This window comes from Apodemus sylvaticus, chromosome 8, assembly GCF_947179515.1.
Source record: "Apodemus sylvaticus chromosome 8, mApoSyl1.1, whole genome shotgun sequence".
Classification (NCBI taxonomy): Eukaryota; Metazoa; Chordata; class Mammalia; order Rodentia; family Muridae; genus Apodemus; species Apodemus sylvaticus.
In genome coordinates, this window is record NC_067479.1 from 109,997,831 (window position 1) to 111,050,256 (window position 1,052,426).

The 1,052,426-nt window shown below is 43.4% G+C and overlaps 3 protein-coding genes, 1 non-coding gene and 2 pseudogenes across 11 annotated transcripts; 4 read left to right on the forward strand and 2 right to left on the reverse strand.

Moving 5' to 3' along the window:
• Window positions 1-7,383: 7,383 nt before the first annotated feature.
• Window positions 7,384-7,503, forward strand: LOC127691767 (uncharacterized; annotated as a pseudogene).
• Window positions 7,504-241,699: 234,196 nt separating this feature from the next.
• Ptprg (protein tyrosine phosphatase receptor type G) lies at window positions 241,700-922,392 on the forward strand. 2 transcript variants are annotated; one of them, XM_052190336.1, is made up of 30 exons: window positions 241,700-241,823; window positions 401,788-401,892; window positions 638,553-638,732; window positions 646,647-646,795; window positions 718,655-718,750; window positions 774,399-774,465; window positions 791,913-792,070; window positions 804,120-804,312; window positions 826,137-826,321; window positions 829,044-829,152; window positions 835,986-836,035; window positions 837,405-838,173; window positions 849,794-849,926; window positions 862,188-862,274; window positions 874,063-874,154; window positions 882,780-882,871; window positions 890,207-890,303; window positions 892,975-893,057; window positions 893,248-893,382; window positions 894,355-894,489; window positions 896,174-896,346; window positions 897,736-897,871; window positions 898,383-898,529; window positions 900,990-901,083; window positions 902,087-902,163; window positions 902,669-902,797; window positions 907,464-907,610; window positions 908,320-908,462; window positions 918,231-918,366; window positions 918,904-922,392. In XM_052190336.1, exons 1-30 carry the CDS (start codon window positions 241,739-241,741, stop codon window positions 919,048-919,050), a joined length of 4,329 nt encoding a protein of 1,442 aa, XP_052046296.1. In that variant the 5' UTR covers window positions 241,700-241,738; the 3' UTR covers window positions 919,051-922,392. The 2 variants fall into 2 exon arrangements, with proteins under 2 accessions (XP_052046296.1, XP_052046297.1); XM_052190337.1 differs by lacking the exon at window positions 862,188-862,274.
• A 26,573-nt stretch (window positions 922,393-948,965) lies between these two features.
• LOC127691197 (PHD finger-like domain-containing protein 5A) lies at window positions 948,966-949,293 on the forward strand (annotated as a pseudogene).
• An 8,690-nt stretch (window positions 949,294-957,983) lies between these two features.
• On the forward strand, window positions 957,984-977,182 carry C8H3orf14 (chromosome 8 C3orf14 homolog). Of its 7 annotated transcripts, none has more exons than XM_052190340.1 (5): window positions 957,984-958,046; window positions 959,212-959,295; window positions 961,030-961,153; window positions 970,992-971,066; window positions 975,081-977,182. In XM_052190340.1, exons 2-5 carry the CDS (start codon window positions 959,243-959,245, stop codon window positions 975,210-975,212), a joined length of 384 nt encoding a protein of 127 aa, XP_052046300.1. In that variant the 5' UTR covers window positions 957,984-958,046; window positions 959,212-959,242; the 3' UTR covers window positions 975,213-977,182. The 7 variants fall into 7 exon arrangements, with proteins under 7 accessions (XP_052046300.1, XP_052046301.1, XP_052046302.1 ...); XM_052190341.1 differs by having other exon boundaries at window positions 957,989-958,046; window positions 959,215-959,295; XM_052190342.1 differs by lacking the exon at window positions 975,081-977,182 and adding an exon at window positions 971,904-972,619 and having other exon boundaries at window positions 958,000-958,125.
• A 34,956-nt stretch (window positions 977,183-1,012,138) lies between these two features.
• Window positions 1,012,139-1,012,267, reverse strand: LOC127691765 (small nucleolar RNA SNORA17). The gene has a single exon (XR_007979357.1). It is a non-coding gene; the product is annotated as a small nucleolar RNA SNORA17 (small nucleolar RNA).
• Window positions 1,012,268-1,020,913: 8,646 nt separating this feature from the next.
• Window positions 1,020,914-1,023,632, reverse strand: Fezf2 (FEZ family zinc finger 2). Its single transcript, XM_052190855.1, has 4 exons — window positions 1,022,796-1,023,632; window positions 1,022,353-1,022,487; window positions 1,022,079-1,022,211; window positions 1,020,914-1,021,176 (listed from the first exon to the last, which is right to left on the reverse strand). Exons 1-4 carry the CDS (start codon window positions 1,023,630-1,023,632, stop codon window positions 1,020,914-1,020,916), a joined length of 1,368 nt encoding a protein of 455 aa, XP_052046815.1.
• Window positions 1,023,633-1,052,426: the final 28,794 nt, after the last annotated feature.

Sequence of the window (1,052,426 nt, forward strand, 5' to 3'; positions counted from 1 at the left end):
GTGGGAAAAAACAAAACCAACCTCACAAAACAGTGGTAAAGATTTATCCACATACTCAAGAGCAACTCATTATACACAGTGAAACTTCTGAGTTTTTTATTTTATTTCTTCTTACCTTGTTTCAAAAAGAATTTTGATGTTGTTTCTGAAAATGATCTCAGAAGTGTCATCTCTCCTTCACTTTTCTCTAGCCCTGTGAAGAAAAACTTTTACAGCTAGTTGAACAACTCATGGCACTTCAGAAGGGAACACTTCAGAACGAGCAAGGCTTGCCAGTAGGGACTCCTGTAGCACAGCTAACAACTTACAAATGCAAATGCTGTCTGATCTAGCAATCTACCTGTGGGAAATTATCCTACGAATGTGTATTACAAGACTATGCATTGCAACAATAATTTCCATAAGAAAAGATCTTTTAAGATCTAAATGTCCATCAATAGAGGTTTCATTATTTAAATTATGATACATGAAACTCTCTATAGCAAGAAAATACACAGCTAGGAAAAAATCCCAGGGCATATTTTTGAGTGGGAAAAGCAGAGAACAGAACATTTTTGTATGAAATGCTACCATTGTATAAAAGAAAAGAAACACATATATGTTAATATTTGTTTATTATGTTAAAAAAAAGATAACTAGAAAGATACTCAAAGAATGAGGAGTTCTAGTGGGTATGGTGAGGGAAAACTGGATCCAAGAATAAAATTGGTAAAAAGGAGATTCCTATTCTATCTTTTCTTAAAGGCTTTAGTCTTTTTTATTAGATATTTGCTTTATTTACATTTCAAATGTTACTTTTACCTCTCCAAAACCCCCCTTATCCCATCCCCCCTTCTCCTGCTCATTCCTGCCTCCCCAATTTCCTGATTTGTATTCCCCTATTCTGGGGAACCAGTGGCCTCTCCTCTCACTGATATCTGAAATGGCCATCTTCTGCTACATAAATAGCTGGAGCCACGGGTCCCTCCATGTCTACCTGTTCTATCTTAGTTTTCAAAAGGTGGCAAGATCCAGAGAGACAGCTCAGCTAATAGTGACTTTTTTTTTAACAAGACTATTGACCTAAGTTCAATCTCTGAGCCCACAATGGGAAGAGATTACTGGTGGTGGAAAGTTACCTCCTGACCTCCATGTATCTATGTGTATGTATTGTGGCATGTGCACTCCCACACACATCATGCATATACACACAGAGTAATAATACATTTAAAGACAATAGTGGCAAAATTTTTAAATAACTAAGTAGTCCTACTCCACATTATGGAGTTTTAGGTGAAGCAAGCAGAAGAAAGTGATTTGATTTCCTGCATTCACATTTCTACTTCCTGCTGTGGTGAACCTGACTGAATTTGCATCTGACCTGTAGAAGGAATGTGGAAGAAAATGAAGCTGTGGGTTTGGGGAGCCTTAGATAACTGTGAACAGTACTCAATAGGCTATTCATGTGGGAATTTGGGAGACCACAATGTCAAGAAAAGTGCAGATGGTGGTAGCTTGATCACAGGTTAGATAGAGAAACACAAAAACTGAATTGGGCTATATTCGACTTGATACGTTCTATTGAAGAATTTTACTCCATTCTGCTCAAGGCCTGAGAACTTGCAGTGAGGCTAAACTGAAAATAGGGAGTTTACTTCTGTGGCAGTAGAAGTCTCAAGATGACATTGTGTTCAGGTTATGCCACACCTTCTGCTCACTATTCTCATGCATATCTACAATGATAAAGGGCTTTTGAGTACAACAAAAAATATGAAAATGACAAGGAAAGGGAAGAAAGCTTAACACTGCAAACCAGCACACTGCAAAACCAACAAACCAAACAAAAAAAAGTCTATAGTTGTTAAGGTGATTCAGGCCCACATAGTCATAAAGCCTCACTCACATTCTTCACTGGAGCAATAGAAAAGCCCAGAGGGCAAGAACTCACTCATTGAGTTCCCCATTGTATAAACAGCAAATTCATTTAAAAGAGGGGAGCCTGCGTTGAGAATGCCATTGAAGGAATTACACCACTCTAGCTTAAGTTTAACAAGTGTTCTCTCAGGTTCAACCCTAAAAGCACAGAGAAGACACAGCAACTCTGTGATCCATGTCTGTCAAGCGTGTCCAACCTTTTGACACCGTGGAATGACCTTGTGACCTGCTAAAGTGCTGTGACTCCTTCGGAGGTATTATAGGCTTGAACTGCCTGAACTCCTGATGTCTTGGTTTTTCATCCAGACCCAGTCAGGACACAGACAACAGGAATATTGGGTTTTATATCCTCTTGGCAGCATAGGAAAGGCCTATGTATAGGCACATACAGTATTTTAGTTTACGTCATTTGTTACAGATTTTGTCTGAATCATGTGGGGAATTTCACATGTGGTTCAGAACTAGGATAGGAACCACTATCCTACTGACTTCTGTAGAGAGGGCAGTGAACAGCTATTAATAAAATAAATGTCTGTGGCTCCAGGCAAAGAGCTGAACAGATAGATGGTATAACAAGTTGGCTGTTCTAGGCAGAGAGAGCCGAACCATAAGATGGTACAAGATTGCTTTACTTGTCTCGGAGGATGCTCATATTCTGTCTAACCTGAGCTCCACAGGAATATTGGGTTTTATATCCTCTTGGCAACATAGTAAAGGCCTAAGTATAGACACATACAGTATTTTAGTTTACTTAATTTGTTTTGGATTGTTTTAATATGAACCAGGATAGGGAATATTAGTCACTGACTCCAGAGTAGAGAGTGCAGTGATGGTCATTGCCTGCCTTGAACAGGTATTAATTATCTATGTCTGTGGCACCAGGTGGAGATCTCAATAGACAGATATTATACAGGTATTAGTAAAATATGTCTGTGGCTCTGGGCAAAGAGCCAAATGGAAAGGTGGTATAGATGGTTTAACCAGCCACAGGAAGCGCATATTCTGTTAATGTGGGTCTATGGGAATCTTGAGTGTCTTTTCCTGCTTTGCAAGATAGGAAAGGCCTAGCATAGGCAAATACAGTGTCTTAGTCTATACTTCATTTGTTTTGGATTGTCTTAACTTTTAAAATGGGTATGATGTTGAGTTTTGTGGTTATATTATTCCTCTGGGAGAGAGGTCAAATAAAGGTTTTTTCTAGTTACTGACTCAAGGGTATGCTGATTTGGGGAAAAGGTTTTGCCTTTTAATTTTTAGAAAAGGTGATTAGTGTCTCTACGCCTTCCAGAGTAATATGGATCAGATGTGATAGAGGGAGACCCCCTGAATAACTAGATTCCAAAGAATTAAACAAAAAAGTTGTCTTGATGATACTAAAATTTTGTTTTGAGATTTGTATATTACAGAATATAGAGCCTTGGCAAGTCTCCTTGTTAGACATGCTGAACTGACCTGCCTGAACTCCTGGTTTTTCATCCATATCCAGTCAGGACACAGACAACAGAGACTAAAACAATTGTTGATGTGGCCTTCTTAAGGCCAACCAACTCCCCCATTTTCCCTCCCCTTCCCTCCCCTTCAAAAATTTCTCAACACTTGTATTCAGCTTGAAGAAGTTATGAAGAGTCATCTACCCAGTTCCCTGGGTTATGGGGCTGAGGGTGGTCATTATAGGTTGTCTTTCTAGGAAATGTAGAAATTGTCATAATTGGAGCAGAGAGGGGTAGCTAGAATTAATTGCATAGCCATAATCTCATTTGGTAAAAAATCTTTTTAATTGTTACTAAACTGAAGTCATAATTTCTTAAATGGTATATAATTTATTTTGATGCAAAATCAAGGGATTCATTGCTATAAATTTCTTCTACTGATACAAAATTTTAAAGTATAGGGATTAGACCCAGGCCTTTTATAACGGTTTTAAAAATCTGATCTGAGATGTTTAAGCCTGTGAGTTTAGAGCCAAATAGCAAATTCATGGCTCTGAGCTTATTGTTAGGGTGTTTTCAGCTATTTTAATTAGAAATAGCTGAGAGTAGTTAATTGATAACAGTCCAGATTATTTTATATAGATAGTTGGTTTTCAAAAACATCAGAAATCCACAGAGTGTGACATTTATTGTTAAGTATACACTTGTTGTTGAGACTAGTCTGCTTCTGGCAGCTTTGCCTGTCTTGTATTCAAAGAAGAAAATGAGTATCTATGACTTACTCCAGCCATGGCGAGACATCCACTAGGCAAGAATTGCCTCTTTTCATCTACAGACACAATACTGTCCAAAGAAAGGACACACAAATACGGGCTTAGGACAGCTTAAATCTGCTGAGAGAGAATAGGCTAGTCATTAATATTCCTGTATCTCTATAGTCTATTGGAGGAAACTTATCAGAAGACTGAAGATTGATGCTCCAACGTTTTGAAGTAAGGGACTGTCCAGGTGATCAGCAGTCTCTTTAAATTGGCTAAGTTTTGGAAGCTGTGTTAGGCTTCCTTTTATTTTCAGTTAATATCAGTCATTCCTGTATTTTTGACAAGGTTGAAGACTGGTAGTCTCATAGCCAACCCAAGTTGTTTAGCCTAGGGGAAGATGATATAGATTTAAGAGGATGCTTTTCAGATGGCTTACAATCTAAAGCTAGGACATGAGTCAGGTGTAGAATGATAAGTCATTTAATTTAGGATAGATGACAATGCTCTGTCTTAATGACAAAATTGATAGACTGGGTGTTAGTTTATCTACCTTATAAATTACCTTGTAAGTTATAAAATGGTAATAGTTGTGCTCTATATTGAGAGAAAAGCTTTGTTTTTTATTAGAACAGAAAAGGGGAAGTGTTGTGGTTGGACCTGTTGCTATTCTTGTAAACCAACTCCCTAATGAATAAAAGAGCCAATCACTGGGCAAGTAGGCAGGCAGGACTTCAGGTTGGATGGAAGGAGAGAAGAAGCAGGAGTTAGTCCTCTTTGGAACCACAACAACAGAGGAGTAAGATGTAGCCACTAGAGTTTCCTAGTATCATGGCGGATCTGCAAGGATTTGCCAAACAGAGTGATCAGATTTTAATAAGGCTTAAAAGATTGGGTTTTAGTTGTTGTACCCAGTGATTGAGTTACCATTGTTTCTGAGCTAAGTTTGTGTTGTGTTTTCCTTCACACTGTGTCTTGTCTGGGTTCAAGAGAGAAAGATACATCAACCAACCGTGAGTTTGCCTAAGGTGCTATACAAAGGCTGTGGGGGATTTAAAGCACAGGGTTGGTATGGTAACGACTCGCCAGTGGGAACCTAGCAAGCTAGGTGGAGAGATTGTGAAGTTCAGAGTCAGAATCTCCATGAAATAAAAACAGGTCAGCCATTGCCTGCCAATGTATGGCTGGCCAAGCCACCAGGGCAGAGGCACAAGCTCTGGAACAAGCAGGTTCTAGTTTTTTAATATTTCACCCAACATATATTTGAATTTATAATTTAAAAAAAAACTCTTCCTGCAAAGATAACTCTTGATCCAGATGGTTCCACTGATAAATTCTATCCAACATTTACAGAAAAAAACTATGACAATCTTAAGCCCACTTAGAGAAAAGAGAATTCTTTGTGGCTCATTCTATCTAGTTACTATTACATAGATAATAAAACCCAGAGAAAAATATCTTCTGCCCAATATCCCTCATAAATATAGATATCAAAATCTTCAAAAAAATATAGCTGGCCTTTGACTTAGAATGGGTTAATGTTGGTTTTCACTTCATGGTAGTACAAAAAAGGCTATGCATTCAATAGAAACCAAACAGCATCTTTACATTTCACTAAAGATGACATGTGAACATAAGAAATGTTCAACTACAATAATCAGCAAGGACCAGTAAGATCACAATACAGTGGCCTTAGAAAGTAAAAAAGACACACATGTCACCCACCAAATTATTGGCAAGCATGTTTAAAGAATAAGAAGTTTATACACTGCTAGTGGAAATACAAAATAGTTCAATGACTTTAGAAACTAGTTTAACACTTTCTTTAAAAGTTAAACATGGAGAGAGTGTAGCTCAGTGGTATGGCACAAACTTAGCATACATTAAAAACCTTGGGTCCAGTCAATGGAGACTAAAAAAAAAAAAAACATTAAACATGCATGTTCACAAATTGAACATCATTGGGTGAGCCTTTACTAATTGAATGTCGCATGTACTCTAAGGCCACTAGAGTCAGGACTGATAGTAGCCTCTAATGGGTGCCAGGCACAATGATGATAAATGTCAAATGTCCCATAAGAGAAAAAATTACTTTGAGCTTAAGAAACTATGTACTCTGTGATCTAACCATTGCACAGCCAACTAGAAGAACAAAAACATCCAAAGAGAGATGCTTTGCACTGACTATACATGCTAACAGATTCATAGTGCCAAGACCTCATATCCAAAATGGTGGAACTAAGAGAGGTAGGGCATTTGGGTCATATCATAATGAATGACATTAAGTGCCTTTATTAAAAAGGAAAGGGGGATCCCAAAGAGCTAGACACAGTGGCACACACCTCTAATCTCAGCACTTGGCAGGTAGAAACAGGTTGATCTCTGTGAGTTCAATGCCAGCCTGTTCTACACAGATAGTTCCTCTCGTGGATACATAGTGAGACCCTATCTGCTCCCTATCCAGGGAGCTCTCTTGCCATTATTCTAACACATTAAGAACATATGACAGTGTCTGAAGTACACAACTTAGAGCAGAGCCCTCACCAGATGCCACCCTGATCCTGGACTCCCAACATCCAAACCAGAAAAAATAATACTTGAAATAATACTTATTGTTTTAGCCACTCTGTTTATTGTATGTTTTCATTGCAGTCATAACTAAGATAGTCTTGTGCCCAGACATCTCTATGAGTTGTATTCTCAAAAACTAAAAATGTTTTTGGTTTGGTTTTTTTTTTTTGTTTGCTTTTGTTTTGCCTAAAGGCAGAGCCTAAATTTCCCAGAAACAATAGCTCAGTCATCACCAATATTTCTGTGTCAGGATATGAGAATATGTCTCATCATAAGAGATGGACATCAGAGATAGGCATACATGCACAAATAGCATTTAATAAATTACCTCCATCTTTCATTACTTCTCTCCATTACATCCAGGTCATTTCTCTACAACACTGATCCTAGGCCATCAATCCCCTTCACTGTCTCAGTCAGATTCCCAGACTTCGTACTTCGTATACGTGTATATATATACACACATACATATATATACATATATAAAATTGGATATTTTCTATATTTACATTTCAAGTGTTATCCCTTTTCCAGGTTTCCCCCCAGAAACCCCCTATCCCATCCCCCCTTACCCCTGCTTCTATTAGGATGTTCCTTGGCTGAAGAGATGGCTCAGCAGTTCAGAGCACCGACTGCTCCTCCAGAGGTCATGAGTTCAATTTCTGGCAACCACATGGTGGCAACAAACAAACACAACAACAACAAAAATGCCTGCCTCTAGGAGTGTTGCAGGTGTGGCTGCTGTGTCATATGTGGCATAGTAGGTGGCAGATATGTCTACATTCAGTGTTCTTGCCTATGAACATCTGAATGATTAGTGGCCTAACATTTCCTGAAGAAAGCAAGCCTGTGATGATTACCAGACATGCAGAGACCCCAGGGGACACTAAGAAGAGCAAATAAGTGATGGGAAAATGGAAAAGAAAAAGAAACAGAAGTATGTGGACACAATGAAGAGAAGCAGAAATGAAGACTGAAAGGTAGTGAGGAACAATATTCTGTGAGAAGTTGGTGATGCCACCTGAGACCATGGTGAGATCCTGACCTGTGCTGCTTCCCAGGGTCACATCTGGGTCCATGTTCCTGCTACAGCAGAAGTCTGTTGCCACCAAAGGCTAAGCAAACATCCCTGGTCTAGGCTGCTACCTGGGGACATGTTGATATCTAAGGGCTGTGTGGGACTGGCCCCACCCTTCACCTGGGCATCATGAGAGAGTTTGCCATAGAAGCAGGAGAGTGGGAGAGCTGGCCTTACCCCTTGTCAGCTGTGGAAAGTAGCCCAGAACATTGCAGGAATTGTAGGTGAGCCAGCCCCTAAGGATATAAACATAAGAGACCTGACCCTACCTCTCATTTCCCATGTAATGGCATGGACAGGGGAGCAATAACTTCCTTCTCCTCTTCCTCCTTCTCTTCCTCCTCCTCCTCCTCTTCCTCCTTCTCTTCCTCCTCCTCCTCCCCTTCTTATCGTCCTCCTCACCTTCCTCCTCCTCCTTGTCCTCCTCCTCTTCCTCCCTCACCCTTAACCAACTGTGGCAGGCAGGAGACCTGGTCTAGGGTCATGAGAGCAGGAGAGCTGTCCCTGCCCCTCACCAGCTATAGCACTTGGTAAAGCAAACCCTATACTGCACCTGGTCAGCACAGTAGAGCTGACCCTGATATCAGAGATGTTGGTGAGCTGGTCCTGAAGGCACGAGCATGGGGGAGCTGCACCTCTTTCTTGTCTGCTAAATGATGACATGGGGAGAGGGAGATGACCACCCCCTCCTCTTGCCCTTTGCCACCTATGGCAGACAGAAGAGCTGGCCTCAAGGTCATCATAGTGGAAGCCCTGCCACTCACTTGCTGTAGCATTTAGGAGAGTAGGCCCTGTATCTCACCTAGGCAGCGACACTCAGGAGAGTAAGCGCTGTACCTTGCTTGGGAAGCACAGTAAAGCTGGCCCTGGGTGACAGGGTTGTAGATGAGCCAGCCTAGTGGGCGTGACTATGGTAGAGCTGGCCTCGACTCTTGTCTGCTGGGTGGTAGCTCAGATGAGGGAGAGATGCCATCTCCCTATCCCTCATCTCTCACCATCTACGGCAGGAAGGAGAGCTTGCCCCAGTGTCATGAGAGTGAGAGAATTGGCCGTGTCTCTCAGTAGCTACCACTCTCAGAAAAGCAGGCCCTGCAGCTCACCTGGGCGGCAGGGTAAAGCTGGCCCTGGTTGTGGAAGTTGTGGTAACCACCACCACCCCAGGTCATGGGTCTGGAAGAGCCAGTGGGCTGACCAGTTCAGATACCCCTCAGGCCCAGATCCAGGGCTTTGAATTGGCCCACCCCAACATCTACATGAAGATGTTGGGAGTACATGAAGAGTCCAGATCAAAATTATAGGATCTCCATAATGTAAAACAACAATAGGTTATCCTAGAGGAGTCCCAGTGAGGATCCATTAGAAGCCAGAGGCCTCAAACCATACCAACGAATCATTTGCAATGGACATTTACAAGTAAAGAAGTATAAACAAAAGGGTGTACTACAGGACTTACTGGGACACACTACAGCTTCCACAATCTTTTTTTCTCCATTAGGGGTAGATTGCAAGGGTGTGGGGTGAATACAAGGGGAGGAGCAGATGGTGGGATTGGGGTACATGATATGAAATTTACAAAGAACCAAAAACTGTTTTTTCAAAAAGTTCTGTTCCCCTTCAAATGGCATTTCAGTACCAATTATGTAATATGCCATGGTTAGAATATACATAATAAAAAACTGAAAAATTAAAAATAATGGAAAAATACAAATTCCCTCAAAAGGCAGATAATTGAACAAGTCGTAGTGAATTGATGCAATGTAATTATTAATATATCTTCTCTGTTCTCACCCATCACCCTAACCCTGAATTTCCCTTGGTAAGAGAGACAAGCACATTAGGCCCAGTGTTATGGTAGCTCCTAGAACACAGTAGACACAATTACTAAACTGAATGAACAGTTAACTTTCAATCAATCTCATGATGCTAGTTAATCGCCTCTGTGATTTATATCTTCTCTCCTCCCTCTGCCTATGGCATTGTGGTTCTCAAATAATACCTACCACTGGTAATCCATGAAGTCAAGAGAATTTTCTTCCTAACATTAGGCTATTTGGGATGCTTGATTTTTTTCCCCACTGTACAGGCATTGCCACTGGTGGTCCTGCAGCAATGATGACAGAAGACTTTTTTTAATGTCCAACATTATGTTTTTACTCAAAGAGTATAAAACCATGCTGTGATAATGGCTCTGTCAGTAAAGTTCTTGCCATGTAAGTGTAAGACCTTGACTCCAGAACCCCACCCCACCCCCCAAAAAGAAGCTAGGCCCAGGGATGGAGAGACCGCTAGCTATTAAGGGCAATCCCTCCTCTTTCAGGGGGCCTGCGTTTGGTTCCCCACACCCACATCAGGCAGTTTATAACTACATGCAACCTCGCCTCCATGAGTGCATGGACTGTACTCACAAAGACACATAATTAAAACTAAACCTTTTTGTCAAATTTAGACATGGCCATGATGTCAGCACTAGGAGGAAAGAGGTAAGAGGATACCTGGGCCTTGCTGGACAACCAGTCTAGCCAAATTGCTGAGCTCCAGGTTCAGTGAATGACCTGTCTCAAAAAAGAAAGCAAAGAAGCAGTGGTGGAAGACAGCAGTCTTTGGCCTCTGGCCTGCTTCTGCATGCCCATGAGCACACACATGAACAAGCACATACACAAAAAGAACCAAAGATCAGTTGTATTAAATCTTAACCCCTTAATAGATAGGACAGTAACATTCTTTGTGACAAAAGGGGAAATGCACCCACAACTCTGGATGTGGCCTAGTAGAGCTCAGTGGTCACAGCCAGGACCAGAGGAGTGGGCTAAGCTGAAAGGTATGCTGGGTGAGCTACCTCATGAGGTAGAGGTGGGTGCTCAGACTTGGTGCTGGCAGACCTTGACTGATGATAACATTATTTATGTGGGTTTTAATGCTGAAGATTAAACCCAGGGTCTGTGTATGCTACACATGCACTCTTCCACTTGTGACATCCCTAGGATACAATGGTCTTTAAAATGACTGCCGAGAGACTGCTCTCACAGAGGATCTGGCTTCTGTCCCCAGCATCCACATAGTTGCTGACAACTTATAATCCCCATTTCCAAGGAATTCGCTGCCTTCTGGCCTTGGAGGAACCTGGCACACATATGGTGCCCATACATTCATGCAAGCAAGACAACACTCATACCATAAAATAAAATAAATAAATCTAAAAAAATCAACACAACGAGTCTACTTAACAACCAACAGAGTGTGTTGCCTAGCTTCTCATAATTTACTTGATCTTTAGTGAAAGGTTACATTAACTTTTGATGGTTTTACTCTTTTAGTATGAGATGAAATAATTAATGTGGTTTTTTTTCATTTTAATTTTGAAATGAGCAATTAGAGATAAATGTATCTCAAGTAAATAAAAGCTCTTTGGGAGCCTCACATTTTTTCTTTATAATAATACAATAACACATACATAGAATAAAATAGACTCTTTTAGTCCTTTTTAGGTATGTAATTCAGTGTAATCACAGTGTTGACAAGCACTATCAGAACACATTTGTGGAACTTTTAGATTTCCCAAACAGAAGTTCAACTAATCACTTCCCTGCATTTAGCCTCTGGGAATCTGTAATCCACATCCTGCCACTGCTCTAGGTGGATTCACACGTTTGTTTTTGTTTTGTTTTTGTTTGTAGCTGACATCTTTCACTTCCCATCATATTTTTAAGACCAAACCATTGTCCAGGCTGAGTCAGCACCTCACCTTGTTCTTTTTAAAGACTAAATAACAATCAATTGTATGACATTCTGTATTTTGTTTATCCATTCACTTGTTAATGGAAGCTCAAGTAAATCTGGGTTTGCTATGCAAATATCTGAGCTTGTGGGTTTAATTGTTTGGAATATGATTGCTGAGTCATTTATCAATTCAATGGAGTACATTTAATTTGTTGTTTTGTTTTGTTTGAGTCAGAATCTCAGTCATAGCCCAGGTTGTCTTCAAACTCACCATCCTGACACTTAGGTCCTCTAAATGTTAGGATTACAGTGAGAGCCAACCAAATTGGATTATATGTTATTTTAGCAACTTTCACAGCGTAAATGAATCCACGACCAAAACCAAAGTTAGCAGTTGCTACTGTAGAGCATCCCAACTTTGTCAAGTTAATTCCAGCCTGTTTCACAAAGAAATGAAGAGAGACAAAGGAGAAATATCAGACCCAGCTCCAGGTCGGGTCAGGAAGGCCCTCTAAATAACACATCCATATCTAATGGACATTGACTTCTGCTTTTTCCTTCCTAAACTGAAGACTTCTGCAGACTGGATTCAGATTTCTGCTGTCTAAATGCATATCCTCTGGACCACAACAGGACAGGAGGAATACTTGTGGCATATCTTCAAAGGAAACAAAAGATTGTTGTGTGGAATGCTCTATAGGAAGATTCATGAACATTTAACGATATGTCATTCTCCGTGTCGATAACATCTGCCTGGAAGACACTGCTGAAAGGGGTTGGGGGTCATGTGGAGGTTTCAAGAGGAAGTGGAGAAGTTATTAACAACACAAGTGGTGCATAGAAGAGCTGCTTTGCAGATCTTTTAGTCCACACAGGAAATGTTATTACTTTTGTCTTCAAATCTCATTTGTAATACTTTATCTGAAGAATCTGATTCCTCTTCTATAAGTAAACCACCTGTGAGCATACTGCAGAATCCACTAGATTAAAAAACACATGTACAGATATTCCCCATTTCACTCTGCATTGGCACCCCTGGAGCCCACCCAGATCAGATGCTCCTTATGGAATTCTTTGTGGAGTTTTCACAAACACATCAATACAATCTTATAATAATAGGAGGCAGTTAGATTTGAAATGACTCACAGTGCTTTCATCTGGGGACTCATTTCTTACCCAAGTAGCATTCACAGACAAATATATACAGCCCACATTTTCATTTCATTTCTAGTTTCATGCCTTTGGTTGTATTTATAAAAAGCTACATATTGTTCAAAAATGAAAACTATTCAAATATGTATTATTACATTATTTCTACAATCTTCACTATACAAATGGACTGCTGTCTGATATCTGAGAAATTACAGGCTAAGATAAAAACTAATGTTGCCTCAGACAAAAGACTAATAAGATACATTGGAACTAGGAAGTCTAGAATTGTGTTAACCTTCTTTTCAGAGAGGAAAATAGGGAGTAGATACCAATAAATCAATCCACAAGTGTGGAAACAAGTGTTGTCATACCTCACCAAGCTGTGGACTGTGACTTTCAGCAATGTCCCTTCATTAGTGCTGTTTAGATTTGTTCAGACATCAAATGCCCTCAGAGAGTATGGTATGTGCTTACCTTAATCTCACCCTGGAAGATAAATGAAAAACTGAAATTCATATTAAAATCTAAGCAAATGGAAGTTGTAAGAGGACCAAACTCACTCCATTTTAGAATAGGCAGCCATGTTAGACCTTAAGCTTCGATTTCCCAAAAGGACAGCCCAGACTTCTCAGAAAAGCCACAGAAAAAAATGGCTGCTAATCAGCAACTGCCCCAACATCCAGACAGGCACTCGAAACACATAAGGAAAAAGTACCTAAAAGGTAACCCTCTCTTCCTTGAGGTACAAACCAATCAGAAGTACACAAATAGCCCATACCATAAGCTCAACCAATCGAGATGAAGGTGATCGAACAGCAACTGGAAAACCCCTAACAGGCTTTAAAGGGAGTCTATGAGCTTCCCTCGTGGTAGTTGCCGTTTTGTATAGATGGTTGTCCCCTGAACACTGGCTGTTTCTGTAGAATAAACACTCTTTACTGGGATCTTCTTTCAGTGATTCTCAGACCCTTACAGTTCTTGAAGCTGGTGATTGGGAACTGTAGGACTTCCTTCCCGAGCATGTGTGTGGAAAAGAGATGATAAACAATGAACACTGTGGAAAGCAACATGTCAAGCAAGGTACAAGCATTACTTTACAGCACTTTTTCCTTTTCAAAAAAACACTCATGTGTATTATTTTATTTTATCCTTCCTAAGAGCCTGTGAGGGAGGTAAGGCAGGTTTCATTATCTCCAAGATTTATATAACACTCTTACGACTACTGTTCTAGAAAGTTGGTGAATGCAGAAGAAAATATTTGTACTGTGGCTCTGCCTGGTGCCTCACAAGAAATGGAGAAACAAATTAAGACTCTTATACTTAATGTCCAGGGACACTCTTTTACCTTGGAAGTCAAACTTCCCTTATAAATATTTACCAGAAAAATTAGTAATAAACATGTTTTTCTATGTTAAAAAAATGAGGGTTTTCACACAGGTGTTTTGACTTGCCAGGACAAGAACTAAGTCTGAGTTGTGAGCCTAATGAGTAAAATCAATGGTACTGATCGAAATTCAGGTTGGGAGAGATATTTTGTTTTTGGAGACAGAGTTTCATCTGTCTTAAACTCACTGGTATCAAACTCAACTATATAACCAAGGATAACCTTGAATTTCTGGACCTGCTGCTCCTACCTCTTAGGTGCTTAGAACACAGCTGTGTACCATGGCACCCAGTATTCTAAAGTAGTAAGGATCAGCCTGAATGCTTGGGAAGCAATCTAATAATTGAGAGAAAAATTTTCTTGACTCCTGTCTTAACGTCCAAATTTATTCTTCTCTCTGGCTTCTAAATCAAAAACCAAGAGAAGAAGAAAAATTTAAATGAGGCAAAAATAAGAAGAGATGCCCCTGTGTATACTGAGAGTCTGTTTCTATTTCATTTAAAATTAACATATAATTAAGTCTATGCTTTATTCAGAATAAAAATAAAGGTACCTAGTAAATGTTAGCTATATTTGGTAGAGAAAAGAAACTTGCATTTTAAAACATGAGCTTGACCTCTGTGTGTGCCCTTGTATTATGTGAATATAAGCATTCCTCCTGGGCAGGACCGAAGGTCAGCTATATTTATCAAGATAGCCTATCTATTTGTTGTTACAATAATATTCTCTTGGCTACTTGTTGAGTAGAAATTGTTAATCATCTTAGCTACAATCTCTCACATGAGTATTTGCTATTATATTTAATGTATTCCTGATATATATATATATATATATATATATATATATATATATATATATATATATACATATACATATATTGCGTGCATGTAGTATACATATAAAAAGACAGGTATTGTGAAACATTTCACCTTGGTTTGCAAGGAGGAAGAGGTCATTGATTGCTTGTTGGAGCTATTAGCTTCTAAATACCAACAACCTTTCTCAACAAGTTCAGACTTTGACCAAGCTTAACAAAAAGACCTTCTTGCTCTCCCATTGTGTTAGATTTTTCACCAATGTGACAAAACCTAAAACAATCAATCGAACAGAAGAAAGTTTATTAAGTTTATTTTGACTCAGTTTTGGAGATTTCAGGTCCTGGATATCTGGCTGCATCATTCTGGGCAAGCATTATTTTAAGAGCAACTGTATCAACCATATCTTCCTCATTTGTGAAATGAAGGTTACAAGGGGTATGGTTGGAAAAAAGCAAATAAATAGGGCATGTACATCAAGTAGTAAGTTCCCAGTAAGTGTCAAGAGGCAGCTGAGCATTTATATACTTACACTGTTCTCGACCCCAAGAGCACGTAAATTCATGCCAGATTGAACACTAGTTTCAAGTTTGACTTCCTCAGTTCTTCACTATTGACCTTTATAGAATATATGTCAATATTTACCTCTAAAACCTCATCAAATAATTTTGATCCTGGGGATTCAGTTTAGTGATAGAGTACTTTCCTAACATGAACAAAGTCATGGGTTCTAGCCCATTTCTCCTAAAAATCATACATCTACATACAAACATATATTGCATTGCCTTATAAAGCATTTTTATATTGTTTCATTGGGGGGGGGCACTCATGTACTACAAAGCTCATGTCAGACAACAACTGGTATAGATGATTCTATCCATACTCTGTGGGTTAAAGAGGGTGAGTTTGGGTTGGCTGCACAGCAAGCCCCTTTATCCACTGAGCCTCTTGCTTGCCTTCCTTTCTATTTTAGTAATTTCTGACATCTCTGGTACCTCACACACCTAGAAAGAACCTGCATGATTCTTTCATTCTTACACAGAGAATAAACACCTGAGAACAATGATCTTTCCTTTATCATAAGTTGTTTCCTCTAGCTCCCTTGAAATGTTCTCATGTCGATGGCCTGGGACTTCCTGGTGCCCATAACAAAGCACAGTCGAGTGCCGGTGCTCCTGGGTCTATTTCTCATTGGACACAGTTAATCACTCATGGCTAATTCTCCTGAAATCAGAACTTCTCTTCTTCCTTTCTGCTCAGCCTTCTGTCTCCAGACGCAGGAAGATTTCTAAAAGACTCTCATTAGAGTCTTTAAAACAAAGTGTTTTGACCTCTGATTTGTTCTCCATCATTATTTTTAAATATTCTTGCCGCTGGTGTATATATTCATTTCCTAGGGCTATCATAACTGTGTATATCAATGGGGTAGTCTAAGCAACACAAATGTTATTGTCTTCTTATGCTAGGGGCTATGTGTCTAGATTGAAGTGTTGCCAAGGCTGGTACCTTCCTGAAGGTTGGGAGGGAGAATTTGGTCCTTGCTTCTTCTCTTGATTTTGGTTCTTGAAGTCCAGACTTGTAGAATTACCATTCCACTTATGCCTTTGTTGCCACCTGGTATTCACTATGTTTCTGTTTCTAGCATTCCCTGTAGTGCTCTCAGTTTGACTACTATTCTAACAGAGTACCACAAACTGTGTAGCTTGAACAACAAACACTTGTTTCTCACAGTTTTGGGGAACAAACATCTCAGGTCACTGTGCCAGCATTATAAGTTCTGATGGAGACCCTCTTCCAAGTTTCTGACAGACTTACATATTCATATGACATCAAAAGGACAAGAAAGCTCTCTAAAATTTCTTTTTAAAGGTACTGATTTTGCTCATGGCCCCACTTCATTCCAAAAGGAGAGGGAGACAGAGAACACAAAGAAAAAAGTCCAAACACAACAGGATTTCTTACCAGATAAACAAAGATTTGAAATTATGTCTTAATGTTTAGAAGAAAAGAATTTGGATATAAAATATCCTAAATAAACATAAATTATTTCAAAATAGTAAATTTAAAGAAATAAGGCATATAAGAATGAGAGACACAATAACAGAGAGGATTTAGAATTTATCTAATGTTCTTTTAAATGTTTCAAAGATAGGAAAAAAGAAAGAGAGATAAATGACCTAACTAAAACTAACATATTATTGATTATGGCTTTTATCTTATTAACAATCCTCATTCTTACCTTAATAGTCATACTGTATTTCTATGTCTTCTCAATGAAGAAGGCTTTAGAAAAACCAGAAAAGGAAAGGCGTGACAAATTGACACAAGCCTTAGAAAATTTACAAAATTTATAAATCAGTCTGAGGGAAATGCTAAGATATCAAAAAATGCTATAGAACATTAAGCGCAAGATACACACTTTTTTATGAAAGGATTAAAAGAACTACAGATATAGAAGCAAATATTCACAAATCAGTTGTGTTTAAAAAATTGCAGGAGATATTAAAAATACAAAATGTTGTATCCTCGAGCTTTGCCTGCCTGGAGGCCAGAATGGAGGGGTAGAGCAGTTCTTGGTGGCCCCAGAAGGCAGGTGGCTGTGCCCAGCCTGGGGCTGCACAAGACATAAAGCCCTCTGGAAAAAACACAAAATGCACATTGTTGTGTTTCTTTACACCTTAGAATCATATTGCCTCCCTTGTTACCTACAGAATGGCTTCTTATCATGATTAGTTTAAAAGATTGCTTTTTCATAATCCCTTTACATATACATAGTAGAAAAATGTTTGCTTTCTTTCTCAGAACCTACTGTTTTAAAAAAAAATTGGATATTTTATTTATTTCAAATGTTATCCCCTTTCCCAGTTTTCCCTCCAGAAACCCCCTATCCTATCCCCCTCCCCCTGCTTCTATGAGAGTGTTCCCCCACCCATCTACCCACTCCTGCCTCCCTGCTCTGGAATTCCCCTATACTGGGGCATTGAACCTTCACAGGACCAAAGATCTCTCTTCCCACTGATGTCCAACAGTCCAGCCTCTGCTACATATGCAGCTGGAGTCATGAGTGGCCCCATATGTACTCTTCCTGGGAGCTCTAGGGGGTCTGGCTGGTTAATATTGTTTTTCTTTCTATGGGCTTTCAAACCTCTTCAGCTCTTTCAGTCCTTTCTCTAACTCCTCAGCTGGGGACCCCCATGCTTAGTCCAATGGTCAGCTGCAAGCATCTTCCTCTGTATTTGTCAGGTTCTGGGAGAGCCTCTCAGGAGACAGCTATATCAGGCTCCTGTCAGCAAGCACTTCTTGGCATCTGAAATAGTATCTGAGTTTGATGTCTGTGTAAGGGATAGATCCCCCAGTGGGGCAGTCTCTGGGTGGTCTTTCCTTCCAATGACTTATGCTCTAAGATCAACAATGGACAAATGGGACCTCATAAAATTGCAAAGCTTCTGTAAAGCAAAGGGCACTGTCAATAGGACAAAACAGCCACCAACAGATTGGGAGAAGATCATTACCAATCCTACATCTAATAAAGAGCTAATATCCAATATAAACAAAGAACTCAAGAAGTTAGAAACCAGAGAACCAAATTACCCTATTAAAAAATGGAGTGCAGAAATCCCGTAGGAGGACTAGCAGTCTCATTTAATCAGGACCCCCAAGATCTTTCAAACACTGGACCACCAAACAGGCAGCATACACCAGCTGATATGAGGCCCCCAACACACATACAGTAAAGGGCTACTTGTTTTGTGTTCATTCAGAGATGATGCACTGAACACTCAAGAGACTGGAGGCCCCAGGGAGTTTAGAATTCAGGGGTGGGTGGGGGATGGGGATATCCACATGGAGACATGGGGGTGGGGAGGAGGTACAGGATGTGGAACAATCTGAGGGTAGACAGGGGTGGGGATAAAATATGGAGTGTAAAAAATGAATTAATTAATTAATTGAAAATATATTTTTAAAAAACCCAAAAATCTATAAATAATATTAAATAAGCAAAGTATTAAAAAAAAATAGGTGCGAGCTAAACAAAGAATTCTCAACTGAGGAATACCAAATGGCTGAGAAACACCTAAAGAAATATTCAACATTCTTAGTCATCAGGGAAATGCAAATCAAAAGAACCTTGAGATTCCACCTCACATTAGTCAGAATGGCTAAGATCCAAAACTCAGGTGACAGCAGATGCTGGCGAGGATGTGGAGAAAGAGGAACACTCCTCTATTACTGGTGGGATTGCAAACTGGTACAAACATTCTGAAAATCAGTCTGGTCATTCCTCAGAAAACCACTCCTAGACATATACCCAAAAGATGCTCCAATATATAACAAGGACAAATGTTCCATTATGTTCATAGCAGCCTCATTTATAATAGCTAGAAGCTGGAGAGAACCCAAATGTCCTTCAACAAAATGAATACAGAAAATGTGGTACATTTACACAATGGAGTACTACTCAGCTATTAAAAACAATGACTTCATGAAATTTTTAGGCAAATGGATGGAACTAGAAAGTACCATCAACCTGAGTGAGGTAACCCAGTCACAAAAGAACACACATAGAATGCCCTCACTGATAAGTGGATATTAGCCCCAAAACTCAAACTACCCAAGATAAAATTCACATACCACAGGAAGCTCATGAAGAAGGAAGACCAAAGTGTGAATACTTCAGTCCTTCTTAGGAGGGGGAACAAAATACTCATGGGAGGAAATATGGAGACAAAATGTGGAGCAGAGACTGAAGGAAAAGCCATTAAGAGTACTTACTTTTATTAGAAGCTATCTAGTAAAGAGGTATCAATGGAAAGTCTTGCAATAAGGAATGTTGAATAGTCCTACTTTATGCCAATATGTTGTAAAACAGCCATTAGAAATAATTCTTAAGCAGCTCCATCAGTCCATAATTTACCATTATGTGAATAATGTTTTGGTGGCTGATTCAAATAGACACCTTAGGAAAAATGTTTGATAAAACAAAGAGAATTTTGGTTTCTTGGGGATTACAAATTGCTCCTGAAAAGATACAAAGAAGAGATTCTCTTAATTATCTAGAATATAGGGTAGGTCTACAAAAAAATTCAACCACAGAAAGTACAAATCAGAAGAGACCAATTAAGAATTCTTAATGATTTTCAATTTTTTGGGGGGAGATATTAACTGGCTACAGCATATAATTGGATTGACTACTCAAAAGCTAAGTAATTTATTTCAAGCCTTACAAGGTAGTAAAGACTTAAATAAATCAAGAAAATTATCAGCTAAGGCAGAAAAGAAACTGGCTCTGGAAAAGAAAGAATGGAAGGAAAGAAGAAAGGAAAGAAAGAAAGAAAGAAAGAAAGAAAGAAAGAAAGAAAGAAAGAAAGAAAGAAAGAAAGAAAGAAAGAAAGAAAGAAAGAAAGAAAGAAAGAAAGAAGAGAGAGGGAGGGAGCAAAGGAGGGAGGGAGGGAGAAAGAGAGAAAGAGGAAAAGGAAAGAAACAAAAAACAAAATACAAGATGCAGATGTAGATTGTCATGATCAAAAGATGGCCTATATTTTTGTTATCTTGATTTCTACTCATTCTCTCACAGGAATTCTTATGCAAAGGGAATATTATATCTTAGAATGGATGTCTTTAGCTCACAAACAAAGCAGAAAATTCAAAATCTATGTAGAAATGGGGGCTGGAGAGATGGCTCAGCGGTTAAGTGCACTGACTCTTCTTCCTAGGTTCTGAGTTCAATTCCCTGCAACCACATGGTGGCTCAACACCATCTGTAGTGAGATCAAATGTTCTCTTCTTGTGTGTCTGAAGACAGCTACAGTTACTCATACATAAAATAAATAAAATCTTTTAAAAAAATAATGATTTCTGAATTGATTCTGAAAGGAAAAATGAGAGTTGGTCAATAATTAGGAATAGATCTAGAAGAAAGTGTGGTTCCTCTTACTAATGCTGAGATTTCCTCATTATGGGCAGAAAATGAATTTTGGCAAAGAGTTTGGAGCAATTTGGGGGAGGAAATTAACAACTCACATCCAAAAAGGAAATGACTTCAGTTTATAAAAAGAACCAATTAGATTCTCCTTCATATACTGTACAGAACTCAAATTTCTGGAGCCTCTACATTTTATACTGATGCAAATTAATCAGGAAAGGCAGGCTATAAATTTTTAAAAGTTTGAGAATCTTTATGATTAAGTTAAAAATCTGAATTATATGCAATTTTTATGGTATTATTAGATTTTCCATACTCTCCTAACATAGTAATTGACATTTGATATGAAGAAAAGAGTTGTTTTGCATATAGAAACTGCTGAATTTATTCAGGATGATTCTGAATTAACTTCACTACTGATTTAACTACAACAAATGTCCAGAAATAGAAATCATCAATTGTATATAACAATTATCAGATCCCATATGTGTCTACAGGCCCTCTAGCATGATGAAAATGATCAAATACTAATAGGAAATGTGCTAGAAAGTTCAGAGTTTCATAAAAAAAAACACCATGCTAATACAAACGGTATAAAAAGGAAATTTTTTATCACTTGCCAAAAGCCAAGGAAATTATAAGGAAATGTCCTATTTGTTCTCTTTATAACCAAAATCCATTACTTACAGTAATGGAGTAACCCTAAAGGTACCCAAAGAAATGAAATTTGACAAATGAATATATTTCATTTTGCAGAATTTGGTGAACTGAAATATGTATGTATAGAAATATGTTCATGATTTTGATGGGCAACTGCATTAAGTTCTGAAGAGGCTAATTCTGTAACATTCCCCTTTTATTAGAAGTTATAGCTATTATTGGAATACCTTTACAAATTAAGATTGACAATGCTCTAGTACATGTCTCTAATAAAATGAAAGTGTTTTTACATATTATAATATAAAACACATTATAGGTATCCTACACAATCCTACAGAACAAGCAGTTGTTGAAAGATCTAATCAAACTTTAAAGATGCTTAACAAGCAAACATGGTCAACAAAGACCTCCAGAGAAAGATTGCATAAAAATGCCAATGATAAAACAAAAACAAAAACAAAAACAACTAAAGCTACTGAGAGACACTGGATCCTGGGAAAAAACTGCTGAACTTAAAACCAGCCCGCATATATTAAGAATGTCTTAACTTCCAAAAGGAGGGAGGAAATGTATTACATTGAGAGAGAAGCTTTGTATATGTTTCCACAGGGAAAAAAAATGAGATCTTGATTCCTTCCAAACTAAAAGAAATCAGATATGACCTTGGAAGACCCCCTCTTGAAGATCTTAGCTACAGACAGGAAGAAAGAAATTATCATGACCAGCAAAACAGATGACTTTGAGACTTGCTGAGACATGAAAATGTCTCCAGCCATGATTTCAGCTATGCATAGCTGGTAAATCTCTGGCTACAGAATCCTAAGGACTTATCATGCCATTCTTTCAATAGACATAGATAAAATTTATATTACTTTTTGGGTATGCAATCCAAACTGACTTATAAAGTAAAACAGATGACTCATCTGCTCAAATAAAGAGTAGAGAATCATCCATAACTGATTTGTGCACATTCCAAACATATTTTATTGCAGAAATGTATATTACCTCTAAAAGCTTCTATGTTCATAGGGAAAAAAAGAACCAGACAAGCAGCCCTAACAAAGATTCATTCTTGATGATGTTGAAAAGGATCCTGAGACACTGAGACATTTTTATTCCAGCATCCTTCCTGATACTACCTCAGACTGCCTTAATAGCTCTTTTATCAAAATCGCTTCCAGTACAGCTTCAAAGAAGGCTGCTGGCTCCAATCAATCAGTCTAGCCTTGAAGATTGATCCAATCGGGGCTTCATTTAAGCTTATATTTTCACAGCACATTGAAATTGGACAACAAATGTTACAGCTAGCTTTCTTAAGACTTGACCATTTTCCTACAACCACTTTGGAAATCAGTCTTGCGGTTCCTCAGAAACTGGACAAGACTTCCAGAGGACCCTGCTAAACCTCTCCTGGGCATATACCCAAAGGATTCCCCGGCATCCAATAAAGACACATGCTCCATTATGTTCATAGCAGCCTTATTTATAATAGCCAGAAGCTGGAAAGAACCCAGATGTCCCTCAATGGAGGAATGGATACAGAAAATGTGGTATATTTACACAATGGAATACTACTCAGCAATTAAAAACAATGAATTCACAAAATTTTTAGGCAAATGGTTGGATCTGGAAAATATCATCCGAAGTGAGATAACCAAATTACAAAAGAATACACATGGAATGCAATCTCTGATAAGTGGATATTAATTAGCCCAGAAGCTCTGAATACCCAAGGCACAATTAGTATAACAAATGACTCCCATGAAGAAGTAAGGAGAGGGTCCTGATCCTGGAAAGGTTTGATCTAGCATTGGAGGGGAGTATCAGGACAGACAAAAAGGAGAGAGGTGATTGGAGAATGAGTAAAGAGAAGAAGGTTTATGGGACATATGGGGGGAACTGGGAAAGGGGAAATCATTTGGAATGTAAACAAAGAATATAGAAAATAAAAATATATAATTAACTAAAAAAAGACAAAAAAATAAAGTAGGAATCAAATTTTTAAAAAAAAGACTTGACCATTTTCCCAATTTTTTTGCACCCCCCAAAAGAAAACCACACCCCCAAACCAGCAGGAATTTTAAGAGAGTAACACCCAATTCTGAAAAAGCAAGATGGATGATTTGATAGCTCTATGGGTGTTAGATGCTTATTATTAAAAAGGTGTTGGTTACAAGCTATTAAATGGTATTGGTCAGGGAGAAAACAAGGTATAGAAACTTCGACTCTGGAACTTTTATCTTCTCTTTCCTCTATCCTTCTTTCTTTCTTACATAGGAGAGAAGAGTTGAAAAGGAAAAAAGAGAAGTTATAAGAAACCAAAAATTGTACATTGATACAGATCTTTGTATACTGAGGCACAATGTGTGTGTGTGTGTGTGTGTGTGTGTGTGTGTGTGTGTGTATAAATCTTGTATACCTAGGCAATTCTTAAAAATGCAATATTAAGTCTGAATCCTTTTAAAAGCAGCATAAACTGTTTAGGGTAATTAAATAATGCAAATTAATAGTCAATCAAACTTATGGCTATGTCAGATACTAGTTTAATTTATTACAAAAATACATTTCCAAGGTTGAATACATAGTAAATTGCCAGAAACAAACAATACTTGGCAATTCAGACATAATAAAATATCTTTAAGTACAATATTTTGTAGATATCTGAAGTTTTTAAAGCCCATCTACACAATATGGTATTTAAAGAGGTTTTATTATTAGAAAGCCTTTTTGGCAATGAGACTGGTCTGCTTCTAGCACCATCCTCATTCTACTTCAAAGAAGATGATAAGCATCAAAGAACCTCCATATGGAGTCTGCTTCATATATGGCATGTTAGCCACCAGGAAAAACTGCCATTTTCAGACAAATGCTGGCTTAACTAGACAAACAACCGCTGAGCTTTGCAACTGACTGCTCTTCTAGAGGTGGTGAGTTCAATTCCCAGCAACCACATGGTGACTCACAACTATCTGTAATGGGCTCTGATGACCTCTTTTGATGTATCTAAAGACAATGACAGTATACTCATATATATTATATATAAAATCTCAAAATTTAGAACCTGCAACTGGGCAGGAGAGAAAGGAAAGTGGAACTTGAGATCAAGTAGAGGCGTCTCAGGTAGGGATCAGGAGGAGAAGGAGGAGAGAATAAAACCCAGGAGGTCACCATTGGAGACCTGGATGGACCGGGAGCACATGGCCAAGAGAAGTTTACCCTGAGGACAAACAGCTAGAACAGAAGCTTTCCAAGAGGTCCTAACTTGACAACAAATGGGCCATCCATGTGTGTTTTAACAGCATAGAAGGATTAGCATAGCTGAGAACCTGCCCTGCATAATGCTGGCAGCTTATTAATAAATTACAATATTTCTGTGTCATTTTCTTGGGAAGAAGACAGGCAAAAGTGGGGTATAAAAACCCAATGGATATTAAGAAACAAAATGGGGTATAGCAACACCCTAAAAAATATTTATAGAAACAAAGGGGCATTTAAAGACGTAATTGAATTGAAATAAAGTCATAAGAGCAAGGTCCTAAGCCAGTATGACTTGTGTCCTTATAAGAAAAGAGAACTGGGGAAGCAGATGACCAGACACCAAGAAAAGGCTATGTTTTAACACAGCAAGAAAGTAGTCATATGCAGCCCAAAGACAGAGACCACATGAACAAACAGATCTGAAGCCACTTGATCTTGCAGTTTCCAGAACTATGGCCAAATATATCTTGGTGGCTTCAACCCTCTGTGCAGTACACTAGATGTACTAAAAAAATATATACAATGTACTTTTTCTCTGTGTCGATGATTCCCAAATTAGCACATTAAGTCCTGACCTTTTAAAGGTTTCAGGTAGGCTGCCTAAATGAAGTAGCATTTAACATGTCCACAGGAAAATTGCCACTGAGTTTTCCTGCTCTATCTCCACCACGCAATGAAAACAACTCCCTCCACAGACAGCCATCCTAAACCAGAAACATGGGAGCCTTCTCCCTGACCTCACATCCAATTATAGCCCTGCTGAACCTCTCTCACTACAATTGCTTATTGAGTCCCATCCTCTGTGCCCTTGCCATTACATAGGTCCAAACACTCATTATCTCTTACCTGGGCCATTGAAACACCCTTCTAATTGGTCCCCCTGCATCCAATCTTGGCCCTATAAGTCAATTTCTTCCCGGGTAGCTACAAGTTTTTACATAAATTACAAATTGAATTTTCCTTTCACCTCCAGCTCCTTAACCTGCTCACAACACCATCTCTTACCTATCCTACACATCCTTTCAGGAATTTCTTTTGCCTCCCCTTCAACTTTAAACATACGGGACTAATATCACACTATTGACAGACAGTGGGCCCCATGTATCCTCTCCCATGTTAGTCCCTATATGAAATCCTGCTGCTTCTCCCTTCCTTTTTTCAATCTTTGAGATAAAGTCCAGTATGTTGTGCCCTTCAAAAGGCCACCTCACTTCTGAGAGCCATGGATGAGGCTGAGCAGTTTTTCTTTACCAGAGCTCCCTAAGCAGCTTCCAATTGATACCTCGATGGTACATGCTTTAAATCTACTATTATTTTATAAAATATTTTTGTATTTTAATTGTTTATCATGAGAAGGAAAACTTCTGTATGTCTTCCTGGGTTCCTGGACCTATACTTGTGCACAGATATCAATAAACATTTCTTGAGTAGACCGTGTGAGCACAAAACCTAAGTCCCAAGCCTTCTGCAATCCAGTGTAGAAGAGGGGTGCTGGAGAGAGACCTGGATCCCTATAGCCTCTCAGCTTTAATCTTCCAGTGTCAAGGTATGGAGGGACTAGCTCCAGTTACTGAGAGAACAGAATCACAACTTTATTTATTTATTTATTTATTTATTTATTTATTTATTTATTTATAGTGTGTGGATATATATTCCACCAGGCTGGCTCAGGAGATTGAATTTAGGTTGATAACAAGCTTACCCACTGAGACATCTTCCTGGATCCATATACACGCATTTTAAAATGTATATGTTTAGTGACTACCCAAGTCAGCGGCCAGAAAGCAGTTGCTAAAGACTGAGCGTTCAAAGACAAGCACAGTTTATTATTGCAAACTACTCATTAACCAAGAAACGGCCATTTAGTAGTGAATTAATACTGCAGTCATGATCTGATTTTGTATAATTCAGAGTTTCTCAGTCTTGGCACCTGTGACATCTGTGCTGGATTTTCTTTCAGAGCAAAGAGGTCCTATGCACTCCAGAGCACTTTGTGGCAACCCCCACTTCTACCTGCCAGATGTCAGCAGACTCTCACCTCCTAGGTATGACAAGAGAAGGTCTCCAAATGCTGTCAGATGTTCCCTGGCTAGAGAAAAGAGCAGAGCTGTGACGGTATTGAAGAATGGGACTGCCCACAGCACAGCCTTGACCTTCAATGTCAGTTAAGCCTTCCATAACACTTCTCAAGACAAGGATTCCCAGAACACTTTACGTGGTCCCTCAGGAGAGCACTTATTCTCTGTAGGAACAAATCTGCCAGAGTTTATCATATGTTTTTAAAGGCATTTAAATCAACTGCATGTAAAACCTTTAAGAGTTTTTCTAATATAATTACCCTGTAAAAAGATGAGATCATGTCATTTATTGTTCTATAAAAATGTAGGGTTGCATTAAAAAAAAAAAGCAACCATGTGCTGATTCCCATTTGGAAAGGAAAGAGGTCTGTAATTTAATTTGAAAGCTGCTCCCTCTGCCTTAGAGAGAGGGAGAGAATGAAAGAGGAAGCAACAGGGAGAAGAAAAGAGCAGTGGGGGTTGTTTGATCCAAACAGGAAGAGGGAGCAGCTCTGTTAACTCCCTGTTGCCTTTGTTCTTGGCTTGACTTTAACTCATTGCTATTGATCAGTGTGGTCAACATTAGAACAGTAAGTTCTGTTACTCAGCCTGATAAGATAAAGGTCAATATAATATTCTGATGGACACAGTTTACATGTTCAAAATATTCCATTAATAAATAATTAAACATGAAAACGATACTACATCTTCTTAAAGTTATTTGAGGTAAAGGGGATGCTTCCCATGCTAGGATATGTGGGATTTTTTAAAATGTCCTGCACAGATGTGAACTCTATCCTCTGAAAGTTTATGATCTAGATGGGGAATATAAAAATTAATGAAATAGTCACAGTGATGGGGGTATAATTACAAATTGAATAAATGCTATGCGGAAAAGTAATTAAGGAACCTGACCCAGACTTTGGGAGCTGACACTTGAATTGAGTTCTGAAGAAGAAACCTGGGATTAAGTAAGACATGGAAACTCAGACACAGATGGAGGGGACAGTATGAGTAAATGTCCTTGACTGAATGAAGCACAGTGGGAGCTGAACCAAGATCCTTCGGGGGTCAAGGGGGGACCTTGTGGAGCTGGGAGCATAGCAAGGCATGGTAGTTTATGTGGAAGGACTACTGTGATGTGCAGGCTAAGAAATCACCTTGCTCATGCTGTAAAGAATGATTAATAAAGCAGGCAAATAGAGATGCAGAGAGAGTCTAATGACTTACCTACATCCAGATCCTGGTTCTTCTTTGCAAGCTCAAGCAGAAGGAATTATTCCACTCTGTACACACATGCTGAAAGCACTGGATCAAAGAAGAAACCAGTCACTAGGTCAAGAAGTCTGTCACAGAGGTCACCATGCATGAGACATCCAGATAGGAAAATCCATCGAGACAGAAAGATTATGAGTGAGGGGAATAGGAGCAGTACTAATGAACACATGAGTCCTTTGGTTGTAGATGGAAATTATCTAGAATTAGGCTGTTGTGATGACTGCACAGCTTAATATACTAAAATCCAATGGACCAAATTCTTATGGGGGGCAAGACTTCACAGTATCTAAACCACACCTCAATAAACCTGTTAGAAAAAAACCTTCTCTGTGTTCTAGGACAAACTAAGTTCTAAGTTCTAGGTAAACATAATGTCAAGAGCTACCATTCACAATTCTCAATTTTAAATTCCCTTCTTCTAAAGCATCCCTCACCTTCTAAAATTCAATCAGGCAGAATAGAAGGTTTCTATTAAATTAGAGATACATAAACAGGAACAGCTGATCAATGATTGACAGAGAGCTCTGTAATTCCCAAATCACACTTTCTGTTAAGGAAAATTATGAGTGAACCAACTACTGGGAATTAGACCAATTGGAATTTTACTATTTTGTCAATGCAATCAAATAACAGATTTTAACTTTCAGTACGATTGTCATTTCCTACCCAGATAGGCACTTACAGATGTGTGACATCAATACTGGTCTCCAGCCTTAGCTTTCTGCATGAATTTCACAGGGAAATAATTGTACAAGAACATTTTTTAAAAACGCTTTTAAATTTTGTCAAAAATCTCAACTGCCTCATCATTACACTCATTGCTGGCTAAGTCACCAGGCTTTATATTAGATCATAATCTCACTAGCACTATTCTTCTAAGGAGTACATTATGTAGGATGTGTGTTTACACTGATATTAGAGGAAAAGAATCTTGTATAGGGACATTGCCTATTCAGGCAATTGGTCTGAATTCAATTCTGGCATTGCAGAAAATTCAACTCAACATAATATAACTGGAAATATAATGTCCTTTAACTGTAAAGCCCAGGGGATAGGAGCTTCAGGCACAACCAGATCCAGCGCACTCCGATCTCGCCGCTGCTAAGCTAGCTTCTTTTGCTAACTCAAGTGTATCTCTCTTGGGTGATGAATAGAAACAACACCTCCTTCTTTGCCACTCTAGGCAGTAAACTACCAAGACTCGGGACCTCTAGTGCTCAGTCACAGATCTATTACAGAGTCCGAGAGAATTTTACAAGCTGATTGACTTAGCCTAGATCACCAGTTCATCCACCCAGGATAAAATCCCACTTGCCCCATACAGGCTGTGAATACTTAGATAATTAATACAGATGGAGAAAAACAAACCCCTGCCACAACTGCAAGTATTGTCACCAAAAGAGAGGAGAACCACAGCTAGCTGGAAAGAAAACAAATTCCCTTCATGCTTTCATTTAAAAGACAAACCAAACACCATCCCAATGCCCTCAGGCGGTGGAGAGCCCAGATGACAAAAGACCTCTTCTAAGGGCTTGTCCCCTCTTCTCCTTTGGCCTGCCTGTGAAAAGAATTCCCTTCATGATAGGACCTTAGTTATCACATTGATTGTTGTGGTTTAGAACACAAATGTCACACTCATCCCATGGCTGGATCCCTCCCTGCCCATAGTGCCCTTAGGAAGTGACAGACCCTGCAAGAGTGAAGTCTAGTGAGAGATCATCAAGTCACTAGAGGTGTGATGTCCAAGGGGGATGTGGGGCTCTGGTGTCTTCCTGTTTCCCTTTGGTTTGCAGCCATGAGGTGAGTGTTGCTTTATCATATGAGTCCTCAAAGCTTTAGAGCAACTGACCATGGACTCACTAGAGTCCTCAAAACTATAAGCCAACATAACTTTTTCTTCAAATATTATCCCCAGCATTTGTCATATTAGTAGAGAGGTGACTAATATACCATCCTTTGTGGATCTCTCTAAACCCTGCTGACAGCTTTGAAAATAATCCTTTGATTAAACGCTTCGAGAATTATCATAATTTGATTGCACTTTCTGTTTCCTACTGAGGTGTGCCCCCCCCCCTCTCTCTCTCTCTCTCTCTCTCTCTCTCTCTCTCTCCCTCACACACACACACACACACACACACACACACACACACACACACCACAGAGTGGCAGCCAGCCATACTTTACTGTACAACCTCATTTAATCTTTTCTGATCATTCTCATATTTTTCTTATGAGGTTGATATTATTGCTTTCTGTTTGACACATGGGGAAACAGAGTCAGAGAGGTTAAGTGACTTGACCAAGGTCCCCACAGCTAGTAAGCACCAGCTGATGCTGAAAGCAAGGTCAAAGTTCTTGTTCAAAAGTGCCATCTCCAGTCTAAACACAACTTCCAAATCTGCTCTTTTATTGTTTTTCTTCACACAGCAGCAAACATATCACTATTCTGTAGATCTGAAAAGCCTGGTACATGGGGTCCATTAGAAAAGAACCATATAAACACAACTGTGTGACTCTGCTTTACACACACACACACACACATACACACATCTGTGTTCTAACGGGAACTATTTTATGTTTTTATTCAGAATATGGCTCCTTAGGTTGGGACTAATATCAGAGGGACTAATTCTAGGCATCCAGTTCTTCTGGATGAGGCATGCTTATCTCCTCTACAAAGTCGTCTGACACAGAAGTGAGGATGAGGTATCAGCTCTGATCTGAAGTATGCATCTCTACAGAAGCATGCATCCATAGTAACTCTGCTATCTGCTCCTCCCTCCCCCTCCCCCACCCCCATATCCCAGACTCTTGTCTTAGTCAGGGATTCTATTGCTGCAGCGAAACACCATTACCAAAAAGCAAGTTAGGGAGGAAAAAGTTTATTTGGCCTATATTTCCAGATCCATCATTGGAGGAAGTCAGTGCAACTCAAACAGAGCTAGAACCCAGAGGAAGGAGCTGTTGCAGAGGCCATGCTTACTGGCTTGCTTCATCTGGTTTGCTCAACCTGCTTTCTTATAGAACTCAGGACCAACATCCCAGGGATGGCACCACTCAAAATGGTGATGAGAAGAAACAACACCTCCTTCTTTATCACTCTAGGCAGTAAACTATCAAGACTCGGGACTTCTAATTAAGACTGGTCACTAATTAAGACAACGCCCTAAAGCCAGATCTTATGGAAGCATTCCCTCAATTGAGGTTCTCTCCTTTCTGATAACTCTAGCTTGTGTCAACTTGATACAAAACCAACCAGTACACACACATCCTTTCTCATTTAACAGACAGATGTTATGTACCAAGAAGTGTGCCATTCTTTTTATAGTGCCTGATACAGACATGTGACAGGTCCATGTCACTATTTCCCTCCCAAGACTGGCCGGCAGAGGCAATTGATAGGAGATCCCTCAACAGAAGTGTGGATTGAGCAGCTAAGATTGCACCCAGTCTCTCAGTCTGTGATTTTGGATTGCAGGGTACAATCTTATCAGGAAATGAGTTTCTCACATGGGTATGTGCTAATAAATTTTTAACTATCTCATATATTTTGGGCCAGGCGTGATCAAATACCTAAATATACTGGCGATAATAACCAGATTAATCACTGTTGGGGGAAAGACTTCAGGACACAAACTGATGAAATTCAAATGAGGACTCTAATTTAGGCAACCGTATCCTCCCAGTGTTAATTTCTTGGTTGTGATCATCACCCTGGTTATGTGATCTGTCACATAGAGAAACTGGATGAAGGGTAATGAGAAAGTTTTGTACTGATCTCAAACAGTGCCTATACATTCTCCAATTGCAGTTCAAAATGAAACTGCCCTACACCACAGTCTTCCAAGCCAGACTCTTATCAACTATTACAGGTGGATAAGAGTATTATAAGATTTCACCAAGGCTTCAGTGAAGTGCAGCACACTGTGTTATGTAGGATCATGGAAACTTTGAATTTGAAGACAATCTTACCAGTGACAGCCCATTGTTCTGCTCTTGATGGAACCTTCTCAGTAGTCTAACAGACCACAGCCTTTGCCTGGTCTTCTCCAGGGACAGTAGTGTCCCACATCACAAAATGGTTGCTGGAATTGTTGGTGATATCTTCCTTCTTCATTCCATCAAGCCACAACATGTCTCTTGTAGACTCTGTAGACCCACATGGTAACGCTTCAGAGGTACAGGGAGAGGAAGCACAGTGCTCCTGTGGCTTGACTTCTCCAAGCAGAACAATAATGCAACAGCATGTTGAGGGCTTCAGTGTTTGATGTGGCAGTTCCCAGAATTTTCACCAGCAGTAGAACTCCTCATCAATGGGATTCTCGTGTGGAAGTCTGTGTAGAAAAGGTTTATTTGAGACAGGGTCTCACTATATAGCTGTGACTGTCCTTAAGCTCAAAGAGATCTGCTTGCCTCTCTGCCTCTCAAATTCAGAAATTGAAGACATTCACCACTGTGGTGGTTTGAATGCTTGGTCCAGAGAGTGGCACTATTAGGAGGTGTGGCCTTGATGGAGGAAGTGTATCACTGTGGGTGTGGGCTTTAAGACTCTCTTCCTAGCTGCCTGGAAGCCAGTCTTCTCCTAGCAGCCTTCAGATGAAGATGTAGAACTCTCAACTCCTGAACCATGCCTGCCTGAATGTAGCCATGCTCCCATCTTGATGATAATGGACTGAGCCTCTGAATCTGTAAGCCAGCCACAAGTAAATGTCCTTATAAGAGTTGCCTTGGTCGTAGTGTCTATTTACAACAGTAAAACCCTAAGATTATTGCCATAGTTAGCCATATCAGAATCTTCAAAAAACAGAATAAAATTAAACTTCTTTATATCAAAGGTGTGAAAAGGCATGGAACCCTCAAATCTCAAAGCACTTCAAAGAACAATTTTTAGTGCATGCCTCTCACTTCCCAAATTGTAGCACAAGCACCATCCCTGATATAAACATCTGTTGGGCCATACATGGTAAGGAACAGGCTGAGTAACCTCAGAGACTTTATAGGAATCAACGCAAGGAACGCTATGCTACGGCTGTTAGGTACAGTTACCATTTTGTAACTGAGCAAACAGGCACATGGCAAACCTACATATTCAAGAGAAGTAACAGAGATGAGGTTTTACCTCGAATTCTCTGATTTCAACAGTAGGGCTTTAGCCACTGTGCTCTCGGTCTCCTGGGTAATAATCCTGTAGGATTATGGAACTTGGTCCTCTCAAAAGACTCCCTGAGATTAGTCTCCTAGTCGTGTAAATGTGCATTCCATTCCCTGGACACACCTGGAATCTCATTAAACAGTAGCTCCTGGAAAGCTGGAAGAGGAAACCCTGAGGATTAGGGATTTTCTTGCTTCCTTCCTTTCTTCCTCTCTGTTGTTCCTGTTTTCTTTTATTTCCATTACTTCTTCCTGGCTTTCTTCTTTTTTTTCTGGTACTTGGAATGATACCCAGGACCTTGTGTAGGCTACAAAAGCACTCCTCCACTGAGCTGTGTCTCCAAAACTTTAAATTTAATTTAATTTAATTTAATTTTTACTTTGATGCAGAATCTTGGTAAGACAACTGGGCTGGGCTGGAACTGGCTTTGTAGTCCAGGCATACTTTGAATTGTCATTCTACTTACTGTCTTAGTCTCCTAATGGTTGGGATTACAAACCTATCTAACCAGACATGTTAAAAAGTAAGCATTCAAAACAAGCAAGGCCCAAATAAGTAAAAGATCTATATGACAAGAACTTCAGGTCTCTGAAGAAGGAAATCGAAGAAGACCTCAGAAAATGGAAAAATCTGCCATGCTCGTGGATTGACAGAATTAATATAGTTAAAATGGCCATCTTGCCAAAAGCGATCTACAGATTCAACGCAATCCCCATCAAAATCCCAACTCAATTCTTCACAGAGTTAGAAAAAGCAATTCTCAAATTCATCTAGAATAACAAAAAACCCAGGATAGCTAAAAACTATTCTCAACAACAAAAGAAATTCTGGGGGAATCAGTATCCCTGACTTCAAGCAATACTACAGAGCAATAGTGTTAAAAACTGCATGGTATTAGCACAGTGACAGACAAGGGGACCAGTGGAATAGAATTGAAGATCCAGAAATGAATCCACACACCTATGGTCACTTGATCTTCGACAAAGGAGCCGAAAACATCCAGTGGAAAAAAGATAGCCTTTTCAACAAATGGTGCTGGTTCAATTGGAGGTCAGCATGCAGAAGAATGCGAATTGACCCATTCTTATCTCCATGTACTAAACTTCACTCCAAGTGGATCAAGGACCTCCATGTAAAACCGGACACACTGAAACTAATAGAAAAGAAACTGGGGAAGACCCTTGAGGACATGGGCACAGGGGGAAAGTTCCTGAACAGATCACCAATAGCTTATGCTTTAAGATCAAGAATTGACAAATGGGACCTCATAAAATTACAAAGTTTCTGTAAGGCAAAGGACACTGTTAAAAGGACAAAAAGGCAATCATCAAATTGGGAAAGGATATTCACCAACCGCACATCTGATAGAGGGCTAATATCCAATATATACAAAGAACTCAAGAAGTTAGACCCCAGGGAACCAAATAACCCTATTAAAAATGGGGTACAGATCTAAACAAAGAATTTTCACCTGAAGAAATTCAGATGGCCAAGAGGCACCTTAAGAAGTGCTCAACATCATTAGTCATTAGGGAAATGCAGATCAAAACAACCCTGAGATTTCACCTTACACCAGTCAGAATGGCTAAGGTCAAAAACTCAGAAGACAGCAGGTGTTGGCGAGGATGTGGAGAAAGAGGAACACTCCTCCTCTGCTGGTGGGGCTGTAAGATGGTACAACCACTTTGGAAATCAGTCTTTGGGTTCCTCAGAAAACTGGACATGACAGTTCCAGAGGACCCTGCTATACCTCTCCTGGGCATATACCCAAAGGATTCCCCGGCATGCAATAAAGACACATGCTCCATTATGTTCATAGCAGCCTTATTTATAATAGCCAGAAGCTGGAAAGAACCCAGATGTCCCTCAAAGGAGGAATGGATACAGAAAATGTGGTATATTTACACAATGGAATACTATTCAGCAATTAGAAACAATGAATTCACAAAATTTTTAGGCAAATGGTTGGATCTGGAAAATATCATCCTAAGTGAGGTAACCCAATCACAAAAGAATACACATGGAATGCAATCTCTGATAAGTGGATATTAATTAGCCCAGAAGCCCTGAATACCCAAGGCACAAATCGCATAACAAATGACTCCCATGAAGAAGTATGGAGAGGGTCCTGATCCTGGAAAGGATTGATCTAGCATTGGAGGGGAATATAAGGACAGAGAAAAAGGAGGGAGGTGATTGGAGAATGGATGGAGAGAAGAAGGTTTATGGGACATATGGGGAGGGGGGATCTGGGAAAGGGGAAATCATTTGGAATGTAAACAAAGAATATAGAAAATAAAAATATTAAAAAAAAAAAAAACAAGCAAGGCAGACCTGCATGGAAAGCAGGGTCATCTTTGGACACTCTAAGGTCTCATAGAACATAATGTGGATAAGATGGCACCCCATTGTGTTGATGCGCTGCCCTGCCCTTTTCCTATAAGGGCAAAGTGGTGCTAACCTGGTATCATTGCCTATCCTGCATCTATCCTTTCTTTGGGTTAACATGTATCTTTTGGATAGAACATCTCTCCAAACCTCAGTCCCTGTGGTCATTAGGCCCTACTCCCTCAGCTCTCCCTGAGAAATGTCATGTAGCCAAGTATCGCCATCAGCACTGTCTAATTCCACATACCCCATATGAGATCAGTGAAGTCAACATTAGAAACCCACTGTAGAAAAAAACAAACAAACAAAACAAAACTCTCTTTTCCCTGGTTATAAACTTAGCAGCCATCTTGTCACCAGAAGAAAACTAGTGATGGGTTGAAACCAATAGAAAGAAAGAAAAACCAAGAGATAAAAAGAGACAAATTTCACAAACCTTCATTTTCTGACTATATGCAGCTGGCCTTCAAGAGCTCTGCTGGAGATATGCCCTGGGCAATCTTATCTTCTGTGGCTCCTTCCTTCCTTCCTTCCTTTCTTCCTTCCTTCTTTTCTTTCTTCTTTCCTTTTCTTCTGCCCCTCTCTTCTTTTCATAGCTTCTCTGGGATACAACAGAAATGTTTAAAATTCAGAGTTCAATGTGTTTTGACACTTTTATATGCTAAGCAGTTACCACAGTAGAAGGAGAGAACATCTCTATCACCATCTAGATTTTCTTAACTACTTTTTAACATATTCATGTACTCCTTCCCATCCTTTCCACTGTTCTCAAGCAACTACTGACCAGTTGTCACTATAGATTATCTTAGATTGACTACTAGAGTTTTAATAAGAGGAATCACACAAATCAAAGTGTGTACTCTTTTTGACTGTTTTCTCTTACCTACAGCATTTCCCCCTTACTTTCCCCCCAAACCATCCAACATACCTCCTCCTGTTCTCTTATAAATGTATGTCTCTTTCTCATTAACTGTTGTTTTACACACACACACATATATGTATGTATGTGTGTATATATATATATATGTATATATATACATACGTATGTATGTATGTATGTATGTATAGGTATAGGTATATTCCTAAATACATAGATATACTCTGATCAGTTTGTATAGCATTACTTTTTGTTTGTATATTTTCAGACTGATCTTTTAGTATTGGATAACCAATTGGCATGCTATTCCTTGGGTAAGACTATTTTCCCACTCTCAGCTTTCCTTAATTGCCTGTAGTTATTAGTGTAGGATTGAGGTCTGTTGGCATCTCCCACCCACCACATCCACATTAGCATGTCTTTTTGTTGTTTTGCTTAAGCTCATGTTTAGACAATTACATAGGTGAGATTTTTATGGGTGTAGCTTCTGACATTACTAGGAGACACAGTCTCACAGCAAACTCTCTGATCCTCTGGCCCTTAGAATCTTTCCGCCTCCTCTTCTATAATGTTCCCTAAGCCTTAGATACTCAAGTTATTTTGTAAATGCATTTTTTGGACCTGGTCTCCACAGATCTAAATTTTCTGTGGTTGTGATTTTTTTAAATGGTCTCCATCTGTTGCAAAGAGAAGTTTCCTTGATGAGTGGTTAAAAACTACACTAATTTGTGGATATAGAAACAAATATTTAGGCTGCACTTAGGGATTATGCTGGTTTAGTGAAGTAATAGTTACAGGTTCTTCTCCAAGATCCATGACTTCACTGGCTGTGGGTAGTTGGCAGGTTTCCTGTACCAGGGAACATTTCTATCTTATAGAGTGGAACTTAAATCTAATGAGAAAGCTGTTGGTTACCACCAAGATATATGTGCCACTACTAACTTAGAGCTTACTATTAGAGGAACTTAGTGGTTACTCCTAACTACAGACAACTAAGGAACACTGAGGGTAGGAAAATAGTTTTTCCCAGGGAAGAGCACACCAATTGGTTATCCAATATCAAAAGATAAGCCTGAAAACATACAAACAAAAAAGTAATGCTATACACATTGAACAGGGTATATCTAAGTATTTAGAAATATGTGTGTGTACATAGCAACAATTAATGAGAAAGAAATATACATTAGTAAGATAACAAGGGTGTGCTTTGGGGAGGAAGAGTAAGGGGGAAATGATGTAAGTAAACCTTAGAGTTATCCTTTCATGCTAGTCATAGCTGAACCCTTAAGGTTAACCTGCCATGCTGGTCATTATATTTCATAGACATCATAGCTGGGTGGGACTATTGGCTGCTTCCCTCCTTTGAAAGCTTGTGTAGTGCCTTCTAGTATCATGAAAGCTATTCCTCAGGGAAGAAACAGTTCAGTTCCCCATCAGGAGTGCTGATCCTGCCTTAAGTACATGATGTCTTCAGCAATAAGAACTTAACTTTCACTTCTTGGAGGCCACCAAGATACTAGCCTGTAATGTTTCAAGAGTCTCTTGAACAACCTTAACCAATGATTTTAGAAGGCTTCATATGCCTGCTTTTGTTTTGTTTTGATTTTAAAATGGTCTTTGACTTTTGGAGAGAACATTATCAGCCCAGATGAGGACATTTCCTTTAAATGTTGATGTATGTTTATAAAGAGACCTACATCTATTATTAGGGGTTTTTAAAACTTCCATCCTTCTATATTTAACTCTCCCCTATATCCCTAAGTAGAGCCCATGATAATGTAGTTATTACAGTCTCTTACTTTTATTGCTCTGTAGTATTCTGTAGTAAGAATGTACCCAAGTCTCTTTATCCATTTACCTGCTAGTGGATTCTTGGATTATTTTCAGTTTCGATCTATAAAAATAAAATACAACGGTTGTAGGGATGGATTGGTTATTAAAAGCACTTGTTGCTTGTTCACAAGAACCAAGATCAGTCCCCAGGATCCACTTGTAGCTCATAACCATTGTAACTACAGTGCCAGGGAATCTGATGGCCTCTTCTGTCATTTGCAGACACATAGTACACAAACATACTTTCAAATAAAACAACTGTACACATAAAATAAAGCTACATTTTAAAAAGAATAAAATACAATTAATATTTTTGTCCAAGTCTCTGTGTAGACATATGCTTTCATTTTTGATTGAGCAGCTATCTAGTAGTAAAGGAAATGAATTGCAGAGTAAATTTTTAGGAAACAGCCAAACTATTTTACAAGGCAATGTATCAGTCTACATTCCCACGAACAGTGTATCAGAGTTTCCATTTCATATGTCCACCAACATTTGGTAAATCAATCTTGTCAAAATGTAGCCATGCTGATGGACACAGGTGGCACTCACTCCAGATTGTACTCCGCATTTACATAAAAAATAACATTGAAAATGAGGGAAAAGTAACACAGAGCCTAGTTTCAGTACTTCTCAGATGTCCTGAGTCTCATTAGAGAGGCTTCTGTTTACATTCTTACTCATTATTCTATTGGGCCATTTCCTAATTTATGTGTTTTATGAATTCCTCATGTGTATTATATTTGAATCTTTTCTAATATGCATGACTTGCAAATATTTTCATCTAGTCTGTGGTTTATCCTATCTTACTTATACCAATACATTTGAAAGACCAGCCTTTTGTTTTGCTGATCATTGTGTTCTTGATTTTGCTATGATTATGACATTGCTATTATATATAATTTTGTCTAGCTCCATGTCATAAAGGTTTCTTTACTGACTTCTTGAGAAAATATAATGCTATTTGGTTTCATATATAGATCTGTGGTTCAGTTTAAATACATTTTTATGTGTAACATGAGTTGTTGAATGGGATACCTGTTGGTATACATGAATATACAATTGCTGGAGACCATTTATGATATTCTTTGAATTGTCTTTGTTAAAACTCTATTAACTAAATACATTTAAATCTATTTCTGGACTCTGTTTTATTGATCTGTGTATCTCTTTTGTCAATGGTACCAAACCTTTGTAATAACTGTACCCTTAAAATAATTTTCAACATCAAGTAGTGCCATTTTTCCATCTCTAATTATCATTTTCAAAGTAATATAGGATATTTTTAAAAGACAGTGAAGCAAGATGGTACCTACTGCCAATCCTGAAGACCTGAGTTGGATCCCTGAGACCTACATAGTAGAAGAACATACTCCTGGCAAGTTTCACACACACACACACACACACACACACACACACACACACACACACACACGCATATGCATACACACAAATGTAATTTTAAAATATTTTTTAAAACAACCTATTGAGATTTTGATAAGCATTCTTTGTAGGGGATTCACATTTTAATAATACTAAGTCCTTTGACCCATGGAAAGATACCTACATCTCTTTTTTATTTTTTTAAACTTCTGCCAGCATTGTTTTATAGTTTGGGACACATCTTAAGCATTTTGTCAACCTTTTCTGAAGTATTTATTTTTCTAATGTTGCTCTAAATAATCTTGGTTTTACATTTTTAACTTTCCAATTGTTTATTGCAAAGCACAATTTATTCTTTCATTTTTGTTTAAGGGAAGAGCTTGAGAGTCCTTGTAGGTTGCTCTCTTAAGTCAGAAATAAGCCCAGTCCACTCATCTGCAGTAGATCACTCTCCTCTCCTACCTCAAGAATCAGCCTATTGTCACCTTCACGAGGGATGGCTCTTAATTAGCCAACCCCATGCCTAGGCTAACATTATCACTAACAATGGATGCTTTGGACTGATTACTTATGTTGGTTTTTTTTCAAATTTGAAGCAAAAATCTTCCCTGTGGCTATAGAGGAGGACCAGAGGAAGGAATCTTACTCCAAAAATCAAGAATTTATTCTGCTGGCATCTCTAAATGCAACCATATGGTCCTAGAGGCCAGAGTCTTACAAATTCCACCTACTACAGGAAAGTCTCAGTTCCTGGGAGACCGTATGTCTAATGATGTATCCCAGCCCTTTAATTTACACTGTGCTCTGTCAACAACTTACTCTTAACTGGCTTGAGGAGTGCAGAAGGCATCACGGCTAAGGGACTCTCAGAGTAAATAGCCGGTACTGCTGATGAATACTATCTTGGAGAAGAGATGCAAGTCTGTGAATTGAACGCCACCTAATAAAACATCCATCAGTTTTAGAAGAAGGCACTTGAAACCCTAGTTTTCTTAGTTAATTATGGTATTTCCCCATTATTCCCTATTCCTTGCTTTGGGTTTTTATTTCCTTGCATAAATTCATCCAGATATACAAGCAGAAGTATTTTGGGTCTCAAGGCCAAGAGGAGAGTAGGGACAGAAAGGAATATCTGGATTTATAATGCAAGGGCAGGCAGATGGCTCAGTTGATAAAGGGCTGCCAAACACACATAAGGACCAAAGTTTGGATACACAGCAACCACATAAAAAGTAAACCATTGTGGCGCATACTTGCAATGCCAGCAGTAGGCAGACAGAGAGACAAGGTGCCTTGGGGTTTATTTGTTATCTAGTTTAGCCAAATTAGTGAGTGAGAGGTGAGGTGAGAAAGCCTGTCTCAAAAAATAAGAAAAAAGAAAAATAAAAAAAAAGAAGAAGAAAAGCCAGTACACAAAGTTGGAGAGGCTGTAATGGGAAGAGGCAGGCATGGAAAGAGATGTGGAGGAGGGCTGGAGATAACTAAAACACAACAGGGTTCTCAAAGAATTTGGAAAGTATTTTTTTAAATGGGAAAGATGGACACTTCTGAAGGTGAGCTAGGTCTTGTGACTTCAGCTAACTGAGTGGCAGACAACACACCTCTGTCTTGGCTCCTTCTCCTTCTATTGCGTTAGTAGACTGGAGTGACAGAGTGGCTTGTAAAGGAAGATGTCACGGTTTGTTGGCGTGTCTTCCACAGGCCTTGCTGTGCATCGTTAACTGGCTTTAGAAAAGGCAAGCAGGCATAAGGAAGTGCAGAGCTGACAGGTCACAGGGCAGCCTAGCTTACTAATGACCAGCTCTGGAGATAACTAATCCAGTCCTGAGAGAAGGTATTAATCCTCCTAAACTTAATTACTACAAGAGCAATCAAATGTTGGCACAGTTTTCAAGGGGACAAACCAACAGACCCAAAACAAAATACCAGGAATACACAAGTGGGAGCTCTGAACTGCCCTGCACACATTTCCTGCACCTGAGAGCTATTCTGTGAGGGAAACCTTCCCCAAACATGCAGAGAGCTCACAGAGAAGTCCCAAGACTACATTGGTCACATGATGAGACCAATGTCTGGGTAGCACCCGCCCAGTTCTAGCCACCATCTGATTGCAAATATCCAAGACTCCAATCCAGACCTGCTTGGTTGAGCTCCCCCCAAATTTCTGACTCACAGAAACCAGGAAATATAATACTGAGCATTACTTCAGTCTCAAAAGCGTGAGGGCGATTGGTTGCCCGGCAACAGGAAAGCAGAACAAAGAGACGAGGACCCCCACAAGGGGAAGAAAGCAGAAACAATCAGGAAAGCCCACCCTTCATTTGGCAACATGTATTATATCTAAAGACACAAGAAAGTATTTGTTTAAGTATAGAACAGCATGTAAGCATGTGACACAAAAGAGAGATAGCCCCAACCTGTGTGCCACAGCTGTGTCCACAACCAAAAGAGCAACTGAACAAGTCCATGGCTCTGCAAATATCATGGGCCCTGCTGTTTCAAGTGATATTGATAAAGTGGAAACAGCCCCAATATTATTTTTAGTTTAAAGAAAGCTCCTTTGGAGCATATTGTAGGCCCTGTGATCTTCGAGCGCCTCCGCTGAAGCAGCTCCCCCACCTCAGCCTCCCAGGCAGCTGAACGCGAGATGTGCATCATCACATGCAGCCGCCATTCCAACTACAAACTCTGTGTTTTATAACTCTGTGCCTGAATGATGCTTTACATCAGATTTCGGTAGCAAACGTGAAGGTCTGTTTTATTCATTTATTTATGTGAGGTAGTGTCTCACTGTGTAAAGTAGGCCTAACTCAAGTTCATGATCCTTCCCCCTCAGCCTCCAGTCTGTTGTGATTGTGCGTGGCACCATGTCACTCAATAAATTATTGAGTGAAAATTTAGCATGTACTGGGCATGACACTAAATGCTTCCCAACCATAAAACGGCGTTGCCGCTGAATACCCTAGTAGGTAGTTACTACAGGCGTCCCTGTTTTGACCATGTAACTGCACATCAGTTAGTGGCCGGGACAGGAAGATGTACAGTCTGACTCATGACACTGCACAGCTCAGTGAAACACAAAGGCACAAAGGCATGGCAGCAAACTAAAATTTACCTTTGCTCTTTCCAAACACGTATCAATACACCATCAGAAAATAACTGTAACAAATAATCTTCCAGAACTATAGGCAAGCAAAGTGAAGCAATGATTTCAGTGTTAAGAGGGAAGGGGAGAGGGATCCAGCCCCGAGCTTCCCTCTGTCAACATCATTCATTCCTCCACCGGCTAGAGAAAATGCAGAAAGCAAACACAGAGTAGAAAAAGAAAACAAAGCTGTCATCGGGTAAATGGTGTCATTTAGAGGAAATAAGGATGCCATCGAGAATGTCTTTCCAGTATATTATCTTGGGTCTTCCTCTTGCCGATCCATTTCATAACTCTGTGTAACTGCATGCATTTGTCTCAGCACCTCTTTCCCAGGCATGCTTCATTATAAATTAATTTATGTCTGCTCGGGGAAAATCTTACCACGGAGAAATGAGAGGAAATGAGAATTACAGCTGAAGCTGATCGGCCACTTCTCCTGTGTTTGCCCCTCCATGTTGACGCAGAGTCAATGCAACTCACAAGATTTGCCATTTGAAGTAGGGGTGTTTCCATCAGGTCCTTAGTTTCTCCCACACCACCTGTTTCTCTAACAGCCCTGGGAATTCAGACTACTTGGAAGTGTGAGGGGTGAGAGGGAGGTGTTAGCCCAGACCCTTCATCCCAAACTCTGTACCAAGCTGCTGTTGCCATTTCAAACTGTCCACACCGTCCAAAGCAAAAAGCAGAAGCGCTCTGTGTGTTGAAATCCATTGCGCCTTCATTTTTACACTCCAAAGGAGCACAGTAAGGTTAGATAAAACCGTCATTTAATGAGGGGTTACTGAGTGTTTAATTGCTCCCAGAGTATTTTCAAAGTGATAGTCCACTGGTGGGAGCCGAGTTTGCTAGTACTCTCACTAAACTGCCCGAGAGGCTGCAATTCCATCCATTCATAGCTATTTGAATGGCATGCCAAAGATCACAGAGAATCAGATACACAAAGCTGCCATCAGCCTCATTTCAGTCTGGTCATGGACCTCAGGAGGTCAAGGTCTCTATGTTTGAGCTACGGGATGAACAGCTGCTGAAATTAGTGCTCATGACTCTGGAAGCTTCTTTCCACAGCAGAATTTACTAGTAAGTAGATAAGATCTTTGAGGCCTGGGTTATAGATAAGATCACTGCACTAAAAGATTCTTTTTCAGAGCTGAAGGAATCATACAGCTTTTAATTTCAATCGGGACTCACAGTTTTCCCCCTGAAGACCTCTTTTTACCTGATAAGTTTTTATATAACCCTGTGTATATGGTTATACAAAATAGGCACACAGAACAAACATTTGCTGATTATAAACCATGAATTTATTTCACAACAACAATTCTCTAGTACACATATTATTTTACCATTTATTTACAATGAACACAAATCTACAGGCTAACAAAATGGTAGTGCTTGATGGCTATTGCATGCAGAATATTTTCGGAATACTTAACACTATAAGACATACAGTATCTTCAACATTTTTCAGAGACAAAACTTGATTTTATTACCAATAGTGACACTACCACCTCATGTAAAAATTTGTACTATAAATATGCTTCGAATGCCATTGCAGGGAAATTTTTTTGGAAATCCTATCTTACTCCCAAGCCAGAGTTTTCTTCGTGACTTTTTTTTTATGGAACTTTACTCAGCAATTCAAACGACAGTCTTTAAAAATTGAGCATTTTTATTCCAGGGATTTAGTAATCTGACACACAGTGAAGAATCGTGGTAGGAAAATATTGAAAGTCTTTTCCATAATTAAATCATTCTGTTTCTATAAGAGCAGAAAACAAAATGCAAGGCTAGAGAAAAGCCAGTGAAATTCACAACATGCCAGGTTCAAATCTGAACTGAGGGGTTCGGGCAGCCTTTCTTTTTCTTTTTTTTTTTAAATGTAGCGCTCTTTTTTATTGATCATTCCATTCCTTTATATCTCAAATGATATCCCACTTCCCGGTTACTCCTTCCACCAACTCCCCATCCCACATGCTCCCTCCTCCTCCCCTTTGCCTGTATGAGAGTGCTCCCACACCCACCCACACTTACCCACTCTGCCGCTCAGGCATCCCCCTATGCTGGAGCATCAAACATTCTTGGGATCAAGGGCCTTCCCTCCTACTGTGGTCAGGCAAGACCATCCTCTGCTACATATGTATCTGGAGCCATGGATCCCTCCAGGTACACTTTGTGTACACTAGACGCTAGAGAAATGCATGATCAAGGCTAACCTATGTTGCTCTTCCCTATCTTGCAATCCCTTTCCACTCAAGTCCTTCCACCAGATCCCCAACCAAGTTCCCTGAGCTAAGTATGAAGGTTGTCTCCAAGCATTCACCTCTGTATTGGTCAGTTGCTGGCCAGACCGCCCAAGGAACCGCTACACTAGTTTCCTGCCACGAAGCACCTTGACCACAGTAACCCGTGTTGGGTTTGGTGTCTGGAGACTTGATGGATTCCCAGGTGGGGCAATCCCCTATTGGCCCTTGCTTCAGTCTTGGGTAGCCTTCCTTTGTTGATGTTAAACAGGCTGCATGGGGGCAAAGGGTGTGCGCTGCATGTGCAAAGCAAAAACTGCAGTGAGGTCACACATTACCATCCAAGAGAGAATCCCCAGACACCACCTGGATTCAATATGCATTTGATTTTGAACTGTCTTTTTTTTTTTTCTTTTCTCCTTTTTAAAATCAATGTGTTTATTTACTCTACATCCAGACTGAAGCTCTCCTCTCCTCTCAGCCCCGCCCTCTCACATCACCTCCCTCCATGCTCTCAAAGAAGGGGAGGCCTCCATGGATATCATCAACCTACCTTGCCTTGTCAAGTTGCAGTAGGACTAGGGTGAAGGGATCCAGAAGCAGGTAACAGTCAGAGACAGCTCCTGCTCCACTTGCTAGGAGTCCGGCATGAAAACAAAGCTGCACATCTGTTACACATGTGTTGGGGACCTAAGTCTGTCCCATGCATGCTCTTTGGTTGATGGTTCAGTCTCTGTGAGCCCCTGTGGGCCCCAGTTAGTTGATTCCGCTGCTTCTCTTGTGGTGCTTTTGACCCCTCTGGCTCCTCCCCCCTCGTCCACAGGATTCCCACTGCTCTGCCTAATGTTTGACTGTGCTGCATCAGAAATATATAGTGGCCAGATTTTTCTATGTAGAGTTTTTTCAGTGCCATGACCGCCTTATATTGTTGCAAGTCATAAGTAAGGGCTACATTCCCTATTTCACAGCTCAGGCAGCTGAAGTGAAAGTTCTGAAGGCTAGCCTGATGCTCATCCCATTCCCCCACAATGCACAGGAGCATGGCTAAGCTGTGGTGAGACAGCTTACTGAGGTGCAGTCAGCTTTATTAGATAGGCTCTGGTACTAGCATGCCTCTTGACCAGAACTTTGCCAGCCTCCCACTGTCCTAGCATTGATGTGAGGTTTTCCTTAGCAATTGCCCACCCTAGTTTCCCAGGCTTTGCTTTAAGAAGGCAAGAGGTGGATTGACCTTGGCTCCTCATTTTCCTAAGTACAGTTCAGCACAGCTGTGCAAGGTTCCCATGCAGAGTCTTTCAGCTAAGCACTCTTTAACAGGATTAAATTACAGGAGCTCGGTTCCAATACCAATAGTGTGGGGACCACTGCAGCGAGTACATGAAGACTTCAGTTGCTTCCTCATTTCCACCCATAGGATTCTCACTTCCTTTGGGAGGTTCAGGGGTAGTCATTCCAGGTCATTCTGCTTCAAAGGTAGTTTGGAGAGGAAAGAAAACAAATGGGACCATGCTGTGGTATGCCTTCCTCTGCGCATGGAGGTCTAGGACAGGCCTTGGGATTGCTTGACTCTGCAGTCTGCTCCTGGGAAACCCCACAAGCATAAAGGATCAGATCTGCTTCTGCGCTCTACCCTTCCTTCCATCAGAACAGAATACAGGAGGAAGTCCTGTCTGCTTCTGTCCCTGGCATTACAATTTGCATTTTATTACCTCCAGTTAAGCCCTCTGTTTTGTTGCTATAAATGAATTACTCACGGCACAAATCATTCTGTTTTACCATGATTTACTTCTCAGGGTTTTGGGACAGAATTGGCTCTAGGTTCATGCTGAGGCATCTATCTTCATTGTAGCCTCATGCATAAGGAGAATGCATCACTGTGGGGCTGACAGCATCTCTTTTCTTGTATCTATGTTGTGAACTATTCACATTTTTTACATCCTTCCATGATACTCGGTGTAACTGGCAAGCCTGGGAATGAAAGTTCACTGCACACCCACTGGCATGTCTCACTCCCACCATCTTCCCAGCACCATCAGCGGGTAAGTTAGCCAGGAAGATTCTTAAATGAGCACTAGAAAAGCAGCCTGGGATATATTAATACATTTTTTATTGATGAAATGCCCAAGACAAGTAAGTTTATGCAGAATAGAGACTTTTTAGAGTTTACAATTTTGGATGCTAAAAGTCCAAGATTTAGTCAATCCTTTGCATTCATGTCAGATCACAAGGGAATACAGATGTGACCATGACACACAACTGGGTTTGGCTTTCATAACTAACTTGTTTTTACGTAAAAACTGACTTCAGGTAGCTCAGTATGTCCTTATTTGAAAAGTGTCCATAGTGACTTAAGGATGGATCATTAATCCACACCTGCTAAAGGGTGCCTTCCACCTCCCAGTATAAGCACCCTGGACACCTGCCCTAGTTAGGGTTTTGTGGTTGTAATAAAACATGGTGACCAAAAGTAACTTGTAGAGAAAAAGATTTATTTTATCTTATACTTCCAGGTAACATTTCATCACTAAAGGTAAGTCATGACAGGATCCTAGAAGCAGAAATGGAAGCAGAGACTATAGTGGAATGATACTTCCTGCCTTGTTCCCTCTGGCTTGACTTGCTACCTTTCTTACAGAGACCAAGCCCTCTTCCCTACTGTGGTACTGTGGTAGGATGAGCTGTATTCTGTAGGCTGAACCCTCCTACATCAACCAAGAAAGTACAGACATGCCCACAGGCCATCTGATGAAGACAATTCTTCAACAGAAGTTCCCTGTTCACAGATGTCTTTAGTTTGTATTGAATCCATAGCAAAAATTAACTAGCACCAGGCATGATGGACCATGCCTTTCATCAGAGCACTGGGGAGACAGAGACAAGCGATCTCTGTGAGTTCAAGGCCAACCTGGTCTACAGAGTGAGTTCCAGAACAGTCAGGGCTATTACACACTGAAACCATGTTTCAAAAAACCAAGTAGAAACAAAACTAGCATAAGACTGACTTCCATGCTAAGTATGGAATTTGAGAAGAGAAAGTAAGAGGATGGGCTGGACCCTGCAGCTCACTGCTGGCCTTGATAATATGGATAATTAAATGATTGGGTCAATCCTGGGTAAAAAAAAGAAAAAGGTAGTAAATAATGAACAACAGATAAATCCAGTTTACAAGGGATTATCTTAGAATGAGATTTAATAGAATGATTACAAATCTGTAATGTAACTGTTTCTCTTCAAAACTCTCTACTTACAAGGATCAGAAGCCTACTCAAAGTAGATCAAGTAAAAATAAGGACTGAAGGTCAGCAGAAATGATACAGCCTCTACACCGAGTCTGAGAAGATGTAGCAGAGTTGCCCAGGACAGCACATGAGCCAAAACCTGCAGAACAGAGCAGCCAGGATGTCTTCGTGCACCTTCTCTCGTCTCTCGGTCTGAGTCTGTTTTCTTCTTCCTCTGCTCTGTCTTCCTTTGCTTTCTCACCTCAGACATATTCCAGCAGTCCATACCCCATGACTAGTCTACTTCACTGCCTGACTTTAATGTATCCTGCCCAGGCAAGTCTTTGAATTGCTATGTGTGACTTTAGGTAGTTCCTTAGGAGTTCCTTAGTTCCTTAGGAGTTTGGCCACGTATGCATGACCAAACAGCTCTCAGAGGCAATAAGATCTCTATGAATTCAAGGTCATTCAGGGCTACATAGTAAGACCTTGCCTCAAAACAACAACAATAAATAATAACAATGATGATGATGATGAGAACAATGACGACAAAATAGAAATCCAGAGGTAAGAGGAACAATAAAACACAGTGTGTGTGTATACACACACACACACACACACACATTAAATCTGGTGGTCTTTAAACTTCTTGATGTCAAGGACATTGTTTTATTTCTTGTGTATTTGTCACCTCATTGAGGGACTAGTACATAGTAGTCTTCATTTATCTAGTGACTAAATGAGTGACAACATAATGCAGGGATGACACTGGCCACTGCAAGATGCTATTGCATATATAGACATAGCTGTCTATAATATACAGACATAGCTATCTATAATAAGAAAGACATAAAATAACAAGTGCTGACAAGGATATAAAAAACTAGAATTCTTATACATTCCCAAGAATATAAAATGGACTATCTCATTTAGAAAACACTTTGAAAGTTTTTTTTTTTTTTAATGCTGGATATACCAAGTGTGATGGTACATGCTTTAAATCTCAGCTCTGGGAAGACAGAATCAGGGTGATCTTTGAGCTAGAAGTCAGTCTGGTCTATTCAGTGAGTTTCTGGATAGCCAGAACTATGTAGAGAGACCCTGACTTTAAAAAGAAAAGGGAACGGTGACTAGAAATTTACTATATAACAGAATCTCTTCAGTGTCTTACCAAGAGAACTGGAAACATCTACATAATAGCTTGAGCCCAAATGTTCATAACGGCATTTTTCAACCCAATCATTTATCAGCTGGTGTGAACAGATAAGAATCAACTCACACGATAGAATATAATAAAAATGAACTGGAGACTAATGCTCCAATGTGGGTGATCCCCAAGCACACAGAGTCATACTGAATATAGCTGAATAGTAAAGGCTTCGTGTTCTATGGTTTCATTTATATAGAATGTTAACAGCAAAAGTACAGAAACAGAGGGTGGGTGTGAGACAGAGTATCATTACAAATGAGGATATGAGGAGACTGCAGAAAATACATTACTACATTGCTATAACGGTTACATAAAGATAGTAAAAATCACTGAATTATACCCTCAAAATTAGTGTATTTTATGCTTTTTTGACCATACCTCAGTAATCTGTCTTCAAAAATCTGTGGGACCAAAATGCCCAAGTAATCTCTGATTACCAAATCCTCCTAGCCCTTCAACTGTTTTCCTCTACTATTGAACAGACCTATACCCAAAACACCAATAGTCTCATATCAGCCCTATAATCTACCATGAGAAAATAATCCTAACAGAATCCAAGTAGTTAGCCTCTTTATTCTGGCCTTTAAAGGCAAACTGAATTACATAGAGATAACATCAGCAGTGACAGCTGAGGTAGTCATCAACTGTGGTAGCCAGGTCTTCATTTTCCTAGCCTGCACGGCCATGAAAGACATTCTCCACAATGCAGACAATTTACTTACTAGGGTAGTATTAACACAGTGTTGTGATATGGGTCATTTACTTGCCTGAGAAAATAGAGCCAGCCGGTCATTTTAGGCATCTATTAAAAAAAAAAAAAAAAAAAAAAAAAAAAAAAAAAAAAAAAACCTACAGTGTTGAATTGGCTAACATAAATGTAACTTCACTATTTAAAAGGTATTTAATGTTACATCCTTCACCAGACATGTCATATTTCCATAACCTATTTAACATAAATAATTTTCTCTTATGGAAGGGTGGAAAATAAAGATAAAGATGTAAAAATAATCCATTTTTTTTTGTCTTGTGGTAGCTTGAATAAAATTGGCCCCAATAGGTTCACATATTTGAATACATGGTCCCCAGTTGGTGACACTGTTTGGAAAGGATTAAGAGGTATGGCCTTGTTGGAGATGTGGCTTTGAGGTTTCAGAATTTTGGCTTCATTCCCAGTTAGATTTCTCTCTGCCTTGTACTTGTAGATTAAGGTCTTAGCTCTCAGGTAATGCTCCAGCACCACGCCTGCCTGCCTGCCTGCCTGCCTGCCTGCTTCTCTGCCTCCCTCCCTCCCTGCCTGCCTGTCTGCCTGCTTCTCTGCCTCCCTGCTTGCTTGCCTGCCTGCCTGCCTGCTGTGCTCTCTGCCATGGTGGTCATGAACCCTCACTCTCTGAAAGTGTAAGCCCCAAATAAACTCTTCTGTAAGCTGCATGGGTCCTGGTGTTTTATCACAGCAATAGAAGAATAACTAGGACAGGTCACTAGTTTCCTTTTTCCAGGAAGGTGTGGGAAAGACTGTGGGGAGGAAATGGGTTGTTTCTAAGATAACAACTGCAGAACAGGAAAAGGATCTGTGGGCACAAGAGTGTGCCGTTTAAACCTGATGTCCTGAGTTTGAATCCCTGGAACAGGATTGCACACACCTGTAACTATGGCTCTCTGATTTTGAGACAGGAGGCAGAGTCAGAAAAATCACCCAGAGGAGCACAGGCTAGCTTGCCTAGGATATGTAGTAAAGTAGGTAAGACAATAAGAAGACCCTGCCTCAAAACGTGGAAGCTAAGAACCAAAACACAAACATTGTCTTCCAATCTCCACATACATGTCATGGAGTAGGTCTCCATACTCACACCTGCATTATACACACATGCACAGTCGCACAGACACACACAGTCACACAGAGAGACACAGAAACACAGACACACAGACACACACAGTCACACAAAGAGCCACACAGATATATACACACACACAGAGACACAGACACACAGTCACACACACAGAGACACAAACAATACACACAGAGAGACACACAGAGACAGACACACTTAGAGAGACACACCCAGACTTACAGTCACACACACACACATACACACACACACACACACAGAGATACAAACATACACACACACACTGACATGGTTAGACCTTCATATCTTATAAAAATTTGCTTATATACATTCAGGACTACATCCTCCAACCTTGCCATTACAGGACTTGAAGGTATGATTTGAAATAAGGGTTCATCCAAATCTTTCACCTTTTCTCTTATTTCCAGAAAGTCTTTTGCTAAAATAATTTGTCTTATTTAAGCTTTAACATAATTTCCTAGATAGTTCATAAATTATACCCAGGTAGAATTTAAGGATAACTCACTTATTTTTAAATACACTGTAAGTTCTCTAGACAACCTCATTATTTGCGTGAAAGAAAAAAACCATGTTAATAAACATAGACGTAGATTTTTGCACAAGCCATTTTGAGTCTATACAATGTTTGATATGCCCCTGCAGAGAAGTCCTTGCACTGTGAGTGTACTAGGAGGAGAGGGGCAGTGTGCAAACACTGCTGCTGACAATATGATGGCAGTATGATATGGCAAGAATTATCATCAGATTAAAAACGGAACAAATAAGCACAAAAGAGAGCGAGGGAAACACACAAATATCAGCTGTATGCTGTGAAAAAGCACAGCAAAAGATGAGCTAAGAATTCTCTAATGAAAAATCAAATGATAAAACATTTGTTAATTAACAAGAATACCTTGTACAGATTGATTATAACTTAGGAAAACACTAAACTTGTGCGTCATAAATCAAAGAGAACAAATTCCTTATGGCATGATGGAGGAAGAATAATGTGTTGAGCTTATTGAAAGTTCACTGCAAAAATAAAGCATTCCTTAGAGCAACCTGCTCCTTTATCATCGTGATTATATGAAATAGAACATGAATCACATTATTCAGAAACTAATTTATATGATATATATTACCTAGATTATATTATTCCTCAGTATACATAATATATACTGTATATAAAATGTATAAGTACATTTTATACTGTAAAAAACTATGTATAACAAAAAATATATAATATGCATTATGTTTTATATTTTCCACTTATATAAATATATGTTATGTATAATATATAATAAGTTATATATTATATACAATTTTATCTGTATATAATATATTGTTATATATAATATATTGTGTATAGTCACATATAATATATTGTGCATGTTATATAATATGTAATTATATAATGAACATTATTTATAAATAATATAAATATATCATATATCACATTTAAGTATTATATAAGTGTATTTATTATATAATATATTATCCTAATATACTTATGTTGGATTATATGTTATACAAGTATAGTAGAATTATATGTAATATAATAGTTATATTTTATATCATACATTATATATGTAATAGTTATATAACACATGTGATATATGATATATTATATACTTTATATATTGTATATTATAAATTGCACAAATAATAAAAATAGGATTATATTATGTGATATAAATATATATACTTTTATATGATATATACTCTACTATACTGGTAGAAAAAATGAAAAAGGGGCAGCAAGACAGCTCAGCAGGTAAGGATGCTTGGGCCCAAGTGTAGTGACCTTAGCCTGAAACCCACATGGGGAAGGGAGAAGACAGATCCTCTCTGACCTCCACATACATGACATGACACAGTGCAAACATGCAATATATAGGCTCACACACATATAAATCATACATGCACACTTACATTGGCACAATGAATAAATGAATAGGAAAAAAAGGAAAAATATCAGCCAGTGCAAAATACTATATGACTCTGTCTTTTGACTACAATAGGATTGTAAATAATAACTTGATATTGGGAGGCTGTAAAAAAATCCAGTCTGAACTTGAGGAGTCCCTCTGTCAGAGAATGCTCGTGAGGCTGAGAATGGAGCTCACCGTTAAGACTTGCCTAGTATGTATGAGGCCGTGGGTGCAATTCCCATTTCCACAAAGGGAAAACATGTAATAAAAGTGAGATATTATTTGTTTTCAGTTTGTTTGCAAGATATTTATCTTTATCACGGTTCATTTAGAAAAATCTGAGATAAAGATGAAAGAGTCAGAAAAATCATGGTTTCAGGAAAGCTAAAATTAAAAACAGTTTTTGAGTCAGATGGGAATAGAGAAATAACTGTTCACGAGTGTGTGTGTAGTATGAAATCACACCACTTTTGACTAATGAGAAGGGCAGTCTAAATTAGCAAAATATGAACATGAAAATATTTTTAAAGAAAACAAATGCTGTTATTTTTTTCTAGGCTATGTCCTTGAAACAGAAAAAAATAAATAAATAAAAGTTACAAAGTGCTGAACCTGATATTAAGGCTGCTTTTTAATTGGCATACAAGACTGGTTCATGAATTGCTTTAATTGGTTTTGAACCTAGATTAATCACCGGGCCATTGAGAAGTTCCTTTCTAGATACCCACTCAAATGCAGAATGCTAGAGTAGACACCCCAAAACAAGACAATTTCATAAATCTGGCTTTCTCAAGGAATCAATGGATTGACTCAACCACCCAATTAGAGAGTCAAATAGTTCTTAGAAGGTCACAGACACCCCCATCAATCAAAAAAAAAAAAGATTCCACCAACAGTCACTATTAAGGGGATTCTGTGGCCCTGAATTATCACCCAGTGACTCCTGCCCCTGTGAAAGAGTCCTTCAAGTATTTTCTGTTGCTCTTGGAAAGAAAAGGTCAACTGTGACTGAACCGTCCCTCACGTGGTTGTGTGCTTGAACAGATGGTCCCAGCTGGCTTTTGACACGGTTGGGGACAGTGCGGAACCCACCACCAAAGCCAGAGGAACAGCTTTTGCAGGCCGGTGGTTTAGAAGAGAGACTTTAAGAGTTCGATTTCAACTCTACTTCCAGCTCTACACCCGGTGTGTCTCCTAGAAGGGAAAAACCCCAGCAAGCAAGCTCCAACTGCTGAGAATCCCACTGTACCTTCGCCATCAAGATGGACTCTTTCCATGAAACATGAGTTAGCAAAACTCCTTGATTCTGTAACTGACTTCTGTCTGACATTTTATCACAACAATAATAAAAAGGAACAAATATACCTGGCTTTGGTAACATCTGTGAACTTAAGGTTGAAATGGGAAACCGTGTGTGTGTGTGTGTGTGTGTGTGTGTGTGTGTGTGTGTGTGTTTGTGTGTGTGTGTGTGTGTGTGTGTGTGTGTACGTGCACACATGCCTGCATGTGCACATGTGTGCTCAAGCACATATGATCATGTTAATAAGGAATAAATCCAGGGCATTGCATATGCTAGACAAGCGCATTAACACCAACCTGTACCTTCAGCCTCTTTATTTTGAGGCAAGGTCGTGGGCTGACCTTGAACTTTCTATCTTTCTATCTTGGCCTCTCAAGTAGCAGGGATCATAGTCCTGTACCACTGAACCAAGTTCACTGTTCTCTGAATGGTTTTCATAGTTGCATAGTTGCAGTAAACGCTCCTGCATGGCAGTTTCTAAGTTGGTCTGCCCTACAGGATACCTGATGTTTGCCTCTTCACATCCATTGCCCCTTGTTTGGGGAAATAAGACCAAGATTTTACTTTAAGAAACTTTCCATTCTCTCCCTACCATGCAGACACACTATTGCAAGCAAGAAGGTAGACACATGTAGTTGTTATAACAAAATTTATATTTTATTATGCTGAAGGTCGTCACACAAGGTTCACACTCTTCGTTCCTAACTAGGGTCCTAAGCCCATCTCCACAAATCTGCTCACCTGTAGATGTATCTTAGCTGACGATCAGGTTCATCTTTAGCTACAGTAATCTCTGATTAGAGGGTAAGGATCCTGAGGGGAGACTTACCAGCCACAGGACAGATCAAGGTGGCATCTCTCCAGATGTGCAGAGCAAAGCAAATAGGTCTCTGCTTATGGAGTTCCTGACCATCATGGAGTTCTAGGACTGTGCTTGAGTGATGTCACTGAATCTTGGTTATCAGGTGGAGCCTTGGGTGTGGTAGGGCTCTTCACTAAACTACTTTTCCATGTCTAAAAGGCATTTTTTACTATGTTCGTTTTACACACACACACACACATGTTGTTACAGCATATGTACTTGAAGTCCATGGTCACCTAGCTTTGGCTTCTCAAACTTTTCTACCTTTCTGACAATAGCCACTGGTCAGAAATGACACAGATCAATCTGCCAGGGCTAGTTTTGGGTTCTGTGGAACAACTGGGAAGGAATGTTTCTTTCTTTGATCTGTTACAAAGACAATGTGACAGTTAACCCTGATTGTTAACTGGCTTGAGAATTACCTAGGAGATAAGGAAGCTCATATCCAAGGTGTTGAGGAAGGTGTTTCCACAGAGTATTGTTCAAGGGGATTTGTCAGGGACACTAGCCTATAGACTAACAGAAAGCCTACTAACATGCCACCCCCCTCCGCCCCCTTCTCCCTCTTTCCTTTTCCTCCTCTTTTCCTCTCTATCTCCCTCCCTCCCTCCCTCCATTCAACTTCCTCCTCTCCCCCTCCCCCTCCCCCTCCCCCTCCCCCTCCTCCCCTTCCTTCTCCCTCTCTCTCTCCCCCTCCTCTCTTATTTTCTTCCTGGTCACCAAGAAGTAAGCTACTAGGCTCTGTCATTCTCTTCCATCTATGATGGTTTATATAACTCATGAGCCCAAATAAACCCTTAAAATCATTTCTCCTTTATATTGTGTTTGGTCTCAGCAATGCAAAGGGTAATATGAAGCTGGAGAGATGTCTTGAGAGTGAAGCAGACACAGCAGAAGACAAACCTTAGACATGGGGAGAGGCAGAATCCTGATGGCCCTGGGTCCCCCTGCATTCAGCTGCACCTGACACCTATCATGGACATTTGTCATTTATTGTTCCTCCGATTTGGGGTTTGGCTCCTGACCTTACAGCTAGAAACAAATATTTCATTTGACTTCTGTGTCATTCCTTCTGGGTGAAGGCTAGAATTCTCTGCATTTTCACACATCGGAAATCTGAGGCTAGCCAGGTAGAATGGTTAGATGTGCCTGCCCCAGCTTCTGTGACAGACAACTGAGCTGAGCTCAGGAGTTCAGTACAGCTTGGGCAAAGGAGTGAGACTTTGCTCCAGAAATTGTAAAAGAAACTCAAGGTTTGCAGAGTGAGAAGCTTTCCAGGAACACAGCTAGTGGGTAATAAGGCTGGAGCTTGCGTCTGTGTCCATCCATCGCCAGATGCCACGCTCCTAGGTCATATAGCTGCCCTCCCTAGGCCCCTTTCTCTTCGCAACCACAGCATCTAATATATGATCTGACACATCCTCTGTGCCTAATCACTGTTTTGGCCCTAGAAGGAAAAAAACAAAACAAAAATTAGACAAACAACCAAAAATCAAAAGAACAAGCTTGATTGCCTGATGAAAGAAACGTGGAGAAAATGCCTGGGGAGTGGAGGACAGATGAAAAAGGAATGACACAAATTTAGCTGAAAGACTTTAGGAAAAGCCTAAAAATTAGCATAGTTAAATCCATAAAAAAAGAGAAAAAAGTCCCAAATATAAGTTCAATATTTTTCTGAACTGCTTTAATTATCTGATGCATTGCTCATACTTTATAGATTGAATGAAGATAAACTTCAAAGGGTGAAATTTGCCCAAATTCATAATGAACAAATGTAGATGAACATATTCTCCACAGTGAATGCTCCAAAGGCTGGGACAAACCTCTTCAACAGGAGCTCTAACTTCAGATCTGCTCTGTGGGATCACAGAGGAAGACAAGAAACAGCCTCTTAGATGTGAAGGCAGACATGTCTGTCCTGATTAAATAATATCCCATGTGGTTTCTAGCTTAATCATACCATAACATTCATCCTAAGTATCATTAGCACCAAGGCTTCCCAGTCACATGAGGGCATGGATTGCAGGCGAAGGCACAAATACCCCATATAGCACTGGCTGCTGAGTTATTACCGTGAAATGGATCTCAGCCAAGGTTAGTGAATGTACCTCACCCATGGCTTTTCCTCATCCTTGGCATGCCTGAGCCATTAGGCAGATGATGGGGGACAGAGGCTAAAGTAAACAGAGACATAAAGTCCCCGTATGGCTGTGACAATGGCTGAGTGCACAACGATCCCATCCCAGGTGATAGCTCAGGAGGCAAAGAACTCATTGAGAAGCTCCACAAATCACTTGTATTATTTAGCATACATAAAATATGTGCAATCTTGCTAATAACTCAACTCACTGAAGACTCGCTAGAGTTCAATCGCTTTCCTGAGATCTTAGCCCTCTCTATTATATGCTCATGCTCCAGCCCACAGAACTGTAGCCACTTTTACCCATCAATTCCTGAACTAGAGAATAGGCTCAGTAACCTTCCCAAGGTTATACACCTGAAAGGAACATGGCAGGGGTTCAAATTTTATGAACAGTTCTCTGGAAGCTGAACACATCATGTTACACCACCACTAAAGACTATACAGAACTTATGTGTGGCCTCTGCGATACAGCTTGATTTACTGGTCTCTCTCTCTCTCTCTCTCTCTCTCTCTCTCTCTCTCTCTCTCTCTCTCTCTCATCTCTCTAGCTCTGTCTCCCACCTCTCTCTATCCATATGTGTTCATTTATACATATGTATACATATGTATTATACATATGAGTCATATGCATGCAGTGTGCATGTATCTGAGGAAGCAAGACGTCACCATGGAGCCCATTCCTCAGACACCATTCACCTCATTCTCCTGAATCCGAATCTCTCAGTGGCCTTGATCAGGCCAGCAGGGATCCACCTATCTCTACATTCCCAGTGCTAAAAGACTAGCTACCAGGTCTATCTTTCATTGCATGGCATTGGATATGAAACTCAGGCCTTTCACACTTCCAAGACAAGTGGTTTGCAGGCTGAGTTCTCTCTCTGGACTTCTTTTGATTTTTTTTAATGTGGTGACAAATACACAAAGCAGAAAATTTACCAGGTAACCAATTTGAAGGGTGCATTTCTATGTTATTAAGTACTTGCACAATGCTGTGAAACCATTACTACCATCTATCTCCAGAACTGTTCTTCACCCCAATTGGAGGCTGAATGCATTTAATAACTCTCCATCCCACATTCTGTCATGTGCCTGTAGGATGTTTGCTTTATCCATGCCACTCTTGCAGACATTTGACTTTGTTTCTTCCTTTCAGATCTCGTAAATAATGGTGCAGTGAACAGCATCATATACATATCTAGGTCCCTGATTTCAATTATTTTGGTATAGACACTGAATGTGAGGTGTTAGGCAGTCATATGGTAATTCTGCTAACTTTATATAGAAACCATTATACTGTTCCATAACAGTTGCACCATTTCAACTTCCCACCAACCATGGACAAAGTTTCTGATTTACCCATACCCATGCCAACACTTGTTTTATTCTGGAGTTCCTCTGGGAAAGATAGTGTTATTAAAGTTTTCCAGAATGCTATCATAATGGTGATATAACTCTTGTAGTAGACCTTATTTGCGTTTACTTCGTGACTAATGATATTGAGCATTTTTGAGCATCTTTTAAGACTATGCCTTCTTTGGAGATATATCTATATGAGTCCTTTGCTACTTCTGAATTAAGCTGTCTGGAGTTATTACTTCTATAGAGGTGCTTTATAATCTGCAGATCAATACCCTATCAAAAACATGACTTGCCAATATTTTCTCTAGTTCTGTGATTTGCCTATTATTATTTTGTAATTATTTCTTGATGCAGAGGATTTTTAATATTTAATATTCAAACATATATGTGTGTTTTGATCAGATCCACCCCAGGTATGCCCTCTAGCTCTTTTCCTATCCTCCTCACTACTTTTTTCTCCCAAAGACATTTTTTTTAATTTAATACCTAGTGAGTTCATTTGGTTCTGCATATATTTACATGGTTGTGAGACTATCTGTTGATCATAGGTAACCCTCAGGGTCCACATCCCTGAAGAAAACTGACTCTCTGTCTTAGTCACTATTCTATTGTTGTGAAGAGACACTGAGACCAGCTTCAGAGGTATCATCATGGTTGGGAACATGGTGGCATTCAGGCATGCCCTGGAACGGGAGCTGGGAGCTACATTATGCTTTATAGGCAAAAAGAAAAAGACTCTGGGCTTGCCATAGGCTTTTGAAAACTCTTAAGTCATGCCCAGTGACACACTTCTTCTAAGGCCTTACCTCCTAATCCTTTTAAGCATTTCAGATCCTGTTATTGCTTTGCAAGGACTAGCCTAAGCTTGGAGAGTGGTTATGAGAGAAGGCATGTCTAAGAGCAGTAAAAACAAACTATTCAAAGTCAAATTATGGGTCCAAGCTGATAGCTTATGTTCTGCTAGAGACAGCTTTCCAGGTTGCTTTCTCTCTGTTCTGCTTTCTTTCTCTTTGATCTGCTTTTTCTAGATATCCCAGACAGCTCTCTCTCTCTCTCTCTCTCTCTCTCTCTCTCTCTCTCTCTCTCTCTCTCTCTCTCCCTCTCTCTCTCCCTCTCTCTCCCTTCCTCCCTCCCTCTCCCTCTCTGTCTCCTGCTTGAGACAGTTCTCCAAGCTGTTCTCTCTTACTATACTAAAAAATTCTCTGGATAGCTTATGTCCTGCAGATCATAAGCCCACTCTTTTTTTTATATATCAATCCAGTCATTTACTTAAGGTTTCCTTTTGCTTATCCTATGAATCAGCATCCCATGACTCCAGTGCCTTAATACCCAAGAAACAGCAAGCACACATTTTCATTTAACATTGCAAAAGAATTCAGAGATCTGCCTGCCTCTGTTAAGCACAGACAGTAAACTAGTTGGGTGGGTCCCTGTCCTGAAATGAGCGTTTCTACCACACCTGGCTCTGGATTCACTGTGTCCCAGGCTCACCTTGAACACAAGAATCTGCCTGCATTTGTATTTTTTTATCTCTTTTTAACAAGCTGGCTCATGGTACAGCTGCCTATGTTCCTTTAAATCTGTGAAGCTCCTTATGCAATTCATATTGCATCCTTACTTTTTGCATAGTTGAGAAATTTTATATTTTCAAACACATTTTTATGATTATCATAAAGATTTATTGATAGGATCGTTCATTACCTTATATGTCCTTACCATATTCTTTTTTATTAGCTATATTCTTTATTTACATTTCAACTCATTTCCCCTTTCCTGGATCCCCCCTCCCCGAAAGTCCTATAAGCCCTCTTCCCTCCCCCTGTTCCCCAATCAACACCTTCCTGCTTCCCTGTCCTGATAGTCCCCTACACTGTAGCACTGAGCCTTTCCAGGACCAGGGGCTCTCCTTCCTTCTTCTTGGGCACCATTTGATATGTGAATTATTTCTTGGGTATTCTGGGCTTCTGGGCGAATATCCACTTATCAGTGAGTGTATATCATGTGTGTTCTTTTGTGATTGGGTCACCTCTCTCAGGATGACATTCTCCAGTTCTACCCACTTGCTCAAACTCACATTTTTAGAGTTCTTTTCCACAGCCTTAAGGACTGTCCAGAAGGTCCCAGCAGTTACCATTTTGCTGAGACATTCTCCACACCTTTGTCTCCCAGGCTCATGCTGTCTCAGATTATCATAGACATCAACAGAGAGGACATTCCTCAGAGGAATGTGAAAATACGTACATTATTATACAATCAAGCTTTATGCCCATGGCAACCACTGGCCCTGTTCCTGGAGCAGGAACCATGTCAATCCATTCCCACCAATGCCATGCTGGACCTGGCACTCCCTGGTCCTAAGCAAATGAGGCTGTTCTTCAACAAAACACCACATTCCATTCCCTGACCCCCAAAGGTTTATAGCTATATTACAATGCAAAATGCATTTAGTCCTATTTCAAAAGTCCCCATAGTCTTTCACTGTCTCAAGAATGCTTAAAAGTCCAAAGTTTCTTCTGAGAATCATGCAATCTCTTAACTGTAATCACCTATAAGATAAAAATCAAAAAGCAGCACACGCCATGTGGTGGTGGCACACTCCTGTAATCCCAGCACTCTGGGAGGCAGAGGCAGGCAGATTTCTGAGTTCGAGGCCAGCCTGGTCTACAGAGTGAGTTCCAGGCCAGTCAAGGCTATACAGAGAAACCCTGTCTCAAAAAAACCAAATACAAAACAAACAAACAAAAAAGCACATACTTACAACATCCAGTGGTACAGAATATACATTACCATTCCAAAGTAGACTAAAGGAAAGAAATGCTGGACCAAAGCAAGACTGAAAATATACAGGGAAAATTCCAAATTCTGCATCTTCATGTCTGATGTCAAAGAGCTCTTCAGATATCTGACTCCTTCCAGCTTTGTTAACTACAACACACTTCTCTGGTGTTTGTTTGTTTGTTTGTTTGGCTCCTTCTACATCTAGTCTGCAGCTTTGCTTGCAGGTATCCCACAACTCTGGCATCTCTGACATCTTGGAGTCCACAACATCTTAGAGTCTCCAGCACCATCCAGGTCTCATCCACACAACTTCACACAATGGCCTCCCCCTAAGCCTACAGGCAAGACTACTCCTGACACATATCTGGCCTTGGTAATTTTCCTTTGCCATGGAGGTATGTTTTACAATCCTTTTCTTGTATTCATGACACTAAAGCCAAAACCACATGTCCAAAGCGGCCACAGTCTGCTTGCTTAGCACCTTCACTCAAATACATTTGCATCAGCTTTCGGGATTTGATGGTTTCCTTCAGTGTTTAAGCTTCCTTTAATTCCTTTCACAACTTGGGAGCCTCACCCAGTGCAGTCTTTCCTTAAAGTCACTCCCCACTTAATGCCATCCAGCATCCAGCTTTTGATTAAACTTAACTCTTTCAGCACTGGACACAGCTCCAACAGTACTCTTCCTGGTGCTCCTTTTCTTCTTGAACCACTTCCTGATGCTCCTTTTCTCCCTTTTTTGCTTGTTCCTTTTCATTATATATCCCCCTAATAGTGACATCTAAGAAGCAAGTGACACAGTTAATAGTAGGGTGTCTTGAAATCTCCTCAGCCAATGCCATTAATCCAAAATTCTTTCATTTATCTTGACAGAGATTTTTAGGACAAAGGCAAAAAGCAGCCATACTCTTTGCCAAAATAAGACAAGAATGGTCTCTGGGCCACTTAATTATATTCTTCTTCTTTCAACCTTCTTGAGTTAGGCCTCTGTAGTTCAAATCACCCTCAGCACTGTCATTCATACCTCTCCTAGGATAGCCCATTAATCTCTGTTTAAAGTGTACAACCACTTTAATTTTCTAGTTTAAAGTCCCAAAGTTTTCCATATTCTTCCAACAAGCAGCACGATTAGGCCTCCTAAAGCAATATCCCAGTCACTGGTATCAACATTTTTGTTATTATTCTGTTGCTGTGAAGAGACAGAGCAAGGCAACACTTACAAAAGAAAGCATTTAATTGGGAACTTCCTTAGAGTTTCAGAGGTTTAGGACATTAGAATCATGGTGGGGAGCATGGAGGCATTCAGACAAGACACGGGAGCAGCAGCTGAGAGCTACATCATGATCTATAGACAGAGAGAAAAAGACTCCAGGCTTGGCATGGACTTTTGAAACTTCAAGGACCACCCTGAGTGACACATTACTTCCAACAAGGCCACACCCCCAAATCCTTTCAATTCTTTCAAATGGTGCCACTTCCTGGTAATTAAGCATTCAAATATATGAACATATGGGAGCCATTCTTATTCAAACCACAACACTCTCCTTGCCCCAGTATCTATCAATTGCCAATAGCTCCTAAGATAGAGGTGAAACTCCATGTGTACTTCCCCAATTCGTACAGGTATCTGGATTGGTTTGATGCTGTACAGGTCTTGTATATAAAAATTCCTAGCTGCAGGGAGTTGGTGTATACAACTGCATTGTCATACCTGGCAAATACTGTCTACCCCCTCTGACTTTTAAGACATTTCTGTCCTTCTTCTTTGATAATCACCAAGATTTAGTGGGAGGGACAATGAGCATGCTATAGTCTTGTACTGTCTTCAAGTTGACTGTTTATAGATCTCTGTATTAGCTGTCATCTGCTTCAAAAGGAAGCTTATCGAATGAGATTTTAGAAATGTACTAGTCTATGGGTATAAAGATAAGAATTTATCAGCCAGATTATTACTATGACAATTTAACAGGATAAAAGTTCTAGGTTTTCCCTCAGAGCTAAATATATGTATCATGTGGAATAAACTCTAAATCCATCAGGAAGTTTTTGGTTCAGGACAGGGAAGTGGGAGAGGATTGATTGGGAAACAGGGGGAGGGGAGATGGCTTATGGGATTTGGGGAGTGGGGGAGAACCAGGAAAGGGGACAACAATTGAAATGTAAATAGAGAATATATCTAATAGAAAAAAAAAGAAAGTTGTTGGTTACTCCTATAACATTTGTGCCAGGATTGTTCCAGTGGATTTATCTTGCAAAATAAGATGTTATTTTAGCACACAGGGTCTACAGCTGTGTAAGAGATGGATGGCCCAACCCCAATAGTGTGCATAGAACCTTCCAACACCATGAAAGCTAGCTAGGAAGGCTAAAGATTCCAGGTGGGTATTTCTTCATGTATTGTGTCTCCAGCATGTGGTGTCTTAAGCAATAGTCTTACTCTCAAGTTCTACAGGGTTGCCAGCAACAATGAAAATAGCCTATAATTTTTGTGGGTTCTATGGGGCCTTAAGGATTGCCTATTTAAAAAGAGGTAGCCCAAAACTGGCATTGGGCACTTTGATAGCATATGGTATCTAGAGGAGTACTCACCCATCCTGTTATAAAAATAACTCAATTTAAACCCCTTTATTTGTGTATATGTGTATATTTTAGGAGGATTCCACACTAGTCAATTTCTATACGGCATGTGGTTAGTTATCCTACCCCACTTCCCTCATTTATCATGGCCTCAAGCACATCCAAATCAACCATTCTTGTTTCATTGTTTAGCACCACCACCATTCTTTTATACTACTTGGATTCTATCCCACTTCTGTTGCATGTAATTTTAAAACTCCATACTAGTTCCAGCTAGGCTCTAAGACTAGGAGCTGCCTGGTCTCTGTTCCTCCTATGAACACCCAGAGCTTACCACTCACATTCCTCAGACTGGTGTCACCCTCTCCCTTGTCCACCTAAATTGTCTCAAATGGAAAAGACCAGGCAGCCTTAATATTTAATACCAGACAGATTTGTATCGGTAAATCAGATTTGTATGCCCATGGGAAGAACACACAAGTCAAGTTATAGTACTTAGAAGCTGCACACCTAGATTGGACAGATACACCACTACACTACTCTTCCCCAGCTATGAGATTCCCTTGTTACTTGCAGCTCCGCCAGGCCATATGGTTCTGCTCCATCTTCCACCTCCTCTTTCTCCATCTTCCTTTCTCCATCCCTCTGTCTTATTTCTCTTCTCCATCCTTCCTCTCCCTTCCCTAAAATTTCTAGTTCCACCTTTTTCATCCACTGCCCAATCACAGGTTCTAGCCTTTATTTGACCAGTTAAAATGGGGAGCAGAGTTCACATGCAATCACCTGAGTATGTGATCAGCTCCTTTTCAGGGGCAGAATTAGCATCAAAATACAAACAGCACCAAATACAAAAATCACAACACACTTCACTTGGTTTTCACCAATGGCTACTTCTTAATTTCATGATTTCTATGGACACTGTAATTTAAACATACAAATCTCAAGATTAAGAGCTAGCATCTACATGTGAGAGAGAACATATGGGATTTGTCTTTCCAGGTCTGAGTCACATAATGATTATTTCCAACTCCGTGCATTTACAAGCAAATTCAATAAATTTGTTTTCTTTATGGCTAAATAAAAGACTCCTGTATATATGAACCACAGTTTCATTATCTTATTCATCAGCTGATGGACATCTAGGATGTTTCCATTTCCTAGTTATTGTTAATAGGGCAGCAATGAACTTAGATTAGAGAGTATCTGCAGTATGATATAGAGTCCTTTAGGAATAGGCCCAGGAGTAGTGTGGATATGGTTCTAGCCTTTTGAGGGACTTGGACCCTGGTTTCCATAGCAGCTGCCCCAGTTTCTGTTCCCATCATCTGTGAATAAGTATTTCCCTTTCTCCATAGTCACAAAACCATTTCTTGCCAATTTTTTTCTATTTTAGCCATTTTCACTTGGGTAAAATACAATCTTCAATCAGTTTTAATTTTCTTTTCTCTGATGATAAGAATGATGAAAAAATTTTTGAAGTGTCTCTTGGCCATTTGCATGTAGTCTTTTAAAAACTCTTGGTTTAGTTCCATTTCTCAATTTTTAATTGTGTTGTTTTCTTGGAGCTTAGGAAGTTTTTTGTTTTGCTTTGCTTTTTGTTTGTTTTATAGTTCTTTAGATATTCTAGACACTAACTCTCTTTCAGGTATATAAGTACTCAAGAATCTTTCCTATCCTGTGGCTGCCTCCTCCCTCCAGTGATAATTTCCTTTGCTGCACAGAAGCTTTTAAGTTTCAGGGATGTCAACTGTAACTCTTACTGCCTGTGCTTCTGTGATCCTGTTCACAAAGTCATTTTCTGGACCTATAAGCTGGCACATGTATCTTACTTTCTTCTCTGTCACATTCAGAGCATCGGGTCTTATACTAAGTTCCCTTCTTCATTTGTACTTCTAATGTTTAAATTATAATTCATTGTCAGGAGTTTCTTTTCCACTCTTATCTATTTGCTATTCTATAAGCTCTCACTTCTAAATGGGATCTCTTTCAGTTTAGGAATTATTTTTATATAATTTTATTGCAAATATTCATTACCTTATCACTATGATGATCTCCCACCATCACCTCCTCCTGCTCCTCCTCCTCCCCTAATGCTCCTTCTCCACACTAGCCTATAAATCTATAAGATTAGATTTTTATATGGTGTCCCAAAGCTCTCCCATGTTCTGTTCTTTGGTTTGTTGTTGTTGTTGTTGTTGTTATTGTTGTTGTTTTCTTTCTCATTGATTTACTGAGTGATCCAGTTACTCTCCATTTGCCACATGATCTAATCTGCTGATTAGGCTTTCCACTGAGGTTTCAATTTCACTTATTGAGTTTTTATTTCCAGAATTGCTTCAGTTTGACTTTTCTTCAGCAATTCCATCTATTGAATTGCAATCATATCTTGGATTGGCTTTGTTATTTCATTCAACTCTTTGTTTTTGTCATTCTCAGTTTGTTTAAGCATAGTTATAATCATCCTTTTCTTCTTATTTCCATTCATTACTGAGGGATCAGTAATTGGGGAAGGACAAATCTTGTTCTTTGTGTTGCTTTTGTTCCTGAACTGGGACTTGAGACTCCATTATTTAGTTGTGTTTCTTTTTTCTTTGCTTGAATCACATTTCTTTTTCCTTTTTGTGTTTAACATTCAGAAGATTGTTATAAAAGGACTGAGATCTTATTTCCTTTTTTGGAATTCATATTGAGGGCTAGAAGTTCTAACCATAGTCTTTTAGGGGCTCTTACTTGTCTGCATAGACAGACACTCTCCAAGAATCAGCACTTCCTTCTTCTACGGCTCTCCAGGTTTAGTTGCTCTGATTTAAATACATACATTCTGGGAAGTCAAATGCTGGAGATAAGAGATCTGGGTGTATAGTCAGGACACCTCTGGGAGATCTAGTTTGTACTGTCTTCGGGTGGCCAGTCTGGGGTTATTGGAGCAGAGGTTTTCAATTTAATTGCATTTTAATGGAAAATATTTAAGGGCCCTCTCATCAAAGACTGAAGCATACCACAAGGCCCAGTTTGATTAAAGCCATATGGAGGCACTCAACAGGCTGGGTTCAGAGGCCAGAGTAAGTGATGGTTCCCATAAAGAGCAGAGACCTAGGAAGCCTTCCAAGAGTCATCACAAGTAAGAATTATGCCCAAGAACAGAGAGTAGGAGAGACCAAGTATAGGTTCCATAGAGGAGGAAAATCAAGACCAGAACAGGGCAGAGAAAAAGGATAGTGCTTTCAGGTAAGATATTGGTGTGGCCATGGGTAAAAACAGGGACTGTCAAAGGCAGCATTGTAGTTCTACCACACACAGACAACAGATGAGGTCAGGAACAAATCATTAAATATTGTGTCACCAGTCCCACCTCTAAGGTAGGGACAGCAGGATCTATCCTGCCTATGTCCTTAATTACTTTGAGAGTTAGAGAGGTTAATGGCTGTCACAAACTTGTCATAAACTACACTGAACTGTTGGGGAAGAATTAAGAAACCCAAGTAATAAGACACGAAGCAGAAGGGCATACTCAGCTGTTAAGAATCTGGCCCATTTTTAACTAAAAGAAGTGTGGCAATCTAAAGATGTTCAGTGACCAAACAGGCCTCTTAGTAGCAAAGAAGTGGAAGTGACAGTCCTACTTGCAGTAGAGCAGCTGAAATAGGGGAGTCAAACAGAGGCAATGGGAGAACTCTTTCAATTACTTGGGAGAAGCACATGAGGAAGGAAAAAGACCATGAGAAAGTTGTCCAGCTCACACAACAATGGCTGGATGGCTGCAAATTCAACTCCAAAATCAGGGTGGCATACACATTTTCCTGTGAGAATCTTTTAAAGGACAGCATTGAAATATTTTCATACACTGAAAACCATTCTTTCAAAATATACTGCCACAAGGATGGCATGTGTACATGTGGTATACATATGTGCAATTAGCATTGGGAAGTCATTGTCAAGTGGCCTCTACCACCTCACATCTTATTTTTTAAGAGGCTGTGTCCCAGAAGACAGTAGGGACTTCACAGGAAGACCAACAGAGTTGACTAATCTGGACCCTTAGAGGCTCCCAGTGGATGAAAGGCCAAGGAAAGAAAAAGCATGGGCTGGACCTAGGCCCCCACACACATATGGGCAGCTTGGTTTCATGCAGGTCTCCCAACAACAGGGGGGGTGAGGGCTGGGGGGAGACTGTCTCTAACTCCGTTGCCTCCCTGTGGAGCCCTTTCCCCTAACTTGGCTGACATGATGTGCCAGGGTAGAGTGATAGCCAGGGTGGAGCCTCCCCTCTTCTCAGAAGAGAAGGAGAGGGCAAAGGCTTATAAGGGAGGACCAGGAGGAGGGAGGGGCTGTGATTGGGATTTTAAGTCAATGAATAAATAAATTAATTAAAAACAAAAGACAGTGTTTCACTGAGCCATCTCCCCTGCTATATTCATCTTAAAGAATATTTTAACTATCTTCCTAGGAGCAATATTTGAAAAAATTTTCCCTATTCTATGTCTTGCTTTGCACCTGTACAATGTGATGTTTCTCCTAACTCAAGTGTTTCTAGTGGGGATAACAAAATTATGGAACTTTTTCTCTGCCACCATTCTAGGGGATATGTAATCACAGGCCTTGGTCTGGCTGTTATGACTTGAATATGAAATGTCTTATCTCAGCTTGTGTGTTGAAGCCATGATGACCCTTGACTGGTGGCACTATTGGGAAGTACCTGGTAATTCTGGGAAGTAAGGCCTAGCCGGAGAAAATGGGTCACTGGGCGAGGGTCTTTGGGGATACATCCTGTCCTTCCTCTCTCTGTAGCTCTCCTTTCAGCTTTCCATCTATCCTTAGGTGAGTGGCTTCACTGCAGTACATACTTCCCTCCATGATTCTCAGCCAAGCATAATCCAAAACCATGAGTCAAAATAGAATTTTCTTCCTTTAACTATTCTCTCAGTTTATTATTATGCCAATAAAAAGTCAAAAACAGTGGCCAGACAAAATATTCCACCTATTTATTCACCACAATTGATCTGTGATAAGCACATAGCTAAATCAACCCACTCAAAGAGAACTATATTAAACAGACACTGGAAGACAGAGTGGGAACTCATTCCTCTAAAATAACCAACTCGTACCAGTAAGATTAGTGTTTTCTCTTTTTCCACCTGATCCCACTCACCTGCCTATGTGGAGGAAGCCCCGCTTTGGTCGGTAAAAGGGAGAGAGAGCAGAAGACAATGGAGCCACATGAGACAGGAACATACAGATGCACCGATGCCAAATGATGTCACTGTGTCCAAACCCAGGCCACCCACCTAACAAACATCTACAGGTAAATGTGTCTGATATTGTGGTGCCTGAGAGCTCAGTATGGTTTTTACAGTTTCATACAGTGGGGGGAAAAAGCAAAGAAAAATAGTTTCTGGGTCATGAAAATGATCTAAAATCCACATGTATCATCCGCAAATAAAGTCTGATAGGAAGACAACCGCATACAACCATGTTTCTTGCAGACATTTTTTTCTGGCTGCTTTCAAGATCTGGGAGTGTTATAGAACAGTTATGACAGAGGCCACACGATTCATAAGGTTGAAAATATTTACTACATAGCTATTTCAGAAATAGTTCAGTGATGTATACTCTAGAGTTTGGCCATTACCAGCCTGCCTGAACTGTTACCTGAGGTGGGGGAGTCGGGGGAACTTTTATTGATTACACCACTGGGTTTGGAATCCCTGTCACTTGCAACAAAACACTTTCTGAAAAATACCTTCTTGGTTTTAACATGGAGCTTAGAGGAAGGGTGTATGTGGCTTGACAGCATCAGGATGACAGAATGGGACCTATGCCCTGATCTCCTGCAGTCTACCTCATGAATGTGCAGCCTGAGAAACCCCCAATGCCCATGAAGGTCTGGGCTCTGTGCTTGGTTCTGTGTGCTTACTATGCCAATCTTAATCATTTTTGAACAAGCCCTGATTTTTTTGTTTTTCACTGAGCACTGCAAATCATGTAGCTGGTTCTGGACCTGCTGATGAAGCCCTTCTGACCCTACCAACCCTGCTCTTTGCTAATCACATTCCACTTCATTGTAATTTCAGGCATGCTACCACAACAATATTAGAGAAACTGATATTACAGCAGCTTCTGAGTTTTAATTCCAACATGATTGATAGTCAAAAGCACACGTTTTCCCACCTTTATAACAAAATTAACTTTGGCCAAGGTACAAGTAAGAAAGCTATATTTTTATATGATTTGATTATTCTCATCACCATAATTGTTTTTTATTTATTTTTGTATTTCACTTATACTCTGGGAATAATAGTACAGCAGAGGGAATAGATTTAGTAAGTTCATAAGTTGGGAACAGGATTTCAAAGATGCCCATTATAATAGCATGTGGCAAGCAGTCCACTTCCAATCCTTCTCCCCTGTACCTTCTGCTGTGGCAGAATCTTGCCAGGTTTACCACAGTGAAGACACCATCTCCTATTACTTGCTAGAGAACCAGCCACTCAGAGCATTAAGTAACAACCCCCACACTTCTGGAGGCCAGGAGCTGCTGCCAGGGGTCCAGCAAGACTCAATACCCTGCAACCACCAAAAGCCCCACACTTCCAAATAGTAGTCTCTTTCCTATCCTTCTCCCCACTCACTGCTGCCAGACCTTTCTGCTATGGCAGAATCTTGCCAGGTTTACCACAATGAAGATATCATCTCCTGATAGATCTTAGAGAATCAGCCACTCTGGGCATTTGCCCTTTCTGCTGTGGCAGAACCTTGCCAGGTCTGCCACAATGAAGGCACCATCTCCTGATATTTCCTAGAGAACCAGCCACTCAGGGCACTTGAATCTTGCCAGATCTACCACAATGAAGACAACAGCTCCTGATACTTCCTAGAGAACCAGCCTCACTCAGGGTATTTGAGAACCAGTCACTCAGGGCACCTGCAGTGCGGAGAGGCCTGGAAGTACAAGAAAGCTGATCTCCCAGGAGAGCCTACATACCTGTGTGCTCAGAGAGAATGGGAATCCCAGGAGTACAGATACGCAGGTTTACAGGACAGATAAACTACAACCACAGACAGCAAGACAAGCTAACACCGGAGAAAACTAGACAGCAAACACAAGATCATTACCAACAGAAACCAAGGGGACATGGCACCATCAGAACCCAGTTCTCCCACAAAAGCAAATCTGGGATACCCCACACACTGGAAAAGAGCTGAAATTAAAAACACATCTCATGATGCTCATAGGGAATTTCAAGAATGACATAAATAACTCCCTTAAAGAAATACAGGAGAACATGGGTCAACAGGTAGAAGCCCTTAAAGAGGAAACACAAAAATCTCTTAAAGAGTTTCAGGAAAACACAAACAAACAAGTGAAGAAACTGAACAAAACTATCTATGATCTAAAAATGGAAGTAGAAACAATAAAGGAATCACAAAGGGATACAACTCTGCAGATAGAAAACATTGGAAAGAAATCAGTAGTCAGATGCAAGCATCAACAACATAATAGAGGTAGAAGAAAGAAGCTCAGGTACTGAAGATAACAGAAAACATTGACTCAACAGTCAAAGAAAATGCAGAATGCAAAAAGCTTGTAACCCAAAACATCCAGGAAATCTAGGACACAATAAGAAGACCAAACCTAAGGATTATAGGTATAGAAGAGATTGAGGATTTACAACTTAAAGGGCCAGTAAATATCTTCAACAAAATTATAGAAGAAAATTTCCCTAACCTAAAGAAAAAGATGCCCATGAACATACAAGAAGCCTACAGAACTCCAAACAGACTGGACCAGAATGGAAACTCCTCCTGACACATAATAATCAAAACCTCAAATTCACTAAAGAAAGAAAGAATATTAAACGCAGTAAGGGGAAAAGTTCAAGTAACATATATAGGCAGACGTATCAGAATTACACTAGACTTCTCACCGGAAACTATAAAGCCTAGAAGATCCTGGGCAGATGTCATACAGGTTATACAGACCCTAAGAGAACATAAATGTCAACACAGACTACTATACCCATCAAAACTCTCAATTACCATAGACTGAAAAAATAAGACATTCCATGACAAAAGCAAATTTACACAATATCTTTCCACAAACCCAGCTCTACAAAGGCTAATGGGTGGAAAACACCAACACAAGGAGGGAAACTACACCCTAGAAAAAGCAATAAAGTAATCTTCTTTCAACAAATCCAAAAGAAGATAGTCACACAAACAGAATTCCACCTTTAACAACGAAAAAACAGGAACCAACAATCACTTTTCCTTAATAACTCTTACTAACAATGGTCTCAATTCCCCAATAAAAAGACATAGACTAACAGACTGGATACATAAACAGGACTCGACATTTTGCTGCGTACAAGAAACCCACCTCAGTGACAAAGACAGTCACTATTTCAGAGTCAAAGGTTGGAAAACAATTTTCCAAGAAAATTATAGCAAGAAACAAGCTGAAGTGGCCATTCTTCTATCAGATAAAATAACTTTCAACCAAAAGCTGTCAAAAAAGATAAGGAGGGACACTTCATATTGGTCAAAGGAAAAATCTACCAAGATGAACTCTCAATTCTGAACATCTATGCTCCAAATGCAAGGGCACATTCATAAAGGAAACTTTACTAAAGCTCAAAGCACATATTCTACCCCACACAATAATAGTGGGAGACTTCAACACCCCACTCTCAACAATGGACAAATCATAGAAACAGATACTATACAGAAGCACAGTGAAACTAACTGAAGTTATGGACCAAATGTATCTAAAAGATATTTTTAGAACATTCCATTCTAAAGAATATACCTTTTTCTTAGCACCTCGTGGTACCTTCTCTAAAACTGACAATATAATTGGTCATAAAACAGGCCTCAACAGATACAGGAATATTGAAATAATTCCATGCACCCTATCATATCACCATGGCCTATGGTTGGCATTAAGTTCAAACAAAAACAATGGAAAACACACATACACTTGGACATTGAACAATGCTCTACCCAATGTTAGCTTAGTCAAGGAAGAAATAAAGAATTTAAAGACTTTTTAGAATTTAATGAAAATGAGGACACATCATTTATTGTGTCACTTATGGGACACAATAAAAGCAGTGCTAGGAGGAAAATTGATAGCTCTAAGTTATTCCAAAAAGAAAATGGAGAGAGCTTACACCAGTAGCTTGACAACACACCTGAAAGGTCTAGAACAAAAAGAGGCAAATATATACAAGAGGAGTAGACGGCAAGAAATAATCAAACTCAGGACCAAAATCAACCAAATAGAAACAAAAAGAATGATACAAAGAATCAACAAAACCAGGAGCTGGTTCTTCCAGAAAATCAAGATAGAGACACCCTTAGCAAGACTAACCAGAGAGCTCAGAGGCACCACCCAAATTAATAAAATCAGAAATGAAAAGGGAGATATAACAACAGAAACTGGAAATTCAAAAAAATCATCAGATCCTACTGCAAGAGCTTATACTCAATACAACTGGAAAATCTGGACGAAGAGGACAATTTTCTAGATACATACAAGGTATCAATATTAAAACAGGATAAGATAAACCATCTAAATAGTCGCATAAGTCCTGAGGAAATATAAGCAGTTGTTAATAGACTCCCAACAAAAACAAAAAAAAAAACAAAAAAACAAACAAACAAAAAAACAACAACAACAACAACAAAAAAGCCCAGGACCAGATGGATTTAGTGGGGAATTCTATAAGATCTTCAAAGAAGAGCTAATACCAATACTCTTCAAACTATTCCACAGAATAGAAACTCAAGGAACACTACCCAATTCATTCTATGAAGCTAGAATAATGCTTATACCTAAACCAAACAAAGACCAAACAAGGAAAGAGAACTTCAGACCAATTTCCCTTATGAACATTGATGCAAAAATTCCCAACAAAATTCTAGCCAAACAAATCCAAGAATGCATCAAAACTACAATTCACCACGATCAAGTAGACCTCATCCCAGGGATGCAGGGATGGTTCAATACTCAGAAATGCATCAATGTGGCCAGGCAGTGGTGGCGCACACCTTTAGTCCCAGCACTTGGGAGGTAGAGGCAGGCAGATTTCTGAGTTCAAGGCCAGCCTGGTCTACAAAGTGAGATCCAGGACAGCCAGGGTTACACAGAGAAACCCTGTCTCAAAAAATAAAAGAAAGAAAGAAAGAAAGAAAGAAAGAAAGAAAGAAAGAAAGAAAGAAAGAAAGAAAGAAAGAAAGAAAGAAAGAAAGAAAGAAAGAAAGCAAGCATCAATGTAATCCACTACATAAACAAATCAAAGAAAAAAATGACATGGTTATTTCATTAGATGTGAAAAAGCTTTTGACAAAATTCAGCATCCCTTCATGATAAAAGACTAAAAGAGATCAGGAATCAAAGCCCATACCTAAACATAGTAAAAGCAATATACTGTAAACTGGTAGCCAACATCAAGTTAAATGGAAAGAAACTTGAAGCAATCCCATTAAAATCTGGGACCAGACAAGGCTGCCCACTTGCTCCCTATCTATTCAATATAGTACTCAAAGTCCTACCAGAACAATTAGACAACAAAAGGAGGTCAAAGGTATACAAATTGGAAGGGAAGAAGGCAAAATATCACTATTTGCAGATCATATGATCATGTACTTAAGTGACCCTAAAAATTCCACCAGAGAACTCTTAAAGCTGAAAAATAACTTCAGCAAAGTGACTAGATATACAATTAACTCAAACAAATCAGTAGCCTTCCTCTACTCAAAGGATAAACAGGCTGAGAAAGAAATTAGGGAAATGACACCCATCACTATAGTCACAAACAATATAAAGTATCTTGGTGTGATTGTAACCAAATAAGTGAAAGATCTGTATGACAAGAATGTTAAGTCTCTGAAGAAAAATCGAAGAAGACCCAAGAAGATGGAAAGATCTCCCATGCTCATTGATTAAAAGGATTAATATAGTAAAAATGGCCATCTTGACTAAAGCAATCTACAGATTCAATACAATCCCCACCAAAATTCCAAATCAATTCTTCAAAGAGCTAGAAAGAGCAATCTGAAAATTCATTTGGAATAACAAAAAACCCAGGATAGTGAAAACTATTCTCCACAACAAAAGATCTCCTGGGGGAATCACCATCCCTGACCTCACACTCTACTACAGAGCTATAGTGATAAAAAACTGTCTGGTATTGGTACAGAGACAGGAAGAAAGATCAATAGAATAAAACTGAAGACACCAAAATTTACCTACACACCTACAGTCACTTGATATTTGACAAAGGTGCTAAAATCATCCAGTGGAAAAAAGACAGCATTTTTAACAAATAGTGCTGGATCAACTCAAGGTCAGCATGCAGAAAATGCAAATCAACCTATTCTTATCTCCTTGTACAAAGCTCACACCCAAGTGGATCAAGGACCTCCACATAAAACCAGATACACTGGTTATATATAGAGAAAAAAGTGGGAAAGAACTTTGAACACATGGGCACAGGGGAAATTTTCCTGAATAGAACACCAATGGCTTATGCTCTAAGAACAGAATCAACAAATAGGACCTCATAAAAATACAAAGTTTCTGTAAGGCAAAGGACACTGTCAATAGGACAACATGGCAACCAACAGATTGGGAAAAGATCTTTACCAATCCTACATCCGATAGAGGGCTAATATACAACATATACAATGTACTCAAGAAGTGTGACTCCAGAGAGTCAAATAACCCTAATAAAAATGGGTACAGAGCTAAACGGGGAATTTTCAACTGAGGAAACAGGAATGGCTCTAAAGCACCTAAAGAAATGTTCAGCATCCTTAGTTATCAGGGAAATGCAAATCAAAACAACACTGAGATTCCACCTCACACCAGTCAGAATGGCTAAAATGAAAAACTCAGGGGACAGCCAATGCTGGAGAGGATGTGGAGAAAGAAGAGTACTTCTCCATTGTTGGTGGGATTGCAAGCTAGTAAAACCACTCTGGAAATCAGTTTAGTGGTTCCTCAGGAAATTGGACATAGTACTACCTGAGGACCCAGCTATACTACTCCTGGGCATATACCCAGAAGATGCTCCAGCAGGTAATAAGAACACATGCTCCACTATATTCATACCAGCCTTATTTATAATAGCCAGAAGCTGGAAAGAACCCATATGTCCCTCGACAGAGGAATGGATACAGAAAATAAGGTATATCTACACAATGGAGTACTATTCAGCTATTAAAAACAATGAATTCATGAAATTCTTAGGCACATGGATGGAACTAGAAAGTCTCATTCTGAATGAGGTAACCCAATCACAAAGAACACACATGGTATGCACTCACTGATAAGTGGATGTTAGCCCAAAAGCTCAAAATAAACAAGTTACAATTCACAGATCACTGAAGAAGGAATACCAAAGTGGGGGTGATTTGGTTCATCTCAGGGAACAAAAAAAAAACTCACAGGAGCAATAATGGAGACAAAGTATGGAGCAGAGACTGAAGGAAAGGCCACCCAGAGACTGTCCTACATGGGGATTCATCCTACAAACAATAGCCAAACTACTACAAATGACAAGAAGTGCGTACCAAAAAGGGCCTGTTACGGTTGTCTCTGGAGGGGCCCTGCTAGAGCCTTACAGGCACAGAGGCAGATGCTAGCAGACAACCATTGGACTGAGCTGGGGTTCCCTATGGAGGAGTTGGAAGGCAGACTGGAGGAGCTAGGTTGAGGGGTTGTAGCCCCATGGGAAGAATGACGATGTTGGCCAACCAGGGGCCCCAGGACTCCCAGGGACTAAGCCATCAACCAAGGGGTACACAAGGTTCCAGCCCAAAAAGTGGCATAGGAATGCATTGTCTGGCATCAGTGGGAGGGGAGGTCCTTGGTTCTGTGAAGGCTCAGTAGATGTCCCAGCATGGGGAAATCGAGGGGGGGTGGCAGTGGTCCACTCTCTCAAGCAACCATCTAAGACATCATCTTAGGTCCTGATGTCTCCTGGCCCCTTGATTGTCCTCAGTCCTCACCCCTTCTCATTGCTACCGTTTTGTAAATAACCCAACCCATACAGGTTTATTGTAGAATATTTTTCAAGCAAATGTAAGGAAATTCATTAGCATGAAACCATTTTTTACCACCCAGTAATAAGTACGGTTTACATTAATTTTTGTCACTTTTAACATTTAGAGTATGTCTTTATTAATCAATTTTCTACGCACATAAGAACTTTAAAAAATGGAATCCCATGGTATTCCATGTTGGCCTATAGAAAGTTTGTGTTTCCCCACCCCATCATTAGTTTTCTGCATTGACATGTTAATGGATCCACTCTGTATTGTCTGTTTAATGAATTCCCTATTGTTGGGCTTTTGCAGCTATATCCCATTTTTCAGCCTTTTGAAGAAACACTTCAACAAACACTCTTGTATTGGTACCTATACTATTTCTCTTTCTTCGTTTCTTGCTATGTAAGAGACAAAGAGAAATAATCTGTAATTTGCATGGCTGCCCAACTTCTCACTTGCAGAGCAAACACTGACAGGGGAGCCTGAATAAAAGTATATGTATTCAGGAAGTGTGTAGCGTAGTGCCTTCATAGCACTTGGTCAAATGATGCTGGTGACTAATAGTACCCAGAGGTTATCACCTTCCTTGGGTCAACGTCAAAAGGAAGTCTTCTTTAGCTGCCATTTATGATCCTCCACATAACTTTTTAAAAATTATTTTAATTACATTCCAGCTGTTGTGTTGTTCCCATCCAGGTTCCCCTCCCCACCCCACCCCCGCAGTTCCTCATGCATGCCTTCCCCACCTTGCTTCTGAGATGGTACCCTCCCAGAATCTCTCGACGATTAGGCCCATCTTCTCCCACTGAGGCCAGACCAGACAGTCCTCTGCTACATATGTGCTGGAGGGGGAGGGGCTCAGACCAGCTAATGTATGCTGCCTGGTTGGTGGCTCAGTCTCTGACAGCTCCCTGAGGTCTGGTTGAGACTGCTGGTCTTCCTATGGAGTCGCACTCCCCTGCAATCCTTCCCCTAATTCAACTACAGAGGTCCCTGACTTCAATTCCATGGTTGGGTGTAAGTATCTGTGTCTGTCTCCATCAGCTGTTGGTTGGACCTCTCAGAAGATATTAATGCTAGGTTCCTGTCTGTTAACACATCATTGCATCATTAATAGTGTCAGGCCTTCGTGGCCCACCAAGACTTGGATCCCAAGTTGGAATGGTCAGTGGACTCCTTTCTCTCAGTCTCTTCTCCATTTTTGTCCCTGTAGTTCTTTTAGACAGAAACAATTCTGAGTCAGAAATTTTGATAGAGGATTAGTAACTCTATCCCTCCACTTGACCCTGTCTATCTATTGAAGGTGGACTCTTCAAGTTCTCTCTCCCCACTGTTGGGCATTTTGGCTAAGGTCACCCCCACTGAGTCCTGAGAGTCTCTCATCTCCCAGGTTTCTGGTACATTCTAGAGGGCCCCCCCACCTCCCACCCCCAGAGACTGCATATTTTCATTCATTCTCCTGGCCCTTTGGACTTCTGTCCTGTTTCCCACCCCTATACCTGATCCTGTTCCCCTTTATCCCTCCCCTCCCCTCTTTCACCCAGGTCCCACCCTTTGTCTCCTGTGATTATTTTGTTCCCGCTTCTTTTTTTTATTCGATATAATTTTTTATTTACATTTCAAATGATTTCCCCTTTTCTAGCCCCCGACTCCCTGAAAGTCCCGTGGGCCCCCTTCTCTTCCACTGTCCTCCCACCCACCCCTTCCCACTTCCCCGTTCTGGTTTTGCCGAATACTGCTTCACTGAGTCTTTCCAGAACAAGGGGCCACTCCTCCTTTCTTCTTGTACCTCATTTGATGTGTGGATTATGTTTTGGGTATTCCAGTTTTCTAGGTTAATATCCACTTATTAGTGAGTGCATACCATGATTCACCTTTTGAGTCTGGGTTACCTCACTTAGTAAGATGTTCTCCAGCTCCATCCATTTGCCTGAGAATTTCATGAATTCATTGTTTCTAATGGCTGAATAGTACTCCGTTGTGTAGATATACCACATTTTTTGCATCCACTCTTCTGTTGAAGGATACCTGGGTTCTTTCCAGCATCTGGCAATTATAAATAGGGCTGCTATGAACACAGTAGAGCATGTATCCTTATTACATGGTGGGGAATCCTCTGGGTATATGCCCAGGAGTGGTATAGCAGGATCTTCTGGAAGTGAGGTGCCCAGTTTTTGGAGGAACCGCCAGACTGATTTTTGTTCCCCCTTCTAAGTTGGATTGAAGCAACCTCACTTGGGCCTTCCTTTTTGTTAAACTTCTTATGGTCTGTGGGTTGTATCATGGCTATAAAAAGAGATCTGAGTGTGTATTTTATCATCCCATAGAATGTAAGTTTTGTTGATTAATACCCATAAGAAAAAAACCAACAATTTCATTGGTGTTCAACCTATTTCAGAATCAGATAAAGCACATAGTGTGTGTGTGGGAGATGTATACATGTAAAATCAGGCATGTAGATATATAGAGGTCGGAAGACAGCCTCAGATGTCAATCCTCACCTTCTACCATGTTTGAGACAGCCAGAGGGCTGGCTCATTGCTGCACACATGTAGACAAGTGGCCTATGAGCCTCCTGTAATTCTGTCCCTGTCCTCCATTTCTCGGTGAGAGCTCAGGCTCTTGGAACACTGGCTCCAGCTTTATGTGGGTTCTAGAAGTCAAAACAGAGGCTTGCGAAACAAGATCTCTACCTACTGAGTCATCTCCCAGGCTGATAGATTCATCCTCAGGATTCAAAGTAGACATAACACTTACAAACTCAGAGAGACATATTTATATGCAAAACAGAGCTCATTTTTGTTTTAATTTTGCTACTTTTAGAAATGAAGACTCAATCCTAACTTCATAAAAATTAATAGATGGGATTCAGGATTTTTCATTTTTATGTTAAATATGTCTGATATTTTATTATAACTGGCAGGTAATTTTAATTTTAAAAATAGATTAAATACTAATAATAAGAGGATTAAATTTCTTACCCCATTTGATTCAATGTTCTACAAGGGACTTGTGTTTTTTTAGACTTTCCAATAACCAAGCTTTGGACAAGGTAAATTTCCACTTATGTGGCAGCAGAGATTCCTTTTAGATCAGATTTTCCATGAATATCTAAAGTGCTCATCGCTCTAAGTACACTAAGACTCCCCTTTGTCAGGGCCTGGTATACAGAGTAGGATACAAATTTTACTGCTAGATAAACAAATCAATCAATGTAATTGTCTATTATAAATATTGTTAACAACCAAGAGAGCTATTTTCATTTATAATCACCAGAAATTTATAACCCTGTTCATTTCACTCACCTGTATACTCAGTGAAATGGTTATACTCAAGGTAATATATACAAAGTACCTAATACCAAGTATGGCATAAACTCTGAGAATATGGTAGATGTTCCCATTATGCACAGCATAAATATCACTACTACCAGCCAGAATCAGCATCAGTATCACCTCCAGCACCACCACAAATATCATCTTCGCCACCACCTCCACTGTCATCATCACCATCATCACCATCATCACCATCATCACCACCACCATCATCGTCATATCATTCATCATCCTTGTAAGGCAGATGTGAACTGTATTTTCTCCATGACAGAAAGGTTGACCTGCTGTATAGCAGATTCAGAAACATTCCTCACCTGGCATACAAAGGACAGTCATGGATGAGAAGGAGAGAACAACAGGTGGATATTTTGAGGAAAGTAAAGTATTCTAGAACATCGTAGCTTAGTATGACAGAAAAATGTCTTTTGCAACTACAGGGGGGTATAGGTCAGTGGTAGAGCATTTGGCTGTAATTGTGGTAGGTGCATATAAGTCTTGTGTTTTATGAAGGCAACAGTTGGAACTGTACAATCGGAAAACTCAAGAATGTCAAAGACCACTTTAGATCTCCAGAGAGTGGATTGCACACAAGGCTACCCATGGAAGGGGCCTGTCTGGTATGAGGTCAGATGATTGACCCAGGAGGTAGTAGGCTGCCAGCAGCTAGGCTGAGCTTGAAGAAAAATACAAGTGGTACATTGGTATAACATGAGCAAAACCCAGGAAGAGATAATGGTAGTGTTATACAGAATAATGAGCATAGCTTCTGTAGACATCACACTAAGAAAACACTGGGGGAGGGTGCTTAGTTTTCTTGGTACACTGACTTCCATGGATTTAATTGGTTTGAGAAAAGACACTTAACAATGCAATCTAGATGGGACCATCTATCAAGATAATTTAAGAGGAAATCTATCATTTCAAAAAAAAACCAACTTGTCTTTCTGGGGCTGGAGAAATGATTCAATGAAAGCATCCTCTACATCCATACAAAAGTCAGATTCAGTAGTGTGCAGCTGTAACCCTAAGGATGGGAGTATGCAGATGTCACATCCCAAGGGATTAATAGCCCGGTCAGGCTGCAGGTTCAGTAAGAGACCCTGTCTGTGAGAGATCTTGTCTGAAAATCCAGCATTAATCATAGGCCTCCACATGAACATGCACGGGTGTTGGGATAATCTTTTTGTGTATGGTGTGAAAATGTGTCTTTGTCCTTCCTCATCTGTCTAAAGCATTCTCTAACTGGCTTTATTACAAAGTACAAGTTGGGATTCCAGGCAGAGACAGAAACTCTGGAAGAGAGTCAGGCATGGGACAACTAGCTAGACAGGCAGGGATGAATAAGCAGATGCTAGGACAAGACTAAGATGGGCAAGGCCACATGGGAAGATGTGGGTCAGGGCAGTATTGTTGGCTTAGAAAAACTGAGAATCTGCCCAGCTTTAAGACCTGGGCATTCATAATAAACATAAGACTCCATGTAGTTATTCAGGAGCTGGCAAGCTAAATAAGTAGCATTAAATATGGGCAAATGAACACAAACACATGCACACACACACACACACACACACACACACACTACACTACACTACACTTTTCTAATTACTTAATAAGCAATAAATAAAATTTCTGGTTAAAGCTTCCTGTTTGCAACTGTGCCTGGGAGCAGATAGTATGCTCCAGCCCATCAATTGCCCCACCTACACCAAGACAGCTTGACCCCCAGGACTTCTGACACCACCAGGCTCACAGGTAAGTCTCCTGCCACCCCTGCCTCAATACCTAGCCTAACTGGGAAACCCGCTCCCCTGGCACAGAGGACATAGGACCTCCCATCCTGCCAGAGAACATCTTCCTTCTGGTCTGCAACTGTGTCCAAGCACAGATTATGTATTCCCCACCCCACTCATACACAGAAACAGCCTGACTCAAGAAGGCCTAACAACCAGGCACACAGGAGGGGAAACTCTAGTCAGAGCAGAAACAGTAAGACCAGTTAACTGCAGAGATAACCAGATGGTGAGAAGCAAGTGCAAGAATATAAGCAACAAAAATCAGTGCCACTTGGAACCATCAGAACCCAGTTTTCCAACCACAGCAAGCCCTGGATACCCTAGCACACCTGAAAAGCGAGACTCTGTTCTAAAATCCCATCTCATTAAGATGATAGAGGACCTTAAGGTGCTCTAACTCCCTTAAGGAAATACAGATAACAACCATCTGTAATGAGATCTGATGCCCTCTTCTGGTGTGTCTGAGACAGCTACAGTGTACTTAGATATAATAATAAATCTTAAAAAAAAGAAAGAAAGAAAGAAAGAAAGAAAGAAAGAAAGAAAGAAAGAAAGAAAGAAAGAAAGAAAGAAAGAAAGAAAGAAAGAAATACAGGTGAGTACAGGTAAACAGGTAGAAGCCCTTAAAGAAGAAACACAAAAATCCCTTAAAGAAATACATGAAAACACAATAAAATAGGTGAAGGAATTGAACAAAACCATCCAGGATCTAAAACTAGAAATAGAAACAATAAATAAATCACAAAGGGAGACAACCCTGGACATAGGAAACCTTGGAAAGAGATCAGGAATCATAGATACAAGCATCACCAACAGAATACAAGAGATAGAAGAGACAGTCTCAGGTACAGAAGATACCATAGAAAACACTGACACAACAGTCAAAGAAAATGCAAAATACAAAAAGCTCCTAACACAAAACATCTAGGAAATCCAGGACACAATGAGAAGACCAAACCTAAGGAAAATAGATACAGAAGAGAGTGAAGATCCCAATTTAAAGGGCTAGTAAATACCTTCAACAAAATTATAAAAGAAAACATCCCTAACCAAAAAGAAGAGATGCCCATAAACATACAAGAAGCATTCAGAAATACAAATAGATTAGACCAGAACAGAAATTTTTCCCATCACATAATAATCAAAACACCAAATGCACAGAATAAAGAAAGAATATTAAAAGAGGTAAGGGGGAAAGGTCAAGTTATATATAAAGGCAGGCCTATCAGAATTACACCAAACTTCTCAACAGAGACTCTAAAAGCCAGAAGATCTTGGACAGATATCATGCATACCCTAAAAGAAGACAAATGCCAGCCCAGACTACTATACACAGCAAAACTTTCAATTTCCATAGATAAAGAAACCAAAATATTCCATGATAAAACCAAATTTAAAAATAAACTAGCCCTGAAGAAGATAATACAAGGAAAACTCCAACACAAAGAGGGAAACTATACCAGTGAAAAACCAGGAAATTAATCTCACAACAAACACAAAATAAGAGAACCACACAAACATAATTCCACCCCTAACAACAAAAATAAGAGGAAGCAACAATCATTGGTTTTAATATCTCTCAACATCAATGGACTCAATTCCCCAATAAGAAGACATAGGCTAACAAACTAGATATGTAAACAGGACCCAGTATTTTGCTGCATACAGGAAACACATCTCAGTCACAAAACGAGACACTATCTCATAGTAAAAGGCTGGGGAAAGAATTTCCAATGATCCCAAGAAACAAGCTGGAGTAGCAACTCTAATATCCAATAAAATAGACTTCTAACCAAAAGTTATCAAAAAAAAAAAAAAAAGAAGGACACTACATACTCATCAAAAGAAAAGTCTACGAAGATGAACTCTCAATTCTGAACATCTATGCCCCAAATGCAAAGGCACCAATATTTGTAAAAGTAAAGTTACTAAAGCTCAAAGCACACATTGAACCTCACACAATAATAGTGGAAGACTTAAACACCCCACTCTCACCAATGGACAGATCATGGAAACAGAAACTAAACAGAGACACAGTGAAACTAACAAAAGTTATGAACCAAATCGATTTAACAGTTATATAAAAAACATTTAACCCTAAAATAAAAGAAAATACCTTCCTCTAAGCACCTCATGATACCTTCTCCAAAATTGACCATATAATCAGAAATAAAACAAGCCTCAATAGATACAAGAAGATTGAATTAATCCCATACGTTTTATCAGATCACCACAGACTAAGCCTGGCCTTTAATAACAGCAAAAATAACAAAAGACCCACATACTTATGGAAGCTGAACAACTCTCTACTTAGTGATAATTTGGTTAGGGAAGAAATAAAGAAAGAAATTAGAGCCATTCTAAAATGTAATGAAAATTAAGACAGCATACCCAAACTTATAGGACAAAATGAGAGCAGTGCTAGGATGAGCACTGCTTTATTAACAGCTTAACAGCACATCTGAACGCTCTAAAACAGAACGAAGCAAATACAACCAAGAGGAGTAGATGGCAGGAAATAATCAAACTCAGGGCTGAAGTCAGCCAAGCAGGAACAAAGAGAACTATACAAAGAATCAACAAAACCAGGAGCTGGTTCTTTGAGAAAAATCAACAAGTTAGATAAACACTTAACCAAACTAACTAAAGGGCACAGAGATGGTATCCAAATTAACAAAATCAGAAATGAAAAGGGAAACATAACAAGAGAAAATGAGGAAATTCAAAAAATCATCAGATCCTACTACAAAAGCCTATACTCAACCAAATTAGAATATCAAGATGAAATAGATGATTTTCTAGGCAGATACCAGGTACCAAAGTTAAATCAGGATCAGATAAACCATCAAAACAGTCCTACAACCCCTAAGGAAATAGCAGCCGTTATTTAGGGAAAAAAAAAAAAAAAGCCCAGGGACAGATGGTTTTAGTGCAAAATTCTATCAGACTTTCAAAGACCTAATACCAACACTTTTCAAATCATTCCACAAAATAGAAACAAAAGAAACACTACCTAATTTGTTCTATGAAGCCAGTTACACTGATACCCAAACCACACAAAGACCCAAGAAAGAAAGAGAATTTCAGTCCAATTTCCCTTATGAATATTGATACTTAAATACTCAATAAAATTCTTACAAATTGAATCCAAGAACACATCAAAATGATTATTCACCATGATCAAGTAGGCTTCATCCCAAGGATGCAGGGATGGTTCAATATAAGGAAATCCATCAATGTAATCCACTGTATAAACAAACTCAAAGGAAAAAACACATGATCATCTCAGTAGATGCTTAAAAATCATTTGACAAAATCCTACACCCCTTCATGTCAAAAGTCTTGGAAAAATCAGGAATTCAAGGCATATTCCTAAACATAGTAAAAGCAACATACAGTAAGACAATTGCCAACATCAAACTTAATGAAGAGAAACTTGAAGCAATCCCACTAAAATCAGGAAAACGACAGGGCTGCCCACTTTCTCCCTATTTATTCAAAGTTCAAGCCAAAGCAATTAGATAACAAAATGAAGTCAAAGGGATGCAAATTGGAAAAGAAGTAGTCAAGATATCACTATTTGCAGATGATATGATATTATACATAAGTGACTCCAAAAATTCTACCAAAGAACTCCTACAGCTGAAAAACAACTTCAGCAAAGTGGCTGAATATAAGACTGAAACTAATCAGTGGCCCTCTTCTACTCAAAGGATAAATGGGCTGAGAAAGAAATTAGAGAAACAACACCCTTCACAACAGTCACAAATAATATAAAATATCTTGGTGTGACTCTAACCAAGCAAGTGAAAGGGCTGTATGACAAGAGCATTTTGTCTCTCAAGAGAGAAACTGAAGAAGACCCCAGAAGATGGAAAAATCTCCCATGCTCATTGATTGGCAGGATAAACATAGCAAAAATGACCATCTTTCAAAAGCAATACACAGATTCAATGTAATCCCCACCAAAATTCCAACTCAATTCTTCACAGAGATTAAAAAAAGAGAGCAATTCTCAACTTCATTTGGAATAACAAAAGACCCAGGATAGCAAAAACTATTCTCAACAATGAAAGAATTTCTGGGGAATCACCATCCCTGACCTCATGCTATGCTACAGAGCAATAGTGATGATAATAGCATGGTATTGGTACAGAGACAGGCAGGTAGCTCAATGGAATAGAATTGAAGACCCAGAAATGAACCCACACACACCTATGGTCATCTGATCTTTGGCAAAGGAGCCCAAACCATACAGTGGAAAAATGAAAGCATTTTCAACAAATGGTGCCATTTCAACTGGCAGGCAACATGTAGAAGAATGCAAATCGATCCCTTTGTATCTCCTTGCACAAAGCTCAAATCCAAATAGAGTGAGCAGGCTTGGGGCCAGGAGTGTGAGAGTGCTGTCCCAGCCATTCTTCTCCATGAGGTAGCCCGGGAGCAGAAGGGATGCAGCAGTCAGAAGAGCTGACCCCAGGGTCATCAGAACTGGTGAGCTGGCCCTGCCCCTCACTACCTGCAGCACTCCAGAGAATGGGCCCTAGACCTCACCTAGGCAGCATAGTGAAGTTGCCCGCCCCCCCCCCCCCCGTGGAGGGGTTCAAGCAAGCTGTCCCCATGGATGTGGGGTGCAGGGGAGAGCTGGCTTTGCCACTCTTTTGCTCTGAGGTAGAGGGGGCAGGGGTGATGTGCTCTCCCACCCCTAGCCCATCGCCACCTGCATTAGTCCAGAGAGCTGGTCCAGAAGTCAAACGAGCAAGAGTTAGCCTTGCCTCTCACCAGCTGTATAGCTCAAGAGAATGGGCTCTGCTCATTGTATGGGCAACACAGCGAAGCTGGCCTCAATGGGGAAGGCATTGATGAGCCATCTCTGGGCTCCTATGAGAGGAAGAGCTTGCTCAGCCCCGTGCAGGCTGCAGCACTTGGGAGAGTGGACCTTGCACCTTGACTGGGCAGCAGACTGGAGCTGGCTCTGGAGAGTGGGTGCAGGTGAGCCAGCCACAAGGGCGTGAAAGCAGGGGAGCTGATGCTGCCTCCTGCGGATGGCAACCTTAAGTGGCCCAGCTGGGGCGATGCTAGAGAGTTCAGCCTGGTGATGTGGATAAGGGAGAGTCATCAGCAGACTGGCTCAGCTGCACCTGGGCCCAGACCCATGGCTTTTAGTTGGCCCACCCCCAAATTTACATCATTTATGAAATGTTGGGCTGGTCCTGACTAAACAAAATAGCAGGCTCTCCATGACAGAGTTGGGAGGATCCCAGTGAAGATGCAATAGTGATGGCGTGATAGAAGCCAGAGACGTCAAGCCAAACCAATGACACATTGCAATGAACATTTGCAAGTGAAGATGTGTGGGCAGCGGGCCATACTGTGCAACACACTGTGACACACCACAGCTTCCACAACAAGATGTTTTCTATGCTTTATCTTGTTTGTTACGGGTGTTTGTGTGTTTTTAATTGGGGGCTGTTTCAAGGGCAGAGATCAGATCCAAGCAGACTGAAAAATGGGTGGGACTTGGGTACGTGATGTGAAACTCACAAAGGATCAATAAAAAGATTTTTTTTTAAAAAATCCACACCTGCAGAAGCTATAAAAATGGATCAATACTTTATGGCTAATAAGTAGGAAGCCTTCAAAAGCTTGAAGCACAAAACCGAAACAGAAGCACACAGAAGTTCTGTCTCAAAATCAGTCAGATCGTTTGCTGAGTTGCTGAACTCTGCTGCACCGTGCTCCCCTGCTTCAAGGCAGACTACTAACTAATCCACGCGAGTTGCAAGCTCTAATTTCTGCAACAACCACTTCCATTGCCATCCACTGGAATGCAAATTGTACCAAATGTCTACAGTGACAAAACAGAGCTGTGCTTTAGGGTGCTTAGGAGCCAAGTCTTCTGGTAAAGCAGGTAAATGATGAACTAGAACAGGACAGCAGCAATAAAACTCACTCCATCATTCCCCGGGAAACATTTATGCTGGTACTTGGCAATGCTTCAAGCTAACGAAGAGTTGACTTTGTGCATTGTGAATGATGTTTCTGTATCAGCAGAAAACCTTCAAGTAATAGATGGCTGCCATATTAACACATTCTAAAATGCCCATGGTTGGAGCATGATCTACCTGCCAGGGTTAGAAACAGAAGCATTCTTTCAGGTAAAATCTATCTTGCTACAACGGCCTGCAAACAGAATGTTGGCTGCAGTTTCAGCCATTGGCCTTCCAGTCATTCTAGATAGAACTGTCTGAATGATGCCTTGATTGCTACTAATTATATCAGCTACAACCAGCGCGCATTGACACACATCCAGTTCTGATTCTCCATGAGTGCTGCAGCTCTCTGGCTAAACTCCGAGTGGCCTTGCTACCATCAAGTTTGCTTTCTTCAGTCAGTCCTTTCAGAACCATCAGAGATACTGCTCTAAACCAGGAATCTGGTATTATCAGCACCTCAATTTAAAAGTCAGTCATGGAAAGCCACTTTCCTAGCAACTGCAGTAATATCTGACTGACTATGAGACAGAGCTAAGTCCAAAATCTATGTACTAACAATTTTAAAATCATATGCTGGTTATTTTATGAACATTACATTTAATATTATATCAGTTTAATTATTAAATTTAGGAATTTTCTTTAAGTCATGTACACTGTGGCTTTACAATCGTTTAATAAATAGTTCCAGTTTTTTTCACATCACAGTGGTGATTTCCCACCAGGAACAACTTACCCTGCAGGGGACATTTTGATGGTCAAACTGGCAAAAAAACAACAGGCATCTAATGTATGGGAAGCTGCTAAGCATCCCACAGTGGCACAGACAACTCCTGATAACTAGACCCCAAATTTGAATAGTGCCAAATTTCAGAAAATCTGCAATAAAACACACACACACACACAAGCCACTTAAGCTATGGCCATTAAATGCAAGTTTGGCATCTTCTACTATAGAAGCAAACTTTGGCAGCTGATGGATGGCTGCTGTGCTGAGCTGTCGTTGGCGTTCTGTGTGGTTATGGTAGCTTCTGAAGGAGTCGGGACAATGTTGCATCAATGCATAAGACATTGTATGACCAGAGTCATTGAAAGAGTCAAAGAAAGGGATAAGAAGTTAGAAGTGAAAAATTAAACCAACAAAGGTCAACAACTCAGGAGACAGCAGGTGTTGGCGAGGATGTGGAGAAAGAGGAACACTCCTCCACTGCTGGTGGGATTGCAAGATGGTGCAACCACTTTGGAAATCAGTCTGTAGTTCCTCAGAAAACTGGGCATGTCACTTCCTGAGGACCCTGTTATACCACTACTGGGCATATATCCAGAGGATTCTTCAGCATGCAATAAGGACACATGCTCCACTATGTTCATAGCAGCCCTATTTGTAGTAGCCAGAAGCTGGAAAGAACCTAGGTGTCCTTCAACGGATGAATGGATACAAAAAAATGTGGTATATTTACACAATGGAGTACTATTCAGCTATTAGAAACAATGAATTCATGAAATTCTTAGACAAATGGATGGAGTTGGAGAACATCATACTAAGTGAGGTAACCCAGCCTCAAAAGATCAATCATGGTATGCACTCACTGATAAGCGGATATTAGCCTAGAAACTTTGAATACCCAGGACATAATCCACAAATTAAATGATGTCCAAGAAGAATGGAGGAGTGGCCCCTGGTTCTGGAAAGACTCAGTGCAAGAGTATAGGGGAATGCCAGAACAGGGAAATGGGAAGGGGTGGATGGAAGAACAGGGGGAGGGAGAGGGCTTATGGGACTTTCGGGGACTGGGGACCCAGAAAATGGGAAATCATTTGAAATGTAAATAAAAATATATCAATAAAAAATATTTGAAAAAAAATTAAACCAAGAAAGAAGCTTCACCCCAATACCTGGCTGACTTCTCCTTCACACAGTATCAGCCATTACTGGTTGATTATGGAGTACTAAGAACAGCCATTTGAGGGACATGAGAAGCCACTCTTTGGAGAGAATGTAGAGAAGAATTCCACTGAAGCTGACAGTCTACTGAATTCCTTGCCACTGAACAATCTTACAACCCAACTTCTTCTGGTTGGAAGAAACATCCTTCCTTGCAAGACAGGATACACCAGTGAAACACTGATCTTGGGGGCCAGGCTGAACTGAGCAAAAAAAAAGGGTATTCTAGAAGCTCCCTTTAATATCTCAAAAGTAAAGCATTACATAGGAATGGATTCCGCATCCCCTTACTGCAAGGTAGGAAAACCAGGAAAATAAGATACCATAAAAGGAAATTTCTAGCTGCCCAGACAGAAAGTATGAAAGATGTGTATATAGTTGGAAGGTGTATGTATACGATACAGGGTGGGTAGAGTATGGGACCTGGAGGAATCAGGAAAGGAGGCAGTTAACTAGGGTACTGGCTAGAGTACCTCCTCTGGAGAATCAAGAGTCTGGACAGGAAAGTGGGAATGCACTATAAGCATGATGGGAGATGGTAGCCTTGGGATTCGGGTCCAACAATGCAGCTCTGCAAGGGGCCCCTTCCCTGACTGCCTCTGACAGATGCACAGAAATTAAGGAATAGGAAATACAGATAGATTTGGCAAGAAATGACCTGAAGTAGTCCATATGTGTTCATATGCACCAATAAGGAATGGTAAAGTTTTCTACTAGACTAGAGGCTAGGTAGATAACGAGAGTTTTGGCTACAGAGGTGGGATGGTCAGGGATCAGTGGTACAAAAGCTCCTGTCAGCATGAGAAGAAGAAACACAAAAAGGAAACTAATCGAGAACATCAGATAAGCCTTTTACCATCTTAGAAATTCAGCAGCTCTTGCCAAATAGGACTAAACATATCTTCATGAACTTGGCTGAGCAGTCAGACCAGTTATCCTGAACTGGAATTTGGGGGAGGGGATCTTGCCTGAAACTTTAAATTCTGAGTCCTCCATGAGACCTTGGGACCTTGATCAGCAGCTGTTGTCTTAGTCTCATTCTTCTCTCGCTGCCTTCCCATACATCCCCAGCTTCACTTCCAGGTAACCAGTTCCATGTAACTGTGGGCAGTATCAGTGAAAATCTGGTTTACTGTGCACAGGAAGGGTGAAGTTGAGCTAGAAAAAAAAAAACATTTATCAACTCTGTTGTTTTCTTCCACAGTTCCTTTTCTGGACGTCACTGTGATGCATACGAGGAATGTCATAGATTCTCTAAGTGCCAATGAGGCCTCCCTAGAGGCCAGCAATAATGGCAGCATTTGAGCTGTCAGTTATCAAATAACAACATGCCTGGTGGGCCAGTTCTCTGCATGGTTGTCATCCGCAATTCACATGACAACCAAGGCATGCTTCTGGAGACTCCTGTTTCATGTTCAGAGTGTGGCTGTCACTCCAGCCTCATCACATCTCTTGCCAAACCTTAGTTTCACTGTTTTTCAAGTGCAGATGATACTGAGTCATGTCCATGCTTGAGAGCTATTGCTAAATTCCCTAAAATGAAGCTACAAGGCCTGAGTGAGGCAACAGTCCACATAACTCTCCAGCTCTCACACTGCACAATGACTGCTACCACACTAGCCTTTCTATGGAATCTCATGATCCCCACATACTTCCAGCCTCAGAACAGGGATAGTGTGAACATACACTCTGTGGAAGTCTCCTTTACCCTTGGTAATACCAGCTCGTCCATCAGCTCTCAGCTAAGTTATCACTTAACAGGAAATATGTTCTTGGCACCTGAACAAGCATAGTTCTCCTTCAGTCAACAGTACATACATCTTCAAAAATTGCTTCCCAGAGATGATATTACTTGAATTTATACCACTGGACACATGTTAGACATCATACCCAAATACTTAGCTCCACGTTGACATGAATTTCATTTACTTTCATTTAACATTTCCCTGACCGTTAGCTCTGTTCTAGACACAAAATGATAACTCAGTACCCATTTGATGACTGAAACAATGATGCAAATAATTTTTCTTCAGTATATAGGATCAGTGACTATCACTAATGCTCACAACTCACGGTGTCCAAAGATAACAAGAAGTAGGTTCCCAGTTGTTTTTGAAACAAGGTCTCTCACAGAATATGGAGTACTTATGTTCATCAAGACTGACTGGCCAGCAAGTTCCAGAAAGCCCCTTAACTCTGCCTCTCCAGTGCTAAAATTGTCATTATCATTTTTTTTCTGTGAGAGACCGTGTTTCAAAAATCAAGGTGGGTGTGAGGGGCTGAAGAGACGGCTCAGTACTTAAGAGTGCTTGTCTTGCATAGGGACTGACCTCGGTTCCCAGTACTCATATGGTGGCTCATAGTCCAAAAGGCTATTTTCAGGACACCCAATACCTTCTTCTAACTTCTGAGAGCCTGCTGATGTGTACACTCATAGGTGAGAAATTCCTAACCTAATGTAAAGTAAATAAATATTTTTAAAATCATAAAACAAAACAACAAGGCAGAAAGGGTCTAGTACACACCTTTAATCCTAGCACTCAGAAGGTAGAGGCCAGCAGATCTCTATGAGGTCAAGCGTGGCCTTGTCTGAATAGTAAGTTCCATGTCAGTTAGGGTTTTATAGCAATATCCTGTCTCAACACATGCACATACAAGCAAAACTAAATGGACTCAGACATTAAATGTGTGTGTGTGTGTGTGTGTGTGTGTGTGTGTGTGTGTAAATGTGTATAAAACAACAGTAATTAGAGATGAAGAGGTCATGAATTCAAGAGGGATTGCACATGGGGATGCACATGCAGTACCTAAAAGAGAAACATTATCTAAATGTTCTATAATTGATCTTGAAAGGAGAGTTTTCAGCTTCATATGGAAATATAACAAACCCAGGATAGTTTAAAAGCATTCTGAATAACAAATGAATTATGGAAAGCATCACCACCCCTGATTTCAAGTTGTGCTATAAAACTATAGAAATAGAAAAAAACATATTGTTGGCGCAAAAATAGACATGTTGATCAATGGAATAAAATTGAAAACCCAGATATAAAGGAACATACCGCTATACACTGATTTTTTTTATAAAGAATCCAAAGAGGCATACTGAAAAAAGGCAGCATCTTCAACAAATGGTGCTGTTAAACCTGAACGACTATATGTAGAAGAATTCAAATACTTAACACACTGCACAAATGTCAACTTCAAATGGATCAAAAACTTCAACATAAAACCAAATATACTCAACATGATAGAAGAGAAAATGAGGAATACTTGAACTCATGACATAAGAAAAGGCTTTCTGAACAGAACACCAATAGTCCAGGCACTAAGATCAACAATAAATGGGACCTCACAAAACTACAAATCTTCTGTAAGGCAAAGGATATCATGTTTTGGACAAAGAAGCAGAACCTACAGAATGGGGAAACATTCTTACCAACTATACATCTGACAGAGGACTAATATCCAAGATATATAAAGAACACAGAACAACTATATATGAGGGGGAAATGACCCAATTTAAAAATGGGGCACAGATCTAAACAGAATTCTCAACAGAGGAAACCACTCAAATGGCTGAGACACAAAAAGTATTCAAATTCTTAGTCATCAGGGAAATGCAAAGCAAAACTGCTTTGAGATTTTATCTTACACCCATGGGAATGACTAAGAATAGTAAAACAAGTGACAGCTTGTGCTGATGAAGATGTCCCCTTACTCCAGTAAGGGAACACTCCTCCATCAATGGTGGGAGTGTAAACTTTACAGCCACTATGGAAATCAGTGGGCTGATTCCTTAGGAAAATGGGAACTGCTCTAACTCAAGATCCAGCTCTACCACTCTTAGGCATAAACCCAGCGGACTCTTCATTCTACCACAAAGACACTTGCTCAACCATGCTCACTGTTGCTCTATTTATAATAGCCAGGAATTGAAAACAACCTAGATGTTCCTCACCATGAGAATGAATAAAGAAAATGTGATACATTTACACAGTGAACTATTACCTCAGTATTTGAAAAAATAACATAATGAAGTTCACAGGTAAATGGATAGAACTAGAAAAAAATCATTTTGAATGGAGCATCCAGACCCAAAAAGATTAACATGGTATGCATTCATTTATATGTGAGTAGTGGAGGTTTGGTCAATGATAGTGAAGCTACAGTCCATTGAACCACAGAGGATAGGTATAGAATAAGAGACTAGGGGTACAGATAGATCTTGTTAGGAGATAGGATACAGTTATGGATGGATGGGATGATGGGTAGCATGGGAGGGTCAAGTGAGGGTGGAGATACAACAGAATGACAAGGGAGAGACTATGGGAAGAGACAACTAAGATTCAGAGCTGTTAGAGGGATAGTATCTACACTTAGTGCAGTAGAGGCTTCCTAAGATACATAGATATATGAAGGTGCTCTAGGTGAAATCGCCTAACTGGGGAGAGACTGAGTCCCAGCCTGCCATCTCATCACCAAATGAAGCTTCCATTGCAGGGATTGGGTTATATCTAACTGAGTTGTTGGTTAAAGAGGTCCCATGAGAATCCCCCAAACAACTCAGGCTGTTGGGTTGCTCTCCACAGACTGACAGCAAGGTCCTGTTGTTGAAAACAACACCTACACAACTTACAAAACATAGAAGTTGAGTTGATTCCTACATAGAGTCTTTATCCATAAGTTCTAGCATCTTTGGCATAAGAAGGTACCCTGCATGTTAACAAAAGGGAAATGTAAGCACCAAGCCATCCACAAACACATTATTCTACAATGGTGTCCTGATTAAGATATGCTAGGGCAATGGTGGCACAACCTTGTAGGAGTAACCAACCAATATCTGATTTGATTTGAGGCCCACCCCATGAGATGTAATCCATGCCTGACACTGCTTGGGTAGCATAGAACCTGAGACTACATAGCCCAGAGATCTAGGTAAAACCAAATACTACTGTTAGGAAAACAAACAAACATAGCAGTTACATGACTCTTAATGACATTCTGCTCTACTCATAAATCAGTGCCTTGATCAGCCATGAGAGACGCCTCACCTTGCAGCAGATGGAAACAAAGACAGAGACCCGCAGCCAGACATTATACAGGCAGGGACAGACTTTGGAACACTCAACCTCTAGGTGGGATATCTCTATCAAACCCTTCTTCCCCTCAGGGCTCAGGAAACCTTGGGAGTAAGGGGAGAAGCCGAAAGCATGTAAGAGCCAGATGGTATGAAGAATACCAACAAAAATGAAGTCCTCTAATTCAACTGAGCAACTAGCATCAACTCACAGAGACAGAGGCAGCAAGCACAAGGCCGTTGTCAAGTTCTCTGCATTATATTATGGTTTCATGTTTAGTGTTTCTACAGGATTCTTGAATGTGCAAACTAGTGAGTCTCTGATGACTGTCCCTTTTCAATGGCTTTTTTCCTTCTGTTTGCTTATCTTCTCCAACTCTGATGTATTACTTTCTATTTTATTTTGTCATATTTGTTAAAAACCCTCCAACAGCTAAAGAAAAACAGACTCTGTAGCTATGCTTATGACTTTTAACTTGGTAACATGCTCTACAAGAATATAGAGCTCTTAATCCACAGTTTCTTTATCATAAGATAAGACATGAATCTTTATAGAACTGGTTTTAGATATTATTCTCTGCACAGCACTTGCCCCCAAGGGATCATGGGTTAGAGGCTTGGTCCTTAGTTTCATGGGGCAGAGGTGGTGTGGAGGCTTTAAGCAGCCGGGCTTACTGAGCAGTCCTCGAGTTCTTACAACACTAGGTTAGTTTTCCTGTTCATTTAGTTTTGTTGTTTGGTTTGGGGAGAGGTAAAGTTGAGGTTGTGAAACCAGGTCAGGACCCTGGTATGAAAAGGGCAAGTCTGACCCCAAAACTACAGTCTGACTTTTGGAACACATTTGGGCCACCCCAGCTTACACTCACTGAAAAGTTAGTCTTGGGTCAGACCCTGTGCTATGAACTTTATCAAGTAAATGAGATAGCATTATCTCATTTAATGATTATGGAAAATTTATACCTGTACAGTGTTTTTAGGGATCCCCTAGAATCCCTAATTCTTAAAAGTAATCATCTTTCACTATACAATATTCTTTCCACATAATACTATCTTGTAAGCACTATTGGACAAATGTCCTGTATGATCATTCCTCCCATTCAAGAGTCAGTATGTAACTGATAGGTGTGAGTGATATTTCCCTCTCTGGGATGACTCCTGGGCAAAGGGACAGTTGGGAGTCTGGAGTAGCTACTGTTCCACTCAGTCTCAGGGACCTAAAGTAAGTGAGATTCCTTCCTGCAAGAGACCACTGGGAGTGTACACTTGCCTTATAACTCCACAAGGTTCAGGTCCTGGACAGCCTTTGAATAAACTGTGCTTGCTTAAGGCAGAGCCAATCTCTATGACAGGTTAAGAAATCAATTGTCACTGAAAAGAGAACAAACTCAGCTAAGAAGCACGATCACACAGCTAGGAGACGACTGCATTTGGGTTAGAACTCAGCAAGTCTCATTATAGAATTTCTTCATTACTGAGAGAGAATGTTCCCAAGTGCCAGGGAAATTCCAGCAGGTCCTATGCTAACTCACTTGGATCAAAGCTTCACCATTGAGTCCCAATCACCTCCAAAGCATCCACTCTTTATCTGGAAGGGCTGACAGGGCATCCGGAGCACAAACCTTCAGGCTGTTCACGGGCATGGGTTTCAGAGGCTTGGAAGTAGGGCCAGGTAGTTTCTCAGTCGCATCTAACTAAACATTCAAGCTGGACAAGTGGCAGGAGAGCTAGACATGACCAGTAAATGCTTCTCCCAGAAGAGTGACCAAAACTGACACTGGGCCTGAGTCAGCATACAGTTTGAGTAATGTCCCCAGCTGCTCTGTCCTCTTCCCAAGCCAGAGGCTTTCATCATCTTGGGAACGATGAACATCCCACATGAATGTGTCTGACACCTCTTCCACTCAGCCTTCAAGCCATCGTTGCTGCTTCGAAGGGAATGAGTCACTCTTGAGAGAAGAAAATGGTACCCAGAGATAAGAGAAACTGCATAGGGGACCCAGGGGAAGGGGCAGCGCCCTGCTGAAGTTTTAATCATGCCTATCACCTTCCGCCAAAGGGGTACATGGATACACAATCCTCTTAGACTCATGGGAGAATAAAATGCACAGAAACACACTTTGGGGGGCCAATGAAGAACACGAAGCATTTCTCTGACTGGGTTGGTTACGGCTCCCTCACACATACAATAACAAGTTTCTGGTTTCCCTGGCACATATGTTTGAGCAATGTGTTGCTATATCTCTGACAGTTGGTGACATTTCCTTTGCAGTCAGCAAGATTCATGCAGAGGCTGTGTGTCCAATGGAAATTAACATTCTGAGTCCCTGCATTTGATATTAGTCATCATTTCCAACTTTATCAAAAAGAAAAAAAAGAAAGATTTCCGCCAAACACCTACTGGGTGCTCAGCCCCCTCAAACACAAAGATACCCAAAGCAGCCTCCACTCACTCACAGGCATGATGTATGCACCAAAATAACTATATTGCCCACTGCCATTAATAACTAGAACAGTCCTGGGGAGGTAGCCAGTCCATAAAACATTTGCTAAAGAAGCATAAGGATCTGACTTTGATCCCCAGCACCTTAAAAAGAACCTGTCTGTACTTGTAGCACTGAGGGTGTGGAGACAGACTGGCCCTAGGTCTTGCTGGCCAGCCAAACTAGCCTAATTCAGGAACCTTTGGTCTCAATGACCAGCCCTGTCTCACAATACAACTATTTGAAGAGTGATATTTTCATTGATCTCTGACCTCCAAAGGTACCTACACACACACACACACACACACACACACACAGAGAGAGAGAGAGAGAGAGGGGGGGGGGGGGGGAGAGACAGAATTGTTGCAATTAGCATTTCTTTCAAGACATATTCCAGAGAAAGTCTTAAATGTTAAGCATGGAATAGCATCTCTATCAATCTTTAAACTAATGGTATTGTTACACCCACTTTACAGATTTGAAGCATGAGCAAGCAATGGTGTCACATGCCTGTTATCCCAGCACTGGGGAGGTTAAATCCAGAGGACTGAGAGTTCAAGACCAGCCCAGACTAGATAGTAAGACTTTATCTAAAAAAAAAAAAAAATCAGTAAAATAAAAATCAGGAACACGAGGGGTCTTATAGTCCCCAAATCATACTGGAACAGTAAGAAGGAGACAGGAGGAAGGTCACAGACCCACAAAGTCATACCAGGATGGCTCAGCAGCGGAGACGGCAGGGGAGCCCATTAAGGTGCTGTACAGTTGGTTAAGCCTCTGTTAAGGAAACGTGAGCATATTTCTTTGTAAGCTTCACCTTCAAGAACCATTGTTCGCCTACATCCCTCATCAGAGGGCTGCTTATGAATCTGCAGGTGCTGATAACAGGCTTAACATGAAGACCTTAGGCTTATATTGATCTCTTCTCTGAGCTTGAAAAAGTTCGTTCCATTGGTCTGTTGTGTTTGAGATCTGAGAATTCAGCAGATCGATTAAACACAGGGAAGAATTACCACAGAGTTTGACGATCAATGGAGGAAACTGATACCTGACAAATTTACCTATTGGCCAAAAAGCTATTACATAACCAAAATTTTCAACTGACTGAGACCTCAGACATACACCAGTCTATCACATTTACTTTAACAATGAAAGAATGTAGGCCCCAGTAGTCAAAGACTCATCCAAGGACCTAGCTGAGTGTGTAGAATAGTGAGACTTGGGACTCTTGTCTTCTGATTTCAAATCCAATGGTGTGTGTGTGTGTGTGTGTGTGTGTGTGAGAGAGAGAGAGAGAGAGAGAGAGAGAGAGAGAGAGAGAGAGCATTAAAGGAAAGGAGATTATGACATTGGCTTACATGATACTATCTAAATAATTCAGTAGTGGCTGTCTTCACAATGGAGACACTGAGGACACTAACTGCTCAGTCCATAAGCAGAATGCCTCAGTAGATCCAGCCTGGCTGTAAAGGCCTGGAGGATTGATAGCAGGCTTCTGGTCTTCAGTCCATACTGGAAGACTGAAGCAATTGAGTTCTAACGTCAGTGAAAATGGCAGTAACAGAGATGACACGATGAGTAAGATGCTACAAAGTAGATGAGCTGGCCAGCACGGGGAGGTAAGAAGGCCCAACATGCTGAGCTTCTCCCTCACGGCGTCTTCTCAGAGACAGTGCTAGAAGGTGACACACAGACCTCCGTGTGCTCCTTATTCCAGAGGCCTATTATATTGAGATGTAACCGAGGTATATTAAACATATTTGGAACTGACAATTTGCTTTGCCTTGTGTGTGTATCATGGTGTGTGTGTGTTTCACATATGAGAGTGCAAGCACATGTGTTGAGCATACATGAAGGTCCAAGCCTGCCTCGTTGAGACAAGGTTTACTGTCATTCTGCACTGCAAAAGCCAGACTAAAAGCTGACCTTAGAACTCCGGGGCTTCTCCAGTCTCTCTTTTCTCCTCTCAAAGGAGCAGAGTTAACAGACATACAGGCTACTGTGACTGGCCTTTATTGGGGTCATGGGGATCTATCAAGGATTTATCAAGGTCCCCAGCCTTGCATAGCATGGGCTTTAAGCACTGGAACATCTCTCCACCCCTATAATTTGCTCCATTTTAACAGACAGTGGTTCATCTATGAAGCCATCACGGCCATAAAGATAAACGCTGTGATTGTTCCTGAGGTTGTTCTTATGCCTGTGCACTGCCTTCCTAGGCAACCACTCACCTGCTATCACTCTACACTTGCAATTTGACAATTTTATTCTTTGATGCTATACTGGTAAAGGGGGAACCACTAGTCAGCTTAAGTGGGATATAATATAGATCTCTAAGGTGATATCAAGGTGAACTATAGAAAGGCCTGGCTTTCTTAGAGATGCTCCTCTTTGGTGACTATGAAGGAATATAAAGTCTCCTCACTCCAGCACATAAAAAGAAGATGTCATTACCACCACTCTATAGTTGGATGCAGTATTCATTCAGAGCCTTAGGGATAAGGTTAGGTCTCAGGAAGGTTCGATGGTAGGGAAAAGAAGAGGATGGGAACATTTGCCAGTCTCCTGATTTGGTATGTTCTTCAAGGCGCTGATGACCTTTGTCCTTCCGAAGACTCTGAGAGGAAACACCATCTCTGGATCATCTTTAGACGTACCATACATGTGTGCACGCACACACACACACACACACACACACACACACTAGTATATCATATTGTATCTACTATATAGAGACATAATAAGTATTAGTTATTTGATCACAATAACTACCATCTCATTACTGTAGACCTCATGTCAGTCCTGTGCCAAGAAATCCTCTCAGTTTCAACAGCTACATGAAGTGCTTTTACTGGTACTATTTTACACAGGATGAAATGAATGCAAGTGTCATGTGTTTTCTCTCTTTTGTGGAATCTAGAATTTTTTTTTTTAAAGAAATGATAGTAGAAGAGGGACCACTAGTAAAGTGTGAGGAGCTTATCAAAAGGATAGAGAGTGGCAGTGGAAAACGATCAAGCTGTATTACATGCATGTCCTGAAGTCTGTTATGTTACACAATTAATATGTGCTAATGTGTTGTTGAGTAATTTGTTTGTGACTCCCAATCTAACCAGAAGGGAGGCATCTGAATCCACTTCTCCATCATTTAAGAGCCCAAGCTCTTAGCCTCTGAACTCTCTGACCTCCTAAAAGCCTGGCTATGAATACAGTGAATGTACCCTAATGTAAACCCCACTTCCAGACCTGACCCTCAAGAAGACAACTCTGCTATGTCATGGAGTAACTCCAACCATTGGAAATCTTCAAGGACTCGATCTTGAAATGCTGACTATGAGTTGGTCCTTTGCACTGCTGAGAAAATTCTGGCGGGAAGAGAGAATGAACATTTAGAACTTGCTTACTAACTCTTCCAATATGTTTTGCTTTGTATGTTTTTCTGTTCTACTAGTCCTTTCAAGTTAGTGTTTCGGCAATAACTACTACTTCTAAAAGGTCTGAATAAATAGCTCCCAAAGGCCTGTGTTTCAAAGTATAGCTTATAGTGCTACTGGGACATAGTAGAATATTTTAAATCTGAGGCCAATCTGAAATTCTGGCAAAACAGTAGTATGCCCTTGAAGGAGAAATTGGGACACACACACACACACACCAAGTACCACCAAACCCTCCTCCTTCTCTTCTATCCACCATGAGGTGATTAGCTGTGTCTACCACATGTCCCCAAACAATAGTCGCTTAGCAAGGGATATAAAAGACAAGAACCAATTAGCAACTGAGTAGTATTTCTAAAACTATAAGCTAAAATAAAACTTTCTTGCTTTAAATTAATTATCTCAGGTATACTGTTACAGTGATGTAAAGCACTGTACTCCCCATCTTGCCCAGTATTATCCCCATCTTGACTGGATATAACACTCACCTGGAGAACCTCATGAAAACAGAGATGTGATGACCCCTACTCTCTGAGATACTGATTTAGTAACACTGGCTTTAAGCCTGGAACCTCTATTTCCATCGAGTACCATACATATATGGCAGACAGTTTTGTGCAGAGTGACTGTCCCCAGGATCCTCGCAAGTCTACAAATATCACCCTATTTACTCAAATATCTGTTCCAAAACATCCCTTTCCTCCTTTAAGTTAGCTGGCCACTTTGCGAGGCTTGCAATCAAAGGTACCTTGGGCAGCTTTTATGCAGGGATCCAAAGGCCAGCCTTTGAGAAGTACTGCCATCAATTTTCAGAGCTCTTCTGCTTGATCATTCTTGGGAAGGGCAGGGTTAGCTCTACTAGCTGACAGTAGCCATCATTTCTACAGAAGAACTAGTAGAATATTTGCAAAAGCAAAGGGGAATCCTGTTATGATAATTTACTCTTCTCCTTTGGCCAGCATGTAATCACTTCATGTAGAGCTTTTTTTGGGACATGGAGTTAGTCCCCAAATGTTGTCCTTGGGCTGTCAAGTGCAGAATTATCCTCACTGGCTTTTCTTTACTTAGGCACCTCAGAGCCCCTGCTAAGTCTGAAGTAGAAGAGAGTTAAGAGAACCAAGTGGGCAGCTGACAAGCCACTAATTAGCTGCCTGGTAGTGTGTTGATGTGGCCATGACCTCCAGAAACTGGTTACAACACAAGGGCTGTAGAAAAGCCTGGCAAACCAAAGAAACACCATTATTAGCAACTCCCAGTGAGATGATGACACCCCAATGATAACAATAGATGCTAATTGTCCCTTCAAAGTAAGTTTCTATGGTGATAGGCCCCTGGTCATAGATTTGTGGCTAAAGAGTTAGTCATTGTAGAACAAATTATAGCAGGAAAGAATATGGGCTGTGACCCTCTTTTCCCAGCTCAGGCAAGCTTATTTACTTTGGTGCTATGTAGTGATGTTAGCTGCAGTCAGGTTGATCTTCAGAACTCAGGACTTCTGGTAGCAAGCTGATTTGTAAGGCTGTTGACATCCCAGTACACATTATTATTTCCCAGTGTCAGGATGGCCCGCCCACATGTCCAGGAGACCCAAGTCCCTTCATCATTTCCTCTGTCATTTTAATTGGTTAGCATCATCTCCTTAATTCACAGAACAGATTCTAAGCTTAGTTGTTGGGGGCATTTAGCTTCCCCTGTATGTGACAAAAACAGACCTGTGAGAATCAGCAGTGGGCGTCTGCTAGAGCTACTAAGAAAACAGGCTTTCTGGTTGGTAAGCTCATTAGATCCAGATGGCTTTTCTAGCACTAAGAGAGAGGCCACTGAAGCATCGACCCTGCTCAGCGGTAAGCAAGGCCAGGAGGCTGACGAGTCCATATATCCTGATGTCATTGTGTGAGCCTTTGACTACCGACATATCTGAAGTACCACTACCCTCTGGATTTTCAGTGACCACAGCTAATATGGCCCTTTCTAGTTTGACTTAGGGTGTTTCTGTCACTTGCATCCACAAATGCCTGATACACAGACAGGGGGAGCCAAGCAGTGGCCTCTTCAAAGGTAATTTGCTAGGGTCGTTAATCCATTCGCCTAGAATTTTCTGTTCTGTTTTGGGCTCTGGGGATGAAGAGATCTAGACGTAAGAAAGGGACAAGAAGCCCTCGTAATTGAGTCCTCCCACGACAAACACTTGCCCACACGTTTCCTAAGCTGTGCAGAAAACTCTGATTTCCTCGCTTTCCTTCTGCACAATGTTTTCAAATTCAGAACATATGCTGGAACGCTCCAAATGAACCTGACTTCTGCTGTTTCTCTTTCTCCAGGAAACCATTTCCATTTTTATGAAGTAGCTGGCTTCTCCCATCACCACCACCACCACCATCTTGATGCCTTTCTACCAGTTGTGATTTCTTTAAGAAATTCTACTAGGCCAAGGTCATGAGCCCACAGATTGCCACCCAGGCTCTGAGCATGATCTCCATTGCAGAGAGTCAGAGAGAACACAGGTTAAGATTGCCTCCCTGAATTCATTCCAGTGTGCTCACTCTGCTCCCTAAAGAGCTCATACAGAGTAAGAAATTCCAGGCTCTTAACGTTTAATGGTCTTTCTGGTAAGACAGGGTGGAACCTCTGAGTGTCCCCACAAGCCTCCCTAGCAAGGAGTTTTAAAGTCAATTTGCAACTTATCACCATCCTTGACTCCTTGGAAGCAATTTATTGTCCAAGCCTCTGACCTCTGTCCACAAGGAACTTCAAATGAAACTCAGAAGGGCTAATAGAAAACTCCCAAGGAGTTTTACAATCCGCCAGAATTGGAATGTGGATAATCCCAAGATCAGCTGCATTCGATATATGACAGAAATAAGGCCTGAAGCCCCATGGAGACTGGCTGGTGACAAAGGCAGAAGACAGAATACTGAAGAAACAGAGTGAAAAGAAGACTGTCTCCAAGCCCTGCTGGAGTGTCTTCCTTAGAAAGTCAGGCCTTGAGGTAAAAAAAAATGGACCAAGATAAAGACCAATAAATACAAAATATTTTAATATGAACATGGGACTGGTTCATTTAGAAATAGAAATCACCACTGCATGTGTAGAAAGGTAGCAAAATCTTATCATGTTTTTTATTTCTCTTTAAATCTGTTTACAACATGTTTTTATCATATCTTGCCTCTCAAAGATTTATGTTTATTTTATGTATTTGGATGGTTTGCCTGGATGCGCCATGTGTGTGCAGTGACCCAGAGGCCAGTAGAGGGCATTAGATCCTCTGGAACTGGAGCTATAGATGGTTGTTAGCTGCTGTAGGTATGGGAACCCAAGCCTTGTCTGGAAGCCACCCAAGTGCTCTTAACCACTGAGCCATCTCTCCAGTCTCATCCCTACCTAAATAAAGACTGGCTTAAAAGTACACAGTGATACTGATCACAATATTTATTACAAGCTGTTAACTTAAACATAATAGTTAATTGTCACTCTTGTGTGTCACTGAAAATTATAAACCTTTAAGTTCTTTTCTCAGATAATTACTTAGTATTTTAGAAATACCAAGAAGTATAATGATGAAAAGAAGGATAAGGGAGTGGAGATATAGCTTCATAGCAGAAGACACACACACACACACACACAAACAAACACACACACGAACATACACAGGCATACACAGACATCCATATATGCACAATTATACAGTGAACACAAAGCTTGAGAATAAAATCACAAATGTGTTGATAATATATATGATACTCTTCTTAATGGAATTCTCCTCTTTGCCAATGGTGGCCACTTGAGCATTGTGTATGTTTTATTTTCCACTGTTGCAAAGTGTACCATCATAGACATTTATTGCACTCTGAGTCATTAAGTTAGATCCATGGATAAAGGTGCTTAACCCCATGACTAGTACCCTAAGTTCCATCCCTGAAACTCACATAATGGAAAAAGCAGAGTGACTCCCACAGTTGTCCTCTGGCTCCACTCTGTGCCACCCATATTACACAATGATAGATGATAGATAGATAGATAGATAGATAGATAGATAGATAGATAGATAGAAAGATAGATAGACAGATAGATGATAGATAGATAGAGATAATAGATACACAGACAGATAGATGATAGATAGGTAATGGATAAATACATAGATAGATGATAAAGGTAGATAAAGGTAGATGATAGACAGTCAGACAGACAGACAGATACAAATGACAGATAGATATTAGATATGTAGATGATAGATGAGTGGATGAGTAGGTAAATAGTTGACTTCTGACCTCTACATGCATTCACATAGTCTCAAACACATGCGCACATATAGGACAGAAGAAACAACTACAACATCAACAAAAAACTGGAGCTGAGGAGATGGCTCAGTATAAAACACTCATACAGGCACGAGGACCTATGTTCTGATCATCAACATCTGCATAAAAGCCTGTCATAGTTAGGTATGTCTCTAATTCTTGCATGAGGAACAGAGACAGGGAGATCCAAAGGACTCACTGGCCAGCCAGTCTAGCCAAAACAATGGCGTTCCAGAGTCAGAGAGATCTTTATTCAAAAATAAGATGGGGAAGAATTAAGCAGGATATCCTGACCTCAGCCTCCAACCTCTATATGGACCTATACTGCTGGATGTACCTGCATATAAGGACACACACACACAGCTGAACACAAGGGCACACATACAGCTGCACAGAAGGGCACACACACACACACACATGTACCTGAATGAAAGGAAATACATACACATGTACATGTACACATAGACACACATGTACCTGCACACAAGGGCATACACACATGTACCTGGTTACAAGGACATACATGTACCTACACACAAGGGCACACACATGTTCCTGCATGAAAGGAAATACATACACATGTACATGCACACATCCATACACGTGTACCTGCACACAAGGTCACACACATGTACCTACATACAAGGACATACATGTACCTACAAGGGCACACACACATGTACCTGCACACAAGGGCACACATACATATACACACATACCTGCCCATAAGGGTATATATCCACCTGCACACAGGACACATACACACCTGCATACAAAGGCACACATATATGTACCTGCACATGAGGGAACATATACACACATGTACTGCACATAACGGCATGCACATGGGCCTGCACGTAATGACACATATACACATATATACCTGCATACATGGTGCACACATGTACCTACACACAAGGTCACACACACAACATGGAAAAAATAAGTAAGACAAACAAATGCAAAATAGAGAAGATAGGGAGGAAGAGGAGAAAGAAGAAGAGGAGGGAGAAGAGGAAGAAGGGGAGGGATACTAGACAGGAGGGGGATAACAAAATCCCAGCACAGAAATACAACTGCTTTTCAAAGAAGACAGCCCAGGAAATGCTCCAAGCCAAGTGTCCCGCGTCCTTGCCAATGTCAACAAATGCTTGCTGACTATAATCCCCTGCACTTTCCTGAGGCAATATTTGCACAGGGCAAGTTACTACAGCAGTTTTGGCAGCTTGTTTTTGTCAGTGAAATTCTCTACCTCATCCCTCATCTCCCATCCCCCATCCCCCATTGCCCACCCCCCATCCCCCATCCCTCACCCCTCATCCTTCTTATGTGCCTATACAGCCCAGGTGTTATTGTCATGTGTGCTCTCACATAGTGACACACGAAGAAGTCCTGGGGGTGGGGTTGCCATGTATCATCAGATCTTTGCCCTAAGGTCTGAGGAATGTAGAATAAAGTGAGAACATGGTCCTGAACAAGGCATAGTGGTTCAGCCCTGTATGACCACAATCCTCACGCCCAGGAGGCTGAGGCAGGGGGATCTTTGAGTTTAAGGCTAGTCTGGGTTCACAGCAAGACACACACACACACACACACACACACACACACACACACGCAAAACAAAAACAAAACTGCCCTCAGTAACTTTCCACTCTAGTAACAGACTGACAATGTTTTGCATAAAGCATTCACATTGTTAAGTGATTATGCATTAAGTGATTTGTAGAAAACAATGACAATGATTTGGTTTATAATCACTGATGGTCAGTAAGTATAAGACAGGAGCAAACAAACCAACTAAAACATAAATCAGATTACCGAGCACAGTGTTATACACCTGGAATACCAACACTCTGGAGGCTGAGGTGGGAGGATCATGAATCTGAAGCCATCTTGACCTACATAATAAAAACCTGTATAAACAAACAACACACAAACAGCAGGTGAATCGAACCCAAGAAAGTCAGCAGAGAAAATCCACAAAGTCCATCTGTTCTTCCTAATGTGTCCTTTAACGGTCTTCCTGAGTTACACACTGACTTCTTACAGATTGAAGCAATCCCTCTCAGAGGGACAGGGGAAGTTCCTTAAGTCTCAGCAAATAAATGAGCCTCACAAATCCCAGGCACTTCTTGAAATTTACAAGACTAACAGACCTCTCTCCAAAGTTATGTAAGCAGGAGCAATTGCTGTCTGTGTTACCCTTAGGCTGTGCTCAGACCCCCAGGGATTCCATGTCTATGAATCCTCACCAATGTCTTGATTTTTTGGTGGTACAGTTACCTTTGAATCACACATGCTTTTCTAAGTAACCTCCCCAAACTCATTAATTCACTAAGCTGGACTTGAATGGACTTGTTCCTTTGGTCTGGTGGTGGTGGTGCCCTATAGGGTGAATTGAAGTTTGACCTTATCTTGCCAGAACAATTTAAAAGGTTTGTTTTGTTTTGGCTCCTACAGTACACATGTCAGGCTCCTGCTACACCCACTCACCTGCCCCTATGCAAGGCGAAGACAGCTCTAGGCAAAGCACGGGCAGAAACCAACCATGTCTCAAGACTTCATTTCATAACATATTTATCTCACCTGTTGTGAAGTATAATTCTTTGTTTAACATTTTCACCATTTAAAACAATGAAAATCAACCCTAACTTTTGGAACAGATGTGGCCCATGGGTCACAGATACTAATTCCTGATTGAAAAAGTTCTGTATTAGCCAACTCATGGAGGTTTCAATATCCTTTCACTGATTCCTGTTGTTAGGATCTGAATGCAAAGTGCCCCACAAGCTGATGATCTGAATGCTTAATCCTGGACACACTATTCTGAAAGATGGTAGAAACTTTAGGAGATGTCTGCATGAAGTAGGTCACTGGAAGGGTTTCAACTTTCAAGGGATTCCCTCCTCCTCCTCCTCCTCCTCCTCCTCCTCCTCCTCCTCCTCCTCCTCCTCCTCCTCCTCCTCCTCCTCCTCCTCCTCCTCTTCCTCTTCTCCCTCCTCCTCCTCCCCCTCCCCCTCCCCCTCCTCCTCCTTCTCTTTCTCCTCTTCTTCTTCCTCCTTCTCCTCTTCCTCCCCCTCCCCCCTCCTCCTTCTCTTTCTCCTCTTCTTCTTCCTCCTCCTCCTTCTCTTTCTCCTCCTCTTCTTCCTCCTCTTCCCTCTCCTCCTCTTCCTCCTCTTCTTCCCCTCCTCCTCTTTCTCTTCCTTCTCCTTTCTCCCTCCTTCTCTCTCTGCTTCTTATCTACCGTGAGGTAAATGTAACCCTCTATAAAATCTGCCACCATGATGGTCTGCCCACTTCTATGGGAACAAGCATACATGCGCTGATCCCTTTGAAACAGTCAGGAAAAAGAATCCCTCTTCATCCATGTTAGGTAGATGGTCGCAGTGATGGAAAGAGCCAGCATAAGCGCCTGTGGCTGTTAAGTCGGGTCTAGCTGCTTTTTGGTACACACAGTTCTTGGATGGTCTCATTTCACAAGCGATTTCGCATCCTCTGAAGCATCTTCAACCCATGTGTCTGAGCCACCCATGCACTAGCCCATTATGCAAATACACCAAGTGCATGTAGGGCTCACAGAGGCTCGAAGCAGGCCTTGATTTCTCTTCCCCTGGATTCCCTTGGAGTTACAGATGGTTGTGGAGTAGCGTGTGGATGCTGAAACCTGAACCAACGCCTCTGCAAGTGCAGTGCATGCTCTTAACGTCTCCAGGCCTGGTCACTCTGTTTTTAAAGGATGTCAGATCCCCATGTTGATGCAGCCTACAGCTTGTTTCCATCCCTACCGCCATGTACTTGCTACAGCCATGTTTGTTTACAGAGGCACCTCCCCACGCAGGGCATACTGCGCATGCCTGTGTACCTGGAGCTGTCTCCTCAGGTTGAACATGACCACTTCTGTCTTGAGGCAGAGCTGTCAACACCAGCTGCACACACCCTATTAGCATTCCCTCAGGCTGGGGGCGGGGAGGGGGGAGGGAAGAAAGCTCTCACCATGATTGGAGATGGGGTTCTTCAGTACAACAGTGGCAGTGAATGAGGCATGCTGGGAGTAGAGCATTATATCGGGCTGGCAGCCTTGGAGGATAATTAATTCTGATAGATTCCCTGATTCATTGAGCTAGACTTCAGTCAGCGTCTTCCCTGTGTGGGGAGAACAGGTGTTTTCTTCGGTCTTCCCCGTTCATCTCATTTGAGAAAAGATTTCTCTTGTTTGCTGCTGCACGCAATCGCCAGGCTACCTAGCTACCACGTGCTGCTTCTCTCTGTTCCTGGGTTTAAACCACCCACCTGGCTTTCCGTTGATTCCGGTGATTTGAACTCAGGTCGTCATACTTGCACAGCAAATTCATCCACTGATCCACCTCCTAGCGATTTACATTTTAGCCCTTATTTGAAGTTTTAAACACAGATCTTTCAATGCTGGAGGGCTGTCTTGGGACATAAAGGATTGAGTATTTCTAGGAATAGTCTCAGAACAATTTCCCAAACTGGAAATGAATCAATCAGTAAAAATGATTTATTCTAATAAGATATCCTATTTTTATATATTTAAAATGTCCTATTTTTATTCTAATAAAAAGGTACTTCTAAGTCAATGGTTCTCAACCTTCCTAATACCACAACCCTTTAATACAGTTCCTCAGGTTGTGGCGACTTCCATCAGGTATTTCGTTGATACTTCATAACTATAATTTTGCTACTATTATGAATTGTAATGTACATAGCTGATGTGCAGGATATCTGCTATGTGACCCCTGTGAAAGGGTCATTTGATACCTCCCCAAGGAATCCAGACCCACGGGTTGAGAACCACTGTACTAAGTCATCTGCCCAGATTGCAGTGTTTCCAACCTTTAGACTTCCAGACTTCCCAGACCTGTACTGGCCAATCCCTTGCCTATAGAAAGGCCATAAAATGTAGGCAATACACTGCAAATGCAAGCACCCTTTTGCTGCTAATCTGCAACCTTCCTGTGCTTTCTCTGTTGTCTACACCAGGATCCTCTGCTGTACACTGCAGGGTGTCCACTGGGGATGCAAACCTCAAATGACAGTCTATAAATGCACAGCATGAATGCGGGACAGACACTTGTTCACCCTCGTAGAGGTGGTTATGACTGCGGTGGCACAGCCTGACAGAGGCACTGTCAAATGTCTCTCCAATGAGAGTTTTAAGACTCCATACTCCTGCCAAAAAAGCCTACCTCCTCCATCTCTTTTGTGGTTTTCTGAATTTTATAGATTTCTCCTTTCCATTAAACTCATTAAAAATGATCAGAAAACAGTGTGTAATGCCCAAGCCACTCACCAAGGCTTTATTAATTTCACACCCATACTTATTTATTAGAAAATCCCGTTTTCTCAAAATATCCTGCCATGCTAATATACAACTAAAAGCCTTCTCGTGTGCTTTAATTGCTTTCTTTACCTAACATTATCTAATTCCTTTTTTTCTTGCCTAATCCCATGGTCAATAGATTTAGTAAATATGCTAACATCTCTCCTCCTGACTATAATTTTCACCCTGACCCACAAAGAAATTAACACTCATGGTATTTTAAATGTGACCGTAATGAATGGTCCTTTTAAAAAATTCACAACTCCTCCAAATCATTTACTTTTTTTGTAAATAAGGAGAAATAAATGTGAACCTTTATGTGTTACGGTCTGCATTTAAAGTGTCCTAGAGGTGAATCGGGCGTTGAAGGCTCGCTCCTCGGCTGAAAAGGCTGTGATCTTGTCAATGGACTGATCCACTGAGAGATTGGTAATCCGATGGCATCATTAGGAGGTGTCTGAAGGTTTGGTCAGTCGGGTCTGTGGGAGGTCAATGAGCGCACTTGGAAACTACTTTTCGGTCTACACCCCTTGCTCTAGTTCTCGCTGCTTCTCACCTGCCATGAAGTGAGAGTTTCTGCTGTTTGTGCTTTCTCCATCATGGTAACTTGTCCTATCTCAGACCCAAAGCAATGGAGGCAGCTGACCACTAACTGAAACTCCCAAACGCAGCAACCAAAATAAGTTTTTCCTCCTTTGAAATCCCTCAGAGGTATTTATCACAGCACTGGAAAGACTACCTCAGCACACCTCACAGAAGCTGCTGCTCAGCACATGGGCAGTTTGGGAGACCAGCTCCTGCCTCGCCTCGGAAATCCATTTCCTCTGTGGAGGGGTGTGTTTGCGGAGGAGCGCTCCCTTCCTCTCTCTCCCCTTTCACGGGAGTTTCTTTGCAATGACTGAATCACAAGTCTTATCACTGGACACAGCTCTTAAGGGAAACATGTGGTCCACATACAGCAAGACCTTTCCAGAAAGGACTAGGGGAAATCCTTGATTTCTATACCTCAGCCTCATATGGAAATTAGCACTGGCTGAATTTTATATGAGACAATAAGGAATGGTCTTCTTGAAAAACCTTACACCAACTTCATCAAATCATTTGCTTTCATCTTTTAATAAGGAAAAATAAATGTAAACGTGTATATATGTTGTGACCTAGATATAACTGAGTCTTAAAATATGAGTCATCAAATTCTTAAACTCTAAAGGTACTTGTGAATATATATTATTTTTTCTTTATATTAAATCATTCTTCTACTGACTTGGAGCGGGAGAGATGGCCCAGGAATTAAGAGCACATGTTGCTCTTGCAAGAGTTCATTTGCCAGTAACCACATGCTGGCTCACACCATTTATAACACCAGTTCCAGGGAATCTGATAGCTTATTCTGATCTCCACGGGGCACCATGGAGTACACAGACATACATAAAGCCAAAGCACTCATTTGAATAAAACAAAATATTTTTTGTTTTCTGGAGTTTTGAGGGAGATGTGTTGTTGTTGTTGTTGTTGTTGTTGTTGTTGTTGTTGTTGAGATGCCCATCCAGTTTTTTGATGCAGCTGTAGCTCGGATGGAACTCACTATGTACACCAGGCTGGCCTTGAACTCATAGCGATCTGTCTCCCTCTACCTCCTGAGTGCTGGGATTTAAGGTATGATCCTGACATGCCTGACAAAATAAATTTTTTTAATGATTGTTCTACTGATTAAACCCAGTGCTAGGGGTGGGTTATGGTATGCATTAGTGTAGGAACAAGACCTCTTCTGGGCTGAGGATGACTGATAAGGACGCAGACGGACCCTGCAAATAAAACAATGCAGAATGCTGAGATAAATGCACAAATCAGGGTATCTGGAGGATTGTAGTTTTAAAGAGAGCACACTATTGCTGTTCAGTAATTGTTTACTACATGCTTGGAGGCAAGTCAATGTAAACTACATGCCCCAAATCTCGATGCAGTAAAAGTAAATCCAATCCCAAATCATGTCACTCACAAACTCACATCATTGGATAAGAATGCATCTTGAGGGCAGAAAAAGCAGTCACGTGTGCCCATGCTCCACCAAGTCACAGTTCTTCATTCTGTGTGGCTGACGGTTAGCTTTGCATTATACGGAGATGGGCACAACCACACCCTTAGTTAACCTTAGAGCCATTACCAGGTAACTAGAATCATCTACGCAGGCAGAAGAGGGTGGGGCCACATTACCATCAAGCATTACACACCATTCTGAACTCAGAGAGTGCACAGGAGTTTCACATCCTGTTCATGAACAATATACAAATATCTCTAAGTATTTTATCCAATCTATTTATCTTGAACACTAGACATTTTGCCAAAGAAAGTCTCTTTTAATATTTATTGTTACAACATCACCTTTGGTTCTGGTCAATGATAAATATAATTGAAGTTTAAACTCATCTAAATGTAAATTTATGAATGCCAACTATCTTTGAAGAATAGTCCCAACTATAGACTGTCTCTCATTAACACGTTAACTTATGTAAAACTCAACAACATGTTTACCTATCTTACTGTGTCTCCTCCCAAGCACAATTTAAAATCAATTACAGGAGCTAGGGGTGTAGCTTCATTATAAAATGCTTCCCTGGTATGCATGAAGCCCTGGGGATTGAAGCACAGCGCTGAAATCAGATGCAATGGCATACCTGTAATCATTCTCAGAAATTGGAGGCAGGAAGATCACAAACTCAAAGTCATACTTGACTATCTAGTACATTTCAGGTGAGCCTGGGCTGGACTACATGAGATCTTGTTCCCAAAACAGTGAATGAATGAATGAATGAATGAATGAATGAATGAATGAATGAATAAATGAATGAATGAATAACTAAATACAACCAGTTCATGCTGCCTGTGGATCTGGCAGACCATCCCCTCCTGGCTTCCCAGAACTCAGCAGCTAGACTTATAATCACCCAAACTCGGACACCTAGACACCAGTATAAGAACAAAATCAATAATATCCAGGAAAATGTGTCTCCACTGGAGCCAAACCATCCTACTACAGTAGGTTCTGAATGTCCCCACATAGCTGAAACACAAGAAAAAGACCTTAAAACCAATTGTATGAAGATGACAGGGATCCTTAAAGAAGAAACCAATGAATCCCTTTAAGGAAGCCAGTAAAACACAAACAGTTGGAGTAAGTTACTAAATCCCTTACAGACAGCCAAGAAAAAGGTAAACAATTGAAGGAAACAAAACTGTTCAAGACATCAAAATAGAAATAGAAGAAAATGGGGTTGGAGAGAAGGCTCAGTAGTTAAGAGCACTGACTGCACTTCCAGAGGTCCTGAGTTCAATTCCCAGCAACCACATGGTGACTCACAACTATCTGTAATGAGATCTGTTGCCCTCTTCTGGTGTGTCTGAAGACAGCACCAGTGAATTCATAAGCATTAAATAAATAAATAAATAAATAAATAAATAAATAAATAAATAAATAAATATTTTCTTTAAAAAACAGACAACACACACACTGAGGGAATTCTGGAAATAGAAAAATCTGGTAAGAGAACTGGAACTACAGAGATAAGCATCACCAACAGAATACAAGAGGTGAAAGAGTGACTCTTAGGCATTGAAGATACAACAGAAGAAGTGGATATATCAGTCAAAGAAAATGCTAAATCTAAAAAAAAAAAAAAATCGCTGACACTGAGAGGCCAAACCTACTCCATCTCAGGACTGGCCTCCATTTTAAAAGGAAAGAGGCCTGAGAACTTGACCTACAACTGAACCCAAGTTGTACCCAAGTTCCAGGAAGAGCCAGATAGTTTCATTCTGGCCCATACTCCAGAGTTACTCTACAGTTACTCCCTAGCCATAGCCAATCAGGATTAGTCTGGTAGTCCCAGATGTACTTTCAGACTGTTTGTGATTGTTCATGGTTTTGCTTCAGAGCACACAACTGCCGGCTTACAATAGTCATTCAGTTAGATGCTTGCCGGGCTAGAAACCCCCTAGTTTACTTGCCAGTTCCTATAAACCTTGTCCTACTGAGGGCTTGCGGCTTCACCCTCCCGTCCTGCTGTGTCAAAGATGTCTGGTGAGCCCAAGCTCAAACGGAAATAAAGATTTTCATTTGATTACATTGGAATCAACACCTTGGTGGTCTTTTGAGATTCACAAATGCTTCCTAAACAGGCACAACACACAAAACATCCAGGAAATCTGGGACATTATGAAAAGACCTAGCCTAATAAGAATAGGAAAAGAAGACTCCAAGGACCTAAACGGAGAGCTCCAAGGACCAAAAAATATTCTTCATAAAAATCATAAAAGAAATTTTTTCTAACCTAAAAAAGTATGTAGAAAAGTATAGGAAGCTTGCAGAACAACAAATAGATTGGAGCAGAAAATAATAATAATAATAAAATACTAAAAATAGGAAACAAATATTAAAAGTTTCCAGGGAAAAGGACCATATAACATATAAAGGCAGACCTATTAAAAATATATCTAACTTCTCAATGGAGACCACAGAGGCCAGCCCAGAATACTATACCCAGAAAAACTTTCAAACAACAACAACAACAAAGGAATCAACCATCATTGTTCATTGATATCTCTCAACATCAATGGTCTCAAATCCCCAATAAAAAGAAACAGACAAATGAATGGATGTCAAAATCAGGATCAATTCTTCTGCTGCATACAAGAAGCACACCTCAACATCAAGTATAGACATCACCTCAGAGTAAAGGGGTGGAAAACATATTCCAAGCAATGGACCTAAGTAGAAAGCTGGGGTGTCCATTTAAAATAACAAAATAGATTTCCAACCAAAACTAATCAAAAATACTGGGGAAGGACACAAAGAAGACATTTCAATTCTCACCATCTATGCCCAAAATAAAAGGACACCTACTTCTGTAAAAGAAATACTACCAAAGCTTAAATTTCATAGTAATCCTCACTCACTGATAGTGAAAGACTTCAAACCCCTCTCTCACCAATAGACAGGTCATATCGGCAAAAGTTTAAAAAAAGTAAAAATAAAACGTAACAGAAAAATGTTGGCGCTAACAGATATTTACAAATAAATATCTGTTTATATATATATATATATATGTTAATAAATAAACCAAATGGACCTAACAGATATTTACAGAAAATAAATAAGTTACTATTATTTATTTTTTATAAGTTACTCTTTTTCTGAGATGAATGCTTTTCAAAATCATCACAGCCAATGATCCAGAATTTTACCAAACACAGAAGAAAACACCTTGTTCTCAGCACCTCATGAAACTTTCTCCACAATTGACCACATATTTGTACACAAAGCAAATCTCAACAAATAGACAAAAATTGAAATAACATTCTGAGTTCCATCTGATCATCTCATATTAAAACTGGATATCCACAACAACAACAGAAACAACAGAATGTTTACAAACTCATGAAAACTGAACAATTCTCTAATGAATAAAAAAATGGGTCAAGGTAGAAATACAAAAACAAAGAAATTAAAGACTTCCTATAATCCACTGAAAATGAATACACAACTGAAACTTATGGAACACAATGAAAGTGGTGTTAAGAGGAAAGGTTAGATCATTAAGTGCCTATATTAAAAAATTTAAGAGACCTCACACTAACAACTTATCAGCACAGCTTAAAGCTGTAGAACAAAAGGTATAAAGCCAAGTAATACAACCAAAAGTATACAGGAAGAAGTAATCAAAATAAGGAGTGCAATAGAAAATAGAAAATAAAAGGGAAGAATACAGAGAATCAGTGAAATGAAGACAAACCTTTAATCAAACTAACTAAAAGACAGAGGGAGAATATCCAAATTAGCAAAATCAGGAGTGAAAAGAAAGTCATACTTAGGTAGACGATCATGTCGTCTGCAAATAATGATAGTTTGACTTCCTCCTTTCCAATTTGTATCCCTTTGACCTCCTTATGTTGTCGAATTGCCCGAGCTAGTACCTCAAGTACAATATTGAAAAGATAAGGAGAAAGGGGGCAGCCTTGTCTGGTCCCTGATTTCAGTGGGATTGCTTCAAGTTTCTCTCCGTTTAGTTTGATGCTGGCTACCGGTTTGCTGTATATTGCTTTTACTATGTTTAGGTATGGGCCTTGAATTCCTGTTCTCTCCAAGACTTTAAGCATGAAAGGATGCTGAATTTTGTCAAATGCTTTTTCAGCATCCAATGAAATGACCATGTGGTTTTGTTCTTTGAGTTTGTTTATGTAGTGGATTGTATTGATGGATTTCCGTATATTGAACCAACCCTGCATTCCCGGGATAAAGCCTACTTGATCATGGTGGATGATCGTTTTGATGTGTTCTTGGATTCGGTTGGCAAGAATTTTATTGAGTATTTTTGCATCGATGTTCATAAGGGAAATTGGTCTGAAGTTCTCTTTCTTTGTTGGATCTTTGTGTGGCTTTGGTATCAGCGTAATTGTGGCTTTGTAGAAGGAATTGGGTAGTGTTCCTTCTGTTTCTATTTTGTGGAATAGTTTGAAGAGTATTGGTGTTAACTCTTCTTTGAAGGTCTGGTAGAATCGTCTACCTAAGTGACCCAAAGAACTCCACTAGAGAGCTCCTACAGCTGATAAACAACTTCAGCAAAGTGGCAGGTTATAAAATCAACTCAAGCAAATCAGTGGCCTTCCTATACTCAAAGGATAAGCAGGCTGAGAAAGAAATTAGGGAAATGACCCCCTTCACAATAGCCACAAACAGTATAAAGTATCTTGGGGTGACTCTTACCAAACATGCGAAAGATCTGTATGACAAGAACTTCAAGACTCTGAAGAAGGAAATTGAAGAAGACCTCAAAAAATGGGAAAACCTCCCATGCTCATGGATCGGTAGAATCAATATAGTTAAAATGGCCATTTTGCCTAAAGCACTATACAGATTCAATGCAATACCCATCAAAATCCCAACTCAATTCTTCACAGAGTTAGAAAGAGCAATTATCAAATTCATCTGGAACAACAAAAAACCCAGGATAGCTAAAACTATTCTCAGCAACAAAAGAAAATCTGGGGGAATCAGTATCCCTGACCTCAAGCAATACTACAGAGCAATAGTGTTAAAAACTGCATGGTATTGGTACAGTGACAGGCAGGAGGATCAATGGAACAGGATTGAAGATCCAGAAATGAACCCACACACCTATGGCCACTTGATCCTCGACAAAGAGGCTGAAAACATCCAATGGAAAAAAGATAGCCTTTTCAACAAATGGTGCTGGTTCAACTGGAGGTCAGCATGCAGAAGAATGCGAATTGATCCATCCTTGTCTCCTTGTACTAAGTTCAAATCCAAATGGATCAAGGACCTCCACATAAAGCCAGACACTCTGAAGCTAATAGAAAAGAAACTGGGGAAGACCCTTGAGGACATCGGTACAGGGAGAAAGTTTCTGAACAGAACACCAATAGCGTATGCTCTAAGAGCAAGAATTGACAAATGGGACCTCATAAGGTTACAGAGTTTCTGTAAGGCAAAGGACACCATCAAGAGGACAGATCGGCAACCAACAAATTGGGAAAAGATCTTCACCAATCCTACATCAGATAGAGGGCTAATATCCAATATATATAAAGAACTCAAGAAGTTAGACTCCAGAAAACCGAACAACCCTATTAAAAAATGGGGTACAGAGTTAAACAAAGAATTCTCACCTGAAGAACTTCGGATGGCGGAGAAGCATCTTAAAAAATGCTCAACTTCATTAGTCATTAGGGAAATGCAAATCAAAACAACCCTAAGATTTCATCTTACACCAGTCAGAATGGCTAAGATTAAAAATTCAGGAGACAGCAGATGTTGGAGAGGGTGCGGAGAAAGAGGAACACTCCTCCACTGCTGGTGGGGTTGCAAATGTGTACAACCACTCCGGAAAGCAGTCTGGCGGTTCCTCCGAAAACTGGGCACCTCACTTCCAGAAGATCCTGCTATACCACTCCTGGGCATATACCCAGAGGATTCCCCACCATGTAATAAGGATACATGCTCTACTATGTTCATAGCAGCCCTATTTATAATTGCTAGATGCTGGAAAGAACCCAGGTATCCCTCAACAGAAGAGTGGATACAAAAAATGTGGTATATCTACACAATGGAGTACTATTCAGCCATTAGAAACAATGAATTCATGAAATTCTTAGGCAAATGGATGGAGCTAGAGAACATCATACTAAGTGAGGTAACCCAGACTCAAAAGGTGAATCATGGTATGCACTCACTAATAAGTGGTTATTAACCTAGAAAACTAGAATACCCAAAACATAATCCACACATCAAATGAGATACAAGAAGAAAGCAGGAGTGGTCCCTGGTTCTGGAAAGACTCAGTGAAACAGTATTTGGCAAAACCAGAACGGGGAACTGGGAAGGGGTGGGAGGGAGGACAGGGGAAGAGAAGGGGGCTTACGGGACTTTCGGGGAGGGGGGGGCTAGAAAAGGGGAAATCATTTGAAATGTAAATAAATTATATCGAATAAAAAAAAAAAAGAAAGTCATAACAACAGACAACAAGGAAATCCAGAGAATCATAAGGACAGGCTTTAAAAACCTGAACTCCAGTAAATTGAAAAGTCTAAAAGAAATGGACAATTTTCTCAATAGGTATCACTTATCAAATTAAATCAAGATGAAATAAACAATTTAAATAGACCTAGCAAAATAGAAATAGTCAAAGAAAATGCAAAAAGCAAAAAGCTCCTAACCTAAAACATCCAGGAACTCCAGGACCCAATGAGAAAACCAAACCTAAGGATAGTAAGTACAGAAAAGGGTGAAGATTCCCGACTTAAAGGACTAGTAAGTATCTTTGACAAAATTATAGAAGAAAACTTCTCTAACATAAAGAAAGAGATGCCCGTGAACATTCAAGAAGTCTATAGAACTCCAAATAGACTGGACCAGAAAAGAAATTCCTTCTGTCACATAATAATCAAAACACCAAATGCACTAAACAAAGGAATACTAAAGCAATAAGGGGAAAAGGTCAAGTAACATATAAAAGCAGACCTATCAGAATTACACCAGACTTCTTACCAGAGACGATGAAAGCTAGAAGATCCTGGGCAAATGTCATACAGACCCTAAGAGAAGACGAAGCTCAGGCTACTATACCCAGCACAACTCTCAATTGCCATAGATGGAGATAACAAAATATTCCATGACAAAACCAAATTTTCATAATATTTTTTCACAAATCCAGCCTCACAAAGGATAATAGATAGAAAATGCAAACACAGGGAGGGAAACTACTACACCCTAGAAAAGGCAAAAAGTAATCTTTCAACAAACCGACACAAACATAATTCCACCACTAACAACAAAAATAAGAGGAGGCAACAATCACTTTTTCTCAATATCTCGTAATATGAAAATTAAAGTTACCAACATATCCTAATCAATGAAATTCAAAAATATGAGGAATTAGAAATTTGTTGGCTGTCACCCAGTTGTCTCTCTATAGTTTGGTAATTGGAGAGATATATCCAATATTGTACAATCCAAATACACTTTCTGATTGTTTGTATATGACAGTGTCTTGCTGTGTACCACATAATGGTCTTGAAATCATGCTTCTCCTATCTCAGCCTCTCTATTATTGGGATTATTTATTTGATATTATTACACTATATTATGGTTTTCAGAACAGCTTACAGATTTCAAAATTATTTATGCAGCCAGAAGAAACACAGACAATTAATTTGGGAAGTGGCTTGTAAGAGAACAAAACAAAATGAGACTGAATGTTTTGCTTGATATTTATACTTATTCTATCAAGTTTGAAGAAAATGACCTCATAAGTTACTCTTTTTCTGAGATGAATGCTCTTCAAAATCATCACAGCCAGTGAACCAGAATCTTACCCTCACCTAATGCCTGTGCCACCCTCCAAGCAGAACCATTGTCCATTGAAACAGTTGGTGAATGACTTCATGGATAGACCATCTTAATACACACCATTTCTTAAATGAACGTAACCTGTTCCCAGTGGGCTGAGAATGTTGACAATTACTCAAGTCAAATAGTTTTAACCATAGCAGGAAATCTTTATCCAAATAATTGTGCCTATAATTCATTCCTTAGTGCAGCAGAACTTTGAACTCTTAGCATAGCTACTATGGAGCTAAAGTCCTTTGGTGATTTGAGGGACATTGAAGTACAACCTTATTACAATGAACTCCAATGTCTAAAAATTGTTCTTATTTTGGGTTTGTACCACAATAAGAACAAAGATTTTAAGCTCAAAAAAACCCACAATGGCTTCATGAAATTCGCAGGCAAATAGATGGAACTTAAAAATATCATCCTGAGTGAGGTAACTCAGTCACAAAAGTACATATATGGTATGCACTAACCGTGTATAATTTCCATGGATCTTTAGAAAGCAGAAACTTCGTACATCATATGAAAATACAGCAATTTAAAATTTGAAACATATGTAAAAGTAATATAATAATAAATAACAAATGCAAAATAACTTATAGAAATAAAAAAGAAAGAAAATTACAGATCAGTTTACCTTATGAACATAAATGCTCAGAAACTGACATCAAGAACACATTAAAAAGATCATACACCATGATCAAGTAGGCTTCATCCTAGAGATTCAGGGATTGTTTAACTTATAAAGATCAATAAATGCAATCCACCATATAAATGAACCGAAAAAACAAACATGATAATCACATTAGATGCATAAAAATCCTTTGACAAAATCCAATATCCCTTCATGATAAAAGTCTAGGAGAAATTAGAGATACATGGGATGCACTTAAACACAATAAAAGTAATTTATAGTAAGCCTATAGCCAATATCAAATCAAATGCAGAGAAACTCAAAGCAATTCCACTAAAATCAGGAACAAGGCAAAGTTGTCCACTTTCCATATCAAGTCATTATAGTACTTGAAGTTCTCGCTAGATCAATAAGAAAAGTGACTATCAAACAAATACAAATTAGTAAGGAAAAAGTCAAAATATTGCTATTTACAGATGATAAAATAGTATACATAAATGACCCTAAACATTCCACCACTCCTACAGCTTATAAACACATTTAGCAAAGTAACTGGATATAAGATAAACTCAAAGAAATTAGTAACCCTCCTATATACAAATGACAAATGGACTGAGAAATAAATCATTGAAACAATACCTTTCACAACAGCCTCAAATAATATAAAATATCTTGGGCTACTCTAGCAAAGCAAATGAAAGGCTTAGATGACAAAAACTTAAAGACTTTGAAGAGAGAAATCAAAGAAGATAGAAGATAGAAAGCTCTCCTATGCTCATAGATTGGAATGATTAACCTAGTAAAAATGCCCAGTCTACCAGAAGCAATTACAGAGTCAATGCAATGCCCTTCAAAATTCTAACACAATTCTTTATAAACCTTGAAAGGACAATTCTCAACTTCAGATGGAAAAACAAAAAACACAGGATACCTAAAAACAATCTTGAAAAATAATACAACTGCAAAAGACATCAGCATTTCTGATTTCAAAGTATACTGCAGGCCTACAAAATAAAAATTAATTTAATGTTAGAAAAACACATGGTATTGGCATCAAAACAGACATGCTGGTCAATGGAATGGAATGGAAGACCCAGGCATAAATCCAGACACCTATGAAAAACTGATCTTTATTAGATATACACTTTATTTACATTTCAAATGTTGTCCCATTTCCTGGTGCCCTCCCCAAAAAAAATCCCCTAACCTAGTCTCCCTACCACTGCTCACCAATCCACCTACATCTGCTTCCCTGTCCTGGCATTCCCCTATACTGGGGCATCTAGCCTTCTCAGGACCAAGGGCCTCTCCTCCCTTTGATGTCCAGCAAGGCCATCCTCTGCTGCATATGCATCTGGAGCCATGGGTCCCCCCCATGTTTACTCTTTGGTTGGTGGTTTAGTCCCTGGGACATCTGGGGGTAGTGGGTGGCTCATATTGTTGTTCCTCATATGGCACTGCAAACACCTTCAGCTCCTTGGATCCTTTCTCTAGCTCCTCAATTGGGGACCCTGTGCTCAGTTCAATGTTTAACTGAGAGGTTCCCCCTCTGTATTTGTCATGCATTGGCAGAGCCTCCCAGGTGACAGCTATACCAGCCTCCTGTCAGCAAGTACTTGTTAGCATTCACAATAGTGTCTGGGATTTGTAACTGTATATGGGATAGATCCGTAAGAGAGGCAGTCTCTGGATGGTCTTTCCCTCAGACTATGCTCCACATTTTGTCTAAGTATTTTTGTTCCCCCTTCTAAGAAGGACCAAAGTATCCATACTTTATTCTTCCTTCTTCATGAGCTTCATTCGATATGGGAATTGTATCTTGGGTATTCCAAGCTTCTATGCTAATAATATCCACTTATCAGTGAGTGCTTACCATGTGTGTTCTGTGATTGGGTTACCCCACTCAGGATGATATTTTCTAATTCCATCTATTTGCTTAAGAATTTCAAAAATTCATTTCTTTTAAAAATTGAGTAGTATTCCATTGTGTAAATGTACCACATTTTCTGTATCCATTCATCTGTTGAGGGACATCTGGGTTCTTTCCAGCTTCTGGCTATTATAAATAAGGCTGCTATGAGCATAGTGGAGCTTATGACCTGATTAAATGCTGGAAAATCCTCTGGATATATGCCCAAGTATGGTATATCAGGGTCCTCAAGTAGTATTATGCCCATTTTCTGAGGAACCACTAAACTGATTTCCAGGGTGGTTGTATCAGCTTGTAATCCCACCAGCAGTGGAGGAGTGGTCCTCTTTCTCCACATCCTTGACAGCACCTGCTGTCTCCTGAGTTTTTGATCTTAGCCATTCTGACTGGTATGAGGTGAAACCTCAGGGTTGCTTTGATTTGCAAGTCTCTGATGACTAAGGATGCTGAATATCTCCTCAGGTGTTTTTCAGCCATTCGATATTCCTCGGGTGGAAATTCTTTGTTTAGCTCTGTACCCAATTTTTAAATAGGGTTATTTGGCTCTCTGGAGTCTAATTTCTTGAGTTCTTTGTATATATTGGGTATTAGCCCTCTGTCAGATGTAGGGTTGGTAAAGATCTTTTCCCCATTTGAATGCTGCCTTTTTGTCCTATTGACAGTGTCCTTTGCCTTACAGAAGCTTTGTAATTTTATGATGTCCCATTTGTCAATTCCTGATCTTAGAGCATAAGCTTTAGTGTTCTGCTCAGGAAATTTTCCCTTGTGCCCATGTGCTCAAGGCTCTTCCCCAATTTCCTTTCTATTAGTTTCAGTGTATCTGGTCTTATGTGGAGGTCCTTGATTCACCTGGACTTGAGCTTTATATAGGAGATAAGAATGGATTGATTTGCATTCTTCTGCATGCTAGCTGCCTTTGAACCAGCACCATTTGTTGAAAATGTTGTCTTTTTTGCACTAGATGATTTTAGCTCCATTGTCAAAGATCAAGTGACCTTAGATGTGTGGGTTCATTTCTGGATCTTCAATTCTATTCCACTGATCTCCCTGCCTGTCACTATACCAATGCCATGCAGTTTTTAACACTATTGTTCTACAATACTGTTTGAGGTCCAGGATATTAATTCCACCAAAAGTTCTTTTATGGTTTAGAATGGTTTTAGCTATCCGGGGTTTTTTGTTATTCCAGATGAATTTGAGAATTGCTCTTTCAAACTCTATGAAGAATTCAGTTGGAATTTTGATGGGGATTGCATTGAATCTGTAGATTGCTTTTGGCAAGATGGCCATTTTTACTATATTAATCCTGCCAATCCATGAACATGGGAGATCTTTCCATCTTCTGAGGTCTTCTTCGATTTTTCTTCAGAGACTTGAAGTTCTTGTCATACAGATCTTTCACTTGTGTGATTACAGTCACACCAAGATACTTTATATTGTTTGTGACTATAGTGATGGATGTCATTTTCCTAGTTTCTTTCTCAGCCTGTTTATCCTTTGAATAGAGGAAGGCTACTGATTTGTTTGAGTTAATTTTATATCTGGCCACTTTGAGGAAGTTTTTTATCAGCTGTAGGAGTTCTCTGGTGGAAGTTTTGGGGTCAATTAAGTATACTATCATAGCATCTGCAAATAGTAATATTTTAACTTCTTCCTTTCCGATTTGTATCCCTTTGACCTCCTTTTGTTGTCTAATTGCTATAGCTAGAACTTCAAGAAATATATTAATATTGAATAAATATTAAGAGAGAGGGCAACTTGTCTAGTTCTTGATTTTAGTGGGATTTCTTCAAGTTTCTCTCTATTTAGTTTGATATTGGCTACTGGTTTGCTATATATTGCTTTTGCCATGTTTCAGTATGAACCTTGAATTCCTGATTTTTCCAAGACTTTTAACATGAAAGGAATATTGTCAAATACTTTTTCAGCATCTAATGAAATGACCATGTGGTTTTTACCTTTGAGTTTGTTTATGTAATGGATTACATTGATGGATCTCCGAATATTGAACCATCCCTGCATCCCTGGGATGAAGCCTATTTGATCATGGTGAATTATCATTTTGATGTGGTCTTGGACTCAGTTAGCAAAAATTTTATTGAGTAATTTTGCATCAATATTCCTAAGAGAAAATGATCTTTGAAGTTCTCTTTCTTTGTTGGATCTTTGTGTGGTTTTGGTATCAGTGTCATTGTGGCTTCATAGAACGAGTTGGGTAGTGTTCCTTCAGTTTCTCTTTTTTTATGTTTTTTATTAGATATAATCTTTATTTACATTTCAAATGTTATCCACTTTCCTAGTTCACCCCCCCCCCCAGAAAGTCTCATAACCCATCTCCCCTCCAACTGTTCCCCAATCAACCCTCTCCCACTTCCCTGTCCTGGTATTCCCCTACACTGCAGCATTGAACCTTTCCAGGACCAAGGTCCTCTCCTCCCTTTGATGTCCAACAAAACCGTCCTTGCTGCCTATGCATCTGGAGCCATGAGTAACACCATGAATGTGTACTCTCTGGTTGATGGTTTTGTCCCTGGGAGCTCTGGGAGTACTGGAGGCTCATGTTGTTCTTCCTCCTATGGCGCTGAAAACCCCTTCAGCTCCTTGGGTCCTTTCTCTAACTCCAAAATTGGGAACCCTGTGCTCAGTTCAGTAGCTGGCTGAGATTGATCCCCTCTGTATTTCTCATGTACTAACAGAGCCTCCCAGGTGACAGCTATATCTGACTCTGGTCAGCAAGCACTTGTGGGCAGCAATAATAGTGTCTGTGTTTTGGAACTGTATATGGGATGGATCCCTAGGTGGGGTAGTCTCTGGATGGTCTTTCCCTCAGACTCTGCTCCACCCTTTATCTCTGTAATTCCTTCTGTGGGTATTTTGTTCCCCCTTCTAAGAAGAAGGGCCAGAGTATCCATACATTGTTCTTCCTTCTTCTTGGGCATCATTTGACATGTGAATTTTGTCTTGGGTATTCCAAGCTTCTGTGCTAATATCCACTTATCAATGAGTGCATATTATGTGTATTCTTTTGTGACTGAGTTACCTCACTCAGGATGATATTTTCCAATTCCACCCATTTGCCTAAGAATATCATTAATTCATTGGTTTTTTTTTTAATTTTCTATATTCTTTGTTTACATTCCAAATTATTTTCTCTTTCCTGGTTCCCCCTCCCCCTAAGTCCCATAAGTCCTCTTCCTTCTGCCAGTTCCCCAATCAACCCCCTCTCACTCTTCTGTCCTGGCAATCCCCTAAAATGCTGCATCAAGCCTATCTAGGACCCAGGCCCTCTCCTTCCTTCTTCGTGGGAATGATTTGATATGTGGGTTGTGCTTTGGGTATTCTGAGCTTCTGGGCTAATATCCACTTATCAGTGACTGCATTCCATGTGTGTTCTTTTCTGAATGAGTTACCTCACTTAGTATGATATTTTCCAGTTCCAACCATTTGCATATGAATTTCATGAATTCATTGTTTTTAATTGCTGAGTAGTACTCCATTGTGTAAATGTACCACATTTTCTATATCCATTCCTCCATTGAGGGACATCTAGGTTCTTTCCAGCTTCTGGCTATTATAAATAACGCTGCTATGAACATAATGAAGCATGTGTCCTTATTATATGCTAGAGAATCCTATAGGTATATGCCCAGGAGTGGTATAACAGAGTCCTCTGGTAGTATTATACACAGTTTTCTGAGGAACCACCAAAATGATTTCCAGAGTAGTTGTGCCAGCTTGCAATCCCACCAGCAGTGGAGTTTTCCTCTTTATCCACATCCTCGCCATCACCTGCTGTCTCCTGAGGGGTTTTTTGTTTGTTTGGTTGGTTGGTTTTTTGGTTTTTTGTTTGTTTATTTGTTTGTTTGTTTTGTTTTTTTCTCCTGAAATTCTCCATTATGACTGGTGTGAGGTGAAATCTCAGAGTTGACTAAGGATGTTGAACATTTCTTTAGGTACTTCTCAGCCATTCGATATTCCTCAGTTGAAAATTGTTTAGCTCCGTACCCAATTTTTAATAGGGTTATTTGGCTCTCTGAAGTCTAACTTCTTGAGTTTTTTGTATATATTGTATATTAGCCCTCTGTTAGATGTAGGGTTGGTAAAGATCATTTCACAATTTGAAGGTTGCCTTTTTGTCCTATTGACAGCAATTTTATGAGGTCCCATTTGTCAATTCCTGATCTTAGAGCATAAGCTATTGGCATTCTGTTCAGGAAATATTCCCCTGTGCCCATGTACTCAAGGCTCTTCCCCACTTTCTTTTCTCTTAGTTTCAGTGTATCTGATCTTATGTGGAGGTCCTTGATCCACTTGGACTTGAGCTTTGTACAAGGAGATAAAAATGGATTGATTTGCATTCTTCTGCATGGTAACTGCCAGTTGAACCTGCATCATTTGGTGAAAATTCTGTCTTTTTTCCACTGCATGATTTTAGCTCCTTTGTCAAAGATCAAGTGACCATAGGTATGAGAGTTCATTGCTATTCCATAGATCTACCTGCCTGTCACTATAACAATACCATGCACTTTTTATCACTATTGCTCTGTAGTATATCTTGAGGTAAGAGATGGTGATTCTCCTGTATTTCTTTAAGGGGGTTATTTATGTCCTTCTTGAAGTCCTCTATCAGCATCATGAGTTGCAGTTTTAAATCCAACTCTTGTTTTTCCAGTGTGTTGGAGTATCCGGGACTTGCTGTGGTGGGAGAACTGTGTTCTGATGTTGCTCAGTAACCTTGGTTTCTGATTGGTAAGGTTCTTGCACTTGCCTTTTGCCATCTGGTTATCTCTGGTGTTAGTTGGTCTTCCTGTCTATGACTGGAGCTTATCCCTCCTGTGGGCCTGTAAGCCTGTGTTTGTAGTCCTGTGAGACCAACTCTCTTCTGGCAGGGTCTATGTATAGAAACCTGTGGAGCTACCTGGATCCCTACTACAAATGGCGATTGGAAGGCTCCTGTTCCAGCTGCTCTACTGATCATATGCCCTGTGTGCCCCCAGCTGTACCCCTCTAGAGAGATATTAGAAAGAAAGTTGAGATCTTACTTCTGCGCTCAGAAGTGAAAGTGCTGCTGGAAGATCACTCTCCCCTGGCGGGCTGTGCAAAACTGGTTTTTTTTATAAAGTTAGAAATACACATCGATAAAAGACAGCATTTTCAACGATCTCATCAAACTGGATGTGTACATGTAGAAGAAGGCAAATATTGCCATATTTATCACCATGAACAAAACTCAAGTCAAAGTGTGCCAAGGACCAGAGCCTCAGTTTGGAGAAGGGTCTTGAGATAAGGGGTGTCTAGGAGCCCTGAGACAAATGACTCAAAGACAAATTCTGGGTCCAAGTTGATGGCCTATGTTCCGCTCAAGGCAGTTTTGCAGACTGTTCTCCTGTGTTCTGCTCAAGACAGCTTTCTAGATTGTTCTTTGTGTTCTGCTCTGCTCAAGACAGCTTTCTGTTGATATTCTAAAAACTCTCTAGATAGCTCCTCTCGTGTAGATCAAAAGCCCAGTTTTTTATTTTACATATGAATTTAGTCATTACCCCACATTCCCTGTTAATTATTCCATGATTCAGCATCTAATAACACTAGTCCCTTGATTAGTAGATAGAGACAGCAAGCAAAAGGCTAGACAATAAGATGACTGAGTTGGGACATGCTCCCTAAAATTACCATTCCCACCATGATCAGACCTATATAACTCTGTTCTGGGCTGAATTTGAACAGAGGACTCCACCTGTCGTTGTAAAAATAAAACAAAAAACAAAAAACAAAAAAAACAAAAAAACAAAAAAACAAAAAACAAAAAAAGAAACAAACTTAGCAGAGTGAGATCTTGCCTTATGATCACCACTCCCTAAATCTCTTTGTCTCTTTCTGACAAGCTGACTCACAGTGCAGTTGCCACTCTTCCTTTAGATCTGTGAATTTCCCTTATACAATTCATATGGCATCCTTATATTTTGCACAGTTGAGAAATTATATATGTTCAAAGTCGTGTTTTCAGCATTCTTTCCTACAGCCTAAAGGGCTGTACTGAAGGTCCCATCATTCTACCATTTTGCTGAGACAAAGTCACACCCTCATCTCCCAAATTCAGGCTGTCTCTGATTATCATGGAGTCATTAACCTTGGCAGAGAGAGCATTCCTCAATGGTGGAATATGAGTATATGTACACTATTATGAAACAAGCCTTATGCCCACAGCAACTATCTATGCTCATGGAGGCCAAGACCCTGTTGACTCTGATCCAGGGGCAAGAAACCATGTCACACTGTCCCTTACATGGCCAAGCCAGATTTGGCACAAGTAAATAAAATACTTAAACATAAAACCAGACATAATGAACCTGATGGAAAAGGAAGGGAGGAATAGCATTGAACACATTGTCACAAGAAACAACTTTTTGAACACAATACCAATAGTGCAGAAACAAGATCAATAATTAATAAATGGGACCTCGGCACCAGGGACTCCACGGCTTTGTGTGTACATTCTACCAGGAAAGAGTGATCTCCCAGCAGTGCTTTCACTTCTGAACGCAGAGGTGAGATCTCCACCTTCTCTCTGGGGGGGAACAGCTAGGAGCACACAGGGCATAAGATCAGTGGAGCAGCTGGGACAGATGTCTTCCCACCGCCATTTGCACCAGGGAGTCAGGAGACTCCACAACTTTCTGTGCACAGCACACCTGAAGAGAATGATCTCCCAGCAGTGCTTTCACTTCTGACCTCAGAGGAGTAAGGACACAGGCTTACAGGTCCACAGGAGGAAAAACTCCAGTCAGAGACAACAACACCAATTAGCACCAGAGATAACTAGATGACAAAAGGCACAAGAACACTACCAACAGAAACCAAGGCCACATGGCAACATCAGAACCCAGTTCTCCCACCACAGCAAGTCCCCGATACCCCAACACACCAGAAAAGCAAGAGTTGGATTTAAAATCGTATCTCATGATGCTGATACAGGGCTTCAAGAAAGACTTAAATAACTCCCTTTAAAAAATACAGGATAACATCGGTCAACAGGTAAAAGCCTTTAAAGAAGAAACACAAAAATCCCTTAAAGAAATATAGGAGATCATGGGTCAACAGGCAGAAGCCCTTAAAGAAAAAACACAAAAATCCCTTAAAGAATTACAGGAAAGCACAAACAATCAAGTGAAGGAACTGAACAAATTCATCCAGGATCTAAAAGTGGAAGTAGAAACAATAAAGAAATCACAAAGTGAGACATCTCTGGAGATCGAAAACCTTGGAAAGAATTCAGGAGTCATAGATGCACGCATCAACAACACAATGCAAGAGATAGAAGAAAGAACCTCAGGTGCTGAAGATACCATAGAAAACATTGACTCAAAAGTCAAAGAAAATGCAAAATGCATGGTAACCCCCCAAAAAAAAAACCGGGAACTCCAGGACACAATAAGAAGACCAAACCTAAGGATTATTGGTATAGATGAGAACAAAGATTTACATCTTAAAAGCCCAGTAGATGTCTTCAACAAAATTATAGAAGAAACTTCCCTAACCTAGAGAAAGAGATGCCCATGAACATACAAGAAGCCTTCAGAACTCCAAACAGGCTGGACCAGAACAGAAACTCCTCCTGGTACATAATAGTCAAAACACCAAGTTCACTAAACAAAGAAAGAATATTAAAAGCAGTAAGGGAAAAGGGCAAGTAACTTATAAAGGCAGACCTATCAGAATTACAACAGACTTCTCACCAGAGATGATGAAAGCTAGAAGATCCTGGGCAGATCTCATACAGACCCTAAGAGAACACAAATGCCAGCCCAGACTACTATACCCAGCAAAACTCTCAATCATCATAGATGGAGAAACCAAGATAGTACATGATAAAACCAAATTTACACAATATCTTTCCACAAATCCAGCCCTATAAAGGATAATAGATGGAAAATGCCAACACAAGGAGGGAAACTACACCATAGAAAAAGCAAGAAACTAATCTTCTTCCAACAAACCCAAAAGAAGATACCCACAGAAATATAAAAAATATCAAAAAGCAACAATCACTATTCCTTAATATCTCTTAACAACAATGGACTCAACTCCCCAATAAAAAGACATAGGCTAACAGAAATATTTCTCATATAAATCTTCAATTTTATCAGAAAAGGTTTGTAATTTCCCTTTTAATTAATTTAGTAATGTTTTTATGTCTACCATTTTATCTGCATTATTTTCATGATAATCTTCGATTTTAATGTGTTTCTATATATCTCCTCTATTTTATCAGAAATGTTTTCAATGTAAATCTTTGATTTTTATCACAAATGTTTGGAATTCCACCTTCAAGTAATTTAGAAAGAGTTTTTATATCTACCATTTTGTATGTAAAATTTTCCATGAAATAGTCAATTTTAACGTGCTTTTCTATATATTTCTTGAATTTTACCAAAAATATTTTCCATGTAAATCTTCAATTTTATCTGAAAATGTTTATAATTCCACCTTCAATAAACTTAGAATTGTTTTTATGTCTATCATTTTATCCATATAATTTCCATGATCTGTTTTTCTATATATTTCTTCAATTTTATCAGAAATATTTCCATGTAAATCTTCAAGCTAATCAGAAAATGTTTATAAATCCACTTTCAATCAGCTTTTATGTCTACCATTATTATATCTATATAAAATTTTACATGATAATCTTCAATTGTAACGTTTTTCTACATTTTCTATAATTTTATCAGAAATACTTCCATGTAACTCTTCAATTTTATCATAAAACGTTTCGTTTTCATATTTCAATGAATTTAGTAATGCTTTACATGTTTGACATTTGGCAATGCTTTAACGTGTTTTTCTATGTATCTATTCTATTTTATCTGAAATATTTTCCATGAAAAGCTTTAATTTTATCATAAAGTGTTTTTACTTCCCTTTTCAATAAAAAATTAAGTTCAAAAGGAAAAAAATGAATAAATGGGACCTCGTGAAACTGAAAAGGTTCTGCAATGCTATGAACACTGTCAAAGCATCAGCCTACAGAATGAAAAAGGAGTTTTTACCAACTCCACATCTGATAGAGGACTAATATCAAAAATATGTAAAGAACTCAAAAAACTATACACCAAAACAACAAGTAACGCAATTTTTAAACAGAATTCTCAGCAGAGTAATCTCATGTGTCTGGGGAAATCCTAAAGAAATGCTCAACATTCTCAAAATGACTCTGAGATTCCATCTTATACCTGTCAGGATGACTAAGATCAATAACACAAGTGACAGCTCATGCTGGTGAGGATGTGGAGCAAGGGGAACACTCCCCCACTGCTGGTGGGAGTGCACACTTGTACAGACACTATGGAAACCAATATAGCAAATCCTCAGAAATTTGAAAATTGATCTACCTTAAGACCCAGGTAGTCCACTCTTGGGCATATATCCAAAGAATACTCCAGCCTACCACAGGATATTTGTTCAACTAGGCAAATAGAGTGAATATAAATTCAAGTTCTCCATCTAGATCCTCAGAGCTCAATGAATCCCTCATAATAAAGGGCATAAAAATTGTAGGAGTTAGAGGGGATGGAGGACTGCAAGAGAACATGGCCCACTGAATCAACTAAGTAGGGAACTTATGGCTAGCAGACCCTGGAATGGCAATCCTGAAGCCTGAGTGGCTCTGCACCAGGGCCTCTGAGGATGATAAAAGCTTGGGTTTCTTGGGGTGTCTTTGGTTGTTTTGGGTTTGGGTTTGGTTTGGTTTTGCTTTTGGTTTTAGTTTTGGTTCTGGTTCCGGTTTGGGTTTGGGTTTGGGTTTGGGTTTGGGTTTGGGTTTGGGTTTGGGTTTGGGTTTTGGTTTTGGTTTTGGGACAAGGTTTCTCTGTTTCCTGGCTCTCCTAGAACTCATTCTGAAAACCAGGCTAGACTCAAACTCACAGATATCTGACTGCCTCTGCCTCCTGAGTTCTTTTATACTCCACCACACCTGGCTTTAGTTTTGTTAGGGCTTCTAACTGTGTCTCTGACTCTTTTACCTGCTCTTGGGATTCTTTTCCTCCTGATGTGTTGCCTTGTCCTGTCGCAGTATGAGGGCTTTTGCCTTGTCTTGTTGTGTTTTGTTTTTTCATGTTTGGTTGTTCTCTTGGAAGCCTGTTCTTTTCTGAAACAGAGTAGGGAGCAGGATGTGTTGGGGAGATTTGGGGAAAGTAAAGGGAAGAAAAACTGTGGTCAGGATGCACCATATGATAGAAGAATCTATTTTCAATAAATTATAAAACCAATTACAGGCTTCAAGATAAGAGTACACTCATAAACAATCTGAAAGCACAACTTAGGGTTCTTACCTCAGGTCTGATAACTCAAGTTGGGCACGAACAATAAAATGAGTAGGTAGGACTCCATATGCCTCCATTACATTAACTTTGTTGAAAGTGTAATAACAGAGAGACTGTGATTCTCTTCCTTAAAAATAATTCTTCTGGTGCCTGTGTGCTGTGGAGCATGTGTTAGGTTAATCTTAGCTCTTCAGAAATCAAGGAGATACTGTCCCTCATATCAACTTCCCTCTGAGCACCCCTGCATCAGCACTGAAGCACTTCTAACACCATTCTATAGCTGCAAATAAAAAGCATAGTGATCTATTCTCCTACCCACTTATAAGACACTTTTTCCCAGAGGAATTTTAAGTTAATGGCAAAAATCAGGTACCACGATTGCCATACACCTCCTACCCTATCCCATACATAGCTTTGCTAGTTATGAATATCTCCCACCTAAAGGGTTCATCTGTTAGCTGGTACTCCCACACTGACACCTCATTATTTCTCAATGTTGATGGTTTGAGTTAGCAATTACTGTTGCTATACATTCTATGGGTCTAGAAAAAGTTTTAAGGACATGTACCAACATTACTGATCTATACAGAGTAGATGCACTAACTTACAAATCCTCTCCCTGGATTCCACTGATCTTATTACTCTCTCCAGAGGTTTAGCTTTTCAAGGTCATATAGATGGAATACTACAGCTTGAACAGACTAGCTTATTCCTTCTTTATTGTTTTTAAGAAGGCTGTAATGGGCCCATTCCTTCTGCTGTGGTAGACCCCTGCCAGTTCTGCCACAAGGAAAGCCCCATCTCCTCATACTTTACAGAGAACCAGCACCATGAAGGGCATTCTGTAAGAACCACACCCACCTCTGGAGGCCCAGAGCTGCTGGCTGAGACTCACTACCCAGCAAACACAAAAACCCCACCCTCCCTCCAGAATGCCACTTCCACTCAGTTCCTTCTACCCCTCCTCTGCCACCACCTGCCCCGTTCCTTCTGCTGTGGTAGACCCCTGCCAGTTTGGCCACAAAGAAAGATCCATCTCCTGACACTTTGTAGAGAACTAGCAGCATGCAGGGCATCTGACCCTTCCCAGGTCTGCCACAGGGAAGACCCCATATCCTGATACTCACATAATAATTTAAACACCAAATATATTAAACAAAGAAAGAATATTAAAAGCAGTAAGGGAAAAAGGTTAAGTAACATATAAAAATAGACCTATAAGAATTACACCGGACTTCACACCAGAGACTATGGAAGCCAGAAGAGCTTGGGCAGATGTCACACAGACCCTAAAGGGACACAAATGCCAACCCAGACTGCTATATCTAGCAAATATCTCAATTAACATAGATGTAGAAACCAAGGTATTTCTTGACAAAAACAAATTTACACCGTATCTTTCCAAAAATCCAGCCCTTCAAAGGATAATGAATGGAAAACACCACAAAAAAACGGAAACTACACACTAGAAAAAGCAAGAAATTAATCTTCTTTCAACAAACCCAAAAGAAAATAACCACACAAACATAAAAATTACATCAAAAATAGCAGGAAGCAAAAATCACTATTCCTTAACATCTCTTAACATTAGTGAACTCAATTCCCCAATAAAAAGACATAGACTAACAGACTGGATATGGAAACAGGACCCAACACTTTGCTGCATACAGGAAAAGCATTCAGTGTCAAAGACAAACACTACCTTAGAGTAAAAGGCTGGAAAACTGTTTTCTAAGCAAATGGTCCCAGGAAACAAGCTGGAATAGCCATTCTAATATCCAATAAAATAGACTTTCAACCAAAAGTCATCAAAATAGACACAAAAGGACACTTTATACTCATCAAAGAAAAAAAAATCTACCAGGAAGACCTCTCAATTCTGAACATCTATGCTACAAGTACAAGGGCATCCTCATTTATAAAAGAAACTTTACTAAAGCTTAAAGCATACATCACATCCCACACAATAATTGTGGGTGACTTAAACACCCCACTCTCCTCAATGGACAGATCATGGAAACACAAACTAAATAGAGACATGGTGAAACTAAGAGAAGTTTTGGACCAAATGGATTTCACAGATATCTATAGAACATGTCATCCTAAATCAAAAGAATATACCTTCTTTTCAGCACCTCATGGTACCCTCTCCAAAACTGACCATATATTGGTCAAAAACAGACTTGAACAGATATAAGAGATTGAACTTTTCTCATGCCTCCTATCAGATCACTATGGTAAGAGTGGTCTTCAAGAGCAACAAAAACAACAGAAAGCCCACACACACATGGGAGCTGAACAATACTGTACTCCATGACACCTTGGTCAAGGAAGAAATAAGGAAAGAAATCAAAATCTTTTTAGAATTTAATGAAAATGAAAGCACAACATACTCAAATTTATGGGACACAATGAAAGCAGTGCTAAGAGGAAAACTCATAGCTCTGAGTGCCTCCAAAAAGAAGTTGGAGAGAGCATACACTAGCAGCTTAACAGCACAGCTAAAAGCTTTAGAACAGAAAGAAGCTAATACACCCAAGAGGAGTAGAAGGCAGGAAATCATCAAATTCATGGCTGAGATCAACCAAGTAGAAACAAACAAACAAACAAAAACTATACAAAAAATGAACAAAACCAGGAGCTGGTTGGTTCTTTGAGAAAATCAACAAGATATATAAACCTTTAGACAGTCTAACCAGAGGGAAAAGAGACAGTATCCAATTTGACAAAATCAGAAATGAAAAGGGAGATATAACAACAGAAACTGAGGAAATTCAAAAAAATCATCAGATCCTACTACAAAAGCATATACTCAACACAACTGGAAAATCTGGATGAAATAGACAATTTCCTAGACAGTTACCAACTACCAAAGTTTAATCAGAATCAGATAGACCATCTAAAAAGTCCCATAACCCCTAAAGAAATAGAAGTGGTCATTGACAGTCTCTCAACCAAAAATAGCACAGGACCAGATGGCTTTAGTGCAGAATTCTATCAGACCTTCAAAGAAGACCTAACACCAATACTCTTCAAAATATGCTACAAAATAGAAACAGAAGGAACTCTACCCAACTCCTTCTATGAAGCTACAATTACGCTGATACCAAAACCACAAAAAGATCCAAGAAAGAAAGAGAACTTCAAACCAATTCCCCTTATGAAGATTGATGTAAAAATACTCAATAAAATTCTTGCCAACCAAATACAAGAACACATTAAAATGATCATTCACCATGATCAAGTAGGCTTCATCCCAGGAATGCAGGAATGGTTCAATATATGGAAATCCATCAATGCTATCCACTATATAAACACACTCAAAGAAAAAAACCACATGGTCATTTCATTAGATGCTGAAAAAGCATTTGACAAAATTCAGCATCCTTTCATGTTAAAGGTTTTGGAAAGAACAGGAATTCAAGGCCCATACCTAATCATAGTAAAAGCAATACGCATCAAACCAGTAGCCAACCTCAAACTAAATGAAGAGAAACTTGAAGCAATTTCACTAAAATCAGGGATCCGACAAGGCTGCCTTCTCACTCCATATATATTAAATATAGTAGTTGAAGTTCTAGCTATAGCAATTAAACAACAAAGGGAGGTCAAAGGGATACAACTTTGGAAGGAAGAAGTAAAAATATCACTATTTGCAGATGATATGATAGTATATTTAATTGACCAAAAAACTCCACCAGAGAACTCCTACAGCTGATAAACAACTTTGGCAAAGTGGCCAGATATAAAATTAACTCAAACAAATCAGAAGCCTTCCTATATTCAAAGGATAAACAGGCTGAGAAAGAAATTAGGGAAATGAGACCCTTCACAACAGACACAAAAAATATAAAGTAACTTGGTTTGACTCTAACCAAACAAGTGAAAGATCTGTATGACAGGAACTTCATGTCTTTGAAGAAAGAAATCCAAGAGGACCTCAGAAGATGGAAAAATCTTCCTTGCTCTTGGATTGGCAGGATTAATAGAGTAAAAATGAGCATCTTGCCAAAAGCAATATACAGATTCAAAGCAATCCCCATCAAAATCCCAACTCAATTCTTCATAGAGTTAGAAAGAGCAATTCTCAAATTCATCCGGGATAAGAAAAAAAGAGACAGAGAGAGAGAGCTAAAACTATTCTCAACAGTAAGAGAACTTCTAGGGGAATCAGTATCCCCGACTTCAAGCAGTACTACAGAGCAATACTGTTAAAAGCTGCATGGTATTGGTACAGTGACAGGGAGATAAATCAATGGAATAGAATTGAAGACCAAGAAATAACCCACACACCTATGGTTGCTTGATCTTTGACAAAGGAGCTAAAGCTATCCAGTGGAAAAAAGATAGCCTTTTCAACAAATGGTGCTAGTTCAACTGGAGGTCAGCATGGAGAAGAATGCAAATCGATCCATTCTTATCTCCTTGTACTAAGCTCAAGTCCAAGTGGATCAAGAACCTCCACATAAAACCAGACACACTGAAACTAATAGAAAAGATAGTGGGAAAGATCCTTGAACACATGAGCCCAGGGGAAAATTTCCTGAACAGAACACCATTAGCTTATGCTCTAAGATCAAGAATTGACAAATAGTACTTCATAAAATTACAAAGTTTCTTTAAGGCAAAAGACACTGTTAAAAGGACAAAACAGCAACCAACTATTTGGGAAAAGATCTTTACTAACCCTACATCTGACAGAGAGCTAATATCCAAGATATACAAAGAACTCAAGAAGGTAGACTCCAGAGAGCCAAATATCCCCCTTAAAAATGGGGTACAGAGCTAAACAAAAAATTTTCACCTGAGGAATATCAAATGGATGAGAAACACCTAAAGAAATGTGCAACATCCTTAGTCATCAGGGAAATGCAAATCAAAACAACCCTGAGGTTTCACCTCACACCAGTCAGAATGGCTAACCTCAGCAGAGGAATGGATACAATAAATGTGGTATATTTACACTATGGAATACTACTCAGCTATTAAAAACAATGAATTCATGAAATTCTTACGCAAGTGGGTGGAACTGGAGAAGGTCATCTTGAGTGAGGTGACCCAGTCACAAAAGAACACACATGATACACTGATAAGCGGATATTAGCCCAGAAGCTCAGAATACCCAAGAAACAATTCACATATCATATGATGCCCAAGAAGAAGGAAGGAGAGGCCCCAGGTCCTGAAAAGGCTCAATGCAGCAGTGTAGTGGAATACCAGGACAGGGAAGCTGGAAGGGGTTGTTTGGGGAACAGGAGGAGGGAAGAGAGCTTATGGGACTTTCAGGGACGGGGAACCAGGAAAGGGGAAATCATTTGAAATGCAAATGAAGAATATATCTAATTTAAAAAAATTTTCTTCACTTTGAACTTAGGGGGAAAAAAGATAAAGCAATAAAGAAATCTTCTTTCAACAAACCCAATAGAAGATAGCTACACAAACAAAATTTCACCTTTAACAAAGAAGATAACAGTAAGCAACAATCACTTTTCCATAATATTTCTTAACATCAATGGTCTCAATTCCCCAATAAAAAGACATAGACTAACAAACTGAATACATAAACAGGACCCAACATATTGCAGCATACAAGAAACCCACCTCAGTAACAAAGGCAGTCACTACTTCAGAGTTAAAGGTTAGAAAACAATTTTCCAAGCAAATCATACCAAGAAACAAGCTGGAGTGGCCATTCTTATATTAAATAAAATCGACTTTCAACCAAAAGTTGTCAAAAAATAAGGAGGGACACTTCATACTGGTGAAAGGAACAGTCTACCAAGATGAACTCTCAATTCTGAACATCTATGCTCCGAATGGAAGGGCATCCACATTCATAAAAGAAACTTTACTAAAGCTCAAAGCACACATTGCACACCACACAATAATAATGGGAGACTTCAACACCCCACTCTCAACAATGGACAAATCATGGATACAGAAACTAAACAGAGACACAGTGAAACTAACTGAAGTTGTGGACCAAATGGATCTAATAGATATTTATAGAAGATTTCATTCTAAATCAAAAGACTACACCTTCTTCTCAGCACCTCATGGTACCTCCTTCAAAATTGACCATATAATTGGTCACAAAACAGGCCTCAACAGATACAGAAATATTGAAATTATTCTATGCACCTTATCAGATCACCATGGCCTAAGGCTAATTTTAAGTTCAAATAAAAACAATGGAAAACACACATGCATGTGGACTTTGAACAATGCTCTTCTCAATGATAGCTTGGTCAAGGAAGAAATAAAGAAAGAAATTAAAGACGTTTTAGAATTTAATGAAAATGAAGACACATCATACCAAAACTTATGGGACACAATGAAAGCAGTGCTAAGAGGAAAACTGATAGCTCTAAGTGTCTCCAAAAAGAAAATGGAGAGAGTTTACACTAGCAACTTGACAGTGCACCTGAAAGCTCTAGAACAAAAAGAACCAAATACACTCAAGAGGAGCAGTCAGCAGGAAATAATCAAACTCAGAGCCAAAATCAACCATATAGAAACAAAAAGAACTATACAAAGAATCAACAAAACCAGGAGCTGGTTCTTTGAGAAAATCAACAAGATAGATAAACCCTTAGCCAGACTAACCAGAGGGCACAGGGGCACTACCCAAATTAATAAAATCAGAAGTGAAAAGGAAGACATGACAACAGAAACTGTGGAAATTTGAAAAATCATCAGATCCTACTACAAGAGCTTATCCTCAACAAAATTTGAAAATCTAGATGAAATGGACAACTTTCTGGATACATACCAGGTGCCAATGTTAAAATAGAATCAGATAAACCATCTAAATAGTCCCGTGAGTGCTGGTTCAACTGGAGGTCAGCATGCAGAAAAATGCAAATCTATCCATTCTTATCTCCTTGTACAAAGCTCACGTCCAAGTGGATGAAGGACCGACACATCAATCCAGACACACTGAAGGTTATAGAGGAGAAAGTGGAGAAGAACCTTGAACACATGAGCACAGGGGGAAATTTGCTGAATAGAACACCAATGACTTATGCTCTAAGAACATGAATCGACAAATGGGACCTCATAAAAATGCAAAGGACACAGCCAATAGGACAAAATAGCAACCAACAAATTGGGAAAAGATCTTTACCAATTCTACATCAGATACAAGGCTAATATCCAATGTATAGAAAGTACTCAAGAAGTTAGACTCCAGAGAGTTAAATAACCCTATTTAAAAAGGGGTACAAAGCTGAACAAGGAATTCTCAACTGAGGAAACTCGAATGGCTCTGAAACACCTAAAGAAATGTTCAGCATCCTTAGTTATCAGAGAAATGCAAATCAAAACAGCACTGATATTCCACCTCACACCAGTCAGAATGACTAAGAAGAAAAACTCAGGGGGTAGCAGATGCTGGAGAGGACGTGGAGAAAGACAAACACTTCTCCATTGTTGGTGGGATTGCAAGCTGGTAAAACCACTCTGGAAATCAGTTTGGCCATTCCTCAGAAAATTAGACATAGTACTACCTGAGGACCCAGTTATACCACTCCTGGGCATATACCCAGAAGATGCTCCAACAGGTAATAAGGATACATGCTCCTTATGTTCATAGCCTTATTTACAATATCCAGAAGTGGAAAAGAACCCAGATGTACTTCAACAGAGGAATGGATATAGAAATTATGGCATATATACACAATGAAGTACTATTCCACTATCAAAAACAATAAATTCATGAAATTCTTAGGCAAATGTATGGAACTAGAAAGTGTCATCCTGAGTGAGATAACCAATCACAAAAGAACACAAATGGTATGTACTCATTGATAAGTGGATGTTAGCCCAAAAACTCAAAATAAACAAGTTACAATTCACAGACCACAGGAAGATCAAGAAGGAGGACTGAAGTGGGGGTGCTTTGGTTCCTCTGAGAAAGGGAACAAAATACTCACAGGAGCAATTATGGAGACAAAGTATGGAGCAGAGACTGAAGGAAAGGCCACCCAGAGACTGCCCTACCTGGGCATTCATCCTATAAACGGTCACCAAACCCCAACACTATTATGGATGACAAGAAGTGCATACTGAAAGGAGCCTGTTATGGCTGTCTCCGAAGGGGCCCTGCCAGAGCCTTACACATACGGAGGCAGATGCTAGCAGCCAACCATTGAACTGCGTGTGGGGTCCCCATTGGAGGAGTTGGAGGGTAGACTGGAGGAAATGAAGGGGTTTACAGCCCCATGGGAAAAACAACAAGGTCGGCCACCCAGACACTCCAGGACTCCCATGGACTAAACCGTCAATCAAGGGGTACACGTGATTCCAGCCAAAAGAGTGGCAGAGGAATGCCTTGTCAGCCATCAGTGGGAGGAGAGGTCCTTGGTCCTGTGAAGGCTCGATAGATGCCCCAACAAAGGGAAATCGAGGGGGGCAGTGGGAGTGGGTCGGGTAGAGGGGCATATACTTGGAAGCCAGGGTGGGAGGAGGGGTTGGGGGTTTTCAGGGAGGGGGGAAACTGGGAAAGGTTTTAGCATTTGAAATGTAAATGAAGATTATATTCAATAAACTAAACTAAACTAAAATAAAATAAAATAAAATAAAATAAAAAGAAAGCTGTAATGGGCTGGCAAGATGACTCAGTGGGTAAAAGTACCTAATGCACAAGCATTACGACCTGAGTGAAATCCCAGAACCACGTAAAAAAGCCAAATACAACTGTGTGTATCTACAATTCCAACACTTCGGGAGCACACAGCAAAGCAGAAGCATGGGAGAGCCAACGTTTTAAACAAGTGTCAGATGGGCTGGAGGGTGGCTCAGCCGTTAAGGGCACTGGATGTTCTTCCAGATGGCCTGGTGTTGTACCCAGTACCCACATGAAGGCCCTCGGCCATCCATAATTTCAGTTTCATGAGCTCCAACACCATCTTCTGGCCCATATCACTGGAAGACATGTGCAGGTCATGAGCTACTCCATGTGGGTGCTAGGAACCAAGTTCCAGTCCTCTGGAAGTGTGGCAAGTGTATCAGCCACTGAGCCAACTCTTCAACACCTCAACCCCCAGTTTTGCTACTTTTGGTCAAGGTGTTTTATCACAGCCCCAGGAATAAAACTAGACCACATACACCATGATGATGATGATGATGCTTGTAATGGTGATGGTGATGGTAATGGTGATGGTGGTGATGGTGATGGTGATGGTGATGGTGACAACGATGACGACAATGAAGACAGCAGCAATATTTGATAATTTTAAAAGTGTATATAGCAGCACTAATGAGTATCATAAAATTACTAACAGATAAAATCACTTTATCTCCAGCTATAGATAAGGCCTATTAGTCCCTTGGAGATAAGCTATAGCTGGCTCCAAAGTCATCCAGCCCGAGGTCTTGTGGGTGTTAAATATTTTATGGCTTTTTACATTCTTCTGTGATCTCTTTAGCTTTTCTGCCTTCTTCTGATGCATTCTTTTTTTTTTTTTTTTTTTTGCCATTTATTAGGTAGGAAAAGTCCTTGTCTCATCTAGCATTTTAAATCACATAAACCTATGCATGATATCACGTCTTAAAATTACCCCCTATGTGCTTGTTACACACGCTTTCTTCCTAGCCTCCTTTATTCCCTTTCATTTTATTTTCCTTGCTAGACTTAAAAGAGTTTTCTTTAAGAATACAGGAATAGTTAGGCGTGGCAGGATATGCCTTTAATCCCAGGCAGAGGCGGGCAAATCTCTGTGAGTTCAAGGCCAGCAAGATAGCAGAAAATGCAGACCGAATTTTGGAAGATAAATACTGCAGATAAATCATTGACGTAGGAGGCTTCTGTGGCAACCTGTACCTCCCTTGGAAAAGTAACAACCCAGACAGAAGAACTCTTAAAAGAGAGGCGAGGGGGCTGAAGTGCAGCGCTGCACAGTTGCTGGCCTGCAGTGGGAGCGCGGCTGGGAAGAACTCAGTTTTCTTTAGGGGACTGGCCACTGCGAGTTGGACCATGATTCAGTGAGTATATGGGTAAGATAAACTGAACTTGTTTTTTTTTTATTATTTCTTTATTTGTGTGGGGGAGGGGTCACAGGGTAAGGGGGAGTGGACCTCGAGGACTGAGAAGTGAATATGATTGAGTTACATGACGTGAACTTCCCAAATAACCAATAAAATATTATGTTAAAAGTAAATAAATAAATAAATAAATAAATAAATAAATAAATAAATAAATAAATAAAAGTGTATATAACACCAGACATCATGGCTCATGTCCACAGTCTCAGCATATGGGAAAATGGGGCAGGAGCAAGCCCCAAGTTTGAGTGGAGTATATGTAACAGAATGAATTCCAGAACAATCTGACCTAGAATTAGATACTCTCAGAAAAACAAACAAACAAACAGACCAAAACAAGGACATAAAGAACGGACCCCGTGGCTTTCAGTATCTTACTACTTCTTGTCCCCAGTCCTCAGTTACTCAATCCATACATGAAGTAGTGCAGATGTGAACTTCAAAGCAGTGGTTATGGAGAATTCTCTCAGTCCTCTCCTCCTCCTAAACACCACTCCTTTCCCTAAAATAGTTCTTTGTGTGTGTGTGGCATTCTGGGTAACATCTTACAAGGTCCCTGTAACTCTTTATAAACCAAGGGTCCATCTCTGAAGGTACAAATGATTACATGTGGCCTTTATGATTCCCTCAGTATTTACATAATGCTTTTTAAGTGTTTTTGAATGCATTTTGGGTCACTGTTAATGGATGAAAAGTGTTAATGGATGGTGAGGCTCTAAGTATGTATCTAGATTTTTTTTTTACAGTAATTCTTATGGAAATGTTTCTCATTATAAATCCTTGTGCTCTGAGCTGGATTGTTCCTGAGAAATAGCCTTGACATATGATACAGACCCTCTGTGTTTTCTGGCATACTTTAACTCCCATCAGAGATACCAAGGGCAGAATTTGGTTATACCCCTTTATCTATGTATGTCCAACATTTAGTTGAATCCATGGAGCATAACAGACTTTCAATGTATAATATATACATATACATATACATCATATACATATACATACACATACACATACACATACATATACATATGCATCATATACATATGCATCATAAACATATACATACACATACATATGCATATACATCATATGCATACACATATACATATGCACATACATCATATGCATGTGCATATGCATATATGTCATATACATATACATATACATATGCATATACATCATAAACATATGCATATGCATATACATATACACATACACACACACACACATACATATATATATAAACATGATATATGTATACTTGAGAAGGTGAATGGGAACTGGGGTGGTTAGAGAGTAAGCAGTCAAGTTTGATTCTTCTTCTGGCCATATTTGATTTAACCTTTTTCTCAAATTATATTAGGACCTATGTACATATAAAATAATTTAAAATATAATTTCTTAATTCTTTGGAGGACTGATTCTGCATTGTTCAGAAGCATAGTGGGCATAGGGCCAATTCTACAGAACTTTTGCCTAAAATTTAATGAGTAGTTTCCATGTTTTTAAAAGACTCTAAGTTGAAGGGACAATCAGTAACTAAGAAATTTTATAAGTAGAAGCCTTGGGAATTATTTCATAATACTGATGTATGTTTATTGTATATTTATTATGTATATGGCTGCGTGCCAAGTACCTTATAAGCATAGTCTCATTTAATCCTGTTTTCTTTCTACCTTGGATTCTAATATGGCTTGGCAGACCATCATTACTGATTTTTGTCTTTACTAAAAAATGTGTGTTCATTATGAATTTTTTGCATTAATTTTGATTTTTAAATTTTGTCTCTTACAATTGACTATGTTCATGAGACCTTCCTAGATTTCTATCATATTCCCAGTGACAGATTTGGAAGATTGAAGCCTCTATTTCCCCACTATAGTGAAGAGGATCAGAGTGGTTGTACTTTCCCACAGGCCAGTAAAGGAGGAGTAAGATCAGAATCCCAACGTCTTCACATTTCAACCTCAGCTTTGGCACATAATTTCACAGATGAGAGAACTCGAAGGATTCACAGAGGAACTGAAGAGCTCTAGAGTTACTCTACAAACCAGAATTCTTCTCTCTCACTCAACTGTAGCTGAAGGAGCCAGTCCCTGTTAAGACATCTCATTTATTCTCCAGGCTGCACTGACTGAAAACTTCATTCTTTCTGTCACTATCGAGGAGGCATCATATAGGAAGAAGGCCAGAATTCTTGGCATAATGATGAAGGTTTTAGCAAAGAATTTGGAGAATGTTCTTGGAAGATATTCATTCCTTCATTTCTCCATAGGGCCCTGGGATACACAGTAGAATATGTACCTCAGAGGACAAAAGGACACATGTATACAGGTAAAACTGAGGTGTTGTGGGAAGAGTGGGTAGAACACAGGTGACATGAAGAAGAAGGGGAATAATGGGGGCTGGGGGTTAGGTGAGACGAGGAATGGGAAAGAATGCTTGAGGAGAGAGTGTAGAGGTATTAGTAACACAAAAGATGTTTGAGGAAACCTGTTGTTCAATAAGCTCCATAAGTAGTCTGTCTGTCTGTCTGCCTATCTGTGTGTGTGTGTGTGTGTGTGTGTGTGTGTGTGTGTGTGGTGTGTGTTCATATAAAGAAAGTTACCCTATACAGGGGATACTGCTCTTACAAAAAGACAAGAGTTGCCAAATAAAAAGCACAATGCCAGATGTACAGGGAACCTTCCCCCATGTTCTTGGTCAGCAGCACCTCCAGAGACTCCCAAACCATACGAGTTACTGCCATTGCTCTTTCTTGAGGATAAGACCCTATTGCTGAAGATATCACATGCGTTGGTCACAGTACATGGAGAAATTAAGTTGATAGCAACCAGGATGCATCCTCCCTGCTAGCTACATTTCATAGTACTGGAAGGGGCTATGCAGGCTGCTAGTGAGGATGGGGGATCAACAATTGTCCACATCTGTGAACTCTGTGAACTACAGTAATGAGGGGCATGGCAAGATATCCCATAATGCTATTGTGGTGCAGACATTAAACAGATAACCAACTGCTTTCTGGTTAGATTTAAGGCCACTTTCACAGGAGGAAATGCACAGCTAGCACTATAAAATCTGGCCAAGAACCTATGCTTGAAGAGGTCACAGTGAGCATATTGCTAGTCTACAAAATGGAGATAGTATGAAACTGTCCTCTAGTTTGTATCTCTATAGCCACAGATTAGGAATTTTCCAGACCTCATTGGAGAAGCTTCTTTGTGGAGAAAGATTTTTTTTAATGAAGAAACTCACAACTAGCCAAAGTGCAGAAAATACGTCTATGAAGTGCTGAGCCACAAATGGGACATCTATGCCACCACCACCACCTCTTCCAAGGCTCAAGGACCATTGTAGGAGACAGAGCAGAAAGATTGTAAAAGCCAGAGATGAGAGGAAGATGGGAACATAAGTGTGTCTTCTGGACACATGTCTGTCTACTGCACTCACGACTCACACGGCCATGGTTGACTCATATGCAAGATCAAGTCAGTCAGCATTGTTGTGTGGAGGAGTGAGGGACCCATGGGTTCTTCCCCCAGCTAAGGAACTATTAGCAATTAATCGTAATCCAAGAAAGGACAGACAAGATGGTTTTGAAGTGTGTGGTCCCTGACAGACATCCCATGCTCCATGGATGGCCCCACACTCATGATCCTTCTGCCTCAGTCTTCCCAGTGCTGAGATCATTATGAACAGAGACCACCACATCCAGCTCCTTCATTCACTGTAAATTATGAATGACTAATATATTGCAGGATCTGAGCTAAGACTGAGACAGAAAATATAACCTTCCAAGAACATTTTAATTAGACTTTCTGCTCTGTCCACCAGGTTGATTTTGCAGAGAGAAAAACTGCTTATCGCTGACAGATGAGACCTGGTATGGAAGCAAAGCAAATAAAGAGAGTAGAGGCCCTGTGGGACAGACATGGAAACAGTCAGTCTACCTCCACTGGCAGAAAGGGGAAGGTATTACAGGTGAGTTGTATGCAGCCTCTACTGTTTATATCAGCTTTCTCTTGTGTCCTATGCATGGGTTATAGATATAAATACACGGCTTGATGTCTGGATAATACGAAGGGCTCCAACTATGGTCCAAACCGAGAAACAAGAAGAAGATAATGAGCAACCCACAAATCTCATAGAAAACAAGAATTAAGACACCCAGCTATTCCATTCTACCACTTGCTAAGTACACTGGATGCAAGCCTAGCTCGTTTGGGGAATCAGAACAACAGAAAGTATAAGAGGGTCCTGAGCTCAAGAAACTAGCCACCTTTGAGTAGAGACTGAGCCCCTGTGCTCAAATGTTGTCTTCTGAGCATAATATCCATTTGCATCTTAAACAATGTAGCTGTGGCTAGTCGCAAGAGACCCTCAGCATTGGGCCTGCTGATGTTCCATCACAGAAGTGGGGGTTTCAGAGGGTCATTTGACCCTCCCCTAAGAGATCAGCCCCTCCCTTCTGCACCTCCTTGCCAGTTCTGTATAATTTACCCCAGCTGTTCACACTGTCTTTCAATATGTGAAAGTGCTAAAGTGTATCTATAGAGTGTGGGAGGTTAGCTAAAGGGGACCTCATCCATGAAGCTCTGTGGAAGTTATCACGCATGCTGAAGCGAGACTTTTCTGTCAGATGGTTATATGGATTTACCTACACACCTATAGGTAACCCTTATACATGGAAACCTATTGGCTCACCTTGGGGAAAATAATTACTTTGATCTTTTAACACCCTACCTTAGAAAATTAGGCATTTGTTTACATCTGTCCTGGAAAAGTTTGGGCAATAGCCCTAAGAGAATGAGTATACAGAAAGTGAAGTACAGGAAGAGATATTGCAGAAAAATAGTGTATGTATGAAGGAAAGATTTATTTTTTTGTTACTTAATCATTTATATATCATTGGGTTGGGTATAGCACTCGTCAATAGAACACCTGCCTGGTCTGTGTGAAGCCTCTGCTTCCATCTCCAACACCGTCACAAAACAGCCACTAGGCAGAAGTACACTACTCTTGCATTTCAGTTCTTGCCAACCATCTTCTCTCAAGACTTGGACTCTTGAATTTGCACAGAGATTGTAGCATCGGAAAAAACCTTCTGCCAGGCTTTGGAGTGGTTGTGACCATTATCTTTTTTGTTTTTTTAAGAAGAAGACAAAGATTTAAGATAGATTTAGAAAGTATCACTGGATCTATAGCGACCCCAATATAAGAGTCACTTTATTTATAAACAAACCTTGAAAAGCCATTTGAGAAAGCAATTCAGAAGTTCAGTGTTAACAGGGAAAATTGAAGATAAACAACATAGCTAAACAAAACAAGAAAAGGGCTGGATGCAGACATAAAAAAATGTCTGTTTAAGTTCTTTTCTGGACAGGACTCAGGAGAGGGCTCTCTGGAGGCCAGGAGCAATAAAGTAAGGGGACATTCTCCTGGGACCCAGACCTTGAAGATTGGCACACACAGCTGCTTGGAGTAGACAGTCATCTGTTGGGGTGCAGAGAGGAGATAATTTGTTATTTCCACATACAACTGAGACCCTGCAAATAAGAAGCAAGAAGCAAGTCGCCTATGTCCTGACAACAACCAGACAGAGCTCTGTGTAATGGCAGGGGAGCAGCAGCTTGAGGATCCATTACCCAACTATCTCTCTAGTCTAATGTGTAGCTATATCCAGGACTTTGACAAGACAGCACAGTTTGTCATCTACAAAGTTCAACCTTGGGAGCCAAGTACCGAAGGGTTTTCATTATTAGTAGTAGTGTATACTATTTTGGATGAGTTTGAAAATATTTTGTGCTAGGCTACATTCACACTCGCCTAGAACTACATGTGCACATGTGTCAGAATAAGCATGCCTCTGAATTCTACCTCTAAGACTCCAAAATATTTTCAGAATAATACTCAATATAAAGTGGGGGCTGGAGAGATGGCTCAGCAGTTATGAGCACTAGCTACACTTCCAGAGGACCTGGAGGTAACTCCCAGCACCCACATGGCAGCTCACAACTATCTGTAACTCCTGTTCCAGGGGATCTGACACCCTCACACAGACACACATGCAGGCAAAACATCAATGCACATAAAATAAAACTAAGTTATTTTAAAAACTTAATATAAAGAAGAGCAGGATAGTGTAACAGTGTGCCTTTTCATGCATCGAAATGCCTTTTTAAAGAAATCTTTCATTTCCTTATTACATGGGTACAATTACCACTTGGAACAAAAGAGAGAAGGAATGCCAAGGAGAGCACATGAAATTCTTAGCTGACTCTATGTATTCATGTGGGCTGAGAAACAGCGAGTCGGATGTAAAGACATGGCCCAGGGGGTTAGAGCACTTGTTGCTCTTCCGAAGAACCCAGGTTCAATCTTCAACACCCACATGGAGGTTTACAATGTCTATAACTCCAGTTCCAGGGGATCCAAGTCCCTCTTCGACCTTCGAAGGCTCCTGAACATGTGTGGTGCACAGACATGTATTTGAGCAAAACACGCGTACACATACAACATAGGAAACGGTAGCAGTTTCAGGGAAGTGAGGTGGGTGGGTTGGTTGATTGGTTTTGAGACGGGGTCTCACTCTAAAGCCCAGCCTAACCTGGAACTGACTACAAAGCACAGACTGGCCTCAGACACGTGGCAATCCTTCTGCCTCAGCCTCCAAGTGCTGAAATTAAATATGTGAGCCACCATACCAGGCACATTTTTTACCAAGAACTTGGGGCAACATACAGTAGTAAAATGCTTCAAAGTAGCATGATAAAGAGATTGGGTTGTTTTCAGTCTTTAACTCTTTGTTTTTCTTTGTGTCTCTCGTATGAGAAAAGTGAGATAAAGCTTTTAAGACCATTGGCAGGAGGGACTATGAGGCTCCTTGTTGATATGCTAAGTTAATGGCAAGCAATTGCTTAATAATATCAATGGATAAGCCCAGCTAGGACCATGGGAGAGTCTTTCTGCACATCTTCAAATATTTGACACTGGAAAGACCTCCAATGCCTTTTAAGGAAGTGGAAGGGCAAGAGAAGAGGAAGTGGGGTCAGGGAAGTATTTAGATCACTAGCGAAAGTAGCAAAAAGGCACAGTATCATCCTGGCACAGCAACGTTTCTCTCTGGTAATCAAGCTTGGTCTTGAGGATGTTCACATTTGCTTTATTAGTTTGAAGGGGCCCAATGAAGTCTACAAAGCACACTATTTAAATAGCAATCTCCAACTGGTAGCCAAGCAGATATTCTGCTTTTCACTGTTTGCCTGCTCTGCATTCTTTTTAAATTATTTTTTCAGACATTCTCCTATATACAATACCAAATAATTCAGATTGTCATCTATTTAGTGTTGAGAGACAATGAGATTATATAACACCATCTTCTCAATGCAAAAATAATTGTCAGCTCTATTATGGGAAGAGGGTTTAGTATTCATGACAGAACTATTTTAAATCTGAAATCAAGATGTCTCATCATGATCCATCCCTTCAAGTGAGGATGTAGATCTACATAGTATTTCATTGGACACAGAGGCACTTCACTGATGGACTCAAACTCATTTCATTTCTCAGAAGTGTGTCTTCCATAGCAGAGTAGAACTCACCTTCCCACTTTAAAGGCAGTTTAGAACTGAGGGTAAAGGTGGTGAGTCATCAGATATCTACTCATGCTCACCAAAAATGGGCAAGAAGAAGTCACTGCAATGTGATTTAGCCAAGAACACAAAGGAAACGTGACTTACAATAAAGGAAAGCAAGCTAGCCTGGTGGCACAGGCCTGGGATTCCAACTGTTGCAGATGGGTCCCAAGTTCAAGGCCAGCCTGGGCTACAGAGTGGAAGCTAAAGGCCGAGAAGAGGCTAGGGCTCAGTAGAAGAGCAGCTTTCCCAGCAGGCAAAAAGACACTTCCTTGTGCACCCATCTAAAATCCCCTGCATCAAAATGAAAGGGAAAAGGGGGGAAATGTAGCAATTCCATTAATTAAAAAGAAAAGGATCCCAGCAAATGGGACCCAGAGACAGACAAATCTCACTGCATTTGAGGCCAGTCTGGTCTACAAAGAAAGTTCTAGGCCAGCCATGGCTACATAGTGAAGCCTTGTTTCAAAAATAAAAAATTAATACATAAAATGAGGTTAGAAGGTTTACGCAATGGCTAAGAGCTCTTGCTCTTGTAGAGGATTCAGTTCCCAGCACACAAATAACTACAACCATTCCTAATCCCAATTCAAGGAGACGTGATGTCCTCTTCTAAACATGTAGGGTACAAGGCTCACACATTGTACATATAATATATTCAGGTAGAACATTCCTACACATACAATAATATAAATAAATCTAAAATAAATACTAAATAAATAAAAAATAAGCATTTTGTGAGAATACCTGTCAACCTTCATGTCTGAACACCTAGCCCATCTCATTTTGGCAGGACCTCAAAGTTCTCAATCATAATCTTTGGCTAAGATTTAATTCTCAGAGAATCCTTGAGTAGTCTCCAATTGACTGTTAACTATGGTATCTTTCTCGTAGTAACTGGCTTCTTGGAGGACTCATAAGAAGAAAGTATCCTCTTTTCTGTGGACTCCACCAAAAGAAAAACTCTCCTCTCTCTGTGACAATATAAACATTCTGCCTTCATTCCTGTTGCCAGCTTTTGTGATTAAGAAAGATAACAGCCGTGTGTGTGTGTGTGTGTGTGTGTGTGTGTGTGTGTGTGTGTGTGTACATGCATGAGTGTGCATGTGTGTATTTGACCCAGGGTCTCATTCTGTAGTCCATCCTCATCAGAAGCATTATAGAAGACTGGCTCACACCATAAGCAGACCTGCCTCAGTTTCTCAAGGGCTTGGATTATAGGTGTGAATTACCAAATCCAGCAAGGATGCCAATTTTTAAATGAAACCAACTCCATAGGAAAAAAGAATAGGGATGCTAAACTGGCTCCTGGGGACATGGTGGCAACTCTATATCAATCTATACCTGAAGCCTGCCTGCCATTGAAAATCTCAGTTCAATAAGCAGATAGGTGCCTCCTATTACATAAGCTACTGTGAGCTGGTCTTTCTATTCTTTTACAAACAAATACATCTATGTGAGATTAGAAAACATATGCCCTTTAAAAACTTCCACATGGCTTGGAAGGAGTAGGACATCTTACTCAACAAGAATGGTGTTAATAAAGTTGAATCTATACGAAAAAAAAGTGATTTTGATACTAATGTAGAAAAATGTATTATTGCTGGCAGCATGGCAAATATTGTTAAAAAACATTTCACCATGGAAAAGCAAGTGGGAGAGGAAATAATCTCCTTTATCATCTCCATGGCAATTTTGGAAGTCTCCATCATAAAATGTTTCATCTGGCCAACCACCCATAGTCTTTGTTGTTTGGATGATTGGTGGATTTGTAAAAAGACAGAAAGTTGTCTTGGGACATTCAAGATAAAGATATGGTTTCCACTGTTTTTTTTTTTTTTTTTTATGTCATCAAGGCAGTAGGATATTCAGAAGCCTAGGTCTCAGTTTGTCTAGCCAGCGTCTTCTCCTTTCCCATGGTCTGCATCCACACAGCTGCTTTGCTGCCTTCCTAGCCGCCATGATTACTTCACAGGTCCACTATTGGCTTCCATTTGCTGGACCATGGACTGCTGTCTAATTCACTAAGCCAATAGGTACCTTCCCTTCAAACCTGGATTTAAAGCCTTGAGACTATCAAATGAATTCATCCCTTGTGGAGGCTGGACTATGACAAACTATCTGTAAGAATGGATGATCATATTAATACATGAAGAATGGAAAGTTGAAAAATCAATATTCAGTTGTTCATGATGATGATCAGGAGAATCCAGCTGCCATTTTTGAGTGTTTACTAACTAGCAGGTACATTACCTGCTTAAAACTCAGTGCTCAGAACTGTTTGTAAAGATGCCACCTTTATGCCCACTCTACAGACAAGAATACTTACCTCGAGGTTAGTTATTCAAGAGCTGAGAGTTAATAAAGAACAAAGTAAAACTTCAAGTCCAAGCCATCTGACTTTTGGCCATTTGCTTTAAATTCAAAGTCTTGTCCCAGGTGCCATTTTGCTCCTAATGTTTCAGACATGCCTCTGTCTGTAAGGCCACACAGTATTTCTACCAGAAAACATCCCTTCTGGCTTAAGTTGGTTTCTGTGTTTTACAAGTAAAAGTGTCTTAAAGAGAGTATTACTGACAATTGGGAATCAACATTTATAGTTCCCAAGAACTCAATAAACAGAGAGTAAATGGAAAAAACGAACAGCACTAAGCCTTTTGTGGAGGTTTCAGGGCATCTTAATTCACAACTGCTTCCAACTCAGAGGTGCTGAGCAATGTTTCCGGGCTGTCCCCGGAACACAGCAGATGCCCCACGCCTGGGCATTTTGGTAGTGGGCGGATAATTTCCTGGATCTGGAACATGTTTATGAGAGGAAGCACAGACAATGCCCTCCTTACCAGCTTGGTATTCTGAAGGACAGATTTGGGACTCAGTCCTCAGTTAGAATCCAGAGGAAATTGCATTGAGATTGAATTTTTGGAAAACAAAGCCATCCTACTTATGGCAAGATTAACTCAAGGCTGAAGATCCAGCTCTGGCGTTAAGCAAATTGGAACTGGAGCTCTGGACAGCCTCACCCAAAGAGTTCTGCGACAACTGGGCAGGCTTCTGGACATTGCTATTTCTAAGTTTCACAGGTTTTAAAATACTACTTTAGAAACTGGAAACAGCCACCCAAGGAAGCACAAAGAAGAAAACAACTGATGTATTTCTTCCAGAACAAGTGTCATTACACCGTGGCCCCCTGGCCTCTGTCTTCTCTGCTTGTTAGGCAAGTTGATAAATATAAGAGAGGTCACCCTATAGTGTTCATAAATACTACTGTTCATTATGATCACAGCAAACAAACAGAAAAGGTCATTTTTATCAGCCAACTTTCTTAATTCAGAAATTATTCTCATTTAAATTGAAAGTTAAATAAGTATATATACTTATATACATATACATATATAAGTACTCATATGCTTATACATATATAAATATATATACTTATATATGCATATATAATTCATATATTCAGGTGAGAGTTGGCTACATAGTTTGCTAGACTAGATAAGAATAGAAATACTTTACAAAGATCATACTCATCTTAGTTTAAAAAATATATTTATATTTAGCACTAAATAAATAAGGGGGAGAGGAAGAGGCTTAGCAGGTGAAAGGTGCTAGCTGTCAGGCCTGATACCTGAGATCAACCTACAGAAGCCATATAGTAGAAGTAGAGAGCCAGTTCCCACAAGTTGTGCTCTCACCTCGACATGAACATTTCATAGTGCGCACACACACACACACACACACACACACATACTGTATATAAATAAATGAAAGTTTAGATTTTTTTTAAAATAATCAATGGGTCTATAAGGGGATTAGTCTTGAAATGTTGAGTTTCTACTTTTCTACTTTTTAAGTTGATTTTATGTTCAAGGGTGTTTTGCCCACACATGTGTCCATACATCATGTGAATGCCTAGCGGCCAGTCAGAGCAGAAGAGGGCACTGATTCCCCTGGGACTGAAGCTGTGAGTGGCCTGGTGGATGCTGGGGAATGGAGCCCAGACCCTCTGAGCCACCTTTTCAACTCCTTCTCAGTCTTGTCGTTGCTTTGTTCTGATCTGTGGACAGGGTCTCACTCAGTACCTCATGCTGGCCTCAATATCTAGATCTTCCAATGCCAGCCTCCCAGACTCTGAGGTCACAGGTATGGACCACCACCCCCAACCTTCCAGCCTTCCTCCTCCTCATTCATTCTTTAAGTAATGTACAAGAAACGGGTTTGATAATTTGTTCTCATCTATTTCCCCCTTTATCCCCCATCTGTCTGCCACCCTGTACCCTCCTGCCTACCTCCAGTAGACACCTCTCTGGTGTCATATGACATGTGTGACAAATGTTCTGTCACCACCATATCCACACTCACCCACATATATATAAATATTAAAGGCTGGAATCTGCATGTGGGAGAGAACATGTGTCTCTCTGAGCTGACTCACCTCTCTTAATAGGACAATTTCCAGATCCATTTACTTTCCAGTCAGTTTCATAACTTCCTGCTTCTTTGTGGTTGAACAGAATTCTGCTGTGAAATGTACCGCATTTGTATTAGCCGTGCATCTGTTGATAGGCATTTAAGTTGATTCCATTTCTTTGCTATAATGGATAGAGCAACCACACACATGGGTATTCAGGCATCTCTCTGGCAGGATAGAGGCCTCTGAGTACATGCCCAGGATGGCACAGCTGGCGCATATGGTAGCACTGTTCTTAGCTGAGAAACTTTCATCCTCCTTTTCATGATGTCTGCATTGGTTTCCACTCCCACCAGCAGTGGACATAAGTCCACTTCGCCAGCGTTTCTTGCCATTCTGCTGAGGAGGTGAATCATTCTGATCTGGGAGAAATGGAATTTCAAAGAGATTTGAATTTGCATTTTCTTGATGGCTAAGAATGTTGAGCCATTTGAAAAATATTTATTGGACATTTTTGTGTTTCTTCTTTTAAGAACTGTCTGTTGATTTCAGTCACCCTTTGTCTGATTAGCAGGGTTGCTTTTATTTTTGTTTTGTTTTGTTTTGTTTTCATTTGTTTTTAATGTTCTGTTTGTACTATTCTTTTTAAAATATATTGTTGCATTTATTCATTCATTAATTCATTTACTTATTTTGTGGCTGTGTAGTGTGTGTGAAGGCATGCATGACTCTTTATGGTTGTAAAAGTCAGAAGACAACCTGAAGGACTTGATTCTGTCCTTCCTCAATGTGGGTCCCAAGAATTAAATGTAGGAGCATCAGGCTTAGCAGTCAGGTTTACAAACTGAACCATCTCACCAGCTCTAGAATCCCTTATATATCCTGAGTGTTACCTGCCTGGGGTACAGCTGACAAAGATTTCCTCCCATACTGTGGGCTGCCTCTTCAACTTGCTAATAGTTTCCCTTGTGTAGATACTTTTATTTCTATGCAGTTCATCTTGTCAGCTCTTCAGGCTGTCTCCTGTGCTGTGAACTGACCCCTGTCCAGGAAGGTCTTACTACTCCTATGTACCAAAGTGTTCTAATTTTCTTATTAAACATTTCTCCCTCTAGAAGCTGAAGGACTCACATTACAGCTGATACTTAAGCAAACACACCCATATCCCTCTTGTCCAATTTTCAAAAAAGGCTGGGAAGGCTTTCAGATCATCTTTTTTCTGTTAATGTTGGCAAAATGTCTATAACACTAAATTCACCATTGTAGAGTTGTAAAGTACGTGACTTTGGGTACACTGGCCTCCATGTCGTCACCTCTGAAGGGACCCCTGTCCGCTGGCATTTACTCCCAGCTGCTTCTCTCCTGGCTGATGGTCAGGGATGGCCTTTTGTCTATCATCTGCAGTTCTTATTGGTGAAACTGTGCAGCCTGGCATTTCTATCTGCTTTCTTTTGCTCATCATTTTTACAAAGTACAGCTATGCTGTAGCATTTGTCTAAATTTTGTTTACATTTCAAAGTGAATGTGGACAAGCCAACTCTATGCAAGTTTATCATCTCACCAAGTTAGTGGATCTTGTTGTTGCTTCTCGCTTTGAGGTATTATGAATAATGCTGATATTAATAAAAGTTTTGGGGGAGACTTGGGGTTTTGTAGTTGAGGCTGGTGGTGGTTTGAATATGCTTGGCCCCATGGGAAGTGACACTATTAGAAACAGGCATGGCCTTGTTGGAATAGGTGTGACCTTGTTGGAGGAAATGTGCCACTGTGTAGGCAGGTTTTGACTCCTAGCTGCCTTTGGACCAACACATAGAACTCTCAGTTCCTTCTCCAGCACCTTGTCCACCTGCACGATGCCATGCTTCCTGCCATGATAATAATGGACTGAACCTCTGAAACTGTAAGCCAGCCCCAATTAAGTGTTTTCTTTATAAGTGTTGCCTTGGTCATGGTATCTGTTCACAGCAATGAAACTCTAACTAAGACACTACTGCTGCTGTTGTTTTTTGTTTTAAAGTTTGACTTTGGATTTTGATAAAGTCTCCTATATCCCAGGTTAGCCTCCATCTCGAAATGTTGCTGAGGGTGCCCTTAAACTTTTCATCTTCTTTTCTTAAGCCCCAGCCTGGCTTACACAGCTCTAGGAATCAAACGCAGCATGGACCATGGTAAGCAAACACTCTACCAACTGATCTATTCGCCAAGCCTGTCAGTTCTCTTGAGCTTGTAGCTAAGCAGAACTACTGATCACATGGTAGTTCTTAGTTGGTCAGATGGATGTATCACCAAAATGCTGTGGGAGCTGCAATGCTACATGCCCCCCTCTCCAGCCCTCACTCCACATCTTCTAGACTTCTGAGTGTAAAGCCCAGGGGGCAGTTGCAATAGTTTCTAGCCACTCTGCCACTGTTCTTGTCATGCTTGGGTGTTCAGGATCATGGTTGTCAGACAATTCTTAACTCAGGGTATAACACTCTCTTCCTCACAGCCCACCCAAGCATAGGTCGACCAGTTGGCTCTGTAACTCAGTAACAACCTATGAGTCCTTACCTTCACACACCATTGGCTAGCCTGGAGTAAGGAAACCAAAATGAAACTTTTCTCCAGGTGTAGTAAAGCACGCCTTTAATTCTAGCACTGGGAAGGAGGCAGATCTTTATGAGTCTGAGGCCAGCTCTGACCACAAAGTGAGACCTAGACCAACCAAAGCTACTCAGTTAAATCCTGCCTGGAAAACAAACAAATTGAACTTTTCGTTTTCTCCTACACTGCTGTTTCGTAGCAGCCATCCTTCAGGTTTGGAGGTCCCATCTCTGCAGTATCTGGCAGCTGCTTGGTTTTTTGTCTGTGTGTTTTTGTCTTTGATATTATTTTGAGACTATAAGTATATCTTGCTCTCTGTCCACTCCATGGCCTCTTGCATTAATTGCTGTTGCACACCGTGTGTGTACATCTATATACATTCCTAAATGCAATCTCTGCAGTCTACACATTGTTACTCGTGTGCGTGTTTTCAGACCTGACTATGGGGTATTGGATAACCACTTGGCATGCTCTTCCCCGGGGAAGATGACTTCTCCCACTCTCAGTATTCCTTAGTTGGCCGAAGGATTTTGCATAGGGTTGAGGCCTAGTGCGCTCCCCACCCAATCAGACCACAGTTTCCTGGAATAGCGCTCCACTCTGCCTGCAGCAAACTCCTTGAGCTTCCATAGTGTCTGTCTGTGCCCCACAGCTTGTAGCCATTTTGGGTCTCTTAGATTGTGTTTGTATCTATACACACTATCCACAACTCACACGCTTCGTGTATGGTGACCAGGTGAGCAGAAACAAAGTCAGTCAGTTATCAGTGAACTGCAGGCTTGAGCTCATATTTCATGAGACACTTCAGCTGCCTCACCCCATCCCCAACTCACGGGCACCTCCGTTTCCCCATCCTGTGAAATGGGCTAACATGGGATGAGCCTTCCAGATAACACTGTGAAGTTCAGAAATTACCAAAAAAGCTGTGAAGACCCAGAACAACACAGTTTGTCTGCACCTATCTTCTGTCTCTCCTGTTGCAGACAAGTGCCATACAAAGACACTCAGACAACACCAGCAGGTTGTGGTATTCATCCCATACATACCTCCCGGCCTTGGGAAGGCTGAGCACCAGGAAGTCTCTGCTTCCGCTGTGCTTGCCAGTATTTTGTACTGTGACATATCCATTTGTTTTCCGGATGTGTTAATAGCCACGTCTTCTCAAAAGTTGATGAGACACAAATACACTCTTGTCTGAGTAGGTTCTGCCCCAAAAGTCTCTTCAAAATATTTATGGAGACAGGGAGGTGCCACGGGCCTGTTTTTCAACCCTCTGGGCTCATAAGTAACAATGCAGTAAGCTGCATCTTAGCTGCTGTCTCCTAAGTGGACCTCCGGTGTGGACACATGCTGAGTTTTCCCTAGCTAGCAACCTGCCCTAGGATGGAGGTGGGGGCCACAGACACCACTGCTCCTCTGAAGTGAGAAAATTGGGCACCACCTTCTCAGCGGGTGCCAAGGATAGAATCAGAGCATTTCAACCAGCTGACTGCCAAAGTCCTTTCTCTTAATTCTGATCACAGATGTGGAAACACCCTAAGCCCAGCACGAACCTGAGCAGAGGAGCCTCAGAGAGACTGGTGGCAGCAAAATCGGAGTGAGAGGCTGGGGCCATGAAACACCTGTGGTGCTACTACAGCCAACAGGAGTCCTTCCCTGGGCAGGACCAGGAAGCCATACTCTGCCTGAATAAGTAACAACTGCCTCTAGAACTGTCAGACTACCCCACCCTACTCCCACCCCCAATATGTTTGAAGAGTAATAAAACCTGGTGTGGTTATCCCATTATGCCGTTTTTTTCAACTATTGAACCAAAGTTCAAGGAATTTTATTCTGTGAGAAACACAGAATTTAGTGTGGGATCCTTTTTGATCTATTGGAAAAGGATTTAACTTACAAGTTTGACTATTAAGAATGTCATATATTTAGGAAGAACATTATATTTGTCGCACTCTGTCTTCTGGACAGACTGTTTGTTAGTTATTAAGAATAAAGTTAGGGGTAAATGGGAGAACAGGGGGGAGGGAAGAGGGCTTATGGGACTTTTGGGGAGTGGGGAGCCAGGAAAGGGGAAATTATTTGAAATGTAAATAAAGAATATATCGAATTAAAAAAATAAAATTTACTTCAATATAAAAAAAAAGAATAAAATTAAGCTGGGCATGGTGATCCATGTCTATAGTTCCAGGGCTCCAGAAGTGGAGGCAGGAGGATGATAAGCTCAAAGCTAATTCTGAATTACATAGTGAGACCCTATCTCAGCAAAACGAATAATTAAATCCACAAAAATGTGGCTTAAATACTACATCTTTATTAAAAACTTTTAACAATATCTCCAACAATATTATTAAAATTTGATTAATTCTTATCACTTCCCTAATGTGAAAATCAAATGTCAGTTATGCCTAAGCATTCAACATATTAAAAACATCAATCCAAGTATAATATTAAATGAGACCACACATGCCCATGTTCTCATACCCTGGCTGAGGTGTCAGAATAGCAGTTCCCAAAGATATCCACATTTTAATCCCTGGAACTTGTGACTTTGTCACCTCAAAGGGAAAAGGGCTTCGTGGCTATGGGTGTGGGATTTCTGACACAGGAAAAACATGAGATGGTCTGGTACCTCCATTGTGATCATAGTGTCCTTTCTAAGAGAGACAGTAGGTTAATGTGAAAATGAGAACTGGAGAGAAAAACTGGGGATCAGGATGTGCAGCCTCCAGAATCAACGAAATCTCTTCCAGCGTTGCCCAGTAGAAGGCAGTCCTACACACAGCTGGATTCGAAATCAGTGAGTTTGGACTTGCAGAATTATGATGTAGGTTTGTGTTGCTTTACACCACAGACTGTGAGATAATTTGTTACAACAGTACTAAGAAATTTCCAGACCAACCTATCTAAATCACACAATAATCCCATTGTCAATTCTGACTGAGAGTTAAGGTATAACATGATTTTGTTCTTAAAAAGAAGTAGCTGGGAAGATTGCGCAGTGTGTAACCACCACCCCACCACCCCACCCCCGCCGTACCCCCTTGACTTGCTGCACAAACTGATGTTGTGGGGCGGGGCAGTGCTTAATGTAAAAAACTGGATGCCGCCCTGACAAGCATCTGTAATCCCAGCACATGTGTGAGAAGATTGGAGGCAAAGATAAGAGGATCAGCCAGTACCTGCTGACTAAACTGAAGGACACTGCACAACAGCAGAAACGAGAGAGACCCGATCTCAACAAGTTTGGCAGGTGAGAACTGACTCCTGAAATTTGTCCTCCAACAGCCACACAAGGAGAACATGTTATTTTTTCATTATTATTTTATTTTATTTTAAGGAGCTTTGGCCTTTTTTTAATCATTGATCTCCAAGAAAACTAAACGTGTCCTCTTGTGACAGTAAGAGGAAGAAATGAAACAGAAGGCCAGACGTGTGACCAGACCCTTCTGAGGATCTGCAGCACCATCTATAAACATGAGGACCTGGCAGTTGAAAGGCTGTTGTAGCTCTATGCGCACCCTGCCATTGGGGTCTGCTTTCATGACAAAAGCACATTCTCTGAAACAGAAATCAGACAGAACAGCAGAATTTGGATCAACTCAAATCTTGGTTCCAATCTCAAGAAAATCATAAAAGGGGAAATTCACTGTTGGCAGATCACTTGCAAAGAGGTCTTCTCCCTCCCTCTCCCCGGAGTGCAGCGACTGCAGTGTGATAGAACCCCCATCTCTCCTCCCCAGCTCCCTTCACCTAGTCTGCTCCCCTGTGGGCTCCAAGACTCAGCCTTTAAAACTCAGTCTTTCATTTTCATTGTGTTCTAAAAAGTCTTTTAATTTCTTTCTTTATTTCTTCCTTGACCAAGGTATCATTGAGTAGAGTATTGTTCAGTTCCCATGTGTATGTGGGTTTACTGTTGTTTCTGTTGCTATTGAAGACCACTTTTACTCCATAGTGATGAGATAGGATGCATGGGATTAGTTCGATCTTCTTATATTTGTTGAGGTCTGTCTTGTGACCAATTATATGGTCGATTTTGGAGAAGGTACCATGAGGTGCTGAGAAAAAGGTATATTCTTTTGTTTTAGGATAGAATGTTCTATATATATCTGTTAAATCTAATTGGTCCAAAGCTTCAATTAGTTTCATTGTGTCCCTGTTTAGTTTCTGTTTTCCTGATCGGTCCATTGAGGAAAGTGCAGTGGTGAAGTCACCCACAATTATTGTGTTAGGTGCAATGTGTGCTTTGAGCTTTAATAAAGTTTCTTTTACGAAAGAGGGTGCCCTTGCATTTGGAGCATAGATGTTCAGGATTGAGAGTTCTTCTTGTATAAACAAACTCAAAGAACAAAACCACATGGTCATTTCATTGGATGCTGAAAAAGCATTTGACAAAATTCAGCATCCTTTCATGCTTAAAGTCTTGGAGAGAACAGGAATTCAAGGCCCATACCTAAACATAGTAAAAGCAATATACAGCAAACCGGTAGCCAGCATCAAACTAAATGGAGAGAAACTTGAAGCAATCTCACTGAAATCAGGGACCAGACAAGGCTGCCCCCTTTCTCCTTATCTTTTCAATATTGTACTTGAGGTACTAGCTCGGGCAATTCGACAACATAAGGAGGTCAAAGGATACAAATTGGAAAGGAAGAAGTCAAACTATCATTATTTGCAGACAACATGATAGTCTACCTAAGTGACCCAAAAAACTCCACTAGAAAGCTCCTACAGCTGATAAACAACTTCAGCAAAGTGGCAGGTTATAAAATCAACTCAAGCAAATCAGTGGCCTTCCTATACTCAAAGGACAAGCAGGCTGAGAAAGAAATTAGGGAAATGACCCCCTTCACAATAGCCACAAACAGTATAAAGTATCTTGGGGTGACTCTTACCAAACATGTGAAAGATCTTTATGACAAGAACTTCAAGACTCTGAAGAAGGAAATGGAAGAAGACCTCAAAAAATGGGAAAACCTCCCATGCTCATGGATTGGTAGAATCAATATAGTTAAAATGCCATTTTGCCAAAAGCAATATACAGATTCAATGCAATACCCATCAAAATCCCAACTCAATTCTTCACAGAGTTAGAAAGAGCAATTATCAAATTCATCTGGAACAACAAAAAACCCAGGATAGCTAAAACTATTCTCAGCAACAAAAGAAAATCTGGGGGAATCAGTATCCCTGACCTCAAGCAATACTACAGAGCAATAGTGTTAAAAACTGCATGGTATTGGTACAGTGACAGGCAGGAGGATCAATGGAACAGGATTGAAGATCCAGAAATGAACCCACACACCTATGGCCACTTGATCCTCGACAAAGAGGCTGAAAACATCCAATGGAAAAAAGATAGCCTTTTCAACAAATGGTGCTGGTTCAACTGGAGGTCAGCATGCAGAAGAATGCGAATTGATCCATCCTTGTCTCCTTGTACTAAGCTCAAATCCAAATGGATCAAGGACCTCCACATAAAGCCAGACACTCTGAAGCTAATAGAAAAGAAACTGGGGAAGACCCTTGAGGACATCGGTACAGGGAGAAAGTTTCTGAACAGAACACCAATAGCGTATGCTCTAAGAGCAAGAATTGACAAATGGGACGTCATAAAATTACAAAGTTTCTGTAAGGCAAAGGACACCATCAAGAGGACAAATCGGCAACCAACAAATTGGGAAAAGATCTTCACAAATCCTACATCAGATAGAGGGCTAATATCCAATATATATAAAGAACTCAAGAAGTTAGACTCCAGAAAACCAAACAACCCTATTAAAAAATGGGGTACAGAGTTAAACAAAGAATTCTCACCTGAAGAAATTCGGATGGCGGAGAAGCATCTTAAAAAATGCTCAACTTTATTAATCATTAGGGAAATGCAAATCAAAACAACCCTAAGATTTCATCTTACACCAGTCAGAATGGCTAAGATTAAAAATTCAGGAGACAGCAGGTGTTGGAGAGGGTGTGGAGAAAGAGGAACACTCCTCCACTGCTGGTGGGGTTGCAAATTGGTACAACCACTCTGGAAATCAGTCTGGCGGTTCCTCTGAAAACTGGGCACCTCACTTCCAGAAGATCCTGCTATACCACTCCTGGGCATATACCCAGAGGATTCCCCACCATGTAATAAGGATACATGCTCTACTATGTTCATAGCAGCCCTATTTATAATTGCCAGATGCTGGAAAGAACCCAGGTATCCCTCAACAGAAGAGTGGATGCAAAAAATGTGGTATATCTACACAATGGAGTACTATTCAGCCATTAGAAACAATGAATTCATGAAATTCTTAGGCAAATGGATGGAGCTAGAGAACATCATACTAAGTGAGGTAACCCAGACTCAAAAGGTGAATCATGGTATGCACTCACTAATAAGTGGTTATTAACCTAGAAAACTGGAATACCCAAAACATAATCCACACATCAAATGAGGTACAAGAAGAAAGGAGGAGTGGCCCCTGGTTCTGGAAAGACTCAGTGAAACAGTATTCGGCAAAACCAGAACGGGGAAGTGGAAAGGGGTGGGTGGGAGGACAGGGAAAGAGAAGGGGACTTACAGGACTTTCGGGGAGTCGGGGGCTAGAAAAGGGGAAATCATTTGAAATGTAAATAAATTATATCGAATAAAAAAAAGGAAAATAAATAAATAAATAAATAAATAAATAAATAAATAAATAAAACTCAGTCTTGACAGTCTAAAGTAAGAGGCAGGGAGGCTGCTGAATATTACACCCGGCCCCGCCCAGTAAGGGAGGGAGAGCCTGGCATCATGGTCCATGACCATAAAACCAGAACTCAGGAGACAGAAGCCAGGTGATTGTCATGAATTGAAGGAAAGCTTAGGCTTCAGAGTAAGTTCCAGGCAAGCTAGAGTTAAAGAGCGAGACATCTGGAAATTGTTTTATTTTTTTTGTTGTTTAAAATTTTTTTATTCGATATATTTTTTATTTACATTTCAAATGATTTCTCCTTTTCAAGCCCCCCCACTCCCCGAAAGTCCCGAAAGCCCCCTTCTCTCCCCCTGTCCTCCCATCCACCCCTTCCCACTTCCCAGTTCTAGTTTTGCTGAATACTGCTTCACTGAGTCTTTCCAGAACAAGGGGCCACTCCTCCTTTCTTCTTGTACCTCATTTGATGTGTGGATTATGTTTTGGGTATTCCAGTTTTCTAGGTTAATATCCACTTATTAGTGAGTGCATACCATGATTCACCTTTTGAGTCTGGGTTACCTCACTTAGTATGATGTTTTCTAGCTCCATCCATTTGCCTAAGAATTTCATGAATTCATTGTTTCTAATGGCTGAATAGTACTCCATTGTGTAGGAAATTGTTTTAAAGAAAAAAACGAAGAAAAAACAAAAACAAAAACCAGGGCCTGGAGAAATGGCTCAGAAGTTAAGAGCAAGTGCTGCTCTTCCAGAGGACCTGGTTTCTAGACCCAGCGCCCACATCTGGCAGCTCACAGTCACCTGTACCTCCAGACTGAGGGGCATCTGCCGCCTGTGGCCTCTGTGGGAAACAGTGCTGTGTCCACAATGCATAGATTTAAGACAACCAGCTCAACTTTAATTCCAGCACTCCAGAGGCAGAGGCAGGCAGATTTCTGAGTTCCATGACTGCCTGGTCTACAGAGCTAGTTCTAAGACAACCAAGAGAGAGAGAGAGAGAGAGAGAGAGAGAGAAACAGAGAGAGACAGAGACAAAGAGAGACAGGGAGAGACAGAAAGAGGGAGAGAGAAGAGGAGGAGGAGGAGGAAGAGGAAGAAGAGGAAGAAGGAGGAGGAAGAGGAGAAAAAGAGGAAGAATAGGAAAAGAAAAAAGAAAAAGAAAAAAGAAAAAGAAAGGAAAATTAAAACCTAAAAGGAAGAAAACCACAATGTACCCTGTAAGAATTAATAGTGATTAAGAGTACTTGGTAACTCTTTCCAGAAGACCTGAATTGAAATTCCTGTACCCTTGTAGGTCATTTCACAATTTCCTGTAAGCTCCAGGGAATCCAGTGGCCTCCACAGTCCTGCACAGATGCGGCGTACGCGCACACACACACACACACACACACATACACACATACACACACACACACCACATAAACTAAAATTTTTAAAAGTAAGAATTAAATGCAGTAATATGTCAGAAGTGCTTGGGCGTGTGTGGCTGGTCAAAGCATGAGTACCAGTGATGCTCAGGAAATACTAGTTCCTGTCCTGTTTCCTAGAAATGTACTATGCCAACCAAGACAAAAGCATCTCAGCCTTCTATCCACGGCTGGCTCCAGTTCTGAATATTTCAATCATAATGCACACTCACCTGCCCTAAAGGGCACATTCCCCAAGAGAATCTGGAGAACAAAAATCTCAGAAAAGCAATCCATGAGAAAGTTATTAAGTTCCAACAGTTTACTATCGAGTACTGAAGGCTCCAATTAGTTTGTTTCAGTACTTGAACAAAATGTTTTATCAAGGAACATTCACAAATTGTTATGAAGAAAATGATTTTTCACTTGTTTTTTTAAAATACTTTATTTTTTATCAAGTCTTCTGTATTTTGGATGAGTACACAGAATCTTAATTTTCTGTATGTGTTTTGAATTATGATATAATGTACATAATATAAAATTTACTATCTTAACTTGTATTCCATTTATTTTAGTGTGTGTGTGTGTGTGTGTGTGTGTGTGTGTGTAGCATAGTGTAATGTATATATGTAGGCATAAGCCTGTCACAGCCTATGGAGGGCAGAGAACAGCTTTATGAGTTCAATTTACTCCCTACACCTATGCATGGGTCCCAGGAATCAAACTTAGGTCCTCAGGCTGGTATAGCAAGTGCTTCACCCACTGAGCATTTGTACAACTCTGTGGCACTGCGTTGTCACAATTGTACAATTGTACAATTGTACAACTCTGTGGCACCGCGTGTATTCCTATCACTTGGTAACTTCCATAATTCATCATTGTCTGTGTCTGAAAGAACACAGTACTCAGTCGCCATGGTTCTCCCTTCCAGCCCGCCCCTCCAACCACCATTCCACTTCCTGTCCCTGAGAATTTGATTATGTATCCCTGTTAATGTTGCTATGACACCTCTCCTTTGTGGCTGGCATACTGCACTTAGCATGATATTTTCAAGGTTCACTCTGTGGCAGCACATGCCAAAGATGTTTGGCCTCTCAAAGCCAGTTAATGTTCCATGCAGCCTGCTTTGTATGTCCTCTTATCAGTCAACAGACACTTGGGGTATCCCCATATTTTGGCCTTCACAAAAGAAATATCTTCAAATGCTGATATAGTACACATGTTCTTTGTTTACGGTTTTGTTTCTGCTGCTGGTGGTGTTTGAGGTAGAGTCTAACTGTGGGTGGAACTCCAGGCCAGTCTCAAACTCACAGACTTAGACTAATCTGCCTGCCGAGTGCTGGGATCTGAGGCCTGTGCTTCCCTGTCCAGTCTCCAGGGCATTTGTTCTCCAAACACTGAAACCTATGCTGCTTATTTTAGTTTTGTAGATGTTTAATATGACAATCAAAATATACTTTTATTGGCCTGTGAAAATAGACAAGTTAAGCTTTCTAAGGCAAGATTAAACTGTCAGCAACAACTGTTAAAGCTTAAAAAGCATGATGCTTTAAGTCAACCTAGTCAGTCAATATAACTCTAGACAAATGACGTCATCTTCCAAAACCTAGCTCTAGATATTGAGGTGAGCATTTCACAGGCATTGTTAAGTTTATGATCTGTTCAAAACTTTCCTACCTGAGTCATACCATTATCATTCCATCTTTGTAAGTAGTTAAGGGTGTGTATTTGGCATTACCTATCTCTTCTACTTACTGGGACATTGGTCAAGTTGGTTAACCATCTACAAATTCAAATAGGGCTTATAGAGTCTTTGGAGTGATAATATCAAGACAAGGTAGGGGCTTTAAATGGTGTTGCTTATAGGAGATACTCATCTGTGGAGCAGATTAATGTTTAAATCTGATCTTCATTCACTACAATCCCATTCATAATGGTCATACCTGAGAAATATATTCAGAATTTGAGAATAAATTTTAATATTAGCTTAAGCCAAACAAGGCTTAATAAGTCACCTGCCTTAGGGTTTCTGTACCCTGTTTTAACCATAAGCAACTTGAGGAGGAAAAATCTTCTAGTCCATCATCCAAGGGAAGTCAGGACAGAAACCCAAGGCAGGAAAATGGGGACAGAGGCCATGGAGGAATACTGCTTACTGGCTTGCTCCTCGTGGCTTGCTCAGCCTGTTTTCTTATAGAATCCAGGAATGGGTAGCACTCATAGGGATCTGAGCCCTCTCCAACATCAATGGTCAATCAAGAACTTGCCCCAAGGGCTTTCCCATAGGCCAATCTTGTGGCAGCTCTGTCTCAACTAAGGTTCCCAATCCCAAATGGCACCAGCCTGTGTCAAACTGACATGAAACTAGCTAAAACATCATTCTTCCTTTTAATTTATGTAAAACAATATGTGAATGATATTAAGATCACATTCCAAATCCAAGTGAAATGAACTGGTAATATTTACCAAGTTTTCCCCTTTCCTAGAATAGATAATGGACACCTTGAAATTTGGGGATGCTCTGTTTGAAATCAAGTTCTTTTAGATGTTTCAGGCCAATCTTGGGCTAGTTGCTTTATACATCGAAGCTAATCTTTCTCCTAAACAGATGGAAGCACAGAACTCAAGTGTCACTAAGATTTCCTTTAACTCAAGGATGCTCTGATTCTCAAAAATGTTAATTGTATCAATCACCAATCACTTAAAATGTAATAACACCATGTGGAGACAGCTGCTTGTCTCTGACTCATCTTAAGGTCAAAGCAGGCTTATATCCTAACTCCCTCAACCCTGCTCAACAAACAGAACAGGTCTGACTAGTACATGGGTGCAGGCAAAATCTTCACATATGGATTGGATCTTAATGAGTATGCTATTCTTTGAAAAGGGGTATCTCCTTCCTCAAAACAGTGATCTACACAGCTTCTGGCTAGAGGCAGCTCTTGAGCAGATACACACTACAGTCATCTGTTCAGCAGTATGAATAGAACAGCTAGCATTCTGCAGTTCTTCTAGACAAAAGACCATGGATGTAACCCATGGCTTTTTAGACTTCTAGGCCTTAATATAAACTGTTCATTCACATGGCATATTCTTCCCAAGGGAACTGATATTAACTCCTCTGCTTTAGGACAAATTCCATGTTCCTCAGTGACACATCACCAGTTGTAAGATTCTTTCCCCCGACAATTTCAGCTGGTTAATTTACACCTCTTCATTGACCTTTATCTTGAGCATTTTTACTCGGTTTATCTATGAATATCTGGGAACCTTGTCTTCTTTATCTTTGGGATATTTAGAAAACATAGTACAGCATGTTACAGATGCGGAACATTGACAAGTTGGATGCTATCTATACTACTAGTACCACAGCATCTGACTGTAGTACTGAGGCAATATTTGGGATTACAGGGTTGGATCTGATCATTGAGCCTACCAGCTTCCCTTGTGTCCCACACACCTATCCACAGCACAGACAATGTAAGAGAGGCTTATCTAAATAGGTTGTCTATTCTTCATCCCAACGCTGTCTAAAGCTTCTCTTATTCTAGATAAAGAAGTCTTCTCTGTACTATGGATTTGGTACTATCCATAGTGACTTAATGGAAAGAAAATCAGACTTAAGCTGGGATGACTACTTCATTAATGTGCTATGAATTTTCTGGGAACTAAACAAAAGAAAGATGATTTCCAAAGCCATTATGGATAATCACAATGGACACTGACCTGGACCCTATATCATCAGAAATAATATTTTAAAAAGAAATGTTGGTATTAAAGAAAGTTGGAAGCATACAGATATGAACCAATACCAACTTCAATTAAGTCAAAATGGTCTTTTTATTTAGCAAAGCTATTTATAAAAGTCCATAGGATTAAGGATTAAAAATAAAGTACTGGAAAACTGGCAAGAAATAAAATTCACAGGCTGATATCCAGAACTGAGAGTTTGTCTTAACAGTTCAGAGGGGACCCTAAATCTCACCTTAGAGAACAAAGTGACACATGACCGTAAAAGCACTTGTACTGGGACCAGACCAGTCACACTGATTATAAACAAAGATGTCAACTGGCAAGCGGTATTCACCATGAATAATTTAATCTAGGATTAGCAGAAGCCAGCTTCCACAGAACTCCTTGATGAAAACCAATGAACTACAGAGCCTTGGGGATGTTTCTGTGTGTTACAGTTCTGGGCCTCGCTCTTGGAAAGAGAAGAACCTGGCTCCGTTTCTGATGCTAGCACCAGAGAGCTCTGGCCACCTGCTTGGTGACTCAGAAGCCCAGTCTTTCTATGTTTTTAAGTTAAAAATGTATGAATATAAAAAGATGGAGATGACTTTTTAATCTCCCACACAGATTTGTGTGTGTGTGTGTGCCAGTATGTATGCAGAAGCCAAGTGCTTGGGTGTGCCTCTGAAGACCAGAGATGAGCTTTCCTCAAGTGTCTTAGCTTTCCTCAGGAGCCATCCACCTTATTTTTTGAGACAAAGTCACTCACTGAGACCTGAGTCTTGACAATGAAGCCACAGGGATCCACGCTTCTCATTCTTCCTAGAGCTGGTGCTTTAAATGTGAGTCACCAAGTTCAGTCAACTCAAGTCCTCATGTCTATATGACAGACACTCTTCTAAAGGAACTATGTTCCCAGCCCCAAAGACCTGCACATTTAGTCAAAGTATCTGTTCTTTCAGGCCATGCATAGTAAGTTGTCTCAAAAATAAACAAACAAATAAATAATTTGTTCTTGCTTTAAAGGACCCAGAGACCCTTAAAACAGTCACTCGGCAGGCTGGAGAGATGGCTCAGGAGTTAAGACAGTTAACTGTTCTGCCAGAAAATTGGAGTTCTTTTCTCAACACATACATGCCAGCTCACAACCATCCCTAACACCAATTCCAGAGGATCCACAAGCAGAGACATATATGCAAACAAAGCATCTATGCCTACTTGTTTAAATTAAAATGTAGATAAATGTAAAGGGTCTAGAAAGATGGCTCCATTGCTAAGAGCGCTTATTGCTCTTAGGCAAGACATGGGTTCAATTCTCAACACCCACAAAGTAGCTCACAGATTCCTGACCCAGGGGACCAACGCCCTCATCTGACAAAAATTTAAAAAGTGTTAGCGAACACAGCATGTCTCTCTATTTATTTGGTCATCTTTAGAAATCTCAAAAATATTTTTAATATAAGAAAGTTGGTAAATTTTTAAGTATTTATGCTTGGTAGAAATTATGTAAATAGAATTTTCTTGCTTGTGGCTTCCATATAAAATCTATTTGTCATATATTAAATTATGTTTTTATACCACGCATACATATAGTATGCGTGTTAAGATTTTTCACATGTTAAGATTTTTCTTTCCTAGTTTGTTGAAAGAAGGGGTTGACCTAATTAATTTTTAGATATTAACTAAGTCTCACATGCCGGTAACACTGGACATGGCGAATAACTTTTTATGCATTGCTATATTTGGTTTGTTAATGTTTTGCTAGGTATCTTTTTTTATCTAAGTTTACAAAAGATATTACTCTCTGGTTTTCTCTTTTGTATTATCTTTTTAAAAGATTTCTTTATTATTTTTTAAGCAGTTTGGATGTGAGATTTAGTACTGAACATGATTTGGTAGGGTATATAGGAGAGCAGTGTGGAAGCCCTCAGGAATATTATTTGGGGGGTGGGGATGTATTCAACCCCAAAGCTATAAGGAATGAGCTGCTTCTCAGCAACCGTGTCTCCAAACTCATCTACTTTAAATTTGACGAAGCCGCACTTCTTTGAGACGTGGATCTCCCATAGGCCAGGGGACTTGAACTTGTGCTCTGCGCAGAGCCTCAATCACATGTTCCTTATTCTGCACGCCAGTGCAGATGGACATGATGATTTAGGCAATGTGAACCCTGGCCACAGTGCCCTGCGGCTTCGCAAAGACACCACCACTCACACCTGTCAGCGCCGGCACAGGAAAACATCGCTGACCCATCTCTCCAGATTACTTCTGTACGGTATTTGTCTGGATTTCATAATAGCGTCGTAACTTTAAAACCGGAGACCGGTTTCTCTCTTATTTCATTGCTTCTCAGAGCTCCTCAGTGGCGCCTGCTCTTTTCTTCCCAGCCTTCCCTTTGCTCTAAGTTTCTTTGGTTTGTTTTTTTTAATTTCTCGTCGTTTCCTGATGAACTATAATCATCAGTCAAGTGTGGCGACACATGCCTGTAGCGCCGGCATCTGGGAAGCCGAAGCAGGATGATCAGGAGCAGAGGTTAGACCCTGTTTTATAAACAACGGCAACAACAAAGATGCGGTGACTGCTTTTAGAGCTTCCCTCCACTGATTTCACGTCCCTGCATCTCTCTCCATCTGCACGCGGCTCCAGCTGCATCCCATAGTCCACGCACTCATTTTACATGGAATTCAAGGTATTTTGACTCTTTTACTTTGGGCCATGAACTACTTGGAAGAATGTGTTTAATTTGTGTGTGTGAGTAAATTTCCTGTCATATTTATGCCGCTAGTTTCTACATTAATTCTTTTGCGATCATAGAACATACTTTGTAATTTCAAGTTTTTTCTTTGTTTGCTGTCCTGGGGATTGACTTAGACCCTCAGCAGAAGAGGCGAGAGCAGCATGGTGCGGCATTCCCCCCCTTCTGTTGAACACACTGAGGTCCTTCTAAGCCTAGGATATGGCCTGCCTGGACGAACGTTCAACAGACTCTTTGCTCTTGTAGTCCATGGCAAGGGTGTCCACAGTTTGGCAATGTGACAGGACATTTGTAAATAACAAATATGTCGTGCTGGATTCACAGCAGTTCAGGGACACATGCGATTTTATCTATAGAACGATGTAATTTTTATCAGTCACCAAATCCTGTTTATAGGAATCTGTGGGCACAAGGATAGCTTGCCATGCCTTCATGTGGCTGCTTTTTTTTTTTTTTAAACGAATCCTTTTTTCTTCTTGATGCTCCAAGACTCTTTTTTTAATATTACCTTCTTACTTGAAAATGTGAGTCCAGCTTTCTTCCTGTTCTGGGGATTCAAACTTGGGTCCCCACACCTGTAAGTGCTTGACTCAATAAACCATCTTCCCAGCCTCTAACTTTCTGATTGATTTTTATGAGTATTTATTGGAGTTTTTTGTTTCTCATCGAGATACTCTTGTGGTACTTATTTCTCCTTTCTACGTGTTTGGATTTACTGTGTTTTCTTACATGTTGGTTGCATGTACATATAACACCATTGACACTGACCTAACATTTAAAGTTGTATGTTTGGACTACATGCTCTTGTCATTTGAGCCCACAAATTTTAACACATTATACATTCCTTATCGTATAATTTAAAAACACTAAGTTTTCTGGTGATTTCTAACTAATGCATGAATCATTCAGAAATATACTGATTGGCTTGTTTGGAGCTTGCCTTTGTATTAATTTTTAATTTCTAAAAACATACTTTATACAATGAAATTTTTCCTTTTTTCTTTTTATTTATTTATTCGATGTATTTTTTATTTACATTTCAAATGACTTCCCCTTTTCTGGCTCTCCACTCCCCGAAAGTCCCATAAGCACTCTTCCCTCCCTCTATTCTCCCATCCACCCCTTCCCACTTCCCTGTTCTGGTATTGCTCTATACTCTTGCACTGAGTCTTTCCAGAACCAGGGGCCACTCCTCCGTTCTTCTTGAACATCATTTAATGTGTGGATTATATCTTGGGTATTCCAATTTTCTAGGCTAATATCCACTTATCAGTGAGTGCATACCATGATTGATCTTTTGAGACTGGGTTGCCTCACTTAGTATGATGTTCTCCAGCTTCATCCATTTGTCTAAGAATTTCATAAATTCATTGTTTCTAATGGCTAAATAGTATTCCATTGTGTGTATATACCACATTTTTTTTATCCATTCCTCCATTGAGGGACATCTGGGTTCATTCCAGCTTCTGGCTATTACAAATAGGGCTGCTATGAACTTAGTGGAGCATGTGTCCTTATTGCATGCCGGGGAATCCTCTGGGTATATGCCCAGGAGTGGTATAGCAGGGTCCTCCGGAAGTATCATGCCCAAATTTCTGAGGAACCACCAGACTGATTTCCAAAGTAGTTGTACCATCTTGCAATCCCACCAGCAGTGGAGGAGTGTTCCTCTTTCTCCACATCCTAGCCAACACCAGTTGTCTCCTGAGTTTTTAACCTTAACCATTCTGACTGGTGTGAGGTGAAATCTCAGGGTTGTTTTGATTTGCATTTCCGTAATGATTAACGATGTTGAACATTTCATAAGGTGCTTCTCAGCCATCCGAAGTTCTTCATGTGAAAATTCTTTGTTTAGCTATGTACCCCACATTTTAATAGGGTTATTTGGTTCTCTGGGGTCTACCTTCTTGAGTTTTTTGTATATATTAGATATTAGCCCCGTGCCGGATTTAGGGTTGGTGAAGATCCTTTCCCAATCTGTTGGTTGACGTTTTGTCCTTTTGACAGTTTCTTTTGCCTTACAGAAACTTTGTAATTTTATGAGGTCCCATTTGTCAATTCTTGATCTTAGAGAGTAAGCTATTGGTGTTCTGTTCAGGAACTTTTCCCCTGTGCTCATGTCCTCAAGGGTCTTCCTCAGTTTCTTTTCTATTAGTTTCAGTGTGTCAGATTTTATGTGGAGGTCCTTGATCCACTTGGAGTTGAGCTTAGTACAAGGAGATAAGAATGGATCAATTCGCATTCTTCTGCATGCTGACCTTCAATTGAACCAAAACCATTTGTTGAAAAGGCTATCTTTTTTCCACTGGATGTTTTCAGCTCCTTTGTCGAAAATTAAGTGACCATAATGTGTGGATTCATTTCTGGGTCTTCAGTCCTATTCCATTGTACCAATACCATGCAATTTTTATCACTATTGCTCTGTAGTAATGATTGAGGTCTGGGATACTGATTCCCCCAGAAGTTCTTTAATTGTTGAGAATAGTTTCAGCTATCCTGGGTTTTTTTGTTATTCCAGATGAATTTGAAAGCGGCTCTTTCTAACTCTATGAAGAACTGAGTTGGGATTTTGATGGGGATTGCGTTGAATCTGTATATTGTTTTTGGCAAGATGACATTTTAACTATATTAATCCTGCCAATCGACGAGCATGGAAGATTTTTCCATTTTCTGAGGTCTTCTTTGATTTACTTATTCAGAGATCTGAAGTTCTTGTAGTATAGGTCTTTCACTTGTTTGGTTAGAGTCACCCCAAGATACTTTATGCTGTTTGTGGCTATTGTGAAGGGTGTCATTTCCCTAATTTCTTTCTCAGTCTGCTTATCCTTTGAGTATAGAAAGTCTACAGATTTGCTTGAGTTGATTTTGTAGCCAGCCACTTTTCTGAAGTTGTTTATCAGCTGTAGGAGTTCTCTGGTAGAGTTTTTTGGGTCACTTAAGTATACTATCATAGCATCTGCAAATAGTGATAGTTTGACTTTTTCCTTTCCAATTTGTATTACTTTGACCTCCTTATGTTGTCTAATATGCTCTAGCTAGGGCTTCAAGAACTATATTGAAAAGATATGGAGAGAGAGGACAGCCTTGTCTAGTCCCTGATTTTAGTGGGATTGCTTCAAGTTTCTCTCCATTTAGTTTGATGTTGGCTACCGGTTTGCTGTATATTGCTTTTACTATGTTTAGATATGGGCCTTGAATTCCTATTCTTTCCAAGACTTTTAGCATGAAAGGTTGCTGAATTTTGTCAAATGCTTTTTCAGCATCTAATGAAATGATCATGTGTTTTGTTTTCCTTTGAATTTGTTTATGTAGTGGATAGCATTGATGGATTTCCAATATTGAATCATCCCTGCATCCCTGGGATGAAGCCTACTTGATCATGGTGGATGATCGTTTTGAGGTGTTCTTGGATTCAGTGGACAAGAATTTTATTAAGTATTTTTGCATCGATATTCATAAGGGATATTGGCCTGAAATTCTCTTTCTTTGTTGGATCTTTGTGTGGTTTTGGTATCAGCATAATTGTGGCTTCATAGAACAAGTTGAGTAGTGTTTCTTCTGTTTCTATTTTGTGGAATATTTTGAAGAGTATTGGTGTTAAGTCTTCTTTGAAGGTCTGATAGAATTTTGCACTAAAGGTCCTGTGCTTTTTTTGGTTGGAAGGCTTTCTATGACCCCTTCTATTTCTTTAGGGGTTATGGGTCTGTTTAAATGATCTATTTGATCCTGATTTAATTTTGGTATTTGGTGTCTGTCTAAGAAATTGTCCATTTCCTCCACATTCTCCAGTTGTGTTGAGTATAGGCTTTTGTAGTAGGATCTGATAATTTTTTGAATTTCCTAAGTTTCTGTTGTTATATCTCCCTTTTCATTTCTAATTTTGTTAATTTGGATACTGTCTCTGTTCCCTTTAGTTAGTCTGGGTAAGGTTTCATCTATCTTGTTGATTTTTTCTAAGAACCAGCTCCTGGTTTTGTTGATTCTTTATATGGTTCTCTTAGTTTCTACTCGATTGATTTCAGCCCTGAGTTTGATGATTTCCTGTCTTCTCCTCCTGAGTGAATTAGCTTCTTTTTGTTCCAGGGATTTCAGTTGTGCCATTAAGCTTCTAGTGTATGCTCTCTCCAATTTCTTTTTGGAGGCACTCAAAGCAATGTGTTTTCCAAAGTTAGCACTGCTTTCATTGTGTCCCATAAATTTGGGTATGCTGTGCCTTCATTTTCATTAAATTCTAAAAAGTCTTTGATTTCTTTCTTTCTTTCTTCCTTGACCAAGGTATCATTGAGTAGAGTATTATTCAGTTTCCGTGTGTATGTGGGCTTTCTGTTGTTTTTGTTGTTATTAAAGACCACTTTTACTCCATAGTGATCTGATAGGAGTCGTGGGATTATTTCTATCTTCTTATATTTGTTGAGGTCTGTCTTGTGACCAATTATATGATCGATTTTGGAGAAGGTACCATGAGGTGCTGAGAAAAAGGTATATTCTTTTGCTTTGGGATGAAAACTTCTATATATTTATCTGTTAAATCCAACTGGTCCAAAGCTTCACTTAGTTTCACTGTCTCCCTATTTAGTTTCTGTTTTCCTGATTGTTCCATTGAGGAGAGTGTGGTGTTGAAGCCACCCACAATTATTGTGTTAGGTGCATGTGTGCTTTGAACTTTAGTAAAGTTTCTTTTATGAATGAGGGTTCCCTTGCATTTGGAGCATACATGTTCAGGATTGAGAGTTCTTCTAGGTGGATTTTTCCTTTGACCAGCAAGAAATGTCCTTCCGTGTCTCTTTTGATGACTTTAGGTTGAAAGTCAATTTTATCTGATATTAGAATGGCAACTCCGGCTTGTTTCCTGAGACCATTTGCTTGTAGAATTGTCTTCCAGCCTTTTACTCTAAGGTAGTTTTTGTCTTTGACACTCAAGTGTGTTTCCTGTATGCAGAAAAATGTAGGGTCCTGTTTCCTTATCCAGTCTGTTAGTCTATGTCTTTTTATTGGGGAATTGAGTCCATCGATGTTAAGCAATATTAAGGAGTCGTAATTTGTAGCCACCCGCGGCCACATGTGAACTGGAGACCTGGAAGAGAATTCTGGGGATAAATGGGAAGGGGACGAAAGAGAAATGATTCAAGACGACAGTTGCCTATAGAGACTGACTTTACTATATTTTAGCCAAAATATATTATATAGTCTTTAGAAAACAACCCTGCCACCACCGCCACCCCCACCCCCCCCCCACCCCCCACATCAAGGAGAAGGTCTAGAACTCCTTGGCTCCACTTCTCAGCGGGTCGTCTAGCAGGTCTCTGCTGGTCTCCAGGTGAGACTGCTCTGAGGCAGCCTTGGTTGTCAAGGTGAAAGCAGCTGTATTGTTCCCAGTGGAACAAAGGCCAGAGATAACACCGGCAGAAGGCTAGGCGCTGCCAGCCAGGAATGTCTTGAAGTCTAGCTCAATGCTGTGGGGGAAGGGACAGTAATTATTGCTTCCTATCATTTTTTGATGTTAATTTTATACTTGTGTGGTTATCTTCTTTTGGTTTTGATGAAAGAAGGTTATTATCCTGCTTTTTCCAGGATAGTTCCCCTCCTTGTATTGGTATTTTTCCCCTATTATGCTTTGTAGGGCTGGGTTTGTGGAAAGATATTGTGTAAATTTGGTTTTGTCATGGAATATCTTGGTTTCTCCATCTATAATGATTGAGAGTTTCGCTGGGTTTAGTAGTCTTGGCTGGTATTTGTATTCTCTTAGAGTTTGCATGAGCTCTGCTCAGGATCTTCTAGCTTTCATGGTCTCTGATGAGAAGTCTGGTGTAATTCTGATAGGTCTTCCTTTATATGTTACTTGCCCTTTTTCTCTAACTGCCTTTAGTATTCTTTCTTTGTTTAGTACATTTGGGGTTTTGATTATAATGTGACGGGAGGTATTTCTGTTCTGTTCCAGTCTGTTTGGAGTTCTGTAGGCTTCTTGTATATTCATGGGCATCTCTCTCTTTAGATTAGGGCAGTTTTCTTCCATAATTTTGTTGAAGATATTTGCTGGCCCTTTAAGTTGTAAATCTTCACTCTCATCAATGCCTATAATCCTTAGGTTTGGCTTTCTCATTGTGTCCTGGATTTCCTGGATGTTTTGGGTTACAAGCTTTTTGCATTTTGCATTTTCTTTGACTGTTGAGTCCATGGTTTCTATGGTATCTTCGGCATCTGAGATTCTTTCTTTTATCTCTTGTATTCTGTTGTTGATATTTGCATCTATGGCCCCTGATTTCTTCCCAAGGTTTTCTATCTCCAAAATTGTCTCCCTTTGCGATTTCTTAGTTGTTTCTACTTCTGTTTTTAGATCCTGGATGTTTTTCCTCAGTTCCTTCACTTGCTTGTTTGTGTTTTCCTGTAATTTTTCTGAGAAACTTCTGTGTTTCCTTTTTCATGACTTCTGCCTGTTGATCAAAGTTCTCCTGTATTTCTTTAAGTAATTTTTGCATTTCCTCCTTATTGGCTATTATCTTTTGACCCATATTCTCCTGAATTTCTTTAAGTGATTTTTGTGTTTCACTTGTAAGGGCTTCTAGCTTTTGATCATTTTCTCCTGAATTTCTTTAAGAGATTTATTTATGACCTTCATGTGTTCCTCTAACAGCATCATGACCAGTAATTTTAAATCCAACTCTTGTTTTTCTGGTGTGTTGGGGTATCCAGGACTTGCTGTTGTTGGAGAATTGGGTTCAGATGCTGCCATAATGCCTTGGTTTCTGTTAGTAACTTTCCTATGTTTGCCTTTAGCCATCTAGTTCTCACTGGTGTTAGATGGTCTTATTGTCACTGGCTGGTGCTTCAACCTCCTGTGGACCTTTAAGGATATTTCCGTGACACTGGATAATAGGGTTTCCTCTGGCCCAGATTGCAGATGTGCTACCTTCCTCTTTTGTGCCATTGGAACCCTGCTGAGTCTTGCCCCAAGCAATGTTATACTTGGGTTGTCTCAGTGAACCAGGTGCTCCCCGACTGCTCTGTCATGAAGCAAAGATAGCAGTGGAGAGTCACTCCCTCTGCTGATCCCCATGTAGGGCCCCACGACAGGCTGGCTGGTAGATGAACTGCCTATGTGCTCAGGTCCTGGGCACAGGCAGACCCCTGGCAATTTGCACCCCCAGAGATCTTAACTTCTGGATATCTCAGTACCTGGTGCTGCTTTTCTGCCCCAGCAGGCAGCAAAGATGGCGGGGAGGGGGGGGGTGTCACTCTCTCTGCTGACCCCCACATAGGACACAGGCCCCACGACAGGCTGGCTGGTAGACGAACTGCCTATGTGCCCAGGTCCTGGGCACAGGCAGACCCCTGACAGTTTGTGCCCCCAGAGATCTTAAACTCGGGATATCTCAGTACCTGGGGCTGCTTTTCTGCCCCAGCATGCAGGGAAGATGGCAGCAGGGAGTCACTCCCTCTGCTGATCTCCAGGTAGGACACAGGCCCCATGACAGGCAGGCTGACAGATGAACCACCTATGTACTCAGGTCCTGGGTGCAGGCAGCCCCCTGGTGGTTTGCAGCCCCAGAGATCTTAAACTTGGGATATCTCAGTACCTGGTGCTGCTTTTCTGCCCCGGCAGGCAGGGAAGATCGAATTTTTTTTTTCCTAAATCTATGGAGACTTGTTAACCTAACTTTGATAATGTGACTTATGGCCTTTGTTTGTTTGTTTTTGTCAGTTGATTTTAAGTCCTGGAAAGGAGGCTTGTCCTTTAGCTTCTGGTGTATCTTACAAATATCAGCTAAGTCAACTTAGAAGATGATGCTATTTAAAATTTCCCATTCTTTACTTATGGGGAGGTGTCTAATTTTTCTATCAATTGATATGAGGTCTTAAACTTGGTACTACAAACATGTAATTGTCTTTTTCCCTTTAATTCTGTTGGTTTTTCTGCATGTATTTTTAAGCTTAGAAGCAGGAAACAGCAAGATATAGATTATATTTATATTCAAATCTAGGTAAGGTCAGGCATGAAGTAATATTGAGATTATTAATTTTCATCTCTATTAAATAATGACTGGACGAACAGCAATAGCAACATTATCACGCTGGTTTTCTCTCATGCTGTAAGGATTTATTACGATAAAAATAGTGTTATCAGGAGACTCTCCAGGCTCTTCCAGAATAAAGTATCATTAGAAAGAGTGTAGATGAGGTCTTTTACAGAAAACAGGTAAAATATCTAAACACAAGCAGGAGGTATCATAATCATTATCATTATAAAATTAGAGAGAGAATCCTTTTCCAAGCACATCCATTCAAGAGCAGGTTGTTTTCTCCGAAGCCTTTAGTTTTAACAAAGCTGATCGGGGCTGTTTTGAAAGCTGCATACAGAGCCATCACTGTGCTGGGGAATGGGTGGGGATGTGTCTGTCTTCTCTTTTAAGATGCTGAGGACTTTAAGCAGGTAACATGTGGGCCAGACAACCACTCTATCCACTTAGCCCTGTATCCCCCCCCCCAAAGCAATTTTATGTGGTAAAAATGAAGGGGGAAATATTCTGAAAGTCAGTGAAGATAGACTGTGTAGAATATTCCATTCCACATGTTAGAGAAAAACATGAAGGAGAAAGAATTCTGTGTCCCAATGATCAGAATATATTAATAATGAGAAGGAATGTTATTAAGCAATACATAATGAAGGTGTGTTTTTTGTTTGGATTTTGGTTTTTGGTTTCTTAAGACAGGGTCTCTCTATGTTACCCTGGCTGTCTAGGAACTTGCCATGTATACCGGGCTGGCCTCGGACTCACAGCGAACCACATGCCTCTGCTTCCCAAGTGCTGAGATTAAATGCATGTGCCACCATACCCGACCCAAATCAATTTTTTTTAAGCAGCCAACTCCACAGGGGCATGTGCATGTGTGTGAGTTTATCGGCCATCTGTCAAGAATGAAATTATTAAGTATAGACAGTTCCACTGGTGAGGACTTCAGAAGGGCAAGACCAGAAGGCAGGGGGGAGAAGGAACAGGTTTGAATCAACTTTTTATTTTCTATAGTTTTGTGTTCTTTCTGTTTTCTTCTATAGTCAGCATGCATATATAGTCAATATGTACAACATATATGTATAATATATCTATAATATGTTTACATATAAATATATAGTTATATTTTAATTTTTAACAATAATAGTTCTAGAAATGATAAGTTCACACTAACCTTAAAAAGGTTAAACTCGCAAATATTGAGATAGAATAAAATCTTGAAGCATGGTAGTGAGAAATTCCTTTTGAGTTTTCAAGGCAATATAGACTTCTGAACATAAGTGTTGCTCTAGCTGAAAGCCTCAATTCTCATGCAAGAATAATAATATAATCATAAGACAGATAACACTGATTGACACTCATCCTATGTCTGACTCCATTTTAAGTGCCTTCATATATTAACTCACAACAATTCTATAAAGTAAATACTGAGATTTCTCTCTAGCTACCGGAAACGTGTGTATTCAATCACTTAGTTCAAATCATCTAGAAGGTAGCAGAGGTAAGCTGCAATACCTGGCACTTTGGCTCCAGACTCTATGTCCAACACTTCCGCAAATATCCTCTTAGAAATAAGCTTCCTGGGAACTAGAGAGATGGTTCTGATGTTAACAGTGGGCTCTGTCCTTCCAAAGCTCCGGTTCCTTCCCACCACTCATAGCAGCCAACTCATGGCAGCCTGTAACTCCAGTTTCTACACCCACATCACACACACACACACACACACAGAGAGAGAGACAGACAGACAGACAGATAGATGATAGATAGATAGATAGATAGATAGATAGATATGACAGATAGATGATAGATAGGTATGACAGATAGATGACTGAAAGACAGGTAGACAGACAGATAGATAGATAGATAGATAGATAGATAGATAGATAGATAGATAGAGAGATAGATAGATAGATAGATAGATAGATAGATAGATAGACAGATAGACGGACAGACAGACAGACATGGATGGGTGGGTGGATGGATAGATAGATATTTTTTTAAAAAATCAAAAGTAAAGTTTAAAAAAGAAAGAAACAAGAGACAGGAAATGGTGGTACATGCCTTCAATCCCAGCACGAGGAGACAGAAACAGGTGCAACTCTGTAAGTTTGAGGCCAGCCACATTCCAAGAAGGAAATCAGATTTGAGACTTGGTCATGGAGAGAGGGGCCCACACTGTAAGTTATGGGTGTGTAGTCTCAAGAAAGGGATCCCAGAATCCAAAGCATTTTGGCAAGGCCAAAGGTTTTATGGCATATCAAGCAATGGAGGCCAGTGGCCAAGTGAGTGAGAAGACATGGGCCTGGGGCTGGGATTCATTTCTACTGAAGAGGGGTCTTATGCCTCATTGGGAATAGTCAGAGCTCGGCTTGCATTCTTATGTGATTATCTGATTTAAAGCAACAGAACTGATAAGGGGATTCAGTTTTCAGCACTGAGGCCAGCCTTGAGTACGTATTATGGTTTCAGGAAGTACTGACCCTGGAGGAATTTAATTTTCTGCCAAGCAGCTAATGTTTGATTTTTTTTTTAATGAAGTTTTCTGGAGATGGAGAGATGGGTCAGTAATTAAGAGTACTTGCTACTTTTCCAGAGGAATTGTGTTCAATTGCAGCACCCACGTTGTCTCACAACCCTCTGAAACTCCAGTTCCAGGGTATCTGACATCTTCTGCACTCTGTGGGCAAAAGGCATGCATGTGGTGCATAGACATACAAGTAAGCCCAGCACTCATACACATAAAATGAAAATATCTTTAAAATGGAGTTCTGTCTTATTCAATCCTTTGATAAAAAAGATAGTACATTACCTTTAAATTTGTCACAGTCACCAAATCATCCCAAATTCAACCTCCATACTTTCTGTCTGTTTACAAAAGCCTAGAAAGCACCAATACAGCCAAAATGCTTCCCCTCCTGGCTTGCTAGGGTTCCCAGCCTCTTCTCCAAAATCAGTATTTCCCTGTACTCATCCCCTCTGCCTGTTTGCTTATTGATATATTTCCTACGCAGTAGATTGGAGGTTTATGAAGCCACTTCTTGTCACTGTTTAGAGACAGTGAAGTGTTGTCCTCTTGCTGGCACAGAACAAGTACTGAAGTTTAGTTTTCTTTTATTAAAAAAGAGCATCTTAGACACTATTCTATTGCTGAGAAGAGACACCACGAACAATGAAGCTCTTATAAAATAAAGTACTTACTTAACTCAGGGCTTAGGTAGAGTTTCAGAGGTTTAGTCCATTATCATCATGGCAGAGAGCATGGTGGCACGCAGGCTTACACAGTGCTGGAGAGTAGCTAAGAACTACATTATGATCCACAGGCCCAGAGAGACGCTGGGCATGCCATTACGATCTCATTATGATGGTTGTGAACCACCATGTGGCTGCTGGGATTTGAACTCAGGACCTTCGGAAGAGCAGTCAGTGCTCTTAACCACTGAGCCATCTCGCCAGCCCAACATTTTTGTTTTAATCTCTGGTGTGGGATATGGGTCTGCTTCAGATTATCCACAGCAGCTGACTATGATTTGCCTCCTGCTCCAGCAGGGTCATGATTCTGCCAGCTGAAGATAGTTTTTGCAAGTGTATGACATTTGGAATTCTAGGGACTCTTGAGAGGGTATATATATATATACATGCAAGAGCCCAGAGATGGGTGTGGCTGCTGCTGCTCCTGCCGCTTCTGGTTGCTTTTTGAGGTTGCTAGTTGCTGTTTGGAAATATCCTGAGGACAGAGATCAAAACTGCCCCAAGGTACTCCATGCCCCTAATCACCAGGAAGTGGCCTAACATGGTCAAGACACCCTTTCCTTTTCTGTCTTCTTTTTCTCCATCTTAGTGTTGGAAGGTTGGAAGGGATAAAGATGGAGAAGGATGGTAGACATAGGAACCCATAGAGTAGACAAAAGTCTGGCTACACGTCAGTCTAGCCCACTTGGCAAGTTCCAGGCTCAGTGAGAAACCTTGCCCCAAAGAAAGAAGGAAGGGGGGCAGGGCAGGAGGGAGGGAGGGAGGGAGGGAGGGAGGGAAGGAGGGAGGGAGGGAGGGAGGGAGGGAGGGAGGAAAGGAAGGAAGGAAGGAAGGAAGGAAGGAAGGAAGGAAGGAAGGAAGGAAGGAAGGGGTGGAGGAGGGCCAATAAAATGGCTTAGCTTGTAAAGTTGCTTGTCCCACATTCCTGCTGATCTGAGTTCCATCCCTGGGACTCACGCAGAAAAAGAGACTGACTCTCCCAAGTTGTCCTGTGACCTCTACGGCTCTATATTCACACATCACATAAATCTGTAAACAAAAGGCACATTATTTCTTTTCTAAACTTTAATGAATAAGGTGCAGAGTGATTACAGAAAATACCAAACATCGATCTTTGACCTATATATACCCATACACACACATGTGCATACGTATGAACAAGTCCATAGATATAATCCACACACACACACACACACACACACACACACACACACTTGGGAGGGGGGAGAGGAGCCACTAAGGGATTGGATAAAATTTTAAAACTAAAATTCCACTTTCCAATTATTTATCTAAGGAGACTCTCATAACTACCAAGAGACTAGGTTCCTGGGATTCTATTCTGATATGTCCTTGCAGTGAGGCTCCCAAGAGCCAGTGGTTTCACTACAGTTTCCCAAAGGAGACAACAGTTCTCAACCCTAGATATAATTACCGAGAGAGAGAGAGAGAGAGAGAGAGAGAGAGAGAGAGAGAAATCAGGACTCTACCCCCAAACCAATGACATCAGAGTCTCTGGAGGGGCCATCCAAGCAACAAGATGATTTAAAGTTCCCCCAGCACTGTTCATGAAGTGGAAAATCATTTCTCCAAAATTATATGTGACCTTGTTGTTAAAATATCCTACTTTTAAAACAATAGAGTCTGGATTCCTATGCAAATGTAAAGTGCATGTGTCAAGCTGTTTCCACTCATCAATGCTGAAGCCAGGAATATGTCAAATCCAGTTCAAAGAGCATGTGAGGAACTAAATATTTATAGGCAATGTTAGTATAAGGTTGTTGTTTTAGGGGGCTGGAGAGATGGCTCTGTGGGTAAGAGCACCGACTGCTCTTCCAAAGGTCATGAGTTCAAATCCCAGCACCCACATGGTGGCTCACAACCATCCATAAAGAGATCTGATGCCCTCTTCTGGTACATCTGAAGACAGCTACAGTGTAGTTACATATAATAAATAAATCTTTAAAAACAAACTTTGTTTTTAAAAAAGGCAGTTGTTTTAGATACAAAACTAATTAATGCCATTTCCTAAAGCAAGTTATAGATTCAGTGGAATCTCTATCCACATTCTAAGCCTTGATTTGTTTGTTTGTTGTTTGTTTTTTTTTTTGTTGTTGTTCATCTTGAAGAAATAGGGGGTTGGATATTAAAACACTTCAGGAACTGTAAGGGAAGCCAAACCATCCAAACAGTCTTGGAAAAGCAGAGGCTGAAAGACTCACCACATTTGCTATAAAACTATACAAACCAAAAGGTGGTGAGGATCTGCTATAAAGACAGACAGACAGACGTTTCAATGGATCTAAAGGTACAGACATAAACCTATTTCTCTACAGATATCTGCAAGAGAAAATAGGAGTCCTTTCAAACAGCCGGCACCAAGACAATTTCATATGCAAGCAATCAGAAGAAAGCCAAGGAGGCTGGAGGGAAGTTGCTCGGGTGCTCAGCTTACAGGGAGCTCCAGGGTACAGTTCTCAGCACTGCACACAGGTAATCCCAGCATTTGGGAAGTGGAGGCAGTAGGGTCAGATGGCCAAGATCATTTTCAGCCACAAAGCTAGCTGAAAATCAGCTGAGGTTATTATGAGACCCTCCCTGACTCAAAAGATGAGAGCAGGAGAGACGGCTCAGCACCTAAGACCCAAGGTCAACTTCCGACATCTACACTGAGGAGCTGACAACTGCCTGCAACACAGTTCAAAGATACACGTGAGGTTGGCCATAAACCTTCCCAAAAGAAAAAGAAGTGTTCAGAACGATGTGGGGAAATGGGAATCCCCATTCACTGCTAGCAGAAATGTAAAATGGCATAGCTGCCAGAGACAGATGGACAGACAGACACATACACAGAGACAGAGAGAGAGAGAGAGAGAGAGAGAGAGAGAGAGAGAGAGAGAGGCAGAGGGGGGCAGACAGACTGAGACAGAGAGAAAGAGAGACCACCTTATTTGCAAGATCTGGATTTTTTTTTTTTTTTGTCTGACTTCCGACTCTGCTCAGACTTCATTTGTATTGAGGGATATTTTCACCCTAATGTATTGAAAGTGGGAAAGAGATGTACATTTGTTTACTGTCTGAAAATTGGTTTTGGCCTTTATACAAATTTACTCGGTTCTTCCCAATGATCAGCAGACCCTCGATGTGGGTTTATCTGGCTGCCCACTTATCTAGAGTTTGTGTTTATCTCTGCTGCACTGGGGAAGGCAGAAGAATCCTTCAGTCTGACTGCAAAGCTGGTTCTCAGCCCTTCGAGAGCAAAGCAAACAACTTCACAAAGCTGGGACAGACTGGGCAGGGGAAGCAGGATGCAGAGAGGATGTCAGAAAGGAGACAGCAGGCACCCTGGGGTGTTCTTGCCTGAAATTTCCACTATGCTAAACATTTTGGGCATGTCAGTAGCCTTTGAGAATTTAAAGTACACTCACAACTATTTCTACAGGAAAACACTCGTGGAAACATGAACGCAAAACTTCACAGGCATTTCCGATGATTTTGGACTTCAGAAACATTTGTTGGTTAGAAGTCCTACACTAGGTCCCTCCCAAAGCCAGCTGAAATGGCCTGCGTAAAACACTTTAAAATATTCACTGCAAAGCTGAGGGTGTAATTCAGTGAGTATATAATGCCCCTGCAGCATGACTGACGCCCGGGCTGGACCCGGAGAACTGTCTAGACTAAGCTTGGGGTGGGAACCTGCGGGTCCAGGAGAAAGCTAAAGATTCAGAAGCGCCAGGTCATCCTCCGCTAAGGCATTCGCTGTCATGTGACCAACCCATCTGTAAACAAAACCTCCAGTCTTTAGCTTTCATCTTTTTACGAAGATCCACCGGATATGTGAAACTGCTGCCCTTATTTATAAGTTTTCGTACGAACGAATCCAATTGTGAACAGGCAAGAAAACATCAAAGAGGATGTCTCCACAGAGTTCCTTGCCTCCTTTCTGTTATTTTAACTAATTAGCCAACTACTGTTAAAAGACATTCATTCTGAAAACCTTATTTATTTTGCTCTGCCACATTGATTTGCTCAGTACCACTCTTATGTGCATAGATTACTGGTTAATGAAGTCTAGAACGGCATACCCAGCATGCACTGCAGATCTAGACAGAAAAAAAACGCAATGTGCCCTACCAACTTCTAACTGAAATTAATCGTATTCAGTTTTTTCTCAGCTTGGCTACTTTTTATAGCCTTTCTACCCCTCCCATTCAAAAACTCATTATTTTCATCTGCTAATTTACTTTCTTAAATTACTTATTCAGCCACAGTAGCACAACAGCACCCAGTGGTTCCAGTAAACCTTGGGCTATTTCCCAGGAAATGAAAGATGTCAGAATGGTTTCTTTTTGGTTTTGTTTTTTTTGGGGGGGGGGGGTTGTTTTGTTTTGTTTTTGGAGGAGGGTCTAAAGTTAAAGATAAGATTTACTTTACATGTACCATTAAAGGTGATAAATCTCTTGGCTTTAGTTAAGAACATAATAGCATCAAATGCCACTGAGATTCCTTCTTATCAATTCACTTATCATTATGAAGTCTAAAGTAGAATTTAAGGTCTTCTTTCTTTCTTTCTCTTTTTCTTTTTTAAGGTCATAGACTGGATGAACAATGCTTCTGCAAAACTGAGAAAAGAGTTACAAAACCAGGTCTGGGGACCTATTGCTAAGACTGGCCAGTACAGCGTTGGGAGCACAGCTCCTCAAGCCGGTGAGCCTTCTGCTTATTTGTCTTCTTCTGACTGGGTAAAGGGTCAAGGTGACCAATGTATCCCTTTTCTCCTAGGATTTCTCCAGTTTCAGCACACACAGTTTCTCCTCCCAGTTCTCAGAAAGCCATGGCCGTGGTTGGCCACCCTTTCCAGCAAAACCCAACATTATTCATTTAAAAGCTCCCCAAGCCCACATTTTGAAAACAACTGTCCCCGTCATGTTTGTAATACATTCCAGAAAAAAAAATTGTTTTAATTTGCTCAATTTAAAACACTTTGAAGACCAGAATGGAAATTGAGTGGATAGTATGTCAGAAAAACCTAGTGGCAGGAAGGCTCATTTGCATTGGCATTTACAATGGAGAAAATTTACATATTACTTGTGAAATTAAAGACTCTTTTAAAAAGAGGCAGATTTGGAAATCTGCCTATCAAGTGTTAATCTGAGAACAGCAAAGAATAGAATTTTCCTGCAGCTCAGGTTTGTTATTGTTTCTACATTTGAGTTATATTCTTTGGGATGTATAATAAATGTATATAAAATTCAAAAGGAAGGCAAACTTTATACACAGTGAGACACCTCACTCCCCCTCCATCCGCAACCACTCAATTGTCCCAAAAATAATTAATTTGTAGGGTACCATTGTGAGATAGTTTATGCAAATGCAAACAAAGAATTAGCATTTTTTTTAGTAAGTAAGATAGTGTGGTCTAGGAAGAGAAACTCGGAAGGCGTGGCCCTAACCTGGGGCAGAGGTTGGAAAAGTGTGCTCTGTTGCTGACTAGGGTAGAAGGACACAAGACAGCCAAGTTGGCAGGGCAAGGGAGTGCACAGACACAGCAGGAAGAGTCTGGGGGCCCCGGAGAACCCCCGGAGGTCCGAAAGATCGAGGGGCAAAGAAAGACAGGTGGAGGCAACAAATAAACCTGCTTTCCTTAGAAAAGCAGAAAATTTTAAGAATGTGGGCCAAGCCTGCCTGGCTCAGGTCTTTAATCCCCACACTCTGGAGGCAGAGGCGAGTTCCAGGCCAGCCAGGTCTACAGAGCGAGTTCCTGGACAACCAGGACTATGCAGAGAAACCCTGTCTGGAATGGGGAGGGAGGGTAGGGCGCAAAACAGAAGTGGATTTGGTTCATACCAGGAGGGAGACAGTGAAAGTCCTTAGAGGCAGTTAGGTTGCTGCCAGGCCCAGGACAGAGAGAAGAGTGGGGGAGAGTAGAAGTCGGCTCGGTTCAAGACCTAACTGAGTTTCTGCTGAGGCTGATGTCCATCTCCACCAAGGAACCACAAGAAAAGCTTTGGAAAAGGTAAGTATCAGCAAGGGTGGCTGCCTCCCCACCCCACCCCTACTCCACCCTAGCCCGCACCCGCTACACTGCTAAACTTCCCGATGCAGCCCAGAGGTTTCCAGGTGGCGGGGGAAGGGCCTTTGGCTCCGCCTCCTCCAATAAAGGTTTAGCACTCTGGTAGGCTTTTAGAAGGCGTAATAGAAAGTGGGTACCCCACCCCAGTGCCGATGCCGATGCCCTCCTGGAGTTATTTCTCACTCACTGAAACCCCTGGGAAAGCTTAACAGTGCTTCCTTACCCTTGGTTCTGCGCCTGCCAGTAGGCTGCTGGCAGCTGTGCTTCGGTTCCCTTTCCTGAGCCAGGGAATGGAGACTCGGGCTCTCAAGGGAATGACTTGCCCCACTGCATAGTTGATTCCAAGAAAGAAAAGGAAATTGCCAAGTCCTGCCCAGCAGGAGCCCTCTAAGTTGGCTCTGTATTAGAGTATCAATGATGTCTAAGAGCTTTAAAAAACAAAAACAAACCAGCCTAAATTTATTTCTGGAAAGTGGTAAAGTTTTGCTTTTAACATCCCTGGGGTCATAGAGGAAGTTTCATCCATCAGTAGAGGACACTGGGACAGAGTCTTCAAAGAATTTGCCTTGAGGCTTTTGGAAGTTTTCTAGTATCACTGTGAACTCCCTGACAAATTGCTGGTCTCCATAACAGAGGCAAACCCATCCCCGACTGGTCATTTAGCACTGTTGGTGCACGTTTAATAAATAGAGTATTTTACGTGCACGCAGAGGTCTAGCACTATAAAGGAGTCTTAAAGGCCTTTTCCAACCCATGCAAAATCTCTACACAAAACAAAATAGAAATCATAGGTGTCAAAGTCACTCACGACTCTTCTAGTTTCTCCCAAATATTCTGTTTTAGTCTTTCTTTGTTTTGCCTTCATTTAAGTGAATTCTATTAGATCTTATAAAATCTGATTGCTTCTCTTCTCCCCTTATTTGCATATGATGAATGCTACTCCCTGTCAGAAGGCAGGCAGTCTCTCATTCTTGTAAAGGCAGAATCCATGTACCATATGTCCATGTGTAGGCTTAGTTTTTTCAAAACCTACTGTTAATAAGGGTTCTTAAATACTTTAACCTCCTCTCTAGCCTACCACTCACCAGACGTAGTAGAAAGAAGGTTATTAGGATACAGGGGAAGTGGACCTGTTTACAAATAGTTCTTTGGAGCAAATCCAATCTGTGTTGTCAAGATATCAGCAGCTCAGTTCACAGCAGCAGTGGCAGCTCGATCCACTCGACATTCACGAATCTGCAGTGGCAGGTCAATTCAGAAGGAGCGCCGAGGCTCTGCTGTATGCTATTTAGAAGCAGTTCCTTGAAGTGATTTCAACCCGCAATTGTCAGGACACCAGCAGTTCAGTTCAGTAGAGTCAGGATAACAAACACAGGATAGAATCAGCAGCAGGGGCATGACCCAGCAGAAACAGCCAGGCCTCCGCTGAATCCACATGAGTCAGCAGAAGTGACCTGGACCAGCAGGGATGCCAGGAGAAGGTCTCTGCCTTGACTCTCTCAACAAAGTGCAGACCAGTGAAGACTAGAGCAACAAAGCTTTGCACTGTACGTCCGCCATCACTGTCTATTGAGTCCTATTTATATTCCCTCCAAACATCACGTGTCCTCCCTTGGGTCTTGCCTGAGCAAAATGCCACATGAGTTTGTCTTAGCAAATTTCCACAAGAGTCTCTATCAGCTGACATATCCAGAAACTTCCACTTCACTCTGCCAATTGGACTGAATCTTCAGAAGTGTCAAGACGCTGCCAGAACACCACCAGAAGTTTTGGTGCTTTTCTATGAAGTCACAACAAACAATGACCAATAAAGAATGTCAAGGCGTACCAATACCATCCAGCTTCGCCCACCGTCTGTTGGGTTATATTTTATTCCTCCTTAACATCATACATCCTTTCGCGTGTTTGTTTTAACAAAGCATCCTTTCACCTGTCTGCTTCAGGAAATCAGCCTTTCACCTGTGTGCTACAGCAAAGTATCATTTGAAATCAGTGACTTTCCGAAGAAATGAGAAGCTTCCACTTCATCTATGTTCTAACTATCCAACTATTTTTCTCATGAACATTTTAATATTTCTCTCTCTTTCTCTCTCTAAACACGCACACACACACACACACACAAATAGTCCAATAAACATTCTGGTAAATGAATCCTTGAACGTATCCTTGTTAGTATATGTTTGACTAAACATATGAAAATATTCTGGATTTTGCGTCTGTAGGCACGATATGACAGAGTGATAAGTTATAAGGAAAGCAGTAGATGAGATGCTTCAGTAAGTAAAATCACTTGACAATCTCAGTTCCACTGACCCAGTAAACGGTACAGGAAGGGCACTAACTTCACATTTTTTTTTCTGGCCACGTGTGCACTGTGCCATATGAGCAGACATGCACACAGAGAGTAGTAATAAGTAATATATTTAATTAATTTTAACAATTATTTTGGCTCATAGTTTTGATGCAAGGTTAAATAGTCAGATCTAGTGATGGTCTTTTTACTTGTCAGAGCTCTTACATGGCATAGGGCATAACAGACAGGATCACATGTGTATATATGTCCTTTCTCTCTCAAGATGTCATCTTTTAATCTTGGAGACTTAATCCTGATGATGTTATCAAAATCTAACCCTCCAAAGGCTTCACATCCAAGCCCCACAGTCAAGCTAAGTCTCTATTTCTTTAATACCCTACAATGGAAATTACATTCCAATATGATTTTTGGAAAAGACAAACCATATTCAAACCACATCAGCAAATGATTTAACATCTACAAGGTACAAGGTACGGTGTCACATACCAGTAAGATCCTTTATCAGAAATAAATTGTTGTCTGTGCTCATCAAATTCAATAGACGTTCCCAAAATATATATCATGCCCTGCCCCCAAATTCACCAACCTCCACTCCTCACGGTACATGTAATGGTCCTACATTGTGTGTGTGTGTGTGTGTGTGTGTGTGTGTGTGTGTGTATGTGTAGTGGAGATAGAAGCCAAGGCCCTCCTGCATGCTGGGAAAATACCAGACACCACTAGCTATTACACACTGGTCTTTCCAACTGCTCCAGAGAATGTCTCTCACATAGCACAGTCTTACATAACTAGTGAGAGTTAAGTGAGACAGGGAATAGTTAATGGGACGGTGCAGGTAATGGTGAGACAACTTGGTGCTTAATAAAGGCAGACTTGCGAACTCTGGGAATAAGAATGTCACTATGGATAACTCAGGCATGTGGGTTCTAGACAAAATTGACATGAGCCGGCGCACAGGCCTCGGGGGCACTTTAATTTTCCAGATAAGCATAACTGCAGCCCTGCATGAAGATGGGTTTATGCCACAGCCAATTACCTGTCGTCTCTTCTGCCACAGGGGTCCCTAAACACTAATGTTTTCACTCATTCGATGAAGGGAACAGCACCTGGTGTCGTGCAGCAGTCTTGAGCCTGGAGAAAAAGGCTCCCTTTTATTGGAGTCCCTGCAGGCAGAAAAAGAAGCCTGCTCCTGGGGGGTGGGGGAAACGACCCTTAAGCACTGAGGTTGAAGGACAGGATTTTGTGGGGAAGGCACCCTACATCAGCAGTCATTTTCAGCTGTTTTGCACATTTGTCAGACATGTCAAAGAGACACAGAGTTCATCTGTAAAACAGGATATCAGGCATGAAAAGTTATCCTCAAGATCTAGGTAGTTTCATCAGAAAATACCTATGGCCCCGTAGGACCCAAGTCCAGGTACTGCTATGAGAACTGACTGTGGGCATTTCTCACCCAACTGAAGACAATACCAACCAGAGAAGGTGGCCCTCTTTCATATTCTATAAGTGGCCAAAGGCCCTCTCACCCTGGCAGGATCTTGCCTGAGTGACTGCTTAGCAGAATCATTGTCACTGTAATGTGCCACTTATTGTAGGATACACCCTCACTTCCAAAGAGACTATCATACCAGGGATGCTTGTGAATATTTGTGATTTCCGCACTTGAAAGACAAGTCAAGGTTGAAGCCAGCCCAGGGGTGGGGAGAGGAAGGAAGGTGAGAAATACATCTCAATATTGATTAATCTGACAATAGTATAAACAATCAAAATTATAGTGTTTTCAACTTTTTGGACAATATTTGCGGGGGCGGGGGGGGGGGGGACTTTTGCACCTTATCACATGTAATTTTTACAACCCTGGAAGGGAGGCAATGTCTTCCTTTCATAGACAAGGACTTGCGGGCCTGGAGCATCCACACTAGACAGTTGGAACCAGACTGTCTCTAGGAGCTGGTGAGGATGTGGGGTAAAGGGCGGGAAGCATTTATTCCATTGCTGGTAAGAGTACAGATGTGTATAGCAACTATGGAAACCGCTGTGGCAATGCCTCAGGAAGCTGGGAATAGATCTATCTCATGCTCCAGCTTTACCCCTCTTGAGCACTGGCCCAAATGACTGCACACCCTACCACAGGGACACTGCTCATCCATGTGCATAGCAGCTAGAGACTGGAAACAGCCTAGATGCCTATTAACAGTTAAATGGAAAATGAAAATGTGGTGTATGTACACAATAGAAGACCACTCTGCTGTCTAAGAAAAACAAAACCATAAAATGTTTAAGTAATTGGTTGTATAAGTCAGGGTTCTCTAGAGTCACAGAACATATGGGTAGCCTCTATATAGTTAGGGAATTTGTCGATGAGTAATAACTTGTAGTCCAACTCCCCAACAATGATCAGCAGCAGCTGTGGATGGAAGTCCAAGGATCTAGCAGTTGCTCAGTCCCATGAGGCAACAGGCAAGGAAGAGTGAGAGTGAGTCTTTCTTCTTCCAATGTCCTTATGTAGGTCTCCAGCAGAGGGTGTGGCCCAGATTAAAGGTGTGTACCACCAAGCCTTTAATCCCAGATGACCTTGATTTTGGAGATCTCCTTGTCTTAATCTTCTGGAATTCATAGCCACTATGCTTCAAGATCTCCATGCCAAGATCCAGGTCAGAAACTTGTATCTCTGAGCCTCCAAATTAAGATCATAGGTGAGCCTTCCGATTCTTGATTGTAGTTCATTCCAGATATAGTCAAGTTGACAACCAGGAATAGCCACTACAATGGTGTTAGAAAGAAATCATCCTGAGTGAGCAACCCAAACTCAAAAGGGCAAATATGCTATATATTCTTTTATATGTGGATGTTAGCTTTCAATAGGCCATAATCCATAAAACCACAGAGACTAGGAATAGAGTAAGAGACTTGGGGAGAGAGAAGGATTTCCTGAGGGAGGGGAGTAGAATATATAGTTATGGAGAGATAGGGGAGGGGTGATACTGGAACAGGATGATTAAATGGGGAAGAGAAGGGAAGACAGGGTAAGGAAGGGAATGCAGACACACCGCTATAAACTAAGGGCCATCTGAGGGTCATACAAAAACCTACTACAATAGGGGGTGTGTGTGTGTGTGTGTGTGAGAGAGAGAGAGAGAGAGAGAGAGAGAGAGAGGAGAGAGAGAGGGGAGAGAGAGAGACAGAGACAGAGAGAGAGAGAGAGAGAGAGAGAGAGAGAGAGAGGTCCCATAGAAACCCCCAAACAACTCAGGCTATTTCCAAGTCTACTGGTTGCTCTCAGCAAACTAAGAGTGAGTCCCTGTTGCTGAAAACAACCCATACATATCTCACTGAACACAGGGAAGTCAGGCTGGTGCTTAACTAGAGCCTTCAAGCCCACCGAATAGTGCTCATGGTACAGAATGCCACTCTACACAGCACATGAAAAGGAAGGAGAATACCAACCCAGCTATAAGCCTACAGTGGAAACCTGCCTGCATGATGCGCTGCTACAATAGTATCACAGAAGTTGTGGGAATAGACAACCACTCTCCGATTAGATCTAAGGTCCCCTCCATAATGAGATGGAACCCATGCCTGATACTGCTCAGGTAGCCAAGAACTTGCCTTGGTCATGGACCTAGGGGAAAGTCAAATACTATTGCTCTGTTAAAAGAACATAGTAACGAAATGGCTCCTAGTGACATCAGCTATACCCACAGAACAGGGTCTTGCTCAGCCATCAAGCTTCTAGCTGCAGTAGATAGGAAGAAAAACGCAAAACTGGACAATGTGCAGAGAGTAAGAGACCTTAGAACACCCAATCCTGAATGGGATGTCTCTGTCAAACCCCTCCCCTCACGGCTCAGAAAAACCTTTGGGAAGAGAACGTGCAAAGATTGTAAGATCCAGAGAGGAGGGAAGGCACCAAGGAAACAATGCCTCCTGGAAACAGCAGGACCAGTGCACCTATGAACTCACACAAATGGTGACATCATACAAGAGTGAATAGATCCAGCCAGGTAGAGTCCCAACACTGAGAGGGGGGTCTGGACATGATTTCCCATACCTAGCCAAGAAACTATCTCCAATTGACAAAGAAGAAGTGGTTTCACCAATCAAGTCATACTCAATATGTAAACCACACTCCAAGGCAGGTCCTGTGCCTGTCACCTCCAAACAAACCCAGTGGTATTTAGAGAGGTTTTGGGTGGTTTTGTTGTTGTCTTGTTTTGCTTGTGATCCAACATGCTTTGTCTGGACATTGTTTTTTGTTTGTTTGTTTGTTTGTTTTTGGTTTTTTGTTGTTTTTTTTTTTTACCTTACTGGTCTCTTGCTTATATATTATGTTTTCTGAGTTTGTGTTTTCATGAGATTTCTTTGTGTAAGTGTGTGTGTGCTTCTCACAATTTTTTCTATGTTCCCCCACCTCAGGTTTGCTTTGTTCTATTCTGTTCTGTTTGTATTTTATTTGCCTGGTTTGTTTTTTTTTCCTAAAGAGAGAAAGAAGGTGTAGATTTGGATGAGTGGGGAAGTGGGAAGGGTCTGGGAGGAGGCGAGGGGTGGAAAACCATGATCAAAATACATTGTATGAAAAAAAAATCTATTTTCAGTTTAAAAGAAAAATAGACTGTTCCTAGAACACAAACCCTTCAAAGAATGCCCAAGTATTCTGTGTCACTCCTTTCCATCACTTAGGAAAAGGTCAGTGTGCTCTTCTGGTTGCCCAGAAGGTGACACAGACTCACGGAGACAAAGTTATTGAATGTGTGTTGGTGGGAATGGTGCCCAGAGCTGCCACCTGCCAAATGGCTGGGACAGTGAGCTGCAGGAGACACGTCTGGCTCCCTGGGTGCTTTCCTCAAGGTCAAATAGCAGCAAAGAGCACAAGCAAAGTTCCAACCAAGCTCCGGAGGCTACTTACCAACAAGCAGATATTGGTCTGCAGGGGCTGACCAAATGCAGTGAAGCAGAGCAGTGGAAGGGACGCCCCTGGGACCTTCATTCCCTTCCCCAGCATAATGCTGGTATGCTAGGTACGTGTGCAGACAAGGCTAGCTGGCCAAGTAAAAACAGAAGCATTTCCTTTGGTCATATTCTCTATGAAAGCCCCAGTGGTAGAACCAAGTATTTCTATTATTCAATGCTGACCACCAGGTGGGAGTGCTTAGCACTTGCACTTAGCACCTACATACCCACTCTGACTTTCCCCCCCTTAAATCTTGTGTATCTCTTATACACCCAAGGATGACCTTGAACTTCAGACCAGGCAGGTGTGGAACTCAGAGACTCGCCTGCTTCTGGCTCTCAGTGCTGGAACTAAAAGAATGGCCACCACACCCTGAGCAGACAGGTTCCTCTCACTTCGCTCCAGAGCACTAATGTGAAAGACGAGCACGGCCATGGCGGGTTGATGGGATTCTGAAAGTCTAAGCCAGGGCTGCCAGCAGAGCAGACACCGGCTCTGCCCGCTGGGCTACAGTCCCAGCTCATTACCCCTGTTTTCGCCCGTTTAGGAATGAAAAGGGACACCAGATAAGTAGATGTGCCATTCACCTAGAAAAGAAGTCCACCTTCCAAGCCCAAGCCCATTCAAACCAGTTTGTCACCAACACAGAAAGCAGCTGCTATTCCTTAGGTGTTTCTTCAAGTTGTGACTAGTAAATCCAAACACACGGGCACAGGGGAAAATTTCCTGAACACCAATGGCTTATGCTCTAAGATCAACAATAGACAAATGTGACCTCATAAAATTGCAAAGCTTCTGTAAGGCAAAGAACACTGTCAATAGAACAAAACAGCAAGCAACAGATTGGGAAAAGACCTTCACCAATCCTACATTCGATAGAAGGCTAATATCCAATATGTTATACAAAGAACTCAAAAAGTTAGTCTCCAGAAAACCAAATAACCCTATTAAAAATGGGGTACAGAGCTACACAAAGAATTCTCAAATGAGGAATACCAAATGGCTGAGAAGCACCTAAAGAAAGTTCAACCTTCTTAATCATCATGGAAATGCAAATCCAAATAACCCTGAGATTCTACCTCATACCATCCAGAATGGCCAAGATTAAAAACTCAGGGGACAACAAATGCTGGAGAGGATATGAAGAAACAGGAACACTCCTCTATTGCTGGTGGGATTGCAAGCTGATAAAACCACTCTAGAAATCAGTTTGGCAGTTCTTCAGAAAATTGGGCATAGCACCACCTGAAGACCCAGCTATACCACTCCTGGGCATATACCCAGAAGATACTCCAACATGTAATAAGGACACATGCTCCACTATGTTTATAGCAGCCTTATTTATAATAGCCAGAAGCTGGAAAAAACCCAGATGTCCCTCAACAGAGGAATAGATACAGAAAGTGTGGTACATTTACACAACGGAGTACTACTCAGCTATTAAAAACAATGACTTCATGAAATTCTTAGGCAAATGGATGGAGCTAGAAAATATCATCCTGAGTGAGGTAACCCAATCCCAAAAGAACACACACAGTATGTACTCGCTGATAAGTGGATATTATCCCAAAAGCTCAGAATACCCAAGATACAACTCACAGACCACATGATGCACAAGAAGAAGGAAGACCAAAGTGTGGATACTTTGATCCTTATAGGAAAGTGAATCAAAATATCCATGGCTCACAGCCAACCAATAGAATGAGAATAGGGTCCCCAATGGAGCAGCTAGAGAAAGGACCCAAGGAGCTGAAGAGGTTTGCAGCCCTGTATGATGAACAATAATATGTACCAACCAGTATCTCCAGAGCTCCCAGGAACTAATTCACCAACCAAAGAGTACATACACATGGAGAGGCTCATGGCTCCAGCTACACATGTAGCAGAAGATGACCATTTTAGACATCAAGGAGAGGAGAGGCCATTGATCCTGTGAAGGCTCAATTCCCCAGAATGCAAGTCAGGAAATTGAGAGGTAAGCAGGGTAGGGGTGATGAGATGAAGGATTTTCGGAGGGGTAATCAGGAAAGGGGATACCATTTGAAATGTAAGAAATGGGTAAGATCAAAAACTCAGATGACAGAAAATGCTGGTGAGGATGTGGAGAAAGAGGAACAGTCCTCCATTGGTGGGATTGAAAGCTGATACAATCACTCTGGAAATCAGTGGGGCAGTTCCTCAGAAAACTAGATGTAGTATTATCTGAGGACCCAGCTATACCACTCCTGGGCATATACCCAAATATGCTCCAACATATAATAAGAATAGCAACCTTATTTGTAATACCCAGAAGCTGGAAAGAACCCAAATGTCTTTCAACAGAGGAATGGATATAGAAAATGTGGTACATTTACACAATGGAATACTACTCAGCTATTAAAAACAATGACTTCATGAAATTCTTAGGTAAATGGATGGAACTAGAAAATATCTTCCTGAGTGAGATAACCCAGTCACAAAAGAACATGCAGGGTATGCACTTGCTGATAAGTGGATATTATCCCAAAAGCTCAGAATACCCAAGATACAATTCACAGACGACATGAAACTCAAAAAGAAGACAAAGGCATGGATGCTTTGGTCCTTCTTAGGAGGGGGAACAAAATACCAACAGGAGGAAATACGGAGACAAAGTGGAACTGAGGCTCAAGGAAAGGGCATCCAGAGACTGCTCTACCTGGGGATCCATCCCATATAGTCACCAAACCCAGACACTATTGTGGATGCCAAGAAGTGCTTGCTGACAGGAGCCTGACATAGCTGCCTCCTATATAGAGAGAGACACTGCCAGAGCCTGGCAAATACAGAGGTAGATACTCAAAGCCAACCATTGGACTGAGCATGGGGTCCCCAATGTAGGAGTTAGAGAAAGGACTGAAGGAGCTGGAGGGGTTTGCAACCCCATAGGAAGAACAACAATATCAACTAACCAGACCCCTCAGAGCTCCCAGGGACTAAACCACTGACCAAAGAGTACAAGTGGAGCAACCCATGGCTCCAGCTGCATATGTAGCAGAGGATGGCCTTGTCAATTGTCAGTGGGAGGAGAGGCCCTTGGTCCTGTGAAGGCTCAATGCCCCAGTGTAGGAGAAAGCCAGGGCTGGGAGGTGGGAGTGGGTGGGGGGAGGGAGCACCCTCATAGAAGCAGGGGGAGGGAGGAATGGGATAGGGGGGTTTGTGGAGGGGAAACCGGGAAAGGGAATAACATTTGAAATATAATAAATAAAATATCCAATAAAAGAGAAAAAAAAGTAAAAATAAAAGAGAAAGAGAAAGAGACAGCAATGTCCTCAGGCAGCTTTCACCAAGGCAGGTTTCAAAACTCTCCTCAGGAACCTCATTTTTAAAAATGCCTCTTCATGCACCCTCTTCCAAAGACTAGTTCAACAGGTAACACATTACATTTGTGTCATAAATCTAGGGTTTTTACTCTGTTGAAAAGTGTTCTAGGTGATTCTTCTATGTCAAGAAGCTTAGGAAACCCTGTCTGCAGACACTTCTGTTTCCAAGGCTGGAGAACTGTAGAAATGGGAGACACTTAGGCTAGCAAATTCAGACTTGCAAATTAGCTTCTTGAAACAGATAATCAAAAGGTTCTTCTTCCTTGTTAATCTCTTTAAGGAAAACAAATTCCCAAGCTTTTTCTGATGTTGATCCATTTAAGGCTACTGCATAAAAGGGACTCCTGAGAGACTGCTCTTCCAGAAAATCTGGGCTTAATACCCAGCCCACACTGCAGGTCACAGCCAAGGAATCTGGCCTCCATGGACATCAGGCCTACAAGTGGTACACGAACATACATGAAAGCAAAACACCCTTATATGTAGAAACATATCTTATTAAAAGAGGAAAGCTAAGAACTGCCCAAGCCCTCCCTGAAACCCAACCTAGGTGTTAATCCTGCTGCACAAATGCTGAGACCAAAGACCAAAGAACACAGCAACTTGCTCCAGAGTCCAATGTGGATGGGGCTCAGTGAGCTAAAGAGAAAGGGAGAAGTCTGTAACTGTCATTTGAGTTCATCTAGTGTCAGTTTAGAAATGTTATTTTAAGCATTTTACAAGTCATCAGTCTTTAAGCTAAGGAATTAAACTAAGTGTTCACAGTAAGGGAAGTGACAGAGAAGCTGTGGTCTACAGACAATGAAATACAATGCAAGTATTAAAAATGAAATCCCATCATTTGTGGCAACATGCATGAGCCTGGGGTGGGAGGAGATGATGTTAAATGAAATAACCCAGGCACAGAAGCACAACAACCACATGTTCTCTCACTCATACACAGAAAGGAAATAGATGATCTCATAAATGTGGAAATAGCACCTGGCCACCCGGCAGTAGTGACACATGCCTTTAATCCCGGCACTTGGGAGGGAAAGGCACATGGATCTCTGAGTTTTAGGCCAGTCTGCTCTACAGAGAGAGTTCCAGGATAGCTAGGACCACATAGAGAAACCCTGCCTTGAAAAACAAAAATGAGCCGGGCAGTGGTGGCGCACGCCTTTAATCCCAGTACTCGGGAGGCAGAGGCAGGCAGATTTCTGAGTTCGAGGGCAGCCTGGTCTACAGAGTTAGTTTCAGGACAGCCAGGGCTATACAGAAAAACCCTGTCTGGAAAAAAAAGAAAAAGAAAAAGAAAACAAAAAAAGGAAGGAAGGAAGGAAGGAAGGAAGGAAGGAAGGAAGGAAGGAAGGAAGGAAGGAAGGAAGGAAACAAAAACGAAGAAACAAACAAAAATGGAAAATCGCAATACCCAAGGGGAGTGAAGGGGAAAGGTTAATATGTACAAACTGAGTCAGGCGGGACAAGTTCCAACATCAGGCAGCACACTAGATGACAGTCACGTACTAAAAAAAAAAAAAAAAAAAGATGCTGAACATCATAGTGCAGGCTTATAATTCTAGCACTCAAGAGACTGAGGCAGGAGGATCATGAGTTTCAGGCAAGCCTAGACTACACAGTAAGACTCTGTTTCAAAATCTTAACAGGGGATGGGGTGGTCCTGGAAGAAAGATAAAGTGCTTATCTTATAAGCATGAGAGCCTGTGATTGATCACCAGGGTTCACTTTTAAAAAGCCAGGCTTGGTGACTGAGGCTCGATCCCAGCATTAGAGAGGAAGATACAGTAGAACACTGGGAGTTGTCCTTTGGCCTCCATGAGCACATGCCACAGAGGCACAGACAAACCCAGTCCCTGAGACACACAATGGAAAAATATCGATTGCATGTCTACTTACCTATTTGTGGTTCTAATTGTGAAGGTCAACTTTACAAGAAAGGGTTTTGACTTCTGCACAAACCCAAGCATAGCCACTCTACCCTTGTGAGCATTATTAAAATAACTCCTGACTTGAGTTTCTCAAATAAGGTCCCTTTTTCAGTTCATTACATGAAGATCCTTGGGCCAGAAATTTTAATTCCTTCATTAGTTCTTGGCCAAGGCCAGGGGCATCTCACGGTGGGGACCCATTTCTAAGATTCCTCATTAACAAAGCCTGTGTGAATCTTCCCACCCTGCCTATCCTCTTGGACTCCAAGGGAACCACTGGTTTATTCAATGCACCATTGTCTAGGTAACTCGAAGAGCTCTGAGTTTCAAGAAAATTAGGTGGATTGCCAGCCATGATTAATGAAGTGGAATCACGAGCTGGGCTAGGTGGATCAGCTCCCCCTTGTGGAGCATCTTCCATGGCAGATGTTAGAACTGTAAGTAAACCACCAGTCCGGAACATAGCTAAGACTCAGAACTCAAGCAAGAACATTCTTCCAGGAACTGGAATTCTGGGAAAGCCAGTTGACTTCCTGTACTCTCCTTCACTTGACTTCCTACATCTGGGCTGCTGTTTGGAGTTCCCATCGTCCCGATGGCAGGAACAGAATTAATTGAATTAGTCGGTTTCCCATTTTCATTTGCACAAACCCACTTGGCGTTTAATTCCACAAAGTCCGCTTTCCAGAAAGCCCTCTATTTTAAAGGGAAAATCCCTAGATAAACAAACCACTCACACACACACACACACACACACACACACACACACACACACAAATCCCATTGCTATTTCCAAAGATAGATAAGCTAAATGAAGTTTTGTACAATAGCTTCCATCATCATTTCTAAAACAAATATTTTTTTTTCAAAATCTCTTAATTCTATGGTAATCTCTTGTAATGTATGTTTGCTGTGTTATTTACGATTACCCAATTCCACAGTGTAAAAGTAAGAGAAGCAAATAAGAAGAGATGGAATTAAACACAGAAGCAAGTAGCTTAGGAGATGCATTAGAACACGGATAAAACAGACAGAGCGACGTATCTGCCAAACACACACAGCAAGGGATGTGATGATCAACAGGCAGCATGCAGCCCTGTACCCAGTAACAGACATCTGTCCTTTCCTTCCTTCCTTCCTTCCTTCCTTCCTTCCTTCCTTCCTTCCTTCCTTCCTTCCTTCCTTCCTTCCTTCCTTCCTTCTTTATTTCTTTTTTTGACATAGGATTGATCTAACATGGCCCAAGCTGGTGTCTCCTTCACTGAGTGCCTGAATGTGACCTTGAACTGGTCCCTCCCGCCTTTGTTCCCAGATGCTGGAATTCCAGGCATGTTCTATCACTGTATCTGGCTTAGAGACAAGATTTGGGAAGGGGTGGGGTGCTGGAGAGACGGCTCCTCAGTTAAGAGCACTAGCTGCTCCTCTAGGGCCCCAGGTCTGGTACTCCGCATGTACATGGTAGCTTATATCTAGGGGTCTATAACTTCAAGTTCAGGGGTCGGATGCCCTCCGCAGGCACCGGGCATGCACATGGTACACAGACATACATGCAGGAAAACATTCATACGCATCAAATAAAGAGGGGTACATCTTTTCTTTTTAAAAGACACGGGGCAGTGGTGGTGCACACCTTTAATCCCAGCACTTGGAAGGCAGAGGCAGGCAGATTTCTGAGTTCGAGGCCATCCTGGTCTACAGAGTGAGTTCCAGAGCAGTGAACCCTGCCTCAAATAACCAAAAAATAAAAAAGTTTAAAAGATATGGAAAGGGGATGTTATACAGAACGTATTAGTTGTCTCCAATGATAGAAGACTTTCAAACAATATTCTGTGAGGTCTCATTTGGCTCCTGTGGTAATATCCATTCTGGTCAGGCTATCCCTTGCTACCCAAGTATCTGGGGACACTGTGGCTTCCTATTTGGTTTATTTTGGCAGCTATAGATGTTGGCCAGGGGTACTGTCAAATGTAGCTCTGGAAGAGTAACAGCGTATCCTGATCCCAGAGGTCTTGTCTGTTAAGTGTCCTGCTCAAACCATACTTGTGATAGTTTGACTAAAAATGTCCACCATAGGTTCATAGGGAGTGGCACTATTCGGAGGTGTGGCCTTGTTGGAAGAAGTGGGTCTCAGTTCTCTTTCTGCTGCCTGCAGATCAAGATGTAGAAGTCTGGGGCTGATGAGAGATGGCTCAGCAGTTAAGACCACTGACTGCTCTTCCAGAGGTCCTGAGTTCAATTCCCAGCAACCACATGGTGGCTCACAACCATCTGTAACGGAATCCGATGCCCTCTTCTGGCGTGTCTGAAGATAGCAATAGCGACAGTGTAATATATATATATATATATACATATATATACATATATATATATATATGTATATATATGTATATATATATATATATACACACATATACATATATATATGTATATATATATTACATATATAAAATAAATAAATCTTTAAAAGAAAAAAGTCTCAGCTCCATCTCCAGCATTCCATCATGCCATGCTTCCCACCACAACAATAATGGGCTAAACCTCCAAACTGTAAGCCAGCCTCAATGAAATGTTTTCCTTTATAAGAGTTGCCGTGGTCATGGTGACTCTTCACGGCAATAAAAATCCTAACTAAAACAATACCTCTGGTCCTGATAAGCATACCGTCATTGGGGACACCAATATGACCAAAAGAAGAGAGAAGAAAAAGCTATAAAGGTTCCAGGAATTTGGATAGCACAGCCTTTCGCCCCATCCATACCGTAGAGGGTGTAGGTAACCGGTTCCAGGTTCCCGTCCCTTATGAGCTGTGTGTGATTGCTTCAAGGACCGGCATGATCTGAGAGCACCTTCATCTGGTGTGAACACTGCAGGTTGCAGGTGACCTGTTACCTTGCCTAGTAGCACATTGCAGAGCTACTGTGACAACTAAGACAATCTCTTATATCTAACCTTTAGAAGCCTTGTTTTGTTGTTGTTGCTGTTGTTTTTGCTTTTGTTGTCATACTAGGAATTCAACCTGGGGTCTCTTTAAAATAATTAGTCTATTTTTATTTTATGTACGTTGGTGTTTTGGCTACATGTATGTCTGTGTGAAAAGGTCAGATCTCCTGGAACTGGAGTTACAGACAATTGTGAGCTGCCCTATGGCTGCTGGGAATTGAACCAGGGTCCTCTGGAAGAGCATCAGTGCTCCCAACAGCTGAGACATCTCTCCAGCTCCAGCCCTTCAACCTATGGTCCTAACATATATGAGGCAGGCCTCTATTATGAGTTGCACCCATAACCCTAAAGGTTAATTTAAGGTCTACCAGTAAAGACTACTGTAAGCATCACAGCCTTATTAACACTAATATTCAAAGTGTCCTTCCTGATCAGGGCTCTCAAGGCAGTGAGCATCTGAAGACCTGTAACCAGTAATCAACACAGCAGAGAACTCCTTCTCCAGGGACTTCAAACTCCTCATCTGAATCTCCAATAAGCACCAGAAGACCTGGCTGTACATTTATAGACATGTGTAGTATGTGGATATAGGTGTGCTTGAAGGTACTAACACTTGGTTGGCATCTCCCTAAGATGCTTCACCATGTTCCTTTTAGAGACAGGGCCTCTCATTGAACCTGGGGATTTCTCTTTCAGCTACATTGGCTGGCCTTCAGGCCCGGGTCACCAGCCTTTCTCCACCCACTAGCTGAGTTACAAGCATGTGCCACCATGCTGGCCTTTTGTAGAGGGACTGGGAGTCCAAACTCAGAGCCTCGTGCTTGTGCACCTATTGACACTTCTCTCTACAAATGTTTGTTTGTTTTTGTTTGTTTGTTTTGGAGATTGGAATCTCACCATCTAACACTGAATGACACAGAACTTGATGTGTAGACCAAGAGGGCCAGGAATTCACAGAGATTCCCCCACACACACCCCTATTCCTTCCTCCTGAGTAGTTTACTGGAAAATATCCTAACTATCAGGGGAAAAATATCTGAATCTGAACAAGCTTATTTACTTAGGCTAATTGAAGTCATGTGTCTGTTATTTTGTTGTAACAAAGTACCCCAGAACTTCCTGTTCACACTCCCACTGGCTCTCTCCATTTCTATGATCAGGAACTCAAAGGTAGCTTACTGGACAGTCTCTCAAGAGGCCACAGTAAAGGTGTGTTCAGGGTCTCAGTGATCGGAGGCTTAGAGCCTCTCTGTGGTGCCATTTGGGCATCCTTATGATACTAAGCCTGACCACTGGTTATGGCTTCATAACTCTCAAGAATCAGATACTGTCACCCACCACCATATTCTGTGCAGTAGCAGTGACTGTGGAAGATCAGCAATACTCAAGGGTGGGAGGGATAGCTTCGTCACATACTTTGTGGTCCTGTTGAACTTCCTCCATGGGCTGTGATGCAGCTCAATTGTCAGAGTGCTTGTCTAATGTTCACAAAGTCCTGGATTCCGTCTATAGCCCAGAGTAACGCAGATGTGATGGCACATGTCTGCGATCCCAGTACTCAGGAGGTAGAGGTGGGAAGGTCTAGAAGTTCAAAGTTATTTTTGGCTACCTAGCAAGTAGGAGACCTGCCTGGAATTCATTTGCCCCTGTATCTAATTAATTAAGTTGGTTAAAAAGTGCCATGAAGATGCCTCGGTGGGTGAGGCTCCTGTCATAAAGTCAAAGAACCTCAGTTTGACACCCACCCACCCCCAAAGCCCAGGACATGGAAAGAGCAGACTGACTCCTGTGAATTATCCTCTGAACTCCATAGGTGCTTTAGGGCACTTATGGCTTTGTGTCACACAAACACAATTACAAACCTCTGTAAGACACCTAATTGACCCCGAGTTTCCTGGGTTAAAGGACACGTTTCATCCCTTCCATTTTCTTAAAATAAAATCCATGCGTATTCCTCCCTTGGCACCCTAGTAATGGAACCCAGCCCTGAGCCAAGCAGAGGCTGTTGGTGCTGGCGGCATGGAGAAGGCTGGGACAAGCCCAGGTGTGGCCAAACAGATGTGCCAGCTGTGAGGATGAACTTTGGTGACCTTGGAGGAACACTAGCAGTTTCCTGTTCACAGGAGGCATTGTGAGCAGTTTCCCTTGAAGCAATATGAGCTCCAGATTCCAAGACCTGATTTTTCAAGAGAAAGTAAGAATGTATATTCGTTTGTATAATGCTGAATTTCTATTTTAGCAACTCAACTTTTACAAAACTCCATGAAAAAGAAATATGCCAATGGGCCTAATTTAATCCAAGTGTGACATTTTTTGCCACATCTCAACTTAAAAAACAAAAGAACAAAAGATTAAAACTTTGAAGATTTCTGGATGATGTCAGCAAAAGTATCAGAGTGGGTTTTAGATGTAAATGGTAAAATAACAATGTAGTTAAGGATTGAAAGATGAGAGTTCCATGCATAGATATCAAATAGACAAAAAAAAATTGTTCACATAAAGTAATAAAAGCACAGATAAAATTCCAGATGAAGGCTCTATTATCTTAGTGGTGGGAAGAGCTTGAACACTGATAGATTCGACATTTTTAAATGATGTTAGTGCTTTTTATAAAGCTTAAAAACAAAATCTTGAACTTCCCATCAAGACAAGACTAGAAGCTGTCTTCTTCTGTCTTCTTCGTGTGGCGTGGGAAAGATAAGATCCTGAAGAGGGAAGGAGAGAAAGGGCTTTGACCACCCACACAGGGAGGGTTGGGACAGCTGGGGAGCAGAGGAATAGGAAGAAGGCCAAGAGAACACAGGTAGGGGTTTGGGCAGTCCTCCCACAGGACAAGCCCACAGCCCTCACAAGCCTCCAACCAGACTGCAGGTCTTGCTGAGACAAAGAATACTCCAGAGGATTGGGTCAAAAATAGAGTGTCCTTCAGCTCAGAGCAACTGTGGCCCTGGGCCATCTTGAGAGAGAACCTATTGTTCAAATCTGGGCTCTCCTTGTCCCTTGGGAACAGAGAAAACACAAGAAGAGCATGAAGTTAACCTGCCGCAGCCCTAAGGTGAGAATCAGCTCTGGGAGACAGTTGAGGAGAAGGAGAGGGCATGGCCCAGACAAGTCAAAAGGTGTGGGAAGCCTGGGGCAGGCCAGGTGGTGCGCATAGGGAGAGAGTACACTGCCCTCATGACCTGACAGCAAGCCTTATCACTGAAGGACAACCATCTGAGGTGGGTAGGTGGAGCAGCTATGGAGCTACCAGTCTGAGGATGGGTTCACCGTTACCATGACAATTCTAAAGGGTCTGTGGATGATCTGACACCCACAGATGCATCCCTACAATAGGGTAATTAATACTTGCTGGGTTTGAAAAGTATGAAGACCCGTCTGCCTACATACATGTCTGCAGTGTTCGTTTTCTCCCATCCCAGTGCCCATGGAGGACGCAGACACCCCTCCAATAGAGCATTAGCCACTCTGGATAGAATAAACTGTGGGTATCAGGATGCGAGAGTCTGCTAATGCAGATGGGTAAATGCGGCTAAGCACACAAGGAGGAGAAACTAGGCAAGATGTCTGGTGGACATCAGAGACTTCTCCAATATAGGTTCAACACCAACAATCTTTATTTTTTCTTTTCTTGGACACCAGTGTTTTCACTGTTTTAAATCCCTCCCCAGGGGTATCCACCAAACATGGCATAACAAGATACAATAAGACTAGGTACGCACCCTCTTATCAAGGCTGGATGAGCAACCCAGTAGGAGGAAAAGGGTCCCAAAACCAGGCAAAAGAGTCAGAGACAACCCCGTCTGCCACTGTTAGGAGTCCGACAAATGTGTTAAGCTTCACATCCATACCATATGCAGAGGGCCTAGGTCAGACCGACACATATTCCCTGGGTGGTGAGTCAGTCTCTGTGAGACCCCATGAGTCCTAAAGACCTAGGAGCCTGTGGGCGCCATTCCTACTTAAAGCACCATAACAGTTAATGCCAAGATTCATAACCGGTCAGAGTTCTGAGAACAAGTGACTCCTGAGTGCTCAGACCTGAATGAGCACACCTGTCCCACCCCTCCAAGGCTCAGGAACCATTGCAGAAGAAGGAGTGGGAGATGCTAGGACTTGAGGATGAGAGGAAGCGCTGTGAACGCAGTCTTCTGGACATGAGATGGCTGTTCAGCCCATGAACGCACAGCAGCAGTGGCATCTGTGACTCTGGACCCATCAATACTCTGTCCTAGGTAGAAGAGGGCTCATAGGCTCCACCCTTCCCTGAGAAGCTATAAGCAGTTAAAGTACATAGCAGGAAGGGAAGTCACATTCCTCTCTGATGTAGCCACAGGTACAACCCCACTCAAATAACCTACTGCCTATGCTACAGCAGACAGCTATAATTAAATGTAATGGGTCACAAAAATGTCGGGGGCGATGACAGATGAAGTTGGGGAGACTTTGATCAAAGAAATGTGTGTGTGTGTGTGTGTGTGTGTGTGTGTAAGAATAAAAAATTAAAGGGGACCAATACAAAGACACAACAGCCAATAAATATCTGGAAAAGCATACAGTATTCTTAACTATCAAGAACATGTGAATTAAAACCACTTTGAAAGGCTATCTCAGCACAGGCAGTATGGCTATCATCAAGAAAAGCAAGAACCTCCACTGTGCAGCTTGTGCCTGCGACACCACCCTTGGAGAAGCTGAGCCAGGAGGAATTTTGCAAGTCTGAGGCCAGTCTGGGCTACAGAGCAAGACCCTGTCTTAAAAAATAAAACCAAACCATATGGCAGGCTGGCGAGATGACTCAGCAGATAAAGGTACTCGCTGCCAAGTCTGACCGTCTGAGTTCAATCCCCAGGACTGCACAGTAAAGAAAAAAAAAAAAAAACAGACTCCCACAAGTTTCCTCTGACCTCTACGCCCACACTGGGGCATGTGCATATCACACACACAACCACTACCACCAAAGGAACGCAACTGAAAATTAAAGAAACAATAATGATATTTGCAAGAAGACATCAATAAGGACACAGAGATATGTATGTGGTCCGGCCTAGCTTGCTACTAGTGTGTTTAGAAAAAGATAAAAAAAGAATATGTTCTATGGGGGTGTAGTGAGGAGTGGGGGAAGGAGGTGTCTCAGCAGGCGCACACGCCAAGGGATCCCTTCCCTCTGAGGGGCCAGCTACATGATGGTATGGTATAGAACAGAGTTTATTCAGGGCATGGGGAGGGGAGTTAAGAGGGTAGTAGAGGCAGAGAAAGGCAGAGAGAGAGAGAGAGAGAGAGAGAGAGAGAGAGAGAGAGAGAGAGTAGAGAAGTAGAGGCTGGCCATGGCCATGAGCATGTGGACAGAGGGGTGGGGGAAGGGAATGGGAAGGGGAGAGAGCAAGAGAGTGGGAGGAGGAAGGAGGGGCCAAGCATCCCCTTTTATAGCTGTTGCCAGGTAAGTGTCGGAAGCATACCTGGCTGCTGCCAGATAGTTGTGGGGTAGGGCTTAGACAGAATGCTCTCAGCTACTTCTGATCATTCACAATTAGATCTATGAGTTCTGGGGTATGGATTAGTGAGAAAAGGCTCTCCTGGAATGGGCAAGGCCCCGGTTCCCTGACACCAAACCAAATATTTGCTTTCAGCTTGGTGTGGTGGTGCATGCCTGTAGTCCCAGCACTTCAGAGGTGGGGACAAGAAGATCAAGAGTCCAAAGTAGCTTCAGTGACGTAATGAGTTTGAGGCCAGCCTGTACTGTTCAAGAACCTATCCCAAAAAACGCAAAAGTAAGTAATACTAAAAAGCTGGGGCAGTTCTGAGTTCGAGGCCAGCCTGGTCTACAGAGTGAGTTCCAGGACAGCCAGGGCTATACAGAGAGGCTGGGGCAGTAGTTTAGTGGTAGAGCACTTGTGTGCATGTGGGAGGCACTCAGCACTGAAAAACAAACGAGATATGAGAGCTATCGGTGCTCCTAACTGACCGCCATCCCCACCCGCACCTTTTTTTTTTTTATTCTGTTGTAAGTCTACTGTTCACAATTGGGAAATAGAACCGATGATGTAGCCTGCCTCGCTTACTTTAAAGTCAGAAAATTTGAATCTGCCAGCCTTTTGAATTTAAATAAGGACCCCATTATGACTGACATTCTGTGAATGAGGCACAGTGGGTGTGGGTATTCACTTTATCAAGGTGCAAAAGCTTCCACAGATGAAATCTTGATATTCAAACCAAGGGGAGATTGGTGAGTTCAAGAGTTCTCGATTCAAATATTAGCCTTTGGCCTTAGACAAGTATGATACTTTTCTAAACATTTTACTTTGTAAAATAAAGATAATTGGGTAAATGTCCTGGTTAGGTTTTTTGTCTACTTGATATAAGCCAGAGTTATCTGAGAAGGGAAACCTCAGTTGGGAAAATGGCTCATCAGATGGCCGTTGGGCAAATCTACAGGGCATTTTCTTGGTTAATAATTGATGTGGGAAGACTCAGCTCACTAGGGGTGTTCCAATCCCTGGGCAGGCAGTCCTTGGCGGGAAAAGAAAGGCTTACGGGGTAGACAGATGCTTAACAGCACCGGCTGCTCTTCCAGGGGCTCACACCTGCCTGCAGCTCCAGTTCTAGGAGAGCCAACGCTCTCACACAGACAAAAACACCAAGGCTCAAAAAAATAAACATAGGAAGGAAGGAAGGAGGGAGAGAGGGAGGCAGGGAGGGAGAGAGAAAGGAAGGAAGGAAAGAAGAAAGGAAGAAGGAAGCTAACCAAGGCAGTAAACAGTGTTCTTCTATGGTCTCTGCTTCAGTTCCTGCCCTGGTTTCCCTCACAAATGGGCTAAGATCACAATGTATAAGCCAAATGAACACTTTTCATTCCACGTTGTTTTGGGTTATGACATTTGTCTTAGTTAAGGTTTTACTGCTATGAACAGACACCATGACGAAGGCAACTCTTATAAGGACAACATTTAATTGAGGCTGACTTACAGCTTCAGAGATTCAGTCCATAATCAAGACCAGAACATGGCAGCATCCAGGCAGGCATGGTGCAGGAGGAGCTGAGAGTTCTACATCTTCATCTGAAGGCTGCTAGCAGAATACTGACTTCCAGGCAGCTAGGAGGAGGGTCTTAAAGCCCACCTCCACAGTGACACACCTACTCCAACAAGGCCACACCTATTCTAACAAGGCCACACCCTTCTAATAATGCCACTCCCTGGGCCAAGCATATACAAACCATCACAGTGTTTATTGAAGCAATAGAAAGCAAGCTAAGAGAATATACATACCACCAGAGAGACAATGACATTGTATAGGATCTACGCACAGCCTCTGCAGTCAACAAATGTCAGCTATGGGTGTCTGGTGGGGATGGGACTGGTTCACCTCCTGGGAATTCTTACCCTTCAGATCTATGGAACTCCTTTGTGGGTCACAACTGGAACCAACCAATGGCTTCTTTCAAGGAAGCTCAGCATTACTAGATGGGCATTATGTTTAGTCCCTGGAAAATGACTTTAATGGGCTTCATAGAAGCCCAAATCCTGGCCTTCTCACCATGACCCCTTCTCTCAAAAAAGGGTAAACCCAACTCTCAGCTTGCTTGCCTAGAGATAAAAATAAAAAGTCACTTCCCAGAGTGTAACATTAATTAGAACCAGCAAAGTGTTTTAGAAATGTGAAAATATGGCTGCATTTATAAAGGGTGAAACATAAATGTTAAAATTGTTGGGGTTTTATCACACAGCAGAGGGAATGTATTTTAGTTTTTTTTTTTTTTCTTGCAGGAAAACATTAGATGGTCGTGGTAATAATATTTAGCTCTCAGAGACAGGCTCAAGGGATAGCAGAGCTAAGAGCCTTGGAAGAGGAGGCGACTCTGGAAACTTGGACTAGGAAAACACAAAGACTTATCGGGCTACTCTGAAGTGTCTCCAGTGGAAGTGCGCTTGCTCCCATTCTCCAGACGTTTTACTCTTGAGAGGCTCTGGTTTTAGTGTGGACTTCATTGTACGTCGAGTCCTCTGTTTATCACAAGGCTTTCTCTCCCCTGTGTTTTATGTTTATCTTATCTCTGTCTTGTTTCTTTCACTTGTGGGAGTGAGGGTCCCCAAATCACAGAACAATGTAGCATGTTCTATGAGTTGGTCCCTTAATATATAGTAGTGAGCTGTTCTAAAATCAAGATAGGCTTAAGGGCTATTTGGTTCTCTTTTTTTTTTTTTTTTTTTTTTCAAAACAGAAGTATTATCCATTTGACCAACAAAAATCACATAGAAATTCCCGACACGGAGAGAAAGCTATCGCGGCTCACGGGAAGATAAATGTCCATCAGGAACAGGGTTGCTAGTTTGTTTTTCTCTTACGGTGAATGCTATGCTTTCTTTATCTCATGACTCTGAAGATGCCCTGTGGAATAAATGGACTTTATCCCCATGGTTGAGAGGAAACTGGGGCATTTGGGTGTGGCAACTGACTTTTCCTGAGTTTGTAATGGAAGTTAATGAAAGAGCCAAAACTTGTAATCTCCAGTTCCTGCCCACTCTCTTTGCTCCAATGAACTTACTTCATTCCAGGCAGCCTCACTTCACCATTTCCTGTTTGGTCTCCGTGGGATTAAGCCTCTCTAGATTGTTTCTTCTTTTGTCTGACTTTCCAAAGACAGAAATATTTATCAAAGTTCCGTTTCCAGAAGTTTTGCCAGATACCAGCCATTGGGGATTTGACACAAGTAGCATGTGATACCCAGCTTTGGTGGATAGTCTGAGAGAGACAGTTGACTCCTCAAGGGGACCAGTGATGTACAATGGACCCTGGATCTCAGGATGGCCAGTGTGGTGTTTTGAAGAGGAATGGCTCCCATAAGCTCATATGTTTGAAGATTTCATCCCCAGTTGGTGAAACTGTGAAAGATTACAGTTGGCCTTGATGAAAATGGCATGTCACTGGGTAGAGTGGGGGTGGGGTGGGGTAGGGCAGGCTTTCAGATTTCAAAATACTCACCGTTCCCAGTGTCCCTCTCTGTTTTCCTGTTCAGGGCTTCACCCCCATGATGAGGGATGTTACGAAGTTATAACCCTAATTAAATGCTTGCTTTTTATAAGTTGCTTGCCTTGGTCATGGTGTTTTATCATATCAATGAAAAAGTAATTTAGACAGTCTGGAAAAGGCAGTTTTACACAAACAGAAATATAGTAATTGGTATTATATAGGATTGAGAACAGAGCTGGAGACCAAATGCTCAAGTTGTAGGAGAGAGTTTTTTTTTTTCCTTGCTTGCTTGCTGGTGCTGATCAAAATGTGGATAGCTATGATGATGATGATGATGATGGTGGTGGTGGTGGTGATGTGGTAGTAATATTGATGTGATAGTTATGATGGTGATGATAATGATTATGTTGATGGTGATGGTGATAAGGATGATGGTAATATGATGATGGTGGTGATATGATGATGATGGTGATAATGATGGTGGTAGTGATCTTGATACCTCAATGGCTTGAATGTACTACTTTCTTGGGAAAAGGAATAGACTAAAGGAGTTTCCAAGAACAGTTCTGATACTATGTGCAAATGAGAGTCTAGGAAGTTGACACAGATGCAAAGACATTGTTCTAATGGAATTCTAACTTGTGTACCTAGATGGAGCTTAAGCCCACATTTCTTTTTGTGAAGGCAGTATGTTCTTGCCTCCGTGCGCTTCACAGAGTGGCACAGTCAACGTTATATGTCTTCTCCACTAACTGTCTACCTTATTTTTTGAGACTGGATTTCTCATTGAACTTGGGGCTCCCTGACTGGCAAGGTTAACTGTCCAATTAAGCTTGAGAAATTTGCCTGTTTCTGCCTCTGTAAAAGCTCTCTGACAAGAGCTTTTAATGTGGGTGCTAGAAATCCAAACTCAATTCCCTGTGCTTGTGCTTGCAGGAACTTTACTGAGTGAGCCATCTCCTCGGACCCTTAGTCTGAATTTGCAACGGAGTCTGTATTGCTGTGTGTTAATGAGCACCTTAGGGTAGCAAGTCTATAGACCTACACTTTAAAAGGAGATATATACATAGCCAGTTCCAGGCCTGCCTGGGCTACATGGTGAGATCCTATCTCAAAAAATGCAGAAAGAAGCCCAGCGAGATCCTGTATCAAACAATGGAGAAAAAAGAGTGAAGGAGAAAGCCACATGTACAATTGAAGTCTTTCTGGTAGCTATCTTATAAAAAGAGAAACAGAAGAATGTAGTATACTTTATTTAACACAGCAGATACAGACACAGACACACAGACACACACAATATATATATATAAAACCAACCAAACAGACAACCAAACAAAAGCATGTACTTAAGACAGTATATATTTACCATGTAATTAATATAAGACTCTTGGTATCCCCCCACCCCTAAGTCTACGAAATCTGTGAAATCCGATATATATTTCAAAACTACATAACTTTTCAGGTTGAATACTCTTCATGTGGCAGAGCTGATGGCTTCTGTATTGAGTGTGCAAGTCAAGACAACCTCAGCAAAACTTAGAGATAATGCACCAATAGGCAGGAAGGGGCTGAAGTCCTGATGGTCCAGGAGCAATGCTCTAATCTCTAAACAAGGACACGTGTGTCCCCCCAGGCTGCGAATGGAGACAGTGAAGGCAGTCTGGGCGCAGTGGATTCCCATGAAAGGACTGCTACCCTGTCTTACAGACACATCTGCATCTTCTGGCCTTTGTCTTGTGGCTTTCTACAGATTGTGAGGCCATCACAGGTGCAGCTGACAGGGCAGTAAAATTCTTTGTCCCCCACATGTGCCATAGACATAACCACATTGTCTTTTACTGGTTTCTGTTCCCTTATTTCTTTTGGAATATCCAGAAACCAAGACTGGGTCATGAACATGAGCAGCTGTTTCCAGAGACGCCACAAGCAAGCTGAGAGCAACTGTCCCTTTCTACCCCCGACCCTTTAGGCATGACCCACAGAGACCAGGGAGCATAAGAAGTTTCATCGTTTACCAGGTGTCTCTGTAGACAAGGATAGACTGATTTACTGTGATTACATTTTCAGAGAGTTAAAAAAAAAAGCTTTTTATTATTAACAGAAAATATGAGGGTATCAGCAATGGCCATGGCCAGCAGAATAACAACCCACAGGAGGCAAGAAGACAGTTCAGGTAGATGCAACTAAATAGCCAGTGTTGGTTCAAACTTATAAATAGCTAGTGCTGGCTCAAACTTCAGGAGCCTGACCCTGAGAAGCTTATGTAAGGCATACTTAAGCATAGCACAATTTGATGAAAAGTTATCTAGTGCTAACTAACTCAGTCCTGTTTGTACAATAAAACTTGAGACATGTCTACATCAAAACTCTTTGCAATGTACATGTGACATTGTCCATAAAGAAGGGTATTATAGATGCTTGGCTACTTATGACATCGTCTAATGAGACAGAGGTTCTATAGATTGACAAGCTCACAATACTTTCCTGGCAGAGGATACAGTGTGGTCTTGGCAACACAGATGGCACAGAGGTCACTACCACATCCACTGGGCAGATAATAGGTCATGCATCTCTCTCTTAGAAGGGCCAACCCTGTGTGTTTAATGGTCCTGATTCACCTAGGGCTTATCTAGGAGCACTAGAAGTTCTGTGCCTCCCACAGGTTGGGGAGCTGACTCAGCATGTAAGAACAGTTACACAAGCCAGGGGACTTAAGTTCAAACCCATGGCTCCTCTGTAAAAAGCCAGCATTGTAGGAGGTGGATACAGGAAGGTCCTCAGGCCTTCTGGCCACAGGCCTAGCTCCTAAATCAGTGAGAGAACCTGTCTCAAGAAAATAATTCTTTAATTATTCTACTTTATATTTGTGGACTTTTGCCTGCATGTATGTCTGCAAAGCACTTTTGTGCAGTGCCCTTGGAAACAGGGAGAGGGCATTTGGTCCCCTGGAACTGGAGTTATAGATAGTATACGCCATCGTGCAGTGCTGAGGATCAGGTCTGGGATCTCTGAAAGAAGAGCCAGTGTTATCAACTGCTGAGCTGAAAATATATGTAAAAAAGGGAACAAGACAGAATGGCAGATTAGGATGCCTGACGTCCCCCTTTTTTTGGCCTTTGTCCATCTATGAACATGCACACCTGGACACAAACTTTAGTATAAACCATATGCACACATACACAGAAATATATATGTGCGCTCACAGGAAATGGAAGTCTGGAACAGGAGGATTGCCATGAGCCTCAGCTACATAGTGAGTTCTAAATCAGAGCATCTGTGTGTGTGTGTGTGCGCGGGCGCGCGTGTGCATGTGCGTGTGCGTGTGCGTGTGTGTGTGTGTGTGTGTGTGTGTTGGCTAGGTGGTGAACACCTATAATCTCAGTACTCAGGAGTTTGAGGCCAGTCTGGGCTACAGAAAAGGCTGTCTCAAACAAACAAACAAACAAACAAACAAACAAAAAACATTGAATCTCTATGCATAAAAACCATAAAAACGTAGGGAGATGAATCCTGGGTCTCCTCCTTTTCTTCTCCTTCTTCTCCTTCTCCTTCTCCTCCTCCTCCTCCTTCTTCTTCTGCTGCTGCTGTGCCTCCTAGACAGGACTAGACAAGGATACTTGGGCTGTTTGTCCCTCTCTCTACCTTTGGCTGACTGTTTCACTTACTTGTACATACCTTTTATTTCCTGCAAACTGGCATGTATTACTAGAGAAATGACAAGATTGGGGATCCCAGAGATTCTAATTAGAAAGAGAGTTTTCGACTCTTCCACCTGGGTTCTGTAAGAAAAACACATATGAGTATTAAGAATCACTAACACTTGGGTTTCCATGAGCTTTACAGTGTCTTAGTAAGGGGTGTACTCAGTGATCATGAGTCTTAGAAACTTCTGGAAGGTTCAGATCAGCAGCAAGGGTGGAAAGGAGCTGAACTGGACAAGCCAAGACTTGAAACAGGCAAGTGTTTCATCAGCCTCAAGACCAGCCTTCTTTGCCCCCTGGCCATTCCGCCCATCCATCCTGAAGCAAAACCTAGACTTACCAGGTTTGCTTGCAAAAGAAAATTTTATTTTTCCTCTTAGAATTTCTCATGCAGAGCACCTTATTGAGAATTAGTCACTCGAGGAGATTTAGGCAAAAGAACAAACCACCACCACCACCACCACCACCACCACCACCAACAACAACAACAACAACAACCTCCTGCCCTACCTCCAGGGAAGATCAGAACTGTTTGGGGTGCCCCTGGGGTCTTTGGTTTTAGCCTTCCCTGGTAATTCAATGCATAGCAGGGAGTCTCGTCAGCAGCAGGGCCTCTCAATTTTCATGAGCATATGCACCATGGATTTCATTAAGATACAGATTCTGAATCTGCAAGTCTGGGCAGACCTGGGTTCGCATCCTGCTGGGAACAATGGTTGAGTAGCAAGACTGTAAATGGTTAGTACCTCGGGAAAGCACTGCCTGGGAATTTTTTGCTTCTGCAACTTTCTAGCCCTGTGGCTTTCCAGAAGCCACTCCAGCTCTCTGAACCTTTTCCTCATCCCTGAAACAGAATAAGAACATCTCCCTTTAACCACAGCCCAGCCCAGTGTCCAGTAAATAGTGTCTGTGGACGTGAGCAGCCTGGGTCGCTGAGTTGGAGGTTGAGTCTCTTGAAGTCATTTCCCATTGATGCCAGATGATTTCCAAGAAGTCTGTTTGGCCTTCTAGCAGATCCTTTGCTGTAACCAGGAGTTCAGGGCATCTCCATAAGTATTCGGGACCCAGCATCCCGATTGCTCTGCCGCTGACAGACTCTGCTTAGCAAAGCAGAATTGGAGGTTATCCCTGACCTGCGCCTCTCTTCCCGTCTCATCCTCATTACCTCTGATCGCTATCCCACCCACTTTACCTCTCCCCAGCGCTCTGGATTAATGGCCTTTAAGCCGTCATAAATCACAGCGAGCACCTCCAGTTTCTGTGACTGCTTTGAAATAAAACTTTCTCCTTCCCCCATCATCTGCATAGCCTGCCCTCAAGTCTGAATCCTGTCAAGTGCTCAACACCCAGCTTTTCTGTGTGCAGAACACATGCTGGGGGGGGGGAAGGGCAGGGGTGCGGGGGGGGGGGGAAGCACCCTTATCACTGAACTACATGTTCATCCAAATCCTTTGTCTGTACCCAGACATGACTATTGGAAGTCTGTGGGTCACATGACAATAAAGCTCATTAAAAACAAAACCAAATGCTTTTTATATAAGATAAAGTGTTATACTTATTTTAAGTTGGAAAAAATGTTTGCATTGTGGTAATTGGCTATTGTGAGTGTACCACACCAGAAACAGATGGACACACTTGTATCTTCCCACAATGTCAGGATCCAGTGGTGCAGTGGTTTCAGAGGTAACAACTTACTAAATAGTCCAGCTTTCTCTGACACCCCTGGCCAAAGCAAAGATAGCTTCTTCCATTCCAGTCTTAAGCACTGGTGGGTCTCGGTGCATTCTTCACATCTCACACAGCAAATGTACCTATGCAGGTACATGGCCCAGGTTTTGAAGGGCTGCAGAGTTCAAGGAGGCCTAACTGAGAGGTGGAGGCTGAGCGGACAGGAATTCGGAGTCTCTGCTCCTGTCTGGAGGGCTGCTACCGAAGCAGCCACAGTCAGGCTGCTGTTGGATCTCAGGTTCTGTTGATCTACAGAGCTGAGCCCAGCTGTGGACATGAGGTACAAGACCACAAAGACTGCAGAGGCAACAGAGAGAGCCAGGTCTCAGCAAGTGAACGGGTAGACTGACGGATGGAGCATGATGAGACAGACGTCAGCAGTGGGCACCAAATCCCTACGTGTCCTAGGTTGGGGGTTCTGTGCCATCAGCTCACCAAATCAGAGATCTGCCTGTCTCTGCCTTCTAAGTGCTGTCATTAAAGGCTCGTGTCACCTTGGCTTTCCTGACATGCTTTTAATATGCCATGTGTCCCTACAGTCCTCATTACTTGTAAATGTATAGGGTGGCACCCTTTCACATTTAGAGAAATATATCTATCAGTCTGTTCTCCAATGTGTGTGCCTAGCACAAGACTCCAGCACAGAGCTATCTATGTATGCATGTATATATGTATATACACTGATATACACGCATATCATTTCTGTTTCACACAATATGAGTTAACTTGAGATTAGTCTGCTGCCTGATCTCAACATCTGCAATCCTGGCCTTTGAGAAGTAGAGACAGGAAGATTATAAGGTCAAATCTACCCTTGTCTTCCTAAAGAGTTTGGGTCAGCCTGGGCTACATGAGATCTGTTTCATAAAACAAAGTCAGAAAGTCTGCGGTACCTGCATGTAGGTATTTGGAAAGTTGACAGCTCTCAGGGGAAACTTACTGCCGCTGTTAGAACTCTTTCTGTTCAATAGAGGCCTGGTATTTTTGAATGTTTGTTTCTTCCCAGTGTTCCTCATTCAAGTTTCTAGCTCTTAATTTCAAGTTCTTGTTGTCTTCTGAGGGACCAAATAAATGAAAAGACCTTTTTTTTCCTGCAGAGATGTCCATATGCTAAGTGGCTGAAAATGTGTTTTTGATTTATATTACAAGAGGAAGAAATTACACAACATTTCCATACCAGTGTCTGGTTTTTTTTTGTTGTTGTTGTTGTTGTTTTGGGGTTTTTTTTTTTTTGGTTTTGTTTTTTTTTGGGGGGGGGTTGGGTTTTTTTGTTTGTTTTTTTTGTTTTTGTTTTTTTTTTTTGGATTTGGTTTTTTTCAAGACAGGGTTTCAGGGTTTCTCTGTATAGCCCTGGCTGTCCTAGAACTCACTCTGTAGACCAGGCTGGCCTCGAAACTCAGAAATCTGCCTGCCTCTGCCTCCCAGAGTGCTGGGATTACAAGCATGAGCCACCACTACCCGGCTTCCATACTGGTGTCTTAAAAAGAAACTGTCCTGGATGGAGAGATGGCTCTGTGGTTAAGTGCAAGCAAGCAGTGCCTGGAATTCCATGCCAAGAAAGTCCCATAAATACTAGGTGAGTGTGATAGCTAGCGTGTAACCTCAGCCTCAGAAGGCAGAGACAAGGAATCTCCAAAGCAAGACTGGTCATGTAGATTTGATTGAAAATTCCTTCTCCAATGGATAAGAGTTAAGGAAAATTCTTGATATCAACTCTGTGATTCAACACAGGACACATGCAGACCCAACACACACACACTCACTACAGACTCACATACATGCACACACATCACGCACACACATTCTCACACATGTAAAATTATGCACACTAGGGCTCAGCGGTTAGCTCACTGACTGCTCTTCAGAGGTTCTGAGTTCAATTCCCAGCAACCACATACATGGTGGCTCACAACCATCTGTAATGAGATCTGATGCCCTCTTCTTATGGGTCTGAAGACAGTGACAGTGTACTCACATACATGAAATAAATCTTTAAAAAATATATGCACACTAAATGCACACACAATTGATGAAGAAAAGAAACAGCCAGTTGATTCAGGGTGTAAGTACTGTCTACTGAATTATGAAACATGATTCTGGGTTATACTGAAGAAGGAACTTAGAGGTGAAGTTTTAAAGTATCTGTCCCAGGGCCTGGAAAACCTGGAAGGGAAGGAAATCCACATACAGGAGCACCTTGGTATGCACACAATGACAAAGACCTTTCTCACAACCCTCATGGCTCCCCTGGGAACTTTCCTGGACGCAGCACAATAAGACTCATTGTGTCCTAACTCCCACAAGTCCCCTAGGGAGGGCTAAGACCTGTGAGGCCAGAAACCTTATCTGCATATCTCTCCCAGTTCTGGGACACAATGGATGCTGATGAGGGGAGGGAGGGACAGAGAAAGTGAGAGGAAGGGGGTGGGAGAAGAGAGAAAGAGGCCAAACAGAGGGGGGGGGGGACTTTATGGATTAGAAACAGTGCCAGTGTTGCAGGCTGTTGGGCCTGCTGATCTAGGTCTAAATTAAGTCTCTCTTGGTTTGATAGGAATAATGCTGAGGAAGAGGCCCTCAAAAGACTGAGATAGAAGACTAGGGCACTGATCAAAGTCCAGAGAGCAAAGCCTTAGAAAATTAGCGTGTGAGCAAAGCCCATAGGCAAAGAGGAGGGCAGACCCCCTCACAACCCCCTCACTACCTCCTCACCACCCCCCACCACCCCTCTGCCCCACAAACACAGGCACAGAAGCATTCGGGAGGGTCTAGGGAGATTCCTACAGGTCCCTTTATAATACGAAGATGCACACCAAGATGCTAATGAGACAAGGAGGACCAGGTTGTATGTAGAACTGTAGTAACTCCTCTAGAGATCCCTTTTAAACACCAATATCAGCTCCTATCAGAATGATATGTACCCTGCAGACCTGTAATCCCAACATTTGGGAAGCAGAAACTTGAGGATGGGAACAAACTGGAGGCCAGCCTGGGCTATGTAAGCAGTTTCTAATCCAGCCAGAGCTTCACAGTGAGACCTTAACTCAAAGAATAAAAGGAGGAGAGGAAGGTTTAAGAGAAGATTTAGTAGCCCATACTTGTAATCTCCATACTTGGGAGGCAGAAGCAGGAGGATCAGGAATTCAGGCCCGCATGCATTGCACAGTAAGACTCTATCTCAGAAATAAAATTACAGGCTATAAAGTTGGCTCAAAGTTGTGAGCCCCAGAATTTGGATCCCTACAACCCAGGTAAAATCAGGTAAGTGTAGCAACCCACCTGAAATCCCAGCCCTCCAGGGGATACCTGGAAGAAGCAGGCTAGCTAGACTTCTAAGCAAACACTGAGTTCAGCAAGAGATCCTGTTTAAGCAACTGTCAGGAAAGCAGACCTGTGGACTGGCTTAGGGGAAAGGAAAAAGGTCACCTGCTACTCTGATGTCCAGAGCCTGATCTCTGGGACAAAAATGATGTTTTTCTGGGGGCCTGGGACACAGTGGGTGCGGAGTGAAGAGAGAGGAAGGATGACAGGAATTGGAAGGTGGAAGGGAACTGCTCTCTGACCTCCATTTGCCCCCAACCCCACATACACACACAAATAAATAAATGTAATTTTAAACAGTGAAGTGGTGAACAAGCAAGGAAGATACTAGCCTCCATTTGCACACATACGCTCACACATAAACTCACACACATACACAGACTCACATACACATACACTCACACACAGACACACACACAAATAAAATTAAATTAAATTAAAAATGTTCAAGTTATATGAGAGGACCAGCCAGCCAGCTCACTGGGCACTTTTGTCAAATTTGCTGGCCTTATGTTACCTCCCAGAACCTACACGGCAAAAGAAGAGAACCAATCAACTCCACGTGCACATGGCGGCACTTGTGCACCCACCCACACTCACACGGAAATAAGTGACAGAGTAAATGAAGATAAAAGAAGATCCTCAGACTGGGGAAGCTCAGTGGTTATACAAAACATGCACAAAACTCTTAGATCACTTTTCTATTACTGTAAAGATACCCCATGACCAAAGCACCTTATAAAAGAAAGTATTTCATTGGGGTCTTGCTTACAGTTTCAGAGGGCTTGGTAGATCAACATGGTAGGCAATGTGGTAGCAAGCAGGCAGGCAGGTGTGGTGCTGGAACAGTAGAAGAGAGATTACATCCAGTCCACAAGATGGCGATAGGGGAAGAGGGAGGAAGACTAGGCCTGTTGCAGGCTTTTGAAGCCTCAAGGGTGCCATGCCTCCTCCCCCTGGTGCCATGCCTCCTCCATGAAGGCCATGCCTCCTCCATGAAGGCCCCGCCCCTGCCATGAACACCACGCCTCCTAATTCTTCCCAGACAGTTCCACTAACTAGGGACCAAGCATAGGAGCCAATGGGGATCATTGGCCACACTATGCCATGACTTTTGGTCATGTTGGGCTCCTTAAAACTCTATGCAGGCTGTGTTCTAAGTTCTGTGGAGCAGACCAATGTAGCTCTGTGTGCTCCCTGCCCAGGAGAGGCTCATATTCCAATCAGGGAAAGGGTACAACTTAAAAAAGCAGCAGGGACATGTGTGTGACATGGCTCTTCACTGTGGGAAGGACAGTGGCTTGTAAAATCACATGGGGTGGGGTGGGGTCGGGTGGGCATGGATAAGCTTCTTCTGAGGCTGAATTTGGAATAGTACAAAGGCAATACCCAAGAGCTGAGAAAGACACCTCCAGCTAAAACACTGGGCTCAAGAGGGTGATATTTGCTTACTCAGGGGAATATTAGGCAGTAACTGGAGATAGTTTTGGTTGACATTGATTTGTGGTAGGGACCAAATTTGGATTCCCAGAATCCACATAAAAAAGCAAGACACAGAGGCAAGCATCTATAATTCCAGCACTGGACTGGGGTATGGAGAAGGAGAAGACATGAAGATCTCTATAGCTAGCCTCCAGCTGGTCTAGTTAGCTGGTGAACATCCAATTCAGCTTCAAAAAAAAAAAGTAAGAGGAGGAGCTAGAGAGGTGAAGAGGTATGTTGGCGGGTTAGAGAGCTCCTGTGCAAGCACTCACACTGGCATGCGTGTACACACACACACACACACACACTTCAGTACCCATACAAGAAGCTAGGTATTCTCACGTGGGCCTATAGCCTCAGCACTGTGGTGGAGCAGAAATAGGAAGGCCGGGGCTTGCTGACCACCAGTGCAGCTCCAAGTTCAGTAAGAAACCTTGCCTCAAATGAGTTATAAAGGGCATTATGAAGAAACATAACTGATGTTCTTTCCTGGTCTCTGTATGCCCTCACATATAATGCACCCACACACAGGTACTCTCTTACACAAATAAAGGAAAAAATGGATAGTATAGAGATGGCTTAGCTGTTAAGAGGACTGACTATTCTTGCAGATGACCTGGGTTCAGTTTCCAGCACCCACATGGTGGCTCACTACCATCTAGGCATGGCCTAGGTCTAGGGGATCTGATACCCTCGTCTGGCCTCCATGTGCACCAGGTATACACGGTTTAGGATGTGATTTTCAATCTGTGGGTCACAACCCCTTTCATACAGGTTGCCTAGGAGCATCAGAAAACACAGATGTTTACATTACAGTTCATAACAGTAGGAAAATTATAGTTATAAAGTAGCAACGAAGTAATTTTATAGTTGGAGGTCACCCCAACAAGAGGAATTTTATTAGAGGGTCACAGCATGAGTAAGGTTGAGAAACACTGGCTTAGGTGAGTATTCATATATATAAAATGAAAATAATATTTTAAAAATATATAAGGTGAAGCGATTGAGGAGAGAGCTGATGAGCTGATAGTGATCTCTGAGCTCTCCATGTGCATGTAGACACATGTGCATGCACACCTGCACACACACAAGCACATGCATGCACAAGCACACACACATACATCCCCACAGACAAGTGAATGCACAAACACACATACACACTCCACAAGTACAAGCATATGTATACACAGACACACCCCAAACACAAATGTACACACACACACACACACACACACACACACACACACGCACAAATACCTCACAAACACCAAAGAATTTTTTGACCCTAAGTCAATTGTCCTTAGGACAAGAAACCCTGAGCCAGGGAGATGGGCAGCTGCTGAGACCTTGAAGTGGGAATTAACTAAGTCTGAAGGTGGGCAGCTGGCATTAGGAACCCTGCAAGGACCGAAATGCCAGAGATGGAGAGGCCAGAATCTCCCGGGGCTTCGCTGGCAGCGGCAATGAGTGCGCCACATCTGTGTGATGAGAACAATTAGCCTGGACTCCATGGTTTCTGCATTTTATGATTTTAGGTGGGTAACATATTTCCTTTAATAACTTTAAAATAAATAAGTCATTGTATGCGGGCAGCTATTCCCAGCTCTCTGCTATTCCAATAACAGAGGAAAAATGATTTCAGTACAATTTTCTTCTGAGAGTTTGAAGAAAGGAACTCCCAAACAATCAGGCCCTTCATTCTGAGAATCAACAAAATCGCTGCAACAAAGGAGGTCCCAGAAAATGGAATCTTGTTTAACCTTGTTTAATCCAATTCTCCCGTCTCCTGTCATACATCTCCACGGCTCTTTCGCCCACCTAAATTGCTAATGTGGGAAGAAAGACACCTTCATTACCAAGGGCTCAGACATGATGGATGGGGAAGCAATGATTGATTGGCCGTCGGTAGAAGACTGAGCCACACGCATCAAGCCCACAGCAGAGAGAAGCAGGATGAACAGGAAGAACATGCAACAGGAGAACCACGAAGAAGGGCGCTTTTCGAGACTTTCTGATGTTTGTGCAAATGAAATCCATGTGTTTGCTGAAAATGAAGAACTTTTTGTAATGTATGTGTGTGTGTGCTTTTGTGTGTGTGGATGCACAAATGTGCACGTGTGAGGAGGCCCCAGGTCAGTGCCAGCTGTCTTCCGCATTCCACCATATTTGTTAAGGCAGAGTTTCTCACTGAACCTGGAGGTTATTGCTTTGACTAGACTGGTCAGCCAGGAAGCCCCATATATTCATATCTGTGGGTCTCCAGCCCTGGGATGACGGGTGTGTACCACCACGCCTGGGTTTTTATGGGAGGCGGCTCAGCAGTTAGGGGTGGCACACTGCTCTTGGGGAGGACCCAGGTTTGGTTCCCACACCCACATGGTGCAGTTCAGGGCTTCTGGCACTGCTGGCTTCTATCAGCATTTATACTGATGTGCACACACTCATACATATATACATTCCTAAAAATAATAAGATAAACTTAAAATAATTGCTTCCAAATATTTGCTGCTTCTCTATGGACATAAAAGAGTTATTTATAAGTTGACTTTTCCTCCTACACATTTGCTAAACTCCTTAGACTTTGTTTTTGTTTGTTTTTGTTTTGTTTTTGTGGAAACAGGGTTTCTTTCTCTGTGTAGCCCTAGCTGTCCTGGAACTCTATAGACCAGACTGGCCTCAACCCCAAGAGATCCACCTGCCTCTGCTGAGATTAAGGCCATGAGCTATCACTACCTGGCAAGATTTTTAAGTTGTTGGATTCATTGGTCATCTAGGTAGACAATCAGGTCATTTTTAAATAGCATACTTCATAGGGGGCAGGGGCTTTATTTTTGGCTTTCTAGGATGTTGCTATCTTAATGCACTGGCCAGGATAATGCTCCATAAAAGTTGTAGAAGATGATACTCTTGCCGTGGTGCCGGGTTGGGAAGCAAATAATTCAATATTTCCCAACAAAGTATAAGAGGCTGTATGTATGTATACATGTATGTATGTATGTATGTATGTATGTATATGCGTGTGTGTGTGTGTGTGAATGTATGTATTAAAACATTTTAATTTTTAAAATATTAAGTCAACTTTTCTATTCCTAGTTGGCTGAGTGATTTTTTTTTTTGTCTACTTTTGCTTTTTGTTTTTAAGACAGGATCTCACTATGTATCCCTAGCTTTCTAGAAACTCATTATGTAGACCAGGCTAGCTTCAAACTCACAGAGATTCACTTTTCTTTGCCTTTCCAGGGGTGGGTGAGATTAACGGTGTGTACAACTACACTCATGAGTAAGCCTTTGCGTAAACATAAATGCATAATTGAATTTTGTCATGTACTTTTGCTGTCTTGGCTGATACGGTAACATGGTTTTTTGGTTTTCTATAGGCTTTTATTATGAGACAACATATTGATAGTTTAAAATACCAAACAACTTAGGGTTGTGCATAAAGTATATTGGATAATGGTGCATTGTTTTATATTGATAGCAGCCAACCTAAGTTTCATCCCCAGAAGCCACATCAAGGTAGGAGAGAACTGACTGCACAACTCTGTCCTCTGACCAGACAGGTGCACTGTGACATACTGTGAGATATATATATATGGAGAGAGAGAAAGAGAGAGAGAGAGAGAGAGAGAGAGAGAGAGAGAGAGAGAGAGAGAGAGAGAATGAAGTTCTCAGTGTAACAGCCCTGGCTGTTCTGGAACTTGCTTTGTTTACCAGGCCTGCTTCCCAAATGCTGGGATTAAAGGTGTGAGTCACCACACCCAGCTACACTTGATAGTTTTTAAACCCTAAAAGTTTATTATTTTGTTTTATTTATTTTTTTAAAGATTTATCTATTATTTTATGTAAGTACACTGTAGCTGTCTTCAGACACTCCAGAAGAGAGCATCAGATCTCATTATGGGTGGTTGTGAGCCACCATGTGGTTGCTGGGATTCGAACTCAGGACCTTCGGAAGAGCAGTCAGTGCTCTTAACTGCTGAGCCATATTACTTTGCCTTAAGTATATGGTTATTTTGCCTGCATATCTGTCTGTACATAACAAGGAGGCCAGAAGAGGGCCTCAAATATCCTGGAACTGGAGTCACAGATGGTTGTGAGCCTCCACACCGGTGCTGGGAATTGAACCTAGGACTTGTAGAAGATCAGCAAGTGCTCGTAACCACAGAGCTACCTATCCAGACCCCAACAATACATTTTTTAGTGAAGAAGAATATTGGTGATGACAGTACATCTGTGTAGATATACTAAAAGCCCATGACCTGCACCTTAAATTTCACAATATGTAAATTAGTAAAGCAATGAATATAGAGACACCTCAGGGAGCGCTCACTTAGTTCCCCTCCATGGCAGCATGGTATGAAGCTGTATCAGGACAACAGGCATATTCTGCCCTGCATTCCAAATACAAAGTGCTAGTAGTAAGCTGATGAGCTCTGGTGCCTGCCCAACTCTTGGGAGCCAGCTGGGGAACTGAAGCCGCACGTTCCGCTGGACGCCTGTTCTTCTTGCTGTGGCCCTGCAGATTGAACGCACGCCTTGTGTGCTGAGCATGTGCTCGGCTCTATGCTGTGCCTTCCCTCCCCATCATCATCCCGATCATGGTCCCTACCACCTTGGACTGCACCATCCCCACTTCTCTCCACACCAGCCCTTCCCCTTCTACCTTTACCTTCTGAAGGTGAAGCAGCATTTTGTACATTCCACACACCTCGACTGTTCTGCATAGCAACACGCTACATAGCAAGAATGCATGATTTCATCCATAAGTTTATATGTTGAGCATAACAGTGGAAAACAAAGACCTCGGTCGAAAGTCATATTTATTGTGCAGCAGTTGTATCAGAGATATTGTCTGCAGTGAGTGACAGAGAACCTTTCCAACACTAGTGTGAACAGATAGAGTTGTCTGTGTGAAGAAGTCTTCAGATTTGAAGAATATCATCCAGGGTTGTTGTTGCTGGTGCTGGTGCTGGTGCTGGTGCTTGGTTGCTTTGGTTCTATTTTTCCCCACTTCTGCTCTGCTCTTCTCAGCTTCAGCTTTTAAATCTCACGGTAGCACAAACGCTGCCACAGCTCCAGGGCTGCACCGATCTACCTCCAGGAGAGAAGGAAGGGAGAGAGCAATGGCAGATCTAGCTCTATCCCCAGCCACACACTTTAAAAGCACTTCACCCTAGGAAATTCCAACAACGTACATAAACCAGTAAATAAATAAGTGCTTGTCTAACACGCCCAAGTCTCTGCTGCATTTGAGCCCCAAACCATAAAAACAAACAAACAGACAAACAAATAAATAGGCGGAGTGGTAGAATGCTAACCTTGCATGTACAAAATCCTGGGTTCTATTCTTCAGGACAGCAATAAATACATAAATAAATGCAATGAATACCAGGTGTCTGTCACGGAGCTTCTGGAGTGTTCAGATAATAGCCAGCTCACTGATTCTTTGTCCCCATTACTTCCTCAACTCTGGATATCTTGCCCATCTAGCCCCCCACCTCATAGCAAGAGCACTGGATTATGGATACATACGACCACATCATGTGTTACCTAGGGTATAGGGATCCCAGGTCAAGCGGTCAGGCTTACCAGTAGGCCCTGTGCCCACTGAGTCATCTTCAGTGTTTTAGATTACCTGATTGGTGTGATAGTGCTCTTCCCTGAGGAGGGAAATATTCTCCTTTAAAAATAGGCGCCGCCCAAATGCTCAGTCTATTGCGCCCTTTGTGCCTGCTTCCATCTTATTGGTCCAAAAGGAATCATGTGGCTATCCTATTTGCAAAGAAGGCTGGAAAATCACGTCTATGAAATGAGCAGGGCTAGGACGAGAGCCAATGCAACTACACTGTAAACTCATGTTCTCACAACAAGGAAGGAGGAGGGTACAAGGAGCCAGGTATACAGGGAGCACTCTGCCACACAGTTTACCACACACGCATGACAAAAGCAAGTGATTAATGTTCTTCACCATTTGTTTTTAAATTACATTTAACTATCTGTATGTGTATGCATGCGTGAGCATGCATATCGCCTCACGTATGTGGAGGTCATAAGACTTGTGGGAGTTGATTCTCTCTGTCCACCACGTGAGCTCCAATGATTAAACTTAGATAATCAGGCTCTGCATAGCGTGGGCCAGCTAGACCACTGGCCAGTGTTAATTGTTCTTTATGAAGCATTCACATGAGTAAACTTGGGGATGACTATTAGACAGCAAGATGTTGAGTTAGGGTAATAGTAACTGGTCACATGACTTTATAGTAAACTAGTCCACTTGGATAGTGGGTGCAACTTGGGATCAGCAACCTTTTCAGGGACGAATTGTTATGTCTCTGGTCATTTTCCTTAAACCGTCATGATTCTCTGAATTGAACTCTTAGTTTTCCTCACATCCCCGTTTGCTAGGCTGGAACGAATATGTTTCCAGGGCTTTTGAAATTCTCTAATGAGTGCTGGCTGAGCAACGAGTCTCACGGTGTTGTGTAAGAACCAGAATTGGGTGGGTTTGTCGCAGCGAAGCTGAGGGAGCTGAAGTTCGACCTACCGACTACATTTTCTCTGTTCGAGCCAGTTTCACGGCACTTCATCAAGGCAACAAGTGTCTAAAAAGTTTTCTCTGTGACTGTTTCAGTTTAAACCTTTCATGCCAGGAGTGAGAGTGGCCCCTGCAAATGCCAGCTCACATGTCAGGTGGTCTACATGCCTGGAACTCCAGCTCCAGAAGATCGGCGCCCTCTTCTGGCCTCCACAGGCACCTGCACCCAAGCACAGGTATACACACACATAAATCTTAAAATCTTAAAATTGTCTCCATGCTGGAAAAGTTTAAACATCTAAGACATCTAAAAGGGAAAATAAAACCGACTGGCAGTTTTGCTATCCTCAGATGACCCTATAAGCCTAAGGTGGTTCCTTCTTGTTTTTAATTTAAATTTTTTTATAGATATAACTTTACTATCTTTTTGTTGTTGTTGTTGTTTTGGTTTGGTTTTCTTGAGACAGGGTTTCTCTGTGTAGCCCTGGCTATTCTGGAACTCACTCTGTAGACCAGGCTGGCCTTGAATTCAGAGATTTGCCTGCCTCTGCCTCCCAAGTGCTGGGAGGTATTTACTACCACTGCCTGGCTTAAATTTATTTTTAAGATAGTGACTATATTTAACTTTTGTGGCTACACTAAGGATGAGAATAAACTGTGAGAAGCTGCAAAGGCACACAATTCCAGAATAATGACAAAGTGATGGTGGCACTTACTATAGGTTAAAACTGGATTTAACCAGAAGGACCACAGACGCAGTGATTATTGCTGGTGAGATTGCCGTCAACATCTGCCATCTGGAAATTATGTATCACTTAGGAAGTTTAAAACCAAGGTGTTGTGCAGTGGTGCATGCCTTTAATCCAGGCAGAGGCAAGTGGATCTCTGAGTTCGAGGCCAGCCTGGTCTACAGAACTAGGACAGCCAAGGCTACAGAATGAGAAAGTGTAAAAACAAAGGGAACCCTCAGTCCCAATTCCTGCTTACCATCAGCCATTGTCTTAAATTTCTCCAAACACCTAGATTTATGAAAATAAGCCTAAAGCTGTGGCTGTCAGGCAACGTGGCAGCTGCCCTTTGAAGGAGACTTTCATTTTACAATCTTTTAACACACTGTTTCTCCTGCTGGGTAGTTTCCTTCAAGGGAAGAGGTTTCTGATTTTGTTTTTGTTTTCTCCTCCAGTATTAGTTTTCTTTTGAGTTTTGATTTGTCGAACTTCCCCACTTTTCTGGCTGGCCACCGCTCTTGACTACAGCTTCACAGCACGTGGCAGGGTCCCGCCAATGGGTCAGACTTCACCCGGCCTCGGACTGGGCTCTAACTTAATTTTTAAGAGTTATTTATTTATGTGTAGGATTGTTTTGCATGCCCGTGAGTGTGTGCACCACATGTATGCAGTGCCTCTGGAGTTCTGAGCGGGCTTCCAATCCTCTGGAACTGGAGCCACAGACCATTGTTAGCCACCCCATGGGTGCTAGAAATCAACCCAGGACCTCTGGAAAAGCAGTCGGTTCTCTTAACCTTCAGTCATCTCTCCAGCCCAACTTCCAATATTTTGAATATATTGTTACATTTTTTTGACAATAAGCATTTTTCAAATAAAGTTAAATATACATTAATATGCCTACCTGGTGCTCACAGAGACCAGAAGAGGGTGTCAGATGGTTGTGAGCCTCGGTGCGTGTGGGTGCTAGGAACTGAACCTGAGTGTAAGAGCGGCCTATGCTCTTAACCACAGAGCCTTCTCTAGCCCTATTGTTCTGACTTTTATTTAACAGAGTACAGTGGACAATTTCTGCCTTCATAAACATCATTTTAATGCCACGAGACATTTTTTAACAGATTTGCCAATTTGTAATTTGCTATTATAATATGCTGGGAGTACCTTCATGATTTCTTAAAAAGAAATTTCTATTTTTAATGATTGCTGTTTTTAAAAGAATACTAGAGTTTTAATTGCTGGACCAAAAGATAGATTTTTGAGGCTTCTGATAAACACCGTTATGATTTAAATATGATTTGTCCCCTTACTCTGGGGATGGTTGACCTCCACCGTGAGGTGTGAAGAGATGGCAGGATGTCCTGTTGAAAAGCTATGATGAAGCTCTTGTTCATCAGTGGCCACAGCGTTAGGTGACTCTGTATCTACAGTGTCTGTGAGTCCTGTTTCTCCGCCTTGCCTCCCTCTGCCACCGAGGTCTGGTAATCATGCTGCAGGCGTTTCTTCTGAGTGTAGTGTATCCTACAATCTCATTACCCAGTCCTTGCTTATTCCATTCTGTCTCACTTAATCTTTTAGGGCTTTTGTTTTTCCATCATGTGTATAGTTTATTTTATGTGTATGCATATTTTGCCTGCCATGTACATGCCTGCTACACAGAGACCAGAAAAGGGCATCAGCTCCTGAGATTGGAGTTACAGATGTTTATGAGCTGCCATGTAGATGCTGGGAATTGAACCCAGATCCTCAGGAAGAACATCTAGTGTTCTTAACTGCTGAGACATCTCTCTCTCTGTCTCTCTCTCTCTCTCTCTCTGTCTCTCTCTCTCTCTCTCTCTATATATATATATATATATATATATAGAGAGAGAGAGATAGGTATAGATATAGATATAGATGTAGATGTAGATATAGATATAGATGGTGTGTGTGTGTATGTGTGTGTGTGCATGTGTGTGTGTGTGTGTGTGTGTGTGTGAGCCTGCATGTGTGTATGTGTACCATGTAGATGACTGGTGCCTGTTGTGGAGGTCAAGAGAGGACATCGTATTTCCTACAATTGGAGTTACAGATGGCTATACGCCATTGTGGGAGCGCTGGAAACTGAACCCAGGTCCTCTGCAAGAGCAGCAAGGGCTCTAAGCTGCTGAGCACCTGCCCAGCTCCCGAGTTTCCCCATCTTTAACACAGATGCCCATGTAGGACTGATGTCAAGGACCAAGTGAGCCTGTCACAGATTCTTCTCTGCCTGCTTTCCCCCTCATAAAGCTCTGAGATCCAGGAGTGAGTCTTACTTCCGCCTCCAGGTTGGCCCAGTCTAGGACCGTGGTCCAGGCAGGGGTCCAGGCCCAGCCAGAATGCATTTTACAGAAACAGTAAGAACACTGAAGAAGGTCTGCTTTCAACAGCCACTAACAGCCAGATAGGAAGGTGGGGCCTGGGAAAGCTGTGGAAGGTGAGGAGAGAGTTTGGAGGCCTTAGACCCAGTCCCACCAGCAGCTCACACCCACGGTCCTCCTTCCTTTCTTCACCTTGTTGTATTTTAGTCTTTTGTGATTGATAACCAGAAGAGCCTATATGTCATATTTATATGATTATTTAATTCTACATCTTTTCGGCTTTTGAGGCTGTCTTTCTGTGTAGTCCTGGCTGTCCTGGAGCTTCCTATGTAGCCCATTCTGGCCTCAAATCCACAGAGATCTGCCGGCCTCCAGCTCCCGAGTATACGATTGACGGTATGAGCCACCACACCTACTCTGTTTTTTAAGACAAAATTTTACGTAGCCCAGGCTGTCCTGGATCTCAAGCCCACAGAGATCGAACGCTGCCTCCCGAACGCTGGATCTAACGATGTGTGTACCACTGCTAAGCCCACATTTTTCAAAACACTTTTTAAAGATTTATTTATGTTATATTTATGTGCATAGATGTTTTACACACATATATAACTGTGTACCACGTGTGTGGGCTGGTGCCTGAGGAGGTCAGAATCAAACATCTAGACAACTGTGAACTGCCGTGTGGGTCCCGGACATCTTTTCCTTGATTAGGTTATTTGAACGAGAAGACCCACCCGAAGCATCTCCCAGTGGTTACTGACATCAAAAGAGGCCCACAAGAAAGCTTAGCTTTTTGCCTTGTTCCCTTGGCATCTTGTCGGTAGGTTTATCGACCCTGTTGCTGACTCTGGTGCCACTGCACTCCTTTGCCGATATTACAACCCAGCTTTATCAGGCTTCCAACACAACTTGAGAACCAACAACTTTCTAGTACCTCTTCAGGCCCTTCAGCATGAAGTTGGCTTGCTGAGGCATCCAGTCTCCAGATGGAGCACTTAACAGATTCTCGACCTCTCCATTATGAAGATGGCTGTCTTAGTTAGGGTTTTCATTGCTGTGAAGAGACAACATGACCAAAGCAACTCTTATAAAGGACAACATTTAATCGGAGCTGGCTTACAGGTTCATAGGTTCTGTCCATTATCATTACAGCAGGAAGCATGGCAGCATTCAGAAAGAAACAGTGCTGGAGAAGGAACTGAGAGTTCTACATCTTGATCCAAAGGTGGCCAGGAGAAGACTCTCTTCCATCCTGGGTGGAATTTAAGCATAGGACATACTTCCTCCAACAAGGCCACACCCACTCCAACAAGGCCACACCCACTCCAACAAGGCCATCCTCCTAATAGTGCTACTTCCCATGGACAAGCATATTCAAACCACCACATCAGCCATTGTCACACTGCCCAGACTATATCATGTAAGGCAACGTTGATGGTTTGAATGATAGTGGTCCTCATGAGCTTATTTGTTTGAATACTTGATCCTAAGTTAGTAGAGCAGTTTGGGAAAAGTTAGGAGGTGTGGCCAAAAAAAACCAGAAGGAGCCAGAAGATTAGAACGAGTTAGTATGAAGCCAAGCAGAGCACTTCAGTCAGAGGCCAAGAGAAGCCAGATTGAACCTGTCAGCTTGGAGAAGAGTTTGAGCCAGAACAGCTGAGTTGAACTAGCCAGCCAGAGTTCAGAGAGAACTAGAAAGGATGAACTCAGTAAGTCTCAGAGGCGGAAAACATTCTAGGCCTAGATAAGAATGTATGGAAGCTAAAAACTCCTAGGATTAGGCCTATGTCAGCAGACTGAGGCAGTAAGTCTCAGGCACGACAATTATATCAGGCAAATAAAAAACACTTTTACATTTTTTTGATATAAGGTATCATGTAGTTCAGGCTGGCCTTAAACCTGCTACATGGTAGAGGCTGGCTTGGAAGTTGATCTATTCCTGCTACTTCCCAAATACTAGAGTTATTTTTATGAGCCACCATACCTGGGTTCCAACAAAAATTCTGAGCATAACTGGACCAACTGGACCATAGGCAGCCAGGCCAGAGGGATGAAAGGCTCCCGTGGTTAAGATTAGGTACCTGTCCATGCTGACCTGGTGGGGGAACATGGTGGATGTAGTGGGGGCGGAGGGGGGGGAAGGCATCGACTCTGCAACCATCTGGAGTTTTGCACAAAGGAAAACTGGGATGGTATTTCTAGAAGAAATGGAGGCTGAGCAGCTAGAAAATAACAGATGTTCACTCTCTATCACTTTGCTGCGTGAACAGATAACAGTAATAGCTTACATTTATTAAATGCTTATTAGGTGTCTGCCACTGCTCTAAGTACTGTATGTTTATTAATTCCTGTTAATCCTCTCTATTTAGAAGAAAACACAGTTATTTTCCCATGTTACACACGAGGAAGCCGAGGCATGAAGTGCCTACTCTGTCTGTCATCATGCAGATATAAGCAACAGGAGAACTCAGCCCCGCTGGCCTGGCAGGCACCACCCCTAACTGTGGTCTACACAGATAAATGGCCCCTGACTTAGGAGGGTTTGAATTGTGAAATGTTGACCATGATAGGAGGGCAACCAGCATTTAGCAGAAGCCACACTTTAAATTTTAAACTTTGACTTGTGATCCTTTCCCTGACTAAGGTACCCGCCTTACGAAGCTCCCTGGATCTGCTGGGTCCCTGAGGACTTAGGTGGCCCGCATGTCACAGGAGAAACTGTGCGGTGTTACTAAACTATATCCAGTGCTTCTGTGTCTTACAGCGCTTTCTTTGGCTTCCCTTTCTTCAATGTCCTTCTGTCTCTCTTGTCCTTTCATTTTGTGAGAGGAGTGTTGATGCTTGCTAGGATCGCCTGGGAAGAGGTGGGAAGGTAGCCGAGGAACTTTGTTCTGCAGGTGAGTGTGTTGGGGTGTTCTCTCCATCAATGATTGATTCAGGGTGTTTTCTTGCTTAACAATTGATTTTATGGGGCCCAGCTGAAGTTGGCAGTGCCACCCCTGGGCAGGTGGTCCTGGGTTGTATAAAGAAAGCCTTTCTCATGCTGTTAATCCCAGCACTCAGGTGGCAGAGGCAGGCAGATCTCTGAGTTGGAGGTCTAAAGAGCAAATTCCAGGAGAGCCAGGGCTGTTACACAGAGAAACTTTGCCTCTATTAGAAAAAAAAAAGTAGCTGAATAAGCCATGTAAGTCAAATCAACAGAGCCTTCCTCCAAGGCCTCTGCTTCAGTTCCTGCCTCCAGGTGCCTGCCTCAGCTTCCCATTTCTAGAACGGATGGACTGTTATTTGTAAGCTAAATCAGCCATTTTCTTCTCCAGGTTGGTTTTATCACAGCAACAGAAACTACACTAGGAAAAGGTTTCACTTTACAGCCCAGGCCAATCTTCCGTTTGTGATCCTCCTGCCTCAGCCTCAGGAGTACCGTGATAACAGGTCTGTGGCAGCAAATCAGGCTACTTTTTATTTATTTGGCTGTAAGACAGCATACAGCAACAGGCATTGGTACTCCCATAGACCCATGGCTGGCAGGGTTCTAATGTGCTCTTCAAGATGCCCCACCCTCTGACGTGTAGCACCCTCTTCATGAGAGTGACTGAGACGTGACGTGTCTCAGTTACATGCCTACTCCCTTGATCGGACTGTCTTCTAGTACAGAAGTGGTGGGATAGTCATTCTCAAGATTCTAGCCAAAACAGAGAATTCTTTCATTGCCTTTGAAGGAAGTTCCAAAGGTTCAGAGGGACTGTAAATGAAGACAACCTCGGCTAACAGCCTGCAAGAAACAAGATTGTAGTCCTATAACCACTGGGGGCTGAGTTCTCTGCGATGAGATTAGAAGAGACCCTGCTAGTTCCAGAGTCATCCTGGTTTACACCTTGGTTCCACTCCACACCCCATCCCCCACACATTGGGAAAAAGGAAGTGTAGGCCTATGCTGCTCACTGGGGGGTGGGGGGTGGGATTTGTTGTCAGTAGCAGTGACTTTTCTTCCTAGTTTTAAGTGGTCAGCGTTGCCCAGCTCCTGCTCACTGCCTCCTGCAGCCCCCTGCCACCTGCCAGGGATGGTAGCTAATCACCAGGTAGAAACCCAGCAGGTATGTTCTCTGGGTCATTTCTGTGCCACTACAACTCGGAAACTGGGGCTTGAATATTCACTTTGCAGTTGGGTTTCAAATGGTAACCAAAACACCTTTCTGTAATAGGGCCAGTGAATTTTTGTTGTAAACTTAAAAAAAGAGACAAGGTCTTGCTCTGACGCTAGGCTAGCCTTGAAGTTAGGATTCTCAGGCCTTGACTTCCTGAGTGCCGGGATTACAGGCATGTGCTAATGGGCCTGGCTAGAACATTTAGACTTTGGGGGAGCTGATGGAGCTTGATGTGTGCTTTTAATCCCATTTTGTGGTAAACTGTAGCCTGGGGTCCCAGGAGAGGCACCAGCGCAGAGTGACTAGAAGGGACGGGGTCCCATACACTGTAAGGCATGATCATTCTCTTCAAGCCCAACAACTGGGTGTTGGAGGTCCTTCTTTGCATTTCACATTTAAGGTCTTCTCAACTACCCCTCGGTTGACTTTCCCCAGCTGAGGCAGACAGGCTGGCATGTCCTGTTCTTACGATACCCAGCACAGAGTGGATGTGCAGTTCATTTGTTGAACCAGCAAACAGGGTATAGAAAGGAATTCGGCATTGCCCAAAGGGCAGCACTTACAATGTCTGTTTCACAGATAAAGCTCTGCTGAGGTCTCTGACCTCTGTGTGATTCAAGTCCCACCAACTGATTGTTAAAATCCGGGAGCCACCTCGGAAGGAGACAGACATTTGTGCTAGGATCGTTTTAACGTACCCCACTCTTCCTGGCACTGGAATACCCCTCCAACACATTCTTCAAGGGAACTGGTCATCATAGGCATTCATGAGTAGCCCTCGAGTGCAACAAAACCAGTAAGAGTCAAGTTCTAAAGCAAATAGATTGGTCTCATAGCCCAGGCCAGGGACAGTGTTTGCCGGGTTTGGCTAAAGATAGACCTGGGGCCCTCCCAAGAAACTTCTTGGCATTTATTAGTTTTGCACCCCAAATGTAACTTTTCTGAGGTTTTTCCTTTGGAATTGTGGGCGCGAAACTGCTTTCCTAACCACACCATGCTGCAGGCTATCAGAACATCTGTATATTATTTGAAAACCGAAAGAACATCCGGTTGGGTTGTTTGGGTGGGTGTGGGACTGTGCCGCGGTGGCCTGAAACAGACCGGCAAAGAGACACTTTAAAAACACGTCCCTACCGTTTTCAAAGAGAGGCAGAAAAAGTATGAAAAGAATTACAAATGGCTAATTACACTGGCTCAATTACAAATTTGATGAAAAAAACCTGCCTCCCCACTTTTAGCACCAACGTAGGAGGAAAAAAATAGGTTGCAGAGAAGCCCAAGCGATAAAGATCTCAGTGAGAGGCAAGGGACAAAACTCATTACAGATAAGCCTAGTTCTAGCATTTCCCCCGGATGCCTCTCCCTGTAGCTTACTTAACCGCGTCTCCTAAGGCGGCTGCCGGGAAACCAGTCTTGCCCCGGGGTGCTGCTTTCCCCGGCCCCGGGTAAGAGGCGCGCTTCATTCGCCCTCTGCCTAACCAGGCCAAGGTGCAGCCACCTTCTCCCTGAAGCCGAGAGTTGCGAAAACTCCGCGACAGATCGTCGTAGTTTGGGGAAAGCGGGTGTGGGACTAGGGCTGAATTTTACTAGCCTGGAATCGACCCCCGTCCCTTGTCCGATCTCCCAGCGGTAGACTCGATCCATGGAAGCTCAGTAAGAGGGAAGGAAAAAAAAATCAAGTCTCAATAAAATCTGAGTGCAAAGGCCGCGGGCTTTGTCTCTTTGCCCGGGAATGCAGCAGGAGGGGGACGCCGGAGGTGCACCCCGCCAAGGCACCGTCAAGATGGTGAGGCCATATGAAGTCCCCTCTCCTTGAAAAAGGTAGTTGCCGGTCCCTTCTCCCCAAGATTCCCACCGTACCACCCTTTCCCCCTCCCCCAAGTCGCGGATCCCTGAACCAGGCCAGGGATCTCTCCGAATCCACGCTTCGTCTTTGAGAACTCGAAAATGGAGCGAAGCCACGCAGACCCTAGAAGACAGCTGGTCTCTTCCCTGTCTTCAGGGTTACCAGCTCTCCTAAACGCACACCCATAGCCCTAGGCACGCCTGGAGAGGAGAGTAGTGCAAGTCCTTGGAAGCGGGAGCCCAGTGCGGTCGCTTTAAGAGAGTGCAACGCGCGCCCCCGCCGGCGGCAGCTCGGGGATGCGCGTCACCGCGCGCCCGTGCTTGCGCGCCCCCGCCGTCGCGCGCCCTCAGCTCGCTCGCTCGCCCGCTCGCCGGCTTTAAAGTCTCTGCCAGGATCCATGCTCACATGTTACTTCCTGTATGGAGGCATGGCCAGTTTCCAGCCCCGCGCTCTCGGTTCCTTCCCAGCCTGCGCCGGAGCCACAACTTTCAGGAGCATGGACTGAAGGCGCCCTCGCCCCGGCGCCCCTCTGAGATCCTTTGTGTTTCCCTGCGCTCCACTGGCCATTTCTGTTCTGGGGGGCTCTGCGCTCCGCCCTGCCGCTTCCCTCCCTTTCCCCGCTCGCAGACATGCCTCCTTCCTTGCCGGGGCCCTGGAAGGAGCTGCCCGCCTGAAGCTCGGAGCCGCCGCGCCGCGCCGCGCACAGCCCCGCCGTCGCCCGCCGGTTCTCGGGCTGCGCTGTGCTGCCGACTCAACTTGGGGCTCTTCCGCTGCTAGCCACCGCCACCCGCGGTCCCTGCCTGCTTCGGGCCCCGGGCTCCGCCGCCGTGCGTCTTCTCCTTACCCTGCCATATCGGCTGGATCGTGTCTGAGCGGAAAGCAGCCCTTCTCCTCCGAGAGGATCGTCCCTAGCGTGGCTTTGCATTCCCGGTCACTTTTTGAGGTTTTCCCGGGAGCGCTTGGCAGCTTCCCGGATTCCTGCGGGACCGGTCGCCGAGTGTTGGGGGCCCGTGTGGCAGGCGAGCCGAGAAAGCCTCCAGGCTTAGCGGAGCCTCGCTCGGAAGCAAGAACTTATTCAACAAGTTTACCCCCCTGCCTTTCTCTTTTCGATGTGCGTTTTCGGACATGCGGAGGTTACTGGAACCGTGTTGGTGGATTTTGTTCCTGAAAATCACCAGTTCTGTGCTCCATTATGTGGTGTGCTTCCCGGGTGAGTGCGGGCCGCCGATGGGACGCGGCTCCGGCCCGCGCGCGGGGTATGCGGAGTTGTCGCCGGGGCGCGGAGCTTGGGCGCCAGTCTAGGGACCGCGGAGAGGGTGAAGGGGGGCCGGGCTACTGCTTCATTGGCTCCGGCAATGTTCTAGGAGGCTGATGGTCAGAGAGGGCAGAAGCAGTGGCGGGCTGGAAAGGAGGATCGGGGACTCAGAGATGTGCTCTGACTGTGCCTTGGGAAGCTTGAAGCATCTGGAGTCGGGGAGGGAGGGGGGGGGAGGCGACTTGCTTGGCTGATCCGGAGCTGATCCGGAAGGCTAGAGTTGCAGGATGTCTGGGGAGATTGGCTGTGGGAAGGATGCTCTGTTGGTTTGAGTAATCTGGGGGTGCTCCCGTTGCTTCTGCGGGGATAGAAGGAGCTCCTAACCGTGGCTCACTTTGCATCCCTCCGACCCTTTGTAGGGGGGAGGGCGGTGTTTGGGGATGGAAGGCAGAGGCTGGCTGCAGAGGAGTCAGGATGTGGGGAGCAGCCCGCGTTCTAGTCGCCGGGGCTGCCTCCTTTCAGCCTTGCTCCGGGCTGAGGTGCGGGCTACGCCTCAGTGCAAGCGGGAGGCTGCTCTCTTGACGCGGGGGGCCTGGGAGCCCCGGGAGGGCAGGAAGCGGTGAGCAGCGAGTTTTTGGGTAGATCCCTGCTCCCCTGGGCTCGCGGCCCCTTTCTGTGTCACTCTTTTGGGGCTGGGTTGCCAGGCTCCAAGTGCAGGGCGCGGGTCGACAGCTGGGTAGCTTCTGGCGTCCGGGCAGATTTTTTGCTGTCTGGCGCGCTCTACCTACCTTCATCTTTGCCTTTTTGCAGGCTGATTGTGCCTGCCAGACCCATACCCAGACCCGCTCATTTTCTAGCCAGGTTAAGGCTGGAACAATATTGGCCACACGACAATCCTAAATCACTGCACGTACCCGTGTGCAGCTCGGCGACCCTTCCACTTCCAGCCTTTAGCCCACACCCTCTATCCTCGGTGAGGGCAGAGGCCAGCCGCCTTCCTCCTCTCTTGCAGAGTCGGAGGGCTGCAGCTCAAGCTGCCCAGCTCCTTCTCAGTGGGTGAAGGCCACGTCCTCTCTCCCGGCTCAGGGAAAGAGGTGGGAGAGGGCGCGATTTGCTTTTCTTTCCTCGATCTCCTAAGGACAGAATACCCGGTTTTTCTGCTTTCTCATCGCCTGTTCAGGAGGAATATTTGGAGGCGGCGGTTATTCTAATCAAGAAAAAAAGAAACGTGACACACTGTTTCCGTTTTCCTTGGTTAATAGCAGCTTGTGTTCTGGCTGCCAGAGCGCGGGGTTTTGGTGCAGCGGGTACCCCCAACCCCGTCGTGCACCCAGGAGCCAGGCTCGAGGACCCTTGCTGTTCCCGGGAACCCTAAGGGGACTGGCAACGAGTGATCCCTTCTTGGAAGGTTTGAGGGTGGTTGCGAGGGACAGAGGGCAAAACACTGCGGTTCTTCGGCTCCTTTTCCTCGGTGCATCCTCCTGTCTCTGGAGCTGTCTACAGAGCTTGGTGAGGGTGCGCGTGCACTCATTAGGAGGCCTGGGGTTTACCCACGAGGGTCCTGTCTCTATGGAAGTAGACGCTGAGGAGCATTTCCTCTGAGAATCAGCACCCTTCTCCCTTAGAGACCATTGGGCAACATTTGTTTTTTTATCATTGCCTTTGACTAGATCGCCTCCCCCACCGCCGTCCCCCATGCCAGGGACTTGCCAGCTGAGTGCGCTCGGGTGCACCTGGGGTTGAGCCTAGTAAGGGTCACTTTTTTTATAAGGGTGGTGGGAGGCAGCCTTGCAAAACAGAAATTTCCAATTTCATCTCTGGCTGACCTCTCCGGGCTGTAGCCAGTGTTTCTACAAGGATTCTGGTGTCTGAGGCTTGCAACCCAGTTTGGGACCGATAGGGATGCCGCCTTGTCAAGGCTTGGTCCATTTCAGTTTTCCTCATTTTCCGTCCCTGTTAAGGCATCCAGGTAACTAGCCCGTACCCTCAACCGGCAGCGGAGGGGTATCTGTTAGAGGCACAGGGAAGACAGCTTTTGGAATCAGGCAAAGTTAAAATGTCACAGCCCTGGGAGGGAGATGTATGTTAGCTTCAGGTTTTCCGAGGGTGGTGGGGTGCCGCTGGACCCTAGGGGGCGCCCCAGAGCCACCCGTCAAGCTTCTGCCTCCAGGAGACCGGCTCAACCACCTGCACACCAAAGGGTTCGGGGCGCACGCGTCCAGGTGCCCAGGCTGGGGGTCTGCGACATCTGGCGCTAGGCGGTGCCCACAGCTCGATGCTGCCGCCCGTGGTAGGCTAGAAAACCCTTGGGGACTGTTGTTCTCTTTGGGACCCAGCGCTTCATGCTTTAAAAAAAACATATTTTAGCTCACCATTTTAGCTTTTGGTTTTCAGTTAGGTTTCTCCTTGTGAGTTCTTAACCAAAATCTCGTATTGGTTAGTTTTTGTTTGTTTGTTTTTTAGAAACCCACCGACTTCTCAGCGGCATGTGAGCCCCCGGCTCCTGTTCAGAATTCAGTTACTGTGGTTTAGGGAGGCCTTTGGAAACAGCTAGGGCTTGGGTGCTTTCCAGCGGTCGGAAGTAGGGTTATAGCTCTGAACAGCGCAGGGAGTGTGGGATCCCTGCCACAGCTGGTGCTACAAATGATGTCTTCGAAGTGCTGAGGGGAAGTATTATCAAACATGACAGTGGGCACTGTATTTTTCTAAATCTAAAACATTAGTATGGGAAAACCAGGCGACAACATAGTGGATTCTTAGATATTTTTCCCCGAAGTCTCAACAGTTTCCAGTGCTTTTATCCCGTCTTCAAACATCCGTAAATGTATGTGAGGGGAGGGCCTTTAAGAAGAGCTGGACTGAACACTTGAACCCTGATCCTTCCAGCGGGTGGGGGTTACAGGCCCAGTAGCAACATAGACTTTTAAATAAAAATTGAGTGTGTTTGATTTAAATATTTGGTCTTTATCCCTAGACATTGGGAATGGAACCACCTCTGACATGATGTAAAAGGCTATAACTTGAAAGGGTTAGCTTTTGTTCCCCCACACAATATGATTTTGCGTTGTTTAGCTATTCATACAGAATCATAAAAAACATTTTCTTTTTTCTTTTGGCCCTCAGAGTAATACTCTTTGATTTTGATGTTCTGTGTTGTGATGACATTACATCTATTAGGTTGCGGTTGAAATACTTCAGAAGCAAGCACCTGACTGGTTTTGGTCTGGATGTGTCCAGATCCACATCCAATGTCCACTAACTCATGACTGGTCTGCAACAGGCTTTTCCACTTACTATGTATGCAACTTGGGTGTCTTAATGGCCATCACTGGACTCCTTAGGCAGAGACAAGAATGGAGTTCGGAAGTCCTCAGTCTTCCTCTTAAAAGCTGGTGAGATCTGAAAGGTTTCCCATTCCACCTCTATTGATTCTTGTGAGGGAGAAGACTTCTTCATCTTTTGACATGGTTATAGAATCAAATCTTCCGTGTCCCCTTCAGGACATTGTTTACGGTGAGGATTGCCGAAGTCAAAACACAAACACAAACAGACGTGGACAGACACTCAAAGTAGATTCAAAAAGGAATACCCGAGACTCCCAAAACAAGGGAGGTACCTTGGAAAGAATGGTTGACCTGAAGAAGGGGCATTCAGTAAAAGAGCTTTGAGTAGCACAGTTTATACTGAAGCAGAGACTGCGTGTCTTGCATGAAGCTGTCTGGGGAGTACTGATGACTTAATGCTGTAAGAAAAAGCAAATCCAAAACAGAAAACAACAGCCACAAAACCAAAAACCCCAACCCATCCTTCAGATTTAGCATTTCTGTTCCTGAGTTCACATTAAAATCACCTGCACTTGTGCACTTGTCGAAAGGAATGTTTGTGCCACACCGAGCCCTGGACTGCCTCTTCTTCCTGCTCTCTCTCTCTTTTTTTTTCCCTGTGGCCAGCTCTTTAGCCACAGAAGGAGTGTGGCACCCCTGAGCAAGAAAGGTCATGGAACCAAGCCGTGGGCTGGCCTGGAACACATGTCTTCTGTGGTAAAAAGAAGGCATGTTTTCACTCTTAGCAACTTTGATTCTGTGTTTCTTTCTGTCTAGTGCCTTAGTGGTAGCTTGTGGTCAGTGTCGTGCTAGGTGCAGAAGACAGGTGTGGGTGGATGATCGACCCTTTCATCTTGGGCCATATCTCTTGTGATTATAACTTGAAGCTTTATAGGAAGACACGAGGGTATCAAAGTTCCATCTGCAGTGGCGATGCCCTCTAGTCAGTCTGTGATCTGTCTACCTTGGGTTCAGGGTGACCATTCTTGGGTGCTGAGCAGTTATCACTGGCCCTAGAAATCTGTTTCTACTGGTGCAGGGAATAGAAGACATGTGTTTTTAGTAATGAAACAAAGCCAAGGAAGAAGTTCTCTGTGTTCTCACCCTGCTCTTGATCAGGTCAAGGCATGTGCAGTGGAGGGAGGAGCTCGTGCAGTGAGCCTTGTTTTCAGGAGAGCGGGCTCTCAGCAGGCCTGGAATTTGGCTTTGGTCGCTGGGCTTGGCTCAGCATTAAGTGGGATCATCTTCTACCAATGTTGGCTTCTCTAGATCGGCAGGAAGTATTGGCAGGGTTAAAGGTCACAGGTTTCCAGCACTCAGGAGGCAGAGGCAGGAAGTTTTCTGTGAGTTCAAGGTCAGCCTGGTCTACAAGGTGAGTTCCAAGTAGCCTGGGCTCTTTTATACAGAGAAACCCGTCTCAAAAATAAAACAAAGCAAAGCAAACAAGACAAAGCAAATAAAACAAAACAACTGAACAGATGTGCTCTAGTCTTAGAAATGAGAGCAGCTATGTTGTTGGCTGAGAACTTCATGGCAAGTCATGACAGTTCTCTGTGCCCTCGGAACCAAGTGTCCCTGTGTGAAAGAGTACCTGATGTCAATTTCGTTTTAAATTATTTTTGATATTACACTTATGTGGTATTATACATAAAAGGGGTGTCATGGTGGCTTTGGACTTTGAGTTTGATTCCTAGCATCGAAAAAAGAAATCTGAAAAAGGTATGTATGCTTCAAAAGCCTGTATTTATTACAACCCTTTCCCCCCCCAGTTTTTGAATTCTTTGGTTCTAAACTCTCAGAACTAGATAAATATTAATCTCTTTAAAAGATTAGTATCTTGTAGTAGGAGTAGATGAATTACACTTTGAGAAAAGACCTAGGTGGTCTTGGAATGTAGTTCAGTTGGTAGAGAGCTGGTCTGGTGTTCGGAAGCTGGGCTTGGACCCCAGCTTGCAGTCTAGACATGGTGGCCCTTGGGAGGTGGAGACAAGTGTGTGTGTCAGAAGTGTGTGTGTCAGAAGTGTGTGTGTGTCAGAAGCTCAAGGCCATCCTCAGTTACACCACAAGGTTGAAGCTACCTTACAGTAAATAGACCATGGCATGCACATGTGTATGTATGTGTGTGTGTGTCTTTGTGTGTGTGTGTTTGTCTGTGTGTGTGTATAAGTAACAGATTCATGGTTCCCTCATACTGTGGAAAGGGTTTTTTTTTTTTTGGACAGGGTCTCATTGTATTAACTCAGGCCTGGAACTTGTAGTATGTAGACCAGGTTGGCCACCAACTCATAAAGATCCCCCTGCCTCTGCCTCTGCCTCTGCACCTCGATGTCCAGCTGTGAAAGGGATTCTTACCCTGTTCAGTGGTGGATGTGCAGTGCAGCTTTAAGTATTGTTGGAGGGTTGAACATCCTTTAGGGACACCTAGCCACGGAGGGGCCATTTTACTTAGCATCATTTGTAGCAAAACGTTTGGTGTTTTGATAGGGAAAAAAAATCACTTTGATATAAGATCCAGGCCTGTGTCAGCTTGAGGGTTGTATGACGACTATGCTTGATAGGACTAATATTAAAAAAATTTCAGAAAATCTTCATGAAGGGATGGTGAGGAATACCGGCTGACCACATGCTGCCCGCAGCGCCTGCCTCCTTTTCCAAACTGGGCAATGACTACTGTTTTTGGGGTCAGGCACAGGCGGCACTTCACATTGCTTGAGAGCTTTCCTGTCAGTCATTCAGTGAGAGCTACTGTCCTGTTTAACAACACATAAAAATGGAGGGGTCTTTTAGGAGCCTGGAACTAGTTAATGATTTATTATCGTTGTTATTGTCGTTTATTCCCTAGCCTGGGTTGCCATTGAGAGTTGTACAAGAATATAGGGTAGTTGGTAGAAATTTGTCATCTAGAGACAACGTGCCTCTGCCATTGCTAGCTGTGGTACCCTAAGCAAGTTGTTTTTCTCTGCCTATTCTCCCCCACGCCCCATTTGTGAAAAGGGATAGTGTTAGTATCTTGTCTCCTAAAGTCTTTGTGAAGTGTGAGGGGGAAATGTGCTCAAGGTTGTAGCGCTGTGCATAGTAAATGCTAACTCAGTAAATCAACCATTTCTCTTTTATGCATGTGAAAGAGTTTAGATAGGAATGTTTGGAAAGAGGAGACTGGACTGGAAAAGGAGGACTATTTAGTAACCTGCTTTCTTTGAAACGAAAGCGCTGAACTGGTTTCTATTTGGCTTTACTGCGGAGGAAGAGGCAAGGCAGCCTGAAGGCCATGCATTCTACCTGCTGAAGTCTGAGACAGTCTCTGTCTATATTCTGCTGGCTAAACTTCCTGGAGGCCCAAGATATCAATCTTTCTGATCCTTGGGGACAAGGAGTGGCTTCCATGTACCCTGGGGGGGTTGTTGGGTGTTGGCTCAATTATTCTCTACTTTATAATTGGCACAGGGTCTCCTGGTGAACCTGCGGCTCACCCGATTGGCTAGAGTGACTGGCTGGCAAGCCCCAGGGATGCTCCTGATTTGGCCTCACCAGGATTGGAACTACAGACTTGTTCCGTGAGGCAGGTTTTTCATGTGGATGCTGGGATTCCTAACGGTCTTCCTGGCTATGTGTCAGACAGACACATCACTAACTCAACCATTGTTCCCCTCCGAGAGCTCTTAGCATGTGTTTTTTACTCTGTAACTGTCTTTGGGTTTTGGTGGGATAGAGTAAGGGGGTGCCTGAAGTGATATGGGGGTGTTTGCTCGCCATTTGCCCCCAGATTGCACTTTAACAGACTTGGACCTGCAGGCCGTGCAGGAGACACCATGCCAGCCACAGCTCCTGACCTCTCGTCCCAGTTCCGGTGGCTGAAGTCAGCATAGCACAGTGGTTTTCTGGCCGAACAACAAAATGTGATTTTAAACTACTCACTTGAGCTATTTTGGGGGAGTAGCAAAGTGACACAGTTGGCTGCTGAAATCTAACAACTAAAAAAGAAGAAACTAAAGCACAGTTCATGGAATATGTAACACTTCCTCCAAGAAAATAGGACAAGTGCTCTTATTTTGGGCCTGTGATACTATGTTTCTGACTAGCTAAGAGGCAGGTTGCTGGATCAGGCAGTGGGTATATACTTTTGAGGAATTCCTATCAGTTACTATGTGAATCTAAAAGCGTCTCATGTTTAGCTGCCTCATAAGTCTTCAGCACGCCTAAATCAGATATGTACGCTTATCTGTGTGAATTTGGATGAAGGATACAGCATTTTCGTAGGCGTAGGAACAGAGTCCAGATGAGTGAGGAAATTTGTTATCTTTCAAGATCTTTCCTAACTTAAAAAAATTATTTATTTAGTTTGTGTGTATTTGTGCATGCTGTGTGCCCATGTGTGTGTGCAGGTGTCAGTAGAGGTCAGAGGGCATCCTTTGATGCTCTGCCTCAGGTGTTATCTGCCTTGTTTTGGAGATAAGGTCTCTAGCTTGCAGCCAGCCCACTAGACTAGGCCAGGCAGACTCAGGGAGCTGCCTGACTCTATCTCCCAAGCACTGAGGTCTCAAGCTTGTAAGACCAGGAACCTCTTCAGTACTGGAATTCTGGCGATCAGACTCATGTCTTCTAGCATGAAAGGCAAATGCTTCCCCAGCTGAGCCACGATCCCAGCCCCTCTAGATAGTCATTTTAAGCTTTCTAAGAACTGTCAAGGATTGGAGAGATGGCTAAGTGGTTAAGAGCACTGACTGCTCTTCCAGAGGTCCTGAGTTCAATTCCCAGCAACCACATGGTGGCTCACAACCATCTGTAATGGGATCTGATACCTCTTCTGCTGTGTCTGAAGACAGCCACAGCGTGCTCATATAAATACATCTTTACAAAGAAAAAGAATTGTCAAGAGAGTGACCCAGAGAGGTCTCAGGTTTAAGAGTATACTGCAGGGAGCCGGCGGTGGTGGTGCACGCCTGTAATCCCAGCACTCTGGGAGGCAGAGGCAGGTCAATTTCTGAGTTCGAGGCCAGCCTGGTCTACAGAGTTCATTCCAGGACAGCCAGGGCTATACAGAGAACCCTGTCTCGGAAAAAAAAAAAAACCAAAAACAAACAAACAAACAAACAAAACAAAACAAAAAGAGTATACTACAGGGGAACCCACTTGACTTCCTGTCTTTGCCACGGTTGTAAGTAGTCTAGGGCTTTAGGTATTTGGATAGAGAGAGTGGATAGTGTCTAAATTTGTTGGTGGTAATGTAAATTATGTAAATAATGTAAAATCATTTGGTTTGTGTCTTAGGGTTTTATTGTTTATACATTGGCCATGGCAACTTTTATAAATAAAAACATATAATTGGGGAGTGGCTTGCACTTGAGAGGTTTAGTCTGTCATCGTCATGGTGGTAAGCATGGTGGCAGGCAGGCAGACATGGTTCTCCAGAGTTCTACAGCTTCTTCTGTAAGCCGGAGAAGTGAATGCTTTTAGACCTATGGGGAGGCCATTTTATTCAAACTACTACAGTTTGTAATTCGAGATCCGTTTTGTTGTTGAGATTGGATCTTGTCTAGTAGCTAACCTGACCTCATGTGATCCTCATGCCTCAGCCTCCTCTAGAGGCTGCTGACACTCTTAGGGTTTTGCCACCACACCCAGCTCTATTTGTAATTTGAGAACCAGCTGAGGCTTTGACTACTGTGCCTTTCATTATCCTATATATCCCTTGGTGTGGGCTGCAGGTTCTGAATCACGCACGCAGCACTGGAGGAGCAGGGCTGAGGGAGTTAGTTGGAATTTGGCAGGAGAATGTGGGTTTGGGAATTTTTCTTCTGGAGTATAAAACTAACTGTAAGAATCCTACCTACCAGCTGTGGGATCCTACTCCAGATCTTGATTTTCTTCCTCCTCTCCTTCCCTTTGTGGGTGCTGGCAAGGATCTCATGTAGCCCAAGTTGGCCTTGAACTTCTATCTCCTAGCCTTGTGAGTGGTGTTGGGGCTTGACTCCGTGGCCCTCTTCAAGTGAGGATTCTCTCAGATGCAGTACATCTCCAGCCCAGACTTTGATGTCTTTGAGTTTATTTTTCTCATCTTTGGCTGAACCATTCTAAGGTTCTCTGGCAGTTTTAAGGTTCACTGGATCCTTGGGAGGGTTGTGACCTTTGTGTCCTATGCATTGCTGTCAAGGGTCCAGCGCATCTTGCACTCTGTGTGGCACAGTGCCTGGTAACCTTTTCCTGGGTTTGCTTTCTTGGTATAGGATATTTCTGGTTGGGGTGGTCTGTGAGGCAGGGGACTTGGTAGTACAGACCTGTAATCCTAGTGAGGTGAAGCTAAGCCAGGGGCATGGGAAACTTGGTGAGATTCTTCCTCCGAAGATAAAAAGAGGGCTGGAGGTTCCATTATAGAGCTCTTACCCAGCATCCTTGAAGTCTGAGGTTCAATCTTTATACTGAAAAGAAATAAGTGTTCTCCTTGGGGGTAGAGAGATGGCTCAAAGGTTAAAACTCATACTGCTTCTGCCAAGGGTTAGAGTTTGGATCCCTGCAACGCACCATAGGACAGCTATGTAGGGGATCCGAGGCTTCAGGTCTCCATCAGCACCTGCACACAGCGTGCACTGGCCCCTCATACAGCATTACAAACAATAAAAACCCATCTTGGAAAAAAGGAATCCTGTCTCTCTGGTCTCGTTCTTGTTCCCTCTTTCCCAATGAGTGGTGTGGTAAGTGAGTCCTGGATATTGACTGGAAGAGTTATACATGGGTCCACACCCCTCCCACCCCTAGTCCTGGGGACTGAATCCAGAGCAAGCGTTCCATCCCTGATCTGACCTTTTGTTTTTCCTTTCTTTTTAGAAACATAATTATAGGGCTGGAGAGTTGGCTCAGTGGTTCCGAGCGCTTACTGCTCTTGCAGAGGACCTGGATTCAGCTTCACGTACCTACACTGTAGCTTACAACCACTGTAACTAGATAGGGTTCCAATGAATCCAAATCCCTCTCTGATCTGTGAGGGCTCCTTCATGTATGTGGTGTACATACATATACCCAGGCACACACAAAAACACATCACTCTCTCTCTCTCTCTCTCTCTCTCTCTCTCTCTCTCTCTCTCTCTCTCAGAGCAATCCTACCAACAAAACAAAACAAAGCCCCAGACAACCGAGCACCTGTGGGACAGGCTGGTGGTGGCGGTGAACAAGAGGACCATTGTTCCCAGTTCCTGCCTACAGCCACGCTAGTTACTCCCTTGACTCTGAGGTGTGCAGGGCAAACCTATTTCGGGGCATGACCTCATGACCTTGTTCAGAATTAGAGCCTGACCTACACCGGATGGGAGCATTGTCTAGCTGACCTCTGTCCTTGAGGAATGGGCGAGGCTGGAGGCTTGAGTGGGTCCCACAGCTTTTCTGCAGAGAGTCTGGATGAGTCACGTGAAGGGACACCTGGTCCTGTTGAGCATCAGTACGGAATGTCAGTTCCCACAGGGCCTGGGCATCTCGGCTGCTGCCTCATCTTCTAGACAGTTACAGCATTTCTTACTCCTTGGCCTGTTTCGTCACTGCTAATATCCAGTTGGCACTAATCAATTAAACAGGATTGTAAGAGCTGAGTGCTTCTCTCCTTGGCTATTTATTGATTTCACTAAATTGAAAAGTAGTTTAGATAGGTCCTTCCTTATTCCAAACCTGCCCTGACCTCATCACATTGCCGAAGATGACCTTGAGCTAATGATCCTTCTATCTCAACCTCTGAGAGCTGGGATTAGAAGAATACGTTACCATGCCCCATTTATGCAGTTTGGGGGAATGTAATCCAAGGCCTGGGCATGCCGGGTACGCATTCTCCCAACCAAACCATACCCTTGCTCCACATTTTCTTTGGAGATAAGGCCTTACTCTTTAGCTAAGGTTAGCCTAGAACTCAGGATGTCTCACCTTCTTTGTCTCATGGGTTCTAGATTTCATTGGCTCTAGATTCTTGACTGAACAGTCAACCTTATTGATCCTGAAATACAGTTCCAAAGATGTATGTTTGCTCATATCAGCACAGTTTTTGGTGATTTTTACATTTTATGGATGTTTTGCCTGCATGCAAAACATATGTTCATGCAAAACGAATGTTTATCACGTTTGTGCAGTGCCTGAGGCGGCCAGTAGAGGGCGGGTCAGAGTGCTGACTGCTCTTCCAGAGGACCTGGGTTTGATTCCTAGCACCTACAGGGTGGCTAACAATGTCTATAACTTCAGTTCCAGGGCTTCTGATGTCATCTTCTGGCCTCTGAGGGCATCAAGCATGCATGTGATATGCAGACTTACATGCAGCCAAAACAGCCTTACATACAAACTAATAAGTTAAAAAAAAATCCCACAAAATAAAAGCTTAAAAAAATAAAAGGATATTTTACATTCATTTAGTCAATAAAAGTCTTCTGGGAAAACAAGGCTGGCCTGGCAGTTTTGCGGGCACCTTGCAGACAGTGGCGGTCACATCAGCTGCCCGTCCCTGCCCAATCAGCAGCTTCTCACGAAAGGGTTACTCATTAGAAACGCGGAGATGAAAGCGACCAGGAGTCCCTGTGCTTGCTTGGCAACCTGCAGAGGCTGCCCCCTAGGGATGGGGCGCACACCTGCCCACAGTGGTTATTTACAACACTAGGCTGGTCTCTTGAGGTGTTTGCTGCTTTGGTGTGGGTGGACTCTCACTGAGGGACAGTTTTTCTTTCAAGCGGTGTAGGGTTTTGTATTGCTTGAACAGGTTGTGTTCACTTGTGTGCATGCGTGCGTGTTTTTGAATGTGCACTCTTGGCTGCTGATGCGACTTCATTCCTGTCAGTCTGGCATGTAAAGCTTGGCTTAGCTGTCCCAGTCCTTCTGGTCTCCTTTTGGTTTCACACTTGTCATGCTATCTGGATATCTCACAGTAGTGTGGTGACTTCTCTTGGTGCTTTTAGTAACTGTGGGCTTGATCGACTAAAGCCAGGGCTCTGAGAAAGATCTCATCTGATTTTCAAGTTAACACCTTTGTCGCTTTCTTATCCAACAACTACTAAGTCTGGGATGATTTGGATGAGGTCCTTCGTGAAGGCCGTGGTCAGTGCAGTAAGGTCCGATCGATAAACATGAGAGATGCGACTTTAGTGGGCTGCTTGCTACTTCATTTTTATTTCATACTTATCTCTGCCCTTTCCATCGTTTAATAAGTAGATTTATAGTGATAACAATCACATATCTTGCTTTGTATTCATGAAGGGGTATGTGTGTGTGTATATATACATGCGCGCATGTGTGCGTGCATACACATGTGTCTGCTGTGTGTGTTTTTGTGTGTGTGTGTGTGCCCATGTGCCCATGAGGAGGCCAGAGGAAGCCATCAGGTGTCCTGCTCTGTCACTGCCTGCCTTGTTCTCCAGAGACAGAGATTCTCTTGGGATCTGGAGAGACACTACCAACCAGCGAACTTCAGTGATTCCTCACCCTTCCCCGGAACAGCGTACTCCCAGCTCTTTCCCCCTCCTCCATATGGGGGCTGGCATCAAACTCAGTCCTCCTGTTCTCGCATCATATGATCTCCTCAGTCTGAAGTCAAGAGCAACATGTGGAAGCCCGAGCTTTGTGCTGAGGTTGTGGGCAGCTTTTGACTGACAGATGGAAGGTGGGAGGGACCTGCTGAGATGCTCCTGAGGCCCACACCCCTCTTTCCATCTTGTGTCTTGAGTGTAGAGTGGCAGTTACTGTAGTTGAGGACCAACAGGTTGAAGAAGAGGTAGCATCTTCCAACAGTATCCCAGGACACTTCCTGAACTCTGAGTAACCTGTTTATCTTATCTTCTTAGGAGTTGCATTTCTCAAGGTTACATTTCCTAACAGAATTCTGAGGGTAAATGTCATGGTGGTTGAAGTTCTTCTTTAATAGTGAATACTAGCTGGTTGGGATTATGGGATTATGGATACTGTAAATCCATAGTGTAGGATTACAAGTTCTAGGCCAGCCTGTGCTATGGAGTGAAAACTTGGAGAGAAAGGAAGGAAGGGGGAGGAAAGGAGACAGACAGAAACATACACACACACACACACACACATACACATACACACACACACACACACACAAAGAGAGAGAGAGAGAGAGAGAGAGAGAGAGAGAGAGAGAGAGAGAGAGAGAGAGAGAATGAGAATGAATTTGTATCTTCTTGTTGCTGGCCCACAAGGTATCTAAGCCAGATATATTCTGATTACAAAGCATCTGTGTTTGGGAGCCCCAGGGTCATATGACACTGTGTGTACTGCTTCTAATCCTTTTCTCCCATTGTTTTTTGGTGTGATAAATTCTATCCAACTAGTGGTCAGTGTGTCAAGAATGACCTTGGTCCTAGGATTAGTCAGAACTTGGCCCTGTCATTTCTGCTTTGGTTGTTTTAGGAGAAGGGCCGAGCGGTTGGTAGAGGGTAACAGAATGAGCCTCAGGCATGGAACAGATCTGTTGTCTTGAAATGACTCTGGGCAGGCAGGCTGTCCAGGAGAAGGGCTTGTCACAGTTGACCTTTCCTTCAGTGACAGGTGCTAGCTGACCACCTTGTTTAGTACATTGGCTGTGACTTGCATTGACCAGTGTGTCATGGTGACAGCAAATGTGTGTGGGCAGAGACCAAGGTTTCTAGAACACTCTGGATGCCAGCCCTGTTTTATTTTGCATCACCCCCCTTGTTTTCTTTTCTAAAGCTAGCTATTTTCTTTTACTTACATGCAGATAAAGGCCATTAGTGGAGAGTGTACAAAATTTTTTGAGTTAAAATCATCCGGCCCTCATTTTCTCAATTGTCTGTTTTGTAAGAAGTCGCTGAAATTAGTCACCATAGTAGAGGTGGGTAGGTTGGCGCGAGAGGTCTCTCTGGACACATTTTCTTTAGGTTGTGATTTATAGAAGCTCAACTTTTCTGTTTGTGAAGTTTCTTACTGGATAGGAAATAGCTGCTGGTCTTGAAATTTCTGCTTTTGCTCTTGATATAAAATGGAGGAAAAATTGATTCCTAGAAAAATCTAGCGAATGTGCTGGTGCTCTCACGTCATAAATGAAGGAGGCTGTGGAGATACTTCTTAAATGCTTGATGGCCTTTGAGCAGGGTTCTGAGGGAGCGAGAGAGCGGTCATAGGTGCTGTGCTTAGCTGCCGCCTTCACTGTCTTTGCCCAGCGACTTGTCTTTGTTGGTTTTTCTTGCCTTTCAAATGGAAACAATGGGTTTCAACCTTCTAGATTGCCTCAGAAGAATCAAGTGAGACAGGGCTGCAAATGACCAGAAAAGAGCTGGGTGTGTAGACTGTTAGAAAGAGCGCTGCATATAAGAGCTGTTGCTTGGGACTTACTGTACCGACTTGTCCTTCACTGTGACCTAACACCGAGCACGGACAGCTTCTGGGAGAATCACGTATGTCGGCTCACAGTTTCAGAGTGGTCAACCCATGGTGGAGCAGATGGTAAGGCAGAAGAGAATGGCTCGAACCGCAATGGCCAGGAAGCAAAGCAAAGGCCCATAGCAAGAGCCCAGCAAGGGGCCCTGACGACTCGGACACACTGTAGTCTCCCCAGTGTTTCAACCAGTCCCACCTCCCGGTGATGGCATCATATTGTTAATCCGTCAATGGACTAATCTACTGATTAGGACAGAGTCCTTGCAGACATGCCCAGAGCTGTATGTCCTATATCCCCCAAGCGTTTCACATCAGGCTGAGTCAGTAGTCACTACCAACCATTACACTTACGAAACAAATGCTTGCCTAAGTGTGCTCTCAGTTAATGCTGTGCAGTCCTGTGGAGAGGGGAGTGAGCTGGCGTTCAGGGAGAGCAGAGACTCTGTGGCTGACAGAGCAGCTGAGGTGTGGCTTTCTGCCTCCAGGCTCTGTTCTTCCTTCCTTGAAGAGCAGGGAGCAGACAGAGGCACATCTTTCTCTTGGCCAAAACTTTGTCAGCATTTCTGTTGCTGTGATCAAATATCTCAGACATGGTCATCTTAAAAGTAGAGAAGAGCTTATTTGGCTTGTGATTGGCTTAATAGGTTTTAGTACCTGGTTGCTTGGCTTGTTACTTGGGACAGGGATGAAGGGAAAATGTCATGGGGCAAGCCTGTTCATAGTGTGGTGACTGAGAGAAAGGGGACAGGGACAGAATTCCCCAAGGACACGCTTCCTCCACCCCTAGGACCCATCCTTTCTGTAGGGTACCTCTGACAGTGCCGTGGAGGACTGACCAAACCTTTAATACGTGTGACCTCAGAGGGACCTCCGATGTTAGCAGCTGCTAAGGCTTGAGTTGCTGTTTTTCTCATCAGCTTGAAGGACAGGTCTGCAAGAACAGGCTGTCTTCCTACTTAATACTCTTGGTATACCAGGCCAGTTTATGCCTAAAATTGTCAATGTGAGGACGATGCTTACACATTGTGAGATAGCTCTGTGGTAATATGAGGCCTATCACTTCCTCAGGGTGCACGGGGACAGACTCATTCAAAGAAACACAACACCTAATGGCTTCTTTCTACACAGGGGCCAGGGGTTGGAATTTGAGCTCAGGGTTCTCATTCCTATAGTAGTGGCAGACATTGCTAATCAATCATAGAGCTATTTGCTCTTGAAGCCTGAATGAGGGCTTAGAAATCGCACAGAGGAGGACATTCATGCCAGCCCTGTGGTATACTGAGACACACTCAGCCTTCAAAAACAGCAGAATAAGTACAAGCATATCCAGTGGGCTTTTATACCCTTGTAAATACACACACACACACACACACACACACACACACACACACACACACTCTGGCAGTTTTTAAGATTTCCTGGTCCATGAAATTGCGTTGGTTTCATATTTGACACAGGTTTGTTTATTTGGGGAGATAGGATCCTATCTCTTGATGGCAGTTACATCATATTCTAATTGGTGAGATGGGCTGACAGAGGGAGGCTTAGGGATCTAAAATTACTCACCTATTTTCCCTTTCTTCAAAGCCCAGAGGTTTTACATCAGATGATGGTTCTTGTAGGACTGTTTGTATTCTGAGGTGACACCTTTTTGAATTCTTAGCTATTTAAGTTAAGTGTTAAGTACAGGCTTAGTGACTGACTTAATAGATTCCGCTCCTCTGTTTATGCCTGGTGAAGTGTCTTGTGTTTACTGTGAATACATTCAGCAGGACCTTTATGGCAGTCTGTGTCGCAGAATTTGATTGGTCCTTTGGTGGGTGTTATTTTTATAAAAGGAAATTGGAGAGGAGAGATGGGAGCCTGAGGAATTCCTTCTGTAAGATAGGATACACATTCTTGGTGTTTGGCACACACCATTTTTTTTATGCCATCAAACAATCCTGTGTCTGTTTCCAAAATGTGGCTTTGTCTTCCTAAAGGTCCCTTCTGGTGGTCTTGGATTGTTTCCTGTGAATCCACCTGGTATGGTGGCCACTAATCTCATGTGACTGCTGGGAATGTATGCCTTGGTCTGAGATGTATTTCAGTATGAAGTACATGTTAATACAATATCTCATTAAAGTGTTCTATTGCAGGGCAGAGAACATAGCTCAGTGGGTAAGTGTCACATAGTATGAGGATCTGTGTTTAGCTCCTAGAACCTGTCTAAAAAAAAAGCTTGTAATTCCAGTTCTGGGAGGTGGAGTCTGAGGGAGCCCTAGGTTTGCTGGCCAGCCTGTCTAGCCTAGTGATGGATTTCCTCCAGCCACCATAAAAGTTCCATAACCTTCCAAAACAGTACCCTCAACTGAGGCCCAAGGGGAACATTCTCATTCAAATGACAAGTGGAGATACCTCAGCTCCAAGCAGAGGAGATTAGCCTCCGACACATGCTAACGTAAGTGCACAGTGTCTTCTGTGCACGCCACTCTACCTGTGACCCTCTTTTTTCCTGTACCCACTGGAGACTGGGTCCTGTACTCACAAGGACTCCAGAATGCCCAGATGTTGAAGTCTCTTAAATAAAGTGGTATAGTATTTGCATATAGTCTCCACACTACATGGTTTCCTGTATATATGTACAATTGTGTCTAGGTTATTTCCTGCAATGTGACTAATGTTTGTTTTTTTGTTTTTTTGTTTTTTTAATTTTTTGGTTTTTCGAGACAGGGTTTCTCTGTGTAGCCCTAGAACTCACTCTGTAGACCTGGCTAGCCTCGAACTCAGAAATCCTCTTGCCTATGCCTCCAAGTGCCAAGGTTAAAGGCGTGCTCCACTATTGCCTGGCTTGTTATCATTTTCTTAAAAATTAGGTCTGACATAGACCCCAAGTGTTCAGGGACTGAAGAGAAAGAAAATAGGTGCTGTTTTAGTTGCTTTTCTTTGGTTCAGTGATTAAAATATTCGACAAAAGCAGCTAAGGGAAGGAAGGGTTTAACTTGCAGCTCCAGGGTACAGTCCTTTGTGGCAAGGGTGTCCTGTTGGCAAGAGCACCAGAGAGCTGACCATGCTGTGTCCACAGTAAGGGAACAGACAGAGATTCTGATGCAGGAAGGCTTCTGCCCTTGGTGCCTTCCATGTTTAGGGCGGGTCTCCCTCCTCAGTGAACTGATTGGAGAATCCCCCTCACAGATGGTCAAAGGCTTATCATTTCTGCAATTCAAGATTCTGTTAAGCTGACAAACAATTGTAACCGCACAGATACCTCCCTGGGAGAAAGTGGTTTGTAAACACCCCAAAGCCTGCCTGGCATTTCCTATGTGCACAGCAAGTATGGAGCTGGTAGCGGAGATAGTGATGAGCCTGGGAGGAGGCTGACCTTCAGTAGGTCGGCTGTGTCACCGGCTGAGTCACTGGGCTTCCAGATGTGGACCCTTGCTGCCTGGTATCTTAGCGGCTTCTTCGGTAGTTCAGTGATTAGTTGTCAGTGCCTGGCTTTCTGCACATGCTCACTGCAGGCATCAAGATACCTGGCAGCAGGTGCTTGCTTCACTGAAGGCATCTCAGCGCCAGGCTGAAGGCCTTTGCACCCATGGCCATGAAGAAGCACCCTGTCACAGGGATCTTCAGAATGAGACGTTAGTAGCTGCTAGCGTTCATGGACTAGAGTTGTGTCTTTTGTTCCCCATTTCTTCGCTGATAAGATTGGGTCATAGGGTCATAGTCCAGCCTCTGTCAGTTGGTGTAAGCTTAATTAGGAGTATTGTAAACAAGTACTGGTTCCTAGCAGGCACATGCTTGTCTTTGCAAAATATATAGTATATCATCATTCAGATATCCATGTGTGTGTGTCTGCGTGTGTATGTGTCTGTGTGTATGTATATTACATATACTATATATAGCCACTGAGATCGTATATCTAGTACATAATCATCTGAAATATATCATACATGATATATATGCATCTATAAATACATGCATAAATATATATCATATACATGGTATATGTACATATATACATATATGATATGTATATGATATATATATATAAGTTGTATATATGCAATTGATTTATATGTATACATATGTGTATATATCTATATATCTATCTATATCACATCAGTTCAGTGACTACATATATAGTTTACTTTTGCTGACAGCATTTGGTTACTCTCTGAGCATGGACTCGTCTCTCAGGGCTTACATGGGTCCCTCTTTTGACCAGGAGGCTCTGTTCACTCTTGAAGGAGGTAGTATAAAGTCCAGGCTATGCTGGTCACCACTTTCTTCTCTAGGCTCCAGTGTTCAAGTCCGACGATAAGGGATCCCATTATGTCTCTCCGCTGGGAAGCCTCCCCTGTGTGAGGCTGGGTTGACAGGTGACTGGAGTAAGTGGGCACACTCCCTTCAGTGACTCTTTTCAGCCCACTTTAACCCAGCGTTGATTTTGGCCTTTACTTAGCAAAGGCACCAATGTTGGCTGGCAGGCCGTGAGAGGACAGGTAGATGTCTCCTGTTTAATGAAGTCCTTTACTAATGGCTCCTGTTCCTACGATTTGAGCCCCAAGTTCATCCATTTTCAGTTTTTAAAGGAGCCAAGATTTTTTTTTTTCTTGGTAACAGGACAAACAGCCTCTCTGGGGAAATATGCTGATAACGTTTTAATGTTTTACTGTAAATGCTTCTCTTGATTTCATTTGTACACGAGAATTCTAAGAATCTGCAAGGTACAAAGTAAGACTGAAGTGAGCTGCATTTCCAGCTTGAATTAAAACTAAGAGAAAGAGTCCATGATGCTGGAGTCCCTAGAGGCTGACTGGAGCAGGGCCGTGCGTCACGCCTAATCCTCGTCTGAGCTTCTGCGTGGCCTGGAGGTCAGCAGAGTGTCAGGTTGCCTCCAGAGCTTCGCTCCTAACCGTATCTCGTCCTGTGTACTTTCCGTCCTTGGCGTTATTGGACAGCAAGTGTTCTAAACCTAAATTAAAATCAATAAGAAGCAATTTCATTTGTGTTTAACTATGAAGACAAGTGCTTCCAACAGAACATTGTACTTTTGAGTAAAGTTCGGTTTTGTTATTTCTTTCTGTCTTAAAAATAATTCTTCGTGGTTGGTGCCTCCGGATGTGATTATTCTCAGTGTAAGCCCTGCTTTGATGGGAAGCCTTGCTCAGTGTCCTGTCTTTAAAGTTTAGTCTGTTGGCATTGGAACTGGGTTTGCGTTTCATGACTCCTGAGCAGTCACAGCGCCTTTGCGTCTGGACCCTTAGAGAAATAGTGTTGGAGAAGCAGAACCATGCATCCAGCCCGCGCTTGCAAGCTGCTCCCGAAGTTAGACATCTGGTGTCTTCCCGTGGCAATGCCACATCCCCTCCTTCCTTCCTTCCCTCCCTCTCTCCTCCCTTCTTCCCTTCCTTCCTTCCCTCCTTTCTTCTGTAACTGATTGTTGAAATGTAGTAATTTCATATTAGATGATGAGGGAGACTCATGTAGTGAAGTGGAGGCTCTTTGGAACGTCAGCACCCAGCTATAACTGATGGCTTACCGCTTGGGCTGTAAATATTTCGGTGACTGGCAGACTTCTAAGTGAGTCACTGAAGAGGGGCTGGAGGGGTGCTCAGAGGTGAGAGTTGGGTTTCCACCACCCGTGTGCCACATGCTCTTGCATTTCCAGTGTGAGACAACTCTCTCTCTCTCTCTCTCTCTCTTTCACACACACACACACACACACACACACACACACACACACACACACACACACAAAGAGAGCTGGAGAGATGCCTCAGCACTTGCTGCTCTTGCAGAGGGTCTATCAGTCTTAGCAATCATACAGTGACTCACAACCACCTGTTACTTCAGTTCCAGGGTATTTTGGAATCCCTCTGAGGGCTCTTGTATGCATGTGGTACACATCAACTCCTGAAGGCTCACACATACACACACAAAAAGGCTCTATAAAAGAGAAACACGTGTATATTTAGAAGCATATTTTCAGTATAATGCTTAACTCTTAAGAAAAAAAAAAGATGAAGTTTCAAATTCTTCTTTGACCATAGTGGGAGATTCTTGGGAAAAAAGTATATCATTCTTGTAGCATCTGTTGTGGTCCTATGTGTCGACTACTGATTTTCCCCCCCTGTTTCATGGAACTATGTAGTTGCCAGTCAGAAAAAAACAAAAACAAAACAAAAAACCAAAAACGAATTATAAGTCACTGATCAGAACAGGGAATTTTAACACTTTTGTGGTGAAGGCTGTTGAGAAAGTCTCTCTGTGTAGGCCAGGTTAGGCTCAAACTCACAGAGCTCTGCCTGCCTCTGTTTCCTGACCCCTGGGATGAAAGGCACACCCCCTGTTCATTAATATTTCAGTGAAACTGTTGAGCATTTGAGACAAACTCACGCATACAGTCTTTTCTTTCCTTAATTTTCTCCTATTATTTAATTCTTCCCTTGTTTTGTAAGTACGAATTCTGAACTAATTGCTGTTTTAATTGCTTTCATTAGGTGATAGATTCCTCTGATTGAGCAGACTAGACCTTTTCCATCCCTAAATATCCAGGATTTGAAACTTCCAATCTGGAAAATTTAAAGTGAGAAAGAGAAGAACCGTGGTTGTCTTGGTAGCGGGCGCATGCTAATTACAGCCGTTGTTACCTGTTTAGGATGCAGGCATCAGGGATACCATTATCAGGTGATATTCGGGAAGGTTTGTGGGGTTGGACTCTGGTGGGTGAGATGATATGGCGAGGAACATGGGGGAGCTGTGTGGGGAGCTGGGGTAGCCTTAGGTCGTGTCACCTTGATAGCCATGCTAGCTGATTTAAAAATGGTGACAACACCACCACCAACACCCTACAGAGTGGTTTCAGAGGTGTTATGCCCACAGCATGGGATCTATTTGACGAGGCCTGCAGTTGTGATACTCAGGGTCTGGAGCTACAGGACTGTGGAGAGCCTTGGGACCAGCAGGGCCTGGGGACCGGCTCTGTTCTTGACGTTGCCTGGGACCATCTCTTCTTTTCCCTTGCCTTCAGTAACTACTGTGGTAGGAAAGTGGAGGATTTCACTGAACTCGAGACTACTGTTTCCCTTTCTGCTTTCTCTTTATAGGGCCATGTGCCACCCAGGTGTGTCCTCTGACCACAGGTGTGGTTACCCAGCACCATTTACTAGGTGATGTCAAGCGTGGAATGGTTTTCTGTAACGGTGTTACATTAGGATTTGGGGTGTGTGGTTTCTTTTTTGCCTTACCCGTTAGTTCAGGAACAGCAGACACAGTCTTTCAGTTCGGAGCATTGAATTCAGAACACTGTTCATGGGCCGGAGACAGCTTAGGTGTCATCTTTGGGAATGGTGTCTTTGTCCTTTGACACAATTTGTTTCTACTTTGCCCCAGACTCATTGAATAGACTATACCAGCTGGCCAGCAAGCTCAGGACCTGCCTTTGAGCTGGGGTCACAAGCAGGTGTCACCAGCAGGTCTACATTGGTTCCTGGAATCTGAGTCCAGTGGCCACACTTGCTTACTGACTCTCTGTAGCTCTCATCAGACAGTCATGATGTTTAACATGATTCAGCACTGAGAGATCAGAGACACTCGTTTATAAAGCAGAAACAGAGAAAGCACCTGCCCTCAAATACGTCAAGACATAGTTAACGGAGTGTAATGGGAATGCAGTACAGTGTGACTGGGTTGTGTAGTTGATTGGCTCTGTTTGCATACACGCAGTTATCACGCAAATTCTCTTTGTAAGAAAGTACATGTTTGGGCTGGAGAGATGACTCAGCAGGTAAGAGCGCTGACTGCTTTTCCCAAGGTCCTGAGTTCATATCTCAGCAACCACATAGTGGCTCACAACCACCCGTACAAAGAGATCTGATGCTCTCTTCTGGTTTGTCTGAAGACAGCTACAGTGTACTTAGCTATAATAATAAATAAATCTAAAAAACAAAAAGAAAGCACACGTTTTATGTTTTTAAGCTTGACCCTTTAAGGCTTTGAGTCCACCATTTTCTTGGTTATCTCATTTCTTAACTCCTCTTATGAAATCTGTAACTTGGGAGCTGAGGAGATGATTTATTTGGTGAGGTGTTTGTTGTGCAAGCATTAGGACCTGGATTCAGACACCCAGCACCAGCTTCTGGTTACTCTAGAAGTCATCTTGAACTTTAATACTTTAGGTGGCTGGTGGGGCTGGTGACCTCAGCTTGAGGCGCCCAGGACACTGAGCTGGGCAGTGTGGTCAGGGCCGCAGGGCTCACTTCTTTGTCTGTAACCCTTTGAGTTATGGACTTTGGTCACTGGTGATGAGTAGAAGAGACAGTAACCAAGTGGAGGTGGCTCTGTTGATAGATATCTCAGCCCAGTGTGGAAAACTGAAGTTGGAAAAGCCCACATGGGTGAGGTTAGCTATTGGGTTAGATTGACTGAAAATGGCTCCTCAGGCTGGTATGAGGCGGAAATCCACAGAGGAAACTGAGGCACTGGGCAGGAGACCAGGCTGGTCAGGAGACTGGGCTGGCCTCAGAAATGCTCCGCTGACATGTGCTGCCCTGTGGAGACTGACTGATGCCTCTAGTCTGATTCCTAGGTCTGCAATTTGGTTTCTGATTTAATGGGAATAGCCAGCAGTGCGTGAGTATCTCCTCAGCATGGGAAACATTTTTTCTTGAAGTAGACTTTTGTTCCTAATTGATGAAAATGTTCTTTTCCACAGTGTTTCAGCCACATCGTAACTGTTTCCACTGCTCCTCACAAATAGGAAGCGATTTCTGCAGATTTCCATCTGTAAATATAGGAACACAAAGACAATTTTTATAGAAGTAGTACAGTTGTTTATCATTGTGTTGCTTGCTTTTGTCAATTCACTTACAAGTTAACCAAAAACCCGCATTATTTACTTCATATATTAGCACAGCACTTTTAATAGCTGTGTAGTATTCCATTGTTGAAAGTACACCCTGCTTCAAGTCACAAACGTTCTTGCTTGCTTCTCCTTGAGTGTACATTTGCTAATATCTGCATAAAGTAGAGGTGGGCGTGGGCGTTTCCTGGGTCTTGGGTAACCTAGGCTGTGAGTCAGATTTCCCTGGGTCGGCTGACTTTGTGGGTCATTGATTTCTTCCCTTCTTTCCTCATTCATCCTTTCGCTCTGACATCGATGATGGTGTAGGGCGACATGGCCTCTGAGCTCCACCCAGTCCCCTGAGATGGCCTGTGGCAAGTCTGTTCTGTAGAGCCCAGATCTATCCCACATACTGGGTCACCCCGTCCCTGTGCTATTCCTCCTGTGGTGGTGGCCTGACAGAGAGGGTGACATGCAGAGTCAGGACAAATCTGGGCAAGAGTGCTTCTCTACAGCTTTCCCCGCCAGCACTCCAGTCCCCTCCTCTCCCCCCCACAACCCTGGGGGGGGGGCAGGAAGAGGTGGCGAACCGAGCCCTCTGGAGGTCTGTCCCTTCTCTCACCTTCTCTCACATTCCCCCCTTAGCTAAAGTGCACCCGATTTCAGGACTTGGAGATGAATGAAGTTTCCATCATAATCACTTTCCTTTACTCAGCATCTCTGTTCTCCTCATTTCCGTTCTGATGGCAGCATTTTTAATGAGGGGGGGATCAGGAAGGGGGAGCAGTGGTCAGGGGAGCGTTGTCAAGCCTCATGGCTGAATGAATAGCTAGCTGGTCCTCGTCTGCACCTCCACGGCAAAGGAAAGATGCAGAGCTGTACTTATTATAACAGCTTCTCTTTCTCCCTTAAGTATTTAGAGCTTTGTCAGCAGTGTCGACAGAAGACGGACAGCTGTGTTTAAAAACTAAGACCGCATCCCGGGGTGCTCACTGTGGTGTGGAGTGAATATGTATTGATTGTTACAGTTCCTTTTCAAAATGCCATTTCAGATGCAGAGTTAGATACTAAGCCAGCAGCGTGTTCCTTCTGTGAACGCGCATGCGTGTATTTGTGGGTCAGAGTTTGACTTTGGGTATCTTCCTTGGAGCCTCAGAGTTCATTCACAAATCACTTAAACTGGCTGGCCAACGGAGCCCTGGGATCCACTGGCCGCTTTGTGCCCAGCACTGGGAGGTGTGGACCTGGCTTTTAGTGGGTGCTGGGACACAGAAGGTAACAGCAGCTCAAGCACGGATAATGAGTAGCTGACCTATTCTCAAGTGATTAGATAAGTAAGTGAGCTAGTATTTGAAAGCATCATGTTGTACAAATCAGAATGTCGCCAACCACTCTGGTTCTAAACCCTGAGTGGAGGGAGAGGCTTATCCTGGAGGTAACGATAGGTGGGTTACATCCCAGAGTCCTGTACCTCACCTGTGCATGGACCCTGGAGGTTGTTACTTATATAGAGGCATTTATTTCTTCATCCTGAGGCGACTGTGAATTGAGCTGTTGGCTGAGGTAACCTCAGGCACGCACACTTTTATTGTACCTCTGGGATCCCAGGAGTCCACACAGGACTGGCAGAGTTATCAAGTGGAGGGTGCTTATAGGACAGAGCCAACTTCAGAGGCTGGTAACTGCCATCACCCACCACAATTCACGAATTGCTGCCCGATTCCCTCTCCCACACCCAGATGCTGGTGTTTGGTGCTGATTAGGTAAGGCTTAAGTAGGGGCTCCTTGCCACTTACTCTGGGCCACGGGGCTGTGCTGGTTGGGTTTTGGGGTAGGGTGCACCTGGACAGCACTTCGCTTGGCTGTGATTTGCACTCTGCTAATAATCTGGATGTCTTGCTTTCAAGCTAGCTCTTATCAATAAAGCAGGGCAGGGCAGGCTGCCAGCTTGCTTAGGGAAATAGTTTACAGGAAGAGACACAATGTTACAACAAAATGGCCTGATCTAACCTGAGCAGGTCTGAAATCCACAGGGAATGGGTACGGTTAGCTCACCTTTAAAAGAGAAGCCATCCTTAGTCTGTTGTGGGAACATGAACTCAGTTTTTCTTATTCCAGGTTAAAAGGGAGAGAACCTGTCTGTGTACAGATGTTTGTCATTTAGTCAAAGCACAGATGACGTCTACTTTTCAGTTTGCATCTGGATCCGCTGCACACACCTGCATACAGAGTGCAACAGGAACATCTCCTCTGTAGGCAGACACAGCAAGATTCGGGGTTGCTTCTGTGCTGTGCGTCCTGGAGTCACCTGCTGGTGCAGAGTTTGTTTCCTTGACGGGCAGCAGAGTTCTTTAAAGAGGTTCTTTACTCCTGCCTTCTGCAAAAGGAGGAAGCTGATCTTAAGGAGCTGTGCAAAGGAGGTACCTAAACATGAATAAAACACAAAGTATGCGTCGGCAAAGGAAAGCAAGCAAGAGTCTGAGAGGACAGAGGAGGACTGGACTCAGGTAAAGGACGAAAGCTATGAAACAAGACAGACAGCTAATTGTTTTTCTAGTTCTAGTTTTGTCATGGATTTGGTTTTGGCGATGAATGCATGCATAAAATATATAATGTGTCACTCTGTAGCGTCCTTTTCGAGTGCCAGTTTGGACCTGGGAGTTTGTTGAGCTCTATAGACTTTGGCTCAGGTAAATTCTTCTGTGTGAGGTTTTTATTTATTTTCAAGTTTTTTTTTAAATTAATAATTGTCTTAGGGTTATTATTCCTGTGATGAAATACCGTGACCAAAGACATTTGGGGAGGAAAAAGGTTATTCTGTTTATGCTTCTACATCGCAGTTCATTATCAAAGGACTTCAGGACCGGAATCCAAACAGAGCAGGAGCCTGAAGGCGGGAGCTGATGCGGAGGCCGTGGGGAGTCGGGTGCTGCCCTCTGACTTGCTTTTCATGCCTTGCTTGGCATGGTTTCTGAGAGGGCCCAGGACTAGCCCAGGATGGCCCCAGTACAATGGGCTGAGCGCACCCACCCTCTCCCCACATCAATCAATCACTAAATACGAAAATGACCTACAGGCTTGCCTACAGCCTCACCTGAAGGAAGGATTTTGATGACTCCAACTTATGTCACGTTGGCATAAAACTAGTCAGTCCAATAATAAAGTTTCCTCCCCCCTTTTTTTAGATTACCTAACGTAATACTGTGGGATTTCCCATTACTGTTTCTTACAGCGAGGTATTTATTCCCCAAGTTTGGACATTGAGAAAAATGTATGACAACAGTTTCCTGATTCTAAGGAAGAAACTGGATGCTAGAACTTGGGCAAAGGAGAAATTCTTTGGCTACCTAAGGAGATGACAGTAGACACACACACACCCTCTCTCTAGCTCTCATTTTTCTCACACCCTCCCTTTTTCTGCTTCTCTCGTCTTCTCTCCCCCTACCCTCTCCCCCGACCCTTTCCTCCAACAGGTTCTTACTCTGTAGTCCTGGCTGGCCTGGAACTAGTTAAGTAGACCGTGCTGGCTTTGAGCTCACAGAGATCTGTTTGGTTTTGCCTCCTGAGTGGCAGGCTAAGATTAAAGGTGTACTCCGACATTTAAAAGTTTTTTTATTTTTAATTACATTTGTTTATCTTATAGGGGTGTGGGGGATCTGGTGGTTTGTATTAGCATTTCTATACACAAGTGACTTTGTGTACAGTTTTACAGAGTCCTAGTTTTATAGCTAACTGGTTTGTATAATAAGAAATTTACTAACATTTACATCACAGTCAAAGCTTAGATATCTTTTATGTAGGATTTCTTTGTTTTCTTCTCAACAAATGAAGCTTGAAGAAGCCACGGATAAAAGTTTAGCATCACTGTATTGGACATGGAAAATACCTTTAATTTATCTATTAGTTTACTTTAAAGATTTATCTCTATTCCATTAGTGCTTGTCTATGTGTGTGTGAGTGTATCATGTTCATGAGGTGGATGAAGAGGGCATCAGAGATCCCCTGGGACTGGGAGTGGCAGATGGTTCCGAGCTGCCGAATGGCTGGTCCTCCCTCTGGGTCCTCCCTCTGGGTCCTCCCTCTGCAGGCAGTTGCTCTTAACTGTTGAGTTCTCTCTTCCGCCCCAAGGACGACACTGTCAAGAAGTAAGCTACGCAATCATCATTTACCTGTACCCTGTTCTAGAGACAAAAAAAAAAAAAAAAAAGAAACCTCTGGGCAGGAAGACAGTTAATTTTAGAGACAAATGTGATTGTTCACAGTTAGTAATTGGTTTTAGAAATGGGAAATGGATTCCGAGATGGGAGGACTGGGAAGTATGGTTGGCACGCATGATAAGAAATTCCTGAGAATCAATAAAAATGTTACAAAAAAGTAAAAAACGTTGTGTTAAAAAAAGTTGGAAGATGTGTACTTTAAAGTTGATTTTTTTTTTTTTTTTTGGTTTTTTGGATTTGATTTTTTTTCAAGACAGGGTTTCTCTGTATAGCCCTGACTGTCCTGGAATTCACACTGTAGACCAGGCTGGCCTTGAACTCAGGAATCGGCCTGCCTCTGCCTCCCAGAGTGCTGGGATTACAGGCGTGCACCACCACGGCCCAGCTTAAAATTGATTCTTTTAGGACCAGGCATAGTAGTGTGCATCTTTAATCCCAGCACCCAGCAGAGACAGGTGGATCTCTGTGAGTTTGAGGCCGGCCTCTAAGTCTTAGAGTCTTAAGACTGTTGCCCAGGAAGTGGGGTGTGGCAGCCATATACAGTGAAGGCACGGCAACAGTGTGAACTTACTTGGTGGATGAGTGTGCCAGGGCCTTCCTTCATAGCAGTACATCATTCTGGTGTGGCAGAAACAACAAACATTATCTCACTGTTCTGAGACAATACAAATGTATTATCCTGAATAATAGAAATGTATTATCTCCTTCTTCTGAGATCAAGGGATGGGTGGGTCTGGTTGCTTCCGGCGAACGCTCGTCTTAGCTCCCTCGATGTTATAGGCCTCCTTTGCTGGCAGAACTGTCTCCATGCTTGCCTTCATGACTGCGCATGTGTTCTCTCACATTTCCACATTTTATAAGAATACTAACCATCGTGGCTTCGGATCATCTCTAACGACTTCAACTCAGTTCAGTCTGTTTGCAGTTATTTGGGGTCAGATGCTGAGCCGCTGACGCTTAGGCCACAGGATGTCTTGGGGGACACAACCATAACCGATACAAGTTACTACTAGCTTTGTGTCTCTAGATTTTCCAGTAAGCCTGGCCCCAATCTGGCAACCTACACATTCAAACTTAGCGGACCCCTGCCGTGTTGGGAAGCTTCTCAGTGTGTCATTCCTTGCATTGTTTACCATGGCAAACACTTGGATTTGTTTTCCTAAAGCCGTAGAGGACACACTGCAGAATCTTCTGCTTATCTTCTTCTTCTGGGTCTCCAAAGCATAATGAGTATAATATCCAGTCACAAGCAGGAAGACTCGGATTTCAATCAAGCTCAGCGGGTGACAATTACAACAACATACAGTATGTTATTACAGAAAGTGTAGACTGTATGTTTAGGGCAATTCAAAGGATTCGCCATTGGTAATTTGGACAGGATGATACTATATGTGGGTTTTTAGTTTTTGGTTTTTTTGGGGGGGAGGGGCAGGTACCCAGCCTGGCCTCAAATCGGCCTAAGGATCATATTGAACTCCTGATTCTTCTGTTTCTTCCTTTCTCGTGCTGAGATTACAAGGGTGCGACACCACGTCCACTCTATGTGGTAAAGGGGGTCTGATCAAGGGCTTCCTGCGTGGTAGGTAAACACTACCAACTGAGGACATCTCCAAGCCAGAGCTAGGCACTGACTTTTGACTTAAATATGCTCACTGTAGCTTGATGATGCTGTGTTTTTTGTTTAAAAAGTCCTTACAGTAGATGCCTTTAATCCTGCATTTCATTAATAAAATTGTACTGGCTACTGTAAGAATCAAAAGCCTAATAAAGGATCATTGCTAATCAATTCAGACTTCTGATCCATGCAAGCTTCGTTTATGAGCTGACTTCTCCGTCACGGTTAGGGAAGACCCTGAGAAACCATGGCATGAAAGTGTGTTGTGCATCCTGTGGTGTGGGTTTTAACACCTTGAAAAAAAGTGACAAAAACCAACGGATAATACCTGGAGGACCGCTAGAGTTAAGTGTCCAGGAGAAGTGAGGGGTAAGGGAAACTGGGAGTGGCTGGAGGCTGAACTCACTGCCACCTATTTTAAATGGGCCTCTCTGAAGTCACTTTGTAAAAGTACCTTTTATTTGCCTGATATAATTGTCATTTCCTAGGCTTATTGCCTCTGTCTCTAGCCTAGGTCTAGTCCTGGAAGCTTCTAGCCTCCGCACAATCTTATCTAGGCATCGAATGTTTTCAGCCTGTGAGATTTACTGCTGAAGAAGCTTACCTTTTTTGTTCTTTCTGCGCTCTGGCTGGCTGGTTTGTCTCGGCTGTTCTGGTTCAGCCTCTTTTCCAAGCTGACTGATTCAATCTGGCTTTTCTCTCTTTTTCTCCTGAAATGCTCTGCTGGGCCACATAGTAACTTGGCAATATATTTATTTCGGTCTTCTGGCCCCTTCCCATACTCTGGCTTGTTCTGTCTTCACTTATGTCTGGCTTGTTCTCTGCAAACTGTCTCTGTACATCTGTCCCAGTAAACTGCCTCCCCTCCTCTCACTGCACTGCCCTTAAGTAACTTTCCCTTCCTCTCATCTTGAGAGTTGGGCACATCCTGTCCCGTCAAATCTTCCTCTGATCCATCACTTTGTCTGCTACTCAATTAGACGTCACTTTCAACATGGTGCTTCCTTCTACAAACAAACTTTACTTTCATTGTTTGGGATTACAGATGGGTACCAAGGGCATGACTGTATTTCAGCTAGAGGGATTAAAGATGTGTGCTCAGGGCTGAGCCACACTGCAACTAGAAACAGACTTTTTTCAGTAGATAACACAGTCTCGTGGATCAAATATTCTGCAACACCAGTTGACATTGAACATTTAAAGCAGGGAAGGCAGCCCTGCGGTGGTGTGGAGCAAATGCCTTATTATCAGTCTGCTCTCAAGGACTGTCTGTCGATGGCTTAGTCCAGGAAGAGCTTGTTCCTCAACCATGATGACCAAGCCCTGTAACCAGGCTGCTGTGACCCATAATCCCATGGCTGTGGAGGCAGAGACAGACAGATCCCTGGGGCTCTCTTGCCAGCCAGCCAGCCTTCTTGGTGAGTTGCAGGTTAGTGAGTGACTGTCTCAGACAACAAGGTAGACATCTACATGTGCACACATGTATATGCCCTCTCTTGCTCAGGTATGTGCACATATAATGGTCAAGGCCCAGATCACTAGGAAATAGCGGCAGAATGGGAGGCTGTGCTGGCTTTGGGATGCTGCTGTCTCGTTTGTGGCAATGGAGTTTTGTAGGCTGTTTTTGAAGTCACTTTCCAGCCTGTGGTGTGATTGTGCCTGCCAAAAGGTAAAGTCTTGCTCACTTGGGTCTCCAGGGTGCTTAGCTCGTAGTCCCTGCTCACGGAGCATGTGCTGGGGGAGTAGGAAGGTTAAAATAATATCCCCACTTATGGTTAGAGAGAAACGAAGATACCTCAGAACAACTTGGGAACACAGTCTTTAGCATAAGACCCACTTTCTCAGGGTACCCCGCCAGTCACATACCCCCTTCTGAAGCTAAGGCCAGGTAAGCACAAACTGCCTTGTGCAAACAGGCTTCTAATTTTCTCTGTGGGTCACACTAAACGGTCCCTTGTTCATCCAAGACAGGGAAATTGATTTCAAATTACTCCCATATTGGTCAAAAACTCCAACTGCCACGCACACTTTATGGAATCAGGGAGAAAGTAGGCCCATGGTTTCAGCTGCAGTAAAACTGGTTTAATTAACTGAGCACTGTCTGTCACTGTCACACAGCTGCTGTGCTCTGCTTCTGCATGAGGCTAGGTTGGAACGCCATGTCAGGGCTAGGAAGATAGCAAACAATGTCTGTCGGCTCTGGAGGGATAGTGGACATGGTCAGCCCCTGGTCTACACAGGAGCTGGGTTTTAAGGCTCTAGGGCCTGGAGGTATTGGGACTGCAGAGTGGATGACTCATGCTTTGAGCTTCCCTTCTGCTGTTTGCCTATTTCACGGGTCACTGCCTGTGCCCGAGAGAGCAGGTTCTTACGCATTCAGGAATTTGAAAGCTGGTTATTAACCACAATCTTTTAAAAAAATAATACAGAATTGTGTAAAACTTTCAATTGCAAAATGTATTTAAGAAGTAATGCATACCCCAAGTTCATCGATTTTAATTAAACCTCACCGCACCTGACTGTCTCCATTCTGGAGGCCGTGCCTGTGGCATGCCATTGGACAAAACTCTCAGGACTCCACCTGCTGGTGTGCCTGCTTTTGTCTGTATCTTTGCTGAGGCACTCTTCCCCTCTGGTCTCTCACTGTCAAGAGGAGGACTCCGTTGCTCATCAGAGTAGAGTTGAGGGCACATACTCATGTTACCTTTCATGTTACTGTGACCAAAACACCCAACACAGACAGGCTGGGCAGAGATTTATTTGGACTCATGATTTGTCACCGAAGCAACAGATGCAGAGGAGAGCTACTATCTCATGGCTGGCCAGGAAGCAGAGAGACCAGGGACTATGGCCTCTCTGGTTCACTGCATGAGTGGCCCTCCCTCACTGGCCTGTTTCCTTTAGTTAATTTTCCTCTCTTCAAGTTTCCACAGCCTTCCAAAACAGGGCCACGTGCTAGAGCCCAAGAGTTCAGAGCACAGCCCAGGGAAGCAGTTTGTATTTAACCCTTTGCAGGGCCCGCTCCAGGGCCTCTTTGTCTTGAGCAGTTGTGTTTGCAATCACCCTGTTTTCAAACCACACATTCTGAAATGTTGGGGTGACAGAGTTTACATGTTTTTTACAGGGAGGACAAAGTTCAATGCCTAGCCTCACTCAGTGCTTTCAACCTTCCTGTTGGGGCTACCTTCTGGTATGAGAACAACTCACATAATGAAAGTAGGCGTCAGAGCCCATGTGTACGGTTGTTCCAGTCGCCTGTGGCATAGTCTTCTGCACATGTTCTCCCACAACTCTTCTCACACAGCTTGCTTTTATTTCCAGTTTTTAAAATATATTTACTTAAATTTTTTGCTACATTAATTCTTTTGATATGTGTGTGTGTATAAATGTTTGGCCTTCATGTATTTATTTATGCGTCTCCTGTGGTGCCTGGGGCTTGTGGAGGTCAGATGAAGATAACGGATGTCCTCCAGGGCTAGGGTGCTTGTGAGCCATCCTGTGATTGCTGAGAATCAAATCCCAGGCCTCTACAAGAATGACAAGTGCTCTTAAACAACCAAGTCACCCTTCAATCCTTTTTTAATTTGTGTGTGTGTGTGTGTGTGTGTGCATGTGTGTGTGTTTATCTCTGTTCCACTTATCAGAAAATATGTAGAAATACAAAATTTGTCTTTCTGAGATGGGCTTATTTCATTTAACATAATGATCATCAATTCTGTCTGTTTCATTGCAAATGTTTCTTTCTTATAAAGCTTGTTGTACATTCGAGGGGAGCTTAGTACTTTGCTATGCGTTGCCTAATTCATTTTTCATGACATTTTGATGATGTGGCTCCAGTCTTAGGGAAGGGATGGGTGGAGGACTTTGTTCCAAGACTGTGGAGCTGGTACAGGGGACATTGGCACCCACAGATGCTCCTTAGCTTCCGCCATAGTCTGACCAAGCAAATGCCACACGTCAGGTATCTCCCTTGACTGACTCTTGTCCATGTAGAGGATTTATTTCCAGATCTCTGTTTTTCATTCAGTTGGTAAATGCTGAGAAAACACTGAAGTGCCTCAAGTACGGGCTGTGACTTGTAAGTCATGCCACTTACTGGTCTGTGTTTCATTCTGACTCTTGTCTGACATCAAGAAGGTGCTAGGTCTTCCATAGCCACATTTCCTGACTAGGACAGGGAGTCCGCCTCTGTGCCTGAAGTTTTCCTGGTGGCTTGCAACCATCTGCTACACCTTGCTGCCACACAACAGATGACTAGAAACTCAATGACAACATGGTGTAGGGTCAGGAATTGGGCATCAGCTGAGCCCTTTCTCAGGCTGAGGGCAAAGTGTCAGCCACACTTTGGGCAAATATGAGGCTTGGGGACTGTGGGTGGGTAGCACTTATTGTTCTGTGGTGACAGAACTGAAGTGTCACCTCTCAAAGCCAAGCATCTTTGCAACCAAGAGGGTCTCCACCACACAAACATGAGCTACTTGAAAGGTCTGGTCTCCACTGTTTCTGGTGTCTTAAGTCACTGTCTCACTATGAATTAATTCTCTTTCCAGTAAATAAGTCAGCTGATGAGGGACTTAAGGATATTGGTAAAATCTCTTCTTCACCTTTGCTATCAGTAATGGCTGGAATGAAACATAGGAACAGTCCCATCTTGGGATAGGGATTATGTAGGGTGCACATAAAGGACTGTGGTGGTTTGAATATGCTTGGCCCAGGGAGTGGCACTATTTGGACGTGTGGTCTCATTGGAGTGGGCGTGGCCATGGTGGAGGAAGTGTGTCGCTGTGGGGGTGGCCTTTGAAAGACCTTCCTCCTAACTGCCTGGAAGTCAGTCTTCTCCTGACTGCCTTCAGATGAAGATGTAGAACTCTCAGCTCCTCTAGTCCCACATCTGCCTCAATGCTGCCATGTTCCCACCTTGATGATAATGGACTGAACCTCTGAACCTGTAAGCCAGCCCCAATTAAAAGTTGTCCTTTATAAGAGTTGCTTTTGGTCATGGTGTCTCTTCACAGCCGTAAAACCCTAACTAAAACAGGGAGGTAGGGTGTTCTATCAGAGGAAGAGAAAGACTGCATGTAGATGTGGAGCCTAAAATAATTGAACTGAGGAGACCAGGACTTCTTAGCGGCTGAATGCAAGGTGGGTAAATGCTGTAGAGACCTCCACATATAGCATGGTTGAGTTCTGGGAACCCAGCGTGCAGTGTGGAGTTCTTCACGTTGAACTTGAAGTTGTCTAGTGGGCTCGCTCATCTTACCAGTTCACACGCATATACATGCAGCAGATCTACAAGGTGAGGGATGTGCTTAGTAAAGAGTGGTAATCATTTCTTAATGTTTACGTGGATCTCGTGTTTATGTTTCACACCTTAAATTCACGGAATCTAATTTGTGAGTTATAGCTCAATAAAGCTGGGAAATCGAAGCTGAGGTGATGATCAGAGAAGGGCCCGCGTTGGAATACTGGTGCCACATCTGGCTCTTCTCTCTGGCTGCTCCACTCTTGGCTTCTGACTCAGGTCATTGCCCATCATTCCCTGACTGCCTCAGCTAAACATGCACATGGGGTTCATGTACAAGTTAGGGGACATGGGGAACAGGCTGATGGGCTTTCTGGGAAGAGCCTCTGAACTGTCAGTCCTTGGTGTGTGTAGTTTCTAGATGTGTCCTCAGAGTTTTTGCATAGTGTACCCGTTTTCTGGCTTTATTATCAGAGGCATCTCTGTTTTCCATTTCGTTACTTTTAAAACTTAGATTTGAGACATTCTTATACAGATGGAGTATATATGCCTATAGACATCATATCCATCCCCTGCTTCCTCCTCCAGACTCTCTCCCACAACACCACCCCACAGCTTCATGTCTTGTTTCTTTAGCCCACCGAGTCCTTCGGTGCTTCTAGAATATGCACAGGTGTTGCATGGGCTACCTACCAAGGGCCCTACCCTCAGGGAAGACTGATTCTTCCTCCCTAGTAGCTGCCAACTGTCCTTAATTCCTTAGCTAGGATGGGGCTCATAATCTCCTCCTTCCTACTATCATTTAGATATTCTTGAGTTCAAAGTTAAGACAGTTTAGTTTTAATGTAATTTAGTTTCATGTATGTACTGGCTGGTTTTATGTGTCAACTTGAAACAGGCTGGAGTTACCACAGAGAGAGGAGCTTCAGTTGGGGAAGTGCCTCCCTGAGATCCAGCTGTGGGTCATTTTCTCAGTTGGTGATCAAGGGGGGAGGGCCCATTGTGGGTGGTGCCATCCCTGGGCTGGTAGTCTTGGGTTCTATAAGAGAACAAGCAGAGCAAACCACTAAAAACATCCCTCCATGGCCTCTGCATCAGCTCCTGTATCCTGACCTGTTTGAGTTCCAGTCCTGACTTCCTTTGGTGATGAACAGCAACTTGGAAGTTTAAGTTGAATAAACCCTTTCCTCCCCAACTTGCTTCTTGGTCATGATGTTTGTGCAGGAATAGAAACCCTGACTAAGACAGTGTGTGTATGCGTTTGTTTATGTGCATGCATGCATACCTGTGTATGTTTGAGGCCATTGTTTTCCTTTGTTGTTATTTTCTGAGACAGGTCTCTTCACTGAATGGGGTGGGCTGGTCAGCCAATAATAAGCTCTAGGAAACCAGCAGTAGGGTTACCGGTGCTAGGGTTATAGACATTGATCATCATACCTGGCTTTTTTAATATGGAAGCTGGAATACAAATGTTGTCCCTAAACTTAGGTAGTAGCACTTTACCAGACCAAGCAACCTCCACAGCCCCATATCAATGGCATCTTCATGCCGAGCCTTCTGTTTTGAAAGCTTCTGTGATGTTGGAAGACAGAAGGTGGCTATCCTCTCCCCAAGCACTTAGATCAATGGTTCTCAACCCGTAGGTCATGACTCCTTGGGAATCACATATCAGATATCTTGCATATCAGATATTTATATCACAATTCATGACTACTGTCATAACATGTCAAAATAGCAGTTATGAAGTAGCAGCAAACTAATTTTATGGGTGGGGATCACCACATGAGGGACTGTATTAAAGGGTCACATTGTTAGTAAGGTTGAGAGCCGCTGTCCTAGAGGCTTACACAATATACATAGTTTCCTATTTGTAAAGAGTAAAACGTTTACCCAGGCTAGATACGTGCCTCTCTCTCAGTGACTTGGTCCAGGATATTGTCTCTCTGTTACTAAAGCATGATCTCTTCTGCTCTCAGCCTATGGGACGGTGTTTTCTTCAGAAGCAGGGCAAAAGAAAAAGGAAAAATCTTTGGCAGGTGACCACTTAGGAGCCCAATGTAATCAGGACACCCCATACAGATCAACTTAATCCAATTCCATGTTTTTCAAATTGGTGTTCCTTGCTCTGCGTCCTCCACAGTACAGCTGTTGCATGGCTGGATAGGATCAGCCGGCTCTTCAGTGGCCTTGGATGCTAGCTTTCTGTAGGGTGTAATCAGGTATTCTCGGCGTGGACATCCTTGAAAGACTTAGGAATACCATCTCCAGTATTATACCACTGGGCAGCAGAAGTCTGATCCTGCTGTCTTCCTAGTACTTGTTAAAACTGAAATGTCTCAGACATCACACTAGCCAGATGTCACAGGCGTGGGCCACAGAGCCGCGTCTCTGTCGCTGTCATATCATGGGATATTTCTTCCTCAAAAGGAGGCAGTTCTGTTCACTAGTTGAACTTTACATTGCTTTATTTATTATTGTTCTTTTTAAGGCAGAGTCTGAGCAAAGACCCAGGATGTGGCTGGAATCTGATTTATCTTGTTTCTTCCCTCCCGCTTCTCCTCGGGAGTACGTTTTTTTCTGGGTGGAGGTACGGAAGCAGCAGTTATATTGCAGAGCTTTGGCAGTTAGATGACCTATTTCTCCATCAGTTGTCTATATAAAAGGCAGATACTGGAGGTTTAAACCAAATAAATGCCATCTGGCCCAAGAAGCTGTAGGACCAAGGCCTGAGAACCGCAGGGAGTGGCCAACAGCAGTGAGCTGGATACAACTTGCCTCTTGTCCATGGCCAGCTTGGTCTGGCTTGAATTGGTTTTTGCCTCGCAGGAATTTGAGCCAGTGCTGTGAAATCATTCTTATATTTCAGTAGAATGTGAAGAGCCGGTTTCCCTGGATTAGCTAGCTGCAGCTTTAAAACTTGCTAGTGATATGGAGGATGCGGTTGTCCATGGCCTTTGGGCTAGGTTTGCCCTACGTGTGGCCACCCAAGTATTGTGGGTATTTTCCCCTGTGGTCTGTCTTGCCCTGGTCAGAAGCCCTTTTGGAGAGGCGTTTTGGTCCTGAAGCAGTATCTCTTCCACCATCCTTCTTCCTCAAAAAGCCTCTATTTGGCATAAAAGTCTGTCTTCCTCCTCGAAGCCTTTTACTTGGGTGAGAAGCCAAACTCCAGCTCTGCTCTGGACTTGCTTGGGTTATGTAGATTCCTTCTTCATGATTGGTTCAGCATTGAACATGTGGTTCTTGTTGCAGAAAGCCTAGTTTGTCCCGAGAAGCTGAGGTCTCCTAGGCTCCGAGTGCCACCCACAGTGGCTGTAGCAGATTCCTTGCAGCCTTGTGGATGAAGGCGGAGTTGAGGAGGGCTGACTACAAAGCAAGGGAAGACCTGTCCTCTTGACAGTGGCTCTCAGGTCTTAAGTTCCTCTTCTTGGGACCTGCAATTGTGTAAGATAAGAGAATTGTTTTGATTGCTTTTCTTTCTTATAACGGCAGCCTGGATTGACCTATGCACCGAGCAGGGGAGAGGCTCTTGTTCAGTTCTAGCCCTTTGAACTATTGGTAATGAAGAAGCTTTCTTGCTGCTGGAACTGGCTGCCACTAATTCTGACTAAGGGCTTCATCTTAAGTCTCGGTACCATTTCCTTGGTGTTGGCCCAAATTGGATGGTTACCTAAGGCAAGGCTCCACCTTTCTGCCGAGAAAGAAGCCATTCTGTGGGCATGGCAGAGAAGGGGAAAACTATCAGGACCATGTAGTACAGGGCTGATGCACCTGCATTGGCTGTAGAGGTTTGGGTCCAGGCCAGGGGAGCAAGACCTTGGTTCTGAGGGCTTGATTTCTGCAGGTGAAATAGAAATTAAACTAGACCAGGACCTTTCCCACTTACGTAATTACTCTTCAGGATGAAGTATCTTCAACCTGGGAAGAGCCTTGCCCTTAAAGAGTAAACAGACTTGAATGTTTATGTAATCCAAATAGTTTAGGTTATTTAAAAAAGTGCAAAATGAAAAACAGTTCCTGCCTCACTTATGGGTTTGAAAGACAGTCCAGTTGAAGCACCCTACAAAATCAAGTATTGTGGGAATTTTTCATCTTGTGTGTGTGTGTGTGTGTGTCTGCACTTGCAGATGTGTTTGAAGACTGGCAACCACAGATGCTGTTCCTCAGGAGTCTTTTTTTTTTTTTTTTTTAAGGCGGGGTCTCTCCTTGGACTGGGGCTTGCTGGGTAGGCTAAGCCAGGTGGCCAGCAAACTCTTGGGCTCCTTGTTTCTCTTTCCCCCACTGCTAGCATCACGAGCATATGCTCTCTCACCTGACCTTTTTTTTTTTTTTTTCTCATATAATTCTGACTGTGGAACTCAGGTCTTCATGCTTATATGACAGACTATGTCACCAGGCCCTCCTCTTTCAAAGCAAATCATAATTTTGCAGTTTAGAGCAAGAAATGTTTCCTTGGATCCTCTCAATTTATCTAGGTCATTGTTTCCACCCTTCCCCCAGCTAGTGGGAAGCTCAGAGCCTGCATGTATAGGAACAGTACAGATTAAATCTTGGTCACATACAACTACAGTCTGCTCGTCACTAATCACCTGTAGTTGGGCAGCATGCGGGAGGCAGTGAGGTGAGTGGGAAGCTGTGTGAATTCTGATGCCACCCTGGTTGGGTTTGAAGCCACGCTACCTGTGGGATTTTCTGGCCACTGGACCTCAGCAAATAGCTTTTTCTTTTTGTGGCTGATTGTCCTAATCTGTGAAATGAAAGTGATTATGACACTGTCCTGGTCGAGATGGGGAGAATTCACAATGCAGCACGTTCTAACATTGAAGGTACTTGGAATTGTTCCTTGGACACGCTGAGTGTTGTGCAGGACACCCTGAGTGTTGTGCATATTTGCTGTTCCTCGTAGCCCACATAACTAATGAAATCTGTAGCTCACTGCTGGCTGTGCCATCAGTCTTCCTTAGATATTTTAGAAGACCCTAATCAATTGGTAGATGTAGTGTCACTGTCTCTTAGATTACAAGTGATTTATTGCTGGATATAGAAATGGCTCTTGGGAGGTTAGCTTGTGGGAGAGAGTCTCGTCTCTATGGGCCAAGGATGCAGGTTTCCATCCAGCAGGCATTCTGGGGAATAAAGAGATTGTATAGTGTTTTTGCCTAGCTGGACGTGGCTGTACAGAGGCTGACAGTTAGCCCAGGCTAACTGTCTTTGGAAGCGCTTGGCATTCCTCAGCACTTAACACTGAAGCAGGTGGTATTTAATAACACGAACGTTAAGCCACTATTCCTTTCAAACGTAGGCAGTTTTTCCTTTTATTTCTTACCATTATTCTTTCATTGTCTGGTTTTTCTGAATGGCAAGAGTGATGTCGGTTTACAAATAGGAATCTCAACTGTCCTGTGATACTTAACAATTTGAGATTTAGGACATCAGACCTGTTGACCTTTGAAGACATCCTGGAGGGCTGATACATTGCCAGGCCTTGCTGACACCCTGTAGAGCTATGGCCCTGTGAGGACTCAGTGACATCATGTAGGGCCATGATCATGGGATGGTGTGGTGACATTCTGTAAGACTATGACCCCAGGAAGACATGGTGTCATCTTGTAAGCTCATGCTCTTGTGAGGGCATCATGGTATCCTATAGGGGTATCCCTAAGGTCCCTGAAATGATGTGGTGACTCCAAAGGCTGTGATGTCATTGTAGCCTCACTAGGACATCACGTATTCTTCCTGGACTCTAGGTCTTCATGTGCGGGGTGGGAATACTGATCTCTCAGAGACTCCCTATGGAACACACAGAGAGGCCTGCGTGTAAGCTGGCCAGCACAGCGCCATCTTTGTCTTGTTTCTTGTTTTACTCTCTTCATTCTGTCTATTTGTAGCCAGATAGCATCTTGGTTTTCGGTCAGCAAGCTTGAACTGTACTCAAGAGGTGGGAGATTAACAGGAAAGGAATGTTTTGTTTTGTTTTTGCTTTCATGGATAACTGAAGTTTTTCTATACTTCCTGTTGAATCTTTTTATGCTGCTCTGGCTGCCCTCAAACTCAAGGCTTGAGAAATCCTCCTGCCTCAGCTTCCTGAGTAGTAGACATGATGGATACATGCCATCTTACCCAAACGAGTCTCTACTTACTTCTTGTGAGTTTCTAGTGTGCTTTGAGTGTTTTTCCTGGAAATGGTGAGTGAATTAAGTAAGGGTTTGGCGAGCTTTTTCTGTAAAGAGCTGAACGTGGAGGCTTTGGCTCTGTGTGCCGTGTCGCCCAGCCAGGCCTCCACCCCTCTCCTTCCTATCTCCAGCTCCCTGGCTAGTCGAATTGCTGATGTGGCAACAGCCAGTACTTCACTGAACACATCTGGTCCTGCACTAGTCAACTTTATTTGAATTTCATGTACTTTTAATGTGTCATAAAGTAATATTTTTCTTTATATTTTTCAACACCCCCACTTAAAAATAGTTTTTTTTTAAACCCCTGATCACTTTACTGGAAACCATACAGAAAGATGGAAAGATGGAGTGGGAGGAGTTTGCTGCCCTCCTGGGTTTAAAAACTGGTTAATGAACTCTATTAGAACCCATGCAGTAGAAGGCTATCCTTGAAGGAGTTTTTCTCCTTCTGGCCACACCTTTTTTTTTTTTTTTTTTTTTTTGGACAAAGTCTCACTATGTTCCTCTGGCTGTCCTGGAACTCACTGTGTAGACCTGGCTCTAGTCTGGAAATCACAGAGATCCTCCTGCCTCTGTCTCCCTAGAGCTGGGAGCAAAGGTGTGCATCACTATGTCTGGCTGTGGCCACACCTTTGTGAATTATCATTCCTGAGAAGGTCTGGAGACTCTTGGAGCTTGACCTGGAAGCACATGTACTCCCTTGGTGTTGTCTCCACGTGGTTCTGGATAATGGTGGCCTGTGAGCCCAGGGCTCCTGTCTCCCCTACTTTTGACAGGAGGTTGGTCTTGTGCCTTCTCCTGACTGCTTTGACCCTCTGCTTTCTCCCATCTCCTGCATTAAAGGGGCATTTATGTCTTCTCAGTGCAATACTTTTAAGAGTTCTTACAATGAGCAGGGGGCAGCGCTGTCCCATGATAGTGCATAATCAGCGGAGCGAGGGCTTGTCAGGCTGTAAATCACTGAAGGCTTTGATGACATCAGCTTCAGGGGTGGAATGGGAGTCTACAATCTGCTCGGGTTCTGAATTCTCTGGTTCTTGGAATTATTATTATTTTAAACTTTCAGTCATCTGGTGGGAAGTCTACTGCTGTGAACCAGCCATCCGTGACAAAGCCCAGGTCAGCTCTGTCTCCTGCCCCCTCCATTCCCCTCCACCCCACCGTGTCTGTTCTCCTGCGATGGGAAATGCTTTTGATACGACTTCAGTGGTCACTGTGGAGCGCCTTCTGCTTAACTGTCGAAGAACATCTTTTCCTCCAGATGCAGAAGTGAAGCTGACACCCTTTAGCCCAGCAGCATCACAGCAGATGCACTTGAAGATGGTAAGAAGCATTTTCAAGAGAAAAAAAAAATACCTTATATTCCCCAACTCAATGCAGAGAGGTAAAAACATGGTGTTTTTTTTTTTGTTTTTTGTTTTTAGCATAGACCAGAGACATTTTTGAAGCCTTTTCATCTAACAGAGCCAGGTTCCCTTTCGTCAAAGCATCAGTATTGCTTCAATATTTAGGTATTAATATTCCCTTGTGGCTCAATCAGCTCTTTGAAAATGAATCTCTCTGCACTGCTGTCATAATTAAAGACAGACATGCTGAGGTGAACGGGAATTTGTATGTTTCTAAGATTGAAAGGCTGTGTTGAGTCAAATGAACATCCTCTCAAGGTGAAGTTATCTATTTAAATCCCTCCCAATTACTGTGCCGGGTACAATCTTTGATGAGATGCAGGGAGAACAAATGACTTAATCTGTGGGAGAGAAATTCTCCATGGGAAGGGAAGCCATGGAATTAGAATGAACTGGACGGTGTTTATTATCAAGGGAAAGCAGTTATATAAATTGAACACGGCAGAGTCTTAGTACAACACCAGCCATTATTGGGTTGCTAAGGTATCGTAATAGATGATCAGAACGGTGGCTTTCTTCTTCATTTTGAGCAGTTTGGGCCTCAGCCCTCTCCCAAAGCCTGCTGAAGGATGGGTCCTTGCTCACAGTGGTTTGGGAGGGACCGTGCACTTTAAGGGACAGGGGTGGTTGGGTTGTGGGGGTAAATTCTTGATGGGGATTTTGTGACCCTGGCCCTTCCTGTGTTTTACTGCTTCCTGGATGCCATGCGGAGAACAAGTGTATTCTTGGCTCTGCAGTATTCCTGCCGTGATGTTTTTAATCCTTCCACCCAGGCCCCAGAGCACTATGGCCGGCCAGTCACCGAGGGGCGCGTCCAGAGCTGGGAGCCAAAATACACCTTCCTTAGTTTTTCAAATATTCGTCATAGGAAAGGAAATCTGTCAGCACACTGAGTATGCTCCTTAAGGGGGGTAGAGCTGTAAGGTGGCCTGAGTCCCAGACACCAGCAGATCCTTGATCCCGCTCAGATGGAGAAGCAGTCTCCCTGAAAACAGCTCTCTCATAGCCTCGCTCTCCGCAATCATTCCAAGTCTCACTGCCTTTCTCTCTCGCTTGGCTTTCCAACGGAACTTCTGCTGACAGGCCTCTAGGTAGTTCCCAGCTTTCAGAGCACCGGAGGCATGCCTTGGAAGGGGTACTGGCATCTGGAGATAGCCCTTTCCGCTTCATCTCCTCACTATTTCTGGTCTTTTCTCACTCCTGGCTGTGATGTCCTGAGGGCCTGGCTCCCTTCTGTCTCCCCATCCTTTTTGATTAGCTGTGTGGGGTACCTGGATGGTCTAGTGGTCTAGTGGTCTAGTGTAGGCTCTGGCGTCACACTGGTAGGTTCAAATCCTGGCTGTGGTGCTCATCAACTTGTGTAAGTAACTGAAAACTTCCTGGGTCTTGGTTTCTCCCTCTTTGAGTTTGGTTTTATATATAGCTTTACTTGAGTAATACTAATCCCCCTGAGATTTTATTGAGGAAAAACTGACTTAATGTGGAAAGAATTTAGTCCATTGCTTTCTACTTAGTGAGCTCTATACAGATGATGATGCTTTTCCCTTTCCTCTCCTCTCCTCTCCTCTCCTCTCCTCTCCTCTCCTCTCCTCTCCTCTCCTCTCCTCTCCTCTCCTCTCCTCTCCTCTCCTCTCCTCTCCTCTCCTCTCCTCTCCTCTCCTCTCCTCTCCTCCCCTCCCCTCCCCTCCCCTCCCCTCCCCTCCCCTCCCCTCCCCTCCCCTCCCCTCCCCTCCCCTCCCCTCCCCTCCCTTTTCTGAGACAGGGTTTCTCTGTGTAGCCCTGGCTGTCCTGGAACTCACTCTGTAGACCAGGCTGGCCTTGAACTCAGAAATCCGCCTGCCTCTGCCTCCCAGAGTGCTGGGATTAAAGGCATGCACTGCCACTGCCTGGCTCTTTGTTGTTATTGTTTCTTTGTTTGTTTTGTTTGTTTTTGTTTTTCGAGACACATGATGTCCATTTGCCTCTATGGTCAGCTTTGGGTACTTGATGAAGGTGGCATCTGCTGGGATTCCTCATCATAAAGTTGCCCCCTACTTACCTGCTTGGCACCTCATGTGTAGCATTTGGATACTAGGGTCGTGACGCGTTTTGCCTGTTCATTTACTATATGATTGCGGACTTAATAAATTTCTGTTTCACTTAATGGGGGAATGATTCCTCGTTGTTCTTTGGTATACAGATGGCCTTGCATTTAGATAGTGGCTCCTAGGTCCCTTTAGAATGGAATCATTTTATTCTAATACTTTCTTACCCTGTGGAACAAGAAATTCCAGGCACACTGTGTTTTGCTGGAGCTCTTGGGGTTTTGGCCCAGGAACAGAGTAGCCAGTGGGCTTGTAATCCCCATCAGAGAAGAATGGCGTATAGAAGCCACAAGTAGACTCTGTGTGTGCTCCTGGGGCGTGGCAGCTCCCAAACATTCTGAGCAATTGATAGGCTGTAGTCACTGCTGAGCACTATGCATGGCTAGTCCCAGGCTCACACTGCTGTCCCCAGCACACCGTACTGCTGTCCCCAGCACACCACACTGCTGTCCCCAGCACACCGCACTGCTGTCCCCAGCACACCGCACTGCTGTCCCCAGCACACCGCACTGCTGTCCCCAGCACACCGCACTGCTGTCCCCAGCACACCGCACTGCTGTCCCCAGCACACCGTACTGCTGTCCCCAGCACACCGCACTGCTGTCCCCAGCACACCGTACTGCTGTCCCCAGCACACCACACTGCTGTCCCCAGCACATGTGGCGTGGCTCATTTTAGTGTTCTCCCGCACACATCCGTAGCTCTCTCCACTGACAGGGGGAAACTTGGATCTCACTGACTGGTGTGAATATTCCTCTTTCAATCTGATGCATGTCAGGCTACTCTTCAGTGCCTTCATCTTCTCTGGCTATCAGGATTCTGTACCTAGGTCTTTCTCGTCACAGGTATGGGTACCATTTAGGACACATGCCCATTGTACATTAAGAAGGCGTGCCTTCCTCCAGTAGAGGGGGGGCCGTGTGCAGTTTTATTCATCTTGGCAAAGAGGAGGGGGGTCTAGAACTCATTTACCTCAATTCATCCTTCCCCTTGGGTTGTATATAAAATACACAATTTTTTATGTGGCAGTCCTGATGTGACTCCATGTCATTGGCTACTGTTACTTGGGCAGTGGCGGCTGCTCCTTGGAACTGAGGCATGGCCACAGATCTGCTGCTTGGGTAGGAGAAGACTGGAGAAACATTGTTGCTGGCGACTCTGTGCTGGGCCTGGAGTACACAGGAGAGGAAAACAAGGGCTAGAGAAAGGCCTGTTGGAGGCTTGGGAGAAGTGCTGAAGTTAGCCCTGGGTTCTATCGAGACTCATTGTAACCCCGTGCTAGATATTTGAAGGACAACTCTAGATTAGTGTGACACTCTCACTCTTCAGTGTCTGTGGACCACGTAAGCCAGGCCCCCAGGAGACCCTGGGAAGAACTGCACAGTTGTCTGGCAAGAGTCCTGGATACAGAGACCAGTTACCCAGTCTGCTTGATGAGGCGGGATGCTGACCAAAGGCTAGCCTGGTAGGAGGTGAGGCTGGGATCCAAGAAGACCCACCCACCTAGGCGTCGACCCCGTCTCCAAGCTTCTGGATGGAGGAGTGAGGGGTCTGAGCCGGTTCGTGGTCCCGAGGACGTGTAGTGTTTTATAAGGGCCCATTCCTGCTTTCCCCTGCCTTCTCTTCTATGGACGCTTACAAGAAGATGGTGTCAGTCACTTACAGATATTCCAGGAACCAGATGGCCTTCATTTCTCTCTCCCTGATTAATTCTATAAAGCTAATTGTCCAACTGAGAAAGGCTTGATTTTTTTTATAAGTATATAGGGGAGTCTGGCTGTTTACAGCTTTTCACACCCCCTACCCCACTCCACCCCTTCTTGCCAGCGGCTGTGTTCAGCAGGAGAACCTGAATTGAACACTAGAGATATTTGGAAGACTTGTCTATGTACGGAGTCACCATGTATAGATAGGTCTGAAAACATTTTCCTGAATTCTCTGAGCTAAAGGTTTGCCCAGTGTGGTTCTCAGAGCCTCCACTGTGCGCTGTCTTTTCCTTTGTCATATTTTAAATGGCTTTGACTGGCAGCAGGAAGTTTGCGTAGTCTTTTTCAGACAATGTCTGCATTAATGCCCTGTAGGCGCAGGCCTGGTAAGTGCAGGAGACCATATTAAGGAATTATAATGTAAAAATTATGCTGAATTATAAATGTGCAGGAACACATTATTCTAACTAATTATGAAGCTTACAAAGAGGCCAAGTGGTACTTGGTAAATCTGATTATTTAGGGTGGTAGAAAACTATTTTTTTTTTCAGCATTGGAAATATTATGCGTTGTGTCTTTTATGCAGAGTAAAGATAATAGAGGCTAGAATATAGGATTAGCCATGCGCTGTGTGAAAGATGGCAGGCTTAAAACATCCATTAGTATTTCTGGAAAACTGTCTTAATAATCCACACACCTTTCCAATTTAAAATAATGTAAGTTAAGTAAAAGTTTGCAGAGAGCTATATTCATTAAGGAACTGGTGAAATAGTTGGGCCACCTAAGCCTAGACTGTAGTTTCAGGGGCGGGTGTGTTGTGAAAGCGGTGTGTTCATTGTGTAGTGTCAGGGTGTGAGGTATCTGGGTTGTGTGCATGTGTGCCCTGCTAACATTTAGCTGTGAATTCAAATTGCATCCCTATGCAAGTGTATTATTTTTAATGAAGACTACAGCATGGTGGGGTATTCTAAATTAGGCCTGATTATAATTGCAGATGGTAATTGAGCCTTTGGAAGCTGTTTTCTTAAACTGTTCCATAAAAATTGTCTTTTTTAGTATTGGTTTGCAGAAGTTTAGCGGTTGTTTAGGGAAAACTATCTTTTAGCTCCCCCTCTTCTTTCACAATGTATCTATCTTCTTTACAGGCGTTTAGATTTGAAAACAGTTTTGCCTAGGACTTTCTTCATAATGTATTAAATATATTTTTGGCCCCCTCCATGACAGATGTTTCCTGGATGGTTACTGAGTCAAAGCAGTCATATTCTCTTTTACTATGAAAAGTACAAACCTCAGTGTGTTTGCTGGTCATAGCACCTTCACTTAGCTGCCTTCTTTTTGGAAGGAAATTTGACTTTATTCAGTATTCCAGAAAGGTTTTGAGTGTGGCTGGTCATCAGCTAGATGGCTTCTGTGCTGGACTTCCCTGTGAATGGAAATCAAATGTTCCCTGGTTCTCTCAGCGCGTGAGTACATGGGTAGTATGGAGGGAGGTCCCCAGGTTTTATCCATAGTATTCCCCTACCTATCCTCCAGTCATCATCTCAACCCGAAGAAAAAGTGAAAATGAAGTCAGCGGTGAGCCCCAGTCCGCCCGGACTGTGTAACCTGTTCCTGCCAGGGTTGGGGTTGCTGATGAGCCTCGGGAGCTGCTGCTTGCACTCTGACCAAGTCTGCTTTTGCTGTTGAGCATTTCACCCCGTCGGTACTAGTTCTCCTAAGGGACAGCTTCTTCCAAAGTTGCTGACGGAAGGACCGGAATCATACGGTCATTCTCTTTCATTGTGAGTTCTGCCTGCTGAAGGCTGGAGGTGCACAGCCATTGAGCTTAAGTGTGTTACAGTGTGTGTCCACAGCCCAGAAAAGGAGGACTCCTAGGCACTAGAAATGAATAGAGTGACAGAAGGTCATTCTTGAATAGTGACACATTTATTCTGTCTGTCTGTCTGATCAATCTGTCTGTCTGCCTATCTACCTACCTACCTACCTACCTATCATCTATCCATTGTCTGCCTGCTTCCCCTCCCCTCTCCCCCTCTCTCTCACACACACACCTCTGTGTTTATATGTCTGTGTGTGTGTGTGTGTGTGTGTGTATGTGTGTGTGTGCATGTGCGCTATGTGTCATAGTGCATGTGTGGAGGTCAGAGGACACCTTAATGCAGTCGTTTTTTTTTTTCCTTCACCATGTGAGTCCTAGGAATTGAACTTAGGTCTTGGGTCTTGGCTGCAAGGGCCTTTCCCCACTAAGCTATTTCTCTGGCTTTTATGTTGATTCTGTTCTCCACAAATGGAAAGGATGGGGGGGATGTCAGAGCTCAAGTACATTTTTGTAGCTGTATGCACCCCTCCTTTAAGCTCGTGTAGGAAACTGAAATTACAATTTGCCTGTTATATGTTGACAGTAATCTTTCAAAAATTTTTTTAAGTTTTTAAGTCAGGCAGCCAGCAGCAGTAGCCAGTGAAGGATGGGGCTGTTGATGTGAATAGGATCTGCAGAGAGAAGATTGGATTTGGTTGTAGTATGCACTTACGATGAGGTTCCCACAGATGTGTAATGGTCAGCCACCAGCCACGGTCTGCCCCAGCTCCGGGTAATCGAATCCCCACTGAGGGTGGCTGATAGCACCCTGCAGGAGTGTTTGTTTCCCCTCACTAGTGAGTGGAAGGCCTCTAGTGACAACATCAACAGCATCCTTCCTTTGGCTGTTAAGGATTCTTGAAGTAAAACATCCTTGGAGAGCTGGAGTGTAGATCAGAGATCTTCATTGATCACCTAGTCTTATCAGTAAGGAAATTTTATGTGCCCTCAGCAACTGTATATTTGTTTCTCAATAATATGTCTGTGTTCTTTCTCTGTGTGTGTTGTGTGTGTGTGTGTGTGTGTGCAGACTTAACAGGTTTGGGAGGCAGAGACAGGAGGATATCCCGGGGCTAGCCAGACTTGCTGCATGGGTGTAGTCTAGGTTAAGGGGGGGAGACCTTCCTTTCCTCAGGAAAAAAAAAGACAGAGAGTGAGACTACTGGAGAAAGACAGCTGATGCCCTTGTCCAGCCTTGGTGTGTACCCACACAGGCTTGGACACACGTGAACATACACATGCTTCCCCCCAATAAAGTAAGTGCTTTAACATTGATTGTGTCATTGTGTGTGATTATGTAGTAGACCTGCAGATAGGATCGTGTTAACGCTATAGAGTCAGACGTTCTTAAGTTCCCTGCAGCTCACACATCCCGCAGGTCACCCAGACACCGAGTCTCAGATGCGTCCCAAGTACTTTATCTCACTTATTTCTTTCCTCTGCTTCAGAGTCTCTGGATTAAGAGCATACAGCTTCCGGTTGGGATACTCACAGTATTTGGTTACAAGAGAAAACTCAGCACTGTCCCTTTGTTCAGGCTGTGTGGACCAGGCAGTCTTGGTGAGCTAGTTAGCAAGTCTCTACCTTCTCATATCTGTAGACTGTGGTAACTCATGTTATCTCTCTGGAGGATGAAGTAAGTAGGTGAGGCTCCAAGCACGGGGCTCACGTTACATAACGGTCTATTTAAGTTTGGCTTAACAGCTCCCTCAACAATTTCTGTCCTTGGAAGCCTTGAAAGTATCAGTCCTTCTGACTCTGTCCCCATGTCTGTGCCCTGTCTCCTGTTTTTGTTTTTAGAGACAGATTCTCAATAAGTAGCTCAGCTTGCCTTGAGATTTCTCCATCCTTCTGCCTCCTGCTCTGTGATCATAGGTGTGTAGCACCTTGGGCGTCCCTTGAGATCATACTATGAAGGTCTTCATTCCGCCTCAGAAAGATCTCCATAGAATGACCCTGTGTTCTTGGCATAGACCATGCGTTTCCTCTTTCTCAGTCAAGTAAGCCGGAAGCCTCACCTTTTTTTGTGATCTTTTTCCTATGGGGTGCTTAGAGGGTAACCTAATTCTTAGTAGCTAGACAGGAAGGCACTCTCCCGTTTAAGTTCCTTAAGCCTTGGCTTTGGTCTTAATCAATCAAAAGACTCTTTTTAGGTTTCTAAAAAGTTACTGAGAAGAGGGGACCCTGAGGGATAGCAGGAAGATTGCTTGCTGTAATTAGTGCAGAACAGAAGTTGCTACATTTCCCATGTCACTCACTCACTCTGGATACTTTCTTTTCTTTTGCTATTATTTTTAGGTGGCAGATTGCGGTGCGTATTTTAGGACCTGCCACCCACTTTGATTTGAAAGATTATGTTGTCGGGATGTGTAGCTACTGCAGGTAAAGACGTAATTTTGCTAAATAACAGACTTCAGGATCTTGTAAATTACATTGCTTTTGCAACTGAAAGTGCTTCTCTCTGATTTATTAAGCAAATAACTAAATCCTATAAGAGCAAAGTAAGACTTTTCCTGTCTTTGGAATCCATTTTCTGGTTTAGCATAGTCTTCAATAGCTTTACATTAATAGACAAGAAGTGTGGATTGCTGAGCAAACATGAAGGGTGAAATATTTTGGCTCTTTGGAGTTAGTAGCTGCCTCTTACTGAATCAGAAGATGCAGTGCCTCTGTTAATCATTTTTCCCCCTTATGCTGCTTCTAGGAACGGATATTTGCTCCTTTGAAGGAAATACAGTATTCTTTGTTTCTGTTCTGAAACTATGGCATCAGCTTCCAAAGCTAAAGGACAGGCGGACTTCCCGCTGGGTATGTTAATAGCAGGGACATTTCTCACAGGCATGTTGAGGAGCAGGGTTTTTTGGGTGCAAGCAACAGAACGGAATATGGCTTTGGAAGGACTCAAGCGGTTTGCTAAAGGAAAGCATGGCTTATCAAACCTTGGTGGGGCAGGAACCAGCACAGTGGGGGCTGATCACTAGTGCTTTGGTCAGGGTTCTCCGGGGAACAACTGCTAGAATGAATTTGTCTATATGAAAGGGTATTTACTAGAGTGGCTTAGAGCTGTGGTCCAGCCAGGCCAGCTTTGTTGTCTCCCAGCCGAGCGGCCAGGGATCTGGTACTTGTTAGTCTATGAGGCTGCATGTTTCAGCTTATGTTGGAATCCTGAAAAAGTATGTGCCAACGCTAGTGAAGGGACAACCCAGCCATCCAGTAGATGAACCTGCTAACAAGAGTAAGAGCAAGCAGGCAAAAGGCAGTAGCTTCCTTTTTCCATGTTCCTGGTGGCCATTCTGACTTCAGATGATCCTGATTTAGGTAGGGTATGTCTTCAAACATTAAATAATCTGATCCAGAAAATCCCCACACCTGTGCCCAGCTGCTTGAGTTTAGTTCTTTGTTTTTTTTTTCTTCAATTTATTAATTTGTTAGTACACTGTAGTTGTCTTTAGACACTCCAGAAGAGGGCGTCAGATCTCATTACAGGTGGTTGTGAGCCACCATGTGGTTGTTGGTATTTGAACTCCGGACCTCTGGAAGAGCAGTCAGTGCTCTTAACTGCTGAGCCATCTCTCCAGCCCTCCTTGAGTTTTAGTTGATTCCAGATGTAATCAAGTCAACCCTGAAGACCCATGACAGCTAGTGAGAATGGACTAGTCCCAACCAGATTCTGTTTTCACTGATGACACTGAACATTCAGAACTCTTCTTATGGGGGGGACAGGGGACCTGTATGGACAATTGAGCAAAATTAAAGACTAGGGCATTTCTCCATTTCATGGAGAAATGCAAGATTGGTTTACAAATTCTCCCTCCCCCGCTGATCTTGCTTTCTTGAAGGTTATTCTGTCCCTAGCTTCCCTTACACAATGGAGTCTGCAGGGGCTCCAAGAACCCCACTCCAGTCCCGACGAGTGTGCGGCTGCTTCAGGACTCATAGCCAGCACTGCGTGCGGATTCTTATCTCTGCACCACAGGATCGAGTTCAGTTCCTGAGTGACGCTGCTACTTCAGGTTGGGAAAGCAAATCTCTCACAGTTGGAGATAAGGTGCTAGGGAGATGTAGGGGAAGTGCTTGTGTGATTGGAAAAGGATCAGTTAAAGAAGATGAAGGTGGTGGTGGTTGGTAGAAGCCAATAGAAGAGCTTCTTGAGAGAGACCTCACCCCTTTAAGGATTGTAAGAATCCTGGATCAAATTAGACTGCGAAAGACAGCAGTGGGCAGGCTGAGGCTCTTGCTTCATTTTATGATCAAACACCAAGCACAGTCTGTAATGTGTGCTTAGACAATGCCCTGCCTCATGAGGGTGGGCAAAATCCAAAAGCTAGCCCACTTCCTGTCTTAGTTATCATTTAGTTGCTGCGAAGAGACTCCGTGACCAAGGTAACTTACAGAAGAAACCATTCAACTGGGGGCTTGCTAACAGCTTCAGGAGTCTGTCATCATCCTGGCAGGGCGTGTACCTGTAGGGAGGCAGGTGAGGTGCTAGTGGAGCAGCTGAGGGTTCCACCCTAACCACAGGCAGCATAGACTTACATGCATGCATTCATGCATGCATACTTGTATACACACACACACACACACACACACACACACACACACACACGCGCGCGCGCGGGGGGTGGGGGTGGGGGGAGAGGTTGATAGGTTGATACTGATTGATCAATGGGGCCTGCTGTGGGCTTTTGAAACCTCAAAGCCCACCAGTAATACCCTTCCTCTAACAAGGCCACACCTCTGAATCCTTCCCAGTTCTACCAGCTAGGCACTAAACATGGAAACAGATGAGCCTTTTAAGGCCTATTCTCATTCAAACAACCCTAGCACACCTACCTCCCCCTGCCTGGGAGAATCTATTGATTATAGGAATAGCTTGTGAGAGGATATTCCTTTCCCAGCCCTTCTTCAATTGGCCAGGGGGCTTTTTGATGGTGCTTTTCTATATGGGTCTTCTAGCTTTGGGCTTGGCTGAAGATGAAACCCCAGCTTGAATCTTCCACTGATTTTCTTTGATCTCACTAATTAGCCTAATCAAGACCCAGTCTCTCCTTCGTTCCGCAGCAGTCTTTGTACTATTGGAGAGGACAGCAAACCCTGTTCTGAGAAACCGTATTTGCCAGGCAGTTACTTGTAGAAATGCTTAGCTGGGTCTTCCTGAAAAGCAGTCCTAAAGGGAGTCATGAGATGGGAATTGTGTTCTTCCGGGTTGTTTTTCTTCTTTAATGTTTGTAGTAGAGCTAGGGAATGTAGAGTAAGGGTAGAGCATCATAGGATTCAATGCTGTGTGCTGTCTGGCGTGCACAGGGCCCTGAGTTTCATTCCCAAGACAACATGGAGGGAGGAGGAGGATAGAAAAAGAGGAAAAGAAAGGCAAGGGAGAAGATGGAAGAGGAGGAGGGCTGACTCAGAGCGTTGACATCCATTTTGGGATCATGAATGAAAGGCCAAGGGGAATGCAGAGACACAGTCGTGCTCTGTCGGCAGCCTTTCCCACAGCCCCTGGTTCAAGACCCCTCTGCTTTAGCCCTCTATAATGGGTCTGTGCTGGAGGCAGCAGCACACAGCTCCTCACGCCTCAGCTTTTCTACTTGTAGTCCTGACCCTGACCCTGGCCCTAGCCCTAGCCCTAGCCCTAACCCTAGCCCTAGCCCTAGCCCTAGCCCTAGCCCTAGCCCTAACCCTAGCCCTAACCCTAACCCTAACCCTAACCCTAACCCTAACCCTAACCAGTCATTCTCAGACCCTCACAGCCGCACGACCACACGAGCAAACTACTTCCAGCTCTGACAGACGCATAGCAAACGGTATGGGTTAGGCACGAGTTTGTGAGAACTGGGTAGCACTTTGCTCTTCCTGGCTTTTTGATTGGCGGTAGACTGGAAGTCCCGTGTCATGTGTTGGTAGGGTTGGCTCATTTTGAAGTCTTGAGAGGAAGGTGCCACTTCTTTTCTCGTCCCTATGTGCATACTGATCATGCTGAGGAGTCCCCATTCCCCCTTTAAGCACAGACAAAAGTCCTGATAGTCTAAGGTTCATTCTAGGATCTCTTTATAAGGTGAGTGTTTCTATAAAAACCTTTTTCCACAAAAGGCCCCATTCTGACGTCTTGGGGCTTAGGACTTCTGCATTCTTCTAGTTAGCATAACTATTCCTGTGTTGAAACACCATGGTCATCAGCATGTTGGGGAGGGAAGTTTATTTAGCTTATATTTCTCCATCATAGTCCATCACTGAAGTTAGTCAGGGCAGGAACTCAAGCAGGCTAGGATCCTGGAGGCAGCAGCTGTTGCAGAGGCCACAGAGGGGTGCTTACTGGCTTGCTTCCTGTGGCTTGCTCTGCCTCCCTCCTTACAGAACCCAGAACCCCAAGCCCAGGGATGGCTTCATTGATAACATGCTACCTAATGTGAGTGCAGGGGTGAGGGTGGGGAAAACCGTATGTGTGCTGGCTAGTTCCAGTTGGCCTGGGACTCACAGAGACTCTCCTGCTTCTGCTTCCTCAGTACTGCTGTAAACAGATCCCGGGTCATACAGAGGAAACACACAAAACGAAAGTGGCTCAGCAAGGGCACTATTTTGCAAAAAAGGACCCAGCAAGGTCCAAATTGGGCTATCATGTACACATAGTATTCCCTGTGCCCCGTTTCCAGCCTGTGACTAATGACTTTGCTGTGTGAAGCCATGTTCTTTAGCATTCTGGGATATGATAGACGGTACATACACTGTTGAGGGGCAGTGGGCATTCCAGGTGACTTCATCTGCTTTAGGTGCCATGGAGTGTCACAGAATGTCTGAGGTAGGCTGCTGCTTCAGGATATTTTGGAATATAGTGAACTTTCTTGCTTGAGAGTTCTGAATGGTGGGGCCCCTTAAAATCATATTCTAGGCATAAGCATTAAAATGCTGAAGTTTATACCATATAGGATGTTCCCCTCCCCCTTTAAATTTAGAGCCCATATCTTACTGCTGCTTTCTTTTTCTTTGCAAACCTTTTAAGCAGCAAGACCATTAAGTCTCTGGAGTGAAGCTCATTGCTCATGTATTAAGTAAATAACATTCCTGTCCTAACAGGATTTTTTTTTTTTAAAGGATCATTTTAGGTGACATTATGTATTTGCAGGGGCTTGTCTTCAAATAAAGGCCTAATTGAAATACAGCTGAATAGGAATCAAGAGGGCAGTTCAGGTTTAAGGTGAAATGATGCTGTCCCTCACCGCTTCATAGGTAATTGCTTCATGGTACACATTTCCTGATAAAGCTTTTGAAAAAGAAGAAAAAAAGCCAGCATTTTTCTTAGCCATAGTCGTCCCTCCTGTCCATCCTGCAGAAGGCAGAGGGACAGGCTTTTTCTTTCCTCTCTCAGCAGTGATTGTAGAAATTGCTCGTTGCTTGGAAATCTGTGTTTGCCTTCTGGTGTGCCATTAAAAAGGAATTTTGTGTCCTGAATTCCATTTTTATTTAACGTTAAGATGTAAGAGTTGGCAGTTACACAGTGGGATGTGTAAATGACTTAAACATTTTCTTTTATCATTCAACTATTAACATTCAAAACCCACGTCACCACCTCAGTAATCTGGGAAAGAAAGGTCGTTGAGGGGCGAGGCGCCAGAGGGGTGCAGTTGCTAATACCCCAGAACAAGGAGTTCAGGGTGGCACCGGCAGCGGGAGCCAGAGTGCTGGTTGGTAAAACAGTATACAGACTGTAATTTGCCTCCCCATTTCACAGTATGTTTTGAGAGAGTAATAATGGAGTTCAGGCCCCTGGGGCCGGAATAGATCACAATGTAAACCAACAGACCTCAGATTCTATTAGCAAAACAAAAGTAGGGGAATTCATGCAGGTGGTCCAGTTCTTCAACCCACAGGTCAGTTTGCAGAGGTAGAGAAAGCCCTTTGGATTAAAGCAGACTTCAGGACTGAGGTCAGCCACAGTCACTGTGAGGAATTGGGTCCTGATGTGAACAGATTGATAATAAAAACTTATTTTTCAAAGAAGTGTGTCCGGCTTGTGGCATTATTGCTAGTCTGTAGGTATACTGGCTGGTTTTGTGTGTCAACTTGTCTCAGGCTGGAGTTATCGCAGAGAAAGGAGCTTCATTTGGGGAAATGCCTCCATGAGATCCAGCTGTGGGGCATTTTCTCAATTAGTGATCAAGGAGGGAGGGCCGCTTGTGGGTGGTGCCATCCCTGGGCTGGTATTCTTGGGTTCTATAAGAGAGCAGGCTGAGCAAGCCAGGGGAAGCAAGCCAGTAAGAAACATCCCTCCATGGCTTCCTCATCAGCTCCTGCTTCCTGGCCTGCTTGAGTTCCAGTCTTGACTTTCTTTTGTGATGAACAGCAATGCAGAACTGTAAGCTGAATAAACCCTTTCCTCCCCAACTTGCTTCTTGGTCATGTTTGTGCAGGAATAGAAACCCTGACTAAGACAGTAGGTTTAGACTGATAGTGGTGTTGGACTGGCTCAGTCCTGATACAGGGCCCAATGTACCAGCAGAAGGACATGGGCTTGACTGCCCATGGCCATGTAAAATTAGGTGCCAAGGTGTGCATGGGTAACCCCTGTGGGGAGCTGTAGAGGAAGACATACACGCAAAGTTGGCTCATACTCTGTGTGTGCATGTGCACACACACACACACACACACACATACACACACAATCACATTTATTGTTTAGTGACGGATGCGGCATCACTTACTAGGGAAAATTTGATGCCATTTAACTGGGTGTGGTAGTACACTCCTTGAATCCTAGCACTTGGGACATGAAGGCAGGAGGATCAAGAGTTGAGGGTCAGCCTACACTTGTGAAATCATGTCTCTAAGAAAATTACCCCAAAGTAAACAAACCACACAAAAAATTATTTTTTTCCTAGAAAATGAATTGATATACAAAGAAATAATAGTTGACATCCACATACATGCTTGGTGGAAAGAAATACGTGTGTGGGCACCCCTCTTTCAGAATGCTGAATAATTTATAGTTCAGTTAAAAAAATGAAATGTCTTGTTCTTCCTTGTGACCACTAACTTAGCTTGTCTTTCCTTTAAGTATTCTTTGGGTAATGAATATTTCAACCTTACATCTCAAAGTACCTTTGAGCATAAATATCTTCACTAAGTCTAGTAACCAAGTCTTACAGAATTAATGGACACTTAATGACCCATTTTCCTCTATTTGAGCCCAGCCCTATGGGATAAAGGGGATGTTTTATTCATCAGACTCTTTACTGATTATTCTTACTTTTTAATTTTAGAATGCTTTGTAGGAATTAGCAGGTGTTTAATTATCAATGGGAGGCTTCTTTATTTGCTGAATGCAATGGAAAGCATTACAAGAAGTTTAAAATATGAAAGAATCAAATGGAGAGCTTGGGGATAATGAAGTCTACCCTTTACTGTACTGGACCGGGTTCATTAAGGTTGAACGAGGTGTGGATTTGAGTTTTACAGCTTCCTGTGAGCTGAGCCAAAGGCGAATCTTTCTGTCCTTTGACCAGCCATCCCCAGACAAAGCAAACAGCAGCTGGCATGGAACACTGCCAGGGTTTGGGGGTCACGCTAGACAGGAAGTCGAGGGCTGCCATAACCTTGAATTGTGGACAGCTTTATGTCCTGTCTCTATGTCAGGCTGCTCTTTCCATTTTTGAGCCTTCTTTTAAGATAGCATACAATGAGACAGTTTTCCTTAACACATTTTTTTCTTTCTTTCTCTTTCTTTCTCTCTTTCTTTCTTTCTTTCTTTCTTTCTTTCTTTCTTTCTTTCTTTCTTTCTTTCTTTCTTTCTTTCTTTCTTTCTCTCTCTCTCTCTCTCTCTCTCTCTCTCTCTCTCTCTCTCTCTCTCTCCTCCCTCCTCCCTCCCTCCCTCCCTCCCTCCCTCCCTCCCTCCCTTCCTTTTTTCTTTTTTCCTCTCCTCTCCTCCCTCCTCTCCTCTCCTCTCCTCTCCTCTCCTCTCCTCTCCTCTCCTCTCCTCTCCTCTCCCCTCCCCTCCCCTCCCCTCCCCTCCCCTCCCCTCCCCTCCCCTCCCCTCCCCTCCCCTCCCCTCCCCCTCCTCTCCCCTTCTTTCTTTCCTCTTTTTTTTCTTTCTTTCTAAGATTTATTTATTCATTTAATGTGAGTACACTGTCTCTGTCTTCAGACACACCAGAAGAGGGCATCGGATCCCATTACAGATAGATGTTTGTGAGCCACCACATGGTTGCTGGGAATTGAACTCAGGACTTCTGGGAAAGCAGTCAGTGCTCCTCATTGAGCCATCTCTCCAGCCCCTTCTTTCTTTCTTTCTTTCTTTCTTTCTTTCTTTCTTTCTTTCTTTCTTTCTTTCTTTTCTTTCTTTCTTTCTTTCTTTCTTTCTCTTTCTTTCTTTCTTCTTCCTTCCTTCCTTCCTTCCTTCCTTCCTTCCTTCCCTTCCTTCCTTCCTTCCTTTCTTTCTTTCTTTCTTCTTTCTTCTTTTTTTTTTTTTTTTTGAGACAGGGTTTCTCTGTGATGCCCTGGCTGTCCTGGAACTCACTCTGTAGACTAGGCTGGCCTCGAACTCAGAAATCCGCCTGCTTCTGCCTCCCAAGTGCTGGGATTACAGGCGTGAGCCACCCCACACCCGGCTTTCTTTTTGTTTTTATGATTATTTTAACAACCTGTGTGTCCTCTTGTACACATAATGCAGAGGCCACAGGCATTGGATCCGCTGGAGCCTGAGTACAGTGGTTATGAGCTGTCCTTTGTGGCTACCAGGAACTGAACTCTGTCCCTCTGAGAGAGGAGCCTGTGCTCTGCACTGAGGCTCACTGTGTCCTCCCTTCACTGGGTTCTTCACATGCTTAGCTTTGGATGGTCTGTCACCCACTCTCCCCCACCGCCCCACTCAGGAATATCCATTCCCCTTTCTCTTGCTCTCTCTGTGCTCCTTCCTTAAAATCTTCTTCTCCTTCTCTCTTTTCTAGGTTCAAGTCCACTCCCCATACACATTCCCACATAAGTGTGTGTGTGTGTGTGTGTGTGTATAGAAATGAGTAGATGTAAGAGTTAGAAGTAAGGATCAGCATTTGATGGAGAACATTTGATACTGTTTTTTTGAAGCCTGGGTTACCCATAATGCTTTTCAGTTCTCCATCTGCACAAGCTTTCTGGTTTGATTTGCTATCTCAATTGACAAGGCAGCCACAGGAAGCCACAGCCAGCCACAGGAGCGCACAGTATCCTTAGGCTTCTGACTACTTCTTGGGGTTTGGGTAAGAAGGCAAAAGAAAGGGTAAGGTTTTCTGGATCCTCTGGATATGTGCAGATTGCCTCTGGGAGGGACTGTCTTCTCCTTGGACTCTTCTGTCCAAGGATCCCTCTGATTATTAGACTCTGAAGTCTGATGTTAAAAGGATGTGCTAAGCAGGATGGTGTGAAAACTGCCTTAATATACAAAACATAAATCAGAGTTGGACAAGTGAGTCAGGCGGGGGTAATGCACCCAGAGGCACTAAACTTGGGCTGATGACTGAGCTGCACTCTTAAGTGGTGTTTCTTGGCTCCAGGTGTAGGGATTGACTAGCTGGATGTGTTTTAAGGGGATAAGGTGGGGGATAGAGTGGTTTGGAGAGAGCCTTAGGCTCTTCTTTCCTGTACTTTATGCCTAGTGGTTTGGCATATGTGTTGTGTTTTCTTTTTTTTTTTTTTTTAGACTCGGTCAAACTTTGCAGCTCAGGCTTGTCTTGAAAGCAATCTGCTTCTGCAGCAGGCTCCCGCGTGATGGCCTTGCAGGTGGGACCTGCCAACCTTGGCTTTCCAGGCCCTTTTAACCATGGTGTTGACCAGCGCAGATATCAAGACAAGCACTCATTTGTCATAAACTTCACTCTTAGGACGCTGACTTGAGCCTGCTCATGTCACAAGACCTCCTGGGAGTGGCTTGCTTAGGATTTCCTAAGTGTTTGAAATAGTAAGTTGTAAAATATTTGTTAGCTGCTTTAAGTTCTTCCAAGTCAAAGATGCTTTTCTGCCATCCTCCACTATTCACGAGGACATTTACTGTCGGTAGAGAGGTTGTGGGTTTGCCTCCCCTCCCCGTCTTCCTTTCCTTCTGTTCCTTTCCTTCAGAGCTGGTGATGGAATCTAGATCCTGTGTCTTTGTGGGTCCGGGTTTTACCACCGAATTCCAAGCCTTGCCAGGAGGGGATCTTTTTAAAGGTGCAGCCAAAGGCGTTTTTTGAGTTTGGCTGACATTCTTTGCAATGCATTTGTGGTTTGGCGTGGTTCAAAGTATTCATCATCTCAAATCTCTTTGACACCAAGGGTAGAACACCCTCTTCATAGAGTTGTATTTTATTAACATACACTCTTCATAGAGTTGTAATAACTGTGAGTATTTAAAGAACAGAATCCACATCTTCAGACTAAATGGACCAAAGCTGCCAGTGGTTTGTTTACTTCCTTCAAGCTATAAAGTTAAAAAAGATGCCAACTTCTTGCCAGGTGCACATTTTTAACTGTGGTTGTATTATTATTATTACTGTTCTTGTTATTATTATTATGATATTGATAATATCCAGGTCCATGTGGGCCCATTTTGAAGACATTCGTCTTTAGTAGTAGTAAGCACACAGCATGTGTGCTTTACTACTTAGTCAATAAGGAAGGAAATTGGAAGTGGGTGACAAGCTCCACCCTTGTGACATAGGGACCGGAGGAACAGATCTGAGTGATGTGTGGAAGTTCCCTGCAAGTCTACCCAGGTTATACGAGGCGGATGTGTTATCAACATGATACAAGGCGCAGGAACCTTGATTGTCTGGGTGGGGCAGTTACAGAGAGCAATCTGTTCTGCAGATGTGGCATTTGGGTGAGAATCTGTAGTCTAGAGAAAAGGACAGAATTCAGACAGGGCTTAGAACTCTGGCTGGAAAATGTAGACTGAACAGGTAAGTAGTTGCTTCTAGTAAGTGCCCGAGGCCACAGGTTCATATCCTTTACATACACGGGATGATAGTATCTCCATCAAACCTAAACACATCCTCCTGTTTTCTAAGTTATCACGGTGTAAACAATCAAATTTACCCAACTGTGTAATGGATTAGATAAGCACATAAATACACATATATTTTAACCTAATATGGTATGAGTGATATGTAAGGGATTTTTCTAATGTATTACTTTTGAATCTTGTCACACATGGGCTCTGCAAATCAATCAATCAATCAATCAATCAATCAGTCAATCGTAAAGCACCCCTCTTTTTAAAACACGAACTGCACATGACAGGGTCCGTTTAGACCATCACTCAGCCTACCTGGGAATGCATCCCCATCTCTCCCGAGTTCACTGTGTGCCTGGACCAGCATCTGTCTCAGGGCTAACACCTCTGAGAAGAATGCCTCTCTGTCAGACGCAGCACAGTGCTGGAATGTGGTGCCACATCTGAAGAGAACACCTTAGCTGTGTTTGCTTTACAGGCCTAATACTGTCACCACGCTGTTGAGTGAGCCTGTTTCAAGCTGTTGATATAGTTCAGACCCTGGCAGTTGTCTAATCTCCTCGAAGCTTCAGTGTTTGATTACATTTGCTCGCCCTGCAAATAGTCAACGGTGTAAGTGATCTCGGAGTGAGAATAGATCTAAAGCCCGTGTTTATAATAGACAAGGTTCAGAGGAGAGTTGAGACCTTGTAAAATACAGGCATGGACTTCCTGAGCAGAAAATAAAGACTTAACTCTTCTCCTCAGAGCCTGACAAGCAGCCACATTGCAGGCGTGATTTTGCTGCATAGACCTTTTTTTATACATTGCTTTTTGAATCCTTCTGTAGCTAAGGGTGTCCTTGAACTCCAGGTCTTTCTGCTATCATCTCTGGCTAGTTTCACAAGTGGTTATACTGTGCTTGGTTTTATACAGTGCTAGGGATCAGGGCAAGCACACTACCAACGGAGCCACAGCCCTAGTCTTTAAAATTATTTTAAAATCGATATATGAGAACATAGGATTGTATATATTAATAACATATCCTATATGATATATTGACATATGTATACATTATATAATGTTTAAAATCAGATTGAACATACATATTTTCTCAAATACGTATCAATTCTTTGTGGTAAAAATAGTCAGAAATCCTTTCTTGTAGCTTTTTGAGGTATATATTATACAGTCTATGTCTGCAGCCATCTGAGTGTGCCAAGCTCCCCAGAATTTCCCACTCCTACGTGAATGTGTTCAGTCCCACCCGCCATGTCTCCTGACCCCTACCATCATTCTCTAAGAGCTTCTGTTCTAGATGTAAATTTAGTAAAATGAGTTGGTGAAAGACAACCCTGTCAATCAAGAGACTAAAAGAGGCTTGGAATATCCAGAAAAAAAGAGTCCTTACTTTTCTACTAATTATAAGCTGGCTGGCTGAAAACTTCTAATTGAATGACCTAGATGCTTTCATTTGTGATAACTTTATCGAGATAGACTTCACGTAGTACATAATTCACCCATCTAAAATGTTCTCTCGGTTTTACTTTTGGTTTGATTTTTGAGATGGGGCCTCATTCTAGAGCTCATGTTTGCCTAGACTCTGGCTTTAAATCAATGCCCTCTACACATGAATACCTGTGGGCCGAGGCTAATGCTGGCATGAACCTGTGATGTAAAGTTGAATCTGTTCCTTACTGTGAAACATTGTATTTACTTAGCAGTCAGTCCAGGAAAATCTATATTGTTGCTAGTGGGTCCATTGGCTGGAAGTATGAACAATTGATCAGCTGTGTGTGGTCCATTCATTTCAAGCATGTATCATCTGCCAACTGGCAACATCTCCATTCTCTGTCATTGTCTGACTCATAGATTGGAATGCTCTGCCGACAGAGAGTGACCTCCTTGTCGTGTCATAGCTGGTCTCTGGAAGGGACAGGGCTATCCTCCTAGGTACGCAGTGGGAGGACTCACCCTTTTTAAAACTCCTTAAGGCCTACTTTCGTTCCTTTTCTCCTCTGCTAATGGAAACAGTGGTAAGACTTACTTACAGAGCTATTGAGAGGACTCCATACTGTGTTCATAACATGATCATAACGTGATGTGCTAGGCATGTTGCTTAGGTTTGTATTTCAAGGGAGAACACAGAGTCTAGAGAATTTCCTGAGACTTCCTCGGAGGGAAGGGAGAGCCACCGGAAACCGGTCCAGAGGAACACTTTGAGTCCCATGGAATTTCAGTTTCTGGGTAGCTGAGATGGCTGTGGTTTGGGGCTGAAATCTCTAAGCCCTTAGCTTTCCTAGGCGCTGACCAGGTCCGCCCATTCCTCAGTACTCTTGACAGCATGGTATTTCGTGGGCACGTGTTTGTTTTTATTGGCCATGTTCTGAGAAAACTGCTTTTAAACATGGTCTGGGACTCTGAGCAGAGTTCCTTCCTAATGGAGACATAGTAGAACCCGCCTTGTGATTCGAGCCTGTGAACTGATATTTACTCCAACAGAAACACTCTCCTTAACTCTCCTTAACTCTCCTGTGTGTAGTCTCCGCACCAGGGCTGGATTCCAGTTCTCACGGAGAGCTGGGACTCAGCCTTACAGGACTGCAGGATGCAACTAGAAACATTTGACTGGCTTTCGGATGTTTGTTAGCCTTGGGAAGTTAATTAAGGCTTGAGAACTCCTCACCATCCAAATGAGAGACCAGGGTGCTTCTAGATTTGGGTGTCTGGAACTGCTATTATTTTGGAATCTGCATAGAACTCTCTTCTGGTTTAGCATCACAGATCTGAGCATTCCAAATCTCTGCTGCGCACGGTGACGATCTCCTGCCCCCACGGTTTTTGTCACTGCTCGGAAACTTTTAGACTTTGGAGCACTTTAAAATTGGAATTTTAGGATTAGAAATAACTAGGAGCAGTGCCTCACACCTGTAACATGAGCACCTGCAAGGCCAAGGCAGGAGGATTACCATAAGTTCAAGGATAGGGTGGGCTCCATAGTGAGCGAATTCCAGGCCAGCCTCTGGAGCAGAGTGGGATGGTGTCTAAATAAAGAAAGCAACCGGGACAACAGCGACAAGAAATATATACTGTATACTTCGGGTATTTGACAGTGGTTTCAAAAGACCACTCAGGCTGAGGAGTGAGGATCTCAGCACTGTCTTTAAAACTGATATGGATACAGTTTGTGTGTGTGTGTGTGTGTGTGTGTGTACTTTGGTTTATCAGTATTGCTTCATCTGTCACCGACAGCAGCAGCATCCCCAGGCACTAGTCAGTTGTGTCTTCCTGTGTCTGCTTTTCTTCTTGCTCCAGCTGCCTTGAACTTACAGTTGTTTCATCTCATCCTGACATGTCTGGTGGCAGCCTGTTTGGTTTGTGGTTCTTAGATCATGTAAGAAGGGGATGCACCTTCGCTCTGGGAGCTGGGTGTGGGCATGGTGCCAAGGTGCCACCACTGTATTAGTTTCCTAGTGCTTCAGAATCTCAGTGCTTTAATCTGCACAAAGCGATCCAATCACAGCTCTGAAGACCTCAGGCCAGCAATCAGGGAGCTGTGGGTCGTGCTTCCCCGAGACTCCTTCCTGCCCTAGCTTTGGGTAGCTTCCTCTTTGTTTCCATGGGCCCACTGACCCCTCCTTGTTTTTTTGCTTGTCTACCTCAGTGGCACATTCATGAGGTCACATGTCACGGAGTTTAGGGCCCACGAGGGCAGTCTGGGATGTGCTCTGCAATGCCTTGGTACTCTCCTGGATTGTAGCTGTTAGCACGTGGGTTTATCATTTGCACAGTGCTGTCCAACACAATGCCATCACTAGCAGACCCAGCAATCGCAGTGACAGATGCTGAGTAGAAAATGACCATCTCTCCAGAGCCTTCTGGTACAAAGGAGGTGTGCTGCCTGTTATTTTATTTTATTTTATTTTATTTTATTTTATTTTATTTTATTTTATTTTATTTTGTCAACGTGACACAAACTAGAGCCGCCTGGGAAGGAAGGACAGAACCTCAGTTGAGGAATCTCTTCCAACAAATTGGCCTGAAGTCGAGCCTGTGGGACATTTTCTTGATTAATGATTGATGTGTTCAACCCTGGCTCATCGTAGATGATTGCACCTTGGGCCTGTGGTCTTGGGTTGCATAAGAAAGTAGGCCGGGCCAGCCTATAAACAGCTTCCTCCATAGTTTCTGCTTTCAAGTTTCTTTTTGAGCTCGTGCCCTGGCTTTCCTCAAGTGATGGGCTAGGAAAGGATGAAATAAATCCTTCCCTTCCCCTTGCGGTGGCTTCCCTGGTTGATGGACTGACTCCACAGTGCTATAAGCTGACACAAACTGTTTCTTCCCCACCATGCTTTTGATCATGGTGTTTATCACAATAATGGAAACAAAGTAGCAGAAGAGGCCTCACCTAGGAGCAGGCCTGCCCTGCTCTTTCCAAAGAGGCTCTTGTCAAACCCTAAACTTGGTCCCTACTGGTAGATAGGGACCTGTTCTTGCTCTGTCTGCTTTCTCACAGTTCTGCCATTGGTCTGTGACTGACAGCTCTGCTCCCCAGTTGGATTCTTCATGTGAGTATGAACATTTATTGTGGCCGTAAGGGAGGACTGCGGATGATGCGGTCCACAGGCAGAGGACAGCCATCACTGTCTCGTCTTTTTCCCAGCCCAAAGCTGCTCCCGGGAGAAATCAGAGAGGTGGAGCAGTAGCCTGCTTGCTCCCGATGTGTGCTGGGTGCTCACCTTCCTCCCCTTCAGCCTCCTACTGGCACAACTTGCCAAGTTTAAATCAAGAGCCAGGCTCTGTAGCACACACTTGTGTTTTAATACAACACAAAGGAGCTACCACTGTTTTCCTGCCTTTAAACAGATGAGGCAAATACCCCGGGGGGGGGGGGGGAAGAAATCACCTGTCAACATCATGTAGGGAGCAGGACTCTATACTGTGATTGAGTTCAAGGATGAACTGTGTGGCCCTACTGGCTTTTCTTTCAGCAGGCAGACTTAGGTCACAGCACTGCGGTGACGTAAGAGCCATCTGTTTTGGGTACTTTATGCTCTGACTTCTGGACTCTTCTTGGATCACCTTCAGAATATGATGGCTCCACACCAGACAGGGCTAGGGGCACTAGATAGAGTTCCTTTCCCTCTCTGCCACTGTTCTAAATGAGATGGCTTTTGGCTATCTGGAGGGAAGGTGATGGGGTGCACAGTGAGTGCCTTTTGCTGTTTGAGGGTCTGACGTGAACAGTGGGAAGAGACCAAAGAGAGGCCAGCCTTGGCTAGGGAAAGTTCAGGCTGACTGTTGTCTTATTACTTTGAAGCTGGAGGCATATTGACAAGGCAAAAGCTTGACTCTCTCTCTCTCTCTCTCTCTCTCTCTCTCTCTCTCTCTCTCTCTCTGTGTGTGTGTGTGTGTGAAGCTTGACTCTGTGTGTGTGTGTGTGTGTGTGTGAAGCTTGACTCTGTGTGTGTGTGTATGCTCACACATGTGTTTGTGGCTACTTAGTACTAGTGCGTGTCTTGTGCAGTCTAGAGAAGAATGTTGACTTCTTCTATTGGCACTCCTTACCCTTGAGATAGTGCCTCCTGGAACTGGAATTAGTGTTCATGCTAGACTGGACTGGACGGCACAGAATTCTCACGATCCCACCCCCACCCCCGCACCCCCACCCCCCCCCACTCCCCCTACCCACCCCCTGCTGCTTTTCTGTCGGTCTTGAGCATCCAAACTGGTCTTCATGCCTCGCAGCATGTGTTCTTACCCACTGAGCCATCTCCCTAGCCTCTCCTAGGAGTTCCTGGTGACTTGGAAGCCACAGTGTTTCTAGTGTTTCTAGTGTTTCAGTTTCACTTCTGCCTTCGTCTTGCAAAGAGCTTGCCCTCAGATCTGGGGGTACAGCTGTGGACCACAGCCGACAAAACCCTTGCCCTTGGCATGGCCTTGATTCTAAATACAGAATTCAAAGCTCAGGAGGGTAAAACGCTAGTCAGATTGGTGGTCCATGAACTGAAGCTGCAGTGTGAGATATTTATATAGTAATTTTCACTTCTCCCATCCAGGGGAGAGAAAAATTCCACATGTATGGTTCTCTTTGTCCTCTTTTTTCCCCCTTTTCATGATGTATTTTTAAAGAGAAATCACCAAGGTGGTTCTTCTGTCATTTGCATAGCCATTTCCAATTCTTTTAAGGCCTAGCAGGTTTGTGGTGTTTTTGTCTCACTTCAGATGGACTTGTGGTTCTGTTTAGATAGAGGATGCATCGTCAGTACCCAGAGAGACTTTTAATCCAGGTTTAAGAGTGACAGCAGATGCCCTTATGAAATCTGGTAATGATTAAAACCCCAAAACAAAGCCCACTAATTCTTCGTGTGGTTTGGGAGGGGTGTGCCCAATTCTAGAGGGCAGGGGCTTGCCATTCCTGGCCGTAATGCTGTTTAGAAAAATTAAAAGCAGGAAGTAAACCTCGCTGGCTGCTGAAGCCCGAGATTTAGAATGGATGTGTTCAATTTTGTTTTGCATTTATATTTAATGGCCCAGGCCCCTTTCCTGTGGGCTAGTGCACGTTTAGCTAATGAATGCCTTCTGAGGAGACCTGGTGGCAGGAGAGGGAGCGCCCGGCTGGCCTTCCCATAGGTCCAGAGGCATTCATACACTCGTCTTCGGCTCTGGCAGGGCCGCCTGTCTGTGTTTCCATGCCTCTCATTCTGCTGCATTGTTAGTTTACAAACATCAAAGCACTGAGGCAGAAGCCCCAGCTCCGACCCTGAGTTATTAGCCGGGCACTCTAGCCGACTGTCTCAGCCACAGCCTGTGACCCCGCTCTGGGGCACGTGGCCTCTCCCCGCCTTGGGCCCATCCTCCTTCCAGTTTGTAAAGGCGTCATTCAGTTCTGGCTGGTGGTTTCATTTCTCCTGTGCACTGCTTTACTTTGCTCATGTGAGGAGCTTTTCCAGCTCAGCCCTCAGCCTGGGCTCAAGTCACAGACACCTGATTTGATCTTGGGGAATATCTCTGCGTCCCCCTGACCTTCTGGAGACAAATTGAAGAGTATGTATATACCAGCTGCTATCTGCTCAAGGGAGGGCTACACTGTGCTCAAACACACATCACACACACACACAGACACACACCCATACCCATACACACATCCTTACCACTCGAGTGTGTGTGTGTGTGTGTACGTGTGTACATGCACACAACCCAAGACAACTTATCACCCATTGCTTAGAGTAAGACACAGCATTGGGGATGGCCTTGTCATGTTGGGGGTTCTTTTAGAATCCCCCAAATGTGTCTTGTAGCAAAGTAGCTGGCAAGCAAGGAAGGCTTCCTTGTACCTCACAGGTCGGAGGGATGCCCATGACAGGGAAGAAATGTCAGGCAGAAAGTGAGGCTGTTAGTCACATTGTCCATAAACAGAAATGGCGTTACCGCTCTGTTCACAGTGTCCTTCTTTCTGGCCCAGGCCCCCAGCCTGTGGCATGAAGCCGAGCTTCTGGTGGATCTTCCCACCTCAGTTAAGATGATGTCATAGTTCCTCCAGCCGTGCCCAGGGTGTGTCTCCTAGGTGATTCTAGAGCTTGTCAAGTTGACCATCAATGCCAGTTAGCACACCAGTCTGGCTCTCATCCCCATCCTGATCTAATAAGGGGGCAAAGAGTATATTTGGAGGTCTGAATCCTAATGGGAATGTCTGTTGACATTTTTTAAAGGTGTGTCAATACTATGTCATTATATTTTAAAAGGCTCTATCTCTTACATGTTTACTGTAGCAGGTTCCTTTCAGAGTGTATAGAAGGAGAACAGGTGTGTGTTGGGAAGCAGAATTAGCGGGAGCCTATCATCTGAGGCAGGCCATGAGGACGTGGCTTCTCTGTGTGGTTTATCATAAAGCATGTTAGAAGTTTTCTGAAGTTGAAAATTACAAGAGGGAAATATGGCAAGGTGTCAGCAGCAAAGCCCTTATTGCTTTTCTAATATAAAACCACATATGTTCTTGGTAATAAATACAGGTGAAGTAAAAGCTTGGAATGAATGCCTTGCTAACTGTGTGTGTGAGTACACATCACCCTGCCTTTAAAATGGAAGTGAATTCTGCTTTAAGCTTGTGTCATCTGCCTGTTATTGCATTGATCTCTTTCCTTTGAGAGCTGTCCCAGGCCATTAAATACTCTTCTGAAACCGTTAGAATCGACTGTAGAGAAATGTTGATTTAATGCCTGTGCCCTGATTTTGCTTAGCTCTTCCCTTATTGTTAAGTAAATGGTGCTTACAATTTTGGATGTGATAATGAGTTCGGTGATGAAATCTTTCTAACTAAATCTCAACGCATATCCTTCTTTCCTTAAAATAAATTCCTTGGAAGTGCTAAGTTGCTATTTATATAGTGTTTCAGACAGCATTTGCCCATGCTTCACTTAGAAGCCACACTTACCTCGTTGTGTAAGGATTTCATTTCCTTCTTGAGTAGGCCTTGATGGCAGGTCCTCTTTTATAAAAATTATTTTCTCTTTAAAGCATCCATCTGTCTGCTTGTGCGTGTGAGTGCAGGTGCACGTGGAGTCCAGGAGAGGGCGGTGCAGCCTTTGGAACTGGAGTTGGAGGTTGTTGTGACTGAGATGCAGAGAGCCAAGACAGGGTTGTCTGGAAGACCAGGATACTCTCTTAACTTCTGGGATAATGCTCTAGCTCCCATTTTTGGTTATTTCTTATTCTTTTAAAAATTGTCTGGATGGTCACAAATATTCATAAAATTGTCTTTGATGTCTGAAATCTTTAAGGGAGTACTCTTAGGAGAAATGGGCAGCAAAGATTTGGCCATTCCTAAGTATGCTTGGGTAGCATGTTTAAGCTACATATGTAAGCTAAGGTGGACCTGCATCATCTTCAGAACACTAAGAGGAATGAGTCCTGACTTATGCCTTGCCATTTGTCAGTGAGAAGGTGGCGTTTTCTTTGTCAACATGGAGTGGTAGAGACCGACTGGCTGGCGATGCCTATGACGTGCAGTTTATGCGAATTTAGAGAAAGAGCTGTGCATGCATTTGAGTGTGTGCAAGAGCTTGTCTGTCCCCATGGTTACGAGTGTGCCCAGCGCCACGCTGTGTTTGGAGGTCAGAGGACCACTTCTGGTGTTGTTCCTCAGGGCTCCTCCATCTTTTGTTTTGAGACAAGCTCTGTCACTGGCTGGGACTTCACCATGCAGGCTGCTAGCCATTGAGATGCCAGGGTTCCACCTGCCTCCCATCTCTCCATGCCTGGGGTTATAGGTGTTTCACAGCACCTCCCTTTTTACCTGGGTTCTGGGGAATCCACGCTCAGGAACTCATGCTTGGGAGGCTAGCTCTTAAGTCATTTTTTCAGGCCAAGAAAGAATTTAATAGGAGTCATTACCACTGTCTGAAATATTTTGGTTTGATTTGGGCAGCCTGAGTGTGGCCAGCTGTGGCGTAATTTAGATCTGTCACCGAAATCGGTTTTGTGTTGAACACACAGGGCAGTTCTGTTTCTGTCTTCCTTCTCTGCACACCTCGAGAGAAGGTGCCATCCTTGAAAGATGGGCATGGTGTGTTATTACTTCCTGTTTCTGTGTGCTCCAAAAGTCAGGCTCCCCGTGTGGATAAGAGATGTTTGGTAGAAGTCAAACTTCTCAAATCTGAAAAATCTGGAAGCTGAACCTTTCTGAGCTGGCTTGACACCGGGGAGTGGAAAATCCCGCACCTGTCCTGTGTGACAGATCCCAGCTGAGATGCAGGTGCACAGAGAGGAGGGAAGGAAATGAAGTAGGCTCTGTGTGTGTGAGGTGTGCCGAAACACGGTTCAAGTTTAGACGTGGATCCCTTCCCACACACATCTCATTATGCATATACAAATGTTTCATGATCTGAAAAGGCCCCAAATCAGAAGCTCTTCTCGCCCAGCCCTTTCAGATAAGGGTTACTCAGACAGCACCATCACAGTGGGATCTTTGTTTGGAAAGCAGGTAGCAGGTAGCAGGTAGGTGGAGAGATTGTACTTTAAGACCTGCTCAGGAGCTTTATTGTGTAAACAAGAGGCAGCGTGATGATATGGAGACAGAGTAACTTGTCTAAAACCTCAACATTGAAAGCAAGTAACTTGTCTAAAACCTCAACATAGAAAGCAAGATTTTTCGCAAGGTCTGGCCAAATGGACAGAGCATTCTGGGCTGTCAATCTCCTGTAAGCCCACCCATGAGGGCTTACATGTTATTCATGTGTGTGTCTGTGTGAGCATATGTACACTACTAGTACAGTTGCCTGTGAGACACTGGACTCCCTGAAGCTGGTGGTTGTGGGATGTCCACTGTGGGTGCTGGGAACTGAGTCCAGGTCCTCTGAAACAGCAGTAAACACTCTGAGCTGAGCCGGCTCTCCTGCTCTCCATGTGGATCTTGCTTGAATCCTTGGAGAAAAGAAATTAACAGGTCCATGGTGCTCAGGGACAATGGTAGCAGTGTAGAGAGAACTTAGTTTGTGCCCTGCCTGTGCTTCACAAAATGTTTTCATCTTTGGCAAATTACATGAGCCTGGGTGGGTGTCTTAGTCAGGGTTTTACTGCTTCGAATAGACACAATGACCAAGGCAACTCTTAGAAAGGACAACATTTAATTGGGACTGACTGACAGGATAGGACAACATTTAATTGGGACTGACTGACAGGATCGGAAGGTCAGTCCAGTATCATCAAGGCATGAGCATGGCAGCGTTCAGGCAGGCATGGTATAGGAGGAGATGAGTTCTATATCTTCATCTGAAGGCTGTTAGGAGAAGACTGGCTTCTAGGCAGCTAGACAAGGGCCTTAAAGCCCAAGCCCACAATGACACACCTACTCCAACAAGGCCACACCTCCAAATAGTACCACTCACTGGGCTGGGCGTATTCAAACCACCACACTGGGTTTCTTCATTTGTGAGTTTATTGATAACAGAAGGGATCCATCTTACAGAGTAGATATTTCCCTTAAGTGAAGCAATATAGTAATGTATACATAGTAGTTAGAATGACCAGAAGCTTAAATGGTATATGATAGCATCTTTATAAACAATGATTCTTGATATACTAGCTTTTTAAATTTGTTGATGGTTGTTGGGGATATAGCCTAGGGCTTTGTACATTTGTGTAACTCCAGTGTTTGGTTTGTATGTAGTCTTGGCTGGCCTAGAACTCTTACTTCCTCAACTCCTATTGGCCAACCACAGTGGCCAGCATATCCTTGCTTCATTAAAGGCATGTTGAGAGCCGGGGCGGTGGTGGTGCATGCCTGTAATCCCAGCACTCTGGGAGGCAGGGGCTGGCGGATTTCTGAGTTCGAGGCCAGCCTGGTCTACAGAGTGAGTTCCAGGACAGCCAGGCTATACAGAGAAATCCTGTCTTGAAACAAACAAATAAACAAACAAACAAAACAAAACAAACAAACGCATGTTGAGTATCTCATCCAGCACAATGATTCTATGTAGCTGAAAGCCAACCAACTCTGATGAATGGCCAGATTGGCGTATACTATAATATTTAACTTGAATATAAGTCTTGCAACTTTGTTGGGTTTAACCCCTTCCCCCCAATGACCCTTTGTATTTTTCAGGATGGATCAGATGAACTTTCCAGTTTTCCCCTTTCCTTCCCCCAGGCTCTGGAAACAAATTCATTATTTATACAGCACCTACCCTAACAGAGACGATCGTAATCACATTGAAATTACTCTGTGCACCTTAGAGAGTTTCAGCAGATGTGTGAATATTAAGTTATTAATAACTAATTGGGTGCTAATTATGTGCCCTGTAGTTCTTGGAGCTGATAAAGAGGTGTCACCTGCTGTGTCAGGACTCTGTCTTGTCAGGTCTGAAAAAATCATTTTTGGCAGATGTACTGAAGTTAACTTTAGGGTTTGAATTTCATTTCTTTCAAGTTTGGGTTTTATTTCCTTGGTGCATCTAGAAATCGTTCTATGAAATTGTTATGACCTCCATATGGGAAATTCCATTTCCCATAAACCAAGGGTGTGTGATGCTTCATGACAGCCTTATCTATGGGAGCACAGGAACCTTGTGAAGGGTGGTAACCTGGGGAAGAACCTGAGGTAGCCAAGCAGAAGTGAGGGGTCAGGGCTGCAGAGCAGGCTCTGTGCGTGAGCATTCACTCTGCAGGCATGAGGAGCTGAATTCAAATCACCAGCACCCAGGCGAAAGGCTGTGTTGGGGCTGGAGAAATAGCTTGGCAATAAAGAATGCTTATAAAAACAAACAGTTAACTGCTTTTGTACAGGTTCCTGGGTTGGTTCCCAGCCTTCAGGTATTGGCTTAAGACTACCTATAACTCTAGTTCCAGGAGATCTGAGGCCCTCTTCTGCTCTCCTTATGCTCCTGTATATAAATATTCTCTTTCTCCCTCTCTCTTTCTCCTCTCTCTCTCCCCCTTCTCTCTTTCTTTCTGTCTCTCTCTCTCTCCCTCTCTTACACACACACACACACACACACACACACACACACACACACACACCTAGATATTCATAAGCTTCAGATAGGTTGAACTTTGGTCAGGTAAGACATTTCCTGTGAGCAGGAAGGTGTGACTTTATAGTCAACAAAATCCATTTTCTTACAGAAAGTTCCTAGCATATTAGGGCTGCCTGAAATTGACTGTATCATAAGCACATACAGTTAAAAAGGCTCTGATTGGCTACCATGTTACCTCTCAGCAAACTAAGAACACTGGAAAGGGATCTAAGCCCTTCCAGCCCAGGGATAAATATTACAGTATAGAAGGTAAGAAAGAGAACTAAAAGATGATTGTATGCAAATAGAAATGTGGGCCTAGCAAATATTGACAAAATTAATACTTTTAACCAGACAAATTGGCTGGAAACCTGGCGTTTGAGGAGAGCTGTGGACAATATCCAGCGCATCTGGGTTGTGCTTGTTGGGTCTAACCACAGTCTCTGTGCCTTTTCTGTGTGGTTCCTTTGCCTCTCAGCTGTCATAGACCCACTTCTACATATGTCCTTTCCTGCTGTGAGTCCTGGCAAATTTGGTAGAATATATGCTGTTCAGGTTTTCAGCCTCCCTTGCAGCTACATCTTGGGCCATATGACTAGCTCCCCACCAGTCACATGCATATACCCCACTTTTGGAATGGGTGGTAGGTTATAGTCCTACTAAGAAAGAAAAGGCATTTTGGCAGTGGCTGCTCCTTATTGAGAATGGCAGAAGCTCTTCTCTGCTATTTGAGCCTGGTTGTCCAGTCCCAGGGCTGTGACATGTTCCTGCCCAGGGACTGTCAGTAAATACTTTAGTGTGGGATAAGAGGCCTCTGCTGGATCCACTCACCTCAGATATAACTAAGGGAAGCACTCACACTTCACGGACACTAATGAGCATTGCTGAGTTCCAGTAGAACTTTATTGATGGACAGACAGTGGGTTCCATGTGACTCTGGTTTTGTCAGTTCATGATCTTGTCTGTTCGTGATCCTGGGAGTTGAGCCATCTACCACTTTAAGAAAGACATAATTTGCTTGCTTTGCTGCTAGATGCCAGTTCCTATTTCCAGAATTTCTAGCCCTCAGTTACTTGTGAAGATCTGTAAAGTCCTTTCTGCGCTATATAAATAAATGTCTATGTAAAGGCGTCAATTCATGTAGCATAGCTGTAGCTGTGGCAATTCTTGGGTTAAAATATATTAATTTCCTATCTATCTATCTATCTATCTATCTATCTATCTATCTATCTATCTATCATTTTCTTTTTTTAATTAATTAATTAATTTATTTATTTATTTTCATTTTGGTTTTTTGAGACAGGGTTTCTCTGTGTAACCCTGGTGGCCTGGAACTCATTCTGTAGACTAGGCTGGCTTCGAACTCAGAAATCCACCTGCCTCTGTCTCCCAAGTGCTGGGATTAAAGGTGTGTGCCACCACTACCTGGCTTAATTTTTATTTTTTATTATATTCAATGCAGTATATATTTTTATACCAATCATTAACATGATGGACATGTTATTAAATGAACATAAAAAGATAAAGTCTTTTTGATTGTTTGTTTTGTTTTTATTAGAGCTTAAAATCTTGGCTCTTACTATGATATGAACCCAAAATAAGAACAATTTTTAGACATTGAGTTCATGGTAATAAGGCTGTACTTCAATGTCCCATATATCCTCAAAGGATTTTACCTCCATTGTAGCTAAGCTAAGAGTTGACAGTTCTTCTGTGTGTGCCAAGGAATGAATTGTAGGCATAATTATTTGGATACAGATTTCTTGCTATGGTCAAAGCTATTTGACTTGAGTGATTGTCATCATTCTCAGCCCACAGGGAACAGGTTACATTCATTTAAGAAATGGTGTGTGTATTAAGATGGTCTGTTCATGAAGTTATTCATCAACTCTTTCAATGAACAATGATTCTGCTTGGAAGGTGGCACCTATCATTTTCTAAGACAGGGTTTCACTATGTAGCTTTGGCTGTCCTGGAACTCAGTATGCAGGGGAGACTGACTTTGCTTCCCGAGTGCTGGAATTAAAGCCGTGTGCCATTTGCTTGCTCATTTTATTATTTAAAAAAAAGGTTTATTTACATGTTTTATGTGTGTGGGCGTTTTGCCTGCATGTGTATCTAGCTGCACAGTATGTGCATGTAGTGCCCGTGGAGGTCAGAAAAGGACATTGGATCCTTTGAAACTGGAGGAACAGATGATTATTATTTGCCACATGGGTTTTGGGAACTGAACCTGGGTCTTCTGCTGGAGTGACAAGTACTTTTAATGTTTGAGCCAAGACTTTATTACTTTTAGCTTATGAGAGTATTTTCTTACATGCATATATGTACCATGTGTGTGCCTGGTGCTTATGGAGGCTAGAAGAGGACATAAGATTCCTGGAACTGGAGTTACAGACTGTTGCAAGCAGCCATGTGGGTGCTAGGAACTGAAGCTGGCTCCTCTGCAAGGGCAGCCAGTGTTCCTAACCACTGAACCATCCACCCCTGACTGTCTGATTCTTTATTGAATTGCCCCTATTTCTCCAAAACTCTTAGTGGAATTATGCTTCGAGAAATACTTAAGTTGGAAAAAAAATCCCCAGCAAAGGCTGGGGAATGTGCTGGAAGTCCCATCCATTCCTGATCCAGCCCTTCACTGCTTATTTACAATATACTATCAGAACCTGGAAATCAGCAGTGTTGTGTTCACAGACTTGATTAGGATTCCATTAGTGTACCATGCACACACATGTGCACATATTGTTTGTATGCAGATGTGGTTCTGGATGCATGCATCCTCCACCACAGTCAGGAAGACTCACAGAGACACCATGTGCACTTTTACAGCCACCCCTCTCCCCATTCTAATTTCTGTCATCAGCTAAGGGCTGTCGTCTCAAGATTATTTAAGTGCAACCACACAGTATTTAACATCTGGGGGTTGGCTTTCTTTCATTATCATGATTCCCTTAACCCATGCAAGCCACTTGCTCCTTTTTATTGCTTACTAATACTCTATACTATGGTTATAGCATGGTTTGTTTAACGATTCAACTCTTGACAGACATTAGTTTTTTCTATTTGGGATGCTTACAAAGCTACTAGGAACATTAGTTTATAGGCTTTAGAGTCAATTTAAGTTTCCATTTATCTGAGATGAATACTCTTGAGTGTAATTGCTAGATCATATGGTAAGTATGTAGGAAGCTTCCATTCCCAAGGCGTATGACCAATGAATTGGCAGTTCATGAACAGGTCTCCTTGTCTTTCATTTTGTCTCTCTTACTGCTTTGTCTGGATTAGTTTTCTCAAAACAGTAATTGTAGCTTTCAAACCTTCTTGGCTTTGTACTCAACACCTTATGCATACCGTCTAATTTCTTAACGACTCCCCAGTGAAAAGCTGATGCTGTTATTTCTCTAGAGAAGGAAATGGATCCACAGGGTATATAATTAACCAGTTTAGATACATTCAGCTCAGTAAGGGGCAAAGTTAGAAGCTCCAGCCCTGATTCCTACAGAGCTAGCTTGTATCATTACATTGGTAAGGCGGTCCTTAATGTTGGCTGTATTCAATGCCTGGAGATGTTTCCTTGGTAAAGTGACTCTGACTATGACCTTGTAGGCCCATTAGAATCTGCTGACTTATTTATACTTTCTTGGAACCATCCATGACCTTTTTGCTGTTTGTCCTCTTGCCTTTATTGTATGCAGATTCCTGGAGTATTTCCCAACTTCTAAAGCGGGACTGGTATTTGTATAAAGATGCCCTGTGGGTGTGCTCACCTGGGAATATCATAACAAAGGAACTTTTGTAAGGTTGTTGGACTCTGCTGGAGAAGAAGTTAATGTTACCTGTGCATGGTTCACCCATGTTGTTATCTGGTTCTGCTCACAGGATCTCAGAACTGAGTTGTAGGTGGACTCCTAGTTTCTAGAAGTCCTGAGTCCCTACACTATCCTGGAAGTTATCTGTTTCCTCATTGACTTCCTCTTGTGCCCAGGTACAATCCCAGTCTCCAAGGGCCAATATACGTTACGATTAACAATGAAAACCAGCAAGGAAGTGTCAGAGCCTTATTGCAGAATGATATGCCTTCAAATTGCTCAGTTCTTCCATCTTGATCCAAAAACATTTGTTAACACCATGGAGTGAAGGGTGTAGGGTTGAAGGAGCTCCCTGGCTGGTGCACCCCCCCCCCCAGCCTCAGAACAGTTGTTCCTTAACCATCCCTGTGACTGTCTTCTGTGAGACTCCCAAGAAGTGGGGCAGAGCATTATCTCTACCCACAAGAGTGTCTTCTCGTGTTCCTAATGTGTTTTAGCATCCAAACAGGAAGAGAAAGGGTAGTGACAGGTGCTGCTTAGTACAGCTCCAAAGTAGATTGCTAGTCTGTGATGATGCAATTACTTACATCAAAAAACAAAAAAGGAATGATTCTTTTCTTATTCTGCCTTAACAAATCTAAGTATTGCCAGGCATGCTGGAGGCATACCTATTATGATACCAGCACTTAGTAGTGAAGCAGGAGGATTGAGTTTGAGACTGGTCCAGGCTTCATAGTGATTTCAAGACTAGCTTAGTCAATATAGGGAGATTCTGTCTAAAACACCACAAACAAAGCAACCATGATAATGTGTACATTTTAATAGTTCCTTAGACTACCAATGTTAAGTAAAACCAAGGGGCAATTTTGTTTCTGTGGCTTTAAGAGGATACCTGTTAGGACTAACATTTAAACAATACAAGACTCTGAAGGCTTCAGAGTCCAAGGTCAACTTGTCCAAAGCTGTGGTTGTTTGGGGAAAGCTGCCCCCTGCCTTTAACATGGGACTGCTTTGCTTCATCTTGCCTTTCATGGCAGAGGTCAGAGGGCAAGTGAGCTCATGTTGGGAGGACCGGAGGGAAGAAGGTCAGGGAGCCTGGAAGGTTGAAGAGATTGTGAGGACACTTGGGCAGATAAGAACTACTGTATTCATTCCAGGCTGGTCGGGACCTACACACGTTCAGCCACACAGGCAGGCTGGCAAAGAAAAGGGGGTCTGACCTCCAGGCCATATTTCTACAGAATCCTTACAAAGATGCCGCCAGGCATGGTTACGTAACAGATTTTATCAGGTTTTACTCTTGGGGTTCAATGGATATCAGGTGTCAGCCATTTTGTGCTGACTCACAGATGCTCCCCATGTCCATTGTCAGCCAAGTTCTAGTTGGCTTATACTAGATGCCCACGCCAGCAAGGTGTCTAAATGTAAAATGACTCTTAGTACATTCTGGGCTCTGCATGTTCGAAGTTGGTTTTGTGAAAGCTGTAATAGCAGTCTGGAGATAGCAACCTTTGAGGCCACATCACCGCCCATGGGTACAACCTACTCTCATATTGGTTACATCTGGATTTTGGGAGGAGTTCTGCAGAATAATACAGCAGGCAGTTTTGCTGTGTTAAGGTAGAGCAAAAGTGGCTCCCTTAGAAGTGATTTATCATATTGCGTGGTCCAAACACACTGGCAGGTAGGAAAGTTGCCGATGTTTGTTTGCCTCAGATGCTGTGAGTGATGAGAGGGTGTGGGACTGATAGAACCTAAGTTTGGAGCTTTTCTTATATCCTGGGGTCTGTTATAGCAACTGTGTTCTGGTTGGTTGATCAAGGTCAGGCAATCAAGAGTTGCTTTTATCCTGGGTCGGGCCCAACCCTTGGGAAATGGAGATAGAGAACTGAAAGCAGGTTCAAGATGAACCTAAGGTACAGAGTGTGACCGTATTTCAACAGACAATAACTTCTACACACAGTAGCTGGAAAATCCCAGTATGCGTAGCATGAGCTACTACTAAACAATATGGAACTCCTCTGGCGTCTCAGTTTCTCCCGTTATTAATTTTTCTATTGTCATCCCAAAAGGAGAAAGAAAATGGAGAATTCTGTTTTAATTTATTTTGTCCCTATACAAACACAGAATCAAAGGATGAGGGCCACAGCTGGAGGCATGCTGCTGAGAAACTGAGTCAAGGAAACCAACTAGGGGAGGGGGCTCCATGTCTCATAATCCCAAAAATATCAGTTGTCAGGTGAGCATTACTGAATCCACAGTTACTTCACATGAGGATCAGCGATGGAAATATATAATACAAGATTTCTGTGTTCGAGAGGCATGGTGGAGAGTTCTCTGTGCTAACCTGTAGAGATACAGTTACCCCCCCCCCCCCCCCCAAAAAAAAAGAGCATGTGATTGAACCCTGGCCAGATGGGAAATTTGGAACCTGCCTTTAATAGCATGCATGCATGATCCAACCGTTGGATACATCTGTGGCTTTCATGAGGAAGTCCTGAGGATCTTGGGTGATGACTGAGGGAGTCCATGTGCCTTTCCCTAGTGACTCTTTTCCCCCATGAATTAAACGTTTTCCAACACTAGTATGAACATTTAATCAAATTAAACTAACATTTTTATCATCCAACACAGCCAAGTTTGATGTTAAAATTGATTAAAGTGATCATTTCTAGCTGCTTTGGGTTGTTGTAACTCTTCTCAGCAAGATACATGCATTTGGAAGGGTATTTCCCCATGGCTTGGCTTTATAGCTAGATTTTCTTGTTTATATTGTAAGCTAATTTTAACTACCCATAAAAGTTTTAGGAATCCCATTTACATCTGAACAATGATTCAGCAATTTGAACCTATATTTTTTGCCATCGGAATTGTCTAGTAAAAAGTTTATATGACGCTGCTGACTCTAATGGTTCAGATAAATTATGCTTTTATCTCTCTGTGTGTTTATATTTCTTTCCTCTCTGCCTACACTTTCAGAGCCCTATTTATCAACCTCAATTATATGGGTGGATTTGGATATATTCTCTCTCTTTCTCTCCTTTCCTCTCTCCCTCCCTTCTCGGGAAAAACATAATTTCTAGATGCGACCAGATGGGTGTGTTGGCTGTAAGCTAAAAAAGAAAAAACTTCCCAGGCCATCTGGTGTCTTGGTGGGGTCTAGTTGACTAACTTATTAGTATTGGCTTTTACTCACAGCAGAAAAAAAAAAAAAAATCAAACCTCCTCTGGCTTTAAGCTCACTAAAATTTGTCATTTATTTTTGTGTTCCATTGTCAATAATATGCACTCCTGTGCTGGCAACATGTCATTGTGAACAAACCTGATGACACTGGAAAACTGGGTTCTGCACATGGAGGAGCTGTGTCCCGGCAAGGTGATGGGTCAGCTGGGAATGCACCTTCCCTGGGCTGTTTGGCTCTGTGGTTGAACGTCAACACTTTCTGAATATCAAGGTGTTGGAAATATTTTGGGTGTATATACTTGTGTAATAGTTTCCTCCAAGATTGAAACATTCATTCCATCCCACTTGGAGGTGCCTTAAGCAGGAAGGTAAATAACCCAAAATAGCTTCAGGAAGTTCCTGAAACCGATCAGGTCCACCAGGCCCCTTCCTGCCTGAGTAAGCAGTAAAAGCTGTAAAGAACATTCTCAGAGAGCCAAGCTGCAAAGACAACACTTATAATCTGATCAGAGGCCTGGGAGAAATGGGAAACAGCTGTGCTAATGAGGTTTAGAATAGCAGAGTCACTCAGGAAGACTCCTCTCTGACCTGTTGAGCTGCCTTGATGCTGTGCAGTGTGTGTGCTTCAGATGTCACTCATGCTGGGGTGGCCTTTGGTGATCCAACTGCCTCTGAGTCATTTCTGCTCCTGTAAGTAAGTCCTCACCCACATTCCTGTAAGTAACCCCAATAAAACTTATACTTTGATATCCATACTTTGGTCTGTCATGGGTTCTCTGTCTGGGGTGGGTAGACGTGTGTTCTGTCTCTGAAGGGAAAGTTTTACCACACAACAGTACTGCATTCAGCAGTCTCTCCTTACTGTTCTTCCTGAGGGGCCTCTAGTTGAGAACAGCTCCAGAAGTATTCATCTTTCATTTGCTCCTGAGTGTAGGGTGGGCTGCAGAGGTTGTGGAATCCCCCACTAAAGAATTGTGTAAGGGAAGTTTCCAACATGATCACTGGATATCAGGGTGGAATGTATACTGGATATCAGGGAGAATGTATACTATATGTAGCCAATATATTCATTATTGAGCAGTTTATTAGGAGGTGTAGGCCTTGGAATCTTTTGGGCATTGCTTCCAGAAAGCCCTTATGGATTTCTTTACATATAACTGATAAGCATCCTCCTGTATACCGTAGATTACATTGGTCTAGAGAAATATTTACTCTGTATTGTTTAATAAATGTTGACAAGGGGAGAAGCCTCCGTATTTGATACAGGCACAGTTTTCTGATTTTATGAAGTTATTTTCCATCTGTGGCTGGGTGGATCTGAGGGAGTTAAATTTATGGGCAGGGAAGGCTAACTGTGCATAAGAGATGGGCAAGGTGGGTTTGAAAAGCTACTGACCAAAAGAGATGCATGTTTTAAGCTCACTCACAGTATAGAGGTGTGCCTGACCTGCTTGTAACATACATTATATATTGAAATGATCTGTATGTCTAGGACCAGACATTCTGTATCACATCCACAGTGTTTATGCTGCCTTTTAAATGCATGTCGAGACTGTCCTATTCTTTTAGAAAGATTTATTTTTATTATTATTCCTTCCTTTCCTCCTGTCTTGTTCTTCTCCTCTCCTTCCCTCCCATTTTTCCCCTCTTTCCTCCCTGAATCCTTTTCTTTCCATTGAGACAGGGCCTCTGTGCACACTGCCTAGCCAGTGTCTTAACACTGGCTGGCCTGGAACTCACTATGTGGACCACACCAGCCTGAAACTTCCAGAAATTGACAACACCCAGCCTTGTTTCCTTTTTATTATGTTTAATTGTGTATTTGTATATGTGCACTTGAGTGCAGGTGTTCTCGGAGGCCCAAGGGATTGGACCCTCCTGAAGATGGTTGTGAGTTGCCTAACATGAATGCTGGGAACTCAATTTGGGTCCTTTGGGAGAAGTTTGTATGTGTAAACCTGAGAACCGTTTGTATTCTCGAACGCAGAGCTATCTTTTTGGCCATGCATTTATTGTCTGTAAACTTGTGAGGGTCGGTTCTTTCCATGTGAGGGTCTCAGGCTTCAAATTTAGGTTTCAGACTTTGCACTAAGTGTTTTTTACAGGAAAACCATCTTGTTAACCCAGATCTCTGCATTTCTTTAAGGCTTCTTTTCTGACAGTACCCCGCCCGTTCCTCATCATTTCTCACAGTAGTACAGACAATCTTCAATTAATGGATCGACATCTATTTTCCTATCAGTTTGTGGATGGACATTTACCATTTTCAGACTTTATAAACAATGCCTTGATTACATGATATCCCCTTCATGTACCCAGGTGGAAGAGACAGGCTTGACGCCCCTTGGTTCTGGCTATATATTTAAGCTGTCTCGTTTTGTCGAGCTTCATTATGGCCTGCTGTTTGCTCCTTTATATTGCCCTCTTGCCGTCTAACGCTTCCTTGCTCTCCTGGGAACACTCTTCTGGTGTGAAAGCCTGCTCCAGTATGTTTGCAGGAGAGATTACAGTGAACCTTGGCTCCGAATGCTTTCAGTTTCAGTGAAATCGGCCAGAGCCTGAGTCTGTTAGAAGCCGTGTGTCAGTGCCTGATTACCCCGAAAAACTGAGAAGGAACAGGTGTGGCAGTGAGGAAGAGAAGCTGGTCCTCGGAGTGTATTGGGCTGTGCCTCTCTTGTTCCCTTGGCCTTGGATGTCCCCATGGAAGCCCAGTGTAGGACATGGGAAGTGGGCTTTGCGCTACAGAGTTGGGGATACTCTTCTCTTTATGACTTTTTATGCTATTTGTGGAGTGCCTGATACTTGACATGTCTTCAACATTTTTGTTTTGGTTTGGTTTTTGTTGCTTTGGTTTGTTTTTTAAAGCTCTGACTGTCCTGGAGCTTGTATAGTCCATGATAGCCTTGAACTCACAGAGTTCTTCCTGCCTCTGCCAGCCTAAGCGCTGGGATTAAAGGTGTGAGGCACCATGCCTGATGCTTAAGAGATAAAGGTAGAATTCTCGTCAGCTTTTGCTTTGTGTGTTTGGTGCTGTGTTTTTAGGTGGGTAGGTCTTTATATCACCTTCCTGCTCACTATTCTATTTGGGGTTCTTGTCTGTAGCTATGGCTGTACGGGTTCAGCTTTCTGCTGGGGACAGTGGATAATCAGTCGATTGAGTCCTGGTCAGAAGGGGTCCTAGTCAGCTGCAGGAATTAGTGCTGGATCTCTGGTTGCTATGAATGCCATGACTCTGAATGACAAGGCCTCGAGGATGTCTCTCTCATTTCTTCTTGGGTTGCAACTGATTATTACCTCCCCGGCAGTGTGGAAGCTGGGTTTTTTGTTTATTCATTCACCTGTTTGTGATCTTCTCTACTCTGAGGGTTAGGATAAGGTCATAGGTTCTGTACCAGTCTTGTTCATCAACATCACTGGTGTTTGAAAAGATGGATTCGATGAATATTATCATAGAAATTTCTTGCATAAGAAAGGTGGCCAGCTGCCTTCCTGAGAAATTCTGTAACTCCACTGAGTATGCTCATCAGTGGCTGCACATTTCGGCTGTGTCACTGTGATGTTAAATGTTGTTTTTAAGTTTCTCTTTTGAGTTTGTGTTTTAAAAGTTTGAGTTTGAGTTTGTGTTGTGAGTGAAGACACCTTGTTGAGCATTAGTCCAGGTAGTAGTAAGTACCAGGAAGTGGGGTTACAATCCAGGTTCCTGAGATTGGTTCTTTGAGGAACCAAGATCTTAACATTTGTCTTTAAACCTTAAAGTTGGAATTCTTTCTTTTTCCAAGAGTAGACAGTAGACTTCAGTTTGAATGTTACTGATGATTAAGAGGAATAAACTTCTTAGAACTCCATGTTGATATGATTCTAAAGTTCTGTATTATCTATACACTGTAGGAGAGTGTCAAGATCAGCTTAGTGGGATTTAGTCTTTTACCTAAACTCATTGTTTCGAGTTTTTCATTCATGTATGTGTTGCAAAGGTCCTTTTAAATAAACTCATTTGTAAGTCAATGATTTAAGTAATTCTAAACTAGAGAGAAGGTATTGGATTTAAAAGAAATGATAACTATTATGTGAGAAAGATTGGGGCTCTTGAGGGAGACGAACATTGAGGAGCCACTGACCTGGAGGCTGAATGAACTGAATGCCCCCCAACTAGTCTTTGGAGAGGTCTTGTGTAGAGTGTGGGAACAATGGTGTAGAGTAGTGTGTTGGTTAGTAGGGGCTCCACTTGTCTGTGCACACCTACATTTCTCATTGCTGTGATAAAATACTTGACAAAAGCAGCTATTGGGCAGCACAGCCCACCCTGTGGGAGTATTGGCAGCACTAACTTGAGTGAGCTGGTCACATTGCACCTGTTGTCAAGAAGCAGAGAAAAATCTGCATGCTAGCACTCAGATTTTTTTTGTTCAGTCTAGAATCCCAATGCATGGAATGGTGCTGCCCACATTGATGGTGGATTATTCCATGTTGGTTCAACTCTATGAATGCTGTCATGTACACACACAGATGTTTGTCTCCTAGGAGACTCTACATCTGGTCAGCAGGTTTGACAGTATTAATCATCACTTAGCAAAATTATTTAACATCAGCCATAGGAATAATATCAACACCTACCTCATGGTAAAAGGTAAAAGGTTTATAGGGACTGATTCAGAAAGGGCATCCAGGGTAATACCTGGGTCCATGTAAAATAGTATGCACATATAGGGATAATATATATTAAACAGAAGATGATTTGTAACCCATTAAATGAATCGGAACTTGTTGCTTCTGGTTTTGACTTAGGGGCTAGATCTCAGGCTTCATGCATGGTGAACATCCATATTAACTATTGAATTATATCCTATTTCCTTCCTTCCTTCCTTCCTTCCTTCCTTCCTTCCTTCCTTCCTTCCTTCCTTCCTTCCTTTCTTCCTTCCTTTTTCCCTCTCCCTCCCTCCCTGTGTGCATGCATGCATGCATGCATGCATTTATGCATGCCTGTGTGTGTGTGTGTGCTTGTATGCAGAGAGCGAAGGATTGCCGTGAATATCATTCCCTAACCTTGTTTAACATTATTATTATTATTATTATTAATTTTATTGTTGCTATTTTGAGATATTGTTTCTTACTAGCCAGGGACTCTCTGAGAGGCTTGGCTGGCTGGCCAGCAAGTCTGAGAGACTTGTCTCTGTCTCCTCTACACTAGTATGCTTGCATCAAGAATCATTCTACTGGCTCACACTCTCCCTCCCACCACCCTGCCACCCTGAAAAAGAGAAAGATTGGCGTCATGATTAGTGAGACTGAAGGCTTGTTAGTTTTTTATCAACTCTTGAGGGGAGGTTCTTTCTAGGTAGCAAACCCAGGCTCTGACTTGACTTGTTTCTGTCTGAGGTTCTTGTGCTGTGGATGTTTTGTTTATCTAGCTGCCGGAGGCAGTTTAGAATATATGAGCATTTATGCAGCTGAATATCCTGCACAATGACAGCGAGCTTGGGGCATGGCTCTTTTTAGGCCAGGACATTTCATCCTGCTGGGAAGAGAGGAACTCTGGAAACTAAAGAACTAGGAGATTCCATTTTGTTTAAAAATTGTCTCTCTTTTGATGGGATACATTGTGTTTTTAATGTCCCCCTTTTCCTCCTTTGCATTCTTAGTGTGGGATATAGATAGCCCCCGTGTAGACAGCAGCGTTTCTGAATAATGAATACAGCCCTGCATGCATTAAATCCCAGAATCTGTATGCTGGTTTTGAAATGAGATTGCAGAAACACGGTATGGGATTTCTCCTTTTTCAAAGATCCTGTAGGTCCTGAAATCTGGACATTTGAGCATCCACATGACACTTGAGAAGTGTTGGATGTTGGAATATCTCAGATATTTGAGGCTCAGAATAGAGCTATTTATCTGAAGTCTATGCAAAAACTTCAAAGCCTAAACCCCCCAAATCTGAATGTTTCTGTTCCCAGTCATTTTGGACTCAACCCCAAAAGGTTGTGATTTAGAAATATTGGGTAAAGAAAGCCCCAAACAATAACAGCGAAAGCTAAAATCAAGTCTTTAGCCCTTTGCAAGTAAGTATTGATAACGTCCAGTTTAAACACCAGACTTACTATCTCAGCCAGTGGGATTGCTCTTTCTCTTCCCCCTTACTCTCTACTCTAATGTTGACTAGATTTTGGCCAGTGGACCCAACTGTGGAAGCAAGTCTCACCCTGAGCTATCTATCCATCCCAGAAGGATTCAGACTCAATGTCAGACTTAGTTTGGGTCTGTGTATGCTTTTGGGCTGCAGTCAAGGTGAGGTTGTAAGGCACAAAGGATTGTCAGTGTTCGGGAGTTTGATGGTCATGGCTGCCCCTACCTCGCCACCATTCACAGTAGAGAGCAGGTTGAGTTAAGAAATATGAATTTTATCCCAGTTACAAAACCCAGACACTATTGTGGATGCCAATAAGTACTTGCTGACAGAAGCCTGATATAGCTGTCGCCTGAGAGGCTCTGCCAATGCATGACAAATTCAGAGGGGGACGCTCTCAGCCAACCATTGAACTGAGCACAGGGTTCCCAATGGAGGAGCTAGAGAAAGGACCCAAGGAGCTGAAGTGGTTTGCAGTGTCATAGCGGAATAACAATTTAAACTATCCAGTACCCTCAGAGCTCCCAGGGACTAAACCACCAACCAAAGGGACCCATGGCTCCAGATGCATATGTAGCAGAGCATGGCCTTGTTGGACATCAAAGGGAGTAGAGGCCCTTGGTCCTGAGAAGGCTAGATGCACCAGTATAGGGGAATGCCAGGACAGGAAATCGTGAGTGGGTGGGTTGTTGAGCAGGGGGAGGGGGAAGGGATTAGGGGACTTGGGCCCAGGGGATTGGGGGGGACTAGGAAAGGGGACATTTGAAATGTAAATAAAGAGTAGATATAGTAAAATAAAGAAATACAGATTTTAGTAATATGTTTTTGGGCCTTATGTTTTCCTTGTCCTTTCACTAGAAATACAATATTTTACCATCATTTTAGAGTCAGACAGATTTGTTTCGGCTAATATTTTTCAATATAGATGCAGTCATATTTTTATAGAGACTTATTATTATCTTAACAAATTTGGGGCAAGTTAAAAATTCCAGAGCAAAAGATTGTGTTTTTAATAAGTAAATGTTATTTAACTCATTGAAGAGTTTACTTTCATGAAAGTAAAATGCTTTAAAAGACATTGTATGCATATGAATATGCCCTTGTGCAACCCTGTATCACATACAATGAATATACACTAATGAAAATTTAAAAATACATTTAAAAAATGAAAGAGTGGAGGTGAAGATCCCAGTTAGAATTTATGTATGTAAATTTGAGAGACCCTCAAATTTGAAACAGAACATTTGCTGTCTAAACGTGATGGCTGGTCTTGTTGGGATCCTGAAACAGGTGCTCGTGCAGCTGGGCAAGTGAAAAATGATGTTAACCTTTCTTGAATGCTGGTGGCTATCAAGTTTGGGGCGGAAAATCCTATAAAGGAGAAGGAGCTGCAGAGTATAATAAACTGCCAAGCGCTTGATAAAACCCTTCTTCCTCTTAGCGGGCTGGTCAAGTCCAAGGGCGTCGCTGAAGGCTCCTTACTGGTGCGAAGGTGATGAGATTTCTCTTCTCCTGCTAGCTGTCTGAATTACTTCTGAGCTTGACAGAGATGCAGACTTCCAGTCGATAGCAAGTCAGAGACTTGGGATATCTCATTTTCCTTAAGTTAAACCTACCAGTCTTCACTTAACCAGTAATTTCCCCCTCTGGGCTGTGTGTGTGGTAAACATGGCAGGCTTATGCCCAGTTCCCTGCTTCTTTCTTTTCTCAGGCTGTGGCTTGGAGTGAGTGGCCCAGTTTCGAGGGAAAATTTTGTTTTGTAGGGTTGCTATAAAGGTCAGTTGAGATGGTAAACACACAGTAGTTTTCAGGGGTTCCCTGCTACTGCATTTCTGTGTGTCTAAGACCTAGTTTCTCAGGTGCAATCCAGATGCCACATTTGATATTTTGGGTTGGATGATTCTTGGTGCTGGGCACAACCTGAATATTAAAGGGGGGAAAGGTTTTATTTATTTCTATTTTTAATGTATGGGTGTTTTGCCTATATATCTACTATGTACCACTTGTGTGTAGTGCCCACAGAGGCCAGAAGACAGCATTGTATCTTCTTGGGAGTGATATTAGAGATGGTTGTGAGTCCCCATGTTTGAAACTAGGTTTTCTGGAAGAACAGCCAGTGCCCTTAACCACTGAGCCACCTCTCTAGGACCATCCTGACCATCTTAGACTGTGGAGCAATACCACTGACCTGTGTCTTAGAGTCTACTACTACACTCTTTTGTTTTATGATATGGAACCTTTTCCCAGACAAAATGTACCCTTGCCAATTGATAAAAATGTACTTAAGAAAAATATGTTGGGTTTTTCTTTCTTTTTAAAAAACTTTATTTTAATTTATGACTGTGCGTGTGTGTCTTCGTGTGTGGGTGCCCCCAGATGCCAGCACAGAGCATCAGATGTGTCACTTGTCAGCTGTCGATATGGCTGCTTGACCTCGAACTCTGCTTCTCTAGAGGAAGGGTATGTACACTTAAACAGTGAGCCCTGTCTTCAGCCCAGGCATTTCATTTATTTAGAAATTGTGGAGATAGGCTGGGGATGACCCTCAGTTAATAGGGTGCTTGCCTAGAGAATGCCAAATTCTGATTTAGATCCCCCCACTGAATAATTATTGACCATGGTGTTTGTTGTGTGCCTGTAATCCTTGGCAGTGGACATAGGAGGTCATTCTTGTCCGTACAATGAGTTCAAGGCCATCTGAGTATACATAAGACCTAGTCTCAAAATAAATTAAGAAAAATGTCACAGAAACAAAACCTAGCATGGATAGATGACTTCAATTTAATAATAGCTTTTATATTTAATGAAATTCCATACAAATGCCTCTTGCCGAAACTCTGGCCCCTGAATTTGTTTGATTGATTTAAAAGAGCTTTGACAATATTGGCCCAGCTATCTGCTTCTTTCTACTGCCTAAAACCAGCCTGACTTTCTTGGGTGGCTTTGCAGTATCATTGGAAATGGTGTCTGAGCTTCTATCATAGCAAAGACTCCAGTTTCTACTCCTGAGGAAGCTTCAAGTGGAGCATGCTCTGGCAAGTTAAGCTGGGTATTGGTTATGTGTGACTAGATGTTCCAACTTTTATACGCGTCCTGCTTTGAAGATTTATAGACCTTAGGGCTGGAGAGAAAGGATCTTCCTAAGATTTTTAACCAAATCTAGCATCTTCACTGTAACCAGAGTCGTATCTTGGGTAATGTCTCATAGTCAGGGTTACTGTTGCTATGACGAAACACTGCCAAAAACAAACTGGAGAAGAAATAGTTTATTTTACATATATTTCTATGGCACTGTTCACCATCCAAAGAACTCAGAACTGTCGGTTGGAGCTGGTGGTGCACAACAGACCACAGGGGGCTGCTCTTAATGGCTTGCTCAGCCTGCTTGTTTATAAAACCCAAGATTGCTAGCTAACCCAGAGATGGCACCTCCTACAGTAGGCTGGGCCAGCCCCCATCAGTCATTAAGAAAACGCCATACATACGTGCTTCCTTGCTTACAGCAAGATCTTAGGAAGGCATTTTCTCATTTGTTTCCCTCCTCTCAGGGGACTTTAGTTTGTGTCTAGTTGACAAAGAACTAGCCAGCACTCACAATCCAGGCATTTGAAAAATGGTGTGCTCATAGAAAATGGACACACAATGTTTGCTAGCTATCATCTTGTTTCTTTGTAGTTATTTTTACCACTTGAACAGGTTTGTATGTCCATGTTTGTATGTCTACATATGAGGCCACAGAGGTCTGATATCCCATCCTTTGGAACTGAAGTTATAGGCATTTATGAGCCAGCTGGTGTGGCTGCTAGGATCTGAACTCTGGTCCTCAGGACATAATAGCAACTGCTCTTCGGTCCCAAGCCATCTCTCCAGTCCTCCACAACCTATTTAATCCCGGATCAGGCCTACGGGGAAGCTCTGTTAAGTCGGCTTCTCTCTTTGTGCCACACAGGACATGGTGCTTCATGCCTGTATTCTTGGTACTCGGGGAGTGAGGCAGGAATGTGAGAGATGCACCCTCTCCCGGGTCAAAGGTAATTGATCTTCCGAGGGTCGGTAGTCTTTATTTCTCAAAAAGTAGCCAATCAGAAAAGACTGTGCAGTGGACATTAGCTAATGGGGAAAAGACACAGTAACCAACAGTCATAAATTAAAACAGCAGTAAGCTCTCTGTTCTGGTGTGCCTGTTGGTGTAGTTTGGTTCCTTTTTGCAAAGACTTCCCTTCATGGTCTTTTTACTCTGTCTGTGTGCGCATTTGTGCACCACTGAGATTACTCTTTATTTCTAATAGGAAGATCACACACAGGTTTGAGGCCATGCTGATCTGCTGTGAAGCTCTCTCTCTCTCTCTCTCTCTCTCTCTCTCTCTCTCTCTCTCTCTCTCTCTCTCTCTCTGTGTGTGTGTGTGTGTGTGTGTGTAGAGGGGATAGAGATGGAGGCAAAGTGTTGTGTCTCTGCATCTTGGTTGTTAAGTTGATTCTATTGATCCTATGGTGAGTTGATACTTTGAATCATGTCTCATTGTCTGTGAATGCTATCGGTGCTTATAAAGAAGGGTGTTTTGGAAATTAATAGCTCCTTTGGTGACGTGTTATCTTACTACATACAATAGCATTTTAAATTAATCTTTTAGTAAACATTTTGACCAGACTTTCTCCACTCCACCCCGACTCCTCCCAATTCCTTGCAGTAGTAGGTTTGTAATAGTTGACATGAAGACCACAGTAACTTACCAGCCCTCAATTATTTACTCCTCTGGGACTCTGTGTACTGAACATGCTAGAATATCCTCATCTATATGTATCGTCTAGAGAGATAGGACATTTCAATAAACCACAATTCTATAAACTTTCAGATATAGCTTAGTTAAAATTCATCTTCTATTCGGTCTACATATATGCTGCTATTCTCAGAGTTCTGAACAATATTACCGTATTCATAGAACATGTGTTTTCCTTAGGGCATTCCCAACAGTCTGCTCAGAAGAGAGGAGTTAAATACAAAGTTAAAAAATAGGAAGACTACAGATGGCTCAAAGGAGTTGGTGACCCTTGGCAGTGAATGTGCCATGAAGGTGTTTGGAGAGAAAATAAGTGTCCACAGCATTTCTCTGTGGTCTGAGATTTTCACTCTATGTAGAATTTGAAAACAACCCCTTCACTGTTTGCCCGCTCCCCATTGTTTTCCTGTACGCATTCCAGAATAGAACCTGCCAGGGTGGGTTTACAGAAATCCTGCTGTGATTTCTGAGTTCTTCTGGTAACAGCATTCCCAAAATGGGGGGGGGGAGGGAGGAGATCAAGACATGAATTTTCTTTTTGTCAAATCAGAAATTATGCAAATTCTATGAAAACTATTAGAAACAATATGTGAGGCTTTGCCTGATTTTATTGCTGTTTTCAAAAGGTTATTTTGAGAACATTACCTCCTGCCAAACATGACTGCTACTCCCTGGAGTTCTAATGAGATCTTAGAGCAGAATCTCCACATAGGTGATTCTCTGAGACATGGTCTTCTGCTGAAGGCAGTGTTGCACCGGGACACTGGTGCTGTCATTTACTCGGAAGCTTCACTCTGCCACGTGACATGCCTGCTCACACCAAAGGCTCAGAATACTTACTTAGTGTATGCCAAATCAGTGGTGGCCTAGATTTTTTTTTTTTTGGTTCCTTCATTATGCTGAACTTTAGTTAATGTAGAAATACCTTCTAATTACCATTCTGTCCCCTGGGAGATGGGAGGTATGCGTTGCCTTTTCAGCTTTGCCATTTACTTCCGGGTCTCTCTGTGAGTGAAGAATGCTGGTTGCTTTCTAAGACTGCCAATATTCAAGTCATGACTTTGGCTGAGAGCAAATGGGACTTGCTCCGATCAGAACAGAAAAGGGAGCCCAAGGTTCCTTCTAGTCCTGAGCTGTCTCTTGTTTATTGAGCCCAAGAAGCAGAAGGACCCGTTCCAAACAGACAAGCACAGGTCTGGGGATGTCATAGTGTTAAAGCACCTGGTTAGTAAGTACGTGGGAGCCCCTAGTACTGAAAAGGGAAAAAAAAGGGACACTTGTGTGGGGTGGCAGCAGCTTGGGGAGCTTAGTGGTACAGTGTGCATGCTTCTCATATGCGAAGTCATAGCTGTGGCCCATAGACATCTCCACAGCGGTTTTCTTCAGTGCTGGAACTTGAACTAAGAGGCTTGAAGGGACATTGGCACGCAGCGCTATGTCTGCAGCCTGCCCTTGTTCCTGGCCTGAGGAGCATCCTCCTCCCACTCCTCTTCTCACTTCCTGTCTTAGACCTCACCTATGCTGTCAGTTACAATTCTCTGTCTCCTTCCTACAGAGCTTACTCAATTGTTATATGAGTGAATGTTTGATTGTTCTTCTTCTAAGCAAGGGATTTCCTGCTTGGAAGGACACTGTGCTGGCTTATCATCATTTTTGTGGTAGGCAGTGTCTGTGAAATGGATCCAAAGACAGTTGGGCGTGGACTGAGAAGATACTCTGACAGACTTTGGTGACAGATTGTGAGATCTCAAACACCAAAATGTGCACTGTCTGGCTGCAGATGATTTTTGAGTGTGTCCTTTAGGAGAAAGAGGCAGTTTAACAAGGTAGCTAAGAGTTTCTGGTTCAAACCCATATGCAGTGACCCACACCTGTGATCCTAGCACTCAGAATATAGAAGCGGGAGGATGACTTAGGAGTTTGAGGCTGGCTTGGCCTCTGTAGTGAATTCTGGGCCAGTCAGGGAAAGAAGACAAAACCCTGTCTCAGATCATCCCCAGATCAGTTTCAACCCAGGCACGGTGCTGCAGGTCTCTAAGACTGGAATTTGAAAGGCTGAGGCAGGAGGATTCTGAGTGCATCCTGCTCCGCATCTTTGAGTATGAGTTATACCTGGGCCACATAGTGAAACTCAGACTCAAAAGAAGACACAAACTGCTTTTGGGAGTCTTCATAGACCAAGGTTTCTAGCCTGGCATACAAGCTGTCGGACCTTCTACAAACATTAACGTCCTTCCCTTTTGATGGTTGTAATTATCTGTCTCTGACATAGTATGTTGGAAAGGTGTCAATAGTCTAGTGGTGGGCCAGAAAGACAGCAGGGGCTGGGGGTGGGGGGAGCGGGCTTGGGCTGCCAGATCTGAATGACTTCAGTTGCGAAGGAACTCTCATCAGTGACTAATGTACAAATTTGGGAAGCCCAGAAGATGTGTCTTATCCTGAAATCAGGTTCTAGCGAGCTGTCATCTAAGGACACCACAGAATTAACTCCTCAGAAGCATTAACATGTCCCCATGACTTCATGCTGAGTTGTTCATAAGAGAACTTCTTATGGAAGGAATAGGTTTCGTTCTGTTTGTTTGAATTGTGTTGGCAGTGCTCTGTAGATTTGTAATCTGCTCTCAGTGTAGGATCGCCTGCCTCTCATATCGATCTGTGTCACATCTTTCCCTTGCTTATCTCACTTTGCATATGGCTGCTATCCAGTGCTAGTCCTCCAGGAGACCCACTAGCTCATTAACCTCTGACAAGGAGTCCAGACCTTCCAGTGCAGACGGGCTAAGGGAAGCAGCATGCCTCAACAATCCCCTCCTCCCACTGCCCTTGCGTTCTCCTAGCCATGCTTATAGGCATTAGACCTGGTGCATGTCATTGCCAAATAGTGGGATTTGTCATGGGTGACTTTGGGTTGTCATTTGAAAATTCTCGCAGAGTTCTTTGAGAAACCATTGAGTAGGATTACAAAAAGCAGCCCATGGTTTGTAGTTCGGACTTCCTTGTTCTGCATAGGTGTGGCCTGCCTTGAGGGGTGATGTAGACCAGAGGAAGCATGCCTCAGGCCCCTGCTGAGGAGAGGGTGACACTATTTGGTAAAAGGCTCTTTTGCTTCTGTACTTAGGGATTCAGGAGAGACAAGTGGAAAAAAGTTAGGAAAGATAGCTTTTTTCTGAGTCTCACTTGTTTTGATGAAGGCTATTGGGTATTCCCCTGGAGTAGGGCAAACATGTTACGGAGAAAACTGCTTCAATGAGCTACTCATATTTTGGAGTCTGAGATGCTATTATGTTGTCCCTCCCTCACGTAAAACCAAGTTTTCTGAAAGCCATGGACGTTTCTGACAGCTTGTCAGATGTTCTTTCTAAAAATCTGCATTAGAGTTTTTGGCAAATTACAAGATACCTGAGTGGTTCTCTGGGCTAAAATATCGAGAAGCACAGAGTCAAGCTGACATTAAGGTCTGTTTCCTGGCTGTGGAAGAGGGTATATTGGCCTAGGCAGTGGGGATCAGCTTTGTGTACGGGTCAGAAGGGCCGGGTGGCAGGGCTGGGCAGTGGGAGCAGTGTGGCACGTGACATGTGGCACCTGTCACGGAGGAAGTACTTGTTTCTTAGTCTTCTTCCTTTTAATTCGAGAATTCCAAACAGCCCTTGATTGTTGAAGAGGGCTGAAGTAATAACCACACTGTCAGTTCCTTATTTTAAGACCTAGTAAAGGGTCTGGTGTTATAGCATGTGCAGCCCAAGTTCAATCCCAGCATCCTCTCCCACGGCCCCCAGTAGAAGACCATAATGGAGCAGAGGCAAAGGCTGTGGTTTGCAAAGAACCACATGTCTGTGCCTGAGAAAGCCCCGCTGACTCATATGGACACACTAATTAATTTTGGCTTGCATGGAGAGATCGGTATAATGGTTTCCTCTTTCCCCTCCCTTTCAGATTTCACTGTTTCCTAATGCGTTTAAAACCACAGTAGAACTCCATAAAAGCTATTTTTTCCAAAAAGAAAGCAGGGAGGAGCATATTCCTTAGTCCTGTAAAATATGAGATCTGTCCTGCTTCTGGGTTCTGTAAATACCCATCCTGTTCCCATTAGTTAAATCAGCAGAAAGTGAATTTACAATACTTTTTATGTTGACCTTTTCTGTCTGAAGCATTTACCTCACACCGTGAGGTAGCTAGGAAAGTGTCGGCATGCCTTTCTAACTTGGTGGGGAATTACTGTTTGGAACTTGTCAACCTGCGTCCCGTCCCCGGGTGACGATTCCCCTCTGAGTGAATGTCATGGTTACCCCCTCTAAAAGAACAATTATATTCAAGAATTTTCCTACTGCATTTAAAAACAGCTGGGTGAAAGTCATTTTAAACACCCAAATCCAACACATTAGTTCTTTTATGCATTTAATTAAGCAGAAGTTAAAATAAATTAGAACGGAAGACATCAGTGCTGATTGTTGAATCAACAAAGCAAGACACAGCCTAGCATTTCCCTAACACTGACGCCTGCCACTCTGCGTTGATGCCCTGGAAATTCACATCAACCCTTTCACAGCTTCTGAATGATGATTTCTTCTCTAGTAAAGGCTGGTCTGTGGTGTATGTGTAGCAATCGGTGTGCTTTACAAAAGCAGAACATTGGTGTTCTCTGTGAGCATTGTATGTGCATGTGCACACACACCAGCTTTTCTTCCTCATGATACCTGGATGTTGCTGGCCTGGAATACATTCTTTAGGGGATGGGGGAAGTGTTGGATGAAAATAGCAAAGTTCGGGAAAATAATAGAAAAATAAATCCAAAAAAAAAGTGGGTTCTGTTAATGAGGTAATTGTAGAGAGGGTTTCATTCTTTGGACGGGATGGATTTGAGCTTAATTTATCCGTAGAATGCAAGTGCTGTGTTGTTGTGGAAAGCAGAGCAAGCCCAGGCACTGCAGCCAGGAACTCAGCCCCGTCTCCATCACCCACTGTCCTCACGGTTTGCATTTGTGTGCAGACACTTTCCTAGGGTGTGTGTCACTTGGTATTTTCAGGCCGCCTTACTCCTCTAACAGGATGTCCTGATTGATACAGTGTTTGCCATAAGGGCGTGGCGTGAGTGGAGGATGCTATGCTAGCCCCAGATCTGATGGCGATGTGAGGGCTCCCGGCACTTTCACACAGAGTCCAGATTTAATAAGAGCATTTTGGGTCACGAGATCGTGAGCATCTTCCCAAATCTGTGCTCACATTTATCACTGCTTAACAGACACTTGTCATCCTGCTGGGAGTTTGGGGATACAGAGTTCTCAAAGCCCTTTGTGTCAATACATTAGTCCTTGTCTTTCTTAAAGTTTTATAGGATACTCTCTGTGCTCTTCTTTCCTGCTGCAGTGAGGAGTCACTTGTGAGTGGGGCGTCTCTGACTAGAGGGCGCCCGTGTGCTGAGATAGCAGAGGCTGAGGGTAACACCGTGAGGGTGTGCCAAGGCCAGAGAGTGCATAGTTCAGAAAGCAGCCTTTTCAGTGATGGAAGTACAGCAAACTCCCAAATGATAGTTGATTTTGATTCGGTGATGGCAAAGGTGTAGCCTGTCGACCAGGAGAGACGGCTCAGCGGTGAAGAGCACTGACTGCTTTCCCAAAGGTCCTGAGTTCAATTCCCAGCAACCACACGGTGGCTCACAACCATCCGTAATGGGATCCGATGTCCTTTTCTGGAGTGTCTGAAGACAGCTACAGTGTACTTACATATAGAAAATAAATACATCTTTTATATTTTTTAAAGGTGTACCTTATCACATGGTTTTCAAACCAACGGTCACTACAGTGAGCTAGGAGCCTTGTGGTGAGGTTCTTCAGACAGGAGGGATGAATGCAAGGGGTTTGAGTACGCTGCAGCATTTCGAAGGACTTGTATTACTTTTCTTTAAAATGCCCTGCATGCAGCCGGCCTCTAAGAAATGCAGTGATCCCAGTAAGTACGTCTAACACGTCAGCTTCTGGCTTAGGTCTCCTTATTAGCCTGCAAGCCATAGAGCCTCAGCTGCTCCGTCCTGCTTCCTGGGATCTAATGGAGTTTGACGGGTATCCTGGAGAACAGAACCCTGGGACACCTTGCTCATACCACTGTGTCCCACTTTTCTTGAACTGTTCCACTCCCAGAACAGTCTCACAATTTTGATAGTTGCCTTAAGCAATTTACTAATTAGACGTTAACACTGTATCCTCTTGGTCCCAGTGCAAAATGAATGGAATCTCACAATCTGGCCTAGAAAAGGACAAAGATGTATCTGGCGCAGGCTCAAAACCTAAGCCGAGATCCCTAACCCCGAGTTTGTGTGGTTGCCATAGCTCTGCCCAATGCTGGCTTGTCCCGACTTGTGATTGACAGGGCTCCCTTTACTGTCAGAAGTATCCTGGCCTAGGGGCCGAGGAGATGACTCAGTGGGAAAAAGCACCTGTTGGGCAACAGGGAGGATTGTGTTTGAATCCCAGAAACCACTGAAGGCCTTGTTTGGAAGCACATCTCTGTAATCCTGGGTCTCTTAAGGTGATGAGGGAGGTAGAGATGGAGAACTCTCCTTAAGCGTATGGGCCAGCTTTTGATTACACAGTGGCAAACAATCTGTTTCAAAATAACTTGTGCTCCTGCACTTATACACCACACAGATACACACACACACACACACACACACACACACACACACACACACACGTGCGCGCCCGCACCTTGGAGGAGATTGTAATTGGAATGAGTGGTGGTAGGGAAGGAGTGTGGGTTGCAGGGATCTCATTTTAGGGAGCAGCCCATACACCCTGCTCTACCAGGCTGAACAGAGACCATAGTCACTCCAAGTGTGTTTTAAGAGAAGCCACAAACCTGGGATTTTAGGTGCATGTCCTGATAAAAAACGAAGAAGTTAGCAGTTATGCACCTTTATAAAAACCATGGATGAAATGTATCATATATCTGTTCGCTGCCTCTTAATTTTATTTATTTATTTATTTATTTATTTATTTATTTATTTATTTGGTTTTCATTTTTTTAAAAAAAAAACGTGCTACAATATGACCCAGCTCTGCCTAATACTTGTCTTCCTCCTGCATCTACCTTCCAAGTGCGGTGTTACAGACAGGCCAGCACCTAGCTTGGTGGCCCCTTTTGAGTGATGATTTCCCCCATTTTCCACCTTTGAATTTCCTTGCTGTTGTTTCTGTTGGGGAGCAGTAAGTGGCAACGCCACAGACACTGAAACAAGTTGGGGAGCAGTAAGCGGCAACGCCACAGACACTGAAACAAAAGCAGGCATGCCATTAGTGGCCTGCCGTGTGGACTAAGAGCTTATGCAGCAGATCCCTCTTCATGTAGCTGTTTGCAGCTGTCAGAATGGTGTGCCGGTGCCCTCCAAGTCCTGGGATGTGCAAACATGGGTGATGCCGAAACCTTCGTGCCAACAAGAGGGGCTCTGACTTGTAGAGCATGAATGTGTGCTCCGTTCCACAATCCGCTTAGATGAACAGCTTTGGTTTTCAGTCGAGTTGAGCTTATCTTCTATCTTTATGTTCTTTAAAAAAAAAAAAAAAGGAATAACGTCCTCACTCGCCTGGAGCCATTTCTGTCTCTGTGAAATCGGCGATTTAAGGTCCATCCCCCTAAAAGCTTTTAGCTTGTGAAAAGCTTCCTTTTTAGCTTTTAAAACCTTCACTCTGTGTTTGGAATAAATGGCATTCCTGGATCTGTTAAGCAGGCAGTTAATAATGGCAGGGAAGCTGCCCACTGCACGCCTGACCATAAAACCCGCTCGGAGGGCAGTGGTGCAATAGGATAGTCTGCAGTGCTCCACGCTGAAAGCGTCCAGTCAGCCGGATCCTGCAGTCTGTGCTCCTAACGCCAGTCTGCATTTATAGCTGGGTATTGATCTGCCCTGGTTTGTCCTAAAGGTTGGCTGGCTCCCAGTCGTCTCTTTATGTCAGACTGCCTGGAAAGGCTAGCTGGAATTCCCCAGGAGAGGAAGCAGTGTCACAAGGAGAAGGCACTGAGCATGTGTGATTCGTTCATTTGCCTTGATAGAGTTGGGGACATATGACTGGTTCTCTGGGGACAGTTTCTCCTTGCTCATTTTTAAAATGTGCATTCTAGGGACCTGAGCCCCGTGGAGTCTTTATGGGAATTAGATGGGGTAGTTTTCTTATAGATACAGGCTAGGCCCCCAAACACTTTAGCTGTAAGAACTGCTTGTTCCTGTATATTTAAATTAATATTCTGTATTTGGAAGCACTAATACTTACTATTGAATGCTGCTGAAATATTGAAAAAAAAATCCCCCTCCCTTCTCTTATCTCTTCTCTACTTTCCAGTTTTGTTCTTTGTCTTCAACAGTGAAATGTTTGTGTAGCCCAAATTGACTTCAAACTTTTCATCTTCCATCCTTCCTAATCCCAAGTGCTGGTATGACAGGTGCATGCTACCATGCCCAGGACACCATTTTCTTGGTTTTTAAAATATAACTGTGATGGTTTGTATGCTAGACCCAGGGAGTGGCACTATTAGGAGATGTGGCCTTGTTGGAGTAGGTTGTGGGTGTGGGCTTAAGACCCTCACTCTAGCTGCTTGGAAGTCAGTCTTCCACTTGCAGCCTTCAGGTGAAGATGGAGAACTCTCAGCTCCTCCTGCACCATGCCTGCCTGGATACTGCCATGCTGCCACCTTGATGATAATGGACTGAACCTCTGAATCAGTAAGCCAGCCTAATTAACTGTTGTCTTTTGTAAGACTTGCCTTGATCAGGGTGTCTGGTCACAGCAGTAAAACCCTAACTAAGACAATAACACATGCTTTTAATTTTAGTACTTGGAAGGTAGAAGCAGGGAGATCTCTGAGGCTAGTCTGGGCTACAAATGAAATTCTAAGACAGCTAGGGCTACACAGAGATATTCTGTCTGGAAAAAACAACCAACCAACCAACCAACCAAACAACCAAACAACAACAAAAAAGCCATCTCATCATGAAAGCACATGTCTGAAAACTTCAGGATGATCCATGTCACACCAGCATGGACTACATTACATAAAGTTGTACCAGTGTTCAGTTGTTTGAGTTGGATTGTCATGATTATGGAGGAGAATGTGTTGGTTTTAGGAAGTTCAATACTTGTGGTCTAAGGTTGGTGAAATCTACAGTGGACTATCCAGTGGTTCATGGTTATTATCAAACATGCTACAGATGTAAGGAATGGGGTTTTAAATGTCAACATCAAAAGAGTAGGGTGGGCTGGTGACTGGTAAATGTGCTAATTTGGTGAAAAGGTGACCCTGTCCCCCTGGGTCTCTGCATCTTGCCCTTCTCCCCAAAGCTGACTGCTCTCCCTCCCTTCCAGGTATGGTTGGTTGTAAGGACAGTCTCCTGCCGGCAGGGAGTGTTTCTGCAGCTCTGTTTCCTATCCCTCATCGGAATCCTGTGCTCATGACATTATAATCATCACCACAAGTGGCTAATTGTGATGTCACAAATGGGGATTATGACTCGAAATGGGAAATAAACAGCAGGGGCGGATTAATTCCTAAGCAACGAAGAAGATTGTGTTTGGTGCAAATACCCCAGGGTAATAAAATTTAAAACGGAAAATGGAAGGAGGAAGACAAAGGGAACACATGTGAACCATTAGCCAAATTGTCTTTAAGCGGGCAGCCCTCCTTTCATTTTCCTTGTGGAGTGAACAGCTCCTCTACGGGAGATAAATGGATTTGGTTTTAAGCCTAACAAAACTCAAGGTGTCTTCTTACCAGTTGAGGAGGGACAGAGGGATGTCACACCTGGGCTGCGAACTGGGTCATTAGAGGTGTTTTTATTTTCCATAAAGCCAGATTGCTCTTTGAGTCAGTATTGCAGAAGTCAGGCTATAAAGATCAGTATGATGGCCAAAGACAGCTGGGCTGGTAATTGACAGCAGTCCCGACCTGGGAGCCCTGGCAGAGCCAGCCGAGCCTGACTGGCAGCATTGATCTCTCAGGGCAGTTTCTGAATGGGTTGTGTGTCACCGAAAGCAGTGGTAACAGCTGTTGCTCTGGATTGGCCTAGAATTAGCAGACAATTCTCTGTGGAACTGGGATTTTCAATTCCAGACGAAGGATGTCCTTTCCCCCCTTTGGGACATGTGTGGTTCCCACACGATTTGGTTAAGCTCCCCTCCAAATTCCCTGCTTCAAATGACACTCAACAGCTCCTCTCTCCTCAGGGTTATTTGGCTGTCTCCCTCTCCCAGTGGCTCTTGAATTTGTGGCCCTTTCCTCAAGCCACACAGCCAAACGAAACTGGAAATCTCATTGATGGTTCTGGCCTGCCTAGGACAGATTGTTCTGTTCTTCCGTACATTGTATTTTGCTTTTTCTTGTGTTCCTCCTTCAACTTGGACTTAACCCTCACTTGCATGTTCGAAACCTTGAAAAATAGCCGTCAGAGGCTCAGGGCTATCTCAGGGCACGGGCAGCAGTAGCACAGCGGAACTTACATTTTAGAGGCAGGGTAAATTCAGTTATAAAAGAGACTTCTTATTTGATTCTAGGCACTTAATAACAGCCTTTCGGCACAAAGTAGAAATTATGTGATTACTGTCTTGGGACTGAGATGAGAAGGCGTGGCTCTATCGATAGCATCATTTTTGGCTTAGACAGAGGATCTGGGTGGTAACAGGAGGTGCATGACCACGTGCTTTGAGTTGGACACAGGCACTGCAGTCCTGGGAAAGTGGTGGTTCCCTGGTGGCAATTTCCTCTTAATTCTTGAAGCCAGCAGAGACGGTTCCTGTGTTTGTGAGAAGCTCTCAGGCCCAGGTGTGGCCTCTTAAGTTATTGAGCAGCCCAGTCTGGTTTGTTAACCATGTGTGTGCACACGTGATTTGAGGGTGGATTTCGGGGCCCTTACTTCCACACAGCCAGCTCTCCTGGGCTGTTGCATCTTTACACCATGTGTCAAGGTTTTTTGGCTCTCAAGCAATGTGTGCTGTTTTGTGGGAGCATTTGTGGCTCTTCCTTCCTTTCTTTTTTTTTATCCTATACATCCATTTTGGTGTGGATTCGTCCCAGCCAGTGTTTGCCACACTGGAGTAATATTGGGAGAAGAAAAGTGCACGTGTCCAAGCTGGGAAGAATTCTGTTTCGGCATGTGACAGGAACTCCCAAACCCTCTGTGGGTTTAAGTGGGAAGTCCATGGCCCAGTGCTGTGGGAAATGCAAAGTCCCTAAAGCTGGAGCTTGGCATCTTGGTGCGTTTACAGCTCTGTCTGGGAGCCAAACCTGGACCTTGTAAAACAGCTTAGGGCAATTTCAGAACCAGCAGTCAGCACTGGATTAATGGAGATTAAAACCTTCCTTTAAAATTCTGCAGGACTGGGAGATCTGAGTTATGCAGTTTACTAGGGAAAACTGTTTGGATTTGTTGAATTTGGGAATGAAGTTTGAAATGACAGTGGCCTTTGTCCTCAGACGCTCTGAGTGTAAATGTCTTTTCTGCCTCTGAGGAGCCTTAGGATACAGTTAACCCAAGTGTGGCCTCTTGAAGGGTGGTCGGCTGCTGACCTCCACCCTCACAGCCCCTCTCTGTGTTGTCAGATGGTCCTGAAGGTCGATGGGGACAACAAATGTGAAGAATGGTGTGTGTGTGTGTGTTTGCATACATGCGTGCATGCATTCTGAGAGAGGCCCACAGAGGGTCAGTTTGTCATTTCCTGTCATGGGAAATATTAAAAGGAATGGCGTTTGCCTGTGCTTCACCTGCTACTCGGCTCGGGAGGTCTCGCCGGCCAGTTCTTACCTTGTGGAGACTCTGACTCGGAGCTCCACAATCTCTCCACACAGCTTGCTGAGTTCCCACTGGTGGGTCGTGGCAGCCCCGTGCTTCAAAACCCCCTCAGCCTTTGGGGTGCACAGCTGGCCATCCCATGCCTTGCCTTCATACTTTTCTCTCTTGAACCCAGTCAACCCACGAAGTGAAGGAAAACACCACACAAACTTAGTTCCAAAACAATGGAAGCTCAATCACTGGGCACAACAACTAGAATTCTAATCTTGTAAGCCATTCTAATTCTGACTTCCCAGCTGGGAGACACTAGTAGCTACATTTGCCCTTCCGTTATCCCTATCTAAAAAGCCTCTCTCTCCTGCTTCCTCTCTTCCTCTAGCCAACCCAGCAGTCCCGCCCACCTGCCCAGTGATTGATTCCTTTATTGATTCGGAGGTGGGTTCACAAGAAGTCACCTGAGTACCTCATTCCTCTTTCCAGACAGCCCCTCCTGGGAAAGCGGAATTACAACAGCACCAGGGCCATCCACATCATTTTCAGTTTTACTTCCTTGGGATGAGGTAGTAAACCTGGAGCTAGCCTTGGCTACACTCTTGGGCCAGAGGCCCAGTGGTCCAGCTGTGATTTTTCTTACACCCCTGAACTCCGGGCACTGGGGTTCCCTTGGTGGACCGCGCTCTGCTTGGGTCCCTTGGGTGCTGGGGCTCTGACCTCATGTTCTCACGCTTGCACAGTAAGCGCTCTTGCTCACTGAGCTAGCTCCCCTTGCATGGTCTAAACTGGGAATTGTAGTTACCCCCAGAGAAGAAGACGTGCAAGGCCTTCAGAGTGCTGTGTGAGAAAGCCGGACTGAGTGGTGAGGGTGCACCATGTGGCTCTGTGGAGTGCGTGCTAGCCAAGCTAGGCTGGGCTTGTAGCTCCGTGGTCTCCCATGCATGTAGGGTAAGGTCCTGGGCTAATCCCCAGGTTCATATAACACCCCTAATTAAAAACAAAACAAAATAAAACAAAACAAAAGGTGGGTCGGGGCAGAGGATGAATGAATGAATGTTGAATTGGAAAGTTCTGGCCAAGAAGACTTATTAAAATAGGAAAAAAGGTGGAAAAGGTTTTATATTATTATCAAAATAAAGAGTGCTACTGTACATGGTCCTCAGAGAGCAAACTGCTATTCTCTGTCATTGTGTCAAGAAGCACAGACACCGTGGTGCAAGAACATTTTGGTAGTTAATGATTGCGGCCGAAGAGGTGGGAGGCAGGACTAGGACCTCAGAACACCGCGAAGATCTCATGCACTTGCAGCTCCTGTCCCCCCTTCCCCTCCCCCCACCCCCACGTGTGACTCCTTGGCTGGGAACAAGCTTCACTTAACTCAAAAGCTGCTTGGATCCTAAATGTTTGAGATTGAGTATCAGGTTCCTTCTAACAGGGACCTGCAGTGGCCACCCTGCAGGGCGACCCTGCTGTTTAAGGTGGGGCTTTTACTGTGTCTTACTTCTGTCACATCCTCCTGTGTGTTTCCTTCATAACCTTGCAATGGCAGCTGTAACAACAAATTGGTACAGTTAGTCTCTCTCCCCAAGATCCGGCCTCAGTTACTCTAATTGACTTCTGGTTCTACAGGGACAGGAAGGGGCAGTTCTTGGCAGGATGGCATGTGACGTGTCTGGCCTCTTGCTGAGGGGATCTCTCATGGGGGACTTGGAAGAATTAGTGACCACTGCACAGTGCTGTGCATGGAAATGCAGTTATGTAAAACAGTCGCTAAGCTCTCTGCCAGACCCCGGTTGGCATGTGGCTGTTTACTCTCGAAGCAGGGGGCAGTGGGGAGGGAGGCTCTTATTTATTTAGTGCAGAGTGTACACATGCCTGTCCTGATGCATGAGGGAAGTTAGGAGTGGAGACGTTCCTAGGGCTTGCCCAAGCCACTCACCTGAGGGATGGGTCGAGGGGGACCTTGGCTCCTTTCTGTGTTCCAGGTCTGACACTTCTGGTACTACTATCAGGTAATGGCTATACTTAATGGCCGGACAGAGACACACCCACACTGCACTCTGTGGCCTGCACTAGAGTGAATGATCTCTTAGAACCTTTGCCATGACAAAATGGCAAGGCCGTAGGGAAATGAGTCCTAGAGGACTGTAGCTTGGTACGGTTTCTCTGAAGGGACTGGGACTGGGCTGTGCCCATCACGTTTCCACAGGCACCATCTCTTTGATGTGGCGCTTGATCATCTGCCGGATGCTTGTTTTGCAGATGTCCCTGTCCTCTCGTGCAAAGTGACACGTGCCAAGGTTGTACGTACATCAAAGGAGCATTTGGGTTTGGAAAAAAAACGGAGGTAACCTGACAGCCCATTAATTGGAGTAGCTTTAATAAATTATACTCTCCCAAGTAATGGCGTGTGGACAGCTGTGACAATTAGCTAAGCAACTCCCTACGAACAGATATATATTTATCTGTATCTATATCTTGATCTCCCTAGATTGCACAGTAAAATCTAGATAAAGTTGTGTTTTTGTTTGTGGAGGTCAAAGGAGAGCCTCAGGTGTGCTTTCAAATAATGTCTATTTTTTCCCCTTTCTTCAGAGTCTCTTATTGGCCTGGCACTCACCATGTAGATGAGGCCACCATCATGTCCCTGGAGTCATCCCATCTTAGCCTCCCCAGGGCTGGGATTATAAACATTGGACACCGCACACAGTTTCTCTCTTTCTCTCTTTCTCTCTTTCTCTCTTTCTTCTTTCTCTCTCTCTCTTTCTCTCTCTCTTCTCTCTCTCTTTTCTCTCTCTCTTCTCTCTTTCTCTCTTCTCTCTTTCTCTTTCTCTCTTTCTTCTCTCTCTTCTCTCTCTTTCTCTTCTCTCTTTCTTCTTCTTCTTCTCTCTTTCTTTCTCTCTCTACTTTCTTTCCTTTCTCTCTCTCTCTCTCTCTCTCTCTCTCTTTCTTTCTTTCTTTCTTTCTTTCTTTCTTTCTTTCTTTCTTTCTTTCTTTCTTTCTTTCTTTCTTTCTTTCTTTCTTTCTTTCTATAAACAAAAACAAAAACATGACTTCTGGGTACCAAACCTAGTTGGCTACACCATTGCCCCAAGTCAAGGTGATGTTTTTTTTGGGTATACACAAGGTGTCACTGGAAAGATGGGATGAGGTGAGGGAAGACGTGAAGATTTTACTGTCCTTCTTTTTCTGTCTTTGACTTTGCCATAACCGCACGTAATGAGGTTGAAGAAAGGAACTCCCCAAACTAGCGGAGCAGGAGGGAGGTAGACAGTAGACAGGAAGAGGAGGTCCAGTCGAGCAGCCGCCTTCCAGCTTTGGAATGAAGCCAAGAGCCCCCTTATTCTAGTTGGAACATAACTGAGCTTGGAGGAACTGCTGGGAAGAGCTTGACTTGAAGATCTTACCTGGAGTTTGCTTAGAGTCTTTGTCAACATTTATAGGGACAGGCTCTTGTGCTATGTCACCTTGCCCTTTCACCCAAGGATAATTGAGTATTTCTCTAAGCATTTGTGACGGCTATTCTGCATTATCTACTTCGTGGGTTTTAGAATCACCATGTAAACTCTTGAGTACGCCCACTCGTGACTATCTGGATTAGGTTGTGAGGTGAGAAGACTCACCGAAATGTGTGCAGCACAGGTCCTGTGGCATGGAGCCGTGGACTGGGTGGGAAAGAGGAAGAGATGGCAATCGCTCTCTGCTTCCAGGATGCAGGGTTTGGAGGGTGTGTGTGAGGCCCACAGGCCTCAGGTCCCGGTGAGCACTACACCCCCCACGAAGGCCTGGACCATCCAAGTGTGAGTGCTAATATATCCTTCCTCCTTCAGTTGAGCTTGGTTTTTTTTTTTTTTTTCCTCCCAGATATTTTGTCACAGTAAAGATGAGGCCTTAAGCAGAATTGCTGGGTGCCCACCTTCAAGATAGATCTGTCATAGCCTTGTGTCTAACCAAGTCACCTGGCCTCACCTCAGTAAATGTGACACTAAGCATCTCGTAGATGTTACTGCTAGAAAAGAAAGTCAAGTCTGTATGTTTGATATTTATACAGAACTATAGGAGAGTTCAGGAGGTTAGGGAGTAGGACTTTTGTAGCCTTGCTGGACAAAGACATCTTTTCATTAACATATTAGAGAAAAAAGTTGAGGCCAATTTGCATTTAGTCAGAGAAGCATTTGTGGGGGTGGCGTTGAGTGTGTGGTAATACCTGCTCCTTTTCGGGAAATCAGTTTGTCAAATGGTCCTCAGAATATGACAGCTTTATGGGAGGATTATGAGTTGTTGTTGTTGTTTGTTGTTTTTGTTTTCGTGTCTGCTGAAGAGCTGGAGAATAAGACAGTTTAATCTCATGCTGTTCTGTGGATAGGACTGGGGGAAGTTGTGGGGATTTGCCTCCAGATGAGGAAGCCGGGACCCAGCCGGTTGCTTCTTTAGCAGACTCTCCTAATTCCATGGTTTGGAGACAGGCTCATTCAGCTCCTTCTTTTGAGGGTGTCTTGATTTCCTGGATTGTGGCCGATGTCACCTTCTCAGTCTCTGGTCTCCAAAGGTTGCTGTCAGGGAGGGTGTGGCTCCGGTAGGGAGAAAGGGACCTAGAGATGGCCGAGGGAAAAGGCTAGACTGCCATCCCTTTGATTTGAGGCACAGTTATATTATTATTTACAGGGAATAGGCAGGCACCAGGCTCTACACAGGTGCTACTGCAAGGGAGGGACTCTCCTTCACTGCCTGAGGAAGGAGAGTCCCTCAAGGAGGCCTTTGCCGCGCTGGCATCTGTCCTCCCGCTGGGGACTTTTGTGGAATCTGAGCACCACAAAGCCAGAGCTCATCAAGGCCCCCTTTTGAGACTCGGAGGCCACCAGCTGTGGCAGCAGGTCTCAGCTTTGTCAGTGATTAGCTGCCTGGCAGGGAAGGCTCTTCCAGCTCTCTCTTTTTCTAGAGTCTTTGGTGGATTGGCACAGTCTAATCTGGCCCCTTACTGAGTGGGACACTTGCAACTCCAAGCAGAAGAAAGGGGCCAACACCTCCTCCCCACATGCTTTCCAATGCAAAGGATTTAACATTTGTATTTGCAGAACTCAATTTTCTGTAGCCCCTGTCAGCTGCTACTTTAAGTTGTATGCCTTCTTGTTTGGGGGGTTACTGCCTAGGAGAGAGCAGACTCCTCCCACCACCCCTCCTCCCCAGCTCTTTCTTTAGTTTTTTGTTTGTTTGTTTGTTTTGTTTGTTTGTTTGTTTGTTTTTTTGTACAAGTTCTATCACTAGCAGCCCCTCAGTTTTGGTGAATCAACCTTTCCCCTTGGCCTTCTCGGCACAGTAGAGGAAGTATGCAAACACTCCGGCTCTGACTTTTAGCCTGGCAAAGATGCCAGGGATTGAAGAACTTTGGACCTGTAGTTGGTTAAAAAGCCAAAATTAGTGAATCAGACCTTCATAACAATGGTTTATCCTTATTCATCACTGAGCCAGGCAGTGGTGGTGCAAGCTTTTCCCCCAGCACTTGGGAGGCAGAACTCTCTGAGTTCAAGGCCAGCTTGGTCTACAGAGCCAGTTTCAGGACAGACAAGACTGAGCAAAGAAGCCTTGACTCAACAAAACAACCCCCAAAACATTGTGTACATTACGCTCTTGGAATGAAAGTTTTATTAACTGTTAGCTTATAAGAATCATTGTGTGGGGCTTGTGTGCACATACATGCACATAGAAGCCAGATGTAAGCTTTGGTATTATTCTTCAGACACCTTATTTTAAAGACAGGGTCTCTCTAGGATTTGGAGCGCATTGGTTAGGCAAGGTTGACTGACTGGCCAGAAGTACCCAGTGATCAGCCTTTCCACTGGGCACAGATTTGTTTTTTTAATTTTGGTGCTAAGGATCAAACTGAATTTCTTGTTGCAAGATAAGCACTTTAGCAATTTCAGTTATTCCACTGCCCAAGAAAAACATTGTTATTGTTTATATTCTGGGCTGATAACAAAGATTCCTAGTGCCCTCCCCAACTGTTGTAGTGATTGCAATGACCTCTTGGTGTGTGGGGGGGGTGATTTATGTAATAACTTCTTTGTCATTTGTGGTACCATTGAAGTGGCATATATTCAGAAATGTGAACTAATTACTTTATTTGCTCTTGATAAAATCTAGAGGGACTGTTATTGGCATTGGATGTGTATTTTTGATAGTCTGAGTTAGAATGTAGACTGGCTGGTGTGAAATTCATTTTGTGGGAGCCTTGGAGAATCCTTTAAGTAAATAGTCCACTCTCGTCTAGGGTGGCAACACTGAGACAGGCAGAGGCTAGTGGGGTTATCCACATGGGATCTAATCTCTGGCCTGGGATGCTAATGACATGGTGGTTTTGGAAATTCAGATATAGCTGCTCAGTGGTAAATATGGATCATCGAGCCAGAACTCCAGATACACAATACACAATGTGTTTCTCTTGGTGCATGCCTGTGCAGCCCAGGTGCATGCAGTCCCTTGTAGAAGCCAAGGGTTTGTTTTAACACCTAGGGAATCGCCACCATCCACCCCCCAGTGAGAGCCTGCTTGTCTCTATCTTTGGAAGTAGTTGACCAGAGAAATTGTGGTGTCCCGCTCAGCTTCTCCTTAGTCTGGAAGCCTTGAGGAGTATCTGCTTGCATTCTGACAGACCGTGTTCTGGCTATGTAGCCATCAAATATTAGCTCCACAGGAATGCAAGCCTTTGGCAGGAACAGCAAGCCGGGCCCACCTTCTATCCACTGCCCTTGTCCTTTCTGCATCCTCCGCTGATTTCATCTTTTCTTCCTCTGGGCTCTGCCCTGTCTTCCCTGGATTAGGTGAGCAGTGGAGCTTTGCCAGACCCCATTCTGGCATCAGTTCCAACAAGGCAGTGGCCTTCACCTGTTGTGACAATGTCACTGACTCTCATTTTAAGCAGCAGATGGCTTGGAACACATGGGCCGCGCTTCCTGTGGTGGCCATCACTTTCTGGAAGGGTGGGGCTTCTTGTTCTGGAACTCTGTTGACATTAAAAATAGAGGACTGGGCTGCTGGCGCTCCCTGGGGGCTGTTGTTCTTGTGTGTCAGAATACCCAGCCTTGCCAGGACAGGGAAGAATTAAGTTGGCTCAGGGTTCCAGAGAGACTAGTCATCTGGGCAGGGCATCATGGAAGTGGGAATGTGGGATGGAGGAGAGCTGTTCATATCATAGAGGAACAGAGAACAAGTGACCAGGGAGAATGAATGCCAACCCAAACTCGGTGCTCTTGCTTCTTCCAGCTACACAGACAGCTTTCTCAGAGAACCAGGAGGTAGCAACCAAGTATTTAGTACACGGGCGCGTATGTGGGGGTGTGTGTGTGTGGGGGCTGTGTTAGAGGCAGCAACTCCTCCGGATCCTTTCTGCCTGGCCACTTGAAGTGTGCACAGTGAAGTGAACCTGGAGAGCTGGAGGGGGCTTGAACTGATAGGTGGAACGTGGGTGCCTGGCACACTGAGGGTAGTTCTGCCTGAGAGTTCATAAAGGGATAAGTTGATCCTTATTCGGCATTAAGGTTAGCATCGTGTCATTCATAGATTCCACATCCTAAGAGAAGACCGGTCACTCTTGTGGTTCCTCATATTGGCTCCCATTCTCCTTAAAAACCGTGCTTTTGGCTAGACAGAGGCAAAGCTATTTGAAAGCATGTTGGCTTTGGAGCTTAGGTCAGTCTTTTGCTAGAGAATGAGATTTCCCCCCAAGGAAATTAATAGACGATAGACTAAATGCCAGGCCGTTTTAGCTCTCAGAACTGTCTTCTTTGAGGGCATGCTGCTTCTTTATATTTTTCAGAAGATAGAAGATAATGCTTAGAAGATGATTGATTTTTGGGGTGTGCTATGTGAATTAAAAATGAGGACATGGACGCTCCTAGGTATGGGTTGAGGAGAAAGCTTATTATAGCTATGAGGAAAGGCACAGTCAGAGGCATCTGGAAGGGTCCACGCTGAACTGGGCCATAGGAGAGAGGTGGGGGAGAGAGAGAGAGAGAGAGAAGAAAAGAGAAGACGTGCTCAGAGGAGCCAGGACCCTGGAAAAGAGCTTGGTGAGGCTGACTGGCAGCCGTTGTCCACTTCAGTACATTGTTAGCCTCTGGTCCAAACTACACTTTAGAACCAGTATAGTTTCTGGTAATACAGGACTGGCTCAGTAAAATATGGTATCCCTGAAATATGCCTTATTAGGTGGCTGTAAATATCTTAAGTCTGTGGACTAGAGGTGAGAGTGGTTTTGAGAGTGAATATGGGTGAAAAGAACTTTCCCAGAATGCTCTGCAGAGTGCAGTAGGATCCTGTTCTGGGCTGTGTAAATGCTTATCAGATGGCCTAATTGTGTGCCTGGCTGTGTATGTTTGTGTAATTTCATTGAAAACTGGCTATGAGCTATACAAGAAAACATACATTGATAACATGGGGCAGCTTTGGACAAAGGGGGCAAGAGGGGGCTGCTAAGCTGTGTTCAAACCATACGTTCCCCTTCCCCTACGTTTGTAGAAGGGAAATGTTTTTTCATACTGTTGATGCATAATGTTCTGGAAAATTTCACAGCATGGTGATCTGTTCTTATCGGGACAGGTGACAGCATCAGGCCTGTCAGAGAACAGGTCATCCTGTGGTAAGCACATTAGCCTTTCCTGAGACCTGACAGGGACAGCAGAGTCACACTAGGCTGAAGAGCTCCCCTTTGAGTTCATACTTACTGGAGGGAGGACAGCATGTCGCCCTTTATCACACAAGTCAATGGTCACACATTCTCCACTGTTTGAATGAAGTGTGGGTGTTCTGTGCTGGAGAGAGGCCTCTGCGGAAGCCCACATGCTTGTTGAACATGCAGGAAGTCCTGAATTTCCATTTCTAGCCTTGCTCCCCTTGCAGGCCCAGGGCCAGGGCTGAGGGCTGTACACGTGGCATGGAGGCAGGAGAATCACTAGGGCTGGCTTGTTTAGCTGAAAACTGGCAAGCTTCCAGCTCAGTGAGATGTAGTGTGAAAGGGGGTAATTAGGAAAATGACAGAGGGGGCATCTGATGTGTTCCTCCGACCTTTGCACATGCGCTCATACACTGGCATACACTTCACGTGCAAGCCTCACCCCATGTACATGCACTCCTGACCCAACATACATGCACTCCTGACCCAACATACATGTACTCCTCACTCCATATACATGCACTCCTCATCCCACATACATGCACTCCTGACTCCACACATACACTCCTGACCCCCACATACATGCACTCCTCACCCCACACACATGCACTCCTGACCCCACATGCATGCTCTCCTCACCCCACATGCATGCTCTCCTCACCCCACATGCATGCATTCCTGACCCCACATGCATGCTCTCCTCACCCCACATGCATGCTCTCCTCACCCCACACATGCATTCTTGACCCCACACATGCACTCCTGACCCCCACATACATGCACTCCTCACCCCACACACATGCACTCCTGACCCCACATACATGCACTCCTGACCACATGTGCATGCACTCCTGACCCCACATGCATGCACTTCTGACTGACCCCCCCCCCAAACACACATGTACCTGGAACATCCCCACTATTCTTTTATATTTATACACACTCTTTTCCCATGTCTACAACAGTACTAAAAACACTGTCAAAGATGATTAATACTGAGTCTTTTTCTGCTACCATGCCTTGCTTCCTTAAAAAGATTCCTAGGCGTTGTGCTAGATACTGGCTAGATGAGAGTTGGATGTCACACATCAGATTGCACATACCATTCTTTCTATTTGCATGGTTCCCCCTCCCCCAAGTGCACAAATCATCATTCGAGTGTCCATTGTTCAAGTCAGGAGCAGTACATCTTTGTCTGAAGTGTTCTGCTGGGGGGGGGGGTTCAGCTATACAGAGTGAATAATGACGTGACTGGACCCCACGGTGCGGCTGTATTCGATGAAAGAGCTCACAGACTGTCAGGGGCAGTTGGAGATGCGTGCTGAGAGACAGATACAAGCTGCTGTTGCCCTGCATGGAATGAGAGAAATGAAAGATGTACGGTGAGCGTTAGCCCCCCACCCCCATGCCCCCTTAAAAGCATGCATCTAAACTCTCTCTTGTATAGTATACATTTCCTGTGTCTTCCCAGTCCTATAGGTGATGGTTGTTCCTAGAGCAATTGGCTATGATTTGAGACTAAGAATTTTTATTAATTGGTTGCTATTCCTTGGAATAAAAAAATGAAAAAAAGATTAACAGTGGAAGGATATTAAAAGTGCAATTTGCTCATTCATTACATGAATGGTTTCGGTTTTATGGAGAGGTAGGCATCATATTAAGGGCAAACTATTTAGCAAGATGTATGAATGATTAATATATGAGAAATTGTGAATTTAATACCCGTCCAAAACTTGTTAGAATAAATGATTTTTATGTTTCCATTATGTTTTGTGATGGGAAATAATATATTTTATGTAAAAGAAAATCTACACGCTTTTACTTCTTACACTTGGCACTGGGTTCCTCTCTTATATTCTGAACTCTTTATCTTTAACTGCCTAGGTAATGTGTTGTAATTGAATATATGCTCATATCAATAGCTTCTGTTAGGCAGTGTCCAGTGGATTCTGCTGACATTTTCTGTTCTTTAGGTGCCTGGGCATAGTAATAAGGAATCTGCCTAGAGGGCTGGGACATCTACCCTAGAAGGTGTGACAGGCTTGGCTGGTAGCTCATGGATAGAATACAGGCGCTGGTGGGATCCAATCTCAGCCAGACAGATAAGAAGGTAAGGTAGATATGCAGTGCACACCTTTAATCCTAGCACTTGGGAGGCAGAGGCAGGCAGATTTCTGAGTTCGGGGCCAGCCTGGTCTACAGAATGAGTTCCAGGACAGCCAGGGCTACATAGAGAAACCTTGTCTTGAAAAACAAACAAACAAACAAACAAACAAAACCCCAAAAAAACAACAAAAAAAAAAAAAAGGAAAAGAAAAAAAGAAAAGGAAAATCCAATACTCCAGGCAGGCCTGGTCCAAAAGAAGGAAGGTTCCTCTATGGTGGGTGGGGAGGAGGAAGGGGAAGACTGGGTGGAATTTGTCTCTAGGCCTGTACTCAAAGAGGATTTAAGGGAAATAGTAGACATTTGTGTTTCAGCATTGGGTAGGGGATGGCACCATGGGGCTTGAGGGTCAACAGCTGTCCCTTCAGGGAGAGGGGGGAACAGTATTTTAAAGAGAGAATGTTTTCTAAGAGACCTGGGAACACAGTTCCAGGTAATTCTGAATTCCTTAGAAACTAGCCAAGATTACAGTACAAAAAGCTAGAGCTGGCAGAGTGCAATGGAGACAGGGAGACAGGAGGCTGGGTCATGAGGAGCCTTTTAAGACACCCCCCCACACCCGCACAAGCAAGTGTGTGTGTGTGTGTGTGTGTGTGTGTGTGTGTATATGTGTGTAAATTGAATCACTGCCATAGTGAGATAACATCATTTTTGTCATGTTGATTGGCAGAGATAAACACTGTTGATAAAATACCCAGCACTATCAAAGCTCTTTATCAGCTCTGTGCTGCTATCTGCAGTCATGTCTTTGGAAATAGATTTTGAGAACTCTTTGTAATCAGTTGGTCATTTTCCAGAAGTGAGCAGAAATACGCCATCTTTCCCCTTGGTGACCCCATGTTTTTGGGAGTTTATCTTGTAAAAGCCCCCCCCCCCCCATACCTCTCTGAGGTTCCTGTGTGGAAACTTGGAATGACTTCAGTCCCCATCGATAGGAGATTTTAAAGGAGACCTGTGGTGTGATGGGGTACTACACAGACATTTAATGGACAAAGAGCAACCCCGTATACTAATTTCTACTCAGTCTGTATGCTGAATGAAAATTCTGTGTGTTTGCAGTGGTCTAGAGGGACTAACAGCACGGATAGGTAGCTTTGGAAGTGGTGCCGGGATGCATTTTTTGCATTTTCTTTTGCTATGGGTTCTTTTTCTCCAGCAGCCTTGGCTTGGATTCTCTTGGTGTCTTACAGCGTTGAAATGTGTGATCCATCGGAGTTTGAAAGGCTCTGCAGCTTATTTTGGTAGTTTTGTGATCTCAGAATTTTTAAAGGTGATGGCAGGTTTTCTGAGACTAAAAGGATCTTTCTCTGTTCTTTGCCATCTAGGAAGTTCAGTCTGTTTCAGGCTTTGAAGTGTTTGCTGGTTTGTCTTTACCTTTCGTTTGGGGGCTGGGTGGGTAGGTGGGTGCACTGGAAGAGAACCCAGGGCCTCACACTTGTTAGACAAACGCTCCCACTGAACTGCATACCGCCCAGCCCTGTATTGTTATGTGTTTCTTTAAAGTCACATATGTGGTTTTTGTTTTTTGTTTTTTGTTTTTTTTCTTGAGACAGGGTTTCTCTGTGTAGCCCTGGCTGTCCTGGAACTCACTCTGTAGACCAGGCTGGCCTTGAACTCAGAAATTCGCCTGCCTCTGCCTGCCTCCCAAGTGCTGGGATCAAAGGCGTACGCCACCACTGCCCAGCTAAGTGTGGTTTTCTTGAGAGGTGACCGTTTCTGTAGCTTGTTACAGGTTTTTCCGTAGGTTAGCCCAGAAGATGCTTCTCTTTTTATTGAATTCTAATTTTACTGTTTTTGCCAGGGGAGCAGTATTTATATTTAAAGATGCTATCGATACGTGATGTGCAGCCGTCTGTCTAAAAAGCAGTACTGTATTAAATGCACAGCATTTTAAATGAGTGCCAGAGGGTTGAGAGGGTTGAGAGGGTGAGTGTGCGTTGGCAGGGATAGGAGAGACGCCAGCTGACACCACATTGAGCGTGAGTGTGAGCTGAGTGGATGCACTTGTTCTTGTGTGTACATGTGTGCACATGTGTGTGTGCCTTTGCACATGGGAGTGAGGGATCAGCCTAAGGTGTGCTCCTCACTACCTTTCTTTGGAGACAGCATCTCTCACTGGCTTGAGGCTTGCGTCTTAAGCTTGGTTGGCCCACCCCAGAGGACAGGGATGGGCCTACCTGCTTGTCTTTCCGATGGTGGTAGACTCTCAACTGCAGGACAGGGACCTACCTGCCTGTCGTTCTAATGGTGCTAGACTCTCAACCGCAGGCCGCTTCTGCTTTCTGACCTCAGTCCAGAGTGTTGAACTTGAGTCCCCAACCTTGCAAGCCTGTCATTTTCCTGACTTGGACAGTCTTCCCACCCTGTAGAATATGTCTTGGCTTTGTCAGTGATGCCCGGAGAGCAAGCCTTTTCATATCATTCCTTGTTTTGCAGGCTTCTAACTCCCCTCATCCGTGGTCGCAACCAATGTGAGACTGCTGATGGACATCTTAAGTACACATCCAATAAAAACCTAAACACATGCTCATAACGGGAGTCTGAGGTCCCTTGTGGAATGCCTTCTCACCGTCTCCTTTTGTGTCCACCATGCTCAAGCTTTGGGGTGTTAGGTGCACAGAGGAGTGACAGCCATACCTGAACAAGCCTTCTGTGGAAGTGCCTGACTACCTGTGCCCCTCCCCCCCAGTGGAGAAGCTTTCCCCTTTGTAGCTCTTCCTGGCAGTCAGTAGCTATAAGAATTTTTTTGTGGAAGGCGATGCTGGCCTTCTTTGCCTGTGTGTGCCAGTGGGGCCCTGGCTGATCTCACTGTTTTCTCCATTTGAAACAGTCTTGGGAACGAAAAGCACTTGATGAGTTTTAAGTGTTTTCTCCAGATGGCGAAGAGGAGGGTGGAATCTCACTGGGCTGGTATGTAGGAGGGATTAGTTTTGATGGGGTCAGAACAGAACTGTCTCCAAATCTGATACTGGGGTATATAAAACAGCATCATAAAGGGGAAGGTCACCCTGGGTTCTCTCACCCCGCCCTTGCAGTAGGTGGGAAGACCTGGGAAGATGTCTCTTGAGCATTCTGTAATGGACTTTGATTGTATCCACCCCACCTGTACCCGTGGTTTTTGCCATATTCACCCTGTGTGCTCCATGACTTCTTGTCCTCTTAAAATAAAATGCAAAACCAAAAAGTGAACCCTTAATTGGAGCTGCCATATGCTCATGGTTTTGGGTTGATCCACTGGAACGTGATTGATTTACTAGGTACCACACCCTTAAAACATACTCCCACTAATCCAAGAGCTACCCTCTGTCAGTAGCCTTCACTCGGGGGTGGGGTCTTAGGTTAGAATGTTGACTCATCTGATCTTGTGCCGTGTGTCTCAGCTGAGGTGAGTACCTGAGTGTGTTAGTTCCGTCCAGCAGACACTGGTCTTGCTCTGTTCCTCCCTTAGGCTGTTAAAGACGTTGCTCCTCCACCCCATGTTTTCCACGTTCCCTGAGCCTTGAATGGTGCATGTATGCATTTTCCGATTTGTGGCCAAACACTCCGTTGACACTCTGCATGCTCTCACTAGTTATGGGGGAAAGGGCTCTTTTTAGTCTGTAAAGTGGCTATGGTCCATCATGGAGGGTGAATAGCTCGGATTCTTCCTACTGTAGTTTTTTTCAGATTAACACTTTCAGTGTCAGCATGCCTCAACTTTGCCCTGAGAGGCATACAAATAGAATATAAATATGACTGGGTGCCCATGAAACTGTGTTTCCATGAATACACACAATGGCTTTGGTTTGTTGGTAGCTATGAACAGCTAGTGTGCCTGTGCATCCTGACCCATGGGCGGACTTGTGACTTTCATACCCTTTAATCTCACATTTCCTTTGTACTTGTAAAAGTTAATGAGGAGGGAGCCCCCCCCCCCCCAACTTCTGTTTATATGGATTATGTGTTGATGTTTTACCATTTTAAAAACAGATGCTATGTTAGTTAGGGCTTTACTGCAGTGCAGGAGGAGGTGAGAGTTCTACATCTTTATCTGAAGGCTGCTAGGAGAAGACTGGCTTCCAGGCAGCTAGGGTCTTAAAGTCCAAGCCCAGAGTGACACACCTACTCCATCAAGGCCGCACCTCCAAATAGTGCCACTCCCTGAGCCAAGCATACACAAACCATCACAGATACTGCAAAGTTTAAACTATCAATTCACTTAAAATGGTTTTAAAACTGTAGCATGTGGGATTAGAGAGATGGCTCTGTGGTTAGGGGCACTGGCTGTTCTTACAGAGGACCTGGGATCAATTCCCAGCACCCATATGGAAGTTCGCAACTATCTGTAATCACAGTTCCAGGGGATCTGCCACTCTCACCGACGTATGTGGTGGCAGAACACCAGTGCATATAAAATAAAAATAAATAAATAATTAAATAAAACATAGCAGGTTCACATAAAAAGCACACTTTTCTGAGAAGTAGTTATTGTCTGAGCCAAAAGATATTAATTAGGAGCGTGGCTGTGTTTTCCATTTTCCCAGTCCTTTAACACCCAGTTCAGCAGACAGATGTCCTTTGCACTTGGTCTGTGCTGGTGTTAAAAGTAGTGCAGTCTTTGGACCCTGTTTCCCTGTGGCTCTGAAACAACCTTGGGGGACTCCCTGGACGTCTGTAGGGACCACCCTTTCATAATCTCCATCCTCCAAATGTCTAAAGGAATGGAAATTAACTTGCCTGGCCAATGCTATCTGTGTGCACCTCCTATTTTGGAGTAGTTCCTTTGTCCATCCCGTCTGAGCATGCAGAGGGCATGCAGTCATGTGGCCGGAGCTTTGAAAGCAGGCTTGCTGTATTCTCTGAGATGTCACCTTAGATGAAATTGGCTCTGGGTGCATTACAATAGCGTTTTACTACTGCAGAGAAGCAGAAGCCGGAAGATAGACTGAATTCATTGTCGTAAAGGGTGAAGAGAAGCAGGCTGCCTCTGTACAGGAGAGTGCTGGTAAGGACAAAGACCCTGGGAAGAAGGATTTGCATCTAACTGGGGAGGCTGAAACTCTCCCAGAAAACTGGGTTAAGTATGAAAGGAGGCGGAACCTCAGAGTGGCTGCTTTCCGGGTCACTGTGAGTCAGGGTCTCATAGTGGGCTTTTAAGGGCCCTTGAAGTTAGGGGTCAAATAGGTTTGGAAGTATGAAGCTTTGGGAGTGGGGCAGGTTCACCTCTTTCACACTTGATCCTAACTTAGTGAAGGGGAGGAGGGGCTTTCCCATCCTGTCCCTCCCCCTGTCTCCTGCCTCTCTGGATTTCCTTGCTCCTCTCTTTGGAGAGGACTTTCCAAAGTTGACTTTCCAAACAAGAAGTCAGCTCCCAGGTCCCTGAGGCCTCACTGTGAGATCCTGTTACAACCCCTGTGTGTTCTCTCACAAAGCAATTATTTATTTATTTATTTATTAATTAAAGCTGAGTCGATTTTGCTCTTAGGTGCTCAGAGTACCCAGGCGGGGGAGGTGAGGCTGCAGATGGGTTGACCATGTCCAGCAGTGAGATGCTGTATAGGTTTGACTAGATGGATAAATACTAAGGCCCTCCAGCCCAGTGCTGGAAGCTGGAACCTAATGGCCTCTCTTTATATTTAGCTCAACTTTAAAGGAAATTTATAACTACATTGGGCTCAGGGAATTCCCTGGATGCCCACCTTTATCACCTATTATAACATATTCCTGTTTAATTTACTTCTTAGAGCCCTGATCCTTCAGTTCAGTATATTTGGAGAATGGTGAAAGTGAATTTGAGTGGTTTTGGAGGTTCAAGTCGGGTTGGGCAAAGGGAGAGAGAGACTCTTACCTTGTTCTAGAATGTTCACATGTTTCATGCCCTGTGTTTGTTTTGCCTTACCTGCAGACTCACGTTCAGCCGCATCATTTCCAGTCAGCCTGTACGCCCCTCCCCCCACTTCTGACATCTGTTACCCTTATACTCCACAGGAAATAGATGTGAAGCCTCCTAACCACTTTGATCAGAAACAAATGTTCATCCCTATCATTAAAGCTACAGCAGTAGGCTTTGCTTCCATACAGGGCAGACTGCCTTGCCTTGTGTGGAATGTCAGCAGTTAGCGAGGAGGAAGTGCCAGGGTCGGGAGGATCCTGGGTTTTTGGGAACACCAGCAGTAGGAGATTCAGTAGTGGCGATGCCCAGTCCCCCTCACTTGCCCCTTGCTTCTGTTTACTGCTAGCTACATATTTCTTCCTGTGTGTTCCCTAGCATCCTTCCATCGCGCCATATGGGCCTTTTCTCTGGTGATTAATCAGGCTGCACGCTGGGCTCTCTGATTCACCAGGGACTGTGTTTCCTCATGGTCTTGTCAGAACATGCAGAACAGCAGCGTGATGCTTCTCACATTTGCACCCGCTGCTAACAAGGCTTCTGAAAACGGCCAGGCTTCATTTGAGGAGGGCTGGATCACACTGCTTTGTTGCTCTGAGGCCTCTAGTTTTGCACTAAAATGATGATAATAATAATAACAATGCTGTGTTTGTTTTTTTCTCTCTGTCCCCCTACCCCCTGCACCCTTGGCCCCAAGTGGGGGCAGGAAGGAGAGCCCACGGTCACTGGCCAATCCATCCCTCTGCAATGGGTTAATGAAAAGGGTTGAGACCTGCTGTTAGGACGTGCTGTCACTGTAAGGATGGCATGATGAAGGAAATAGTCACAGCCTGTATACTTTCAAAAGCTCCAGCACAACAAACACTTACACATCTACACTTACACATCTAATTGGCTTTTATTTACAATATATGAATGGGGCTGTTCTACAGAATAGATAGCATCCCCACTGGGCCTGAGGTCCAGGAGTAGGGTTTGTAAGGCAGGAACAGTAAAACAGAACACCAGTTTTCAACTTTGGATGATCTTTTCTTGGTCAGAATTCAAGAATTCTTTCTCATTACCCTGACTCCGGCATGGTGGGTCATGCAGATTTTAGGACTCTGGATCCAAGATACTCCCTCAGTAGTTCCATTTATGACTTTTAACATGATCAACTCTATTTTTGTTTGGTTTGTTCTGGCTTTCAAAACCATGGCCTCACATTACATTTATTCACTAATGCTTTGACCTGGGAAGGTGCTCAATGGGTAAAGTGCCTACCCCACAAGCGCACGGACCTAGGCTTGGACATTCAGAGTCGGGGGAAGCTGAATATGGAAGTGCGGATCTGTAATCACAGTGGATCCCATGTGAGGTAGAAGCTCCCCCAGGAAGCTTACAGGCCACTCAAGCTGATGTAACAAGAGGCCCTGCCTCCGTCAACGTGGAAAGAAAAGTACGACTTCCAAGATTCCCCTCTCACCTTGACAAGGGTATTATAGTATGTATTTGTTGTCTCTGACACACACACATACACACACGCGCACACATATATGATTACACACAAATATTTAAAAAAAAGAGCTTGTATCCATTGTTAAACCACGCCCTGTGTAATTTATTGCTGTAGTGTGATGAAGGTAAGGACTGTCACTTCATTTTAGAGGAGAGTTGTTAACAATGGGCGTGGGAAAAATGATTTGCTCTCAGGTAGGTAGTAGCAGAAAGCATTTTAAAAAATATGCTTTCACAACTTAGTTGTTTCTGTAATTATAATTTTGAGGTTGAATTAGAATGTATACAACTTCCATTCTATCTCTGTGTGTAACAGTATATAAAGTACACAGATCTTTATTTTGTGACTAGTTACCTTTGTACAGGTGTCGTCTTTGTCACCTGAGTGAGGCATGGAGCATTCTCGGCATCCTAGCCATATGGTCACTGTCTCCACAGGCCTTTCTTACCACGTGACCACGGATCATGGATCCTTTTGTCCAAAGAACACCAATATAGAGAGATCTGTACTGTATTTTCTCTTTGGTGTCTGGTGGTCCCTGCAAGGTTCTCAGAAAAACAAACCACTAGACTTGAGAAGGAATTAGTTAACCTGGCTGGTTCAACCTTCTGGAGTCTGATGCCAGGTAGTTTATGTTTGACATATTTAAACATAGTACAACTTTGGGAAAAGGTTTCCTCATGGCAATTATCACAGCAAAGCTTAAAGCATGGCTGTGCTGAAACATGTTTGCACAGTACCTGTGACCTCTTATCTAAGAATGGGTTCTACTGAGTAAGAACGTTGCTCGGGATAAGGGTCTATGGAGGAAAGGTTTGTAATAAGCATAATGCTAAACTCCTTTACAAAGTGCATGGAACCTCCTTCATAAGGGTGGGCTCTATGGATTGAGAAGCAGTGCTCAATGCTCGCAAGGTTGAGGCAGTTGGGTAAAGCCCATCTTTACAGAGCAGCAAAGATTACCGGGCTATAAACAACACTTGCCCCAGGCTTCTGGATGGAGCAGGTGTAAATCCCTTCTGTTGAAGAGAAAAGTCTGCATGGTGAACATTTGTGAGCATGAAGACCTGGTGGTGTCTTGCAGCTTCTGCTCATCTCATACAGTGTCTGCAAATCACTCACTAAGTAATGGGCTATGTGGCCTTCAGTGCACACTGATAATGTCAATGTACAGCAATTTACCATTTGCTTATTGCTAAGCCTGAGTCCTTCCAGATTAGGACTCCCAAGGATAGGATTGTCAAGAACATCCCAACAGTGCCTGTTGGAGCCTGTTTGTAGGCTGTGCTTACCAGCTTAACAGGAAGATGAGTTCATGGTTCACAATTGAACCTGGACTGTTACTACAGCTCTGGTTACTATTGTTGGTAGTGACAGAATCTCATTTTCCTCTCATGTGGTGGTGACTTTGTGGCATTATGTCAAAGTTCAGTGGGCTGGCCCTTTGAGGCATTTCTTTGATACCAGTCTTACCCCCTGTCCTCTTTGTACCAGGCCATTAAACTTCCCATCATTTTCAGAATGATCCTTTTAGTATCACAAATTCTGCACTGGAGGAAAGGTCCTATCAGCTTAGAGCTTACAAGGCTTTGGAAAGAAGTTCTGGGTACACTGATGGAGTTTCTATTGAAACTCCTGTATTGAGAGATTTGTGCTCACCGTCACTGGTTTTTTAGATTTGGTTGATGTCCTTTAACAGCCTTGCTGCTCATGGCTTAGTCACTGGAGTTCCGAAGCCAGAAGTAGAATTTCTAAGAGGGCGATACCATCCCTTTCTATGCTCTCTTTGTGATGTCTAGTGTGAGTCTTCGGAACCCCCTTAGTCTCTTCTGCTCATTTTTTTGGGGGGGTGGGGGGGAAGGGTGTAGAATTGTGCCACTTCCTTCCCTTCCCTTCCCTTCATAAGCTGAAGAGTGACTCTTAATTTAGGAATTTTTGTAATAAATACATTTATATAAGTTTCTGTGAGTTTATTCATGCATCTTTGTTTAGGATTCCTTAGTTATGAAGGGATATTTGCAATTCTACTATTAAACAGAAGCTCACTCTCCTCTGTCTTTTGAAGGAAGAACCTTTTCCTCCATTGAGTTGTTCCTAACATGGAGAAGACTCCTTGTGGTGAGTGCACAGAGCTGAAGCGCTTGCCTGGGGACACTGATGGTGTGAGGCCTGGTCATGGTATGACTGACTGCATAGACCAGGTAGCCTCAGTGGCTCCTCTGTAAATCCCAGCTTCTCTGAGCAGCCTTGTGTGGGGACCGCAGCGCTAATGAGACGTACTCTAGCATATTTCAGCTCTACCGTCTCTGAACATCTGTGAGGGGTTGCATTGGATTTGGCGGTCAGTGGAGAGGAGAAGCCAACATTGGTCCCCTGGGAGACCAGGTAATTTAATGGTGGAAAGCTTGGGTTCTGAAGTTAGCCAGGTTTTCGTCTCTAATCTGTGTGGTCTAATTTTTTTTTTTTTTTTTTTTTTGAGAAAATTTACCTTTCTTTCTTTTTTTTTTTTTTTTATTCGATATAATTTATTTACATTTCAAATGATTTCCCCTTTTCTAGCCCCCCCATGTGTGGTCTAATTTTAAAACCTTTCTTCTCGGATCTGCCAGACTCTGAAAGGCGTGCCCTAACTGTGACCACTCTTGCGGGTTGTCCAGGGCGGGCTGTTCTGACTTTGCTGTCCTTGGAGTCTGTGTTTCAGATCATTGCTGAGGAGGGCTATTCTGGGCATTGGGTGATTTTGAGGACATTGACTTCTGCAACATAGATTCCATCAGTGTGACATGGAAAAGTATCTCCATTGTCGTTGTCAAATGTCCTTCTTGGGCTGTGAGACCCTTTGGTTTCATGTTAGATTTTCTGATGTGCTATGCTGTTATGGTAAAATTATTGGTCAAATAGTCTTTTACCTTTAAGAAAAAAAATTCTTTGGAGTAAGCCAGCATTCTCTTTGATTGCTTAACAGAAACAAAGAACCCACAACACACAGGTAGACACACCTCAATCTGTCCCTGTTCTCTTGATGTCCTGCCCTCAGTGAGGCAGGATGGATGAATGCTCAGTCCTGCCTGATAGAGGGTGACTTCCGTGTGCCCTCTGCTCCTGGCCACTGCGAACAGCAGTCTTGCCACCTGCCCATTTGCAGTTCAGCTTCCTGGGTCTGTGTGAACAGGCACTTGTTCTGGTCCATTTTCACAGTAGAGTTGTTAAAGGCTGTTCCAGCCAGGCAGCCCTGTAGAGAGCGGGAACCTAAGCCTGCTAGGCGTGTGGGCACAGGCGTGAGGCGGTGGGTGGATTCAGCTGAGGTGATGCAGGCCTTGGAAGGGAGTTGGGTGGCTGAGCCCCATTAGTGGCTGCACACCCAGACTTGAGGAGTGCTGTTTGGCGCACCTAAGGCGTGAAGTTGAGTTAGTGAAGATGCCTGGGCCCGGCTGTGAAGAATAGATGGAAACAACACTTCAGAACGGCGGGTGGAGAGAAGGAGCCAAAGTGGCGTCTGTCTGCGCTTTGATTGTTTTTTGCAGGAAGGTGGGTGTTGGGAACATAGGCTGCTAAACAGATTATTTTCTCTTTCTTTGTCAGTAATACTATTTTCTTACCGATTCAGGCTTTGGATTTCACAGGAAAGCTGACAGAAAGCTGAAAGGCTACTGTCAAGGAGCTAGCTCACTATTGAGTTTGTCCAGCAAGAATAGTTGTATGTTTTGATACAAGGTTTCATGTAGCCCTAACTTAATCTAACTGGCTCTGGAGTTGAAGGTGATCTTGAACTTTCAATTCTATTTTCCTCCTCTACTGCTGGAATTATCCAAGGACCCCTGTGTAGGCTTTGATAAGATTACTGGAAACCAAATAAAAGATGCCATTTGATTTCATTGTTATTACTTAAAGGTTATTTTGTCACACACATGAAAGTGGATGGATCAAATTGCAACTGCATAATAAAGGAGAGCCCTGTGAAAGGTAGACACTGGAGAGCCACGCTGACTCACTTTCTGTTGCATCTCTGGGGGCCCCTGTGGCCTTCTTCCTCATAGCTACAGCACTCCCTGCACCTGGTAGAGGTGCATCCTGTGGAATCACTGGTTTTGCCTATCGGCTGGGATAGCACTGTAGGCTGAGCAGGAACCCTGCGGTGCCCCTCATAGCTGAACAGCTCTGGCTGATGCCACTGCTTCTCCTTTTCTTTCCCTCTTCTCTCCATTCTTTGTCTTTGGACCTTTTCTCATGGCACACAAGAGTGTGGCAACGCCCAGGTTCACGCCCATTTCCTCATGACTTCTCCAGAGCATTCTCCCATTACAGTGATGTCTCTCTGTTTTCCCAGTCTCCCCAGTCCACATACAGAGAGGGATGCCTGCAGAGCAGTGTGGGACATGTGATTCTTGCCAGCATAGATAAGATGCAGTGTGTGTAGTCTATTGACAGCCTGACATGCCTTAGGCACTCAGAATGAGAATACTTCACTTTAGAATTGGGGCTGTCTGTTATTAATAAAAATCTTTTAAAACCATAAGAGAATGTAAGACTCAGCTGGGAGTTGTTTCAGCATTGATGTGCCTGGTGTGGGCTGCATCTTCAGTTTAAACCAAGACTCTGACCTAATTTTCATACTAGTCACTGGAAAATATATAATGGCACACACAATATGTATAAAGCTGGTAGACAAGGGAAAGCCTAATTTTCATGCTTTGCAGTATATGTACAAAACCCACATTGCTTCAGTTTCTTTGTAAATTTTCTTTCTGTGCTGGCATATTAATATTTTATTTACTCAAATAAAGAAACAACACATTGATACATTATTGTTTGAAAACTTATCAAAATAACCTCTTTCCATCACATACCAAGATTCTATCAGAAAGAAACTGAATCTTGTATATCTATAGTGCAGTTAGCCATGAGGGACAGCTCATTTCCAGAGAACACAGTGTTGTATTCATATTGGCTGGTGTGCTACTCTGTCTTAGGGTCTCTTTGAAATCTTTGTTCTTCAACTGGTGGCCTCATCCCTGTTAGTCTGCTCCATTCTGCAATGTACTTTTCCACAGTAAGACAGTAGCCAGCTGTTTCCGGTTTTATGCTGAAATAATAAAATGTTCATATAAATGTGTGCTTTTACCTGTGGTTAAAAGAATGACTGATATGATATTAGTTAGTGGTTTCCTAAAAAATAGGATATATACCTGTACATATATGTATATTAAATATTGTCAATGTCCTATGCAAATGAAGGAAGAAGCATGGAGACCTAATGCCCCCCTTTAAGTGGCTTGCCTCCAAGACTAGCTGTGGAGGCCATGGGACACTGGGTGTCTTTCATACCCTGCTGGGTGCACCATTCTCTCACCCTGTTGTGGCTCCGTGCGTATCATTCCTAATGAGCTGGCACTCTGCATATCTTAAACCGAGCTGAGCAAAATATCTTCATTCAGAATGGAACATAGTTGCAGAACGTTTTGGAAACAACACCAAAAATTATTTACTACAAATAATCCAACTGTCCCTTTCTCTCCACTGCACCAAACATACCTTAAAGGTCCCCCAGGTCCACATTAATCCCTGGTGACAACAGTGTAGCCAAGCAGGTGCGCTGTCTGGCTCCGGGGCATGTCAGCCCTGGCTTTGTGTGGTAAGGCTGTTCAGGGTTGACTCCTCACAGCTTTGCAGAGTCAGTGAATTATGCCTGTTGTATTAGTGAGGTCACAGAACTAGCTAAAAGAGAAGTTGGACGATGCCAATGATATGTCAGACTGACTCAAAAGTTTGTGAATAGCATCAGTCAGTGAGGTCAGCCATCTGCCTCGTAGGCCCTTTTAGAGGGGAGAGATGGGGCGTGCTTGTTAATATGCAATTTTATGATGTCAGAGATTGCCAGTAGTGTCTTCTATCTCTCTCCACCTTATGTTTTGACACAGAGTCTCGTCACAAAACTCGAAGATGGCTGATTAAGGTAGATTGCCTATCCAACAACCTCTACAGAGAGGAGGGGTGTTTGCTCTGCTTTCCCTCTGTCCCCTGCACCTGTCTTCCCACTCCTCTTGCTTGCTACCAAGTGCAGACATGCTAAAAGGACCTGCTTGAGATCTGAACTCAGGTCCCTGTGCTTGCCCAGCAAGGACTTTCTCCAATGACCCATCTCCTTTGCTCAATGGTCTTCACATTTTTAAATAGTTGCATTTTTAGCAGTTCCTGAAATAACCACACACCTTGATTTTGTTTCTTGGCTCTTGAAGCCTAGGGGCTTTTTACTTTCTAGCCTTTTACTCTGGAAGTTTCCAGCCTTTCCTGTGTTTGCCACTCCTTCATTGCCTAAAGCCAAAAAAGGTTGTCTTTCCACCTACAGGGTTAGTGAGCCAGGCATGAGGTGCTCAAGTTTCAGCATGGGTCAGGTCATCAGGCCCAGGCCTTCGGAGGCCTCTGGTAGTACCTGAGAACCAACATTTCTAACAGGGTCTCAGGTGTTGCTGCCAGTGCTATCTGGGGACCTCACCAGGAGAAGCTCTGTGTCAGAGGGATGAGCCAGGGTTAGGCTATTCCCAAGGATTCCAGGCTGTCACTGGAGCAGCCCCTTACTGAGCATGGCAAGGGAAGATAGAATGTGATGCCCACAGGGCCATGTAGATGGGGTGGCTGGCACTGAGGTGCTACAGCACTCTTCCCCTGCACTGTCTCATAGACGTGTGGCCGAATATGTGTCTACGCCTCTCTCTTACTGTGAGGGTGAACCTTGGCATCTCCATTGTAAAAGTAAGCCTGGCTAGGTTGAAGTCCCGTGATTAGCATGTGGCCCCAGGTCCTTCGGGTCATTGGTCCTAAGAGAACTTCCCCCTTTCTGTCTAGCATCCCATTAACATGTCACGTGTGCTTGTGCTAAGTGAATCCCATCTGTCTCTATAAAACTAGAGACTCTTTATTGGGGGGAAAGTGGCCATTAGTATAGTGTTGTTGATGCTTTTGTTTCTGCAGACAAACCATTCACTTCTAGTTTCACTGTCAGCTATAGATTGCTGTGATTTGAGTTATGTTAGTTTACACTGTGGGGAAAAAAACCCAGATTCACAATGAACACATACAAATATTTTGTCACAGTTGTAGGTAAGATTGCTTTCTAACAGAGAAAACACTCGAGAATTACTTAGTCCCTAAACAGCCATGTTATTTCCTTCCATAGCCAAAGTAATGTCTTGGTTTCTTCCACACTTATCTGAAGCAAAATGACCAAAACTTACAGGATATCCTGTGCACAAGAACAACCTATGACTTTACAGTCAGTGGTATATTGACAGTTGAGTGAGTGAGCCCTTTGTGTGAAATCAAGCTTCTTGGATACTGGGGACTGGATATTGGTTGTTGGTAGCATGTAAGTTTGATCACTTATATTTGATCATTTAAAAATATAAATTTGGAAAGAGAGTCTTGTTACATATCTCAGTCTGCCATCCTCCTGCTTCAGCCTCACGGGTTCTGGGTTTGTAGGTGTGCAGCATTTCATCAGACTCCAGCATCAAGTGGTATCATCGCCTGGAGCGCTCATCCTTCTCTTTCTTCAGTCAGTTCTTTGCTCTTCTCACGTCAAGTGTGGTGGTTTGGTTAAGAAATGTCCTCTGCAAGCTCAGGGATCGTGGAGCACTGCTCCCTGGCTGGTTACACCGTTTGAGGACCGGTGGAACCTTGCTGGAGGATGTGTGTCCCTGTGGGTGGGCTTCGAGGGTTGGTAGCCTCTCTCTTCCCGCTTCCAGTGTGTGCTCTCTGCCTTGCTTCTGTGGTTGAAGGCGTGCTCCTGCTCCTGCTGCGGTGATTGGGCTCTTCCTGCTCTGCCTTCCTGTCTGGCTGGACTCATGTGCTTCTGCTACCATGAGCCACAATAGAGTCTTCATTCTGTACATTACCTTGTCTGCTCGGGTGTTATCACAGAGAAAGAGAAGTTACCAATGCGTTTGGTGCCTTTCACATTCCTAGAATGCATGCCTTTGAGAGCCAAGTTTAAGTTCATATCAGAGTTAAGGCAAATCCTTAGAGCCAAAAGTTGCTTCTCTTGTGCCACACGTGCATGCAGATGACTCCACGGAGCCTGCCTGGGCAGAGTCATTCTGCTTTCTCTTACCTTCTCGAGTTTGAGTGTTGTGGTTTTTTTCCCTCTAAGTGTAATATCTGGATTTAAATATAGGTCGGTTCAGAAGGGTTGTTACACTCACCCCTGTGTGCTACCATAGTGTGTTCCAAGTTTTGGTTCGAGGATGGTCACCTTGTCTATTTGCTGGCAATGAGGCATCCACAGCTCTATTAAATGGCCCGCAAAAGTTATGTGCCCATTTCCACTTGTTATTAGACATTGCGCTAATTGCACGGGTGATTTAAATGTTAAAAAGGCATTAAAGCATTTGTTGTAATAATTAACCAAGGAATTGGTAGGTTACAAATGAATGATAATGTCTTATTTTTAAAAGTGTAGTATTGCCTATCTTTGTCAAGTGGTATAGTTATGAGACATTAATATCCAAATGGGAAATTTGAACTGAATGATCTCTAAGATCATTTCAAGGAAGTCCTCTCTGGTTTTTGAAGTATGAGCACTGCAGCTATTCACGGGCATTTCGAGGTGTCATCTCTGCCCATTCATGCATCCTTAGGGGGAAACGCAGCCTCCCGCCTCCTATGTCCCACCTTTTGTCCTATTCCAGTGTTAGCTGAACTTGGAGACTGCCTGCTGCCCCTATCTTGTGGCTCTGAAACACAGCAGTAACCTCATGAGCTTAAGATACAGCCTTGCTAGAGGCTTCTTGCATATTATTATTATTATTATTATTATTATTATTATTATTATTATTGATAGAAAAGCCTGATGTTTTGCTTGTTTTTCTGGTAACAGAGACCTGTGGACTGAACACCAGCTTTTAGCTTTTCTGCTAGGTGTGATTTAAATCCTGTCTCGTGGGCAGTATGGCCAATGTTTCCAGAAATTTCCTTAAGGAAAAAGAGGCTTGTCCTTTGTCTCCTGTTTGCCTTTTGTCTTGCTGACTGGAATGTGGACGTGGGGCTGTATCTTAAGCTCATGAGGTTACTGCTGTGTTTCAGAGCCACAAGATAGGGGCAGCAGGCAGCTCTCTGTGTCCTGTTATGATGACTTTTTTTAGTGTTATATTTTTCTTGATTATTTGGAAATTTCATATAATGCGTGCTGATCACATTTACTTACCAGCTCCTCCCAGGTCCTCCCCTGTCTACTCTACCCCATCCCTCCTCCCCCCAAAGAAAGAAAGAGGGAGAAGGGGAAGAACAAAAAAAAAAAAAAAACAAATTCAATTCGTGTTGCCCAGGTACTAACTGGCGTATGGTGGCCAACCCCGTAAGGAAAATCCTTCTGCACCCCAACCCTGCTGGAGGCAGGAGGTGAAGAGTTACACTTCACCATCTCTATCATAAGTTTTACACTTTCTCTTCAATGGCTTCCTGTGACAATTATTGCTTCCGGAAAGACCCTAATAGTGAGAGGCCACATTTCTAGCCATGCTCTGCTTCCCGAGTTGCGTGCCTGGAGAGAGGTTGTGTCTGTTGCTGCTCAGAGAGACTTGTGCACTTGCTCCCCACCTGTTGAGGCCTACCCTTTGCTAATTAATTCAAGGCTGCCACACCCTTGTGATACTGTGGTGCGTTTCAGCGAGACAGACTGTCTGCTCTCAGCTTCCTGAGGACAGAGAGAAGGAGCACATGCTTATTTGGAGCCTCTGTGGCCTTGGTGTCTGTTCCCTAGGATTGGTGTGAGTCACTGCCCTTGTCTTTGTAAGGGTTGGGTTGAATTTTTGTGTTTGAATGTGTGGAGTTTAAGCTAGCTGATGTTTGGAGATGATTCTCAAGAGCTTGTGGGACACAGAGGTGGAAGAGTGTGTTGGTGTGACAGAGCACCAGAAACTGGAGCTCAGCGGAGGGGCATGGATTCTCCATTCAGACGGTGGGATTTGCTTAGCTGTGGCTTCTACCACTGGGCAATCATCTTCCCAGAGCATCTTTTTTCTCTGAGGCCTCATTTATACTCAGCAGTATTACCAGACTGTTGGGTCAGGCTACCCCCATCTGATTACCTGGAGGAAGACTCTAGTTCCTATGGGTGGTTCCCCTCAGAGCTAACTGTTGAGGAGAGAACATACTTTACAGGACAGTCAAAGCTACAGATTGAGTAGGGAAATAGATACCACAATAGATACCAGACAGAGAAAGAAACGTTACTAATGATGGCGTGTGTCCACAGCCTTGACAGGATGAATTCCAGGGGAGAAATGCAATCACGAATGGAGAGGGGCTGCCTGTGAGGCTGTGTGGGGTGTGAACTGTGCCGGTGGGGTGTGAACTGTGCCGGTGGGCTGCAGAATGGCCTGGCAGTGGCACAAGCCACTCCCCTTTCGTCCCTATAACTGGCTATTTTCTTTTGCTCCTAATGCAGTAACTTGTGTTAATTCTGAAGCTCTAACTTCATCTTGAAACTTGAAGTCTTTGCCTCTAGAGGGCTGTTTTTCAGGCTGTTGGAGTGCTTCTTTACAAATAATTTACCTATGGAACCCAAGTATCTTTGCATAACAGTGAATTTATGTATGTTTCAAGGACAGGTGTGGTCTGGAAGGGAGATCGGCTTCTTTACAAAGTGGAGGAAAAGATTATCTACCCTGTTGCAAATGGTCTGTTTCAATGAACTGGGACTCGCTCTTTGAAGAAAGTAGCTTGTTTAAGAGTTGCCCTTGACCATGTGCATAGGAGCCTTGCCCGGGTGCGGGATGCCCGCTAGCCCCATTGTATTTGAGTGAACATGTGCTTTCTCTGTCTTAGAAAGGGGATACCATTTGAAATGTAAATAAAGCAAATATCTAATTTTTTTTTTTAAATAAAAGGAAATTTCCTACTTTTGAGGAAGCCCCAGCATCATCACCTCTACCAACTATTTTGATGACTGGCTTCTTTGTCTTAAGTTATTCAGGCTCTTACTGAAAAGCATCTTGATGATGTCACTCTTACAAACAACTAGATTTTCTTCTATTAATTTTTAAAAGAATGTTTTTGAGACAAAGTCTTACTATGTATACTAGGCAGACTTTGAACTCAGCAATCTGGTAGCCTCAGCCTCCAGAGTAGCTGGAGTGATAGATGTGCATTACTGGGGGGAGGGTGGGTGACAGGGAGGTATCTGTGTGTTAGTGTTTGTGTGTGGGCACCTGAGGCTGTCACTCTCCACTTGCTTGCTTGAGTCAGGATCTCTTGGTGAACTCAGCACGTTAATCTAGCTTTTTTGGCCAGCCAGCTTACTCTGTTCGGTACCTTAGGACTGCTGGGATTGAAACCTGGCCCTTACAGGGCTCTGGGGATCTGAACTCTGGCTCTCACACCTACATAGCAGGCACTAACCATTTAGCTTTCTCCTCAGTCCTACAGATTCTTCTCAATGCATGGCGGGTGGCATTCTGATAAACCTATCGTATGTTGAAAAGATCTTGTGAGTAGAAAATGAATATTTTTCCTCTTAGCACATCAGTCACCACAATTGATAGCCTTGCTTCATGAGAATGACTTGGACTGAGCCTCATGAGCCCATGGAAGCTAAAGGTTCAAATTCAGCCTCAGCTTCTCCTGGGCGCATTGCATGTTCACACTGTTGTAAAGGAAAACAAAATCATAAGTGGAACCACCATAGTTTTCATTGTAATCACACGTTCATTTAAACTCTTAATCCCTAAACCCTGTATCACCTGCTTGTCCATTCCTTTGTGATTTATGTCTTACTGAGAGGAAAGAATAGTGAACTTGATGGTAGCAGTTATAGTTTCCTGAGTGTTTCTGATAGACAATACACAGTCTAGCCGCAGCCTGAAGACGTATCTGATGTTAGAGTCCCCAGTCTACAAATGTGCTAAGTAAGGTTCACGTTGTTATCAGGACCAAGGCTCATCTCTGACTCAAGAGTGAGGCTGTAGTAAGGTAGAAATAACTCCTGACTTTTCAAGTAGTAATACTTCAAGGTAGAGTAGTAACGTTTTCCTTGGAGGGGAGCTACCAGGCATTATGGGAAATTAGTTGTGTTGGCTGTGGTCATGGGCTGAATGTCCCTTGGATGCCGTGTGGGCGGCATGCTCAGAATGTCTCAGATTGCAGATTAGGCCGGAGGCATTTATGCAGTTTGTAAGGTCCGAGCAACTACTTTACACTTTAAAGTCTTTGCATTCAGAAATCCTTCTTGACTCAAGCATTGCAGATAGATTGCAGGACTGAGTCAGGGCTGGAAAGTAATAAGCTGCTTTTGACGCAGACTGAGATGCTCTGCCCCATTCCCTTCTTGCTGGCATGTTACACTCGGGTTAAATTGGTGACATTACTTTAGTCTAAAATTGCTTCCATGTTCAGAGCTACTGTTCACTTTGACCAACCCTAATAGGATGTAGAAATAAACTGGAAAATGACAGTTGTTGGGTTTCTCCAAAAGCCACATTTTGGAGAAGACATGGGTCTTCATTTAATGCCTTTTTGGGGAATGCGGGGGTACACTCTAGTGGGTTAGAAGTGGCTAGTGGTGTGACTTACTTAGTTTTAAAATCCAGGACTGTTTAATAGTGCTGCCGAGTAGATTGCCGAGTAGGGAGAAAGCAGAGTGGAGCGTGGAGGTTTTGTCTGTATCTGTTGCTAGGAAATAAAATCAGGAATTCAATGTGTCCAGGAGAGTCCCATGTATTCTGGCTTCTGTAGTGAGGGACTCAGTGGGCTTTGCTTGGGAGGTGTGAGGCCAGGGCCCTGAGAGAGACATGGGTATGGCCTGGGGACAACCAGGACTCGGTGGTCGTGCGCGTGGTTGTAACCCTTGTAGCCAGCCACCCTCCTCGTCGCACTCTGACTCCCTTTGTAACAGAAGGCTGATATTCAGTGCCACTGCTTCCCAGCAGTCATTGAATTGTGCAGCACACAGTAGATGAGAAATCTGCTTCTTAAGTTGAAAGAGGAGAGATAATCACAGTAGTATCATTCACTCCCGGAGCTGCTGCAGTGACTGTATAAATTGTCCCCAACGATCCATCTCAGACGGTAGACCCTAGGCATTGCCTGGCTTCATAGAAGCAATAGAAACCCACAAGCCTGCCTAATTGTAGGCAAGGTTTTCTACTCCTGTTTCTCAAAATATGTCACAGACAGCAAGAACTCCACATGTAAAGGCACTATACTCTGTCACCTGCCACAAACCGTGGATTTTATCACCCGGGGAATTGAGTATGAAATTTGCAGGATGTTTTTTACTTAAGAATGGAATTGGATGAAGTTCCTGGACGTTAATATTTTTACAAGAATAAAAGAACTGAAATATTTATTAGGCGTTTACAAAGTACGTGTAACCCAGGCCTGGGAATGTGGGGGGTTGGTATGGCCTTTCTTTTTTGCTTTCTGTCCTTTGTAGAGCCGTTGGGCGTATCTTGCCTCCTGCCCAGCTCCATGCCATCCCTGTGGTAGACCTCCGATCTCTTCTGTGTCTCTGTGTCTTATGACTTTCTCTAGGATGTCCCCATGATAGTCTCTAGCCTGTTCCAGGTCTCCAGGTCTCCTAGCTTCGACAGATGCTTTTGTGCTGCACCTGTGATGGTCCCCTGGCCTGTGCGTCTCCAGACTTCCTCCATGGTACACTGGGGATGGTGTCTTCAGCAGCAGGTGTGGATGTGGCAGAGAGTGGGAAGGGGGAGGGTAGAGTAAAGCTATGTCTGTCGGTTGTTCCTGTTTCAGTTTGCTGGCCTTTCCTCCCATTGTGGCTTCATGACAGGCGTGTGTTAGTTGTGTAAGCTGTGGCAGTGGTCTCAGACTTAGCTTCTGTGTGTAGGGATCGGGCAGGCAGGGCTGACACTTGCATTCAGTGTCTGACTTTCACTTTTATGGGTCTTCTTTTGGACTTTGGACGGAGTCAGGAGGAACAATAGGCTGTTCTACTCGGACTCTAACATCTGGGGTGGAGCTGGGGGGGGGGGAGGTTAGTGAGGTGCTTTTCTCTCTCTCACAGTGTTTACACTTAAAGCAGTGCTGCTACCCAGGGGATAGTTGGCAATGCTTGGAAATAAAGGATCCGCATCTCTAGGGATAGGTTGTATGGATTGTTAATAACATCTAGTGGGTAGGCAGAGGCCAGCAATTTTTCTCAGCATACAGCTTGACTGACCCTCATTGGAGGACTGCTCTGCTGAGGGTGGGATGCCTCAGAACCTCTACCTGGCTGGGCTACACAGGAACATGGATGGGCAGTACTTGCGTCTATGCTGGCTTACCTATCAGTTTCCTGAACCTGAATTAATTTGCATTGCAGGCTTGGTGCTGATGCAAAGCCAACATCACCACCGTCTAAAAGGGGCACAAGTTATAAGTTAGTAGAGCCCGACTGGGCATGCTAGCGTTTTACTGGCTAGTACAAGGCAGCAGCATCCTTGAAGGTGCTGGGAATCTATTGAGGATCGGTGGTTGCCTGGGCCTCTCATTTAGTGTCATGCACTTGCTGTTATTTTTCTGCTCTCCTTTGCACCAATCTCTGTGTTGACTGGGCCTTGCTCTGCCTGTCACTTCCTCTGAAAAGTGAATATACTCTAGGGAACAGCTTGCTGCGTGAGCACAATCTGAACACATGTCTGTCACCAGCACTCAGATCAAGAACCAGATTCCTTGGGGGATCTCTCCTAGACTTTTTCCTCTTCTCAGAAAGCTGCCATCCTGGCTTGTTGAGATCTGGACTTTTCTTTTTTTAAATTGTGTATGGACAGCGCAAATAGGCAGCCAGAACACATCGTTAGAATATTAACCATGGGCAAAGACCCCTGAACACCTAAGGTAGCTGGTCTCTATTTAAGGGTTCCTTCCAGTCTTTGTCAAATGCAGTTAGAGACTTTTGAAATATTATCTAGTTGCACAGCACCAGCTATTATAACTCACCCAATTAGGTTTGTCACTTGTTTCTGCTGCATTGGCCTTGATTATTTAAATATTTTACCTGTGATCTCCTTTGGCGAACCTCCTTTGCTCATAATTTTAATTTAGTGTCTATTCTGTTTGCTAGACACTTAATCAGACACCTCTCTGGTGATAGTCTTGTAGGATTATTTAACTTCTTGCCTTTCAGTACATTGTGAACTCAACCAAGCACAGTATACTTGTGCTCCATTTTACCTTTTGGTCCTGCTGCTTTTTTAACTGACATTATTGTACATTTCTGCTGTGGTCACTGGGCAGTCTCTGGGGCCACTTGAGAGTTGGTTATCCTTCACATAGATGCCTCCATTAGAATCACAGTCTGAGTTGTTGCAGTGCAGTCTGTTACAAGTAGTAGACTGTCATCAAATATGATGATATTTTTAACTGTTTGAGATTCGATCCTGAGTTCCAGGGTATGGTGGCTTTAGCTGCTTTAAGATGTGTATATTTGAAAATGTGCCACTTAACCCATCCCTTCTTCACCTTTGGGATTCTATCCTAGAAGGTGGCAGAAGAGTGTCCAGAGGAACAGAAATGGCAAGCAAGCAAGCAAGCAAGCACCCAACAACTCAACAATTAACTATGGGGCTTGAGATGTGCTGGGAGATGTTGCATAATCACTAACCTCCAGTGGAGGGCGGGTTGTGGAGCTTGTTTTATATTGCCTTTCATGGTACGTACCAGTGAATCCTTCTCTAGAAGCTGTAGAGACTCTTCACTAGGGCCGTCATGAGCAAAGTCTGTGCATCACTTTGGACATGTCCAGTAGCAAGTAAGAAGGTGAAAGTCAGGGCAATGAGAGAACAGGGGAAAGCTGCCCGCTTGTCTCCACTGTCCTGCTCTGTCACCTGTGCTTTGGATCGGAACACCACGTGGTTCTCGATAGGGCAGAGTGTGGCGTGAGGAAATCTATGTAGATCTCCTGAAAGCCGGGCAGAGGAAGCTAAGGAACATCCCCCGAAGCTTGTCTTGCTGTGTTTCATGCTGCAACCCTAGACTGGAACAGATGAGGACATTTATCACATAAGGAAACTTAGTCGTGTGTAATTCTGGAGAGTGCAGGGCACGGACGTAGTATCTGCTGGTAGGTAGCAACCTTTTGTTGGGTTGTCTCAGGGTGTCAGGGCAAAGAAAAGAGGGTGGGAAGGGAACACACACCCAACGGCAGAAGGGACAGGACAGCAGCTATCTTCCTAAATGTATTTGTTTTTATTTTACTTGCTTGCACATGGAGGATAGAAGGGGTCATCAGATTCCCTGAACTGGAGTTAAAGATGGTTGTGAAATACCACAATTCTCTATGGGTTCTGAGCCATCTCTTCGGCCCCAGTCTGTTTTATAAAACTACTTCTACTGGTCATCAAGACAGCGTGTTACTTTACTCAGTAAACCTCTCCCGACACCTTGGCATCTGACCCCAGCTTCCATCATGGTCACTCTGAGGGGCATGCTCAAGTCACCAAAGGCATACTGCCCAGTGGAGGAGGGACAGTTCACCAATAGAGAGGAATCTGATCTGGAAGAGGAAGTGTCTACAGTATCGGTTTCGAAAGTAGTAGAAAGATGGGCATCCATTGAATTTGTTAGAGTCAGAATGAGGCTTTCGAAGGTTGGGGATGCGCTCAAAGGGTGAATCACCAGCACTGCATAAACCCTGGACTCCTGGCATTCAGGGGCTGGAGGACGGAGGACCAGAAGCTCAAGCTCATTTTGGCTGCATAGTGAATTGCAAGGCAGCTCAGGAAGGGTGCACGAAATCCTATCTCAAAAAACCTGGGCGTTTCTGCTCAGTTTATGCTTGAGTCTCTCCTACTAGATCGGCATTCTATGCAACTATATAGAGTATGGCCCTGAACTGTAAATCTTTCGCTTTGCTTTCCTTTCATTTTATACTGCAAAGTGAAATTTTTATTTTGGTAGGCAATCAATAACTGAAGTTTCGGCTGTGTTTGCTTACTTCGGTTGAATTGTAAATAGACTGCTGTTTCTCTTTTCCTAAGACTGGAAAAGCTGGCTCAGGACTGCTCAGTATGTAGCTATTTCATCATGAACGTGCATTTTCCGATCTCAGTAACTGTGAGAAGGTGCTGGGCCACATCGATAGTGAGGCTGGGAAGGCAGTGCTTCAGTGTGAGTGGTTTGAACGGTAGAAGTAAAGCCTTAGATACCAGCCGAGGAACAGGTTGGTGGGTGGGTGAGGATGCTGGATGTCAGGCCTTTGCGGTTGTTGCCCACCCAGAGTTAGAATTGTTCCGGCATTGATCCTTGCCCAAATATTAGGGCCCCTCCTCCCTTCTTTTTCTGAGCCTGCTGTTGTGGAGGTTACATAATTATCCCTTATTCGATATAATGTTCGAAGGCCTGGCAATGCGTGGTTAACACACAATTGTTTCCTTCCCAGTATTTTATTAGAGGATCTACATTTAAAAATGATGTTTTTAAAATGTGGATTTTCTACACACACACACACACACACACACACACACACACACACACCTACTCGGGCCCCCCCCCCCCCCCCGCATCATCCGTGTTGAGAGTTGAATGTTTATGGAAATACCTTGGCTGGAAGTGACTGAGTTTTTCCTGCTCTCCCGACCTCCTCATGCTCTCTCTTTGGCTTTTATGTGAGATAGAAGTGTGTCTGTTCTGGTGGAGTGAGTAATGGACAAACCCCATGGTTCCCTTGTCTTACATTTCTACCTCTGTGCTTGTGATATCCTAGTCTCCATATGGAGTTCATATACAAGTTGGAGAGAGCAGACTAGAGAGAGGATGGCAGACCCGCTGTAGATAATCCCAGTCCAGTTCATTACACCCACGTCTGTGGACTCAAAACTACCTGTAAGTCAGCTCCAGGGAATTCTATGCCTATTCTGGCTTCAGAGGAGTCTGCACACATGTGGCACGCACACACACACATACACACACACACACACACACACACACACACACACAGAGGCGCAGTCACCTAAATGAAGGGGAAAGAAAGCAAAATTAGCAATCACTGCAGCCTCTGTTGGTAGGTATAGCTCCTGCATTCATCATAAATTAAATATTTTCTAAGTGGAAAATGCATGTAGCTCACTGGACTTCTGGCTTGGTCATATGCCATAGTCTCACTTTCCCCTGGTGATCACCCAGGCAGCTGTGGACAGCTGTGGAATGTGTTCCCTGCCCCTGCCCACCATCATGTGTCTTGCTCAGTGTCTTACTAGCTTGAAATTTACAATTTCTGGTGTTAGTTCTACGGAACGCATACTATTTTGTAACATTGCAAAGCTGATAAATTGCAGGTCAGGGTTGTCTAAGATCTATAGATATGCATGTGTCTTACATATACCTATAGTTACATTAGTTTGGAATAATTAGATATGCAGGGAAGTGAAGAGGTTATGCAGAGGCCAGGCTGTCTCCTTGGCATTCCACATTACCTGCTTAGAGCATGATTTTGAAGCTTCTCTGTGCATAGACCCCTGTGGCCTCAGAGTGGCTCCTTCTGCACAGCCCAGTCCCTCTGCCATGTCTGTAGGTCGGGTGGTGTACCAGTCTTTGGGCTAGCTTTCTTGGGAGGTTGAGTTCAGTGTAATGGGTACCCCTGACCTTTTCACTTTCTGGGGAAAAGTTGGACTATTCCTCTTTTAGGGCTTCTGTAAACTCAGTTCTTAGCCTGTTTTGGGATAAATGCTCTACAATTGCTGGGCTAACTGGCAAATGTCTGATTGTTAGGTTTTTAAAGAAAATGCAAAACTCTTCCTCAGAGATGGCTTTCTATTCACGCTACTGTTCCATTCATGATTGTGACCCACCTGTTGGCAGTTTGTCCCTAACTGTTGCCACCAGATTCTTGTTTGGTTCTGTCTATTCTGAGGAGCGTGCAGTGAGGTTCCCAGGTGGCCCCAGTTTGTGTTTGTCCAGGGCACAGGTTGAGGGCTCTACTTCATTCTCCTCTGTGGACCTTGCTGGTTTCCTCACTTGGCCCGCCCGGCTCTTTTGAGACATGGTTTAGCCTTGAACTTGCTGTGAAGCTGAGGATGACTTCACCTCAGTGATTAATCCACTGTCTGGATTACAGGTGTGCACCACCCACGTGCGTGTGTCTGCCCTCATTCTTGTTTACGTCTCTCCACGTCCACTGTTGATCTTGAGAGTTATATGCAAAGTCTAGATTTTAAAAGTCTTGCGATATTTATTTTTCCTCGTATGAGAGCTTCCTACTTCTGATATAAAAGATATAAAAGTCTTCTAGATATAAAAGTCTTGTGATTTTTATTTTTCTCATATGAGAGCTTCCTACTGCTGCACCAGCACCTTTCTCTGAGCAAATCCACACTTGTGATGAGCCCTGTTCTTTTTTTCTCCTCTGCTAATGCTTCCAGTGATTTACATTTACAAAAAAAAACAAAAACAAAAACAAAACAAACAAACAAAAAAAACCAAACAGCTTTGCAGTTGTGGCCACACACCTTTAATCCCAGCATTTGGGAGGCACAGAGACAGGTAGAGCTCGGAATTTTAGACTAGCTGGTCTACATCGTGAGTTCCGGGACAGTCAAGGCTACACAGAGAAACCCTGTCTGAAAAACAAACAAACAAACAAACAAACAAACAAACAAAAAACTTAAAAGAGTTATCCCCACTCTCCTGGTCTAGAGAATTCTCTGTTATTCTAAAAATGTTTCATATTCCACCTCCGTCTGCAGTGCAATCTGAATTTCCTTTCTGTGCGAGGCCACCGTGAGATTTCCCCTGCTTGTTTTAATCCTTCCACGTGCAGCATTTGTGGAGAAGTGTCTCCTTGCTCCCTTGAACGGCTTTTGTGCCATTGTGAAGAACCGTACAATCAAGTGGCCAAACTGTGTGGCTTTCTGTGGGCTGCATGCTCTGTTCCATCCTGTCCGCATGCTCACACCACGCAGTCTGCTTTTCCCTAGCTGTGGAACGGCTGAGAGTAATTTCCTTCTTCCTCCTCTTTGATGGCGTCTCCTTTGAAGACTTGCTTCCCTCACCCCACCCCCTTCTGTTTTATTTTTACCTGAGAAGACCGCTGTGTTCCTTGAAAATGACCTCACTGCTCTCTGAGAAGCCCTCTCTTTCAAGTGCCTGGTTTCCTGAAGGCCATTTCCAAAGGGCTGGAAATGTCTGCTTATCAACTCTTTGACTTTTTCCTTTGTCTGGAATCCAATGTTGAGCTGCATCTCAAGGCTCTGCAAAGGAGCCAACGCTTTTGATCCTTAAGTTTGCATGGGCCCCTGGGGCCAGCACTGTGGGTTAGTTACAATAGAGATAACAACTGAGACACCATGGCATGGGGTGCTAGTTGTTGGGGAGACTGGATGTTTGTGACTGCCTGGGGGTGCCTGGTGGGGGACACATCTCACTTTTCATCTAACTTCTCTGGCGTCCTCACCCTCAGTGAAGCTGTCTCTGTGACTGTGCCTGGCGTGACACTTCAGGATCCATTCAAGTCCCATTAGTGTGGTTTATGTGCAGCTCACCTCTGTCTTTCCGTGTATTGTTTACCTGCCTCTTGCAAGCGCAAGCTTTCTTGAATTTTAGCAATTGGGATTTTTCTCACTTACTATGGATGGAGATGTGTTTGGGTGATTGGTGGAAAATACTTAGAATTTAGTTGTCTCTGGGACAGATAGCTTTCTCTGTACTAGAAGAGCATATCATATCAGATCTTGATTGAATTAAATGTTTATTTTCTTTTAGGTGCACATGTATGTGCACGTGTGTGCATGTGTGTGCACGTGTGTGCAGGAAGGTTAATGTCAGGTGTTCTCCCCAGAGTCTCTCACTGAACCTAGAACTCACTGTTGCCTGAGTTGGCTGGCCGGTGAGCCAGGGGTCTCCTTGGCCCGTGCTTCTTCTCCTGCATCTGGATTGCAGGCAGAGGCCACTGCGCCTGGCATTTTGTGTGGCCGTTCAGGATACACATCTGACTCCTCATGCTTCTGTGGCAAACACTTTCCTCTCTGAGCTGTCTTCCTAGCCAAATGACAATTGTTGTTGTTGTTGTTGTTGTTAAGACAGTACTTTGGCTGTCTTGGAACCTCTCTGTACACCAGGCTGGCCTTGAATTCACAGAAATCTGGTGATTTGAGATTTGCTGAAGTTAGAGTGCCCTTTAGTGCTCATACCTTTACAGTTCCTGGAGATGAGTAATATCTTCATCCCCTCTTCCGTTTTTTTAAAGTTAGCTCTGACCCCCTTTTGAAGCACTGTATGGCTGAGTGGCGCAGGGTGATCCCTCTCCAGATCCTTCTGTTTGTTCCTCTAAAGGACTTGGGTTGCCATCACCACAGGGCCCAGCTTAGTACAAATTCCCTGTGAAACATTCCATACCTTGAAAAGCCAGGCCTATTGATTATTGATACACAGGAGAGAAATACACCAAAGTTTGAACAGTGGTTATAGTTATTTTTATTTTCTTGTTTATGCTTTTTATACACTCACTCATCTTTTTAATGCACTGTGCTTATTAATGTACTTTGCCTAATATGCTTCCACTGCACATATTTATGGCTTTTATAATCAGAAAAAGCAATAAACGCTATTAAAAAAAAGAATTTACCATGGGCAAGCCTGTTGTGTGATAATAAGATTATTGATCAGTTCCACGGTCCCACGGATGCTGCCAGCAGGGCCTCTTTATTTCACTTGCTGCACAAATGTGGTCTCTTCACCCTCACCCCCTTATTTTGCTCCTTGGATAAGCTTGCCAGGGTCTTCCCTAAGTCTGCAGTGAATTCTCTGACAGAATGCTCTGTGGCCACCAGCAGGCATGCAACTTGCTGGGCCCCTCCAGGGCAGTATGCCTGCAGGGATGCGATCAGTAGATCTGTGGTGGTGCTGGCAGAACCAGGGCTTGTCCTGCTGGGCCTGAGCCCACCAACTGTTGCAGCTACAGCGCCTCAGCTGTTGTGCCTTACCCTGACTGTTATTAGCCATGCAGACTTTCATGGTTCAAACCAGGCCACATCTGTTGCGAATCCCGTGACCTTCAAATGCAGGCCAGAAAGAAATGCAGAACATGCCTTTTTTTTATCTCTCATCATTCTCTAAAGATACGGTGTGGAAAAGAGGTTTGTTTTCTTTGCATTTCATTAACAATGGATTTATAGTGTTGATCTGAGCCAATGAGTGGCAGTCAGAACGTTGTTTGTTAAGCACGTGGGTCTGTTACAAGTCTGTAAGCTTTTGTTTTTCTTTTTTTTCTGGTGTCTCCTGAGAGAACCATGCTCAGAGGTGCATCCACAGCTTTGTGTGTCATTTTTTCATTTCATTCATTGTCATCATTATCTAGAGACAGGGTCTTCTTCTGTAGTCCAACCTTGTTTTGAACTCAAGGTCCTCCATGTCTTAAGTACTGACCCCTGGCTCCAATAACATCAGAAACTAGTCACCTGGGATTTAGACCTTTGAATCCAAAGGGACATTCTTTTTTTGAGAACTGGCGTGAAGTTAAAAGAAGTCAACACAAAGGTGGGTATTCGTGAATAGGACAGCACAGAACTGTCTAGTTTAGTTATTTTGCTAATTCATCACATCTTTAAGAAAAAAGAAAGTGTGTAAAATTGAGGGGATATACCTAAGGCCCTGACACCCAGATGTGTTTGTGGTTATCGCAGAGTGAGCTCTGTTTATAGGAGGAATAGATGGTTCGTTTAGGCATCTCACTAATAGTATATAAAGTAAAATTGTTCTCTTTAATTTCTGCACATCTTTCCAAGTTTTCTTCCTCTAGCTGAGCTGTATCCTGGAGCATTCTTCAATGTCAAATAAAGGTGTCAGGGCCTCTAGAGGGATTTATGAGCCTTATGCTTTCAGTGTTTAGTGAGGAAACCAGGGAACCACTTAGCTGCATAAAAAATATTATTTCTACCCTCAATGAATTAGTACTATCTTGCGTAGGAAAAGAACAGAAACAGACTAGTTTAAATGTTAAATTTGTGGGAATAAGGTACCTAGATGACAAGCCTGGATTCTCCCCCCTCCCCCTACCGAGTTTTGTACTTTGAGGGAGAAGCAGAGTAGGGACTCTGTCAGAGACAGGACATAGATGCTGGCATTCACAGCCATGCAGGGTTCAATAGCCCTGTTGAGCCTATGCCTTACCAGCCACGTGTAGTCCCAGATAGCTGTGGATCTGGTCAGACACAGAGACCCTTATACTTATTTAAAGAATTATATATATGTATTTTTTTAAATCTTTTTTTAAAGACAGGGTCTCACTATATAGCCTCTGGTATCCTGGAACTCACTGTGTAGACCTGGCTTTTAGCTCACAGAAATCTCCTTGCTTTTGCCTTCAAAGTCCTAGGATAGGTGGCATGTGCCACCATATGTGGAGATTTCGAAGTCTTGACCTTTGTAGATGACATGTGGGTTGCAGTGTCAAAGGGCTCGAGAGCCGTTAGAGAGCCATGCATTCCATTCAAGGCTTCTTCCGGTTTTCTCTCCAGTTTCCACTGAATAATAGAAACACAAGTAGGCCTCAGGAACAGCAGAACAAGGGCTTTGCTTGCTCGAGGGCCTGAGTGCCTTCCCCACCAGCTCAGCCCCTTTTTCACCTTCCGAGTATCTGCATTTGTACACACATAGACTGACGGAGGTCAGAGTGTCATCAGGTATCTCCTGTGATTGCTTTCCATGTTCTGTATTGAGGCAGGCTCTCTAACTTAACCTAGAGTTCACGATTCTGACTTCTGCACCTAGCCCGGGATCCCCTCTCTAAGTTCTGAGATTGATTGTAGGTGGGGCATCGAATGCTTGGCTTCTCAACTAAAGTCTTCATACGTGAACAACTGGTGTCTTATTTACCTTTTAGCCTTCTCTCCATCCCCTCAAAAAATGCCATTTTTAACATGTAATAAAAGCACAAATCGGATTGACAATCTCCTATTGGTAACTTAAGTGCTGTGGTATATCTGTCTTAACACGGGAAGCCCGCCCGTGTGGCCAGCCACTGCCGTATAGGGCAGTAATGATTCTAAAGGCTTCCTTCTCATCCCCATTTCTCAGTTGAAATGTGAACATATGCCTGCAAGGAATGCTCCCTTCTTCTGTTTTAGGGAAACGGAATTGTTTTCTCAGCAGTTAGTTGGCGTTAGCATAATGCCTCCCTGTGTAGGCTGTAGTGTTAGAATTCTTTTTGCAAGCCGTGTAATAATTTTCAGGAATTATCACTTTTATTATAGTGTATTTGGTACAACGAGAAAGTGTTTTTATTCAGTGTGAAATCTCTGAAAAGGACAGTCAAACCACATTGTGTTTTCAGTGAGATACAGGGTTGGGCATCTAATTGCCCCACGGAGTACTTGAGGCTGGGTATGTGACTTGTCCAGTGCTGACATTTTGTTTGGGGCTTGTTATCTGTTTTGAAGAGGTCTGGTTGTCTAGCCACGAAACATCTGGGTGTTGTCGCATAGTGTCCCTCTGGTAAGGAACTTGCCCGTTCTGCGCCTTGGTGGCTTAGTTGTTACCTGGGAAGGGAGACATGTTCTGGTGTGTAGGAGATGGGACATGCCCTGTGGGTTCTGTGTCTGGGCCCAGTGCCTCTGGGAGCAAGGGATCAGAAAGGAGTGCGGTTGTTAGCACAGTCCTCAGTGATGCACTCAGAAGCTGCAGACTTATTTTTCCTCCAGATTTTGATCATATTGAATATCAAATAATGTATTAACCAGACACTAACCGGATACTAATTGCTGCAGGGGAACTGTGAAGAAGGAATTTACTTTGTGATGTACAGATGGAAATTTAAGAAGTCTTTCCAAACTTTAAACACCTTTTCCAAAGGTATTAAAAACCTTTCCTGTCAGCAAGCACTTGTTGGAATCCACAATATTAGTATTTAATTTAAAAAAATGTAAGAAAAGAAAAGAAAACAACAACAAAAAAAAACCTTTCCTTTTGCCACTATATCTCTAGCCCTGTATTATCCTGGCTTGAATATTTCTTTGAGTAACTTACTTTATTTACTTTTAAAATTTGTTTTTGAGACAAGCAGTTTGCTGTGTATTTCAGGCGAGACTTCTGTCACAATCCCATCTCAGTCTCCAAGTGCCTGAGATTATAGGTGTGCACCATCAGGCAGAGCTAAAAATGTGTTAAACAGTTAGTGTGTGTGTGTGTGTGTGTGTGTGTGTGTGTGTTACTGAGAATTGAACCCAGGATCTCCCACATGCTAGTAAGCAAGCATCTACTGTTAAGTGAACCCTCCACTCCTGTGAATTATACTAATAATAGCTCTCTGGTCCAGTGGGGATGGGGAGGGTTGTTGTTTTGAGAAAGGGTTTCTCTGTGTAGTCCTGACTGTCCTGGAACTCACTCTGTAGACCAGGCTAGCCTTAAACTCACAGATCTGCCTGCTTCTGCCTCCCAAGTGCTGAGATTAAAGGTATGCACTATGGCCCATCTCTGGTTCAATTTTTTTTTTTAAACATCTTTCTTGATGTGTTTGCATGTGTGCCTGAGATTACGCCTGTGCACCATATGTGCAGGAGCTGGAGTTCAAACTGCTTTTACATAGGGCCGTAAGCTGCTATGAAGGTTACTGCTAAGTCCATGGCAGGAGCTGAATCCAGGTTCTTCGCAAGAGCACTCAGCACAGTAGAGGTCTCTCTAGCCCCTGGAGCTCATCTTCCAAGTAGCACCTCATTAAACATCAGTGCATTTTAGTATGTTGCCTTTCTGTTTTCTCACACACCACACTCTTATTTCTACAACATCTAAAGTCTGTATCCTTTTTTCTTTTGTTTTTAATTTTTGTTTATTTTTTTTAAACTGCTCTTGTAATTAGGGGTTAAAGTTTTTTTGCTGTCACAGGATGAGTTAATCAGAACAGGAACAGACCATCAGAAAAGAGAAAGCAGAGGCTTCTCTTTCTCTCTAAAGATCTAGGATTCAGTTAGCAGGTCCCTGCTGGAACTGAGGACTTGGTGCTGTGTCAGGGTGAATCTCTGCAGTGGCCTTTGTGAGTAACTCTGAATGAAGGCAGGGTTTGTTTCCAGAGCTCCCAGGGTCTCTAGACTGTGATGCTGCAGTTTCTCCCGACTTGTTTCTTGGATTAGTTTGTAACAAATGTAGTGAGTGCCTTGTGTGTTACAACTTACACACCTGTGCATATTTCAAAGGCGAAATCTGTTTTATTCAGTTGTGCCTGATAGTGATATCCCCAAAGATACAGTTTCCTTTGGAAGATCAGTTGTTTCATTTTAGAAAGGAAGAAGTCTATTTTCCCTCTAACCTCCAGTTTGATTGACTAGGTTACAGAGCCTATTTAGATTCCAGGTAGACAGATACCTTTACTGGAAATTGATTTTGCTCAGCTTTTTGTATACAAATAGTTATTGAGTGCATGGGGGTGCGGGATATTAAGCTGAAACTTTGACTTTGAGGCTTGAATTTTGCAAGTTGTAAACTGCTTTTCCTTTGGACTCTGAATGGGTCTTACAGCCTAATTAGTCTGAGCTGGAGGTTTTACAAAAACAGAGAAAAAAAAAAAAGAGAGAGAAAACATGGGACAAGCCCCGCCACTGAAACACTGCCAGTTCTACATTGGGAAAATCACATTTGCTTAAAAAGCCTTCCCCTGCCCCCTAACCCCCTAAACCTCACATACATACAGCGAACGGATTTCTCCTCCTTTTAATTATTCAAGAAATTACTATTAGAGCTATTTAAGCAGACTGAGTGATAAGAGCTTTACCCATCTTGATGTGTTCTGACAAAAAAATATATATATATATATGTGGTTACAGGTTTTTTTTTAATTAAATCATTTTATTTAAGATTCTAATAGCTTTTTAAAATGATTTTTTTCCTTGAGAGTTGTATTGTGTTATTTCAAGTTAATAACTCCCTTTCGAGCAAAGCAGAATACAAGATAGTTCTCCGGGTGATTTCTTGCTACATCTGAAGAGAACAAAGCTAGCCTCATTCTAGCTGGCATGGAGCCCAACTTACCACCTCAGAAACACAGAGACAGCGCAGATGAACTCGTAGCCTTGGGTTGCTCTGACTTGGAACACGAGCGTGGTTGCCTGGCAGTGTAAACCAGTTCCTTGAATTTTTATTTTCCCTTTAAATGCCACAGACAGATCTACATATATTGATTTTTTTTTAAGGCAACGAGGGGCTTGTTTGTTAGGATTTTGGGAGTGAGAAATGGTCCTGTGGTCCAAGAGAGACCGTTTACAGTTAGCCATTTATCCTCCTAGCCAGATGTCATATTGTCCCTGTGACTTAGCACACAAACCTGAGCTGTTGCTAAAGATAAAATCGTCATCGTTTTCTCTTGAGAGATTTTCTTAGATCTCATTTATTTATTACTTTTTATCTAAATGGCTTTCTATCCATGTACTTACATTGTGAAATGGAAGAATGCTGTACCCATCCCAAGAGTCTTTATGGGAGGCAGAATTGGGACCAAGGCCATGCTCTTAAACATGTTTACATCAGCAATTAGGAGCCTAGGTCCTAGTTCCAGTGCCCAACACCCACGTGACAGCTAACAACCACCGATAACACCAGCCCCAGGGATCCAGTCCTTGCTTCTGGCCTCTGCTGCCACCTGCATGCTCCTGGTGCACAGACATGCACTAAGGCACACATGCACTAAGGCACACAGACGCATAAATTAACTTTGAAAGAAGCAATTCTGCTTGTCATTCCATGAAATCTCTGGCAGGGTGCTCTGGCCCTCTGGATACCAGTGTCACACAGGTCCAGACTCTTCTTGTATGAGGTTATAGGTTTTAGGGATGTGTGTGTGTGTGTGTGTGTGTGTGTGTGTGTGTGTGTGTGTGTGTGTTTTACATTCTTTGACTATATAATGTATTTCAATCATATTTACCTCTCTTTTAGTCCATCCCAGGAAACCCTGCCCGCAACATCATGTCCTCTTTTAAAAAACAGTAAAGTCCAACCAGTGAGTCCAGTTAGTGCACTGGGTCATGGTTTATCTACCAGCTTCACACCTGAAAGAACATTGCCGCCCTCAACCTCCCCTTGCAATCATCAGCAGTCACTAGCTCCTCACCTAGGGGTGTGAGCTCCTCTGCTGTTCTCCAAGCCCCGCTGGAATGTTGCCTGGCTTGATCTTACACAGGTAGTCATGGCTGCTATGAACTTATGAGTGCAGTGGTCTTGCCATATCAGGAGGACCCTGTTTCACACCAGTGCCCTCATGCCTCCAGCTCCTGCCTCATCACTCTCCCTTTCCTTATCTTCTTTGAGCTTTGGGAGGAGAGGCTGTAGTATAGATGCCCCATTTATGACAGAGCCTGACAGAGATGCCACCGTCCCTTTATGCTCCACCAGTTGTCAGTCTCTTTAGTAATCACTGCCAACTCACAAAGAAGCTCCTCTGATAAGGTCCAAGAGCGCAGTTAGTCTGTGGATATAGACGTGTTTAGGAAACAGTTACACGCAGGTATAGCTTTATGCAGCATAGCACTCAGAAAAACTGTAGTGGTGTTATTATTGATTCTTTCTGTTTATTTTGAAATTGTGTGTGTGTGTGTGTGCGCGCGCGCGCATGTGCTTGTGAACGTGCGCTCACACATGTGCATGTATGCACATATGCATGTGTGCACATATGCACAGTTGAATCATGGTACTGTGAAGGAGCCAGAACATGGTTTGGAGGAGCCTGGTCCAAGAGCGCAGTTAGTCTGTGGATATAGACGTGTTTAGGAAACAGTTACACGCAGGTATAGCTTTATGCAGCATAGCACTCAGAAAAACTATAGTGGTGTTATTATTGATTCTTTCTGTTTATTTTGAAATTGTGTGTGTGTGCGCGCGTGCGTGCTTGTGAACGTGCGCTCACACATGTGCATGTATGCACATATGCATGTGTGCACATATGCACAGTTGCATCATGGTACTTTGAAGGAGCCAGAACATGGTTTGGAGGAGCCTGGTTCTTCCTTCACCATGTTTGTCCAGGGGACGGAAGTGAGGTTCTCAGGGCTACAGGGGCCTTTACCCACTGAGCTTCTGTCTTGGCTGCTGCTGCTTTCCCTTCCAGATTTCTTTATAAATACATATATCTGCATTGGTGCTCATCTAAAATGTTGATCTGTGTAAGAAGTTTCTTTTCTTTCCTTGGTGGTAGAAGATACCAGACTCAGGGCCTGTTCATGCTAGGCAAGCTCCCTGCCACCAAAGCGAAGCCTCAGTCATCTGAAATCCCTTTTCTGGTCCATCTTCACTTAGATGAAAAGGGCAATGGTGGCTTCATAGAAAAGAGAAGCTAAGTAAAGGTAGAATCCAGGTGGGCTTGTATGTGCTCAGATGAGTATATCTATCTCCAGAGTTTTGCAACTGTAGGACTTCCCAGCTCTCAGCCCCGTGGACACTTAGTATCTTGGTCTGGCTAGGGGTTAGGTGTGAGTTCAGCTTGAGATGAAGTTTCCTGCCTCGACTCTATTTCCTGCATAGCAGAGCCACCACAGGATTTTATGTTTGTAAAGGTGCTTTTAAATTAGGTCATAGCTGTGGCTGCCTGACATCGTACTCTAAACCATTGTGTGTGTGCACAGAATGTCACCTGTCAGACCCCGTAGGCTGCTCCTTGTGTGGTCCACTTCCTTTCCCGTCTTATTTAGGTCTGAAGTCTGTCTTCCTCACCTTCAGTGAGACTCCCTCTCCAAAACTCCCCACATTTCAGCCAGACTGGATTCCTCTTACGTATCTGTGGGCAGGATTGCACTTGTGTGCAGTGTGGAGAGGTCAGTCAGAGATGCAGCGGTTATCTTGCTTTGTCATTTTCTACCTTTCCTTATTTACTTGAACCCGGGTTTCTCAGACTGGAGCTAAGCCAGCAGCCAACAAGCCCCAGGAATTCTGTTTCCACCTCATGTTAGCACTGGATGGCCAGCATTCGAGGTCTGGATTTGAATTTCTTGTGCTTGAACAACAAACCCCTTTAGCCAGCCTCTCCAGACCCCTAAACTAGCCTTTTCATGACCCTAATTTTCCATGGTTCCTCATTGATGGACAGGGCTATGACTGAAACCTCAGATGGCCATGGGGGAATATTAAAGGTAAAAATGGTCAGATGGAAGAGAGGAGCAGTGAGATCTGGATCTCAAAGCCTGTCTCTAAACAGGTACCTGCTCTTCATGCATCATGGTGTTAAGGTTGAGAATAAAGTCCCACTGGGCTTCTTTCCTGGGTTTTTCTATGGTGGTGACACACACACACACACACACACACACACACACACACACACACAGACACACAGACACACAGACACACAGACACAAAGACACAGACACACAGACACACAGACACACACACACACACCATTGGTAAAGTGTCTAACTGGGTGGCTGTGCTCAGCTTGGTCAGCACCATTGTATGAACTCTTGGCTGTGTTTGCCAATTTGCGGATCAGTAAAAATGTATCAAGATAGGCCACAGTGGTAAAGTCAGTGTACATCTCTGTAGCATTGGATGTGACCATGACTACAGCGTTCAAGACTCAATTCTTTGGGAACCAGAGTATTATTATAACACAGGCCCGGAGAGCTGTTCATTTTACCTCTGTCCGGTGCCATGAAGTCTTTGAAGCTAAGAACCCAGTCTTTCTTTTTTTCAGGATTGAGTCTTTGTGGCAGGGAATTTTCTCCTTCAGATTTTCTCTGCAAGGGGTTATGAAGCTGTGGGAAGAGTCAGCCTTTGAAGCATGCCGCACAGGCCTCAGACCTTTTGGAAAGTGTGTTTCTACTCTCTGAACTTCTAAAAGCATGGCTCAGTTAATTATAGCAGAAGGTAGCTCTAATTTTTCTAGTTTTGATTTAAAAGACAATAGATTCTGCCTTCTGGAAAACGGCTCATGTTATAGGGAGTCAGGGCTCTGCTTCCCTCTCTGACTTGTTTCATTTTCTGAGGCTGTTCTGTGTCTGTTGCCCAGTAGTACCTAACTCTATGGTGTGATCCCTTGCTCTCTAGAATTGCCTGAGTTCTAATGATTTATCTTACTTAAAAAGAAATCATGGCTCTATGTTAGATCTCTTTATCATGTTAGATAATGGAAAACAATTCTTTGTAGTTTGGACAATAGGTGCATTTGAATATGATGAAATAGACAATCTGCTGTAATAGAATCCATTGTATTTGAGGTTGGCTTGGTATCACACAACAGCTAGAGCAGTCTGCAGCACCATAGCTGTGAAGAGGGGCACTTCTTGATTCTGCTTTTTGGGACACTCACCAAGTACATTTTACCACAATTAATTGAAACATAGCACAAAGGAACTGTGAGACTCGTCAGAATATTTAATTACTTTTAACTATAATTTGATACATTTGCTCATTGTAGGCACAAAAAGATAAAGATATATTCATTTCAGACTATTGTGTGGAATTTAATGTTCTTAAATGCTCTTTAAAATTTAGAGAAAATTGTGCCTGATTTTATCATACGTGAGGGATCCTTAATTTGTTTGTTGTATGAGGAGTAATAATAGACATAAACAGCCTACTTAACTCTTTGTTTGCCACGGTATGAATATGGATTCTGCAGATGAAGATGAAAGGGCCTATTGCTCTATTTTAGTGACTTGTGTAGAAGAGCCAGACATGGGAGGAACCACAAGCACTTTGTTGTAATGTTTTCAATTTTGAGTTAATCTCCTCTCCTAGATCCCCACATCCATACAATGCCCTAGAATTGAGCATCTAGTTAGGTAAAAAAATACCTTCATGTACAGGCTACTAGGTGTGCAAGCATGTTTTAGAAGGAATTTGGGGTGCTCTTATAAATCCAATTAGTCTCTCTGCTGTATCGCCATTGTTTCTTATGGGGCCATTAATGATATTCGTTAACCTTTTCTCATTGTGAGAGATACCTGGGAGAAACTTTGGGAGGAAGAATGATTAGTTTTTATTTGTGGTTTCAGAGGTTTTAATCCTTGGGTAGCAGACTCTCCTTTCTTGGGCTGTGAGGAGAGAAACCTTGAAGTGGAAGAACAGAGTCTTCATGACACTCAGGAAGCAGGAAAAGAGATCACAGAAGTGAGAGGCACATGATGCCTATCGAAAGCATACCTCTGTCAGGCCTGGGTTTTTATAGTCAGGCGTCCTGCCAGACCATTTAGTTATAAAGTCATGAACAGTTCTGTCCCTTGATGAAGTGAGTGTCTTCATGATCCACTCACCTCTTTAAGATTGGATCCAAGGGATAGGGACTGTCTTAAGGTATCCATTTGCTTTGAAGAGACACCATTACGAAGGCAACTCTTATAATGGAAAACATTTCATTGGGGCTGACTTACAGTTTCTGAGGTTCAGTTCATAATCATCATGGCAGGAAGCATGACAGCTTACAGACAAACACCCTGCTAGAAGAGCCAAAAGCTCTACATCTCGATTCAAAGGCAACCAGGAGAGAGATTGACTCTTTGGTGCTAGTTGAGGCTTGTGCATAGGACCTCACAGCCCACCCAGCATTGACACACTACTTCCAAAAAGTCATATATACTGCAACAAGACCATACCTACTAATAGTGCCAGTCCATGGGCCAAGAATATTCAAACCGCCACAGGGATTAAGCCTTCTCTCCCTCTCCCCTCCCCCTCCCCCTCCCCTTTCCCCGTGTGTGCGCATGTGCTCGTATACACGTTTGGCTGCAAGCTGGGTCTTCACATCAGATTATACCAGATCATAATTCAGATTCTGTTTGACTCACCAGAGGTGAAATGAACATTATTAGTTCAAACTAGGAAGACAGAATGCACTGTAGAGGCACTGTGGTAGCGCTTCTGAAATCTTTCCTTGCTGGGCATCACTGACTTCTGTTTCTCAGAAAGAAGACATGTCATGGGCTTTATAATTATAGTCATGCCTTTACAATTCAGAAAGAGTTCATGACAACTCATGAACTTCCTTCCTTCCTTCCTTCCTTCCTTCCTTCCTTCCTTCCTTCCTTCCTTCCTTCTATCCTTCCTTCCTCTCTCTCCCCCTCCTTCCCTCCCTCCCTTCCTCCCTCCCTCCCTCCCTCCCTCCAGCTCTCCCACTCTTCCTCCCTCTCTCCCTCTCTCCCTCCTACTTTTAAGTCAGGATATCTCTCTGTAGCCCTGGCTGGCCAGGAATCATAGAGATCTGCCTGCCTCCCAGGTGCTGGGATTAAAGGTGTGCACCACCACACCCAACTTGATTCCTATTTCTTACAGTCTCAAAGACATGAGCTTCTAACAGTGGAACTTAGGAAGAGACATCTGGGCCTAGAGATGGCAGTTCAATAGTTAGTTGCTCTTGCAGAGGTCTCTAGTTTGATTCTCAGCATACAGGTTTGGTGGTTCACAACTGCTTATTATAACTGGTTCCAGGAGATTATGACACTCTCTTATGGCCTCTATAGATATACACATGGCACACATACATACACATAAATAAAAATAAAAGCAAAATTTAAAAGAAAGCCATCTATGCCAAATCGTTACTTAATGTGTTGAGAGAAATAGAGGGTTTTTTTTTCTTAATAGAAAACGATGTTCATAATCAAATTAACACAGGAGAGTTAATGAAAATTCAAGTTCCTGCCCCCAAGACCTTGTTTTTGTGAAACTCTGAGTACACAGAACCTCCTGAAGATTCGGTTAAGGAGATGGGTAGCACATCTGCTTTTATATTCCCCGAGCACAAACATTTATTCTTATAAACTGTGTCCAGTAGCTCTGGGAAATTAAATCATGCACACAGGAAACTGTTTTCTTGATGTCTTCAGTAATAGGTAACTCATAGGATATTTTTATAGGAAGGGATTGGGCCTTTGGGCCTGAAACCTTTTTATCTTTTTCTCTTTCGGCTGGAAATGAGGCAGGCTAGGTAGAGGTTCTGAGAGGAGATGGAGTTTTGGAGAACTCCCCGATGAAAATGCCTGCCACTCATTTAGCTCTCTGCCTAGCAACCAAGTTGACATAAGATTCCTCCTGCTGAGTGAGATGTGAGCACCACTGGCTAGTTAATACTGTTGGTTTTTAAAGCTCTACTTTCATCTTGTCAGGATCGGTAGACTGGGATGATAGGAGTCTCTGGATTTGTCCCTCCAAAACCCATTTCATTATTATACATTTAAGACTCCGAGTGTGAAACTCTTCTTCCCCAGGCTTGCTAGCCAATGGGGCATATGTATTTGTTGCTTACAATGACATTAGAATTGACCTGTTTCAGAAACATGTATATCCATGTATACCACTGGGCTTCTCAGTGTTGTATACAACTGTGCCAGCAATTTGGAGGATTATATATAACACACCAAAAAACCCCTTGCCTGCTTTCTGCTGACAAATAACTCCAGATCCATAAACCATAGAGGCTAGGTTGAACTTGCCAGAGTTTATGTTTGCATGTCACCGTTTCCTCCTTCCTTCTATTCTAATGATAACCATAGGCAGATTTACACTTACTGTCTGTTCTGAAGAGTGAAGCCACACATTTTCATAAGCACGCTCCATTTTTAATTGTGTAATTAAGTTGCTGACATAAGCAAGTATGCAATTTCACATTAAGGTAAGGATCCGTAAAGGCATGCATTTGCATAATTTAATTTTCTGCACAGAAGATATTGAAAATCAATAGGATGATTCATAGCCAGACCATAGCAGTGCCATGCTGCTGCTGGGCCGTCGGAGCTCCGGAGAGGACGGAGTATTGAAATTGATTGAATTTGGCACGCTGACTCTGTAGCTTTACCTGGGAACCACAGATTGTTACCGTGTACAAACCGCTGTTCCTTCAATAAAATATTAAGTTGCTTTATATACAGTATATACATTAATAGTGCTATTCAAATCAGTTGCTGTTAAGAGCATGGTACCTGGTGATAGACTGCTTTGCTCTCCTAGCCATTTGGAGTTGCATCCCCCAAGACCGGCCTGGTAGGTTTCAAAGCCTTCTGTCCTGCTGAATTTTCACTGTTTGCTCTTTCTGGTGGATGAGCAGTGGTGTAAGGTAGTGCAGGCAGAGGGTGACCTTTAGCTGCACCTGCCCACCCCCAAACCAAACCAAACTAAATTTACTAAAAGTCTAGGACATTTAAAATTATTATTTGGGTTCTACTTCAAAACAGTTCAATGTGAATTTCAAGGCACAGAATCCAGGAAAGCTTAGGTTATTTACTTGTGAATTCTAATTTTTTTAAAAAAACTCACCCATGTGTTGTTAATCATACCTTTTTTTACAACAAAAGACCATTTGTAGATACATAAATTGATGATCAGAAGTTGACGTGGCTATTTACAGTAGTGGTTCTTAACCTTCCTAATGCTGCTACCCTTTAATTACGTTCCTCATGTTGTGATGACCCCCAACTATAAAGTTTTTTTCATTGCTTCTTCATGACTATACTTTTGCTACCGTTGTGAATTGTGATGTAAATATCTGATATACAGGATATCTGATGTGCCACTTCTGGTTTAAAGTATACCATCCTAGTCATTATACACAGCTGTTTACATAATGACAGGAGACAGTTTTGTGTCTAATCAGTTCATTGTAACTCTCCATTTCTACAGATGCAGGTCAGGCTGGCTTCTTGTTGGCTCTGGTCTGGGCTTAATGTTATCACAAGAATTGATCTATATGGTTTGCCTCCTGGCCTGGCTCCAGGTTCTGTTGTTATTCTAGCATCTGCTGACTCCCTTCTTGATCCTCCCCTAACCCTTTGTTTGGGGGACCATATCCCAGCACCTTCAGGGCTTATTTCTAGCATGCACCCTAGCAAAGGAGACTGATTGCCTGATGCCCTTGTGCTTGATTTCATCACAAGGGTTTTTTGGATGCTGGGGTTTGGGAATTCAACAGCTTAAGGAAAGAAAGGGCCAGTCTAGTGTTGGCAGGGATAGAGGCGCCTGGGTAGCTGGTCATTCTACAATAGATTAATGGATAGAATGGGTTATGATTGCTGCTGAAACAGTGACTGTGCATGGAACAAATCTCTCTTCTGACGGCCCTGAGGGAAATCGTCTCTAGAGCAGTTCAAATTTAAATTTAGTAGAGTTTACTGGAGCAAAAGAAAATAAAAATTGGGCTGTGAACCCAATAATCACCCAGAACAAGTTCTGAGAATCCATCTCAGGGACCTCAGATGTCGTCATTCACAGATAAGAAGGGAGAGATCTAGAAATCAGCTGGGCATGGGCCAGAGACTAGAGCTCAGGGAGCAGATCACCTGCCTACCCTGCACAGAGTTTATCCTCCATTACCTAATAAGCTGGGTGTGTTGAAGTTCACACTTGTAATCCCAAACTGGGACATGGCATCAGGGGTACCAGCAGATTGAGGCCTCCCGGGCTATAGGAGACCTTTTCTCTCAAAAAATACAAACAAACAAACGAAAAAATCATCTTAGTGGACTACAGCTGAGGCAGTCCACCAGTTTATTACATTCTAACCAGTCCTGTAAGTTCTTGTGCATCCAAGCAAGAGGTCAGTTAAGAGTGAATTCCCGTATCATTTGGTCTGTTGGGCTTGGACCTGAGTTAGGTGCTCTGCTCACAGCATGTCCTTCTGAAATGTCCCCTAAGGCTTCTATTTTACAGACAAGGACCCGGAGCTAACACTGCAAGCCCCAAGTAGACTTGGCATTATTGCTCACATTGTCAGGAGGCTGCTGTATGCTCTGTCCTGATACAAAGAGGAAGGGCTTTGGAGAGTTATAGGAAACACAGTAGACACATGTACATTCAAGTATCATATGCGCAGAAAAAGAACTGATTGTTCAGCGTGGTTTGGGGGAGGGGAACGTGAGTGAGCAGGGGGAGGGGGACTGCTTTCCTTTGCTCTGGGTGAGAGCTGTGGACTCACTAGTGCTCTGCGTGTCTCATCTACAGATGGGAGGGACAGGGAGTGGCCACACTCTCCTTGCTGGTTACAGTGAGCAACGACTTAGATTTTTTTTTTTTTACTTTGTCATTTAGGATTAATAAACACATTGCAGGTTTTCCATTTGCATTTGGAATTTCTTGTGCTCATATTTCCTCTAAGGACTCATCTTAGGAGCATCTGTGTTCCAGCCTTGGTTGCAAGTCTTAAGCATTTTTTTTTTCCCATTGGCTGACACATTCTCATCACAGATAATGCCCTGGTGCCCTCAATGCTGGCTAATCTGAAGAGAAAATATAGGGTAGTTCCCATTGCTATTCTCATTTCAAAGCAAATGTACCTTTCTTCTAACCATTTTCTTTTCTTCCTGAAAGCAGACTTGATTTTGTTTGGGTGCATTTGAATATTAATATAGGTGCGTGGTGTGTATTGTTTTGGGATTGGGGCACCTGTGATATTCGTCTTTGTACACATCTGTGCATTCAGGTGTGGGCTCATCGCCAGAGGCACTTTGCATCAGGTGGAGAGGATTGGAGGGGTGGGATTTGAATGTTGGAGCGGGCAGATGGAAACTCCACAGCAGTAGAGAATCCTTTGACTTCTGTTGGGTGGATTGGATTCCTTTTGAGGTTTCAGAAGTGAGTAGCCATCATGCAACATTTCCTTTGGAGCATTGGTGGTGGAAGATTTTGTACTTTGCTGTCTTCAGGACCATAGGGAATATTTGTGGGCCTAAGGGCGTGGAAGATGGGTGTTCACCCTGAGGAAGCTCTAGTGCATGTGATTGCTTCCGGGTCACAGGCCCTGGTTTTGATGCATCTGTGTGGCTCTCAGTTCCCCATGTGCTTTTTATTGCACTGAAGCCTCCTTAGTGTCCCTGGACCTGAAACCCCACCCCTCCTCCCACTTGTAACAGTTAATAAGGAAGAGCACATTCGCCTGGGTGATTTTTTACTTCTACAATACATATTTATTCGGGTACTTAGAATCCAAAGCACACATTTTGGTTTTAAAGGTGATCCGACCTTAGGCAAGTGGAATATTCATTTCTTAAAGAATATTTCTTATCACTGAGACCTTTGTATCCATACTTGGTGTTGTGTAGACTAATAATATAATATATATCAAGTACCCAGTAAAAGTTTGACTGGGGGCTACTTCTGTAATTCCAGCAGGGAGGATGTGAGCTTTGAGGCTAGCCTAATCTACAAGGTCAGTTGCAAACAAATATCTCCAAACAAATAAACAAACAAACAAACTTCAACTTAAATCCAAATATAAAACCTCATAGATGTTATTTTTTTTTTAAAGACAAAACATTTAATTGAGGCTGGCTTATAGGTCAGAGATTCAGTCCATTATCTTCAAGGTGAGAAGCATGGCAGGGTCCAGGCAGGCATGGTGCTGGAGGAGCTGAGAGTTCTACATCTCATTTTGGAAAGACTCTGGAGACTGTCCCTCATAGATGTTACTAATAAGAATAATTAATGTGTTAATGCCTTGCTTTGGGGTTTCCTATAGGTTTTTTTTTTGTTGTTGTTGTTATTTTTTGGGGGGGTTGTTTTTTTTCGAGACAAGGTTTCTCTGTGTAGCCCTGGCTGTCCTGGAATTCACTCTGTAGGCCAGGCTGGTCTCGAACTCAGAAATCCACCTGCCTCTGCCTCCCAAGTGCTGGGATTAAAGGTGTGTGCCACCACCACCTGGCTCCTATAGTGTTTTTTTTTTTTTTTTTTTTTTTTTTCTCTCTTTTGAAACAGCCTCTTACTCTGTAACCCCGGCCACCTAGGACAGGAAGCAATCTTCCTGCCTCAGCCAAGTGTTGGGATTATAGGCTCAAGCCACCTCACAACAAAACAAAAAGGAGGTTCTATTTAGATAGCCCGCTATGGCCTGTGGTTCTGTAAATTACATTGCTGTGTGAGTCTGGATATCCTTTCTTTGTCCTGATGACTGGTCTCACTGTGTTCTTCATCTCTTCCAGCATTGACTGAAGGCTACGTGGGGACCCTGCAGGAGAGCAGACAGGGCAGCTCAGTGCAGATCCGCAGGAGAAAGGCATCTGGAGACCCATACTGGGCGTACTCTGGTGAGTCCAGCTGTGCTGGTTAGTGCCCTGGAAGGGTTAAAAAAATGAGAATCAAGATTCCCCTGAGTCCTGTTTCCTGTTTGTTCAAGAAATGTTTGCATTGTTAAAAGTTGAAATATTGAAGCCTGCTTTTCCTGAAGGTGTTTACCTGCTTTCCCCATCTGGAAAACCCACACTCCGTATGGCAGCCAATATGAGTTTGTCCCTGAAGTTTTCTTGTTAATGAGTCATTGGACCAAACTTGTCACACTCTGAGAGCCAGTGTTGTGTTGCTTTTAGGAGTTGTGGTGTCCTTGAAGGCTAGCTAAGCATCATAAAGCACTGGGTAGCCAGTGGGATCTCTCTGCCATCGCCCAAGAAATGTGAATGCATTTCCAAGTCTCACTGGTTGACCTTACTGCCATTGTTGACCCCATATCAAGCTTGGTTTTACTCTTCACCTATGAGACAGTGAAGTGAGAATACATTGTTATGGTTTCGGTGCATATTACATTAGAAATAACTTTCTTGCCTTTAGAGACCTTTCTGGATTAGGCACTAACTAACTAACTAGAAAAATACACGAGGTGGATTGTTATTTTTAAAAGAGATGTTAAAACTCAAAATTTATGGAAAACGGATCATAGCAAATTAAGGAGGAATACTTGGAGAAGACAGGCCACTTTGAAATTACTGAGGCACTGAATAATTCAAATTCCTTGTTTGAGAGAGCTCGGAGGCATGGGTATTACTCTTCATAATAAATCTATGTAGTATGCAGTGTTGTTGCATATAGAATTACTGCAACTCTTAGAGTCAGGGCTTCCTTTTCAATCCCAAATTTCCACCTGCAAATCTTGTTAAATTTATGTCAGTGTAAAATTTATAGACCTGATCTTTAATTACCCCTTATCTGTTGGTGGTTTGCATTCTTTTGTCTGCTGATAAATCTCCTGGCCCTGCAGGGAAGAGTGGCCAAATCTGTTTTGTTTGGCTGCTCACAGACAGTGATGGTGAAGAATTCCACCCACCTCCTCCTTTGTGATTCGAATTATCCAATTAGAGCCTTCTCTCACCATTTTCTGATAAATGAAGTAAATTGGGAAATGGAGGTCAAAATTATAGACATATAGCTTCTCGCCAAGCCATGCAAAGAAAATTTATCATTGTGTACTCTCTGGCTGCGGGATCAGTCTTGAAGAGGCGTAAAGTGGCCTGTTATTTACAGTTCATCAATTTAGAGTTATAATGCAGTTAGGCAGGAAATTGGAAGTTATAGGGCATTGTTGCAAATGGCTGTGAAAAAGCCAAACTTCTCCCATTACTAAGTAAGGCCAAAGAGAGGTGAGTGGTGGCGTCTATGGAATGCGGCCACTGTTGATGACCTCATCCTCTTCGCCATCGCGGGTGGGCCTCAGGCCTCTCTTGTGGCGTAGCAGAGCATATATGTGTTTGAGTTTGGGTTTTGCCTCCAACTGAAGGCTGATAGTTCATGTTTAGGGATTGGCACACTTAACACTTACCTGGAAAGATCTAGAGACCTTTTCCAGAAAAGAAGCTTTGCTGTAGCACTCATTTTTGCCAGTGCAGCATCAGAGTGGCCCTAGATGATACTGGAAAGCCAGGGTGTGTGGTGAGGCCTGGGACTTGAGTCCTGTTACAAGGAAATATTTTCTCTTGGGTTTTAGGATTTATTTTATTTTATGTGTATGAATACACTGTCACTGTCTTCAGACACACCATAAGTGGTCATGGGATCCCATTATAGATGGTTGTGATCCACCATATGGTTGCTGGGAACTCAGGACCTCTGGGAAGAGCAGTCAGTGCTCTTAACCACTGAGCCATCTCTCCAGGCCAGCTTTGTTTTTTCTTTGAAACTGAGCATTTCGAAGTGTTCGTGAGCAGTCTTCCTTCACAGGCTGTGCAAGAACAGGTAGCTAGCTGGCTAGTGTTCACAGGCTGTAGTCCCTCAAGTCTTGCTTTGGTAAATCAGCGCCCACTCCCCAACCCTACTCCCCAGTTCCGATACGATGGTCCATGAAGAACCTTCTGATGGATCTGACCCATTTGGAGTTCTCAAGCCACCCGCTAGACGTAGGGAAAGGAAGAGGAGCAGAGGAGGGCGACAGATCATGTGTCCTCTGAGCACCTCATCTGACATTCTTGGGTTGGGCAGACTGTCAAGTGTTAGATCTTTACAAATACACAGTAAAGTGTCTCGGGTAGACCCCAAGTCTGGACAGGATATTATAGTTCGTATGTTGTGAACACCCAGATCTCACACAATGCCTTTAGGGTTTAGAGTTTAGACTGTAGAATCTTTCACTTTTACACAGTGTCTGTACGCATCTGAGTCTGATCGCCTCATCCTATATACATCCTATATGTATTGAAACCATTTTCCAAGGATGTCAGAGTTGTTATTTTGTGGAGGTGGCTCAGGATTGGTTCTCCTCCCTGTTGAGAAGATTTGGGGATTATCAGAGACGTTTGTCACTCTTTGCCCATGGATACAGGAAGGGCAGGAAACAGTGAGACTTGGCATCACTTTCCACACTTTGGCCTGGTGCCTTAAAACTACAGTAGACTGTGGGATTCTCACTCCTGGGATATACTTCGAGGTATAAATGCTGCTTAAAATGTAGGCTTGACAGAAGCAAGGCTCATTGTTGTGAGGCATTTTTAAATTTAGCAAAGATAAATTAGGCCAGGTCTGAAGGATCAGTTTCATGGGCCAGATCTGACCATCACGGCTCTAATTCTGTGATTTACTTAGTTCCTCCTAGGATATTGCCATTTGGCCCTTGGGGGGGGGGCATATAGTGTGTAGAGTATGAATCTTGTACAGATGTATAGACCTACGTCAAATGTTGGTGACACCGAGTCTGATTTTGGAGGGACTTTTTAATTGCTTGGAGCCTCAGTTTTTCCTCTGAGATGCTGGGATAGTTTCCTTCCTAGGGTGTTGTGCGTGTGACATGAGATGACTAGTGTTCATCTTGATTAGTGCAGCCTGTGTCATCAAGGACCATCTGCACTTGGCTGTTCTTGACTCCTTGCTCTTTTCCTCCTTGTTGGAGTTCCTGAAGCTCTCCTTGAGCTGTCACACTTCCCGGTAGTCACTAGGCCATTCCGAAGGCTTAATAACTGAGGTAATATACACAGGGTCCCACGCTTTGCCCTTGGTGCCTTTTGAATGGAGTTTATAGAAAGGGTCAGTAAGTTCAGAGGTGGAAAAGCTGCAGGCTGTTGTCATACAGCCACATTCCTTACTTTGTGTGCTTTCTTTGGTGTTTCACTACAGCTTCAAAGTATGTGTGTGTGTATGTGTGTGTGTTGTGTGTGTGTGTTGTGTGTGTGTAAATTAGTTAATTTATAATAAAGACATGGTTATTGTGTGTGGGTATGATAAGCGCATGTATGTGTACACTTGCATGTGCTTCAATGTATGTGGTAGTCACAGGACAACCTTTGGGAGTCAGTTTTCTTCCTCCACCATACATGGAATCCAGGATCATCAGTTTTATGCAGTAAGTGCTTGACTCACTGAGCTGTCTCACCAACCTCCCAACTAAGGACTTTTGGCAGAAAATGGAGAAAATATTATCTGATCCTTCACAGAAAAAAATTTCTTTAGGCTCTGCTCACATTCACAGAGCTTGGGCTCTGATCAGAGCCTTTCTTGTCTTTGCCTCTTTCGGAGCTACCCAGGGTGGGAAGCCATCTTTGGTTTTCCTTGTGGTCCTCTTCTTCTGGATGGCCTTTGCATCTTCCTTTTAGGCAAAGGGATTCGAGAAGACAGTGTGAATGAGGTGGGCTGTGTTTGTGGATGAGTCAAGGAAAGAATCGCTAGGTACCATAGCCCATTGGTGGGGTGAAGTTTGACAGACAGTACTGATGTCATTATTCCCAGGCTGTCTCACACAGTCACTTCAGAGGCTGAGCTTTGAGCTGGGGTTAGCTTCTTTTTAGGCCAGGGCCATTACTGAACTTCACTAGTAGAGTGTGCACATTTCTGTGTTCACCCTAGGTCACCATAGTTACTTGATTTCCACGAGTTGTTGGCATACACAGACCTCTATGTTCAATGTGTAAGCTGTCCTTTGATAGGCTTCCGTAATTTCTTCAACTTTGGCACACGGGACCGATGGTTGAAGAGCTCATAGTACTCTGATTGTGTCATTCAGAGATGGGTCTCCTCCTCTGGTTCTTACTTGGTTACTGTAGCAAAGGGTCAAGGTTTCTATAGTACATGAAGACTTCATCCATCAAAAGTGAGACATTGGATCTAGATGCTACTTGTGGGGACTAAGATTATCATTTCAGGATGCTTTTTATCTTTGGATTTTTTTTTTCTTATGGGGGAAGTTCATGAAGGATTACACCAGAAGGAAAAATGCAGTCCTCTCAAATATCTCATTAGAAATATTAAAACAATTTGTCTCCTGTAGTTTTAGCCCAAGGAAGGTGTAAAAATTTCTCTGTAACTTTAGGTGATGACAGTTTATGCATTTTGGAGTGTGTCCAGAACTTCTGTAGGTTTTTTTTTTTTTTTTTTTTTTTTTTTTACATGAAAATACCATATGTTGGATAGGTCATGGTTGCAGGAAGGAGAAATAAGAGACAAAGCTGGAAGCAGTCAAGTAGAACTGTAGAGTATCTTTCTAGAGCCATGTGCATTTGCTCTTCTCTTTCAAACACTGGAAGGAAACCTGACTGTGCAATCTTTGACCCTGGATTCTCTGCATCTCTAATACTTGCTTTTGCATATAAAGAAATTATGTGAGTTGGGGTAGGGGTGGGAGTGGTGCCCATCTTTAGCGGAATCCAAAAATCAAAGCATTCAATTGCCAAAATTCCCTGTGGGGAGTTGTGTCCTTGGGCAAATTGAAGGTCACACAGGATTGTTTCTGTGTTTTTGGCCAGTGCATATCAAAGATCTTTTTTAAACTACTTGTAAAATGGAAATGAAGGATTGTCCTGCAGATGGCTGTGAGGTTTGAGTGTGAAGTGCGTGTGCACACACACACACACACACACACACACACACACACACAGAATTTTGGGTTTTTACCTTGGACCGGAAGACGTGATACTTTTTGGCTTTTAATTGCACCTTACCCCACATGCACATGTCTCTCAGTGTAGGTATCTGGTTTATTCCCCCCACCCCTAGTTAAGTGTAGTTTTTGAGGACAAAGATTATAGCTTTTAGCTTTTATCTCTCCGCCATGTACTGTGCCTCATTTGATTTTGCAGATACAATGCCTCTTTGTGAGACAGGGTCCCAATTCCTGGGATTGTAGCAATGTGTCTCCAGATCAGGCTTCAGTGTTCGTTTTTTTAGCTGGACAAATGGATGGGCAGACAAATGATAGCCTCTGCATCAGAGCCTGAGTGCTCCAGTGCTCGCTAACGGGCTCTGATATTCAGATAAAAGAGTGGGTGATTTACAGAAGACTTTGCCGTTGGAGCCCTTTAAGTAATGAGCTCCCTTGTGAACTGAGGATATAATTAACTTCTTTAAAATTACATTTCCATGCCTATTTTTAAGAATGTCTGTACAGGGTAAATCAAAATACACATGCCTACAGAAGGCTGCTTTTGTCATCGGAAGAATGGAAGGCACTGTAGAATGTAGAGGTTTAATGTTAATATTGCTGTATTATTTACTGCTCTCCTGAGGCCTCCTACAGAGTCTCTTTAGGGAGTAATTTCCCTAGACTTTATCTTTGCAGTAGATAGCTCTTGATTGGCTGTAACAATGCCAGAGCTGAGCAGGGATATAATCAGCCTAGGGTTCCCAGCACAGCCTTGATGTACCTCTCCAACACTTGGGGTCCTCGTCTTTATTGATAGTGAACTTACTTCTTTTCTACACGGCCCTGTTAATCTGGTTGCTGCTTTTAAGTCAGTTTTTCTTTTCTGCTCCATTTTGAATTGTTTACTGAATGCCAGGTGTTGGGCTATTAATGACAGACCCCAGAGAATGTTTCTTGTACTCCAAATGTGGGGAAAAGACTGAGGAGGCCTATCACTGGGGCTTTGGGAAGTAGAAGGAAAGATCCCTGAGGAGTCAGTCTTGGGATTTCCATTGCTGTGAAGAGACACCATGACCATAACAACTCTTGTAGAGAAAAACATATATTGGGGCTGGCTTACAGTTCAGAGGATTAGCTTATGGCTAGAAGCCTGGTGGCATGCAGGCATACGTGGTGCTGGAGAAAAAGCTGAGAGAGTTCTGCATCTTCATCTGAAGGCAGTAGGAAAATATGAGGCCTCAAAGCCCGCCTCCACACTGACACACTTCCTCCAAAAGGCCACACCCACTCCAACAAGGCCACACCTCCTAATAGTGCCACTGCCTATGGGCCAAGCATTCAAACACAAGAGCACATGAGGGGCATTCCTATTCAAGCCACCACACAACCATGACTGTTTGGACTCGGGACAGAAAGCAAAATGAATTCTCTAGGATGATGCCAGGAGAGGCTCAAGATGACATCATATTTAATTTAAAATGAGTAAATCTGAAGGAGAGTGATGGGTTGATTATAATGATTTTTAAAAAAACTTGGATTTAATCTTATCAAGGTGTGTCATTTTTTTTCCATATTTCTAGTGGTTTTTACATTTTTATTTCATTGAGTCCAAACTGTGAGTAATCCTTTTATTTCGGTGTTCTTGTTTGTTTTGTTTTGTTGTTTTGTTTTTTGGGTTGGGACGGGTTGAGGTTTCTCATTTTATAGCCCTAATTCTGCTCTCTGCTGGCCTCTGCCTTTTGAGTGTTGGGATCAATGGTGTGCACGGCCATCACCTGCAATTAGTTTTGTGTTGTCAAATAAATGTTTTAGGGTAAGAGGGCCCCCAAGGTAGGAAATAACCTGTAGGTGACACTGTGTCTTCTTATGTGCTTTCTTTTTGTTTAGTCTTTGGCTACAAGATAGAGTGAGCAAGAACGCACAAGGTCCAGCATTCACTGGCTTCTTATTTAAAGGCAAATCTGGTGCTGGATGCTCCGGGTCTCTAAACACTTGGCCAAACTTGGCTTTTCCTCTTTGATTGTTTAAAAGAAGATTTGTTTTTAACTCATATTTTTCTCTTTTTTCTCTTGCTTTTGAGTTATATTTTCTTTTTTCTATTTTTTTGTTTTTGTTTTTGTTTTTTGAGACTGGGTTTCTCTGTATAGCCCCGGCTATCCTGGAACTCACTCTGTAGACCAGGGTGGCCTCAAACTCAGAAATCTGCCTGCCTCTGCCTCCCAAGTGCTGGGATTAAAGGCGTGCGCCACCACTGCCCGGCTTGAGTTCTTTTTTCTTAACACAAGCAAGCAAACAGACAAAAACAACCCCTTTACTCTAATATTTCTTGGTATCATATCTTCAGAGATGGCTCTGTAAAAGTTCTTAGGGTCGAGCATCAGAAGTGAAGATAACTGTGCTCATGAGGAACTCCTAGGAGGATAAACCATTTTTCCAGCACTGCCCTGGTGTCAAGTGTTATCATTGATGAAAATTTCATTTGGTTCTATGATGGATAGTATCTTTAATAATGGCCATAAGTCAGTCCAGATTTCACTTTTAAATTAACTCTGAAGCTCCCAGTTTTGATGAAGTATTTTGGTGGACTTTGGGGAACATCTTTAGAATATGAAATAGTAAATTATTCCTAAGATTGTGTGTGTGTGTGTGTATTTGTGTATAGGTCAGAAGACTCCGGGCTCTGTGGATATAACTTACATAGTCAGCGTGGCAGCAAGCACAGTGCTGCCTCACTTAGTGGAATGTTGAATATTGTCATTTTTTCATCCCTGCAACTGGTTTTAGGAGCCTGCATGTTTCCAAGGTGATTCTTCTTGAGACAGTCTCCATGACCTTCAGTAGGAGCTCTTGCTGAAATGCTTCCAAGTAGCCACCAAAATGCAGTAGGTTAAACCACAGTATGTATTGCTGTGATCTAGATAATACAGTCCCATTGTGAAATAGACTGAGAACTGGAGACTGCACATGTTCTTGTTGAGAAATGAATGAGATTGTCTCTGTGCAAATGTTTTGAAAATTTCTTATGCCAGTATATTCATATGTTAAAAGAAGATCATGTCTAGGATAGATTGCTGACTTGTATTAAATTCGTGCAGTAGTAACAGTTGAGGGTACAAAGTAAGGAGGGAGAGCCCTGGGAATAAATGCAGCCATAAGGGAAGCATCACCACTTTGGTCTCTTTAACTGTCTGTATCCTAATTTTTTAGGTGAAACATTTTATAAAATGCTGATATGAACCATGCGGAAATTAATGAACTGATATTGACTTGGCTTGAAAATGAACATCAGGGTTTATTGAGTAAAGCAGTAAATATTGACCGGGGCAGAGCTAAGGTCAATATTTACTTTGACATAAATCCTTATATTCATTAGCCCATAAATTCAGTAGGCCTGCACAAGGCACAGGGTTGTGTAGAAGTATATACTTTTCATATCTGTGATTGATCAAAGTTATACATCTTTTATCCTAGTTATAAATGTGTAAGGATGGTATTTCTGCCTTTGAAACTGGCTTCTTGAGGGGCAGGGGCAGGGGTTGTGGGTGAGTGGGAAGATTTGATTAATCATTCAAAAGGAAAGTCCACGCAGCCCAGTGTGCACCTAATAACCACACAGCAGGGATTCACATGTGCTGTGAGATTTGCTTGAATGCTGCAGGTTTGCCTTTCTTACCTAACAATACACTTGTTTGTTCCCAGCTCAGCTTATAAACCCACTGTCTGATGAGAGTTGATAGTTAGGCATGGTTTAGAGCTTCTTCGTTGACAACGTATTCTTGGCTCATACCGTCCTGAGTCCTGCTCTCTTGGCCTTTGCTTGTGGAGGTTATTAAGCAGATTTCGACTCCCTTTCCTTATCTTGTCACCTTTCCTGGAGAAGTGGTCATGGTAGCACAGTCAGTAAGGTATCTTGGTTTCACTGCATTAGGAAAGTTCAGGCTGCTCTGGACTAAATATCTACTGTTTGCCTCAAGACTGACTTTTCTCTTGGTTTGCTTCAATTCAAAAAGCAGAATGGGTTACGAGGTTGTGGTTAGGGTGCTGCCTGAGCTCATTTGAGGTTGACTGCAGTAAGTCCTGCTCCTTCTTTCTCATCTTCCATGTCCTTAAAGCATACCAGCTATCTCTTTCACCAGAGCTCATTTCTTCAGAGGCCACTGAGATCTGGGGGAATAGGCTAAGAAATACAGCAGTGCTATCTGCCTAAGGTAGAACCTCATCTTACTCTTTATCGTTTTACGTCAGCTTAGTAGTCCGGGTGACTCCATTCCAGATGTCCATGTGTGAGCACTGTTCATATCTGACACCCCTTAGGATCTGTCTTTTCTCTTGTAGACCGGGTTGGCCTTGAACTCCTGATCTCTCTGCTTTAAGAGTATTTGGATAACTAGTGTGCACTACCATACCCAGCTTCACACCCAGCCTTTGATCTTGCTGGCTTTGTGGTTTTTATCTAAGAAAGTGCAATTGTTTTCACATTCATACTCACAAAATTGCTTACACACACTGGCACACAGACAGACAGACACACACACACACACACACACACACACACACACACACACACACACACACACACAGGGGTTGTGGGGGAATGAGCAAACACAAACGAAGGCCTGGAGTCAATGCTCTATTTTTACCCTGTGGCTCCTGGGGTTGAATTTAGATCCCCAGGCATGGCAGCAAGCACCTTTACATGCTGATCCACCTCTCCAATCCTGAGGTTGCCTTCTTGAGAAACACTGTCTAGTATTTTTAGGAACTCTCGCTTTCCTCTGACTAACATCGCTGGAGTATAAAATGCTGCCTTCAGTGAGTGTAACATTGAAGGTGATTTTATTTTAATCCAAAAAATGACTAGTTCTTAATCTGATAATGTCACTCCTTCTTGAGTGGTTTTAAGTCAGGGAGAAATTCTGGGTTTGACACAATAGGTCTTTCATGCCTCCGCCACTTTCTCAGGTACTTTTATGACAAGGAATGATCTATCTGGCCCCAGAGTCTTTGGTAGGAGCATATCTTAGCATGGTGATGCCAGCATTTCCTGGGGTCTTTCCTGTCTGGCAGAACTGCTCAGAACTACTCTGTTTGGATCTGTTGAACTTCCTGTTAAAGTACATTGAAGATTTTATAAACATTTGGTCGATTTAAAGAAAAAAAATCATATAAACAGAATAGTTTTATCTAAACAATTGTCTAACTACCGTTCTAGACTGGCACAGTCAACCTTCCTCTGAAGGGAGACTAGCCGTCACAGAGAAGTTAAAATAGTCATCCAGCCAGCTGTCAAAACTACTACAAGGTGGAAAGGTCATAGGGTACAGGATTGCCTGGAGCTGGGCTAAAAGTCAGGGAAATGTGTAGGGTCTAATCACAAACTATGGCTCAGTGTGGACCTCAATCAGCCATATGAATAAATAGCTCAACATCGTGATCACACTTGGTCCCAGTCTGCCTCCCCAACTGCCTTGGAGTTTCTTCCACCTTTAAGGATGGCCTCAGGCTCCTGCAGTAATTTACATGTCCACACCAGGCCTCTAGCAGCCCCTGTGAATCTTTGGTGTGTGTGCACGTCTGGAGACCAGAGGACAACCCAGGGTGTCGATGATTGGGATCTGGACCATTTTCTTTGGTGATACAGGATTCTCCTTGACCTGGGTAAGTCAGCCAGGGCAGCCATCTTCTTCCAACCAACACACACACACACACACACATTTTTGTGCTGGCATTGAGGAGTGAGAGAACTCAGCAAGTGCTTTACTGACTGAGCCCTTGATAGATTTCAGAGAGGGGGGGAGCGGGGAGTGTCTTGGGGGCATGAGGGGTTGCTAGCTTGCCTCACTTGATTTTGTTATCTTCCATGACGTGTGGAAAGCAGCAGATCCAGACGTCCTGAGCTTTAGGAATGTCTCTTCACATTCTTACCTTGAAGCCTTTCTTTTATATGCACACAAAAGTTCCCAAAGTCTACATGAAACTCCTGCTCCCAAAGGCATCCTTTGGCAGCTCTGCTCTCATTCTCGCTGGCCTATTTCCCTCCCGCAGACTCTTCTTTCTTCCCTGGTTCCTAGGTCCCAGTATTCAGACACTGTTTTTCCTTTTAGCAGTGCCATTAGTATAGTCAGTATATTGATTGGCCGTTGGGAAATTTTAGAAGGAGAACAAAATGTGAATCTCTTCTAGCCTTTTTGTTAAGCGCTGGTAAAAGTGACCAGGCCACTTTGTGGGGGTGGGGGAGCTGCTTTTGGACCTTTCTGTGATAATGGGAAGTATTTTCTTATCACTGTTGTTAGGTAATTACTTGGCGGTCTCTTCTTGACATGTGATTTTGACACTTTCTGAAGGGCTTGTGGCTTTTAGTTCTTACACCACTTCCTAATGAGCTGTTTTATGACATCCTTTTCCTCTATGATTGCCCTTTCTCTCGGCATCCACTAGGTGTGAAAAGGAGTCCTGTACTCAGGCCCATTGGACAGCTCACCTGAGGTGAGGAAAGAGCTGGTCAAGGTTTGCTTCCTGCTGTCATTGTGGTACCCTGCAGCTGGAGGGCTGGTAGTCTCACCTGGGTTCCCCCACCTTCCCAATCCCATAGAACTTTTTTCCTGGAGCACGTGTAAGTATCTGAAACTGTTTGGGGATGAATTAGGAGGTTTTAGCTTTTCAGAAAACCACAGATGTGTCGCTTAGCTGTAAGGATAGTTTACTATATCTTGCAGTGTCTTGCAGCACAGAGGACTTTTGAGCAACCCTCTGTTCCTACTCTGCTGCATGGTGTGCCTTCCCCGTGCTTGTCAGCCTCTCAGATGGCTTCATCTTCAGAGCCACTTCCTTAAAGTTTTGGTATGGCTTCAGGAGTTGCAGAGGCTCAATGGCAGTTATATAAGGAAAAGAAAGGAATAGATGTCAGGCCCACCCAGAAGTGTGCATTTCCTTGCAGTTGGAATGCTAGGCCCTTGTCAAATGTTGTCACTCTGGTTCCAATTGTGTGTTGACTGTGCTCCCACCTCCGCGTGTTCCTGGTTCTGATTGTGGATTGACTGAGCGCCTGCCTCTCCATCTTCCTGGGTCCAACTGTGTGTTGTTTGTGTGCCTTTCTCTCCATGTTCCTGGTGACTAGAGTTCAAGACTAGAAGCTGTTGATGGTGAAGGCCGTGGGAACTACACTTCTCTCCCTAGAGGGATGGGAATCTTATTTTAGCTCCCCCTACCCTTCTGGATTCTTTCTCAGTCCTATAATTATTCAAAAAAAAAAAAAAAAACCAAAAACCAAAACCAAAAACAAAAACAAAAACATTTCAGCCCTGAGACTGAAAAGACTGGAAGAGAGTTCATTTTCAAAGATGATTTTTGCATTAAGTTTGCTGGGATTTATGAGTCTAGCCTCGCGATATCAGCAGTTGAAGTATGGTCGAAGTCCGGTCTGCTTTTTGAAAAGGAAGTTAGGTTCCTACCAGATCCATTGTTTAGCATGATAAATACACAGGAATGTTGTGTAATTAAAAATAACAATGAAATAACCATTGGCTATCAAAACATATGCACTAGGAAGGAATGTCAAGCCATTATTATTTTAAAGTTGGGATTAAACCTAGCTAGGGTCCTGTGTGTGATGGGCAAACAAGCCTGCTGAGGTGTGTCTCTAGTCCTCTTTCTACTTTTTGATTTTAGACAAATCTCCCTTTTATGTTTTCAAGACTGGTCTTGAACTTGCAATCTTCCTGTCTTGCTGGCTGAGTAGGATTAAAGGCTGTTGCCAGCAGAACTGGCTTTCCCTGTTTGGAAAGTTGCCCGTGTTCAGGGGAATGAATGCTGTATCGTGATCTTTAACCTTTATTTATTGTTGATTTCTTCATGTACATGATGATATTCTGACACCAAATTATTTAAACTTTTTCCTCATGGAGAAATTCCTCAAACACATACATTTTTATTTAAATAATTTACTTATATTTGGCTTCAAATGAGCTCTGCTCTTTGTTGATTCTGTTCCATTTTGTATAAAAAGCATTTAAAGTATCTTTTCTATTCATAGGCTGACAGGCAAATTATTTAGTAAGCTAGGCTGTTGTACGAGGGATGGGGAACCCCATGTTCTCTCTTCACACAGGCACGGCAGTGCGCTACGGAAGACTTGAGATGTAAGTCAGGGGAATAATGTGATGTATTTTGAGATTGCATTGAAGAAGGAAAGAGATTTATGCACCGGGAGGACAGGAAATATAATAATAAGAATCATATTAATTGATTTTAGATTTTGTCTGTAAAATAGTAGTCTTGGATATATGTTTATTGGAATTTCTGTTTATGGTCTTAGAATTTGACAGAGACAGAGTTATTAATTTAAAAACCCAACAATCTTCACATTTATTACAACCAGTCCCAGATTTATCTCACTACAACTTACAGGTGTGATATATGCCTTTTGAAGGGGGATGTTTTAATGCAGGAATTAATTTCAGATACGGAGAAGCTTTTACAGTGATTGTAACTGTTAATTTCGTAGATTTAAATAGGTTTATTGGTGTATCAGTGTTGGGCTACAGTTTCTTAAGTAAACACAGTTTCATCGAGGCTGAGTTAAGGCCCCTCTGACTATCCCAGGACCAGTTCTCAATGAAGGAACTTTCTGGCAAGGGCTAAATGCAGGTCTGTCCCTAAGTCCCACGTATCAGATAGCAGCAAAGCAGCTTGTCTTGTTGTATTTTATGGGAGGGGGGATCTCTGGCCAAGGGAGACAAGAAAATGTTAAGATACAGACACTAATGTCTATTTCTCAACATCAGAAATAATCAAGTGTCTTCAGGATTTAGAAATGCATGTTTACTGTTCTCTTAAATATTCCTTTGGGGAGGGAAGGATATAGGAAAAAAGCATATGATTGGGATAGAGGCAGGAGATGGTTTCTCATAGACAGGGTCACCATCTATCTAATGCTGTAAGTGATTTCCTGGCAGCTTTAGGGAGCTGTGCTGGGTCTTGTGGATTGTGACAACTGGGAACTTCCAGTCTTTAACAGTGTGCTTCCTGAGACCCTCCTTAGCTACTCTGACTCAGCAGAAGGAGCAGCCATGCTCAAGAACCCCCAAGGTCTCTTCCTCTTCTTCCTCTTATAGGAAATAGAACATAGTGCTGGAATGGTGGTTACTTTGCTATGTTAAAAAAATGCATGTTTCAGAAAACACGCATGTACAAATATAGTAGACATGTCAAGTTTTAAATTTACAGATGTGACTTGTATATAATACCTAACCCATGAGAGCAGTGATTCCTATGGAGTGTGGGGTGGCTGTATTTCATGCTGAGCTCAGAAATAACAGAATCCTCACTCATAAATGATCAGAGGAGAGAAAGAAGTCTTTGAAGAACACAGTTCATCATAACAAGCAGTCAGATCTGGCATGGCTGGGTTGTAGAAAGAGGGTCCGTGAGGAGGTCAGGAACACCTTTGGAGATTTAAATTTTCGAGAGGGGAAAAGATGTGCTTAGGGGTTATAAGGAAGAAACATGGAGATGGGGCTCTCTCCCTGATCTTTGCTCTGAGTCTGAAGAACAGTGCAGACTCAAATGGACAATCAGATGCGTTTCCAGATATTTCCAGAGGCAGGATTACCCTTAGTTGAGAGTCATTACTTTGTAACAGGGCTGGGGAGATGGCTCAGAGTGTCCACTAACACCAGCTTTGAGGACCTGAGGGTAGATTCCTGGAATAGGACTCATGTAAAAGGAGTGTGTGACCACGTGGTTCTGCAACCCCAGTACTGCGCACACAGGCATGAGGCTCCCTGGACACTGGCGAGCTGTGTTAGCTCAGTCAGTTGCCGTCAGGATCAGAGAGAGTCGCTGTCTCAGAAAATAAAAGTGGGAACAGTTGAGCAAGGTGATCAACACTTACCTCACACAAACATGAACATAACACACATGCACACAGAAATAATAATAGGTGACAATAGTGGAGAATGTGGTAGATTTCTTAGGTGTTATATTTCCTGTGATAACTTGACCTGGAACATGATTTTTTTTAAAATTTAAAAAAGATGTATTTTTGTTGTGTGTGCATGTGTGAGTGTAAGTGTGTGTTTTGTGTGTGTATTTTGTGTGTGTGAATGTGCACTTGAACATGGATACCCAGGGAGGCCATAAAAAGGTGGTATGGGATCCTCTAGAACTGGGGTCACTGTGACCTGAATCTAGGTCCTCATCAAGAGCAGAAATTGCTCTTAAGCCCTGAGCTATCCCTCCAGTTCCTGACCTGACACTTTTATAGAGTGATTCTAGAAGGTTCTTAATGCTAGTTGGGCAGACTTTCAGGGCTTTCTGCCATTTGCTATAACAAATATTGTAGTGGTGAATAGTTAATCTACTTTGGCTTCTAGTGGGTCTAGAGCCCAAGAGCTCTGGATTCACAAATGGAACACACACACACACACACACACACACACACACACACACACACACACGCCAGCTAGTTTTGATATTCCTTAACTAGCTAAATGACTAGACACTTGTAAACCTCCTCATGGCTAGCATACACACTCCCTTCCAGTATTCCTGGCTTAACACCTAAATCTTTTTATCTTTTTATCTTTATTATTTTATCTTTGCTGCACTGCTACCTTCTGGGCATTCCCCACCTACGAAGGCCACTTTCCCTTTCTGCCTACATTGCTGGATGATTTTTCTCTTGCAGCTCTTAAATCTGATCCCTCTGCTTCTGAGTCATGAAGATTCTCTTGTTCTTCTCCCTTGCTTCCTTGCCAGCACAATGTAAAAGTTTTGCTGCCCAGCCATTGGGTGTATGACAATTCTTTATTAGCAATCAAAGCCAGCCCAGAACAGGGACCCTCGGCATCTGGAAAGGTGACTTTTTGGAGATGAGTTAAGACAAAGCATTAGAACCAGTTTCCAACATCATAGAAAACCATATTTTAGTTCTCTTGAGTTCTCTTGAGTTGTGCTCTGTCAGCACTGAAAAGTGGGGATACTGTTGGTTGTAGTCACACTGCAGAGGAGAGTCAGGAGCTGTCCAGTTAACAGGTATCTGATGGCTCCACTCTGCATGATTCTGTCTCAGGTGGAAATTTCAGAAAGAATGAATGGAGTTTTAGACACTCTTACCTCAGCAGGACTATAGTCAACAGACCTGTACCTCATACATGCTTACAAAGAGAATCAAAGATGTGCCCTGTCTTAATCAAAACACTGGACACATATGTAATCTTAATTTCCTGAACATGCTAGACTACAGGGTAGACTTACACCTCTTCCTTCATGCAAGTGAATATAATTGTTTACTTAATTTCATAGAATATTTTCTTCCACATTTCATTCTGAAGTGGCTTTGTGAAGGATTTGCAATAGACAATGACTTGAGATTTACACTCAAAAAGGGACATTGATTTATTTGGGTGATTTTATGTAGAATTTTAGCTGAGTAATTCTTATACTTGTTAGTGAATTCCTACTTGTTTTTATCTTACATGTATTATATCTTGCATGCATGAATGTCTGTGTATCATATATGTGCCTAGTACCCAGGGTAGCCAGAAAAGGGCACTAGATCACCTAGAGCTGGAGTCACAGATGGTTGTGAACTGTTAAATGGTTACATGTAATTGAATGTGGGTCATCTGGAAGAATAGCCAGTGCTCTTAAATACTGAACCAACAGCACAGTGAATTACTGTCTTAATGCAATTAAAAACTGACTGCTTAAATTTGCTGGGGCGGAGAAAATGAAAGGTACCCCTTCACTATCATCTGATTATATAGGCATCATCTTTCCTTGCTGATGGTTAGGACCTTTTCTTCGCACCTCTACTTACTTTTGCTATGTGGTGTGTGGGGGTCTTCAATTCTGCCTGGTGGGATCCCCCCTCACACTCACCATGAGAGAGCTCCACTTCTTGGCTGTGATTTCTGCACACAACATCTCCATTGCTCTTGCTCTTCTGCAGATTCTCATTCAGGTTGCTTGCTTGGCTTGCTGCGGTTGGCAGAGAGCAAAGCTTGTGTTCAATTGAGAGGGATTGAAATCTGTTTCTTCTACACTGCATAGAGAGCTTCCCCCAGCAGGACAAGGAGAAAATAAGATGCATGATGACGAAGCTTTGACATTTTCCGAAAATGAAGCTTTCAGTTCCCATAATGTTGAGTGGAGGTCAGAGAGCACGCCAAGCCATTTACTCTGTGTTTGGCTCATGCCTGCCCTGACTCCTCAGATGGCAAGACCGAGGGGTTGGTTGCACGAGCTTGAGATTTTTCTCCCTTAAATTTTGTCTTACAAACAAATGAACAGACAAAGCCTTTTATGGAATTCAAAATATTTTTTCTCTGTTATAGTTCTTTGTGTTTCATTTGTCCCATAGGATTCAGTCTTTCTACATGACTTCTGCCTACGTGTTTGATCACAGTTCAAGATCACTGGAAGCTATCCACTTATTACTTGAGCCTTTGGGACCTTGATAACTAGGTTTGTTCATCGTTTAATTGCCACAGAGATCAGATATAAAGCCAACACCCCAAAAGACTTAATGCCGCCTACACAATTTCTATTTCCCATTTCAGCTTTATATGTTCCTGTGAATGTCTTGTGTTTACAATAATGATAAACAAAATAAAACAATACTTCTTTCATGTCCTCCCCATACCCACCCTGAAGTCACAGTAGCTTTGAGCAGCTCAAGTAGGTATGGGAATCTTGGTGGTTTTGATGTCCTCTTGTATTTCCTTCTTGGGATTCTAATGGTCCCCATCAGGGTTGATGCTAGGATTTCAAGGAAAGTTACATAGCTCAGGTAAGAATTGAACAAAGAGAGAGTCTTTGGTCCTTCTGAACCCTTGAAGCACCCATTGAGGAGTTCAGAGGAGTTTTCCACACTTTCATTTCCTCCCAGCTCCAGGGTCTTGAGCACACTAGTCAAGTGGTCTACCACTGAGCTAGACTTCCTGGTTCATCAGCTGTCTTGTATTGCTGCCAACACAGTGATGTGTAGGCTTGTCAAAATGTGTCACTGATCTGCTTAACCTTGTACATCAGTTTTTTCTTTTCTTTAATCTTCAGCTTTATAACTTTCAAAACATTTTTGTCATTAGCATGCTTTTATCAATCATTGGGAAAGGGGGCAAAATGATATGTCTTCCTGTCCTCTTTCCCAGGGTACCCGTTCTAACTTCCTGCATAACACACATGCACACAGGTGCACACTCAGGGATGTGCACACACACACACACACATACACACACACACACACACATGTTCTTTGTGGATACCAATATTTTATGTATAGATACCCCCTGAGTCAGTACATACAAATCCTTTTTTTTTAAACAGTGACTTAATATCATCCATCCATTACTATAAGCTACTTGAGAATTTTATTACTGGGAAAGTTTTCATTATATCCAGATTCTTGATATTCCCATAGCACTACAAAAACCATCCCCATATCTGTGCGCTTTTAATTTTGTATGTGAGATGGTTGGAAAAATGAGGCATAGGGCTATGCTGTTTGTTTTTCCTATAACTTCCAAGACTAGGCTCTTCAGAATTGTTGCCTGTGTGGACAGAGACAGCATTTAAAACACTTGTTGGCTTACCAAGCTCCCAAATTAAAGCATGCAGGTGAGTCTCCTGAGTGAGTTTCTCACTGGCTGTTATTCAGTAGAATGCTGGTTTGTGTTTAAGGGCATTGGAAGTATTTCTCTAACATCTTTGTAAGGATATTGGACAAAGAGAGGCAGTCAAAATATTTTTCAGCAAAAATGTGATAAAGATTATATGATAAATATCCCTTACTAGAGACTTAGGAGATAGAATTATGTATATGGGTGTTTTGCCCTTACTACAGATTCAGAAGAGGGTTTCAGAATGTCTAGGACTAAGTTACAGATGGTTAGAAAAGTAGCTGGTGCTCTTACTTGCTGAATCGTCTCCTCAGTGCCCAGGAGATAGGATATTTACTAGCTGGTGGATTTAAAAGAGAGAGTGTCTGTCTTGTTTGTTGTCTTCTGGACTGCTGTTAGGTTTGAAAGTCGATTTTTTGCTTGAATTGAAGAAGAGGAGGAAGAAAAGTAAAGAACGGATCACCAATAACAAACAATCGAAAGACTTGAGTAGAATGCTCTGGGGACGCTGTGGGATTGATACCTGGAACTGGAGGTGGTCATTGAGCAAGTCACCATGTACTGCTTTGGGTTAAATGTTTTTGAGGAATGTTGTCTGGCCCCTGTAGGACAGGGGATGGCCATTGCGATATTGGTGTAGACATTAAGGGTCACAGAGTTAAGTAGCCTGCCCAGTGCTTACCACTGTGTCCTTGCAAACTTGTAGCCTGGCCGACCACACTGTGGATGCTTAGGAAATGCTTCAAGTCTTCTGTTACATGGCTTAGAGACTAAGACTGCAGTCTTTCAGTCAATTTCAATCAGACACAGTACAGCAAAATGTGTCACTTACAGAAACCTTTATAATTAAATTACCCATGGCGGGACGTGTTTTGGGAGTAGTTTATTCTTCCCACCATGCTTGTCCCTGAAAAGGGACTTGGGTCATTAGGCTTGACAGTAAGCAACTTAACACACTGAACCATTTTGCTGACCCTCAAGAAAGAGTGTATGTTTTTTGTTGTTAAGGAAAGCACAAATGTATTTGACGACTGAAAGGTCCTAAAATGTGAGAATTTCATCTTAGTCTATGCAGTACATGAAGGAGTGTCTGTCCTTGGGTGGTTCCTGATGTATAGATTCTAAGTCTAGTTTTGTTTGTTTGTTTTTAAAGGTTTATTTATTTACTTTATGTGAAGAGAGCATTGGACCCAATTACAGATGGTTGTGAGCCACCATGTGGTTGCTGGGAATTGAACTCATGACCTGTGGAAGAGAAACCAGTGCTCTTAAGCCCTGAGCCATCTCTCCAGCCCTCTAGTTTTGTTTGTTGTTTGTTTGCTTGTTTTTGTTTTGTTGTTATTTGAAGTTTGGGCTTTTAGATGAAACCTGTGGGAACTGGTCTTAGAGCTGTAGTGTAAGCCTGTCAGTCATGGAGGATGGCAGTAGGCCCCTGCAGCCCTATGCCCATGTGCCCTGGGGAGATGCGGCTCTCAAGGCCTTCGTCTTCTGTGTAAGTGTAGCTGTGTCTCAATTATTTGTTTTATAATTTATAATTAGAGTCAGAGCAGAGGGTACCTCAGAAGGATGCTCACTGGGAGCTGTCTGCTTCAGTTGCCACCTGTGTTTACTGCAGGTTACTAAATCTTAAGAAAAGTGAGCATCTGGGTGTGGTGCACTCCAGTAATCTCAGTTCTTAAGAAGCAGAGGTAGGAATAACGAATTAGCAGACACAAAGTACAAAGTGAATTTGAGACCAGCATAGCAGCGCTCTGCCTCAGAAAAGGCAGGGCCAGGACGCCTGTGGCTCAGTTACGCAGTGTTTGCCTAGCATTTGCAAGAGCCATGCAATGCTTGTCCCCCTGCACCTAAACAACAGCAACCTAAGCTGACAGAGCCCCACAGAGGTTACTGGCTAAAACAAGATTGGCCCAGATGCCCGGAGGACCTAGTCATTCATTCTGCTGACCTGTCCCAAAATTAAGAATGTCATTAGGGTCCACTTCATCTATTTGCAAGCCAGACAGACCACTTTCGTTAGGCTTTGTCTAGCTGTCAGTTCCTAGGAGGTGAGTTCTCTCCCCACCTGTGAAGATATTTGCTCACATTATGATTATGTGTTACATTAAAAAAAGACAATTCTTTCAACATTCTAAAATTTACAAGACGGTAGCAACCTTTGCAGATTTCCCCCGCCTGCTTCGTATGCTGAATCTTGGTCTGGTTTTGTCCCCTCCCCCCTTCTTCCTCCCCCTCTTCCTCCTCCTCATATAGCATTGCTTGAGAAATGTCTGTCTCATAATAAAATTCTTCCCTTTGCTGTGTCTAGTAGTCCTTAGTCCTGGAAGCCTGACTTGGGGCCACAGGGAAATGAAGAAAAACAGACACAAGTGCACAGAAAACCTGGGGCGGGAAGGTGTGTGCTCTGAAGGAGTAGCAGCAGCCGCCGCCGCCACACTGGACCAGACGAAGGCTGTGTACACCCTGGTCTGACTGAGGAAGGCTTTGTGGCTCCCATGTGTCTAAGGCATGGGTCCTTGACATGGCCATGCTAGTGTCAACAGTGCCCACCTACAAAGGACCTTGTCCTCTCTTCATACAGTCACTCATGACTTCTTTGGCTCTTCAGACCTTTGGAGAGCGGGACTTATTGTTTATATATATATGGAAGTCTTATGCTCAGCCATCTTAAAAAAACAGCGTCCCCATAAATAAATGATTCACGTTGTGGACATGCTCTTGACTGAGAAGTCCAGCTTCCAAGTGTGCAGGTCTGCGAATTCCACGTGTTCAGCATTTTTACTGAAGTTGTGCTGTGGGCAGTGATCCTCTCCACTGAGAAAATGGCACTGCTGACAAATCCTTAACTATTTGGCCATGGTTCTCTTAGGTTGAATGAAAGCCATGGGCTTAGTTTACATCCTTATATTTTTTAATGATGTTGTATCCCCTTTCTCATTATTATCTGAATTTTTACTTCAGTTCTGTTGAATAGACACTTCCACCATAGATCTCCCCTCCTTCTTTGTCAATTTCATTCCTGATGGTTATGAAAAGGGCCAGGTGGCCTATGTTCTTACTGTTTTCTTCTTGATCACATTGGCTCCCTTGTGCATAGGGAAGTAGAGAAGGTAGCCTTGGTGAGCTCGGCAAGCGCCCTCTGACCTTTGTGGGCTCGAACCAATCTTCCCATGGAAGGAATTCTGTCCTCTGGATATGTAGGCCTTGCCACAGCCTCTTTTCAACTTCTTTCTTTAGCACCCAAAGACATTTGTTATTCTTCCCAGTCTTTCTGCAGCTGAATCTTTCTACACATTTTAAATCTTGGATGGGCTCAACTTGTCTCTTAAGATCTTCCTTCTCTTCAAGGAGTAGTGCAAAAAGTAGTTCTTTGCCTAAATGCTGCTAAAGTATGAATATGACTCCCTTCTCCAGTTTGAATTAATGATTGCATGCCGGTATTGCTTTCCTTGTGCATTACTTTGACTCTGAAACCTAGCTGGTAGTGGACTGGTGGGCTGTCTTGCTTTGTGCAGTCATTAGTGAAATTCTTATGGGTCAGGGTTAAGCCTATATTCTTCTGTTGCTTTTAACATGGTACCACACACACACACACACACACACACACACACACACACACACACACAATTCTTACATAAATACTTGAAGCATTCAGTTGAATCAAGTGTCTCTATAGGTATTTGTTACAAATACCATTTCTTTTAGTCAATAAGTAATAAAATGTTTACATGGATGTTTTATTTTATGAAGGTCTGTTCAGCACATGCCAGGAGAACTCTATGTCGATAGAGATGTTCCATTTTCTGCTGGCTAACACATTTGCCACTAGCCACCTGTGACCATTGAACATTTGAAATCCAGCAAACGTGGCCGAGGAAATGGACTTAATTTGATTAGGATTAGATTTAAGGACCACATGTGGCTAGTGACTCATGTATCTGACAATGTAGGCAGAGAAAATCGCTGTTTCCATCTTGATCTTCTCCCTCTCCTTTCAGCAGGCTTTATTAAACGTCTATAAGGTGGCAGTGTCTTTCTTGTTTGGTTGTTTAAAGCACATTGGCACATTGAGATATCAAGCTGCATTGGCTTCTTCCAGGATTGAGGAGGCAGTGACAGTCTTGTGGAGGGACCGACAAGATCCCAGTGCTCTTTAAGGTGGGACAGTAAATGTGATGAGCTGGGGCAAGCAGGCACCTGGGAGATACAAAAGAGAGAGGTTTAATGCCAGGACTGTTTACAGTGCCAAAGTGGGAACATAAGGCCAAAAAAAAAAGGATAGGTCAAAGAGTGTATAAGTTTCTCTGAGGATGGTCACTGGAGTTGAATGTGTGTTCTGAACCATGTGTGGAGATAATTAGCAGTTGATCAGTTTTATGGGACATGATTGCCTAGCTATCCTGGTAACCCTTGTCAAGAAAGGTTCTTGTAAAAGAAAGAGCTTTGAAGGCCATGACTTTGTCTATTTTTTTTTTCTTGAAGTGCCAAAGTTATAGATTTTTACGATTTCAAGTACCATTCATCACCAGTGTCTTGTGCAAATACCTGACACACAGAACACTCAAAAGAAAGCTTCCGTGTCACCATTCATACTACAGATGCTTGCTCTCCTCCTCTCTGAAATGCATCTTCTTATATCACTGTGGCAAGCAGGTTTAGAGCATGCCACAAGCAGCAGGCTGTAGTGCAGCGATGAAGAAAACTAAGAGGATCGTTGTGGAGAGTAGCAGTGGGTGTGTGTTGTGTGGCAAGAGTAATCACAGAACCTTGAGCAAGATCAAAACCATACAGAGTAGTCTCCTGGAGAGCTCTAGCATCAGAAGGCAGAAGCTGGAATAAAGTGGAGGGGAAGGCAGCGATATGGGATGAGTCTTAGAGGAAGGAGAAACTGGGCCTTGATACCCTGTCTGATAGATCTACTACCCTAAGACCCAGCAGTAAGCATTCACAGTCATCACCACTCTTAATTTTTCATCAGCTCAAGAACATGCTTCTATCTCAGAAGTTTGGAACTCAGTCCAACTTAGAAGTTACTGCATCTTCTGGCCAGTCCAATTGCTATTTTGAGATGCTTCTATTTTGGCCAGAGAGTAAAATACATTAGGAGATTGTGTATGTAGAGTCCTACATTCTCCAGAGAGTGCTTGAAGCTAAGTAAACTAGGGGAACATCTGATAGGTCCTCTGAGACACCCTCGTGGAGAGGATAACGCTGCACAAGTAGGTTTTTGACTCCTGGTCTAATTTTAAGAGTGAGACTCCCTGGGAGAAGCAGTAATTGGCCAGAAGAATGTGATTGCTCCTAATTGCCTTCCTAATTATACACGTGGATGTTGGGGGCCTGAGGCCTGGGGTTTGGCACTGTACATCACAATTGTCTTGCCCCTGGGGAGCAGTGACTAAACTTCTTCCTTAAAAGTAAGCCTATTTTCACATCCCCCCTGCCGCAGAGATGCAGATAGGTGAGGGATGGGGTTATGTAAGTACTCTTCTAGATAGACTAGGCAGAACTTAGAAAGTAGACAGCTCACAAAACCATCTTGCATTAAGAAAATTGGGTTCTTAACTTCTCTAGCCTTAGCTCTTTGTTAGTGTCAGTAGAGTATGCTCAGAGTAGAGGGGTGTCATTGCTGGTAGGTTCAGGTCCATCTTTCCCTCTTTCATTTCTAATCACAACCATCCACTGGTATCTGGCAAGCTACAGAGATTATGGGAGTAGATAACTGCTGGATCAGAGTGTGTCAATCATAGTGATGCATTAGTCCTGCCCCCCTTGTCCTTCTACTCCATCATATGTGGAGTCATCTTCTACATGACATACTGGTACTTGAATCTTAAGCTAAGACATTTCACCTATAGAAAAATATAATAGAAGGATGTAATGATAATCACAGAACGTTATCGCCATGCATGGAAGTTGCATGTGAAGCCTAAGTGTTTGTCATTGAAAGACAGTGTCAGGGTCATTAAGAAGTATAATCAAGGTACAAGGAGTTGCTGAACATGAAAATATCCAAACCTTGTTGTAGGGCATGGGAGGACAGTTGTACCCTCAGTAAGTATTTTTGCAATGCTTAGTGAAACTGTTAGGAGTTGTGAATGGAGTCACTGGCAAAGTGAGATTCTTTCTAACTTTGGGCTGCATCTGGTCTCCAAATCATTTTGTTTGCCCTGAATTTTTATTTTCTCCAAACTGGTTTCTAACATGTAAAAATTTAAGAATTTCATTTTAAAAATGCACTGTCGATACCTTCACACAATACTGTGTGTCCTAGTGTGCACACATCTGAGAAGACATAGTGGAACGAAGTGGTGAAGGACAGAGTCCAGGTTGGTGCATATCCCTAACGCCTCTGCCTGCGGGGTCCCTGCTGCTCATATTAATCTTGAACTCAGTCAAGCATATTCTCTGCCCCTGAGAATTGAATTTGCATGCATGATCTAAGAGTTTGTTTTCAGTTCGTTAACTATTTGAAAGACTCAATTCTTAGACAGTGTAGTCAATTAGCTTTAAACCCACACATAAAGGACCTGTGAAATTAAAATGTGAGTGTGTGTCCACCCCTTTTATTGTAAAGGGTGGTCCACTAGAGGATGTGCTATTAATTATAAGTTAATGGAATTTTTGTTAACCAAACATGTTTTGTTAACTCAACAGAGGCAGGAGCTCTTGTTGCAGTGCCTCCAGGGGGGAACTGGCAAGAACTTAATTCTGTAGTTTTTAGAGTTGCTAGTGTGGATATTGTTGGTCTGCTAACTAATTGAAGGAAACAGAAAGCCAATGGGCATGAAAAGAATGCTTAGAACGTCTCTTTGGTGACCTCTGTAGGATCAAGGATGCTGTTTCAGGCAAGTCCTTCCTTCCATATATATTTAAAAAGTGTAGAGTGAGCCATGGTGGTACACAGTAGCAATCCCAGCACTCAGAGGGTAGAGACAGGTGGATCTCTGTGGGTTCAAGACTCAAGGCTGGTTTACACAGAGAGTCCCAGACCAGTTAGGACAACATAGACACTATCTAAAAACAAAACAAAACAAAACAAACAAAACAAGCAAAAGATCCCTTTAATGTAGCAGTGTTAGGGGCAGGTGGGCTTCACAGGCTTCAGCATCGTGAGACAGAGGGAATTTGTCAATTGTTCCATATGTAATAATTTAACTGTGAGTACTTTTCAGACTCAAGAGCTGAATGGTAGACAGAAACCAGGACTGGCTTGATGGTGCGTCCACTCAACTATTTCCAATCTTTTCTGTTTTTTAATGGCGCACACCACTCTGAGTAATGAAGATCAATGCCTTTGAAATGGATACGTGGCTTCCCACTTAAAATCCTCATCTTCAGAGTGACCTTTGTCTGTAGCAGGCTTTTTATTGGTTTAATAGTACCATCCCTAACTGTTGACAGGCAGCTGATTTTCAATTGCACCGTTATAAAGATGTCAATTATTCAATTAACTGAATTCATTATTTCATTGATCTGCTTGTTTCTTTTTAAATAAACATAATGTAAATCTGTCAGGGCTTCTGTCCAGGCTGTAATGACCACGCTGCCTCATTGGGTCAACACTATTCCAGCCATGCCTCGACATGACTCATGAGTAATTATTTCAGGTCTTTGAATTAGAGAGGCAGAGCTGAACAGCTCTCTTTGACTTCCTAAGGCCACGAGGGTAACCTCTTGTTTTTATCCCTGTTTCCGTTACACTGTGCCCAGTCATGTCTGTGCTTCCTCGGTGTCCTCCATATCAAATGTTTATTTCCCACCAAAGTACACGAGGACCCGACAGGCCAATCAGTGCTAAGGTGAAGGCAGTGTTTTATTATTTATCGGGATATTCTTCTCCTGTATCAATCAACAAATTGAACTGGCAGCAAATTGAATCATTAGGCCAGGCAGATGAACCTAGCCTTCCTAAATTTCAGTTGCTACTAAGCATTAAATCCTTCACCAGTTGTTGATTTTCAAAGTGTGATGTATATAAAGTTTGATATGTAGGTAAATAATAGTGTTTAATGACCCAGAAAGTGTGACAGTTGAAGGAACTGAGTCAGTGACCTTGTCAATAGATGAAGAGTACTCTACTGAGATGAAGACTAGAAGAGAATGTTGAATAGGTCACACCTGGTAGCACAGGCCTATTAATTTCAACTTCTCAGAAGGATGAGGCAGGAGGATTAGAAATTCAAGGCCAGCCCCAGCAATTTAGTAAGACCTTCGTGTATAATAAGTTGTAAAATAGGAGTTGAGGGTGTAGCCCGTAGTTAGTTGGGGCATCCATACAGGATGTGGGAATGCTGGGTTCTATCCCCAGCACCACAGGAAGCAAATCTAATGCAAAGCACACAGAAACTGAATGAGGACAGGAAACTGCAGCCCCGCCCATCTGTTGCCATAGGAGCTTTCCTTGCAGGCAGGATGCTTACATCTGCGGCCTCTCCACATCTGCCCTGCCTTTCATGGTCTGATTGCTGTTCATTTCAGCTTGTAGTTCACTGTCTTCAGTCTGTTAACTTACTGATTGTTGACTTTGTGCTAGGCCTTCTGGGTACTGAAGTTCTTGGTTAGCGTACATTGAGGTTTTCATGGAAGGAATACATGCTATAGTTACCCTTTATAGCACTCCATCATGAAAGATGGCGAGGGCAGGGAAATGACCATGCTGTTGGAGGACTCAGTGTGTTGGTAATGGACAGGAAGGGTTTCTATTGATGAGTTATACTGAATTGTGGATGAAGAGGGCTGCGGATGGTGGATGTTGAATGTTGACATTGACATCATGTCAGGATTGGAGATGGTGGTGATGTCCTGTTCCTGCAGTAGAGAAGTTTGAGCAATCAGGTGGAGAGCAAAATGCTCATGCTGTGTCCCATGGGAGATCTTGACCAGTGGAAGAGATCTAAGGGCCCTCATGCGGGGCTGATCATTCATACTAGATGGAGAACCATGAGAAGGGTCTGTATAGCTGGTAGGTTATTGACTTTTTTTTGCTTTTCCTTGACTGTTGAAGTTTTTGCTGTTGAAGAAATTAAGAATTAACTGAGGGGAAACACTGAGATTTCACAACCTGGACAGTGCTGAACAGTATGCAGCAGAGGCGTTAGGAGGGGTCAGACGTGCACGATGGTAAGGGATGTCATTGCTCTGGAAGCTTTAGAGAACACGAGAGTAGATCCTGTGATTGGAGCCATCAGCTCTGGTATCTTTCTGTCTTCTGTTCCCAGAGATGATCCGAACGGTGCCACCGAGTGGGTGTGGCTTAGAGACACAGGGCTCACACTCCTTGGCTGAGCAGGAAGTGCCTATCAAGGGGCAGTCTTTTCCTCCTCCTCTACTACTTCTTCAATACCTGGCCGTATGTTGATATTTTTTATTATGCAAGGATGTGCTTTTTTTTTTTTTTAAGTAAATCAGCTTTTTTTTTTTTTTTTTGTTTTAATGCCGGAGTACATTTCTGATTCTGTTGACACTGCGTTCCAGTGAGACACAAAAACTGCCCTCTCACACTCACTCTCTCTCTCTCTCTCTCTCTCTCTCTCTCTCTCTCTCTCCTTGGATATTTTCTTTATTTACATTTCAAATGTTTTCACCTTTCCAGGTCTCCCCTTTGGAAACCTACTCTCCCACGCCCCTCACCCTGCCTTTATGAGGGTGCTTCCCCACCCTCCCACCCTGGCATTCCCCTGCATTGGGGCATTGAACACCCTTAGGCCCAAGGACCTCTCCTGCCACTGACATTTGACAAGGCGATCTTCTGCCACATCTATGGCCAGTGCCATGTGTATTCTTTGGTTGCTGGTCAAGTCCCTGGGAGCTCTGGGGGGTCTGGCCTGTTGATACTGTTTGTCCCTCTGTGGGGCTGCAAAACCCCTCAGTTCCTTCAGTCCCATCTCCATCTCCTCCATCGGGGACCCCTGAGCTTAGTCCAATGGTTGGCTGCAAGCATTCACCTTTGTCTTTGTCAGGCTCTGGCAGAGCCTCTCAGGAGACAGCCATATCAGGCTTCCCTCAGCTAGCACTTCCCAGCATCCACAATAACATCTAGGTTTGGTGGCTGTATATGGGATGGAATCCCAGGTGGGACAGTTTCTGGATGTCCATTCCATCAGTCTCTGCTCCATACTTTGTCTCCATATTTCCTCCAGCAAGTATTTTGTTCACCCTTCTAAAAAGCACTGAAGAATCCACATTTTGGTCTTCCTTCTTCTTAGGCTTTATATGGTCTATGCATTGAATCTTGGGTATTTTGAACTTTTGGGCTAATATCCATTTACCAGTGAGTACATACTGTGTTTGTTCCTTTGTGACTGAGTCGCCTTACTCAGGATGGTATTCTCAAGTTCCATCTGTTTGCCTGTGGATTTCATGAAGTCATTGTTTTTAATGGCTGAGTAGTACTCTGTCGTGTAAGTGTACCACATTTTCTGTAAGGGATGTGCTTTTAATAGGAGCAAGCCGATAAGAGATTGGGAATGAGGGAGAAGAGAGGAGCAACTAATGTAAGAAATCATCTTTATGCTTGGCAGGATACTTCGGGTCAGGCGATAGAGGCCAAGGCAGAGATGACCTCTCTGTTTTGCTTCAGCACTGGACATGCATAGGCCAGGCCGCTCAGGTGGGCATCTCTGTCGTTGGCTCTTATTAAGTCTCCTCTGGTAGGTACGTAGGAATCAGAAGTGTGTTAATTCCATTGCGCTGACATGATCTGTTTCTCTTACCTTCCCATGGTCACAAACAGAATCAACCACCATTAGCACCCACCACGATCCATCAGCTCTCATTGCAAGACAGAGTTCTTTTTAGGAATTTAGTATGCTCATCCTTGACCCCATTTTTGGAATTGGAAATTACCTTGAAAATTTACCTCTACCTGTGTAATTTCTACGACGTGTTCAAGAACAGCTTAATAGTCTGAAAGCGGATGAATTTAAAATTAGAGAGCTGAAGGTCGTAACCCAGCAGTGATAACTCAGCTAATGAAATATTCATTTCCAACTCTGAAGTGGCACTGTATATCAATATGTTGTCACCGCCTGTCATTGTTACGTAGAGCACAGGTATATTTATGCATTTATAAATAGCTTGGGGTGGGGGAAGAGGCTAATTACATGCAGGAACAGTACAGCAGTGTTCATGGCTCTGCCTCTAACAGGCACCTGCTTACCATTTTTCCAAGGCGCGTCTATGAATTAAGTATAGGTTCCGCACATTAACCTCTGGTGTGTTTGGTTTTGCGAATGATGCAATTAGAGGGAGAACAGCTCAGGAGATATATGTGCTTTTTTTTAGGTCATGTCCACACCAGGGGTTTGTTTATACAAATGTAAAATGGAGTGCGTAATTGAACACTTACTGAAAACTCTTTGGTTTGAAAAATCTAGAACACCGTAGAAGAGATATATATTTATATAATTAACTTCACCAATTAAGAATGGATTTACGTTAGGAAAAATCAATGTAATTATCCAGATAATTCAGGCTAATTAAAGTCCTCCCCACATCCTTAGATTTCCATTAGCCGCCTGTTTCTGGTAACAGAGAACTTTTGGTGTTAAATTAGCTCTATAATTTGTATAAAGTATCCTTACTCTATTTTGCCCCTGCTTCAGCTGACTGTGTGTGTGCTTGATAAACAGATGTCCTTTAGGGACAAATAAAGTGGGAAGACATCAAAAAGCGTGCATCAAATCATAAGCATTATGGTTCTTATGCTGACAAACCTCAGTGTGCAATCTTTACAACATATAAAAATGGACTGTGTGTGTGTGTGTGTGTGTGAGAGAGAGAGAGAGAGAGAGAGAGAGAGAGACTCAGGAATACTGGTTGTCAACCTGATTATATCAGGAATCAACTAAACCCCAAGAGGCTAGGTACACCTGCAAAGCAAGTTTTCTTAATTAAGTCATTTGAAATGGAAAGATCCACCTTTGATAGGGATCTTTTGAAGTAAGATCTTTTAATCTGGCCCACACCTTCTGGGGGCAGCCTCTATAAAGGGGATGGAGGAGAAAGCTTTTGCCCTTTGCCCGCCCCCTTTCTGGCAGATCCATTTCTTCTCTGGCATTAGAACCTACGCTGTGATTCTGGTATATTCTGAAGACCGGCTGAGACATCCAGCCTCGTGGAATGAACAGCTACTGGATCGTCTATTTTCTGTTGGTAGACAGCATCATTGGGGCAGCGAGGCCACAGCCTATTTGTTCCTTTAAAAAATCCTAACTAATAGAACATTTTATTGACATACATGTGAAGCCAGGGGCTTCTTCCCTAATTTATCTCACTATTTTTAAGCCCCCTCTCCTCCCCTTCCCTTCCTCTCTCTCCCCCTCCGTCTTCCCCATGCATGTGTCTGTGTGTGTTTGCTCGCCCACAGTTAACCATAGAGGCCATTGCAGGGCCTTAGGCGCCCTGAAGCTAGAGTTACTGGTGTTTATGCGTGTATGCTGGGAGCTGAAGTCAAGTTCTCTACAGGAGCATCTGTAAGAGTCATACCTGCTGACTTTACACTGAACCTGGAATTCTTAATTTTGCTATACTGGCTGGCCACCCTTGGCATCCTGCATCTGCTCCCCCCCCCAACCCCCCCTGAGATTACAGGTGCATGCCTCTGTGCCCCCAGTTTTTCATTTTAAATGAGGATGCTGAGGGACATTCTCAGATATGCCACGCACCTTACAGACTGAGCCACCTTTCCAACCCTAAGATACATAGTCTTCATGTTCAGATCCACATTACCAGCGATGAGGAATTGATGAGCCGCTGATGGGATGGAGATTGACTATGTATTGAGTGTCCTGGGGTTGGTGCCCAGGCCCCACCCTCATCCTGTACCCACTTAGAAGCCCCTACAGCTCTCAGCCCCCATTTCCCTTCTTTTGGAACCTATACTTACTCTGATTTGAATGTTCCCACCTCTTCTCCCCAGTCTGCCCCTTCTCTATAGTCCCTTAACACTGAAAGCTGCAGCCCTGCTATTTATAAATAGATACCAACTTAGGGGAATGTCAAGTGTAGGCTCTAGTAAAGCCTTGTGTGTCTCTGGCATTTCCTTACCATTCTCTGGGGAATTAAAAACTGTCCTCCCTGTAATCTGCAGGGGTGTGAAGTGGGTGGTGTGATGGATGCCTCAAAGCCGGGTGTTCAGCCTGGGAAAAGAGGAGGATTTGCATCCTTTGAGCATGCAGAGTTCATTTTGCTGTTTTTCTTCTTGGTTGACTGTTTGAGAAGAGAGCATAGACTATGCCTGGGCTTGGCCTCTGAGTGGGTGCAGTGTTTGGGCCTCGTGAGCCGTCTCAGAAGTGTCTCAGCCTTTCCAGTTCTGCGCTTTTATCTCTAAAGATAAAAATTGTAATAACCAGTTACTTGGTTATTACAATTACTGCACAAATGTAAGAGTATTTGAAGAGTCAAGATTTTGAAGAGTTTGGAAGGAGGCAACCGATCCCTTGCAAAGCTTGATGTATCTGTTAGGTTGTGTCAAGAACACGCAAGTATAGTCATTTTTTATTTTACTTTTTTATTTTTGGGAGGGGGCTACACTTGCTTGTCCTTCTATTTTTATCCTTATCTCCTGATTTTTCTTTTCAAAACATTAGAAGTGACATGTGTCTATCAGCTTTTGGAGCTTTGTATTTTAAAATAATCACTCTCTGATGAGATCATGCAGATTTAGAATATGGTAAAATGAAGGAAAATTCCCCCTGTGCCTTGGAAATGCTCCTCTGGGAACAGGACCTGTACTCATATAACTGAACTTAAAAAGATGGGGAACAGATGATTTTGGAATTTCTGAATTACCACCTTCATTGTCCAGGACTTCTTGCTTTCCTGAGACAGCATACTGACCTCCGAGAAGAACAGCGCTGTCTGGCCAGTGCTCTTCCTGTAAAAGCTCTTACTAGGGTTTATGTGGCAGGGTGGGGGTCGGGTGGGAGGTAGTGGGGAGGAAGAGAAGCAAATGTATTAACGGTGATGATTTTCAGTGACCTTGAATGTTCATTTGTATTTTCTACTGACGGTTTAAGTTAAAGGAAATTACTTTGGACCAATTCCAGGAACGTTAAAGACCCCATAGTAGGAATTAGGGAATTCCCACTGTCACATTTTTCTCTACTGCTCCTGAGTGGCTCTCAGGCCGCTGTGGTAAATCACAGCCTCTGTCGGAAAACATGCCTGTGTCCCGTTTCAGTGGGTGGGTTGTGTGTGTGAAACTCTTAAGATTACAAACTGTCTCCTTTTTGTTTCTGTGTTCGCCTGAGCCTCTTTGAGACAGGCATGGCGAGACGATGCTGGCCATTGTCTGCTTGTGATCAAGCCCTTCTGGAACTCTTGGAAATGTTGGTCATTGATTCTGAACACCACAGTGTCTCTATTTACATGTTCGGGACCTTAATACCCAATATGATGACCCATTCTACCACAGGGGTTCCTGTGGAGTTGTTAAACTCAATGTGTTCTTACAAACTTCTTGTAAGGCTGATTTATTGACCTGATGGGCTAAAAAGCGGTTCTGCTTGATGACAAGAATTACCTTCATAGTATTTGTGGCCATGATGGTTTCCATGAGACTCCTTGCCATCAGGAGAATTCTGTTAAAAGAGTTGTGGTTGGGTCTGAATACTGGGAGGAATCTTCTCCTGTACTTTACTGCTGATAGTGGAGCCTTCTACCTCTTGTCTCTTCCTCATAATTGGCCATATTGGACCACTTCTGCCCCCACAGCTCTAGTGATGTATTCAAAGAGTTCAGATGTTTCCACACCAGTGTGACTCTTGGGGCCTTCTCATTAACAAAACAAGAGCTTACTCTTAAGTATGAAAAGGAAGTTTTGGTTCCCAGGATTTCTACTATGGTTGTAACAATTATTTGTAATTGTATCAACCAGAGTACAGAGAATTACAGAGAAAACTAATTATATCAAATAGCACAATATATAATTTGTGATCAGCAATATGATAGCCTTTTATTAACATCTACAAGGCCTGCTAGTTTTCATGTGTACCTGTGACCCCTTGAGAAATCGGCATCATCCACTAAATGAGGGATGTCTGATGGTGACATTGCTTAGCGCTGCTACTGGCCCTGTGGTAAACTGCTAAATATCAGACTCTGCAACCCAACTCTGACATTATTGCACTGTCACGGATTCCTGGAATCCCTGCGAGTTTGTTTGAAACCAAGAGTTGCAGAGGTTTGTCGTGAAGCGTGAGGTGGGAAATGTTTCCGACAGCATGAGCCAGATGGTGTTTGTGGCGTTCATCCTGCTCTGTCCTGCAAAAGCAGCCAGGGATACATTTACACACTTCTTCTTGACTTGAACCCTGGTCCCTAGTTTGCCCACATCTTGTTTAGGTAAAGTCTCTTCTCTCTAGCATTCTCTCTCATCTGGGCTGGCATGTGGTCACTTTGGGACTCGTCACTGCCATTCTTTGTAATTTTGCACACACCTAGTGGTTTGGGGCTGCTCTTTTCTGCTGCATCCATCGTGTGTTTATGAAAATTATTTCTTGAGCAATACATAATACATAGATGATTAGGAGATCCTCCCTGTTCTCACATACCCTCCTCCTGGCTGGGTAGGCATGCATGGGCATGCACACAGGCTGTAACTGCTGCAGCTGTTAAGCACACACGGTTGCTGGACACCAAAGATGGCAATGCTGAGGCTCCTCTCTGCTTTGCATTCAATACTTGCTTGGGAAATGTTTTAGATTTCTTTCCCTTTCAGGATCTGGTATATATAAAGGGTACTATGCCTATATTTGAAATGTACAGAGGTCAGGAATTAGAAATGTTATGCTAGGCATTTGCTTGCAGATAATAATAGTGACTTTGGATGCCCCTTCTCAAATGATGTTGTTGTTAGTTGATTAGCTTATTGCATGCCAGGTGAAAGAAAAATAATGCTTAAAACCTAGTCCACTCACCTGGGGGAATGCCGGCCAGCATGGCTAATGAGTCTTGTGTTCTGTGTTTGATAAGTGTTTGACGCATGGTGTACAGAACTAACCGTGCCTACCTGTACTCATTGAGGGTGACTGTGCGACCCTTTAACCCTGTCTGACATGGACACTAGAAAAGACTACTGAGGGCAGCTGCAGCCCATCCCTACACTGCAGGAAGCCGGGGATGGTTCTTCTGTTAAGAATGTCCTTGTCTCCTGATATTGCAGAGCATGCTGTGGGGTGGTGAGCCCAAAATTTACCCCTTCCACCAACATATGGTTCATCCCAGAACCGACAAGTCTTCAACTCTACCCCCTCTCTATTGATCACAGACTTGTAGTTGAACAAAAGCAATTTTCTACCGGCGATTAGGATGAGAACCAAGCTCCGCGATGAGGCGCTGTGCTGTTTTACCAAAATCCTCCATGTTGAATTTTCTAGAGCTTGCAGGGCTAGACAGGAACCAGGAGAACAAAGTCACTACTGATGCTTTAGTGACCTTCCCGGATAAAGTAACCTCTCTAGGTGAGTTTCTCTGTTTGCCCGAGTTCATCTGTAAGGTGGTGAGTGCGGTTCTATTTGCTCAGCCACAGGCTTGCAATGAAGAACCAGAAGAGAGGCATTGTGGGCCAAACCCTGTTTTAGAGTCTCTCTCATCTCTGAATCTCTTTGGCTTCTGGATTTTCTTCTCCTTCTAAAATTCAGTCATTCATGTCATGATTTAACAATTTTATCTAGGAAGGTGTGTCTGAGTAAGTTGTTTGTCTCTGCCATGTGGCCGTGATTGACTTGTTGATAACTGTCTGAGTGTCAATTAGATGAAGTATGTGCAAAATCTGATTTTTTTTGATCTGTTGCATATTTGCAAGGAAATTCTTGGTTATAATGAATTACAAATCAACATCTCTTTTATTCTCTCTCATACTCTGTCAAGATAAGGCATTGGCTATCCATTTCAAATAACAACTGTCTAATCAATAATTGTGATATTGCTAAATTATTAATGAAACAGGAGTGAAGTATGTTGTAATTTTTTATTTGACTTGGCATCTTCTTATATTTCTCTGTAATTGATCCTGAGCTGTTAGATCTCAATCTCTGAGGAGAGTTTTGAGAAGGCACAAGCCATAATTTCTCGGTGGGCAGGAAAAACAAAGACAACATTTGCCTGGGGTATTTAGAATATGTTGTATCTTAGACTTGTAATTCAGGCTTGCTCCCACAGAGACTGGAAAATTATTTCCTCATGCAAAGATGATCTCCTAGACATCTGTTATTCGAGCCTTAGATTTAGTGTCAGCGAGTGATTTTCGGTACTGAGATGATCTTATTCCTTAGATTACCTGTTTGAGCCCAAGGTTGGCGATAACAGGTCCAGGCTTGCTACACATTTAATAAAATCATTTGTAATGTTTGCAGTACTTATTGACTGTCCTGGAAACTACATAATCAGTGCTAATTGGGGAATTGTTTGAGGTTCACACTTGCTTTTAGAGGCATTATTTATTCATTAGTTTATTTGAATCTCATCTCAATTTTGGTTTGTTTGATGTTTTACCATCCTTTAAGGGAGCAGGAAGGCAGAGAAACACCTATTCGTGTATATTTATTTATAGTAAGTGGAGCCGAGTTCTAGATATCCTGTTGTTCTCTGTGCTCAGAACTCCCAGGGCTCCTATTGCATAGGGTGCTTTGATGTCAGACCATAGACTCTGGGCAAGCAGGGAGCCAAGAGGAGCTGTGTCCTTACATTGGTAGAGGCTAACCAAAGTGTGGACGGGCTCTGTGAACGTCTGGACGCTGGGCCTCTGTCTTTATTCTGTCTTGTGCCTTCCCACAATGTCTTCCTGTTGATCACAGGATTCAGGATTTTGCATTTGAAATTTCAGGTGTGTTTTGTCGTTTTCCGTAATTTTCTTCAGCCTTCTCCATGGTCAGTGGGTTGTTTGTCTGCTTTCAGGAAGGTGTTGAGAAGCTGATAAAGTGGACACAACATGATGTTTTTGGTTTATTACTTTCGTTATTTGAGATTAAGATGGGCCAAGGCTCCTCTGTAACTCGAGGTCCTTCTGCCTCCACTTCTTCAGTCCTGAGAAAGCAGCTGTGTGCCAGCACACTCAGCTAATATCATTGATTGATAGTGTATGCATGCATGCATGTGTGTGTGTGTGTGTGTTGGTGTGTGTATGTGTGTGTTGGTGCATGTGTGTGTGTGTGTTGGTGTGTGTTGGTGTGTGTGTATGTGTGTGTGTGTGTGTGTGTGTGTTGGTGTGTGTGTTGGTGTGTGGGTGTGTGTGTGTGTGTTGGTAGGCCAGAGGTCAGAGCTGGTTGTTTTTCTCCATTACTTTCCATCCTTTTTTTTTCTCTTAAATTTTTCTCTTTTTTTTGCATTTTAATCTTATTATTATTTAAAAGTATTTTATGCATATGAGTGTTGGGCCTGCCTGTATGTCTATATAGTACTTGAGTGCCTAATACCCATAGAGGCCAGAAGAGGTATCCAGTCTCCTGTAACTAGAATTCCAGATGGTTGTGAGCTGCCATGTGGGTGCTGGAAATCGAACCTAGGTCCTTGGGAATAGGGGCTAGTGCTCTTAAACACTGAGTTATCTCTCCAATTTTGTTTGTTTTTCAGTTTTTACTTGATCCAAGGTTTAACTGTGTAGCCCCTAGTAGCTATAGAGTAACAGAGATTTACTGGTTTCTCTCTTCTCAGTGCTGGAATTAAGAGAATGTTCCTGGGAGAGACAGGGGCTCTTACTGAATCTGAAATTCACTGATCGGCTTGACTGGATGTCTATTGAAATCCAGGGATTTCTGCTTGCCGGGCACAGCATTAGAAATGCATGCCCCATATACTGCCTTAAAAAAGATGAATGCTGGAAATGTTTGCAGAATGAGTATTTTACTGATGAAGTCATCTCTCCAGTTCACGAGTGATAACAAACAACCAAAATCATAAAGATAAACCCAAAACAAAGTGGTAAGCTACTAGCACCAGCATAGAACCTCCCTTAGGGATGGCTGGGGTCTTCAGTGCATCTTCCTGGATGTGGTCCACAGACCTCGCACAACCACCCCTTCCTCCTTTCCTCTCAGCGCAAAGGAGTGCGATCCCGGGTTTGCCTAGGATGTGGGAAAGCAGCCGAGAACATCATCTGTTCTGCTTCCCCCTGCCATACATAAACAAACATCTTTTTGATTCTTCAGCTAATCTGATATTTTCCTCAAGCATGTTACAGTTATTTCTACCAGATACCGTGTTGGAGTAAGCTGATTCTGCTGGGAGGGAGGTGACAGGCTCAGGGCGGTAATGTCGCCGATCTGGAGTGTCTGGTCTGTGCTGCAGGCTCATTTTGGTGAGTTAGTACAACTGCCTCATCTTTTCTGTAGATTATTTTCCATCAGTCTCTCATCTCAGTCCTGCCTCTCCCTCGGTTTATCACCCACCCCTCATTCTTCCTTAAAAAATCAGAATAGAATTTATTACAATTAGCTCTTGTGGCTTCTGTTTGGGTGTATTTTTAAGGGTCGTGCTAGCATTACTATTATTTTTGAAATTCTGGTCTTTATTTTTCTCTTGCCATCTGTTCATTTAAATATTCTCAGTTTGTTTATGATTTCAGCTTCCCCTACATACATTTTCTGGCATTTTGTCTGTCCTTTCCTACATAATAGGTCAGGCTTTCAAATATCTGTCCCCCATGGAAGTTGACTTTTTCCATAGTCACCACACTGCCTATGCCTTCTGAAATCGCTCGTCTCTTAGGTCTTTGAGCAGATGTTAACTGTTTCAATATTTTGTTGTTTTGGCGGAAAGGAAATTGAAATATAAGATGTCAGTGATAGCGTGCTTTGCTTACCCCACAGCAGATTGCTGCTTCCAAGTGGAATATGCAAACGTCCTTAAAACATGGGGTGTTTGTTCCCTTATGCATAACCATCATCTATAGGTTGTGTGCGCTGAAAAAAAAATGAGAAAATGCATCAGGTTATAAGGACGGCTTTGTTGTTTATAGCTTTTGAAATGGGTGTTGATGTTCCTTAACCTGGTTTCAGCTGTGGGAACTCACCTGGAGATGACCGAAACTTCCCTGTGAGAAGGGAAGAGTGACTTAGTTTCTATTCCTGGTGCTGTGATAAAATACCTCGATAAAGGCACCTTAAGAAGGAAAGTCTTCTGGTCAGGAGTTCCGTCCACTGTAGTGGGTTGGGGGACACAAGGCAGCAGTAGGTAGAAGCGATTGTCGCATCCCTAGCTTCACGGGGAGGGAAAATGGTTCAAGGATGGTTTCTGCTGCCCAGCAGACTTTCCTCATTGACACGGACAGCTCAGGGTCTCTCAGGGACCCGAGACCACCCCCAGTGGGCCAGCCTTCTCACCCTGACTGAGGCACTCAGGAGTCCCCAGCTGCCTGTCTCCTGGGTGACTCTAAGGATGACTTTACACTTGATAATTTCTGCTTCATCTTTTATGGTTCAGACCCATCTGATCAGAATATGGATGACAAAAATAACGGGTCTGGGAGACCGGAGAGCATTTCCCATTTGGTAACTGACAGAGCAGGATGGAAGAGAGGGAAGTCCTGGCCTGTGTTGTTCTCACAGTCTGCACACCACTTCCTCCTGGTGGGGTTTCTGATCATCTGTCACCCGTTACCCTTCCCTGCAGAAATAGAAGAATGTGGAAAACTGTCTTGGAAAACAGATTATTGCTATTTTTTTCTTCTTCCATGAGTCAAGTCAGACTCATAATTAATAACTGATGCTGTGCTTAGCTAATAGAAGTCTTCAAATCCCACTGGCCTGATAGTTGTGGTGCAGGAGCCAAAGTGGGCAGAACTTGGTTCCCTAGAAGCGGGGCAGCCAGCAGCACTCGCTCCACGCGTGCAGGCCAGTCTGGGCGTGGCGTTGGCCCTGGGGACTCGTCTTTGGACTTTTGCTACACATCTCTGTAGCTTTCTTCTTTGAGTCTAAATGTTTTTATCTGCTGTAGTACAAGGGCCATGCTGGTGAATAATCTAAGTCTTCCAGGATTTGAATATGTCGCCTAAACATGGTGCTTTCTCTGTTCTTCCTGCTAACTTGCTTTTGTTTAGTTTCCTCAGACAACAAAGCCAGGGTTCTGTTTGCCTCTTGCCTGTCCCTTCTGAGTTAACACAGGGCTTATGGTGAATACTAATTCTACAAAAGTATTCAGAACAAACCTCAGTGTCTGCATATGAGTTCTTGTGTATGTAGGTGCACGTGTGTGCATGTGTGTTTTGATGCTAGAGGACTACTTTGATGAAGTCTCAGGTACCACTTGTATTTTTTTTTTTTTGTAGCTAGTTTCTCATTGGTTTAGAGCTGGCTGATCAGGGTTCCTTTGTTGGTATCTCCAGGGCTCCACCTGCCTTTGTCTCTCTAGTGCTGGGATTATAGGCACTCGCCACCTTTTCTAGTTACAGGTGCTTTCTCCTGCATCTTCCTCCTCCTCCCCACCTTCCTCCTCTTCTTCTTTCCTTCCCCTCTTCCTTTCTCTTCTCTCCCTCCTCCTCTCCCTCCTCCTCCTCACCTTCTTCCTCCTCCTTCCCCCTCCCCTGCTCCTCCTGACTCTAGGTATTGAATTCAGGTCCTCAGCCTTCACCGAGGAAATTCTCCCCTGTGACCTATGATTTTGAGAAACCATTGTGTTCGTGTCCCCCCACTGCCACCCCCCAGCCGCTAGACAGTTCCTCTTCGGAACCAGTGTCGTATGCTTACAGATAAGAAGTTCAGTGGAGGGTGGAGGTAAAGGCAGAGCTGTGCTCCTGACCTCTGGGGCTCTTCAAGCCAGGAACCAGGCTAATGCTCTCACACACCTGGGCCTGGCTGCTCACGAGCTGGTCCTCAAGTCCAGCTCCCTTCACCTGTGAAATGCATGGCTCCCCTCACTGGACCGCGTCCTTCCTGAGGCACAGGTTCCCCAGACATGAGGGGCTTCTTGTCACAGGGTGAAATCTCTGAAATAAGGATGCCATTTCTACTTGGGTGTTTTTTAAAAGTTTTCATCCCCTCTTTGAACACCCATTTCTACTTGGGTGTTTTTTAAAAGTTTTCATCCCCTCTTTGAACACCACTGAAATTAGGATGAGACTTATAACCAGTGAAGTCTGCTTGGTGGCAGGCAGTGTGTTAGAGTTAGGTATAATAAATGTTAGGTTCTCCCTCACATAACTGCCGTGATTATAGGAAGATAAAGAGATATTAATATATGTTTTATGGGGGTGTGGTGAGGTGTGAGGGAAGGGGGTGCCTCAGTGGGCCCATGCTGAGGCATCCCCTCTCCATGAGAGACCGGCCACACGACCGTATAGTATAGAAGACAGTATAGAACAGAATAGAGTTTATTTAGGGCATAGGCAGGGGAGTTTAGAGGGTAGTAGAGACAGAGAAAGGCAGAGAGAGGGAGAAAGTATAGAAGTAGAGGCTGGCCATGGCCTTGTGGGGAGACGGGGGAAGGGAAGGGGAGGAAGAGCCCAAGAGGGCAAGAGAGTAAGAGACAAAGAGAAAGGAGGGGCAAGCAGCCCCGTTTACAGTGTTCCAGGCCTACCTGACTGTTGCCAGGTAACTGTGGGGTAGAGCTTATGCAGAATTTTAACTAACAAAGGCAAAGAAAAGGTTGGCGCGGATGGACCGGATGGACGGCTCCCCAGCTCTGGGAGACTGGGATCCTTTCAGTCTTCTGTGTTTATGTATGTGGTGTGTGCTCACGTGTGTGCAGGTGTATGTTCATGTGGAAGCTGGACGGCAGCCTCTGGCGTCACTCCCCAGGAACCTGCCATTCATTTTTGAGACTGGCCTCTCCAAGGCCTGGAGTTAGCTGACTAGGCTGATCTGGCCAGCCTATGTGCCTATTATCCGCCCCCCGCCCCCCCCCAAGTGGGGATTCAACATGGTTGAAGCCAGGTCCCCACACTGTCACAGCAAGCAGGTCACCGGCCAGCTCTCTCCCCATTGCTTTTCTTTTAGTTTGCCACTTCCTGTGGTCTTAGCTAAGCCAAAGGTTTGTCTGTCTGTTTTCCCCTTCAGGCTGAGAAAAAGGCTTCCTCTCTGTTAGTATCATTCTTGGCAGTGATGGAGTTTTATGTTTTCGTGAACTGAGGAGCTAAGCCCTGGACCCTTAGGTATGCTGTTCAGTGCCTGGTGTTGTCATGAGTTAGGCACTTAGCAGGAAGCGTGTAAGAATGGGCCCTTGTCTCTGCTTCTGTGTCACTCTGATCTTCAGTCAAAAAAGAAAAGGAGAAGAGAGAAGGGGAAAGGACCAAAGGAACAGAGACAACGGAGAACGAAGAAGAAGGAATTCACTCCAATGGCCGACTGACACCTATAATTCTAGCACTTGGCCCTGAGGCAGGAGGATTAAATGTTCCAGACTAGCCTGGTCACCTAGTGAGACTGCAGAGGAAAAACAAAACACATAGGCGCAAACAACACGGCAAGAAAAGAATGAGAAAGGCAGTGTGGGGGGGGGAGGGGAGGAGACCTCACCCAAAGCTCCCCCAATAAAAATCCTGAATTTGTTTTGTAAATTTGGACAATTTTAGTATTTTTCTGAATTATGACTTTTGAGTTTTTCTTTGACGAAATTAAGTTATTTCTAGTAAGATTAGCCTTGCCCACATAGCATGTGCCTTGAAAAGAGTATTGACTTTGATGTTGGAAAGCCTGATTTCAGAAGCGGGACCCAGGGAGGGCAGCTATGGCTGTGAGTGTTCAGGTATATTCAAGTATTAATGCCTTCATTTTCACCCAGCCTACTGTGTGGATCCGCCAAAATATCACACGCAATGTTAAAGTGACCTCAAGTTAATCATCCTCTCAATGTGCTAAGGACTCCTTTAGTGCTGGCTGAAAATAACACCAGGCACAAGCCACCTTTTCTGTGCGACGCTGGCTGGATTCTGTCTTTGCCCCTCCCTGTCCTGTGCAGCTGCTGAGAACGTTTCCCAGGAAGGAATAATTTTTCGCTTGCTTTGCATTTTAATAACTGTGCTCTTCAGTAGCCTCCTGAGGCAGTCAGAATGTGTCGGGGTAGGTGGCAAGTGGCTGGTTTTTCTTTCTAAGTCTGAGTGGTTTTAAATATTTTCATATTTTACCTTTGCTTTGGATGGTCCTTGATGAAGGTGTTTTGTTTTTGATTTTGTAATCATGGTTCAGAAACAAACTCCTGTGGTAACTCAGGGACTGGATCTGAGGACTGGTGAATCTAATAACCTGTTTTATCGATGAGTACACTGATTTACAGATCAAACTAAAAGCATGCAGCCTGGCCCCTTCCCATGCCAGAGCCCTGTGGAGCGAGCCAGCCTTCTTTTTGTCCTTTGATTGCTTCTCACGGCTGCATGTGGGAACTCTGAGGGCCTGTTTGTCCTTTAGATTTTTCTTTTATGTCTCTAGGGAATGTCCTCCTTGTGATATACATTTTAGGAGATGAAGAGATGGTTCAGTAGGTAATTTCATTTTCTGTGTGTACCTGAAGAAGTGAACTCAAATCCCTGCACTGACCTAAAAGCAGTGGGTGGACGCTCACATGTCCTTTATCCCAGTACTGTGAGGTATGGAGACAGGACGGTCCCTGGGCTTGCTGGCAACCCGCTTAGCCCTAGGTTTGCTGAGAGCTCAAAGACGGAAGGCAGAGAACAGTAGAGTAGGGTACCCAGTGTCTTCCTTGGCCTTCTCATGTGTGGCTTTGCAACTACATACACATGTGTGTATATGTCATACATACACATGTGTGTACACACTATACATACACATGTGTACACACTATACATACACATGTGTATACACATACATACACATGAGTATATATACCATACATACATGTGTGTACATCATACACGTGTATACATTATATACACGTGTGCATATGTCATACATGCACATGTGCATATATGTCATATGTATGTGCGCATCATGCATACACATGTGCATGTGCATCATATATGCACATGTGTGTACACAATACATATGCATACATGTGTACATCATACATACACATGTGTATACATCATACATATACATATACATGATAAAAATGAAAGTAGAAATGAATACAGTAATCCTTTTATTTTCAGCCTTATTGTACAGAGGACAGAGTTTCTGTGTGACACATAACCAGTTTGCCCTGTTGTTAGCAGTTGTTAACCCATCCCACTGGCCTGAGGTACTTACTACACTCACTGAAAGGAAATTATAATCCAGTCCATGCTCACTCAAATTTCTTTAGGTCTTACTTGTGTGCTGTTCTAGCATTGTACACAGGATGTCACTGTGCTTGTGTGTGCACATGTGCATGTATGCACGTGTGTTGGGTGTGTCTTTTGTCAGATGACCTTGACTGGTTTAAAGAATACTGGTCTCATGTTTCTAGAAGTGTGTTAAGATGAAGTTCAGGATTCTGGTATCTCTCTAGAAGATACCAGAGATGTACCATCTTCACCACATCCTGGCCAGGATACCCAGACTCTTGATGTGCGTCTTCATCCCCAGCTGCAGTCATATTCGGGTTTCCCCAGTGTCCTCTTTTCCTTCCCTTTCTGCACACTGCCATCTGCGAATGGACATCACTTTCTACAGCCTGTGTTTATGGAGTTCTGCATTAGTTACCCTCCCTTGAGGTCATGGGCATAACATTTCCTCCAGAGCAATATGAGTTTATTAGCGAGGTGTTGCATGCTAGAGAGAGTTTAGACAGACACCTGGGCACTGAGTGTAGATTCCAGCCATGCACTGAGCCAGCCACAGACCCTGGAGAGGGTGTGCCCTCTCCTCGTGTGTAAGATGGACCTGGTTGCAGGAATATAATGAGAATCAAATGGAAGAATCCGGGGCATATTGTTTAGGTTCTGCCTTGTAAGTTCTAATTGCTCAGTAAATATCGTTGTGATCATATAAACTAGCTAGTTGGGCAGTTGGCAACAGAAGCGTTAGAAGGTTTCTATTGAGGTCCCAATGAGTCTGACACACATGACTAGCAGTGTAGCAGTTTCTAAACTTTTTGAGACAGGGTTTTTCTTTGTAGCCCTGGCTGTCCTGGAACTCACTTTGTAGACCAGGCTGGCCTTGAACTCATAGATCAGCCTGCCTCTGCCTCCCAAGTGCTGGGATTAAAGGTGTGCGCCACCACTGCCCAGCAGCAGTTTCTAAAATTGAAGCAGAAGTGTAGGTCCTAGGTGTCCTGAGCAGGTGCAGAGAATAAAGAGTTTCTGTGACACAGTTGGTGGGGTGGGAACAGGTGAGGTTCTCCAGTGCAAACGGTGGAGTTGGCTGTCTAACTTGGTGATGTCCATTTGACACTACACTCCATGATCCTGGGCTAGCTCTTAGTTAGTCTTGGGATTAGAATTTCAAGCTGTCCATCTGTTTCAGGCGGTAGGAATGGAGCAAGAGAAGTGGGTTAAAATGGAGCAAACTCTGTACAGGTACTTGAAGGAAAAACAGGAAGGAGGCCTTAGGGTGGCTCCATTAGCACTGTGCTTAACTTTCAAGCAGGAGGTCTTTTCTTCAGATCCCTGGAATCCAGGTTAAGAGGCTGGGCATAGAGATGCTTGCATGCAGTCCTACTGCTGGCAGGCAGAGACAAGAGGAACCCTGGGGCTTGCTGGCTGACTAGTCTCTAAATTGGTGAACTCTAGGTTCAGTGAAAGACCCTGCTTCAAAGAGATAAGGCAGGGGGGAGTCCAAAGAAGGAATCTCTAGTTTAGCTCTGGCCACATACACAGATACATACGCGTTCATATTGCTTCCCCTCTACACAAGGAAGAAAAGAAACAGAAAATGGAGGTTTTGTCTGCTGCCCTCAGGAGGGAGGTTCTGTGACATCCCTGCTTGCCTCACCTTCTCTCTGGGAAGTGATTTCCTGGGGAGCTTTTTTTTTTAATTTAATTTTATTTTATAAAGGTATGTATGTAACCAGCTGCTTCTGCAAAAACAGATGCATTGGTATCCCAGGAGAGTGCTTCAGAGGTGGGAAATGGCTTTGACTGTTTAATTTTGCTTCAAGAGCACACACACGGATCTTTTTGTGATGACTCCCCAGTGGTGATACATACATACCTACAGATACATATGCCTTCCGGGTACATGCCACCATACAAAGTATTTTACAGACGTATACACAGAAGAGGGTGTAGAAGAGGAAAGTCCACTAAGCAAGGAAGGTCAGGCTACTCACAGTGATTTAGCCTCTGTGAGGTGCAGACAGCAGGTGCACATTGGTCTCAGCCGAAAGGTCAGAGATGGAAGTCGGGTTGGGCCTGACGTTGGGTGCTACGGCATCCTTAGCCTGTCAAGTGGGCTGTTTTCTTTTTCACCTTTCTCTGTCTTTGCCGTCATCAGCCTGCCTCTGCATGCATCATGCTATACACAGCACTGCACAGCACAGCACAGCTAACATCTCAGGGGCCGTCGGATGGGAGATTTTCCTCAGGAAAAGCAGAGATTTGGAATTTCAGGCTGCATCTGCTGCAGCTTCGCTTAGTGGTATGTTTGTTTGGTCATCTTCAGCCTGAGCTGCAGTGGTTCAACCCTGACTACTCTGGGGAATTGAATCATTTTTTTAAAGCTATGGTTTCATTAATATGCACAAGCCAGAGGAGGCATAGAATGGGCTTGTTCTACTCATTGTGATCTTGGGTGACACCTTAAGATACATTGTCTGACAGTCCATGATTTAGATAGGGATGGTGTGACCACCAGACTAAAACTACGATTGTTGCCCAGAAATAGAACTTGGGAGGCTAAAAAGAATATGAAGAGGATGTTGCGAAGTGATTGTGGTGTTCATGACTCCGTGTTCAGGAGGTACAGCTCCGTTAGATATGTTAGGACCTTGTTTACTATTAACACAACATGTTATAGGAGAAGCATCATCAAAGGCTTCCTTCACATGGACATCTGTGTCTTGGGAATTGTTGTTGACCATGTTTTCACTGCAAATCTCACATCCTTTATCAGTAGGCTACTATTGTACATATTTCCATCAAAGCCTGTTAGCCAGACACAATGATTAGTTATGTCATGCCTTGTATCCAGAAAGTTGATTTTGCTTGGACAGGAAGTTGTGGTCATCTTATTTCTCAGTGGCTCAGGGAATGCAGTTTAGATTGTTTCTCAGTTGGCATGGATACCGAGCCTCCAGCAGGAACACCGTGGCACACAAGGACATTTAGAGTATGTCAGTGATGTGCCCAGGGACTCACATCCAGTCTCAAGATGTAGCCTTTCAAGATTTGTTCAAGACCTCTGGTATGTGTAGGAGCAGGGGCAAAATTGCAAGTTATGGGGACACTAGTAAATTCATCTTTTCCTTCATAGGGAACTTAATATTTTGTAACTGTGACAGACACAGAACAGCACAGAGGCTAAGTTCAGCTGTCTCCTGTTTTGCAAATAGACAGTTAATGGAACTCAGTCTTATCTCTACGTTGTCACTAGCTACTTTAGTACAATAGAGACAAACAACCTAAAATATTCTCTGTCCATCTCTTAGAGCTTGCAAGCCTTACTGGGGAATACTACTGTCCCAACAAACAGGAAGGACAACAAATTGTCATAACTACTGTTTAATTTTTCTTAATTTTAATTAAAATAAACGATCAGTTCATGTTTTAGATATGGAGTTGGCTTCCCATGATTGTCACTCAGAAGGCAAAATAGAGCTCTGGTGTCAGGCAGTTGGCTGCCGTTTCTATTGGCCTGATGTTCAGGAGGCGCCACCTGGCTTGCTATGTTGGACTGTGTATAAATTTGATTATTCTGAATTACAGCATGCAGTTCATTCTCTTGTGGTCTCGCTAATTTAAGAAACAATTGACTATAGTACATTTTCTTCATCCCATTCTCTCCAAATCGTTGCCATTTTAGCCTGACATTGGAGAAACCCTGAGTATGATGCGTGACTTCATTCCTGCAGTGTTGAGAGCCCAGTGCATTTTCTATACTATCAGCATATTTCAGCTTCCACTGAGCCACATGTCAGGTGTTCATTTGGCTGTGTATGGCTTGGAGCAGTCACATTCTACAGCATGATGCGTGTGGGTTACGCCCCTCGCAGTTTTGTGAGGACTCACAGTACTTTCTAACTTCTGTTTTTCTTTTATTGCATACTTGATGAATTAATTCTCTCCCAAAGAACTTTTGAAAGTTTGCTAATATATTTATTTTAATTGGCTATTGTTTTTGTTTTTGTTTCAGATAGGCTCTCTTGGTGCAGCCCAGAGTGGCCTTGGATTTGTTATTCTCTGTCTTTGGTCTACCAATCCTTAGTGTTCACGTGTGCGTTTTTGTGCCTTGTGTAAAGCAGTGTTCGGATGTGAACTTCTGGGGAGGTGGGCAGGGGACTGACCTGGCTCTCACTGACGCATGGACACTCGCTGTGTCTCTAGTAGATCATGTGCACTATTCCTTAAGAGATCTGGAAGTCTACATGGGTCTTGGATCTTTTGGGTCTGTTAGTATAATCAGGAAGCATTTGGAAAGCCGAAGATGCAACTCCAGGGTCTCCTGTCTCTCCTGGGATGCAGCTGTCAGGTATGAAAAATCCACCCTGCCAAGATCCATCAGTTGAATTAATCACTCCCTTTCCCTTGGATTTGATTTATGGTTTGGTGGAAAATTCTAGAAGGTGCTTAGAGCGAGCAGGAGTAGGTTCCTTCTTGGAGAGAATGCAGGGCGGGTTCCAGATGAATTTAAGACAGAGCAGTTGTCCAGGGTTAGGCACCAGATGAAATTCCCTTGGGCTGCCCACTCTTCTCTGGTCGACTCTTCTGGTCTCTTGCCCACAGAGGCCAGGCAGCTGGGCCAGCTCACTGCATCCAACGTTCCTTTGGATTGATCTCAGCTCCTGTTGTTTTCTTCTGTCAGTTGCTAGATAAAGGCTGTTGGCATTTTGTCTAAGCTCCACCCCACACCTACCTGGCAATAGCCAGGTATGCCCCGCCCCAAAGATCTGGCCCACTATAAGAGGGGCTACTTGCCCCTCTGCTTCCTCTTTGCTCTCCGCTCTCCCACACTCTCTCACCTCTCTGCCCCTTGGGCTCTTTACCCCTCCACATGGTCATGGCCTGCTTCCACTCCTCTCTCTCTCTCTCTCTCTCTCTCTCTCTCTCTCTCTCTCTGTCTCTCTCTCTGTCTCTCTCTCTCTCTCTCTCTCTCTCTCTCTTTCTCTACCACTAACTCCCATCCCCTACTCTGAATAAACTCTATTCTATACTATGCCTGTGTGTGTGTGGTCCCTCAGGGGTAGAGGTGCCCAGGCAAGGGCCTGCCTGGACACCTTCCCCCACACTGCCTAGTCACACTCCCCTAACCCCCTATACTCTCCCTTTTTAAGCCCCTTCAAAGGCTGAAACTGACATACAGTTAAGTGGGAAGTCCTTAATATCTTCTGAGGTACAAGCCTCAGACCCTGAACAGCCCAGTTGCTTCGTGAAGATGGTGGACTCTGCCTTATACCTGCCTGACTCAGTTTGGATCTCTGTCCCCTACATGGAGCCCAGACTTTCCTGTTCAGGTGACACTTCTCAGCACACTTTCTCTGGCAACCTTTTCCTCAAGGGGTTAAATGAGTCTGCCTTCTCTATGTCTTTTTGTTTAAGGAGACAGAGAAAGTGCTGACAGGCGGCTTGCCTTGGGCATATGCTCAGTTTTCATTTTTACTGAAGGATTCACTGACTTTCCCACCCCTCTTTCCCAAAAAGAAGAAGAAAAAGACTTATTGATATGTCAAAAAGATGAAAAGTTACTGTGAGCATAGTTAGACTCGCCCCACCCCCAACTTTTAAAAATAGGTCTCCTAACATCAGGCACTTTGCAAAGCAGCAGTTTTGAAGCCTGGGATTTCCCCCTCCCCTAGCTTTTGAAGGCTGAATCTTGTTTCTCTTCCTCCCAAAGATACCTTGGGGGTTTGAGTTTTATGAGAGCACAGTATGAAGAGTTTGGTGGACCCTTTAAGAGAAAAGTCTCTTGTTTGTCTCACTGATGGTGGCTCCAAACCTTCGCCAGGGCCGAGACAGGGCTATTTTGTTTTTTGTTTGGTTTTGGTTTTAACTCCCCCCTGAGGTGATTTTTACCCCCTCAGGTTCATTCAGTGATATCTGGTTATTCTGTTCATCTCAATAGGATCCACTAGAATTGTGTCCCACAAGACACATGGGTGATGCTGCTCTGGGATGAGCCCCGAACACCCTGGTTGAGAATGTCACAGGAAGGGATGCTCTCTAGGATGCTTTCAAATTGGCCTTGTGCTGGGCGGTGGTGGTGCATGCCTTTAATCCCAGCACTTGGGAGGCAGAGGCAGGAGGATTTCTGAGTTCAAGGCCAGCCTGGTCTACAGAGTGAGTTCCAGGACAGCCAGGGCTACACAGAGAAACCTTGTCCCAAAATAAACAAAAAAACAAAACAAAACAAAAAACTCAAATTGGCCTGTGTGAATCCCCCTTTTTGTTGTCTAATTGCCATGAAGTCATAACCATAGATTTTTAATAATAAATCATATGTTAAGGAGAGTACTAGGTTTACTATCTGGCAAAGGGTAGAATTCAGAAAACCACTTAACCACTGGTAACATTTCTGTCCAAGGTCTGTTTCTGTGCTTCATTAATAAACAAAGCCCAGAAGATCACGAGTCTAAGGTAAAGTGTATCTGTCATCTGTTCATCTCTCAGATGCGCCACTCAGTGATAGCCGGGGAGGGGACACATTGAAATTAGAGGGACTGGTGAGAATTGCTCAGTGTAAGAGTGATTGCTTTGCAAACAAGAACACCTGAGTCTGAATCTCCAGAGCCTGAAAGAGCTGGGCTTGGCCATCCTCCCACCTGCATCCACACCATAGCACTGGTGGGCTCAGAGACTGGAGGGGCCCGGGGCTTTGCTGCCTACAAGGCAGCTTCAGGTTCAGTGAGAAACCTGACTGAATCAATAGAACCTGACACCTGGTGCCCATTCACAGGTGCACCCACCTGCACGTGTGCCCATGCACGTGGGCTCATGCACAGGTGCATCCACCTGCACGTGTGCCCATGCATAGACACAAAGTACAGTCATACTTTCTGTAAAACATATTTCTGTAAAACATATGTTTTAGTCATTCTGACCGAGAGTAAACCTCTTTACATTTTAGTTTTATGTTTTATTTCTCATGAAGGGCACACATTAGTCAGAGTAAAGGGGTGGGAATAGGTTTACAAATATCATAGCACAGAGCTCTGATGTGACCTTTGGTTTTCATATCAGAGACTGTGTTTTCTATTAAGCTGTCAATCATATTCCCCCTTGCCATTTAAAAAGACGAAACCATCTATGTGGATTTCCGCCTCTGGTGGCAGATTCAGGTGGGATGATGACTGACATTCTGAGACAGGTCCTTGATCAGATTTCTTTAGAATGAGGAAGTATCCTATGTGCTAAGTGCAATTTTGTGTTTATACGTGCTTCTGAAACTTGCCGCACCAATGTTCTCCTGAGCTCTGAGTGAGAGAGGGTGAAGGGACTGTGCAGGAGTAGCAGTTTGCTCTTCCTGAGTGGAGGAAGACAGATTTGGTCTAGTTATAGCAAGGACTCTTGATGCAGGGGTCTTTGAATAGTGTTGAAGGCAGTAATATTGGCAAGAGCAAGAATGGTTTCTTAAACAAGTATGTATGTGTTTGCATGTTTATGTATGGATGCGTGCAGTGTTTCTGAGAGCACAGACTTATATGTACACATGCATTTCACAGCAAGAGGTCAACCTTGTGTTTTGTTTTTCGGAATCCTCCCACCTTATATTTTGGATGGGGTCCCGCACTCGGCCTGGTAGAGCCGCTAAGTTAGGTTGCCCAGTGAGACCCGGAGAACTCCCTGTTCCTGTCTCTCTAGCAAATTGATTACACGTGTGCACCACTATACATTTGGTTTTTCTTTGGGTTCTGGGGTATTGACTTCGAGGCCTCAAGCCTGGACAGCAGGCCTGTTACCAACCGAGCCATCCTTCCGGCCCAGGGTTGGGATTTGAGATTAGGGGAGCCTGTCACTCTCCCTGGAATATCAGAGGATATTGAAATGGGTGCATTTAAGACTTCATTTCCTCTTCCTCCTTGATGGAGAGTTCTAAATATACATGTCTTGTCCTGTGAGGGTCATTATACATGCAGCGAATAGAAAACCGAATTAATGATTAAGCCCCGTTGGTTTCTGATTTCTGGCTAGTCTTATGATTTCTGTGTTTCTGGATTTAGAGTGAATCCTAATAATTCTATTTTTATTTTCCTCCTGAAGTTATCTTAAAAGTTTGGCACAACAGTGAGCACATTGCCCTGTGTACCAAGGAAGGGGAGAGAAGAGGCACAATCGCTCTGCTGGCCCTGGCTCAATCACAGGGGGATATATCTCTATTCCTCAAATACTAAAATAGAGTTTGGTCAATTAGAAGCCTCATGAAATCAGCATCCACCATGTATCTGATTTTGCTGTTGATGTAATTTTAGGAAATCAAATGAACGAAGGGAAATTAAGTTTCTCCGTGGTGGCTCGTGTACTCTTCTAGATTCTATTAGATTTAGCGAAAGTTCTGCAGGTGGGAAGACAGCAGGCCCATAGCCATCAGCGTTTTGGAGAGCAGTCTCTTTGCAAACAGGAGGCCTAGAATCGTCTCTTTTACCTTGCCATTCAAAAACTTGTATTAGGCGTCTGAATTCTTGACCATGCACACAGAGAAGACAACTCAGGCTATTGTAATTTGATTCAGAATTTTATCCATGTATTTTCCCTGTATTGCGTGGATCAACATGTGGAGGTCAGAAGACAACTTCGGGAGGTTGGAGCTCTCTCCCCACCATCTGGGCTCCAGGGATTGAACCTGGGTCGTCACGCTTGGCTACAGAATGCCTTTATGTGCTGAATCCTTGGCCCAAGGTGCTGTTATTGTGAAGGAGGAAAAAAGAAACTCTTCAAACTCCTCTTTAAGTGAATTGCACAAGCAATATATTACTTTTTAATTTCTGACACCCCTTGTAAATCAGAGGATGAGAGGAAATTTGTTTGTCTGAGACTGGTAAGAAGAGGCTTCCACTCAGAAATCCTGGGCTGTACAGCCAGAAAGAACATTTGAATGTGGCTCAAGTTCAGAGGCAGCGTGAGTTTAGCTGACACTTCTCATCACACTTCCAGTGACGAGAGCCTTGGGGACACAGTGTATGGTTGCCATGGACAGTATCAAAACTTGGATGTGATCCTAAGAAACCACATCTTGTTGTCTCTGTCTGCTTTCATCTTACAGGAATTTTTTAAATGTATTGAATTCTGTATGATAAATCTTGCTTAGTTCTGACTCCACTGCACTGGATTGTATAATTTTACATCCTTTTACTCACCTGTTAACTTACTGCTTCACGTTGTTGACCTGTTCTAAGTCTACCTGAAGATAATTAATAATCTATACATGTTTGCCTGTGTGTAACTCTGTAAGCACATAACACCCATTACAATTTCAGTTCAAGACAGAAGTATTCTCCTGTGTGACTGTCAGTTTTCTCCAAATGACATTTCTCCTCTCAGACTTTGAACTGTTTTGAGACTGTTCATAGCTTTCTTATGACCTGAGCCCTCTCTTTTCTTCTGTCCTGCAGGGAAGCTCAGAGTGACTCAGTCTGTGCAGGATGAGGCCTGAGCTCTGACATCTGGATCAACAAAGGCTTCCAGGCCCCAGCATCCAGGGCTCATAGTGCTGCAGCTAACGCCTGTTTATCAGATTATTGGAGGGCAAGCTGCTTGCCTCAGAATGTGCTCCCTGCGGTTGTGTAATCCTATCCAGGCAGAGTCCTGATAGCCTTATACAAACGGGGCACTCTGCAGAAGCCGAGAGTCTCAAAATGTGTAGTGTGGGTTCGCTCGGATCAGGCCTTCTGAGTAGATGTAATCAAATTCACAGGCAGCCTGGTACTCACAGTCCACAGCTTTTCACAGTGGGAATTCTTATCTTGTGGAAGCTACAAGGAGAATAATGGTTTCTAGAGAGAGGCCAGGAGACAGGGAGCCTGGGAGAGGTGGGGTACACTGTCATTGCTGCTTGCTGGGGTCAAGGTCTTGTTTTCTGAATCATGGGGAAATGACTACAGTAACAGCAAAGCTTCACGCACTATGTAAGGTCAGTGTGGCAGAGGGCTGTGGCTGTGGGAATGAGGGAGTGACCTGTTTAGGCCCTTTCTGAGCCACACAGACATGTATTGAGACTTGATGAGGCCAGGGCTCCAGATTAGCCTAAGCTGCCTGGTCTGTGGATCACCCCCTCGCTCCCCCCTCACATACCAGGGACCCTTTACTACCCACTTCTCCAGTGCCTAAATCACAAGCATGTGCTGCTGCTGTGCCTGCCTTTTATTTACATGACTGTTGAGGACCAGACGCATATCCTTACATTTACACGGCCAGCCACTTACAGACTGAGCTGTCTTGCCAGCCCCCCACTTGCTGATTCTTATGCGGGTGGCCACTTTGTCCAGTTTGGAAATCTTAAGTAGGTTATCAACCTCACCAGAACGTTCTTAGACAGGAATCAATTTTTACTGAGACATTTAAAATTCCATAATGTGATATTGGGACAGATTGAATTATATAGGACACACTGTCGTTGTTACAAAACACAGAGGTTTCAAGTTGAGCCTAAAGTCTTTGGAACGCATCGTTTCTTGGACACAGATCCCTGGCCTAGATAGTATTGGATCCCATCCGTCTCTGCCCTGCTCTCCCACATAGAAGTTGGCAAGGGAGCCCCAGTGAAGGTTATTCTTAAAGCCAATGCCGTTCACGTCCGCCAGTGAAAAAGGCTTTAAAGCGTGGGTCCACTCCTAATGGAGCCTTTGAATCCAAGCGCTTTCAAGTGTGTCCTCGGTGTCCTCATGGGAGGAACCTGAGGGTGTAGGACCCTTCACAAATATGTTTTATATGTATCCTTATTTCTAGACAGGCTACCTTCGCATCTGTTTTTCCTAATTTTTTTCCTTTTATTTTTCTGAGACAGGGTTTCTCTGTATAGCCCTGGCTGTCCTGGAACTCACTCTGTAGACCAGGCTGGCCTCAAACTCAGAAATCCGCCTTCCTCTGCCTCCCAGAGTGCTGGGATTACAGGCGTGCGCCACCACTGCCCGGCTGTTTTTCCTAATTCTTAATCCTGACCTTAAACAGTGACTTGACTTTCCTACACATTGCGTGTTTGTCTGCAGCATGGGGAACAGAGAATGAAGAGAAATTGCCTCAGTAGGAAAGAATGGGTGAGTCCAGCCTCAGCTGGCTGTCTGCTGGCAAGAAGTCACCACACTCTCACTTTTCGTCCTGAGGGTAGTAGGAACTTCCAGAAGGACTGTGCAGTGATGTCACTACACAGTGCCAAAGCTAAGTAATAGCGTTTCCTCCTCAGTAGCCCTGGCTGCTGTAGCCTTTGGCTGTACCACAGGGGAGGGTGTCCTCTCCATGAACTGGCTCTCCATGCGCCCAGCCTAAATGGCAGAGCCAGCAAACAGACTACCAGAGTCCGTGAGACGGGGTGATCCGTAATCTTCCTAGTGAAATTTGAATCGATTTGATTCCTGGTCCCATTAGATTCTGGGAAATGGATGTAAGGACATTGGCTATGAAGGACTGGCAATAGGAACTAAATGTGTAACAGTTATTTTTATTTATGTGGTGGTGGATAGAAACATGTACATTAGAATTATAAGAGCATCAGGTAATGAGCCCTTCAGCCAGCACATATTAATTCTATGGAATACTGAGTCACAGTACATACCCCATAGGGAGATCATATGCACCTGCCAGTCCACTCTCCAGTCCCAGCTCTTCCTCCATCTGCTTTTGGGTACCCCCACCCCCGCCTTTTCAGTAGATTGTGTGCTAAGGAGATGGCTCTGTTGTTAAAGGCACATAGTGTTCCTTTAAAAAAAAGAACTAACTATCTATCTATCTATCTATCTATCTATCTATCTATCAATCATATATGAGCACACTGTAGCTGTCCCTAGACACTCCAGAAGAGGGCATCAGATCTCTTTACTGATGGTTGTGAGCCACCATGTGGTTTCTGGGATTTGAACTCAGGACCTTCGGAAGAGCAGCCAGTGCTCTTTCAGAGGACTCAAGTTTGATTTCCAGCACGTGTGGGCAGCGTGCAACTGCTTGCAACTCCAGCTCCAGATGGATCCGATGCCTCTGGCCTCTTCAGGCACTTAATGCACATGAGCATGTATACCTGCCCATGTGTGTGGATGCACATGAGCATGTATACCTGCCCATGTGCGTAGATGCACGCACACAGGACAAAAAATTCTAGATTGTATGAGAAAATTCTATTACTCTTGTTCTGAGTCTTCCTTATTCCCCATTGCTGTCATTTCTAGTTCCATCTCTTGTCTGTTGCTAACTTGTCGTCCTTCTTTGTAGCCAAATCATCCGACAGCATGTTCTGTATTATGCCTCTTCATCTGTTGGTCGGGCGCAGGCAGCTTCCATAGCTTCAGCATTGTGAATGTGCGAGTGTGTAGGATGCTAACTCGCTCTCCTTGGGGTATGTGCTTATGATATAACTCTGACCCATGATAATTTTCAGTTCTGAGACCTCCATACTGATTTTCATAGTGGCAGTGTCTATACCAGGGCTTGTTGGCCTTGTGTGCTGGGCTAAATTACATCCTGCCTGTTGTATAAAAGGAACTTCCCACCCATGTTCGTAGTAGCTGGCATTGGCTTCCTGTTTGTTTGCTGGTGGCCGTTCTGTCAGGTCATGTGCAGTCACCATGTAGTTTAGATTTACTTTTCTCTAGCGGGGTAAGGATGTTGAGCATTTCTTCCTAGATTCCTACTAGTCATTTTTATGTCCTGTTTACAAAACTGTTTAGTTCATTTCACAGTCATTGATTTTTTTTTCCTGTTGGTCTTTGATTTTTGGAGTTCTCTATATATTCTGGATATTCACCTCTTGTCAGATGAGTAACTATAAAGATTTTCCCTCCAATGAAAGCATTTTAGTAATGGACTAAGGGGTTTAGATTTTACCCACTTGATAAGTTCAAGCCATGGAAGCTTTTTACATGTGTGCTCATGTGTGTGTGTGTGTGTGTGTGTGTGTGTGTGTGTGTGCATGTGGTGGAGGTGTCAGTTATCTTCAACACCACCTTTTGAGACAGGATCTCTGTGAAGCCCCAGAGATGTTCCCATTCCTGCTTCCCCATGACTGTGATTGCAGGTGTCCACCATCATGCCCAGCGCTCTCTGTGGGGTTTAGGGGAATTAAACTGAGGTCTTCCTGCTTTGTGTAGCTATTGATTACCTCAGACCGATGGAAGCTTTCTGAGCAGGTATATAGATACTGCACATCATGGTTTTTAGATAACTCCTACTTCATAGTCCCCTTTATGTTCTCATTTAGGTTGGGTCCATGGCTACCCAATAGCTGCACAGAGAAATGAGAGAGCACCTTTCTTCTTAAGCCCCTGTGGGTGAAGTGCTCTGTACACATGACAAATGGCCACGTGGCCAGTAATTCCTGCAGTGTGAAGTACAGTAACATGTATGAAACCAAGTGCTACATAGGGAATAAGTGTGGGCCAAGGAAGAGGTGACGAGCTTGGATACAGCGTAAAGGATGGGCTAGAGATGCGGAATAGTGTACTGATACACATTTGGGGTGTATGTATATACATAGGCTCTCCTGGAGGAAGTAACCTGTAAACAGGGGTAGTGGAGGCTCTCAGTATTGACTGAGGAATAGTTCTCTTGGAAGGTTACAGAGAAATGGGAGACTCCCAAGTGAGTTAAAATTAGAGAGGAATGGGCATACGCCAAATTAACTAGTCTAAGGAAATGGCTCCTTGTTAAGGCGCCCACACAGACAGTGCCCTGCAGGGGGCTTATTTCATGTTCTAGAGCCCCTATCTGTTCTGTAGGTGAATGACTGTTAGGCAAGGCCACCGTGCACTTGCTGTGTAGACTCACTGGTCTTCAAGTTCCTGTGTGGGGTCTGCCTCTACTAACCCCAGACTGCATGCCCCAGGCTGCTGCATAGATAATGCTGCTCTTTGTCTTGTATGTGTAGGACAATGTTTATTCCATTGTGGCCTCCCACTAGTCAGATAAGATAGGCATATATTATAATTGATTGTATGTAACTTGAGGACAAATGGGGCCCCTGTCCCCACGAAGGTCTATAATTATGGCCCCAGAATTTGCCATCATGGACCACCACATAGGTGACATTACAGAGAATGAGTGGCCACCTCCCAGCCAAGTAGTGGGGAGGGAGGGTCATGCCAAGGTGGAAATGGTTAACGGTAGGACTGCTTGCTCAGGTCTGAGGCCACGGAGCAGGCACGTTCCTGCATGTCTCCTGTGATTTCTGCTTGGGCCATCTGAGGACAGTTCCCATCCCATGACTGTGTGCTGGGCTCTGGGCCTCCTTGTTGTGTGCTGGAAGCGGGGATAGATGAATAGGGAGCTCCGGCAGCTTGACTTGTCCTGTGCTTCTGTAGCTACGGTGAGGAGAACGGGAGCCATGGTGGCCCCTGAGTGAGAGGTTTATGGAAGCCTTGGCTCAGGTGATTGTTCATCTAGTATGCCCAGGTACCAGAGAGCAGGAGGGAAATGGTTCCACATTCCCACCTTTCTTCTGATCATACAACATTATGATGTGACCTGTGCCAGGGACAAGTTGCCCACGGTATCTGTTTCTCAGCAAGACTGAGTGGAGTCCTAATGTTCTGTGGTTTGGGGAACGAAGTACTACAGTCTATGGGGTTAGCCAGCTTGCCCCTGTTTGCCAAAAACAAAAAAAAAAAACAAAAAAGAAAAACAGAAATTTCTGTCCATTTCCATCCAGGACGCAGGGGTCTGTTCCCCTTCCAGAGCATAGCTCATGCTTTTGTATTGTGATTAACAGAGCAAATATACATTATTAAACTTAATTTAAGGGTGTAATATGCTGTGTCATCGAGATAAGGGAGAGAACGGGACTGTGGACCTTTGCCAAATTCCCACAGGCTCCAGCCATAAAACTCCCCTTCCGAGTGAGTGCTGACAGCACACCTGGCCTGGCCCTGTGGCTCTGTCCTCGCCCTGTTTCTCTGCCAGTCAGGGAATGTCATTAGGTTCCAAATCAGATCCAACGGTTTAGATTATTGTTCATCTTGAGCTCTGTGCTTTCTCTCCATTAGTTGTGGCACAACAGAAATAATTCAATTTATTAGCAAGCTCATCTTCTTAAAAAGCTTTTCTTTCAAACTGTGTGTGAGGGCACGGTGTGAGAACTGGGGACAAATCTGAGGTGTCTCTGGAGGGAACGTCACTGACAGGTACTGTGCTTTGAAGCACACGTGATTCTGTGGGATGCTACGATACTTGTAACCCCATATAAATTATCTTCCCTACAAAGGACAGGGTTTCATGGCACATCTTCTCTCTGGTAGCTATGATTGTTTCATTTTAGTATGTCAAAATAATGATTTCAGATTATTGTCTTGTGGGAAATTGGGAACAATTCATCCATTCATTCATTCATTCCATCAATGCACCTCTCATCCAGTCAAGTCATCTCTTCGTACTATGGTTTCTGGGCATGACCCATTTTTCTTTACTATATAGTAGTATTTTATACCCATTGAACATGATCCAACATGGTCCTGATTGGTTTAGCAGTAAGTGAGAGCACAGTGCTCTAAGCTCATATCTACAAATAGCGGTTATGCATTTTTATATAACACACATCTCAGTTGCTGTGGACACTGGAGCCTGCAGATCATCCTGAATAGGGGTTTAGACACTTTTCGTTCAAACTACACTTCATTGTAAAACTTAATGTTCATCATGAGAATTCCTGGGTTCTAGAGAGTTGCTCAGTCAGCTGCTTTTCCCAGTAGCCGGTTCTGGTCAGTTAAGAAGGACAGAACCCCCTGCAGGAGCCCTGCACACAGTCCTCCAGTCTCAGTCCGTCTAGGTGGTGATAGGGATAGACAAAGATGGGTTGCTTGAAGGCAGATGAGAGGCCGCGAACAGCCGTGGTGCTGGTGTGATGACTGATGTTCACTCCTGGTGTGCGAACAGCCATGGTGCTGGTGTGATGACTGATGTTCACTCCTGGTGTGTGAACAGCCGTGGTGCTGGTGCGATGACTGACGTGCACTCCTGGTGTGAGATATGAGCTCCTCTCAGTGTTCATGATTTCCACGGGCTCTGACCTGCCACCCATGCTCCATGGAGAGCTTTACACTTTAGCTTCTGCAAACTGTGGGGCTCCATGTGATGCAGAGTTGTTTCTGCCACTTGAGACAGATTCCCACTGACCGTTGTTCAGCAAAGACCGGTGTTTTGAGATATCGTGATGGGAGTGAGGCAGAACACAGTAAACTTTTTTATATCATGAGATAGTTTGGGGATGTAAGTCAGCTTACTTACTGGGAGTCTGGAAGGTTAAGAAACAAGTTCAACAACTAAACCGTACTGGTAGGGGACAGGGACAGTGTTGTGCTACTTTCAAGTCTGGGTGGCAAGGTCCAGTACCTTGCTAAAGTGTGCTGCAAAACTTCTGTCCTTTACCTTAGTAGGAGCCATTAAGCAGCTAAAGGAGGGATTTTAATGCTATTTTACAAATAAGGATTCCGAGGCTGAGACCGGCCAGCACTAGAGATGCATGCCTTAGGTTAATTATAGAAGATCCAGTTGTGCTATTAGCATCTAGCATTATTCAGTGTGTACTAGATTCCTGGCTCTTTTCTATGGGGCATCAAGTTTGATGGATCCCAAGATATTCCCAGAGGAAGGCACTACTGATATTGCCACAAGACAGGTGAAGTCAAGTTTCAAATTAGTTTAGGTTCCAGACATGGATGTAGTATTAGCTTGTGTCTTTTTTTTTACACAGTATGCAAATTTCCCATTATTTTTTATCATTTTTTTATCTCATTTTTTTTGAGACCACATCTTACTGTGTAGGCAAGGCTAACCTCAAACATACAATCATCATGATTGAATACTCCTCCCCTTCCATATAGGACTCACATGTGTCGAACACCATCCTTGATCTACATTAATTCTCCTTTCCGCGCTAGCTGATTATTTAATGAATTTTTAATTCTCACAATAACTTGGCTAGATTCTGTTTTTATGGTGAGATATTAAGCCAGAAAATTAAGGCGCTTGCCCTGAGTTGTATGTGGTAGAGTAGGCTTTGAACATGGACGTCTGGCTCTTGTACCTGATGAAAGGCTCCTGCTCACAACCTCTGCATTTCCCACCGCTTGCATTAAAGAACCAAGGGCAGGGCTGGCCTTGTTTGTCAGCAGTGAGCTGGCTGGTCTGCTCGCCAGGGGACTTTGTCTAGTGGTGACTCGCCCTGTTGATATTTGACTTACTGCCTTTCAGCCTCTCCTTACTCTCTTTAGCATCCTGGTTTTCTGTTTGTTTGATTGTGTGGCTTCAGATCTGCTGGGAAGGCCCTTTCAGAGCTTTGGGAAATGTGAGTCACTTTGAAAACTACCTGGAACTTCTGTGCAGTCAAGATTAGCTACTTGGGGTGCCTCATGAGTGAGAGCAAAGAGAAAGGAAGGACCTTTCATTAAATATGTGGCTGCCTTGGAGGGTGTCGGTGTTGCTTTCTCACTTAATGTGGTCATGAAGGACATGGCCAAATACATTTTATTACATACAAAATTCAGTGCCAAACACCTTGCTAAATGCATTGTGTATCTGTTCTCATTTGCCGTGACAGCAACTGTTAAGGGACTAGCAGCTTTATGCTTGTTCTATGAATAAAAACACTGAGGCTTAGCAGGCTAGTGCACAGATGGATATATGTATGCATATAGGTGCATTGCTGTGTTCATGCATGTATATATGCATGCAGAGGCCAGGGGATGATTAACATTTGTCTTTCTTCATCTACATTATCTTCTTTGTTAGTTAATTAGCTAATAAATTACTTATATGTCTGTGAGTGTTTTGCCTTCATGAATGTCTATACCACATGCATGCCTGGCGACCACAGAGGTGCTAGTCCCAGAGAGTTGTGAACGGCCATGTGGGTGTTGGGAATTAAACTCTGTTCTCTGGAAGAGCAGCCAGTGAGTGCTCCTAACAATTGAGCCATCTTTCCAGCCTGACATATACCTTTGAATCTTTTCTTCACTGACTTAGCTGAATTGACCAGACAGCTATTCCCAGGATCATCCTGTTGCTGAATCTTCTCTACAAGGGTTACAAACTGCCCATGCTGCTATACACCGTAAACCCTAGCATGTGAGAGGCTATGAGTTTGAGACGGTTGTGGTCTACAAAGTGAGTTCTAGGACAGCCAGGGCTACATAGAGAGATCTGTCTAAGACAGACAGACACAGACAGACAGACAGACAGACAGGGTTACCTAGAGAGATCCTGTCTAAAATAAACAAATAAACAACCAAACAAGTATATGCACTGTGCCTGGGTTTTTAGATTGGTACTCTATATCTGGACTTAGTTCCTTCTGCTTGCAGGGCAGCCAGCCACTTTACCAATTGAACCATCTCCTCAGCCCCTGCAGATGTATTTAAATTCACATCTGTGGAGCTATGAATGCAGTCCATGTCCCCTCAGCATGACAGCCTCAGGCTCAGCTTCTGTGAGATCTGCCTTCTAGCTTGGCCTTGATGGCTACTGTTTGCTTTGACTTTTATTTTGTTTATTATTAAAAGAAATCTCATTGTTTCATTTTAGTGTCTCAATTGGCTGCACCCGTTTCCAGTGGAACCTTGGAGAGGGAATACATTACAAGGGGGATAACCATTTCCCAGTGTCATCTCTCATTTGAACTAATCAGAGAATACACGCTTATATATTGGCAAAATCATAGGTACCCAGATGATGAGGCTTCGTTGTTTCACTGAGTAAAAGTAGTTTATCCATTCTTTATTGCAAGTGCTTATTGAGAACCATACTGCTGTATGGTCTCAGTCATTACCAAGATGAGAGCTCCAGCAGAACTTTATTAGGTCAAGGGAGGTGCATGCATCCATCTAATAAATATTTATGAAGTGTCTGTTCCATGCTGGGCACTGTTACAGGCACTGGAGACACAGGAGTAAATAAAGCACATCAGGTTCTTGATGGATCACAGAAGTTTAACTGGTGTTTGGAAATTCTAGAATAGACGTCTCATTATGCCCACCTTTGCCTCATCTTAGGTTATTAGCTTTCCTAAATTTAACAAATAACATGCTATCTTTTGAAGGACTAGAACTGTTAGTGACAGGTGAAGATGTTTGACTGTAGAAGATGCAGGGCAATCCTGAAGGTCTCTTGCCTGTTGTCCTATGATAGGACTTTGGTGCCAAGCCTCAATTCTCAGCAAGCCGTAACGGTGGCCAACGTGGGATGGTTAATATAGAAGCTGTGCTCTGTGTAGGAATGTCGACGTGCTGCTGTTTTCTGTCCTGGCAAGGGTATAGAGTGGAAATTCCTGAATACTGGAGGGCTCCTCCGCCCTACTCAACCCAGTGCCAGGGCACTTGGGTGCTGATGCTTTCTAAGGACTTAGAATTTCTTAGCCATCAGCTTTCCAGAGAAATTCCCATGACCACACCGATTGAGTTTGCTTGTGTTGTTTTTGAAAATGATCTGTAGAGAGGCCTCCCTCTGACTGTGGTTGCCTCATTGACAGCTGGTGAAAATGTGGTTGAGGGACAAAGGATGGAAACACAGTGACGTGAGTGGACAGGAGGCCTTGTGAGCTACTGATGCCCCCTCATGTGGATCAAGAGAAACTCTTGTCCTTTGGAGCAGAAGACTGGGCATTTCTTTGATCGCATCAAATTTAGCTTTTTTGCTATGATACTTGTTGGTTAATAGCTATTTCGGTTACTTTTACATCCTATACTTTTCTGCATAGTAAGAATGATATATATATATATCATATATATATTGATATAGTTATGTGTATATGTAACTATAATTTAAAGCTAAAGCAACCACCTTTTTATTTAAATTAATTAAATGAAAACAAAAACTTAACAGTTTAACTGAAAACCTTGGTAGGTGAGTATGTGAGACTTTCGGTTTGGAGAAAGTTGTTTGCTTGTTTGTTTTTGGGTTTGTTTGTTTTTTACTTTGAGGCAGGGTTTTGTTATATAGCCCAAGTTCATCTCAAATTTGCTATTCTTCTGTCCCAACCTCCAAGTGCCAGTATTATAATTGCATGCTAGCATGTCCAATAGGAACTGAGATGCTTTTGTTGACCTTTTATTATTTCTAAGAAAAATCCAGTGCTGGATAGCTTTTTCTTAAAAATAATTGTAATGTTGCCAGTTAATTCTGTTGGGCTCCAATTACTGAAGATGACAGTTTTAGGTTTCAGTTCTCCTTAAGGAACTGGAGAACTAAAGCACAAAATCTCAAGCAGAACCTGCAATGAATTAGGCTGTTAATCACCCCTCCACCTCGGCGTGTGTAAGCCGGGCTCAGACCACACAAACCACTCTGCTTCTGTGTGCCAGTAGAACAGACAGAAAGCTTATGTTGGGAAGCCTTTCAAAATAAAGCAGGTAAAATTTATTTCAAATAAAAGTGAGTTAAGGAGATAAAGAGGGAATCTAGAGGCTATAGGAGATTTAATAGCATATTGTTTTATCTTAATGAATGTGGACAGTGATTCAGGCAAAACACACTGTAAAACAGAAGAAAATTATGTAATTGAGAGAACTTCTCAATAATGGATCTTTTTGGATTGGAAAATTTATATCTTTTAAAATATTTCATGTAATTTGGCTTTCATTAGTAATCATGAAAAAGAATAGATTAAAGGGTCTTGAAGACAATTATAGAGTATGAAACACTGAATACCTCAACTTGAGATTTTAGTTGCTGTCTTGGCCAGCCAGCATTATATAGAGCTACAGAAGCTATGAAGAGACATGTCAGTTGACCATCCCTGATCTGCTATGCCCAAATCTGGGATACTCCAAAGCTAGAACGTTTGACGTCTTCTTACAGTACTGGTGTGGTTATGAAGGTAATGATGAATATGAAGTTCATGAGACAAAATGGCTTCTGCTGGAGACGCCAGACAGCCCATTGTGAAAGATCCCATCCCACGAAGCTCAGGCCTCCACTCTGCTGTCTGCTCCTCTTTGGCCCTTAGCTGATTGGATGATGTTCAGCTACATTGAAGGGAGCCATTATTTTCCTCAGTCAGTTGATTCAAATGCTTATCTCATATAGCAGCATCACACATGCCTACCTAGCAATAACACTGAACCTGATACATGGGCATCATGTTGTATTCCTCATCATGATGGACAATAACTGTTTGCGTTTTATTGCTTTGCCCCCTTTCTTCTGCCATCTTCTGTAGGTGGTCAAAGATTAATATATTAGTGTTAAATCTCTGGCTACTGCCAAATTAGCATTCCTGAGGTAACAGTTAGCCTTGTCTATCTTCTGGGGATCCTGATTTTGTATTTTCTATATTCTGTTGGTAGGAAATTACATGTGGGTAGGATTTCTAGGGTTCACTGGCCTCTCCGGGAAACCTCATTATCTTTTATATTTCTAACACTTTTGTTTACTGTGGTTGTTTTTTTTGATTACCCACGGACATTTGCTGGTGTACACTTCTCTGCACATCCGACATTTGTGCTTTTTGTAGTATGTGTTGCTCATGGAGTCTGTCCCCCCTCCTTACTTCTGAGTAGATTTTCTGTAGCTACTAATACTGTTTTTGTTTTTGATTTGGTTGGTCTTTGAGTGGTGCTGAGTATGGTCCTCAGGGCTTTATCCTTGCTAAGCAGGCATGAGCTATAGTACTGGACGATACCCCCATAGCTATAGTTATTTCTTTACTCTGCACAGCTTAGTGATTTCATTCATAACGAGCATCAGGATCACACATATTAACCAGTCCTCATTTGCATCTCTGACTCAAACTGACAAAAGACATCTCTAACACATTTTATAGGTTAAATCGTCAGTGGTAGGTGGATATTTTCTTTCCCATTTTATGTCTAAACACAGAGAATTAAACGAGTGATATGGGATGAATTCTAAAGATAATGCGGGCAAGCAGGACAACCTAAGGGTGTGATAAAGAGGCAAAAGGGAGGAGGAAAGGACAGGTGGATTAAAGAGGTGTGAGGACCTGGGAGAAATGCACTGTGAGGTCAATGCTAAGTAGCAAATATGAGTGAAGCTAGGGCTAACGTGACAGCGATGGTAGGGTTCTCCCAGGAAGTGTGCAGTGTCGCTTGTGATACGTCACTGCAGCAAAGCACTTCCTGTGGTGCTGATCTCCGCTATTTCCTGCATTGCCCAGAGACATAAGCAGAGCCAGTACATTTTGTACCTTGCCCTGGGTATAGGCCTTCAGGAACATGTCATCGAAAGGCACACACACATCATGGTTGTCTGTTTGCCTCTTCCTCTGCCACGGGCCAGGCATCTGCATCCCAAGCAGGTCTGTAAGCTACTTACGTAGCTGCACTTTGTTTTGTGTTTATGTGAGCATACATGTGGACAAATGTTGGAGCGGGTGTGTGCCGTGGTGCTTGTGTCAGAGGATGACTCTGAGGATTTTTTTCTTCCATTTTTATACGTGCTTTAGAAATTAAGCTCAAGTAGCCACGCACAGCCCGTGCCTTTACCCCCTGAGCCGTCTTGCCTGCCCTGTAGGTACCTTTTAGTTGATGGCAGACTTGAGAAAAGAATCCAACCAGGACACATTAGGACTTTGTTCACTGACTTTATTTTCAGAACAGCTTCTCAGAGGCCACACTCTTGTCTCCCTAGCACTGTTTCTTTGACTTCTACCCTGTTTCCTGTTTCTTTTTCTATCCACATTTTTATGGTAGAAGGGTTGGATTTTGGCATTATAATTGAGAAAGATGGCAGTCAGTTTGGATTAATTCTGGTCTACTGGGAATATTAGCCTGGTATTTAGAGAATTTATTTCTTGTCCATGACTTCAGATCAAAATCTTCCATTATGAGGACCAGCACCTAAGGCACAGTACTGCCTCGCATAGCCGGCCTTGGCAGAGAGTTTAGAACATGGACCTTGGAAGAAAGAAAGAAAAGCCCTGTTCATCCTCACAGGAGTTCCTCCTATTTGTAAAGGCAAGTGCACAGGAAAATAAAGCAGACACTTCGGGAAGTAGCTGAATCAGACTGGAGAGAGTAAAATTAGGGATGATTCTCGTAGTCTGGAGAATTGCTTGCCAGTTAAAGCTAGGAGGAATTTTCCATCACGAATCTATTTTTACATGGCGACCAATAGGTTATTTTTGGTGCTGAAAATAGTTGTTGGTCCTCCGTGTGACGACCTTCACCCTTCACCCTCTTAGTCAAATGTCTGTTTCTTCCAGCCACACAGAATGGCTAAACGGCTCCTCACCGGTGTCTTCTGCATTCCCCTAGGAAGGAGAATCCAGAGTAGGGATGCGTGCTGTGGGACAGGTTGTTACACTGCACATACATACAGAGTGTATGCGGCTATGTTTCCCAGTCCCAGATGCTTTAGTGGGAAAGGGAAGTATAACATGGTGTCCACTGGCTGAATAGGATCAGCGCTGTCCCCTTGGTGAATAGGATTATCCCATGCTAAATGGCTCTCACCTGTTCTCTGTCCTTTTAGATGCATTTGACAGCCCAAAGTTTGGTTGCACTTGGGAGTGGATGGGGCTGTGTAGAACCTGAAACCAGTTTACAAGGGTTTTTTCCCTCAGTAAAGTTCCTATGCATAGGTTCACGATGCGTTTAGCTGTGGTAAGCTTTTGGCCTACAGATTTTGCACATTTAAACTGAACTCAGTGTTACTTAGCAGAGACAGTGAGCAACTTATATCGTAGTCATTCATTTCATGTTGTAGACTATTAAGGTAGAGGTAAAGCATGGTTCTTTTTCACAGAGGTAAAGATACAAATCCATTCAGAAAGCAAATAGAAGTTGGTGAGGTAAGGCAAGGCGGGAAGGCTCACATTTCTTTGAAAGTTTGCCCAGCAAGTGCAGAGATGATGAATAATAAAGGTGTATGGATGGTGGGGGCTTGGTCTGTGGTTTGAGTTCTGACTGGAGACTTTGGATAAATTTCCCCAGCCACTCTTGACTTCTCTTCGTGGGTTAGTTAGAAGGTGACAGAGTGCTCATCTTGCAAGCACAAGAGCCAGAGTTCGCTCCTCAGACGCTGTGGAGAATCGCTGGGCAGCTGGATGTGGCCCTCTGCTCTTGTAGCCCCAGAGCTGTGGAATGGAGACACATACATCCCTGGGGCTCTCTGGCAGGCAGCCCGGCATGATCTGCACATTCTGTGCCTTGTGAGAGACACACGGTCTGAGAAAATAAGGTGGATGGTAACTGGGGAATTTTACTCTGTGTATTTGTGTGGAAGGTGGCTAAAATTTTCAGCAAAGATGGCTCCTTTTGCAGTGTGAGAAAACATAGGTATGGGTTAAGTCCACTGTGAAGATTTTCAGTCTAAATCGAGTTTTTTTATTAAGATGGTAATTTTCCCACAAGCAAACATATTGTAAATGGAGTAAACTACAACTTCTTAACTATTTGCCTATTGGGCTGATGGCCAGTCAAGGGCTACTATTCAAAACTCACAGCATAAGAGATGTGACCAGTGTGGCCCAAGATCTTCCTCCCTGCCCTGGAGCACATGTCAAGGATGATTTGTGAGAATCTGGACATTGATAATGTACCAGTATAGCTGTCGTCTGGATTTATATCAGCTAGAAAAATACTTCCTGGTTATTAGTCAGAACTGCCCTCTCTGGTTTTATTTTAAAGCAAAGTGAGCTAAATGTTTCAAGTGTGTGACTGTTTATAGTGAAAGAAATAAGGGAGATTTGCAGATAGCAATTTGCAGCTCATAAGATGCCTTTGCTTATAGTTGTAATCCACAGGAATGGTGGGAAGGATACAGTAAGCAGGCAGCAACAATGTAGTTATTCCAGACTTACTATTGAGGTTTTGAAAGTCTGTCACGCTTGATTGTAAACACAGATACATAAATAAAACCTGACGTCGGTGTTAGTTACTAGATTTTGAAGTATGATCCAGAAGAGAACATTTAGATTGAATTACATTTGATAAGACTGGAGTAAGATTTGAGATTTGGTCTCACTTTTAGGTGCTAATTTCATAATTCCATTAATAGATTGAAATGAGTAGAAACAATTTTATGTCACTGAAATCATATAAATTCCTTAGTGTATGCGTGTGATATAAGAACAATATTGAAAAATCTTTAGATATTGTTATCACTAGTAACTGTGATTTAGAACAGATTAAATCGATCTGTCAAAAAAAGCTTGTGCTAGGTTGGGATTTAGCTAGGATAATCTTCCGTCATCTCTTGGAGAGGCGATGGAATTTGCTATGAACTTTTGCTCTCCCTCCCTCCAGGGAGCACTGCATTTAGTGGTTATCAGTGTAAGTGCCCTAACACGGCGAAGCACCAGGGACTAGCCTACTGTGAGGCTGAGTGGCTGGGACACTATCGTGACATTGAAGGCTGATGCTGATTGATCGGGTCAGTGGAACTCACCTGACCCTTGCTCCCTTGGCGTTCTAGGTGCATCCTTTAGAACTCTAATGTCTGTACGATTTCCTCCTCTTTCCTTTTATTGACTTCTGATTTGCTAACAGGGTGTGGATGGCTGACCACTTCTTATGGCTTGGATTTGGGTCTAGTTTTCCTGAGGATGATAACTGTATCTTATGTATGCTTGAATAAACCCCCTTTTTTATGCCTGTTGTCATCTGTGGGATTAGTCTATATAATAAGTTCCAGAAATGTAAAGCTTTCTAAATTGTAAACTTTTTTTTTTTTAATGGTACCAATTCCTAACCTGTCCTGGAGTCCGGTGCTGATTTCCATAGTGGTTTCTGTGTTCTAGGAAGTACATTGCTCGCTCCACTTCCTAACGTGGAAGAGGGTATTGCACCCTCTGCTTGCTTTGAGCCTCAGTCTTGACCGTGCACAGGCTTGGAGTGGGGCTGGGATGCAGTTTCACATACGCCCTATTAACTCCGTGAGTCATGTAGTGTCTGCGTTGGGGAGGATGCCGTGACCGAGGGCACGCTTCTCTCTCTACCTCTATTCTGTGTTCTGCAGTGATAGCAGCTTGAAGGGAGAGCTTCCAGACTGCCTCCCACAGATGAGACAAGAGGGATGGAGATATGGTAATGGGGTTTGTTCATTTCCATGACAGAAACTCTTGATAGAAACAACGTAGGTTGGGATAGATTGGTATATGTGTCTTGTGGCTTCAGAGAGCGTATTCCATGGTTGTGTGTCTCATGATCACAGGGAAGCAACTTCACCTTGTCATGGACAAGTGACTGGGGAAGGTACAGTGGCAGGGTGACTCCAGTGATCCTTCCAAAGGCTCAGCTGCCACAGTAGTGCCACCAGGAAACACATATCATCCTATTGGGGCATCTCACATTCAGTCCAGGAAAATTCATGTTTTAAGTTTCTCTTTTGGCAAATTGTTTCTTTTGCCGAATAACCTTGCTTATTCTGGGAAATATTAGGTCAAAATCAGATTTTGGAGGTGGAATTTATCCTTTTGGAGATGGTTTTCCAGCTCTGGTTTCCCTGTTACCTGAATGCATCATTAGGCTCCATCTCCCCCTTGTTTATCTCCATAGCAGGTATTACTCATTTGGCTGGAGAGACAGAAGGAGGTTAGAACATAGGGTTCCTGTTCCTGTATTCTATCTAACTGCTGGAGAGGTATCCTCAGACATTCCCCACCACTTCGGGAATGCAGAGTTATCTGTCACTGTTCCCTAGTGCTAAGCTCCCTGGGTTTGTGTATGAGTGAAAATGCCAAATAGTAGTATCAGGTAAGCGAGATACAAAGATTTTATATTGCAGGATATAAGTCATGACAATTAACCGGAACCTGCTATATAGAAATTCAGGACATAGGTATTACCCACTTTGTAAAAAGGTTGCTTCATGAATAGAGCTCATGACTTGGTCATTATAAAACACTAGGAAATTCTTATGGTATGGTGCAATAAAGTAGGGCATTGCTTCATGTATACCACTTAACAGGTTTTTATGTTTTGGCAAATTCAAGTTCTCTTTTTGAACATCAAGATAGGTTTTTCCTTGATCCATGTTTTCAGTTAGTTGTTGATTCTTAGCCCAACTCAGTCACCATTGCTGCCTTGCCCCTCCTGTGTAGCAGCTTTTCTTTTTCGGTTAGTATTAAATAACTGCTGCATTTCTGTTGAGCATTTTGTTTATACCTCTCTGTATGTTTTTATTGTGGAACTTCATCTCACACTGCATGGTTTCTGTATTCCACATTTTCCCATTGACACAATAATTGTCATATTTTAAAGGCTTACCATTTAGGGCATGCCTTTCTATAGGAACTCAGACCTTCCTGTGTGGATACTGTTTGGTGAGAGTGTGTATGCACCTGACCATCCTTTCACATAGTGACCCATGTGTTTATAGGCACTATGTGTGAAGTGTGGATGCCAGCCCTTGGTCATATACAAATTGTGACATCCTAAGTTTTCTCTATGCCATCGGAGGATGCAACTAGTCTAAAGCAAGGCAGATAAAGCCTTTGTGTACATGATGTGACCCCTACATTTGCACAGTGCTGGCATGTGGTTGGCAGTGAGTAATGAGGGCAGGGGTCTTGCCTTCATAGAGGCATAGACTTGCTTAAGACACTTGCAATGCATTATCGGGCAATTCCAGAATGCTCTTGCGGGAGCTTCTGTGGGGACCAGAGGATGAAGGACTATGTCTGGCTGGGCTGGGATTCACTGGAACAGGGTCAGTTAGGATGGGCTTAGAACTAAGCCAGTTGGAATGGTCTGGGAAAGGTACTCCTAAGGATGGGGTGACAAGCTTCAGTGACAGCAGCTGGTGTATAAACATCGTGGTAAGGATTTTGAGTAAAGAGGTGCATTGCGGTTCTCAGGTCCCTCTGGATCTGTGGGTCCAGATAGTATTTTTCACAGTTCCATTTTTCTTCTTTGATCCAGAGTAGGAGCAGTATATGTGATTGACCTTTCACTTAGGTCAAACCTGACTGGATCATGTCTCTTCTATGTTCAGTGTGGGCTTTATTTGCCTCTGCTAACCTTGTGCCCAGACATATGCCTCACCAGTTGGCTTGAGATATGAAAGGAGGTATTCAATATTTGTTGAGACTCTTGCATCCCAACAAAGAAGTAAATGTCTCATACTGTCCCACATAAAACATGAAGCACTAAATAATATTGAAAGAGCCTCACGGAGCCTTCCACAAATAGTACATTAATGTCAAGGAAGTGTTGGGGGATTCCCAGAGAGCACTGTAGTTCAATAACGGCTGTTATTTATCACAAACGTGCACTCTGTTCACACTGGGTAATGAATGACCTTTCTGTTTCCACAGCCAGGGCCAAGTGGGCTTCTGTTGATGGTGGGTGCAGGCTGGGGACCATTTATCATGCATCACTTAGCCCAGTCACTAAAAGGATGCCACCTGGGAAATCCTGAGAGGATCAGGCCAGAGGAAAACCTTCCTGGGTGAACTACTCCAACATCGGCTGCCTCCCCTCCCCTCCACTTTACATGATTTCACTCTTTCTTCTCTGTCCGTCTCTCTTAGCCTCTTTCTCCTACCCTTACTCCATTAAAATTTGCTTAGAGTTACTTGACATTGGTGGCAGGAAAAGGGGATGACTCTACAAGAATATGTTTCCAATACCGATATTCTTGAGGGATTTTGTCCTTATATTGCTTTTTTTTCTCTTTGCACACATGCTTCTGTGTACCTACATGTGTGTGTGTGTGTGTGTGTACATGTACATGTGCATACCTACACGTATGTGTAGGCTAGAGGCATTTTCTTAGGTGTTTTCTTCAGTTACTCTTCACCATATATTTTTTAAAGAGTAATTAAATTTTTTTATGTCAGTGTATATGTGCCTAAGTATATGTATGCACACCATATATGAGTAACGCCTCACTGAGACCAGAAGAGGGCATCAGATCCTCGAGCTGGAGTTAGAAGCAGTTTGTGAGCTGCCTGATATGGATGCTGGAAAGCAAACTGTCCTCTGGAAGAGTAGTAGTTGTTCTTAACCACTGAGCTCTCTTAAGCCCTCCATCTTTTGTTTTAGACAGGTCTCTGACTAAGCCTGAAGCTCACCGGACTAGGTGGACAGTATGGTCATCCCGCCTTTGCCTCATTAGCATGTCCTACAATGCCTAACTAGTTGCTCCAGTTCTTAGACTCCAAACTCCAATCTTCGTGATTCTGTGACAGGCACTGTGCTGGCAGACCCCTCTCTTTAGTTCCATCATTTGTTTGCTTTTATTTAATGATATGAGAAATGCGCAGTCCAGAACATACTCACCAACAGTTTTGTTTAGCTTGTATGTCAAGGTCCTGAACTTGGGGAGATTGCCTTACGTGTGATCTGCTCTGTGTGGCCTTGGCTTTGCTGGGAGCTGAAGATGATCACTTCCTTTATTTAATTTTCATATTGTCCTATAGTTTCATGATGCACATCTCAGAGGGAAAAAATGCAAAAGGCTTCGCTTCTGATGCTTGGAATCCTGCCGCGTGAGGACAGCATCTCTGTATGTTAGGTTCACCACAGCCTCAGTTCAGAATTGTTCATTAAATTGTGTTCCAAAGCCAGCTCCTAGGAATGGAGCACACTATCTGGAGTACTACCAACCAACAACCTGTGTAGCAACTCAGAATTTCCATCTTTTTGAAAGCTTTCCTGTGAATTTTGAGACTGCTGTGCTTTAGACCTGGGTGATGTGAATCTTCATACTCACTGTCTTACAATAATAAATACTTCACCTTGCAAGCTATCGTGTTTACTTTAGTTGAATGGCTGTTATTCTAGCTATAAAACCTGGAAAAGAGATCCACCAATTCATCCATTTAGACACTTACTCATATAACCATCTATCCAGCCATCTCTCTGCTCACCCCTATTGATATATGCATCCACTCATCCCTCTATCTATCTATCTATCTATCTATCTATCTATCTATCTATCTATCTATCTATCTATCTCTCCATGCACCCATCCATTCAGCTTACACCCTTCAAGCCTTAACTTAATGATCTCAGACTCTGAAGTTATTGCGGCAGTATGACTTGATGGGCATTCACTGGTAACCTGTAGTCCCTGACTACAGTTCTGGAACATCATCTCACCGAGCTAAGGATTTATGTGTGCTTCTTCTCCGTTGCTCAGGCCGTAGTGTTTCACAAAGCCAAGGGTGTTCTGATCTGATACTGTGGGCCACTTCACTGAAATGTCTTTATGTGTGGAAGCCTGTGTCTCAAAAAGTTTGTGAAAGAACGTGATATGTAATGGAAGCTCTTACCTACGAACATATCATATAATGTCAAATAAAACAGCAGGCGATTTTAAAGTGACATTACATTTATAAAATCATTGGGATAATTTTCTGGCTGATTAAAAATAGACTAAAAAGGTAAAGAACATTTTGTTCATTTGAAAAATAGTCTGGTGACCCCTGTTCATAACCATGTATTGCTTGATGCTCAATGCAGGGGAGAAAGACATTAAATTCAAGACGCTATTCAACCCATCCTTGTTGAGTGAGTGGCACACATCTGTTCCTTTCTCTGGTTCTACTATTGTTCCTGGGTGTTACCGCTTTGAGAATGTTAGAAATGGGTAAGGTAAGAAAATTCCATAAACCCTTGAAACCGACATAACTCAGAATATGTTTTTCTCTTTTCTCATAGATAGTATTTTGAGACACTTTTCCTATTAAAGAGGAGATGGTTTTTAATAAGAACGCCTTTCTTCAAACTGCACATAGAGAGCTAAATGCAAGTGTGCATAGATACCTGCATGTGGACGGTAGATATTGGGGGTGGCAAAATTGCTCTAATTGCTTCAGATGAGAAGACTGGAATAATTGCTTGCTTAAAGAGACAAGATAACTGTCGTGTGTTAACTGGTTGTAACTATTCTAGGTGGTATATTTAAAAAATAATTTAGTATCTCTGTAGTATTTCTAAATGGATTATATTTATACATTGATTTATACATTTGTATCTTATAAATATCCCAGAAAGAGTCAATCAAGAAATTATATCTGGCAAAATGCATGTAATCATGTTGTTCAGCCAACAAGAAGGAGGTGTTCTGCATGCACAATTCCATGCAAATGAGCTCTTCCCTCTCCCTCGCTGTAACTGGCACATTCTCCCACAGCTGTGCTCTCGCTCTTTGACGTGGGGATGGAAGCTCCACTTGCAGAATGACTGGATTTGGAAATAGAACTTAGAATATTGGATTTGCTGTCTAAAATAATAACTTTTCCTCACTAGCATTATTTCTTGTCAGGTATGCTCAAACTCTGCCTGTGCTAGCATAATTCATTTAATTTCTATTACAACCCTAGGAGGTAGCTGTTGTTATCATCCTCTGAAGTGGATTTGGAGGCATGGGGGATGCAAAGCCTTGGTCCAAATAGCTTGTAAGAGACTAGTCTGGACTTGAACCCAGGCTTTCTGGCTTTGGAACTATGACTGTAGATATTTGTGGTATGCTGCCTTTAAGATAAGGGCTGCTGCTGGGGTTGCAAATTGGTACAACCACTCTGGAAATCAGTCTGGCGGTTCCTCAGAAAACTGGGCACGTCACTTCCGGAGGATCCTGCTATACCACTCCTGGGCATATACCCAGAGGATTCCCCAGCAGGTAATAAGGATACGTGCTCCACCATGTTCATAGCAGCCCTATTTATAATAGCCAGAACCTGGAAAGAACCCAGGTATCCCACAACGGAAGAATGGATGCAAAAAATGTGGTATATATACACAATAGAGTACTATTCAGCCATTAGAAACAATAAATTCATGAAATTCTTAGACAAATGGATGGAGCTGGAGAGCATCATACTAAGTGAGGTAACCCAGTCTCAAGAGATCAATCATGATATGCAGTCACTAATAAGTGGATATTATCCTAGAAAATTGGAATACCCAGAACATGATCCACACATCAAGTGATGTACAAGAAGAACGGAGGAGTGGCCCCTGGTTCTGGAAAGACTCAGTGCAGTAGTGTAAGGCAATATCAGAACAGGGAAGTGGGAAGGGGTGGATGGGAGAACATTCGGAAGGAAGAGGGCTTATGGAACTTTCAGGGAGTGGGGGGCCAGAAAAGGGGAAATCACTTGAAATGTAAATAAAAAATACATCGAATAAAAAAAAGATAATGTCATGTCATGTTATTTTATCTGCTAACATGATAACCTACATGATGGTCATTATTCCATATATTCTGTGGGCAAGAAACCCGAGTCTCGGGATAATTCGCCTGAGTCAAAAGAGTGGGTCCTTTCCCCATGTTTACCCATGTGTTTAGTTCATCCCCATATCTCCCACCCACTATTCTGAGGGTTGAATCCAGGATCCTACTCCAAGGCAGGCTAGCACACTACCTCTGAGCCACACTCCAGTCTATACCTGCTTGCTTGCTTGCTTATTTATTTATTTATTTATTTATTTATTTAATTTTTTTGGTTTTTCGAGACAGGGTTTCTTTGTTTAGCCCTGGCCCTCATGGAACGCACTCTGTAGAGCAGGCTAGCCTCGAACTCAGAAATTCACCTGTCTCTGCCTCCCAAATGCTGGGATTAAAGGCATGTGCCACCACCGCCCGGCTATACCTGCTTCTTAATTCATTCAAGGAGTAGAGTTGGCGTGGGGTGGGGAGAGATTGCTTTGAAATCCCTAAAATTGCATTCTCCATATTCTGTAGGATGTAGAGTTTTATGCTTTCAGTTCTTCAGGATATTTTGCTATATGTCAAAACTAAGCAGGCATATTTTGACCCAGGAAATCTACTGTAAAAATTTCCGAGGAAATCTTTATAGCTTTTCCTAGTTGGAGCAAGCTTATGAGAAAATACCTTTATGCTTGGATATCGTTTGTGGCAGACATAATGCAGAATCCCTGCAAGAATGTCCCAGCAGGCACCACTCCTCTTAGTTCTCATGAACCCAGGCTGACCTCACACTTACCATGTGGCTGTACTTGAACCTGTGGTTTTAGTGCCTCTCACTGCCTGCTGGGATTCCAAGCAAGAGCTACCATGCCCAAGTTTATGCAGTTTTGTGCACAAACCCCAGTGTCTGGTGCCTTCTTATAAGTACCCCAGCAAGTAAGCACCACAGTACCTTCCCTAGAATTTTCTAGGGAAGCTTTTACTTGAAAGGAGAAGCTTTTACTTGAAAGGAGAAGTCTGTCCAAAGTCTACAAAGTTATGAGAATCCATTCTTTCTTGTCTGTATTCCTGCTTCAGTTAGTCATGGTGCTGACCTTTAACATGGTTAATAAAATAGAGGTGAGCCACAGAGGTCAGAAAGGGAAACAAACCCCTCCCATAGCTTGTTAGATACTTTCTCACTTTAGGGTCTTTGTCCATCAGGACATTGTCCTTGAATGCAGTAAATTTGCCACATTGTCAGTCTCTGACTGCTGCTGCCTTTGAGTCATTTCTTCACAGATATAATACCCTACTGTTATGTTGAGGTTTAATAAAAGTTGGTGTTGGGGTCACCTTGTCAGGTATGTTCATTTGGCCCTGAGATTAATTTCCTAACCCTACTGTTAGGGTTAGACAATTCACACTGCAGATAATTTCCTTCCTTATTTAAAATCTGGTTCAGATGTGAGGTACTAATTTTGGCTTCCCATCCCCACAATTGTTTCAGCTGGACATATTGAGAGTCCAGGGTTCAGCCTGCAGACAGTTGGATTTTATTTTAGCCAGATTTAGATCAAGCCACTGAAGGCTTAGTTTAGAAGGCTTAATTTTTTTAAAATTAGTTTCGTATTTATAATATTTTACTGTGTTCGACATTCTCAGTTCAGCCACATAGAGAATTAAAGTCCAAGGATGAAAAAATGTCAGTTCTCAGCAAAGGTAAATTTGGTGTTCAGAATGACAGTGTTGACTGTGTTGCTTCCAAGTGTCTCCTATTGAAGATCGGGAATTCTGGGTCCTTAGTGACTTGACCTTAGTTGCAGAAAAGGGCCTTGACTGTGGCCTTGGCTTTCTGCTGCCTTCTTGCCTTGAAGCCCCCCCCCCCCCACCCCCGCCCCATAGGTGCTTCCATGAATGAAATCAGTTTTCCTGCCTTTTCAGCTCACGGTGCTGCTCGCTCGCCGTGCATGTTCTTGGCCATCCCACTCACTGGCAGCTTAGCGCCTCTCTCCATGGTTTTCTCATTTCTCTTTCTGACAGGATCATTCTGAGCATTTGTTTAAAATGTTAACCAACCCCCCCTGTACGTTAGGCTGCATGGGTGTTCTCAGGCCTTGAACCTGCCTTGGGCCCCTAGTCTCTATGTGAGAACTCCCAGAATCTTTACTGTCCCTGTCTCTTCCCCTCTCCTCAAGCCACTGACTGTTCTTGTGCCCCGCCCCTTTGTTATCATGTCTACATTTTGTCTGTTCCCTGACTCTCCTGTGTAGTGTCTCCTCACCTTCTGCCTTGATTTCCTAATATGATGCACACAGTCTTTGGAACTGAGATTGACATGAACGATGTTTTGAGGCTATCACATGTTGGGACCCGGTATTGATCAAGAATGATAGATAGTCTCTGCCTGACATGGTGATGCATACAGAGACCAAGGTGGGTGGGTCCTTATGAGCTTGAGGCCAGCCTGGTTGACATGGAGAGTTTTAGGTCAGGGAGGAGGAGCATTACCTGTTGGTTTGTCTTTTAAAAAGAAAAGATCGGTATGCATAGTTCCATAAAGATCCACTCGGCTTGTATCTCCTTATCTCCTGCCTGGCAACTTGCATGGTTTTTGATAATAATATACAGAAATATTATTTGCTTATGTCCTGTCTCCCTTCCTGGCACTCTGCTTAAAGAGATAAATATTTCTAGCACTTTATAGTTTAATACTTAGAACTCTGGTGAGCGTTCCTAATTTGCTCAAGATGGCATAATTAGTAAATAGGTAATGTGAACCTTAAATTCATGTTGCTTTGACTTTGTACCTTGAACGTCCACAGGTAACCATGCATAACCCATCATGGAGAGTGTTGCACAGTGCTAGATGTGTAGGGGGTGCTAGATCACCACAGGACAAAAACAGAGCTGCAGGGAGGGCCAGAGGCATCATGGGAATCAAGGGGCGGTCTGAGTTTGCCAAGGGACTCAGTGTCCGAGGGGATCGGAGGAAGAATGTGATGAGGACACCTGTGTGCAGCATTTTCTACTCTGAGGTGCTTTCAGTGATGGGTTTGAGAGAAGTGAAACCAGGTGTAGTGGGCACGTCAGGAATCTCTAGTGACATAGCACAAGCAGTGATATAAGCCACAGTGACAGATTTTACCACAGTGCAGGAGGCTCAGACTTGCCGATGGAGGTGTTGGCAGGTTGGGCCTCTCTTGAGGATTTTCCTTAGCCCGCAGACAGCTGCTTTCTCACTGTCCTCGTATGGTCTTTGTTTTCTATTCTTCTATCATAGGAGCATCTATCCTTTCTCATCCTGCATCTGCCCTTAGGACCTCACTGTATTCACATCTATAAAAGGCACATCTTCAGCCCAGGGTCCCCTCACGCACAATGATGGCATTTAGGATTTTCAAGTCTATTTTTACTGGAAAGTGATAAACATTCAGATTATGAGTTTTCAATTTTGATTCTTTTTCTTGAGTCTGGTGATTTGTGTGGTATGATAGCTTAGTTGTGATACAGGGCAGGGACAGGTGACCCCATGAGCAGAGGAAAGCCACTGGGAGTTTTACAAGCTGCCCTTGGCACTAAGGTATGGGATAAGTAGTGGGGTCAAGGGAGGAAGTGCATTGTACTTGCTAAGTACAAAGCAAAGTAGCAGGTCTTTGGTCTTCTCAGCTTGTGCTGTGGTTTTTAAAAATATTATCTATGTTTTTAAGATTTATTTATTATATATAAGTACACTGCAGCTGTCTTCAGACACACCAGAAGAGTGCATCGGATGCCCATTACAGATGGTTGTGAGCCACCATGGGGATGCTGGGATTTGAACTCAGGACCTCTGGAAGAGCAGTCAGTGCTCTTAACTGCTGAGCCATCTCTCTAGCCCTTGTGCTAGGCTTTAAAGGGTTTGGAATATCTTAAATGGAGAAGTAGCTATGCATCTTAGTATAGTCTAGCTGACTGTGCAACACTGTAGTCATGAAGCACCTGTGTAACTGGTGGGGTGCACATCTGGGCCAAGGCATCGTGTAACTTCAGGGAGGATGGTGAACTCAGCAGGGTCATTATCTAAGATCAACCCAGGAATTGAGTTTTTTAATTAACTGCATAGTCCTGGGCCAGTATGATGGCTCAGTGGGTAAAGGCCCTTGCTGCCAGTCATAATGTCTTGAATTTCATGTCAAGAACCTGCGTGGTTAAATAAAGAACTGACTCTTCCTTCAGGTTGTCTGCTGACCTCCATATTTGCCATCACCCCCCCCACACACACCTACACACACATACCCCCTACACACACCTACACACATACACCCCCTACACACACTCACACACACCCTCACCCTCCCTACAAACACCTCCACACTTACACACATACACCCCCCACCTACACACATACACCACCCCACACTCATCTATCTACCTACACACATCTACCCCACACCCACACACCTACACACACACACCTACACAAATACAACACACACACACACACACACACACACACACACACACCCCTACACCCACAAGGGCCACTAAAACTACTTGGGTGCTTTTTTTTTTTTAAAAAAAAATTATTTATATTCCTCTTCTTTGTGCAACTCCTTTGAGCTTGGATGGGTTGAAGTCTGTGTCTGCAATTGTTATTCTATACAGCTGGTCTGGAATACAACACAGACCCTGGTCAGGTGGAAATTAACCTGAGTTCTCCCTTTCCACTCCTGAGTACTTGATGGTTGTGAATTTCCATGATTATTTCAGCCCAGGGGTGCTTTGTGTCTGCTCTTCAACTAGAAATAGTTTCCAAGAATAGCTATCCAAGTTTTATTTCAGTTACATCCTAATGTCCCACAAGAACTGACTGGACAAAAAGGGAAAGCCTGGGCTCACTCGCCCTGCTGTCAGGGTGTGCTGTTCCTCATTTGCTTTCTCCTGCTAACACTGTCATTTGGATTAGTTCTTGTCTTGTGTTTCTGTAAATAAAATTGATAGCGTGTTATTAGTGCCTTTGCTTGCAGCACTCTGGCAGTTTGAGTTTTTAAAAGAGCTGTGTAAAATCTGAGCACTTCCCGCACAATGTGCCGGTCTTTACAGAACAGTGCTGTGAAGTTTGCACATGCTAATTACAATGTCTGCAAAACTGATGCTTTGTGAATTCAGTGTGTGTTGAGGGAAGTCTGAATATTTCTGACTTATTTGTTGTTATTGGATGTTCTGGGAAAATCCAGAGCTGCCAAGGTAGGCCTTTTAGGATAAGAGATAACCTTTCATTTAAATAAGAAGTATCACAGAAAAAGAGAATTTTTATTAATGGCAAGGAAAAGCTTATTAATGCATTCAGTGTACTTAGGTGGCTTCTGAGTTGATTGCATCTGAGTAATAGTTATTGTTGGATTTGAGATTGGCTTCTGGAAGATGATGCTAGTTTAGATGTAGAGAAAACGATTGAAAAATCTGCCCTGAGATTGGTTGGTTTCTTTAAACAATGCCCAGCTGCTCCTGAAAGCTCCAAAGAAACAAGGAAGAGAAATACAAAAACAAAGGAAAAAGGTAAATATTTTCCTTCCTGCAGAAGGAGTGTCAAGGATAGGTAAGTTCCAGGAGCCACAGCCGAAGCGTTTTAACCAACCTCTGTAAGGAGGGAGCTTGAAATGCAAAGACGGGAATTGTCTTATATGCAGTACTGTGTTGACTAACAATATTGCATTCCTTGTGGGAACTTGTGGAGAATATACTTTTGTTGCAGTTTCGTTGATAGATATTATAAATGTTCAAAATAGAAATTTCAAAAATAAAGAAAAATTAGATAATAATATTATTCCAATAAAAAAAACATTACTCTTGGTATGGTGTGCCTTTCTTCATGTATTCTGTTCCCGTGACTTACCCATCAGCTCACATGCATTTAAGCCTGAACCTACAGCATTTTCTCTATTAGAAAACCCATAGCCCTCATGTATTCGTTTGGTTTTGTAACCCCAAGTGCATCTCAGAGTTGTATGCATTTTATGTGGCAATATTTCTTTTTCCTTCAAAAAAAGCTGCTATTAAAGTGAGTGCATATTTCAAAATTCATGGAGTCTAAGAATTGGAGAATATAGCACACATTTATTTATGCATATACTTACAGTTTATATGCACATACATATTTAGATGTGTGCCTGTATTTCCCCCTTGACATTATGTCATACGCATTTCCTAGTAGTATGAAGGTCTAGCCACTTGCAGAAGCTGAATCATAAAACTTGGTATATTTGTCTTGTAATGCATGAGATTTTTTTTTTAGTTTTATTTTGTTTGCTTTTAAGTTTTGACTAAATATAGTTAATTTTCTCAAAAAAAATTTTTTGTTAGTTTTTTGTCTATATAGCTAGGAGCCCTTTTGATCTTCACTCTTCCATTTCCTAGATGTTAAGTAGTGAGCGCTGTTACAAGTGAATGAACTGAATGCCTTACACATTATTCAAGCAGATGTCTTACTGTATTAGGGCAACCTAAAAAGTGAAGCTTTTCATCACCAGTGAATTGATTGCTGAGCTGCTGAAGGTGGCAGAGATGGTTAGGTCTTATTATAGCAGCTGACAGTAGATGCAAAGGCCACGTCTTAAACGGTCTGCTTTGGCTGTGTCAGTTTGAGCCTTGAGATTACACTTTTCATTTACCACCACTCCATGTTGGACTTTACACTGGTGAAGAAAAGATGCTTTAGACACAGATTGTTTATATGATGCCATATCTGATTGAGACCAAGAGGAGACCTTTCCCCCTTTACAGAATTGTTTCTTCAAGTTCAAAGTATGGAAATCATAAAAATAAAAGAAGCCGCACATCGCATCTGTTGCAGTTCGAGGGAAAACCCTTCCAGAGTTCAGTCTCAGGACAGAAGAACCTTCATCATCGGCCTCCAAGTCAGAGGACAGTTAACATGACAGGCTGCCATTGCCTGTGCGTTTTCTAGGGAAACAAATTAAGAGCGTACTGCTTTCTTTCTGGAGATTTGACTATTGTACGGTTTCCTTCTTTCTTTTAAAAAGGGAGCGTGAGTACCTCTGTCCTGTAGCTGTAAAGTCATTACTCTGACTAATGGGGCGTTCACCTGTACACACCTGTGTACTCCTTCCCATCAGGTCCAACAAGATGTGACTAAATGTACCCTTCCTCCATGCCCACCTCTGTCCATCTGTCTACCTCAGAGTCCTGCTTTCGTTCTTTAGAAGTAGAACCTCAAAAGAACCACCCTGGGCTTCTCTCCACAGCCAAGTTACTTAGTGAAACAGCAAAAGGAAGAGCACAGTGCTGCCACGGACAGGTAAACCCGCGCGGATGCAGGAGGATGAGCGCGCCGTGCTCCCCACCCGGACAGTACTGACAGGAAAGAACTCTGAGTTGTTGAGAATGGAACTCAGCCTCATCATTTCCCAGCAAGATTGGCTGGGCAGAGGAAGCCAGAGAATGGTTGAAACCTTTGGGGACCGTTCTGGTGGGATCTGTATTATTTTGGACAGCCAAGGACATGACTGTGAATAGCCAGTACCTGCATCACTGTGCATGACAGGAGGCTGCTGGTAGCTAATCATAGTGGTAGGAACTGGATGGGAAAGGCACACCTTCCTGGGACACTCAGAGCTTTTCTTGATACCTGCTAGGCCCGTGGCTTAGGACCTTTTTGAAAATGTAGATTTGCTTAAGAGACAAAAGAGCTGGAAGGAAGAATGAACTGGGAACTCACACACTGCACATTACACATTGCTAGGAATTGTACTGCATCTTTACCAAGCTATCGGAATATCATACCTGAGTAGACTGAATTGGCTGCCTGTTTCTAAACAAACTTGACCCACACAAACAGCTGACACTTCAGTCTATCTGACTCAGCAGAAAGCCATGGCGATCCAAACCATGCAGCCCATAAAACACGTGCATGTGAGTGCTCATAATTTTCAAAACAGCTGAAGAGTCCATGAGCTGATAGATAAATTGTTGTACGTCAACACGGGGAAATCCAACCTGGCCATGGTACAGATGGATCAGTCCGGGAACATACTGAGTGAAGTAAGCCACACATAAAAGATGATTGCTGAGTACTTTTGAAAATCAGATTTAGGCTTTCTGTGCACCGGGGATAGGGTGGGGGAAGAAACCGCAGGTTATTTTTAGCAACTTTTGTTCTTGAATAGAATTACTTCAGGTCAGTTATCCCTTGTGTCAGTTTCCTTTCTGTTTCTGGGATAAAATACCCTGACAAAAGCAGCTTAGGGTAGAAGGGTTTATTTGAGTCTACAGTTAACATGTGCTAGCCCATCATTAAGGTGGGACGTGGCAGCTAACGCTGGAAGCCATCTTGTCACACCATATCAGCTGACAGGAAGGAAGTAAAGGGAAGTGTAGCCAGGCTATCCGGTGTCACAGAACACCACTAGTGAGGTACTTCCTTCAGCAAGGCCATGCCCCTTACAGCTTCCAGAATCTTTCCAGACAGTGCCACCAGCTGGGCTTGGAGTCTACCGAGGAACATATCAGGTTGAATTAATTACCTCCACCTAAAATGGAGAGGAAGGTAATTTTCCTGCCTTGATTTTTGAAATGCTGACTGAAAGAAAAATTTGGATTTTAAGAATATTTGTTTAAGATAATGATGGTATGAAGAAAAACACTAACTGTTATATTGGACTTCACCCAAGTCTTGCAACATTTTGAAGTAGCTGGATTTTTTGTTGTTGTTGTTTTGGTTTTGGTTTTTCAAGACAAGCTTTTTGTGTAGCCCTGGCTGTCCTGGAACTCACTCTGTAGACCAGGCTGGCCTGGAACTCAGAAATCCACTTGCCTCTGCCTCCCAAGTGCTGGGACTAAAGGCTCGTGCCACCACTGCCTGGCTAGCTGGATTCTTTTTAAATAAACTCCCCATTTTTTTCAAAGGCTTTATTTTTATTGTATTGCTCTGCCTGAGGTTGTCAGGTACTAGGTATGGCATCTGCTAACAGACCATTCATGTTAGTGCTAAGAAGAAAATCCCATTAACATGTTAGTATTATAAAGGAAAAGCATTTTCTCGCCAATGGAATGTTGCTGATAGACTAAATATTTTGGCTCATGGTAATAAAACAGAGAGGAACATTGCCCCAGGGATAGCCTCTTGGATTTGAGAAGGACTGAAGAATTTGGGGACTGCCAAAGTTACTAAAATACCTGACCTAGAGCCCAGTCAGCTAAAATGCTGTTTCGTCACCCAAACATTTCTGTGAATTTTCCTTACTGTGAGTTGTCTCAAACCACTCCCTGGGGGAGAGTTTGCCTCAGTCATTTATCTCCTCCTTTTTCCTTTATACACGGATCTGTTTCTAGGCCCTCTGTGTGTGTTTTATTTATTTCTGTGCACCACATTGCTTAAAATATTAGCTTTAGGGTATGCTCTTTCTTATATTTCAAACATATACCTGCCTGCTGGCCAGTCTGTCTGTCTGTCTTGCCAAATTCTTTTGTGCTAGTTCCTTAGTCTCTTGTCATGTTAGTGGTCATGTGGCTTGTGGAAGTTTAAATTGCCATGAGCAGCAGAACTGGATTTTCTTTGCAGAATGAATCAATATCAAATTGAGGGGGAAAAAAAATGGAGACATTTCCCTAGGATGTGGGATGCAGTATAAATCAGGCCAGAGTGACACAGTTACAGCAGAGATGCTAGACATTTCATGAAATATAATTTGGATTTCCATTTGATTTGTAGTGCTGTGGACATATATTAATAGTGCTGATGGCTGTAACAGGCTTTAGATCTTACAGTCCAACATAATAAAAGTTTGTCTCTGCCTCTTTCAGTCCTGGTTATGTAGGTCGGTGGACTTGGCTCCCAGCTGCCATCCAGGGACTCTGTTGTTTCTCGTACTGTAGCTCTGAGTACTTGTCTGGCTTGGGAAACTTTATAGGTCATACTGGAAGGTTATACCTGCCACATTTGATTGGCTTGAAGACATTTATCTGTGCACCCTACTCAGCAGTTGAGGGGGTTTGAGGACGTTGCTTTGTCTGTGTCATAAGAAAAGGAAAGAGATGTTGTTTTCATGGTGTCTCCACAATAGTATAATTTAAACAAATACTGATTGTAAGAAGACGAGTTGATTTAATGTGGGCCTTCAGAATCCTTCTCTTATAGCCTTAGAATACAAGGGACACATGTCCTTACTATCTTTCCCTTTGGACTGACAATTTTATCTATAATCTGTCTATCTATCCTTGATAGGTACTCAGCAGCTGTCTGCTAACTTTGGCCATTTTGGATTGAATGTGGAACAGAGTATGGCAGCATGCTCCAGACAGGCTTACTGACGGACCCTTTGCCCCGTTCATCACCGAATTGATTCCTATAAATATATTCATCAAATAGACCAGGAACTGCTGTCCCACAAATAATAATTTAGCTAAAGCTTCTATTTTCTTTCCATCCCTCTCTCCCTCTCTCCTTCCCTCCTTTCTTTCATTCTTTTTGTTGTTGTTGTTTTTGTTGCCAAACCCTCAGGGTTGCTATATTATGCAGCACCAAGAGTTATGTTCCTTACTTCTGATGACCCCTGTGGTGGCCTGGTCTCCTGGTTCCACTTTTGTATATATACACTGTGAGAATTATATGGAGTGATTTGCTTCAAGTCATTATTGTGATGTGATTAGAGATATATCTGGCACAAAAGTTTGTGTTTCATAGTCATCTTGCATCTTAATATTACTGACTAAATAATCTATTGGCTTACCAGGTGAAATACAGGATGGCAGTTATATTTGACCTTTCGATAAGAGGTACTGGTTTAAAAAACCTAATTTTCTGCTATCTATCCATCCATCCATCCATCCATCCATCCATCCATCCATCCATCCATCTTGGTGTTTGCCGTGCACATTTGTGCACCACTTGTCTGCTTGGTGCCTGTGGAAGCCAGAAGAGATCACAGATCCCCTGGAACTGGAATTGCACACAGCTGCAATCTGCTATATGGGTGCTGGGAATTAAATCTAGGTCTTTAGAAGAAGAGCTAGTGGTCTTCTGAGCTACTAAGCCATTTCTCCAGCACCACCTCTGTTGTTTTAAACACTTTAAAAGACCCTAATTTTTAATATGGATGTATTATTTTAGATATTTATGAGGGGGCTTGCTTAGTATGTGGAAGCATTGGGCTCAATTTCCAGCAATGCACCAGACTTGACATGGTGGTACACACGTATAATCCTATGATTTGTGAAATAGAGGCAGGAGGCTCAGAAGTTGAAGAGCATCCTTGGATACATAAAAGAGTTTAAGGACAATCTGTGATACATGAAACCTGTATCTCCAGAAGATACATTTTAACATAAAAATTATTATGGAGTTCAAATTGGCATCTGTATTTTGTTTTCTAAATCTGGCATTTCTAGTTTGATTAATGTCTCCTTAAATAACTTGGAAATGATACAGCATGGATAGATACTGTGTGATATCTGCATGATGTAATGGTGGCACTCATAAGGTAGTATGTGGATATCTGAATGATGTAATGGCGGTAGTCACGAAGTTGTGTGTCTATAGCTGCGTGATGTAATGGTAGTACTTGTGACATAGTGTATAAATAGCTTTGTGATAAAATGGTGGTACTTGTAACACAGTGTGTGGATAGCTTTGTGATATAATGGCAGTCGTCATGAGGTGGTTAGTGGATATCTGCATGATATAATGGCGGTAGTCATGAAGTGGCGTGTGGATAGCTAAGTGGTGGAATGGCAGAAGTTCAAGGCTGTCTGGTTGTTCATGCGCTTCCTAAGTGCTTAGAACACGGCAGCTCAACACTGACGCTGATGCAGGTATTTATGAATGAAGAGAAATGGATCCCCTCCCCTCCCCTCCTCTCCCTCTTTCCCTCCTCCCCGGTTGTCATGGTGTCTCCTACATCCCCCTACCCCCAGGTTGTCTCCTCCATGTCCTGCCCTCCGGCCATATTTTGCCTAGCAGCTCAAGCATCTCTCTGACCAAGATTGTTTTATATTGTTCCTTTGTGTTTGAAAAGTATTTGTGATTTAAAAGGCACCTGGTAGAACCCCCGACCAGAGCCCCATAAATGCGTGGCTCACTTGTCAAAAAATTTTAAATGGGTGGCAGAGACTGAGGTATTATTTATGAGAGCAACTAGTGGATGCCACATTGAAATTTCGTGGGAAGAATTTTTAGGCTATAGATAAGGACAAATCACCTCACAGCGAAGACGATTAAACTGTGGGGTGGCCTCTTGTGGCAAACAGCAAGCACTGTTGCTTTCAGCCGTCAAAGGCAAATGTCTCCTCTGGGAAGTCGTCTGTTGATCTTATTATCCAGGGACTGGAAATAACATTTCCTTTTCCCCCTCAAAAACCCACAATGGCATTTTTTAAAATCACATACTTCATCCTTAAACTTTCACGCAAAAGCCACGACTTGAACTAAACCTCTCGAGCAGGAAGTTTCTTCCAGGGAAACACTTAGCGTAAGGATGTGTGTTGAGGGAAACGAAAAAAGTGTTGCTGCTTTGGCTTTCCTGGTGGCAGAGGGTGGACCCCACAAGGCGAGTCTCAGTTGAGGCTGTGAAGTATTTTAGGCCGTGTATAGCGATATCTGCCCTGGATCTTACTGGTCCGTAGGTGTGTGCGTTAGCGTCTGTTAGGTTGAGAGGCAGGCGGAAGAGCACTCACAGCCCTTGGTTCGTGAGTACATTTCAATTTCCTCAGTAACCTGGACAGACAGCTCAATCTTGAGGTTCACTTTGCTCCTGTATTTTGTCTCCAATATAAAATGTTACTAAGGGCTCATGTATTGAAGCTTGAGGTTCCGATGGGGATGCTATTGAGAGGTGGTTTTTGGTTTTCCTTTTTAAATCCTGAAGGCACCAGCCTGCCCCAGCACAGTAGACCCATTGGTCTTATGGGCAGCCCCACCCCTGCAATCCTCCTTCTTCAGGCTCTTGAGCACTGGTCACCCACCACCTTTCCTGGCTCCCGTAACTCATTGGCAGGTTAATAATATGAAGCCATTGAAATGCACTAGAAATGTGAGATGTGGCTTACTAGGAAGTCTTAGAAGACAGAAGACCTCCTGTTGCCTTGTTACCCTTCACTCTGTCACACACTCCTGTCACCATGACATTCTGCTTTGGTTCAAACACAAAGCAGTGGAGTTGGCAAACTGGACAGAAACCCCTCAAACAGGGAGACAAAATAAATATTTCCTCGGGCATCGTGTCACAGCAATGAAAAATGTGTTGCAGGGATGGTAATGATGAGACTCTGTACGAAGCACTCTCTTCATTGTCTAACCCCAGGTAAATGCTCAGAAAATTTGAATTGCTATATTTTATTACTTATACAGATAATGTTTAAGAGATAATTATTGTTACATTGTTAAGACTCCAAGTTACAATAGCAAGTAATTAATCCGTACAATAGCAATTAATGTCTGACTGACGAATTGTCTTTCTAGAACACACAGCTGTGAATCCAGGCATGCCTGTGGCAGTCTCATGTTCAGGACAGTTTAACAGACTGCAAAGGACACAGCCATGGGGCAGGGGCAGAGCTAGGGTCTGCAGTTAGAAAATAGTTATTTGCAATTCTTTCCTGACCCTGAGCCTGCTGCTTAGGAACCTTCCTGCTTAAATGAGGTGTAAGCTGGGCCTTCCCTGAACTTGAACTAGGTAGCTGCCAGGGCCAGGCCCTTTTGAGATTTTCTTTCAGTCCCAGCCTTGCTAAGTGCCAAACTGGCCTGAAACTTCCCACGTAATCCATGCTCAAACCTGCAGTCTTTCTGCCTCGGGCTCCTGAACACCACGGTGACAGTCACACACAACCCTTCCTGGTTTGACACCTAAGTCCCTCTAATGTGTAGACCTTGCCGTCCTGCCTAGGCCGTGACAGGACCACGGTGTGAGAACCGAATGAAGCAAGACAACATGTGTCCCCTGAGATTAAAGTGAAGCACGGTGGATAATGTCGTTTTAGCCTCTCCTTTGCTGGTGGCCTGGATGACAGTGTTTCCCCCACAGGCTCAAGACTTTGAACCTTTAAATCCCCAGTTAGTAACACTGTTTGGGGAGGTGATGTGGCCTTGCTGGGGGCACGCTTTGAGAGTTCACAGTGTAACCCCTCTTCCTGTTTGCTCCCTCTACTTTGTGTGTGTGGTTGAAGATGTTACAGTTATACTTCCTGATCTAGCAGCTTTTCAGGTCTCCCTAGCAATTAGGAAATCACCCTCTGGAACTGTAAGCACCCCCAAACCTCTCCTTCCATGAGCTGCCTTGGTCATGGTGTTTTATCACAGCCACCCAAAAGTAACTCATATACTCCATACATACATTGTTTAAATTTTAAAGTCCAATACCTTAGTAAGGGCCTTTAATTAAAAAAAAATGGTGTGTGTGTGTGGGGGGAAGCCATTGAAAGTATAGGGAGATAATATGAAGTTGTTCTGGGTTGTGGCCCAATGTAACTGTTGACCAAACAACGAGGGGTCATTTAGATAGCGATGCACATGCAGAGAGATGACCTCATCAGATTGAGGGCAGGGAATCCAGGATCATTTTCTTACCAATAAGGAAAAGGGAATTTCACTTAGAAGCTTAGAGAGGCATGGAGAGGGCTCTTCTGCCTGCCCTAGAACAAACCACTGCTGCTCTGACCTTGACCTCAACCTTCTAGTCTCTTGAACTTACAGGCTGAGCCACTACAGCCCTGCTGTTCCAACGTGGTTGACTCTAGGGTACTAAACATCCATTGTCTTGAAGAGTGCAGTCCTGAATGTGACAAGCTCTGCAGAAACCGCTGTGGATGAGACTTCTGGGGATTCCAGGCTGTTTATAGCCTTAGAAGCGCAAGCTAAAAAGAGGAAACCAGAAAAGAGGCTTGAATGAGTTGGGTGAAATGTATTCTTTGTCCTGAAACCCAAAGCCAAATGTAAAATTGCTTCAAGAGGAAAAAAGAAATCTCAGCCTTCAAACTAGGCAGAAGTGGAGGGTCCCATATTCGTAGAGACTTCCTGTTCAAAGGAGGTAGAGTCTGCAGCCAAGCCAGCCCTCAAGTCCTCGTGCTGGGTGGCACTGTCAGCTCTTATGTAATTGTTACTATATATATATATAGCTTCGTTCTGGATCTAACTCTGCTGTCCCTGTCTCCTCAGTGCTTCATGAAGTATTTGTGAGGCTGCCTAACTCCTAGATGGGGCTTTGCTCTTCCCAGTTTGAGTGATAGGCAGTGTGGGATTACAAACCTTCCCTGACTGCAGCTCGAACAGTGGGACTGTGGCTGCAACTTTACCTTTGGCTAGAGCACAGATGGCAGAGACCTTGTCCTTAGAGTGGCTCATGACAAAGGGCTGACAGGGAAAAGCCTCCTAGGTACAGAGTAGAGACAGAAACTGTCTCCTTCCTTCTTCTCGGGGACTGATATTTGGCCACAGTTGGCCATTGTGACCCCTGCTGGGTTTCAATCCTGTCTTCTGCTCTCTGCCTCTTTTCCTGAGGTTATATACCATAGACCTCAGGCTGATACCGGTTCAGGGAAAGTTATTTGCATTCCTGAACTCCTGGTGGCTCTTTTGCTCTTGGCCTCAGATTTCTTTGTTGGCAAATTTCACCTTCAGTGAGTCAGAACTTGTTGCTGTTTCAAGTTAGAAGTAGGGTTACACCTTAAAATATATAATTTGCTTTTTATGGCTTCTCGTGGAAAAGATATTTTATTCTTCCATGGCTGAAATGTTATTTCAGACTAAAACCTTTGGTAAAGATGAAGTCATTCCTTTACTGAACATGGAACATAAAGACCTCATCTCCCCTAAATAGCTCCAGTATACAATGTTCCTGCTTGTTCCCAAGTCAATTTAATATCTATGAAAATAATATGTATATATGTAGGTATTTATATGCATATTTCTCTAAGTACTACTACTCCGGTGTCAGGTAGCCTGAAACAGTGGGTTTATTTTTAATCTTTACTATTAATTGAAGTCCCTAGGAGAGGAAAAGAAGCCACACCTGTAATAAAGATCATGTAAAGATCACTGGGCAGACATTTGTAATTGTTGAGAGTTAGAACGCTGAAGATTCAAACTCAGATTCTACCTTCAGGACCCCGAATGGCTGCGCCTAACCCACCGGCTTATAGCTCTCATGTGAAACCTTTGGAGCTGCGTTATCAGGTCCTCAGGACTTGTGGCTCCTAAAGCTGAGACTGTCCTCATACAGTGTCTGATGTCCTCCCCACACTGCATATTCTGCTGCTCCCTGCCAACCTGATGCCCCACGGAGTACTTGGCAAAATACCTCTCTCATGGCTTCCCTTTTGCTCTTTTACCATAAAAACTTTAGTGACCTGTTTCCTCGTTGAAACGTGTTGTGGGGTGTGACCTGCCTGACTCTGTGCCTGGACCACGGGCACTCACATTCTACTAAAGAGGAAACTGTCTTATTGCCCTTCTGAAATGAGAGGTGTTTTCCATTGACACTACAGTCAATTTTACAAAGACACAGACAATGCAGTCGTTCCCATTTTATAGGTAACAAAACAAAATTGGTCTCCTGACAAACAGGTCCTTTAGCGTGAGAAGCTAACGAAACCTGCCTTGTTCTACTGCGGGCGCTGCCTTACTTTCGAGTGAAACAATAGTTAAACCAGCATTGTGCCGTTTCTGGCAGCACGGAACATGCTGGATGTTCTGCAGTCGGGACACGCCATTTCCTCTCTTAGTGGGAAACACTTTAAGTCTTCCTCTCAAAACAAAACGCCCAGGATTATTTTTGCAGACTTCTGTGGAGTCATTTTTGGACAACACCCTGGAACAGGAAACCACAGTTGCTCCTAAATTTGTACAAGATGGAAATAGATAACATTCTTGGGCAACCAAGGCCACACTTAATGCCTTCAGGTTCTCGGGGTGACTGATGGTTTGTGTAATGCTTTTCATACCTGAACAATTCACAGGAACCTCTGGTGTGTGGGATTTCATAAATTCAGAGGCTTGTTTTAGAAACTGGAAGTGCAGGGGAAATGTTGAGAGTGGAGGAAAGAGATGTTCTATGAGTCAGGCTTTGGGGGAAGTGTTCTTGGGAAGATGAATTGCAAGGCAAACGGTCATGCAGTGCAGGTGTTGCAAGTCATGTCCAGTGGTCATCAAGGCTGAGTTCTGCCATTGACTGGCATTTGCCAATGCCTGTGACATTGCAAAGCGTGCGATAAACTTAATGTAAGAGAGAATGTTGCAGAGCAACTGAGTAACATCTCAAAGTGGCTGCTTTCCAACACTTTCCTCTACCAGGGTGAGAACCAAAAACTGATCAGAGGAGAAATCCTAGGCATACATCCACTGCAAGTATGCAAGACCTGGGATTCCTCCCTAGTCCGCCCTGGACTGAAGGCCTGAAACCACTTTCCCAGACAGTGAGACTTCGATTTTAGGTCTATTTCTGACAATTTCTCAAAGCTGAATTGATTAAAGCAAAGTAGGATTTTCACTAATGCTTGATTTTCATGATTAATCAGTTAGGTTTTGCATATGTCCAGGGCATGTGCAGGTCTGTTTATGTTTGCACACATGTGCGAGTGTGCACGTGTGGAGGGCAGAGCTTGAGTTCACATGTCCTCCTTCATTCTTCTCCACCTTGATAGTTGGGATTTCAGAGTCTCTCACTGAGCCTGATGCTCATCAACATGGTTAAGTTGTCTGGCCACTGGGCTCCAGAGACCTGCCAGTCTCCAGTCCTCCAGTCTCCTGTTTGGAGAAGCATCAGTGAATCAGGCTTTTATCAGGGTGTTAGGGATCCCATGCTCACAGTCCAGACTCTTTACCCACTGGGTCATATCCCTGGCCCCGTGATTAATTCTTAATTGTTATAAGTTGTGTAAAAAAGTCACAGTACTTCCCTCTGGCCTTACACCCTACTTGTTAGCCTGTCCCAGGCCCCTAACTGACAGCACCAGCTTTTGTGTCTCTGTGTGTCTGCTGGCCCCCCTGGCCAGTCCGCATTTTGTGCATATACATGTATAGTTAGACACTTTAGAAGGAGTTCCTGCTCACAAGCCATCTGCATTTGTTTGTGAGCATTTTCTGTGTTTTAAACTTCCTGGGCCCGTTTCCTACTCTGTCTGATCTGGGTGGTTTGCGTCTTTGCTGAGAGCAGTTTAGACCTTTCAAAGATGATGCTAGTTGTGATTCTTTGCCTAAAGTCTGCCTCCATGGCTGTATATGCCACTGCTTGTGGAAACCACGTTTAAACCTGACAGAAAGGAAGGCTCCACCTTCAGGTAAATCTTAGGGATCTTATTTTGCAAAGCATGTCTTTGTGTGAAACCTGATCCACTGAGAGACAGGACTCGGTTTTTGTGCCCCCGTGTCATGCCATCTGCTGGCATGTTTCTTAAGAGTCTGGGCACCCATCAGTTAGGTGACAGGTTAGTTCTCAGTGTGTTCCAGAGCCTGTCACCCGCCTCTGCTCACCTGTGGCAGGAAGTCCTGGCAATTGACCGCCTCTCCTGTGGTACTAAGATAGAGTCCACAAACAATACAAACACCATTCTGTCAGCCAGCTGGCCCATGCTAAGAACATAGTCTAGGTTGGTAAGAGGAGAGGAAGGAAGTTGGCCCGCCTCCTGGAAAGCTAAGGACTCCAGCTCACATGGCATTTACACAACTTTTATCACCGTCGTTAAAAGTTTCTTGAGGGCCGGAAGAGATGGCTCTGGGATTAAGAGTTCACACTGCTGTTGCACAAGACCTTAGTTTGATTCCCTGTGTCCATGTGGTCAGCTAATAACTGCCAATAACCTCAGCTCTAAGAGACCTGGCTCCTTTGACCTTCACAGGCGTCTCCATTTAAGTATTCGTTTCCTATCCCCCCCCCCAATCCAACCACATCCAAAGACATACACGCAAAAATGCAAAAATAAAAGATAAAATAAATCCCCCTTTATTTCACACCAGTGGGCTGAGGGTGAGTAATGAATAGTTCATTAAAAAAACAAAGCTTCTATTTGGGAAAATGTGAAGGCGAAATATCACATTTAGCAAAGAGGTAGGGATACAAATTTCAAGATGACAGAAAATACCCAGAATGCACCGCCCATGTAATAAACTGACTGGCAAAGCAGACCTGAAAATATCTAACATACATAGCCCATGTTATTAATTGCCTGGCAGAGGCAGAGGTTACTTGATCAATATGAGCTTGCCATGTTTTTAGATCTGATATTTTTTTACTTACGCAGAAGGAAAAACTTTATTTCCAGGAATCAAAGTAAGACCCTCTATGTTACCACTCAAAACTTCCTGTCATTTGGCAACAGGAAATGTGGGATTGTTAGGCTGTGGTGAACTAATCTGACTCGGTGCCTGGTGTGGCTGGTAATATGCTTTGCCTCAGGTAGCCTCATTAGAAAGCACAAAGTTAGAAATTACACTTTAAAAAGTAATGTTGAGATTGGCATTTTAAAATTGAACCAAATAATTTTCTAGTTTTTATCATAATTTGCAGATCTTCAAAAATCGATGCAAACAACAGCAATGCTTTGTCAATTGAATGACTGATAGATGATTGATTGATTGATTGATTGACTTTTTTGGCACTAATGATTTCATGTAGGTCAAGCTGGTGTTGAACTTTTTATTCCCTTGCTTCTACCTTCCAAATGCTGGAGTTATGGGCCTGCACACTGCACACATCAGTGGGTTTGTTTGTTTGTTTCTTTCTTTCTTTCTTTCTTTCTGAAGATTTATTTATTTCATTTTTATGAGCACACTGTTGCTGTTGTATCTGACACACCAGAACGGGGTGTTGGGTCCCTTTACAGATGGTCGTGAGCCATCATGTGGTTGCTGGGAATTGAACTTAGGACCACTGGAAGAGCAGACAGTGCTCTTAACCACTGAGCCATCTCTCTAGCCCCATCAGTGGTTTTCAAACTACTGAATGCTGAGGTTATTGACTGTGTAGCACAGTGTTTCTAAAAAGCTATTGGCAGTTTGCTCGAGTGATAGTGAGTCATATTGTGGATGAATCCTCCAGTCCCTGGATTGGCAGGCCTTAGATGATTATAGGTCCAGTTGTCACTTTATATGCACCTGAGTTCCAGGCCTTCCAGGCCTAGGCTCGGCCAATGAGGACTGTGACTGATGTTACAGAGTTCTAGAGAATTTTGCCTCATAGACTGTGATAGTTTCTAATTCTGGATGCTAGGAGAGTCCTTTTGTAAATGACTGTGAGGAGGTAACTCTGTCCCGTGGCTTCTCCCTGCAAGGCTGATCGATTCTGAAGTGAGTTGTTTCAACTCCAAGAATATGTGGGTGGCACAGACCTGGCTACAGGGGACAAGATGGCCATGACTAAAGCACAGGTGGCTGTGTGGTGAAGGCTGTTTATTAAAATCATCCTGTGCTTGGCAAGACACACAGATAAAAGGCAGCACGCCTTTAATCCAAGCACTATGGAGGCAGAGGCAAGGGGATCTTGAGAACAGCCCGGCATATGTATGTAATAATTTCCAGGATAGCCAGGGCTATGTAGAAAGACCTTGTCTTTAAAAAACAATAATAATTAGGAATTTCCTTCAAAGTGCCATGTCCAATTTCCTTGCATAATGAGGTATCTGTACTTCCAGGACTCCGCCATCTAGAAAAGCCTATTTGGGAACACTGTCAGTAGCTGAGTGCAGGACTCAGTGGGAAAGTGAGTCTTGTTTTGCAGCACTGTGCTCATATAGAGTACACACATATAGTCTACACACAATCACTTAGAAGTCAACCAATAAAGGAAGTGGACCAAGAAGTTAACCTTGGGCTAGGAGCACACCTTCATAGTAGAGCACATTTAGTGTGTGTGAGGCCTTGTGTTCAGTTCCCAAAGAAGTGACAAATAAAGGTAATTCCTCTGCCCCTTCTATTCTATTCTCTTTCTATTCTCTCTAGTGCATTTTAAAACACTAATGTCACTGAAATCTATGTATGTATGTGTATATATATGAGTATATATATACATATACATATATCTGTATATATATGAAATATATGCACATAGTTACACATACATGTACATGTGGTCACATTCATGCACATATTTTTTGTACTTGACCTGGTATGTTGCTAATGCACTATAATATGTGTTCGACTTATGGAGAGCATGCTAATGCCTCAGGAAAGGTCATGTCCTGAAAGGAGAATGTCTGTGAATCTGAAATGTAAGTCAGGTCATGTATTGTCACTTGACGATCTGCATGTTCTGACCTGTGCTCTAGAATGCACCGAGTTAGTGCTTCAGGGGAAGGGAGAGGGACAGTGTCTAGTTCTGGTTCCCTGTGAGACTTCACTGCTATAGTTAAAGTTAAAAGTGCCCCCTGATTTACGATTACATTTTTCCTTTATGTTGACCACATCATAACAATTGTACTGATTTTTCTAGTCAGCCTGGAAGGCTGTTGCATCACAGTGAGAAGGAGTCTTTTCGGAGATGACTGTGGTTTAACTAGTTTTTCCCTATGCCATTTTAGATAGTGAGCTTGGTTAGAAGCCATTTGTATTTGACACCAAGCCTTTCCTTGGCTACCCAAACCCTAGCTATTCCACAGGTCCTTAAACGGACCCCTTAGCTGTGGGGTTGCCTCTGCTGGCCTGAAGCCTTGAGTCCCTTTCAGAGAGAGGATGAAAAGCCCTCACAGCTGGGCACAGACACTGTCCCATCTCTGTCTTCTTTTCCTGAGGAATGCTGTAAAGCCAGTTCCCTCCGAAGCTTGGATTAAGTCCTCCTCTTTGCATCTCATACCTTCGGCCTTTGGTAATTAACTCCACTCTTCAAGGGTGCTGTGGAGATTTCCCATATTGTCTCCTCCTGCCATGGCTGGGTTCTCCCGAAAATCCTGTAATTCTTCAGCTTACAGACTAGAATTCTGTGAATCTGTGGATCCTTGCTGGCTTTTACATTTCAACATCTTGGCCTTCCATGAACAACTTCAAAATGCAGTTTGAAGAATTAATAGCAGTAGATTTTGGAACTCCATGTGATCACAGACTGGAAGGCTCTATCATGCTTTCCTTGGGGATAGAAAATACAGTTGAACAGACATTTTCCCCGTACAGCAGATCTGCACTTCGCAGCTTGCCAGCTTCTGTTCCTCTCTTAGCGTAGCTCATGTTCTGGATTTGATGGTGTACTAGACCTCCTGCCCCCAGTCTTGCTGAGAAGGAAGTCCTTTGAACTATTTGAACACTCCCTTCCAGGATGTCTGGAGATGAAGAATAGAGACAAACAGATTGCACTGGGGACCAGAGGCTGGTAGGTGTGGGGTGGGGTTGCCGTGAGGAAACAGATGGTGTCTGAATTGGTGCCTCGGTGTCTTTCTGCACACACACTTCTCTCTCCTTCCCTAGAATCCATCCCTGTTGTGCTTCTTCCTTCTCCACACTTCCTTCACTGTGTCTTGTGGTCCCTGTCCCTAAGACCTAGCATTAACTCATTGTAAAATATACCTAACAGAAGACTTACCTTTTAAACTACAGATTTCAGCGTCTTAGAAATACAGTTTAGCTCTTCTGACCATGTGGGCTTCGTACCTCCCGAAAGCTGGGGTAGAAGCCCGATACCTGCTGAGCCTTCTTCTCCGTTCCCCAAGTCTCTCAGCCTCTTTTTCCCTCAACAGTTTTTTGTTTTTTGTTTTGTTTTGTTTGCTAGATAGCCTAAACTAGCCTCAAACTTGTCGCAATCCTCCTGTCTCTAATTCCCGAGTGCTCGGATTATGACATGCCCAACCACACTTGGTTGGTTAAGATAGAGAACTTACTAGGTATCTCTCTCTCTTTTTTTAATGATTGTAAGAATTTTCTTTGAGCCTGTACTGTAAGAACAGCCTGACAGGAACCCTGGCAGTCACCTCCCATCTTCCCCTGGCAGCAGCCTCCTTCCTAAGGCCCAGCCCCAGGACAGAGCATGAGGTCTCTCCTCTGCACTCTCCATCCTTTGTGTGAGTAAGGATGCTCTCAAGGTCTCTAGTTCGCGTCTGGTAGTTTCTCACTATGGGGTTAAAGGCTGCCCTCCCCTGTGATGTTGTGACTATGTACCCAGGGTCTTGCAGAGAGCTCTAACTCATTCACTCATAGCTCTGTAAAGGATCTGCAGTGTGGAGAGCCTATAAATTACTCAATCACGGCTGCTCTTGGATGCCCGTTGACTATTTAGCAATTAATCTAGAGAAATTCCCATGGCGGTAACTGAACAGGTAGAATTAGTCCCCTTTGTATGTGAGGGCAGTGAGCCACACAACATAAATCATTTATTGTAAGTCACAGAAACAGTCCCCTTTTGTTACACTATCACTTAAACTGACACCTTCCAAGTTAATTCCACCTGAATCTAATTCTAGCATGTTCTTCTCTGTATGTTGTTCCTATGTTTTTTCAGATAAACATCCCTCCTGGTTTAATGGCCATTTCTTCCCCTGATAAGTTCCCATTTGACCCCGCCCCGCCCCCTCCCCCACAATTCTTGTGTGTGCCCGATCTTTTTTTCTTTACTCTCTTGACTTAGTCTGGTGTATTTAGCATTTGATACTTCTACGCTTGAGGCATAGAAACTGTGTTATGGACTGGGAGAGATGTGTGGCCCAGGGATTTGAGAGCTTGCTTGCCATACAGAGGACCCAAGTTGGTCCTCTGTACCAACTCATCCCAGGACCCAGGTTGGATGGCTCACAAAAGCCTATCCAGTTTTCGTTTAGAGCAGTGGCTCTCAACCTTCCTAATGCTGCGATCCTTTAATACAGTTCTCCTGTTGTGGTGATCTCCAACCATAACATTATATTTGTTGCTACTTCACAACTGTAATTTTGCTACTGTTATGAATCATAATGTAAATATTTGATATGCAGGATGCTCTTAGTCAACCCCCGTGGAAGGGTCATTCTACGCCCAAACAGATGGCAGCCCGCAGGGTGAGAACCACTGATTTAGAGGATCTGATACCTCTGACCTCTGTGGGCACTTCAAATTCTGTTCATGTTCTCATAAAACACCCCAGAAAAAAATGCACACAAATACATAAGTTAAAAATTAAAAACCAGACACTGTTACTTCAGAAATGTCAGATTGTCCATTCTTCTTTAGAGTTAGGATTAGAAGGTCCTGTAAGATCTGTCACTGGATGCTGCTGCATTTGAAGCAAGCATAGCAGAGAGTTTGAGTGGTGAACCTAAGTTCATACAGCCCTCCAGTGGCCAAGATAGGACTGCTGAATCCATGTTGCCGTCTGGATGCCAGGTATATAATAGCTCCCTTAGCAGACCTCATCCACTGATGTTGGCTGTCTGGAGGATTATGAGATAGTAGTTCTGATTAATAACATCAGCCGAATATATACCAGACGCCTACACAAGAAGACAATGTCAGAGTTGTCCCTCCAATAGAGCACTGAGAAAACAATTGACATGTCCAAGTCCATGTGCCTCAGTCCCTTAATTATATGTCATTTTCCCTATAAGTTCTGTGTTGGTTACATGCTTATGTGGTGGTTTATATGCTCAGGGTGACCTTAGGCCTAGCATACAATAGTGATAATGACAGTTCTTGGATGGAGGCAGAATTTTAAGAGACAACCTGCAAACCCCACACAAGGTCAAACAAAGGCTCATATGTAGGTATTGGTCTGAAGTTGGTCATTATTTGCTTTAATTCTGACTGTTGAAATAGTGATGTCTTTATATGAATCTTGGGATGACTAATAGACTTCTATTATTTGATCCCTGTGTACTGTTTTCCTTTTGAATATTGGCCTTTTGAGTTTGGATTATTTTATTTTTGAGTCAAACTTAGTTTTCTTGAACTCTGGGATAAATGACACATAAGTCTGGTTGAGCTGGGTTATCAGCCAGGACAATGAACATCAGAGATAGAAATATCTGTTCCCGGAGGACTGGCCTATAGTCTCTACCCAGTGGGATCTACAAACATCTCCCTCTTCCAGTCTGTAGTTCCAACGTCAGCCACTGAAAAGTTCCACAAGACATTACCAAAACCCCCTGCAGGCAAACTCATTCCTGCAGAGAAGCATTGCCTATTCACTTGCGTCCATGTTTTCAGTAGATTACAATGGCTGTCTTACCAGCTTCATTTCTGTGGCCCATGTGTGTTCTGGTGCTAAAGAGCAGTAGGAGACCATGAGGAGAGCTACGAATACTCTTGCTGTTGGGAAAGCAGCGTTTCCCCCCCCCCCACCCCCCACTGTAGAACAGGGCAGGAAAACCACAAAAACAGAAGCCTATATTATAATAAGTGGCACCCCTCTACTAGCTAGAGTTTTGTGGGTGGGTGTTTCTGTCCATTTCAAAGTGTATCATTATCAATTCCTTTCAGTCTTCTTTCTCCTCGATGGATTGTCTGCTCCACAGAGCTTGTAAAGCCAGTGTCATTCTTTAAAGGGAGACAATTTTGCCATTCAGTATACAAAGCAAGCATGTGACCAACATAGTGTTTATGATGGAAATATCATATAATCAAGGGATTAAGGCAAGTGGACTCACACATGTCAATTATTTTTCAGTGCTCCATAGAAAAGATAGTTTGTATGTTGCCTTAGATTGTAGGTGCTTGGTGTATATTTGTTTGAACAAGCTAATGGGTCTTCATTGCCTGCTGGTACGTTAATTACGAAGCACACTAAAGTAACACGTGACTTCTCTAGAAGATGTCCGTTTTAGGGTAGGGTGGGACTAGAATCTTAGCAGCTCCCAGCCTCCTTTTCTAGTAAAGTCTCTCCAATTTTTAATTTTGATGTTTTCATTAATGTTTAGGGGAAGACTATAAATAAAAATTCAAGGGTTATAAACACAGTGTTTATATCTAGCACCTTAGACTAGATCATCACAAATCCCTTTGACCAAACTATCTATTCACCAGTTTAGCAATAAACATTGTCTTTTTTTCCCTCCTACTATGCAGGGCACGATGAAAGAACTGCCTGTGTAGAGACCAGCACGTTTCTGATTGAGTATTTTTATTTTTCTTGCCATGTCTCTTGATGTCCTCAGAAATCATTTAAGTACAGTGAAGGTTAATTCATAGGATTTTTAAAAGGAATGATAATATTCCGTTTTAGAATCAGGCAGCTGTAATAGGACATTAATGTTAATGTTTTTCTAAGCCTTTAAAGATTGTGGGGTTCTTTATCACTGAATACCATTGACCATTTGATACATTTGTGCTAAGTACTAGATGTAAAGTCTTTTGGTTACAGCCCATTTCTAGCATTTAATGAATTTTCTAGCTCATAGTACATGCTCAGCAGATAGTCATGTAGCTGTTTGAGTTTGTTATTCCTGATGAAAAGCTCTTTCTTTCTTTCTTTCTTTCTTTCTTTCTTTCTTTCTTTCTTTCTTTCTTTCTTTCTTTCTTTCTTTCTTTCTTTCTTTCTTTTGTCTTCAGTCACTCTCAAATGTGATCAGGAGACTGAGCCATTCATTACCCACTGTTTTCTCTATAATTTAGAAAGCTGGGAAGCAGACTGACTGATTCCAGTCTGTAGAGCAAGCTCTAAAATCATGTGGAATTGCTTAGTCATTTTAATAAAGGTGCTAAGAGAAAAGAAAATGAATTTATTTTGGTGAAAAGCACCGGATGGAGGCTGGCTGTGGCCGCCGGGTTGTCCTTTAGAGAGAGCGCTGGACAGGAAGCAGATCTTTCCCTTTGATTCTCCAATGTGCTAACTCAACAACAGATCCCACCTTGGGTTCAGGTGGTCTTGTCTTTGCAGCTGGCACAGGCTTTACCTCTGATCCTGAGGCCCAGGGGCAGAAGGCAGGTGACTTTCAAGATGTAAAATTTTGAGATAAATAATAGCTGTTAAATCCGACAGGCCTCCTGCCCACTGCTCCCACATGTGTGTTGTCTTAGTGATGTTCTGTGTAGTTTGTTTCCTTGAGAATCATAGAACAGGCAACACCCCTAACAGTTGTCCCATCATCTGCATCACTGTTGCTGAACTATAGGAACGGCTGCTCTGTCTTCACTTGGGAACTCTTGTCATTTGGGGAAAAACAGCAATAGGGATTGCACAAGAACTATACTGTTTGGGATCCCCCCCCCCCCCCCAGCTCCTTTTCAATTTCCTGGAGAAAATCATTCAACTTGATCAAATTTAGCAATAGCTTCCTTCCTTCCTTCCTTCCTTCCTTCCTTCCTTCCTTCCTTCCTTCCTTCCTTCCTTCCTTCCTTCCTTCCTTCTTATTTTTGTTTTTTTGTTTTGTTTTTTCTTTTTTTCTGAGAAAGGGTTTCTTTGTGTAACCACCCTAGGATTCCTGAAACTGGCTTTGAACTCAGAGAGATCCATCTGCCTCTGCCTCCTGAGTGCTGGGAATAAAGGTATGCACCACCTAATTGGTGTCTTTTTATTGTGTCTTTCTTTCTTTCTTTCTTTCTTTCTTTCTTTCTTTCTTTCTTTCTTTCTTTCTTTCTTTCTTTCTTTCTTTCTTTCTTTCTTTCTTGCTTTCTTTCTTTCTTTCTTTCTTTCTCTCGTTTTTCTCTCTTCTTCCTTTCCTCTCCTCTCCTCTCCTCCCTTCCCCTCCCCTCCCCTCCCCTCCCCTCCTCCTCCCTCCTTCCTTTCTTTCAAATGCAGTACTATTCTTAAGTAGATGGTTTAAAAATTACCCTATAATATGTAGGCTTCAAAATCTCTCTCTCTCTCTCTCTCTCTCTCTCTCTCTCTCTCTCTCTCTCTCTGTATGTGAGTGAGTGTGTGTGTGTGTGTGTGTGTGTGTGTGTGTGTGGTGTGTTAGTGGGAGGGAGGAAATGGTTCAGGCAGCCCTGCAGAAAACCAGGCAGAAAACAACAGTTCTGTGAAGATACTGATCAAAGGCTGCTCTAAGTGCTGCCCGACTCTTGCTGTCTTGCTGTTGGCTGGTGGTAGGACCCAGTCCTTTGTCATCGAAGCCTTGGAGACCTGCTCCATGTAAAGGGAGCTGAAGCTAGGGTACAGAGAGGCTTGCCTTTCTTCTTGTGGGTGTGCAAGGTATTTTTCTCTGCTATTGGCAAAGTAATTTGCAGCTCCAGGTGAGCCCAAATCAGTCGCGGTGGTGCTCTAGGGCCTGGGAGGGAGGCCTCGAATCCTGTTAATTAGTCACACATGGAGACGGAGGGCTGTGTTGGCACACTCTCTAAAAGCTGAGTTTCTCCTGGTGGCCTGGACACATTTCTCAGCAGTCACTGCTAGAGCAGGCAGTTAGTGCTGCTGATGCCCGTGGGTTTTATTGCACTACTTAAATTTTCTGCCATGTGTCTGTGGTAGGTGTGTGCACTGCTGTTTCATTGATTCAGTCTGGGTTGTAAAATTAAATTAAAAGAACCTTATGGGGCAGAGTAATGATAGAGTCAGGGCAGACCAGATGGGTCAAGGTTCCTTTCCTCTTAGGGTGTATCATCGGGTCCTGAATGCGAGGCACTGAGAACAGCAGCCTCCCTCAGGCTTTTCCCAGGAGCCACCACTGGGCTGAGACAACTGTTACGTGAGTGTCACTTTTTCAGACCCGTGGATTCCCAGACAGTAGCAGAGTGCAGTCCCATTGCCTTTCTGATTTTGCTTTCTTCCCTGCTTGTAAAAGTTGATTTCCGGGCTTCCCTCGTGTCTCCTTGATTTCTGTCTGAGGTCAGCCCATTTCATGCTAAGTCTCTTCCTAATACACAGCTTTGAATAGAGAATGTAGATGATGCTGTTGCCCAGAACCCCTCACACAGACACAGCAGCTGCCTGACAAATACGGGAGCCAATTGAACATATTATTGGGCTTGTTCCTAGAGCCAAGCACAGTCAGCTCCTCTTCTCTTCCGCCCACTCTTCTCCCTCCCCTCTCCACCTCGTGTGTGTGTTTGTGTGTGTGTGTGTCTGTCTTGTGTGTGTCTGTGTTTGTGTGTGTGTCTGTATGTGTGTCTGTGTGTGTCTGTGTGTCTGTGTTTGTGTGTGTGTGTGTCTGTGTTTGTGTGTGTGTCTGTGTGTCTGTGTGTCTGTGTGTCTGTGTGTGTGTGTCTGTGTTTGTGTGTGTGTCTGTGTGTGTGTCTGTGTGTGTCTGTGTGTCTGTGTCTGTGTTTGTGTGTGTGTCTATGTGTCTGTATGTCGTGTCTGTGTGTCTGTGTGTGTGTCTGTGTGTGTGTGTCTGTGTGTGTGTCTATATGTCTGTGTGTCTGTGTGTGTCTGTGTGTGTGTGTCTGTGTGTGTGTCTATATGTCTGTGTTTGTGTGTGTGTCTGTGTGTGTCTGTGTGTGTCTGTGTGTCTGTGTGTGTCTGTGTTTGTGTGTGTGTCTTTGTGTGTGTCTGTGTGTGTGTGTGTGTGTGTCTGTGTGTCTGTGTGTGTGTTGGGGCTGGGAGGTGGGTGTGTGTGTGCATGTGCCATGTGTCTTTGCTGGCTCAGTTACCTCTGAGGACCCCTGTGGCAGCCAGAGGTTGATTCTGGGTGTTCTTTCAGTTGTTGAATCTTGAGACCAGGTCTACCATGAAGATTGAGCTGACAGTTTGAGCTAGCCTGGCTGGACTGGAAGCCCCTGGATCCTCCTACCCTCCGGCCCTGCAGCCCTGGGGTTGCAAGTCTGAGCCTCCACTCCTGGTGTTTAGGAGAGGCTCAGATCCTCATGCTTCTGCAGCAGTTGTCACCCGTTGAGCCACCTCCTGTCCCGCAGACACTTCTCTGTCCCCTTTTCTTGTGTCAGAACCCGCTTCCCACCTGTGATCCGAAAGGACCACTTTTCTGTGGAATCGACCCAGCTCGTGCTGCTTGGAGCATGGTAGATGAGCTGACACGTGACCATTGCTCCTGCTCCCCACCGGCTTGGTTTGGCGTTTCCCTACCTGACAATTCTGTCTTCTCACTGGCGTAGTCACTACGGTGTGCGTTTTAACTGTTCTGAGAGAATTAAGGCACATCCTAGGGGAATCAGGAACCAGAGACACTGGCTTGTCATTTGGTCTTTCTCTAATCAACTCTGCAGAGCAGCTCTGCAGGGAGAACCAAATCCTCTTCGGCCCTTAATTTCTCACCTTGCCACTGTGATGATCTGGCTGTGTTTGCCGTCTTTAGATCCGGTTCGCTAGCCACCTGGCACAGTCAAATATCCCAGGCCTGCTAAGGTTTCCACTTCAGCATCTGTGCTCTGGAAATTGAGAGCAGGCCAGGATTTAGGAGTACACTGGAAAGAGGGCAGGAGGGACCACGGGTTCCATCGCCTCGTGATGTGAATGTGTGTGTCTTCTCATCTTACTAGACGGTTCCAGGGTATTGCGCTGCACATTTCTATTGGGATAGTTCTACAAAAGCTCTGTCAGAGTATTGTGGTATCTTGAAGGCGCTCTGGGTCAACATGCCTCTGTCATAGGCCTATTCAGTCGTGCTCTCTCTTAGAGGCTCTGAGACCATTTTATGTTTGCTCCCTCCAGTGCTGAGTGCTCAGGCAATTGGCTGCATCTGGTGTCTGGAAATGGAGGGCCAGTTTTGCTGATTAGCGGGGAGGATGGTGCTTTTGTCCCAAGGTACACAGGGGTGTTACCCTGTGTATGTGGCCAGGAGACAAATGCCTTTGGGTTTTGTGAAGTCACTACCAAATGGATTAGTGTTACTCTCAGCTCCGTACACATCTAACAAACATAATCATGATGCTGGAGATGGTGGTTATAAGAACCCATGGACGCGATAGCCACCTCAGGGCCTCACAGGAACCTCCAGTGATTCACCACAAGTTCCATACGGGTTGTGTTGTTTTCTGTTTTTTTTTTTCTGTTTTATAACTGAAAAACAAAAAGTGGGAGGGTCCTAGAATCTTTCATCTCCAAAATATATCTCTAATAGTGAATTCATGATCCCAGCTTTTCCCACAGGTCAAGCTCACGTTGGCTGTGACTCATGTCCTAATGTCCCCCCAGCCGTGGAGCACAAAGGGTCACGGTCTTTGTCCTCCTTCCCTTGGAACCTGGTCCCAATCAAATCTTCCCATCTTGGAGCAGCAGCCCATGTCCTAGCCTGAGCAGGCCAGAGTCCACCCACCCCTCATCTGTGAGGTTCCTCCTCTGTGCTTATGTGGTGTCTGCCTTGGATCCAGATTCTGGAGTTTGCTGTCCCAGCAAGCACACTGCTCTCTGATAGAGTTGGCACTCTGGCCAGCCCCTGAGGGCTCTGGGCACGGAGTCCTCTTTATTTTCTACTGGCTGAACCAATCCTCTACTAGAAAGGGCTGAGCTACAACAGTTGTTCAGAGCACCCTGACAGCTAATTATCATGCAGCAGACTGTTGCCACAACAGGCATGCATAGTACAGTCAGTCAGAGGCTCTTTGCTGCATTCACAGGCATGTCTGTAACTCCTTGGTTGGGACAGTGTGAGAACAATTGCCCAGGCTCCCGGGAGAATGTCTTACAGCTATAGCAGGGCAGTCCTTCTCCCTACCTCTGTGCCGTGGTAACCTGTGCATTGCGTCTCTCCTGTATCCCTGGTGGTCAGCATTCATCTGTCCACCCTCTAGGCTGACGTAACTCCAGTGGCCAGAACTGGCGTGTTGTTCACTGTTTGTCACTGTGACAGAGTACTTAACATGAAAAACTTAAAGGAGGGGTGGTTTATTTAGGTTCCTGTCTCCAGAGGTTTCTATCCCATAGTCTGCTACCTCCTTCTGGGACTGTGGTAAATCCTGGAGGAATACTGCTCCCCTCATGGTGACAGAGGAAAGAATAGAAGCAGAAAGAATCTAACAGGAGGGGTCAGGGACAAGATACACTCTGTAAGGACACGGTATAGTCACCTTCTTTCTCCAAAGGGGTCATAAAGCATCACTAGATTGTTGTATGCTACCTGACTTTACAGCTGTGTGCCCTTGTCTTTTCCATGAGGCAGATAATATGCTTTTTACTTTGTTCCTGGTAACACAAAATTCCACTTGCAAGTGACCATGATAGTTTTTTCTGCCAAGAGCAGAATGTAGATGGTGCTGGGTGCCCCAAGACATCCGGCCCGTCCATACAGTTGGGCTGCCGGTCATGTCTTCATTCGGTGAACTTGGGCCCTAGCTTTCAAGGTCCCGCTATCACTGCAAACAAGTTTCTGTGGGAAGAAAAGCACAGCCAATTCCAAAGTCACAAGAAGGCAGCTGCCCCAGAAGCAGCCACGCCCACTTCTCAATCCTGACTCTACCCCTACCTAAGGACTCAACTAGAGTTTCAGGGCCTCACCAGGCCTGCTTGGGGAAACACCCTTCTTCCAGTTAGGCCTCCTCGCTCACCGTGCTGCTGATGTTTGGAAAGAGATCTGGACCAGCTGCCCGCCGGGCCTGGAAGGTTCCTTCTGGAGACGAGCAGGACTTCTTGTCTCCATGATTCATTAGCAGCAGGGTTGATGGCAAGCCCATTTGGCTGCCTGGCATGGCCACTCACTCACCCCCCACTTTCCAGAGCTTGCAGCCTTCCCTGGAGGCCAAGAAACGCTTCCACACAGAGGCACACCAGCAGGCCGTGCTGAGCTGACTTGGTTGCCTGAAGTGAGAATGGTTAAATGGGTAATTGATGGAAGCAGAAAGCCAAGGGAAGTCTCCGCCTGCTGGGTAACTGGTGGATCAAGGGGCTTGCGTGGCGTGTGTGGCTGCAGTTGATAACGTTTTCAAGGGGAATTGTTTCCCTTCTTTGGTTAAAATAACTGCTTAATAATTGGTCTTTTTTTTATGAACCATACTAAGCATTCTCAATCTTAATATTTATACCATCCTTTCATGACTCATCATGATATTAAAAATGGGTGAGATGGAGTCCAGGGGAGGGAAATGAAGGCCCTACACACACACACACACACACACACACACACACACACACACACAGTTTGATAACTGGCCGAAATTAGTCTCAAAGCATGTCCTGATGACTTATTTTAAGGAACTCCAAGGTCAGACAAGCCACTAACCAAGTCCTTCTAGAATAGCCCAGACCTTCATGGTCGCATTGCCAGGTTCCTGCTGAGCCTGGGATGTGGGCTCTGGAAATCTGTGCCTTGGCTACTCTTTCCCAGGGGGGCTGCACGCTCAGAGCCACGCTGAGCGCAGAACCTTTTCTGGGCATCTGGAGCGTAGGCACAACACTAAACAATGGTCTGCTTTAAGGTTAGCCACGCCCCAAGAGTTCCCCTGATCAGATGAACAGTATGCAGATCGAGAGACTGAGACTGAGTCTGTTCATAACTGTGGAGCCAGGCTTCCACAGTAAACATTTAATTATCATCTTCCTCACCCACTCATTTACTTACTGAGACAGAGAGGTTTCCTGTAGTCCAGGCTGGCTTCAAACTTGCTTAGTAGCTGAACTCCTGACCCTCTTTTTGAAAAAAAAAAAGTTTTTTTTTTGTGTGTGTGTGTGTGTGTGTGTGTTTGCCTGCATGTATGTCTGTACAGTATGTGTGTGCAGTGCCCTTTAGATGCCAGAAGAGGGTGTCAGATCTCTTGGGACTGGAGTTACATATGATTGTGGGCCACCATGTGGGTGCTGGGAACCAAACTGGACTCCTGAGAGGGGCCCCTGCAGCTGGTGTTCCTAACCACTCAGCGTCTCTCCAGCTCCTCTGATCCTCTTGTCTCTACCTGCTGAATGATAGGATGACTAGCATGTGCTGCACACCTGGTCTTATGCAGTGCTCACACCCAGGGCCTCCTGCCTGCTTGGCAAGCACACCCCCGAGGAAGCCTCACCACGATTCCCACCTCCATTCATGTGCAGCAGGACTATTTAGAGCTGTGTTTTCTTAGGAAAACCACTGAGGTCACTTCACTGCCCGTCCTACACACAGCTCCTTCTAAACTTTCAAGATAAGTCTTAGATCACTGGAAGAAAGAAATGCCCCTGGGTATTTATTGACTCCATTTTATTTTTCTTTCTTTCTTGCTTTCTTTTTTTAAGATTTGTTTATTTTATGTATGTGAGTGCTCTATCTGAATGTGCACTTGAGTGCCAGATGGGGCGTCAGATCCCATTACAGATTGTTGTGAGCTGCCATGTGGTTACTGGGAATTGAACTCAAGACTTATAGAAGAGCATCTAGCACTCTTAACCACTGAGCCACTTCTCCAGGCCCCCATTGACTCCAATTTCTGCCCCCTCTGTTACACACACCCTAGCCTCCTGACTCTCTTGATCATCTCCCCTTTCATTCTGTACATTTTCTGTTCACTTCATTCTATGGGTCTGATTTCGAAGGCTTTATTGGGCAAAGTGAGCACATTTGGCTTATGAAATTGCCTTGAGGCCAATTTGTTGCAGAAAATTGTTTGGAAAAGACTGTGCTTGTGAGACTGAATACATGTGTAGACGGGGCACACACACACACACACACACACACACACACACACACACACACACGGTGGGGTGCGGATAAAGCAAGCCTTCCAGTACTGAGGTCAAATATGTTTCTCCTTGTGCTCAAGGTCTCTAATATTTTGAAATCCTTTGAGCATCAGCCTTTGTACCTGAAATAGCCTCATATTTAATTCAACACACATTTATAACAAGGTCTGATTTGAAGGCTTGTACAGAATTCGTTGAAAGATCTTAGCAGAATCAGGGGATCTTTCGGCTCTTAGATTGGTCACCCTACAAACACATTTGGTCAGGCAAGCTTGCTCTCCATGTTTGCTTTGCACACAGGATGAGAGTCCTCTGAGGTCACTGTGACTTTCCACTGCCCACTTTCTATTGGTGGAGAATATGTTATTCTTCCCTCTCCTCTCTGCAAGGATGCTGCCTAACACCCAGGTCTCTCTAAAGAGGTTGCTTTGAACCTGTGGGTCGAACCCCCTTTGGAAGCTCACCACCCTTTCCAGGGATTGCATATCAGGTATTTACATTACGATTCATACCAGCTGCAAAATTTTAGTTGTGAAGTAGCAACAAACATAAATTCATGTCTGGTCTCACTATAGTATGAAGGACTGTATTAAAGGATTGCAGCATTAAGAAGTTTGAGAACCACTACCCCTGAGGACTCCATGTTTTCTCTGAAATCTCTCTGTCGAATGCAGGAGAGCTTCTTTTGATGAAAGGGTATCTTTGTACACGCAGCTGGGGTGTGGCACTCTATCAGCAGCAGAGTGAAAGTCTGTCTTGTTTAAGAACACAAATATGTTTTAGGTGCTATTGTATAATATTCCTGCTTTCTTCCTTTTGTTGAGAGGATATATGTTGAATTAACACACTTGTGCATGTGGGTGTGCATGTGCACACACACACATATTGATACATATGATGCTGATGCTGTATTGTTCATTAGAATACTGAAAAATAATTCTTACCTGTTGGTTTTGAACATCACATGGTTATGTAAAGCCTGTGAAAGTGTTGTGTTTGAACCTTGAAGTGATATTGAAATGCTGGTTAAAAAATAGGTAAAATAATAGCAATAATATTAATACCTGGGTCATGTTAGGTATCTGTTCATGGTATAAATTAGGTCTCACAAAAACCTCAACTAGCAAATGCCCCTGGGGATTTTCTCTGTAAACTGCTGTTTGGAACCAGCAGTGGGATCGGACTCCACACAGGGTTGAGAGGAGGTCTTGGAGCTGAGGTTGGTTGTTACGCTGCCTGCCCGCCTGCCCGCCTGCCTGCCTGCTAGTCTTTGGCTCCAGAGTGGACAGTGAAGCATCTTCTGTATCCTTCCTCTGTTTTTCCTTGCCAGGCTCCCCTGTTCTTGCCTTAGGTCCTCTGAATTTAATAAATAGAACCTCCTGCCCCTGGCTCTGTTGGATCCTATTGACTCTGTGTAGCAGATGTGGTAGTGGCTCTCAAGCAAAGAGGAAGGGTGTGCTGACATTGAGAATTTGGGTCTCTGCTGTCAGGCTCTAGAGTTCACCTTGTGCTCAGCTTCCATTGATATGGGGTAGCCTCTTTTAGTGGCCACCAAGGTCTTTTAGAATCTCATCGTCTGAGAAATGCTGCCTGTTTGTTTTCACCTGTGAGGGAGACTGCTTGTTCTCACATGTGAGGGAGACTGCTTGTTCCCTCTCTGCCCTTCCGTTTTATTTCTCAGAAAGGCTGTTTAACTTTAAGGACTAGGGGCATTAAGGATCCCAGGATCTGTTTCAGAGCCGAGTGTTTTTACCCAGCCTTGTTGAAGCCTAGCTCAGAAAGCTTTGAGAAGCAAAGCCCTGACAGCCCAGATCCCTTGGCTGCTGTCAGTGCAGCAATGCTAGCTTCCAGGATAACGGGGATTTTCTCATATCCTCCTTGGACTGTTGAAACCTCCACAAGGGAATCGTTTTTCAAAACATCTTGTTCTGGGAAGGATTGGGCCTGGTAAGTATATTTACTGTGGAAAGCAGCATGCACTTATACCAAAGCAGTCTTCTAGTGCGGCTGGGTACACTGGGTAAGAATGCGCTGAATTGGTCTAGGACTCTGTGTTTCACTAGTTTTGTGACTGGGGGCAAGAGGCTTTTTCCTTGTGAACCTCAGGATCCCCAGTCTGACGTAGCATATAGAAAGATGCTATAGGCTATAGGCCATGCTGTGTTGCTGGATCCCAAGGCCATGGCCTCTCAGAGACAGCCAGGTAGTCAGGGTTCCCTGTGGAGTGTAGAGAACCTGTAGAAAGAGGGTCTCTTTTCTCTTGGTGACTTTTCAAAGCCATTAGCCATGAGCTGTACCATGGTGCTCTTCATGAACACCAATTCGATTTCAGGCTGGTTCTGATCTGTGCCTTCCTTACATATCTGGTCCACATGTTTCCCGGATAACACAGAAGCCATAGCAGACATGAAGTGCCCAGGCTAAGAAGTCACTGCTTTACACAGGCACTTTTCCTATAATTACATCCCGCCATAAGTCACCTTGAGAGAAGAAGGGGAGGACTGTGGATCAGACCCATCCATGAACAGGAAAGAGGAACATTCTTCTAGGTGTGACCTAGCAAGCTGTAAGATCTCTTTCCTATTTGTTTTTGAAGTGCTGAGGAGTAGGATTGAATGCTATAAAAACACGAATGAGCCATGCAGAGACGCAGTAACACTGAAAACCTGTGTGCTTTACAATCATGGAACTCACTGGTCACAGAGAAAAAATTTTGATTCCTGTAGCTAAGATGACATGCATAAGAACATTTACGATTTATAGGAGTATCTTGGTATAGGTGGAGACCAGCTAGCTGTACCTGGAATAGCTGTCACAGGTGATAGGAAAAGGTATGTGGAGGGGTTGTTGTAATTGTTTATGATCCACAATGCGCACGCATGCATACACACACACACACACACACACACACACACACACACACACTCCTTACCAGACTGTAACTGCCAAAATGAATAGCAACAAAGCTGAAGTCATTGTGGATATGCATTTCTTTGCTACAGTTTCACATCCTAAATATTGCTACAGATAACAAGTTAATGTGATAAAGACTTCATTTTGTCACATTCTGAAAATGATGATGCAGCTGCCAGTTACATTGTTTCTGGATATTCGAAAGTAGTGTGGACTCTAAGTTGCTTATGGACTAGAAGAAAAATACTACTGGAGAGGTGATGGGTTGCACTGGACATATCCTGATAGGTTATAAACGATTGTGTCACCTGATGAAGTGCTTTGAATGGCTTGAGTATGTTGTGAGGAGAGGTATGGCTAACCTTCTCTCCAAGCCATGGAAACTACCAGCCTGCTATCAGTGTCTGCATCAGTTTCAATATATTTAAAGTCAGATTCAACCCCCAGAGCTGCAGCTTTCTGCGTGAAGCTATCCAACAGAGGAGTGGCATCGGGCTGGATTGTTTTCTGAGCATTCAAGTGGTAGACAGAGACAGTGTGTGGTCCAGAATACATGCTAGTTGATTTCAATCATTAGATCGATAACGGGGAAATGGTAGTCTGGAATGCAGTGGTAGTTTCCCATTAGGAGAGCCTTGAAGCAGAATGCCCCGGCTGCAAGTGCCTGGAGCCCTTAGCACGTGATGTGATATTGGCCCTCACCCATCTCTGTGGTTCTTGTTCATTAGGCAACGCATGCAACACCTTCAGTTTCAAGTAGTCTCCATCCCCTTGGAAACCTTCTGCTCTTACCAAATGTGTTGCATCTAGACAATGTGTTTGAAGCTGATGTATGGGATTATGGAGCAAGAGGGCATTTCAAACGTAGGCTTCTGATATGAATTACATTTGTAGTCAGACAGGTAAGTATTTCCTTTTTTGTTTAAATGTATGTAACCAAGCTCACTTCCTCAATCCTTTCCTCGTCTTTCTTCCTTCCTTCCTCCCTCCCTCCCTCCATCCCTCCCTCCCTCCCTTCCTCCCTCCCTCCTTCCTTCCCGTTCTTCTCCTTCCTCAACCTCCAACCTCCTTTTGTCCTTCTGCCTTCTCTATGCACAAATTCATATGCGCACCCACCCTGTGTGTGTAAAGACTAGGACACCAGATGACAGGCCACAAGCGTGGTTTAGCTCCCTTGCTTTGTTTGGGTTCTGTTGCTCTGAAGAGACACCATGATCAAGGTAACTGTTATAAAAGACAATATTTAGTTGGGACTGTTTCACAGTTTCAGAGGTTCGGTTCATTATTATCATGATGGGAAACATGGCAGCGTGCAGGCAGATGAGCCAAGAATTCTGCATCTTGATCTCAAGGCCGCCAAGAGGAAGGTCTCTTCCAAGGGCAGCTAGAAGGAGGGTCTGGACCCCACTGGCCAGACTTGAGCATGTGTATGAGACCTCAAAGCTCGCCTTCAGAGTGATAAACTTCCTCTAACAAGGCTACACCTCCTCCAGTACAGCCCCACCTCCTAATAGTGCAACTTCCCATGGACCAGTTGTATTCAAACCACCACACTCCTCACTTAGATGGTGGGCAAAGTTTGAAGATCAACTTGATTGTTAGAATTTGGGGCCTTGAGGGAGCACGATCTGCATGTAAGGGACGGTGACAGCTGTGCAGCATCATCCCCTGTGTATACAGCACAGGTACCTATTCCTCAAGGCTGGGGGCAACCTAGTGGATTCTATCATTCTAAATTCTTTCATGAATTTTGGATTTTTACATTCAACAAGTATTTCTGAGGTAGATGTTAGAGCAGCCAGCTCATTCATGCCCTAAACAGAGAATATCATACCCCATTTCTACCACCAACAGCAAGAACAAGCCCAACCCTTCTGTCTAGGATCCAGGGCAGTTTGCAGCACATGCTGTTCCTTTTTTCTGCTCAGCTTGGCAATCTCAGGCCCAGCTTTAGGCCCCTTTGTTGACCTTCTTTAGTATTTCTAACCTAGTAGTTAGACTGCTTCCTTAGTCTAACTAACCTGACAGAGTAGGTTTTTACTGTAACAGTAAGATAAAGAATGGTCTGGTCCAGTCCAGGGTGTCTCTGTGCTGAGGTAAGATGCCAAGTCAAAGACTAACGTTGGACAGCGGTGGTGGCACATGCCTTTAATCCCAGCACTTGGGAGGCAGAGGCAGCCGGATTTCTGAGTTCGAGGCCAGCATTGGAGTAATAGGCTAGAAGAGCACCTAACTAAAGTTCTGAGACTGCATCCCATTGGTAGCCTCCCATTGTGGAATATTCTGGACATCAAACAGTTCCTTTTCTGTGGACTTGTACAACAAAGCAGGTTAGGATAGAGTGAACTTAATCGTCAAAGACTCACCTTATAGGTTCAGTAACCAGCTTCTTTTAAAAGTGCCTGTTCCCTTCCTCCCTCATCCTCTCCCCATCCATAATTGTTGGAAAGAGATGGTTTAGAGATAATGATCTCAGGAACCCCGAGATTTGGTGTTGCTTTCCCTTTCTGTTGTCTCTTTCCAGTGGGTAGAATTGACGTGTCAATCACAGAGGTGTTGGGAGAACAGAAAGTGTTGAGGCTGAGTGTAGCCACATGTATTCTGTGTTCTGGCTCCTCCGCTGGCTTTGGAGGAGGGAGAGCCAGTTGAGTCATCCTGCTTTTCATCCAGAGGTGCCTGTGACTGTGTCAGAGGTACTTGCTTCCATCTGCAAGGGAGAATGCTTTGGAAGAGGGGTTTCTCCACTGGAGGACTAGTGATTTTATTTTTAGTGTTTAATTAACACTGTATGCTATATGTTTCCTTGTTATATTATGTGGGTGACTTTGGGAATCAAGAAAGTCCTTTCCCCATGTATCAGGGAAGCTGGGACGTGCTTCTGTAGGAAGGCCACCTAGGCTAGGGAGAAGCCTTGCTTGTATTTGAGACTTGGTCAGGTGTCTGTCAGGTGGAATACTTCCTACTTAGAGGTGAGCTGTAATTGTGCACCTGGTGGGTGTGTGCACACAGATTATACCATCTACCTTCATGTCTTTGACAAGCTTTCCCTGTTATTTTAACTGCCTTTTCTTCTCACAAAGTTCTAATTAGGAGGTTTGTATGGAGCCAGTTGATTCTCTCTCTCTCTCTCTCTCTCTCTCTCTCTCTCTCTCTCTCTCTCTCTCTCTGTGTGTGTGTGTGTATGTGTGTGTATGTCTCTGTCTGTCTGTCTTTTCCCCTCCCTCCCTCCCTTCCACCTTTCTTCTACTTATTCAGCTTATAACTTCTGTCTAGTAATAGGTGGGGTCTACTCCATCCCGTTTCCTTTTGTCCTTCTTGATGAGAACACAAGCTTAGGGACTTAATGGCAGTGCCACCCTGTATCTTCTTTTAAGCAGTCTCCCTGTGTAGACTGGACCTCTAGATCCTCCAGCATCTACCCTGATGCTCATTGATCCAAAACGCTAGGCGCGTGCTGCCATGACTGTCAGCCCTGACTTTGAATAGTCCTAATTATGATTGACTGTGAGTAGGTTTTTGTTGTTAATAAAACAATACCCAGAATTATAAATAATGGATTTGATATATGAGTCTTTGATAGGCCTATATCTATCAATGAGAAGATTGTAGCAAATAAAAAATTACATTAACAAATAAGCAAACTTTACTTATAGTAAAGTATAGTATTCTTCAAGGATATATATATATATATATATATATATATATATATATATATATATATATATATATAATATCTGCTGGGGGGCTCCCCTGTACCCCTGTCTGAGGGTCTGTGGGCAGTTCATGGTTACTGTGCGGGAGGGAAACTGTGATGCAGCACTGGTAAATGCCTTGTGCTTCTGCACGTCACGTGCTACTCAGCCAAGTTGGGAATATAGTTGCCGCAGAGATGCTCTGTCAGTGCTTGCCACCCAAGGTTAGGACCTGAGTTGGGATCTCAAGGTCACATGTAAAAACCAGGCGCTGTGCTGCACATTTGTAATTCCAGTGCCAGTGGTCCAGGAAGAGATAGGCGAATCCAGGGGCTCAACAGCCAGCACTTCTAGCCACTGGTAGGCTCCAAATGAAAGGAGAAAGCCTGTCTCAAAAAAATAAAGTGGAGAGCACTTGGGGAAGAAGCCCAGTGTCAACCTCTGCTCTCCTTATACACACATGCACATACACACCCCAAACAGTAAATACGCTGTCAACCCCTAACACACACACGCACATGCATGCGCACGTAGGTGCGCACGCTATAGTTATGCAGACATTTTACCTAATATAATTTTCTGTTTAAAACATTACGTCTGTAAAGCTGATGTAGCTTCCCACTCACCAGTCAGCAATCCTGAGAGCTTCCAGGTTGCATATTCATGGCTTTCTCTGGGCCCTTCTTGGCCCTTCGATTCCCTAAGCAGCTTTGTAGCTGATTTTCAAACCCAGGACGCCTAGAAAGCTTTATCGTTTATATTGCCTTTTATTTTCACCCCAGATCAGTTCTCTGAGTCTATAGCCATAAGGACATACAGATTGAAGTCTCCAAGTAGGACAGCCTGTATTTAAATTCTGTGGCGTTTTCTTTTATTTCTGAGTTGTTACTCTGCACAAGGGGCGTGGGAAGCTGTCTTCACCTTACTGTGTTGACCGCATGGCTGGTGCACCTCAGTGGAGAGCTGTACCCGTGTTCTGGCCCCATCCTTAGAGGCTAAGTTTGTGTTTTTAAACTCTAATACAGATGCTTAGGCTCCTAGTGGGGGGCTAATAAGTGAGGCACGGAGAAGCCATGAAGGTGCCTGCTAGCGATTGTAGTTTATCATTAAGCTAGAAAGGGTGGCCGGGGCAGGTTACCAAAGAGTTTACTGAAATGCATCATGCTAGTTTGCTTAAATGCATACATTAAACAATAAATTATCTTGATTTTGCGTGCACTTTGAAACGAAGGTCATTACAGGCTCATTGGATGATGCTGTGTTTTTATATAGAAACTTAAGATGCAGGGCTCTTGAGGACAAAAGTTATGAAACTAATGACAATGAAGAAGAGGAAATATAAAGTAGAGGGTAACTATGGGGAAACTGTCTTGTTGTGTCTCCAGGGTATACAATCCAGAGGCTGTGTGTGCTATAGAATCCACAGGTAGATGCTGTTCCTTTCAAAATAAAATACAAGGCATATTCTTGATCTAAAGGCTCACGTAATCGCTCAAAGTACAGTAGAGGTCCTCCTGATTGTTTGGGTTTACCCTTAGCAAAATCAGCTCCTTGAACAATGGGGTGTACAGTCTGAAATGCTGTCAGGAGTCATGAGGGAGAGCGATGCTTCCTGGGGTATCTGTGGTTAAACTGGGGACCTCTGTATCTCCTGACATCATTTGCACTAAGTTGTGACCAACTGTTGCTCCTACTCTGGCATCCGTCTCCCAGACTCGCCGCACACTTAATGTTTTTGCTTCTAGTGGTAGAACCACTTATGACTAGTGCAGAATTTGCAATATCCTGTGGACAAAAGACATTGCTTTCAGGAGACTGGAGAAGCCTATTGAGTGATGCATCCCTTTTCACTGAAGAGCCTTTTTAATCAGGCAGTCGTGGTAGAGGACAGCCAGTAGGATTTGGTTCATCTGATGTTTTTCTTGTGACTTGTTGATTGCTGAGTGGCAGCAAGCAAGGCAAAAGTGCAAACACTCCTTTGTTCACATTTCTATTTTGATTATGGCTTGACTTTCTCCCCATGTTTGTAAAGCACAATCCTCCTACAACTTTGGGGTATGTTTGGGGGAGCGTGTTTTAACAGGCTACAGCAGCGTTTAGAAACATTAGACACTGGTTTATCTGGTACATCTTATCCATGTAGATGTAGAAAATCTAATCAAGGATTCAGAAAATTAAAACTACTGGTCAGTATTCAACGTAAGCTCATCTGCGATGATTTCTGCGCAGTTAACCTCTTCCTCTCTTTTGATAGAAAATGAAACAAAGTCCTCAAAATAACTTCAAAAATTACTAAGAAGTTTAAGTGTTAGATCTGCCACGTTGTTCCCCTTGTATAGCAAAAAGAAACCTCAAGCCTTGGCTCACAAATGGCTGACACAGACTCACAGGGGGTCATTTTCCGCTTGTTGGGACAATGTAAGTCTTCTGGTAGACAGACATGGGTATTTTTCTGGAGTTCATTGGCTAGTAAAAATTTCCCTAATATATCTTCTTGTTTTTGCACAATATATTTTTCTGGCTTTGTTGTTTTTCTTACATTTATTTCTGTTTTTTTTCTTTGCTTCTTTTTTTTGTTATTGTCATTACTGGGAATTGAACCAGGCCTTCACAGATGTAGAACTAGTGCTCCGCCTCTGACTTTTACAGCTAGAACTCCACTGCTGACCTTTACTCTTAGACTTCATTTTACCACTTTGACATCCCTTAAATAGAATTATTTTCCAAATTTTATTTCATTTTATTCTAGTTTTAAAGATGTATTCATTGTATTTATACGAGTACACCGTATTTGTCTTCAGACACACCAGAAGAGGGCGTCAGATCTCATTACGGATGGTTGTGAGCCACCATGTGGTTGCTGGGAATTGAACTCAGGACCTCTGGAAGAGCAGTTAGTGCTCTTAACCGCTGAGCTATCTTTGACCCTGTATCATGGAAACTTAGTCATTTCACAACACCTTATTCTGTGTGTCCCTTAGTGTTTTGTGAATGTGTTCTGTCTTCTGCAACTCCATATCACTTACCTTCTGCCTTCCTCTTCTGGATCACTCATATTCCCTAATCACCCTTGATGAAACATGCAGCACAGTGATGGAAGATGTGGGCCCACCAGACGTCTTTGTCTTCTAATGTATTTTAGCGTATGTTTTCTTCCACTGTTCAGGAATCACATAGTCTGTGTGTGTATGTGCTCTTAGATGGTGTTTCTGTAAGACACGGGAGTGAGCTAATTAACAACTCAGCTGATAGGTGCATAGAAAGCTCTCTGGAAGGCTGTTCCTACTGCAGCCCATGGCTCCTCCGTGGAGCGTGTGTTGTAAGGGCTGCTTCTGTTGTTAGTTCTTCTGTGCTCCTTCACTGTGTGACAGCTTAAAACAAACAACAAACCTTCCTGCCTCTGGCTCCATTAATAGAGCTGTCATATCTGGCAAACTAATAAGGGTGTTTTCATTCATTTATTCTTCACCGGTATCAAGCATAATTCATGTTTTAAAGAAATAAATAAGAAGAAACGGTCTATTTGCTACAAGCAAAATAGCAATTAAGTTGATAAATGTAAAACTTGTTTAGAATGTTCATCTCCACCCTTCCCCAGGATCCCTATTTTAGAAGATGTCTGTCAATGGGCTTTGGGTCTTGGGAGAAGATCCGAAGCTATGGAATAGGAGTGTTACATAGAATTTAAACAGGAGACTTGGAACACAAGAGAGAACATTGAGAGGATAAGTATTGGAGGTCGCAAATATTTGCCCTCAGGACATGGTCACATTCAGAGCGAGCCCCAAAGCAGGCCGTTGTTGCTGTTAACATCTGGAACAGTAAGCTTTATTAGGACATTTTTGTGCAGGAATGGTGCTTTGTTAGCGCACACAACTCTTCTTGCACATCTCTAGTATGTGCCCCTCCCATCTCTTCTTGCACATCTCTAGCATGTGCCCCTCCCTTGGTTCCCTTCCTGCCCCTCTGGCTATCTCTCAGCATAGCTAGCATTGAATTGCCTCATGAGAAAAGACATGGTATTTTTCTAGACATAGTTTGAATTGTCATGGGCAAGTTTGGGATCATAAAAGCAGTGACAGTGCTGGCCGTGATAACATTCATTTTCATGTGCCCAGCAGTCCTCTCAGCCAGGTTCAAAATCCACTGTTCCGTGTCACCTCCTGGGTGCAGAAGTGCCCTCGGGGCTCCTTTTCATGGTCTTGTCTCTTCAAGGATGTCTGTACCCACCAGATGTGAGTATCAGTCATAACTTAAAGAATCGCAGGTATTTCCAAATATCCTAATGGAGGGATATGTGCCTGTCAATCGTGCAGAATTATAGGGTCTACATTAGGACTTTGTTAATTCCTTTTCAGCTCTAAGTGTCTAAGAGTAGATATCAGCTTTGAATGATAAAGCAGAGGCCTTAGCAATGGTGCGTCTGGCTCCTAAAATTATTTATACAGTAGATTTTAGTTAAATCATTTCGCTTTAAGACTCATGAAAATACAGTAATGTGTAGCACACAGCAATATAGAGTTAAGGTGCAGTGTAAATACTATAGTATGTGGTTGTTTGTTTCTCTCGGGAATATTTTGTGTAGAAAATTTCAAACATTTTAGATTTTTTTTTAACACCATTTCATTTCAGGTTGTGAGTCAGAGTTCACCATCTCGCGTCCACTCAGAGCAGAACAGTGCGGTGCCTCGGCACTGCCCACTCCTCACACCTACCTGGGGCAGAGTTGTGCCCTCCGCCTTGAAGCCTTATGAAGGGAGCGAAAGCATATGGGCAGGTGCTCCACATCTGAGGAATGCTCAGAAGGCACCAGTGTGGAAGGCGTTTCCTCTGCTAAAGAAAGTGCATGCCAAACATTTCATTTCCTGGGAACACAATCTGGGAGCAGTTTCCAAATGGAAAAGTGATTTGGCAGTTTGAGTCATAGTTAAAAAGCATCTGGGAAACTCATAAATTGGGGGTCAGTCGGCTGTGTGTGCTGTTCACACAATGCCAATGACTAGCTGGAGGGCCTTTCCTCAGCTGGTTGCCTCGCTCAGGTGGAGCTGCTGTCCAAAGTCTGGCTTTGTTGACTTGGTTTATAGTCTACTTTCAGAAGGCCGAATGTCCTAGCATCTGGATGGTTCTGATATGACTTACTTTGAAATTCCATCAGTGCCCTTAACTGTGGATTTATACGTAATGACTTGAGGTAGATGAGCCTTAATCTTGGAGATGAGGATCTGTTTTGGTTTGGTCTTGGTGGCACAGTTGATGTGGACAAGTTAAAGCTTTTGAAGCTATGTGCCCCATTATTTGTCTGTATTTTCATGAAAAAGCCAAGTGTATTTTCACAAATGTCAGAAGTAGCGTCTTAAGTTTTGAATCATAACAGGTTGCACCCCATGCTCGTTACCATTTTAATTCATGCAGTTTGGATACAGTGCAGTCTGGGTTTGGCTCTGTCACAGCCCCCGTGGCTCTCCTTTGTAAACTGTCTGTTGACTTGTGTGGCCCAAGCAGTTGTATCTGGTTCAAGGCACATACAGTGGGTTTGATGACTGAACCAGTTGCTGGTCTCCTCTGTTCTGCCTCCTTATTACTTGGCACATATTCTTTGTCTTCTCCGCTGCCTACAGTCAGGTGCAGGGAGAGGTGCACCTGACTGCCCCTCCTCCACCCCAGTGCAGGAGGGGCAGAGTCAGGTGGAGCATTAGGACGGAGAAGCTCTCAAGACAGCCAGTCTAATCAGGGATTGTAGATTCAGCAAGAGACCCTGCCTCCAAGGAGAAGTCGGAGGGCGATGTAGGAAGGCAGCTACATGGATCACTAGCCTCCATGTGTGCACACAGTGAGAGAGAAGGCCAAGGGAACAAAGGAAGATCCTGTTCCGATGATGGGCTGGCTTCTGACTAACCCTGTTCCTGACTTCTGTTATCTGGTTCTTTCCTTCTTGGCTCCTCTGCAGATTCCTGTGTTTTCTATTTCTGTATGATTTTTTTCCCCTGTGGTTTTCTAACTATGTAACCATGGCCCATTCCGTGAGTCCTGCCAGCTCACCATCTACTGTGCCCTGGAACCCCTTTCTGTAGTAATCGTTCCAAGTACATGAGTCTCTCTGCTGACATGTCCTTTTGGAAACTCTTCTCATTTGATAATTCAAAATTCCCCTTCTTTCTGGAAAGGGTATAAAATTGCTTATGAGAATATGCAAAAGTCAACAAGAATTCCATTTAGAGGTAATTTCAGAGTTAGAATATTGGGAGCGAAATGATCGATATAAAATGCATCATAAGGTCTGAAATGGATATTTAGTCCTCTCATTGGATTCTTATTTTTGTGTGTCCCTTCTGAGCTTGCAGAAGAAGTGAGGAGGGGAGTGGGCAGGAAGTGACGGGATGATGAAGAGACCAGCACCTCAGGATCGCTCTCCTTCAGGGGTAGCATGACCTAACTTCATTTTGACCATCCCTGACTTCTAGAGCTTCTCCCACCTGTCCCATAGCACCACAGGCTAGTAACTAAAATGTTACACTTATGCATTGTGGGGGTTTAAGATTCAGCGTATATACGGAACTGGAGAGATGGCTCAGCAGTCAAGAGGCTGCTCTTCCAGAGATTCTCAGTTCAGTTCCCAGCAACCACATGGTGGCTCACCACCATCTGTAATGGGATCTTATGCACTCTTCTGGTGTGTCTGAAGACAGCTATAGTATACTCATATACATTAGATAGATAGATAGATAGATAGATAGATAGATAGATAGATAGATTGAATCACCATAAATCAAGGAGGCAACAAGGGGCTGGTAGGATCACATGCAAGAGAGGATTGTAAGTCCCAGAAAGTCTTTAAGAGAAAAGAAAAAGGAGCCTTGCTCTACCTTGAGGGGTTGTTAGAGCCTCAAGGTTGCATTTAAGCTCTCCTGAGGAGCGAAAGCATAGGATGCATACACTCACTCGTGTGAACATGTACTCGCATCAGTGTAAACAGTGTGCACGCATGTTCCAGGGAGTTAGCCCAAAGGCCTCAGGGCTGTCAGAAAGTTGATGTGCTTGAAGAGGTTCAGGAGCGTCCAGGCAATCAGAATGACAGTCAAGTTGTTTAACAGCTTTACTTGTGAAAACTGAAATTCTACTTCAAGGTATGAGCTTCACTTGTCTTTGAAAGCCCTCGCTCTTTTCTGGTTTAACAAAGCAGCTGTTTCCAGGGGTTCTTCATGTCCTACGCTTTCTCCTCACCCTCAAAGAGAGTTGGATTCCTGGCAGATTTCAAGTGCCCATAGCGAAAGAAAACCTCAGAGGAAAAACAAGGGTAAAGCTTCACAAAGTGGGGTGCCCTGGGCTCAGTGAGAGCCTGCTCCCAGTCCAGGGCCACCTCCAGATCTGCCCCGCATGTGCCATCAGGAAATGGGCAATGTGCAGTGTGCGCTTTCGTTGTCGACCCAAGCAAAATGCCATTTATTTCTCTCTGCCAATTCCACAACCATGCTCTTCCACGGAAATACAAGTAGATGCAATGCAGAGGAGCGTCTGCTGCCTTTCAACCAATTTGTAAATTTCATAGATCATATAACGGGGTAAACTGTGACGGCGTGGCTGAGAAACAGAGCGCCGGGCAGAATGTGGCTGAGTTCTGCTGCAGGGCTCTTTTCTAGTATTTCCAGACAGAGGGAGGGAAGAAAGGAAGGGGAAACCATTGAGAATTTCTTTATAGTTCTATAGAACTTGTGAACAATACAGTGAAGCCTGAAGAATTAAAGCTCTTAGCCAGACTTCCACTACCACCGGCCTGCTCTTGCCAGCCATTGTTGCTGTGTGGTGCCCGCCCCTCCAGAGCATGTGTGCACGCACACACATTTGTATTAATCTGTGTGGGAACTCATGCATTTTTATTGTTTTTCCGTGTTATCCCCCGAGTCTTATTCCAGGAAGCCCTTACAACTAAGATAAATATGAGGTGTCAGACAAAGATGAAACTAGCCATTTTCTTAACGGTAATGCTGGGGTACGACCCACAGCTTTGGGAATAGTTGGCCTTCCTTCCTTCCTTCCTTCCTTCCTTCCTTCCTTCCTTCCTTCCTTCCTTCCTTCCTTCCTTCCTTCCTTCCTTCCTTCCTTCCTCTCTCCCTCCCTCCTTCCCTCTTTTCTTTCTTTCTTTCTTTCTTTCTTTCTTTCTTTCTTTCTTTCTTTCTTTCTTTCTTTCTTTCTTTCTTTCTTTCTTTCTTTCTTTCCTTCCTTCCTTCCTTCCTTCCTTCCTTCCTTCCTTCCTTCCTTCCTTCCTTCCTTCCTTCCTTGATTTCCTTTTTTGTGAGGAATAAATTTCTCTAAGCAAAATTGGAATTTAGGGGTGATCCTCAAGGAGTTACTCTCTGTCTCTCTATCTCTCTCTCTTTCCCTCTCCCTCCCGCCCCTGCAGGTAGATGGAGTATGCCTGAGTTTTCACACTCATGGATGCTGTCCAGGGAAATTAGATTATATCATATATTGACTTTTCACATGTTACATGGGGACAGAGAGAATTTCTACAAGTAGTCCTTCAGGTTTCTGAACCAGAAACATAATTCTGGGCACATGTTTGTTCCCCATTTGGAGTTTCAGTTCAGGAAAGCCATCTTTCCCCCCCCCCCCCCGTGGAGAAAAATGGGGAAGAAAATTAAGATGGAAATTTATCCCCACCCTCATGCAGGGATGGACAGTAAACTGTCATTTTCTGCCACTTGAGGATGCATATACTATAAGCCTATCTTCATTGAATTTTCAAGCCTCTATACCACAGTGAATGGCTTTCTAGCAGGCCATGTAGTCATCTGTTTTTATGTATTTTGTAGGTACTGTTTTTGTTTCATTGGATATTTGGAATTGAGTAGGAAAATCATTGCTAAGGTCAGGAACCCTGAGCAGTTGGGTTAGTGTTGAAGAACATATGGTCTGATGCTGTGGGTCCTCATCTAATCCTTCACATCAGCGCCAATCCACCCTTTGCTGTTCAGATCCCAAAAGTCACGAACAGAGAGGAGAAAAGCTTGCTTCAGATAACTGACAGGTTGCCTGGAGAGTCATTTGACAGGGACTGCTGCAGAGGGTAAACTCCCTAGTTAGTTAAGGCCCCAGCCAGTGTGAGCTACATTAACTAGCCTTTCCATTTTCTGTGTCTTTTCAGACGTGTGTTTTATAGATAATCGTCTTCCAAATAGAAGGGTTTTATTTTCTGCTTAATTGAGTGTAAACAATTGATTACATGTTTGCTTCACCAGCTCCCTGTATTGTGACATTTTTCTGCTGTTGGGAAATTGATCAGAAGGGGAATGGACTTTTTTTTTTTTAAAGTGAAGTTTTGATTAGGGAAGAAGTCAAACTGTGCACAGCGTTCATGGACGATCAAGCAAGCCAATGAAGCATCTTGTGTGCCCCAGCTTAATAAGAGGAAAACACATCTGATTGTTCGCCAGTGCAACATTACCCATAAATACTATTTTTAAAGCATAGCTGTATCATTTTATTCCTAAGTGCCAGTATTAAATCCTCATTTCTGCCCAGTAATACGAATTCAGGCTATGGACGTGGAGAGAAGGGAAGGCTTGGGATGGGGAGCTATATGATGAGAGAGTACTGAGGATTCTAGTGGCAACACTCCCTCACCCTTTAGCTGTTTTCTCTGACCAGGAGCTGTTATAAGATTAATGGGACCTTCTTGATGCTATGACAAGGTATGCCACAAGTATGGACTCCATATAGAATTGGAAGATTCTCTATCTATGTGTTTGGATTTGAGTTTGGTGCCAGCGCGCTCCCTCAGTACACACTAAGACACAGGTTCATTTCCCACTAGCCCCAGAAAGAAGAGAGGACAGAAGCATTGACTGATTTTCCAGTTCAGTATGTACAGATGTGTCTGTCTTCCTGAAATGGATTCAGATTTTTTAATGCCGACAAATGGCATCAACAACCACCAAACCACTCAACATCCCCACACATTCCAGATGGGAACGTTCTGTCAATCAGTGAATCCCTGGACTTAGGATGTGAGCTTCCTTTTCATCCCTGTTCACTGTGTTAGCTTTGAGCAGGAACAACATTAGTGAGTTTGACATCTATTGCTTTACACATTCCATGTCCGGTGTGATTAGGTCATAATTAACGATGGTGCCTTTGGGAAGTTAATACAAGAACTGGTGGTTAATTGATTTGGGGCAAAATAAGAGGATTTCAAAGTATCTTCTTTTTTAAGCCAAAACCAATAAATACACTTCTAAATTCTGCTGGATATGTAACAGTGACAAGGAAAAAGATTCACAGTCTTGTGTTTGAAAGGAACACAACAGAGTCAAGTGGAGAGCTGCAGAGAACACCAACATGGGTTTGTGAGGGGTAGGGTTAAGAAAAAAGAAATCCAAAGCCTGGACTTAATGAAAATCACTCAGTGGTGTTGGATGACAGTGCAGTGTTGATGTATTTTTTTCTACACTTCAAATGTTTCTGATTGTTGACATTTTTATACAATTTTAGACTTCTAGGATAGTTGAATGAATAGTGTAAAAACCTGCATACTTTTGAACCAAGATTCACAGGTTTTAATAGTTAATTTTTCAGTGTAGGTTATGTGTTTATTTCTAAAGTTCTAGAAATTGTCTTCCTTCTGAGATTAATAAATCCTATCTTGAGAGAAGAAGCATTTATCTGTGTGTAATGACTGGTAGAACATTTTATACATGGCATTTTATACACGCGTCTCTTTATCGTGTTCCCTCTCATTGTTCAGCGCCCAGTTCAAACCTCTCCCTCTCGTGGGATTCAGGTCTCACTCTCTCTGGTTGTCACTTGCCAGATTTTGCATGTGTTCCTGGTGCCCTATGGTGCCTTAGTAGCCATTTCGGGACTGCCTGTATTCTGAGTTTTCACCATGTTTTATTTGACAGTTGCCAAGTTGGAATCTTGAATAAACTCTTGGGACAGGTTGAATTGATTCCTGCCCCTGGATGTGCAGGAGTGGAGGCCAACAGAGAATGCTCTTACTTTATTCTTTTATAGAGACTGGGTTTCCCATTACCATTTCTTCAAAAGGGTTTCTCTCAAATGCATATTACACACACACACACACACACACACACAGTGTGTGTGTGTGTGTGTGTGTTTTAGTGCCTGTACCTCTGAGGTAGTCTGTGACTGGGTGCTATGATAGGTCCATCCTTGGACTCTTACATTCCAATATTACTTTCAATATTTAGGGCCAGGGATTGTTTCCATATAAATTTTAGGGTGATTTTTTTCTAATTCTGGGATTTTAGTGAGAGTTGTATTGGATCAGTGCACTGCTTTCTGTAATACAGCCCCCTGTATATCACTAAACATTAATTTTGCTATTTCATAGACATGACACGCCTTTCTGTTTTCTGTTGAGTTCTTCCATTTGTTCCTCCAGTGTTTTAAAGTTTTCCCTGTGTTTTTGCTTAGATTCATCTCTACAGTACCCATACCCCCAAGCTGTTGCGCAAATGTATTATTAGTGTGGAGGAAAACTTTACAGGGTTTTCAGGTTGATTGTTCTTGGTGTATTTTTTGTGGAAGGTTTTTTTTATCAGTCCTGGCAGTTTTGGGGGGAGATCTTAAGAAGTTCTTCTAAGTAAAAGATTATATTGTCCTCAAATGAAGCTAATTGGACTTCCCCCTTTCCTGTTTTCTTGGTCCCAACCCATGGCATTGTCTTTCTGAAAGAGCATGTTCATATTTGACAATGTTTTTTATCCAAGTTAGAAAATTAAATGTTGGTGATGTAGCAGTGGTTTCTATGAGAATAGATGACCCACATGGGCTCATGGTTTTGAATGTTTAGTTTCCAGTTGATGGACAGTTTATGAAGAATTAAGAGGTGTGGGCTTACTGGAGAAGGTTGTACCACTAGTGGGCTTTGACGTTTCAAAATGCCACACCAGACCAAGTTCTCTCCCTCTCTCTGACTTCATGCATGTGTGTCAAATATAAGCTTATAGGTACTGCTCCAGTGCCGCCTGCTGCCATGCTCCCCACCAGGATGGAAATGGACTTAGCCCCCTGAAACTGCTAGTCAGCCCCCTAGTCCCTACTGCAGGATTGCGTGTCACATGTAAACACTGTGGCTGTTTTAGATGCGTGAATTTGGAGTACATCCTGACTCTTGAGAATTGTGAAACTGACACTTTAAACAGCAGGTTGCAGTCACTCATGAAAAGTACCTTGAATTAGGTTCTCCAGTGTTCCTTTATGACTAGGTTGAGAGCACATGGAAATGACTTCAGATAATATTTGGCTTTTCTCATATGTGACGTTTGAAGATACAGGGATCTTGTTGGTAGCATTCTCTGTCCCCGGTATTTCTCAGCTGTTGTAAAGCTGCAATTTTTCAAAATTATTATTGTTATTAAATGTAGTAGCCAATTGGTTGCCACCTGTAGCAGTTGCCAATTGATGAGTCAGCAAGTTCCTTGCTGCCTGCCCCAATGTTCTGGGTTCCAGAATTAAAGACACACACACACATGCAGCCTTATATTTTAATATGCCTTAAACAGCTCAATGGCTGGACAACTCCCAAACCTCCACGTGGCTAACACACTCCCCTTAGATATTTCTGAGTTATTTCTTACTAAAATCTATATTCCATCTTGGATGCCCTGGACACGGGCCTGTAGCCCCCTCAGTCTGAGTTCCCCAGCACCTACATTGTGGCTATGTTCTCTCTCAGGCATCTCTGTCCTGACAGCTACTCCTTTCCCAGCATGGTGGCTCTCCTTCTCCTCCCTTGGTCCCTTGCTGGGAATCATAAAAGTCCCCTCCTCTGTCTTTGCCCAGCCATTGGGCAACTTTAAATTAAATTAAATAAAACCAACTGGGGGCAGGGACTCTCAGCTTCCTCCTTGCAGATCCTCCTGCAATTTTGGGGACCCAATTAATGTAACGCAAGCATCAGACCAAATCGACAACAATGAAAGATTTTATTCTTTTATGTGTATGAGTGTTTGCATGTATGTATGCACCACATGCATGCAGTGTCCATTCAGAAGGCCAGAGGAACCTTGGAACCCTTTGAGCTAGAGTTGCAGATCTTTCTTTCCACCATGTAGGTGCTGAGAAGCAAACCAGGGTCCTCTGTAAGAGCACCACGTTCTGTTAGACTCTGAGCCACCTCTCCAGCCCCCACAGTTGTTCTGAATAGGCTGCTCTGTTGACTGATGTTTTAGACCTGGTTTTCTTCACTGTGACTCACTGGTAATTTCTGCCATTGCCACAGTGGCTCTACGATGGCCCTCTGTCTCTGTCTGCACTTCCTCTCCTTACAGGGCTCTACATTCATTGGGCTTCAACTCAAGGAGAATTTTTCTTTTTAAATTTTTGTACTTATGATTTGGCTTTGTTATTAGGACTTGCCTGCTTGCTTTCTGCAGTGGCTTATTACTACTGTGGTTACTATTTTGGTGTTCAAATACATTGTCTGAGACCTGGTTATCAAGAATCCTGGAAGCTAATACATTTGTCATTTGGTTATGTTCCTGATATATTGAATTTGAGTAGGGAAATTAAATGTTACCACAGTCATAAACTGAATGGATGTATAGATGATAGGCAGATAGACAGACAGATAGATGATAGAAATAGATAGTGATAGGTTAGATAGATAGGTGTGTGTGTGTGTGTGTGTGTGTCTGTGTCTGTGTGTATGTATGTGTGTGTGTATGTGCGTGGGAGCATTCATGTGGGCGTATGTGTGTGTGTGTGTGTGTGTGTGTCTGTGTGTCTGTGTGTATGTGTGTATCTATGTGTGTGTATGTGCGTGGGAGCATTCATGTGTGTGTGTGTGTATGTATGTATGTGTGTGTGTATGTGCATGGGAGCATTCATGTGAGCGTGTGTGCATATGTGTGTGTGTATGTATGCATGTATGTGTGTGTATTTATTGAAAAGGCATCCTTGAAAATTTTAAAAAATATTAGACACAGTAAAAGGGGGTAGTCTCTGAATCACATGGGGTTCTTTCCCCAACTCTTTTTGTTAAATGGTTGCTAAATTAAGACAGTTTTGTTGAGTACAAGTATTATCATCATTATCATATGTTCAGTTTTTCCTACTTAAGCTTTTCTGCAGGGTTTATGGGGACAACTGTTACGTTCATTTTAGTGACAGCATATGATTCATTTTGAAATCTAAAGGTCAGCTTTGAAAAACAACTACCCTTCTATACTTCTATGAATGAAAAACAATCCAGAGATTGGAATGTTAGGTTAACTGGATTCTGAAGTGTAGCTTTGGGAACAGTTCAGGGAAGACACTGTCATTTCTCCTCTTTCGGTCCTCTCTCCCCGCCCCCTTTTAAGGCAAGGTGATGATGGTCAGTCACAGTTGTGGGGTCTTGTTTTATTTTATTTTGTTTTCATAGCAATCTTTTCCTTTCTCTTTTTAATCCCTAACTCAGTAAGGCTCATCTGAGTAACCATGATTTGTCACCAAGAAACTTTACAGACAGACTTTGAAGTCATTATTTTAGTCTCTTTTAGCTTTCTACTCTAAACTTGGAAAGCTTCAAAATCACCAAATTTAGGAGTCCATCTTGAATTGCCAAATTTGAAACCGGATCTTTAATCCAAAAGTAGTCCTTATTTCCCCTCTTATTATCTGTGTTTGCGGTAAGGTCTTACAGATCCCAGACTGAATTGACACTTACTAAGCAGCTGAAGGTGTGCTTGATTCTCCTGCCTCCATTCCCAGTGCTGGGGTCACAGGTGTGTGCGCCGAGCACCTTGCCTCTGACGTGCTAGAAACTGAGCCTGTAGCGTTACAGAGAGTGGCAAACATTCCGAGCTACATCCCCGGCCTTTTGAAAGGGTCTAAGCCTCCCTGTGGTCTTTGTTCAGCATTCTGTTGTCAGATGTACTGTGGTACTTGCCCTGTGAGAGCAGGTAGTCAGTTTGTACCTACCATCTCTCTCACAGGAAGCACAGTTCATGTTCATGTGAGAATGAGAAACTTTGCATCAACATGGAGAAAATTTTGTTTACAATGAACATGCACTTTTAGAAAATCTGATGACTTTACCATCACTTGTCCTTCTTGAAAACAGGAGGGTTGTGACAAGAGCTGTTGATTTCAGATGTCTGAGCTCTTTACATTTCTTCTCATTGGATCTTTGACTTTTCTGTTCTCTATTCTACCCAGCATGCCGACTCAGATTTTTTTCCGAGTTTCTAGAAACGTGTCATCCTACAGGGAGGTTTTATTTACTTTATCTGACAGTAGAAACTCCTGGCTCTTTGAGGGGTTCAGGGTAACTCTTCTTGGCCGTAATCTACACGATGAACAGAGAGACGTGGAATTTAAGGTTTAGCAAACTAAGTCCAAGGTCCAGGGCTTTGTATGTAGAGCCCACATTCTGGGAAGCACATGCAGGTGTTGAAGGTAGTAAGCTTCACGGAGAGGCTGGCGTGTTTCCTGAGATGTTTCTCACCAAGTTCTGCTCCTCTAGATTACGTTGTCGAGATAGTTTTTAACTTAATGCATGTATCATAAGAGGCTCATTCATCATTACTGTCAATCTACCTCTTGAAAAGTATTTGTGGCATTTTACTATTCCGTTCAAGTCAACTGATAACCATTTTTTAATGTTAGACACTGAAATCTCTAGTCCAGATTTGCTACTTGCTGATCATGCAGTCCTATCATGAGACACTCTTCACTTCATCTTTCCTGTGTCTCTAGTTTACAGATTTATCTAAGATAATTTGTTGATTTCTTCAGGTCATTTGACTAGTTAACATAGCAAATCCATCCAACTTGTCCTTCGAATATTACAGTTCCCTGTAGTTGATTGTGTTTTTGCAAGAGTATCGTTTAATGTCCTAATGTTGCGCGCTCCTTTGGGTTTTCAGTATGACCTCCTTAGGAGTTTTAGGTAGGGACTCTCTAAAAAGAAGGAGTTGGATCAAGCAGTGTGCTGGAAACTCCAACTCCCCAGCTTGTAATAGCGGTGTCTAACAGCTGCTCTTGTATTGTCATAGTGATGGGTAGCATGACATTATTGACGTCTACTAATGACATAGAAGTGAATGTGGCTTCGAACCCCGTGTGGTAAGCAAGACTGTTCTGATTGAAGTGCTCTTCATGTGGAGACCTGAAGAACCTGTCAGGACTTTAGTAGGTAACAGACTGGAGCGTGAATGTGCCTGTAAGCTACCGAAAGGTGTCCCGGTGCTTTCACTGGAGATTGGAGAACTCCAGGCTGCCAGGTTGGAAAATTGCTATTCCTTTGCTAATAAGGATAAAATGAGCCACTATCTGTGGAGCACCAGACAGTTTGACTGCATTAAATGCAGTAACTAATTTCATTTCCCTAAGAACTGCATGAGGTGGGTTCTGTTAATATTCCTTTTATATATTCAGAGGAAATCAGGACTCAGGTGTCTGACCTGGTTATATGGATGATAGAACCATATAGACACTAAAGTGTCTGCTGGTAACCACCACAGTCCAGCTTCCTCTGCTTTCAGGGAATCCTGCTATGTGAAGATTGGGTAGCATCTACTTTGCATTTTGTAATCTTTTAAAGGGCACAAAACTTGTAACCATCACTTTGTTGTGGGGAGAACCGCTATGTGTGGCTTCCCCATAGTGTCCCTGTCCCCTGGGCTAGGTAGATTCTCTACGTTGGCCATTTGTCAAGGCGACTTTCATTTTTGAGCTTCAGCATTTATATTGTTGTGTTAGAGTCCAAAGCGAACACTTTATTCACACAAACATTTCTTATGGAATATGATGTCGAAAATTTGGATGAATGGCTGCCTTCTTGGAGTTATCTTTTAGGTGAGGTGTTCGTTGATTCAGTGTCCAAGAGCCACTCTAGGTAGCCTTACCCACCCAGACACCAAGTGGCACTATGTTTACAAGCTAATTACGTATGGATGACTCTTCTCTGGCATTAAAAACTAGTAAAAACAACAAGCATGTAGTCTGCAAAAGCTGCCCAAGGTGAGCTAATAGCTCGGGCTCCTGGCAGAGGTGCAGAGGGCTCCGGTGGCGGTGAGAGACAGCAGCACATTTGTAAGAATAACATGGAGCTGTTTTCTGAGTCTTCGCTCCAGTCTTTGATGATCATACTTTATTTATGCTCATTCTTCCAACAGCTCTTACGTGGAAGACAATTATTAATCCCCCCTTTACAGATAATAAGCTGAGACTTGATACAGGTAATTGCCTTGGTTAATGTCACCCAGATGTTGCAAAATTAAGAGTTCCCATAGGGTTTTATGAGTCCAGAACCCTGTGCAGTCTCCCTGTACTCTCAGTATGCACCCCCTCTCTCTGGGGTGCGGTCGGGTATGTGGTTTGTGGTGTATGTGCTAGAGGAGGTCATCTGGAGTCTTTTTTTAGTTCTCCATCTTACTCTTTTAATGCAAGTTCTCACACCTAACCAGAGGCCTGCCAACTTGGCTAAGGGGAGTTTGTCTTCGAGCTCCACAAATCAGCCTGTCTCTGCCTCACAAGCTGGTTGGTATCTAGGCATGTGTGGCCATGCCAGGTTTTGTTGGGGACTAGGGATTTGAAGTCAGGTCCTCTGGCCATCACAGCAAACTCTGTTACCCACTGAGCCATCCTTGCCTCTAGGACTGATACTCTTAAAGGCACTGAGGCTTTCAGGGAAAATCTGCTTGAATTAAAGCTGAACAGGTAAAGGAGTTGTCTGTAGATCACCAGCTCTACTTAATAGCTCAGATGTGTCATATTTGAATTAGGAAAAGCACCAGCATTTACAGGTCAGAGCAAACTCTTGATTTGGGCTCATGGTTTTAGAGATGCATAGTTGTGCTCATTAGCTCCAGTGTGTCTAGGCCTCTGGTGGCACAGTCTGTTATGGCAGAAGCTTAGGGCACAGATAGTTCTTTGCCTCATCGTTGCCAAAAATCAGAAAGAAGGGTAGGTAGTGGAGTGGGGCGTTGCTATGGCCCCAGTGTCCTCTTCATGCTAGGTCTATGACCCACCCTGTGACATATCCCTCCTAGCCCATGCCCCTAGTGGTTCCAGTACGAAGTCATACCATTAGTTGGGGTCCTCTCTGGAGCTTCGTGTTTAATCCTGTGTTGGTGTTTTTCCTGTTGAACCCCCTGCAAACAACTCTTCCTGATAGGGTTTTTTCACCCTCGGCTCAGTTAACATTTGGTGCATGGTATTTCATTGCCCCAGAGGCTCCTTTAAGAAGATGTTTAGCAGGATCTCTGGCCCCTCTGCTCCGGCATTGTTAAGACTCAAATTCCCAAGACTAAGAGATTCTTACATTTCTAAGAGTCAGTTTGGGAGGAGTTTTTCTATGTTGAGAACCATTGCTTTGTGTTGGGAACACAATGAGTCCTAAGCAGGCATGTAATCTGTGTGCTCTCCATCCTCCTGTGGAGAACAGACACTTGATAGCTAGCCGTGGTGCTTCTATGCAGGCATTACTATGTTTGCTGGACTGTTGGAGAGGAACCACAGCTCTTTGAGATGACTCGTAGGGGCGGTACCTCTTGGGCTGTACTTTTTGGAAGGTCGAGGTAGCCATGAGGAGCCAAGAGCCATGAAAAAATCATTTCTCAAAGGGAATAAGAGATATTTTGAGTGTTCCTGGCCCCAGAACATAAATTTAGGTTACCCCAAATTCCATCTTCCTATGTGGAAGCAGTTTTATGGTTTTATAGAACAATGGAAGTCCTAAATCCTGGCAACTTCAAAACATGTGGGTGGGTACTAAAGAGAAGTGGTCACAGCAGGATTGGTGAAGCTTTTCCACGGGCTAAAGATACTCTTGGACAGCATTTTTAGCTTTGGGGTTGGTGGAAGCTCGTGGGTCTGCTAATGTAATAGATTCCAGTGTTTTGTTTTGTTTTTATAATCTGTTAGTAAAGGATGTTAGTTCGGACACAGAGTTGTGCGTGGGTGGCTGACACTAGGCCATGATAAAGTAGTTAGCCACTGGACCTGGACTGGACACGGAGTCTCTCCATGGTCCTGATGTTCTAATCAGGCAGCCAGTCTCTGCAGGAACGGTTCTTTTCCTGGTGCTTGTGGAGGCCAGCTCTTGGGCTCGGTGGGAGTGCAATGGAGAACACACTCCCGGCACACGTGGGGCCCTACTTTTAATCCCTAAAACAAAAATCAAAGGGAACCAGTTTTATTTCTAGCAACAGTGTGGGTACTAAGACATTTTGGGGGCCCTGCTTCTCATCTCTTAGATCTGTCGGCCTGACTTGCAGAGGTCGGGGTTACAGTTGAGCTAAGGATGTGCCCCAGGTTTCCCAGGTTGTAACATCACACACCGTACATATAAATGTGTGGTATTTTGACATTATAAACTGAGGAACAATTATCTATATATCTTAAGACCCAGCTACTGTTTGACTAGCAAATATCACCCGGAGGGCATCTTATTTTTGGAAGTCAGATTTTTTTTTTTTTTTTTTTTTTTTTTTTTTTTTGTGAGTCTAAATACCTGTTTATTGGACTGGATGGTAGCCATTTAAGGAGAGGATCAGCCACGAACAGGAGCTGACACAATTGCTGCGGATGAAATTTAGGATTCTGTGACAGGATTTAGTTTTTATGTCGCACATGCCTCCTACTGCTGAAAATAAGCCAGGGCGGCTCTGCGCTAAGTGCTGCCAGCTTTCCGGGGCTGCAGCCAGCTCTCAGTTTAGAAGGCATTGTATTAGCAGGTGATTCTCCTAATGAGTCCTTTGTTTCCCAAGCCCAGCTTTGGGATTGGTTTTGACAAATCTGAAAGTGAAACCATTTAGAGTTCAACTTCCTGCACCATTCACTAGCTGCCCTGCTTCACAGCCTACATCTTTCTGTCTGGTCTTAGTTCTTGTTGCTATAGTGCAGTTGTAGAGAGTAATACAGAAGTAATAATAATCATATGAAGAAGGACGAGGTTGACAGTGACGATGACAATGACAATCTTTTAAAATTTTTTAATTAGGTATTTGCTTTATTTACATTTCAAATGGTATCCCACCCCTCCTCCCTCTGCTCACCAACCCCTCCCCCCAACTTCTCTGACCTGGCCTTTCCCTACACTGGGGCATCAAGCCTTCACAGGGCCAATGGCCTCTCCTCTTATTGGTGTCTGAAAAGGCCATCCTCTACTACATATGCCGCTGGAGCCATGGGTCCCTCCATGTGTATTTTTTGGTTGATGGTTTAGTTCCTGGGAGCTCTGGGGTTACTGGTTGGTACATATTATTGTTCCTCCAATGGGGCTGCAAACCTCTTCAGCTCCTTGGTCCTTTTTCTAGCTCCTCCTTTGGGGTTCATATCTATGTGCGTAGGTTAAATTCTGTATAACTTTTAAAATTATTTTATTTTTACTTTTTTTTTATTTTGGTTTTTTCGAGACAGGTTTCTCTGTGTATCCCTGGATGTCCTGGAACTCACTCTGGCTGGCCTCGAACTCAGAAATCCACCTGCCTCTGCCTCCAAGAGTGCTGGGATTACAGGCGTGCGCCACCACCGCCCGGCTCATTTTTTTTTTTTTTTGTTTGCATACCACATGCATACAGTTCCTTCAGATCTCCTGGAACTAGAGTTACTGATGGTTGTGAGCTGCTGTGGTCATGTTGAAATGGAAGTCAGGTCCTTTGGAAGAGCAGCCGGTGCTTTCACAACTAAGCCGTCTCTTCAGCCCCTGTATGTGTATTTTAACTTACAAAGTTACAAATGTTTTGGAATTTGGGGGAATACTATTGTATTTCCCTAAGCACCTATGAATAACCCAGGGTTTCTGTATCTTTGACAGCCTTTGAGACTGTCATTATCCCTGTCTCCTAGAGGTGTTATGGCTCTTAAGTTTCCTCACTTCTGTGTTGTCACCTTGTGCCTCTGCCTGTGTAATCCTTTGCCTTGTCTCTTTCCCTAAAAGGGTCTTGTCAGTGTTTCCCCTCATTTTCTTTTACTGCTGAATTTTGACTGTTCTTTCTTTGTTCTAAAGCCTAGTCCTTCGTTGAATTAATGACTTGCTTGTTGCTTTTCTTTCTTGTTTTTTTTCTCTATTCTTAGTGAATATGTCTTCATGAATTTTCTTAGAGCAAATTATTTACATTTCAGCAGCCGAGCAGGTGGCTGTGCTGCTTAAAGTGCCTGCTGTGTAAACCTGAGAGCTAAAACCCGATCCGCTGCCCTGGTTTGAAAGCCAGGCATGGTTGCACACACCGGAAATCCTAGACCGGCAGGATGAGGCGGGATGGGGACAGGCAAAGGGCTGGCCAGCCAGTTTAATCACCCAGTGAACTTCAGGCCCAGTGAGAGACCTTGGCTCAAAAATACAAGGTCATAAGGGAAGGCAGGAAGCTCAACCTCTGGCCTCCAAATGTACCTGCATGTAGTATGTATATATGTGCGTGCACGCGCACACACCACACACAGGCACACACAGTGTGTGTTTTGTTTTGGCCCTGTCACATTTTCCCTCTAGGGATCACAGCATTGGTTTTGTGTGTGTGTGTGTGTGTGTGTGTGTGTGTGTATTCTGGCTCTGTCACATTTTCCCCCTAGGGGGAATCACAGTATTGTTATCCTGTGTGTGTGTGTGTGTGTGTCCTGGCCCTGTCACAATTTCCCCATAGGGGTCACAGTATTGGTGTCTTGTGTGTGTGTGTGTTCTGGCCCTGTCACATATTCCCCCTAGGGGTCACAGTATTGGTGTCATGTACAGGAGCTCTTTGCTTAGGCCTTACCTTCTGAAGACTCCTTTGAGTGTCTTTCTGGAACTTTTGGTTTTAGGTTTTAAAAGTCAGTTTAGATTGATGTTTTCTGAGGTGTGGGGTTTAAGGTCAGTGTTCATTCTGTCCATGGGCACCAGATTCCTTCAGCACCATCTGCCGAGGGTGCTGTTCTTCAGTCATTAATTTTGAATCTGAAGTGTGAAGGCAGCTGGGTGTGCTTGTAGGGGCCTGTTTCTGGGAAACCACTTTTGTTGTGTTGATTCATGCCTGTCTTTGAACCACTGTCATTCTGTCTCCATTGATGCGGCCTAGCATAGTCTCAGTACCATGAAGAATGGGAGAATGGCTTTGTCTTTAGTCTCTGATCGCTCTCAGCTGTTTGAGGGCCTGTGCTTCCCATATGGATTTCATAATCTTGATGTCTGTAAAAACACTGTGGGCATTTTGACTGAAGTGCATTGATGTATAGATCAGGGCACGAAGAACTGACACTTTTACTGTGTTGACTCATACCATGCAGAAGCAGAGTCTGCCTGGATAGGCTTGGGTTTCCCTGCATTTTATTCAGTAGCTTATGGTTTTTAGCCTCCCTGTCTCTTCCATGCCTTCTTTAGTATATACCTAAGTACTTCCTTCACTTTAGGATTATTACATAGTGGGATGCTAGTCTATGTAATATTTTCATTTATTCATTATTGATATGTAGGAGTGTGGTGGATTATTCAGGTTGATCGTCTCTTGCTGTGCTGAACCCACAGTGCATATGATCTTCTGCAGTAGGCAAACGTCTTGCTTTTGTATACTGTTAATACCTTCTATATAGGTAGCTAGAACTTTGAGTGCTGGGATGAGTCAGGTTGATGGTCATTGCAGTCGAACGTGTTCAGTCTTTAAACTTTAAATGCAATGTCACATGTAGGGTTTTTTTGGGGGGGGGGGGTCTTTGTCAAGTTGGATTTATTCCTCTGTTTCCTAGAAGCCTAGAGATTGGATTTGTCAAATGTTTTTGTCTGTCAACGAATACCCTTAATCTTTCCCATTCTGTGCCTCTGTGTTCTTAAATACTTGTTTCAAGTTTGTTTACTTATGTGAGTGTATGCAAACGCATGTGAACGTGTACAGGTATGGAACTTGATCATCAGGGTTAGAAGCAAGTGCCTTTATTAGCAAAGCCATCTCATAGGTCTTTATAATTTTTCTTTTTACTAATAACAGTATGTTGACCTCCATTTTTTTAAGCACTGTGTAGCCTCTGCCTCATTGTTGGTCTACATTTTTCTTCTTTATCTAGCTCCGTCTTTTCCTCCTCTTGCTCTTCATTCCTCTTTTCTAGATTTGTTTGGCTTAAGTAAGATACAAACAAGCAGTTCACACCACAAGATGCGAGCAAGGGCTGTTACAGGATCCAAATGAACCAGGTGCGTTCACAGTTTTCTGACTTGAGAGCAGAATGTGAAACTATATCATGGTGGTTTTCTTTTTATCCAGAAATTATTGTTCCTCGTTTTCAATGGATTTCTTGACTCATTGACCAAAGCCAGTGCAGAAGAGTTTTCTTTGAATATGCTTGGCTGCCAAGGGAGACAGATACAGAGTAAGAAAAGAAGTATCTAATTAGAAATATACTTGATTGTATTGACTCTGAGGTTGATTAGTCTGGCCTGAAGCTTGATTCTAGGTACTTGTCCTGTTGTGTCCCTGTACAGCCTCCTCAAATCCACCTAAATATTTTATTTTGTACTTTAATTTCAGTTTTGATTAATAGAAACAATGCAGGTAAGCTATAGTGCGTAAGTCTCTTCCACATACTCCACAGACCATAGCTACATCTGCTCATTTTCCTGGGCTGTGTAAGGAACAGTCTACTATGGAAGCAGAATGAGAATGTAGAAGGTGATACTACGAAGATAAAATTGCTATTATTTTTACAGAGAAGAAACCCAGGGAAATCGTTTAAGGAAAATGAACAGACAACCCCAAACAGTTGTGTTTGAACATATGGAAGACTCGTGAACTTAAAGTAATTTCTAGTTGTTCTTGAAGCTCCATCATTTGGGGGGGGGGGGGCGGGATATTATCAGTTCCAGCTTTGCCAAGGGCCCAGCCTTGGTTATAACAAGGTTGTCCTTCCATGGTGAAGCATGGACCTTCCAGAAGGCCTGCTAGCAATGGCGGCCCACCCAGCTCTCCCTGTGGGTTCATGTCACACCTGTTACTGGGGTTTCAGAATCAGTTCCTGTACTCTGATTCAGTAGGTGTGAGGATTGGGGGAGGGGCAACGGGATGACATCAGCATTTGGGATCTGGCAGCTGTAATAACATCTTCAGTTCTGTTGCCTGCTTTGCCTGCAACCCCAGGAAAATCAGTTAACCTTTTTGCACCTTCCTTGACTCAGCCTTTTGAGAGAGGCAGCATCAGGCATAATAACTCTGACCTACTTTACATGGTTGTTGTTAGGAATTGCTTTAAAAAATGACTGCAAAGCACTTTACAAATAGAAATTGCTCTATAAATGCCGTTTAAAAAAATGTAATTTTCTAACACAGCTTTAAACACAAATAGTCTCGTTGAGTGCATCAGCTCAAATTACAAGTATCAAATGACATGGTGTGATGGTCGTAACTCCTGCTTTCTTCTTCTCTCCCCTTTTACGTCCCTAAAGTTGGAAGTAATCAGGAAAGAGTAAGAGGTTGTAATATCTCCTTTTATTTTTATCCTTGTTAAAAATAACACGGATGCTGACCTCAACATCCACAGTTTGTTTGGGTTTGTATTTTTAATAGGCTCCTCCCACCAATTTGAGAATTTAATTAGAAAAATAAAAGGCTTCTTCCAATGCTGTTCTATTGCTAATTCTCCCCACCATAGTCTTTCAGTTAAAGGTCTGCTCTTCTTGTCCCTGACATATCTGTGGAACTCTTGGTCGTCTACAAATTGGTGTACATCTGCAGGATTGGCAAGTGTGTTCTGTCTGTCACCCACCCTTGAGTGCTGCCTGAAGCATCTCAGAGAGAAACACCCACGTAGCCCCCACCACGAAGGCTAAGGCCATGGGAGGCATATTGGATCCAATAGATTTACACATTGGGGCCTCACTTTCCACTTCAAACTTTTTTGGACGTTTGCTAAGGTGGCCCAGTTACAGACATGACAGTCAGAGTCTGTGGTAATTCAAGACATGCTACTGTGGGGTCTTGTCATCAAATGCTGTCTTGTGATGAAAAAAATAATGTAGGGGCTGATAGGATGGCTCAGTCAGAGAAGTGCCACAGCAGCATCCTCAATACCCAAGGTCAATATTCTTAGCCCTGGGGAGGCAGAGATGGGAGCATCCTGGGTGCTTAATAGGTGAGTTACATGTGCAATGAGAGACCCTAAAGCAGAAGACTGGCTAAGTGGGTACAGTGTTTGCTGACTAAGAGTGCAGACCTGGTTGAGGTTCCCTGTAGTTTGCATCAATGCTAGGTGGGCTTGACAACTTCTCTGTAATACCAGGGCATGGAAAGCAGGGCCAGAGATGCCTTCATCAGGCTGGCTAGCTAGACTCCCTTGTGTCAGAGTTCTTGGTTCAGTTGAGAGTCCCTCTTCCTCTCCCCCTCGCCCTCCCCCTCCCTCTTCCTCTTCCCCTCCCTCTCCTTTCCTCTCCTCTCCCTCTCCCTCTCTCTCTCCTTCTCCTTCCCCTCCCCCTCCCCCTCCCCCTCTCCCTCCCTCCCTCCCTCTCCTCTCATAGATGCACACACATGCCAAAAAGAGAGGATGATGATCAAGGAATGCACTCAGCCTCTGGCCTCCTTGTACATGCGCACACAGCCACAGGACAATGTCCATATACCAACAAGCACATAGCCATAAAGTTGAGAAAAGTGTTATTTCAGACGCTCACCCCACAGAACTGAGTAGCTGGCTAGCTGCAGCTTGGGTGCTCTTGAAAGGTAGTTGGAAAGCCAGATGGTCTCATGTGGATTTCAGAGGTTATAATAGTTTCATTAAATCTTTTTAAGCCCTGCTACCCTAGAACTTAATTTCATTATATATGGCTTTCCTTTTGCCTCATTTCCCCTTAAGTCATATTTTGTTACCGTACTTATGCACACTTTTGGCTGGCGCTTTTCAACAATGGGACAAAACCCTTTAACAACAGTTTGACAGTTGGGTTGCAGGCGAAGACTTGTTTCAGGGTTTTGAGTTTCGTTATATAAAAGTTATCTGAAGACTTTCTGCATCTAATTACTATCCTTGTTGACAGCTTCTGCTGAGAAAATGTTCATTCTGAGTAATAATTCATTGGGGTCAGGTTACAATTGGAAATATGATTCCAGAAGCCCTGGGTGTGGCATTCTAGGCCCTTTGTAAATTATCACCTGCATATAAATTTCCCTTACACGAGTAAAGTGTGTACTCATATAGTAGGAAAGTGCAGACACACAGGTAATACACAGTGTGAGCCCCTCTCACCTCCAAGCTCATGTGCACACAGCTACAGGGACATGTATGTGAAGAAACAGACACGAGGGAATTTGGAACAATGCTTGGTTGCCTTACAGCCATGGAGAGAGGGCTGAGTATGGCGAGTACCCCAGGCCTTGACAGCAGCAAGCCCTGGGCTTTTCCCCCACTGTTCCTGAGATTAACCAATTGGCCAAGTGCTCACCTAGAGTGGGCTCTTCCTCCTGGGATCTGAGATGCTCTGTTGAAAAGAAATTCAGGACCACAGCTTGTAGATTGACTGTTCCTTTTCTTCTGTTCTGAGCCATTAATATTCTTGCCAGATACCCATGCCTTTCTTCTGTGTGTGTGTGTGTGTTTGCGAACACACAAATTTTATTTACTTTACATCCAACACTTCTTCCCACAGTCTTTCTCCCCACATCCCCCCCCCCCTTCTCCTCTGAAAGGGTGGGAATGCCCCTGGCTAGTCCCCCTACCCTAGCACATCAATCCCACTGAGTCCAGACAAGGCAGCCCAGCTAGAAGAACATATCCCATGTGCAGGCAACAGCTTTTGGGATAGTCCTTGCTCCAGTTGTTTGGGACCCATATGAAGACCAAGGCTGCACATCTGCTACATATGTGCAGGAGGCTGAGTCCAGTCTCTGTATGCTCTTTGGCCCCAAGAACCCAAGACTTTAAACAACTGAAGTAATACATTTTTGGTGAAAACACATTTTAAAGTGATTCACACATGCCTCTCCCCCCACCATAAAGGTTTGTTTCATATAATGGAAACTGATGAGTCTTAAAAGAGGTCTCTGTTGATAAAATAAAGAGCCTGCCACCTAAACGTGGAGGTCTGAGTTCAATGCCCCACCATGTAAATACAGGGCATGGTGTACTAGGAGGTAGAGACAGACTGGCCTCCGAGGCTCACTGACCAATCAGTGAACCCAGTAGGTAAGCTCAAAGTTGAGTGGAGACCCTGTCTCATGAAGAAAGTCTGACAACTTAAGTTAGTGTTGACCTTTGCCCTGCATGTGCACATTAGGATGGATACATAGGAATGAGAACTCCTACTGTGGTATAGAGAGAAGGAAAGGCCACATCTATCAAGAACTGATGGTTTTTACTGGACGTGGACTGGCCCTGTGATGTTTTCTTCTGTCTTCTATTTTCTTCACATCTGTCAGAGAAAGAAGACTAGATGGAAAGATACTAAGTGATTTTGTGTAGTGTGGTTCCCACTCATAGCAGTGTTACTTGCTGTAACACAGGAATTTGGGAATCAGGTTCCTATCAGCTCCAGGGAACTGATGTAATCCATTGAGCTTTAGTTTCTATCATATATGTTTCGAGACTTTGTTTGAGACAGAGTCAAGCAGTTTAGGCTAGCCTTGAATTCCTATGCTGTGTAGCAAAGGCTAGCTTTTAATTCCTAATCCTCTTGTCCCTACATCCCAAGTGTATCATCAAATTCAAGAATACACTGATTGTAGGAACTATCATTTTATTTACACTAAGAAAAAAAACTTATTTTTATTTAAGCTTTATGTCATTGTTAAGACACTATCATTGTAGTATCTATCCCAATTCAAGATAGGTGTAAGTTGTAGAATATCCATTGAATTATAAATTTATAAGACTGAAGCCAGGCGTAGTGTTGCATGCTTTTAATCCCAGTGCTGGGGAGGGAGAGGCATGCAGACCTTTGTGAATTTCTGGCTAGCCTGGTCTACATAGTGTGTTCCAGGACAGCTAGAGCTACATAGTGAGACCTTGCCTCTAAAAAAACATAAGTGAATGATGGATAGATGGATGGATGGGTGGGTAGGTGGCTGGCTGGGTGGGTGGGTGGATGGATGGGTGGGTAGATAGATAGATAGATAGACAGACAGGCATACATACATACACACACACACAGACACACAGACATGCACACGCGCGCGCGCGCGCACACACACACACACACACACACATGTGGGGCTCACAGTGGGGTGACTCCTTTAACACAATGTTCTTGATTGTGTACTTTTACCTCTGTTCCTTCCCCAGTGTCCTTTCCTTTTGAATTGGCAAGTCTCTACACTGCATGGAAGGTGTATCCTGCAGAGCTTTACTTACCTCGGATCTCTCAGTGGGCGGTGATGACAGACGCCCCTTCCCCTGTGGGCCCTGTGGGCTGGCAGACACCCCTCAGCTTGGCTCTTCCTCCTTCCTGGGAGGTACTGCTCCCTGTGTCGTTTTGCTGGTGTGTTGATAATGGGTCCACAGGGAAGGTCTGCACACCGTTCGGTCTCATCACCCAGGGGTGCTTTCTGTTGTGCCTTATACTCTGGGTAACCCTGCCGTGCCCCATCTCCAGACCTTTTTGAGTGTGCTGTTCATAGCACCATGTGGAAGTGGCCCGTTCTCTGAAGCCTCTCACAGTGTTCCCACTGGGATGGGCGTTGCTTCTTCACCTTCCCCCGCAGCATGCTGACCTCTGCTTCTCCCTCAGCACACGCCCAAAGTTGCAGTCACATGGATAATAACCCCCAAGAGGGCCTAGTGAACAATAATTGTAGGCCAGGAATTCCTGTTTCGTGAATTTACGAGCATATTTAAAATACCGTGCTTCCTGCTCTAATGCTTTGGGGCTGGAAGTCAGGATGCGTGTCAGTAGGGTTCTGTGAGTGTGCTGGATGGGGTGTAGGTTCGAATCCCAGGTGGGACCAAGGAAGGTGCTACTTAGAATGCAGTATAAGTTTTAGCTCATGACTTCTTCATTTCTGGAATTTTCCATCTAATAGTTTCAGACCATGGTTGAGAAGAATTAGTGAACTGTAGAAAGCAAAGGGCGGCGGGGCAGTGGTGGCACATGCCTTTAATCCCAGCAGTCAGGAGGCAGAGGCAGGTGGATCTCGTGAGTGTGTTCAAGGGGAACCTGGTCCAGAGTGAGGTCCAGGAGAGCCAGGAACCCTGTCTAGAAAAGAGAAGAAGAAGAAATCAAAGTCATGGATAAAGGGTGGCTCCTGGACCTTAAGTCTAGCTATGTGACGGTCTGTACCTGCTCTGTTGTTTTCTGATCTTATTAATATGAGACAAGGACTCGGACTCCACTGCCCTTCACTCTGTTCTCTGTTCTCTATGCGCCTGCTCCTTTTCTCGTGTTTCCAGACTGTTGAGTTTGTCAGACAGCAGCATGAATGTCATTCAGACACTGGCAGGAAGAGTTGCTTCTGCAAATAGTTTCTTCACATCTGGGTGTTGGGTTTCCTTGGCTGGGGCTGAGGGAATCATGAATACTGGGTATCATTTTCCCTACAGAGGACAGGCCCAGCTCTGGGACTTCATGCTCTCCTATGATATAACCTTGTCCTGCCTCCGTCGCTTCTGTGTATGTATAGCTTCAATAGCCAAGAGCAACTGGAGAGCCTTCTCTGGCCTCAAGCTTGCCAGTACCCACCTCTTGAAACTGGGTCTTGTTTCTTTCTCTTAAGAAGAAGCTGAATTTTTCTTAGCACTCAAGAGACTGTGAATGTCTTATGAAAAAGGAAAATCGTGTGCCAAGAGAAGGAAGTGCAGACAGCCTGTTCTCTGCCTGTCCAGCAGGGACCAGCGGTTTCTGCTGGAATGGTTTTGATATCCAGTAATTGTACATGTTCCAGCCCAAGCTGATGTGGGCATGCTGACCCTGGGACAGAGCACGGCATGCTATCCTCCCAGGATGTGTACAGTACTTCTAACCCGATCCAAAATCATCCTGTCAGTTCCTGAAGGCCTCGGGCCCCCAGCTACCTGGTTCTGTGGTCAGATTTCTGCTTCTTATATAATCCCTGAGTGTTCAGCTGGGCTTTTTACTACATTGAAATTTTTACTCAAACTTTAAAGGGAATTTTTTTTAAAGATTTATTTATTATTATATGTAAGTACACTATTGCTGTCTTCAGACACCCCTGAAGAGGGTGTCAGATCTCATTACGGATGGTTGCAAGCCACCATGCGGTTGCTGGGATTTGAACTCAGAACCTTTGGAAGAGCAGTCAGCGCTCTTAACTGCTGAACCATCTCTCCAGCCCCTTACTCAAACTTTAATGTTGGCTTTTGAGGGGTTCAAAAGACATGTCCGTCCAGTCTATAAGAGCCATGAAAGGCATTTATATGAGCAGTTAGCATTTAAGATTTTATATATTTTTTCCTTTGGTTGACCAAAAAAAAAAAAAAAAATGGCTGAGCAGTTTTTACCCTAGGGTTTTGCGCTATTCCAGTAAGTTGTTAAATACTATGGAGGAGGAAGCCATCGGCAGGTTCGGATATTCGTTCCCTTCATCGTTTGTTCACTCTTGGCTATGGTTTGACCAGCATGCATGGCTCTCTTCGTAGCTAGAAAACCTTTAACGCAGTAACTAGAAATTACAAGAAGGCTGGAGGGACCTCGCCCTACGTCTGTGTCTCCTTGACACATTCCTTTGAAAGGGAACACAGGTCATCTCAGAACATTTATGTCATAGGTATCCCAAAGGTGTTCTGAATTTCAAAGAAACTGTTGTCATAAGAGATTCTCAAAAGTATTTTTTTTCTTAAAATGACATAAGCACATGCTTTTTTTTATTTATTTATTTTATTTAGCTCCAGAATTGATTTTAACAGAATTAAGTTCGGAGAGTTTATTTTGTTGTTTTGGTTTTTTTGTTTGTTTGTTTTGGCCATAAGTTTATATCTAGAGAAAATACCATGAAATCCAATGCTTTTTAAAGACATGGGACTCTTGATATATTGTGTTTATTTACATATGGAATATGTTAGATTGTGGAAATCTAATATGTCTATATTAGATTTCTGTCTAATTTTTTTTAAAGTTATTCATTTGACATGGTCTTAGTGTGTGACCCAGCAGTGTGGAGCTTGCTGTGTAGACCAGGAAGCTTCAAGTTCATCTCTCTCCTTGCCTCTGCTTCTGGAGTGTTGGGATGAAAGGCATGTGTGAGTTAAGAGTTTTCAGAGCTATCTCAAACCTAATGTTGGCCTGGTGGAAACATGCAGAAATGTGCCCCAGATTTCTATTTGGAAAGAACTGTAGTTTCCTTTCATTACAGAAAACAGAATTAATTGAACAAAAAAAGTAAGCTCATTTGAGTTGAGCAGTTTCAAACATACAAAATCTGGAATTTCAGAAATGCAAAATCTGGAATTTCAAGAGCCATTCCTCAAAGGCATGATTTGGGGTAATGGGAGGGGGTCACTGTATGTTCATCCTTTCCTCTTCTTTTGTTTAAAAACAACAATTGGCTTCTTAGAACATTGACAGAATGTAAACAGCTGTTGACCAGATTCTTATTGGGTGTGTGCTCTGTGAGCATCTAGTGTTGGACTAGGGGATACCCCAAAAGTTTTCCAATATTTCCATATTATTTCCCATCCCCCAAAGCTTTCATTATGGATTGACATGCATACCTCCATGCCCGTGGCAGCCACCACTAATCAATCACTCAGGCAGTCTGGCCGGCCGAGCCCAGATGTGTCTAATTCTTCTCAGCTGCACAGCAAGCTTCCTCGAGTCCTGTTGTAAGTGATAAAACTGCTTTCTGCCTTTGAATAAGAACATTTTCTTCAGAGGCCCTCCTATTGGCCCAACCTTGTTCCAAACGGAATCTGGGGGAAACTGGCTTTTAGTGACTAAATGTCTAGTAAAGAATATAAGAGCCACACCCAGTGGAAACAAGATCAAGGTAGAGTCAGGGGATCCTGGGGTGATGAGTCCACAGGGTCAGAGGCCACTGAGAGTCCACAGTTGCTCTAACTTCATCTGAACTAGTCCAGTCTGTTGGACAGGTCAACCCCCTTGAAGTAGCGCTTAGAAATTGTTCCCTGCCCAAGTTTTGAGCAGAGACCAAGGTACAGGTCTGAATCGAAATTTCAAGCTGATATTTCAGAAATGGAAATCATGTGGTAAAAACTGTCCGGCCATTGACCTTTTGACTGCAGTTCAGCATCACGCAAGCCTGGGAGAGCATAGTTAGACTTTGAGTGACTTAGACCTTGCAGTTCAAAGGCCAGAGTGCTAACTGTGAAACCTGGGTGTGCGATTGGCAGTTCAGTCTGATAGAATTTAGTAAGTTGGCACAGTAATAAATCCTGGGAATTTCTGCCTTTGTACTTCTCTGGGGCAGGAGCTAAGAAAGCAAACATGTGCTGGGTGCGATAGCTCACACCTTTAGTCCTCAGCACTGTGGAGGTAGCAGACAGGTTCCAGGTCAGCCAGGGCTATATAGAACCTGTCAGATACATAGATGATAGATGATAGATAGATAGATAGATAGATAGATAGATAGATAGATAGATAGGTAGATAGATAGCATATATGAGATATTTTTACTACATGCACTTAGACATGATCAGTGTCTGTCGTGAGGTAAAAGTTGTCCACAGATCTAACCAAACTGAGCCAGAGTAACCTGAAGGAGCACAGGTATCAGTGAGCTTCCTGTGATTGCTGCACTTGAGTCCTACCACGCCTGGTGCTGTACTTCAGTCTCCACTCCCTGGACTCACTGGACACAGAGTTGATGGGGAGAGGCACCAGAGAGGTCTTGTCCTTGTCACCCCAAGAGAAATTTCCTGCTAATGCTTTCAGTGACACACCCTTTCCCTAAATAGTGATGGTTTTTCCAGAAACACTAAAGAGGCTTAACCTTTTCCCCAGACAGAAACAGAGTGGGTCTTCCTACCCTCTTTAATAACAGGTAGTTATTCTGGCCAGCTTTGAGATCATTTTTGGAGCACGTTATGGCCCATGTGCTTAGATGCAGCTGTTTGGTGTGAAAGATTTGAAAAGGGACTGCCGGAAGCTGAGCCCCCAAGCCATGATGACTTCCACGTGTCGTGGCACTGGAGACAGGTTGCCTCAGTTGAGTGGACCCTGCCCAGCTGGCCAAGGCATAACCCTGTTACCTCAGGGTTTGAACCCTCTGACTGCAGTTTGATCGTGAAGTGAAGGAAAGCAATACTGACTTTCATGATTGACGATTACATGAACTTTGTAAGAAGAAGAGGTCAGAATGGTCTCCATGATGTTCATGCACTCTGAGACACCAAATGAGATTGTCCTTGCTGATAAGGATCAAAGTTGGTTTCCAGGTCCCTGGGGTATTTTATTTAGATACACCTACAGTGTATATGTAGATACACCTACAGTGGGGTGTGTGGCACATGCCTTTAACCCTGGCACTCAGAGACAGATGCATTCCTGTAAATTCAAGTCCAGCCAGGCCTACACAGTGACCTCTGGCTCAGCCAGTGCTATGGATTGAGACTCCATGTTACACAAAGAAAAATATAGGGATTGGAGAGAACCCAGTCAGTTCTACACTTGCCATGTAACCCTAGGGACCCAAGTTTGATCCCTAGTGCCCACATTGAAAAGCCTTAGGTACTTGTGCTCCTGAAATCCCAGCACTGGGGAGACTGGTGGATCTGGAGCTGTGCAGCTAGTCTAGCCTAATTGGCAAGCCCAGGTCCTAGTAAGAAGTTGCCTCAAAAAATTGGGGGAGTGGGGATGCTATTGTGGAACAATGCTTAAGGTTGACCTCTGACCTCCATGTGAGGTCACACACCAGCACAGACAGGAACACACAGAGTGTAGATGTCAAGTCCAAAGGGTTTTGACGGTATATTCTTCATGATGTGTTGTCTCTCTTGGAGTGTGAAGATGCCCTCATTGTTTGTTTTCTTTGATTTTCTTTTGTGCTTAGATTCTTTTACCCACATATACTCACTGCTAATATGTTGCTTTATGTGGTGTTTTGTGTTTTCTAGATCATGATGTCTTGTTTCTCATTCTACTAAGAACTGTCTTCTGAGGTCTGTCTGAATTACGTCATTCTTGCTCATTCCCCTTGAGTGCTGTGCAGTGTTCCCTATATTCCTCCACTTTTCCTCTTGTGTTTAACTCTTCCCACAGTGAAGTGTCCCCTCAGCTGTCTACATCTATGGCTTCTACTGACAGCATCACATGAGCATCCTTATACCTAACACCCGCTGGATCTGTGTATACAAAGATATTTCATTAGAGTTTGTATGTATATGTATGTGACTGAGTATGTATATGTGTGTGGGAGTGTGTGTGTATGTTACTTATATAAGTGTGTGTGAATGCGAGTGCATTATATATATGTAAGTGTGCATGTATGTGTAAGTACACGTGCATATGTGTGAGTGTGTGTATGTACATTTTTGTGTACCACCAAATATCCACATATCTATCTGAAAGTCTTGAATTTTTGTTGAATTAATGAATTTTATATGTGTACCGAACTGGATTATGAGCTAGTAAATTCCAGCAATATCTGTTGGTCCTGCTCCTTAGAATGACTGAGGAGTCTTTCTCCCGTGTTATCAATTCGCCTTCCTGGCTGTGGAAGAACCAGTGGATGCATCATGGGCAGGTAGTGCTCCTCTTTCTTGTCGCTGGACTTAAGGCAGCTGGGAATCACTTTAAAGCTGCTTTACTTTTTGCTATAGACTGTTATTTCTAGTTTAAGTATCACCTTTCTTGTGGTTGCATTTTCTCAACCAAATTGGTTGTGGTGGAGACTCTTGCTATGCTCAGTGCAGACTTGGCCGCCACGAAGCTCCCAGTGAGATCACCCTGCATCTGACCTTTTTGGCTGGGTCCGGCCTGTGTCCTTGGCCTTGTTCCTCCCTTCCTTTCTCCAGATCAGCACTGGCATCCTGAGAGGCAGCCAGGGACAGACTGCCCAAGCCCCGTGGGATCACTGTCTGATTCGAACTGCCAGTGGCTTCCAGTGGCTTCCTGCTTCCTTGGAAGCAGGTCTGAACCTCTTGGGGATGTCTCAGCTTCTTCCACCAGGATATGACCTTTGACCTGTGGTCTTCCTGTTTTAGCTGCTCTCCGGAAGCGTGGCCTTCACTTCTGCGGCTGCCTGCCGCCACTACTACTTCATTTCCCATGCATCTGTCTTTGCCCCATAGCAATCTCCATTACTCTCTTTGATGTTCTTTTCTACACTTCATTTCTCTAAACTAATAATTAATATATTATGTGCTTAAAGGTAAAATGGGAGTGGCGAAGACATGTTCCTGGTGGACTGCAGAAGGCTAGAGTCCTTTGCCTTTATTGTTTCCTAATACTTTCCATACCAGTTACTTCTCTTCTTCCTCTGATCAAGTACGCACAGTTAGAGGATACAGCCCATCACAGCAGGGATTTCAAGACAGCAGGAGCTTGAAGCACCTGGTCACATTGTATCCACAATACTGGAACAAGCAATCTTATTCTCTACTGCCTTTCTCCTTTGTACAGTCAATGGCCAAAGCTCTGTCTACTCAGGCTGAAGCATCCCATCTCCATTAACCTAACCAAAGAAATCCCTAGCTGGCATGTGTGCATGCCCAGAAGTTGCCCAAATCTAGACAAGCCCTCAGTGGTATGCCTAGGGCTATTGTCTTACAGGCATTTGGAGACCTTGTCACGCTATCAATAAATTAACTGTTAAATATCTGGAGCACACAGATGTCCCAAGGAATAAAAGTGTTTATGTGGTAACTACTAATGTTAAGTACTTTGGCTCCCCGTGTAACATTTAGACCACCATATTCCAGTGAGCCTACTTTTCATTTTCTGTTTTACATTTAGTATATAAATACATTTCATTACAATTTTCTCGTGGGCTGAATGTATATGTGTCTATTAAATATATGTATCTTTCTGTTAGAATTGCCTATGAGTTTATTTTTAATGGGATATGCTACGCATGTCTTTAGCAAAAATGCTATTATGCACTACAGTGCTTTGTCATAGTTTGTCTAATTATTTCCGTACGTTGAAGCGTTGTTTTCAACTTCATTATTTTTTAATGAAATGTAATATTTTTTTGGTCTAAATGACCACCCCTCTCCTGCTTATTTCTTTGAAATTACTGCTATTGAACTGTTCTTATTAAAGGCTGCTGGATCATTTAGGAAGACTGAAGCTGAATTTGTGGCTGGCAGTGTACGCCTGTTTATTAGGTGCCCCACCAGAATTGGGTTTTATAATTTCATTGCGTTTTAATAACCCTGAAGTATAACTTTAAAGTTCTTCCTATTTGCATTTCTTTCACTGCTAGAAATTCTGTTTTTCACCAGAATGATTTTTACCCTCAATTTCCTCTATTGTGCCTGCGCTCTTTGATGCCCTCCTCGGGTACCCAGATCTTTTCTTTCTGGGAGTGCTACGGAGAGCAGGGAGTCGGAATCTTTCTTGCCTGGCCATGCACGGCTTTGGTTTGTTTGTTTGTTTGTTTGTTTGTTTGTTTCTTTCTTTCTTTCTTTCTTTCTTTCTTTCTTTCTTTCTTTCTTTCTTTCTTTCTTTCTTTCTTTCTTTCTGTATTTTTGGATCCTCACAGAAGGCACTTCTAAAAGTATTCTTTGATTCTCTGAGAAAACATGTGGCAGTCAAGAGTCAGCCTTGGATATCCTGCTTCTTTAGAAGTGCCGTGTGTCCCTAAGTTTTCCCTTGCCTAAGTAGTATAAGCAAAGCAATGAAGGCTGGCGACAGTTGTCTAAGGAGCTTTGCACTGAAAACTCCGCAGTTCACATGGGAGTGTGTGCTCTTGGTTCTCCTTTAAATGTAAAATTTATTTATGCAGAATCATTTAGCATTTGCTCACCAACTCAAAAGGCAGAGCCTCACTTAAGCCTTACTCTTTAATGTAAAAGGAAAGAAGAAAAAGGGAAAGAAGACAGAAAAGAATTCCATCCAAGTTTGTCATTATGATTGATTCCTGTGTGCAGAAGGCTGGCAATCTTTTCCAAAACTTTCATGACTGTTTTTTGATCTCTTGCTTTTTTGTTTGATAGACTTGAATAATCTGCATAGTTTTGATATCGAATTCCCCTTATTCTTGTCAATTGGGAGCTAGGTTTGGGAGGTTGGTATTTCTTTATTCTCTGTTCAGTGAGGGGCTTCTTCAGAAGCATTTAAAGTATGTGAAGCCTAGAGGAGTGGGTTTTCTGTTTGCTGGGAGGCAGTGAACTGCCTGGGTGTGAATCAAGTCAAAGCTTGATGTTTAGGCTTGAAGTTGTTTGTATATATAATTAATGGGAACTTTTCCGTATAAGGAAATACAGTTGCCAGCTAGGCAGGTTCTTCACAGTGGGAGAGCATCAGCCAAGGGACCCTCACTCACTGCTTCCCCGAGCAAGGACCACCTTTCTCTGCCTCATTTAGCCACCCCACGGGTGTGATTTTAGCTGTCACTCATGTCTTTACAGGTCTTAGATTTCTGTGTGAATTTCTTTTCCTTAATTTATTATTTTGCTTCCATGGTTTGCTCTGAGGGTTATTTGAAAAGCCTGTGATGTACCCTAGCTTATACCATATTCCTTTGCAGTGCACACTCTTGGCTTGACCTGTTACTCTACTTGGTTAGCCTAAAGTGAAGGACTCATCTGTTGCCTCTCTCTAAAAGAGAGAGCTTCCTGCTTTGAGTTCTCCATGAAGCTTTCTTCTCATCCATGTGGGTGTCTAGTCTGACAGAGCTCTGTGACTGGGGAGTATGGTCTTCGAGAACAGCTCCACTCACAGAAATCAGTATAAGTTTGTGAAAGAGCCTTCTTTTGTGTGTCCTTTAGCAAAGAAGAAAAAAAAAGTGCCCTCTTTCAGCCTGAAGAGTGTGTTTCAGAATGGGCTCACAATGACTGTAGTTTATTTCCTGTCTGAATGGAAAGCAGTGGTCATAGAATTGCCTTTCTTTTTTCTATCCATGTCTCTTTAGTAGTTCCTGGCATGAATAGGATAAGACTTCAGGCTCATGGTCCTATAATTGACATCTTCATCAAAATCAGATCAAGGTCAGAATAAAGTTTGTACTGGGCTCCAGCCCTTTCACTTCCTTTGACCCACTTTTCCCCTGTTGGGAAGGAGTCATTTGACCTGATTTACTCTCTGCATTGGGACTCCATGTTGGTTGCCAGAGTAAGATAAGGAAGTTCACTGATATTCTCCGGCTGGCTTTCATACTTAAAGACCCAGATCCAGTGTGTCTCCCAGGGAGACTTTACATTTCTGCTGCCTGCTCATTTTCTCAGAGAAACGCTCGTGGGACTCAGCTGGATTTGATAGCTCCTTCCCATCTGGTAGTCATCAGTGGCTCTTTCTCTCCCCTGCTATGAATACAGCAGTGTGGGCAGCAGAGAGCTGCCCAGGCTCCATGTTTTCATGTTCCAGGTTTAAGCATCTGAAACTATTCATAAATTAGTCAGTGTGGTCTTTATGAATAAGAATGTTCCGGAATGACTTTTGCTTTTGCCTTTTGTTGGCATCAGACGTCTGCTCAGCTGCTTTAGCTGTGGGTCTTTCCCAGCTTATAACCAGAATGTAAACCAAGGTCATAAGGAAAAGGCCCGAGTTTGTCTTAGAGGACAGGAAGGCCATGTGTTCAAGGCTCGTCCCCACTTCCTCCTCTATAAGATTCACTGTATCTGGTTTTATGTGTAGGTCCTTGATCCACTTGGACTTGAGCTTTCTACAAGGAGATAAGAATGGGTCAATTTGCATTTTTCTGCATGCTGACCTCCAGTTGATCCAGCACCGTTTGTTAAAAATGCTGTCTTTTTGGGCTGGAGAGATGGCTCAGGGGGTAAGAGCACTGACTGCTCTTCTGAAGGTCATGAGTTCAAATCCCAGCACCCACATGGTGGCTCACAACCATCTGTAAAGAGATCTGACACCTTCTAGTGTCTGAAGACAGCTACAGTGTACTCACATATAATAAATAAATAAATCTTTAAAAAAAAATGCTGTCTTTACTTTGGTTGGGTAAAGGCTCAATAGATGCCCCAACAAAGGAAAATGGGCGGCGGTGGGGGTGGAGTGGGGTGGGGGGTGGGAGGGAGGTGGTAGGACTGGGTTGGGTGGGGGGGAAATCGGGAAAGGTTTTACCATTGGCAATATAAATGAAGATATTCAGTTAAAAAAAAAGATTTATTTTATTCATTTGTGTGTGAAAAAAAATGCTGTCTTTTTTCCACTGAATGTTTTTAGCTCCTTTGTCAAATATCAACTGTCCATAGATGTGCGGGTTTTTTTCTGGGTCTTCAGTTCTATTCCATTGATATACCTGCCTGTCTCTGTACTAATATGCAGTTTTTATCACTATTGCTCTGTAGTAGAGCTTGAGGTCAGGGATCTCAAGTAGATCTTTTGTTTTGGAGAATAGTTTTTGCTATCCTGGGTTTTTTGTTATTCCAAATGGATTTGCAGATTGCTCTTTCTAGCTCTATGATTTGGGATTTTGATGGGGATTTCATTGAATCTGTAGATTACTTTTGGCCAGATGGCCATTTTTACTATATTAATCCTTCCAATACGTGAGCATGGAAGATCCTCCCATCTTCTGGAAACTGGGTAAATGACTTACTCCTCAGCAGGAGCCTGGGTACAGACACTGCGGGCCCTGTAGGAATTGGTGGCTGTGTATTTACCATTTCCCCCAAGCGTTCGCATATTGGTTGGGTTTTCCAGTGTGAACTCTGAGGTAGACAAGGTTTTGAAAATCTTCTGAAGAGAACCCGATCTATGGGTCCTCTCCTCCTAGTATCCGTCGCCCACCTTCCCGGTTCTGCAGTTTTCGGAGTCTCTCAGGACTGTCAGCATGAGTGTGGTAGTGGCGGAGGAGGGAGCTGAGATCCTGATTAATGTGCAAGTGTTCATGTGTCTTTACTGTTTTTAGCTTAGAGGGCTTGGAGATGGAGGCAGGCGTTGTTGTTCTGCAATTAGAGCTGTGAAGCACATCTTGTTTGTTCCTTGTCTTCTTATTCCTCGGATCTGTTTCTAGAGAACAACGCAGTGAAGTGCACAGAGCTGTTACTGGAGCTGCCTTTGGAGGGTTGGTGGAGCGAGGTCTTACAGGGACTTGCTTCCTTTGGGGGGTCAAGTGAGGTCTAAGAAGTGTGCTGTATTTTTCAGATATTCACGTAAATGGAGACCAATTCTCCAGGAGCACAGCATGATAGGAGGTTTTCTTGGAGCCTGGAAAGCACCACATTATCAATTGATTTAAAATCAGTTGCTCTTGGCTGGGCACAGTGACTCACACCTTTAATTCCACCACTTGAGAGGCAAAGGCAGCTGGACCTCTGAGTTCAAGGCTAGCCTGGGCTACATAGTCAGCCCCAGACCAGCTAGAACTACATGGTGAGATCCTGCCGTAAACAAACAAACAGACAAACAGACAAACAGACAAACAAACAAGTTAGCATTGTGCTTACAACTCTTGGCCATATTGTATCCAATTTGAAGCTACACTTTATAATTCCACACCTAACTGTAGCTGGTTCCTATATAATGAGCCAAGGCTTATGTGACTTAGGACATGGAGAGTAGTTGAGGAGGCCAATCAACTGTTGCTTCTCTAGAGGGGAAAGCATACAGAGGATTATTAAGTCATATTTAACTACCGGGGCCATTTAATCTCTCAGCCCAAATGGAATCAGCATTGTTAGCCTCTGAGGAAGGCTAATTCACCCTTTTGTCAGGAAGCTGTTGGAATGTTCTCTCGAGACCATAAAATGTGAAAAGTTGGATATAAGTGTTTCTTTGATGCTCTTTGCAAATGGAATTTTCCACAGGACTCAACTCATTTGGGCTGCGTGTATAAAGCCGTAGTACCTGAGGAAAATATTGAGTCAGATAAAAGGGCAGTGCTCCCAAAGGTCACCTAAGTAACCAGTTCATCATAGCCACAAGATAACTTGGAAAATCATAATTTCAGTAGAACTTGACACTCATGAGTCTGTTTGGAAACCTCTCACCCCAGTGTGCCGAGGCTGGGTGGCAGAGGCAGCTCTATTTCTTTTAAAAGCTTTTTGAGGGAGAAAAACTACAGATTGGTGTTTATGTTACTTACATGCACTCTGTATTCTGATCATTATCTACTTTTAATTTCTAATGTGTCTTGACGTTTAATCATATGTGAATCCCTCCACAGTAGTCAGCCTACATCCTAGAGAATGTCTGAACTTGAAGACAGTGTGGAGCTCCCTGACCAGTATGGTTTCTTCGGTGTTTCTGAATATGTCATTGACAGCCATAACCAGTACTCAGTCAACAGGTATATGCAATTAGAGTAAAGCTGCTTTGGTCTTGCACTTTGGCATTGTAACTACTTAGATATAAGCACTAAAGACTACTAAAGATATAAAAGGACTACTTAGATATAAGCACTGCCACACTGTGACAACCTACAGTGTACTGAGGAATTAATAGGCAGCACGTACATTGCAGAGTCACTGGGCACTGTGGTGGCAGAATAGGATGGGATGAGGTGAGGACTTCACTGTACTGCTCCGAATGGCACTGAACTTCCGATAATGTATGCTTCCTTTTTGAATGTCCGTGTAATGTTTTCGAGGTGTGCTTGACACAGAGGAATGAAGTGTTGAAAGGAAAGCTGAGTCTGAGAAGAGCTACTGTATGAAGACACTTGCCCTACCAGCCATGAGATGCAGGCAGTTGTATCATGTCCATATTTAAAGGGACGTGAGCTCCAGGAATGTTAAATACAAGGCCTTGGGGTTAGTTAACTGGTGTGTGGCATATCACTTTCTACACTAGATCTCAAGTGGGTTTTTAAATGGGTTTTTAAATGACAGTTTTTATTAGTTTGTGGACAGTTTCCTAGTGTATATAATGATGCAGTTTGATCATGCACACATCCTAGTTCCCCATCCACTCCCTCTGTCTTTCTTCTTCTGTGTCCCCTCTCTGTTTTCATGTCCTCTCTGTTTTTAATGACTCCCATGAATTTAATTAGAAACAGGAAGTTGTTTTAATGCATGTCATATACACACCCAAACATCTATGCTAGCATGGAGACCAACAGACAACCTCTAGTGTCATTTTTAGGAAGGCTGTTCACTTCCTTTTAGACACGGTCTCTTGCTGGCCTCAAGCTCCCCAAGTAGAGTAGACTGCCTATCCATTCCCCAGGCTCATCAGGTCCTGGGCTTTGGGATTTCTTGTGACACAGCACACAGAGTGTTTTAATGTGTGTCTGGGAACCAAGCTTGGGTCCCGGTGCTTATGAGGCAGTCTGTCTTCCCATCCCTCAGATCTTGAGCTCTTATCCACTGCCTGTAAAACCGGACCTAGCTGGTTCATAGGCAGAAGTCGGAAAACCACACACCCACACCTTGAGAGGACGCTCAGCGGTTCCCTTTTTGGGACAAGTTTTGCTTCAATTTTCATCTTCTCTTGGAAAGCTTCCGACCTGTCTCTGTCCTGGTGGCGGAGGGCTGGGGCGCTCTGGGATCAGCTGGGCTGGCTGGTGGCAGATGCATTTTGGGTCAAGGTGGCAGCCAGTTCTTTCTGGGCCTCCTGCAGCTGTTGAGACAATGTGAGCCTGTGTGGTGGACAGCTGCCAAGTTAGGCTCTCGGCTCCTCATTATGCTTTGGAACTCACACTTCCCACAACCCCCTTGCCCTGCAGTGGCTCACATCAGTGCCTTGCTATGTCGAGCTGAATAATTCGCAGCATTTAGCACTTAAATTGGCTCATTGCAGACAATCCAATTAGAATAAAGTCTATTATCGTTTTGGTACCTTGGAATGAAATGGAGTGTTTAAGCGATGAGCATGCCACATTGCCTGGCAGTGGCTTCTTGTCTAACTCTTCCTTGTCTTGCAGGTTCTCTGCATCTTGTTAAAATGACACCCTCCATGGTGTGAGCCGTGCATGAAGTTTGATGACATACCTTTCTTCTGCAGACATAGGTATCTGGAAGTTCCTTGGAGTTAAACAGATAGCTCTTAAATCAGAGTTACTTGTCCTACTACAAAGGGACATTTTATGAAGGTCACTTTTCATGTAGAAGTCAAGAATCCAAGTGGATGTGGTTAAAGGGGTAGTAGGTTAGTAATAATAGACCACGGAGCTCAGAGATGGGTCATATGGAGTTTGGCAGTAAAATCGATTTATAGAGATCTTGTATTATCAGTAGAGAGGCCATCCAAGAAACATGCTAAAAGCTCTGGACTGTGGCCGGGCCAGCAGGATGGAAGTTCTGGGGTCACTGAGTAAGGGGAAAATTTGTGGGAGAGGAACTCAGAAATCACTGTTGGGTATGAGCTATGACTGGTGTAGAACTCAGGACATGCACGAACTCAGACTCATCATACTTTACCCACATTGAGAAAATGGAATATGCAGTGGATACACATGTTGTCTATGTGCATGTGCACGTGTATGCGTTTCTAATTCTCCTTCAGTACTCTGAATGCTACTCTGAAAATGCTACCGAGTACTAGAATCACCAACATTAGGTGCAGTTCTTTCCTAATTACATGACCACAAGCATCACCCCTTTCTCTATGACTTGTTCTATTCTTCACTGAAAATTCACCTTATTCACCTGTACAGACAGTATTGGTGTATAAAAATAATATGTTAAAGCTATTTACATTCAGTAAAATCCATATATTTCATTTCCTGTAGTTTTAACCATAACCTTAAAGAACACAGGGCCAAGTTATTTGCCCAGCAGATGCTTCCTGGACTCCCTTTAAGATTTTAAAAAGCTGACTTGGAATTGGAAGGCATGAGTGGGCTCAGAGAGGGGCAGCAATGCTTCTGCTATCCATTGAATGGAGCTATGATTTAGGCCGGTCTCTCTTCCTCTCCTTCCTTTTTTGTTTAAGATACATTTTATATTGCTTGCCAACTGATCCTCATTGATTTATTTTACACAGTGAATCACAAAGGCTACCTCATTTCCCAGGAAAGTATAGTTCTGTAAATACCTTTTTATCCTTCTGTAAATGCCATTAATGGCTTCTCCAGCACTTGTAAGAATGGAGCAGGAGGCTTGTGCAGCCTCCTGTCATACAATAGCAGTTGGTGAGCTGCTTTTGGATGTGAATACTCATGACATGTGACCCCAAAGGTCAGGGCACTGGTGCTGTGATGGCTCGGGTGTGAAGTGAGAGAGCTGCAGCCCGATGCTGCTCTATTGGGAAGCATGGTGGTCCAGCTGTAGTGGTTTCATGTGGAAAATAGCATCTCAAAATCACTCCTCTCCTGCATTATTTCAGGAGTCCTAAGGATGGCTTCCAGGTACAGATAAATGTTGGGACTGGCACAGTTGAGTAAGGCAGTGCTTGAGGTATATGTAGGAGGCTAGCTTCCCTATGTAAGGGTGGGATAGAAGTTGCAGTATATTTAGAGAATGTTCAAAGTTTAGTTTCCACATGTTCTATAATAGAAATCCAGCTAGAAATCCAGGCATTGTCTAGGTGGTCCTCTGAAATGTACTCATATCTTTGCTTCAGGCAGGGTACCTGGGTATCAGCAGCTGTGTCTCTTCCTCACAAAGCTATGTCTCCTGCTTGATAGTGGGCGTGTGCTGGAAGAGGGCCTTACCCCACAGCCACTGTAGAACAGTAGGGGATACTCCTGCATCGAGGGAAGAAGCTGGGTACACAGCAATGTTTGGTTCCCTTGGGAAACCTGATGTCATTCAGTCATGGGATGGATGTTGCTTTGTGTGTCACTTACAGATGTTTCTGGGAACATGCATACCCTTTAATCTACCTGTCCAAGGTGCTTTCGCACAGGATGGTTTTGGAAACTGACTAAAATACGTTAGGGCCCTCTTTTTATCTTTTCTCCACAGTCATGAGGCCGACCTTAGGGTTTTGGTTTTGGTTTTTCCTTTTCTTCTTGAAAAGGTGGTTTGTGTATTCAGAAACTCTGGGTTGTTTCCCTGAAGAATCTCAGACACAAGTTGATTTTCTTGGTTATTACCAAGGCCTAACCAGGGAATGCCTGAAGCATGAAGCTAGAGTCTGCTCTAGATGAAGACTTGATCCAGGAGGTGTAACAGATCTTTGGATAAGTGGATGCTTTTCATAGGTAACTCATAACCTGCACCCCCACCCCCACCCCCTCCCCCCCTCCCCATGTCTAAAGCAAGCCCTTCTGCTCTACCATACATACTTTCAGAGTGCCTCCACCTCTGCCCCCAACCCCCACCCTCTCTGGGTAGAATCCAGAGGCACTCTTTCTGTTTGACTTGTAGGCTCCTCCCAGTTAGGTCAGTATTGCTGTCTATGTGAGGACAAACTCCTGCTAAGTAAGCTCTTTATGATTGGTAATTCTGAATGTAAGATAAGTATGTTTTTAGGCTTAGGTTTTTGACAATTTTTAGGTATGTTTGACATAAACCTAACTTTATGCAGTAATGCTCTTAAAACGTGTGCCTTTGTAAGTATTAGTTTGTGGTTCATTTGAGAATCACCAAACATTTGCATGCACCTTTAGTGATGGTGAATTTCCTATCCATAGGGAAAGACTTGGATTCAGGGGGATGCAGTCAGTGCCTTGCTTTGTTTTGCTAATCCTATTGAGCTGCGAGTCTTCCCTGGTAAAAAGCGTGGTGCTACAGACTTCAAACTTAAGATCATAAACATATGTTGTGTTATGTGTTTGTTATTTATTGTTTGTGTTGCTGTGGGAGAACAGGGGTCTTATGCATGCTGGGTAGATGGGCTGCCACCAGGCTACATCTAGCCCCTTCAAGTGACAGTTTATTTCTGTTTTCTTCCTGATTTCGTTTTCGCTCCTTTCTGTCTCCCTCCCTGGCTCCTTCTTGCTTTTCTTTCCTTGTTACCACATTAAGGCCACAGGACAGAAGCAATCATTTTATGTGCTGCTGTAAGGGACATTGTTTTTCTCCTTCGAACTATTAGGAGAGTAGTACAGATCTATTCCCAGGCAGAGCTAGCTGATACAAACATGGAGGCAAAGGAGAGACTGGCGGTCTTGGGAGAACTGCAGGGGCAGAAACAGAAAGCAGCTCACTGGCTTGTTTGCCTGGCCCTTGCTGAGAGGTGTAATTACTGGATTCTGTGCCTACAGCTCAGAAAATTGTTTTTTTTTTCCTATAACCTCGTCATAGAAAGCAGGATGCAGAGTCTATGTATTGGGGTAAATTAAGCTATATCTTAGTATCTGTGTGTAGCCCTTTATTTGAGATGCTGAGGTCTCTGGGTATTTAAAGTACAATGTAAAGCATCTGTATGTGTTTGTTGTTGTTGTATTTAGAGTGGTATATTATGGCAGAAAGGAAGCTGGGATATGTAGTGTGCTTACTTACAAACATGGAGAACAACTATGGGCCTCACCTTACTCTGTGTGAGCCACATGTTCCCAGGCCGTCATGATTCCCCTGACTGGACCACAGCAGGACGCCAACTCTCCTCAGCCAGATGTTTCCTTAGCCACTCAATGGCTTACTATCAGATGCTGTGTAGAAAACATCTCTTTTTTGTGTACATCTAGCAGGGGCACAGTCTGGAGCGTTGATGGGCGGGCAGCAAGGCTGGCTGTGGTGGTGTGGTACCCAGGGAGGGTGCTTGTGCCCCTGTGTACATAAAGGAGAAAGCTTTGGGACAGGGGCTGGGGCTGGTGGTATTTGTCATCCGGACCCTGTTTCCCTTCTTTCCCTCCCTCCCGTCGGCCCCTCCCTGCTCGCTCACCCCCAGCCATTCCTGTTCTTTACCTCCCTTCTCAGGTCAAATCTGCACTCTAATTTTGTCTCTCCAGAGCGGCCGCTCAGTGCACCTTTACAAAGCAGTATTTCTTTCATCCTCTTCTCATTTTCCCTTACTCCTTTTCATTTTCTGTAAAACAATCCAACGGCCACTGTGTGTTGGTTCTTTCACATTTCTGGTTAGAATTTAACTCTTCATACACTGCCGTTTTTCTACTGCCGGGAGCTTGGTAGCTACTGTTGTAAACTTATTACTGTAACAAATGCTGACAGATGAGCTCAATCATTGCCATGATTTGAATCATTTAACTATTTTTATATGTTTTCTGTAAACATCCAAAGACTAGGTTTGGCGGGTGTACAGATAGAGGCCCCGAGCAGCCTCAGGAAGGTGCTGAGAATCGCTGTGAAGATCCTTGCTGCTTCCTGCTCCTGGGCTTTCCTTCAGTGTTTGTGTGAAACTGGCAGGGTCTCTCTAAGCCAAGGATGCCACTGAAGTTGCTGGCAGGTACTTAATCAAGTTCCCTGCCAGAAGAATGCCCAGAGTCTACCTACAATAGGGTATTAATCAGCCTGCTGATTACCTGAAAAGTCCTTTCTGGGAGATCTCAATACTTTAGGGGAGGGAGATTAAAGAGAAAAAGCAGGGAGAAGAGAAAAGGTGGAAAGAGAGGGAAACGAGGGAGCTGGGGGTGGAACAGTTCTTCACCTGGGAGAGAACGGAAAGGATTTCTTCCTGTCGCCCAGGGAGCAGTCACAGTGCACTGGCAAGCTGTAGCCTGGCTGTGAGGTGTGGCCACAGAACACGCGATCAGGACTTGCAGTGTCCCTGTCAGCAGAGTAAGGTTTTGTGGATGGTCCTTGGAGCACAGTAGTGAGCTCTGCTTCTCTGGGGAGTGGATTTGCCACAGAAAGAACAGGTTGGGGCTCTCTTTCCCCCTCACCTGCTTGCCCCGCTTTCTTCTCTGAGTTGAAATTGTACATGGCCCTCACTACTGGACACTCTTGCCCATCCTGGACTTCTCAGCTGCCACACCCATGAGCTACAGCAGACTTTGTCCCTTTAGGACTTGATTGCCCAGTCTCAGGTACTGTGTTATGATAAAAGAGCACAGCACTGGCATGGGTGGGTGGGGTCATAATTGTACCCAGTCTATAGATCAGAACGGTGATGCTGTTGATGGCACCAGGCTGGGAGTAGGGCTCTCACCACTGCATTCTTTATTCATTAAGTTCTTCTTGTTTCCCCCCACTTTTCTGTGCTCTTGAGCTACGGGATTTAGTCGAATGTATTCATTGCTAACCCTAACAAGGAAACAAATTGCCTTTAAAAATAACTAGTAAATATTCACTTCTATTATGCCATTTTTTCTTCAAAGCAATTTTATAAGTGTTAGCGGGTATTTTTTCCAGGTGCTGCTTCTGCTGCTGTTGCTGTGGGAATTTGGGGTGTTTTCTGTCAGGGTCTTCTACTGGTTTGTCTTTTTCTTCCTACATTCAGAATATATGTTTCCTTTGGTGCTCACAGAGGTTGCCTGCTATTGTTTGCCGTCACCGTGCAGGGAGCTTGAGTTGGCTAGCCAGGGAACTGACCATCCTGCTTATGCCAAAAGGACTCCTGTGGTCCTGGAGAGATTGACCTGTGCTTCCAGGTCCCTGGGGCCAACTGCTTCTGGATGTAGTGAGTCCGGATATGGAAACTCCATTCTCTGCCTGCCCGTGGCCCTGGAGGAAGGAAATAGAGTTTTTGGAGGATGAAAGCAACTTGTTTTTATTAAAAGAAGTCTATATTAAGAGCCATCGTTTTTAGCACATTGTAAATGCTTTCAATGGAAGATCCAAAGAAGGGAATGCATGCCTGGAATCACCCTGGCAACCTGTGGGTTTGTGTGTCTGCCCCTCAGCTGAGACCACTAGTTTAGGGTAGCAGCTACTGTGACCAAATGGCATTGGTGACCTGAAACTCATATGTTTAAGCCCAATCCCCAAGATGATATTTAAAGGTGAGGCCATGAGAGGTAATGAAGTCATGAGGGTCAGCCTTTACCTGGGAATAATGCCCTCAGGAGAAGAATCAGTTGGGTGTGGAGGAAGGTATTTTTTCTTTGTATTTTGTGTGTGTGTGTGTGTGTGTGCATGCTCACCTCTGGAAACCAGAAGAGGGTCCTTGACACCCTGGGCTTTGAGTTGCAGGCAGTTGTCGAGCTTCCCACCTGGGTACTTTTCCTCTTTAAGAACAGAATGTAGCCATCACCCTAGCCCACACAGACCTTTCATTTTGCTTTATGGGGAATCTGCAAGAAAGCCGCGAACCAGGATGAACGGCCTGTTACAGAACTTCTCCAAACACACTGATGCTGTAATCTCAAACTTCTCCACATCGAAAGCTGTGAGAATCTAATGTCTGTTGCTTCAGCTACCTGATGCAGTGTTTGTTAGAGCAGCTCTCTAAGACAGCATCCTCAATAGACATGGCTCGTCTCCAGTAAATCTACACAAGAACAATTGGCAGCCTAGAGTTCACAGTGGTCTGTAGATTTAGCTATAGTTTGCTGACCTTTCCTTTAACTCTCTTTCTACATTAGTTCTGTGGTCTTCTTTCTGTATCTCTCTGCCTTCCTTCCAACATTCTTTCCTTCCTTCCTTCCTTCCTTCCTTCCTTCCTTCCTTCCTTCCTTCCTTCCTTCCTTCCTTCCCTCCAGGTTTGTATAATAGTTCTGGATGTCCTCACACTCACTCTGTGGGCCCAGCAGGCTTCACACTCAGAGATCTGCCTGCCTCTGCCAACCCAATGCTGGATTAAAGTCATGTACTACCACACCTAGCTTATATGGTTTTCATCTTTGTAGCTCCAAGATTGCTATCTGAGCATCATCAAGACCCCACCTCACATGTCCATGTCCAAAGCATGTAAAAAGGAGGAAGGGAATACAACATTTTCATGATATGAAGATCGGGCCAACAAGGAACTACTCTCCCCTTCCTCCCTAAACCAGGAAGTTACAGAGTGGATTCAGATGCTGCTGCAGACTCTCCTACTCAGCACATTCCTTGGCTTGACCATGTTGCTGCATAGCTCAGGATGTGTTCTGGTTTATTTGTTTTCCCTTCAATAAGAAAAGGAATGGCTGGGACCATTGGTAAGGATTTTAGTGCTTTCACACTATGGTCCTCTGCCCATCAACATTGCCTGATAGCTTGTTAGTCATCAGAACGTTAGACCCCCCCCCAACCCTGACCTGGGGAGTCATATCCTCTGTAGCTCAAAGGTTTGAGCAGTCCAGAGTGTTCAAGGAAGTCCATTTTATGAAAATCTGTAAAGTTGGATCACAGAAAGAGTCAGTGGCATGGTTCCTAGCTTTCCTGGACTCATTTATGTAATGCCATTTTAATTCTGGTTTGTAGTTACAATTGATGGAAAAACTCAGCACATTTGTGGTAGTTGGTATGGACTGGGCCCCATGTATTTAAAGGAATCTCTTCGACTTTTCTGCCTGAGCAGAATTTATGGTGTTAGGTAGTTGGAAATCTTAAGACATAGTAGGTCAGAGAAGGAAAGAAACAAACATGTCAACAAGAGAGGGAGGCAGTAAGGAAGGAGAGAGGGGAAGAGGGAGGGGAAGACAGGAAGAAAATACAGCAAAATGTATGAGGAAAACATGTCTTACACAGTTTTCTATCCATATTATTGTCCACAAGGCTGACAGAGCATTTCTGGGTTTTATTTTGAGGGCATCTCTCCTGCAGTGGGACTGCACGAGTGCATAGAACTGTCAAGTTGTCTGGGTTCTATTTTTGTTGAAAGGCGACTCCACTATTTGGCAACTTCCACCTCAGAGTTCTGCTTCTCTTTTTCTCTTCTGTTCATTCCATCTTTTCCATTGGTGTTGCATCAGCTTCCAAAGTGTAGAGATTCCTTGTTTTCTCAGCCATTGATTCTGCTCAGGAACATTGAGGGCTTTCCTGGAAATGCGTGCTGGGCTAAGTGGAGATGTGTTTGGTCCCACAGTTTATCCTCAGCACCTGTGCAGCACCTCTCCCTGCAGGCGCTTTGTGGGACATTTGAAAGCTAAGCTCTCAGCTGTCCCTTAGAATGTCATTAAGCAGTGTGCTGTTGAGAGCAAAAAGTGGGGTGAGTTCTATTGAAGAGTTTCCCTGCCTTCTGGGCACGTCTCCCACTTGGCTGCTTTGAGACTGGTTCTATCCTGTGCTGTGGAAACAGGATGAACTTGGCTGTGAGTGTCAGCCAGAAGCCCTCTATCCCATTCATGTGGCGGGTCTCAGAGAAGCATGTGGCTTCACTTGGGAACTCGCTGTGGTCTGCCGCTAACCATCTGAGTCTGCAAACCGATGCCTTTTAAAAAGCATGGCTAGAACAAAATAACCCTGGAGCTGATGGTGTTTGTGTTGAAAGTTTAAAGCCTCACTACAGGTTTTTCTCGAGTTAGGAAATTGGAGCCTCCTTATGAGTTGTGTCATTTCTCTGGTTGCAAATGGGCTTATCTTTTCCTTGTCAGAGCAATTGCTTAATGCTTGCTGGAAACTGCAGATGAAACTCCTCAGCTAAAGAACATGCCTGTTTTCCCCCTCAGGAGGTGAGAGCCTTTCCCTCGTGGGAAGGTGAGGGTTGAGGCATGGGGAGGCAGTGCAGGGATCCTGGAGCCCTCTATGGTGTGGATCTATACTTATAGCCAAACTCCTTTGTGAAAATATTCTATGCGTTGTGAGGAAATATGGCATCCAGGTGACAGGTTAGGCATGTGTTGCCTGCCTGTGCTGAGGAGCGAGGTGCAGCGTCAGTGGAGCCTAGAGCCTCTCTTCCCCTCCGATTGCTGCTGTCCACGGCTCATGTGCCTCAGACTGTCGTCATTGTCCTTTCTTAGAAGCTAGAACTAAGTAGAACAAACTTGGGACATGAGAAATATACCTTTCTATACGTGTTTCCAGAACAAGGCAGTGGCCGGCTTCTTCTCTACAGGAGCTCCCAGACTGCTGATCTAATGCAGTGCCTGCTAACCTCCCGGTGCTCACAGTGGGAGCAATTTTCTATCTCAAGTGAATGGGGAATGAAAAGAAACCCCATCACATTTTCAAAATCAAACTTGTTATTTTGCCTGAGTCCACTTTTTTATCCTCTGCTTGGAAGATCAAATTACATGAATTTACTGAAAGAAAAATCATAGCAATTGTAAGATTGCATGAGCAGAGGATTTATTCATCTGTCGTGGGGGGTCAACATTTTCTCAAGCAAGTTGCTGAAGTTTATGAGTGTTTAAATTATGGGATGCCTTGGTACCCTGTAATCATACAAGTTTAAAATGATGGAGAACCTGGTGGGTTAATGTCTTTGTTTCACTTTTATTTCCATTAGTTTCAGAAGATACTACAAATAAGGGATTCTGAGATGCCTTTTCTCTTTCCTGTATCCATAAAAAGATATTAAGGACACCAAAGAGTATTGAGGTAGAATGAACACTTTCTCTCACTGTAAAACACCTGATTGGCGAGCTACCTAACTGCAGTGTTCTTTCCTTTGCCCCTGGAGATGCATGGAAGTGTCCCCAGGAGGAAGCTGTGGCTGGCATCTTAACTTTTTGAAGTGTGTAAGACCCTCTAAGAGCAATAGGGGATTTTGTCTGCACTGAGCAGCCTTCCCGTATGATAATTTCACACTCTAAAATTCTTGTTTACTGAAGATTTGAGTTTCATTTAAAAAAAAAAAAAAGAAGGAAGGAAATTGCTTTTTACCCAATTATTCTTCTCTTATCATCCACTGATTTATTATTGTTATTTTATTTCCAATGCCCCCATATTAAACCCTAGGGTTCCTTTCCAACAGTGAAACTTGACATTTAATTGCAAAATGAATGGCTGTTTTTGTGGCCTTGTGCTTCTGTTTGTATGCTTCCTTTGAGAGAAGTCCGTTGATTGAGCCAAATTGTCCTTTGGATGTTAGGGTCCCATTTTGGATCACTGCCTGAAAGATGGCCGAGTAAATTCCTCAACTTGTGCTCCATGGGACTTGACCCTGACAGGACGGACATGCATGTGAAAACTGCAGGGGATGGCTAAGCGGGCAGGATACCTGTTCCCAAGGGCATTGTTGGAGTCAAGCCACCAGAGCCAGCCCCAGAGACTGAGTGGCAGAGTAGGAGATACCTCTGGCCTCTTCACAGTGGGACCTGGGAAAACTGTGTATGGTCTGAGATTCTTAGTCTTCTTTTTCTTCATCCTTTGTAACACATATGAATACAGTCCCGGACACTTGTTGAGACTAAATAAAAAGCACTGAATTCTCAGTAATGAAATACTAAGTTTTAATTAAAGTTTTCAGGATTGTCCTCTCTTGCCCTGTATTCTTGAATATTGACATAACTAATAATACAATAACAGAGAGCACATTATCTTTTTTTAAAACTCCTTAAAATTGCTTTTAAGTTCTCCTCGATCTGGTTGACAATCGCAAGTGTAAGTATTTATAGAGGATGATAGATATGGAGCTACCTACACAGCATCTATAAATACACTCTACATACAGAGCTGACAGCGACAGCCATCTTGCCTGTATCAGATGTGCATGATTTTCTGATTTGAATTCAGAGCCTTTGTGTTTGCATAAATCACCTTGTGTATTTTTTGTGACCCAAGAAAAGTTAGTCCTGGCAAGTTCTGTCAGAAGAATATCTGTAGTTTCTCTGGAAATGGGTTGTGAGTTGGGGGGTCCCTTTCTTCTTAGGACAGCAGCGAGAAACGATGTGACAAGTTTGTTTTGGGTGTCCGAAGGCTCACACACCTCAGGTCTTACTTTTGAACTGCTATGAGTGACCATTGTCCTCGCCAGCCAGCCAGTCAGTAGTCAGAGGCACATTCGAAGCAAGAACGGACAGGATGTGTTTTTGGGTGTAAATATCAAGAGTATGTAGTAGCCTACTGTTCTTTGTGGGAGAGCCACAGGCTACTGAGGCCATCTTCCAAGGGGATTGATTCTGTGCAAAGTGATACCAGCGATAGTGTTGTCAAACAGTCGGAGGCAGCGTCCAGAAGCAGGCAGCCATCTGGCCTGCATTATTCTGTCCCCTCCAGGGCTTCAAGTCTTTCTCACCCTGTGGACCATATGGTGACTTGGCCCTTGCTGGCCTCCCCAGGTTAGTCATCTTCCACCCTATCTGCATGCTCCTGCCCTTACCCCCACCCTCCCAACCCCCACCCCGCCTCAGCCTCTTGAGTCTGGTAGGCGCTGGAAAGTGCTTGCTCTACTGGGCTCCATTTCCCATCTAGCATTTCTCCCAAATAGTTCAATCCCTGCCTCCAGGCTATCCTTACCAGCTTTAGATTTATTTTAGACTGTTTTATTGTTGTTCATTAGTTGGGTTTTTGTTGGTTAGTGGTTTTATATGTGGGTCACCACTACCAGGCCATAGTCAGCTGGTCAAGTACTTGCTGTTCAAGTCTAAGGACCTCAATTTGATACCTAGGATTCCATAAAAATGCCATACCTGTCCAGGGCATGCCTTTAATCCCTGTACTGGAGAGGCAGAGTTCAATGCCTTCCTGCTCTATGCTGCAAATTCCAAACAAACAAACCAGACCCTGCCTTAAACAAACAAAATAAAACAAAAACAGTTCCTAGGGATGCCGAGGGATAAAAGTAAGCTCAGCTTTGAGTGAGTACAAATGGCTCCCTGAGGCTAATTTACCAGCCAGTCTAGCCTATGTGGTTAGCTCCAAGCCAGTGAAAGACCTTGTTTCAAGTAAAGGATGTGAACTGTGCCTGAGGAACAACTCCCAAAGCTGACCTCTGATCTCCATGCGTGTATGTGTGCGTGTGTGCGTGTGTGTGCGTGTGTGTGCGTGCGTGCGTGTGTGTGTGTGTGTGTCTGTGTGCGCGCGTGCGTGCTCGTGCGCGTGCGTGTGCGTGCGTGTGCGTGCGTGCGTGTGTGTGTGTGTGTGCGCATGTGCATGCGCGTGTGCGTGTGCGTGTGTGTGTGTGTGCACGCGTGTGTGCCTGTGTACAGCAGAGAGAGAGAGAGAGAGAGAGAGAGAGAGAGAGAGAGAGAGAGAGAGAGAGAGAGAGAGAGAGAGAAAGCAGGGGCTAGGAGTTGTTTCTGCAAGCCCTCTTTAGGAATCTGAATGTTCTACAGGAGACTCTTTGCCTTGCTTTGTCCTCTGTTCTTGGATCCCTTCCCCTTGAACAGTGTCCAATGACTATCAGTCGAATGAATGAAAGAATACCTTTTCATCCTAAATCACTTAAGGCATTGCAATTTTAGCATTGGAAAGGTATAGACTTCGATTTTCATAGAACAAACTTTGATATTAATTAATTAAAACTCTTTCAGCACAGTTAAATGAGTTTTATGTTTTACTTTCAACTTTAGGGTAGTAGTCTACCTGTGGTTTCTTTAGAACCGCTCCTTGCTAAATGGAAGGAAACAGGGCATATTTCCTTCGTGTCTCTTCCAGAAGTGAGCAAAATTCCCAGATCTCAGGGAAAGCCCAGCTGGCCCTTGGTCAACCAGAGTGTGGTAAGCACCCTGTGAGTAGAGTGAGACTGAGATTGACCAGTCAGGCTGTTTACTTCCTGGTGGCTCATGGAGAGGATCCGTACCACATCCCCCGTGCAGCAACAGTGGGCTGGCACGGTTGGAATGATGAGCATCTTTTCCTGGGTGGTTTGGTTTGGTTTGGTTGTGTGCGTGCGTGTGTGTGTGTGTGTGTGTGTGTGTGTGTGTGTGTGTTCATTCACACACAAAGACTGGCTTCTTCCACAGCTCCCTTGAGCCAGAGTTTCTCACTGCCTCTGAAGGTATTTTTATATGAAGCCAGGGTCATCATATTTGCAGAGAAAACACTCTTCCCTAAGCTGTCTCCTTAACTCCCCACCTTTTCCTTATTCTGTGATAATCTATGGGAGGTGCAGGGTAGGTGCTACAACAGGTGTTCATCTTTGTTCCCAGACCAGTGTGAATAAATTTTTTTTTCAGTTTCTCTGTCAAACATTACCCCTCTGTGTTTCTTTCTTACAACTCAAGAATGCTTAATGTATATGCAAATATGCCAGTTGTCTGCCATTTGTATTTTCATCTTCACTTTGTGTGTGTGGGTGGCTTGCCTCTGCTTTTCTGTACTGTGCACAGGCCAAGTGCCAATAGAAGTCAGAAAAGGGTGTCAGGTCTGGAGTTTCACATGGTTGTGAGCTGTGAGGTACTGGGAATTGAACCTGGCACCTTTGGAAGTGCAGCCAGGATTCTTAACTGCTGAGCCGTCTCTCCAGCTCCTTTATTATTACTTTAATTTTTTTCTTTTCTATTTAAAACCCAGGAAGTTGGTGACCCTGTTCCCTCTTACTAAAATATTTTCCTTCCTTCCTTCCTTCCTTCCTTCCTTCCTTCCTTCCTTCCTTCCTTCCTTCCTTCCTTCCTTCCCCTCCCCTCCCCTCCCTTCCCCTCCCTCCATCCCTCCTCCCCCTCCTCCTCTCTCTATCTCTCTTTCTCTCTCTCTCTTTCTCTCTCTCTTTCCCCCCCCCTCTCTCTCAAATAAAAGATGATTTCTGTTGGTATTCTTAAAGCCGTTGAAGGTGAGGCCCCCTAATGTGGAGCTGACCTGCTGCACCTGTGCTGGCCAGAGTGCGAGCTCCATCTCTGGCTGAGGCACTGCACAGACTCCTGTTCTGCGGCACTGCCTGAAGTTCTCACTCAGTGGGCATGGGTGTTGCACACAGCGGACCATAAAATTCCATTTCATTTCTGTTGCATAAACATAGGATCACAAATAGTGTGATTATTTCTGGCAGCCTCGGGCATCTTAGCTAAGAGGAAGATGTAGGAGAATATGAATACTTAAATATATTATAAGCTTCCCTGCATGAGCTGACCAAGTACCTTTAGCTCTAACCTTTAAAAGCTCCAATATATAAGCATCTAGTGCTGCCTTTTGCTGAGTTCTTACTGTGTGAGTTATGTTAATCATAGCTAGCCTGGAAACTACCATTATAATGTGTAGCATTCTTACTTAATAGCTGGGAGAATGGACGCAAGGATGTTCGTGACGCTTGGCCAGTGTGGACAGTTGTGCCAGTTAGATTTATGTCAGCTCGACACAAGCTGGTGTCATTTTAGAAGAGGGAACTTCAATTGAGAAAATGCTCCTACATGATTCATCTACAGAAAAGCCTGTATTTTCCTGACTGGTGGTTGATAACTGATGTGGGATGCACCACTCCTACATAGCTGGTGGTCCTGGATGCTAACAGGTAAGGCAAGCCATGGGGAGCAAGCCAGTGAGCATCACTCCTGCATGGCCTTGGGATGAGGGACTATGTGCTATAAAATAAAATACACCCTTTCTTCCCCAAGGTATTTTTGATCTTTTATTTTTCACAACAGAAACCCTAACTAAGGCACACCTACTGTAGTAAAAAAGGAAGTATAGGAACCCTCACTCTTTATTAAGAAATGAAGACACCAACTGCTTTGCTTATCCATGTTATTGTTATTATTATTATTATTATTATTACTACTACTACTACTACTACTGATGGAATGGAGGTGGTTTTAAATCGCATTTGGATATGAGCATGGAGTGTATGATGTGCACAAATGCAGAGGAAGCCAGTGCTTAACTCCAGTTGTCTTGACTAGGCTCTCTCTACCTTATGTTCTGACACAGAAAGCCTGACTTCCATGGCTTGCCAGCTCAGGCAGCCTGGCTGGCAGGCAACTCCAGGAATCCTTCTGCCCCTTCTTTCCTGTGCTAGGACTAAACGAGCAGCTGCTATGTGCAGCCCTAGGCCTTTGGTTTTGGTATTGGTATTTGGTATTGGTATTCTGTTTCAGACCTTTGGGGCATAGTTGACCACAGTTTTCCTTCTGCCTCTGTAGATTGTGGGCATCAGGTAGTCCGTCCCTCAGACCTACCAGTAGGCTATTCTTGACCAAGAGGAGGGAGAGAAGGAACCACCCACTGCACTTGGAAGTTTACTTTTAGCTAATGATGGTAAAGTCCAGAATGGCTCTAATGGCCGTCTGGAGAGGGACAACCAATTAAGAAACCCATATGGCTGAAAATTTGTGGTCAGACAAGGAAAACTTTTTGAATACTGTTCAATTATAGTATCTGCTGTGATCCTAGAAGCATTATAAACATGTAAAGCAGGAGAGGTGTGAGACAGACGGCAGTGGTGGTGTCTTGGTCTACACGGAAGGTCTGCATACTTTCTTCAATGTCAGGTTAAAAAAACTAACAGTAACAAAGTCCTGTAAACCTGGTGACTAGTTACAATGTTGCTAGGATACCTTCTGTAGTTAGAATGTAGGTCTTTGAAGACAGAGACCTTATCTTTAGTAATTGTTCCAGTTCTCAGCTAAACAGACACTCATTAAGTATATTAGAATTGATAGGTTTGATCCTGCTTGGATGAATCCCAGCACCTGCAAGGTGGGGGCTAGAGGTCAGCAGTTCAAGGTCATTCTGCTCCACGTGTTTGAGGACAGTTCTTCATGAGAACCTATCTCCACATATAAACATAAAGTCAGGAAAGTCAATGGAAGACTCAGCCTGTCTGTCTATCTCAGTTTCTTCTCTAAAATGACCCCTCTTACAATTCACAGGTCTGAGTATGAGTCTAAACAGTCCTTAGTGCACATAAATCATAGCTGAAAAATTGAAAGGTAGTTATCGTTTCCATTAATTGATTGTTGCTATACCATTCCTTATACTCCACTTGGGAGCAATAAATTTTGGAAAAGAAAAGATCCTCTGAATGTAACAGTTTGATTCCATTGACATTATTAACATTTGCCTATGGTATCTCCTCTCCCCCTACATCCCTCCTTCTTTCTTTCCACCCTCCCTGTAATCCAAAATCTGGTACAGTCTAGATAAGTGCTCTACTACTGAGCTGCAACCCCAGCCAGCTTCTGCTCTATCAAGCCTACTTTTTCTTTATATATTCTGGATTGTATTGTAGATTCTGGATCTCACCATAGGAAATGAAGTGATCATGCAGTTGACTGCCTCTTCTCTCTCCCCAGTGCTACCAGTCCTTTCCTTTCTTTGGCATGCATAACAAACCTATAATCAGTAAATCATCAAATTTGAAAATAGTCTCCCCTGAAGAAACTCCCCCCCACTAGGTTTTTTTGCCATCAAGGCCAGGGAAAGCTAATATGCTTCCTGCAAGGGAGCCACATTGGGGGTCACCCAGGCCAACTCTCTCATTTCTGCACCTGTGTTTTTGTGTCTGAATATTTTATGGACTTGTTTTGTGAGAGCATTTACCATGTTCTCCTGGATGCTTGGCTTCTCAGTGGTCGGAAGGATGTGTATGTAAATTACAATCTTGCAAGAATGAGGAGAGAGGTATCAGCTTGGTGATACCTTTCCATCACATCACTCTACAGACACATGTGTAGAGATGTGGAGTATGTGCACGTGCCTGTGTGTTTATACATATAGTGAGTGAATTAGAGCCACTGACACAACAGGCATTAATAAATGCCAGAATGCCTCAGCTGTAGATGGATATAAATTACATGCAAAGTGGAATATGTTCTCCTATTCGCCCCAGATTGTGTATTTGTTAATACTGATGCCTTCAGTCACCAGATAAAAGTCTCTTTTGTACGTGTGTGTGTGTGTGTGTGTGTGTGTGTGTGTTGGGATCCAGTCTGCTGTAAGAAAACCAGGAGCCTTTAACAGTGTGATGCCAGTTCGTTCGTTCGTTTGTTTGTTCATTCATTTTGTTTTGTTTTGTTTTCAGACAGGGTTTCTCTGAGTAGCTCTGGCTGTCACCCTTTAGGTTCAAGAGAGCCACCTACCTGGGATTAAAGGTGTTGCCCAGCTCCCTCCCGGCTTGATAACTCTCATTGGTCGGTGTAGGCTGTTCCAAGCCATTGAGAGTTGCTTCAGGAATCTAGACTATTTTGTTCTGCTGTCCTCTGCAGGTCTTCAGAACAGCCGCTGTTCCCACCTCTGTGTTCGCTCCAGCCAGCTGGGAAGCACCAAGTGGCTTTAATGCTCCTCCCATTCTTGTGTTGCTGTTCAAAATTTTGTTACATACAGGTACATAGACTGCTGCAAGGGTATCTGGGAAATGCAGGCTTAAGTCTTGGTGGCCATTAGCACTGGCAGAATGTCTCTGTTTCTTTTCTCAGTTGGGTTGATAGAATGTTCTAGAGTCCCTTCTCCCTGGCAGCTTTGTCCGATTGTGTCTCTTTTTCCTGGTGCTTAAATGAGTGGCAGTAAGTCACAAATGCTATTGCTTAAGCAGGAAAATGAGATGCTGTCCGTCTCCCTGAGACTTACTGAGCACGGCTTTCCTGAAAGACCCTGATGTTATCTCTAGTCCACTGTTCTTTCCATCCTGTGGGCTTGAAGACCTATCTCTCCCTTCCCCATGTGCTTTTCTTGGTCTTTGGACAGCGGCCATGTTCCTTCCTCGCCTTCCCCCCCTCAGGCCCAGTACCCTGGGTCCCTGTAAATGCCATACACATTCCTAAACTCAGGTCCTTCCCCCACCTCGTCTGTCACCTCCAAACACATTCCAGTTTGCTCATTTCTCTTTCAAGTGTAATGCTCAGAACAAGCATAGCTTCTCAGTTTTGCAAGTAACAGATGGACAGAAAGTGGTCTGCCTCCTGTGCTTTTGATGGATGGTCTGTCTTCCAAATATTCTTGACTGTAGCTTCGCTTTGGATATCACAGAGAAGGGCCAAGATAGGGATGTTCACACAACCCTGACTACACCCTCTGAAACCATGGAATACGTGTCAGTAAACTTGAAGGAATAAACTTACCAGATCCTTCTCTGGAAATAGGAGGGGCCTCACCTAAGCAGTACAGAATCTAGGTTTGATTTGAGCTGCCAGCTGGTGTGTTTTTCTGCCCTCTTAGCATGCTAGTGTCTGGGCTGGGTTTCATTATTTACACACACACACACACACACACACACACACACACACAGAGTCAGTCATCCTTTTTTTCTGAGACAGACTCTTAGACAAAATTCACTCTGTAAGCCAAGAAGGCTTTGAACCCGCAGAGCTACAGCTGCCTAGGGCTGGGGTCAATCACTTCACCGCTTTGGCCAGGCCTATATTTACCCTTTTCTTTTCCTCTAAATTCACATTTTCAGATTCTCATTTGTCAGAGGCCCTTGCCATTTCTTAAGTAAACTTTCTCCATAATTGGGTGATGTCTCATACCCAGGAAAGGGTTTTATAGTTAAGTGTGCACATCTTAGAATCGGCCACCGTTACCACACCTGCATGCATTCTGAGCACTGCTCTTGGCAGCTAATGATTATTTAACATGTGTGTAGAACTGATCTCACTTCTGTCCTCTGCAGAACGTGGAGGCGCTTCACCCCCTGTTCTTCTTCCAAGATTAGATTCAGTACCAGGTAGAGCTGATCCTGGTTGAGCAGCCATTCTGCCCTAAGAGCAGCGTTCATGACCTTGGCATTCAGCTGACTGCATTAAATGTTTAATAATGGAAGCCTGAAATAGGAACACTACTGATCATGTGTATATGTGTGCATGCGTGCCCATATGCATGCGTGTACACACACACACACACATGCACGCACGCACGAACGCGCGCGCGCGCACACACACACGTACACGCATGCACACACGCACGCGTGCAAACACACACACACTCACCAGAAACGTTTGTAAGTTGAATAAAATTCACTGTGTGTTAGTCAGGGTTGGCTCCCGGTGTGTCTCTGAGCTTTAAAGCTATCTCTGCATTCCCTAGTGAACTTACTGTAAGGAGGAAATAATCCATTGCTTTCCAGTTCCAGTAGTGTGGAAAAGTCAGATCACCTTCTGCTTGTGAAATTTGTCTGTTATTTATAGCTAAAGAATGAATTACAAGTGACCAGATGCAATGATGAGAAAGAAATGCCTTCTTCAGTAACTTCATCAAAAACAATGCCTGTGAAATACATCTTTATGGAAGAGGTATTAGCCTAAGTCTCAAACCTTGAAATGTAGGAAAATGGCACACATGTAAGGAATGCTTTTTAAGCTGGATGTGGTGGCCTGCAGGACTCCAGCATTTGGAGAAGGCAGAGGTTTACATTCACATCTGAATACCACCCCCATATATGTTTCAAGCTAACCTTTGTTACAGGAGACTCTGCCCCCACCCCTGCACACACCCACACACATGTGCAAAGCCAAGCTTAAACCACAGAAACCTCAGAAAGGACACTTGCTGCCAAGTCTAACAACCCAAGTTTCATTTCCTGAACCCTCACAGTGCAAGGTTAAAATTCTCCCACAAGCGTCCTCTACTTTCTCCAAGTAACGTGGGCACACTTATACAAAACTCAGTGAAGGAAATAAACACAACATCAAAGAAACATCATTTAGGGAAAAGGAAAGAAATGCCTTTAGTCTGACAACACACTTGTAATCTTAGCATTTGTTGGTTAAGGCAGTAGTTCAATTCCAACGTCGTCTGTATTTTAGGTTTCAGGCCTACTCAAGCTAAGCAAAGACTGACGTAGGCTGGTCAGTCAGTAGACAGATATTTTTGATCCAGGCATTGTGGTGCATTCCTGTTGTCCTAGCAACTTGAAGGTCTAAGTCAGGGTAATTGCCAGATAACAGCACCTTTGGCCTTGAGAGTGGTTTGGAAACCAGCCTCCCCAGTTTAGTGAGAACTTGTATCAGAAATACTGAGGAAATAAATGTAAGACTGGGACTATAGCTCAGGGTGGAGTTCTTGTCTCTTGTCCTGGATTTAATCCTGTTTAAAACAAAAAAGGTAGCCAGTCATGGCCATGCATACCTTTAAACCCAGCATTCAAGTTCAAGCAGGTAGAGCTCTGATATCGAGGCCAGCCAGGGCTACCCAGAGAAGCCCTGTCTCTGAAAAGCAAAGCAAAACCAACCAACCAACCAACCAAACAAACAAACAAACAAACAAACAAACAAAAAGTGAAAAGCAGGAATGTTGGTTTGCAAATTCAGTGACCAGGCAGACAGATCTCTTTCAGCCATCTCTCCAATGCTGTGACCTAAATTAGGGATCCGTCTCTTTTGCAGTACGCTATTGCTTAGCCAACTCCATTGATGCAGACTCTCAGTGGCCCAGCATCTTGCTGGGTAGATGAACAGCTTGAAGGTGTTCAATTGATTGATTGATGCAAGGCTTTCTGGTCAGTCCATCCAAGAGGGAGTGACTGACGGTGCTACCCTGGTTGGCTCTCCCGCTGGTCGTCCACAGTAACCCAGGTCCCCGTGCTGTGACTGACAGTCCATCGTTTTGAACCTCAGTAGAGTTTGCTGTGCTCTTTCACATCCTGAACGTTAGCAGTTGCAGTTGCTTAGACAACAAAGCCCGGGCTGGGGCCCAGTCAGAAGCCTGTGAAGCTTCTCTTGAAATACGGAAAGCGGATCAGACCGCAGTTTTCCAGAACAAACCTTTAAAAACGTGCCACCAACCTGCGGCAGAGGCGGCCTTGCTTCCAGCATTCCCTGCTGTCTTTGTGGAGGTCTGGAAACGTGGAAACATTTTTCACAGCTTCCTGCTTATTTTAGAGGCAAGAAACATGCGGGCAAGAGTGATGACAGCTTTGGGTTTATAGCAGGTGACGACGGAGCAAAGAACGCGGTGCGTATGGAACTGTTAGTGCTGCTTCCAAGTCCTGGCTCCGGTATATTTATTAACATCTTTTGAGCAAAGTCTTAAAATTATCTATTAAGCACAATTTTTCACCCTTTCTGACAGATGACTAGTGCTGCCAAGAAGCTCTTAGGCTGTAAATGAAAAGGAGAAACATTTCCACATTCCCGTCTTGAATATCTTTCCTTTTTCCATCCTCTTTCTCAGTGAATTAATTTTAAGGTAAAATCATGGCTTCATAGGAACGTAAGACTCTAATGCCACCTGTACTTTCTCTCTGAATGTCAGGTTTCCCACTCCTCTGAAGCTTTACCTGTCTTATATGAGTAAAGGTTTAGAAAAAAAATCTCCTTTTGCATTTAAATTTTTCTCTGTACTTAACCAAGTCTGAATGAGCGTTAACAAGGTCCCTTTCTATACATTTCTACTTCTTTTTCATTTTATTTCTGTCTTTTCCTTTATTTTTGCCTCCACAAAGCTTCCCAGTTGTGACTGGGTTTCTCAAGTTTTCTGTGCAACTCTAAACTCCAAAACTGGGTTTTAAAGAAGCAGATGAACCTCCTCACCCTGCAGATTAGAAAGTTTCTGGGCTGGAGAAGGACTTTGAGCCTCATCTATTTCCTGGAGTTTTGTGTAAGTGGACGTTTATTGTGAATCAACATCTATTTTAGGTGTTCTTAAGGAATCTGTAAATGCCAGCCGAGGAGTGGAATTGATTTAGCAATTGGTAGTCTATGATGAGTGTCCCTGTTTGAAGAGTGTAATGGTTCAACTTATGCTCCTTATTTTTCCCAATTACCTTTCAGAGGAGCCTGCTAATTGCTGTTACCCATTTCTGGATTTCTTTTTTCTTTTCCTTTTTCACTTAGCGTGAAGGCTGTTCAGGTATCTGCATGGCTCTTCCCTTTTGAGCCTAGAATGGAAATGAGGTTTTTCTTAGAGTCTTTGTTTTTAATGTCTAGTTCTTACAGTTGTCCGTTTCTGTGGGAATGATCAGCGTGTATATGTTCTGGAGGAGGAAGGAGAACCAGCATGGCCCAACATTGTTAGCCTTCTCTCTCATCACGTTCAGACCTCTGCTTTGGGAGAAAGCGGTTCTTACATGGCCCACCACAGGGCAGGGCAAACGCGTTGTCGTTTGATCGGATGTGGCAATCGCTAAAACAACTGGGATATTTGTTTATTATTTATAGCTAAAGAATGAATTACAAATGACCAGATGCAATGATGAGGAAGAAATGCCTTCTGCAGTAACTTTATCAAAAACAAGAGGTTGTCTGGATGTTCTGTTCATGAAACTAAACTGGAGGTCACACACAGCACTTGGAGCAGGTTCAGAACATTTTAAAGAAGGAAACTTTAGAAACAAAGATACCATCTTTTAATCCAAAGCTGTTTTGTATTTCCTCACTGTGAGGACTTGCAGAACTCAGAGGGATAACTTGACACCACGAGTCTACTAGAGAAGCTCAGACAAGCTCCTTAGTGCTAAACTTGGAAAGGATGCTTGCACAGCAAAATTGAACAAACACATGTCAGGCTGGTAAACAGCTCTCTGTGATGCAGCCCAGTGCAGAAGTCAGTATTAATGAAATCTCTGTGGTCTGTTGTCATAGAAAGGTGCTCAGCAAATACTGAGAAGCCACCTAAAGTTTTATAAAGTTGTTTGAGTTTTACCTATTCAAAAGAATTAAGGTCACAGGTTTTAAAGACCACAATCTAATTCTGCTCTTGAAGTGGTAAGCTATGGCTTTTTATGTTAATGTAGTAAATGGATTGGGAGACAGGGTTAGTTTGAATTTCCTGTGTTACAAAGGGTTCGATAATGTGCTGAATTTTATCAAGAAAAAGTAGTTACCTCTGTTGACAAACCAAATAGAAAACCTAGCGGTATGTCCTCCAGTGAGGAGATTAACCGCCAGAACCTAGATCTGCATTATCTGACTTGGTCGGTTGACTCCAGCTTTTTGTGCATTTTGTGGATGTCTATTCCTGTTAGCTACAGAAAGGAAAGAGAACCCCAAGACCTTTTGAGCTGGATGGAGCTGAGTTTGCATTTCAGCTTCATTACTGACTTGTCTTTGGTGGAGTGACATCCCTTAATTTCTCTGCACATTTAATGTTACTAGAAAACTCACCTCTTAGAAAAACACCAGATTAACAGCTAGTCGTTTCATCCGCAGAACGCACCGATTGCGAGGGCCATGCATGAGCAAAGGTCATAAAGGAAACAGTGGGCTTTGAACTTCTGATCTCAGAACTGTGGGAATATTCTAGAAGGGATTCTGAGACACTCTCCTTTGGCTTTGCAGACACTGGTTTCTGCCCTGGTCACTTCTGATTTGGCATGCGCTCCTATGTGTGTTGTGATGGCCTTTGCTTTTGGTCTGTCCGTAGGATTTTATATTATTCTAGGAGAGTTACCAAACTGTATGCAGTTTTAATGGAATCCAGAGTCTTCAATTGGTGCTTATTATCGGGTGGCTCATTGTAGTTTGGTGAAATGAGTTCCATTGGGGTTGTACAAATTGATATTTGTAGTCTCAACAAAATGATAGTTGCAGTCTTTCTTCCTTATGAACTAAATGAGAAACAAAAGTCTGCCTTTCAAATGTGTTCAGCAGATCAGAGACCGTAGTCCCTGACGACTCCACAGCTGCTGTCGTGCATGCTTCCTTCCAGCCTCGAGTTTGGACGCTCTGACTTAGAAGGGGATTATCTCATGGACTGTGGATAGTCAGTAAGAGGTCTGTGATCCATGGCTCGCCATAAAATAAGACTTCGTGGTCACCCCTTAAAATTCTCCTCCAGCCAGACTCTTTAAAACACCATTTTTGAAGAGGTTCTGGTCTTTTAAAATTGTTGTTGTTGTTGCTATTATTTTTATTACTGTGTTGTGTATGTGTGTGTGTGTGTCTGTGTGTGTCTCTGTGTGTGTGTCTGTGTGTGTCTCTGTGTGTGTGTCTCTGTGTGTCTGTGTGTGTGTGTGTGTGTGTGTGTGTGTGTGTGCAAAGTACACTACCATTAAAGACCAGAAGAGGGAATCAGCTCTCCCTGGAGCTGGAATTCTAGGTGGTTTTGAGCCCCCTAATGTATGTGCTGAGAACTGACCTTGAGTCTTCTAGAAGAGCAGTGAGCTCCTAAGTACTGATCTGTGTACAGGCCTTCTCGAAGAGTTCTTGACCATCCTGATTACATAAATAGTCCTTAAGGGATTTGAGAGTACTCTGTTGCTTTATATATCATTAAGAAGGATTCCGCTTTTTCTTTTTAAAGATTTATTTATTTATTTTATGTATGGGAGCACACCATCATCCTCTCCAGACACAGCAGAAGAATCCCATTACAGATGGTTGTGAGCCACCATGTGGTTGCTGAGAATTGAACTCGGGAAGAGCAGTCATCTCTCCAGTCCTCAAGAAGGATGTTTTAATGTGCTAACAGTGTATAAAATTGGGGGTGGTGTTAGTGCTCTGTGCTCTTTCGTCTTGTTGCCTTACTGGTTATAACGTGACTTTGTGGCAGCAGTCATCCTAGTCAGCATGGGCCTTGCTTTGGGCGTGGGCCCTGCTGCTGCCGCAGTCTCCACCCCCCAGGTCCGACTCCGGCTCCTGATGTCATCTGCTACATGCCACTGCTCATCTGCAGTGCCACGAGAAACCAGAGTGGACGTTTTCTTCATGCACTTACTAGATAAGTGAAAATAAAAATTAACCCCAGGGCACCCAGGCCTTCCGCTGACCCTGTTCGCGCATGGAAGTTTAGCATCAGCTGGTGTTTGCCATTTTACTGTATTGCTCTCTCCAATTCAAGCCAAACAAATATGCATTACCCACCTCATGCTTAAAATTCTGAATGCTGACCAGGCGGTGGTGGCGCACGCCTTTAGTCCCAGCACTTGGGAGACAGAGGAAGGCAGATTTCTGAGTTCGAGGCCAGCCTTGGGAGACAGAGGAAGGCGGATTTCTGAGTTCCAGGACAGCCAAGGCTACACAGAGAAACCCTGTCTCCAAAAAAGAAAAAAAAATTGTGAATGCTGCCATCCGTTCTCAGATCTCTGAATTAGCCAGTGGTGATGCTCAATGCCTGATTGGCTCTTGGAGATGCAGAAGCTATGGTCCCTGGCCTCTTGCTCTGTTGCCCTTAGCCAGAAGCAGGGAGCCTTATTCTCATACCTAGATAACCACCAGTTATTCTTACCTTTGCTACAGTACATAAACTCTACTCAGTGTTGTGAAATAAAAATGTTACTTCTCCACTAACTCTTTAAAAAATAATAATTTAGGGATAGAAAGTGTGGCTTTTATGTAAAACCTGGAACAAACTTTCTTCCCATCCCTAAGTTAAAATTGGAAATAAGTAGATTTCCTCAAGTTGGCATCTCAAGGCTCTGAGGTATCATTCGTTGATATGAAGTGCCGCGGGTTGGTGTGTGCATGCTCTTGCCTTTCATGAGGGTGCAGATGTGCACATGTCTGCATGTTCCTTTGCTTAGCAATATTATACTCTCAGCTGTGCCAACGGACGGTTTCACAGTGGAAGGGAATTGCATTGTTGTTTCTCAGTACAGATTTTCCCCCTTGTGTTACAGTATTAGCTGTGAAAAAAATTCCTGTTTCCTAAATACAAATTGAAAATGGCTGTTTTAGTATATGATAGAAACTGGGGTAGGGGTTGGCCTTTGGGGATATCCATGCCTGCAGCTTAAAGTATTCCCTTGTATTTTAAACTTAGTGTGTAATAATGTTAATACATGTACATAATGAGGATTTAAATACTGTACCTTGTATAATTGTAAAGCCTCTTGTATGATAAAGCACACACTGAACCACAGAGTTTCTCACAGGAGGGACCTTTCACCAGGACACTGATTTGCCACTATAACTATCTTGTCCTATAATGTCAATGTCCTCGTCATAATGTGCTTGGAAATTTTGAGCTCTGCTCTTGTCATATGTGTCTATGAATGAAGTATGGTTGGGAGGCCTGGACTTGCGGTCACAGGAGATTGGCTAGCTGCTTTTTAGTAGATATGGGTCAAGACACCCCCACTCTTTTTTCTGACTCACAACCTGTCATGAACAGCAGGACAGTATGTAGCAGCCTCTTGTCTAGAATTGTCTCCTTACTCTGTTTTCCTTCTTGCTGCTCAAAGATGCTCTTCCCCACTCAGTAGCTATTAACAGCTGTGCCATATTGAGCCCCAGAGGGAACAAAATTTCAGGAGCTGTGTTCAGAATTCTCAGCCGGAGAGGTAACAACTTCTAGGACCTGGTAATTACTTGTTAGGAAGGAGCCTAAGTAAGAGTCATCCCATGCACCATGGGGGTCATCCCGTGTATCACAGGGGAGTCATCCCATGCACCTCAGAGGTCATCCCATGCATCACAGGGGGGTCATCCCATGCACCTCAGGGGTCATCCTGTGCATCACAGGGGTCATTCCATGCACCTCGGAGGTCATGCCATGCATCACAGAGGTCATTACCATGCATCAAAAGTCATGCCATGCTATCACGGAGGTCATCCCAGGTATCACGGGGGTCATCCCAGGTATCACGGGGGTCATCCCAGGTATCATGGGGGTCATCCCAGGTATCACGGGGGTCATCCCAGGTATCATGGGGGTCATCCCACGCACTCCCGTGCACCACAGGGGTCATGCTGTATACCCTGGTGCTCATCCCATGCATCACCTTTCTTGTGGTTATGACAATCAAAACTCTCAGGCATTGTCCAAATGTTACATGGAAACAAAACCACACCCAGATGAGGCCTGCTGATGCCCCACTTTCACGTAATTGTGACCTCGTAATTGGACTGTGCCATGCTTCATAGTACTGAGGTAGTTTACTTCATATCCTTTACCCCAGTCTTGATGCTCATCAACACCTGAGCTGGTTAGGCATCTGCGGCTGCTGACAAACTGAGGTGGATTCAAGCTTTCTCAGCTTGTACAATGCTGCAACTTCTTCACAGTCTGAAGCTCCTTTTCCCATTGGACCAGACAGCCTCATGCAGTGCAGCAATCAGACTGTGAGTGTGAGCATAGCCAGGGACAGGCTAGAAAAGTTGTCAGTCTCTGCCTTGTCAAAGTGTGATAGTCTTGTTTCAAGGATGAAGTCTTGTTTTATGGATGAAGTATGTATGTGCACTGTTTACATGCAGTGCCTGTAGTGGCCAGAAGAGGGAAACCGAACATCTGAAACTAGAATGGTAGTAGGTTTGAGACGCCCCCAAAATGGGTGCTGTAAACTGAACCCTGGTCCTTTTTGCAAGAGCAGCAAGTGCTCTTAACCACTGAACCTTTTCTCCATCTGCTCAAAGGACAATCTTAAGAAATGTTTGGCACTGTATGTGTCTGTGTGTTTGTGTTAGTTTTAAATACAGTCTAACATTAATGCACATCCTTTAAGCTACTTATTCAATCTCCCATCTCCAAAGATACGGTATCCACGTCAGCTGGCTTCTCACTTGTACACAGGCTGTTCTACACAGCTCTTGTTGGTGTTCCCTAAGTCCTTGAACACCTTTGCTGAGAATGAATGAAAACTTACCTACCCATGCGCGTGTCCTGCAGGCCTATGTATAGTACTGTAACACATGTCACTCCTTATGAAATGCGCCGGCTGCAGGACAACACTGGGGCGTCCCAGCTTTGTGGGGGACTGAAATTTACTGTCTAGCTTGACGTGCCTTCAAAATAGTGGGTTGTGATCTCGCCTCAGCTTCCTGAGTCCTAGGATGGTAGCCTGCGAGCAAATACCTGTCATGACTAACCGACTTAAACACCAAACCAGGGCCTCTATGATGTAGTAGATCTTTTGACTCTACCTGAAAAAATCCTTAGGCTCCGGCTGTCATTGAGAGTCCTTAAACAGAAAACAAAAAAACAAAACAATATCAGAGGAGCTGGAAGATTGTGTATGAACTCACCTAAGCCAGAAAAAAATAGGCCTACTGATCATGGAAATGGATTTAAGCAAACACATGGGATTCTTCTGCACATCGATGCACACAAGTGTCTGCTGTCTCTACCGGACTGCTCCTGTGGAATAGCAGCTCCGATGAGAGCTGTTTAGTGGGCGCCCAGTGTTTACATAGCTCCTTCACTGTGGATTGTGAATGACGTGTAGGACTGGGGACATTATCCGTGAGGACCGTCAGAGTAGTGTTATTAATTACCTTCTTGTTGCTGTGATAAAATACACAAAAAGCTTCACGAACAAGAACTTCTGTTGGTTCCCAGTTTGATGGCATAAGGTCAGCCCATTCTGTTAGGGAGGGGCCCAAATCCACTTCTAGTGTTGAGCTTAATCAGAGCAGAGCAGGGAATGCAGGCTCAAAGTTTACACTGCCTTCTTTATCCTTTTAATTCGGTCTGGGTGAGTCTTCCCTCAAGCCTTTCTGGAGTGTGTGCTCTCCCAACATACCCAACACACCCAAATGCTTGCCCACTAGGTGATTCTAAAATGGAGACAGGTAATCAAGGAGGATTGAGTATCACAACCTGAAACATAGATCTTATTAGCAATCCCTGTTGAAATATACATGTCTCCATCCAGCCCATGTTTCTTGGTTGGTTTATTTACTGACTAATTGATTCATTTATTTCTCTATTTGATGGTCTATTTTTTTGCTTCTGTTTCTGTTGTATCACATGGAAACTGTTACAGTATTGAACTTGATAACTCTGATACTAAGCAGCACAAGGCTCAAAACTCTGCTACCAGGTGCCAGCTGGGGGTGGGTGTCTTTTATCTGCTTCTCCTAGTCCCAGTGGTGATTCTGTCCAGCCTGGAAAGCATCCATATCACAGGGAATAGTACATTCTATCACTTGCGTGACCAGGGAAGTATTCTGCAGAGGACTTGATGGTCATCAGAGGTATCAAAAGAGCATATACTTTGAGTTTGTTGTACCCTCGAGGTTTCCCATGGTGCACAGAGAGGGCTTGAGCTCACTGGAAGCTTGTGTTAGAATTTAAGAAAAAGGAAGCTCATTAAACTGCCTGTTGGGACTGGTGACCTGTGAGCCTTCAGAAGACGTCCTGTGGTACCTGTGCACCGCAGTGAGCATGTTGCAGACCAGATGGGACACCTAGCTGCGGGCTGACAAGAGCTGAGGCAGGAGGCACCACGACTATGGATCCAGCCATCTTGATTTTGTAAATGAGAGGCCCAAAATACCTGTGCTGGGTAATTAATGTCATGCTCCGCACCGGTGTGCTATTTTGGCACCACTCTCTTCTATTGCAGAAATTTGAAGACATCTGTTTACTCTCAACTCTCAAAGACCTTGTCAAGCGCAGTCTGTAGGACACGAGCCTGTTCTTCTGTTAGGATCTTTGCGGTATCTTCTCTCGACTAGAACATTTTTACCCAATTGTTGAAAATTAGTGAAAACATTTGAGCAAATTTAGACATAGCATGATGTGAAATGACAGCTTCTAATAAAAGAAAGCATTCTGCTTGAATCCCTTCACGGGAGGGGGGCAGGCTTTGAGCCTGGGGTTAAGAAAGGAAGGCTGGCTCAGGTTTTAGCAGAGGTTTGCTGAAAAGGCCCTGATTCCTTTTAAGAATCACTAGAGTGGACCAACCAGGGTGACAGCGCTTTTATTAGCAATGTTAATTAGCTCAACTAATCAGGGCTACATTTAGGCTTTTGATCCCATGCTAATTTGCAGGCCTGCAGAAAGAGATAAAGTCAGGTGGAAGAAAGGTCGGTAGAAGAAAGGTCTGTACTGTGGTTGGCCTCGGGACTGAGCATCTGTCTCAAGTGTAGAAAGTCCTTAAAAATGAGAGAGGTTTGGGAACCCAGCCGACAGTGAGAAGGAAGGCTTCCCATTCCCTGGGTTTGCACGTGAGGATTATTTGTTGGGAACTGGAGATTTAGGGAGGAGTCTAACAGCAGTGCTCTGTGATGCCCTGGCGAGGACTGAAGAGAAGTGCCGAGGCCATTATTATGTGGGAGACTCTGGAGTTTGCTCCTCTGAAGGTAAGGAGGAGCATACATATGTGTACCAGGAGTGGTCTGGAGTGCGTAACAGAAGATCTGGGGAAATCAGGGCCCAAGTGAAAACTGGAATTCACTGAACAACTGCTAACCCCCGGCTGGCGTGCCTCTGGCTTTGACATCTGCTTGACTTCCTTTCCAATGGGAGGTTTGCTGCTGGTGCGAATCTTCCTGTAGATTTCCGGGCCCCACTTTAAGATTTGCTACAAGACTTATCCCTAGAGCAGCCACTCCCTGCTTGCAGAGTGGTTGTGTGTGTCTGGTGACGGAGCTAGAGCTTGCCTCCATTTTCAGAGGGGCTCCCAAACACAACCCTTGGTATGCCTTTCAGAAAGACAAGCTATGGACCAAGGACATAGTTTTCAGAAGTGACACTTTTGCACACCCGTCGGGATGAGAACTCATACAAGCACAGTACCTGTTGGAAAGAGCAGCAAAGCAATCCAGTCATTCACCCCTCCATTCAGTGACGAATAAATGAGCACCTACTATCCAGATGTTGTTCTAGGTGCTGGGAGTTCAGTAGGGCACAGGCTGTCTGTAATGGTTTTCGTCTTGGAAGCTCTAGCATTTTCATACTGTGTTGGGGCTCTGTTGTCAGGGAATGTTCTCCAGATATGGAGTGGTTGGTTGCTATAGCTACAGCAAAGGACAGAGGGGTGAACTGATTCTGGGAAATGCAATCAAGGGAACAGGAGATGAGGTTTGCTGAGAGAGAAAGGGTAGAGAGTGGTTGAGTGCCTCTGAATGGGCGGCCTGTGGTGTAGCTATTCCGAATTTTCATCTAGCACAGAGGGCTTCAGGCTAGGTGTGCGGAAGCCTTTTTGTTAATTGGGAGTGGGGGAGTTAATGTATTTACTTCTGAGAACGTGGCCATGAGATGAGTTATTTTAAGTCTTAGCTCTCCCTGGAAGAAGCAAGGAGTTAGTGATCTAATGGCGTGTTACCACGGCTAATGTCTGTGATTATCTTTGTCGCAGTGGGAACGGAGCTGTCAGGAAGAGAGAAGGCATTTCTCTTTCACTCTCAGTGATGGAGCTGATATGCCAGAGAGAGGGAGAGGCAGTTAGCGAAAAAAGTATACATAAGCAAAACCCGCCACGGGGCCTTTCTTTCCATGTGGAGAGTTATAGTGGCTTGACTATCTTCCCTTAAAAGATTCCGTTCTTTAGGGTATGGTGTGATTAAATATTAAACAACAAATGAACAAAAGTCAAAGCTGGGTGAGGCTTTGGAGGTGACAGGTGTCAAGGGCCCTGGAAACTGAACAGGGGTGGCTTTAAATGGAAGGATAGGGGAACACGGACCACAGGCCATTTCCTGTTGGGATGTATTTGGGAGGGGCATAAACATTCAGGGAGGGTCTGTGGGGCCCTTCACACCCGTCTACAGGCCTGGAGCTCATGCTGTCCCTGCTTCATGGGCAGAAATCTCTGTGGTTTTGTTGTTGTTTTTGTTTTTTGTTTGTTTTTAAGTTAAGGGCGTGTTTGTACCTTTGGGGCATTTAACCTTTTTTTTTTTTTTTTTTAAATAAATATTCTTAATCGTTGAGGTGTGTTCTGCATTCTTCTTTGCTCTTCATTGGTTTGCTTTCCCCTTCATCTTTCTGCCAGCACCTTTAATGTTCCTTGGTGCCCAGATGAAATCGGTTACATGTCCTTCTGTAGATGCCAACTGCAAGAATATGCAAGTGTGCGTGTCAACGCGTCCTCTTGCTTATTAATAATTATTTCTAGATGACTTTTGGCTGTTAATACAATGCAAATACTTCGTAGATAGTTGTTTCATAGCTGACTAAGGAGAACTGTTCTTTTCCTGTCAAGTGCAGGAGCATAAGCGCCCTGGAGCTTGTTTGGAGGGCAACCTGAAGTGCTGGGTTTCCTCCTCAACTTTGTTTTCAGACAAGGTCTGTTCTCCGCTGTTGCTTAGCACAGGCTCAGCCTGTGAGACTTCACGGGTACTTAGGTTGCAGGCTTGCTCCAGGCTTTTCCGCAGTCCTAGGATTCAAATCCAGGTCCTCATACTTACCGCCCCAGATGCCAGTTTCTGCGGACGTGAAACCTGTGGATCCAAGAGGGCTGGAGTTCAGATGGCCTGGGACACACTGCAGAGGGGATCAGATCCTTCCTGCAGAGAAATCTCTGAGCGGTTCTTTCCCTACTAGGGAAGCTGAGCGAGTACAGTCTCAGCTTGTACAGCCTGCAGGCCTCTCTTTGAGCCTGTTCATGTAGATGGCTGCCCTCTGAACGCCAGCCTCGCCTCCCTCTCCACCCTGCTGCCACCTTCCCGTCTCTCAAGCCGCCCCAGTTTTGCTGTGATTTCATTTCGGAGCAGTTGACTGAGGAAGTTCCTATAGTTCCAGCCTTACTTACTGACTTTTGACTCTCTGCTCTCATACAGGAGATACACAGTAAAGCCAACGCTGAAAGGCAGAGTCTAAACAGTAGTGGGATTTCTTTCTGTACCCAAGGCCCAAGTCAAACCAGGCCCTAAGTGGTTTCTATTACTATTTAAAAAAAAATAAAATAAAACTATCGGCTCTGTGTTCTGAGCGGCTATATTATGGGAAGATTGTCTCTCCCTTCTTTTTTGCCTCTGGTAATTACATGAAGAAGTCTTCATTTTCCTAGGAAGTCTTGATTCTTAGCTGAACTGGCTGATTCAAGCCCCTTAATTATTTCACCATATTTATGCCTGCCACAGGAAATGTGAAAGTGGTTATTTTTAGATCCTTCGTTTTAAATTATTAATATAAGGAGTCAAAACTGGGAAGAGAGCTGAGCTGCCACGTGGCTTGCTGGATTCGTGCATTCTTTTGCCGTAGATCCGAATTCCTGGACGAAATCTTGGAGGCTATGCAGTTATCCCCTTTCCTGTGATGGGGACAGGTTCCTCCTGTGTCGATGAGCCAGGGAGCCTTAGCACTATTCTGTCTCTCTCTTCCTGTCCACTGTTCTTACAGAATTTCCAGCAGGAATTTGGAACTAAACCTAAAGAGAATGAATAATAATTTTCTTTTGGAGTGCAGGAGGCCAAGGGTGTGCGCCTAGCTCAGAAAGACTGTTGTCCGTGTCAGATGTGATGGTGCTCACTCCGTGTGCTGCGCTGCCTGGAGGGATGCTCAGATTGTCTTGATAGTTGCTCCTGATAGTCTTGCTCCTATTGGAGAAGAGTCTTCTCTCCCAGTTGAGCCTTTTCTCATGATTACTCTAATTGGAAAGGACAAGCGCTTCCTTTTGTGGTGTATCTGTCTCAGGTTAGCTGTGGTCAGACTCCAAGGCCTTGCATGCTAGGCAGGCATGAGTTTTACTATTAAGACATACTTCATGATTCATGTGTTCTGCATTTTCTGTTGGAAGTTTTGTAAAGTGGGATATTCTTTCTAATTAGACTTGGTATCTTGTTTCTATCGTATGCATTAGTAGTCTTAATTGAACAGTCATTTGATCCCCTACTCTTCAGCCAATGTGCTTAGAGTCCAGAATTCTTTCATGTATGTCAGACTATCAATATTTTTACACAAATTTATAAAGATCATCTTTAATTGACTATGGTAATAAGCACGGCAGTTAGATTGTACACTGATTGCAGCAAGATGTTTGGGAAACAGACTGTGGTCTGTGTGGCTGCAGGAGACCTCTATGTTTCGGGCTGGATGATTCAATTCCAGGATGTCTTACACTCTGCCCTGGTCCTTGAGTCCTGATTTTGCTAGGTATTCCCGTCCTCCTCCTTTGCCTGCTTTGAATAAGGTTTACAGAAAATATGCAGGTAATGTGTAAAGCTTTTTTCTTGATAATAAAGGTAGGCTAATGACTGAGGTTGTACACTGTCCATAATGGGTGTGTGCGATTGGAATCTTCTGGACCTGTGAAGTCTTTTTCATCTGAACGGTATTAAAAAGTCAGTTCCAAACTAGTGGTGGTGGACTGGACTCCCACAGTGGTTCCCACTGAGATGTGTAATCGGTGTATGCTGAGGAGGACTGGTACACTCTCCATGTCTCCGTGTCTGAAGTCCCAGAGAGCCACTGCCTAGTGCAGATGGGCGCCTGGTCTCTGAGACAGGAACCTGAAGGGTTGTCTTGCTTCCTTGCTTAAGCACTGAAGAAAGGTCTTTGGAGGTTTGTGATCTGGGAGTAAGAATCTACCATTTTAACCACATCAAAGCCAGAGATGATGAGAAAAACTTGAGTTGCTGTTATTCATTAAATTTGTTAGCAATAGGAATTCTTCCATGCTCCATCTGGAGGCTGCTTCTCTTTGTACACTCCCTAGCACCCTGATAATAACTAAAATACTCTCTATCCTCAGATCACTCCGAAATGCCTGTCTGTCGCTGAGATCTCCCTTACTGGTTTAAAACTGGATAGCCTCCTTTCTCAGAGCACCTTAAAGCTGGGATGGATGTGTCTCCCCTTGTTTTCTGCTTCCTTACCTCCCACCCCCCACCCCCCCGCCAGTTCAGTTTCTACTCTTTCCCATTCCTTCGAGTCACTCAGCATTCATTCCCATTAGCCACCATCCTCTCCCTGTCTTATAACCTTGCTCACTGTGGTTTGCCGTGCTTGTGCCTTGTATCCACTCTTTCTCCCCATATTTACTGCTGTCATCCGATAGCAATCTCTTGTCTTGGAATATCTCTCCAATTCCTCTCTTGTCATTTCCCTGGTATCTGCAGGGAGATCTGAAGTATCTATCTCTTAGAAACAGATGTATTCCTGGGTTAGTAACCTTTTAAGGCAAAACAAAACAGCAACACACACACAAAGACCTTTCACTGGCACTTGAGGGCCTGGCCTTTTCTGCAAGGCATAGATTCCCCTTAGTCCGTTCGTGGAACCTCTTAACCCCCCTCCCTGCCCTGTTTTCCCAAGTGCTAGCCTAGGAAAAATACTCACTGTCAGTCCCTTTCCTATGCCAGGAAGATGGTAGTGGGGAGGGGAGGCTCTCGTCCCTAGTAAGGTCCAAGTCAGATTGCTGTTCCCCACAGCCTGCTACACTTTGGAAGAGACAGTACCAGAGAAAAAGAGATTGTGCCATTCTGGCCGAGACAGAGGTTAGGAAAGGAAGAGAGGAGCTCTCTCACTACCGTGGCCTTTGTCCCTTCGATCGAGCTTTATTGCAGGGAGCCCTTCACAGCAGTGTCATTGAGAGCAGGCACATTCTCTGTAGACCAAGCATCACTCTTAGGGGCCCCTGAGGGTCTGTCAATATCATATATGTATCGCAGTGGCAGTAGTTATGTGACCGGGACATGGGCTGCTTTTGCCACAAGCACTGATTCTTCACGTTAGCCTATCTGCAAATGCACAGCGGACAGATGAGCTCAGTTAAGAAGGGCCTCTCTGCGTCCAACTTGCATCTCTCTCCTTGGCCTCTGTTCTCCTGCACTCACCTTGGATTCCGGAAACAATGGCCTGATGGACAGACATCTTCAGACAAGACTTTCCCCAAAGCAATGACTTCCTGTGACCAAGGCCCTCTGACCAACCTTGAAATGATCATCAACCACTTCCGTCTGACTGACTCTGAGGAACCATGCAAGCTTTTTGTCTCCGCTCATGTCGTCACAGGGTCAAGGCCCCTGGATCTCTTTGCTATGCTAGATGAGGATTCTTTATTGCTTTTCATCGTTATTTTTTGAAGTGAGCTCCCCAGACCTATTTTGTTGGGGGACCTTGCCCCACCCCGACATTGCTACTTTTGTGGCTCAGGGGAGACTGAGCCCATAGGCTGACCCCTTCCCTACTGCTCGTGTGGAGGTCTTTTCCAGTGCTTCTCTCTGGAGAAAATACCAAGGGTTGATGGTAGGCCCTGCTGCTCTGCTAATGCCGCAGCCAGGTCTTACTGCTGTGGTGTTTCTGAGCTTAAGAGGAAGTCTCTTCATTCAGTGGCCATGCTGCAAGCCAGCTTGGACACAGAGTAGTCCTCAGACAGAGGATTGAGCTGGAAACCTAGAGAGGAGACCATTAATGAAGGATTTGCTTATATGGTGCTTGGTTTTCTACTATGGGTTACCCTTAGCACACGAATACCACCTGTGCCCAGCTACCCTGGCTTAATGTTGAGATTTGAGTGTACACAGAGGTCCCTGGCAGCCTCTCTTGGGCCAAGGTCATTGCTTAGTAACGTCTCTGCTGGGATAGCAGGAAGCTAAGAACTCCTGAGTGCAGACTTATTCATGGGTGAGAGAGGTGTTAGCAGAATCTGGGCAGCCAGCAGTGGTGAATCCCAGGCTCTCAGGCTGTGAGGCTCAGAAAAGCTGTAGATACTGTCTGCTCACATCGCCTTGATGATCTGTAGAAGACAAAATGAGAGATGAAGACAGGGTTGGCCTGTAGAGTGATCCTCCTTAATGAAGTAAGGAGATTCATGGATGGTGTACTGGCTATTCCTGGTTGTCAACTTGACTATATCTGGAATGAACTACAGTCTAGAATTGGAAGGCTCACCCTTGATCCTAATTTGGAGGCTCAGAGATATGTTTCTGACCTGGATTTTGGTATGGAGATCTTGAAGCATAGTGGCTATGAATTCCAGAAGATTAAGACAAGGAGATCTCCAAGTTCAAGATCATCTGGGATTAAAAGGCATGGAGGCACACACCTTTAATTTGGGCCACACCCTCTGCTGGAGAACTACTGCCTTTAATCTGGGCCACACCCTCTGCTGGAGATATATAAGGACATTGGAAGAAGGAAGATTCTCTCTCACTCTTCCTTGCCTGCTTGCCTCCTGGGACTGAGCAACATCTAGATCCTTGAACTTCCATCCACAGCTGCTGCTGACCATTGTTGGGGAGTTGGACTATAGACTGTAAGTCATCGACAAATTCCCTAACTATATAAAGACTACCCATACATTCTGTGACTCTAGAGAACCCAAACTAATACAGATGGCATCATTCAGCCCTGAAAAACCCAAGATGGAGGTGGGAGGGCTGGATTTAAGAGAAAAGAAGTAGGGAATTATGGTGAAGATTTTCCAGATTACAACACAGGTAAGATGCTTTCCTTTGTTCTTTATAAGACCCCAAACTGCATTCGTTAATTCTTGTTTAAGCTGAGTATAGCATTGGCCCCTGGGAATGTTTAGAGGTGAATTATGTGAATCCAGTGGCATTAAAAAAAAAAAAAGAAAGATCCAAGGATCCTGACAAAAACATTTCAGTGAAACTTGGGATGAAAAACTTAACACATCAGGTGGGAAAGAGATGTGGGAGAGAAGGCAGTTTGGGGAGAGGGAATTATATACTTCTGACCTTAACTGAACAACCACAGCATCTGCTGAGGAAGTGGGGTGACTACCTAATAATCCTAGGGTGGAATCACCCAGTGATACATTGTTACAGTCATCAGGTTGTCTCATTTAATGGTCCTATGGAATATCCTTAACATTAGCCCCCACCTTGGCTCTCAGACTCCAGCTGAGGTTTAAGCTGGGCTTGGCTGTACAGTCTTTGAAGACCTGGGTATGGTATGTCATATCCTTAAGTGTTACTCTGCTTCAGTCTGTGTTCAGACTTCATTCCCAAGGCCAGATGTTTATTATTTTGACCCAGCAGAAAGATGCTAGATCTTCGAAAATGGAAATGGTTAATGGTCTCCCCCTCTCCTTATGGGAAGTAAATGTTTCATAAATTGAATTTCAGTGCTCAAGGAGTCCCAGAGGGCGATGGACACCATTAGCTAATGACAGTAGGTATATGTTCAAACTGTCTTTAGTTGAAAAGCAGTATTTATGACCTGCAGTTCCAATGCGACCCTGCAGGACATTCCATGACTTTGAGTGAATCGGCATCAAGCATGGGATGCACGTGTATGACCCAGATGCACATGTATGGCTAAAGTCTATTTATATGTAAGACTGTTTGCCAAACAATACCCGAATCTGCCTAGAACCCTGCTTACTCAGTTATAACGAAGTGTCATATTGCCCCATTGTTTCCCCTTATTAAAAATATCCTCTTCTTAAATTTACTTTGGCAGAGGAGAGAGCTGGGCAATTATCATACTGCGTACCCTGGGGAGTTAAAGATGTATATTGTGTGTCAGTTCACTGAAATACAGGATCCACGGGCACACACATATCCATGTGTGCATTCTGCTAGACTTTAGAGAGTTATACTTTAACAAGAGATGATTTTAATAGTGTTGAAATAAAATGGGAAACCTGTGTTTTCTTATCGCCATAAATTGTTTGGGAATTCTTATAGGTAAAATGACAAGGTATGCTGTGTTTATTAAAGAACGGAAGTCCCTTGTTAGACATTTGATTGTCAAGTTCATTATTTCTGGTGACTGTCCTTATGTAAACCTGGAAAGGAAAGAGCACAGGGACAAATTAAATGTGTTTGTTGAAAGCCAGAATGTTCTATATGTGAGCTGTATTCTATTTCTTTTTTTTTTTTTTTCCAGTAGATCTATGATTTCCCCCTCCTCCAAATTGGGCTAAGGAATTAACTTTAATTTTAGTTAACATTAATTACTGCTGTACAGTATGTCACTTCATTACCCACCCCACTACTATGCACTCTACCTCTGCACGTTCTCAAGATATACTGATATTTATTATCCAGGAAGAAAGGCGTGAGACAGAGTGATTAATATTCCAACTCTATGCAGAATCATTCCAGAACCTTCCATCTGAGTCATCATAGTACTACTGTCTCTCAACCACTACGACTCATGGGTCAAAAATATCTAAGGAGACTATCTCCTAATTCCTTTTCTAAATTCCAGCCAACGTGAAACTTCATAGATACAGCAGTTACTAAACTGAGAGTTTAAAGGTAAGAAGATAGAAGGGAAATAGGGAAGGAAAAACTAGATAGGATTGTGCTAAGCTGGGTAGTGTGTGTGCACTTGGGAGCCTTGACAACTTGGAAGGAGCATGACTTGAGCCTAGGAGTTCAAGGCCAGCCTAGGCGACATAGTGAGCATCTCCCTCTTTGGAAAACACAAAGTTTAGGGCTTGGGGTTGGGTTTAGAGAACTATGGATAAGGTTCAGCTCTCATTGTTTATGTTGAGGGAGGAATGCACTGATATGTTGAAATAAATGCTCTTCCTATGTCTTCCTAGGGGCATATGTTGAGAGTTCTACTTGCCCACAACAGAGAGGCACATATATGTATGTGCCTTCCTTTCTTAAGAGTCACTCTGGTTTTCTTGTCATTTCTCTTTGGGCAGACAGTGACATCCAGGAGGAGCCTCTCTGTGATTGGGTATTTGTCTAAGGTTTTCATTGAAGAATAGGACCTCAGTGTGTCTCTCAACTTTTTAATGTAGTCATCAATGAACATGGGTTCGGTTTTATCATGATTTTCATCTTGAGCATTGCTTGATGTTAGCAGAAAGTTGAGTTGAAGACGTGTTAATATTTCACATGAATATTAACTTAAAGTCTCTCCCTCATATCACTAAAACATTACAAATAAAAACTGGTACTGTGATGCATGTTGCTGTCTATAAATATCACCTGACAAAGAGAGCAAATAAAGCAGTGTATGTTTAACAGGGAACAGTTGAGAATTAATGCTAAATTAAAATATTGTCACACAGATTAGTTGAGGCATATACACACAAACAGTCGGTCTCTGATGCCTTTCCCTTTACTGTGAACACTGAATAATAATTATTTTATGAAGGTAGTGCATTGTAAATATTTATAAACAGAAATGTAAAACAGTGAGACCACAGTGAATAAATTATTTTGAAATATTTTAAAAATCTCATTTTTATATGCTTTTTAGTAAAAATTATTCATGGTGATCAATATTTCTTTCTCACTTGCCATCTGCTCCTTTTCCTCAGCGGCACGGTTCTAGGTGAATGATGTAGCGTGCTGCATGGGGCGCTCCCTGGATTTATGTACTGGGATGCAGCATCTGTGTGGAGGGCAGGCACATGTGCCATCGCCAACCTTAGATTGGCTGGTTCAGTAATTACCAGTTCTTGCCCCTCCACCAGAGCGATTATGGGGCTGGGATGTCTTCTCCACTCCCTCGGGTGTGTTGTCTTTGAGCAGCTTGCCTGTCCCTGATGGGGAAGGCGTTCATTCCACAGAGTTCTGGAGTGACTGGTCTAGAATAGGATCTTGGAAGCTGCGGGCACTTTTGGCTTATTTCCTTCGCATCTGAAACTCATGCAAAGAGCTCCTCCTCCTCCTCCTTGACCCTGTTTTCTGGCAGAGGCTTGGGCCTTTGCACACATGGTGCCCAGTGGGTGGCACTCTTTGGAGAGGTGGTGGGCAGTGCAGCTTTGCTGGAGGAAGTGCAGCATTGGGGGCAGACTAGAGACTTTAAACTTCACAGCCACTTCATTTTGTCCTTGTCATGTCACTGATTATTTACAAAGAAAGTGCCCGCTTAGCACCCAGCACATACACACATGCACATAGATCCACACTCCCTCGCCACACTCCACACATTTGTTATGTGCGATCTCAGGAAGCAGAGCTAGCCAGGAACTCATTACATAGCCAACAATGATTTTGAACTTTTGGTTTTCCAGCCTTCTCCTGAGTGCTAGGATTACAGGCATGTCCTATCATACCTGCTTTGTAAAGCTTCGAACAGAACCCAAAGCTCCTTGAGATAAGCAGACAGTCTGCCATCTGAGACACACACACACACACACACACAGCCCCTGTGTTCTCTTTCTTCTAATTCCATTTTAAGTGATTCTGTGCAGCCAGTTTGGCCCAAGACATTTCCCCCAACCTGCAAACCTCACTGCGGTCTCTGTGCCAAGGAAACAACAGTGAGGTGGCATGAGCAAGCCTTCGCTAACCTGAGAGCAGCAGTCAGGAAAAGTTAGAGCCAGTAAAAAGTCTGTGCCTCTGTCACCTTCTTTTTGTCATTTGTTGTGGGGGAAGAGGGGTAATGAGCTTGGTGTATTCTGGTGTTTAGTTTGACACATAGCCGTCCCCTAATAATCCGCCCTTGTTGAATCTAGGATCATTTTAATTTCTGCCTGAACTTGGGCTGGTGGCAAATATTCAGGAAAGTTTTCTGGATAGGATAAAATAAGAGTATTAAAGTGATTTTTTTCCTTTATTTGGAAATAGATGTGGGTCAACCTTTGCCTTTTCCATGAACAGATTAATTCTCTTAGTGTATGCTAACCACCCAGTTTTGTGTGCTCTCAAAGCTATAGGTATGATTTGCTCTCTTTCATGCCCCTGCCTCACATGAGTTGCCATTGTAACCAGCTTCTCCGCTGGATGGCCAAGTCTGAATTGAATCTCCAGTCATCACTTCACAGTTAATAATTAACTTGTTAAATTGGAGATCACCAAATTTCTCTTCTCTAAATACCCTCCAAACTCTCATTGTATCTGCCAAGGACGGTTTAGTGGTAACTGGATATCACCCATTTCTTTAAGAAAAGCAGGGTTGGCTGGGTGGTGGTAGCGCACGCCTTTAATCCCAGCACTTGGGAGGCAGAGGCAGGAGGATTTCTGAGTTCGAGGCCAGCCTGGTCTACAGAGTGAGTTCCAGGACAGCCAGAAGACTTACAACTATCCATAATGAGATCTGATACATTCTTCTGGGATGCCTCAAGACAGTCACAGTGTACTTACTTATAATAAATAAATTTTTAAAAAAAAAAGCAGGAGTGTGTTTTAAGAATATGGGAGCTGTATACAAGACTTCCCAGCATCCCTTGTCATTACCTGGGGAAAATGGTCCATTTATGAGCAGTATGACATCCCCACTCTATCCTGTGCTTCCTCTAGCTGCTACTCAATATGGTTTCCATGGTCTCACCATGGCTAGAGCTGAAATCTGTCAGGTTTTTTTTTTTGTTTGTTTGTTTTTTAATTCATTTTTAGTTTGGGCGTTTTTGAGGCAGAATTTCTCCATGTAGCCCTGGTTCTGCTAGAACTAGCTCTGTAGACAAGGTTAACCTCCAACTCAGAGATCTGCCTATTGCTACTGCTTCTCTGGTGCCTGAGTTAAAGATGGTTGCCTCCACACCTGCCTTGCCATTGCTACTAAAGCATTTTATTCTCTTCTGTGTGATGACTGGGTCATGTATGCTGCTGTATTTCCTCCTGGTTCCACAAAGTCAAGGCCACACTGTAACCTGATACTGTGTTTCACATTTTGATATGAACAATATTGGGTATCTTTTGGTCACAAATCAATTCACAATTACCCTAGAAAAAGTAAAACATCATAGAAAGGGTTACCCTGTCCTCAGGTTATTTTGTCTTAGAGGTAGATTACAAGGGACAGAAATGATTTCCAGAGACATGATGTAGATATCTTCAGTATATTGTTGTTCCTGGACTTGGAGTCACACCCCACTAGCCATGTTTGGTAGGGATTTGCTGTATATCTTGGTGTCCTTTCCCTGGTCAGGCACATCTAACCTCCTTTTTCTGCTTCTCACTATTAATTTGACTCCTAATGGGCTTTGAAAGACACGTGGCTGATCCCGGATTGCTGGGGCCCAGGGTGTAACACTGAGTGTAGGAACAGTCATTGCAACCATGGATGGACAAAAAGCATGTTGTGGGGAGTCTGCCACATGCACAAATTGTCCCCAGGTAGAGAGGAGACACTGGAAGGTCTCAGCAGCTGCTGGAATTAGTTTCTTCCAGGAACATTTTTTCAATCTCCCCACTTTGGGAGACATCAGCTGCTTAAAACACACACACACACACACACACACACACACACACAAACACACACACACAAAACTATTTGGTAGAGCAGTAGATATGAGAGCTGAGCCTCCATTTTGAATTCTCCAGAACAATCTGACTATTGTAAGATCCTCTCTGATCCTGCAGCCTGGCTGTCATTCTCCTATTTGCTTTTGGGGTTTTTTGAACGAATTGGGCTTCCTTTGAGCCAATGTTGGCAGCTGCCATTTGATGCTTTGTCTTTTGTTGTGTTCAACTGTTTGGATTATTGTTTGCTTTCAAGTCTCATTAAATCTTTGATAACTTCATACAATATATTTTGATCATGTTTGTTTTACTCCTCCCGTATCTACCCCTTCCTTATTCACATCCAACTTACTATGCCACCGCCCACCCCCCCCCCAAAAAAAAAAAACCTACTTAAATTCGATTTGAGTTGACCTGCTACTCTTTGGTATGAGTTCTGCCTTGTAGTGGAGCTGACCTACCAGTGGTCACACCATTAGAAAAAAAAATTGACCTCCTTCTCCCCAACCACCTCGCTATCAAGTTTTAGGACTGCCTCAGCTAGGGGTAGTGTGCCATTCTCACCTCTTCCCTCCGCTCCACTCCCTGCATACACTCAGTGCATGCTGGAATTTTGTCTGGCTTGAGATTACCCAGTTTTTGTGTTTGCTATCCCAATCACTGTGAGTTCATGTGCCCTATTGTTTCTTAAACATACTATTTCCTTGAAGTATTCCTCTTCCTCTGCCTCAGAATCTTTAAACCCTTTCTTCTGAGAAGATGCCTGAGCCTTGTGCAGAGGAGTATGGTATGTTAGAGGTAATTACTCTACAGTGTCTTGTTCTCTGTACCAAGACCGCTTTAGGTCCTGTGTTCATTGCCGTCTGTATTAGTCAAGGTTCTCTAGTGTCACAGGACTTATGGGTAGTGTCTATACAGAAAGGGAATTTGTTGGTGACTTACAGTCTGTAGTCCAACTCCCCAACAATGGTCAGCAGCAGCTGTGGATGGAAGTCCAAGGATCTAGCAGCTGCTCAGTCCCACAAGGCAAGCAGGTGAAGGAGAGAGTAGCTCCTCCTTCTTCCAATATCCTTATGTAGGTCTCCAGCAGAAGGTGTGGCCCAGAATAAAGGTATGTGCCACTGTGCCTTTAATCCCAGATGACCTTCTGGAATTTATAGCCACTATGCTTCAAGATCTCCATGCCAAGATCCAGGTCACAAATTTGTATCTCCCAGGCTCCAGATTAGGTTCACAGGTGAACCTTCCAATTCTGGATTGTAGTTCATTCCAGATATAGTCAAGTTGACAACCAGGACTAGCCACTACTTACGGCAAGAAGAATCTTTTCTGGTGAGGGTTCAGGCATGTATTACCAACAACAAGTAGTGAACTTTTAGGACTCTATTGTTGTGAACATTTTAACACTCTATTGGTAGAATAACAAAAGTTTCTTCCACAGAGCCTACCGACTTTCTGGCTTCAGCTTCTTGGTTCCATTAATGGTGCAAACTGTGGATTCTGACCTGAGGATTGAGTCTTAGATCAAATCAGACATTGGTTGGTTTTGTCCATAACCTTTTGCTACTGTTGGACCAGGGAGGATTTCTTGCCAGACCCATGATTCGTTATATCTCTGAGGGTTCACGGATGGGTGAGATTGATAACTATTGTCTCCCCTCCGGTGGTGTGCACATATCTCTTTCCACACTATGGCAGCTGGTAGGGATGAAGATTCCCAACTGATTGCCCCACGTTTTATGACTAAAGCATGTGGAGCCTATTACTGAAGTTCTAGAGGGTCTGCAGGAACACTGACAATGGTGTTCAATGTTAAGTTTGTCCCTGGTACACTATTGACCGACAACTTAAAGAGAGGTAACACATTCTTTGTAGTTGGGTTTTTATTTGCTTTCATTGCTAACATGTATTGCCTAATCCCTTGAGAGAGTCCCTCCTCCCTCACAACCCTTACTACTTTGGTAACCTCTCTAGGCATGCAAACGAAGCACACATATCTAAAGAGTCAAAGCGGACATGAGCATAGGAAAGGAACCAGGAGATGTTTGTCTTTCTGGGTCATTACCTCACTTGGGGTGACTGTTTCCTGTTTTACCCATTTCCCTACCAACTTTATTTTTCTTAACCTGTGAATAATTTATTATTCAAAAATGGATGAGATTGGACATTAGATAATATGATACCCTCCTGATAGAAGAAGAAACTAAAGGGCATACTTGATCTTGTAGCACAGGAAAAGACTTTCCGAACAGCACCTAGCATTCTAGACATTAAGACCAATAAAAGATAAAAGGGACCACATGAAACTCAAAGCTTCTGTAAAGCAGCGGCCTCCATCATGTCAAAAGGCAGGCAGCCTATGGATGGGAAGGAATCTTTATCAACTGTTTATCTGAAAGAGAGTTTGTGTATTGACTATACGAAGAACTCAATAAAATGAACACTAAGAAGAAATCACAGAGAAAGCTTTCAGAAAATAAAATATAAATGGCTGAGAAAGATTTCTTTTTGAAAAAAAAATGTTCGGCATTCTTAGCTCTCAGAGCAATGCTGTTTAAAACTATTTTGAACTTGTATTTTACCATCGTCAGAAAGGCCAAGATCACAGAAGTAAATGACAGTACGTGCTGCCTTGGAGCTGGGGGAAGTGGAGTGCTCCAGTCCTGCTGATGGACATGCAAATTGGTGCAGCCACTATGATAATTAATGTGGTGATTCCTCCGAAAGCTGGCATAGCAGAGGCTATACCACGCATATTCCCAGAGGACTCTGTGTGCTTATCCATGGTCATTTGCTGCTCCATTCACTGTAGCCAGGAAGTACAGACAGCGTAAATGTCCATCAGCTGATGATTGGAAAATGAAAATGGGCTATTATTTTTAAAGAGAAGAAAACAGTGACCATGTTGGTGTTGGCAAAAGAGATCTCTCCAGGACATTGGGAACCCGAAGGTAACTCCAGGTCAGTGGCTGCAGACATGGGGAGACCAGGCTTTGCCATTGCTGCTGTCAGGACTTCGGGAAGGGTATGGCTTAGTCTTCTTTGTCAGTGGGCCTTATGTCTTAGTCCTCCCAGCAGGTCAGCCATAGGAAGGGTCACGATCTGATTTACTTAGACTGTGCTATCTGGCTTCCGAGAGTGACTAGCGTCTTAAATGGACTGGGCTATAATGTCATTGTAGGACAGCCTTTGCCAATTTAAAAGCAAATTTAAAGTTCGTGGAAGGATTGTGGGCATCATAAGTCATGATGATCTTCTGTTCAGCCATGAGGTAGGGAAGCAAGAATGCTGAGGATTTAGAGTTTGTGCACCCATGAAAACATTATGTCTTTAGTACATTGGTACCGTATCCAGGGCAAACAAAAACAAACACAAAACAAATAAAAACAACAAAAAATATATATACTTAGTGGTCCTAAAGATAACTGAATGAGAATCTTCTGTTCACTGAAAATTGTGATTGGCATGCCTTTTTCCTCATGCTTGTGTGTGTGTATATGTGTGTGTGTGTGTGTGTGTGTGTGTTCCTAATGTAGGGAGCGAGCTCAGCTGTTCTTTAATGCCAGAGTTCACCTTGGGACTCAACCCTTAAGACTCTACCAAAAGCTTAGCAGGTTAAAGAGTTTAAACATTTTTAATTCCTTTTCATGAAAGTTTTTTTTTTTTTTTTTTTTTTTTTTAAGATTTATTTTATTGCTATATGTAAGTACACTGTAGCTGTCTTCAGCCGCTCCAGAAGAGGGCGTCAGATCTCATTACAGATGGTCGTGAGCCACCATGTGGTTGCTGGGATTTAAACTCTGGACCTTCAAAAGAGCAGTCAGTGCTCTTAACCACTGAGCCATCTCTCCAGTCCTGAAAGTTTTCCAGGATAGGGGGATATCAAATGAATGTGTCCGTAGTTGATTAGCCTCCTTTGATAGAAAAACAAAACAACCACAAAGTGTTTTTCCTAACAACTACTTGTTTGTATATGTGCTTTAAATATTTATTTCTATTTTATATGTATTAGTATTTTTCCTGCATGCATGTATGAACACCATGTGTATGCAAGGCGCATTTGAAGGCCAAAAGAGGATCATGGGTCCCTTTGCACTAGAGATGCGCATGGCTGTAAGGTACCCTGTGGGTGTTGGGAACATACGCTGGGACTTAGTCACTGGGTCATCTCTGAAGCACCTAGAACTGGTTTTGAAGCCAGCTAAATGCCAGGACTTAGATACCATTTTAACTTGAGGCCCTCCCACTCCAAAAGGGGAAGGCCGGTTCTGCTAGACTTTCCCTTTGGCAGTGTTCTTGTAATATTAGTTAAAATGTTAATTGTTAGCTTACTTTTTGAATTTGGGATCTGATGCTGTCAAATATTAATTCTGGAAACTGATACTGAGGAAACACTCAATTCCTGGATGTAGCATTGATGTCTTCATAATCGCTGAAGACATTTTATTAAATGCTCGGCCCATGTCTAAACTGCTTTTGCTAGATAAGCTTAAAGTGTAAAATTAAAAGTTGACCCGTGTGCTGCAATACTTGTACCTTGGGCCATTTAAAATGTATAGTGAGTTTTGCCATCTTGAAGTGGGCTGGTTCCATCATCTAGGGATAGCTTCTGAAAGATAATGGCTACACTGTGTCTTTAATGATGTTGTGATGCTGAGGGTAAGAAGGCACGCCGCCGTTCATCCCAGCACTGGCAAGGCAGCAGTTGGCAGGTTTCTCGGAGTTGGGAGCAGCCATATCTCTCTCCTGAGAGAGAACTTGAGATTCTGTGCCTCTGACCAGGGGGAGTAGCTCTTCAGTAATGCACCTTGCAGCCAGCTCTGTGTTGTCTTTCCTTTCTTCTGTAGTTTGGATCTCAGGAAAGCGCAGTTCTGGTACAGATACACAGGGAATCATGGGATGGCGTCCTACGGTGACCATGAAGGGGAAGGCGCATCTCCAGCGGCCTGGAACCTATTAATGTTAATGGCTGTCTCCTATCTGTGACTCACCAAAGCAAATCTTTCTCTGTGAGAAAACTTCCTTCCTTGGCTTCTCCCAGGCTTCAGTCTTTTCTTCTTCTTCAGCAAGAGTGTCCTAGTGAAATTGTAATTTTTTTGGAGTCCCTTTTTTTTCAATAACATGATGTTTAGAGGAGCCCAGCCATTGATGTTTAAATATCGCCATTGCTGCCGGGCGGCCCGGTATACTGCTGCCACCCAAACCTGCCCCACAGAGACCATATGTGACTGCGACCACTCGTATTCACTCTTCTCACCCATACCTACCTCATCGGCCTCTTTGTTTGATCCGGGACCCCTGTTCCTCACAGGCGTGGAGAAGCCAGCGAGCCTCGCACCTCCCGTCTGTGATGCTCCGCACCTCTCTCGGCCAGGTTGCGGCTTTTGTTCATGGCCTGTTTTCTGCTGCCAGAACCGCTACTGCAGTCAGGAGGGCACAGCTCAGGGCTTCCTGTCCAGGCACCCTGTCCGGGAGCTTCGTCTCCAGTCGTGCCTCCTTCGACTTCACATTCTTTCCCCTGAGTTGCAACCATCCTCACCTGTACCGCTTTACCTGCTTGTTGCCTTTCTGCTCTGGAATGTACCCTGAAGTTGGCATTTCAGCCTTGTTCCCAGCGGATCCCATCGCTTTGCGGACACTGGGAGCCCTGTAGTGTCTTCGACACGCTGTCTCAGGGTGTCATGTTTATCTTAGGCATGGGCTTGTCCTCTCTGTGAACATTTGGAGCTGAAGCCTTCGTCTCACTTTGTGTCCACTGATAAATTTTCTGCTCATATAGTCAGCTGTCTTGCCATGAATGTGGCTTCCCATATGTGCATGATAAAGTCCTTTAGCATTTGCAGTTGTTTTTCTGCATCATTTGATCAAGTCATAAACCTAAGTCATGAGGTCTGCCCTCCAGACCGAGGCTGAGTAAATCAAATCAACAGGTTCTATCTCAAGCATAAAAATCTACTGTGCTATTGCTTGCTTACTGGCTGACTTAGGCAAGTATCTCTGCTCCCCATTTACCAGTCTGCATGTTAGGGTGTGGTTTTTCGGTGTGCAAGTTAGATAATTTGGGTCCCTCTACTTTTGTATCAGAGTACAAGGGAAGTGAGATGATATATCTTTATAAGGAGACTTGGGCGGTATCTACCACCCCCAGGTACCAACCTCTGTGCAAGTCCGAAAGCTTCTAAACCTCCTGTAGGTAAGGACAGATAGTGGTATCACAGGGAACTCCAAATCCCTGGGAAGCTACATTACCCTGGGCAACCACTTCACTCAGCCCTTACTCTTCATTTATAAATAGGGGCAGGTACAGATTGTCTGAGGAATGATCTGGTAGAGGGTCATCACAAAACAATGTCTGCACTGTTAGCAGCAGCATCTTCATCATCTGAGGTGATCAGTAAGCTATAGGCTCCATTGTAACTGTAACCATAACACAGCCTTGGGTAAGATAAACTCTGTGGGGCTGGTTGAGGGGTTAAGAGCACCAACTGCTCTTCCCGAAGACCAGGGTTCCTGTTTCAGAACACACAGGTAGACTTAACATACATACCCAGACACACATATGCATCTATAAAGAAAATCTATTTAAAACAAAAGGTAATCTCTATAAATATTAGTTTGTGTGCCGTGCATCAGTTTGGATCTTGTCTTTGCTTCCTGTTTCTGGACAGTCCTTTCAAGGTTTTATGAGTCTTTGGGAGAATGCATATGTGCAAATTTCCCTCAACAGTGGGTTAGCCCTGTGTTGTGGTATTGTGTGGGCTGTGATCATGAGGACCTGAGTTGAAGGCCCCAGCAGCTGTGTAGAAGCCAGAGTTCATAACAAGCCTGGGGCAGGAGAGGATTGAGAAATAAGTAGATCCCAAGCACTTTGCTTGCTAATTAGCCAAAATAGTGATTTTCATGTTCATGAAGAGACCTGGATCAAAAAAGTAAGATGGAGGGCTATCTTGGAGGTGAACCCAGATATAACAATGTGTAGGTGCTTCTGCTACCTCCTCTGCAAACAGCAGTGTTTGCACCAGCGATATGGTGGCTCACGGCCATCTGTAATGTGATCTGGTGCCCTCTTCTGGGACACAGGTGTATATGCAGCTAGAGCACACATATACATAAAATAAATAAATCTTTAAAAATTGCTATGTTCTTATTTATTTGAGGTGTGTGTGTGTGTGTGTGTGTGTGTGTGTCAGAGAGAGAGAGAGAGAGAGAGAGAGAGAGAGAGAGAGAGAGAGAGAGAGAGAAGGAGAGAGGTTGGGCAATGGGGAGAAACCATCTTGGTGTCAGGTACGTCTACCCGTTGATTATCAGCTCTGTCTCCCTGGCTCTGAGTGTCTATTTCTTACTTTGTGCAGTTGTTTGCTGTGTGCTCTTGTTTTCAAAATGCAGCCCACAGCTTGGGCTTGTCAGAAATGCCCAATTTTTTTTTCATGGCCCACATCTAAAGGATCTCCATGATTTTGAAACCAGCGTGCCACTACTCTGTGAGTTACAAGCCAGCCTGAGTGTCAGATCATGATCAACAATTAAACATAAAGAAAAGACAAAGCTCTTCATTTCCACAGCCCATCCTTCCCTCTATTTAATGGCACAAATGGGTCTCACTTGGCTCGGGCGGGGCTGCCTCCACCTGGTGTCTGGGATTAGAAAACCCCTTGAGATGGATTCTGCTTGGAAGTGCTCCACAGACCACACCCTGCCCTGCTGCCTGCACACCTCCCATCAATGAGATAAACATTCCTTATGCCTAGAGGCATTTTTGTGTGGGGGTTTTAGGGCTGGGCTGTGTGATTTGTGTTCAGCCTCAGTGGGTCAGACACATTAAGCTCCTTTAAGCCTCTTAAGCTCTTCTGAGCCTGAGGAGAAATAGTCGTTGTTGGGGACACATCTCTAAGAGTATGTTTAACTTTGTGGGAGGTTGGTGACAGCTGTGTTGACTCTCTAGACAGGCCCAGAATATTAGACTGTACAAAAGCCAATGCATTATATAAAGAACGCAACTTCTCCTGAGCACACTAGAAAACAGATTTAGCATCCAGTGTCTCCAATGGCTTTGTTCCTGGAGTTGCTTGTGTTAGGGTTCTGTCTAAGCTCCACCCCACAATTACCTGGCAACAGTCAGGTATGCTCCCCATCAGAGATACCTGGCAACAGCCAGGTAGGCCTGGCCCACTATAAAAATGGCTGCTCAGCCCTTCCTCTCTCTAGCATCTCTTTTTTTTTTAATATTTTTATTTTCTATATTCTTTGTTTACATTCCAAATGATTTCCCCTTTCCCGGACCCCCCCTCCCCATATGTCCCATAAACCTTCTTCTCTTTATCCATTCTCCAATCACCTCCCTCCATTTTCTCTGTCCATATATTCCCCTCCAATGCTAGATCAATCCTTTCCAGGATCAGGACCCTCTCCATACTTCTTCATGGGAGTCATTTGTTATGTGATTTGTGCCTTGGGTATTCAGAGCTTCTGGGCTAATTAATATCCACTTATCAGAGATTGCATTCCATGTGTATTCTTTTGTGATTCGGTTACTTCACTTAGGATGATATTTTCCAGATTAAACCATTTGCCTAAAAATTTTGTGAATTCATTGTTTCTAATTGCTGAGTAGTATTCCATTGTATAAATATACCACATTTTCTGTATCCATTCCTCCTTTGAGGGACATCTGGGTTCTTTCCAGCTTCTGGCTATTATAAATAAGGCTGCTATGAACACAATGGAACATGTGTCTTTATTGCATGCCGGAATCCTTTGGGTATATGCCCAGGAGAGGTATAGCAGGGTCCCCCGGAAGTGTCATGTCCAGTTTTCTGAGGAACCGCCAGACTGATTTCCAAAGTGGTTGTACCATCTTACAGCCCCACCAGCAGTGGAGGAGTGTTCCTCTTTCTCCACATCCTCGCCAACTTCTGCTGTCTCCTGAGTTTTTGACCTTAGCCATTCTGACTGGTGCAAGGTGAAATCTCAGGGTTGTTTTGATTTGCATTTCCCTAATGACTAATGATGTTGAGCACTTTTTAAGGTGCCTCTCGGCCATCCGAATTTCTTCAGCTGAAAATTCTTTGTTTAGATCTGTACCCCATTTTTTAATAGGGTTATTTGGTTCCCTGGGGTCTAACTTCTTGAGTTCTTTATATATATTGGATATTAGCCCTCTATCAGATGTGGGGTTGGTGAATATCCTTTCCCGATTTGATGGTTGCCATTTTGTCCTTTAAACAGTGTCCTTTGCCTTACAGAAACTTTGTAATTTTATGAGGTCCCATTTGTCAATTCTTGATCTTAGAGCATAAGCTATTGGTGATCTGTTCAGGAACTTTTCCCCTGTGCCCATGTCCTCAAGGGTCTTCCCCAGTTTCTTTTCTATTAGTTTCAGTGTGTCTGGTTTTACTTGGAGGTCCTTGATCCACTTGGAGTGAAGTTTAGTACATGGAGATAACAATGGATCAATTTACATTTTTCTGCATGCTGACCTCCAAGTGAACCAGCACCATTTGTTGAAAAGGCTATCTTTTTTTCCACTGGATGTTTTCGGCTCCTTTATCAAAAATCAAGTGACCATAGGTGTGTGGATTCATTTCTGGATCTTCAATTCTATTCCATTGGTCCACTTGTCTGTCATTGTGCCAATACGATGCAGTTTTTAACACTATTGCTCTGTAGTATTGCTTGAAGTCAGGGATACTGATTCCCCCAGAATTTCTTTTGTTGTTGAGAATAGTTTTAGCTATCCTGGGTTTTTTGTTATTCCAGATGAATTTGAGAATTGCTTTTTCTAACTCTGTGAAGAGCTGAGTTGGGATTTTGATGGAGATTGCATTGAATCTGTAGAGGCTGTCCTCTCTCTCCATATCTTTTCAATATAGTACTTGAAGTTCTAGCTAGAGCAATTAGACAACATAAGGAGGTCAAGGGGATACAAATTGGAAAGGAAGAAGTCAAATTATCACTATTAGCACATGATAGTCTACTTAAGTGACCCGAAAACCTCCACCAGAGAACTCCTACAGCTGATAAACAACTTCAGCAAAGTGGCTGGTTATAAAATCAACTCAAGCAAATCAGTTGCCTTCCTATATTCAAAGGAAAAGCAGGCTGAGAAAGAAGTTAGGGAAATGACACCCTTCACAATAGCCACAAACAATATAAAGTATCTTGGTGTGACTCTAACCAAACAAGTGAAAGATCTATACAACAAGAACTTCAGGTCTCTGAACAAGGAAATCGAAGAAGACCTCAGAAAATGGAAAAATCTGCCATGCTCGTGGATCGGCGGGATTAATATAGTTAAAATGGCCATCTCTTACATCTCTTATTCTCTCACTCTCAGCTTCTCTCTTGTGCCCTCTTGTGCTCTCCTCCCCTCCCCCCTCTCTCCACATGGTCGTGGCTGGCCTCTGCTTCTCTACTCTCTCCTTCTCTCTGCCTTTCTCTGCCTCCACTACCCCCTTAATTCCCATCCCATGCCCTGAATAAACTCTGTTCTATACTATGCCAGTGTATGTCTGGTCCCTTAGGGGAAGGGATGCCTTGGCATGGACCCGCTGATGTACCCCCTTCCCCTACACCGCTGTATACCACATTCTCTAAACCTCTTTCTCTTTTTATGATCACAACAGCATGGATTGAGTGGAAATCTTTTACTTTTCTGAGTACTTTCCTATTAGTAAAGTAGGCGTAGCACAACAGGGTCCTAGAAATGATGTCCATAGAGGAACTTTGTATTTATCTGATTAACATATACACAATTATGGTATTCCCATTATTTCTAAAGAACAGGTATGCACTTTAGGTGGCATAGTTAAAATTTGAGGGACTTACTTATTCAAAATAAGTCAGAGCTGGAGAGATGGCTCAGTGGTTAAAAGTAATTTTCTGACTACTTTTCTCTAGGATGTGAGTTCAATTTCTAGTATTCACAGCTCAAAACCATTTATAACCATAGTTTCATGGGAATAATGCCCTATTCTGGTGTGTTAGAATATGTGCATACAAAGCACCCATCTACATAAAATAAATAAATATTTCAGAAAAGTAAAGTTAGTAAGTCATGTTTTCAACCATTTGGATTTCTTTATCTGTTCTAAAACAATGTCTCTCAAACTTTCACTACTCCAAATTCTTTTAACCATCAAGAAATTTGTTACAACACCAGTGGTAGAGGCATATAAAAATAGATTTGAAAATAAAATATTTTATGTGAATACATTATAGGGAAATTTATCTAAAGCAAGTTTGGAGGTACATTGAATTTTAATATCCATTAATAATGACATTGAATCTACATATGATAAAATGCATGTGCTTGTTTACTTTAATATAAAGAATTAAATCTTGGATGAACATTTGGTATCATAAGACATAAACCCCTTCAACACTTTTCACATTTGCTAGACATTTTGAATTTTATAGTTGTCAGCGCTACAAACTTCTTTTTGTATAAATACACAATACAAAATGGCAGATATATGTTTAGGATCTTTCAAGAAATCATCAGAAAATTGTCCCTGTCCCAAGTCAAAATTCACTGAGTACTTTTTAAGATGAAACTCAAGCTTAGAACTCAAAGGCACAATCTGAGGACATACTGATTTGATACTTATGTGGGATGGTGGTAAGAAACTATTACCAGTCTTTGTTTTTCTATAAATTAATCTCTCATAAATCCACAAGAGGAGAAAAGGCATTTTCAATGGAAATGTTCTAATTCCGGAACATGGTAGTCTGGGATCTGAACTGAGTTGTATTGGGCAGCAGTCTTTGGTGTATAGATTGTATGTAAAGTGCATCTGTTAAGTTTTGGGTAGCCTAGATGGCAGGGATGTCACAGGATACAACATGGGTTACTGTGGCACAAACATCTCTGACTTATTATGTATTCAAGCTAGAATTAGTTCCTGGTCACTGAGAAGGTCACACCCTCCCATATAGTCCCAGTTGGATAGCACAGATGGCCTAAGGTCTGAGAACACGATCTATCCTTGCTATTTGGGTGCTCTAAGTTTCAGTTTAGAGATAGAAAGGAGTGATCAGAGATCAAGCCTATGAATGATTGAATGCCGTTAGTGCCTGTGTTCCTTCAGTGACACTCTATACAGTACCCCAGCAACATTTGTTCAGTTTGATCTTTCTTTCATGGCTTATAACAGCCACAAAAGTATGATTAGGGGCATGTGAACTTGGCTCCAGAAGCCCTGGCTCTGATGGTCCTTGTTCAGAAGTGTGTAATTATGCTGAAGGAACAGAGAACAGGGTTAGGCTGGCATCACTAGTGGTGTTTAGAGGTGTTCCCCAAGGTATTGGCATAGCTTAGAGAGGATAAAAATAATGTTCCCTGGACAAAGAAGTGCTGGACGGGGTAGGAAATATCTTGGGAAGGGCAATCCTAAATTCTACACTGAGGAGAATTCCTTTTTTTTGGTTTTCGTTTTCATGCCAACACTTGCAGACACTGTAGAAGTAGGTGCTCATTCTTTGTGGAGCTATAAGTGCAGAAGGTACATTGGGGATGTCAACCCTCTATCAAACACTGTAGAGTTTCACCCTTTCAGAGCGCCCTTCCCTGGAAAGGAAGCAGTCCAGCCCCTTCTGCAGGCCCCTAGGCACCCATGACACAGTGCTCCATTCTCCCAAGTCTCCCCGGTCTCTCAGCCACAGTTCCTTGTTTTAGAATGGCTTTGCTTGTGTGACTCAACCTGAAATATCAGGCTTCTTGTTGTTGTTTTCTTCTTGCTGTTGTTTTCTTCTTGTTGTTGTTGTTGGTTTCTCTATGTAATAACTTTGGCCCCTGGCTGTCTTATAGATCAGGCTGACCTTGAACTCACAGAGATCTACCTGCCTCAGACTTCCAAGTTCTGGGATTAAAGGCTTGTTCCACCACCCCCAGCTTGCTTGTGTTATTTTGTTTTTCGGTGTTTCCCAAGCCCTTTGATAAGTTACTGGATCATACAATTCTCATTGCTATTATTTGACCACATATCGTATCTCACTGACCTAGAATTCTACAAACAATGCAGTACATAATAGCATTTATCAATTATGTAGTCCCCTTTATTATAGGAAGGGCAGTGAATATCAAATAACTGTGTAGTTTTTAAAGAACGTTGAATAATGATTAAGTTTGGAGGGGATAGAGCTTTTGGGTTATCTAATTTTGTACTTTTGGAGTAACAACATGTGTGCTCAGTTAGTTATACCTATTTTTTATAGTCCTGCTGTGTGTTCAGTATCAGGGAGTAATAATGATCAATCATAATAGCATAAAACAGCATATAATGTACTATTGGCGTGGTAGTGATAAAAGCACTTAACTTGCATGAGTTAGCATATGAACTTTTCATGTCCAAAATGCATGCAAGAAACAGCTTGGGCGGGAGAGATCACTCAGTGGTTAAGAGCGCCAACTGCTTTCCCGAAGGTCCTGAGTTCAAATCCCAGCAACCACATGGTGGGTCACAACCATCCATAATGAGATCTGATGCCCTCTTCTGATGTGTCTGAAGACAGCTACAGTATACTTACATGTATTAATAAATACATCTTTAAAACAAAAAAAAGAAAGAGCTTAAGTAAAGGAAGGTTTTATTTTGATTTACAGTTTCTAGAAGTCCTTATACTGTCTTAGGGTTCATTTTGCTGCAGTCTGTACAGTTTGGTAGAGCACAGTTCTTCACATTATGATGTCCAGAAAGTAAAGGGAAGTGACCTGCTTCTGCCATCCATGGCCACCCTCCACACTATCAGTCAGTACTGCCTTCAGCTTCTGAATCTGTCAAGGAAGTAATGTACTGTCAAGGCAGAGCCCTGAATAATCTGTCTCTGGACACACCCAGAAGTGTGTTTTTATTATATTTTGATATTTATTAACTTCATGTTACAAGGAAGGGAAATGAGGCCCAGGTAGTTTAGTTAAGATGCCCAACAATGTGGAATTTATTCACGGCCCTTAGATCTATGCCAGGCTTTCTATGCTATGGTATTTGTCTATATTGAACTGACCTAATTGAACTTGGTCTACAAAGTTTATTTTTAGTATTCTAAAAGAAATCCCTTTTTCCACAGCCAGAAGCAGAACCCCATAGTGGCTTTGTGTTTATCACTATAAACTCCAGATTAGTGGAGTTTGGAGCAGGCAGTCCCAGCCCTCCCAGTCCTGTCAGCCAGCACCCCCGCATTGACTGGCTGTTCCCTGAGATATTTGGTTATGGAGTTAACTTGGATAGCACCTTGAAGCTTAACTACCTGCTTTAGATGTGCTTTTGCCCCCTTTGATGTCATGAAATATCTCAGAGCCGGCCGAGCATTGCAAGTTAATTACTTGTGTGCACAGCAGGAGATTCTGGAAACAGGCGGCCACCAGTAGCTCATGCATGAGAAGTTACTTGAGACATCTGAAATCAGGCCATTAATGAGCCATCTTGATGAGCAGGGAGTAGGACGGTGAAGCAAGGCCAAGCCACACTCTGTCTAAGGGTGTGTGGGTCTCATGTCATGACAGCGGACTATGACCCAGACCTTAGTCCTAAGCTGGGGTACACTGCTGTGAGGGTATCTTCTGGCACCAGTAGAATTGTATCGCAGGGATTCATTATTTATATGATGCTACTTTAATTTGGAAAGCACATTAATAGGTTTAGACCAAATGAGCATTTATTTATTCATTAATCTTTCTCATAGCATGAATTCAAAAGAAGTATTTGGGTGCCTATTTTGTACCAAGTGTTTCTTATACTTTATGAAAACCAAGCACAGCAGGCTTTTAAATTTGTAAGATTCAGTCCAGTCAGAGAGATGGCTAGCAGGTAAGAATGCTTGCTTAATAAGCACAAAGATCTGGAACTCAAGGGGAAAAAGAGACCCCAAATGCCTAGGGTGCTATTTGTAATTCTAGCCCTCACCAGATGAATGGGAGGTTGAGACGGCTCTACCAAAAGCTTGAAGAAATAGCTCAAAAAATGGCAAAAATAACAAGAGACCCCACCGAAAAACAATCTGAAAGGAGTATTTGGTGGAATCGTAATTATTCTTTTAAAATTTTTGCTTACTTATATTATGTGTTTGAGAGTTTAGTCTGTATGTATATGCACCATGCACATGCCTGGTGCCCGCATAGACTAGAAGAAGATGTTATGTCTCTTGGGACTTACACTTTGTGAGCTACCACGTGGGTACTGGGAATTGAACCTGCGTCCTCTAGAAGAGAGCAGCTAGTGCTCTTAACTGCTGAGCCATTTCTGCAGCTGGGGTTATTACACCTATACCTCACCTGTGTCACAGGTGAAGTAGGTTTTGGAGCATCCGTTTCCTTGCCCGGGTGCAGGGAATGTGGTCCTCTATTTAGGACAGAATGACTGAGGCGTACTGTCAGCAGTGCAGACCAGCTGCCTGACCTGATGAACGGGTTACTGCTGGGGATAGTGATGGCCCTGGTAAGGGTGGCAGTAGGTCTGTGCACTTGGGGCTGGAGAGAGAACTCAGCGGTTGCTCAGTGCCGGTCCTTTTGCAGAGGACCCATGTTGGGTTCCCAGCACTCTCGTGGTGGCTTGTAACCACTTGTAACTCTCATTCCAGAGCACCAGATGGCCTCTTCTGACTTCTGTGGGCACCAAGCACATATGTAGCTCCCTGACTCACATGTAGACCAAAAAATCAGCACACAAAATAAACAAATCTTGAGAAAAATGTTTGTTTGTTTGTTTGTTTTTAATGTGTTCTTCCTGAGGCAGAAAGCTTTGTTCCTCTACCATGTTTCTGGGCGCCTTGAATGCAGGTTCTCTATGTCTCTGGCATTCAACCTGGAGTCCTTTCCCACCTCTATTTTATTCAGCAAACAGGATACCCAGGGAAGTTGGCAGAGAAGGACAGTGCCCCACTTGGATTTAAAATAGTAGTCTCAAGAAAAGCCCAAGATACACTAGTATGGCGGTTGTAAATAACCTAAGGGGGTCACAGACCTTGTGGCCCATGGCGGACTGTCTCATTCCCATTCCATTTCTTTCTTAATAAAATGTTTCTATTTCTAATCGTGTGTCTTCAGTTCTTTTCCATGTGACATAAGAACCTAGGTACTTTGGTAGGTTGGCTGGGACTCAAATCCACACTGATAATGACTACATGGAGCCTGGGGATGGGGAAAACTGTAAATGGAAATTTGCATTACAAATATATAATAGAAGTAGGAAAGACCTGCTATTTTGTGAATAAATTAATTTTTCATGGGGAGTTTAATTAACTATATGAAATAATAGAAATCACTTAGGCACACAGTGGTTGACCACTGAATACCAACGTAGATAGTTCCTTAGGAAAACGGGGAGGCAGGAATAGGGCACAGTGGATAGTAGAGAAAGGGCAGGGAATAAGAGGAATACGATTTGAAGTGGGGCCTGTTTAATGAAGTTCTGCTATTCTGGAATCCAAGGTGGCTCCAGATTTAGGGCAATAGCTACTCTCCCTGGTTCCAGCCTTAGGGCAGACAGGTTGGTTATGCACACGGCCACTCCTTGAGTGACGTACATGCTTATGCACAGTCAAGCCTGTGTCTGCCAAGATGAAGGCACAGGTGTTAGACCATCTCTTCCTTTCATCTACAGCGAGCCCTAGTGAGTGTTGAGTGCTTTGTGACAAAGGTGGCTTCCGAGTGCCCGTTAGACTGTCCTTTGACTTCAGTCATAAATAATCTGAGAACAAGGGAGTAGAAGCCACTCTCTGGAACCGTGTGAGACAGCTTTTCCTGTTGTCTGTGTGCTAGCATCAGCTTGTGGTATTCAGATCATGAGCATTGGATACCCACATGACTTTGAGGTGGTACTAAAAAAATCTGTACCCAGCAAGGAAAAGAAAAGAACATCCTTCGCCCCTTCATCACTGACTGAATTCTGTCTGTGCTTTAGTGTTAGCAGGTTGAAATTCTCAAGGAGTTTTGCTTTCTTCCTTTTATGCTCTGTTACCTGCAAAGAAATGCAGAAAACCAAGGGAACCATTATGGAGACCTGAAGAAGTCCTCTACCTTTTCAAATTTAAGTCTTAATTTTTGGAAACTCTTCTAGTGTTTAAAGGCAATATGCATAAAGAGTGTTCTCTTTGCTCTGAGCCTGAAGAGATTACTTTTGTATTTACAAAAGATCCTATAGCCAGTGCTCATGAGCGCCACTCCTTAGACTAGTGGCAGATATAGGAACAACAGGTGTTTTCCTAAGGAGTTGACAGCCCCTGGAATGCTCTGACTGATTTTTCCTCCCATCATGCAATTTACTTCCCGTTGGGATTTTATTCAAAGAGAGGAAAACGGTATCGTTGAATTTATTCAAAAGAAAATGCCGAATAGGATATAAGATATTAAGTGTTGTTCAGGCCGACAATGTTTGGATATCTGTTTACATGAACTCGCTCAGCAGGCATGCTTACAAGCATACAGCTTAAAGAAACCCGTGCTCTTGATCAAAATATCTTCTTTTGTTTTTTGGAGCTGCATGTTTATGGAGGGCTAAGGGGGAAACAGCTTAGTGCTAATAAATGGAAACAGCGTCTCTAAATTTCCCCCTTACAAAGCAGTCCTCCAGTTGCCTGCTGCAGAGAGAATGACAGCTGATTGCTTCTGCCTCTTCCTTTGTCCAGCTCTCCTGAAAGTGCTTATGTTACACTGATGCTTTGTAACCATTAGCTCTTTTATCTGCAGGGAAAGGACTTCTCATTTCCTGATTAGACCACTTGTTTTTCAGAGTGAGGATCCAACTGTTTTGGGATCACTTAGCATTTTCCTGGGATGTGAGCACCCGGACACAAGAACTCAGCAGTGTTGTAGACTTGAATTGTAGTATGCTTTCTGGCTTAATTCTCTCTTCTAGAGCCAGGAGGGCAACATGACTGTGCTGTCCTCTGCTTAGTCACAGTTCGTAGACATGGACACTCCTATGAATGCTCTGATTTTAATTAACATTTCCTCCTGGTTTTCTTCCCATCTTAATCTCACTGTTTAGATGGCATGAGTGTTTTGAAATGTAGAATAGTACTGACATAGATATTTTTCTACTATTAAAATAAAATGCCGTGGACAGAAGCAATTTAAGGAAAAAGTTTCTTTGGGATAGAGTCTATAATGACAGGGGTGACTTGGCACCCTGGGTCAGGAGTGGGTAACTCAGTAACCTCGACCCACAACCTGAGCCAAGTGCAGGTAGCTAAGCTCAACTTTGGACCTGCACATAGAAGAAAAGTTCAGTCTGGCCTCTAGATACTGGTTCCCTTCAGAATAGAACTGCCTTTTAAAGAGATTAGGGCAGGCCATTTGCACCAGGGAGCCAGACACAGCCTTCTGTGCACAGATCCTGCCAGAAGAGAGTTGGTCCCCCAGGAGTTCAGACACAGGCTTACAGGCACACAGGAGAGACAAGCTCCAGCCAGAGACAGCAAGACCAACTAACACCAGAGATAACCAGATGGCGAAAGGCAAGCACGGGAACCCTACCAACAGAAACCAAGGCTACTTGGTAACATCAGAACCTAGTTCTCCTACCATAGTAAGTCCCAGATACCCCAACACACCCGAAAAGCAAGAGTTGCATTTAAAATCATAGCTCATGATGCTGATAGAGGGCTTCAAGAAGGACTTAAATAACTTCCTTAAAATATAGGAGAACATGGGTCAACAGACAGAATCCCTTAAAGAGGAAACACAAAAATCCCTTAAAGAATTACAGGAAAACACAATCAAGTGAAGGAACTGAACAAAACCATCCAGGATTTAAAAGTGGAAGTAGAAACAATAAAGAAATCACAAAGTGAGACATCTCTGGAGATAGAAAACCTTGGAAAGAATTCAGGAGTCATAGATACAAGCATCAACAACAGAATACAAGAGATAGAAGAATCCCAGGTGCTGAAGGTACCATAGAAAGCATTGACACAACAGTCAAAGAAAATGCAAAATGTATAAAACTTGTAACCTCAAAATATCCAGGAAACCCAGGACACAATGAGAAGACCAAACCTAAGAATTATAGGTATAGAAAAGAGCAAAGATTTCCAACTTAAAGGGCCAGTAAATATCTTCACAGAATTATAGAAGAAAACTTCCCGAACCTAAAGAAAGAGATGCCCATGAACACACAAGAAGCCTTCAGAACTCCAAATAGACTGGACCAGACCAGAAAGTCCTCCTGGCACATAATAATCAAAATGCCAAATTCACTAAACAAAGAAAGAATATTAAAAGCAGTAAGGGAAAAGGGGCAAGTAGCTTATAAAGGCAGACCTATCAGAATTATACCAGACTCCTCACCAGAGACTATGAAAGCTAGAAGATCTTGGGCAGATCTCATACAGACCCTAAGAGAACACAAATGCCAGCCCAGGCTACTATATCCAGCAAAACTCTTAATCACCATAGATGGAGAAACCAAGATATTCCATGATAAAATCTAATTTGCACAATATCTTCCCACAAATCCAGCCCTACAAAGGACAATAGATGGAAAACACCAACACAAGGAGGGAAACTACACCCCAGAAAAAGCAAGAAAGTAATCTTCCAACAAACCCAAAAGAAGATACCCACACAAACATAAAAATAACATCAAAAATAAGAGGAAACAACAATCACTATTCCTTAATATCTTGTAACATCGATAGACTCAATTCCCCCAATAAAAAGACATAGACTAACAAATATTTTTCAAGTGACTCTTCAGTTTTATCAGAAAATATTTGTAATTCCTCTTTCAATTAATTTAGTAATTTTTTTTTATGTCTACCATTTTATCTGCATTACTTTTCATGATGATCTTCAATTTTAACATGTTTTTATATATTTCTTCTATTTTATCAGAATTATTTCCACCTGGGCAGTGGTGGCACACGCCTGTAATCCCAGCACTCTGGGAGGCAAAGGCAGGTGGATTTCTGAGTTTGAGGCCAGCCTGGTCTACAGAGTGTGTTCCAGGACAGCCAGGGCTATACAGAGAAACCCTGTCTTGAAAAAACCAAATCTACCCCCCCCAAAAGAAATATTTTCCATGTAAATCTTCAATTCTATCATAAAATGTTTCTACTTCAGTTTTCAATTAATTTAGCAATGTTTTCAAAGAGTAAAGTCTACTACTTTACTCTTTAATTTTCCATGAAAATTGTCAATTTTAACCTGTTTTTCTATATATCTCTTCTATTTTAATCAGAAATAATTTCCATGAAGATCTTCAATTTTATCATAAAATGTTTTTACTTCCTTTTTCAATAAAAGAACATGCTTTTCTAAATAAATAAAGAGATTAGGGCAGAATGCTTAGGTCAGAGACAGGACCCATCTGTTAAGAGCATGAATTTTCCTCTACTCTTTGCTTAATGGTTCTATCCAAGTGCCAGATAACTTCATCCCTCCAGACTTCTCTACTCCTGAAATGACAATAGTGTCTTCAGTATCAAAGAACATGTGGGTGCTGGAAGGTGACTGTGGCTGTAAGTGATGCCTGTTAGTAAGGAATGGGTGTTAATAAGGATGCATAAGGGATGCACATGGTCCTTTTCCTCTCTTGTGCTTCACCATAGCAGAGTATATTTCAAAATGAAGACATGGCTGTCGTAAGGTACTTAGGGGAATTTGCTGATGGATTACTGGGTGTGTGTAATACCCTGTTTTTGTTCTAGAACCATATTTCCATGTTGTATGTGATTCTTAATACCCATAATCCTGCTATTCAAGAGGCTGAGGCTGAAGGATTACTGTTTGTTTGAGGTCAGTATTGGGTCAGAATCCAGGTTCTAGCCAACCTACAATTAGAAAAAGGTCCTATCTTGGGGAGGTGAGAGAGGACGAAAGGAAGGGAGGGAGGGAGGGAAAAGAAAGAATGAACAATCACAATAGAAACAAATCCTCAACCACATTTTCCCTGGAGCCGCTAATTTCGGCACTAAAGGACATAAAGCTTTATTGTTTGTAATTAAGACTGTCTTTTGTTGTTGTCCTGTTATAGCTGAACTTTATTTTATACTTTTTTTTTTAAGATTTATTTATTCTATGTATGAGAGTACACTGTTGCTATCTTCAGACACACCATAAGAGGGCATCAGATCCCATTACAGATGGTTGTGAGCTATCATGTAGTTGCTGGGATTTGAACTCAGGACCACTGGAAGAGCAATCAGTGCTCTTAGCCACTGAGCCATCTCTCCAGCCCCCTATTTTATACTTCTGATCATTTCATGTCTATGAGTTTTCATGGTACATGTGCCTCACCACATGTGTAGAAGTCAAAGTATAATGGAGGATTGGTTCTCTTTGGGGATCCTTAGATGACTTGAGGGATTGAAGTCAGGTGTCTGTCGGGCTGTTACATGTCTGACTGTGAGACATGCTCCTTCACCTGTTGAGGAGTAAACATCTCTACCACAGGTCTTTTTGTCACCATTTGGGGACCCCTGTCCTCATCTTCCTACTTGGGTAAATGGTGGCTACCTCTTGCCATTCCGAAGCTGATTGTTTTTCTATTGGAAACTTTTGAGGTAGTAATGTTCTTTCCTGTTGATGAGTATATCGTTTCTGCAATTCCTATCATGTTTGTTGTTATCCACCAGTAATCTACTTTAGCCCTTAAAACAGGCATACTGATTCTTTTGGTTTCATGAAGATCTTCAAGAAACGTTCACATTGATGACACACTTAGACATATTGGAAAGCAAGAATACTAGCCTTATTTTGTTTGGCATTTTGAGACAGGGTTTCGTGTAATCTATGTAGGCCCCTAGCTCACTGTGTGTGCTTAGGATGACCTTGAACCTCTCATCCTTCTCTGTCTGCCTCTGAAAGGCAGCCCTGTGCCACCATATTGGTTTATGGTGTGCTGGGAATAGAATTCAGGACCTCTTGTGTTGTGGGCAAGCACAGTACCTGCTGCAATACACCTGCTGTAGTGTTCTTTTTTGGGTTGCATGCTTATATGTCCAGGAACTCATTCATCAGATGCCTTCTTCATCACAGACTGGTCTGCACTGCTGAAGAGACCAAAGTGTGCCCTGCCCTTGGAGAACTATATTCTGGAATTACTCAGAGAAGCTCTTGTTAATCCTGCTGTGGTCCCATTATGTACACTGAAAACATTAGCTGATTTTCACAGCAGGTAGCCCATGTGCATACCTGGATGGCAAAAGCCTTGGGGATTCCTGACCCCCCCCCCAAAAAAAAAACCCTTCTTGGGAAATCCTACCTAACATGCCATTACAGTGATGGAAAGATCTGTCTTCAGCCCTAGCCTTTGGGCATTTTTATCAAAAGAATTTGACAAGAGAGTAGATGTATTAAATTTGTGAATGGCGTGTTGCCAGGAGGCATGGATCAGAAATTGGACGGAAAAAAGCATCAGGATCTCCCCAGTTCTCAAGAAGTCAGTTCGGAGAGTGAGGTGAAGTATGCTGGATGAGAAAAGCCAGAGGCCTACAGTCCTGTGATGGAAAGGCTTGGGCTTTGTTGGGCTAGCCTCACCGGGTCATTGTAGCCAGGGGATGAATTTCACCTGCGACAGATAGAACCACTGTATCTTGCAGGACATCACATGGGGGTGAAAGCAGTGAGTTGCAATGAAGACTATTCTGACTGGGGCTAAAAGACTGGGGCTTTTATAGTTGTGCCACTTTAAGAATAAAATACAGCATCTGGTTTGATAAGGAGTCAACTTAATCCATGGAAAAGACTAGACATTATCCCACAAGGAATCTGCCAGTCTTAGTCTGTTGTTTGGAATTATTGCCAGGAATCTTTCCAGCCTGTTTTCCCTCTTAACCACCCCCTTACCCTGAGTTTTGAATGCCACAGATAGCTTTTCTATAAGAGCCCAGGCTTTCTGAGTGCTTTAAAGAACTAAAGAGCACCATCCCACCTGTACCTGGAGTCAGTAACTCTACCATGAAAGTATCCGCCATGTGGAACAAAGGCCTCCGGAGAGAAGTTGCCCGGATCCTTTTTATTCTGCATCTTTTACTTTTATCTTGGTTAATTACAGAAGTGGTGCTTATATTCTCAAAATACATCAAATCCTGAAGATCTGTATCTTCCTGGATGGAGCTAGTGTCTTTTTACCCCACGTAATCATTTCATAGGCTGTCCTTTCACCTTTGGGTGAACCATTCCTGGATTTGATGTGTTATTTATTTTCCTCATATGCTATGATATAACTATGTAGTAACAACTCTGTGGCGAGCTCCTTTGCCCACTGAATAGGGTGAGGTGCTCTTGCCTCTTAAGCGTCTGTGCACCTTTCATACTTAATGTCTAGATCAGTGGTATAATGTATAATTTGGCATTCAGAGCATCCAGTTGCTGGAAACTCAGCTTACCTAGTGCATAGATTAGTGCTTAATTGTCTTCTGTATCCTTGCATGGGTATTCAAAGTGTGCACAGATAAACACATAAATCACTTAGTTTCTTCCTCCTTCTGCAGTGATAGGGATTGAATCCAGGGCCTCAAAATTGTTAGGCATTGCTGTGCCACTGACTAGGCCCACTTTTCTGTGTTGTAAACTAAATGGGAGTATGTCATAATGCACATTGGCTTTTCCACTTAGAAAGGTAACTCGGAGTCTGTTCTTCTTAGCTTAAAGAGCTCTCTCCCTTCCTCCCTACCTCCTATTCCATTCCCAATTACTGTTTTTTCTACTGTATTGATTTGACATACTCTACTTAACTAGCCCTTCAGTGACATGTACATGTGGTGACGTTAATCTTGGATGTTGCTGATGCTGCTACTACAACCAACTTTACCCTTTTAACAGGTGCAAAGTGTACCTGTGGAATTTACAGGTGCCCGAGCAAAGGAGAACACATTTACAGTTTAATAGTCACGGCCTCCCATGTAGATCTTATGGTTATAGTCCAGATCAGAAGATTCTGTATGAGAACATGGTACATTCCATCAGACCTGGAGCTGACTTAGATGTGTCACTCTCTGTATGAGGACACAGTTCCTAGCTTCTGAGCATATCACGGTTCCTAGCTTCTGAGCCTTATCTCTAACACATAGAAACTAAAATGTACTTGACATGAGTTGCTGAAAGGGTCCAAGATGGCAAAGTGTAGGAAGTTTTCATCACCCTGAAAATAGTGAATATTCTCTAAAAGAACAAAGCACTACCAATGATGCTCTGTTGCTGTCTGCTCGGTGCCACTCTGATATTTGAAACCTGGGTAAGAACCGGGTTTCACACAGTAAGCAAGAGAAATTGTTAAGTGTGAGCATGTGCATATGCATGTATGGGGATATGCATGGGGGGGTGTGAGTATGTGTGTATGCTTGATTTGTGTGTGTGTGTGTGTGTTACTATCTAGATGTGCTGAAGTTTGTCATGAGCTCAAACGACTAACATAAAACACTGCAGAGCCAGAGTCCAATACTGAGAACTACACAGAAGTCCTCCCTTCTCAAGATAGGAAGTGCAGCCATGTTTAAACCAGACTTCAATACAGGGGCTTTTTTATTCTCTGAGATGCAACTATGACCTTCCAGAATAGTTCATGATCACACCAGCAAGTCATCCCCATATAATAACCTGAGCAGGCAGGTCTCTAAGCCAGAAGACTTTCTGTGAGCCGTTAGTGATCACTTTAAGTCTTTCTTGCACTCTTATCTGTGACCTCGGTGTTACTAGAGCAAAAATTTACAGCAAAGAACTCCAGACCTTGTTTCCTCTCCTTTTGTCTAAATGAGATCTTTAAATCCTAGCCCAGGTTTATGTTTCCCTTACAGGGAAAGAAAATGTAGGAAGAAGAGGAAAAAGAAAGAGGGGATCGAGAGATGTCCCTGTGTGTGCCGGCCAGCATGTGGTGCTGATTTTATCTTTATCACTTGACAGTTTTGCCTTGAATGATCTGTAGAATGCACTAAATCATTGAACTGGTAGTCTTAAACCAGCCTTTGGATTATCTCTTGTAGCGTTAGTTACAAATATCAGGGAGCCTGCCCAGTCTTAAATACAAAGTCACTTGAAATGAAAATGTCTAAAGATACAATTTACATTCAAAGTGTGCTTCCTTCCTTCAGGGACCTGACCACTTATTTCTTTTCCCTCCCTCTTGGTTCTGCTTTCTGATTTTCCTATTATCTTCTATTTGCAGGGCACACCCCACCCTTCATTCTTCAGTCAGATTTGGGGAAGAGCCAGGTTTCTCCCACAGGGTCAACAACACAAAAGCTGTGCCTCCCTGTGTGAATAGCATCTACCTAAATCAGACCCTCTGAATAGGGGAACCCCATAGCATAATCAGTGCTGGCTTAGGCCAAAACACTTTCTGATACATACTGCTGAAGAAGGTTGGGCATCTGTGAGCTGCTGGATTTCTAGTTGGGTGTTGTCCTCGTTAGGGTTACGATTGCTGCAGTGAAACACCATGACCAAAGCTACTTGAGGAGAAAAGGGTTTATTCAGTTTACCCTTCCACAGCATAGTCCATCATGAAGGCAGTCAGGACAGGAATTCAAGTGGAGCAGTATCCTGGAGCAGGGGCTGAGGCAGAGGCCACAGAGGAGTGCAGCTTACTGGCTTACTTCCCCTAGTTTGCTCAGACTGCTTTCTTATAGAACCCAGAACCACCAGCCCAGGGCTGGCCCCACTCACAATGGGCTGGGCCCTCTCCCATCAATTATTAATTAGGAACACACCTTACAGTCTGGCCTATAGCCTGATCTTACGGTGTTGTTTTCTTAATCGAGGTTCCTTCTTTTCAGATGACTTTTTCCAGTTGTCATTTCTGAAGCTGGGTTGGGGTCCACAACAGTGTGACCCAAGGGTTCAGATGTGCTTTCTTAAGGAGAGTTATCACCCTCAGTCATATTTCTTACTATGTGCCTGTTCTCTCTCTCTCTCTCTCTCTCTCTCTCTCTCTCTCTCTCTCTCTCTCTCTCTCTGTGTGTGTGTGTGTGTGTGTGTGTGTGTGTGTGTGTGTGTGTGTGTGTGAGAGATCCTCACTACATTCCTGTGGCTGGCTTTAAGAATGTGTCTGGTATGGTGTAGAGGCAGGCTGGAGAATGTAAAAGATAAGAGAGACAGAGATGCATGCCTGCCACAGTGGCTGGGGGCGGGCAGTGGGCAGAGGAAGAACCTGGTTCATGAGATCAAAGCCAGCTTGGTATACAGAGTGAGTTCTGGGCTGTCTTGACAGACCCTTTCTTCTGAGATCAAAACAAGACAAATGTGTCCATGAAGTTGTTTTATGTATTGCCAGAGTGCTTGTACCGAGCTTAGCACCTTCTGGAATTTTGGACTTTGCCTGATAAAAGAGAAATAATTCTTGATTAAACAGGATTAATTTTCAACTCTACTTTCCCAAGCTAAATTGTGAGTGGAAAGAGCAAACCTGTAATTCAGCTATTATCGCCTTCCCTGGCCAGGACCTTTTCAGACATTGCTAATGGATCTAGGCTTCACGGATAAGCCCACAATAGTAATCAAGCAGTCTAGCAATCATTTGGTTTTAATACATCACTTTTTGATAACTCCCTTGCACTACACATCTGACTTCTCAGTTCTTTGTCTAGTACTGTTCCCCCTCCTTCTGTGATTGTCTCTGTTGAGTCTAAGAAGTAAAAAAGTCAAAAGATCTCAGACTTTTTCTCCCAAATAATAATTGTTGGCTGCTAGAGATGGACCTCAGTTGAATAAAGTGGAAAAGTTCAGGCCTAGAATCAGTTTCTTTCCATCTTATAAGCCTGTAAGATGTTGTACAACAAAAACCTGAGGTGACATTATTAACAGTTTAGATACACACAGTGACTAATCCTGTGCAGTGTCTGTAAGAGACTTGACTTGAAACCATACCAAGGAGATTTCGAGGTATTAAATGATCCCAGTTAGAGTGAGACATTTGTGTTGAATGTTGAGTACACTCAACTGTGACTTAGAGGTGTCCCAACTGAGATACCTTTGAATGTGCATAGTTACAGACCTGGACTTTGAAGTGCTTCGGTTTGTCCATTGCTCCTGTTATGCACACCCTGGTTTCCTCTGCTGTTTCTCTTGTGTGTGCAGTGCTCTCCACTTGTGAATGTCCCTGCAGTGCCATACCTCCATGGCTCAGGCCTCCTGGATGACATTAATTGCCACATTACCTGTTTCAGAAAAGTAGAGATTATCCAGGGTCTGGGGAGATAAATCAGTGGCTAAGAGCCACTGTGGTTCCTTCAGAGGCCCTGGGTTCTCCTTATGGTGGCTCACAACCATCTGTAATGCTAGTTCTAGGGGGACCTGATACCCTCTCTAATGTCGACAGTCACTGACATATGCACATGGTGCACAGACCTGCATGCAGAAAAAAACCCAGTCACATAAAATAGACCATAATGTCTGTCCATCTATCCATCTATCAATCTATCCATCAATCCATCCATCCATCCATCTATCCATCTATCAATCTATCCATCCATCCATCCATTCATCCATCCATCCATCCATCCATCCATCCATCCATCCATCCATCTATCTATCTATCTATCTATCTATCTATCTAATAGTATGGAAAAGAACTCAGGGGAGGGGAGAAGAGAGAGAGAGAGAGAGAGAGAGAGAGAGAGAGAGAGAGAGAGAGAGCGAGAGCTGTTTCTTAAAACAAATATCATGGGAAACTGGACAGATAATAGTTGATAGTGAGAAATGCACTTCTGTTTCTGTTGTTATTTATGGTTCCAGCTGGTTATTGAGAGTTCCCATCATTGATAGGAAATAGGAGCATAATGCTGTTATGCTTAAAATTTACAAACAAAAATGCAGAGGCTGATTTTATCATCTATAAAGCCATTGTTCAGTTCTGCACTGACTAAGGGACTGAAATATTTCTTCTAACACAGATGAACAACTCTGTAATTATACATTAATTAATAAAAGCAGCAGCAAGCACTCCCAGTGCTTTTTAGCCCCTTTTCCATTTTTTCACATGTATAACAATAAATGCATAAATAGTAATTAAGTTACTAGTTCTGGTGTGAGCAAACACGTCATAAGCTGAATCTCACAAAGTGTTTTTAATTAAAAATGGGATAATTTAAAGATGCATATTAGATTGGGGAAAAAAGCATTAATTATACTTGGTTAAAAAATGAACACATGTATTTTGGATTTCTGCTGTTGGTAAAATGTGGGCAACAAGATGCAGAGTAATAAGCCCAGGTTCAGGTAATGTTTTTAATAAAAGTTCCTTGAGGGGGGCATTAATAAACATATTGGACTGGAAACAGCACATAACGTGTATATTAGTTTTACTTTTAATTAGATTTAGACAGAATTCATTATTTTTAATGGCTTTTCATTAGTGAATGGAAACCATTATTTGAATCTATTGTGGAAAAATAATTTCAAGATGCATATTTATTTTTTGAAAAATACCATGTATATATTTAAGGAAACCACAGTTTGGAATAAGGATTGTGTGGATTTTATGTGCTATAAGTAAATCTTCTGTTTTTATCTCAGGTCAGTTATTAAGAGAGAAATGTACTGAAGTGGGGTGGTTTGTTTAAACTGTAGAAAAGTACATTTGTCTTATCTCAACTTTTAAGTAGTGTTTCTGATTATGGGTCATGTTGACCATGAACAAACATTTAGAGAGCATTCTCTTTCTCTCCCTCTCTGTATCTCTGTCTCTGTCTCTCTCTCTCTCTCTCCATTCTATTTGCATTTTGTTTGAATAATAGAATAGCTATTATTGGTTTAAAATTGATACCTGTGGACCAGCTCCTTTAAGATATGTGTGCTTAAAAAGGAAGCATTGAATTTCAAAGAGGCTCTGAGATATTTACCTGGATTTGTAGAACTTGTAGCTATCTCTTTGTAGGGAATTCTGTCTGCAAAGAGCAGATGGTTGGAATGAATCTCTGGTTGTGTGATTTATTCTCCAGACTGTGAGAATCCATCTTCCTGATGCTCATGTCCTGAACTGTAGTGTCCCGAGATGAGAAAAATACTGTGACTTGTTAGCGGCCCACTGAGGAGGTGTTTGTCATCTTAAGGCACACATGATCCATAAACTAAGCTAATAATGTGTTTCTTAACTACAGTTTTTAAAGGTGAATTTCTCCAGCTTTATAAGTCAAAAGGCACACACACACACACACACACACACACACGTATGACTGTAAATAATGAAGCATCACCCTTCAGCTTGCTGAAGCCCCTACCACCTTCTCCTTTAGCACATCTTTTTCTTTCCTGTATCTTTGCTCTGTGTAAATACTGTTTGTGCATAAATGATGTGCCAATCGTTATCTATAGGTTGTTTCTTTTTGTATAACCTATTTAACAAAGCTTACAGTTATGTCTAGCTTCTGCACAAATTTAGAAATATTTCCTTTTTTGCATTGGCAGGCATCCACAAAAGGCTGGTTTCTGGTGGGACATGGAGGTACATATCTGTAGTTGTAGAACATGGGTATCTGGCGCTGGAGTGTAGTGATTTAGAGGCAGCCTGAGCAAGCTACATAGTAGTGAGACTCTGTCTCAAAACAAACATAAAGCAAAGGCAGTACTGTGTTATAGTGAGGTTTAGGTCTCTTTCTTTCTCCGTGGTCTGTGATGAGGTGTTTTTCTCTGTCCTGGTTCATTGTTGTTGGGGTGTGTGTGCATCTGTGTGTTTGTTTGTATTCATTTTGTATTGTTTTCTGACCTCCATGTTTTTCAGGTGCATTGATCAAGTAACAAGTAGAATGTTACTCATTTTGGGTTTTGGGTAGTATTCTTCCTAATAAGATAGGTGGTAATGGAAGTGTTTGATGAAATTGCTACAGAAATGAAAGGCCATTCTTATGAAAACCAGTCAGAATGTCCCTAATATAACCAGGTCATGTAACAAGTGACTGTCACCCAGCTGTGGTGATGTCTGTCAGGCTTCTCCATTGTGAAGTTACTTCTCTGAATCTCCTCCTACTTCTCCTCCTTTGCTGTTTTTAGGGGCAAGTGGTGGAGGGACAGGTGTCATATAACTCAGGTTGGCCTTGGATTCGAACTCTTAAATGACTATAATCTTCTGACCTCCCTCTCTCACCTGCAAAGTGTTTAGATTACGGAGAGGAGACACACACTCGCTTTGGGCTATGATAGAGAATCAAGCCATTCTTTGGTGCATAGTAAGCATTCGACCTACTGAACCGCATCTCTAACCTCAGTTTTGTCTTCAAGCAAGTGGCCAAACCATCTATCTATAGCTAGCAAGCCCCATTTCCCATAGAGATTGATCAGATGTGCTTAAAACTCTCTGTCAATGTGTGCTTAAGGACGTGATGTCACTCAACTGCCCCTTCCTTAGTCCACGTCCTTAGGAGGTCAAGGTCTCTTCTGTAGTTCCATACTATAAAATAGATGTGTCCACCTCCTCCAGCTAGCTTCTGTGCTTGTTTTTCTTATTCTGAGGCCTATTTCTTGAGAGCTGTCTACACATTTTGTAACCCAACAAAAAGTCAATAGTTGTAGTAGCATCTACCCCTTAGAAAGTTTTCAGAGTTTGCTATTGTTCTAGATTAGTGGCATGGAGGACCTCATAGAGTTCAGCTAACTAACTACCTTTAGGTATGAGCAGCACATCACACAGTAAGACAGTGAAGCCATGGGTGTTTATGTTGCCCAAGAGAACTCCAAGGAGATGGGGCAGCCCTTTCCCTAAGCACCAATTTTTCATCACTGTGCCCAGCACCGAGCAAGTATTAAGGTCCTGTCTAAATATGTTCTAAGATGGTTAGAGCTTCCTTATCCTTTGCTGTCTTTGAACAGAGAAGTCTGTTAAAGTGTACACCACAGTGGGAAGTCCAATAGGAACTGAGCATGCTTCCTCAAGGGCAGCAAAATCTTGGCTCCTGTTGCACTCTGACTCTCAAAACAAATCACGGCTCTGGCTGCTCTGCTCGCTCCTAGAATCCTTCTTGCTCATCATAGTTTTACTGCACATCTTACCCCAGCACAGTTCAGACTAATTTGGTGAATTAATGAAGCTAAAGAGTATTTACCTCTGAAATTGGCATCCCGACTCTGCAGACCCAGGAGGTGAAGAAGATTTAGTAAACAGTCAGCAGATAGATGTACAAAACTAAAGTTAACTCACGGCCAAGAACAGTGTCATACAAGACGATTTTCTACTCTTTTGTTTCTTCTAACTTACTTTTCATCTCAGAATATGCAGTAGGACTTAAGTGAGGAGCTCATGTTACATGATAGGGAGGTAAAGGAGAGATACAAAGGATTGTCCTTTCAGGTGAAGAGAATTGTTTTAGTTAGGGTTATTGTTGTTGTTGTTGTTGTTGTTGTTGTTGTTGTTGTTATTGTTGTTGCTGTGATAGAATATGATGACCAGCAGAAACTTGGGGGAGGGGAGGGTTTGTTTAAGTTCAGGGCTTGTAGTCTCCCATTCGGGGAAGACAGGGCAGGAGGTCAAGACAGTCATCCTGAGTCAGGAACTGAATCAGAGGGTATGGAGGAGTGCTGCTCCCTAGACTGTGCCTCATGGCCTGTTCGGTTTTCTTTCAGCCCCCTGCCCAGGGATGGCACCACAAGGGGCTGGGCCCCTCCACATCCAGTCATCAATCATGACAATGCCCTACAGACTTGCCTACAAGCAAATCTTGTATGAAGGCATATAAGATTCCTCTCATACACTGTCCCCTGTTTCCTCTAGCACATGTCAAGTTGACATAAAATCTTTAATAATGTTAGCTGTACAGCAGGAACCTGAGCTAGTTTCGGTCCTGTTTAAGGGCAGATCTCTGTTCTTTCAAGGTGCTTTGTGAAGGCAACAGGAAGTGGGGTGATGGCATGCCACAAGGAAATGTATCCAAGGTGGCTGGCATCACCTGCCTAAGAGACACTGGGTTTTCTTGTAGTTTCACCTGATGCAGGAATTTACAAAGTCCCAGGGACATTCTTTCGACACGGGGCATCTGCAGGAACAGTAACCTTGGTCAGTCTGGGGCATGACAGTGGCCATATGTCCTGCCTGTGGCCATTCTCTTTTGGGACTTTGCTATCTGGAAGGGCAAAGGGCACTTTTTGGAGGTGCAGAGAGGACACGGGTACTCTGCCCATGTGATCTGAGGCTCTCAATGGTGTGAAGTTGAAGCCTAGGACCTTGTCTGAGAACTGTTATCAGAAGTGGGGAAGGCAGATGTTTAGGGGTGAGTATGGAGTTAGCAATGGCAGCATGAGGCCCTCGGAAACGGAGAAGACTGTTAACAGGGGAAGGCCATTTCTATGAACACTGCACTTGAGATGCACTCACTGCATTTCGTCTTAGGCTGAGTGAGGAACACTGTTAGATTCTCTTGGTACTTAAAGGTTGGCAGAGTCTCTCCATTCCGTCTCATTTGTGCAGTTTTCGCAGGGGATTGCATAGTTACTTTGGACAAGGAAAAATCAGCCTGTGGCCTATTCTGCCCACCTTTCACTGTTTGAGAATGTGAGCTTGTTTATGAAGTTGTGTTGTCAGAGTGGTAAGCTGTTTTGAATAGATTGAGCTACTGAAATGCAAATATCCTACCCATTCCAAGAGTTCTTAAGAGAGAAACAGCCTGCAAATGAGTTTTTCTTATTTTAGATGGGTAAAGTCATAGCCATGAAAGGAAGCCATCTTGCTGGTGGCTTGGGTTGGGCTGGTTTTTCTCAGCAAGCTAGGTGTCTGATAACCAGTCTGTATTAAATGCCACTTTGTTGCTGTTTTGTTTTGTTTTTTTAATTTTACTTTGAAGCATTTATTAAAACTTTAAAAAACCAAAACCCTTCAACGTGGTGAGACCGTCCAACTGTGAATGATTAAGGGTGTGAACTTTTATGAAGTGTCAACACCAGAAAGCTCTATACAGTGTGGAATGGCAACAGTGCTTCGAAGTGAGAATAGGAAATCGATACCTGCGAGTCTGGAAAATGGCTCCTCTGCCTCCACTACCGGCACGGGGCCTTCACAGAGCAAGGGTGTCTGGAGCGTGACGCACTCCAAAGGAGGATTAATTTAAAATCTGAAGTGGAAGATCAGTTTCAATTAAAACTGCCCTTGAATATATATTGGATGGAAATGTGGCAGCAAGCACGCAGTCAGCCTGAACCCGAAGATCATAATGAACAAATCCCACCAGTCTGAGCACTAATTGTTTTTTATAATCTCCTAAATTATATTTCACCCTTCTAATGTGGATGGTAAACACCCTGCTGACCTTAGTTTTTTTATTATTATCATCATCATCATAATTGTTATTAGTGTAATAGCGGTGGTACAGTAGGGTAATTATCAGTCAGGTCCACAGTGACAGCTTGCTGTCATTACTTCCTGGCTGTTGTGTGTGTGTAGCCTGATTTCCCTTTGCCCCGTGGTACTGGTTGTCACTTTATTCCAATTAGAGGTTATTATGAGGTGTTTTATTTGTGGATGCCCATATACAATGTCCCATATTTTGGACATGCCAGCCCGTTTATAGGTGACCAGAATCCACACGTTGGTTCCCATTCTGTGTACCAGGAGTTGGCTCACTCGCTCTTCTGGGGCTCTTTGCCACCCCTACCCTGAACCCCGCTGACATGTAGAGGATGAAAATAAAGTTTGGTTGAAATGTTTGCAGAAATATAGTGCTTTTCTTTGTGGCCCGTGTTGGCCTTGGGGAACTTAAACAAAAGGTGCAGTGTTCTGTGTGGAAAGCCCTTGACACTGCCTCGGATTGCTGCACTCTCGCCCGAAAGGAAATAGCAATGTTGACTTTTTCTAGAAAGTATTAAACACTTGCAAATGACTCAGAAGTGCCCCTGGCTTATTACACCTTTTCCAGTGTGTGAATGAGTCCTTTCTGATCGTCTGTCTTCTCTTACTGTTAGGGATGGGCGTTTGGGAGAACTGCCCAGCATTATCACTGAGCTGAAGTATTTTTCAGAGAGTGAGAATGTGAATCATTTTAAGGACCTTTCCAATTGCTCTTGCAGCTACAATATGTCCACTTTCTTGACAGAGAAGATGTCTGTGGTTGTCCCTTTTTCCCTCTGGCGTTGTGTTTGTGTCTGCTTTGAGCTGCATTAGACATAAGGGACTATGGGTTTGCCTGGTGGTAGGGTCAACACAGTTTGGGGCTCTTGTTGACTGGCAGGGAGACTTATGGTCTTTCTGCATCATCCTTCACACAGGGTGGTTGTGTCAGTAGGCAAAAGAAAAGATGCCTAATTCACTTGTCTATTCAACGTTTTCTATGTGATATTTAAACAACTGAAAGCTAAAAATACAAAGGTATATATATGTGTGTGTGCCTATGTATATACACAGGAGAGAAAGTGTGTGTACATGTGTGGATTGCATATGTATGTGTTTGTGCATGTGTTATGTGTGCATTAAGTGTATGTGTATCTGCTCATGTGCATGTATATGAGTATGTGAGTATATGTGTGTGCACATGCAGATTTGTGTACATGTGTATGTGTGTATTGTATATGTGTATCTGTATATTGTGTGCATGTGTATTGTGTGTGCATGTGAGTGTATGTGTATCTCTGTGTGTGCATGTATATGTATGTGTTTATTTGTGTAAATGTGTGTAAGTGAGTGAGAACATGTATGCAGGGCAGGGTGTTTAAGTGTGTGTGCGTGGTAAGAACATGTATGTAGGGCAGGGTGTATTCCAATGTTTTCCATCTTAGTTTTTGAGAGTTTTTTTTTTTTTTTTCATTTAACCTAGCTAGCCATACAGTGAGTGTCCCTGGCTTCTGGTGCTAAAATGCCAGCATTGGCCACCATGCCTGCTATTACACGGGTGCTAAGGATATGAGCTTGGCCCCTCATGCTTGCAAGTATTACCCACTAACGCCCCCCCTCCATCCCCTGAGCTTCATATCTTGTTTGTTTAAACCCAGACTTTTGGATCTTGAGGACTAAAGTGTTGCTTTCTGTTCCACAGGTGCCTATGGTCCTGAGCACTGGGTCACCTCTAGTGTCAGCTGCGGTGGCAGCCATCAGTCTCCTATAGACATTTTAGACCACCATGCCCGTGTTGGCGAAGAATACCAGGGGCTTCAACTTGATGGATTTGACAACGAGTCCTCTAACAAAACCTGGATGAAAAACACAGGGAAAACAGGTAGGGTGGGTTATTTATTCCTTTATCTTGGTTTACCAGCAACAAAAACTACTTTATTCTAGCATGCTTCTTAAATAGTATCTACTGCTATAAGCAAGCTAAGCAGTCTTCGGATTGATTGACGGCCAGCCAGTGTGTGACTTCAGGCAAATACCTAACCATTCTGTGTCTCAGTTTTTATAAAATATATATAAAATGTGTGTCACAAAATAATACTGGTACATAAGGTTACAGTAGTCCAGTGAATTACTATGTTAGGCTTATAGACTGGACCTGAAGAATATACTCATTATGTCTAACTGTCTGATGTTGCAGACACTAACTACTGGGAATTACATTTAAATTTAAGTTTCAACTATAAAAATGAAAGCTGAGCATGACGACACACACCTTTAACCTCATTACTCAGGAGGCAGAGGCAGGCTAATCTATGAATTTGAGGTCAACAGAGAGAAAGAGAGAGAGGGAGAGAGAGACAGAGACAGAGACAGAGACAGGGTGCTGTGTGCCACAGCATAGGCATAGGGTAGAGCTCAGAGGACAAATTTTGGGTGTTGATTCTCTCTTCTCTGATGTTTTACCAGCTGAACTATGTCACATGCACACACAGTGTTGTTTCCAAATGATTTCCTATCTCCTCTCTCCACCTCTAACACACAGGTCATGGGTACACCATTATGTTCCCCTTCTCAGCCATGGTCAAGCTTTGTATATCAAATGTAGGTATCCTTTGGAAAACTGTGAAGTCACCTAATATAGTGGGTAGGAGATTTGTCGTGCTTGGTGTAACCAGAGATTGGAGTAAGTGCTACTTCAGTGCCTCCTTCTAGAAGCCAGCCAGAGGCAGCCCACCAGGCTCCCTGCCTGCTACAGTTTCCTGCTTGCCTTGCAATGCTTGACAGCCTTCTGCAGAGATAACATGTTCCAGTGACAGCTTTCAGCTTGGTATCACCAGTGAAAGGTTTTAGACATGTGCAGGGTTCATTCAGTGTAAGTTGATTCATGACCTTGGCCTTCCAGAAGCTGATTATCAATCCCTGTCACTCTGCTGACTTCCTAGAGTGATGTGCTACCTGTTGCTTCACACTGTGCTCCTGATTTTGGAGCACAGCCAGTAGCATGTGACTACATCTGTCTGCCCTGCAGTAATGGGGTGTTAGAGAAGCAGGACTCAACCCCTGCACCACTTGGGCTCTATGTGACTCTGACATTTACTGGAGACTATTTGGTGGCCTACGAATTCACTAAGGTGATTAGAAGGGTTTCAGTGTCAATGACAGTTACTGCCTGCCATGGGACAGAACACAGCCATTTTCTTGGGCTTGCTAAAGTTTCAGCATATAGTGTTATAGAAACTTGGCACAGAAACCAACTTGTAATCTTTTAACATGGTAAACCTAGGTTCTTTGAAATCTGATCATATTGAAATTAAATCCACAGAGTTACTATTGTGTGGGAGAAATACACACCCAGTGAGGGGTCTATTTGGATCATCTCAATTCATATACTTCATATGAATTCAATACATGTCAGATCAGAGGCCTTCATAGCTTCTTAATATAAGATACTAATTTCCAGTGACTCATACTGAGACATAACCCGGAACACTTAAGTTATTTGGGGATATATTCTGAGTACATGTTGTGAGTTTTGAGATACTATTTTGGAGGGAATGTATGAAAAGGAGGCATATTATTTTTACATATTTCTTAAAACTACATGTGCATGTATAATTATCAGAAAAAATTAGAAGCCTTGTGATCTATCCTTGCTATAGCCGTATCTGTCTTTCATACCTAGGTAATGAAAACAATCTTAACTTTCTTAAATCATTTATTTAATAATGAGGAACATTTATTATTTTTTGTGATGTAAAGGATGTAATTCAGGTCTTTGTGCATTACCAGGCAGGCTCTCTCCCAGTGACTTATACCTCTGGCCTATAAATCATTATTTTTAAGCATATTTTATCTTCTCTAGAAGTATTTTTACAAACCTCGTATTTCCACAAAGTAAATCTAAGAAGTGTTCCCCTTCCATAGACTTTGAGGTCACTTATCTGTAAAATAGACTGTCTCTGGATATTGAAATATGAATACAGGAAGTTAATATTTAAAGCTGTCTGCTGCATAGAGACAGTAGCTTCCTATAAAGCAGTCGTGGTCTTTGGATCTGCTTTTCTCCTGTGACCACCATATGTATGTCTTATCCAGTGTAGTCATATGGTGACTGGGCAGCACCTCATTCGCTTCGGACAAGTCATCTAACATCCTCTGTGAGACAGATGGCGCCTCTGTTTCTTCCCCAGGAGCTATGGCTGTCTGAGTTACAATCTTGCTATGCCATCCCCGGGATGAAAAGACATTGCTCCTATCAGTGCTGCTTCGGTGCAGTCTTGCTGTCCCAGCATTAATGTCTGCACAGTGATTGCTTTTAAAGATTCCATGAGATTTCTGAAATGTACTAATAAGGCTTGTCCTCCTGTGATTTTTAACGACGGGAGGACTTTTGTATTGTTTTAAACCACTGCACCAGGGACACAGCAAATGTGTTTGACATAGAGGGTTCCTTTTCCATTTTCCCCCACTGTATCTCATCTACTGGGTTTGCCTGCCTGTGTTCTTTCCTGCAACTGAAAATACCATCACATCCAGTGCCATTATCTTCAAGAAATGTCTGTAAGGGGCTGAAGAGCTGGCTCAGGCGTTGAAAGCACCAGCTGCTCTTGCAGAGGGTCCAGGTTTGCTTCCCAGCACCCTGGTGGCAGCTCAGACCCATCTGTCCTCCAGGAAATTGCACACGCTCTTCTGCCTCCTTCAGGCACCAACGGAGTGCCCATGCATCCTTGCAGGCAAACACGCATACATAAAAAATAACAGTACACCTTTTCCAAACATTTTATCTGGGTAAAGATACTGATGGCAGTGAACACATTCATAGACACATAGTTCACATCAGCTAATGACAAGGGGCAGAGGCCATTCTGCTCACTTGAGTTTTCCTGGCCTTGGTCCTTTAATTGTAGAGTCACAACCGTAGGAATTTTAGACTGCAGAGTATAAGGATGACTCTCTGGATTCTTATCTGCAGCTCTCCCTGCCTGACTGCATGATGCCCTGGATAATGCACAGGAGGTTGCAGCTCCCTACAAAGCTCCCAGAGCTTCCTGTCAAATTAGTGTCTGACACTAAGGGTACACTATCTGTTCAGTGCAGATTCCACCTTAGATATTGGTTCTATATAGTCCTGAAGAGGCACTATGCCCGCCATGGTTGAGGGAGACCTTAACCCTAGTCTTTGGGGAACTGATGGTATGGACCTGGGCCTTGAATTCCAGTTGTCAAAAGCATTGAATGTGAGTCCTTGTACATCTGCTTCTTCCCTTAATGACGTTTGATTGCTTCACAACCCATGTTAGCATTTGATCCACATGAGGGGCGAGTTCTAGGAGGTTCACTCCCATGTGTGTTCCTTCCAGCCCCATCTGCCCCGTTGTCTTTGTGGATTTGGCTGCGTTATTGCACATGACACCAAGAGTAGCTTACACGTTTCTCACAGCTGTGGAGATTGGAAATCAAACTTCAGGCATCCGCAGAGTTGATTCCCAGCTGGGACTTTGATTTCTCATGCCTAGAGGGTCTCTTCTCACTATGTCTTCCCATGGGTGGAAAGGGTCAAGGGTCTCTCCCCTGCTCACTTCTAAAGGCACTCATTCTATGCATGAAAACTCCAATATTGTGATCACAACACCTTCCAAAGGCCCCAGCATCTAATAAAGAACACTGGGAATTGGGATTTCAATGGCCAAGTTTTCTGCACTCACAGACTTTCAATTTTAAATCATTATCTTCCGGTGTTAAATGTTCACCCCGTAATGTCTGTTACTTGTGTTGTTTTACATTTCCTTTCAGTCTTATCATATTCTTTAGTTCTTTTCTTTAAGTTCACTAATTTTATTTTGATAGAATATGGTGATTTTTCAAAGGAAATGTGTTCAAATCATAAATGGAAAACCCAGGGGTTCGACACAGAATTACTGTTAAAATTAAGTCTATAATCCATGAAAATAAATCAAAGATTCCTATGTTATTAAATTCTAGTTTAATACTTCCCTTTGAAACAAAGAGTGGAATGGATAAGTAACAGGGATTTTCTTTTCAAAGAGAAAGAAAGCATTGAAATAATTTGTCAAAGAAAGTGTCTTTTTTCTTTAATCTGTGTTAGAGCAAACTGAAAATGACCATTCAGCCCCCAGGTTTACCACCCCGGGCCCCAGGATCCTTGGCTTTACATTTAAATTCTGCTAGTCCTGCAGTAAGTTGAGGTGTCAGGGCTGCTTCCCTGGGAGGGACCGCCCTCTTCTCAGAGGTGAAGGATGTAAGGAGTGACTGGGAGGAGAGGGGAGACTGCACCATTGGGATATAAAGTGAATGAATGAAACAATTTTAAATTCTGCTGTGTGTGTTTTGCTTGTCATTAAGGTGCTCTCCCACTGAGTTGCATGCATCCTGAATTGAGCTCAATGAACAGGTTGAGTCACATTCATGAGGTTACAGCTCCTCCCCCTGCCCCCTCACCTCACCAGCTCTCCAGCCTTGATCCCTGAAATGATTGACAGCAGGCACTGCTGAGCATGTACACGCCAGGCTCCTAGCACTGCATATGGGCCTTTGGAAAGTGATACCCTTTAGCCTCAAAGGGCTGACACTGTGGCCATACATACCCTTGTGAACAGTGAAGGACACCGAGGCACAGGAGAATTGGGAATTTGCTTGAGGTCACACCACTGTCATAAGACTTTTTGTGATCCGTGAAAATACCTTTTCTTCCCTGTTTCAAAACATTGCTGTCATCCATCTTTGGCCCTTATAAAAGTTGTTTCAAGATAACTGGGGAAGCTTTCTCTTCCCTGTTTCATAAAATGTAAACAAAATATAAGCTATTTTTGGAAGGTTATATGTACATGGGGATTCTGTGTGTCTGGTAAGAAATCCCATAAAATGAAAACTGAGATTAATGTTTCAGATTATAGTGTTCCCTAATTATACCTTTAATTATTCATGTAAAACAAGTAAAATGACCCCTGACAGAGACATAAATGATTTAGGTAGAATCAAATATTCATGAGATGATGCTGAGTCCCTGGGTGTGTCCTAACAGATACACTCAAAATCTTTGCTTCTGTGCTTCTGAAGCAAAATTGTATCTGTGGAAATCATAGTAGGCTAGAATAATCGACAGCACTTAAGACACTGCTTGGGATGCCAGTTTGTTTCGGCACTGACCTGAAAGGCACATGGAGTGTCGTATAGCACTTTAGAAAGTATTTTATAATAACTTTATACCCATCAATTTGAGTACATAGTTTTATATGTGCTCAACTTTGTAATAACTTTGATAACATTTTTCCATGTAGTGGCAGGCCATCTGCCTGTTTTAATATTTTTAAATGGCTAAAACATAAAAGGCGGCTGGAGAAGTGTCTCGCTGGATAAAGTGTTTGCTTCAGAAGGGTGTGGAGCTGACTTTGCATTCTCAGTACCTGTATAAAGACTGAGTAAGATAGTGCCTTCTTGTATTCTCAGCCCTGGGAGACTAAGGGAAGAGCACTCAGGGCTTGCTAGCCTGCTAGCCTAGCCAGTCATTGAACACCAGGATCAGTGACAGAATCTCTCTCCCAAAGAAAGCTAAGGGGAAAGAGGAAGACACCTGACATGGGCCTCTGACTTCCATACTGATGCTCACAGTATACACACATGCACACACATGCACACACATGCACACACATGCACACGCATGCGCAGTGCACACACACACACACACACAGTCAGAAGGAGAATAATACTTTATCATGCATAAAAATTCCATTAAGTTCAAGTTTCAATGTGATTAAATAACGTTTTTGTACGATGTAGTCTCATTTGTTCATTTGCATACAGTTTCTGTCTGCTTCTATCCTACCGAGTCTCCACTAGAGACTCAATGCTCTGCAAATCCTAAAATATTTACTAATGGCCGTCAAAGGGAAAGTGTGCCGACCTCTATTCTAAAGCATACCCCAAACAGAGCAGCGCGGGAACGATGCCATAGCTTGTTTAATTGGCACAAGAAACGTTTGCTTTTACTTCGTTTTAGTCTTTAATGCACCGTCCCAGTAATTGAACATTTGCTGTGTATTTTTCAAAAGTTGGTGAACAAGTGCCTTTTGAAAGCAGTAAAGAGGGGTTGATGTGATCGGGGCTCCTTCTCTCCCCGTTAATGCTTCCTTTCCAGAGCAAAGCACTGAGACTAATTGCCCTGCTTCAGAATTGGGTCATTAGTCTAGTCCCTATCTTTTATGTGGACCTAATTCTCATGCAGGATTCCTCTGCAAGGCTGCCCTGGGATCTCCTTAGGAAGAGGGGACAGTGAGAACCCGAGCGCTCTCCCTTCCCAGCACAGGCTTGCCTTTCGTTCTAAGCCAATCAGTGTATCAGTTGGCAACTTCCATGTATTTAGCAGCCACTAAGAATTTGTTAAATGAATGAATGAATCAACGTTAGAGGGAACAAGATGGAGAGTGAGCCTGGAGCAGTTTAAAAGGGAAACTGTTTTGTGTGCCTTCAGATAGTCACATTCCCCCCGCACAAACCAAAGTTTTATGGAAATGGAAATCCAAATGATTCTTGAATTCCTGATTATGGGGTTTGAGGAAGAGAACTACATTTTTAGTATTTGGGGTTTGAATTGGTTGAGGTCTTTATGTTGTGGATGCTGTCATGGGTTGTCATGAACTGAGCATAAAGAAAGCAGGAGAGGAAATAGAATTATGGGCCAGTATTTTCGTGAATCACTGGTGCCGAGGTTGTGCGCTGCTCTGCAGGGTAACGATGCAGACGACCGTCCCCAGCTCTGGCCGTCTACTCACCATCGTTGCCTTAACAGAGAGCAAGACTCCAAAGCCTTTCTGGTGCTCACTTGCCTAAGGTTTTGTCTTCGTTGTCATTGTTATTTGTGGTTTGTTTTTATTTTGGTTTGTTTTGGTCAAAGGAACATACCTGTCACATGTGGCTCATTATGTTTCTCATCTGGTTCAGTCCATGAATCCTGGGACAGCCTCAAGAGCCAGTGCTTGCTTCAGAAGTGTCTTGCTTTCTGGAAGCGTCTCCATTTTCTCCTATATGTTAAATGGAATTTCTCAGTCTCCCCAGGAATTGTGATAATTTAGAACTATTGTGGTGACTCTTTGCTATAATAGGGAGATGTAACCAAATTTCTGTCCCCCTCCTTCAAGGACATCAGTGACAAACCAAAATAGAGCCCACCAGAGGCCAACTGGGGGAATGGATACATTTATTAGTCTTATTTACAAAGCATGGGGGATTGGTTACTTGCAGGAATGTGCATGACCCCCACATGTCTACATGATGGCTTCCCCACAGCTGTACACAGCTGTAATTCCCACTGCAGTTAGTCTTGAATTCACTGTGTTCTAGCACCTCTTGAGAACAGGGAGCCATGCGTCATTAGGACTGAATGACATATAGTTAGCTGGCTTAGATAGAACAGGCTGGGACCGCGAAGTCCAGTAATCCTCCCCTCCCTCTTCTTCTGTAAGTGGGCCCCAATGGCCTGCAAACTCTGGGTTCTCTCAGAAGCAGTCACAGCTGTTGTACTGAAGGTGGCTGTAAGGCTCAGAGGGTAGCGCTATATATCAAGAACTAATCAGTGGTCCAGGAGCCCTCTATAGCAGCAATGCCTTCTTTTACTGAAACTGGTGGTGTTGACTTGTGTCATAGGACTGTGAGGAAGTGAGCCGCGCTGTGCTGATCATGAACCTGACCGAAAGAATCGATGAACAAAAGCAAAACAACACAAGTTCAGTCTGTGTCTGAAACTCACTTTTCTTTCCTTCCCTTCCTTCCCATTTGACAGTTGCCATCTTGCTGAAAGACGATTATTTTGTGAGCGGTGCCGGGCTGCCTGGCAGATTCAAAGCTGAGAAGGTGGAGTTTCACTGGGGCCACAGCAATGGCTCCGCTGGCTCAGAGCACAGCGTCAATGGCCGGAGGTTTCCTGTGGAGGTGAGAGAAACTGGGGTCCCTGGGATTCCCGCGTGGCATGGGAGGCTGTGTCCTCACCTCAGTCATTCTGCAGGCTAAACGGACATCCCCTGCTTTCCTCTCTGGGAAACCCTGTATGGAGAGCACAGCGAAGAGCTCCCCACAGGTTTCTTCTACACTCAGGAGGAGAGCCGTAAAGCACCCACAGGCGCGCCGACTTTTGCCAGCATAGGGAGGGTTCATGCCCTTTGACACAGTCTCTCTTCTCAATCTGCTTCTCCACCCCTCTTTTCTATGAAGGTGGCATTTTAGGTGATGCTGAGAAGACTCTGTTGTCACTCTTTAGTAAATGAAAAGACTGATGATGTGGAAAGAAGTCTCAGAATCTTCTCTTAGGTGTGACCATCTTTGAAGGGGTTGTTTTGGTTTTTTAGTCCCTTCCAGCTGTTGAGACAGAGGCCGTGACCACTGATGGTATGACCCAGTCATCTTTTCCTAGAACTGATGGTAACACTGCTTCATTCCTGGGGCGTTTTTGAGGCCATCTTTTCATAAAGCCAGGCTGGCAACCAGAAGGCCATGGTACTGATACATAGGGTTGACACAGGAATCCTGTCATAACCATGCCTTCATTAGCATCACCTGGCATATGACGTGTATTGTGAGCCTCTTTTGCTTTCTTCGAGTTTTTGAGTTTTGTTCTGTTGGGATAACATGTGCCAGTTGGCTTGATCCCTGTGTAGTAAGCCAGGCCGGTTTGTGGCAGACCTCACTAGGTAGCTGGTAGTCTTTGGTTGGATAAAAGTTGGGAGTTCCCATGGAATGCTGGACTGTTTGAATCACAGGATCCAGGCGGCAGAGTATCATTTTCAGCAACAAATGTTTCTCCACTTGTGTCCTGCTTTGATAGTCTGATAAATGTTTGCGATCCTCTTCATAATAAAAATACACGTATTTCAGATTTATGAATGACTTACAGAGTAGTAGTTGTATCACCTAGCTCCTACTCTGGCCTGTTTATGACCTTTGTGTGAGAACTCAGGAAAGGCACTGATACCTCTGCTGTGGAGCGTTTTTGAGTTCAGTGGGCCGGTGCTTCCCACCTCTGCATTTCCCCCTGTGCTCTCACGACACAGAGCCCTTTAGACCCGAGAATGTGTGGAGCTTTTACCCCAGCAGAAGTGCAGAAAGTTCCATTTACAGCTCCTGATGTCTGTTCCTTCCTGCACTACCTCTGTGTGGAGATTATGTCGATCCTGCAGATGGCCTTCCTCCTACCAGACAACCTCTACTTCTGTCACAAGTTTCTGCCTATGAGACTCTGGACACCCCTATCCATTATTAATTTTCTAGTATAGCTCATAGGCCTTAGTCACAACTCCCAGGTTTGTTGCAGTGATCTAGACAATGAAGTTAGAGAAAAGGAAACATGATTAGGTCTGGGGACATCCTAGGTACGGGCACTTCTGACGTTCCCAAGAATGAGTTCTTGTTCATTTAAGTGTGGACTATGGAAATGTGTACAGTAATGTCTGAGCTAGTGCTGGTCGCTGGGGCAAGGCAACTTACTAAGACCTGTTTCTTCAAGTTCTTTTTGGCTTGGGCTGGCTGCAGCTTTTTTTTTTCCTGTATATCGAGCAGGTGGTAGGGCTAGTTACACTATCAGACAAGGTAACACAAAGAATGTCTTTATAGGCAGTCACAAGACACAGTGTTGGGGCAGGGTAGTGTTTCTGGACTGGATGTGTAGACAGTTTTGTTTGTTTTCTCTTGAGAAGGATTCTCTAGTTTCTTGAAGGATCAGATGCCAAAAACTCTGGATGAAAACATATAGATACATGGATGCAGATGTGCACGCATTTACACACACGCTCACATGTATCGTGACATCGCCGACACTGATGTAGATCTCCCTCTTCCATACTGTAGTACATAATACAATGCTGTTTAAATTAATTTGTAGCACCCAGATATCCCCTGTACACCCTTGTCTGTGGGACTTCCTCTTCTGGTCGCACTAATTATGATTCTGAGGAGAGTTTCCTCCTGTCCTGTGAATGGAATGAGTCACTTCGAAGTCTTAGCGTTATTTCTACATGGCAAACATCCTTCCTAGAATCAAAGGTCCACGGTGTTCTTAAGTATGGGCTTTGCTGTCTGGCCCCGCCCCACCTCTGCTTCCCATGGGCAGTGTGGGTTGAAGGACTGGATTGTATTCTACCAGCTTTGCTCTCAAACCTCCTTGTCCCTTGTTCAGAACAAAAGAGCAGTGCTCCTAATCTGGCTTGTGAAGAATGTCTCTGTAGCAGGATTGGTGGCTTTGGCCTCATCTGCAGTCACACCCTCTACCTCAAGGGCTGGTCATCATGCGCGCACACACACACACACACACACACACACACACACACACACACACACACTGTGTACAGCTGAGACCTGTGTTTTCTTTGGAGGCTGTGAGTTTTGAAAGCAGTTTGACTTTCCCATTGCTTGAAGAGTGCCATCAATTGAAGACACTAATATGCCGTCGTACTGGTGACGCCCAGACTTGCCGTCTGGTCAAGTTGCTTGGGTTCTTTGCTTTTGAACGGCACTGGAGAGGAAACCTGCCTGTGTGAAGCTGATTCCTTGTGCCCAGCTGGCTCATAGCTTGCTTTCATCAACTGTGATAACATGTTGATGTTCTGAGTGGTATATTTGGAGGTACTTAAGTTGCAGGGATTAAAGGCAATTGGATCCAATTTAACTGTAAAATATGCGCATGAAAGTTGCTCACTTCTGTCTCAAATGTGACTGTGAAACTTTGCGTTGATAGCTCAGCGTTGCTTAAAGTTCCTTACTTACACCAGCTCTTCCTGGTAATCCTGTTGGAGCATGTCAGAGTCTGCTTATTTCTTCTCATGTGGAATGAAAAATGAGGACATGACTGCTTGGGGTAAGGGTTTAGGAGAAGGTTTATTGTAGACACAGGGAGGAAAACAGCCAGAGCCATCTGGAAGGGTCCTGACTGAACATGGCTAGCAAAGTGAACTGGGCCATAAGTGAAGGGGTCAGAGATCAAGAGAGGAGGTCAAAGAGAGACAAAGGAGAGGAGAGGGAACCAGTACACAAGAGGCCAGGAGCAAGCCGAGAGACCAGGAGGGTACTTAACCTAAATGGCTGAATTTGGGGAAGAGAAGTTGGGGACCAGAAGCGAAGCCCATCCCCTGGGAGTGAGGGGTTTCAGGTGAGAGACAGTAACAGATATAGTGTGATGCTGGGTAAGCTGGGGGGGGGGGGCTCTTTGATATGTTAACAGGTACCTCAGTTCACCATTTCTCCAGGGTTTCTTTGAGACCTAACATGTATCTACATTATATTCCAAAAGAAGTTTCGGTTTATTGTGGAAAAAATTGATCTGCATCCCCAGTATCATTTTTGTATGTGTCATGCATGTATAAAGGGGACTCTGTGTTATTGGAATGTTAAGGTCAGAGCCAGGGCTCTGGCAGCCCTAACAAGGTAGGTCGGGCCATTCACCCTCAAAAGGCCTATTAGACATATTTTATAAAGTGTAGTCCTATTGGGAAGTAGAACAAAGAGGCCTGGTCAAGTCCTGGCATGAAGTTTATGCTCAAGTAGAGGGAAGAAGGCCTCCTAGCTAAGCGGTCCTAGTTCATGCATGGCCCTGCCCATCACCCCTGTTCTGTCTTCAGTGTTCCTCCTTAGGCGACTGTGGAGATGCCTTTCCAGAGGAGAGCTACGGAGCTGCAGAGCTGTGGAGACAGCTCACTTGACATAGTATGTGCACCCTGGGTTTGGTCCCTCGTACCCTTGTGAAAAAGGCAGCTCTGGTGGCATTTAAATCCTTGTCTTGTGCAGCCTGCTTAGCCTAATGGGTAAGGGCCAAACCAATGGGAGCCCTTGTATCAAAAAAGCAGGGGGATTAGTTTCTGAGCAGTGACACCTTTGGTTGGCTGGCCTCCACAAGTGGAGATACATATCTTACTTGCAGAGAAATCTCTTGTTGGTAAGTGCACTTCCTCTCCGGCTGGCACCAGATTCCAGCCTTTTCCTTCTCCTAGCAAGTTGTTCCTGAGCCAATTCCAGCATGGGGAGGGCGTTGTTTCAATAGTCTGATAAAGAAAGGAAGGACACAGAGTCTGTTTAGAGTACAGTCATTCCTGCCATTGTAGTCAGAAAGAGGCATTGTTGAAGATTTCACTGAGATTGGTGGAGCAGGACCAAGGGGACCCCCCCTCCCTGTAACCCCTCAGAGAATGCCAATCATCTTTTCTGATGATTTGCCCATAGTCACTGTTGGCAGTGGTGTGCTACTGGTTTCTAGCTGAGGGCAGGATGCTGGTAATGTGCCAGTGTATATAATGACCCTCTGTAGAAGAAGCCATCTAGCCCACAGATGTCACTAGTGTCACACATGTGAACCGTCAGAGCTAAGAAAGCATGCATTTAGTGGGATTAAGTCCCCTTCATCTTGGGGACACCAAAACACTTTGAATACTGAGAACTTTGTTCCCTGTGCAGTAACTGTGGCCTCTTGTGTTTGTTACAAATGCAGTGTACCTTGTGTCTTCATATGTAGCACTACCCCATAATTTCAGCAACTGTGGCAGGCTTCTGCCCTGCAGATTGAATTTGAAGCATGTGTCTTATCAGTACCTGGTCCCACTCCCTGAGGGTAAACTGCAACAAAGCCAGCCTTGTAGATTTTGCTACTTCCCAGGAATTCTTGGAAAATATGTATGGCCTTCTAGGCATCCAGTTTAGACCTGTCTCCATTTCCTTGGCTGACATCCTAGATATGGTCTTACAGGAGATTGGATCCAATCTAATTGTTAACTAGAAAGTCATTATACAGTCCAAGTAAAGTCAATGCTTTTCAAAAACCAGCTATTTTCCTTCCTTCCTTCCTTCCTTCCTTCCTTCCTTCCTTCCTTCCTTCCTTCCTTCCTTCCTTCCTTCCTTCTCTTCCCTTCCTTCCTTCCCCCTTCCCTCCCTCCATTTCCTTCCTTCATTCCTTTCCTTCCTTCATTCCTTTCCTCTCCTCTCCTCCCCTCCCCTCTCCTCTCCTCCCTTTCCCTCCCCTACTCCTCCTCTCTCCCCTCCTCTCCTCTCTTTTCTCCTCTCCTCTCCTCTCTTTCTTTTCCTGCACAATCGAACTCAGAAAAGTCAATGGGGGTGACTGCAGTGTCCTGTTGTAGGACAGAACTGTCCTTGGGTATCCTCTGCTGCCCTGCATCAGCTGCCCTGCTAACTGGTGGCTTCTTTGGGTTTTTTGCCTCACAGGCATTAGTGACACACAAGTGGAGCTGGAAGCCACTTCTCTGCCTCCAGCTGTTTGTGTTCTGGGGGTGACACTGCAGGAGACCGATCACTGAGCCATAATGCCCTTTCAGTTGTTATAAATGGATTCTGAAGTAGAAGGACCTTGTGCCAAAAGATGAAGGGTTTTGGAGAATAGTGAGAATAGTGATGGAGATAAAGATAAAGGGATAAATCTGAGCCTGCTGTGAGAACAGGACTATGCAAAGGTCCTGAGGTTGGTGACATTGTGTGTTTTCCTAGGCAAAGGGGACTTTGCTTATGTGAGGTAGTGCAGGTGTCTGTCGCAGAGTTCAAAATATTCTGGTGAAAGGGACAGTGGTGTTGGAATGGACGACTCAGTCTTTGTTTCTTGGCTCTGTACTTCAGTGCTTCTACAGTTCTCCTAAGACTTACCTTCTCCTCCTCCATTCCCGGTTCCATATTCTTTCCTTGGCCTGTGGTTGATCCTGTGACTGACAGCTCCTAACACGCAAACTGGAATCGAATCATGGTACATTTCTACTAATAATTGAAGTTGGAGTGAATTCAAAGGAAAACCTCTAGACAGAACATCCGAGAGCGCCATTAAAGTGGAGGTTCATTGCGTGCTTGTTGTCTGAGGTAATTAAAATCGTATTTATTACAATAAGAGATTACAGGAGTTGTTGATTCAGACTTTTTATGAGTTGAAGTCTTCAATAAGCTTAAATGATCCAAATTGATTGTCTACGTCCTTCCCAGCCAGGCTCACAGCTGGTTTGCTTCAGCTCTGGTTAGGGCAACTCAGCAAGTACTGAGAAGCAAAGACTTGCTGCTTCTTATTGCGGTTCATGTACACATTACCATATGCTACAGGCGGAGATTCCTTATCTCACACCCTGGAGGCCAGATGTTTTAGAATCTCCAATCTTTATAGAAAGGTTCCTCTCTCTCTCTCTCTCTCTCTATCTCTCTCTCTCTCTCTCTCTCTCTGTGTGTGTGTGTGTGTGTGTGTGTGTGCGCATCATGGTACCTGCTCTGCTACCATGAATGGAAAATACATTCTGCAAATAACTTCATGTCTCTTCACATGGTTTTATCACCAAGTAAGTTTCTGAAAAAAAAAATAGTAGCAAGATTCCTTTTTTTCTTGGAGAAATGTCCAAGACCATCCTGTGGTTCGTGTATCCTGTGTATGGCTTCATTGCTTTATTACCGAGAGTCCTGGGTCACTGTAGCCCTGACCCAGCATATTGACCATTTTTCTGTCTGCAAGACCCAATTCAATGTCTTGTGGTGCTCTTGTGAACCTTTTCTGACAGGATGCTATGAATATGCTCCATCAAGATGAGGGGCTGTCTAGGAGACAAAATGTGGCCAATTCTATGCTGACTTCCTTTCGTGTTCCCTTCTCCCATTTTCTGTTTGGCCTTGCATCTACCTTCTTCCTCTTTCCCAACCGTGCCCGGCTTTCTTCTCACAGCCTGCTGCCCACACAGAGGAAAACCATCAGCTTCCCTTTGATGAAACATGTCTTGCTTCTGCCTTGGAGTACTTCTGTCTCTCTCTAGCAAGATAGTGTGTGCTGTGACCCCGAGGTTCTGGCTCAGGAGATTCATGTCCACCTTCTGTCTGCTAAGGCGGAGCACGGCTGGCCCATGGTGTCACCTCTCCACCCACAGCATGTATGCTGGTGTCTTCACTGCTCAAATAATAGTCTGAGCATCTGGACATGCTGTCCTACTTTGATCTCTGACCTCCATAGTTTGATAGGTATGGTCTTAATGTTTGGTCCACTCCTTTCTGCATTCTGCTGAGAATACATTTAAACACAGGCATGCCTTCCTAGAGATTTAGGTCATATGCTCGCATAATAAGGGATTTGGAGCATCTTCCACTTGAAAAATTAAACTTTTTTTATGTATGTGTGTATGTATGTATGAAAATGCCACAGTGAGAGCCATCATTTTGTATAAAAACAATAAATAATAGAGGAGAAATCAGTTCAGCCTTATTTAACAATATCTGTTTAAAATTTGTCTTACATTTGGTGTGTGTGTGTGTGTGTGTGTGTGTGTGTGTGTGTGTGTGTGTGTGTGTTTAGAGCACATGTGGGAGTCAGAAGGCAACTTGCAGGACTTATTTCTCTCTTAGTCAAAGAGAACCCTTCGTTTTTTTATCTCAAGTTGTCAGGCGCGGCCAAGGCTTTACCCGTGGAGTGTTTCACTGGCCCCTAACATGGTAGCTCTTTAAACTTACATGAGAATTACCTTTTTCCTTTATTTGTAAGGCCTTTCCTTTCGGAAATGCTGGTTTAGATATTTCTCCTCTTCTGGTTGACAGTTCAGATGGCATCCGTTCCATATGTCCCCAGAGGACACAAGGAGTGTTTTGACATTTCTGTCCTCTTGAAAATTACACTGGTACCTTAGCTTATTCAAAACTGATTGTTTACGGTCCTTATGAACTTGGTAGCATCTTGATTCGTCACCAGAGAGAATGTCCCTTAAGGGGTACTGAGACTGAGACGTGTTCTCGTAAATATAATGCTATCTCTCACTCCCCTGCCCCACTGTTCTGTGTACAATGAAATCCTTACAGTCCTTCTGAAACAAACTTTCTTTACAGAGCCCCTTGTCATGCTTGCCTTTCTATTGGATGTTGAGGGTACTGTGGGGCTAGTTCTGTGCTTTCCTGGTGTCTGTTGGTTATTTGCTCTGAAGTGTGAGACGTCTGTCAAATGTCCATGGATTTCCCTGAAAGTTAGCTGTTGACTGTTAAAACAGAGTCTATTTTAAAGTCCAGTGTTCCCCCAGGATGAACTGCCATTTGTCTGTCTTATATAGGAATCTGCTCAGTGGATGCACTGATACAGGTTGTTACAGAGGTTTTCTGAGGGCAAGGAGCCAGACCCTGTGCAGTCAAGCGCCATCCTTAGGTGTGGGCTAGGCTGAGGGCTGCTCTGTGGTATGTCACCCACATGTTGTCCCATGTTGCTAGCAGCTGACTCATTTTGAGACTTTTAACCAAGGACAAGACAAACTTGAAAACTAGAGCCGCAGACCTGGTGGAATTGGAGTCATACTTCAAGAAGAAGCCTGGTGACCCAGGACCTCCAGACAGCCCTGGAGAAGGCCAGGAATGTGGGGGTGATGGGTGTGGAGAAATCATGTTGTAGACATTGTAGTGGGTACTGTGTGGCTGAGGAATTTCCAGATATTTCTTCATTTGATTTCACATTGGGCTGTAGGGAGGCTCTGGTCCCATGCCCATCTCAATCTCAGAATGCCTGAACTCACGCAGTAGCGAGAGGTGTGACCCATGAGGACACTCAAGAGCAGTGGCTCTCATCCTTCCCAACGCTTCGATCCTTAATACGGTGACCCAACCACGAAATTATTTTTCTTGCTACTTCATACTAGAAAATTGGTACTGTAGTAAATCACAATATAAATATCTGACTGTGAAGGATATCTGATAGGCTACCCTACCCTGACAGGTTGAGACCTGCTGCTCTCGGGCCTCAGCTCAGGAGTCTGAGAAATGTAGGCCAGACTTGTTCGTATTTGATTCATGATTGCTTCCCTTCCCTTCCGTTTCCCTTCCCTTCCCTTCCTTTTCCTTTCTTCTCTTTGTTCTTTCTTTCTTTCTTTCTTTCTTTCTTTCTTTTCTCTTTTATTTTTGACATTGCTTTGGGCAGTTTTTAAAACCATCTAAGAACTACTGTTAGATCCTTTATCTGTAATATAATAGGAAAGAAACAATCGGAGGGGCGTGCAATGCTCACAGATGAGCCAGAGAGATGGTATAAATGGTACAGTGTCTGTGGAGAATGCCGTATGTGTACCTAGGCTGACCACTTGTGTTTAACCCGTGAAAACTGCACCAGCTTAGAGCCAATGTCACAGGGTCCACGCATCCTTGCTCTTCTGAGGTTTTATAACCCACACTAAAAGAGATGAGGAGAAACAGGTGGTTTGATTTACATCGAATACAGATTATTTTATTATTATTTATCATAAAAGCTACTACAATTTTATTGATTTTAATAATCTGTTATATTTACCCTAATATTATTCCAACATAAAACCAACTATAAAAAGTTATGACTGAGATCTCTTGCATTCTGTTTTTAATAGTAAATCTTTGAAGCTCAGTTTTTCTTATTAGATTTCTTTGGGGTGGGCACACTGCCAGAGCGTGTGCATAGAGGTCTGAGGATCACTCGGGAGAACCAGTTTGCTCCTTCCTCCACGTGGGTTCCTGGGCTCATACTCAACTCCCCAGGCTTGGCAGCAAGGTTCATCACCTCCAGCGCCATCTCACTGGCCAATTCCTGACAGCACAGTTCTGTCTAGACACTCACCACATTACCATCTCACATGCTCACCAGCCACATACAAGTTATGCCTCCAGTGTAGAAACATGGAGGCTTACGGGCTCTTGCCCATAGGAATGGAGTTAGGTAATGAGTTAGCAGGAAACTAATGGAAGTTATTCAGGATGGGATTCTGTCATGGTTGCTCTTCTAATAAGAACAAGAGAGGTCAAAGTAAATAAAGTAACTGATGAGGCAGGATGAACAACTGACGGTTCTAGTTTACCACCAGACAACTAGAGGTCACAGTGCGATGTCTCCTGAAGGACTGTGCTGTAGCTGCTGTGACCACTAGGGGTGATCGCAAGTTGGTATCTGTGTGATGTGTCCGATAAGTTAGTCTGTTTCACTTTAGTAACCATTTAGTGTTGTCTCAAACCTCATATACTCACTCACAACTCTGCACAATAAAGTATGTTAAAACACTGATAGGTTTTTTTTTTTATTTTATAGTTCTGTTTCATTTGAGGTATACTGCCTTTATTACAGATACTTCAGCTGCATGTATCACAGAATTTATTTCTTCATAAGCTTTCTGGTTTTTCTCTCCTTTGTTACATTTATTGCCAGAACTCTGAGCCCTATTCTTTTCAGAATCCCTTTCCAACACGAAGAACTCAAATAAAGCTGGCTGAGGAGACCTCTGTGCTCCGATGGCGGAGACCTCAGGTGACCTGGCCGCATGTATTGTGAGTTCTAGTCCAGAGGATTTACTGGCTTGTGGCTTACACCCCCAACACCCCCTTTTATTGTGTCCTGTCAAAACTTGAGCAGAAAGGTTTCAGGCTACCTTAAATCTAAAGCCTTTAGCTCCTTCTTTAGTGCTACTGCCTTTCAGAAGGGACGGTCAGAAAGATTTATAAGGAGTAGAAAGAAGTCAAGTTTGAAAGAAAGTCTATTTGCTCTTGTTCCTTTAAATCCCTGGCAGGGAAATTCATAGCACCTCTGAATGGGACAGGAAGGACATTCTGAAGGCTTCCGAACGGGATTGTATGCCTGGCACTGTGTTCAGAGAAGACTGTGTTCTGGAAACATCTATGAGGATCTATGTGCACTCCCTAGGCAAATTCAGCAAAACTCAATTTTATGTTTAAAAAAATGTTCTCTCGAGTTGCTGATCATTTCTTAAACAATAGAACATTAAAACTCAGATTAATATGTGGACAATAACTTCCAAACCGCAACCTTTACCATTCAGATACGCAGCTCACGTCTGACTCTCCATAAAGCCTGGCAGCTCTACTGTAGAACAGCAAGTCTCTCAGATAAATTTCTTAGTTATCTGTCAGTATTTAGCATTCCAAGATCACAGTGACTTGGGATAAACAAAATTTCCAGTCCTCAGTCACCCCCTGTGTTTTTTTCTCCCATTGAATTTGCCTCTGCAACACTGTTTCTCTATCACCTCTTGTTTCCTGTATCAACAGGATGCCTATGGGTTAAAATACCATAACTGGGTGTGAAGCACACCATGTGTGTACGCCCTGCATCCTTGTCTTAAACCTTTATTATAAAATGTGAGCTTCGATCTACTATATTTATAAAATCCTTCAAAATGTAAAATCCTAGCAAACCTCTTAATAGGTTGCTAACCAGTAAATATGGACAGTGCCTACAGTTGCCCAGCACAGAAACCTGATTGGTTTTCCTTTAACCATTTAACTGAGGACCGCCCCGAGTCAGGCCCGTAGGACCCTGAGTATTTGCATATCCTGTGGTGTGGGGATGAGAACCTTCTGGGCCCTTCAGATGGGATCTCCCATTCTCTGTGTGGAAGGTGTGGGTGAGTGCACTGTGCCCTTCTCCAGTCTCTAAGCTTCAGTGTATTGCTTCATTTAGGGGTTTCCCCATCTCCTAGAGAGCCCCATCTTGGGAATTTTACTTCACTAGGTCCTACGGTAGGGTTGTGCCTGGAATATTTGTGGTACAGCTTGGAGTTTTGCATCCTTGGAAGAGAGGACAAAAGGTCCGTGACTCAGGAAACAAAACAGTCATCTTCCCAAGCCAACCAACCTCTGGCCTTGTAGCACAGGTGAGATGCAACTCTGTCAGTACCTGGCTCTCCTCAGAAGCAGTAACCGTCTAAGAGTTCCTGGCTGCACTGGGAAGTAAGAGACCTGGATGCCCTGAGCTTGGTGAGAAGTTGAGGTTTCTACTTCAGGGGAGATTACTGCTTGGAGCAGAGGTAGGGTCATGGAGGTGGCCAGTTCTGACTTGTTGAGAGGCAAATACACCTACATCCAGGGAGGCAGGATAGTGATGTTCACTTGGGTGATAAAGTTTATATTTTTTGATTTTTCTTTTTAATAGGAAAAATTTAAGGAGAAAATCATGAATAACTACCCAATATAGCCATTAGGTCTTTTAAGGGAAAAAAAATCTTTAAAATGTCTGATGATATAGTATTCACATTCCAGTTTTCATTACATAATAAATGTTATATGCTGAAGAGCAGCGCAGCACAGAGAAGTGGCTGTTAAACCTCGCATTAATAAAAGAAGCTCCGTTTTCAGAGCAGATTTGAGTTGATAGACTTGCAGTACGTGGAGCTGGACCTGGCTTGTTCTGAAGCAGCTTTTCAACTCCCAACGTAAGGTGGGTTGCCTCAGACATCTTAGTCCAGTGAGGGTGTGACGAAGAGGGGCATTCGTTGTCAAGCGTGCTGCATGCCTGTCTGCTCCTCGGGCAGCTCTGGGTGTGCAGTGTAGTCCTTTCCACAGTGGCCATAATATCCGTGCTGTGCAGGTAGCCCCAACTCTTCTGCCCCGGGAAGCTGGTGGGAGAAGCCAGAGGGTTTGGCATCTTAGATGTAGCACACACATCTCTGCCCACAGTGGTCTATTACAAGGGAACCCAATCACATCGTCCGTCCTGCGGGACAACGTGAGTTCGTGTCACTGTTGTTTAGGTTCCTCCTCACATGAACTGTCTCACCTCCAGGCCATCTGTTCCTTTGCATAAAGATTTATTTGATTTATTGTCATTCTTTCTCTTTCGCAGGTAGCCGTGCCTATGTGTGTGCACATAGGCACAGTTACGTGTGGTATGTCTGTGTGTGCGTGTATGTACAGTTACGTGTGGTATGCCTGTGTATGTGCTCATATGTATAGTTATGTGTGGTATGCCTGCGTGTGTGCTCATATGCACAGTTTCGTGTGGTATGCCTGTGTGTGTGCACATATGTACAGTTGCTTGTTGATCCTGTAGATGAGCCTTGTTTTGTTGTTTTAATTTTTGAGACAGTCTTATTATGTAACACAGCTGCCCTGGAATTCACTAAGGTAGACCAACATCATAGGTAGTGATCCTCCTGCCTCTGCTTCCCAAGTGCTAGATTAAAGGCCTGCAGCACCACTCCTAGCCAACACCTTCATTTTTTTTTCTTTCCAGCAAGGCCTCTCACTGCCTGTCAGTTACCGTGGGTTGTCTGGCTGGCTTTTTACTTCATCTCTAGGGCTGGAACTCAGGCTTTAAAGCGCCCACAGGAGTGTTTTCCTGAATGAACTGTCTTCCTGTCCCTGTCTATCTGTTGGCTTCTGCATCTTGGTACCAGCTAAGGAACACAGTCCCCATAGCAGGATAAGCAATAGTGCCTGCAAAGAAAGACATTTTCTTATCATAGCCTCTACTGGTAGGCTCCCTGGTTTGCAGAGCGAGAATCTAATTCCTGAGAGTGGAAACTTTTAATTCATTCATTTAAAAGATGTTTAAAGAAGCAAATCCTCCCTCCAACCTGCCTCTTATATGAAGGATGAGAAAGCCCCAAATAAATTAGTTATTCCCTAGTAAACACATTCATCCACTTGCCTCCTGCTGGGAGGTGGGGGCGCGTCCTGTCGCCCAGGAAATGCTCTTTTTGAAACCTGTTCTTCCAGAGCATGGCTCTTCTATTAACCGCCAACACATCTAGACATCAAGACAGATTGTTCCAATTAGTCGGTGAGGTCCAGATTTTTGAGAGCTATTAATATGTACATGAGCAATTACTGTCGTGGAATTAAAGTGTGTGCCTGCAGGAATTTTAGATTGAGATTAGCCATTTCTTTCAGGAACTAAAGCAGAAGCCAGGAGAATGGCACCCTGCTTGTCTTTGAAGTTACCCTGACTGGAAGGGTCAGAAAGCTTCAGTTCCCTCTGCTTAGCCCCACCTCATGTGCTTGCAATCTATGCCTTCCTGTGGTTTCACCTGGCACCAGGCCTGGTACAAAGCCCTTGGGCATGTCAGATCACCAAAACCTACAATCCATGTAAGCTCTAATCTTGCAAAACCCAATAGAAGGACCGTTAATAGTACTCAGAATTTACACCAAAAGGAAGCAAGCATGGTTTATCTTGTAAATGAAACTTGAGGGGGCTGTGGGTCATTTATGCACTTGCTTGGCAAGGGTAGGAGGGTTTGGGAGTTCGAGGCCAGGTCAACCTGGCACAAGCTGAGGTCCTCTGAGAGGAAGGAACCTCAATTTAGAAAATACCTCCATAAGATCAGATTGTAGGCAGGCAAGCCTATAGGGCATTTTCCTCATTGGTGATTGATGGGGGAGGGCCCAGCCTATTGTGAGTGGTGCCACCCCTGGACTGGTGGGTCTGGGTTCTATAAGACAGTAGGCTGAGCCAGCCAGGGAGAGCGAGCCAGTAAGCAGCATTCCTCTATGACATCAGTTCCTACCTCCAGGTTCCTGCCTTGTTTGAGTTACTGTCCTGGCTTCCTTCAGAGATGAACTGTGATACAGAGCTGTAAGAGCAAGTTGGTAAGATAGTAACCCTAAGACATCTTCCTCAAAAACGAACAAGAAGGAAGCAGAAAAGAGAAAAATGTAAACTCTGAGTGTCCTGGTTACCTTTCCTGTTGCCACGATAAAATGTCTTCTGACAAAAGCCATTTGGAGACACATGGTTTATTGGAGATCACAGTTCTTAAGCACAGTTCATTATCACAAGGAAGACAGGCAGCAGGAGCCAGGAAGAGTGGCCAGAAAGCAGAGGGCACTTGTGCTTGGCTCCCTTTCCTTGTAGGGCCCAGGATCCCGGAATAGGGAGCAGTGCTGTCCACAGGGAGCAGGCCTTCCCATCTCACTCAACATAGCCACGATTAAAGGCCCCAGATTCTAGTTTCATCAAGTTGACCTTTGAAATTAGCTAAGGTGCTATGAGTTAACACCCCCCACCCATTCCTCATGACTGAAAAATGAAGGGGAAAGATCTAGTTTTGATCTTTCCTCAACCTTCATGGGCATGCTGTTCCTCTTCACAGTACTTGGGACACGATTTCCAGAAGTTACTCCAGTGTCACCATAAGCGTAGGGGTTGGATTCAAATGATAAAAAGATTGGTAGACCGTGGAACCCACGCCTCTTTCTTTTCAGTAGGCCAGTTCCTGAATTATTTAAGTGAATCTCAAAACTACTATAACTTCCATCATTTGAGCTGAGATATCTCTCCCCACTCAAAAACCAATCTCAAAAGACCAAAACTAAGACTGTAGTTGCAGGGTGTTAGAGTGAGGCTATAGACCAAGGACAGCGGGTGTTAGCTCAGTAGATGCCAGTGTTTTATTTCTGAGAGCATGAGAACTTGCTTCATCCCCTGAGCTAATTATCAGCATAGACTGTCCTGGACATCGTAACAGATTTGAAGAAATTCTCTTAAAAACTTTGTCTTAGGCATATGTGATAGCTAATGTTGTTTGCTTGACACACCTGGGAAGAACAATGTTCAGTTGACAAACTGTCTCTATTAGCTTAGCCTATTGTTAGGTCTGTGGGACATTTTCTTGATTGCTAACTGATTCAGGAGAGCGCTGCCCACTGTGGGCGGTTCCATCCCTAGGAAGGTAGTTCTGTGCTGTCTAAAAACAGTGGCGCTAACTGTGAGCCTGGAAATGGGCCACTCTGTAGCATTCTTCCATGATTTCTGCTTCAAGTTCCTGCCTTGATACCCCTCAGTGATAGACTGTAACCTGTAAGATAAAAAAAAAAAAAGCCCTTTCCACCACAAGTTTTCCATTAGAGTGTTATTGTCACCATAGCACACGGCAAACAAAACCAGCAGCATTAGTGGGAAGAGGTCCTAAAAAGCAGATCATACTGAGGAATCTGATTCCAGCTTGTCATGTGGTACCCAGGACAGTGCATGTTCTAGTCCTGAGCCCAGTCCCTCTGGAGACAAGGATCAGGTGTCACAAGGTCACAGAACAGAAAGTTTAAATCTGGTATAGAGCACAGTAGCGCTAGATCATAGCAACTAAAAATTTTAAGAAAGTAGATTGGATTTTTGGTAGCTGCCTTGTTGATTTTGCTTATTTATTGTTGTTTTATTTTGTTGCAGTTTACGTTTGGGAGGGTGGAGAGTTATAAGTGAGCAATTATTGCGTAGCTCTACCACAGCCACATTCAAAGCCTTTGGGGTGAACATTTTAAAATGTTCCCACCATGAACAGTGATAAGTGAAACTGGCAGTTATGTTAATTAGCTTGCAGTCATTCCACAGTGATGCCCATATGTCAGAATATCATGGTATATTCCACAAACACAAGTTTTGTAAATTAAAACAGTACCTCGACATGGTGGTTTATCATTGTACTGTCAAACATTCGAGAGGCAAGGCAGGGCCTGGAGTTCACCCTCAGCTATAGAGCAGTGTTTCCAGGACAACTAGAGCTACAGAGTCTGAATCTGTCTCAAACAATGAGTGCTAAAAGCACCTAGCATAATGACAATTGAGCTTTGACTCGGAACAGTGTATATATGTTATTTAATTATCATTTATTTGTTTTAAAAATTCTACTAAAGTAACTATTAATTACCATCTCCTATTTCCTGAGGTGAAAGAGGTCATTCTGATGGAAATCTCCAAAGAGCCTAAAGTAGATCTGATTCAAACCAGTTAAGGAAGCTAATAGTTTGCCTTTAGGGTCTTCTTTTATTGATCACAGAGTACTTGGCTGATGCTAAGACATATTTACATTGCTTCAGTGATGTGAGAGAGACCAGGCACTACCAGCATGAGTATGCTCAGAACCAGCCTTATGACTTCCGGAGATTCTGAACACTTCCTGAACTGTCATTCTGAGACCTTCTTTTGTCGTCACAAATGAGTTGAAAAGTAGCCATGTGAGAGCATAAAAATTTCAAACCTTTTATGGTCTTTTATTGCCAAAACCATACCTAACATGTGAATTAAAGGAAGTATGTTTCTCTTGAAAGTGTATAATTTTAAAACCTAGTTTTCTAAGCCCCTTCACTGAAGACAGAGTCTTTTACAGGGGCACAGAGCTGCCCGCACCCCGGCAGAGCCCAGTACAGCGTCTGGTGTTCTCTTAGTGCTTACTGCCAACAGGTAAGTGTGGAGCCAGTGGGTTGCCGTGTGGGTGTCGGCTGGCCGGCACTGCTGCTTCCTGAGAGTGAGAGTCTGAACAACTCCTTAATGTCTTTCCCCTTCTGGGCGCTGACATCCCGCGCTAATGGCTTATCTGATGGAAGTTTTTATGGGAATTATTACAGTGCATTGTGGAGTGTCACATAACAGGCCATGTGTAAATGTTGTTGTTTCTGCTTCTGTGATGTAGGTGCCACAGGATTTATTTTGGCTCTCCGTCTTTGGTTGTCACTTTGGCTCTTTCCTGTCTCTGTTGACAGCACCCAGCTAAGTAGATCGTATATCTGGGTTTAGCATTGATGATCTGCAGCCAGGCACATATGTGTTGTGAAGGTAAAAGGGACGGGACCATATTCCCCACTGGTGGTGCTTGTGGTGTGCAGGGATATAAGCCAGGCTCAGTCAGGGTGTCTGAAGACTTGTGTTGGAAAAGCCAAGGTGCATCGTTGCGTAGACGGCACATTCTCTTCATTCATTGTGTTGGCCAGCCTGGCTTATATAGCAGGTTTCGGCCAGCCAGGCCTTACACAATGAGAGCCTGTCTCAAAACATAGCAAATGAACAAAAACGTCCAAGCATAAGCTTCTGTGCTTAACTGTGTGTGTGTGTGTGTGTGTGTATGTGTGTGTGTATGTGTGTGTGCGCGTGCGTGAATCCTGTGTGCAGGGAGCACTTGTGTCTTTTTATTTCTGGGACCTCTATGCCAAATATGCAGCCATGGGTTCTTAGATGACACACTGTAACTTTTTTTAAACTAAAGGAATGGAGCCCTCTTCTTACTCTTAGCAGTTGAGCACATTAAGGATCTTTCATAACAGATTTAGCAGACCTAGATGATAATAATAGGTAAATGTCTTTCAGCGAGGGCACCAGACACCAGCCCCTACGTGAATGGCCACTTCTTCCTGTCATAGCTGAAGAGCAGAATCAATGCTTGTGTCTGTTGACTCAGGAAAGGGTGGAAAGTTCAGCAGGATTTACCCAGCAGGCTTTGTTCAGTGTAAGTAGATTATGGCACAAATGGCGAAAGTTGCAGTCAGAACTGGCAGGGAACAGGGATTTGAATAGGAACTTCAATTTATTGGACACATCTAATGTTCTTATGCATGGGTCTGGAACCCTGGTTTTTGGTGATAGGTGGAAAGATTGACTTCAGAATTGATAGAGTCCTGGGTGGATTAGTAAATCGATTTGCTAAGAGCTGCAGCTCTACGCCTTTGGGGTCTGAAACTCACCTAACAGCGGCTTAAGATAACAAACCTAGTGCAGCTTGTGTCTCAGGGTCGTTTTGTGTATGTGCTGTAAGTGGCTTTTTTGTGGGACTATTACCTCTACCAAAAGCAAAGCTATTATCTCCCCCTAACGAAATATGTAACTAATTTCTTGGTGATACAGTATTTATCTCAGTCCTTTTTCTTTTCCCATGGGCTGGCATCTATCTTCCTGTCTCTGTATTAAAATAATGTAATGAATAAATTCGAAAATGAATTCATTATTTAATAACATTTTAATTAACTTAGTTTAAAATTAAAAAGCCGCAGCCTAACTGTACTACCGCATGTTATCATTAAATTAGCTGCTCCATGTATCGAATAAGACAGACAAAGCAGGAGTGGGACCTATTATTATGTCAGTCAGCCACACTGACAACCTCAGCCCCACCTCAGAAGCTGTAAATACATCAGTAAGTATACAGTGCAGAAATCACCTATTGCTGAGGGAAAGCCCAGGAACCCACAGCTCTGCTCTGCGAGGAAACCCAGCAAGAACAGAATTCAATGGACATTTCTATATAGAGGAAACCCAGCAAGAACAGAATTCTGTGGACATTTCTATATAGAGGAAACCCAGCAAGAACAGAATTCTGTGGACATTTCTATATAGACCTTCAGTGCTCCTGGTACAGACATGTTTGTCCCTGGAAAATCAGCCAGAGTCTTGGTTTCCTTTGTTCCGTTCTCCAGGTTTCCGATCCCAGTTCAGTAGCTCTTGGGGATTGGCCAGCTGGTTCTCTCTGTAGTCTTTTTCTCCTAGTTTCACTGTTTCCTCCCCTTTGTGGCAATCAGGGTGTTTTGAAGAAATGAGACTTCAGACCTGTGCATCTGATGAATACTTCAGAATAGAATTCATAGCATGGAGGTTCAGATCGCCAGGAAGTTTTGTGTTGGGAGTTTGGCCTTGAGATGGTCTAGTTCAGCAGGTGATGGGAGATTATCCCCTTTTTTGTAGTAATCTCTCTTGTTCACTAGCCCTAGTAGTTTCTTATCATTTGTTAGCATGAGTTCTTGTCACAGTCTGAAAGTCATGCTATGACCCCAGTTAGAAGGGCTCTGCTACTGCGGTAGGGTAAGCATGGACCAGTTGGTCTTCCTGTGTGGGCCGGAAGTCAGAGTTAGAAATGACAAGGGTGGGATGAGGCACTTGAGGCTTTAGTATGCCGCTTCTTAGCTGTGTGCCAAAGAAGTCAACTTATTTTTAAAAATTATATGTCTGAGTGCATTGTATATATAGCAACACGTTCCCCTCTCCCCCCTTCTTCCCTCTCTCCCTTACTCCATCCTCTTACTCTCCCTAGAAATTGAAACCAGAACCTTGCTCACACTAGGTAGACGCCTTCCCCAACAAGCTGTGCTGACCCTGGAAAGTCACAGTGTTCTTGTTTGCTATTTGACCGTATGATCTAGGCAAAAGGCCACGAGGGGCCCTGACACTGCTTGTGTCTCCATGTTTTCTAGGAATCCTCTGTTCACTACAATTTGTTTTCAGAACTTAGCTTTACTTACTTTCCTTCCTTCCTTCCTTCCTTCCTTCCTTCCTTCCTTCCTTTCTTCCTTCCTTCCTTCCTTCCTTCCTCCTTCCTTCCTTCCTTCCTTCCTTCCTTCCTTCCTTCCTTCCTTCCTTCCTTCCTTTCTTCCTTTCTTTTTTTCTTTTTTTTTCAGGACAGGGTTTCTCTAGGTAGCCCTGGCTATCTTAGAACTTGCTCTGTAGACCAGGCTGACCTCAAACTTACAGAGATCCACCTGCCTCTCAAGTGCAGGGATTAAAGTTGTACACTACTGGCTGGCTTCAAAATTATTTTTTATAGAAACTGGTTTTATTTTTTAAGTTGAATTGAGAACCCCAGTAGTGTCCTAAGGTTTTCTTAGCTTAAAAGGGATTCTGTCTCTTTGAATTCTTTTCATGTGACTTCAGTTATTAACATTTTTCACAAAGACCTATGTGTCTTTAAAAATTCCCAGGCTTCAAAAAAATTGTCTTTTCTGCTCATGTAAAATTATAATCTCTTTTGTGCAACGCTATAATAAATAGTCCAATTAAAGAAACTATGGGGGTGGGTTGAGCATGCTGGAATTCTCAATGATGACATCACTAATGTTTACCAGACTTAGGGAACGAAGTTGCTGCCTGCCCTCCTTCCTCACTGGCTCCTGGAAGGGGAGGCTAGTTTTATATTCTTTATCATATTTTACTGATACGTTTCTAATCACAAGTTTTTGAGAAGGTTAATAGAAATTGTTTTGCCTTATTGTCATGATGCCTAAATGATTTCTTTTTCAATAAAGGGTATGTTATTAAAGAGAAAAATGATTTTGCAAGCCATGCATTAAAGTTTGCAAGTGCCATCTGTCTTAAGCCTGAGCAATCAATGGAGTAAGTGAGTCCAGTTTATTTCTCACAGATTTACTACCTCTATTGCATAAATAGCCATAATGGGATTGATTTCCCAGGCTGAAGCAGCTTTTAGCACATACAAGGTTTGGGTGATGACTGTATTAAGTGCTGCTATGGCTAATCTTGGATTTTCATACATACAGGGTTTTTTTTTTAAAAAAAAAAATCTCAAGCATTGAAAATATAGCTTTATCATCGTCGAAAATTCCACTTATCCCGTGTGTTTTATGTGTATGTGGTATGTGTGGGTGTGTGCATGTGCATGTGCACATGTATGTGGCCATGGGTGTGAGGATGCTTGTCCCCATGCACATGTGTATGAAGGCTAGAAGAGGATTGGGTGTCATGGTCTCCTACTGAACCTGGAGCATAAGGCTAGCCTGTGCGTGGGACCGTGTGCTGCCTTTCTACACGGGTGCTGTGGGTCTCGTGCATGAGCCCTCATGCCTGTGCAGAAGGGCCCCACCCACTGGGCCATCTCCCCAGCCCTTGACATTTAGCATTAACCACGTGTCTTGGTTTTCCTGCATCTCAGTAAATTATGCTAGTTACCACAGGCACCTCGCTCGGGCTCATTTAGAGCCACGAGGTATGTCATGGTCGGGTAGCGTGAGCGATTAATATTCCCACGTGTGTCTGGGTGTGAATCGCAACCTTTATCCTTCCCTGCAGGACCCAGACCCATGCCTACCGTGACAAGCCTCACTTTTCTCATCTCAGAAGTAGGTATATAAACACCTTAAGTATATATGGGTAGTACATGGCGAGGTAGTACAGCCAGTGGATGGATGGGAGCCAGGTTTCCACTGGCTACTCGACCACTGTCAGAATGGCTCAGTGAACGTATTATTCATTCCGAGTAGTTACGTGGAAACACCATGGTAACCACTCAGGAGAAGGACCTTTTTAATATGTCTGCCCCTTTGTTTCATAGTCTTTCACCCAGTGGCAGTGGAATAGAGCAGATCAGGGATGGGGTTTAACATATTAATTACAAATCTTTCCAGCTAGTTTTAAAAATTGTTAATTAGTATAAGGAAGGATCTAGCACATAGGCTACTCCAGCTCAGGGAAACCTTGAGGGTGATGGTGTTTTCTTCAGTGTCCTGACAGTTCTAGGAGGGGCTGGAAAGTCCTTAGCTGACTTTCTCTTCTCTGGTTATGGTGAATAGAAGGCCACCAGTGACTTTTCTTCTACCACAGAGCCCTTTGCTCCCACACGTTCCCTGCCAGGGCATTGGCCTGTGTGCAGGTCCATCACCTCTCTCACCCCAGGCGCCAGGACCTCACATCTTCCTGGTCTTAGCAGAAGCAAGGGGCTGCATAAGAATTGCCTGCTCCCTTCGTGAGAAAGCCTGCGTGCTGTGTACTCTCTCATTCCTCCAAATTTTCCAAGTGTCTACTGTGTTTTAAGCCAAGCAGTTGACAAAAATTTACCTGTGGGCAAGCTTTAATCAGATTTTACTCTAGTTGGGAGCCTAGCAAAAGAAATAAACTTCCTTCAGGAATGCAGCTTTCCAAATCCAGCAAAAAATGTTGGCCCTGGAGCCAAAATGAAGGGGGTGAGGGGACGAACTGGCTAAACGATCATCCGGGAAACGTGTGTGCTCATGTATAAGACAAGGCCGCGAGTTAAGAAACGAAGGCACTTTTTTTGTGTGTTTCAATGAATAATTTTCCTTGTTACAGAAAACAATCACATTGCTTGCTGGAAGTCTGGAGTGTGTTGGCTTCTCCAGGCAACTGTTTCTTCTCCTGATTATTTACTCCACAGATCTTTGGGGATGTGCTGAGAATGACTCAGCCTAGCTTGCATTTAAGGCTTGAGAAATATTCCTTAGGGTCCCTGGGTATCACATCGTCTATTAATTACTGAGAGGGTGAGGCCCAGGTTTCCTGGAAGTTGGAATCTACTTGTTCTTTGTGTGAAGGAGTCCTCTGTAGAAAGGAAGACTGTTTGAAACACTCTTTAAACCAGGCAGTGGTGGCACACCTTTAATCCCAGAACTTGGGAGGCAGAGGCAGGCAGAGTTCAAGGCCAGCCTGGTCTACATAGTGAGTTCCAGGCTATACAGAGAAACCCTGTCTGAAAAAACAAAAACAAAAAACAAACAAAAGAAAAGAGAAGAGAAGAGAAGAGAAGAGAAGAGAAGAGAAGAGAAGAGAAGAGAAGAGAAGAGAAGAGAAGAGAAGAGAAGAAAAGCAGTTTTTAAGGGGCAGGTAGTTCCAGCACTAAAGTGCTTGCTGTGTAAACATGAGGATCTGATTTTGGGTCTGCCATACCAAGGCGCTGCATACCTGAAATCCCTTTGGGAGGTGCAGACAGAAGAATGCCTGGGGTGTGCTGGTCAGTCAGCGTAGCTAAAGTAGTGAGTTCCAGCAACTGATAGATACCATCTCACAAGATAAGTCACAGATCAATGGGACAAAATACCAGATGCCAACCTCTGGCCTTCACCTGCATGTACATATATGTGTGCCCATGTACATTATGGCCAAACATGCCTTTTTAATACTGTATTGAAAGTAGGTCACTTTTGTCCTGAAAAAGCCCTTTTAAATTGATCTTTTTGAGGTGACATAGACATAACATGGGGAAATATTCTTGTGTTCCTGGCATCTGTACACTAATTACTACCTATACATTTTTAATAATTCAATCTGTCACATTCTAGAAGAGGAAGGATTTTGATTCCAAACAAAACTGAAATGCATGACCAAACGCATTATGAAATTTGTGGTTTCATTAAATCCTGTTGCTAATTCAACCAGAAGGAAATCACTTAAGTCAGACTGGGAGCAGAAGTTTGCCGTGGTATTTTCATATCCCTACCACCCCTCATCAAGCCTCACTACCACATTAGGCATGTTGTATATTGTACATCCAGAGAAATCTTAGGTCGTGGTCAGAAGGCAAAATACTGCTGCCTTTATGCTACTTCTACTCCGAAGACAAGGTCGAGAACTGACTTAGGTCAGCTTCGAAATCTACAACTTGGTTACAGAGACACTGAATGTCTTATGCAGCATGGATCCAAATGTGGACAGAAGCAAGCTAGATTGCATCCTAGCTTAATGGCATCAGTGTCTCCGTTGGCCTCTTCCTCCGCTCTTAATAGGTCAGGTATCTGGTCTGTCCTGAGTATACCCATCAGGGGATGATGCTCACAGTCAGCTCCTTATAGTCAATACCAAAGGCCCCATCTGTCCTCAGTGTAGAAGTGTCCATAGAGCATAGTACAAAGATGACTGTCACAAGCTTAAACCTGCGTGCATGGTACCAGAAGAGAAGAAACAGGAAAGACTCCCAACATATCCCCTCCATCATCCAAGGAGAGCTTTTCATGGTAGCTTCTGATAGACTACAGCAGTCACACCAGTCTCAGAGACTACACAGCTTCTTGTGATCTCTGGGCAGTGTATTACATAAAGCCAGTGAAGAGATCCCTTCAGATAGACTGTTCATCTCCTTCTCACAAGTGTGCCTCACATTTCACAGGCTTCAGGTTTGCCTCCAAACAGAAAGGTGTATGTTGGTTTTTGTTGGTTTATTTGGTTTTTCAGAGCTGAGGACCAGCCCAGGGCCTTGTGCTTGCTAGGCAAGTGCTCTACCCTGAGCTAAACCCCCTACCCCATGTATGTTGGTTTTTTAAAGACACTAATTATTAAAAGGTAACCAGGAATTTCGTCCTCAATTGCATATTCCTAGTATGCCCTTAAAAATGACTAAGACACTAGATGTTATTTATGAACAAGTCAAACTATCAGCATGTCCTCTGACGAGATGCTTGGGTTACTTATTTATTAATTTATCTCTCTCCATTGGAAAACTTACCATCTGGATGCTGTCCACATTCTAAAAACACATAAATCAAGATGCAAGGCAAGTGGACGAGTCCATGGGTGACCTTCAGGCCTCTTCTGATCACAGCCAGCTGCTTCCGTTCTGACGGTGCTGGAATGTGGGAGAAGAAAGGATGCCAAACACAGATGCTGATACGCTGCTCCTCTTCCTTCAGTGAGCTCAGGTCTTCTGCATGAGACCTTGCATTTACGTTCATCTTTGTATCACAAGTGATGATAAAATGTGAATTATGGATCCATACAAGACTAACATTCCTAAAATAACATTGCGTGTTTCTTATTGTCTGGCTACCTTCCACCTGTCACCAGGCATTGTCCAACATAATTTCCCAACTCGCATTTTCTGGCTGTGGTTGAATGACTTCATAAATTGCTTTCATGATCATCCCCGTGTTCTATTAAAGGAGATGGGTTTGACGAATAAATATATTGTTTACAATTTGCCACTATCATTCGAACGTCCTGAGTTACTCAAGTTTTAAATTGCATGAGGCTTTTAGTGAAAGGCTGTATATCCAAGCATGAGCCTGTATGTTTATGCAGATATATATTATATATACATACAATTTTCCAATGATGAAAACATTTTCACTGTGTTTTTAATCTTCTACCTTCTGCATTTTTAAAAAGAGTTGTAATGGCAGATTCCCAAGGAAACAAGACCTGCATGAATTCTTGGGTATCTGGGGCATCCTTTCTGATGATGGTATTTATCTGGTGTCTATAATGTCAGCCCGTCAAGTTTCTCACAATTGTGTAATTGAAATATTGCTTTAAGTAATTTTTAGACACAAGGAAGTAGACAATATATACATAAGACTAATTAGTATTTTTAATAGATGATAGAACATTTCTAAAATGTAGAAGTTCCAGCCTGGGGATTTATGGGAGACTTTGTGGTTAAATAGGTATTAGTCAGCTTGTGCATGCTCCTTAATTACGGGTAAAGGGACTTGGGCTTTTACTGGAAATGTCACCATTGATCAATCAGTTGACCAGCAAGGGACGGTTGAGGAGGCGGGGTCCTTGGAGTGGAAGAGAACTCATAAATCATGCTGTGGGGGTGGCATGAGAAGCACTCTCAGTGAGCAACACACACTATCAGATGAAGAACTGGGCTGCAGACAAGTCTGAGGATATGATGTGAGTCTCAATTAAGGGATTGGTTGCGGAAAACCTGGACAAGAGGAGGACTTGTCCTTGACTTCATTTGGAAGGATGGCAGATTCGCTTCCAGAATGGACAGGAACTGTAGATGACCCAGCCGCTGCTACCACATCTAGTTACCACATAGGGACTGAGGACTAAGATGTCCTAGTCTGTGTACCCGCCAGTGACTTGACAAACCTGCCTTGCACAGATGCTTTGGGGAGTACTTCCGAGGAGTACTGAAAGCACTGAAAGATAGACATGTGTCTGTCTAGAAGGGTGTGAGAGAAAAGCCTGAGGAAAGAGCCTCAGGAAACACTGGGTGGAGGTTAAAGGAGACTCTCCCCCACGTGAAGAGTGAAGAGCTGACTGGATGGGTAACAGTGCTCTGTCAGACTGACCTCACCAGAGAGACGGCCAGAGAGATAGACACGGTCTCTGCACTGATAAGCTTAGAATTTTATGAGGGGAACAGGAATCCTTTCCAATATCCTGAAGTGGGAACCAGCATGCTTAGATCTATCTCTTTGGAGGATAACTGAGGTAGCAGTGTAGGCTGTGGGAGAGATTGAGGATGCTGCAGCCTGGACTAAGTGACCTTGGGAGGCTAGGGGGCAGGGCACAGCTAAGAAATGATGCTTGTGTATCTCTGCCTGACTGGAGACTGGGCCAGGGAAGGCATTAGTAATGAACTTGTTAGGTCCTGGTGTTGACTGTGGAGGGGAACCACACGAGTCAGGGGGTGCAGAGATAAGCTGTCAAGGCTTTGCACTGTCCAGCTGTGGGCTGCTGTGCTGAGAAGTTAGCTCAGGGAGGGAAGGCCAATAAGAGTGTGGGTTCCCAAATGAGTTGGAGAATTGCTCCTTCTAACTCTATGATTTTGAGTTGGGATTTGATGGAGATTGCATTGAATCTGTAGATTGCTTTTGGCAAGATGGCCATTTTAACTATGTTAATCATGCCAATCCATGAGCATGGAAGATTTTTCCATTTTCTGAGGTCTTCTTTGATTTCCTTCTTCAGAGATCTGAAGTTCTTGTCATACAGATCTTTCACTTGTTTGGTTAAAATCACACCAAGGTACTTTATATTGTTTGTGGCTATTGTGAAGGGTGTCATTTCCCTAACTTCTTTCTCAGCCTGCTTATCCTTTGAGTATAGGAAAGCTACTGATTTGCTTGAGTTGATTTTATGACCAGCCACTTTGCTGAAGTTGTTTATCAGCTGTAGGAGTTCTCTGGTAGAGTTTTTTGGGTCACTTAAGTATACTATCATAGCATCTGCAAATAATGATAGTTTGACTTCTTCCTTTCCAATTTGTATGCCTTTGACCTCCTTATGCTGTCTAATTGCTCTTGCTAGGATTTCAAGAACTATGTTAAAAAGATATGAAGAGAGAGGACAGCCTTGTCTAGTCCCTGATTTTAGTGGGATTGCTTCAAGTTTCTGTCCATTTAGTTTGATGTTGGCTACTGGTTTACTGTATATTGCTTTTACTATGTTTAGGTATGGGCCTTTAATTCCTGATCTTTCCAAGACTTTTAGCATGAAAGGATGCTGAATTTTGTCAAATGCTTTTTCAGCATCTAATGAAATGACTATGTGGTTTTTTCTTTGAGTTTGCTTATGTAGTGGATTTCATTGATGGATTTCCATATATTGAACCATCCCTGCATCCCTGGGATGAAGCCTACTTGATCATGGTGGATGATCGTTTTGATGTGCTCTTGGATTTGGTTGGCAAGAATTTTATTTAGTATTTTTGCATCAATATTCCTAAGGGAAATTGGCCTGAAGTTCTCTTTCTTTGCTGGATCTTTGTGTAGTTTTGGATCTTTGTGTGGTTTTGGTATCAGCGTAATTGTGGCTTCATAGAACGAGTTTGGTAGTGTTCCTTCTGTTTCTGTTTTGTGGAATAGTTTGAAAAGTACTAGTGTTAGGTCTTTTTTGAAGGTCTGATAGAATTCTGCACTAAAACCATCTGGTCCCATGCTTTTTTGGGTTGGAAGACTTCCTATGACCTCTTCTATTTCTTTAGGGGTTATGGGACTGTTTAGATGATATATTTGATCCTGATTTAACTTTGCTATTTGGTATCTGTATAGGAAATTGTCCATTTTCTCCAGATTCTCCAGTTGTGTTGAGTATAGGCTTTTGTAGTAGGATCTGATGATTTTTAGAATTTCCTTAGTTTCTGTTGTTATATCTCCCTTTTCATTTCTAATTTTGTTAATATGGATACTGTCTCTGTGCCCTTTGGTTAGTCTGGCTAAAGGTCTTAAATTCATCTGGAATAACAAAAAACCCAGGATAGCTAAAACTATTCTCAACAGTTGAAGAACTTCTGGGAGAATCAGTATCCCAGACCTCAAGCAATAATACAGAGCAATAGTGTTAAAAACTGCGTGGTATTGGTGCAGTGACAGGCAAGTGGACCAATGGAATAGGATTGAAGACCCAAAAATGAACCCACACACCTATGGTCACTTGATCTTCAACAAGGAGCAAAAAACATCCAGTGGAAAAAAGATAGCCTTTTCAACAAATGGAGCTGGATCAACTGGAGGTCAGCATGCAGGAGAATGCTAGTTGATCTATTCTTATCTCCTTGTACTAAGCTCAACTCAAAGTGAATCAAGGACCTCCACACAAAACCAGACACACTGAAACTAATAGAAAAGAAACTGTGGAAGACCCTTGAGGACATCAGTACAGGGGAAAAGTTCCTGAACAGAACAGCAGTAGCTTATGCTCTAAGATCAAGAATTGACAAATGGGACCTCATAAAATTACAAAGTTTCTGTAAGGCAAAGGACATGTCAAAAGGACAAAATAGCAACCAACAAATTGGGAAAAGGTCTTCACCAACCCTACATCTGACAGAGGGCTAATATCCAATATATACAAAGAACTCAAGAAGTTAGACCCCAGAGAACCAAATAAGCCTATTAAAAAGTGAGGTACAGAGCTAAACAACGTCTTTTCCCCTGAAGAACTTCAGATGGCTGAGAAGCACCTTAAGAAATGTTCAGCATCATTAGTCATTAGGGAAATGCAAATCAAAACAGACCTGATATTTCACCTCACACCAGTCAGAATGGCTAAGGTTAAAAACTCAGGAGACAGCAGGTGTTGGCAAGGATGCAGAGAAAGAAGAACACTCCTACACTGCTGGTGGAATTGCAAGATGGTACAACCTCTCTGGAAATCAGTCTGGTGGTTCCTCAGAAAACTGTGCATGACACTTCTGGAGAACCCTGCTATACCTCTCCTGGGCATATACCCAGAGGATTTCCCGGCATGCAATAAGGACACATGCTCCACTATGTTCATAGCAGCCTTATTTATAATAGCTAGAAGCTGGAAAGAACCCAGATGTCCCTCAATTGAGGAATGGATACAGAAAATGTGGTATATTTACACAATGGAATACTACTCAGCAATTAAAAACAATGAATTCATGAAATTTTTAAACAAATTGTTGGAACTGGAAAATATCATCCTAAGTGAGGTAACCCAATGACAAAAGAATACATATGGAATGCAATCACTGATATGTGGATATTAATTAGCCTAGAAGATCTCAATACTCAAGACACAATTAGCATATCAAAGGATTCCCAAGAAGAAGGAAGGAGAAGGCCATGATCCTTGAAAGGCTTGATCCAGCATTGTAGGGGAGTACCAGGACAGAGAAATGGGAGGGGGTTGATTGGGGAATGGGTGGAGAGAAGAGGGCTTATTGGAATGTAAACAAAGAATATACAAAATTAAAAAAAAAAAGAGTGTGTGTTCCCCTCCCCCACTCTCTTTCCACCTAACCCACACCCTCTCTCTCTATCTTTATATATATCTTCCCTCTCCACCCTCATAGTCTTACTATGTGGCCTTGGCTATTCTGAAACACCCTCTGTAGACCAAGCTGGCCTCAGACTCACAAAGACCTGCCTTCCTCTGCTCCTGAGTGCTGGTAATAAAGGCGTGCACCACTGTATCTGACTGGATTCTTCTTTTTACATTCCCCAGTGCATGCATTTGGGGATGTCTGAGAAATCAGTAGTTCCATTGGAACTGCCATTCATAAATTTATCCAAACTGGAATAAAATAGAAACACCTGAGGTTTTTGGGAGTGAGTTTCTCTGTGTACTACTCCACTGGTGTTTCCTGATTTCCAGTGAACTGTAGGAGATACTCGGGACATGAGAATCTGCCAAGAACCTTGAGATAGAATAGCCATTTAAGAAGGAATTCTGGCACTGGAGAAATGGCTCAGCACTGACTGCTCTTCTAAAGGTCCTAAGCTCAATTCCCATCAACCACATGGTGGCTCATGGCCATCTATAATGGGATCTGATTCCCTCTTCTGGTATTTCTGAAGACAGTGACAGTGTACTCATATGTTTAAAATAAATAAACCTTTTAAAAGGAAGAAGAGGAGCAGCAGGAAGAAGAGGAATCTGTGCTCATGGACACCAAAGGACACATTAATAAACATTTCCAACACACCACTTGGTTGAGCAAGCCCGATTACATGGTATAGAATTATAGGCAACTCCAGGAACTGCCTAGTACTGACCGGTAATCACAATAGAACCTTTGTGGTTAGGGAAGAAGGAAACAACTGGGTTTTAGTGTAGAGCATTCCACTTTTTACAAAAGTGTTGGAGTAAGGAGGGAAGCCACAAATCTGATTTAGTGAGGATGTTGTCCCTGACAGAAAGATTTACTCCTAGATTATAAATTTTTCTGTGATCAAGACTAAACTGCAGTGAAAGTTAGATTTCACCTATATCTCATTCAACGCCTAACGTGATTTAAATGACAACTTTTCAGAAGTGACACGGAGCCTTGGATCTAAATATATTTTTTCTGGTTGGAAATTTTAATTTCAGATCAGTGAAAAATCATGACACCTCCTCATGTGTAAGAGACTTAGTAGAGTTTTCAGCTGGTACAAATGGTTTTGTCAGGCAAAACTATTAATGTTAAGAGGAATCGGATAGCAACCTTTGCACAGGCTTTGCCTGTGAAATCGCTCCCTCACAACAATATTGAAATGGTTGAATGACTGGCCTACTTCTGAGACAGAGACGTAATGAGTTCATTTTGTTTTAATCTCACAAAGGTTGTTCAGTTTGCCTGTGACAAGCCTGTGAGGATGCAACCATGAGGCTGTGTCTTATGAAACCTGGCAGCTGCCTGCTCTCCCACAGCTACATCTGGGAATGTTCTTTCCTATGTCCTGTCTGTGGATGGCTTTGACCTCTGCTTACCTCTGGACTTCACTCACAGCTTCAAGTGTGTACTCACAGAAGAGAGATGTCTGTCTATCTTTCTTTCTGTCTTTCTGTCTTTCTGTCTGTCTTTCTTTCCTTCTTTCCTTCTTTCCTTCTTTCCTTTCCTTCTTTCCTTCTTTCCTTCTTTCCTTCTTTCCTTCTTTCCTTCTTTCCTTCCTTCCTTCCTTCCTTCCTTCCTTCCTTCCTTCCTTCCTTCCTTCCTTCCTTCCTTCCTTCCGTCTGTCTTCCCTGCATATCTATATGTCTTTAACCAAAGTTCAGATCTTCGAAATTGGAGTCACGGGGACCATTGTAATTCACTTGATGTGGGTGATGGAATTTGAACTCAGGTCCTTTGCAAGAGCAGTGTGTGCTTTATCTCCTGAGGCATCTCCCTAGTCCCTTAGCAACTCTTCTAGATTGTCCAGAAACCCTAGTTAGGGCCTGATTTTCATAAGGATGTGACTATATGAGTTACTGTTCTGTTCAGAGACCACTTAATGTGTGAGCAACAAATCATTACTGCCTTTTTAAAAAAAATTATTAGTGTAAAAGCATGTGCATGTGTGTATCTGTGTGTATGTTGTGTGTGTGCATGCATGTGTGTGAGCATGTAAATGTATGTATATGTGTGTGTGTGTGTGTGAGCATGTGTGTATGTGTGTGTGCACGCGAATGTATATATATGTGAGCTTGTGTGAGAGTGTGTATGTGTTTCATGATGTGGATTGCAGGCATGCAAATGACGGTTGTGTGGCGATCAGAGGAGGACTTTGTGCAGCCAGCACTCTCCTTCCCGGTTTCCTTGTTTTCAGGGTTTTACTTCCATGAGGCAGGCCTGTGTGAAGTACCTCTTCTGGCTGAGACATCTTGCAGTTCCTAAAACCTTTCTTGTTTTTCTAAAAGAAAATCTGAAACTCTCCAAAATAAATCCTTCTTTAATTTTTATTTTCTATGTGTATGGGTGCTTTGCCTGTGTGTTTGCCCGTGCACCACATACACCCTGGGCCTTGGAAGGCTGGAAGAGCCCCTACCCCAACCTCCACGTGGAACTACAGTTAAAGAGGCTGTGAGCCACCATGTGGGTGCTGGGAATCAAGCCCAAGGCCTCCAGAGAGCACACAGTGCTCACAACTACCGAGATATGTTTCCAGCTGAATTTAAATGTTCCTGAGATTTACACAGGAAACCTGAGTTAACAGCTTTCTCTAAGCATGTCATACAGGCAAGCTAAGGCACAAAGTGATTTTAAAAAAATTAATAATAGATGGTAATGTAATCAAGCCCGTCTGGGATGTTTTTATTGTTTTGTTTTATTTTCCTGCCTCTGCCTTCCCAGTGCTGGGATTAAAGGTGCACATTACCGGGAGTCCCGGGAGGGTCTTTAAGGAAAGCAGACATCGCCCTCTGTTGATTGTGCTGTTAGCCTGACTTTCAGACCTGGCTTTTTTGTGACCTTCTCACTTGTCAGTTACTCTTCCTTCAAGGTGTGTGTCTTTTGAGATTCTCAGCACCTGCTCTGCGGGATGACAAGAACAGATGAATGAAGAGACGGCCAGAAAGGAACACACTAGTCTGTCAGCATGCGCATGCGCACACTCTGGAAAAAAAAAAGTTTTAACATATCGACAGTAGCAAGAACAAAACTATGCATGATTAAAAAATACAAATAAAATCTAATCCATGGCGCTGATGGTTTTCCATGTGAGTCCCTGCCGTAGACTTGGCTGCCAGTGCAGCCAGCCACTGGAGGGCCACTTCGATAAACGTAATGGGAGCAATCTCACTCTATTACTTTTAAATTAACTAGGTTCATGCGGCTGTCCTCATCAATGGCTCCTCCTTGGGGAACAGGACTACGCCACATCGATTCAGGTGATGGTTGAGAATATTAAGTGTTTGGAGGCAGGGCCGGAGCTCACACTGAGGTCTCATCCAATAAAGACCCCCCACCCCTCCCCCTGCGCATGCACCCTGTGCCTCTGAGTAAGTTAGCCTTGCTGGGCCAGAGACAGCATACCCCACCTCTACTCTGACCCTGTACATTTAAAGTTAATCTGTGAGCGCTAATGATCAGCGAGGCTTTTCTGGTTCTAGAGTGGTGCTGGTTTGGTGGCCCTGTCTCTAAGTAAGGGCCTCTTCAAGAAGAAGTTGAAACAAATCTGTGGTGATCTGGCCCCAGTGGCATCTCAGAAACCTGAACATCACCTGCAAAGCAGGGACCTCACAGCACAAAGTCACCTAGGGAGACTGTGGTTCTGCCCTGAGAAAGTGTGCAGGTTCTTCTAGAATGTTTTAGAGAGTGCACACCCATAGTGCATTAGCGGACCCGTGGCAAAGTGATTAGCTGAGTTTGCCTTCATTGGGCTCATTTGTTTGTTTTCCGTCCTGTCCTCGCCGTCCGCCATTTAAAAAATACAGCCAGTACTGTTCTGCCCAGTCCCTCGCACGCTCTCTCAAGTCCTTTATTATTGCAAAGTGACATATGGGAAACCTTGCCACTGACATTCATAGACTTATAATCCAACTCCTTCAATTGCTTTATTAATGCTTTGGCTTTCAGCGTAAAAGCCAGCACATTGAAAACCACAGAAAATTTTTGATTATGACAGTGACATTTATCATTCTCTAATGGAGAAGCTGCAGCTTCTAGCTGGGAAGTTGGCGGGCACATCCAGTGCGACATTCTTTATCTTGGATGCAGTCCTAGCGGAGAGCTGTTTTCTAGGGTGCGGGATCCTACTTGAACCTCAGACAGACGTAGGCCTCGGTCCTGTGCTTGGTCCGGGCATTGTTAGTTCTTGCCTGTAGATTTTATGAATAAGGGATTAATGCCATCTTAATTCAATGATTTATTCACCCCCACCTAGTACTTTCTTATGTCAGGCACTACTTTATGCACAGAAAAAGATACCCTAGCTAGCAAATGTCCGTTCTAGCTACCAAAGGGATGAGTTGACTCACTGGGTGGATACTTGATAGTGGAGAGAGTGAAGTGCTTTGGGAAAAACCAACAGTGCTCATTGAGGGAAGTCATTTGAACTCTGCTTTTGTTAGAGAGGTGTAGTTTACCATGTCATTAGCAGATGCTTAAGCTAAGCTTCTATTTAGTGATTTGCTACATTTTAGATACCCTGGAAAGGAATTCCATGTTAGGTCAAGCAACAACTGGTGGTGGTACTAAAATTGCTTCCTCACCTTCTTCCAACTCCTGAGTTTTCTTTCCTTGTGTGTGAACCCCATTCTTATTTGGGGGCGCTAGCCAGCACTTCCACCAGTCTTTACGATTGCAAGAATTGGGTCAAATTGGAAGAAGCGAGGGCATGCTAATGAGGTGTTCTGAAATCCATTCAGGAGTTTAGCAGTTAGAGGGTTGTACTGCGGGCATGCTCCTGCCTCAGTATTCTCCCCTTTGCTTGGCGTTCAGTGGGTTGCACTGATTTGAATCCTTTTTAAGGGTTCATTTATGCACGTAGCTTCTTGTGCGTGGGGGTGGGGAAATAAAACTGTCCCTGGAGCAGTTTTACTGAGATTTGGTTCCAAAAAGAAACGGTATAAATAAACAGTAAGAAAAGCAGTCGCTAAAGCTGCGTGCTCCAGAGCAAGCCAGAAGATGAATGCTGGGTAATTTGTACCCTGCTCTGATTAAATGGCCTCCTGGGCACACTCCATTGCGCTGCTGTGGCTGGGGATGACAGGAGCCTGTGCAGAGCTCTGAACTCAGATAACTCAGGCCAGATTGTCAGTGCTTCTCCACCCTCATTCCAGACATCCAAAGTGTCCTTAATGCCCAGAGCCAGCACCTGGTATTATCTAAGGACAGTGAGCTGGGATTTTCTCCCTGTATCCTTATCAGTGAAGTAAGTGCTCATTTTATCTGAAGTTCACAGATAGGGAACGTTGGTCCTGGGGTGATTAAAATAATGACACCAGAAACATGAAGCCAGGACGAGGTCAGTGCTGGTGTGGATGGAACCCAGGCACTCCAGCCAAGGAGTTACACAGTGGTGCATCTAGGTTTATATAGATAAGTCATTTCTTTTACCTTGATGATGTACTGTAGGATTTATGAAACTTATCTTAATGTCGTCCTTTCTACCATCCCCCACCCCCACTGGGTTTCTGGAGGTTGAACCCAGGACATAGTGCAAGCTGGGTACCATGAGCTACATTCCTAGCACAGCATCCTCCTTCCTGACAGGCTGCCTTCGTCAGCTTTCACTTTCTATTACCACCGTCCCCTGGGTGCTGTGTGGCATCCTTGGGCCCTGTGCACTCTGTGCCAAACAGTCATGGTGTCTCTAGACATTGCTAGTGTCAAAGGCAGGGAAGAATAGAATCACCCCCCTTTTCTATACTTGTATTCTATACTCTCAGGTTATTTGTATCTGATATTGACCATGGAACCATTCTCCACTGTTGTGCTAGTTTGCCCAGACTGTCTCAGCAGAAGACCATAGCCCATGGGCAAGTGATGTGACAACAGAAATGTATTTCTCTGTGGCTCTAGATGTGGGAAAGTATCTAGAGCCAGTATGTAGGTGTCCCTGTGAGCATCTTCTCCACTGTGTGCAGGCAAGGAGGAAACAGGCTTTCTTGTCTCCTCATACAAGGTTAAAGATTACATCTTGAGGGCTTCATAGTCATGACTTCATCTAACAGAAAGATCTCTCTCCAAATGCCGTGCAGCTGGGGCTTTAGAATGTAAAGGAAGGGTTTGTCATAAACATTCATTCCATAATGCTCGACTTTGGTGTTTTTAAAAATAAAAGAAAAAACAGAACAAACAAACAAATCAACTGGGCCTGCATTTGATCCTGGCCCAGTTCTGGGCAGTCCCAGAGTTTCTGAAGCCCATTTCCTGAGCTCCTCAGTGCTTCATGGGATGGATTCGAAGACCAAATGAAATAATCTGTCTCAAGACTTCTGTTTTGTAACATGAAAGAACATTTTATTGCTTCTTCTGTTTCTTCTAAAATCTCTCTATGTGAACCCTAAGTGGGTGACACACATGGACTTTCAGGTCAGAAAGATATTCTAAATCTGTAGCAATGGTAGAGCTGGCTTACTGCAATCTATCCAGGGAACACTCGTGTGGCTAGACATGCCCCCTGCCTCTTTCTCTCTCTGTCTTCTTTTTGTGCCATTGCGGATCAAATTCAGGGCCCCGTGAGTTTGTGTAGATAGCTCACATCTTAAAAATTGTAAAGCCACTAAGAAGTACTTGGAAACTTGCTCACCATCACTGCTATAAATTAATTGTTTGCACACAATAGGGGTAGGGGATGTCTCTCATAAAATAGTGGAGACAAGATAGGTGGTCATTAAATATGCGTTGCCATGTTTTCCATATAGATATGTGGGTCTCTATATTTGCCTCCGTTTAATAACAACACTTATTGTCTACGTAACGTTAAACCTCAGATCTCAGTTTTTGATAGACCTAAAGAGAATCCGTGTGTAGAATTATTACTTTTCATTGGGAGGAGCTAATTTCATAGCTGATTGGTTTAAGCGAATGTGGCTGTATGCTGAACTTAACACTGTTGTTGGATTGCTGAGAATGGTGGTTTCTGTCTGAAGTCCCACCAGTCAGGAATCAAAGCCAGGGAGATTATAAATTTGAAGCTAGCCTGGGCTACATAGGTCAACCCTGTGTGTCAGAAGGGATGTGACGTGGAGATCAGCCATGCACATATGGCGATGGCTAGTTGCTTTATACAGGCTTCACAGGGCAGAGGACTGAGGTAGGGACGCCACAGACACTGGGTGTTTGTCCTGAAATGGTTACAGCTCCTCTCTGCTTCTCCTATCCAGCATTAGAGTATGTTTAATACACTCATCATTAAGTATGTTTAATAAAAAATATCTCCTCCGCTTGCAAGTGACTCCCTGTTAAATATTTTAGAAAGTTACTCCACTTACTGAGCAGTCTTGACATTAAATAGATTTAATAAGGAAGTGTTGGTTTCTGATGGTTCTCAGTGCTAAGTGTTTTGTATAGGTAGTTACTTTAGCAGCCGAGAACCAGCTCAAAGTCTTTAATATTTAAAAAGTTGTCTTTATAGCTGCTTGGTGCATCTGTGTATAAAATATCACACATAGATTGCCGCTCCATTTCGAAAGGCTCTTCCTAATGAACAGAAGAGAAAAACATTTTCATTTTCTCAACATATTTATATTTCACACACCAAACTAGATTCTAAGTTTCACAAATTGGAGACAATTTTCCCCCAAACATCAGTTTTAATGCCTTGTAAGACACCAAATAACAAGGCTCTCTTGAAGAGATGTATTTATCCAGCATTAAACACCTGTGGGGAATGCGCCCACCCTAGTGATGAAGATGTATAAAATTGTGTCCTATTAACTCGCTGAGACTTTACTGAAAAGTCAGCCAGTCTTCAAAGGCCTGAGTTGAACTCAGATGTTGTTCTCATGAGCAGAATTTTTAGTATGACAGAGCGGTAAAGGAGTTGACTGGAAAGAGGCCAGTATTGTGCTTTAATACTGAAATGTGCCAGATATGCGCATGTCTAAACACTTGTTCCCAAGTCAAGGCACTATTGTGCTGCAGAAACGCTAGGAGGTGGGGCCTACATGATAGAAGTAGATCACTAGAGGAGAGGCTATAAACGTTATTTAAAAGCTCTGGGTCCTCACCTGTGATGCCTGGTCCACTGTGATGTGAGGAGCATCTGCCACATGATCCAGTCACTACAAACTCTTTTTTCCTCTTCTGCTATGCAAATGGAGGCCATCTGAAACTGGGAGTCCAAATAATTTCCTTCCTTCCTTCCTCCCTTCCCATCCCTTCCCCTTCCCTTCCCTTCCCTTCCCTTCCCTTCCCTCCCCTCCCCTCCCCTCCCCTCCCCTCCCCATCCCTCCCCGTCCCTCCCCTATCCTCCCCTCCCCTCCCCGTCCCTCCCCGTCCCGCCCGTCCCGTCCCTTGCCTCCCTTTTTTTTTTAATTTCTTTCTTGTTTGTGTTTTTGAGGCAGGATGCCTTTATGTAACCCAGGCTGTCTCAAATGCACTCTGTAGATCTGTCTGGGGTGAATATCTTATAGGATGCAAATACAAAAGTAGTCACAGGTGACACTGAACTCCACAAGCTGGAGTACTTCCCCTACCTATTCTTTCTAGTGACTCTCCTGGTGCTCTGTGCATTGTGGCTAATAATAACTGATTCTTACAGTGTTGAGATCTGAATGCACTGATGTGTTGAAGAAACAGCATTCTTGCATCTGAGCCCTCCCATCCCCTCTCCTCCTTCCCTCTTTCCTTTCTGTATTCCTCCTTCCCTCTGTCCCCTCATTTTTCTTTATTCAGTATTCAGGGTAGCATATCTTATGCTTGGAAGTTTTGCCATCTTGGTTTAACTTTAAATATACCTTTGCTATGGGACAGATTTTTTTTTCTTTTTCTGAAGTTTTGCTGGTTCTGTGATTGGACCATGTTACTCTTTCTTAGGTTCTAAGAAACTAGAACACCCAATCTTTATCAAAGTAATGTTATAATCTTGTTATTCAGGAAGGAAGGAACAAAAGAAAGAAAGAAAGAAAGAAAGAAAGAAAGAAAGAAAGAAAGAAAGAAAGAAAGAAAGAAAGAAAGAAAGAAAGAAAGAAAGAAAGAAAGAAAGAAAGAAAGAAAAGAAAGAAAGAAAGAGCTGGCTCAATAAAGTGCAAGGAACTTGAGCTCTCTAACCCAGGAATGCATGGTCTGACATAGGAGGATCTAGGAGACTCTCCAGCCTAGCTGACTTTACAGTTCCAGGATAGTGAATGCCCACTAGTGTTCCAAACGAACACACCTAACACAGTACCTAAGAAATAATACTGGGGATTGTCCTCTGGCTTCCTCACACACACACACACACACACACACACACACACACACTCGCGCGCGCGCACACGCACACACACACACGCGCACACACACACACAGTCGTTGAAGCTTTAAAATCATGCTGAGAAAGCATTAGGCCCTCTGAACACAAAATGGTCATAACCCAGCGCATGACCTTAATGCCTATAAACTAGAGCAAATTCAGAATGTGAAGGCGATAGTTTTCAGTTTTCCTGAGTTGGGCACTGGGAGGATAGGGTCTGGTCCCAATAGGCATCACTTTCTGACCAGGTGCCATACCTTCCTATCATCTTGAACATATCTCCTCTATCATCAACCTTTCATGATTAGCTGCAGAGGAAGGCCCACTGTTAACAGAGGTGTGGCCCACTACTACTGAGACTCAACTTTCCCTCTTTCCAGCTTTCAAGTATTCAACAACACATTTTACCTCTCTGTTAGGTTTCTCTGTCTTAAAAACTGAGTTACTGGTGATGCGTCACCCATGCAATTACTGTTGTGCAAGTCAATGAACTATTGCAACCAAACAGATAGTCCAGAGTCTGGCACCATAAACACAACTGAATCCTTAGCTGTGGCTATTAATATGAAATAAAAATAATCAATAGCATATGCAGTGTAGTACGTTGCCATCCTTATTAATACCCTTCTGATGTCAGATGTCGCTGTCCAGCCCAACGCCAGCTCTTCCATTAGGCTGTCCGTCTCCCCCCATTGGAATTAATTACCCTTCCTTATTCTTATTTACTTTCCCCTGATGTTTATTATAGCCCTTAATACTTAATGGATTTTAGTATGTAAGTTCTGGAAACTTGGGGCCATTTCTCACCCATCCTTTTAATCCAGCCTGTACATAGTAATCATTTTAACTTGAACGGCATAATGATGGAGGAGAGGGGAAAATGCGTGACCCGGGCGAATGTTTTAATTTGCTTTCATTGTAAGAATGGAACCAACAATGGTTGTCCCACAATCCTGTGTGGATGCTAGCTGTGCTTAGAAAGTCAGCTAAGATGCGAGTCGCTTTTTTACATGCTGTAGCCTGTCTGAGGTCGAATATCCGTTATCCAATTCAGATAGAAGTTTCCCCGAGATGGAAAGCCTTGAATTATTTATGCAGTGTTTATCTTCGAGTTTACTTCCCATCACAACCAATTAAGGCTATTTGGTTTCATTAAAAATAGCATTTTCTCATTTGGGAAAACATTTATCTGAAGGAAATTTAAATTTACCCACTTAGAGACTGGTGATGAGCTAGCAGCAACAACCTTAGCCAAGAAACAGAGAAGGAAGCCCCGGCTGTTTTCTCCTTACTGGACAATTTTTTTCCCTTCTAAAATCTTCAACAGACATGAACTAGTAGAATCTAATTTCATTTTTTGTCAGATTTTTAGATTTCAAGCTCAGCACATCAGAAACATGCCCACCCTGTCTTCAAGGCCTCTGTTTCCTGCCACCATGACAGATGCCTTTAGGATTCACTGAGATAGCCCAGGCAACATAAACTGGCTATATAGTCACTGACACCCAGCATTACGCTGAATAAAATGTTCTTAATCTTCTCCTCATAGTTCTGAATTCTTCCTTCTGCCCATCTCATGATGTGCTGATGTGTTGGTACCAAGCTTTGCCCTTAATCATGATGCACTGTTGTTGGAATGAGACTGATCCAGATGGACAGAGGAAAAAGGAGGCAAACTGAGAAGCCGTTGGGCCTGGATTTCTCAAAATAGTGCTCTCAACAGGACAATATAGTCACATATTCATCACCAAAAGGTGTCCGCTGCTTTCTTTCCTTTTAGAAGGAGGTTGCAGTCACCAGCTATCTTAGTGGGTGTTCTATTGCTGTGAAGAGACACAATGACCAAGGTGATTCTGTAAAAAGAAGTATTTCATTGGGGCTGGCTTCAAGTCCAAAGGCTTGTTCCCTTGTCATCATGTCAGGAAGCATGGGCAGCTCACAGGCAGACAGGGTGCTGGAGGAGTAGCTGAGAGTCCTACCTCTGAATCTACAGACAGCAGAACAACAGTACAGGACCAACTTGGTATGGGTGTTTGTTTGTTTGTTTGTTTGTTTGTTTTAAAGATGTATGTATTTTATTTATATGAGTACACAGCAGCTGTCTTCAGACACACCGGAAGAGGGCATCTGATCCCATTACAGATGGCTGTGAGCCACCATGTGGTTGCAGAGAATTGAACTCAGGACCTCTGGAAGAGCAATCAGTGCTCGTAACTGCTGAGCTATCTTTCCAGCCCGGCCTAGACTTTTGAAACCTCAAAGCCTGCCCCCAGTGACATACTTCTTCCAACAAGACCACACCTCCATAGACCCTGAGATTTTTTTATGTGTTTCCCTTCCGTAGGCCAACCCACCATGGCTTTTGTTTGCTCTTTTCTTCTCCATGGAGGATAACTGCAGACCCTGGTGGAGGATGAGTTGAATACCTATGTATTACCTAGATGCTAGACTAGACCTACCTAGGATTCACACTAGACAGCACTAATTGATCACAGATCCTTAGTGATTGACAGCATTTCCTGATCTTTCCCCAAGGTCAGAGCCAAGCAGCCATCCCCAATTAGTCAGCATCTGCATGCTAGATTAAACCTATTTGCTACCTTCGATTTAAGTTAAGGTCTTATTTGTCTGTGTTCAGCCTGGGGAATAGTTCTGTCTCTTACTATTATATGTTGATTTTTTTTTTAAATCCACCCTTCAAAATTCATGCTTCCCCTTTTATCTGACCTAGTCTCTATGCCAAAAGAAATTTTATAATCAAAGCAAGACTACTGAAATGCCTTTTGTAAAAACTATCCTTAAACTTAGCAGGAGATGTTTGTTACTTAGCTGGATTGTTTTGACTCTTTTCTAAAGGGATAGATGTTTGAAACCTGTGCTTGGGGAAAAAAATGTGCTAACAGCCACTGCCTTTTACTGGGCATTTTCAGGGTATGAATGATACCCTGAGATAATTATGAACATGATGTCACCTAATTCTCACAAGCGTGCTAAGTCGGTGATATTACCCTTGGTGTAACAGAAGATGTAAGTGGGGCTTGGAGAGGGTGATTTGTGTAGAAGTGTTACAGCCACAAGTGGAGTCTAAATAGAGCCCATCTCTGCCAGGCTTTCAGGCTTCATTTCCAATTTCAGTCATATTCTTTCCGCTTAAAACATGCTGCCAGCATAACCCCAAATACTCCGTCTCGTTCGCTCGTTCGTTGCCCAGTGGTGCATTTGCAAACAGCATCCAGAAGGCAAAGATGATCTGCATCCATTAATTTTCATGCCCAGATTCCGATGATTTAAATAGTGTCCCCGAACGCCTTGCCCACAGACCCAGACTGCATGGAGTTCCAGTTTTCTATAAGCCACCATTCCCCATGCAGCCACCATCTTGTGCAGCAGGTTTCCTTTTCCCTGAGAGTGTTCCGCTGCCAGCTCCGGCTTCTCTGGTGCAGGGTGAGGTGATGCAGGGTGAAGGGGCCCTTGATGCTCTGATAGAAATCATCCCGCAGAGCTCGCAGAGCCCGCAGAGCTCGGGTGTGTAAATGCAAGGAGCTCTCCTCAGTCTCTCTGCTCCATCAACTCCTCCCCAGCCTTTTCAGAGATACCTTTCAGGTTTAGATTTACACGAATCGAAAAAGCCCACACGGTTATTTAGCCCCAGATTGCTAATTTTTCTCATTCTTTTAGATGTGCATTAGCAACTTGACACTCCATTAATTAACTATTTTTCTTTTTGAGAGGCTCAACTTTCTTTTCTTAAAAGCCTGCTGAAAGGTAGGCAGTTACCTCTGCTACAATCTCCAAGCATTTCGAATTAAATGAACATGTTAACATAAGAATAAGAACGTTGCTTTATAAAGAAAAGAGGATACTTTTTACTGATTTAAAAAAGCATGCATACACACACACACACATACACACACACACACGTATATATATATATATATATATATATATATATATATATATATATATATATATACACACACACACATAGCAAGATCAAGGAGGCAGTTAATGTTGCCCTTTCCAGAGTTATGAAAAGGTACCCATGTACCCAAAGGCAGTGTCTGCTGATTCATAGAGACTGTTCAGGTCTCTGATGAGTAACATTATTATCTAATACTTTTGAAAATTTAGAAATATTTTTCCACTATTACTTTTGAATTTGAGCGCATATAAACAGAAACAAAAATGTATCCATACCAGTAAGCTCAATGACTCCAAGGCCAGCCTGGTCTACACAATGAGTCCAAGGCCAGCCTGGTCTACACAATGAGTTCAAGGCCAGCCAGAACAATACAGAAAGAGCATGTCTCCAATAAAGAAACAAACCAACAAATTAATTAAATGTTAAAGAGGGGGTGGTCCACTTGTCTGTTTCTTACTTACCTGTAGTAGCTGTTAGGAGTAGATGTGCCTCTCTTTACCTTTCGATATATGAAGATACTGTAGTTACCAAAAGGAAGGGTAATTAATCATTTCCATTAAACTTTTTTCCCTTTTTTTTTTATTCGATATATTCTTTATTTACATTTCAAATGATTTCCCGTTTCCTGGCTGCCCACTTCCCTGAAAGTCCCATAAGCCCTCTTGCCTCCCCCTGTTCCTCCATCTACCCCTTCCCACTTCCCTGTTCTGGTATTCCCCTATACTGCTGCACTGAGTCTTTCCAGAACCAGAGGCCACTCCTTCGTTCTTCTTGGACATCATTTAATATGTGGATTATGTCTTGGGTATTCAAAGTTTCTAGGCTAATATCCACTTATCGGTGAGTGCATACCATGATTGATCTTTTAAGACTGGGTTGCCTTACTTAGTATGATGTTCTCCAGCTCCATCCATTTGTCTAAGAATTTCATGAATTCATTGTTTCTAATGGCTGAATAGTACTCCTTTGTGTAAATATACCACATTTTTTTTATCCATTCCTCCGTTGAGGGACACCTGGGTTCTTTCCAGCTTCTGGCTATTATAAATAGGGCTGCTATGAACATAGAGGAGCATGTATCCTTATTGCATGCCAGGGAATCCTCTGGGTATATGCCCAGGAGTGGTATAGCAGGGTCCTCCGGGAGTGCCATGCCCAGATTTCTGAGGTCCATGAAACTTTTATTTCTCTTTTTTTGGTGTTTCGAGACAAGGTTTCTCTGTATAGCCCCGGCTGTCCTGGAACTCACTTTGTAGACCAGGCTGGCCTCAAATTTTTTAAAGATTTATTTATGTATTATTTGTAAGCACACTGTAGCTGTCTTCAGACACACCAGAAGAGGGTGTCAGATTTCATTGCAGATAGTTGTGAACCACCATGTGGTTGCTGGGATTTGAACTCAGGACTTCGAAAGAGCAGTCAGTGCTCTTAACCACTGAGGCACCTCATTAGTTCCCCACCACTTTTGTCTTTTTACCACCTTCTTAATTTACCTCCGTTGGCTTTTCCACACTGAAAGACCCCAGGAACACTTGTTCTCTGAAATCAAAGTAAGACACATTATTCGTAGGATATCTCTGTCTTCACCACGTTAGTGTGCTCAGTTCTCCACCTGGGACTCCACAGCCAGGCACACGGTCGGCTTGCTTTGCCCTCTCTCTGTATGTAGCCTATAGGGTGAGCACATTGTTTCCCCCTACACGGTGAATGTATGTCATTCAGAGTCTGTGCAGGAGAGCCCATCACTTTCTATTAGTTAAAGGCGCTGAGCTAAAGGTTAGATAAGCTGGGCAGAGAGGCCTGCTGCCTGTTTCCCTGTGGGCTTTTTAAAAGGGTCCCAATAGAGAAACGAACATGTCATAAATGGAATGAGAAAACAGTAGTGGGGAAATGACTTTGACACAAATTGGAAGTTGATAACCTTGAGTTGGAGTAAGAAGGTGAAGATCCTAAGTGAATTTTAATAATTAAAAAAAAGTAGTTTTAAATTATAATGCCTTGTTGGTTTGGTGTCTGTATAAACCGAGGAAGATATTGCTGTTTTTAGTGTCAGCCTTAGATTATATAGGACTTTTGACTCTTTGAATATTAGTTCTTTTGTAGAATTCTCCATTTCCTAGTATATTGAGGAGGTACTTATCCATTTGGTATACTAGATAGAGAAGTGTTTCCTCAGAAGCAAATTTGTTACGTCATGGTCAGGTAAAGACATGCCTTTCAAGCTTTGGTACTTACATGGTATTGCGTAGTTTGTTCTGAGTGGTGCCTGCTGTCTCCTGTACTCAGATACTTCTTGTTCACTGACTTACACATCCTGTGGAGGGGTTTATTGTCCGGTGCCTGAACCATCACGCGTCCTGAGCAGCGAGGTCAGTTGGGAAGGTTTGGAATATTTAAACAGGTGGAGAGAGCGTTCTGGAGAATGTACGTGTAGAACAGGCTGCAGGTCCTGCAGTGCTCCCTCTACCTGGCAGGAGACAGGGAATTCAGCGGAGAACAGAAAGAAGTCCGTCACTTGGGCTCTCAAGTCAATGACCGGAAGTCGTGCTGGGAAGTCATTTCCCCGTGGAAATATGTAGAATTTCTCCTCAGCCCTAAAAATCACCAAAATGGAGAGTTAAATGTGAAAAATAAAATAGAAGTAGTTTAATAATGATACAGATGACACCACCGAGGAGGCTTTGACAGCTTACATTGGGTTGGGGAGTTAAGATGCCTTTGACAAAATGCCAGGAGATAAGAAAAGGTCCAGCATCTCAACAGAGAAATTGTTAGAAGATAGATAGCAGGCAAAACTAAATAATCTATTGTGTGAAAGAGGACATTTGACATATGTGAGAGAAACGTAGGTATGGTTGGCAGGGTCTTCTGAGGCAGCTCCGGACAGGTTTCTAAATCAGGAAAGTAAGAAACATTGGGCTAGCCTTCTCCAGAGGAACACAACCAATAGAGTGTGTGTCAGCATGGATTTATTAAATCATATGATATGATCAGAGGCTCCGTAGTGCCTCAGTGTCCATTCTCAAGTCAGAGACCCCTAGACTGCAAAGCTGGAGACCTCAGGACAAAAACCAACCAGTGATGCAGCTCCTGACCATGGCTGGAAACGTAAAGGTGTTTCTGCAGACTGCTACATGTCTAATATGAAGGCTAAAACTGTGATGGTGATGGGAGTTTCAGGACATAGAAATGCACCTGCAATAGAAAAACCTAGCTTAGAGCAGAGATGGGTCTCCGCTTTTGTGTTTGTTCAGTCTGTTTCCCAAGCCTAATGGATAGTGCCACTTATATTCAGGGAACATCTTCTCCCCCATTGGCTGATGTACATGCCAATCATCTCTGGAAACCCTCTCATGGATTTGTCCAGAAGCATGCTTTACCAAGGTCCTAATTCTGAAGTCAGCAGACATGAAAACAGTCACCGCGTCCATATTACCCTCAGATAGCATCACAGCAGGCCTGAGGGGCGTGTCTTGATTCTGCCTCATGTTCTGGTTTTACATTTGGGACATTGATAAAGCACTGAATACTAAGTACCATTTGTAAAGATATAGGGAGAAAAGCGGAAGGCTTTCCAGCTAAGTAACTTCACTGTAGACTGAAGGGGCGTCAGGTCTCAGTGTCCAAAGCCGGGTCTGTGGGAATCATTTCTCATGACTGTCTTAGAACTACTTGCTCAACATTTCTGACTCAAGGAACTGAGACATCTGATCTTCACTTTTGTGTCCTTGGGATAATGGTGTCCATTCAGGCTCCACTCCACAAGAGAAGAGGTTACAAAAAGCATTTGCACATCATTTCTCCTCCCCTTACATAGCAAGTTGGAGCTCCTCAGAGCTGACCGCATTTCCTTTAAGCAACTCAGACCAAATTACCCTCCTATGGGAGGGATGGACTGTACTGTTAAAGCTAAGAGGGAAAGTATATGCGAGAATGCTACTAGTTCTTTGGTATTTTCCAATTAAAAATCATTACTAATTTTCAGTATATTCTTTACAGCTGGAATGCTCATGTAATTTGTGATCCTCAAGGTCACATGAGTTATTTGATATTCTATGGAAAGAACATAATGACAAAATCTATGACCATCTCCTACTTTCAGCATGTTGCATTCAATTACATTTTATATTTGCCATTAGAGATAAATCTGTGTGCTAATATTATGCATACAACTAAACTACCACTCCCTAAACAGACAAATGGCTCAATCAACATTCGTTTGCTTGCCCATTCTTCTCTGGGGCGGGGCTAGGGGACAAAGAAACAAAACAAGGAGGATGTAACAAAATTTGACATAAATATAGTCATGAAAATTATAAATTACCTATATATTTAACACATGTTTTAATCATTCCACACCATTAACCTTGAACCTCACCTTAAATATATTTTGTATATTCGTATCTGATTATGATGCAAATATTAGCATGCTTCTTTGAAATAATGTTTTTATTACTTTTACCATATCTGATATTCTATTTTTACTTTAGTGCATATTTTGAGAGCAAATACCATGCTAATACAGTCACATATTTATCAAGAAACAAAAGTAGAGAATTGCATGTACCTGCAAAATTTCAACAGTTTCTGTGAGCATGCTCTGAAAAGGTGTTACAAGAGGGAGGAAAGAAGGGAGGGAGACATGAATGAAGGGAGGGAAGGAGAAAGGCAGGCAGGTGTGCAGGCAGGCAGGTGTGTAGGCATACAGGTGTGCAGGCATACAGGTGTGCAGGCAGGTGTGCAGGCATACAGGTGTGCAGGCAGGCAGGTATGCAGGCATACAGGTGTGCAGACAGGCAGGTGTGCAGGCAGGCAGGTGTGCAGCAGGCATACAGGTATGCAGGCAGGCAGGCAGGTGTGCAGGCAGGCACACAGACAAGCACACAGGTAGACAAGCACACATGCAGGCAGGCTCAGTGTTTAGGATTCTCATGCTCATATTTTAGCATGTTTACTTAGTCTTTCAGTCCCTTGTCACTTGAAATTTAAAAGTGGAAAGAGGAGCTTGTTTTACAGCTATTTCTAGTTGCTCTAACCTGACAAAGCCCTGTAAAAAGAAAAGGAGACGAAGAAGATTCGAAGAAAAAATGATCTCTTATATAGTGTTTGAGTCAAGCCCTAAGGAAAATATCTCATGTGTGTTCATGTTAGTAGGTATTTTGTTGTTTGTGTTATTTCTGGTGTTCAGATTCATTTACATCTTCCTTTATTGACATAAAGAAGGGAGACCTCAGAGTAGCCAGTGTTCAGTTTATGTCATGCATTAACTTTTAAACTATCCCTAAGTCTCTTCAATTCATTTGCTTTTCCCATTTTAATACACTTTGACAAAAGAAATATGTTAGTGTGCATTCATCTAAGTTTGAAAAAAAATCCCCTAAGGGTATGTCAAACTCTTGACAGATATTTGAGTGTCATTTTTCATGGTTTAATATAGACTGTATTCATATTTATAAATGTAATTGCACTCCAAAGGAAATCAGTAATTTGTAAACGATTATCTGTATTTTGAACTTCAGTGCCTTGCTTTTAATACATTTCAGACTTCTCTGGCTGGTGCTTAGCATTCTGAATGCATGACTCTGTTTGCCGTGAGAGAGATAAGCGTGGCATCTGCTTCACACCTGTGGTGCCGAGGATAAGGGGCGCGCAGCCAGCTCGAGCCAGCACACCTCACAGGATCCTCAGGGAACTGTCTGCGCACTGAGATTTCTCCTCATCTAAATGTAAACTTAAATATGGACTCCTTTTTCCATCACTGCTCTTTCAGGGTCACGAGTCTCACCCTGGTAGTCAGATACCTCGGCTTCCTCGTTCTGCATCTCAGCCGCCCCATATGAGTGTTCTTTCGCTTCCTGTTGCCATTGGCTTCAAGCACGTGAAGTACTCACATAAGAATCCGAACTCAATAAGATGCACATATGTGTACATCCCTGTAGACCGCATTCCAAACCAGGTGTGCCAGCCTACTGCCCAGCATAACATCTCAAGTTTACTTCAACTACTATGAGAGTTACGTGCAAGTTTGATTTGTAATTTGATTGGACCTTTCTCCAGCTTTTATTTCATATGAGTCAGATGGTTGGGCATACTTATTTCAGAGGAAGATGTTTCCACACACAGGGCTGTTTTCTCCTTAACGTTCTCCCTGACTGTATAACCTGGACTTCACTGTCTAGCTGATCGCAGTTCTCTTTTGCCCCCCGCTACCTGCTCATTACCCATGACAGCTGCTGCTGCTGTCATAGTCAGGACTATGTAAGAATATTTTTCCTGGAAAGGATACAAGATAAGCCTAAAATTTCCATAGCTCCCCATGAAAGAAAAAAGAAACCTACCTGCCTGCAGATTCTTCTGGAATAGTCACAGTAAGAGTCAAGCCAGTTGATTAGGCACTGTTCAAAATAATTATCTTGTATTTCCATTTGGCCCTCTCTCTACCTGGTCTTTATAAATCATCTGTTCAGAATAGCTTGCTCAGATGTTATTGTCTCTAAACCCATTTATAAAGATCAATTGATTTGATTAGCTTTCCATTTCCTAACATTTTGTGAGCCTCCAAAGATACTCAGGCTGATTGATTTGATGCAGAGGAGTAATAAGGAACATTGATATCACCTTGCCATGACTGTTATGAGAAACGTATGTAAAAGGTACGATCAACAACAGTAATGATGCACAGATGACTGGTCATGCGACATGGTAGACCTTTCATATTTATATTTAGAAATGAATTGCAAACATGAGAGTATATTATATCTGCTCTTTTTAGAGTCCTGTTTCTCGATCTTGACAAGAACATGTCAATCCTTCTTTAATTAACCAGATGGCAACATGTGAGACCCATCCAAAGACCATATAGTATGTACTTACACTACTGCATAAATATATATGGTACTCACTCACAAAGACAAAATTATCGGTCCTATTGGAAACAAAAGGCGGCCAGAGCGCTGGCATTTACTGGGAAGACAGGCCAGAGCAGTGATGGATAATGGGGCAGGAATACTTCTTCCAGCCTGTCGACCTAAATTTGAGTTTTGGAAGATGGTGCATAGGAGTTTTTCAGGTAGAATTATATCTTAAGCTTTTCTGGTTTTGTCTGTTTTGAATTGATACACTCACATCATAAATTGCTATTGTGGTTAATATTGTAATTAAGGCTCAATTATCTTTCAAGTATTAGTAGAATTGAGCCCACACTTCTACCACATTGCAAAATTTAAAGTAGTAATTACTGTTATTATAGTACACATGTTTTTAAAATGACACCCGACTCGCTTCCTTTGCATACTGGATTACAGCTGCCAAGTGTTTTAGGAGAGACGAGGAGGTGCCAGAGAGGTGACCCGCCTGCTGAGGAGTGAGCCGCCCTGTCTGTTGGGCTTCTTCCTCTGCCTCTTCAGTTCCTTGCCAAGGAGTTCAGCACTAGGTGCTGTCACTCTCAATCCTGTCTTACAGACAGGAGACCAAGATCAGCCCTATCTCTTCAGCCGGCTTCACAAAGCCTACACAGGAGCCAAGTGAGAACAGATTTTTCCTTTTCTAATTCTAGAAGCCAGCGGTGTAAGATGGGAGTATCAGCAGGGTTAGCTTTTGGGGCTATCTGTGAGCAATGCCTTTCATGCTGTTAGCTTCCGGCACTGTGCTGGCAACCTTTGATACCCATGGATCTGCACACATCATTTACTTTTTTCATTCCATGACACTATACCTGTGTCTGTCTCTGAGCCCAAGTTTCTCCTGGTTATAAGAACACTATCCTATCGAACTCTCATGACTTCATCTTAGCTCAGTCAGCTTCAAAGGCATGGTTTCCCAATAAGACAACAGCTGCTGTTAGAAAGGGCAGGAGGAAGGCAGGATTCAAACCATAACATTTCCTAATCCAATTCCCCAGTGAACAAAGGAGGCAGAATCAATCTCCAGTCTGTGTGATTCATGTGTGGAGATTTGAACAGCCATTCCATCATATGTGAGAAATGCATTCATATCCAAGGACCATGAATAGCCTCGTCCAGCCATGGATGGATGGGAGCTGTAATATCAATATCATCTACACAGGATTGACTTGGGATCAGTTCCTGGTAACAAGCGTTACCTGGCTAGTAGCGAGGGAGCGTTTATGTGTACTTGCCTTGTTCAGTGTGCAGAGGGCCGGCATTCCAATAGTATTCTTTTTCAGTTTAACAGAAATAGGATCTCAGCCTCAGTACTGATATTTGGGGCTGTATAAACATTATTTTCTTGTAGGCTCTTTAAAAGCATCTTTTCCATGCTGTCTCTTGGTGGCATATCCCCAAGCATTTTCAAAGGCCTCCTGAGTGGCAGGGCCAGCTTGCTTAAGAAGCCCTGAGTTAGAAAGGCAGGGAGGCACAGTGGTGGCTGATCTAGGCTCATGTCACATGCTACATTTTCCCTGGATTTCACATCTGTTTGCATCATGTGAGGAAGGCTTCTTGTGGTTCTGTGACCATGGGTGTGGGAAAGTGACCCTAGCTAAGATAGAGACCATGTGAAGATGGGAACCCATTGTGTATTCTTCAAGAAACTTGATTTGTTCAAGGCAGGAGTGTAATGAATAGCAAGAGATAGAGACTCCTCTGACCACTAAGGGATCATTCATTAAGAAGTCAGGTAATTCATTTGGGAAAAATTTGCCATTTACATTCAGAATCTAATGTGCCCTTGGCCTTAGGGAAAGGATATGTTTACCCTGGTCATCCCCGACAGACAGTTTTCAAGACCAGTGCTGTTTTACATTGAGAAGCCACAGCTGGCCACAGGTGGCTTCTGGAGCATAGCTTGGAACTTTGGAGTTATGCTGTTTTCTACTGCTCATGGAAGTAGAGGAGTGCCACTTTTCTTGGAGGAAGTACCCCCTTCCTGGGTCATGTTCAGTTGTCTACATTGTCCACAGTGGTGTTATGTGCTTACACCAGCCAGTGTGCTGTCCCTGACCCCCTGATCCTGTCATTATGTACGCTGATCACAGCTAAAAAGACTGAAACCTGAATGTCAACTAAGAAAACAAAAGTGCCTATGTAGAACCAGGACAGGTTTACACTCAGAGCCGTAGTACCAGTGTCCTGGAAGGCTGGTAGAATGGTTAAAAGGAAAGGAAGGGCGAGGGCCAGGGAGGTGGCCCAGTTGGTAAAGTGTTCTCTCATTCAAAACTAAGGACCTGAGTTCAATCCCCAGCACCCACATAAAAGCTAGGTTTGATGGCTCATTCCTGAAGTCCCATCCTTAGGAAGGTACAAAAGGATAGATTCCTGGGGCCACATGGCCAACCAGCCAGTTTCAGGTCAGTAGTTTCAGGTCAGATGAGACCCTGACTCAAACAAGAAAACAATAAATGATAGTTCCTGAGGAGAAATGCCATTTGTGGTTGACCCCTGCCTTCCGCCTGCCCCTGCATCCATGTGCATGTTCCCTATCCAGATGAGTCCATACAGCACAGTAAAAACTCTCTTGTTTATTTATTTGATTCACATTCCTAAACCTTGTTAGAAGTCAGAAAATCCAGACAGCTTTATGTCTCCTCCTAGTCTATATCCAGGACTGGGTAGGGAACATGGTATCTCAATACTGTGCACATAACCCAGCATGTGGCAGTATGTGTTGGTAGGAATTTCTAAGCCAGCTTCTTAACCACACTTGAGGTGGAGGCGGCTGAAGAAATAAGAAAGTCCAGTCCGCCAACCTGAAAGGGGAGATGTTAAAATGCAATGCTTTGAATAAAAACGGAACCCCTGCCAGAAAGCCCTCGGAAACCACAGCAATGCATGTGTGGATGTGTTTCCTCTTTGATACAATTCCCTGTGGTCACGACTTTATTTCCTGTCTCAGCCCAATTCAAAAAGCAGAATGAGAAATCATGTTTACCCAGTCACATTCTCCACAAAAGTTATGTCTTCATTGTGTGGCATCCATTGTATCCCATTCCTAACCTTCCATAATTGTTTGATAATATAGGTTTAAATGATTGGATAAAATAATCCACATAGGTTAGTACCGTGTGATGTTTGTAGCACACTGTATACTACAATGTGCTACAAATATAACTAGCGTATGTAACTGCAGATGCCACTGTGAACTGTGGCCTGTTGTAGAGAGAGCTGAATGTATGTTCACTCTGTGTCAATTCCATGAGAATAGCCTGTCTCCCTTGCTCACATTCTGTTCATGCTCAAGTCATCTGATGGACTCTGTCTATCTCTGTTTCTGTCGTGTGATTGATAGTCTGTGGAGCTGAGGTGCTCTCTGTCACAGTGGGTTCATCCTGGCTATGGTTGGTCAGTGTGAGCCTCTGTAGCAGCAGGGAACAGGGCAAAATCAGGGTTGGCATTAATAACCATTAGGTCGGGCACAACTGATTCTGAGCAAAGCAGCTGTCAAGACAAAGCAGGAGAGGAAGGGCATGGTTGATAGTCATTGTCCTGGTCTGTTTTCTGTCACTGAACTCCCCACAATGGGCTAGGCCCTCCCACACCAATCAGCGATCAAGAAAACGCCCACAGACTCAACTGCAAGCTGAGCTCAGGGTGGGGGATGGAGGGGAGTTTCTTCAGTTGAAGTTCCCACCTCCCACATGCCTCTAACTCCTTTCAGTCAGCTCAGCAGCTCAGGACTAGAACTTGACCTTGACTGCAAGGCAGGGGCTTTTTCTTCCTGAACTGCATCTGGGTATCTGCCAGTGGCTTGCGAGTGGTCATTGTAGTGTGAAGAGATGGGGACTCCACAGCAAATATCGCCACAATGTGTGGTGAAGGGCTGTCCCAGAGGTCAGATCTGCTAGGGTGAAGCAGAAGTCTGCAGATCTTGTCTGCTCGCCAGCTATATGCATTTTATTTATTTGAGAATTTTATATGATGTTATAATCTGCTTTGATTAGATCCATACCCTACCCCTTCCCTTTTGTCTCCTCCCATACCCCACGACCACCTTCCTTCTCAACATTGTATCTAATTTTCTTTTAAGCCCCTGAGTCCAGGTAGTCCTGCCAATATGTGCATGGGGTTGGCCCATCCTTTGGAGCATGGACAAGCTTTTGGCTGAAGAAAACTTACTCTTTCTCATCCCAAAGCCATTAATCGCCAGTGGTTCCTTAAGCGAAGCATCAGATTTTGTGAGCCCCTCCTCCATCCAAATCGACATCTTGGCTGATGTGATAGTGTGTCGCTCTTGTTAATGTAGTCACAGCTTCTGTTGAGATCATATGAGATCATATGTAAATCTCCCATTTAAGTGTTAAGCTTTTCACAGTCTCTTCTTGTACTCCAATCAGTAGTGAGCCTCCGTATTTACCACCCTTTACAGTAAGAAGACAATACTGTGGAGAGAGGTTGTGTAACTATAAATGTAACCATTTAGGGATGGTTTAATACTGTGTCAACTTAGCAGAATGAAAGTAATAAAATCTTCCTTTGAGCCCATGACCTACTCAGACACAGGTTCTTTGCTCAGTTAGCCATGCCAAGCATGAGTTCCATCCTGTGGAGTGGGTCTTAAATACGACCAGAAAGACACTGGTAACTCTAAAAATCACCCATGCCACATTGTGCCACTGGGCATATCTTGCTGGGCCAGTCCTTTATCGCAGCTTTCAGAGTTTATATCTGACTACAAACTAGGTACACGTGTGCTGATTATTTTTCTTTTAGCATGCATAGAACCTCCTGACAATCAAGGCTAGCCAGTGTGCATGAAATGAAGGGCCCAGGTCAGTGCCAGCTTGATCCTCTTCCTGTCCTGTGGCTTAAGAGTGAATACAGTGACTCAAACACCCATGAGTCCAGTAGGGTAACAGAGCACTGGCAATTTGCTGTATTGTTTTGGGGGGTTGTTGTCCAGGACCTTCTGCCTAACAGCGGGAGGAAAGTAGCCCAGCCTTGGCAATAAGCATTTTATTTGATAGACTCCAGCATCTGAGAGAGGCATACTCCCTGCGCAGGGTAGCTTCATTTAAATGCTTTTTATGTATATGTATGCTTCGGGACGCTTCTATAATGGTACATTTCCATACATGTTTCAACGCTCTTGGGCGTTAGTTCCCCTCCCCCACCCTGCCTTCCCCACCCTCCACACGGTTTCACCCCTCTATTCCTTTATTCTACATTCCTCTTCATACCTCCTCTGTTCCACTTTCTTCCCAGTTCCCAGTCAGAATGACTAAGACCAAGAAAACAAATGGCAAACTTTGGCCTGAATCTAGGGAGATAGGAACAACATTTAATCACTGCTGGTGGAAGTTCAGGCTGGCGTAGCTACTTAGAAGTCAGTGTGGATGCTATGAGGAAATCTGCCATGTGAAATGTCAGTAGCCGTCCTGGGCGTATTCTAAAAGAGGGCATATGCATCCTACCACAGAGATATGTACTCATCTGTGTTCATTCCTGCTCTGTTCACAGTAGTTAGAAAATGGAAACAGCCTAGGTGTCCGTCATCTGAATGTACACATGACCCGTAATCTCAATAGAATATCATTTCACTGTAAAAATGAAATCATGATACCTTCAGGTAAATGGATGGAGCCGAAAATAATTATTTTGAGGTGTGTAAGCCAATCCAGACGAAAGCCAAATGTTCCCTCTCATATGTAGATCCCTGAACCTTTAGAAATGTGTGTTTAAATTGGTTTATCTTTAGAAGTCAGCAAGCCAGCTGTGTCCTTGAAGTAATTTCTCATCTGTCCAAACCTCCCTTTCTAGTCTTTAAAATGGTTGTAAAACAGTCCCTCTCTCAGTGAGTTGTATGAAGGTCAAATTCTCTGTGAAGTATCTATACTGCGTTTTTAACAACAGAGTTCACAGGCGTCATAACAGAGTTCACATGTGTGTAGGTAACTCCTAGGTGACTATTCACAGGAACCACATGAGCATGCTCTGTGATTCTGGGAGGCAGTAAGCCCTTGAGTCTTCCTAGAAATACTGTGTACATGAATGCACTCACTCTGAGACAGCCCCAAGGTTACTCAGAGGTCATGGGGAACTCTGCACTGGTCTACAGCTGTGTCTGTAACTAGTTCTACCTGACTGTGCATCCTGTCACCCATGTGCTGCTGGGCTCCATTTCATCTTCCTTTGAGGTTGTTGTCTTGTGCTTGTCCATTCAAATATTTATGAAGAGAGGTTTTATTGATGTTGTAAAAAGTACCAAATCTGTCTTATCAAAGTCATTTCTTCATTTCAGCCCTGCATTTTCAGATCTCAGAAAAAGCGACAGTTAAGTCTCTCACCAGACATCTCTCCCTCACTCTGTATTTCTGCCTTTCCCCCTTTTATTTGAAAAATTTAGATTAGATCATTCTTTTACATTTCTGCTTAATGCTCAACAGTACAGATACCCTTCCATTGATCTAGTCATTCTCTTGGTAATTGGCAGCGAACCTGGCTATAGTCTTTTGTTACTATATAGCTGATGCTTTTTTGAACTCCTCTGTAACATCAGCAAATACTTCAATGCCAGTGAAGGTAGCCAGTTTTAAACATCTGTTGGTCAGGAGGTTTTGTGAGCACAGTTGTCAGTGGTAGCCAATTGCTGAGTTCAGAGATTCTGATCCAGCCTTGCTTGCAAACTCCTGGGTATTAGGTTCTATATGACTGATCTGGGACAAGTTGAGGACACATGTGTTTGAGCACAATTATCTTTAGTGTCTAGTCTCTCTGGACACTTTATCTATCAATCAGCTCTTCAGGATGGATAGTGAAAGCAGCTGGACTAGTGGCTGTCTGCATACTGTGCATTCTTGTCTTCATAAAGCAACGCTTTGGTGCCTTGTTTTTAATTTCCTTAAACTTTATTCCAAATTAGTAGCAACTATCACTCTAGAGATTAACCCTCTAGAGAAGTGGTTCCAACCTTCCTAATGCTGTGACCCTTTAATACAGTTCCTTGTGAACGCCCCCCCCCAAGCCATAACATCATTTCATTGATGCTTCTTAACTGTAATTTCGCTACTGTTGTGAATTGTGATATAAACATTTGATATGCAGGATGTCTGATATATGACCCCCCCCCCAAAAGGGTGGCATCTCATAGGTGAGAACCACTGCTCCAGGTTCTCATAGTGTTCTAGCCAGGATATCCACTAGAGCCTGGGAAACCCTGTGTGGCTTTCTGTTGGCACTAGTGTTATAGTTTGGCAGTGACTGAGTATTAGAGAATGCTAGTGGGGCTCTGCCCCTCAGCTTTCATTGACCATATGGTGGATAGTAGGGTAAAGTGGCTGAAGAAAAATCTGCTGGAATGGTGGTGGTAGCATAGAGGTCTTCTGAACGGTGCTATCCATTTCTGGTCCTTGTTTAAAATGTTTCATATAAAACTTAGGGCATGGAGAATATGGACTAGAATGAGATTAGAGAAGCCATCCATCTTTAAAGACTTGAGATGATGCAATAAATGGTTCAGAATTAAGTATGAGGAAGAAAGGATGAGGAGGAAGAGAAGAACGAGGAGAAGAACAATGTTTCCAACATTCTGAAGTTTTGTTTTTTCAAACATTTCTATTTTCCCTGTCGTGTTTTTTAAGATTTATTTATTGATTAATTGATTGATTGATTGATTGATTGGTCTTTTGAAACAAGGTTTCTCTGTGTTGCCCTGGCTGTCCTGGAACTTACTCTGTAGACCAGGCTGGCCTTGAACTCAGAAATTCATCTACCTTTGCCTCCCAAGTGCTGGGATTAAAGACATGTGCCACCACTGCCCGACTAGATTTACTTATTGATTTATGTATATGAGTACACTGTAGCTGTCTTCAGACACACCAGAAGAGGGCATCAGTTCTCATTACAGATGGTTGTGAGCCACCATGTGGTTGCTGGGAATTGAACTCAGGACCTCTGGAAAAGCAGTCAGTGCTCTAAACTGCTGAGCCACCTCTTCAGCCCTTCCTTGTAGTGTTAAAGCACAACTCCAAACTTTTGAAAAAGTGTATAGTATCTTAAGGTTTCCATAGCTGCAAAGAGACACCATGACCATGACAACTCTTATAAGGATAATATTTGGCTGACTTAACAGTTTCAGGGGTTTAGTCCATTATCATCATGGTGGGGAAACATGGCAGTATCCAGGCAAGCGTGGTGCTGGAAGAGCTGAGAATTCTACATCTTGCTCTGCAAGTAGCAGAAGGGGGTCTGCGTCAATGGGAGCACTTTGAGCATAGGTGACACACTTTCTTCAACAAGGCCACACCTACTTCAGCAAAGTACCACATGTAGTGATGTCATTCCCTATAAGCCAAGCGTCCTAACACATACGTCTATGGGGCCATATGTAAACCAGCACATGTAGGTCTCAGAACTGCTGGAGCTCTCCTCATTTAGTCTGAGCGTCATCTCAGTGTCCTTTCAGGAACAGAAATGTAACCAAATGCTCATGGTCATATGAGTCGCGTCATGGCGTGGAGCTGGTGCTTAGACGTTTGCTTTGTATTTACTTTTTTCTAGTGGCTTGCTCTTTTTAGTGTAGTAAGTTGTATGTAATATAAGATTTACCATTTCAAATATTATTTTATTATTCCATTTCTTTTAAGTGTGCCGTTCAGTGATATTCCCTTCTTTCATAATATCATGTGAGTGTCAGCACCATCCATCTCTAGAACATTCCTATCATGTCAGACTGGAACTCTATCCCCATGGACACTAACTAATACCTCCCCAGTCAGTCAGTCCCTCCACTCCAGCCCCAGCTGTGTGTGGGATTTGACTACTCTGAGAGTGGCGTCCAAGTGGTGGAGAACTTGCATTTCCTAATGCTGTCTTTTCTTCACTGTCCATTGTTATTTCTGATGATGAGATTCTGAAACCCAGTGTTAGCCTCTGGGGAATTCATGCAAAGGAGAGGCCCTGAGCCCAGCTCACCATGAATTCTCTCTCTAAAACCCTGCTGTGCTCTGCCCAGCATGGGGCAGCCTTGCTTCCCCATGGAGTTCTCAAAGAAGGCTCTGCAGTCTGCATTGTGTCTCTTTATGGCCAGATTGGTAAGAACTCAGCAAATAAACTCACCATCAGAGCTGCTGTGGAAAGTTGGTTAAGAGCCGTGTCACAATGGAGACATGCTCTTTTCTTTATGTCTCGTCACGTGGCAAGTGAGAAGAGCAATAGAAGCTCTGGTGCCATGTGTGGCTCGGTCCCTCAGAGCAGCTGGCTGAGGAGGCAGTGCATGCCCAGATCCATCCATTAGCTCCCCCACTCGCCCCAGAGCTTGGGGAGCAATTTCATGTCTATCTGGGTCCTTGTCCCACTCCTGGAAACCCCCATTGGTATTTCCCCCAGCAGAGCTTGCTTACATAATTTCTAAGCCCCTGCATACACATATGAGGTACTTACATGCAACGTTCCCTCATAGGCAACATTGTGGGCCATGCAGTTTTGAAAACAGAATGTGGTCACAGTGTATTTACTTTCCTCATTGGCTTTCTCCATTGAGGATGCACACTCGAGAACTTTCGGTGAACACTGGTCACCTTCTCTCCCCTCCTCTGTCAGCTGTTTTGTTAATTCTCCAACACATTATGCAGAGCAAGAGCTTTTTCTTTATATCAACAAAGGCAAAGCAAAGGTACACATGCGTTTGCCATTGCACCTATAGGGCCTGTAGGAGAGCATTGATTTGTCTAAATGAAAAGCCTCACCAAGTAATGAAATGGCCATCCTCAGGGGAAGTTGTTGTGGTAAATATTAATTGGGGGTTTCTACCCTACCTTTGATCAGCACTAGAGCTGTGCAGATATCAACCCTCTGTGCTGCTTTGTCTACTACCCTGTCAATAACCCCGAGACATCACTTGCCTGGGCCAATCCTTACTCCCTCGTGGCCATGTGCTGACAGTCCATCTACACCTTGGTGCCTTCCTCCTTCTCCTCCTCCCTCTCCTTGTGATTTCTGCCTCAGACCCCAAGCCCTGGAGCCTAACCCACCCCCTACCTCTCTCAGGCCTAGCTGCAGGCTGCAGGCATCTTTATCCAACCAGTAGTTTTAATTTAAGGGGGAAAACTTATACAACGAAAGCTGACATACATGAGGATTTATTGGTTTTGAGGGAACTAGACCTTGGGATGCAGAATTTAGAATTACAGTACATAGGCACAGACCAAACCTGAACAACTCCCCATTTTTGTCTAATGGCTCAGTCTTATTTTAAATGCCTATTAGTCCAATGTTAAATGAAATTAGAAGTGTCCATCCAGTGGATAGCAAGCAGCTAAGAAAGTGCATAAGTTCAAATCAGCCATAGTATGAGAGGCTGTCATGCTTTCTCTCTCTCTCTGTGTTGTACATATAGGTGCATGTGGAGGCCAGGGCCTATCTTTGGTGTCCTTGTCAGTGGCTGTCCACATTTTCTTTGGAGATAGGTCCTCTCACTGAACGCAGAGCTCACTAGGTAAATAGACTGCAGACCGCCATTCTGTGCCTCCTGTCACTGGGGTCACGGATGTGCACAACGATGCTGTAGTTTTCCATAGTCGCTGGGGATTCAAATCCATGTCTCCATGCTTTCAGGGCAGGCACTTTACCAAATGGCCATATCCCCAGCCCCTTTCCTCCATCCTTAGGGGACGAGGGAAAGGTGCACATTGTTCTCAAGGGATGCTGTGGGCCACTTGTAGCCGCCTGTTGGGAAGCAGCCACTGTTGCTCATCATGGCATGTTCCTGACTTGTTTTGGTGGATTGCGTCCTAACCCTTGTGGTTTTCTTAAGCCCTTGAAGATTCCAATGAAAGCCCTGGACTGTGTAACACTGGGATTGAATATTTATGTTAACCTGTCTGTGAGCTTTTCATCCCGGATGCCAGAATAAACAAGGGGGGAAGAGTTTACTCAGGTATCAATCCACCCTGATACTGAGGGTGTGGCATCCAGGAAGCAGAGAAAGGAGCATGACTGTGCTGTGTTCACTGTCTCCTTTAGACCTGTTCCATCTGAGTCCCCCACTTACAGCACAGTGCTGTCCACATTTAGAACAGGTATTCACGATTGACTTAACCCTCTCTGGAAATCTGACTCACACATGCACCAGCCGAGCACTTTATTAATCAGCTAGATGCTTCAAAAGGAGCTAAGAGCTCATGGTCCTAAGGCGGAAACACCAAAGCCCAAGTGGTGAGAAGTGAAGGACATGGGTCAGTGCCCTGCACAGCAGTGTGCCAGGGCATGTGAAGCCTCGCTGGAAGGTAGATCGCCTTAGAGACTCTTCTCCCACTACCAGGTATCTCTTTACAGCTGTTGTTTATAATGGGTTGGAATGGAGAAAGAAAACATGTTTCCTGTCATGTGGAAGGGAACAGTCTTCCCTCACCAAATAAGCATGTGCTGCATGCTTGTCCCTGACACCAGTGCCACCCACCCAGTGTTCAGAGAGCTTGCAGCGTCTCTTCTTCAGATGATCCTGTTTTAAGGGACCTTCTGCTATAGGTGGTCTGGACTGGTCAGTGCTCCTTGTCTTAAATGCATCACAGTGGACTCTACAGGATATGGTTTGGACTTACAGAACTCTAAATTTGAGAAGTCACAGGGATATCTTGTCCATATGTCCTCAGAAGTATTTTGCACAAAACATTGCTTTGTGTGTTTATATGTATATATGTGTGTCTTGTGTGTATAAGCTAGAGAACAAATTTACATGTCATTCTTGGGAGCCATGTCCAGCTTTTAATTTTAAAGAAAATGTTTCTCATATGCTTGTGCCGTATCAGTCAGGCTAGGCTAGGCTGACCGGTGAGCCCAAATGCAGCCAAGCAGAATCTCTGTCTGCTTCCTCATATTGCTATTTCAAGCATTCACCACGGCCTGTGACAGCTTTTACATAGACTATGGGGAGCAAACTCAGGTTCTAATGCTTGTGCCCTGAGCAGTTTCCCAGCTGGGCCATTCCCTCTTCCCATGGTCTCACCTTATGGAGACTCTGAGTGTTGATACCATGCTTCAGGGCGTGATCGATGACAGCACCACTCATGGAGAGGCCGTGGGAGGGGAGCAGGGAAGGAGCCACAAGCACTGCCACACCTGTACTAATTTTACTTAGCTTAATTGCAGTTTTACGGCCTCATGATGTCACCCACAACCCCTTACAGGGGTAGAGAGTACAAAGGGAGAAGGAGTGGAGAAACATAGTGGGAAATCGGGGTGAATGAGGAACAACCTGAGCTTTGGGCTCCTTGCATTTCGAGACGGGAGACATATTGCCAATTTCTAGCTGGTGTTGAATGATTTATAACCTTTTATTTGTGGTTGGGTGTTGCGGCCTGTGTTGTCATGGAAATTCTATTGAATTTATAGGCCCATTTATCCAAAATGATTTTCCAGACTTCATTTCATGGTGAATCATGTGGCTGTTACTTTCAAGTACAAAGCGATTTCGACAAAGTTTCACTTTACAAGGAGCACAAACACCAGTGGTGATTTTCATGTTTCTGAAATACAAATGCACCTGGGGACTCTCCCTGTCCTCTGCGCCCAAAGCAGTGAGTTCTAGAGCTAACCTTGTGTATACACACATACTACACACACACACTACAAACACAAGGAAACGATGGCTTGTTTTTGTTTTATTTTGCTTTTCTGAAAAGGGTCTAAAAGTTGAATTTGAAGCAATCCTCCTGCCCAACCATCCCAAGTGCTGGGAATTCAGGTGTGTGCCACTGTGCCTTTTTATTTTGTTATTTTTAGTTATAATCCTTTTTTAAATGATTTACTCAGTAGGGAGCATGACAGGGGTGAGCACATTCTGGACATGTATGCTGAACTTCATCGTGCATTAACTGACCTCTTATCTCACGGTCTGTCAGACTACACGGTAGCCTGACTGCTGGCCTTCAAGTTGTGGCAGGCAGTCCTCTTGCCTAGGACTCCTAATGCTGGGATTATTTCTGGATAGCAGACTCTGTAAAGACAAATTGTGTCCCTCCCAGGTCCAGCAGCACAACTACTGGGGAAGTGGTTTTCTAGTCACCATTGAGGAAAGTCCATACTTACTGAGCATGTCGCCCAGTTCCTCTGGCATCTACTGCTCAGGCCAGAAAGAGAATCCAGAAAGAGAATTCAACCTCCCATGGGCCTTTTGGAGGCTCTGCCCTCCCTCCGGGGAGCCACTGTGCTGCCTGTAGGCTGCAGAGAGAGGTTTCCTCCCTGCTCCCCATCTCTCTGTGTGGCTCTGCTCAGTGAACTCTGTCTACGACTGTGGCTGGAGTGAGGCTGTCTCCATGTGTCTATCTGTTACATCCTTGGATGTTAGATGTGCTAGCTCCCATCTGAGAACCTTGTATGCAGTCCGTTTGCAGAGTTATTTGCATTTTCTCTCCTCGTTCCTCTTAAACAGAATTTATGGCCGTGGACAACTGTGCCATCCAGTGTGTAAGACATGAGAGCAGGTGCCGTCCTTGGCTGATTTTATTTGCTCTGCCCCACAGAGTGCTGCTGTGCTTTGCTTGAGTATACTCTGGGGGATGTCGGTGGCTTGCTTCCTGTGTCACATAGCATTAAGTGGGGAACTGCAGCTTATTGCTCCCTTCCCTAAGTGGATGATGAGGAGTCAGAGCATGAGACAGTTCCAGTGTACAGTGCAGAATCTACCTCATGTCTGTCCGAACTTTAGCTTAACTCAAAGTAAAAAAGTCGTAAATCATACAGAGTGAATTCCTGGGAAACACACAACTTTGCTTAGTCGCCAAGGGTCCACATTCTTCCCTGACAGAGGAGAGTGCAGAGATGTGTGCCTGGACCAGGAGTTCCGGCAGCCACTCCTGCAGAAGTGTGAAAAGGAATAAAGAAGGTACAGAGAGAACTCACAAGACCCCCAGTGGACCTGGCTCCTGTTCTTATGACCGACCGTTAGACCTGGTGTGCACTTTGGGCTCATCTGCTCCAAAAAGTAGAACCCCAGGTACAAAGATGCTGGGAGCATCTTTGCATTAATTGCAGAAAGCAATTAATAAAGATGCCGGCGTTGTGTGCTAAACAGCATGGGATTAAACAAGCCTTCCGGAATGTTTATTTGAATGTCGCTTTGCCGGCAGACATGCTGCATATCCATTCCTCTTCACAAGTTAGTTCTTCTAAAAATACTCTTTCAGTGAAAGCTGCTTGGGCCTGCACCCTTGCGAGTGACTCACCGGGAGTCTGGCTGGCATGTGGAAAGGATCGATCTCACCATAATTGACACATCCCTCTGCCGGTGCAGGTTCACAGTGGGAAATGGGAGCTGTCTCCTCTACCCTGACTTCCCTGCAGCAGTGCATGGAGCTGAGAGTGGCCTTGGATTTCCAGATGGGAACCTGAGCCCAGGGTCTCAGGAGGCCCTGTCCATCTTTATGGATCTACCGGTAGTTAATGGGCCCTGGGAGAGAAAGATGTTCTTCAGCCGTGCAGTCACTAGTAAGCTGCCCATTTCCCTATAACCCCACACCCAAGTAACTGTAATTAAACTGACTGGATCACCAAGTGGGGACATGAGAGTTAGTAGGTAGAATACTTTGAAAGAGAAAGCAGATTGTCAAGAAATGGAGAGATGAGGGTGGTGGTTGTGTGTGAAGAGGATCCAAGTGCAGTATTGCATAAGAGATTTCATGATGAAATCCATATTGTGTATAGTCGATATATACTAAAAAGAGATAAATAAGTCCAAAACCTTCTATCAGCAAATGAACTCTGACTTCACAAACCTAAGCTCTTTATCTCAGAGTACCCCCTTCGAGGACAACTTCCTCTCAGGCACAAGAGGGTGAAGTTGGGTTGTGACCGGGGCCTGTTCCCTGGGAGGAGCCTGATTGTGGTGAATGAAGATATGGTCATCAGGTCACTGGGCCAGATTGCTTTCATCATGTGATATGCACAGGGCTATGTGATTTAGTCTAGAGTTTGTTGTTACAATCTGGTGTCTGAAGGTTGACATTATAGGGACCTCATACCTTTGACTGATTAGGAAAAAACCTGTCTACATCACAGGGATGAATCTAGTAGACTCTTATAGTCTTATAATCTGAAGCTGAAGCAGAAAATAAAATTCTGATAATTATACCACAAAATATAGTGATCCTTCTAAAAATACCTCCGAGATCTGGAATGGTGGCTCAGTGTTTAAGGGCACATGCTGCTCTTACAGATGATGTAAATGTGGTTCCAGCACTCTCACTGCCTGGCTAATACTACATGTATCTCCAGTTCCAGGAGATCCAGTGGCCTCTTCTGGTCTGCTTTGGTATCCAAACTCATATGCACACACACAAATGCCTATGCCCAGAATTTTATACATAAAAATAAATCTTCATAAAATGTAAGTGCCCTAGATCATAATAAACTTTGTTTGTATTATAAATTATTGTGATATATATATATATATATATATATTGCAATTGTTTACCATTTTCTCCGTAATTAAAATGAATAAGACCTTTTTGTGCTTGAATATCATAGTCACAGTCCAGAGTCAGTTAAAAAATGATTCAGTGTCGTGTGCATTAAAGAGAAGTTAATGTATGTAATCTGTGCTTAACAGAACCATACCTGGGGCTACTTAGCCACTTTATGGGAACTTTAAAGACTTTGATGCCAGAAGCTTAAACCTCTTTGTTCTTTCAGTGTCCTGGTCCCATGCTGCCTCTTGTTATTTATTCCTAGAACTATCAAAGGCTTTGAGGACTTGCTGATGACATTGTCATTTGGGCATCAAGCCGCTCAGCGCCCCTACTCATTCTTTCAGAAACAAACCAGTAGCATAAACCAACACTGTGCCAGGCACATCCTTGAGCCAAATTGACTGATGTTTTGCCTGCGTAGATCTTTCTGGCTAATGGCATTGGTAGAATTCAAGAACTGGAGCATGTTTTGATGTATATGGTGGTTAAACTCGATTGTTAATGTAATTGGATTACCTGGGGTCACCTGGGAGGCACTGCTGTGGGCATGTCTGTAATATTCTAGCTTGGGCTGACTAGGTGAAGAAGATGCATTCTGTGTGTGAGTGGTACCATTCTAGGGGCGGGGATCCTGGCCAGAATGGAATATGAGAGCCTGTTGCAAGCTCTTGCTATCAAGATTAACCCCTCTGCCCTGAGGCAGTGTGCCCTAGAACTGTGAGCCAATACATCCTCCCTTCCTTAAGTCGGTCCTTAAGTTTGGCTTGTTTTGTGTAATGTGTGTGCAATCTGGCTTAACAGAGGCAGTGGTACACTGTAGGAACTCAGATTTTACTTATGTGTGCATATCACCCAGTACAAGTTATGCAGAAAGTGGACCAGAAAGAGCTCAGTGTGTTTAGAATTTTCCCTTTGACCTCTGGAGACATTTTCAGTCTTGGGCACCTTCATCTTGCCCACTGCTGCGTCCCAGCAGGCTCTCTGCAGACTTTCCCCAGCCATGATTTAAAACCATCCTGCATTTCTCCTCCTCCCTCCCGTGTTGCCTCTGCCTATGTCCTTCTCCACACGGCTGCTTCCTGGCTAGACGTCGCATGCCATTTCTTACCCCCCTCATGGTGTAATTCATCTTTCTCAGGTCCCTTTGTGTCTGTCTTGGTTGGAGGCACACACACATGATTGTATGTACTGGCACTGCCAGAAGGGGACGCCAAATCCTCTGGTGATGTCATTTCTGAGCTGCTAAGGATACCAGACAGGTTCAGGATACTAGACCCTTAGCAAAAGCTTTTGCTTTTGTAGCCACTAAGCCATCTCTCCAGTTCCTCTAACTCTTTTATCCTGTAGCTTTTGTCTATGTGTTCTTCCCTGTATGAAAACTTCCTGGCAGGTCCAGTTACCTACATTGTTTAGCTACCGGCCTGTCCTCTGAGCTGCGTGGGCACCATTTCCTTCTTTATTTCGCTGTGATCACTTTTCCCCCTTGCCTTGCATGGGAGTGTGTGAGGGGAGCAGAGTTTTCTAAGAGATACTATAACTGTAGCACTTCAGGGTCTGCAGAGAAGAACACGAGGGTTGTCCTCTCTTGAGTTGGGGTAGTTTCCTTTTGTGTCCATAGTCACAGTCACTGAGACCTGAGTTGGGCACACACATAACACTAAACATTGGAGAAGGAGTTCACGTTTATGAAGCCATCCCATCTGTCCCCTGGCTGGCCCAGATTAGTCCTTATTTACCATATACATCACTTGACCACCATCCATCTACTGCCTTAAGTTCTTTTTCCATGTATCTACCTACATTTGGCATTCTAAGAAAACAGTAGCCTTGTCTCATTAGTACTTGGTCTTCTAGGCCTTGACTGTGTCTTCATCTGTCATGGTGTCATATTCAGAGTCACCACTAAGCAGACATTATTGCCAGGTGTGAGGAAATGCAATGATGAAGGCCTTGATCTCTGAGGGAAAAGGTCACTTTTCTACACTAATATACTCTTCTTTTTTCAGAGCTTTGAAAATGTTGGATGTTGGAGGTCTTGCAAAGACTTGCTTTTCTTACCTGATACTCATGGCAATGTCTTATTCACAGAGTAGTAATGAGTGATAACACAAAATTCGATATGCTGTAGGTGGTCAATAAATGTGCAGAATAATGATAAGCCTCTTCTTTCAGATTGATCAATTGTAGTTCATTCAACTTTATATGCACAGTGATGCAAATTGAAAGACATACACACATCCAGCCACAGTACACTGAGAGTCAATTTTAAATGAGAGTGAAGCTGAGCAGTGTAAGAAGGGCAGAGAGCATCTTCGTCTCTGAGTACATTCCTTTGCACCCAAGGCCATTCACTATTGCCTGTTGTTAGCGCCATCACTGTGCCTACCCCACATCGCCCAGGGCTTATGCAAGCATCTCCCCATCTGTATTAGCACCTGTGTCCTGGCCGGTGATGAGACTTCCTTCTGATTTGTTTCCCCTTATAAGTTACTACTTTCCAAGTGTCCTGTGATGCCATATGGTGTTCTTGCCAAGGCATACACTGGCCTGGCTAGATGGAGAATTGTCTGGTTCCACTCTACTTGGTAGGCATGGTGAGGCCCACCATCATCACCCTGGCTTTGAAATGGTGACACAACAGATCTCCCTACCTTGTCCCACCTGTCAGTGATTTTCTAGTTTAGTTTCATTCATTTAGTCTCTGTGAGAAAGGAAAACCATGTGACATGCATTCACAGGGTTGATTGAGCTTCCTTACCTCTCCAGGGGTCAGCCTATTCAGAATGGATCCAGTGGCCTTCAGCTATAATGTGTTCTTGAAGAACTAAAGTTGTCTACTTTTAGTACATCTGGAAAACACTGAGTTCCTGGGTCTTTAAACCACACTTCCCACCAAAAGAATCCATATTTGCTGGGGGGGAGGGACATGGTGTTTTTATGGCAGGAATAGATAAAGTACTGGGTGAGGCCTAAGCAAGGCGTGTCTTATCAGAGACAGTGGTGTGAAAAGGGAAGGGTGTAGCTGACCAAAAGGAGAACTGGCTGTGGACTCTCCCTCTGGGCAGAGTGGTAAGGTAATAATAATGTTAGGAATTTCCATGGATTGAGTAAAGTAAAAACCAAAGCAGGCCTGAATGTGTGTGTGCTCCCCCCCCCCCCACACACACACACATACACATGTAAATGAAAAAAATCCTAGAAAAGGGAGAGATGGTGTTTGTATGAGATTCCTTTTCATACATACAGGAAAAGCAGGGTTAAGAGAATCATAAGTGGATGCCCAAGCTAATGGTGGAGGGAGGGTGAGGAGCCTGTGGGCGTCTTGTTTCACAAGATCTCCCTACAGAGATTTTGTTTTTCTATTTCCAAATGAAGATGTAAAGCTTTATAGTCCCCTTTGACTGTGTTAAATAGTCCTAGTATTAGAATAAACCCATGTCATAGTCATGCTGACCTGGTACACTGAATAGAGAGAGTAGTATTGTATGGCAGGTTCCACAGAATGTTCCACTTGAATTGACCCTCGAGAAACTGACGAGGCAGAGCACAGGCTTAGGTTTAATTGTCCTTGTGGCATCTCATTCTCAGAGTCAAGACAGCCAGGGAGTTGTCCCAGATGGCAGTGGGAGCAGATAGAACAGGCTGGTAACCTTGTGCAGAGTTAATCCTGGGTTGCATCCTACATTGAGTACTGCACGATGGTCTTTAATAGGCTTTTATTGGGCACTTTCTAAATTTGAAAGTGAACCGAGAATTGGATAATGGGATCACATGAATGTGAAATTTCCTTATTGTAACAATTACACAGTGATCAAGTAAGAGGATATCCTTATTCTTAGAAATTACACACTTAAGTGTTCAGTAGATGGGACCCACTATCTCCCTCTTCCTTCAGGTGATTGAGCAGAAGATAAAGGTGTAGTAGATAAAGGGGTGTCCACAGACACAGGGCAAGGGCCAGTGGGACAGAATGTAAATTATTGCGGAGCTGGTGGTAAGGCTGGTGGCATTGTTAGCAGACATCTCTGTCAGTCCATCTCTGGACTCTCCAGGCCTTTCCCTCAACTTATTGCAGGATTTGTCTTTGGCAGAAATTACTATACTGCAAATTTCCATCATGTTTATGAAAAGTCTATGATGGCTCTTGGCCGCGGTTGTTATTGTGGTTGTTTTGTTTCAGTCGAAATCTTCTATGCAACCACCTGCCTCAGCCACCCAAATGCAAGGGTTATGTGCATGCATGCATGGACAACTAAGGTTTGGGTGTGGCTTTTGAAAATAAATGCAGAAACCTTGCAGGCCACTGGAGATTCTTGGAGATCTGACATTGGAATAAGTAACCAGAAGGCAAAGTTAACTCAGAGGGACTCAGTATAAGCCAAAACCAGAGTCATGAAGACTGACGTAACCAAAAATGTTTGTCGGAGATGTCCTTGCAAAAATAATTGCCAGACTCTACCCCGATTTTTTTCTCTTCCATAACAAGTTGCTGGAGCCCAGTTAATCCAGCAAAACTTTATCCCTTTATTTACTTTATCTTTAGATAGCTTCACATGTGAATATAATTCAGTAAGCTGCAACTTGAAAGCAATATCAAGGGAAATTGATATTTCTCACCTGCACTAGTGGTCTCCTTAAAAGACATTTTATTATTCAGGTGGGCGGAGCCTCAACTCAAACATGTTTTCCAAAAATGCATTTCCTTCCCAAGCTATCAATGAAAGTGCCCTTGAACAGATCTTAATGTGTTTTATAGCCCAGGCTATTCAGGTACTACATTAACAGGACTGCCCTGTTCAAGGGCCGAAGCAGAAGAAAGCTTTCTGGAACCTACTTACTCTGAGAGTCTGAGTTTTAAAAGGAAAGTGAAGTGTAATTTTCTGAATACACTTGTGTGGAGATTTTTTTTTCTTGATTTAGTGGCTTTGAACCTGAAGCAGCTGACCCAATATTAAAATGGTTTGAATCTCTACCTCAAGTAGTGGACTTACACTTAGTACCTCTAAGTGTAAATTCATGATGTCCAAAGCTGTCCAAACGACCAGCATTGGTAAGAATTAAAGGCCTTAAGAAGATGAATTTGTTTTCAAAGAGAAATTTTCCCAAAGAGTCTCTCTCTTCCTCCCATGGATTCCTGACTATCCCTAGAAAGTGGTTTGATACCTCAGTCAACACACCCTGCAGACATGACCTTTTCGGCACCATCTTGGTTTATGTTGCCGTGACGGCTCCATTAATCTTTGGCCTATATTGAGTCACCTTAATTTCCCTTGGTCTGCTTGGAATATTTTTCTTCAATATCAACCTCTGCGAGCTCCCAGCCGGATGTGAACATCCTTCCCATTAGAGGCCATTTTAGCACGGCATTTGGGAGCTGGGAGAACACTGCAGAGAGAGAGGAGACCCACCATAGGACAACTGAGTGTTCTCAAGGACCAGGTTGTCCTCAGAGACTGAGTCCAACGATTCCTTGTTAAGATTGTGGTTTTACCTTTAAAATTTTTATTCTGTGTGTACGAGTATTTTTGCCAGTATGAATGTCTGTGTGTGCCTGGTGTCCTAAGAGGTCAAAAGGCTGGCAGATCTTGACTTACTGGTGGTTGTGAGCCACCATGTGGATCCTGGGAATCAAATCTGATTCTCCTAGAAGAACATCCAGTCTTCTTAACCACTGAGCCATCTCTCCAGTCCTCTCCCTAGGACTTTTAAGAAGTCTGCTGGTGTTAGCATGTGCTGTTGTTGCAGTGATGTTGTCCTCATGGTTTTTATCCTCATAACCACCCTGCACTTGACTCTATGTGTCGAGAGGCTGCTGGAGAACGTCGCCGCCTCACTGAGGTTTGCCCGGACAAGGAGGCGGTGGTGCTGGGATAAGAACAACGTATGCAGTCTCAGGAGGCTTCTGTCATCCTTCCATGCTTCCTCTTTTTAAACATCAGGGCGCACTGAAGTATTCAAACCGTGTGGTGACACCAAGTTGAGGTGCTTGGGTTTTGGTTTTTTGTTTTCTTTTTTAAATAAGAAACTCAGCTACATACAGAAGAAGGCCTTTCCAGTTGGAGTGAGAGCCTCTGGAGTGATGAGCACTGTGGTATTCAACCTGAAGTGACTCATGGACACTGCCTGAAGCACTTCCCACGCCTTTACTTCCTTCTTCCTAGAGCTTTTGAAGTACATTCAGTGATGTGATGTGTGGAATAGCTTTTATGCACACAGTAAATGATAAAACTGATTTCACTGCTTTTATCATTATACTTGCTTCTTGGTGAAATTTCTGACATATACTCTTCAGGTGTTTCCCATAATCTCCTGAGATATGGCTTATAATCCTCTGTGTTTATGTTCAAGTGATCTATCGTGTGTTGATAATGTAACATTCAGGCTACCCCTCAGAGGCTTAGCTTTCTACTTGACTATGCTGAACTGTGTTCAAGCTTTGCCTCTTGGGAAGGTTTCATCATGACTCTGGGTAAAGGCCAGAGGAATGCATCAGTAGTAGTGTTTTGGGCAGTGCAGATACAGTCAGTTGGGTTTTCTGAAGTAAAATGAAGGGGTGTCTGGGATGCGTTCTCACAGGCTTTAGCCAAGGAGAGCTGTGGCTGGGAGAATAAGCCAGGTGAGGCCTTAGGATGTGGTAAACAGGTCTTATGTATTCTCTACTTTTCCACAGGTTGGAAATTTTTCCTAATACATTTTTAAAACTATTTTTTTACAGATGCAGATTTTCTTTTACAATCCAGACGACTTTGACAGCTTTCAAACAGCGATTTCCGAGAACAGAATAATTGGAGCTATGGCCATATTTTTTCAAGTAAGTTAACAGTGGCTGAAGTACTTCAACCAGAGAGGTTTTTTTTTTTTTAATTTTTTTCCCTTAATTTGCCGAATTGTTCCATGTTTAATGAATGCATCTGTTTTCTAGTTCACACCTGTCTAAATGAAAGATATTTCATATTGTCTAATGTGTGATTTAAAATGTAAATAAGTATGTTTAGAAACGTAATGAAAATTTTTGCATGAATTATTCTGATTTTATTGCTACTTGCCTGGCATTCGGATTGAGGAACACATTTATCATCTAACTTACTTTGTGGCTGAAGTGTTTCAAACAGGTTCCTTCAGAATAATAAGAGGCAGATGAAAAGGAAGTAGCTTTCTTTCCAGCAACTTTGAAATTGGACATTGCCTGAAGAAGTATTAATAGCATCAGCTTCTTGCTGGGAAGACCCTTTCTTCCTATCCCAGGACCCCACTGTAACTTGCCATTCCTTGGTCTTCCATCTCTTATTTTGTTTAGGATAGAGTCTTACATTGTAATGCAAACAAGTCTGAAATTCACAGTAATCCTCCTGCTTTAGCTTTACTGTGCTAGGACTGCAGCTGTGACCCAAGATACAGAGTTGGGTGGAGGAGGGTGCTGTTTGTATAGGAAAGGTACTTCATAAAATGCTTCAAGTATTGATTTAGATGTATGTTTCACCAAAATGTTTGAATTCTTTGCTTTTTGAGTCTTCCACAAACACTTGTTAAATGTAGGACAAATTATAGAGTCTTGGGCAGGCAAGCTACCAAGTCCCCTACCTGTGAAATCTATGTTTTGAGTGTTTGAAGTGGTTCTAGGACACAGCTCCTACTTCATGTGTAAAGAAATTGAATGTACATTTCATTGTTTTGTTTGTTTTGTTTTGTTTACTCTACAGCAAGTTTTGACTTGCTGTCCTAGAGACAAAAATATATAGGGTATATAATAAAAGGAACAGAATTGTGTTGGGCACATCTGTACTGAGCTGCCTCAGTTCTCTTCTGGGTCAAGGCACCTGTGTGCTGAGACATTAGAGTTTACTTTGTGTCTGCAATAGAAAGAAAAAGTTCAGTCTGGTTATTTTCGGTTTTGAATCTCCTTATATGATGAACCATACTTAGGAGGACCTGAGTTCAGGTCCCATGTCAGATCACTCACAAATGCCTGTAAGTACAGCTCCAGGGGATCTGATTACCTCTTCAGAGCCTGCACAGAGCCTCTGGCCTCTACAGAGCACTGTACTCCGGTGCATACAGTATTTGTTATTTGTCTAAAACATGGGGAGGCGATGTTTCTTTCTGGGTGGAAGATGGTTGCTGTGCAAGTGTGATCTGAGTTCCCCTGAGAACCCACATATAAACATATAAGGATAGAGTTACTCTCTGACATTCACACATGTATATTCCCCACCCCATCCACACATCACATACACACAGATCATGGACACACATGTGTGCATGCATACATACACTTGCATGTGCACACAAACATATATACACACTCATCAGGTGCACACACATGTGTCCATACTTGCATGCACATGCATGTGCACACATGTATGCACACACATGCGCACACACCTCTAAATAGAAACACACCTCACTCTCACCTTGTCTTTGGCTATTACGGTTTGACGATCCAGGGTGACATGGTACAAATAGCAAGGCCAAGTTCTGTGTAGGTTTTCAGGTTCAAAGGACACTCCGTTTCCCCAAATTCTGGAGGGTAGATAAAAGCCAGCCTTCCTTGGGAACTTGTGAAACTGGTTCTTTACCATAAAGGAGCCTTTTCCCTTCTCAGTGCCTCGAGGCTCCCTCAGTATCTATCACAGGTCCACATTAAGCGTTTCAGTGTCCACCAGTAAGTATCCTGGCTCTTCTGGCTTCCTCCCCATCCTGATCTTCTCTTAGCTCAAGAGCTCAGTATGACTCTGGTTGACTGTGCTCTCTCTTTACCCTGCATTCCCTATGTCCCACCCCTGTCTCCCTCCTCCCACTCTCTCTGTTTTCCCACTCTCCCCCTCTCTCTGTGTTCCCTTTCTCTCACTGCTCTGCTCCTTCTTCTCTCAAGGCCAAGTTCAATCTACTACTTTCTCTCTCTGCTCTGGACTCTTCCAGGTACTCTGGCTGCTCTCTCTCCTTTATCTACAACAAGAACCTTCCCCTTTACCATACCATGGAGTGGTCCTGTTATGTTTTTGCGTAGGTGTTAGTCCTCCTGTTGACAAGCCCTACCCACGCATGAGTCTGTTGCTCTGAGTAGTCCTGGTACTTTCTCTCCCTTCACTATGGTTAGGTCTGTAAGGTTCACAGTGTGGCCAGAGCATTGTATTGAGCACAGGCCCAGCAGGTGGACCAGAGAGAGTCTTGTTTAACTTAAATTTAGTTTCATGCACCTGCTTTATTGCAGATCATAGACATGACTTGTTGAAACTTTAAAGTTTTTAAAAAGCTAAGTATGGAAAGGTTTACTTAAAATGTTTTGCTAGTTGTCATCAAGATGAGGAGTGTCTGCCTGCCTTGGAGGGAAGTGCCTTCCCATTGTCACATGGTGTGCTTTCCATGAGATGGGAGCATCTGCTTTCAAGTCTACATATTCTTAGCATCGCTATGCTGGCCATGAACTGCAGAGACTTTGAGCGGCAGCTGGCATCTTTGGTAACAGCTCAACTTGAGAGCCCATCTTAGTATTTAAAGTTATCAAGGCCTCTCCTGCAAGTGTCCCTGTGAACCCTGATAAATGGCAGGTGCACCACTTCCGTGTGCAGACCCATGTGACTGCAGTGCTGGCTGGTCCACAAAGCTGAGAGCCACTTGCTCTGTGGATTCTGGTAATCTGGCAGGAATGTATCCAGATTATACCCCATCATCTCCAAGTCACACAGATCACCTTGGGGCTTACAGGCCTTGGAAGAAAAAAAGCTAAGTAAAACTAAAGTTTTATTTTAAAGGACTTAAAAAATTTTTTTTTCAAGTAAACACTTGGCAAAGGATAAAGGAATTTGTTGTTAAATCATTCCAGAGAATAAATAGTGTGGTACAAAAATTAAAATAATTGTCTTGTTTTTTAGAATAGAACTTTGAATATTCTCTATTGTTAACCTTGCTTGAATGCTGATTAAAATGTAAAACGCTCAGAGATTTATTAAAGTAGTCTTTTAAGCCATTTTCTTATTGGTTATCTGGTTAAAAAAGTAAGAATATACTCATGCTTATGTGAGTGAGAATCAGGAGAATAACTGGGCAATTTGTAGAAGGATAGTTTACTTTTAAAATAATGCACTAAAAGACTTTATTGACTTCCCTTGAAGTCTTGAGGGGAGAGTATCTCATACTCAGGATAACCACACTTTGGGTAGGCGTGTATTTTTGACCAGAACCCCTGAATCAGGTTCGCCTTTTCTTTGCTTCTCATTTGTAAGCAGTTTCTTCATTGTGCTTCATTCTTCACACCGTCATACTTTCCTGTTTTCCAACCCGGAGTAGGTGGGAACCCACATCACCCCCTGAGGGCTCCAATCTAGCCAGCGGAAGTTTGCCGCCATCCTCTTAGACACTCCATCACTGCTGCATTTGCACAGAGCACCGGAGGACTGTTGAGTTCATTGACTCTTCAGTGGAGTATCCCAGGGCAGGCAGTCCCCCACTGCCCTCCATGTGCATGTATGACACCTCCTTCATTTTTCATCGAGTCTAGGGAATTTCAAGATTGTAAATGCAGCAAGCATTAAGAGTCAAGTACAGTTAGATACCCTTTTCTCTCCTTTCAGGCTGGGTGGGATCACTTCTAAATCTGCTCTGCATGCAAAGATATGAAATGGCTCCCATGGTAGGAGTGGCGCGACCAGTCGGTGTAGCTCTAAGAATTAAATACATTGTGTTGTGCTCATTCATATATATTAATATTAGAGTAGAAATCTTGAAGTATTTCTCTTTTTTTGAACATGTATTTTAAGATTTTAAATTTATACTATGTGTATGCCATATTGGTATAGGAATCTGGAGAGGCTAGAAAAAGTTGTCCAAATCCCGTCAGCCCCCGCACTTCCACAAGAAGCCCTAGTCACAACTGCTTGTGAGCTGCCTGATGTGGACCGCCACCATTTCATTTGGAAGGAACTTGAGTCCTCTGGAAGAGCAAGTGCCCCTAACTGCTGAGCTGTCTCTCCAGGCCCCTGATGTATTTCCTCATGACAGTCCATCTTCAGGAGCCCTTGGTGCACTCTCCACATCTCAGAGGAGCCGCTCTGGTTTCACCAGTGGAACTGCACCCTGGCCCTCCCCACACTCTCCCATTCTGTTTCAAGTCTACCCAGGGTTCAGCTGCACTCAAATGGCTTTCCCTGAGGTCTGCGAAGTCATTCACCCCTTTTCCTTTCTGCCCTTACTTCATAGTTGAAAGGAAACATTAGAATTCAGATGTCTCACGAGTTGCTAACCTATTCTTTATATCATGTCGGCACGGCAGACTGCTTAATTATTTTTCTCCATCTGGAGAGGCTTAGTAATTAAATGAAATGGCAGCACCTGGGATTATTTATAGACATGGAGAAGGCAGGGGAAGTTCTTGGTGACTCATTGATCCAGAGCTAGCTCCAAAGCATTTTTCTCCAGCTCCTGCCTTTCACCTTCCTCTCCTCCACCTGTCTGAGGCACATAGGACTTGTCCTCTTTTTGACCTGCTGTGCCCCCTAGCCTTGCATCTTATGTAGAAGCTGTTACGTTGCTTGTCTCCTCTGGCCCCCTGTGTCATGAGCTCATTGTGGGCCCGGGGCCCTATTCATCCTTGCATCTTTTGTATGTGACTGCTTTTGTAACTTGCAGGGACAAATACTCAGTTGGCCTTGATACTGAGGTTCTTCAGGGTTGCTTGCAGTTGGGTATCCTCACAGTCTATCAGTGAGCAAGTATTGTAAATGCTCACTAGGAGTTGTGGGGTATCCCAGGAAGTGGGGTATAAATTCTCTGAAACAGAGGCCTATGGCTGCTCTTCTTCCTGTACCCTCTACCTTACCCACCTCATCAAGGCGTCACGCCAACACTTTGCCTCAGTTGTTGCTCAGTAGGATTAAATTAGAGGAACCCCCTCTGAAGTTCTTCACCGCATCCGTGAATTTTGTGATTGGGAAAAGGCATAGTCTGGGGGGCTCTCAGTGCTTTGCCCATAAAGATGCTGGTTATATCAGAAGCTCGAGACTCTTGATGGGTAAAGAACATAAATGTGTCTTGTGTTCACTCAAACTGATGGTTTCCAACCTTGGCATCACTGAGCCATCTAATGTAATATAATATTCGTAAAGATGCATTTCTGCATCTGTGTCTGCAATCCTGAAGGAGCAACAGGTCTCAAAATTTTTCAGTATTGAATTCAGAAGTCCAAAGGAATATTTTAGTGCCAAGGCTGAATGAGATGTATGTATCTGTGTCTGAGAATTATTTTGTAACGCTTCCTACCAAAGTGCTTTTATGGTTGTCAACAATAGATGAAGACTATGCTGAGTCCCATTGCTAGTGTGCGATCTCTCGGCTTGTCTCGCTGTCCTGAAGGTCTTGCTGTGACCCCTGATGGCTGGCTTCTGCCTTGGTGCACCCGGAGTTCCCTTGGTTTTCCCTGCTGTTACTTGCGTCTGTCTTTCTCCTTCAGCTTTTTCCTCCCCTTGGCACTCGTTCATCTGCTGCCTTATTCTCTCCACAGTGTTTATCACACAACTTCCCTGTGTCACATTTCACAGGGAACCATACATCGTGCCCGCCCCTCAATGGAATCGGGAGTGATAGTGTCGCCGTCTGTCACTCTGTCCTTAGGATGAAGGAAAGATAAAGCAGGTCAGGTAGATAAACTAGCAAGAGAAAAATATGTACTTCTGTGTAATTTTACAATGATGACTATTTCATTTCAAGGGCATGAAGTTTCCAGCTGTGGATTTTGGAACCGGCTCCCGTTTTTTATTTTGTTTTTTTTTTCTTCCACTCTTTTTTAAACCAACAGCCAATACGGAAGCATAAATCAAACTTTCCTTCAGGATGGCCTAAATAGGTATTTTAAAAAATCATATTCCCAAGGAATTTTCTCTGCCATTTTTATTGACAATAAATTATTTATCACAGTTGTAGATAGCTCTGATTTCATCCCCACCAGTTCTGTGAAGTAGGAGACAGGGATATGAATCAGCAATTATACTCAACTGCCAAAATTTTCCCCACCATTATTTGTCTGTCTGTGTATATGTGGTGTGTATGCATGTGCGTGTATGTGTGTATATGTATATGCACATGTGTGTGCATGTATGAGTGTATGTATGTGCATGTATGTGTATATATGTATATGCACATGTGTGCATATATGTGTATGTATGTGTGCATGTATGTGTGTATATGTATATGCGCATGTGTGTGCATGTATGTGTGCGTGTATGTGTGTATAGGTATATGCTCATGTGTGTGCACAAGTGTATGATGGGTATTGAGCCAGAGGACAACTTTCAGAAAGCAATTTTCTCCTCCCACTGCAAGCCGAGCGGTCAAATCCAGGCCCTCACGGCTACAGCATGCACCTCTGCCTGCTGTGCATCCGCACCGATCCCCAAGAACTGTTCTTAGTTCTGAAAGCCTGCACTTGTGCTGAATAACTTCCCTTCTAGATTGTTCTTCTGCAAGATGGCACTAAACCCCTGTGATCTTGCCGTCCTCTGAGCAAGCTGCTGCCATCTGACTGTACCCTCCGCGTTTTCCACATCCTTGCTCTGATCCTGTCACAAGTTCAGTTCTTTCACTACATTACCTACAAGGGTAATTTCAACATGTTTTGGGTTGATTAAGAAGGCTTTTTTTATATATATACACAAAAATTCAAATACGTATGTTCCAATTAAGCTATTTTAACAGCTAATTGATTTCATAGAACTTACCATTAAGTTAAAGCCAGAGTCATTCTTAATATTCAGATGCAATTTTGAAGCTGATCTATGGATGTACAACATGGAATTTATAGTGTTATCAGGTGTTTTCAGCACATTGCCTCTCTGCAAATAGCCCGTGATTTACATTCCTTCCTAGTGGATGCTGCAGAAGACTATTTAATTATTGGCAGAGCATTACATAATTAAGAGACTCGAGTTCTTTGAATGTGACCATGTGAAAATCTATTCTAATTAAATCATTGCACTTCAAGGACAGTTACCAAGTACTTGGATTTTGCACATTAAGTGGTAGTTTGCTATTGCTGTCACCATTTGTTCTGAATCATGTCATAAGACTCTTCTTGTCCGAGAACTGGACATCTAGCCACTCCTTGTTGACTGAGTAGTGATGACAAGTAACCAAAGTCAGGTCTGGCTCTCTGGAAGGGTAAGTGGATGACCACTGTCTCCTGTAATGCTCTGGAGTTCTTCGAGCCAGGAGTTTGAATTTTATGACTATATTCCATTGTTTTACCCTAGATGCAACTCTCTGGAGTGTGCTTGTGTAGGGTGTCTTCATTGATCAGATTCCTACACACTGAAATCTTTATTTACATCTTAAGCTTAGAGGCCAGTGATAACTCCTCACTCACTCTTCACTCCCTCAGATAAACTAGTTCAAAAACTGCTTCTTTATAGCATTAAATACTGCTGGTCGGCTCCCACTGAGGACAGTGCTAATATATAACATATTATAATATTATATAATATTAGCTAGGCAGCAATTGTAAAGACAACATTTCTACAAATGAAGTCTATCTCCACTAATGGTGCTCTTTGTCAAGAACCAAATCGTTATGAGTCTGTTTCCATTTTAGAGTTACCAGAGATGTGTTTGCCATCTGCCAGTCTTCTTCATGGTCTGTAAATGCTCAAGGGCTCTCTTTATTTTGCAAATATTTGAATAGTTGCTTCTGGAAACTTCCTGTTCTGGTTCTTTTGCCCTGAAGCCTTCAATCCTGAATTTTCTTCTTTTCCTTTTATTGAAGATAATCTTCATTTACATTTCAAATACTAAAATCTTTCCTGGTTTCCCCCCTCCCTGAAAAACCTCAACCCCTCCTCCTACCCCCTGCCTCCAAGTATATGCCCCTCCACCCGACCCACTCCCAATCCTAAATTTTCTTAAATTCAGTAGGCATACCATTATTTTATGATTCTGATAGCTACCATTTTCTTTAGTTTTTTTTTTTTTTTAAGCTCTACATAAACAAGAAGTTTTAAAGCTCTGCATAAACGTGGCCTGTACAGTGTGGTTGAACAAGGTTTAGATGTCATTGGCCATTCTGGAACATCTTTTAAGGGAAATGGGGGTGGGGAGTATATGGGGGATTTTGCTTCCCAGGGGACATGTGGTACTGTCTGAAGATAACTTCACTGGTGACAACTGAGGTAGTATTGGAATCCTGTGGCATCTAATAGTTAGAAATCCTGGATGCTAGAAAGGTCCTTCAGTGTACAAGGGAGGTTCCGAAACAAGGCCAGATCACTCATGTGGCTTCAGGTTGAGAAATTCTGCAATGTGACTAAAAACAGGAATGTTTAATCTCGAGGAGGTGCCCAGGGAGGGCATGGTACAGGTTGATAAAATTTCCGAATGATTAGCAATCTCAGGTTCACCATTCCTAGTTCTGGCTGACACAATCCTGGATATCAGGGATTCTAACATAAAGTATAAGCAGTTAACAGGCACGGTACTTGTTTCTGTCATATTTCTAAGTATTATGGCCATCTGAAGAGCTCCTGTGGGTATTTCGTCTCAGACAGCAGTGTTAAAAACAAGCACCAATTTAATAGAAGACTCACCGAGATAGGGAAAAGTAAACAGAGGTGTGTGTGCGCGCGCACCAATTCCTTTGAACTTAAAACAGTAAGCAGCATTTGAAACCTCAATGAACAAAGACAATGGCTCAGTGGAGAAAGCATTTATCTCACATGCTTGCAGATGGTTGGGGGTTCAGACCTCAGAAACAGGTTAAATCAGAGTGGGTACAATGGTGGCTCCTGTATTTCCAGCACTCCTGAGGAGAAACAGGATCCTCAGGGGCAAGGTTGCAAAGCTAGACCAGCAGCAGTTATCATCACCAAGAGATCCTATCTTAAGAAGTAAGATCCTCTGACCACACATGTCCAGTCACATACAGTGAGTGAGTGAATGAGTGAGCAGTAGAAAATTAGCATCTCTCTTATGAGGATTGCAAGAGAGTTTCCCTTCACAAGCCACAACACAAGTACTCTAGTAGCAAAGGATTGCACCAGGGCAGGAGTGTGTGTGTGTGGGGGGGGGGGTCTGTCTGCCTCTCTGTCTCTGTCTGTCTGTCTGTCTGTCTGTCTCTCTCTCTCTCTCTCTCTGGAAGCAAGTTCTCAGTCTGTAGTTCTTGCTGTCCTGGAACTGGCTATGTAAATCAGGTTGGACTCAAACCCAAAGTTCATAGAAATCTGGCTGCCTCTGCCTCCTGCGTGATGGGATTAAATGCTTATACCCCAATTCTAGCTCCTGAGGAAGGATTTTAAGTTCTGAGGCATTTGTTTTGTTTTACAGATGTGGAAGGAGAGGCATGTAACTTATTTCGGTGTAAATTATGCTAAAATTACACCACCAGGTGTACTACAGAGCCAACATTTTGGTAAACACAGTGTCTTAATTCTTTGTAGAAAAAAGAATCAGAAAGTAGGGTTTTCCATCGGAAGAGGATAGATGAAGAAAAATATAAACTTTCAGATCACTGTTACTTTCTCTCTTTCTCTCCCTCCCTCCTCCTTCCCTCTTCTGTTCCCTCTGTCTCCCCGCCCCATTTATCTAGTTCAAAATCATAAAATAGTTTCATGCATAGATATCCTTAGTATTTGGCTTTTGAAATCTTAACTGCCTAGCTCTCTGTGTGATTAAGCAGAGTTATTCACCTGGTGTGCCTGGGTCCTGGTGTCCCTGCCTGCACTGCTGTGTAGCACTCACACCCGGGAAGAAATGCAAAGCTCTTCTTGGGTTTTGTATTTCGGGTTTCCATTGGCAGTGCTCTATTTTCTCTGGAGACCACGTATATCTAGTTGTCTGAAGGCAGCCGTAGCCCAGGGCTTTCATTTCATTCTGCTCTGAGTAATATCAGTCTCTCAGTGTCCCTGTGATCTGCTTTCCTGAGACAGATGTCAGCGGCACTGCATGGGTTATTGTATTTTAAGATAGACCAGTTTGTACAAGCCTTTTCTCGTTTGGTAGAAATCCACTCAACTAAATTTTTTTTTACATAATATGATAATGAGCAAGGGAAACTTTTAATTTTTTGACAATAAAAAATTACATTGAGCACAGTCCCACCCACTTCTCTGTTCCTGCTAGGCCCCCTTTCCGCTCCCACTCCTTTTAATCCACCTCATTCCCCTAGACAGCCTTCTTTAATCCATACACACATGGCTTTGTGTGACCACATGAAAGCAGGAACTACAAGTGAAAGAAGCACATCTGTCTTTGGACGCTGCTTTGGTTTGCTTGCTATGGTGGTCCAGTTGTGTCTCCCTTCATGAGGATGACAGAACTTCGTTTTTCTTTACTGATGCAAACAGTTCAGTTGTACATATAAGCCACATTTTCCTTGCCTGTTGTGCTTTGAGACACGTAGATTGAGTCCATGACTTAGCTATGGTGAATAATGCTGCAGGGATATTATCCAGGTGTCTTGGTGTGTTCTGTGATGCTGTAAGCAAATTCCTGGCAGTGGGCAATGTGTAAAGAAAGGGAGTGCTTTGCCTGGTGATTCTACTGGATCCATGGTCCTAGTATGGTAGAACTGCTGTCTTGGGCAGGAGCGTACCTGTTCTGGGCTATATTGTGGCAGATGGCATCAGATGGTCAGAGAAAGCTGTGGGCAGGAACATTGAGGAAGAAACTGAAGTGGGCCCAGAGTGAGAAGAAGCTATCTTTTTATTTTTTAATAAACATCCATTCCTGTGGAAGCACTCTACCTCCTGTGATACTAGCATTCATTCCTCTTTGTGAGCATGGTGACACTCAGTGGTCTCCTGCCAGACTCTCTGCCTCTTACACGTTTGTCTTTCAGTTACATGGGGACAAAGTTTTCTGCCTGTGCACTTTTTGAGCACAAACCATACCAAATTACAGAACCATATGAGCCTTTGTATGTGTGTGTGTGTATGTGTGTGTGTGTGTGTGTGTGTGTGTGTGTGTGTTTGTTTGTTTGTTTGTTTGATTTCAGCTTTCCTCTTTCTGTAACCCTTGATCTTGGCCACAGTGATTTGCCAGCTGTGGTATTTTTCAAGATGCACCTCTTGTTTGTAAGCTATTCCTATTGGGAGGACTTCCATCTTAAAAATAACTATTCTTCTAGGTATTTAGCCTGCCATGGGTAAGCACATTGAGATTCCTATTTGGAATTAGGACTGCTCCAAAGTTTTAGCAAGCAAAACCTTACTTTGCATTATAAGAATACATTAACTAAGCACCCACTTCTGTGACTAAGATTGCAATTGAAAGGGTGGTTTGGCTTCTGTATCAACTAGACATTGACAATTTATTTCTTCAGTATTTTCCAAGCCTTACTTCTTTGGTTATAACCAACATCCCATATGTGACCATATGAGTGGGCTTAGTAAGGGTCACTCCCGAAGATGAGTGTCCTGTGGTTGGCTAGACCCATATTGCAGTATTTTCATCTGAAACAAGTCTTGAATCCAAGTATTGATTGTTCATATCTGGGACTACTTGATGCGTCTTGCTGAGGCTCTCAGGGTTGTGAGATGTAACTTCACCAGCCTAGCATGCCCAAAACTCTCTAATGAGCCTGTGGGTTGTCTGTGAATTATTTCTAATTTTAAAGGCTTTTTTTTTCCTTCAAAAGGTCACTCTGTTTTTCTGGGGGTAAAACATGTCTTTGTTCCACTAATTAGATCTGACAGGTCAAACCCTAAGCCTTTTGGAAAGAGACTTCCAGTATCATTCACTATACATAATACTATGAACAGTAGCAGGTGGTGACACGTAGGAGCTCTCCTTGTTCTACCAAGCATCCCGTGAAATGCTCTGAACTTCCTGCTAAGAAGGTCCTGATTCCAGAACCTTTCCAAAGGCTAAGAGCTCTTTTGATTATAAAATCAGTGTCTGAGATTTGGAGTAAAATATTATGTACTAAATGCGTAAATTCCCATTTACTACCCTACTCCTGTAATGGGTATGGCCTTCAATTCTTTTGTCTACACAATGGGAACATGTCTTTCTGATTGATTTGTTATAAATTTCACATGCAATCATGTATAAAATAACTATGAAGAAATCTTTATACTTCACAAAATAATAATAGTTTTGTATCTAATATTTATTTCCAGTATGTGTAGACAGTAGAACAAAATGGTTGCATGTTATAAAAGCAAATAATAAGGGTGAAAATAACAATAATTTTGATAATAATTTGTAATGAGCAGAGGTGAACTATGACAGTGACAGAGGACACATTAGATGGTTACTTTCTGACGTTAACAGAGTCAAGGAGACTCTGAGTCTCAGATCATCACCACAGCAGATCCTCCAGAGTGCTTGAATTTGGAAGATGCCTCTCCTGAATGCTTTGGCTGTGAGTCAAGGTCTTAAGTAGCTGCTATTGGTGCTGTGACTTGGTAATTCAAGAGGAGTTAAAGGAATTCAAATTTCTTCAAGGAGCATCTGCATGTCTCTTTTAGTACTGTAAAGAGGGGCTGATGTAATTATCAGTACTCTCTGGGTAGTAAAATAAGTAGTTATTGAACTGAATCATGCAGTTGGCTGGTAGAGACAAGGAACACAGTGCTCTGGACACAGATGCCTGCATGTTGGGGAGGACCATTGGAAGTCAGAAGTCCCCGTCAGCTATCTCCCATCCCCAAGGGATTCCTTATTTCTTAGGAGTCAGTTTTCCCCCAGGTTCAAGAATATAAAAAACAGATTTGCTCTGTGGCCTTATCAGTATGGGAATATAATATATCCTCTTCTGTGAGATGGTTGATCATAGGTAATGCAGAGTAAGGTGTGAGCCCTGGGAAGTGCTAAATACTGTCCAAGGGCACTGCTGCCTGTGCTAATGACTTGCGTTCTTAGTCCCAGTGTGGATCCAGGTACAGGGTGGGTGTAGGAGACATGACTCCCTTCTGCACTGACACATACACCTTCTGTGAGTGTCCCTTCCCTCGCCTTAACTTATTCTCTTTGCAGAGTCATAAGGTCACTATGGTGTGCCATATACAGTAACCAATGTGGATATGAAAGAATTGGGTACATACGGTTCCTGTTATCATGGGCGCCCTGTGTGCATTGCTGCTATTATCAATCCCAGAGGCACTGAAATAAAATTCGAGCTAAGAATCAATTTGATGAAGATCTATATTGCTCAATTAAATCTAAGTCCTAGCAATTACTAGCTGTAAGTTCTAGAAACTCCACCTAGCCTCTTTTTATTTTAGTGTCCTAGTCTTGAATATAGGGCTGGTGATAGCAATTCAACCTTGAACAGTTGCTTTAAAGTTTATATTAGAGCTTGCAGAAAAAAATTGGAATATACTAAAACATAGTAGGTCTTCAAGAAATATCAGCTATCACTGCAGTGCAAAGTAGAAGCACCTATCATGTGCATGGGAGAGGTGTGGGCTTGTGTTGTGTGACAGAGGAAGGCACTGCTACGGAATGTGTCTTGCCTCCTGATCTTGTCTTCCTCCAAGTTCCTTGGACTGGTGATGTGGAGAACAGTTGTCCTCAACAGTATCTGCATGCTGGGCTCACTGGACAGATTCTGAATGACAGCGATGCTGGAATCCTATCCCAGGACTGAAATGCCTAGCTGGCTCTCCATGTTAGCTTGTGTTGCATCTGAACCAACTGTGCATTCAATCTGCCCTCAGATCTAATCGGGGGAAAAATATCAAAGTCACATCTGTCCTTAATGTGAAGCCTTGTTTTTATCATTATTCCCTGAGTTGAGTATAACAGCTATGTTTGCAGAATTTCTGTTGTTTTTATATGTGATATGTGAACTGGAGCTGATTGAAAATATTGGATGCTTCACAGACTATAAGCAAACCCCACACTTCATAGAAGGGACTGGTGCCTTCTTCAGATGGCTTCAGTGGCGAATCGTCACTGAGGGGCATGGCTTGAACATGGCTCTATTTATTAGCTTCTTGTATAATTTCAAAGTGTGATACAGATTGATTGCTGCCGGCCATAGTCTATCAAATGGCTGCTCTCGGGGGTTCTTTGATTGCCCTTTACGCCACTGGTCTCTGCCAGGCCTTCCTTTGGGGTTGCAGTTTCCTTAGCATGTTCTCAAGTCTTGAGATGCTGATGATCCTCCTCCTAATCTCAGAAGAAAGTGGAATCATTCCTGTGCCTCCCAAAATCTCCCTAAGTCTCCTAAGAATACTTACCCTCCAGTTTGGGTTTTTTCTTCATTTTGACCTGTGGTCAGAAAGCCCTGTGCTAGGAATTGTCCTTGCCAGTAGGTGACCTTGCTCTGAGCTAGAACCAAGTCAGACCTGAGAGTCACTTGCAGAGCTAAGGCAGATTAGGGGCGGGGGGGGGGGGGGGGGGGCACAGGGCTTCACCCCAATCTGCCTGCTCTTCTTTGGTTCCTGATGAGCAGGCAGGCAGCAGACAGGCAGCAGACAGGCAGGCAGATAGACAGCAGACAGACAGCAGACAGACAGGCAGGCAGCCAGGCAGCCAGGCAGCAGGCAGATAGGCAGGCAGCAGACAGATAGGCAGGCAGCAGACAGGCAGGCAGATAGACAGCAGACAGACAGCAGACAGACAGGCAGACAGGCAGGCAAACAGGCAGGCAGCAGCAGCAGACAGGCAGGCAGCAGGCAGACAGGCAGGCAGGCAGGCAGCAGACACACAGGAAGCAGGCAGCAGGCAGCAGGCAGGCAGGCAGGCAGGCAGCAGGCAGGCAGGCAGGCAGCAGGCAGGCAGGCAGGCAGGCAAGTCCTATTAGTCCCAGTGGCCTCAAACAAATGTGAAGACCGGGCACTTGGTCTTGAGTCTGCTTAACACTAGGCCAGAGCAAGGCCCTCTCAGGCTGAGATGTGGCCCTGAAATCCAGAGGCAACTGCAGAAGAAAGGGCTGGGCTTGTTCTGCTTTGAATAACCCTGTTCCACGATGGATACAGGGTCCCATGAAGAGAACTGGGAGATGGAAAAGAGAAGAGACAAGGGAGAACAGAGGAATGGGTGGGAATGGGTGTAAGTCTTCTCCTGCATCCTTAGAATACGTTAGTGTGAGCAGCACCCCCCAGTTCTTGGACCCCAGGCAGTATCAAATGCACACGGAAAGACAAGCTTCCTCTTCCCCTCCTCTTTCTCCTACTTATCTGTCTCCTTTCCTTCCTACTCCTCTCCTTTTGGCCTTCCTCCTGATCTTCCTCTTATTCCCCCATTTCCACTTAACTCTTCCTCCTCCCTGCGAAGAAACAGAGGTCTCAGTGATGTTGCCTGAAAACTAGACAACAGTCAGATCTGACCCAGGTCTTTCTCACTCTGCAGGCTTTTCTCACTCTCAGCATTATTCTAGGTCTTTATCTTTTGATTTATCTGCCCCCTTTCTGCCTACTGTGCTATGTATATATAGGGCTGACACCCCCAACAAGGTTCTCACTCCATCTTAGGCTGAGCACCTGGTGACCCCACTCAGTATCTAAGGCACTTAACCAACTGGGAGAACAAGAGATCTTCCATTTATAAGACTGGGGGAACAAGGGATCTTCCATTTATGAATGCCTCCAGCCACTTTTTACTCCTCAAATGGCATTGGTGCTAAGGTTGCGATTTTCTTTGCTCTTTGTGGGCCTGCGTTTGAGTCTCGTTAGCTGCCTGTTCGACCTCACCAGAGCTCACTTGGCTTTCTATGAACCTGCACTTGACTTCAGTTGGGTGCCAGTGGGACCACACCAAGGCTAGTAATTACATAGTGTTCTTGGATTTGGCCAGACAGTCCTGTTGCTTCGGTGGAGGATGTGGGGGTGGCATAGGCAGAAGAGATTATTGCCTAAAGCTAAGGTCCCCAGCCATTGCCCTTACGAGGGCCACCCAGCCCAGGGCTGAGAATTTATTTCTGCAAAAAACTGAGAAGAATTTGTTGTGGCAAGTCTCAGAGGTGACCACACAGAGCAAATGGGGGCTCTCAGCTGCTTTAGCAGCTCATTGGGAAATACAGAAATGGGTCTGCCCATGTCTGGTGACATTCTCCTCAGGCCTTTGGGCATTGTCACAGAAGGAAGGCTGAAACCTGCCACAGGCCAAACAAAATAATCTCCCTAGCCTAGTGCGCTCATCCCTGGCTTTGTATATGATGAGCTGTTACAGTGTTTTCCTGTCAAGCGAACATGAAATACCAGGCCAGATACCCAGCAGAGAGCTGTGCCTTCAATTACATCCTTGGTGCGAAGCTTCATTGAAAAGCATGTGGGTCAGAAAACAAAGCGGGAGCGTGACTTACTATGCGCAGTCGCTTGTCAGCAGTCGTGGTGTCGGAGGGGACCCTGTTGCACAGAGCTGTTGTTCAGGGGGATAGGGTCCCCTGTGTGGCCTACAGTGAGGTGGAAGAAGAGTGCCCTGAAGGAGAGTTATGTGCTGTGGCCTCACTGGAGAGGCACAAAGCAATTGAGTCACACCGATTCAGGAGATCCTGTGTTGTCCTTCCTTTTCAAGTATGGAGCATAATTGAGACTCTTTTGATACCTAACCACCAGATATTTCTGTGAGGCCCAGATTCTGCTCTGGTAAGGACATCATTGGCTGTAACCTTGTGCCATCCAAGTCTACTGGGGAATGGCTATTAATACAATAAACGTGGTAATGGGGGCCAGGAAGAAGCTCAGTTAGTCAAGTAGTTCATGCATAAGCCTGGGGACCAGGGTTCAATTCCTGAATCTGGGTGACAGCCCGGAGCCCAGGAACTCACACTTGTCATCCCAGAGCTCCAGAGACAGCAAAAGGTAGATCACTTGGCTTTGTTGGACAAGCAGCCTAGTCGACTTGAAGGGCGTCAGGCCACCCCATCTCAAAAAGCCAGGTGAACAAAAGGTAAGGAACCAGTGAGTCCACTGTCCACTCGAGGGGACCTCTGCTCTTTACATTTCTCACGTCGGCACGTGCACACATATGCACCCGTACACAGGTGAATATGTACACATGCATACACATACACATGGAGATAAGTACACCTAACAGTGGTCCTATAGTAAACCTTAATTAGGTCTTAGAAGGAAAACGTGCTTTGACAGCCTGTGATGTAACAGGCTCAGCTCAGGATCAGGAAAACACCTTGCTGAAGAAAACGGGACTGAGCTGAGGTCAGCGAAAAGGGAAGTATAGACAGTGTGTTGTGGGATTGCATCTCAAAGGCCACATCTCAGTGATGGCCTCTCAGCAGAACTGTGGGTCCCCCGGGGTGGGGTCTGTAAAACCACAAGTGCCGAAGGCGATCCTGACATCGCTGGAGTCTCAACTACTTACTGAGAGCCTGGAAGGAAGGCCAGCAATTCTGGATGCTGTCAGTGGGCCATGTCGGGAGGTAGGATGGCTTAACACCCCCCCCCCCCCAACGTTAGGATTTTAAGCTAGCTTCGTTGAGTGTGCCCTCTGCAGAGAGGCAGGGATAATGCAGCTTTGGCTGTGAAGAAAAGAGATGGGAACCTTGGGAAAAACAATCTCTTTCTATTACCAAGATTGGAAGGAATTTTATGTTCTTATTCGAGAGACAGAAAATTAGTTTCAGGCTCTTGGAGCCTGTATTTGAAGCAACTTATTAAAATAGCACTTTTGGAGTAGGGATGCCAGTGAGTGCTCCTGGAGTAGGGGCGTGGCTCAGCACTTCCGGAGTAGGGGCGTGGCTTGAAGAGCAATGTTCCCAGCTGGGCGTATTGAAACACCCTTATTGTTTGAACACTTCCAATTTATCCAAGCTCACTTCTTGTCACGTCCTCCTTGGATGTTTACTCCTATCGCGTCTGTTTCTCTCCTTGTCTGTGCGGACCTTATAGCTGTATTGAAAGAACCCTTTGCCTTTTTGAAGCTGTGTTTTTATTTTTGGCAAGCTCTTTTTGGCAAGCTTGGCAGAGAGGATGGTGATGGTCAGTACGAGTGCTGGTGCTGTCGTGTGCTTTATATTTGGATACAACTGACCACTTTCCATTGTATGAGTTAATCTTGCTCTTGTAAACCCATGAATTGAATTAGTGTATTTGTACAAGATAATCTGTAGGTTTCCAGTGTAAAAATTACTGTCCCCACTCACAGTAACATATTATCTCTCCACCCTTGTGTGTGAGGCCAGGTTGGTGACCAAGCAGAAGCCCAATTACAATTATCTGAACAAAAGAACAAATTAGGTGGCCGGCCTCTGTCTGCACTGCCCTTTATACCAGTCATATTGTACTCAATTACAATCCCATTCCTATTCCACTTTTGGTAACACATAAGAATTTTAAAATATATAGTTTAGCAGCCTATCTTAAAAGCACAAAGCAAAAAACCAACCATCTTAAAAGTGAAATTATGGGTTGGACTCACCTAGGATGACGCCATTAGAAACTCTCACTGTTAGAGACAACAAAGAAGCAGTTAGCCAGCTTCCCCATCATCATGCACTTAAGTGAAGGGCAAACCCCAAGTCTCTTTGTAAGTGATGCCTCCTGCCACTTAGCGCTATAAAGGAGACATCGGTTGTAAAAATCTAATGCTATAAAATAGGCTTGGTACAGGACGGCCTGTGCAGTTCTCTTAGATCTTACTCATGCAACCTTCTGGCTGAGAAGGGAGACTATGCCTCCCGTCAAATGTAGTTCAGGATGTTCTGCCAAAGGCGATGTAACTCCAGACCTATGTCCAGTCCAGCAAATACAAACCAAAGCGGCCCACAGCGGCGCTTGCGGGTTTTAGAGGACTGTTGTTCTGAACAGTACAGTGAGTCACAGTACTTCCTGACACGCCTCTTCATTTTAGGACGGAGGAGGATGTTTCTTCCACTTTCACCCAAATTAGAAAATGCTGGGGCATATTGGGATCTGTCAGACAACCTTATGACAGTTTCCCTGGTAGGAAGAAAGGTCATTCTTACATGCTTTAAAAACAGAGCCTCAGAAATCCCAGTAGTTCAGTCGTTAAATACACTGTAGTGTGTGTATTGAATACTGGTGAGAATACTTTAATTTGTATACGGATAAATGTAGACTGATGGTCAGAAGCCATAAAAGCTAGAAATTGGACTTTCTTTTTTTTTCTTTGTGTGTGTGTGTGTGTGTTTGGTATTTTTTTGAGACAGGGTTTCTCTGTGTAGCCCTGGATGTCCTGGAACTCACTCTGGAGACCAGGCTGGCCTCGAACTCAGAAATCCGCCTGCCTCTGCCTCCCAGAGTGCTGGGATTACAGGCGTACGCCACACCGCCCGGCTGAAATTTGACTTTCTCAAAGATGTCGTGCATGCAATTTGCATTCTTCTACCGTTTTCCTACACTCAGACGGCCCGAGCAGGTCAGACGTGTGTAGCATAGGCAGTATGAGGATTTTACTCTGGAGTCCCCGTTCAGTTTTTTACTACAATGTACACAGAGCGTGCTGTTCATGTTGAAGGGATGTTTTTGTGAGGTGAGAAGCATAGGCAAACATTAGGTCACCGCATCTGTTTTAGGAGAGGCAGCATTTGGGATTTTCAAAAGTACTTTATTGTTAGTGAAAATGTTTTTAAACTGTATTAAAGCAAAACAATGAGTCCCTCTGAATAGTAATAACCGGCAGCACCTTGATCAGGTTTGAGTGCTTGCTACCTCAGATTAAGGTCACTGCTCCTTTGCTTCTGAGGAGTCACAGAACTAACTGTTAAAAGGGCTTTTCTATAGTCCTTGAAATTTTATTAAGTGCTTTTAACTACATTATATATTTGATACTTAAGTAGATGAGTAGTCGTTGTGCTATCTTTTGCTCTCTTCCTTGGCTTTGAGTGTTTTCATGCTCACCTGTTTTTTTAATAAGCCTCAGGGGAAGGGCCAGGCATCCATCAGTATGGCTGACCGCACAGAGCTGGATCAAGCCCCCAAGCCTGTCAGCCTGATCCCTGTTTCTGTCTCTGCTTTCCAGGAAACCTGGGTTTTCTCCAGCTATTGGCTTTCTCTTGGGTTTTTCCTGAGACAGGGTCAGAGGATTTTCTAGACTATATGATAAGTGTTTTATACTGAATCTCAGGAAGACAGACAGCAGAGTTTGGTCGGACCTAGCCTTTCATGCTTGAAGTGATGGAAATTGAACTGGAAAGCTCTCAGTCACAGGATGTGCTGGCACTGTACAGATGGGGCATGCATGCAGATCTCTGTATCCCTGGCTAAGAAGAATCCTTCATGGTGACTTTTCAGAGATGCCCCCGTGCCATGTAGCTACCCGTGCAGCTCCTCCTCCAATTCCCTCTGACAGTCCCTGCATTTAAGAAATCTCCTGGGCCAGTGAGATGGCACAGCTGGTGAAGGCCTTTGCCACCAAGTCTGACAACGTGAGGTATTCGCCCTGGACCCACATGGAAGGAGCGCACTGCCTCCCACAGTTTGTTCTCTGACACATGTCCACATACATGAATGAACATGTCTAGGAAATAAGTAAATGTAACACAAGTTCTAACAAAAAGGAGGGATGTTCTCAGTGCAGCTGTGCTAGAGTCTGCCTCTGTATGGAGGATTTGCCGGAACACACGATTCAGACTGGAACCCTGGACTCTAAGGCTGCTTTCACTCAGGATGTTCCCAAGCATGTGTGTCCACCTTCCCGGCACAGAATGGCTGAAGCATACCCTCACTGCATTAAAAAAAATCCTTCAAAATGGTATTTTATAATAAGACTGAAAATTAACCGTATAAAACTAATTGAAGTTTCAGTTGGGTCTAGGGTTGTATACCTGTAATTTCACCTGTCAAGAGGCAGGAATGAGGGAGGGTAGGTGTGGAAGGGAGGGTGAGGGTGTGGGTTGAAAACTTTTCTGTGTATGTGTCAGGCTCTGGTAACCTGGGATAGCACACTAATGCCCAACATGTTGGAACCTATTGAGAAGTTAGGCCAGTACTAAGTAGTCATTGATAGGATGCTTCATGGAGACTTTTGATGGCATGAGTCACATTATCATAATATCATCACTGATGAAATGTTAACGTCATAGGCAAACATAGCAATTAGGGGTTCTATGCATGTTTGCCCTACCAGGTTCCCATCAAGTGACTGAAGCAAGCATAAATGAGTGAGATGTACCACTCAGAGGCTTCCTTTTAGATGAGGAGGCTGACATTCAGCTTTTAATTCATGTGACCAGTAAGTGGACACGCGTCCTGGCCACCATAGCTGTCTAGTTCTAGTCTGTGGGGTGTACAGCAAAGTTTGGAAGGGCTTGTGGAAGCCTCCCCCTCTGCCCACCCTAACACACACACAAACACACACATACACACACACACACCATGTGGCAGGAATTGGGTGTTTATTTCTGCTCCCTGTCATCTGAGGATGCTTTTGTCCTTTGAAGATAATGTGATTTCGAACAAGGAAATGGGAGCCTCCTGTCTACCTCTGCAATTTCCTCCCCATTGAGTGAACACCCAGCCCTCTGCTGGCATTGCTGTCTCTTCCCGTGTCTGGCGTCCCTAGAACAAACAGCAGTGGCAGCTTCCTTCCTCGCCTGTGATCTGGCACCACATCTATCAGAGAGGGGGTCTGGACACAACCTGGGAGGCTCTCTGCTCTCCTGTCAAGAATATGACATGAGAGGAACATGGGAGTTCTTGCTACAAAATCTGTGTCTCTAAGTTCTCATGTCATTAGTTTTTAGCTGATTTGGCTAAATGCATGGGCATTTTAGGCATGGAATAAATACCACAGAAGATATTACGAGATGAATAATGGAAAGCACTTTAGTGGTGCACGCTTTGCAGAGAGCTGTGGACAGATGGGCTGTTTCTATGCTAGTTCAAGTGCGGCACCTCTTTGGAGATTGCAGGGGAGGGGAGTTCCTTTTTCATTGTTGCTTTTTTCAATCTCTCTGCTAAATTTTTCTGCCCTGGTTAAATGTTTGCTATAATTAAAGTGGTGCAGAAAAACACCAAGGGAACCTTGTAAGAGGTTTTTGAGGAGACCCCTTCTTATTAAAGAGATACGTGAGGAAACATTTGCTCCTGTCGTTGAGAACTTTCGCCTGTAAGAGGGAGAGAAGGGGCCACTCCCGAACCTGAGCCGTGGGTACACAGGAGGACACTGTCATGCTTGCTCCTTCTGCTCTGGCCTTGAAATATGTTGAAACATTACCTTCATGAAATACATGCCGATGCTTCATGCTATCCTAACAATTCCTACAACTCGCTGGGGCTCTGAGCGTGGTTAGAGAAAGGTATATAAGACCTCAGTTCATACCTTGCCCAGCCATTACTATGTGGAAATTTCCCATGGTCCACCAGCGTGCTGTACATCTTTAATCCTAGTACTTGGGAGGCAGAGGCAGGTAGATCTTTGTGACTTCAGTGAATTCCATATTAGCCACAGTTATGTGAAGAAACTGTCTTTAAAAATAAAAAATCACAGTGCATCATTTGCATATAGGATCATTTGCAAAGAAGAATTTGTTTATTTCTTCAACGGGTTTTACCATCATATTAGTGGGTTTCAATGTGTTCAATTAAACCAAGGGCTTTGAGCTTGAGGTGTCTTGTAAGTTGTTACTGTCCCGCGCTTGGTCATTGGTCAGGTGTCTGAAATGCTCATGTAGAGTGCAGGCTCTGAACCCAGGGCTCTGCCTGTGCTAGTGGTCCGTGTCATACCCTCATCTAGAAGGTGGCAGTTGCTCACCAGAGTCCTGTGAATGAAATGCAGGTGTTTTAGTCTGGCCCCAAACCACCCTTGCAGGTGGATTTTTTTCTACCATAAACATTCCCCCGCCCCAGTGAATTCACTTCACCCTGAGAGTGAGCTGCTTAAAACGATCCGTCTTTGATGCTAACACTATCCTGAAATGCGTCTGTTCTTCCATTAAGTGCACAGACCATTTTCCCCACAGTGAACATTGTTCAAAACTATCTTCTGAAAGGGTAGGCCACACACTGGGCCATCTCTTTTCTTGAAGGAGTCATCGGGGTGGACACTGACCCACATATTTATTGATTTTCTTCCCTTATCTGCTTAAAATGCATTTCCTCCTAAGCTCCCCTGCTTTTTATTGTTCATTCTGAAGTGTTTTGTTTTTCAAGCAAGATAGAAACTCATCCTCTATTGTCTAATGCCAAGAGGCCGATATTAGTCCACCATTTTTCTCATCTTCATTTACTGGTCAGGTGCTTAGCTATGCATGTATACTAAAGAGTTATGCCACATTTTAACAGCTTTCTAAAAATAAAAATGAAATGTAAAAGAAGTAGAACCAAGTAGAATACTTTTCCTGTTGCTGCTACTGATCCTCCTCCTTCTTCTCTTTCTCCTCTTTCTCTCTTGTACTAAGAACCACATGTGAGTCTTTCTGCTAGAAGGCACATATTCTACCACTAAAGATTACTCCCAGCCCAGTAATAACTTCTGTCAAGTGATAGCTTCTGATACTCATTGCTAGGAAATCTACCGAGTGAATGGTTGCTGTTTCCCAGCAGTGCCCAGCCCCCCCTACCCCCAGCCCCCCTTACCCCCCCAACCCCCCCTCAGGGAGGCCTGTGGGCAGCAGCTCCAGTATAGCACTGATCGTCCTGGAGGGTTATGAAGGAAGTGGACAACACGCTGTATAGAGCCATGGGAACTGCTCACATCCCATGGCAGGGACCAGAAGTCTCTTGAGCCATTGCCCAAGTGGACGAAAGTATCACAGCAAGTTCTGGGGAGATATCTTTTACTCTGGTTAATGCCCTGGAATGTTTTAGTGACCTTTCCGTCTTTTTCCCAAAGCAGCAAGGAAACCCGCAAGGTTCTGGGTCATCCCTTCCGCACCACCTTTTGTAGGACTCTGCTGCTCTGCACACTGTGATTCTTACTCCTATAAAATCACTTTTAAAAACAGACATTTCCCCACAAATCCTGTTTCTTGGCAGCCTTCCTATAGTTTGTGTTCTCAGTTATTGAACAGTCAGCCTCGGGGCTATGATCTTCCTGTGGCATGCTGAGACGCTCCCTGTGCATGAGGAAGGCGCTCCTCTGCCTGGCTCTGAGCACACACTTAGTAAATTAAGCTCCTGAAATGTCGGCACACTCGGCCTTGACCACAGGCACGGCACTTCAGCACCAACCAGAGTCCTGTCTTCCCCTCCTCAAGTCGGGATAGACTTCTTCCCATGGAGTTGCTGAAAATAGAACAAGATAAGATGACTAAGCAAACACTGCACGTCCTAGTCCCCTAACCTAGGGCCCCCCACATTTCTTTAGTGTTTTAAATGCTATGCATGTGAGTGTTCTGGCCACATGTATGTGTATACACCACGTGAGAGCCACAGAGGCCTAAAGAGAAACACCCGATCTCCAGGAACAAGAGTTCCAGATGGTTGTGCGATACTACATTGGTGCTAGGACCTGTAATTCAGGCCTCTCGGAGAGCGACAGACTCCCTTAACTGCTGAGCTGTCTCTTCAGCTCCTCATTTTGCTTTTCTGAGACTGACCTAGAACTCAGAAGTAGCCCAGTCTGATCTAGAACTACGGTAAATTCTCTGCCTCTGCTTCCCAAGTACTAGGACTGAGTGATAAGTCTGAGACATCACACCTGACTTTTTTCTCCCCTGTTCTTACTTTCCCCCCCCCGCCCCCCCCCCCATCTCTCCAATTCCCATGAGGCAAGCCCCTGTAGTCTTCTCCTGCCGGCCCCTTTCTCTTCACCCTCTTGCCATCTTTTTGGGAGGTGGATAATGAAGCAGACTTGAGCCAGGTGACCGAGTAGCTGTGTCTGCTTTGTCATGACACAGGGAACCCAAGCACATAGGCCAAGATGGCTTCCGGGGTGAGGTAAGTACAGCCTGGACATCATATGCCCAGAGCTGCACTGCTTCTTAGCTGCACAGAGAGGATTGATGCAATTGCTCAGGAAGATGGGGGATTATAAGCAAACCCACATTTTACAGACTTGTTCATCCAGTTTCCTCTCACCCTGGGTGTAGAATCCTATTGCAATAAAGTCATAAATAAAAACATAATCACCTCACCCCAATTGTCTACCATGTTAATGTTAAGTCTGGGTTCTAGAATATCAGGTTCATTTTTGATGTTTCATTGATTCTCTAATATCAGAGGCAAGTTTTAGCCAGAGAAGAGGTTATAAAATTTGGCCCATATGTACCTGCTACCAATCCTACATATTAATTTTAAGTCATTTTGCCTGTCCAGCCTAATGATCCATTAGCCGCATTCTTTCTTCAGCTTGCCAAGTTGATATTCTATGGGAGGCAGTAAAAGGAGGAGTCCACTGCTATCCCAGGCGCCTTTTTCACAGAGACTCATAGGAGTAAAAGACGTTCTTCCATCTTCTCCATAGCCAGAGATTTCCAATCTCTGTCCCTAACATTCCTCAATCCCATTTATTTTACCCCCTCCTCCCATGTGTCATGGCATGAATGAAAATCTGTGTCCATCTGTCCGTCCACTTAAGATTCAAGCGCTTTAAGACATTCTCTTGAATGTCACTAGTTGAGTTAGTTAGCATCTTTGCTGTAATTAAACACTCAAGATAGTTATCTTATGAAGACTAAAGGTTTCTTGGGGCTCAAAGTTTTGGAGGCTCAGGTCTGTAATTGATGGGCCTCTGCTTTGGGAAGCCTGTAGTGAAGTGGTTTGTCCTCACAGGAGTATAAGGCAGACAGCAATTGCCCAATTCATTCCAGAAATAAAATGAGGTCAGAGTCGTGCTCTCTCCCCTCCAGAGCACTCTATCTCCAGCGGCATGATCGTGTTTGCAAGGCACCTATTTCCTTAAGGGCCTGTCCGCAGTGGCATAGGCATGCCCACACAGCACTCATCTCCTCAAGACTCTATCACCTCCCATAGCACTGTCCTGTGGGCTCTTAACATAGGCCTTTGGACAACTTTGGGCTACAAACTATAAACTGGCATGGTATAACACCTTTAATTCCAGCTCTGGGAGCAAAGACAAGTAGGCCACTGTTACTCAAGGTCAGCCTGATCTCCATAGAGATTTCTAAAACAGCTTAGGCTACATAGAGAGACCCCACCTCAAGAAAAAGAAATCCAAACTAAAGAGCCAGTGATGTTCTAAGACCCTCAGACTGCCTGTGCTCACAGAGCTACATCTTGCCTGCTTCTGGTTACTTAGTTGTGTGGCTTAGACATCGCCTCTGACCTTCCCAGGGATGGGCTCTCCTCTGAGATGGGATGCAGGACAACATCCACAGCATAGCTTTCAGCCCTGGGGGAAGAAGGCCTTCCTTCTTGCAGGCGCTCAAAACGTTCCTGTGCCAATGTTCATATCAAACTTTGTAAGGATTTTAAAAATTATAAATAACAGCAAGACATTGTGATGAGGCTCTTTCTCTCCACTGTCCTGCGAGGACGCGGTGTCCTGGTGAGACTGGAGAGCGCGGTTGTATTCTCTTCTCCTCAGAGCTGCTTCCTTGACTGGCATATAGTCTCTTCTTTTACTTTGTCAGTCGAGTGTGAGATTTAGAGATGACAACCTACAGGTTTAGAAATCCAGAAAACATTAATAGAGAAAATGAAGCCAAAGCACTCTTGGATAGTAAGAAGGGCTTTCGTTCTTGTTCCCTGGAACTGGCTTTTCTCTTGGCAATGGCCTGGGCTTTGCTTGTGTGTTGAAGCAGTCATTTGCTTCGGAGATGATGACAAAAGTCCCCAGCGTTCACCAGGTCCTGTGAAGACATCAGGATGTCAGTGCCTGTGTTCACTGGATCTTTTGGAATTGAAGATCTAAGCCTATTCTTGCTTTACTACAATGACTTTGGTAAGGATTAGAGTCCTCTTCAGCCTTTTCATTTTCTTTTCAAGAGACCTCAACTTGGTAAAACCTTTAAGGGTGCGTGTGACAGACCATGTCAAAACTCAGAGCTCTGAAGATGTTTTTATAAGACCTTGCCTAACAGAATTATTATCTAATTATCATATTACACTAGGTTAATTTCTAAAAAAGCAAACAGAAAAACCACCACCAGCAGCAACCTAAGAGTAGATTTTTAAACAAACTGACAAGGTTTTCCTGTGGAAAATAAAATAAATACATTTTTATTTTTCATTGTTTTTCTCCACTGATATTTTGTAATTTTTTGCAGTTAGCATGCTTTACTTACAAATAAAGAAATCTTCATTACTGAAACATCTCACTTGAAGAAACAAGGTCATCTTGGAGCTGTGAATGGCTGTATGTTTTATTAATGGGTGTGCATGATCTTGGGGGATGAGCACTTATCCATAGACGTTTATGACTGGAACTAAACTAAGATAATAAGTTTTAGGCATTGTCAAGGGAGAAATTCATTGTGTTTTCTGGGTACCAGCCACCACGGTCAAATAGTTATATGGATATTCCAATGAATAATTTGGACCAATTTTGTCATACTTTCATTAGGCTTTGACATAATTTGAGCAGATAAAAAAATCAAAGAAAATTCAAGATTACTGCTGTGTAACTACAAATGTTCTAGTACAGACGACTGAATTCAAAACAGCTCTAAGCCACACTGTGGAAGATGGAGGACTCTTCAGACAGGCTTAGCACAGAAAGTCTCCGTTTGATTTTTACTTCCCTTTAGATACACACCAGTCCACTTGCCAACAGCCTTTACTTAGGACATGAAGGCTTCCCCTTGGGGAAGAGACTGATGACATTGCCTCTGGGTAGATGAAAAGCTAGTTAGGTTGAGGCCGGAGGCCATAGGAAGTAGAGAGTTAGTGTGAGAAGTGACATTCCTTTATCGGCACTTTAACAAATCCCACAGCTCTGGTGGTGGCGCAGAGCCAGCATGTATGACCCTGGATGCCAAAGCCAGTCAGTCTCAGTGACAGGTTGCCTGGGGTGTTTAGATCACCTTGGATCTCTTAGTCTTCCCTTTAGTTCACCGGATCCAGTAATGAATGGGGCAGGCGGAGTCTCTTGTTGCACTGTAGGGACTGTGACTAGTTTCTGAAGAAAAGTTCATGAACTTGGGATGTATTGTTCTTTTTTCATCAGTTATCTTAACTCCTATTTTATTATCATAACACCATCAAATCAGATTCTTTACGTACAGCTTCTATGTCCTCTATGTTGTTATTTAAAAAAGAGAGAGAGAAAGCGGTATAAGAATATGTTCTGTGGGCGTGTGGGAGAAGGGGGTGCCTCAGTGGGCTCACATCGAGACATCCCTTCCCCCTGAGGGACCAGCCACACTACAGTATACCATAGAATAATTTATTTAGAGCATGGGAAGGAGGCTAAGAGAGCAGTAGAGATAGAGAAAGGCAGAGAGAAGGAGAGAGTAGAGAAGTAGAGGCCCGCCATGACCCCGTGGAGAGGGGGGAAAGGGAATGGGGAAGGGAAGGAGCCCAAGACAGCAAGAGGCAAGAGAGAGAGAGACAAGAGACTAAGAGAATAGGAGAGCAAGAGAGAGAGGAGGGGTAAGTAACCCCTTTTATAGTGGGCCTGGCCTTCCTGGCTGTTGCCAGGCAACTGAGGTGGAGCTTAGACAGAATCCTAACCTTCTGTCTCTAAGGAGAGGGGACTGTCACCCAAGGGAAAAAAAGTCTAAAACAAGGGGTCAGTGAAAAACTGAATGTCTTCCATCCTCAAGGACAACACAGGGGTAGCTCCAAGCTCAAGAACTCTCTCTGGGACGATAGGGATGGGAAGGAATGGGGGCTTGCCGGATCTTGGCTAGCGAGTGTGGCTCTCTTGTGGTAGCGGGAGTAGGATACAAACCTACAGAGTTTCTTAGATCCGAGTCACAGGGCACCAATGTTGTGATCATAAAAAGTGAAAGCAGCATAAGAATATGTTCTATGGGTGTGAGGGGAGGGGTGCCTCAGTGGGCCCATGCTGAAGCATCCCTTCCCCCGAGGGACCACACACACACACACACACACACACAGACACACACACACACACACACACACACACACTACGGTATACTATAGAACAGAGTTTATTTAGGGCATAGGGAGGGGAGTTAAGAGGGCAGTAGAGAAAGGCAGAGGCAAGGAGAGAGTAGAGAAGTAGAGGCTGGCCATGACCATGTGGAGAAAGGGGGGGAGGGAAGAGTCCGGGGTGGGGGGGAAGAGAGGGAAAGAGAGAGGAGCAATAAGCAGCCCCTTTTATAGTGGGCCAGGCCCACCTGGCTGTTGCCAGGTAACTGTGGGGAGGAGCTTAGACAGAATCCTAACACACTCTGTGTGCACAAATATATAAAATACCCCAGATCCAGACTGCATTAGCCAAGCACACCAGCAAGAAGAAAACCCAACACCTGACCTCATATGACAGTGAAAATAGAGGTGTGCTGAAAACATAAAGTGACCAATTAATGTATAGACATGGAACGGCACATGCAAACACATGTCTGTAGTCTGGGTCCTCATCAGACAGAGGCAGCAGAATCAAAGCAAGAATGTGTCACCAGCCTAGGCTACATAACAAGACACCGTTTCAAAAACGGGGAGAGGGGAATGGGCTGGGTGTGATAGCTCATGCCTTTAAGCCTAGCAGTTGGGAAGGAGAGGTGGGCAGATCTCTGTGAGTTCCAGGCCAGCCTCTATACATAGTGACTTCCAGGCCAGCCAGGGCTCCATTATGACATCCTGTCTCAAAAATAATTATGTGTAATCTAAACAAGTTAGTTCTCACGAGAGGATAATAGAGCAAACTCGCTCCCCACGGGGTTGTAGGCTGTCCTCGCCTTTCCTCCCTCCATCCTCCAGAGAAGCTCATGTCAGCATATGCTCTTAGTCTCTAGAACTGAGCTAAATAAACTTCATTTCTCTGAAAATAAAAAAAAAAAGATATAGAAGTGATTGATGAATTTCATGTTTAAATCTGAGTCCTATCCCCCAAGATAACATATCATGAAATATGCAAGTCTTCCAAAATCCAGGCAAACATTTCATCTGAAACACTTCTGCCTTCAGCGGTTTTAGAGGGAACTTTATTGTCTATAGAAAAATTGGAAAGGAGGTGATGTGGAAGAATGTTTGCAAATTACATAGTTTTGCCTTTAAGCAATCAATGGACTCGCACACAGCACGATCTAGGTAGTGTCATGGTGGCTGGTACTCAGTGGTTTTTGTTGATGTTACTTGAATCTTGGTGCAGAATTACATAGCACGTCATGGAACATCTCAGCAGAATTAGCAGGGAGGTCCTGATGTGTTCCTAACTAGCCAAGGAAGCAGGGGCAAGAGGGAGAGCCTTCCATTGATTGTCTAGCCACAAGATTCTGTCTTTGCTAGATAGTGTGTATAATTCTCTTTTAGTCTTAACCCTGGGTTTTGTTGTGACTCTTAATTGCACCCACTTCCTGTGGCTGTGCTGGGGATCAGTCTTAGGGCTGCCTTCTTGCCAGCAAGTGTTCTACCTCAAAGCTACACCCCCAGATCCCTATCACCTCTTACCTTACAGTTTCTTTTGCAAAATTGCTCTTTCCAATGGGGAAAACTCCAAGAGGTAGGTCTTGTATTTCATGTAACATTGTAGCAAAGCTTCATTGTAACTTTTTCCTTTTGTAAATCTGAAAATCTTTGGGTGCTTGTCTTCTGTGCAGTCTGCTTCATAGGTTATCATTTGGTTTCCATATGATGAATCAAATCATTCATAGCAACACGAGAACCTTATTGAAGAGAGAACTAGTAGCTGCCGGTGCTTGATTACCCTCACTGGGAATTATCAATGTCAAGCTACTCTTGACATTAGGAACTTGATTTTCGTCATTAAGCCACGGTCTTCTTACCTATAAATTAGAAGCCTTGAAGGTGTTCCGGTTAAGACTGAGAACAAAGAGAAATGTGAGGGCAGCTGTAGAAATGTGCCTGTCTCACTCACGCAGCTGGCATGCCTGTGACTGCTTGTGTCTTCACCTGAATTGTAGGTAGGCTCAGAATCTCGGACCTGTCACGAGTGCTGAGCGATACTGAGATCTGTGTGGGAACTCACGTGTGGAACTCACTGGGAAAAAGCTTGCTTGAGGATGGCGCTTGCCCTGAAAGGGAGAGATGGGTGGATCCTGAAGGTTGCTCGCCAGCTTCGACGTGGCATTAGGAAAGATCTCTAGGGTTGTCTCTAAAGATAACACACATGTGCAGCTGTTCACTTGTGCAGACACACATGCATGCACAGAAGCATGCATGCACACACACTCTCCGGTGCCTCCATACCAAAACAAAGTGCAGCAGCAACCCCGAGTACCTTTTACATATGAATTCAGTCATTCACTCATTATTTTTTATTCACCATGAGCCACCAGGATTACCAACTATTTCCTCCTCTTTCATTCTTCTGAGGGAGGGAAAATGTAATAATTTCCTTATGGAATTGCTAGTGACTGCTGGTGATGAGCCAGTAGGTCTCTCCGTTCTCACTGAAATTCTGCAGAATAGATTGTGTCACTTGGCAACTGTTTCTTTCTGGTTACAAACTCACCCAGCTGCCCACCTGGAGCTGGCCTCTTGAAGGATTCTTTGCCTTTTGTGGTAGGGAGAGTGCACTGTCAGGAGTCTTAGAGTGCTTAACAGCTCCACTCCTGTGGATTTGCTGTGGCCTGTGCTTCCTGGTAAATTCCTCCACGGTCCGCAGGGCCACTCCTCTAGATGTCCTCTGGCCAGCAGCACCCTCAAAGCTTCTTTACTTTTTAGAAGTCATTTCTGTGCTGAAGCATCAGGGTGCCTCCTGGCCACCTTCTTGCTATCAGCTGAATATTCCCTCTCTGTAGCTCAGTAGCCCAGCCTTCTGGGGCCCTGAGTTTCTCTTTTTTTTCCTCTCTGCTCTAAGTTCCGCATCCCTTCAGGGCCCTCTCTCATCCCGCCCACTTTCAGTAGTTAACTGCTTTTCACTTGCTAGTGATTCTTTGTATTAAAATTTCCACATTCAAATTACTGGTGTGGTTTCTGTCTCCTGTTGGGATCCTGGCTGGAAGAAAAGGGATAACAGAAAAAACCACTCCTAAGAAGGAATTAATTGCCGCAGAGTTAACCAACTTGTGACTGATGCCTTATTTTTCTCAATGGGCTCAATCACTGATTTTACTTTAGTCTGGATTACATCAGACATTCTGTAATCACGTGCCAAATATTCTCACCAGCATGACTGCATCGAGTGCAAAATAAGTAAATATTCTTTTATGGCTCGGTAATATAAAGCCATCTATCTGTTCAGCGGAGATTTACTCGACAGCGACTGCAAACTGGCAATAGAGTAGGTGCTTTAAAAAAAAAAAAAAAGATCAAGACTCAGGTCCTTGCATGTTTCTTAAGGAGATAAGGCCTGTGTGTATGGAGGACTACCCAAGGAGGTAACTGAGTCTGCACGCAGCCTCCATTAGCATTTGCATGGCCTCAAATGTCTAGACTAAGTAATGTTGTGAGTGGTACTCTGTCCAGTATTTCTAAGTGCCTTGCGCTTCTAAGTGCCTAGGCATTTACTTGTCTTTTCTGATGTTTCCAATTTTCTCTACATTCATGAAACTTGCTCCTGAGAAATTCAAGAGCTATAAATTGGTAACTTTTTGGTGATCAATGAAAAAAAATAGTTTATGACAGTAGGCTTCTAGAATAGTATCCGAATATTGTATGCTTTGGGGCCTGAGGCCACATCCCTTTGATGCTGGGTATTACCAGAAGCCAGTTGATCAGAGTGAGGGCTTTGGAGTATGCTGTGGTGTGGAGATCAGAAGATTCAAAGGGGAAATGGTTCTTGTGTCGACAAAATTTGTATAACTGCGTTGACAGTGTCTTCTACTATCTCTTAATACACACAAACTCTATACAGTACTATTTAGTCGGCCACCACCCTAGAATTGTTCTGGCCAGTGTCTTCCATGGAACCTGGTTCTCCTTGCTGTGTCTGTGAGGGCTTAAAGGGGAGAGGATTGGGGGTTAAGGGAGTGTGGCATAGTGGCGTGGGAAAGGGGGTGCACAGGTAGGCCCCTGTCCAGGCACCTCTTCTCCCTGAGGGACCACACACACACAGGCATGGTATAGAATAGAGTTTATTCAGAGTAGGGGATGGGAGTTAGTGGTAGACAAGAGCAGAGAGAGAGGGGGGAGAGAGAGAGAGAAGAGAGAGAGAGACAGAGAGAGAGAGAGAGAGAGAGAGAGAGAGAGAGAGAGAGAGAGAGAGAGAGAGAGGGAGAGGGAGAGGGAGAGGGAGAGGGAGAGGGAGAGAGAGAGGTGGAGTGGAGGCCAGCCATGACCATGTGGAGGGGGAGGGAGGAGAGCCCAAGGGGCAGAGAGGTGAGAGTATGTGGGAGAGTGGAGAGAGCAAAGAGAGAGAGGAGGGGCAAGTAGCCCCTCTTATAGTGGGCCAGATCTCTGGGGCAGGGCATACCTGGCTATTGCCAGGTAGGTGTGGGGTGGAGCTTAGACAGAACACCAACAGTGTCTCCTGTCAAGAAGTTAAATCACTCTGACACACTCAGTCCTCGGAGCTGTGAACCAGTGCTGGAGATGGTGCTCTGGACTGCCTCAGCTCTACTCTTCTTAGAAAGGTTCTTGGAATATGTCTGACCTTGGTCAGCTGCTGAGAAATGCTATCTCATCTAGTGCATCTCCCTAGAGACTGACTGCTTTAGTGGAACAAAAGCTCTCTGAAAAATGCTGCAGGAAAGGGGAGCCTGTCATTTAAAACCAGGGGCCCCGGGCTAGTATTCACCACAGGTCTTTTGCTTCCTCTGCTATATACTAGCTGTCCCAACACTGAACTGGCACAACAAAAGCCAGGGCTCTGACTGTTGTCTCCACCTCTGTCCTCCCATTCCATTACCTGATAGTTACTGCATGTGAATCTACATGAATTTAAGAGTATTTCTCATGGTCTCTGTGGTCCTTGAGGATTTGAAGAACTAAATAAATAGTTATCTGCCTTAGATGGAAATTGTAGGAAACTTGTAATGAAGATTTGCAGTAGCTCGTTACTGGCCATGATGATAGATGGAAGGCCACCGCTACCGCGTGTTTATGACTGTGGTGAAGTCTCGCTCAGGCTCTGGTTGCAGGAAGTGCGACATGACGAGAACTGCTGGTTCTCCATGGAGAACTGCTTGTTTCACAGTGCTCGGCAGGCATAGTGTAGTGAACAGGCCTTCAAAACTCCACCTGGCTGTTCAGCGTTCCTTGTCAAAGAGTTCGTGCCATCAGGGAATGATGCCAATGTGTAAAGGCCCATCTGGTGTCCTTCAAGAGACTGACTGACTGACTGACTGACTACAAGGTTAAGTGAGAATCACGGCCCTGAGATGTAAGCATGGAGCCACGCCTGTGAGGAGAGGTCCTGTCAGAGTGAGAGAAAAAAGAGAAACTCAAACCCAAGGTGTCCCCTCAAATTTGACACCAGATGTTGTCCCTTGACCCTTTCTCTGAGTCCATTCTTGCAATGGTCATATCAGGGTCTATTTCTTCAGGCCTGTCTGCCTGTCAGCACAGTCGAAGTCACCTAAAATCTCATGAAGAATTACATGGAAGAAAATAAAGATTCTCGACTAAGAGCTCATGGACTCTGCATCTATTTGAGAAAATGATTCTTGTTCTTAGAGTCCAGGTCAGGATAAGGTTAGGTTCTCCATAGTTCCCTAAGAGATTCAGTATTGTCCCTTCTGTCTCTGCCCTGCTGCATGTGCTAGGGCACAGGAAGGAATACAGCCCTACTGTCACACGAAGCTCTGCTTTTATGTCACCTGACAGAAAATCTGAACCACAGTGGCAGCTAGACACCGATGTGCCTTGTCACCCCCACTGGCCCTGGGTTGGTCTTTACTGAAACATGTTTGCTGTCACAGGGGTGTGGATAAACTCAATCCTTTTCTCTTCTCTTCTCTTCTCTTCTCTTCTCTTCTCTTCTCTTCTCTTCTATTTTTTATTAGGTATATGCTTTATTTACATTTCAAATGTTGTCCCTTTTCCTGTTTCCCCCTCCCCTGAAAATCCCATAAGCCATCTCCCCTTCCCCAATCAACTCTCCCTCATTTCCCTATCCTGGTATTCCTCTACACTACAGCATCAAGTCTTTCCAGGACCAAGGGCCTCTCCTACCTTTGGTGTCTTAACAAGACCATCTTCTGCTGCCGATGTGTCCGGAGCCATGGGTAACTCCATGTGTACTCTTTGGTTGATGGTTTTGTCCCTGGGAGCTCTGGGAGTACTGGGTGACTCATATTGTTGTTCCTCCTGTGGCGCTGCAAACCCCTTCAGCTCCTTGGGTCCTTTCTCTAGCTCCCCCATTGAGGACCCTGCGCTCAGTTCAATGGCTGGCTGAGAGTGTCCACCTCTGCATTTGTCATGCACTGGGAGAGCCTCCCAGGTGATAGCTATATTCAGCTCCACTCAGCCAGCACTTTGGGCCCCCACAATAGTGCCTGGGTTTTGTAACTGTATATAGGAAGCATCCCTGGGTGGGGTAGTCTTTGGATGGTCTTTCCCTCAGATTCTGCTCAACCTTTTATCTTTGTATCTCCTTCTGTGGGTATTTTTTCCCCTTTCTACAAAGGACCCAGGAATACATACTTTGTTCTTCCTCCTTCTTGGGCATCATTTGATAGGTGAATTGTGTCTTGTGTATTCCAAGTTTCTAGGCTAATATCCACTTATCAGTGGGTGCATACCATGAGTGTTCTTTTGTGATTGAGTTACCTTACTCAGGATGCTATTCTCCAGTTCCATCCATTTGTCTAAGAATTTAATGAATTCATTGTTTATAATATCTGAATAGTACTCCATCGTGTATATATACCACATTTTCTGTATCCATTCCTCCATTGAGGGACATCTGGGTTCTTTCCAGCTTCTGGCTATTATAAATAGGGCTGCTATGAACATAGTAGACCAGAGTTCCAAAGTCTTAAAAGTTGCCCCCTTAAAAATAGTTTCATGAATAAAACCCACATGGTCAGGTCTATCTTAGCAATACTTCATTCTCAGAACAAGTTTCTGTTCTAATGCCACTTCTGTTGCTGGGTATAATGCTCTGGCAAAAAACAACATAGGGAAGAAAGAAGGCTTTCTGCTTACAGTTCTAGGTTACATTAGCTAACTATCAAGATAATTACCTTATAAACATGCTGACAAGTCAAGATAATCTAAAAAATTCCTCATTTGAAACTCTAAATGGTATTGTTGACAGTTAAAACTAACTACTATGATACATATTTGGCAAATATACCAAAATATTAAAATATACTATCAAATGTGATATCCACATAACTATATGAGCATTTATCTGCAAAACATTTTTAACATTAATATCACCTTTCTCAGATTTGTGTGTGTGTGTGTGTGTTCCATCTGTCTGTGTATGTCTGTGTGAATGTACATGGAGTTTAGAAACATATCATATCCCTTGGAGCTGAGTTATAGGCACTTTTCAGCAGCATGATGTAGGTGCTTGGGTTGAAACTCTGATCCTCATGATAAACTGCAAGCTCCATTAACCACTACCCTATCTCTCTAGTCCCCAAATAATTTTAATGTCAACATTTTAATACAATGTCTTATTCAAAATACAGATGACTTTTTTGCATCTCTAAAAATAATCAATTGTGGGCAGTGACTTAGTTGGTGAAGGACTTTCCGTGAGAGCAACAGAGCTGACTGACTATGGTTTAATCCCTGTAATTGTTACATTAAAAAAAAAAAAAAACGACCAGGCATAGTGGCTCACATTTAATACCGAGGCCTTCAGAGACAGATACCTGGGGCTATCTAGCTAAATTATCCATTTTCATGTCAAGTGAGAATCCATTTCTCAAAAGCAAGGTGTGCCTAGGCATGGTACTTCATGCCTTGAGTCCCAGGACTCTGAAGGCAAAGGCAGGTAGGAATCCCTGAGTTTGCAGCCAGCCTGATCTGCATAATGAGTCTAGGGCAGCCAGGACATTGTAGAGATCCTGTCTGTAAAGTAAATTAATAACCAGAGTGGGAAGCTGCTGGTTAATGAGTCCTAAGGTTCGTCTCTGGAATGCATGCCTGTAGCTACTCAAACACACACAATAATTGTGTTTGTAGACATTTCAGGTAACATGTAAGTCTGTTAAGGAAAAAAAATGGAATGCATCAATCTTCCTACAAAGAGGGAACCGCTTATATTTGATCTTTCTTCTATTAGTTATTTTAAAGCATATTTATGAACCCAGGTTACCTATGTAGGGTGAAACTCACCGGGTAAGCAGTTTAGACCCTGCCGTATATGATGGCCGTGTCTGAATGTTTGCACGTGTCACTTTTCCTTAACCTTTTTAAGCCACTGGATAGTTTCACTCTCAATGCTATCACCAGTACTTATCCAAGTACTAGGCAATTGATGAACTATTAGTTATTTGGTTTTTTTCCTATAATGAACAGCACAGAAACAGAAGTGTCACGTTCATGTTTGTGCCCCTACTTGATTTCCAAGTTATTTTCCCTTTATATTAATTCTTAGAAGTAGATGTCAGTCAGAATACTCAGATTCTAAAAATACCTGGTACCCATCACGTACACTAAACAAGCATAGCAGCAGGTACTCGGTCATTCCATGGGGCTGTTTTAAGTTAGCTCATTGTTGTTCCTCACAAGGTTCTTGTTCTCTAACCATATCATCTCTTTCTTCATCTCCACCCATCACAGACATTCAGTGTGTGAACCACCGAAAAGTCAAGACAGGCTAAGAAATGCTGACCTTTGAAAAGTTAATTTTTAAAGTGATTTCTTCAAACTCAAATTACCTATGGTAATTTATACTCTCGGGCTTCTGTAGGGGCATAGCCTTGCTAACATGGGATTTGACTGAATGCTTTAATTGTACCAAGACCCAGTCAGAGCTTGTATAATAGATTTCTAAGGAATCTATAAAGTAAAGATTCTTCAGGCTGTCATCTTGTTAGCTTCTTCACGTGACCTTCTACCCCTGATTATTCTGAACTCTCATGGCCTCACTACCAACCAACCAGCAGTTTAATCACCATCAGGTTCCACTAGAAATGGTATAGAAAGTATCTAAAATTCATAGATAACCTTCCTCTTGCCTTATCTCTTGACATGAATACAGATGACTAAAAGTCTCATGCAGAAAATGCCCTCCTTTGGGGAAAGATTAAAAAGTATCACCAAAGCCACAAAAAGATCCAACAAAGAAAGAGAACTTCAGACCAATTTCCCTTATGAACATCGATGCAAAAATACTCAATAAAATTCTTGCCAACCGAATCCAAGAACACATCAAAACGATCATCCACCACGATCAAGTAGGCTTTATCCCGGGAATGCAGGGTTGGTTCAATATACGGAAATCCATCAATACAATCCACTACATAAACAAACTCAAAGAACAAAACCACATGGTCATTTCATTGGATGCTGAAAAAGCATTTGACAAAATTCAGCATCCTTTCATGCTTAAAGTCTTGGAGAGAACAGGAATTCAAGGCCCATACCTAAACATAGTAAAAGCAATATACAGCAAACCGGTAGCCAGCATCAAACTAAATGGAGAGAAACTTGAAGCAATCCCACTGAAATCAGGGACCAGACAAGGCTGCCCCCTTTCTCCTTATCTTTTCAATATTGTACTTGAGGTACTAGCTCGGGCATTTCGACAACATAAGGAGGTCAAAGGGATACAAATTGGAAAGGAAGAAGTCAAACTATCATTATTTGCAGACGACATGATTGTCTACCTAAGTGACCCAAAGAACTCCACTAGAGAGCTCCTACAGCTGATAAACAACTTCAGCAAAGTGGCAGGTTATAAAATCAACTCAAGCAAATCAGTGGCCTTCCTATACTCAAAGGATAAGCAGGCTGAGAAAGAAATTAGGGAAATGACCCCCTTCACAATAGCCTCAAACAGTATAAAGTATCTTGGGGTGACTCTTACCAAACATGTGAAAGATCTGTATGACAAGAACTTCAAGACTCTGAAGAAGGAAATGGAAGAAGACCTCAAAAAATGGGAAAACCTCCCATGCTCATGGATCGGTAGAATCAATATAGTTAAAATGGCCATTTTGCCTAAAGCACTATACAGATTCAATGCAATACCCATCAAAATCCCAACTCAATTCTTCACAGAGTTAGAAAGAGCAATTATCAAATTCATCTGGAACAACAAAAAACCCAGGATAGCTAAAACTATTCTCAGCAACAAAAGAAAATCTGGGGGAATCAGTATCCCTGACCTCAAGCAATACTACAGAGCAATAGTGTTAAAAACTGCATGGTATTGGTACAGTGACAGGCAGGAGTATCAATGGAACAGGATTGAAGATCCAGAAATGAACCCACACACCTATGGCCACTTGATCCTCGACAAAGAGGCTGAAAACATCCAATGGAAAAAAGATAGCCTTTTCAACAAATGGTGCTGGTTCAACTGGAGGTCAGCATGCAGAAGAATGCGAATTGATCCATCCTTGTCTCCTTGTACTAAGCTCAAATCCAAATGGATCAAGGACCTCCACATAAAGCCAGACACTCTGAAGCTAATAGAAAAGAAACTGGGGAAGACCCTTGAGGACATCGGTACAGGGAGAAAGTTTCTGAACAGAACACCAATATGCTCTAAGAGCAAGAATTGACTAATGGGACCTCATAAAATTACAAAGTTTCTGTAAGGCAAAGGACACCATCAAGAGGATAAATCGGCAACCAACAAATTGGGAAAAGATCTTCACCAATCCTACATCAGATAGAGGGCTAATATCCAATATATATAAAGAACTCAAGAAGTTAGACTCCAGAAAACCAAACAATCCTATTAAAAAATGGGGTACAGAGTTAAACAAAGAATTCTCACCTGAAGAACTTCGGATGGCGGAGAAGCATCTTAAAAAATGCTCAACTTCATTAGTCATTAAGGAAATGCAAATCAAAACAACCCTAAGATTTCATCTTACACCAGTTAGAATGGCTAAGATTAAAAATTCAGGAGACAGCAGGTGTTGGAGAGGGTGTGGAGAAAGAGGAACACTCCTCCACTGCTGGTGGGGTTGCAAATTGGTACAACCACTCTGGAAATCAGTCTGGCGGTTCTTCCGAAAACTGGGCACCTCACTTCCAGAAGATCCTGCTATACCACTCCTGGGCATATACCCAGAAGACTCCCCACCATGTAATAAGGATACATGTTCTACTATGTTCATAGCAGCCCTATTTGTAATTGCCAGATGCTGGAAAGAACCCAGGTATCCCTCAACAGAAGAGTGGATGCAAAAAATATGGTATATCTACACAATGGAGTACTATTCAGCCATTAGAAACAATGAATTCATGAAATTCTTAGGCAAATGGATGGAGCTAGAGAATATCATACTAAGTGAGGTAACCCAGACTCAAAAGGTGAATCATGGTATGCACTCACTAATAAGTGGATATTAACCTAGAAAACTGGAATACCCAAAACATAATCCACACATCAAATGAGGTACAAGAAGAAAGGAGGAGTGGCCCCTGGTTCTGGAAAGACTCAGTGAAACAGTATAGGGCAAAACCAGAACGGGGAAGTGGGAGGGGGTGGGTGGGAGGACAGGAGAAGAGAAGGGGGCTTGCGGGACTTTCGGGGAGTGGGGGGGCTAGAAAAGGGGAAATCATTGGAAATATAAATAAATTATATCAAATAAAAAAAAGACAAAAAAAAAAAAGTATCACTGGTTCAGACTCTCAAGTCAGTTGTGGTCTCTACTGTGAATCAACAGGTTTCCAAGAGGTGCAGATAGGGGCCTCTGAAATGACTAATGAAAGAGGAAAGACTATGAGACTTATGATTGCTTTTTGAGAACTAAACCCAAGACCATTATTAATTTGTTTACTGTTTAGAATTTAATTAGATAAGAGAGGGTACCAGTGCTGGGCGGTGGTAGCGCACCCTATAATCCCAGCACTCTGGAAGGCAGAGGCAGGCAGATTTCTGAGTTCGAGGCCAGCCTGGTCTACACAGTGAGTTCCAGGACAACCAGGGCTATACAGAGAAACCCTGTCTTGAAAAAAAAAAAACAAATACAAAAAGCCAAAAACAACAACAAAAAAACCAACCAACAAACAAAACAGAGGGTGCCAGGCACAGCACTGATTGACCAAAGGCATTTTCTAATGATTGGAAAGGATGTAGTAGACTATTTAAAATAAGTTCCTGAGATGGGGTATCACTAGTGCAAGAGCCCATGCCTGTGCTTGAGCTGACGCTTCAGTACCAGAGGAAGGTGGGGCTTAGTTCGATATCTGTCTTACTTACCCAGCCGAGCATTCTGTATATTGTAAGCAACTTTCCAAATTACAATAATAGCCAGTGTCATGAGGGGCTTAGTCTATAAATGAATTATTGCATCAATTCTCCTGACAACCATTAAAGGGTTTATTGTTGATACTATATTTTCAAGTTAAGGGAATTAATTCTTGAGGAGGTTAAGTGGTTTGGCCAGCCCAACTTAAGTCCTTATTTTTGACCGTGATGCTCTGGCAGCTTCTGTGGTGATGAGGCAAATTGAGGACTTGTTCTGGTACTGGGCATATGCCTTTTTGTACCTTGGGATTGGGTTGAAGTTGAGCCTCATTGCTATCATGCCTCCCTTACATCCTGCTCAGATTTCTTTGATATTAAAAACTCTTCCATAAACTGCATCAAACTGGTGGCTGTCTCTGCCATCGGGAGAGGATTTGCACCACCAATACCCATCACTTGATAAATAGTAATCATGGCATCTCTCTGTGATGGGATTCTCTATCGCACTGATAAGTGCTCCTGCCTCCTGAATGCTGGGATCAAAGGTGTGTACCTCCACACCTGTATAAACTAAGGACCGTTGTATCTTTGTGTTGTTTCTTTGTAAAACTGCTTATTGCTACCAACATAAATGTGCTCACTTACCTGAAAATCTTGAGAAGGGCACAGGCAATTACTTTAAAGTAGCATTTCAGATTCAGCAGATCAATTTTATGTCATCGAATCCAGCATACTCAGTCCATGAGACCTCCCAAGGTTGTAATTGTTCTCACCTGCTGTGACACTAAGCATGGGACCACAGCCCAAGACTCTTGTTTTATTGGAAGCTGATCCCCCATGGGTTACTCAAGAAGCCCTTTGCAGAGCTTTAATTTGTTTGTGAAGTCAAGAAACTTATGATGTGTTTACAAAGGTTGCCTCCAGAATAATAGAACTGCAGAGATGAAAGGAAGTTATCCCAGGAGGTTGAACATCGGCCCTGATGGGGTGAATTCTCCACAATGTCCTATGCCCAGAAGACCTGCACTGTGCAGATGTCACAAGCTGAATCCTCTCCACTCGTGATGCAGTCTTTGTGAATCACTTGGCAGTGAAATACCACTTCCCTGAAAAGCTGTTTTAGACATGGGTATTATGTTTATATGATGCTTACAAATGGGCACAGAGGATTGGGACTTAGGCACTTTCCCTTGTCGTGGTTGGGAGACTCCTTGTATATAGGCAAACCGTTTGGAATGCCCATCCATCAGTCATTCCTCAAAGGAGTTTTAAAGTGGGGAAGCTCTGGGATTCCTACTTCAGGGTATCATCAAATCAAACAAATCCATTCTGGCTGACCTCTTGCTAGTGCACCATCTGCCAGTGTTTACATCACTGGTGGTAACTCATGGGTTTTTAAAGAGTTGCAATAGGAAGAGAAATCACCCTTTTGTGGGCTGGGGATGTGGCCCAGTTGGTCGAATGCATGCCTAGTATGCAGGAGGCCCTGGGTTTCACTCCTCAGCTATCCACAAATGATTATATTAACCTGTACAGTAGTCAGGAGGTTCAGAAGTTCAAGGGCATTTCCCACTGTGTGTCAAATTAATTCCAAGACTGCTATGTACAAGATCCTGTCTTCAACAGTCAGGGGTAGTAGAGTTAGGGGTATACATAATCTCTTTCAGGTTTGGGGCTTTGTTTGGTTTTTGCTTTTGTTCCCCTCTTAGTGTTTTTGGTATTGAGGTCCTTTTGCTCATATCCAAAGAATTGAAAATAAGGGTTCACACAGATTTGTAAGAGTAACAAAAGAAAAGGGATAGTATGGCCTCGGGGGAAATGGCTGTCAGGTTGATTGCAGGCCACAGAAGGGAGGGTGCTCCAGGGTCCTGGCTACAGCTCCAGGCCAGGGCCAGCCTTGTTGTGTCATTGCTGTGCTTTGGTTCCTGCTGCTTGTCCTGAGCTGAGAGGGAATGATTCCCGCAGAGGGTGTATGCGAGAGCCCTGTCTGTGACTCAGGGTTGCCTTTACTGAAAGAGCAAAAGCAGAAGCCGGCAAGGCAGATTCATTTCAATCAGGTTATGTTTGAGACAGATGGCTTTATCAGTGACCTGTCTCATTGTTGTGATAAAATGCCAGATATAGATGACCCCAGGAAGGAAGGCTTCTTCCACTTGCTGTGGGAAGGTTTCAGTTCATGGTCTTTGGCTCCATTGGTGCTGGGCCTATGGTGAGCAGAACAGCAAAGTGATGGAGCAATTTGGAGGACACCCTCACCTCAAGGCAGACAGGGAGCAGAGTGCTACAGGAAGAGGTCAAGCACCATACCATGGTGACTTATACCACGTTACAGTTTCTCCACTTCTGAATAGTCTATTTGGGACCTGAACCCATGAGAGCCCAAATCTTGTCATTGCCTCTGGAAGTCCAGTCAGACGCATCTAGAAGTATGCTTTAATGTCACCTCAGAGTTAGCAATTATATTAGTCATGGTTCTCTAGAGTCACAGAACATATGGAATGTCTATATTGAGGGAATTTATTGTGATGACTTAAAGTCTGCAGTCTAACTAACCCAACAATGGGCAGCTGTGGATGGGAAGTCCAAGATTCTAGCAGTTGCTCACTCCCAGGAGGCTAGGTGTGTCAGCTGGTCTTCTGTATAAGCTGAAATCCTGAAGAAATAGACTCCAATAGATGTGCTGGCAAGTTAGTGCAAATAGTTGAAGAGAGAATCTTCCTTCTTCTAATGTCCTTATGTAGGCCTCCAGGAGAAGGTATGCCTAGGTTAAAGGTGTGTCTCACCATGTCTGGATCTGGGACTGGCATTGTCCCAGTCTGACCTTGAACTAAGAGATCTCCTTGACTCAGTCTCCTGGGATTAAAGGCCTGTACTTTGCCTGGGCTTAAGCTTTTCATGGCCACTGTGCCTCAAGATCTCCAAGCCAAGATCCAGCTCAGACACTTGTGTCTTCCACCCTCAAGATCTGGATCACAGGTGAGCCCTCCAGTTCTGGATTGTGGTTCATTCCAGAGATAGTGAAGTTGACAACCAGAAATAGCCATGACAGCACTAAAGATTAGTCACCACAGAACATAAGCTGGAGGCAGAAGTGAGGAGCCTCAGACTCATCTGAGTCAGACCCAGGGTGCAGAGCTGGCTAGAATTTCTGCAGCAGCATCAAGAAAGGAATGAAAAATCCACCTAGGTTCCCTGGGTAAAAAGCTGCTAACATTTTCCTGAAATGAAGGATTGGAAGATAAAAGATCAAGGAAGTAAGTAACTGGCTCACTCTGTCTCAGGACACCAAACAGTAGGTCTGTGTGTAACTAGCAGCAGAATAGATATAGATTTGTGTGTGTGTGTGTGTGTGTGTGTGTGTGTGTGTATGTGTGTTTGAAAAGCAAACCCTGATTTCTGTATCTACCAACCTGGTTTCAAAATCTTTGCACTTAGGTTTGGGAAGATGAATCAGTCAGTAAAGTGCTTGTCATTGCAAGCTTAAGAACCTGGGTTCAGATCCATGCAACCATATCAAAAGCCAGGTGTGATGGTGCAGCTTTTAGGGCCAGTGCTGAGAGGCAGAGACAGAGGGGTACCCAGGGCTTCCTGTCCAATCCATCTAATCTAGCCAATAGCAAGCAATAGGTTCAATAAAAGACCTTGTCTCAAAAAATAGAGCCAATAGTGATTGAGGAAGACATTTACCATCTTCCTGGCATGCACAAACACATTCCAAAATGAGCATGCACACACACACACACACACACACACACACATAAGATAAATTAATTTTAAAATCCCTGCACTTCATCACTAACTAGTTCTACCTACCAACTAGCTGTTTCAATGGGCTCCTTGCACTCAGCTTAGGAGACCTATCTGGTATGTCCTGAGTCATTTCTGCTTCTAGGCCCTTGTTTATGACAGTTGTATAAGCCAAGTCTCTGAATGTTGTTGAAATTCTCCCTTCCCCACAGAGAGTCCTCTTCCCACCCCCATTGAACTAATGGCAGATGTAAAGTGTTGGAGTCCTGGTGCCTGAGTGAGTGACTTTATGCTCTGTGGAGAAAGTCATATTATTTTCTCAAAGGACAGAAAGTTGCCCCAGTGAGGCACTGATAGCTGGGAACAAACTTTGTGGTTCTCCATTCCATTCTGCTTCAAATGGCATGTCCTATCAGTCAAAGCCTGCTGGGAACGATTCTGTCTTTCCTTGTTGCAATTTAATTTTATCCTCTGCTGAACTCAGGTACATTTTAAATACAAAGCTAAAGTGCTCGGCACACATTCATCGGAGTCCTCTCTGAGATGGGGCTGGACTCATTTACACTACCACTTAAGAGACGGGAGTTCTTCTAATTAGTGGACGTAGATATGTTTACCCACTTAAATAATCCAATTGTAATGTCCAGGGCATTGCTTAACTGAGGCTCTTAAATCAGGGGCTGAGACAGATTTAATAGTGGCCCTGATGCAGTTGTCACTGTTTGTGAATGAAACGTGCTATTCAGATGAGTGAGCAGGTTTATTTCAGAGGACTGCAACAGGGAGCCCAGGTCTCTCTTATAGTGGCGGACAGCAAGCCTGTTGAGTGGGAGAACCATTTGAAGCAGAGGGTGGCCTATGAGGTATTGCTCAGAAGAGTGAATTGATACTTAATCCATCTTCAGAGACTGCATTAATGGAGCAATCATTCAGTCCTGAAAGGAAGCTGGAGTAGAAATACCCTCTGTGAAGGAAGGCTGTGGTGTGTAGTGAGCTGCACTAGATTGCCAGGATTCTCTACAGCTGCTCCTGCTGCCACACTGTGCCCTGTACTGTGCCCGGGGACACCTCTCCTGATGACGGCCTCAGATTCCATGCTGCCATTTATCGCTATTCTATGTTCGGATAAACATAAAATCTGCTGAAATATCTCTGTCTCAGAATTGATTATTGATGCTTAACTGCTCTGCTTGCTGACCTTTTCAATGATTACTGCCCTGTTTTCCTTACTGGGAACTGATTTAGAACTGCATTGCCCCACCCCCACTACTAGCAGCTGAGGTCAGCAAAGGGGCAAGACCTAAGCCAGAAGGATGGAAACTACCAAGTCTCAAGTCCCTTTAGTGAATTGGTGTCACGGGGTAAGGGAGATGGCAGTATGACAATAAGGTCCTTCTCGTATTCTTCCAGACAAAGCAAGATTGTCATATACAGAAGCAGAGTGCCATAATTTGTTCAGTGGCCTATCCTAGTTAACACTCAAGTTTTGGCATATGGTTGTCTGTTGCGACATCACACATTACTCTAAGTCTAACAGCTTGAACACAGCACAAACCTGTTGTGAAGGTTCTGGGTCCAGGTGTCTCACTTGTCCAGTTGACAGCTGGGGCTGGGGCTCACCTGAAATGTGACTTTGGAAATGATCTATTTCCAAGCTTGCTCAGGTTGTTGGCCAAGGTCATGCCTTCAGGAGAACTTTACTTCTACCTTTAGCCAGTGGCCAAAGGTTACCTGTGCTTCCTGTGATGTAGGCTTCTCCAACATGACTGTGAAGAAAGGACCAATGACAGTCATCAAGATGGAACTAGGATCTTTTCTAACCACACCAGGGAAGCATCCCCCATTGCTTTGCTTCATACCGTTGCATCAGTGTAAAGCCATAGGAACCAAGGCAAGGGGAATTAGGGGTTACCGGAGGTCTCCCCAGAGCCAGCCCAGCCTCCCATGGCTGTTCAGTACTGACTTGAATGAATAAAATGAAAAGCTAGGTACGTGAAAGCCACTGCAGAGCAGTGTTCATCTGCCTGTCGGCTCTTCAGACCACAGGTACAACCACCCTGTTGACATTGCGCCACAACATTGGCATCTAAAAAGTTCATATATGAGAACTTTGCAAGGGTTGGAGAAAAAAAATCACAAGGCTAGAGAGATGGCTAAGAGTGGATGAGAGGACGTGGAAGGACAGAGTTCAGAAGCCCAGCAACTGAATAAAAAACCAGACATGGCCGTGCGTGCCTGAGCCCTGGAGAGTGCAGACAGGAAGATCTCTGGGACTTTCTGAAGACTGCCCTTATTGAAAATGTCAAGCTCCAGGTTCAGCAAGAGACCAGGAAGGGAATAAGGCAGAGTACAACAGAGGATCTAGGAAATTACCCAGTACTTCACAAACACATGCTCACGCCTCACTCACACACATACACACACACACACACACACACACACACACACACACAGACACACACAGACATGCACGCATGTGCACCTATGCCTCATGCACACACAAACAGGTACAGACACCAGCACACATACCATCAAAGAACAGGCATACACCATATATTATACCATAACATTTTAAAAATACCAATAAAAACATCTGTAACATTTTGTTTGCAGTTTTGTGCCGAGCCCCATTCATAGGTCATGATTTGTAGCCCCAAGTCATGTCATTTTAATATGTTGTTTACTTTCCTCTTTTCCCACCCAGTGCTAAAGGCACCAAACTCAAGGAGGTCTCCATACAGCAAGTGCTGTCCCAGTAAGCTGTCTTCCAAGGCCCCACTTAAATATTTCAGACATGCCACTTCTCAGCTAGTTCCCTATTCTGCCTGTCTTCCTGATGTAAGCAGCGGTGCTCTCTGCTCCTGGAGAAGGATTTTCTCTTACCACAGCATCAGTCTGGCGACCCTTTGATCCAGTAGGCCTTGCGTCTTGTATTTCTCATGCTGCATGCATGGTGGGGATTTACAGCAGTCCCTACACAGCCCTGCCTGGATGCTGAGTCTTTTGTAAATGCAGTGCCTGGAGCAGCTTTTCACTCGAAGGGAATGAAAAAGCAAAGGTCAAAGGTCACATCTAATGTGTTTTGGTTAAAGTCTCTCCTATGTGGGAAACAGTGGGCCCTGCTCTCTCCACCAAGCTTTGGCTGTTGTTGGGGCATGGTGGTGCATGGCCCGGGTGTTACCAAGGGAGAGGGGGAGCTGTTCAGCACTGCCACACAGGGAGAAACTTCCAGACCAGCCACCCAGCTCCCAGGACACTGCTCTTTTGCCCCAGGCTCCCCCAGACAGCATACGTTTTCTCTCTCTTTTTATTTCAAAGGTTATGATAATATCACTGTGTGACAGTGAGCATTGTAGCTTAAGACTCTAGGTGGAGCTTTATGGGTTTAGAATTTCACAAGTCCAAGAGCCTGCACCCCTTGTAGAGGGCTAGCTTAGATGGAGCAGGGAACTGTGGAACAGGGAACCGTGTCATCAGCTGCTAGGAGATGCCGAAGCCCATGTGACCCTGTGGTAGTGTCCTTTGCAGAATGCCTACCCTACTTACATTCTCCACTTCTGTGTCTTTGCATTGAGGGCGAGATGAACTGAAAGCTACAGAAATGGACTTGACCATCACACTGAAGACACTGGAATGCCCATGAACATAGGTCACTGCCTATGTGAACCCTAAGCAAAGCCTGTCTTGGCACAGTCTGATGTCGGGCAGATCTGTGGCTTTTTCTGAAGACGGAGAACTCATGAATTAACTAGTAATCACCAACACCTGTCAGTTACCAGTAAATGAGTCATGACAGAGGAGTTTGAATCCTGTTAGCACTCAGGACTCTGTTTCCTTTTTGCATAGATTCTTCCCTGAGCACTGGTGCAAAAGGGGGTTTCCCATGTGCCCCTGGCAGCCAGTCCTAGGAGTCTGTCTTACACCTGCTGAAAGTGGGGTGATGACTGAGGGCCAGAGCCTCCCCCTTGGACAAGGGCTTCTGTGCCCTGAAGCTGTGGCGACACTTAGTGTAGACAGCCAGTAGGTCAGAGGGAAGCTCTCATCCTGCAGTGTGTATTCTATGCAGACACATCGTTGGGACATTTGATTCATTTCTGTATACAGCTGTATATGCCTTTGTGAGTGTCTGGCTCTGTTATTCTTCGCCTTATTCCATCAAAGCAGTGTCTCTCACTGAACTGCAGCTAGGTGGAAGAGTCAGCAGCCCCCCAATCCTCATGTCCATTTCCAGCTGAAGCTAGAAGCCTGCACAGCCATGTCGGGCTTTTGTTACTCGGATTCTTAGACCTGAACACAGATCCTTGTCATTACAGGTGTTCTTGTCAGCTGAGCCGTGTGTCCAGCTCTTAGAGTGTTTATAGTCCCATTTAAAGCCCCTCTGCTGAACTGGAATCTACTCTTAAATCACATTTCAGGAGAAGCCCTGCAGCCTTGCTGTGCCCTCCTGCAAGCCCCCCTTCCCCACGCCTCGTGCCTCGTCTCCTTCTGAAGCTGGTCCCTGTTTTCCTTCTTGATTTCCTTGTGATGTGGGGTGCTAAAATGCTTCACCACCTCTGATCCACATTTCATAATCCCGTTACAGCACTGACAGCCAGCAGACAACGTGATGTAGAGATGTCAGAAGTGAAGGCAGACACTTGAGCATCCAGAACTGAGGCTTTAGGCTGTACCCAAGAAACAAAGTATTTCTGAGTCCTAAATAAAAGACTAAGGAAAGGAATCGTGGTTGGACCATAGCGTATCAGAGACTGAAGTGGTAGAAGAACCCCCTTCCAGAGCTTAGACATCCTTTGTGAATTACTGGCAAGAGTTTAATACTGGGGACTGGGAAGATGGACACCCATTACCCTAACACTGGAGGGCAGAGACAGGGGGATTGCTGGGACTTGTTGGCTGACATCTGTCCTAGTTAAGTTTCTTTTGTTGTGGTGTGACAAAGACCGTAACTAAAGCATCATGGAGAGGAGAAGGTTTATTTGGCTTCCCAGGCCAGTCACAGCCCAGCACTGAGGGACGTGAGGAGGGAACAGAGGCAGAGCCATGGAGGAATGCTGCTTATTTGGCTTACTCAGCTTAGTTTTTTTCATACAACCCCAGACCACCTTCTTCACCACAAGGGCTGGGCCCTCCCACATCAGTCATTAATCAAGAAAATGCCCCATAGACTTGCCTCCAGGCCAATCTGTAAAGACTTCTTCTTGGTTAAGGGTCCCTCTTCTTAGATGACCTTGACTAGTATCTGGTTGACAAAACCAAACCAAGCAACCAACCAGACACACAGAAAGATGCATACACACACACATACACATACATGCATACACACCCATGCACCCCTAACCAGCACATCCTCCTAGCTCCAAGTTCAGTGTCAGACGATATCTCAAGGGAACAAAGAGAAGCAGAATAGGACACAATGCCTGGCATCCTCTGGCTTCTGGCCCCCCACCCCCCCAACGCACAAAGCATCTAAGTGTTAATAGCAGAAAGCAATCACTCTTAGATGCAGGCTAGGGCTCCCAGAAGTGCAGTAGTGAAGAAGAGGCCAGGATGAAAATGGTTTGTGCCAGGAAGCTCTTAACAGCAAGAGATACCAAAGTGCAGTGAAAGGAAGTAGAGCCATTGTAGTCAGAATGAAAGAAGCTAGTCTCCTTGCTGGGTAGCTCTTAGGTGAGAGAAACTGAAGGCGAGGAGACCGACATGGAAGTGGAACTCGTGGGGAGCTCTTGTCCTCTTCCCGATCAGGTGTGTGAGCCTCAGGCTTGATGGATCATTTCTGCATTTCAGGAAGACTGTGCAAACTCTCTGCTGTTTGACATGTTCCCCAGCAGCCCTGGTTCACAGTATAGCTCTGCCCTCTGCAAGCATAAATAGTTTTTCCCCAAGAGGCTGGTTACTGGCTGGATATGAGGTTTGTGGTAGTAAAACAGCAGCTGGCAATGTCAGATGTGGGGCAAGGAAGTTGTCTCGGCCATCCTGTCTACCAGATGGCCGGGACTTGAAAGATTGAAAATTACTAGAATCTGAGACAGGAGCCAAACGGTGCAGGGATCGGGAAAAGGCGATGGAGTCCATCTGAACGTGGTACATGGTCTGCTGCGGCTCTCCTGTCTCTGTTACATTTTGCTCCAAGTTGGAAATAAGCACAGCCATGTCCTATGCTTAATAACAGGACCTACCCATGTGGTGATCGATCACTCGCAAAGGAAATTTGGTGGTGTATATTTCCATTGCTTGTGCCTGAAGTTAGTCTGTAGTTCCAAACTCCCTATCAGTTTCCTGTATTGGCACTGTCTCCATGTATTGGAGATCTATCTAGAGACAGCTGGAAGGCGTTGACTCAGAGCCCTCCCTCGTCATGTTTATGGGCCATCCCTTTGAAGATGACTAATGCTACAAAGCTACTCAAAATTGGAAGTGCCAGGAGCTAAGTTTTTCAATTCAAGCACAAAAGTGTGTGGAGTGGGGAGTGTGCTCCCCACATCCTTTTAAAGCTCATTTGTGGAAGTGCTGGCTTCTCTGTATTACCATGCAACTTCTTTGATCTTAAAGTAGAAGGAAGTTTCAAGAACCAGGAAGCCTCTAAAACAAGCAGCGTATTACAACATTGAGTAGATGTCAAGCAAACCATGGATCTTTTGAAATTTGAACTCAAAGAGGGATTTCTTATAGCAAGCACACAGCTTGGCGTCGGAATGCTGCTGTTGGGCAGCCATTGAAATATGAGGGGTTACGGCGACTCTTTATGTAATAGGAGTCAGGCAGACACTGTCCGTGGTGAGCACAAGGCCCTGTACTTCCCACTTTTAGTCCCCAGAGAACCTTCTGAAAACATGTCCCCACAGTAAATATGTAGACACTGAAGCTGTGAGGGTTCATGCCCGACTCAGAGTTCCATTTTCTCACCCTCCCTCTTGGCCTCCTTTAGCTGGAACGGAAACCAGAAATGTAAACACAGGTCGCTGAAGCAGCCTTGTTCACTGCCGATGCATTGAAAAGCTGCCCACATTGCTTAGCTGATATCCACAATTTTGTTTAAGTGGCAAATTGATTGAAACAGTCAGTGGAAGGGATTATTTCAGTGAGGGCTTTGCCTTCCTGGAACAAATCCACTTATTAGCATGCAGTTTAGATTCCCCGCCTATGGACTGGAGAAGGAGCTCAGTATTATTAAGAAGTTTTTTGACTAGCCAACAGCTCCATTTTCTTCCCCCTTTTCTTGTCCGCCTTCTCTCCAGCAGCTGAAAGAGACTGTATAGAGACTTTGAATTGTAGGGTTGCTTTGAATCTGGGGTCAGGCCTTTGAGCTTAGAGGAGCCCAGGTTTGAGTGTTGAACTTAGAGGTTCTGCAATCACAAGTGAACAGAAATTGAGCTTGGATTAGTTTGCCTGGTTATTTTCACTTGTATGTTATCAGTGGGTGTCAGTCATGGAGGATTAGGAATCCCTCCTTTGAGCCTTCATACCATCAGACAAGACGGAATGCATTGGAGGGCCCCTGCAGTATAAAGCATCCCTTCTCATCTTGGATGGGACTTCATGGTAGAGCGCTCTCCCTTACCTGCCAGGGGTGCATTCCGAGGCCTAGAGCAGATGCTGATGCCTGTGGGTGATACCAGACCCACAATAAGTTAGGGTTTTTTTTTTCTATCCATGTATACCTACAGTAAAATTGACTTGATAGATTAATTAATTGGTGTACACATCAGAAAATTAACAATAGCCAATTAGAAAGCAGCACTTGGGTAGTAGAGGTGGGATGATCGGGAGTTCAACGTCATCCTTAGTTATATAGCAAGTTCAAGGCCAGCCTGGGCTACATGAGACCTTGTCTCCAAAGAAGCAAAAAGCTAATCATAGAATAATTATGACAATAAAATTGCTTGCATTGGGGCCATTAGTTGGTAAAATGAGGGCTACTTGACCCTAAGCACCACAGGGGTATCTGATCCAACAACTGAGAAGGCAGGATTAAGGGATCCGCAGGAAGGAAGCTGGGGTGGGCACCCAGGGCAGTGGGCTCGCTGATGTTCTAGACATTGGAAGATTTCATCACCGGACTCCAAATAGTATTCAACTTAAAACTTAGGAATTATTTCCTTCTCTTTTCAGGATCTCCTCCTTCTCTTCCTCCTCCTCTTCTCCTTCCTCTTCCCACTCCTCCTCTCCCTGCTCCTTCTCTTCCTCCCCCTTTTCCTTACTTGCTTGCCTTTTGAGTCTCATGCAGCCCAGGCTTTCTTTGAACTCCTTATATAGCTGAGGATTATCTTGAGCTCCTGACTTTCTTGCCCTGTCTCTCAGTGCTGGGATTCCAGACATGCTCCACCACCACCTCCTGCTGGTCTTTTCCATTTAGCCTGTTCGGATCACAGTTGGCTATAGGTAAATGAAGTGTAAACAGTATAAACCTTTGGCTGCTGTTTCTAGAAGGTTGCCACGATCAGCAGCGGAGGAGCAGCAGCATTGGGAAGGGTTGAGTCAACTGATTTGGCCTGATAAGAAATCTTATTTAGAAACCTTTAGGATACAACACGAGCAACATGTGTTGGTGGGGGATGGGGTGGGAATTATTGATATCATAGCGGTTCCTCCACCCTCAACCTTGACATGCATTTACAGAAACTGTTGAAAGAAAACTGACCCTGAATGGTTGAGATGTCAGTGACGTTATTATTCCTGGATTCTATTGCATTAGTTAGTGAATTCTGGCGGGTTGAGCTCAGAGGCTCTCCATGAGTCGCAGGTACTCAGCAGAGGCCATGTGGCTTCAGTGGCCTTCCTCACCTTTTGTTAACTGGCAAACTAGAAGGACACCAGCTGGGATTGTCCGTGTTCATTCTCTGTTCCCTTCTAGCCTGTGATGGGCCAGTGTGGGTTCTTCTCATGGTGGCCTTATGGTCGCAATGCCTCAAAAGCATTGGCCTTGGTCACACGTACCAGATTCCTCTTATCCCAAACGATGAGATAGATGTTTTATTTCAAAAGTAGGGAAAAGTGTTATACACCCTTGATGAGGAACACAAACTCCAACTCTAGAGCTGAGTGTGGCAAGAAGGGCTGGGGTTTGATGGCTTCACCATCTCCTCACAGACTTCAAGAATGTAAGTAATTTGACTCACAAAAACATTGCTATTCCCATGAATCAAAGAACCCACCTCTGTGTTATCTTCTTGCTGCATACAAAAATGCATGAGATGACTGACTTAGGAAACATTTCTTTTGACTTACATTTTTGTGTTTTCCGGTCCTTGATTGATTGCCACCCCCTTACCTTGGACCTGAGGTAGGCATGACATGGTGGGATGAAGAGGAATTCTAACTTCTAACATCATCACCCAGCAAGCTGAGGAGAAAGGGTGTGCCTAGGGTCCCACCAGGGCATGTCCCCAGTGACTGAGAACCTCTCAACCAGGCCCTACGCCTTAAGGATTCCACCACCCCCTATACCACTGCCAGGAAGACATTCATCAAGTGTAGATTATTCTCCAAGAGAGCAGGTCAGGAAGGCTCCTCAGCAGCGGCTGGACATCTGCTGAAGCTGGGAGTTGTGTGTATCCTTTGTTGTTCCTAGAAGTTCGGCATAGGGATTCGCCCAGGATTCGGCCGAGTTAACTTGAAACAGAAAATTGGGTCTTGCCGCACATTGAAAGGTCCATCAATATCTCAGCTTCATTACGTTAGAAGTGGATTAATAGGAATTGCAACCCCTGAAGGGGAGAAATGCAGGATCTTTGCTAACCACAGATAATGGATTTTGAAAAGCTCTTTATTTTCAGGAGAGGAAAAAGACATACATAGACATAGAAAGCCATATCACGACCCCTCCTATACCTATCACCCAAGACCCTAAGTGATTGGGTCATGGTCAGTACCATGTTGCCCCATTCTGCAACTGATACCCACTCCTGGACTATTTTAAAGCATCCTCTAGACATTGTCATATTTCATTTGTAAATAATTATAACTATAGCATGATGGGGAAATTTTAATCTGAAGTACTATGTAAATAGTGTCTAAAAGTTGCAGGAATGAGCCGGTGGGCTTAGTTTGGGGAAGCATCAGCTCCAGAAGAAAGATGAAGGTAGAGATGCAGTCTCCCATAAACTGCCTTTATCTGTCATCCTGCTTTGAGTAGCTCTTACAAATGTGCATAAAACGTGTGCATTTTCCCAGGGAACTGGGGTCTTTACAGAGGAGAATGAGCTGGCAGGGAACTGGTACATTTTATAAGAAGGAAGGAAAAACACAATCACCAGAAGGTGCTGAAGTATTCAGCCAATGATGGATTGTTCTCTGACGAATTTCAATGACTGTTTAGCCTATCAGCAACTGCTTTTAATAATACAGAGAAGTAGCTTTTTAAGATTGTGCTATGGAGGTGGTGTTTCTCTCCTGTTATAATGTATTCTGAGAAGTTTCTTTGTTGTGATTTAGACTTCCTCCCTTGATTTTATTGTGTCATAAATCTCTGGCATTTGGTATGTGTGAGACCTCACCGGCTTGCTAGATATATCCAGTTCTCCCTTCTCTCTAGAAGATTAAACTAAGGCTGCAAGAGCTGATGCCAGGACAGATTTAACCAATCATCTTTCCTTTACGTGTAGGTCAGTCCGAGGGACAACTCTGCACTGGATCCTATTATCCACGGGTTGAAGGGCGTCGTACATCACGGTGAGTAAGGTCCATCTTCTTCCTTTAGCTAGAATGTGAAGGGCCCGGATCTGTACCTGAAGGAATCGGGTTATCTCACAGAGGACCAGGGGTGATACCATTCCTTGCCCTCCAGTGCCGAAGGGCTTTAGAGCCATTATCTGATGGGCAAAGAGCACTTGCACATATAACCTGCCAATGGGTCTGGGTTAACAGGGAGCCATTTGTTACCCCTCAGGTATTACTGTGAATGCACGTGTTGTAAATCAAAATGCTCCAAGATATACGATTCTTAGGTGTTGGATCTGCTATTCATCTCATTGGTCTCCTAAAATTATTCCTTTTCCAAGAGCTATGTCACTTGTAAATATTTTTGATTTGCCACTCAGATTTAAGGGGGGGAAATATAAGTAACCAGGACAAGCCGTTAAACTTCACAGTCTGTGAGCCGGTGCGATGCAGCTGCTGTCATGGAAGGGCGAGGCTGATGTTCTGTGTGGCAGACGTCATATCCTCAGGCATAAACCTGGGAGAGAAAGTAAGATGAATGGTTCTGTCTCCTCCAACTGGTTTTATTGGCAGAATTTCCCTGCAACTTTATTATCAGCCAATGCATCATTACCTGGGGCACTGGGAAGCTCTCATTTCAGAAGCACCCTTGTTGCAGGAAGGTGTTGAGTCTGGATCTTGTGTAATGATTTGTAAAGTTTTAATAATCTAATTAGAATTCCAAAGACATTGACAAAAATAGCGTTGGTAACCATAATAAATCTCCCTCTGTTCCCAAGCTGTGATGAAATGTCTTCACACCTTTTGCAAGGATTGTCTTCTGACATGAGCCAACTCTGTAGAGCTTAACAAATACCTCTTCCAGGGAAACTAAACTTGTTATCAGAGTTCGATTAGGTTGGATTGAGCATTAATTGTTCTATTCAGTCATGAGGCAGGTAACAAGAATAAACCTAATGAAAACAGAATGCTGGGGAGATGGCTCAGTTGGTAGAGTGCTGCCTTACCGGCACCGGCACCGGCATCGGCACCAGGCCTGATCTCAGCTCTCCAGCACACACATAAACACAGCCCCACCCAGGCTCAAACCCAGGAATCAAACTCAGGAGCTCACTGTTAGAAACATTCTAGCCCTGAGCTGTCTCCCCAGAGCTACACAGTCTGTGAGGACCCTTTCCTCATGACCTGACTACCTTCCCCAAGCCCCACCTAATGCCATCGTTTTGGACATGAGTCATTCAGAAAGGGTTGCAAACAGTTCCACACAGGAACACTGTCTGACTTAAGGAGGGGTGCAGTGACACAGGTTCCTCCCCTACTCTATGACAGGAAATAGAATTGCAAACAATGTTTGCCTCCAAGAAAAGCTCACATGTGTCTTCAGCAAACCCGAGATGTATGCCTGATTACAGGCAGCCCTGGCTTTGGCCATAGGTGGAGATGGTCCCAGCCAGGTCTTATGAAGAAGGAGTGAAAGGGAGGCATTGCCCTTTTCTTCTGAAGTCTTTGCTGTTTCCTCTGAGGCACCTTCTCTTCCCCTTACATGTTCCTCACCGGTGTTTCCATGAGTATGCGGAGCAGTCTCAGTTCAGATCTTGCCTGACAAGGAACCAATCGCTACCCACCCCAGTCACTCCTGTGTCCAGATGTCTTTCTCAGACATATCTGGAAAACCTTTTTTGTTTATCTGCTCCTCTGATACTTCCCCAAGCTTCAGTAAAGGCAGAAAGATGACACACTACACCTGGCAACAATAGCTGCCCAATAAATCACAACTAATGGCTAAGTCAGATAAAAGTACATGCATACAAGGGAAAATATCAACATATATAAAAATAGAAAACAAAGGGGAAGGAGGGACTAGAAACCTGAGTCTTGTCTCTGACTGGGAAGAGAAAGTTAGTGGCGGGCAGGGTCAGAACAGGCGTCTTGAAGAGTTGAAAAGACCTTTTGTTGAAGCTAGAAGCTTCAATGCCCTTTTCATTGAAGGTCCTGTGAGTGATTTTTGTGATCTGCTGATTTGAAGGAGCATAAATAATTATGCCTTTCACAGATTCTCTGGCTAGGGAATGATGTTGCAGATGTGTGAAGTGCAAAAAATCGTTGTGGATTTCTGAGGCAGCTTTTACTTCTTGACCTCTGCGGGGCCTATCTTAGAATGTTAATTTCTTATTAACTGGCTTTTTTACTGTTGGTGAGAAGAATCATCTGTGGTCCTTCCACAGAGATGCGGTGAGCTGCCTGGTGTTAGCTCCATTTCACACTCAGTGCTTGGTCACTGGGTGCTCTGCCAGTCAGAGGCCAAGGGGGAACTTTAAGTGAGAGAGAGATTTCCCGTAGGGAAGAACGAGGAGAGGCAGGCATCCTTGAGGAGAGTGTTCATTCTGAGAGAAAGGAGAGAAGCATGATGCTGCAAGAGGCTCCCAGAAGTCTTGGCCAGGACACCAAAGAACACCAGAGCCAAGCGTGCCTGTGTGGAGCCGCATAGGATGGTCAGGGGCCTGTGCGATTCCCTGCTGTGTGTTCATTGGCTGGGTCACTATGGTAGGAGTATTCCATGAAGGCACAGAGGGAATCTGGAATGTGTGACCTCCCCTCAGCTTGTCTCTGTGAGAGTGTCGCAAGGGCCACCCACACAGATAGCTTAGCTCCCCTCTGCTTCTGTTTGGAGTCCTCCACCTGACCCCTCCTTCACCCCTGACCCCTCCTTCACCCCTGACCCCTCCTTCACCCCTGACCCCTCCTTCACCCCTGACCCCTCCTTCACCCCTGACCCCTCCTTCACCCCTGACCCTGCAGTGGCCTCTTGACCTGCGCATCCCCTCTTCTAAGATGTCCAGTGGGTCTGATGAGCAGTGTCTTTCATTCCGCCTCTGGTGACTGACACCACTGAGCTAGGTGCGGTGTGTGGAGCCGCCCGTGGAGCCGGTACTCTGGTTAAGCAGCCCGTGGCTTGAAGAGTAGCCAGTTTCACTCACCCTTGGGAATGTGAAGATCTAAAGACTAAGGCCTGAAGAGCTGTGAGTGGACGCGCTCCAGGCCAGGAGCGAGCTCAGATTCAGTGCAGTGGCCTTAGCTGGAAGTGTCTGATGGAGAGGTGATATGGTTCCTTGGGGACTCTGAGCACAGCGGCATTTTTCTCCATTGCTACAGAGATAAACTCTAGAAGCTCATCAGCCACACAGAGTGCTGTTTCTTAAACCTGCCTTTGCGATGTCAAAATACAGTGTGCATATAACAGCTGTATAGAAATGTTGTCATGTAGTTCATTTTACAAAACTACTGAATGATAAGAAATGTGCATTTAGTTTCATACTAAAAGTATGTATTTTTCCTACATGTTTTTTATTTACCCTTAAAGAGGCAACCCGAACAGATGCCACCACCTTCTTGTATGTATTTCACACACTGTCAAAATTCAGGGAAACATTAACCATTCCCTCTCTCGTGTTACCAACACATTCCACTATTTTACTTCTTTTTTTCTTCCTCCTCATTCTCCCCCTCCTCCTCATCATCATCCCCTTATTCTCCTTCTCCTTTTTTATATTCTTTTTTATTTTAACAGAGTCTCACTATGTAGCTCTGGCTGACCTTGAATTTGCTGTGTAGACCAAGTGGACCTCAGACTTACAGAGATCTGTCAGCCTCTGTCTCCCCAAGGCTGGAATTAAAGACGGTTGCCATGGTGTCCAGCTGTGATACCAATTGCTTGGTGGTTGAGCCATCCATGTCTATTTGTCCCTCTTTTCCAAACTCCCCAACCCACCATCATTTTGTTCTTCATGATTCTGAAGAACACACATTCTGATCGCCGAGAGCACGCTTCTAATAATGTCCTCCAAATGAGACTTTGGAGAGCTTCTCTTGTCGGTGGATGTTGGGAAAGGGACGAGATGCAGACATGTCTCTCGGGAGAGCTTCAGCTGACCTGTCAAACTGTAGTGTGACAGACTTCGTTGGGAGAGCCGCAACACTCACATACACTTACCCCAGAATGGGAGCCCCTGACAGACAGCTGAGTCAGTGCTCAATTTGGTGGACTAGTGAGTTTGTATCACAGTTACCAAAGGGAATATAAGCAGGGGCTTACTTACAAGGAACAAGGATAACAAACTTAACTACAAAGTTCTGACCAATGCAGCTACATCACCAAAAAGCCAGTTGCAGCATGGCGGATGACTCCTGAAGGCTGGGACCCTGGGGCTCACTCTGCTCCTTGCAGACAGCTTCCAGGGTTTGGCTTGTCAGTGTCTCCAGCCCCAGCAAGTAGTACTCCCTTTGAGACTGTTAATGGTTGCCCTTACAAATCTACCGAGTCTCTTCTCCCAGATGTGTAACCTATGTTTTCCTGCCATTTACCCCCCTGAGGCTCCCCCCCCTCCAAAGGGATGTCATAATTCAGAGGAACATGCCATGCAACACCTGGAAATCTCTTGGCACATCTGCATTGTGCTCTTCCCTCTTCTCCCCTTGCATCCCAATCTGTGGACAAAATCCTGTGCCAGCTGGAGTCGTTCTAAGCCCCTACCAAAGAGTAAAGTAAGCAAGTAATATTGTGTAAGTTGGCAGCCTCCAGTCAACTCTGCCACGGTGGCAGGAGGACCAGCCTACGCATCCTTCTCTCCACACCACACCTGACTCAACTGATGCTTCTCCAATAAAGAAAGCATTCTAGACATGCCCAGACTCAGAGGGCCTCCGAGTCCTTCTGAAACAGCAGGTCGGCTCCATCTTATAAGATTATGATCTCATAGCTTGACTGGTTAAGAAAACCCCCTCAGAAAGCCACGCATTGCACAAGTGCCTTACCCTCTAGTCTGGCAACATCATGCTTAATGTATACACAAGAGAAATAGTCACGTAAAATACTTGTAAACAGGAGTTTTGTTTTTCATTGCTACCGATTAGAAATACCAAATGTTTACCAGTGGGAGCATAGGAGGTACCGGCCATGGTATATGAGACTGTAGCCCATTATATGCAGCAGTTTAAAACCTGGCAACCTACAACCTACATGAAATAACACATACTTTGTGGTTCTTTTTATGTTAAGTGCAAGAACTAGCCAAATCAGTTCACAGTGCTACAAGCCAGAATGGCAGAATGAGGTGACAGTGAGGCTCAGGGTTCCTGGCTGTAAAGTGCTGTTTTTAACCTTTGGATCAGGGTATGTTTTCTATCTTAGAAGTGAGAAACAATGGAATAGTTTCTCACAGAGTTCATACCTGAGAATCACCAATTGAGTTTACAAAAGCAAATTACCAAAAACACCACATAATGTGAGGACTGAGTTTATGATTGTGCGTTGGGACATATTCACACCTGTGGTTGAACACACCTCACGGAAGGTGCAGTATAATACAGTTTCACCCTGGTATCCCTGCTGATTTGTGCATTCTCTGAGAACTAAAGACTAGCTTATATGTCTCATGCACTATTTTCTCCAATATATCCCATTTACACAGTTTTAAGCAAAAACAACAAAATCCTATCAGCATGCATAGATAGTCTAAACTTATTAAAATTGCCAAAAGTATTGAATATTGGCTATGGTGCAAATTTTACCAAGGGCTGTGTGTGTGCTGTGAGATATGTTAGTGCAGCCACTCTGGCGAACCACTGAGCACAATCTAAGAATGAGAACTCAGACATACACCTGGCAATAGATGAGAACAGGGGCGTCTACAACATTGCTTCTTCCAATTACCTCAATGCAGAACAGACTCACAACCCATCCTGTAGCAGGTTAGGTGAAGATAACTTGGCGTACTCATTCAGTAAAGCTTTGCTATCGACTGGAAAAGACTGGACCACCAAGCAACATGTTGTATTTGAGAACCAGAAAGTTGAAAAAGATTGGAGCAAGGTTTTACAAGATTGTGATGATAAGCCTGAAAAGAAAACATTATCATCATCATCATCATCATTTAATTATTTCAAAATGCAGGTTATGCTCACTTCGTGGGTTGAGGGGGATAGAGGTAATGTCCTGAGATCGAGTGGAGGCTCCACACTGGCACTGTTTTTAGGGTTATTGGCATTTTGGCTTTGTGCACGTGTTGCATTCTACAGTCAAAGCAGATAATGATTAATTAGAACTCAGAAGTAGGAGCTTCAGACTCCTGTACCAGAGACCTCACAGCAAGCCAAAAGGGGGTGACAGCACTCTACGCAAACCTTTTTGCGGTAATGATCACCATTTCTTCTGTATGTGAATGGTTCGAGACCATGAAAGAACTGTGTCTGCCTCAGGGTCATATCATTAAAGAGCTGACTTTAGATGCAATATCTACTCTGCTCTTAGGGAACAGAGGGAAAAAAAGCAACAAAGTGACAGGTGACAGTCTAAAAACAAAAATCTCCTCGCTTCTATGTTGCTGCGTGCTCAGTGTACATCCATGAAAGGTCACACTGGCCCAGTAGGCGCATGGGGTCTTCTTGACACGCTTGGTCCCCGTGTCACCTAAGCAGGCACTGCTGGAAACTTGAGACGTGGTCTAGCTTTAAGGTCCTGTTTCTCCCCGGCTCTGTGTGTGTGTGTGTGTGTGTGTGTGTGTGTGTGTGTCCGTCCATCTGCAGGTCTGGGTCTTGACAGAGTCCCACCACATAGGTTTTGTTGAAGGAGTGCATTATAAAGTATTTCAGTGCTTTATAAAGGTCTGAAGTTTGTAAGTTCATTATAAAGTACTCTCGTCTGAGGCTGTGGCTCCCTCACTGCTATGTCCGTGGCTCGTCTCTTAAAAAGAAAAGAAAAAACAAAAACTATCTAGGGCCACGTGAATAAATGTTCAGAAAATATCTGCATGAATTCTGGAAGCACAGCACATATTCTAGGAAAGAAGACTTTGTGAGGAGGTGTGGGGGAACTAATAAGGACAGAAATAGTCACCCTTGTCATTGTGAACCAGCAAGACATCCTAGAGCTGAGCTGGCTCAGTCTGAGGCATCTTGCCTGGTTTTTACCTGTGAGCTTTAAGCATCTTTGAGTCCATTCTTCCTTTCACCCTCAGAGTTTCTAGGAAACACAAGTCAAGACACTGAGATCAAAGGAATAAGCTGACCCTTGCATGTGAACCATTCTATGCTTGTGCAAGATTTTTTTCTTTCTATGCATGCCATCCTTGCTGCTGTAGAGACTGGTATTTCACTCACCTGTAAAGTTGCTTCATGGTGTCCAAATATAAAAGTGTGTTTTCTTATTTTTCACTTGAAATTTGATTCTAGGAGCTCAACCAACTTGAAGAATATTATCATAGCACTTGTGAGTTCGGACTGCCCTGGATTTGAATTCTGGTTCTTCAGCTTGGAAGCTGTGTGATCCTGTGCAGAGGGCCATGTCTCTCACCAGTATTTCCATTTGAAAAAATGAGATTAAGTCGCCTTGGGTAAATTGAGGCTTCGAAGACATGGAAATGATGCCTACTGTGTGCCCAGAGCACTCTAGATTAGGGCTCAAAAGACTGTAGACCAAATCAAGCCTCCTGCTTGCCTGTTCAAAATTTTGTTAGGTTAAACAAATATTGGCCCACTACTTGTCATTATAAATAAAGTTTTATCGCTCAGCCATACTCATTTGTTTGCATATTGTCTGTGGCTGCTTTTGTTGCACACTGACAGTAGTTGTCACCAACAATACATAACAGTCATAACATAAAGCTTTAACTATTTGCTCTCTGGCCCCTCTCAGACAATGTTTGCCAGTCTCGCCTCAGTGGTAGCTGGTGTCCTGTTTGTTTTTTTCATAGCACTGTCCCTATGCAGTGTGTGTGTGTGTGTGTGTGTGTGTGTGTGTGTGACCAGATAATATAAGTACATAGTTGGGTCATTACTCACTATGTAACAGACTAAGCAGCATTGGTTTGGGGCTTGTCCCAATCCTCCCGTACTCCAAAAGCATTTCACGTGAATTAATGAGGGTTCTATTGGAATGTTTACCTTGAAGCAGTCACTCAAATGATTTTCCCTCTTTTGAATGAGGAAACCTGTGCTGTGCTATCTGCGGCTCACCGATAATTCTGAACATTTACAGCTCACTGGTGATTTTGAGCATCGTAACACACGACAAAATTTCCCGTTTGAAGTTTATGTTTCCAGCACTTAATTACATGGAACCTTCCTGGAGTGCGCTATAAACGTGCAGCAGCCAGCTCCTGGCTAATTGGCTCCTGCCTTTTTATGGATCCAGGAAGGACTGATGCTTATCTGAATGCTTTTGATCTCAAAATCTTCTAGAAACAGACAGGCTTAAGCCATTTCCAGTTTCCTGGATTTGGGTTTATCAAAACCTCCACCCTAGATGTGAACCATTTCCGTTTCTTTTCTTAGCTAAATCCAGGAAATAGGATGCTGCGGTGTGAGTGCTGCTTTATCACTGAATGGCATTGTTAACAGTGGTGTGAGGACATAAAAAGGCCTCAGAAGTTCTCATCCAACCAACTGCCCTTCTCTGTCGACTTTTTATCATTTGAACAGGACTATGGGAGTTTAGGGGAACATGCTTAACCTTGTGGAAGTGAAATATGAAGAACAAAGGGTTTAAGAAAAACCCCCAATGATCCATTGGCTTCCCTTGGGTGACTTTATACCCTGTTTTTCTGCTCTGTATATGTCACCTTAAGACAGGAGAAGAACTGTCACCTCTGGGCTAAGGGCACAGGATTTGGCTTTGAATATTTTTCCTCCCTTTGAGCAGATGAACAAGCAAATTACTTGCTCCCCCAGAGCTCAGTTTTTTATGCTGCATGGTAGGGGTGAGCTCTTTGGTTGATCTTAAGGATACATTGTCTTACAGCACACAGTGTGCCTGCCAGGTGGTGGGCACTGGCATGAACTGGGATTCCCTCCTACACCGTCACCCCTGTTGAACTGCACATGGGGGCTGTGGACGGCTGGTCACTAGGGGGTGTTCTGCATCTACAACTACCTGGCTTTTGAACGTGTGATGGGAGGGTCTACAAAACTTAGGGGACATGAAGTCAGGCATAGTAAGGATGCCTGTATTCCCAGCACTCAGTGAGCTGGAGGATCATAAGGATAAGGGCAATCTGAGCTTTAAAAAATAGCGAAGAAAATAAAGGAAACAATGATAGCATTGATAATAAAGATGGTTTACAGTGACCAGTACTGCTTTGATTAGGGTAATGAAACAGAAGGTGGAGAAAGGAAATAGCAGATACAGCTTAGCTATCTGGCCTGCAGGTGGACTCAGCCCTGCCTTGGTGGTTTCCACATGTAGCATTGTGTCATGTTGCCCAAGGAGGTAACAGTGCTGTTACAGAGAGATTAGCCGAGCTGTCCCAACTCCCGGAGCAGAACACCAAGGTGAGCCCAGTTGTGCTGAATTCTCTGATGCTTTTTATTTCCCTTTCTTTCTTTCATTCTATCCCACATTCTCTCTCTTTTCTTTGACAGGGTTTCACTTTGTCCTCCCAGCTGGCCTCAGACTCACAGAGATCTTCCCATCTCTGTCGCTGGAGTGCTTAGATTAAAGTTATATGTCACTCTGCCCAGTCTGAGATGTCTTTCGACCCACTCCCCTTCTGGCACCAACCACTTTCTTGTTTATTGTCAAAACCACTTAATTCTTGGGCACCTCCATCCCCTTTTGTGAATGAGCTCTTTGACCTGGTGAGAAGAAAGCCTCAGGATTGTCATCATGTCAGCTATGGTCCCCTGGGCCTTACAGGTAGAGACAAGCCCTGGAGGTGCTCTGGATGGCCCCCAGTGTTGTCCTTATATAGATCCCATAATCTCAGTGCCACATCATTTCTCTAATTGTGAACTTCATATAATTTCTCTCTGGAAAGATTAACGTCAACATGTTTTATTTGAACATCAACCTTAGATAAAAATGGCATGCCTGGTCAACTGAGACTATTAACATAGTCAAGGAGGACGCTTGGCATTGAATTAAGGTTGTGTGACAGTGTCATTCTTGGGGCTTCTCTGCATGTTTGCATTTGGTGATCGGGATTCTTCAGCCTGTAAGCCAATCTCACTTACCCAGCGCAACCACACTAGCTATTTATGCCGTTATGGAAGATTCTGGGATTTCCTCTAGGAAGATAGAAATAAGTGATGGTGCCTCTTTCTTGCTTCTGTCCACTATCCCACTCTTCTCTATGGCTAGCAGTGTATGCCACCATGCTTGGTAAATCCCACAGTTCTTAATGACATCACTGCTATCTTCTATATGTTGACTATTCAGCATATTTTCTAAAGAGACTTCTTTGTCCCTATGTAACCAAAGCATTGCAAATATTAAGTTATTAACACACTGAAAAATGCAATCAATCAGATGATTATCATCTAATGTTTTAATGATCACATTTTTAATCCAATTATGCATGTTTGAATCTTTCAAATTTTCTTTAATTAAAAATTGCCTCTTGGCACTGCTATCAGAAAGAAGAAATTGAACAGAATGAGCCAGATATAATTTAGTGTTGAGAGGAAGCTACAAGGATAACTGGGCTGGGTTGAGCTTAATGGCTGACCATGACTTTAAGGCCTTCATACAAAATTTCCTAATTGATAAGGAAAATTTAATCATCTTCAAATATACTTCATTTGCATTCAAATAAGGTGTTCCTTTTTCCAAACAAACCTCCCCTAACTGATTATTCATATTGTCATTCAAAATGCTTAAAAAATGAAAGACAGAGTTGGGTGAAATGTAGACTACTTAATACAGTGTGTATTTAATATAAAAGTGATGCATTATTCATTTCTGCAATTTGAATAACTTTGAATTTGGCATCCTCATTCTTCATCTTTTTCTTTGATGAACAATTAATTATTAAAATATAATATTGTCAGCATACAGCACCCGGGATCCTAGAAAGTGGACTAGGAGGCTCGTTCCCTCTCAGTCCTCTCACGTAGTATTGCACAGCGCCTGCTTATTATGACATAATGCAGTGAATGGTGGGAGAGATTCATTGTCTCCTATGTTTCTCTCAACTGGTAAGTGGCTGTGATAAAAGTGCTTTGGATTTAAGTTACTTATTAGGCTAGAAGTTGGGGGATGGAAGCATTTGTGAGGTTGGTGTGGAGCAACACAGACTAGTTTCATTGAACAGTACTCTGGGCACTCTCAATGACAAGCACTTTCAATGCCAAGTAACTAGTTAATAAACAGTATTAACTAGTTACTGCTCAGACTCCAATATCAGGTACTCTTACTATCGTGTCTCAGAGAGAAGCGTGGTAGTGTGCCGGGAGAAGTTGTGATTCTGGCCTATGCGGCTTGACTGTGGCAAAGCCCTCTTCCTCCTAACATCTCCACTTCTTAAGATCGCCTTCATGAAGCCTTCTTTCATCTTCCCCATGCCTGTCTCGTGTTCTGTCGGTTCAGCACCTGCGGCTGCCGCAGATGCTGTGAGTGAAGCAGATGGGACAATATAGGAAGTTCTGCCATGTCAGGTGTCTCCATTTCCAACTCAGGGCGTGAGACAGAAGGCTGTGTTCAAGACTATCCTGTATTACATAACAAAGCCCTGTCTCAAAAAAACAAAACAAAACAAAAAAGTTATTGCGAGTACGTATTGTAAACACATAGCATGTCTTCCTGACCCTCTTGCAAGTCTGGCTATGGGTTAGAATGAAATTTGTGTCACAGTATATGGGAGCCCCTTCTGGAACTTAGGTTAAGGTAGAGATAGGCAAATGTGGGGCAGAAAGCTCAGCCCTTTCCACTGCCGATTTGAGCATAGCTTCTCAGTTTTTACACTGCATCTCTAATTATACAAAACATTATTCTCTGAATATGAATTCCATCTTGCTCCTTAATGCAGACATATTTTGAAGGGTGTATGCAGTTACTATTACATTTAAAATGTCCTTAATGAGATTGTAGAAATGATTCTGTTACATGAGTTAAACATGCTATCTTTGATGTTATCTATTGCCCTGCAAAACCCAAAATATTTACTCTCTGATGCTTTATAGAGAAGGCTTGCTATCCCTGCTTAAAAACACAGCAAAAACCAGCCTGAGAATCTTCTATGCTTGCCCTCAGCCAAGGGCTGCCATGATATGAAGGTTTACAGTGGCTCAGGCACTGGGTTTAGCCCCTTATTCCAAGTCACTTTTAGTAGTCATAGCAACCCTAAAGGGCATAAAATCTTGACCAGTTTACAGATTATGGGCACATCCCAGAGATGATAAGGCTTTTGCCTAAAGTCGCACAGATTTTCAATATCATTTCATTCCGAAGCCCAGGTTAGAGCCTTGGCACAGACAGCGTGTGCCCTGAAGGCACTAGTGGTCAAGTTGAAAAGGAAAAGCTCTAAGTCACATGTTAGTCCTGAATGACATTTCCAAATACTAGGGAGGGATTGTACTTGAGTCTCTCCTCCCCTCAAGCTTTTGACTCCAGATCTGTTATGTAATGTTAATCGACTGGTCTAAGTCAGAGGTTCTGAGAGGGACCTTGGGTCTCTATATCAGCTCTGGACATAATGGCTATGGTTTCTGGTGTTAGAGTTGCTGAAAGAAATGGTGTTCACCCTCTTGAAGCTCCTACCTAGGACAGTCTCAAGCCTTCTAGGTTGGTAGAGAGGTGGTGACAGAGAAATGGAATCCTGCCCCTAGCTATGTCTGCCTACTCTGTCCCAGAACTGTTCACACATCCTCGACTTTGGAGGTCAACTCTGTCACACTTGACAGCCTCATGAGACCACACAGGAACACACAAATGTGTGGATCTCACTCCTGCTGAACTGGCGTTCTCTTTGGATAGGGCATCAATGCCCCGTTTGTAGGCCAGGTTGCTGCTTCTTCTTTTCATGTTCATTAGAACCAACGCCTCTTCCCTGGAGTCTGGGGCAGGGTGAGCTGCCAGGCATTATCTTGTTTCTCCCTGAGGTTATACATGCAGCCTGCTCACCTGTAAACCTGACATGGATTATTCCCTTAGAGAAAAACTGCAGGTGTCCCGATCTTTCATTTTGGAGCCCCTGATCCCAGTGCAGGCCACTTAGTGTGATGCCAACTTCACCTGCTGCTCAAGGGAGACAGGAAAGTGGCAGTTTGGTTGCCCGTAATGCCAAGCCCTGCACTCACCCTTTGGGTGTTACGGCTTCATGTTGGCTGCTGTGTGGCCAGGGAAACACAGAGGCTGTGAGCTAAGGCCAAAATAGTCCTCCTCCCAGCCAAGCCAAGCCCAGCCAAGCACACTTTGATAGGTGTCCTGTGATTTGGCTCCCTGGTAACTAGGTAAAATTAAAGCCCAGACTTGCCAGGGTGGAGAGGCAAGCCCTTTAGTTCCCACTTTCATTCAACTAGGATCCCTTTCTGTGTGCTTTTGGTTGCAAAACCTATGATTTAAGGCTTTCACATTTATTTTTTTTTTACTTTAAAAAATTAATCTAAAACTAGGAGCATGGGCTTCTGTTGTAACGCCTCAGTAAGAGATCACTGTAGTCTGCCTTCTTAGAACCTTAAGAGTCTGTAGTTAGCTTCTCTATGCCTTGATTTGAACGTGGGCGAAGCATGTTAAAGTATACTTCTGGGTCGTGGAGAGAACTCTGTCAGGGAAGTAAGTGCTTGCTATACAAGATGAAGGACTGACTGAAAATGATCCCCAGAACCCATGCTAAAAAAAAAAAAAATAGCTGTGTGTAATAGACTATGCTTGTAACCCAAGAGCTCAGGTGTCAAAGGCAGGCCTCCATGCTGGGGTCCACTGACTGGCCAGTCTGCCTAGCTGGTGAGTTCCAGGCCAGGAAGAGGCCTGCTACATAAAACAGGATCAGGTCTCTACATGCTCACATTCACAGGCACCCACAGACACACAGACACACAGACACACACACACAAACACACACACACACACACACACACACACACACAAATATATATGCATGCTCTGTAGCTGGAGAGATGGCTCAGAGGTTTAGAACACTGACTGGTCTTCCGAAGGTCCTGAGGTCCATTCCCAGTAACCACATGGTGGCTCACAACCATCTGTAATGAGATCTAATGCCCTCTTCTGGGGTGTCTAAAGACAGCTACAGTGTACTTACATATAATAATAAATAAATCTTTTTAAAAATGTGTACTTTGTTGAACTGTGTACTGCTAGGAAATTATAATGACTTGTTTCTTAACTCTCTGGTTCAGCATTCTAGACTCTGGGAGTTGGGTCCATAATGGGACCGACTAACTTGATAAGAGTTATTTGAAGGATCATTAACTTAAAGTTTGTTTGCAATAGGATCTTCTACATACATTACATACCCTGAAGGTGTTTTGGTGTGTGAATAAGATACTGTGTAATACAGAATGTCTTTTCTTTAAAATCCCATTTAGAAGATACTGCCATTTTGGTGATTTTAGTACATTTACTTTCTACTGAGATTCTTGTGATTTCTACCAGGTACCTAGACTTATGACGTATGGAACCTATACTGTGCCTGTACTGGCTATTCTGTGTGAGTGGCGTAAGATGGTCAAACAGTGGGAAGAATGTGGCTCCAGGCATGCAGGTTGTGTCTGGAGGGTTTCTCAAAGCTTTGAAGGCTACCAGCAATGTACTGGGAGCTGTGACAGACTGTACTGAGGAGGCAAACCGTTAGCAAGACCTCGACAGCCTTAAGATACCTGTAAGTGCAGTAAGGAAGGGCTGTCTCCATTTTAAGTTCACGTCTTCTCTGAAGATGCAGATAGAAACTAGAACCCTCTTGGGTTTATAAAGAAAGGCTCATAATCCTGGAAGTCTGGTAGGGTGGATAGTAAGACTATTCCATTTAGTCTAGAGAATGGCATCCGTTTGTTGTATTTTCAGTTTTGAATGAGTATGTTTATTAAATATGCAGTAAACTAAAGTGACAGAATAAATAGCAAGTGATAGAGGTAGGTGATAGCTAGATGGTTGGTTACTCCATAAATTGATAGGTAAATAGGTAGGTAGGTAGGTAAGTAGATAGATGATTGATTGATTGATTGATTGATTGATAGGTAGATGATAGACAGATGGATGATAGGTAGATAATAGGTAGGTAGATAATAGGTAGATAGATACTGACCTAGATGATAAGGACAGGTAATTATAAATAGATGATTGATAGGTAGATGATAGATAGTTGAATGATAGATTGATACATGATTGATAGATGATAGGTAATTATATATAATTATAAATGGATGCTTATAGATGATAGCTAGCTAGGTGATGGGTGGATAGTTAAAGAAAGAGAGATAAGAGATAATAGATAATTACATGGTAATAGATGAGTAGATGAGCAGATACACAGATAACAGATCATTGTCAAATTAGGTACGTACAAACACCCAGCACAGCTGACGGAGGAAGCCCCCATTAAAGCAGTCGGCTGGAGTTCCTAGCTGAGAGTGTCTGACAGAACAAAATGATCCCTTGCTTAAAAAAAATTCCTCAGGGCTGGAGCGATGGCTCAGTGGTTAAGAGCACTACTTCCATAAGTCCCAAGTCAATTCCCAGCCATCACATGGGGCTCACAACCATTGGTAAGGAATCTGATGTCACCTTCTGTAGCTGAAGACAATGACAGTTTTACTTACATAAAACAAACAAATAAATCTAAATTTTAAAAAAGAAAGAAAATGGGGTACTAAAAGATTAAAAAAAAGAGGAAAGGAGAATAAAAAATTTCTCCTAGAAGATATTACAGTTGTAGTCATTTTACAGTTTGGAGCCATCCAAGGAAAAGAACAAATAACAACAGAAAAGAAGCATTATTAACTTAGGCACCCATAGCACATAACAGAAACAAACTGGGTAGGTTGAGGCAGGGCAGAGTTCTCAGGTGAGCATTTCCCCACAGGTGATCTTTCCGTGGCTGAGCATACCCGGCCATCCATCTAGACTTCCATCCATCCGGGCTAGACTTCCATCCATCCCCTCTCCTTACAGTTATGTTGTAGGACAGACAATGGTGTCCTCCATGACACAGTCCATGTACAAATAAGCCTTAGAGGTCACTTTATCAACACATGAGCTCATCGGGACAGCACCCCACTTCAGAGCCAGCTTCTTAGCTTAAGCTGTACTCGGAAATTTTCTAGTTTGCATTTCTGTGCTAACCAAAAGCAACTTGGGGAGGGGGGTTCATTTGGCCTGCACTGTAGATCATGATTCCCCATTGCAGGAAGCCAGGACAGACGCCTTGGAGGAACAGTGCTGCTGGGCTGGGTTTATTCTCTTCCTCATGGCCACTGGCTTTCTTGTATCGTCCAGACCTACCTGGCCTCCCACAGCTGCCATCAGTCACAGTGGTACCTAACACACATGGCTGCCAGCCAGTGTGATCCCTGCAGTTCCTCCATTACACTCTTCCTGTGTACCTTAGTGACATTGCATGGCCTAAGATGTCCCCCACCTCCAGTTTGTGTCTAATTTGTTCCGGTCCTTTGGTCAGAGCCGGGTGGTTCCTGGTGTTCAGAGGCCTGGCTTCACTTCTCAGGACCGCATCTTCGAAGCTGCGGAACCACAGATAGATACCAACTTGCAGCATGCCCTGCTTACACACAGAACTATTGTCAGGATCATTTCTCAGTGTGCTGGTGCTCCTTATCCAAGTACGGGTCCTCTCACTTCTTCTATTTCTTTCTACTTCATCTGTCTGTCTATCTGTCTATCTGTCAATCTCTCCCTCTGTGTGTCTGGGGGGGGATGTTGAGGGTGCAGTCCACTGTATTAGGGAAAGCATTGTAGTGGGAACTGCTCGAGGCTGTGGCGGTCCTGCGATTACTTGTTCCTGTCTTAGCCGACTAGGAAACAGGGATGGCTGAGATGTCCAGACTCAGCGGTTTTCTTCTTATACCTTTCCCCCTTTTAATTCAGTCCTGGCCTCCAGCCTCCCACATTTAGGGGAGGGTAGGCTCTTTCCTGCCCTAGTCATTCCTCTTGGAAATTCTCTCAGTGACACATCCAAACGTGCCCCGCGTGCCTCTTAACTCAGTCAGGGTGACTGTGGAAACTAAGCATTGCTCCTCTCTGAAGTCCTTGTTGGGAAGTGGTGCCCACTGGGAAGTGAGCATCATTTTAGCTCACTGGTATTCTGATGAGGTGTTTTTGTTTGTTTGCTTGTTTGTTTGTTTTCTGTAGCCTTTGTCTCGTTTTGTTCTAAGCATTCTGTGCTCATTGTCAGTTCATAGGCACCAGACAGAGATGGCAGGCTGGTAAATAAGTCAAGACTGCAATGAGGTTTCCTTCAGGGCACATCAGTCTTCACCACCAGGGAGTTCTGACTCCTTGGAAGCAGGGAGGGACTGCTGCACCTTGCTGATTGGGGAACCTTGCCTCCCCACCACCACACATCTGGGACTTGCTGCCTTGTTTTCTGCAGCCTTCCTGCCACTAGATGCCAGTGCATCTGAGGAAAGGCTTGAGCTGGGGGCTGGGGTTTAAGCTGTGTGTCTGAGGCATGATGTTGACATTCTGTTATGACCTTCTCATCTCTCTTCCCCAACAGAGAAGGAGACCTTCCTGGATCCTTTCATTCTCCGAGACCTCTTGCCTGCATCCCTGGGAAGCTACTACAGGTACACGGGCTCCTTGACCACTCCTCCATGTAGTGAAATTGTGGAGTGGATTGTCTTCCGGAGGCCTGTTCCCATCTCCTATCACCAGGTGAGCAGTCTGCTCTTGCCTGTTTGTGCTTTCTGTCCTGACTAGGTTTGTGTTGACTCTTTACTGTTGCTAGATATGGTTAGTACGGGCTTTTGTTTAACTCTGCTTCTTATTGATTTCTTTACTGTTTCCAACATATAGTTTTAAACCCAAGAATAGCAGAATATAAAATAGGATTTCTCAGAGCTGACTTTTCGGTATAACACAGCCAGTTCAATGAGGAGCCCATAGCAGCCATGGCTTTAGGCAGTGTGCCTGCACAGACTGGGCCTATCAGCAGTCAGTCATAGATCCAGGAGAGGTTTACAGGCCCCACCCATCCCTACTGAACCATTGGGTGCTGATGGATTCTGGAGACAGGGCAGTCATTGTATTCAGCCCCGCAAGGAGCCCTCTAGGATCAACAGACTGTTCCAAACCCATGTTCACACAGAGAGTCCTGGTTAAACTCAGAGGCTTAAAAATAAATAGGTAAAAAGAAACAAATCTGTAGGGAGGAGAGAGGATACTGGGGATATAAGTAATATCAGAGAGTATGCAGGGTTACAATATTCAGAACCCATATTATACATGTATGAACATGTCAAAGAACAAATTCTGTAAAAGTTGTATTAACAATACGCTTTAGACTTGGAGAAATATTTTTTTTTTCAGATGAAGATTAACTGAGAATCGCAGACGTGAAGTGAGGTATCGCTTGGGATTTGGTCTTGAGGAAATAATAGCTAGTCCACGGTGGTAGCTTGTGTCCGAGGCGTGTCAGTTCTTCCTGTGTGTTTCTGCAGTCTTAGGTCAGTGTGCTTTATACCCTTATTTATGGTAGCGATGAAGAGAACATGGAGTGTTGGTGCCTTCAAGGATCATTCACACAGCTGGGGGCCGAGCCTCATGTCTGTCTTCAGGATCATACTCTGAGTATTCAGCCTACAGCAGTTGAGAAAAGAAATCCGAGGAGCACATGGCATCCCTGCCCCGCCTTTCTGGCCCCACTCCTTCCCAGTGTCAGGATATCTAGACAATCGACGTAAAGGACCGAAGTTTTCCGGTTACTCCGTATCTGAGGGTTTAGTCCGAGTTTGCCTGGATTCACTGCTCTGGTCCTGCGAGGCAGGATATGATGAGCAGAGAGCACCAGGCAGCAAGAGCCAGTGGGGACAGGGCATCAAGGCAGTCCTACTTACCTCACTAGGGTAAGACTTGGAGAAGTTGGCATCCACCTGATCCTGTCTCCCATTTCTCAGTCGTGCCACCATCTGGGACGTGGCATTTGTAAGCCTTCCAGGGCACCCGAATATCTTGGGCAACCAAGCTGTTTCTGAACAGGATCCTTACACGTGGCAACTGGATCAATTATGCAAAAGCATTAAGAGATGCCTGTTGCCCTAATGTGGTACACATGGGGCATCAGGGTGTGGATGGAGGCAGTGGGTGTGGTACGGGGACCCGAAGTTGTCGTCATATGATCACAAACCAAGTGTTTCCAACCCACTGCTGCCCTGCTTTCTTCCGCCTTGGGTCTGAGATGGTTTCCTTGAAAGGTAGGATTCAGGCCAAGCAGTTAATCACAGGGAGAAACTGGTAAAACTGGACTGGGGTTGGTACACTGGCTGAGGAAGTAAGCCACTCCAGGCCTGAGGGCCCTTAAACCGCCTCCTGAGTGGTGACAGAATAAAGGGGCACTTTTTGGAAAGCACATGTTCTTCATCAAAAGTTCAGCCTAGAGCCCGTAAAGGAGTTTGGTAGGGAAGCTGCTTGTAGCTACTCCTAATGCCGTGAGCTCAGTCCCTGGGGTCCATGTGATGAAAGGAGAGAAGGGACTCCCATACACTGGCCTCTGCCTTCCATGTGCACAGCCCTCAGAGTGAACAAGTAAATGCAATCTGTAAAAAAAAGACCTCAGCTTTTACTGGTTAAAAATCGTTAAGAGGCCTTACGTGTAGGGCCAGGAGCAATGGATAAGTTAGATACCAGGAAGGACCCACTAACCAGCACTATCTGAAGTGAAGCACTTCTGTAAGGCTCTTCTGTTCATATGGCCCCTTCTCTACCCAGCCAACCTTACAGCTTTGGGCAGCAGTGGGGCAGAGGGGAGGGAAAGTTCTAGAATGGTGTGATAATATCAGTACTTAACTAAGAACACAGGTAATAAGGCTTTGATCTTGGGGGATGGTCCAGGGATTTTCCTAAAGCGAGGCAGAGGGTAGAGAATAGGGAGTGGAAGGGTCAGATGATGTCCTTCATGGACATTGTGTTGGCTGTAGCGAACAGAGAGACCACTTCGGTACATCCAGGCAGACAGTGTATCTGGAGAAGCAATAGTCAGGGTGTTTGACATGCGGCTTCGGGAGCCGTCCTGCACCAGACTGACTTCTAACTAGACAGTAAAGTTCTTGGTGCTTTGTCTGCCTTGCATCCAGAGGTCTCACCGATCAGGAGGCTTCTTACACAGCTTTGGAGCTGACCCTGTACTTTGGCAGAACTTGGCTCCCTGCTTGTTGGGTCTGGCTCCATGGTCCCCTATGATTGCACCAGGCCTAGTTGACCCTTGAGGTCAAGAGCTGGCCAGAGCTGGCTAAAGCCGCTCTTCTATCAAGAAAGGATTCCTGAAGATGCTTCTGAGAACTCAGCCAACCAAAGTCTGGCCTTGAGTCACATGCCCATCCTGAAATAAGTCGCAGGAGGTGCTGGGTAGTACCCCAAGGCATCCATTGTTGACCTTTCTTGGGTTACAAGGCACAGGAACTGAAGAAGGAGACAAGGCGGGGCAGCCCTTGGGCAAGCTAGGAGAAGAGGTGCCAGGCTGACCTGGGATTTTCTGCTGAGAGCAGCCATTTTTCTTTGGGGAGGTTTTTCTTTTTAATTCACACTATGACAGAAAAGGAAGGACAAGCAATTTGGGTTCCTGAACAGGATCTGCCAGCTGCGAGGAGAAAATGAAACAGAGAAGAGTTTTCTTCCTAATGGTGAAGCCAACATTGTTTTGTTTTTAAAGAAACTAGTCCAAATATTTATTTCTGTAGGGTTGAGGGAAAAGTGCAGTTGATTTTCAAAAGGGTTCTTTTTGTTACTTAAGATAAATGCCTCTCTGTCTTCAAATATTTAAATACTTGAGCAATTGAAGTTAAGATTTGCCCACTCTTTTCTTTTTCTTTTTTCTTTTTTTCTTTTTTGGTAGTGAGGAGTGGAAGTTGGCTAGCTCAGGGATTTGAAGGCCATCAGCATACTGGGTTGTTTTGGCAGCTACAGCTATCTAATAGGCTCAAATAAAACACACACTTTTGGGGAGTGGATGTCTGCAGAAGTGTTTGTGGTTTCGAAGCATTTTGACATTTGGAAACTGGAGCTTTTAGAACGTGCTTTGTGTATGCCTTTGTGCTTGTCAGAGCTCTAGAACAAGGACAGGAGGAGAAGAATGCAGGTGTTTGCCTTCCCTGAAAGGGGCTGTGCTACAAAGAAACAGAAAAACAAAAACAAAAACAAAAAACCTCCCGCTTGCTTTCTCATTCATTACAAACTGTCTGCTAAGGCCAGCACCCCACATTGCTGTCTCATTCCCAGGGGAGGGACAGCTCCCTGTCCCTGTGGCCAGCTCCTTGCTGGCCAGCTTGCAGAGGCCACAGCTGCATCACACACCACCCCCCACCCCCACAGACACCACACCCCGAGCAGGAAAGTGTACATCCGTGTATTAGTGCTGCAAAACTTCAGGTTTGGTCACTGCCCGTGATCCAGGGAGGCAGGGGCCAACTCCTCAAAGCGGAGAGGCTAGGAACTCCACAGCTGCCTCCGGCAGAGAGAAAACAGCTGAGTGTTTCAGGTCCTGTTCCGCTTTTTCTCAGAAGCTCCCTCTCTTCTCTTCTCTCCTCGCTGTGGGCAAGCAGTGAGTAAGTGCATTCTTTGTAAGGTGTGTTGATCAGTCCAGGCGTACGGGCTGGGGGTGTGGAGTTCTTTAAAGGCTTGCTGAGCACACAAACAGGCTCTTAAATTGCCTCTTTTACTCTTCCCTGTGAGTCTACACTGGCATTCTAACCTGCTCTTAGCCAGTGACACCATGGCTGACCAGTAGTCAGGATGGGTTCTGAGACTCCTGCATCCATCCTTTGTAAATACCGGGCAGAGTCATGGGCCTGGGAAGAAATGTGATTCACCGGTAAAAAAACTCGCTGCACAAGTGTGAGGACCAGAGTTTGCATCCCTAGACACCCCATAGAAATGCTGAGCCAGCACAGTGGCCTGCTTGCCATTACCAACCATGCAAGGCTGGAGCAGGTCGGCCCCAGAGCAGGCTGGTTCTCAAAACTAGCTGTAATTGCAGAACTTGGAGTTTGATGGTGGGAGACTGTCCCAGTGAATATGATGGCAAAGAGGTGGACAATGATTGATGTCTGACATCAGCGCGCGCGCGCGCACACACACACACACACACACACACACACACGTGAGGGGATAGGAGGAGAGGAAGTGGGAAATCAAATGCTGCCGCCTCCTCGTCATCCACACAGCACCACAGCCTGGGTCTGGCAGCACCAACAATGGTACTAGTGCTGGAGATCAGCGCTCTGCAGTCTCCCTCAAGCTCCCATGCATGTGCATGTCATATGCCCAGCTCTTTTGCTCACCGCGTCTAGAAGACTTACTCTAATGTGGATTCAGTTCATCCTGAAGGAACGTTTCCCAAACGATGCCTCTTTGCCCGCTGTCACCATTGGAGTGGCTCCCCCTGTAGGTTAAAAGGTGGCATTGCCTGTGGATTTTCTCCAGCATGATTTTAATATTTAAATTTTATATGTGTGGGAATTTTGCTTGTACATTATGTCCCTGTATTAGACGAACAGGATTCCTAGTACCCGAAAAAGCCAGAAGATGGCACCGAATCTCCTCTAACTGGAGTTACAGACTAGAATGAGACACAGTGGGTGTGCTCGGAGTTGAACTCAGGACCTCTGTAAGGGTGATAAGTGCTCTTAACCACTGAGCCATCACTCCAGCCCTTTACCATGAGTATAATTTTGGGGTGTATGCTCTCTACTATGCAGCAATATTACAGATTTATGCAATAAACCTAAATGTCTTATTAGTCTGCTTTGGACATTTGGCTCTTTCTTTTCTTTTCTTTTCTTTTCTTTTTTTTTTTTTCTTTTCTTTTCTTATCAGTGAGATAGGTTGGAAACGGCAGGTTTATCTGCACTGCCCTCCTTCAGCTACTGGTCTGTCTGTCTGTCAGAGCATTAAACGTGTCTTTGGAGTTAAAAGCTGTGCTTTGGAGGCAGACTATCTTCAAACTGAGAGTTCCCTTCCTGGCTCCATTTCTCAGATAAGTTTCTCTACTATGTCCTCTGTTTCCACATCGTAAGCTGATGAAGATAAAGAGGATACAGAGGTGAAATGTGCAGTCCTGTGCTTGACATGGGAGGAAACAGCTTCAGGATCATTAGCAGTCTTCCTGATTTCCTTATTAACTGGTCACCATATCCACATGACAAGCCCTGTCCCATGGAAATAAAGCAAGCTGTGTTTCTTGTTTAAGTTCTATAATGGGCATATTTAAAACACAAACAAGATCAGAAAATCAATTATAATACAGAATTTAACCCAGTAACCTGAAGTATTGTCCCAGTGTGTGTGAGCTAAGGGGAGACACGCACAGCTCATGGCTGCATCATGAGAGCTAGTTGTCAGTTTTCCAGGAGCATCCTTTCCAGCACCATGTGTTACCCATAGATGCCATCATTAATCCAAAAGATAGTGCTTTCCTTGTTAATTATCTGAAGGCGTTTTCTTTACGTAGAAGGCCTTTCTGTAATTGCCTTGCTGTAAAAGTATCTGAGCCGCAGGAAGGACATGGCCTTGCATTTAGCTAGTGAGTCTCAGTTTCTTTCTTTCTTTTTTTGCAGCTGTAGTTCAAAAGTACAGCCTGAGCTGCTCAGGGCTATCGGGCTTTTAATATTGCATTGCCACTGTCTGCTCTGTAATGAGGCAGCAAAGCAGGGGACCCCATGTTCCCGGGTTTTAGTTGTGTTAACCATGGGCTGTGGCTGTTTTGAATTTCTGCTGTATACCCACCCCTTTTAAATCCTGTTCAGACCAGTGTCTAATGGCTCTTATTCCTTTTACCTCCTGTTTTCACTAATGTCTCCCCTTCAGCCTCATGTCCCCCACCTCCCCACATCGTGTGGACCAAGAGCCCCGGTTGCACACACTGGAGTGAATAGGTTTCAACTTCCCTTTGATTCGAACTGACAGATTAAAAACTAATTATTCTCTGAAATACTTTTATAATAAAAACGAAGCTGAAATGATTTATACACACTTCCAGCCAACACATTTGCGATTCAAGGTTAAAATTGTTCTTGTAACAGTACCAGTTAAAATGCAATTACAGTTCCCCAAGCAGGGATAAAAGAAGGAAGTATTTTACACACTCACTTCAAAAGTTAAAAAAGTCAATTTGATATTATAGAAATAAAAACTTTCATTTATTTTTACTAAATGATAAAGACTTCATTAGTTACATTAAAGGTAAGATAAATCCAAACGTGTTTATTACCTCCTCCTGGAAATGGCTCTGGTGATTAGAAGTGAGGGCTTTGGGATGTGGAGAGCGTTTTTTCCTTCTTGGCTGCCATCTTGTTCATGCCTCCCAGTTGGCTCTATGTAGTTTCCTTTCAGAACACAAAAGGGGACAGATAGATGACATTGGGTTCCCTGCCTGAATTGGCCTTGGACATAGTAAATAGGAATTGCTAGGAACGTACCAGTACCATATTGAGTCCCCCCACCCCCACTGGCTTCTCATTCACTGAGTCATGCTATGGGTCTGTTGAGTGTGACTTGTAGGGTTGAGAGAAGCTGAGTTACTCAGTCATGACTTTCTAATCCTTACTTCACCTTTTATGATCTTGGGAGAGTTGTAATGTCTCAAGGACCAGTTTCCTTATTGGTTTTGATAAAAACAGACTATGAGCAGTGACCTCACTCCCAACCTTACAGGACCTCCCTGATGACTAAGTAACCAAACCCATGCTCCTTTTTCTGTGGTCCTTTGCATATCATAAGAGCTTAGACAGTCTTAGCTGCTGGCGTCAGTGCATGGCTTAGTTGCTCTCCTGCTGCAGTGGAGAGATGATGTCATGACCAAGACAACTGACACAAAGGAAGTACTTAGTTGTGGGTCTGCAGTTTTAGAGGCTTAGTCCATGATCATCATGGTAGGGAGCATGGCAGCAGGCAGGGTGCTGAAACATTAGCACAGGGCTTACATTTTAAACATAAGCCCGAGGAAGAATGATAGAGACACTGGGCCTCGAACTGACTTTTGAAACCTCAAAGCCCACCTCAAATAATGCAACTCCTCTAACAAGGCCATGCCTCCTAATCCTGCCCAAACAGTCTACCAGCTGAGAACCAAACATTCAAATATGAGCCTCTGGGGACCATTCCTTGTCAAACCACCACGATACTATAACAATGTTGCTAATTATTAATATTGTTTTTTAGGCTAAAAGTGAGTTTAAAATCAATCTTTTTAGGTGTTTGATGAACTACCTTGTATAAAGTAAGTTTTATAAATAAAGAATAGATAAGCCATATTCCATTGCTATAATCACAGGCTACAGTCATCATTAGCTACAGTCCTTAGAAAATAAAAATAATTATAGTGACAACAGTATTTATTGAACATTTTCTTTTGTCAGAAACTATTTCAAACACTTTATATAGAGAAACCAATTAAAGAGGAGAACCACACACATGTGAATAACATTGTTATTTCTTTTGTACTGTAAGAACTCAGAAGTACAGAATGCTTGGGGAAGAGGGAAGACAGGTCATTCAGTGAAATGCTTGAAAGATGAGGGCCTGAATTTGCATCTCCCAGTAACCTTTCAAGAAGCGAGATACACCAGTACATGCTTATAATCCCAGCACTGGGGAGGCAGAGACAGGACTGCTAAGCATGGTTTGCCAGCCTGCCTAGCAGAATTGGTGACCTCCAGGTTTTAGAGATGCTTTCTCAAAAACTGAAGAGGAGCATGGTCAAAGAAGGCTCCTGACATCAACCGCTGGCCTCTACCTTTACCTGCATGCAGACACACGTGCTCATACATTTTATATGTACACATGATACACACAAAGGAAGAGTATGTAAGACTCCATGACCATACATTTGTCAAACGGGCTCTGATAAGAGAAGTTTGGACTCACGTATTAAGAGTGGAAGCTTTAAAGATAGAGAATGGGGCACAGGCCAGATGCCTAGCACACCCTCACCCCCATTGAGAGTGGGAGATTGAGGTGATATGGAACCAGAGGTGTATGGTGATCAAGTGTACAACGGTTGTATTTAAGATTTATTTTTAGTTTGCATGTATGAATGTTTTGTCTGCATGTATGTATTTGCACCACATATATGCCTGGTGTTGGTTCCTGCGTTGATTTCTGTGCTCGCTCGAATGTCCTGTCTGCTCCCTGCGTTGTGGCTGCCGCTGCTCACCGGGCTCACACATGCGCATCCCGGGCACTGGTGGAACCATGAACCGCAATTAGACACGCTAGACCAGATAACTCCACGTGGGCTTTATTTAAGAAGGGGAAGGGGTAGCAGGCAGGAAGGAAAGGGGGAAGAGAGAGAGAGAGAGAGAGAGAGAGAGGGAGGGAGGGAGGGAGTGGAGGCCGGCCATGACCACGTGGAGGGGGGGGGAAGAGCCCCAGGGGCAGAGAGGTGAGAGAGTGTGGGAGAGCAGAGAGCAAAGAGAGAGAGGAGGAGCAAGTAGCCCCTCTTATAGTGGGCCAGATCTCTGGGGCAGGGCATACCTGGCTATTGCCAGGTAGGTGTGGGGTGGAGCTTAGACAAAACCCCAACACCTGGTGCTCACAGAGGCCAGAAGAAGGTGCTGGGTCTCATGAAACTGATTGTGAGCTTGCATGTGTGGGCTGGGATCTGAATCTGGGTCTTCTGCAAAGGTAACCAGTGTCAAGACTGCTGAGCCATCTCTCCAGAGCCCCAGTATACATTTTTAAAGGATCACTGTTTCACATCTAACCAGATGTGGAAGGGTCCAACAAATCAAGCATCAAACATGTGCACTGGTCAAAGGCCGAGAGAAACATGTCCTCTGGCTCTGGTGTGACTAGAGACTGTCATGTCATCCAGCTCCATGTCCTCTGGCCTTTTGGCTTTCTCTGGACAATCTAAAATATAGGTGAAGGATAGGTTAGTAGAGTTCTAGCCCAGGCGATTTCTTTCCCTCCTGGCAAAGTGAAACATGCAGATTTATCCCCAATCCAAAACTCAGTGAGGTTTTTACTCGGTCACCAACTGTGGCTGTTACCAAAGGGATGGACCACCAGCAATTTTCATTCCTTTCAGAGAAAAGACAGCATTTAGCAAATGCTGCCACCCTACTAAAGGCATTTGATAAGCCTGCTACGCCTGTCCTCTTGCATGAACCCTTTTGTGTGACTGTCAAGCGAAGCTATGATCCAGTTGACAATATAATATCATCCAGGTCATCAGTTCACTCACCACCATCACAGCCTTCCTTCAATGTCTGCCAGGAGAGCTGAGTTAATGACAGGGAAGCATCTTGAGCTTTTAAGCCAGAGCATGTCATTAAGCTGTAAGAGCAATTTAAACGGAGGCACTTTTGTATTTAATTCACAACCTGCCTCTTTTTACAGTTGTGTGACTAGTTCTTTCCCCTAAGCTTCAGAAGTAAACTTTTTAGAACTAAGTGCTAGCCAAGAAGGAAACTGTATACTCTAGAGAATAAACAAGGCATGGTGCTGTGTGGCTGAAAGCCTCCTAGGTTCTTTCCTTTTGGCTCCTCAGAGCTTGATGCTCTTCCCGACAGATGGCTGTCTCTTCCACACTGCCTGTCTGACTGGGTGCAAGAGCCCAGTTCATGTTTAAAAAGAAAAAGTCAAGAATCCCAAACCACCCTGAACATGAAGAGACCATGCCTTTATTCAGCTCCTACCTCTATGAATTTAATTTAAGCCACATTCCTGTTATTTGGCCTTCTCTGGACATGGAGAGGAGCTGGTTAGCATCTTCTACATGCAAGGGCCTTTAATCAAATTGTGCGGTGCTCACCCTTTCTTCGGATTGACCAGTTCTACTTCCTAAGCCCTTCATCACAGGATTGATTCTCCTGTCTTTTCATAGTTAGGATTCATCTTTATTTACCAGGATTCTTTCCAGGGGAGGTTTGGTTGATCCCATTTGTAAAACTTTACGAAGTTATTTCCTCTGAGAAAATCAGAAACCTGTGTGTTCCTTCTCCCTCCTTTGTGTGTGTGTGTGTCTGTGTGTATTTGTGTATGTGTTTTGTGTGGTTTTTTTAATGTGTATATGTATTTGTGTGTGTGTGTGTGTGTTTGTTTGTATGTGTCTGTGTATCTATGTGTGTCTGATTTTGGTCATCCTGTCAAACCTGTGACATCATTGGCCTGGGGGGGATTTTAGCCTCTTTAATTGTTTGCAGTGTAGTGGCTCACACCTCCACAGAAGAGAGTCTGCAGAATGATTAATTGGCTGCAATCTCTCTAGGAGTGCCTCACTTTCTCAGTAAAGGAAGGAAGCTCTAGTTGTCAGCAGCTGGTCATCATCTGGGCTGGTCTCTGAGCTAAGAGTGTTCAGCCATGGCTTGTAGATGGCTACCTACTCAGAATCTACAGCAAATCCAGAGAGCACTGATAGCTTTATTCATGTATGTATTTATTGTTTATATAATGCGTATGGCCATTTTGCTCCCATGTGTCAGTGCAGCTGGTGCATGAGATGTCTGCAGCGTATAGATCCTCTGGAACTGGAGTTGCGGGCAGTTCTTATCTGACCTGTGAGTGCTAGGAATTGAACTAGGGTCCTGTGGAAGAGCAACTAGTGCTCTGAATGACAGAGCATCTCTCCAGCCCAGGATAGCTTAAAAAAATACATTCTGGTCTTGATGGCCAGCCACCTGGCTCCCTGCAGCAGGCAGCAGCTTCTAGACCTCTGCTTATCACCGTTTCTTTGGTGACAAGATTATCTTTGTGGTCTGATGAGAGCAATTGTGACAGCCAGTCAATGCTCTATCCCTGTGAACAGAACAATGACCTTTCTTAATGATGCAGTGCTCAGGGCTACAAAGACGCCCTTCTGATGGTGGGGATATGGTTGTGGGATGCTGAAGTTTTTTTTTCTTTGCTTTTCTTAAAAAGTTTCATCAGTGTTTTTGTGGAAGATTTTTTTTCATACTGATCATGACAATAGCTGATCTTTGTTAAACGTCTATTGTGTTCTGGGTGACCCACATAGATTTCATCTTTTCAGGAACCCTAGAAAATGGAGTCTGTATTTACAGGCATTTCACTGAAGCTTGAGTTTTTAGAGAGCTTGAGTAATTTGTCTGTGACCAGCCATCTGGTGAATTTAGAACTGGGCAATTGAACTTACCCACACATTTAGCATTGAACATCTTCATAACTTGGCTGAATTTGATTTGTGGTATGTCCACTGAGGCTGTGAATAAGAATTAAATTACTACTATTCTTGTTAGTGTGTACTTTGAATGCTATACCAGCATTCAAAAGTGCTGGTCTGGAGAAAGTGTTCTGTCATGAATCCTGGTTTCACAGCCTCATCAGGTGAGCACTATTACAATTACTACCCTTTTAAATAAGGAGAGAGGAGGCTCAAGAGAGTGGAGCAGCCTGCTAGAGGTCCAGGGCAGTGCACAGGACTGTTCATACCTAGGTACTTTACCTCCAGGATTCACCACAAGTCTGTGCTCTTTCCCATAGTACTAAAGGTATTGCTGGAGAAATCTTCAGACAACACAGGGGTCTGAGAATCCCACCTACCCTCAGATGAGAACGGCTCCATTAGCAACCAGGACAGAGAGTTTGGCCACTGGTGCTGATTCCAGGAGATGTGGTGTGTGTGTGTGTGTGTGTGTGTGTGTGTGTGTGTGTAGGCCTGGCCGCCTCCGATCTGATCACCCCATATCCTTTGGATCACAGAGCCTTACTAATTGAACTTTTCTCCTTCTCCCTCTGGTTCTTGATTCAGCTTGAGGCTTTTTATTCCATCTTCACCACGGAGCAGCAAGACCATGTCAAGTCAGTGGAGTACCTGAGAAATAACTTCCGACCACAGCAGGCTCTGAATGACAGAGTGGTGTCAAAGTCTGCTGTCCGGGATGCCTGGAACCACGACCTGGCAGACTTCTTGGACAACCCACTAGGGACAGAAGCCTCTAAAGGTAAATTTTGAGTGAGTGCTCCAGCCTGAAGAAGAGAGGTTCCCTATCATAAATGATTTTAAATTATAAAGAGGATTTTGTTCTTAGCACCCACATAAAATCCAGGCTTGGAAGCAGGCACTGTAAGTTACTTCTGGGAGTAGACTTGGGCTACAGAGACATGGAGTGTTCAGAGCTCACCGAGCAGCCAGCATTTCCTAAGCAGTGAGCCCCAGACTCAGTGAGAGACCCTATCTCACAAACTAAGCTAGAGAAAAACTGAAAGAGACCCCTGTTGTCAACCACTACACACACACACACACACACACACTCACACACACACTCACACAGATACACACAGATACACAAACAGACAGATATGCACACAGATACACAGACACACAGAGATATACATATACACACTTATACACACACAGCTATACAGATACACACACACAAGTACACAGAAATACATATACATATTCACACACACACAGATACACAGACACAGACATACAAATTCACAGACACACACACAGAAGCACACAGATACAAGACAGACAGACAGACAGACAGACACACACACACACACAGATACACACAGATACACAAACAGACAGATATGCACACAGATACACAGACACACAGAGATATACATATGCACACTTATACACACACAGCTATACAGATACACACACACAGGTACACAGAAGACAGACAGACACACAGAAATACATATACATACTCATACACGCACAGATACACAGACAGAGACGCACAGATTCACAGACACACAGAGATACACACAGATATACAGACACACATAGATACACACAGATACACAGATTCACAGACACACACACAGATATACAGACAGACACACACACACAGATATACACACACACACACACAGACACACAAAAATTTGAAGAAGTGGTTCACAGTCAGCCAAAAATTAGGACTTGGTGTTAAGAGCATATGTTTCTCTGTTAAAAGAAATTTGTCTAGACAATAAATAGAAATGATGTGCGAATAACTTTGGTTGGATTTATTAAAATTGCCCTTTTGACTAGCAGGAATAGATCAGTCATTCGCTCTATTTTTACTTCCAAACTAATTATTATACTATACTTCCAAACTAATTATTACTATTTAAATGAAACTCTTCTTAAATCAAACTCTTGTCATACTTGTGTAGTTTGTTTTTGAAGTGGGACCTCATGTAGTCAAGGCCGGCCTCAAGTTTGCAAAGAAGCCGAGGTGACCTTGAACTCTCCACCTTCCTGCATCTGCCTCCTGAGGGCTGAGATGATAGCACATGCCACGGTGCTTTCGTTTATGCAGCGCTGGAGATGGAGCTCAAGGAATTGTGCATATTGGGTTGAAGCACACCGCAGCCGAGCCACATCCCCAGTCCTGTGCTACCTGTCAGGCACTTCCCTGAACTGAAACCCCAGCGTCTTTGAAGTCCTTGAAGTGTGTAGCCTTTCTGCTTGCTCCCATTTAAGCAAGGGGTGCAACTTGGTTTTGAATGCCCCCTAGTAAACCATTGAAGAGTTAGTTCTAGTCCCTGGTAAGGATGTGTACATCACGTGCTGACATCTTACTTACATCTCTGCTTTCTTATGTGAAATGTACATGTGTTCCTCTCTCAGGAGCCTTCCTCTTTCTCTCAGCCTTATTGTAATTGTGACTTGCTTCTTAGGAAGCACATGGAGAAATATGTCTGGTCAAAGCCCTAGTCCTGGGGGTGGTAAAGGGGGCAACAAAATATTTGTACTGGTGTGAGGACATGGCTGTTTCCCAGCTGAGTGTCCTGGAAGGCCTCATGGCAAGAAAAACAGACTGTGCTCTCTGTGGTGTGGTGAGTGGCATGGGGGCTTGTTCCGAGAATGTCCCCCACACCATTATCAGCACATGAGCTGTGCAGGTACTTAGAAGCGTGGGATTATAGTCCACAAACTCCTCTGCTTGTTAACACTAATAAGCCTGTTTTCTAAGTTCCTAAGCCAACAAAGACCTCAAAGACGATGCCTCTAACAGTGGAGCTAGACCCTGACTCAGTCTTTTGCACAGAATTGTGGGGTGGGAGAAGGAGGAGGGGTGCCTGTCTGTGGTTTAGTAAAGGGCGCTGCTCCAGCCAGGGGTCCATGAAAGGCTGGAGTCTCTAGCTACTGCCGGTACAGGACAATTTAGATGCCGACAAACCTATGAGATGGCTCAGGCTGGGTTGTCATTGGAAAATCCTCACTTGGGCTAACGTTTTAAACTTAGCTCCAAATAACTGAACTTGAAGGCTTTTCCACAAGAGAACTTTGGGAAAGGAGACCTCTCCAGGGCTCACTCTTGGTGAGAAGTCTGTGAAGAGGTCTTGCAAGGGATGGGAAATCTGGATCCAGAGGAACACACAGTCTGCTAACTCAGAAATGCTGAGTACAGGGCAGGAACAGCGCTTCCCTGGAGACTGTGCTGAGCGTGTGAGTGAGGGATCGATGGTCTGTCCAGAGAGATTGTGTGGCAGCTGTCTGCGAAGAAAGCTGAAGGGTGGTGGTCTTCCTCCATCTACTTGTCAAAGTATACAAGGTCCTCCACTGACGGTGGCCGACACCTTAAATGTGAGATGTGGACAGTCAGTTCCTCATTCTCCAAAGCCTGCTGCAAATATCATGTCCATTGTTAACTCTTACAATGTGTAAATACTAAAAGGATTTCTGATATTTTTAGAGCGGCCATAGTGAGAGAGGAAATCAGGGAGGGTGGGGATGGATGTAGGGCTATCCGCCATCCTGTCTGGATTTTCAGCATTACAGCAGAGTGAAGTCATTCCATTTCCCATCTGAATGTTTGGTTACTGAGCCTGTAGAGAGCACTTGGCATAGGCAGGGGTCTGAGTCCAGAGGGCATCTGTTGAAACTTCCACGTTCTGGTGTCAGAGATCAAAGCAGGCGACCAGGGACAAAGGGACGATGGTGGATATGGAGACTGCTTACTAAGGAAGGTACCCCTGGGAATGTAAGTGGCCTAGGAAGGAGGAACAGCACTGAGACCCAAAAGTGCTACTCCCCATTGTCATGACCCTCTTTGTGTCATTACATAGCTCCCATCTGTCGTCCCCATTCAGAAATGTGGCTTTCTTTGCACAGGTTCTGCTGTGTCCTATGTGAGTCTAGTAGGGAAGGGTCTCTAGTCTTCCTGCCTGCTAACTTTCTTTCATGTGTTAGTCACTCTGTCTCTTTGTCCATGCCCCTGCCTCCTGCTGCATTCTCACTGGATACAGAAGGGCCTAAAAATGAAGTATGTGTACTCTATAGTTCATCACATAAAGAAGTGAGAACTTAAATCCCAGATCTACACACTTGTACACCATCCTTATAAGGAAGAGAAGAGAGGGGATACTGCTCCCTCTCAGGTGGCGCAAGTGTCTCATCCCTAATTAGTGAGTTTCTGGGAGGAGCTTTGTGGCCTCCACACTTGCATTTCATAGACCCCTTCAGTTTGAAGTCTAAACAGCATATTTTGACATAGTAGCCCTGAAATCACTGAAAATACTATTTATACACGTCTGGAAAAATACCTGTAATACATGCACAGCTTGATACATCTCTGCAAACTAAAGAGTAATAAGGATTTGGATCAAGGAGCTAACATCTCACCATCCCACCATCCCAGGATGGTCCCCACCCCCTTTCAGATCTGCATTCCAGTGGTCACCACTGCCAGAAAGTGGCTTTGTCCTGGTGTGCTTGTGGAGTCAGCTGACTAGCGTTCTCTAGTGTCTTCACTACACACTGATATTGGGAGTGTTTCATGGAATGGTTTGTTCATTCTTAGGACTACATTTCATGTATGACTATTCCAGAAAGTATGTACTGTCTACATGATTGTGTGATCCATTTCTAAATTTCAATGAGAGTAAAACATTCTTGGGCATGCTTCTTAATGTCCATCTATAAGTAGACACTGTGTCCTGGAGAAATGTTTAGTTTTCTTGGACATTGCCAGCCTCCTGGTCTGACAGTCTTCATGTTTTACTCTTCTGCCCACTATTTATGTATGATGCTGGAGATTAAATCCAGAGCCCCACCCGTGCTAAGCAGGTTCTCTGCTGCTGAGCCTCACCCCAGCCCTCCGTTTCTTTTTTCTCCAACATTAAAAAAAAAAAAAAAACTGTAGGCTTAGTCCGCGTGTCAACCCCACCACTGCAAATGTGCCATTCGGTGGTCTTCAGAGGACTCATGGTTGCAGGGCATCACTGCAATCCAGTGGTGGGACAGTCCCTTGACCAGGGATTCCCTCTCATCACTGCAATCCAGTGGTGGGACATTTCCTTGACCAGGGATTCCCTCTCATACACACTTTTCTCTTCCCATCCACAACCCAGGCAGCCATATGTTTTCCTCCCTCCTGTGGTATAGGATTGGGATTTATCTCTGCTCTTACAGGTGTCTCTTGATGATGATTCCTTTTTTATTGCTGAGTTGACCCTCTTTTTTTTTTTTTGCTTGTTAAAGTGTGTGTGCATGTATGTGTTCATGCCTGTTTGCCTGTATACATACCATGTATGTGCAGGTAACCACAGAGCCCCTAGAACTATAGTTGAAGGTGGTTATGAGCCACCATGTTGGTGCCGGGAATCAAACCTGGATCCCTTCTGAGATCAGCCGGAGCTGTTAGCCACTGAACCATCTCTCCAGACCCTCTGTTTGTTTTTAATAAGAGATTTTATTAAAATTTAATTAATATACCACCAAGTTTTACCTTTAAGTGCCCACGTCAGTGGCTGTGGTGTGGTCAGTGAGTTGTACAACCATCTCTGCTGTCTACTTCTAAAGCACTTCCATTGTTCTAAAAACAAATAGCACCACCTTGACCTAGTCCCCTTTCTGTAATTTCCCCACCAACTTATTCTTTCCCCCTTGCTAACCACATATTTGCTTTCTGGATATTTCATATCAGTACATCGCAGAGGGCCTCTCTGGTCTCTTCCACTTTATATAATATATATGGGAGCATGAATCAGAAATAAGTGCTGTTATATGGCCAAATAATATGGGTTTACATGTGGGTGTACTACAGTTTGTATATTCATCCATTGCTTCCTGGACATCTGAGCTTTCTGTTATGGGGGTATTAGGAATGCTGCTGCTCTTACATCTGGGTGTAAGTCTCAGACACATAGCCACCCATTCATCCCAGATCTCTAGGTGTACAGGTGAGAGGACCAGCTTTGTGTTTTCCACATTGGCAGCACCTGTTTACCTTGTCATTAATAGTGTATAGAGTGGGTACAGTGTCTTCCTGTCCTTGCCAATACTTGTTATTATGCATATTTTATATTTTGGCCCCACTAATTTAGCTAACATATTTTCCCTTTGGACTTCGTTTTCAGTTCCTTAATGACTAAGGAGGCTCACTTTTATCTTTATATGTATATGCCATGGATTTCTAGATGGCAAAATGTTCCTCTGTTTCTTCCTGAGCTGGCTGGTATATTCAAGAGCATTGTAGATAGAAGCCATGGGCGGATGCTCATAGTCGCCACACAGCCCAAGAAGCTGACATGGTTGGTCTTAGTGATACTAGGAACGAGGTGATGCAAGGGAAAGGTAGTCCCTTTCCCCATTCATCTGCATAGTCTGGATCCTACCAGATTAGAGGAATGTGCTGCGAAGATTCAGGAAGGACAGAGCCTGTCTGATTGGCACTCTCTTGTAGCTCACCATCAGAAGCTCTGGGTCCTCATGAAAGAGGCAATGCTTTATGCATCTGCTGATACAGAAGAAAGAAAAGTAAGTTAGTTATATAAGTCAGGAGTAGTCATTAAACTTTCTTGGTTGGGTGTCTGATAATGAATACTCTTGACTCTGTAGGCCATAAGATCCCTGTTACAACTCTTCATGTCCACCAGGGGGCGATGAGAGGAACCAAAGTCAGTATGTAAATGAGCAGGCATAGAAAATATCTCCCAGTGACTCTTTATTTTAACACAAAAATTCTAGAACAGATTTGTCCTGGGAACCCACCCAGTTTTGGTCCCTGCTTTAAGGAATATGTCACAGTAGGATAGAGAAAGCATATGTTTTTAAAGGTAAATATTGACTATATCAAGAGTTGTAGTGTGTCTAGGGGTATTGTTAAATGGTAGTCCACATGCAGAAAATGCACAAGACGCAGGTATTCCATCCCCAGTTCTCTCTCCACCAAGGGTAGCAGTAGTAACTATGAATTGTTTGGATTTTACATTGTATTTAGAGATTTAGGAACCTGGCTGTCAATGACTTACACTATTTAACTTTCAACTGGCCATCTTTCACAGCAGAGGTTTAGAGCCTCGGTTAAGTGCACGTAGCTTCTCATTATCCCTGTTTGCAAAGCTGTGATCTTTAATGAGGACAGTGCTGGTTGGGTGACAAGGAAGGCACCCATCTCCCCTGTCAGTCCTCTGTCAGGATGACTGGCTGCACTAGCAAGGAGACAACAGAATGCAGCCTGTTACAGCCCCAGCCCAGGAAGCATGGTCGTGCAGCATACCAAACATGAGGGGAGAAATGGTCACCCCAATCCTGCACTGTGGCTCAAGATGCCATTCAGAAAAATACAAAGCCTTGATTTCAGAAAATGGAGACAATATTTAGGCTCCGTGAATTGTTCCAGGGCAGGCCAGTTGGCTACTCGAGTGGTCCTTTGTCAGTAAATAACTTGGACAGACTTTAGGATTTAATGGACTGCCATTTCAGTTACTCTTCAGCCCACCCCGGGCCCATGGAAGAGCATCCTGTGATTAAGTGCTGAACACACTCTATTGTGAAGAAATTTTGGATGGTGATTGAAGGAAAATAACTTTGCTTCCAACAGCACAAAACATATGGTTTATTAATTTAACGAAACCTGTTCAACCCGCAGTGGAATCGAAGCCACTTGATCTGATAATTTGATTTGATGGCTTAATTAAAGTGACACTGTATAATGTAATAAAATCAGACGAAATAGAGAGGACACTGGCTGCCTGTGTCCCCTTCAGTGTCTCAGACTCACACCGTGGTTTGTAGAAAGTGTGTTGCTCTTTTGCTGAGCTGGCTTTTCTCAGCTACAATCTCAGCGCAAATGATTGCTTCCTGTTTTGGTGCAAAGTTGTTTTAAAAGACATATCCTGGTTCAAAGTTGTTTTAAAAGACATATCTGTAAGTAACTAGCTGGTTTTAAACCCAGTTACACTGAGGCAGATTGTGACATTTTCCGCCCAAATGAACAAAGGAGAAAATTCATGATTGCTATTGAGTTTGGCATTGGAATGTTGGTTTTCTGCTATTTTTGGAGAAAATATTAATGTTGTTCTCTTTTCAGCTCAGTCATCTCCACACAACACGTTAATGAGCCACAGTTACTTTATCTTAGTCAAGGGAATCTCTAGTAGGTAAGTTTTACTGTTTTGTAGGCAGCTGCTCCTCCCAGAAACCCTTCTGAAAAGTTTTCTTGTTGCTTCCAGAAACTCTCAGGGCACGTACATGTTAAAGAAGAACACATGTTCCATGCAGCTCCACGGAGAGTTGTTAGTTAACTGTCTCCTTCCGAAGACAGTGTAGGTTTGCTGTGGCTTTTAGCCTGAGAGTGAGTTTGAGGCAAGCAAGGTATAGGCTTGATTTAAAGCTCAGAACATGCTAGGGTCAAGTTAGATAAATATCCAGTATTCCATAACCCCTCTCATAGAATGTGAATGTATAAGTCTGTGTTGGTCACCTTTAATTGCTTGTCACAATGTTAGTGTTCTGCCAACACGTGGTGTTGCCTGTTTCCTCTTGCTATAGCACAGGCAGCAAAACTGACTAAGTTGTTTAAAAACAGCAGTAAGGCTTGTGTCCCCTTACCCAGCCTCTGGTAAGGGACTCAAGAAGTTCCAGTTCAAGAACTTCAGAAAGAGAGTGTGCTGAGAGGAGAGAAGCTGGCCTGCCCTCTACCAGCCCGCTTTCCCAGACCTCAGTCATCCTCCCGGGGAGCTGCATCTGTTCCTTACTGAGGACAGAGCCTCTCTCTTAAATCCAGTGTGTATTTAACTGAAGACCATGCTTCAACACGAGTTTGGCTGGAGACAAGGCATATCCTGCTTTACCCGGTTTTTGCAACCAGTAGATTTATCTTCATGTGTAGACTCAGCTGCCTTTGAAAAGGTTACCAAGGAAAGTGGCTGTGCCCAGCAAGAGGTTGGTGGTGCCAGATGCTGTGCTGGCCTCTCTGCATTCACGTATGTTTTATTTACTTTTCAGAAGGCCTCCAGCCAGGTCTTATCACATATTTGTTGGGTATCACGAGGCACTAGAAGGAAAAGCGAGCGTCACCAGGACTGGGAAGATGATTCTGTGGGTAAATGGCTTCCTGTGCAAACAGGAAGACCTAGCTTTAGATTCCCAGCACCCACCTAAAAGCCAGTAGCTGGAGCACACATCTGTGATCACACAGGAGGATTCCTTGAGCTCATCTGCTGGCTGGTCTCACCAGATTTGGTGAGCTCCGTGTTTAGCAAGAGATCTTATTTCAAAATCATAGGTGATGGAAGAAGATATCTGGCTGTTGACCTTTGACCTTCATGTGCACACATAACCAACCCCCAGTCCCCACCCCATGCAGCCACTGTGCATGTGTACACGCACACTTGTGTCTACCTTACATATACACAAACACACAGACATTTTACATTGTGAATGGAAGAAATAAGCAAGGCATGAATGGGCCTTCATACCCAGGTATTATTGGTTTTAAAGGAAATCAGGCATGTACTAAGAGTAGGGAGGTCTTCCTTGAGCAAGGCTGTCCAGGATTCTTTATGTGCTTGGTGTTATTTGTTCTGTCAAGTTATCTTGGGTGTTCAATGTATAGACTACCAAGTCCCTCATTATGGGATTAGCCACTGGGGACGCAGGAAGGTAATCCTGCAGAGATCTAGAGGAAAAGGTTATTTGCAAAGGCCCATGGGGATAGGAAGCATCACGGAACAGTGAACAAGGGAAGCAAGATTAGATAGGGCAGGAAAGATGGACCTATGCTGAGTCAGGAAGGTTGGTAGGGTATTGTGATAACATTTTTACAGCCCTGGTCCAGTGATCTGAACAGGTGTGTGAGCCTCTCACATTGGCTGTATTATTAAAAAAAAAAAAAAAGTAGTAGAATCTACTAGACCAGCAGGAGGCTGCTAAAATTTTTTGAGGTCAGGTAAAGTGATCAGGAGTTAGACATATCCAGTTAGGGATGGCAGTCCCCGACAGGATGGATGGATGGATGGATGGATGGATGGATGGATGGATGGATGGATGGATATCTATGGAGATAGATAGATAGATAGATAGATAGATAGATAGATAGATAGATAGATAGATAGATAGATAGACAGACAAAGGGATTTTATAAATCAGCATATATAATATAATAAAAGTAGTTGAGCAGCAGTAGTCCCACACCTGGCAGGCTGACACAATTGCTTAGTTCATACAGATGCTTTGTGCATTCAACAGTTCCAATCTGGTACCAAAAGCCTAAAGCAGAGATTCTTACCCTGTGGTCTACAAGCCCCCCAGAGGTTGCATATCAGATATTTGCATCATGACTCATAATAGTAACGAAATTACAGTTGTGACATATCAATGAAAATAATTTTATGGACGGAAGTCACCACAACATGAGAGCTATACTAAAGGGTCACAGCATTAGGAAGGTTGACAATCAATGGCCTAGAGGGCTTCTAGAGAGCCACTGATCCTTGGTGTGTATGTGAAGCTCAGAAAAGCTGGTTCAAATACCAGCAAAGAAATCAGCAGCAGCAGAAGCGGTGTCAGGCAGCAGGGCAAGTCATGATAAACCTATACAGCCATGTACACGGGCCAGCTTACTATAGACAGTTCTTAAATTTTCCTGCTTCACTGATTCATAAGTTGTAGCAAGGTTTTTTGTTTGTTTGTTTGTTTTGTTTTGTTTTTCGAGGCAGATTTTCTCTGTGTAGCCCTGGCTGTCCTAGAACTCACTCTGTAGACCAGGCTGGCCTCAAACTCAGGAATCGCCTGCCTTTGCCTCCCAAGTGCTGGGATTAAAGGCATTCGCCATCACTGCCTAGCTAAGTTGGTATTTGAAACCAACCCTCACAGACTACCTTTCTCACTATTATAATCTGCCTCATAGTTCCTGTTTGCCAGGTTAGCTCGGGTGCTCCTGATATGAGCTACTGAGGTCTTGCTCACAGGGTCAGCCCCTAGGAAGCCAGCATGCCCACTTCAAGTGGGACTTCTAAATAGGGGTGTGTGAGTGGTGGAACCCCATGCTAGCAGGGTCACAGCTGTTCCTTGTTCCCTGGGCCTGCAGGACAGCCTGAAGCTGTGTTAGATACTAGGCTAGAGAGTCAGCACCCGAGGCTCAGGCTTAAGGCCTACAAATGTACTCTTGTGTGCAGTCATCGTTCCCATTGTCTGCCTATGACCTTTTAAATGTGACAGTCTGTGGAACAGATAATACAGACTCAGAGATATGGAAGTTTCTGTGCAGATACTGGTACTTCTGGTGTATAGGTGAGCAGTGCGCTCTGTGTACATCTCGGTGAGAATGTTATCTATGACATGGTCACCGAAGCTCACATTTCAGAATAAGGGGTGACGCCTCCTTGAAGAAGTGTGAAGCTGAGCTGTTTGCAGCTGTTGAAACCCGTCTGGGAGAAGTACTGTTTCTGTGTAAGATGGTTAGTGTAGACTTGACAGAATATAGAATCAGCTAGGAGATGGGCCTGTGGGCATGCCTGTAGAGAATTACCTTTATCACCTCAACTGACCCATTTTAATTGTGAGCAGGACCAGTCTCTGGATTTAGGGCTTAGTATGAATAAAAAGGAGAAAGCCAGCTGGTACCTGCAGCCACTGTCCTGTTTCCTGACCGTGGATACAGTGTGACTAAGTTCTTCAGGCTCCTGGAGCCTTGACTTCAGCCATGATGGATGGTGCCTTAAACTGTGAGCTAAAATAAGCTCTGTCTCCCTTAAATTATCTTTATCAGAGTATCTCATCACAGCGACAGGAAGAGAAATGTAGCTACTGTGACCTGTGAGCCCCACTCCCTTCCCTGACCTGTCTTACATGTCACTTCCTTTGACGTCAACTCACTGATGTGCCCCGGCCTCACCAGCCTACACTTTCTGGCTCAGGACACTTGACCTCCCTGTGCACCAAACTTTTCAACCTTCATAGCTCTGCCTAAAGTGTCTGTCCTTCCAAGGGAAGTCTCTTGCCTGCTTTGGTCTGGCTGCTTGGGAGGATATCCATATTTTCCCCCCACGGCCACACCTGACATTTGTTTTATAATATATATCTCTTTTACTACCTACAAGGACCATGATGTGGTGAGACTCTGTATCTCTTGGGTAGGTAGGTGGCACTCTCATCATTGCTAACTCTTCAGTGAGTATGAGGATGGATGGATAGATGGATGGATGGATGGATGGATGGATGGATGGATGGATGGAAGGAAGGAAGGAATATACCACATGGCCAGGAAGACAAGAGCCTTTCTATAGAGTTGGCCCAGTCAGAACAGTTGCCATTTATCCAGGCTAGGTTCTGGTGCAGCAAGAGCATAACTAGGCATTTATAGAATGGGGATACATCACTCACAGTACCTGCAGCCAGAAGGCTTCTTCTATTGTAGACAAAATTCTCCCAAATGTAAGTGTTCATTTCAAAACAGCCATGAGGACAGGGCTTGCTTCACTGTCTAGAAGATGAACCTAACAGCGTAGAAAGTGCTTAGACTAGCAGGTGCTGGCTGGAGTCAAGCTGTTCCCGGGTGCCACTGCTGCCCGGACGTGGGAGCTATTGAGCCGGTTCTGGTAGCAGGTGCCAGGGGCTGTCAATTGTTTTCACACGTTATAAATATTACCTAATTACTTAATCCTCTCTGTCTCCAGGCAGGTAGGCAGAATTTGAGCTTCAAGGCCAACTTAGCTTCCCTCCTACCGCTTCTACTTTCTTCTGTTCACCAGATAAATCTGTTCTGACGTTGGGCTTATTCATGTAGGCACGGTGGTGCTTGTGAACAGCCATGTGGAAATTAATAAAGGCTACCGGTGTCCTTCCTCCCAGCACAATCGACTTCCTCTTTCTTGCTAAACAGCAGTCGCTGCTCATGAAGCATGGTGTGCTGCGATTGCAGGCATCTCTCTGCAGAGGGATACAGCCCAGAGTCAGTGGCTCTCCCCACTGCCCACCAGTTACTCCTCAAGCCTCCTGTGGGTGCTGTTCTTGTAACTACTGTCCAAGGATATGGGCATGACCCTCACTTTCTCATGACCTAAGAAACAGCCACTTCCCCTGCTGCTTAGAAGGAGGAAGATGCATGGATACAGCTTGGGGAGCATCAGGAGGCCCACTCTACGTTTATTCTTCGCCTTTTACCTTTTAACACCAGGGGCCTATGGTTTTGCCACTGATCTTGGGCAGATATCTTGTATGTGCCTGCGCGTGTGCGTGCATGCATATGTGCACGATTGCATGCATGCATTTATGTATGGGTGTGCGAGTATTTTAATTCCAATGCATTGTCTTGGATTGAGATTCATGTCTTGTCTCTCACATGTCAGACATGTCTCTCCTTGCGTGGAGGACACACTGTCTAGCTGAGAGCGGTCTGCTGTAATCGAGGGCCCAGAGCAATGTTTCTTGGCTGGCACCAGGCAAAGCTTCTCCGATGAGAGGAGCTTTCTCAAAGAGGAATAGGCTGATCACTTAAAGCTGTTAGCAGCCGCAAAGCCTGAGCTCCTTGGACCATATGACCTAGTTGTTAGAAACAGCCTGGCGTCAGAGCCGGCTCCTTCTCCTGCATGGCTAAGACTGGTACTTCACAGGTATAGGCTCAGGGTCTCCTCAAGCCCACTGCCCATTCCTGATCTTGTCCGCACTTCCCAGCCAGAGCCTATTTCAACGAAAGCCTAGCTAACCTCTCTGTGGGGGACCCGTGTAACTTTTTTTTAATCACGTCTATTGAGATAGTTTAAAAAGACAGCTCATAGACTCAGACTGTTATATAGAGCTCATCCTTTAGTTGCCAAAGATCTCTTTGGACCTCCCTTTTATGTGACACTGCTGTAAAATCATCCTAACAATCAGAAATATGTCTTCAGGAAACCCCACCTCAGTGCAGGGGTGCTGTTTCCCACCGAAGTGCAGGGGTGCTGGGTCTCTGACACAGTCTCCTGTCGTGAGTCTGTGTGGAGACCTGGGTCGGTGAGATGTAAGCCCCTCATTGAAGCGGTGCTCGGGTAAGGTGGAGCCGGTCCACGCTGTTCTTTTGGCTCAGTGTCACAGTTTGTTCAAGGGAAGGGGAAGCAGGCTCCCAGAGAATGTGGAAGAAATACGGTCTTCCACTCAGGACTCAAGGGTTAGCTGTTTTCATTAAGTGTGGCCTGGAAGATGGACCTGTCTGAACTCTGCCACCTCCCTTAGTGTCAAGCCAAACAATGTTCCTTCCTTCCTGTCCAGGATGTGGACACCTCCCACGGCCATTCCTCTTGGAAGATGAGAGGCCTGAGCAGAACAGACTCTGGAGTGGTTCTCCGGGCTGGGAAAATCCTGGCGCACTCTTGGAGCTCTGTCCCACAGAGTTGGTGTCGTGCCTGCCCGGGCAGCCTGTTGGCCGGGCATGGAGCGCAGTACATCCGCAGCACCAGTCCCGCTTCAGAGTTCAGTGCAACCAGCTGCAGTTCCGAGCCACTGACAGCGGTAGAGCAGATGCCCCTGCATTTAGTGGGAAAGTTGCAAGGAAGTAGAGATGGAAGGCTTGCAGTGATCAGTCTGGTGTTCAACAGCACTTAGGGCCACTGTACCCAGAGTCCCCCATAGGCACCCCAGCACGGAACTGCTTAGCAGAATCTGACTTCTGGAGTTAGACCTGCTTGAGAAGAATCTTGACTCAAATCCTGAGCGGCTTGGGGTTCTAGTAGGACACCGTGCTTTTCCGTGTTTTCTGCCCACATCCCCACGGCAGGGCCATGACAGCCTAACCCAGCCTATCTGTCACCTTCCCATTCACCATGTAAACGCCTGCTTAACATTGAGGATCCAGTTCAGTCTCTCTCTGCTCAGCAGGTCTCTCTGCCAATCCACCCTACAAATCCAGACCCAAGTTCTTCTTTTCCAACTTTTCTCAATGCTACTATAATATTGTTGTTAAAAGCACATCACTATGTTCCTTAGTGCTGCAAGTGTATAAATCTTGGCCTGAAATTGATTCTAACCCCCAGTTTTTCCATCTGGGAAATATCCACTCATAGGCCTCAGATTTATTAGTAATTTTAGATGTAATACAGTAAAATATAAATGATCATAAAAAGCTAGCCATCTGTAGATAATATGACAATATTTTTAAATTGTGTTATACTGTGTACACACACACACACACACACACACACAAACTTTTTTTTGCCAACTCTTTGATATCTGTTGATATTTTATCTGTTGATGTGATAAAACACCTTGATCGAGGCAACTTACAGAAGAGAGAGTTTATTTGGGCTTACGTTTCCACAAGGTTAGAGGCCATAACAGCAGGGTGAGGTAGTCGGCAGGTGTGATGGCTGTGGCAGGATGCTGAGAGCTCACATCTTGAACCACAAGAACAAAGCAGACTATGTTGAGAGCTTGGTGAGGCCGTAAGCTCTCAAAACCCACCCCAGTGATATACTTCCACCAGCGAGCCACACCCCCTAAATCTACCCAAACAGTACTACCAGTTATGGGTCACGTATTCAAATAATAGGAATTGAGGCAGGGCAGGGCAGGGCAGGGCAGGGCATTCTAATTCAAGCCACTACACTTCTTTGCTTTCTAGTGAGGACACTTAGTTTGCAAGATTGAACAGCAAGGCCGTTCACCGTTAGACTCGGCCACCTGTGATGTCTCACACCAATCCTGTGAGCATTGGCAGCTTGCTGCCAGCCTTTGAGATGTAAAGAAATAGGACATCTTAGAGATTAGTTAAACAATGTCATCCTTTCTCATTCAAGTCGATAGCTTCATTGAATTCTCTCTAGAGACCTTAAGGAACCCCAAGTTCAGAGCTTGAGTTTGAGGCTTTGGTGATGGTTATCTTTTGCCCAGCCAGACTGATCTCAAACCAGTCCAAGCTCAGGAAGCTTATGTTCATCTCTTGATTAAATGAATAACTGATTCTATCAAGTCTCGGCTCTCAGACAAGCTAATGGAAAACTAGGAGCTTCATGAAAATCATAGTGGATGTCTGACATGTCAACCAGAACAAGGTAAAGGCCATACATATATGCTCAGTAGTGAGTACCACCTCCGTGCTTGGTGGTAGATACCACCGCATGTGTTTATAGCTTCCCACAGCACAGGGAAAGGCCCACAGATGAAGCGCCACGGTGGGTACCACCGCATGTGCTTATAGCTTCCCCATGATGGCTTGAAGGACCAGGACTTGCACCTGCATTTCTTACTTTGGAAGAATGGTACTTGGGTTGCCTTTGGTTTTAGAGGAACTTGCAGGAGGTAGAGACTGTTGTGGAGCTATTCTAGAGACTTCCCTTCCCATTTGCTGTTAGGAAAAGGGGAGGTGCATGAAGGGAAGATATGAGGGAAGCATGGCAGAGAAGGACCTTTCGTGCAAGTGTCATTAGCCCCGGAAGAAGCCACTGTGAAAAGGCTGCAGTGTGGGTGGACTCATGGTGCCCACATAGGACAGTGTCCACTCTCTGAGCAGTTTGAATAACCTTCCGATGCCTTAGTACCATCATGGAGATGGGATAAGAGACAGGGAACACAAGAGAACAAACAACTGCTTTCTGCCTGTCTCCCAGGTTCAAACCAGGCTGACTCACCTCCCACTTCGTCTCACACTCTGCTTAGAGACTTGGTCTCCAGGACTGTGGAGTCCTTAGCCTGGATGGAGATGCTCTTCCTGGACTCATGCACTCCTGTGTTTCTGTGGACCGTCAGAACTGAGAGCAAAGCTTGTCTTCAGACAGTATGTTCTTGGCAGCCCTCATGGCATGGTCTTTGGAAGATGGTACTGCAGATCATGCCAGGGTCACGTTAAATCGTCCTCCACTTCCTACACCTTCTTCAGAGTAGTGTGCCCTTCATGACCTCTTAGACATGGAAGAAAGGGCGGTGACATTATGAGGCACCAGGGTTTTGGGATTGTAGTCCTGTCTGGTCTGCTGTGGGGACTCGGATACAGCAAGAGAGACCTTTCTCCTCATGTCAGGTCTCTGGAAAGTTCCCTGCATTTAAGGGCTCTCGGGCTGGGCTGGGGTGATGTGTGTGCATGGCAACAGCCCGCTCCACCCTGGCCTGGCTTCTGTTGCGCTGGAGAGGGTGTGGAATAGTTAACCCTGTGCCTGAGAGCTCTCTTTGAGCAGTCTGTGTTTTACATGGATCCACAGTTGGTTCATTGCCTCAAGCGGAGGGCCAGAGTGGGGGTCCCCAGAGTAGCTGTTCCCTCTGACAGCTTAAGACACTTGGGGGTCACACTGACTTTCACAAGAGCAAATCCCAGTACCTCACCTAAATCCTGGAATGAGAAGGGTCAGGGGAGATGTAGATTGGCTTTTGGAACCTCTGAGAAAATCCTTGACATTGATGTAAAATCGGAGGACCCCGGGTGCTCAGTCAGAAGGCTCTTCATTACTTAATGAAGGCTAGGCTCATAATTAAAGGCGGTTCAGAGGAAGAGCAGGAATTCTCTGTGCTGCTAGGGAGTGACATCCTGCAAATCTGGGAAAAGCAATCTGTCCCCAGAGAGCAAGTACTCAGGCCCTGGGCAGAGAAGGCTGACGTCAGAGACACCTCACCAGGCTGTTTGTTTAGTGAGCAGGGTGTGGCACCTCCTGCATGGTTAAAAGGCTTTGATTTTATACAAAAGGATGTGTCAAAATGTCCCAGATGTCAGGAGTTACAATGGCTGTCACTAGGGAAGGAAGGATATAAAAATTAGGCAGCTGCCACTGCACTGCTGGCCTTGGGGTCAGGCTGTGGAGGAGGAGCCAGTGTAAGGGCAATGGGGTGTGGTGGGAACTGTGGTAAAGATGAACACACCCCTAGTCTAAAGGAGATCCTTGCCCTGCTGTTCTAGCTGACCTGATTTAAATATCCAGACTTAGAAATAAAAGCTATTGAGCCTGAATCAGTAGGTCCGAGGCCCACAACCTATACTTTACTTACAGTGTGCCTGTCACATTCACCCCCAGTCCTATGAGGAAGCCATTACATACAGCAGCCCATCATACAGAGAGAAGGCCAGAGGCCACAAGATCCCAAGTCCCACACTTGAATACACCAGCTTTTTGAAACCCTTCCATAAAACTGTGCACTCTTTCTAGTTTCCTTCTTACCGGGCTTGAAAGGAAAGCCTTGTTTGGTGCCATGGTTTCTTAACCGCACACACCAGCAGAACCCTGGGCACAGGCTCAAGCTAGACTCTCGAGAACTTTCTCCAGCCTGGAGTAGCCCTTGCTGCTTCTGGAGAGCGGATGTGTTTCCTGAGTCACTCACATCCCCTTGCTGAGAGGGGTGACGTAGAGAACCTAGACAGGGTTTCCACAAAAAACCTAAGTCCCTGAGTGTGGCGGAAGTAGTGAGTTGGGGGGCCCTGACTATGGAGGGGGCCTTTCTCAGTGTAGCAAGGAGGATATCTGTGGTTGTACACAGGGTGCTGGGGATAAATGGTGTAGTCCCTTCCCTGAAGGTCCTCACAGCCCAGGCAGGGGCTGGGAGATGAGGAGGATATACAAAGGGTATCACCAGCAGATCACCAGCTGGGGGAGAGCTGGTGGGTACAGGTGACTGAGGAGCAAGGTGGAAACCTGGGACTGGAAACCAGAAGGAGTCACACCCCACAGGCCTGTGGACCAGGGAATGTCCTATGCCAGTGACTTCAGCTCGCTTGCTGTTCAAATACACATGCGTGTCAGCCACTGCGAGGTACCACCTGCACCTTACTCAGGTGAGGGGGGCCGATTGTTCCTGATGGTGCAGCAGCAAGTGATTCAGGGCGAGTGCAGCGAAGGGTCTCAGCCCCGCGGAGAGGCTGCCTGTTAGCTGGGCTCAGGGCTTGGATTCCTCGCCACCGAGAAGATAAACACACACCTTCCTTTTCATCATGAAAACCTCACCCACCACCAATTTTTATATGATACGAACTGGGATGTTCATGTCTTTAAACAATACAAAAAAGATCAAAGTTCAAGACCCACGGGGATCGCATAGAACTGAAGTGTAGCATCAGGGTGTGAGTTATGGGCACAGTCACCCTCACATGCTCACCGCCTCTGCAGCTTGGTACTTTGAAGGCGAGAGAGACCACGTGACTCTCACAGCCAAAAATATTTCCTATGTGCACTTTTTATTGATATGAATGCCAAACTCTATTCCGGGTCCTTCTGGTACAGTATTGTGCAAAGTCCTCCCCATGTTATCCCCACTGTCCAGGATGATGAGAAACAGTCTTGGGAGAAGAACAGGAAGAGGTTTCTCTTCTTCTTATACTTCTCAACTCAGGCTCGGGGAGGAGGGCTCCTTGCTCAACCCCTTGCTACCTCTGGCCTGGTCTGGTCAATCTCAGGCAAGCTTTTGCCTTGGGAAACCACTTAGCTACAGTCTCCTTCCCCAGTAGGGGGTCCCGTGTCCCTTATCTCCGCACTTGCCACTCAAAGCGATAATATCTAACACTATTGATTATAGGCACGGCCTCCTGACTCCATCTTTACATTTATTTGTTTATTTTTTGGGTGAGCGGGAGTGTGGAGATCAAAGGACAACTATAAGAAGTCTGCTCTCTCCTTCCACCCGCAGGAACTGGGTATATTAGCTCATTTGTCCTGTGCACCAGTGCTTTTACCTGCCGAGTCATCTTGCTGACCCTGACTCCATCTTTAACTTACCTACCGGCCTCATGCCTCTGTTGTTCTTGTTGGTTTGTTTTGGGTTTTATTTGTTTCTGAGACAGGGCTCACCTTGTTGCTTAGGCTAGGCTCAGATTTAAGAACCTTCTTCCTCAGCCTGAGAATGTCTGTGAACATCTTTGATATTTGGCTTCCACTATCACGTCCAGCCCATTTTTATTTTATTTTTTCTATATCAAATTGTATGTAATCCTATTTCACGTATATAGGAAGAGGTAGATCATATATCAGAGGCTGGATTCCTAAAATGTTTGCAACCGCTCGTTGCCCGTGGTCACAGCGACATTTAGGTGAATCTTTTTAATTCTCTTCCTGCTTTTTTGTACTATATGAATCATCTTACTCTGCATAGAAAAGCCGGTCCATTTTCATCTCAAAAAAATAAATAAGGATGGTGCATCTGCATGTGGGAGCTAAGATTATTTATGTGGTTGTGATGTAACTGCTGGAGAAATGTGTCCCTCGGGGCCACCACTGATTGCAGCAGGGGAGGGAATAGCTTCAAGGGAAGGAAGGACGTGGTGGGAGGCAGAACTGTGAGCGTTGGGCCATCATTGCCGAGTGTAGGATATCACCAATATATAAAGCTGGCCCTGCTGCCGGGGTTACAGAGGATGGATCTGTGGATCTCTGCTAACTTTTCCCTCCTCCCTTTGTGCCGCCTGGAGAAGCCTAGCAAATTGGGCTATTTAAAAAGCAGTACCTTGTCGCCCCCTAGTGTTTGTCTTCTGGAATGTCAAGTTTGGCCATTCCTGCAGTCTTCATAGTCTTTGGCAGCTTGATGCCCACCCTTGGCGTCGGGACGCCCTGAAGGGCAAGGAGCATGCCTCACCACGCCCCACATCTTCCTGTTGAAACCACACAAAGCACATTTCTCCGACAGACCCCTGGCACAGGAGCCTCTCGCCAGGCAGGACCACTCTCCCTCACAGACGCAGTCCGAGTGAGTGTCTCTCTGCAGGAGTGTGGCCCGAGGCTCCAGAGACTGCCTTAGGTTTGGGAGTCTGGGTCCTGAAAAGAGATGTGTGTCTCTTGGGGGCTTCTGGAAGGTTCTGTGCTGTTCCCAAGGCTGGCTGCAGAGTGGGCTCACCTCTCACTTAGCTCGGTACCTCTCAGAGCCAGCAGCTGTTCTGTTATACACACACACACACACACACACACACACACACACCGCTCGGAAGTACCTCCCACAGCTGGACATCTGAGTTCCGCATTGTTCCTTCTAGAACTTGCTGTCTTGCTAGTCCCAGTCCCTGGCTTAGTGTACAGACAGTGCTATGGACACCTGGCAAGCCTCCTCCGCCTCCACCTTGAGGGCATAGGAGTCTTTGTCTGAACAACCTCATCTTGACACTCTGGCTGACTTTTGTAGTGGCCTCGGAGGCTTAAGGAAGAAAGGCCAGAATTTTAACCTGGCCTCGAGGCGTCCTCATATTCCCACTTTGGTCCCATCATGGTCCCGTACCCCGGAATATTGCTCCTGTGTCCCTTCCTCTGCCTCCACGTCTTCCCATGTAGACCCAGCTCAGCTCTCAATTGAAAGAGCCTTCCTCAAGGGAGTCACCCCCCAGCGGAGTCAGGTCCTTTCCCTGCGCTTCTGCGGAATGCCAGCTTCTTCTTCCTGACACCTGCCCAGCCCTTGTGTTCAGTATCAGTGCTGCATGGGTGCTTCCTTACAATATCTGCATTTCTCCTTGGAGACTGAGGGAAAAGGGCCCTGCAGAGGCATTTGTGTGTGTTTAGAGACAGGTTTGGCCATCTTAGGAAGATGGGGCATGGCACAGTTGACCAGGGACTGTACAGAGCAAACATTTGCCACACCCGCCACCCTCCAGGCCGATCCAGAGCTTTCCATACCATGGGGCGTCGGCCCTGGACAGATGTGGCTCTGTCATGTCTCCTAAAGCTTCGGAGCTGCAGGGATGGACAGACAGATTGGCCTGACCTCCCTTACCCCCAGGGAGGGTAGCCACCCAGGGTACGACCGGTTCCGAGGAAGCCATCCTTTCTGCAGGTGCCTTTGCTTTGAAATTATTGGAAGACACAGCGCATTTATGCTTTGATCTGCCCGCAATAAAATTTTATCTGCAAATGTAGCTGTTTGTCTGGTTCTCCAGTCAAATGTCCTGGCTTCTTCAAAGAGTCTATCCTGAGGAAAAGTCAGAGGAGAAAACATCATCAGTACAGGGTCAGGTGAAAAGGGTCGCAGCTACAAGTTGTCTTTAAAACAAGAAGGCAGATTTGATTATGGATATTGTACAAGAATCCTGTTGAGTCAGCGCATGTTTTCTTATGTAGGATAACGGTAATGAAGCTAGATGAGGGAATCTTCTTGTCCTGAAAAATCACAGGTCTGAGTAGTCAGAGCTGAAGTAACAGTGTCTACTGAGCTAAAATGTAGGGAGGGGACTTAGGGGATTAAGGCAGTAGTGCCATAACTTTGGTGCTAGCCTAGACTATATAGCAAGACTATGTCTCAGAAAATAAAGAGAGAGCTAGGAAGATGATGGCTCAGATAGCAAAGTACTTACCTTGCAATCACAAGTACCTGGGTTTAATCTTTAGACTCCATATTTAAAAAAAATAATAATCCAGGTGTAAAATGAAATGTGAGCATGCGACCTCGGCACTGAGTCCTTAGACAGTTCCAGGTCAGTGGCTGACTCCTGAGAAATGACATTACCATCCTCCTCTACACTTTGGCACTTGTGGGTACATGCTTGTGTGCACTTGTGCACACTACATGGATGTGTAAATAGAGGACAAGAGGAAGAGAACGGGGTGGAATGGTGCTGATAGGCCATGGATGGCCTGGGTGGGTGCTCACCGCATGTCCTGAGGTCAAAGGGCACACATGTGAGTGGCAGGCAGCGCTGACGCCCTTTCGCCCCTCCCGTGTCTTCAGTTTGCAGCTCTCCACCCATCCACATGAAGGTGCAGCCCCTGAACCAGACGGCACTGCAGGTGTCCTGGAGCCAGCCGGAAACTATCTACCACCCTCCCATCATGAATTACATGATCTCCTATAGCTGGACCAAGAACGAGGACGAGAAGGAGAAGACGTTCACAAAAGACAGTGACAAGGACTTGGTAAGGTCCCCTTGGACTGAGTCTAGGTGCATATTCCTCATATGGTACCTAGGGAGTACATCTCCTCCTGTAGGGAGGTAGGAGATTGTGAGAAAAGGATCCCTAGCCTGGACAACAAGGTTGTGTCTCAAGCAAGATGGAAGAAAAACCACACCTGATATGGCCCTCGTATTTCCACATAGGTGACGCATGCCCATGCTCACACACTCAAGCACACTCATAACCCCCTCTCTCACACACATGTACAAGCACACACACACACACAGATTTTTCTTACTGTGGCTGCTTTTCATTCATTGCAAACAAGCCCCTTTCTTCTGATCAGGTTGTTATAGTATTATATGTTAGGTAAGATCTCTGCAGGTCACACACTTAGGGAACACTGTGTGAATGTTATCTCTTACACTTACTCCACCTCTGCTGCCACCTCCTCATCTTTCCTGCCACAACTATGCCTGCTGCTGTCCACAGTCCCCACCACCCCTTTTTGCCTCACGTGTCAGTACACATTGCCTGGTAGACTCCAGGGGCCAGCGCTAGAGTCCCGGGCTGTTGTAGACCACACAGACCCCAGGTCAACATTTCTGTTTAAAATGTATGTACGTATCTGTTGTCAGAGCCCCATCGCAGCCCTTTGAGTATCTCCTGTAGAAGCTCTCCTTCCCTTATCTTCGTAAACCTCCCACAAGCACGAGGCTTTAAGGCTCTACACAGAACCTCCAAGTGACACATTTGGGTTTGAAAGCCTGGCTGCTTTATTGTTAATCAAAGGAGCCCCAGAATAATGGAGCCTGTAATTGTATATGCACATGACGAATGCTCCAGCTCTGAGCGCGCCTCTTAATGACTTACCACTTTTTTCCTCCCAATAGAAAGTCCTCGGGGCCCATTCAATCAGCTATAGAATAATACTTTTCATATTCCTTTAGATGAAGATTCTTTGACTTCATTTCCATTTATATTTTCAATTCCCCTACTAGACATTGTTATCTGGGTCACATTAGGGAGCAGAGGCCTCCCTGTAACGAGAGAAGGCTGCACAGAAAGGCACCCAAGGTCACCGTGTGTTTGAACCTTTCTCTTTTCTCAGTGGAAGTCCATCAGGGCTCTCTCCCTGAAGTCGAGCTTACATTAATCAGCAGAAACCATCTAGGCGCTTCCTCTGTTTCTTGTTCTAAGTGGAAAATAATTAAATATGCAGAGATAAAGAGACACCGCACGGAGTGAATTCTCCTAAGTTCCCACAGAGATGGAGTGAAGATTTACTCTGAATAGAAGATGGGGGCAGAGGTTTAGGGAACAGGGAGTGCACGGGACTCTGAGACTGAGATGTGCAGAAGGGCCTGCTCTAACAGCACGTCCCATTTCGTAAGAATCTCTAGAGGCTTTATTTTTCCTTTGAGACACACAAAATTCATTTCTTATTTCTGCCACACATCGAGAGCACTGGCCCAGGACAAGCTCATCTCTAACTTTTGGTGACCACAAGGCATTTTCCAACTGCATCTCTCAGTCCATGCTGTCATCACAGCCCCCTGGGTGGGATTCACTGTTTTTTTTTTTTTTTCATGAGAAATTCATGAAGCCTATAGCTCAGTGGCATGACCCTAACTCCTGGTTTCCATGAGGAAGCTGTTCCCGGTTGTAGCAACCAGTGTTGCCATGGTCACATGCTAATACCAGTATAGGGAGGGGATTATGGTAACTGTACATGGAAAACCCTCTTGGTAGTTGAGTTCAGATTGGCCCAGGGTACACATGTCTGCAAGGAGACCAGAATCCGTTCCAAAGAACCCCTGGGGACTAGTGGCATTTGCTGCCTGTTTCTCCAGAAGCAATAGTGCCTGCTCTGTAGCTGTGCTCTGTTTCCTCAGTGCTAAAGTCTGGTAAGGTGCAGCATCAAGGAATGGTGACCCGGATGTGGGCAGTAGTGTCTGGTGACAGTTAACAAGCAGTAATGTAGAAAGGGTCAGGCAGTGGGTATTTTGGGATTCCAGACTATATGGTCTGTCATAACTTCTTAACCTTGTCAGTAATTGAGTGAAAGTATACAGAGCGCGCGCATGTGCGCGCGCGCGCGCACACACACACACACACCCCACACACACCACCACCACCACCACCTGCCAGACCTACCATTCAGGCTCTAGCTGCTGATCCTTGCTACTGCTAGGCTCAGTGTTTCTATAAGCAGGATTTGAGGGCCTGAGTTACACAGCCTTGCTAGGTGGCTATTCCTGTCCACACGGCACATCAGAAAATAGCAGAAGCTGGAGACACGAGCGAATGCTGCAGATTCCCACAGACAGAAAGTTGCATCTTATAACTCTATTGATTTTTATCCTTTGTAAGGAGGCCTTAAAACAACAAGAAGAAAACCATACAGGCAGAGAATTTCTTGTTGATTTATTTAAAGTGCACATGGCTCTGGTGATCTTTTATCTAATAGCTGGGAAGGCTGTTGTGGATAATAATTACAGTTACTAAGGGCACAGTGATTATGACAGAAGTCTAGGCTTTGAGAAGAGGAAAGAATGAAGACGTGTTCCAAGTTTTGGACCAATGCTGGTATTTTTTCAGTGTTGAAAACAGGTTGTAAGTACTCCTTCTATCCAGAGAAAGCCTATAGGTGCGACTCCCAGAATTCCCAGATTTTTTCTCAGTTACACCACATCTGTGAACTTTCAAAACCAGCTCAGCGCCTCTCTTTCTTTTCCCACAGAAAGCCACCATTAGCCACGTGTCACCCGATAGCCTTTACCTATTCCGAGTACAGGCCGTGTGTCGGAACGACATGCGTAGTGACTTCAGCCAGACAATGCTCTTTCAAGGTAAGTCTGCATATCCTCTCCGTGCCCCTGGTGTGCCTCAGGCTGCCTGTGCCTGAGAGGCTTGGCCGGAACTTGGTTCATGTAGGCTATAAGCCATATTTAGTGAACTCTGGTCATCACGATCTGTCTCTGGAGATGCCAGAAGAGGAGAGGGAGAACGAGGATATTTTTGTAGTGTTTTAGTGATATTTTCCAGCTGTGCCTCCTATTTAAGAATATGTAAGAGAGTGGGGTCTCTAAGTCCTGCCATAGCCTCTTTCTTAAATATCTAACATGACTGATCTTCACTGCCTTTTAAGAACTAGAGCCCAAAACATAAAATTTGTTCTTCTAATTTGCAAGGCACACAGAAAAGTCTGTGTGTATAGTGTCTTCCTGGTTCCCAGTCTGAAGATCTATGTTCTGTGCCCACTAGGGGCTTAGAGAGGGATCTAGGACCACACTGAGGGTGAAGCAAATAAAACTTGACTTTGTCATATTTTAATGGAGTGATTTTTTTTTTAAAAAAAGCAAAGTCAGCTGGAATTTTATTTTATCAACTTATTTTATGCGTATGAGTGTTGCAGCTTCGTGTGTCTGCATGTTCCACATACATACAGTACCCACAGAGGCCAGAGGAGGGTGGGAGATACCCTGGAACTACAATTACTGACACTTGAAAGCTGCCAAGTCAGAAACAAACCCAGCTCCTCTGCAAGAGCAGCAAGTGCTTTTGACAGCTGAACCATCTCTGGCTCCAGAAATACCAGAACTTTAAATAGATACATTGGCGATCAGTATGTGCTTAGCATATACAAGGCATGAGTTTACTCCCTGTTGAAGTAATGATAAGATGTAGTCTCTTGCATACCACAACCTAATCCTGCTTCTAGTATTATTTACAGAAATCAGCAGTCAACTGTGGTCCAGTTTCATAACAGACACTAAATCCATCATGAAACTAAAGGTCAGGGCCTTGGGGCTCCTCACAGAGACACTGGCAGTTCAAGCTGCTAACTTCTTCAGGGCCTCCGCTTGACTGTCTGTAAAATGAAAAGCCTGTCCAACAGGCCACTGTTACCCCATTTTGGTTTCCTGTGTCTTTTTGTAGCAAAGCATCACTGGGCTTATTCATCCGCCCTCAGCTGATTCTTAACTTTTGAGTTGTGGATCTAATTAAACATCTGGGCTTTCCCCTGGAAGATTCCAGGCATGTGGATAAAATTACAAATCCTATAAAGCAAGTAGACAGGTTGAACCGGCAGCATCTGGGCCCGAAGAGCTCTGCACACTCGTAAGGCCTTCTCAAACCAACTGCCTCCAGATCTCGGAAGCAGGGTCTAGGAATGTGGATCCTGCAAGAGGGCCCTGGTGACTGGCTGAAGAAGACCAGCTTGGAGCTGGTCTCCGCCAACGGAGTGCCGTTGGGTGCGAGTCCCAGCTGCTAATCATCAGCTGTGCCATGCCGAGAAAATAAGTTATCTATCTTCTCAAAGCTGCTGTTGGCCACTCCAGAAAAACCGGTAGCGTTCACAGGCCCATCCACGGAGGCCGCTGCACAATAGCACCAGGTGACATGCATTAAATAATTAGCATAAGCAAAAATCACAGGACTGGGAACCAGCAACAGCTTATATGTTGTTGTGAAGTTGAAGACTTCTACCAGTTGAACATTTGTAATCCAGGAATTGTGACATCCAAATGCTCCAGTTTTAGAATTACATTATATTTTATAAACCTTTACTTTTTCAGTGGTCATAAAGTCTTAGCCTTTGTGAGGTTTGCTAGGAAAAGGTAGTAAATGGTGAATCCAGAGAGGAAGTTCTCCAGCACAGAGTTCTTCCAAGAAACTGGGATTTACATGTGGCATATAAAAATTCTTTGCTAATGTTTCCATCCATCTTTTTGAAAATTAACTGAAATCTACCACAGTTGCATCTTCTCATAAATAAATCTGTGTCCACATACAGCTAGAATGTAGTTTTTCATGCATTGAGCAAGAACCTTGAGCCATGGCAGGGTCTGTGTGGCAAAGGGGATGAGAAGGTAGATCAGTCAGGGAACTCGGCCAGGCCTGGGACCTTCAGACCCATAAATCATGATTAGGCCTCCCCTGGCCTGGACCAGGAGCCTGAGAGTTGCAGAACTGCCTTCTTTGATTAATAGCCCAGGACGGCCTGGCTTCTGAATAGACTCTGAAAAATTAAAGGTTTATAGTATAATGCAATTCTAAAATGGCCCCATCAGCTAGAAATTCAAACCAGAGATCATTTTAAATGTCTGGTCACAGTGACTTGTTGAAAGTGGCTGGTGTCCCCAGATGTTCTCCACTGATAAAGAAACAGCTCCTCTGCTCACACCGCCCCACACAGGCAAAGTGGTTTTCCCACAATACCCATGCTAGCCCCGTGCTGGCCTGGACCTTCAGCAATGTCCGCCCACTGCCCTTTCCTACCCAGCTGTCTCCTACTGCTTAGGAACTAGAGAGAACAAGTTCCAAACCTCACCTCCTATCCAGACTCAAGTTTTCATGAAGAAAACAAGATCTTCAAGAATTCCAGAGATGTTTTCCTCATAGTAACTGTCTTTGGAAATAAGTATACATCAGATCTGAGAGCCTGGGAACCACATGGAGGACTATGTAGAGTGATCTGTAAAATATCCTAAAGCATCAGTCTGGTGAGGCAGCTCTGCAGGTAAAGACACCTGCTCAGTCAGGTCTGAGTCAGTCCTCAGGATCCATGTGGTGGAAGGAGAGAACTGACTCTAGAAAGTTGACCTCTGACCTCAAAGGTCACACCCATGGCATGCACATACTGTGACTGGTATACATAGGTACACACAATATGCACATAAATCAATAAAATGGAGCAAAAACTAAGTTACCAATAAATATACTTAGCTGCCATGTCACTGATAGCAGTTCTAATAGCAAGAGATACTTAGCGCGCCACTCTCATAACAAACTGTTTCCTCCCCAGCTGCTTCCCCCCACCTACCCCAGTGTCACAGGTGAGAGCTTACCATGTATGGATTTTCTTTGCGGTTTTGTTTGTTTGTTTGTTTTTGTTGTTGGGAACAGGTTGCTGTCTTGGTTTGGTTTGGTTTGGTTTGGTTTGGTTTGGTTTGGTTTTACAAATGGCCAAATTATGCTCAGAGTGCCAAGAACTTGAGATTAATCTCTTAGCTACTAAACAGAGTTTGTGTTCTTGTTCTAAGGCTCCATGGCTTGCAGACAGCAGTGTACACTGAGAGTACACGGCACTCACTGCAGCAGGGCTTCAACCTTGAGAACAGGCCTGATGGGCATGCAGTGTTCTGGAACTGCACAGTGCTTAGCAGTCAGACATGAGACAAGGCTTCTGGAGCCTTCTCTCTGAATGGGAAATTCATTGGGCAGATCCTTCCTGAGGATGGGCTTAAAGAACTAAAAGACATCAGAGGGGAATCAGTTATGTTCCTAGACACATGATGCATCTTAAGCAAATCGGAGCCGCGGTGATACATGTATTTGTTTCATGAAAGTCCGAAGTGATAGGGAGTTGGTCCTGGAGCTGCTGTGATTCCTGAGGAGTTATTAACATCAGCAGATGCTACAATAACACCTAAGACAGTCTGGCAGGAGAAAGCAATCAGATCTCAGAGTCAAAGTCACATGCCCAGAGAATACAGCCTGACTAGTCCTCCCTGGAAGGAAATGGACTCTAGAAGCCTTTGCTTGGGTCCCTGATCCCCAGGAAAGGGCTCATAGTCTAAGAGGCCCATGTAATCTTGTCAGCATCCCATGGCTACCTAGGCAGAGACTGTTCAAGACTAATAAACAGCCAACAGACTCGTGGAATGGCTGCTGAGTCTAGATTGGCCTTCTTCGAATCCCTTTAAAGAACATAGAATGCAGAGCTCCTGGGAGCCATTTGTCTTTCATTAAGGAGGCAGGACATGCACACCTATGCACATAGCTCAGGGATCATGGAGGCCATATGTTGTCCCAGGTTAGATTCACTTCCCTAGCTGCTTTGTTTGACCCGGAATCTAGCAGTTTTATTGGCGCCTAGATCTGTCTCCACGTTTCTCTCTGTACACATTGTACTTAGAATGAGTGCACCATTAGGCTGGAGATTGTAAACTCAGGTGTCCGTGGGGCCAGTCAAAGGCATATGTGATAAAATAGACACCATGTGTCCAAGAAGAGGAGCAGTCGACTTTCTGAAGTCAATAATGCAGTCAGGGTAGTTTGGGGTTTGGGTTTTTTTTGTTGTTGTTGTTGGTTTATTTTAAACTTGTAGGGCAAACAGAAATGGTTGTAGGTCCCTAGCCATTTCTAGATTAGGAGAAAAGCATAGCAGATGTTAACTGGCATTTTTTCCCAGTGTTTTGATGCTGTGTGTATAGGAGGTAGGTCTTTAGTTTTTAAAATGGCCCTATTTTATTAGCCAAAAAAAGGATTGTTTTGTTTATAAGTTATGATGTTTAGCATTATTCAGGAGCCAGATGTCCCTCAACAGATGAATAGCAAAACAAGTGTGATAGAGACACACAAGAGACAATTATCGGGCATTAAAAAAAAAGAAAAGAAATTCTGGTCCTTGTCTGTGTTACAGGGGTGACTTTAAGAACATTGTGCTATAAGTGAAATACATCAGTCACAAATATGCATGATCACATTTATATGCAGTATCTGGAGTAGTCACACACAGAAATAGAAAACCGGGGTGTTACAGACCGTGGGTCTGCTGTGGGATAACCAGGGTCCTCTTGGTCCAGGAAGGCACAGGTCCAGCTGAGATGACAGACAGAACAAACCACACACACACAGAGTTTGGTTTGAACACATACACACAGGTTTGAACTGAATGTATTTTGGAGCTCTAAGGCAAGGATTTTTATACAGGAAGAGTTGGTATTACCATTTCAAAAGATGTAGCCAGTGAGGCAGGCACAATTATCATAGCCATTTGGTACAAGGAAATGCAAAATCACTCAGGTACAAAGTTTCTCAAGTAACAGATATAGAAGATCACTTTACAGATGCCATCAAACTTCCTGATTAGAATACAGAGTCACTCATAGTTTACAGTAAATCTTCAAAGAGTTTGAAGTTTCTTATACCACCTGGGTCTTAACAAGTTCTTGTGAGAAATCCTTATCTAACATTTAGCCTTCTATCTTGTGAAACAAAACTTCCTGAGTAAGTCAATGCTTTCAGTACCAGAGTGCCCGAGCCATCCTCATATACATATGCACAGCCATAAAAACCTGCATGTAGTTGGAAGGTAGTAATTATGTAAACAGCTATGAGGCAAGGCATTGCAATTCTGAAAAGGGGGTTTGGCTGTCAGTGAGTTGACTTCAAAGATTATCAGCCAGGCCTTAGGAATCCCAGTGAAGAGAGAAAAGGAGGAAGTCAGGGCAAACTGCTACTTGAGAACTAAGGGACCATCTTAAATAGCCAGACAGTAAATTGCCAGGTGAGATTATCAGCTTCCAAATATACAGAGAGTTTCGTTATTCCCAGGAGACATTTTTCTTTTTTGCCTCTGTCTGTAAAATATCATTTTTACAGACGTCAGTGGGCCACTGCAGCACCAGGGATCCTGTACAAGGGTGTGAGTTGGTGAGTTTGTACGCAGAGTTTCATTTTACAGGATAAGGAAGTTCTGGAGATGGTCAGCTGTGCAGTAAAGCAAATGCACTGAAAGGTACTGGTGCAGACACTAAAAATAACTAGCATGGTAAATTTCATGAAATTCTTTGCCTCTCCATACAACTCGATAGATACCAAAATGGCATTGCTTAAGAACACCCACATACGGGAGCAGAGGGATAAGAAACAGAAGACCAGACAGGGCAGCGAGAGTCAGGACAAAGTCACGTGACTATGTCAGTCGGATGCAGAGACTCTCAGATGCGAGCAGGAAGAGAGCACACAGCAGTGCACAATGAGAGGAAAGCAATAGAGGGTGTGGCCAGAAGAGTAAAAGGATTAATTCAAGATACACTGTAGGGCTGGCAAGATGGTCCCATTTGTGAAGGCGCTTACAGCCAACCTGATGAGCTGAGTTCAGGTCTCAGGACCCACGTGATTTACCTAGAGAACCTACCTCGCCAAGCAGTCCTCTGGTCTCCACAATGTGCAGCACCCCCCCCCCCCCAAGCACCCTGTTCCGAGCCTTCTAATAAATAGATACATAAATGTAATAAAAATTTAGAAAATGGTAAAGTAGCAATAAAGAAAAAACCCTGGGTGATACAGTCCCGTTTAAATAAAAAAATATACAAAACCAAGAAAGCCAACAGTACTTGAAAATGCATCTTGGGCTGGAGAGATGGCTCAGGGTTAAGGGCACTGGTTGCTCTTCCAGAGGTCCTGAATTTGATTCCCAGCAACCAGATGGTGGCTCACAACCATCTGTAACGAGATCTGGTACCCTCTTCTGCCCTACAGGCATACCTGCAGGCAAAATGATGTATACATAATAAATAAATCTCAAAAAAAAAAAGAAAGAAAATGCATCTTAATGTGAGTGGTCGTTGCTCAGATATTAGACGTAATTGGAATCCTGGGCATCTTACTGTTGTTGAAGTTCTGTCTCAGTAAAACAAAACCTTAATAATCGCAAATTTTAGATGAATTGCTTGACAGGAACAGTTGGCTAGATCACAGTCGTCTGAATATGTCTGCATGACTCGGAGGAAGGTCATGTGTTGAAATGGTTGGAAAATGTACAAAGTAATACTATTTTGTAACATGAAAACTGTGTGTAGTTTAGATTTGTATGCCCATAGGAGGGTCTTATTGGGGGGCACATCTGAGCCTTGTGTGTTGTTTACATCATAACTTCTTTGTTTCTCAGCTAACACTACCCGGATCTTCCAAGGGACCAGGATTGTGAAAACAGGAGTGGTAAGTGGAGAAGGCTGGGCCCCCTGTTGCAGGTGATAATTTGGATGCAGTCAGAGCTCTGACCACAAGGTGTCAGCATAGCGTTGCTGAACTGCCCCATTCAGAGACAAGCATACATTTTGCTGTACGATGTACTGGGCCATTGGTGGCTTCTGATGTATAATTTTGTCAAAATAAAAATATTTCGGATCTATAATTATGTATGATCCCTGGGATCAAATGATACAGGAGTTAATCCATTCAGAGGCCTTCCCTCACCTTAGGGTACAAGCCAGAGGCCGTCATCCACAGCTACGAATAAAACATTACCAGTGCTGGGGTTAACCATAACCTGAAACTCACTCAGCACATCCCAGCTTTTAGACGCAAGTTATTCTCTTTGCATCTTCAAAGAGCTTAGGGTGAAGGCGAAGAAACTGAGTTAAACAAATGGGCCCACCATCACACAACGAGGCAAGGAGTCAACTCAAAACTCAGTTGAAGGGCTTTTCTGTGATTGTGAGAGTTGATTTTCAGTACTCACGGCTATCCTGAAACTGCAAGGTTCTTCGTGTGAAATTGGATGAGGTTCCAAACTGTGACTTATTCTGATTGTTTTTATACTTGTATAAGTAGTGAGGTATAATTTGGGGTTTTCTATACCTGCCTGTAAGGGCTGAACTTAAGCGTCATCCCAGAACACTTCCTGGTTTGGGTAGAAGATGCCTTATATGACTGTGCCCCTGTTCAACACAAGGAAAGGATGAGCTGAGGCTTGCCCACGCGCAGCCCTCCCTCCGAGGCGTCACAGTCATGCCCTTTGAATAAGCTCCCTATCTCCTATAAGCCTCAGTTTCCCTACCCATAGAATGGGTAGCATGGTGACCCCCCAGCACAGAGGTGGCCCCTCCTAAGTGGAACATCTGTTGTTGCCCTGAATGTTACAGTCTGTGGAGGCAGAGCTTGCACTGTGGAGAAATGCAGACACTCCCGAGGCTCTGTGGCTGGGCTGCCTTCAACCAGAAGCTGCAGAGTCAGGAGCTACATCCAGCGTGTGCTGGCTCCTTCTGCCACTGCCATTGCTGCCCCGGGCTGCTTCCCTTCCCTCTGGCTCTGTTGACCGCCTTTCTGTATGACGGTGGGTTGTTAGCTCTGTCTGCTGGTTTTCCACATCTCAGAGCTAGGCAGTGACCAGCAGAACAGCACACATTGACCCCTGCCTCTCACCCCCAGCAGTAGTCCACTTCATACCAGAGCTTATGAAAACCCATAATATAGGAGACCAAAATCTGGGTTTTTGCAGAACAGGGCATTGCGTGGATTTTTGGTTACTGATATGTTCTACGTTTCTCTTCATCTCCCTTTCTCCACACCCCGGTGGCCCTTTCAGCCGACAGCCTCTCCTGCCTCTTCAGCAGACATGGCCCCCATCAGCTCTGGCTCTTCTACTTGGACATCCTCCGGCATCCCCTTCTCATTTGTTTCCATGGCAACTGGGATGGGTCCTTCTTCCAGTGGCAGCCAAGCTACAGTGGCCTCTGTGGTCACCAGCACACTGTTGGCAGGCCTGGGCTTCGGTGGTGGTGGCATCTCCTCCTTCCCCAGTACTGTGTGGCCCACACGCCTTCCCACCACGTCTGCATCCAGCAAGCAGGCAGGGCGGCCGGTCCTTGCCACCACCGAGGCCTTAGCGTCCCCTGGGCCGGATGGCGACTCGGCACCGACAAAGGACAGCGAGGGTGCAGAGGAGGGGGAGAAGGAGGAGAAAAGCGAGAGTGAGGATGGTGAGCGGGAGCACGAGGAGGAGGAGAAGGACTCTGAGAAGAAGGAGAAGAGTGAGGCTGCTCACACAGCCGCAGAGAGTGACCGGACTGCACCTGCCCCCACCCCCTCCTCCCCTCACAGGACTGCAGGGGAGGGAGGACATCAGACTATGCCTGGGCATGGGCAGGACCACTCTGCCCCTGCCACAGACCAGCCGGGCCATGTTGCTCCAGGCTTAGATCCCCTTGTGGACACAGCCACCCAAGTGCCCCCAACAGCCACAGAGGAACATTATTCAGGGAGTGATCCCAGGAGGCCCGAAATGCCATCTAAAAAGCCTATGTCCCGAGGGGACAGATTTTCTGAGGATAGCAAATTCATCACCGTTAACCCAGGTAAGTGGGGTTGGTCCACATTTGAGGGTTCAGACTGCTGTGGACAGGCTTGACCTATTTCTAAAAGTTGGGGGTGGGCAGGCTGGGAAGTGAGGACTGGGGAAATAGTCCCTTGGGGTTATCCGTTTCCCTGATATAACCACGCATTTTTGTGTCATCCCGATAAGATGCATTCTCTCAGTGGAGCAAGTCTTTCCTTGTCCTTGTGTCTACTCCAGAAGAACCCAAGGCCTCAGACAGAGATCTAAATGAAGAAAGTGGGCACTCGCTCTTGATTTTATTCCTGGGTGGCATGGGTGGGTGGGTGGGTGGGGTAATAGCCAAAGGAAAGTAAATCGCTTGTCTCCAAAGCTGAAGTTTGAGCCCCAAACCCATGTATTCTTTTTTGAAAAAGCAAAGCATAGTTTCATGCACTTGAAATCCCTGCACTTGGGGGACAGCGCCCAGCAGATCCTGGGACTCAGTGGACAGATAGCCTGGAGCAAAAGAACCTGCTCAAAAAGCCAAGACGGATGGCTCTTGAGGGGCAACATCCAAAGTTGTTCTCCAGTTTTTACACACGATACACAAACTTGAGTGCACACACACACACACACACACATACATGCATACATATACACGTAAACACACACTCCCATACATATACATTCACATGTACACACACACACTCACATGCACATACATACATATATTCACACATACACCTACACTCACATGAACACATACATGCACGCACACACACATATATACATATACATTCACACAAACACACATACACATGTACACACATGAACACACACATACACACATGCTTTTATTCTTTAATCAATTATTAAATACAGACAGTCTGTTTCCTGGTGGCCCTTGTTCTGTCGGGGAGCTCCTTGCCTGCATCCTGGAAGAGGGGGTGACAGAATGGTGACTGATGACAGCTGGCTACAGTACATTCCAAGGACTTGGGTAACAGGGACGCTGGAGAGCAGGTTGCTGAGATGTGTTTTTGGGCAAGCCAGGAAACTACCCAACTGGGATGTTTGATTGTGAGAGTAATAGTCAGGATGCTATGACTGAGAGTTCTGAGTGGGGTGGAGACCCACTCTAAATGAGAAAAGATGACATGTCTAGTCTGGAGACGCCTGGCCTTAGTAGTCCACGACCGTACCCGATTAGTAAGGGCAGCTGTGACAAGCCATGGGTAGCCTCCCCCTGAATTACCCCATCTGGAGCAGGGGAAGCAGACATGGCTGAAAAGCTGGCTGTCCTTGAGCCCTGGTGGCTGCATGAAACACCCCATTTCTAGCTGGGGAAGCAGGCGTGGCTGACTCGGCCCCCACTTGCTGGGATCCTCAGGTAGTTGACACCAGTGTTGATGTTTTGCCTCAGTCACATGCTCAGATCTTAATGAGCCATCCTGACGCTTGGGCTGGAGCTGTCGCACGAGGGGTTGCAACTGTCGTGAGGGCTTTTCTTAATAAGAAACCCCTCGTGTTGCCAGACTGCAAGCCATTTAGCAACAATGTTTTTTTCATTTAAGCTGTTGTGGAATTATGAGTGCAAAAAAAAAAAGGCAACTGGTAAATATTTATTTGCTTTTGCACTTGTAAACATTAAAATTCATCTAAAGCTGAGATCTCGTATGTTAAGATACAACTTAGAATACATTTTCATGTGTTGAATTACTTTCCCTTAAAGCTGCTAGGAACTATTTTTTTTTTCTAAGAAGGGGTCTCCCTTGGGTGTTGTTAAGTGTGGAGCACTTTGATGGAAAGGTACAGGAACCTTGTGTGGATGAAGGAAATGCAGGTCCATGGATTTGTGGTCTTGTGTGAACTACGCATTCCCCCTGAGAAACTGCTGTGTAACAGTTGACTTTCTTGCACTTAAGGATGATAAGGAAATGAAGAGTTCCTTCTCACTGTGTACCAGGCTCTAGATGAGGCTTTAGGAAGAGACTGTCGATGGAGACTTCTGTTCTCTGAGGGGTACATGCTCCTGGGAAAGGTTTAGGATACCCTAGCAAAAACTGCTCGACCTTAAATAGCATTTGCAGAGAGAGACCAGTGCAGAGAGCTAGCCAGTCACAGACCCGTGGAAGAACATTCTAGGCCTGCTGGAATGTCAGGAGGAGAGGCCCTAAACCAGGAGCGAGTTTGGATGGCTTGAGAATCTCTAAGTGGATCTGGACCACAGAGGGGAAGGAGCAGTGATAACGTTTGGAGTTCTCACACTGGGAAAGCCACGATCAAAAAGGGCGTGCTCACTAGGCTGAGGGCTAGATTTTAATTGAAATGGCAAACCAGGGGTAGACACCAGCAAGAGAAGTGACTTGAGCCATTACCTTTTCCTCAAGAACACTTCCCTGTGTGTAGAGATGGGCATAGCCATGTGGCTCCGGCCAGTGTGTCTCCTCTTTAAGCAGAGGGGCGGAGTGGGACTGAGGCTCTCGACCAGCTTCTGAGAAACATTGCTTTTACCAAGTGTCTGAAAACAGTGTTTGCTGTGTGCTTGAACTGGGGGTGTCCCTAGCTTGAGAAGCTGAAAGGTGGGCTTCCAAGACTGATTCTTAGAAGAGGAGGTGGACCCCAGACTCCTGGAAAAGGGAGAAGAACACAGAGCTTGGTCTTGATTCCCCATCCAGTTGCCACACCTCTGGTGGTCAGAATACATTTAAAGTTTGCGGAGTAGCTCCTCTACTCTGTTTTCAGCGGTAGCTCTCCCTTCCCCCCCCCCATCACTAGACCTTCAAGCTGGTTTCTGCTTCTTGGTCAAGGCCGCAGATCATGCAGATGAAGCCTCTGGTCTTCTTAGTTAGTGCTGGGGAGGAGGAGCACCTGCAGCCTAGTATCAATGGCGGCTTTGCAGTGGCACCAGGAGGTCTGTTTTGCAATCTGAATGAACACTAAGAAGCAGCTTCAAGAACCTGGAGTTCAAAGGACCTACAGGGGTTTGATAGTGTAGCTAGATTGACAGAGTACTTCTTTTTCTGTGCCAAAAGCCTCAGCTCCACATATACCTTACAAGCATGGTGGCACTGACCCTTAACCCAGCACTCAGAAGGTGAGAGGAGATACATGAGCCCCACCCCCACCCCCACGCCCACCTCACCCCACTCAGGAGCACTCACTGCCCTGGACTCTCTGTACTCAGAGCAGAAAGGACCACTTCTCCCTAAGCCCACAGAGATAGTTCTGAATTTTGGTGATTTGTGTTTACAAGTGGTTCTGCCTTATAATCGTGAGCCACAAATCTCTGTCCTGGTGTTATGTGGCCCATGTGCTGCGAGTGCAAAAAAGGACAAGGACAGTTCCCGAATGTCTGCTCTGCTGTGAGCTGAGCCAGGATAGGGGACACAGAGATGTAGACACCCACTCCTTCGAAAATGTGTTGAAAGCCTCAAACTCTAAGGGACCCAACTTTAAAAAGTTATTTTTGAAATAACAACATCCTGGATTCCCATGTGTATCTTGAGAGCTCTCCTTGTGCTGAGACCACTTTCTCATTTCACTCACCCTAAGGTATTCCCTTGAGGGCTTTCCTGTCACAGTTCACCACCGTGCACATGAGGAAACCATGGTTTATGAGGGTAAAGGAGCTTATCCGGGTCACAGCATGTGTTGGGACCAGGCCCAAGGAGGCCTTTGTTAGTCTGGGGTGCTCCTGGGCCTCCTGTGTATTCTGGTGCTAGTTCCCAGAGTACGAAGTGTGAGGCGTTTGGAGATGACATAGGGCAATAACATTATCACATGCATTCTCCCAAAACTGACACTTTTCCATTTAGAGCAGAGGTTCTCCCTCTCGTGTTCTGTCCCCCCCACAGAGTGCCATGGTGCAGGTACCCCTGGCATCTATTGGGAAAAGGCCAGGGATGCTGCCCGGGAACACACACACACAGCTCCACAGCGAGAGGGTATCTGGCTCTAAGTATCTACAGTGCCAAAGCTGATAGACTATCTGTTTCCTTTGAAGGAAGATGCCTTGGGGAGAGGGGAGGAGAGTCGTTGATTTAAAACCAAAGCCAGTAACTAAAGGAACCTGATACATATGATGGAAGGAGAAAACCAGCTCCTACAAGTTGTCCTCTGGCTTTCACACTTAGAGATACAGTACACACGCACACACACACACACACACACACACACACACACACTCAATATTTGAAAAAAATTAGTACCAGATTCCGTTCTTCAGGCTAAAGAAGAAGTCAGGACTTCTAACTTCTGACAGCACTGAGCTCTCCATAGGTTAGGACCAGTATTGTGTATTTCACCTAAAATACATGACATGATACTTGTAGAGGTCCCACGAGCAACGTTCAGCCAAGGCCAGTTACATGGTCTGCAGCCTTCTGTGAGCTCTATCCTGTGCACTTGTTTGCTGTGTTCTTGAGGGTCGTGGTAAATACCAGCTCTGGGTAGCTGAAGCTGCCAAACATGGTTTACTTTCCTTTCAAAAAAAATTTGGCTCCTCAAAACTTTCTCCTGCCATACTACACATAATCTTTGATCTAGGAAAGTCTGCAAAAGCCAAACCCTAAAAAGGAGGATGAAATTGGGGTGGCGTGGGGGTGGGGCAGAGTAGTTGATGTAAGATTGTACGTGGCTTTTGTCTCTAACTAATTCCAGGACCATGTGATAGGTCTAGTGTCCTTCCTGCAGTCATTGTTGGCCATTCCAGTTGCTTCTCCGTCTTGGCTATTGTATAAATAATGTGACTATAAGGCACATGGTGTGTCCCTGGGAGCAATCTGGTGGGTAATGGACAGCTGTAGCGGGAGATTTTGTATTAGGTTGGGGATAACTAAACACCCTCAACATTCCAAGTTCTACCAGAGGTGACAGATCATCCTTTGCTGGTCAGAATCCCACAAAACAGGCATTTGTGGAATTGGGAATTTTACTAATGAGAACTTTGGGCATACAGCTGGAGACAGATGGTAATCTAGTATGGTTTACACATGTCAATTAGAACACAGAGCCAGGTCGTTCATGTGTGTGTGTGTGTGTGTGTGTGTGTGTGTGACTGTGTGTGTGTGTGTGACTGTGTGTGTGAGTGTGTGTGTGAGTGTGTGCGCGTGTGTGTGTATTTGTGTGTGTGTGTGAGTGTGTGTGTATGTGTGTGTGAGTGTGTGTGTGTGTGTGTGTGACTAATCAGCAACTCTTGATGTGAAAAGCCAAACCCTAAAAGGAGACTGGAACCAGGGTGAGGCAGCGTGGTTGTTTAAAAAAAAAATTGGAAATAGAATGAACATAAGGACTTAGTGATCCCACATCTGGATGTGCGTTTTGAAGAGTTCCCAGCAGCAGCTGGAGGGGTCATCTGCGCATATTCCTAGCTATATTGGGTACAGAGTAGCCAAGACATGGAAGCAACTGGAATGCCCATCAGTGGATGAAAGAACAAAATGCAGCATTACTGAGGAATTACTGAGCATTGAGAAGGTGGCCAGGGAGTCGGGGGGGGGGGGGGGGGGACAAACAGAAACCCTGCCCCCCATACACACACTCCGCCTTCAAGGACATTATGCTAAGTGAAATAAGCCAGTCACTAATACAAATCCTGTGTGATTCCTCTGAGAGACCTTAGACCTGACACTGACAGTTCCTGTGTGGAACAGAGTCTGGGAGAGTGGATGGAAGGGTGTGACTTAGGAAAGTACAGTTTCTCCTCTTTGTAAGATGAAAATGTTGGGAAGATGAGCTTCCCAACAGGCTTAACACCTAACCCTACTTATATGTACTTAGAAATGCTTAAAATGGTAAACTTTATATTATGTGCTTACACACACACACACACACACACACACACACACACGCTGGAGGGAGAGGGAGAGGAGAAAGAGCAGCTTCCTTTATTCACAGTGGGTGGTTTTTTTAATGAGGCATCACTCGGAACAATGTTAGTGAAGTGACCCTTGATGAGGACAGGCTGTATGTCGGTGAGTGTGCAACCCCTCCGTTGATGGCTCTCTCTGAAAAAGAAAGAAGCCGTTTTCTCTGTCCTGGACGTCACGGCAATCTGGTCTATTCCTGACCCATGGCTGGAGCCGAGTCCTTTGGAGGCAGGAAGTACTTGAGCTGGTCCATCTGATGTCTCTGTGCCTGTAGCATTTATAGTACATTGTACTCGTTTTTATTTGCTTCTACTGGGATGAGAGCCAAGCCAGTAAAAGGCAAACAGCATTAATTCAGTGATGACATATGCCACTGAAAACTGTTTTTCTTTTCTTTTTTTGAATTTTTTTTTAAACAGAATGAAGGCACTGTACTCCATTGCTGCTGGATGGGAAAATGAATACTGAGAGGAAGGGAAGTGGTGACGCTTTCCCTACCTCCCTTCCTCGTAACCGAGAGCGGGCTAGCCAGTGCTCGGTTCCAATTGGAAGGAGGTTCTGAAGATAGAACTTCCTGAGAACCTGAGAGGCAGGATGGTGGCCCCGGCCACTGGGCCCTTGGTTAGAAGCAGCAGCTTTGAGAGTCTCCAGGGCGGACACTGAGAGGCTCTGTGCTCAGAACGACACCGGCCTGTAGTCACATTACTCAGCTCTGTCTGGAAACTCCTCAGGGAATATTGAACAAGGGGCTGCCTGGGTTCATTTGCAGTTGGCTGGTGAATTATACAGGCATAACTTAGCATCCGCTTAGCTGGGTCACCTTTGTAATCCCCATGTACCCAGTAAAGGGGAATGTTATCACCGCTTTCCTTTAAAAGAGGCAGGACCAGATGCTAAGACATTTACTCAAAGCCACACCCTAAACTGTCAGTGTGTAGCCAGGTCCACCTGAACTGAGGTCCAGGACCTTGCTGTCAGGCCTACACTGCCTCAGTTGGACTGAAACCTTTATACAGAAGTCCTCAAGGCTTGGCTTTCTGCCATTTGAGTTACCAGCAGCCAACTCTTGTATAAACAACATACAAAGGATTTAGAAATTTAGCAATTACATGTAGGTAGACCAGAAGGCTGGTCTCAAAACTCTCACAGAGCTATCTGCCTCTGCCTCCCAAATGCTGGGATGGAAGGCAGGCACCATTATACGGTTATGAGAATCTTGAAGAAATGTCATACTGTCTTAACACCATGCTGCCTATAAAGTCATTTACCTCTGTGTCGCTACTATGTTCAGCACCTACTTTTATTGGTCACTTAGTTATCAGATCAACACTGCCTATTATCATGGTCCTTATGTTCAAGTAATGCCTATTTTGAGAGAAAAAGATGATAACCACTTGATTTTATTCCAGGATGTTCTAATTGTTCCATTTTTACTGTTATTAGTATCTTATTCTAATTTGTCAATTCAACTTTTGTCATAAGCTTTATGCATAAGGAAACCACAGCATATATAGGCTTGCAGTGTTTGTGACCTCAGGTAGCCAGCGGAGCCTACAGATACATTGTGCGCAGATGCCTGTAGATTGTGCTGTGTTCTTAGTAGCTCCTAGCAGCTCATCCTTCACTGGGGCCATAGACTGATGCAACAGTGGGACAGCTGTCTTCCTGAAGTAGGAAGAATATGGTGGGTCTCCCTCAGGGCCAGCCTTGGGGCTGCCTCACAGCAGGCTTGTGGCAGGAAGGTAGGCAGAATCCTGTGCTCAGGCCGTGTTTGTCTGAAGTACTGTGTGACACTCAGGTCTGAACAGGGAGGAGTCAGATTCAGCAGCCACCCAGTCAGTGTGTCCACCCCCTTGGTAATGCTGTAGGGAAGGGACTAGTGATAGAGCTTATGTGGTGATACTAGTTCAGATGGCAGGAGTGACGGTGACAGGCACAGCAGCTAATGGTAGCCAGGGCAAGGACCAGGCAGCATTCTAAACGTCATATACATATGTATTTACTCCATAATGCACAGGACAGTATTACTTCCTTCTTTTACAGAGGAAGTGTTAGGGAAGTTTTTACAAAGATGCTGTCACATTCCCGCACTTGTGTTGGCAACTCTCTGCCCCAGTGGTCTGGCTAGCCATGCACTGGCTGGCAATGGCCAACCTGTTTTTATCTCACGGAGACTCTGACTCAGAGCTCTAAAATCTCTCCACCCAGCTCGCTCAGTTCCTTCTGGTGGGTCGCTACCACACCAACCCCATGCTTCAAATCCCCCATGACCTTTGTGGTGCACCTCAGGCAAACCCATGCCTTGCCACTGTACATTTCTCTCTTGAACCCAGATGAGCTGCCACATGAAGGAAAACACAACACAAATTTAGTTCAGAAACAACAGTAACTCAGTCGCTGGGCACAACTACTAAAATCCTAATCCTGTAAGCCTTATTAAATCTAAATCTTCCAGTGAATCCTGAAGGATCCTGAAGGATCTGCCATTGAAACTGGGAGACACTCGTAATTACACTTCATCTTCACACTATCCCTGTCCAAAAGACTTTGTCTCCACCTCTCTTCCTCCATCCAACTGAGAAGTCCTGCCTACTTGCCCAGTGATTGGCTCCTTTATTCATTAGGGAATTGGTTCACAAGAAGCCACCTGAGTATGTGACTCATTCCTCATTCCAGACACCTCCTCCTGGGAAAGTGGAGTTGACATAAAAACACAAGTAGCATAGAGCCATCCACAACAAGAAAGAAACTGAGGCATAGAGAAATTAACTATAGTAATTATCAACAGTATTTCACTTACCCAGAGTTGCATAAAGATGGATGTCAGCCCTGCCTTAGGAAGCCTGTGGGGATGTAGAAAACTTGTATGTGACCTGTACTGTTAGAGCCACAGGGGTGATAGTAGATTGTGCTCTGCATTTGCCAGATGTGGGTACACTTCCAGCCATTCTACACACATCTTCTCATTGAGAGTCTCTGGGTTGGTCAAGGTTCTCCAGAGAAATAGACCTGACAGCATGAATCTATAATGTATAAAAACTGTATTAGAGTGGCTTACGGGTTATGGTCTGACGAGTCCAACAATGGCTGTCTCGTGATGGAAAGTCCCGCACCCAAGGCGGACGACCCCAGTCTCGGCTGGTCTTCAGTGTATGCTGGAATCCCAGTTAAGGAGGCTTTGGGACAATACCAGGGAAAGAACGGGCTTGCCATCATGAGTGAGGGGGAAAACAGGCAGAGAGCAAGCCCTTCCTTCTCCCATGGTCTTTATATAAGCTGCCACCAGAAGACATGGCCCAGATTTAAGGGGAAACTTTCTACTTCAAAAGGTCCATGTTGAAAGTGGGTCTTCCCACTTGAAGCAATTTGAAAATCCTTTACAGGGGTACCCAGACACTTGAATTTTAGCTAATCCCAGGCAAGTCAAGCTAACAACCAAAACTAGCCGTCACAGCCGCTAAGACTCCTGTGTGGCAGGTGCCCTGTGTCCTGATTCGTAGATGACATAATCCAGGTACAAGCAGGCTTAGGTCATTGGTTAAAGGCTACACACAAGGTGGCAGAGCCGAGATTTGATCCTATGATCTTAACCCTCTTCACCCTCCAGAGGTACCAAAGACAGAGCTTACACATGGCTACAGTTCAGCAGGCTGGCTAGCTGGGCACCCTCCCTGTTCTCTCTGAGCAGGAATCCATGGTTCAGGAGGGTGACATTGTGGGATTTTTAACAGGAAATGGAACCACTTCCAGGTCCCCAATACCCAAGACAAGATAGTTCTGTGAGGTTGGCATTGGGACTGACTGTCTTTCCCCTCATTTGGAAATCTAGTAGCACCCCCATCTTAGGCCTTCAGAGAAAGACTGCCATGGGCCACATCACTGTCAGGATGCAGGTGGCTGCTTACTGAGCCCTCCTGTCCAGTGCTGCCTTTGGGGACAGTGTCACGCAGCACCGCACAATGCTAGGATGACATAACTCATCTAACTCTACTTGCAATCTTCCCTGCTCAGACATGGAGGCGTATTTGCACCACGATCCTGCTTAGCCCGGGGCATATATGAAGACTGTGTAGAGACCTTCATCTTGTGAAGGATGAGGAAGGGGCAGATAGAAGCAGAGATACACACTCAGTTTCAGGGACAGTTCGTGTGTCACTGATCCTCACAACTGCAGGGCTACTCCAATGGTCCTCCTAAAGCCAAGAGAATTCTGTAGTGATCTTACAGATTTTAGGATGACAGCAATACCAGAGGCTGTATAGAACTAAGTGGGGACCACAGGCCAGAGTTCAGTTTCTGTAAGGTTTGGGAGAACAAAAAAAAGACACTAGGCATCCCCTAGCAGCTGAGAGCATCCAGGGCAAAAACAGAGTTAATTGGTCATGTGGCTTCTGCTATCAAACCTCCTGACACTTCTCCCATTAGCAAGACCTCCAGGTCTATGAGATGCCCCGGCCGGCAGCCAGATAATTGCCTGGCTAAACTGACCCCTGCTGGAGCCCTGAAAAATTATCCTCATTTGCAACTCTGGTTCCTCTGGGCAGTTGCCACTGCTTTGCCATTAAAGCAGTGTGTGGAGGAGAGAATGAGTATGTGAAGCTTGCCCACCTCCACTTCAAACTCTACATAAACTTGCACCATTAGGACTAAAATCCATGTGCTCGATCCAGCCGGCGAGGCCCTGGTTGATCTGATTTCTAGTGTTCTATCCTGGTCCCCTCCTCCTAAGTTATGCTTCCACAATCCCTCTGTCCAGAACACACTTGTCATGGGATCTGATGCCCACTTCTGGTTCACAACATACTTCACCCTTCAGACCCTGCCCCAAACTTCCCTAGCTTGGGTTAGTGTTAGTACAGGCCTTGGGTACCCCAGCCCCCCGCCCCGAGCCCAAGACCTTGCACTTTCCCTGCTTTCCCTGGCATCACATTAGTTCCACTGAGATTAGTTCTCCAAAGGCCTGTCTCTCTTCCTCCTACCGTGAGGAGTAGCAACCCTAACCATTCCCAGGTACCTGCCCCATAGTTCTAGAGAGACTCATCTGACCTGCTAAGGCATCTGGAGACTCTGAAGATATTAGATGCTGAAAGAAAGATCTGGAGTGAGAAATATTGGGTGACCAGGAAGAGGACTCCACCAGTTGGCAGATTTCTACACAGAACCTCAGACTGCCATTTAGAGGCAGGAATGTGCCGTGGTCAGGACAGGCTGACCCCCTGTCCTGAGTTGTCTGGGCTTTTGAAAAGAATGAGGGTAGGTGATGGGTGGAAGGAGAGAACTAGACCTTCTGAGGTCTGTAGCAGGTGACGCTGGCCAGAGCCTAGGGTGCTGACGCTAGGAGGTGCTACTATCTGGTTACTTTGTTTTCTTTTAAGATTTATTTATTTTATATGAGTTCACTGTAGCTGTGTTCAGATCCACCAGTAAAGGGCATCAGATCCCATTACAGACGCCTATGTGGTTGCTGGGATTTGAACTCAGGACCTCTGGAAAGCAGTCCATGCTCTTAACCACTGAGCCATCTCTCCAGAACTCGTAATGGGATCTGATGCCCACTTCTGGTTCAGAACACACTTCACCCTTCAGACCCTACCCCAAACTTCCCTAGTATCTGTTTTTATGGGCTTCTAGATGCTGGGATAAGACCTTCATTGTTCTAATGTGTGTCCCAGGGACACTGTAGCCAGCAGAGCAGGAGCTGCACATGGATGACCAGCCACAGCTGTATCTGTTAGCGTGGCTCCAGGGCTCACTCCCATTTGCCCACTAACTGGGATGTTTGTCTTGCAGCTGAGAAGAACACCTCTGGAATGATAAGCCGCCCCTCCCCTGGGAGGATGGAGTGGATCATCCCCCTGATTGTGGTCTCAGCCTTGACCCTCCTGTGCCTCGTTCTCCTCATTGCCGTGCTGGTGTACTGGAGGTGAGCATGCAGGGCGGGTGACCAGGCACCGATCCCCGGAGACTTGAACACATGGTCTCCATGCTCAGAACACTGAAGCAGTGTGCATTTTCTTACCTTGTGTCTCGGGAAGGTGACACGGGCCTGACCTGCCTCTGGGGTCCCAGCACTTACGGTAATCTGGGAGATTGATATTCACATTCAGGCTCTGCTATTTGATGGATTCAAATTTCTTTTCTGTTTTGAACTTTAGTCATCCAGACCTACAGAAGGGCCTGGTGAGTTCCCAGCGCTTCCAGCCTCTGTCAGAATGTGCCTGTAGTTTGCAGTATCCATGCAGTACATTAAGTAGCCTTTATCTTTCAGATGGTTCATAGCTTTTTGGTGAAAGTTAAATTGGGTGATCACAAAACAGTTACTGTATCACTATCAGGCGTTTAGTTGTTTAGTATTCGGGAGATAAGGATGTTGGCTTGCTGCAGGCCTCCTGTTACTGTTGCCTAGGAGGTTCTCACTATGAGTCCCATGAGGGCCTTAGGGCTCTGTGCAGAAGTTCCAGCGTCTTCAGCTACAGAGTCCCAGCCACTTCAATTTAGTGAGTCAAGCCAAACCAGATGTGGGGCCAGGCTGTCATCATCACTCAAACATCCAGGTGTTCTCCCAGCTATCTAACAAGGTTTAGCAGTGTGTGCCTTCGTTTTTGTTACTTGATACAAATTATAGTGTCCTGGGAAGAAGGAGCCTCAACTGAGGAACTGCCTCAGTTAGACTGCACGTGCTTGGGGGGCTTTTGATGCAGGCGGGGCCCAGGCCACTGTGGGCAGGGCTATCTCTCTGCAGGTGACTTGGGCTGTATAAGAGAAGTAGCAAAGAAAACCAAGGGAGTAAGCCAAAAAAGCAGCGCTCCTTCCTGGTTGGTTCCCATCTTTGTTTGCCCTGCTTTGGTTCCCGCCTGATTTCCCTCAGTGATGGACTGAAATAGAGCTATGTAAACCAACTAACCTCTCCCTGAAGCCAACACACACACACACACACAGACACACACATGCATCTTGGTCAAGGTATTCACCACAGCCATAGAAAGCAAGCTAGGACAGCCAGTGTAATGGTTAGTTTTGATTGTCAGCTGAATTGTCAAAGTCCTTAGGAAAGATCCACCCTGGAAGTGGGCAGCCCCACCCATGAGCTGAATGGACAGAGGGGAAAGAGAAAACTGGCAAGGTGCCAGAGTTCTTTTTCACTGCTGGTTTATGGAGATCGAGTAGCTTTATCCTTCGCCACCACATCTTCCTACACTGAAGGACAATACTCAAGCTGTGAGACTCAATAATCCTTCATCCCTCAAGCTGCAAAGGGTTGGTTCCTCAACTTCTTCCCATCAGTTCCGTCAGGTTTGAGTCAGAGCATCTTGTGGAGACAAGTGGATGTGAGAATGCAGAAGCTCTGCTCTCACAGCCTTGTGTTTCCCTGGAGGCAGGCGATGCAGCAGGCGATGCGGCAGTGTCCAAAGTGCATCCCTAGGAGAGCTCATGTATGAAAGGAGAACAGGACATCTGGAAGGAGCTGGCTCATTCTGGGGTCTGGAAGTGAGCATTCTGGGTACCAGAGTGGCCGTGAACATCCTGATTGGGCAATGATTGGTAAGCAAAGACCCAAAAACTGGAGTCCATTCTAGCCTAGCCAAATTTCTAGTATATAGGAGGCAGGGTATGAAAAGTGACTGAGGCAGGAGCATGCCTGGTGTTGAACGTATGATTGGAGTAGAGAGAGTGTCAGGGAGACACAGGCCAAGGCACGAGGGGTCGAGTCCTAGACAGCCTTAGGAGTTTTTTGGTTTCAGGTTTTTGAGGCAGAGTTTTCCTGTGTAGCTCTGGCTGTCCTGGAACTCACTCTGTAAACCAGGCTGGCCTCAAACTTGGAAATCTGCCTGCCTCTGCCTCCCTAGTGCAGGGATTAAAGGTGCGCATTACCACCGCCACCTTGCCTTTGACACTGATGTAAATGGCGGTCTTACTTTAGAATTAGGTGCTGTATATGAAGTGGCAGTTGGTGAGAGACGAAGCTGAAGCAGAGATCGGAGGACGAGCATTCAGAGGCAGTGAGAGATGTGTCTAGCTCTGAGGAAGCGTTAGCGTGGGTGGTGAGTGTTCAGGTGGACTCTGAGGGAAGGCTCGGCAGAAAGCATTGACTGATGAGCAGTATACTGTCAGGCCTGTTCTCAACTGAATAGGAAAGGATGCTGTGGTCGTGTCAGGCTTTCCTAAGTATGTGACAATAACTCCCTCCATAGGAACGTAACACAGTGGTTCTCAACCTTCCTAATGCTGAGACCCTTTAATACAGTTCCTCATGGTGTGGTGACCCCCAGCCATAAAATTATCTTCCTTGATATTTCACAACTGTAATTTTGCTACTATTATGAACTGTAATATAAATATCTTATATGCAGCGCCTGTGAAAGGATCGTTCAACCCCCCTAAGGGGTAGATATTCACAGCCGGAGACCAGCTGGAGTGCTTCTATAGCTGCCGCTCTGCTGACCAAGGCTTCTAATCCTGCCATAAAGAAGCACCCGATGCGGGTGACGGTGGCACACACCTTTAATCCCAGCATTTGGGAGGCAGAGGCAGGAGGATATCTGAGTTAGAAGACAGCCAGGGATACACAGAGAAACTCTGTCTCGAAGAAAAGGAACATCAACAGTAACATCCAGTAGGGTTTCTCATGGCTTGTACGGCAAGTTTATAGCAGCCTGGGCTACATAGAAAGGAATCAGGGGGAAAGGGGGTGGTAAAGTTGTACCAAGCAGTTCTGAAACAAAGCAAAATAAAACTAAACCAGCCAGACTATATCCCGCACCATACCGTCTCACATATCACAAAGACTGAGAGGGGAACAGCATGGTAGGACAGGCAGAGGCCCCAGGCAGCTAAGGGCACACGGTCCTGTGCAGTCAGATTCAGGAGGGACTGGGCATATAAGACCGGCCTCTCTAAACCCTCTACAGTTTGACACTTTCCCTTAAGACTGAAATGACAACTCTTTATGTTTCTGAAAACCTCCATTTAGTCCACATGGAAAATATAGTAGTGGCTATACCAGAATATTGTTATTTTCCCCCTAAAGCTTAGTTTAACATGCCAAGACTTCATGTTAGACTTCATCCTGTAGAGTCTACATTTGAGCTTTTTACCAGACATTTAATGGCAGTGCACAAAAAAAAAAAAAAAAAAAAATGTCTGTAAAAGAAAAAGGAAATTCTGACAGCAGGAAAAATAAAACTAAGTTCGCGTTAAGACGGGTATGTGGGCAAAGCAGGAGACCAGCCTAGAGGGACAGGGCCTTTTTTTTGTCCAATGTTTTTCCTGTGATTAACATGAAAGGAGGCAGCACGGGGAAGGTCACATAGAGAACTGGCAAGTAGGATGGGGACGCGATGGGGACACGCGTCCCCATGGTGGTGTGGCTTTGAAGCTAGTGTAGTGTAGTGTAGGCCCTCTCAGGCACAGAAGCAGCGGTGGCTGAGATGGCTGACAGAGACACTTGACAGAAGCAGTGCAGGCTCATCCAAACCTCAGGGGTTGTGTCCACAGGCGCAGAGCTGGGCACCCGCAGTGCCAGTCCATGATGGCACCAGTCTTCTGCAGCCAGTGTTGTCGAATCTGAGCATGTTCCCCTGGACTTGGTGACACCGCAACAGAATCATTCATGAAAAGGTGGAAAAATCAAACACAGGGTCTCTGAATTGTGCGATCGATCATGCTCAGCAGGTCCACCACCAGTGCCAGGCACTGTCCCAAACACGTGGGTGGCACCATCTCCTGGGGCATGTGGTAGGTGTTTTCCTTTCTATGACTTGGGGAGAGAAAGGGAACTAGCATTTGTTGAATTGCTGCTGTGAGCCAGACAAAATGCAACATCATCAGAGCACATTTCTGATTGTATTTAACACACAAATCAAGTTCCCTCAAGCACCCCCCCCCAGAAAAAAAACAAATTAATACTGACTCATTACACTTTAAGTTCCGGGAGTACCAGGTGTGGCTGGTCTTGGAAGATAGAACAAGGACGTAGGACATGGCTGGCATGGTTTGTTCTTCATGGGACCCTGCTGGCCTGTGTTAGACTCACATCACTCCATCCCAGCAGAAAGCGGCCTTGTCATCAGATAGTTCCAGTGAGGTCTCAAAATGGTGTTGCTCACATATGACTTTGGTCATCTGTCCACCTCTAGTGTAGTTTGTGACTGGAAGGATGGAATATGCCTCTCATGCCTTGGTTTCACTCCCAAGCCCAAACCTAGCCTCACCACTATAATACTCAAAAAACAGGAACTGAAGAAGTGGTCATTTCTGAGAGGCCTGTCCAGACTTAGAGAGGCAGCTAGAAGACTGGGCGAGCATTGGTCATTTCTGAGGGGCCTGTCCAGACTTAGAGAGGCAGCTAGAAGATTGGGCGAGCATTGGTCATTTCTGAGGGGCCTGTCCAGACTTAGAAAGGCAGCTAGTTTAGATTTGGCTAAGTATTCCCTTATTTGTGAAATTATGAAGCCATTTCTGTCATTGCATGGACATGGTCTTATATGCCACTTCCTGTGTTTATACAGTGCTTGTGGACTCTGTCCCATTGTGGTGTTCTCGATGATTCAGACACAAAGCCCTGGGTGCCCAGGGTTCATTAAAAAGTTGGATGAGTGACATAACATTGTATAGAGAATATTTAAAGAAGGGTGAGGGTATATTGTGCGTCAGCCAAGCCTGAGAGAGAAGTAAGGTCCAGGAAGAACCCCGGGAACAGCTAGAAATCAGGGGAGGAAACTGGAGAGGAACAAGCCCAGAGAAAGAGAGAGAAGGAGCCTCAGCAACACATAGACTGGTTCAGTGTCAAGGGAACAGAGTGTAGGACAGCGAAGGCCCTGGATGCCATCACCCTGAGAGTGACCGAAGAGCACTGAGGGGCTGCAGGTGCAGGAGGCAACACCTCAGGGATGTGGTAGTGTGTAGTGGTGAAGTGGGAGCACTGGTCAGAGCCTGGGCCTGAAGACGACATCAGACTTACAGCCCTGTGCAGAGTGCTCATAGGCTTCTAACAAAGGCTGCTGTCATTACTAGAGGGTGAAAATTGGTTCTAGGGAGGTGAAAAGGAATAGTGTGTGTGTGTGTGTGTGTGTGTGTGTGTGTGTGTCAGAGAGAGAGAGAGAGAGATGCAGATATAGTATGTGTCAGTGGTATAAAAGCTGTGTTGGGTTTAAAAATTAGCTCCGGTCAGTAGCAGGAGCTGGAGACCTACCAGGGAGGGGCCAGTTAATAAGTACTGCCTTCCGTGAAGAGTCATCTTCCATCCTCAGTTCCCTTCCCTGTAAAGTAGTTAGGAACCATGTCCCGGGTGCAGATGGGCAGGCAGTATAGGCTGGGAGAAGCAGCCTGCCCTGTGTAACAGATGGGACTAAGCACACATGTGCCAGTGTTCTACCAGATCTGACTGTAAGGAAAAATAGAAATGGAATTCTGGGTCCTTGCATACCTGAAATGTTTGCAAGTGAGAGAATGAAATCCATAGATGAAAATAAATACCTTTTAAATGTAGTCACATTGTGTAACTGTACGTAATTTCCAGTGATCTTACCATGGCATAAGATGGTATTTGGGAAAAAAAAAAAAACACTTAGGAATCTCCTTCTAGAGTTTATTCTTTGGAATGATCTCATTATGCACAGTAGCCTAGAAATAGCTCAGTCATCAATTTAGAGCTAAGTATAGTATAAATGTAGGTTAACCAACTGAGCAGAACTACTTTGAGCCAAAAACCAAAGGGTGACTATAAAGTTAATAAAATCACTTCGGATGATGCTCCTAATGGGCCTACAGGCAATCCCAGAGGAGGGCTTCCCTGTGTAGGGACAGGGTAAAGACAGGCCCTACCCCCACACCCCCAGCAGGGACAGCTTTGAAGCCAGGGCTGGCTCTCTAAGCAGTATTAGTAACTGCAGCAGACTCGTGCCTAACAGCTGAGGCTTTCTTCTCACGCCCGCGAAGTCTGGCAGGGTCAGGCTGTCCTCCATGCTAACCCCCTTTGTAGGACTGCTGCATAAGAAGCTGAGGTAGCCCCCGAGGACACAAGGTGAGGCAGGCGAGCACACCTGTGTTTACGGAGCGCCGACACGTGTGTCCTTAAATATCTAGGTTCGTTGACATCATCATATCAGCATAAGTGTCTAAAAAGGGACAACTTCTTCAGATTTGCTCAAGCAAAAGAAACGTGAGCACAGACTTCGGATAGCTGAGAAATCTGGGATTGAGTCCACTGGGGGACGCTTACGTAAAAGCAGGTGGCAGTGTAGGTCTGCAGAGGAAAATGTACTTTGAAATGCTTTCAGTTGAGGTGCTGTAGATAGGATGCTACAGTGTATTTTTCACTCGCCTTGCAGAGAAGGAAAACCCCAAACCTGTAACAGTACAGGAAGTACACTGATGGCAGAGCGACCTGTCCCCATGGAAGAGGACAGGGTGAAGGGCAAGGTCATCCAAACGGAGTGACCTGATGAATGTTTGCCCCCGTCAACAAATGGCACCCAACGGTGTACATGATAAATATTACTGGCTTCGCAGTCTGTTTCAGTGGTTCAGAGCTATTTCAAATGAGTCAGAGCAATCGGAGCTCTTGAAGATGCTGGAAAAGAAGAGTGCCATTTTGCTCTTACCGCTCTAGATGGTAGAAGCACCGACTTTGAGTAACTACTGAGGAAACTCTCTGCAAGAGCCATGGGTCCTTGCTTTACCATAGCAGGCTGCTAAAATAACATCAGTGCCAGAAAAAGATGTGGAACAGCCCAGCTGCTGCCACACAGAAGATGGACAGTTTTGGGATGGTGCCTTTTTGATTTATGTAACTTGAGGTGGATGTGAGGAGAGGTACCAGGTGTGCTGGGGCGTGTCAATTGTTGAGCATCTGAGCTATATATAGCCCAGGTTAGCTACCTTGAGCCAGGCATCCAGATACACCTAGAACTGTGATTATTATTACGAAGGAAGATTCTGTTTGTGAATGGCTTTTATGTCCCTTGAGGCCTGGATAGCTCAGAATACACACACACACACACACACACACACACACACACACACACACACACACAGTTGTTTTACCATCTCAGGCATGTGCTCAGTCCAGGTCATAGTACAGATGGATCTTTAGTGGGTAATTTGACTTCATAGCCCACCATTATATGGACTGAATATGTGGGAGGGAGGGGTACCTGCCATGTACAGGCCAGAGTAGGAGACTGGGTGTCCTGCTTTTCCCTTTGAGACATGGTCTCTCCGGGAGGCTAAAGGTAGACAAGGAAGCCCCACCCTGAATAGCACTGGTGTTACAGTCTAGAGTTGAGGGTATGGCTTTATACTGCTGCTGGGCTAAGAACCAGGCCGTCATGCTTACCAAACAAGTGTTCTTGCCCACTGATCCATCTGTCCACCCCGACCCCCTGCCGTGGCCCACCATTTTAACTATTACATCGTGTTGCCCCAGACAGGAGAATAACATGCATGGTGAGAATAGTTAGTTATTCCTATGTGGTCTGCTTTCATGCTTGCAGGTCACATAGACACCGCAGGCAAAGAAGCCCTTTGGCTACTGTTGAGTGATGTTTTCACAGTAATGGCCACCTGACCTTGAGGTCCAGATAAGAACCAACTTGAGCTCTGAATCCATCAAAGTTATGTGAACAAAAACTTGGAGAAACAATTAATTGTATTTTAAGGTGTTCTTGGAACTGAATAATGACGAATATGTTCAGTTATCTCGCTCTTAGTTTGAGAATTTGATGCTGAGTAAATCGCCTGCTTTGCCTTTGCTCCTTAGTCTAGTGTCTTATTAAACATAATTCTAGCTTGGGAAGGGATTTCGAAGACGGACAAGGCAGCCTCACTTCTCAGATAGGCCTAAGATAACTTCACGTTTTCTGGACCGCAGGATGGTAAGCTTTGTAAATAGAAACTGTAGACACTGACCCTAGGCTTACTAAAGTTTGATATTGTTCTAATCTGGTAAATTTATGTCCCTCTTGATCATATGACCAAGCCCTTTGTAAACTTTGTGGCAAGTCAGCTCACATCCGTGAGTCATATCTGCATGTGGCAAAAGGTCTCTCTTTTACTGAGCTCTGTCTATGTGTTGATATCTGCTCATTAAGAATGGTATTCATCAGGCAGTGGTAGCACACTTTAATCCCAACACTCAGAAGGCAGTGGCAGGAGGATCTCTGTGAGTTCAAGACCAGCCTAGTATACAGAGCAAATTCCAAGACTTCTGGGGCTACACAGAGAAACTCTATCTTGCAAAAACAAACACTGTTCATCATGAACACAAGTGAGTTTGGTTGACACTGCAATTTTTTCTTCCCTGGATGTCCAGAGGGAGGCAGAGCGGGATGACTATGGTAGCGTACAAAGTACAGATGTGTAGGGATTTGTATGGACTTAACGGCAGCTTAGGTAAACAGAAACACATGGACATGGGGTGTGGGCATGTGACAGTATGCCATGTGTTCTCAGAGTGTAACTGACCACATGTGCGACTCTGGAAGGTGGGCTCTTTCTCTAGTTGCACAGTAGTGACAATGACAATCAGAGCAGCTGTGAACAGGAACACAAGAGCAGATACCCTGCACACGACTGCAATGTCAGCCAGCACTTCTGTGCTTGCTGGCTATGGCTTTAGATGAGCCTGCTTTCCACCCTGGCGGAGTCATTGAGGAGAAAGTGTACTAAGAACTTGCTTTTTCCTAAGTAGGTGGCGGCAGGGATACTAAATGTGAAACTGCTAGTAGAAGCCACCAGGAAAGTTATTGTTGAATGAAAGAAAGCACATGTTACATTGGTTCCCCTGTGAGGTGCCAGGGATTGAAGCCAGGGCCTTGTATACTGCTTAAGTACTCTGACCACTGAGCCACAACACCTTTTAGAGATTTTTGGATAGGCTTGTGCTACGATGCCCAGCTTAGCCTCAGATGAGCATCCCTCTGTTGCTGCTCCCTAAGAAGCTGGGGCAGCAAGTGTGTTCTAGCATTCTCTGCATGCCTGTGCTTCTGACTCCAGAGAAGCCCTACCTGGCAGTGAGGGTATCAGGGAGAGAACAGCCTTGCTTCAAGAGAGGAAACGGTTTCCAGAAAGGAAGACTGGCCAGGATCACATACCTCATAGTGTTACTTTATCCTATCTAGGATTCTGCATTGCTGAACAAAGGTGTTTGCGACTTGCCCATTTTTTCCTTCCATTGTTGATTCTTTTACCACTTCTCATACATCTACAAGGCCGTGGAAAATTGTGTAGGAGACAGGATTCCTGCTTTGCAGACTCATGGCTTAGTAAAGATGAATAAGTAAATAAAGGTTATCTGAAACCAGTGAGCTATATAAAGTGGCACATTCTTTTCTATACTCTGTGCTATTTGAAAATAATGCCTATCATAATCCCCAACTGGCTGTCTCATTTGCATGGTGTACTGGAAACTCAGCTGTACTGTTCTCACCTTCCCCAGTGGGGACACTGAGCAGGACAGAGCCAACCCTATGGCTCCTTTGTGATGGCCACTGATGTCAGCATCTGTCCTCACTGCTCTTCTGTCTGATTCCAGGTTGATTCTGTGACACCCCACCCCACGCCCATGCGCGCACACGCGCGCATGTGCACACACACACACACACACACCCCATACCAGCCATGCCAAAGGTGAACAGTGAGTTCTTTAACAAACTTGACCCTGCCTAGGGTACAGGGGAAAGGCACGAGAGCCAAGGAGAACTTCCTGGAGAAGATACTCGAGCTGTGACTGTGCAGGGAACCCTGGAGGATGAGTGCTCAGGCAGCCCTAGGGGTGCTAGGTCACAGTGCTTTCAGCATGGCCGTAGGTTTGTCCCTCAAACCACACTTCCTTTGTGTCAAGCAAAGTCTACTTCCTTGGTCTTTCAGAGGCTTTCCCCAGAAGCTTCTGCATGTATAAAACTCTACATTCAATCCCAGAACCAAAAGGTAGAAAAAAAAAATTGGAACTTCAATAGCATTTTTGGTGGCTTTGTTTTCTTTAAAAGCAGACCATTCGTGGGTGCTTTGTGTATTTTTGTTGTGTGGTTTTTTTGCCTTTTTTCTAAATTAATTTCTGCTGTATAACTCATCTCTACTTAGACCTTCTCTCTCTGGCTGTATTCCAAGATGTTTAGCCATTAGAAATAATTTTTACCATTGAGCTCTCCAAACCCTGAAAATGTGTCAAGTCTGTAGGGAGAGCTTAGACACAGCTCATGTTGCCAAAATAAGACTTGCCTTGGAGATCTGGGATGATGAGAACTCTGGGGTTAAGCTGTCTTGCCCTGAGAATCTGAAAGGAATGGAGGTGGGGGACATTTTGAGGTCCCCAGGTGTTCCTGGAGCTGGGCACTTTTCTCCCCCCTTTCCTTCCCAACTGTTCAGGGAGAGCCGAGTCACGTGGCAGCTAATGCCTCAGATCCCAGGCAACTTTCTGCTCAATAACTGTTTCCCAAATGGCTACTCAGGGGCCTTTCAGAATTCATGAGAGCTGTCGGTTGTTATAGTAACCGCCCCCTGCTGTCGAGCTGGCCCAGAGATGCCCGTTGAAGCTCTTGGAACAGGCTAACACACTGTCATTAGACAGAAGTGAGGAGGGAGGCACAGCTAAAGGTTGCCATTTAAACGTGTTCCTTGATGCTTCAAAGACAGCACAGGTTGTACTGGGGAAGTGCTGGCTGGTGCTGTTTTAAACGGAGCTCACTGCTTAGAAAGCAGAAAGCTGACTCCCTGGGCGTGGGTTCTAGGCTGCATAACCCATTTTCTTCCAGATTCTCGGAAATCACTGCCTTCTCTCCCAGCAGTGTTAGTTGTGCTTGCTGAGGTTACCCCTTGGTTGTCGGGGATATTAGTTACTGATTTGTGGCATTTGCTTCTCACGAATGTGTTGTCAGTTTACGGGTGGGAGTCTCAAAAGCCTGTGATTGTGCGTGAGGAAAAACTGCGGAGATAGCCGGCTCTGCTCCAAAATTCCCGAAAGAGTAAATCTGGCAGAATTCAGAGCAGGGCTAAGGGTTGAGAAAAAGTCTAAATATTTTAGGAAGCTGAAAATTTCAAGTTTTTGTGAAAATTTATAAAAACATTCCAACATACTCATGATTTCTTCAGATTAGTGTTTGCAGCCACATAACATATCTGTGATGTTTGGGGGACAGTCATTGTAGTGACAGAGTAGTCTCAACAGAGGGAGACAGGAAGTTCTGAGCTACAAGAGCCCCTCCCCTTTTCAACCTTGTTGCCAATCAAGTTCTACTTTCTCTAAAGGTGAGCTTCTATGACAAGCACTTGTGCGTAATGGTGTAATAGCACTAGTAATGAAAAAAAGGAACTTAAAACTTACTTATGACAGGAGAAGAAAAACATGAAATAAAAAAAATAAAGAAAAGAAAAACATGAACACTAAAAGCTAGAGATACTGGTTTCCTTCCAGGAAAGTGGTTCAGTCCCCGTGACCCTACATTTCTGTGCATGATTCAGCAGGAAGCCTGGAAAAAAAAGGTTATGTATTAGGTGGTTTTTTTTCTCCCAGTTCTGTGAATAAGACTTAGAATAAGATCATTTCACTGTGACATCCTATAGCCCAAGTAGCTTGAGCAATCAAATATAATCAGCCACCTGCAAGTGTTTGCATTTGTTAGAACATGCATCCTTAACATGGGCCGGCAAGTCTTGGGTGCTAAGGTACTTAGAGTTTAAGAGACTCTACATAGAGCAATAACTTGCCAAATGCTGGCCCTGTCTGTCTGAAGCACTTTCTGTGTAAAAGTGACAAGAATGCATTCGGAAAAGACAAAGCCTCTGATCTGTCTAATGCAGAGAAATTGGTGGCAGAAGGCAGGTCATGTGATAGGCACTGGGCAGTGGAGACCCAACATGTTCTTGGAAGTCCTGTCCCCTTCAAAGCTGTCTGCTTGCTGGGACAGTACGCTAGCAGAGGTGACGAGTAGGCCAACAGGAGAATGACACCACCTTCTGATATATAAACCATTGCTTTGGAGAACAGGCCTACCTTGTGTCTCTTACCTCAGCACCAGAGACCTCCCTGACACCAGCCATTTTGGCATCTAGGTGCCCTTTTGAAAATACTGTGAATGAAGTTGTGATAGCAGGGATGTCTGGGTGGAGGGCATTGGTGTACAACACTGGGGGAACAATTGAAATACTGTCTTCTACACATGTTCTCTTTTGTCTTTTGTTCATTTAGAGGGTGTAACAAAATAAAGTCCAAGGGCTTTCCCCGACGTTCCCGTGAAGTGCCTTCTTCTGGGGAGAGAGGAGAGAAGGGGAGCAGGTGAGGGCGGCCAGCTTAATGGGGGGAGTCTCAATGGCTGGGACTGGCTTGCGGAACTTTTGTTTTGTTGCTGTGGGGATGGAAGTCTTCTAGACAGAAATGCTGATGTTCGCCTGGTCCATGCCAGCTAGTAAGATCTGGAAAGCCCAGTTGAGCCTCCTGGTGGCTGCTGTCCACCTCAGCAGCTCCAGCGCCTCCTTGCTTTGCTTTTGTCTGTGGGCTGGGCTGTATTTTCTGTCTTTATTGGTAACACTGTGGGCACGCTGTATTTGCGTGTCTGGTGTATGCTGCATCCATTTCCTTGTTAAAAAAATCAATTAAGATGTTGCATGCTTGCTAGAGCTTTGTTTTTGAAATAAGCATAATCCTAATAAATGAAAATATCTTAATTTATACATAAAGGGTTAAAACCAGGAACAAGACAGAAAATTAACAAATGTGGCTATAGCATGTGCTTTTCCAAAAGTCAATGTGCATGAATTCTTAATATTCTGAAAAGGTCTAATCTGAAGAGTTTTATATGAAACAATTACAAGTTGTGCATATAGTACTAATTACTGCAATTGAACCTCTTGAGAATATTTATATAAGACTTATCTCACATAAACTGTTTAAAATTAATAATCTTTTAATACTAAACAATTAAGTAGGGTATCTAATCAACTTATGTTGTAAGTAGTTCCTTTTTACTTTCATTCAGTAAAGCAATTTACACATTTTGTATCTAACCTTTTACATGGAATGGCTTGTCTCTGTTGGCTGTAGATCTGATTTTTGAGATGAAATTTCACTTACATTCCCAGGAAACAGAGTTCAGATTCCTGAGAAAGAATCTTGACAGGTTAATGAGAAAGGCCATGGCTGGCCCATCCTCACGCTGTACAGTTCTGGCCCTGCGCATGGCCCACTGACTCTGGTGATGTCATTATTCCTTTCTAGGACCTCTTTTTAAAAAGCTTGTTGAAGTTCTCAATTTCAATTTCTATACTTTCAAAACAGCTTTTCAAATATGGGACAAGAAACCTCTCTGTATTGTTTTAAACCTAAAGATCTTCTCTTAAAAGAGAGGGGTCTGTGACCATTATGTGAGCAGTTCTTATGCCCAGTCCACAGTGGCATTTCTCCCATGGGCATCAGGCAAACCGATGTAATACCCAGCCCAGGATGGCATGTCTTACTGTAGCACTTTAAAGAAGCAGCATGATTCACATACAACACAAAGGTAATGCCCAGCCATTGTTGAGCGCTCAGACATAATTCTCTGCCTGCTCTTGTGTGGTTGGGGAAGTGGACTTGCTACAGGCCCATTGTGCTTCACCAAGGAGACATCTCCTGTCTGCAGTTGGTTACAAGGAATCTGATAACTTCTATGCTTAAGACTGAGGGAATGTATCAGGTCCAGGTAGGTCCAAGCTCCAGATCATCTTAAGGAACTGCAGGTGTTTATGGACTCTATCTAACTGTGAGTTATGCAGCATCAAATGCATTTTTATAGTATGGCTACAAATCTTGGACTCAGACATGTGGATTGTCACGTTAGCTCTACCACTTCCTGGCTCTTTAGCATGGGATCCCTTTGAGACTTAATTTTCTCATCTAGGAAATGGGTCTATTGAGAATTCTTCTTTCTAGAATGGCTGTAAAGATTAAATTAGATAGCATATATGGAATTCTTGGTTAGCACCTGAGAAGGAGGAAGCATGGAGACCCTGAGGAAGTAAATGGCATGGTCAGCAGTCCTGCTGGAGTGTGGGGCCTCCACTCTAGGCAGCTAGATCTCCAGCAGGTCCTTTCTCTCCCACTCTGTGCTATGCAGTATACAAGAAGGAGTCTCCACCCACGTGGGGCTCAGGGCTTCCTGCTCTTCCTACGGAGCTGCCCTGCCTACGTGATTCCTCCCAAGCCTACAGTTGCCCGCTCCCCCGTGTGTTCGGTTCGCCTAAGGTCTGCAGTTCACACCTGTTCACGCTGTTCTCTTTGCACACACCCACCTGAGCTGCTGACCCAACTCCGTCCTGTGTGGTTTTCCGGTGCCCAGGCTCTTCTAGGCTTCTATTGGAGGCTGGAATGCATCAGGACAAGCAGCCTCCATGTCTGCCTTTGTCTCTCTCTTTCCTCGCCTCCACAGATACTGAAAGAGCAGCGTCCCACACAGCGGTGGTAGCAGGGTAGGCACCTGATGTGACCTCTGCCTTCTACCCCTGCTTTTTATGACCCCTTCCTTAGCTGTTCCTTTGTGGACACAAGGAAAGACCTTGCCTCTGAGGGCCCCAATTCGTGGAAGATATGAACTAAGAACAAAACTATAAAAACCAGACTCACTATTCAAAGTTTTCAAAAAAGAAAGTCCACTTAAATTGTGAATAAGTAAGATTTGACATCATTCATGATAATAAAGTTTAAAATAATATATAACCTGACAGTTCCATCTACCCACCCTATTCCCCACCTATTCACAAATATGTGCTCATTTTTCCAAATTTATACATTATTGAACAACTTATATATCTAAACAAATAGGGATACCTCTGTCTCCTTTCACATAGTAAAGAACATGTTTTACCCGTATGCTTGGCTTTGAGATAACACAGTTTTTCTCTAGGCATCTATAGTTCAGTTCCCCTATTGGGGGAGTGTTAAATAGATATGCCATGGTTTGTTTAAGAGGCCTCTAAGGTTGTCAATTTTGTGACAACACAGTACCATGCTGGGTAGCTTTGTTAATGTCTCATTTTGCACATGGATAAATACAGCTGCAGGATAAATTCAGGAAACTGGCGGCAGCCCAGGATTCATGGATGGTGCTTTGATAGATGGTTCCACAGTGTCCTTCTCCGCCTCTGATTCTGAGGTCTTCCTCTTGGCTGTATGTATGTGTGTATCTGCTTCCGCTCTAGTGCCGGGCACCATGGCCTTACTGTTAATTCAGCAGAGATGTAGGAATTGAGTCAGTGTATTCCCAGTGTGTTACCATCTTATTAAAAACTTTTTTTCTTTAATATAGTGGTTCTCAACCTTTCTAATGCTGTGACCTTTTAATACAGTTCTTTGTGTTATGGTGACCTCAATCATAAAAATTAGTCTCACTATTACTTCATACCTGTAACTTTGCTGCTGTTATGAATCTTAATGTAAATATCTGATATGCAGGATATCTGTTATGACCCCATGAAAGGGTCATTCATCTCCCAAAGGGATCACGACCCATAAGTTGAGAGCCACTGCTTCAGACAATCTGTCCATTCTGAGAGACTTGTTCCAAAGTTCTTGTGTAGGTACCTTAATTGTTCTTTTAATAGTGAATTCTTGATCATTGTAAATGTCACATGATTATAGTGGGGTATCTTTTGGGAGCCCCATCCCAAGTTTCCCAAGTACTGCTACAATGGCATTCAGTAAAAAAGCACAGAGAACCTTCCAAGATCCTGAAATATTAAGGCTATTAAGAGTATTACAAGCCAGACTTAGTGCTGCACACTTTCAATCCTAGCACTAGGGAGGCAGAGGTAGGCAGATCTCTGTGATTTCAAGGCCAGCCTAGTCTACAGAGTGAGATCCAGGACAGCCAGGGCTATGTAGAGAGACCCTGTTCAAAGAAAATAAAACAAAAACATAAAAATATTACAACAAAATAGTCATTATGTTTAGGAAGTAAGTAGTTAGTAGACCATTTTAGATTGTAGCGCTGTGCTGAGATATCTATTTCCTCCCCTCCTTGAACTGACCTGGACTTGCATGCTTCTGTTAACTGCCTCAAGCTAGTGGGGTTTGGATCAGTGGTGAGCACCCATCACTATATTCTAGGTGCTCAAACATTTCCAGGCTAAGGTGCAAAGGTGGGACAACTGTCTCAAAGACCCTGGGGCCAGCCAGGCCTTTCCCAGGTTTCCACTGAGTCCTAGGATGAGCTGTGAGGGGTTCCTCTCCTTGGAACTTCATAGGAAGTGGCCTCTGCTGTCCACCTCCCTGGAAAGGCCCACGCAGTCATCCCTAGGGATCTGTTAGAATTTCTTGGCAAAAACAAGGTCGATCAAGAAAGATTATCTCGGGGCCACTTCTATGTGAGCACTTTGCTTATCCGTGCTTATCCTCTCCCATTTAAGGAAAGTCACTGCAGGCCACCTGACTTATCCAGTAACATGCTCACTGTGGAAATCACACCTTTTTCTCTGTCAGTTTGGCTACAGCAGGAGTGAATTAGGGCATTGTTGCTACCTACATGAAATCCCAAACATTTGGGAGCCCTTTCTCTTAACATGATATCTGCATGCTATCTCTTGTCTGTCCATCTGTCCATCCTTCGGGTGATTTTGCTCTCTTTTCTCTCCCCTTCTTTCCCTCCCTCTCATACTCTGTCCTCTGCTTGTCCAGAGTATGACAACCATGTGCCCAGGAGTCCCAGCAGTCCCGATGCGAGCAAAACATGCCACTTTATTATCCCCCAATGTACACTCTGATTTGTCAGATTTTTGTGTCCCCTTCCATGACTTGGAAAATATGCCAACCAGAAGCATATTTTGATGTCTGAATCTTTCATGCTGGAAGAGCCCTTCCGGAGACTGCACTGTATAAACTTAGCTACATAAACTGGATCACTTAACAGGCAGTAAGGACAACTTAGCGCAAGTGAGTTGTTGTGTATGAAAAATCTCAACTTAGAATTGAATCGGGCCACCTTCCAAGCGGGACCGGGAGTAGCTTCAGGCAGACACTCCTGAGGGAAAGCCCAGAGATATCCACAGCCTTTCTTTTCTATTGTTTGTCCCTTCTGTTTCTGGAAACATTTTGCCCTAATAAATCAATCGGAGTCTTTTTAGCACAACTCTCAATCTCTTTCTTTGATGGCCCGTTAGTGTTTGCAGCTTTCTATTAATAAATGGCTCTTACTCAAAGTTCACTACAACATACCCATTTACAAAAGTAAATATTAATGGGATGTCTGTTCTTGACAACATGAAAATAAATGAGATTATTAGTGGGTATGGCACTGTAAATTCAAATGAGGGCAGCCTGTGAATCGTTTAAGATTGCTTAATTAATATTCAGTAGTAGCTGATCCAACTGCCTGCTATAGTCTGCAGTTAGAATTTTGCCTCCATGAAGCTAAGAAAGTCCTTCACACTCTGGTGTGATTATAAAACCATTGTGCTCAATTTTAAGATGGTGACTTGATTTCTAGTCTCTGTATATCAACATTTGTTTAGTTTGTGATTTTGAGTTTTTATATAAGTCTGAACACCTTGTTAGGATTCCACTCCAGCCCACAGCCCAGCATCCACAGCACAGGACAAACTGTTGTAATAATAAGCCTAAGACTGAGAAGGGAAGCAGGCTTGCCAGAAGGATGGACACGCTGAGACAAATGTCAGTAAATCCCAGAAGCCCCTGCCTGACGTTGGAGAGCCCTTTTTATAGACGGCAGTGCCAAGTGTCTCTTTAGGCATTCCTAGACTTCGGTGTCAGCCCTTTGTTTCAGAAAAGTGTTGGTTGCCTGCTTCTTCACAAATTCTTGTCAGGCACGAAGAAAGAGACAGAAGTAAGAAAATCGTAAGCCCACACCAAAGGTTGTCTAACCAGGTGCCTGGAAAGAAACAGCAGAATTTGAGGGGCTGTGCAGAAGCGCAGGCTTCCTGGGGAGTCTGCCTGAAGACTATGTCAGATTCCTGGAAGGAAGTACAGAAGGGCGTTAAAAATCTAGAGTTCTCCTGCTCATCTTTATAGTTCACTCTGCATTGTTGGCAGAGCCAGGCTCTCTGACTGGATTATGCCATTGGAGCAGCTGTTTGTGTGCGTGTCATTAGTCATGAGGGCCAATTAAAAACAGCAGAACCTGCCATGTGCTGGCACCGTGTGTGCGTCAGTGGGAGCCCTCAGACTGAGAGCTGACAGCTGATGCAGGTCAATGTCTGCTGCCTCCCGATGACAGATAGCTTCTGCTGTCACAACAGTAGAGTGCTTGAGTCTTGACGAAATCTCTATCCTCAAAATAGGTCCCTTACTTGAAAGAATGGAAAGTTATTTTTAGAAATGTTAGCTAAAGAACAGTACTTGATGACCCATAAGCCTCAAATGTTCTCTGGAACACTTGCGCACTTGTATAAAAGAACAGAAACAAGAACCAGACATCCCATAGTCTGGACCACAGTGGTGAGAGTTGGGCTTGAGATCTAGGGAACTGCTAAGCAGAATCCATACAGACTAGAACTGGTGGAGAAAATACCCCCATGGTACCCTTTGGCTTTCATGAAGCCATCCTTAGAAATCATTCTAAAATGTATATGGTCATGTTAGCTTTCTCAAAGAGGACAGTAATGCAGAAGAATATAGGAAAACTGTTCCCATCTGGCTATATAGAGCTTCTTGGAAATAATCATAGATTAATACATTGGCCAACCTTGGTCCAGCATCCGATGCATTTGGAGACATGTTCAGTTGGAGATTGGCTCATTGTAGCAGAATGCTTACTGTGGGAGAGACACACAGAATCATGACCAACTGAAGAAACAACACACACATATCTCGCATTCCATCTCTTATAACCACTGAGTTGAACTGAGAAAACATGTCATGCTGTCTCCTTCCTGCTCCCATCTGGAAGTGTTGAGTCTAGTGCTTCATAGTACTTCTTCACTAATGGAGTTGTGTCATAGGAAGTACTCAGACACTTGGAAATGAATATACCAGAATACTGCACAGTAAACTTAAATACATACCACAACTTCAGCTCCTTCACAGAAACTACAATGAATTTTTCTATCAGACAAGTAGAGTAAGTCTCAAGGGTTATTTTTAAATAACCTCCTAGCCATAGGAGGGAGAAAGCGTGAAATGCCTTTTCTGTAATCATTGTATACAGAAGAGCAGTTTTCATCCTGTTCACTTTGTCTGTTTTTGCTTTTTGAGACAGCGGCTCACTAGGTAGCCCTGGCTATCCCTATGTAGATTAGGCTGGCCTTATACACCATCACACCAAGCTGACGCCCTGTTCCCGAGACCTGGGTTCTAACAGAAGTGGAACTGAGGACTTTGACATTCTTATTCAAGAATGTGCTGTACAAAAGTCCTGTGTGCACTTAACACCCTTGATGCCATAGTGACTATTTCTCATACTGTATGGGATCCTGCAAACTCGCGTATAACTTCTATGGGCAAATACATGGTACTGCCCACCTTCCATTTAAGGTCGTTTCATTTTCAGTGGCTTCTTAGTGACAGCATCAGAGAGTCTCTGTAACTACTGTCCCTTTGTCACAAGAAGTTCTTAACTAGGAACACTGCAAGCCAGTGCCTCAAGGAGGATCTTCAGAATACATAAGGCTGTGACCCACCCACCTTCTCAGGGGCTTGTCACTGGCTTTGTCCTGCATGTCTTACTACAACCAAAGAGGTCAGACATCTGCAGTAGCCACTGTTGACTAACATGTTGCTGTGAGAGTGGCAGAGCAGGCAGGTACAGAGAGGAACCTCGAAACTTCAGAGAATCTCTAAATTTGGAAACTCTTTGGAAGGATGTCAGAAAAATATATGCTGCTAGTGTAGATTAGGGAAGGCAGAAGATCACTTGGATTATCAGCACACCGATGATGTCAACTCAGTGAACATACTGTAACCTGGCCCTGGCTCCTCAAGAGAAGGTTGAACACCCTGGGGCAAAGGAAGTGAAAAAAAGCATAAAATGTATGGTGGTGATGAACTAGGTTATAATTTGTAACCAAACTTGTAAATACACTTCTTCATTATTCTAAACATGATCTACTTTGTTTTCCATTTTTATGATAATACTCGTGTAAATATATTCATGGTAAAGCAATTTTAGAAAAAGCTTTCCACTATCCTAGAAATCTGTTCATTCAAGGAGGCATGATTAGGCTGTGTTGGTTGAAAGAGAATTGAAACTACAAAGAAAACTGAAATTGCACACTCAGCGCCGTCCTTGAGAACACTCTGAGAACGTCTATCCCCGATCCCCTGGGCTCAAACTCAGAGGCAGCCCAATGTCTAGGAGCAAAGCCAAGGGAGAAGTTTAGAGGAACTGACGTGGGTATTTTTCCATTTCTTCAAAACCCCTGCCTTTGCTTTTTATTTTTCATATCTTGCAAAACATTAAGAAAAAAAAACCTTTTTCATGGGGCTTTTCAGAAATGAACAGATTAAAATACAGTGCCATACAATATCCTTCTACCTTATTGGAAAGTGAAAACCGAAGTGTAGGATTTGCACTCAAGAAAAGATCATCGCATGTGGGGAATGAGCTGGCAGCCTGGCCTCAGATAGATGCTCCTTAAAGCAGTGGTTCTAACAATGTAGCCAAGGTTAGGCAAACACTAGTAATGGTGATGCCATTTATATTTCTTAGAAGGGATATATGTCTATTCTAAGGCTGTAGTTTGTTATTAATATATAAAACAGATGGAAAGGTAGCCCATTGGTAGAGCATTTACCATGTGTGAAGCTCTAAGGTCAGGTCCCACTACCACCACATGTTTTACACACACACACACATACATACAACTCACCATCTACTTACCTACCTGACTTTTGGAGTGATTACAACAGTAGCCCTTAGTTGATGTCCTTGTTACCTTCTTGATGCTCTGTGGACCATCTCTCATACAACAGCCCAAGTGAGCCTGTTCAGAGAGAGTTAACAGTGTGTCACAGCATGGGCTAGAGTCCTTAGGCTTTGCCTGCCTCTTAGACATCCACAAAAGCCAACAAAGGCCTCCTGGGTCCTCTATGCTGGGGCTCTTGCCATCATATCCAGCCTTACAGACTCTATTAAGTTCTAGTACTTGCCAGGTCTGCTCTGTTCTAAGATGCTTTCACAGCTGCTGCCTCTGTCTAGAATGTTCTTCCCACTACCACTGTCCCTGTCCTTCTTCGTGTTCAGGTCTCAGTTCAAATGCTGCACTGCCCCTTCTTCAATCTTCATCAGTTAATCACAACCCTGTGAAACTGTAGTTCCTCAACACTATGGCCATATTTGTGGTTCCCTTTCCTATGAGAACTTAAGGAGAAAGAAGGCAGAGAGACCTTGTCTCTCTTGTCTTTCCTGCTCCCAACATCATTAACAATGATCAGAGAATACCAGATAAGCAAAATGAGCAAAGATATGGAGGGATGCCTGCCACCCAAACAGCAGTGATGATTGCAGGAAGGAGGAGGGTTTCAGGTGTTCACTTGTATTCCCTCGTCTCTGAAGGGATCATCTGTTCCAGTGCGTAGCTAGCCTCTAGGAATTGGTTTTGAGGATTATGGCCAGTTGCAGAGAACATATAATTTGCATGTGTGCTGCTGTGGCTGGGTCCTGAGTTAACACTTGCCATATGCCAATAAAACTTCCACTCGAAGGGAGAAGGCTTCCCCGGGTTCTGTGCTGCTTCGTTGACCCACGTCACCATGGGGGATAATAGCATGTGCCACGCAGCAAGGCACAGATGTGCATAACTTTATCTCCCAGGTTCCTGACCCCCACCCTGCTTGCCAGCTTTGCTCTGGCAATCACAGAGTTACTTTACTCCAGGGAAAATCCATTAAAAGCAGCAGCACATGGGGCACTGGAGTGAGATTTGCTTCAGTACACACTGCGTTTTTCTAAAGATAATGTGCAGCTGTTCTACATGTAACAGCGAGACTGGCTGGACTGTGTGCCTCTTTTCTAGAAAATAATAATCTGCACCGTGGTTTCTTCCGTCCTGAGTTGTCTGGCTTAGTTGTGTAACTTAGCCAGTAATGGAACTCCATGTGCTAACCGCTTTCTGTTCTAAAAGCAATAGGCATAGGAATTTGCAGTCTTAAAACAGAAACCTTTTTTTTTTTTATAGACTGGTCTCACACTGCTAGCCTAAGCTGGTTTTGAACTTAAGATCCCAGTTTTGGAGTGCTGGGATTACATATCTGCTGCTCTTCCCAGCCTGGAGGTTACTAGGCGGTTGTTATTTTTGTTGTTACTGTTCACGTGTTCTTCTGTGTCTTTAAGCCAGGCTGGCAGGCTAGATGGCATTTATCTGAGTGACTTCGAGAACTTGTCCAGGTTGCTGAGTAAACAAAAAAATAGAATGCCAACAGCTGTGGTCCTGACCGAGCAAGGATTCACATTCAGTCATAGTGTCTGGGACCCATGTTTCAACCTCAGCTTTGCATCCTAGAAATCTGTGCACACAGGAATATGAGAGGGAAGAAGAAACAGACAATCAAACAAATAAAAACACAAAGGCAAAAAGAAATTCACAACTAATTTAAAAACAGAAAGAAGTTGGCATTTCCAAAATGGAAGTCGTGTTTTTGGTGAGGATTTGGCATCAGGCCGTTCGGGCCAGAGACCCACAGCATGTGCATCTTACACCAAGCCACAGAAAGGCTCTTCAGGACCAGCTATCAACCCTTGTCTCCTGACTTCTATTACATATGTCAGGCGCTTGCAGAAAATGTTCACCTTTTCTTGATCTTCAAAGCCACTCTTTTAGAGCATGTGAGCTTAGAGTCATTTATGTTCAGGAAGCCCCTACGCCTTGGAAGAGCAGTGCAGACTGGTGCCTTCCCCATGTGAAAAAAGGAGAGTTTGAAGGAAAAGTCCTCACTGTAAAGGCATTGATGATAGCAAGTCCACAGCATCCCGCTGTGGGAAAGCAATGTGACAGTGAGGATCTTCTCACAGAGATCTGATTTGGCTTGTTAGAGTTATGAATTTTCCCCCACCTTCTTTGGCTTTCTAAAAACACCCCAGGATTTTTTTCTCCACTAGATGAGAAAAGACACCCTAAAGTAAAGTTGACTTATCCTTAGTAGTTGGAATACAGACCCCAGAAAATGCAGAGTCAGTGTGTAAATGTTGCTTGATGTGAAACACAAGAGGAGTGGGACTCAGCCTGGTGACTGGGAGCTCTTGAAGATGCTGTCTGCCCAGCTAAAAGACCCAGCAGTAGGGCCAGCTATTGTAAAGCCCCTCCACTGCCAGATGAACGGGGACCCTTCTCTGGTCACAATAGCCATTCACACTGAGCAGCCTCATTAAATATTCAGTCTGTGCTTCCGGCAGCTCATTAAGGGCCTCAGCTAGCAGTGACGTGGATCTGGAAAGCTGAGGGCTGGCCAGCCTCTCAGGCAGAGGCTGCATGCGTTGTGCATAGCCTTTCTGTGCACTGCCTGTCCTGGGATGACCACTGTGTGCTCCCTGCTCTGCTTGAAGTACAGGTAAAAACAAAGCTGACCTGGAGGCAAGCAGAAAACACCTGCAGGCTCAGCCACGGTCTGGAAAGCGCCCCTGGTTTGGGCATGCTTTCCCTATTGAAGCCCCCTGACCCCTTTAAAGGCTGTCTGAGGATTTGGGGCCTTGGCTAAGCACAGACAATGTGGTGCTATTGTACAGTTGGGCTGTTTGATGACTCTGTTGGAAGGGATTCAAGGTGTGGTTTTGAACTTGGTACTTGGGGGCCGTTAGTCAGAAGTGCGAATGATTCCTCTGTAACGAGCCAGCTGCAGAGAGACTGGGTAGAATCCTCGTGTCCTGTGCAGGAGTTTATTCTGTGCCAGATTCTCACTTATTTGAGTCGTTTGGAGCTCTGGGGTTGGGGTTGGCTGTAGTAAGAGATGGCTATTCAGCCATTTGGGGCTGCTCCAGTGTGCTAAATGCTGTGCTTGCATTTGTACTATTTTTCCTTGGGTTTGCCATCAGTGCTGTGTGATGTTTCAAGCTGGGAAAAACTGTTAAAGAAGGATCTTGAAATGATAAACTTAGACAAAGTGTGCTTCTGTGCTCACTGTTGGCATCTTGTTCTTTTCCACACAGAAAATGTTTTCAGACTGCTCATTTCTATGTGGAAGACAGCAGTTCACCTCGGGTGGTCCCCAACGAAAGTATTCCTATCATTCCCATCCCGGGTAAGTGAGTCCCCACGGTACCCCCAGTAGCTTACTTTCTCTTTTGTTCTCTGTTTTACGTGATGCCCGTGACAAAATATTACTGTCGTGACTGTGTGAAACTCGCCTGGTCTATGATATACTAAGATAGTCTAAGGCTAAGGTAATAAAAATGTTTGTCTCTTTGCCCATCTACAAAGTAAAATCCTTGTTGAAGAAGCAGCTACCTCTGGGTTAGTGTAGGACAGCATCACCAGCCACCACAGTGGAGTAGAGAATGCTAACAATTTTAAATCACAATTTGTGAACATATTTTCCAAGGTGAGTTTTCCTGCAAGAGTCTGTTCCCGGTTCATCCTTTAGAGTAGTGGACACTTTGGTAATGAGATTTGTGTGAAAGTCTAGGGATGGTTGCAAGACTGCTCTGCTGCATGCAGCACAAGCCTAGAAGAGTTACAGTGTACATGAGGATTGGTAGGACAGACTGTCCTCAGTGCAAGCAAATGCTGCAGACACTTGGATGCTCGAAGGGGGCTGGCAGTCATAGGTAGGGTATGCGACTTAAAGATCTCACCCGCCATTTGTTAGCATCCTTTTCCTGTTGTCAGATAGGAACGTTGTACTGCTGAGTTTTGTCGTGTGTGTGTGTGTGTGTGTGTGTGTGTGTGTCTGTCTGTGTGTGTCTGTGTGTGTCTGTGTGTCTGTGTGTGTGTATGTGTCTGTGTGTCTGTGTGTGTGTGTGTATATGTGTCTGTGTGTCTGTGTATGTGTGTGTCTGTGTGTGTGTGTATCTGTGTGTCTGTGTGTGTGTCTGTGTGTCTGTGTGTGTCTGTGTGTGTGTGTTTGTATCTCTGTGTGTGTAAATACAGATTCTGATATCTTATGCAGAAACTACTTTCAGTAGTGCTATCCCTCTGTACCTGCAGCTCCAATAGTCTGATGGAGTGCCTAGCAGCTGACCTATTTGACTATTTTGAGATCATTTTAACTTGAATGGGAACTATGTAAGGGCAAATGGACATATTCTCAGGACTGTAAAACCACACAGTAGGCAATTTTAAACTATTAGGTGGATACATGAATGTCAGAAAAATGTTTAAAAAGTCACAAAAGCCATTGTATGCAGCTCAACATTGCAACCATTTTCTGGCTATCACAAAGCAAATTTGTTGGCAGAATTATCACTAGGTGTGGCCATGGTTAGGGACTTAATGGTCCCTTTATTTGTCAATAAAAGCTGTCATTAGATATTGCTAGAATTTGCTGTATTCTAGGCAGCCTTTTCTCACTAAAAGTTGTCGAAGAACCGGAAAGGTAATAGAATGGCCTCGCTGGTTCCTGCTAGATAGGCAGCTAAGGAGTTTAGTGTGGGTGGGGACAGGTTCTCTGACACCCTGGGTTCCTCCTAGTAACATTGATCTTTGGAGGAGGAGCTGCACCCTAATGAGGAAGCAGCAGAGAGGACCTTCGGGCTTCCTGGGCCTCACAGGAGAGATGTGTACACCCGCTTCCCCCGGGCTACCTAGGGTATGTCACTGCACCGGTAAAGCCCGTGTCCAGGAAGAGCCACTGTTGTCTGGCTCTCTGTTAAACTTCGCTCTGGTGTAAACCACACCCACAGTGTGAACTGCTGTGCATGCAGTGTGAACACTGCTGTTTCTTCGAGTGTTAGGACCTCCGTTCAGGAGAATCCTCTCAAGACGCCACCACAGTGCTGCCTCCACTTACCTTCTTATACCAGAAGCTGCTTTGGAATGTTTTCTGCCTTGTTGGTGACCTATTTAATTACTGCATTGCACACTTGTCCCAAAGGCAGCTCTTTGACTGCATGGTTTTCTTTGTGTTGGGATCTTACCTAGCTTGCTGACAGTATAAACTGAAGATGGCTGAAATGGATGAGGTTAGTCAGGGTCGGCATGCTAGGACTCCAACTACAAGAGCATTTTCCACATTACTACAGCAAATGCCGTGTGAGTGTGTGTGTGAGTGTGTGTGTATGAGTGTGTGTGTATGTGTGTGTGAGTGTGTGTGAGTGTGTATGTGTGTGTGAGAGTGTGTGTGGTGTATGTGTGTATGTGTGTGTGAGTGTATGTGTGAGTGTGTGTGTGTGTGTGGTGTATGGGGCCGGTGGGGGGGGTGGGCTAGCTAAAGTGTGAAAGCCCCAGAAGTATGGGAAGAAGTTGCCTCCAATTTTTCACTGTTGGGTTTTCAAAACCAAATGTTCTGTGGTTACCAGTTTCTTGTTATGATGGCGTATAAAGCCTGATTGAATATGACAGTCCAGCATTCAGTCACTGCGAATACTTAGTATCTTACAAGATATTAATGTAGGGACAGAGTTTCTGTCTTTTAAATCTATTAGGCTTTTAAAACAAGTTTTGAAACAAGCCTGCTAGAACCATGTTATTATTAATGGTACATATTGCACTTTTAAAAGTATGGCTACTGGATATGCTAGAACATTCCTGGAATTCCACCAATCAAGATCCACAAGAAGAGGCTCATGAGTTTAAGGCTAACCTGTACTACACAGCACCCAAAGCACCACAGTAAGACTAATTTCGGGCATGTTACTCTTGGGTAGAATGCTTACCCACATTCCTGAAGCCCATGGTACAGTCTCAGTACCACACAATGTTGATATTTAAAGTAACAAAATAACCAAACATGTGGAAGGACTCTTTGTATGTATGTATGTATGTATGTATGTATGTGTATGTGTAAGTATGAATGTAAGTGAATATTTATATGAATGTGTGTATGTATATAATGCATGTACACATGTATATGCATATGCATATATATGTAAATATGCATGCTTGCATGTATGTATATGCATACATATGTATGTATCTGAGATGCCAGGAATCTCCTAGGCAAACATCCTGCCAATGAACTGTACTCCTTGCCAGATGCTATTCTTTTGAAACAACAAATGTGAATAAAATTTTCATTAGTTATTAATAAAGCATTAGCAGTGTCTATTATATCAAGTTTGTATTTACTATAGTATATCATTGTTTTAGACTTCCTTTGCAGATATACTTTTTAAAATTAAAAGTTAGTTCTTAAAAGTAACGTGCTAAAAGAAAACACTGGAAGATATATAGAGCTGTGTGACATGTCAAAACCAAATGTCCTTAAAAACGTTTTCTCTAGAAATTAGAAACCTAAGAAAATGTGGGGGCTACCCGTAGCCTAGGAATCCAAAAATGATTCACCCCTTCCCAGTAGTTAAAATACAGCCTAATAATTTGAAGATCACCAGCTTCAGCTGGGTGCCAGTGTATAAAAGGGTTTGTACATGCTGTTTACAACCCTTGGGATTTAGTCAACCTTGTTGGCATGTTTTATTTATACAAAGATTATCTCCAAAGGTGATTCATTGGCCTTTTGACTATAATGAACCCCTTTCTCCATTGACTTCATTGTGTCAGAAGATTTCTTTTATGTCAGGAAATAAAACACTCTCATCTCCTAACATTCCCTACATCCCAAGTCTGATTGAGACACAAATCTATTTATTGTGCTCTAACTTGAGAACTACAAGCTTGATAGTGTTCTTTTCTTTTGTGTTTATTTCATCTTCCTAAGTTGACATGGACTAAACCTGGAGGCCTGAAATTGGACTCTGGGAGGCTAGACAGGCAGTTAGCAGGGAGCTAGACTCTTGGGATTGAGGACTATCCACTAGAGATGTGCTTCTCAGGGCCAGGCCCTGTCCAGTGGGGAGACAGGGAAGCATTTGATCCATAGCAGTGTAAGTGGAGTCCTGTACTAGACTGTGTATGCTCTCCCTGCCTGGAGATGGAGTTGACTGGAATTTGGGGTAAGGTTTAAAAATTTGCTGAGAGTTAAGAGAATCTCGTACAAGAAATTATTTTAAAAAGTGGGTGACCTAAGGACGTCTGAAATCTTAATGCTCTTTATTCATATACATGCCCAGCCACTTCCCAAATCAGGAAGAGGGATATTTCCTTGAACAGATTGTTATCCAGTGAGTTCAGCAGCTAGCACCTTTGCATCAGCAAGGTGACCAGTGATCCAATGTAAGCTTTTCAGGCAGTGAAGCAGGCGTATCATTTTGATTCTTTTGTTATGTGAAAAATATGTTTAAATGTCAGGTCTGTACTAAGAAGGAACATGGCTCTGGAAACAGCCTGGTCCCAGCAGACGACTGATGGACACTGGGCAGGTGCCTTCATTTCTCTAGATCATGTGATTTCTCCCCTGGGTTATATGGTACAGAGAGAGCAAGTAGTACTTAGTGACACCTCACAGCTATTCAAGTCCTCACTTGATATTTCTGGTAGCGCCCAGTGAGCTAGACATCATTATCCCTGCCATTTCCCCCAGACAGGAGAGGCAGCCACGGGCCAGGCAACATGGCTCTGGCTTTCCTGCTCATGCTGTTGAGCATACACGCCTGATTGATAGAAGCTGTTGATTAGACAGGGCTGATAAAAAGAATGATTCTTCTCATGGCTGGGTATGGAGCTGCAGTTGGGGATAGCCTTTGACTTTGTTTCCTCTCTGGTGTCAAACCACAGATAACAGCAAGAAAGTTAACTTCTTCTCTTTTTATCAGATTTTCCTTAAGATTAAAAGAGACAGTCAATCTAGAATGCATAGAGTAGGTTGGTGAAGCCTAAGGTATTGGTGATTTGCTGCTTATCAGTCTAAAGATGCAAGGACTTACTGTGGATCTGTGAAGGGGATTTTCTTTCTGTTCAGATGCATTGGTATCTGATCACTCCTAGCAATGGCATGTGAGCTCACCATTATCTAAGCTTTGATGCCTTCTTCTGGGGAAAAGTTGCTTTCTTCCCTTCACCATCTCATGCCGCGTGTTGGCACCTCCAACACTAAGAGATTAAGAGGAGGTTTCCTGGTGGGTTAGCCCACATGAAAGGACCGCCATTTTCATGGTGTGATTCTCATCACAGAAAGCTAAACCTTTGGAGCTAAGAATGAAGGATCGTATTTGATAACAGAAGTTCACACTTCGGATTCTGATTCCTAGCCGAGTATATCAGACATTTTTATTTTTATAATCAAGGGCTTTAGTGATAACATGAGGTAGCCTCATTTTCACCTAACACATCTTCTATAGCAGAAAATTCTGCAAATGAGAACCCTGGCACAGAGTGACCGTTATGTATCATTCTGCTCAATGCCATGTTCTTCCTTTAACCTCCTCTAACTTTAAGAATTAAGACAGGACATAGCAGCCCAGGCTCTGACTTGGCCAGCTCTCAGCTCAGCCATTCACTTTAGATAAGTGGCCTCAAGTGTCCTTACGTGCATCACAAGGAGATTTCCCTACACCTGAATCTTGTAAAGAAGAGTGCATTTAAAGTGTCATCATAGGCTTTGGCAACCAGGACAGGCTTAATGAAGGCTCTCTTTAAATTATACTAACTCCATCTTTATACTATTTCCCTGTCTATCCTAGTCATTGACTCCTAAGACTGGCGTTGACACAAGCACACCTTCAATTTAGCCTACCCCTCTGCTTCCTGCTTCTACAACTACTACCTCCATCACTGGTTTCCCAATCACACCCAACATGTTGATGCCAACAACAGTGTCCAATATGCAGATCGCATCCTGTTTTTATCCCCTCACTTATTTGGATTTGAGTTCTGACACAAATGTTGCCCATGAATGGGCACCATCTTCATCTTCATCTTCTGGTCCCTGGTGCCCAGTCAGTGATTTATACAGCTATTACCCACTGTGGGACATAAAGGCTTTCCCAGAGTTGGAACACACTTGTGGAACAACACCCAACTTTCTGTGCCACACAAAGGGGGACCCTCAGTTGAGGAATTGCTTGATGAGTCTATGGGTGCATCTGTGAAGCATGATGTCAGAGGCCTCAGCCCACTGGAGGCGGGTGGCACCATCCACTAGGCTAGTGGGCCTTGGTGGTGTAATAAAACCTGGAGCAAACTAGTAAGAAGCGCTTCTTCCCGAGTTCTGCTCCAGGCTCCCTCTTGAGCTCCTGACTCAGCCTCCTTCCTTTCCTCTCCAAGATGCCTTTAGCCGGAGTATTGCATCACAGCAATGGGAAACCAAACCAGAACACCATCCATCCTTCAGTCCATCTTTAGGAAATTGTCTTCTTGTAGAAGGACAAGGCCTGTATTACCTATACCAGGGCACTGTTTCATACATAGTGGGTGTTTGCAAAGCAGTGGTCATTAATTAGTTCTGCCTTTATCTGTAATCGAACTTTTTAGGAAGAAACAACATCTTGTAGATGGACATTTTCCTACACCAAGTAGGATCTCTCCAGGTCAAAACTGAGCAGGCCACGCCTGTAGTACTGTTCAAAGTCATTGAGAAACTTACTAGAAAAATTATCTGAGAAATAGTTGACCAGAGCTTCTCAGTAATTGTGTGTTATGTTTATCTTATGACAGAAAAGATATATGACCCCTGCAGTACTTACCTCAAGTGAAGGACCAGTGGTGTGTTGTGTGAGCAGTTGGTAGTAGTCTAAGCATGGCTCTGTGTGCACATCTGCCCATGTAGTTCTCCAATGATGGTTTTGATGGTTCCCAGGAATCCAGAGGATATGGATTGGGTATGGCTTAATTTCCTTGGATGAAAATGCAAATGAAAGATATAGTGCATCATATGTTTCCATGGTGACCATACTGAGTGCTACTTAGGTTTACTGCATATCATCATGGGTTAACAAGCAGTTTGATTTTTGTAGTTGATCACACTCTAGAAGAAAGAGAGTTTACTATGAACTTGAAAGCATTTCTTTTCAGGACTTGCCATAGGCTGTGTCCTTCAAAATGCTATGGTTTAAAAACTTTAGCATTTTGATGTCCTGAAAACCTTTTACCCATAAAATAACTGAATGTAACATTTTTCCCCCATTTTGAACCAAGCTCCATGTCTTTCATCCCAGGGCCATAAATTTCTGGGACTTAGAAATTCCAAACAGTGATCATAGAATAAAATATTGGTGTCACCCAATTATTAACTGTGCTGCTCTGTCCTTGAGAACTGTTAAAAAGTCCAAAGATGTGTTTATCCTTGGACACTTAGGTTTTTGAGATTTCCCCAACTTTGTGCATATTAATCCTTTTTTCAGTCAGCCTGAGGACCCTTCATTGCCATATGACTCTTGTTACAAAATTCACTTACTTCTAAACATCTTAAGTGATCAGATAATTTTGGAAACTTTTCTTGAATAGCATTCTGCTAAATATTCTGGGCAAACATTTTGGCTCTTCATGGCTTGCTAATGCTGGTTAGATCATGGGAGCTATAGATTTCTTGGGCGTACAAAGTGATTGCATATTCATGAACATATTCAATCCTGAAATATTTGTAAATAACTTGGCAATTTTTTTTCATAAAGTTTACTATTAAAGCAATTAGGGTTTTAATTGTTCACACGGAGAGAATCTGTGCTTGAGGAATACCAGCAATTCTGTTTAAATAATGTTTCGATGCTGAGTGACTTAGATTATGGACATATAAATCACCTTTCTTAAACAAAGTGTAAGAGTTGCTATTTTCCACTGAAGAATGATTCAAGTTTGAAAATGTCAATAGATGCAAAAAGCCACCCTAGAGCATTGCTCTCTCAAAAGGAAGTGGGGAAAGAATGACAGAGTCAATGTTAACTGTCACCAGATGAAGAGAAATCAGATTGTCAGGCCTGCATCTATAAAATTCTTGCCAAAGTAGGACCTCGTTTACACATACAGATCTTCATACCCTTTGCTAAGAAAAGCATCTGCGGCAGTTTAGATGTTTGTGCGTTTGCCAAAGATCTTTCACTCTGAATAAAGTAAATGTCATGTCTGTTGTTTATCTCAAATTCAGCCGAGTATTTTTTAAAGGAAATATTTGTGGGGGAGGGCTGAGGGAGGAGGAGGAGTTAGTTCCGAGTGGCAGGGAGGGGGTGGGTGTGGCCATTTAGCAGAAACAGATATCAGACTGGCTCTCTATCAATAAGCTTAAAACATCCACTAGGCTCCTTTCAAAGTGACGAAATAAACTGGGGTATGTGGAGCATTCCAGAATCTACACCTAGGTTGTCATCAGCGCCACCCCCAAAAATCCAGTTAACTGATTATTTGGCACCATATAGACACAGCTGCCATGGACTAAATTGCCGAACACTTAAAGATAGATGGTTTTTGTACAGCTGTTACAAGGGCGTCTATCTGAGTGGGGAAAAATTACGTAGACTCCAGAGACTTTGAGTAAACTTAGGTGCTGTTTCAAGCCCCAGCCATTGAATAATAATTGAACATTTGAAAACACATGAACTAGCAAAGCTTCCTGGCAAATGAGTAGTTCCCTTGGTAAAAACAAGAATTGTAGCTAGGAGTATGATGTGTTCCCTTAACCGTATAAGTTGTCTTCAGAATAAAAGCAGAAAGGTAAGTGTGTGGTTTTTGAAACGTTTTATTTAGCCTGCTGGTAAGCAATTCAAAGTCCTAACTAGACCTTGGTGTAAAATCAAGTCTAAGACCTTTTCCTCAGAAACCTATTTCACTTGATAGAATTTTATCATTTTTTGGCAAATATTTGAGTTGGATTTGCTTTCTAAATGCCACTTGTTTTATGGGTGTATTCTGTGTGACCCCGAGTATTCTCTCATTCCTCCAGATGACATGGAAGCCATTCCTGTCAAACAATTTGGTAAACACATCGGTGAGCTCTACTCCAATAGCCAGCATGGGTTCTCGGAAGATTTTGAGGTATGTCTCAAAACTGGAAACTAATTTCTAGAAAGCTTATTTTTATCTCATAAGGATTTTTGAAAGTGTGAACTTCATTTATTCTAAGCCTCTCAGGACAATAACTCTGCCAAGTAGAGATGCCTTTCTCCTTTTACTGATGTTCTTGTAAACATTTCTTCCCCAAGAAGATCCAGAGAGAGGGAGTTGGCTTCGAGTGTGCTGCACGTGCGAGTCTGTGGAGGGCCAGGCGTACTGGCTGAGGGAAGGATGGTCAATGAGGTTGGGTCTTCTGGCTCTTAAACCTAAGGAGGAACACAGTGGCACTGCCAAGCTCCCTGATTCCATGTCATTTCTGGGATGTACATGGTATCATAGAGACAGGAGGTTTGGCATCAGAGAGAGTGCTAGTTCTGCCAGAAGTGAGCTTCCTAAGTTCTTGGGCCAATTACTTCATCTCTGATCTGCAGTTTCCTCATCCTTAAAAATGGTGCTAATGTCACCCACAGTATAAAGTTGTTAGGTTAAAAAATAAACATCTAGAAAGTGCTGGATTAATTATTAATTGACTGTTGTTGTTTTCGTGAGTATTAATCCTTGGAGAGGCGATGTGGGTTAACACAGCCTTCTAATTTTAAGAGCTGGTGTGTAGGAAACAAGGTAGAGAAGTGGCGGGTCCCTCGCTGCCAGCTCTGGGTCCTGTGCCAGTTCAGCAGTGACAGGGTGTCAATGAAGAGCTATTAAACAGACTGCCCTTTTCTTCACTGAAGCACATCCCTGGCAGCAGGGCCCGTGTGCAGGGAGCAGGGCCTGCTTTCATGACAGCTCGGCTGTCTTCTAGCTCGAGGGGTGACTGGGCCTCTCTTCCCATTTCTACAGTGTAATGGGAATGATGGTAAGGGTCTTTTCTCACCCCATCTCTTGGATATGGGGCTCAAATAAAAGAATGGGGAGTCGGCACTTGGGGACCCTGAAGGGGACATATGGCTCTGAGGTGCAATAATCTTGTGTGAACAATGAGAAAAATGGGACCAGAGCCCCTGTCTCTATGCAAATTTGGAATCCCCAAGGGCCATCAGAACAGCAGTTATATTGACATCCCAGGTTAAATTAAGTTTTTCTCTGAGGTTCTTTTGTGGTTAGTTTTGTGCTGTTTTTGTTTTGTTGTTTGGTTTGGGTTGGGTTTTTATTGGAAACAGTGATAGCAAGGGTGGCAGAAAGAAAGAACTTGGCTTTTGTGGAATGAGCAAATGCTTGTCAAGTATTTAATGCTGCTATTGTATGCTGACCTCAAAAGGTGCCTGTTCTATGACAAAGAACATGGCTTAAGTCAAACATTTTGTATTCATGAGGGCAGCAAATGTGTGTTCTGTTAGAGTGATTGAGTTCAATTGGCTGTTGGCTGGATGACTGAGCAACAGTATTGAGGCATTTAACAATGTTGATGGTATTCAGGACAAACATTTATCCTCTAGAGAACAGAATTTGATCAGGATGATCAAATGCAACTCCGGTTTCTCAATTATTTATGATTTGAGACCCCAGTGCTATTCATCACAGCTGGTTTTGACACCATTTAATTATTCAAAATAATCAGCTACACCTCTGTATACTTGATCTGACTTAAAGATGGGCTTTGCTGTATCAAAATCATGCCTGGGAACAAATCCTGGGCATTTATTTGTGCCCTATTTCTATCCTAGAAATATTAATACTGTGGGTTAACAGTTTAAGCACCTAGAATCCGTACCGTGAGCTGGTCTTAATGCACGCTGGCTGGGGAAGTGAGCAGAAGCAGCCACTATACCTCCATTAGCGGCTCCTGACGCCACCTGGGGAAATTGAAAGCTGAGTTACTTCAATCAGAAGAATTCTTCTGGAAAAAAACTAGTAAAGCAGTGACAGAGGGCAGAGTATGATGAAACCTGATATACTGTGACCTTTAAAATTTACCAAAGCTTTGAAGGATTTTTAAACAAAAGCATTCTCCATTTTAGTAACTTTGCTAAAGGGAAAAGGTGGTAACAAGCCATGTGAGAGAATAAAGCTATTTTATAAACAGAGGTAACAACTGACCATGGAAGGAAAGGCCAAAAAGAGATTTTGTGTAATAGGAAGAATAAGTAAGTAATTAACATGAACCCAGTATTATGGTCAGAGAGTATAAGCTCATCAGCCTCTCCATTCTCTGTGAGGAACAACCACGACCAGCACTCACCTAGCACAGTGTGTTACGTTACTCATTTCTTTGATCTCATTTTTCAATGACCTCACTGTAAAGTCGAAAAACTTTATCCATCCAAAAACTAAGATCTTAAGTGGCCAGGTTTTGAAATGGCAGCAGCAGGGGGTTGAGACCATTGCTGTCACACTCCAGTGGCTTCCAGACTCAGGAAAGTAGTGTCCTGGAGTGAGCTGGAGTCAAGGAAAGGAAACAAGGTTCCCCTTGACCGCCATTTATCTGAGCCTTGGCAAAAAATAAAATAAGACCAAGGTGTTGGGGGCCTCTCCTACCTGTGTAGGTAAGGATGGAGGTGTTTGGGGGCCTCTCCTACCTGTGTAGGTAAGGATGGAGGTGTTTGGGGGCCTCTCCTACCTGTGTAGGTAAGGATGGAGGTGTTTGGGGGCCTCTCCTACCTGTGTAGGTAAGGATGGAGGTGTTTGGGGGCCTCTCCTACCTGTGTAGATAAGGATGGAGGTGTTTGGGGGCCTCTCCTACCTGTGTAGGTAAGGATGGAGGTGTTTGGGGGTCTCTCCTAACTGTGTAGGTAAGGAGTACATGATCTTTCTGTTACACAACCCTTTTAGCCTCAAATGTGGCTTACAGAAAGCCTCCTCAGCATCTGAGCAGAAGCCTCCAGTTAAAACGTCACTGATCTTTGTGAGAATGCTGCTCAGTCTCAGGGTTAGTGAGGCGAGGTACAATGAGTGAGCGCCAGCTAGTCCTTGTCTGTGTGTAAGGTGCAGAGATGATTACAACAGTTCCATTTGGTGGGGCCGGGAGGAGACCAGAGAGAAATGAAAAGGAAATGGGCTCAAACAAACCTGCTCTAGCACTTCCTGAGGCTACCCAGGTATGTCTGGAAAGGCCCTGTGAGTTTTGACTGGCTATTTCAGGGCCGGTTCTCCTTGCCTCATTTGGTTTTGAATCCTGGGATTTAAAAAAATAAATAAATAAATGGACTGAGTAACTGTCATATTTTAAGGATGCTGTTGCTGGGGGAGGGGAGCAACAGGCCCCTTGAGTAACTTTGAGTCTTTGTCTAGAGGTGAAGCTGAAAACCAGCGTTTCATCTTTGCCAGATAAATTGTGAACAGTCTCCCAAGATGGGGACATTATACCTCTCAAAGATTCTCCAGCCCATGAAAATCGTAGTGTGCCTTGTCTTAGACTAATGTCTCCTGGTTCTGTTCTCCTGGCTACCTGAACTGACTTGTTCACCGGGCTTCCAGGAGAGCGGCTTTTCCAGAATGGCTTGATTTTGTTTTTGTTTTTGTTTTAATATCAGAAATCTCTTCCCCTGCATCCACAATCATAAAGCAGAAGGCTTCTTAAAGTACAGTGCTGGCTGATACACAGGGGTTAGAGGGATCAGAAGTTTGAGATGAGGCCAGAGGCCCATGGCCGTTGCCACAGTCCTTTGGGGATGGGCTCTGCTCTGATTAGCTGCTGAGCTACGTGTGGAGTGGTTGTTCATCTTAAATCAAGAACATAACGCTTGTCCTCCTCAGCCCATGCGCAATTGTTTTGTGTCACGAATGGAGACTTTAGTGACTGCTGCTGATGTGGAACAGGGAAATCCCTAGAAGGAGGTGTCATACTCCACAAAGACTGAGTAGCAGAAGCTGACTCTGGGGGGGCGTATTTGGTCTTGAATGTTAAAGAAACGTGTGTTTGGTTCATTGGTTTGGTTCGGTTTCTCAAGACAAGGTTTTTATGTGTAGCCCTAGCTCTCCTGGAATTCACTGCGCAGACCAGTCTGGCCTCAAACTCAGAGATCCACCTACCTCTGCCTCCCTAGTGCTGGGATTAGGGTTGTGTGTCACCACCACCTAGCTAAGAAATGTGTTTTAAATCCTTATCAAGAAAACTGTTTAAGTAAAGTCTTTTATAAAAGGGTTTGGGCAATTTTATTAAACTTTATGACACTGTGCCTGGAAAAACTTTTATTATGTAGACCAGCTGTGGAATGGTAGGAAGGGACTGGGAGCAAAGACCATGGATTTGGATAGTGAGTGTGGAGAGATGGTGGTGAAGGGGAGACATGCTGCCTGTGTAAAGAACACAGATTTAAGGCTAGGAGGGGAACAGGAACTGGTAGAAAGGGTGAAAGGGCGGCAAAGGAATTCAACAGGTTCCTACATTGAAAGAAAGTCAGATTTAATGGCCAAGGACAAGATGGTGACAGCACGGCTTAGCAAACCTCTGTTGAGGACCAGCTCTCTGTTGGATTGTAACAGCTCTGGACTAGTCACGACCTAATAATGGATTGCACTGTCTGGAGGCTAGTCCCCTTAACACGCTGGGTCCAAAGGATTTTCTTCCGGAGTTCTTTGTTGGGTTATCTGATAGATATTAGGTAGCATTTGTTTGGATGGTGACACAGAAAGGCAGGCTGGCAAGCCTTCCCATGCCCTCTAGATGGCCTTTCCCCTCAACAACTCCAAGGAGGAGATTCAGCCCAGTACATCTCCCAAGAATTCTGCCAATAGCAAATGATAGAATTTACACAAGCCCACTGTTTCCTCTTAGCCTCCCCTGTGGGTGCATATCTGTCAATATTCAGAATATCCACTGTTAGAATTCTAGATTTGTTATATAGACAATAAAATACAAACAAGCTTAATCTTAACATTCTTGTCAAAGTACTAACTAAGGAGGTATGTTTCCTGTGCACATACCATTGGCCAGGGTCACATTAAAAGGATGAAGCACCTATTAAAATCACACTAGCTTTGAAATGCCAGTTCTGGTAGAGAGGATCACATGATATTATCAGCAGCTGAATCAGCCAGGCCACACTGCAAGGACTCATAGGTGGCATTATTATCCATAAATCAAAATAGGAAGGCCTTAGCCAAATCCACAGGTTCTAATAAAAGCAGACCTAGGATTACTTACGAATCTTTATTTTATGTCATTCACATAATTGGAAACATGCAATAGAGACAACACCTCAGACCAAGGGTTTTAAAAAAACAAAACAAAACAAAATTCGATTGGCTGCCTCAAATGTGCTTTTCAAATGCATCCCTAGTCAACTGCAGTGTATTGTAACAGAGGCCCAGCTCTGACCATGGCTAGGGTAGTCAGATCCATAGAGCAGGGGAGAGAAGAAAAATCAATAGACAGTCAATCTCAAACTAAAGAACTCAAGGCTAAGATCTCAGTATGAAATATCTGTCCATGTCAGCCTTAAAGTGTACCTGCCAGAAAGGATGGCTCTCACCCGGCAGCAACAGGCTGTTGACTTCCCTCTGGGGTTTGCGTGCAGAGAGAATTGATGCTATTCAGGATGCAAACCCACTTGTGAATGTTCTGCCTTAAACTGCCCTCAAGCTTTTATAGCAATTCCAAAAAGCAAGTCCCAGTATTCCCAAATATAATTAGCACTGCTGTGTTTTGGCCACTGTTGAGATCGTAGACTCTCGATCTTGTATACTTACTTTTTTTTTTCATTTTAGAGAAAAGAGCCAAAGGCAACCCCGTGGCCCTTTAAACCACTGTTTCCAAAACTAAGTTATAAACTAGACTAGGACAGAAGATAGCAGAATTTATCACATTTCGCAGGGGTAGGAAACAGGTGAGAATCACTAAAAACACTCCCAAAGAGATGGTTCCTGTTGAGGCCTATGGGTCTTCTCCTCAGGGACAGCTGGGGAGATCTACAGTTATGAAAAACCGAACACAGGCTTCCAGGTATTGGGAGTCAGTAATCACAATACCTTGAAAAGATCACAACCCTTTTTACCTGTTATCTTACCCCAGAGGCGCTCTCTGTGGAGAAGCTGCTCCTCCCTAGGAAGCTCTCTGTGGAGCTGCTTTGTGGAGCTCAGCCAGCCCCTGCTGATCTTGGGAAGTTGGTCCTGGTCTTAATGGCAGCTGTGCACTGCTGATCGCTTCCTCAGTCAGCTCTGTCTCTGCGTGTCGGACGCACTCAAGACCCAGGAATTTAGCCTCTCAGCCGCTTCAGATTGGGCCGATAGATGTTTATATCCAGAGCTAAGGTAGGGGAGCAGTCTTGCTCCTGACACCACCGAGTTTCTAATGAAAGTTCAGTTGACTAAAACAAGAGTCCACAACCAGTTCATCAAGGCCAACTGTATCCGAGCCAGTCAAGGGAATTAGTTGGGCTAAACATGACTGTGATTTCAAACAGACTTTTTAGCTTGTGGAGTTCTGTCTGTGAAATGAGGCCAGGCAGCCTACAAGCACATTGCAAATCCTGGTGTATTGTCCTTCTTGGAAGTTCCCGTGCATCCTGTAAGACTCCAGTGAATTGCCACATCCTATTTTAAGCCTCCCTTGGTTCCTCTATTTTTATTCCCATATTTTTTCCTCGGGCCTCTTCTCTGTTGATCACATTTGGCTAACAGTCTTTTTTTTTTTCTTATAGACTATGATTTATTTAAAAAAGAGATTCTTTTGTATCTCAGACTCTAAAGGAGATATTGTCTTATACCACCCAAATACCAGGTCAAAACGATAAAATGATACAGAAGGGAGCCACATTCACATTATCCCTGTGCCTTCTCAGGTTACAGCAATGCTCAGATCTGATTGAGTTGGAGGAAACAATGGTCCTATAGGGGTTGAGTAGACCCTTCGCCTCTGGCTCTATATAGCTATATCTGTACGTATGAGTGTGTGCACAGAGGAGGGGAGGAGTCATACCATGTAACATGACATCAGATAATGAGAACTGTGACATTAGGTGGTGTCCCCCTAATAGCAGTGCCATAAAACGTACCTAGATAGACTAAGCCAGTCACTCCACGCGACCTTGTGATGTGTCTGTGAAGTTGTTTCCGTATAAAGGACATTCTATCTTACAGGATTGCGTCATGAATCTCTGAGTCTCTGTGAAATGACAATACTAAATTTTGTCCTCTGTGTAATGTGCTGTACCTGATATGATTGGCAGTGCTCTAGGTTTGCCCACTGCAACAGACGGAATAATGTGCATGTTAAGATACACCCTGGCTTCCCTGGCCCCGGCACTGAGCATTCGTCAGCCACAGTGTGGTCTTAGAGAACCAGTACCATGTCTGTAGCCTATGCTGATGGCTGCCTGATGCATGGTGGCAGTGCCTCTGGATTTCTGGTGTCTCTAAAACCTTGTTTTTCTTCATCAGGAAGTCCAGCGCTGTACAGCTGATATGAACATCACTGCAGAGCATTCCAATCATCCAGATAACAAGCACAAAAACAGATACATCAACATTCTAGCATGTGAGTAATAACCTTTAGATTATCTTCTACTGTGAGGAAAATTAAGTCTTCACGCCGCATCAGAAGCCAGACAGAACCAGAGGGCCGAGAAAGGCTGACAACCGAAGCTAATTTATCACAGGGTGTGTGCAGTGTGGGGGCATTTTCTGCCCCCGTGATGGGATGAAGTGGGAGCTGGCTGAAGCACGTCCCTAACGCTGACCTCGGTGGTCAGGAGACTGTGCTGCTCTTTCGTGTGCTCCCTGGCATCTGTGCAGCTTCTGGGGGGAAAGTCTGTTCTCGTGTTTTACTCTTCCACGTTGTCTTAGCTGAATTTTCTCTCTTTACCGTTGAACTTTATATATTGTGGGTTCCCTGCGTTCTGCTCATTTTTTTGCTGTCTCTTCATGGAGCCCTCTAGAACAACTCCTCAAAAGTCTGTCAGCATCTAACCAACCTGTTCTTTATTGTTGGTGCTCTTTTTAAGATCATAGCTTAGAAAGGAAGACCATACCATGTTTACTCTTGTGTTTCTGTCTTTAGAGTTTTGGGGGTTTAGCATTCTTGTTTAGGTCTTCAATCCATTTGGATTAATTTTTCTATGTGTTCTGTATCTTCTTACTAAGGCTTAAGATTTAAAGCATTCTCCCCCATTGAATTGGGGTAGCACTTTTATTGACTATAAGGTAATGAGTTACTCCTGGTCGTGGATTCTATTTCCGATGTCTGTGTGGGTTCTCTTGCCAGCACCACACAGCTGTAATGATTGGCAGATTTGTGGCAAAGCTTGAAATTGGAAACTAAGATTCTCCTGTTCACGCTATTTTATTCCTTTGCATTTCCATATGAAATTTAGCACCAACTAGACTCTTAATACATAATACTGAGCCAGGGTTCTGACAAGGATTGTACCAAACTCGAGGTTAAACCCAGAACCATAGCCATGTTAATGCTGTCCTTGGCTGTGAAGGAGGATGTCTTTATGCTTAGGTCTTGTTTCTTTCAACCGTGGTTTAAACTTGCATTGCATACGCTTTTGCTTCCTTTGGGAAAAATATTCCTGTTTTTTTGTTTGTTTTCTGAGATTTATGAGCATGGGCATTTTGCCTGCATGGAAGTCTGTGCACCATGTACATGCAGTGCCCCCAGAGACCACAAGAGGGCATCAGACCCTCTTGGAACTGAAGTCACAGACAGGGGTTAGCTGCCTGGGGTACTCTAAATGGAACCCCAGTCCTCTGCGAGAGCTAAAGTGCTCTAGGTCACTGTGCCATCTCTCTACCCACCCTCACATCATTCCTTCTGCTGCCTGTTGCAAATGAGCATGCTCACTGTACAGAAGCACAGGTGATTTTTATATATTGATTATAGTTCATGGATCGGTCAGACTCATTCATTCTAAAATATAATTCTTGTGAACTCCTCTGGGCTTCTGCAGATCAGACCATTTCGCATATGAATAGAGATCATTTTATTTGTCCCGATTTCTAAAAGAACAAGTTGTTTTTGAGTAAGGATTATTGGTTTTGTTTATATGAGTGGGTAAAGAGGAGGTATAAAGGTGTAAGAAGTCTTTTGATCAGAGTGACCAGTATTTGTTGGCTGCCCCCATCAGGGGACATCACCCTTTGAATGTGAGCCTTGACCCGTAGACATACCTTCTTACCATGAGTCCAGCAAGGGCACACGGACATCATCCTTCCCAGACAGCAACCAGAAAGTACATGCAAAATGGGGCAGAAATAGAAACCAACACATTATTTGCATAATTCATACAGGAATCATGTCCTTCATTGAGATAGAGCCCCTCTGTGTAGTCCCATCCAGCTTGGAACTTGCTATGTTGCCTAGGCTGGTTTTGAACTCACAAAGATCTGCCTGCTTCTGCTCTCATGAGTTTGTGGATTAAATGTGCCACCATTATACCCAGCTGGAAATATTTGGCTGAAAGACTGTCTGTCATCTCTGCTGCACAGGTTCAGAGAGTTGGGTTCTTGTAACCACTCCTGTTCTGTGCATAGTCTGTCACGTTCATCTCCCCCTTGGTTCATGACCTAATGTAGCAAAGGACACCAAAGCACTGCCACATAAACTGGTACAATCAGATCCTGAATGTGTCAGAATCATGATACAGGCACAGCTCTGGTTCTTTCCAATCCTTTGATTCTGGGAAAGTGGCTGGAATCCATCCTTACAGGGCAGGAAAACACCTTACAGACATGGGCATCATATGAGAAACATTACTTAAACCTTTTTGTCATACAGTATATTTTGATTATATTGTTTCCCTCCCTCAACTCTTTCCAACATCCTTACCCATCCAACCAATGCATTCGTATTCATGTTTGTGTTCTTATTCCCCCCCCCATTCCCCCCTGCACACCCTCCCCCCCATTTACTGTACTAGCAGGGAGTGAAGGCCTGGATAATCAAAGACCTTTGAGTCTGGTTTTGAAATAGAAAATAAAATCTTAGAGGATTGCAGAATTTCTGGCACTTTTATAAAAACTAGTAAAAGCCACAATTCGTACTCCATCGGGCCCTGTCTGGAATAGCAACAGCTATGCAGTGTTGGGATGGCTTTGAAGCTGTCCTTGGTAGCTGTTTGTCTTGGCACCAGGTTGCCTTAAGGATTCTGCCAGCTGCTGCTGTTTTCAATCACATTTTTGTTTTTGTCTTTTCCTCTCTGTAGATGATCACAGTAGGGTGAAGTTAAGACCTTTACCAGGAAAGGACTCTAAGCACAGCGACTACATTAATGCAAACTATGTCGATGTAAGTCAGAAACGTTCTTAAACCTGCTTTGGAAAATGGAAGACTGCAGCAGAGGTGGTTGGGTGTATTTTAGCAGCACATAGAAATGTCACTGAGAACACAGCCTATTCAGTGTGGAGGGTACTTGAATTATTAACCTATCTGCTGTGCTAAACCTTTGATCTCACTTTATGCTGTGTCATCTTTGAAGGGTTACAACAAAGCGAAAGCCTACATTGCCACCCAGGGACCTTTAAAGTCCACCTTCGAAGACTTCTGGAGGATGATTTGGGAACAAAATACAGGAATCATCATCATGATCACAAACCTTGTGGAGAAAGGAAGGGTAGGAGCCTATCGCCCCACTGTCAGTGTTTTGTGAATGAATGGGGGCTGAGCACCTGCTTAGGGTAGGCAAGGAAGCCGGCCAGGTGTGAAGAAATGGACGTGTCCTCTCTGTCCTCTGTCCTCATGGGTTTGTGTCCTCTGAGAGAGCTGATGAGTCCCAGTCCAAATTAATTATGGTAACACGTGCATGCGTTAGGATGCAGTGAGGCAAGTGAATGCATCCTCTAGTGTAGAGGTTTTTAGAGACTCTCATACCTGAGGTGAGAAACAGACTCAAGGGAGGAACAACACCTAAGAATAGGAGACAGACAGCAGCAAGCGGGGATGCTGGGAAATGTGGCGTGAGGGGGGAAACTGAGGGGAAAGCCAGGGCAAACCCACTGACCGTGTGCAGAGTGTAGCAGAGGGTGCTGTCTTCTCAGCTCATGGAGACAGTGCTGATTTAGGCTGGAATAAAGACCGCGTCTCAGACTCACTGCCTATGGGATCCCCGTTCCGTTGACAGTGACCTCAGGTGTGACACAGAGATTCCCAAGTAGACTTTGACAAAAACAGACCAAGTAGTATTTAAAACTTTTCTATAACACACTTTGGCCAGATTTTGTGTAGGGTTCCTTCATATGTCGCTCTCTCTCTCTCTCTCTCTCTCTCTCTCTCTCTCTCTCTCTCTCTCTCTTCTCTCTCTTTTCCCCCTCTCTCTCTTCTCTCTCTTCTTTCTCTCTCTTTCTCTCCCTTCCTCTCTCCCTCTCTCTCTCTCTCTTTGTGTGTGTGTGTGTGTGTGTGTGTGTGTACTGATCATAAATACTAACCCATTTTTCAAGTAATGTTTGCAAACCTATTCCAAGTCATGAACTTCTTCAGAGGCCGCAGAGCCTTTAAGCCCATGCATTTTTTTAGTTCTTTGGTAAAGGCAGTAATATCTGTGTCTTGGTCCTGTTGTATGAAAATGCTACCTTTTCCCTCTTTGTAGAGAAAGTGTGATCAGTACTGGCCGACGGAGAACACTGAGGAGTACGGGAACATTATTGTCACACTGAAGAGCACAAAAGTACATGCCTGCTACACTGTCCGTCGATTTTCAGTCAGAAATACAAAAGTGAAAAGGGTATGTACACCTGGGTGGGCTGGGTGTGTGAACTGGGCGGACTGGGTGTGTGAGCTGGGCAGGTGGGGATGCACTGAGAAGGCAGACCTAAGCTTTTAGACCATTTTTCACAACTTTTTTTTTTTGAGGTAGGGTCTTCTAGAGCTCAGACCGGCCTCTAACTGGCTGCGTATCTAGGATTGTTGGGTCAGTCCTCCCATCTGTACCACTTGAGTACTGGCATGAACTACTATACCAGGTTCATAAGGTGCTAGGAATAGAACCCAGGGCTCTGGCCACTGAAGTATCCGCCCCCAAAACATTTTGCCTGATATGCGTGCATCCTGAGAAAGGCATTGACAGAGTGACGGAGAGCAGTTAGGTGACCCGACTGGCTTTCCTTCCCATGAACCTGGCTCTGTAAGTGTTGTCTAAGGCTGAGAACACAGCGCAGACAGTGGCGTCTAGTTGTGAATTTTGCTTTTCGATAGTTTCAATGCTGTGTCTCTCAGAGTATCCCAAGGACTTCTGGCCCTGCAAGACAGTTATTTAAAACTCATATTCTACTATTCCGTAAGAATGGGATCTGGCTGCTACCTAAAATGAGCCGCCATTTAGAAATGGACAGTAAACACAAGGGACCATGATGGTTGAGTCTGTGCTCTGTCATGCGACTTAACCACCACATTGCATTTTATAAACTAATAGCATCCCGAGACTCACAGGGTAGAAATGCTGCTTTCAAGTTTTCTCAGTTTTTATACCTGGCCCCGCTCCTCGGAATCCTCCGTCATAAGATTCTCCACAGCGATATTTTGGGATCTAAATAGCAGCTCAGTAAGAAAGTACACTTATGACAGCATTGAGTCTGGCAGCTGTCTGAAGCAGGGCTGTTTGGTCTTTATGTAGTCAAATGGCAGCCTCCTTGCCACAGGGGACCCCACACTTACTCAGCTCTAAGGCTCCCCTAAACCCTCAGGTTAACAGCCCTTCACCCATACAGTTATGATTAGCGTAAGCCACACTGTTTTAAATCATCAGCACCAAGCTGTTCAGCTTCTGGATGGTTCTAGCTAATCAATAATCATTCTAAAATTCACAGAGATCTTAGGAGTCCTTCAAGTACTCAAACGGGCCCAGTTGACTTTCTTTGATAGCTGATTAAGAGAAAGAACGCAGTAGCTGTTCTGTGTGACCGATGCATAGGTTGGGCATTACATGAAAGTGTAAAAAGTTGCCTCCTGAGTGGAAACCAGTCTGGAATCAGTCACGTGTGAGAGAGACAGAGAGCAAGGCGTGGCCCTGACTCTAGAGCGGCAGGCCTGCCTCACAGCTCTGCCTTCCTGTGGCATGGTGGGCAGTAAGGACCCTGCTAGGGGCGTCCAGGGAGTGGTGGAGAAGAGACAAGAACAGCAGACGAAAGCAAAGCGCCCAGGAGGGAGGCAGGTCTGGAAGGAGAGGCCTTGTGGGAGGCTTCAAACCCTGGTGGTGGTGAATGTTCATCTTTGGAATGATTTCATTCTTCTCTTTTGAGAGATGTGGATGTTACCGTGTGACAACATGTAAATTGATCCTAGACAGGAAATAATTTAGCCCCTAAACAGTAGTTTAAAGAATGAGATCAGAGGCTGTTTCCTGATACTTTCGTACTGTTAACCATTTTGCTAACCCTGGGGGTTCAAGGTGCCTTTTTACACGTTTCTAGGGCCAGAAGGGAAACCCCAAAGGTCGTCAGAATGAGAGGACGGTGATCCAGTATCACTACACACAGTGGCCTGACATGGGAGTCCCTGAGTATGCCCTCCCAGTCCTTACCTTCGTGAGGAGGTCATCTGCAGCCCGGATGCCAGACATGGGTCCTGTGCTGGTACACTGCAGGTAGGGTCGGCATTTGGAGGGAAACGACTGGGGGATTTGAGCCTTGTGAACTTGGCCTATGCTCAAAGCACAGATAAAGTTCACGTGGCACAGATCCTCTCTGAGAACAGGGCAAACTTGGAGCAGTTATGAGGAACTTCACTTCTGTCTCATGAAAACCTCATCTGGGGAAAAAATGGGGCGGGGGGAGAAATCTGTGACTTTGGAAAACAAAATCTGTTTGACTATCTCGTTTTTATGAAGTGGTCTTACTAAGGTCCCTACTACTATACGGAATTGTGGGCTCAACTTAGTAAAATTTGAACATAGGCAAGAGCGCCATAGCAGAGAGTCTAGTCTTTCTCTAAATGAACTTTCTGAGGGATCTAACAATAATAATAATAATAATAACAACAACAACAACAAAAATGACATATATAAAGTGGTTCTTTTCATTTCTAACTATATGTGTTACATAAACTACGTCTTACAAAAACTCTTGAAAAAGTTCCTCTCATCTCTGAACTAGCGGGAACAACCTTAGATGGTTGTTTGAATGCCTTTCCTGTGTTTTACTCACTCATGGCCCACCCCTGCCTTAGTTAGTGCTCAAGTTATTTATTCTGTAGCTAATGCTGCATAGCTGCTTAGCGTGTTCTTACAATGTTCTTACAAAGTAAGACATTTGCAGGAGTTGAGATAGGACCTGTTTAAAGCCTTAGGAAAACTCTTCCCTTTTTGCTAATCCATTCTGCAGCCAGCAGTGGAAATCCGTCTGTCAAACAGTCCGGGTACTATGCTAAGTTGGGAACCTTCTGGAAGCATTCTGCAAAAACAAGCTTGCCGTGTGATACTAGATAGTTCAGATCTTTTAAAACAGGAATTAAGAAAATAAATACAAAAAGCTGAATGGTCTACACACACCATTCTCCTCTCTACTAAAAGAAAATAAATACCCCCTTTGATAGGATTTTTCTGCTACTGAGACCATTGGCTGGTTTCCTGGTTGTATGAGCCAGAGGCAGACTGGGAGAGTTATACCAAAAGGGATTTAATGAAAGATCCAGAGAACCATGGGCAAGAGAGAGCAGCCTGCCCAGCCTCAGCTGCCTACTTCTTCTGTGAAGATGGTTACTGCAAGACACCTCCAGTCTCTTGCCTTGGTTGAGCTGTAGGGAAAGCCAAGAAGGCAGCTGTGGCAGCTTTGTCATCCTACAGTAAAAAAGCATTCTGTGTTCTTCCTCAGGTCTAGATGGTGGGAAGTGTTCAGGTTCTCTCCATGAAGAGCCTGTGTCATTTCTAGAAGGCTGTCTGAGGCCGGGCTGTTTCTTAGTGCATGAGCATTTGTTTGTATGTTGGTAGGGATGCCTTGGGTTAATGGTACAGGCTGAGTGCTTCCATCTCTTCCAGCGCTGGTGTGGGCAGGACAGGCACCTACATTGTAATAGACAGCATGCTGCGGCAGATCAAAGACAAAAGCACAGTTAATGTCCTGGGGTTCCTGAAGCACATCAGGACACAGCGAAACTACCTCGTCCAGACTGAGGTAAGAAGCGGCCATAAAGATGGCCCCGAACCATCCCCGTAGAACTTGGAGGAATGTATGGGTTTGTACTTGAGACAGCTGAGGGGCACACTCTTCTCCAATCACAGCTTTGCATCCCAGTCTTAAAGTCTGGACACTTAGGAATCAGCGACAGTTACAGCAAGTCATGTTCTAGGTCCCAGGGAGTTAAGCATGCTTGTCTTTCCCACGTTTAAATATGTGGAAAAGACTGGCTCTTAAGCTTCTTATTGAACATGTGTTCATAGCTATGTGCTATCACTGAACTCAGGAGGTGGTGGGAAAACACAGAGCTAAACTTAGCACAGGTCTCTACTCTAACATAAGTTATAGCAGATCAGCAAGTGAGCACTGGGATCACCATCTAGCTATAAATGCTTGAGGAATTCACTGTCAGTCCCTGTGCAGAGCAGTGTAATCCAACGTCAACTGTGTGGATGGGTGGGTGTCCCCAGGCAGGTACCCTCACTGTCCACCACTGTGTGCCTTTCAGGAGCAGTACATTTTCATCCACGATGCCCTGTTGGAAGCCATTCTCGGGAAGGAAACTGAAGTTTCTTCCAGTCAGCTGCATAGCTATGTTAATAGCATCCTCATACCGGGAGTAGGAGGAAAGACGCGACTGGAAAAGCAGTTTAAGGTAGTGCTGTGAATGGTGTCTTTAGGAAAAACAAGGAATTAGAAGATGCCCTGAATTTGGGTCATATTCATGTAGACATTGAAATGGGGTATTGTTTTTAGTCCTTAAATGTAATGTGAAGGCAAGGTCTGGCCATGTGAACATGCGGAAAACATGCTGCATTCAAGTAGAGGTGGAAATGCAGAGGGAGGTTTTCATCACATGTATCCACTCATATACAAGTAGATGTGGCACAGAACTCTATTTTCTCTTGAGCTGCTGATGACTGTCTGAATGTATCCTCTGGGCACAAGGAGGCTGTCTGACCCCCAGGATAATGTTGTGGTTTTTTTCCTCCTCAGAAGCATTCAGTAATACTTTTTTTGAGGGTGGTTATTTGATCCAGGAGTGGTAGCACATGCCTGCAATCCCAGCATTCAGGCCTAGGTAGAAGTTCATAATCAGCCGGTTACAGAGTAAGAACTTATCAGGAAGAGAAGGGGAAGAAAGGGGCCTGACCATTTGTGTACATACTGTGGCCGAAATATACTTCTTTGAAAAATCAGTACAGAAGGCTATTGGGAAAGTAAAAAGGTGTTACTACAGAGCAGGGATGAGATTTACTTACTTTAATGGAACGGAGTCTAGTGGCAGTGAAGGTTTGTGTAGTTGACGTCAAGCCCCGACCTCCAGGGGGCCGGGCACTCTCCTCCTTAGCCTCGCCCTGCCCCAGTTCAGCACAGCATTCTACGTGGAATCTCCTCATTCCATATCGGGATGGAAAGGATGATTATAGTAAAAGTTGTCATGGAAAAACTTGACCTAGACTCAAAAATCCTCCTTGGCATCTCTGCCAAAGCCATGAGACATCCAAATAAGCGATACCAATCGGTAGGAAATGAGACACAAGTCCATTTGACTGAGTTCAATCATAGCACCAATTCCAGATTTCAGGTTCTCCTCCTAACAGCCTTACCACTGTAAACCCCCTGAGGTAGTTAACAGATGGTACTGCATTATTTTGATTATGAAAGATGGGTCATCACAAAACAGTACCAAAATTTTTCAAAAACTTTGTTTTATATTTCCACTATATTTGAGGATTTCAGAGTCTGGGGAAAGTTTGAATGTGAAAACTAAAAGTGAACAAATTCATCTCATTCTGTCTATCTTGAATGAAAAACTGTTTACATATAGGCAAAAATAAAAATAGGCTCAAAGAATAATAAGAGCACCCTTATATTAAATATATGATATTCAAAATGCTTTAGACTCCAAACCTTTCTGATTGCCAACGTGATGTCATACAGGGAATTTCTATACTACATAATTTTGTGCATCTGTTTCATGCACAAAAGGTATGTGAAATTATCATCATGATATATATATATATATATATGAATGATAAACAACTTTCATGTCTAGACTTGATTCCAATCCCTAAGATATCTAATTATATGTGCTAATAGACACATAGGTGATAGATAGAGTACTCCCAAGCGTTAACTCTCAATCTGTATTTCTTTAGAATTCACCAAACAAGTCTTTGCAACTATTGGGAAAGCACCAGACAATTGGGTCTTTTAAGGCACTAACCATTTGCAGAAACTCAAAACTGAAAATAACAGAACCCCTACTCCCCTTTCTGCTGACCACACCAAGTCATGCACACATGTGCCCACACACCACAGTATTTTCTTCAGTGGTGTAGTCATTGGTACATCGCCCATACCTTAAGAAATAACCTCCCACTCATGAACTCTAATTAAAGTCAGTGGATCACAATCTCTCTCTCTCTCTCTCTCTCTCTCTCTCTCTCACACACACACACACACACACACACAGAGAGAGAGAGAGAGAGAGAGAGAGAGAGAGAGAGAGAGAGAGAGAATTTGTTGTGAAGAAAAGATTCAGCAACACCAGGAAGACTATGAGAGGGTCACAGGCATGAAAATGACCAAAGTAAATTCTAGTCATGTATGAAACTGTCACAGAGTTATTAACAAAACACAGCTAAGAAAGTGTCTCAGCCTAGTTACTTACAAGAACAATCACACTACAGGGTTGTAAAATAAAACCGGCTGTCCACAGAAATGTGCAAAGAATTGGCCAAGGTCTTTATGTCCAAGATGTATGCTCAGATCTTAATTAGATTAAGTAATAGTGTAATGTAGATCTGAATGGTATATGCTACTGAGGACTCAGAGAGAAATTCCCAACAGCAGTGACTACATGCACCAGGAAAATCCAGTGTTCAGTAACTGCCACGTGCCCAGTACCTTCATTCCAGACCCCTAGGGCCTGGCTGCAGACACAAGCCAGGCGACTGTGCAGAGGCCCATGTGTGAAGCACAAGCGTTCTTTGGGTACAAAAGTCTCTTTATTGTTTCAGTCTGGCTGGTGATTGACATTCTTGCAGTTTCAAGCAGGTAGTAGTGAGTGTGCCTTTGAACGATGCCAAAAACCGGTGCTCTTTTTCAGCTGATCACGCAGTGCAATGCAAAGTACGTGGAGTGCTTCAGTGCCCAGAAGGAGTGCAACAAAGAGAAAAACAGGAACTCTTCCGTCGTGCCAGGTAAAAATCAGCTTAGCCGCTCGCACGCTCAGGGTGCAAGGAGTTCTGAAATTCACTGTACGTGTGGCGTAAGCACACAATACTTCTCCGAGTTCAACCTAGGCAGTTTAAGGCAAATAGACAGGGTGGGTGTGGGCACCTGCATGTCACGTGACCTGTCTGACATGAAACCCGGTTTTGATTTGTCTCAAAATGCCACAGTATTTCAGCTTTTAAAATGAGATGGCTGGAGAGATGGCTCAGTGGTTAAATGGCTGCTCTTACAGAGGACCCGGATTCAATTCCCAGCACCCACATGGCAGCTTAAAACTGTTTATAACTCCAGTTCCAGAGGATCTGACACCGTTACGCGGACATATATATAGGCCAAACACCAAATGTACACCAAATAAATAAATAATTGATTAAAAAAATGACTATATTGCTACTATCCCTGTGGCACTAAGAATTTGGGTCTTAGATTAATCTGGACTAAGAGGTTAATTGGAACTGCACCACTGAATTATTCTGGATCTGGGCCCTATTGACTTGTGGCGACCTTTGTATACTTAACTCAAGACTTAGCAGAAAATACTTCATATACCATATAAATACAGGTATTTGTTGCTCTGTCTGTATTGAAAAGGGTCAGTGCTCTCTAAGGCCTTCGGGGAGAGAAGGGCACGGGCACGTAGGGGTTGAAAAGGAAGAACAAATGCTGGCGTAACTGTAAAAGTGTAATAAACCAGGGTCGGGTTATCTGAAATACCTCCCCATGCTTTACTCTAATAGGCTGTGAAATCTTTTCCTACAGTTAAATTTTTATCCTACACTGTCTTGACTACCCAGGGAAATTTTCCTTCAATACCCTCCTTACTGGATAACACTTTAGCTTGTTTAAATATGTAAGACTTAGAAAGGAGCCAGGGAGTCAAGCCATTCACCAGGTAAAGGCCAGGAAGAATTGCCAGCGCCTGTGAACAATAAGGCAAATGTGGTGTTATTGTTTCTTTCCATATGATAGCCGAGCGTGCTCGAGTGGGACTTGCACCGTTGCCCGGGATGAAAGGAACAGATTACATTAATGCTTCTTACATCATGGTGAGAGTCAACCGTTAACACCTTTCAGTTTAATTGGCTGGATTTATGATTAAGGAGTACATACCACCCCTGTGACAGATTTCATTTTTGATGTAATTTCTCAACACGTAACATCAAAAGTATAGAAATTTCTGTGTCTTAAAACTTTTAACAAAAGATGCCCAAAGGGTGGGAATGCACAGAATACCTAAATTAAGCCAAATGCTTCTTAAGGAATTAATTTTATTGTTAATTTCACCCATCTAGCTTTTAAATAAATGTTGAAATTGCTGTTAAGTAAAAACAGCAGGGGTAACTTGAAGTGAATTGCATGTGGAGAGAAAATTGTCTGCACAGTGTTCACAGAAGTACAACTTAAAATTAGCAAATGTACTGAATGCCTTTCCCAATCTTTGTTTTTTAGGGTAGCCAAATAATGCTGCCTTGTTTCACAACTGTATTTACTTCTGCACACTTACAATGACACGTACATAGTCACTAATTTTTCCTCTCTCTCTAACTGTAGGGGTATTACAGAAGCAATGAGTTCATTATAACCCAGCATCCTCTGCCACACACTACGAAAGATTTCTGGAGAATGATTTGGGATCATAATGCACAGATCATTGTCATGCTGCCAGACAACCAGAGCCTGGTGAGTTCAAGCACACCTGCTCTATAGTCAGGAGCCCAGGAGGCTGCGAACATAATTGACTGCGGTGCCTTGCCGTGGGCTGTTCTGTCTGTCTGCGTATGCTGCAGAGGGCTTTTTCACAAGTGCTGTCCTCTTCGGTTCCATCCTTGATCTGCAGTGCTGCTCCTACCCACATGGACAGGGCAAAGCCTTGGAAGATTTAGTAAACTCCTAACATGGCCAGAATGACTTCCCAGTCACTGCATGCCCCTTCTGGGAGTATCTTATTACATTTATGGTATATGTCAACTGTGTTTACCTTCTATGAACTAACTTCTTTAATCTCGGATGAGAATGAAGGAATGTCCTTGTTCGAGAGTGTATAGTAATAGTTGAACTTGGATTTGTATCTAAGTCATCTGTCTGTCTGAAGTCCAAACTCTTAATCATTTTCCCTGTGCATCCCATGCCACCACATCATAGGAATAGGTACTAACGTTTTCCCATTCCTTAGCATCCACAAAAGAGAGAAGCTAGGAGAAGCCATTTAGGTCTATCCTACAGAGGGGAATCTAAACCTCTAGTTCTTTTCCCTCACTTAGTCTTTATCTGCTAATGATCCTGTATAGGAGATGGGTAAACATATTTAAAAACAGAATTATATGTTTCTGCTTAGATATGCTGTGCATGTACATTTCAAAATTAGCTAGGTCTTAAAAAGTGATTCTGTGGACATGGTGCCTACGAGATAAGACAAAAAACAATGGGGAACTGCCTCTGACTGTCGGATTAATGAGTTTTGTAATTAAGAAAGAACAGCCTGTGGTTGAACCCCCGAGTCTGGATGAGTGTTTGACTATGTGCCCAGTCCGTGGGAGCTTCTTCGCCCTGCCGCAGTTTGCTCCTGCTTCAGAATCCCAAGGCCGCTTTGGTCTGATGCGGAATGGCAGCAAGGTTGAGAAGCGGAAGCTGAAGATAGGAGTGTATGCTTCCAAATTAGCCACAGGGGCCCAGGGCCCCTCTGGTCCGAGTGTGGAAATGGAAATGGGAGGCATTGCGGATTGAAGTAGGTTTTTTGTTGTTGTTGTTGTTGTTGGAGGAGTCAGTATTTTGTTACTGTCAGTTAACAGAGGCCATTTGCCAGCAAGATTCTTCCCACAATTCGTTTGTGTAGGAAAGCTAGGGAATAACTAAACCCAATAAGGAGATTGGGTCTAGTCCTCCAGAGCCAATACAGTGACTGATATGGAACACAACATCTCCAGGTCTCTCTGAAGCCCGCTGGAAGACTGCCTAAAACTGGTATCATTTTGTTGTGTTTCTACTACTACCACTGTAACTGTACAGCAGTCTTCATTTTTAATTGACTTAAAAGTCACTAGTCTCTAATTCCAAAACCAATATCACCAATACCTTTATATTTACATAATCTCATATCTAAATCATCTCTAGAACTCAGGAGGTAGAAACAACAGGATCAAGAATCTGAGGTTATCATCAGCTATAAAGGAAATCAAAGTCCATTCTGTTTTATCAAGGCACAATCTGAAAAAAAGTATAATAATAATAATAATAATAATAAATAAAATGTGTCAGGGAGAAGGAAAGACAGACAATGGAGTGGGCAGTTTCAAGTGCTGAGGACCTTTTTTGGTGGGAAAGCCTGCAGAGGGGCTCTCTGTAAGAGTTGGCCTGCCTTACTCTGAGAGGCTGAGGTAATTACAGGGCTCAGGGCAGGGGTGGAGCAAGGTGGCAAAGTTTCCTTTGGGGATGCAAAGTTGGCCATTTCTAGGGTCAGCCAGGGTGTTGTCAGTTAAAGAATGTCAGATGTCACTAGAGATCTCTCATGGTGGCCATTACTGGGATACCTGGAGCACAGTGGCCAAAAAACTAGAAAAATAAATTATTTTACTTCTAGGAACCAAATTACCATTGTTAAGGGATTTTTTGCAGTTTAACAAAAACAGAGAAGCTTTACAAAATGGCATGGCCCTACCTGACATATACAGTGTATATACAAATATGTGTGAGCACATGCATGCATATACACACACACACACACACACACACAGCAAGTCAGCTGAATTAAGAAGTCGTACTTGCAGCTGGGACTGTAGTTTACTTACTAGTGCTTGCCTAGCATGCATGAAGCCCTGGGTTTAATCCCCTGTACCACATAAAACTGGTTGTGACATAAGCCTGTAATCTCAGGGCTTGGGGAGGGAGGATCGGGAGTTCAAGGTCATCCTTAGCTTTATAACAAGCTCAGGTCTACCCTAGGCTACATGAGCTTCTGCCTAGGAAAGGGAAAGGGAGAGGAGAAAGGAAAGGAAAGGGGAAAGGAAAGGAAAAAGGAAAGGAAACAAATGAATAATTTCTCCCAAAATCAACGTATGTAGATTTATTTCTTGCTTTTGATTTCTTTAAACTAACTCGATCATAAACTATTTCTAGTATATTTTTTGAGAATATAGACATATATTGTTCTCATTTTTAAAATATGGAAATAAAGACTCAGAGATATGAAGCATGGGATAAACAGAATACTAGGTAAATTAATGTCTGCAACCATTCTGATGTCCTGCCATCTTAACTCCCGAATCTGTTTGCAGGACCATACTTCCGTTTCCTTGAACAAAGCGTACGCAAACTCACGGCAGCTCCAGGCTTCTTTTGTATAGACTAAACCCAATTGCTAATCTGCTTCCCCTTCTGCTGAGCTTTAAAAATAAAAACGTACTTGGCAATAAAATATATTGAAACTTGAAAGGGTGATAAGTCTCATTGGAGGGCTGGCTCATTTCTAATGCAACAGTGTAAGCTTAAACAAAGCCCTCTTTGTTGTGAACATTGCTCCTGACTTCCACAATTGTAAATAGGCATGCTCAGTAAAATGTTCATAAAAATCCTCATGCCTCAGGCAAATGGGAGCTTCTCATTTGAGTTCATTAGGAAAACAAGGAGGAGGAAGAATATATACACCATCATAATCCTATTTCTTATAGTCTTCAACGATTAACCTTTTCTTAGGAAGCCAAAATTTTCAGTGATAGAATTCAAGTACTGAGCCTGAATTTCTAGTTTTAAACTTTAAATAGATGAACATGTAAGGCTCGCCTGCTTCAAAGCTGAATGGTTCCTGTGTTACCCCTCTTGAAATCTGCCGCCAATGGGGTAACTTACCTGTTAAGAGCACCTGTGCGACGGCCGGCCGGCTTACTTCTGCACAGCTTCCTCCCTGAAAAGTGCTGTCCATTCCTCCTCAGTAGCAGTGTGACTTAGACACTTCACGGGCATCTCTGAGCACATCCTCATTTGTCAGGACAGATGGAATAGATATTCCTAGATATAGGAATCCCATATCTAGCTGCTATCATCCAAAATGTATAAAGAACTCTAAAAAGTGTGCAAAAATATGTCTCCAAGTGCGACAGAAATGATTAGCAGGTATGTAAAAAGGTACTCTGTGTGACTGTCAAGTCTCTTATAAAATAGCACCACCTACCAATTAGGGTGGCTAGTGTTAAAAAAAAATGAACAAATGACAAATGTTGGCAAGAAGGAATAAGAACTCTTGCTGGTGCCGTCTAACATGTCTGTAACCCTGTATGCAGCATTTAAGGACCACATAACAACACTCCATCTTTAAAAAAAGAATTGAAAGAAAACTCTTATTCATTGGAGTATTGACTAATACAACCACATGGAAAATAGCATTCAGGTTTCTAAAGTAATATAAAACACCACTAACCCTCTGCTGGGCACACCCGTCTCCCCCCCAAAATAAGATAAACACCCTGTGAAATTTCTACACTTCAGTGTTTTCTGCAACATTGTACATAACACACAAAGTAGAGAAACAACCAAGTAAACACACGTGGCACATTTTCTGGCCCTAAGAAACAAGATCTAATTTTTGCCACTAATGGAGAACACCACACTAAGTAAGCCACACATAGGAAGAAAACATCCCATAGCCTCACTAAGAAATTGTAATTGGGGGTAGGAAATAGGCCCAGGGACACAAAGCACAGGCATGTATGTAAAATGAATAAATCTAGAGATCAGGTAGCATCTAAGAACTATAAGTAAAAAACTGAACTATACTTAGCACTTAAGGAAATTATAAAAAACTGAACTATACTTAGCACTTAAGGAAATTATATTATAGCTGTTGCCACAAAGGTAAAAAATTATGTGTGAAGTGGTAACATGTTCATTTAGTTGACTGTAGTAAACTTTACTGTTTATAATATGCATTTTACTTAGAAAGTACACAATAAAATTTATTTTTAAAACATTCACTTACTAATCAGGGTTAGTATAAACTAAATCAGCTGTAAAATAGTAACTAAGTACTATACATGATTGCCAGTTTTGCTACATCTCTTGTAACTCAGAACACCTGTCAAGTAGGGGCAATGCATGATCTATGGAGAAGCATGCTCTACGGAGAGAGGTCCTATGAGATGGTTATTGTCAACGTACACATTATAATAGACTATAATGACATTGTAAATAACTAGATGGGGAGTTAGTGAGTCTATAAATCAACCTAAAAGGTAACCTGAGTGTCTTGAGAGATGCAAACATCAGGAGTCAGTTTGTAAGAAAATTGAAAAACCAAGGTTTGGTTACATACCTTGATATAAGTATCAAGAAATAATTTCTTTTCTTGGTTCCAAAGGCAGAAGATGAGTTTGTGTACTGGCCAAGTCGTGAAGAATCCATGAACTGTGAGGCCTTTACTGTGACCCTTATCAGCAAAGACAGGCTGTGCCTCTCTAATGAAGAACAAATTATCATCCATGACTTCATCCTAGAAGCTACACAGGTAACTTAAACCATATTCTCTCCACGGCAGCCCAACCTGGACCCTTTATTATCCTTTTAAGTAATGATAAAGTGATTTCTCTTCCTTGGAAACAGGCTCTGCTGTTTGAATAAGACTTAATTTTAAATAAATGCATTCCGGTTTTGCTTCCTTCAAATATTTGCTTTTTGTCAACTGGGTAGATGAGATGTAACAGTCTCTGGTTGAACATACATACAAGTAAGTCTTCTGGCTTAAAGATAAAACTATTATCCCATGATGAATATGGAATAATATTCAATATAGCAGAGAAAGGCTACTTGCTTTGACATTGGAAACAAGCCTTGTAATGTGTTATGAAGACGAGATTTTAATAGACACTATTTACACTATAATAATGGCCTTCTTGTGAGAAGGATTAAAGATATCAGCAGTTTAAATGGTACCTCAGCCTCTCCCTCATTCCCTTTTCTATTATAAGTCAAAGTTAGGGTAGTGGGCCATAATGTCCCTTACAGGTGTTTTGGTTTGGTTTGGTTGTTTGCCTGATTAAAAAGATCCTACTGTTCACAAGTATGGTATGTTTTAATGAGGTAGTCTTGTGTAATCTGAGCAACCCAGCACTGTTCAATTTCCTGTGATGCCTGCTTTCTAGGGAGCGGGTATCAGGCGTTTGATTATAGACATATGAATTACAGGAAGACCTGTGATTCTGTCTTGTTCATTGCAGGATGACTACGTACTAGAAGTTCGGCATTTTCAGTGTCCCAAATGGCCTAACCCAGATGCCCCCATAAGCAGTACCTTCGAACTGATCAACGTCATCAAGGAAGAGGCCTTAACACGGGACGGCCCCACCATTGTTCATGATGAGTGAGTATCTGGTCCTGTATGTTAGAGTTGGGTGCTGTTCTTACAGGACTCATGCGAAAGTGCAGAGGGAACACTGTGTTCTCTCTGCTTTAGCTACTCCATGTCACCTCTAATGTGGACATACATGTGCAAAAGGGTTGTGGTTGTGTTTTAATTGGTCAAACGTTGCTGGGCTCCAAGTGTTCCTTGAGAGTATGTTCTAGAAGGGGAAAATACTGCACTTCTGTTCTTCACCAAAAAGTTTGCAGCTCTTCCTTGGGGACAGGCACACCTTAACCTTACTATGTGTAGTCACAGAATGCTGTGCTCACCTGCTCAAGCCTATTCTATTCTGTGGCCAGTCTGTTTCCACCCAGGATGTCTGTCTGCAGCATAATCTTTTCAGATGGTTGTATGCTTTACCCAAATAATGACAGCTAGTTTCCTGGGTAACTCAGCTTCTTTCATTGAATAATTCCAGAAGTGTGGTCTGAGAACCCTGTGGGTTGTATCTCCGAGGCCTTTCCAGAGATCAAGAAAGTCAAGTTTATAAATATATGTGCATGCATATATTTATATATGTATGCTTGTATATGTACATATCATAATATATATTACAGTATATTTATGTATCGCGAGACCATCTCCCTTGTACATTCTCTGTCATGAGTATATAGAGATTTCAAGAGCTACCTGACATGTTATGAAACTGTCACTCAAGACTAGTAGAAGAAGGCATGGGTTTCTGTTGTACATTTTCTGTTTTAATTCCTAATAGCTGAAATTTCCTAAGTAAGTTAAAGTTTAGCCATGATTATAACTTGGTCTTGAGAACAAAAACGTTAGGCTGGTAAGAAATCCTGTAATAAATGCCAATTGACTGCCCTTTGCTCCAACAGCTGCAGAGACACCCACAAGTCATAACTGTTAAGAATCACAAGAAAATAATTTTATATTTACTATGTGTTTGGGAAAGTAGACATAGGATGAAAGTTGCATAGAACCTGGGTAGATTTATATTGAGTGTCAGCTAGAATCAGCCACATGACTTGTGGGATCTTGGGTAAAATGCAAATTTAGGTCTATCTGTAAAAAAACACCACGTTTCCAGGTGGCAGCTGTCAAGGCTGGAGTATAGTCAGGTTTCCCCGGAGTTAGTAAATCCACTGAGACACAGGAGACAAGTCCCTGAGACTCCAAACCAGCTTCATCCCAGCCCCCACTCCTCACTGCCTGCCTCTGATTTCTACAGCCGCCACTCCACTGAAGCTCTCTTACTCAGACTGTGCTTTAATTCATTAATTAAAATGCATTCCCGCTTTGTGCTCTGATTCACTCCCCACGCTTACATTTGATTTTGAATTTGGGGGTTTTGGGTTTGTTTGTTTGCTTGTTTGTTTGTTGTTTACATAGGTTTTGATGTGACTGATGCTGTTTGAGGCAGGACTCAGTACATAAGCCCAGGCTGGCCACCCACAGACAACATGGCAATCTTCTTGCTTTGCCCTCCCAAGTACTCGGATTACACCACGCAGGGCTATAAACTAATTTTATTTGTAATTTTTCACTACTGCGCCTCCCTGAAGGGCAGCCTTTCCTCTCCGCCCTACTGAAATCGAAATGACATTCCACCTTCTTCACAGCAACAGCACCAAAACCCTGGATGGCATTCCCCACTATGGTCCCTTTCTCATTTTTACTAAAATTAGTTTTTTTTTCATACAGTTATATTCTGATCATGATTTCTTCTCCCTCAACTTCCTAAGTTCTTTCCCACTTCCCCTGTCATCCAAAACATACCCAGTCTGTTTCTCCTTAGGGAAAAAATAGGCATCTAAGGGGAATAAAAAGAAAAGAATGTATGATAAAATAAAAACAAATTAGAATAGACCAAACAAACATACAGAAAAAAAGAGCCAAAGAAAAAGCAAGAGAAACACACACAGACACAGCCTTACACATTCATACACATAGGAATCTCATAGAAACATAAAACCAGAAGCCATAATATATACACACAAAGGAACTTTAGGGGGAAAGAAGGAAAAGAAAAATGTCCCTGACACATTTTGAGACAAAGAACCTGAAAAGCCATTTAGTTTTTTCCTGGCCACAGGGCCTATCCTTCAGAGCGGTTTGTTTCTGCAGAGATTCCCTTCAAAGACTAATTTTTCATTTGCAGAAGCCTCTTGGCACTGGCTTCTGGTTCGGGATGGAGCATGCATCTACTTCTCTCAACTCCAGGACCCCATCTGGTGTAGACCTGTGCAGGCCCCGCGCATGCTGCTGCTTCGGTCTCCGAGTTTGTGTGTACTCTTCAGGCATGGTTGTGTTTATAAGGCCTTGTTTCTGTGGTGTCTTTCATCCCTCTGACTCTTGTACTCATTTTGCTTCCTCTTCTGCAGGGTTCCCTGAGCCCTGAGGGGAGAGATTTGATGGAGACATCTGCTTTAGGGCCAAGTGTTCCAAGGTCTCCCACTCTCTGTATGGTTTGCCTGTGGCTCTCTGTGTTCCCATCTGCAGAAGGAAGCCTCTCTGATGATGGTTGAGAAAGGCACAGAATATCTTTAGGAATCATTTTATTGCTAAGTTCCTTTGATCAAATAGTAGTATTTGGTCTTCCCTAGGTCCATGGCCTAGATACTCTCAGCTTCCTGAACACCCAAGCATTGCTGGGAATGGTTACATCTATGGAGTGGACCTCAACTTAAATAAGATATTGGTTGGTTATTCCCACAAGCTTTGTGCCATTAATGCACCAGCACATCTTGCAGGCAGGTCACAATTGTAGATTGATGGGTTTGTAGCCGGGTTGGTGTTTACCTTTCTAAACCTTTGCTGGTATGCAATGCAGGGTACCTTCCAATACCAGCCAACTTCCCCAGATCTTCAAACTAGTGCTAAAGGCATAATATTTGTACCTTTTGTGGCCATAGAGAGTATGCACAGCAGACACAGGCCTTCATCTATTTTAGAATCAACACAGACAAAATACTTTGGGGGAAAAAAAGCACAAGCCAGCATTACTTTTAACTAGAGAAAGTGTGTCAAGCCAACTACTAAAACCAGTGGGTTTGTATACAACTCTTGTGTAATGTAAACTGTAAGTAAGATCAGTCCATGTGGTTCAAAATGAAACTCAGCAATTATTCAATCCCACACAGTCTATAAAGTTCTTTAAAAGAATGGCCTTCATTTTCTTCACAGAAAGGCTAGCATACACACAATATTCTACAGTAGACAGAAGACATCTCAGTACACTGCCTGCCTAGCTAGCTAGGTGCCATCTTACCTGAGGAGCTAGAGCTAATCTTTACGAAGAGCTAGGAAAATAAGGGGGGGAGGTTACTAAATTTGATGATTTTACTAGAACAAGTTAAATAAAGGTTAAATTGTTTGCTTTATGAAACCAAGTCAGTCAGATGACTTTTTGAAAATACTGTGAAAAAAAGATTGACTTTGTACAACTTAGAATCTGACAAAGGTAGGACAATGAGAAAGGACTAAACAAGAACAGTAAAACAGAGCCATCATAGCAGACATAAAATAATACATTTAGAGAGCTCATGGAAACTTTGATGAAATGATTACAAACACATTATAAGCCAGTTAACAAAAGTAGTACATAAAAATGAAAAACACTGCTATTAAAAATGAAAGCTGTGGACCGTGGAGGAATTGGGGCTGACATAGAACTAGCAGAAGCTAGACTTGGGATCTCTAATTGGTCTAAGAGGCAGTACACAAAACCCAAAGATGAACAACAGCTAAAGGTTTTAGACACAGTGAAGAATCCAGTTCCAAAAATGAACTAGCCATTAGACTTTTGAAAAGTAGCAATTGGAAAGAACTTAAATAGCTGAGCTTTACCTCATGTTGGTGCAGACACATGCACCCAGAGGGTACTGCATGAGAGACAGTCTGTGGAAATAATGGTTTATTTATATAAGTTGACCAAAAATTGAATTTCAATAAATCACTAAAAATGGGATACAAAGCCACACTCCTTTGTCACAACACATTATGTTAGAAATTGATAGTTAAATAATATATTCTAGATCCTATTAATGGAAACTAAAATTCTTATATTTAAAATTATTTATCAATAATTTGTGGCTTAAAGAGGTAATCAAGATTGAAACTGCAAAATAAAAGAAATGATCAAAGCATTAACTTTAAGAAGGACATAAATGACTCCCTTAAAGAAATACAGGAGAACACAGGAAAATAGGTAGAAGCTCTTAAAGAAGAAACACAAAAATCCCTTAAAAAATTTTAGGAAAACACAATCAAACAGGTGAAAGAATTGAATAAATCCATCCAGGATCTAAAACTGGAAATAAAAACAATAAAGAAGTCACAAAGGGAGACAACCCTGGAGATAGAAAACTCTGAAAAGAGATCAGGAGTCATAGACACAAGCATCACCCACAGAATACAAGAGATAGAAGAGAGAATCTCAGGTGCAGAAGATACCATAGAAAAACACTAACACAACAGCCAAAGAAAATACAAAATGCAAAAAAACATCCAAGAAATCTAGGACACAATGAGAAGACCAATCCTAAGAATAATAGATATAGAAGAAAGTAAAGATTCCCAACCTAAAGGGCCAATAAATATTAACAAAATTATAGAAGAAAACTTCCCTAACCTAAAGAAAGGCATGTCCATAAACATGCAAGAAGCCTCCAGAACTCCAAATAGATTGAACTAGAGAAGAAATTCCTCTCATGACATAATAGTCAAAACACCAAATACACAAAACAAAGAAAGAATATTAGAAGCTATAAGGAAAAAGAGGTCAAGTATAAAGGCAGACCTATCAGAATGACACCAGACTTCTCAGCAGGGACTATGAAAGCTACAAGATCCTGGGCAGATCTCATACAGACACTAAGAAAACACAAATTTCAGCCCAGGCTACTTTACCCAGCAAAACTCTCAATTACCATAGATGGAGAAACCAAGATATTCCATGACAAAACCAAATTTACATAATACCTCTCTAAAAATCCAGCCCTACAAAGGATATAGATGGGAGGCAACCTTTTGTTGTTTTTCTAACAACAAAACTAACATGAAGCAACAATCACTATTCCTTAATATCTCTTAACATCAATGGATTAAAAGACATAGACTAACAGACTGGCTGTAAGGCAAAGGACACTGTCAATAGGACAGAATGGCAACCAACAGACTGGGAAAAGATCTTAACCAATCCTATATCTGATAGAGGGCTAATAGCCAATATATTCAAAGAACTCAAGAAGTTAGACTGCAAAGAACCAAATAATCCTATCAAAAAATGAGGAACAGAGCTAAACAGAGAATTCTCAACTGAGGAAACTCAAATGGCTAAGAAGCACCTAAAGAAATGTTCAGCATCCTTAGTCTTCAGGGAAATGAAAATCAAAACAACCCTGAGATTCCACCTCACACCAGTCAGAATGGCTAAGATCAAAAACTCAGGTGACAACAGATGCTAGCAAGGATATGGAGAAAGAGGAACACTCCTCCATTGTTGGTGAGATTGCAAGCTGGTACAGCCACTCTGGAAAGTAGTCTGGTGGTTCCTCAGAAAATTGGACATAGTACTACCTGAGAACACAGCTACCACTCCTGGACACATACCCAGAAGATTCTCCAACATGTAATAAGGACACATGTTCTACTATGTTCATAGCAGCCATATTTATAATAGATAGAAGCTGGAAACAACCCAGATATCCCTCAATGGAGGAATGGATACAGAAAATGTGGTACATTTACACAGTGGAATACTACTCAGCTATCAAAAACAATGACTTCCTCAAATTCACAGGCAAATGGATGGATCTAGAAAATATCATCCTGAGTGAGGTAACTCAGTCAAAAAAGAACACACGCGGTATGTACTCACTGATAAGTGGATATTAGGCAAAGAGCTAGGAATACCCACGATACAACTCATGAACCACATAAAGCTCAAGAGGAAGGAAGACCAAAGAGTGGACTGAGTCCTACTTAGAAGGGGGAACAATATATCAAGGGAAGTAGAGGGTGAGAGGGACTTGGGAGGAAGGGGAGAAGAGGGGCTGAATCAGGTATGGGAGGAGATGGAGGAGATGTACAGAGAGTCAACAAATTTAACAGAGGTGTGTAGCAATGGGGGATGGGGATCTGGGAGTAGAAACCAGAAAGTCCCAGATGCCAGGAAATCAAGATCCTCCCAGGACCTCACAGGGATGACATTAGCTGAAGTATCCCTCAAAGGGGAGGGTGAACCTATAGAGACCATCTCCAGAGGTTAGACATGCCCCACCCCAGTTGAGGGATGGGTCCACACGCCCATCTCCAAAATTTTAACCCTTTCTAAAGGAAATATAGGGACAAAGAGTGGACCAGAAACTGAAGGAAAGGGCATCCAGAGACTTCCCCACCTGGGGATCCATCCCACATGCAGACACCAAACCCAGACACTGCTTGCTGACAGGAGCCTGATACAGCTGTCTCCTAAGAGTCTCTGCCATATCCTGACCAATAGAGATGCGGATGCTGGCAGCCAACGATCAGAATGAGCACAGGGACCCCAATGGAGGAGTTAGGGGAAGGATTGAAGGGGTCTTATCTGGCATCAGTGGGAGGGGAGGCCCTTGGTCCTGTAAAGGCTTGATGCCCCAGTGTAGAGGAGGAATGCTGGGGCTATGAGGTGGGAGCGGGTGAGTGGGTAGGGGAGCACTCTCCTAGAAGCAGGGTAAGGGAGGATGGGATAGGGGTTTGCAGAGGGGAAATCAGGAAAGGGGATAACGCTTGAAATGTAAACACATAAAGTATCCAATTAGAAAAAGGAATATGGAGCCAGTCACTTTGATATCTTTGATATCAAGTGAAGACAACAGCAGGATAGTTTCATTGGGAAGATTACCTCAGTGTGTGTGTGTGGTTATCTAGAAGAGAGTGATCACCAGGAAGTAAGGGGGGGAGCCAGCGCTCCAAGGGCCTGGGCCCCAAAGCTCTCCATGAACAACACTGAAACAGTAACAGTGATAGTGAGGTTAGGGAGCATGGACAACTTAAGCAGAGAAGGCTAGCACCGGAATTGCAGTGTACAGGCTAGTCCTATATATTTTAAAAACCAGGAGTGAAATACTGTCCAATAAAATCTAGAATATAAAGTTGCATAGTATGAGAAAATGCACTTTATCCTAGCAATCATATAACTAGTACCAAAATGTATGAACTCAAGACATTTTCAAAGAGACTTTTTTTAAAAAAAAATCAATAGATTGATAAAAAATCAGTAGAAAACCTCCATAATAAATAATGGAATAAGCTAGCATCCATTCATACCCCACCAGTGCCCTCTGCAAGCAAAACAAGGAAAATAAGCCACCATTCTTAACCAGATATTGTTTACTAGAGATCTGTTTATTCAGATCTCTGGTAGCTTGACCATAAAAAGCATGCCTGCTTCCAGTGCTGGCATATTAATCAATTCAGGGTCTAACTGAGGTAGCAAACACAAAACTAAGGATAAAACATAAAGAGGCAATGCTCACATCATATGCCCACTGCCCAGGGAACCTACAGATGACTAGAGTTTCAAGAGTTGTGCCGTGTGCCTGTATACCAGTTCACCAAGTCAGCATCAGTTGCTTCTCTATACATCAACTGAAGGCAGAGAGTGCCACAAGAAGCGGCCATTTGGAGAAGCAGCAGAGCTCTGTGAACTTAGGAATTAATCAAAAATACAGTGTGTGGGGATCTAAAAGAAACACCAAATCCAGAAGACCTGAATAAGTGAAGAAAAGGCATGGTGTTGTGAAAAGGGAAACTGAAAAGCTGGAAAGACAGGCCTTTCCTCCAACTCCTCTGCATATTCATGCAAAGTCGTAAACATCCTAACATCTTCTGTTCCTTGATAGTCTGATTCCAAAATCCTTATAAAATGGGATAGTATTAAGTAGAGGTTTATAGGTGTTCTGAGAAGAATATGAAATGAAAATGTGCAGTGTATGGGTTTGGGGCTATAGCAACAGTACATGTTTATAACCTGTTCTTGAAACATGACAAACGTGGATTAGAAGGTATAAAAGAAAATCTTTAAAATCACTGTGCTACAGACAGCATTCTCAAAAGCAATCTCCTTTCCCCAAATCAAAGGTAACCTTTATTTACATTTAAACTGCACAGTATTCCAGGGAAACAAAAATGATCATAAACAATGTTTATAAAAGCTGGAGAAGAGGAGAAACTCTTGAAACATGTACTAGGAACACTATAAAGTCATTCATAAAACCATGTGGAAGCAACATACCTAACATGTTACCCAAAGCTTATTAGTGCAAGAAGCTCAGAAAAGTAAATACAGATGGTCAAAAAAAAACCATATTAAGACCTTTCTTCACACTCAGGGAAATCACCCATCAGCTTCACAAAGGCTTTTACATTTTAAAATGAAGAGAAATTAGTATCTTGACCAGGTAGCAATCAATTTGAAGGAGGGCTACCTTTGAAACTTAAAAATATAATGTGAAATAAGTTTTACAAGTTCTGACTTGTTTTGGGTAACATACATAAGCTCTTAGAAACTCACCACTTGGCTACCCTGTCGTACATCACAGTGTGGGTGTGGCCACCTCTTGCATGCTGTAGTGGGACTCTACTGCTTTAACTGGCTATGAATGATGTCAGAGTAGCCTGCTGAAACCAGCATTACCACAAACAGAGGTGCTGCTACACCAGGATGCTTCTGTGTTATGTCATCACTGGCAATAGGAATTCCCAGCTGCATTGTAACCTTACAGGAACATCCTAAGTGTAGCCTGTGGTTAGCCAAAACATCATTCATTATACAGTGAGATGTTTTTAAAGTACAGTTTATCTGCCTGATGGTTGGAGAGAAGCCTCTGCTGTCAAAGGCTAGGGTCACAACAGAATGGACATTTTGTATGTTTAAGAATGTTGGGAAATGAGGGCCCTGTAGCACTTTCTATTTATCTGATAGGAAATAAATAGTCAAGATACTCATATTGGGTTGGCTTTTTCCCCCACCTATTGTATTACCCATGTGTATTACAATACCTGTCTAATACTGCTACCTGCTCATAATCTTCCCAGGTAGGTTCTTACCCAATACCAAAGCTGTAATCTTTCCAAGTCTGTTTTTGAACCTTTTGTTTCTGAGTAGGTATCAAGCTGAGTTTCTATTGGAGCAGTTTGGCAGATTTTATATTCAAAAACAATGTATTTTTTAATGAACTATACTTTTTTATTACTTGTAATTTTTACAGTCTAGTTGTTACCTGCCACCCTGGTCTGCCTTCCCACAATTCCTCATCCCATTCCTCCTCACCCCTGTCTCCAAGAGGATATCCCCACCCCCCCACACCCTATGCTGGGCCTCCCCACTCCCCGGGGCCTCAAGTCTCTCAAAGGTTAGGTGCATCTTCTCCCACAGAGGCCAGACCAAGCAGTCCTCTGCTGTATATGTGTTGGGGGCCTCCTATCAGTTAGTGTATGTTGCTTGGTTGGTGGCTTAGTGTCTAAGAGATCCCAGGGGCCCTGGTTAGTTGAGACTGCAGGTCTTCCTATAGGGTCACCCTCCTCCTCAGCTTCTTCCAGCCTTTCCCCTATATGTAAGCTTCTAAATACATCCCCCTGTCTAACTTTTAATTTCTTCTGTCTTCTGTAATAGACACCAATGCAGCCCACCTAGTTCCTAAGGACGGACAAGGTGGTAGTTTCCTTCTGCTACATGCACCCCACTGATAGACTGGAATCACCCCTTTCCTTTCTCTTCCCCAGGTATGGAGCAGTTTCTGCAGGAATGCTGTGTGCCCTTACCACCTTGTCTCAGCAGCTGGAGAATGAAAATGCTGTGGATGTGTTCCAGGTGGCAAAAATGATCAATCTTATGAGACCTGGAGTATTCACAGACATTGTAAGTAGTCGGCATATACATCACACCTTTACAGCATCAGATAAGGCTCCGATTTGTACTCTAGACCTGGGGCTCTTAACTAGGGTGTGTCCAGCAGGAGACATCTGGAAGTATCTGGAGACTTACTGGGTTTCACAACTGGACATCTCTGGCATTTAGTATAAAGGCCAAGGCTACTGATAAACACCCTACCATTCACAGACAGCCCTTGCCAACACAGAATTGTCTATCCCAAAATACCAGTAATGTAGTTAAAGGGGTGGGGGGAAGAAACAACCTCTGCTTAATAGTAGTGTGTTGTCCAGTTGCAAAATAAGTATATTCCATTTTCTTAGGGAACAAATGCCATGCTAACTGACCAGCAGGACATGAAGATAGTATAGAGCTCAGTGATTAAGGATTCAAGTGGTTGCTTTTAAAGTTTCTTATAATTGCTGCTCTTCTCGTCTCTTCGGGAGTGTGTTTTAGAAGTATATTTTGAGTAGTCTTTCCATCTTAGATACAATGCCTAACCTACTCTTTCCCCTTGTCTTCCAGGAACAATACCAGTTTGTCTACAAAGCAATGCTCAGTTTGGTCAGCACTAAAGAAAATGGAAATGGTCCCATGACAGGGGACAAAAACGGTGCTGTGCTAACTGCAGAGGAATCAGACCCTGCAGAGAGCATGGAATCTCTGGTGTGACTGGACCCCTGGAAGGGCACTTCATTTGTAAACTTCTGAGACTTGTAAAGACAGAACTTTTTTGAGGCCTTTTTTGCCAGACTCTAGGTTATACAATAACCCAGTTACTTTTTTACACTGATAAAAGTTTTGATATTTATTTTTTGCCATTTTCTGTCTTAATGGTATCCTACTGAGCATTTGCGCCTGTTCTTCATTTCACACAGTGAAACGCAACTTTACCTAGTTTGCACTATATGATCAGTGTTACTGCCTATAATCTAATACTACAGAAACTCTGATGTGACATTCCATGACCACATACATGCTATTTTTTAGTTCCGTGCAGTGAAGGTATTTGTTATGACAGTGAATCTCAGTTTTTATTATTATTCTAAAGCAGCTGCAGTTCCCTAGCAGGCAACACTGTACTTTCCTCAGTCCCCGCTGTTTTTGGAGCACTGTTCAATACTGTATGCCTTCTATTTTAAGGGAGTGGATGGGCACTGCTTCCTTTTGCAGGACAGCAGGTTCCTGAGCCCTAGAAGCCTGTTGGCATCAGTTCTATTTGTAACAGCTGGGGGATCCACTAAGAAGTTAGGAGGGCTTAAGAGTTACTTCATGTGAACATCTCTTATAAGTTACCAAGTTATATTCACAGTTGAAATGTGTCAAAATAAAGAATCATTCTGTATTACAGATTTCACAGTAGCTATGTGGACAGTGTGTGTTATTTCCATTTTGACTCTCTGAAGTAGCTACACCCTAAAATCAGTGCTGTCTTTAACAATGGGAAGATGGCCCTATTTTACACAATTTACTTGTTGCACTCTTTAGTTAATCCCACTATAGGTTTTTAGTAAATAGTACCATAATAGCTACAACCACAAAATAGGTATTGACATTTAAATGTAGTCTTTAAAAAGTCCCTACTAACTACTCCTATATCAATCTAATAAACACTACCTATAGACAACGTTCTCTTCTTTTTTTGCCAAATTTTCATAATAAATCTCTTAATTTCATCCATACTCTAATTAAGATTGACTTGGAAATATCTTTGGGACTCAGTTCCTATAGGTGAATCAGTCTAACTTTGAGAAAGAAATAGTAATTTTAAAGAGAAAACCCAGTTCTTGAATGAAAGATGGCATCTCCATTTTAGACCGGGTTAAGACAAGAGATAGGGATACTCACAAGCAAATGTACACATGCAAAGACTGCAAGAGTCCTTGGAGCCTCTGGAGCTGCCTTCAGCACACAGTACATATGGGCAAACTGGAAGCATCATTAAGAAATTCTATTTGAGTTTGTTTAAAACAAAACAAAAACCACTAAGCTATTAATCAGGATCTGTATCTTCCTTTTCCTGTTTCTTTTTGAAAGTCAACTTCTGGCAGAATTGAAATCATCCCCCAACATTGGTTTCCTCTTTATGCCGGAAAGCTTTATGAGGAGGAGGACAGCATCTCACTGTGATTGAGGCTTTAGTGTTCTTGAGTTGTGTGCTAAAGAGCCAGAGCTGCTAAGGAGGAGGTCACAGGCGAAGTCCAAGAGTTTCATTGCATGGGCCAGGCCAGTAGCTCATGCAGATAGTGTGTGCACACTGACCTACGAGAACACACAGAGAACTGGGAGGCTGGCTTTCAAAACTGGTGAGCAGCTCAGCTGAGTCCACTAAAGTGTCTGTGTTAGATGGATTTACCAACCCCCCGGCCCCACCGGGGGGTCACCTCTGCACAATACAAAGGATGGACTATAAAAAACACAACTCTTAGAAGCTGAGGGAAATAAGGAAGAAAAAGGTTTCAGATTGTGGTAAGAGCTTCCTCATCAACCGAGATTCTTTTTGCTGTGCACAGATCTGATACTAGCTAAGTTTTCAGTTAGATGCTCCGTGGTTCTGCCATTCAGAATTAACATTCTAGTTGGAGTTCACAGTCTCTCAATTGGCTCTTAGTAAAAGTAACATTTTCTAGAAGACAAATGGCAAGTATTACTTTCTGTGCTGTCTACACAGGATTCAATTCATGGAATTGCATACTCTCTACAGTTCTGGGGCTCTCATACACAAGTGAGAGAACAATGGGAGAAAGAAGTAGAGCAGAAATCCAGTCAAGGCAGGTGTGAAAAGCTTCTTGTGGGCAGTCTACGTGTGTACCGTGGGCTTGAGCCACAGCCTGCGGAGGCCAGCCTACTGACTATGCGCAGTTGCTATGTGCCCATTTTGCCAAAGTGGTCCACACACCCTTTACTGAGGATGATAGTTACCTTCAGCTGTCCTCAGTCATGTTCACCACGGCATGTATCTTCACTACTCTCTGCTATTGGCAAAAATATGTTTCCATCTTTCCGGAGGCAAAGAGTTCCAAAGATGTTGTTTTCTTTGAGACATCAGCACATGGCTTAAGTGCATAATGAGGTTAGTACTACTTACAGCCAGGGGGGAGGGTAGAACCATAGCTGAAGCTAATGCGAAAGTCCATGAGATGTGTTGTATGAATTTACCTCTAGGGAAATGAAATATACAAACCAAACAGAGCTGAATTATAATAATTTGACCAGGTGGAAGTGCTGGACATCAGAGATGTATTAGAGACACCCAAAAAAGTTTTTTTGTACCTTAAACCATAATATCATCATTGATGTTTCTTGTATATACATATATATACAATTTTATGTATATATATGTATATATATACATAAAATTATATTAGCTTCTAAGTTACAAGAACAAGTACAGTTTAGTTTGCTGACTCTCCTAAACTGTATATGAGCATTGAGAGCCCATGTTGAAGAGAAGAGTCCAGCAAAGTCAAAGAAAAAAGAGAGAAAGATAGTGTTCAAGGTGAAAAAAGGGTCTGGTGTTGAAGGTCTGGTGTTGGTAGCTTTCCCCCAGAGCCAGTGAAGCCAGTGAGTAATGATAATTGTTTTGTAATGACACAGCACAACTGCCTTCTCATGACCTTTTCATAAATGCATATATACTATGTTTAAAATTAAATATAGATACCACTTGACCAAAGATACACATTACTAATTCTAAGCAAAAAAAAAATATAAAAAAAACCCAAACTCATCATAATTTAAGAAGAAGTAATCAAAATGTAGTTCTGTTAAAGCTTTTGCAGTTATGCTGGAGAATGCCTTCTCAACCCCAGTGTTCTAAAGTTTCTGTTCAGATGGTGCCAGTACATTTCTCTATGAAGGGAATGCCTGCTTTGTCCCTCCACAGCAGCTGTGATTCATGTAATCCTTTGTACTTCCCCTTAGTCCACACTTAACACACAGCATTGGCTTTATTTATCTCTAGAAAGAAGGCATGGTTAACAAAAATGATTAATAAAAGAAATTATAATGACATTTGGCCTCTACTTTTGTCTTAGCTGTTAAAATGTTTTTAGTATTTTTGTTAAATATTTGCAAAGGGAAGCATTTTCTACAGAGGATAATTAATTTCAAGAAAAATATCTTGAGTTTTAAAGAATAAACATCTCCAGGAAAGGAGACAGTCAATTTTATAAAATGTCGTAACTCTCCAACATTTGGGGTAGTGACTCCTTTTTTGTTAGGACATTTGAAACTAGCAAGCATCTGTTGTTTCTAAAGAACCCCACCTCATGTCAACTCCAGTTTCTTTAACTTCATTTTGAAACAGCTAAAAACATTTAACCTGTAAATATTTTGTTGCTCGAGTAAGCATCTTCTGGGAGCTTTGTATCTATGGTATATAATCATAGAATTTTATATTTTCATATAAAGCTAATTTTTTTCTAGTTTCAACTATGTCATAGTTCTTTTTGTTGTTGGTTTTCCTCCCCTGTGGTGGATATGTGAACTTCTGTGTATTGAAGTAGTGAGAACCATCTTTGCATTCCAAAAGAATCCATGTGTTCTTCCTTTGAGGTAGTGATTGTGCAAAGTCAGGCATTCTTTTTGATTCCATTGACAAATTAGTGCAATAGCAATTAGACATGACTAGTCACTGAATACATGTGTCACATTGACCCATTTTGGAAAAAGTGATTTTTTTTTTAAAGATTTGTTCCGTGGGGGGAGGGGTTTTATAAACTGAAATTTTTTCCCTTTTTTCCTTCTGTTTAAAACTATATCAAATCATTCTATTATAGTGTTATTTAATATGTAAATTGTATTGCTATACATAAAATAAAGTATGGTTTTTGATGTACTTGATAGTATCGAGCATTTCTATGAAATGAGATTCTCCTACCCCTTATAGGTCACATTAACAGTCAGTAGCACTCTATCGCGATGTTAACTGTAGTAAATGAAAGTTAGTAATCATTTATTTATCAATGGACATGCACGTGTCATGCTGGTTTGTTGATATTCTTCCTCCTTCTATGAGTAAGCCAGACAAAGTCCCACAGGTGACTCTCCCTCCAATTCCTCAGCCACAGTGGGAGAAACTTTTCCCTCTTAACCTACTGTCTAGGATGAAGGGTGGCTTACTGACAGCAAAACATTTGCAGAATCATGAAGTAGATGTAGGATCAGAACAAGTGGTTTTGTGTGTGTGTATGTGTCACTGTAAGAATGCATCTCTTTCTCAAATTTTACTCTTGGTGACTCTAGTGTTCTGTATCAGAGGATCATAAATTAATAGTCTATATAGATCCTGGTCAGGCAACAGGCATGTTTTAGTTGGCCTCTAATTTTTATAACCTCATATTAGTTACCTACATTTAAAAATAAGACTCTCAGGATTCAAAGAGAGGGACCTTAGATGAAATGCCCTACAGTGGGGAGAAGGAAATTGTAGAGCCCACCTCCAGCAGGAAGACAGGGCATTGAGTGAGGGTTGCCATCCCACAGTCAGAACTCTGACCATAATTGTTCATGTCTGAAAGAGGGATGGAAATAGAGGAGCCTGAGGAAAAGAAGGTCCAGCGACAGGCCCAAAGTGGGACCCAGCTCAAGGGTAGGGCCCCAAGACCTGACACTATTACTGAGGCTGTGGAGTGCTCACAAAAAGGACTCTATCATGACTGCTCTCCGAAAGACCCAAAAAGCAGCTGAAAGAGTCAGATGCAGATATTTGTACCCAAACAATGGACAGAAGCTGCTGACCCCTGTGTTGAATTAGGGGAATGCTAGAAGAAGCTGAGGAGGAGGGCAACCCTGTAGGAGGACCAGAAGTCTCAATTAACCTGGACCCCTGAGATCTCTCAGACATTGTACCACCAACCAGGCAACATACACCAGCTGATATGAGGCCCCCAACACATATACAGAAGAGAACTGCTGTGTCTGGGTTTAGTCAGAGAAGATTCACCTAACTCCCAAGAGACTAGAGGGCCCAGGGAATTTAGAGGTCTGGTGGGGTTGGGGGGAGGTCTCCTTGTGGAGACAGTGAGGCAAGGAGGAGGTATGGGATGTGGATCAGTCAGGGTGGACCTGGAGGGGAATAAAATCTGGAGTTTAAAATAAATAAATAAATAAATAAATAAATAAATAAATAAATAAATAAATAAATAAATAAATAAATAAAAGATTAAAAAATATATAAACTTTCTGCATTCAGATTCCAAATTCCTTTTGAAAACTGTGGGTTGTGGTATGCTAACAGTCTCCTATAGCAATAATGTCTGATCACCACCATTTAACTAACCCTTCTAGAGCCAGTGAGCAGTGTCTCTGAAATTCGCACTTAGGATCCCAGGGCCATTTTCCCCTCAGGTTGGCAAGCCAACAAGCAAGAGCAGCAGGAGAATCATTTATATTGACCTCCCTGTCACCTGCATTCTGCCAGAGCACAGGACCTTTCCACAGTCTTGACTCTTTTAGAATCAACCAAGATGACACTATAAACTGAGACATTATGACCAGATATAGTAAAATCAACTGTTCAACTCCATGACTTTGCTTATACAGAATATATAGACAAAGAAGTTTCATTTCTTCTTTTAAGGAGAATTCTTTCTGTTAGGGAGAATAAGGGAGGGGACACCACACTAAAACACCTTTTTACATGCCAAATGTGAAACTTCAGTGAGATTTAGGAACAAGTCACTGATGGCCACATGCTGGTTGAAAGATGGGACTAAAGACAAAGAGTCAAGTTGTGTGTCATGGATGATAATCCTAGTCTTGGGATGAAGAGAGAGGAGGCTCCAGAGTTCCAGGTCATCCTTAGCTACCTAGTGAATTCTAGTTCAGCACGAGTTATATACACCCTTCCTCAAAGCCATAGACACCAAGACCAATGGATGAAACACTAGCTTTACTTTTATATGTCCTATGTTAAAGGTGAAAACCAACAAGTTAAAAACAGCTTTTGTGGTTATGAGTAAGGAGTTGGCAAGGAGTACAGTCAGACTGCATTTTATTTCACATGCTGCTTAAAAGCTGAGAAAGAAGAAGTTAACATTACCTGATACGGCCTTGCAAGGTAATTATTTTCCCTCCCCACACCAGCATCTGCAAAGTGTGAGATTAGACTTCATGCAACACTCTAGTCACCTTTCCAAGTTTGTTTTAAACTGTAGATATCATCACCATTGTGTTAAGGGTCCATCTCACAAGCAGCTGCTGAAATGCAGCCTAACCCTGATCCACACACTACACAGTAGCTTTACTCTAAAAATGTAAAGTTGCTAACAGAGGCCTTCCAGTCACATGAGGCAGAGATTATATTTTTGTCTTAAAAAGAAGTCTGATGTTGTTGTTCTTCCTATGGAGTTGCAAACCCCTTCAGCTCCTTCAGTCATTTTTCTAACTCCTCCATTGGGGACCCCACACTCAGTGCAATGGTTGGCTGAGAGCATCCAACTCTGTATTTGTAAGGCTCTGGCGGGACACACCCAGAGCTCCCAGGGACTAAGCCATCAACCAAGGGTGCACAGGGCTCTGGCTGCATATGTAGCAGATGGTGGCCTTGTCAGACATCAACAAGGAGGAGAGGTCCTTAGTGCTATGAAGGTTTGATAGATGCCCCAGTGTAGGGGGAATTAAGGGCAGGTTGGGTGGGGCGGGTAGGGGGTAGGGAGTGGAGGAACACCCTCATAGAAGCTGGGGGAGTGGGGATAGGAGGGGGTTTCCAGGAGAGGGGGAAACACTTGAAATGTAAATGTAAATGGATAACACTTGAAATGTAAATGTAAGAGGATAATGTAAATCTAAGAGGATAACACTTGAAATGTAAATAAATTAAAAAAAAAAAAAGGAGTCTGATGACCTCAGTAGTAGACCATATGACTAGATAGAATGCATGAGGCCTGGGTTCGATCTCCAACACTGAAACAAAAGTTCAATTTATTCGTAGTTACATGCAAGGCTGGGGAGGTAAAGCGCTTACTTCTGAGGGTTCTGAGGGTAAAGTGCTTACTACAAAGTATAAGACCCTGAACTGGGTTCTCCACACCTGTGTAAAACTGGACATCATGGCACATGACATCTGTAACTATAGAGCCAGACAAATAGGATAAAGAAGAGTCTCTGTGGCTTACTGGCAGTTCAGTTAAATCAGCATGCTCCAGATGTAATACAAGATGCCATCTCAAGAGATTGGATGGAGACAACATAAGGAAACACCAACATTACACAAAATCACACACAAAATTTTATATATATATATATATATATATATATATATATATATATATATATATATGTAACATATATAATATGTATATATGTGTATATTATATATATGTATGTATGTATTTCAGTAGAGATTGTTTTTAGGCAAAGGATTAAAAAGACAATTGTGCACCACAGTAAGCAAGTAAGTAAAACCATTCAGTACAGATGCTCCTTCTGACAGCATACTGTGTTCATAAAATTCCTTTTATTCTACATTAAGCTAGTTATTGGAACAACATTTGCCAGGGGGTAAAGAATACTATGGAGTCAAACAGGCATGAGTCTAGTCAATTTTGTCACTTACTGACAGTGGTCTAGCGAAAGTACTCCACCTCTTGCCAAGTACCATTTTCCTCTTCTATAAAAAAAATAATGATTACCTAATTACACAGCTGAAAGAAGTAAAGAAGATGATTTGTGCAAAATTCTGATACAGTACACAGGAAATACTTGATCTCAATCACTGTGAGATCTTTAGTTTGCTTTATTTAGCTATTTAACATATCTATGATCAATCATGAAACAATTTATCTTTCTCACTTTAATAACAATGCTAAGAAATCTATACTCAGGCAGGTCCCCCATGCCTCCTCCCGCTTTCCTTCCCCTGCACTGGAGATTGAACCTAGGATCTTGCGTGTGCTACTCAAGCCTCTAATGCCTCCTAACATCCTTAGCCCTTTAAAGACAGGGTCTAATCCATTCTTCTCTCATACAACAGATCCCAACCTCAGTCTCTTCTCCCTCCATCCACTCCTTTGAAGCTCTCCTGCCCACATCATCTCTCCCCTAGATACACTCCTTTCCTATTTCCCTTCAGAAAGGTGCACTTCCATAACTCCCAGGAAGTGAGACAGAATGCTTCACAGTGCTTGTTACTCTGAGCACCAACTGCAGAATACTGTGTAGTATTTCACTATACAACACAGTGAAAAGGAGAGGCCATATTTCTGTCCCCACCTCCTTCCCAAAGGTTTGCAATGCTAATTCCTTTCTCCTTGGCTGAAATGTAAAAAAAATCCTGCTGCATTTATTTATTTATTTATTTATTTATTTATTTATTTATTTATTTGAAGTACATGCAGTGTGGGCATGATACCGCACACATGTGGAGGCAGGAGAAGTATTAAAAGCCATATGTCTTCTCACAGGTTCTAGGAAGTAAGCTCATGTCATCAGGCTTGGCAGCAAGTGTACCTGTGGAGCCATATTGCCAGTCACTCAACTGATAACCGCTGTAATTCTTGCTAGTGCCTACCCATTAATGATCATAGCCTCATTTGCCAGCCACTGTAGACAGCCTCCTTGGCCACTCATCATGAGCTGACCTGCATCAGAGCCATTTCCTCTTTTTCTAACATTCCTTAATTCCATAAAGTACATACCTTTAGTGTATAGCATATGCCCACACAATTAAGATTATTTGTTTCTCACACAAAATCTCAGTGATTGAAGGGAGGAACATTATATAAGTTATGGTCATTTTTCTTATAACTTTAGGTATTTTAACAATACATCTTATAATACATTCCAATGAATCACATGATATGAATCATGGCAATCTTTCAAAACTTGAAAACTAATATGGGGTGAGACTTTACAACAAGAGAAAAGATCTAACACAGTTTTCATGGAAAGATGAATTACAATCATGTGAATCTAAATAGAATTAACCACTAATACATAGCTAGATAATGTTCATATTGATTTAATGTGTGTGAATTGGATTTTGTTGCCATCATAAGTAGCTAATCAAGTTCTTTAAGATTCTTTAAGTGCTACTAAACAGATTACCCTCATGTGGATGAGGCAGTTCACACTCCACCTCCTTTGTCTTTTTCATTTCCTAAGTACCTAATGTGTGTGTGTGTGTGTGTGTGTATGTGTGTGTGTGTGTAAGCCAGCCATGTATTTCAAAACTATCTCTAGCTGTTTAGAGCCTAAACTCTTTATAACATTCCGAATGACTTGCTAGCTATTCCCCAGAGCAAACCTTTCACCACTCAAGCCCAGGCCCTCAGATGCGACAAGTGCTGAGGAAATGACAAGTGCTGAGGAAAGGTTGTGGCTTCACCTATCTCTCTCCATAGCTCTCTTTTCTCCCACTATCTGAAAATATTTTTGTCTAGAATCACAGGTAGCTAGGCCTCTAGAGGTATTCCCCAGAGCAGGTATCTACCCTGATTATCTTCTCTTCCAGTTTATAAAGTGTAAACTTAAACTTGAAACCAGATGTTAGACATTGTAAAACACTCCAAAAAAAAGGAAACTTGTCATAACTTTATGCCATACCATGACACTTTCTCTACCAACAGCTAGTACATGTACATAATAACTGAATAAGATATCTTTAGGTATTACTCAAGTAAATAACTTGGGCAAAAGACATCTGAATCTATCAACTTCCCTGTATCCACAGTATTTTCTTTCTCCTTGTCACAATGGAAGAACGATCCTTGAGGCTATGGACAGCCAACTTTTCCAAAGTCATTCTTTACTGAGGTGGTGAACCCATGCCTTCACAGCCTCCCAAGAACCTAGTGTGTGTGCATTTTCTCCCTAGAACGGAATACTTGTTTCTTTGACAAGTCACTGATTTTCCTATGCAAACACAGACTCTTTATACCAAGACTTCTTTACCCTTAACTGTAATTATTTCCTGTGGTAGTGAACCTTCATAGATGGACTAGTGCTGTACAGTGACACAGCGTGCTGCTCAGTTCAATCCTCCACAACGGGAATGGGAAGCAACTACTTAGAAGAGTTATCTATAATCACAAAACCCATTCTCCTTCTCACTCTCTGCTTAACCAATGTGTGCTGCAGTTGCATCATGACCATCCCAAGATTCTACCCTCATCTTCATTATTGTGTCTGCAAAAGCCATAGTACTTTCTTCACTCAATGAACTACAATCAACTACTAGGTCCTAGGTGTTTGAGAGATAGTGGAGGTGGCAGGAATATGTCCTTGGCTTCATGGAACCTGTGACTGCTAGACAGACAATAATATATAATCAACTACTTAGTATACATCAGCAAACAAAGTTGGATGAGGATACAGAGTAATAATGGATGACAGATAAATTGGTTGGCCATATCTATGCAGCAAGACTTATAAAGTTTAGAGGCTCATTTGGTGATTTTTCTTATCATGTCTGGCTTACCTCACTGGTCAGGAACATGCTAAGAAGTATCTGGGATCTCAAAAGTACAACTATCTTTGTTGTGATCATAAAAAGAGAAAGGGGTCCAGAAAAGGGGAAATCATTTGAAATGTAAATAAATATATCAATAAATTTAAAAAAAGAATATGTTCTATGGATGTGTAGGGGAAGGGGGTGCCTCAGTGGACCCATGTCGGGGCATCCCTTCCCCCTGAGGGACCATACACACACGATGGTATAATATAGAATACAGTTTATTTATGGCATGGGGAGGGGAGTTAGAAAATCCTTTCTAAGCAAAGTTCAACTGCAAAGAGGACTCTCTGGCTGGATCAATTAATTGCCTTGAAGAAGCAGAAACCAGAAACCAGTGGACCTGCCTCAAAAAGGCTTAGATCAGACTTAGATCAGATTCTTAGAACAGATTCTTAGATCCCTTAGAAAGGATACTATCTAATCTGTTGGGCTGCCTGTAAATTCTGAAGTGTGCTACAGGTTCCCAAATTTTCTGATCTGCCTTTGATGTGGGCTGGGCTTTTTGAGATCTTTGAGTCATTTCTGTTCCTGTACAAACCTCCTCACCCATATTCCTGTAAGTAACCCCAGTAAAATCCGTTGGTTTGCCAAGCTGGAATTTGGTGGTTTCTTTACCTTGGTTTGTCATGGGCTCCCTAACTGGAGTGAGTAGACATGAATGTTGCATCTCCCTAGGAAAAATGTTGTCACAGAGTGCAGGTGTGCATGCGCGCGCACACACACACACACACACACTCCAAATACTCATAAGGTACACCTCTAGTCCCAATATAAACTATACCAAAAAACTCTAGACTTGTATACAACTGTATTATTTCCACTTGTAGATCTTTGTAAGTATCCCAAATGTAATACAATAAAAACCACAACTCAGATATTTCCCTTTATCCTGTCCCTCCCCCAGACTTACACCTTGTAAATAAAGAGCAATAGGGGGCTGGAGAAATGGCTCAGTGGTTAAGAGCACCATCTGCTCTTCCAGAGGTCCTGAGTTCAGTTCCCAGAAACCACATTGTGGCTCATAGCCGTCTATACTGAGATCTGATGCCCTCTTCTGGTGTGTCTGAAGACAGCGGCAGTGTACTCACATACAATAAAAAAATTTTTTTAAATAAATAAACAGAGCAATTGTATCTATACAGGTCTAATTAAAAACCTCAATTTCTGTCTACTTCTCGCTATCTTTTCAGAGACAGGATCTTGCTATAATGCCAAGGTTGGCCCGAAGTGCTTAAACCCAACTGATTCTCTTGTCTCAGAACCCAGACTACAGGTGCATGATACTGTACCAAGCATATTTACAGTCAATACAATCTAAACACAGGCAGAATAGCCCAACTGATACTTCTCAAAGATCTAAAAATGGAAATAAAAATCTATAAAACACACACACACACACTCCAATTAATAAATAGGCTAATGAACTGAGTAAACAGCTTTCAACAGACGGAAAAGAAAAAATTCAATTTTTAATATTGGTCAATAAATATTCTAAAATATGTTAAACATTCTTAGCTATCAGGAAAATGCAAATATGAAGTATGTTGTGATCCACGTCAGAATGGCTAACATTGAGAAACAAATAACAATACATTCTGGTTAGATTTAGGAAAAGAGCGACTAGAGCTCTTTCACTGCTGGTAGGAGCATAAACTGCTGTAGCTACTATATGAATGCAAGTTTCTCAAAACAACTTAGAATAAGGGCCTGGAAAAGGGTTCAGTGGCTAGAGTGCTTGCTGTACAAACCTGAGAACCTGGGTTCAAATTCACAGGAAATTAGGTGGAGTGCAATTAACATACCTAATAATACTTCCACATGTATGTACAGGTGTACACATGCACACAAGTTAGAAATAGAACTACTGTGTGATTTAGCTTTACCAAATTATGCAAAAAGGACTTGTAAGTCTACCTAAAAGGACTCTGCCCATGTTTAGATGCTCGTCAACAGATGAGAAAATGTATGTTTGGAATTTTAATTTTCCCAGCCATTAAGAAAAAATAAAATCTTGACATGTAAATGGCAATTGTTGGAATGAGAAGTTATTATATTAAGCAAAACAGTCTAGACAAAGGAACAAAAAGACACATCTCTTACATGTGGATCTTATATTTAACTTTTATATATGTATGTGTATGTGGGGTCAGGGAATAAGAAAAAGGACATCGGACGGATAAAGACAATCTAAGATGAAGAGAGTGCACACATGAGATGTAATATCAGAAGAAACACTAGTGAGGGGAGGACAGCAACCCAGTGCTGGTCAAGGAAGAAAGTGGGCAAGGATGATCAACAGTAACGTATGCATAACAAAACCAATCACTTTGTATGCTAATTTTTAAAAGGTTAGATGAGGGAGTGGGAGATTGTTCAGTCAGTAAAGTAACATGCTATCTTAGGATTTCCATTGGTGTGAAGAAACACAATGAACTGCAACTCTTCAAAGGACATTTAAAAGCCACACCCACAGTGACACACTTCCTCCAAGACCACACCTCCTAATAGTGCTAACTCACTGGCCCCATAAGCTTGTTCAAATACATGAGTCTATAGGGTGTGTATCTAGACATAGCACAATGCACAATACATTTAATCCAACTTCAAAAGTCTACAGAGTCTATAGCAGTCTCAAAAATGTTAAAAGTCCAAAGTTCAAACTCTTTTCTGAGATTCATTCTGAGCTTAACTGTAATCCCCTATAAAGTCAAAATCAAAAGGCAGATCACATACCTCCAACATTACAGACTATACATTGCCATTTTGTAATTCCATACTGAGGAAATACTGGACCAAAGCAAGACCAAAATCCAGCTGGGCAAACTCCAAACTCTGCATCTGATATAAAAGCATTCTTTATATGTCCAACTCATTTCATCTTTGTAGACTGCAACAAACTTCTTCCTCCTTGGCTGTTTCCACTCCCTGTTAGCAACTTTCCTCAGCAAGTATTCCTTGACTCTGGAATCTCTAATATCTTGGCATCTCCAAGGCAAGGAAATGTCACTTCATCATTATAGCTTCTTGTTCAGATGTCTGATGTGAGATGTTCCACATGATCTTCTGGACTTCTCAAAAGGATTTGTGACATTTCCCTTGCTCGGCCCTCTAGGCTCTGGTTGACTCCACACCATTGCTGCTGATGATCTTGGTAGTCATAAATACACCTAACATGTTGTAACTATTGCCCATACAATTGTAAACTTGTAAATGTATTGTAAATTTAGAATAGTTCAATGTCCCTTGGGAACATCCATTTAGTATCTAAACTTAAATACCAATTGATATTCTCTTAATTGATGTTAAAGAAATTAGAAGAAAACACAAATATCTATACATATGTGTTCTTAAAAGAAAACATAAGTGCTCATACCACTTATAATCCTCATTTCTACAACTGGTCATGTTGCTTTAGATGGTATTTATAACTACCTTCTACTATCCATTTTGTACCTTTGTGTGGAGCCTGGAACAAAAGGCTCTTCAATAGGTCCAGGCCACTGTACAGGTTGCTTTACCACTTGGACCATATGATTCAGCAGATATGATGGTACCTGAGGTATCAGTGGCAGATAGAGATGCTGTTTGGAGCTTTTTATATGCCCCTGTATTTGAATCACAGAAGAGAGTCTTGGGATTTTAGGGCAAAGCTCTACCATCTCCTGCAGACAACTATTCTCCCTTTGAAAAACACCTCTTGGCCTGCTATTGAGCCTTAGTGGAAACTGAACATTTGACAACAGGACAGCAAGTTATCATTTGACCTGTACTGCTGATTATGTGTTGGGTGTTATAGGACCCATCAAGTCATAAAGTAGGACATGCAAAGCAGTGGGCTATGATCAAATGGAAGGGTTATATACATCATTGGGCCCAAGCAGCTCTTGAAGGCACAGGCAGGTTACATGAAGAAGTTTCTACTCCTATTAACAATGTTGTCTGCTGTCAAGCATGCACATATGGCCTCACGAGGTGCTCCCTATGACTTGGTTTACTGATGTTTCTGCATTTTATACAAGCACCATCCAGAAGTGGACAGCTGTAACATTACAATCCCTTTACAAACCATAAAAAATATTTTCCCTGATGAAGGGAAATCTTCACAGGGGACAGAACTTTGGCAGTACACATGGTATTAGAGTTTGTTTGGAAGAAGAAATGGCCAGATGTACGATTGTTCACTGACTCATGGTTGTAGCCAATGTACTGGCTGGATGATCAGGGACTTGGAAAGGTCACAAATGGAAAATTGGTGAGAAAGACAAAAAATTGGTGGAAGAAGTATGTGGATAGATCTCTGCAAATGGATAAAGGACATGAAGATATTTGTATCTGATATAAATGATCATCAAAAGGTGACTTCAGCCAAGGAGGAGTTCAATAATCAAGTGGAAAAGATGGCACATTCTGCGGACAGTCAGCTTCTTTCCCCAGCCATCCCTGTCATTGCCCAATAGCCACATGAACAAAGTGGCTATGGTGGCAGAGATGGGGGCTAAGCTTGGGCCCAACAACACAGATTTCCACTCACCAAGGCTCAGCTGGCTACACCTGCTACTGTATGCCTGATTTGCCAACAGCAGAGACCAACACTGTGTCTAAGATATGGCACCATACATTGAGGTGACCAGCCAGCAACCTGGTGGCAGGTTGACTACATTGAACCACTTCTTTTGTGGAAAGAACAACATTTTGATCTTACTGAAATTGATATTTATTCTGGTTACAGATTTGCCTTTCTTGCATATAATGCTTCTGCCAAAACCACCACATGTTGGGTGAAAAAGCTGGGCAGTGGAGGCCCATGCTTTTAATGCCAGCACTGGAGAGGCAGAGGCAGGCAGATTTCTGAGTTTGATGCCAGCATAGTATACAGAGTGAGTCCCAAGGCAGCAGGGGCTATACAGAGAAATCCTGTATCAAAAACAAACAAACAGCTCTTTGCTCTCTGCTCTCCCATACTCTCTCACCTCTCTGCCCCTGGGGCTCTTCCCCCTTCCACGTGGTCATGGCCGGCCTCCACTCTCTCCATTCTCTCTCTCTCTCTCTCTCTCTCTCTCTCTCTCTCTCTCTCTCCCTCCCTCCCTCCCTCCCTCCCTCCCTCCCTCCCTTTCTACCTCTCTCTACCACTAACTCCCAATAAACTCTATTCTATACCAAAACAAACAAACAAACAAAAACCAAAAAATAAGGGAAAAAGGTAGAACCAACACATTCCCTTGCTTGTGCCTCTGCCCCTGTGGACTGGCTGGCCATGCACTGGTGAGCATTGGCTGACCTGGTTTTATCTCATGGAGATTCACTGGCCTGGAGCTCCTGAAATGTCTCCACCCAGCTCACTAGGTACCCAGTGACAGGTTGCTACCACTCCAACCCCATGCTTCAAATGCCCCACAGGTTTTGTGGAGCACCTCAGACAAACTTATGCTTGGCCTCCATACTTTCTCTCTTGAATCCAGATAAGCCGTCACATGAAGGAAAACACAGCACAAATTTAGTTCAGAAACAATGGTAACTCAATCTCTGGGGGCAACAACCAAAACCTAATCTTGTAACCCTTATTAAAATCTGATCCCTCCGGGGGCAGATCCACATGATACCAAGAAACTTGAGCAGCTCCATCTTATCCCTCTGCTGTCCTGGTTCCAAAAGGAAGTCACTCTCTCCTTCTTCCTCTCTTCCTGCATCCAACCCAGAAGTCCCACCTACTTGCCCAGTGATTGGCTCCTTTATTCATTAGGGGATTGGTTCATAAGAACAGCACCAGGCCCATTCACAACAACTACACATGCTTAATGTGCAGATACAAGGACCTGAGTTTGATTCCCCCAAAACTCATATATAAAAAGCTGGGCATGGTGATAAAACTCAAGGTTGTCCTCGGGCATCTGCATACCTGGACATGCTCATGTATACACACACATTAAGATAATAAAAATTAAAACATCAAATGGATTCAAAGTTAAATTCTCAATACTTATTAAGATGGACACTGATAATGAGAGTATAAAGAACTGCTCAACAGGGTCCCCAATGGAGGAGCTAGAGAAAGGAACCAAGGAGCTGAAGTGCTTTGCAGCACCACAGGAGGAACAACAATATGAGTCACCCAGTACCCCCAGAGCTCCCAGGGACAAATCCATCAACCAAAGAGTACACATGGAGTTACCCATGGCTCCAGACACATCGGCAGCAGAGGATGGTCTTGTTAGACACCAAAGGGAGGAGAGGCTCTTGGTCCTGGAAAGACTTGATGCCATAGTGTAGAGGAATACCAGGACAGGGAAGCTGGGGAAAGTTGATTGGGAAAGGGGAAATGGCTTATGGGATTTTTTGGGAAGGGGGGAGCCAGGAAAGGGGACAACATTTGAACTGCAAATAAAGAATATACCTAATAAAAAAATAAAGCTGCTCAATACCCTCATTCATTTCAAAGATACAAAATAATGTCACTGTCTACTATTGAGTATATCATCAGTGGCCTAGAGGACAGGGCAAGGCATGAAAAAACAGAAATATAAAAAGGAAAAGAGTAAACAAAACAGTATAGTGAATTCAAGAACTGTGAAATCATATCAACTGATTTATCTACATATAACTGAAATCCCAGAAAGAGAAGAGATATCTGAGGGCATAATGGTTATGGTGGTTTGAATATTCTTGGCCCAGCAAGTGTCACTGTTAAGAGGTGTGGCATTGTTGGAGTAGGCATGGCTTTGTTGGAGTAAGTGTGTCACTGTGGGGGTAGGCAAAGAAAGCTTCCTTCTAGCTGCCTAAAGATTCCAGTCTTCTCTTGACTGCCTTCAGATCAAGTAGTAGAACTCTTGGCTCCTCCTCCAGCACCATGACTGCCTGCAGGCTGCCATGCTTCTTGCCATGATGGCAATGGACTGAACCTCTGGGGCTAAGCCAGCTGCAATTAAATGTTGTCCTTTGTAATAGTTGCCTTGGTCATGGTAATTTTTTTTCTCAGCAATAGAGACCCTAACTAAGACAATGGCATACAGTTTGTAATACAAGTAATTCAAAACCATAGATCCAGGTGTCTTAGAAAACATTAAGCAAATAACAGCAAGCACATACACATGCACACTCACATACATATACAGACACACGAATGCACATACATATAAACATGTAAATACACATACACACACACACACACACACAGAGAGAGAGAGAGAGAGAGAGAGAGAGAGAGAGAGAGAGAGAGAGAGAGAGCCTTGAGAGCAGCTACAGACATTCTTAAACACTTTAGTAAAAGGCATGGTAGTGAAGGCATATAGTGAAACACTACAGCTGGCTTCATGCTTTGTGTCATGAAGTGTACAGGCCATATGATAACAGAGTAACATAGTAATAAGTGCTGAAACTAAAAAAGGAAAAAACTCTTTATAGTACTTATTAATGAATTGTTTTATCTCTTTATGTGTGTCTGAGAGAGAGAAAGATGGGGAAAGACAGAGACACATACACAGAGAGAGAGAGAGAGAGAGAGAGACAGGGAGGGAGACAGAGAGAGACACACACACACAGAGAGAGAGGGGGGGGGAGACAGAGACAGAGACAGACAGACAGACAGAGAGAGAAAGAGAGAGAGAGAGAGAGAGAGAGAGAGAGAGAGAGAGAGAGAGAGAGAGAGAGAATATTTTGTTCAACCTCTCCTTCCACCATGTGGATTCTGAGGATTGAAGTCCCAGTTTCTTATGGTATGTTTACTTGTTGAACATCTTGCCAACCCTACTCTACTCAAAGTTCTGTTTCTAATCAATAGCTACTTTTGTGGTTGAATTTTTTTGTTTATAGTCATATTGTTTCTTTTAAAGATTTATTTATTTTATGTAAATGAGTACGCCATTGCTCTCTTCAGACACACCAGAAGAGGGCATTGGAGCCCATTCCTGATGGTTGTGAGCTACCATGTGGTTGCTGGGAATTGAACTCAGGACCTCTGGAAGAACAGTCAGTGCTCTTAACCACTGAGTCATCTCTCCAACCCTTATAGTTATATTCTTACAGACATTTTGTTCTCCCAATAAGAAACAACCTTGGGATCAGGTATGTTCTTACAGACAATGTTACACAATTTTATAATAGCCAAATAGAAATAATGAATATATCTATTAATAATAAATCTGAAGTCAATATATCCCTATGTAATATTATCAAATAAAAACTACACTAGCATTTGTAGAAATAAACCATTGTATTGTCATACTTCAGCCATTAAAAGATTGTGTTGCTTTGTCAACAAAATCCATTAACATTGACAAAAGTGTCAAAAAAAAAAAAAACACAGAAGCCTACACTGAGATTCAGCTTGAACATGGAGCCTACTGCAGGAGTTTTATGTTGCAAACATAAGGCTCTGGGTTCAATCCACAGCACCACACACACCCACACCTTACACTCATATTCATATTATGATGGTAGAAAAGTAAATTTTTAAAAATGAATATTAGAATAAACAATCTGTCAAAAAATCACTTTCTTGGGATTTGAATAAAGCCAGTACATATCTTAGATTACCCCACTCAGAGATGAACCAATAGATAAAATCTCCATTCTCATTTGAATATTTGAAAAGCATTTAGCTAATGCAAGCACAAAGACCTTGTAGTTTCCAAATCAATTTAACTTCACTATATTGTGTCACATCCAACAGTTCTTCTGTAAATGCCCTGTGCTTCTAAGTACCATCTTTCCTCCCTTCACAACTTCCACCCACCCAGTCTTCTGTGTCCTCTTCATCTCCTGCCCCTGTTCTACCTGGTTCAGTTGAGCCACAGGCCACTGCTCCCTTCCTGTCCACCATCTCCCTCCTAGCCTGTTCTCACCCCACTCACATTCCTCTTCCATGCCATGGCTTTCTCCTCAAAGCTGTTTCTGACTAGTTAGATGATAACTTTTACTAATAAGACTAACCATTTAGTTCTTATTACACTCTTACTACTGCATAAATTCCAGGTGGGTTCTTGTCCCTGAGCTACAGATGATGACAGAGGAATGGAGATGGAGAAAGGAGCTGTCTTCCCTTTTAAGACCAATGAGAAACCAGCAGTGAGAGAGACAATGATCACCAGCTCCCTACCAACTAGGGAATGAACCTTCCACTAGTTAGTTTTCTTTTTAACACAAGAGTCTGACATAATATTGTGAACATGAGCATGTAAAGTGAGGGCCTCCAATAACTGAGAACTCCTTAACAACAATTTATAAGGATAAAACATGGTTCTGTTCCCAAGTGCATGTTTAGACAGTTTTGTCAAAAGTTTTTCAACACGAGAGTTTTATTTTGTAGGGAGGAAAATGCGCTTAAGCTAAAAGGGTCTGGGCCTTGGTTTGAGGAATAAGTGAAAGCCAGCTTTCCAATGAATAATACAATACTACATACAATACAATAATACTACTACAATACTACTACAATACAATAATACTACTACAATACTACTACAATACTACTACAATACAATAATACAATACTAGAGAATGCAACTGTCAGAACTACTTTAACCATTAAGGATACTTTACATATATGCCTTACTTTCTACAGTAGACAGGAACTATGAAAACATATATAGTGTATGCACATTAATACACACATAAACTATTTTATTTTTTGTGTGCTTCCACTGAACTTGGAGTTCATTAATTATGCCACTGTCTCTGCTTCCTTTTATAAGAGCATGAAGATGTGACAATCAAATTCAGGCCCTCATGTTTGTGTGGCTTGCCCTTGCCAGATGATCCATGCTAACAGTTCTCTAGCTCTAAAACTAATTTGGGAAGTTGTATATGTTTTATTTACTTTATGTATATGAATATGTTTGCCTTAAAGCATATATAGGTACTACATGCATGCCTGTTGAGTCCCCTGGAACCAGGTGGGAATGCTGGGAATTGAACTTGTGTCATTTGCAAGAATGCGTTCTCGTAACCAATGAACCATCTCTCCAGGCCCCAGACCTAAATTTTTAATAAACGCACATGAAAATTTACCATTAGGCCACAGATGGATTGAATAAACATAAATGAGTATCACAGAGTCCAAAGGAAAGCTCCAAGAACAACGGACCTTAGCTGGGCATCAAAAGATGGGTAAATCTTAAAGGGAACAAGCGACATTCTGTATGTTAGAAAAAGCCTTGCAAAACATCATTTTCATCTTTAAAAGTGGAATAAACGGAGCAGAGGGAGCAATTCCCCACAGCCATCTTCACGGCCCACCAGGGCAGAAAAGTATCACTAGGTACTGTATTATCCTGAGCTTAAGATCTCTGGGGGTGCAAACCACCAGGGGTGTGCCTGTGCACAGGACCTGAGCACATAGGCGGTTCGTCTGCCAGCCTGCTGGTCATGGGGCCTGAGTCCTGCGTGGAGAGCAGCAGAGGGAGAGACTCCACACGGCCACCTTCACAGCCTGCTAGGGCAGAAAAGCATCACTAGGTACTGTATTATCCTGAGCTTAAGATCTCTGGGGGTGCAAACCACCAGGGGTGTGCCTGTGCACAGGACCTGAGAGCATTGGCAGATCATCTGCCAGCCGGTCGTGGGGCCTGTGTCCTACATGAGAATCAACAGAGGGAGTGACCACCCCCCCCCACACACACACACACACTCCATGACAGAGCAGTCCAGGAACACCTGGTTCACCATGACAACCCAAGTATAACATTGCTTGAGGCAAGACTGAGCAGGGCTCCAAAGGCACAAAGGAGGAAGGCAACATATCAGCAATCTGTGCCAGAGGAAACCCAGTCATCCAATTTCGCAGAAATAGCCTTAAAGATCCATAGTAGGTTGAAGCACCAGCCAGTGACAATAAGACCAACTAACACCAGTAAGAACTAGATGGCTAAAGGCAAACGTAGGAATGTTACTAACAGAAACCAAGGCATTATGGCAGCATCTGAACCCAATTCTACAACAACAGCAAGTCCTGGATACCCCAACACACCAGAAAAACAAGTGTTGGATTTAAAATCACTGTTAAGGATGCTGTTAGAGGAACACATGAAGGACATAAATAAATCTCTTTAAGAAATTCAGGAGAAAAACGATCAAAAGCTAGAAACCCTTACAAGGGAAACACAAAAATCACTTAAAGAAATTCAGGAGAATATGGGTCAGAAGTTAGTAGCCAATAAGGAGGAAAGGCAAAAATCACTTAAAGAAATATAGGAGAACTTTGATCAACAGGCAGAAGTCATGAAAGAGGAAACACAAAATCTGTCAAAGAATTGCAGGAAAACACAAACAAGCAAGTAAAGGAACTGAGCAAAAACTTCCAGGATCTAAAAACAGAAGTAGAAACAACTAAGAAAGCACAAAGGGAGACAACTTTGGAGATAGAAAACCTTGGGAAGATATCAGGGGCCATAGATGCAAATATCAACAAGAGAATACAAGAGATAGAAGAAAGAATCTCAGATGCTGAAGATACCATAGGAAACCATGGACTCAACAGTCAAAGAAAATGCAAAAAGCTTGTAACCCAAAATATCCAGGAAATCCAGGACACAATGAGAAAGCCAAACCTAAGGATTATAGGCATTGATGAGAGTGAAAATTTACACTTAAAGGGCCAGCAAATATCTTTAACAAAATTATGGAAGAAAACTTCCCTAACCTAAAGAGAGAGATGCCCATGAATATACAAGAAGCCTACAGAACTCCAAACAGACTGGACCAGAACAGAAATATCTCCTGTCACATAATAATCAAAACCCAAATGTACTAAACAAAGAAAGAATACTTAGGGCAGTAAGAGAAAAAGGGCAAGTATCATATAAAGGAAGACCTATCAGAATTACACCAGACTTCTCACCAGAGACCATGAAAGCTAGAAGATCCTGGGCAGAGCTCATGCAGATTCTAAGGGAACACAAATGCCAGCCAAGACTACTATACCCAGAGAAACTCTCAATTACTATAGATGGAGAAACCAAGATATTCCATGACAAAACCAAATTTACACAATATCTTTCCACAAACCCAGCCCTACAAAGGATAATAGGGGGAAAACACCATTACAATGAGGGCAACTATACCCTGGAAAAAGCAGGATATTAAACTTCTTTCATCAAACCCAAAAGAAGATAACCATACAAGTATAAAATTAACATCAAAAATGATAGGAAGCAATAACCACTACTCCTTAATATCTCTTAATATCAATGTACTCAATTCCCCAATAAAAAGACATAGAGTAAAAGACTGGTTACTTAAACAGGACCCTACATTTTGCTGCATAGAGGAAACACACCTCAGTGTCAAAGACAAACACTTCCAGAGTAAAAGGCTGGAAGACAATTCTACAAACTAATGGTCTCAGGAAACAAGCCGGAGTTGCCATTCTAATTTCAGATAAAATTGACTTTCAACCTAATGTCGTTAAAAGAGACATGAAAGGACAGTTCTTGCTGGTCAAATGAAAAATCCAACAAGAAGAACTTTCAATCCTGAACATCTATGCTCCAAATACAAGGGTGCCCTCATTCATAAAAGAAACTTTACTAAAGCTCAAAGCACACATTGCACCTAACACAATAATTGTGGGTGACTTCAACACTCCACTCTCATCAATGGACCGATGAGGAAAACAGAAACTAAACACAGAGACAGTGAAACTAATTGAAGCTTTGGACCAATTGGATTTAACAGATATATTTAGAACTTTTCATCCCAAAGCAAAAGAATATACCTTTTTGTCAGCATCTCATGATACCTTCTCCAAAATCAATCATATAGTTGGTCACAGGACAGACCTCAACAAATATAAGAAGATTGAAATAATCCCATGCCTCCTATCAGATCACTATGGAGTAGAAGTGGTCTTTAATAACAATAAAAACAACAGAAAGCCCACATACACATGGAAACTGAACAATACTCTACTCAATGATACCTTGGTCAAGGAAGAAATAAAGAAATCAAAGATTTTTTTAGAATTTAACGAAAATGAAGGCACAACATACCCAAATCTATGGGACACAATGAAAGCAGTGCTAAGAAGAAAATTCATAGCTTTGAGTGCCTCCAAAAAGAAATTTGAGAGAGCATTCACTAGAAGATTAACAGAACAACTGAAAGCACTGGAACAAAAAAGAAGCTAAGTCACCCAGGAGGAGAAGACAGGAAATCATCAAACTCAGGGCTGGAATCAATCAAGTAGAAACTAAGAGAACCATACAAAGAATCAACAAAACCAGGAGCTGATTCTTTGAAAAAATCAACAAGATAGATAAACCCTTAGCCAGACTAACCAAAGGGCACAGAGACAGTATCCAAATTAACAAAATTAGAAATGAAAAGGGAGCTATTACAACAGAAACTGAGGAAATTCAAAAAATCATCAGATCCTACTACAAAAGCCTGTACTCAACACAACTGGAGAATCTGGAGGAAATGGACAATTTCTTAGACAGATACCAAATACCAAAATTAAATCAGGATCAAATAGATCATCTAAACAGACCCATAACCCCTAAAGAAATAGAAGGGGTCATAGATAGCCTTCCGACCAAAAAAAGCACAGGACAGATGGTTTTAGTGCAGAATTCTATCAGACCTTCAAAGAAGACTTAACACCAATACTCTTCAAACTATTCCACCAAATAGAAACAGAAGGAACACCACCCAACTTGTTCTATGAAGCCACAATTACGCTGATACCAAAACCACACAAAGATTCAACTAAGAAAGAATTTCAGGCCAATTTCCCTTATGATTATCAATGCAAAAATACTCAATAAAATTCTTGCCCATGGAATCCAAGAACACATCAAAACAATCATTCACCATGATCAAGTAGGCTTCATCCCAGGGATGCAGGGATGGTTCAATATACGGAAATCCATCAATGCTATCCACTACATAAACAAACTCAAAGAAAAAAAACCACATGATCATTTCATTAGATGCTGAAAAAGCATTTGGCAAAATTCAGCATCCTTTCATGCTAATTAGACTTGGAAAGAACAGGAATTCAAGCCCCATATCTAAACATATTAAGAGCAATATACAGCAAACCAGTAGCCAACATCAAACTAAATGGAGAGAAACTTGAAGCAATCCCACTAAAATCAGGGACTAGACAATATTGCCCCCTCTCTCCATATCTTTTCAATATAGTTCTTGAAGTCCTAGCTAGAGCAAGTAGACAACATAAGGAGGTCAAAGGGATACAAATTGGAAAGGAAGAAGTCAAACTATCACTATTTGCAGAAGACATGATAGTATACTTAAGTGACCCAAAAACTCTACTAGAGAACTCCTACAGCTGATAACAACTTCAGCAAAGTGGCTGACTACAAAATCAACTCAAGCAAATCAGTAGCCTTTATAAACTCAAAGGATAAGCAGACTGAGAAAGAAATTAGGGAAATGACACCCTTCACAATAGCCACAAAGTATCTTGGTGTGACTCTAACCAAACAAGTGAAAGACCTAAATGACAAGAACTTCAGATCTCTGAAGAAGGAAATCGAAGAAGAGCTCAGAAAATGGAAAAATCGTCCATGCTCATGGATTGGCAGGATTAATATAGTTAAAATGGCCATCTTGCCAAAGGCAATCCTCAAATTCAATGAAATCCCCATCAAAATCCCAACTCAGTTCTTCATAGAGCTAGAAAGAGCAATTCTCAAAATCATCTGGATAACAAAAAACCCAGGATAGCTAAAACTATTCTCAACAGTAAAAGAACTTCTGGGGAATTCAGTATCCCAGACTTCAAACTTACTACAGAGCAATAGTGATAAAAACTGCATGGTATTGGTACAAATAAGGCAAGCAGATCAGTGGAATAGGATTGAAGACCCAGAAATGAACCCACACACCTATGGTCACTTGATATTCTACAAAGGAGCTGAAAGCATCCAGTGGAAAAAAGATAGCCTTTTCAACAAATGGTGCTGGTTCAATTTGAGGTCAGCATGCAGAAGAATGCAAATCAATCCATTCTTATCTCCTTGTACTAAGCTCAACTCCAAATGGATTAAGGACCACCACATGAAACCTGACAAACTGAAACTAATAGAAAAGAAACTGGGGAAAACCCTTGAGGACATGGGCACAGGGGGAAAGTTCCTGAATAGTACACCAATAGCTTATGCTCTAAGATCAGGAATAGACAAATGGGACCTTATAAAACTACAAAGTTTCTGTCAGGCAAAGGACACTGTCAAAAGGACAAAACATCAACCAGCAGATTGGGAAAGGATCTTCACCAACCCTAAATCCGACAGAGGGCTAATATCTAATATATACAAAGAACTCAAAAAGGTAGAACCAAGAGAACCAAATAACCCCATTAAAAGTTGGGTACAGAGCTAAACAAAGAATTTTCACATGAAGAACTTCGGAGGGCTGAGAAGTACCTTAAGAAATGTTCAACATCATTAATCATTAGGGAAATGCAAATCAAACCAACCCTGAGATTTCACCTCACACCAGTCAGAATGGCTAAGGTCAAAAACTCAGGAGACAGCAGGTGTTGGTGAGGATGTGGAGAAAGAGGAACACTCCTCCACTGCTGGTGGGATTGCAAGATGATGCAACCACTTTGGAAATCAGTCTGGCGGTTCCTCAGAAATCTGGGCATGACACTTCCTGAGGACCCTGCTATACACTCTTGGGCATATACCCAGAGGATTCCCCAGCATGCAATAAGGACACATGCTCCACTATGTTCATAGCAGCCCTATTTGTGGTAGCTTGAAGCTGGAAAGAACCCAGGTGTCCCTCAATGGAGGAATGGATACAAAAAATGTGGTTTACACAATGGAATACTATTCAGCCATTAGAAACAATGAATTCATGAAATTCTTAGACCAATGGATGGAGCTGGAAAACATCATACTAAGTGAGGTAACACAGTATCAAAAGATCAATCATGGTATGCACTCACTGATAAGTAGATATTAGCCTAGAAACTTTGAATACCCAAGATATAATCCACATATTAAATGATGTCCAAGAAGAATGGAGGAGTGGCCCCTGGTTCTGGAAAGACTCAGTGCAGCCGTATAGGGGAATACCAGAACAGGGAAGTGGGAAGGAGTAGATGGGGGAACAGGAGGAGGGAAGAGGGCTTATGGGACTTTCGGGGAGTGGGAAGCCAGAAAAGGGGAAATCATTTGAAATGTGAATGGAGAATATACCGAATTAAAAAAAAAAAACTACAACCATTGAGTATGTTGGGGTTAAATAAAATAATAAGGTGTTTAAAACATGTTCAATGTGTGAAGAAATGAACATCTGTTTTATGAACTAAAAAAAATAAATAAATGATAATATCACACACACACAAAAAAAAAAGTGGGATAAATTTGGAAAAGTAGGGGGAGGTCTAGACCACAGAAGACCTAGACTGCCACGTGAAAGAGTTTGGACTTGATCTGGCCTGCCAGTAAGACCCACTAAAGATGCAAGTATACCACAGTTGTCAACAGCGACTGTGAAATACAGTCATGTGTAACCCTTAAGTATCTGGGTTAAAAAGATATCAAAAAGTACAGACACATTAAAAGGCAAAAACAGTGCAGTTATATCATTTTGCTTTGCTTTGCTTTGTTGGACTTTTGTTTTTGCTTTGTAGACCTTAATTTGAATGAGTTGTTTTGGGGTTTGGTAGTTGTTGATTGGTTGGGTTTTTGTTTGTTTTGTGGGTTTTTTTTTTTTAAGTAATTTATATTTTATTTTGTGTGCATTGGTGTTTTGTCAACATGTATGTTTGCATGAGGGTGCCAGATCCCCTGGAACAGGAGTTACAGATGATTGTGAGATGCCATGTAGATGCTTGGAACTGAACCTGCCGGGAGAGCAGTCACTGCTCCTGTCTCTGGGCCATCTCTCCAGCCCTGGGTTTTGTTTTCATTGTGAGAATTTGTCTCATGTATTCCAGGCTGATCTCTATAGCAAACAGTGGCCCTGAACTCATGCCCCTTTTCCCCATTACTGGGATTATAGACACTCCCCCATAATCCTCTTTTATGAAGTACTGGGGATTGATCCCATGAGGAGAATGAGCCCATGACAGTATACATGACAGGCAAACAGTACACCAATAAAACTACATACCTAGCATGAATGAGTTATTAAAGCCAATATAAGATAATTTCCTTGGGATTCTATATTTTTTCTTTAACTGAAAAAAATAAAAAACTTTGACACCTTTTTCTCTTAGAAGGTCACAAACTGTTGCAAGTGAGCATGAGCTCTGTTTTTATTTTATCATTTAAAAATTCTAGCAGAATCACTTTGTACAGAAAAACCAACTAAGAAAGCAAGAGAGAGCCAATCTCACTAGTAGCTACATTCAACTCTGCCATTCCAGGAACCCCTGGATTTTTGTAATTTTACCCCATATAGAGACCTACCAAAGGCTGTCCACCATCCTACCAACTAATATGTCCCAGGATCCCCTCGTGTCTTCTCTCAAATAGACCCCAGCTTCTACCAGACTCACCTCCACCTGAGTGTGCCATGGCATCTTGTGCCCTACCACCATGGATCACCCTCTAGTCCTTCTTTGACACTGGCCCCTGATGCCCCAGGACAGCCTGTAGAACTTGCTGTGCCCTCCATAGACTCCTGAAGCTTAGCAGTGAAATCTTCTAAGCCCGGAAAAGATTTATTCTTGGGATTAGAATTCGCACATACCTCTAGCTGGGCTGAGACCACTTGTGACACTTTATTCACACATCAACATAGAGTGACTCCAAGATTGAACTTCAAGCATCATTCATCTGGTCCACAACCTGACAAGTTAGGATAACAGTAAACAAAGATCCAAACACACATTTTACAAAAGCACATTTGTATATCCATAGGAAAAAAGACTGCAAAAAATTCAAATACCTAAGTCTCATTACAAAAACACAAAACACAATATCCAAAACAGTATATATTCTATAGAAATTGGAATTGTTCCTCTCTAATATTTCTTGAGTAAAGCCACTTAGCTGACAGGCAAAGCATCAGTTTCAAAATAGCAATTATAAATATGCTCAAGGGAATCAGGGGATATGAATAAATGCCCAAATTAAGATAACAAGAGAGCTAAAATGGTTTAGTGAAACAATGAAAACAGTTCAAAACATGAAGACAGAACTCATTTTATACGTGAGTTCTAATCTCTGAAGAAGAGCAAACCGGAATAAATTTTGAAAATGCCAGAAAGGGAGATGAAAGGTTCGGAGAAAAACTGCACCAATAGATTGTATCTTGTGGAATAGGGAATACCAGGCCTCTAAGAAAAGGAGAAGAGCTGGATCACTCAAAGGAAATGTTAAATCTAAAATCCCAGTTGATGGAACAGGAAGGAACTCTGCAAAATAATAAAAGCCTGTGAATAGTAGGTATAAGAGGAGGAGGATAAATCAAATCTATGTGAATCCTGACATTCTACATTCTGTATGGAATAAGGTTAGGTATCAGCAACAAAGAAATAACAGAGAGTACACAAACTCATGGAAACTGAACAACACATTGATTAATGAAAAGAGGGTAAAGAAAGAAATGAAGAAGTCAATTTAAAAATTTTAAAATTGAATAAAAATAAAAAACACTATGATAGAATAAATATAATTTAAAAAAAACACAATCTATGAGACACAATAAAGGTATCCTAAAGCAATTTTTACAGCTCTAAGTGGCTACACCAATACAAAATGTCATATTAATAACTTAGTGATGAATCTGAAGACTTTGGAAAAAGTAGAACAAAAAACATCCAAAAGAAGACAAGAAGAAATAATCAAAATTCCTGAAACAAATGAAAAAAGGAGGCAAACAATTAATAAAGTGAAAATTGGTTCTTTGAAAAGTTTAACAGTTGCCAAACATTTAACAAAAAGAGAAAGACCTAAATAATAAATTTAGAGATGAAAAGGGAAGTATTAAAAGATTGTAAAGAAAGACAGAGAATCGTAAGAATGTTCTTTTAAATATATATTCTGCTAAACTGAAAATCTTAAGGAAATTGATAAATCTAAAGATTTATATAACCTCCATAAATTAAATAAAGGTAAAATAATTAATATAATTAGATTTATAAAAAATTAATGAGATGGAAGCAGTAATTAAAAATCTAACTAAAGCAGGCCACCGGCTTGGAAAAGAGTTAATGGCTAAACATCATCCATATTTGATTTTCTGCTGCAAGCAGGCTGATGTTGATATAAGACTGTGTGAAAAATGTGATGGAAATGTGTGATCAGTGATTCCTACATGCGTCCCTGAACCCTGGTTCACATATGTGATGTGATGAGTGTAACTATGGATCTAACCAGGCCCCGTGTGTGATCTGTGGAGGTCCTAAAGTCTCTGATGCCTACTATTGTAAAGAGTAGACCATTCAGGAGAAGGATAGAGATGGTTGCCCAAAGATTGTCAGTTTGGGGAACTCTAAGACAGACCTGTTCTATGAATTCAAAAAATTCAAGAAAAGATGATGGGTAGGTGGCTCCTTCCTCCCCCATCAAGCTGCCGCTGCTGCCAGAATAGATACCTACTACCACCAGCAGAAAGCACCCAGCAGAAAGGGACTGGAGCTGAGTGTCACCAGAGCAGCCTGCTAGTGCTTGTGTCCTGATCCCCTGGCACTAGCAAGCGCCCATAGAGCGCTCTAGCAAACTGGAGGAGATGTTGCTCACTCAGTCCCTAGTTTCCTTTTTGTTTTTAGTTGGAAAAGCAACTGTTCTCCACATTGATCCTTTCAACTCAAAAGTTTCAGAACAAGTAGGTGTGTGGCCTTGATGATGAAACTGTCATGGCAGAAGTGTGGTCTTGCAACAGTTATGATGGGGTTGTCCTGTGACCCTCAGTGTGACCAGAACAATAGTGTGACCTGACATTTCCCAGATAGTGCTGGATTATAAATTGAAAGTCTCTGTTATGCTAATAAACATAGTATGTATTTCCTGGGGGGAAAAAAAACTAACAAAAAAGAAAGCATACTATCAGATGAATACAGCGCAGACTTACACCAGATCTTCAAAGAACAAAATATGCTTCAAATTATTCATAAAAATGAAAAGGAACATTTCTTTTTTTCTGATATATTTTTTATTTACATTTCAAATGATTTCCTCTTTTCAGGTCCCCCACTCCCCGAAAGTCACATAAATCCCCTTCCCTCCCCATTCTCCCATCCACTCCTTCCCACTTCCTTGTTCTGGTTTTGCCCTATACTGCTACACTGAGTCTTTCCAGAACCAGGGGCCACTCCTCTATTCTTCTTGTACCTCATTTGATGTGTGGATTATGTTTTAGGTATTCCAGTTTTCTAGGCTAATATCCACTTATTAGTGAATGCATACCATGATTGATCTTTTGAGACTGGGTTACCTCACTTAGTATGATGTTCTCCAACTCCATCCATTTGTCTAAGAATTTCATGAATTCATTGTTTCTAATGGCTGACTAGTACTCCATTGTGTATATATACCACATTTTTTGCATCTATTCTTTTGTTGAGGGATACCTGGGTTCTTTCCAGCTTCTGGCTATTATAAATAGGGCTGCTATGAACATAGTGGAGCATATATCCTTATTACATGCTGAGGAATCCTCTGGGTATATGCCCAGGAGTGGTATAGCAGGATCATCTGGAAGTGATGTGCCCCGTTTTCTGAGGAACCGCCAGACTGATTTCCAGAGTGGTTGTACCAGTTTGCAACCCCACCAGCAGTGGAGGAGTGTTCCTCTTTCTCCATATCCTCACCAACACCTGCTGTCTCCTGAATTTTTAATCTTAGTCATTCTGACTGGTATAAGGTGAAATCTCAGGGTTGTTTTGATTTGCATTTCCCTAATGACTAATGAAGTTGAGCATTTTTTAAGATGCTTCTCAGACCTCCGAAGTTCTTCATGTGAAAATTCTTTGTTTAACTCTGTACCCCATTTTTAATGGGGTTATTTGGTTTTCTGGGGTCTAACTTCTTGAGTTCTTTGTATGTATTAGATATTAGCCCTCTATCTGATGTAGGGTTGGTGAAGATCTTCTCCCAATTTGTTGGTTGCCGATTTGTCCTTTTGATGGTGTCCTTTGCCTTACAGAAACTTTGTAATTTAATGAGGTCCCATTTGTCAATTCTTGATCTTAGAGCATACGCTATTGGTGTTCTGTTCAGGAACTTTCCCCCTGTATCAATGTCCTCAAGGGTCTTCCCCTAGTTTCTTTTCTATTAGCTTCAGAGTGTCTGACTTTATGTGGAGATCCTTGATCCATTTGGAGTTGAGCTTAGTACAAGGAGATAAGGATAGATCAATTCGAATTCTTCTGCATGCTGACCTCCAGTTGAACCAGCACCATTTGTTGAAAAGGCTATCTTTTTTCCATTGGATGGTTTCAGCTTTGAAAAGGAACATTTCTAAATTCTTTTTATGGAGCCAGTATTCCCCAGATACTAAAATTACACAAGGGTCCAACAAAAAAGAAAATTATAGGGAAAATTTTCTCTAATGAATATAGATACAAATATTGTCAATTAAATACTTACAAACCAAATTTAAGAGCACACAAAAAAAGATTATCCATTCCAGAAACCCTAACTAACACAGAAATTGGCTCTAGGCCATGGGCTATTGCTGTGACAGACCTTACCTGACTGTGTTTTTAGAAAGATTGTGTTGGCATTTGAAATTTGGTTTGGAAAAGACATTGAAGGCTTGGAGTTCAGTGTGCTTTTCTACAGACAATGGACTTGGGTGTATAGGGGGTGGTTCTGATGCTATGATCCTGTTCCTCAATTGGTTCTTGATCTGTCAGTAATGAAAGTGCTGGGCCCATTGCTGGGTGGAAGAGACAGGCAGGGCTTCTGGGTCCTTGGAGGAAGAGAAGGGAACATAGGAATAAGAACAGGGTTCACCATGCTTTGGAGAGAGGAGAACCAGGCAACCGTGTGAGGTCTCAGGAGGAGTTGGGGCCTGTAGCTACTTTAGGTGAGTGGCCAGGGATGTTTGGCAGGGGCTAGATGGGACTAGCCTCTGAAGTTTAGGGCAGGTAGGAGAGTGAGAGAATGTGAGATCTTAAAACAGAGTGGCCACACAGGGTGCTCCTATAGGCAGGTGGTCAGGGAAGTTTAGCCACTGAAGCTTAGAGCAGGTGGGAGAGGCAGAGATAAGGACATGCTTTTCCAGGTGGTAGGTAGTGCTGCCCAGCAATTGTGCCAAAAAGGCAAGTTGAAAATAAACAACTGTGTGTGTGTGTGTGTGTGTGTGTGTGTGTGTGTGTTCTATCCGAGGATGTAAGGGAAGCTGGGTGGGGCTGGCAGCAGTCACTTCCCAGAGCTAAAGGTGGGTAGAGCATAAAACTAACAGCAACAGTTGGATGTCGGGATACTGACATAAATACACACACATTAATTAATGAAATAGAACCGAGGAGTTGGATATAATCGAAGAGTAGAAAGACAATATACACAGCGGGAGACATTTTTGCTAGCTCCTCACCCAACAAGGGCTTATTATCCAGAGCACACACAGAATAAAAAACAAAAACAACGTTGCAGCTAGAGATGGCTAAGTGGTTAGGAGCACATCCCACCTCCTGAGGAGGACTTGAGCTTGGTTCCCAGCACCTACTCTGAGTCCTGCTCATCCACATTTACTGCAGTGCTATTCACAGACAGACAGATTATAGAATTAGTCTATGACTCTGTCAGCAGATGAGTAAGCTAAATGTCCTATGTATTCACGATGTGGTGTCATCTGACCACAAGGAAAAGTGAAATCATGTCAAATATAGGAAATATATAAAACTAGAGATCACATTAAGCAAAATAAAGCAGACTTGAACAACAAAAACATTGCTTTCCTCCTCTCTACAGAACCCATACTTTAAAATAATAACATGAAAACCAGAAGAGGGACTATTTAAGAAGGGACCAGAAGGAGGGAAGAGAGGACACGGCAGGGTGGGAGGAGGGTGTATAAGCAAATTGCCTAGTACACAGGAATAAAGAGCTAATAATGAAACCACTACTTAGCACAGCAAATATACCAGGCTAATAAAAGAGGAAGCACAAAAAGCTCCCATAGACATTTCTCTAAAGCAAATGTGTAACTTACACATGACTTCGTGTGACTTTTATGCAGAAAAGGCATTTATTCTTATGCCAGCCGAAATACATTAGATTGACATAACATCAAGAACCTGTCACTACCTCCTGTCAGGAGTTTGGAGATAACTCCAAGGCCACAGGAAGTTACTGCAAAATGACCACATACCTTGCGTGGACCCTATTGAAAATGTATTCTATAAGCAATCCAAACAGCAAATGCTGACTCCAGCACCTGAGGTGTTCAGTGAGGTCCAAGGTTCCAGTGGGCACACCTGTACCAACGTGCATTTGAATCTTGACTGCAACATTTCTTTCCACTCTATTAGGCCTACAGGGGTGTGGTCAGCAGGACCAGGGCCTGCATAATAATTCATCACTTAAAGAAAGACTCCACATAAATTGCTAAATACCAGAAATGAGAAACAAATTAAACAACCCCTTCAAAATTCATCTGTTTTGATTTCTAAATGCAATAAAAATATTTTAAAACTACCACAACCTTTCCTTGCTGGCTAGCTGACAAGCTGGATGAAACTCTTTATCTCTGTCTTGTGTAAGAAGCCAGACATCCTAACGCTCAGGAAAGGGTTGTTCATAACTCTCTCCAAGTCCACTAACACATGGTCCCCACCAAGGGCAAGAGCAAAGCATGCCCAACGAGGTTTTCCACTCCCTTATAACGTATTCCAATCATTAAGTATGCAGCACTTTTACAGATGTTGCAATGGTAAAAAATGGAGACTTAGTAATAACTGTACATAAAATAAAACTAGACTGAGCTAAAAAAAAAACACAAAACAAAATACAATATAAATCCTGCATGCCATGACACCAGATTTATAAAAACACATATTCCCACCATGACAGGATTCCACTATATATTTAAGATGTGCCTAATCACATTTTATACACATCTGTTTAGTAATATCCACTCAGAACTTCACTTGGATAACATATTAACTAGATGGCAGGAACAGAATGTGTGTTTTACTATTTTTATATTTCAAAAAAATGATCTTTGTTAGTTGCGTTTAACTGCCATCTAGAGTTAAAATGAATCCATTTCTTTTCTTCTCTGTTACTAATCTCCAAATTTTAGGAATGCAAGCAGTGATGTTTAACCCCTGTTTCATGGTGAGTAAATTCTCAAGACTCCAGATTTTCAAGGGCTAATTAATTATTCAACTTGCCAATCATGGTGAACATCCCCACCTGTTGCAACCATCCTAGGTTGGCTCACAGGTGAGATTTACATTTAATTTAGCTAATATTCTATTTGCTGTATAAACTGGTGGATGCGCAACCTGGTATGCATTTGGACTCAGAGAGCTGTATCAAAAATTATGTATGTTACAGTCTTTATGTGTGTACAGTCTACAACTTCCACTTTTCTCAGAATCTAAGAAAATCAGACTACATAAAGACATTAAAAACTGATTTCACTTTAATCTCAGAAGAATATGATTATAAAAATTACAGCTGGCAAGATGGCTCAGTAAGTAAATGTACTTGCTACCAAACTTAGTCACCGTGTTCAAGCCCCAGGACTCAGATAATGGAAGAAAAAAAATACTCAAAAAAATACTAGTCATCCTCTGACCCGTACACATGTGCACACATATACACGTGAATGTACACACACACACACACACACACACACACACACACACTACACATACACCACACTAAATTGATGAAAAGTATTAAAGTTCCAACTTGAATTTTAATGCTATTATGCTGAGTGACATTTATTTAAAAATTCTTATAGTTTTTAAGATTGAAACACGTGTGCAATTCACTTCAAAATCCTTATTTAAGAGGGGAAAATACACTTAAAAGTAAAATCAAATTTGAAAGTATAACTCAATGTACCATCAAAAAAAAAGGAAGTATATTCACATGAAATCTTCATTCACCTAAAATATGTTTTCATATAAATAAATGACATAGGATTTTTTCAACTACTCCAAATATTAAACTATGATAGCCTTTCTGACAAATTTTTATTGTATCATTAGATCATAAACTGAAATGTAAAATTTCAATTCCTGTGGTGGTTTTGTTGTTTAAGGAAATAAGCAGGAAAGTTTTCAAGTGGATGAATACAGTAAATAATATTGTTTAAAAACAAACAATAACAGATGGAAACAAAATTATATTTTAGTTACTCAGAGCCTTGAAGGTTTTCATTGAACTTAACTGCAGAAGACAATGCACATCAACTCCTCAAGCACAGGCTCAGTGGGTTCTCAATTGCCTGCTCAGTGGGTGACCTAGTGATGAAGTGTCCACGGGGCTGCAGAACAGAAAAACTTCAAGAAACAAGCAGGCAGGCAAGAAGTGGAAAATACCCACTTTAGGGAAGTCTAGCATCAGCATTTGTAGACTAGTAGAGAGGCATTAGGAGCCAGTGGAAAATCAGAGTCCCAGCACTGGAAAATGTTCAGAGATTATAGAAAGCTAGAAGGCTATCGGAACAAGACAGACAGACAGACTGAGCTCTACATGAGTGCATTTGGGGAGTGAGGAACACACATATGTAACGAGTATAAAATATATAAATGAGTCACTAAGATTTGTCATATATGCATTAAAAATCTTAGTGCTTTCTCCAATGAGTTTCAAAGCTGGTGAGATTTTCAGTTCCACTTCTCAAGAAGGAAAGGAGTACATGTAAACTCTCACCAGAAATCTCCCAAGGTCAACACAGTCCTGTCAGCAAGATCAGATCATCTCAGCCAAAAATGTCTACAACACAGACAGGCACCTGCTGAATAGTAATTTCTCTATTGTAGCATTTTGTCTGATTAGGTCTAGATAGATACTTGATTAATTAGTAAGAGCACCTAAAAAGGTATGTCTATGAATTTTCTACTGACTAAAAAAAAAACAAAAAAAAAAAAAAACAAGTGTGGGGGGGGGTAAGAGATTAGGTGCTCCATGTTCACTGCCCGCTATAAAATGATCATGTAATAAATGTTAGTCATTTTATGCTATCAGCTGCTATCCTCGGGCATTTTGTGTATATCTTGAGAGCTCAGCCACATTATGCAACATTATGTATACCTTTACAGAGTATACTACTTAAAAGGCAACACTTCAGGATCTGGAGAGATGGCTCAGTTTAAAATGCTTACTGCTCTTCCAGAGAACCTAGGCCCACTTCCCAGCCACTATGCCCCACCCACAACCACCTATAAGTCCAGCTGCAGGAGATCTGATGCCCTTTTCTGGTCTCCATGAACACACATACTTCCCCCACACCTCCCCCCAAAAGAATCCTCTACAGTGAAACTAAGGCAAGCAAGAATCAGCACTAGGAACCATCACCTTCACTACACATGTACAGAAGAGTACCCCACAGTTGACCAGCTGCTATTCAGACAATTATGATAATTTGCAGTGTAGAGCAGGAGTTTCCTACTCCAGAATCATCCATACTTAACTAATAAAATGCAGGCTCTAAGAACTGAAGCACTATGTGGTTGCCAGAGATTTGTCCGCGCCAGCTAGTTGTCTCATGGAAAGGATCACAAATGTAATTTGTCATGAGAGGAGTTATGACAGCTAATCTTTAAGCAGAGAGGAAGAACTTTTATATTTTACATGATCAAAATATATCTAGATAATCTTTAAGTTTCTGTGATGTATTCCTGGTTACTGTTTTCCTAAGGACTGTGAAAAAAAAACATATATATATATATATATATATATATATATATATATATATATATATATATATATATACCATCTCTTTGTTCAACAGTAAGGCAGACAATGACTCAAAAAGGAGGGGCTCTGAGGAAAATTTGTAATTTCTCCCAATTGTACTGCCATGCAAGCTTGCCCAAAGCATGAGGTACATAGTGTGTCGTAATAAACATGAAAACCTTTTATCATTACCAACTAAACAGGCCTGTCAAGCAAAGACATCGTGCTTGGAAACCAGGTGAAATTTTACCAGGCAAAAGAATTTCATTCATTCAGTTAGAAAATCACAATAGTAAGCCAAAATAAAAAAAAATATTTTTCTTGATGCTGGAGAGAGATGGGTCCAGCAGCTATGAGTTCTGGCTGTTCCAGAGGACAAGAGTTCTCATCACAGCACTCAAATAGACTCTGCCCTCTGAGGGCACCTAGATACCATAACAATTCGTCCACACACCCACCCACCCACCCACCCAAATTAAAAGGAACTTTACAAAACACAAAATGTTCTTATGTTGTGGAGAAAAATGTGACTGGAGATGTGGGAAGTCCCATACTGAGAATGAAATAATTGAGAGAGTAGCATTGTAAGATATAAAGAGCCAAGTATCACAGTCCATGCCTTTACTTCCAGGACCAGAGGCAGAGGCAGAGAGGCAGAGAGGCAGAGAGGCAGAGATAGGTCCTGTGATTTCAAGGACTAGCCTGGTCTACATAGTGAGACCCTGCCCTAGAATAAAGTGAAGATAGCAAAGTGTGTAAGAAAGAGGCTTTCAAAATAAAAGACACACTGAGTTCAAAGTGTCTAAACTCGGTGCTAAATTTAATATAAGTAACCTAGGAGCAAAAACCCACTTAAATGTCTTAAGTTCTCTTCACCCTTTGCCAGCTGAATAACTGTTAGTCCGACTTTATTACTCTTCCATAACTCTTTTTATAAGCAAAGAATAAACAGACCTACTCTCTCAAGATGTTTGCAAATGGGAGGGGTGCCCTGGGGCTAAACAACACAAGGCAGTGAACTCGCTGTGTTGATATGTGTGCCCCCTAGAGGCTGCTCTGCAGGCCTCTGATGAACACACACGCACGCACACACACGCACAGACACGCACACACCTATAGAAATTACTGGAACATTCCAAAGTTCCAGGAGGCCAGCTGTACTCCCTGAAGTCTTTTTAACATATACAGAGCCCGCTTTTTAAAAGCTTGAGCTATCACCACATTTTCTTCCGGGTTCCTAAAGCCCTTTTGGGTAGCTTCCACAGTCTCATCCTCCCGGAGGTGCCCGAACGAGCCCGCATCCTGGTCGAGCCACACTGGATCTGTGACTCGGCCTGACGTCACGAGCGTAAAATACGCAAAGATGGCTGCCTGGCCACGCCCAGGTCTTGCGCAGGCGTAGTCCATGGCGCGTTCCCGGAAGAGCAGAGGTGGGCGCAGTGTGGTCCCAGCCCGTGGCCCCTGGGTCCATTAGGGAGATGAGGAGGAAGCTAGTGAGGGGAGAGCCAGGTGATGAGGAAGGTTTTTAAGAATTTTCCGGGGACAAAAGGCGGGAATTGGGGTGGCCGTTGGGCGCTTCTCGCGTCAGGAGGCAGAGGTTTTCTGGAAGGGCTCCCGAAGGAGAGGAAGAGAGGCAGCGGGAGTGACATGCCAGGGCGCCTGGGCGCTGCCCCTGTCGGCTGCAGAGCTTGCTGGGAGGAAGGCGAGGAAGCTGGGCATGAGGTGGACGGCCGACCTCGGGGCTGGAAGCCGCCCTGGGCGGAGAAGGAGGCTGCTGAGGGACCAGGCAGACCCTGTGCAGCGTGCAGACCCAGAGCTCAGGCTTCCTGTCAGCATCCCACCCCGAGCGGGTTCAGGGACGAGCGTTTAATTTCAGAAAGTTTGGCACGTCTCCTTCATGGAACGTCAGTGTGGCTGGCACGTGTCTCCCTTTGGTGGCGCACCTTTAACTTTGTGCTCAGCCTAGGGCTTTCAGAGCACTTGATTAGACCCCCATCTATACTTGGGCAAATACTTTAGCCAAGAGGAGCCTGCGCCTGTGTAGGGTGCCATAGAAACTCTCCAAATGAGAGTGCTGACCTGCTAGGGTACGGTGAGAGGACTTGATTTAAGATTTTCCTAAGTTACACATGGGAAAATACTTCCCTGGTTTGGAAGGGTCATGATAGAACTGGGCAATCTTCTGCTGAAGGCAAGACCATGAGTTCCCAGTTGGTCCTCCTACTTGTTTGCCTTTCTGTCTGTGTGTGTGTTTAACTTTTTATTTATTTATTTTTTTGTCGGTTAAAATAAAATGTCCATTAGTCTTAGTGTTGGCTGTTTATTTGTTGGAATTCTGCTTAAGGTTAGAGCCTGGGTGGAGACAGAAAATATGAAGCGTCCTGAGTTTACCCGATCAGCGGTGTTTTGAGTGAATCTGGCAAATGAAAAAAAAAAAAAGTCATTAATAAAAATGTGTTTGAGTGCATTCTTTCACATTACACATGAAATTGTCAGTTTTCTCTTTTGAGAGAATTAATGTGTTGTTTCAGTACTAAAGCCAAATTGCATAGCTGAACACATGGGGGAAGATAACCTAATGTTTTTATTATTTAGCAGAAAACTTATAGCCCAGCTTTGATTAAAGATGACTTCCTTGTTTACTCAAGAAATTCACCTTTCTAAAAGACATGAAGAAATGTAAGTTTTTGAAAGATACTCCAAATATGGAGTGTATGCAAGCTTTATTAGTGAATTATGCACAGCAAGAATTAAAAATGTAAAAGTGTCATTTTTCTGACCAGAGGTTTTATTGTAGATAATTTCATTGTCTCTTAAGAATGAGATTAAATGGCACAAATATGTTCTAAACATCCATATATCTATTTTTATATATTAATGTCAAAATGTTCCCTTCCTTCACTCTTTCTAAGGTTCAAAGTAGATTTTAATAGAAACTTTGCAGTTGCAGGGGATCTGAGACAGGGGTCTCATGTAACCCAGACTGGCCTTGAACCTCTGAGTTTTCTGTTTCTGTCTCCTGAATGACTGGAGTAAGGATATTACCACCATGCTTGGCTTTTTTTTTTTTTTAAGTAAAAATGTTAAACCTTTATTAAATACTTAGAATTAAATTGTGTGTGTATGTGAATATGCATATATCTATACAGATGGCCAAGCAGTGCAGAAGAGGGTGAGAGGGCAGCAGAACCCCTGGAGCTAAGACTTAGAGACAGTTGATTGCTGCTTTATGTGGGTGCTGAGAACTAAACTCAAGTCCTCAAGAAAAGCAGCAAGAACCTATAACTTTGAGCCCTATCTCCAGCTCCAAGCTTGGCTTTCAGTAGGCTTCTTGAAATTTCTTATCCAGAGCTGACTTTATGCTCATGGAATGTGGCATGTATAGTCATAGGCCTTGCACTTGCTTGAATGTTCTAATGCCATTGTCCTTAATCATTTTGCACTTAATCCAGAATATTGTATAGGGAGCCATGATCTTAGAGTCAATATTAATCTTCATCTATCTGTGGGTTCTCAGATTTTCCTATTGTTTAACTAATTACCAAGCTCTTTGGCCTTCTAATACACTATTTTCATAAAAACAAAAACAATACAAGTGTTCATTGACCTTTTTAGTTCTACATTCAAGACATCCCTATAAAACAGTTATTTATCATTTATTTATTATTTTACTTAATTATATTGTTTTCTGTATACCACTTATATATTTTTCATTATTGTACATAATTTTCATCTTTTAGGAATCCCAAACACTTCTAAAAAATGAACAAAAAAATTTTCAAGTGTGTTATATATAATGAAATAGTTAAAGAATTTTCTCATAGCTTTTCTTCTCTCTCCAAACACTGGTTTACCTTGTAAGCATGCATACATATATACTGCCTCTCACTCATATATCAAACCGTCATCTTTCTCTTGGAAAAAGAGATAAAAAATATTTTTATTGCTTCTTCAAACATATGGAAGTTTAGCACAATTCTAAATGTGTAACATGAGATTCAGGGGTACTGAAGTGTTAAGCAGAAGGTTTCCTATAGCAAGTTATAGCAATGTATATGTGTGGGGAGGTATATATAACTATGTGTACAAGGAGATATGTATTACAGTTTGCATTTTCACCAAAAATCACATATCTTCAACACTCTACAATAATTTCAAAAGACCGCAGTGGCTAAAAACTACAGGCATATACTTATGGCATTTGGGAAGTGTATGTTAATGAAACAAAAATAATTTTACCCAGATTGGCTGAAGACACAGTAAACTATCTACTCTTTTCATTTCCTCATTAGTTGATATAATAATTGGCTTTCTTACTGAAAGCAATCAAGAAAGAAATGTTATATATTGGTCAAGTAATAAAATACTTGCTTTTCAATTTTTCCTCTGTATGTAATCTTCACTTTTTTCCAGAGTATCACAAAGATTAATGTTACTTCAGAAAATGAAAAATAAATTTGGAGATCAAAACGCAGAAAGGACCTCTCTCCTCCAAGCCACTGAGATTGCTTCTAGAAGAAACCTCCAGCTCTTGCAGGTAATTCCCGTGACTTGGATGTAGATGTCTTCCTCTGTCCTAAGGTATTTACATGCATCTCACAATTTTGACTCACATCGTTTCTTTGTTTTTAGTAACTAGCAGAATTAATGAGCCAATGTCTTTTTCAAGCCCATGTTAGTTAGGCAAATAGCATATGGATTCTTGCTTTTTGAAAGTGAAAAAAAAGGGAGGTTTACATAAGCTAAATTTTTTCTGTCAACCAAAAAAAAAATCAATGACGACAGGGAGAATATTAAGGTCACCTTTGTGCAAGAAGCAGCAGAAAGCATATCCTTACGTTTTTCATACTCTCCCTTTCCAGGAAGGCCCACGAGGACATGTGTGTGATGTGTTTAGACTCAACTCATACTAAACAGCACAAAAATGTGAACCATTTGATTTTGCCCAACTAATTCCACAGTAAACACACAGAATTCATTGTGTGAGAGCTCATTTCCCAGACTCCTTCGGGTGGTTGTGGAGTAGGTGGTCAAAGTAGATGACGGCATGGGGGCTCACCATTTGGCCAGTGTGCCCATTTGGAATAAAATCATATGTGTAACATTTTTGGCTGCTTGCTCTACTATGCTTCCAGAATTGTGTGGCTTCATCCATAATTAAAACCCTAGAGTTTGCTTCCATTCAAGCTTCCAAGAGATCCTATGACTAAAACATTTGGTAGTAAGACTATATTATTTAAGTTATAAAGCAGTGTTTTCAGTTTTTATTGTTAAATATTTTCATCGATAGGCATGATACAGCTATCTTCTATCCTCACTACAGGATAAAGGGAGAGGAAAATTCAGTTATCTTCTCAGCTTCTGGCAGTTTGATCCACAGTAATTTAAGTCACAGCCATAGTGCTACCAAAGCATTCTATATTGCCATATGTCTTACTTGCCCAATGGTGTTAACAATATTTATTTTTAAATGGAAATATATAGGATACTCTGGAAATTGCTGTGGAAAGTTAGAGAAACTAAATTGGAAAACTTGATTGCTACTACCTGAGCGATGGTGTGCTGTTTGGGTTTCAAGGGTTTTCCTTTTAATGAGCAAGCATCTGATGAGTGCCTGGAGCTGAACGTGGAGATAACAGACTAAGGCTCCGTCAACGTCCGTTCTTCAGGGAGGCTACAGATTAGAGAGCATCAGGCCTGTCTGAGCTCCTTAGTACTGATACTGTATACGAGCCCATGCTACGTTACGTGGAGTAGAATGGACACTATGAGGATTAAGACTGAAAATGTGCTTGAGTGCTATTTTAAGATAGAGATTTTCCACACCTTTCCAAAAATATCTTACATGAATTTATAATTTTGGTGTAATTTCTTTGTTCTGACATAATTAATGAGACAGAACTAATGTAAAAACATTAGTAGAGACTTCTGAGGTGAAGCTAAACCTCACCTGTGTATAAATAATTGAAACATTCTACTGGATTCTTAAGTTAAAAAAAAAAATCAAGAACAAAAAGACCAGTGGCCCTATTGATGGTAGTGGGATTATGAACTAATTAACTTGAAAATTCACGGGACACAAAGTTGTGTTTGTTCAGAGACTAATGGTTTGAATGAAAAAATGTTCCCCATAGGTTAACATGTTTGAATGCTTGGTCTCCCGTTAGTGGTGCTGTTTGGGAAGAGTATAGAACCTTCAGGAGGTCTAGCTTTGCAGGAGGAAGTATGTCACTGGGAGTGGACTTTAAGAGTTTATAGCCTCGCCTCACTTCCTGTTTGCACGCCCTGCAAACTTGGTCCTCTGGAAGAGCAGCCCATGTTCCTAACCACTGAGCCTTCTCTCCAGCCTGTTTCCCTTTTCTTGAATCATCTAAGGAGAAAGTCAATCTTTCTTAAATGTGTGTAATTGATAAGTGATCTCCAAGCTTCCAACTACACACACACACACACACACACACACATACACACACACACACACACACACACACATTTATCCTCAGTTCCCACATGTTTACTCACCACCATCCATAACTCCAGTCTGAGGGAATCTGACACCTCTTTTGACCCCAGAGGGTTCTTGCACACACACACAGCGCATAGCCATATGCCCAGAAACACATATACGCCTAAGAATTTTAAAATGAATAGAGAAACTGTTCTTTCATAGAGGTAAGGATGGCTAAAATAAAATAGCCATCAACCCAATCTCCTTATATTTTTTATATTTTTATATAAAATTCAATTTTTTATAAAGTTCTGTTTGTATGCATACATATGTGTATGTCTGTGTGTAAAGTTTAGTTTTATATTTTATAAAGTTCAATAGATTGGGTGTAGTAAATGCAATCCACCAAAGATCTGTGGATATAATCCATCGTACATTCAGGAACATCGGCATCTAGAGAAGGGAATGCACTGGCCTCCATAACTAAAAGCAAAGTTTAGTGTGCTGGGATTTCCCAGACTGTCACAAACTGAGAGAACAAAACACCTGTCTTCATAGTCTCCTACTCAGAACACCTGCTGCACTGCAGGCATGGTGATCATTACAGGCATGATCTCTTCCCTGCCTGTGTTCAATACACTTTAATTATATATGCATTTTAAATCCTGTGTTGCCTTTGTTTTTTAAAAAAAACTTTCAGAGCAGCATTAATGGTACTACTATAGAAATCACTGTATAAAGGTAAGATAAAGAGGATTTGAATCTCTTAGCATTTTGTGTGGAGAGATATTTTCTGGGGATATAGGGTGCTAGAGAATAGTCCCAGGCCCTCACACATGCTACACGCACACTCTACCCGTGGCCTGCTTTCCGTTTCCCAAGAGAGGGATGGTGTGTAGAGGAGGGGTCTGGAGAACGGGATTAAACCCTCAGCAAGCATTCCACTGCGGAACTATAGCCTCAGACCTTATTTTACTTTTGATTTATATATTGTGGAAGAGGGTGCCACAGATTTTTGTGAGGGTGGGGGAATAATTTGTGGAAGAGATTTCTTTGTGTGTTGTGTGGGTTCTAGAGATTGACTCAGGGTCTCAGCCTATCCTCAAGCACGCTTACCCATGAGCCAGCCCACAGCCAGTCCTACAGCCAATCGTCAAGCACGCTGACCCAGAAGCCATCCCATGGACCTGCTTTTCCTTCTGAAAAAAGGTCTGAGTTTCCCAGACTGCTACCTTGATAGGAAATGAATGTACAAACAATAATCCTCCTGCCTCCGGCTCCTGAGAAGCTGTGATTACAAGTCTGTGCCACAAGGCATAGCTTATGGGAAAGACATTAAATAGCATGTCTATTGCACTAACCGAAAAGTTAAAATTTATTTTTAACATTAAATATTTCTCAAAGGTTTAAAAATAGATAAAAGTGAACTTGACCTGCCTTTCCTGTTTCTCATGGGGGAGACTCTTACTTACCTACACTCACTTATCACAAAGTTATTCATACATATATTTTGTTCCTAACAAAATTTGCCGTGAATGTGATACGTTCCTGTGAAGTCATTTGTGAAAGGCAAACTAGTGTGAACAGGTAAGATAAAAACAGAAGTGAGGCAGGTGGAAGGGGAACCACCACGAGGGAAGAGAGGGCGCGCAGAGGAAAGCGACAGGTACAAACAGAAGGTAGGGACACACGCGCATGCGTGGAAATGCCCTAACAGCGTCCGTTAGTTTTTATGTTAACTCTAAAATTACTTTTCAAAGCAGTATCAAATGCAGGAAATTTTTTTAAAGGAGACCTAAGGAAAGGACTAATCCCATGAAATATTTGGCATCTTAGTAAATTAATTGAATCTGAAGCAAGACAATTCTGAGTCAAATTTCAGTCAATAATTGTCATAAAAGACCATGCACTTAAAAAATGCAAGCTGAGTGACTTTTCCCAATTAATATCAGACAGAATATCAGCCTTAAAAACAATCATCATGGGTGTGCAGTTAGAAGAAAGGGTAGATTTTGTTTGTATAAATGTGTTATAAAATGTGATCTCTCCCTGTTCCCTTCCCAAAGCCTCACACAGCAAGGCCTTTCTGTGTTCACAGCCTCACAGGGAAGCTGTATTAGCCCTCCTGGCAAAGAGAGGATAGGAAAGCAATACAGTCAGAAACAGAATGGCCGAGATCAGCCTGGAAGGGTCATGGAGCAGGTAGTAGTTGGGCAGGAACTTAGCCGACTGTCGCCTGGATGGCCAACGACGAAAACAAAAGAAACAGCTGAACCTGCAGGCGCAAGGCCTGGGCCGGATCACCAGAACCATAAAATCCAACATGAGACTAAGTTAATTTTTGAAGTAATTATAAAATATTGTAAATGTTTGCTTTAAAAATATTTTTCTCTCTAGCCTTCAAATTTTGGATTCAAAGTTTATACTTAAGTACATTGTAGCTAACAACTGCCACACTTCAAGCCCTGGTAGGTTAGTTACTGGGTAAGAGTGTTAAGAGTGGCAATTGAGAAAGGCCACCAAGTTTGAGTTTGATGTTTGGGGCAAGAGCACGCCAGTGTTGGTGATTGCTGACTAGAAATATTCTAAAGGCTCTGGGCCAAGCACACAGAGGCACCAGCAGGGTTTGGTCTAAATTACAAGCCAGTTTCATCAGTGAGGCAAGTTTAGGCTAACCTAATCTAACACAGCAATTCTCAAAGTTAGAAAGGAAAAAAAGTCAAACTTTTGTTTCAGTTATTTTATTCCTTCTCATTTGACTTCTGATTTTTGTTTAAAGAGAATCTGTCTGCTATATACTAGTTACCTAGTTATATGTAGTTAATGTCAGAAACAGTATACTGAATGCTTAATTCCTTTTTTGTATTTAGTTGTTGTTTTTCAGAACGAGGTATCAAATCTAAGCCCTTGTACATGTTAGATGACTACTAAGCCACAATTCCTGCCCTGTGCTTAGTCATTTCATAAAGATTTGTCTTTAGCTATGTGTTATGCACAGGAGTGCAGGTGCTTGTGAAGGCCGGAAGCTGGCATCTCATCCCCTGGAGCCGGAGTTTCCGGGTCTTGTGAAGTACCTGATTTGGGTGCTGGGAACCAAGCCACCGAGTCATCTCTTCAGCCCCTGCACGGAGTATTTAAAACATGGCAGCGTCCTACCATTCCTCCAGGGTGACTTATGAGATGTTGCTTTATCTGAAATTTGAAATGTTTCAGCTCTTTGTGACTTTTTATACCTTATACTGGGATTAGGCCATTCTTACCAAATGGAAGACTCTCCACGCCAGCCCCAGATGCCACTACCATGAAGTCAATCTCTGATAGTTTCCCCTCTGTCTGACCTGACAGGTTCTTGCAGGCTCCTGTGTCTGCCATCCAAGCTTGGAATTGGTCATTGCTTCAAGGAGCTCTGGCTCCTTTTGGCAGGAAATATATTTAGAGCTCTCAATCTGGGCACTGGGGCTATTTATTGCAACTTCTTTGATTTTCCTTTTTGAGATAAGATACAACAAGAACTCCTATCAGTAATTCCAATCCAGTTAAAGGATTGAAAGGTTTTTTAACTTAAAACCATTGATTTTGTGCCCCTAATTCCCCCACCTTATACCAGAGACCTCAGTTCTGAGCCGACTGTGATAGCTCGCGGCGGTAGCCTTGGGAGGTGAAGCAGGTCTTCTGTGAGCTTGAGGCAAGCCCGAGCCACAGATCGAAGCCTCCTTTGAAAAACAAACCCAAGCACTTGATCCTCAGAGAGCTCCCCAGCACCACATACCTGTTCGCAGTAGTCTCCCGATCTGCAGGGCTCATGCTCCAAGATGCCCCACCAGACACCTGGAACATGCTCATGCCACGTGCTATGTACAGTGTTCACTCATATTTGCACACTTGTAACGAGGCTTAACTTACAAAAAAGGCACAGAAAAGAATCCGCGGCAATAGAGTGTAATGGTTATATTCTAATAAAAACTGGGTGGGCGTAGTTTTAGGGGGCTGTGCTGTACTTTCCATTCCTGTGGCGTTAATGTGTGCCTCAGTGATGGTGTGAAAGTGAGGCAAGTGGCCACGTACTGCCAACCACACAAGGGCCACTTAGACACCACCCTGTGATACTTCAGAGGCGGATGGAGCAGCCCAGACCACTGCCAAGTGGCCAGTGAAGCACACTGACATACCGTGTGCATATTGACAGAGAGGGTGTGCAACCCACGGTGTGAACACGGGGGAAGTCAGGAAACTTCACTGTGCCACTCAGAATGGTGCACAATTTAATTTATTAGTTGCTGTTTCTGATGTATACGTCCAAGCTGGATATCGATGCCAAGGCCCATGTATGCTGTGTGCTAGCTAGCCCGCACGGCACTTCTGAGATGTACCTCTAGTCCCCAACTTTCAATTTGCTATCTGAAGTCCACTGTCGACCGTGGAATCTGAAACTGGACATCAAAACCAAGGATAAAGACAACTACTGCAGTGACTGTCCTGTGATACAGACAGACACCACTACTGCCACCATTGTGGCCACCGGAAGTACTTTGTAGTAGGACACTTTGTTTCTAGGGCTTGTCCTACCAAGGAAGTTCAGTCAATACTACGTTCAAAGGCCAGCTAATGGTTGTGCCACCACCAATACAGTACCTCTGTTTTGCTCGGTTGCCAATTTCTGATATTTGCTTTTGCATGTTCACTAATGCTCAGTCTCTTTTTAATTAATTAATTATTCTACATCCTGGCCACAGCTTCTCCTACCTCCTATTCTCCCAGTCCTCTCCCCTTCCCCATGCCCCCATCCATTCCTTGTCTGCCTCTCCTCAGAAAAGGTGAGGCCTCCCATGGATATCAAGCAGCCCTGTCATATCGGGGTCTGCTCAGACGTTTAAGGGTCTGGTGGCAGATCTGTAAGGCAGAGTGACAGTTCATAGGCAAGCAGGTCTGGCTTGCTCCTGCTCTCTGCTCTGGAACTGTCCTTGCTCATCTTCAACACCATTTTTTTTTCCTTTTTTAAGTTTCTGAGTTTGCTCAAGAAACTTTGCAATTGTGGTTATCCATTCAGTGACTTAAATGCACATTAAAGAGGCATGTCTATCATGTATACAGTTGTTATCGAGGGGGTGTTGTATAGAAATATCAAGATAGAACTTCTTACAGAATATGCTCACTAAATTATGGTCTTTTTGTTTATTTGTTTTACTCTAGTCAGGCCAAGGAAGCCACACTTCACCCATTTACCTGGGAATCCATTGTTTCTGCATCTAAGGTATATGAGGATAGATTCCACGTGGTTGTTTAACCAACAAGTTGATCCTAGGACAGTTATGAAATAAAACAAAATATTCTCTTGGCATGTTTCACAGCAAATACTCAGTGAGCGCTTGAACGGACAAATCAGTAGTATGACTATGGCACAGAGAATGGAGTGGAAGCAATGGAAGGCTTCCGGAAAGAGCAGTCTAGAGAGCTGTGTGGTCATGTGGGCACGAGGAGGAGTGCAGCAGAAGCGCCTGGCTGTCAGACATCAGCCCCACGCAGCCCACTCAGCGAGGGGCTTGACCCGGTAGATCCAGGAGAGGTAAAGTGGAAGTCTAGCCCTTCTAAAGCAATGCTGGAAGCTGGGTAAGAGGCAGTCACGAAAGAAGAGAGTAAGCATGGGAAGACAGATGTCACGCAGCTTAAGAAAGACACACTTGGAAGAAAAGGAAGAAAACCAAGCCATCTGAGGAGGAGAGGTCACTGAAGTGATGCGGTGTGGGTAGATGCAGTGTCTGCCTCCGTTGGCGTCTGCTCTTTTGTTTGCTTAGCTACTCGTCTGTGCGATATGAAGTGCCCTTATTTTCTGTCTTCAAGAAAAATCCTGATAGTATCAGAGTTAAGTGTCACCCAGATCTGCCCCTGACAGCAACAGTGGACCTGTTCTCAGAGTCCTGGCAGATCTGAGGCAACAATTATTCTGTGTTTTGTTAGTTGGATTACTAACATAACCTATAACTTTTACAAACCTTGTAAAATCTCAATAAAGCAACCACAGAATCGTCATGCCTCTGTATGTGTCAGGGCATCAGCATGTGTCTTTAACATGCATCTTAGCTGTAAACCTGTAGGAGATAGACATGCTGACATCAGTTTTTATATCCCTGAATTGTGTATTGTTCCTTCAAATCACCTTCCCCTAGACAGCAGGTGCATTAATGGTTGTGCAACTTTGGGGAGTCCCTTTAGGGAATTTCCTGTTTTTCCTTTTTACATTTCACACCCGTCCCTTGCTCCCGCCGCTACCATCTGCTATCTTTTTTCTCCTGTTCAGCATTGGCTTCTTCACACCCCACTCCCACGCCCTCTTCATTTCTCGCCGTCTGTCCACGAGTCCTCTACTTAGATTGCTCCGATGCATGCGCATGGATCAAGAGAACTTTGTGCTAGCAATTCACTAAGCTCAGAGGAGACACAGAATATGCCAAGCCCTGCACCCAGACCTCTGTGAACCTAAGATAGTAAGTATGCTCTAGACAGCAATTCTGCTGGTGTGAAGAGCATTTCTTAGCCAGACTCAGATGCTTCTGTAACAACATGCAGAGCCCCACATTTCTCTGCGTGTGTTTAAGGTGTGTAGGGAAGGAAAAATTATACCAGGGTAAGCTTAATTGTGCTGCTGTTTTTATAACCATAGAAGAAAATATGCTTATCTTGAAATTAAACTACAAATTTAAGTGTGGTTCTTGAATGCCATCCATGAACTGATGTACTGCCTAGCAATGACACTTCCTATTGGTAAATACCATCCACTAAGTAGTGTAATGCTTAGCAATGACACTTCCTATTGGTAAATACTGTCCACTAAGTAGTGTACTGCCTAGCAATGACACTTCCTATTGGTAAATACCATCCACTAAGTAGTGTACTGCTTAGCAATGACACTTCCTATTGGTAAATACCATCCACTAAGTAGTGTAATGCTTAGCAATGACACTTCCCATTTAAATTATCATGAAAACCCAGTCCTAAAGACCTGTAGGTGCTTTTACCACACAGCCTGAGGGCTATACATGACCAAGGATAGCAATGATACAGCCAAAGGCAGAATTGCAAACTCTTATTTGAACCATTATGAAATGGGAAGGAGTGTAACTTGATCATGTAGTTCTCAAACATGATCTTGGTGGATGTTTCAAAATGTCAAAAGGTTACACATGTGTAGTAGAATATGTTTAAAAGCTCCTGTTACAAAGTAGCAAGATAACTCATTAAGAAACCATAACTATGTGAAATGTTTGCATGGTATAACATTTTAAATGGAACATTGATAAAATATGTGCCATCTCTGGGCTTCGTGCATCAACTGTAGAGCCTAAACTCTTCACTACAGTATGAGTCTGTGTGTCCAGTGTACATCTCAGTGATTTATCATTGTTCCATTTTACCTGATTTCAGGTGACCTTAAGGCTGTTATAGTTATTGCTCTGGTCTTTTATTTATTTATTTATTTATTTATTTATTTATTTATTTGCTGTGCTTATTTCTGTATCAAGACTCTCTTTATGTAGTGTAGACTGGCCTTGAACTCAATCCCCCTGCCACAGCCTCTGAGTTCTGGGATTATGGTCATGCTTCACCAAACCCAACTCTGAGCATTTTTAAAGGAAACATTTTTGTTTTTCAAACTAATTACTGGCATTTACCAGTTATTCAAAGTAAAAGGGTAGAACACAGAAGTACCACCATGTTCCCATATTAAATGAGAAACCCTGTACTTGTAGTGGAAGTGGGTTACTTGATTTATAATAAGGGCCCCTACCTCTGTGTCCCTCCATTACAGCACAAACTCACTGAATCCAGAAAAGGGCTGAGGTGAGAGACTTGGAGTACAGACACTGGGGGTGTAGGTGCCATTTACATCACATATGCATAGACTTCATTTTTCAAATGCTGGTGTCTGTTACAGGACATAGACGCTGCAGAGAAGGCTTTTCAGACCAAGCTTATCCCACACCCACAGCCTGTGGTGCTTTCTCTTGAGGTAAGACCCTAAGTTAACTCTAACAAGAATAACAGCTGTAAGTTCCCTGCAAGTTTATCAAGGGCTTCCCAACTGTATTGCCCAGGTTTTAGTCAATAAAATAAATAATAAAAGATTGGTTACTATTTTTATGTCCACAGTACAATGTTTTGTATGTCGTTAGCAATTAAGGGATATCTTGATGAAAAAAATTATCTAATTGGAATTAATAATTTTTAATTATCCAGTTTGTGTTTATGTGCAAGTGCCATGCATGCACACATGTTGTGGTATATATGTGCAGGTCAGAAGTGCCATGCATGCACACATGCTGTGGTATATATGTGCAGGTCAGAAGTGCCATGCATGCACCCATGCTGTGGTATATTTGTGCAGGTCAGAAGTGCCATGCATGCACACATGCTGTGGTATATATGTGCAGGTCAGAAGTGTCATGCATGCACACATGCTGTGGTATGTATGTGCAGGTCAGAAGTGTCATGCATGCACACATGCTGTGGTATATACGTGCAGGTCAGAAGTGCCATGCATGCACACATGCTGTGGTATATATGTGCAGGTCAGAAGTGTCATGCATTCACACATGCTGTGGTATATATGTGCAGGTCAGAAGTGTCATGCATGCACGCATGCTGTGGTATATACGTGCAGGTCAGAAGTGTCATGCATGCACACATGCTGTGGTATATATGTGCAGGTCAGAAGTGTCATGCATGCACACATGCTGTGGTATATATGTGCAGGTCAGAAGTGCCATGCATGCACACATGCTGTGGTATATATGTGCAGGTCAGAAGTGCCATGCATGCACACATACTGTGGTATATACATGTGCAGGTCAGAAGACAACCTGCGCGAGTTGCTTCTCTCCTCCTGTCATGTGAATCTGGGAATCAAATTCAGGTAATCAGGCTCAGTGGCAAGTGTCTTAACCTGCCAGCCATCCTAGTTCTCTGACGGAATTCAGATCATATCTATCTCTATCCCCCATGTCCCTCCCCCTTTAAAATAACCTATTAAGTCCAGTTAGAGCTGCCCTTTGTGGATGTGAGGGACTCACTGGAGCATGGCAAACCTACAAGTTACCACCTCAACAAAGAATGAGCCTCTGTCCCCCTGCAGTTATCCACCGCCAATAGCTCTTTACCTCTCCCCTTTCTGCTTGGGTGTTGGCTGCCTTGGTCCTGTGTAGGTAACCACAGTAGCTACATGCTCATGCCTGGGATAGCCATGTCATATCCACAAAACAAGCACTCATTGCCACCCTCTGACTTTCACATTCTTTTGGCCTCCACTTCTAAATAGAATTGCCCTGCAGGGGTAGACAATGGAAATCCCAGAAGACATGAGCTTTTAAATGAAAGCTGGATGCTTCCTATGAGTTATTGGTCAAGAAGTCTGCAAGGTCTCCAAGACAACAAAGCCTATTGCTCTTGCCATCATATTGGTTACCTACCATTAGTGCATGGTAAAACACCATGAAGACTGAAGACACCATGCACTTGGCTTCTAGATATGGAGAAGTAAATTTCAAACTGACAGGAAACTTCCTCCCTGCTGCCTAGGTTTCATAGTGTCAGAAGATGCTGTGTAGGCTGCTGAGAAAGAAAAGACATCAGTGGTCTTGCCTAGTACTGAACCCTACATGCTCCACTACTAGGCTGCTAGGTAAGACGTGCCCCCAGCTACAATAGTGTCACAACTGCTTTCTCACTGGATTTCAGACCTGCTCCACAGGATGGAATTTGTTGTTTGATACTGGAATCCTGGTCAAAAGTCCATGTCTATGGAGGCCATAGCCCCTAGAATTGTTAGTTTCCTAAATGGGCATGCTGTCGATTTGCCTTCAAAATGTTTATGCCTATACCCATAGACCTTGACTGTTGTCAGCCTCAGTGAGAGAAACTTCTCTCTGCAATGGGCAGTAGTCAGTGCAGCTGCAGAACTAACTGGTCACAGTGCTGAGGAGAGATTCGGTGCTCATCCTCAATGGGACATCAATATTCACCAAGGCTCAGGAAACAAAGAGCAGAAATGATCTAAGACATCTTGTCTTGTCACATTGAAGCAACTGTCCTAATGTACCAGAACAGACAATAGACTGTGACTCTTCAAGTGACATGGTACTCAACCAAGGAGTGCTTGTTGGAGATGTAAGAAGGAGCAATGTCTTCCTAGACCAGGCTGTGGCCAAAGCCATTCAGATACAAACCACCAGTAACGTGGTAGAAGGCTGAGACAGGAGACTGCTGTGAGTCTGTATAGCGAGAAAACAAAACAAAACAAAATGGAAGATGAAAGAAGAAAAAATGTCTACCCCCATGCTTATCACCCAATACAATTTTATTAGTCAGGTTTCAAAAGCAGATCAGAAGACTGGCGAAAGTGAGCCATATTTGGTATGTGGCTGTGTTTGTGTGGATGTGAATTTACTACACAGAAAAGAGTTTCATTTTCCACTTCTAATGAGCTTTCTCAGATGTAATTTTTCTTTTTGCCCAATCGGGGATAAGAATAGACTTAAAAGTCTGAGGCTGAGAATCTGCCCCTCAATTTTCTGTGTCATTTAGGGTAACAAGAAAAAGCACTGATCAAATGCAGAAAAAACTCTGGCTCAAAGTTGTGCATTGGGTATGTCCTCCTTTGTTGAATTCACCAATGCCTTATTTTAGCAAATACAGGGCCCACACAATAGTGGTTAATTCAGCCGTGAATGGTACAGAGCTCCCCTCCCCCATCTCTGGCCTTGGATAGTATTCTGAGCTACTCTGGCACAGCGGGGTAACCTTTATCTTAAGTATGTCAAGCTGTTTCTCAGACCACATGCACAGATGTATAGATATTTAGAATCTCTCACACCATCTTCAAACAGCAGAACCACTGTACCTTTGTCATGCTCAGAGTGAAAAATTATGTGTTCCTAGTGCTATCTGACTCAGTGCTGAATTAGTCTCCCCCAAATACTAATTATGTTCATCCAATAAAAAAAAATGCCATCCCATGAGACAAACTTTGGCCTCTTTAGAGGTCACCCCAAGCCCTCTTCCACACAGTGCAGCAGTAGAACACAACAGTCAGACATATACAGCATGTCAATTCCCATCAAAATGGGTATGCTACAGTAGTGATTTTCTCACTATAAAAGTCTAAAGAGCTGGAGAGCTGACTCAGCAGGTAAGAGCACTTGCTGACTAAGATCTGAGTTTGGATCCCAACACCCACTTAAAGAGCCAGGCGTGGCCCAAATGCCTTAGGTCAGCACTGTGGAGCAAGACACAGGAAGACTGCTATTGCCAGGCTAGCTCCAGGATCAAAGGCACTGTCTCAAAAGAGTAAGGCAGAGCGAGGTAAATGGGGCTTCGCAGTCTCCTTGTTCCCATGGGCATGTGCGCGCGTACACACACACACACACACACACACACACACACACACACGCACATACACCACACATAGACACCACATTTCTACACATAAATTTTAGAAATATGACAATTTGTCATGTCAAGTATTCTTTTAAAAGACTTGTGGATATATAACACCCCACACACCTTTATGTGCCATTACATTCTTGGTCTTGGGGCTAGGTCATATCCTCTCCTGTTAATTCTAAGGAAATTGCTCATGTATAATCTTTTGTGATCATTTTACTATGGATAACCCCAGTTATGAACTGTAGAACTGTAAACAAAAAATTTAATAACAGGTACCATAAATGACAGTACTGATAATAATCACAAGGCTGGCCACAAGAGGGCGTGTAAAATCACAATAAAATTTAAAACCTTATTTCTGCCAAGCTCTGGTTTGCTGAGAAATTTGAAAATTAACTCTAGTAAGTAGCCAGTTTTTTTTCCCTAAAATTAACATAAAATATACTGAAGAGGAAATGCACTCTACAATATGTGTGTGAGTGTGTACACTTGCACATATACACACTGAAGATAATAAACATTTAGACTATTGTGAAGAGCCAAATTCAACTGTTTGACATGCTTTCTTCCTTTATTTTTTCAGACTCGTTACTGGGCATCAGTAGAAGAACATGTCCCCAAATGGGAACCGTTTCTTTTAGGAAGAGCACTGTATCCAGTTCGTACTGAAAATCAAAATGAGGCACCATTCGTTCAAAAAGAGGCAAAATCATGACTTATTCATATGCTCTTTAAAAAAAAAAAACCTATTTGATAAAACTATGTAAGTCATGGCAGGAACTTAGGGAAGAAGTTTTATTTTGTCATTGTTTTCTATTGTTTCATTGTTTCATTGTTTCCTTGGCAGCAGCAGTATGATAGTTCTCTGGAAAGTCTCAGGTTAGACCCTTGTACAGTCATAGATTCGCCAAGAAAAGTGTTAAAAATTAATGGTAAGGCATAATGTTTGTTAAGGTGGTGTTAAATCCGTGTTGTGTGTGCTTACAGCCCACAGCCTCGCTCTCCACTGACCGGGCTGGCTACAGGTGTCTTACAGCCGTGGTTTCCCATCATTCACAACAGGAACTGGAGCAGGGCCGAGGCGCTGGCTTGCTTACGTGAAAGGCCGCCATGCTTCAGCTGCTCTTGTTCAATACTAGTTATCAGAAAATAGATTCATGTGGTTGTGTGCCTCAGACAGCCTTCTCCAAGTCCTTAACTATAAAGCATTCAATAGTTAGCCAGTTTGGGGAAGGCTCAAGATGGTTTTGAAAAAAAATCTATGAGAGCTGGGAATGGCTACTCAGTTCTGACAGGGTTATTTGAAGATTACCAACCTTGTGAAAACAAATGCCCCTCCCGAAATGCTGTCAGCTCCCCTCCCCCTCCTTCCTATTATTATCTCTGAAACTTAAAAATAAAACAAACTCGGAAAGCTGTGGGTCACAACGCTCAGCAGAGCTTGAGTCTCCAGTTCCTTACTGGCTGCCTGAGTACTGGGAAAGAAACAGAGTGTGGTTTCCTAGCTGTGGAGGCAGCTTCCAGTGAGATGCCTGCGCTGCGCTGTACCACATGGAAGCGTTCTGAATCGTAAATGCGGTTTTATTGTGGTAAAAGTTCTTCTTCCTTTTGTTTGTTTTTTGTTGCCTTTAAGATAAAGATCTCACTCTATAGGCCAAGCTGGCCTTGAAGTCACAGCTACCCTGTTTTAGCCTCTAAATACTGGGATTAGAGGTATGAGCCCCGATATTTAGGTTGTTTGTATTTTTAAAAGAAGACAACAGAATAAGTTAAAATGCACATAAACACTACGACAAAAAAACTAGTAAAGCATCCATTGTGCAACACGTTCCTGTTCACTACCATCTTGAACCGTCCTGTTGAGTGGGTGTTGGTGTGGGTAACAATAACATTGTTTTCATAATATGTGCTGGCAGATTAGCACACTTCTCTGCAGTGTTAACAGTTGTAATTAAGGAACAAACAGCACAGGGTGTCAGTCCGATGACAATTTCATCTATAGTGTCACAATACAAAATGTCACAAAATATTAGAGCTGTTATATAGCTATAAAAAGTATCGTCTTAAGAGCTGAAGGCATCTCAGAGAGGAGACAGAGATTGGAGGAAATGGAACGCTGACTTAGCGGCCAGAACAATTTTATACATTCTCAAGACTGTCATGAAAACAAATTGATAATTTTTTCTGTTACATTACAGTTTGGGCTCCAGCCATCCAGTTGATTTAGCAGGAAAATGCAGGTTTCTTAGCAGCTCCAAATCAGTAAACAGATTTAGATGTAGAAAGGAACATGAGGTTTATTTATTTATTTATTTTTTGTAAATCATCTAGTCTCCCAGCATATGCACATAAAAAGGTGAATGAAGCAACGTGAAACTTACTTCTCTTTAGTCAAGTGAAAAAAGGCTAAACATTTGTTAGCTGGTAAAATATTGTGTCAAGTAAGCGGGAACATTCCAAAATTAAGCAGTGGTTGATATGTTAACGTCCTCAAATATTTCAGTGCTCACTTCCTTTGAGATCTGTAAATTAAATCACCAGTAGGTGGAATTAAAATACAAAACGAATGGCAATGTAACCTCTCCGGAAAGGCTTTGTGTTTTCTCTCTCCCCTACATCGACTGACTTGCTAGCTTCATTTGGTAATTTTTTAAGTGTAATCTAATAAAGCTTACACAATTTTGAGCAGAGAGAAGGTGTTTAAAGGCTGCAGCTGAGCCATTTCTCCATTTTGCTTAATACTTCACAAATTCCCACAGATGACTTTATTCTTGGCCCCTGCAGAGACTACCCCACCCCATCCTGCCTTGTAGACTGTAACAGATTGCACCACATGGTGTCTGTTAAAAAAAAATCCCATGGGCTCTGGGTATCCCATTAAAGGGCTTTATATTTCTGTGGGCAAAGTAGCTTAACACAGAAATTTTCAAACATTGTTTAATGGAGGGAAGGAAGGAAAGAAGGAAGGGAGGGAGAAAGGAAGGAAGGAAGGAAGGAAGGAAGGAAGGAAGGAAGGAAGGGAGGGAGGGAGGGAGGGAGGGAGGGAGGGAGGGAGGGAGGGAGGGAAGGATGCTACATACAAAGTATATCTTCTGCAACTAGAAAATTGCTATAAGGAAACAGGAAATACCTACTCAGCCCTTCTTCCTCCAAATCAATATTTTTAAATTTTTATTATTTTTAGTTATGTGTATATTGTAGGGATACACACATACAGGTGCCAAATAGGTCAGAGGCATTTGAGCTAGACTTAGGAGCACTTGTGAGCTGCCCAATGTGGGTAGGTGCTGGGAACAGAACTCCGGACCTCTACAAGAACAGTAGACCTCTGAACTGCTGAGCTGTGTTTCAATCAACCTAATCAGTATCTTTCCCACCCCCCCACCCCCCGAGACAGGGTTTCTCTGTGTAACCCTGGCTGTCCTGGAACTCACTCTGTAGACCAGGCTGGCCTCAAGTCCAGAAATCCTCCTGCCTCTGCCTCCCAAGTGCTGGGATTACAGGCATGAGCCACCACGCCCGGCTTAATCAGTATCTTTTAATTCTCCATGAATATGACATAATGGATTTGGGTTTTTGTTTGTTTTTAAAGAATATATAGAGTTGAAGGGAAACTGTTGGTCTTCATTTGGGGGGTTTGTTTATTTGTCTTTGTTTTTAAGATCAAAGATTTTCCTCCAAAGCCTTTCTGGGCTTGTTTAAAGCATAAATATTCAGAGCTCACTTTCCGCTGGAACATTTCTGGTTATGAAGTTATCAAACTATAAAGTACTAACGTCAGAAGAGAATGTGGTTTTCCTAATACTTTAACAGAGTGGAGCTAGAGAGACGGCTCTCTGGCTCTCCTTGCCCTGGGCCTGGTCTTGCTCCCCAGTGTCCACACAGTACTTCACAACTATCCATGACTCAACACCCTCTTCTGAGGCCAGGCATGTGGTGCTCATGCCTGTGTGTAGGCAAAACACCCATACCAAAAAGGTAATAAACAAATCTAGAAGAAAACTAATGGATTATAAATACCAAGGGCAAAGCTTCTCCTCTGGAGTCCTCTGGAAAGAGAGCAGTGGGCAGAGTCTCCCAGACACAGTACAGCCCCTGCCTCAGGCTGGAGCACTTCAGTGCGTCAGCTTACCCAGCTGCAGCTTAACTTGCTTACAATATTGTCATCTGCCTCTTTGTCTGACCCATTAGAATAAATAAAGTGAGCATGGGAGCATATTTATGTTTGGAAAAGATTTTAACTTCTATTTTATCACTTCTTGTGTGACTGGAACTGTGTGTATATAAAGTTATCAACTTCAGAAGAAAGGACCAGACTTGAAAATCTGTGTGACACATATTTCGATACATAAAACTTAACATAGAAGACCGTGAGGCTGGCTTCTTTACAAAACAGACTCTCCCATTTCCTGCTATATTAATTTACTCCAAGCCTATTCATATCAGTTTGTCTTTTCAAAGAAGTCTTTTACTTAAAACCATGTTTGTGGCCTACCCTACTGATTTCTCCTACTTTTGAAGAATTCCCCAAACAAGCAGTTTTTAAACACTTTCTAGTAATCACCTGTACTTCTTTGATTGGAGGATGGAGGTAGCTAAGAGTTGCAGGCCTCCAGAGTAGGTAGCAACCCAGTGGTGTCGACAAAACTGGAAGAGACCGAAGAAACAGAAGAGAGGAAACACTTTTTGAGAAAGCTTCAGGCTTGGAATGAGCGGGCTCCACCCTACCCCTCTGTGTATTGTTTGTTTTCCTTGTAGTTTAGAAGTTAATTTGTCTACATAGGAAATTTAATACCCCATTGCTAATAAAGAGTTTGTGAGACAAACCTGCAGACATGTCAACCTCTGGCAATTCTGAGGAGGATTGATGTGGGAATTTGACAGCTGGCTTTGTGAACACCCCCTCTAATGGAACTGAATTATATATCCTTACCAAAATCCAAGAAAAGGAAAACAGCTCCCTCAAAGCCAGAGGCTAAGAATACTTCCGGACGTCATCTAACCATAGACTTCAGTTCCTGCTTCCTCTTAAGTTACAATGATGAGAGGCTCTTGCAGTTCTGGAAACTCAGACTCGCCTATCAGACAAAGGCAGACATGGAGCTTCTGTGAAGGTATTAATAGCATATAGCTTAACTGCAGTGAAAATAAACTGTGGTACTGAGAGAAATCCCTAAAATACACCTCTTAGGAAGCGGCAACTTAACGCTTCAGTCTTAGGGAAGCAATTATTTAACCTCTTCTTTCAGGTTCGATATGTTTTTCATTGTTCCTTGTTTGGTCTTGGCTTTAAATGTGGAAATTTTTCTGATATTTTATACAACACAAATTTAGAAAAATATAACCAATGGGCAGTTAAAAAAAGATTCCATTTATGTCTTTCATTTAGCATATCACTATTTTATCTCTTCTCCCAATGCCATGTAATTACTTTTCGTACCTGATTCCATATATTTAGAAAGCCTGTAACCTATTTTTGTACCTATTACAGGCAAAAAAACTACAAAGATGAGAAAAAAAGACAGCTCTTAAGGCCTTTAAAATGCTAGCTTTATTTTTAACAACCAAATACACCTAAGCAAGGTTCATGCTTTCTAGAACTGAATATAGGCAGGTATTGCTCAGCATGGTTTCAGTGGACAGTGGACCACAACCATGATGGTAATCCCTTACCTATCTCATGTTTATCACTCCTTATTGTTTCATTTGCTCATGGGCCAGATTAACATTGTCTTTTGTTGGTTGAGACCATAGGCTACACTACACGTGTACCACACAGCACAGAGGGTAGGTGACTAAATGTGTGAGGCACACTTCCCAATCTTCACACGACTAAACAGTCTAACACCGCACCATCACTGAGCAATGGATGCGTGCGTGTTCCTGATTTTTGAAGCCTGGTGTTACAGGTATGCCTTAAAACTCCTTCAAAGTCTCTTGTCCCAGGTCTGCAGCTTCTTGGCAAGCTGAGTGAGAGGCACAGTGTGGCTACAATGCTGAGGACGCTAAACTCAGCTCTGTCCAGCGTCCCAGAACCTGCTCGTGTGTGGATTCTAGGAACGAGAAATAAATCTTGTGCATCTGACTTTCAACTAATTGTTTTAAGTATTGTTAGAGCAAATTAGGTACATCAATCTACTTTCTCTGCTAAATTTTATGAAACCACTACCTGTTGGTGTTCTGTCTAAGCTCCACCCCACACCTACCTGGCAATAGCCAGGTATGCCCCGCCTCATAGATCTGGCCCACTATAAGAGGGGCTACTTGCCCCTCCTCTCCCTCTTTGCTCTCTGCTCTCCCACATACTCTCACCTCTCTGCCCCTTGGGCTCCCCCCCTCCACGTGGTCATCTATTCTATACCATGCCTGTGTGTGTGTGTGTGTGGTCCCTCAGGGAGAAGAGGTGCCTGGACAGGGGCCTGCCTGTGCACCCCCTTTCCCACGCCACCATGCCACACTCCCTTAACCCCCAATCCGCTCCTTTTTAAGCCCTCACACTACCAATGAAGAAAAGCTGGCTTTTGATGCACATCTGCTACAAGTATTGAATTCAAAACATTGAATTTCAAAAGCAGTATAAACATGATAATATGGATAATTTTGGCACTGATTACATAATGAAATATTTCTAAGGGAACAAATAATATTATTTTTACCTTCAAAAACCTTTTTATCAAGTATCAGAAAATTCAAGTGTTCACATAATCTCACTGAACATCATTAAAGTAGACATTTCCTAAGTGCTTTTGCAATTCTGAATTTATAATTTTATAATTATTAAACCGCTTTATTATATAATTATAAAGCCAATAATTGATACATTTGGGGGGAGAACAACAAATATTTGAGATTTTCAATGTTCACTTCCAAAAGATTGGACAAGAAGAAATGTGAATGCCTAATGGGTAGTAGTTTTATCTTTGCTATTTTATTTTTGTTTGATTTGGTTTCGTGAGAAGAGGGATCTTGTGTATCCCAGGCTGGCTTCCAACTTGATAGGTAGCAAGTTCAAGGATGACCGATTCTTGACTGTACATCTCCTAAATTCTTGGGTGACAGACATACATTACAATACCCAGTATATGTGGGCCTGTGATCAAACCTGGGGTGTTGCGTGTGCTCGCAAGTACTCTGTGTGACCTCCCTAGCCTGCTAAGTAGTGGGTGCTTCTAAGAATTAGTGTGTCTTCAGTGTTACATTCAGACCTGGGTTCATTTTTAGAATCCCAAGTCCAAGCTTAATGCCCAAAAGGTATCAGATGCTCAGTAAATATTTATGGGTGAATAGCAGAAGGATTTGCAATTCATGCAGACTCTTGTTTTAAGAAAGACTCTTATCATGTAATTTTAGATGTCCTAGAACTCCATATCAGGCTGGCTTTGAACTTGTGATCACCTTCTTGCCTCTGCCTCTCAAGTGCTAGGAAAACAGGTATGTACTACCATGCCCCTCTTGACATTAGATAAGAACATCCAGTAAAGACACAGCGGGAGAAAGTAGCCAAGAAAAATATTTAGATGTTTATCTAATACACACAAGATGAAAAGAAGCTGGGGAGTAGTAAAGTCAAAGGTTCCCTTTTCCTCACAGAACCTTGGAACCCCCTGAGGGTAATGCTTGCTGGTAGCAAAACATCTTCCACAGAAAATGCATACTGTGGGTTTTAGCTTGTTTTATTTTGTTTGTTGCGTGTGTGTGTGTGTGTGTGTGTGTGTGTGTGTGAGAGAGAGAGAGAGAGAGAGAGAGAGAGAGAGAGAGAGAGAGAGAGTGATGCTAGAGAGTAAACCTAGGACCTCACACTTGCTAGGCAAGTAAACTACTGCGAGTCCTAGATAAGATTAATCATCAAAGTGTAGATGGCACTATGGAAGCAGTGTGACTTTAAGTGACAGTGGAAGTCACCCCAGTGACCTGGGAACTCAGTGTTCTTAGTTTTCCTTCTCTTGTGCTCCTACCACCACACCAACCTGTGCTCCAGGGCAACCAGGGAGAAGCAGTTACCGCTTCAAACAGGTTGAAAGGCTTTCACAAAGCCCTTTATATCAACCAGTGAAAAGAATCAACACCTTCCTTCTCCCAGCCCCCATGTGTGTGTACATGTGTAGGTGGTACACGTGTGTGGGTATACAGGCCTTAGAAAGTCAGCGCTTTCCTGTCACTCTGCCTTACTACCTTGAGACAGGATCTCTCACTAAACCAGGGATGTGTTGTTTTGATACGTTGCCTGCATCCACTCCATTGTCCCACCTCCAACGCTGAGGTCATGGTCGTGTACAGCTTCGCAGGGCTCTTCTCACAGGTGCCTGGGTTTCAAACTCAGGCCCTCATGCTCAGAACAATTGCACTTACCCACTGAGCTATCTCCCCAACCCTAACTGACCATGCTCCCTGTACTGGCTAGTTTTGTGTGTCAACTTGACACAGGCTGGGGTTATCACAGAGAAAGGAGCTTCAGTTGGGGAAGTGCCTCCATGAGATCCAGATGTGGGGCATTTTCTCAATTAGTGATCAAGTGGGGAGGGCCCCAGGTGGGTGGTACCACCTTTGGGCTGGTAGTCCTGGGTTCTATAAGAGAGCAGGCTGAGCAAGCCGGGGGAAGCAAGCCAGTAAGAAACATCCCTCCATAGCCTCTGCATCAGCTCCTGCTTCCTGACCTGCTTGAGTTCCGGTCCTGACTTCCTTTAGTGATGAACTGCAACATGGAAGTATAAGCTCAATAAACCCTTTCCTCCCCAACTTGCTTCTTGGTCATGATATTTGTGCAGGAATAGAAACCGTGACTAAGACAAATTGGTACCAGCATAGTGGGGTATTCCTGTGACAACCTGACCATGTTTTGGGGAAGACTGTGGAAGGACTTTGGAACTTTGAGCTAGAAAAGCCATTAGAATATTAAGAGCTCGGTGGAAAGTTCTGTAGGAGCTTGGAAGACAATGTTGAGAACAGTGCAAAAGATGGAGGCCTGGCTTGTGAAATTTCAGAGTGAAGATTAAAGACTCTTACAGTGGCAGTGTTTTGATTGTGAAGATTCTGTGGTTTTGGTTAGCTGGGGCTGAAGAATCAGCTGTGAGTAACAAGATACCAGAACCACTAAAGCAAACCTTTGTGTTACTGGGACTATTGATGCTGGTTAGCTGGAGCTAAGAAATTAGCAGTGATTAAGAAGAGACCAGCATCACTGAGATGAAATCTTCTTGGAAGTGTTTTCTGAGAGCACAGAGAGTGTGTTCCAGAGATAGCTACAGTTGTATTTTGTGCTGTGGCTGGACTTGGCACTGTGTAAGAGTCACCCAGATGGTACTTACTGGTTTTGAAGGCATAAAGGGGTCATGAAGAGCAGCTGAGGCTCTTGGCACAGTGAGAGGCCACGGAAGGCCATTGGTGAAGGTGCAGCCTCAGTTGCAATTGATGGCCCAGGACTTGAAGGGGTCATGCATAGGAGCAGAGGCTTGTCACCCTGATGAGAGCCTATGAGAGGCTATTGGTGAAGCCTAATTACAGTAGAAGTCAGCAGTGTTTTGGAGATGCCAGTGCCATGAGATGACCACCAAGAACAGCAGCAGCAGTGGAGTACAGGCCGTTGGAGCCTAGAAGACAAGCTGTGTGCTACAAAGGGCAGAGCTGGAGAAGTGACCCACGCCTTTGGAGGAGCCCGGAAGATTGTGAGTTGGATCCCAGACATTGAACCATTGGAGTCTGAGTTTTGCTTTTGGTTGTGACTGTGCCCTGATATGTTTCCCTCTTGAAGGAAGAAAGTATTTTAGTGGAGCCCACAGTTAAGAGACCTTGAATTTTTAAAAGACTTTGAATTTTAAAGATACTGGACATTTTAAGGTGATTGAACTTTTAATATGTAAAGACTGTGGGATGTTTAAAGTAACTTAGATCTTGGGGATGAATAAGAAAGTAAGTGTTGAGGCTTAATAGTGATGTGTTTGTGTATCAAGTTGACAAGGGGTCAATTGTACTGGCTAGTTTTGTGTGTCAACTTGACACAGGCTGGAGTTATCACAGAGAAAGGACCTTCAGTTGGACAAGTGCCTCCATGAGATCCAGCTGTGGGGCATTTTCTCAGTTAGTGATCAAGTGGTGAGGGCCCCTTGTGGGTGGTTCCACCTTTGGGCTGGTACTTTTGGGTTCTATAAGAGAGCAGGTTGAGCAAGCCAGGGGAAGCAAGCCAGTAAGAAACATCCCTCCATGGCCTCTGCATCAGCTCCTGCTTCCTGACCTGCTTGAGTTCCAGTCCTGACTTCCTTTAGTGATGAACTGCAATGTGGAAGTATAAGCAGAATAAACCCTTTCCTCCCCAACTTGCTTCTTGGTCATGATGTCTGTGCAGGAATAGAAACCCTGACTAAGACACTCCCTTCACACTCTACCTGTTTAACAAACACACTGTGCCTTCAGAGTGCCCGACAGCTACTGTCAATTCAATGTCATGAGAGCTGGTGCTTTTCCCATTAATGGGCCTATTCCTCTAATAGACCTTATTGCTGCCCTGCATGCTTGCCAAACTCAGAAACTCTTTCTCCCAGATCCTTTAAAATAACTGAAAATAATGAATATTTAGATTCAGAATGGAGTAGGGATTACGAGTAGAGATAAACAATATGCTTGTCTCACATGGGCAGAGTCATCTACATACACAAATAAAATATAGTATCAACAACCAACTCCACCTTCCAAAAATTAGTGTTGTGTTGGAATTGCTTCTCATGTCCAGACAAACCACACCAGGCCAATGCAGTTCCACATGAGAGAGGTTTATTGGGGGGAGGGAGCAAAAAGGGGGCAACAGAGACGGGAGAAAAGAGAAGAGAGAGCAAGCCCAAGAGGGTCTGTCTTTTATTTAAGCTGTGATGTAACAGCTTGCAGGTAAAGATGGGAGGTGAGCCAAAAATGATGCTGGGAATGTATGGCGGTTGCCATGGCAACGGATGTGCTGGTCCCTGTCGCCTATGGGGGACATCACTGTCATCACTGGGCTTGGAGGTGATCTGCAAAACCAATTCCTGATACCAACAATTAGCATTAAAATGTCAGGCACAGTAGTGAACACCTTAATCCTAACAGGTGAGAGAGAGGTGGGGGGAGTGAAATTTAAGCTTAGCCTGGGCTACTTATTAAGACAGACTGTTTGGCACTCCTGTTTGCATGGATGGAAGAGAGGGAGGAAGGAAAGGAGGGAGAGAGAGAGGGAAGGAGGGAGGGGGAAAAGGAGGGAGGCACGGAGAGAGGGAAGAAGGGAGGGGGAGAGGGAAGGAGGGAGGGAAAGCATGCAAGCCACAGGTAGCCAAGGTAAGAATTCCAGCTCAACCTGGGAATGTGAGCCGGTTGGGAGATGAGAAAATTCAGAAATAAGAGGAAAAAAAACTGCACTCAACATTTATGAAATGAAAAGAGTGAAAGCAGTCAAGCCTCTTCCAGATTCCAAGTGGCCAGTAAACAGCCCTGGCACCCCTGCTTTGGCCCTACCCTAACGAACGAAGGAACGAACGAATAAATGACTGAACAAATGATCGAACGACCGAATGAACGAGGCCTCTGCTTCTTTATCTCCTCTGTGTTCACTGACATGGGCCAGTGGCGGCCACAGAATGTCATCTTACTGACGACAGAATCTACCCTAACGCTTCACTTCCCACTCCTCCCTTGTTGAGAGGCTGCTTCAACTGGCTCTAGAACCTGGACAATTCCTCAGCCCAATGTCTCCTAAATATCCCAGCACTTCTTCGCTCAGCTCTTGACCCTAGTACCTTCTCCCTAATATCTTCAGTGATGTTATCTGCCTGTGGTTCTCACCTAGCTGTGGAGGGGAACCCTTTCCCAGAATTATATGGCCTCTCATTTTTTTCTCATAGTCACCTAGTAAACACCTCAAAGTTAATGCCCCCAGACCAGAGCAAGTCACCACCACTTAGTCCTGTCTTCCCTTAGTCTTCCCTGACAGCTGACATAGACATCCTGGAATTTTCCTCAAACCTTTCCTGCCTCCTCCCTAATACATATAATCATCATCAAGTGGGGCTGGCTCCATCTTCAGAAAATCCCAAACATGACTATCCTCACTGGTACCATCACATTGACCTGCACACCCCAGCACTGCTGAGTGACCTTGTTGACTGGTCTCTGTTCTTCTGCAAGTCAAGCACCCCATCCCTATACCTTAGAATGCTATCCTCCTCCACTGTCATAGTAAAGGACACTCTGGCATGTACCCATTTTATACTATATTGTCTATTTCTCCCTCTGAATCAAAAGCTCTTTAATTTAGGAAAAATGGCTGTTATCAGCCCCTGATATGTTATCACCATATCAGCCCCTGCACTGTCTAGAACACTAAGGGCGCTCAGTAACTATATTTTAGATAAATTACACAAAGAAAACCATGGGGAGAAATATCAGAGAGCCAAAAGGAGAGAGAACCAAGAAGCCACAGAGGTGGCCCAGCAGCAAGCAAGGAGGAAGAAGAACCACGGGCCCAGTCAGAAGACAGCAGAAGCTGGTAAGATGGTCCCACCAGGAACGTGCTTGCTGGACAGCCACTCGGGACCTGAGTGTGATTCTCACCACACAAATAAAAATTCAGGTGCGATAGCATTTGCACATAAATACCAGCACCAGACAGGTGGGTCCCTGAACTTGCTGGCTATCCAGCCTAGCCTACTTGGTGAGTCTGAAGTCATGGATAGACCCCCATCTCAAAAATCAAGGAAGACAGCTGCTGAAGAATGAGACCCAAGGTTGTCCTCTGCCCTACATGGGCACATTTGTATGGGTACATGTATCCCATGTATCCCATCATACAAGTCACACAGAAGAAGCCACAGCAGCCAAGCAAGGTGAGAAAGGATGCCAAATCTTAGAAACATCCAGGAAGATGGAAATGGGCTCCAGATAGGATTTTCTCCATCAATTTAGGAAAAATGAACAACATGTGATATTATCAAGTATTGGTAAATAGATTGGGAAAATGCTCTTTCATAATTTCTTAGGAAAAATACAAACAGGTAGTGTGTATTGAAGGATAAGTGTGTAGCATAGCTGTGGCCAGTCACCTGTGGTTCTAGTTTCTGTCAACAACAGTCAAGAACTATCCCATGAAACGCACATCAGTTCTCACCCTGTGCATTGCTATCCTTTGTAGGTCGAGCAACTCTTTCACGGGATACCTTAAGACTATCAGAAAACAGAGATTTGCACTATGACTTGTAACAAATTTTACAGAAAATAACAGTTATGAAGCAGCAATGAAAATAACTTTATGGTTGGGGGGGGGTCACCACAACATGAGGAACTAGATTAGAGGGCCACAGCATTAGGGAGGCTGAGAACCACTGTTCTAGAAGCAAACAAGTCACAGTTTTAAAGATAGGCTATTTCGAAGAGAATATCGATATCTCATACCACCTCATTACACCCTGCCTGAGATGTCAGTCATCCCCATGTCCAGAATTGTATGTACTACCTAGTAACCCATGTGGCTGTCAGATTGACTGAGGAGCCATTGTAGTGTGATGTGCAGCCACACATGGTCAGCATGCCCGTGCCATTTGCTTCAGGCACCTCGTATGGGAGGTGTGACACCTCACTTTATCACACAGGGGGTACTGGACAGACAGCTCACTTTCTACAATGTTTCTTATATCCTAGTATGTTTCATTTTATTATTACATTTTGTTGTCAGCCTCATTTTGTCTAATATGCAAATTAAGATTTATTATGACCGTATGGGAAGAAGCCTGTGTCTTAGTCAGGGTTTCTATTCCTGCACAAACATCATGACCAAGAAGCAAGTTGGGGAGGAAAGGGTTTATTCAGCTTACACCTTCCATATTTCTGTTGATCACCAAAGGAAGTCAGGACTGGAACTCAAGCAGGGCGGGAAGCAGGAGCTGATGCAGAGGCCATGGAGGGATGTTTCTTACTGGCTTGCTTCCCCTGGCTTGCTCAGCCTGCTTTCTTATAGAACCCAAAACTACCAGCCCAGAGATGACACCACCCACAAGGGGCAGTGCCCTTGATCACTAATTGAGAAAATGCCCCACAGCTGGATCTCATGGAGGCACTTGCCCAACTGAAGCTCCTTTCTGTGATAACTCCAGCCTGTGTCAAGTTGACACACAAAACCAGCCAGTAGAGCGGTGTGTGTGTGTGTGTAGAGAGAGCTTAGAGCTGTGTACAGTCTCAGACATCCCCTGAGAGAATATGCCTCTGCAAAAAGCATGGATTGCTATGTCTACAAACCCCAGGAGGTATTTTCACTGTGACCTAAAATTGTCATTTACCCTAAAGAAATTTAACAGCCAATTGGCTGGGAAGACACAAGAATGTGTACCAAAGCTTGCTTCATAATATTTAAGAAACATGAACTTGGATATTCCCAGAAGAAAGAATGGGTAAAGTTTTCAAAGCCACACAATGAGATGCTACAGAATACATAAAAGTTACAAACCACATCTGCATGTGATAATATGTATACCTCTCCAGGACATTTCTAAGTGACAGTGAAAATTTACAAATTTAATCAATTATTTCTACAAAGTTGTGTGTGCGTGTGAGTGTGTGTGTGTGTGTGTGTGTGTGACAAACTGTAAGAGTAGGCTTTCTCCTCCCACCATGTGGGCTTTGCAGATGGAACTCACATTGTCAGGCATGACAGCAACTGTCCCTACTCAGCAAGTCATCTCACCAGCCCTTATTTTTTTTCCTTTGGGACATGTTCACATAGCCCAGGCTGGCCTCAAATTGATGATGTAACCAAGGATGGCCTTGAACTCTTGACCCTCCTATCTCTGCGTCCAAAGCGCTGAGAGCACAGAAGCACATCCATCTTTAACATATCAGATATGATTGCATTCAGTCAACCAATCACCTCATTCATACACCAAACATTCGCGTTTAATACGTATTAGATGCTATGCTAGTAAGCAAAACCAGTTCCCTTGCTGGTAGAACTTCAGATCTTGGCAGACAAACAGATTATGTGAGTTACTACATCAGAGGAGTATGGAAATGAAGCTGTGGTGTTGCACTGCCTGTGGTGGGTTAGAAGTGTAGTGAAGGAACGTAATGCAGGGAGGTCAAAGAAGGTTTGGCTGTTTAAAAGAAAGGAAAAGAGAAACAAAAAGATTGAAATCTGAACACGGTGGGTCACATCTGCAATCCTAGCAGTTGGGAGGCTGAGGAATAACACCCAGTCCCAGGTCTGCCCGTGGTACAGTGTGAAACACTATGTCAAAAATATAATAAATAAATAAATACATAAGCACATAAGTAAGTTAAGAAATAAAAGATTGAATTTAAAAGAAGAAAGGGCAAAATTAAGAAGCTATTTTTGACAGTTAGAAGAGCAAACACAAAATGCTTATGCCTGGAAAGGTACAATACCAAATTTCCTTTCTTTTTTCTGTTTTTCCTTTTCTTTTCTTTTCTTTTCTTTTCTTTTCTTTTCTTTTCTTTTCTTTTCTTTTCTTTTCTTTTCTTTTCTTTCTTTCTTTCTTTCTTTCTTTCTTTCTTTCTTTCTTTCTTTCTTTCTTTTCTTTTCTTTCTTGGCCTGTAAACTTATACCACTGAAAACTCTAAGCAGAATCAGTTAAAAAAAATCAATTAACAACAATTAAAATGTCCCCCTTTTATTGAAAATAATTATTTTCTAATACAATATATGTTCTGATTACAGTTTTCCTTCCCTCTCTCCTGCCAGTTCCTCCCCACATCCCCATCCCACATGAATCCACTACCTTTCTGTCTCTCCCTGTGTGCCCTCCCTCAACCCCTTCTCTGCTTCCTACCTGATCCTCCTGTTTCTGCCCCCCCTCCCCGCCAAGACTACCCATAAAATCTATTCCATTTCCTCCTCTGAGGGAGATCCTCTAGCTCCTTCCTCTATATATAACCTCTAGAGAGGATATCATTTATTTAATGGCTAGTGTCCATATATAAGTGAATATGTACCATATTTAACCTTCTATAACTAGGTTACCTAAGGATGATTTTTTTTTACTAGTTCCACCTATTTGCCTACACATTTCATGATGTCATTTTTTAACAGCTAAATAATATACTTTATTGTGCAAATGTACCATATTTTCTTTACCCATTGTTGGGTTGAGGGACATCTAGGCTGTTTCCAGTTTCATGCTATTGTGAACAGAACAGCAGTAAACATGGCTAAACAAGTGTCCTTCTAGTAGAATGGATCCTCCTTTGGGTATATGCCCAAAATGGTAGGGCTGGATTTTGAGGTACACTGATCCCCATCTTTCTGAGGAGCCGCACACTCTCCATAGTGTCTGTGCAAGTTTGGACTCCCACCAGCAGTGGAGGAGTGTTCCCCTCATTCTACATTCTCACCAGCAGGAGCTGTCACTTGTGTTACTGACATGAGTTATTCTGACAGGTGTAATTTGGAATACCAAAGTAGTTTTTTGTTGTTGTTGTTGTTTTGGTTTTTTTGTTCATTTGTTTGTTTTGCATTTCTCTGATGAGTAAGGATATCAAACATTTCTTTAAGTGTTTTCTCAACCGTTTGAATTTCATCTGTTAGAATTCTGTTAGTTGGATTTTGTTTTTTTCCCTAATATTTAGCTTCTTGAGTTCTTTATATATTTGGATATTGGATCCTCTATTGGATGTGGACTTGGTAAAATCTTTTCCAATTCCGTAGGCTGCTACTTTGTCTGAATGTTGGCCTCTATTTTTGTTGTTGTTGTTGTTGTATTTTTTGTATTTTATTGGGTTCTTATACCTCTACCTTCCAACTTGTAATATACCCTTATCCCTTCCAGTGCCCCAACATAATGAGAGAAAGAGGGTCAGAGGGGGAAGGGGGTATAGACAGTCCTCTCTGGGAGTGAAATGGGAGAGAACACAGTGGCAGCAGACATAATAAACTTTTTTTTACTGAAATCCTAAAACAGTATATTCATTCCTTCATACCCTGCCATCTCCTCTACTGCATTAGAAACCAAGTTTCCGATCCACCCACACCCATGACTAAAAACAAAAACAAATCTTAGAAAAAAGAATAGCTTTGCATTTGCACAGGGGAGCCAGGCAGCTCCACAGCCTTTATCAGAAATACTTTGCACATAAATCTTCAATTCTATCATAAAATTTTTCTACTTCATTTTTAATTTAGCAACGTTTTTATGTCTACCATTTTACTCTTTAACTTTCCATGAAAATTGTCAATTTTAATGTGTTTTTCTATATATCTCTTCTATTTTGTCAGAAATATTTTCCATGTAAATCTCCAGTTTTAACATAAAATGTTTTTACTTTCTTTTTCAATAAAAGAACATGCTTTTCAAAAAAATCTTCAATTTTATCAGAGATATTTTCCATGTAAATCTTAAATTTTATTAGAAAATGTTTATAATTCCACTTTCAATCAACTTAGGAATATTTATATGCCTACCATTTTATCTGTATATTTTTTTCCATGAAATAGTCAATCTTAACATGTTTTCTATATTTTTCTTCAATTTTATCAGAGATATTTTCCACATAAATCTTCAATTCTATCATAAAATGTTTCTACTTCCTTTTTCAAATAATTTAGCAATGTTTTTTGTTTGTTTGTTTGGTTAGTTGGTTTGGTTTTTTTGAGACAGGGTTTCTCTGTGTAGCCCTGGCTGTCCTGGAACTCAATCTGCAGACCAGACTGGCCTCGAAGTCAGAAATCTGCCTGCCTTTGCCTGTCAAGTGCTGGGATTAAAGGCATGCACCACCACCACCGCACACCCCCCCCCCCGGCTGGCAATGTTTTTTATATCTATCATTTTACTCTTTAATATTCCATGAAAATTATCAATTTTAACGTGTTTTTCTATATATTTCCTCAATTTTGTCAGAAATATTTTCCATGTAAATCTCCAATTTTATCATAAAATGTTTTTACTTCCTTTTTCAATAAAGAAAAAAAGAAAAATACTAATAAAGATTTAAAAAAAAAAGATACCAAATTTCCCATTTTTTCCTAACCACATGTCTGGGAGCCAATTGTTGGTGCTATTAGGGGGAGGGGAAGTTTATTGGGTTCTTAACCCACCACCTTAATCTACACTTATTCCACCCTAATCCCAACCAAACTCCCAAGACTAGGTAGGAGAGAGGGGAGAGGTAATCGGAAAGGACCAACACTAGATAGTTAGAGGGAAAGGAGAACGTAAACCTCTTTAGACTAATTCCTGCTGATTAAGGACTTCACCTTTCTTGGGGCCATTCCAATCTTCATAGTCAGGATCATCAAACCTCAACAACAGCAACCAGGAGCATCAGGAGGAGCAGCGGCTGCTACAGCCCTCTCATTTATACCCCAGGCTCCTCCATTTATACCCTCTCCAGAGTCCCCAGAACTAAAGTCTCTGCAGCTGGCAAGGCTCACCTCCACCTTCCGGCTAGTGCACTAGGCAAATCATAATCACCTGCTGTGAAGCAGCCTCTTACCCCCCACCTGGGATTAAAACAAAAACAGTCACAGAACATAACTGGCTCTTTAAAGAAACCAAAATTCTCACTACAAATGACAGTGTCCTTTTCCCTACAAAAGCTTTTCACTTTCATAAGGTCCCATTTGTTAATTGTTTATTTTTTAGGTAGGTACTTAGTGCTATGAACTTAGTAACTGTCAGAACTTTTTTCCTTGTGTTCCATAAGTTTGATTGTGTTGTGTGTGTATTTTCTCATTCAATTCTAGAAATTCTTTAATTACTTTCTTAATTTCTGTCTTGGCCCATTTTCCATTCAATAGAGAGCTATTTAGTTTTAATGAGTTTGTAAGCTTTCTGTTGTTTCGGTTGTTGCAGATATCCAGCTTTAATCCTGGGTGGTCAAATAGGATTCAGGGATTATTTCAATTTTCTTTTTATCTATTGAACTTTCTTTGTGTCTAAATATATGGTCAGTTTTGAAGAAAATTCCATGAGGTGCTGAGATGAAGATGTATTCTTTTGTGTTTGGGTAAAATGTCTTTGTAGATATTTGTTAGGCCCATTTGGTCTATAACATCTGTTATTGCCTGCATTTCTCTGTCTAGTTTTTGTCTAGATAACCTGTCTGTTGGTAAGAGTTGAGTATTGAAGTCTTCCACTATCAGTGTGTAAGGGCCAATATGTGATTTAAGCTGTAATAGTGTTTCTTTTACGAACTTGGTATCCTTTTATTTGAGAAATAGGTGTTAACAATTGAAATGTCATCTTGATGAACTTTTCCTTTAATGAGTATGTAGTATCCTTCCTCATCTCTTCTGATAAGTTTTGGTTTAAAGTTTACTTTATTAGATATTAAAATGGCTACACCAGCTTGATACTGAGGTCTATTTGCTTGGAAAATCTTTTTCTATCTTTTTACCCTAAGGTGAAGGCGATCCTTGATGTTAAGGTGTGTTTCTTGGATGCAGTGAAAGGATGGATCCCTATTTTCACACCTATTCTGTTCTGTGCCTTTTATGTTGGATAAATATATTGAGACCATTGATGTTGAGAGATATTATAATGACCAGCGATTATCGATTGCTGTTATTTTGTTGCTGGTGTTGTTGTTGGTGGTGGTGGTAGTGCTGCTGTTGATATATATGTGTACTTCCATTTTTTTTTGTTGTGCTAGTCTGTTCTAAGATTATTTATTCCCTGTGTTTTCATAGTTTTATTTAATATTCAGCTGGAGTTTGCCTTCTAGACCCTTTGGTAGGACTACATTTGTAGACAGGTATAGCTTCAATTTGGTTTTATCATAGAATGTCTTATTTTCTAAATCTATGGTGATGGAAAGTTTTCCTGGGTATAGTAATCTAGGCTGACATCTGTAGTCTTTTATAGTCTACAATCCACATGTCCAGGCCCTTCTGGCTTTTAGAGTCTCCATCAAGATAACGAATATAATACTAATAGGTCTGCCGTTATGTGTTACTTGGTATTTTTTCTTTGCAGTTTTTAATATTCTTTGTTCTGTGTGTTTATATAACAAGGGAACTCTTTTTCTGGTCCAATGTATTTGGTAATCTGTATGCTTCTTGTACCTTTATAGGAATCTCCTATGTGTTAGGCAATTTTCTTCTATGCTTTTGTTGAAAATATTTTCTGGGCCTTTGATCTGGGTTTATTATCCTTCCTCTATTCTTATTATTCTTAGATTTGGTCTTTTCATAGTATTACAGATTTTCTGGAGGCTTTGTGTCAGAAGTTTTTTTTTAGATTTAATATTTCTTTGACTCATGTATCTATATTTTCTATCATATCTTCAATCTCTTTCATCTTTTGTATTTTGTTGGTGTAGCTTGCCTCTGTTTAAATTCCTAAGTTGTTTGTTTCCAGAGTTCCCTCAGTTTGGGTTTTCTTTACTGATTCTATTCCTATTTTAATGTCTTCAATAGTTTTACCTATTCCACTCCAGTGTTTGTTTCTGTTTTCCCGATTCCTTTAAGGGGTTTATTAATTTCTTCTTTAATAACCTCTATCATTTTCATAAGGCTGTTTTAAGATTTTTTTCTTGTACTTCAGCTATGTTAGAATATTCAGGGTGTGCTGCAGTAGGGTTGCAGGGCTCTACTGGTGACACGTTATCCTGACCGTTATTGTCTTTTTACACTGGCATCTAGGCATCTGTCTCCCTGGCCTACACAGTTGGTGTGTTCCCTGGGAATGCCTGCTGGTGTTGGAGACTCGGGTAATGGGATGAATTGGGGGAAGGATGGTTGAAGTAGAAGATCTTTGTGATCTGTTGGGGCTGGGATCAGAGAAGGAAGGAATGGTCTTTTCTACAGAGCTCACGATGACTGGGGCAATGGACCTGGAGGAGCAGAAGGAGAGGTGAAGATCTACAGTCAACCTACTTGCTTCCCTGGTAGTGACCTTTGAGCTAGGAGGGAACACCTTCTAGAGTTGGGGCCTAGGACAAAGCAATACGTTGGGGGAATAGAAGGAGAAGATCTGTGAGATCCACAGGAATTGGGAGTGGGAAGGAGGCTGCAGCAAGTGAAGATAGAACTGGGGATGAGACTGGGGGATTTCATTTGAGGGAAGAGAGGTAGAGGTGGAGACTTAGAGTCAGCCTTCCTGCTTCCCTGGCAGGAAGAGTCTCAATACCAAGTTTTCAGTGAATCTTTGAAACAGTAATTGCAGCACTCTTGCAGTACCCTACAAGTCCAGAAGAGGGCATTGTATTCCCTAGAACTGATTTAAGAGAAGGCTGTAAACTGCCCTGTGGGTGCTGGGAATAGAAAGCAGGTCATCTGCAAGGGCAGTGAGTGTTCTTAGCCGAACACTATGCCCCCCAGCACTAACCATCACACTATCTCCCCGGCACTAACCATCACACTATCCCCCCAGCACTAACCATCACACTATCCCCCCAGCACTAACCATCACACTATCCCCCCGGCACTAACCATCACACTATCTCCCCGGCACTAACCATCACACTATCCCCCCAGCACTAACCATCACACTATCCCCCCAGCACTAACCATCACACTATCTCCCCGGCACTAACCATCACACTATCCCCCCAGCACTAACCATCACACTATCCCCCCAGCACTAACCATCACACTATCCCCCCAGCACTAACCATCACACTATCTCCCCGGCACTAACCATCACACTATCCCCCCAGCACTAACCATCACACTATCTCCCCGGCACTAACCATCACACTATCCCCCCGGCACTAACCATCACACTATCCCCCCGGCACTAACCATCACACTATCCCCCCGGCACTAACCATCACACTATCCCCCCGGCACTAACCATCACACTATCCCCCCAGCACTAACCATCACACTATCCCCCCAGCACTAACCATCACACTATCCCCCCGGCACTAACCATCACACTATCCCCCCAGCACTAACCATCACACTATCTCCCCGGCACTAACCATCACACTATCCCCCCAGCACTAACCATCACACTATCCCCCCGGCACTAACCATCACACTATCCCCCCGGCACTAACCATCACACTATCCCCCCAGCACTAACCATCACACTATCTCCCCGGCACTAACCATCACACTATCCCCCCAGCACTAACCATCACACTATCTCCCCGGCACTAACCATCACACTATCCCCCCGGCACTAACCATCACACTATCCCCCCGGCACTAACCATCACACTATCCCCCCGGCACTAACCATCACACTATCCCCCCGGCACTAACCATCACACTATCCCCCCGGCACTAACCATCACACTATCCCCCCGGCACTAACCATCACACTATCCCCCCGGCACTAACCATCACACTATCCCCCCGGCACTAACCATCACACTATCCCCCCGGCACTAACCATCACACTATCCCCCCGGCACTAACCATCACACTATCCCCCCGGCACTAACCATCACACTATCCCCCCGGCACTAACCATCACACTATCCCCCCGGCACTAACCATCACACTATCCCCCCGGCACTAACCATCACACTATCTCCCCGGCACTAACCATCACACTATCCCCCCGGCACTAACCATCACACTATCCCCCCCGGCACTAACCATCACACTATCCCCCCGGCACTAACCATCACACTATCCCCCCAGCACTAACCATCACACTATCTCCCCGGCACTAACCATCACACTATCCCCCCAGCACTAACCATCACACTATCCCCCCAGCACTAACCATCACACTATCCCCCCAGCACTAACCATCACACTATCTCCAGCACCAATTCTTGATCTTTTTACTTATACAAATATAGTATGAATTCATCTGTGTGTAAATCCATGTCTCAAGTGTGGGTGTGGCCCCATGGAGGCCAGAAATGAGTGTTGGATTCCCTTGAGCTGGAGTTATGGGCAGCTGTGAGCTGCCCAGCAGGGGCAGGTGCTGAGAACTAAGTTCTAGCCCTCTTAGGGGCAGCAAGCACTTGTAATGGCTGAAACCATCTCTCCAGTAAAGTTTCCATATTACTATTTCATTTTTGCACATACAAAAACTTCCAGGGCTGGAGAGATGGCTCAGAAGTTAAGAGCACTGGTTGCCCTGCCAGAGGTCCTGAGTTCAAATTCCCAGCAACCACATGGTGATTTGTAACAATATAGAATGAGATCTAGTGCCCTCTTCTGGCATCTAGGCATAGATGCAGGCAGAACACTGTATACATAATAAATCAAAAAGAAAAAAAAAATCTCCTTGACTACAAGAAATGCTTAAGAAATCCTAGTGAGTGTCCTTGGCAGTGATCTTTCAATATGTTTCCGACTGCGATCACCTTAAGAAATGAATAAGCCTGGAGAGGTGGCTCAGTGGTTAAGAGCACTGACTGCTCTTCAGAGGTCCTGAGTTCAATTCGCAGCAACCACATGGTGGCTCACAACCATCTATAATGGGGTCTGATGCCCTCTTCTGGTGTGTCTGAAGAAAGCAATAGTGTACTCGTGTATATAAAATAAATAAATCTTTTTAAAGAAAAAGAAAAGAAATGAATGTGGGGCCTGTGAGATGGCTCAGTGGGTAAAGAACTGGCCAGGCAGACTGACAACCTAGTCCCAGAACACATAGGACTGATGCCCCAAAATCATCATATGACCGCCACATGTACACTGTGGCACACACATGCCCACACACACACACACACACACACACACACACACACACACACACATGAATGCAATTTTTTAAATTTAAAAATGTACTTCAAGCAGAGAGGTGAATATGGGAAAAGCAGGACGTTACACAGGAATGAACAGATCATAATGAAACTCATTAAGTATGCTAACTAAAACCGGTCTTAGTAAATTTCAAGGCTGAGGCCGTAATTCAGTGATAGAACACTCCAGTACTAGCTCCAAGCTCTGGGTTCACTTAACAGCACCAAAGTGAATAAATACATTAGCATACTATAAAGAGCTGTGGAGATGGCTCAGTAAGTAGGAACTTCTGCTCTGCAAGCTTGAGGATCCAAGAGTTCAATTCCTTAGCACCACAGCAAAAGTCGGCATGGTTGCACACACCTGTAACACCAGGGTGGTGGGGAGGAGATAGGCAGATTCTGAGAACTTGCTGGTCAGACAGCTTAGCTGACTCAGAACTTCTAATTCATCAACAGCCCGAGTCTCAAGGCAGTGAGATGGAAGACACCTCACATCCTGCTCTGGTACATACCACACAGGTGTGTATGTATGTATTATAAATATATATGTATGCACACATACAGACACACACATACATCACACACAAAGGGGATGTACAGACACATAAAACAAGTTTTGCTTCAAAAAATTATAAAAGGATATTTGGTTTTTAAAAAAATCAAACAAGGATTTGCTATTACATAACTTTACAAGCTTCTTATTGGTGTTTCTGAGTGGTAATACTAAATTGCACTGTAATATCTAAAGGAAAACCTATAGCTTTTAAAAGATGTAATTCAAATTTCATAACTTTAATTTTAAAGTAAATTTTAAGCACAGAGGTGTGCATGAGCTATGTGGAGTGCTCTACGTAAGTAGAAAGGTTATGTTGAAACTGAGGGTCACACGTGTACAGGAGCAAAATAAAGCAGTATCCTGAACTTGCTTTAAGGTAGCTCTTCAGAAGGAACATCGATCAGGACATAAAGTGAATACATTTAAAAAAAAAGATAGCTCTTCAACAAATGGCTGCTGCCATGGTGAAAAGCCAGGGAAGGGCCACAGCAGCCAGTCAGGACCCCAGTGCTGTGTCTGGGGGGTGGACAGGCTCATGACTCAGGCTGGAATCCTGCACAAGAAACGCCTCAGACCACTGCCTCCAGACTTGACATTATTTTAGAATACTTACATATATGTAACATATGTCCCCAAGTCTAATAAGGAAACTGGTCTCTGCCTCTCACACACCTTTCACACGAAGTGCTCAGTGTTCCTCTGTGACTACAGCTTGACAGTGTCCCAACATGTAAGAGCAAGTGTAGAATTTTCCACAGTGATGTCCTGTCAGCACCCAGAGAAGCTTCAGATTTAGGACCACTTTAGTTTTCCAAATCAAGGATGCTAGCCTACGCTCTTTACTGTTCTGTATGTTTCTCCACTGCTATGAATGTTTTTCCCAAAGAAACCATGATGAGCTGGGAAACACGGCTCAGTGAGTAGAGTGTTTGCCTACTGTGCAACATGCTCTGGGTTCAATTCCCAGCACCACATAAACCCACTTGGTGGCACTTGCTTGTAATCCCAGTACACCTCCCAAGAAGACCAGAAGAAATTCAAGGTCATTCTTGGTTCCACAGAAAGCCAAACCTCCCTGGGATTTAGGAGTTTCTTTCTGAAAGAAAAAAAAAAGTTCAAAATGCAGTTCGGTTTTTAAAAACTAAATAATAGAAGGACATCATCTAAATGAGGCTGAGCCAAAGCTAAGCTGATGATTGTTAAGCTGTAGCGTATGGAGTCAGCCACCCGCGTTTGTCTCCTCTCTGCATATTTGGAATCCTGCTCATAAAACTCTTGCTGGTCACTTGAATGCAAATTCAAAATGGAAAGCCTACGCTGCCTGTGCTTCCAACTTCCAAAAACGCAATGTTTCCTGACATTTCCTCGGTTGCCTCTTGAAGTTCAGTGTGAATAGCTGCTGCTACTTCGGGAGTGCCTGATAATGTCTATCACGGTGCAAGGATGTATGTCTCTCTGGTGACATCGAAATGTTGATCGTGTAAATTCTGCGGCAACACATGATGTATTTGAAAGGCATGCCAAGTAGCATCAAAAACATTTTCCCCCAAATCTGGGTTTAACCTAACTGTCAAATCAAACTTAAAGGAAAACAAATTACAAAGTTTATTTAGATGACTTCAGCTAATTAATTTTCTCCACTGATAATATTTTGAACTTTAGGCACAAAGAACGATAAGTGCTTAAATTCTGTTGTTACTTGTAGTGGCTAATTTACAAAACAAGTTGACTGCATACATGAAACAAAATTAAGACAATTTCTATTTTTGTACTCAGTAGAAACTTATAACATTAATACTGTTTTTATTATGCCAGTAAATATACATTTTAAATGTTACCATCTGAAAGCTATATGTCTCTCTCTCTACCTTCCTTTTGCTAATCTATGAGAAGATGCCAATCAACTCTGATACAGCTGTCTGATGTCATGGTTGAAGGTCCTTGTGATCCTTTACCAGATCTTATGCAGCAGACACCTCTGGCTACACCCATCATGTCCATCCCCTCTCCATATTCCTCTTTTCCAGTACAGCTTGATCTTTAAAAACAACTGTGCTTTCAGAGGAGTGGCCCCACTCCTGCTAGTAACTAGATCTACTGTTGATCTAAACCAGCCATATCATTGATTAGCTTTGAACTGAACATGTGACACAACCCTGGCCATAGGTAGCAGTTAAATAAATCAGCCAAGATAACTTCTGGAAAAGGTCTCCAGCCCCAAAGAGATGCAGAGCTTTTGCTCATCTGGACATTGTTGGAGCTGCACATGAGGCTGGGTCCTGAGGCAACTGTTGTTCTGTAGCCCAAGGGGAAACTGTAGACCGAGGGGTCACCTTAACCCACGCTTATCAGACTTGAGGCCCTTGATCATGGTTTCTTAAAATGCTAAAGACTCAATGTTGAAGTTTCAGCCCCTTCAAGTTGCTTTCAGCTAAGAGCTTTCAGTGTCACATTCTCTGGACAGAATTTCAGATGAGCCTCCCAATCTATTATTTATAAGCAATTTGTAACATTTAGAGCAGAGAAGGTGACTTCCACACCCCAAACAGCTCATCATTTACAAGTCATGCAAGACTTGATATGACGTCAAAGGATTCAAGGTCTGGAGCCAGGGCTATGACAGTGAACGAGGTTAAACAGAGCAGAGCAGGGGTGTAGACGGTTGAGCAGGGGTGTAGACGGTTGGTGCACTGGTCCCCATTAGAAGAAGGGAGGGGAGCCATCACACATCTCAGTTTCACACATCATTATCCCCAATGTGTTTGGAGGCATGACTAGAAGATGTCAGCTGCTACCAGGAAAGATCTTCACATTCTGGCTAATTGTGAGACAAGCTGCACTCTTAGAAAGGCTGTCCAAATGGCTGAAGCTCTGAACACATCCTCTAGAAGGGCTAACCTATATATTTCATGACACAGTCCTGCATGCTATATATAAGCAAATGACTTTTGAGTTTGGGTGTCAGCAGAGATGCTGATCAAATTCCATTCTTGTAGGTGGGGGGATTTTAGCAATAGAGCTTTTTACCATAAAAGGGAAAATAAGCAAGCACCTCTCATTTAACTGTTGATGAACAATTAGTGGAAAAGGATAGATCATCCTTGCAGAAACACTTTAAAAAAAAAAAAACTTTTTCCCACTTCTAGTTTTTAGAAAATATGCCTGGCCAAAGCAAATGCAGGCAGGACCTGGTTTCCCTCATCAGAACGGAGATGTGAAGACAATGTATTTTAATTCCGAAAAACATCAGCTCCATGAAAGAAAGGCACTTTGTAATTCTTACATGAGAATAATTATATATTTTATGTAAAAGAGTTATATGCTTGGCTTGTGATATTTAAAGCAAAATGATCACAGCATATGCTTGTTTTATGTGATCTGGAGGGTGACATTCGATTTTAGAACATTGCCTGGCACACAGTAGGCATGCAGATACTGGGTGAAGGAGTATTTGATAACTAATTGCTGGGGGGTGGTATTTCAAAGGATGGAGACATTCATAGTTCATTCATCTGAATAAACTATTCGATCTTCTTAAAACTTCTAAATAAGTTTAAAATCTCTTTTGCATGCTGCAGCATTAGAATAAATTACTTCTATTATTGCCTCGCTTTTTTAAGCTAACAATTTTTTTGGACTGGCAAATATATTTTTTAGCAGTTTCTAAAGCTAAATTAAGCTTGATAATTACGTGTAAATTGAGACGTGAGCGGCAATTCTATTTAAACTCTGAAATCCATTCTCTACTTGCCAGTATTCTTAATACAACCTCGGGATTTCAGGGGAATATGAGCAGAGGTGATTAGCCATAGCTGCTCGCCATGGAAGCTTCTGCAGGCTTAGTTCATGGATGCTTTTGTTTCATTTTTAAAAATCTTAGAGTAATTCTAATCACTCAACACAGCTTTCATTAGTAGGAAAAGATGTTACAAGCCCCATCTGAAGCCACACAAAGTATACACTCTGTTCTACTCTGACCAGCACATGTACTATTTCCTAAAGGCTTATCAAATCCAAGTCTTTGAAAATGCATACACTGTAACAGATTTTTTCAAGACATGATGGAAAATATATACCACCCAGCTAAACACTCTCTTGATTTAGAATCGAGGCCTATATGTTTCTATTTCCATAGTGACTATGGCTGTGGAATCGACATGTTTTAATTTAGATATGAGATTATAAACATCATTTGGAGACAGAATTTATTTTCTTCTCCTACAATCTCTGAAAATTGATCAGTCTAAGTGCTGAGCAGAAGCAAATTCTGGAGCCAGATTGAGCAAATATTGGCTCAAGGGTCATTTACAGTGAACAAAAGGTCAGTTGTGTTTGTTTTTCGGAAAGTTACAGATTTAAAAAAAAAACTTAGAAATAACAGAATTTGTTGTTGGTGGTGACACAGGCTTTTAATCCCAGCACTTGAGGGGAGAAGAGGCAGAGGCAGTGGCAGGTGTATCTCTTAATTCAATGCTAGCCTGGTCGAGAGTGAATTCCATAACAGACAAAGCTACACAAACAAACCCTGTCCTGAACAAACAAATTAAGCCAACAACAACAACAGAAAAGAATTTATATGCTTTATAAACTAAATAAAAATAAAATAAGTGGTTTCTAAACAGAGGTTCTCTGAGGTGTTTAGGTTATGCTAACATCTGTCTGTAAAAGAAACATCAGGATAATTAGTAACTACCAATTCTACTAACTTTTTTTTTTTTTTTACTGTATTTCTTCAGAAAAAAATAGAAATGAGACATTTCATGCATAGTAAGTATGAACAAGTATAGTTAGGGTATAATGCATATTTAGGTCAAAGAGAACTCAGCATATCCAACTCTAATAGATGGGGGGGCACAGTATTTTCACATTTTACTTTTTTCAATGAATTGTATTGTGCTCTGCTTCCCATACGCTGGTGTCAAGAAGAGGTGGGCAGGGGAAGACAGGCTCCTGAGAAGAAGGAGGCTGCACTGCAAGGAGGGTCCTGGGGCCTCCACAGTAAGGACCTTGTCCTGTACTCTCAGGACAGGGCTTCTCAAGCAGAGAGGTCGACACATGCCAGTCCTTGGTAACCTGAGAAACATGGTGGGATCGCTGAGTCCAGCTGGCACAGAGGCAGACGTCACTCAACACCTTGCACCCTGTGATGCCAAATGGCGGCACATCCTGGGAAGGGCGGTTCCCACATGTAATCCCACCTCTAGGGGAGCAGAGGAGGGAGGGTGTTGGGTTTGAGGCTAGCCTGCTGGGCTACACAGCATGACCTTAGTTGTGTGTGTGTGTGTGTGTGTGTGTGTGTGTGTGAAAGAATAAAGGCAAGAGCCAGAATCATCACCGTAACCTCTGAACTGCAGCTTTTGCTTTGGGTGAATAAGGTTAGAAAATCCTAATCAATTCAGCCTTTCTAATTCTTTCTGATTGCTTTTTTATTTTCTTCCTTAAGAGTGGAGCTAAATCCAAGGTTTGCACAGCTCAAGGATTTCTAGCACTGCCCTACTTTCAGAAGCTGGTTCCTTAGTCTGAGGAGAGAATCAGCAAGAGAAGACATTATTTTGTTTGTTACATTCTGTTGCAGCTGCAGTATAAGGCTAAGCTGAGAAGGAGGTTTCTCTGGGGCAAGTTTCCTTAGAGTCCCCAAGTACCTACCACTCGACATCAGGAGGCTAGCACACTTTTCAAAGGGGCTGTATAGAGCATGTACTTTTAGGTCTTCTCTGCTGAAAGACTCAGTGGAGTCTTGCTGGTACTCAAGAGCCTAAGAAAAGCAGTGATTATCAGAAGGGACGACACAGCCATCATTCGGTTCTTAATGCACACATAAATGCATGCTGGTATTCTGGGATCCAAGGAGTGCAGTGGGGAAGATCTTTGCCCTAATGAACTCTGCATCAGTTTGATGCAAAGAGGAAGATAATATGTAAAGCCACAACGGGTTATGAGAAGTATTTGTGGGAGGCAGAGGCAGAGGAAAGGAGGAATGATGATTTATTTATTTTGTAGGAAAAAGGTGTCACAGCTCAGACATATTGGCAGGGGAAGCCTTTTACAATCTCAGAGCATATATGCAAACACCCAAAGGAAGAGGAAAAGGGGGTCTACAGGAAAGCACAGCACATGCAAAGGCCCTGAGGCAGGAACTTGCTTGCTGCCAATGAGGCTAGAAGAGTTAAAGTGATGAGATAGATGAATTCTGAAAAGTCTATGTGAAGGAATGGGGGTGAGACCTTGTAAGGCACAGTGAGGGGTCGCCCTGAGTGATCAAGAGTAACTCACTGGAGAGTTCTGAGCACTGAGGGAGGATATCTAAAGCTGTCCAACAACTATTTACTGAGCAACGTATCCAAGAGAGAAAGAAGGAAAAACAAGAAAGAGGATAAGTACTTGCCTCGTAAAAGGTTAGGTGAGAAGGATGCACGGGGAAGTTCACATCCTGTAAGGTGTTCTGAGATGGAGACATCATTTGAAAGGAGGATGGTTAAAGGAGGAGCTAAAGGCAAAGTCAGGGGCCGGGCGTGGGAAGAGAACATCAGGCAGAAACAAAGGGATAAGGCTTGCAGCCAGGAGTGCAGCCAACATCGAGGCTAATCTCAGTACAGATGAGGAGTAGGAGGAGAAGAGAGATTGGAGCCATGGGCTAGAGACAGGCTAGGCTGTTAAAGGGACTGAAATTTAAATTGGTGACCCAAGACAGAAAAAAAATGTCAGTCATCATAGAAAGCATATAGATAAAACGGATTTCATTTTGGAGAGAGATAAGTCCCACTGAGAAAAAGCAAGACCAAATTCCACATCTGTTACAAGGAGAGAAGTCACTGAGCACAGACTGGAATTCAGTGGGCTCCAAGGGCCTGCTTAGCCTGTCACAGCTCAGGATCAACAGGAACATTTTGGGAGCCTTCTCCTACTGAAACATGGCATGCACCTAGCAGTTTGGAAAAAAATAACATTCATCAAGTCCATGAACATAGAAAATGCCAAGTAAGCTATAATTATGATAAATATATATTCTGCTCATTTAGGTTTCTTCCCAGTTGTGAGCACAGGACATGCACCAGTTGCACTCTGAACTTTATGTGTCATTTGTAACTCATAGTTTTGGTTTGGGGTTTCAAAGAAGAGACACTTTATTCATAGCTTAGAACAGTTGCATGCGTACAATGTGCCAGGCCTAGGACTTGGCACTTGACACTCTAAGGATAGCATAACGTTATCTTACCATGTGTTATTTGCCATGTTTTGGGGAGCAAACTCGGAAGGAACAATGAAATATATGACGTATGAGAACACAGAGCAAATGAAAGGAAGACATGGATGTGACTGAGGAGGAGGACGACCATGGGAGTCCAGCTCTGGTGATAAGGGGGAGAGATAAAAGCTCTCCCCAACGACAGTCATCTCTAAAAGCCAAATCTGGGCCAAGGGCTGCTCAACAGCCAATGTTACTGCATTGCTTCATTTCTAGGAAAGACCTTTCTAAAACAGGTTACACTTCCGAGAGGAGGAAGAGACAGGCACAAGAATGAAGTAGAGAAGAAAGAAAACTTGGGCAGAGCAAAGTAAATGGTACATACAAAACACCAGCCGTCACTCGGCGCAGACTCAGCTGGGACTTAGCCCTTAGCAGAGAACTCAGGGAGCTAGACATGGAAGCTGGTGTGTGTCTGTCTAGCACTGTGGAAGTTGAGGTCAGCAGATCTGAAGTTTAAGGTCAGCAAGGGCTACATATTATAAAAGACCTCGTTAACAAAAATCATGGGAAATGAAGAAAATATCTCCTCAGTAGCAGATGCATGCTGTCCCAGAGGTAGAGCCCACACTACCGACTTCTAATGCTATTCCTTGCCCACCACCTACCCAGAAGTCATGAAAAGAAAATGTTGTAAGCTCACTTGTGAGTTCTACAAAGCTCCCCTCCTGGGATATCATCACAAACACTGGTATATTCTTCCAACACAATATTCCTTTGCAGTAGACAGTCAGTAGTCTTATGTCAATTTTATAGATTTGAAAGAAAACCATAGAGACTCTGTGTATCTTCTCAACATTAATCCTAGACCTACAGTCTAAATCCCATGTTTACTCTGCCTCGCTCAGAACAGCCAACTCTGCTTCGTCTCTCATCCCTAGAGAAACCCACACACTCCATTATAGATGTGTAAGATATGAGAAATTTATGTGCGAGAAAAGGACGGTCAAGAGGAAGATTCTCCTAAAGCCATGCATTTTTATGAGTCAGCCGGAGCCATCAGGCTCCTTCAGCTTCCTGCCTCTTTCCCCTGTAAACTGTGCTGGCAGTGAACTTACCAGCACCTTCTAGCTGTTACTGCACAACCCAGCTGGTGCTAACCTGTAAGGAATGGATCCTGTACGTTAAGGTTTGTGAGCCCAGATGAAGAGGAATGAGCACACTTCACGATGTTCAAGGTTGAAGAAATGCCTTGAAAAAAAAAAAGTGCTGGAAGAAAGAAGATTCAGGAAGCTGTTGCGTTTATCTTCTAAGTGCTCTTGAATAATAACGAGATGACATAGTGTGTTGTTCTCGATTTCATGCCTTAGCTATCAGGACTTTCAGTGTTTGTGGGAGCAAATCATTTCTCTTGGTAATCCCCATAGCTAGTATATGTTTCTCCTATTTCTGTCTTTGATTTCCTATTTGTAGTGATAGGCTGAATGTGTGGGGTTCTGAGTGGTACTGTAGGAATGCATTCTCCAAATGTGTTCTCTTCAATAACCAAAGCAAGGAGCTATGCACGAAGACACATGCCTATCATCCCAGATATTTAGGAAACTGGAGTTAGTAAGAACATTACAAGTTCAAGGCCAGGCTGGGCAACTTAGCACAGCTTGGAAGAATAAAAGCAGAAATGGTGGAGTGTGGCTTGGACACTGAGTGTGTTTCCGCAGACCGTCCAGGGCCCTGGATTGCAGTCCTCATGGTTCACCTCTTTAAAAAGGCAAAATAAAACAAACAAAAGATTTTCAGTGCCAACCCTAGAAGCCAGACTTCAATCCATGTCAGGGTTTGATCTCATAGCTGTTTCTAGAGTCTGTGCTGAGAGCCCCTCCCCCATTTCTATTTAACCATATTTAACAAGTTGTTGCTATATCATGGGAGTGCTGGGTGGAGAAGGAACCGCATTGCCCTAAGAGATCTTTCTATCCAAAGCGATTTCCAGTCCCATCATCAGGTATCATTTTTAACCTCTCTTGTCTCTGAGACACTCGCTCTGCCTCCTGAAGATGACATTTTTATTTTAAATACAAGTTTGTTTTGTTTGGGTGTTTGTTTGTTTGTCTTTGTTGGGGGTTTTGAAACAGGGCCTTTCCAAGTAGCCCAGGATGGCCTCTAACTCATACTCTGTTTCTATATTCTGAGTGCTAACTCCTGGGACTGTAGGTGCAGGCTGCCACCTCCAATGTATGTTTTACTTCTTTTGAGAAAAAAAACAAAACAACAAACAAATAAATAAAACAACTCTTTTATAGGGGAAAAAAAAAAACCATCCACAGCTGATCAAAGTTTGTGAGGCCTGAAATTCCAGAGGTTAGAAGGTTGACACATAACTTCCACAGGCTTACAGTCACCTTGGGCCACGTAGCAAGTTCCAGGCCAGCCAGGGCTACATACAGAGATTGTCTCCCAAATATTCCCCCCAAAGTCAAAGGCACACATGTAAGAAGCATAGAATGTGTAGGTTCTCCTTGCCTGAAGATCCCCAGACATGATATTCAGGTCAACTGAAAATGCTGGGGGCAGAGGGGGCAGGGAGAGTAAGGGGTGTCTAGGTGTGTATAAAGTGTGTGTAGAATGTGTGATGTATGTATGAAAGCATGAAGGTGTGTGTTTCTGAACAAAGGCACGTGGGGCTGGACTAGGGCACTGGGTGGCTTCCTCTATCACGCTGCTTTATTCACCTCAGACAGGGTCCCTCACTGGACACGAGGCCCAACCTTTTAATTAGGTTGGCTGGCCCAGCAAAGCCTGGGTTTTATATGGACACAAAGAGACTCAAACTCATGTCCTCTCGCCAGCACAGCAAGTTCTCCTATCTGTTGAGTCGTTGCCCCAACCCAAAACTGTGACCCTAAGTTTTACATGTCCATTTCAAGGGATGATCACAAGCAGATGAGTCACAGCTGTAGCAATGACTACTTCAAATCTTTCATTTTCAAGGCACAAAAATGTAATTCATGCTAACTGTTCTGGAAAATTCAGTTGAATGGCATGAGGGTTCTTGAGAGGACAAAGGGAAGGTAGAGACTACAGATGAGGAAGGTAGCATGCAGGGGTGACAGGCTGCTCCCTGTCACACTGGGCTGCACAACCTCCAATTATTTGCAGTTTGATAACTCTACTGAAGGGTTCAATTCCAGACTACCGGACCTGTTTACAGTCTCCTATCTATTCCCAGCCGATGACACTGGAATAAGAGGGCTTTGCCTCAGAGTGGCAAAGCTTTGTGCTCGGTCAGAAGGGCAGGAAAGCAAAACCAGAATGCTCACAAGCTGGAAGAAAGGGTAGTAAAGGGTGGACAGGCAAACACACACAATGGCGCCGTCCTGACAGCCACTAGCCTCAGACACTCTACACGCCAGCATGAGGCATGCTTGTGTAACAGTTCACTCTACCGGTCCCCTCCCCTGACACCAAGGCTAGGACTCTGACTTCTGTGACTGCAGGAAGTGTGATCGAAAGAGTGGTATCCTGGAAAGCTCTCACCCAAAAGTCTGTTAAGAGTCTCAAGTTCCTAAGACAAGCAACCACCTCCTTGTGGAAAATATGGCCTACCCAATATAACTGTTAAACAGTCACATTTAAGTCAAGGATGTGTTGCTTCGGTGATTCCATCTGGAGACTTGGCTGGGAAACGCACGGTTGGGAAACATGGCAGCAATATCTCTTTCTATAACATTTTTCACTTTGATCAATTACCATTCCATTTGATAGGAAAATTGTATGTGGGTCAAAGGCCTGCGTCACCAGCTGCCCAGGGGTGTTATTTGTTTTTTGTTCAAATTCCTTAGGGGGGAAAATCCTTTTCTGAATTCCAAGGAAATTTAAGTTGGACCAATCAATGGGCACATTGGGCTGTGGGGGAGGGAGAGTTGCTTTCAAAATGAAATGCAAGTGGGTCAATTCGAGGGGACAATTGGAAGTTGGTCTGATTGGACTTAGTTCTTGGGTGCACCCGGGAGTTTAATTGCACCAGAATAGAAGGTACCAACTATTTCAAAGAGCCTTTACCGAGGCACATTCCATCTGGCTGCCGTCGTATTCTATTTTTCCTTCATGGTATTCATCGACCTCTGAAATTATTTCATGCATCTTGCTTTGTCACCCAGCTCCCACCATCAAGCTGACAACCAACAAGGATGAAATCAGTTTATTCACCACATCTGGCACAAGCAGGCCTTTAATACATATTTGTTTTATTGCCACAGGATGACTGTTTGCACGACGGCACTAGGTAAAACCATCCAACTCTAGGGAGGAGAAAGAGCCAGGTATGGGGCACACTAGTCCCTAGAACACAGACAGGCCTACATAATGAGGTCTAGGTCAGCCAGGGCCGCAGCACAGGCAGACATTTTCATGTCGGTGCTATCTGCTCCCATAAGCACTGGGTCAAACCAGTGATAAAGATCTGCCCTTGCTGTACTTGTAGCACTTTAGTTGTTAAAGAACACTGCAGTCCCACATGCCTCAATGACCAAGTTTCCCGGTATCTGAGTGGTGATAATAGGAGCTGTAATTAGCAGTGAGACTATAAGCCATTTCCCAGCCGCTCGCCAGGCATTTTCCACATTTTATGCCAATTCAGCCATATTCTAAATATTTCTTTAACATTGTATTGGCCCTTTGTGAATTTCACATCATGTACCCATCACGTACCTGAGTCCATTCATATTCTCCTCCCCTCGTACCTGCCTTCCTCCCTTGCAGCCTCCCCTCCCCCCCAAAAGAAAAAAAAAGTAAAAATCAAAAAAAAAAAAAAAGGAGCTGTAGTGTCAGTGTAGCCTTTTTGTCACCTTTCTGGGCTTGCAAAGATTCATTGCACTGATTCTTTGACCTGGTACAAGGCCTCTGGCTTCTGCTGCTCTATCAATACTGGAACCTCCTGGGACTCCTCTCTGCTAGCCTGTTATCGCCCTGTCTCGTGAAGATCCTGTAGTTTTGGATCTGTAGGACAGGCTCCTTCATGCACCCCAGCAGGTCACTGATGGGGTAGATGTTGGGTGGGCCAACTCAAAGCCCTGGGTGTGGGTCTGAGAGGTGTCTGAGCTCCAGCTCCTGCTCTCACACCGTCAGGGCCGGCTCACCAGCAACCCCTGCAGGCAGGGCCAGCTCTACCCTGCTGCCCAGGAGAGGTTCAAGGCCCCATTTCCTGAGCATTGCAGCTGGTGAGGGGCATGGCTCATTCTCCGGCTCTCACCACCCCGGGGCCAGCTTGCCTACCTTCCACAGTTGTCGAGGGACAAGCGAGGGGAGGAAGGCATCTCTACCTGGAACACGCTGCTACACAGTAGACAAGCTGCCAGCCCACTTCTCCCATGCTCACACTCTCTGGCCTACTCACCCAGGCCCTCAGCATCAGGGGCAGCTCTTCTGGGCTGCCCAGGTGAGGGGCAGGACCCGCTTTCCTGAGTGCTGCCGCTGGTGGGGAGCACGGCCAGCGCTCTTGTTCTCAAGACCCCAAGGGCCAGGTCTCTTTCCTGCCACATGTGACAAGGGGTGAGTATGGTATCTGTCCCTCAGCCAGGCCACACTCAGGGGAGGTGTGATAGGACCAGGTTTCCCACATTCCTATCCTCAGGCTGGCTCACCAACAACTCCGGCAGTGTGTGGGGGCTACTCTCCTGAACTGCAGCTGGCTAGAGAGGAAGTCAGCTCTCCTTCTCTCACACTTCCGGGGCTAGTTCTCCCACGATGCCCAGATGAGGGTGGGGCCAGTTCTGCCCAGCCTTCACATATCAACAAAAGCATCTCAGACCAGGTATGTCTGCCTGCCTTCAGTGGTAATTGACCTCTACTGCGGAACCAGGGACCCAGACATGGCCACCAGTGACAGCACAGGCCAGGACCCCACCATGATGCCAGGTGACATCACCAGCTACTCACATCTGGTGTTCCTCACTTCCCTCCGGTCTCCAGCTCTGCCTCCCTTCTGTCTCTTTCTCTTCCATTTCTCTGTCACTTACTTTCTCCTCTTGGTGGTGCCAGAGGTCTCTGAGTGTCTGGGGTCATCTTAGGACTTGTCTCAGGAGTGCTATGCCCTGTTCGTGTAGGATGGCACCAGTCAGGTGTTATTTCTGGTATGGTTTCCCCCCCGCCCTGCTCTCCACACCCAGGCCTGCTGGTTGTGGGTCTGGTGGTCAGCTCAGGCTAGCTGCCTCTAGCTCCCTCTAGCTCTCTGCCTGAGGTGCCCTGGTGCTGGACTGGTGGTGGTCTCGGGCTTAGTTTTTTTTCAGGAAAAGTTAGGCTACTGATCATTCAGATGTTCGTAGGTCAGAACACTGAGTGTTGACATACCCTCTTTCCTCTCTGCCATCTACTGACACGCATGTGACACCGCAGCCATACCTGACACGTCTACCGTATTCTGATTATTAAAGATTGTAAAGACAAAGCAACCAGATCTTTGGAATGTTAAGAAAAATCACCCACAGCTGGTATAATTGTTGAAATCATCTGGTTCATGCATTGCATTGCAATCCAGGGCATTGCAACTTAGTGCCACCCCTGTCCCTGGAAGCAGTGTAGCCAGACATCGGCTGATAGGGCATGTCCACTGCTCCAAAGACATCTCTAACTCCGTAAGACCACACCTTCAGACATTCTTGGAATCTTAAATATATAAGCCAGTCACTCCCTCTGGAGACCCCTTAGTGATCATTGCAATCACTAACCTCAATGTCTGAGACAGGCGGGTCGGGTGGGTTCAGTGTCTGACGAGTTCTCTTACTATCTGGTATTGTGGATGTTGCCATACTCCTTTCCCACAATAGAAGCCCAAATCTTAGAGCATGCAAGCCTCCAGCGCACAGTACCATAGCTCCTGAGAAGAACTAGACTTCACTATTAGATCAATTGATAGCAAGCTCCTTATGCAACAGACCTGGAGGCCTCTGGGCTCAGCGTCTTTGCTCTGCATAAGTTTTTTTTTTTTTCCTCCATGCCTCTGGAGTTAACACCTGTTTCTCTTTGGCATCTCAGGAGTCACTCTTTCCAGAGCAACATCTTGGTCTTCCCTATTTTCTGTGTAGTTATCACCCGAGGCTCTTAAGGGTTACAGATGCTATTAAAGCAAACACTTGAGAAGTCTACAGTACACCCGGTTCAGTCACACCAGGGTCCCATGAGGTGAAGCACTAGATCTTGATTATCTGTCTCTCCTCTTCCAGCACTCTCAATATAGGAAGATCTTCCCTAACAATGTAGCAGACAGTCCCACTCCGGAATGGCTGACCACGTTCAAGCTAAATACAAAGTCTCTGCTGTGGCTAAAGTCCTGGATAGGACTCTCCTTGGCCCCTTTTGGGTCAGCAGCTTGCTCCTGAGCCCGTGCCTGTGGGCTGCTGTGCTCTGATTGGCCAAGCCTGGGTCACATGCCAAGCGTGGCCGGATGGAATAGCTCCCACCTTAACCATATGGACTGAGAGTGGGGGGAGGGGTGACTTCTCCAAAGGAGATGTTGGATGTTGTTACCAGACGGGAGAATGACGATCAGCAGCAGAAATAACAGATGCCCACTACACACACCAACCCAGACTGGATTCAATGCCCAATTTTGTCTTCATAGCCACGTATCGGGTGGAGATTTTTGTTGCATGTGTTTTTCTCCTCTACTAAACTATAAACTCCCCCAGGGCAGAGGCTGAACCCTCTTTGTAAATCTAGAACCCAGTAGAAAACTTGATACCTAAGTAGTAACCAAACTATATTTACTGAATGAATAACCAAATGTATTAATTTAAAAAGACCCAGTGTTGCTACCTCATTTTCCCGAGGCAGCATCAGGGTGAGGTGGGAGAAAGAACACAGTTGCTAAGTCACTGTTCTTCAAAGTGGAGTCTGGGAAATTTCCTGCACCAGAACAAACTGCAAATGCCAGGGCAAGCAGCAAGATTGGTTTACTGGGCAACTCAGTAAATAAGGCGGTGGCAAGTTTAGCAAAACTTTATGCGATTTTTATGCACATTTTTGTTAAAATCGTGGCATTATAGGAGAGCAAATATCGTCTCCATTGTGATCCTGTTGTGTGGACTAAAGGTGGATAGGGTCGTACTTGTCCAGCACCTCTGCTTGCTGCCCTTGAAGATGGGGTGAAGAAGTATGGTAGGGTACATGCCTAGTATGCCCAAGGCCTTGCTTCAGAAATAAATTAGTTAATAAACTAACAAGAGACTAAAGAAGCTACCATGTCTAGTGAGGAATCAATGCAAGAATTCCACCGGTTTTCTTATAAAATGTTGGGGGTTTCCCACTGGAATTTTTTTCCTGGTAGTAGGCCTTTAGAATGACTGGGGTGCACCTGCCAGGTGCTGTTCTGAAGACCCAGTTATGTATTATTCATTTCATCCTCACTACAGGTCTGGGAGATGGGTATTCTTACCATGTCCGTTTAAAGTCATGTGTCAAATGTATGTGTGCACGCACTTGGGTGTGTTGGGGAGGTCAGAGGACAACTTTCAGAATTCAGTTCTCTCTTCCCACAGGGATCATGCTGAGGCGGGCATCTTTGGTAGCCCCCAACATGCCCATGTTGCAGATACAGAAACAGATAAAAGTCCTTGTCAGCTTGTGCAGCTGAGGCAGGATCAGAACTCAACTTAATTCAGTGTCAGTTCCATGACTCCTAACACCATAGGGTAGTTTCTCTTTAGAGGTGGTTCGTCTTCCCCTAGGACAGCCACCAACCATTTAGGAGCCACAGAAAAGAGTAAAACTCCTTGAAGACAAAGAGTAAAACTCCTTGAAGACACCGTGTTAATAAAGAACCTTCAAACATTCTCGCTCTAAGGAGTGCCTGGATGTTTACAGTTAGTGAGCACATGTATCCTGTCTTCTTCAGACATATAACCTTGACCTACTTTGTTCAAACAAGGACATATTTAAAAAAAGAAAATTTCTTAAGCCTGATAAACAAGGATGAGATGTGATTTTAAATACTCCATGCCCCATTCCACCAAGCCAAGTGTGATCAAAGTCTTGCCTTTATTACCTACCACCTCCAAAAAGCTCCAAATAAGACCTCTGATTTTTTTTTTTAAATTAGACATGAAGGATTCACGAACCACTCACTGGTCAGATCTGCAGCTCAGAGAGAAAGAGGACTGGTTACCAGAAAGCTGGTCTGTCTGCTGCGGAGAAGCCCCCATTCTTCCTCTCCTCAAGCACTTCTCTAGGTTCTGTAACACCTCTGTGCTTTGAGAACCAGGAGTCGTCTTTAATCTTAGATGTCTGTTTTTATTTTGAGTTGCTGTATTTCTTTTTCCTTCCATACTTCTAGACACCAGTGCTTCTCTCCGGGAAGCATGAGCAAAGCCGGAGCGAGGTGCAAGCCAAGCCCTCAGAAACGTGATAGCTGTTACCAAGGATCTGAGGAGAAGTAACAAACCTAGATTCAGAATCAAAAACGCTCCGCTCTAGTATGTGGGGTGGCACCGATCCTAATCAGAAATGGGAAGGAAGCTCAGGCTTTGTTCCTCCGGGTGCTTGGCTGCTGAGCCGCTCTGAAACCTCCTTCTCACCTGTGGATTCTGTGCTGGCTTTGCCGAACTAACAAACGAACGAACAAACACTGTGTTAAAGAACCTTCAAACATTCTCGCTCCAAGGAGTGCCTGGATGTTTACAGTTCGTGAACACATGTATCCTGTCTTCTTCAGGCATATAACCTTGACCTACTTTGTTCAAACAAGGACATATTTAAAAAAAGAAAATTTCTTAAGCCTGATAAACAAGGATGAGATGTGATTTTAAATACTCCATGCCCCATTCCACCAAGCCAAGTGTGATCAAAGTCTTGCCTTTATTACCACCTCTTCTCCCCCACAGAATTGGATTGAGACATTTGAATGGCTACTGAAAGAAAGGCTAGTAGACCACCTTAGTATATGTTGCTACCACAGGGTACCCCCAGAGACCAAACAAGGTCTTAAAGAGAGGGAGTAAATGTCAGGAGCTAATTATCAAATTAAACAAACTTTGGAGGTTCCCTTCAAATGCTAGCCTGATACCTTCTCTCTTTCTCAGAATGTCTCCAGGCTGTGGGATGGGCAGCAAGAGTTTCAGCTCACACCTGCGAATGTCTGGGGTGGGGAGGCTGTCCTCTGTGGAGAGCCCGATTTTCATCTACTTCCCTAACTCTTGGCCTGTTGGGTTCTTCACCCTGACTGTCCACTGTCCAGCAAGGGGCCTGGCCACGGCTCCCTTTTCTTGAGCTACTTACTTTCATCCAGTTTTGAACAGCCCCATTTCAGATTGGCCTTTTTATGTTTGATATAAAGAATAGTTGTTGGCCAATTTCATCTTTTCATCGCTGTTCTCTAGGCCTGAATCCAAGTAGTTTGTCAGATGCTCATTAACTCCCCCTTTGGCTCTTTCTAGTGTGTCTCCTAAGCTCATTGTGCCAAGAACTAACGCTTTCTTTTACACGATTCTCTTTCTCTGCTCCATCAGGGAGACAAATTACTTTCCAAAAGGGATCGCCAGGGACGGTTTAATGAGAATTTCTTTGGGGCTAGGCATGGACCGCAATGTAGTTAACATTCGGCGGACTTAATTGGACTTTTCTTTTCTGCCTCTTTTTAAAAAAAATCTGAAGCTATCCTGTTAATCTCTCATTTGTAATCAATTGTGTTGACTAAACAAAAGTCTAGGTCGTCTTTTCTTCCTGTCCCAGACAATCCTTTGTTGCCTCTAAATGCCTAGTTCTTGCCTGATCCTGGTTCTGTAGATGGGCCCGATTGTTGACAGTTCATTATTGCGCTTTTGTCCAGTTAATCTTTCTCGCTGTGTTTTGCATGTGCATGCCTTAATGAGTGCCGTTGGCAATTAACATGTTTCTGGGAGCAAACTGGTTGCTCAGACGTTTGAGAGGGACGTGCAGGGAAAAGGGCAACGCAGCTGCCTTGAGGTTGTTTATTTCCCAGCGTTTTCTCAAGACTCCTGTACCCTCTCTGGCAGCCCCCCCCCCTTCTCCTCCTGCCCCCTCCCCTCCCCCCAGCCCATTTACCACCTGCTCACCTGATGTGTTACTGCTCTAACTCTGGGGTCTGGCTCAGGCAGCCCTCTACCTTTTTGCCAGCCAAATAACAAAATGGGGCTCCGTGTAAACCCATTCCTCCAGCCAAGTCCAGAGCATGCGGAGTACCCCCCAAAATGTATCTGGATGCTGCTGGCACTTCTCCGTGTCGCTCTTTGTAGAGAGGAACCTCTAACCCGCCTAAGGCAATAGGACTGTACAATCTGTTATGTACAAGGCTGTGGCTTTGGAAGAAGGTTTTTTTTTTTTTTTTTTTTTTTTTTTGAGTCTTGCTGGCAAGATTGCTGAAGTGTGAGCAGTCATGGACAGAACAAACATCTTGTAGGGGAAAAGATAATTGGAGTCTTTTTTGTGTCTATGACAGGATTCCCTTCCCCCGCAATTTGATTTTTTTTTAAAATATTTTTTCAGGGTGGCCTCTTCAATTTAATCAAGGTTAGAATATTAATATGCAGCAGATGACTACCTTGTTTAAGTCATTTATTAATATTGCAAACTTTAAGTCATGCAAACAGTTTAATATTATGGAGGAAAAAATGAGAGAAAACAGAGCCTTTCACCTACTGATTTCCATGCAGGAGGCTAAGGGGAAGGCAGGTTACAGAGCTTAAGGAGAGAGCTCGGTGCCGGCTATGCAGGGTGCTGACCACTCAGAAGATGTTCAGACTCAGAAGGCTCCTTCCTCTTTCCAGGACAATGAATCCTTTCCTGGATCTCACACCCGCAACAACAGACCTCTTCAACCAGGGAAGGGCTTCCAACCCGAGGGAGGCAGAGCTAAGCTGCCTAGATCTGGAAGAACTGTTTATCTTCAATTACCTTCAGATGTGAAATAACACCTTCTCAGGCGCACAAGATTGGCAGGAGCCTAGTGTGGAGGTGAAGTAACGACCAAGTCAGGAGGAGACAACCTCAAGGGCATGGGGACTTGAGGAGAAACTGCTCAGGTTCACCCTCAGCAGAGAACCTCTTCCTGGCAGCAGGGACAAGTGGAGAGAAACACCAGCTCCACCTGAGCTGTGTCTTAGTCACTTTGGGGTTTGCAAGGAAACAACTCTTTAAAACCGCCAACCCGAAGACACATTTTTCCAGTTTACAAGAGAGGGAGGGGGAGATCTTTTTGTAAAAAAAAAAAAAAAGTTACATGAAAAGTTACAAAAGAAGACTTTCTCAGGGTTCTATTGCTTGATGGGGAAAAAGCTAGCCTTCTGGGTGGTATGTTCGCTTTTTTATTTGGCAGGTTTCCTTAAGAGAAGGACACTTGACTGTAATTTCCTACAAGGCAGTTCCTTTCACACTCTACAGCTCAGCATTGGCCTGTGCTTGACATAAGATCTCCAGGCAGCATACCTGATAAGGGGACTCTTGGGAGATGATGATGGTGGTGGTGGTTGAGGAGGAAGAGAAGGAAGAGGAGGAAGAGGGGGAGGAGGAGGAGGAGGAAGTTGTTTTGATAGAAAGGACTGTTATGGAGTACTCGGGTGTTCTAGAATGGAATGAGGCCTAAGAATGTCACACAAAGTTAATAAAATACTTTAAGAAGAAGTGGAGAAGTGGGGGATTGTCTTCCCAAACTCATGCAGCCTCCGGGAGCTGGTTCATGTTTTCTGTGGGCACGTCCTCCTCATGCCTCCGGGGTTTCCTGGGTCTTAGAGCATACATAGAGAGTTGGTACTTAAATCTGCCTGCTCCAGTGGGTCCCGATCTCTCCTCAGGGAACTGCAGCCAGAACAAGATAGCATTTAAATTCCCTCTGAATTCCTCGCCCCCCTCCCCTGGCTACGTCTTCCCAGACTTGGGGGAGGAGGAAGGGGAGGAATACAAAAAAAAAAAAAAAAAAAAAAAAAAAAAAAAAAAAAAAAAAAAAAACGAGGACGCTCGCTCTCCTTTCAGGAAATGGAATTCTAATGTACGCGTTCCTATTTCTGAATCGGAGGTACTAAAAATACCCCTGCGACAGCCTGAGGAAGCTGTCGCTGTCCTCTGTGCAAACAAAATCGACAATTCTCCTCAGCGCAATGGGTCTTCGGATTGGGAGGGGGCCCAGGACAGAAGGTTTGGCTGTGACCAGGATAGATCTTCCACCCTGGCCAGGAGCTTCTCCAGGCCACAATCCTGAGCCTGCTTTCCATCAATGAAAACTGAAGGAAGCGATGGTCTCTTAGAAGCCCGGACTTTGGATCCCTGCCCTTCCTAGCTGTGGAACTCTGGGCATGTCATTTAGATGGTCTCTCTGCCTCTATTTTTTTTTTTCTCTGCAGAGTGGGAATAATCACTCACACACACACACACACACACACACACACACACAAAACCAGCTTGTAAATTGTTGCTAAAGCCACAGCGAAGGTGTTGAGTGCCTGGCTGGGTAAAAGAGCTCTCTGAAAATAAGAGGCTTTCTCTCTCTCTCTCTCTCTCTCTCTCTCTCTCTCTCTCTCTCTCTCTCTCTCTCTCTCTCTCTCTCGGTAATGAGTGCCTACTGTATACAACGCGCTGGGCTAACCCTCACTAGTTACAGTCAGAGTTACCTGGGATTGCCCTTTGCAGTAACCATCCTTCCCTCCAATTAGCCTCCACCCGCGGTGGAAATCCGGGTGGGGTCAGCGCTCAGCAGTTCTCACCCCCTCAACTCGGAGGCTGCGTGGAAGAGCACTCCCGGGCCCCGCGCCGCGTTTCCTCTGGTGTAGAAGAACAATGTTCCAGAAGACGTGGGCTGAATCGCCGCTCCGATATTAAAAGTGTGGAGGGGGTGGGGGTGGAGGGAGGAGGCCTGGCGCGACGCGCCAGTAATCCGAGCTCTTGATTATCTAGATTCGGATCAAACGGGGCGGCGGCGGCCGGCCCCCTCCTGGGAATGATTAGATGATTAATGTAATGCTGTTTGAAGGGTCTCTGTTTTCTCTCTTAATTTGGGTCATTACTTAGAAAGCAAGCGTGAGATCATTTCATCAGCGTGCATGGCGGCAGAGATAGCTATTGAGGAAGTGGGCTAACTGAGTGGTAATCAGGACCCGGGAGGACACGTCGGCCAGCTCCGGGAGCTGGGCGCGCCCTCCCGCGGCAGGGTGCCGCTTACCGATCAGCCTGCCCTGCCCTGAAGCGCGGGCAAAGGACGGACACCGAGAGCTCGAGAGAGCATGGCCTAGGCTGTTCAGCCTGGAGCTGTCGCCGTCAGAGGAGGCTAGGACTGTGGTTGCACTCCTTAAACCCTGGCCTTTTCCCTAAATTGCATGCTGCGGCGCTCAGGACACCCAAACGCCATTCCGCAGCATCCAGCCACTTTTGACCCTGAAGTTTTTTTCTCACTCAAATAAGAATCCCAAGCATCTGCTCAGTCACCAAATAAACCCTTAGGCTATTGATGGAGCCGGATGGAGGTCTTTCGGCCCACACTCCTGGGTGCTTTAATATATCAGCATACCAGGAATACGGGTTTAGCCTTAGCTTGGCCCCGGTGTCCCAAGGAAGTCACATTTGGGAAAGGAAAAGCTATACATGCCTAGTTTCACCTCGTTCTTTGGATTTGTTGAGCTGACCTCGTGGCGAGGGGATGGGGAAAAGAAGACGCGCACTAATGGTTCTGTTTATTGAGTCATATATGTGTAATATTCCGTGTTCGCTTGTACAGGAGAGATTACAAGGTTGTGTGAAGATGGCGGGGGCATCACGGTCTTCTGGGCGCTCACGGTGACAGGCTGGGATTAGAAGCCGGCTGCCTGAGGAGAAGCCGAGGCCTGGAATTAAATATGTTTCAGCGCACTGAATTGAAATACGTTTCCTGAATGTACAAAGGTGGGAGCCACGAATTTGCGCCGGTCATCGAGGACACGTTTACATTTCCCAAAAAATATGCTGGTTTCGATAAATAGATTTTAGCCTCTCTGCTATAGTTTTTTTTCTTTTAATTTTAGAAATAAGTTTATACGTGAGATCTGCTTGGGTTGGTAGAGGGCAGGAAGAGAGAACAAGGCAGTAGCTCTCAGCTCTGAACTGTCCTGGCTAGGTCCTTTGCTGAGGGGGTGGCGGTGGGACCCACGCTGTCATGAAGTTTGCGCACATGTTTCTTTAAGTCAAAGTTTCTGCAAAAACCTTTGCCGCAAGTGGCACACGTGAAAGGCTTCTTGTCGTTGTGGGTGTGCATGTGGAAGGTCAGATTGTAGACCTGGTGGAAGGCCTTGTTACAGATAGTGCATTTGTACTGCTTCTCGCCGCTGTGGGTGAGCTTGTGGTTCTTGTAGTTCCCTACGGAAGAGCGAGAAAAAAACAAACAAAACAAAACCAAAAAGCACAAAACAAAAAAAGCAGGGGTTTGTAGTGGAATGAGACCTCCCCCAAGTGCTGCACCATCACCCCCAGTCCCTGCAGTAGCTCAGAAGGCCAGGCTTGACTAGGCGGGCATGACCTCTCCAAACTAAGAAGTTGTCAAACTTCGTATGCATCAAGGCTGGAGCGCTCAGGAAAGGACGGTGGACCAGGTCTTACCCAGCCGACACAGGCCCTGCCCAGCCCGGTACAGAGGCTCAAGAAGCGTCCCTCCTGCCGAGCTCGGCCGACTGGGAAACTTTTGTGCAGCCTAAGAAAGCCCCGGGTTCTTAGAGCTGATGCCTGGCTCTGAGAAATCCGCACAAATCTAGGCTCTGTAGCTCAGTTCTTAGTACCCCCACCAATCCCCACTGCTATATGAATATACAAAATTACATTTGAAATTGAGTAGAGACCCAGGGTCTGGGAGAACTGGTGAGCTGACCACCCCCCCCCCCTTACCAAACATACCTCTCAATTTTAAATTGTTCCTATAGGAAGATATTGCTTTTTTTTTTTTAAAGGAAGTAGCACTTACAAAGGGAAGTGCGTTCTCAAAAGCCACACTCTCTGTTTCCTTTTGCCCCTTTCCTTAATTCCCAGCTCAACATTCAGTGCTCCGGAGAGACAAGCCTGAATCCACCGTGGTTTCCAACCCAGCCAGGAAAGCAAGCGTCTACCTCTCTCAGCACAACCCGATTCCAAAGAATTGCTGCGCCCTAGCCTGCGGCTTTTTGTGTTGCCTCCACCACACTCACCTCCTTCTCAGCACACTCCCTCCTCCCCTGCGACCCTCTGAACCCTGAAGCCGAGATGAGGGAGTGCCTAGCTCAGCACCTTACCTTTTTGGTGAAAGCCTTTGCCGCAAAACTCGCAGACGAAGGGCTTGTAGCCCGCGTGGATGCGGATGTGCGTGTTGAGCGTGGAGCTGCGATTGAAGGCTTTGCCGCACTGGTTACACTTATGTGGTTTTTCCTGCGGAGAGGGGCGTGCGTACCGTAAGGCCCTAGGCAAGGGACACAGCAGCCCCCCACCAGGGGTGAGGAGAACCCTACACCACCGCTCAGACTAGGGCGGTGTTGCACACCGACCGGGCCTGACCTAGGGACCACGTACCTGGGTATGGATAATTTTGTGTCTGCAGAGAGTGCTAGCCTGGCGGAAGCCTTTGCCACAGACTTTGCACACAAACGGTCTAGCTCCGGTGTGGACAGGCATGTGGCGGGTGAGGTTATAGTGAGCATTGAACACCTATGGAAGGATGAGAGTGGAACTTGGGCTGAGTTTGCCAAGGGCCTAGAATCAGGCCCGGAGGCTGCAATTTACACACACACCCCGACCAACCATCCCATCCGAAGCCCGGTCCTTTTGTCAATTGTGTGACGATTGGCAACAGCCCCATTGTACAGAATAGGAAACTGAGGCTCATTTGGGCATCCAATAGAGTATGCAGCTACTGGGGAGTTCCTCAGCTCGAGAAAGAGGTGTACAAGGCTACCCAAGTAAACCAAGGGCTGCTAGCTCCCTCCCCTCCCCCTCCCCAGAACCTTAGGCCTCACCTTGCCACACACTTCGCAGGTGAAGTTTTTGGGTTTGCTGTCTGTAGAGCCCCCTGGTAGTTTGCTGTGGCCCTTGACTCCCCCTCGCTCAGCGGTCAAAGCCGAGTTCTCCTTCAGCACCTGCTCCAGCGGCGCGTGCAAGCGTTCCTTATGGGGATAGGCAGCTGGGTGGGGGAACTTGTCCGCAGTCAGGCTGGCTAGTTTGGCATTCTCCAGCAGAAAAAGCTTAGGGTGGGCAGCCAGGGAAGTGGGGGCCTGTGCGTTGAGGAGGCCAGATGGGAAAAGGTGGCCTCCGAGGAGCTCCGATGGTGGGTAAGCGGTGGAGTCCAGGTAGTTGAAGTAGTAGAGAGAGCCGCTGGCCGGCAGCCCCACAGCCTGGTTGATGACCTGCGGCTTGATGACCCTGCCGGCGGGCAGTGCAGAAGGCGCGAGGCCCAGTTCGGCCTTGCAGCACACGCCACAGTTGGTTTTGCACAAGCCGCTGGCGCCGCACACTGGGGCCCCCCCGCCGCTGCCTCCTCCTCCACCGCCGCCCGCCCGGAGGCTGCTCTTCCAGAACTCCGAGTAACTGAGCAGCGTCTTGGACGGCACCTCGTAGCCTAGAGGCTGGAGGGGGATCATACAGGGCAGCGGCGAGCAGAGGTTGAGCAGTTTCTTGCTCTGGCTGCTGTCGGCCTCTAGCGCAGCAGGCCGGGGTTCAAAAGGCGCTCGAGGCTCGGACGTCTTGGCCATGATGCGCTCGATGGAGAAAGCTAGTGTTTTAGAAGTGGCCGGTGACGCTCCAGCGCGCGGGCAGGCCGGGGGCACCATGGTCTCCAGGGAAGCTGAGCTGGCCATGGCGCGCCAAGCTGAGCCAGGCTGGGCCAGGGCACAGCCTCTCTCCTCTAAGTCTGCATTCCGGAAAAGGCAGGGGGGAAACCGCAATTTAATAAGCACCTAGTCGGCCCGGGTCACCCATTTGCATTCAAATGAACAGAAGCAGAACAAAGTGCACCCAAGGGTACCAAATTACCGCCCATTAACCCGGCGCGCAAAGGAACCCACCAGCTCTTGCCCTGGGACTATGAAAGGGGGAAGAAGGGGGAGGCTGTACAAAGGAAAGGAGAGGGGGTAGAAGAAAGGAGTCTCAAATTAACACTCCCCAACCCTTCCCTGGACCCAAGCCTCCGCCACGCGTGCGGGGAGCTGGGCACTGAAAGAGCAAAGTTAAAGAGGACCGGAAGAACCACCTCGCTTTTACCTCTTTCCCCCACCGCCAAGGAGATGCGTTCCGAGCCATGCAGCGCGTCTCTTCTGTCACATTTTGATGGCAAACACCTTCCCCTCCGCGTGAGATCACTGTCTTTTACATTCAGCTGACATCACATGAAGTCACTTGAAGTGGAATGACATGGGCGGCGGCGCGACTCCCGTTGAGGACCCTGCGTTCCCCCGCGCCTGCCGGCCGCCGCCACCGCCCCTCAAACTTTAAAGGAGGCAACAAGCGCCCGCGCTCCCTTCGGGAAAGTGCGAGCGGTTTGCGAATCGGGAAGGAGGGAAGAGAGGGAGGGGGGAGGGGGAAGAATCGTGATGGTTTTGCCGGTGGAAGGAGGTGGGGGCCGCCCAAACCCAAACCTAGGCAGAGTTCCTTGCGTGATTCACAACTTTGGGGGGCCTACAGGTTTAGGGTACGCCGGGAAGGCGGGGTGTCCCGGACGCGCTACCTCATAGGGCCCTGGGTGTCCGTCTAATGACCGAAGTATCCCTTAGCCTTGCGCAGCTGAGCTGGGCACCGTGCTAATAAACTGCCATTTACCTATGGAGCCGGCGCCAGCCCCGAACACGCGCAAATGATAATTACCTCATTAGGATGTGGCGCATGGACGCGGGCGTCGCGTTTGGAGGGGGGGAACTTGTTAATGGGGAAATATTAATTTATGCAAAAGCAACGAACTCCCCTTGGCTGGCGTCGGAGGTCGGGAGAGAGCTCCCCGCCGCCTAAGGACGACCTCGAAGAGTCCGGAAGGGCAGGCAGCGCGCCGGGATCCTGGGGACCTGGGGAAGGGTGGGTGTCGCCTGCAGCTCTCCATCCCACTTTTTGACCAGGGCTGGGGGATTCTTGCCCTGAGAGCCCGAGGGCTGTTTGAGAAGCTAATCGATCCGAATTGCTGATTTGTGATCGGGTTTGAGAGGCAAAGCCAAGCTCCGCGCCTGGTTTAGGGCTGCGTGCGGGGAGGACTCGGAGGGCAGCTCTCCCGCTGTTGGGTACTTACTGTTTGTATAATTGAGAAGGTCCAATCTCCACCTGTTTAAGGAGCAGATTGAAACAGCAGAACCTCCCCTGGATCCTATTAAAACGTTTTTCCTCCTAAAGCCATTCAGTCGAACCAATTTTCCGAAGTGATTCATAGAGCTGAATTCTGCCAAAGCAGTTCTTTCACTTTTAGCCACTAAAGCGCCGCGTGGAACCGGGTTTTGTGTTTTTCTAAAATAAAGAGAAGGATTATCAGAGGGGAGAGGGAGGGGGTCTGAAGGGGGGCGGGCAAAGACTTAGTGTGGCCAGAGGTACAAGCAGGGGGAAGAAAAGGCCCTTTTCTAGACAGGCCCCAAGTAAGTTCGGAGGAATTCAGCGTTTTTGTGCCTGGCGCACAAAAGCAGAGTGCTACGCGCTGGGTTTGGAGGGGCTGAATTCGTGTTTGCAGACCATTCCACCTGCGTATCACAACAAACTGCTCAAAGACGCTCCAGCACTTTCAACAGGCCGGGTGCTCTTGGCGACAACAAAAGTGGTCGAGGCTGAGGGTTCTTATGGGGGGTGGGGGGGGTGGCTAGCTAGAGAAGGAGAGAATTAGGTTTTTAAGGAAAGAGAGGAGGGTGCATGGGGTTTTTGAAAACTTTTGGCTGTTTTTGTTCGTCGGACAATTATATCTTGCCAGCCGGCTTTAAAGACCAAGAGCTTTGTAGCCGCAAAGGCAGTTTAAGAGGATTACGGTGGGTATAATATGAGCAAACAGGGTTGAGGGTTTGATAGTCAATTCCATCTCCAGAGATACAGCATCAGCGGAGCCGGGGAAAGCGCCGGTGACGGCAAACCCTTTTCTCCGTTTAGGGCAGACTTTGCAGCTTAGTGTCCCTCTGATCCCAGGCCCACTACTACCCGTCCCAGGGAAAACTGCCCATCCAATCCGGGCGGACAAGAAAGCTCTAGTCTGGACTGCAGAGGAACAACATCCTGTCCTCTGCAAAACTCTTTCCTTCCACCGCCTATCCAGCTGTGGTTCCTCTGATGGCCTTTTCAGGCCAGGTGTGGATGGCGCAGGTAGAGAGTGGAAAAGAGTGGCTGGGAGACGGGTGGGGGTGGGGGACAACAAACAGAGGGGCGTCTCCAGGAGAAGTGACAGTGAACATGCCAAACTCTGAAACTGCCCCCAAATTCAGCAATTATGAGTCTGTCCCCTTCATATCCACCACCATCATACACAAAGCTGAAACTTCCAGATATCAAAGCTAGAGTCCTGCCCAACTGGAGAAGAATATTTTCATACCACTCATTTAATTTAAGACATTTCCGCGGGGATTAAGTCCACACCCAATGGCCCCCATCTTTATGTAAATGACAAACTTGTAGAAGACCCTCCTCTCCCACAAAATCTGAAGCAAACCACTCACCCAGCATTGAGACAGTATTATTTCCCCTGCATCCTCAAAACCTGAATTTCTACCCTGACTTTCCTGTGGAATCCTGCTTTCCACCAGCCTTGCATGCTAGCCCTTTCCCCAAATTGGGCAATGGTGGATCTCTACGGCACCTGAGAGATATGCCGGTTTGAACACTCCCTCAGGCTGAAAGGCTTTAAAGGACTTGCCATCCCTTCTGCTTTCCGTGGCTGCCTAAACTCACTCTCTCTCTCTCTCTCTCTCTCTCTCTCTCTCTCTCTCTCTCATCACAAATCAGAGCTACCTCCACAGAAAGAAAACATTTAGGTAAAAACAAGTTGCCCCTAATGTGCCTTTCTTTCCAAATGTTGGGTGAATACACTGGCTTTCATGAAAGTATTTAATTAGCTTCCACAAACTTCTTCCCTTGCCTGCAGATTATATTGAAGTGGAGGGTTGGAAACTATTTTACACCTTGCCACTCACATGTTAATTAATCTCTATCTAACCCTAATTGCAGTTTATTCAAGCGCCGCTCAACAGCTCACCCACACAATAAACACTGATCCTACTTTTATACATATTACTTCACGTTAACACATTGAGTAATTAGCTCCAGTACCAACTAATAGTGCAAACAAATATTTTCTGTAAACGAGATGATTTCAGGCAGAATAATAGAACACTGGGGAAATGTCATGCGTGGCGGAGGGTGTGCTGGGGCTCTCTTTCCTTGCCCCTTCCTCCAAATTCATTTTCCCAGGACACATCAGTTTCTAAAAGGCCGATTTCCTTTTAGGAAGGCTGAGACAACTATAGAAATTCAATCTTCAGAATTTTAGAGAGTTGGTGAAGAGAGTTCTGAGAGATTAGGGGTGACCTTTTTAACTTACAGGTTTTCAGTGTAGGGAGGGTTCCCAAATTACTCTACATGTGGTCTACTGGAGATCTAAGCTGATCTCTCAAAGCATGTTGTAAGCCACACAAATCAGTTTTGGGAAACTTCCTACTTCAAAAACCTTTCCTCTAAAACAGCAGTTTCTTAGGAAGGGGTGACTTTCTGGGTTACAATGCTTTTCACATCACAACAGGCCACAAGCGCCATGGCCGGCTAGGATGTGCTGGTACTAAGAGAGCAAGAGATTGAGAGCTGGGGCAGCAGACACCTTCCCAGGAGGAGCCAACCAGGAGGCGTCACTCTCATGGCCCCAGACTGGATTCAAGGTGGTGGTGGTGGTGGTGGTGGTGGAGGTGGCAGCAGCGGTATCTGGTGGGTGTAATCATGAGGCCCAGTCCATCAAGCACAGCTTTTTGATCAACAGGGTCTTGCCCATCAGTAGGCCTCAGCTCCAGGCTGGTGCAAAAACAAGACTTGCTTCTTGGCCATCTGGTCTTGGCGAGAGCGGGCACTACTAAGGGTACCCAAGAGAAGCCTGAAGCAGCTCTGGCTCGACACTTCCTAGTTTTCACAAGCCAGTCCCCTAGCCCAGCGCCTCTCAGGCTCCTTGGGCCCTCTCCCAGCCTGGGCCTCTGTAACCTCAGGCCCTGTGATGCCACACTAGGGCCAAGCTATGCAATGCGCACACCGCTGACTAGGGATGTGTGCCCAACTCCAAAGACCAAACGCAGTGCTTTAATTGAAATCGCAGGCTTAAGCACAGCTGGCGGCTGCCTATTGATTTTACAGGAGCTTCTTTTGTAGGAAGCATTATTAAATATGACTGGCCACATCAGGGCTTTGCCCGTCTCTCCGCCCCTTCCCTCTGGCCATTTTATGGTCACTAGCTTGAACCACTGTAATAATGTCTTCTGTGTAAGAAAAAAAAATCAGTTCCAGAAATCGCCCACACTTTAGGACAAATTACTTAGCAGATGCCTTCCCGGAATGCAGACAACCTCCGAGGAAAATCCCTCTCTTGTATAGAAGCTCACACATTCTCACCGCTTCTGGCACCCAGCAAAGAAAAGCGGATATTTCAGCTCCCAACTCCGAAAAGGTGCTGCAATTCCAGCCTAGGTGACTGGTGTCTATTGGTTTTAATTTTTAAATTTATTGCTAATATTTTCTCCAATGACCACAAAACATAATAGGTTGTCATAAGCTACCTCACACCAGGGCAACACACTTGTGGGGGGGGGGGCGGTGTTTCTCGGTTTGGGGAAACGTTGAGCAAATTTGGTGCTGTCACTGTTCCTCTCCCGGATTTATTTAGGAGTGGTTGGGGGAGCGAACCCAAACCTTAAAAAAAAAAAAACTTCCAGCGTTTTTCTTCCTCTTTCCCCACTCTTCTCCCTTCCCTTCCTTCCCTTCCATTTAAAATATGATTTACGTAGGAACCAGCTTTAGCCGCTGCTCAAAATTCATTAACTTCTGACAAGAAATTGATCTGCTATCCTCCTTTTCACCCCAGGAAACATCCTACTGAAAACAGTTGAACAGCCTTGCGCCCGTGATGAGGTTGTTCAAGGCACAGGGGCCTCTGCCTTTGGTGAGCGTTATTCCCCGTGTTGAGAGACAAAGAGCCTCAGATACCCTGGCCCAGCAAGGCAGGGGCGTGTGCCTGGAGAACGGTTTGGTGGGTTCCAGGTCCTGCACAGCCCCAGACCTAGAGCAGCGAGATAGGCTGGTTGCGTCTCGCCTCTATCCTCTCTACCGGCCTGCTCACATCCTTGGGGGCTACAGTGCAGGAGCTTGACTAGCACAAAGCCCCGGCCCTCTGCACCAAGCAGCTGTTTAGCAGCACTCCTAGCTCTCAGGGACTGGCAAATTTCAGCGGACAGTTTTCACCTTAGACCAGGAGCCTCCAGGCCTTCTGTCTGAGGCAGGTAGTAGGGGTGGGGTGGTGATACAAACCTATGTGGATTTCCGGGATCCTTCCAACAACTGGGTGATCACAGCGGAGGACACTCCCTTTTCTTCAGAAATCTGGGCAGTGTAGACACTCCTAGGACAGAGGGAATCTCCCCAGAGTGCAGATCTGTAGTTTCTACCCTTGCAGGTTTGGTGCACTCTCCTCTCTGCCCTGGATGCATATATAATCACAAACATATATATGCATATCGAATATATGCATATGCATGCATATCGTGTATATGCATGTGTGTGTGTATATTCTATCAGCATTCTAGAAATGGCATTTGATTAGGAATCTAATCCAATACTTGGCACAGCATTTTGTAAGCGAATGTGCCACTTTTCCGGGTGCAGAGAAGGAGTGCTCCTTTACACCTGAGTTTTCTTAAGACTCGATTTTGGTATGTAATCCAAAAGAAGTTATTTATAAATAACAACTACAATATATTTTAAATGCATTATACACACACACACACACACACACACAAACACACATGAAATAAAAAGGCGCTTTAGTGAATGACGGGCCCAGTGTAGATGGAAGATGTGGATTTGCACCCTGGGAAGATGGCTTAGGATCCTCCCTATTATTTTATTTAACTTGGCAGTTGGTTAAACTCCTTGGTGGAGCCTGCCCAAAAGTATTAGCGTTAAGAACTAAGAGCAGGAGTTAAGCAACTTAAGAGAGCAAAGGGTAAGAGGATGGGATTTCAGAGTCCCTCGAATTTCTGTGGTTCATAAGACTGTGGTGAACAGAACTGGATAGTGCATTTCATAAGGACCTGGATTTGCTCAACTAGCAGGTGCCTGGCTCTACTGTGTGTGTGTGTGTGTGTGTGTGTGTGTGTGTGTGTGTGTGCCTTTAACAAGAACTCCTTGTGTGCACATTCAACAAGAAAAGTTCTTTTTGGTCTTTACCTTCCCTAGAGGAAGCTCAGTCTTTTGCTCTGCTGGGAATTTGTGGTCTGACTTTGTAGACAGAAATTGGAAACTCCAGAAATTCTGTATAAAGCTGCCCCCAGAAGGAACCCATTTCTTCCCCCATCAGTGTCCCTGCTACACAGAGTCCTTCCTCTTTGGGTGTGGACACAGGATAAAAGTGAGCAGATAGACTATTTTACTTTGCCAGACTAGTACTAAGTTAAGCACCTATGCCAGCCAGTTCTCCGAGCTTCCAAAGTCAAAGCCTTTAATCCTCATCTCCATCATAAAGATGCAAAGGTTGAGATTCCTGGAAGATGTGCAACATACACCGATCCACAGAGCCAGTTAAGAGGTTCTTTGTAGAGCTTGGACTCATAAATAACATGCAAAAACAAAACAAACAAACAAACAAAAAAAGTAAAACCACCACAACAAAACCAAAGCTAAACAAAGTGGTGCTGGTGGTGGGATATGAATAGGGATAAACACTTTGGAGAAGTGCTTGGCAGTGCCTATTAAGGGTCGATGTATGTGTTATGTGTGACCCATCAATTGCTTGCCTACCTGTGTGCCCAACAGAGATGTGCATCTGTGGTCACTAAGAGTCATATACTACAAAGGTCTGCAGCACCATAATTTTTTGCAGCTCTAAATTGGCAACTTTGTGAATAATCATTACCAGAGGAACCTGGAGTTTAATGGTGGCTTATTCACAACTTGAAATAGTATACATCTCTGAGAAAGCCTGGCTACTGAAATATATAACAGCACGGGTGAGTCTCACAAACACCATGTTATGCAAAAGAAGTTGGATCCAAACACTTAGAACATTTTGAAGGAAGCAAAATATGAATATGAAGGGAGCTTCTGGGGTGCCGAGTTCTTGAGCACAGTGTTTGCAGGTTTATCAGGTAGTGTGTCCAGCACTTTCTACTTCTCTCCATATATTTTATACTTAGATATATCTGTTAGATCCACATATCTATACATGCTTATTATATTCATGTGTCTGTTAATAAGTAAATAATCACAGTGAATTTGTCTGATTGCTCCTAGCCCTCAGTTTCCAAAAGAATACTGCTTCCTTCCTGCCTTTAGACTAATATTTCTTTAATTTCTTCTTCTGGACCAGACCATCATATCCGTTAACTGGTCCTTAGGTAAACTCATACAAATGAGCATTATTAAGTTTCTACCACAGTTGTCTTTATAGTTGGGTGTTTGATCCATCGTTAAGGGAACTTACTGGGTGCTCAAGTATGCTAAATCTGTGGTGTCCACTTAGTGTTTCTCCCTTGCTCCTTGCTTCAGAAGGAGATGGCAGCTGTAAACTTGAGCTTCCCCTTGTTCAAGGCTTCAGGTGTCAGCTTAGGTTAGGGACTACCTCAGACTTTCCGAAGACATTCTGGCAGTTTGCCTTGTGAGGTGGAAAAGCTTTAGGTGAGTGCAAGAGAACACTGGATGGGGACTTTGTAGGAACCAACATTAATAGAAAGCCTTGGCAAATCTTTAGAGCCCAACTCACTGGGGTTTGGCCCTACACAAGGCCAGAGAAAAACAGAGACAGAATCTTGGCTGTCTGGCGAGTGACCCAGTTAGCAGAATGAGCAGTTTTGCTCTCGGAAAGGGTGGGGAAGTTTATTTTAGAAAAAAAAAAAAAGCTTTGGGAAACCGAAACTAAACAAAGTACTTGCAGAGATTTCTGGTGGATTCTGTCAGGTGCAAGTCTGATGCCATTTCAAAATGGTTATCGGTACTCGCTACCTATAGCACCCAGATGGGGACAAGGAGGCAGTAAAGAAGTACCCTGTTCATCAAGACTAAAAGGATATCTCTCTTATCCAGAGAAATTAAAAGGCAATGTAATTCATTTATTAGTTAGTCAAGCACACTTGTCGGGGAACGTTCCACACTGGAAACACGGGAGTGCCGCAGGAACAATGCTCCCCAGAGGACATGACCCTCTCCTTCTCCTTCTGTGTCTCTGTAAACCAGATGGGATGCTAAGTCTTGAGGGATGATGAGGGGTGTGGCTAGATTGATACAAGACTCTTGAAGGGTGAAGCTAGCCAGGAAAGGGCAACTGAAGACTCCCTAACTGTGAAGAAAAAGGCGTCTTTTCTAGGGATAGGTAGATTCACCTTTCCTTAGGCCACTGCTTGGCTCTTTGTCTAGAGAAGGAATCATGTTTTGGATAGACTTGTGTTTCCTTGGAGTAAGTGAGAATTTGCACAGAAATCACCAATCTCTTCTTTATTATGCTTGTGGTTTTGGTATTTATTACTTATGTATTAATTATTTAATTAATAAATTAACATCCCAAATGTCACCCCCACTCCTGGTCCCACTGCCTCTGAAAAATTGCCCCTCCCCAATCACATCTCTACAGGAGAAACCACATCCCTTCCTACTGAGGCTAGATAAGACAATCCTCTGTTATGCGTGTGAGGAGGAGGTGGGGGTGGGAAGGTGGGGGTGGGGTGGGGTAGGCTACTCAGACAAACCCTTGTTTGCTCTTTGGTTGGTGGCTCAGTCTCTGGGAGCTCCCAGAGGTTAGTTGACACTCTTCCTATAGGGTCACCACCCCCTTCAGGTCCTTCAGTCCTTCCCATATCTTCCATAGGGATCCCCACCTCAGTCCAATGCTTGGCTGTAAGTATCTGCATCTGTTTCAGTCAGCTGCTGGTTAAGCCTCTCAGAGGACAGCCATGCTAGGCTCCTGTCTGCACTGCTTGTGTTGTTTGTGATCAAGACGATTGATTTGTTTTTCTGATTAAAAATTAATTGATGGCAGGGAAGTGGTGGTGCACACCTTTAATCCCTGCACTTAGGAGACAGAGGCAGGCAGATTTCTGAGTTTGAGGCCACAGAGTGAGTTCCAGGACACCCAGGGCTATACAGAAAAAATCCGTCTTGAAAAACAAAATAAAACAAAACAAAAAAATTAATTGATGGTGTTTTTGGAAAAATAGGGAGAAGAAAATTAAAACTGCATGCAATTTTATTATTCCAAAGTCTCTGACAATTCTTTGGTGTCTGTTCTTTCTATGCCTTTAAAAGATTGGCATCAGATAATATGTGTTTTTTCTTTTGACACAGCATGAACATTTTTCTATGTTTTAAATATGCTAATAAGACACATTTTTAATGTCTCTAGAAGTTTACTATATGTCTTTAACATGAGTTAAATAGTCCTTTGCTTTTGGATATTTAGGTTATTTATAGTTTTTTTTTTTCTGCAATAGTTCCATCAGGAACATTCTCACACATGAGTTCTATGCATATCTAATTCCCGTAGGATAAATTCCCAGAAGTAGAATTACTGTGGTGAGCGATATCTATATTTTAAAAGCTTCAGATAACAACTGACAAGATGCCCTTCATTGAGGGGGACCATATTTTCCCGGTTCCAGCCAGTAGAGCATGACAGTCCTTCCTCCCAGAACCTTTACTAACACCAGGCATAACCTGGTGTTAAAACATTTTACCAATCTGATAGAAATCAAGAGGCATCTCATTGCTATTTCTTCCCCTGTGTTCTTGCCCAGGGGAGGCTTAGTTGCCAAACCATGAAGATCTTGGAATAACAGTGCAGACCTGAGTGACAGAATAGAGGAAGACATATGGAAAATGGTGGCCCAGAGAAAGCACAGTTCAGAAAAAAGAGGGGACCACGGAGACATTTTTCCTGACATCCACAAGATTCCAGGTTGCTATATGCTTCAAACAGTTCTGGTGATGTGTCTCCAGTCCCTCGTTCACTAGAAATGGGCTGCTGGGCACTCTCCTCCATCCAGACCTTTGGTCCTAGATCTCGAATGTGCGTGCTGATATGTGTTTGAAGTAGAACCGCTGAACAGGAATGTCAAGCTGCTGAAGTCAAAATGGGCTGTGCTTCTTCCAAAGGATTTCCATCACTGCTCTGCTAGTTCAGCCAGACATTTAACAAATGCATTCTGGCTGGCCATGAGGGGTACAGTGGCTGGCTGGCTGGCCATGAGGGGTACAGTGACTGGCTGGCCATGAGGGGTACAGTGACTGGTCACGAGGGGTACAGTGGCTGGCCACAAGGGGTACAGTGGCTGGCCATGAGGGGTACAGTGGCTGGCTGGCCATGAGGGGTACAGTGGCTGGCTGGCCATGAGGGGTACAGTGGCTGGCTGGCCATGAGGGGTACAGTGGCTGGCCATGAGGGGTACAGTGGTAAGATAAGCTAGACTGGCTCAAGCTCATACCGTGGCTGGAAGGAGAAGCAGAAATAGCAGACCTGAGAAGGGAGCTTGATTTCTACAGGAGCTTGATTTCTTCTTGAATTTGAACTCCTCTCTAGCCAGAGAATGAGATGCTTTAGTGACCGTTCAGAATTCTGCCCAATTTCTCCTGGTAGTTACAAAAAAAACAAAAACATAACCAAATTGTCAACATTCACCAGACAGTAGACAGCAATATAAAGAAGGTACTCAGCCAGTTCCGACTCATCCGCACCGCTTCTGGCTCTCTTACGCTAACACACGTGCTACTGTATTATCCAAATGTAGTTTAAGGACTCTTGCTTAAAGTATTAGCAGTAATTTTTTTCAGATTTTTATTCACTTTACATCTAGCTCTCTGCCTCCCAGCAGTAATGTTTTAATACCATCAGTGTTGTTTCCCAATTTTCTTGTATACATATTTCAAACCCCTTTATCTTAATAATGTCTTTTGAAAGATCATAATAATAAATTGTAATCCTTTTTGGCCTTTAAGTCTGTCTGTCTGTCTATCTTTCTATCTATCTATCTATCTATCTATCTATCTATCTATCTATCTATCTATCTATCTATCCATCCATCCACCCATCCATCCATCTATCTATCTCTCTCTCTCTATCTATCCATCCTTCACCTAGTTTTTGGTGTTTCTTATGTTTGTAAACACATCTTTTGTGTGTATACAGGATGCCTTTTTAAATAATTTGCATGTGTGTGTGAACACTGGCCTGTGTATATGAAAGTCAGAGAGAATATTTGGATGTTGTTCCTAACTTTTCTCCTTATTTGAAATAGGGTCTCATTTACCATTTTGAAACCTTTTGGAGACTCTCCTGAGTCCATCTTCCATTTTACCCCAGGAACCCTGGGATGATATATGTTCCCTTGCTTGTGATGCCTTGCTGTACCTGAGCTCTGGGGATTTAAGCTCAGGTCACCACCACTGAATGGGAAGCCTTTACCCCCTCACCAAGCAACCTCTCCAGCGACCTACCTTTTTTTTTTTTATTTGAGACAGGGCTTCACACTATAATCTAGACGGGTCCAGAACTCACAGCAATCCTCCAGCCTTGACCATTTAGGGGCTGGTGATACAGTTGTGAGCCATCCACCAACCAGCACTCACAGTAATGTCTAATTTAGAGGCTCATGTCCATTTTTTTCTTTTCCCTTTGCAGTTTACTGCTTTAAGGAATACTGTGGGCTTTGTTGTTCTGTGCTTCCATAGTATTTCCCACAGTCTGAGCTTTGCTCGCAGATTTCTTGTGGTGCAGATGATTTTAAAGACCCACTTCTTAGGATGGGTCTTTAAGGCTCCAGGCCTATGAACTCTTAAAGACCAAGAGCTTTTCCTGTTCAGCCTTGGTTCCTGATGTCACACCCAATGCCTGTGTAGCAAGAATTATGTTCTTTTCTGTTTGTTCAAGTACATGTATGTGCATGTGTGTATACACATGCTTGTGGAGACCTGAAGACAACCTGAGCTGCTGCTCTGCAGGAGCCATCCACCTTAGTTTTTTGAGACAGGATCTCTTACTGAGCAGAGACTCCCCAAGTAGGCTAGGCTGTCAGGCCAGTGAGCCCCAGGGAGTCATCTGCCTCTGTTTGCTAAGCACTGAGATTACAGGTGTCTACCACCATGTCTGGCTTTCTTATGTGAGTTCTGAAGATCAGACTCAGTTCCTCATGCATGCAAGGTGAGGCCATCACCAACCCAGCTACCTCACAGACCCCTGCTTGCCTTTATTTTGCCCCTGTGCACAATTACAATTTCTGTAGCACTGTGTTTTGTTTTCCTTTGTTTTGGCTGCCCGCCACTTCCTCATCGTGTGTTTAGTGTCTAAGAACTGGGAAGACACACCATTGGTTTAAAAATATAGATCTTGGGACTGGAGGGATTGCTTAGCGGTTAGGAAGTCTAGCTGCACATCAAGAGGACCTGGGTTCAAGTCCCAGTACCGACATTATGGCAGCTCACAATTGTCTGCAACTCTGGAGACAGAGTTCCTGGAGATCTGACAATGTCCTCTGGCCTCCACAGGCACCAGAGAAGAAGAGCAGACACACATGCAGGCAGAACACCTATTAAAATAAAATATATTAAGTGGCTGGGCGGTGGTGGCACACGCCTTTAATCCCAACACTTGGGAGACAGAGGCAGGAGGATTTCTGAGTTCGAGGCCAGCCTGGTCTACAGAGTGAGTTCCAGGACAGCCAAGGACTACACAGAGAAACCCTGTCTCAGAAAAAAAACATATATATATATATCTATATATCTATATATCTATATCTATATCTATATCTATATCTATATATATAAAATGATAGAATAAATCATTTTAAAAATGGGGAAAAACATGGAGACTGAGAGAAGACACTCAATCTGCTCTGATCTCTGAATGTGTGCATGGGTATACACATGTACATACATATATATATATGTGTGTGTATGTGCATATATATGTACATATATATGTATGTGTATGTATGTGTGTGTGTATATATATATGTATATGTGTGTATATATATACATATATACATATACATACATACATACATATATACATATATATATATATATATATATATATATATATATATATATATATATATATATATATATATATATATATATATATATATATATATATATATAAAATGTATGTATCATACATCCCTGTTCCCCAAATCGGGCCTTTTCCCCAGACAATGCCTAGCCCAGGTTGAGATTCTCAGCAGCTAACTGGTGAACAGGTAGACTGATCTTTGATTTTCAAAAGTTCTGGAATGTACGATGGTGCACTTTTCCCCTCCATAGTAAAGTTACAAACCAAAACCATTTCAGACCGTTCATTCCTTGGCCATTGGACATGTATCTGCTTTTAGCACCTCCTCTTGCTGCCACTTCCACCTCCACAGATCACTTGGGGGTGGCAGTTAAAAAGTAATACAGAGGTGGAACCTCACACTCTACAAAAAACAGCTTGCTTGGGAGAGGAAGAGTGAAAGAGGACAAACAAACATCAGTGAGACTCTATCCCTATTGTTATGTTAAAGCCAAGCATCTGCTCTTCAGCATACCTGTGCATGACTAGTATTGTTTTTGGCTTTGTGTTTGTGAAGTTTTCTACTTAGACAGCATAAAGGGTATAAGTAATTAATACTAGTCAACTATACGCTAATGAGACCAGTGTTTTGTGTTGACTTTTGGATGCAATAATTCTAAATAACAACACTTAAATTCAACAAGATAGTATATACTATATAGAAACAAGTTAAGCTTTTCTCTCACTTAAATGTTTGGAATGTTCTTTTCCAGAAAGTGTTATTATTATCATGTCAACAATGTGGCCACATAAGGTACATAGACCTGTGAGCTGCATCTTCAGATAACTTGAACCCGACTTGGCGGGTAATAGTGATTTGCCTTGGTCACTCACATAGTCAAATGGCATAGTGGAACCTCAAAGCCATGCCTTGGATTCACTGTCTTACTTTATCTCGAAATACAGAACTATTGCCCATTATTATTTTCCAGAAAAAATGGTAAACTATGATTTGTTAAAATATTGGGTCAGTTTCATGGTTTGGTATTTTCTTAAAGAAAGGCAAAGTATATAGCTGATGTGCTCGGCACAGAAGTTAAAGGTACCACCTTCATGTTACAAGAAAGGGCATTAAGGAGAGTCTCTGAATAGAGCAGGAACAGCAGAGGGGAAGAGAATGGTCTTTGATAGATGTCTTCATGCTCTAGTGTGTTGGGTGCATGCATGTGTGTGTGCCTGTGTGTATGTATGTGTGTGCATGTGTATATGTGAGGGTATGTGTGCATGTTGCATGTGTGCATGTATGTGTGTATGTGTGTATATGTGTATGTGTGTGTATGTGTGCATGCATGTGTGTATGTATGTGTGTGCATGTGTATATGTGTGGGTATGTGTGCATATTGCATGTGTGCATGTATGTATGTGTGTATATGTATATGTGTGTGTATGTGTGTATGCATGTGTGTATGTATGTGTGTGCATGTGTATATGTGTGGGCATGTGTGCATATTGCATGTGTGCATGTATGTGTGTATGTGTGTATATGTGTATATGTGTGTATGTGTGTGTATGGATGTGTGCATGTGTGTATGTATGTATATATGTATATATGTGTGTACATGTGTGTATGTGTATATGTATGTGTAGATGTGTGTATATGTGTATGTGTGTGTATATGTATGTGTGCTTGTGAATGTGTGCATGTGTGTGCATGCATAATCATCTGTTATTTCATCATGGATCCATTTGACAGACTGGTAAGACTGTGGATCTCATCAATGAATAATAGTTGTAAAAGAATGAAATAGAAAAATTCTGAAACATATCTATCATATTGATATAACCATTAAAATCTTAGAGAAATTAAAGTGTGTGATACCAATATTATAGCTGCTTAATCAAGAAAATAAATGTGTGGCATAGTGGACAATGTGTGGCATATGAATTTTTTTTTTTAAAAAGTTAGACTTCTAGAATGTATTCATACCTAAAAAGTTTAGGCTCTTTGAGTGACACCCCCCCCCCCATTGCTGCATCCTTGTCAGTCATCTACCTTCAGCCTCCATGAGTTTGGGTCTTAAGACTTATTATGTAATGAGGTCTGAGAATATTTCCCTAGCTTATTTTACTCAGCATCTATTCATTGTAGAAAAAGACAAAATTTCCTTTAATACACACATGCATACCCAAACACACACATGCACCTGCAAACAGACATATACACACGCACAGATACACACATGTATACACACACACATGCACACACACACAGACACACACACACAGACACACACATACATACACACATGCACAGAGACGCATACATGCACGCACACACACTATATGTTCTTTATCTACTGATGGGTACTAAGCTTGATTTCATATCTTGACTACTGTGAACAACATTGAGCATGGGATACAGATATCTCTTTGATATGCTTCTTCCTTTGTATACTAAATGAGATCTGGTGACGGGAATAGTGAAGACAGTGACCAAGAAACACTAATGAATGCTAGGCTATCACATCAAAGTTATGCAGCAAGTCTAATGTTCTAAAAAACACCTGCAATTTCTATTACTACCAAAGTCATAAGCACTAGAAATACTTGTATGATGTTTTACTTCCCTTTCCCCACTCAAGCTCCAGGGCCTCCTTAGTATTAACTAAACACTACAGGATAACTGTGAAAAGGGAGGCCTCATCAGAGGATCACTTTTCTTCCTGTACTGGAATACACATTTTTCTCCTCCAGATATTATAGCTATGGAGGAGCATTAATGGCCAACCTTTTTTCTTTGCTATAATTTTTTTTGAGACATAGTCTCACTACATTGCCCTGATGGCCTAAAACTTGTTTTTTATCTGGCTCTATTATATTCCATCATATTAAAGGTCATAATTTATTATTTTACAACTCTAAAGAAGCTTCCAGGTTTAGTTGCAGGAGAAATAATGATATTTCTCTTGCTGTCCTCAGGAGGACACTGAGCATCGACTCTGTCCTGGGCTGTACAAGAGTGAGTGAGTGTGGATGACAGACAGCATCCTACCCATCCTGACTGGCCTTTCACTGCTGTTCTTGTGGTTAGTCATTTGGGGTGTGGTTGTCTATCTGCCTCACAAGCCAGAAGTGCCCTGTACGCTATCTCCTGTTCACCCACCCCTCTGTCTTCAACCAATAATGGAAAAGACTTGGATGAAAATTCCTGTGTCTCTCCTCTCCCAGGAGGCAGGACTTTGAAATGTGCATTCCTTCTTGGTTACAAATTTTGTCCTTGTAACTTAACATCATTTACTCCCGGTGGGTGTCTTCTCTTCCCCACCTTTCTTTCTTCCTCATCTCCCACCAGTGTTTTTGAATCACCCCCTAAGGGCAATGCTTGAGCCCGGCTACCGGAATCAGAGCCTATTTCTGCTGAAGCTTAAATTCAGGCAATGATGGGAATGAATGCCCTTTCATTAATTCACTTCTTTTGTTATTACTCTGAGAATCACACACAGAAGGACGGAAAGGACAATGGGAATCCGTGAAGACTAGGGACAGAGTTTTCTTTTCTTAAAACACAGAAGTAAATTCTAAAAGAAGAGGTAGTAAGGACACTCTCCTTAACACCTTGCTGCCTGGGCCCAGAAGAGCATAATGAATTCTTTTGGGAAGAAACAGGTCAGCAGAGTGGTCGAGTCTAGCTCTTAAAGGTGGTGATTAATCATGTCTGTGATCTAGGAGCCTGAAGCACCTGATGGGCTCTTGTGGTGTTTAAATTAGAATGGCTCCCATGGGCTCATGTATGTGAAATCTTGGTCCAAAGTTGTTGGAACTGTTTGGGAAGGTCTAGGAGGTGTGGCCTTGTTGGAGGAAGTGTGTCACTGGGGATGTGGCTTTCAGATTCAAAAGTCTATGCCATTTGCAATTAGCTTTTCTTTCGTCTGTGTTTTGTTCTTATGGATTAAACAGAAGCTGATGGTAAGGACTCCTGTCCCTCTCAAATTGTAAGTCTCAAATAAACCCTTCCTTTTATAGGTTACCTTGGTCATGATGCTGCCCTCTCTGTCTTTTGATTGTGGATCAAGTGGTAAGCTCTCAGCTGCTGCTCCAGGGCCATGTGTACATCTGTGCTTCCTGATATGATGGTGACAGAGTCTAATCCTCTGAAACTATAAGCCATTAAACTTATAAAACCCACCACCATTAAACACTTTCTTCTGTAAGTTGTCTTGGTCATGGTATTTTTTCACAATAGAAAAATAACTAAGACATCTCATAAGAAGTTGAGAAATTGACAGTAAAAGACTAGCATTCATAGAATATCACACAGATATACCTTTTAAAAGGTATTTTATGTACATGAATGAATTTAATCTTGATAACCCAATGAACTTTAACTTTTTTTAAAGATTTATTTTAGTTATTAATGATTTGTACATTTTAATGTTTTGCAAAGTTCCTTATTGGAAGTTAAAGTTTAGGATTTTTGAGATTTTGTTATTAAAATAATTTTTTAATCATTTGTTGTTCTTATTATTTAGTAACTTCACATATACATATATTTCATGTATTTTGATCAAACCATGCCCATTTTCTCCCATAATTCCTTCTCTGTCCTTCCCATCACTTTTTGTTCCCAATTCAATGATTTTTTTTTCATACTCAGTGAATTTTCCTAGTACTGCTCTATGGCACATGGGTATAGGACCATTTACTGGGCCCTGGGAAGCTTTTTGGGAGCCACATTCCTGAAGAAAACTGACTTTCCACCCCTAGGAGCCACGGGCTGCCAAATAGCTCCTCAGCTTGAGGTAGAACTTCATGGCCTTCTGCCCCCTGCCCTCCATGCTGGTATTGGGATTGGCTTGGGTTAGTGGAGGCCTTGTGTATGCAGTTCTAGCTGTCGTGAGCTCACAAATGCTACAGTGCTGTCATGTATAGCAAGTATTGCTTCACTACTGGCATCCACTGCTTTTGTCTTTTCCAATCTTTCCACCCTTTCTTTGGCAATGATAACCTACACCTTTGGTGAGAAGACTGTATCCTAGTTGTTTTTCTATTGTTGTAATAGAACACTATGACCAAGGCAACTTATAGAAGGAAGGGTTTACTTGACACTTTCACAGTTCCAGAGGACTAGAAGTATATACCACCATGACAGGGAGTATAACAGTAGGCAGACAGGTGGTCATGGTGCAGGAACAGCAGCTAGGAGCTCACATTGGCTTCATAAATAGGAGGCAGAGAGGGCACACAGGAAATTGTCCTAGTCTTTCAAAACCACAATGCCTGCTGCCAATAACACACCTCCCTCAAACAAGGTGATGACTCCTAATCCTTCTCAAACAGTTCTCCAAGCTGGGGACTAACTATTCAAATATATCAGCCTATGAGGGTGATTCTCATTCAACTGCCAAAGGATGGAGCACATCTCCTTTAGAGGTACACGCCACAGTTTCTTATTCTCTGTTTGTTGATCAGTTATGTGTCTTTGTTCTAATTACGATCTACTGCAAAAGGAAGATTCTATGGTACACTGACCCGTGGGTATAAAGACAAGAACTTAGGGGGACATTTAATACTCTGTCCACTTAGTAGAGTAACAGCATCAGTTTCTCCCAAAGGGTCTATGCCCTAGCCAGCTGCAAAGTTTTGGCCCAGTTAGTACAGGTATGAATTCCATCTTACAGAGCTAAATCCAGTCAGAAAGTGGTTGGTTACTCAAGTCAGAGTGGCTATGACAAAAAAAATACAGTTATCAACAAGATGCCTTGGATGCATCGGAAGGAGAACACTTAGTCACCAATGGTGAAAGTGCTGGTACAGTATCTATGGAAATCAGTGTGGAGGTTGATCAAAAGCTAGAAATAGACCTAGCAGGTGATACAACTATATCACTCCTAGCCATGCTCCCAAGGATTCTATATCCTTCTACAGACCATGCCCATCCATAGCCATTGCTGCTCTATTCATAATAGCCATGAAATAGAAACCGTCTAAACGTCTATCCAGTGGTGAGTCAAAGATAAAAATGCGCTCCAGACAGAATGGAATATTATCCAGCTGTAAAGCAAACAGACATCATGGCTTTGTAAGTAGATGGATGAGTGAGGTAACCCAGACCTGGAAAGAAGAACAGACGGTACATCTTCTCTCTCATGCTCAGATGCTGGCTTTGGCTCTTTAGATATGTGTACTCAGGTTAGGATACCCACAGAGGTCAGGAAGCTAACAGGGCTTTTGCAGGGACTGCAAGGGAAGAGGCATAGAGCAAGTATGGTGGGAAGGAGGAAAGGAAAGTAATGGGGCACGAAAAATCGGGAGAGGGAGGGGAGGGCAGAGTAAAGGAGGGAGGAAGGGGAGGGGTACCAAAGACCTTTGAAGACACCATGTAAAACCTACTATAGAAGCTTCTTAAACATATACATATATAAAAGAAGTTTAAATGGTGTTACCCTATAATAGTGGGGAGGGAGAAAATAATATATTCCCTAGACATTATAAATTACCTAACCCCTCTACCCCAAAATAAATCTAATGCTGGGTAGGGTTGCCTCTTTTTCAGCTGTTGGTCTGTGGGGTCCCATAGGCCCCATCCCAAACATTACAGGCATTGGCACCGCTCTTGCCCTCCCTCCAGAATGTAACCTATTGCTGAGGTCACTACATACCTGAGTCACAGGACACAGAGAGATCAAGCTGGCACTAATCTCTGCTCAGTACTGGAAAGTTCTATGTGTGTGGCTGAGGGAGGAAAAGCTAATCAATGGTCTTATTCAGGTGTGAACCATTTAAACTACAGTAGTGACTGGCTGGGAAAGATATGCCTACTGGTGCAGCGGTAACACAAGTATTGTTTGAGTGCTTTTCAAAAATTGTGTGTGTGTGTATGTGTGTGTGTGTGTGTACATGTGCACAGAGTATGGATGCCCACTGAGTACAGACAATAGGCTTTGAATCTCCTGGAGCTGGATTTATAGGTGGCTGTGAGCTGCTGGATATGTCTGGTGAGATCAGAACCCTGGTCCTCTGCAAGCACTATGAATACTCTTAACTGCTGAACTTTCTTCAAACTCAGACAACACACAGGGCATGACTCTCATTAGTTCTCTCTGATAGGTGAGAAAACTGAGAACTAAACACGAAGCAATTTTTACAAGGTCACATTACTGTCAATTATCTGAAATCTAGATTCTGATATCTTTGTGTGCAGGAGCATGTGTGTGTGCATACATATGTGCACATGCACACATGCATACTTGCATGCATGTGGAGCCTACAGAAAAATCTCCATAGTTGTTCCCTGTCTTAATTTAGGTCACTATTGCTGTGATGAAACACAATGACCAAATAGCAAGTTGGGAAGGAAAGGGTTTGTTTGGCTTACATATCTGTGTCATTGAAGGAAGCCAGGACAGGAACTCAAATAGGGCAGGAACCTGGAGGCAGGAGCTGATGAGGAGGCCATGGATGGGTGCCTCTTGCTGGTTTACTCTTCTTGGCTTGCTCAGCCTGCTTTATTATAGAAGCCAGAACCACTAACCGCAGGGCTAGCCCTTCCTATAATGTACTGAGTCCTCCTCTCCCTGTACCAATAACTAATTAAGAAAATACCTCACAGGCTTGTCCTCCAGTCCCATCTTAGGGAGATATTTTCTCAATTGAGGCTCTCCTTTGGTTAGGCTGACTAAGAACCAGCCAGGACATTCCCTTTCAAGTGCTAGCCACCTTGTGAGGATTTTTGTTGTTGTTGCTTGTTTGTTTGTTTTTTGAGGCAGGGTCTTTCACTTGGCCTATCCTCCAAGATTAGGCCAAATTGGTTTGCCAGCACTAGGATCTTCCTGCCTCAACTTCCCCAGTACTGGGATTACAACTGCATGGCACAAAACCTGGCTTCCTCTCCTGGGTTTCCAGAATCCAATTCATTGTGTGCTTTCAGGGCAAGTACTACTGTCAACTGAGCCATCTCCCTATCCCTACACCCCGTGAACGTAATCTTCTTCTAAGTAACCCTGTCTACACCTGCTGCCCAATACTCTACACATCCTGGAGATCCTTCTGTCTTTACTTCACTATTCACCTGGTGTGGTTTCTCCAGGACCTGCCTCTCCTCCGAGGTCTTCTTTTCACACACATTGGTGAAGAACAGATGTATGTCTTTTGCTTCCGACCTCAGTTCACTTTGGGAAATATCTTCCCTGGTACAGGCATATCCTTCTAAAATATTTTAAATATATATTTTAAAGGGAGCCTAAGACTGTGCACACTAACTTTGCCACATAGGATGGCAGAGGGTAGGTGCTGCATGAGTGTTTCCTTACAGAGCATGGGCTCATTCCAGTTTTAGAGTTCTTAAAACTGCACAGTTTGTATTCTAATGAAGAAGATATAAGGAATAGATTTGACGCATAGGTGGAGAACAAATGGGTCAGAGATGGTCTCAAGGCAGAAAGAAACCCATTTTCTGGATTTGGGAACTTTGAGTTGACATTCATTTCACCAGAATTCTTTGGTCAGAATGATCTTTAGCACTTTGAGCTTTGGACATTGCCTTGACCTGTCATAAACTACATAGAGGTTCATTTCTAATACATTACAAAATCAGAAATTGTTTAGTGGAAGATCTGAGGGGGTTCAAGCGTTCACTTGTCACGTGATATGTTAGTCTATCATCTTCCTGCTTGCTTTTTAATTTTAAAAAGTACACATCAATCCAGAGTTAACTATTGATATTTGAACCAGAAATACTAAAGGGGGATTTTTTTTTTTGATGTTCAAAGCTGGCTTCTAAGACATGTCTGAGTAGACGAGGCAAGGGGCACAGTCCACCTGTCTCTTTCACAATAGTGTAGCAGCACTAGGACTTGTTACGCAGCCCTTACCTTGCTCACGAACAGGGTTTTCATTTGCTTCAAGTAGCGCCAGTATTTATCATCGCATTTTTTGCCTTTGCCTTTTCCCTTAAATACATTTGCTACCCCCAAGCCCTGCTTCTGAAGTGTATTCGGTCTCTGTCACTCCCTTCCTGTGCTAAGCAGAGCTGTGTTAACCCCTTTCCATCTTGTTTCTCACCTAGAAAGCATAGCCGCCTTCTCTCTGATGGACAGACAGAAAACAACATAATCGTGATTCCAACCGACTTGCCCTCCCACTGTCATTAAAGAAGCTAAGAAAGTTTCTTTGTGTGCTCCTGCTGGACTGTGCCTTGGCATCATGTGACTAATAGTCTTTGTTTTATCCCCCTGCTAGCTGATGGCTGTGATTAATTTTTGCTCAGTGTTTTCCTTTGAGCTTCAATGTACTGTCATTAGGGTAGAGAACTCTGCTGACAGACGGCACCCCAGCCACCCCTGCTCACATGTTTTGCTTAGTTATAACAAAAGCAGATTTATAACTATGGATGAAATGCATGATTTCATTAAAAGGAAAACAAATGATAATTTTAGTATTTAGACGAAGAAGCAAAACAACCTTGAATAAAAGATGAATATTTATTTTGAAAACTTGTTTAACAAGTATTGAAAAATGTGCATAATTTGATTTCATTTCAGATTTGCTAATCGTGTATTTGGTGGAAGCTAGCCACAAGGCACACACTTATTTTGGATCTCATTTGAAAGAAATCAACTTATTAAACTTTGTGTTTAAGTAGTAATGATACAACTCTGGTTGTTTGGTTGACTTTCTAAAACTCTTACAGCAACACAAACTTCGACAGCATGGTTGTTCATTCCTGCATGAGAAATTCAAGTCACATTTGTGGTGAACTGCATAGTTTCCTGTCTTCTACCATAATACTTAAAGAAAACCAAAAGACCATGGCCCTGGGAAGACGTCTCAGTGGGTAAAATGTTTGCTATACAAACATGAGAGTCTGAGCTTGAATTGCCGGGTCTCACAGAAAGCCAGCCGCAATAGCTCATGCCTGCAGTCCCAGTGCATCTGAAGAAACATAGGATGCAGAGACAGAAGATCCCCTGGTGACCTATTGGCTAGTTAACCTGTCATACACCATGATGAGCAAACAACAGAGAAACCCTGTTGTAGAAGACAAGAACCCACATCCGGAGCTGTGGGGCACGCTTACATGTGCTTTCACTCACCAACATACACACATAACACATATACACATGTCACACACCAAAAACCCCATGACATTACATATATGCTTTCAGGGTTATGATCATACTTAGGTCTAATGCTTGCTCCTTCAATTCAATCAACATGTATTGATCGCCTACTGAATTCTAGGCACCCAACTAGCACACACAGTCCCTGACCTCAAGTAGTTGGCAGTCTAGCAGAGACAGACACATAAACAGACAACTGCAATCCTGCAGTTAGACTGTGATTGGCTTTGGGGTATTTCACAAATTCTTTAGTCACACATTTTCAAACAGTTTCTTGGGTCATTCCCACAGATGGCTCATTTCCTCCACTGTGTTTTGATCCATCCTAATCTTATTTTCATTTTGTCTAACTTGGCTCCTGTCTCTTCTTTGACCAGAAAAATCTCCTTAAATGCAGTACAGCCATTAGCAAAGTATATAGAAAGTCTATATGGGTAGGCATGCCGATAAGTCTATAAAGACAAGTGAAAACTGTTTTACAAAATTGTAGACTTAGGATGATTAACATTTATATATACCTATGTCATATGTGTCAAATATATATCTAATATACTTGTTTATAATGTAGACATATTTGGGAGAGTATTTGACCATCTGTTAGCAATGGCTACTTAGGGAAAGAGGCTGATGGGGATAGGATTGATTTTTTTTCTTCATGTAATTCTGTTCTATTTGATCTCTCTCTCCTTCCCTTTCTCCCTCCCTCCCTCCCCCTCTCTCTGTGTTTGTGTGTATGCGCGTGCGCGAGTGTGCTTGCATTTGCATGTGTGAATGCATGTGGAGTCCATTGTTTCTTATGTGCCATCCACCTTGTTTTTGTTATTGTGGGGCTTTTTGTCTTAAGTGTATGTATATGTGGTATGTATATTCACACATATGGTCTCGTGTGTGTGTGTGTGTGTGTGTGTGTGTGTGTGTGTGTGTGTGTGTGTTGGACCACAGCAGATGTTAAGAGCCTTCCTTGATCACTTTCATATTATTTATTGAGGCGAGGTCTCTCAGTTGACCATGGAACTCATTCCTATCACTAGTCTTGCCAGCCAGCTTGCTCTCTGGGTCCCCTTGTCCATCGTGAGAACACTGGACTTTCCACCTTAATTTAAACTGATTATGAGAATGAAAAACTTGGCCTTCATTTTCATATGGCAAGTGGCTTAATGGCAGTCTTCCCAGGCCCCACCTTGTTTTCTGACTTAGGGTCCCTCACTGTCTTTGAGGTTAACTTGTCTGGCCACTATCCCCCAGCACTGGCATTATAAGAACGTGCCATCATACCTGGCTTTTTTTTTCTAAGATGGGTGTTGGGAGTGGACTTCAGTTTATTGCATGTGCAAGGCAAGGACTTTACAGATTGGATTATCTCCCCAGTCCTCTATTTTATAAACATAAATGTGAAAAAAATTAAAAGCGCTACTTAGCTATTGGCTATCTAGATCAACAAACCAAACTAAAGGATGCTAAACAGTTTAATATCTTCTTCTCCTGTGACCCAACCTCCTATGTACACCTTTCCAGGGCAGAAACCTCTAAACCATTGAGCATATTTAAAAAACTGTACATTCTTTGGTAATTTCATAAATATATTGTGTTTAGATCATATCCATCGTCCATTCTCACCCTCTAACCCGTTCCAGAACCCAGTCACATCTTATTTCCAAATTTCCATGGTTCCTTTCTTGGCTGGTTTTTACTCTTCTCCTCCTTCTCCTTTTTTATCTTCTTCCTTTGTAGCACATGGAGTTAATATAATGTTGTCTATATGCACATGGATGTAGGGCCATCTACTGGAGCCTGGGAAACCTACTATGGACCAAACCACTGAAGAAAATGGACTTTCCTCCATAAGCAGCTACAGACTGAAAATTTCCTCAATCAAAGGTGAGACCTTATGATCCTCTCCCCTATTCACATTGGAGTGTTGATTGACTTGATCTTATGTAAGTCTTAAGCATGCAACCACACCACTTGAGTTCGTGAGGGCATTAGCCCGGCCATATTCAGAAGACAATATTTCACAGCAGTCATCCATGATCTCTGTCTCATGCAATGTTTCTATGCCTGCCTTTGCTGTGCTCCTTAAGAAATATGGGAGAGGTGGTGCAATACATATGTCCCAGTCAGGGCTGGGAGCATGCCTCTCTCTTCTTTTAATTATATATATATATTTTAATTTACATTTCAAATGTTATCCTCTTTCTGGGTTTCCCCTCTGAAAATACTCTATCCCATGCTCGCCAACTCACCCACTCCTGCTTCCCTGTCCTAACATTTCCCTATATGGGACATCGAGCTTTCTCAGGGCCAAGGGCCTCGCCTCCCTTTGATATCCAACAAGGCTATCCTCTGCTACATATGCAGCTAGAGCCATAGGTCTCTCCATGTGATCTCTTTGGTTGGTAGTTTAGTCCTTGGGACCTCTGGGGGTACTGGTTGTTCATATTGTTGTTCCTCCTATGGGGCTGCAGGCTCCTTCAGCTCCTTGGGTCCTTTCTATAGCTCCTCTATTGGGGACCCTGTGCTCAGTCCAATGGTTGGCTGGGAGCACCCACCTCTGTATTTGTCAGGTACTGGCAGAGCCTCTCAAGAGACAGCTGTATCAGGCTCCCGTCAGTAAACACTTGTTGGCATCCAAATTAGCGTGTGGGTTTGGTGACAGTACATGGGGTGGATCCCTAGGTGGGGGTAGTCCCTGCATGGCTCAGTTTCTGGGAGCTCTTCTCTAAATGCTTTGAGTAAACAGGTATTTGCTGAGTGGCAGCCATGTGTTCTGGGAACCCCTCTCTGTAGAGCCCCAGCCCATTGGCTTATTACCATGGCCCCCCTTTGCTGTGTCTTTTCCTGCCCACCCCCAAAACTGCTCTTCAGTTATACATACCTCTTTTATGATCTCCACTTTCCTTCTTCCTCCTCTGAGTCTTGAATCATTTGATCAAAAGAGGCTTTGGAGGATTCATACCACCCAAGGATTCTAAGAGAAGAGCAAGCAGGTCCTCTCTTCCTGTTTCCTTTCCTCCTTTGTTCAATTGTCTCTGCTTACGATGGCACTGGAGCCAGAGTGGGGAATCTGATACAGGCAAATCTTGTGGAAGTATCATTTGATATATGGATTGTTTCTTGGGTATCATTTGATCTGTGAATTGTGTATTGGGTATTCCGAGCTTCTGGGCTAATATCCGCCTATCAGTGAGTGTATTCCATGTGTGTTCTTTTGTGGTTGGGTCACCTCACTCAGGATGACATTCTCCAGTTTCACCCACTTGCCTGAGAATTTCATGAATTCATTGTTTTTAATTGCTGAGTAGTATTCCATAGTGTAAATATACCACATTTTCTGTATCCATATAAAAAAAAATCTTGCGGAAGTAGAGACGAACTCTGGGAAACACACAGGAATGTAAATACCCTACTCAGGAGCATCCAGGGTGCTACCAAGAGAGAGCAGCAGAGGGTGAAGAGACACACTAAGGATTCACACTGGGGGTGAGTTTGTTTGGAAAGGCTTCCTTGGAAAAGTCTAATTTAGCGAAGGGTTGAAAGATGAGAAGAAACATCAGTAGGGGGAGCCCAGGTGGGAAGAAGAAGGTTCAGAGTAGCAGTGAGAGGTGGCAAGTATGGGCCATCCCAGAGAATAGCAGGGCTAACACAGGCTGTGGGAGAGGCGCCCTCTGATGTGACCTTGTATGCTACTTTAGCAAACAAGGTTTGGGTTTCATTCTAAGAGGAAGGTTGGAGGTGATTGATTACACTTGCTTTTTCAAAAGATCTCCCAACTGATGGGAGGAAGTGGGTTAGAGAGAGGTAGTTTGGACAGTGAAAATGTGAGTTTGCTCACAATGTGTGTATTGATTGTTAGGAGAAAGACTGCTTTTCCATCAACCTAATCACTCATTGACATCTCCTTTATCTTCACAGCCTTCACATGGTTCTAGAATTTTCACCACTTACAAAAGGAAAGACTCAAACTTACACTGCATGAAAGAGGCTAACCATATCACCAATAAATGTATTCAAAGGAAATCAACTCCATTTTTATAACCCACTGTTGTGAGTCACTAAACCTCACTCAACAGAATCTTGGAGGATCATACACTGATATACTTAGCCTTGCCGAGGAGAAAGATGGGGCCTTTGACACACTGTTGGTGAGGTTGAAATGGGGCTTGGGAAGCTTGACGCACCTTCCAAAAATAAGCATATTTTTGCTCTGTGGCCCAACAGCTGCCCCAGGGGATATGTAATGGACTTTACAACAGCAGTCCTTATGACCACCTTCCATGGAAAATGACAGTGTGACATGGATAAATCCATTGTGGCATATTCACATATCAGAAATGCCATATGGCCGTAAAATGACCCATAGCAGTCTCAGCAATGGAAGATCTATATGTGAGCAAATGTGTCCTCTGACTATGATTCCAAAATGGTTGGAATAGAAAAGCCTTTCTCCACATTAGGAATCACTTTAGCCAGTGAGAGACAGAGGTCAGGGGCTCATCATGGACTGTGAGGTACTTTCTATTTCTTGCTTGAATCTTTCTATGTGTTTTATGAATGTGTTCACTCTGGGATAGAATACTGAGCTGCATTTTAGGATTTATTCCCCTCTGTGTGTTTGTTTCAAGGGAGAAGAAGAAGACTCAGCACACTGGAACTCTCTTCCTTGGTCTGTGCTTGTGGCAGGGGTAACCTGAGGGTTAAACTTGGCCAGCCTTTTATGTCTGGTCTCTTCGTGTACCATTTCTTGCCCCACACCCTTTCCCCACACTGCTAAGCTGGGGAACACATTTAACAGTGTTCTCCATGCTATTTGGGAGGGAGCTTTATTTTTCATTTGACCCTTGACTTTGGAGGTACAGTTCTTTCCAGCCTGGCCCTCTCCATTCCATGTGTATCCACAGTTCCTCTTCAGTGATCCTTAGCAGCGCCCCAAGTTTAAAATTCCAGGATCTTTACACATTTTAGCACTGTCTGTAATTCTTTCATGAAATATTTTGTAGTTTTGCAACCCTGAACATAACAAAAACATTGTCTGAAATCATCGCCTTTCTATTTTGACTGACCTAACTCTGTATCTTTGGGTAAATTAGGTGATCCTTTGCGTTTCTTTGGGATGGGGATGATGTTGAGGTAGGGTCTCATGCTGCCTAGGATAGCCTTAATTTCAGTGTGTAGCTGAGGGTGGCCTTGAACTCATGGTTTTCCTACTTCTAAATCCCTGTTGCTGGGATTAGATGTGTGATTTGCCACATTAGGCCTGCATGCCCTTTGATCTTAAGTTTTTTTGTTTATAATGAGGGTAACAG

Bases quoted from the DNA above. Each gene is read 5' to 3' on its own strand.
- Fezf2 (XM_052190855.1), bottom strand. From the start codon at position 1,023,632: ATGGCCAGCTCAGCTTCCCTGGAGACCATGGTGCCCCCGGCCTGCCCG. The intron at 1,022,488-1,022,795 runs GTGAGGCCTAAG...ATCCTTCCATAG, and splicing joins CCTGCGAAGTGTGTGGCAAG to GTGTTCAATGCTCACTATAA. The intron at 1,022,212-1,022,352 runs GTACGTGGTCCC...CCCTCTCCGCAG, and splicing joins ACAAAATTATCCATACCCAG to GAAAAACCACATAAGTGTAA.
- C8H3orf14 (XM_052190340.1), top strand. From the start codon at position 959,243: ATGACTTCCTTGTTTACTCAAGAAATTCACCTTTCTAAAAGACATGAA. The intron at 961,154-970,991 runs GTAATTCCCGTG...TGTCTGTTACAG, and splicing joins GAAACCTCCAGCTCTTGCAG to GACATAGACGCTGCAGAGAA. The intron at 971,067-975,080 runs GTAAGACCCTAA...TTATTTTTTCAG, and splicing joins CTGTGGTGCTTTCTCTTGAG to ACTCGTTACTGGGCATCAGT.
- Ptprg (XM_052190336.1), top strand. From the start codon at position 241,739: ATGCGGAGGTTACTGGAACCGTGTTGGTGGATTTTGTTCCTGAAAATC. The intron at 874,155-882,779 runs GTAAGTGAGTCC...TCATTCCTCCAG, and splicing joins TCCTATCATTCCCATCCCGG to ATGACATGGAAGCCATTCCT. The intron at 902,798-907,463 runs GTGAGTTCAAGC...TTGGTTCCAAAG, and splicing joins TGCCAGACAACCAGAGCCTG to GCAGAAGATGAGTTTGTGTA.